This window comes from Cupressus sempervirens, chromosome 4 (genome assembly GCF_028749045.1).
Source record: "Cupressus sempervirens isolate cs-2001-9-10 chromosome 4, ASM2874904v1, whole genome shotgun sequence".
In the NCBI taxonomy this organism is placed as follows: domain Eukaryota; kingdom Viridiplantae; phylum Streptophyta; class Pinopsida; order Cupressales; family Cupressaceae; genus Cupressus; species Cupressus sempervirens.
Genome location: NC_143121.1, coordinates 672817867 through 673971299, shown reverse-complemented (window position 1 = coordinate 673971299; position 1153433 = coordinate 672817867). Strand labels below are relative to the sequence as shown.

The following is a 1153433-nucleotide window of genomic DNA, read 5'->3' as shown; positions in this document are numbered from 1 at the left end:
GCCTTGTATATGACTAAGTGTTTGATACTAATAGAAAATAATAGTTAGAGATACCAACATGCTCCATTTTTTTTTAACAACTTAGATTGTGAACTATTATTTCTTTTGCCTTGATTTTCTATGAACACTTAAATGTTTGTATGATAGAATACTTTTACAATCTATACAATAATAACATTGTGGGAGCATTTCTCAATAAGGTTGTGGATGAATATTTTTATCATTAACATTTTAAGTCATATTCTATGACCCATCAATAAAATGTGAGAGTTCAAAGATGATCTTACTTGAATGGTAATCAACACTCCTTGTTCACCGATGACTTTCTACCTTTGGCCCTTCAAGGTTACTCCAATAACAATTTATAGAAGTGGGTAACAAACTCAACGATCTTATACTCCTAGTAAACATTATTGGCAATGCTTTGATACTATTTGTACAAAATATAGGGGCAACATAAATAAAATAATAAGAGAATTCATATAGAGCATAAATGAACTATTACATAAACTATTTGAGCTCAGATGCAATGACCTTCATATGCTTATATTCTTTTGTAATTGAACTGCAACATACATCTATTGAGTTTTAACTCATTCATTAACAAGAGCACCATTGCATTATGTTGTAGATATAGCTTCATAGTTTCTAGAGCTATGACTCATATAATCGCACACTCCACATAGAGTTCTATAAAGCTCGATTGGTCATAAAAGAGTGAGTAACAACATACAATTTCATTGTAATATATAGATGTATTGAATTTCTATAGGAGGATGGTTTGTGGAGATTAGAAAAAACATGGGTTATTGAAAAACAACAATTTTTTTAAAGAGATATTTTGCACAAGTTGTGATAATGCTATCAATATTCAATTGTGTATTTTTGAGTCAAACTCAGTGACCTAGGACCCCTCAATACCCTTTAGGACCCTTACCATACATCTTAAGGGTCCTATGCGGTCTTTAGAGGTCTTAGGACTCATTAGGATCTCTTACCATTTATTAGTGTAAGGTAAGGGGTCCTAAGAGATCACAAGGAGTCCAAGGAGACCTCATCATTAGTCTATACAAATGCATGGAAGCTACTAAGATTGACACGACACATAGTACAAGTGACATGACACATCCTAGTGAGGTGGTAGATGGTTTACATGGCTCTAATTGAGAAATTTGATTAAGTGTGATAAGGGGTGCTTCTTGAATGGTGAGCTAGATGAGGGGTTCTCCCGTTAACACCACAAAAACATGAGTGAAATACAAAAGCTCAAACAATTTGTGAGAACAAAATATGGAATTCTTATTATTGCCACAAATGTAGAATTATAGAATTTTGAAATATAATATACAAACCTACATGGGCACCTTCCTTATAAAAATCTGAAAGATAGAGCTATGAACTATACCCTAAGTTTTCCTAGACAAACCTACAAGCCTTCTTTAAATAGGCAATTTTAAAGCCGACCACGAAAGGTTGTAGAAATCAAACCCTAACCCTTAAAGATGACCAACCCTAAAATTGCAATAGAGTTGGACCAAAATAATTATGACATTTATTTTGGATTTTTTGGGTGACCCAACTTTGGAAGACCACACCTTGTGAACTGTTTAGCCGAGTGTCTATTATAACCCCATTTTGTAATCCTCAACTTACAATCTACAAGGCTTGACTCCTGAAAAATCTAGTCAACCTCATTCTAGAGCACATCTAGAGCCTCTAAGGCCTTCAAAACTGAGCCTAAAGTTCTTAGCATCAACATTTAAGATAATTCTACATGATCAATTCATTTTCTCTTGTGCATCTTGGTGATGTATCATGTAATATGATTTTGAAATGTTGATGCTAAAAACTATTCGAAAATAAAATCACATAAGGTAAAATAACATCAAAATAAGGATTATGGAAATCTGATAAACTAAGTATAATTGGTGTTTTATAATTCTCTTTTGAAAGATTGAGATAAAATATTTACAAGATAATCAATTACTAAGTTTTCTTGGTAAATTTGTGTCAATTGGTGTAGATAATTACTCATATATAAATTTGGAAAAATTACAATGACAATTGTTACAACTGTTAGTAAATTACATAACAAAGTAGTTAATTATTTTTTGATATAATCATGCAAGTTTTGGAGCTAGACATTAGTTCACTTGTCAATATGCATTATAAAGATAGAAATCAAAAAAAAAAATTGACTATCAACTTCTTTAACTCTGAGTGGTAGATTAGACCATGTGTGTGCACACACATACGTATGAGCTAAGAACATATATCTCTTTTTGTGAGATTTTTTAATTGAAACTTATCATAATTGGAATTTTTAAATTATATATTTTGATGGCTAAAAATTCATAACCTAATTCTCATTTAGTGATGTTAATATCCCTAGTCTTTCTTGTAAATGATCTTTGTCATTTAGGAGAGTATAATATATAAAATAAATAGTCTTTCATTAAAAAAATTTTGAGGCTTTTTAGTTTTTATTTTACTTTATTTTCTCTCTCTTAAATGGTAACAACAAGGATTGGATGTGTTGCCCCATTTTTGGCACCTATGGTAAAATGGTCTAAATAAAGCTTTCTCACCCTTAGAAACCTCTTTGTCTTAGTCATTTTCCTTATAATTAGGAATTGGGATTTAGGTGTTATTTAGGAACTATGATTTGAGTTTACATTTTTAAATGGAAACTTTCTTTGCCTTTTGAGTCGATATTGTCCTTGGTCAGTCAACTATTTTCTTCTTCTTTAGATATCAAACATAGATGTTAGTATCTACTTTCATCACTATCTTTAGAGTTCAAAGCAAGGGATGGAACCAAAGAAAAATGGAGAAAAGTGGAATAGTTTGTGAATGTAGAGTCATTCAAAAAGGAAATGTAGTTCTAGCATAATGTTTCACACTTCAATTCTTAAATATTAGCATAACATTTCACACAACATTTTTCTATTTCATATGATTGACTAATTGACTATTACATCACACTAAAATTCTAAAAATCAATTAAAGAACCAAATTTGCATCATCATATAAGTCATGTAAATGTTGTAAATTTTGTCTTCAATCTCTTTTATTACAATTCATTTGGTCCACCACAAATTTTTACTTAGAAGAACACATTCACTTATTGAATCATTCTCAATGATGAACAAGTCTTCAAATACATTATTTCTCATATCAACCATTTACATTCAAAATTATTTTTGTACACAAAGATTAATACTTAAAATAAATATTCAATCTAATCAATTTATAATAATCAATTTTTTTATTATAACTTTTATATAAATATATAAATATTCTATATTAAAATAAGAACAACAAACAAGAGCTCTTAAGGAGCTAGAGTCTCTACCTTTGTGTGAAATAGAATATAGATTTGTCTTTCATTGAAATAAAGTTGTAGTTGTGAATGTGTATATATAAGTAGCTACTAAATATTATATTTATAAAATTATATTTTATTAGTATAATGTAGATATTATAGTATTTTATTTTTTTGTAAAACCTAAAATCATTTCTATTGTAGATTTATCTTAGATTATGTTTAACAGTAACATTTAAAAATTTGTAATCTTTTATTTTCTAATTATCATTTTTATGATGGAACATACTCTAATTAGACCTCTTTAATACTATGAGAATACAATGTCTATATATTTAATAAAATTTAAGAAAAATAGTAAAACAATTTAACTTAAAACATTAACTCTTCCCTCTTGTAACTAGCTAAAAATTAACATTTGATCATGATGATTAGAATAAAAAAACTATATTCCTCATTTTTTTCAAATAACTTTTAGCTTTTTAGTATTTCAGGATTCATGTGGATTTAATATGCCCACCTACCAATGACATGCTTTTAAAACTTATTTACTATTTTTAGAAAAGGAAATAGAGAAGAAGAAACATGTGCTCTCAAGTTTCCTTCATGGTTGTTTCCTAATGGGCATATGCACTAAGCTATGGTGCCAAAAAGGTGACAAGTGATTTTCTTTTTCCTATTTTAAATAGCACGTGCGCGCTATAGTGCACACACGCTATAGTGCATACGCGCTATTACCAAAATAAAAAAAGTATATATGATGGGTTGCAGACCCATAGCCCATCATTTTCATCAGTATTTTGTTCTACTCCTACAATGAGCAACACATATGCGAGTTGAAAACTTAACATTTTCACCACCATTTTCCAAAATGCCTCCTCGTCGACAAAATCAAAGACCACAAGCACACCCACAATGACGCCGTAAGTGATATAAACCTAACTTTACATTGTTTGATATGTTTTTCATATTGTTTTGTAGGTTTTTTACATTGTTTTGTAGGGTTTTTACAAATTTCATTTAGATTTGTTTATTTATTTGGATTTCAATTGATTTTTCATTAGGAAATGTCCATAATCAACCGAAAAATCTACAAGAACGTCAAAACCCTCAAGAACCTCAAAACCAAAACCCTCCTCAAGAAGAACAACAAATTCCACAACCTGAACCAATTGCAAGATCTTCGCTAGGCACACAAGAAAATATAATCAAGGAAATAGTGAGAGGCAAAATTGAACTAGAAAGACTCATTGCTCGGTTGAAAGAATCTAGACAAACCAATCCAATGAGGGCTCAATTGGCATCATCCCTCAAATCCATTAACACCTAGATAGCCTCAGTTAGTGGTCAGTTAGATATTTGGCAGGTTAAGAGGGATGACCAAAAAAGATTTTATGCAAATAAATTGTCATATGAAGATGTTAAAAAAAAAGAAATACAAAAAGGGAGTATATGTGCATTATTTAGAAAACCTGGTGAGAAAAATATTGTTAGAGAGGGTACTAGACAATTCCCTATCCATTGGTGCATACATGATGCTATTAGAAATAATTTTTGGGATAGATTGTGGATGGTTTTTGATGCCCCTCCTTGTAATAATCATGAGGTCCCCATGTATTTTTTGAAGAAATTATATTGTGAGTTTGTCCTTGGGGAGATCCCCAATTATTTTGATATATTAGACTCCTAGAGTAGAGGTGGGGGGTCATCATTTGAGAGGCCAGGAGAATGTTGTGACCCTAATGTAGTTAGGGCACCTGTGGTCAAGCCACAACATGAGCATGTGACTATTCCTTCATTTGTGAAGGAACATGTAGAGGCCAGCGCTCTAGGGACCATTAATGCTTTAATTCTGACCCTCATCGATTCCATGAGCCCATTAGTTGAGGGGGAGCATTCTATGCATCGTGGTCACATGTGCACTTCATGCAGATCCCTATGCACATTTGGCATTCATGCTGGAGATGGTGTGGATGATGGGCTTGTTAGCAATCAGTTCCTGAATGACACATTTGGCATTGACACATAGGTAAATTACAATTATAATTTACTAATTTGATCACATTTCATATGTATAGTGAATGATTAATTAATTAGCATCTATTGACATTGTTCAAAATTTAGTGTCAGAGTGTTGCTGGGCCTAGCAACAATCCTTCAGGCCCATTTTTTGTCCCTTCTAGGAGTCCAGAGGTATGTATCAATTTAATCATTTTAATTAATACATATATTTATTATGTAATCATATTAAGGATTGACAAAAAAAAAAGTATGTGCATCAGTTCTCCACAAGATCCTCAACCTTTACTATGGACTCGGAGCATAGACATCGTACAAGCTTCACAGGGGTATAGTTGTTTCACGTTAATTTAATTCATTTGATTATATTTATTTTATGTTTCATGTTAGATGTAACATGTATTGTATGACATGCAACTCATGATGTCAGACACACCTCCTCATCTGCGATAGTTTGTTGATAGTGGAGTGGTCGCAATTGTGGCTAGCTCACAACCATTGATGAAGGTATGAAAGAATTTTCTTCATTTTAGTTGTTGTTTATAAAAGTTAGTCTCAAAATTTCTAATTCTATTTATAAGTGATTATATTTATTGAATTGTTGTAGGGTCTTGTCACACCTGATCATCCACGAGCATTCGAGGTGGACTTATAGAGTGACTATTTGATGGCGGTAAGAAAATAATTAATTTTGTGTGTACATATATTTGATTTCAACGTATAATAAATATTGATTAATATCTACTTTCTTTGTAATAGTTGGAGTTGGAGAAAAGCCTCAACAAGAGGTCGAGTGAGCGTATCAAGAGGACCCCATCATCTCCACCGTCTCCCTCCACACGACAACAGAGGATCTCGAGAGACTTGTTTCCTTCCCCTCATGGAAAGGAAAAGATATAGTTGATCTAGACATGTATATATATAGGCATCATTGGATATATTCGATACACATTTGATGTATATGACATTCTATATTTGATGTATGACATTATTTGACTTATGACATTATTGGTTAATATATGATATGTTTCTTCATATACGACATTATTGGTTATCATAATATATTATGTGTTTGTTAATGTACATGACATTATTGGTTATCATTTTATATTATATGTTTGTTCATGTATGACATTAAATTAGATATGTTCATGTATGACATTAAATTAGATACGTGCATGTATGACATTAAATTAGATATGTTTATGTATGACATTAAATTCATAAAACTTTATGTTTATGTATGATTTTCACATTGTGATATGAAACTTATTAATGCTATGAAAGATCAAATTTAATTTTCTTGGCAATCTAACTCAAGAGTGTCACCAAATATGAAGGATGTTTTGAAATTGAGAATTGTCATTTGAGATTGCACCTAACACCCTAATAATCATTTGGAGGAGATTCAAACAATGTTGTTCAAGTTTTTGTGTGAGATACATATAATACTACAAATATCACAAAGGAATTTTGAAGCCTTGAAGCCATTTTTTTGGTGTACCTCTTAATATTTGAAGTACTTGTTGCATTTATAATGTGGAGTTTTCAATGCACCATGAACTTTTGTGCTCCATGCATTCTACTTTGCATACTAATGGAATGTTAGAGGACTGTGGTGTATGTGCTCTTCTAAACTAATCAAGAGACTTGCTACATCATTTTTTTATGTCCTAGAGATGATGGTTTTTTCTTTTATATAAATTCTTTCTTTAATGACAAGTGCTTTGAGTGTGGTGGGATAGTGAAGTTTATTTCATGTTTTCATGAGGGCTATAGACAAGATTTTGGAAAGGAAATTGTCCAAAAAAGGGTATATAAAATAATTAAGTATATACTTAAAAGTGAAGGTGAAGGCTATAGACATGATTTGGTTATATAATAATGCAACATAGCTAATTTTATTTCAGATTTCAAGAAGAATTTTTTTTACAAGTATGCAAGGCATAGCCATAGGTCTTAGTGGCTAGACCAACAATTCAGGATGTGTAAGTACATTTTCCTAATTGATATAATTATATCAGTTTTTAACATTGCATAGAACTATAATTGTATCCCCAAAATTAATTGAAATCTCTATATTATCATTCTATCCATGTTTCTATTTTTGTGCACATAATACACACACACACACACACACACACATTCTCTTGATAATACAGAAGAAGACCACACAATAATTAGAGAATACCATTTTTATATTAGCGATGATAGATCTCACTCTCATGAGTATGTCCAATACTAATTTGAAAATTATTTTAAATGGGTGTAGGAAAATGATATTGCTATGGATAGACATTTCATTTGGTCAAATAATTGCACATGTCAATTCAAGAATGGTTGTATGTTTTATTGGCTATGTAGAATTTATGTAGATAGAGGTGTCCCTCATATATAAAAATTTTTCAAGGTCAAATGAGAGTACGATAGAGTAGGTGTGTGTGTATAGAGAGTTGTAGTGAAGGAGAAATTGACAATTTCAAGTACAAAACTCCTTGATGCCCATTCTATTATTTATTGGTGTACTACAATGTTACTATAGGGGGGACTCTTGAATCAATAGTGTACATATTCTTTTGGTTGGTTGAGTTGGCACAATAGGAGATAGGTTGAATTGTTAGATAGTGAACAATTCTTCAAAACACATTCTTTTTGAAATTGATATGTTAGTACATGGACTATTTGGACATGAGAGTTGTATTTTTTTTGTCCCAAGTGTGTTTAGTGTAGTTGGGATTAGTGCGAGTGAAGTGAGTGGGTCAATATGTGGGTTCCACATTGTCTAACTCTTTTATCGCTCACACTCTCTATAATGAATAAGGATATGGAGTGTTTGTAATTAGTGTAGTGGGGTATACCTTGATAAAGGGCATCATGAGATTTGGAACTCTTCTAACAATTCCTCAATCAAACTCTTCACTCAAAAGCTCTTTTAGCATCACCCAAGATGGCATCGTAAAATCAAAATAGAGTGTGGTCTCCAAAAAGTGAGAGAGGTTATTGTAGGTCTCTACAACACCATCCTGTAGGAACTATAATTTCATCCATACCTCACACGAGCTCTAAGATATGCTCCATCAAAGATCATAGCCCTAAGGCATTTAGTGACCCTTAGGGACATTCTCGTTCAATGTGCTTGAGAATGTTCAAGAATTGAAGGGGATAGGATGAGGTTGAGGATAGAGTTTAGCAAGCCACCCAGAGCTAATGGAGTAGATAGTTTGATCCCATGACTAAAGGTGAGAGAGATTAGGCAGTTGGCAACTTTGTACTAGCCAATACTACAAGTTTCAGCATCACTCGAGATGGCATCGTAAAATGAAAATAGAGTGTGATCTCCAAAAAGTGAGAGAGGTTATTGTAGGTATCTATAACACGGTCCTGTAGGAATTGGAATCACATCGATACCTCTCATGAGCTCCGAGATATGCCCTGTCAAAGATCGCACCCCTATGGCATTTAGTGACCCTTAGGGACATTTTGGTTTGGTGTGCCTGAGAACATTCCAGCACTAAAGGGGACAGAATGAGGTTAGGGATAGGATTTACCCAGCCACCCAGAGCTAATAGCTCAGTAGACAATTCAATCCCACCACAAAAGGTGAGAGAGATTTGGTAGTTGGCAACTTTATACTAGCCAACACTGCAAGTTTCAGCATCACTCAAGATGGCGTGGTAAAATGAAAACAGAGTGTGATCTCCAAAAAGTGAGAGAGGTTATTATAGGTCTCCACAACATGGTCTTGTGGGAACTAGAATTACATCCATACCTCGCATGAGCTCCAAGATATGCCTCGTCAAAGATCACAACCCTATAGCATTTAGTGACCCTTAGGGACATTCTGATTCAACGTGCTTGAGAATGTTCCAGCACTGAAGGGGACAAAATGAGGTTAGGGATAGGTTTTACCTAACCACTTAGAGCTAACAGAGTAGATAGTTCAATCCCACGATGAAAGGTGAGCAAGATTTGGCAGTTAGCAACTTTGTACTAGCCAACACTACAAGTTTCAACATCACCCGAGATGGCATTGTAAAATGAAAATAGAGTGTGATCTCCAAAAAATGAGAGAGGTTATTTTAGGTCTCAAAAACACGGTCCTGTAGGAACTATAATCACATCCATACCTTGCATGAGCTCTGAGATATGCTCCGTCAAAGATCATAGCCCTATGGCATTTAGTGACCCTTAGGGACATTTCAGTTTGACATGCTCGAGAATGTTCCAGCACTGAAGAGGATAGAATGAGGTTAGGGATAGGGTTTACTCGCCACTTGGAGCTAATAGAGTAGATAGTTTGATCCCGCAATGAAAGGTGAGAGAGATTTGGCGGTTGGCAACTTTGTACTAGCCAACACTGTAAGTTTTAGTATCACCCGAGATGGCGTGGTAAAATGAAAATAGAGTATGATCTCCAAAAAGTGAGAGAGGTCATTGTAGGTCTCCACAATACCATCCTATAGAAACTAGAATCACATCCATACCTCGTACGAGCTCTGAGATATGCCCCATCAAAGATCGCAGCCCTATGGCATTTAGTGACCCTTAGGGACATGTCGGTTATGCGTGACCGAGAACATTCCAACACTGAAGGAGATATAATGAGGTTAAGGATAGGGTTTACCTAGCCACCTAGAGCCAATGGAGTAGACAATATGATCCCATGATGAAAGGTGAGAGAGATTTGGCAGTTGGCAACTTTGTATTGGCCAATACTGCAAGTTTCAGCATCACTCGAGATGGCATCGTAAAATGAAAATAGAGTGTGATCTCTAAAAAGTGAGAGAGGTTATTGTAGGTCTCTGCAACATGGTCTTGTAAGAACTATAATGGCATCCATACCTTTCATGAGCTCTGAGATATGCCCTGTCAAAGATCGTAGCCCTATGGCATTTAGTGACCCTTAGGGACATTCTGGTTCGGCATGCCCAAGAATGTTCCAACACTAAAGGGTATAGAATGAGGTTAGGGATAGGGTTTACCCAGCCACTTGGAGCCAATGGAGTAGACAGTTTGATCTCACGATGAAAGGTGAGAGAGATTTGGCAGTTGGAAACTTTGTACTAGCCAATACTGCAAGTTTTAGCATCACTCAAGATGGCATTGTAAAATGAAAATAGAGTGTGATCTCCAAAAATTGAGAGAGGTTATTGTAGGTCCCAACAACACCATCCTGTAGGAACTAGAATCACATCCATACCTCACATGAGCTTTGAGATATGCCCCATCAAAGATCGCAGCCCTATGGCATTTAGTGACCCTTAGGGACATTCCAGTTTGGTGTGCCCGAGAATGTTCCAACATTGAAGGGGATAGAATGAGGTTAGGGATAGGGTTTAATTAGCCACTTGGAGCCAATGGAGTAGATAGTTCAATCCCATGACAAAAGGTGAGAGAGATTTGGCAGTTGGCAACTTTGTACTAGCCAATACTGCAAGTTTCAGCATCACTCGAGATGGCATCGTAAAATGAAAATAGAGTGTGATCTCCAAAAAGTGAGAGAGGTTATTGTAGGTCTCTAAAACATGGTCTTGTAAGAACTATAATTGCATCCATACCTCGTACGAGCTCTGAGATATGCCTTGTCAAAGATCGCACCCCTATGGCATTTAGTGACCCTTAGGGACATTCTGGTTCGGCATGCCCAAGAATGTTCTAGCATTGAAGGGGATAAAAAAAGGTTAGGGATAGGGTTTACCTAGCCACTTGGAGCTAAAAAAGCAAAAAATTCAATCCCCACACATGGAAAAGGTCATTATATGGATAGTGGATACCATTGGTCAATAAAAAACTCAGATTTTATGCCTTTTTTACTATTTTTTCAATTATGTATAGCCTATATGGATTGGTGGGGGTAGAAGCCTTATGTGGTTGGATAGAGGGTTGAGTTAAGATTCCATTTCAATTTTTTTAAGGTCTTTATCTTCTATACAGAAAAAGTTATATCAATTTTCGTGTAGGTAGGTCAGATTTACTCCAAATTTGAGAGTTTCAGCAAGATGGAATCCTAATTTGCAAACCCACTATGGGATTTCAATGTTGCTTTGTGGAATACAATTTATGAGAGGTTTCTTTGAAATGGAAGAGATTTAGGGCTGTAGGAGCATGGCATCTATTTTTACTAGCAAGCCATAGACTGAACATAATCTTATGTCTGGTCTAGATTTGAAGGAAAAAGAAGGATCAGGCTCCTAAACTGATTAATCTAACCCAAGTGAAGGGTGTAGAAGGAAAATTTTGATATATATCAGAGATCCAAGGGGTTGAACCAAGTCTGTGCACCCATTTGTTTATGTTTTCCTTGTAACCCAACCTAAACTAGCCATTTATGACTATGACACAAAGTGGGCATAACTTGATGCTAGAGCTGGGTTGTTGGTTAATCTTTTGGAATATCTTAGGTAATGTTGAAGAGTGTTTTAAAATGCAAAAACAGTAGGGGGTCCTTTTTATGGTTTGGGAGTTTGACTGTTAAAACTAGAAATTGTCCTAGTAGGAAGAATTGGTAACAGTTTTGAAATTTGATTGTTGAGTGTTGAGAAACCTCAAGTTTGAGATTTTTCTTGTTGGTTTGAGTCTATAATAACCATTTCCATCTAAAATTCAAGTGTTGAAACCATTTAAGAATTATTTTCCTTTGTAGGCCTATTGGTGGCAGGGAGTTCCTAAGTATTGATCCAAGTTGTTTGAGTACCCTAAGTTTGAGGGTTGGGCTTGTGAAGTGGAGTCCACTTGCAGGGTAGAGTCTCCCTGTATTAGAAGTCCATTGGATCCTTGGTCCTTGGTGTCTTCAATGAATATATCTTCATAGAATGACCTTGGTGCCCCTACACCATTAAGCGATGATGATGAACATGAGTAAAATTATGAGATTTGTGCCTACACGTTCCAATGAAAAAGTCGTATCTATTTTGAAATTAAGAACATTGGATGTCCAAGCCATTAGGCTATGATTTAGGAGCATCATATGCTTATCAGAGGCACATTGGAGGTCCAAGGTCATCATAGAGGTCATGGAGAATCTCCTAGAGTCAATTGGGAAATCCTTCAACCAATCATGGCATTTGAAAGCATAAATAAGTCATAATGTTGTATGATGTCTTGATGGATTTCAATGTTGGAAAAGTTGTAATTGAGCCATTGAATAGGATCTAGGGATTTCATAGGGTAGGAGAGTCCTTTGATGGGGTCCTATAGGTTATCATAACCTTAGCATGTCATTTGATAAGTTAAAAGATTCAAAAAGGTCTTTAAAAACATAGTTTAATAGTTAAAAAATTTTAATCTTGAATGTAACAGCTACATGGGCATTTTGGAGGGAAAGTCCATAGTTTAAATTTTATGAAGGAATAGGAAGTGAAACTGGTTGGAGTTGGTTAAGGGGGTTAGTTTCTATCTCCCAAGTCTATAAATATTTGTTTTGTATAGACTGTAAACATAGATTGTACAGACTGTCTCATAAAAATAGAAGGAAAGTGCTTGGTTTCAAGAGTAATTTGAAGATCTCTTTGCTTTGTGAGTGCTTTCACGTGTTGGAATGATTGGTAACATCTTATCAAACATGTTTTGAGATTCTTTACTCAGTTTAGCATTCAAACTTGAAGTTTTGCTCATCAAATTTCTATACTGTTGGTTGTAGCAGTCTTATTTCTAAGCATTTTGACAATTTTTTGCATCTAATCATGGTCGTTCCATGAAATTCTCACTATTTCTTCATGTAATTCCATTTATATAACTTCTAAAAATATTTCTAACCATGAAATGAAGATCTAACTTGAGATTGGTGGCCACCAAATTAAATAAAGTTGTGAAAACAAAGGTTATTTGGAGGGGACAGTCAATTAGGAAGATATTTTCCTTAAGGAGGGTAGTGTTTGTGAGTTGATTCATGTTTATGGTGATAAAACATAGATTTTTGAATTTCAAATTAGTCCACAAAGGCTTAGCATGTGTGAGATTGGTGATGCCCTAGGAACAAGGGTTTTTGAGAAGGTGAATTGGGGCTTTTGGGGTTAGGGAACCCATAGACTGAAATTGAGAGTGGATTTATCTAATTGAAGTCATTTTAGGAGCCTATGAAAGGTTTGAAGTCCATAGATTGAGTATTTCTATATGTTTCTTTGTAAATGCACTATTGCTTCATTGATGAAAATAGGGGCAATGTGTAGAATCTTAGATATTTTCTAAAGGAGTTGCATCTAAGTCTCACATATGTTTTAGAAAAGGATAAAGGGTATCTATAAAGGTCATTTATTCAAGGAGTCATTTGAAAAAATCAAAATTTATCCATCATTTTGTCTTGCTAGTGTAACAGACTTGTGAAAATGCATTGACAACATTTGGGTGAATTATGCATTTTGGCTTGCAGTGTATAGAAACTAAAAGGTGTTGATGGGAGCATGCTAGATATGCTAGAAAAAACCTATTAAATCCTAAAAAAATCCTAGAGTTGACTATTTGTGGGATTTTCCCATCAGGACCTAGAAGGGTCACTTGGCACATTGTTACAAATTTGCTCATTTTGAGTTGACCTAAAAATTCCATCTCGAAATCTACCACCTCTTCCACCTTATGTTTTATCATCTTTTTTAGAATTATAATTGTCTTTAGGGCACTAATAATCTTATGTTATGTTTTGAAACTTAACTTATTTAATCTTATCTTGTATTGAAGCTCTATAAAAGTATTCAAATACCTTTCAAGCCTTTTAACTTCATCATCTCTATAACCCTGGATCTGATATCTAATAAATAAATTTCCTTAGTATAGTTTTTCATACTAAGATATTTCTTTCAAAGACAAGGATGATGAAACTACTAGATGTGAAATTATTGGAAAGCCAATATTCAAGTACACATAGGGTCAAGAACATCAAGATATGTTCCATTATATATGCTTCATCAATCAAAAACTTCCTTCATGATATTGGGAAACACATAATGGGCACGAACCATGAAGAATAGTTGTGATATGATAAGAATTACCAATAACTTGAGTACAAAGAGTAGAAAGGTACAAAGCTATTGAAAGGTTCAACATACTATCTAGAACATGACCCTATCTACCTAATAGTAGGAATGAAGTCCTTTGAATTCTTAAGCATGTTATACAAATAGAAAGATAAAAACCAAGTCTAGAAAACCATAGTAGTCTTGTCGACACTAACAAAGCACTTATTTAGTTTTCTTAGATTATTAGACCATCTTGTACCATACATATAGAAGTGACAAAAGAATAAAATTATTCCATTGATATAGTATTAGGAATGGCCTATTTTGATGCAAGAGTTCTATTGTGTAGGGTCTCAGTATAACCCATGACATTTCTTTGAATAGTAGCACTCTGCATTTGGCTTTCTTGAATAGGGTTTTCCTTCCTAGTTCCTTCATAGGTAGGGAATTACACTCTAAATTCCTCATTTCTTGCACATTCCTTTGATTTACTAAAGTATGAGTAGACTTTTCATCCTTTGAATCCTCAATTTATTCCTCTTTCTCATAATATTTTTCCTTAGAACTAATGGTTTCTTTAGGATCCACAAAGGTATACTCTTTCTTTGCTTTACAAGCCGCTTCCTCTTCTTTAACTTTCTTCATAGTGTCTTTCTTACTTCTAGACCTCAGCAACCTCCTTTCTCCTAAGATAGACTAATTTTTCTTATTTTTTTCCATGTATCATTTTTCTATCCTCCTTTTATTGGGTTTTCTTGTCAAAATATTGTTGGTCAATACCAATATATTTTATTCTTTTGGGGTTTCAATTTTCTAGTTTTGTCAAGGTTACTTTTAGTAGTTGAAGCTTTTTTTTTCACATTTTTTTATAAGGAGAAAATTCTTCAAGGGAAACATGAGGTGAGATTTTATCTTTAGAATATGAGACATAGGGCTTAGCTTCTTTTTTCTCTTTGGAACTACTTTTGGGGTTTTTCCTTGAGAACTTCACTACTCTTCAATTTTGTCACAAATTCTAGGAGGGATTCCTAGCTATGGATAGTTCAAACATCTATTAGTGGTTTGTGAAGTTGATAATGAGACCAAAAAAATAGAAGAATCCTTGCATTTGAGTTGTCTCTTAAGACTATTTTGGGTCATGGGAGTTCCAAAAGTCAAGGGATTGTGAGTTTCTTTGTAAATGGCCTTAAACTAGGCCTAGTTGGCAAACTGAAATAGCCAATTTTGAGTGATATTTTACAAAACAAGTGTAGTTGGTTTTGGAGTATATTTTAGATTTAGGAAAAGGGTATTTTAATCACCCAATAGTTTAGGAAGTTTTGTGGGAAAGTTTGGAGAAAACAAAAAATTAGTGACTGGCAAGGGCTAGTTGGAACAAGCCTAGAAGAGGCAAAATCGAGAAAGTGTAAGAGATGAGTTGCTGAGAGTGTGCAAGGAGTTGGAACATGTTAGATGGGATTTTTTGAGATTATTGAAGGTATTGGGGTCATGGTATGAATCCAAGGATGAGATTTGGTATGTTGGAGGCACTAGGGTACACTAGGTGCATGGTGAACAATGTGAGTGTTTAGAAGACAAATTGAAGATTTGGGTTATAACCTCTTAGACATGGTTGTAGGAAGATTTTACCAAGCTAGAGACCTCCTCTTGAACCCTATTAGATTCTAATTCCTTGGGTAGATTCCAAGAATACAAGAGAATCCCAGAGTTGAGTTGTGGTTCCTAGGGGAATATAGGAGGGCTTTGCATCAAACACACACACTTTTTGTATAGTCACAGATATTGTGATCATTCATGAAATTGAACACCATGTTAGAAATAGTGTTGTGAAAAAATACTATAAAAATAGAGGGAAATGGCCATCAAATATGCGTGATTTAAATAGCTACATTATCCTTAGAGAGAACTATATCTATCACTGCCCCATTATCATCAAATCGAGACCTATTTTCCTTCTTACTTTTTGATTATTGTGATCCTTTACAATTCCATGCATAAGATGATTAAAATACAATGGTACTTGAATAAAGAACACTAATAAATATTGAGGATTTGAATTGATAATACCATTTTGCAGATGATTTTGGCATCTCACCCTTTATCACTTGTGTGTCAACTTTATTAGCCCTCTTCTTTGGTGACCTGCAAATGAAGAATTAGCATAGTCAAAAATCTAAGATAAGAATTAGCCCTCTTCTCTCTCTCTCTCTCTCTCTCTCTCTCTCTCTCTCTCTCTCTCTCTCTCTCTCTCTCTCTCTCTCTCTCTCTCTCTCTCTCTCTCTCTCTCTCTCTCTCTCTCTCCCCCTATTCAATCTAATGAGCCAACTAGATCTTCTCGGCATTTTAATGTCTCAAGTATTGCCTCATGGTTTGACTTGCAAACTTTCCAAAGAATATCATTATGTGGTTTTCTACCATATTTTATCAAGTGAACATTTGATGCAACAAAAAGGTTTGAATAATGAAGAATCTTTCTCTTTGTTTGCCAATCCTTGAATAACCACAAGTTAGGGTTCTTCATAGAATATCATCTAAGCCATGTACCTATTACAACCATTGCACCGACATGGTACTCTCAACCTTCACCATCTATAACCGAGTGATCCAATTTTTGTTTGGCTTCAACACAATGAAAAAAATAATAATATGTCCCTTCTTCATTATCTTCAGGTGCAATGACAACAAAAACATGGCCTGCAGTGACAAATGTACAAAATTTGATCATTAATTCAGAAAATACTTGGGTAAAAGTTATAAAGTTACATATTGAAATTACAAAGATATATAAATATATATATTACTAGGTTGCACTAGATCTGGCAAGCGATCAAAGTCAATAGACGAATCCATCTCTACCATTTCTAGTGCTTGTGGGGGATGATAGGTGTCAATTGGGTCCAAAACTCGTATATCCCATTTGTCCACCCATTCAGTCGACTCACAGTCATCCCAATTTTCTTCTACACATGATGGACAATAGCATGCCATTTTTTGTGCGTGGATACTCCATGAACCTGCATTAGAGGTTCTAAAAGAGTGTAACTCACTAGATCCTATTAGTGTGCAACAATCTTGATATGGTGCAATGTTAGTATTATCTATCAACCAAAAAAATCTATGAACCGTAGAATCACCTTCCTTACCTGGACCCATTGTAGTGTTACACCATTGGATGATGGATTTTGCATCTATCAATATTGCTCCATCTTTGTACTTTAGTTCTTTATGAGCCAATGCTCTTTTAATTCATGCAATTGCACTATCGTGCTCACCCTTACCATGACCAACCTCTATAAAATTCCACATATATTGAATTCTACACAACCTATGCATCCTACTCAACCAATAGAACATACATGCATTCTTGAATTGAGATGCACAATTGTCTGACCAAATAATGTGCTAACGATGTGTTATGCCCCTGTTAGCCAAATCTCCATAAAATAGTTGAAAATAACCATGGGGCATATGCACCGAGTTGTGGTGCCAAAAAGGTGACATGGTTTGTTTTTTTCCTAATTTTAAAAGCACGTGTGTGCTATAGTGAGTGCACCCTATAGCATGCACGTGCTATTTGCGTTATCAAAAAGTTATATATGATGGGCTGCAGACCCACAACCCATCATTTTTATCTTCATTTTTTGTTATTCCCATACAGAATAGCGTGTACGCAGGTCAAAAACTCAAGTTTTCACCTTCATTTGCAAATATGCCTCCTTGCCAACGAAATTGAAGACAACAAGCACACCTGCGACGATGTCATAAGTGATATTAACTTAAATTTGCATTGTTTAATATGTTTTTCATATTGTTTTGTAGGTTTTTTATATTTTTTTGTAGAGTTTTTACAAATTTCATTTAGATTTGTTTATTTATTTGGATTTCAATTGATTTTTTTTTATCAAGAAACGTCCATAATCAACAAGAAAATCCACAAGAGCCTCAAAACCCTCAAAACCAAAACCCTCCTCAAGAAGAACAACAAATTCCACAACCCAAACCAATTGCAAGACCTCCGCCAGGCACACAATAAAATATAATAAATGAAATAGAGAGAGGCAAAATTGAATTAGAAAGACTCATTGTTCAATTGAAAGAATCTGGACAAACCAATCCAATGAGGGCTTAATTGGCATCATCCCTCAAATCCATTAACACCCATATAGCCTCAATTAGCAGTTAGTTAGATATTTGGCAGGTTAAGAGGGATGAACAAAAAATATTTTATGCAAATAAATTGTCATATGAAGATGTTAAAAAAAAAGAAATACCAAAAGGTAGTATATGTGCATTATTTAGAAAACTCGGTGAGTAAAATAATGTTAGAGAGGGTACTAAATGATTCCCCATCCATTGGTGCATACACGATGCTATTAGAAACAATTTTTGGGATAGATGGTGGATGGTTTTTGATGCCCCTCCTTGCAAAAATCATGAGGTCCCCATGTATTTTTTGAAGAAATTATATTGTGAGTTTTTCCTTGGGGAGATCCCCAATTATTTTGATATATTAGACTCCCAGGGTAGAGGTGGGGGGTCATCACTTGAGAGGCCGAGAACACGTCATGACCCTAATGTAGTTAGGGCACCTGTGGTCAAGCCACAGCATGAGCATGTGACTATTCCTTCAGTTGTGAAGGAACATGTAGAGGCCAGCACTCTAGGGACCATTAATGCTTTGACACAAACCATCATCCATTCTAAAAGCCCATTAGTTGAGGGGGAGCCTTCTATGCATCATGGTCACATGTGCACTTCATATGGATCCCTATGCACATTTGGCACTCATGCTAGAGATGGTGCAGATGATGGGCTTGTCACCGATTAGTTCTTGAATGAGACATTTGGCATTGACACACAAGTAAATTAAAATTAAAATTTACTAATTTGATCACATTTCATATGTATAGTGAATGATTAATTAATTAGCATCTATTGACATTGTTGAAAATTCAAGGTTAGAGTGTTGCTGGTCCCAGCAGCGATCCTCCAGACCCATTTTTTGTCCCTTCCACGAGTCCTGAGGTATGTATCGATTTAATCATTTTAATTAATATATATATTTATTACGTAATCATATTAAGGATTGACAAAAAAAGTTATGCATGTGCATCAGTTCTCCACAGGACCCTCAACCTTTACCATAGACTCAGAGCATAGAAATCATACGAGCTTCACACAGGTACAATTGTTTCATGTTAATTTAATTCATTTGATTATATTTATTTTATGTTTCATGTTAGATGTAATGTGTATTGTATGACATGCAGCTCATCTGCGACAGTCTGTTAATAGTGGAGTGGCCGCAGCTGTGGCTAGCTCACAACCACTGACAGAGGTATGAAAGAATTTTCTTCATTTTATTTGTTGTCTATAATATTTAATCTCACAATTTCTAATTTTAACCTTTGTTTATATATTACTATAGCTTTTATGGTTTTTAACAAGCAGTATGTATCTTAGGCCTACTGATACTCTTTTAATTATGGATCGAAACCTTGTTTTTTTTTTTACTAAGTGGTAAGGGGTAGTTTTGTTTAATGGTTATCTACTGATATTAGGTTAGTTTGTTGTTAAAGGGTAAGCCCCCTAGTTTTGGCTACTTTTAATTCAAAAACTAGGAGTGAAGGTAGAAGTGGCAGTGAAAGAATTAGATAAAGAAGAACTATGAGCGCATATTGAAGTTAGAAGTAGAGAAGAAGTAGGAAAATCAAATAAAGGTATGAGGACTAAGAGTAGGAGATAATGAAATTAAAATGAAAGATAGGAATAGAATATTAGTTGTATTCCAAGTTGATTGAAACTAGGAGTAGGACCTACAAGATGGAAGTTATATATTTTCTATAAATAATAGTCAAGTTTAAAGATATAATTGGCGATTAGATATACTCACCTTGGTCTAGTAGAGTCATAAGTACAGGAGAATTTTTGTTTTAAATTAATATTATTCATAGGCCAAAATCAAATGTTGAAGTTGATGATAGAACTAGGCATATCCTTAGGATCCAAAGAGACTATAGTTTTTGGAATCAACACCATCAACTCTCCTTCACTATTTCTTTGGGATGAATGGAACTAGCATAACAAAATTCTAAATTATTTCATTCTTGTCCTCCTCCTCCTCTCATAAAAAATAAACTTGGATAAGATAACTTACTAGACTTTTGGATTCATGGCCCTTCTCTCTTCTTTTCATACTCTTATAGCTATGCTAATGGGATAAATCATTGAGTATTTTCTTTCTTTTTTTTTTTGCTCTTTCTTTTCTCAAGTGACCACTTGAGCTTTTGCTATAGCTTTTTCAACATGATGCTTGAGATTGAGACATTTTCTTGAGTGAGGTCTCTTCAACTAGTTGACTTGGGATCTTAGTAAGCTTTAGGATTTTTTTGTTCTTTTATGTATCCTAGCAAATGAATGTAATAGTTAATATTCTTGGTGTGGGAGCTTTTGTCCTTCAACTTGGTGATATTTAATCTCCTTGTAGTTTTCCCAAAATCTTTACCTCTTTCTCTTTTTGTCTTCTACTTTATTGTGTGCATGAGGTGGACACATGCTTCCAATAAAGTGGGGACTACATGTATCATTTGAAAAAGTAAGAACACTTATTTGGTATTAATTTTAGCCCCATTTTAATATACATTATGGGTTCCTACATTGATTTCACACTCTCCTAACACTCATTGGACCTTCAAATTATTATTTAAGTCCTATATTGATTCATTTTCTTTAAAAACTCAAGGTTACCCTTATCTATAAGTGTGCTTCTCTGTTTCAACTTCAATCAAATAATCTGTTTCATTTATTGGACCTTATCTTACCACTTATGACATGTATCTTCTCTCTAAACCCAAAAATAAATTGTTAGATCAAATTTCACACGCTCTAAATATCTTGGACCCAGAATCAAAACTTGGGTTGGAATTGGTGGGTATAAGATGACTTTGGTGATATTTACTTGGGTACAATATTTTTGTTGGTGATATGTGTATTTATAAGTGATTATATTTATTGAATTGTTGTAGGGTCTCGTCATGCCTGATCGTCCATGAGCATTTGAGGTGAACTTACAGAGTGACTATTTGTTGGCAGTAAGAAAATAATTGATTTTGTGTGTACATATATTTGATTTCAATGTATAATAAATATTGATTCATATCTACTTTCTTTGTATCAGTTGGAGCTGGAGAAGAGCCTCAACAAGAGGTCGAGTGAGCATGTCAGGAGGGCCTCGTCATCTCCACTATCTCCCTCCACACGATGGTAGAGGACGTTGAGAGACTTGTTTCCTTCCCCTCATGGGAAGGAAAAGATGTAGTTGATCTAGACATGTATATATATAGGCATCAATGGACATATTCGATACACATTTGATGTATATGAAATTCTATATTTGATGTATGACATTATTTGACTTATGACATTATTGGCTAATATATATGCTATGTTTGTTCATATACGACATATGATATGATATGTTTGTTTATGTTTGTTCATGTATGACATTAAATTGGATATGTTCATGTATGACATTAAATTAGATATGTGCATATAAGAAATTAAATTCAATACGTATTCTATTCAAAACTTTGATAGAATCTTGATTAACAATAAACTTTATCATTGTTTAAGCATAAGTTAATCATTTGCAATATGTCATCATCATATGATTTATGATCTTGTTCATGTTTAAATTTTTCCTTCTCTATCATTTTTTTATCAAGTTTAATTCAATACCTAATTAGTTTGAATTTTTGATACAATAGTAGAGAAAAGATGGATTATTTGCAAAAAAAAAGTCATTTTAAAAATCATAAATGTAACATAATCACTGATAGTTTTATGTGTTTTCATACATTAATGATTGTAACATAATCACCAGTTGATTGGAATGTGTTGTTATTATTCTATAGTAACTAGATTAAGGTAAAAATAAAAGTTCAATAAATAGTTGTGATGTATAAGAAAGAGAGATATCTCACATGAGAGGGGGACGAATCTAAAATGACACATAAGATACTTGTAAGAGGGAGCTATAATTGTTAACTAATTTATAATGCATGTTATGGAAAATCATAGAGCATCTTTAAAAGGAAATAAAAGAGTATGACAAGTGGAAGGAACATGTTGTTTTGTAGACTTGTATTCAAATTTGGGTGTTGATTTTCTAATGAAGGATTCAAGCACTACAATTTGGTAATTTTGGCTCATGTTATCCTTGTATCTCACTCTATCTTGTATCTCACTCTCTCTTATTCCCCCCCTCCCCTCCCCCCTCTTCGTATTTCTATTTTTTTCATATCTATGTAGCCATCTATCCTCTTCATCTCCCCCTCACTAATGCAGAGATGTTGAGAAAGAAGTGAGGTTTAAGCACTTTCTTGTTCCTAATCTACCAAACTAAACTTGTGGCCTTCCTAATATCTCACTCCTTTAGGATATCATTTTTTGTGGCCTATCTAAAGTGATAGGGTCATTTGTGAACTCCTTCAAGGTGAGTATTTCTCCAATCAAGTTCTTGCACCTTTTTGTTTTAGGGACACTAGCCCTATTCCAAGCCAATAGCTGTAACTCTTCACCAATGGCTTCACCAACCCCAAGTTTCTATTGGGACACCTTCCTTATGTTGAACTGATTGAGAATCAACTCTTGGTTTAACCCTCTAATTGTCATACAGTACAAAATGTTGACTATCATAGAATTCCTTATAGGTCTCCTAATCTGACTTTCTGGACTTAAATTCCTCTTAGGTTGAAATCTAACTATTCTATGGGTAGATTCAGACCCCCTTTGGAAATTTATTTAAGACTCCAAAGCCTAGATTCTCAATTCCATTCTTGTAGCACCTAACCCATGTAAAGTACATAGACCTAATAAGGTCACACTAGGTTTGGTTTTCAAAGTAATTACTAGATAATTGGTGCATGGCCTCAGACCTCCTCTATTCACCAATATTTATCATCTTCAAATTATGATGAAACACAATAATGTTTCTGCTTTTTTTCTGTTATATATTCCCCCTTATGAAAATACTCATAGAACTAATAAACCATTCATCTCCTCCTTGCAACACTTCTCTACTTCATGTCTTTGCTTGACTCATATCTTAACTATAACACTTCTCTCCCTGAGTATCATTCACCAATAGTTCATTTATCCCCCTTTGACTCATATCTTCTATTTTTACATCACTATCTTTGATATAAGTCCATTCAATATTTTATCTTCATTAACAATTTATCAATGTTTTAAACTAAATTTCCAATGTTGTTTACTAAATTTCCCCTTTTCTTAACATCTTTAAAGTTAGTCAATATTGATTATCCGTTGTCACATAGGAATAGGATGAGGTTGGGGATAGGGTTTAGCTAGCCACCCGAAGCTAACAGAGTAGACAATTCGATCCCACGAAGAAAGGTGAGAGAGATTTGGCAGTTGGCAACTTTGTACTAGCCAACACTGCAAGTTTCAGCATCACCCAAGATGGTGTTTTAAAATGAAAAAAAAATGTGATCTCCAAAAAGTGAGAGAGTTTATTGTATGTCTCTGCAACATGGTCTTGTAGGAACTAGAATTGCATCCATACCTCACACGAGCTCCAAGATATGCCCCGTCAAAGATTGCAGCCCTATGGGATTTAGTGACCCTTGGGGACATTCTAGTTCGACATGCTCGAGAATGTTTGAGCACTGAAGGGGATAGGACAAGGTTGAGGATAGGGTTTACCCAGCCACTCAGAGCTAATGGAGCAGATAGTTTGATCCCATGACAAAAGGTGAGAGAGATTTGGTAGTTTGCAACTTTGTACTAGCCAACACTGTAAGTTTTAGAATCACTCGAGATGGCGTTGTAAAATGAAAATGGAATGTGATCTCCAAAAAGAGAGAGAGGTTATTGTAGGCCTCTAAAACATGGTCCTATAGGAAATAGAATTGCATCCATAGCTCACACGAGCTCCAAGATATGCCCCGTCAAAGATCGCACCCCTATGGGATTTAGTGACCCTTGGGGACATTCGGGTTCGGCGTGCCCAAGAACGTTTGAGTGCTGAAGGGGATAGGAAGAGGTTGAGGATAGGATTTACCTAGCCACTTGGAGCTAATGGAGTAGACAGTTCGATCCCACAATGAAAGGTGAGAGAGATTTGGCAGTTTGCAACTTTGTACTAGCCAACACTACAAGTTTTAGCATCACCCGAGATGGTGTTGTAAAATGAAAACAGAATGTGATCTCCAAAAAGTGAGAGAGATTATTGTAGGAATCTATAACACGGTCCTGTAGGAACTAGAATCACATCCATACCTCATACGAGCTCTGAGATATGCCTCATCAAAGATCACAGCCCTATGGGATTTAGTGACCCTTGGGGACATTCCAGTTCGACGTGCCCGAGAACGTTCGAGCACTGAAGGGGATAGGATGAGGTTGAGGATAGGGTTTACCCAGCCACTCGAAGCTAATAGAGCAGATAGTTCGATCCCACAAAGAAAGGTGAGAGAGATTTGGCAGTTTGAAACTTTGTACTAGTCAACACTGCAAGTTTTAGCATCACCCGAGATGGCATTGTAAAATGAAAATAGAATGTGATCTCCAAAAAGTGAGAGAGGTTATTATAGGCCTCTACAACATGGTTATGTAGGAACTAGAATCACACCCATACCTTGCACGAGCTCTGAGATATGCCCTATCAAAGATTATAGCCCTATGGGATTTAGTGACTGTTGGGGACATTTCGGTTCGACGTGCCCAAGAAAGTTTGAGCACTAAAGGGGATAAGATGAGGTTGAGGATAGGGTTTACTCGACCACCTAGAGCTAACAGAGTAGATAGTTCAATCCCACAATGAAAGGTGAGAGAGATTTGGCAGTTTGCAACTTTATACTAGCCAACACTGCAAGTTTTAGCATCACCCGAGATGGCATTGTAAAATGAAAATGGAATGTGATCTCCAAAAAGAGAGAGAGGTTATTTTAGGCCTCTGCAACATGGTTGTGTAGAAACTAGAATCACATCCATACCTTGCATCAGCTCCGAGATATGCCCCATCAAAGATAGCAGCCCTATGGGAGTTATTGACCCTTGGGGACATTCTGGTTCAGTGTGCCCAAGAATGTTCGAGTTCTGAAGGGGATAGGATGAGGTTGAGGATAGGGTTTACCTAGCCACTCAGAGCTAACAGAGTAGACAGTTTGATCCCATGACGAAAGGTGAGAGAGATTTGGCAGTTTGCAACTTTATACTAGCCAACATTGCAAGTTTTAGCATCACCCGAGATGGCGTTGTAAAATGAAAATGAAATGTGACATCCAAAAAGTGAGAGAGATTATTATATTTCTTTGTAACATAGCCCTATAGGAACTAGAATTGCATCCATACCTTGCACGAGCTTCGAGATATGCCCTGTCAAAGATCACAACCCTATGGCATTTAGTGACCCTTGGGGACATTCCAGTTTGACATGATCGAGAATGTTCGAGCACTGAAGAGAATAGGATGAGGTGGAGGATAGGGTTTACCTGGCCACCCAGAGCTAACAAAGCAGAAAATTTGATCCCAGGACGAAACGTGAGAGAGATTTGGTAGTTTGTAACTTTGTACTAGCCAACACTGCAAGTTTCAGCATCACCCGAGATGGCATTGTAAAATGAAAAAAAAATGTGATATCCAAAAAGTGAGAGAGGTTATTGTAGGCCTCTGCAACATGGTCTTGTAGGAACTATAATTGCATCCATACCTCGCATGAGCTCCGAGATATGCCTTGTAAAAGATCGCAGCCCTGTGGCATTTAGTGACCCTTGGGGACATTCCGGTTTGGCGTGCCTGAGAACATTTGAGCACTAAAGCAGATAGGATGAGGTTGAGGATAGGGTTTTCCCAGCCACTCGGAGCTAATGGAGTAGACAGTTCGATCCCACGACCTTTTTTCCACTAAGTTGCAAATTTGAGCAACTTTTACAACTTTCAACAATGCAACTTCCACAAAAAGTGCAATTTTTACATTTTTCACTTGATTCCAATTCTATGACTTAGAAAAGGTTCAGCAACAGTAAAACCTCAAAGGAATATAGTAATATAGACAGTTTTATGGTTATTTCCTAAAATTTGCTATGCAACTTTGCAATTTTTGCATTGACAACATTTGGGTGAATTATGCATTTTGGCTTGGAGGGTATGGAAACTGAAAGGTGTTGATGGAACATGCTAGATAGGGTAGAACAAACCTATTAAAGCCTAAAAACATCTTAGAGTTGAATTTTTGTAGGATTTTCCCATCAGGACCTAGAAGGGTCACTTGGCACATTGTTACAAATTTGCTCATTTTGGGTTGTTACTTGGGTCCATCACCCTATCCTCTGCATCAGGATTGATCCTAGGTTAGGGGTGGATAGAAAAGACCTATAAAGGTATTAAATAATGTAATAAGGCTATTAAAGCCTCTAAAAGATGTAAAAGGCACTAAAAGTGCAACATTTTGTAAAATTGCCAACATTGGCAATATAAGCCAAAATGGGCTTAATCAAGTCATGTAAAGGGTCCAAAGGGAGGTTTCATTTGGTTTTGAGAGTCTAAATAAGTTTAAAACCTCATTCCCACATGTGGGAGACAAGTTTGGATAGTCAAAATTGATTGCTCCAAAGGTGGATTTAGTGTTTTCTCTAAACAAGAGTTTCATTTTACATTGGAAGTGGTCTAATATAACCAAAGTGAAGGTGTTTGAACTATTTTGGGATTCTAGAGATGTTTCAAAGTAAGATTTCTAGAAAGCCCTAGGGTAAAGGGGCTAGAAAGGAGGGTTTTCTAAAAACCATTGTAAATTTGATCATGAGACCAAAAAAATAAAAGAATCCTTGCCTTTGAGTCATCTCTTAAGACTGTTTTGGGTTATCGGAGTTCCAAAAGTCAAGGGATTTTGAGTTGCTGTGTAAATGGCCTTAAACTAGGCCTAGTTGGTAGACTGAAACAACCAGTTTTGAGTCTTTATAATAGTTGGTATGTACTAGGTGCATGGTGCATGGTAATCTAGCCTTTTGGTGTTGTCAGTTTTGATTGTTTTAGAAAATCAGTTTCAGTTTGGTATTGGAAATAGTTTGGAGTTGGAGGAAAAATGATCTTGAACAAGGTTCTAGCCTCAACTACTAGAACTCACTCCAGGCTTTCTCGTATCCTCTTAGGGTATTTCTCATATACCCTATTCCAAGGGAATCTTCTCTCTATTCCCTTATTACACTAATCCTCACCAATCAACTCAAAACTCTATTTCACCATGGGGTCTCCCTATTGCTCTCATTGTACCATTCTTCACAATTGGCTTCCAAGAGTGCATTCTTGGCTATATTCAATTCCAAGGCTTGTATTAGGTCTCATTCAATATTTTTTAGGAACACTAAGTGGATTGGAGTATTGGGTTTCCAATCAATTTGCAGATTGCATAGTTAAGAGGGCTACTAGGACTAATAACAAATTAGTCCTCCAAAATTGATTTTTGGCTTATATCTCCTCAAACCCTTAAGAAGAACTCAAAAAAATTTATGATTTGGGTACCCTTTTGGCTCCCCTTGAAGATTTTTCAGGTCTACAACACCCAGGTCATCTGTACAAGGGATTCCCAAAAATATGCCTATTTACAAGGGTTTCTTATTTGTATGAACAGGAATATAGAGGGTTTTTCCTTTCACCACTCAAATGGACTCTAAATAACTAATATTCTAGAATTAATTTCCTTCACTCACCACTCTTTCCTTCCATGATTTTGTATTACACCCAACTGATAGGGAGAGAAGGGATGAATCAATCATTGATTCATGTTTCCGGTCTACCTCTGAGACTTAGGGTGTCCTCCAAGATCATCACATGGATGTATAGGATATTTTTCAAGAAAATATCCCCCAATCCTAAACCATTCTCCACTATCTTGAGAGGTTTTCACTTCTTGCTACGTGCCAGGCTGCCATTCTCAATGAAGATCATTCAAAACCTTCAATCAAACTAGGTCTTCTTGACCAATCTTACCAACCACTTGTAGTATCATGTAAGGAGTCTCACACCCTTGAAATGTGCTCCTTTATCATGTCAAAATAGGTTGTTGAAGCCTTCTTCTTTACCGATTTTACCAAATTGCTCCAAAATAGAGCTACAAGGAATCAAAGGACAACCTGTTGTCCTATCTTGTTTGTTGGCCAAATGGATTGGTGGAGCACTGTCCTTTCACCCAAAGAATCTCCTTTCACTCCTCTTCCAACCTCCTTCAGCAACCTGCAACAAAATCCACAATCTTGCAATATAAAATTCTTATTTATGCAACTCTTCCCTAATCGGGCTTGCTTTGGCTCGCCTAGGGCAAGAGATTAAAAATGCTTGCCAATATTTTGAAGGGCCCTACTTTTTCCTACATATAGTAAATTGAGTTTAATCACTATCCCCAAAAGGTTGTACAATTCCTATGGTGGGATAGTGAGTTATCTCATTTTCTTTACAAAGTGTTGTAAACTAGACAACAAACTACCTAAAAACAAAAGATTTTTATAACTACCAAACGAAATGCTTTCAAGCCAAAATTCCCAAAATAAAAATTTTTCTAAATCATGCCATCTAACATTATATCAGGTACAACATGCAAAAACAATGAAGGAAAACGTAAAAACTAAAAAAAAAAAACCAGTCTTTTTGCTCTCAAAATGCATGCTACAACACTTGTTTTTTTCAAAATGACAACTTCTTCCTCACTTTAGGGTTTGGGCAGTCATTTATACTTCCTCCTAGGTCTTTTTCTCCCCTCCTAATGTTTTGCGTCAGCCTCTTTATGTTTTAAAGAAAAAAACTCCAATTTCTAGCAAAGGACAACATTTTTTTCAAAAATTGCAAAATTGCAATAGAGCAACTTTTGCAATTTTTCTTGCTTACATGCCTTTTTACACTTCCAACTTGTCAAATAGGTCACCCCTTAGCAATTTCATGCTAGAGGCCCTTTCAAAAAAAATCCTAATCTTTACCAAAGCATCTACATTCCATACACTATCAAACCACATGAAAACAACAACCCTATCAATCCATTAAAGGTGTGGATGAAGGGTGAAAATCAGAAAACTGTCATCAAAATGCTTAGTTTGCTCTTCATTCCAATGCCAAAATTCATACAATAGCATGTGCCAACCCTCAAACTAACTTGGATTGGTCTTAAATACCTCTTACCCACATGAATCAATAGATCTTATAGGTTTCCAACTAATTCTTGAAGCCCTTATAAAGATTTAGCACTTTTTGTTAATGTTGTCAAGCAACTTTGCAAACTTGCAAAGTTGCCAAGTGAAACTTTTGCACTATCGAATGCCCATGGCTAGGTAGATGGGTGTGAAAATATGTTGTTTTAGATCATGATAGAATATTACCATAGCCCGTATAGGGCCTTGGGTTAGAAATATTGAGAGTTTCTTTGTAAGTGAAGGGTAATTAGGCCTATTTTTGTTGAATCCATAGTGTTGGATCAAATAGTTGGTCCAAAGGAACTACAAATGAGATTGCTATATGTTGTCATACTCCAATAGTAGTATTTGTAACTATAATTTACTATGAGGTGACTATCCTAAATTGAATGACATCTGTAGGAATTGATTGGAATCGAGTTCTATATGATTGTGCTCTACTTTAAACAAATGGAAGTTCTGAGCATTGTAAATCTGTTTCAAGTCATTAGAATGTGACTTCCTAGAAGTATGTACTTATAACTATTTTAAACTATTTCAAACTCTTCATGAAAGCTATGACCCAAATGCATCACCATTGTGTTGAATCTTTTAATATACATCTCCATTAAAATATGTTTGCTGGTGTAAACCTGTGAGAAATTGTTGGTCCCAATTCAGTTGTGTGTCAATATTAGGAATGTGACCAATTAATGCTACAAACCTTAGTATTGACATAAAATTTAACCATATTGCGGGTTGAATTCAATTGGGTTTGGAAATAAGTTATTATTAACATGTGTATGAATTGCCAGAGCAATTCTAAATATAGTAGATAATAGCCTTCCATGTTTGATATTGAGGGATAATGTATGCACTTGCTATAACAAAACTAGAGGATCATATTATATGCAGATTGAATTTTCTATTTGTCATTCAAAGCATAGTAAAAAATTTATTCTAGGAAGTCTATGCTAAAAACTATAGTGTACAAACAACCATTACTTCATAAATCACTTCAACTCAATCATTACGTTGTACAAACAACCTCATTGAATATGTCACTTGAACAACCTATTTTCCTTCTTACTTTTTGATGATTGTGATCCTCTACAATTCCAGACATAAGATGATTAGCATACAATGGTACCTGAACAAAGCACACTAATAATAAATATTGAGGATGTGAATTGATAATACCATCTCACAAATGATTTTGGCATCTCACCCTTTATCACTTGTGCGTCAACTTTATTAGCCCTCTTCTTTGGTGACCTGCAAATGAAGAATTAGCATACTAAAAAATCTAAGATAAGATTAAAAAAAGGGTCCTATTAAAGAATCTAATATAAATTCAAATAATGTATCTAGATTCTAAATAAATAAAAATTAAATCTCATCACTTACACATCATAAAAATATGGTCCACCTTAGTCATGTGATAGTCTTGGGGAAGAGGTTGTAACATTGTATTTGGATCCAACTGATCACTTTTTATCTCTCTCCCTCTTTCCCTATTCAATCTAATGAGCCAACTAGATCTGCTTGACATTTTAATGTCTCAAGTATTGCCTCATGGTTTGACTCGTGAACTTTCCAAAGAATCTTATTATGTAGTTTTCCACCATATTTTATCAAGTGGACATTTGATGCAACAACAAGGTTTGAATAATGAAGAATCTTCCTCTTTGTTTGCCAATCATCGAATAACCACAAGTTAGGATTCTTCATAGGATATCGTCTATGCCATGTGCCTGTTACAACCACCACACCAACATGGCACTCTAAACCTTCAACATCTATAACCGAGTGAACCAATTTTTGTTTGGCTTCAACACAACGAAACAAATAATAATTTGTCCCTTCTTCATTGTTTTCAGGTGCAATAACAACAAAAAAATGGCCTGTAGTGACAAATGTACAAAATGTGGTCATTAATTCAGAAAATACTTGGGTAAAAGTTATAAAGTTACATATTGAAATTACAAAGATATATAAATATATATATATATATATATTACCAGGTCGCACTAGATTTGACAAGCATTCAAAGTCAATAGACAAATCCATCTCTACCATTTCCAGTGCTTGTGGGGGACGATAGGTGTCAATTGGATCCAACAACTGTATATCCCATTTGTCCACCCATTCAGTTGACTCACAGTCATCCAAATTTTTCTCTGCACATGATGGACAATAGAATGCCATTTTTCATGTGTGGATACTCCATGAACCTGCATATGAGCTTCTAAAAGAGTGTAACTCACTAGATCCTGTTAGTGTGCAACAATCCTGATATAGTGCAATGTTAGTATTATCTATCAACCAATAAAATCTATGAACTGTAGACTCACCTTCCTTACCTAGACCCATTGTAGCATTACACCATTGGACGACAGATTTTGCATCTATCAATTTTGCTCCATCTTTGTACTTTAGTTCTTCATGAGCCAAGGCTCTTTTAATGCATGTGCCTATACCATTGTGCTCTCCCTTACCATGACTAGCCTCTATGAAATTCCACATATATTGAATTCTACACAACTTGTGCATCCTACTCAACCAATAGAATATCCATGCATTCTTGAATTGAGATGCACAATTGTCTAACCAAATAATGTGCTGACGATATGATATGCCCCTGTTAGCCAAATCTCCATAAAATAGTTGAAAACAACTATGTACGAACTCTGTAGAATGTGATTGATCATTGCTGATGTAAAAATGGTACTCCCTCAAGATCTTCCTATCATCCTCTGTACTTGTAGGTGAATGCATGAATGTTATGTGAACAAATATAGAAACCTATTGAGATGTATAATACTTTGCTTGCACCTTATTTTGTGGTTGTGGTGTGTAGTTCTCTGCAAAATCTACAACCGAAACAATGGTATCCAATAGAAACGTATCCTTGCACAACTTGAATTGCAAATCCAACCATCGAGCTCTAGGGTATGCCTTGCATACTCGTAAATAATCTTTTCATGAAAAATTTTCATGAACTCATACACTGGAATCTTTTCAATAACTAGATCACATCTTTTACCATGTTTCCCATCTTTTAGATGTCACTGTCTTTAATTTTTCATAATCTACTATTTCATTTCCAATTGCATGTGTACTATCCATATGTTGACAAGTAGATAAAAGTTGCAAAGAACCACAAAATAAGCACGTACCATCCAAGCATGATGTCTTGTAAAATTGTTGGCTATCCCTTATTTTACATAAAATGTTGGATATGAATTCCCTTGAAGATCTTGGTGGCTCTTTTATGTCACAATCTTGCAAAACAAATTGAGAATGCAAAACTATGAATATATGCCTAAAAACATCAAAATGGTTAGAAAATTCAATATGTATCCTACAACAAGTTGTGTGTGTGATTTATCTTCACATAAAAAGGTTTACCCATCTTAAAAAATCTTTGACTTATTCAAATTTGAGGATACATACCAATAAATTTTGCAAAAAATTGTGTCTGAGTTGAGTCCAAAAAATGTTTTGCATGTGGCTCGCAATTTCGGCTACCAATCCTCCTTCTTACAACATCTCTTTGATTAGGAGAAACACATGTATTATTTTTTCAAAAATATTTGATCAATGATTTCAAGGCTTCATTAATTTCTTTATCCTTTCATGATAGTCTACCGCTAAATGTCCATAACTCATTTTTTGTTGGATCTTCTAATCTCTCATGCCTTAGCATGGCTCTCCTTAGGGTACCTCTACCAATTTTTAATTTTTTGCTTTTCTTTCTCATGAGTCGAGATTTCTTCATTTGGCTACTTACTATTGTCGATGTGAGTACTCGTCTTGTGATATTAATATCTTTGGTGTGTGATTTAGAACCCACTTTGTCATAAGCACTCATTAGATTCTTTACAATATTTCTTTCATTTGAATCGTCCATCATTCTTAGCCCAAGAATCTTCATGATAGGCATAAATTTCAAATTTTTTATCATTTCAACAAATAATTGGCATTGACTTGTAATATTTAATTCTTCAAAAAATAATCTCCACATACTATTAACTTTTGTTTGACAAGTACGCTTGTTAATCTTGTCTGGCATTGATTTCAAAATGTTAGTATCAATATCAATTAAATATTTTGGTCTTCTAAAACGAATTCTAGAAGGTGTTCTAATCTCTTCAATTCTCTCAACATTTTGAACATCAATATAAGTTTGGGTGTATTGCGTACCTTGAACCAAAGATGATGTGCCTTGGCAATAAGATGTAAAAGATGGAATATCACCTACTTGATGTGTTGATGTTGTTCTTTCAACATGACATGATGGAGTGTGTATATTGTCGGATCTACAAATCATTGTCTCTTCTACATGAGAGGATGATGTGCCTTCAATATTGGAAGATGGTGTAGCGGACGATATGACTCCAACATTGGAGGATGGTGTAGCTTCACAATTCAATTGTCTTCTTGAGTGTAACAATCTCATTCATTCTCTGTGTCTTTCTAATTCTTCGTCTTTGTTTCTTTGTACTGGTGGTTCTTGATCCTCTTCGAAAGTCAATTCTTCATTATTACTTTGTAATTTTTTTTGTTTACGTAGTAATTTTATTTTATCTCTTTTAATTGCCAAATCTCTCTCCCTATCTTCATTTGTTTTAATCTCTGATTTCTTCCTTGGCATGATGATGATTTCTACATGTCAAATTATTCAAACATTTGAATTACTTAAAACGTGTAAATTACAAATTATTCAAATATATATAAAATTATAATTATTTGAATGAATACACAATATATATCAAATGACTTGTCAAATTTATAACCATTTTGAAATAACATTTCATTCAAACATACAATTTTCAATGAATTCATTATATATTAAATAACATGTCAAATTATAATCAAATTTGTATCTATATATTGACAAACAATATTTAAAATGGATTGCACTAACCTTTTCTATACAAGGAATATTCAAACTCTTCAAATCACATATCCAATGATTGACTTTGGTGTTTGCTAACTTCCAAAAGTGTTGAAATGGTGTTTGCTATGTTGAAACCCATGATTTCTGTTGGAATAACAGACCAAAAGCAAGAAATGGATGAAATGGGCCCCAAGGTTGGCTTTTTACCCTTTTTAGGTGATTTGAGATAGTGTGTATGCACTATAAAGCGCATACGCACTATAGTGTGTATGCACTATGTGAAATCACATCACTCCCCATCCTCCCTACTCCCCATCCTCCCTACTCTCTATCCTTCCTACTCTCTCTCCTCTCTCCCATCCTTTACTCTCTCTCACTCTCCCTCTCCCACCACCTACTCTCTCTACCTCTCTCACCCTCTCTCCTCTCCCATCCACGACTCTTTAGATCTCTCAAACACACTCTTATTCCCCCTATCTCTCTCCCTCTCTCTCTCCTACCACCTACTCTCTCTCTCCTCTCCCATACCCTACTTTGTCTCTCTTACACACATTCTCATTCTACCTATCTCTCTCCCTCTCCCTATCCCTCTCCTACTACCTACTATCTCTCTCTCCCTCTCTACTCTCTCTCTCTCCCATCTTGTAAGAGCTCTCTCTACCACCACCTACTCACTCTCACACTCTCTCCCATTCCCTACTCTGTCTTTCTTACACACGCACTCCCATTCCCCCTCTCTCTCCCTCTCCCACCGCCTACTTTCTCTCCCCCATCCCCTACTCTCTCTCTCCTCTCCCATCCCCTACTCTTTCACACTCACACTCTCTTCCATCCCCTACTCTGTTATTAACTTTTCTTTGACAAGTACGCTTGTTAATCTTGTCTGGCATTGATTTCAAAATGTTAGTATCAATATCAATCAAATATTTTGGTCTTCTAAAACGAATTCTAGAAGGTGTTCTAATCTCTTCAATTATCTCAACATTTTGAACATTAATATAAGTTTGGGTGTATTGCGTACCTTGAACCAAAGATGATGTGCCTTGGCAATACGATGTAAAAGATGGAATATCACCTACTTGATGTTTTGATGTTGTTCTTTCAACATGACATGATGGAGTGTGTATATTGTCGGATCTACAAATCATTGTCTCTTCTACATGAGAGGATGATATGCCTTCAACATTGGAAGATGGTGTAGCAGACGATATGACTCCAACATTGGAGGATGGTGTAGCTTCACAATTCAATTGTCTTCTTGAGTGTAACAATCTCATTCATTCTCTTTGTCTTTCTAATTCTTCATCTTTGTTTCTTTGTACTGGTGGTTCTTGATCCTCTTTGAAAGTCAATTCTTCATTATTGCTTTGTAATTTTTTTTGTTTATGTAGTAATTTCATTTTATCTCTTTTAATTGCCAAATCTCTCTCCCTGTCTTCATTTGTTTTAATCTCTGGTTTCTTCCTTGGCATGATGATGATTTCTACATGTCAAATAATTCAAACATCTGAATTACTTAAAATGTGTAAATTACAAATTATTCAATTACATATAAAATTATAATTATTTGAATGAACACACAATATATATCAAATGACTTGTCAAATTTATAACCATTTTCAAATAACATTTCATTCAAACATACAATTTTCAATGAATTCATTATATATTAAATAACATGTCAAATTATAATCAAATTTGTATCTATATATTGACAAACAATATTTAAAATGGATTGCACTAACCTTTTCTATACAAGGAATATTCAAACTCTTCAAATCACATATCCAATGATTGAATTTGGTGTTTACTAACTTCCAAAAGTGTTGAAATGGTGTTTGTTATGTTGAAACCCATGATTTCTGTTGGAATAACAGACCAAAAGCAAGAAATGGATGAAATGAGCCCCAAGGTTGGCTTTTTACCCTTTTTAGGTGATTTGAGATAGTGTGTATGCACTATAAAGCGCGTACGCCCTATAGTGTGTATGCACTATGTGAAATCACATCACTCCCCATCCTCCCTACTCCCCATCCTCCCTACTCTCTATCCTTCCTACTCTCTCTCCCCTCTCCCATCCTTTACTCTCTCTCACTCTCCCTCTCCCACCACCTACTCTCTCTACCTCTCTCACCCTCTCTCCTCTCCCATCCTTGACTCTTTAGATCTCTCAAGCACACTCTTATTCCCCCTATCTCTCTCCCTCTCCCTCTCCTACCACCTACTCTCTCTCTCCTCTCCCATACCCTACTTTGTCTCTCTTACACACATTCTCATTCTACCTATCTCTCTCCCTCTCCCTCTCCCTCTCCTACTACCTACTATCTCTCTCTCCCTCTCTACTCTCTCTCTCTCCCATCTTGTAAGAGCTCTCTCTACCACCACCTACTCACTCTCACACTCTCTCCCATTCCCTACTCTGTCTCTCTTACACACACACTCCCATTCCCTCTCTCTCTCTCCCTCTCCCACCACCTACTTTCTCTCCCCCATCCCCTACTCTCTCTCTCCTCTCCCATCCCCTACTCTTTCAAACTCACACTCTCTTCCATCCCCTACTCTGTCTCTCTCACACACACACTCCCATCCCCCCTCTCTCTCTCCCTTTCCCACTGCCTACTTTCTCTCCCCCATCCCCTGCTCTCTCTCTCCTCTCCCATCCCCTACTCTCTCACATTCACACTCTCTCCCATCCCCTACTCTCTCACATTCACACTCTCTCCCATCCCCTACTCTGTCTCTCTCTCTCTCTCTCACACACACACACTCCCATCCCCCCTCTCTCTTTCCCTCTCCCACTGCCTACTTTCTCTCCCCCATCATTGTACTCTCTCTACCACCCCCTAATCTCACACTCTCTCCCATCCCCTACTCTGTCTCTTTCAGAGATACACACACTCTTATCCCCCCACTCTTCTTCTCTCCCATCCCCTACTCTCTATATTTGTCACACACACTCCCATCCCCCCTATCTCTCTCCCTCTCTCTCTCCCACTCCCTCTCCTACTGCCTACTATCTCTCTCTCTCTCCCAAGTTCTCTTTCTTCCTCTCTACTCTCTCTCTCTCTCTCTCTCTCTCTCTCTCTCTCTCCCATCCCTTACTATCACTCTCTCTCTCCCATCCCCTACTCTCTCTCACACTCTCCCATCCTGTAGGAGCTCTCTTTGCCACCACCTACTCTCTCTCACACTCTCACACTCTCACACTCTCTCCCATCCCCTACTCTGTCTCTCTTACATGCACACTCACATCCTCCCTCTCTATCTCCTCTCCCATTCCCTACTCTCTAGATTTGTCACACACTCCCATCCCCCCTCTCTCTCCCTCTCCCACTCCCTCTTGCACCGCCTACTATCTCTCTCTCTCTCAAGTACTCTCTCTCCCTCTCTACTTTATCTCTCCAATCCCCTACTCTCACTCTCTCTTTTCCATCCCCTACTCTCTCTCACACTCTCTCCCATCCCCTACTCTCTCTCTCTCTCTCTATCTCTCTCTCTCTCTCTCTCTCTCTCTCTCTCTCTCTCTCTCTCTCTCTCTCTCTCTCTCTCTCGCCCCCATCACATACAAGCTCTCTCTGCCACCTCCTACTTTCTCTCAAACTCTCACACTCTCTCCCATCCCTTACTCTATATCTCTTATAAATAAATACACATTCCCATTCCCCCCCTCTCTCTCTTGCAGTCCCTATCCCACTACCTACTCTCTCCCGTCCCCTACTCTATCTCTCTTACACACTTCCATTCCACCTCTCTCTCCTTCCCACTGCCTACTATCTCTCTCTCTCTCTCACTCTCTCTCCCTCCCTCTCCCATCCCTTTTCCATTGCCTACTCTCTCTATCTCTCTCTCCCTTCTCTCATTCTCTACTCTCTCTCTCTCTCTCTTTCACAAACACACACACCCATCCCCTCTCTCTCCTCTTCCATCCCCTACTTTTTCTCTCACTCGCTCTCCCTCTCCCACTGCCTACTCTCTCTCTCTCTCTCTCTCTCTCTCTCTCTCTCTCTCTCTCTCTCTCTCTACTCTCTCTTACATTTTCACACTCTCTCCTATCCCCTACTCTCTCTCTCTTTCTCTCTTACACACATTTCTATCCCCCCTTTCTCTCCCTCTCCCACTCCCTCTCCCATCGCCTACTCTCTCTTCCATCCCCTACTTTATCTTCCCCCTCTCTCTCTTTCACACACATGCACTCCCATCCTCCTCTCTCTCACTCTTCCTCTCCCACTCTATCTCCCATCACCTACTCTCTCTCTCTCCCCCATCCCCTACTCTTAATCTCTCTCTCCCAACCTATACTCTCTCACACTTCCTCTCTCTCCCATCCCCTACTTTCAATCTCTTTCCCCCATCCCACATCCTCTCTTTTCCACCCCTACTCTCTCTCACACTTCCTCTCTCTCTCATCCTATACTCTATTTTTTAGCCCTACTCTTTCTCACTTTCTCTCTCCCCTCTCCCATCCCCTACTTTCTCTCTATCTCTCTCTCACACACACATGGCCATTCCCTTATCCCCCCCACCTAGTTCTCATATGCAATTTAGGTCTTAGTAGTGCGTGTGCACTATAGCACACACGTGCTACTGAGAAATTATGTTTTAGATAGCGCGTGCTCACTATAGGGCACATGCGCTATTGAAAGCTTATTTAAACCCAAGCCTAAGGCTTGGTTTTGCATTGGAGATCCAACCCAAAGGTTTGGAGTTTATGAACAGGTCTGAGACATGTTTTCTAGAAAACATACCAAAAATGATTATTTTTTCTTGTGTGCTCCCCTTCAAGATTCCTCGTGGTTGGGTATCGATAAGATGAGGTTACATATCATTATAGGTCTCTGTGTTAGCTATCTAACCATATAATTTATTTTTAATTTGAACTATTTCAAACCTTTCATCTATAATTTCTTTTGAATGTATGTTCATTTTTTGTCAAAAACCACCATGTACTAATTGGGCTATAGATTTTAGCTCGTTCATCAAATTTTTCAACAACTTAATTTTTTAGAAACTAGACTCCATTCTACAAACTTTAAAAAAAAATTTTTTGATTTTAGATTAGTTTTCAATTATTTCTAGGGGGAGCACACATATATTTCGTGTTTTTGGGATGTGTCTAGTTAAAAAATTCATTTTTAAAAAAATACACATTATAAAATTACCCAAAAAATCTGGGATAAACTACATAGTGTTAAGTAACTTTTGACAAGAGCAATTAAAGAATTTCAAAAAAAAAAAGTTAAAATTTTGGGGGGGCCACACTTTGTACTATGTTATGTTTTTTTGGAATAAATAGTACCACTTTTTGTGGCCCCCTTTTTTTAGGACCTAAAATTAAACCATTTTGAAAAAAAAATAGTAGTTTAGAAACTAGATTCAAAGGACTACGACTTTTTTTTTTTCATATCTTAAAATTTTGAGCATAACTACCTACAAATTCTTGTTGAAGTTCAAAATTTGTAGATTTCAGGAAAAAGGTGTCCACTTATACCCCCCTTTTGGCACCACAACTTTGTGCACTTACCCCATGTACAAATTTCGTAGAATGTGATCGATCATTGCTGATGTAAAAATGGTACTCCCTCAAAATCTTCCTATCATCCTATGTACTTGTAGGTGAATGCATGAATGTTATGTGAACAAATATGGAAACCTATTGAGAAGTATAATAATTTTCTTGCACCTCATTTTGTGGTTGTAATGTGTAGTTCTCTGCAAAATCTACAACCAAAACAATGGTATCTAATAGAAATGTATCCTTGCACAACTTGGATTGCAAATCTAGCCATCGAGCTCTATGGGTATGCCTTGCATACTTGTAAATAATCGTTTCACAAAAAAATTTCATGAACTCATACACTAGAATCTTTTAAATGACTAAATCACATATTTTACCTTATTTCCCATCTTTTAGAGCATATGTCACTGTATTAAATTTTTCGTAATCTACTATTTCATTTTCAATTGCATGTGTACTATCTATATGTTGACAAGTTGATAAAAGTTGCAAAGAATCACAAAATAAGCACATACCATCCAAGAATGATGTCTTATAAAATTTTTGGCTATCCTCTATTTCACATAAAATTTTGGATATGAATTCCCTTGAAGATTTTGGTGGCTCATTTATGTCACAATTCTGCAAAACAAACTGAGAATGCAAAACTACACATATATGCCTATAAACATCAAAATGGTTAGAAAATTTAATATGTATCCTACAACAACAAGTTGTGCATGTGTGATTTATCTTCACATAAAAAGGTTTACTCATCTCAAAAAATCTTTGACTTATTCAAATTTGAGGATACATAGCAATAAATTTTGCAAAAAATTGTGTTTGAGTTGAGTCCAAAAAATGTTTCGCATGTGGCTCGCGATTTTGGCTACCAATCCTCCTTCTTATAACATCTCTTTGATTAAGGGAAACGCGTGTGTTATTTTTTCAAAAATCTTCGATCAATGATTTCAAGGCTTCACTAATTTCTTTATCCTTTCGTGGTAGTCTACCGCTAAATGTCCATAACTCATTTTTTGTTGGATCTTCCAATCTCTCGCGCTTTAGCATGGCCTCCTTAGAGTACCTATACCAATTTTTAATGTTTTGCTTGTCTTTCTCATGAGTCAACCTTTCTTCATTTGGCTACTTACTATTGTCGATGTGAGTCCTCGTCTTGTGATATTACTATCTTTGGTGCGTGATTTAGAACCCACTTTGTCATAAGCACTCATTAGATTCTTTACAATATTTTTTTCATTTGAATCATCCATCATTCTTAGCCCAAGAATCTTCATGATAGGCCTAAATTTCAAATTCCTCATAATTTCAACAAATAATTGGCATTGACCTATAATATTTAATTCTTCAAAAAATAATCTCCACATACAATTAACTTTTTTTTGACAAGTACACTTGCTAATCTTGTCAGGCATTGATTTCAAAATGTTAGTATCAATATCAATCAAATATTTTGGTCTTCTAAAATGAATTCTAGAAGGTGTTATAATCTTTTCCATTCTCTCAATATTTTGAACATCAACATAAGGTCGAGTGTATTGCGTACTTTGAACCGAAGATGATGTGCCTTGACAATAAGATGCAAAAGATGGAATATCACCTACTTGATGTGTTGATGTTGTGCCTTCAACATGACATAATGGAGTGTATATATCATCGGATCTACAAATCAGTGTCTCTTCAACATGAGAGGACGATATGACTTCAACATTAGAAGATGGTGTAGTGGATGATATGACTCCAACATTGGAAGATGGTGTAGTTTCACAATTCAATTGTCTTCTTGAGCATAATAGTCTCATTCATTCTCTTTGTCTTTCCAATTATTCCTCTTTGTTTTTTTGTACCGATGGTTCTTGATTCTCTTCAAAAGTCAATTCTTGATTATTGCTTTGCAATTTTCTTTGCTCATGTAGTAATTTCAATTTATCTCTTTTAATTGCCAAATCTCTGTCACTATCTTCATTTGTTTAAGTTTTTGGTCTCTTCCTTCGCATGATGATGATTTCTACATGTCAAATTATTCAAACATATGAATTACTTAAAATGTGTAAATTACAAATTATTCAAATACATATAAAAGTTATAATTATTTGAATGAGTACACAACATATATCAAACAACTTGTCAAATTTCTAACCATTTCGAAATAACATTTCATTCAAACATACAAATTTCAATGAATTCACTATATATTAAACAACATGTCAAATTATAATCAAATTTGTATCTATATATCAACAAAAAATATTGAAAATAGATTGCACTAACCTTTTCTATACAAGGAATATTCAAAAAGTTTTCAAATCACATATCCAATGATCGAATTTTCCCTCTCCCACCACCTACTTTCTCTCCCCCATTGTCGTACTCTCTCTCTGCCACCCCCTACTCTTACACTCTCACATTCTCTCCTATTGCCTACTATCTCTCTCTCTCTCTCTACCATCCCTTACTCTCTCTCACACTCTCCCATCCCCTAATCTCACTCTCTCTCTCTCCCATCCCCTCACGAGCTCTCTTTTCCACCACCTACTCAATCTCACACTCTCTCCCATCCCCTACTCTATCTCTCTTACACACACACACACTCTCATCCCTCCTCTCTCTCTCCCTCTCCCACTACCTACTTTCTCTCCCCCATCCCCTACTCTCTCTCTACTCTCCCATCCCCTACTCTCTCACACTCTCTCCCATCCCCTACTTTATCTCTCTTACACACACACTCCCATCCCCTCTCTCTCTTACCCTCTCCCACCACCTACTTTCTCTCCCCCATCGTCGTACTCTCTCTCTGCCACCCCCTACTCTCACACTCTCTCCTACCACCTACTATCTCTCTCTCTCCCTCTCTACTCTCTCTATCCCATCCCTTATTCTCACTCTCTCTCTCTCTCTCCCATCCCCTACTCTCTCTCACACTCTCCCATCCCCTAATCTCACACTCTCTCTCCCATCCCTATACGAGCTCTCTCTACCACTGCCTACTCACTCTCACACTCTCTCCCATCCCCTACTCTATCTCTCTTACACACACACTCCCATCCCCCCTCTCTCTCTCCCTCTCCCACTCCCTCTCCCACCACCTACTTTCTCTCCCCCATCCCCTACTCTCTCTCTCCTCTCCCATCCCCTACTTTGTCTCTCTTACACATATTCCCATTCCCCCCCTCTCTCTCCCTCTCCCACTCCCTCTCCCATTGCCTACTTTCTCTCCCCCATCGTCATATACTCTCTTTGCCACCCCCTACTCTCTCTCACACTCTCTCCCATCCCCTACTCTCTCTCTTTCATAGACACACACACTCTTATCCCCCCACTCTCTTCTCTCCCATCCCCTACTCTCTACATCTGTCACACACATTCCCATCCCCCCTATCTCTCTCCCTCTCCCTCTCCTACTCCCTCTCCTACTACCTACTATCTCTCTATCTCTCAAGTTCTCTCTCTCCCTCTCTACTCCCTCTCCCACCACCTACTTTCTCTCCCCCATCGTTCTACTCTCTCTTTGCCACCCCCTACTCTCTCTCACACTCTCACACTCTCTCCCATCCCCTACTCTCTCTCTCTTTCATAGACACACACACTCTTATCCCCCCACTCTCTTCTCTCCCATCCCCTACTCTCTACATCTTTCACACACATTCCCATCCCCCCTATCTCTCTCCCTCTCCCTCTCCTACTCCCTCTCCTACTGCCTACTATCTCTCTATCTCTCAAGTTCTCTCTCTCCCTCTCTACTCCCTCTCCCACCACCTACTTTCTCTCCCCCATCGTTGTACTCTCTCTTTGCCACCCCTTACTCTCTCTCACACTCTCACACTCTCTCCCATCCCCTACTCTCTCTCTTTCATAGACACACACACTCTTATCCCCCCACTCTCTTCTCTCCCATCCCCTACTCTCTACATTTGTCACACACACTCCCATCCCCCCTATCTCTCTAGCTCCCCCTCTCCCACTCCCTCTCCTACTGCCTACTATCTCGCTCTCTCCCTCTCTACTCTCTCTCTCTCTCCCATCTTGTACAAGCTCTCTCTCCTCTCCCATCCCCTACTCTCTCACACTCTCTCCCATCCCCTACTATGTCTCTCTTACACACACACTCCCATCCCCCCTCTCTCTCTCCCTCTCCCACTCCCTCTCCTATTTCCTACTTTCTCTCCCCCATCCCCTACTCTCTCTCTCCTCTCCCATCCCCTACTCTCTCACACTCTCTCCCCTCCCCTACTCTGTCTCTCTTGCACACACACTCCCATCCCCCCTCTCGCTTTCCCTCTCCCACCTACTTTCTCTCCCCCATCGTCATACTCTCTCTCTGCCACCCCCTACTCTCACACTCTCTCCCATCCCCTACTCTCTCTCTTTCATAGACACACACACTGTTATCCTCCCACTCTTCTTCTCTCCCATCCCTTACTCTCTACATCTATCACACACACTCCCATCTCACTTATCTCTCTCCCTCTCCCTCTCCCTCTCCCACTCCCTCTCCTACCACCTACTATCTCTCTCTCTCAAGTTCTCTCTCTTCCTCTCTACTCTCTCTCCCATCCCTTACTCTCACTCTCTCTCTCCCATCCCCTACTCTCTCTTACGCTCTTCCATCTCATAATCTCACTCTCTCTCTCTCTCCCATCCCATACGAGCTCTCTCTGCCACTACCTACTCTCTGTCACACTCTCACACTCTCTCCCATCCCCTACTCTCTCTCTCTCTCTCAACCCCATCCCGTACGAGCTCTCTCTGCCACCCCCTAATCTTTCTCAAACTCTCACACTCTCTCCCATTCCCTACTCTATCTCTCTTATAAATAAATACACATTCTCAATTTCCCCCCCCTCTCTCTTTTGCAGTCCCTCTCCCACTGCCTACTCTCTCCCATCCCCTACTTTATCTCTCTTACACACTTCCATTCCACCTCTCTCACCCTCCCACTCCCTCTCCCACTGCCTACTATCTCTCTCTCTCTCTCTCTCTCCCATCCCTCTACCATTGCCTACTCTCTCTATCTCTCTCTCCCCTCTCTCATTCCTTACTCTCTCTCTTTCACACACACACACACCCATCCCCCCTCTCTCCTCTCCCATCCCCTACTTTTTCTCTCACTCGCTCTCCCTCACCCACTCCCTCTCCCACCACCTACTCACTCTCACTTTCACTCTCACTCTCTCTCTCCCCCTCTCTACTCTCTCTCTCTACTACCCCCTACTCTCTCTTACATTTTCACACTCTCTCCTATCCCCTAATCTCTCTCTATTTCTCTCTTACACACATTTCTATCCCCCCTCTCTCTCCCTCTCCCACTCCCTCTCCCATCGCCTACTCTCTCTTCCATCCCCTACTCTCTCTCGAGCTACTCTATCTTCCTCCTCTCCCATTCCATACTCTCTCTCTTTCACACACATGCACTCCCATTCTCCTCTCTCTCACTCTTCCTCTCCCACTCCGTCTCCCACTGCCTACTCTCTCTCTCCCTCATCTCCTACTCTCAATCTCTCTCTCCCAACCTGTACTCTCTCTCACACTTCCTCTCTCTCCCATCCCCTACTGTCAATCTCTCTCCCCCATCCTACACTCTCTCTTTGTCACCCCTACTCTCTCTCACACCTAGTCTCTCGCATCCTTTAATCTCTCTACCACCCCTACTCTCTCACACTTCCTCTCTCTCCCATCCCCTACTGTCAATCTCTCTCCCCTATCTTGCACTCTCTCTTTTCCACCCTTACTCTCTTTCGCATATTGTACTCTCTTTGCCACCCCTACTCTCTCTACCACCCTGACTCTCTCACACTTCCTCTCTCTCCCATCCTATACTCTCTTTGCCACCTTTACTCTTTCTCACTTTCTCTCTCCCATCTTGTACTCTCTCCCCTCTCCCATCCCCTACTTTCTCTCTATCTTTCTCACACGCACAAATAGGTATTCCCTTGCCCCCCCCCTAGTTCTATTTTGTAATTTAGGTGTTAATAGTGTGTGCGCCCTCTAGTGCATACACACTATACTCAATGCAAAGTTAAATAGTGGGTGTGTATTATAGGGCGTATGCGTTATTGAAAGCTTTGCATTAAACCCAAGCCTAAGGCTTGGTTTTGTCTTGGAGATCCAACCCACAAGTTTGGAGTTTATAAATAGGTCTAAGATGTGTTTTCCAACAAACGTACCAAAAATAATTGCTTTTTCTTGTGTGCTCCCCTTCAAGATTACTCGTGGTTGGGTATCAATAAGATCAGGTTACATAGCATTATAGATCCATGTGTTAGCTATCTAACCATATGATTTATTTTTAATTTGAACTATTTCAAACCTTTCAACTATAATTTATTTTGAATGTATGTTCATTTTTTTGTCAAAAATCACCATGTACTAATTGGGCTATAGATTTTAGCTTGTTCATCGAATTTTGCAACAACTTAGTTTTTTAGAAACTAGACTCCATTCTACACACTTTGAAAAAAAAAAGTTTTGATTTTAGATTAGTTTTCAATTATTTCTAGGGGGAGCACACAGATATTTCACATTTTTGGGATGTGTCTAGTTAAAAAAAAAGTTAAAATTTTAGGGGGGGCACACTTTGTACTGTGTTATGTTTTTTTGGAATAAACAGTACCACTTTTTGTGGCCCCCTTTTTTGAGGACCTAAAACTAAACCATTTTGAAAAAAAATTAGTAGTTTAGAAACTAGATTCAAAGGACTACGACTTTTGTTTTTGTCATATCTTAAAATTTTGAGCGTAACTATCTTCAAATTCTTGTTGAAGTTCAAAATTTGCAGATTTCAGGAAAAAGGTGTCCACTTATACCCCCCTTTTGGCACCACAACTTGGTGCACTTACCCTAATATTGTGTTGAAATGTAATAAATTGGTGAGGAACCGTTGGATGAGGAAACACCCCAATTGTGTGCATTTGAAAGGTAGTTTGGCCTAACATAGGACTATTGGGTTGTGAATGAGAATTTTGAATTAAAAAGAAAGATTATTAATTTGGTGATATAATTTTGTATTGTTAAAATAAAACAAATATCAATTTTTAATTTTTGATTTGTGTTTGGTTTCATATGATCAATTGTAATGAATAGCAATTTACTGATTTTCTAGATGTTCTATTTTCTTTGTAATTGTGTGTGTCTGTGTAAAGCCCCATGTTCTTAACTTTTGCTTTCATTATCTCATTGTAACTTTGTCAAATGGTTTGTGAGGAAGCTCTTTACAAAGAGTTTCTGATATATTTAGTTATTGATTTTTCACTAGTTAGATATAGATATAGCTTTTATTAATACTTGAGAATGCAAACTCGTGACAACATAACAATTACTGATATCAAATATAATAAAGTTTAATATGGAATTATTGTCCTTCAAAATGTAAATTTGTGACAACATGACAATTACTGAGTTCAAATATAAATAAAGTTTAATTGAAAATGTGTTAACAACATTGAGTTACAATGCTAGCATCATTTAATAAATCTAAAATATCCTAACAAAAATTCATTCATTGAGTGTATAAATTAATTAACAACAATCCAATGTGTTTTCATACCAATTCCATTGTGTCTATCTATAGATCGGGTTTGACATAATTAGTTTCAGATTAATACACTCTAGCTCCATAATTGCTATATGATAGACATGGAGGAGCAAAAGATGCCATTGATTTATTTTGGAGAAATGGAGTCATAATTCTTTGAAATGGAAACAATTATTGTTGGTGGTTTTTTTCCTTTGCCTAAAGCCCATTTCCACTTATCCCCCATTTTTCTCACCCCTCCAAATTGAACAAAAAAAAATGTATTTATAGAGATTAATTAAATAGAATAAAATAAATAAATAAACACACACACACACACACACATATGCTTTGAGGGAGTTTGAGTTGTAGTTAAAATTGTAGACACAAATCAATTGAAAGAATCAAATCGGTACCCTAAGACAAAGTTCAAGTTGCATTTTAGTAAGCTTCTGGAAAATACGCCAAAGTGAATCTCGAAGAATGAAAAGAGGGAAGAAGGAAATTTGGAGACAAAGTAGAAAATAAATCGCCATATATGGAAACCTCACCAAAATGTTACGGGTAAACTCTTTGGTTCTTTCACTAGCAAAGAGAATGACAGATGATTATTGTTTCTAACCCTAAAATTTTTAGCTTAAGAGTTCCAAGAGACCTCATTGACAAATGATGTATTTATTTATTTGTGTGAATTTACATTTCTGAAAATAAAAAACTTGTCACTGGTCCTCTTGGATGCCTATTAATTATTGATGTCATGCACCTTCTTTCCACATATTTTTGTCAAACCTCTCTGATGCACAATAAATGCATCATCATTATTCTAGCCAGTTGTCCTCTTCCAATTTTTTTCTATAATTTTAATTTTGGAAAAAACAATTAACCCTCAACAAATTTTGCGCAGACTAATCATAAAATTAGAAATAGCATCTAATAATTCTATTTTCAAATTTAATCTTCTAAACTAAGAAATATGATACTTGATTGACTAGAAAAGAGCCAACTAAAAACTTTAGTTCCCTATCTTACATATAATTGTATAATGTGAACAATCAACTCCAAAATTTAATTTGTATACTTTTGGCAAACATTATAATAGTGTAATTATATATATAAACTATAATAAAAACAACTAACAACTTATCAATGAATCAACTACTAATATTAGATAAGTACATTGAGATTAGAAAGAAGCAGGGAAATCCCCGATTTATATATATATATAATATCTAGACTATAATAAAAACAACTAACAACTTGTGATATTGCTATCTGGATTTAACTCTCAATATCACAATTTGACTTGCTGTGGAAATTATCTCCTACTTAACTAACAACTTATCAATGAATCAATTACTAATATTACTAATAGATTAATACATTGAGATTAGAAAGAAGCAGGGAAATCCCCGATTTCTTCGAGAACAACACGCGAATAAAACCGCACCTGGAAAACTCAAAAACGGAAGCATATATCTCAGCATTTGGATTGTAGCTGGAGGGCGCACGAGCGACGACTTCGCCATTTCCTTTGATTTTTCTCATGGTTTATTATAAGAAGAAATTAAATGTGGGAAATAGGTCGTAGCATTGTCATCTGCCCCTTTGCCTCCTATAAATAGCACCAATCTCCTGCCCTTTTTGGCATTGTGGGTTTCTTCCAAAGCATAACTACGCCCAATAGCACGGAGAACACCACCCCTGCAATGGATTTTGCTAGGCTCAGAAAATCAAAGATGGGTGTCAACAATGGTGGAGAAACTCACATCAAGAAATCAGATGATTGTGTAAAGAGTAAGAATGGTAACGAGAATTTAAAGCTCTTACAGGCATCTGATGCCCTGCTTCTTCCCTTGGGACTGACCAACAAGCTCTTCTTTGTGCTCTTCTTCATTTCATCATATTACCTGATGGGGAGATGGAGGGACAAGATCAGGACCTCCACACCCCTCCATGTTGTCAGCTTTGGGGAGCTTGTGGCCATTGTGGCCGAACTGGCTTCCTTCATCTATTTGCTTGCATTCTTTGGCATTGATTATGTCCAAAACATTATCAGTGGCAATGATGATGATCTTTTTGTGGAGGAGGACCTCAACATTCCCCCAACAACGGCTTGTGGGCTACCAGGACAAGAAGAAATTGTTACTAGGAAACCTGAGGTCCAGCTCAAGGGACTTTCCCTTGGTGACAATGAGGACGGGGATATTGCAGCTGCTGTTTGCAGTGGCAGTGTGGCTTCCTATTCTCTTGAATCCTCCCTTGGGGACTGCAAGAGAGCTGCCTCTGTGAGGAGGAGTGCCTTGGAGCTCATGACTGGGAGATCCCTCGATGGGTTGCCCCTGGAAGGGTTTGATTATGAGTCCATTCTAGGGCAGTGTTGTGAGATGCCTGTGGGTTATGTGCAAATCCCTGTGGGTGTGGCAGGGCCCTTACTAGTGAATGGGTGTGAGTACATGGTGCCCATGGCCACCACAGAGGGGTGCCTGGTGGCCAGCACCAACAGAGGCTGCAAGGCCATTCTTATGAGTGGTGGTGCTACATCCATTCTTCTCAGAGATGGCATGACTAGGGCTCCTGTTGTTAGGTTCCAGACCGCCAAGAGGGCTGCGGAGCTCAGGTTCTATATCGAGGATCCAGCAAACTCTGTTAAACTTTCTGACATCTTCAATAGGTATATATGAACTTCTCTTCCAGATCCTCCTTTTCATTTTGCACTTACTGCTGATCATATAGCTTTTAAGGGTATCTGTGTTATATGCGTGTGAAGTAATTCAATAAAGCCATATTTTCAAGGTAACTGATGAGATTTTGGGCTCTCTTTTTTTCCAACAGGACAAGCAGATTCGCTAGGCTACAAGGCATAAAGTGTGCAATTGCAGGCAAGAATTTGTACATGAGATTCTCATGCTTCACAGGAGATGCCATGGGAATGAATATGGTCTCCAAGGGTGTTCAGAACGTCTTGGATTATCTTCAAGCTGCGTTCCCTGACATGGATGTTATCAGCGTATCAGGTAATTCAATTCCTCCGATTTCTTAACACTCATTTTTTGGGGTTTTACTTTAACACACCATACAATTGAATTGGAGAGTTCTTTTAATATGGGTGGGCTAATTTTGGGAATGGGTTTCTGTTGTTAGGCAATTTCTGCGCAGACAAGAAGCCCACGGCAGTGAATTGGATTGAAGGGCGTGGGAAGTCAATAGTGTGTGAGGCCGTCATAACAGAGGCGGTTGTAGAAAAGGTGTTGAAGACGACAGTTCCGGCATTGTTGGAGCTGAACATGCTGAAGAACTTGACTGGATCTGCAATGGCCGGTGCCATGGGAGGATTCAATGCCCACGCTGCCAACATTGTTTCAGCCGTGTTCATTGCAACGGGCCAAGACCCAGCCCAGAATGTGGAGAGCTCGCACTGCCTTACTATGATGGAGGGGGTGAACGGGGGGAAGGACTTGCACATATCGGTGAGCATGCCCTGCATAGAAGTGGGGACGGTGGGAGGAGGAACTCAACTGGCATCGCAGGCGGCGTGCTTGAACATGCTCGGAGTCAGAGGAGCAAATGTGGCACAACCTGGTGCGAATGCACAGAACTTGGCAAGAATTGTGGCAGGTGCAGTAATGGCAGGTGAGTTGTCTCTCATGTCTGCTCTTGCCGCAGGCCAGCTCGTCAAGAGCCACATGAAGTACAACCGATCAAGCAAAGATGTCAAAGCAGCAGCCTAAGGACCATATTTTAAATTCAGCTTCCTAAGATTAATATAAGCATCCGCATCATTTTACCTTCAACATCATGCATTAACGAAGAAATTGAGCTTAGATTACCAATCAAACCTTAATGTATGATGTTTAAGCAGTTCGCTGATACTAATAAACAAGATTTGTGTTTCAAATATGTCGGAGGATCACTTTCCCAATTCCTGTAATACAATAAGGGAAACTAAACATGGATCTCTTCTGGAGTTTCATATCATAGCTCAAGTAGGTGCTTTCAACTAAAATAAACTACTTTCACCTGCTCGTTGACGCGGCCATGAAATCTCAATAAACTAAACGCTTTCATCTGCTCGTTAACATCAATGTTGGAGAAATAGGCAACGTAGAATCCATGACTTCCTACAAGGATCTTCTGATATTCAAGAGCTTGGAAGCACGTGAGATGACCAGGGCTAATACGTTTCTCAATTTTTCCAATTCCTTCATTCGCTGCTTGGAAACAGACTTTTCTTCAATGCACGTTATTCTGGCCCAGATAGTTGGAATCGAAGAGATTAAACATGTGCGTCGAACGACCTAATTAGATCAATCAACAATTGATCCTGCTCTTGGATGGTTGCAAGATAATTTAATGTTGCTAATCAGTAAATGTCAAAGTATATATGAGTTCAACTATTTTATTAATAAAGTGTAGATATTTTATTTCTTATGACATTTTTAGAGAGTATTAGTTCAAGCTGTCTACATTGTGAACAATATGATATTGTTATAGTATCATTATGTAGAATATTAACAAACATAATATTGTCAGAATTTTCATTCATCAATCTTTAAACTTAATATTAAATAAAATAAATTATATTTTTTAAGTGATTTTAAATTAATATAAAAATAAGTTTTGAGAGGACCGGCAATCTCATACAAAATTATTTAAAAATAATTATTAAGTCTAAAGTATCAATTAGTAGAAAATGCAAGTTTTCTAGTTAATTTATAAATTATATTTAATAATGAAAATTATGTAGTATACATGTAATACAATATATGATTAATATAAAATATATAATTATATTGATTATTGTATATAATATTTAATATATAATTTTTTTATAATTATATAGTAGTAATATAGTGTACATTAAAAGGCAAGAGTCTCTAACATAATTATTTTTTTATGTAAGAGATCTTGGATTCAATTCTACTTGAGTTTAACACATAATAATTAATTTCAAGAAATAATAATAAATCTAGGTTTTACCCTATTATCTATCAAGAAAAATAAAAAGAATATATTGTACACTAATTTCAACACACACACACACAACAAAAATAAATAAATATTAGATATATAATATATCTAATATAGATAAAGTATAATGCTCAATTAAAAAATATCATTTAATAACCTACAAATTATCATGCTATGTTTTAATTGATGTGTATCATGTCCTTTTCCCTTTTGATATATGAAAATGATGTTATTAAGGTGAAAATGAAAAAAACTTTTGTGAAATGTTAAAAGATCAATAATAGTAAAAAACAACAATGGCTCTCTCCCTCCTACTCTTGATATCTCATTATATATCTTATTTACTCCATCCCTCCTACTCTATATTTCTACCTCCTTATAACCACCTCCCTCTTTCTCATTCTTTTCATTTTTCTTACTCTTTATATCTCTATCTCTCCCTCTCTCATTATTGTAGAAATAAGATACACTTGTTTGTAATGAACTCTATTATCTTCTTGATTCATAGGTTTTGTTTCACTCGTGTTTGGAAGGATGTATATTGATTAGATAATACAACTTCTCCATTAGGACCATTTCTATACCAAAAAAAATCCTTTCGTAAGTACCTGACATCATGTACTAGATAAATTTGTGCAAATAATAGATAACAAATATTTTTTTAATAAAAAATTTAAACCTCTTTAACATACACATTCCACACCAAGATGCAATTGCTACTTTTTTAAAGAACTAAATTTAGTTTAATTTAGTCATGACAATTTAGTGTCACACACATACACATTTAGATCAAGACAAATTACATTTTTGTTAATAAGAATATTATTTAATATAAATATATATGTACCATGATATATTTTACATGGTCTACTATTGTGACTCTTAAGTTTCCTCTCATGTAACTTATTATACATTAGATAGATTTAACTTTTATTCTGTTTTCTCTACCAAGCTACTTCTAAGTAGCTAGAGGAATTCATGTAATTTTTAGTTTTCTCTAATAGTTTATCTTTATAACACCACCCATTTACCTATAGTCATCAACATAGCTATTTCACACTAATTTTTTAAAAATATAATTGGTTGTACTAGCCAAATCTACCATATCTTTTAGCTCAAAATACCTACAAATGGTTCAAAAAACTTCAACCAAATGCTTATCATCTACATGTCCCAAATCCATCACATGATTTCTTATCACCTCCTAAGTCATAATGCCTACATTGTTATATGTAATACAAAAATGTTGACGTGGTTAGACAAAAAAATCTTCATCCTTGAAATCATAGATATTGTTGGATCAAAATAGCTATACTTAATAGAGACAAATTTATTCAATGAAATCATAATACACTTTGGCATAATTCCATCCCCTCTAGCTAATCAAAGAATTTTCCTATTTTATTTATTTAGTTTTTAGAGTGGATCATATTATTACATGTGAAGAAAACTCCTTACACGATTAGATTAGAAATAAAGAAAAAACAACGATTATATATGGAATATGCCTATGTACAATTTCATATGGACTATATAAAGAATTTGAATGCCATGGATTCAAATACATACAATAATATATATGCACACCGAGGGTTGACAATGAAAGATATTTCCTCCACAACTTTTCAAAAATCTCTAACTCTTTCATTTTGACGATAGATCCCGTAGTGTGATTCAAAAAATAATCCTAACACAATTGAATCCAAAAAATAATCACTATAATTCAATGGATTGTGGAAATTTGATCTCTTTAATTAAATATTCATTGTTTTAAAAAGAACAAGTTTGCATAAAGTCATCAATTGATATTACAAAAACTATGAAATTTGATTGGTATTAAGTTTTAATATTTATTGTTTTCTTGTTTAGTGATATTCAATTTTTATGTAAATGTTGCATACAACATACATAATAATATCTATAAGAATACATAACCAATATGATGCATGTACCCTAGGTTCTTTAAATGAAATACAAATAAAAAATATATGCATATAAGAAAATTATTCAAGATGAACAACATATTTTTTCAATAGTCTTACTATCAAATTTTACTTTTTACTCGATCTTATAAAAGATCTATGATTAATATAGATTTGAATTGAAATAACATTAAAATAGATGGCCTCCCATAAAGATATAATACTTCATCCTTACTAAAATATCAACTCGATGCTACAAATTCCACCCTTTTTTCCCTTTCATAATAAATGAACCGTGAATATCACATCGAATAAACTAATTAAACACTGAATGACCTTGAATTCAACTACTTCACCGAGCTCTAGGTCAAAGAATAATTTCTCTTCGCCCATTTCACGTGCAAAATGTCCTAACAACGTAGACCATCTTTGCAAATAAATGACCTATTGAATAAAAACCATGACAAGCAGTCGTTTACAAATAGAGGCTCGAGGCTTCATTTCCTCAAGGAGAAGCTGACCGTTTCATTAAAGGGTCTATTTGGCACCTGAAATACAAGTGGAATGGACATATTTAAATTCTTAAATTTTTAAATTCTGTGTTTGGATGCACTAAATCGGAATTGAAATAGGAATACGTATTTCAATTTGATCCAAAAATGAGAATTTGTTATTCCACTTAAATGGGTGGAATTGGAAAATGTATTCTATTCCAATTTTATTTATTTTTTAAAACATAAACTTTTGGTCCAAGAATTCCCCATCAAATTCTCGTTGAACCAAACAAGAATAGAAATATGTCCGATCCCCATTTTATATTCGAGAATATTCTAGAATAAGTATTCCTATTCCCATTTTTATATTGCTACAGCCAAACAGACCCGTAACACATTTGTAAGCATGGATTAGATTGTATTTTTCATCAACCATATTTTAGGTTTAAATTAATTAATAAATTACTAACAAAGGTGCAATTCAATTTTCTGCTGGCACATTTGTAAGGGGCGTTGGCTAATCTCTAGACAAAATGCACTAAAGACTAAAAAAAGTCAAATTTTTATTTTTCTAGATTCATGAAAACACAGTGAATTTTGGTATGTAGTTCCATGGTCAAAACAATACTCGCACTTGAGGAACATTTGTGTTATCAATAATCCATTTCTTTGCCTATCCACAAGCATACTGAGCATCTTAGGCCTAAATTGCATTAGGGTTCCTAGAAAGCACAAGTAGAGCCCATTTCAGGCAATATTTAATCTATCATAGTAGATAAGTAGGAGATAATTTCCACCGCAAGTCAAATTGTGATATTGCTATCAGGATTTAACTGTGTAGTTTTTGAGTCAAACTCATTGGCCTATATTTCATGAGTGCTAAGTGTTCCATTTATTCTCATGAGAGATGGATTTGCGTTGATTCACTACTCATGAAATATGGGTCAATGAGTTTGACTAAAAAACTACACAATTAGATCGTGATAGCAATATCACAATTTGACTTGTTGTGGAAATTATCTTCTACTTATCAATTGATGAGCTTAAGGGGATTTCTAATAAATGGTTTATAAGGCACAACACTTGGTGAATGTTTTCCAAATGGGGTTGCAAGCAGAGTGGGTTTAACCATGGAGAAAACTATGTACTTAAGCGCACTCAAGCGGGAGCAGTACTAGGATGGATTTGCATTGAATCACTACTCATGAAATATGGGTCAATGACTTTGACTCAAAAAGTCACCTTGATCCAATGAGTTCTAAGTGTTATATTTATTCTCACGAGAGATGGTCCTCATAGCAATATCACAATGTATCATAGTATTCAAGCTTTCAACATTGATGTAAATTTAATGCTTACTCTCATGAAACATGATTTTCCCTCTATGTTATGAATAATTTAAATTATTAATAAATATTGAATTTCATTTACCAATTTTACACTATTCTTTATATTATTTAAATTTATATATTAGTCGTCATGTCATTTTTCAAAATGCATTCTAGGGTTTCTATTGGAAAGAATAATCTCAGCTATCAAAACAACTCTGTAGCAATTGCTTTAATCAGACAAGGCATAACATTTACAAAATTGAAGATTTTAAAATTTATGTAATCATCCTTATCACCTCTACTCATTTTTCTAGGCTGCTCTTATCAAAAAAATTATTGTTCTGTACATGTTCTCTCCACAAACCATTTCCCATAGAAATTCAATACATCTATATAGTCCAATGAAATTATATGTTGTTACTTACTCTTCCATGACTTCAACTCTATAGATTTGCAAGTGAATTGCCAAATTATATGGGTCATAGCTTAGCAAACTATGAAACTGTATCTACAACATAAGATAATGGTGTTATTGTTTATGTATGAGTTGAAGCTTAGAAGATGTATGTTGCAGTTTAGTTACATAGGAATGTAAGCATATGGAGGTCATTACAAGTGAGCTCAAATAGTTTACTTAATCTAAATGAATTTTGTGATTGATTTATTTTTGTTGTCATTACAAACGAGCTCAAATAGCTTACTTAATGTCATGCCCAAAATACAGGGCAAAAACAAACTAACAATTATTTTAAATTTTTTTATTTATTCAGCCACTATGTTAATACATCTGAATTGAGGCTAGGTTTTTGAGGTTAGCTTACCCTTGCGGGGTCACAACTCTTTGTCCCGACCATTTTAGCACGTGTGTCGCCTAGGGTATAAGGGGCATGATGTAGAGTTAGTATTCCAACACAATGCATAGGTTTGAAACCTTGAGTCCTAGTGTCTAGCTAGGTTACTAAAAGGGGAGGGATGAATCAGTAACCTCAATTTTTTTTACCAAATTCAAATCTTAATTGCAATAATCCAATTACCATTTAATTTATTAAATTAGATCTAACTAGATGCATGAGAAACTGAAAACATAAAACATTCATAACACTTTGAACACAATAATTTTGGTGACCCAGAAACCTTCCAAATAGAAAGTAAAAATAGGGTGGGGATGATACCCACAAAACTTAATACTGCAACATAAAGTTGGCCGATTAAGGCTTGCAATGATCACTTATGATGATTTGCCCTGTTAAGAGCAATTAGGACTGCTAGGTCTGTTGGAAATATTCAAGATATGATAGGTTACTAAGAGGGGAGGGGTGAATCAGTAACCTTAAAACTTTTATTTAATTTACCACACATCCATATATGCTATTGCATACATTAGTTCTGAAACATAAAACATTCATTGCACAAAAGAACACAATATTTTGGTGACCTAGAAACCTTCCAAATAGAAAGTAAAACTGGGGTGGGGATGATACCCACAAAACTTTAATACTGCCGCATAAAGTTGGCCTGTTAAGGGTTACATTGACCACTTCTAGTGATCTGCCCTGTTAGGAGCACAAAGGACTGCTAGGCCCACCTTATTAGAGGATTTACAAACATACAATGAAGTATGTACTTGATTAGAAGATTTATACAAAGAATGTTAAATCTTTCTTGTTAGAGGATTTAGAAAATTGATTCACCTATTAAGATGAAGCAGTGGACCTACTTACAACTGATTTCTGATGTGATCCTTTATGCACTAATCACATTACTTCACTATTCCTTTCATATATTTGATGTCTTACATATATACCTTTCAAATTTACAAAATTGCAAGGTTGGCCAAGATACAAGTGAACAAATACATTACAAGGTCAGCCCAATAGTAAATAAATTGGGTTCACTAAACTAACTCGGTGACCTTCTAATACACGGTGTCCACTGCATTACTCGGCATCATCATGCACTCGATAAAAGTGAAGGCTCAGTCCATACTAATCACTTGATGTAGTTCTGAACTTGGTAACCACTGGTGACTCAGTAGATGTAGTGTCACTCGATAGATACTGCACACTGAGTTTACCTTGCTTTGCTCGGTAAACACTACTTCTTCCAACACTTAGTTTACACTAAATCTCCATGACACAAACTTACTGCTCGATAGACACTGTGAAGCACGATAGACACTAAGAAACTCAATAGACACTACTAGTCTTCACATTGCCTATATTTACTCAGTAGCTTCAGGAATGCTCGGTGTAAACTGCATAAATGCTAAACTTACAAGGTAACCACTGGATGCTTAGTAAGCATTCAGAATTGAGTAAGTTTTGTCACTAATGACAAAAATAATCATAATGCCAACAATCTCCCCCTTTGGCATTAGTGACAAAAACACTTATGAACCAAAACAGTTTATGTTAACTAACATTCTGATTTTGATTTACCAAAATTGATCTTTGTAAATCTACTATATACATATCTTACATATCTCCCCCATACATATGGCATGCATAGGTTTTTTCTATACATATGTCAATTTATTTTTATTTCTTCACAAGTCTCTTTTACTCCCCTTGATCTCTTCTCTTGTTCATCTCATACTCCCCCTTTTTGACAATAATGCCAAAGAATATATATAATAAATTCAAATAGAGACACTAAAATGTGAGAGAATTTCGAAGTGTACCTTGAGAATAAGAGATAATGTGTTATCCCAATTATCTTGCAAAATTTTGCAGGTGGAGAGAGCTAATTGAACTTCTACAGAAAGTTCAATCATATGATCTACTATAGAAAAATTGTTGTCTTGAATTAATGTTTTTGAATAGGCAATATGTTTCTGCATTTGGTCCATGACTAGAAGGATCATATTCTAGATGTCAATCAGTGTAGATTTGATCCTGGCTTCTTCTCTAAGTAATTCTACCTGCATTTTTGACAAAAATTTCACCTTCAAGTGATGTGAAGAGCTTGAACTATGGTCAAGTTGTAACTTTTGAGCACTAGCCTTCATTTCCACATCTATCTTATTTAATTTTTCTTTAACATCCTTGGTGTACTCGGTAACATCACAGAGCTTGTTAAAAATTAATGTTACATTTGTAAAAGATTGCTCAAGGTTGCTCAAAATTGTGGATAATTCTACCTACTTTATTGCAATGTGTTGAGCAATGTGCTCAAGCACCTTATCGTCAAATTTCTTCTCTACCTTTTCAATGAGCTTCTCTTGCCCAAAGGTGTCCTCATTGAACTTATTTACAACCTCTCCTAATTGTAACAAAATGTGTTGAGATGGATCAACATCAACATCAATAGCTTCAGTAATTATATTTTTTGGCATTCTTGATTATTGTGTATTCTCTGTCCCTCTCTTCTCTTAGCTGCTTCTGCCTTGCCTTTAGCTCTAAAAGTTGACTAACCATTCTCATTTCATTGGCTAAGGTAGTGTCTAAATCTATCTTGGGAATAATAATTTCTTTATCCAAGTCTAAGTCTTCATCAATTTCCTTACCAGTAAGTAGAAGTTTTAGAGGAGTCTTAGGTTTTACTTCAATTCTTACTTCCTTGGATTTAGAAACAGAAACAATAGTTGATATAGATGGACTAGCAGAAAAAACTTGAATTGGTCCAACTGGAGGAAAACTAAGAGAAGTACCAACTGTATCCAAAATTGATGTGCTACCCAAAAACAATGTACCAATAGGTAATTTATAGGCTAGAATATTTATAATTGAAGTACTAACAGAGATTGGTGTAGTCAGAGCTATGGTAGACAAAATTGTAGAATGGGCTTTCGAACTTACTGTACATGGAGCAAAAGAAGTTGGCATAGTTGATGATGCTATGATTGATTGCTCAGGTGTTGATGAAGAGGGCTATAACTCGGTAGATGAAGTAACTGATACTTCCATAGAAGATGCTTGGAGCTATGGGGTGGCAAGAGCAGATGATATTTTTGATGTAGATGTAATCAATCCTGCTGAAGTTGTCTCCAACCCTGATGATGTTGCTAGCTTAGGTGGAGAGTGAGGAAGGGAAGCAATGAATTCTGCTACAATTTGCATTGGTTCATCTTCTTCATCCTCTTCCTCCTTGTCTTCTTCTTCAGTTTCTTCCCCTTTCTCTTCATCATCAACCCTTAGTGTCTGATAATCTCTAATATCAACAATATCACATAGAGTGTTGTCATCTTCTTCATCATCACTATCACCATCACCATCCTTGATCACAACTGGGTCATCACTAGGCTTATGCAGATGATAGATATTCTTCCACATGTTTGTTGAATCTCTTACAACATGCTCAATTTCCTTAATTAGAATCAAACATGTGTGAAATCTAATCATCATTTTACCTTCATTATTCTTCATGGCTGCCTTTACTTCTACCTTAGTGAGATTTGGTAATAGATTCTTCAAGGATTGTTCATAGATGTCTTTTGCTGTTTGTGTGGCTAATTCCCACCTTGGTTTCAGTCTTATTAATAATTCTTTTGAGATCTGAGGAGCAATCTGGTCTAGGGAATACTTCCACTTTCCCATTTTGGTGAGTACCATCTCCTCAATCTACATCTTCTCTACATCAGCTCTGGTTTCAAACTTTAAAGCTTTGAAGTTTGTGATGCCAACTCCTTCTTCCATTTGTTTCAACCTTTCTTGGAAGGTAAGTTGGGGCTTGTTGAATACTACTTCATCTTTATTTTTCACTTTGCCTCTCCTAGTGAAAACAATTGTGGAGGCCTTTGGAGGTTTAGTAATGATGACCCTTCCTTTCTTCTTTGCTGGCTCTACCTCTTTTTCTGATTCTTGCTCTTCATTGTCTTGTTCTTGATCCTTTTCTTGATCCTCTCCTTTTCCCTCAATAAGCATTAAGGGATCAGTGATAGTTTTCATCTTAGCAATCTTTCTCTTACCTTTGCTGATTGCTTGAGGTAGCTTAATTTCTAATTCAATCTTGGCTTTTGCCTCATCATAAGTACCAAAAACTGGTTGCTTGGGATCTATAGGCTCATTTACCAGTGCTTCAATGATGTCCCTAGTTTCATCAATATTGACCTCATAAGGGAGAGGTTTCACCCATGCAACTTGGGGCCTGACTACCTGAATGTATACTCTATTGCAGTCTACCATGAAACATACACCATCTTTGTAGTCCTCAACAAGTTTAGGAGGAATCCTGAACCTGTTGTTCATTCTTTCTTTGAAGTCTTCAAAATAATTATCCATTATATTATCAAAGTTTGCATCCATTTCAACTATAAACTCATTTATCTAATACAAAATGGGAACATCCTTTCTCCATACGATAGAACCTTTGGATGGAAAGAATTTTTGCACATAAAAGAAGAGACATGTTACCAAAGAATTGAATTTGCAAGGATTTTTCTTTGATGACCTGATGCTATCCATATTCTTGTTTAGTTGCCTTAGTAGTAGCTCTGAAAGGTCATATTCCAAGTTTGTCTTCACAACTTTGAATGCTAAGTCTACTACCTCAAATGGCACACTGTTCAAACAACTGGAACTATAAATCTTGTGAGCAATTACATGAATTCCAAACCTTCGCTCTATGTCCATAGTGGTGCTAGTTTTTAAGCCTCTATTGTCCCACTCAGCTAGGGTTTTCTTTTGGAGTTCATCCTAACCTAGGTTTTTGGTGGATTTAGCTTTTATCAGAATGGGAAGGCCAGTAATCTTGTGAATCATATTTTTGGTGATCAATACATGCTGCTCTAACCATAATTAACCATTGTGAACATGACTAAGAATATACCTAATCCATTTTATCTGAAAGCTTCTTGGCAAGTGTGATATGTGAGTCAACCCTTTTGTTTCCAAATGCTTGTGCTCGGGTTTCAATGAGCCATCAACACACATTTCTTCTAAAGCACTATCCATTTCTAGGGTTCCCATCTCTTAAATTAAACATTTAAAATGAGTGCGAATATCATTAATAAGAAGTACCTTTGGTGGAATTTGTGATTGTGTGTCATTAGGGTCGAGTGCCTCTGCCACTATAGGAACTAACTTGAAATTTTGTGCTTTCCATTCTACACTCTTGACCAACATCTCCGATCCTCTTTTTGCCTTGCTAGTGCTGGTGCTTCTAGATGCCATTGCTGCTCGGTAAGTGATGGAAATCTTTGAACAAATTCCCTAACTACGAATTCACTTAGAATTGCTTGAAATTTCTTGAATGCACCTGTAGATCTCTTTACTCTAAGGATACGATGAAAAATGAAGTTGAATTTCACCCATTTTGATGAAAAGTTTTCCATTAATGCTACGTACCATACTGTCATAGTGTGTGATAGACTGCCATCCACTAACCTAACTCAGCAAGAGTATGAACTCGGTAGATGAACCAAATTCCTTTTACTCTCAACCTTGCTTTATAAGGTCTTTAACCACTTTCCTCAGTGGAGTTTGATGCAATTGGTGAAAGATAACCTTTCTATGATCCTGGTGTATCTAGAATACTGATTGGATCATTTGCATCCCTCATATTTCTTGGAACTGCTTATGATTTCCTTGTTGAGTACAGCTCCAATGCATTCTTAAGAATTTAGTTTGAGGGGATGGAGTCACCCACTTCTTGAGTGGCCTCACTTCCATGATTTGAGCTTGTATCTTTAGTGGATTTAGGAATCCATTACTGCTTCATTTGTTTCCTTATGTTGTCAGCCCTTGCTTTCTTTTCATCTTCAATTTTGCCTATATTCATGTAGTTTTTAGCTATGTGACTGAGTTTAGTGCATGTGTAACGCCTTATAGTAGTGTCCTTCTTCCTTAGGTGATGCCTTGCACAATTTATACCAGTGTGTCCATATTCTCCACAATAATGACATCTGCACCAGGTATTGTAGTCCCATCCAAATATTGCCTTTACAAGTTGTTTAGCTGGATTGAATGATTTTGATTTGCATTGAGATGCCTTGTGACCATGCTTTTTGCATTTGTGACAATTACCTTTGAATTTTGGTTTCTCCTTGCATTCATTGGCTTTGTGACCATGTTGATTACAGTTATAGCACTTTCCATTGAATTTTCCTTTTCCATTGCTCCAACATTTGTTTGATGCATGACCAATTTTCCCACAATGATTCCATGAGGGTTTTAGATTCCTTTTTGTACCTTGCTTAGAAGATTCACCTTGTTCTTCATTGTATGCAAGTCTTGCTTTACCCTTTTGCTTATGAAGATTCTGCTCATTTTGCTGGATCAGTTGATTCATGTCTTCTTGTGATTTCAACATTCTTTCATTGATTTGTTTTTTAATATTTAGGTCATTCTTTAAGTTTTCAGCAATTTTCTTTTCACATCTTAGTTCTCTCAATATTCTTTCATTAATTTCCCTTTCATAATTTAGATCACTTCTTATTCTTTCATTCTATGCTTTGAGAATCCTAATTTCTTCATTTGCTATAGAGATTTGATCAATGAGGTCTTCATGCTGATTGGATTGATTCTATCTTTCATTATTTATTGCCTCCAAGTCTTCATTTTCCTTATTCCTTTGTTCCAAAATTTCACATAGCCTAATTGATTGGATTTCTTGTTCTCTTTTGAGTTTTCTTACTTCTTCCTATAGAGATCCATTCTTTGCTAGGAGTTTCTTGATTGCTTCATTAGCTTCATCTAAGATGATTGATGGCAAAAGGTCTTTAATCTTTTTTTCAACATACTAATGGTCATCCATTTGTCTTGCGAGTTCCTTCTTTCTTTTCAGGGATTGGGAAAGATGCTCCTTTGCTTCTTTGAGTTGAGCTATGGCCATCTCTAGATCTAGCTTTTCATTTTCAATTGCCTTGTCGAGTCTGAATATCTCCATTTGTCTTTTAGATCTTTGCTCAAGCTGCCAAATTTTTATCTTGAGAACCACAAAGCTTTGATACCAATGGTTGGAAATATTCAAGATATGATAGGTTACTGAGAGGGGAGGGGTGAATCAACAACCTTAAAACTATTCTTTAATTTACCACACATCCATCTATGCTACTACATATGTTAGTTCTAAAACATAAAACATTCATTACACAAAAGAACACAATATTTTGGTGACCCATAAACCTTCCAAATAGATAGTAAAACTAGGGTGGGGATGATACCCACAAACTTTAATACTGCAACATAAAGTTGGCCTGTTAAGGCTTACATTGAACACTTCTGGTGACCTGCCCTGTTAGGAGCAAAAAGGACTGCCAGGTCCACCTTGTTAGAGGATTTACAAACATATAATGAAGTATGTACTCAATTAGGAGATTTAAACAAAGACTATTAAGTTTTCCTTGTTAGAGGATTTAGAAAACTGATTCACTTGTTAAGATGAAGTAGTGGATCTACTTAAAACAGATTGCTGATAAGATCCTTTATGCACTGATCACCTTATGTGATGAATATGACTTTTCTACCTCTATATTGACCTTTCTGTATTCCTTGAACTACTATTGAAAATCCTTCACAGATACTTTTCAAAATTACTTCACATTACCTTGCTATTCCTTTCATATATTTGATATCTTACAATACATCTTACATATATACCTTTCAAATTTACAAAATTGCAAGGTCGGCCAAGATACAAGTGAACAAATACATTACAAATTTGGCCCAATAGCAAATAACTCGGGTTCACTAAACTAACTCGGTGACCTTCTGATACACGACATCCACTACATTACTTGGAATCATCATGCACTCGATAGAAGTGAAGGCTCGGTCCATACTAATCACTCGATGTAGTTTTGAACTCAGTAACCACTAGTGACTTAGTAGATGTAATGTCACTTGGTAGTTATTGCACACTAAGTTTACCTTGCTTTACTCGATAAACACTACTTCTTCCAATGCTTGATTTACAATGAATCTCCATGACACAAACTTACTACTCGGTAGACACTGTGAAGCATGGTAGACACTATTGGTCTTCACATTTCCTGTATTTACTCAGTAGCTTTAGGAATGCTTGGTGTAAACTACATAACTGCTAAACTTACAAGGTAACCACTGGATGCTTGGTAAGCATTCAAAATTGAGTAAGTGTTGTCACTAATGACAAAAATAATCATAATGCCAACAAGGTCCACCTTGTTAGAGGCTGTACAAACATGCAATGAAGTATGCACTTGGTAAACAGATTTTAGAAAAGACTGTTAAGTCTACCTTGTTAAAGGATTTGGACTGGTTCACCTATTAGGATGAAATAATAGATCTCTGACTTACAACTAAATTTATCATAGAGATTATTTGAAGTACTAATCACCTTTATGTGATGGATATGACACTGTTGCTCCTTTTCTGATATGGCCTTCAATACACTTTATTTGCTGTTGATTCACATTTGCATGCTTACTTGCTTATATTCATGAATTACACACACTTCCATACTTTTTCATACTACCTTGGATATGATAAAATACATTACATATATATCAATTTAATTTACATAATTACAAAGTTAGTTATTATACAAGTTAACACCAATATTACAAAGTTGGCTCATATGTAGATACTTGGGTTCTGAAGACTGACTTGGTGAAGTTCTGATACCCAACATCCACTATCACTACTTGAAATCATCATGCATTCAATAGAAGTAGAGGCTCAGTCCATACTAATGATTTTAATATAGTCTTGAACTCGGTCTATACTTGTGACTCAGTAGATATTGTGTAACTTGGTAGAAATTGAATTACTCATTTACCATGACTGTATTTGGTAAACACTAATCATCACATAGCTCAATTAACACTAACTTCACTTCACATGAACTACTAGCTCGGTAGAAACTACAAAGCTTGGTAACCACTAAAATTCTCGGGTTGAACTGCTAGACTTCACACTGACTGATTCTGCTCAATTTGAACTGTTGCACTTCACACTAACTGAATTCCCTTGGTAACCACTAGAATGCTCGATAGGAACTATAGTGCTCAGTGGCTACTAAATTACGTAGCAAACACTGTAGACTATTCAATGGGCTTAGTAGCTATACATAATCTAAATAAGTGTTGTCACTAATAACAAACTTGACTGAATGTTAACAATCTCCCTGTTTGGCATTAGTGACAAAAACACTAATTAGCCAAAACTTATATACATCATATTGTGGTACTAGCTCAGTATGGTATACTATTTTTGAGATTTTTCAAAATTTGTCTTTGTAAGTATATACAATATACTATATCTACAAATTCTCTATTATATACACTTTCTCCTTTTGTATGATTCTCCCCCACACAATATACATAGCATAACTAGTGTCTCTCTCATATAGCATATTAAGTGCCTCTCCCCCTATATACATACTAAGTGTCTCTCCCCCATTTTGAAAATAATGCCAAAGATTTATTCAAAACTTATTTACATGAAGACACCAATATAGGAAAGAAAATTATAATGTGCCTTAAGTATGAGTGCTAGAGTCTTATCCTAGTTCTCTTGCAAAACTTTGGACATATGTAGAGCAACTTGCACTTCTACAGAGAGTTCTATCATGTGATTTGCTATGGAGAATTTTTTGTCATGGATCAATGTTTTTTGAATAAAAAATATGCTTCTACATTGTATCCATGATGGGAAGGATCATATTTTGAATATCTATCAATGTAGACTAGATCCTTGCTTCTTCTCTCAACAACTTTGCCAGCATATTTGACAAGAATCTGATCTTCATATGATGTGCAAAGCTTGAACTAGGGTCAAGTTGCAACTACTATGCACTAGCCTTTAGATCTTCATCAATCTTTATCAGTTTGCTCTTTATTTCCTTTGTAAACTCGGTAACATTACACAACTTTCCAAAACGTAATGTTACATTTGTGCAAGAGGTTTCAAGATTGGTCAAAATTGAGGAAAGCTCCACTTGCTGAATGGAAATTTGTTGAGCAATGTGCTCAAGCACTTTATTATCAAATTTCTTTTCTACTTTCTCAATCAATTTGTCTTGACCACTAGAGTCCTCATTAAACCTCTTGACTACCTCTTCTAATTGAAACAAAATGTGTTGAGAAGTATCAACTTCAACACCTAATGCCTCAATCAAAATGTTCTTGGCATCATCAATGATATTGTATTCTCTCTCTCTCTCTCTCTCTCTCTCTCTCTCTCTCTCTCTCTCAATTTCTTTTGCTTTTCCTTCTTTTAGAGGAGTTGACCAGCTTTATGCATTTGATCCGTAGTGATATTATCAAAATCCCATTTTGGAATCTCAATTTCCTAATCTAGGTCTATGTCCTCATCTATCTCCTTACCTCTACTCAAAAATCTTGTACTCGATTGAGCCTTGGGTTCAACTATCCTTGTACTTAATGCCTTTGAATTTTAAATAGAAACAATTGTAGAGATAGTAGGACTAGCTATGAAAATTGATATAGTGCCAATAGATGGAATATTGACTAGTATGTTTATTGAATCCAAAATTGAAGTACTTACAAAAGTATCCAAACTTGGAGAAGACAAAATTGTAGAATCCAAAATTGTACTTACTATAGAAGAATACAAAATTGTAGAACATATGGTATCCATTGCTGATGAATCTAACTTAGGAGTTGAAGAAGAGGGAGGCTATAGCTTGATAGATGAAGTGGTAGACACTTCTATCAATGATGCACTGAGTTGTGAGGGAGCGAAGAGTGATTGGACATTTGATGTATCTATTGTGGTCACAATCAAACTTGCTAAAGTTGTCTCTGAGCTTGATGATGCTGCAAGTTTAGTTGGAGAGTGAGGAAGTGAGGCAATGACTACGACTATTATCTTTATAGGATCAGTCTCCTCATCATCTTCTTTGTCTTCCTTGGTAGCTTCTTCCTCTTTATCTTCTTCAACTTCTTCATTATCAAAATGTGTTGGCTTAGTGTATGTTTCTTCTTCCTCATCATCATTGTCATCGTCCTTGCCTTTTACTAGGAAGTCACTTTGTTTATGCAAGTGATAAACATTCTTTCAAATACTAGTATTCTTAACCACATGATCAATATCCTTTATCAAAATTAAATAAGTTTTGAATCTAAGAGTCATCTTATCTTCAATCTTCTTTAAGGACTCTTTTACCTCAGTATTTATGATGCTTGGTAGCAACTGCTTCAGGGTTTGTGCACAGATATCTTTAGTTGTTTACATACAAAAGTCCCATCTTGGCTTTATTTTCTCTAATAATTCATTAGAGATTTGGGAGGCTATCTGATTAGGAAAATAATTCAATTTTCCCATCTTGGTTATCACTAGTTCTTCAAGTTATTTCTTCTCAGCCTCTGTCCTAGTTTCATACTTCAATGATTTAAAGTTGGTAATGCCTACACCTTCTTCCAATTGTTTCAATTTTTCTTGGAAGGTGGGAGGAGGTTTGCCAAAAAAACTTCACTACCTTTCTTCCTTGATCTTCTAGTGAACACTATAGCGGATGGCTTGGTGATGATCACCTTGCCTTTCTTCTTCATTGGCTCTTCTTCCTTTTCTGACTCCTCTTCATCCTCTACTTCTTCAACATCTTCTCCCTTACCCTTGATTAACATAAGAGGTTTCCTTGTTTTTAGTTTGGCTATCCTCTTCTTACCTTTGTTAACTGCCTATGGAAGCTTGATTTCAAGCTCTATTCTTGCCTTGGCCTCATCATACATTCCAAAGTGTGGTGCCTTTGGATCAATAGGTTCATTTATCAAGGCTTCAATAATGTCTTTTTCTTCATCAATGTTCACCTCATAGGGAAGAGGTTTTACCCATAAAACTCTAGGTTTCACTGCCTGAATGTAGACTCTGTCACAATCTACCATGAAACAAATATCATCTTTGTAATCTTCAACCAATTTCTTGGGTATCCTGAATCTGTTATTCATTTTCTCCTTGAAGACATCAAAATAATTATCCATTCTACTAACAAAATTTTCTCCCATTTCTGCAATATACTCATTAATCTGATATAGCATTGGCACATCCTTTCTCCATACTAGCATGCCTTTTGAAGGGAAAAACTTTTGAACATAGAAAAATAAACATGTCAATAATGAACTGAATTTGCAAGGGTTGTTCTTGGAGGTTCTAATACTTTCCATGTTTTTGTTAGACTGCTTCAACAACAAATCTACAAGATCATATGACTGATTATTCTTCATGACCTTGAATGTCAAGTCTATTGCTTCACATGACACACTATTTAGATAGCTAGAACTATAAATCTTGTGAGCTATCACATGTATGCCAAATTTTAGTTATGTATCTATTACACTGTTGATCTTCATACCTTTACTGTCCCACTCAGCTAGGGTTTTCTTTTCTAATTCCACCCGACCTAGGGTTTTAGTAGTTTTGGCTTTGTAGAGCATGGGAAGGCCGATGATATGATGAATCATTTTCTTAGTGATCAAAACTAGTTGCTCAAGCCATAATTGATCACTATGAACTTGGCTAAGGATGTATTTGATCCATTTGATTTGGAAACTTCGGGGCAGGTGGGGAATGTGGATTAAACGCTTGGCTTCCAAATACTTATGTTCGAGTTTGAGTACTCCATTAACACATAATTCTCCTAGGGCATCATCCATCTCTAATGTTTGGATTTCCTAAATTGTACACCTAAAATAATTTTGGATATTATTAATGAGTAGTATCTTAGGAGGAATCTATGATTGTGCTCCATTTGGATCGAGGGTTTTAGCAACCATTGACACAAGTTTGAAATTAGGTTCTTTCCATTCAACTCCTCAGACCAACATCTTTGACCCTTTCCTTGCCTTGCTACTACTACTCGATGCTGCCATGTCTACTTGGTAAGCTATGAAAAACTTTGAAGGATTTTAACTACAAATTCCACTCAAAGTCGCTTGATCACTCTGCAATTCGCTTGATCACAATAACACTTAGAATTCTCAGTGAAAATGAATTCAATTTCCTACTTTTTGTTAAAAAATTTCCATTAATGCTCAGTAAAAAGGTAGCTATGATGACATCATTATGCACAACATGCTGTCATCCATTAGCTATTCAGATTTCTTAGTAAAGGCTTCATAGCTCGGCAACCATGTGTGACTCGTTACTCCTAACCTTGCTTAGTAGAGTCCATGACCCAACCTTACTTGGTGATAAATGATAACGATCTCACTTGATGATCCTTTTGTATCTTACATACTGATTTGGATCTTTGTCACCTTTCAATTGAAATTGTTTGGATGTGATCTTGACAATGCAATTCCAGTTCTTCCTTAAGAACTTGGTTGGAAATGGTGGAGTCACCCACTTCTTGAGTGACATGACCATCATTTCTTGAACTAGCTTCCTTAGTAGATTTAGGAATCCATTGCTACCTCATCTATTTTTGAATGTTATCTTCTTTTTCTTTCTTTTCATCTTCAATTCTACCTATATTCATGCAATTCTTGGCTAGATGACCAAGTTCGGTACAAGTGAAACATCTTATGGTGGTATCTCTCTTCCTTGTGTGATGTTTAACATTGTTCATGTCAATGTGTCCATATTCTCCATAGTAATGACATCTAAATCAAGTGTTGTAGTTCGAACTAAATATAGCTTTCAAAATTTTCTCTGCTAGATTGAATGACTTGGTTCTACAGCCTGATGCTTTGTGACCTTGTTTCTTGCATTTGTGACACTTGCCTTCAAATTTTGGTTTCTCTTTGCATTCAGTATCCTTGCGACCATGTTGATTGCAATTATAGTATTTACCATTGAATTTTGCTTTACCATTACTCCAACATCTATTTGATGTATGACCTATCTTATCACAGTGATTGCAAGTAGGTCTTTGATTCCTTTGAGTACCTTGTTTGGAGGATTCACCTTCTTATTTGTATCCAATTCCCACTTTTCCATTTTGTCTATAGAGATTCTGCTCATTCAGTTGATTTAATTGATTAATGTCTGCTCAGGATTTCATCATTCTTTCATTGATTTTCTTTTTAGTGTTTGGTCATTTTTCAAAATTTCAATGATTTTCTTTTCAGATCTCAACTCACTTCTTATTCTTTCATTGATTTGTCTTTCCAAATTTAGATCATTTCTTAATCTTTCATTGATCTGTCTTTGGCTCATGATTTTCTCATTTGCATTAGAGATTTGCTCCATAAGATCTACATGCTGAAGGGATTGGTTCTAGATCTCATTGTTCCTTCCATCCATTTCTTCTTTCATCTTGTTCCTTTGTTCAAAGATTTCACATAGCCTTAATGACTATTGAATTTCTTGTTCTCTTTTGAGCTTTCTTACTTCTTCTTGCAAGGAACCACTCTTCTCTAAGAGTTCTTTGATTACATCATTTGCTTCATCTAAACTGCTTTAAGGGAAAAATTCTTCAATCTTTTCTTCAATGTATTGATGATCATTCATTTTATTTGCAAGTTCCTTCCTTCTTTTTAGGGATTGGGAAAGTTGCTCCTTATCTTTATTGAGTTGTGCAATGGCCATTTCTAGATCCAACTTTTCATTATCAATGGCTTTGTCAACTCTAAATATCTCCATTGACCTTGATCTTTTCTCAAGCTATTAAACTTTATCCTAAGAACCACAAAGCTCTGATAACAATTGTTGGAAATATTTAAGTCTAGCTAGGCTACTGAGAGGGGAGGGGTGAATTAGTAATCTCAAAAACTTTTACCAAATTCAGATCTTAATTGTAATAATACAATTACCATTTAATTCATTAAATCAGATCTAATTGCATGCATGAGAAACTGAAAACATAAAACATTCATAGCACTTTGAACACAATAATTTTGGTGACCCAAAAACCTTCCAAATAGAAAGTAAAACTAGGGTGGGCATGATACACACAAAACTTCAATATTGCACGTAAAGTTGGCTAGTTAAGGCTTACAATGATCACTTCTGATTATCTTCCCTATTAGGAGTAATTAGGACTACTACATCCACCTTGTTAGAGGTTTTACAAACACACAATGAAGTATGCACTCGGTAAAGAGATTTTAGAAAAGGCTATTAAGTCTACCTTGTTAAACGATTTGGACTGGTTCACCTATTAGGATGAAATAATAGATCTTTGACTTACAACTGAATTGCTAATAGAGATTCTTTGAAGTATTGATCACCTTTATGTGATGGATATGACACTGCTACTCCTTTTTTGATATGGTCTTCAATACACTTTGTCTGTTGCTGATTCACATTCGCATGCTTACTTGCTTATATTCATGACTTACACACACTTCCATACTTTTTCATACTACCTTGGATATGATACAATATATTGTTGACATTAGGTGAAGTTTTTTATTAGTGAAAACACTTAATCAGATTCTGTATGGTTACTGAGCTCATTGAACAATCTACAGTGCTTGCCATGTAATTTAGTAGCCACCAAGCTTTATAGTTCCTATCAAGCATTCTAGTGGTTACCAAGTGAATTTAGGTAGTGTGAAGTCCTACAGTTCCTACAAAGCAGTTCAGTGGTTACCAAGCTTTGCAATTTCTACCAAGCTTTCAGTTCATGTAAAGTGAAGTTAGTGTTAACTGAGCAATGTGATGATTAGTGTTTACCGAGTATAGTCATGGTAAATGAGTAATTTAGTTTCTACCAAGTTACATAGTATCTACCGAGTCACCATTGCAGACCGAGTTCAAGACCACTCTAAGATGATTAGTATGGATAGAGCTTCTACTTCTACCGAATGCATGATAATGCCGAGTAATGATAGTGGATGTCATGTATCAGAACTTCACCAAGCAAGTCTTCAGAACCTGAGTATCTTCATTTGAGCTAACTTTGTAATATTGGTGTTAACTTGTATATTGGCTAACTTTGTAATTTTGTAAATTGGATTGATATATGTGTGTGTGTGTGTGTGTGTGTGTGCATGCGTGCATGTGTGTGTGTGTGTGTGATGTATTGCATCATATCCAATGAGTAAGAAAGGAAGAAAGTAATAAAATGAAAAAAGGGGTGAATATACACATAGATGAATAAAAGAAGAGAGAAGCATGCGAATATGGATCAGCAACAAAGTGTATTGTAAGGCCATATTAGCAAAGTAGTAGTAGAGTCATATCTATCACATAAAAGTGATCAGTACTTCAAAGAATATCTATCAAAAAATTAGTTGTAAGTCAAAGATCTATTGTTTCATTCTAACAAGTGAATCGGTCCAAAATCCTCTAACAAGGTAGACTTAACAGTCTTTTGTCAAATATCTTTACCGAGTGCATACTTCATTGTATGTTTGAAAATCCTCTAACAAGGTGGACCTAGCAATCCTATTTTTTCCTAATAGGGTAGATCATCAAAAGTGATCATTGTAAGCCTTAATAGGCCAATTTTATGCTGTAATATTGAAGTTTTGTGGGTATCATCCCCATCCTAGTTTTACTTTCTATTTGGAAGTTTTTTGGGTCACCAAATTATTGTGTTCATGTGCCATGAATGCTTATGTTTTTAGTTTCCCTTGCATGTATTTAGGTCTGATTTAGTGAATTAAATGATTATTAGATTATTGCAATTAAGATCTAAATTTGATATAAAAAAATTGAGGTTACTGATTCACCCCTCCCCTCTCAGTAACCTAGCATAGTCTTGAATATTTCCAACAAGTGGTATCAAAGCTTTGTGTTTGTTAGGATAAAGCTTGATAGCTTGAGAGAAGATCAAGGACAATGGAGATATTCAAACTTGATAAAGTAATTAATAATGAAAAGCTAGATCTAGAAATGGCCATTACTCAACTCTGCAAGAAAGCTAAGGAGCAACTTTCCCAATCCCTGAAAAGAAGGAAGGAACTTGCAAATCAGATGAATGGTCACAGGTACATTGCAGAAAAGATTGAAGATCTTTCCCCTTCAAGCAGTTCAGATGAAGAAAATAATGCAATCAAAGAACTCTTAGAGAAGAATGGTTCCTTGCAAGAAGAAATAAGAAAGCTCAAAAGAGAACAAGAAATTCAATCAGTTAGGCTATGTGAAATCTTGGAGCAAAGGAACAAGATGAAAGAAGAAATGGATGAAAGAAACAATGAAATTTAAAACCAATCCCTTCAGCATGAAGATCTTATAGATCAAATCTCCAATGCAAATGAAGAAATTGTGAGTCAAAGACAAATCAATGAAATATTAAGGAATGATCTAAATTCAAAAAGAAAAATCAATGAAAGAATAAGAAATGAGACAAGATCTAAAAAGAAAATAAGTGAAAGATTGAAAAATGACCTAAACATTGAAAAGCAAGTTAATTAGAGAATGATGAAATCCCAAGAAGACATGAATCAATTGAATCAACTAAATGAGCAGAATCTCTATAGAGAAAAAGGTAAAGTAGGAATTGGATACAAAGAAGAAGGTGAATCCTCCAAACAAGATGCTCAAAGGAATCAATGACCTACTTGCACTCACTATGGTAAGATAGGTCATATATCAATCAAATATTAGAGTAATAGAAAAGCAAAACTAAATGGTAAATGTTACAATTGCAATCAACATGGTCACAAGGCTAATGAATATAAAGAGAAACCAAAATTTGAAGGTAAATGTCACAAATGTAAGAAATGAAGTCACAAGGCATCAAATTCTAGAACCAAATCATTCAATCCAGTAGAGAAAATTGTGAAAACAATATTTGGTTGGGACTATAACACCTAGTGTAGATGTCATTACTGTGGAGAGTATGGACACATTGGCATGAACTGTGTTAAACATCACATAAGGAAGAGCGATACCACCATAAGATGTTTCACTTGTACAAAACTTGGTCATATAGCTAAGAATTGCATGAATACAAGTAGAATTGAAGATAAAAAGAAAGCAAAAGAAAATAACATCAGAAAGAAAATGAGGCAGAAATGGATTCCTAAATCCACTAAGGAAGCTAGTCTAAGAAATGATGGTCATGTCACTCAAGAAGTGGGTGACTCTACCATTTCCATCTAGGTTCTTAAGTAAGAACTAGAACTGCATTATCATGATCACATCTAAATAGTTCCAAAGTTTAAAAGAAGAAAAGATCCAAATCAGTATTCAAGATATAAGGGGATCATAGAAGATCAACATCAATTATCTCCAAGTTACTTTGTCTACTGAGTAAGGTTGGGTCATGGACTCTACCGAGCTAGGTCGGGAGTAACTAGTCACACATGTTTGGTTATCTAGTTATGAAGTATTCACCAAGCAATCCGAATAGATAGTGGATGACAACTTGTCACACATAATGATGTCATCACAACTAATTTTGTATCAAGCATTAATGGAAATTTTTTATCAAAAAGTAGGAAATTGAATTCATTTTTCACCAAAATCTTAAAGTGTTATTGTGATCAAGTGAATTGTAGAGCAATCAAGCAATTTCAAGTGGAATTTATAGTAAATTTTTAGAAGTTTTCCATAACCTACCAAGTAGCCATGGAAACATCGAGTAGTAGTAGCAAGGAAAAGAAAGGGTCAAAAATGTTGGTCTGAGGAGTCGAATGGAAACCGCCAAATTTCAAACTTGTACCAACAATTGTAAAAACTCTCGATCCAAATGGAGCACAATTATAGATCCCTCCTAAGGTACTACTCGTTAATGATACCTAAACTAATTTTAAGTTTGTAATTCAAGAAATTGGAACCTTAGAGATGGATGATTCCCTAGGAGAATTGTGTGTGAATGGTGTTCTTAAACCCGAACAAAAGCACTTGGAAGATAAGGGTTTAACCCACATTCCCCACCTGCCTTGAAGTTTCCAAATCAAATGGATTAGATGCATCCTAAGTTGAGTTCACAACAGTCAATTATGGCTTGAGCAACCAGTTTTGATCACTAAGAAGATGATTCATTGTATCATTGGTCTTCCCATAGTCTCCAAAGCCAAAAACTACTAAAACCCTAGGTTGGGCAGAGTTAGAGAAGACAACCATAGCCAAGTGGGATGGTAGAGGCATGAAGATTAGTAGTGTAACAAATGCAGAACTGAAATTTGGCATACATGTGATAGCACACAAGATCTATAGTTCTAGTCATTTAAATAGTGTGTCGTATGAAGTAGTAGACTTGGCATTCAAAGTCGTGAAGAACAATTTGTCATATGATCTTGCAGACTTGTTGTTGAAATAGTTCAACAAAAACATGGAAAGTATAAGGACATCCAAGAACAATCCTTGTAAATTTGGTTCATTGTTGACATGTCTATTTTTCTATGTTCAAAAGTTTTTCCCTTCTAAAGGTACAATCGTATGGAGAAATGATATGCCAGTTTTGTATCAAATTAATGAGTATATTGCAAAAATGGGTGAGAATTTTGTCAGCATAGTGGATAACTACTTTGATGTCTTCAAGGAGAAAATGAATAATAGATTCAGGATTACCAAGAAATTGGTTGAAGATTACAAAGATGATGTTTGTTTTATGGTAGATAGTGACAAAGTCTACATTCAGGTAGTAAGACCAAGAGTTGTATGGGTAAAACCTCTTCCCTATGAGGTGAACATTGATGAAGCAAAAGACATAATTGAAGCCTTGATAAATGAACCTGTTGATCCAAAAGAACCACACTTTAGAACATATGATGAGGCTAAGGCAGGGATAGAGCTTGAAATCAAGCTTCCACAGGCAGTTAACAAAGGCAAGAGGAGAATAGAAAAACTCAAAACCAACACAGCTCTTTTGTTGAGAAAGGGTAAAGGAAAAGATGATGATGGTGAAGTAGAGGATGAAGAAGTATCAGAAAAAGAAGAAGAGCCAGTAAAGAAGAAAGGCAAGATGATCATCACCAAGCCACCCAAGCCATCCATTGCAGTGTTTACTAGGAGATCTAGAAAGAAAGGTAGTGAAGTTGTGTTTAGCAAGCCTCCTCTCACCTTCCAAGAAAAATTAAAACAAATGGAAGAAGGTGTAGGCATAAAAAACTTCAAATCACTAAAGTATGAAACCATGATAGAGGCTGAGAAGAAGTAGATTGAAGAATTAGTGCTAACCAAGATGGGAAAATGGAAGTATTCCCTTGATCAAATGGCCTCCTAGATTTCTAATGATCTATTAGAAATATTGAAGCCAAGATAGGACTCAAGCATGTAGAAAACAAAAGATATCTATGAATAAACCCTGAGGTAGTAATGTTGAGCTAAAAGAGTCTATGAAGAAAAATGAAGACAAGATGACTTTTAGATTTCATACTTGTTTAATTTTGTTAAAACATATAGAGCATGTAGTCAAGAATGTTATAGATATGTGGAAGAATATTTATCACCTACAAAAAAAAAGTGACTTTCTAGTAGAAGTCAAGGATGATGACAACGATGATGAGGAAGAAGGAACAAACTTCAAGACAATATAGTTTGATAATGAAGAAGTTGAAGAAGATAAAGAGGAAGAAGCTATCAAGGAAGTAAAAGAAGGTGATGAGGAGACTAATCCTATGAAGATAGTAGTAGTAGTCATTGCCTCACTTCCTCTTTCTCCAAGAAAATCAACAGCTACATCAAGTTTGGAGTCAGCTTCAACAAGTTTGATTGTGACCACAACTGATACATCAAATGTCCAATCACTCTTCGCTCCCTCATAGCTTAGTGAATCACCAATGGAAGTGTCTACCACTCCATCTATTGAGTTGTAGCCTCCCTCTTCTTCAGTTCCTGAGTTAGCATGATCAGTAGTGAGTATAACATGTTCTACAATTTTGTCTTCTTCAATAGTAAGTACAGTTTTGGATCCTACAGTTTTGTTTTCTATAGCTTTGGATACATCTATAAGTACATCAATTTTGGATTCAATAATCATTCCAGTCAGTATTCCATCTATTGGTACTATATCAATTTTTATAGATAGTCCTTCTATCTCTACTATTGTTTCCATTCTGGATTCTAAGGCATTATGTACAAAGGTAGTTGAACCTAAGTCTCAACTGAGTATAATACTTTTGAGTGGAAAGGAGATAGAGGAGGATATTGATTTGGATGAGGAGATTGAGATTCCAAAGTGGGATTTTGATAATGCCACTGCAGATCAAATGCAAATAGCTAGTCAACTCCTCCATAAGAAATAAAAACAAAAGAAATTGAGAGAAGAAAGAGATAGAGAATATAAAATCATAGAAAGTGCTAAAAATATTTTGGCTGAGGTGATAGGTGTTGAAGTTGATACTTCTCAACACATTTTTTTTCAATTGGAAGAATCAGTATAGAAGTTTAATGAGGACTCTAGTGGTCAAGAAAAATTGATTGAGAAAGTAGAGAAGATATTTGATAATAAAGTGCTTGAGCACATTGCTCAACAAATTGCTATTCAACAAGTGGAACTTTCCTCAATTTTGACCAATCTTGAAAATTATTGCACATATGTAACATCAATTTTTGGAAAATTATGCAATGTTATCAAGTTCACAAAGGAAATAAAGAGAAAAATGATAAAGATTGATGAAGATCTAAAGGTTACTACATAGCAGTCAAAACTTGACCCTAGTTCAAGCTATACACATCATATGAAAATTAGATTCTTGTCAAATATGCAAGTAGAATTATCGAGATAAGAAGCAAGTATCCAGTCTTCACTAATAGATATTTAGAATATGATCCTTCCCATCATGGACACAATGCAGAAGCACATTGTTTAGTCAAAAACATTGATCCATGACAACAACTTCTCAATTGCAGATCACGTGATAGAACTTTCTACAGAAGTCCAAATTGCTCTACATATGTGCAAAGTTTTGCAAGAAAATTGGGATAAGACTCTACCACTCATACCTAAGGTACATCCTAAGTTTCTTTCTTATATTGGTGTCTCTATGTAAATAAGTTTTGAATAAATCTTTGGCATTATTGTCAAAAAGGGGGAGAAACAGAATAGACACACACACACACATATGAGAGGTAGTACATATATTGTATGGGGGAGAATCATGTAAAGAAAAGGAAAGCATATTGTATATACTACAAAGACAAATTTTGAAAAATCTCAAAAACAATATACCAGTACTGAGCTAGTATCACACTATATATAAGTTTTGGTTGATAAGTGTTTTTGTCACTAATGCCAAACGGGGAGATTGTTGACATTAAGTCAAGTTTGTTATTAGTAACAAAATTTACTCAGATTCTGAATGGTTATCAAGCTCATTGAATAGTCTACAATGTTTGCCATGTAATTTAGTAGCCACCAAGCTTTACAGTTCCTACCAAGCATTCTAGTGGTTACCAAGTGAATTCAGGCAGTGTGAAGTCCTATAGTTCCTACCGAACAATTTAGTGGTTACCAAGCTTCATAGTTTCTAAAGAGATTTTAGTTCATGTGAAGCAAAGTTAGTGTTAACCCAGTGATGTGATGATTAGTGAATATCGAGTACAGTCATTATAAATGAGTAATTTAGTTTCTACCAAGTTACATAGTATCTACTGAGTTACCAGTGCAGACCAAGTTCAAAACTACTCTAAGATGATTAGTATGGACCGAGCTTCTACTTCTACCAAATGCATGATGATGACAAGTAATGATAGTGGATGTCATTTATCAAAACTTTACCAATTTAGTCTTCAAAACTTGAGTGTCTTCATTTGAGCTGACTTTGTAATATTGGTGTTAACTTGTATATTGGCCAACTTTGTAATTCTGTAAATTGCATATATATATTGTATCATATCCAATAAGTGAGAAAGGAAGAAAGTAAGAAAGTGAAAAGAAGAGTGACTATACACATGGATGAATAAAAGGAGAGAGAAGCATGCAAATATGGATCAACAAAAAAGTGTATTGTAAGGCCATATCAGCAAAGGAGTAGCAGAGTCATATCTATCACATAAAGGTGATTTGTACTTCAAATAATCTCTATCAACAAATCAATTGTAAGTTAGAGATCTACTGTTTCATTCTAATAGGTGAACTAGTCCAAAATCCTCTAACAAGGTAGACTTAATAGTCTTTTGTCAAATCTCTTTACTGAGTGCATACTTCATTGTATGTTTAAAAATCCTCTAACAAGGTGGATCTAGTAGTCCTATTTGCTCCTAATAGGGTAGATCATCATAAATGATCATTGTAAGCCTTAATAGGCCAACTTTATGCTGTAGTATTGAAGTTTTGTGGATATCATCCCCACCCCAATTTTACCTTCTATTTGGAAGGTTTCTGGGTCACCAAATTATCATGTTCATGTGCCATGAATGTTTATGTTTTCAGTTTCTTTTGCATGCAATTAGATCTAATTTAATGAATTAAATGATCACTTGATTATTGCAATTAAGATCTAAATTTGATAAAAGTTTTGAGGTTATTGATTCACCCTCCCCTCTTAGTAACCTAGCATAGTTTTAAATATTTCCAACATACATTACATATATATCTATCCAATTTACATAATTATAAATTCGACCAGTAAACAAGTTAACACCAATATTACAAAGTCTACCCATATGTAGATACTTGGGTTTTGAAGACTAACTTGGTGAAGTTCTAATACTTAGCATCCACTATCACTACTTAGCATCATCATGCATTCAGTAGAAGTAGTGGCTCGGTCCATACTAATCACTTCAATGTAGTCTTGAACTTGGTCTACACTGGTGACTCAGTAGATACTATGTAACTTGGTAGAAATTAAACTACTCATTTACCATGACTGCACTCAGTAAACACTAATCATTGTATATGAGCAATGTTAGTATGCTAATAGAAACCAAATTTAAATAAAACTTCAAGATAGACTAAGATGAGCTCTCAATTGAAAATATGAGCCATTAATGGGCTCTCTCAATGAGAAGCTCTCTTGTTGAGTGGCTTTATCTAAATGGATAGGATGTATGCTCAATATGCTTCCAAAGGCTTCAATGGATGATTGCAGATTTTTGGTGTGGATAGATGGCTTTAGTATGGATTTGGCTCTCAAAATAGCATTATAACTTTACTTCATAGATTGTGTTATTTTGCAAAGGGGAAGGATCCAATTTATAGGCAAGAGGCTTGAGGGATTAAGGGCTAAGATGTAAGGATGGGAAAAAGCTCATGGAGGGCTCAGATTGCATGAGAAGAGAGCACATGGATTGTGCTTCCTTATAGCCAATCAAGGAGTGACACATGTCACATGGTGAGAGGATGGAGGAAAGGGGAAGGATGAGTCAAAAAAGGAGGCTCAAGGGATAAAATCTTCATAAAGACCCTCATAATGACTTGTAAGAGCAATAAAAGGGCTTGTAAGAGTCATTTATGACCTAGTGGACTTCATAAAGTTTTATGGTTGAGATATTTTGAGGGTGATGAGAGCAATTTTGACTTGGACTCGATTAGGAAGGTTTTAAGCTTGTTTAGGCTTGTGCAAATGATTAGAGGATGGATTAGGATGGTTTAGGATTAGCTTAGGGATAGGCAAGTGGATGGCATTTAATGAGGGTGGGTGAAGGAGGAGATATTTGTTAACTTTGGCTTGGGTTAGTAAGTTTTAACCCATGTTTAGAGAATGTGACAAGGTTAGGAGGGGATTAGGATTAGGTTTAAAGACATCTTCTAGAAGAGTCTAGACTTTGGATGAGGATAAAGACTTTCTAGAATAGTCTAGAATTTCCTAGGATGAGGATGAAGACTTTCTAGAAGAGTCTAGAACTTCTTAGGATGAGGATAAATTAGATTTTTAGAAAATAAATAAAGTTTTATTTATTTCAAGGGTTTGGGTTGAGGAGATATTTATTAAAACTTTTTTAATAAACATGAGGATTAATATTTAATCTTAATTAAATATTTTGAGTTGGGATTAGGGGTAGGAAATGATGGGATTAGCCTTTAATCAAAATTAAAGAAGGATTAGAAGATTTTGGAAGAGGTTATTGGTCATAAGGAAATTGGCCAAGTTTTGGGCAAAAAAATAAATTTTTTAATTTATTTTAGGATTTTTGATCAATTTATTAATTAAATAATTAATAAATAAGGAAATAATGTTTAAATAAGATTTAAACATTTTTGGGAGGGATTCCTTAATTAAATATTTTTAATTAAGATAAAGGGATTTAATGGCATAAAAATTAATTAATTAATTAATTAAATAATTAATTAATTAATTAATTAAATAATTAATTAATAAATGATGATGTCATCAAGGATTTTTTCAAAAAATAAAAATACTTTATTTTTTAAAGGATTTTTAGGTGTCTACATTTTGCCCCTCTTTGATGTGATGCCGCAAGTGGAATGGCATCAAAAATAAGAAAATAAGATGCCCAAGGCTAGAGCAGAAGAGGAGAGAATGGACTGTGAGATGCCCCCTCAAGAAGGCAGCGGGGAGAGAAAGCGAGGCTCGGTGGCTTCTTGAAAAATACAAGAATCTGGGATGAGCAAGGAGAATCAGATTGGATTAAGAGAAGAGGTTTAGTTAGCTCAAACTCTTACTATGGGAGAATGATAAAGGGAGAATCAGAGGCACAAGAGGAAGCAAGCTTAAGATCTCAGGGATTGCAGAGGATGAAGGAGCGGAGCGCTATAAAAAAGAATCCAAGATAGGGAGATGGATGAGGGGATTATAAAGCTGATGCAATAGGATTTCAAAGAGTCAGATTGGCGGAAGATGGGTTTCGGAGATCCCTAGGACTAGGATTGTGGATCTCGAAAGATGAGGCTTGGTGGATTGATTTGGATTGGTGGATCCCTAAGACTAGGATTGTGGATCTCGAAAGATGAGGCTTGGTGGATTGATTTGGATTGGTGGATCCCTAAGACTAGGATTGTGGATCCCTAAAGCTAAAGGTGAGGAGTGATTCAAAGAGATACTGATGCATAAGCTGGGGTAGGAGAGACGGATGTTGGATATGGATGGGGGATAATGGAGATGAAGGAAAACCATTGAAGCTTTTTGAGCGGGGGGATACTTCAAAGAGAAGTACCACCATGTAATTGAGCACTAGATTTGCTATAGGACTGTTGGTTAATTGCCAAGGTTACCAAGAACATCAAGGCCTTTTCACCAACTGTCCAGAGGACTGACAAACTGACTCAAAACAAACATGTAAGGATTGCCCCAATATCACACATGAATCCCAGAGGAAGCAGTGTGGAAACGACACTGGGTAACCCACAAGCAGAAAAGAAAACAAGCAAAAGACATGATCAAGACCTTACGCTCTGATTGCTCCATTCACAGTATACCATGATATGGAAGATCGTGGCAACCTTGAGGAGGGAACAAGGAGATTGCTTGAAAAAGATATTTCAAGACCCAATAGGGAAGAGTCCAAATCAAAAGAAAGCGAAAATCCAAAAGAGAACCATTTGCCAACGAGATGGGTAGGACGAGGTACTAACGGACCAAGATCAGACATGAGGAAAGCTATATCTTGCAAGGACCTATTGGAGAGCACCTAAGCTAGTGGATTTGGATGAGTGATGCGTCTGGCAAGCTGAACTAAGAAAGATAACACTTTGGTGATAGGAAATCTAGCTAAAGGATGCATTGGAATAGCTAACCAAGATGTATGATGGGTGCAAGATGCTGATCAAGGATGAACTGACACGAATGCTGGATAGATGCAATGGTACTAAGCTAAAGAGGATGTACAAGCTGACAGACCAAGATATTTACAAGTGAGCTAATCAAGATATGGTACAAGCTAACAGACCAAGATAGTTACAAGCAAGCAAAAGCTCAGGATGATAGGATAGCGGGATGGTTCGATGTTGTGCAAGATGTGAAAGCTAAGGGTGGGGTGATAGCGAAAGATATGGATTTGGCAGGATGCATCCAATGATGATGAGAGATTTTGTGACCAAGGATAGCTAGAGGAGCAAGATGAGATGGCTGGATAGGATGGTAGATAGCTAGGATTATGATAGATATAAAGAGATGACATTGAGTTTGCATGAGGATAGCCTAGAGCTAGATACTAATGACAAGGGAGGATGGACAAGACAAGATCTCCAAGGAATATAGTGCCCCCAATCAGAAGATAACACGTGGAAGGAGGTCTTATGATGGATGTGATAGGATTGAAGCTAGGATGGAAAAAGCTGAAGGGGCTAGGGAGATGGATGATAGTTGGGATGGTTGGCTAAAGATGCAGGAGATAAGTGGATGGTGTGAGATGGAAGATGGAGGGTGGAGGATAGGTGGATAGATTGGAAGATGGAGGTGGATGTCAAGAGATGACCAAAAGCATGAGGGTGATAGGCTAAGCTGGGGATGGCAGGATTACGCATGATGCTTGTTTGCCAAGTTTTTATCATGGTACTTGTCCAAGGCGCTTGAATTGCCAAGTTTTCACCAGTGGACGCTTTATTTTTCTTTTCTTTTTTTGATTTTTTGACTTTGGACTTAGCTGGAATGATTTTGGCTTTCTTCGGCTATTTTGGCTTTTTTGGGATTTTTCACTGGCTGTTGGAATGTTCAATTTTGTTGCTAGCTGTTGGTACACCAGATGTGTGATTTATGCAATAGATCAGATTAGATGGGATTGATGGTAGGAGATGGAGGGATGAAAATGCTGGAAAGGAGCATCAGATGGGGATGCTTGCAAGAGCAACATTGGCACATGTTGGAACGGGTGTGAAAAGAGCATATGGGGGATAGATGGTAGATGCGGGCGTGATGGAGGATTTGTGGAAGCGTGCTTGGGGATATAGGCACCCAAGATGGAGTTAGGAGATGGGGGACATGAGTCACTAGATGGGGGATTAGCAATGGTGGATGCCATTATGCATTGGGTTTCAACTTTTTTCTTGGGGATCCACATGGTTTTGGATTTTCTTTTCATAGGCTTTTGCATTGTTTTGCATTCTTTAATTGGATTTTTCCTTTTTGGAGTATGTCTTTTAGAATAGACATATGATTGCCTAGGATGTGGATTTTTAGCTTTATGCATTTTGAAGTTGGCATTCACATTGCTGTGGTAAGCTTTGGGAAGATGGTTAGGAGAAGCTTTGTGAGATGGAGAGGATATGAAAGAGCATGTAGGGGGATGATGATGGATGATGTGCCCTGATATGTGCCTTTGTTGATCTTTCATAGAAATGGATGGAATAGGATTTTTATGATGGTTGATAGGAGGATGGAGGATGGTAGATTTTGGGACATAGGGACCCAAAATGGATTTAGCGGATGAAGGGGGGATATGGTAGGTTTTTTTGGGTTGCAAAGATGGTGGAGGGGGGATGACATAAAATTTCTTGAAGGAGTGATGGGAGGTTGGCATGGTGGGCTTGGAGATAGGCTTGGTTTGGGGGTGTGGTGTACCAACACCTTTAGATGGTGAGCCTTTGGATACATATCCAAGACCATGAAATCCTAGATTTTTTTGTGCAATAATAGGCTCTCTGATTCCTTTCTCTTGTGGTCCTAAACCTTGACCTTGATAATGCCATCGATTGAGCATTTGAACGAGCTGAGGAAACTTTTTGCTTGCAGAAAATGGTAGAAGTTATTTATTAGGTGTATTGCAATGGGGAGATATTGTTCTTAATTCTTCTACTGAGAGAGGGCCACCGTGGATGAATGTAAGTGAACCAAGAGGGTAGATTATAGATGGTGGAATAGCTTGGATAGGTGGTAAGATGGAAGCATGGAGCGAGGGAGATGGAAGGATAGGATCTTGATGTAGCTGGTGGGATGACAAGATATCTTGTAGTGGAGGAGATATGGCTTGAGGTTTTGGAGATGGAGGAGATGGTGACTGCACTATGGATTGAAGACATGGTACGATGATATCTTCATTTATGCTTTGGGGGATGTCAACATGCTTTTGGGCAGGATCTTGATAGGATTGGTTTGGAGTGGATGGTGTGATAGGAGGTGAATGCATGGACTCTTCAAAGGCAGCAGATGGATAGATGGGAGATTCAGTAGTGGAGATGGGTAAGTAGAAGATGGATGCATAAGGGTCATTATGGGAGATTTGGGAAATGCTTGGAGGCGATGTGGATAGGATTTGGAGGGATTTGACAGGTGGTGGGATTTTGATTCTTGCGGAAAGTGGAAGGATTTTAAGCAATTTGATGGATGGTATGGGGATGATAGCTATGGGAGATGGAGGTGATATTATAGATGGGGAAGCTTTATCACTGACTACTTCACATGGTTGGATTAGATGACATGGCTTATCAACTATTGGAGGCAACTTTTCTTGTATTTCCTCTAGGAGATTCCTTGGAGACTCGTGTGTTAGAGGTGGAGGTAGATTGATAGGAATAGCTAGTGTGATGGGGGTGGAATATTGGAAGCTTGGTTGATTGGGTGATGGAGGGGAAGCTGGAATATCAGATGGCATGACTAGATAGTTTGGAATAACTCTTGGATTTTGGGGGATGCTTGGGGGAATGTTTCTAAGGCTTTCAATATACCCGTCGTAGTCAACAAGATTTTCATCATCATTGGAATAGGAGGTGGCGGGAGCAAGGACAATGCGACCAAACACATCATGATAGGATTGGTACTTCATGCTTTGATGATGAGTTTGATGGGGATGGGGTCTTGCGTATGGATGAACACGGAAGCTCATGGTTGGATTTGGGTTAAGCACAGATTTTGGATTGGCTGATGAAAGATTTCATAGGGAGAGTCAAAGCTGCATGACAGACCTAAGGAGGATTGGCTGGAGATTTTTTGGCTTTCCTGTGGATGGAAGACTTCAAGGGCATGTTGTCAAAAGGTGAGAGTTTTTCTTTCCTATGCGCTAGATTGGTGGAGATTGTGTCAACCTAAGAATAGACTAATGATCCTATGGGCATGACACGAGATTGACCACTTGTGAATCCCAACCTTTAGCTCAAGGTGATGAGGGATGCAAGTGACAACACTAGATTACCCTAGACAATGCTTTGTCAGAGGGATAACCTTGGTGATATTGGTTGATTGGTAGGATAGATTGATTGGATAGCAAATTCTAGCAGAATGACAATAACTCTCTAAAGGCTTGGGTGTGATTTTGGATTGGGTTGCTAGCTGGCTGGGGGGGATGAGTTGGAGAGACTTTGGATTTGGGATTGTTCTAAAGCAAGGAACTAGATAGATTCGGTTGCAGTGGGGGAGCTTGGATGATTTTCTGATGAGGTAGTGACTATGCTAAGTATGCCTTGAGCTGGGAGATTTCTTCTTTTTTGGGATTTTGACCAAAGTTGGCAAACATTCATTCAAATGCTATGAATGAACAAGAAGACAAAAGTTTGGAGCAAGCACGTCAAACACACCAACATCCTAGGAAGCTTTCTACAAGGATGAAAGTTGGTTTAGCTAGGGAGTCCTCGATATACACAAGGTATGTGAGGCCCAAATTTGTAGATGAAACCAAAAAGATGTCACACAGCCGAGAGGAGCGGTAACCCACTTCTCCTCTTTCACTTCTCAAGGGTATAAAGTTCCTTGAGGCTTAGCCCGAGTGACAAAATATTGATTTCAAGAGAGGTGTCTTTGGATTCACCTCCCGATTTTTATACTCCGCCAGAATGCTGGAGTTGAGGTCGTCCCAAGGGGTGATGAAATCCCCAAGCAGGCCTCCTAAAAAGTGTAAAACAAGACCACATACATGATCTTGGGATTTAAAAGACACGCATTCATTCCAATTGATGATTTAGATTTTGTAAGCTATGATTGAAGACACTTGTGATTATGGCATACAATGTTCATTCCAATTTGACAGCATCGTTAGCATAATGAAAGTCGAGAGATTGTCAACATAAGAAATGTGAGCGTCATTGAAAATGCGTCCAAACCATGCAATGTTCATTGATTGTTAGGCATTCAATATTGAGTGTGAGTTTGTTTTAAGCCCAAAACAAAGATGTGTGAAACTCGATTGCCAAGCGCCCGCCCGAAGGCCCTCCATGTCAAGATTTGTTCAATTTTTATGCACAAATGAAGTGTGAGCGAGATTAATGCGCATTCAAGGAATTTTCTAACTTAGAAAAACCACTAAAGACCCAAGTGAGTGGATTTTGATCTTTGTGGAGCACTTAACACCCTCTTAGGTAGACCCATCCCCATAGATGGCACTGAGATTGCAACCAATGGTTAAGTTGATGGGTGATTAAAGAGGGTGAGTCCAACTACAAACTTACTCAAAGCGTCTTTATTAGTTTTTATAACTTAGAATATTTCAAAAATGTGGATTCTTTTTATGCCCCAAAAGATGATTATTTGATCTATGGCATTCAAGATTGCATTTGATGTTTTAATCATGCATTCATAAAAAAAAAAAAAAACTTGATTTTAATCCATGGCACTCAAGAGTGATTTTAGAAACATGCTTTCAAAGACAAGTGATTAAACATTCAAGTTTTTTCCTTTGAGCATTCAAGATTGAGATTTTGTGTGTTTTTTTAAGAACTTTGAAGTGCTTTGTTTTAACCTTAGATCATTCAAGATTGTTTTGGACTCAAAAGTGAAAATGACTCTTTGGACTTTGGTTTTCATTCAAGATTTTGTGTTCTAGTTTGCATATTTTAAGCCCAAAAATGATATTCCTAGATTGTTTTGATGCATGAAAAACCTAAGAAACATTCAAGATTTTGCAACAAGACATTTGTTTGGAACAAATAACAAAGCTTTTAGGACAATTTTTGGCAACCATTTAGGACTCTTAGTTTTCATGAGATTTTTAAAAGAACTTTAAAATATTTGCAAATGAGATTCATTTTATCTTTGATTGATGCTTTGAGTTTGATTTAAATTTTAGTGTACACTTAGTGTCGATTTTGAACCTTTTGAAATGGAAACTTGAAGTTCTTTTTAAATTCTCAAAAATGAAGTATTCCTAACTTTGCATGAATGCATCTAAAACCTTGATGTTGCAAGGATGCAAATGATTGGATTGGTTTAGTTTCACTTGTTAAAAGATTTTTTCTTTTTTGCAAATTTTTAATTTTTTAATGGATTTAAGTATGATTTGGGGGTTCATTTTAAGCACTAAAAAGAAGTGCGTATGATTTTGCTTCCTTAAAAAAAAAATGGCCAAGATCTCCCACAAGAAGAAGAAGAACAAGTAGATGGAATAAGAAGAATATAGACAAGAAGAGGAAGAAGAATTCCAAGTGCTTTGTCCACCTATAAGCTTGAAAAATCTGAAAATACTATGAGTTGCTTTGTCTTCTTCATGCTCATGTGGACCTACAAAACCAATTTATACAATCCTACCAATCAGAAAAACAAGCAAAATTAGCCAAAATCAACAAATGACATACAAAACTTGACTAAAAAAGCTAATGAAGATGACCCATGCGGGGTCCCACCGGGCGTGCCAAAATGTATATGAGCAATGTTAGTATGCTAATAGAAACCAAATTTAAATAAAGCTTCTACAAACTAAACAAAATTCATAAAATTCAAGATAGACTAAGATGAGCTCTCAATTGAAAATATGAGCCATTAATGGGCTCTCTCAATGAGAAGCTCTCTTGTTGAGTGGCTTTATCTAAATGGATAGGATGTATGCTCAATATGCTTCCAAAGGCTTCAATGGATGATAGTGGATTTTTGGTGTGGATAGATGGCTTTAGTATGGATTTGGCTCTCAAAATAGCATTATAACTTTACTTCATGGATTGTGTTATTTTGCAAAGGGGAAGGATCCAATTTATAGGCAAGAGGCTTGAGGGATTGAGGGCTAAGATGCAAGGATGGGAAAAAGCTCATGGAGGGCTCAGATTGCATGAGAAGAGAGCACATGGATTGTGCTTCCTTATAGCCAATCAAGGAGTGACACATGTCACATGGTGAGAGGATGGAGGAAAGGGGAAGGATGAGTCAACAAAGGAGGCTCAAGAGATAAAATCTTCATAAAGACCCTCATAATGACTTGTAAGAGCAATAAAAGGGCTTGTAAGAGTCATTTATGACCTAGTGGACTTCATAAAGTTTTATGGTTGAGATATTTTGAGGGTGATGAGAGCAATTTTGACTTGGACTTGATTAGGAAGGTTTTAAGCTTGTTTAGGCTTGTGCAAATGATTAGAGGATGGATTAGGATGGTTTAGGATTAGCTTAGGGATAGGCAAGTGGATGGCATTTAATGAGGGTGGGTGAAGGAGGAGATATTTGTTAACTTTGGCTTGGGTTAGTAAGTTTTAACCCATGTTTAGAGAATGTGACAAGGTTAGGAGGGGATTAGGATTAGGTTTAAAGACATCTTCTAGAAGAGTCTAGACTTTGGATGAGGATAAAGACTTTCTAGAATAGTCTAGAATTTCCTAGGATGAGGATGAAGACTTTCTAGAAGAGTCTAGAACTTCTTAGGATGAGGATAAATTAGATTTTTAGAAAATAAATAAAGTTTTATTTATTTCAAGGGTTTGGGTTGAGGAGATATTTATTAAAACTTTTTTAATAAACATAAGGATTAATATTTAATCTTAATTAAATATTTTGAGTTGGGATTAGGGGTAGGAAATGATGGGATTAGCCTTTAATCAAAATTAAAGAAGGATTAGAAGATTTTGGAAGAGGTTATTGGTCATAAGGAAATTGGCCAAGTTTTGGGCAACAAATAATTTTTTTAATTTATTTTAGGATTTTTGGTCAATTTATTAATTAAATAATTAATAAATAAGGAAATAATGTTTAAATAAGATTTAAACATTTTTGGGAGGGATTCCTTAATTAAATATTTTTAATTAAGATAAAGGGATTTAATGGCATAAAAATTAATTAATTAATTAATTAAATAATTAATTAATAAATGATGATGTCATCAAAGATTTTTTCAAAAAATAAAAATACTTTATTTTTTAAAGGATTTTTAGGTGTCTACAATCATCACATAGCTTAGTTAACTCTAACTTCACTTCACATGAACTGTTAGCTCGGTAGAAATTGAAAAGCTTTGTAACCACTGAAATGCTTAGGTTGAACTACTAGACTTCACACTAATTGATTTTGCTCAGTTTGAACTATTGCACTTCACACAAATTGAATTCCCTTGGTAACCACTAGAATGCTCAGTAGGATCTGTAGTGCTCGGTGGCTATTAAATTACATGGAAAACACTATAGACTATTCAACAAGCTTGGTAGCCATTCAAAATCTGAATAAATGTTGTCACTAATAACAAACTTGACTAAATGTCAACAACAGGAACACTTAGCTTGGGTTGAATGAGTCAATGTATTTAAAATTTAGGTTCAATTTACAAAGGTATGACTTCCAATTCAAATTTCATTTTAGGGTTTCCAAGTTCATAAGTTGACTATGAAGCTATCCTTTTTAATACTATACTAGGTCAATCCTTAGGAGACTCTAATTTTGTATTAAAAGGTTAACCAATCATATCATACTAATACTAAATCTAGATATTATTATAACTCATTTAGAACTAATTAAAATATTAAAGATTTATCAATAAACTAATTGCAACATCTAACTCATCTTCTATAATAACCCGACTCATCATATTACATTACCTTGTCAACTCAAGTCATAATATTTCCTGATCCACTAACCACCTTCTAGGTTTAAAATTCAAGTGAAAAATATCTCGATACTATAATCATCACATAAATTTAAATTCCAATAAAATAACTAGCAACATAAAATTTCTAAGTAATACATTTTCAATGCTACCCTTGACTTGATTTCTAAGAGAACGTTTATCCATTAACAACTAATACTAGCCTTTGACACAAAGCTTTTAACTTTAACGCAGCTTCAAGCTTACTAAACCCATAATTAAATCCATAGTATTAATTATGAAATCATTACAAAAATAAATCCCTTGATAAGATATAACATATTTTCAATCATGCTCTACTATAGAGTAAAAATCTTCAAACATATCATTAGCATCTTCCACTTTCCATTATGAAGAAACAAACTTTTTTCATAAATAAAAAACACTATTCACTAACACTAAATTCAAATATAAATTTTCTAAAAAATAAATTTAAAATTAAAATTATCTTCAAACTAACTTACCTTAACATTCTAACAACCTTACCTTTCTAACTCTTCAATCTAATTATTCTTTAGTCAAATTCCTTTCATATCACATGAACTATGTATATATAAAAATATATAAAACTCTAATTACTAACTCTTAACTCCTTCATTAACTACTAATCAAATTTAATTTACACTAATTTATCTACTTACTAAACACTACAATTAACATTATGTAACACTAACAAATAACTTAACATCTAACACAACTAACTTGAACTTACCACTTTAACATTTCACAATAAATCCTAACTCTAAATTTTAACATAATCTAAATCTAACTAATTTCACATTTCTTATTTTAACATTTATAAAAAAAAAAAATTAAACTTAACTAATTCCTAACACAATTTAATCTAACCTTAAATATCCCTATAAATAAATCAATACAAGATAAAAACTAACCACCCACTAACTTTATTACTAACTAAACACTACTTACTAAATCCTAATACCTTTTTAATTAACACAAATTACTAACTAACTCTTATAGTAACTAACCTAACCGTTACTACCTTTAACTAACACTAAATATTCTAAAAAAACTCTTAACAATCCTTAAATTCTAACTAAACATTCCTACCTAACCCTAGCTGCCCAAACTTAACACATGGCACCCAAACTTCCTAACTTTATCCCCTCCAATCTTCACGTGAACCAAGGTATTTATAAGGCAAAGAAAAAACAACAAGTGGTTGTCCCTTCAAACCAATTAAACACTCCCTTTCCCTTTCCAAGGTCAACGTACAAATCTAAACCAAGGTGAAGGACATGCAATTAATTAAATAATTTCCCTTTTTGACTTGCTTGCTCCCTTTTCTTTTCTAAGCTTGGGCTTAGCCACATGAGTAGAATTTATGGTTATGTTTTTAAAAAGTTTCTTAGGTGAGGAGTGATAAGGTAGATATATAGGTTTATTTATTTATTTTAATTCATTTTTTCCTTTTCTTTAATTACATAATTTTTTAAAAAATATATATCCAAGATATTCAAAGGGATCCTAAGGGAATATTCTCTATTCAATAAGAGGGATTAAAGTTTTTCCCATACAAAGGGTAGAGAATATATTATCTCTAAGGAGGTATTTTTTTTTCAAGTCTCTTTTTTTCTAAGTGAAGATTTTTAAATTTATTTAGTTAAGCAAATGAGACTTTTTTTTTTCTAAGTTGATTTATAGCATAGAATTTGATGTAATGCTTAAAATAATAACGTAGGAGTATTTCTCTATTTAGCAAATACGACAATACAAAATGAAATTTCAATCACATAATAGAATTTCCTTAACATTGTTTGGAAATTAAATTGCATAACTTTGTATATCATCATTTCATCTAATTACCATTTAAATATATGAATACAAATTTGAATTATAGTAATGCCATAGGAAAGGTTAAACATCATTGCATCCATTTACTGATAAACATATGCATATAAATTTAATCACTTGGAGTATCATATGAACAGAAAATACTCCATTTTTATTCAACCATTTGATTTAAGGACTCCCTTGGGAAAGAACCAGAGAAGAAAACCTGAGATCATAATCCTTTCAAAAATAAGTTTAAGAAAACTTTTTACAATAGGATTATTATTTGGACGAGAAATCTCCCAACATATTTTGAAATGAAATGACAATTCTGAATTTTTTCTTGGCTCCATAACAAGGTAGCCACTATGAAATATGCAATTTCATCAAGGTAACCATGGATAAAATGAAATTGACTAGGAGACAAATAGATTTAACATTAAGACACACTCAACCCATTTACTTCCATACTAGGTTTGCACAATAGGATCATCATCGAACCAAACTAGGGAGAAGGTGGATTTTTCTAGGCAGGAGAATTCTGTCACAACACAATAACATATGCTCTTTTGAGGCTAATATCACAAGAACTTCTGTTCTTTCATTGATTTCCTTTCGAAGCTAATATCATAAGAACTCCCATTCTTTCACTTCTCAATTTTCCATAACATAAACATGGTTTGTATTGATGAGTAGGGACCCATAACACCCTACTTTCTCCCTCTCCTCGTCATGAGGAGAGACTATGCACTACCTAGAGTCTAGTTGAAGCCCTCCTCCCATACATGGCCACTTCTTCCCTATCCAAGGGTGAGTAATGGCAACACAATTCTTACAGTTTCCCTCAAAAATCAAAACATAAAATAGGAAGGAAAAGATTTAAGAAAACCCATCACAATCCCATCCCTAACATGTTCATCATACATACAAATGCACACACATGCAGAAACTACTTTAAGAATTGAAACACATCATAAAAACATGAGTTTGAAGGATTCCTACCTTCACAAATGGTTATGGAAAACTAAAATTTGAGAAGAGTTATCCTTCCTTTTCTTTCAATCCTGACTTCTCTCTAAATTTAGAGGTTGGGTGAACACTCTTCCACCCTCAAATCTCCCACTAAATAGGTTCCTAACTCAACCACCTACAAATTGCAATAATTCCCCACTTGACTATGGGCTTCTAGAGTCTTCTAACTTAACCTCATCATTAAGAAAAACTTTATGGTGGAGTATAACTTGTCAAACTCATGGTGAAGTTCCAATTTTCGCACTAAAGCAAAAATGAGATATTTGAGCAGTCATAGAAGTTAATGAAAGAGGCTAGAGAGGTAGAAAATGACCCCAACCCATACATATACCCTTAGACACTTAGTTTTCATAGTTTTTTTCCTTTAGGACTATTTAGGGACCTATTAAATTGCTTAAAATATTTGGACTTCCTAAAAACCCTAAGAATGCAAACTTATCACTAAACCATGATTAGGGTAATTAATCATGATTACCCACTAATTAGTATTAGGTTACAAACCTAGTCCAACTCAGATTATGAGGTTGATATGCATATATAGATTACGCATGTCAAGTGAAACTATAAGATCACTATTACAAAATATTAACACTCAACGATTACAGAATGATACACACATTCAATTTATGATACAAATAAAATACAAAACAATGGGGTCTATATCTTTCATTAGATTCAACCCTAGTTTTACAAACTATACATAGAGTCAAATTTTGATTCTCCATTAGATTTCTTGACTAATAATCCTACACACTTTATTTCACACATCAGCAGTTCAAGAAAAATCACATGTATATATATTTAAAACAAGTTTGGAAAATCATATTAATCAAAACATCAACTTTTATTTAAATAAAACTTTCTCATTTCTACACACATTTAATCATCAGTAATTATAGAAACAATATAAGATAACTTATTCATTAATTCAAATTAAAATACTAGAATAATCATCATTGGGCATGCATATACCTAAACAACATAAACATTGCTAATAAGGAAAATTGAACTATTTGAATGCATATAACCTAATCATTGAGGTACCATAATCAACATCATCATCATCAAGTGAAAACACCTCGTATCATCATTAGTACAAATTAATTTTTGAATAGTCGAGATAATGTAGTAGTTCTCAAATCACTAAGTATTTAAAACATGGATGTATCAACTGATCTCAATTTTCATTAGGATATTTACAACATAAAACATTACTTCATATCTATTTCAATCTCCTATAATGGATTTAATAGAGAAATTTATATTTAATAAGTACATATGAGGAGGGACCTTACACTTAATCTAAATGAATTTTGTGATTGTTTTATTTTTTTTGCCCTTCTATTTGCTACAACTAGTATTTGAGCCTCATAAGTGATGTTTATTAGAGGATGATTGAGTTGGTAACCCAATGCTACAAGTTATTTTCCACAAGGATCATGGGCATGGGAAGATGAAAAGAAGCTATTTCTATATATTACTATTATTGGAGTAAGCATGAAGGGCCATAGGTAAAAATTCATTTCCAAACAACTAGTGTTGATTACCATTCAATTTTTTTAATAAACCAATCCAGTCTAGTCCATTAAAAGAATATGTAGATCAATCTTTCAGAGTGTGGCTTCTCTCCTTTTTTGTTTTTGTTTTGTTTTAATGCTATATTTGGTTTTCTATCTAGATCATTTTGTTTTCCTTCAGTTCTCTTCCATCCTTTTACATTTTGATGATGTATGATGTAGTGTGATTCAAAATATTAACCATGAAAATGTGACTCAAATGAATCCAAAAGAAAGAACACATTAACATAGGTTGTAGAACTAGTTAATAAAATGTTAAATTCTAGGTTAAAGTGATTAAAGGTTGCTCAACCATTGAAAAGGGGGATTGAAAAGCATTTAGAAGTCAACAAAAACAAAGTTGAGATCTTAATGCATTGTGAAAGACTGCAATGAAGAGAGTAAAGATGACTTATTGGTAGAAATAATAGTTGTGGTAGGTTAAGAGGTAAACTGCAACCATCTTATTCTCATTACAAGAGATGAAGCTACCATAGGAAAATGAAGGTACAAGAGAGATAATAAGTGTGGATTTCCTTAAATGAATAGAAGAAAATTGTTGATATAAGATTGTCTTGAAGAGACTAATCTATAATCAAATAATCATTATTTTTTCAATGATGTCAAATCTACTACCTACTGGTGAGACAATTGCTTTTTGGTTTGAAAGCTATCATTTAGTTGATCGATGAAGAGGATTTTAAAGAAGGAGTTAACAATAACACTAAGAGAAAGGTTTAGTTATTTGGTATGTGAAAGAAGCACTAAGACCAAGTAAGACATTAATACTATAGTGTATTGTTTATCTACTTAAAGTCTCAAATGAAAGATTACTCAAGTTAAGACTAGAAGAAGATTAAGTAAGAAAAGTGTCTACCAAACCTTACCGAGCAATTAGTGCAAGCCAACTAGAAATCAGTGGAGGCTAAGTGAAAAATAAGAGATGCAAAGAAAAGATAGAAAATAGTGCAAGTCGAGTGATTTTTAGTATATGTTGAGTAAATTTTAGTTGATGTCGAGCATTAGTAAACTTTAGTGTTTTTTGAGTGAACTAGCATTGGCCGAGTGACAGGACAATAAAGATATCGAGTGACAGCATATTGATGTCGAGTGCAAGTAAATGTGTTAAATCCAAGATTTGATGAATCTGAGCTAACTATTTTTTTTTCTTGAATTGTGTGAAGCGTGTATAAAATAAATATGATGAGCTGGTGGCACAAAATTCAAGGCAAACATTATTGTGGAAAATTCAAGGAAGATTGTAGAAGAAGTTTCTAAATGAACCAAATGGAAAAGTGGGTAGATTCATTGTATCCTACCTAATTCTACCTAACCTTAAAATGGAAGATTGAGATTAAATGGTACGATATCTTAATTCTCTATTTATTGGGATAGCTTGTCAGAAGCAAAGGTTGTCATGTGTGAGAACCTAAGGAAGATAAGGAGTCTAGGGTATTGCTTCATTTGGTGGCTAGATAGAAGTGATTGCTATTGGAATGCAAACCAACAAAGCTTAAGAGTATCAATGCTTGAAGGGTGAACAACCTATAAAAGTTGAAGTGTGTAAATGCCAAGTGAAATGGAGAACTAAAATAGAGATTTGTAATTTGCAAGTGAGTTGTAATTCGTTATCAGATCAAACCTTATTATTACTTTCTAATCATTATATCAATATAGGGTAAATTGTTTGGATTAAGGTTGACCTAATAGTTATTTGTAAATCCTTTAATTAGGTGGCATTCTAATGGAATGGTCTAAAGTTCTCTAACAAGGCTCACTCCTAACAAGGTGATTGAAATCCTTTAACTAGGTCACATTTAACAGTGTGTATTGAAATGTTTAGCATGGTTGGCCTTTCATAGGACATCACTTCAAAAGAGTGAGAATTAGTAGCATGTTACTGTTGGTTTTTCCCAAATTGGGTTTCCACGTAAAATCCTTGAGTCAAAATTGTGTGAATGTTCTTGTGTTGTTTCATGTTTATATTTCTACAAAGTTGTTTTGACCTAGGACAATAGCCTACAAAGTTTTAAGTATTGTATGATCTCATGGATGCATGCATGATAAGGTTTTATGGATATGGGTGTACTAAGAATTGAAACATTTTATTTTCACATTTGGACCTTGGATAAAAGATTCACCCCCCTCTTAGTTATTCTAAAGAATTCCAATAGAAAATAGCTAATGTCCCCAAAGGAGATCAAATCAAGCTTGAAAACTACATAAGCTTTCCGAGCCATAGATACTTGAAAAAATGAGGTGAAAGAAAAGTTGTTTTTGAAGTTGTTAGAGTTGAGGCAAGAGGTTGCAAAAGTGACGCATTTCAAAGGTGCCAATTAAAATAACTTGAAATTTTTTTTTTTATAACAATTGGAACAAAGTATTTACTACAAAAGTAGACCAAGGAGGAAGAAATCATAAAGTACAATTACAATTCTTAGAGAAAATATTTGTTTCTTTTAACTCTAGAGTGTTTGAAGTGAATTAAAGTATTTTTATCAATTGTTTGAAGATACATTTTTGGTGAAAGAAGACTTTAATTTCAGAAGAACATTATTTTATTTCATTAGTATTATTTAGTGTTGTAGATCATTGAAATGTAGAGGAGACTTTTAGGTATCACTCTAGGCTGAGAGAGAGTGAGATATTGTGTAGAAGAGCACATTTAAAGTCTATAGAACAAACTAAGCAAGGGGTTTTTATAAAAGATATTAGAGGATCAAAGGAGGATAGGAATGGTTTGATATTGTACAAATAAGTGTAAAGTTTTCAAGGTTAAAGAAATAATAAGATTGAATTGTATATGAGCAATGTTAGTATGCTAATAGAAACCAAATTTAAATAAAGCTTCTACAAACTAAAAAAAATTCATAAAATTCAAGATAGACTAAGATGAGCTCTCAATTGAGAATATGAGCCATTAATGGACTCTCTCAATAAGAAGCTCTCTTGTTGAGTAGCTTTATCTAAATGGATAGGATGTATGCTCAATATGCTTCCAAAGGCTTCAATGGATGATTGTGGATTTTTGGTGTGGATAAATGGCTTTAGTATGGATTTGACTCTCAAAATAGCATTATAACTTTACTTCATGGATTGTGTTATTTTGCAAAGGGGAAGGATCCAATTTATAGGCAAGAGGCTTGAGGGATTGAGGGCTAAGATGCAAGGATGGGAAAAAGCTTATGGAGGGCTCAGATTGCATGAGAGGAGAGCACATGGATTGTGCTTCCTTATAGCCAATCAAAGAGTGACACATGTCACATGGTGAGAGGATGGAGGAAAGGGGAAGGATGAGTCAACAAAGGAGGCTCAAGGGATAAAATCTTCATAAAGACCCTCATAATGGCTTGTAAGAGTAATAAAAGGGCTTGGAAGAGTCATTTATGACCTAGTGGACTTCATAAAGTTTTATGGTTGAGATATTTTGAGGGTGATGAGAGCAATTTCGACTTGGACTTGATTAGGAAGGTTTTAAGCTTGCTTAGGCTTGTGCAAATGATTAGAGGATGGATTAGGATGGTTTAGGATTAGCTTAGGGATAGGCAAGTGGATGGAATTTAATGAGGGTGGGTGAAGGAGGAGATATTTGTTAACTTTTGGCTTGGGTTAGGAAGTTTTAACTCATGTTTAGGGAATGTGACAAGGTTAGGAGGGGATTAGGATTAGTTTTAAAGACATCTTCTAGAAGAGTCTAGACTTTGGATGAGGATAAAAACTTTCTAGAATAGTCTAGAATTTCCTAGGATGAGGATGAAGACTTTCTAGAAGAGTCTAGAACTTCTTAGGGTGAGGATAAATTAGATTTTTAGAAAATAAATAAAGTTTTATTTATTTCAAGGGTTTGGGTTGAGGAGATATTTATTAAAACTTTTTTAATAAACATGAGGATTAATATTTAATCTTAATTAAATATTTTGAGTTGGGATTAGGATTAGGAAATGATGGGATTAGCCATTAATTAAAATTAAACAAGGATTAGAAAATTTTGGAAGAGGTTAGTGGTCTTAAGGAAATTGGCCAAGTTTTGGGCAAAAATTTTTTTTTTAATTTATTTTAGGATTTTTGGTCAATTTATTAATTAAATAATTAATAAATAAGGAAATAATGTTTAAATAAGATTTAAACATTTTTGGGAGGGATTCCTTAATTAAATATTTTTAATTAAGATAAAGGGATTTAATGGCATAAAAATTAATTAATTAATTAAATAAATAATTAATTAATAAATGTTGATGTCATCAGAACTTTTTCAAAAAATAAAAATACTTTATTTTCTAAAGGTTTTTAGGTGTCTACATGAATGTCACAATATTATATTTCTATGCAGGAAATGTATGAAGCTAATGGAGACAGCCAAAACTAGAATGTCTCGGGCACTAGTCCTATGACCCTATGAGAGATTTTGGGAAGATACAAGTGTTTTAAACTTGAAACTATGATGGACTAGTTACCAAATGAGTTGAGATCACAATTAGAAAATCACCTTAGAATCATGGGATTTCCTAGGTTTGATCTCTAGAAGTAGAATATTTTACATGCCCAAGCATCAATGGAAGAAGTTAAGATGAAATGAAATTGGAATTGGTAATTGAAATTAACGGCGAGTCTTGGAAAGAGTACTCTTAGTTAGTGATGCAACTGAGTAGAAATTTCTTAATTAGAAAAAAAATGTCAATTGTAAAATTTAAAATTTATTTAGTTATTTTTATCATCTCTACTCACTTTTCTAGGCTTTCTCTTATGAAAAAAATTAATTCCTCAAAAATAATCCATGTGTCATTGATGTCAAACTTTATTGTTGAGACAATTACGAACTAAGTAGAGTGTCATATCAAGAGAAAAGGTTGAGTTATGTGGAATTACAATGGGCATTTGATCTTGGACTTTGATAATGTGTTATTTAATCATAACACTAAGTGGAGAAGATAGTTGAATATATCTCTCTCAAACCCCAAAACTACCTCTCTCCATCTAACTCCTAACCTAATCTTTCTAAGCCATAAACTCTCTCTCCCCTCTCTCAAACCTCTTACCCAACTCTCTCTCTCTCTCTCTCTCTCTCTCTCTCTCTCTCTGTCTCTCTCTGTCTCTCTCTCTCTCTCTCTCCCTCTCCCTCCATGCCCCCTCTCTCTCTCCCTCCCTCCCACTCTCTCTTCCTTCCACTAACCCCCCATCTCTCTTTGTAATATAATAGTTCTACCTAACATGATTGAGTTTTGTAAAACTTGACTGAGATATTAATAATCCAATTGGGTTACTAAAAAATTTAAACACATAAAAACATGTCAACAATTATTATATCATTTCATTGTGACCCACGAGATTCTAATGTTGTTTCACATGTCTTTCTACACCAAGAATACAAATATTTACTCTTTTTTTGCTTAGAAATGATGAATTTGATCTATTTTCTTGTCTCCACATGTTATTTTATTTTTGTATCTTGTAATGTAGCATAAAATATTGTTTATACCTTGTAATTTAGCATAAAATACTGATACCAATTTTTTTAACTTTTTATTTGATTGTGTGTTTTGTTCATGTTATTATTTGTAGGCAAATATGGCTCTATAATCACAAGGAAGAACAAGAGAGGGACAATTAAAAAATGAAAATAATAAGTGTGCACCTAATACACCTAATACTGTAAATGAAAATAATGAGTGTGCACCTATTCATATTAATGCCACAAATACACATAATTTAAAAAATTAAAATTATCAGCATAACCCAATTGAAATGATTATGAAAAATACACCTACATCACCTAATGCACCTAATGCGACATCTCAAGTTGACATGATTAATGCACATAATGCAAGTAATGAAATTATGGAGCATGCTGTTAGAAATGCTTTAGAATGACTGGGGGGGGGTGGTGAATCAGTTATTCAAGGTCCAACATTGCCAATTCAAAAAATTTCACTAAGTGTTGTGAGCCCATTCAACCATGCATTCATCCAAGCTTTAATATTCCTATTCAACAAGTTACTGTAAATCAACATGCAAGCATACCACATAAAAGATCAATACATAACATAGTGATGTCACATAGTGATTCATAACTCAACCTTTCCCTTAGGTACTTTTGTTACATCTTGTTGATTAAATCCTCTTCATCAATCAACTAAGTGATAGTACTTGGATCATATAAGCAATTGTCATTCCTACAAATAGTAGGTTTGACATCAATGAAAAAACAATGATTCAAAACATTCTTTATCAACCAATCTCCCTCTTTGATCGTCAACAATGAGCTTTTCAATCAGATTTCGAACAATCTCCCTCTTTGGCATTGATGGAAAACCAAACTAATCAACCAAATGCAAACTAGGTTAGAATAGTAAGTCAAATTCCAAAAAGTAATTGTATTACCATCAATTTTCATATCTCCCTCTATTATCCTGATTGCTTCATTTCTACTTCTCCCTCTTAGCTAATGTATCCTTTCTTTTCTTCTCTCCCTCTGTATGCATTGTTCTTCTTCTGCTATTCTCTATTCTGATTAGCTTCTTCATCTTCTCTTTTTATTCCTCTAGATTTGACAATCAATTTCTACATTTTCTTGACATTTCTCCCTTATACTTTTGATCAAATGTTGTTGATTAGTTTTCTGCTATAATCTCCCTCTTTGACAACAATGCCAAAGATGTATTGTTTCAACATCTTAATATGCAAGTGTAGCATTCGTAGGCTCTTTCAATTTCTCCCTCTATCACCTTGCTTGTGAATAATTTGGAACTTCGTCACTTTAGTTACTTTAGGCATGAATCCTAAAGTAAACATCCTTTGCATCAATGTGTAAAATTTTCAACAATCACCTCATTTGATACAGGGCAGTCTTGCTTTTGCTTCAAGTAGCCTTGGTTAGGGGTATCACCCCTAACTTACCTCTAAGATACTCAAAAGCATCTTTAGGTAGTGCTTTTTTGAAGATGATAGCAATTTTTTCCTTTGAGCTTACATATTACATCTTCACTTGCTTATCTTCCACCAGTTCTCTTACATAGTGATACTTGATTGCAATGTACTTGGTTTCAGCATGCATTACAGGGTTTTTTGATATGTTGATAGCACTTGTATTATCACAATAAAGTATCACTAGCTCATTTACCTCTTCCTTCATACCTTGTAGCAAATGTTTGATCCATACAATATTGGTGCAATTGATAGTAGTTGCAACATATTCAGCTTCTACAGTAGACTATGAGGTACAACTTTTCTTTTTGCAAGTCCATGTAATCAATCTTTTTCCCAAGAAAAGTGCTCCTCCACTGGTTCTTTTGTTGTCATCAATGTTACATCACCAATCTGCATTAGTGTAGGCTTTTAGCTCAAAATTTTCACTTCTCTTGTTGCACAAACCATTGTCATTAGTTCCTTTTAGGTACCTCAGTATTCTCTTTATTGCCATAAGGTGATTTTCTTTTGGATTTGCAAAAAACTTTTCACTATTCCAATAGTTAATGCAATGTCTAGTCTACTATGTACAACATACTGTACCTTTTTAATCATTGAGCTATACATTGTTTGATTCACTTCAACTGACTCGTCATTCTTGGATAGTTTATGTCCTATTGTCATTGATGTGTTAACTAGTTTTGAGTCTTCTAATCCAAATGTCTTGAGTATCTCCTTGATGTATTTTGATTGGGTCACAAATATGCCATGCTTCAATTGATGTACTTGCAAACCAACAAAAAATTTGATTTCTACAAACATTGACATCTCAAACTCATGCTTCATTTGATCAGCAAAATCTTTGCATAGAACATCTTTTCCTCAAAATATTTTATCATCAACAAAGATTTCCGATATCAACATGTCTTTACCTTTTTTAGCCTTGATGCACAAATTGTTGTTGTCATCTGTTCTCTCAAATCCAATTTTCACAAGATATTTGTGTAGTCTCTTATACCATGCTCTAGGTGCTTGCTTCAAACCATAAAGTTCTTTGTGTAGTTTGTAGACCATATCCTTGTTCTTGTCATCAAAAAAACTCTTAGGTTGTTCTATGTAGACTTCCTCTTCTAGTATACCATTTATAAAATTAGATTTCACATCCATTTGGTAGACTTTTAAACCTTTGTAAGAAGTATATGCAAGCAATGTTCTTATTCCTTCCATTCTTGCAACATGGGCAAATATTTCCCCATAATCTCATCCTTCTTCTTGTGCATAACCTTTGCAAACTAATGTGGCTTTGTTTCTTTTTATCTCACCATTATCATCAATTTTATTCCTAAATACCCATTTGGTACCAATTACATTCTTATTAGCTAGTCTAGGAACTAGGGTCAAGGTTTTGTTCTTCTCAATATGATCAATCTCCTCTTCCATAGCTTTATACCAGTCATCATCTTGTAGTGCATCCTTCATTGTTTTGGGCTCAACCTTGCTCAACAAAGATGATTTATTCCTTAGTCTATTCCTCGTCATTGGTCTCACATCTTTGTCACCAATGATTTGATCTATAGAGTGATGTCTTCTTACATACTTGGCTAACCTTGGTTATATCCTTCTTCCATGTTTGATCTTCAACTTTAGGGTCATTTTGTCCTTCTTCATCTAGTATTTCACCATCTCGTTCATGTGCACTATTTTTAGAGTCAGATTGTGTGTTTTCTACATTCTACAACTCAACTTCGAAATGTAGCTTGACATTCACTCAGTGTGACTTGGTTGATACTAAAATTTGTTGCGAATTCCCAACTTGATTAGTAGCATTGTCTTTAGTAGTCATTCCTACATAGAAGTATACAAAGGATCTATAATCCTCTGATTGCTTAGTTCTATCAACTTGAACTTCTACATGCTTATCAAAATTTACATTTGCACTCTTCACAATCTTATCAATGTTAGCATTCAAACAATTATATGCCTTTCTTCTAATGGAGTAGCCAATGAATATGCCTCCATCACTCTTTGCATCAAACTTGACATTTCTAGCATCTTTAAGAATATAGCATTTACAACCAAAGACTTTGAAATGTTTAACATTAGGTGACTGACCATACCACAATTCAAAAGGTGTTGCATTTGTACAATTCTTGAGTTGGACTCTATTCAGGGTGTAAATAGCAATGCTTACAACTTCTGTCCAATACTTTAGTACAACATTTTTCTCCATCATCAAGGTTCTAGCATAGTCTATCACTGGTCTGTTTCTTCTTTCAATAATACCATTCTAAGGTGGAGTCCTTGGTGCTGATGTTTTCCTTTTGATGCATTTGTCATTGCAGAATATATCAAATTCTTTTGATGTAAACTCACCTCCTCTATTTGACCTTAGGCATTTTTGACTCTTTCCTATTTCCTTCTCAACTCTAGCCAAATACCACTTAAATGCATCAGATTTTTGCTTCAAGAACATAATAGTCATCATCCTTGAATAGTCATCTACAAATAGCATTATATATTTTCCTCCTAGGTAGCTTTGCACTTCTATTGGACCACATAAGTTTGTATGGACTAACTCTAGTACTTCTATGGAAGTGTATGTTTTGCTTTTGAAACTAGACTTAGTCATCTTCCCTAGTTGACATTGTTTGCACATTGTGTTTTAAAGTTTCTTCAGTTTAGGCAACCCTCTAACCTTCTTCTTTTTGCTAATGTTAATTAGATTGTCAAAGTTAACATAACAAAATATTTTATGCCACAACCAAACATCATCAAGTCTAACAACAAGACAAGTTGCATCTTCCATATCTAGGTAAAAAAAGTTACTCCTAGTTTGTTCACCTTTTTCTATCAGATTTTCATCAATGTCATAGATTTTGGTAGTTTTGTTTCCAAACTCTACTTTGCAACCTACATTTCCTAACTATGATACACTCAATAAGATGTAGTTCAATCCTTCAACATAGTATGTAGTATCACATGAAATCTTCTCTGTAAGTTTAATAGAACCTTTTCCTTTGATTTGACATGGAGCATCATTACCAAATCTGACACTATTTCCATCATATTGAGTAAAGGTAATGAACTTAATTTTATCTCCTATCATGTGATTTGAGCATCGAATTTCTATGATCCACTTGTCATTATTGTTTAGATAGGTTACCAATGTTTTTGTTTCATCTTCATCTTTATCTAACTCATCCTGCATGGCCACATAGACTACTTCATCATCATTCTCATCAGAATCTTCTTCAACAATGTAGCATCTTTTGTCTTTTTCTTTGTAGTCTTTACTATCATCTTCTCTCTTGTTCCTGTACTTGTTTCTCTCTTTTTAGTTCTTCTTCTATGTACACCTTGCAGCAATATGACCTACTTTGTTGCAATTAAAACATATGATAGGGACCTTACCTTTGAATTTACCTTTGCCTCTATGGAATCTCATAACCAATACTACCTCTAGCTGTTCCACATCTTCCTAATCAGTGTTACTATCATTGGATGCATGTTTTTGTTTTCTTATTTTCTTTTTTGATGTCTCCTCCTCAGTGTATTTTATATCATCTTGGCCTTGAAAGAAGATTCAAGGCTCTAAGGTCTGTAGTTGTCAAAGTTTGACAATTCAAATGCAGTAAGTCTCCCACTATTCCTTCAACGGTTAGTTTGTTTCCTTGTACACACCTTAGCTCTTGGATGGTTGAAACTCTAATAGCATAGCTAGGGAGTAGATTTCTTAAGTATTTGCTATTAATAGTTTCTTCTTCTAATTGACCATCTAGGCTTCTTATTTCACTTACCACTTCCTTCATTCTAGCAATATATTGAGCAACATTTTCACCTTCCTCCATTTTCATGTCATCAAACTTTCCTTTGAGGCTTTGTCTCTTTACTCTCTAGACATTTTGATCTCCTCCATAGATATCTATCAGGGCTTTCCACATCTTGAATGCAGTGTCAGAATCTTTGATGTCATCATATTCTGCATAGCTAAGTGTAGGGGCAATCTCCAACATTCTTTGATTGTGCTCCTTTTCTCAAATCATCTGCAGTAAGAGGTCCAACTAGATTTACATGTTCTGTTCCAATTGAGGTTTGTGCATAGTCACCTATTGATCCAAGGTGCAATTTCATCAGACTTTTCCATGTAGTAAAATTATCTTTTTTGAGCTTGGGAACTTCTCTCTTGGACATCTTGATCTTCCTGCTTCTAGTACCTTGAAACTAAATTAGCAAATGGCTATGATACCAATTGTTAGAGAGTAATTGAGAGGGGAGGTAGGGGGGGGGGGGGGGGGGGGGGGGGGTGAATCAGTTTTTCAAGGTCTAACATGTCCAATTTCAACTTTTTCACTAAGCGTTGTGAGCCCATTCAACCATGCATTCATCCAAGCTTTAATATTCCTATTCAACAAGTTATTGTAAATCAACATGCAAGCATAACACATAAAAGATCAACACATAACACAATGATTTACATGGAAACCCAGTTTGGAAAAAACTATGAGTAACATGCTACTCAATTCTCACTCATCTAAAGTGATGCCCTATGAAGGGCCTACCCTGTTAAAGGCCACAACACACTATTAAATGTAATCTTGTTAGAGGATTTATCCACCCTGTTAGAAGTAGGCCTTCTTAGAGGACTTTAAAACATTCACTTGGAAAGCCACCCTATTAAAGGATTTACAAATGGCTATTAAACCAACCTAAGCCTGCAGGATTTCCATATCTAATACAATTGCTAGAGAGTATTAGAAAATATTTGATCTAATTACAACATACAACTAAACTTGCAGATCTCAGATCACTTCTCAGTTCATACCATTGTCTAGCCTTCAGTCTCTGCAACCTTTAATAGCTTGCCCTATTTTCAAGCTTAATCTCCTTGAGTCTCCATGCTTATTGTACTAGTGCAATCATCTCTTCTTGACCACTTGTAGAAGTAGACCCTCTATGTTTTTCTTTTACCTAGATGCCTTCTCCTTGACACCTTTCTAACCACTTCACAATTTTTGCACTCTAGTAGCAACATTTGCTTCTTGGTCTATGACTCCTTAAATAGAAGTCTGAAACTCCTTTTCCCACTTGATTCTTCCTTCCTTTGATTTCAATTTGTATGAATTAGGTAGGATTCATTGTATCTAACCCATATTTTGTTTCCTCTAGAAACTTCTTGAATAATCCTTTTGATTTTGCCCAAAAATGGTTTAACTAGAATTCTATGCCACCAGCTCATCATCCTTATCCTCCAACCAGTTCACAAATTTCAAGGTAACAACTATGTCAGCTCAAATTTGGTGAATCTTCATCATATAAAATAATGCAGCAGCTCAAAACTATTAAAATCTTGATGCTTAGCACATACTGTGTTGCTCGGTATCAACTACATTTTTGCTAATGTTTGGCACGTGAAGTTCACTCGGCACCAACTAAGATTTTCTAATGCTCAGTACCTTATAATTTTCTTGGAAATTGAACTTCACTTGGCACCTGATGATCACTTAGCACACACTAGATTTTCCTTTTTCTTGGCTCCAACTAAAAATTTGCCCAGCTTCAACTAGCTTGCTCGGCACCCACTAATGAACTTAGTTTAAGCTTTGCAGTCAACCTTGTTACAACTTATTCGTCTAATGTTTCTAAGTGTGACCAACCTCTATATCTCTGACTATGTTATCAATACATCATTTAACCATTATCTTAACTGATTCTTGCACTTCATTACAATATCATAACTCAACCTTTCCCTTAAGTACTCTTGTTACATCTTGTTGATTAAATCCTCTTCATCAATCAACTAAGTGATAGAACTTGAATCGTATAAGAAATTTTTATTCCTACAAATAGTAGATTTGACATCAATGACAAAACAATGATTGAAAACATTCTTTATTAACCAATCTCCCTCTTTGATCTTCAACAATGAGCTTTTCAATTAGATTTCCAACACATGCACCTACATTCAACATCACCTAGAATAATTCATAGAAAACCAAAGTTTGTAATTGATGTTGATGAAAATATTGAAACCAATGTTTGATAAAATGTTAGAAAGAAATTGTAGGAGACCTATTAAAAAGTTTTGAAATAACTATTTTGAAAAATTAAATGAAAGTGAAAGATGCCAACTTGCTATTGGAATGCTTAAAAATTTGAAATTTAGAGAGATAATAAGAATTTTGGGGTTAAGAACATCTGAAAATAGTAGTGAAAGAAGCATTTTTATTAATATCTTTGATGCATACAAATTGATTGGTTAAAAAACACTATTAAATATGCTAATACTAGTTGATGTGTCCTCATATCAACCATAATGGGAAAGGATATGGAAAAAAAATGTATAATAAGAAAAACAAGTTAATCAATAAGGATAAGTAGAACTACATTAGTCAAAGACTTAGCTAGGCAAAAGAAAATTGAGGATTCTAACAATACTTCTTTTTGGTTATTCCAAGGTAAACTCCTATGCAAGGATAAAGTTGTTGATGGACTTAGAACATTAATTAAAAACTTTTGACGTGACAATACATGGGCTTCACTTAACAAAAATGATGTTGTCAAAAAAAGAATTTAAAAAACAAATCGTGACCCAGATGGAAAACATTATTTAGATATGAATCAAACACATTTTTTTATAAAATGTTTCTTCAAAGATTTCCTCAAATTAAAATCAGCCAAAGGGTTTTTGAGATGACCAAACCATTCTATATTAAGATAAATCATACAAACACTACATGTCGTTGTAGGGTTCAAGTTGAGTTTTCTATGCATTATGATGTTTATTTTTATAAATGTTGTACTTTTCATACTAATGATATATTATAGGAATGCACACTCTACAAGTAACTCCCAAGTCACCAAAAGAATTTATTACAAGTGTACTATGTCACTAAGATAATGGGTCCATTTATCATAAGAATATGTATTTGAAAGGTTTTTGCCCTCAATTTAGTTGTTTGTAAAAGTTAAATAAATACCTACATCTAGATAACACACATGAAATTGGTAAGACACTAGTTTCTATGTATGTGCAGGATCATGGTGTACCAAACTATGGCCTTAGGTGGTAGTGAAAAATCACCAAATCAGGGTTATGTCAACTTGACACATAATTTTAAAGTGGTTATGGACTTTATATCAAAAATTTGTAAGAAAATAATTTGTAGGAAATTGAATGTAGTTTCTAAACTACTAGGCCTTATCAAGAGAAAAAAATAATTGATTGATCAAAAGTTTTAACTTTAATGTAGTACTACGAAAATTTTAGGGCGAAATAAAAAGTTGGTGTATGTCTGACCACCTTAATCAAAATCAAATGATAATATATTTTGAATATAATTATAGATATAAAAAGTAGACTTATGCCCGGATGTGACGCATATTTTTGGTATTTTTCTTCCAAATAAATAATTAAATATTCCTGTGTCTGACCACCTTAACTAATAGAAAATTTTACCAAATTTAATTTATTTTTTATTTTTCTTATACTAGACAAAGCATAGAATGTGATGCAACTTTTAGATTTAAAAAATGTTATACCGTTTGAAAGTTATAGCTATTTTTCAATCAGTATGTCAATCAACACTTTACAGTAATCTTCATTGATAATTAACTAATAAATACTTATCTAACTCAGAATTTAACAGAAATAATATCAATGGAATCTCAAGAGTGATATTAAAAAACCCTTTTCGTTTCATTCAATTTCGATCAAAATAACATTGTCAAATGGCTACCTGAAGTCTGAGTGTCACTAAAACCCTCCTCAAACACGATTTTTGGGTTGACCAGGGAGGGTTGACCGATTAGCTTGGGTGACTTCCCGTGCCTATTAGGTGGGAAATTTCAAAGGCAAGTCTTTTTCAATTTTAAAAATGGAGGGAAACACATTTAAATGGAAATGAATATAAAAAATTAACTTTAGACAATTTTAGAAGAAATTATATAATTTTAGAAGAAATAATATACTTCATGACTGTGTGAACATTAATATTATAATTTTTATTACATTATACTAATATATATGATTATTATTATTAAATATAATATAGTTTTAAATAAAATATAGTGATATATATTATATATTATTATTAAATATATATAATAGTATTATATGACAAAATTATTCTATATATTAATATATATTGTTATTATTATTATTAAATCTATAATCTAGTAACATATATGATTATTATTGTTATATAATCCAATAATCTATTATCATTATATTAAAATATGTAATATAATATAATTATTAAATATAATATTGACATGTAATGGGTCGAAGGGGGTCATAAGTCACCCTATGACCCCCTTTGACCCATAAGAATGATTCTAACATGTCTCTAGGGGTCCTAGCACTCCTAAGGACATATGTCATCATTTAATGGGTTCAAGGGGGTCATAGGTCAATCTATGACCCCCTTTGACCCATAAGAATGATTCTAATATGTCCCTAGGGGTCCTAGCACTCCTAGGGACATATGTAGTCATGTAATAGTTCGAAGAGGGTCGTAGGTCAACTTATGACCCCCTTTGACCCATAAGAACGATTCTAATATGTCCCTAGGCGTCCTAGGAACCCTACGGACATATGTCATCATTTAATGGGTCGAAGGGGGTTATAGGTCAACATATGACCCCTTTTAACCCACAAGAATGATTCTAATATGTCCCTATGGGTCCTAGGACCCCTAGGGACATATGTTTTCATTTAATGGGTTGAAAGACCTATGACCCCCTTTGACCAATAAGAACGATTCTAATATGTCCCTAGGGGTCTTAGGACCTCTAGGGACATATGTCGTCATGTAATGGGCCGAAGTGATTCATAAGTCAACCTATGACCCCCTTTGACCCATAAGAACGATTCTAATATGCTCCTAGGGGTCCTAGGACACCTAGGGACATATGTAGTCATGTAATGGGTCGAACGAGGTCATAGGTCCCTTTGACCCATATGAAGCATTCTAATATGTCGCTACAGGTCCTAAGACCCCTAGGGACATATGTCATCATGTAATGGGTTGAAGGGGGTCATAGGTCAAGTTATGACCCCCTTTGACCCATAAGAACGATTCTAATATGTCCTTAGGAGTCCTAGGACCCCTAGGGACATATATCGTCATTTAATGAGTCGAAGGGGGCCATAGGTAAATCTATGACCCCGTTTGACCCAAAAGAATGATTCTAATATGTCCTTAGGGACATTTGTCATCATTTAATGGATCAAAGGGGCTCATAGGTCTTTGACCCATAAGAATGATTCTAATATGTCCCTAGGGGTCCTAAGAACCCTATGGACATACATCGTCATTTAATGGGTTAAAGAATTTAACCAATAAGAATGATTCTAATATGTCCCTAGGGGTCTTAGGACCCCTAGGGACATTTAATAGATCGAAGGTGGTCATATGTAAATTTATGACCACCTTTGACCCACAAGAATGATTCTAATATATACCTAGGGGTCCTAAGACCCCTAGGGACATATGTCATCATTTAATAGGTCGAAGGGGGTCATAGATCAACCTATGAACCCCTTTGATACATATGAACGATTCTAATATGTCCCTAGGGGTCCTAGGACCCCTAGGGACATATGTCATCATGTAATGGATCGAAGGGGGTCATAGGTCAACATATGACCCCCTTTGACCCATATGGATGATTCTAATATGTCCCTAGGGGTCCTAGGACACCTAGGGACATATGTAATCATGTAATGGGTCAAAGCAGATCATAAGACAACCTATGACCCCCTTTGACCCATATGAATGATACTAATATGTCCCTAGGGGTCCGTGGAACCCTAGGGATATATGTCATCATGTAATACACAGAACGGGGTCATTGGTCAACCTATGACCCCCTTTGACCCACGAGAATGATTCTAATATGTCGTTAGGGGTCCTAGGACCCCTAGGGACATATGTCATCATGTAAATAGTTAAATTGGGTCATAGGTCAACCTATGACCCCCTTTGACCCATAAGAACGATTCTATGTCATCATGTAATGGGTTGAACCTTTGACCCACAAGATCGATTCTAATATGTCCCTAGGGGACCCCTAGAGACATATGTCATCATGTAATGGGTCGAAGGGGGTCATAAGTCAACCTATGACCCCCTTTGACCCATAAGAATAATTTTAATATGTCCCTAGAGATCGTAGGACACCTAGGGACATATGTCATCATGTAATGGATCGAACGGGGTCATAGTTCAACCTATGACCCCCTTTGACCCATAAGAATGATTCTAATATGTCCCAAAAGGTCCTAGGACCCCTAGAGAAATATGTTATCATTTAATGGATCGAAGGAGATCATAGGTAAACCTATGACCCCCTTTGACCCATAAGAATAATTCTAATATGTCCCTAGGGGTCCTTGGATCCCTAGGGCCATATGTCATCATGTAATAGTTCGAAGGGGGTCATAGGTCAACATATGACCCCATTTGACCAATAAGAATTATTCTAATATATCCTTAGGGGTCGTAGGACCCCTAGGGACATATGTCATCATGTAATGGGTTGCAGGGGGTCATAGGTCAACCTATGACCACCTTTGACCCATAAGAATGATTCTAATATGACCCTTGGGGTCCTATGTCATCATTTAATAAGTCGAAGGGGGTCATAGTTAAATCTATGAGCCCCTTTGACCAATAAGAATGATTCTAATATGTAGGACCCTTAGGGACAAATATCATCATGTAATGGGTCGAAGGGGGTCATAGGTCAACCTATGAACGCCTTGAACCCATAAGAATGATTCTAATATTTCCCTAGGGGACCTAGGACCCATAGGGACATATGTTATCATGTAATGAGTTGAAGGGACCTATGACCCCCTTTGACCCATATGAAGCATTCTAATATGTCCCTATAGATCCTAGGACACCTAAGGACATATGTCGTTATGTAATAGGTCGAAGGGGGTCATAGGAGAACCTACAAACCCCTTTCACCCATAAGAACAATTCTAATATGTCCCTAGGGGTCCTAGGACCACTAGGGACATATGTCGTCATGTAATGGGTCGAAAGTTGGACCCATGAGAAAGATTCTAATATGTCCCTAAGGGCCCTAGGATCCATAAGGACATATGTCATCATTTAATGTGTTGAATGGGGTCATAGGTTGACTACAAGATTCAATCTAATAAGTCCCGAGGGGTCCTAGGACCCCTGGGGACATATGTCGTCATTTAATGGATCGAAGGGGGTCATAGGTAAACCTTCCCCTTTGACCCATATGATCGATTCTAATATGTCCCTTGAGGTCCTAGGACTCCTAGGGACATATGTCATCATGTAATGGGTCGAAGGGGGTCATAGATCAACCTATGACCTCCTTTGACTTGTAAGAATGATTCTAATATGTCCCTCGGGGTACTAGGTCCCCAGGGATATATGTCATCCTGTAATGGGTCGAAGGGGGTCATAAGTCAACTTTTGACACACTTTGACACACAAGAATGATTCTAAAATGTTCTTAGGGGTCATAGGACCCCTAGGGACATATGTCATCATGTAATGGTTCAAAGAGGGTCATAGGTCAACCTATGACCCCCTTTGACCCACGAGAACGATTCTAATATGTCTGTAGGGGTCCTAGGATCCGCAGGGACAAATCTCATCATGTAATGGCTCGAAGGGGGTCATAGTTCAACCTATGACAACTTTTGACCCATAAGAATGATTCTAATATGTCCCTAGAGGTCCTAGGACACCTAGAGACATATGTTGACATGTAATGGGTCAAAGGGGGTCATAGATTGACCCATATGAAGCATTCTAATATGTCCCTAGGAGTCCTACGACCCCTAGGGATATATGTCATCATATATTGGGTCGAAGGGGGTCATAGGTCCTTTGACCTATATTAATGATTCTAATATGTCTCTAGGGTTCCTAGGACCCTTAGGGACATGTATCATCATGTAATGGGTTGAAGCGAGTCATATGTCAACCTATGACCCCCTTTGACCCATATGAACATTTTTGGTCAACCTATGACCCCCTCTGACCCACAAGAATGATTCTAGTATGTTTCTAGGGGTCTTAGGACCCCTAGGGACATATTTCATCATATAAAGAGTCAAAGGCAGTCATAGGTTAACCTATGACCGCCTTTGACCCATAAGAATGATTCTATGTCATTATGTAATGGGTCGAAGGGGGTCATAGGTCAACCTATGACACCCTTTGACCAGCAAGATCAATTCCAATATGTCCCTAGGGATCCTGGGACCCCTAAGAAAATATGTGGTCATGTAATGGGTCGAAGGGGGTCATAGGTCAACCTATGACCCCCTTGGACCCATAAGAACGATTTTAATATGTCCCTAGGTGTCTTAGGACCCTAGGGACATATGTCGTGATGTAATGGGTTGAAGGGAGTCATAGGTCAACCTATGACCCCCTTGGACCCATAAGAATGATTTTAATATGTCCCAAGGGGTCCTAGGACCCATAGGGACTTATGTTATCATGTAATGAGTTGAAGAGATCATACATGAAACTATGACCCCCTTGGACCCATAAGAATGATCTTAATATTTTTCTAGGGGTCCTAGGACCCATAGGGACATATATTGTCATGTAATGGATCGAAGGGAGTCATAGGTCAACCTATGAACACCTTTCACCCATATGAAGCATTGTAATATGTGCCTACGGGTTCTAGGACACCTAAGGACATCTGTCATTATGTAATGAGTGGAAAGGGGTGATAGGTCAACCTATGACCCCCTTTGAACCATAAGAACGATTCTAATATGTCCCTAGTGGAGCTAGGACCCCTAAGGACATATGTCATCATTTAATGGGTCGAATGGGTTCATAGGTCAAACTATGACCCCCTTTGACACACAAGATTGATTCTAATAAGTCCCAAGGGGTCCTAGGACCCAAGGGGACATATGTCATAATTTAATGGGTCAAAGGGGGCTATAGGTAAACCTACCCCTTTGACCCATATGAACTATTATAGTATGTCCTAAGCGATCCTACGACACCTAGGGACATGTGTCATCATGTAATGCATCGAAAGGGGTCATAAGTCAACCTATGACCCCCTTTGATCCATAAGAATGATTCAAATATGTCCTTAGGGGTACTAGGACCCTTGGGGACATATGTCATCATGTAATGTGTCGAAGGGGGTCATAGGTCAACCTATGACCCCCTCTAACCCACAAGAATGATTCTAATATGCCCCTTGGGGTCCTAGGACCTCAAAAGACATATGTCATCACGTAATTGTTCGAAGGGGGTCATAGGTCAACCTATGACCCCCTTTGACCCACAAGAATGATTGTAATATGTCCCTAGGGGTCCTAGGATCCCTAGGGACATATGTCATCATGTAATGGTTTGAAGGGGGTCATAGGTCAACTTATGACTCCCTTTGACCAATAAGAATGATTCTAATATGTCCCTAAGGCTCGTAGGACCCCTAGGGACATATGTCATCATGTAATGGTTCAAAGGGAATCATAGGTCATCATATGACCCCCTTTGACCAATAAGAATGATTCTAATATGTCCCTAAGGGTCGTAGGACCCCTATGGGCATATGTCATCATGTAGTCAATCGCAGGGGTTCATAGCTCAATCTATGACCCCCTTTGAACCATAAGAATTATTGTAATATTTCTCTCGATAGCTTATGTCATCATTTAATAGGTCGAAGGGGGTCATAGGTCAATCTATGACCCTATTTGACTAGTAAGGATGATTCTATTATGTCCTTAGGGGTACTAGGATCCTTAGAGACATATGTCATCATGTGATGAGTCGAATTGGGTCATAAGTCAAACTATGACACCCTTGGACCCATAAGAACGTTTCTAATATTTCACTAAGGGTCCTAAAACCCATAGGAACATATGTTGTCAAGGAATGGTTCGAAGGGGGTCATTGGTCAACCTGTGACCCCCTTTGACCCATATGAAGCATTATAATATGTCCCTATAGGTCTTAGGACACCTAGGGACATATGTCATTATGTAATGGGTTGGAGGGGGTCATAGGTCAACGTATGATCTCCTTTGACACAAAAGAACGATTCTAATATATCCCTTGGGGTCTTAGGATCCCTAGAGAAAAATGTCATCATGTAATTGCTTGAAGGGGTCATAGGTCAATGTATGACCCCCCTTCGACCCATAAGAAAGATTCTAATATGTCCCTAGGGGCCTTAGGACTACTTAAGACATATGTCACCATTTAATGGGTCGAATGGGGTCATAGGTCAACCTATGACCCCTTATGACCCCCTTTGAACCACAAGATTGATTCTAATAAGTCCCTAGGGGGCTTAGGACCATTGCGAACATATGTCATCATTTAATGGGACAAAGGGGGTCATAGGTAAACCTACCCTTTTGACCCATATGAATGATTCTAATATGTCCCTAGGTGTTCTAGGACTCCTACGAACATATTTCATCATGTAATGGGTCGAAGGGGGTTATAGGTTAACCTATGACCCCTTTTGATCCATTAGAATGATTCTAATATGTCCCTTGGGGTACTACGACCCCTAGGGACATATGTTGTCATATAATGGGTTGAAGTGGGTCATAGATCAACCTATGACCCCCTTTGACCCACAAGAACAATTCTAATATGTCTGTAGGGGTCTTAGGACCTCTAGGGACATATGTCATCATAGAATGGGTCGAAAGGGGTCATAGGTTAACCTATGACCACCTTTGACCCACAAGAATAATTCTAATATGTCCCTAGGGGTCCTAGGACCTCTAGGGACATATTTCATCATGTAATAGTTTGAAGCAGGTCATAGATCAACCTATGACCCCCTTTGACCCACAAGAACAATTCTAATATGTTTGTAGGGGTCTTAAGACCCCGAGGGACATATGTTATCATGTAATGGGTCGAAGGGGGTCATAGGTCAACCTATGACCACCTTTGACCCATAAGAACGATTTTAATCGTCCATAGGAGTCCTCGGACCCCTAGGGACATATGTCATCATGTAATGGTTTGAAGGGGTTCATAGGTCAACCTATGACCCCCTTTGACCCACAAGAATGATTATAATATGTCCATAGGGGTCTTTGGACCCCTAGGGACATATGTCATCATGTAATAGGTTGAAGGGTGTCATAGGTCAACCTATGACCCCCTGTGACCAATAAGAACAATTCTAATATGTCTCGAGGGGTCCTAGGACCCATGGGGACATATGTCATCATGTAATGAGTTGAAGGGGGTCATAGGTCAACCTATGAACCCGTTTGACCCACAAGAATAATTCTAATATATCCCTAGGGGTCCTAGGAACTCTAGGACATATGTCATCATGTAATGGGTCGAAGGAGGGTCATAAGTCAACCTATGACCCCCTTTGACCCACAAGAACGATTCTAATCTGTCCCTAGTGGTCCTAGGACCCTTAGGGACATATGTCATCATGTAATGACTTGAAGGGGGTCATAAGTCAACCTATGACTCCCTTGGACCCATAAGAATGATTATAATGTTCCTAGGGGTCCTAGGACCCCTAGGGACATATGTCATCATGTAATGGGTTGAAGGGGGTCATAGTTCAACCTATGACCCCTTTTGATCCATATAAAGCATTCTAATATGTCCCTAGGGGTCTTAGGACCCTTAAGGACATATGTCATCATGTAATGGGTCAAAGGGGGTCATAGGTCAACCTATGACACCTTTTGACCCATATGAACGATTCTAATATGTTCCTGGGGATCCTAGGACCCCTAGGGACATATGACATCATGTAATGGGTCGAAGTGGGTCATAGGTCAACCTATGACCCCCTTTGACTTAAATGAATGATTCTAATATGCCCCTCGGCATCTTAGGACCCCCAAGGACATATGTCATCATGTAATGGGTCGAAAGGTGTCATAAGCCAACCTATGACTCCCTTTGACCCACAAGGATGATTCTAATATGTCTCTAGGGGTCCTAGGACCCCTAGGGACATATGTCATCATGTAAAGGGTCAAAGGGGGTCATAGGTCAACCTATGACCCATAAGAATGATTCTATGTCATCATGTAATGGGTCGAAGGTGGTCATAGGTCAACCTATGACCCCCTTTGACCTACAAGATTGATTCTAATATGTCTTTAGGAGTCTTAAGATTCGTAGGGACATATATCATCATATAACGAGTTGAAGGAGGTCATAGATTAACCTATGACCCCCTTTGACTCCTAAGAATGATAGGTGTCCTAGGATCCCTAGTGACATATGTCATCATGTATTAGGTCGAGGGGGGTCATAGGTCCCCCTTTGACCCATAAGAATGATTCTAATATGTCTCTAGGTGTCCTAGGACTGCTAGGTACATATGTCATCATGTAATGGGTTAAAGGGCATCATAGTTCAACCTATTACCCCCTTTGATCTATAAAAATGATTTTAATATGTCCCTAGGGCTCTTAGGACCCCTAGTGACATATGTCATCCTATAATGGGTCGATGGGCATCATAGGTCAACCTATGACCCCGTTTGACTCATAAGAATGATTCTTATATGTCCCTAGGGGTCCTAGGACCCCTAGTGAGATATGTCATCATTTAATGGGTCAAAGGGGGTCATAGGTCAACCTATGACCCCCTTTGATCCATAAGAATGATTCTAATATGCCCTTAGGGGTCCTAGGACCCCTGGGGACATATGTCATCATTTAATGGGTCTAAGGGGGTCATAGGTCAACCTATGATCTCCTTTGACCAATAAGAACAATTTTAATATGTTTGTAGCGGTCTTAGGACCCCTAGGGACATATGTCATCATGTAATGGGTCGAAGGGGGTCATAGGTAAACCTTTGACCCCCTTTGACCCACAAGAATGATTTTAATATGTCTCTAGGGGTCCTAGGACCCCTAGGGACATATGTCATCATTTAATGGGTCGAATGGGGTCATAGGTCAACCTTTGACCCCCTTTGACTCATATGATGCATTCTAATGACCCTAGGGGTCCTAGGATCCCTAGGGACATATGTCATCATATAATTAGTTGAAGGGAGTCGTAGGTCAACCTATAACCCTCTTTGACCCACAAGAACGATTCTAATATGTCCCTAGGGGTCTTAGCACCCGTAGGGACATATGTCATTATTTAATTGGTCAAAGGGGGTCATAGGTCAACCTACGACCATCTTTGACCCATAAGAATGATTCTAATATGTCCCAAGGCTATGCAGGACCGTCTTGGGTTGCCTTGTTGTCTTGTTCATTTTTTTCACCTAATAGTTCTTTTATGTGCCTAGCAGTCCTTCATGTGCCTAGCAAATCCTTCATGTGCCTAGCAGTCCTTCATGTGCCTAGCAGTTCTTTGATATTGTAGTGTCTGCCCCTAGTTCTCATTTTTGCTATCATTGTCAAATTCCTTAGGCTGATTTTATGCATTGATTAGTTTTAGAGATACTAGATTTGTAATATTATGATATTATTTCATGATTTTGATTACAAATGTATCGGTTATAATTGTTTAGTTGATTTCATTATACATGATGTTAATGATATTTTGATAATCCTAGTTAGTAAATGTGGTTTCTTTCATAAAAATGTTAACACGATGTCTTTAATGATGATTATGTTGTATTGATAGAGATGCATTATTATATGTACGCATTTGATGTTAGACTTGTGATTTTTACGATACTTACCCCATACTTGCATGTGTATGGTGCGCGTGTTTATTTTATCTTTCTGTCTGACGTGTTTGATGTGGTTAAGGGAGGGAGTCATAGTCACCTGCTAGTCGGGATCTACACGATGAACCACTCCCCACCATTGTCTTTTTAGTTTAGATATATTATATACATGTACATGCTCGTCTTTTATGCAGGTACCGGGCATCGACTTCCCTGAATTGCCAGGATGAGCATGCCCTATTACAAATACTCAAATGGTGAGAATGGGAAGATAATGATCAGGTCCAATCCTAGCCATAAGCCTATAATACTTGTCCTGCAAGGAGGACTCGTAACAGACTGTCTACCTTTTTTAAACCCGTGAGTATTTTTGTGCGTATGTTGTTTTGTGAGTGTTTGATATATTTTCTATTAATTAAGTCTAATTAATAGATTAAATTAATAATTTAATTTAATGGAGAATTATTATGACTTTTTGAATATTTAATTATATTTAATTAATTAAGAAATTAATTAAATATAAAGAATTGAATTGGAAGATAAAAGCTATAAGATTAAATTTAGAACATGATAATATTTATTTAATTTAATAATAATATATTTAGAGTTCATTTTTAAATAAATGCTAAATATTATTGTTATTTAAGTTAATAAATATTTATCAATTTAAACGTTCAAAAATATATTAAAAAGGAAAAAGATATTAATTTATGAAAAAGATTTAAGTTCGCATGAATGAGTTTTAAATATAAGAGATTAATTTAAAAGATAAAAAAAACATGTGAACTTAATAAAGATATTCTAAGAAAGTGTGCATGAGATTTTAAAAGGTTATTAAATTAATTTAAAGTAAAGTAAAGTGGAAAGTTAAATAAAGTAATTTAATAATTCACTTAAAGTGCATGAAGGAATAATAAAAGAATATTTTAATTTAAAAAGGAAATTAATTGTGCATGAATGAATTAATTAAATAAGAGAGAATTAAATATTGGAGATAAAAGTTAAAGTTTTAAATTTAGAACGTGATTATATTTATTTTATTTAATAATAATATATTTAGAGTGCATTTTTAAATAAATGCTAAATATTATTGTTATTTAAGTTAATAAATATTTTATCAATTAAGTTTCTAAAAATGAAATTAAAAGTGAAAAGATATTTAATTATCATAAAGATTATAGTTCGCATGATTTATGCATGAGTTGAAAATAAAAGAAATTAATTGAAAAGATTAAACATGTGAAATTAATAAAGATATTTAATAGCATTAAGTGCGCATGAGATTTATAAGTTATAAATTGATTAAAATAGAAGTTGAGTGGAAATTAAATAAAGAAATTTAATAATCCATTTAACGTGCATGAAGATATGAAAGACAAGATAAATAAAGGTTGATTTTAGAGTTAACGAGGCGGATCAAGAGACCTCTCGGGTAAACGCACAATTAGTGCCCCGATTGTAGGAAGAGAACTCCTTATCAAAATTGGAGGGTTCATTTTTCAAGGGAGATTTTTGGAGACAAGTTTTCACACATAGGTCTCAGAGAGTTTTTCAGACACAAGTTTAAAAAGGGCACACATAGGTTTGGAGAGCAATTCAGAGGGTTTGGAGAAGAAGGAATTTTTTGTAGCTTGAAGGATATTGCTTGCAGTAGAAATTTTCATCCAGCTGTTAGAGTTTTAGCATCAGTACGAGGTAGGGTTTTGAAATCTCGTGAATGCAATTTTAATTGGAAATATCTGTTTGCTTCGTGATTGTTGGGTGATTAAAATTTTGTTTATCATCTCGATTGTTTTCAAGATCTGATTGGTTAAAATTAGTCTCTCATTATTCATATAGAAGAATCATTGAGGAAATTAATTAAATCATGTAGGGTTTGAAGGAAAAGAAGATTTAAAATTAGAAATTCGAATGATTTGTTGTGTCCTCTCTACCATACTATATTTGCAGATAGTATTTAAAAAAAATAAAAAAAATAAAAATTAAATAATGAGAAGAAAGAAAGAGGTTTTATTTTATATATATAAATTGTTATTATTTTTAAAAAGAAATATATTTAAAAATAATATTAATTTATTATAATGTATTTGGATTGTTTAAAATATTTATATATTACTGGAAAAAAAAAAAAAAAACGTTTGTTTGAAATTTTATATTTTTAAAATTTTAAAAAAATATAATATATAGGGTGGGGACATACCCCCCCATACCTGCTGCTGGCAGAGTCTGTCGCGGCAGCCGGTACCGCTGCTGCCGCAGGCAGTAGTACAACTACTACTGCATGCAGCAGGGTACCAGGTCGGCGGGCCTTTAAACACGTTGAAACATGTAAATATTTATATATATATATATCTTTTAATTAATTAAATTTTAATACATTTTAAAATGTATTTAAATTACATTGTAATAAATTTACTTTATAATTTAATAACATTTTTGTATTATTAAATTTTATAATTATTTATTAATTATTTAACTATTAATATATATAAATGTTTTGTAATTAAATAAAATTAAATAACTTTATTAATTAATAATTAATCTAATTAAACTTGATTTAATTAGGATCTATTAATGATAAGAATTAGTTAATGAGGTTATTAATTTATCATATTTAATAATATTGGTTTTATTAAAATTATGGTTATTTTATTTAAAATCAATGAACTGTTATTTTCTTTTAATAACCTAAATGGAATAAAATGATTATTCTAGATTATTCTACTAGGAAATGACTTTTATTATGATGGTAATTTTACATATTTAAGTCGAATAATGAATGGGTTAATGGGTAGAATAAACTGAGAATTTCCTACACTTGAATGTTCATTGTAATGCAAATTGAAAACATTACTTTTAACTTTTTTTTTATGTCTTTTCAAATCAAACCCAACTATGAAATTGTACTGTTTTCTATGTATTGTCTTTACTTGTGGATTTTGGTGTTGATTAGATGTCGACCAGTCTAGGATGTACACCAGAGGTTTGTGAGATTTCTGTTATACCATTTATGTGATTGGATGTCATGATATGTCTTGTGATTCAGTTTGGAAATTATATTTATTAGGTTTACTTTATGAAGCATTTATGTGTACTTTGATGGGAGAATCATCGTGTTATTAGGTTGCCTGTTAAGGAACCGAGTTTGATCTTTATGGGTGTTGTGGTATGGGACACAACTGTGTTTTTATGTGCTTAGGAGAGGTTGTCTAGGTACGTGACTTTGGGAGTGGCTTGCATAAGGGTCCGGGACCCAAAGTGGTCAGTACCAGGGTAACCTAATGCAAGTTATGTATTAAGTGATAATCTAGTAATTAAAATTTATGGGAGGAAAACACACTAAAAAGATAAGTTAGAGATGTTTGATCTACCCATGCCTTTAGTGCTTGTATAGACTAAGGATGAGAATGAGATGAGTGCCTCGTCTTCTTGAGAGGGCTTTCTAATTTCCATATGTTTGATGTTGAGGGTCCGGGGTTCAGAGTAACCAGTCCAGGGTAACTCAATGCTTGAGGGTCTGGGGTCTATTAAGAGATCAGTCCAGGGTAACTCAAGCAGCCATGTGATGACACTCCCTAGTATGTAGCATGAGTCTCCTCTGTAGATTTTGTGTATCTCTGGTGGTGTACTTATTGTTGGATGTGGTGTATCTTTTGTTGAATGTGTTTATTATGGCTATTTACTTTCATTGATGATGATTGGTGATTCATGGATGATGTACTTTTGACATGTGGCTTTTGACTTGAGATGATTATCTTTCATTGACTTTATCTTATGATCTTGGTATTTGGTTTGTACTTGGTTCGTGTATGATGTTTGGTTATGTGGTGTCGGTATTGGATTGAGTGTTCTTACTTTTGGATTATTTTATCTTCTTGAGTAGCATGTATTACTTTTGAGGTAGTTTTGGCTATTAGGGGTACCTTGCCTAGGAATGTTTTATGTTTGATAGCCGTATGTGGATCGTTCATTATCTTCCCTGCACGGTGGGAGTGGAAGCCTGACTAGGTAACCATGCGGTCGGGAGGTAGTGCCTTCTTACCATTTGGGTTCCCCTTCACATTGCCAGCTGTTGGATGTTCGTTGCAGAAGATGTACCTTTATCATTCTTATTTCTTATCTTACAGACTTCTTTTCAGATGATGTATATATGTTATCATGTATTCTATTGTACAGTATCTATTTTCACATACCCTGCGACATGTGCAGTGGATGTTATTTAGTGGATGTACTTTCGTTGTATTGTTTATACTTATGCATTTGCTTATGCGATTATGTATCTATTATTCCTTTATGATCTTGAGACATTGTACTTGGAACTTAAACTAATTAATTTAAAAACATTAAATGTGACTCAACGTAAAGGAACTCTTGAGGAATTGAAACTATATCTGTAATTGCAAATGTGTATTTGTTGTGTATGTTCATATTGCTTCTGCATTAATGTTATTTGATGTTGTTTAAACTTTAAAAAAAAAAATAGTTCAATAGACATTGTAACATCTTAGGTTTAATTCTCTTAGGTTCCCGAGCGGGGCGTTACAGATATGCCTAGTAGTCTTTCATGTTCCTAGCAGTTGGTTCATGTGCCTAGCAATTCCTTCATGTGCCTAGTAGTTCTTCATGTGCCTAGAAATTCCTTCATGTGCCTAGCAATCCTATTTTCTTCATGTGCCTAGTAATTCTATTTTCTTCATATGCCTAGTAACCCTATTTTCTTCATGTGCCAAGTTACTGTAGCAATTCTTTCATGTGCTAAGTTACAATAGCATTCCTTCATGTTCCAATTTACCCAGTGTATGTTGAGTGATTCTTCATGTGCTAAGTTACTCAGTGTATGCTGAGAGTTTCTTCATGTGTCAAGTTACCTAGTGTATGCTGAGTGTTGATTCATGTGATGAGTTACCTAGTGTATGCTGAGTGTTTCTTCATGTGTTGAGTTACCCAATGTATTTCGAGTCTCATTATTTGGACATGATTTTGTGAGCTGACTTGCTGGATTTATTTCATTCATGATATTTATGTTAAGATCTTTTCTTGGGATGAGTCCAGACTATTGTTGGGTCAGCCTTCCTCTTATGTAATAATTCTAGAATCATCTGTAAGCTATTTTGGCAAGTATAAATAGAATTTTCAAGCTTAGAATTAGGCAATTTTTGGGAGATGCTTCAGAGAGAGCAGATTAGGGAGCAGAACTGAAAGTGTGAATTTATTGTTGGATCTTTGTAACTTAATGTATTATAATTGGTCATAACCAAGAAGGCCTCACAATTGAGCATGTATGAAGATATTTTGATGAATCAATAGAAGTATTTTCTCTTCTCTCTTTTTTGGTTGCCATTTCCATTGTGTTAATAGTTGCAAGGTGGTTTGGATAGCTGGGTGAGCCTTTGGCCCTAGTTATTCTCTCCTCTTGCGTACATCAGTTGGTATTAGAGCTTCAGGTTCATCCTTTTGGAGATTGGATCATGTAGAACCCTAATGTGGATTTGGTTGTAGGGTGGCAGGTTTGCGGATCTAACCTATAACTTGTAGAGGATTACGATCTGGTGAGAACCTGATTTGTAAAGATGGTTCATGGTAGAGGAAATAATGTTGATAGTGCTATATTAGATCAATTGAGACAAATTGTAGCTAGATTAGATGCTATGGAGATAGCCTAGAGGAGAGGAGTAGATCTTGATGATGTAAGTGATGATGAAGCAGTAGCACCAAACCATAATCTAAAACGTGAAGAAGATCAAGATGAGGAAAGGTTGTTGCAAGTATTATCTAGGGAAAATTCAAAACCTTCTGTAGAAGTTGTTCTTTATGATGGAAAATTGGATAGTAATGCTGTGTTGGATTGGATCTCTGATATGGAGAAGTTCTTTGAGTATGAAAACACTCCTGGTAATAGAAAGGTGAAGATTGCAGTCACTAGGTTGAAAGGTCATGGATCACTATGGTGGGAGCAGTTGCAAACTGATTCACAAAGGAGAGGAAAGGAGAAGATCGGAACTTGGCCAAAGATGGTGAACAAGATAAAGAACAAATTCCTTCTTGTTGATTACCAAGTTAGCTTGTTGAGAAAGATGCAAAATTTGAAACAAAAGGACATGACTGCAAAAGGATATATGAAGGAATTCTATAGATTAGACATCAGATCTAGACATGTGGATGATAATGTTGAGAAAATTACAAGGTACATTAATGGATTAAGATCTGGAATACAAGATGGAATAAGTTTTGCTAAGCTGGAAAGTGTATAAGAAGCATATCAATATGCCTTGAAAGCTAAGGAGATCTTGAAAAAGAAGCATGAACAAAGACAAAGAGGTAGAGGTGGTAGATTCTAAAGAGGTAGAGGTAGATCTTATGAAGAAGTGGTAGATTTGACAGTTCTATGCAGGATAAAGGAAAATCTAAATGGAAGAATGATGACAAAGGCAAGACTAAATGGAAAAGTGGTAATTCTTACCGAGGAAGCACTAATTTTTATCAAGGAAGTGGTAATTCTTATTCTAGAGGTGGATTTTATGATAATTATTTTAGATGTGGCAAAGAAGGGTATAGATCCTTTGAATATAGATCTTCTAAAGGTGGGCAAAATAATAGAAATGCTATGATTCAAGAAGACATTGAGAGTTCACCAAGTGGACCTAAGGCTGGAGAAAGTTTGATGTTGAGAAGAACCTTATGCAATAAGGGAAGTGATGAGGAACTTATTTTAAGGAGAAGTCTTTTCAAGACAAGATGTAAGATGGTTGGAAAATGTTGTAAAGTAATCATTGACAGTGGAAGTTCTACAAATCTGGCATCAGAAGAGCTAGTTACAAAGTTGCAGTTGCAGAGGCTAAAACATCCCAAACCTTATCATGTTATATGGATCAAAGATGAGCATAAGATATTGGTAAGTGAGCAATGCCTTATGAAGTTTTGTGTGATATTATGCCCATGGATTGTTGTCATATTTTGTTGGGTAGACCTTGGAAATATGATAGATACACTATACATGATGGAAGATTGAATCAATATACTCTTTGGATAAATGGGAAGAAACAAAATTGTTTCCTTTGATCAAAGGTCCAGATGAGGTTAATTGTACTACTGTAAAAATTTGCATGGTTAATGGGAAACAATTTGAAAAGAAAATGAAAAAGAATCAAGCCTGTTTTTCTATAATTCCAAGAAAATTGAATTTTCTCACTGGAGACTGAGTGCAAGAAAATTGTGTTAACCGAGTGCTAGTCAGTGGTGACCGAATGACAGATGGTAGTATTGACCAAGTGCTAGAAGAAATTATAGAGTTGTTGAATGAATATAAAGAAATTATTGCTGATGATATTCCTGATGGTTTACCTCCAGTAAGAAGTATAAGTCATTGTATGGATCTAATCCATGAAGCTAGTTTTCCAAACAAAGCACCATATAGATTGACACCTATAGAGAATGAAGAACTTAATAGACAAGTGCATGAATTGTTGTAGAAAGGTTTGATCAGAGAAAGCTTGAGTCCATGTGCTGTACCTACTACATTAGCACCTAAAAAGAATGGAGAATGGAGAATGTGTATTGATTCCAGAGCCATTAACAAGATAACAGTGAAACATAGGTTTCCTATGCCAAGGATGGATGACATAACAGATTGTTTGAGTGGAGCAAAGTATTTTACCAAGATTGATTTGAAGAGTAGCTATCATCAGATTTTAATCAGAGAAGGTGATGAATGGAAGACTGCTTTCAAGACAAAAGATGGTTTGTATGAATGGTTGGTTATGCCTTTTGGTTTGACTAATGCACCTAGTACTTTCATGAGGTTGATGAATGAAGTTCTGAAACGATTTTTGGGTAAATTTGTGATTGTTTATTTGGATGATATTCTAATATTTAGCAAGACTAAGGAAGAACATCTTGAGCATGTTAGACAAGTATTGAAAAGGTTGAAAGAGGAAAAGTTGTTGATCAATATGAAAAAGTGTTCTTTTATGCAAGAGGAGATTGTGTATTTGAGATTTTTTATTTTAGCTGATAGTTTGAAGATGGATCTTGAGAAGGTTAAAGCAATTTTGGAATGGCCTACACCTGAGAATGTGAGTGATGTAAGATCATTTCATAGTTTGGCTAGATTTTACAGAAAGTTTATAAAGAATTTCAGTGCAGTTTGTAATGCTACAACTGAAACAATGAGGGGAGATAAAAAGGAATTCAAGTGGACACATGGAGCTAATAAGAGTTTTGAGACTTTGAAACAAAAAGTTTCTGAATTACCTGTATTGGCTCTACTTGATTTCAACAAAGTATTTCAAGTTGAATGTGATGCAAGTGGTAATGCAATAGGAGTTGCATTAAGTCAAGAAGGTAAGCCTGTTGTTTTCTTTAGTGAAAAGTTGAATGATGCTAAAAGAAAATATTCTATGTATGATCAAGAATTTTATGCCATTGTTCAAGCATTGAAGAAGTGGAGACATTATTTGATTCCTAAGGAGTTTGTGTTGTATACTAATCATAAAGCTTTACAATACTTGGGAAGTCAACATAAATTGAATCAAAGACATATGAAGTGGGTTGAGTATTTGTAGAGTTTTACATTTGTGATCAAGCATAAGAGTGGATTTACTAACAAAGTTTTTGATGCATTGAGTAGAAGACGTTCTTTGTTGACTAAAATGAAGGTTGAAGTTCTTGGTTTTGATGAAATGAAAGAATTGTATGATGCTGATCCTCATTTTTCTGAGGTGTGGGGAGAGTGCAAAGCACCACATTTGAAAAATCACATAAGTAAGTTTGATGATTTCATTCAAGAAGGTATGTTGTTCAAAGGTATCCAGTTTTTTATTCCTAGAAGTCCTATGAGGTTGAATTTGATTAAGGAAAAGCATAGTGGTGGATTAGCTGGACATTTTGGAATTGATAAGAAATTAAGTTTTCTGAAAGAGAAATATTATTGGCCAAAAATGTATAAGGATGTTCAGAAATTTGTAAAGAGTTGTGGAGTTTGTTAAGTTGTAAAGGGAGTGAGTCAAAATACTAGTTTGTAGACACCTATTACTATTCCTGAGAAACCTTGGACTGACATTAGTATGGATTTTGTTCTTGGATTGCCTAAAATAGTGAAGGGGTATGCTTTTATATTTGGTGTAGTGGGCAGATTTTCTAAGATGACTCATTTTATACCATGTAAGAAGACATCAGATGCTGAGCATGTTGCTGAACTTTTCTTTAAAGAGATTGTGAGATTGCATAGATTAGCAAGAAGCATTATTTTAGATAGAGAGAGTAAGTTTGTTGGTTATTTTTGGAATGTTTTGTGGAAGAAGATGGGTACTGAATTGAAGTTTAGTTCTACATTCCATCCACAAATAGATGGATGGATAGAGGTTGTGAATAGAAGCTTGGGTAATTTGCTGAGATGTTTAGTTGGGAATAAGCTGAGTAATTGGGAGATGTTATTGGCACAAGCTAAATTTTCCTATAACAATTTTGTGAATAGGAGTACAAGGAAGACACCTTTTGAGATTGTTATCAAAATGCATCCTAGAGGTATATCAGATTTGAGAGATGTTGTTGGTGAAGAAAAGAAAAGTGTTGCAGGAGAAGAATTTGCTTATTTTATGGAGTCTTTGCATAAGGAAGTGAAGTTGAGGTTGGAACAAAGCAATCAGAAGTATAAGGAGAATGCTGATCAGTCTAGAACACACCATGATTTTCAAGTTGGTGATGAGGTGATGGCTCATCTAAAGAAAGGAAGATTCCCAGTTGGAACATATAGCAAGTTGAAGATGAAGAAATTTGGATGTTGTAAGATTTTGAAGAAGTTTGACAGTGGTAATGTTTATGAAGTTGAGTTAATTGATGACATGGATATATCTCCTATATTTAATATTGTTGATTTGTATAAGTATTAGGAGTCAAAGGATGAAGTTGTTATACCAGATGATTATCCTAAGAGATAGATTGAGGAAGTTAAACAGATATTGGATCAAAGAGTTGGAAAGAGTACAAGAAGAAAAGATTACTAAGAATATTTGGTGAAGTGGAAGAACAAACCTATTGAAGATGCTTCATAGATTTCTCAATTTGAGTTGGATTCAGCCCAGGTTGGGACATCTCAATGATTCAGGAGAATCATTTCTTTCAACCCCAGTTGTTTGATGCAGGAGAGTCCTAGGTTGCCTTGTTATCCTGTTCATTTTGTTCACCTAGTAGTTCCTTCATGTGCCTAGCAGTCCTTCATGTGCCTAGCAGTTTCTTCATGTGCCTAGTAGTCCTTTATGTGCCTAGCAATTCCTTCATGTGCCTAGCAGTTCTTCATGTGCCTAGCAATTCCTTCATGTGCCTAGCAATCTTGTTTTCTTCATGTGCCTAGTAACCCTATTTTCTTCATGTGCCTAGTAACCCTATTTTCTTCATGTACCAAATTACTATAGCAATTCCTTCATGTGCCAAGTTACTGTAGCATTCCTTCACGTTCCAAGTTACTCAGTGTATGCCGAGTGATTCTTCATGTGCCGAATTACTTTGTGTATGTTGAGTGTTTCTTCATGTGCCAAGTTAGTCAGTGTATGCCGAGTGTTTCTTCATGTGCCAAGTTACCTAGTGTATGTCGAGTGTTTCTTCATGTGCCAAGTTACTTAGTGCATGCTGAGTGTTTCTTCATGTGCTGAGTTACCCAGTGTATGTCAAGTGTCAGTATTTGGATGTGATTTTGTGAGCCAACTTGCGAGATTTATTTCATTCATGACATCTATGTTAAGATCTTTTCTTGAGATGAGTCCAAACCATTGTTGGGTCAGCCTTCCTCTTATGTAATGATTGTAGAATGATCTGTAAGCCATTTTGGCAAGTGTAAATAGAATTTTTAGGGTTAGAATTAGGCAAATTTTGGGAGAAGCTTCAGAGAGAGCAGATTAGGGAGCAGAACTGAAAGTGCAAATTTGTTGTTAGATCTTTGTAGCTAAATGTATTGTAATTGGCCGTAACCCAGAAGGCCTCACAACTGAGCATGGATTAAGATATTTTGATGAATCAATATAAGTATTTGCTCTTCTCTCTCTTTGGGTTGTCATTTCTGTTATGTTAACTCTTGCAGGGTGGTTTGGATAGCTAGGTGAGCCTTTGGCCCTAGTTATTCGCCCCTCTTGCCTGCATCACTAGGGGTCCTAGGACCCCTAGGGTCATATGTCGTCATGTAATGGGTCGAAGGGGGTCATAGGTCATAGGTCAACCTGTGAACCCTTTTGACCCACAAGAACGATTCTAATATGTCCTTAGGGGTCCTAGGACCCCTAGGGACATATGTCATCATGTAATGGGTTGAACGGCATCATAGGTCAACCTATGACCCCCTTTTATCCACAAGAACAATTCTAATATGTCCCTAAGGGTCCTAGAATCCCTAGGGACATATGTCATCATGTAATGGGTCGAAGGGGGTCATAGGTCAACCTATGACCCCCTTGGACCCATAAGAATGATTCTAATATGTCCCTAGGGGTCCTAGGATCCCTAGGGACATATGTCATCATGTAATGGGTTGAAGGGGGTCATAGGTCAACCTGTTGCCCCCTTTGACCCATAAGAATGATTCTAATATGTCCGTAGGGGTCCTAGGACCCCTAGAGACATATGTCATCATTTAATGGGTCAAAGGGGGTCATAGGTCAACCTATGACCCCCTTTGACCCATAATAATTACTCTAATATGTCCCTAGGGGTCCTAGGACCCCTAGGGACATATGTCATCATTTAATGGTTCGAAGTGGGTCATAGGTCAAGCTATGATGCCCTTTGACCAATAAAAATGATTCTAATATGTCCCTAGGGGTCCTGGGACCTAGGGACATATTTCATCATGTAATGAGTTGAAGGAGGTCATAGGTCAACCTATGACCCGCTTTGAGCCACAAGAACGATTTTAATATGTCCCTAGGGGTCCTAGGACCCCTAGGGACATATGTCAACCTATGAATGCCTTTGACCCATATGAAGTATTCTAATATGTCCCTAAGGGTCCTAGGACCCCTAGGGACATATTTTGTCATGTAATGGGTTGACCCACAAGAATGATTTTAATATGTCCCTAGGGGTCTTAGGACCCTTAGGGACATATGTCATCATGTAATGGGTCGAAGGGGGTCATAGGTCAACCTATGACCCCCTTTGACCTACAAGAATAATTCTAATATGTCCCTAGGGTCCTCGTCATGTAATGGGTCACAAGAACGATTCTAATATGTCCCTAGGGGTCCTAGGACCCCTAGGGACATATGTCATCATGTAATGAGTCAAAGGACCTATGACCTTCTTTGACCAGAAGAATGATCCTAATATGTTCGTAGGGTTCCTAGGACCCCTAGGGACATATGTCATCATTTAATGGGTCAAAGGAGGTCATAGGTCAACCTGTGACCCCTTTTGGCCCATATAAAGCATTCTAATATGTCGCTAGGGGTCCTAGGACCCCTAGGGACATATGCCATCATGTAATGGGTCGAAGGGGGTCATAGGTGACCCATATGAAGCATTCTAATATGTCCCTAGGGGTCCTAGGACCCCTAGGGACACATATATTAATATATATTATATTTATATATTATAATACTAATAAGATAATATATTATTATATATTAATAACATAGCTCATAATATATATATATATATTACATTATTATATTTAATAAAAATATAAGAAAAATAATAATAATATAATATAATAATATATATTATTATTTTAGATTATAATAGGAATAACATAATATATGAATAGACTATATGTTATATCTTTAAGTTATGTTATTATATATATATATATATATATATATATATATATATATATATATATATATATATATATATATATATATATATATATATATATATATATATATATATATATATATATATATATATATATATATATATATATATATATATATATATATATATATATATATATATATATATATTATAATAGATTTTTACATAATAATATAAGTCAAATAATTGATAAGTTATAAATTATTAGCTCACAAACTCGATTTTCCCTCCATGATGTTCCTAGTGGCATATTAGATATTTGATTTGAAATCAGATATCGAATATTACTGGCATCTTTACTGGCATTACTGGCATCTTTCAAATTACTAGCATCTTTAAAATATTACTGACATCTTTAAAATTTCCAAAATATTCCCTATCCCTGCAGACTTTACAACTCAATATTTTTTACGAGTTTTACAAAAGGTTGCGTTTTGGGGTCCAACCAATCGAAAAAAGTTTAGAAATATAACCCTAGGTGTCTAATATTGTCATCTGAATGGGGAGTAGTAGTTGTCAAAAGGCTAAATGCAAAAGGAAGATATCTAATGAAGACCTTGTGGCATATAGGGAAAGGGACAAAATGGAACACCGAAGAAAAAGACAAAGTATGCTAAATATCAATCAAGTTGATGATGAATTAGTTGAAGGTGAAATCATAGAGTCAGATAATGAATATGTACAGTTGGGGAATGAAAATGTACCTATTGAAAATAATAATGTCAAAATTGAAAAAGTAGAGAATGAAAATTTTGAAGACGAAATGCTACCAAGTCATAATCCAAATTGAATAATTGACCATGTCGAACATGACAATGCACAGGAACCTAACACACAAGAACCTTACATATCTCCTAGTTATAAGTGACATGAAGGTTGTAAAACACCAAAATGGATAATTAAAATTGATTAAATGATTATTACTAGTTTGGAAGGGAAAAAATCAGAAAGAACCATTCAGTTATGGGCTTCAAGACTATATAAGATGTTTTTCGGCAACAAGACAGTAGTAGAGCAATGTCATCTTTTTATGCACTTATTAAAGATGCAAAAGATGAGACCTATGCTTTCCAAATTGAAGATTTGTGTCAATAAAAAGTTGGAAAGAAATACCATTATTGTGAAGAATCTTTTCAATGCTCTCAATAGCATTGGGAAAAATAGTAGGGAGAAAGATAATAGAGCTACTTGAAGGGTTATTACAACCTCTTTGGTAAGTCATCATTTGAGAAAGGGTAGATATATGAGACAAACTTGTATTGATTTGAATTTAAATTGTACTACTTTGAGAAGAGCACTTAGTCGACAAGAGAAAATTGATGATCCTCTTCAAAATGAAACATGGGCATTTGGTGGGAGACTTCCACGTTTTGATAAGAAGCTATCCGATGATGTGAAGGAAGAAATTACATAATTTTGGCACTCTAACTCACAAGTATCACCCAATGCTAAAGACATGTTAAAGTTGAGAATTGGCATCAGAGACTGCATGCCACATCCTAAACACTATTTGGAGGTAAGTCAAACTATGTTGTTCAAACAATTTAGAGAGAGTCATCCAAGTCTTCACATATCACAAAGGGCTTTTGAATCTTTGAAGCCTTTTTATTGTGTGCCACTCAAAATTTGAAATACATGTTGTTGCAAATATCATGTTGAGTTTTCTATGCACTATGAACTATTACACTCCATCCGTTCTACTTTGCATAGTAAAGAAATGTTGGAGGATTGTGGTGCTAGTGGGCTTCCAAAATCATCAAGAGACTTGCTAGATCAACTTTTATGTCATAGAGTTGATGGTTGTTTCTTTTATAGAAATGCTTACTTAAATGAGAAGTGTTCAGAATGTGGTGGCTTATCCAAGTTTGACACATGTTTCCATGAGGGGTACGAACAAGATCTTGGAAAGACAATAGTGAAAAAAAAGGTATATGAAATGGTGAAATACACATTGAAGAGTGGAGGTGAGAGCTCTAGATGTGAATTGGTTGGAAAAGATATCACTGTGGCTAGTTTTATTTTAGATTTCAAGGAAAATATTTTTTACAAGTATGTAAGACATAGTCACAGGTCTCAGTGGTTGGATGAATAATTTATAATGTTGAAAGAGAGTTTCCATCTCTTTTTCCCATTGGAACTATTATATTAGTTGTTGATTTTGCTGAGAACTACACATTGCAACCTCAAAATGAGACACAATCTCAGTATTACAACTCTATTCAGATTGCTATTTTTGTTCACATAACATATAGATAATCGAAACATTATTAGAGAGTATCATTTTTATATGAGTGATGATAGATCTCACTCTCACGAGTTTGTGCAACATTATTTTGAGAATTATTTTGATTTTTTACATGAGCATGCAATTGCTAGGGATAGACATATCATTTGGTCAGATAACTATACAGGTCAATTCAAGAGTGCTTGCATATTTTATTGGTTGTGTAGGATGCATGTAGATAGAGGGGTGCCTCATATTTGGTGTTTTTTTGAGTCCAGCCATGGAAAAAAGGAGCATGATGGAGCAGGGGCATGTGTGAAGAGTGCTCTAGTTAAGGAGCAACTAAAGATTTCAGTAGCAGAGCTCCTTGATGCTTGTAGCATTATTGATTGGTGTAGTTTAGCATTATCACAAGGGGGGACTCTTGATTTAGTGGTACATAGATTCTTTTGGTTGGTTGAGGAAGGGTTCATAGCTGATAGATCATATTGTGCTATAGTGAGAGACTCATCAAAAATGCATTCATTCTGGAGCTCTAATTCTAGTACATGGACCATTTGGACACAATAGCTAGCTTGCTTTAGTCCTAGTTGTTTTCAGTGTGATTGTGATCACTGTGAGTCAAGTCAGTGGGTGGATACATGGGCTCCACATTATCTTACTCCATTGTCTATCATATCCTCTATCAAAAATGCTGACATTGAAAGTTTACTTGAGCATAACCATCTATCGGATGTACTTCAGCTAGGACATGTCTTTGCATTGGTTGCACCATAGGGGAATGATGAGAAATTTGACTATTGGTTAGCACATTGTGTAAGAGGTAAACAAAAAATTGCACAACTGATCACATATGATGATGGATTCACACATCCTACTGGTTCAGTGGTTGTCACTGGAACATGGCTGTGGACATACATGCTTAGAAGGAACATAATTCCTACATTCAAAGACTATTAGAAGCACAAAATAATTCTCATATATTTGCATCTTATTATAGCAACAAATGTAAAGTTGTTGAAGCATCAAGGAAGAACAAAAGTAAAAGAACCTTTTACTATTGCTAATGCTGATCATGAAGCCCTATTGGAGCCCCTAAAATAGAGAAAGGATCCTATTGGAACACTTGACTAGGTATATTTACTTCTTATGTTATTTTGTTCATAATGATTCAATGAACTGATGATTATCTTGTTTAATATAATAAGTTACTATTTTTTTTATGATATTGGAAGGTAGGTAAATCATGAAGAGTTGGGAGGGGGGGGTGGTATTGGGGAGAATTCCTAAGATTTATGATGTATTATGATGTAAAATGTGAACTTTTTTTGTATATGGTTTTTGTAATAATGAAAAAGATAGGTTAAATTAGTTGCACATTCTAATTTGTATTTTGGTAGGTTCTTTGTAAGGAATTATAAGAGGAAGATATTGAACAAGTTCTTGCAAATCATATTTGCATGTGATACAAGGCTATAAGGACAATTTTAAGAGCATTTATAACTATATGAAAGATAATTGCTTGCGGATATCTTATTACAAGTTTGGCTTTTTCCTTATTTGACATAAAGCTGACATTATGATTATTAAAACTGTTTTTATCAAACTAATCAAATAAGAAAAATCTAGAAAGTACGGATGAACAATTATAATACTTGATTTCTTCCATTTTGCAACCAATCATGGCATTTGAAAGCATAGAGAGTCATAATATTGTATAATGTTTTGAAAGACTTTCATATTGAAAAGTTGTAAATGACCATGAGATTTGAATTTTAGTAATGTCTAGGTTTGCATAGGGTAAGTGAGTCATTAGATAGGTCCTAATAAGGTCTCATAATAATCTCAAGTCATTTCATAAGTTGAAACATTCAATAAGTCACTTAAAATTTAGCTTATTACTTCAGAAAATTCAAATCTTGAATGTAATAGCTACATGAGCATTTTGGAGGCAAACTCCATAGTTTAAATTTTATGAAGGAATAGGAAGTGAAACCTATTGGAGGTGGTTGAGGGGGTTATTAATCATCCCCTGAAACTTATAAATAGTGTTTGTACGGACTGTAAGGGCAGTATGTACGGACTAATTTAGAATTTTGAATAAAAAAGCTTGGATTTTAATAGCAATTTGAAGGTTCTTTGGAGTTTATAGAGTTCTTTATGATATTCTAATGCATTGAGGCATCTTATAAGATCTGTAAGGAAGTTTAGGACCAAGTTTTGATTTCATTTTTGAAGGGTTATTCATCTAACTTGCTGATTGTTAGCTGTAGTAGTCCTTTTCATAAGCATTTTGACAATTTTTTCATCTAGTCATGGTCATTCCATGTAATGCTTACCTAATTCTTCATGGAATTCCATTTTCCTAACATGTATAATGTCTTCTAACCCTGAAATGATCAACTAACTAGAATAATTGGTGGCCACCAAACATAAAAGGGTGCAAAGAAGGGTTGAAAGTGAAGGGACAGTCCTATAGGAAGAGATTTTCCTTAAAGAGGGTAGTGTTTGTGAGTCGATTCATGTTTATGGTGATAAAATATAGATTTTTGAATTTTAAATTAGTCCAAGAAGGCTTGGCACGTGTGAGATTGGTGATGCCCTAGGAACAAGGGTTTTGAGAAGGTGAATTGGGGCTTTTGGGGTTAGGGAACCCATAGATTGAAATCAAGAGTGGATTTGTCTAATTGAAGTCATTTTAGGAGCCTGTGCAAAGTTTGGAGTCCAGATCTTAAGTCCTTCTAGTGGTTGCTTTGTAAATGTATCTTTTCTACATTGTTAAAAAATAGAAGTGTGAAAGTTCATTGATATTTTCCAAAGGAAGGGTATCTAATTCTAATATATGTTTTTTGAAAGGATAAAGGGTATCCAAAACATCCATTTACTCAAGGATTCTTTTGAAAAAAATAAATTTATCCACCTATTTGTCTTGCTGTTGTCACAGAATTGTAAAGTTGCATAGACAACATTTTGGCATGTTGTGCATTTTGGCTTGAAAAATATTGAAACTCAAGGGTAAGTGTTGGAACATGGTGAATATGTCAAAAAAAACTCATTGAAGCCTTAAAACTTCCTAAAGTTGACCATTTTTGGGATTTGACCATCAGGACCTAGAAGGGTCACTTGGCACATTGTTACAAATTTACTCATTTTAGGTTGTTACTTGAGTCCATCACCCTATCCTTTGCATCACTTTTATATTGTTAACATTTGGGAATGAAGCAACATGTTGCGTTTGATCCTCTCCATAATCATCTTTATGTTCAAGTGCATCATGGTTCACAGTGTTTCTCCTTTTAGTTGGTTCATCATGGTTACTATGCATTATTACAACCATGCCAACTCTTCCTCCATTGGTTACCATGCTTAGAATCATTGGAAAAATTTCATGTACTCTAAATTTTTAGTAGCACGGTTCTCACAAAAAACTTTTACAATACTATAAAAATAATCTTCTAAGCTTTGGTTAGCTACCATCTCCAAATGAACTATTCATTAATATGGTGATTTAACATCATTCTAATATGTTAAGCTCTTAGGCCCACCCCTTGAAACAAGAGTAAAATAGACAAGAATTTCTTTGCATGCAGTCTCAAGCCTCCCCAAATGAACTAGTTAGTACCAAGGTGGTTCAACATCACCCATTAGTGTTGAACCCTTAGGCCCACCCTTCCAACTGAGAGGAAAATTGGTTCTTAGTCCAATAATATTAATGAAATATAGGGAACACTAGTGCAAAGCACCTAATCATTTTTTTTTCTTTATGTAATAAGGTCTAGGGATAGATCTAATGATCTCCTTGTGACCATCCACATTTGTAATGGACACAAGACCCCATGGTGCAACTATAAGCCTTGGCCATCAATTGGTCCAATAAAGTGGATTTTTGGTAAATTCTATGTTTTTTGGGTAAGTCTAGATGTTTAGAACATTATTAGGGTCCCTAGGAGTTTGTAGAGTCCATTTGCAATCAAATTTGCAATAAAACTTGTCTTAGCGCAAAAATTGCAAAAAGTTGCTTAGCAACTTTTGCAATTTTCTTGACAACTTTTCAAAATCTAACTCCTAACAGCTAGAACTATTCAAATCATTAGTGCCATTAGCTCTAGGTGGGTGGGTGAACCCTAATGACACCCTTGTTCTGGCCATGGAGACCATCCATCGTTCGTAGCCACCTCGTACTGAGGAGTCCTCAAGGTTCTCTAAGTGCATTTTGAGGTCAATCTTTCGAGGGTCATAACTCATAGCTTGTGAGGGCTATCAATGAACTGTTGAATGCTACATGATAGTGATGTTGAGGCCTAAAATAAATTATCTCATTTTTGAGAGATCACATTCTATTTGCATTCAGCACAACAATCTTGCTTGATGCCAAAACTCGCAGTGTGCCTAAGTTCATAGGTGCACCATAGCGTAACTTTGACACTGTTGATCTTGGCATCGAATTGCCAGTGCCATTAGCTCTAGGTGGGTGGGTGAACCCTAGTGACACCTTTTTTTGGCCATGGAGACCATCCATCATTTGCGGCCACCCCATACCAAGGAGTCTCCAAGGTTCTCTAAGTGCATTTTGAGGTCGATCTTTCAAGGGTCATAACTTAGATTTTATGAGGGCTATCGATGAACTATCAAATTCTACAGGATAGTGATACTGAGGCCTAAAATAACTATCTCATTTTTGAAAGATCACATTCTGTTTGGATTTAGCAAAATGATCTCGCTCGATGCAAAAACTTATAGTGTGCCTCAGTTCATAGGTGCACCTCAGTGTAACTTTGAAACCACTGATCTTGACATTGAATCATTAGTGCCATTAACTTTGGATGGGCGGGTGAACCCTAGTGACACCCTTGTTCTGACCAAAAATACCATCCATCATTTGCGGCCACCCCATACTGAGGAATCTCCAAGGTGCTCTAAGTGCATTTTGAGGTCAATCTTTCGAGGGTTATAACTCAAAGCTCATGAGGGCTATCAATAAATTGGAAAATGCTATAGGATTGGAAACCATTGATCTTGACATCAAATAATCAGTGCTACTAGCTCTGGATGGGCAGGTGAACCCTATTGACACCCTTGTTTTGGCCATGGAGACCATCCATCATTTGTGGCCACCCTGTACCAAGGAGTCTCCAAGGTGCTCTAAGTGCATTTTGAGGTCAATCTTTCGATGGTCATAACTTGGACCTTGTGAGGGCTATTAATGAACTATCAAATGCTACAAGATGGTGATCTTGAGACCTAAAATAACCTATCTCATTTTTAAGAGATTACATTCCATTTGGATTCAGCACAATGATCTCGCTCGATGCCAAAACTCACAGTGTGCCTCAGTTCATAGGTGCACCACATCATAAGATTGAAACTACTAATCTTGGCATCAAATCATCAGTTCCATTAGCTTTGGGTGGGTAGGTGAACCCTAGCCACACCCTTCTTCCAGCCATGGAGACCATTCATCATCCGCGACCACCCCATACCAAGGAGTCTCCAAAGTGCTCTAAGTGCCTTTTGAGGTCGATATTCTGAGGGTCATAACTTAGAGCCCGTGAGGGCTATCGATGAAATGTTGAATGCTAAAAATGGTGATGTTGAGGCCCAAAATAACCTATCTCATTTTTGAGAGATCACATTCCATTTGCATTCAGCATAGCAATCTCGCTTGATGCCAAAACTCGCAGTGTGCCTCAGTTCATAGGTGCACGACAACGTAACTTTGAAACTATTGATCTTGGCATCAAATCATCAAAACCATTATCTTTGAGTAGGTAGGTGAACCCTAGTCACACCCTTGTTCCAGCCATGGAGACCATCCATCGTTTGTGGCTACCCTGTACCAAGGAGTCTCCAAGGTGCTCTAAGTGCCTTTCGAGGGTCATAACTCAAAGCTCATGACAGCTATTGATGAACTGTCAAATGCTACAGGATGGTGATGCTGAGGCCTAAAATAATAGGTCTATCTCATTTTCAAGAGATCACATTCCATTTGCATTTGGCACAATGATCTCTCTTGATGCCAAAACTCGCAGTGTGCCTTAGTTCATAGGTGCACCATAGCGTAACTTTGAAACCGCTGATCTTGGCATCGAATTGTCAGTGCCATTAGCTCTGGGTGGGCAGGTGAACTTAGTGACACCCTTTTTTTGGCCACAGAGACCATCCATCATTCCTGCCCACCCTGTACTAAGGAGTCTCCAAGGTGCTCTAAGTGCATTTTGAGGTCAATATTTCGAGGGTCATAACTCACAGCTCATGAGGGCTATCAATGAACCGTTGAATGCTACAGGACAGTGATGCTGAGGCCTAAAAAAAATCAGAGCTCATGAGGGCTATCAATGAACTGTCCAATCAAGTCTCTTAAGTTGAGATATTTTGAAGTTATGTTGAAATTGAAAAGTTGTAGTATGAGGATAGTAACAAAGTGAAGTGCTAGTTATCAAAGATTATGAATCTATGAATGACTTGGTAGTTGGGAATAGAATCCATGGTTGAGTAGTGGAGTCCTTAACTATGTTGAGATTAGATTTGAAACCAAGAGTTAGTTTCAAGGTTGAAGGTGGAATTTAAAATCAGATTTGAGGTTATCTGAACCTTGTGTAGGAGGTTAACAAATGTGTTTATGTCATGATAGCACTTCAAATTATACCTTGCATCCAAATTTGATAATAAAGGTTGTTAAAATTTTATTAAAAAATTATTGCATTTGAATCGAATATAACAAACATAATCAAAATTAATGATATTCCATAAACATGAACAATACACATGATTCACAATAAATTGAACAATACTAGATACTAAATTAATATGTATATCATTGTGCACATAAATGACAAAAATATATATCAAAATACATGTATCCATAGAAAAAATTTTACACAAATATATATCAAAGATCATGTATCTATAGACAAAGTACTCAAATATATATCAAAATACATAGATCCATATACAAAATGTGGTTGATCATGCCATTAGAATTTGTATAATATCAATGTTTCTGTATACAATGTGGCATATGCCATCTCAAAATTTCTCATGATGCATCCTACAACAACTATACGATCCTAGGGTGCTAGTGGATGATCAAAATGCAGCCTCTTTGCTGCACTAGGTGGATCAGATGCCTCCTACATAAACAAAAAAGGAAAACCCAAAGTTAGACTACTAAATTTATATGATTCTACGTATCTAACATTGAATTACTCAAATGCATAATGATTTTTTTGTAATGGGGATTTATACTATCAAAATTTCATAATAAATACCTCTCTCATTGACCTCCTATGCCAATCAGGAGTCCTCTCGTATGCCCTCGACAATGCTGGTACCTCTCTGATTGTGGGCTGTATATGTTCAAATACGTTTGTTAGATGAATCTACAATTTAAACTATAAGATTATAATTCATAGCATGCTAAATTTATAACATGTTTAATCATGAATTCAAACTACAACTTACTATTGTAGGCTCCTCCTCAGGAGTGAGTGGCTGCATCATCAAATCTACATAACTCTCTCATCATACCTCATGTGTACTAGGAGTCTCCTATGAGATACAAAATAGTAGTTGTTAATATCACAAAAATAATTTTTTAATTTATTTATGAAGATAAGGATAATAAAAAATAAATGATTACTTATGTAGGGCCCATTTTTCATTGCACCAAAAGCCATGACTGTTAGTGAACATGGAACACCACATAATTAACCACCTATGGGTAGGGGAGCGCGTCGCATCACCCAAAAATCTCCCCCTCAACACACATACCAGGTGCTTACATGGGTCAGGAAGGCACCGGGGAGATTTGAACCCATGACTAGGCCAAAACCAGGCTCTAATACCAATTGTAGGGCCCATTTGCCATTGGACCAAAAGCCATGACTATTAGTGAACATGGAACACCACATAATTAACCACCTATGGGTAGGGGAGCACGTTGCATCACCCAAGAACTTATACATACAATGGGGCTCTCAGTGCGAATGGAAATCCTTGATGGTCTATGACACAGAATCTGTACATGCTCATCACCAGTAGCCATGCCCTATATACAATAAAGAATGTAATTAAATGGGATTACCACAAAAATTTTACAAGAATGCATCGATATTTAATTAAATAGAAAGTGCCTAATTACCTTTCCTTTGTCAATGTGTGTTGGCTCACCCCCTGCGCTTTGTTCCCCCAGAATAGGTGCTACTTGCAAGATAAAAGAAAGATTAGCAACCATATATGCTACAATATCAAATAGAAAAAAAATTGTGAACACAACATAATGTACCGTAGATGTCTCAAGGCCAAATGAAATGGCCAAGAGCATGGCATCATTAATCTGTCTAAGCTCCTCCTCGATCGCCAACTAAACATGAATGAAGATCACATACATATAAAAGTCAATATGGCTTAAAATTTAAAATTACACTATTATAAAAATTAACTTTAAATCACATATGTCATAACAAAAAAATATATACACGTACCGACATCAAAGGAGTCCATGCCTCTACATTCCCCTCCTCTCTCACATCAGGGTTTGTAGCCTCTGCATGTGTGTCTGGTGTATCCTCATCTAATACAAAATGATACTCAAGAAGATCACCTATGGGACCCAAGAAAATATTCTTGCACGTAATGCAAGTGTGAGGCACACAAACATGATATGAGCTAGCCGATGATGAACTAGCACCAACATCATCAACACAAGGAGGCAGGACTGACCTAGCCTGAGATATCATTAGGCTACTCAGCCTATGAATGGCTCTGATGGTCTGAGAGCTAGCCTGTATCATAATATTTGGATGCTGCACTCAAGAAATGGGGGAGATATCAGTGGGGGGGACAAAAGTGCCAACTTTCTTCCCTTGGGAAGAGGGTCTATCCTGAGGAGCTCCTAGTCCTACACCCATGTTGGGCTTCATGCTCCAATAGTTCACTTAAAGTTTCAACACAAATTCTGAATATAATTTTCTAAGGAAATAAAATGGCATGTCTAAATTTCCATGTGGAGGGATATCAAAGACCATCCACCAATGATCCCAAAATTTTGCACGTATGGCATCATTTGTGCACCATTTAATCGATAGTTTGGATTTATTTGGGTCAACTGGTAAACCCATTTTCGGGTTCGCAAAAAGGCTAGCCAAATCGTCTTTGATTATGTTGAAGGCCACAACCTTATCATAATCCAAACCATCATCAAACATCTCGTGCATTTCATCACACCAATGAAGAGTAGCATTTTGTTGTTTTGTAAGGGTTTCAATGTTATCCACTATGGTGTTTAACGTGGATAACATAGGAGCCAATGCATGTACATTATTATATATTCTATGCAAACCTCTCAACTCAGTGAGATTTTCATTTATCAAATCCTCGATTCAAGGAGGGTTTTGAGGGGGTAGAGTATCATTTGGTGGACAATTTTGTGGGGGTACTAGATCATTTGGTGGGAGGTTACGAGGAATATTATTCCCTGCTTCAGTGTTATCATTCTGATCAGCCATTCCTATTGAATTGCAAAACGTAATATATATTTTAAAAAAACCTTAATTTAAACCTTTTTTTTCAAAAAAAACCCTAGATTCAACTGAAACAAATAAAATCATCCAAAAATCTATTGAATTTAATTTAAAAATGAGTTGGAAAAAAAATGCCTTAATATTTGATATCTGATATTTGATCGTATATTTGATCACGCTTGCAAAAAATTGGCCCCAAATAACGTAATAATGGGCCTGGGGGTCTGTGTTTTTAAAGTTTATGTTGTTCGCAGGTATTGGATATCCGATATTATATCAAATATTCGTTTCAATATTGGATATTCGATATAACATCAGATATCCGATATGTAATATTATATATAAATGCTAACATATAATATCTTACATTATTATTATATTATATTTTATATAAAATATATTACATTACATTATATTATATTATATTTAATATTTTTATATATTATATTATATTATTATAATTTATAATATATTATACTTTTTTATTATATATTATATTATAATATATTACTTTATTATTATTATATTATATTATATATATATTATATTACATTACTATATATTATAATATTAAATATTATATTATATCATTATAATATAATATATTATTATAATATAATATTGTTATTATACTATAATATTATATTAAATAATATATTATACTATTATAATATAATATTTTTATATTATTATAATATAATAATAATATTATATTATAGTATAATAATAATTATTATTATATTGTTATAATATTATTCTACTAATTATCGGATATCCGATAAGGCTCGGCCTTACCTTCTAGGTTTGGTACCTGGATAGGTGAAAAAAAGTCAAAGTGAATTTTGAAGTGCTTTAGACGTCTTCAAACTCTACTTTTTTCACGTTGCCACTTTTTGGCACACCATGATCCTGCACATACCCTTCTCTTGGAAAGTACAACTTAGTTACATATGGTGTAAAATATGGAAAAGTGTTAAAGAGGTGTGACTTAGTAAAAATGATGTATGCATAGCTGATTTTATAGAAAAAATTAAGAGAAAATAGTTCGTGAGTACATACCGCATACACATAGAGCTAGATGGTTAGATGAGAAATTCAAGTTGTGTAAGAACACTTTTCCTTTGGGTATGATTGTATCAGTTGTTGACTTTGTTGAACACTATACACTAAAACCTCAAAATGAAGTGCAACCAATGTATTACTATTGGCATATTGTTATTACATTACTTCGTACATTCTGGTTACAATTTTGTAACTATTAACTTCCTCCAAATTGTCATTTGGTGTAATTGCCTTCAAGGTATAAATTGCCTTGATTACTTATCAATAAGATAATTAATTTTTTATTCTTGTCTACTTCATTTGGTATTGAAGCCTAGATATTTGGAAGTCAATCATATTTCCAATCTAACATTAACTTCATGGGTTTTGATTCTTGAGGCAACGACGTTGCTTGTTACTCACCAAAATGATGGATAATGTAACAATCTGAGATGGAAGAGATGACACATATATATGTTTGATATCTTCTTCCCTCTCTACTGAGTTCAATCACATGCAATTACATTTCAAATTTTGTATGGATTAAAGATTTGAACTTGTTGTTTGATGAGCTAAAGATGGGCCTTTTGTGCAATGGTTGAGATTGCTAACAATGGTAGGATTCAAGGCATTGGTATTTTGTAATGAGATTGTTTGGTTGAGGCAACTATTGCATAAACCAATTTTGTAGAAAGGATCTTGCATAGGATTCGATGAGGATTTTCTTTACACAATTTGATAAACCCACATCTAGAGAAAACCAAAATAACGCATCATGTGTCGGTCAATAGGGGTCCTTCTCTGCTATTTAATTTTTTGAACTTGTTGAGATTCAATAAATTAACAATAGTGATCTGAGATGCCTAAAAGTGGTTGATGTATGGAGATAAAATACAAGAGTATGTATATAGGGAGTTTTTTATTGTCAATATTTTATTGATGTGTGCACTGACTTTAAAGCCAACTTCTTTACAAATTCAAGTGGAGTTGTATTGCTAGATAGTGAAATCTTTTTTATTCAATGGAGAGTTTAGTAGATAACTATTTAGGTTTAAATTTTCATACATGGAGAATTAAAATACAAATGCAATTGATGAATACAAAATTATGGGGAATAGTGAGCAACAATGAAAAGACACCTACAAATGCAAATAAATTGTTGGAGTGGAACACTAGAGATGATAAAGCCAAGGCTATTGTTTGTCTTGCTATTACAGATTCTGAACTTCATCATATAAATTTAGATAAATCTTTTGTTGATATTTGGGATAGTTTAAACAAGTTTTTTGGAGAAAAAGTTGTCAATGCAAAGGTTTCCTTGAAACTTCAATTGTTTAGCTTCAAAATGGAGAATGGTATCATAATATCAAATCATATTAGTGACCTAAGATCTATCATTAGGCAACTTATAGAAGTTAAGGTTCATGTTGATGATGATGATACTAAGGCTATCTTATTAAATATCTTGTCTTCAAACTATAGTAACATTTTTTTTACACTCAACTAAATCACTTCACAAACTTTAGAGGATATGATATCAGTCCTTCTAGTAGAAGAAAAGAGGACAAAATAAGTTATAGAGGAATATTATTTACTTGATAAGGCATTATACTCACAAAGTACTAATAAATGGTCAAACATATATAAAAGAGACAATAAATGTTTTTACTGTAAGAAAACGAGTCACAGGACATGGGTTTGTAGTAGTAGAGCTAGTGATGTTCTTAAAGGAAAATTGAAAGATCCATTTGATGAAGGATATAATGTTGCTTTCATTGAAAATAATGACACATCATATGATGGAGAAATTATTAATATCTACCCAATCAACCCCAATTTAGTTTTTTGAACCTTCAATTTTTGGAGGTTGGTGGCATTGGTGGATGGAAGAAATTCCATCATCTCAAGTCAGCTTCTAATTGCTTTGAGATGGTGCTCTGCATGAGAACATTTTTTGTATTTTTTTGGTTTTCTATTTTTTTGTGCTTTCCAAAATGTTAACAAATATGAAGAATACATGCTTTGTGCAACCTATTCTTGAAGACAAGTTTTGGACTTGATATTGCACTCAATATGGATTGTTATCGAGTGGGCTTTGGAGTACATGATTCAGAATTATAGCCATTCATGGTCACTAGATAATGATAGAGATTGATTGCATCTCTTAGGGATTTTTGTTGAATAATTGAAGACTATGTGTTCAAAAATATGAAGTTACGACACACTTTGAAGCTACACCTTTCCAAGGGTCACAAGAAAACTTGATGGAGCCCTACATGATTCAAATTCTACTACTTCATAAATATATTTTCTCAAAATATGTATTCAAATTGTGTAATCATCTTATTTTATTTTTCTATATAATCCTTAAGGGAGGGTCCTTAAGGTGTTTTTCAATGTTTTTTAGGTTCAATATAATAAGAGGTGGGGGAGGGGATGTTGGCATATTGTTATTACATTGCTTAGTATGACTAGTTATAGTTTTGTAATAGTTAACTTCCTCCAAACTATCATTTGGTGTAACTGCCTTCAAGGTATAGATTGTCTTGATTACTTATCAGTAAGATTATCAAATGTTTACTATTGTCTGCTTCATTTACAACTCTATACAAGTGTCAATTTTTTATACACATAGAATTGATTCATGCACACGATAGAGCAGATAAGGATAGAAAGGTTTTAGGAGAATATCACTTCTATATTAGTGATGATCAAACTCATTCATTAGAGATTGTGCAAGGATATTTTAGAGTTTTCTATGACAATCTGAGGGAAAGATATGTAAGATACAATCAACACATAAAAGATTACACAATTACAACACACAATTAAAAAATGCAAGGATGTTCTATTCGTTAAGTAAGATGCATGTGACAAGTGCAATGCAACATTTTTGGAATTTCACCGAGGTGAGAAATGGAAATGGAGCGAATGATGGTGTTGGAGCATGTGTTAAAATAGATCTTAGTAGAGAGGAATTAAAGTATGAAGGTGGTGCAACATTAGAAAATGTTGAAATAATTGTGTAATGGTTTAATTCTATGATTGGACCACGTAATACATGCAAGTCTATGGTTTCTAGATATTTTTGGTTGATACATGAACCTAACATTTAAAAATTGCAATATTATTGTACACTTATAGGATCAAGTGAGATGCATTCATTTAGAAGTTCAAATACAACATCACTAGCCATTCCTACTAGAAATATTACATTCTTTTGCTCTTCTTGTATACATCATTTATGGGAAGAATGTGAATCAAAAGAGTGGGCTAAATAATGGTATTGTAGGCCTTTGCATCCAATTGATTCATATCAATTCCTTACAACACTATAGTTCTACTAGGTATAAGCATTAATGGATTTAAACCATGTATCTGACCTAGTTGAACTAGGTATTTTATCAATTTAATACTTGGTTGAAATAAAATTTTCATATTATTAAATAGTTCAATCTCCATTTCAATTTCAGCATTAACTTATTGTTCTATATACTGCAGATCATGTATATTTAGTTATTGCAGATAAGAATAATGAAGAAAGAATCAATTACTTTCTACGTTAGTGTATTGAGTCCAAAAAGAAACTAATAGCTATAATTGTTGATGGTGAGGGTATTGAGTACCCAATAGGATTCATCACTGTGATAGTCACATTGCTTAGAAGGTAGTATATTTGTGCCCAATGGCATGAATACCTCTTTAAGGCAATTTATCATGTCTAACGTATCAATTTTGACTTTAAATTATCTTTATAATTAAATGTAGGTATCCTATCAAGAATTCTATCTTGTAGTTGTTTGAGGATTTTGAGACACACGAACATGTCCTTCATTACTCTAACCTTATTTCTATAGCTAATATTCAATTGATATTATATCGTTGTAAAACTCTTAACAAGAAGTTGTGGAAAGTTCATGAATATGATCATGAGGTAATACTTGATACAATAAAGGTTAGAGTTGATCTGGAAGGTTACCTTGATTGATTGTATGCTATATAGTTGAATCGTTCTATATATGATAGAATTATTTTGAAAACTTTGTATATATCTCTTGCAAAATGTTGTAATTCCATAGTGATGTGCATATCTAGATGCCAAACTTTGTATATATAAAAAGAGAAGACATGTAACGTGTGCATATTTAGATGCCATATTTTGTATTAAAAATAGATAAGAGATGTAACATGTGCATATTTAGAAGCCCAAAAGTTGTATATAAAACTATAAGAGATATAAATTTTGTATATTGTTATGGTTATAAATTTGGTTGTTAAAGACATAGATTTTATGAAATTGATTTTGTATATATTATTATATATTGTTATGAAACCTAAATGGTTCCAAGAGTTCAACTCTTGAAAAAAGCTTTATCCAATGTCCAAATGATTTGGATCACTTGTATATGTCTGGTTTGAAGTTTTGCGATAGTTTTTAGGATTCTAGGCAATGGGTTTATCACCAACCCCAATTTTCTACTATTAGATCAAGAAAACCCAATTATTCCTCCAATGTTGTCCTCTTGAATTTTTATTAAAACTTTCCAAAAGCTTCAGGAAAATAAATTATAGATCTAGGTACCCATCTGGCTTCTATAAAACATATTAAAATCTTGGATAGAGTTATTTTAGACAATGTCCTTTTTGTCACACTATTGCACCCCTTTTTAGGCTTAAAATTATATGTCACTTTTACAAAGAAACTACTTTTTATCCTTGACCTCTAATTAACCAACTTTTTGTAGTATCTACTTAGGTTTCAAAAGCATACCTTTCAAACTCATGTTGTAACAAGGCAAAAACCTCATCAATGTTCAATAGAAACCTTTCACCAATTTCTTTATCTTGATTGCAAACATATCTTGAATAATCTAAATAACTTATAACAATAGGACCATTAGTCATACAATCTAAAAAATTAGTAGTACACTCACAATATGTATCCTCTTCCCTACACCATATCTCAATATTATATGCATCCTTATATTCAATTTCATTATAGGAAGATATTTCAGGGCTATTTTCATAACTTTTTTCATTCTCAAACATACTATCATAGGAATCATCACTTTCATTATAACTATCAACATTCTCAATTTAAATTATATAGCAATCATTCTTTTCCAAATAACATTCACATTCTCTAAATACTGTTCCAAAATGCTAGATCTTTTCATATCTTGCTTTCACTATCCAACGTAGTAAATCGGGCATGAAAACTAATAAAGACATGAAAGCCCATGATGATTCATTAGATCTTTCTAAAATAGGAATCTCTAAGATTTCCAACTTGAATTTCATGTAAAGTTGGACTGCATCTAAATTAGCTACACTTCCCACATTCCTTCAGATAGAAGGAATGACTTAACTATGAAGTTTTCCATACAATATGAACAAATTTTCATGTACCTCTTTTTAGCTTGACAAAGTATTATCAAATCTACAATCTAAATCCACTTTAAAAATAAAATTTCTACCTCTTTATCCTAGTGCTGAAATCACTAAATAGAGGCTCTAATTTTTTGTCTTTTGACTTTCATGAAAGAGAAACATGAAATCAAAAATACCTCAAGTGCTGATGCAAGATTTTGATCTGCTGATTTGACATAGGTGCATATTGAAAATCCTTCACACCATTGATAAAAACTTTATAGAGATGCCACATCCTTGCTAGGGGATAAAGAAATCACCATTGTGATTTACTTTTTTACACTTGTATTTCTTATAATAGCAGATTGCAACAACACTTCTAAACTTATCAAGAATTTAAACTTCTTTTTCAAGAAACCACGAAAAGCTTCAGATCTACCCATACAATTGAATGATCTTCAAAATCTTACAATGAAAATCAACTAAGAACAAATTGGTACAGAGATTAAGAGTTGCTACTCACACTTTGTGAGAAATAAAACATAATCTGTCACTTGACAAATCTAAACAAAACCTTCATATGTAGGAGATATGAAGATCATCAAACCACTCTTGTAGATTTACAAACTTGGAAAAGGGAACACAAACTTAAGTTCATTCTTGACTCTAATTTTACAACAACACTTTGAAAACAAAATCTGGCTTAATTGATTGAAGATGAACATTCTTAACAATCCAATTTTCAGCCAACTTCAAAGTTACTACTGCAAATGGATAAAAGTTCACTGGGAGACATGAATTTCAGCAAACATATGAAAAACTCTTCATAACCTTAATGTTGTAAAAAAAATTTCACATGCCTTTCTTTCAACCGTATTGAATCTCTCTTTTAGATTCAATACTTCCTCATCAGAGTCACCATTTTTTTGGTGACTTGGATGGGTAAAACCATATTGAAAATAGGGCTGTAGTATTCAATTAACACGAGAGATTCTTGTCCTTTTAACAAGATGTATTGCCATCTTATCTCCCCAATAGAGTCATCATTTTGTTGGTGTTTTGAAACAACATAGTTCCAAATTACCCCAATGAGAACAAGATATATCTAGGGGAAATTAACTCCCATCTTTAACATACCCTTTTAGACACTAGGGAAACTATAAGGCTTTGACCCTTCTTCTACTTTAGGCTCTACAAAACCTAGGTGGGTGGACTTCAGATTTAATTTATATGGTACCAATGCTAGAACATATTCTTGAATCTAATAAAGCAGATAAAACCTTTAATCTTCTAATACTTATGCACAGATCTCAAACATGAAATAGCTAATAACATGACATAAGAAATTTCTAAGCTAAGTGAGGGCATCCTTTTTAGTTCTTCAACATTAAAGGGAAAGATATTTGATTAATGATGTTGAATATCAACAAAAACCCCAAATATGCAATAGTAAGAATAAATGATCCTATAGCTGATCAGTGCCTTATCTATTGGGAAATTCCATGAATCAAACACATACATCTATGATATCAATGACACATTCCATACACCAAGATACCAGATCTGTCTAATCACTTTTTGAATTAGATATTAGTGTTCATAAAGACCTCATTCTTATGAAGTATCTTTCTCAAAATAACTAGAAATCCTATCAAACACATCAACCATTTACTTGGCCCCTTATTCTAACAAAAAAAAATATTAGACAAACAACTTTAAAGGGATGCAAATGGGTCTCAGTTCTTTGTCCTTAAACCACATAAGATTATAGATTACCGAGATAGGAGATGAGAATTAGAATGAAACTAAGAAATTCTTGCTCATTTGTATTCATTTCTTTGAAACTATACATCCAGATGCATGAAATCAAAAACATAAAAACACTTAATAGATCAAAACTAGCTATATTATCTTCACTACTACTATTAATACAAGATAAATATGCTAAGGAATAATGGTGGAATCACAGTTCTAGATCCAACAATGTGGTCTCATAGACAAATTGGAACCAACAATGATGTATCACCCTGAAAATTTGCAACCCCTACAATGGATGAGAAAGAAGAAGATATAGACAAGAAAAGAAATCCTAGATTTGATCTAAACATGACATGTGTCCACTTGAAATTTCATTCTTTGCTATTGTAGAACATCCCTCATCTTTCTACCCATGAGATCTAATTTGGTTTTCATCATTATCTTTCAACAAACTTGAAATATCTCCTGTTCAATGATGAAAACCATTGCGTTTGCCAAAATATCTAAAAGCATCATAAAATGCTGATGAAATCCCCATTTAACTATCTTGAAGGTGACCAAACTTGACCCTAACTACATTTTTACTACCTTTTTAGCCACATTTAGCTCATTACCCTACTAGAAATTAGTTTTGAACTTCGATTCCTAAATGCGGTTACAAGTTGAGGATTTGGGAGAAAACCTTGAATAACCCAAAAAAATGGCTTCTTGTGCAAAAACAAACTCCAGAATCAAAAGGTCCATCCTCTCATAGTTTTGGTGATATATAATATGCCTATACTAGCATACCAAAAACCCCCAGAAAGCCATTTTGAAAAATATATCTCTACTATGAAACTCTGGTCTGCACTTTTAAATTTTTAAAAAATTTAAATTTTTCTAAAGTTGAAACTTTAGAATATATCATTTTTAGATTTAAAAATATTTGTATGAGCTTTTTGATAAAAAAATTTAAAATCAAAATTTTAATCATTTTTGAATTTTTGGATCACCCATGAATTTTGGGTCAAACTTGGTTGACCAACTTGTGACATTTTCATGCTATGATTGGCCAAATTTTTGCATAGTCAGCTACCACTGGGCACCATGTGGCACCCTCTGATTGACCCACCAAGCATTGCCACATGGAAACTTCTCATTGGCTGCCTTACCACCACTGAACTACCATGTCACCACTCTATCAACACCTGCCATGTTGACACCACATGGCACTCTATTATTGGCTAAGAACTGCACCTACCATGTCATCATGGATCGAGGCTTTCTACCACATGGTGACCAGGCACTTCCCTACTTTGCTTATCTTCCTTACATCTTCATGAAGTGGTGAAGTGCCAATCATTAGATTTACCACATGGTGCAATCCTGTGTACTCATCTTGAGCTTGTTGTAATTTTCCACATGTTAGTCTGTGATTTGTCAATGGATGCCACATGTTAATCTTTGATTTACTCTTAGGTCCATGTCACTGCCACCTCATCATGTTGACTAAACTTCCACATCACCACAGACTAGGGCTCGTTGACATGTATCAGCTAGGTGCTTTCCTACATTATAGTTAGCAGGGTGTTGAATGTGCATGCAGGGATGTGCCTTCACAATATGTGTCCCCTGTGCCATGTTAGTACACAAAAATCCATGTCAAGTGTCATGATCTGATTCATTGTGAGTCAACATCATCACTAGTCAACATGTTTGCTCAAAATTTGTTTTCCTCCAAATCTAGCCAGCTAGGTTCCACCACAGGTTTGACTTGTGTCTCAAAAGGTGTGAGCCTTTTAGACACTAACATAGTGTGTGTTATTCTATTTAAACACTGCAATGCTCATTGTACAAACAATGTGGGATAAAACCTTTTCATGGTTGTCACACCAAATACAACTTTCTCTTGCATCACATGACTTTCCTTTGCATAACTGACTACATCCAGTCGACATCAAGCATCTTGTAACTGATTAAAGACCTTGGATGTCTTCTTGAAATATTTTTTGGCCACACATTAGAGTGTTAAATATGAAAGTAGGTAAAAATAATTTTCCTAGCCACCATTTTTTCAATGGATTTAGAGAGTTTGATTAGAATTTTCCTCATTTAGAATATCATTAAAACTTGCTTTAGCTTGGCACATTTTATGAGTTCTTTTTATTTTGAAATAAACCATAACTATCTTTTGGAAAGGGCATTGTACTTTCATTTATACACTACAAAGTCCACTCTGCATTGACTAGAGGAAAACACCCCTGCATCTCTTTCATTTGGCATCGATTATAAGATGTTTTTGTTGCTAAGTGTGTGGAGTTATATCTTTTATCAGAGGGCTTTGTTCTACATATTACAAGTTGGGCATTGATTCCAACAACAAGGAGTCATGGGCATACTTAGCTAGGGAAAGCTGCCCTTTCTCATGATAGTAGAAAATGAGAGTTGATCAAGGATTTGCAAAGCATATACTTCAAACTTAATCTTTTACTTGAATTTCATATAAATTAGAAAGGGAAGTTCATGGGTGAATAGAATGGTGACCTCTACAATAGGCACCCATGCATGTTTTTCTCTCATGTCATTCCTTCTTTGTCACATTGCATTAGATACCATATATGGATAGGGGATTAGTTGAGAGATGTTCCTCTTGATCCCAAAGTAGCATATGTGCCCTACTCCATCCCATAGTAGAGATGAAATAAAAGAGGTTGTCTGTGTGTTCAATCCAATCACACTACTCCAAGACTTTTTCTATTGAAGTCAGCTCCAGCTTCCACCATGGAGGCTCCTCTTCAATGCTATGGAATGTGTCACCCACAATTTTTACTAAAGATTTCTCAATTGCCTCCCATCTGAACCGATTTAAACCCTTGGTATGCATTCATAGTTTCTTTCTTTTCCAACTTCAAAACCCCCTATTCAATCAAAATATTATATTATATACTTGGGTAACATTAGAGAAGGTTATCCAGTCAATGTGTAAGTTGGGAATATCTTTCATGTGAGTCAATGGGAAAACCAAACACACACATTCTTGTATTGTAGGTGAACTCCTTTTCTTATTATCTATCATGTCCAACCAAGACAATTTTTATCTGCGAGTATTACTTCTCACTCTGATGAGATCAGTTGGGCCCTAAAGTAGGTCTAGCTATAAAAAAAAATTGTTTTCAAATGACCGAAGTGCCAAACTGATCCATAGAATATCTAATACTAACTAGAATTAATTTCATGCACTAATTGATCATTTAAAACTTATTCCACATCTTATCTACAAACGGTGATTTTTTGCTAATAGTGCCTGTCGGTTGGCTTTAAAAACTAATCCAAACAGATAACTAGGCTTTGAAATCAACAATATTGATTCTTTGTTTCCCACACTTTTACCTTATCAAATATCATCTCATGAAGAATTCTCAGTCAAAAGATATTGACTATCAAAGTTGCCATCTTAGAACTGCTTGCAAGAAAACATGTCAGAAAAGTATAAAAACACATTCAAATTTGGCTTTGAAAATAGGGAAAATAGATACTTGGGGGGGCATGAAAAATTGGGCATTGGTTCATTGTTATGAGGACAACATAAATCTAGGATTAGGGCTCATGAAAAATAACATGATGCATTTGTTGAATGGTCAAAGTAGGCTACTTAGAATTTGCTGACTGGAAACAATGTCATAAAACATTTTTTGCAAATAGAATGAACCTAGGAAAGTGTGCAAATAGATTTGTCAAGATTTACAAACTACTTTCAGAGGAGAAAATAGTGGTACAATCCATTTTATCTCACCTATCATGAATTTTGAGATAGGACATCATAAATAGGGGTACTGACCAATCTACACTTTATGACATTGGTAAAAAGTTACAAATTGCATTTGGAATCACATTTTAAAATTGATCAAATAGATTCATCATAAGCTCAAAATTAAAACATAATAACTCTTTGACCTCTAAAATGCAATGCAAAAGGAATTATCTCATTTTTTCTACTCAGTCAAAGTTATAACAAGTCAAACATGGCCTTCCAAAATTCTAAACAATTTACATCAGCATGACAACAATAAATGACCAACTTTGAGGGATTCAAAACCTAGTCAAATGGAATCAAAATGAATTAAAATCTAAAAAATAGGTTCTTTGTATGGAAATAAAACACTCCCAAAAAGGTTGTTATTGTGTGTGAGATATTCAGTTGCAAACATGACCTCTTATTGTTGTTTGACACTTAGGCAAAAATGTAGATTTCAACATTGCTCAAAATAGGACTTCACAGAATGGCTCAGAATGGCAATTTATCATGATGGAATGCATAGATGTACTAAATGCAAGGTGGTAGAAACATTAAACACCTCATAGTCCTCAAATGGAGAGTCAGGTAGTATGCATCAAAAAGTTCTTAAGGGCTTAAATTTTTTAATGGTACTCAAATTGGGAAGGTGATTTTGAGTCCCAATAGAGCCAATCTCGTTAAAGGTTATACAACACACTACTAAATGTGACCCTATCAAAAGAATTAATTACCCTATAAGGAGTGACATTGTCAAAGGACTTTAGAATATTTCATTAGAATTCCACCTTGATTTGAGGATTTACAAAATGACTGTTAGGTCAACCTTGATTAAAGGATTTTGGACTAATACAATGATTAGAATGCAATAGTAGGTTTGATATATAAAGTACAATTCACTTCGTAAATTTTCTACATTTTTTCATCTCCTACTTCATTGACTGGCCTATATTGACATCTCAATCTCTAATCTGCTTGGTATCTCCTCAAGCAATCAAACTTTACAAATTCTTCACACTTCACTTATGTTGTTCTCCTCTTCAGGAATTGTCCTTAAGATCACCAATCAATAATGAACCAACATTAAAAATCATTCCTTATGCCTCCTTAAATAGGAAATTTTGATTTTTTGCCACTTAAACATCATTGTTGATCTTAGGGTTAGGTCATATTAATCTAATCCTTCGATCTATTTTTCATCCTTTACCTTCTATAAACTTATGATAAAATCCTTTCCTTTTATCATATAAAAAAATCTCCTCATGCATTACATATACCAAATCATCAATCTTTATCTTCCATGCACTTTGACTAATTCAAATTCCAACTCAATCGGCCTCAAAATCAAATCTTTCTCAAACTATAAATTTTGTTATCACTCGACAATCATTGTGTTCTTTAGGTTAGTCATCACTATGTAGCTTGACTCATACTAAATTATCTCACTCGGAATCAACATGTTCTCTTAGAAAATACTATGCTCAATTTCTTCTACACTTCTTCATACATTTTCTTGGCAATAAATAACACTCAACTTGAACTATTTATCTTGGCTTCTACTTAAGTTCCTTAATCTTCTACTTCAACTCCTTCATTGACTGTGCAATATTGATTTTCAACCAAGCTTATCCTGATGGCTTATTTCAATTGTTAGCTTCATCCAACCATCTTCTTCACTTCATGTATTGGTTGAACAACATATGATATTTTAAAGGACTAACTTATCAAGTGCCCATTGTATTTCCATGATACTTACCACATCTCAACTCAACCTTTCATTAGGTCTTCTCATGATCTCTTTTTTAAAAATACTCTTCATCAATAAAATGATATGGCACTCTACACTATTAGTGAATGTCTCTTGGGTAGGTTTGAGACTTTATCTTACGAATAGGTTGGGCCAGTCATCCAAGAAACACTCTGCCAAGTTATATATCTAAACCTACCATTTAACATCCTCATTGGTCACCCATGGATTCATGCCATGAAAGCCATTCCATCCACTTACCATTAGTGCATCAAATTTTTGCATCAGGGCACTGAGCTAACCATCCATGCCGATCCAGAACCCTTTGCTTACTGCAATGCGGTTAAAGCTTCATATGCAAACCATTGCCCTAGAATTGATATCAGCACAACCATCGCCAGCTCATACCACACTTGTAATGACCCAAAAACCATCCTTGCCTCCACCCTATCTATCATGAAGATCAATAACAAAAGCTGTGGAGAGTATAGTCTGTCAGATGCATTTGCTGTCGGGGTACTCCCGCTTGATCCACATGCCCATGGATGACTGACATATCACAAAGCTAAGGAGATTCCACCTCCTCGATACAAACATTTTTGCCCAACAACCTTCGTATCCTTGAAAATCCCTCTTCATGAGGAGCTCACTCCAGATATCAACAATTGGTTACATAAGGATGCACCTCCAAGAAATCAAGCATGCCTTGATCACTTCAGCCAGAAGTATCCCCAAGAACATAACCTCATCACTGAAAAATGGAACTATCAAGGTGGTGGTCTAGGACTAGAAGAAAGAGGCATGCAATGCCCCATCGATGCACACAAGTGGGAATCAAAGTTAGGTCTTGGCTTTGGCATACCCACAACTGGGGGCACCAATGAGAACGGTCATGCTTTTTCAAACATTCACCATGACCTTGTCAAAATTGAAGACATTCTTGAGGAAGTTGAAAAGAGAGCTTACGATGATATCCTAGACCAAATCTTCCTCAGAGACTTTGTTCTCCAAGAACTAGCCATCCATTTCATTGACCTACCACTTGCCCATCCACAACTCATAGATTGGGACCAACCAAGTGTCATACACATTGATGAGTTCACATCAGAGGAAGCGCTTCTGAGATTCAAGGGAGCCAAAACTCCTCACAAGAAAATAAAGCCAGATTCTACCTATATCTATAAGTTAGATCCCAAGGGGTATTTTGGAGAAAATCCCAAACCTAGTTCTGATACACGCAAAATTGGAACTAAGGTGAATTTGGGACTAGCTAAGGAATTGAAGAGAACCCCTCAACAAGAAAATCCAGAGTCACAAGTAGAACATGAGGATTTAGCATTGCCTCCTCAAGATAATTGACTAGAGGTGTCTTCTTTTCTAATTGAGGATACTAGAGAAGTCAAAATTGGTTCTTTAGAGATCCCTAGACTTGTTCACATTGTTGCATCCCTATCATAAGACCAAGCTAATCTCCTCTTTAAGGTCTTACGAGAGAACATTGGCCAATTTGTATGGTCATATCAGGACATGCCAGGGCTGGATCAAAAGCAGATCAAGCCCGTCAGAAAAAAGCTTAGAAAAATGCACCCCAAGGTAGCATTACTGGTCAAAGCTAAATTAGAAAGAATGTTAGCTGCTAAGGTTATCTAGCCTGTCAACTACTCACAGTGGATCTCCAACATGGTCCCATCACTAAACCTTCCGATGACATCAGAATCTACACTAATTTCAGAGATCTTAACAAAGCTTGTCCAAAAGATGATTTTCCCTTACCCAACATAGATATGATTCTAGATCTTATAGCTGGACATGAAATTCTATCCCTCATGGATGGATTTTTTGGGTATAATCAAATCAAGATTACAGAAGAGGATCAGCATAAGACAACATTCGCTACCCCTTGGGGAACCTTTTGCTACAACATGATGCCTTTTGGCCTAAAGAATGCAGGGGCTACCTATCAAAGAGCTATAACAGCCATTTTTCATGATCTCATTCATAGCATTTTGGAGGATTATGTGGATGATATCTTGGTCAAATCTCATACCTTCATGGATCATCTTGCTGACGTAGAAAAATTCTTTGATAGGTTAGCCAAATATCATCTCATGCCGAATCCCAAGAAATGTGTCTTTGGGGTCACATCTGGCAAGCTTCTAGGTTTTATAGTTTCTAAATGAGGTATAGAGATTGACCCCAAGAAGGTCAAAGCTATCTTAGACATGCCTCCTCCCCAGACACTATGATAGCTTCACACTCTTCAGGGAAAGCTTCAATCCGTTTGGCACTTCATCTCCCAGCTTGCAAATAAGTGTATGTTGTTTGCACACTTACTGAAGAAGGATGAAAACTTCAAGTGGGATCCTTTATGTCAATGCAACTTCGATAATCTCAAGCAGTATCTCATCAATCCCCCTATCTTGGTTCCACCAGTTCCTAGTCATCCCTTGATCTTGTACATATCAGCAATGCCTACTGCTCTAGGGGCACTTCTAGCACAACTTGATGAATACGGCAGAGAAAGAGCCATCTACTGCATCAGTAGAACCCTAGTTGGTTATGAAATCAATTATACTCCTATGGAAAAAGCTTGTTTGGCAGTTATTTTCTCAACTCAAAAGCTTCACCACTACATGCTAAGTCATACCATCCAACTAGTCTCCAAGATTGACCCTCTCAAGTATATGCTCTCCAGAACAGCACTTACAAGCCGTTTGGCCAAATGGGTTATGATCTTTAGCAAATTTGACATCCAGTATGTGGATAGAAAGGCAATCAAAGGGCAAGCTATAATAGATCACCTAGCTGATGCACCTCTAATAGATGAATATCCTTTGATCACAAAATTTCTAGATGAGCATATTTGTCTAATTAAAGAATAGCCCCCATGGAAACTTTATTTTGATGGCTCATACACATCTCATGGATTAGGGGCAGGAATATTGTTGGTCACACCTCAAGGAGATTACATTCTAAAAGTCTTCAAGCTACAATTCCCTAGTAGCAACAATATAGCTAAATATGAGGCTCTCATAGCAGGATTAAAGATAGCCACAAAATGGAACATCACTGAGTTACAAATCTTTGGCGATTCTCAGCTCATTATCAAGCAAGCCCTAAATGAATATGATTTTTTAGTCGAGCAGCTCCTCACACTTGCCTATGCAAATGATGACTCAAACTATGTTTGTATCTTGGTTGGTCCCCAATCCCCTTGGTACCATGAGATTCACGCTTACCTTAAAGATGGTATCATCTACCCCCACCCCACACGTACCCAACACCAAAACCTCATTTAAAAATCATCCCACTATGTTATCATAACCAATACCCTATATCGTCAGGGTTATCATGATACTCTCTCTTGATGTTTAGATAAAAATGAGGCCACAATGGCATTAAAAGAAGTACACTCTGGAATTTGCAGTGCCCACATGAGTGGTATTGTCCTCATGCGAAAAATCCTTAGAGCAGGCTACTATTGGCCTACCATTGAAGAAGACTCCTGTGACTTTGTTAGAAAGTGTCTCCCATGTCAGCAGCACACAAATCTTGTGCATGCTCCAGCACAAGATCTACAACCTATTGCACCACCTTGGCTTTTTGCTTGTTTGGGCCTTGATGTAGTTGGAACTATCACACCTCTCTCATCTGATGGACATAAATGGATAATAACAGTTACAGACTATTTCACTAAATGGGTGGAAGCAGTCCCCCTAGTCTCATCTATAGGAGTTCAGGTCTCCAAGTTCATCTTGTACCACATTGTTTGCTACTTTGGCATCCCATCCACCATCTTCATCGACCACAAAGGTAACTTTGAAAATATCAACATGGAAGAATTATGCACTTCCCTCCACAGCCATCACCAATTTTCTAGCCCATATTTCCCACAAGGCAATGGCCAGGCAGAGGCAACTAACAAAACCATCCTCAAAATCCTAAAGAAAGTTGTCAATGATTTCGACCATAATTGGTAGGTCTACAAATAAATCCAGCCCTATGGGCCTATTGAACTTCCTTCCATACATCCACTGGCACAACTTTAGATGAAGAATACAGAGTAGCTTGGCTCACCCAGCTAGATCTCTTAGACGAGAAGCAACAAAAAGCCTATGTTCATCTCACAGTCTATCAAACTCATATCAAATGAATTTCAACAATAAGGTGCTTCCATGACACTTTCAGTCAGGTGACATGGTCCTCAAGGAAAATATGAAAGTCCAAGCTGACCGAGAAAAGAAAGGCAAGTTTCAACCTACCTGGCTTGGTCCTTATGTTGTCACTGCCTCCTTTGGCTCTGGAGCCTATCAGCTATCTACACTGAAAGGAGAAGTCTTGAATGATCCTACTAACATCATTCATCTCAAGAAATTCTATGCTTGAAGATCCTTGGTATACCCAGCTTTTGAAAAATACAAAAAAATGGTAAAGAGAAATAAGCATCCAATGGTGAAAACTTGGCAATTCAAGCACCTTGGATAGTTACCTTGGTGAAAACTTGGTAATTCAGGTGCCTTGTGTACTAAGACTAATCCATTATCTATCACTATCCTATCCCTCATCCATCCATTCACAATCCAATAAAACACCTGCTTGTTCCCTTGGTGTTCCGAACAAATATCCAAAATCTAATGAAGCTTGTAAATACCTCCTATACAGCTTGTAAATCTTGTACCTCAGCTTGTAAATCTTGTACCCCAGCTTGTAAATCTTGTATCATCCCTTGTATCATAGCTTGTATATCCAAATCTTGTCCAAATCTTATACCATATTCCAGCTTGTATTATATACCAAAGCTTGTATCCTAGTTTGTATCCTATCACATGCACACAAAGAACCCCATTTTCATTTAAGCTTTTCGCAAACCATCTGCCTATCAACTATTGTAGACATCCCACCCTTCACAAACATTTCCATCTCACAAAAACAAAAACATGAACAACCTTGTACATTTGTAACATATCTTGGTCCACTAGCTTGTACATCCTCTTTAGCTTAGTACCATTGTATCTATCTAGCTTTCGTGTTAGTTCCTCATTGATTAGCATCTTGCACTCATCGCACAACCCTTGGTTAGCTATTCCAATGCATCCTTTAGCTAGATCTCCTATCACCAAAGTGTTATCCTCTTATTTTAGCTTGCTAGACACATCACTCATCCAGTTCCATTAGCTTAGGTGCTCTCTGATAGATCCTTGTAGGATATAGCTTTCCTCATGTTTGATCTTGGTCCGTTAGTACCTCATCCTACCCATCTTGTTGGCAAATGGTTCTCTTTTGGGATTTTTGCCTTCTTTTGATTTGGAATCTTCCCTTTCAGGTCTTAAAGTATCTTTTCTAAACAATCTTTTTGTTCCCTTCTCAAGGTTTCCACGATCTTCCATATCATGGTATACTGCAAATGGGGCAATTTGAGTATAAGGTCTTGATCCAGTCTTTTGTATGTTTTTCTTTTTTTCTTGTGGGTTACCCAGTGTCGGTTCCACTCTGATTCTTTTGAGATTCATGTGTGATGGTAGGGAAATCCTTGCATTTTTGTTTTGAGTCAGTTCGTTAGTCCTCTGGATAGTTGGTGAAAAAGCCTTGATGTTCTTGGTAACCTTGGCAATTAACCAGCAGTCCTATAGCAAATCTAGTGCTCAACTACATGGTGGTACTTCTCTTTGAAGTATCCCCCTACTCAAAAAAGCTTCAATGGTTTCCCTTCATCTCCATTATCCCCCACCCATATCCAACATCTATCTCTCCTACCCCAGCTTATGCATCAGTATCTCTTTGAATCAATCTGCACTTTTAGCTTTAGGCATCCACAATCCTAGTCTTAGGGATCCATGAATCCAATCAATCCACCAAGCCTCATCTTTCAAGCTCCATAATCCTAGTCCTAGGGATCTCTGAAACCCATCTTCCACCAATATGACTCTTTGAAATCCTGTTGCATCAGCTTTATCATCCCATCATTCATCTCCCTATCCTGGATTCCTTTTTATAGCGCTCTGCTCCTTCATCCTCTGCAATCCCTGAGATCTTAAGCTTGCTTCCTCTTGTGCCTCTGATTGTCCCTTTATCATTCTCCCGTAGTGAGAGTTTGAGCTAACTAAACCTCTTCTCTTAAGCCAATCTGAGTCTCATTGGTCATCTTGGATTCTTGTACTTTTCAAGATTTCGTCGAGCCTCACTTTCTCTCCCCGCTGACTTCTTGAGGGGGCATCTTGCAGTCCATTCTCTCCTCTTTTGCTCTAGCCTTGGGCATCTTATTTTCTTATCTTTGATGCCATGCCACTTGTGGCATCACATCAAAAAGGGGCAAAATGTAGACACCTAAATCCTTTAGAAAATAAAGTATTATTATTTTCTGAAAAAATTCCTAATGACATCATCATTTATTAATTAATTAATTATTTAAGTATTTAATTTATTTTTATGCCATTAAATCCCTTTATCTTAATTAAAAATATTTAATTAAGGAATCCCTCCCAAAAATGTGTAAATCTTATTTAAATATTATTTCCTTATTTATTAATTATTTAATTAATAAATTGACCAAAAAACTCAAAATAAATAAAAAATTTATTTTTTGCCCAAAACTTGGCCAATTTTCTTAAGACCACTAACCTCTTCCAAAATCTTCTAATCCTTCTTTAATTTTGATTAAAGGCTAATCCCATCATTTCCTACCCCTAATCACAACTCAAAATATTTAATTAAGATTAAATATTAATCCTCATATTTATTAAAAAAGTTTTAATAAATATCTCCTCAACCGAAACCCTTGAAATAAATAAAACTTTATTTATTTCCTAAAAATCTAATTTATCCTCATCCTAGGAAGTTCTAGACTATTCTAGAAAGTCTTTATCCTCATCCAAAGTCTAGACTCTTCTAGAAGATGTCTTTAAACCTAATCCTAATCCCCTCCTAACCTTATCATATTCCCCAAACATGGGTTAAGACTTACTAACCCAAGCCAAACTTAACAAATATCTCCTCCTTCACCCACCCTCATTAAATGCCATCCACTTTCCTATCCCTAATCTAATCCTAAACCATCCTAATCCATCCTCTAATCATTTGCACAATCCTAAGAAATCTTAAAACCTTCCTAATCAAGCCCAAGTCGAAATTCCTCTCATCTCCCTCAAAATATCCCAACCATAAAGCTTTATGAAGTCCACTAGGCCATAAATGACTCTTTCAAGCCCTTTCATTGCTCTTACAAGCCATTATGAGGGTCTTTATGAAGATTTTATCCCTTGAGCCTCCTTTGTTGACTCATCCTTCCCCTTTCCTCCATCCTCTCACCCTGTGACATGTGTCACTCCCTAATTGGTTGTAAGGAAGCAGAATCCATGTGCTCTCCTCTCATGCAATCTGAGCCCTCCATGAGCTTTTCCCCATCCTTGCATCTTATCCCTCAATCCCTCAAGCCTCTTGCCTATAAATTGGATCCTTCCCCTTTGAAAAACAACACAATCCATGAAGTAAAGTCATAATGCCATTTTAAGAAGCCATTTTACATCAAAACCATACACTCACACCCAAATTCTAACTCCATTTGAAGCCCTTTTTGAAGCATAAGCTTGAGCATACATCCTATCTATTTAGAAAAAGCCACTCAACAAGAGAGCTTCTCATTGAGAGAGCCCATTAATGGCTCATATTCTCAATTGAGAGCTCATCTTAATCTATCTTGAAGTTTCTGAATTTTGTTTAGTTTGTAGAAGCTTTATTTAAATTTGGTTTCTATTAGCGTACTAACATTGCTCATATACAATAGGTAGGTATGAAAATTTCTTCATATAACTTAGGGTCTCCATAGTGAAGTATCCTAGTCACTTGGTTGAGCTTGAGCCAGGTGTAGAGATTTGCAATGGTATCATCTCAGTGCTCGGCTTCTAAAGAGGTTTAGCAGGAGTGCCAATTTTTGGTAACTCTACCAATGTCTGTATTGCGGCCTACTCCTCTTCTTTTAATGCATCCTCCTTATCTTCTTCAGATTTCCTTTGATCAATGACAACAATTAGTGGGGGTGTATTTGTTGTCTATATTGTAGGATTAGATGTAGCAATCTATCCTATTTTCTCTATGTCTTTCTTTGCTTCTACACTCAACTTTTGCACTATAGTATCAACTATTATAGATGTATCAACTTTTGCAATATGTGATGGTGGTGGAAGCATTTTAGTTCTAGTAGCTGTAGAGATAGAAGGTGGTTCTTATGGATTCACCTTGTGTCTTGATGAGTCAACTACTGCATTCTATAACTCATCTACACTAACCAATACTGGATTATTGCATAATCTTGTTTGCTATGTTGATTGGTCAAGGATCTTTGTGAGATCCTCTATAATTAGTGGATTAATGTTTTGACATGATTTTTTAGTAACATTCTTTATAGTTATAGTGTCTACAGGTGTGATGGTTAGATGTAGAGGGCTAGGAAGTGGCAAATGTGTGTCTTGCACACTTTGTTCTTCTTGTTGCTATTGCTTAACTATTGCCATATCTTCTTCTTTTTGTGTCTCCTCCTCCTCACCTTTTTCTTTCTCCTCTTCATCTTTCTTCTCTTCTTCTTTCTTCTCTTCTTCTCCTTTCTTGTTTCCTCTACTCTTGTTTTGTCTTTTTTCTCCTTCTCACTAGCCTTTGCCTTTTTTTTTTCTGCATCCTCCTCTTCTCAATTTTATTTTGTAGGATGCTAAGGGCTCTATACTTTGGTGCAAATTTACCACCATGTTTCTTGTTAGCCTTAGTTATTTGACCTCTAGTAAAATCAAGCATCACTTGTGCCAATGCTAATTCTCTTATTTCCTTCTCCATTTTAAAACAGTAATGTGATTTATTTCAATAATCTCATACAACTCCCTAGGCATAGTATTGTCTAACTCAAGAGGTGTGTAGTTTAATTGTGCCATCATGGCATACATTGACTCTTCTATCTTGTTTTGATCCTCTCTACTTAACTTATTGAAATCAATATTTTTAAAATCAATAAAATCTGCATTCTTAATATTATCATAGATTTTATCTATGTGTGACTTAGGAGGATGGCTTACCACTTTATACTAGCTAATGTCCTCTAATTCAGTCTTCTCCTCATCATTAGAATCTGGTTGTGCTACATACTTTATCCTTTTCTTTTACACTTCACTAGTTTTCTCAGTGGCCTTCTTCTTCTCTTTGGTTTGTTATTTGGCCTTTTGAGTAGATGCTCTTGTGGTAACTCTTGTTGCAGGTGTCTGTTGGGCTTGTGTAGGCTTTGTAACCTTCTTGGCTTTGGGTTGGGTTGGAGGTTGTACTTTGGCCTTTCTTTTCTTTGATTCAACTTGTGTTGGTGCTTCCTTGGCTTCTTCTTCCTCGACACCTTCCTCCTTATCTTCACCTAAGGCTTGAGTTAATTCCATTCGTCCCTTCCCTTGTTCTTCTTCTTTATTCTCACCTTCTTCTTCTTCTTACTCTTCACCACCTACTACCCCTTCAATTTCTGCACAAAATTTCTTCTTTATCTTATTTACCAATTTATCTTTTCTCTTAATCACAGAGGTTGTCTTCAACTCTATTTCAACTTTAGACTTTACAACAGCATATGTGTCAAAAGGTTTGGTAGTCTTGTCTATTTCTTCTACAAGCAATGTAGTTATTGCTACTAATGCTTCATCAATATCTAGTTCATAACCCAATGGACTTAGCCATCTCACCCGTGGAACTACTACTTGGATATAGGTGTAATCAATATCAACTAAGAAGTAGATGTCATTGACATGTTGTTCCACTAGGGAAACTAGTATTCTCAATCTTTGTTTCATGGATTTCTTAAAATCCTCAAAGTAGCTTGTCATTTGTTCTTCAAAGTTGTCACTCATTTGTTCAATATACTCATTGATTCGAGTAATGGATGACTTGTTTGATTTCTAGTTCACTTTCCCAGTAGAAGGAAACTCTTCCAAAACATAGAAAAATATACAAACAAGAATTGATCCAAACTTACATTGAGCACCTTTGGATCTTCTGATTCCCCCTAGATTCTCATTTATCTACTACAACATCAGTTCTGCTAGATCATATGCATGATCTTTCTTCACAAGTTTGTATGCCACATCTATAGTAATGCATGGTACACTATTCAATCTACTAGATTGATTAAACTTGTGAGATATGATTCTCACTACAAAATCCAGAAGGGGATCTATGATTGTGTCAATGGTCATGCCCCTTTTATTCCATTTGGCCCCTATGTTTCTTTTAATGGCCTCTTTTGAGTCACTTCTTAGGGTCTTATGCCAATCTAGGGTTGGGAAGCTCATAAGCCTATGCACTATCCTCTTTTTTATTTTAACTGGTCCTCCTTCCAACGACAAACATCCATCATGAATTTGGCTAAAGAAAATTTGTATCCATTCTGTTTTGAAAATTGTGGGAAAAACTAAGGCACTAGTTAAACCATTTTTATCAACAATTTCGAATTCATCCTTCAATATTCTAGAATTGGCCTAAAATATGGTTGTTTGACCTCATTACTAACTAACTAGACCTCATCATCTTCCTTATCCTTTGGCTTCTTAGAACTAGAAATCATTTCGTAAATCTAGGGTTTTAAAAGATTTAAACATTAACACTGCACAACTCAGCACTTGAAGAATACCTTAGATCAACACAATTTGTGCTTGATCACTATTGAAATCCATGTAAATAGATTCAATGCTATTCTTTGATCTCTTTTACACTCTTCTCATCTTTTCTATGCATTTGAATGGCAAGAAATGGTCAAAATTTGACCTTATACTCTTTCAAAACCTAGCATTAAATGCTTAGTGCATACAACTATACAATCAGCTCTTAAAGGTTTCAACATGACTTGGGTTCCATTGGTTTTCCATTACTCGACACTAACTAGATTTCCATCACTCAACTTCCATTGATAACTTGGCATATACTAACATTTACTTGGCATCTGAGGACAACTCGCCAATGTTTGCAAAAACTTCAAGATTTGACTTTGCAATCTTTTCTCACACTATTTTCTTCTTTGTAGTGTTTTTTTATCTTAGGACTGATGTATGATATAACTTTTTATATCAATCCCATACATCTATCCTTAGTTGGATGAGGTGTGACCACTTGACCTCTTGGGTGAAGTGATCCATCCCTTCTCTTCCATGTCTTAATCATTTCTCCTCTGATTTGTTCAACATCTACCTTTGCCTTCCCTTTGTTGAACTTAGAACTTGGTGCCTTTGACTTTGTTGGGAAATTCCTACTGATATGACTAGTATTCAAACAAATAAAACATGTGGTTTGACTTAACCATCTGCTATAGTTCCCTCTAAAATGTGTTCTTATGCAATTTTTAGGAATGTGTCCATATTCCTGATAGTAGTGATAGCTATACCTTGTGTTATAGTCCCAATTTTAGTGATGACCATGGTTACCTTCTCTTGTTGACATGTTTAATGTCCACATAGGCTTTGATCTATACTAAAATTCTCTATGTCCATACTTCTTGCAATTATCGTAGTGACATCAAATCTTGGTGTTTTGATAGTCCTGGTCTTGCAATCTTGTGTCAAGTGTCATTTCTTGTTGCACTTGTGACAATAGCTTGTATTTTTAGGCTTATCATGGTGATGGATATCCTTGCTTCTACATTTATTAGAAGTATGTCCTTTTTTACCAGATAAATGACAAGTAGGTTTAGTGTTCTTACCTTTGTTACTCCTTTCTTCTGCAGTCTTAGATGATTCTCCTTGTTCAATGCTAGTGTAACCAAGTCTTAGAGTATCATTACTAGCCCTTGGTGATTATAGTAGCTATTCAAAGTACTTGATAGCCTCATTGGGTGATGCAGGAGCATCCAGAGGTATAAGGGCAATCCTGTGTCACCCAAAAAAAAAAAGTACTTAGACTTAGTTTCTGTTTCATGCCTTTACATTTTTGGATACCCATTTGGATCAAATAAAGGTTCCAACTCTCATAGTTCAACTATCAATGCATTTGAAAATCCTGAAAAAATACGAGCATGTATTTGGGCCATCATTTCGGTAAACTAGAAGGTGTGAATTGGCCAGATGAATGTAATCATGATTTAGACCATTCCAGAAAAAGAATCAGGTCAATAGGCCCCATGATTTGAAAGTTATTGTAGTTTTTTGAGTTTTGGAGACCTCCTAAGAATGCTTCAAAGTTAGGTTCGGGGCATTAAATGACCTCAAAAAGGGTCAAAAAATGGGGGATGAGTGAAGCTGGTCCATAGGGCTATAGAGTGCTTCGAGAGCTTTTTGAAAATGTAAACGGTTCGTCAATCGGAGCTACGGTTCAAAAGTTATGCCTCCCGAAAGTTTGATTACTGTTTCTGGATTCTTCTAGATTTGCACCGACTTCTAACGCAGCTTTTGGAACCTTCTATTTCGTCGGTGGATGCCTATTAGCACTTTCTAGAATGTACTCCTAGTCCTTAACCCTCTGGGGTCTATTTAAGGAGATTTTTTGCATTGTAAAAGGCAGTTCGGAGTGGAGTTTGAGAGAAGGTACCATAAGGAGAAATTATCTCCAGATTTATGCTATTGTAAGCCCTTAGAGCATGTTTTGAAGTTTATTTTTCTCTACTGGTTGTACTAGCTTATTTTCTCAAATAATATAATTTCCCTTTTCTGTTGTTTCCATTCTGTTCTTGGGTTGTGCCCCCATCATTGGGTTTGTTGAAGCTTTCTACAACTTCCTTATCTCTTTTTAGGTCATTTTGTAGTTGATCATTTTGTGTCTTTAGTGTAGAGATCTCAATGTCCTTCATATTTAGCTCATGATGCGCATTCATCATCTGGCTTAGGGTGTTAAGCTACATGTTTGAGATTCTTTTAAACTTAATTTTCTTTTCCTCTAGTCTATTGGTAAGATTTCTCTTGTCATCTTCTACCATAACCTTGTCTTCATTGGCTTTCTTTTTTTGTTCAGTTACTTCACAAAGCATTATGGCTTGTGATTCTTGTTCAATCTTGAGTATTATGATTTCTTCTACTTGAGATCTATTTTTCTCCACTGATTTTACTATTACTACATCAAACTCTTTGGAATCTCCATTAGCAAACACTTTTGTGGTATCAATCTCCTTGTACTATGTTTCATTTTCAGCTATGGCTATATCCTTCCTTCTTTTCAAGGATTTTCTCAATTCTTCTCTAGCTTCCTCCAAGTTGTGTAGAGCAAGGTGCACATCAATCACTTGATTCTCTATAATATTCCCAAGTTTAAAGACTTTCCATCTTTAGATCTTTTCTCTAAGCTCTTAGGCTTCTCCTTGTGAGAACTAGGCTCTAATACCAATTTTTGGAATAATCAAATGGGAAGAATACTTCTGAGAGGGGGAGATGAATCAAAATTAATACATTTTATCCATTAAAATTTTTAACTAAACATAAACTACATGTATATAAACATATCAAACAACCATAAAGTAAACACATACATCAATGACACATAAGACTACAATTTGATAACCTAGAAACCCTCCAAAATGAGAAGGTAAAATTGGGGTGGCGATGATACCAACAAAATCACTGCAGAAATAATGTTTGACCACTTCTAATGGTTTACCCTATTAAAGGCCTACCCTTTCAAAGGCTTTACACTCTGTCAATAGTCACTTGGTTAAAGGATTTACAAACACTTTACATGAAGTGTCACCCTATTAAAGGATTTTATCATCTCTTCAAAGGATCTACAAACTAGCTGCTAAGCTAACCTATCAACATAGAATTTTCCTTTTCTAATACAATTGCTAGAGAGTATTAGATTCATAAACCTAATTGCTTACAATCTCAAATTGCTGATTTTAGGCATTGGTTCTACTCATTCTAATCTTGATCCTCAAGATCTGATATGCTACTCTTTGATATTCTGATACTTTGTTCTTCATCAACTAGATGGTGCAATACTGCTCTATTCCTCTAAGTCTTTTCACTCTTTCCACTAAATTTCACCATAGTTTACCCATACACTGCTCTTATCCACGTATACAATCGGGTTTTGTCCTCCTTTTAAGGATTTCAAAGACTTAGGGTTAGGTATGGATTTAGGATCCATATTGAATCTTTAATTTCCACTCATTCCTTGCACTTTTCTTATTGGTTGCATGCCTTCTCCATTTTTCTTATTGGTTGCATGTTGATTGCATAGGAAATGTAAAAGATTTGTCCTTATCTTTAATATCCTTCGAGATTCTTCTATGTCAGCCCAAAAAATGGTTTACATAGGTGTTTGTACAATTACAAACAATGATGTCCAAACTATGTTACTTGCCACATACTGGATTACTGGTGCTTAACACATATATGATTCTAGTTTGCTCGAGACCTATAGAATTCTAGCTCACTCAACACATGTAGTGTTCTGGCTTGCTCAGCATCAATTGTGACTCGACACCTATATATCACTTGACTCATATGGTTAACTCAACACTTGAAGTCACTCGACACCTGAAGATTTCTTAGCACCTAAAGTAGTTCTGTCTGGCTTGGCACATATAGTGTACTCGACTTCTATATGAAAATTAGTTAAGTGTGTTGACACTCAATTGTCAAAACCAATCTGAGACCAACATCTTTCGCTCCCCATTTTTGACACTTATGTCAAAGGGTCTATACACTTATAGTGTATTTGTCCAAAAAGTATTTGTGGACTTTCATAATTATCTTTAGAGCTACATCTCAGTTCTCACATGCAACATCCAGTGACTTGAGTTGAATTGCTAGCTGGACTATTAGGTGAACTAGTCCATCTGATGTAGAAAGATGAGGATCTTTCTTTACAAAGCTTCTACATATCCTATCTCTTTATGTAGTATTTTCATATGTGAGGTGAGGGAGGATTGAATTTGTGTCAACTTGGCTCTTGTATTAGCCTCTTCTACTTTCAACATAGCTAGTTGACTCTGTGATTGAATCAATGCATGGAAATTCTTCTCACTCTGAGCTGGGTTATGAGGTAGTTGCATACCTAATATACTAAGATTTCTCTCAAGACTCATAATTCTATGTGTTGTTTCTTGAGTGAAGAGGTAGGGTCACATAATTTAGTGTACAATGAGAAAATATTCTCTAGTACCTTCTTCACATCTTCAACCTTTGTAGTTAGTGCAACTTGAGTAAGTGCTATCTCACCAAATATTTTCTTGTTCACTTGACTCTGGAATTTCTTCTCTGACCACACAAGAAGTTTTGTACTTGTGTCAATATCTTCATTATTGACCTTTTCAACAATTTATGACAATTGTTCCAATAGAGGCTTTGATTTTTTAGGTGTAGGTAGGTTGAATTCATCTAAGAAGATTTCCTTGATGTCTTGTAATGCTTACTTTTGCCTAAATTCCTTTTTAAGCACTTCTTGGTGCTTCTTCTTTTCAAAAGCTTGTTGTAATATTCCTATTTCCTCTATAATCATTGTTGCATAATCAAACTGAGGTATCACTATTTCTTCATCTAAAAGTTACCTCACCATAGTGAGTTACCTTGACAACTTTTATAGAGCATGATCCTAGTGCTAAAATTTGTAGTGGTTTAGCCTCTATGCTCAGCTTCTAAAGGATTTTTGTAGGAGTGCTTGATGTTGGTAATGTTACCAATGCTTGAATAGATTCTTTCTCCTTTTCCTTTTCTGTATCCTTAATCGCTTCAGATTTTCTTTGGTCAATCACAATGATTGGAATTGTACCTTGTGGTTGTGCTATAGGTATAGATGTGTCTATTTGTTCTATTTGCCCTATTATTGTCTCCTTTTCCTCTTCTTTGGTAGTTTTCCCCTACTAAACTATTTCTTCTTTGACACTTGTGTCAATCTTGATAGACATATCTTTAGTTGTTTGAATCAAGGGTTGAATACTAGTATCTAAAGAGATGGAAGAAGGTGATTCTTGTGTATTCCCCTTATCCCTTGTGATTTTAGCTACTACCTGTTGAAGCTCATCTACACTGGCCAATACTAGATTTTCACATAGTCTTTCTTGTAGCATAGATTTTTCAAGAATCTTCTTTAGATCTACTATAGTTGAAGGATTGATGTTCTTAGCTGAACTATCAGGAACACCCTTAATAGTTATGGTTTCTGTAGGTCTACTAGTGTGATGAGGAGGGCTCATACTTGGCATTTGTGTGTCTTGCACACTCTGTTCTTCCTACTACTCCTCAGCTATAGCCATGTATTCATCTTTCTTTTGTATCTCCTCCTTGGTATTATCCTTTTCTTTATCATCCTCCTTGTAATCATTATCATATCCATTATTTTTTCTGTCAAAGGGATCTTCTTCTCCTTCCTTGATAGTTGTCAATCCATAAATCAATTTCCACATTTGATTGGATTTGTTCACAACATCTTCAATTCTTTTCTCAAGAATGTTGAATGCCCTATATTTTGGTGCAAACCTTCCACCATATTTCTTGTTGCCCTTCATAATATTCCCTTTTGTCAATTCCAGCATTACCTAGGCTAATGTGGATTCTCTAATTTTTTTCTCCAGGTTTAAATAATAATACCATTTATTTTCAACAATAGTATATAATTCCTTCGGCATAGTGTTATCTAATTCAAAAGGGATGTTTTTGAATTTAGACATCATTTCATATATTGATTCTTCAATCAAATTCTTCTCTTCTCTACCAAGTTTTTCAAAATTAATACTTTTCAAATGAGACAATTCTGCATTGTTTCTAACATTTTCATAGATATTCTCAAGATCAGATTTTGGTAAATGACTTACCACTCTAAATTAGCTTGTATTCTCTTATTTTGTTCTCTCATCATCAATTTCTAGTTGTGTAATGTATTTCCTTCTTTTTTTCTTTTGCTTTGGGCCTTCTTTTTCTATAGCCTTGGCCTTTTCTTTGGCTTTTTCTTTGGCCTTTTGTGTGGTGGCCTATGTACTTGCCTTGGTTGTTGGTGCTATCAACTTTGGTAGGCTTCGCTTAGCAATATTCTTTGCCTTTGTTTTTGCCATAGGCTATGCCTTGGCCTTCTTCTTTGGTTCTTCTTGTACTAGTACTTCCTTTACTTCCTCAACACCTTCTATCTCTTCTTCATCCTTATCTTCTCCCAATCATTGGGTTAATGCAATAAGTTCTTGAGTTTGTTCCTATTCTTCCTCTTCATCCTCTTCATCCTCTTCTTCTTCTTCACCTATTCCTTCACCAAATTTGGCCTTTATTTTCTTCACCAATTTGTTTTTTTTCTTTGATTTGGAGGTAGTCTTTAATTCCATCTCAATTTTGGACTTCATGACATCGTAATTGCCAAAGATTTTGGCTGATTTATCAACTTCTTCAGCAAAAGTGTCATGATGGTAGCTGAGGCTTCATCAACATTAATCTCATAGCCTAAGGGTCTTAGCCATCTTACCCTAGGTATGGTAGCCTATACATATGTATAATCAATATCAACAAGAAAGCATATGTCATTGCAATACTATTCAACCAAAGAAATAGGTATTCTCATCCTATATTTCATAGACTTTTTGAAGTCTTCAAAATAGCTAGTTATGATAGTCTCAAAGTTTTCTCCCATTTTCTCAATATATTCATTGACTTGAATTGCAACTGATATGTTTATCTTCCAACTCACCTTACCAAAAGATGAGAATGTGTTCTAAACATAGAAAAATATGCAAATTTGGATTGATGCAAACTTACATTGTGCACTCTTGGTTGTTCTAATGGCACCTAGGTTCTCCATTATTTGTTGCAATTGTAATTCAGCTAGATCATAGCTATGATCCCTCTTCACAATTTTGTAGGCCACATCTACTACAATATAGGGTAGACTATTCAATCTACTTGATTGATAAAACTTATGAGAAAGTATCCTTATGTCAAAGTCAAGTAGTGGGTTTGTGATGGTATCAATAGTCATTCAAAGTTTGTTCCATTTGTCTCCTATTTTTTATCTATAACCTCCTTTGAATCACTTCGTAGAGTCTTCGACTAATCTAGAGTTGGAAAACTAGTCACCCTATGAACTATTCTCTTTGAAATTTTGATAGTACCATCTTCTACCCATAAGCATCCATCATGTATTCTGCTCAACAATATCTTGATCCATTCTATTTTGAACACCATGGGGAAATCTAGGGCATGAGTCAAACCCATCCTTTCAACAATCTCAAATTCTTCTTTCAAAATGTCATTTTCACACAACTTGTCATAGGCTTGGCTTATTTCCATACCACCTATTCCCCCTATTTTGTAGTTGTAGCATTTTTATACATTTTTGACCATTATGAATTTTGGGGGAATCATGGAAGTGTGATTGATAGGTCTTGTTTATAAGAAACATTTGGAATTTCTCTAAAATCTGGTTGCTTCACTTCATTGTTAACTAATTGAACATTTAAAACTTCTTGAACCTCTACATTCCTTGAACTGGATGCCATTTGAAAAACTAGGGTTTATATAAATTTTAAACTACGTGACTTGACTTATGAAGAATAACTTAGAAATTTGATGAACTAGTGTTGGATCATCACTAGAATCTACGCAAACACTTTGAGCTTAGTTTTTGAGTCAACTTTTGTTCTCCTTGAATTTTCTCGAATTCAAAATGATGATAAATGAGTGAAAATTGACCTTATACCCTTCAAAATTCTACATTTAATGCTTATTGCTTGTACAACTATAAACTTGACATCAACATGATTTATGTTTCATTCGACATCTAATGACATGACCATCACACGACAACTACTATGGGCTTGGCATCAACTAGCTAACTTGGTAGGTTGACACTAACTTGTGTTTTACTTGGCATACACAAAGAACTTTTCATGCTGGGTAACAACATAAAAAAATTTAAGATTTAACTTGAATTTTGACAACATCTTGCATCTTTATTCATGCTAAACTATTCCTTTCAGTGCTATTTTCTTTTAGAACTGATGTATGATATAACTCTTTAAGTATTAGTCCCAAATACCTCTTGTTTGCTTAGTTTGATGACGTGTGAACACTTGACCCATTCGATGAAGTGATCCCTTCTCTATTTGATGTACTGCATCCTTCTTTCTTCTTTCATGTGTTATTCATCTCATTCTTGATGTGTTCAACATCTGCCTTGCCTTTGTCTTTATCAAATTCACAACTTGGTGCCTTAGACCTAGTTGGACAATGCTTACTGATATGAATAGTCTTCAAAAAATTAAAACATGTAGTTTGACTCAACCACCTCTTTTAATTACCACTAAAGTGAGTGCTTATGTAGTTTCCAAGTATATGTCCATATTCCTAATAATAGTGACAGCTATATCTTGTATTATAATCCTAGTTATAAGAATTTCCATAGCTTCTTACCTTTGTTGGCTCGCTTGATGACCATGTGGACTTGGATCTACATTTAAAGCCTCTATGTCTACACTTCTGATAGTTGTAACAATATCCTTCAAATTTTGGTGCATGCATGGTTCTAGTTCTGCATTCATGTGCTTGATGATCTTGTTTATTGCACTTATGATAGTGGACTATTTTCTTAGGCTTAGCATTTTGATTTGTATTCTTGCTTTTGTACACATTAGCGACATGCCCTTTCTTTCCACAATTATGACAAGTAGGTTTGGAATTCTTACCTTTTTTGTTCCTTTCCTTAGCAATTTTGGATGATTCTCCTTCTTTAGTGCTTGTGTAGCCCAATCCTAATTTATCTTTGTTGGATCTAGGGGATTTTAGTAATTGCTTAAAGTACTTGATGGCATCATTTGGCTTGTTGAAACTTTCAGCAAATTCCTTTTCTTTTTTCAAGTCATTATATAGTTGTTCATTCTACAAATTCAATGTAGTTATCTAAATGTCCTTAACATCAACTCATGATGAGTATTCATCATTTGGCTCAAGGTATCTAGTTGCATGTTTGAGATCTTGGATAGCTTTGTTGACTTTTCTTCCAATCTATTTGCCAAAATTCTTTTGTCTTCTTCAATCATGGCCTTGTCTTATATAGTTTTCTTCTTTTGTTTAGTCACCTTACATAGTAGTATAGCTTGTGATTCTTGCTCCAATTGTAGATTTTAGATTTTTTCAGCTTGTGCTCTATTCTTCTCCATTAGGTCTACAATTGCTACATCAAATTCACTGGAGTTACCATTTGTAAATAGCTTTATAGTGTCAATCTCTTTGTATTGTGTGTCATTTTCTACTATGGAAATCTCTTTTCTTCTCTTTAGGGAACTCCTCAAAGAATCTTTGGCTTCATTCAATTTATGTAGTATAAGATGTAACTTAATCTCTTGGTTCTCAATGGTCTTTCCCAATTTTTAGACTTCCATTTCAAGATCTTTCCTTTAAGCTGCAAAGCTTCTTCTTCTAAGAACTTGGCTCTAATACCAATTGTTGGAATTACAAATGAGAAACATATACTTCTGAGAAGGGGGGGTGAATCAAAAGTTCAAACTTCAGCTATTAAAACTTTCACCATTCATTATATGCATGTAATATATGAACTAAAAATAACATGAAAAGTAAATTCATCTAGAACATGTAAGTTGTTGAATACACACACTTGACACTAGATATGATTACCCAAAAACCCTCCAATGAGAAGGTAAAACTAGGGTGGGAATGACACCCAATAATCTTCACTACTATAGCAATAAAGTGTAGCCAATTAAGGTTACAATGGTTTGACCATGAAACATGATCTACCCTATGAAAAGCATGCCCTGTTAAAGGCTTACAAATATTCTTGAGTCCAACCTTGTTAGAGGATTTCAACACCCTAGTAGAAGTGTTCCTAGCTAAAGGACTTCAGAACATCCACTTGGAATGTCACCCTATTAAAGGATTTACAATAGCCTATCATGACTACTCTACCTAGGAGATTTAACTAAAATCACCTATTAGGATGTTTCAGCATAGATCTTATGATTGGCTATGGTTGCTTGATTAAAGATCAAATCCATACATTATCCTTCTTGATCCTCTTTAATTTTATATAAAAATTGTTGTATCCTTCTATTCTTTGTTCTCCTCCAACTAATTCTGCAATTCACTCTCACTACTAAGTCACCTTGAATGTTCTATGAAAAAAATCATTCACCCCTTGTTACCTCCTATAACATGATCTCTTTCACTCTCTCAATTTCCTTATAATTATTGGGGCTTCATCTTCCTTATAAAACCTTTTGTGGCTTAGGGTTAGGTATGAATCTACAAATGAGATTCATTCTTTTTGCCTGTTAATCCTTCCTATTTTTTGATTGGCTACATGCAAATACATAGGGATTCTGCAAATAGATTCGTCCTTGTCACTAAAGAATCAAAATCTAACCTTATGTTGGCTTGAAAATGGTTTACATCATTGTTTGTGCAATCACAAAAAAATATGTCTAGTCTATATTACTTAGCGCTTGAAGTTACTGATGCTCAACACATACTATAATTCTGTTTCTAACTTGGCATCTAAACTACTCAGCATCTACTATTCACTCGGCACTTGAATCACTTGGCATGGTCTATCTGCTTGGCACATGAGTGACTCAACACTCATTTCAACTCTACACAATCTTGTATTTATATATTATACTTGGCATGCATTACTAGTTTGACATAAACTAAGTAAATGTCTTAAGTGTGTTGATAGTCAATTGTCAAAACCAATATGAGATCAACAAGTATCAGATCTTTTCTTCCACTTTCTACTCCACTATGGATGCTTTGGGTGACAAACATGTCATGCCTTCTTTTGAGACATTCTATGATTGGTTGACATGGAAAGAGACAAAGATCCAATAGATGGATGCTTCTGGCTCTTCCAACCAAGCATTAGTTGCTTAGTCTTCATAGGGGAAAGCAAAACCAAAAGAAAAACCAAAGAAAGATTCTTGGACAACTTATTCAAAACCTCTAGCTAACCCTTCCAAGGGTAAATCTTCTGTGAAGTCTACTGAGTCTTCCTCCAAGACTAAGAAGAAATCAGTTGAGACCTATGGTTTTTGTAGAAATGATGGACATCTCATTTCTAGGTGTTGGAAATGTTTGGAGGCTTTAGAGGAATCCATATAGGAGCATCACATTTCTACTCCTCAATCTTCATCTTCCTTATAGGGATAGGTCATGCTCTTATTGTATGAGTACTGACTTTTGGGCCCACCCAAATTCTTGATTTTTGTGCCTATCACCATATGACTGATGCTCAGTAGTTGGTCACCTCACTTGCTCCATGTGCTACTTCATAGATTGCTATTGGGAACTCATCACATCTTTTAGTCTTGGGTTTTGGTTCTATTGCATTAGCTGGGGGTTCTCTTTAGGATGTTCCTTTTGTCCGTAACATCTTGATGAGCGTATTGTCAATTTTTCAGATTTGCCACACTAGCTTTGGTAAGACAGTTGATTTCTCACCACATGATCTAGTTATTTAGGACTTGCATGATTCTAATTTGATTGTGGCTACTTAGAGTGTTGACTCTGCATCTCACCTATATAGATTTTATGGATTTGAGTCCTTTGATGGCATAGGTTCCTATCTTGTAGCACATGCAGATTCAGTGAGAAAATTTTGGCATGAGTTTTTGGGCACTTGTTCTTGGGTTTCCCTAGCTTTGTTGCACTAATGGTGTTTGTCAAGTTGTGCTCTTAACAAACAACATAGGGATCCTTTTCCTCATGGATGAGCTACTCATGCTTTGGCACCATTGGAGTTGATTCATAGTGACCTCATGTCATTCCCCACTCCTTTTTTTGGTGCTAGATATGTGTTTACTTTCATTGATGACTTCTTGATGCACACATGGGTGTATATTTTGAAGTACAATTCTAATGTCTTTGATTCATTTCACGTTTCCAAGACATTTGTGGAGAAGTAATTTGGTCTTTCTATTTGGTTGATACACATAGATAATGAGGGGTGTATGTAAACCAATCTTTCAAGGGTTTTTTCTTTGAACATGGTCTTCAACATCAATCTTTAGTGCCCTACACCCCTTAGTAGAATGGTATGGCAAAGAGAAAGGCTTAGGAGATGGATAATTGTATGATATAGTTCAAGTCCATGGATTCATCCTTTTGGGTGGAGGTAGTTAATTGTGCCAATTATATTTAGAATCAGATGCCTTACAAGGAAGTTTGACATATGACTCCTAAGGAGGCTTGGTATCATGTCAAGCCTAATGTATCTTCATTCTGAGTTTTTGGTAGTGAAGCATGGGAATTTTTAATTGATGCTTAGAGGAGAGCAATGGAGCAAAAGAGGAAACACCTCTTTTTTGTTGGTTACTACAAGGATGTTAAGGCATACAAGTTGTTTGATCTTGATTCCAAACACATCCTATTTTGATAGGATGTCTAGTTTGATGAGTGCCTTCCTGTAGTAGATACCCTACCTCTAGAGTCTACTTCACTTACCACTACTTCCTCATCCTTTCTAGTCTCTTTTCTAGATGATGAGGATGATGAACTTGGTGATCCCCATTTACCTCCACCACAAGATCCTCCACAAATGCCTAAATGGTCTTGTGTTGTAGTTGAGGCTGTAGGATCTCTAGCTAGTGACCCTTCAACTTTCCATCGCACTCGATCTCATATTGTGGGTTCTAGTCTTCTAAGTCATGTTATTTGTAATGATCCTCATACGTTTGCTATAGTGACATGACATACTAAATGGGATAGTGCCATGGAGGAGTATTCTTCTTTAATGAAGAATCATATTTGGGATCTTTGTTCTCTTCCTAAAGGAAGAAAGTGTGATGCAAATGGTTATATTGTACTAAGTTTGATACTAATGGTTCTATTGATAAGTACAAGAAACATCTTGTTGTGAAGGTTTTTCATAGGTTGAGGTTATTGATTACACTAAGAAATTTTCCCCTATTGCTAAGATGAACTCTATTTGCCTTGTCTTATCCCTCACAGCTCAGGGCTAGCCCATTTTTTAGATGGATGTGAAGAGTGCATTCTTGCACAATGATCTTACTAATGAGATTTACATGGAGCAACCTCATGGATTTGTGCAGGATTCCTCCTTGGTTTCCAAACTTTGATGCTCATTATATGGTCTCAAACAGGTAGCTCATCTTGTATGATTCAGGATATTCAACGCACATTGATGAAACAGTTTGAGATGAATGATCTTCGTATGTTACACTACTTTCTTGATCTATAGATTGTTTAGTCCTCTATTCAGATCTTTGTTTACCAGCAAAAGTATGCTCTTGATATGCTTTAAAACTTTGACATTCTTGATTGCAAGCCTACTCCCACAACTTTTTAGTCAAGTGTTACCTTGTCTACCTCTTGCACTACACCTTTAGAGGATCCTACATTGTATTGGTATTTGGTTTGCATTTTTTTGTACCTAACACATACTCATTCTGATCTCTCATCTGTAGTTGGTCTTATCTCTCAATTTTCATATTAGCCTCATGAGAGTCATTGGCAAGCTGCCAAGCATATTTTGAGATACATTTAGGGCACACTTATGTATGGCATTCATTACACATCAGGGACTCCTTAGCAACATCTTTTTGACTTTGTAGCCCAATGGATGCATGAGGTCACTAGTCTATGCATAGCTGGCTTGCATCCCCTCTGAGTCGCCAAATTTGTTGGTCATTTTTGCCTTCCTGCCAGAATCACCACATTTGAATTTGACATATTAATGTTCACAAGTTTTAAATATTCAAATATCCAAAAGGGCACAAAATACTTTATGCTAACCTTATTTTATTTCTTTCCCCGCATATTTTAGTGTTTCTTCAGGCCCATAGGTCCCCATCGTTGGATCGAGCTGGATCAATGGTTGGTGCTATCTCACTATGGAAAGTTGCATGTTGTTTTGTCATAGTGACATAGCACCTTTTGGCTATGTGTTAGGTGGGTCATCCCTTTTCTTGTTGTTTCTCTGGTGCTAAGTTTTGATAGATCCCAGGAGGGTGCTATGGCACTATCAAAAAATTTGTGTTTCTCGTCGTTAGCGACATAGCACCCAGACAAAATCTAATACTACGGTGAGATCAAAAGGAAGGTGGGTCCCAAGTATGCCTCGTTGGATATCAGTGATGAAATTTTGCACACATAGTGGGACCTTAGGAAACATGGAAGGATGACTATGCTTAGAATGAAGCTTTGATTCATCACTAGCTGCACAGTTTGTTGATGTCAGCAGTTATCTGGACCCACGCCCCTTTCAAATGCATGAAGATTTCCTCACCCTCAGATCAGTCTGGATCAATGGTGGGCGCTGTCTCTCTATGGAAAATAGTGAGGATATTACCCATAGCAACATAGCACCTTGGTGACATGTAGCAGAGTGGGGTCGACTATTATGAAATCGTAGGGATGGTACCCGATTGGGCCAAGTCAGATGCGAGGTGTGTTGAGTTGTTTCATGGGCCCAAAAGTTTTAAGGGAAAAGCACAATAATACGATGAGTCTTCATGATCATCAGATCAATCTAGATCAATGGTGGGTGCTATCTCGATATGGGAAGTTGCTCAGAGGTTATCCATAGCAACATAGAACCTCAACGACACATGACACAAATGATGTCATGGGCCCGCCTTCTCCAAAGTAATGTTATGGCTCATCCTCGATGGCAGTTGTTAGGTGGGTCATAGTACAATGGTGATGTTTCATTGGTCTACTCAGCCAACTTAGTGTGTATTTGTACAATCTTGTTGATCACCATAGATCTAAAGAAAATTAATGATAAGTGCTATTTCGCTATGGAAAGCTGTGAGGATATTACCCATAGTGACATAGCACCATTGTGCCACATGGATCAGTGGGGCCTAGTCTCACCAAGATGAGGATGCTAGGTTGTGCTAGGTGGTTGCCAAGTGTTTTGTGGGCCCAAAAGTGTTAAGGAGATAGCACAGTAATATGACGAGTCTTCACAATTGTTAGATCAGTCTAAATCCATGGTGGGCACTATCTCACTATGGGAAATTGCTCATAGGATAGGCATAGTGACATAGCACCTTAGTGACATGTGTCCTTATGGGTTCGGTGGAGGTTGTAACGGTTAGATGCACTGGCAGTTAATGTGATCGTCACAATTGAAAAAGAAAAGATGATGCAGTTAGTTAAAATACATGGTCAATTGCATGAAAACTTGTAAGGCAGCAAAATAAAATGAATAGATTTGGTCCATTTGGCCTGTTTCGCTTACAGTGTTCGGCTGACTCACTGACTCTACTGATTCATGCACCAAAAATGATAAGAAATTGAGGTTTTACATGAATCTGATCTTCATGATCAATTCCAATCACCAAAAGTGAATGTGAAGCATGTAGAGACACTCTACCACCCCAATCTAATCTATCTACTTGGTCAGAGCATAGTTATAGTGCCACCTTTGTCTTCTCAGGGCCCTATTTTAGTTAACAGTTAGATTTCATGGTACCTAAAGCTATACTTAAATTATATTTCTTTAGATCCCCATGATTGTTCTTGGCAGAGCCTTGATAGCGGTGGTTGCAAAATAGTTTTGGACGAAAAATCTCAGTTATGCCTAAACTATAAAGGCATTTTTTGTGATTTTTGTAAGGGTCAACCTTTCTCTATTTTCTCTGTTATTGCTCTACAGTTTCTCAGTGTAAATTCCCTTGTGCCTTTGAACTACATTATTTTTTGCCTTATCTCTTTCAACCATTGGTATGAAAGTGAAAGAACTCTTTGCCTCTTACTGGTGTTTTGTAGAGATCTATGATTTGCATGACTATATCTCCTTGGCCTATGAATGATAATATAAGTGAATCTCTCTTTCCTTGTGTCATTCATCTTGGTCTTTTGATCTGCATGTGATTATTAGATTAAAGCAAGTCTGAATGTGTATATCCTTAGTTTCATTCTGGTTCAATAGTGCATATATGGGCAGAGATTGGTCCAAACACTCTATTTTGGTGCATCACCTCTTTAGATTAGATTAGGTAGATTTTCTTTTATGCTCTCCTTCTCATTTTTCCTCTCCAAGAGTAGTTAGGTGCATCCTAATAGTAAGAGGAAGTCGGCCTTCTCTGAAGACTCAACCTCATAGTTCAAGTCCCACAGCTTGGAGGTTGTTTCAATGTTTCACTAGGTTGTCCTCATGCATAGGCTTTAGACAAGGGTGCAAACCTTAGTGACAACACTTAGATTGCAAAACCCTACTAAGCAAGGTTGGGAGTAACAAATTTTTTGTGGAAATGTAGTCATGGATGACCTTGTTGAGTGTTCAATACTAGAAAAGTGGATGATAGTCTATCATTTGAATGAATAGATTTACTAGGTATTTATGGCAATCAAAAGGTGAAATTTTAATAAAAAGGCTGAAATTGAAGTCATTTGTCACAACAAATTTTGTAGAGCTATTTGTGCAAAGTAATTTCTAAGCATTCGAGCAATCTAAGTGAATCAGTCTTTGATTTTTTTGTGTTTTCTCAAAACCCTACTGAGAAAAATGGCATCTATTAGTAGCAAATCAAAGAAAGGATCTAATATGGTAGTTTGAGTTGTGGAATGGAAGGCACCAAACTTTAAATTATGTCCTTCCATCATGGAAGCCCTAGATCTGAATAGAGCTCAATCACAAATACCACCAAAGGTATTGTTGATCAATGAAATTCATTCACATTTTTGCTATGTTATTCCAGTTATTGGAACATTGGAAATGGATGAAACCCTTGAGAAGCTATGTGTGAATAGTATGTGAAAACCTGAGCATCAATATCTTGAAGCAAAAGGTTTAACTCACATTCCGAATACACCACAGGATTTCTAGATCAAATGGATAAGATTCATTCTTAGTCATGTGCTTAATGGTCAGTTATGAATAGAAAAAATTATTTTTATAACCAAAAAAGATGATCCATAGGATCACTACTCTTCCTATGTTGGCAAAGGCCAAAACAACCAAAACCTGTAGTCAGGTTGCACTTGAAAATAAAACCCTTTTCAAATGGGGATGGAAGGGGAATGAAGATCAGTTGTGTTATAGATATGGAACTAAAGTTTGGATTTCATGTAATTTCACATAAGATATATAGCTCGAACAAACTTAACAGTGTATTATGCAAAGCATTGGATCTTACATATAAAGTGGTCAAGAATAACATGTCACTTGACCTTGCTGAATTGATGTTGAACCAGTTCAATAAAAACATGGAGAGTCTAAAAACTTCAAAGAACAATTCTTGTAAGTTCAATTCACTCTTGACTTATTTATTTTTCTATTTGCAAATGTTCTTCCCATTAATAGGTATAGTCATATGGAGGAAGGATGTACCTGTTCTTTATCATATTAAAGAATATATAGCTGAAATGGAAGAAAACTATGTAAGTATTATGGACAATTACTTTGATGCATTCAATGATAAAATGAATAATAGATTCAACATACCCAAGAAACTTGTTGATGATTACAAAGATTATTTTTGTTTCATGGTTGATAGTGACAAAATATATATTCAAGCAGTTAGACTGAGAATTTCATGGGTTAAGCCTCTAGGTTATGAGGTTAACATTGATGAAACCAAGGACATTATTGAAGGACTGATTAATGAACCTATCAACCCTAATGTTCTATAGTTTGGCACCTATGGTGAAGTAAAGGCTAGAATAGAACTTGAGATAAAATTCCCTTAGGCAATCAAGAAAGGGAAGAAGAGAATTGCAAAATTGAAAACTAGCTCCAGTCTTCTATTGATTGAAGGCAAAGGAGAAGACATTAAGGAAGGTGAAGTAGCAGGTGAAGAGAAATCAAAGGAAGAAGAGCCAATAAAGAACAAAGGCAAGGTTATAATAACCAATCTTTCCAAACCATCTACTACTCTATTCATGAGGAGGGCATCAAGGAAGAAACTTGATAAAGAAGGAGGAGATGTAATCTTTAGAAGACCTCCACCCACCTTTTAGGAAAAATTGAAAGAAATGGACTTAGAAGCTAGAATAAAAAATTTCAAATTACTAAAGTATGAGACTAGGACTGTAGAGGAAGAAAAGAAAATAGAAGACATGATAATGTCTAAAATGGGTAAGTGGAATATTTCCCTATCAAACTTGCTCAACAGATTCTAAGTGCCCTAATAGAGAAGATCAAGCCAAGATGGGAGAATACTATAAGAACTACTAAAGACATATATGAGTAGACCCTAAGGAAACTCATGCTGAGTTTGAATGATAAGCAAGTAAAATAATCAAAGAAGAATGAAGAAAAGCTTACTTTGAGATTCAACACTTGTCTTATATTAATAAATGACATTGAACATGTGGTAAGAAATACCACCAACACTTGAAAAAACATTTTCAATCTTCACAAGAAAAGTGATTTTGTAGTTCATGTTAGTGACAAGGATGAAGATGATGATGAACATGGAAAAAATGAGGAAATTGATAATAAGGAAGTTACACATGTTGACATTGTAGATGATGAGAAAGAGCAACAGAGATAGGAAACTATTGAGGAAGATTTACGAGATGTTTAGAACATAGAGAAGACTAAACCCGAGAAAACTGTAATAGCGGTCATAGCCTTACTTCCTCATTCCCTAAGTGAAACGTTAAAAACATCAAGCCCAAAGAAAGCTATTGTAGGATTGAATGTGTCAAATATTATAAGTACAAACACTTAATGAATTTTTGCATCTATTTAAATCAGTACTTCATTGACAGAAATGTTAAGCACTTCATCTACTGAGCAGTCAACACTTCCCTCTACCTCAATTTTGCTTACACCAGGTAGTTCAATTGGTATTTCAACAATAAGTGTAGTATCTATTTTTTTAGCTAGTCCTATTATCTCTACCATTCTTTCCATTCCTAGCATTCAAACAATAAGTACAAGGACAAGTGAGATCAACTCTCAATTGAGTACAAATTTTTTGAGTAAAGACAAAGAGAAAGAAGAAGAAATCGATCTTGATGAGATTATTATTCTGAATTAGGAAATCTCCAATCTTAACCCTAATCAAATGCAAACATTTGGAAAACTTATTTAGAATAAAGATAAGTAGTAGAGGCTTAGAGAAGAAAGAAGTAAAGAGTTTGAAATAATTGAAGATGCAAAGAATATTTTAATTGAGGCACTAAATATAGAGGTTGATACTTCTCAACCAATTTTGATTTAGTTAGTAGAGGTAGTCCATAAATTTAATGAAGATTTGAATGGATAGGAAAAATTGCTATAGAGAGCTGAGAAGAAATTTGAGAATAAACTTTTGGAATTTATTGCTCAAAAGATTGATATTCATCAAGTAGAGCTATTTACTATTCTAGGCTCATATGGAGACCTCTTGCAAAAATGTGGCTACATTATTCAATAAACTCTGTGATATGTCAATTTTCACTAAAGAAATAAGAGATAAATTGTAAAAGAATGATGGACATCTATAGGCAAGTGCACAACAATTGCAACTTGACCGGAGTTATAACTTTCCCTACAACTCAAAGATTAGATTCTTAACTAATACATAGGCAGAATTGCTAAGAGAAGAAGCCAGAATAAGAGTTACATTTGTAAACATTTAGGGCATGATTCTTCTGGACATGGATACATTGCAGAAACATATTGCACATGCCCAAACACTCATCCAAGATAACAACTTCTCAATTGTTAATCATATGATCGAAACTTTAGTAGAAGTTTAGGTTGTATTGCACACATGCAAGGTTTTGCAAGAAAGTTGGGACAAGAAAATGGCATCAATTTTAAAGGTGCATTCAAATTTCTTTTCACATTTTGGCATTACTATATAGCATATAGCTTACAACTTTGGCATTAATGTCAAAAAGGGGAAGAAGATGTATATTGTAGAAAAGGAGTATACATAAAGGGGGGGGAAATATATATATCTGATGAGAAAAGATGTAAAGTATATTGTATTTATGTATTTGAAATTCAATTTTGATTGATAAATGTTTTTATCACTAATGCCAAAGAGGGATATTGTTGATATTATAGTCATGTTTGTTATTAGTGAAACGTACTTATTTGGATTGTAAGTATCTACTGAGTGTATTATGCAGTTAACCAAGAATTTCAAGCTCTATCAAGTTTTACAATTGCTACCAAATCCAAAGGATAGTATTTAGCTTGCACTGAACAATGTAAATTGAGCTTCATAAGGCTTGCCAAGTTCCTTAGTGCAAACTAAGTTATGCAGTGCTTACCAAGTTTGCAATTATAGTAAAGTGAATCTAGTGTTGACTGAGCTAGTCAATGGTAACCAAGTGATTCAGTTTATACAAAGCTCATAGTGATAGCATTTATTGAGTCATGCAGTATGAATCAAGTGATTTAGTTTATATGTCTAGTTTCATAGGTATTCACTGAGTCACTAGTGTAGATAAAGTTCAGACCACTTGCAAGTGATCAATATGGACCAAGCTTATACATCTCTCAAATGCATGATGATGTCAAGCATTGACTATGGATGTCAAGTATCAAAAGCTCACCAAGCTAGTCTTTAGAAGCCAAGTTCCTATAATTTGAGCCGACTTTGTATATTTTGTGTAAACTTGTAATGTAGCCAACTTTGTTGATTTATAAATTGGATTGGTATATCTATAATGTATTGTATCACATCTAAAATATAGTATGGAAGTAATGTAGCAAGCAGAGAAGATAATAAGTGTGAAATACAAGGCTACACGCAGTATAAGGAGCAACATAGATTTAAATATAAAAACAAGATGATCATTACACTCAAAGGAATCTCATGTAGAAAACCAAGTTGCAGATCAGAGATTAGCCATTGTTTTATCCTAATAGGTGGATCAATTAAATCCTTTAAGAAGGTAGACTTAGTAGTCCTTTGTAAATCTCTTTACCAAGTGCATACTTTATTATATGTTTGTAAATCCTTTTGCAAGGTGGATCTAGTAGTCCTTATAGCTCCTAATAGGGTAGATCATTAGAAGTGATCATTATAAGCTTTAACATGCCAAATTTATACTACAGTACTAAATCTTGTGGGTGTCATCCCTGCCCTAGTTTTACTTTCTATTTGGAAGGTTTCTAGGTCACCAAATCGTATGTCAAAGTGTTATGAATGTTTAATGTTTTTAGTTCAAAACACACATGAAGGATTAATTGGTAAATAAGGATTAAGTTTTCTTAGTTACTAATTCACCCCTCCCCTCTTAGTAACTTAACCTATCATATATATTTCCAACAATTGGTATCATAGCTTTGTGGTTCTTAGAGAAAATTTTAACAACTTGAGCAAATATCAAAGGCTATGAAGGTATTCAAACTTGACAACACTATTGACAATGAGAAGTTGGATTTGGAAATGGCCATTGCACAACTCAAGAAAGAAAAGGAGCAACTCTCTCAATCTTTGAAAAGAAGAAAAGATATTGCAATCCAGATGAATGACCATCTCTATATTGAAGAAATAATTGAAGACATCCATTCAGCAAGCAATCTAGATGAAGCTAATGAAGCAATTAAAGAACTATTAGAAAAGAATGGTACACTTGAAGAAGAAGTAAGAAAGCAAAGAAGAGAGTAATAAATTTATTCAGTAAGACTATGTGAGGTCATGGAAGAGAAAAACAAGATAAAAGAAGAAATAGAAGGAAAGAATAATGAAATTCAGCATTTATCCCTTCAACAAGAAGACTTCATTAATCATCTCACCAATGCAAATGAAGAAATCATGAATCTAAGATTAGAAAATGAAAGATTGTTGAATGATCTAAACAATAAAAAGAAAACCAATGAGAGGATGATGAAATCTCAAGAAAACATGAATCAATTGAATGAAAAAAGATATTTCAAACAAAAAGGTAAAGCATGAATTGGATATATAGAAGAAGGTGAAACATCCAAGCAAGGAGCTCAAAAGAATCAAAGACCTACTTGTAGTCACTATGGTAAGATTAGACATACATAAAAAAATGTTGGAGAAATTGGAAAGCTAAAGTCAATGGGGAAATGCTGCAATTACAATTAGCATGGTCCTAGAGCTAACGAATGCAAAGAGAAACCAAAATTTGAAGAAAAATGTCACAAATGCAAGAAACATGGGCATAATTCCTCAGCATACAAAACTAAGATATCAAACCCAGCAGAATAGTTTATAAAAGCTACTTTTGGTTAGGACTATAACACTTGGTGTAGATGTCATCACTATGGAGAATTTGGACACATTGGAATGAATTGTGGAAAACATCACATGAGGACAAAAGATACCATCAAATGATGTTTTATTTGTACAAAACTTGGTCATCTTGCTAAGAACTATATAAATACTAGAAGAATTGAAGATGAAAAGAAGGAAAAAGTGGATAACATCATAAAGAAGCTGAGACAACAATAGATTCCAAAATCTTCTAAAAATACAAGCCCAACCAATGATGATCATGTCATTCAAGAATTGGGTGACTCAAGTATTCTACTTGATTGCTCAAGGAGAACTAGAACTAGGATTCTAAAGAATAGATCTCACACCAGTTCTAGTTAGCAGAATGAAAGATCCATATCAGCTTTCAAGATGTAAAGTGATCATTGAACATTCAAAGATGCAAGTCATTACCAAGTGAGGTTGGGTTACAGTCCTTACTGAGTAAGGTCAGATCTCAAGACCCTGCTGAGAAAGGTCGGGAGTAACTAAGTTTTGTATGGAAATCAAGTCATGGATGACTTTGTCAAGCATTCAATACAAGAAAAGTGGATGATAGTCTTTCATTTGAATGAACAATCATACCAATCATTTATGGTGATCAAAAGGAAAAATTTTGATAAAAAGGGTGAAATCAAAGTCAATTTTTACTGTGAATTTTATAGAGCTTGGTCATAGGTTCAAATCTCCTCGGGTAACACTAAGGGGGGATCATTTGACTAACAACCAATGTTCCCTTTTGGGATTTGTGACATGGCTTAACTGCCTCCTATGTTCTATAAGTCTAGTGGTTGTATTAGGCATTAATAGGTCAATCTTTTGGTGCAATGACGACTCTAGCTTGTAATAGAATGGTTAAGATTATTTAAGGTGGATAATTGTTTTAATTATTGGATAAATTATTCACCACCTCTCCCTCCCCCACATTTTTCTTGGTGGACTATTATTTCTAACAACCACCAGAGAAAGCCCCTACTAGCTAAGATCATTTAGAGGTTGCAAAGCACAACCAAGTGGTCAAGGATGATTCCTTTAACCCTATACCATCAAGAGGATGCCCCATCAAGTATCTAGCCTTGTAGCATTGCAATTTTCCCCTAGTCATGTTCATTCTAGAGGATGATGGAGAAGTCTACAAGGAAGACCAAGCATGTTTTTCTCATAATCAAGGTGCCCTAGTGCTGGGAAGCTTCATCATCTTCAATGTTGGAGAAAAGGTGTTCCATGCAGTAGTTTTCTTGTCATGTCTATTGATATTTTTAACTACTCATGTGCTGGGAAAAGAAACCAACTTGTGAGTAAAGGGAGCTAGTTTAACAAGCTAATCAATGGGTTTGTTTAGTTTCATATCTCTAAATTTGTGTATATAGTAGATTTGTTTTTTTTAGTTTTCCAAGAAGTGCATGAGCATAGGCTATCTCTCTGTGAAATAGTAGAGTTTTGAAGTTTTGTAATTATAGAGGTAGCACTTTTTGGTTATTTGCAAAGCAAGCTCATTATTGTGACTCTATAGCCCAATGGATTACTTAAAGGCTACTAATCTTATGCTTAGTAGGAAAGCATCTCCTATGAGTAACCAAAAACGTAACCATTTTAGGGCCCTCATGCCTCTTCTAAAATGCCAATGTTTATTAGTCTCATAGAATTTAGGTGACAACCATGCTCAAGTTGTTGACTATTCAATTATTTCCATACAACTTGATAAGGATACATCAAAAACCTTAGTCATATTTTCTATTTCCTTAAGTATTCAAACCTTTTGTATTCACATGTTATATTTTTAATAAGTTTCAATTTGTGATATTTCTATTCATGCTTGTTTACATGATCGCAAGTATTTATGGCCTAACTATCAAGGGTCACAAAAGTGCAACATGATCATTTTCATAGTCTATCATCTGTTCACAGGTAGCTTAAAGCTTCAATGGATTCATGTCTCAATTGTGCAAAGGTTAACCACAATAGTTCAGACTCATATGCTTTTGTAGCTTCATAGGGAGTTAAACTTAGCTCATGGTTAGGTTGGTGAAGCCATGATTACTTTTAAGTGCATGTTCACAGGGTTAGATTCTAAACCCTAGTTGCATGTCACAAATAGGTGATAGATAAACATCTCTCATGTTGGGCCAAGAAAATTATAGTCCTTTGGTTATAGTTTTGCAAGGGTTAATTTCAAAGGATGTATTCATCAAATGAAAGTAGATCAGTTAAATCAATGCACTCCATTGAAGAGCTTCAGAGATTTAAGTCATGACTATGTGAAAGGTCAATAGGATGTAGTCAATTAAGTTTTTTCATCATCACTAAGGGTTAATGCTAAACCATGGTTAGAGTGGTGATGCTACAATATCTTCTTGATTTCTCGGTTACACGAGGTTAGGACTAACACATGGCTAAGGTGGTGAAGTAGTGATTTCTTTAGTCATAGCTTTGCAAGGTTAAAAGAAGGGAACTATTTATGGTTGCGACTAGGTAGGCATAGTTAAAGATTGGTCATTACATGGTCATAGGTATCAAGGATGTGGTTAGGATTTAAGCCACATTGACTTGAATGAAAACAAAAATAGTTGAGTTCTCAATGATCACAGGGTCACAAACATTTTGTGCCAGCTAGGGAACAAGTTGTGATAGGGCAATAAAGGCAAGATAAGAAGTTTTGCATCCTCACAGTATTAGAACATTGTGAAGTCTAAACTATGCTAATGGTGCAAAGGGCCTATTCTCATTGATCATAGGATCACAATAGTTAAGAGGATAATGGATAGATAGGTTGTCATGCAATGATAAGCATGAAATGAAGGGTAGCCACAGTTTCACAAAGCTAGATGGTTAAATTGAAAAGCAAGTTGTGAAATTGTGAATAAGGGAAGTCAACAGTCAACAAGAAAGTTGAAGCTGGGCAACGTGGTTGAATATTGAAAGGACATTGTTCCACATGGAAATTTAGATGGTTGACTCTATTTGACTTGATGATATATCTAATTTGGTGTGTTGAAAACAAAAAAAAATATCTCATTAATGGAAAATCAATCTTTCCAATTTACTGCAAATGCCCTCTTTAGTGTTCTCCATAGCTATTAAATGAGATTTTCTTCTCCTATCACTTGGTTATTCATCTACTCAACTAGAATGATGATTGTTGTCACTTTTATCCATTCAAAACTAGATTTGTATGTAAAATATTTGATTTGCTATATGGGGACGTACATCTGATCATGATTCCTTTTTCTCAGCAGTTATTCCTCATCTGTAATCTCAACTCTACCTAGTTACATTTTGAACATAAGGTAATATCAAAATTTATGTCTAAACTCTATAAAAGGCAATTGTAAATATTTGTAAAGGGTTCCTCTCTGTTCTATTATGTTTACTAGTAGTAGCCTTAAGCACTAGTTCTGTATTCTTTGCCTTCCATTAATGAAATAGATCCCTTCTTTGTATTCTTTGCCTTCCATTAATGAAATAAATCCATTATGAAATAAGTTCCATTTTATCTCCTTCATCATCAAATTCATATTTTGTATTAATATATACCATTTCATCTTCACTGCTATTAGAATCTTCAACCATAAAACAATATTTCTTACCTTTGTTCTTGTAGTCCTTGTAGTCTTTGAATTCCTTCTTTCAGTTGTACTTATTGCTTTTGTCTCCATCCTTGTTTTCTCTGTTTGGGCACCTTGCAACAATGTGACCAACTTCTTCACGAGAAAAATAGATTAGGGGAATCTTACCTTTGTACTTTCGTATGCCTTTGGAATATTTCCTTGCAACTAGGGCTTCAACAACTTCAAGATCACTGTCTAAACTTTCTTCCTCTTCTTCACTTTTAGATTGATTTTTCTTTGATTTCTAACCCATTTTCTTGAGTGAAAGGTTGGCTTCAAATGCAGACTCAATACCTTTGGAACTAGAGACATAGCTATCATAGTTATGTAACCCAAATTGCAAGATAGGAAGAAGGGTTCTGAGTACCTTTCTTACAACTATTTTTTGATCAATATCTCCTTGAAATTCTTTGATTGTACTCACACTTTCTTTAATTCTCTCAACATATTTTCCAATTTTTTTTTCTCTCATCTTCATTTGATCAAATTGTCCTCTAAAACTTTCAGCTTTAGCTCTTCCAACATTATCATCTCCTCCATAGATTTTTTTCAATTTGATCCACATATCATAAGTTGTAACACAATTTTTGGCTTCATTAAATTTAGCATAATTAAGAGCAGAAGCAATGTCAATCATCATGATGTTATGATTTTTCTTTTCAGCAATATCTTTAACTAATAATGTTCTAGTTGGAGTCTTGTATTCATTATCAAGATACTTACAACCTAAATCACTAATAGTTTCCAAATATAACCTCATAAGTCCTTTTCATGCTGCAAAGTTTTCTCAGTTCAACTTGGGAATATGTCTTTTGTAAGACATCTTGACCTTTAGCTTTGGTCCTTAAAACCTTCTCTACAAGCACCAAACACTCTGATACCAATTATTGGAAATATAAGAGGAGCAACTGAGAGGGGAGGAGTGAATTAGTTACAAGTAAAATAAATCCTAAATCCCTTAGATATTAGTACAAAACAAACTCTATGAAAAATCAACTCTTCTGAAGCTTGGAAAACACAGAGACAAAATGATGTAACTCGATAAATACTGAAATAGATTGGTAAATTCTTAACATAAAAATCTTAATATATTATCTATGATTAATATTACATTAACTTAGTTGAAAACACATAAGAGAAATAGCATGAACACATTTGACACCAATTGTTACTAGTTACTTATTTTCACTCATTTGAAGTGAGGCTTATTAGGATCCAACCCTATTAAAGGTTACAAAATACACTATTAGGTGTTAACCTATTAGAGGATTTAATCACCTTATTAGGAGTGTCCTTCTTAAAGGTCTTTGAACAATTTAGTATAAATGCCACCATGTTAGAAGATTTACAAATAGTTGTTAAGCCAACTCCATTAAGAGATTTAGATCATTGCTACAATGGTTTAGAGAGTAACAATCAAATGACTTGATTCCTAATGCGACTAATTTTCTTATTACAGATCTCAATTTTGGCTTGTATACTTCATCCTTCGTGATTGATTGTATCTTTGTATCACAACAAAGTTATTCTATTTATCCTTCTAATTTTCTTCCTCTTGACATCCTCAAATCTTCAATTCTATTCCACTATGCTTCTTCTTCTAATCCTCAACTTGACCTAACACTTATATCTTTCATATTGTCAATTTAGCATGAGCACAAATTAAAATAATTAATATTCTCCTTCTTAGTTGGCTAGAACCAATAGATAATTCAATTGAACTCAATTATGTCAAAATAAGAAAATCTTTTGTTATTCGACCCTACTTGGTAGAAAATAACTTAGAAATGATTTTTTCATATTAACCAGGTGAACTTGGTTAACACTACATACACACAAAGTTCCTTTGGTAACTAAGTGAGCTCGATTAATACTCAACCTTCACAAACTTTCTTTTCATGCCTAAGTGAACTTAGTAGACACTATCTTCTGAACTAGGGAAACTTTGGAATGCTCATTTGACTTAGGAAACTATCTTCAATGCCTAAGTGAGCTCAACATACACTAACTAGAAATTATATGAGATTTTGTGTAATATCAAAGACAATATACAATTAATAAATTGTATTCAACAATCTACCTCTTTTGCATTGATGGAAACACAACTTGTCATAATGCAATGAATTTTTTAGAGCATGAATAAATTAAGGAACATATCCTTAGTTTTATTCTAATTCTTATCCATGAAAACTCCCTCTATTAGTGTGAGCTCCTTCTACCTTCACTTTCTCCCTCTGTTAGAAAACTTCAACATCATCTTTTGATAGAAAAATCTATCTTTGATATCAAACCAAGTTCATTCTCCCTTTTTGACATCTCTTTCTCTCTATTTTTATAAACTTTCTATGAGATATGATAGTAAACTTATCCCTCTTTGACATCTCATGCCAAAGACAATAATTAGTTAATATCAATGTACCTCATGAACTAATTCATTTGCAATATGGTCTTTGTCAATAATGCACCAATTGATTGATCTTTAACATGTTCTAGTTGATGCATCACTAAACTTTATTTAGTGAGCTTCAGATAGGGGAATGACCCTTAATTTAGCTCTTAGATATAGAAATGCATCCTTTGGTAATGGCTTGGTGAATATGTCTACAATTTGTTCTTTAGTATTCACATATTCCAATCTTACTTCTTTATCTTGTACCAATTCTCTCAAAAATGATATTTTATAGTAATTTGTCTTGTTTTGGTATGTATCACTAGATTTTTTGATATATTAATTGCACTAGTTTTATCACAATATATAACCACTAGATCCTTGATCTCTACCTTCATGTCTGCCAATAGTTGTTTGAACCAAACAATATTAGAAAAATTAACCATTGTTGCCACATATTCTGCTTCTATTGTGGACTAAGAAATAAAATTATATTTCTTGCTTGTCCAAGACATTAGTCTTTTATCAAGAAAGAATGCTCCACCACTAGTGTTCTTTCTATCATCGATACTTCATACCCAATCAGCATCTATGAATATGTTTAGATCGAAATCACATTCTATTTTGTACCATAAACCATAGTCTTTAGTACCTTCCATGTATCTCATGATTCTTTTGATTGCCATCATGTGATTTTCTTTGGGATTTGCTAAGAATCTTTCCACCATACTGACTGCTAATACAATATCAAGCCTTGTATGCCCTACATATTGCATGTTTCCATCATTGATCTATATGTGGTCTAATATACCTCTTTGGAATCATCATTTTTTAAAAGCTTATGTCTAGTAGACATAGGGGTTCCAATTGGTCTTGAGTCTTCCATTCCAAATTTTTTTAGTATCTATTTGATATATTTAGATTGAGTAATGTAGATACTATTTTTCTTCTATTGGATCCACAATCCAACAAAGAATTTTATCTTTCCAAATATAGACATCTCAAATTCTTTACTCATTTCTTCCAAAAAAGCCTTGCACAAGTCATCATTTCCTATGAATAAAGTGACATCCATGAATATTTCTGTCAACACAATCTTCTTATCTAGCCCTTCTTTGATATAAAAACTAATGTTATCTTTTTTTCTTTGAAAACCAATCTATATCAAGTAGTTATGAAGTCTTTCATACCAAGCTTTGGGATCTTTCTTGAGACCATATAATGCTTTGTTTAATTTGTAGACCATATCTCTTTTGCTAGGATCTAAAAAACCTTTAGATTGTTCTATGTAGACTTTTTCATCAATAATTTCATTCAAGGATGCATATTTTACATCCATTTGATAAACCTTAAATCCTCTGTGTGCTACATATGCTAGTAAAGTTCTAACACCTTCTAATTGTGCAACAGGAGAAAAAGTTTCACCATAAGCAATACCTTATTCTTAAGAATAACCTTTGTATACTAACCTTGCTTTGTTTCTGGAAACTTCTCCATGATAAATTTCTATTCTAGTAGGTCCACATAATTTTGTATGTACAAGCTCTAAAACTTCTTCAAACTGATAGGTCTTTCTTTTGAAACTAGTTTTTCCCATCTTGCCAATTTGACAATTTTTGCATAGATCCATATTAGATTTCCTTAGGCTAGGAATACCTCTTACTCTTTTGTATTTTTTTATCTTGACTAGATTATCAAAGTTCACATGACATAATATTTTTGTGCCATAACCAACTTTCTTCTACTTGAACAATAAAACATGAACTTTCATTGAGATCTAGATAGAATAGATGTTATTTTCCATCCAACACTTTGGCCTTCCCATTCATAAATTCTATCTTGAATCTAATTTTATTCAACTGTGTCACACTTAGTATATTATACTTTATTTCTTCAACCCAATAAGAATTGTTACATCGAAGTTTATTAGTTAATGAGATACATCACTTTCCCTTTATGCATCAATGTTCATTGTTTCCAAATCTCACATTACCACCATCATAATGTTCCTAGTGCTCAAAATTTTTTTTTTCTCTAGTCATTTGATATGAGTAGCCACTATTAATAATCCATGTGTCATTTTTCATAAAATGAGAGATAAGTTCCATTTAATCTCCTTCATCATCAAATTCATTTTTTATAGCAATATATACAATTTCATTTTCACTATTATCAGAATCTTTAGCCATAAAACAAGATTTCTTACCTTTGTCCTTGTAGCCCTTGTAGTTTTTTAATTCCTTTTTCCTTTCTACTTATTTCTTTTCTTTTCATTCTTCTCTTCTCTATTTGGGTACCTTGCAACAATGTGACCAACTTCATCACAAGAAAACAGATTAGGGGAATCTTACCTTTGTACTTTACATTTGGAATATTTCCTTGCCAATAGGGCTTCAACAACTTCAAGATCCTTTTTTTAACTTTCTTCTTCTTCTTCACTTTTAGATTGATTTGCCTTTGATTTCTTACCCCTTTTCTTGATTAAAATCTTGGCTTCTAGGGACATATTTATCATAGTTATCCAACTCAAAAGTTGTTAATCTTCCAACTAGGGAATCCAAATTTATTTTTCTATTTGGATCACATCTCATCTCTTGAATATCAAACTTTATAATTGTATAGATAGGAAGAAGGGTTTTGAGTACATTTCTTACAAGTGTTTTGTCATCAATGCCTACTTTAGATGCTTTGATTGAACTCACACTTGTTTTAATTCTCTCAACATATTTTGCAATATTTTCATCTTATCTCATCTTCATTTGATCAAATTATCCTCTAAGACTTTCAACTTTAGCTCTTCTTACATTATCATCTCCTCCATAGATGTATTTCAGTTTGGTCCACATATCATAAGTTATAGTACAATTTGTGACTTCATCAAATTCATCACAATTAAGAGCAAAAGAAATGTCAATCATCATGATGTTACAATTTTTCTTTCTAGCAATATCTTTAATTAATAATGTTCCAGCAAGAGTTTTGTATTCATTATCAAGATACTTAGAACCTGAATCATTGATAGTTTCCAAATGTAACCTCATAAGTCTTTACCATGCTACAAAGTTGTGTCAGCTCAACTTGGAAATCTCTCTTCTATAAGACATCCTAATCTTTAGCTTTGGTCCTTAAAACCTTCTTTGCAAGCACCAAATGCTCTAATACTAATTATTGGAAATATAAGAGGACTAACTAAGAGGGGAGGGGTGAATTAGTTACTGCTAAAATAAATCCTAGATCCCTTAGATGTCAGTACGAAAAAGAACTCTATGAAAAATCAACTTTGTTGAAGCTTGGAAAACACATAGATAAAGTGTTGTAACTCGATAAACACTAAAATAGCTTGGTAAATGCTTAACATGAAAATCTTAAGATATTAGATCTGTGACTAATAAATTACTTTAATTTAGTTGCAAACACATAAGAGAAATAGCATGAACACACTTGACACCAAGATTTAATGTGGAAACCCAATTTAGGAAAAAACACCAATTGTAACTAGTTACTGATTTTCACTCTTCTAAAGTGAGCCTTGTTAGGAGTTACCCTATTAAAAGCTACAAAACACACTATTAGGTGTGACTCTGTTAGAGGATTTAATCACCCTTTTAGTAGTGGCCCTGTTATAGGTCTTTCGATAAGTCAATAGAAATGCCTCCTTGTTAGAGGATTTACAAATAGCTATTAAGCCAACTCTATTAAGAGATTTACATCACTCCTACAATGGCTTATAGAGTAACAATGAGATGACCTGATTCCTGATGCAACTAATTTTCTGATTATAGATCTCAATTTTGGATTGTATGCTTGATCCTTCTTGGTTGAATGTATCTTTGCATCACAACAAGGATATTTTTCTTATCCTTCTAATTCACTTCCTCTTGATATCATCATATCTTCAATTATGTTCCACTATGCTTCTTCTTCTAATGCTCAACTTTGCCTAACATTTATATCTTCCACATTGTCAAGTTGGCTTGAATACAACTTAGAATAATTAATATTCATCTTCTTAGTTGGCTAGAACCAACAAACAATTCAATTGAACTTAATTATGTCAAAACAAGAAAATCCTTTGTTAGTTGACCATGCTTAGTAGACACTAACTCAGACATGATTTTCTTGTGTTAACCAATGAACTTAGTTAACACTGCATATACACAAAGTTCCTTTGGTAATCGAGTGAGCTCGATTAACACATGTTCCATCCAATAATTCCTTCATTAACTGATTGAACTTGGTTAACACTCAACTTTCACAAACTTTTCTTTGATGCGCGCGTGAACTTGGTAGACATTTCCTTCTAAACTAGGCAAACTTTGGAATGCTTGTTATATATAGGAAACTATCTCCAATTCCCAAGTGAGCTTGGCATACACTAACTGGCAATGATATGACCTTTTTTGTAACATCAAGGACAATACACAATTAATCAATTGTATTCAATGTTCTTCAACTCTACCTCATTCATTTCTTAAAATCTTAAAAATAACTATTCATTATTGACTCAAAATTTTCTCCTAATTGCTCAATGAATTCACCTAATTATTAGGTAATAGACTAACTAGACTTCCATACTACCTTTTCAAATACAAGAAATGTGTTTTGCACATAAAAGAATATATAGATAATGAGTGAACCAAACTTACATGATGAAGTCTTTTCCTTTCTAATATCTTCTAGGTTTTCTGATAGTTGTTGAAGTTTTAGCTCAGCTAGGTCATAGGAATGATCTTTCTTTATGATCTTGTAACCTACATCAACAAAAATCCATGGCACACTATTGAGTGAGCTTAACTAGTAGAATTTGTGTGCTATCAATCTCACTAAAAATGCAATAATAGGGTCTTGAATTGTATCAATTGATATTCCCCTGTTGTTCCATATGGCTCTAGTATTCTTTTCAATTACTTTTTTTGTATTGCTCCTCAATGTCTTCAGCCTATGTAGGGTAGGATACCTTGTCACTCTATGAATGATCCTCTTTGATATTCTAATAGGTCCATTCTCTAATCATAGCTAATTATCATGTATTCAGCTGAATACAATATTTATCCATTCTAATGTGAGAACTTGAGGAAAATCTAGGACATGCGTTGACCCTTTTCGCTCTATGATTTTTTTCTTCTTTCAAAAAACTATTCTTGTACAACTTTTGATAGGTCTCTCTAATCTCTAAGTCTCCAACCTCTCTAATCATGCATGTGTAACAACATTTTTCATCTGAATCATTAAGACCTTGGGTAGAATAGTTGATAACACACCAAATGGATCTCCTTTGTATGCAATCTCAGAATAGCATGAAATGTTGGTTGACAAACATCATTACTGATTAGTTGTACATGTGTAACCTCTTTACCTTCCTTTCTTACTTGTACTGATGAAATTGTTATCATTTCTCACTTGCTAGGTTTGAAAAATGTGAAATAGTATAACTTGATACAAGTGAAATACCTTTCAAATTGGTGTGTAATGTCATGTAGTAGTTGAGTCTGGTATGCAATCACTAGAACCACTTTCTCATATCACCTTCATGCTCTTTGATCTTTTGGTAAATGCAAATGACACAAAAAATTGAGTGTATAGCTTTCAAAATATTGAAATTAATGCTTAGTGCATATTAGTTGTAAGCTTGGTTGTTATAGGGTTTTTAATTTACTCAACTATCATAGCTAGCTCAACAGTCACTACATTACCTCATTACTTGGACTTACTACAATACTTCCAATACTCAGCAACAACACAAAATATAACATAATGATAGATTGTCTCTTTCTTGCAATCACTTCATTACATCTTAATATATGTTGATAGATCCTTTTTATTACTTAAATTCTTGGAATTGATGCAAATTATAGCATTTCATATGTCAATTCCACACATATATTTGATTTACTAGTTGGGGGTGATGTTTTCACCAAACCATTGGATAAAGTGACCTCATATTGGCTTGATGTGCTGCAATCTTCTTTCTTTCTCCATGTTTTTTTCATCTACATCCTTACCTTCTTAGCATCTACCTTTTTTTTACCTTTATTGAATTCATTTCTCAGTGTAGGTGATTGAGTTGGATAGCTTCTACTTACATAAATGGTCTTAAGAAAATTAAAGCATATAGTCTCATTCAACCTTCTATTGTATCTACCTTTGAAATGTGTCCTAATGGAATTTACAGAAACATAACCATACTCACCACAATAATGATAACTATACCTTATATTGTAATCTCAATCATAAGAATTCCCATGATTATGTACCTTGGTTTTCTTGTTTGATGTCCACTTGGGTTTGGATATGCATTCATATGTCTTGTGTCCATACTTTTGATAGTTATAATAATATCCTTCAAATATCTAAGTGTTGTTGGTCTTTTTATGCAATCATGTGCCTAATGTCCTTATTTCTTGCAATTATGACAATGTCCCTTGAATTTCTACTTAGGTATTTGATTTCCAATGTTTCTCCTATAGATATTTGTTGTGTTACCCAATTTTCCATAGTAATGACAAGTGGGCTTGTTGTTTTCCTTATTCTTCCTTCATTCACCACTTTGAGATTATTCTCCTTCCTCAGTAGTAGAACATCCCAATCTAGCAGTATCATCAGTTATCCTTGGTGTATTCATCAATTTCTCAAAGTGTTTTATGGTTTTATTGGGCTTGGTAAGATTTTACTTTTTTGTCTTCAATTCACTCTATAGTAAGAAATCTTGTATTTCCAAAGTTGGAATCTCAATGTCTTTCCTATTCAGTTCTTGATTTGCAAGCATCAGTTGATTCATCATATCCAATTGAATACTTGATAACTTTTGCACATCTAATGACTTCTCCTCAAGTCTATTAGCTAGTAGTTTTTTTTCTTCTTCAATCATGACTTTATCTTCTTCATCTTTACTTTTTAGTTTAGTTATCTCACATAACAATACTGACTTTGTCTCTTGTTCCCTTTTTAGATTCCTCACTTCTTCATTTAGGTCACTATTCTTTTCCATCGGATCTACAATTGCATCATCAAATTATTCCAAGTTTTTTTCCTTAGACAATCCAGTAGTGTCTTCTTCTTGATATTGAGTATCATTTTGTTGTAGCCAATTCCTTTCTTTTCTTCAAAGAATGTTGTAGTTCATCTCTTCCCTCCTTAAGTTGATAAAGGATAATTTGTATTTCAATCTTTTGGTTCTTAATAGTCTTTCCTAGTTTTTAAACTTTCATCTTCAATGTCTTACCTCCAAATCTATTAAACTTTCCTTTCTAGAGAACAATGTTTTAATATTTAATTGTTGGAAATAACAATGGGAAAGTAAGTTCTGAGAAGCCTTCACTATGCTCATTGTATGGATACTCAACTTCTAAATGGCTTAGGACTTACTCTTGCTTGGCACACACTATTTTCTCAACGCCTTCTATTTGCTCCACACTTGAGTGACTTAACACACATTGATTGCTTGGCACTAGCTACCATATTACTTGGCATGTATTTTCTAGAGGCTTATGCTTTGCATACACCATGCGCTCGGCTTGCATTGCTCTTTAATAGATAATGACTAAGTGTTTTGTCATTACTTTGTCAAAACCATAATGAGATTAACATCTACTATGTAAGGGATCTAATGGAGGGTAGAAAATTTTTCATCATGGAGCCCAAGATAAACATCATATAGAAACTCTCCCTCAAGATGCCATCGCATGGTGTCTTCGAATCAAGTTGTACAAACTAGTACCCTCGGATCAAAAGGTATAGGTAATCAAATTTTAATTATCTAAGTTTTATTACCTATTAATGCATTTAGTTATCACTTATTAGAAACTTATTCATGTCAACCTTGTCAAGAACATGAACTGGGGTTATAAGAGAAACCCTTCCACATGTCTACCCTACATACCCATTCTCATCACATGATGAGTGTTGGTAGATAATGTAGTTTCCCAACCCAACCCCAATGAACATAACTCAACCAAAAGCAAGTGGGATCTTGGGTCTTGCAAGAACCTTAAAATTGAATGCTCATGTGCTCGTGTGTGAGCACACCAACTACACAATGATCATAAACAACAAGGGCTAGATGATAAAAAAATAAAACTTCAACTATCAAATCACTCAACTGAGCATGTCATTAGGAGTAAAGATTTGACACAAATCCCAATTCAATATAGAACATCTAAGGTCAGATAGATATCCCTATGGATAATTTGGATCCATGACTAACTTTAGTGCAAAGAAAACTCAAGAAAGTTAGGTGGCACATGAACTAAGGGGAAAAAATGCCCAAAAACCATGAAATCAAAACTCATTATGCCATTGGGTACAAAAGTCACAAATATCAAATAAAATTTGGGTTCAGAGTCTGTATGCAAAAATAGCCAGCATAACGGTCGAAACCCCTTAAGCCCAAAAAGCTTCAAATGCTTGTACCCATCCAACCAGGAAGAGTTAGCCTGAAGAAATGGAGGGGAACACTAGTTCTCTACCTCAAAACATTTTACTACCAAAAACATGCTAAAAAATAGAGTGATATCAATAAAATGGGAGAGCCCTACCTCACAGCAAAAAGGGCTAAAATAGGAATGCATGCAATAAAATAATCACTCTGTGAGCACTACCAAAAATCTCAAAAAATAAAGGTCTCCCTGAACTAGATCCAAGAAGTTCAACCTCATGATTATCCCATGCCCATAGCTCCTACATCGAATAAAATAGTAAATCCTTCCATGTGGATTTTTGAAATTTTCTCTTCAAATTTCTATTCCACAAGTGAGAAGTGAAGGAATAATTCCCTTTTGGAATATATATCCACTTTTAAAAGTGAAATATAATATTAGGAAATTAATTGGCCTACTAAAACAACCCTTTCTCCACCCAGATAGAAGCAAGTAATTCTAATTAAAAGGAATTCAACTACGGCAAAGCTGCCAAGAGTTAAAATAATTAAATCAAATATAAAATTCCCATAAACTATTAAATTGCAATATTCCTTAATAAATTTTGTGACAAATGCGAACCTCTAAATGTACAGACATGCTCACTAGTCTAATCACATAATGCAAATAAAATTTAAATATATTAATTCACCAAAAATGTTTAATTAAAAATTAAATAAGATATGTCGCCCATACAAGGATGACATTTGCTAGGTAAAAACAATTGAATCACTAACTCCATGTGCCATTATTGGGGATATAAATCCTACACACTAAACAACACAATCAAGTGCAATTGCATACAATAATATAGTCAAAGAGATAAATGCATTAAATTATGCAAATAACCATTTATTTAATCACATTAAAATAATCTATTTTAATCACTTGTTGCATCATAAGACACCTCAAAGAGAGAAAGAAGTAAATATATGTAGTATTCAATCATAGTATATAGAATCCAATAAATCCATCATATAATCATAAATAGAGTATATGTTCGAATACAAAATAACCAAATATCATCATAAAGCATGATGTCACATCAATAAGAATCATCATGCCAATATGATCAAACTGAACATCATAGTATCTAACATCTATGATACTGGAAATCAAACTATAGTATCTAACCATCAAGTCATCTCAAATGTCATCCAACATGAGTATAAATGTATCTCTCAAATCCAAAATATAACAAGGTACAAAATCAAAACATAAGAGGCACAAAAAAGGCCACATGGAAGGAAAGAAAACACTTACAAGAATTAAGGTGTCATGCAAGGTCGCTACCAACAAATTTTTCCTAGATACTTAGCCATGTTGAGAGAACATGTGTAGTATGTTATATCTTCACAAGAGATGTGATAATGAAACAAACTCCCCAATAGATAACATGAAAATTATATTTAAGTAGGCTCTAACTATGTATACATAATAGATAAAGGAATAGAATACTAATCTATGTGATCTATCATCTTTGGTTATCACACACATAAATACAAGTAATAGAAGCTTCAAATCTCAATAAAAAATACCAAATGTTGTCATCAAAGGCCAACAACTCAAATACAAATCATAAAAAAGCATAGATCAATTTGGAAACGAAGATGATGAACAAATCTAGTAGACAATGTAAAATACCTAAATGATATCTCGAATAGAAAAATAGGGTAGTGTTGAACTATCAAAACTACATGAGAAGAATAGGGAGGATCATCCACCTCCAAAACTATGCACACTGATCCCTCAACCTTCATCCTAAAAATACACAAAGAGAAATAAAATCCAATCCATGATCATTATAATGTCTAACCACCCCTTATAAAGGCATCCAAGAACGATCTAGGGAATTACAAGTACAAGTCGAGTTAAGTGCACCAAGATGGTATACAAAATGGGGTTATAAGTGGAAACCTTTTTTATAAAATTAGGTAAACCTCAACTTGGATGATGTGTTTGAAGCTTATCTACTAAAAATGACAAGATGTGTACAAAATATAAATTGTGGTACTTTGAATCTACTTTCTAAACTACTATATTTTTTACAAAATAGATAAGGTTAGTTTGTTCAAACCTTATGCATAGGAAAAAAAAGTTCCTAATTTTTTGAGAAAATATAACATTTTTTTTTTCGTCTGTAGCGAAAAAGACATAGTTATATTCAATATTTTACAAATCCCTTTAGTAGGATGATAGTTAAGAGTGAAACATAGAAGTTCTGAATTATTTTTTGTAATTTTCTTAATAATATTTTTTTAATGAATTATTGAAGTGACTACATCCTTAAATTTTGGTACCTATTTCTTAGCTATGCATAACTTGCATCAAAATAATCAAATATGGAAACATTTTTTTAAAATGTATAGAATCAAGTGTAGAACAATAATATGTAATATATTTTGAATTTGGTTTAGTATATCAAAAGTTATTAAAATAAAGGTAGACATGTGTCTATAAGGACTGTCAAGGCATTGGTAAAAATAATTTAAGTTTACAATGTTAATTTTGTCTAAAAATACAAAAATTTATATGATTAGAAAGCTTAGAAGATGAATAAGAATGTGGTGTTAATTTTAGAGATGCCCACTTCGCCATTAGAAAACTTGAAGAAGGAAAATATCAGAATTCATATTAGAATATGAAAAAATGGAGGGAAAATAGTCCCCCAAGCCTCTACATTATTTATATAACCTATTTCCAAGCCATAACCTGATCGAGTTTCTAGGATTCAAATAACCCAATCAAGTTATGAAAATCAAAAAGTGCATTCAAAACTTGATTGGTTTTGAAGAAGAAAAAGTATCCTCTACTCCGAAGGCCATAACTTTCACATCTAGAGTTTGATTGACTCCTTTCAAAATATGTTGGAAATATATTGAATATATCTAAAATATGATGTAGATATAATAATCCTAGGACATCAAAATTTTACTCCATCCATTTGAATTAAGCTTAAACTAAAATAGGTATTCATCATTTCTCAAACATGTAAAAAGTAGGTAAATATGAATGATAACATATTTTAAATATTTTATCTCTCCCTCTCCCTCCCTCCCTTCATTCTTCACTCACTAAATCCTAAGGAAAAGATAAGAAGAGAGAGTTGATAGGAAGAGAGATATAAGATGGGATGTGAATCAGACAAAGGATAGGATAGTGATAGTAAAAGAGAGTGTGGATAGGATGGAGATAGAGTAAGAGAGTGTGAGATAGAGCATGGAAAGGATAGATATAGGAAGAGAGAGAGAGAGACTTTGAATTGGATGGAAATATAAATAGAGAAAATGTGTGAATGGATATAGATAGTAGGGGATAGGAAGAGAGACAATGGGGGGGGGGGGAGAGAGAGAGAGATTGTGGAAAGGTTGGATAAATGAGAGAGGGATAGGAAGAGAGAGAGGATGGGGATAGGGTGTAGAGAGAGAGAGATTAGGGGTTATTTAGAGAGAGGTAGTATGCATTAGTCAGAGCAGGATTAGGGGTTATTTAGAGAGAGGTGGTATGGGTTATTTAGAGAGATAGAGAAGCTAAGGATTATGAAGTGGATAGAAAGATGTTAGGATTTAGTGAGAGAATGAAACAAATTAGGAGTAAATAAGAGAGAGAGATTGGGATTTCATGAGTAAATGTGTGTGTGTGTGTGTGTGTGTGGAAGAGAGAGACAAGGAGGGAGGGGGAGAGAGAGAGAGAGAGAGAGAGAGAGAGAGAGAGAGAGAGAGAGAGAGAGAGAGAGAGAGAGAGAGAGAGAGAGAGACTATATTTGATTTCAATGTATGGAAAACAAAATATTGATGCCCTAATATTTTTTTATATCCATTATGTTATAGATTGTTTCAATATATTTCCAATGCATTTTGAACGGAAGTAATCAGACTCCAGGTGTGAAAGTTATGGCTTCCAAAGTTGAGCCTATTTTTAATTTTTTAAAACCTCATCAAGTTTGGAAGAAGATTATTATTACTCTTATCCATAACATGACCAGGTTCATTTTTTTTTTGGCTAGGCTTGGTAACCAAACTTAGCTATTTTTTGAAATTTTAAATAACCTGATTGGGTTATTGAATTTTTTGTGTTTTTTTTTTTGTGTCCACTTTTTTGTACACCATCTTGGTGCATACTCTCATTCAAATTTTTTTATTATATATTAATTTGGGTGCCATATTTATTAATTAATTAAATGTCCTTTATTATTTTATTTTATTCCTAGGACCAACTAATTAATTAACTATTACATTAAAATTAGGTACATCACAGTGGTGATAATAGGTGGCACATAAGCATGAACACTAGGAATTTAAGTAAGAATGGAGAGAGAAGGCTCATGGCTCAAAGAAGGGACAGTGTATTCAATCTCTTGAGCATTATCCATTAAAATTTATACATTAGAATTAACAAGGTGAGAAGTTCTATAAAAAATACTAATGCCATATTCATCATTATGAATAATATTCACTACAACTTATATAGTAGAAATGGCTTTAGGATTGTGATACTCTTGTACACTAGCCAATTTTCTATTTTCTCCAATATATTGGTAATCTTTTGGACTTGAGTAGGAGGAACATCTAAGCTCCCAACATTTTAATGGGATGAATGATAGGGATTATGTTTCACTCTAGGATTAGGATCATTAGGAAACATGGTGGTCTCATCAAGAGTTCCAAGAAAGGAGAATTTAGGATCAAGGGAAGTCATGAGTCTATGATTTTGTCTAACTAGAATTCTATAGGTGGGACTTAAAGTGATAAAGATCATGCACATTGAAAAATATTAAAATGCTTAATACAATGAAAATTATATGTGAAATTAATGTGAGATCTACCAAATAAAGAATGAATAAATGAAAGATCAAGAAGGATGATCTAACTACACAATCAACAGAGTTCATAAAATGATTTACATGTAAAATAAATTCAATTAGAGGTAGTTATATAATACCAAAATTCAAAATGGAGCATAAGATTTCAAGTTCACCAAATTGTAACATAAAAAATTATGATTGTTGATGTGATTTATTTTATTATGTTTAGATTTTTATGCCTCACATTAGGGAAGTGAAAGAAGGACCTTCAAGTACAATACTTCTGAGAGGCTCAAAAAATATTGACACATTTCAAGGGTGATAATGCAAAATTAAAGTCATAAATCAAGGCTTGAGCCTAGAGGATAGTTTCAATTGATGTGCTTTCCCTTAATTGTAATAATGTAAATTGACTTAAATTAGGAAATTATGAAGTGTAAGTAAACTGACTAATTGAGATGAAAATTTTAAAATAAATTATGAAAGAAAAGAAACGTGCATTGATCAGATATGAGGCATTAATGTGGAACTTATCAAGTTAAAAATGATTTAAAATTATAACCTTTGAGATCAAAGAGGAGGACCCATTTAGATTTAGATAATTGCAAATTAGAAACTATTGAAAACTAGAATCGTTCAGAATTTGGGACCTATGAACTAAGATTTCTAGATTTTGTAAATCTAGAGGCTTAAGGATAGGGTTGATTTCCCAACTCAATTTCAAGATGGAGTAAGGGATGACTAGGGTAAGGGATGAGTTCATTTCTTACTTTCTCTACATAAAGTTCAAAGATTTAAGTTTAAGCCTGTAATCTAAAACCCTAATCTACAACTCAAAGTTTTTTGAGGTTTTAGAGTGTGTAATGAAGGTGTTGTGCAAAATAGTCATTTTATCACCAAATCATAGGACGGGTCTAGGGTATTCCTTGAAATGCAAAAAAGGGTTTTCATTGTGTTAATGGTGAAGGATTTTATAAGAAGAAATTAGAAGATCTATTAGAACATCTGCATGCAAGAGCATGTCATAGAGAAGAAAAAGATAAGAGAAGGAAAGGGTTCGGCTCTGAAAATATGCAAGAATATATTATTAGGATGAAAGAATGAATTGAAATATATAATTGATCAATCCTTATAGAAGGAGATCATAAAACCTAAAAGGGAAACCCTAAGAGGTAAATGCCAGTTAATAATTAATATTTAATTATTAAATTAGAATGCATGTGCATAAAGGGAAATCTTAAGAAGGGAATCAAGGTAATTTAATAGAATGCAATGAAATTAATCCTTTGCTCTAACAAATGGTCATCATAGTTTTGGATGGGGTTTCTAAATAAGCATGTGAAAAGGCAAAATGACTATTGTTAGAATATCTTGGAAAGTACAAAGAGAATTTCACAAGTTTTAATAGGAAAGACAAAAATATTGTACATATGTAAGCCAAATATGTGTGTAATGTGGTAAATAGGATTCTTGAATTAATGAGTCATTAAATGTTACTATTTTATTAAAACATCATCACAAGTTGATTGTGAAATCAAAGTTTTAGTGTATATCCTCTAGTAGATTCTTCAAGTTGCAAGATTTTGGGTTGCAATAGTATTAAGGGGCTTCTAGTATAAGAACATCTAGTAGGAAAGAACCCAAGCCATTTGCATAGTTGGATATTTCTCTTGAGGAAGAGGATCTATTTCATATTATGAAAAATAATGGGATCTCAGAAAGAAGTATGTTTGACATGTTTTGTGGTCTTCTTCCATAAGTAATAATGAAGCTCTCTTTTTGTTAATATGTAATTATTATGTGTGGTTGCAATTAATTTAGTTAAGAATTTTTGAAAGGGTCTGAAGCTTTTGTTGCCCCTCTTCATTTTCTATAAGAAGAGGTATCAAAACCCCAAAAATATATAATACATCATTAGAAGAATATTATATTATATATATATATATATATATATATATATATATATATATATATATATATATATATATATATACAAATCAAGGCATAGCACAGAAACAAATATGTACAAATTTTGAGCTGATATTGCAACCCTCAATTGTACTTTATTTTTGAAGTTAATAAAGTACTTTTCTTCCTTTTTAGTAATTATGCACAGTAATTTTCTGTCTATATTTAATGGATTGTCCTCTTAAATTCACATTGTCATTGATAGATTTAAATCTATTACAATCCCTTGATAATTAAAATTCACAAGAATTGCACCTTTTATTTAGTTGGTCTTCAAAGATTAAAGTTAAAAATAACTATACTAAGATTTGTGTTAAAGTTCTCTATTTGGTGATTGATGGTAAGTGTTCTCTATCTCTAAAGGGTTTTTGATGATATCAAAGTTGATATGAATCTAACTTAATGTTTTCCATCTAGAATAAAGAACTAATCTAATTTAATTTCAATGAATACTTTTATTAATTGATGTTGGTGGAGGTCTTTGTCCTACCCAAGTGCTCTTCATTTTTTAAATTTTTACTCATTCAGTGCATCTAGAACATTCTAAATACTCAAATGCTTGATTTCTCCTTGAGAATAGCTTGCAATCTCTAGTGAAATCTCCATAACTATTATTAAACAATTTTTCACAAGGTATACCTACCTAGGTTAGTAGAGCCTGAAGAGAGAAGGATTTGATATTTAAGTATCAATCATAGTTGTTGGCCAAACTTTTTTGGATTATCCAACATTGAGTAAGAAAGGCTCATAGGTTTTCCAACCAAAAATTTGAGGAACTAACTGATTAATGACTCCACTACAGAGAGTTTCTCACAAATTACATTATGAAGTTACCTAGAATTTTTAGTTTCACACACCACAAGAAGTGAAAGTATTTAAAGTTTACTCTACTAGAAGAAACCCAAAATATATACTAAAATATCCTCAAGACAAAGATGGTGGTTCTATGTAAATTTTTATGAATGGTCAATCTTGTCATTTTCAAATAAAGGAAAGTTATAGGAACTGGTCAATAAAGCATATGTGGAGTAGAAGATTTATCCACAAAGTAAAAGAATTTCTAGAGTGGTCTCCAAAGAAAAGATATTAAAGATAAGGTAGTTGTGGTCATATCAACCCACCTTATTATCTAAGATGAACAAGATATCAAGTATTCCTTTATTTACAAATGATTGAGATACAAATAAATTTGAAGTTAAAATGGTAAGAATTAGTTAGTTAGTATTCACTAGCACACCATAGCCTTAATGGATCCATTTAGTTGGTAAATATTAACTGATCTAATAAGAGTGAAAACCATTTGTAATGAAAGGACATATCCATTCTAATCAGTCTATGAGATGATATATATGTGCCAAACAATGATGGAGTTTAGAAATCAAAATTGATAATTTGTCTATAACTTCCTATTTTAAAGATCATCACATCTACAACTATTAGAAAACTTTCAAAATTAACATGGTATTAGAGCGGGTGAACCCTAGGATTGTTTTTACTAAATATGTTCACCAAGCATGTGGTTTAAACTATCTTCTTTGTACCTAGAATTTTGGAGAAGCTTGAAGGGATCAAAAGACAAAGATATCTAATAGAGAATTATATTTGGAATAGAAGTAGACAAAACCGACATGGAAACCTTTGAGTGTATAAAGGAAGGTCATTATAAAGAACATAACTTACAATGATGTAGAATGGTTCATGTTTGTTCTTGAAGTAAGTAACAAATTGCAGATTATAATGGATGCTCAATATCAGTGATGTATGACCTCTGGATGTCTATGAATATGACCTATACATAAACTATTATGGAAGTATAATACACAAAGGAGGAGTGGTAAATATACTTTCTCCAATTGCAATATGTTATTGGTGACTAGGTGGTTTGATAGCTCTAGTAGATGAAATTAATCCATCATAGAGGCTAAAAATAAAATAACAATGTCTTCATCATCTTCTTCATCAATTTACATGTAATCTTATCATCAAGAGTATGATGGTTTTATGTTTGTGTTCATCACTAAATGGAATTTAAAGCCATCAATCTATGTGTTGGACTTTATTCTTCCTTGGAGGAAGAACCATTTGTGGATCAGATCAATGATGATGACTTAGTTGTGACAGTTAATCTTGAGTGTGAGTACTATAAGTGGTATATACAGTGTATCATACTTGAAGAAATCATCTCTTTGATGTATCATCATATCTTATTTTCACATTAGCATGTCTCTATCAAATTCACTAGATTTAATTCAATCACTCTCAACTTTGGAAATATTAGCAAACAATTGTATTAGATAAGATTTTCTTTCTCAACTAGAGCTCCTTCTTGTCATATAGAAAAATGATTTGTGGGTGGGTGATGTATTTGTAGGGGGCTTATTCTCAAGGAGTTTTTTGTTGTCTAAACCTATTTATGTGTCTATATATGATCATAGAAAATTTTATTTGGAAATAAGAGATTTTCAATTTGTTAGAAATGCACTAAATAGGTAATGTGCAATTTGGAGAGCTCAGTTAGTTAACCAAATTAGGGGCTTTGAGATCTGCCATATGTGTATAATGAGCTTTTTGGGCCATAGGCTCCAATTTTTTCATCATGTGAGTGTTCAAGGAAAATAAACTATTGACATATATTTCCTTCCTTTTCTACTAAATTTATCTTGAGGCTTCTTGGATGGGTAGGTTCTATGTAGATGGGCCTCTCTTGGAAGGGTCTTCTGTAGGTGGACTCACCAAGAAATGAGACTTTATGTCTCTTTATATTGCACTTGAAAATAAGGAGAATAAGGAATATTGCTTATGACATCATCTCAAGGTTATTTTAATAGAATCCATGTTGCACTAACCCAGTGATAGTTTGAAAGAAGTGTTCATTGTGCTAGGTAAAACCTTTGATGATATACCTCCAAATGCCACACTATATTCATACTTCTCACTGTATATATGCTGGTCAATATATCTCTCAACAAAAACATAAAAAAAAGTTATCAAGTGGATGGAAATAAAATGCATTTTTAAAAAAAAAACTTAAATTGTTAACATTGATTTTCTAGCAGTTATGTAAGGTGAGATCCACTAGAGGACTATGATTTTAGGTAGATTTGTGGAATAAATCTCCTTTTTCTATGGTTGTGCACAAAACCATGCTTTAGAGAGTCTTTGAAATGGTGTGAAATTTCTCTTTTCAACATAGAATTATGGACTTATGAGGTGCAGCTTGTGCTGGCAATATTGAAGTCTTATTGTTATCTTTGTTGTACTTTGAGAGCTAGAGATAACACCTAGAAATCACATCTTTGATTATTTTAAGAGAAATACAAAGAGTCAAAGCATATTCAATTCATAGAAAATGTTAAACTATGATACAATAAATATTCTCATTAGAAGTTTAGAAATTCCAAAGTTACTGATTTAAAGTGCAATGAAATGTAAAAATTCCAACTAATACTTCTATGCAATACATATTTGTCATTTTAAATCAGACTATTTCTAGTTTTTTGTGAGTAATCATCTGCAAATGTGGTGCCCATATCAAATGTATTGGAACTATTTATTCATATGATTCAAGAAGATCATTATGCCATGAAATTTTATTTCCTAAGTTGCTATTCACTTCACAAGTTTGAAGCTCATGAGTGTTTGAGGAATTAGAGATTGTGTATCATCTCTAAGGCTAAGAAGAGAAAAATTAAAGACTCAATCTTATCAATTATAATCAACAATGATGTACAAAATTCTAGGGGAAATAAAGTGACACCAAAGTTGGAAACTAAAGGAAGCTCTCATTATGCTACCCTATTAAAGAGTCAAAACCTAAGTAGTCTATGATGTAACCTACTATATATTGACTAGACATGAATGGCAAAGGAATTTTCTCCATGCATGAAACCTTGTGCAATCTATGATAGACTAAGTTATGAGATCTATCAAACAGAAAGAAGTAATGCAAAATTTTTCTAAGATATAAGAGTAGAAATCTTACATTGTGGGAGAATAATAACCAATGTTGCATTCCAATTGTTTGACAAATATAGAGATGTCTTCTTATTTATGTGCAAATAAGTATTCATTATCTTTTGAGTATTACATTTATTTGGTTATTGTAGTCTATAGTTTATTTTTATAATAAGAGACATATTCCTTGTTATCTTTCTATTCTTTGGTCTCTATGCATGTTCTTGCAAGAAAAGAAGAACTATGCATCAAACATGTTGTCAAGGCATTTGTAGGACTCAATTTGAAGATAGTAGCTCTGAAAGTGTTTTGGGTCTAACACTTTGAAGATTGAGACTACATGAGAAGTGTACCCTTTTGTGGTAGAGAGAGCATATTTAGGATTTTTATTAATTTGACTACTAAGGTATACTCCTATGTCAAAATGGGTTCCCTAGTAACCATGAAACTACAATAGTCATAGGACTATGATTCATATGATTAAGTTCTGTGTTGAAGAATGAAGAAAATAATTTTTTTCCATGGGGTTTAGTTGGTGGAACTTATTCAAAAGGGGAGAATTAACATTTAGAGGGAGTCTAAAGTCAATCACAAGAAAGCTTGAATAAAGAGGTTAGAAGATTGATCTCAAATCTAGAGGGAGTTTTTCCAATTCATTAGAAGTAACCTTGGATGAGTAGATCAAAAGGGTTAATGTTTGCTTCATTAGATCTTCTTTGTGAAGGAGAATTTCTAATTATAATCCCTCAAAATGCATTCTTCTCCATGAGAGAGAAGTTTGAAGTGAAATTTTTTATTATACCCTCTAGAAGTGGCCATGATGGAGTGACATGATGATATGGTGGATGTCATGAGTGTGACACCATGACAACACCACATGAGAGAATTGGTCATGAATTCATGTAAATCATTTTGATGTCATATGTGTGACTCCAACACTTTAATGGGCTTGCCCCCTATGTACAATATAGAATGGTGACCACCTTTTTGATAAGTGCTTACTATCATGATGAATATCATGTTGACTTGATATTCCTAGAAATGTCTTGATAATTAAAATCTCGTGGACTTATTGATAGATATCATGTTGAATTTATGTCAATTATGTATCAATATGTTCTTTATGAGATAATCATGGTGGATATTATGTGACATAATATCTATGGATATGCTATGATGAGTTATGGTAGATATCATGTGACATGATGTTAGTGCACATGTACCATAACTAGGATATATGAATATCATGTTGACTTGATGTTCAATATATTCCCTGATATCATGAGTGAGGTGATATCTAAATATGTCATACTTAGTATCTCTTGAGAATTCTAATGGATGTCATGAAACATGATACCTATTACAAGTAATTATGTTCTTTATGAGGTAATCATGGTGAGATGTCATGATGTGTTATGATAAGACATCGTGTAACTTGATGTTTGAACACACACCATAACTGGGATGTTTAAAATATCATGTTGACTTGATATTTATTATACTCTTTGGTATCATGAGTAATGTGGTATCTAAACTGATTCATACTTAGTTAATCTTCCCTTGCTAAGAGGGAGTGTTGAAGATAAGGTAGTTTTGGTCAGATCAACCCACCTTATTATCTAAGATGAAAAAAATATCAAGTATTCTTTTATTTAAAAATGATTGAGATACAAATCAATCTAAACTTAAATTGCTAAGAATTAGTTAGTTAGTATTCACTAACTAACCACATCCTTAATGGATCCATTTAGTAAGTATTAACTGATATAATTTAAGAACTTGTAAACCATTTATAATGAAAGGACATGACCATTATAGTTAGTCTATGAGATGATAGATATGTGTCAAATAATGATGGATTATAGACATCAAAATTGATAAATTTTCTATAACTTCCTAGCTCAAATATCATCATGCTTCCAACTATAAGAAAAATTTCAATATTAACAAAAGAACTCGAAGTAAAAACAACCAATCACCCAACATGTATACAAGGTACAAGAGATTTCCTAACAAGGAAAATAGACCTTTTATTCAAGAGGGTGAGAAATCTAGTGATGGACTTCAAAAAGGGAGATAAATCCTTTTTATAAGATAAGAACCCTTGATAATGAGAATCAACCAAAAACCTACCAACTTAATGATGAAGAGGGAGAAGATGATGAAGAAGAAAATAAAGATGATTCTCACAAATTAAATGTAACCTTTCAAATATTGTATATTGTTTCATTTAAGAAGATATAAAAGGCTTTGAGGAAGGTTCATGGTGAGATGCTTGAAAGAATTGGCATAAAATGTAATGAAATTATCACTCCTAAAAAGATTGATGATAACAAAAACTAGGAAGCTGGTAAATCTACTAAATATAACCCACCTCATAAAATTAAAGATATTATTTATAATAACTCACATAAAAAAAGCTTGTACAAAAGGAATAGAAGAGAGGAAACTAGTGGTCATTAGAGATAGGATTAGAATAAAGGAAATGAAAATATCACTAAAATGGAAATTACAATGGAATGAACAGAATATGAAAAATAATACAAATAATTTTTAGAACAATCTATTAGAAATTTTTAGAATAACTGAGAGGGTGGGGTGAATTAGTTACTCAAGGTCTATATGTACCACTTGATCAATTAAACATTAAACACATCACTATTCTGTGTATCCTGGATATGTTGATTGGTCTCTACTATAAAACTGTCATAAACTTAACTTGCATTGCATAATGAAAACATCATCATATGTAAAACATACATAAGACATTCATCATAGTTTTACACTAGGATTTTATTTGGAAACCAATTTGGGAAAAACCACCAGCAACATGCCACTATTTTTCACTCTTTCAAAGTGAGCTCTATTAGTAGCAAAGTCTATTAAAGGTTACAATCCACATTGTTAAATATGACCTCATTAGAGGATTTCATCACCCTATTAGGAGTGGCTTTGTAAGATGAATTTGGTCATTCCATTTATAATTTCACCTAGTTAAAGAATTTACACAGATTTTTAAGTCTTCAAATGATTTTTAGGTCAACCTTTATTAAAAAGATTTCAACACGAACTATTTACAATGATAAGAAAGAAAATAGTAGGTTTTGATCTATGTGATTACAACTCACTTTTGTTGGTTCACTGATAAGCCTTTCATTGTCATCTTTGATCCTGATCTACTTAGACACCCTTCAAGTAATTAATCCACTTCTTCTCATCGACATTTAAGCCTTCTACTCAAATTCACTTATCAACAATAGCACCACATCTGAAAGCTTTTCTCTTTTAGGTTTGCATCCACACACTTGTGTATTTCTAATCAACATTTCTCTATATGACTTCTTTCACATACAAACTCACACACACACCAGTTGGGGTTGGACTGGGCACCAAATGTTCAGTTTTGTATTACTTTAAATAAGAAATTTGTGATTTACCATTTTCTACATCTACTGCAGATCTTAGGGTTTACTATTAGATTCAACAAAATTCAATATATTTGTACAACTTCTTGATCATCCTCTACAAACTTCTCCAGGATCCATCTTTTAGGCCTTTACTTAATCACCTCCTTGAATTTAATGATCCAACTCATTAATCTTATCTTTAACACATTTTAAATATCCCAAGAAATCAACAAAGTTAGCTTGATCTTAAAATTTCTTTGAATTTTATCTTTCACTGTCACTTGACAATCACTAAATTCTGACTCATAGTAAATACTGAAATACTCAGTCATTGAAAAACTTTCTAGTTCAGCATCAACTAACTTTCCCGGTTGATATAATGCTTGATCAACACTAAATTTTCTTAGCACTAACTGTGGCTCAATTGACACTAGCATTACTCAACACTCCTTAGTATTTACTCTCTTTCTTGGCTAAGCTTAGCTTCCTTAACATAAATAATTGCTTTTATTTATCAAAATCTATCTTATCAAATGTCCATAGTAACTTCCTTTTCATAAATTCAACCTTTCCTCTAAGTGTTATAGTTATGAGTAACTCTCAAATCCTTCTCATCAATCAAATAGATATGACATTTATATTAGGTAGCAATATGTCTCATTAATAAATTTGACATTAATGACAAAACAAAAACTATTCCAATTGTAAGTTTCTAACAATTTCCCTCTTTGGAATTGATGGAAACATCTCAAATATCTAAAATACTAACAATAATTTAATTACCATACAATCTAAAAGATTTCACTTCCATGAGTAACCACTATCCTTAGTTTCATTCTGGTTCTAATTCATTCAAACTTTCAAACTCCCTCTGTCAATTTTCTATATTTCATGATTCTCTCCCTCTGAGGTTTATCTTTCTTTTTTGAATAATCTTGTGACTTCTTATTAACCTCTCACTCTTTCATCTTACTTTCAATAGTCTCTCCCTCTTTGACAACAATGCCAAAGATGTGTAGCTATCTCAGCTTGAAATTCTTCATACATCTAAATTATATAGATTTTACGTATCTAGTTGATACTTGTCATTTGTCTATGACTAATATTTTATGATTTACTAAAGTATTCTACCTTAGACATGTCCCAAAGTAGAGCTTTCTTGCACTTTAGCACATGTGAGGCAATGCACCTTGGCTTCTTAATTATCCTTAGCTAGGGAAATAACCCCTAATTTACCTCTAAGATATTCATGAGCATCGTTGGGTAATGTTTTTGTGAATATGTCAGCAATTTGTTCCTATGTATTCACATATTCTAGCTTCACTTCTTTGTCTTGAACTAATTATCTTAAGTAGTGATACTTGATAGCAATGTTCTTTGTCTTGGTATACATCACTGGATTCTTTGAAATGTTAATAGCACTTGCATTATCACAATAGATAACTATTAGATCTATGATCTCTTCTTGCATACCTTTTAACAATTTCTTAATCCACATTATATTTGAATAATTCACTATAGCTAGCACATACTTGGCTTCAACTATTGATTGGGAAATACAATTATGTTTCTCAGTTTTCCATGACACCAATCTCTTTCCTAGAAACAATGCACCTCCACTAGTACTTTTCCTATCATCAATATTTCCTACCCAATATGAGTTAGTGAAAACCTTCAGTTCAAATCTATCACTTCTCTTGTATTATAATCCATGGTCTATTGCACCTTTCAAATATCTCAATATCATATTTATATCCATCATCTGATTCCCTTTAGGATTTGCTAAAAATCTAGTACCTATCCTAACTACCAATGCAATATCTAGTCCATTGTGAATAATATATTGCAATTTTTATTTCATAGATCTATATAGGGTCTAGTTCACATCAGTAGAATCATCATTCTTATATAGATTATGTCCTATACACATAAGTGTGCCCAATGGCCTTGAATATTCCATACCCAAAGTCTTCAATATTTCCCCTATATATTTGGTTTGAAAAATGAAAATACCAAACTTCACTTGCCATACTTGTAATCCAACGAAAAAATAGATTTCACCAAACATTCACATTTCAAATTCCTTTTTCATTTCAGCATCAAATGATTTATGTAATGTTTCTCTTCCTCCAAATATGATATCATTAATAGATATCTCAAATAAAAGTACTCCATTGTTCTTACCATTCTTCAAATATATATTGGTGTTATCATTTATCCTCTCAAAATTAATTTTTCATTGAATAGTTATGTAACCTTTCATACCATTCTCTTGATGCTTGTTTGAATCCATAAAGATCTTTGTTCAGTCTACATACTGTAATACCCCAAAATTGGCTCATTGCCATTATACCAATTCTAGTCTATTTCTGATAATTCCAAAGTCCTATTCTAATAGGCAATTCTCGTTCTGCTATTCGCTACTTGACTTAATTGTCAGATGCAGAAAAACCCTAATCTGCATTCATCATATTTCTTATTAAATTCCTATAGTACGTACTCATATTAGTTGCATTAAACCTACTTGATTAATATTTAATTTATTTATTAAGTATTTATACTTTAATTAAATTAAATTATATCCTAAGGCTAATATACTATGGAATTAAATTTATTTAATTTAATAAATACGCCTATCTTAATTAATTAAATGTAATTATTTAATTAAATGGGAAAGGTATTTCTAATTAATTAAAAGAAATTATTTAATTAAATAGAGTACTTACTTCTAAATAATTAAACAAAGTTATTTAATTAAATGGGAAGACATTCCTAATTAATTAAATAAAGTTATTTAATAAAACAAAAGTGTCTCTAATTAATTAAAGATTATTTAATTAAATAGAAAAAGTAATTATGAGAGCATATTTCATTTTATTAAATTAAATATCTCAACAAAATCTCTCTTCAGTTCAAAAAAGGGGAATTTCCAGTTCACTATTGATAAAAAATGAGTTAACACAGTTAACTCCTTTTTCTACTCAAATTAAAACAGTTAACTCCTTATTTATCTCAAATTAAGTCTGTTAACTCCCTTTAACTTGGGAATCTCCCTTTATGACTGAAACTCATCTTCAATCCTGACCGTTGATCTGAATCGATCTCAACTGTTGATGGATTCCAGGAAACTCTATTTAAGAGACCCTCATCTCTTCATTTGGGAGAGGATGAATTGATTTTCTATTGAATTGTTGTTGAAATTCATGCTCATATTTACTTACATTTCTTGCATACATTATTATTTTTAGTTTAATCATGCATATGCTTAATCTAGTTTGCTTCATTTGTTCTTAGATTACATTGCATCTTTCATTTTCTTAGATTAATCTGTATACTGATTCTTAGCTTAATTCCATTGTCAAATCCTTTGTTCTTAGAGGGTTTGGTTTCCTACACCTCGATTCTGAGGATATTAACAAGCAAAATCCCTTTAGATAGAAGGCAATAGGTCGCCTTGCAGGGAAAATTTTGGATGAACAATTCAATGTTCATTCCGCGATGAATCCACAAATAAGGGCCATGTTGAAGTGTGTGTGTTAGCATAGGCCACATTTTCACACATACATTTCTGGCATCCACCGTAGGGCCGCGAAAATCAATTTTTCTGGCCTCTATCTATATTTTTTTAATCATTTTTTTGTTCTTTGTCTGTACTGTTCCGTACAGGTTCAAATCTTTGCGCAAAACTATTCATTTTTGCGTGAGGATCTAGAATCTTCGTGCCAAGATTCTTTCCGCATCATGCGAGAAATTTCTTTGGCGTGTGAATCTTCACGTGAGACTTTTTTTTTTCGCGTGAGCTAAATTTAATCTCGCGCGAGCCAGATTTGATTTCGCGCGGGCCGTAAAACTTCTTCGCACGGACTGTCAGGAATTTTGCGCGAAACTCTACTGACAGAGGAAATTTTTTTTTGCATTGATTTGCGTTTTTTCTGATTTTTCTGTTGACTATTAGTAGTTTCTAGTGTTTCTATGTTTTTTCTTGATTTTTTTGAACAACATAGTAGCGGTTTCTAGAATAATGGGAAAAGCGTGCTAAAGTTGTCAGAAACAGGTAAGAATCTACTAAGCGCGTTGCGAGGATCACCAGGTAATCTTCATCAACTGATAACATTTCATTTGGATCTAAAACAAACATCTTTTGTGTCGAGCTTGTGTGTTTCCTTCTGTACTTCCATTTTACAACACATGCATAAACTCATACTAGGGTGTAATCTCTGTTAGTATTCATTTAGCAAGCTTAGTCTTTAGTGATAGATCTGATTAACTATCTTGAGTTATTGGACTCGCTAATCCGCTGGCCCCTCGTTCCACCCTGTGGTTGCAAGCTCAGCGCCACGTGAAATAGGGGAGGGGTCTACAGGACATAAGCGTTAAAGGCTCCACAAGGCAACCCTTTTGTGCTTTTTAGAACTCACTAATTTCTAAGTTGTGGACTCGTTTTGGCTTGTGTGAGGGGTTAAATGTTCCACATCTTTGGACTCACCTCACATTAGTTAAAGCGTTAAGTGTACCACCTTGTGCTTTTTGATTACTTTTAGATAGATTTGCTTTCAGGAATTAACATCTGTACACACATAGTAATTAAGCCCCCATGAACACTATTCGTGGATCTTGAGGGAGTGGGTTCCTAGTGAAACTCCTCTCTAAGATGGATTCCTTATGGGTGGGGAGGATACTTTGAGCATCTCGTAGATAGATGAATCTTTGACTTGTTGATTAAGGCATCCTTTCTCCAGAGAGGTTGATAGATCACAGGAAGATGATATCATAGATCTTTAAGGGATAATCTTAGTCTAGCATGTCAGATTAATTTGTTTGCTTTGATTGAGCTAAAGGTGAAAAGGTGTCAGAACCTTGAATCTGGAAGCTAAGTCCCCTTGTAGTATACTATTGTGAGTCGGTCACCTTTAGAGAGGGTTAACCATAGTAGACAATCCCTCTACAGGGAAAACTGTGATGACGGAACCTCAAGCGGTAATAGCCATTTTCGTCATGGTAGTGACAACCGCTATATAAATGTCCTTGTGGAAGAAATCTCCATGGGTGTGGTTCATTGTGGGTTGTCAGATATCCCTAGCAGCTCTTGAAGATTAAGTTCTCAGACTGTGTCAAAACCTCGGTGCGTCGGGATTGGAGGTCACCCCTGTGAGCCATAAAAGTTGCAGAGTCAAACCATTATTAAATACCTTAGAGAAGCCAACTTTTATTTTTCTAAGGAATGTGTGCGATGATTGCAAAACTCTTTGAAAATGTAAACAAATAGCTCTCTTATGGATTAAACATAAACTAAGTCACTTGATTGTTCATGCGCAAGTTTGCTTTTGCCCTTGCTCATTGTTTTTGGACATGCTTGAAATCACTTGCTTGCTATTCTACGTGCCTATTTATCTGCCTAGTTATTGGATCGATCAAAAAATTTGTCAAAATTAGTTGCTGTTGTGAAACTGTTCTGTTCGTTTGTGCAAAATCATTTTGGTTTCGCACGAAATCATTTGGATCTCGCCCGAAGCCATTTTGCCCTCGCGCAAATTAAAGTTCTATTTCGCATCTTCGTGCGATACAGAAACATTCTCGTGCGAAATTAAAAACTGTTACTGATCTTTGCACGAGACATAAACATCTTTGTGCGGGCCGTAAAACTTCTTCGCATGACCCATAAAGGTTTTTCGTACAAAATTTTGTATCAGCATTTACAATCTGGGTCTGTTTTAGCTATCTGCAGCCTGCACGCTGTCCTTTTTTGCATCCGTTTATCGCTCTCTGTTTGCAAACAGTCCTGGAACAGCGACACTTCGCTTAATTGAAAACTTGTGTCTTATACCTTGATTAATCTTGTCTCATATCTCCTCGTCTTAATGCTTGCCATACTTTGTGCTACAGTGGTCATAATCTCTAGCTATTCTAGCCTTTAAATTAGACCATTTGTGCCTTAGTGAACAACATTCTTGTTACTATCTTGTCCTTTTTGAGACTCAGTCTTAGTATAGTCCTTGTCTAGGTTCTAGCTTCTTGTCCTTGCCTATGACTGTCACAACCAGAAGTGGCAACGTGTTTTATCCTGATAACATTAGACATGGTCATGCAAGGGGTCATAATCGTAGCAGAGGTAGCTTACCTTTTGCTACGCAATCCATATCTAGTTTGGCTAGTGAGGCATCTTCACGGTCTTCCTCACTTGCAAGGTCATCTCAAGATCAACAAACATTTCCCAATTTGCAACAAATTGAGAATCTTTTTTACCAAAAGGATACTGAGACAGGTAGGAGTCCTGCATTCTCAAACATAATGTATGACCCTTTCTCCATGGACCCTTTTCAAACACAACATACGAAAACTGAACAAGTTCCTATAATGCCTAATCGTGAACCTGAATGGGGTAGCCATAGTCGATATCAAGAACAACCTAGGGATGACAAGGAGAAAGAGAAAGAAAATGACACTGATGAAGAACAAGAAGAGGTGGAAATCCTTCTTGAACACATAGCAAGATGTCGACGAGAAAAAAACTTTTAGAAGGTCATGGGAATCCTAATCAACGAAGAGAAAGAAAAGTACTTTCTCAAACTCGCCCAAGAGGGAGCTAAACTGCCCACACATTTTGATGCGGAGACCATTATCACATGTGAAGAAGAAATCGAGACCACTAAACTCCAAAAACAACTGAAAATTATGCAAGACCAATTGGCTCAGATGATGCATGAGAAAGAGAAACCCAAAAAGACATACACATTGGACACTCTTTGTTCATTTCCATTTGACAAAAGTATAAACATGCCGCCTTTCCCAAGAGGTGTAGAACTACCCAAATATGACAAGTACTTTGGTACTACTGATCACCAAGATCACTAGTGGGAATTTGGTGCTTTGTCTATGGAGTTTATACACAATCAAACATACCTCATGCGTTTATTCCCTAGAAGCCTAGGTGGTCAAGCTTTGGAGTGGTTTTCACATTTACCTCCTGGCATCAAGACGTTTGACAAAATTGCTAATTCATTTGTTCAGCAATATTCTCATAACATTCAACACCCTGTAAATATTCGAGATCTATGCAACCTTAAACAGAAGGTGGGTGAGCCTTTTCTCACTTTCCTCCAACTGTGGAGACAGCTTTATACCAAGTACTCCCGTAAAATCCTAGAAACAGAGAAGCTCGACATTTTCACCGATAACCTCTTACCTGAATTTGGGTATAGAGTCCAACTACAAGGTCTATGTACCTTTGAAGACATGATTACACAGGCTATCTGTATCAAAGAATTTATGGTCAAGAAAGGTGAGCTCACTCTTCAGAGAGACTCAAAACAAGGTTCCACTTCCAACAAGGATAAAATCAAACATGTCAACAAAAATCAAGAAATTGTACATGATGGGGTTGTTGATAATGTCACACCAAAACCTACTAAAGCAACATTTAATCTCACAGACTGCTTCAAAGTGGCCAAAAGTGCTGAGAAGCCTCCTCCTGACAATAAAATGTCTGGGAATAAATCGAGAAACTCATGGGCAGCATGACCCAAGCGAGAGTATATGCCTTTAGGAGAACCTTTGGATATGGTTTACAAAACATTGCTACAACACAAGCTTATCTCACCAATGGATAACCCTCATCCCTATGATCCACAACCACATCCTGGAATGAGACCTCATTTTGTGAGTATCACCAAAACAAGGGTCATAAAACCATCAACTGTATAAACTTACATCATAAAGTCCAAGACATGATTGATGCTGGTGAATTTGTGGTAGATGGACATAACAAAAACTCGGACCACAAGGCATTCAAAGAGCCTTTCCCACCTGATGAAAAAGGAGAGACTTCAAAACTAGAACCCTACAATAAGGTCAACTATACGTATTCCAATGATGACAATGTCATTCACATGGTTGAACCTATAGATTTTGAATACTGCGACGTTATTACCATAAAGGGGAAACAAGATAACGATAAACCCAAGACACCATTTGTCTTGAGAGTCCCTACTTTCAATAACATGGATAATACATCTTTGCAACACTGTGCTAATGCTAATACTCGCTCTCATGCAAAATTGGTGCTCAAAGGCCCTACATCTCCTACTTCAAATCTCAAACAACACAAGGACAAAGCCCTTACTGGTCCATCCGGTAAAGGTGCAAAACACATGATGAACTTGACTGTAACTAGTTATAGTGTTCTAGATCAATTGAAACGAACCAATGCTCACATTTCTATATTTGAGCTGCTTAAAATCTCGCCCGCTCATAAGCAAATTCTGGACAGAGCCCTCACTGAGACAAACGTTCCTCAGGATCTTGATCTTGAACAATTTCAATCCATGGTAGGTCACCTGACCTCACCTCATCTTATGACCTTCTCCGAGGAGGATGACAACTCACTGAATCACCCACACAATCAGCATCTACACATTGAGGTTATGATCCACCAGACACGTGTTCATCGGGTACTCATTGACAATGGCGCTGGCCTAAATATTATTTCTGCAGCTCTGCTTAGACAATTGGGTTATTCTGAGGACTCTATCGATCCTCAACGAAAGATCACTATTAAATCATACGATGAAGTAGAACGAAAGTCACTAGGTCTTGTGACTTTACCAATTCATGTTGGTCCTGTCAAAAGGGATGTCACCTGTCAGGTGCTCGACATTCCCTTAGCCTACAACATTCTGTTAGGATGGCCATGGATACATGAGATGCGCACTGTGCCATCCACATACCACCAATGCATTAAATTCCCATTTCATGGCTCTGAAGTTACTATTCCAGCAACTACTAGCTACACTTGCAATATGCTCAAAGCTGTTGAATCTTTCGTCCCTGCTAACCGTGAGTCTACTGATTGTCACAACAATAAGTTGAAACAAATTGAGCAGTCATTTAAATTGAAAGAAACTGGTATGGGAGAGTACCACATGGAATGAGTGTTATCATTAACATCAATTCCAGAATCCCCTCGACATTTTAGGAGACCCTCACTAGTAAAGAAGCCATTCGTGTTGACACCTCATACCAAGTTTAATGGTTCTTTTGTCAAAGCTACGGTTCCCTTAGAAGATGAAAGCAAAAACAGAGCCATTGTTGCATGGCTTTATAAAGAAGAGTCTCCAGTAGACCTAACAGAACAAGTTTGAGAAATCACTCCTAAGAAGTATGGACCTGGTCTTAAGCTTATGAAGCATTTTGGCTACAAGGGAACTGGCCCTATTGGGTGCAATAACAATGGTTTAATAGATCCTGTCAAAGCAATAGCTTGAAGCTACAGTGACACAACTGGCCTAGGGTTCAAGAAGGTCCCTTTCCATTTGTGATCCAATAAATTCATACCTGTACCTAAGAGTTCATCTGAAAATGAGTCACAATCTAAATCAGGTACTCAAAAGGAAGAATCTGATGATGAGGATTCTTACCCTCATCCTATTCCTTATGATCTTGCTAAATTCTTTGCTGAGCCAGATGACTTTCTGCCACGTGTTAGCACTCTGGATGATACTAGTGATTCTTCTGAGGACAATACTAAGCAACTCGAATATCATTCAAAAAAGGGAGAATCTAGTCAGTCATGTCATGTTGAGTATTTGTGTAAGAATCCAGAGGCTGAAGGAGAGTATATCCCTATCACTGTTGGGGAGTTCTATAGTCTCTCACCATGTAGCACCGATTCTCATGAATATGAATTTGACAATCTTTTAGAAGCAACTACTGATAAAGACATTGACCAAGTGCATGTCTATGAAAATCAAATCGAAGTGAGTGAAACATCTAGGGATAGGTCACAGGGGTCTGGTCCAACTAGTGTCTTAGATTCATCAATTACTAATGTTCGTACTTCGAGATGTTTGAATACACCTGTGGGTGAGGTCGCCATAGGTCTCAAATTGTTGGTCCACGCATTTAATAACTATACTATGAACGTAATTGAACCAGCCACTACTCTCTCACTCGCACATCCCGAGCTTATAGACTGGAACCCCAATGCATCTAACGAAGTCCCCACATTCCAGAATGGCTATACTCTTGCCTGTTACCTAAACACTATCGAACCTGTAATGTCTTCCACCAATGAGCAGAGTGTCAACATGACTGAGGCCGACATCAAATATCTTAGTCACATAATTAAAAAGAAAAATTGCAAGAGGTCCGATGGTGAAAACCACATTCTGGCAGTGTCGAATCCAAAAATAGTAAAAACAAAATATGTATCCAAGGGTGAAAACCTCTCTGAGGTGCCCGCAGATGAGATATTTGATGTCCTTCCCAGTCACTTTCAGGAGAGATCATCAGTGTTAATAGAGCCAACACAGCCAATTAACCTAGGCACAGAAGAACATCCTCATGTGATACATTTGGCTCAGTCATTGTCAACTGAAGAAAAGGAACAATTCATTGCCTTTTTCAAGGGAAAGAAAATAAATTTTGCCTGGAAATATTCTAACATGCCAAGATTGGATCCTGATCTTATTATGCATCACTTGTCCATAATGCCAGGCATAAAACCAGTTAAACAGAAGCTTCGCAAAATGCATCCTCATGTTGCATTGCTAGTCAAAGCCGAATTGGAGAAACTTCTGAAGGCTGGTTTCATTCGTGCAATTGATTATGCTGAATGGATATCCAATATTGTCCCTGTGTCCAAGCATGATAAGTCTATCAGAGTTTGTACAGATTTCTCTGATCTTAACTTGGCATGTCCTAAAGATGACTTCCCACTCCCTAATATTGATATGATTGTGGACATGACAGCTGGCTATGAGATGTACTCACTTATGGATGGTTCCTGGATATAATCAGATAAAAGTTGCACCAGAAGATCAAGAGAAAATAGCCTTCACATGTGCATGGGGAACCTTTTGTTGGAATGTGATGCCATTTGGTTTAAAGAATGCTGGAGCTACATATCAGCAGGCTGTTACTATGATTTTCCATGACATGATGCATAGAACTATGGAGGACTATGTTGATGATACTTTGGTCAAAAGCGCTAAACGCAATACCCATTTGCACGATTTGGGACCAATCCTAGATCGTATGGAAAAGTTTAGTCTTCGGCTCAATCCTAAGAAGTGTGCATTTGGTGTCACATCAGGAAAACTGTTAGGATATATTGTTTCTGCAAAGAGAATTGAAGTAGATTAAAAAAAAGTACAAGCAATAATGGACATGCCACCACCTCGAAACATCAGTCAGATGAGAGGACTACAGGGAAGGCTTCAATCTATTCGCAGATTTATTTCACAATTGGCGGATAAATCACAACCCTTCACAAAGACTTTACATAAGGGTGCGAAATTCAATTGGAGCCAGGATTGTGAGCAAAGCTTAACAGAGATTAAACAGTATCTTGTTAATCCACCAATCCTGATGCCTCCTATGCATGGGAAACCTTTGCTTTTATACATTTCAGCTACTGAAACATCTTTGGGAATCCTGTTGGCTCAGGAAGACAATGATAACAAAGAAAGAGCTATTTATTACTTGAGCCGAACATTGGTCTCTTATGAGAAAAACTATAGTATTATTGAGAAAGCTTGCTTGGCAGTTGTTTTTGCTTCCCAAAAGTTGAGACACTACATGCTTGCCCACACTACACGGCTTGTGGCTAAAATAGATCCCTTAAAGTATTTGCACAATAAGGCAGCTCTCACAGGAAGACTGGCTAAATGGGTCATGATACTAAGTGAGTTCAACATCCAATATGTTGAACGCAAAGCTATAAAGGGATAGGCAATTGAAGACCAACTAGCTGAGGCACCCATACCGAGTCTCCTACCAATAAACATTGATTTTCTAGATGAGTCAATTCTAACACTCACTCACCATACATGGGTTATGTTCTTCGATGGATCCTTCACACAACAAGGATCAGGTGCTGGATTACTTTTCATCACACCAGAGAAATACTCATTGCCCAAAGCATACAAGATTATGTTTCCTTGTACAAATAACATTGTTGAATATGAAGCTTTGATCAATGGTATGAAAATTGCAGCTGAATGGAGAGTAGATCAATTGGATATCTTCGGTGACTCTCGGCTTGTCATCAACCAAGTAAATGATGTGTATCAAACAAAGGATGAAAAACTAATTCCTTATAAGTGCATTGTTGATGACTTGACAAAATATTTTTCACACATCACCTTCCAACAGATTCCATGTGCAGATAATAAAGTGGTTGATGCCATGGCCACTGTGGCCTCCCTTCTACAAATGCCAGAAAATGATCTCCGACACGAGTTCTTGGTGGAAGCGTTACACTACCCAGCCTATGACACACCTGATTCCAAGATGATCTGTTCTATTATAGGACAAGAATCATCCTGCTACCATCACATCTACTCCTACCTTCGTAATCAAACCATTCTGAAAGGTCTGACCCGAAATGAGAAACGTTACCTAATCTATAACGCTTCACATTATGTCATTATTGTTGACGATCTATATAGGAGAGGTCTCGACGGAACACTCTTTAGGTTTTTAGAACCCGATGAGTCCAAACGTGCACTAATTGACGTTCATGAAGGCATTTGTGGATCTCATTCCAATGGCCTAACACTAGCTCGCAAACTCCTTCGTGCTGGTTACTACTGGCCTAAAATGGAGCAAGAAGCTATTAAATATGCTAGGTCTAGCAAACAGTGTCAACTACATGGGAATCTCATTCACCCTCTAGCTAGAGAGTTGATTCCCTCTACTTCAACATGGCCATTTCAACAATGGGCCTTTGACTTGGTGGGACAGATTCACCCAACCTCTTCTAATCGACATAATTTTATTATCACCGCTACAGATTATTTCACGAAATGGGTAGAGGCAGTCCCTCTCATAATTGCTGATGGCAAAACTCTAGCACTTTTTATCGCAAACTACATCATCTATAGATATGGTATACCATCCTCAATCATTACTGATAATGGAGGACAATTCAAAAATAAAGACCTTAAGGAATTGTGCAAGAAATTTAAAATTACACAACATTGGTCTTCCATTTATTACCCCCAGGGTAATGGGCAAGCTAAGGCATCAAATAAGGAAATCCTCAAAATTCTTCATCGCACAGTTAGTAAGTCAGGGTGAGATTGGCATCTCCAGATCAATCTAGCCCTGTGGGCATATAGAACAAGCATTAGAACTCCAATGGGCACGACTCCTTTTGCGTTGGTATATGGGGTAGATGTTGTGCTTCCGATAGAGATTGAGATTCCTACCTTGAGAATCTCTATGAAAGGCCTTATCACAGATGATGACTGTAGGATAGCCCGGCTTCAAGAACTTGTGTTGCTGGATGAAGGACGACAAGTGGCCTGTGATCATCTACAAGCATATCAACAAAGAATGGCGTGAAGCTACAATAGGAGGATTAGGCCACGTGACTTCTAGCTGGGTGATCTCGTCATAAGAGAGAATCCTAAGAATCAACAACAACGAATGCAAAAGGGAAAGTTTGAACCAAACTGGCTAGGTCCTTACATCATTACTGCAGTATATGGATCTAGCACCTATCAACTTTCTACAACTGAAGGAGAAGTGCTTAAAGAGCCTATGAACACTCTCCACCTGAAGCAGTTTTTCAGTTGATTCAATCTCAGCAAGCTCTCTGTACATATCTAAATGTCCTGAAAAAATCCTAAAAATCAGAAAATGTCCTGAAAAGATCCTAACAATCAGAAAATGTCCTGAAAAAATCCTAAAAATTAGAAAATGTCCTAAAAAAATCCTAAAAATCAGAAAATGTCCTGAAAAAATCCTAAAAATCAGAAAATATCCTGAAAAAATCCTAAAAATCAGAAAATGTCCTGAAAAAATCCTAAAAATCAGAAAAAGTCCTGAAAAAAAAAAAAAAGGAAAAAAAAAATCCAAGAAGGTGAGAACCTGGTAAACAGGCGCCTCTTGTTAGTCACTTTCATGCTTTTGCTTTCCTGCTTTTCCTGCTCATGTACCCATGGACTGAGTTTTGTCATAGGTCGAGGGCATTCCCCTCTAGTGTCACTCCTTTCGAGATTTTCCTCATAGAATCTCCTTCGTGACAGTCACCAGTTGTTCTGACTGCGTCTGCCTACTGTCACCAGTGTCACTCTTTTCGAGATTTTCCTCATAGAATCTCCTTCGTGACAGTCACCAATTTTTTTGACTACGTCTGCCTACTATCACCAGTGTCACTCTTTTCGAGATTTTCCTCATAGAATCTCCTTCGTGACAGTCACCAATTGTTTTGACTGCGTCTGCCTACCATCACCTGTGTCACTCTTTTCAAGATTTTCCTCATAGAATCTCCTTCGTGACAGTCACTAGTTGTTCTGACTGCGTCTGCCTACTGTCACCAGTGTCACTCTTTTCGAGATTTTCCTCATAGAATCTCCTTCATGACAGTTACCAGTTGTTCTGACTGCGTCTGCCTACTATCACCAGTGTCACTCTTTTCGAGATTTTCCTCATAGAATCTCCTTCGTGATAGTCACCAGTTGTTCTGACTGTGTCTGCCTACTATTGTCACCCTACTAAAGAGATTTCTTTCTTACATATTCTGGACATTAACACTTGACATCATCCCGAAAACATTAATCTCAATGATATACTTGTTTGGATCTTCTGAGCATTTTCTCTTATTGCTTTGTTTTGCTTTATCATATCTCCTCGAGCAACATCGATGATGTCATCTCTAACTAGAGAAGTAATGACTGGGGGCATGATCTTTTCATATGTTTTCTGTTTGTGGTTTAGTTCCAATAAGTTGATACATTCTTAGAAGAGGGGTGTCCACTATAAGAGCCTCCATTCCGTATTGGATGGCCGTGTGTACCTCGACTCCTTTTATACAAATATGTCAATGATATTGGTTCTTCTCTTTGTTTGTTGGAGTGAACTCTTCATGCTATAGTACATACTGATACTCGTCCTATTAAGTGAACGTATGGGTCATTGCGAGTATATTTAGCACACTTCTGTCTTAGGTTACAAATGCAAGGGTTGTTGCGAATAGCATGAATATTGAATACTTTGCATAAGAGGAATCTCCCGTGTGTTTGGTGTGCCTATCATACAAGCAACATTCAGGTCATCCTAGCATTCATGCTTTGATGCTTATGTTAACTTGTTACATTAAAAGGGACAAATGTTCTGGTCATTCTGGCTTCTTGTGCCTCGAATGCTTACATTTAATCCCGACATTCCAATAACGTATGTTACATTCATATTTTCATAATTGCAATGTCAGTGAAAATTGTGTAACATACGAGCTTTTTTTTATATCCAATGATGATAAATCATCGAGGCTTGGTGACCAGACCTAAGGCTGCATTTAACATAGTCTCGTATACTTCATTTGCATTAGCACACAATTTGATGGTAATCCTATTCATACTCCACATGCATCAGATTCCTCCACGGCTGCACAAGCGTTTGGTTCATCGATTCTCGTTCCTCAATGGAATACTTGTGACTATCAAATAAAAATGCACAACACTATGTCAGATGTCAGTTCATACATATGCGTTCTCTCTACACATACATCAGAGCAAAACAAAATAGACAATGACATGTACACAGGAATACTCAGCTCAAAATCTCGTATATATATATATATATATATATATATATATATGTGTGTGTGTGTGTCAAAGAATGGGTATATGTGTTTGGTCACTAAAAGACAAAAGCACAAATGAATTGAAAATGACCCTTCAAGCCATTATATAGGTGTTGACCAAATTTTTCAAAGTGCCCAGATTTGTGCAAAAATTGCACCCTTGGCTAATTGGACCATTCTGGATCCATTTTCAGGATCAAATTCGAGATCTGACACACCCAAAAGCCTTAAAAATGTGTTTTAAAATTTTAGGAACCAATGTGATCGAATGCTTGTGCAGTCAAATCTTTCTGATACTTTATAATTCTTGGAATCTTTTCAACTTTACATTCTCCATATTTTCAAAATTCATTTTGAAAATAGTCCACTTAAGTCAACTTTACATGATATACTGCTTCAAATCATATTTCTGGTGTGTCATCTTTCGATTTTGCTCCCGTGGGGTCATGATGATTACATCATTAAATACTTATTGCTCAGGGCATTTAGTTCCCATCTTATGTCCTAGTCACTTGGGGCATCTCGTCACTTGGATCCATTTAGTAAGTATTAACTGATATAATTTAAGAACTTGTAAACCATTTATAATGAAAGGACATGACCATTCTAGTTAGTCTATGAGATGATAGATATGTGTCAAATAATGATGGAGTATAGACATCAAAATTGATAAATGTTCTATAACTTCCTAGCTCAAAGATCATCATGCTTGCAACTATAAGAAAAATTTCAATATTAACAAAAGAACTCAAAGTAAAAACAACCAATCACCCAACATGTATACAAGGTACAAGAGATTTCCTAACAAGGAAAATGGACCTTTTATTCAAGAGGGTGAGAAATCTAGTGATGGACTTCAAAAAGGGAGATAAATCCTTTTTATAATATAAGAACCCTTGATAATGAGAATCAACCAAAAACCTACCAACTTAATTATGAAGAGGGAGAAGATGATGAAGAAGAAAATGAAGATGATTCTCACAAATTAAATGCAACCTTTCAAATATTGTATATTGTTTCATTTAAGAAGATATAAAAGGCTTTGAGGAAGGTTCATGGTGAGATGCTTGAAAGAATTGGCATAAAATGTAATGAAATTATCACTCCTAAAAAGATTGATGATAACAAAAACTAGGAAGCTGGTAAATCTACTAAATATAACCCACCTCATAAAATTAAAGATATTATTTATAATAACTCACATAAAAAAACCTTGTACAAAAGGAATAGAAGAGAGGAAACTAGTGGTCATTAGAGATAGGATTAGAATAAAGGAAATGAAAATATCACTAAAATGGAAATTACAATGGAATGAATAGAATATGAAAAATAATACAAATAATTTTTAGAACAGTCTATTAGAAATTTTTAGAATAACTGAGAGGGTGGGGTGAATTAGTTACTCAAGGTCTATATGTGCCACTTGATCAATTAAACATTAAACACATCACTATTATGTGTATCCTGGATATGTTGATTGGTCTCTACTATAAAACTGTCATAAACTTAACTTGCATTGCATAATGAAAACATCATCATATGTAAAACATACATAAGACATTCATCATAGTTTTACACTAGGATTTTATTTGGAAACCAATTTGGGAAAAACCACCAGCAACATGCCACTATTTTTCACTCTTTCAAAGTGAGCTCTATTAGTAGCAAAGTCTATTAAAGGTTACAATCCACATTGTTAAATATGACCTCATTAGAGGATTTCATCACCCTATTAGGAGTGGCTTTGTAAGATGAATTTGATCATTCCATTTATAATTTCACCTAGTTAAAGAATTTACACAGATTTTTAAGTCTTCAAATGATTTTTAGGTCAACCTTTATTAAAAAGATTTCAACACGAACTGTTTACAATGATAAGAAAGAAAATAGTAGGTTTTGATCTATGTGATTACAACTCACTTTTGTTGGTTCACTGATAAGCCTTTCATTGTCATCTTTGATCCTGATCTACTTAGACACCCTTCAAGTAATTAATCCACTTCTTCTCATCGACATTTAAGCCTTCTACTCAAATTCACTTATCAACAATAGCACCACATCTGAAAGCTTTTCTCTTTTAGGTTTGCATCCACACACTTGTGTATTTCTAATCAACATTTCTCTATATGACTTCTTTCACATACAAACTCACACACACACCAGTTGGGGTTGGACTGGGCACCAAATGTTCAGTTTTGTATTACTTTAAATAAGAAATTTGTGATTTACCATTTTCTACATCTAATGCAGATCTTAGGGTTTACTATTAGATTCAACAAAATTCAATATATTTGTACAACTTCTTGATCATCCTCTACAAACTTCTCCAGGATCCATCTTTTAGGCCTTTACTTAATCACCTCCTTGAATTTAATGATCCAACTCATTAATCTTATCTTTAACACATTTTAAATCTCCCAAGAAATCAACAAAGTTAGCTTGATCTTAAAATTTCTTTGAATTTTATCTTTCACTATCACTTGACAATCACTAAATTCTGACACATAGTAAATACTGAAATACTTAGTCATTGAAAAACTTTCTAGTTCAGCATCAACTAACTTTCTCGGTTGATGCTAATGCTTGATCAACACTAAATTTTCTTAGCACTAACTGTGGCTCAATTGACACTAGCATTACTCAACACTCCTTAGTATTTACTCTCTTTCTTGGCTAAGCTTAGCTTCCTTAACATAAATAATTGCTTTTATTTATCAAAATCTATCTTATCAAATGTCCATAGTAACTTCCTTTTCATAAATTCAACCTTTCCTCTAAGTGTTATAGTTATGAGTAACTCTCAAATCCTTCTCATCAATCAAATAGATATGACATTTATATTAGGTAGCAATATGTCTCATTAATAAATTTGACATTAATGACAAAACAAAAACTATTCCAATTGTAAGTTTCTAACAATTTCCCTCTTTGGAATTGATGGAAACATCTCAAATATCTAAAATGCTAACAATAATTTAATTACCATACAATCTAAAAGATTTCACTTCCATGAGTAACCACTATCCTTAGTTTCATTCTGGTTCTAATTCATTCAAACTTTCAAACTCCCTCTGTCAATTTTCTATTTTTCATGATTCTCTCCCTCTAAGATTTATCTTTCTTTTTTGAATAATCTTGTGACTTCTTATTAACCTCTCACTCTTTCATCTTACATTCAATAGTCCCTCCCTCTTTGACAACAATGCCAAAGATGTGTAGCTATCTCAGCATGAAATTCTTCATACATCTAAATTATATAGATTTTACGTATCTAGTTGATACTTGTCATTTGTCTATGACTAATATTTTATGATGTACTAAAGTATTCTACCTTAGACATGTCCCAAAGTAGAGTTTTCTTGCACTTTAGCACATGTGAGGCAATGCACCTTGGCTTCTTAATTATCCTTAGTTAGGGAAATAACCCCTAATTTACCTCTAAGATATTCATGAGCATTGTTGGGTAATTTTTTTGTGAATATGTCAGCAATTTGTTCCTATTTATTCACATATTCTAGCTGTACTTCTTTGTCTTGAACTAATTATCTCAAGTAGTGATACTTGATAGCAATGTTCTTTGTCTTAGTATACATCACTGGATTCTTTGAAATGTTAATAGCACTTGCATTATCACAATAGATAACTATTAGATCTATGATCTCTTCTTGCATGCCTTTTAACAATTTCTTAATCCACATTATATTTGAATAATTCACTATAGCTAGCACATACTTGGCTTCAACTATTGATTGGGAAATACAATTATGTTTCTCAGTTTTCCATGACACCAATCTCTTTCCTAGAAACAATGCACCTCCACTAGTACTTTTCCTATCATCAATATTTCCTACCCAATATGAGTTAGTGAAAACCTTCAATTCAAATCTATCACTTCTCTTGTATTATAATCCATGGTCTATTGCACCTTTCAAATATCTCAATATCATATTTATATCCATCATCTGATTCCCTTTAGGATTTGCTAAAAATCTAGTACCTATCCTAACTACCAATGCAATATCTAGCCCATTGTGAATAATATATTGCAATTTTTGTGTCATAGATCTATATAGGGTCTAGTTCACATCAGTAGAATCATCATTCTTATATAGATTATGTCCTATACACATAAGTGTGCCCAATGGCCTTGAATATTCCATACCCAAAGTCTTCAATATTTCCCCTATATATTTGGTTTGAAAAATGAAAATACCAAACTTCACTTGCCATACTTGTAATCCAACGAAAAAATAGATTTCACCAAACATTCACATTTCAAATTCCTTTTTCATTTCAGCATCAAATGATTTATGTAATGTTTCTCTTCCTCCAAATATGATATCATCAATAGATATCTCAGACAAAAGTACTCCATTGTTCTTACCATTCTTCAAATATATATTGGTGTTATCATTTATCCTCTCAAAATTAATTTTTCATTGAATAGTTATGTAACCTTTCATACCATTCTCTTGATGCTTGTTTGAATCCATAAAGATCTTTGTTCAGTCTACATACTGTAATACCCCAAAATTGGCTCATTGCCATTATACCAATTCTAGTCTATTTCTGATAATTCCAAAGTCCTATTCTAATAGGCAATTCTCGTTCTGCTATTCGCTACTTGACTTAATTGTCAGATGCAGAAAAACCCTAATCTGCATTCATCATATTTCTTATTTAATTCCTATAGTACGTACTCATATTAGTTGCATTAAACCTACTTGATTAATATTTAATTTAATTATTAAGTATTTATACTTTAATTAAATTAAATTATATCCTAAGGCTAATATACTATGGAAGTAAATTTATTTAATTTAATAAATACGCCTATCTTAATTAATTAAATGCAATTATTTAATTAAATGGGAAAGGTATTTCTAATTAATTAAAAGAAATTATTTAATTAAATAGAGTACTTACTTCTAAATAATTAAACAAAGTTATTTAATTAAATGGGAAGACATTCCTAATTAATTAAATAAAGTTATTTAATTAAACAATAGTGTCTCTAATTAATTAAAGATTATTTAATTAAATAGAAAAAGTAATTATGAGAGCATATTTCATTTTATTAAATTAAATATCTCAACAAAATCTCTCTTCAGTTCAAAAAAGGGGAATTTCCAATTCACTATTGATCAAAAATGAGTTAACACAGTTAACTCCTTTTTCTACTCAAATTAAAATAGTTAACTCCTTATTTATCTCAAATTAAGTCTGTTAACTCCCTTTAACTTGGGAATCTCCCTTTATGACTGAACCTCATCTTCAATCCTGACTGTTGATCTGAATCGATCTCAACCGTTGATGGATTCCAGGAAACTCTATTTAAGAGACCCTCATCTCTTCATTTGGGAGAGGATGAATTGATTTGCTATCAAATTTCTGTTGACATTCATGCTCATATTTACTTACATTTCTTGCATACATTTTGATTTTTAGTTTAATCTCATTTTAGTTTAATCATGCATATGCTTAATCTAGTTTGCTTCATTTGTTCTTAGATTACATTGCATCTTTCATTTTCTTAGATTAATCTGTATACTAATTCTTAGCTTAATTCCATTGTCAAATCCTTTGTTCTTAGAGGGTCTGGTTTCCTACACCTCGATTCTAAGGATATTAACAGGCAAAATCCCTTTAGATAGAAGGCAACAGGTTGCTTTGCAGGGCAAATTTTGGATGAACAATTCAATGTTCATTCCACGATGAATCCACAAATAAGGACCGTGTTGAAGTGTGTGTGTTAGCATAGGCCACATTTTCACGCATATACATACCTTGTTCTTCTTATCTATATCTACAAATACTTTAGGTTTTTCATGTTGTAAGCATCCACGCTGATGGCATTCCTATGGGGGAGTATTTTAGATATGTTACTATGATGATATGTTACATTCATTACTGAGTTTTTCATTGATGTCAACATAGAATTTTTTTGTGGTATTTGACAGAAGAACAACGGAAAGATCAAGTTGGCACAGATAGCTATTTGATTATTCTAACAATCCAAGATTATGAGAGATACTTCTGAGTATCTAGTATATGTAGTTAACATCAGAAGAAGAAATGATAAGTCTAGAAGAATTTATCTAAGTTTTTGTGATATCTATTCTGAGATAGAGTTTACAAAGCCATGTTCTGGTAAACTTGTTATATTTCTTACCAAAGTTTATATTCTAAGGATCAAGGTTGAGGACATGAAGAAATGTTGATGATGATGTGGCTAAGTTTTATTATCATAGTATTGTGTGTACAAAAAGATATTCAAGTTTCAAAGCAGAAGATTAATGTTATCGCTAAGTGTAACGTGTTCCTAATGTGGTCCTATAATAATTAATTAAGAAGGTCTAATAGTTGACTCAATGAATTATTTTGAGGACTCAGTATAAAGGAAGGACATTTTTTTTTATCAAGGATGACATGAATTATATTGATGTGAAGTGATTGTAATTAGATAGAAGGTTGAATGTGAAGTTGAGTAGTGTAGTGTAGAAGTGAAGGAAACTTCATTAATGAGGTTTTGCTGAGTGATCTAAGGTTTGATATTTGGATCCAAGGTTCATGACATAGTCTACAAGGTCTAATAGTGATTGGCTCAGTTGATAGAACAAAAGAAAAAAGAACATAACAATAAATTACATATTTGAGAAGTGAGATCTTCTTGTAGTTGAAACTGCATGTTTGGGCAGTGGGCTCATCTTGCATACATTTTGCTACAACTCCTAATAGGCTTGGAATCTCCTAACATGGACTTAGATTCTCCTAAAAATGACCCTATGTACTAAATATTTTAATAGAGTCCTAATAAGGTCCATCCTCTAACAAGGAATATTATATTAGTACATCATCTTGTGGGTATCATTCTCACTGGCATTTTCCTTCTAATCAAGGGTTTCCCTAGTAAACATATTTGGTATAATTGTCTATGTGCATCTTATTATGGTTGTTTTTTACTTTTGGTGAATGGTTAAGTTTTTTTAAAGAAGATGAATGTTTTAATTATCAAATAACCGAATCACCCCCCCTAACCCCCCCAATTATCTTGGTGGACTATTATTTCTAACAATTGGTATTAGAGCATCAGGTCCTTGAAAATAAAGTTTAAGAAGTTTGGGAGATCCATGGAGAACATGTTCAGGAAAGATAGTCTCAAGTTTGATGGAACAAATTATGATAGCTAGAAGGAAAAGATAAAGATGCATCTATTGTGTATGGGTCCAAGATATTGGATCTTAACAAAATCAATGAAAACAATCATTGTTGAAAAGGATTTGGAAACTTGTACTGAGGAAAAAAGAGATCTTTTTATGTGTGACATGAGAGCTAGAGAAGCACTATTGACTGAACTTCCTAAAATTGAATACAATCACGTAAAATCACTTGCTACTTCATATTTAATTTGGAAAGCTTTGGAAACTAGTTTTGAAGGTTATGCACACTCTAAGAAGTTGAGGCTACAAAGTTGGATTTATTCATTTCAAGATACTAAAATGATGGAAGATGAATCTGTAAGAACATATATAGGTAGGATATTATAAATTATTGAAGGTATCAAATCTCTAGGAGGAACCAAAGAAGATGATGAGGTCATATGGAAGATATTGAAGACTCTAACACAACCATTTAAGTCAACAGTTTAGATGATATAATTGTTAATATCTTGTACCAAAGATTTCATAAAGGATTCATTGCTTGGAAGACTTGAAGTAGTTGAGAATGAGCTTAGACAGTTTGAAGAACTAACAAGAATAGCGACATCTTTCAGTGCCCTAAGTATTCAACCTAGTCTATCAAGGAGCACAAGTGCTAGAGGATATTTTTCTAGTAGCAGCAAATCTGAGGACAAAAAGATTAAAGGAGTAGCCCTTCAAGTAAAAAGAGAAAAAAGAGGTAATAAAATCCTTAAATTGTAATGAATATGGTCATTATGAATCTAAGTGTCCTAAAAGAGAGAAAAAGTATTAGGGAAATTAAAAATCTAGAAAAGATAGAGAGTGTTTGTATGCAAATGAAGATAACGATTCTAATGAATAAGTACTAAATACTAGTGATAATAAAATAGGATTTTTAGCAATTAAAGAAGAAATTCCAAAGATAGTAGCTTTGGTGTCACAAGTTGAGAAGAGATCTAATTGCATAATTAATAGTGGTTGTTCACATCATATGACTGGTGATATGAACAAGTTTTTTAGCACAAAAAGCCAGGATGGAGACATTGTTAGAGTTGAAAACAATGCATCATGCCAAGTTAAAGGTATTGGATCTATAACTCTTGATGGTAAAACTAACACTAGGGATGTATACTTGTTGACAGTTTAAAGCAATCTTTTGAGTGTTGGACAACTAGTGGACAAAGGTTGTCATTTGCAATTCATAGAGAAGACATGCATGATCAAAGACAAAGATGGAAAGGTATTTGGAATAGGAAGCAAATTGAGAGGTAATCTATTTTAGTTAAATCATACTGAAATGACATGTCTGGTTGCAAAGGTAGATCATAGTTGGTTATGGCATAAGAGATTTTGTCATATAAACTTTGATAGTATTGTGAAGACTAGTAGAATGTTTGTAGTTAGAGATTTGCTAAAGATTGTAAAGCCTACTAACATAATTTGAAAGGAATGTGTTTTGGTGAAGCATAACAGAACTTCTTTTCCCAGGAAGAAGTTTACTACTATAGTGAAGTTGGAGATTGAACACATAGATCTCAGTGGTCCTACAAAGACTAAAGGATTCTATGGTGGAAGGTATTTTATGATTCTACTTGATTACTTTTCTAGAATGATGTGGGTTGCATTTCTTAAAGAGAAATCTGAGGCATTTGATAAGTTTAAGATATTCAAGAATAGAGTTGAGAATGAATCTTGTATGAAGATTAAATTTTTAAGATCAGATAGAGGAGAAGAATTTACTTAAAATTAGTTTAACATGTTTTGTGAAAAAAATGGAATTAAAAGGTAGTTATCAACTCTAAGAACCCTTGAACAGAATGGCTTAGTAGAGAGAAGGAACAAGTTAGTTATAGAAGCTACAAGAGTTATGCTACCTAAGAATTATGTATCCAAGATGTTTTGGAGAGAAGCTATGAATAGAACATTCTACACTATGAACAAAGTGCAAGTGAGGAAAGATACAAACAAGACCCCTTATGAACTATGGTTTGGTCAGTCACCTATAGTTAAGTATTTCAGAATTTTTAGGAGTATGTTTTATATCAAAAGAGATGATGATATTGGTATGTTTGATGCTAGAAGTGATGAGAAATTCAAGATACAAGAAAAAATAGTTGATTATAATTCAGATGATGATGTTATTACTAAGCCAAGGAAAGATGAAGTATTTCTTGAGAATAATAATGATTTTTAGAATGAAGGAGAGCCAAGGAAGGAACAAAGCTTGGAACCTTCAGTAGAGCCAAGAGTTGAAATAGAAACTCCTACTTCAAGAAAGAATATGATAAAGAATCACCCATTCAAGTAGATCATTAAAAGCAAAGACAAAGGTGTGATGACAAGAAGTAGATTTGATGAAGAACTATGCTTGATATCTCAAGTTGAGCCTAAGAATGTAGATGAAGCATGTAAAGATAATTATTGGAAACAAGTTGAAAGAGGAATTAGATCAAGAGTAAAGAATGAGACATGGGAATTGGTCCCTAAACTAGTAGACAAGAATGTGATAGGAACTAAATGGGTATTTTTTTTAAAAATGAATGAACAAGGAAAAGTTGTAAGGAACAAAGAAAGATTGGTATGTAAAGGTTACTCATAGCAAGAAGGGATAGATTATGATGAGACTTATGCTCTAGTGGCTAGAATAGAAGTAGTAAGATTATTCTTATCTTATGTAGCATAGAAGAAATTCAAAGTGTACCAGATGGATGTCAAGTCAACATTTCTAAATGGAAACCTTGAAGAAGAAGTGTACATTGAGCAACCTGAAGGATGTCCTTCGACATATGACAAGGACATAGTATGCAGATTAAGAAAAGTATAGTATGGCTTGAAGCAAGCATCTAGAACCTAGTATGCAAGGTTGGACATCCATTTGAAAAATCTTGGATATAAAAAGGGTGTGGTAGATAGTAATTTGTATTGGAAAGAAATTGATGATGGTTTGATAATTTTGGTAATATTTGTTGATGATATCATATTTGGAGGAAATGATGAAGAAAGTGAGAATTTTGCTGATGAGATGAAGAAAGAATTTGAAATGAGCATGATAGGAGAAATAAAATATTTCCTAGGGTTGCAAATTATACAAAATAAAGAAGGAATCTTTATTTCTCAAAATAAGTACTTGAAGGATTTACTTAAAAGGTTTAGTTTGGAAACATGCAAACCCATTGGAACACTTATGATAACTAGACACAAGTTATCTATAACGGATGAGACACCTATTGTTGAGTAGAGAAAGTATAGATCTATGATTGGATGATTGCAATATCTGAATCATACAAGACCAAATATAGAAAATTTCATTGGAATTATTCTAGGATTTTAATTTGATCCCAGAGAAGCACATTATGTAATAATCAAAAGGATATTTAGATATCTAAACGGAACATCTAAGTTCAGATTTTGGTATGACAGATCTAATGATTTCACTGTAAGTGCTTATTTTGATGCAAATTAGGTAGACAGTATGGATGAAAGAAAAAAAACCAATTGTGGAGCCTTCTTTCTTGGAGGAAGATTGGTTTCTTGGTTAAGCAAGAAGTAGGATTGTACATCACAAAGTATAGTGGAATAGAAATATGTTGCAGCAACAAATAGTTGCAATCAAGTCATTTGGATAAAGCAGATGTTGAAGAATATAAGGATAGAAATCAATGAACCTATTGTTATACATTGTGACAACACAAGACAGATAAATATGTCTAAGAATCTAGTGTTGCATTCATAGACCAAGCACGTTTCTATTAAGTATCATATATTGAGAGAGAAAGCTATAGAAAAGGAAATCAAATTGGAGTATGTGAGCACAAAAGAGAAAATTACAAATATATTCACCTAGGCTCTTCCTAAAGAGACTTTTGAGTATTTTTGAGGTATGCTTGGGGTTATGCTCCTTCCCACATCAGAGAAGAAGGTGCAAAAGTGCATCAGTCCAGTGTAACAAAGCATAATTGTTGTCTGGACTAAATGTTGATGCTTCTTGTATGGGGGAGTATCTATGATGGATAGAGTCATCAAGGACTCTTGTTGAATGTTGTTTTGAGCAATTTCCTTTCACACTCAAACTAAGTAAGAATTAGTTGTGTCTAAATTTGATGCAGTAAAGTTGGTTGTTGAAACCTTTGACATTGATGTCAATAGGGGAGAATTTTGGCATGAAAAATAGTTTCCATCAATGCCAAAGGGGGATATTGTTGCACAAATGAATGTTGATGACATTCCTATGGGGGAGTATTGTAGATATGTTACTATGATGATATGTTACATTCATGACTGAGTTTTTCATTGATGTCAACATAACAATTTTCTATGGTATATAATAGAAGAATAGTAGAAAGATCAAGTTGGTACAGATGACTAGTTGAGTGTTCTAACTATTCAAGGTTATGAGAGACACTTTTGAGTATCTGGTATACGTAATTAATTTCATAAGCAGAAATGATAACTCTAGAAGAAGTTATGTAAGTTTTAGTGATATTTTTTTAAAGATAGAGTTTACAGAGGCATGTTCTAGATATCTTGTTATATCTCTTAGTAGATTTTATATTTTGAGGATCTAGGTTGAGGACATGAAGAAGACATGTTGGTGATGATGCAGATAACTTTGCTCATCATAATATTGCTTGTATAGAAATATATTCAATTTTCAAGGCAAAAAATTAATGTTATCACTAAGTGTAACATGTTCTTAATGTGGTCCTATAACAATTAATTGAGGAGGTCTAATAGTTGACTCAAGGAATTATTTTGAGGACTTGGTATAAAGGAAGGACATTTTCCTTTATCAAGGATGACATGAATTATATTGATGTGAAGTGATTGTAACTAGAGAGAGAGTTGAATGTAAAGTTGAGCAGAGTAGTGCAGAAGTGAGGGAAACTTCATTGTTGAGGTTTTGCTAAGTGATCTGAGGTTTGATATTTGGATATGAGGTGTTTGACCTAGTCTAGAAGGTCTAATAGTGATTGGTTTAGTTGATAGAAAAAAGGAAAGAAGAAGATAATAGTAAATTACATGTTTGAGTTGTGAGCTCTTCTCGTAGTTGAAATTTCATGTTTGGGCAGTGGGCTCATCTTGTATACATTGTACTACAAGTCCTAAAAGGGTTGGAATCTCCTAATAAGAATTTGAAGTCTCCTATTAGGGACTCTATGACTAAATGTTGTAATAGACTCTTAACAGGGTCTAACCTCTAACAAGGAATATTTATACTAGTACATCATCTTGTGGGAATCATTCCTGTTGGGGTTTTCCCTTTGTTCAAGGGTTTCCCTAGTCAACATATCTGGAGTAATTGTCTGTGTGCATCTTATTATGGTTACTATTTACTTTGGTTGAATGGTTAAGGTTTTTTTTTAAAAATGAATTTTTTAATTATTAGATAACTTATTCACCCCCCACCCCCCTCAGTTATCTTGGTTGACTATTATTTCTAATAGTTCAATGTATACTTCTTCCTCCAGTATACCATTTAAAAATGTAGATTTGGCATCCATTCGATATACCTTGAAATTATTCTAAGCTGAGTATGAAAGTAGAGTTCTAACTCCTTCAAGTCTCACCATTGGAGAAAAAGTTTCTCCATAGTCAACTTCTCCTTCTTGTGCATACCCCTTGCATACCAATCGTTCTTTTTTTCTTGTTACTTCACCATTTTTCATTTAGCTTGCTCCTAAAAACCCACTTTATCTCAATGACATTTTGTCTTTAGGTCTTGGCACTAAGTTCCAAGTATTGTTCTTCTCAATCTACTCAATTTATTTGTTCATAGCTTTTATCCAATATTCATTATCTAAAACATCTTTTAATGTTTTAGGCTCAAACTCACATAATAACCATGTGTCACCTTTGAGTTTTCCCCTTGTTATAACACTTTATTCAGCATGTCCAATTATTTGATCAAGTTTATGATGTATTCTCACATATTTTTCTAAAACAAGTAGCTTCCTTCTTGGCTCTTCTTCAGGTTCATCTAGAAAAATAATCTTTAGCTAATTTCCTCTTTCTTGTTCTAGTTATTGTTTAGGTTCTGAATGCTCAACATTCACAATCTAATGGTTGGCATTTCCTATTTGTGACTTGGTATCTTTAATTTGTTTCTCGGCATCTTTAGTCTATTTCTTGACATCTTCAAAAGGGTAAACTTTAAGAAACCCCCCTCCAGAAAAAAAATATAAATTATTGGCAAATCTTTCATTATTTTGAAAAACAAGATTATTTTTATTAATAAATCTCTCAATTTTTTTTAGTTTAATTATTATTTGCATTGGCAATTATTTTGGAATCATAATTTTTTAGTAGCAAATATTGGAAAATCTCAATAATAATAGGAATTTTGATAATCATCATGGAACATTACAAATCAAAATTGAACATGTTTTATCTCATGGAAATTATGAGGATAATTACATTGTATTTTAAATCAATAGTGAAAACTAAATATTGTTAGTATATCCTAAAGTAACTAATAATTATGATAATTATTGATGAATTAATTTTAATTTCTTCTATAATATATAATATTTAGGTGAATCAAATCTAATCATGTATCGAATATTGTGGAAAATCTTTGAGTTTAAATTTTTTAATAAAATAAATTATTGAGTGCTTTTAAATATTTTAGAACGAAATTTAATAAAAATGTGGTGATTTAAGTTGCATTAAATCTTAAATTATTAGCCAAATTGCTAGCAAAAAAATTCTAAAATTCACATAATTATGAATATTTCCCACTAAAAAATTCCTAATCTTTAGCCTGTTGCTCAACATCAACTCTCTGTTGCTCAACAATTTGCATTTGCACTCCATCATTTCTTGTATAATGGGAACTTGCAGCTTGACTTGTTTGTTCATTTTGAGTGTTGGGATCATCATCATCCACATAAATGAATGTACTATAGTCTTTAGGTCTTTCGTTACATGAAGCATCACCTTTTTCTACAAACTCATCAACTCTCACATTTGCACTTTCCACAACTTTGTTATTGTTAGAATTTAGACACTTATAAGCTTTTCTTTTTGTCAAATAACTTAGGAATATACCTTCATCACTCTTTGCATCAAGTTTTACATTCCTATTATCATTTAATATATAGCATCTACTTCCAAATATTTTGAAATATTTAACATTAGGAGCATAACCATACCATAGTTTAAAAGGTGTAGCATTTGTATCTTTCTTGATTTGAACTCTATTCATGGTATAGATAGCAGTACTAATCGCCTCTATCCAATATTTCCATGATACACCTTTTCTCCATAATTAGTGTTCTTACACAATCCATTATTGATCTATTTCTTCTTTCAGCTATCCCTTTATAAGGAGGGGTCCTTGGTGCTGACATCTATCTTTTAATTCCTCTGTCATTGAAAAATGTATTGAACTCATGTGAAATGAATTCACCACCTCTGTCAGATCTCAAACACTTTAGACTCTTCCCTATTTCTTTTTCAACTCTAGCTAAATATCACTTGAATAACTAAAAAGCATCATATTTAATAATAAGAAACATCACAGTCATCATTCTAGAGTAGTCATCTACAAATAGAATGAAATGCTGATCTCCATAGTAACTTTTAACACCAATGGGTCCACATAGGTGAGTATGAATCAATTCCAAAATATCACTATCAATATATGCTTTACTCTTAAAACTAGACTTGGTCATCTTTCCTAATTGACATTGTTACACATAGCATTGTTAGGCTTATTCAGTGTAGGCAATTGTCTTACTTTCTTCATCTTACTGATATTCACCAAATTATAAAAATTCACATGACATAATCTCTAATGCCATAATCAAACATCTTCTTGTTGTACAAACATACATGTTTCTCCTAATAGGTCTAGATAGAATAAGTTACCTCTTGTCTGCTCACCAGTTCCAATTAGCTTACCATCACCATTGTTGGTCTGATTTTTTGCATGATGAAATTTCCCTAAGATAGGTACTTAAAAATTAGATTGAATCCATCATTGGTAAATAGTGTTTCGTGTTTAGTCTTCAAGATTCTATTTTCCTTTGAAAAATTCTGTTAAACCCTATGTCTCATTCCTTTTAAAGTCTTGGGCACGAAATCTTTTTAAACTTTGGTGAATATTCTATTTTCATTTTAAAAAATTTTGCACCCCCAAGAAATCTTGTTCTCTTATGTCACTCACTATCTGATTCTGAAAAAATTGATGGCTATCGTTACTTCTCTATCGTGAGTTGGGCACTTCTTATGTATAGCGAGGTAACAAGTGCTATGAAACTAAAGAATGACACTATAAAAAGGAGATGTGGTAAACAAAAAATATGTTGTAGCCAAAATTTCAGTCACATGCATTTTGTTAGAACTATCAAAGTAGGAAAAGAAACTTAGTAAAAGGTGGGCAGAGGATATCACTAGAATATTGAATTTTTTTTAATGATTCGCTACTTTGCTAATCAAAAAAACTAAGCATCTCACCGTTAGCAACATAGTGAGTGGCTAAATAATGTATTACACGACAACTGTCAAACTTCCCGATGGTCATTAAGAGTTACAAGTGGCATAATAAATAATGATATCATTGTCATGTTAGAACCAAAAAGGGGCTAATTATGGTGTGACATGCTTGTACTTTTCAGCACCAAGTTTTGTTAAGTCACTAGAGCTCGCTACCTCATTATCAAAAAATCTAGGCATCTCGCCATTAGCAACATAGTGAGTTGAATTGAAATGAGCATATGGTGGGACCCAAGCAACATGGAAAGGTGACTGGGATTAAAGTATGGTTTTTATTTTTGCCAATTGTGCAAGATTTATCACATCATCAATCTTTTGGACCCACACCCCATTCATAAAACATAGGAGGGATTCTAATCATCAGATCAAGTTAAGATCAATGATTCTCACTATCTCACCATAAAAATATGTGCATGGTTTACTCTATGTGAGATAGTGAATATGGGACCCACCTCATCTTAAGAAGTTCCTATAGTTCTTGTACCCTTGGATTGATCTCAGATCAGCGGCTATCACTTTCTCGCTATGAAGAGTTTCTCAAAGGATATGTACAATGAGATAGCAAATATGGGGCCCACCACTATTCTTCTAAGAAATGCAGTAACATGTCATCCACAAGATCAAGATCAAATCAATGGCTATCACTACTTCATTGTGGCAAGGTGCTCATTCTTTATGTATAGTGAGGTAGTGACCTATCGACACATGTTCTCAGTCACCAGTGGGTCCAAATAGAAATTCCATCAAAGAAGGAGTTGTATACATGGTTAGTTCTCATTGGATTGACTGGCCAACTTGTCAAGTGGAAAACTAATCACATTTTTCCACATCCCTTGATCGTAAGATTTTTTAAAAGATTTATAGCATAGATTTAAATGAAGAAGGTGGTGCCACTCTATGTATTAATTAGACATGAAAGCTTTGTGTGTGAGAAAAATAGAGTATAACATAAAAGATTTCCCCTCAGTTTCACCTTACGCAAATAAAGATTTCGAGCCTTTTCTAAGTAGAAGAAATTATTGAGAAGATCATGTTGAATTTGGCGAGATTATGAAACAACTTGTTCACAAAGAAATTGCAGAAGTACAGAGAGGAATGATAATGAAATTCAAGTAAGTAATTACACTGTAATCTTTGTAAGTGTTTTAGTTTTGCAAAGCATAAGCAAAGATGCCTCCAAAGGAGGAATTTTTAGGTCAAGAAAATTATTTGGATAGAAATGTGCATGATGATTTACTTGAGTTTCTTCGTAAGTCTACTTTTGAGACAGCACAGGTTAAGAAATTGACCTCATTAAACCCTAGGTTAAGGATAGCAGATGGATTGTTTGACAAAGGGAACTAGGTCTGGGATGCTCATACCTAGCAAACTAGTTTAAGTTTGTTAAAGAAATGGTTTGCAAAAAGGAAACTATTTTCCCTACATGCCAATATATGGAACTTTGATCTAGGAAAGCTAGTGGTCCCTAGTGTTTTTATGGATTATGATCTCCTTGAGGCTGTGGAAAAAAGCTATGGTCAAGCCACTAGGGTAGTAAGGATAACAGATAGTGAAATTCTAGTCACCATCAGTGCAAAGGATATTAGAGAAGTTTTTTGTTTGGGACCTATCACTAGGTATCATGTGCCCATTAATTTGAATGATTTAAAAAAGGAATATATGTAAGGAAACTTGGCAACAAAGAATATAACTGTTTCCACATAACCCATAATAAATCTAAAATAAACACGAAATTAAAATCCACATGCAAGAGAATAGACAACATACCCACAAAATTGTGACACAAGATATACCCTGGGAAACCCTCATTGAGGGAAAAACCTAGCCTCCAAAAGCATCTATCATCATGTATTATTCAGCAAAAAATACCATTGCCATACAACCATGGAAGCCTTCATGGCCATAGCCACAATCGAGCAAACTATGTGAACAAGCATGAATCCACACATCCCATGCCATGCTTTCAACCTTCACAAATGCTCCCTTGGCTAACCTGTCAAGCCTTGTCCCGCTCAACTCTTGCCTTTTATCTTCTCCTTGTCACTCTTACTCTCTACAACAACTACCCTTGTGGCTGCTTATATAGTAGCAAGTCCCACAAAACCACTAAGTGGTATTACATAAACCATGTGCTACCTAACCCACTGACCCCACATTTAATATTGGGCTTTTAATTCTTTTCCCCAATATTAAACAATTACATAAAATATTATCACAATGTTACAATACAACTCATCAAGAATATTCCATGGGAATCTTTACATGTTGCACGTCCATCTAGGAATAAAATAAAATAATAAAATAACAATATTATGCAATGTGTGCAACACCCATTATCTCAACAATATATGTCTAAGAAGGATATAGTTAGACAAGGTGCACTAAAGGCCCATATTGGCAAAATTGGAACCCTACCAGCAATAGCATCATCCTCTAAAGAACCTTTTAAGAAATCATACTTCAATGCCAGGGCAGTCAAGATATACAAGACCCTATGAAGAGTTTTTGGAGAGGATGAAGAAGATTTTATGCCTGTGAGTTTCATGTATATGATTACTCAAATCTCCACTCTTAATGTGGAAATAATTTTTTTTTTTAAATTCTTATTTAGCTGTTGAGATTCACAGTGGATTGGTTGGGATTGCTAAGGGCTAGGTGGAGAAGATTTGGGGCCACTACTCTCTATTAATGCATATGTTTCTGTTTAAAGGGGTGACATACTTTGCTAAAGAAAAGGCTTTGAATAGAGAACAAGAAGGAGAAGCACTACTAGTTCAATTGTGGAGTGCAAACATGACTACTAAAGTAGAAAATGCAAGTTTTTTTAGATTTGACAGGTATTTTGCTTCCAAGCTAAGATGCCTTATATTGAGTGATAATCCTAGGATCCCTAAGGCACTAATGCATCTCATTAGGCTATGGTTTAACCCCATAATTTGAAACTTTCACATAATTGGGGAGACATCATCCCATATTTAGTTTCAACTATTATCATAATTTATGGGTTCAAAGGAACACCCCATGTACTACCTTACCAAGTGCCTTTAAAGGTAGGAGTAGCTAAATTCTTATGGTAGTTGGGAGGAGTAGAAGAAACTATTTTGCACAAGAGGGGGATGGGATCAATTTTTCCCACTTGCACAATAGCCCACCAGTTTGTAATAACCAAGGAGGGGTGGGTTTTCCTTTACAAATTTTTGGATCAATATAAGATGGCTATCTCTCACCCTCATTTGTGTGATACAGAGGGTTTCTATCATTTGGCTCTTAGGCATAGAATCAAGCTTGGTCCAGTTGAACATGAATTTTATTTTCTTGAAGATATACTAAGGAATGAGTACTCTCTACAGGAGCAAGAGACAAGGAAAGAAAAATGGAGAGTCTACTCAAAAGTTTGGAGTTTTATCAATTGTTTTGATAAAGATTACAACCCTCTAAGTAACACTATAACTACTATAGATAAAATTAACAAGCTTATGAATACATTCCTAAAAATAATGGAGGAAATGAATGAGAAGAAGCAATATTTCATTAATTCTGCTCTAGATAAGGCTAGGGAAATAATGAGGAGATTGGGTTTCACTCCCAATATAGGGGTAGGTCCATTAAATGTTTAAAGAAGGCTAGGATATACTATCATTCAAAATCAAAGGCCCATTATAGATGAAGTAAAATAGGTAGTTGAATCTGCTAGTGTTGTTCTTGAAGAAAGGCCTCTTGAACCTTCTCCTAAAAGGAGAAAGATAATAAGGGAAGAAGAACATCATGTTGAGGAGTACTCACCTTCCCAAACCCCCATGAGAGTTGAGGAGGAGTAGCTCATTGATGAGCAGGTTAAGCAAATATAATCACAATGGGGAGTTTGTGTTACCCAAGAAAATATTGATGAAGGGAACCTCTAGGAGCCTCATGTGCCAAGTTTTGAATTAACTATTGTAGATTAAAAAGGAAGGGAATTGGACCCTATTTTGGAACAAGCTAGTTAGCAATTTTTGTCTGATGATAGTTTTGTAAAGTCTAGGGCTTTCCATTAGTTTCCTTGGAGGGAAAACATGAATAATTTTGATGAAAGATGTAAGAATTTGCAAACAACGCATCCAAAAATGGATGAAGCCTCCATTCAAAATCAAATAAAGGAAAAGATGATTCAAGATTTCTAAAGTATAATCTCTAAAGAGGGGAGACATATGGTAAAAGATGCAATTATTTTATTATTGCCCAATTGGGATATTGTTGATGAATTAATTCTCAATTCTATGTAAAATAATTTGGGATTGCAAGATCCAAATAAAAAGGAGTTCTTGGGTATTGCATTTAGTAATGACCAAGCTACTCTTTTCATGTGGTCACTAAGAAGAGGATCCAGCGTTGTTCCATCACAACCTGATGATTCAAGACTGACAAGTAATGTCATTGTAAGGAGAGTTGCTAACACCTCACATGTTCAGGTAGCCCATATGAATGTGGATTATTCTCAATTTTCCTTGGCTACTATAGAAAGGGAGGAAAAAGAAATGATTGAGTTGCAAAGCAAGTATGAGTTAGTTGTGGATGCCTACAATAAAGAGGTAAAGAGGAGAATTGAACTTGAAAACAAGTTATTGGGTGGGTCCACAAGGCCAAGAATAACATGCCCTTGCTCCTCAGTTGAACCTTTCAAATCCACCTCCCTCATAGAAGTACCAAATACACCCCAAAGGCTAAGGTACTACACAACAAAAGATTTTGAGGAAGAAAAAGGTAAGTTGTGGGCATTACATGTGGAGTTGGAGTCAAAATATGAAGATAAATTGAGAAAAGCTCTTACATATTTGGCTAATAAAATTGAATGGCCATTGGTTTATGAAAAATTGGCTAGGGTGGTAAATATTTGGAATGAATTAAAAGAAAATGATAAGGCTTTAAAGCCTATTGTGAACAAATGGGGAAAGGAATAGAGGAAGAGAGAGGTGACCTTTTTGTGTTACTGGATTATAAGGTCATCACATGATATGATTGAGAGAACCTATGACATGGTAGTTCATCTCCCAGATTTTGATGAAAAGAGAATTCATTTACAGAAAATAATTATTGTCTATTTAGATAAATATAAGAGCCAAAAGTTTAGCTTATTCCCTCATGCCCTAGATAGAAAAAATAAATTGAAAAGTAAAGATGAATGGACCAAGTAGGTTGGATGATTTATTTTGTCTTAGAATGAATAAAGTTATCAATGGAAAAGGGCATTCATGGTGGGCTACAACTACTAAAGAAATGGTAAAGGTTCAACTATTCTTTGATTCTTTGAAACAAGAATTCATTAATATTGACAATAAGGTAGAGTTTGTTATCCAAAAGAAACAAGATATTCTATAGTTTGATTGGCCAAATGACACACTATTTGACAAATGGATGGCAGAAATAGCTCTTGATGAATAGTTTGAGGAAGTTGAAACTAGCAGTAATGAGGTGCAAGGTGATGAGATCCAAATAATTGACACTACCACTACACAAGGCCCACAAGAAGAAGAACACAAGAATGATCAATCAATTTTAGTTGTAGGCCTAGACCCATAAGATGCTAACACAACTAAAGAAGAGGGAAAGGTAGAAGTTACTCCCACAGTACAAGATAAAGATGATTAAAACCCATGGGTGGAGGTTAACCTATAATCATGAGAGCAAACTTCATCATTGGCTAGCTTAGCAGTTGCATACACAAAGGAATTAGAATAGCAGCCAAATCAATGACATCAAAGGATGTAATAGAAAGGGACCCACTAAAAGGAATGTTTGATCTAGAAATTTTAATGTTACTCACTTCTTTTTCATTTTGTGATAGGTGTGTGTAAATACATCTTGTCAAAGACACCTGTCAATTCTCTTAGCCTGAAGCTTATTGCATCTCACATTATATAAGTGAGATTCCAAGGCTAGAGAAGGGTCTAATTTCTAATACTTTTAGTCATGTATTTAGTTTATTTTTGGTCTAGTAATTTGAGCAAGTCTTATGATGTATTTTCTATGCAAATTTTATGAGAATGCATGAATATAGAATGATCTCTATGCTTCTTTCTAAGGTCATTCTAAGTTAATTGCATATGTATACATTTTTCAAGGAAAATGAATAAAAATTATGAGTTGTCCCCATGTCAGTTCTTTCTGAATTCTATCTCCTTTTGATTACTTAGTTATCTTGAGGTTGTGTGAGTAAGAGCTTGCGCAATTGAATGCAATCCATTTAGGTTGTATATCTTTTCATCACTACTATTAGTTCAATGAATTAAGTAAGAGCTCTGATGAATTTAATAGGGTTGCTAAAGTAATGGGAAGGATGTTTTGAATGATGGATTCCAGTAAGAATTGTTGATAATATTAGTTGTAAGGAAACAAATTAGATCCATGGAATTGCAATAGATTCTGAACTCCAATGAATTAGGCACCAGTCAAATTAATTTAGTTGGAAGAGAAATATATCATAGATGAATATCAAATATGAAGTTATAATCAATTTCACTTTTATTTCCTAGAGATGTTCAAAGCTGGTCAATACTTGTTTGCATGAAATATTCTAGCCTTAGTTAGCCACTATTGCAGAGAATACTTGTAGATCTATAGAAGAATTTATAACCAAATCTATTATATGGGATGTTTTCTATTTTAAATGTCACAATTAGCTATGTGTTTAAGGATTGAGGATGAGAATCAGAATGAAATTAAGATAGTTCTCATGCAACAGTGGTTAAATTGAGTCATCCCCTAGGTATACCCACCTTGGTTTTGCAAAGCCTAAAGAGAAGGAAACCATTCTTGGTTTTGTTAATGTTGGATCCAAATGGTTTGCTTATGTAATTGGTAATGGGAAGTAGTTATTCCTTAGGTTTCCCAAGTGCTATCATTTTGGTATTGAAGCACTCTATTGCTTAGTAATTTTTTTAAACACCAACAACCATCATGCATTTTGGTCTTTCTATTGTGAAATTAAACTCTACAACCTAATTTATTCAGCTATGAAACACTTGACAAATTGTAGTTAAGTCCTTCAACCCAGTAAGCATTTTAATAGGTTATCTTGTTAGTCAGTTAAATAGTGCATTTACCTTTTATAGCACATACGATATCATTACCAAATTTAACACATCCACCATTGTATGGACCAATATCTTTAAATTTTTCTCTATCACCAATCATATGATAGGGACATTCACTATCAATTATCTATCTATCACTTTTGTTCACATAAAAAATTAACGAAGTTTTCTCGTCTTCATCAGACTCTTCTTTCATATCAACATAAACAACTTCATCATTATTACTCTCATATTTATTATCAGTATTTTCTTTAGCAATATAACAATATTTCTTACCTTTTTCATCCTTGCTTCTTCTATAGTCTTTTTCATCTCTTCTATCTTTGTACTTTCTTTCCTTCTTTTCATCCTTATCTTCTCCATTAGGACATCTAGGAACAATATGACCAACTTTTTTGCATGAAAAATAAATGATAGGTAATTTACCTTTGTATTTACCTCTTCCTCTTTCAAAAATTTTTGTAATGAGGATTTTAAGTTCATCAATCTCATCATCAAAACTATCACTTTCACTCTTCACATTTTTTCCTTTATTCTTTCTAAGAATTAGTTGTGACTTGAAAGAAGATTCAATGGTAGCAGGTGTGTAGTTATCAAAATTAGATATCTCAAAAGAAGTAAGTCTACTAACTACACCTTCGATGATCATTTTTTTTACCTGGTGTGCATCTCAATTCTTGAATTGCAAATACTCTAATGGCATAGATAGAGAGTAGAGTCCTCAGTACCTTGTTTATCACTATTTCATCTTCAATTGTTCCATTTACTCCTTGAATAGCATTAACAACCTCTTTAACTCTTGTGTAATATTGTACTATGTTTTCACCTTCCATCATTCTCATATCATCAAATTTACCTCTCAAGAATCCTACTTTGGCTCTTAATACATTTTCATCACCTCCTTTTATTGTCTTCAATTTGTCCCACATCTTCTTTATAGTATTGCTATCTTTTAGGTCATCAAATTTGGCATAGCTTAGGGCTGAGGCAATCTCCAACATTTCTTGGTTGTGATCAAACTTCTATCTCCTTTCTTTAGTAGTCAGAGGAGTAGCTATTACCTCTACATATTCATTACTCAAAAAATTGATAGCAGCATCAGTGATACTAAATATGTGTAGATCCCTTAGGGTCTACCATGTAGGAAAGATCTCCTTACTTAGCTTCAGTACATCTCTCTTGTTTCTCATGATATTTAGATTTTAAATACCTTCAAACTTTTCTCTGTAAGAATTGAGCTCTAATACCAATTATTATAAGTATTTAGAATAACTAAGAGAGGTATGAATCAGTTACTCATGGTCTATATGTACCACTTGAACAATTAAACATTAAACACATCACCATTCTACTTATCTTGCATATCCTATTGTTGCTCAATCTCTAAATTTACTTGCATTACATAATGAAAACAATATCACATGTAAAATATTCATAAGATATTCATCATAGTTTGACACTAGGATTTTACGTGAAAACCCAATTTGGGAAAAACCACCAACAACATGTCACTCTTTTTAACTCTTTTGAAGGGAGCTCTGTTAGGAACCAACCCTGTTAAAGATTACAATACACATTTTCAAATGTGACCTAGCTAAAGGATTTAATCACCCTATTAGGAGTGGCCTTATAAGAGGACTTTGGTCATTCCATTTAGATTGTCACCTAGTTAAAGGGTTTACACAAACTGTTAAGTCTTCAAATGAATGTTAGGTCAACCTTTGTTAAAAGGATTTCAATACAAATTGTTTACATTGATAAGAAAGAAATAGTAGGTTTTGATCTATGTGATTGCAACTCACTTTTATTTATTTAGATCTCAGTTCAATCATTATGTTGGTTCACTAATAAGCCTCTCATTGTCACCTCTGATCTTGATCTTCTTGGACGCCCTTCAAGAAATTAGACCACTTCTTCTCATCAACACTTAATTTATCTGCTCAAATTCACTTAGAATAGTAGCACCACATGTGCAAGCTTTTCTCTTTTAGCTTCGCATCTACTCACTTGTGTGTTTCTAATCAACCTTTCTCTGTATGACTTCCTTCACATACAAACTCACACACACTAGTTGGTGCTAGACTAGGCACAAAATAATTGACTTTGTATTACCTTAAATAGGAAATTTGTACTTTAGCATTTTCTATGTCCATCATAGATCTTAAGGTTTACAATAAAATTCAACTCGATTCAATATATTAGTACATCTTCTTGATCATCCTCTAAAAACTTCTCTAGAATCTATCTATTAGGTCCTTACCTAATCACCTCCTTGAATTTAATGATCCAACTCATCAATCTTATCTTGAACACATTTTACATCTCCCAAGAAAACAAATGAGTTGGCTTGATCTTAAAATTTCTTTGAATTTGATCTTTTATTATCACTTGGAAATCATTGAATTCTAACATTCGGTCAATACTAAAATACATAGTCACTTAAATTTTTTTTGGCTTTTCATCAACTAAATTTCTTGTTCGATGCTAATTCTCAGTCAACACTAAATTTTCTTGGCACTAACCATGGCTTGGTTGACACTAGCATTACTTGGCACTCATTATTTACTTTTTTTCCTGGCTAGGGTTATCTTCCTTGAAATAAACAATTACTTTTCTTCATCAAAGTCTATCTAATTAAATGTCCATTATAATTTATTTTTCATAACTTCAGCCTTTCCTCTAGGTGCTATAGTTATGAGTAACTCTCAAATTCTCTTCATCAATCGAATCGATATGATATTTAGATTAGGTAGCAATATGTCTCATCCATAGATTTGACATCAAAGACAAAACAACAATTGTTCCAATTGTAAGTTTCCAACCCAATCAAGAAAATATAGAAAATAATAAAAGAAGGAAAAATAAACATCAATTAAATGTGAGAAAAGGGGCTAGAGATCCTATGGTAATTGATAGTAATGAAGGGTGCTCCCTTTAATACCATAAACACATAATAGAAACAAAGAAACAACAACAATTGTGAGAACAATGATAGGGTTTGAGAAATCTAGAAGAATATAAAAATAATTAGTTATATGCAGAAACAAAAGAAGAATACACAAAGAACACAGATAACACACAAATTTAACATGGTTCACCCAAAACCTAGGCTATGTCTACCTACATAGCCTTCAACCTTTCTATTATCTAGCAAAACTATACACCGAAGTGCATTATGCATCTTAGCTACTTATACCAACATTTCAAGGAAACCTCTTGTTGGTGAAAATACATATTTACTATTTACACTTACTTAAGTTTAATTAGGTTAATGCATTATTTTATTATTTATTTTTTGAGACACTTAGAAGTTTGCATACCTTTATGAGTTGTCATGTTGACAACACATAAGTATGCAACTCTAATTGTGCACATGGTATCTGCAACACTGGAGTTTGCATCATTCACTAAGTTTTCATGTAGACAACATAATTATTTGCACCCCCTTTTTAGCACATGTTGTCTACAACATAAATTTGTGTGTTTTCACCCTTCTAGGCTTATCCTCTTATCATCGCACTTACTTCTGTGCTTAATGGAGGATAACCCATATCTGGTGGACATGTGCCTAGTTGTATGACTTATCATGATGCTAATTTCTAGGCATTCTAGATGCATCTTAGAGGCCTTTATATACAAGCACTCCTAATGTACTTTCAATCATATTGAATCAAATACATATCAGTATTTTGAGCATACTCTTTCTAGTCTACAGTTTTCTTGTGTTTGAGATCTTTGTTCTTGGGTGAATTTTTCCCTAAGGAAAATTCTTACATGGTACTAAAGCTTGGAGAATTTCTCTTCACATAGCCATTCGAGACCATTGTTACTTTAGCTCCTTGGCCCAGATCCAAAGTACCACAGTCATTGGGAATGTCTAGAGCTAGATCTAACCTTGACATTGCATCTATAATGTCAATTCCATGCAAATTGACTATAAATTTAGCTATCCTAGGCCAAAGTTAATCATGAGGTAGAAATTTTTGCAAATCGACACTCGGAGGCCCCGATTTGCAACTTAGGTATGGTCATTTTGCAGATCTAATTAATTATTTTTTTGATCTGTAATTTTATTATCTCTACATTTTTTTGGATTGCAATTTAAAAAAAAAATTGGCCAGGTAGCCCAGCAGAAAAAAAAAAAAGTTTTTGTATAGGCACTAGGTAGTCACACCCGGTCTTGCAGATATGAAATTTTTTTTCAATACTTCAAATATTTCTCCTCCTTTAATTGGCCTACACATTATATTTTCAGCACTGGCAATTAAATCCAAGCGTAGCACACAAAGTTTGGTGCCTCCATAATCTAGCAGCCTTGCTATTTGGTTTGTCTTTCGTGGGTTAAGCATTTTAAACACTCATCTGAGTGTTTGCCCCACGAATGTGGGATTATTCTTGACTTCCCCAACCCATAAAGTCACAAATAGGTGATCACATTTTTGGTGCTAAAAATTGCATGGTCAATTTTCAGCACTACTGAAAAAATCAAGCCCTTAAACGCTTTTAAAATGCATATGTACCTGGTTGTACCTGGCTGTTCCATTGAAGCCCCAGATGTGTTCAATGTTTCTAACACCCTGCATTCAGCATGTCTAAGTGTTCCATGATGTTAAATTGATATCCTGGGTCATTCTGTGAAGTTCCATTTTGAGCTAGTTTCAAATCTGCATATTACCCCAAGTGTCAAACAGCAACAGGAGGCCTTGTTTGCATCTGAGTATCTCACACCCAAAAATGTTTCGTAATTTTCCACTTTGAAAATATCTAGTGTCCATACTCAAGAACCTATGTTTCATATTTTGAGTCATTTCAAGTTTTTTTGACTAGGTTTTGAATCCCTCAAAGTTGGTCAATTACTATTTTCATATTGATGCACTTTGCACACAATTCTGGGAAGCCCTGTTTGACGTGCTATAACTTTGACCCAGTTGACCCAAATGTTGAAATTCCTATTGCACTATATTGTATATGTTAGAGACTTTTTATGTTTCAATTTTTGAGTCATGAAAAATCTGTTTGATCAGTTTTCAAACGCAATTCTAAATGGAATTTCTAACCTTGCACTGCTGTCAGTATTTGCAGATTGATCAGTACCCCTATTTGTGATGTCATATCTCTTGATCCATGATTGGTTGAGTCAAATGGATTGTACCCCTATATTATCCTCTAAAAATATTCCAAGTGTGTCAATTTGCAAGTCATGACAAATCCATCTGCACACTTTTCCAGGTCAATTCCATTCGCAAAAAATGCTTTTTGTCAGCATGTCCAATCTGTAAACTTCTGAGTAGCCTACTTTGAATGCGAGCCATTTGTGTCCAATTATTCATCATGAGCTTAAATCATAGATTCATAATTTTGTCATGACAAAGAACTAGTATCCCAGTTTTCATTTCCCCATGTGCTCATTTGCTTGGTTTTCCAAGCCGATTCTAGAGCCAATTTGTTGTTTTCTGACATGTTTTCTTGCAGGTAAATCTGAGAAGGCAAATTTGATGGAAAATATCTTTTGACTGGGAATTTTTCATAAGATGAGATTGGACAAGGTGAAAGTATACAGAACAAAGAATCAGTTTGCTGACTTTTAGACCCCAGTCAGGTGTTTAAGATCAATTTTTATGGCTAGTCAAAGGACCATCTGGCACTAAAATGACAGTGGGCAATAAAGGGTAAAAATGAGTTTTTAAAGATAATTATTGCTCAAAATCAATTTCAATTAGTTCGAGAAGATCAATGGATCAATTTCCTATGTCAGTTGTCTGAAAATGAAATGTTTTTTAGTCGAACCCATTTTTGGGGCCCAACTAAATCTCACCTGATTGATAAAAAGTGATGAGTTTGACAAAGCGTTAGCGGTGGTGACTCTCTGATTTTATGAACTTTTCTATTTCATTGAGATAATCATGAAAATATAATAGAACGTTTAAGAGCCTCGACCTTGAGAAGGTAGTCAACCTTTGTGAAATACCATGCAGAAGGTTCTTGGATTGAGAATAGATTCTTTATTTGGATGATGTGTTTCATTAGACAGTTTCGAGAATCTGTTTCAAAGATCGATTACTTGGCTCTGAGAATGGGGTTTTATAACATGCATCTCTGTGGGGTTTTGTGATTGCTTGTATGCTTTTTAATGTGAAGGGACCCTTTATCCTATTGTTCTTGTCTTTGTTGCGGGAACAAATTTCAAAGCAACATTGCTACCACTAGGAGCAAGAGAAACTACATGTGGTTGGGGTAAAGAGGCAAAGAGAAGACAAAGGCGAGGCCTTGTGACAAGAAAATTGGCTACAATTACTACTATTGGTTCGAGTGAAAATACTAACCTAATGACTCATGATGAAATCTATGGAAATGGATTTAGTGTGGGTGATAGTAGCTATCTGAATGACCATATTGATACCAATGCAGCAATCTCAAGCACATTAGAAGTGCTCATGCAGTCTGAAGCAAGAGAATTTCATCGCCATAGTAAGAAAATTTCTGATCCATGCAAATGAGAAGGGAAGATACCTTTGCAGGCAGTCAGCAACATTAAAAGAAGACGCTCAATGGATCACAAAAGAAAGCCGTCCATTAAAAGGATCATGCAGTTAAATGCAAGTGAAGTTAGCAACATTAAAAAAAAAAGAGCAGAGATCCTCATATAACCCAATTCATTCAGGTAGAACTCACATAGTCTTGAACAGACAGACCACTGTCCATGCAATAAAAATGAAGAGACCATGCCAAAATATTAAAAGGCAGCACCATTAAAGCCTCTAAGTAACAGCGAGGAATCTATATTAAAAGAGATTCAATAAAAATGAGGTAGCAGCGGAGACATTTTTAAAGTAAGGAAGCCGCTTCAGCAGGGTCCACACCACAAAGAAGAGCCTGCGTCCATGCAAGAAGAAATTCAATGCATTGGAGTAGGGAAGTCCATCTTGAATATGGAAGATTGACACCATTCAGCAGAGGTAGTCAATGCGTAAACAAAAAGAAGCTGCAACCTCTATAGAACACCATCCACATGAGGCAAGGGTAGTTTGTAAAAGATGCCCAATAAGGCGAAAACACCCAGCAAAATGAAAGAATAGGGGCAGCGTAAATTGCAATTCTCTCAACACAGGTTAGTGCTACTTCCAGATAAATTTGATCACCTCATATTTCACAGAAGTGAATAGAGAGTTACGCAGAGGCAAAAAAATGCTTCAGGATGCAAGGAAATATACGCTTGTAATGCTAAATCCTCAAATGTAAGATTATCCATGTTGCCCACCAAACTAGAATGACTAGGTCAGGTGTAGGTAAGTAAGAGAGGAGGTCGTGCATAGGGCCAAAAACTGTAAAAAGACCAATAATCCCACATTGCCTATACAGGTGTGTCTTTTGCATTTTAATAATACTTCATACAAGATACTTAGTGTCAATAAGACACTACCTTTTGGGAAGCCTCATGCCAACGTGAGGACCCCACCAACATCCACGCAGAATACAACTGGTAGGTTGCCAAGATGTAATTTTAAACCAGAGTACAAGCAGTGATGATATCAGCAGAATAAGGATTAATGTGTCGAAAAAGACACTAATCCAGCTAGTCGCTATGGTGCTAGCCGAAAAATCCCAAATAATTCGGCTAGTGACTTAGCGAATCGCCAAAAAAATTCAAAAATTCAACGAAAGATGGATGAGTTCAGATGAAAGGGAATTGTGACACGTGGATAATTTAAGGGTGGTCATTAACTCGCTATGAGAGAGATGCTCACGCGATAGCATAGTGAGTTAATGAGAAAATGACACGTGGCAATGGGTCCCGTATTTGATGACGTGGTAAGTAATGCAGAATAGGCGAGCCAATCAATGAATGACACGTGTCATTAAGTCAGTCAAACCAAGTTTGACCTCAAATTCAAAGGGTAGGGAAAGTTGTGAAGGCCAATGAAAAGTATTTTTGAAATCATTTTATGCAAAATAGATGCCCGTGAAAGTTTTTCAAAACTCAAAAAGGATTTTAATATAAATTTCTAACCTTAGAATATTTTAAATTTTCCAAAATTTAAAATCAAATGTTGCAAGTCTGAGTTTTCAAATAGAGGGGACTATTTTTTCAAACGAAGATTTCAGGTATTTTCGAGAGGCTAGATATGCCTTATCATATACCGTTGGAATCGTGAGAATCCAAATTTTCCATTTTTGAAGTCAATTTTTGCACAGGTGCTTCCTAGTTTAAGCTATAGCCAAAAACGTGAATTTTGGGGCTTTCTCAATGGAATGGATAAAAAATTGAAAATCCAGTTAGGGGATCAGTAAAACTTGGTAAGAATGCGGTTGGAGTTCACTTTTCTCACATTCACTCAATTTAACCCAATTTTTGCCAAGCATTTCAACAAGTTTTTAGATATTTTGATGACTCAGCAAGCTTTCATCATTCAAAAATAGACATTTGCAAATTAGTTACAAAAAATGATGAAACAAGATCAGATCAAGATGGGTAAAGAAATGAAAGAAGCTTTCAGTTGCAAAAGATTGAATTCCCAGTGGACAGATGTCGGTTTCAGATTCAATCCAAGAATTCACCTTTGTCTATATCATTCTTTCTTTCTGTCATTTGAAGGGTTCCCATTTTTACACTAAGAAACCATTCTTCAACATTTCTTCTGGTATTGAATAGCATTTTGAGTTTTATGCAAATAGTTCATGTCTGTTAGGTGATCTATGAAGTATTCTGTACATCTTTCATGTATTTGGTTTCAAGGAAAGAAAATAAAGAGTAGCAATGGTTTCAAATTCAGTCTAAATCTTGTCTCTTGTTTGTGGATCTGTAATCTTTTCTAGTTTATGATCAAAGACCATAGATTAGGTTGCATCTCATTTAGTGATGTATGTGATTAAAATACCTTTCTTATGGAATAGAGAGCCATGTAACTGCTTGGTGTTTATCACAGGGTTTACTAATTTCATGATGAGATATTCTGAGTATGAGATTCATTTTGATGCAGATATCTATTCACAAGGTGAAAGATAGATCAGAGATCTGGATGTAGTAATATGTCTGAGATTTCCAGGAGATGTATGGTTATAATTCATTTAATTTCCGAATAGATAAGGCACTGATCATAAATAGGATCATTAAGTTCTGTTGCTCATACTTGGGTCTTGCTGATATCAATCTATTAAATCATTTTCATTTTATGTTGAAAGGTATTCAAAGTATAACCTGCACTTAGCTTTCCAATTTCATGAGTCATGTCCTTAGCTATTTCATGCTTGTGATCTCCTGGTTAAGCATAGAAGAATTAGGGGTTTCATCTACTTTTATAGATCCTGATTACGTTTATTACATTGGTTCCATATGTCAGATCTAAAGAGATTCACCTGCCTAGGTTTTGCAGAGCCTGAAGTGCAGAAGGAGTATAGCCTTATAGTTGGCCTAGGTTCTTGGTAAATTGTGTCCATTATTGGAGATACCTGCCCATCAACACATTCTTGCCTTGCATACTTGGGTTTTTTAAACACTGTTAAATTAGGAGCCAACACACGTAACATAATTCCACTGATGGGAGAGCATCCTCAAACCAGCATTTGAATTCAAGCATAGAAATACTCCTAAACCTGGCACTCACAGATTCTAAACTCAGCACACCCTCTACTTTCTGTTACCCGCTATTCTTTTTGGTCGATGACTACTATCATAGTTTTTGGTAGTTTTCCTCATCTTTCACATGACCTTCAAGAATAGCTACATCCTACCCATGTTGGCCACTGAACATCAAGCCACATGTCAGCATTAAAGACCAGTCCATGTGGCCTTTGGTGCTACAACCACATAGACCTTGCCTACTGCCCACATCAGCACATTGACTGTGCTCCACACATCTACCACATGGACTCTTCCCAAGACATGTCAGTGCTAGAAGGATTGAATCATCAGCCAAATAGTGGATTCATACTTTTTTGCAATGTACACTATTGTACAGCCATGTTAGCGTACCGCCCTGCCACATCACCAAGGGTACTATTTTTCACTGACATCAGCTGAATATGAGGTTAAAATTGATGGTCATCTAACCATCATTTCTACGAATTTTAAAACTATTGTAATAGCCATTTGACTATCAAATTTAAGCATGCAATTTTTCTTCCTGAATCCTCTTCAGATTGAGTTTTGATTTGGTAGCCTAACTTTGAGAGGCCATAACTCAGCCATCTGGACTCCAAATCAGGTGCAATTTTTTTATTTTGGGTAGAATTTCCTAAAATTTTCAATGGTGGTGTTCTTTTTACATTTTGGTACAAGGATTTTTTACAAATTACATTTATTGGTGACTGTACCTATTCAATCCTACATTTTACAACTTCAAATGTTATGTACAGGCTCATTTGGACACATTTTTAGGCTCTATTTTTTCTGAAAGTGTGTTATTTTTTGTCTACTTTCTAGATCTATACTTAGAATCTAGAGTTGTCTAGACAAAAATCTCACTTTCAAAAGTAGGGGCTTTTTCTATATTGTATTGCTTTGACTACTTTTTAGAATTGTTGTATATCTAAGCTACAGTAATTAGTGAAAAATTTGGGCCTCAAAAGGTAGTTGTAAAAAATAAAATCAGAAGTCCATTTTGTACATTTTGACAAGTGGCCTATTGTATATGCACTACGTATAAAGTGCCTAAAGAATCTTTCTTAGCAAGGGTCTTTTAATTGATTGAAAAGGGGGGGGTGTACTATGTTCTTGTGTCTCTCTTTTGAGCTCTTTTTCATTTTCTACATCATGGGTTCACCTAAATGTCCACTTCTAACTTCATGTAATTATTCTACATGGAAAGATATTGCATGGAGTAGATTAATGGAAAAAGGTTTAAGTCTTTATGTTGATGGTACAATATCTAAACCAACCGATGCTAAAGAAATCATTAATTGGCAACAACAAGACCAACAAGCTTTAGGAATTATCAAGAATTGTGTACATAGAGATCTCTTCTTCCACATATTTAGTTTCAAGGAATTCAAACCTACATGTAACAAACTTGAATCATTGTATGGTAAGGTGGATGAGGAAAAGGGATTTCAAATTGAGAAAAATCTACTTCTCTTGGATCCAAAGAACTTTGACACAATTCAAGATTACATTGACAAAGCCAATGAGTATATGGCACTACTTAAAGATTGTGGAAATCCCATGAAGGATGACAAGTTGATTCATCACATCCTAAAGAGGCTACCTTTCAAGTATGCTTCTTTTGTCTTAAGTTATAATACTCACAGGTTGACCATGAGAAGTGCTTCCCAAAAGCCTACATTTGATGCATTTTCAGAGATGTTGATTGTTGAACAATCTCACTTGATAGATTTAGGACTTCTCACGACATCAAAGACCATAACATTGGTGGCTAGTGATGAGCACCAATTAAGTAAATGAGGAAGAAATTCTAACAACAACAACAACAAGCAATGGAAGCAAAAATCACAATATGAGACACAACAAACCTCCTCACAACAAAGCAATTCTTCTTCCAACAAGCAAGGAAGTAATGAAAAGAAGGACAAACTTTTTTTTGCATATAGCAAAAAGCCAAATTATGATGAGCATCATTGCAAGACTAAAAGAATTGATGTGTTGGAAAACCTACTCAAGAAGAACAAAATTCAAGTGATAGGTACTTCCAAGGATTCAACTCCAACCTCTTTAAAGGGAAAAGGGAAAGCACTTATGGAAAATACAAGTTCTTCCTCAAAATGGATTCTTGACTCGGGAAACTCCTATCATATGGTTTCTTCAAAGGGAGGTTTTTTTTCATTGAACCAGTCATAGGTACCACACATCTTTGTGAGAGATGATACAAAAATGGAAGTTGAAGGGAAAGGACATGTGGAAATGGGGAATTCAAAGATGTTCTCTATGTTCCAAACCTAAGCTCTAATCTCCTCTTAATTTACCAAATCACTCACCTCAGAGATGGCAACAACATTGAGTTCCTTCCAAATTCAATAATGGTACGAATTCTAAAAGATGATTCATTGGTTGCAGTGGGAAAAGTCAATCATGCCAAGAGGCTTTATTCTTTCTCCCACTTTATTCACAAATCACCTTATGGCATGTGCAGTTTGGTCATATTGCCTTCTGCTATCTTCAGCAATTTTTCTCAAAACAAATGGTCAAATGTCTACCTAACATACACTTTTCTAAGGGTGAGTGTTCATCATGTTCAGTGGATATGTATCTCGAGGAGAAATGATAAAGGGAAGTCTTCTAAAGCACCAGTTGTTCTTTAGTTGGTTTACATGGTATTAGCAGGTCCTTTTGTAGTGACTTCAATTAGCCAAGGCCGCTACATCCTTACTTTCATTGATGACTTTTCATGCTTCACATGGGTCTACTTTCTTCATCACAAGAATGAAGTGGTTGACAAGCTTTAAGCCTTCAAGATTCATGTTGAACAGAAATCAAGGAAAACCATCAAGGTTCTATGGATGGACAACAAAAGCAGATATGTGAACAGAAGACTCAAAGACTTATGCAAACTTGAGGGAATTGACCTTCAAAACTCACCAGCATTTAATTCGCACAAGACAGATGTTGTAGCTATGAGGATTAGAACTCTTAAGACCATGGCAAGTTGCATGATGAAAGCCAAGTCTCTTGATCCAACACTTGAAGTCGAAGCCATTAGCAGTGCCACTCACATACTTAATAGGTCTCCTCATAATTCCCTAGATGGGAAGACTCCTTTTGAGGCATGGTGTGGCAAAAAACTAGTTGTGAGTCACTTTAGATTCTTTGATTGTCCAGCATGAGCAAACATATCATCTAGGGGATGCAAGGAACTGGCACCTAGCCTTCTACTTTCATCAAATATGAAGATAGAGTGAAGGCATATTGACTTATGGATCCTAAGACTCATGAGATTTTTGTGGAGAAGGATATAAAATTTGAGGAAAGTTCATCCATCTTATCCTCTAATCCTCTCTATACTTCATACATTATAGAAATAGATAGTGACACTAGTGATGGTGCTTCAATAGATCCAGATATGTGAGGTTCTATCAACAATTGCAGTGAGAGGTCACATCATCAATATAATCCACATGTATATATTGCCACAGTGATAGGTCCAGCATAGTAGGGTACACTTTTTCTTCTAGCTCTAGCAACATAAGATGACTACATGGTAAACATTGCAGGTCTATTTTTGTGGAGTCACACACTGTAGATTTGGGGGACAGCCTTGATGATTTACATCTTCTCTTTGATGAAGATGATCCTTCTAAAGTTGTTACGAGAGCTCACTCTAACCCTCATGTCCATTCTCTATATGAATGATCTTTAAAGTGGAAGTGATTATGGATCCTTATGTATAGTAGTTGCCAGAGGTCTCTTTATTAATTGAGGAGACAGTTGGCTCATTGGGACAGGTTCTACAAACATCCTTTCCAGATCTACATTCATTATTTTTAGCAATGTTGGAAGCAGCAAACATTAGCATCGACACAGAGATACTTGAGCAGGTTTCAAGGCCATCATCCATCTTCAAGATTGTACCTTTGCCATTATTTCTTCTAAAGGGGAGGAACATCATTTTGCACTTATGGACCAGCTTCTTCCTTGGAGCAGCCATCACTGGTCAGTATTCTTCATTGGGGGGGAGAGGTGGTGGGGGGGACTAATTTGTCTCTCTTCCTCTTCTTTGTTATAGGGGGGACTTTTTCCTCTTCTGAGGTCTTGTTCTTCTCATTCTTCATTGTTGTATATACTTGATGTATGTCATAATGGGGGGGTATTGATTACTCCATCCATGCATGCATCTAGTTCCTTTCATCTCTCTTTTTGGGGGAGGGTTTTTTCCATGAGGTTTTCCCTCTTTCTCTGCTTTATGAGAGATTGCATTTCATTATGTACATGGGTACCTAACGTGGCCTAGTAGCTGAGACCAATTATGCATTTCATCCTAGTTTTTGTAAGCTTAAGGGCATTCCCCTAAGTTGCACATAAGGGGAGGTATTGGTGTAAATATGTATTTACTATTTATACTTACTTAAGTTTACTTAGGTTAATGCATTATTTTATTATATTGCATTATTTTATTATTTATTTTGTGAGACACTTAGGAGTTTGCATACTTTTATAAATTGTCATGTTGACAACACAGAAGTACACAACTCTAATTCAGCACATGGTGTCTACAACACTAGAGTTTACATCATTCACTGAGTTGTCATGTAGACAACATAGTTATTCGCACTCCTTTTTTAGCACATGTTGTCTACAACATAAATTTGTGTGTTTCACCCTTGTAGGCTTATCCTCTCATCATTGCACTTACTTCCATGCTTAATGGAGGATAACCCAAATTTGGTAGGCATGTGCCTAGTTGTATGACTTATCATGATGTTGATTTCTAGGCATTCCAGATGCATCTCAAAGGCATTTATATACAGGCACTTCTAGTTTACTTTCATTAATATTTAATTGAATACATATTGATATTCTAATCATATTCTTTCTGGTGTACAGTTGTGCTTGTGTTTGAGTTCTTTATTCTTGGGTGAATTTTGCCCCAAGGAAAATTCTTACACCTCTAAAATAAAATATTTTAGGGAAACCATAATGTTAACACCCACTACATGATCAATTACCACAATATCAACAATCTCACATTTGGAGACTGATTGGGATCCACACCAAACAATCTCCCATTTTGAGACTTAAACTAGATGGCAATGTAGTACGTGAAACTCTAACTAGATAAAAGACTTTTTTTTTGTATTACCTCCATGATCATCAGTCAAGAATCCCAATAGAAGTTGAGCAAGAAACTAGCTTCTCCTTGGGGAGTACCTTCATGAACATGTCTAGAGGATTTTCACTTGCATTAATATTTTCAAGTTGCAATTGGTCATCCTCCAAAATAGACCTTATAAAATGGTGCATAAGTTGTATTTTCTTTGTCCTTGAATAAATAGAAAAATTATTTGCAAGATGAATGGTACTTTGGCTATCACTATACAATGGGTGATCTTCCTATTTCTAACCCAATGCCTCCATAAAACATTGTAACCAAATTATCTCCTTGCTAGCTTTTGTAGTAGCTACATACTCCACTTTAGTGGTTGAAAGTGCATTAACCTTCTACAATTTAGAAATCCAATAGACTATAGTGCCTCCTACAATGAAAACATACCATGTAATACTCCTCCTTGTGTCAATATCTCCTGCTAGATTAGAGTCAAAAAACCCACTCAGGGTAGAACTGAATCTTGTGAAACATATTGCCTTTGTAGTAGTACCTTTCAAATATCAAAGAATCGATTTGACATCATTCCAATGTTCCATACTCGGATTTCTCATACTGATAACTCCCATTGTATGACCAATATATGGCCGTGTGCATACCATTACATACATCAGACTACCAATAGCTAATAAATATGAGATGTGGCACATTTCCTTAGTCAATTTGAAATGACTAGCCAAAGGTGTACTGATTGGTTTTGCATACTGCATATTAAATTTTTTCAACACCTTTATTTACTCACTTGGGACAAATTCAAGATTTTTTTTCCTATCCCGTGTAATCTTCATACCAAGGATTTTCTTACTAGCACCCAAATCCTTCATATAAAATGACCTTGGTAATTAATTTTTAAGTTCATTTATTTGTTGCATATTAGAGCCAGCAACAATCATGTCATCAACATAGAGTAATAGGATAATGTAACTCCCATTATCGAATCTCTTCAAATAGACACAGTGATCTGAATGACATCTATGATAACATTGTTCAGCCATGAAACTATCAAATTTTAAATACCATTGTCAAGGTTCCTACTTTAGTCCATATAGACTCTTCATTAACTTGTACACCAAGTTCTCCTTACCCTTGACCTCATATCCCTCTGGTTGTTGCATGTAAATTTCTTCCTCCAAATCTCCATGGAGAAAAGTTGTCTTGACATCTAGTTGTTCAAGATGTAAGTCATGTGCAGCCACAAGACTTAGTATGGTTCTAATTGAAGTCATTTTTATAACATGGGAGAATATTTCATCAAAATATATACCCTTTACCACAAGTATGGCCTTATACCTTTTCTTTTCTCCATCTTCCTCCTTCAACATATAAACCCATTTGTTAGGCAAAGCACTTTTTCCTTTAGGTAAAGGGACTAAGTCCCAAGTCTTATTTTTCAAAAAGGAGTCCATCTCCTCTTTCATGCCCAGCTTTGATTATTTTTTAGCATCCACCTACATTTCTTCTTCATATTATTTTGGTTCACCAAAAGTAGTCAATAAAAAGAAGGAGAAAACCTTTCATGAGGTCTACTTGACCTTTTAGAATGTCTAAAACTTATTGGATTTTGTCGGATAACTTGTTCATGTTAAAAATTAGGTACCAGTGACTTTTCATTTTTAGGAGTCTCATCCAATACTACAAATTGTTGTTTGACCTATTCATGCTTAATTTTCTGCAATTGTTTTTGTATACATGACCTTCTCATTGAATATAACATATCTAATTCTAATTATTTTAAGATTTTTAAAATCCAATAATCAATAACCATATTCAATGAAGGTACATTTTAGAGATTTAGAATCAAGATTGGTTCTATTTTCTTTATCAACATGGACAAAAGCTTCACAACCAAAAGTTTTCAAAAATGAATAATTTATCATTTTTACTTCATGCTTCTTCTAGAATACAACCATCCAAATGTGCTAAAGGTCCTCTGATAATCAAATAGATCGTAGTATTTATAGCATCTACCCTAAAATGAAGGGACAGATGAACATGCAATCTCATGCTCCTTGCATGTTCCATGATAGTCATATTCATTCTTTCTAACACCCCATTTTCTTGTGGGTTCATGGAACTTTCTTCTACCTTCAAATTTCATTAATAGAATAGTATTCTTCAAAGGCTATGTTGCAATACTCACCTCTATTATCAAGTCTAAGACACTTCAACTTTTTTCCTCTCTTATTCTCAACCAAAGCTTTCCATTGTTTAAATGTTTCAAAAACATCAAATTTTTGTTTTAGGAAATATACCCATGTTTTATTGGTAGAATCATATATTAAAATAACATAATAACAAGAGCCACCAAGAGATGATACCTGAGCTGGTCCCTATACATCTGATTGCACTAGCTCTAACTTCTCACTCTTCTTTTCTTTCCCAACCCTAAGAAATATGACTCTTTTCTATTTTCCATAAACACAATTTTCATAAAACTCTAAAGTGATACTTTTTAGTCCTGGCAATAGATATTTAGATTGAAGCATTTTCATCCCTTTCTCACTCATATGCCCAAGCCTATGGTTCCATATTTTTTAATTTGTTTTTGCAACATCTATAGTATCTTTCCATGCATTAACATTATTAGTAGTAGCTAAAGTAGAATAAGTGTTACTAGTACATAGATATAATGTTCCTACCTTCATAACAAACCTTTAGTGACCTTCCAGATATTGTATGAAAACATGACTATGCAACCTTCACTACCCAGTTGTCCTGCAGATATTAAATTTCTTCTTAAATTAGGGACAGGCCTTACCTCTTGTAGTATCCAATCATTCCATTTGGAAACTTGATCTTTATTTCTCCTTTACCAACAATAGGATAGGGCTCATCATCACCCAAATATACCTATCCAAAATCACCTTGAACATAATCTTGAAAATATTTTCTATGGGATGTAGCACAGAATGAAGCCCTAGAATCTATTACCTAGGAATCATTAACATTATCCAAACATTAAATTAAATCATCTTGTAAAATATTACTTGGAAAATTAGCTTCCATACTATCATCTTCATTTTTGTCTCCTTGTTTTTTTTTAGACTAACAATCTTTCTTCAGGTGACTAGGATTTCCATAGTACTAGCAATCTTTCTTTCCTTTTGATTGAGAGTGTCATTTCTTTGACTTCCCTTGTAACTTGCCATGTGAAGGCCCTTTTCCTTTTTCCCTTGTTCTTCCTCTATTCTCCTCATTTAAAGAAGAACCTAATGAGGTGAAAGTTTCACCTATCCTTTTTTGTCGCATTTCCTCGCTTAGGATAACACCAACAACTTCATCAAATTTCAAAATATTTGAACCAAAGACAGAGTTACTTACAACCATAACCAAGCCAATCTATCTTTCTAGCAAAGAACTCTTCATTGAATAAAATTTGTATGGATGACAACTAACTAGTGACTATATTAAATTCATTTAAATGATTTTCTATAGATCTTGCCTCACCCATTTTCATATTAAACAAATTCTTCATAAGAAATACCTTATTTGAAGTTAAGGGTTTCTCTTATAACATAGCCAATGTCTCCATCAACTCTACTATCATTTTTGCCTTTGATATGTTGAAAGTTACAAATGGTGCAAGGCACAGTCAAATAGATCCTAGTGTATTCCTATTAAAGATCTCCCAATCTTTATTTATGATAGTTCCATGTTTCTTTTCTTTTCCTTCTAATGGCATCCACAGATCCTTTTGATATAGATAATCTTCCATTTGCATTTTTCATAACTGGAAATTTTGGCCATTGAATTTTCAATCTTGAATCTAGAATCCTCCATTTCTCCCACTCAAATATAAAATTCATGTCAATCTACAACAAAAAAGCTTTCTCTAATACCAATTGTTAGGGATTAAGAGATCTAGAACAATATAAGAATAAATAGTTATATGCAGAAACAAAAGAATACACAAAGAACACAGATAACACATAGACTTAACATGGTTCACCCAAAACCTAGGCTATTTCCACCTACACAACCTTTAACCTTTCTATTATCTAGAAAAAATGTACACCAACATTATGTTGAAATGCATTATGCATCTCAGCCTCTCATAGTAGCAATTTAGGGCAACCTCAAAAATTGACCATTTTAGGGAAACCACAATGTCAACACCCACTACATGATCAATATCAACAAACAAAATATGGGCTTCTTATTATTGCCACAAATGTGAAATTACATAATTCAAAATTATAATATGCTAACCCACATGGATGCCTTCATTACAATAATTTGTAAGACAAAGTTGTGAACTATCACCTAGAGTTGTCCTAGACAATGTTTGGGCCTTTCTTAAATAGAAAATTTTATGCCACTTAGGAAGGTTCTAGACACTCAAACTTAATACCTAGGGCTGAAAGACCCTAAAAATAAATATAGAGTTGGCCAAACACACTTTTGATATTTATTTTAAAAATTTTGGGTAGCCCAACTTTAGAAGACCATAACTCTCAAACTATTTCTCTAATTGGCTATTATAACTACTTTTTAGAAACCTTAGCTCCTAATCTATAGGGTCAAATCTATGAAATTGTCCATCTATCAAGCTTTTTGGGCCACATCCAGGGCCCCTAAGGGCTTCAAAATTAAGCCTAAAGTTTTTAATACCAAAATTATACATTGAGAATCTGTAATAACTTCACAAATAAATATGATATGACCATGAAATTCCACTAACAAATTGATATAACTAAAATGAACCTTCACCTCTAAAATTAGAACATTTTGAGCTCGTATGACTATCTTACTAAGTAACAAGCTTTCACAAACAAAAACTCTGCATTAAGACAACCCTTATTAAAACAACTAAAAGGAAATATTTTTTGGGTGATGCAAGATTTATCTTACAACTAGGATGCTCCTGCATTAGATAGATAAAGGAAACTTGATTTCATAGGAATTGTGAGATATCCAAACCCTATAAAAAAATGAGCTAAGAGTTGCAATCCCAAAATTCTCTAGAGAAGAAACTCGTTCTACTGAATTACATGTTATCAATTTGAAAAATGTCATTGAATATATAGAAGAAAATCATGAGGATGTTTTTATGAAGCTATTTGAATAGTCCCTCGCTAACAATGTTGTTGAATGGTACAAAGGACTTCCTGATGGTTCCACTTATATTTGGCATGAATTTGTGGACTTATTTATTGAACAATTTGGGGATAATAGTGATACATCCTTTGCATCTCATGAATTAACCAACATAAAGAACAATTTCAGTAAATTAGTGATTCAGAGTTCAATAAAAGGTTTAACAAGGTCTTGAATAGGATACCAAGAGATATCCAACCAATAGACTCTTTCTTGATTAATTTATGTTTAAGTGCCTTTGATAACAGAGTTTACTATGAAATAATGTTACATAGGCCCAAAATATTGCAAGAAACCTTCAAACTTTTTATAACCATTAAAAATGGTAGGAAAGTTGTTGGTAAGATTGGAAGAGGAGAAGACCCCAAGTTGTTCAATCCCAAAGACCCAAAAAAAAAAGGATGAGGATAAGATTGACAACTTACTGAATATGATTAAGGATTTACATGTTAAGAAAAATAAAAGTGAAGCTTTCATATGTAATAAAAATGATAGGCCTTACAAATGTATATTGCAAGATATGTCATACAATACCAATATGAAATTTGGAAAACCTATAAGGAAAAATGAAACTCTTCACCCTCTAAAGTGAAATAATAATTGTGCTTAGATTGTTTCCTGGTGTGAAATTTATAAATTACCACATGCTTATGACCAGTGCTTGATTGCTCATAGTGTTTTATAGAATAAGGGAAATAGGAAGAGAAATTGACTATTAACACTTTGTCATCAAAACCACTTTGGGGAGATGATGAATCTTCAGAGGATGAATATGTTCTAGATATTGACATGATGATGAAAAGACAACAATTCTCACAAGAAGTTTTCTTCAATGAGGAGGAGAATCCAAGGGCAAGGAGATTAACTAAAGAAGAAAGAAGAGCCTACACCATTGCAGCAAAGAAACAAGCCAAAAGTAGTTATAGGTTGAGAAACATGACCGTAGATCCTGAAATGGGAAAAATACTAACAAGCCATAAATTGATTTGCGAAAAAGGGATAACAAGAAGGCAGTACTAAATCAATAGTAGTTAAAGGAAACTTATCCTCTCAATAAGAAGATAGTGGGTAAGATAGTGGGAAATTCTAATTCATTCATTTCCAGTAATATCTCAAGTAAAAATTGTAGACCCATTTTTTGAAACTGTCAAGATCCCAGAGTATGGAAAGGAAGTATTAAATCTTCTATCTAAAGAAAACAAGATAATTTAGAAGAACAAAAGGATAATCATGCACCAGTTATTTATATGGGTAGAATATAAATTAAATTTCACCATATGTAGACCCTTTTTTATTTGACTTTGTTAATAAATAATAAATTGTTAAGAAATTGCATGATAGACTCAAGTGGTATAGTAAATATTATGCATGATGATGTCATGAAAGAGTTGGGTCTAAATGTAGACACACCTTATGGGAAATGTTATACAATGGATAATTGATCAATACTAGTGGTAGGAATCATGAAATGCATTGAATGAAGTTTTCCTCATGTAAATACTAGTTGGATATCACTACGGTGGAAATACCAGCTTATTATGGTATGTTACTTTCAAGACAATGGTCCAACTTGATTGGAGGACACATCCAAAGAGACCTATCCTGTACAACCATTCTTATACATGTAAGATATGTTAGAATGATAATAATCCAATATTCACATATCTAGTGGAAAGTTTTAGTCCTAATTATGGAGTTAACTTCTGTCAAACTTATACAAACAATTTCATAGTAAACTTGAGTAAACCAATTCAATACATTGATGAATCCAATAAAGTTTTTTCATGGGAAGAAAGTGGTGGATTATGGAAGATGTATTTTTATGGAGCTCATAGTAGGGAAGGTAATGGTGTAGGGGAAATTCTTATATCTCCTTCCAAAAAATCTTTAGACACTTTTTTACTAAATTTTAAATGCACTAACAACATTGCTAAATATGAAGCATTAATATTGGGATAAAATATGGCTAAAATGATTAAGATTAAAATTATATCAGTCTCGGGAGATTCTATACTAATAATGTCTCAGATTAGAAGTTAATTTATTGGTAAGAATTTGGGATTGAAGCAATATAGGAACTATGTCTAGGACTCAATTGAATTCTTGGATGCATTTTCAATAAAATGGAATGATAGGAGTGAAAAAAATTAGCTAATATGATGGCCAACCTTGCCATCAAACAAATTGATATCCCACTGCAAGAGATTTTGTAAGTTGAAATGAAAAGTAGGCCATATATATCACACAGTATACATAGTTAGAAAAAATTTAATGATGACAAGGACCTGCTTGATTTTTTGACATGTGAAGAACAATATTAGGATCAAAGGATTGATTGGAATAGTTTTTTAGAGAATCACAATGATAAAGAAACCTTGATTGGAGAATAAATTGTTCACTTCAAGTGTAATAAATACCCATAGCATTAATGGCATTGAAAAATATTTTTTTATGAACATGAAAATGTTGCCTATTGCTTTGCCAGAAGAAAATGAGAAAGTTAATCTTGGAATGAAAATTCCCTAAAGGAAATCTCTATTGGTAAAAGACTGACTCCTAAGATCATATCAGGCTTCATCTCTTTATTGAGAAAGTACAAGAATGTATTATCATGGTCTTACGATAAATTAAAAGCTTATAGAGATGATTTGTTCCAGCATGAAATACCTTTGAAACTAGATCTTTAACATTTTAGATAGAAGAAAAGGCCTATAAATCCAATGTAGGCACCAATGATGAAGGAAGAACTGATCAAGATGAGACATGCGGGGATCATTAAACCTATTAGACACTCTACATGGATTTCCAATCTTGTTCCTATAAGAAAAAAGAATGGGGACATCAAATTGTGCATTGATTTCAGAAATCTAAATGGCTCATCACTGAAGGATAATTATGTACTTCCTAGCATGGAGGCATTTCTATAGAAGGTAATAGGGAATGAACTCCTTTCTATGATGGAAGTCTTCTCTAGTTATAACTAGATCATAGTAAGGGAATCAAAATAATATAAGACTTTTTTTACTACTCTATGGGGAACATGTACATTTGCAAGAATTTCCTTTGGTGCCACCTTTCAAAGAGCTATGGATGTTTCTTTTGAAGTTATAATTGATATCATTCCTGTAGTGTATCAAGATGATCTTACTAACTATTCAAAGAGAGGAGAGGATCAGTGTAATCATCTAAACAGGATTTTCAAAAGGGTCTTTAAGTATGGAGTGTCTCTAAACACAAAGAAGTGTCAATTTGGAGTTACAAAAGGAAAATTTCTTGGACATATTGTATCTAAGGGTGGATTCAAAATAAATCCTAAAAGAGTGGCAAAATTTGACAATAGAAAGATCCCTAGAATTGTTAAGGCTATTTAGGCATTTTTTAGGCAAACTGACATTGTAAGAAGACTTGTTAAAAACTTTGTAGAGATGATCAACCCTATTTCCAAAATGTTAATGAAAAGAGATAAGGTGGTTTTGGATGATGAAACATTACAATCTTTTTTGATATAAAAAGGAAAATTAAGGAAGTACTAGTGCTAAATGATCCTAATTTTAAGAAACCCTTTCAAACATTATCCTTTTCTTCATATCATACAATAGCTTATATCGTGTTGCAAAAGAATGATGAAGGATATGACCAACCTATTGTGTTCTTTAGTAAAATTTTGGAAAGTTATGAATGAACTTATAACATAAATGAAAAGAAAGTGTATGCATTACTAAAGGATGTGAAATATTTTAGGCCATATCTAGTTGGTACTAAAGTAATTGCATTTGTGATGAATGATATTGTTAAAGAAATCTTCAAACAGATAGAAACTATTTGGAGGAGATGTAGATGGAATGGTCAAATTCAATAATTTAACATAAATTTCTGAATTAAAAAGTTAGTAAGAGGTAAAGGCTCGGTAAAGCTTGTGGTTGATGCTAACTTATAAGCGATACAATGAATCAAGTAAACCTTGAAAATGAAGTTTTTTGTAATGGGCATTGCTCCTGCTATAAATAAGTTATTTACTAGATTTAAGACACATGAAATATTATGATGATATGGATGAGAATCATTCAAGGAATATTAAGTTGCAAGCATCAAATTATGTTTTAATAGAAGGAGATTTTTTTTGACGAATAAAGAAGGTATATTTCTTTTTGTTTAGATACATATCAAGAAGTAGCTTCCTTGATAGAGTTCCACAAATGACTTTGTAGAGGTCACTTTTTGGCCAAGAGTATAACCCATTAGATATTGCATTTTGGATACTACTAGCCATATGTGTTTATGGATTGCCATGCCTATGCTCAAAGATGTGAAGCATGTCATAAATTCTCTAGAAAACTAAAGTATAAAAGAGTCCTTCCTTTAAGAGCCTTACGATCTCAGGAACCTTTTCAAATATGGGGGATTGACTTCATAGCTGAAATTACTAATAATTTAAATGGAGGACATATTTGAATTCTTATGGATATTGATTATTTTAATAAGTGGGTAGAAGCCATACCTACGAGCAGTCTACTAGAAAGGTTGTGATCAAATTCTTGATGGAGAATATTATACCCAAGTTCAGAGTCCCTCACAAGGTCATTAGGGATAATGGTACTTCCTTTAAATTAAATAAACTCTCTAAGTCTTTTCACAAATATGATATAATAAATTCATATTCCTCTCCATATTGTCCTCAAGGAGACAATCAAGAAAAATCAAGAAAGAATCTACTAAAAATAATCAAGAGAATGCTTGACAATAATAAAAAGACATGGGATACTAGGTTAAGTTTGGAAATATGGGCTGAAAGAATCACAACGAAGAAGTCCACATGTTATTCCCATTTTAATATTGTTTATGGTAAGGAGGCAAAACTTTCTTCAAGAAATTTATTGCCAATATATAGATTTATGATAGAAGAACAACTTGAAGACATTGACTTCATGGGAAAAAATATTAGAATATATAGTCCACCAATATAACTAAAAGGGGCGGGGGGGATGAATTAGTTATCCAACTATTATTACAATTTTTTACCTTATTAATCCTTAAATTTATGAGAAATATAATTAGAAAACATAATAAGATACTCATACACATTAACACCTGATATGTTAACTAGGGAAACCCTTGATTAGAGGGAAAACCCCTAGGGATGCTACCCACAAAATGACGTACTAATATAAATATTTCTTGTTTGAGGATGTACCATATTAGGAGTCAATAAATATTTTTAGTACATATCAATCCCTATTAGAAGACTTTGAATCCTTGTTAGGAAATTCCAACCATGTTAGGAGTTTTGAAAGGTAGATGGACCTAGTGTCCAAACAGCTTTAGGAGAAAGACCAATGAGCTCAGTGTCTAAATGATCTCAGTATTATTCCTTGAAAAATAATATAATAGAATTTTACTTCATCTTCCTTTGTCATGTCAACCAGACTACTCTACTCCTTCATATCTCAATACTAACTTCGCATCCAATAATCCCTTGCATCAGCTACTCATATTTAACAAAACACTTTTCTCTTGTTCATACCTCTCCAAAAAAAAATTCACATTGTCACACTTTTCAAAAAAGGAAAATATCTATCGTTTACATAGTGTCCTCAAAAAAAAATCCTTGAGTCAGCGTTGAGGCTTTCCCAATTGATTATACTATGGACACTTTAAGATAATGGTGTAGGGGGACCTAGTTGGGCTCATGAAGACCTTGGACTCTTATTTTTGTTTTAGCTTATATTGGCTCTATCCACACCACTAGGATAATAAAGGGACTATTCTAGTCCTAATTTAAGGTATGTGAAGTCTAGGAAGCCTTAGTAGGCCTTAGTTGCTCCTAGTTCCATGATTAGGTCAATTAGGGCATTTTTGTGATTTGGAGAGTAGCATGGAAAAATAAGTGATTTAAGGCCCTTCTTACATGTTTTCATTCCTTTTGGATATTTTGGTGAAGTTTGGTAGCCTTTGGAACAAGTTTGAGGGCCAAACTCAAAAGGCTGTAAAAGTTACTCAAAATTTGTCAATGTTGTCATTGACAACATTGACAACTTTTTGTTGCAATCGAGAAACTTTCTGGATGGGGCTTGGTGAATATGTAAAATAGTTAGTGATGGACTTGGGGTGACTATTTAAGGCCATCCTTGACCTATTGAAAAGGTTGGAAGTTTTAGTTAATTTGTGTGTATGGATTGGACAACAAGAATATAGTTACAGTTCTTGTTTTTTGAGTATTTTGGCATTTTTATGGATTGAAATTGGAATTACAGTATTTGGAAGTGTTATGGGAATTCATTTTAAGGTTTTTTATAGTATTATTTTATGATTTTTTATGTTTCTATTTGATAAAAAAAAAAATTTGTTTTATTCTTGTCTGTTGTTATGAATCAAGCAATTGAGCAAAATGGGGTCATAGATCCTTTTCCCACTATGGAACTTGAATATGTCTTTGGCATTAGGAAGATGAATCTTTTTACATGTTTTATTTTGAAGGAGGGGCCTTGGGAAGAAAGGGAGACATTTTTTTGGTGATGCCCTATGCAAGCCAAAGATGCATGGCTAGGGTTCATAGTATATAACAAAGGTGTTAGGAGGGATTAAAGTAGAGATAGCTTCAATAAAACCTTGGAATAGGGTAGAGATATTAGTGTTTAAGCCTCAACTACTAGGGAAGGAAATTGTGGAAGATATTTGGAAGGGAAAACTTACATCTTCTTAGAAGGATCTACTTTCTTTGTAAACCCTGATTTTTAGACACTATTGTAGGTTGTATTGTATAGATGTTTTGGAGGCTTGAGACCTCAAGAATCCTTTAGTAATCTAAAAATGGTATCTAAATACATGGTCAATTTACTCTCTTATTAAGGAATTTTTCAATTTACTCAAGATTTTCTTCAATAGGAGGGCTAATTTCTTGGAGCCCTATTGTAAGCATTTTTGTGCAAATTAGTATGATTCTTGGAACTCAATTAGGGTTTTGATACCAATTGTGATTATAAGTCCTAAAGGGGATCCTAATTCCTTCATTTGGATTCTTAGTTAAGATTTTGGGGTTTATTGTGGAGTTGGTGTCAAGAAAGTAAGAAGGGGCTAAACAAGCCTATGAAGTAGTGAAAGATTTGTTGTTATACCTAATTGATGTTCACTAGTTGAATGGACTAGGACCTTATAGATAGTATCCTAAGAAAAGTAGGGTAACTAGAAACCCATTTGGTCAAGAGAAACACCTAAGGAGACCCTATAAGAAATTACGGTAGGAGAAAGACTAGTTGTTACATCAGAGTGGTATCATAGCAAGTTAAGGACTTGGGAATCTAGTGTATGTCTACAACTACTAGAGATTCAGTGGGTGAGTCAAGCATGGTGACAAATGAAGAGCTATCCAAAGAGGTTGATAACAAAAAATAGAAGAATACACTCCTTGAAGAATCCTTGGAAGAGGTAAAGATAAATTTTGATTTAGTTGCTAATGTAGCCAAGAAAAAGGAAGAGGAGAGAAATTTCAGGGGTAAGGAGATAGAAGAGGAAGATGTTGTCCCTAAAATTGAACTTGTCTTGAATGAAGAGCCTTTCTTGAAAGCCATAAAATCCCTAGGAGGGAAGGCCTTATAAAGTGTGTCACAATTTAGTGGGAAGATGGGCATTGATGTAGTGATGGATAGGATAGATGTGATGGAGAACCATTTTGAATGTAAAGGAGTGATAGAGGCATAAAAGGTCAAATTAGCCAAGTCAAGACTACAAGGATCAGCATTGACATGGTGGAAATATTTTAATGATGAGAAGATTAGGAATGTAAAGAAGCCTATAGCCGATTGGAATTCCATGGTACCCAAACTAAGGGAGAATTTCCTACTCAAGGACTATGAGATTCAACTTCACAAAAGGAGACAAGGACTGAAATAGAAAGAGATAGATGTGGCCTCTTATATAGAGGAATTTAAGAGGTTATGTCTTAAGTCCAAGAAGAAAGAAGAGGAGCCAAAAAAAGTGGTTAGGTACTTGGGTGGTTTAAAGTGGAACATCAAAGAGGATCTAAGCTTGTGGACACCAACTACTCAAAGGTGCCACCAACTAGCCCTAAAGGTGGAAGAAAAGAATAAGAAAGAGGGGGATTATAACTTCAAAGATAGAGGCAAGGAAAGAAATCAGAGGGATCAAAGAGGAGAATATCAAGGTAAAGGTAATGAGTAGAGGAACCAAGGTGAGACAAAACTTACTAGGAAAACTACAAAAGGTACCCCTAGAGGAGGTTATAGTAGAGGAAGGGGTAACCAAGAATGTTCTAAAAAAGGTAGAGGATTGGGAAGCAGTAACTCTTACTTTGCTAGTATGAAGTGTTATAAATGTGGTCAACTAGGCCATCTAGCATATAGGTGCCCTGATAAGCCTTCTTCTTCAAACCATGAAAAGAGAATTGCATATGCCCAAGAGCATAATTCTAGTGCCAAGGAACCTAAAGTGGATCACCAAGAATTTGAGAAGGGAGAAAACCTCATGTTTACAAGAGTATTGATCAAACAACTAACTCTTGATGAACCTAAGCATAGGAGGGATGTTTTTAGGATTAGATACAAGATTATAGGAAAGGTTGCAAGGTAGTAGTGGACTTTGGCTTTATTTACAACATCATATTAGAAGAGGCACTCAACAAGATTAAACTAAAAAGGATAACCAATGTGAATCCCTATAAGGTGACTTGACTCAACAAAGGTCAAAGTATATTGCAAAATGAATAGACTTGGTTTGATTTATCCATAGAAGTGTAGAATGATAGGTTGTTGTGTGATATCTTGCCCATGGATGCTTGCCATCTTCTAAAACTGGGCCATCTAGCATATAGGTGCCCTGATAGGCCTTCTTCTTCAAACCATGACAAGAGAATTGCATATTCCCAAGAGTATAATTCTAGTGGCAAGGAACCTAAAGTGGATCACCAAGAATTTGAGAAGGGAGAAAACCTCATGTTTACAAGAGTATTGATCAAACAACTAACTCTTGATGAACCTAAGCATAGGAGGGATGTTTTTAGGATCAGATACAAGATTATAGGAAAGTTTGCAAGGTAGTAGTGGACTTTGGCTCTATTGACAACATCATATTAGAAGAGGCACTCAACAAGATTAAACTAAAAAGGATAACCAATGTGAATTCCTATAAGGTTACTTGGCTCAACAAGGGTCAAAGTATATTGTAGAATGAATAGACTTGGTTTGATTTCTCCATAGAAGTGTATAATGATAGGTTTTTGTGTGATATCTTTCCCATGGATGCTTGCCATCTTCTGTGAGGTAGGCCCTAGCAATTTTATAGAGAAGTAGTGTATGATGGAAAGGCCAATTCCATATCCTTTAAGAAGGGAGGGAGAACTTTTAAAATCCAATCTCTATTGGAAGGAGATGAACCATACTCTAAGGTGCCTATAGTGTTTTTCTATTTAGTGGAAAAGAGTTTGTCAAGGATCTCAAGGATGATGAGATTCAAAGCTATGTAGTTGTATTGAATTCCAAGGGAGAAGACTAGACAGTTAAAGATCCATTACCTATAGAGGGACAAGCATTGCTTGAAAAGTATAAAAATATTGTAAGTGATGGAACTCTTACCACTTTACCTCCTAGAAGAGTGAGAAGCCACTAAATAGAATTTGTTCCTGGTGCATCTCTACCAAACAAAGTAGCACATAAGCTCACTCCTGACCAAAACTTGGAAGTAGCAAGACAAGTACAAGAACTTTTGGATCAAGGCTTGATTAAGAAAAGTATAAGCCCATGTGCAGTCCCTATTGTACTAACATCCAAGAAGGGAGGAAAATGGAGGCTATGCATAGACTCGAGGGCTATCAATAGGATCACAATTAGGTATAGGTTCCCCATACCTAGGATTGAGGATCTAATTCATTGTCTTGGAGGAGCAATGTACTTCACAAATTTGGACTTGAAGAGTGGATATCACAAAATCAAGATTAAGGAGGGAGACGAATGGAAGATAGGATTCCAGACAATGTATGGGTTATATGAATGGCTTGTGATGCCATTTGGTCTCTCAAATTCTCCTAGCACATTCATGAGGCTCATGAATGAAGTTCTTAAGGAGTTCATTGGAAGGTTTGTGGTAGTATATCTAGATGATATACTAATCTTCAATAAGACAAAGGAGGAGCACATCAAACATGTGGAACTTGTACTATAAAGGTTGCATGAGGAGAAGCTTGCCATCAATCTTGAGAAGTGTGACTTTTTCAAACAAGAGGTTGTATATTTGGGATTTGTGGTATAAAAGGGGTCCTTGAAGATGGATCAAGAGATGTTTACAGCTATTCTCAGTTGGCCACCAACTACTACATCTACTAAGGTAAGAATTTTTCATGGTCTAGCTCAGTCTTATAGAATATTCATTAGGAATTTTAGTGGCATATATGCACCTTTGATAGATACCATCAAAGGTGGAGTAAAATCTAAGTTAAAATGGACATTAGAGGCATAGAAATCCTTTAATATGCTTAAGAAGAAAGTGGAGACTCTACCTATTTTGCAATTACCTAGTTTTGAGAAGCTCTTCACCATAGAATGTGATGCAAGTGGCTTAGTAGTAGGAGCAATGTTATGTCAATAAAGTAGGCGAGTAGCCTTCTTTAGCAAAAATTTAATTGAATCCAAAAAGAAGTATTCCTCTTATAACCTTGAGCTCTATGCTTTATTTTAGTCTATTAGGAATTGGAGACATTACCTATTGCCCAAGGAATTTGTTGTATTTAGTAACAATCAAGCTCTTAGTTATATTAACACACAAGAAAAGTTAGGTAATAGGCACTTGAAATGGATGGAGTACCTACAAGCTTTCACTTTCATAATTAAGCATAACAAAGGGTAGATGAACAAGGTGGAAGATGCATTAAGCAAGAGATTGTTAACTGTCCAAGAGGTTTAGTTACATAGCATTGGGATAGATAGCTTCAAGAGACTCTATAATGAGGATGAAGACTTTGAAGAAGCTTACAAGGTATGTTCTAACTTTGAGAACCATTTACATAGAAAGTTCTCTAAAATTACCTTGCAAAATGGGTTTTTATTTAAGGGAAACTAGTTATATATACCAAGGAGATCAATAAGGGAGAACCTAATTCAAGAAAAGCACAATAGTAGCCTAAGTGGTCACTTGGGTGCGAGAGAAGCCCTAGAATTAGTCCAAAGATTATACTATTGGCCAAAACTAGTTAGGCATGTGACTAAGTATGTTGAGCAATGCATGGTGTGTATAAAATCCAAGGGTGGATGAGAAATGAAGGTCTATATCAGCCCTTACCAATTCCAAATAGACCATGGGAGTGTGTGAGTATGGACTTCATTGTAGGTTTACCCAAGACAAAATAGGGATATGACAGTATCTATGTAGTTGTTGATAGATTTAGCAAAATGGGGCATTTCATGCCTTGCAAAACTACTAATGATGCTAGTCACATAGCACAGTTATTCTTTAAGGAAATTTTAAGGATTCATGGACTTCCATTGAGCATTGTTTTAGATAGAGATGTGAAGTTCATGAGCCATTTTTGGAGGACCTTGTGGAGTAGACTTGGTACAAACCTTTCTTTTGGATCAACCTACCATCCTCAAACTGATTGCTAGACTGAGGTGGTCAAAAAGGTGTTAGGTAATCTTTTAAGGTACCTAACTAAGGAGTATGGGATCACATGGGATGTCATCATTCTCCAAGAAGAGTATGCTTACAATGATAGTAAGAATAGAACCACAAACCTAGAAGTCCATTTAAAATTGTGTATGGGATGCATCCAAGGGGTGTATGTGAGTTGAGAGATCTTGGAGGCATGGAATATAGGAGTGGACATGTTGAGGATTTAGCCCAAACTATGAAAAAAATCCATGTGCAAGAAAAGCAAACCACCCAAGATATCACACAAAAAGTTGAAATCCAAGGTGGATGAAAGGAGACAAGATGTTTAGTTCTCTATTTGAGATTATTTCATGGTGCACTTGAAGAAATCTAGATTGTAGAATGGTGTGCCACCTAAACTATAGAGGAAAATAGTGGAACCTTGTAAAATCATAGAAAAATATAGAGCCAGTGCATATAAGGTAGATTTTCCATTAGATTTGGGCATCTCTCCTATTTTCAATGTGCAAGACTTGGTTCAGCTCAAAGGTCCACTACTTGAGGTTTCTCACAATAGGCAGGGGGTCAGTGTTGATCTAGAACCTACATTAGTGCCTTCACCAAGCAAGTTGGAATTTGAAAAGGTTTTGGAATCAATAGTCAAGAAGGCCACAAGACACAAGTTGTACATGGAACACCTCATTAAGTAGAGATACAATCCAAATTTAGAGGCAAATTGGGTTGATGAGGCAGACTTCAACAAGTTTGGCACCTCCAAATATCTATTGTCCATAGGAGTGATGTGGTTTTTCTCTCTAGGGGTCTGTGGTGCAGGGGCACCTAGGTGGGATCATGAAGACCTAGGGCTCTTATGTTCTTTTTGGCTTGTATTGGTGCTAGTCACACCACTAGGATAATAAAGAGACTATTATAGTCCTAAGTTAATGTATGTGAAGTGCAAAAAGCCTTAGTAGGCCTTAGTTGCTCCTAGTTGGATTAGGTCAATTAGGGAATTTTTGTGATTTGGAGAGTAGAATGGTAAAATAAGTGATTTAAGGTCCTTCTTACATGTTTTAAGTTCTTTTGGAGCTTTTGGTGAAGTTTGGTAGCCTTTGGAACAAGTTTGAGGGCCAAACTCAAAAAGACAACTTTTTGTTGTAATTGAGCAAATTTGTGAATGGGAATTGGTAACTTTCTATAATATTTAGTGATGGACTTGGGATGAGTATTTAATTCCATCCTCAACTTGTTGAAAAGGTTGGAAGTTTTAGTTAATTTGTGTGTATGGATTGGACAATAAGAATACACTTATAGTTCTAGTTTTCTGAGTATGTTGGCATTTTTATTGATTGAAATTGGAATTGCATTATTTGGAAGTGTTATATGAATATATTTTAAGGTTTTTTATAGTATTATTTTTTTATTTTGTATGTTTCTACTTGGTTAATAAAAAAATTTTGTTTCTTGCCTGCTTGTTATTTTCAATCCAGTAATTGAGAAAAATGGGGTCATAGATCCTCCCATTATGGAACTTGCACAAGTCTTTGTGATTAGGAATATGACTCCTTTTACATGTTGTATAGTGAAGGAGGGGCTCTAGGAAGTAAGGGATAAATTTTGTGGTTATGCCCTAGGCAAGCCAGAGATGCATGGTTAAAGTTCATAGTATACAGTAGAGGTGTTAGGAGGGATTGAAAGCAAATATGGCTTCAATAAAACCTTTGAATAAGGTGGAGGTATGAGTGTTGAAACCTCAACTACTAGGGAAGGAAATAATGGAAGATCTTTGGAGGGTAAAACTAACATCTTCTCATACAAACCTAATTTCTTTGCAAACCATAATTTTTGGGCACTATTTTAGGTTGTATTGTATGAATGTTTTAGGGGCTTAAGACCTCAAGAATCCTTCAGTACTCCAAAAAAAGGATCTGAATCCATGATCAATTTACTCCTTTATTAAGTATTTTTATAACTTTTTCAAGATTTTCTTCAATAGGAGGGCTAATTGCTTGTAGCCCTATTGCAAGTATTTTTGTGCAAATTTTTTTGATTCTTGACACTTTATTAGGGTTTCAATACCAATTGTGGTTATACATCCTAAAAGGGATCATAATTCCTTCATAAATTACCATTCCTTCATTTGGAGTGTTAGTTGAGATGTTGGGGTTTATTTTGGAGTTGGTTTCAAGAAAGCAAGAAGAGGCTAAACAAGCCTAGGAAGTAGTGAAAGAGTTGTTGTTCTACCTAATTGGTGTTCATTATTTGAATGGACTAGGACCTTATATATATGATCCTAAGGATACTAGAGTAACTAGAAACTCTATTTAGTCAAGGGAAAGACCTAAGAAGACCCTAGAAGAAACTAGGGTACGAGCAAGACTAGTATTTACATTAGATAATTAAATATTTTGCAATCACATAATATTGTCAACTCATAGTCTTTAAAAATTCTCACACATGTGACTCTAGACTTTGTGCACTTATTGATTTCATTATCAAACTATCCTCTTTCTCTATTGGTAGATGTAATCTAATCAATAAAAAATTCTCAATAGATATTTTTTCATTATAATGATCTCTATAAATTAGACACAACTTCTGCATATCCTCAACTTTGTGTATGCATGCCTCATCATTGGTAGACATTATTGGACATTTTTTTGACCACATTTTACCTAAACATCAATTATCTATCCATACAATGACAATCTATGTCTTCTACTCTAGAAGTCTTCACAAAAACTATACTATCTTGTCATTAGTGATACACATAGTCATGAATGTAGCATGTCAATCATACCACATGCTCACCAATGATTATGGTACTCCCCCAAAGGAATACCATCAACATTCATGTTAACAATCTCCCCCTTTTACATTGAGGGAAACATAGATGAAAAACATCTAGGTTCCAAGAATACCAAACAACACTTTGTTGCAACTATTATTGTTCTCTTCTTTTCAAGTCCTCTTCATCAATAAAATTTGAAATCCTCTAGAACACTACTCTATTATGCATCTCTTAGAATTGGCATCAATTTTTTACACAATAAACAATTCTCATCTTCTCCCCCATTCAATTTTACTCCCCTATACATCAATCTGAATCTCTCCCACATACATCATTCCATACTTATCTTTCCCTTTGCCATTAATAAGTATTCATGCTATGTATCTCCCCCATAGAGATATTCCTTCTTCATGTTTACATGAATCTTTCTAAATCTACCTATAAGATATGTTCATCTCTCCATTAGGAATTCTTTTATACATCTCCCTCATTATTATACATAGAGATTTTTTTCACGTATACATCTCCCCCATTGACATCAATGACAAAGGCCTCATTATGTCAATCATCTCCTCCAAGTCTTCAACTAGCGCAAGTGTCCAAAGAAACTATTAAAGTCCAATTACCAAGAGTTCTAGATGACTTTTCTCATCTTAGATACTCCCCCATATAGGAAGCATTAGCATTTAGTTTTGTACCACTAGACTGATGTGATCTTTGATTCATCTACTTTGAAGTAGGTATGGGCATAAACCGAAGCATACCTCTCAAGTACTAAAATGTATCTTTAGGCAAGGGCTTTGTAAAGATATATGCAATCTAATCTTTAGTACTAACATACTCCCATCTAATCTCTTTCTTTACAACCTTCTCTCTTAAGACATGATACTTAATAGATATATGCTTAGTCTTAGAATGCAATAATAGATTCTTGGACTACTCACTGTACTTTTGTTATCACAATATATGATAACAAGTTCTAAAATTCCTATCCCAATATCCTTTAGCATCTACTTCATCTACATGTCCTAATTACATTTTTTTATTGTTTCTATATATTCTGCATTAGTGTACTTTGTGAAATACAAACTTGTTTCTTGATTAGCCAAGAAACCAATCTTCCTCCTAAGAAAAATGCTCTGCCACTAATACTTTTTTAATCATCTATACTGACTACCTAATCTGCATTAGTATAAGAATATAAAATAAAATCACTTGATCTATCATACCATATACCATAATTAGATGTTCCCTTCAAATATTTGAATAGTCTAGTCAGGTGTGAGTCAGATATTGAAAACTTCCAATTATCAATATGTACTTCTTATGCTCAACTCTAGGTGTCTCATCTTTGCTAGATAACTTGTGACTAGTTATTATTGGTGTACCAACATGCTTAAAACTTTCCAATCCAAATATTTTCAACAAGTCTTTCAGATACATAGCTTGTGATATGAAAATTCCATCATTATTTTGCACAATCTACAAACCTAGATATAACTACATCTCTCCTATCATACTTGTTTCAAACTCATTCTTCATTTCTTTAGAAAACTTATCACTTACTTCATCATTGCCTTTAAAGACTATATCATCAAAAAAAATTACTATGATCAGCATACCATTCTCAATTTCTTTCAAATACAAGTTACTACCTTTCATACCTTTAGCAAACCCAAGCTTTGTCAAACACTTATCCAACCTTGCACACACAATTTCTTATTCAATTTCTCATTCAATTTGTGTCTTTTCATTACTCCTTTATTTTTACTTCCAATTATCTATTTAGGATGGTGCTTCTTTGTCAGGTTATTGTTAGGTGTAAGAGTTTCTATCTCTTCTCTTGGTTTTGATATATGTTCTCCTCTTTTTCCAATAATTTTCACATCATTCTACAAGTCATTATTATTCTCAAAGAAAACTTCTACATTTTCTCTAACAGCTCTAGGATTATCTTCTTCTTCATCAAAATTCTAATCCATTATCTTCTCCTTAATTCTAAACTTTTCATAAACTTTTACATTTGCACACTTAGGAATTGTCTTAGTTTTGTGATTAAAAAATCTATAAGCTTTGATTCCCAATGAATTACCAAGAAACATACCTTCATCACTTCTTGGATCAAACTTACCAAAATCATCATCTCTCTTTATTTAACACTTACTTCAAAAAATTCTAAAACACGTTACTTAAGTTGTATGACCAAACCATAATTTTTAACAAGTCTTATTCATACCTTTTCTAATCTTTACTTTGTTCATGGCGTATACTATTGTATTGACTTCCTCTCTCCAAAATGTCTTGGATATATTATTCTCAAACATCATTACTCTTTCTACCTCTGATACTAATATGTTTTTCCTTTCTACTATCACATTTTGTCCAAAGGCTTTTAGATGATGATAATTGTCTCTTAATCCCATTTCTTCACAACACATGTTAAACTCTTTAGAAGTAAACTCTCCACCTCTATCTTATCTCAAAGATTTAATCTTAAAACCAAATTCATTCTCAACTCTATTCTTAAATATCTTGAACTTCTCAAATGCTTCATAGTTTTCTTTAAGAAATTCTACCCGCATCGTTCTAGTGAAATAATCAATAAAAATCATAAGTACCTTTCTCCATAGAGTCCTCTTGTCCTAGTAGGGCCATTCAAATCTGTATGAACAATCTCCATCTTCTCTATAGTGGTAAACTTCTTTCTGGAAAATGATAGCTTCTTCTGTTTAGCCATGATACATTCTTTGCAAACAACTTTAGTAGACTTCATTATCTTGGGAAAATCTCTAATTATAATTTTTTGCTAACCTTCACAATGTTATCAAAGTTTATATGAAAAAAACCTTCTATGCCATAACCAATTATTATTCACTTTTGCAACTAAACATGTCATCATACTAGGATTAAATTGAAACACATTACCTCTGGATCTTATACCTCTTCCAATCATCTTACCATCCTTATCTTTGATCATGCAATTCTTTTCTATGAATTGCAACTGATAACCTTTATCCACCAACTATCCAACACTCAACAAGCTATGCTTTAAACCATCAACAAAGTAAACATCACTAGTGTTAGTCTTTCCACCAAGAGTAATAGATCATATCACTATGATGTGATAGGTATCACTTTCACTTTGAGATCTTTCTTCAGATTCATCATCTTCATTAGCATACAAACAATCCTAAGTCTTCTAGGCTTAAATTTTTTCTTATACTTTTTCTCTCTTTTATGTTGGTCTCAGATTGGTTTTGACAATTGAGTGTCAACACACTTAACCAATTTCAAATTTGATATTGAGTATGATATACATGTTGAGCTATAGTATGTGTCGAGCCAGAGATTCAATAGGTGTCAAGTAAACTTTAACTATTGAGAAAGTATCAAGTGCCAAGTGATAGGTGATGCCAAGTCACTATAGGTGTTTAGTGAAGAATAGATACTAAGTGAGACAGAGTTGCTATAGGATCCAAGCGAGATAGAATTCCTATATGTGGCAAGAATCAACAATTAGTAAGTGCTAAGTAACACAGAATTAGCATATGATTTTGTGCCTTCACAAACTCAAATGTAAACCATTTTTAAGCCAACTCAAGATGAATCTTGAAGGATCTAAAAGATAAGATCAAATCTTCTACATTCCCTACACAATCAGCATGTAGCCAATTAGAAAATAGAGAAAGCATGCAACCTATACAAAAAGTGTAAATATTTAAGTGAGAAAAGATGTATGAATATTGATCATAGATTCATACATAACCCTAAGTCTTCAAAGCTTTTATAAGGAGGTCGAAACCCCATAATTCACAAGTGTGTAAGAGTTATATGGGAGAATGCTAGAAAAGTTCAAAGGGGTGTATAGAGTTAGAGAAGGAAGAGTAGCATTGTAGAATTTAGTGGGTTAGAATAGAGCATTAGGACTTTGAGTAGAGACATATTATATTAGGAAGGATCGGATCAGATTGAGCAGAAGAAGGATCTGGAATCAGTAATTGAGGATTGTAAGTTATCAGGTCAACACATTATAAAACTTTCTAGCCATTGTATTAGGAATAAAAATCCTATGGAGATAGGTTGGCTTAGAAGCCATGTTGTAAACCTTTAACAAGGTGCTAAATCCTTTAACAAGGTAACATTCCAAATGAGTGTTTATAAATCCTTTAGACAAGTTATTTTTAACAGAGTGTAAAGCCTTTAATAGGGTAGGCCTTTCACAGGGCAAACCATTGGAAGTGGTCAAACTTTGTAACATTAAATAGTTACATATTGTTGGAGTGATAATTTGTGGGTGTCATCCCCACCCCAGTTTTACCTTCTCATTTTGGAGGGTTTCTGGGTCACCAAAATATTGAGTTATAGATTTTCATGCATGTCTTTACTTTTATGTTTATTTGATATGGTAGATGCATGTGAATAATCATAATTAAAAAATTTAGAGGATTAAATATTGTTACTTCTGATTCAACCCCCCCCCCCCCCCCCCCCACCCTAGAAGTAAATCTTTTCACTTGTAAATTCCAACAATTAGTATCAGAGCTAAGTTCTCACAAGAAGAAGCCTCATAGCTCAGAGAAAAGATCTGGAAATGGAAGTCTACAAACTTGGGAAGATCATAGAGGATCAGGTGATTGATATACAAATCATTCTACACAATTTGGAAGAAGCCAGAGAAGAACTAAGAAAATCCTTAAAGAGAATAAGAGAGATTTCCATAGCTAAGAATGATAAAAAATACAAGGAGATTGACACCTCAAAAGTGTTTACAAATGGAGATTCCAAAGAATTTGATGGAGCAATAGCAGATCTAATGGATAAGAATAGAACTTAAGTAGAAGAGATCAGAACTCTCAAGATTGAAAGAGAATCACAAGCCATGATGCTTTTTGAAGTAATTGAATAGGAGAAAAGAGCCATTGAAGATAAGGCTATGCTAAAAGAAGACAAGAGAAACCTTGCCAATATATTGGAAAAAAAATCAATTGAACTTGCAAGAATTTTCAACATCCAGTTAGACACCCTAAGTCAGATAATGAATGCACACCATGAACTGAATGTCAAGGACATTGAGATATCCACACTAAAGATGTAGAATGAACAACTACAAAATGACCTAAAAAGAGAGAAGGAGATTGTAGAGAGATTCAACAAACCCAATGAGGCCATCAAGTACTTTGAATAGCTACTAAAATCACCAAGAGCTAGAAATGATACTTTAGGACTAGGATACACCAGCACTAAAAAAGAAGAGTCATCCAAGACTGCAGAAGAAAGAAGTGACAAAGGTAGGAATATTAAACCTACTTGTCATTTTTGTGGTAAAAAGGGACATACCTCTAATGTGTGCAAGAGTAAGAATGTCAATTACCATGAAAAACCTAAAAATATGGGTCATTATCACAAGTGCAACAAGCAAGGACATCAAGCACATGACTATAGGACTAGGACTATCAGGACACCAAGATTTGAAGGTCACTACTACAATTGCAAGAAGTATGGACATAGAGCTTTTGAGTGCAGATCAAAGCCTATGTGGACACCTAATCAACCAACAAAAGAAAATAATCATGGACATCACTACAATTAGGACTACAACACCAAGCATAACTGTCACTATTGTCAAGAATATGGATACATCTCTAAAAATTGCATAAGAAAACATTTCAGTGGAAACTATAGCAAATGGCTCAACCAAACTACATGTTTCAATTGTTTGAAGAATGGACACATCAGTAGGAACTTCCCAACAAGATCAAAGGTACCCAACTCAGAGTTCAACAAACGAAAAGAGAAGGTAGATGTTGAACACATTAGAGGAGAAATGAACAAAACATGGAAGAAGAAAGATGGAAGAAGTACATCTAATGAAGGTATCACTTCACCCAAAAGGTCAAGTGGTCATGCTTCATCCATCTAAGTAAAAGAAGGTATGAGGGACTGATATACAAAGCTTTATCATACATCAGTCCCAAGTCAAGCAAGTACTGAAAAGGAGAGATCAGCATAAATAAAGATGCAAAGTGAAAATTTCAAAGTTTTCACAAGTGTTGCCGAGTTGTTTGCCAAAATAAGTAGAAGTTGAGCAATTAGTTGTAGCCAAGTTGGTAGTGGATGCTGAGTGAAGAGAAATTTCAATTAAATCCAAGTAAGGGAAACCCCAGTGTATTTTGGGTGTTTATAAACCAATGGAAGTTGAGTAATGTAGAAAGGCTTAAGAAGTTGAGTGGATACCTGTAAACACAATAAGCATTAAATGCTAAAAAATAAGGGTATATGATCACATTTTGAATCATTTTCCTCATCGTGAACAAAGAGAAAAGATAAAGAAGATTGTAGAACTATTTCTATGTAGTGAATCCAACATTTGAGCATATTTTAACAAAGATTCAACTTGATTTCATCAATTTCTAGGTATTTATACTAGTGCCAAGCCATGCAATTTCAAATTTCTTCGTGCTTAAACCCTAGATAGAAGAAATGGAATCTAGTCCTAGAAAACCTCAGTAGAAATAGTTTTTTCAGGTACAATTAGTGTCAAATGAAGTTAAGAAACCATATTTTCAGCCAATCCCTAAAGTTACATACAAAAATTACCCAATCAGAGCCCTATCTATAATTCCTCCTAAGGTAGTAATGATCAGGATGTTAGGAGATGTTATAATTGTAAGATTGGTGTTATTGGAGACATAGAGATGAGAGAAGCTTATGATAGGTTGTGTGAAAATGTATTCTTGAAAGAAGAATATCAAATCATTGAGAAGAAGGGTTTAACCCATGCCCTGGAGTTCCCCACTATCTTTAAGATTGAATTGATCAAAATAGTGTTGAGTAGGATTCATGATGGAAGTTTATGGTTGGAAGATGGCCCAATCAAGATATGAAAGAGGATTGTTCATAGAGTAACAGGCTATCCAACCCTAGATCAGCCCAAAACTCTTAGAAGTGACTCCAAAGAAGCCATTAAGAAGAATAAAAGAGCCAAGTGAAACAAGAGAGGCATGACCATAGATACCATTTAGGATCCTCTTGTTGACTTTGCTATTAGTGTCATTTCTCATAAGTTCTATCAATCTAGTAGACTTAATAGTGTTCCATATATTGTAGTAGATGTTGGCTACAAATTAGTTAAAAAGGATCATACCTATGACCTAGAAGAATATCAATTATAGAAAATAAATGAAAACTTAGGAGCTATAAGTAGAACCAAGGGAGCCCAATGCAAATTTGGTGCAATTTTGATTTGCATATTTTTTTATGTATAAAATTAATTTCCATCCTTTGGAAAAGTTAGTTGGAAAACCAATAGGTCCATGGTAGCTTAGGTAAATGAATATATTGAACAAATGGGAGCAAATTTTGAAACACTTTGACCATCTATTTTGAAGATTTCAAGAAATCCATTAAATAGAGACTGAGGATACCTATTTCATTAGTTGAGCAGCATGTAAATGATGTTTTTTTTCTTGTGGATATTGATTATACTTACATTCAAGTAGCCATACTAAGGGCTAGATGGCTAAGACCTCTTAGTGATGAAATTAACATTGATGAGGCATCTGCAGCCATAACAACATTACTAGTAGAAGAGGTAGATAAGAGTGTACCACATTTTGGCACATATGATGTGGTAAGATCAAAGGTAGATATGGAATTGAAAACAAGTTCTACATTAAAGAAAAAGGATAAGTTGGTGAAAAAGCTCAAAGCCAAATTTGGAGAAGGGGCAGCTAAGGCAGAGGAAGAAGATGATGATGAAGATGAACAAGGGGAAGGGAAACTAGCATTAACCCAAGGCATGGGTGATGATGCTAAAGAAGAAGAATGTTCCAAGCCAAAAGCACTTAAGGCTAAACCCAAGAAGAGGAAAGCACAAAAATAGACTGCTACACAGCCCAAAGGCAAAAAGAAAGTAGCCAAGACAAGCCCAGCAAATCCTACCACAAGGGTAGATACAAGAGCTACAAAAAAGGTAGCCAAGAAATAGGAGAAGCAGAAAGCAACACAAAAATGAGGGCTAGCAGAGAAGAAACAAAGAAGAAAATGTGTGGCACCCCCAGAGTCAAATGAGGAGAAGATAGAATCTATTAATTAACAATTCAAAGTGGTAAGTCAGACCACTAAATATGACCTTGAAAATGTTTGTGATAACATTAGGGATAATGTAGATTTGACTAGATTGAAAACCATTCATTTTAATAACTTAAGTAGAGAGGAGCAAAACATAGTGGAAGAATCTATCTACACTATGATGACAAAGTTCAAGACTACTACACTTGAACTTGACAATACTATGCCTAAGGAGCTATACTCCATAGTTGAAAATAAATGGCATTATTGCCTAAACATGGAGAAAGAAATAAGAGAGTCAACTATGGCTTGTGTAATGCCTAACCTCACTAAAGGTCAAATAAGAAAGGCTAGCAAGAAACATGGGAGAAAATTTGCACCCAAATATAGAGCCTTCAGCATTCTACAAAATAAGATTGAAGATGTTGTGAAGAAATACACTCTTATGTGGAAAGTTATATATGGTCTCCACATAATCAAGGAAGGACAAGAAGATCCCATTTAGAGAAGAAATGATGAGGAAGAAAAGGAAAATGAAAAGAAGGAAGGAGGAGAGAAGGGAATAGAAGAAGTAATAGTGGAGAAAGAAACATAGAAAGGTGATGAGGCAATAGCTAAGAAGCAAAAATAGGAACAGAGTGTCTAAGACACATAGCTACCACCACCTAGTGCTTCACATGCTACACCTACATTTGCAGAGGAAGTAATTGTGAAAGATGTTCCTAACACTACTAGTTAGAATATTAGTCCATTGACTATAGAGGATCTCAAAAGGATCCTTCACCAAACAAATTTACAATCATAGTTTTGTACGAATCCAATTTTGGTGAGTTTAGAAGAACTTTAGAAGGTAGTAGTTGAAATAACCAAGCAGAAGGTGAATACACAAGAACCACCTTCACAACCTCCTACAGCTACAAGTGGAATACCACAAGAGTAACAAGGACAAGATGCATTTTCTAAGGTTGATTCCATAGTGAGAGTGACTTCAACTATTTAGGAGCAAGCAAAGGAGAAAATAGGACAAAGGGATACCTCTACTCCTACAACGCAGAGTCAAGGTGCACCTCCTCTAATCACTATAATTGATCAAGGTACATCTAAAGAAGACAAGGAAGAGGAGAAAACCCCTAAGGAAAAGGAACAAGAGGCAATCCAAACATTAGTTAATTTTCCTATTATAGGGACTCCTACTAAGTAGCCAAGCACTAATGTAGTACCACTAGAAATATCAACACTAGACTTGATCTCTACCAAGATAGAAAGGGCACTTCACTATGGAGACCTTGCACTTGATGAGGAGATATTCATACCTAGCTATGACTATAAAACAATGAACTTAGCATAGATCAATAAAGTGCAAGAGACATTGGAATAGAAGAAGAAGTAAGAGATACTCAAGAATGAGTATAAGTAGAAGCAAGCATTGATAGAAATTAAAGACATCTTTCTTGATGCTTTCAGCTTATAAGTACCTAATGATACAAAGCCCATCATGAAGAAACTATCCAACATAGTGGACCAAGTAAAAAATCAAGACCTACATACTAATGTTAAATTACTTGAATGGTCTAAGAAGAAATTTCTAATGAAGGTCAATGAGAAAATATTAGGTGAGATAGCACTGTCTCAAGTTGAACTAGCTAAGAAAGTTGAAAAGGTCAAAGTAGTACTTGAGAACATATTCTCATTGTACTCCAAATTGTGTGATTTCTCATACTTTACACAAGAAACTAGCTAGAGGATATTGAGCTTGGAGAGGAACCTAAAAATATCTAGCATATAGCTACCAAAGGATCGAACTCAAAGTGAAAACATTTTGCCACAACACTTCACACCCAAAAGGAATTAGTTACGCTTACAATGGATGAGGCTAACATCAAGGCCAAATTAATATAGATCCAGTCTGCAATCACCCCACACATGGAAATTTTGCATTAAGAAATGGACTATGCAAAGAATGTTTTGGAGAAAGATCCAAATCTTTCTACATTAGAAGGTCTTGTACACCTTGCAATAGAGATAGTCATCCAGCTCAAAGCACTAGAAATAGCATTGGACAATTGGGATGCTTCTCCAAAAAATATAATGGAGGTAAATAAAACCTTTTTGACTAAATATTCAATTCATTCATATGAACCTTTGACATAAGTGTCAAAAAGGGGGAGAAATGCATTTTTGAGATGAAGAATAAGATATGGGAAGATAATAAAAGAAATCCAAAGAAGGAGATATACCCAAAGGGGGAGATATAAAAATTTTTAGTTTTCAAGTGAAATAAGGAGATATTTCCAAAAGGATACAAAAACTACAACTGCAAGGAAGGTGTGTGAAAGGGGGAGCAGACACATAGCAAATACAGACTAGAAATAGAGCAAACAAAAATTGAGGCAAATAATGGAAATAGCATGAGACAAATACAACATTAAGGAATGTTGGATACATGAATTGCACATCAGCTCAGGGGGAGTTACAAATTTTTGAGGTATATAATCTTCTACAAAATTTTGATACAAGTTTTTTGAAGTTTTGTACATATGCCGAATAGGATGTGTATTATACTCATAGAAGATCAGATTCATAATACTTAATTAATTATTTTTGACACTCTTCTCAAAGGGGGAGATTGTTGGTCTCAAATTGGTTTTGACAATTGAGTTTCAACACACTTAACCAACTTCAAAGTTGATGTCGATTATGATATAGATGCTAAGCTATAGTATGTGTCAAGCTAGAGATTCAATAGGGGCTAAGTAAACCTCAAGTGCCAAGTGATAAATGATGCTGAGTCAATGTAGGTACCGAGAAAAGAATAGATGCCAAGCAAGACAAAGTTACTATAGAAGTCGGGCAAGATAGAATCATTGTATGTGTCGAGCATTAGCAATCAATAAGTGTCGAGTAACATAGAATTAGCATACAAGTTTGTGCCTTCACAAACTCAGATGTAAACCATTTTTGAGCTAACTCGGGATGAATCTCGAAGGATCTAAAAGATGAAATTGAATCTTCTACGTTCCCTATGCAATCAGCATGCAACCAATCAAAAAAATGGAGAAAGCATGCAACCAATAGGAAAAGTGTAAAGATTTGAGTGGGAAAAGATGGATGAATATCGATCATAGATTCATACCTAACCTTAAGTCTTTGAAGCCTTTATAAGGAGGTTGAAACCCCATAATTTTCAAGTGTGTAAGAGTTATATGGGATAATGCTAGAAAAGTTCAAAGGGGTGTAAAGACTTAGAGAAGGAAGAGAAGCATTATAGAATTTAGTTGGTTAGAATAGAGCATTAACACTTTGAGCAGAGACATTTCAAATCAGGAAGGATTAGATCAGATTGAGCAAAACAAGGATCTAGAATCAGCAATTGAGGATTGTAAGTTATCAAGTCAACACATTCTAATACTTTCTAGCCATTGTATTAGGAATGAAAATCCTATGGAGATAGGTTGGCTTAGTAGCAATGTTGTAAACCTTTAACAAGGTGCTAAATCCTTTAACAAGGTAACATTCCAAGTGAGTGTTTATAAATCCTTTAGACAGGTCACTTTTAATAGAGTGTAAAGCCTTTAACAGGGTAGGCCTTTCATAGGGCAAACCATTGGAAGTGGTCAAACTTTGTAACCTTAAATATTACATATTGTTGTAGTGATAATTTGTGGGTGTCATCCCACCCCAGTTTTACCTTCTCATTTTGGAGGGTTTCTGGGTGACCAAAATCTTGTGTTATCTATTTTCATGCATGTCTTTACTTTTATGTTAATTTGATATGGTATGTGAATAATCTTAATTAAAAGTTTTAGAGGATTAAATATTGTTACTTCTAATTCACCCCCTCTCTCAGAAGTAAATCTTCCCACTTGTAAATTTTAACATTTTAGGACACTTAGATGCATAATGACCAAATTAATTACAAGTCCAACATTTAAAAATTCTCTTACCATCTAGTTATTTTCTTACAAGCAGGGCTATACCTTCTTTAATCTTTCTTTCCTCTTTAGATCTGGTTATACTACTATGGGTGCCTACACTTTTGTATAAGCATGGATGAATACTTAAAGAAGTAAAGGTTGTCTCCATTCTTGTCAATTCTCCAAAATGTCTCAAACTTGCTTCTGTTGCTTCCAATCTTCCAAGAAAAGTTTCCCAGGTAAAAATTTTAATGTATGGTATCAAAAGCTCAATCACCTATGCTACTTGTCCGAATGTTGGTGTTAAATTTCTCAAAATCTCCCATACTATCTCATTTTCTTCCTTGGTCCACCACATGATTTAGTTCCTACAACAATCTCAAGTATCCTACCAACATAGCTTCTCACATATTCATCTTCTAACATTTTTGCATCTTGAAACAAACATATCCAATTCTGTAATCTTACTCTTTTTATATTTTTATCTCCTTTAAAAGTAGATTCTCAATCTTTCCAAATCTTATGAGATGTTTCTAGTGACTTTACCTAACTGTATTCATTTTTACGAAGAGCCTTTAGTGAGGATTCTCTAGCTCGCATATTACAAATAAATAGATCTCTCTCTACTTCATTACATTCCTCATGCTTTCCCTCTTCCACAATTGTTGTATTATCATTAGTAGAAAGCCAATATCCTAGACCCATACATACCAAATGAGTTTTCATCTTTTCTCTCTAGTTGTTATAGTTAACCCCATCAAACTTAAGACTATCTTTTCTAAAGTGACTCACCATTGATCACCCAGAGTTGTTAAACTTTCTCTTCAAGGACCTAGCACTTTGATACCAATTGTTAGAATATATAGTCCTCCAATATAATTGAGAATGGGGGTGAATCATTTATCTAACTATTATTATAATTATTAGCCTTAATAATCCTTAACCATATGAGAAATATAATCATAAAATATAACAAGGTACTCATACATAATAACATATATTTGAACTAGGAAAACCCTTGATCAGAGGGAAAACCCCAGTGGGGATGGTACCCAAAAATTGATGTACTAATATAAATATTCCTTGTTAGAGGATGAACCTTGTTAGGAGTTAATAAAAGTATTCAATACATATCAATCCCTATTAGGAGACTTTGAATCCCTATTAGGAGATTCCAACCATGTTAGGAGCTGTGGAAGGCAGATGGAACCACTTTCCAAACAACTTCAAGGGCAAGACCAATGAACTCACTATCCAAATGATCTCCATATTATTCCTTATGAAAAAATAATTGAACTATACTTCCTCTTCCTTTGTCCTATCAACCATAATTCTCTAGTCCTTCATATCTTGATACTAGATCACCAACTTCGCATCCAATAATGCCTTGAATCACTTACTCGCATTTACCAAAATACTCTTCTCTTTTTTGCACTTCTCTAACACATAATTCACATTGACACACTTTTCAAACAAGGAAAATATCTTTCCTTTATACCATGCCCTAAAAAATTCCTTGAGTTGGCCTTGAGGCTTTCCCAATTAATTATAATAGGACCACATTAAGATAATTAAATAGTTTGCAATCATATAATATTGTCAGCTCATAGTCCTTAAAAATTATCACACATGAAACTCCAAACTTTACACACTCACTGATGTCATTATCAAACTATTCTCTATCACTAGCTCACGTGACATAACCTAATTCTTTCTCTATTAGGAGATATAATACAATCACTAGATGCTTTTTCACTGTATTGTTCTCTATAAATCAAACATAACTTTTACATATCCTTGACTTTATGTATGTGCACTTAACCATGTCATTAGGACACAATGTATAACATATCCTTAACCCTACTTTACCTTAACATCAGCTCTCTATCCATAGGACCATGATCTATTTCTACTACTTTGTCAGTCTTCATAGAAACCATACTATCTTGTCATCAATGGCAAACACAATCATGAATGCATCAGTTCAATCATGCCACATTCTCACCATTTCATGGAATACTCCCCCAAAGGAATACCATCAGCATTCATTCCAATAGAAATGATTAATTCATTGGTTGAATTGGATGAAATTAGAAGATCAACATTAGAACATCATATTGAAAAAAAGAAATAGATCAAATTCCTTTGTAATAAAAGATAATTGAGAGATCATTTAAAGTTAGGTATTGGGTGCTTGAGTGGAATGCTAAATATTAGGACAAAGGAAAACATGGAAAATTTTATGCCTTATTGCTTGGCCTATTTGTCATTTCTCACATGGTTGGAGAAAACTCATATTTCTTAAAAGAAACATATGGAATCATCTAGGAATTCCATGTGTATACACAACTCCTTAAACCCTTCTTCTCTTGATTTAAAATGGACCTTTCCATTTTGTATTACCAGATAGTTTTTTATTTTCTCTATGTATTATACTCTCCCAAAGATAGTTGGATTCTCATCATATTCTAGGGAAATATGCATTTCCATAAAGATCTATTAGAGGAACCCTCAAAATTTATGCCAAATTTTGCATCTAAAGGATATTTTTTCTACTTTAGAGAGATAAGCATAAGAGGTCTATGAAACAATAAAAATTGGGGTTTCACAAGTATGTTACGAAGGGTAGTGCAAATGGGAAAATTTTTCCAAATTGCAAGGTATATAAAAGACATAATCCAAAAATGTGATTTTCTCTATTTTGGAAGGATTTTCATATGGACAATATGAAGTCATGACTTTAAATAAGGAGCATAATGAGGCTTGTGAAATAGAGAATTTTTAAAACTACACAGAGGGTGTTGTTAGGCAATTGTGAATTGGCAAATTTTGACGTTTCAAAGTGCATAATGAAGGTATTATCTGAAATAGCAATTTTGTTGTCAAATCACAGAATTAGTCTAGGGTGTGCCTCAAAATGGTAGAAATGGTTTTCAATTTGCATAAATGGTCATAGCACTTTTGGACAAGTTAGAAAAATAAGCATGCAAAAAGGTGAAATGATTGTTGTCAAGATATCTTTAAAAGTACAAAGTGAATTTTACAAATTTTAATTGGAAAGTACATAAATATTATACATATGTAAGCCAAACAAGTGTGGAATGTGGTCAACAACATTTTTGAGTCAATGAGTCATTAAATGTTACTATTTTATTAATACCTCATCTCAAGTCAATTACACAAGAAACATTTCAGTTTACATCCTCTGCAAAATTCTTCAAGGTGCACAATTTTAGATTGTGAGAGAAAAAATGGGGTTGCTAGTACAAGAACATCTAATAGGTCAAGATCCCAAGCTAGTTGCATAGACAAACCTTTCTTCTAAGAAAGAGTATCAATTTTATATTATCAACAATATGTATGTAGTTGCATGGGATCTTAGAAAGAACTACGGTAGTATGTGAGTGATTGTCATGAACTCAAGTTAGAGGAAGATAAAGTTGAGATCAAATTGATATTAGCTCAACAAGGAGAGTAGTCAAGAAATTATGCTTAATAAGTAATGAAATGTTGGACATGCTTTATTTCCTTCTTCCATAAGTGATTATGAAAGTCTCTTTTTGTTAATATGTAATTATTATGTCTGGATGCAATTAATTTAAAGTTAAGCATTTTTGAAAGGGTTTGAAGCTTTTGTTGCACCTCTTCATTTTCTATAAGAAGACTTACCAGGACCCTAGAAATATATAATAGAACATATTAAATAATATAAAATATACATATATTTACAAATTAGGACATAGCACAAAAATGAATAATCGGTGTAAATTTTGAGTAGATACTGCAACCAGCCATGACTCAGTTGTACTCTTTTCTTGAAGTTAATAAAATATCATGTTTCTTCTCCAATAATTGGGCATGATAATTTTTCATCTAGTGTGAGTGCACCAAGATGGTGTACAAAAAGAGGGGGGGTTATAAGTGGACACATTTTTCCTAAAATCAGGTAAACCTGCACTTAGATGAGACATTTGAGGCTCATCCACTCAAAACGAAGAGATATGTAAAACATATAAATTGTAGTACTCTGAATCTAGTTTCTAAACTATTATATTTTTTACAAAATGGATAAGATTAGGTGGATTAGACCCTATGAACATGAAAAATAGTTCCTAATTTTTATAGAAAACATAACATAGTTGTTTTGATGTGTAATGCAAAAACTTAGCTATATTCAATATTTTGAAAATCCCTTTGGTAGGATGAGAGATAAGAGTGATATCTAGAATTTTTATGTTTTTTTGTAATTTTCTAATTGGTATTTTTTTATGAATTATTCAAGTGACTGCATCATGAAATTTCAATACCTATTCATGTGCAAGTCATACCTTGTACCAAAATAATTGAAAATGAAAACTTTTTTTTTAAGTGTATAGAATGAAGTATAAGACAATAATATATAATTTATTTTTCAGTTGGTTAAGTATAATAAAAGTTATTAAAAAAATTAGACACGTGTCTATCAAGACTATGAATATAGTGGTAAAACTAATTAAAGTTTACAATGTTAATGCTATCCAAAAAATGAAAAATTTATATGTTTAGAAAGGTAAGAAGACATGTGAGATTATGGTGGTGATTTTAGACATACCCACTTTACTAGTTAGAAACCTGATGAAGGAAACTATTAGAATTCATCTTATAAGATGAAAAAATGTCTAAAGGAATAAAATTGGAGGGAAAATAAGTTCCCAATCCTTTGGGTCAACTTCCAAGGCTATAACCAAGCCATAACCTGGTCAAGTTTTAGATTTTCAAATAACTAAAAATCGGGTTATAAAAAGTAAATTTTGCATTCAAAACTTGATCCAGTTTTGAAGCCCGATTGAGTTATTAATATGTAAAAAATTACTTTTTCAAAACCCAATCAGTTTTTGAAGAAGTAAAAATTAACCTCTTCGAAACTCAATCAGCTTTTGAAGAACTAAAATGGGCTCTACTTTGAATGCCATAACTTTCACATCTGGAGTCTAAGTGACTCCATTCAAAATGAGTCCAAAGGGTATTGAAGAGATCTACAACATTATGTACATAAAAAGACCCTAAAACATTCAAAAAGAAAGTTTTCATCCATTTGAATTAAGAATAGTCTAAAATAAGTACTCATTATTTTCCAAACATGCAACTAATAGGTAAACATGAATACAAACATATTTTGGATCCTCTCACTCCCTACCTCACCCTCCCTCCCTCCTTTACTCACTAACTCCTAAAATATATATCTACCTAGCTCCTAACCTCTCTCCTTCATTCAGTAAGTCCTAACATCTCTCTCTAACTTGTTACCCTCGACCTTTGTATGTCTTTGAGTAACCCCTAGCCTCTCTCTCTCTCTCTCTCTCTCTCTCTCTCTCTCTCTCTCTCTCTCTCTCTCTCTCTCTCTCTCTATGTATAGTAGTAATACATAACCCAATCAGGTTATTAATCAGTATGGATATTTAGTTAGGACTCAATAACTTGATTGGGTTCTCGATGACATAACTAGGTTATTGAAAACTATCAAAAAAATCATGTCAATGGTTACTATGTTGTTTCAGTGTGGTCCACGAGATTATACTATTGTTTCACATGTTTTTTTGTACCAAGTATGCAAGTATCAAGGTTTTTTGAGCTTGGGACTGCTAAATTTGATCTATTTTCATGTGCCAACATCTTATTGTATATTTAATTTTGTATTTGATGGCATATTTTTCTCATGTTATTGTTTATAGGGTAATTTTCTTGGAAGTGATGAATTTGTTATATTAAATCTTGTGTCCACATGTTATTTTATGTTTGTATCTTATGATTGAGCATAAAATAATCATGTAAATTTGTTTTTTTTTTTTACTTTATTGTGTATTTTATTCATGTTATTGTTTGTAGGGTAATCTACATCTACAATAATGGGAAAGAACAAGAGAGGAACGCTTTAAAAATGAGAGGCAATAAAGGCACAAACAAGGGAGCATGTACAGAGATTACATGAAGGTAAATCATCAAATGCCTCAAATGTAAGTTATATAAATCTACCTATTGATGTTGATGTCACAAATGCACCTAATTTGACAAACAAAAAATGGTCAACATAACCCAATTGATATGATTGTGACAAATACACTTATGTCACCTAATGCCCCTAATGCAATAAATCAAGTTGAAATGATGAATGCACATAATTTAAGTAATGAAAATATATAGCATGCACATACATCAACATCTCCTACAATAATTCTTAGAAAACCAAAGTTTCTAATCGACATTGATGAAAATATTTTGAAGTTAATGCATGATAAAATGTTAGAAAGAAATTGTAGGATAATTGGACAAAATATTTGGAATAACTATTTTTAAAATTTAAGTCAAAGTGGAAGATGCCAACTTGTTGTTGAAATGGTTTAAAATCTGAAATTTAGAGAGATAATGAGAACTTTGGGGTTAAGGACATCTGAACATAGTAACTTGAAGGAATCATTGTTAGAAATATCTTTGATACATGCCAATCAATTGGTTCAAAACCACATACTAAAGATGTTAATACAATTCGACAGATCCTTACATCAACCATAATTGGAAAGGAAGTAGTAAAAACTCGTATGATAAGCAAAACAAGTAAATAATTAAAGATAAATAGAAAAAGGTTAGTCAAAGCCTTAGTGGGGCAAGAGAAAATTGAGACTTATTTTTTGTCATTCCAAGCTAGACTCCCATGTAAGGACAAAGTTATTATTGATGCACTAAGAACATTAATAGAAAAATTTTGGCATGACAACACAACAGCTTCACTAAACCAAAAAGATATTGTGAACACAATTTTATGAAATGTTTCTTCAAAGATTTCCTCAAATTAAAATCAGCCAGAGGTTTTTTGAGATTTCAAAACCATTCTACATTAAGATAAAGCACACACACACACACAACATGTTGTCGTAAGGTTCATGTTGAGTTTTCTATGCATTATGTTGTTTATTGTTATATATGTTGTACTTTGTATACTAATGAAATATTGTAAGAATGTGGTCTACAATTACCTCCTAAGTCACTGAGAGAATTTATTGTAAGTGTATTGTAAGGAAACTTGGCAATAAAGAATATAACCGTTTCCACATAACCCATAATAGATCTAAAATAAACACAGAATTACAATCCACATGCAAGAGAATAGACAACATACCCACAAAATGTTACACAAGATATACCCTGGGAAACCCTCATTGAGGGAAGAAACCCAACCTCCAAAAGCATCCATCACCATGTATTATTCAGCAAAAAATACCATTTCCATACAACCATGGAAGCCTTCATGGCCATAGCCACAACTGAGCAAACTATGTGAACAAGCATGAATCCACACATCCCATGCCATGCTTTCAACCTTCACAAATGCTCCCTTGGCTAACCTGCCAAGCCTTGTCTCACTCGACTCTTGCCTTTTGTCTTCTCCTTGTCACTCTTACTCTTCTTGTCACACTACAACAACTACCCTTGTGGTTGCTTATATAGTAGCAAGTCCCACAAAAACACTAAGTGGTATTACATAAACCATGTGCTAAAACCATGTGCTACCTAACCCACTGACCCCACATTTAATATTGGACATTTAATTCTTTTCCTCCAATATTAAATAATTACATGAAATATTATCACAATGTTACAATACAACTCATCAAGAATATTCAATGGGAATCTTTACATGTTGCACGTCCATCTAGGCACAACATTACATAATAAAATAAAATAATAAAATATAACAATATTATGCAATGTGTGCAACACCCATTATCTCAACAATCTACCACTTGTTGTATACATTGCAGAGGGTCAATCCGTAGCCACATAAATGAACAAGGGAACAATCCCTCCTAGCACATCCACCATCATGGATCAAAATACACCAAGTGCTCCATCCTGGTACCCGTAACAAAATCAAAGTATCTAGCATCTCGAACATGAATGATCTCACCTCCTATTATGCCACTCCCACTGGACATACATAGAAGCCATCCAAAGAGAAAGCCACCCAACCTGTCGCATTAGAAGATCATAAAATCTTGTACCAACTGAAAATTCCAAGCACAAATAACCTGATCCAAAGGTAATCACATGTATCTATAGTTGTCAAAAAATATCCATAGCTGAAATAGCACCCATAGCAAAGTGCCAAACCCATCCAACTATCCATACCTCAAAGGTATAACAAGTGAATCTCATATCACCGACATAGCCAATCTACAACCTGCAATCACAAGCCTCAAGAGTAATACCTGCCACATATATAAAAAGAAGCTCCCACTGTAAAAGATAATGTCAAATCTATAACCAATCCACTCACAACATCTCAAAGAAGTGAATCCATGTAGTATCAAGGACATCCACAATGCATAAACTGATATCCTACAAGAAAAATTCTCATAACAAGTCTCCAATAGTCTCCAAGTTCTCCACAACCAACAAAGGAAAGAGATAAAGAAACAACCATGTCATCTCTCACATGACATACATGAGCACAAACCAGTGATCACAATCTCTAACCAATCTCAAATCTAATGTAAGCAAAACTAAACATCCAGGAAGATAACCAAGACCAGAGAAACCATGCAAATCATAACCTATATCATGTCCTTCTACACACACCTCTAGATGTAAACTGTGCAAGTATGATCTCCTCCATAAAACCCCAACAAGAAGCCTCAACAACACCCAAACCATACCATATAACTAATAATGGATGTAAGCCTCTCACAAGAAGATCAAACTCATAAAACCATTCCTAAACCAAGGAATAACCATTCCTAATCCAAGGAATATGCCCAATATAAAACCATCTCCCAAACTCAACCAGCATAACAACATATGCACATGGAGATAACCAATGCTAAACCATCTCTCAAATGAACCCTCCAGAACTAACTCATGTACCATAGCTCAAGATCCATATCCATGAAAGATAAGCATAAATATAATGCAACTGAGAGAAAACAATGGGCTATACCTCTCAAGTAGCAAACTGCCGAGTAGACCAAGAGTGGGGAATGAGAATGCTCATCAAGATACCCAAGTCTCCAACCAAGACTCATCTAAGAAAAATCTCCTCTCAAGTCCATATCAGGTGATTGCCCCTCACACTTCCTGGTGAAACCATCAACCGTCCCAACAAATACTTCTCTGATCCAAGAGAAATCAGCGTCACCACCATCTCTAAGTATCCATGAGCACCTGTAACCAATCAATCCATGCCAACTCCAAATGCAACATAGCAATATCATGAAGTATCTAGCTTATGATTAGTGTACTCAATACCTAGAAAACTAAACCAAGATCAATATCAAAGTTCCAACCATGGCATCAGGAACATAAACATGACAACATGATCTTACCATCTCAACCAAAGAGATAACATGCTCCATATGAACACACTATAACATGTCACAACTCTAAACATGTATCAAGATTATACCATGACATAATAATGAAACCATCCTCATACCAAGGATAACATGCTAATAAAAGTATAAACCACACCTTTTCCAAGAACCCTGCGAGTCCTCAAGATGCAACCATCTCCACACACCATGTAGAAAACTATCTCCACATACCAGGAAGAACCATCTCCATACACCATGAAGATAACTAAGAACTCCATGAGTCCTCAAGATCTAACCATCTTCATACACCATGAAGATAACAAATGCACCATGCAAATGCCAAAGACGCTTCTGCAAATGGCATCATAAAATCCATCCTCTCCAAACCAAGAAGATATAAACCAAACCAAGAACTCATCCTGTACTGTCACCCCATCACTATCACAAGCTTCCACTAAACTGTGTATCCAAGCTATCCATGACATATGATGAACAAATCCATCCTCTAACCATGAGAATCAACCAAGGCATCAAACCATCAAAGAACTCAAAGTGCACATCATGAGCTCCTCAAAAGAAAACCAAATAACTATGATCCTCAACCAAGAAGATATACCACCATAACTGAATAAGAAATCCAAGCTAATGAACATCAAGGATGTACCTATATATCCAATCATGTCATGCCAAAATCCATGGCACCATGATCACATCCATGAATCGAGCATCTAGCTCTCAAAGTATCCAACTTGTCAACATAAAATAGTCAACCGCAATCCTCCACCATGACTGTACCTGGTAACAAAATCTCATCCCTTCTACATGAAGATAATAGTAAATCATGTGACTTAGGGCATAGACAACCCAAATCTAAGCCACCAATCTGAATATGCATCAATAATGAAAGATCAATGGGCAAAGACAACCCATAACCAAGCTATAAATGCAACCTGTAAGTATAGACCGCTTACAACACTGCGCAACTTGTAGACCCAACAAGTCATCATTCATATCCAAATCTAAACACTGATAACCATATCATCATGAGACTAATCTAAAATATGAATTGAGTATACAATGACATCAAATCTTAAATCTCCAATGCCATAAACTCACAATGTTATCATATTCAAAATATATCTATAAACTGTTTAGATCAATATATCAACAAATAAATCATGCCAAACCTGCACCAAATCTGAACCAATTTGTAGAGCTCTCCAAGAGCTTTCTGTTGACTACTCGAAGTCCAAAATTTGACTCTGTATGCCCAAGTTATGCCCTAATCTGTGCTCAAAATAAATAACATCTGACTTTAGGGCTCTTAAAACCTGATAAAATTTTAAAGTCATAGAGCCAAACCTATACCATTTTGTAGTGCTCTGAATTAGCTTTCCAACACCTATAAGAACTCTAAAATCCAATAATCTGAGAGAAAGTTATGGTTGTTTTACTAAGACAGTCTTTTTACCATTTTCAGTACGATTTTTCATTTTTTTTTTTTTTTTTGTGACGAAAAATTCCGACAGGATTAAATTTGACAGCCATCATGGGCTGAAACTAAAAAATTCTTTCATTTCCTCTTAACATGGCCAAACTATGGCATATTATATATCAAATTTTATGGAAATGTCAACCCGGATCCAATGGTGAGGTTTGTTTTTACCCAAGAGGTCATTTCTGCAAGCTACCCCCCAAAACCCTCATTTAAATGAAACATCCAAAAAAATCCTTTTGTCCACAATTTCACATGCCCAAATCTTTTAACATCCCATCATAATAGCAAATCCAAAATCCTTAGATCTGCAATAAATCATTCATATATCTTGCCATTTTCTTTTATCCTCTCATGCATTCCCATGGATTCAATCTAGGGTTACAATAATAAAACCATAGCTCTGATACCACTTGTAAGGAAACTTGGAAATAAAGAATATAACCGTTTCCACATAACCCATAATGGATCTGAAATAAACACAGAATTAAAATCCACATGCAAGAGAATAGACAACATACCCACAAAATGTGGCACAAGATATACCCTGGGAAATCCTCATTGAGGGAAGAAACACAGCCTCCAAAAGCATCCATCACCATGTATTATTCAGCAAAAAATACCATTTCCATACAACCATGGAAGCCTTTATGGCCATAGCCACAACCGAGCAAACTATGTGAACAAGCATGAATCCACACATCCCATGCCATGTTTTCAACCTTCACAAATGATCCCTTGGCTAACCTGTCAAGCCTTGTCCCGATCGACTCTTGCCTTTTGTCTTCTCCTTATCACTCTTACTCTTCTTGTCACACTACAACAACTACCCTTGTGGCTGCTTATATAGTAGCAAGTCCCACAAAAACACTAAGTGGTATTACATAAACCATGTGCTACCTAACCCACTGACCCCACATTTAATATTGGGCATTTAATTCTTTTCCCCTAATATTAAATAATTACATGAAATATTATCACAATGTTACAATACAACTCATCAAGAATATTCCATGGAAATCTTTACATGTTGCATGTCCATCTAGGCACAACATTACATAATAAAATAAAATAATAAAATATAACAATATTATGCAATGTGTGCAACACCCATTATCTCAAAATGTATTGTGTAAATGAGATGATAGGTGCATTTATTATAAGACCATATGTTTGAAAGATTTTTCACTCAATGTGGTGGTTTGTAAAAGTCACATAGATTCCTACATCTAGATAGCACACATGAAATTGGTAAGACACTAGTTTCTCTTGGAAAGTACAAGTCAGTTATATATGGTTTTAAAGATGGAAAAGAATTAAAGAGGTGTGAATTAATAAAAACTTATGTATGTGTAGCTGAGTTTATGAAATTGTTTCAAGAGAAAATAGTTTATGAGTACATAGGTCATACACATAGAGCTAGATAGTTAGATGATAAATTCAAGTTGTGTAAGAAAACTTTTCCCTTGGGTATGATTGTGTTAGTTGTTGAATTTGCTGAAAACTATACACTAAAACCTCAAAATGAAGTGCAACCAATGTATTACAACTCTATACAATTGTCAATTTTCATACACATAGCATTTATTCATACACATGATAGCACGGAGGAGGACATAAAGGTATTAAGATAGTATAATTTCTATATTAGCGATGATTGAACCCATTCATCAGAGTTTTTACAATGATGTTTTAGATTTTTCTATGACAATTTGAAGGAAAGAGATGTAAGATACAATCAACACATTAAATGATTAGACAATTGCACCATGCAATTAAAGAATGCAAGGATATTCTATTGGTTGAGTAGGATGTATCTAACAAGTGCAATGCAAAATTTTTGGAATTTCACTGAGATGGGACATGGAAAGGGAGAGAATGATGGAGTTAAAGCATGTGTGAAAAGAGCCCTTAGTAGAGAGGAATTAAAGTACAAAGGTGGCACAATATTAGAAAATGTTGAAACAGTTATCCAATGGTAAAATTCTATGATTGGACCAGGTAATATAGGTAAGTCTATGTTTTCTAGAAATTTTTGGTTGATACATGAACCTAACATTGAAAATTTTCAAGATTGTTGTACACTTATAGGATCAAGTTAGATGCATTCATTTTGAAGTTTAAATGCAATATCACTAGCTATTCATACTAGAAAGCTTGCTTACTTTTTCTCTTCTTGTATGCATCATTTATGGGAAGAATGTGAATCAAAAGAGTGAGTTGACCAATGACCTTGTATAATTTTTCATCCAATTGATTCATGTCAACTTCCTATAGTACTACAACTCAACCAAATTGAAGCATCAACAGATTTTAAGCATGTATCTGACCTAGTTGAACCAGGTACTAAGTTATCAATTTAATACTTGGTTAAAATAGATTACTTTCAATTTTGGTATTAACTTATCCTTCTATATAACACAAGCCATGTATATTCAGTTATTACATATAAGAATAATGATGAAGGAACATAGTACTTTCTATGTTAGTGTATTGAGCCCAAAAAGAAACTGATAGTTAGAGTCATTGATGGTGAGGATATTAAGTACCCACTAGGATCTGGCATTGTGAAGGCACATGACTTAGAAGGTATTATATTTTTGTTGACTTTCGTGAAGATCTCTTTAAGTCAATTTTCCATGTATAACATATCAATTTTTACTTTAAATTATCTTTACAATTAAATTTAGGTACCCTATCGAAAATTCTAACACGTGGTTATTTGAGGATTTTGAGACATGCAAACATATTCTTCATTACTCTAACCTTATTTTTCTAATAAATATTCAATTGATACCATATCATGGTAGGTCTCTTAATAAGAAGTTGTGGAAAGTATGTGAATATAATCATGACCCAATACTTGATACAATAAGGGTTAGAGCTGATCTAGGAGGTTCCCTTGATTGATTGTGTGGTATATAGTTGAATCATTCTACATATGGTAGAATAATTTTGAAAATTGTGTATATATGTTATCCAAAATTTTGCAACTTCACAATGATGTGCATATGTAGATGCCAAATTTTGTATATAAAAATAGAATACATGTAACATGTGCATATTTATATGCCATATATTGTATAAAATTTTGATAAGAGATGTCACATGTGCATATTTAGATGCCAAATTTTGTATATAAAACTGATAAGAAATATAAATATTGTACATTATTGTTATAAATTTGTGCATTGAATTTATAGTTATGGTTATAGATTTTTCTCTTGAACTCTTTTTCATGGATTTGATGATAACATCTACTTTAAAAAAATATTCAATTATCTTCAGCTTATATGGATTTAGATGGTTGTCCTCTTGCATTTTTCTCCCAACCTTCCCAAAGCATCATGAAGATAAATTATATATTTGGATACCCATTTCACTTCTCTAAAACATATTCAAATCTTAGATAGGGTTGTTTTGGGCCATGTCCTTGCTATCACACTATGACACCCCTTTTTAGGCTTAAAATAGGCCACATTTACAAAGCAACTACTCATTATCCTTAACCCCTAAGTCCCCAACTTTTTACAATACCTACTTAGGTTTCAAAACCATAGATTCAAAAGGTTTAAATTCCCCTTTGCCTTATTTATATTCCCAACCATCAAATCGTCAACACTTGCTCCTAAAAACTAGGGTCTTCTGCAAATTCACTCTCCAATCACTTTTAAAATTAATTATTTCAATTTACACCTTTAGTTCAATATATATAATGAACATCAACTCAAAAACTTACCCCTTGTTAAGCCATACAATTGTTGGTATACCATTGCATCAACTTTATACCCTCCAACAATGCTATACACCCCTCAATCCTTCTTTCCCACATATCTCTGAGCTCGTGCATGTAAGGAAACTTGCAAGAAAGAATATAACCATTTCCACATAACCCATAATATATCTGAAACAAATATGCAATTAAAATTCACATGTAAGAGAATAGACAACATACCCACAAAATTGTGACACAAGATATTCCCTGGAAAACCCTCATTAAGGGAAAAACCTAGCCTCCAAAAGTATCCATCATCATGTATTATTTAGCAAATAACCATTTCAATACAACCATGGAAGCCTTAAAAGCCATTGCCACTACCAAGGAATCCATGTGAATAAGCATGAATCCACACATCCCATGCCATGCTTCCAACCTTCACAAATGCTCCCTTGGCTAACCTGTCAAGCCTTGTCCTGCTCAACTCTTTCCTTTTTTGCCTTCTCACTCTACAACAACTACCTTTTTGGCTACTTATATAGTAGCAATCCCACAAAACCACCAAGTGGTATTACATAAACCATGTGCTACCCAGCCCATTGACCCCACATTTAATATTAAAATTTTAATTCTTCTCCCCAATATTAAATAATTACATGAAATATTATCACAATGTTACAATACAACTCATCAAGTATATCCCATGAGAATATTTACATGTTGCACATCCATCTAGGTGCTCCTAGATACAACATTACATAATAAAATAAAAATAACAATATTATGCAATGTGTACAACACCCATTATCTCAACAATCTCCAACTTGTTGTATATATTGCATAGGGTCAATCTGTAGCCACATAAATGAACAAGGGAACAATCCCTCCTAGCACATCTGCCATCATGGATCAAAGTACATGAAGTGCTCCAACTTGGTACTCACAATAAAATCAAAATATCCAGCATCTCAAACATGAATAATCTCACCTCCTATTATGCCACTTCCATTGAACATACATAGAAGTCATCCAAAGAGAAAACCACACCTGTTGCATTAAAAGATCATAAAATCTTATACCAACTGAAATGCCAAGCACAAAAAAACCTGATCCAAAGGTAATCACATGTATCCGCAGTTGTCCAAATATCCATAGCTGAAATTGCACCCACAGCAAGTGGCAAACCCATCCAACTATCCATGTCTCCAAAAGTATACCAAATGAATCCCACATCATCAACATATCCAATCGGTAACCTACAATCACAAGCTTCAAGAGCAATACCTGCCACATATATACCAAGAACCTCCTATTGAAAAAGATAATATCAAATCTATAACCAATTTGCTCACAACATCTAAAAAAAGTGAATCCATGTAGTCTCAAAGACATCCACAGTACATAAACCAAAAACCTTCAAGAACAACTCTCATAACAAGTATTCAATAGTCTCCCAAGTTCTCCACAACCAAAAAAGGAAAGAGATAAAGGAATAACCATGTCATCTCTCACATGACATACATGAGCACAAACCAGTGATCATAGTCTCTAACCAATCTCAAATCTAATGTAAGTGAAAAATGAATATCTAGGAAGATAACCAAGGCTAGAGATAAACCATGCCAATAATAACCTATATCATGTCCTTCTACACACACCTCTAGATGTAAACCATGAAAATATGATCTCCTTCATAAAACCATAACCAAGAAGATCAAACTCATAAACCATTCCTAAATCAAAGAATAACCATTCTTAGTCCAGGGAATTTGCCCAATATAAAATCATCTCCCAAACTCAACCAGCATAACAACATATGAAAATGGAGATAACCAATGCTAAAACATCTCTCAAATGAACCCTCCATAGCTAACTCATCTACTATAGCTCAAGATCCATATTTATGAAAGACAAGCATAAACAAAATTCTCCTAAGAGAAACAATGGGCTATACCTCTCAAGTAGCAAAACTGCAGAGTAGACCAAGAGTGCAGAATGAGAATGCTCATCAAGATATCCAAGTCTCCAACCAAGAGTCATCTAAGAAAAATCTCCTCTGAAGTCCATATTAGGTGAATGCCCCTTGGACTTCCTATTAATACCATCAATTTTTAGAACAAATACTTCTCTAATCCAAAAAAAAATAGCATCACCACCATCTCTAAGTATCCATGAGCACCTATAACTAATCAATCCATGCCAACTCCAAATGCAACATAGCAATATCATGAAGTACCTAGTTTATGATAAATGTACTCAATACCAAGAAACTAAACCAAGATCAATATCAAAGTTCCAACCATGGCCTCAAGAACATAAACATGACAAGATGATCTAACCATCTCAACCAAAGAGATAACATGCTCCATATGAACATATGATAACATGTCAAAACTCTAAACATGTATCAAGAGCATATCATGACATAATAATAAAACCATCCTCACACCAAGGATAACTTGTCAAATGAAAGCATAAACCACACCTTTACCAAGAACCCTGTGAGTCCTCAAGATGCAACCATCTCCACACACCATGGAGAAACCCATCTCCACATACCATGAAGAACCATCTCTACACACCATGAAGATAACCAAGAACCCCATCAGTCCTCAATATCTAACCATCTTCACACATCATGAAGATAACCAAGTGCACCATGCAAATGTTAAAGATGCTTCTACAACAATAGGATTTAAGACAAACCTCCAACATCTGTAATTACTCAATAAATATATCAATGCCAAAAAATCCTACTCAACTGTGGTACCAAGTCATCCATGGCATCATAAAAGCTCATCTTCTACATGAATATTCTCTAGGTCTACAGTCACACAACCAAAGTGTTAGCACCAAGTGAAACCAAGATCTCCAAACTAAGAAGATACAAACCAAATCAGGAACTAATCCTACATTGTCACATCATCACTATCACAAGCTTCCACTAAACCATGTATCCAAGCTCTCCATGACATCATGATGAAAAACCCATCCTCTAACCATGAGAATCAACTAAGGAATCAAACCATCAAAGAACTCAAAGTTCACATCATGAGCTCCTCAAAAAAAAAAAAACAAATAACTATGATCCTCAACTAGGAAGACATACCACCATAACCAAATTAGGAATCCAAGCTAATGAACATCAAGGATGTACCTATATATCCAACCATGTCATGCCAAAATCCATGGCACCATGATCACATCCATGAACTGAGCATCTTACTCTCAATATGTCCAACCTGTCAACATAAAATAGCCAACCACAATCCTCTACCATGATTGTACTTGGTAATAGCATCTCATCTCTTCTACATAAAGAAAAAATAGTAAATCATGTGACTTACGACATAAACAACCTAGATCCAAGACACCAATTTGAATATGTATCAATAATGAAAGATCAATGGGTAAAGATAACCCATAACAAAGCTATAAATGCAACCTATAAGTATAGACTGCTTACAACACTACACAACTTGTAGACCCAACAAGCCATCATACATATCCAAACTAAACACTCATAACCTGAAATGTCCCTTTACTAGTTTTGTATGATATTTCCAACCTCTAATCAGATCTTTAAGATCAAAAAACTAATATCACAAAGATCCACCAAATTTCTCAAGAAACCCCAAATCGGGTATGCTGAAAATAGTGCCAAAAGCTTCACAACTTCACAAATTATTAATAAATCTGAAAATGGACATTTTTAAAAAAATTTCAGCAGCATAACAGCCTAAAAAATGATATTTCCAGATCCATATAGCCTTTACACAGCAGTTCACAAATGTAGGACAAAAACTATGCTCAGCGGGCTCTCGAAATTAACACAAAAATGCTCGAAAACACCACAAAAACACTAATAATCTATCTTAGAAGTTTAATCATGTCCCAATACATATATTCAGCTCTATTTTAACACCTTAAATTCTAAAATACAGCAGCAACCCAAACTGATATGAAATACTCAACTGAAAACACCAAACTCATACAAAAAAACACACCCGAAAACCCACAAATCTGCACTGTTCAGCACAAAGACAAACTCTATATGAGCATGCACATGGAATGGCTTCAAACTCCCATCCTTATCCTTCCTAGAAACCTACAAAATCCCATTCTTGGGTCTCCCTGGAAACTTGCAAACTCCCGTTCTTGGGTCTCCTTCTCCATAGGTTTGGCAGCCTCTGAAGAATAACAAAGAATGAGCAAAAATCAAGTTCTGGAATCTACCCAAAATGCCTCCAAACCCCTTAAAAGAGGGCATAACCATAACTCACATCAAAGAGAGGTTAATGAAACATATTTTAATAATAATTTTCATTTATTAGTCCAACGGTTTCCAAAGATTAACCCCCTTTTTCTGAAACTTCACTTTCTTGGGCCTGCCTGCCTTGGCAAAGATTATTATTTTTTAACTATCAAAAAAAGGGGACATGACAAGTCCTCCCCTCTCAAATATTTTTTTTCCTCAAGCAATGGCTGAACAATAAACCAATCAATCCACCTGGATCCCAAATGTAGTCATGAACTATACTACTGCCAATTAACACAAGCTCCTGCAATATCCTCTGCAATATGACCAAGAGGAATCCATAATCAAACTGACAATTACAGCTCAACCAAACTCCAAAATCACCATTGCCACAATCAGAAACCCATGAGACAACAACTCTTAGAACATCAAAACCCAAGTAAAGTGGACAAATCAAACTACCAACACAATAAATACCATCAACGCATCCCACTGGCCTATACGGAATGTACAATCAAACTATGCAACAATGGTGAATGCTCTCGAATGAAACTATACCAAGTATGGAGAATCCACACACTGTACAACTCCTGTAGTCAACACAACTCTGCAAATCACTGGCCACTATCTCATAACCACAACAACAACAATAACTGAAGCATCACTCCCAAACTCCTACTCTAAGTCATGTATTATCAAGCTGTCAACTGCAAAACCTATCACCATGTCATGCCCATCACAACTCTCATCTCAAGGCATCAAATTGTCCCATAACTAATGACAAGCACTAGGAACCAAAGTACATCTTTGTATCATCATCTCATCAACATGGTCATCAAAGGTAAATTGATGAGTGTGCCTCACAGTGTAATGCCGATAGAATGCGCCAATCTCAGTCAGTGGCTCAGACTATAATCCAAATGAAACTAACTGCAATTGATCATTAACCATGTTGGAACTAACTACTACCTCTAAAGATATCACCAAGGGAGTAGTATTACTAGCAGGAACCATGCCAACTGTCGACTCACCAACATCACACATGATCTTTGATACATCTCTAGTCTTTGTGCCATCAATACTAGAGGCCACCACCATGTCAGGCATACAACAATCTGCTACAACACCCAACTCAACTAAACCTAACTCTAGTGGGAATGAACTTGATATGCCAATGTTAGTATCAAGGATGGATGCATCCCCATCTCCACTGTCTCTGAAAATCTTGGCCATGGACATCCTCAGATCACCAAACACCACAGCTTGTGACTATATAGAATCAGGTAAAGACTGTAGTCACTCTAACTCCATGGTCACCTTAGCCAAATGAAACTGTGACTCCTTGAAAGCCAATTGTGTACTCTCAAGAATCTCAGAAGTCACCTCAAGCTGCTCAGTAAGCTCACTCGCCTCATCTTCCTTGGCCAACAATGCATCATATGTTGTACTGCCCCACTCCATAAGATAATCTCTATCAGCTACCAACTGCATATAATTCTATCTCAAAATCCGAATAGCCTCCCATAAAGAGTGGATCTCTGTCAAGGAAAGATAACTGCCTTCCTGCTCATCACTAGTAGGAGAACCCCATCCATAAACTGCTAACAACTGACGAGTAGCATCGAAATGCTGGCAAGTGATAGCAATGTCTCGGTCACTAACTCTCAACTGATTAGACACATGATGACACTGGCTTGACTGTCTCCTAAAAACCTCCTCTGATGCACTATCTAAAGGAGTATCCTCAAAGTTACTAGTCTCTAGAGTATTACCATCCATATCCTGTGAATCAAATCTAAAGCTCATATCAACATACAAAGTATCAAAAACATTAGCACTGCTGTCCAACTCCTCTATACCCAAGGAAACTAAGTCTTCAAAACTACCCACTGCATCCTCCTGGATGTCATCAATGCCAATATGATCCTAGGACTCATCTATACACACTGCCAAATATGAAATATCATCAACACATTCCAGCAAGTATGGTCGACTGGATATATGAACAAAGCCCAACATCGGTGTATAAAAACTAATACCAACATCAGACAAGATACTGGCACAAGAAAAGACAACACCGTGTAATCTGCTAATCAAATCCATGATAGCACCCAAACAAACACTGCTACCAAAAAGTGTTAAAGATCTCCAGTCAACTGAATCCCAAATGCCAATATAACAATCTCGAGTCCATATCCATAAACTAGAATCAACTGGTAACTCAAGCAAACTCCTCACCTGAGTAATATGACCAATACCAACTAACTCCACATACCTGTCATGATGAGATAATGAAGTCACAATACTATCTTTGTTCACCTTCAGTTGGCTGGAAAAATCATGTGAAGTACTACCAACCTCAACCTCATGTGATGAAGCATATAACTGTGCCTGGTACTCTTTCTCAGTAAAGTCATGAATGCTCAATGTCTGCTCATCTTTACCAGGTATCTCACCATCCTACACAACAAAATCCTCATAATCATCATCTGAACCCACTACACTGTAGTCACTACCTGTTGTAACTATACCATCCTGAATACCTATGACATCACCCTTTGACAACCAGTAAACAATTGTCTCAATTTGAGTATCAAGTTGACCATTACTATCAATCTATGTAATATCCTTTACCACCACCTCCTGTGGTAGAGTAGAATCTGAGACCTCTACTTGGCTATCAGCTAGTTTCTCAAACTCCTCATGCAAGTTCTTGGGAATTGTGTCATCTGTCCTGTGAGAAAATCTGCCAAATAGAAATCTAGTCAATTTATCCACCTTAGTTGGTTCGGACAACATGTCATTCATTATACGGTGGTGCTCAACCAACTATTCAGACATGTCATGGCTTATTTTCATAAGTTTATCTTGAATGTCTAAATAACCATCCTTTCTACTATTTTGACTCTGGATATCAATTGTCCAAGATTGTGTCCTCTGAGACTTTGTACTATACTTGTCCATTCTGGATAAAGTAGAGTGTAACCCCAATAGGATATAACTTCTTCAAATACCAAGAACTAACATGCAAATGATTAGAAGTAGCATGCAACCATAGATTTTGACATGCGACTGATTAGAAGCAACATGCAACCACCAAATTCACCAAGAACTAACATGCAAATGATTAGAAGTAGCATGCAACCATAAATTTTGAAATGCATCTGATTAGAAGCAACATGCAATCATAAATTATGACATGCAAGATTTGGGTAGTTGTCAAAATTGACATGCAAGATCTGGGTAGTTGTCAAAACTGACATGCAAGATCTGGGTAGTTATCAAAACTGACATGCAAACTTCTACAACCACCAAATTCACCAAGAACTAACATGTATATGATTAGAATTAGCATGCAACCATAAATTTTGACATGCAGCTGATTAGAAGCAACATGCAACCATAAATTATGACATGCAAGATTTGGGTAGTTCTCACAACTGTCATGCAAACTTCTACAAACCCTCAGGCTAGCAAGATCATGGCTTTGATACCACTGAAATGTTCCTTTATTGGTTTTTTATGATATTTCCAACCTCTAATCAGATCTTTAAGATCAAACAACTAATATCACAAAGATCCACCAAATTTCTCAAGAAACCCCAAATCCGGTATGCTGAAAATAGTGCCAAAAGCTTCACAACTTCACAAATTATTAATAAATCTGAAAATGGACATTTTTAAAAAAATTTCAACAGCATAACAGCCTACAAAATGACATTTCCAAATTCATATAGCCTTTACATAGCAGTACACAAATGTAGGACAAAAACTATGCTCATCGGGCTCCCGAAATTAACACAAAAATGCCCGAAAACACCACAAAAACACTAATAATCTATCTCAGAAGTTTAATCATGTCCCAATACATATATTCAGCTCTATTTTAACACCTTAAAATTCTAAAATACAGTAGCAACCCAAACTGATATGAAATACTCAACTGAAAACACCAAACTCATACAAAAAAACACACCCGAAAACCCACAAATTTGCATTGTTCAGTACAAAGGCAAACTCTATATGAGCATGCACATGGAATGGCTTCAAAATCCCATCCTTAGCCTTCCTAGAAACCTAAAAACTCCAATTCTTGGGTCTCCCTGGAAACCTACAAACTTCCGTTCTTGGGTCTCCTTCTCCACAGGTTTGGCAACCTCTGAAGAATAACAAAGAATGAGCAAAAATCAAGTTCTAGAATCTACCCAAAATGCCTCCAAACCCCTTAAAAGAGGGCATAACCATAACTCACATCCAAGAGAGGTTAATGAAACATATTTTAATAATAATTTTCATTTATTAGTCCAACGGTTTCCAAAGATTAACCCCCTTTTTCCGAAACTTCACTTTCTTGGGCCTGCCTGCCTTAGCAAAGATTATTATTTTTTAATTATCGAAAAAAGGGGACATGACATAACCATATCATCATGAGACCAATTTTAAATATGAACTAAGTATACAATGACATCAAATCTTAAATCTTCAAACATACAATGTCATAAACTCATAATGCCACCATAGTCAATATATACCATAAATTATTCAAATTAATATATCACCAAACAAACCATGCCAAACCTACACCAAATCTAAACCAATGTGTAGATCTTTCCAAGAGCTTTCTGTTGACTACTTAGAGTCCAAAATCTGACTTTGTATGCCCAAGTTATGCCCTAATTTATGCTCAAAAATAAATAACATCTGACTTTTGGGCTATTAAAATCGAACAAAATTTCAAAATCATAGAACCAAACCTACACCCAGTTGTATTGCTCTGAATTAGCTTTCCAAAACCTATAAGAATTCTAAAATCTAATATCCTGAGAAAAAATTATGATAATTTTACTAAGACAATCTCTTTGCCATTTTCACTATTTTCTTTTGTGACAAAAATTCTGATGGGAATAAATTTGATGGCTGTCATAGGCTAAAACTAATAAACTCTTTCATTTCCTCTGGACATGGCCAAACTAGGGCATATTATATATCAAAATTTATGGAAATGTTAACCTGGATCCAATGGTGAGGTTTTTTTTTTTATGCAAGAGGTCATGTCTATAAGATCTCCCTAAAAAACTCTCATTTAAATGAAACATCTGAAAAACCCTTTTGTCCAACAATTTCACATGCACAAAATCTACCAATATCCCATCATAGCAACAAACCCAAAAGCCTCAAACCTATAATAAACAACTCATATATCTTGCCCTCTCTTTTATCCTCTCATGCATTCCCATGGATTCAATCTAGGGTTACAACAACACAACCATAGCTCTAATACCACTTATAAGGAAACTTGAAAAAAAAAATATAACTGTTACCACATAACTCATAATATATCTAAAACAAATATGTAATTAAAATCCACATGCAAGAGAATAGACAACATACCCACAAAATTGTGACACAAGATATATCCTAGGAAACCCTCATTGAGGGAAAACTTAGACTCCAAAAGCATCCATCACCATGTATTATTCAGCAAATAACCATTTCAATACAACCATGGAAGCCTTCAAAGCCATTTCCACTACCAATAAATCCATGTGAACAAGCATGAATCCACACATCCCATGCCATGCTTCCAACCTTCACAAACACTCCCTTGCCTAACCTATCAAGCCTTGTCCTGCTCAACTCTTTCCTTTTTTGCCTTCTCACTCTACAACAACTACCCTTGTGGTTGCTTATATAGTAGCAAAGTCCCACAAAACCACCAAGTGGTACTACATAAACCATGTGCTAAAACCATGTGCTACCTAACCCATTGACCCCACATTTAATAGTGGAATTTTAATTCTTTTCTCCAATATTAAATAATTATATAAAATATTATCACAATGTTACAATACAACTCATCAAGTATATCCCATGAGAATCTTTACATGTTGCACATCCATCTAGGTGCTCCTCGATACAACATTACATAATAAAATAAAATAACAAGATTATGCAATGTGTGCAACACCCATTATCTTGACAGTGCAAGATATTGAGAAACTTTTAGGTGCTATGGGATTGCATTGTATAGGCCTACAAAAAAATATCTCAATTTTTAGAGATTCAACCTTGTTTGGATTTGGCATCCCTTTCTTTTTTATTGCCAAAAGTTGCAATGTTGCTCAGTTCAAATGTGCAAGGTTGTGTATAGTTCAAACCATTGGTAATGGGATCAAATAATCTACTATGTTAGCTCTAGTTGTTCAAGTTTAGGCTAGTACCAACCTCATTTTAGCAACAACATCCCTCAGATGCTATCAACCACATTGAATGGAAGCATCCCTAAGGGACTCTAAGTACCATCAAGTTGTTATCTTTGAGTAGGCATTTCTTTGAGGTCATGTGAAGTATTGAAAATTTGTTAGGTGCTACAAGATCACATTGTCTAGGCCTACAACAAACTACCTCTAGTTTTAGAGATCCAAATTTATTTGGATTTGGCATCCCTTTCTTGCCTAATGCAAAAAGTTGCAATGTTGCTCATTTCAAATGAACAAGGTTGCGTATATTTTAATTGTTGGTCCTAGGATCAAATTGTCTACTCTGTTAGCTCCTGCTGGTTGGGTTTAGTCTAGGAACAATATCATTTCAGCCACAATGTTCCTCAGACACTATTGACCACATTGAATAGAAGCATCCCTAAGGGTCTCTAAGTACCATCAAATTGCAATCTTTGATTGGGCATTTCTCTAAGTTCATGCAAGGTATTGACAAACTATCAAGTGTACATGATCATGTTGTCTAGGCCTACAAAAACCTATTTCATTTTTTAGTGATTCAACTTTGTTTGGATTTGGCATCCCTTTCTTGCCTAATACCAAAAGTTACAATGTGGCTCAGTTCAAATGAGCAAATTGTTAACATTAAGGTCAATTTGTTTATTAGTGACTCACACTTAGTCAATATATAGTTTCTACCAAGCTTCATAATCTATGTATAGTTTATGTTGAGTGTAGTAGTGTTTACCAAGTTTTTTAGTACAACTAATGGAAACTCTAGTGTTAACCAAGTTTCATAGTGTCTATGAGCTAGCAGTGTTAGCGATGTGAATTTAGTGTTGACTAAGTCATGGAGTTTCAATCAAGTGATTTAGTATATGTTAAGTTTTGTAATGTTCACCAAGTCATACAATGTTGGCCAAGTTCAAGCTACTTAGAAGTGATCAGTATGAACTGAGCCTCTTCATCAATAGAGTGGCAGATGATATTAAGTGTTGATAATGGTTGTCAAGTATTAGAACATCACTGAGTTTTTCATTAGAACCTGAGTTATAGTAGCTGGACCAACTTTGTAAATTTTGGTGGAACTTGTATTGTAGCTGACTCCAATAAGTTATGATTTGGATTGGTATATATGTAATGTATTGTATCATATTCAAACAAGGTATGTAAGTATATGATGAGTAGAAGTTTTAATTAAAGAAGGCTATACAAGAAGTTTAAGGGACAACAAAGTATTATCTATCATAGCAAGTTGATCATTACAATTAAAGGAATCTCACCAGTAAATCAGTGTTATAGATTAGAGTTTAGCCACTAGTTCATCCTAATAGGTATATCAGTCAAATCCTTTAACATGGTAGACTTAACAATCTTTAATAAATATCTTTACCAAGTGCATACTTCATTGTATGTTTGTAAATCCATTAACAAGGCAGACCTTATAGTCTTTATTGCTCCTAATAGGGGAAATCATCAGAAGTGATCAATTATAAGCCTTAATAAGCCAACTTTATACTACAAAACTAAAGCTTGTGGGTATCATCCCCAACCCAATTTACTTTTTATTTGAAAGGTTTATGGGTCACCATATCTTGTGTCAAATTGCTATGAATTTTTTTTTTCTTTCATTCTTTCATGCATGCAATTAGATCATAATATTATATGAAGGATTAATTAGTGAAATAAGAATAAGTTTTATTGGTTCTTGATTCACCCCTCCCCTATTAGTAACCTTTTCTACCTCATATTTCCAAAAATTGGTATCAAAGTTTTGTGGTTCTCATAGAAGAAGTTTAACAACAAGAGAAAAGATCATAAGCAATGGAGATATATAGGCTAGATAAGGTTATTGACAATTAAAATTTGGATCTTGAATTAACCATTAGAAAACTAAAGAAAGCAAAGGAGAAACTCTCTCAATCATTGAAAAGAAAGAAACATCTTGTAGTACAAATGAATAAAGAATTGAAGATATCTATCTAGAAAGAAATTTAGATGAAGCTGATGAAACAATAAAAGACTTATTAGAAAAGAATTCCAATCTTCAAGAAGAAGTTAGAAAGCTGAAAAGAGAACAAGAAATCCAGTCAATAAGATTATGTGAAGTCATGAAAGAAAAAGACAAATCCAAAGAAGAGATAGAAGAAAAGAACAATGAAATTCAACCTGTGTCCCTTCAGTAAGAAAATTCATTGATCAGCTCACTAATGCAAATGAATAACTCATGAATTTAAGGTTAAAAAGTGAAAGACTGCAAAATTATCTAAGAATTAAAAGGAAAACCAATGAAAGAATGATAAAATCTCAAGAGAGCTTGAATCAACTAAATGAACTAAGTCAATATAGACACAGAGGCAAAGCTAGAATAGGATACACAAAATAAGGTGAATCATCAAAGCAAGGAATTGCCTACTTACAATCATTATGTTAAGATAGGTCATAAATCAAACAAATCTTGGAGTAATGGTAAAGCAAAACTCAATGAAAAATGTTATAGCTGCAATAAGAATGGTCATAGAACAAGTGAATGCAAGGAGAAACCTAAGTTTGAAGGTAAATGTCACAATTGCAAGAAACAAGGACACAGATCTTCTAAATGTAAATGTTACATATTGTGCCCCCCCCCCCCCCCCCCTCAACCAAATATTTGAATTTTGAATACTGCCCGCCCAACAGTCACCTCCTAGTTTAATGCTATTTTAAACATCCCCAAGAATATTGAAAAAATTAAATGACTGAACCTTATGATATTCCTTATTTCCTAGGTATATTTATGTAGGCCCGCAAGTCCCCCACTGCCGGATCAAAAGATATCTACAGTTGGTGCTATCTCGCTATGGGAAGTTGCATGTTGTTTTGCCATAGTGACATAGCACCCTTTTTCCACGCATCAAATGGGTCCACAATTCACAAGACTGAGGTTATCGTATGGGCAGCGAAGTAACAGGACCAAAGGACACTATGGCGCTATCAAGAAATTTGTTCTTCTCATCGTTAGCAACATAGCGCCCGACTGGTAAAAGAACATGGTGGGACCTCAGGAAACATGGAAGGATGACTGTGTTTGAAACAAGGTTTTGATTTGTCGCCAGCTATGCAAATCTTTTTCTATCAGTAGTAGCCTAGACCGATGCCCCTTTCAAATGCATGACGATTTCCTCACCCTCGGATCAGTCTGGGTCAACGGTAGGCACTATCTCACAATGGAAAACTGCGAGGATGTTACCCATAGCGACATAACACCTTAGCGACATGTAGCAGGGTGGGGCTGAGTGTTATGAAACCATAGGGATGGTACCAGATTGGGCCAAGTCAAATGCCAGGTGTGCTGAGTTGGTTCATGGGCCCAGAAGTTTTAAGGGAAAAGTGCAATGATACGATGAGTCTTCACGATCGTCAGATCAATTTGAATCATAGGTGGGTGCTATCTCACTATGGAAAGTTGCTCGAAGGTTATCCATAGTGACATAGCACCTTAACAATGCATGGTATAGATGATGTCATGGGCTTTCCCTTCTCCAAAGTAATGATACGGCTCATCCTCGATGGTAGTTTTTAGGTGGCTCATAGTACAATGGTGATGTTTCATTGGTCCACTCAACCAACTCAATGTGTAGTTGTAAAATCTTGTTGATCACCAGATCTAAGGAAAATCGATAGTAGGTGCTATCTCACTATGGAAAGCTATGAGGATATTACCCATAGCAACATAGCACCATTATGCCATATGGATCAGTGGGGCCAAGTCTTGCCAAGATGAGGATGTCAGGTTGTGCTAGGTGGTTGCCAAGTGTTTCGTGGGCCTAGAAGTTTTAAGGAGATGGCATAGTAATATGGTGAGTCTTCATGATCATCAGATCAGTCTAAATCCATGGTGGGCGTTATCTCTCTATGGGAAATTGCTTGAAGGATATACATAGTGACATAACACCTCAGTCACATGTGTCCCAGTGGGTTCGGTGGAGGAAGTAATAGTTAGATGCAGTCGGCAATTAATGTGACTGTCACAGTTGAAAAAAGAAAAGATGGCATAGTTAGTGAAAAGAGATGGTCAACCACATATGACTCTTGTGAGGTGGCAAGAGAAAAGGAGGTTATTGGCCACGTAGCCATTTTGGATGCAGAGTTTAGTTGACTTGCTGACCACACTGGTTCATGAACTAGGAATAGGGGATACTGAGGTTTCTTGCAAATCTGATCTTTATAATCAATCCCAACCAACCTAGAATGAATACGAGACAAGGAAGAACACTATACCTTTGATCCAATCCATCTACCTAGTCAGAGTGGCTTAATGGCATCATTTTTTTCTTCTCAAGGCATTATTTGACATAGAGGGTCAGATATCATTGCATCTGGATCTGTATCCAGATCAAATTTTCTCTATGATTGTTCTCTGCAGGACTTAATGTAGCAGTTGTAGAGTAATTGCAGGGAGCAAACATCTCAGTTATGCCTGAACTATAAAGGAAAATTTTTATGAATTTTGGGGGTCGATCCTTCTCTAACTTCTCTAATATTGCTCTACAATCTCATGTGTAAATTCCCTTTGCTTATGAACTGTATGATTTTTTTCCTTATCTCTTTCAGCCATTGGTATGAAAGTGCAAGAACTCTTTGCCTCTTACTGGTGTTTTGTAGAGATCTATGATCTACATGACTGTATCTCCTTGGCCTATGAATGATAATATAAGTGAATCTCTCCTTCCTTATGTCATTCATCTTGGTCTTCTAATCTGCATGTGATTATTAGATTAAAGCAAGTTTGAATGTGTATATCCTTAGTTTCATTCTAGTTCAATAGTGCATATATGGGTAGAGATTGGTCTGAACACTCTATTTTGGTGCATCACCTCTTTAGATTAGATTAGGTAGATTTCTTTTCATGCTCTCCTTCTCCCTTTTCCTCTCCAAGAGTAGTTATCTGCATCCTAATAGTAAGAGGAAGTCGGCCTTCTCTAGAGACTCAACCTCATAGTTCAAGTCCCACAGCTTGGAGGTTGTTTCCATGTTTCACTAGGTTGTCCTCATGCATAGGCTTTGGACAAGGGTACAAACCTCAGTGACAAGAGTAAAACTAAGATATTGAATCCAGTAGAATAGATTGTGAAGTAATATTTGGATGGGACTGTAACACATGGTTTAGATGCCAATATTGTGGTGAATTTAGGCACATTGGAGTAAACTATTTAAAACATCATATGAGAAAAAGAGATACCAGTAAAAGATGCTTTATTTGTATAGAACTTGGACATCTTGCCAAGAACTATATGAATATAGGAAGAATTGAAGATGAAAAGAAAGCCAAAGATGACAATATCAAAAAGTAGATGAAGCAGCAATGGATACCAAAATCTCCTAAGAATGCAAGTCCAATTCATGAAGTAGATGTCACTCAAGAGTTGGGTGATTCAAGCATCTCAACTTAAATCCCTATGGTAATAATTGGAACTGAGATAGACATCTCTCATCAATTCTATCCAGTAAGAAGAAGAGATCCATATCAGCATTTAAGATGCACAAGGATCATTGAGTGGTCACACAAATCATAGACCTTACCAAGGTAGGTTGGGTAACAAGACACTACCAAACAAGGTTGGGAGACACTAAAGTATTGTATGTGGATATCGAGCAATAATGATTTCATCGACTTCTGAATGTCTACAGAACAATAAAATTTGAATCAACTGGAAGACATCCTATCACTAAGAAAACAAACATACCAAGCATTAATGGTGATTATAAAGAGGAAATTTATTAAAAGGAAGAAAGTGAATGTATTGTTTCACCGTGAATTTCTAGAGCTAATTGAGAAGAGCAATTTCAAAACTTTAGAAAAATTTGAGCATTTTCTATTGAAAATTTTTGAGTTTTCCAAAACCCTACCAAGCATAGTGTCTTCTAGTAGAAAAACCAAAAAAGAGTTTGAAATGTTGGTTTGACGAATCAATTACAAGGCACCAAACTTCAAATTGTGTCTGGCAATTATAGAAGCACTAGACCTAGTCGGTGTGCAATTGTAAATTCCTCCCAACATAATGCTCATACACAATATCCACTCATATTATAAATGTTCTATTCAAGAGCTAGACACTCATGAGATGAATGAAGCATTGAACAAGTTATGTGTGAATAATGTTGTAAAACATGAGCATCAACATCTGGAAGCTAAGGGCTTAACACATGTTTCACATATGCCAAGGAACTTTTAGTCAAAGTGGATAAGATTTTTCCTGAGTCAAGTTCACAATGGAAAGTTATGGTTAGGCCAACCCATTCTGATCACAAGGAAAATGATTCACAGAATTACAGGTCTTCCAATGTTGGACAAACCCAAAGTGACCAAAACCCTAAGTTAGGTGTGTGCACTCAAAAGTGTCCCACTCTAAACCCTTCTATCCAAATGATTCCATGAGTTTGGAATACTTGGATGCTTGCTTAGAGCTCCCTATCCATGGAGTGCAAGAGAGTGTATTTCAAGTTCAAGGGCTCTTAGTTGAGCCTTAGGAATACTCTTCTTGCTAGTAAACCATGCAATGGGAGGTTCCAAAGACAAGATGCAAGAATGAAAATGTCTGAAGGAATCCCTCAAGTATGCAATGCAAGATGGAAGACTAAACTAGAATGGAGATGCAAGATGCAGCTATGCTAAAACATGTATGAGAGTGTTACAATTCAAATATTAATCTATGTGAGATAGATTATTGCAAAATAGAAGCTGAACTACCATGCAACATGAATCTAAGCTAAAATGTTATGGTATGAGAGAATGTAGACAAGAAATAGAAGTTTTCCACAAAGCTCCAAAGAAACCTATTAGAAAACCTACAGCATAACAATACTCAAAAGATGGATGGATCCTTTGAGGGGGAAAGCTCTCTCCCTTTTAAAATCATACGAACAGTAGAGATCAAGATGAAGATGGTGGATGATCAATGGTGGAATTCGAAAAGAGGAGTGATCCATGTGCACACACAAGTCAACCAATAGAATATAAGTTGACTTATCACATAAGACAAAAGTCTCACAAGCCTTTTCTTTTAATTGTAAAATAGAAAAAGGACTTTACATGTCCACTTTAAGTGGGTTAGAAGAATGGGGTATTTTATTTAATTAAAAGGGGACATGTTATTTTAATCAAATAATGAACTTAGGATAGCATAGTCAAACTATAGGTTATAATCAAATAAATTGATTATTAGCAATTTGGTCTAGGTAAATGATTAAATTAATCTAGCCAAAATGTTGAGAAGGGGGCTAATAGTCTAGGTGACCATTTTTATGTGATTGCATTTTCCCCTCTTTGACTAATGTGTGATCGATCTGGGAACACATTACGTCAAAGAAAATAGAAGCCAAGTAGGCAGCAATAGAAATAGATATCTGATTCCAAAAAAAGAAATGCAGAAAGAGATAGCAAATCCTAAATGTATGGTCTAATAGTAGTAGTACTAAACACTAGGATAGAGATGATGTTATAATTCAAGAAGAATACTAACACCTAGCAAAGTAGATAGATCAAGAGCAAGTGAAAAGATCAAACAAATGCTCCTAAGAAGTAGATAGTTGTAGCAAGTATTGATAGACTATTTCTGCCCCCTCAGGATCGAAATCAAAATGAAATAAGGAGAATGCAGAAATGAGCTAGATATGAATAAATAAAGATATAGAAATGTCTAGGATGATGGATGAATGATTAGAATGAAAGAGTAACTATAAGAAACTGACAGAATGCCCCAGTTTGACCAAAGTTGACAGTGAAAGATAAATCATAAAAAATAGGTCAAATCAAGTAGAAAGAGGATTTAGACATGAAAAGGTGAATAGAAGTAGATATGAAGCATAAAAATGATGAAGACATGAAGAAATGAAGGTGCCCCGATGATGATTCAAAGATTAGACCTCAAAGGGTCAGCTAACTGCTGAGAAGAAGGTGGAATTTTAAAATGTAATTTTGACCATCAAGATGAACTTGAATTTCAATTTTGATCCTAAAAATGGATCCAAGACGTCAAAATTAGCTAGGGGTGCAATTTTTGAGCAATTCTGAGATGTTTGAAGATTAGGTCAAAATGAGGTCGGAAGCTATAAAAGGGGCCCAAGTATCATTTTCAATTTGTCTTTTGTGCCTTGTGGAGAGCTTTTGAGTGGTTGAGAGGTGACAATGGCTTTAGTGAACATTCCACTTCACCAACACTGTTTCGAGCACAACCGGGTGCACAACCAACCAGAGCAGTATGGGGCGCCAATAAGTAACCATTTTTTTGTCATATTTTTGAGCTTTTTGGGTTTTGTTTTGCACGTACGTAGGGTTTTTTGCAAAGTATCATTCGATACTTAAAAAGTATCGCATAGATACTTTGTAAAATATTGCACTACAAAAATTTTCAGATAAAGTGTTGCATGACTATTTCAAGTTCTATCGTATGGGACATACCCATATGTCGCATGAGCTAGTGCAAAATGTCGCATGACAGAAATGTTTCACATGCCTTTACTAGAAGTATTGTACGATACTATTTCAGCAAATTTCATTACCCTCAGTGGAAAAAAATGTCGTACATATGCATTTTGGCATGTTTTTATGAGTTTTTTCCATTATGATTTGGTGTTCGATATGTTACTAATGTTTGCATTTTTTTGTGTTGACAGAAGGGATTTTTGGCATTACATATCAGAGCCCCCAAGGTGGTGGGGCTGCATGTTATAGACTTTTTGAGTGATGCTGAGCAGGCCACCATATCTGCTATGGGTTTGTGATGGGTCATACAGATGCCCCATATATGAGCAAACCATGGTTTGCTGACTATGTCGGCCGAGCGATGGCACAGTAAGCATAACACCTTTCACTTACTAGCTAGAGAGGCATCTATTACACTGGAAGATGTGTATCACATCTTGTGAGTGCCATGCCATGGTGAGCTGGTAAGTTTGTCTGATTGATTGATCATGTTTTTAGCAAGTTGATGTTGATGCCAGTGATACTAATGTTAGGTATGGTGATATGTCACAGGTGTACTATGATCAGACCTCGATGGAGGGGTGAGCATCTATGCAACAGATGTTCCAAGACATGACCATCATAAACTATCATCTGAGTTGGGAGTGACTGATTGATGATTATGGTGTTGGCTACCCTCTACCGAGTTTGTTATGTTCATTGGTTACTTAGGCCTTGGTGATCGATAGGAGCCAAAAGGGTTCCCACTAGGATGGGGTAGACTAGTGGTAGATTTGATTACTTGACTGCGTAAGCTAGCATGGGGACCAGTGAGCCGATATGTATCATGAGCTCCATGAGATAGTGTATCATGGTGGTGGTTCCTGGGCATGTGGAGCAGTGCTAGCACAAATTTGGGCTTGGGAGCATATTGCGGTGATCTGACCATGGGTGCAGCCATGAGAGCAGAGCCAACCTTACATTTTTTGTTATAGAGGTTTTATCCCGTAGAGACATAGTGGGGATGTGACCTATTATCAGTAGGTATTTGATGAGCTAATGACGTTCACATGGTGGCCATACCGAGAGTGTTAGCGGTGGTCAGATTCATGGGGGCTAGACTACATGCGGTATAGTAGGCCATTGGTGGGTTGAAGCACAGATATCGTAGAGCGATTTGTGATTAGTTGAGTATGGTGGTAGTTTGCAAAGTGACAAGGGATATTGGTGGAGACGACCAACTATGCTTGGATTTGTGCTGATGAGGCCCTAGGATGGTTATCAATGCTTGACCATCAAATGGCAATATAGGATATAGCAGCTCTAGTGGCAATGCCTTGGGATTACCACCCAGATGTGGTAGATGCGAGGGGAGATCTGACATACCTTTATTAGAGGTAAAGGCACCCATTCCCATGGTTTATAAAGCCTAATGTATTACTTGTGGGAGGTGGACACGAAAGGGGTGGAGGTGGCAGACGGATGGAGGTTGGAGAGGGATCTTGAGCAGGGATGAGTAGGATGCAGGCACAGGCTGTGAGGGAGATGGAGGAGGAGAGAGAGGAGGAGGAGGAGGAGGAGGTACCACTAAGGTGACAATAGGTGACACGGGTAGAGGAGGTGCAGGTAGAGCAGGCATAGGCAGAGCACCTAGCGGGGGTAGAGCAAGTGTGAGTAGAGTAGCCAGCACAGGGAGGTGATGACAAAGATGCGATGATCCATGCTCTGGAGAAAAAGCTACAGACAGCTCGGGTAGCCATTATAGTGTGAGACCAACAATTAATAGATGAGCGAGCATGGGTGGATGAGCTCTAGAGGGATCAAGACACTACCAGGCAAGAGGCAACACATCATGGTGCATGCATCGCTTATTATTATGCCACCTATAGGAGTGTGGTACCACCAGGGCAAGGACTTCCCAATTACTCAGAGAGAGCAGGCAGATCAGAGGGTGCAATACAGCTGCCAGCTCCTTCTACTGTAGAGGGTGCCAGTTAGTCATAGGCTGATAGTTTTGACATTTTGAGTGTATAGCATGTATTTTTGAGATAGATATCCAGATTTTGGATCTCATTTTGTATATGTACTGTGACACATTGAGATATATATATGAGATACTGGATTTTGATTTGGCATTTTTGTGTACTTATCTCAAATGGATGTTTTAGCATTTTGGTTTTCATGTGATGTTTCTATTTTTGTTTCTTGCCCATGTATGCATTTTCTTGGATAGTTATGCTCATGTATCTCTCTTATGTGTGATGTTTTTAGCTCTTACATGTACGATGTAGACTAGATTTTTTTGAAAACATGTGACACTTGGATAAATTGAATGTGATGTTAAGATTAACCCCTTATGATAACAGGATAGCAAGATAGAGATGAAATGAAAGCTCAAGAAGATGAAAGATAAAGAAAGCAAAGGAGAAACAGTTAGCCGAAATGTCTACAAAAGGATGAAGAGAGAGCTCTCCCACACATATGAATGCAAGACTAGACTAAAAAATGGACCTAAAATGCAAGTTAATATTCAAAGTGGTTTACCGACAAGAAGCACATAACATTTAGACTCTTAATTTCATCATTGAGCATTTATTAGGGACATCATGAGATCATACAACCATCACTAGTATAACTATGAGGATATGAATATGATTGATATCAGATAGGTATGTGGAAATCCAATCTAAGCATCAAAGACATGTAAGTCAGGATAACTATGTGATTAGATTCCCTAAGTTTAATTTAGCAAGATTACACCTGTATCAAGGCATAAGTGCCAGGATAAACCCTGAGTGTGGTCTTGCAAAATAGTCAAGGATGATACATTTGTAAGTCAAAATGTTAAATAGGACAAGCATAAATGCTTACAACACTATAGAAAAACAAAGTATACCCACAAGCAGAAATCAAGAAAATATGTCTCATGCCCCTAGTCTTCTAGTCAATGACATCCTCGAAAGACTATTAGGGAGGGAACACATGGCAAAAAAATCATTATAGACAGCACACAAAGTAGATTAAGATCAGCATAGCTCAGTCATTTAAGTGTTAAAGTGTGTGTGTGTGTGTAAGTCACTTGGCCATTTCTTCAAGACTTGATTCTGATAGTGAGAAATATCATGACATCCATGACCATAGGTAAACTATCTGAAAAGTGTTGAAAAAAACTAGATGTCAAGGTGGGGGAAGTGTTGAGAAACATTATTTTGTGAGTTGTCAAAGAAACCCTAATGCACAAGAATACCTCAATAGGCTAAGTAGCTATAACCCTAAGATGAGAACAAGAAACAATTTCAAGCTAGGAAATGTGTAGCGAAGTAGGTGATTAAGACTGATAGACATAGGTGCAAGGGTTTCAAGTAGCACCTATTTCCAAGTTTTCGCCACTTGACAAATTTTTTCAGGACTTTTTCAATTTTTTTGTATTTTTGAGTTTTTGAATTTTTTTTTGGTGATACATCAAAGTGCCTATTGCTAGGTTTTCACTAAGATGATCATTTTTTCAGGGCATTTTTTGATTTTTAGGATCATAGATATATACAAGATAACTGAGCAATAAGCCTCTAAGCATAGAACTTCTTAAAATGTAGGATGTTGATAGGCTCTGCAAGCTCTTCTCCTTTAGGAGTAGACAATTGATAAGCACCAGACCCGAATGCTGCTGTGATAATGTAAGGACCCAACCAGTTAGGTTCAAATTTCCCTTTATGCTCTCTATGTTGCTAATTTTTTGGATTCTCTCTAAGCACAAGTTCACCTACTTTAAATTCACAAGGGTGAACTTTCTTGTTATATTGAGTAGACATGCACTTCTGATAAGCCCTCATGTGATCAAAAGTAGCCTTACAACGTTCATCAAGAGTCTCTAATTCCTGTACTCGCATAGCTCTATGGTCCTCATTAGTTATCAACCCATGTAAGGAGACTCACAAAGAGGGGATCTCGACTTCTAATGGGAGAACAGCCTCAGATCCATAGACTAGAGAAAAAGGTGTAGCCCCTGTAGGAGTATGAATAGAGGTTCTATAGGCCCAAAGTGCTAAATTTATTTGCAAGTGCCAATCTTTCCCAGACTTGTGAATTGTACGGTGTAGGATTTTCAGCAGTGTTTTATTAGAGGCCTCAGCTTGGCCATTCCGTTGGGGATAGTAAATAGAGGACCAGTGTTGCTTAATTCGGTACTTTTTGCATAGTTGCTTTAAGTCCTTATTCTTGAACTATCCTCCATTATCTATAACAATAGAGGATGGGATACCATATCAGAAAATGATGTGATTCAGTATAAACAGGGAAACATGTTTTCCTATAGCAGCAGATAATGGTACAGCTTCAACCCATTTAGTGAAATACTCCATTGTTGTGATGATGAATTTATGACCACTAGATGAGCTTGGATTAATCTTTCCTACCAAGTCAAAGGCCCATTGCTGAAATGGCCAATATGTTACAGAAGGGATTAACTCTTACTCGGGAGCATGTATCAAGTTGCCATGGAGCTGACATTTTTTACAAGACTTCACATAGCACACAGCATCATCTTGCATGGTGGGCCAGTAATAACCCATCCTAAGAAATTTTTGGGCAAGTGAAAGGCCATTAGAATGTGCCCCACAAATGCCATCGTGGACTTCAGCAAGTGCCTTCTCAGACTCTTCTAGCTCTAAACACCTAAGCAGCATTCCATCTAGACCTTTCCTATACAAGTCACCAGAGACCAAGGTGTAATATGAAGTGTTGCAGAGGAGTTGGCATTTTTGGTTGTGCATGAGGGTTTCAGGAATAACCTCATCATGTAGGTAGGAGAAGATAGCCATGTAGTGGGAGGAATCATGACCCACAACAGTGTAGATCACTTGGTTGTCTAAAGAATCATAGGTTGGATGGTGTAGTTCTTCCACCAGGAACTCAAATCATGATTCATGTTCTTGTAGTTGGAGGATAGATGCTAAGGTAGCCATAGCATTGACAGCCTAGTTTTTTGCTCTAGGAATTTGTTGGAATGTCACAAAAGTGAAATAGTTCCTTAGAGCATCTATCAACTTCTTATAAGGGATCAACTTGTCATCTTTTGTTTGATAGTTATTGTTCACTTGGTTTATAACAAGTTGAGAGTCTCCATAGATATGCAATTCAGTTATTCTCCATTCAAGAGCCATTTTGATTCCATTTGTGAGTGCCTCATATTATGCAATGTTGTTTGTACATGGGAACAGAAGTTTGTAGGACTTTGGGATTATATAACCGTGAGGGGAAATGAACAAAACACCTACTCTGGCTCCATTCTGAGTATGAGACCCATCAAAAAAAATCTTCCATGTCCTCTTAGTAATATACATGATTAAGGCATCTGGAAACTCAATTTTCATAAGAGTTGTATCTTCAAGTGGAAAGTCATCCAACTGGTCAGCTATGGCTTGTCCTTTGATTGCCTTACGTTCGACATACTGAATGTCAAATTCAGAAAGAATCATAATCCATTTAGTAAGAAAACTAGTAAGCGTGGCTTTACTTAACAAATATTTCAAAGGATCTATCTTAGCAATCAAGTGGACTGTATGCACCAACATATAATGTTGAAGCTTTTGAGAGGCAAAGACTACAGCAAGGCATGCCTTCTCTATACTTGTATAGTTTATTTCATAAGCTACCAAAGTTTGACTGATATAGTATATGGCTCTTTCTTTACCCGTCTCATCACTTTGGGCTAAGAGTGCTCCTAGAGAAGAATTCATAGCTGAAATATATGGAATCAAAGGTTTTCCCAGAATGGGTGGCATCAAAACTGGAGGTTTTTCCAAGTAGCCTTTGATTTGATCTAAACTCTATTGACAATCACTATTTCAAATATTGGTAGACCCTTTATGCAGATTTTTATTGAAAGCTTGAGCCTTATCAGCCAATTAAGAGATAAATCTTCTTATGGATTTTAGACATCCTTGCAGACTTCTAAGCTGACTGATATTCTTTGGTGTAGGCATATCCATGATAGCTTGGACTTTCTCAGGCTGACTGATATTCTTTGGTGTAGGCATATCCATGATAGCTTGGACTTTCTCAGGATCAACCTCAATGCCTTTTTCTGAAATTATATACCCTAGCAATTTCCTAGAAGTGACACCAAAGGCACATTTTTTTGGATTTAGCCTGAGTTGAAATTGTTCCATACGGTCCAATATTAGACTAAGGTCTCCGAGATGTGTGTCTCATTTTTTTCGATTTAGCCAGTGTGTCATCAACATAGTCTTCCATGTTTTTATGCATCATATCATGAAAGATGGTTGTCATTGCTCTTTGATATGTAGTGCCAGCATTTTTAAGCCCAAAAGGCATGACATTCTAGAAAAATGTACCCCATGCACATGTAAAAGTTGTCTTTTCTTGGTCTCTTGGAGCTATCTTGATTTGGTTATACCCATAAAATCCATCCATGAGCTAGTACATCTCATAAACCACAATCATGTCCACTATCATATCGATGTTTGGTAGTGGAAAGTCATTCTTGGGGCATGCTTTGTTGAGATCTCTAAAATTAGTACAAACCCATATGGATTTGTCATGCTTAGAGATAGGTACAATGTTGGAAATCCACTCTGCATAATCAATGGCCCTAATAAAGTTTGCACTTAAGAGCTTTTCTAACTCTGCCTTCACCAATAGGGCCACATGTGGATGCATTTTTCTCAACTTCTATTTGACAGGCTTGACATTTGGTGAGATTAATAAGCGATGCATGATGAGATCTATATCAAGCCCTGGCATATCAAAGTATGTCCATGCAAAGTTGACCTTCTTGACTTGAAAGAATTGAGCAAACTGTGTCTTTTCTTCATTTGACAAGGACTGAGCTACATGAATAATCTTAGGACATTCTTTTGTACCCAAGTTGATAGGTTGCGTAGGTTCAGTGAGAACTGAAGATCTATCCTAGAAATAGCTTGGTAGACTACCAAGTACCTCATCTGTAGGTGCCTCAGGGAGGTTTTCACCATTAGATATGCCTTTATTTTTACTTTTTTGAGGATCAAACACTGCCACAATGTGGTTTTTGCCATCTGACCGCTTATTTTTCCTTTTAATTTTTTGATTGAGGTACTTGATATCTAATTTGGTCATGTTAATCATGGGTTCACTAGTGGAAGAAGTGACGGGTTCGATGGCATTCAGGTAACAAGTGATCTCATAGTCATTTTGGAAGGATCATATTTTAGGACTTTGATTTTGGAGAGACCAATCTATGAGATCCGGATGAATTAGTGAGAGCAAGGCAGAAGTTTCTATGTGATTGATATAGAAGGAGTCATCTCTAGTGACTTGTGAAGTTGAGCCTATAGAGAATGTGTAAAGGAGTCTAGCTCAGGAATAGACCTAGAGGAACTAGTGTGATCCATTGAGACATGTTGTAAGTCAAACTCATTCGACCCTATACTAGACCATTCGACTATATTTGGTTGGGTTGTATAGGCATGAATTACATCCACCCCTAGCTCACAAGATGCATCCAAGAGACTTTCCCACTCATACTCATGTGAATCTGTACTCTAATCTCTAGCCTTGAGACAAGCAATATTATGTCTGATTCATCCTCTATTTGTGTCTTGAATAGTAGATTCTTCTTGTTCCTATTTTTGGGAGATAGAAGCTTCCTCATTAGTATTAGTAGTCAGTATTTCTTCTCCCCAAAGGAGGGAAGTGAGGGGGACAAAATCTTTGTCTTGTGTAGTGGTCACAATTATGGGAGGGTCATCACTCTCCGATTTGCTAGATGTGAGCAATCTTTGATCACATGTTGGTATATCATTGTCTAGCCCAAAGCCTAGACCAGTAGTGTCTCGAGTATCATGACCTTGAGTGTGACTTAAAGGTTCAACTAGAGAATTTTTATGACCAATTAAGGACCCATGGCCCTGATAGCCCATTTTTGTTAGAAATTTATAGCCTTTTCCATATCTTTTAGGAGAAACAGGAGTAGTCAATGTAACTTCCTCATCTTCCTCTTCTCTATAGATCCAATCCTTAATGGCTTATTCTTCCTTTTCTACTTCTAGAAGTATTGATGATTGCACAAAAGTGCCAAAAACTGTCATAGCAGAAGCGAAAGGCTTCTTTGCAGTATTTGGTTTCCCATAGGACCAAGGGGAAACTAGTAAGGCAACAATAGAGTCGAAAGTGTACTCACCCATACCAAGGCTCATCATTTTTAGTTTTTGTTCACACTCTGTGAAAGATGGTGTCAGCTCATGAGATGAGCAATTATGTGGAACTAGTGTTTCAGTAGCAAATAATGTGTTGATAGACATGGAGTTGTTGTCGGGGATAACTACTTTAGTACCATTAAGAGGGAACTTAATGCACTGATGGTACGTAGAGGGCACTGCTTGCATGTCATGGATCCATGGTCATCCCAACAATAATTTGTATGCAAGTGGTACGTCTAAGACTTGGAAAATGACATTCTTCTCAACTAGACCAACTCTAATTGGAAGTACAATTAGACCTTTAGAAGGCCTTTCGACCTCATCATAGGCCTTTATAGTGATCTTGCGCTTAGGATCGATGGAAAATTTAGACATGGCCAACTGTTGGATTACATTGAATCAAATGATATTTAACCTTGCACCATTGTCTATCAGGACTCGACGGAAGGGGTTACGAAAGATTTGAACTTCGACATGAAGAGCAAGGTTATGGGGATGACTTAGAGCTTGGACATCTTCTTTAGAAAAGGTGAGATAGTGAGGCGAGGAGATGTGGTTCACCATAGCTTGGAATCATTCTATATCAATATCTATGGGAACATTGGCAGAATGTAAAGCTTTCTCAAGGATATCCCTGTGCAAAGGAGATAACTCTAGCAATTCAAAAATGGAGATTTGTGCTTGTGTGCGTTGTAGTTGGCTAACAAGATCATAGTTGGAGATCCTAGAAGTAATTGGTTGCTTAGATGATGAAGCATTTTTAGGGTCATGAGAAACTTTTAGGACAACCTTAGATTTCCCCCTAGTGACAGCGTTAAGTGGTTCACTCTAAGAAGATGAAGACTCAACCAATTGAAGTACCACCTTGGGTCTAGTATTAGTATGATCTTGAGGAATGGATCATGTCCTTAAGACCACTTTTTTCGTTCATCTTTAGCATCATGATTTGGCCATTTGTCATTTTTGGAGCTTGCCATACATATGTATTCAATGGGCTCAAGCATGCTTATAACATTATCACTGTTAGTGTAAGCATAACTGATTTTGGCATCATGATTCTTTTTGGTAGCTTTTGAGGTTTCACCCTTCTCATATTCTGGCAAGGGTTGTTTAAAATCTTTGTGGTCAGCATTTTTAATGAGGCCATCTATGACAACTTTTCCTTCCTCAATGAGATCTTGAATTACGTCTTTGAGCTTAAAACAGTTTTCAGTGTTATAACCCTTGCTTCGTTGATAACTGCAAGTATGGTCTTCTCTCCACCATGGAGGTCTGACAGGTGGATCATAAGGACAAGAGTTTTTCGAGAAATTAACTAGTTTGTTCACAATCAAAGTTTGTAGAACCACCTCATAAGGCTCAACCATAGGCGTGTAAACACGTCGTTTCTTGGTAAACTTAGAGCTCTTGTCAAATGTTTGTGGTTTTGAACTTTCTTTTTGTTTCGCAGCATAGATGGCACTAGAAAGGTTAAACGCAGGTTCCTTGGTCTTAGGAGTGTCCACTACTCCATCTTTGACAACATACTTGTTCTTATTCCAAGGTTTTCCTTTGTCTTTACTATTCCCATTGTTACTTTTGTCTTTGTTTATAACAATGTCACCTCTTTTGATAGCAACATCTTCAATGCGATATGCACTCTCCACCATGGCGTTGAAGGATGTGAATAACTATTTTCTTAGATCAAAGTATAACTCAAGTACAAGTGTTTTGAAAAAAATGTCAATTTTTTCAGCCTCAAGCACTTGTCGAGGGTACCGAGAGTATAAAGATCTCCATCATTGAAGGTATATTGCAAAAGATTCTCCCAATTTTTGTTTGATGTTGCATAAGTCTAGCACAGTCACATGATGTTGAATATTTTATGAATATTGTTGGATAAAGCATCATGCAAGTTTGTCAAATGTTTTAAGAGGAGGACTCAATTTTGTAAACCATTTCATAGCTTGTCCTCTTAGACTCCTAGGAAATAACCTCATAAGAAAGGTGCCTTCATGCATAAAATCCATGCTAAGAGCATAGAAATGTCTCACATGACCGTGAGGATCACCATTCCCATCATATTTGTCATACTTAGGAACCTCTATATCTTTAGGAAATGGTAGCATATAAAGACTCCTATCAAATGGAAGAGCGCAAATTGATTCAAAAATTGATGTCTTAGGTGGTCCTTTTCAAGTTTGCAGTTGTGCAAATTGTTTCCTTAGTTCCTATATTTCTTCCCTTAAGATTTCAGCCTCAGTGGGCTCTCATTTTAGAATTATATGCTCAACATCAAAACCTTGAGGGAGTTTCTATCCCCTAGCTGCTATGTATTGGAAGTATTGGTCTCCATTTTCCTCTAAAGCTCTAAGCATTAATTTTTGGGCGAAGCCATCTTGTTGAAATTTGATCACATCTTCGCTAGTTACTTCTTCATCACTATCATGATGGGATGGTTTAGGTGTTGAAGGACATGTGCCAGTGGCAGCCCTAGGAGCCCTTGGAGGCATGTGATTGCCATCATCATTCTCAAAAGGATTTTGAGGACAAGTTCCTTTATATCCCTCATAGTGTGCCTGATTGTCAGTGTCGACTTGTTGGTTTTCTCTTTCCATAGCATATATAGCCTCCAAAGTCTTTTGGGATTCACATGCTTGTTCTTCTAAGCGACGCTTAACTTCATCAAGGTGTACCATAGTGACTATACCACTTGTATCCTTGGGTGTCTCAGAGGGTGTACCAAATGGATTTTCAAAACAATAAAGCAGATTATGCCTAACATTAGCTATTTGTGTTTGGGTAGACTCAGGATCTTCCACACAAAGTTGTTTGTGAGGACACTTAGGTGGTGTCTCCAATTGCTTGAAAATGAAAGGGGTATGATTACCGTCACCACCTTGATGTCTGGTTGTAACCGGCATGTAAGGATTTCAGTTTGTTTAATAGCATAAGAGAAGTATGGCAAATTTGAATCTATCACAACCAAGATTAGTCACTTGTCAAAGTGTATCATATGGCTTGTCAAATAGCACTCAAGAATTTATAGCACTGGTGACTTGAGCCAAGCGGGCGAGCAAGAAGCTCAATAGCAAATAGCTTGAAGAGAGGTAACTAGATTTGACAAGTGATTCATCAGGGATGTTTTAAGACTTACATTCGACAGACTAAACTCATCTTTTTGACTTAGGACAGCTTCCTAACATACAGATGTATGACCAGGACTTAGGAGATGGAAGTGATGAGACCCTAGATTAGAAAATCAAAACACAGACCCTGTTTTGGCATCAAATAGTTCTAGGTGACACTTTCTCAAAGAGCATGCAATAGTTGGACAGCATAAAATATCGTGCGATACAGTTTGAAATATAAGGACAACACTTTTCTATAAGGCGACAGTTCACACAATCTGGTGTGATAGAATGCAATATACAAAAGCGATATAACTCAAAACTTCAGGGCGACACAATTTTGGAAAAATTATATCGCATGATATTTCTTCAGAGACCAAGAGATAAAATGCCAGGTTGTGTGTACAAAATACCAATTTTGACTCCAAATTTGTGTTTTAGTCTCGACAGTCAGGTGGTTTTTTTGAATCAAATAGTGTACATTTCAGTTTGTGTCAGTTATCAGCAAGGTTTGCAAATAGTAAGTGTTTTGACATGTCTTCAAATAGTTGATCAAGGGTATCAACAACCTTGTCAACATGCACTTGTGATATCAGAACAGCCTTCCTACCAATATTACCCAAATGTTTATGTTGCGAGAATGTTAACACGAGTCAACACATCTAAAAATAGTAGCCAAGTAATCTACCTTAAGGTCATGGTTCATTACTCAACAACTTGGCCCATGCTTGATGCTCCTTCGCCTCACACTAAGTGGTTATTCACAAGAGATATTGACTTTTTCATAGAAGTTCCATAAGCATAACTAAGAGAACACATATGGTTAGTGTAAAATCTTGGGGTGATCCGGGCAGTCCACTAGGATCGATCCTTGCACCAAGAAGTTGAGCAGCTAAAAAGGGTAGTTACTAACTTAGGGTGTTTAGATAGGGCTTCTATTCATAGTGTTCCTCTTGCTCCCAATTATGGGACACCTCACCTTGCGATGAGTAACCGATCTCGTTACCATAAGAGTACCTTAAGCATTCTTGCCTAGTGATTTCCATATGGTCAAAATCCCATAAGCGATCGCACTAGGCGAAGACAAACACTACGTCTACCAAAGTTTTGTGTCCTTGGTAGCCTTGAGTTTATAGTGGCTTGGAAGAGCTAGGCAATCGGCTTGTCCCCACTTGGGTCATTCCTCTTAGATTGTCTGAGAGTAGGCCCGCTAAAGGATCCTAGACTATCACAAAATGGATGCACTCTCAAGAGTCAAGATTTCTGATTCACCACAAGGGTGAAGAGAATACTCTCCTATCTTGATTGTTTCCCCCAAGCACACTAAGAAGTCTCAATTACCCCTTGTTTTCAAAAATCCAAGGACAAGTCTAGATTTCTAATTCACTAAAAGGGTTAAGAGCATACTCTCCTATTGCCAAAGGACCCCAATTGCAAGTTTTAATGTGCCTATGAAAGACAAACAACTAGTATAAGCCACACATTGAATAAAAGTAAACAAACAATTTGGGGTTTTAATGCATTTGGCATCCCTACAAAGAACCATTAGTACCCCTTTTGCATTTGAAGCTTTGACATGCATTTTTTTTTAGGTAACGTTTCAATTTTCAAAATGGCAACCTGCAACCATAACTCGTTAGTGCCACAAGTTAGTTCTAAAACAAAAGGAAAATCAATTAAATGAACCTCTGTCAGATAGTCACAGACTTGTAAAAACCAAAAGCTAGCAAACAACAATTGAAAAACTAACAAAATCACCTAAACAAACAACAAATTCTAGCTAGGCGACAGTTTATGCTGGAAGACTGTCGTACGATACTTCTCAGAATACACGTGTGACAGTTTTCTCTTACATGATATTTCTTCTTTAGTTGGATGACATATCTTACTATACTGAGGTGACAAAGTATAGTATAACCATGTGACACTATTTTCAAAAAATATCACACAACAATTATGTGAACTATTGTACGAAACTGGAAAAATGTCACCTGGAAACTGTGACTTAAAAAAGAGAGAAACTTGCGGACAGAATGTAAAAAAATGCAAAAATGTAGTGAAAAGAAGAGAAAAACTTAAATGATCTGCCCCATGGTGGGTACCAAAAATGTACACTCGAAAGTGTCCCACTCTAAACCCTTTTATCCAAATGATTCCATAAGTTTGGAATGCTTGGATGCCGGCTTAGAGCTCCCTATCCACGGAGTGCAAGAGAGTGTATTTCAAGTTCAAGGGCTCTTAGCTGAGCCTTAGGAATACACTTCTTTCTAGTAAACCATGCAATGGGAGGTTCCAAAGACAAGATGCAAGAATGCAAATGTCTCAAGGAATCCCTCAAGTATGCAATGCAAGATGGAAGACTAAACTAGAATGGAGATACAAGATGCAACTATGCTAAAACATGTATGAGAGTGTTACAATCCAAATATTAAGCTATGTGAGATAGATTATTGCAAAATAGAAGCTAAACTACCATGAAACATGAATCTAAGCTAAAATTTTATGGTATGAGAGAATGTAGACAAGAAATAGAAGTTCTCCACAAAGCTCCAAAGAAATCTGTTAGAAAACTTGCAGCATAACAATACTCAAAAGATGGATGGATCCTTTGAGCGAGAAAGCTCTCTCCCTTTTAAAGTCATACGGATGGTAGAGATCAAGATCAATATGGTGGATGATCAATGGTGGAATCAAAAAGAGGAGTGATCCATGTGCACACACAAGTAAACCAATAGAATATAAGTTGACTTGTCACATAAGACAAAAGTATCACAAGCCTTTTCTTTTAATTGTAAAATAAAAAAAGAACTTTATGTGTGCACTTTAAGTGGGTTAGAAGAATGGGGTCTTTTATTTAATTAAAAAGGGACATGTTCTTTTAATCAAATAATGAACTTAGGATAACATAGTCAAACTATAGGTTATAATCAAATAAATTGATTATTAGCAATTTGGTCTAAGTAAATTGATAAAATAAATTTAGCCAAAATGTTGAGAAGGGGGCTAATAGTATAGGTGACCATTTTTATGTGATTACATTTGCCCCTCTTTAACTAATGTGTGATCGATCTGGGAACACATTACATCAAAGAAAATAGAAGCCAAGTAGGCAGCAATAGAAATAGATATTCGATTCCAAAAAATGAAATGCAAAAAGAGATAGCAAATCCTTAATGTATGGTCTAATAGTTGTACTACTAAACACCAAGATAGAGATGATGTCAAAATTCAAGAAGAATAATAAAACCTAGCAAAGCAGATAGATCAAGAGCAAGTGAAAAGATCAAACAAATGCTCCTAAGAAGTAGATAGTTGTAGAAAGTATTGATAGACTATTTCTGTCTAAACCATTCTATCCCAACAATTCTATAAGTTGGAATGCTTGGAAGCCGGCTTAGAGCTCCCTATCCATGGAGTGCAAGAGGCTAGTATTCAAGCATGAAGGCTCTCAGCTAAGCCTTAGAAATGTGCTTCTTGCTAGTAAACCATGCAACAAGAGGTTCTTTGAGACAAGAGCAAGAGTGCAAATATCTCAGGGAATCTCTCAAGTATGTAGTGCAAGATGGAAGACTAAACTAGAATGGAGATACAAGATGCAGCTATGCTAAAACATGTATGAGAGTGTTACAATCCAAATATTAAGCTATGTGAGATAGATTATTGCAAAATAGAATCTAAAGTACCATTCAACATGAATCTAAGCTAAAATGTTATGGTATGAGAGAATGTAGACAAGAAATAGAAGTTCTCCACAAAGCTCCAAAGAAACCTATTAGAAAACCTACAACATAACAATACTCAAAAGATGGACGGATTCTTTGAAGGTGAAAGCTCTCTCCCTTTTAAAGTCATACAGACGGTAGAGATCAAGATGAAGATGGTGGATGATCAACGATGGAATTCGAAAAGAGGAGTGATCCATCTGCACACACAAGTCAACCAATAGAATATAAGTTTTCTTGTCACATAAGACAAAAGTCTCACAAGCCTTTTCCTTTAATTGTGAAATAGAAAAAGGACTTTATGTGTGCACTTTAAGTGGGTTAGAAGAATGGGGTCTTTTATTTAATTAAAAGGGGACATGTTCTTTTAATCAAATAATGAACTTAGGATAACATAGTCAAACTATAGGTTATAATCAAATAAATTGATTATTAGCAATTTGGTCTAGGTAAATGATTAAATTAATTTAGCCAAAATGTTGAGAAGGGGGCTAATAGTCTAGGTGACCATTTTTATGTGATTACAAGGTGCAACTAGAAAACAAAACACATATTAATTGGGATGGTAGAGGAATAAAGATCAACAATGTAACTAACATGGAACTAAAATTTGGCATCCCCATATCATTGCTCATAAAATCTACAGCTCCAGCCATCTCAATAGTTTATCATGTGAGGTAGTTGATCTGGCTCTCAAAGTAGTGAAGAATAACATGTCATTTTACTTTGTTGAGTTGTTATTGAATTAGTTCAATAAGAACATGGAGAGCATCAGAGGTTTCAAGAATAATCCATGTAAGTTTGGTTCACTCTTAACTTGTTTATTTTTCTTTGTGCAAAATTTCTTCCCTTCTAAAGGATCAGTAGATGGAGAAAAGATGTCTAGGTCTTACATCAAATAACTAAGTATATAGTAGAACTGGGTGAAATATTTGATACCATCATGGACAACTACTTTGAAACATTCAAAGAGAAGATGTAGAATAGATATAGGATATCTATGAAGCTTGCAGAAGACAACAAGGATGATGTAGGTTTTATGGTAGATTGTGACAAGGTATATATTAAGGTAATCAAGCCTAGAATAGCATGGTTTAAGCCTCTGGAGTATGACATTAACATAAATGAGACTAGAGATATCATTTAGGCTCTACTAAATGAGCCTATAGATCCTAAGGCCCCATATTTTGGGACTTATGAAGAAGCAAAGGCAAGAATAGAACTTGAAATTAATCTTCCTTGAGTAGTTTTCAAAGGGAAAAAGAAGATAGCAAAACTTAAACAAGCAAGTTCTACTTTTCTGCTAATAGAAGAAAAAGGTGATGATGTGGAAGAAGACAATGTAGAGGATGAAGATGAGGAATCCAAATCTGAGGAAGAAGAACCTATAAGAAAGAAAGGTAAGGTTATCATAACCAAACCTACTAAGTCATCCACTATTGTATTCACAAGAAGGGCACCAAAATCCAAGAAGAAATTAAAGTTAGGTAAGGAGGAAGTTGAGCAGATTATCTTCAAAAAGCCTCCACCTACACTTCAAGAAAAGTGAAAGGAATTTGAAGGAGAAGTTGGCATGGAAAATTTCAAATCTCTTAGATACAAGACTATGAATGTAGATGAGAAGAAGAAGATTGAAGACATGCTTATGTCAAAATTGGGAAAATGAAAGTACTCACTCTTGTACAATAAATTCCAGATGAGCTTATGCAAGTGATCAAGCCTAGATGGGAGCATGCAAAGAAGACTACAAAAGACATCTTTGAATAGACTTCCAAGCAACTTATGCTGAGTCTCAGTGAAAAGGAGGTGAAAGAATCTTTGAAGAAAAATGAAGAAAAGTTCACTCTTAAATTCAACACATGTATGATATTGATAAAAGACATTGAATATGTAGTGAAGGCAGCCACAACTACATGGAAAAACATTTATAGCCTGCATCAACCTAGTGATTTTGTTAATGACAAAGATGGTGATGATGAGGAAGAGGATATGGAAAAAAAAGATGATGAGGTAGATGATGTAAATTTGGATGATGAGGAGGAAGAATAGGAAGTTACTAGAGGCAGTCTCCTAGAGATTCAAAGCATTGAGGAAACTGATAGAGAAAAGATTTTAGCAACTGTAATGGCTATATTTCCTTATTCTCTGAAGAAAGGCTTAGTGCAATCTAGCTCTGAGAAAGCTTCTACTGAGTTGGTTGTGACTACCATTACAACACCTTGCACCCAACCAAGCTCATGACCTATTCAGTTGGGTATTCCATTAATTGAACTGGCTAACACTTCATTTACTGAGCATTAACCACCTCCATCATTAAGTTTTATCATGCAACAACAAGTTATTTCTACTATCAGTTTCATATCTACATTTTTTTCTAGCCCCTCTATTTCTACTATTATTTCTATTCCACATATAGCTAGTACAATGGCAGTTGAGAAAAAGTCTCAATGAAGTACTAAAGTTTCAAATAAGGATAAAGATAAAGAAGAAGATATTGATCTTGATAAGGATATAGTTATTTTGAATTGGCATATCTCTACTTTCAATCCTGATCAAATGAAGGTGAATTGTTGCAAAAGAGAGCTAAGAAACATAAGCTTAGAGAAGAGAAGAGAAAGAAAACCCAAGTTCTTGAAGATGTAAAGGACATATTTGTAAGTGCACTAAGTATTGAGGTTGATAATACACAACCTATTTTGAATCAATTAGTAGAATTTGTCTAGAAGTTTAATGAAGACTTGAATGGACATGATAAATTGCTACAAAGAGTAGAAAGAAAATTTGAGAACAAGGTATTGGAACAAGTGGCATAGAAAATTGCAATAAACCAAGTGGAATTTCCTACTACTCTTGTTTCATTGGAGACATCTATAACTAATGTCACTTAATTATTTGTTAAGTTTTTTTTGATACATCTATCTTCACACAAGACATTAAAAATAAATTCTCAAAGATAGATGATGAAATAAAGACAAGTGCACACTAGTTGTCACTTGACCCAAGCTATAGTTCTACTCACTATTCAAAGATCAAATTTTTGACAAATTTGCAAACATAATTGCTAAAGGAAGAAGTAGGATCAAGGCCACACTTACAAAAATCCAAAGCATCATTCTTACAAATATGGATGCATTACATACACACATTGCAAATACTAAGACACTCATCCATGGCAATAACTTCTCCATCACTGATCATATGATGGAGTTGTTAGTAGAATTTCAAGTTATATTGCATGCAAGCAAGGTGTTATAAGAAAATTGGGACAAGACAATGGCATTAATCCTAAAGGTACACTCTGAATTCTTGTCACATTTTGGTATTAACATATAATATACACCATTAGCATTTATGTCAAAAGGAGAAGTATAGATGAATGTATATGTGTATAAAGAGGGAGAGTATAAGTAAAGATTTGTAAAGGATACGTGTATGGGGGAGTAGTGCTCCAAGTATATTTATGGAGAACATTATTGTACAAATAAGAAAAAAACATCTTTTAAAAAAGCAATTTTGAAAAATCTGAAAAACAAAGTATGTTACTGAGTTGTAGATTCAGAATGAAGATAAAAGAATGTTTTGACTTATAATTTTGAGTATTCAATTTTTGGATGATAAGTGTTTTTGTCACTAATGCCAAAGGGGGAGATTGTTGACATTAAGGTCAATTTATCTATTAGTGAGTAACACTTAATCAATATATAGTTGGTACTAAGCTTCTAAACCTATGTATAGTTTATGTCAAGTGTAGCAGTATTTATCGAGTTGTTTAATACAAGTGATGGAAAATCCACTGTTAACCAAGTTCCAAAATGTTAACTGAGTTTCATAATGTCTACCAAGCTAGTAGTGTTAGCAATTTGAATCTAGTGTTGACTGAGCCATGCAGTGTAAACTGAGTGATTTAGTATATGTTGAGTTTCATAGTGTTTACTGAGTCACACAATGTTGACTGAGTTCAAGCTAAATGGAAGTGATCAGTATGAATCGAGCCTCTTGTTAGAAATATAGAATACTAAGAGGGGGGTGAATTAGTATTCTACAAAATTTTGTTGCCAACTAAATATTATTTGTTACTTTGAACCATGCATATAAAATTAAACAAGTAGTGCTAAACAATAATAATAACCATGCATAAAGAGAACTCACAACACCATATTTTGTTAACTAGGGAAACCTTGGCCAACAGAAAACTAGCATAGGGATGATACCCACTAGATGATGTACTAATATAGATGTTCCTTGTTAGAAGATGGACCCTATTAGGAGCCCATAAAAACATTCAATACATAGGAATCCCTATTAGGGGACTTAGAATTCTTGTTAAGAGATTCTAACCCTGTTAGGAGTTGTAGTACGATAAATGCTAGAAGAGCTCATTGCCCAAACAAGTAACTGAACTTTAGGTTCCTCAAATATAGATGTATAGATTTTGTAACTTCTTCTTCAGTTGATCTCTAACCTAAGTTCAATCTCAGATCACAAAAATAGGTTCTCATAAACTTCACATATATCACTTCACAAAAAGTTTGCATATAACTTTTTCACATTACAATACACATCACTTGGACATCAAAAATGCACACTTAACCTCACAAGATATTCTTTGCATAAATACCATGTCTTTTCTCAAATTGCTACTCGGTTGGCTACAACCACAATATACTTTTCCAACTTAGAGTACAAACATCTAGGATGTTGGCCCTAATTGGTCAAGTAATTATTTTGTAAAAAAAGTAATTCCTTTACCTTTATTTTTGTTGTTTTGTTCACTAGTAAATCGTGAATATCTCTTTTATGTATAGTTCGTACTGATGTTTGAGGTTATACACATCATCATCAATATGTATATTGCTTCCATCTAACCTCTCTCTCTTAGATAACATTATATAAACAAGTTATACATCAAAACAATACACTACTGTAAACTAGTTTCATACTTAGACAATTTTCTAAATACCAAAAGCTAAGTATCTTTATTTCTAAGGTTTTTTACATGTACATCATGTTAGAAATAGGGATTACCAAGAGGGGGGGTGAATCAGTAATCTAAAAACTTTAGTCACCAACTGGATACTATCACTTGCTTTAAACCATGCATAACAAAGCATTAAAGTAACACTAAATAGTAACTATAAGAATTTTCCTTAGGGAAAAATTCACCCAAGATCAAGGAACTCAAGCACAAGCACAATAGTAGACCAAAAAGAGTATGATCAAAATATTGATACATATTCAATTCAATGTGAAAGTACACTAGGAGTTCCTATATATAAAGGCCTCTATAATGCTTCTAGAATGCATAGGAATCAACAACATGATAAGTCATACAACTAGACACATGTCCACAAGGTGTGGGTTATCCTCCATTAAGCATAGGAGTAAGTGCAATGATGAGATGATAAGCCTACAAAGGTGTAGCACACAAAATAATGTTGTAGATGCCATGTGCTAAAATAGGAGTGCGAATAACTATGTTGTCTACATGACAACTTAGTTAATTTGCAAACTCTAGTGTTGTAGACACCATGTGCTGAATTAGAGTTGTTTACTTCTGTGTTGTCAACATGACAACTCATAAAAGTATGCAAACTCCTGAGTGTCTCACCTAAGAAATAATAAAATAATTCATAATAATATAATAATGCATTAACCTAAGTAAACTTAGGTAAAGTGTAAATAGTAAATACATATTTACACCAACACCCCCCTTAAGTGCAACTTAGGGGAATGTACTTAAGCTTATGAAAACTAGGATGAAATGCAAGATGGTTCCCAGATACTAGGCCATGTTAGGTACCCATGTACATAATGAAATGCAATCTCTCATAAAGTGGAGAAAGAGGGAAAACCTTATAGGAAAAGCCCTCCCCCAAAAAGAGAGATGAAAAGACAAGATGCATGGATGGGTGGAGTAATCAAGATCCCCTCCCATTAGGACATACATCAAGTATATACAAAAGAGAAGTAGGAGAAGAACACAATCCCAAAGGAAAAGGTCCCCCCCACAAGAGTGAAGAAGAAGAGAGACAAGATAGTCCCCCCCACGAATGAAGAGTGTCGATCAGTGATAGCTACTCCAAGGTAGAAGCTAGTCCATAAGTGTTGAATAATGTTCCTCCCCTTTGGAAGAAACAGTGGCAAATGTACAAGTGAGATGCTTCCCCTATGTGTAGAAAGAATCCCAATGATCAATGATGCCTCTGAAACCTGCTCAACTATCCCTGTGTCAATGTTGATGGTCACCATTTCCAAGACTACTAAAAGGAATGAGTGCAGATCTAGCATGGATGGATGAAGAACCTATCCCAAAGAACCAATTGTCTCGTCAAATGATAAAGAGACATCCTAAAACTGCTATACATAAGGATCCACAATCATATCAACCTATGAAGATTGATCATGTAGAGAATGGACATGAGGGCTAGAGTGAGCCCTCACAACAACTGAAGAAGGATCATCTTCATCAAGTAGAAGATGTATATCATCAATGATGTCTCCAAAATCTGCTATGTATGACTCACAAACAAACCTAAAATATCTGCTATGTAGTCATCCCTTGTTGTTGGAGCTAGAAGACTAGGTGTACCCTACTGTGTTGGACCTATCACTATGGCAATATATGCATGTGGAATATGTTGATGATGTGACCTGTCTCTACATTTGTCAATAGGATCCCACATATCTAAGTCTATTGAATCACTATCATTGGTGTCACTATCAGTTTCCACAATGTATGAAGTGTGGAAAGGATTAGAGGATAAGTTGAGTGAAATGTTCTCAAAGTGAACATCCTTCTCCACAAAGATCTCATGTGTCTTAGGATCCATAAGTCTATATGCCTTAACACCATCTTCATATCTGATGAAAGTACAAGGCCTAGGTGGTGGTGTCTTACATCCCTTGGAAGATATGTTTGTCCATGCTAGACAACTAAAGACTCTAAAGTGCTTCACAACAGGTTTTTTGTCACAGCATGCCTCAAAAGGAGTCTTACCATCTAAGGCATTATGAGGAGACCTATTAAGTATGTGATTGGCACTACTTTTAGCTTCAACTTCAAGTGTAGGATCAAGAGACTTGGCTTGTATCATGCAACTTACCATGGATTTAAGAGTTCATATCCTCAGTACTACAACATCTATCTTGTGTGGACTAAATGCTAGTGGATTTTGAAGATCAATACCCTCAAGTTTGCCAAATTCTTTAAGTCTTGTGCTCACATATCTTCTTTCATTCTTCGTCCGAAGAACCTTGATGGATTTCCTTGATTGTTGTTCAACATGACTCTTGAAGTCTTGAAGCTTATCAACCACTTCATTCTTATGATGAAGAAAGTAGACCCATGTGTATCGTGAAAATTCATCAATGAAAGTGAGTATGTAGCAACCCTGGCTGAGTGATGTCACTAAAAAAGGACCTACTAAAACCATGTGAACCAATTGAAGTACAACTTGTGCTCTTGAAGACTTCCCTTTATCAAACTTATCCTTGAGATGCATATCCACTAAACATGTTGAATAGTCTCCCTTAGAAAAGTTGATTGTAGGTAGACCTTTGACCATTTTTTTGAGCAAAGTTGATGAAGATACTAGAAGGCAAGATGTCAATACCGCTCATGCCATAATTTGATTTGTGGATGAGATTGTGTTAACAAGGCATGTGAAGGAGACTTAGGCACAAAGTGGGAGAAGGAATAAAGCCTTTTATCATGATTGACTTTTCCCACTGCAACCAATGAATCATCTTTTAGATTTTAGACCATTACTGAATCTGGAAGGAACTCAACTTTGTTTCCATCTACATGGTGAGTGATTTGGTAAATTGAGAGGAGATTAGAGCTAAGCTTTAGAACATAGAGAACATCTTTGAACTCCCCATTTTCCATCTCCATATGTCCTTTCCCTTCAACTTGCATTTTTGTATCATCTCCTACAAAGATGTGTGGTACCTATGATTGCTTCAAAGAAGAAAAGTATCCTTTTGAAGAACCCATATGATATGAGGCACCTGAGTCAAGAATCCATCTTGATAATGAAATTGAACTAGCCATAAGTGCTTGCCCTTTTCCCTTTGAAGTGGGTAGAGTTGAATCATTAGAAGCATTTGGCACTTGAATTTTGTTCTCCTTGAGTAGGTTTTCCAACTCATTGATTCTCTTAGTCTTGCAATGATGCTCATCATGATTTGGTTTCTTGCAATATCCACAAAATAGTTTGTCCTTCTTTTCATTGTTTCCCTTCTTGTTGGAAGAAGAACCACCTTGTTGTGAGGAGGATTGTTATGTCTCAGACTGTGATTTTTTCCTTCCACTACTTCTTGTTGTTGCTAGGACTTTTTCCACTTTGACTTGGTTGGTTCTCATCACTAGCCACCAATACTTTGGTCTTTGATAATGTGAGAAGTATCATATCTATCAACTTGGTTTGTTAAAAAATCAACACTTCTGCAAATGCATCAAATGTAGGCTTTCGCAAAGCACTTCCTATGGTCAACCTATGAGTGTTATAAATTGAAACAAAGGAAGCATACTCTGAAGGTACCCTCTTTAGGATGTGATGAATCAACCTCTCATCTTTCATGGGATTACCACAATCTTTAACTAGTGTTCTAAACTCATTGGCTTTGTTGATATAATCTTGAATTGTGTCAAAATTTGTTGGATCCACTAGAAGTAGGTCATCCTCAATCTGGTATCCCTTTTCCTCATCCACCTTACCATACAATGATTCAATTTTATCCCAAGTAGGTTTGGCTTCCTTGAAATTGGAATGTAGAAGAAGAGATCTCTATGTACACAACTCTTGATAATTCCTAAACCCTATTGGTCTTTAATTTTCCAATTAGAGAGTTTTGTAGCATTAGTGGGTTTGGGAATTGTACCATCAATATAAAGATTTAAACCTTTTGCCATTAATCTACTCCATACAATATCTTTCCATGTAGAATAATTGTGTGAAGTTAGAAGTGGACCTTTAGGTGAACCCATGATGTAGAAAATTAAAAAAGCACAAAAGAGAGACATAAAAACACAATACACACCCCCCCTATTCACTTAATCAAAGAACTCCCCCCAAAAAAGATGCTTTTAGCACTTTATGTGTAGTACATGTACAATAGGCCACTTGTCAAAATGTACAAAGTGGACTTCTAATTTTGTTGTATACAACTGCCTTTTGAGGCTCAAATCTGTTACTAAAGCATTGTAGCTCAAAAGCACAACAATTTTGAAAAGTAATCAAAGCAATACAATATAGAAAAGGCCCTAATTCTGAAAGTGATATTTTTGTCCACACAATCCTATAATCTGATTGCAGATCTAGAAATTAGATGAAAAATTATGCACTTTTAAAAAAATAAAACCTATTTTCTAGTTTAGATGAGCCTGTACAGAGCATTTCAAGTTGCAAAATGCAGGATTGGATAGGTATAGTCACTAAAAAATGCAATTTCTAACAAACCCATGCACCAAAACTAGAAAAGAATAACACCACTAAAAAATTCAGGAAATTCTACGCAAAATTAAAAAAATTACACCTAATTTGGAGTCCAAATGACTAAGTTATGGCCTCCCAAAGTCAAACTGTCAAATCAAAACTACAACTAGAGAGTGGTCTGGGTAGCAAACTAGGAGGTTAAATTTGATGGTCAAATAGCTATCACAGTAATTTAAATTTGTTTGGAAATGATGGTCAAATGGCCATCAAATTTAATGCTATGTCTAGTTGATGTCAGGGAAAAAATAGCCCTCGTTTCTAACATGGTAGGCCATACGAATTGTTGATGTCACTGATTAAGGGGTTGTATGGATGACATGTGGTCTTAGTCATTCAACCACATGGAGTGACTAGGCTCCTACATGTTGGGGTCACTACTTGCTAAGTTAGATGTATAGATAGGTAGACTAGGTCCACATGAGCGTGAGTTGGCAAATGATATGGTCTATTCGATTGGCACTGTGTGGCAGTGTTGTTAGTTCATGTGGAGCCTCATATGCAGAGCTAGTTCCTATGCAGTTGTGGCATGGATAGGTGGCAACTACCGTGTATCTAATTTTGACTGTACCATATGTTGAAGAAGCAGTGGTGGCCAGAGAACCATTTGCAAGCTAACAAAAGGGTTCTAGTCAAGGGAAGAAGTGTGGTGTCATTGAGGAGGACAAGAGTGTGATGGATTTTCTTTGGTGGTCATGGTTAGACAATTTAATCCCATATTGGTGGGAATTATTAACCAACACCACTTTAAAAACAACTACTTTTGAGACTAATGTAAATTGAAGCCATTGTGGGTTGTGTGGTGTGAGACTCGGTTGCTAGGTCTTGGATGCTAGTGATCAAATTTGACTGCTAGATTTAGCTACTATGTGCTAGAAATTTGGAAATGTGGAGCCACCAATTAAAATAGAATATTCTTTGCAAATATTCTCTACAAGGTCTAGGGTGTCACTGCCCAGTTCTCACAAAAAAATTCTCTGTAGGGCCAACAAGCCGAAAAAAATCTAAAAATTTGCAAAAATATTATGACAGAAACATAAAGAAAAGTAAATACCAATCTAAATGAAGAAATTGCAGATCTAAAGAACGATCATATTGACTTTGCAAATCAGGTCGTCAGGTGTCAGTTTCCAAAACAAATGGCCTCAAATTTGACTTTAGCCTAAGGTAGGCAAATTTATAGTTGATTTTTACCAAATCAATGTTTTGGACGCAATGGCAAGGCCCTCTTTGGCTCTAGATGCTCCTAATGACTATGATACTCTAGATCTAGGTCAAGGTGTTGAAGCAACAAGATGGTCTCAAATGGCCATGTGAAGAGAAATTCTCCAAGTTCTAATACCATGTAAGAATTTTCCCTAGGGCAAAATTCACCTAGATGAAGGAACTCAAACACAAGCACAACAATAGAGCAAAAAGAGTATGATCAAAATATCGATATGTATTCAGTTTAATGTGAAATTACACTACGAGTGCCTATAAATAAAGGCCTCTGGAATGCTTCTAGAATGCATAGGAATTAACAATATGATAAGTCATACAACTAGGCACATGTCCACTAGGTGTGGGATATCCTCTATTAAGAATAAGAGTAAGTGTGATGATGAGAGGATAATCCTACAAAGGTGTAGCATGCAAAATAATGTTGTAGACACCATGTGCTAAAATAGGAGTGCGAATAATTGTGTTGTCTACATGACAACTCAATTAATTATGCAAACTCCAGTGTTGTCAACATGATAACTCATAAAAGTATGCAAACTCCTAAGTGTCTCACCTAAGAAATAATAAAATAATGCATAATAATAAAATAATGCATTAACCTAAGTAAGCTTAAGTAAAGTGTAAATATGTATTTATGTATTTACACCAATAGTAATAATAACAATGCACAAAGATAACTCATAACACCATATTTTATTAATTAGGGAAACCCTGGCCAAGGGAAAACCCTAGTGGGGATGATATCCACTAGATAATATACTGATATATAAGTTTCTTGTTAGAGGATGGACCCTGTTAAGAGTCAATGAGAAAATTTAGTATAAGGAGCCCCTATTAGGAGACTTTGAATCCTTTTTAGGAGATTCCAACCCTGTTAGGATTTGTGGTACAATGTATGCAAGAAGAGCCCACTACCCAAACATGTAATTTCAATTACAAGAAGAGCTCACCGCTTAAACAAGTAATTTACTATTATCTCTCTTCCTTGACTAATCTTTGATCTTTAGCTTGATCTCAGATCAGCAAATAGCTCATAAAAAACTTCGCATAGATTGCTTTCACAAGAGTTCACTCTTTACAATTTGCAATTCACATTTTCATCATAGCTCTACATCTTATCACAAAATGCCCTTTGCATAAATACCATGCCTTTACACAAATTTTTGTTGGGTTGGCTCAGAGCACAATTCACTTTTCCAAGTTAGAGTAAACATCTAGGATGTTCGCCCTAATTGGACAAGTAATTTTTTTGTAAACAAAACAATTATTTCCTTCAATTCCACTGTCTTGCTTCATCAAAACATGATTATCTCTATCTTGTATAGTCCACACTAACTTCCAAGGTTATATAAGTCATCATCAACATGTATACTATCTCCATGTAACTTCGCTAGTCATAATATGACATCAGTAACATGTTAAAACAATACACTACTACAATTTTTTGATTACCAAACACTAAGTATGTTTATTTTTTAGGTTTCTTGTCAACATGTACATCATGTTTTTCCATAAATGACAACAATTACATATCACTATTTTCCAATTTTCAACAATCTCCCCCTTTGGCATTGATGGCAACAAAATAGGGAAAATTGACTAAGTGATAAAAACTTAACATAAACAACATATAAACATTACATCTATTACAACTTGTTCAACTTCGCATATGCTCCCACTTACAATATGCTTTACTACTTTTATTCACATTGTATCTCTCCCCTTTTGACATGTAAAAAATTTTCACATGTATCTCTCCCCCTTTGACATCATGTATCTCTCCCCCATTGACATCAATGACAAAGGTCAAAATGTCAAGATTCTGTCCAAAAATTGTCAAAATTGTTGTCCTTCCTTATGCTGATATGGTCTTCATACAATCATCAAAATAGCCTTCAGATTATCCATACCTTTGGTCCATGATTCCTTGATAGACTCAGCTAAGGTGAGAATGGCACATAAGGCATATGATGAAATCTCAACTGCATTAATATTTGAATACAAAAAGTTTGAATATGTGTCCTTGGCCTTGACACATTCCTCTAACTATTTCTCAACAAAAGATAATTTTAGAGCAATAGATTCTCTAAAATCATATGTGCTCTTCAAAATATGCTCTTTCTGAAGTTCCAATTTCTAGATGTCACTATGAATACTGGTAACTTGACCTTTAAAATCATCTACTTTACAAGAAGGATGCTAGATTTGACTGGATAAAGTCTCTAGCTCACTCATCTTTAACTCTATTTGATTGTCAATGTCTTTAGTTACCTTATATGATAGGGTACACTTAATATATAAGGTTTTCCCTTCATGCTGGCATTTCTGAAGTTCTTTTATACAAGTATCAAGATTAACTAAGTCATTCTTGATATTCTGATAGATGGTGCTAAACAAGTTAGCATCATGGGAAATTTTTTCCTTTGCCTCTGTAACATTCAACAAATTTGTAAACTCTTCATCAAAATATTTTAGCATAGCTTGTACTCTTTGTTCAAGATTTGTTTTAATTTGCTAAACTACCAATGTACTATGCAGTTTGTCTATCACTTCCATTAATGTTTTCTACAAACTTTTCACTATTTTATTCTTCTATATAAGTTTGGACAGGGATGAGATCAGATCTATTTGATCATCATCATCAGTAGCCAAACTTGCAAGAGAGAGCAGGATGGATGAACTAGATGGTTTAATCTCATCCTCCCTCTATTTCTTTGTTTCTTTTTTTGTTATTTTCTCTTCTTCTTTCTTTTCCTTTTCCTCTATTTCTCTCTTCTCTTCTTATATTTTCTTTTCATTTTCCTCAATTTTATTTTTCTTCTCTTTTCTTCATCTTTTTTTCTTTTCTTATCTTCCTTAAGAAATTTCTACTTGGTTTCCTCTATTTTCTTCTTTTCTTCTTCTAGTAGCCTCTTTTCTTCCTCAGTCTATCTCAATTTATCCTATATATCCTTGGTGTCTGGCTCATTTGGTTCGAAACCACCAAATGGATTGGTATCATCAATGTTAATGGTAACATTAGTTTGATCAATCTGCATAGTGTCACCACTTACTGATGCTTTCAAGGTTCTAGGAGCTAGAGGAGATGGTTCTTTTGTCAACATTTGATTGATTGCTAATGTAGTCTCACTTCTTAACTTATCCTTTTCACTAATCATTAATAAAAATGGTCTCAATTTATTCCTCAAATATGGTGGAAGGTTATTCAACAGTCTTTTGATTTCATCTTCATCATCAGTCTTGCAAATGGTTCTGAGCATAGAATTCCAAAGTTCAAGGTCTTCTTCCCTTGTAGGAGCCTTCTTCTTAATGAGTCTCTCATAGACTTTCTGGTTTATAATGCTCTCAAGGTCCTTCAATTTCATATTATTTGATACAATATATCTCACAGTAGATATATCTATCTGATCTTTCTCAAAATTGTTGTACATATCATAAAAACTTGTTCATCTAAACATTATTACCTTCATTTTCAATAGTTGAATTGATATTTTCTATCTTCGGCTTCTAAGGTTTCTAAGCTTTTCCTGCTACTTTCTTAGGTCAAGTCACCTTTTCTTCTTGTTTAGTTTCTTGTTCCTCATCTTCTTCATCACTGGAGTCAATTGTCAACAATGTTTTCTGTCTCTTTCCTGGTCCTGTAGCCAACTGTTTGATTCTCTTTGTCTTTGTGGACATGACTTCCACTAATGTTTTAGACTTTCTCTTTGGTTCACTAGGATGAACATCAAACATTGCTACATATAGAATGCTATGTTCCAAATATGTCTTAGCAACTGATACTAACAAAGGTAGTATGTTCAATATACCTTGCTTCATTTTCTATCTTACAACTATAGGTTCACTCTCTATCATTATGGCCTTTGATAGTGCCTTTTTCATTATAGATTCAACCTTCTTGTGTGATGCCTTCTCTAAGGTTTCTTGATGAGCTTGCTATGTGATCTCATCATATGTGCCAAATCTATATTTAGCTTTGTCTCTATCTAAATTTAGTAACAAATTAATATAACCAACTGCAACATCATCATTCAATTCATAGCTCAAGGGATCTAGAAATGTCTCCTGAGGTTCCACTACTTGAATATATGTATGATATGTATCAACTAGAATACAAATGTCTTCCTTGAATCTATCCACAATTGCTAGTGTAATTCTAAATCTTTGTTTCATTTCATTCTAAAATTTTCTTATTATTATGTTGCCACTATCCAGTATTTTGTTTGCACGATGCCTTCTACATACCTCTGTACTTTTCTCCATTGTGCATCTTTCACTACTCATTATATATGTGACTGATAACTAAGGAAATCTCTTAAGTACATGAAAGAATATGTGAATGATTAATGACTTGAATCTAAACATACCATTCTTTGTTCTCTTAATCTTTTCTAGGTTCTCTAGGAGTTGCATCTTAGTATTCACTAAGATTCACTTGCTCTTTCTCAACACATATCTTATATGTTGCATATATGAATCCAATTGAAATTTCATCAATCTTTGAACTTGCACAAACTAAAGAAACAATAATTCTACTTAGAAATCTCACATCATCTTGCTTGATGGTGTTGATCACCATAGCCTTACCATTGTACATGGCCTTAGTATAGCTTTCAACTTTCTTTTTGACCATCTTCTCACCTATAGGTACACTACCTTATTTTCTAAGACCAATTACCTCATGAATAAGGAAGGTAGAAATGTGTACTACATTATCTTTCATCCATAGTTTTTCATCATGTATCCTTTTCAATATAATCTATGTCTAATTCATGGTAGAAATGATAATTAAACAAGTTTGATTCCCTTAGATGTTCAAATCCAAGCTTCATAGTCATGTCATGGTTGAAAACCAATTCCATATCTTTGTTCATGAATTCACTACCAATCGACTAAAACTTGCTATTTAAATAACTTCCTATGTCTTTGAGATAAACTACGTTGTTTAGAGTGATAAACAATGCTAAGTTAGGGTTTCTTATGGTAGGTTTTATGAAAAAATCTTTAATTTAGGTCTATCTTTATTCTCAACACTATGTACTACTGACATATCCATGTTTCTATCAATTATGAACTTTTACCAAACAAATTTGTAGAAAAAAAGACAATAAAATACCTCTTTCCAAAAATAGGGTTTGCTTCGAAATTTCTCTAACAAGTCACTTTAGAATTCTCTTTGCTTTGGATGTGTTTGCAATGAAGTTAAAATAAATTATATACTCCATTTATCCCATCAACTTGAACTTGAATTAATTTTATACTTAGCAAATATGAAAAAGTTGTCAATTACGTTTTGTATTCAAATAATTGTTCAGAATCATCTATCTGATCTTCAGATGTCACTATTTACTATAGCCTCCTTTCATCATGACAAAAATTATCAAAACTTCACATCACAAAATTCTCTACAAAAACATAATTTTCATATTCTGTAATGTTGAACAGTAATAGTAACAATGCACAAAGATAACTCATAACACCATATTTTGTTAACTAGGGAAACCCTAGCCAAGGGAAAACCCCAATGGGTATGATACCCACTAGATAATATACTAATATATAAGTTCCTTTTTAGAGGATGGACACTACTAGGAGTCGGTGAGAAAATTTAGTATAAGGAGTCCCTGTTAGGAATTGTGGTACAATGTATGCAAGAAGATCCCACTACCCAAACATGCAATTTCAATTACAAGAAGAGCTCATTGCTCAAACAAGTAATTTACTATTATCTATCTTCCTTGACTAATATCTAATCTTTAGCTTGATCTCAAACCACTAGATAGCTCATATAAAACTTCACGTATATTGCTTTCACAAGAGTTCGCTCTTTAAAATTCACAATTCACATTTTCATCATACATCTACATCTTATCAAAAAATATCCTTTGCATAAATTCCATGCCTTAAAACAAATTGCTACTGGGTCAGCTAAGACCACAATTGACTTTTCCAAGTTAGAGTAAACATCTAGGATGTCGGCCCTAATTGGACAAGTAATTGTTTTGTAAACAAAACAATTATTTCCTTCAATTTTTTTGTCCTGCTTCATCAAAACATGATTATCTCTATTTTGTAAAGTCTTGACTAACTTCCGAGGTTATACACCTCATCATCAACATGTATACTATCTCCATGTAACTTTGCTAGTCATAATATGATGTTAGCAAAATGTTAAAATAATACACTGCTATAAACCAAATTCTATACTTAGACAATTTTCTGGTTACCAAACACTAAGTATCTTTATTTCTAAGGTTTCTTGTCAGTGTGTACATTATGTGTTGCCATAAATGAGAACAATTACATATCGCTATTTTCCAATTGTGAACACATCATGTGTTTCCATTAATGACAACAATTACGTCACTACAAATAGCCAATTGTCAACAATCTTCCCCTTTGGCATTAATGATAATAGAGTAAGGAAAATTGGCTAAGTAACAAAACTTTACCTAAACTTTCAATACATAATACCTATTACATTACATATACTTCATATTACATACATATCTTACTACATAGTTTCTTCTATACTTCTTCTTTGTTACACAATTTTCTTCTACACTTCTCCTTTGACATCAATGAAAAAGGTTGAAAAGTCCACAAAAACTATCAAAACCTTTCGAACACTGTCAAAATTTCTATCTTGCTACCTCAAACTACTATTATCTTCATACAATCATCAATATTTTCCTTCAAACTATTCATACCTTTTTCCCATGAATCCTTTGTTGCTTCGGTAATAGTGATCATTGTACATAAGGCATATGATATAATCTCAACTACATTAAGGTTAGAGTAGATGAGATTGGCATAAGTGTCCTTTTCTTTGACACATTCTTCCAACTATCTTTCAATAGTTGATATCTTTAGAGCAATAGACTCTCTGAATTTTGATAGTCTTCTCAAAATCTACTATTTTTCAAGTTCTAGTTTCCTGATGTCTATGTGAACACCAGCAACTTGTCCTTCAAACTTATCAACTCTACAAGAAGGTTGTTGTACCTAACTAGTGAGAGCTTCCAACTCACTTACCTTCCCTTTAATCTTGCTATCCAAATCTTTGGTCAATTTATGAGATAATGTACACTTGATGTGCAATACCTTACCAACTTGTTGACATTTCTAGAGTTCCTTGATACAAGTATCAAGACTAAACAAATCATTCTAAATGATTTGACAAATTGTGCTAAAAAGATTATCATCATGTGAAATTTGAGCTTTAGACTCAGTAACATTCAACAAATTTGCAAATTCATCATCAAATGATTTTACAACTGCTTGAGCTCTCTATTAGGGGATTTCTTTTGTATGCTTGGCTAAGAGAGTGTTGTACAATTTTTCAGTCACCTCCATTAATGCTCTCTGTAGAATTTTAACTTTTCTATTCTTCTCAATAAATTTTGTAAAGGATGAGATCAAGTTGGATTGATCTTCATCACCACCTGTAAGGTTGGCAAGAGATATAGGAGTGGATGAGTTAGATGCTTTCACTTCATCTTCCTCTTGTTTCTTCTTTGCTACTTTATTTTCCTCTTCAAGCAATTTTGGCTTGGCTTCTTCAATCTTCTTCTTCTCTTCTACAAGCTATATTTTCTCATCTTCAATTAGTCTCAACTGATCCTGAATATCTTTGGAAAGGGGCTCAGGCTGATCATAGCTTACAAAAGGGTTATCATCAATGTTAACTATAACATTTGTTTGATCAATTTCCATAGTATCACCACTTATTGATACTTCTGAAGTTTTTTCTGCAGTGGTAGGAGTTGTCTCTACCTCAATCATCATCTTATTAATGGTTGCAATAGTTTCACTTCTTATTAAATCCTTATCACTGCCCATAAATCGAATTGGCCTCATTTTGTTTCATAGATAGGGTGTTAGTTTACCCATCAATTTCTTTACTTCTTCATTTATAGTCTTGCACATAGTTCTTATCATTGATTTTTGAAGTCTCATATTATCTTCCCAAACTGGTGCCTTCTTTGCTATAAGTCTATTATGGACTTCCTGATTGATAAAACCTTTAATGTCTTCAAGTTTCAAGTTATTAAGGATCATATATCTCGCAGTAGAGATATCAACATGATATTTGTCAATATCATTAAACAAATCATAAAACTTATTCATATGTACAAAGTTTCCTTCATTAATAATGGTTGTGTTAATCTTCTCTATCTTATGTTTCTAGGGTTGCCTTGTTTTACCTACTAGTTTCTTGGAAACAATTACCTTCTCCAGTTGTTTTCCTTCTTGTTCCTTTTCTTCTTCTTCATCACTAGAGTCATGAATTGTCAATATTGTCTTCTTTCTTTTCTCTAGTCAAGTAGCTTATTACATAACTCTTTTTGACTTCCTTTTAGATCCACTTGGTTGCTTAACTGATATAGTAGCATATGGAATGCCTTATCCTATAGGTGTTTTTGTAATAAATACATTGGATGCTTGGCCAACTGATAGAGGTGTCACATAAATTACACCTTGTTCACCAGTTTATTTCAATCTGGAGATTATTTTGTCTAACTACTTGTGATTCTTCTTCTGACATACTAGCCTCAAATAGTGCTTTCTTCATTACAATTGAAATCTTCTTATGAGATGCCTTCTCTAATGATGCTTGATAAGTTGACTAAGTTATCTCCTCATACATTTCAAATCTATATGATGCTTGGTCTATATCAGATTTCAACAATAAATCAATATAACCAATAGCTATAGCATCACTAATATCATAACGTAAGGGCTCAAGAAATGTTTCCTGAGGTTCAACTACTTCAATATATGTTAGGTCTGTTTCCACCATAAAACATATATCATTCTTAAATCTATCAACAATTGCAGGGACAATTCTAAACCTTTATTTCATTTCATTTTGAAATATCCTCATAATTAAATTTTTGTTGTCCAAGATTTTCTCTGTAGGATGCCTTCTGCACACATTTTTTATCTTGTCCATAGTGCATCTTTTGTTGCTCATAATATTAATAACTGATAAAAATGGAAATCTTTTAAGTAAATGAAAGAAAATATAATTAATAAGAGATTAGAATCTAAATATACTATTCTTATTTCTCTTAATCTTCTCCAAATTCTAAAGGAGTTTTACTCTTATAATTTCACTTAAGTTCACGTGCTCCTTCTCAACACAAATCTTATAGGCTACATAGATAAAACCTGTTAACAACTCATCATTCTTAGAACTTGCACAAATAGAATATGAAATTATTCTTCTCAAAAATATTACATCATGTTGTCTAATGGTGTTGATCACAATTACCTTACCATTATAAACTACCTTAGTATAACTCTTAACCTTTTATTTTACTAGTTTCTCACCAATAGGTACACTGCCTTGTTTGCTAAGACCAGTGACCTCATGAATAAGGTTGACAAAGATGTCAACTACATCTTCTCCCATCCAAATCTTTCCATTATGAATTCTTCTTAATATAATCTGAATCTACTCTTTAGTATCAAGTTCATGGTAAAAGTGATATCTGACTAAGTCTAAATCCTTCAGATGCTCATATCCGAGCTTAAATGAACGAGGGTCAATCAAAAAAGAAAAAACATTGTTATTTTCATTTTTATAGAAAATAGATTCTATAGGCATCCCAAGAATTAAATGAAGACAAGGGATTCTTCACTTCCCCGACTGTTTATCTCACCATAATGGTACGATGGGTTCATTTTTTACCCTCATATTGTTTGTACTTTCAAAAAGAATGGTGCAATCAATAGAGTCTTGATGTTTGTTAGCTATGGTTCGATCAATTTCGAGATAATTGAAGATTAATTTCCATATATTTGTTCATGAACTCACTTCCAATAGATTCAGACTTACTATATATGTAGCTTCCTACATCTTCCAATTAAAATTGTATTGTCTAGAGTAATTTATAAAGCCAAATTAGGGCTTTCCTCAAGTCTTTTCATAGGAACAACCTTTAATTTGGGTTTATCAACATTCTCAACATTCTGAACTACAAATGTATCCATGTTTACACCAAATGGAAGTTTATCGAAGAATTTATGTGTGAAAAATGATAAAATACCTTTTTCTCAAAGTAGGGCTTTGCTCAAAATCACTTTGACAATTTTCTTTTGGGTGCTCTAAGCTTCTACAATAATTGCACTATGGAAGTAATCAAGTTTGTACTCCATTTATTTAGCTAGAACTTGCATTTAACTGTATACTTCACTAACACAAAAAAGCTATTAATTTCGCTCTAAAATCAAATATCTACTTGAGATCTTCTATCTAATCTTCAAATGCTATCTAAGGTTCACCATACCTTCCTTTCATCATGACAATGCTCCACAAAACTTCGCTACATGAAATTTGTTGTAGAAACATAGATTTCATCTTCTGTCACAAAATAAACTTTCTTTATTGTAATAGTAACTTTTATTTCCTTCGTAACTTGTTATAATAAGCTTCAAATTACAAGTGAGTTTAGCTACCATCTAAACTCGTCAAGGTACATCTTCTTTCAACCTCACTACTCATAACTCAATCTCTAAATGAAGTTTTAGATTTTGGTGCTATGAATAAGCTTAATTCAACTTGTTTGAATCAAACTTGATTACTAACTTCACTTTTCCTATCTCATCATCAACTAACTTTTTTCTTTTGAGATATCTAACCCTTTAACAAATGCCTCATCAAGTTCTTCTCAAAGTTCACTGACTACATTTGTTTGATCTTCATTATCTTTCTTAGTTTTGGAGTTGCTTCCATGATTCCTTCTATCATTTTCAAAGTTTCTTCCATTTTCTCTTATGTTTCTAAAGTTTCTATCATGATTCCTTCTATCCATTCTGTAGTACTTTGATGTATGTACAAAGTTATTGCATAACTGACATACTGGGGTTCTACTTCTAGGATTTTTCTAATCAATAGGTGGTTGACAATTATGCGCTATGTGTCCAAAGTTATTACACTTATAACACATGATCTTCTTTCTTTCATCAAAATTTTTTCTTTCTCTTAATGTCATTTCATTAGATATTATTATATCTATAGGATTAGTATTTCTAAACATTCTACCATTTCTTCTATTATTATCATATTTAGGCTTCTTACAATCAATTACTTTATGATCCATACCATGACAATTATGACAAGAAAAATTTGTAACATGATTAAATGACTTATTTGTACAATATCTTTTTATATGACCAATTTCATTACATGAAAAACACTTACCTTGAAATTTATACCTAGTTTCGTTAGGAGATTCCACTTGCTTAGGTTCATCCAATTTCACAGTTTCCTTCTCTTGATCAACTTCTTTGGATTTATCAAAAGATTGACTGGATTCAATATTATCATTAGATTTATCTTTCTCTTTTAGATTTAATTTACTTTTAGGTTTCTTTGTAGACATGTTAAATAGATAACCAAGACCAGTTTTATCATAGGTAGATCTTTGTATCGACATTGGTTCATCAAGCTTTTCTTTACTAGAGTAAATATTTTCATGCTATACCTTACTTTGAGTTAGTTCACCTTTCACAATAGTGTTGTACTTTTGAAGTTCTTCATGATCATCTTTTAATGCTTCAAACTCAAATGTCAACTTTGCTAGATTTGCTCTAAGATCTGAATTCTCAATCTTCAATTCAAATTCAACTTTGCTAGGATCATTCCTCAAACTCAACTTTAAATTGGTAATCTTCAATTCATGCTTCAAGATCTTGTACTCTATTTTTAGTTTTGAATATTTATCATCACCATTTTTAGATTCAGTAGATCCAGGCTTGGACATGAGATGTTTGATCTTGTCCTTCAATTGTCCAATGTATACTTTGGAGTCTTTATATCTATTTTTCAGCTTATCACTTTCTTTAGTAAGGAGATCAATTTGTTCAAGTACCTCTTCAAGGTTCTTCATCAACTATTTCATATCCATAGCGATCTTACTCAAGTTATTAAGCCTCTTCTAACTAACTAGGCTCTAATATCAATTGTTAGAAATAGGGAATACTAAGAGGGGGTGAGTCAATATTCTACAAACTTTTATCACCAATTAGATATTATTTGTTACTTTGAACCATGCATAAGAAAGTAAACAAGTAATGTTGAATAGTAATAATAACCATACATAAAGAGAACTCATAACACCATATTTTGTTAACTAGGGAAACCCTGGCCAAGGGAAAACCCCAGTGGGGATGATACCCACTAGATAATGTAATAATATAGATGTACTAATATAGATGTTCCTTGTTAGAGGATGGACCCTGTTAGGAGTCTATAAAAAAATTCACTACATAGGAATCCTTGTTAGGAGACTTTGAATCCCTGCTAGAGATTCCAACCCTGTTAGGAGTTATAGTACAATGGATACAAGAAGAGTTCACTGCCCAAACATGCACTTTCAATTACAAGAAGAGCTCACTGCCTAAACAAGTAACTAAACTTTAGGTTTCTCAAATACAAATGTATAGATGTTGTAACTTCTTCTTTCATTGATCTCTAACCTCATTTCAATCTCAAATCACAAAAATAGGTTCTCATAAACTTCATATATATCACTTCACAAAAAGTTCACATATAACTTTTTTGCATTACAATGCACATCACTTGCACATCAAAAATCCACACTTAACCTCGCAAGATATCCTTTGCATAAATACCATGTCTTTTCTCAAATTGTTGCTCCATTGGCTAAAACCACAATATAATTTTCCAACTTAGAGTAAACATCTAGGATGTCGGTCCTAACTGGTCAAGTAATTATTTTGCAAACAAAATAATTCCTTTACCTTTAGTTTCATTTTTCTATTCACTAGTAAATCATGAATATCTCTTTTTTGTATAGTCTATACTAATGTCTTAGGTTATACACATCATCATCAATATGTATACTGCTTCCATCTAACCTCTCTCTCTCAAATAACATCATATAAACAAGTTATACATCAAAATAATACATTACTTTAAACTAGTTTTATACTTAGACAATTTTTTTAGTACCAAAAGCTAAGTATATTTATTTCTGAAGTTTTCAACAATATGTACATCATGTGTTGCCATTAATGAAAATAATTACATCACTACAAATAGTCAATTGTCAACACCTCTTCATCAATCGAGTGCCAGACGATGTCGAGTGTTGATAGTGGTTTTCGAGTATCAAAATATTACCAAGTTTGTCTTCAGAACCTGAATTGCAGAAATTGGGGTAACTTTGTGAATTTTGGTGAAACTTGTATTATAGATGACTCCAGTAAGTTATGATTTGGATTGTTATATGTGTAATGTATTGTATCATATTCAAACAAGGTATGTAAGTATATGATGAGTAGAAGTGTGAATTAAGGAAGGATACAAGTACTATAAGGGACAACAAAGTATTATCTATCATAGCAAGGTGATCATTACAATTAAAGGAATCTCACTAGAAAATCTAAGTTACAGATTAGAGATCAGCCATTGGTTCATCCTAATAGGTGCATTAGTAAAATCATTTAACAGGGTAGACTTAATAATCTTTGATAAATCTCTTTAACAAGTGCATACTTCATTGTATGTTTGTAAATCCTTCAACAAATTGGACCTCACAATCTATATTGCTCCTAACAGGGAATATCATCAAAAGTGATCAATTATAAGCCTTAACAAGCCAACTTTATATTATAGTATTAAAGCTTGTGAGTATCATTCCTACCCTAGTTTTACTTTCTATTTGGAAGGTTTCTGGGTCACCATATCTTGTGTCAAATTTCTATGAATGTTTATTAGCTATCATTCTTTCATGCATGTAATTAGATCAGAATATTATATGAAGGATTAATTGCTGAAATAAGAATAAGTTTTATTGGTTCTTGATTCAACCCTCCCCTCTCAATAACCTTACCTGCCTCATATTTCCAACATAAGGTTGTGTATATTTCAAATTGTTGGTCCTAGGATTGAATCGATTGATCCATTAGCTATAGTTAGTCAAGTTTAGGCTAAGACCAACCTTATTTTAGCTACAATGTCCCTCTAATGGTATCAACCACACTGAATGGAAGCATCCCTAATAGTCTCAAGCACTATTGGTCTATGATCTTTGATATGAATACAAAAATCATGACATATTTTTATGTTTCATGTTTTATTACATCAAAATAAGTGATATATGAGTTTGATTACATGTTATAATGAATTTGATAAGCATGTTACATGTTTGATTAATTGCAAGAAAGTAAGATGAAATACAAGTTTGTATTCACATACTGAACAAGATGGATAGAAATCCAAGTTTAATGTATATCAAAATGAAAAATACATTGTGCCATATCAATCATATAGTTACAAAAACATGTTGTGTCTCATCGATACAATACAAAATTTAAATACTTGACAAATGTTGAATATGTACAATAGAAATGTTGAATGTGCACAATATAAAGCTCAAATATATATAATACAAAAGTTGAATATATGTCAATGTCAAGGGCATTGCTTCATCAAGTGACCTAAGAGAAGAGTTTGCATTGGCATGTTAAGCAAGAAGGCTTAAGGGTATGAATGCTGGAAGAGTGAACAAGCTATCAAAATTAAAATGTGTGAAGGCCAAGTAGAATGGAGGATTGAAAAAGAGATCTGTAATCTAGAAATGAAGTTATAAGTTGTCATCAGATCAAGCCTTACTATTACTCTCTAATTATTGTATTAGGCTAGGGTAAATCCTTTGGATTAAGGTTGACCTAATAATCATTTGTAAATCCTTTAACTAGGTGACATCCAAAGTGAATGTTCTAAAGTCCTCTAACAAGGCTTACTCCTAACAATGTGATTGAAATCCTTTAATAGGGTCACATTTAATAGTGTGTATTGTAACCTTCAACAAGGTTGGCCTTTTAGAAGGTATCACTTCAGAAGAGTGAAGAAGAGTAGCATGTTACTGGTGGTTTTTCCAAAATTGAGCTTCCACGTAAATCATTGTGTCAAATGAGTTGTTGAATCTATTACGTTTCATGTTTACATTTCTACAAATTGATTTGATGGTAACCTACAAAGTCTTGAGTGATTGCATAATCTTATGGATGCATAAATGATGATAAATGTTTTATGGGTTCACTAAGCTGTGAAATATTTTATTTATACATCTAGACCTTGGATAACTAATTCACCCCCCTCTTAGTTATTCTAAAGTATTCCAACAATTGGTATCAGAACATAATTTCTTAAGAGGACTAGTTTGAAGGTACTAGAAGCACAAAGATCAAGATGTCAAAAAGAGAAGTACCCAAGCTTAATAGAGATAACTTTTCTACATGGAAAAGTTTGATGAAGTTGCACCTTGGAGGACTTGGAGATCATGCATAATCTACCATTACTACTAAGCATGTTGATCCTACTAGAGCTCCAATTATTAAGGATATGAAAAAGAAGAAAGAACATAACTAGGCAATGCTTGAGATTCCTTCTACCCTGAGCTATGTTGAATATGATGATATCAAAGGTCTTGATAATGCAAAGAAAATGTGGGATTCCTTAGCCACCATCTATGGAGGAGACACTAATGTTGTAAGAGCCAAAGCTAAAAATCTGAGAGGTAAGTTTGATGATATGAGAATGGAAGAAGGTGAAAATATTGCTCAATAGGTCACAAGGATAAAAGAGTTGTTAATGAAATAAGAGGAGCTACTAGAATAATAGATGAAGATATTGTACTAAGAAAAGTTTTAAGAAAACTACTACCTAAATATGCTATAAGAATTTCTATAGTTCAAGAACTAAGATGTATACTAGGGAATAATCTATCACTTGAACATTTGATAGGTAGGCTCACTGCATTTGAGCTATCTAACTTTGATAATACAAACCTAAGCATATTGAGTCTTCTTTCAAAGCTAAGGTGTCATTGAAGTAACCTGATGAGAAGAAGAAGAAGAGAAGATAAAGTATGTGTCCAGTGACAATGATATAGATGAGGACATAGAACAACTTGAAGCACTACTAACAAGAAGATTCTACAGAGGTAAAGGAAAGTTTAAATGTAAGTTACCTATCATTTGTTTCAAATGCAATGAGGTTGTTCATATTGCTGCTATATGTCCATAAAAGAATAACTACAGAGGTGGTGACAAGTACAAAAGTAGAAGAGATGAAGATAACAAGGACTACAAAGACAAAGGCAAAAAGTCATGCTACATTGTTGAAGAGAAAACAAAAGATGAATCTAATGAACATGATGACGAGGTGGTGTATGTTGTAATGAAGGAAAAATCTAATGAAGATGAGGCAACTACACTTGTGACTTGTCTGAAAAAGAATGACAAATGGATCATTAACAGTGGATGTTCACATCACATGACTGGAGACAAAAGTAAGATCATTATCTTGAATTTTTATGATGGAAATAGTGTAAGATTCGGTAATGATGCACCATGTTTGATAAAAGGAAAAGGTTCTATCAAACTCACATATAAGATTCTATGTGACAATACTTACTATGTTGAAGGACTTATCTATAATCTCTTCAATGTGTCACAATTGAATACTTCTAGATGTACAGTTGAGTTTGAAAACAAGATTGCTAAGATATATGACACAAATGGAAAACTGATTAAAAAGGGTGATCAGAGTAGGAATAATCTATTCTACCTTGACATAGAGGATGTTAGTTGTCTAGTTGTAAAATTTGATGATGTGTGGCTATGGAACAAGAGGTTGTGTCATTTTAATTTTGATAACTTGGTTAGTAACAGTAACATGAGAAAAGTTAGAGTTTTTCCTAAGTTGAAGAAGCTTGATAATATAATGTGCAAACAATGTTAGCTTTCAAGATTAAAACTCATACCTCTAAAGAAATACTAGAGATTGTTCATACTGACTTGTGTGGACCATTTGAAGTGCAAAGCTACAAAGGAGAGTACATTATGTTGTTTGTTGATGATTATTCTAGAATGATGACAATTATATTCTTGAAGAAGAAATCTAATCCTTTCCAAATGTTTAAATGGTACTTAGCAAGAGTTGAGAAGGAAATAGGTAAAAGTTTGAATGTTTGAGATCTGATAGAGGAGGAGAATTTACATCAAATGAGTTTGAGATGTTCTGTAATGATAGAGGAATCAAAAGAAAGACATCTGCCCATAGAACCCCTCCACAAAATGGAATTGTTGAAAGAAGGAATAGATCTATAATGGGCTGTTCTTGAACACTCATGATGGAGAAAAATGTTGCTTTAAAATACTGGAGAGAAGCTATAAATATAGTTGTCTACACCTTGAACCATGTAGAAGTCAAGAAAGGTACTCATTCAACACCTTTTGAACTATGGTATGGATACTCACCCAATGTAAAATATTTTAAAGTATTTGGAAGAAAATCTTATATTCTCAAAGACTTTAGGAGTGGTAAACTAGATGCAAAAAGTGAATAAGGTATACTCCTAGGCTATTCTATAAGAAGTAAAGCTTACAAGTGTTTAAATAGTAACACTAAAAAAGTTGTGGAAAGTACAAATGTAAGTTTTGATGAATATACAGAAGTATATAAGGCTGAACCTATGAGAGATCTAGAAGAATACAATTCATTTGTATACTTCTATGAAGGAATGCTTGCTGAAGAAGATGCTACAAATCAAGCTACAAACCAACAGCAAGTTTCAGTGACTACCGAGTCACATACTATGAATGTCGAGTTGCATCCAGGAACTAAGTTACACTCAAATGTCGAGCTACAGGATGAAGTTGAAGTACATTCTAATTCTAAGATTAGTATACATGAAACAAATGCTAAGCTACTTGATAGAGATGTACATAGTGACTCTGAAGTTGAAAGACCAAATGAAGAAACTATAACTAAACCAAGATTTTCAAAATATGTCAAGAGACATCATCCTGTTACACAAATTATTGGAGATAAAGATGTTAAACCAATGAAAAGAAATAGATTGAGAAATGATACATGTTTGATGAGCTTGAAAGAACCTAAAATAGTGAAATATGCCTTGGAAGATATGGATTGGAGTAAAGAAATGGAAGAAGAGATTGAACAAATTGAAAAAAAAAACATGGACTCTAGTTCCTAGACCAAAAGACAAAATATGATTGGCACTAAGTGGATATTTAGAAACAAGCTAGATGAAAATGGTGAAATCATAAGGAACAAAGCATGATTAGTTTGCAAAGGATATGCAAAAGAAGAAGGAATTGCTAGATTGGAAGGAGTGAGAACTCTATTTTCTTATTCTACATACAAAAGTTTCAAAGTTTATCAAATGGATGTTAAATATGCATTTCTAAATGACATATTAGAGGAAGAAGTATACATAGAACCACTAGAAGGATTTCTTGATGTTAACAATAAGAGCATGATATGTAGATTACAAAAAGCTCTATAGGGTTTGAAACAAGCACCAAGAGCATGGTCTGAAAGACTTCATAAGTATCTTGTAAAGATTGGATTTAAAAGGACTGATGATAACAACAATCTGTACATGAAGATAGAGAAAGGAAAAGGTATTTTTTTATTTAAAATTTTTGCTGATGATATCATATTTGGAGGTCAAAATGCTTTATGTAAGGCTTTTGCATATGAAATGAAGCAAAAATTTGAGATGTCTATGTTTGGAGAGATCAAGTTTTTTGTGGGTTTTCAAGTATATTAGATGAAATATGGTATATACATCACTCAGTCAAGGTATATCAAGGAAATATGGAAAACTTTTGGATTGGAGGATTCCAAACCAGTAAGCACATCTATGGTGATAGGACACAAATTGTCAAAGTATGATGATTCAACGGAGATGAATCAAACATTGTACAGGTCTATGATTGACAAATTACAATATATAGTACATAGAAAACTTGAAATTGCATTATCTATAGGGATAGTTGCAATATTTTATGCTAATCCTAGGGAGAATCATCTGATGGCTATAAAGAGAATAATGAGATATCTAAAAAGAATAGAGGAGTATGGTCTATACTATAAGAAAAATGAGAAATTTGAATTAAGAGCCTATACTGATGCTGATTGGGGTAGAAAAATTGATGATAGAAAGAGCACCAGTAGAGGAGCATTTTTCTTAGGAAAAAGGCTGGTTACATGGAGTAGCAAGAAAAAAAACTACACTTCACAATCTACTGCTAAAGTTGAATATGTTGTTGCTATTGTAAACTATACAAACATTGTATGGATCAAATAGCTACTCAAAGGTATGAAGGAAGAGATCATAGAACCAGTGATACTTTATTGTGATAATACAATTGCTATAAATATATCAAAGAATCCTATGACATATGCAAAGACTAAGCACATTGCAATCAAGTATCATTACTTGAGAGAATTAGTTCAAGATAAAGAAGTGAAGATGGAATATGTTAATACAAAAGAACAAATTGTTGATATCTTCACAAAAGCATTACCTAAGGATGCTCATGAGTAGATAAGAGGTAAACTAGTGGTGATACCCCTATCAAAGGCTATCTAAGTAACAAAATAAGTGCCCTACATTAAACAAGTTGATTTTCATATGTTACAAATTGATATAGTGGATCTTACTTTAGGAGGTGTCTAAAGTAATCAAAGAGCTAAAATTACAAATTAGTCACAAGAAAGGTGATAGAGGGAGAAATCATAGAAGTTTATATCTATATGTTAAGATGACAAGTCTATAGCATCATTGTCAAAGAGGGAGAAAATGAATAAAACTAATCCTAGAGGGAAGTATTTATTGATCAAAGGGAAAAACAAGAAAGAGGAAGATAGTTAGTGATCAAGAGAAATCTAAGAGATTGGAGATTGAACAATGAGGGAGAAATATTAACACCTCTCTAGTAAGAGGGAGATAATTATAGAGGGAGGTACAGGAAGTAATTCAGAGGGAGTTATAACGATGACACAAAGGAGTTTTGTAACCTATTTAGAAGATGAAAGTTGTTGATAGAGGGAGAGATTTCAATACAAGGAATTTTCTTTTTTGGTATTTTGTTGGTCATACTATTTTAACCTAGTCAGTTTGGTTGATCAATTTGGTTTTCCATCAATGCCAAAGAGGGAGATTGTTGAAAGAAGGAGATTGTTGAAATTAGATTAATACAAGTATGATCAATATGTTTCAATCATTATTTTGTCAATGATGTCAAACCTGTTATTTTCTGGCAACTACTTACAAGATTTAAGTACTACTTACAAGATTTAAGTACTATCACTTATTTGATTGATGAAGAGAGTTTGATCAAAATATGTAACAATAGCACCTAGAGGAAGGTTGAGTTATGTTATGTAAAGGAGTATAAGAATCAGCTAAGACAGTGATAACATGATGTATTGATATTCTACCTATGGTTACAAAGGCAAGTTACGCTAAAAAATTTTACAAGAACAAGTTAAACAAATTTTTTTTGCAAAGCTTGATCGAGTGGATAGTAGGTGGCAAGCAACGTCAATGCAAGCCAAGCAGAAAATTAGTTGGACCCAAGTAAAAGTCTATTCTAGTGGGTGCCAAGTAAAATAATGGATGTTGAGTAAAGTTAAGTTGATGATTAGCACTGGTAAACTTTAGTTCATGCGAGTGATTCTACAAAAGATCCTAAGCAATGCAGTGTGTGCCAAGCATTAGAAGCAAGTTAATACCAAGTGGTTGCATTACTTGAAAAATCATGAATTTGATGGATCTGACCTAACAAGTTTTTTTTCTTGGATTATGTGAACTAGGTGGAAGATAAGATTGATGAGCTAGTGGCACAAAATTCAAGGTAAATCATTTTAAGGTGAATTCAAAGGGGATTCAAGGAGAAGTTTCTAGAAGAGATATGAAATGAGGGATAGATTCATTGAATCTTACCTAATTTGTCCTAACCCTAAATTGGACGATGAAGAATGAATGGAAAAAAATCTTAATTTCCTATTTATACGGATGGCTAGTCAAAAGCAAGGGTTGTCATGTGCGAGAACCTAAGAGAGACAAGAAGTCAAGGGCATTTCTTCATCAAGTGACCTAAGAGAAGAGTTTGCATTGGCATGTTAAGCAAGAAGGCTTAAAGGTATGAATGCTTGAAGAGTGAACAAGATATCAGAGCTAAAATATAAGAAGGCCAAGTAGAATGGAGGACTAAAAAAATGATTTGTAATCTACAAATGAAGTTGTAAGTTGTTATCAAATCAAGCCTTACTATTACTCTTTAATAATTGTATCGGTCTAAGGTAAATCCTTTAGATTAAGGTTGACCTAATAGTCATTTGTAAATCCTTTAACCGAGTGACATTCCAAGTGAATGTTCTAAAGTCCTCAAACAAGGCTCACTCCTAACAAAGTGATTGAAATCTTTTAATAAATTCACATTTAACAATGTGTATTGTAACCTTTAATAGGGTTGGCCTTTCACAAGGCATCACTTCATAAATGTGAAGAAGAGTAGCATGTTACTGGTGGTTTTTCCCAAATTGGGTTTCCACATAAGTCATTGTGTCAAATATGTTGCCAAATCTATTATGTTTCATGTTTACATTTCTGCAAATTGATTTGACAGTAACCCACAAAGTCTTAAGTGATTGCATAATCTTATGGATGCATGCATGATGATAAATGTTTTATGGGTTCACTAAGCTGTGAAAAGTTTTATTTATACATCTAGACCTTGGATAACTGGTACACACCCCCCCCCCCCCTCTTAATTATTCTAAAGTATTCCAATAGCCTTGCACCTATAGAAGAATGAGTACTCTTTGGTGTTCTCATACTACTTGCTAACCTTGTATTGCATATTGATCACATATCAATCTAGAGTGATCTATAAAATAATTATTATTTTTACTTTGATGATATTTAGGTAATTAAATAATATCATGTCAAAACTCAAATAAACAAACCTATGTCTCCTATCCACAAAAGACCATTATCATCAAATCATCTGTGAGTGTGAAATCTCCACGTCCATATGAATAACAAGTATGCTCATAATTTACACATGGATGAGATGGAACTCCATTCTAAGATGCCTCAATATCCATCCCATCACACATGCATTGATAACTAAAACAAAAATGTTAATTGGGCCCAAAAGACTGTAATGATGCACGTGGCACATGTGAGGATGACATTGGTGGTGCAAATGACACAAGTGGGGGTGGCACTGATGGTGTAGGTGATGTTGATGGAGTTGTCATAAGTTGTGATGACCCTAAAGGTACATCTAATGATGGTCAAGCTATGATAAGTGATGATGATGGAGTTGTTGCAGGCTATGATGACCCTAAAGGTGCATCTAATGATGGTTGTGTTGATATTAGATTAGTTTTGACAAGTGAGTGTCAACACACTTAAGTTATTACTTAGTTCATGCCAAACTAGTAATGCATGTCGACCACAACATGTAAATATTAGACCATGCCAAGTCACAGTGAGTGTTGAGCCACTCATGTGCTAAGTCACTCAAGTGTCGAGCAGATAGACCATGCCTAGTGATTCAGGAGTTGAGTAAATAATGGATGCTGAGCAATATAGGTTTCAAGTCATAGAAAAAAGATTAGTGTATATTGAGTATCAGAGACTTCAGATGTTGAGTAAGATAGTTTTGACATATTTGTTTGTTATGGCACAAACAACTATGTAAACTATTTTTGAGCCAACATAAGGATGAATTATAATATTTTAGAGATAAGGATGAATCTCTAGTTGGATTCCCTATGCAATTACATGTAGGCAATCCGAAAATGGGTATGATTAAGTGGCAAAATGGATGAATCTCAATCATAGATTCATACCTAACCCTAAGCTACCAAAGTCTTCTTAATGAGGGTGAAACCCTAAACTTTATAGAAAAGAAAAAGGTTGTAAAAGGGAGAGTGAATAGGATAGTTTTTCATATGAAAATAGAGCATTCATGGTGACTTAGAAGTTATGAAGTGAAACCATATTACTAAATCAATTCAAGTAGAATAAAGGATAGAGAAAATGATATATCAAAGAGACATCTGATCAAGAAGGACCAAGAAAACATTATTTAGAGGTGATTTGTTATCAAGCAAGAAAGTACCAACCACAGGATCTATGCTGAGACATTCTAATAAATGATTTCACTCAAATATCTTAATAGAGTAGTCCTAACAGGCTATATGAAATCCTTTAACAGGGTGCTTACTTAGTTGTAAGTTAAAGCCCTTTAACCTAGCACACTTCTAATAAGGTGTTGAAATCCTCTAACAAGGTGAGACCTAACAGTCTTTGTAAGCCTTTAACAAGGCAGACCTTTTCACAGGGTAGATCATGTCTCATGATCAAAATATTGTAACCTTTATTGGATACACTTTATTGCTACGATAATGAAGATTTGTGGGTGTTATCCCCACCCTAGTTTTACCTTCTTTCTTGGATGGTTTTTGGGTAATCATTACTGGTGTTATGTTTGTGAATGCTTACATGTTTACATGATTTAGATGTATATGCTTTACATGTTATTTTAGTTTACTTAGTGAATGCATGATATAGATGTGTGGTGAAAATTTTATGGGTCCAAGTTTAGACTACTAATTCACACCCCCCCCCCCCCCCCCTTCATAAGTTTACCTTTCCTATTATATTTCCAACAATTGGTATCAAAGCCTTGTTCTCTAAAAGAGAAGCTTTGTAGCTTTGAGGAAGATCTTGAAATGGAAGTCTAAAAGTTGGAAAAGACTATTGAAAGCCCAGAGATTGAAAGCAAGAGAAGAACTAAAGAAATCCTTAAAGAGAAGAAAGGAAATTGCTATTGCAGAGAATGACACACAATATAAAGAGATAGAAACTACTAAGCTATTTGAAGATGGAGACTCTAATGAATTTGATGCAACGGTTGCAGATCTAATGGAAATGATTAGAGTCTAAGCTAAGGAAATCAAAAATTTCAAATTAGAGCAAGAATCTTAAGCTATACTACTATGTGAAGTGGTTGAACAAAAGAAGAAAGCCATGGAAGAAAAAACCATGATTGAGGAAGACAAAAAGGTTATGGCCAATAGACTGGAAGAAAAATCATCAAAGCTAACCAAAATTTCCAACATGCAAGTGGATACTCTAAGTCAAACGATGAATGCTAACTATGAATTGAATGTCAAGGACATTGAGATAACTACATTGAAGTTGTAGAATGAACAATTGTGAAGTGACTTAAAGAGGGAAAAGGAATTTTTTGAAAGTTTCAACAAACCAAATGAATATATCAAATACTTTGAGAAATTATTGAGATCCCCTAGATCCAAAAATGATACATCAAGATTGGGTTACACAAGCACTAAAGAAAGAGAGTCATCCAAAAGTGTAGAAGAAAGGAACAAAAAAGGTAAGAACACCAAACATTCTTGTCATAATTGTGGTAAGAAAGGACATAGTACTAATGTGTGTAGGAGCAAGGCTATAAATCAAACTGTCAAGCCTAAGAAGATGGTTCATTTTCATAAGTGAAACAAGCAAGGTCATCAGGCACATGAATGTAGAACCAGGACCATGCATACATGAAGATTTGAAGTATACTACTACAACTGTTAGAAGTATGGACATAGAGCTTTTGAATGCAGATCAAAATCCATGTGGTCATAAAACAGGCAAAAAAAGGTAAGGAACAATGAAAACTCTTATAGTTGGGATTATAATACAAGATATAGTTGGCATTATTGTCAAGAATATGGACATGTTCCTAAGAATTATTTTAGGACACACTTCAGAGGTAACTACCAAAGGTGGTTGAGTCAAACCACATGTTTTAGCCATTTGAAGACTAGTCACATCAATAGGTATTGCCCAATAAAGTCAAAGGTACCAAGTTTTGAATTTGATAAAGGCAAAGGAAAGTCAGATGTTGAACACATTAGAGATGAGATGAACAAGACATGGAAGAGAAAAGATGATTGCATTGAACATCAAATGGAGAAGGGATCACTTCACCCAATGGGTCAAGTGATCATACCTCATCAAACTCGACAATCAAGAGGTATGTGACACTAATATTTAAAGGCTATACCATACATCATTTTCAAAAATGAGATAGTATTGAAAAGATTACATTAGCATGAATTTAGATGCAAGATGTTGATAGGAATTCAAGATAAATCTCCGAGCATGAAATATTTCCTATGTATGCCAAGTGGAATGCTAGAAGATGTTGAGCTAGCAGTCTAGCTAAGCTGATGTCGAGCTTGTAGTGGTTGTCGAGTGATGGAAATGTAAGTGGATGTCAAGTGAGTCTCAAATTGGTTGATGTCAAGCTTACAGTTGTGTAAGCACTCAACATTAATTACAAGGTTTTCAAAGGGTATTTGATTGATGTTAGCTCATTTTTCATCATTTCAAATTTGAGAAAGAGAAAACAGAGTAGAAGGCAATCTAGAAATCTATTCCAAGCAGTTGCAAAAGATTCTAGCAATGATTTCACATTCATTTGTCAAATTTCACAAGGTATTTATCAAGAGCCGAGCTATGCAATTTTAAATTTTGTAAACCCTAGTTTCACATAATGGTGTCTAGTTTGAAGAATGTTGAAGGGAAGGAAGTTTTGAATGTTTAGTTAGTAAGTAATGAAGTTAAGTAGCTTATTTTCAAAGCTATTCCTAACATTACATATAAGAAAGACCCTTCTAGTGCATTATTGATGATTCTGCCCAATGTAATAATGGTGCAAGATGTGAGAAAATGCTACAACTATAAGATAGGAAGCATTGTGGATATGGAAATTAGGTAAGCATACAACAAACTTTGTGAAAATGGTGTTTTGAAAGAAGAGTTCAAAATTATTGAGAGAAAGGGATTAACATGAGCCCTAGATTTTTCAAATGTGTTTAAGACAGAATGGATCATAATAGTGCTTAGCTAAGTTCATGATAGATCATTATCACTAGAAAATAGACCTATTAAAATTACTAAGAGAATAATCCATAGGGTTACTGGTTATCCAACCCTAGATTGACCTAAGACACTAAGAAGTGATTCGAAGGAAGTGATTGAAAAGAACACTGGAGCTATCTAGAATAAGAGAGGCATGACAATAGACATAATCACTAATCCTCTAATAAAAAATTTTGTAAGGGTAATATCACACAAGTTTCATCAATCTAGTAGATTGAATAGCATACCCTATATAGCTGTGGATGTTGGACATAGAATTGTAAAAAAAGATCATACATATGTTCTAGTAGAGCTACAATTGCAACAACTAATGGAGAATCTTGAAGTAATCAAGAAAACTAAAAGTGCAGAATGCAAATTTAGTTCAATTTTGATTTGTATATTCTTTTATGTACAAAACACATTCCCGTCATTTGGTACTATGGGATGGAAAACAAATAGATCAATAGATGTACAAATTGGTGAGTATATTGAGCAATTAGGAGAGAATTTTGAATCTCTAATGACAAGCTATTTTGAAGACTTCAAAATGTCAATGAAGGAAACACTAAGAATACCAATATCTTTAGTTGAAAAACATTATAATGATGTTTTTTCCTTGTGGATGTTGATTACACATTTGTAAAAGCTACCACACCAAGGGTAAGATGGTTGAGACCATTAGGCTATGAGATAAATGTAGATGAAGCCTTTGTAGCTATAACAGCTCTACTAGCAGAAGAGGTAGATTAAAAAGCAAAAAAAATTGGAAACTATGAAGTGGCAAAGTCCAAAATCACCATGGAACTAAAAATTGCTTCAATTATCAAGAAAAAAGATAGGCTAGTGAAGAAATTGAAAGCTAAATTTACAGAGGGTGTCGAAGAAGAAGAAGAAGAAGAAGAAGAGGATGAAGAGGAAGAAGAAAGCCAAGCACAAGAACCTCTAAGATTGACACAAGGTATGGGAGAAGATCAAGAAGAGGAGACTAAAGGTGCCAAGGGAGAAGAAGATGAGGAAGCACCTACTCTTGTCGAACTGAAGAAGAGGAAGGCTAAGGCATAGCCTATAGTAAGGACTAAGAAAATTTCCAAACCAAGTCAGCCAAAGTCCACTACATCTACAACAAGAGCCAACACATGTGCAACTACACAAAAGGCCAAGAAAAAGACCAAACAAACAGAGCAAGAAGGTCAAGAGTAGAAGAGACCAAGAATGAAGTATGTTGCACAACCAGATTCTAAAGAGGAGAAAATAGAGTCAGATGACAACAATAAATGTAAGGTGGTGAGTCACAAACCTCTTTCATATCTTGAAAATTTATGTGAAATTTTTAAGAATAATACAAATCTATCAGGATTCAGTCATGTTGATTGTGAAAAATTGGTTAAAGAGGAGAAAACCCAAGTGGAGGAGGCCCTATATGCCGTGATGAAAAAATTCAAGACAACACCACTAGAATTTTCCAACTCTATACCTAAGAGTCTATATGACATAGTTGAGCAAATTGCTTTATTGTTTGAATCTGGAAAGACAAATTAGGGAGGCCACACTTGCCCAAGTAATGCCTGAATTAGCTAAGGGACAAATCGTTAAGGCTATAAAGAAGTATGTAGTTAGGCTTACACCTAAATATAGAGCCTTCACCATTTTACAAAATAATATTGAGGATGTTGTCAAAAAGTATGCATAGATATGGAAACTCATTTATGGGTTAACCACAGTAAAGAAAGGAGAACTTGAACCTTATGAGTTCAAGAATGATGATGATGAAGAAGATAATGACAAAGATAATACTATTGGAGGAGGAACAAAAATGGAAGTAAATGACAAGGTAATAGTTGAGTTTGAGCAACCAGAAGAATAGAGTGTGCATGACACACAATTGTCGAGTGTCAGTCCTCCACATGACACAACTGAGACTACTAAAATAGTAACTGTCAAGGATGTTTTTGATCTATCAACTTAGAACATCAATCCCCTTACTGAAGAAGATTTGAAGAAGATATTAGATCATTCAACACTATAGGCCAAACCTTGTGATAATCTAGTTTTGGTAAGTGTAGATGAACTACAAAAGTCAGTGACTGATGTTGCAAGGGAAAGGGAGAATCCACAAGAACCACCTTCTGTCATCCCTTTAGTCATTAATGTACAACCTTTGGTCCAAATGCTGGAAGCTACATCTACCAAGGTTCATACAATTGTCAAGATTGGTACTATTGAGAAGGAGACAGGAGAAGAATAAGCAAGCATAGTAGGATAGTAGGAAACAGGTCAGATAGACCTATCTACACCTATAGCACAAGGACACGGTACAAGACAAGTCATTATGGGAGAACAGGGTAAGCCTGAAGAGAGTAAAATGACACCACAACTGAAGGAGAAAAATGCCATCCAAGCTTTGGTAACCTTACCAATATCTGGCACTCCATCTAGTCATACTCTTCATAAGCCAAGCACAGAAGCTATTCCATTGTAAATCTCAGTGCCAAGCCCAAGTTCATCAAAGGCTGAAAAGGTATTTCAATATGGAGATGTAAGCCTTGATATAGAAATTGTTATACCCAAATATGATTATGATACCATGACATTGGATAAAATTTGCATATTATAGTAGGCCCTATAAAGGAAAAAGCATCGAGAAATGCTTAGGAGAGAACATAAGCAGAAGAAGACACTACAAGACATTAACAACATCTTTCCAGATGCATTTAGTCTGCCAACTCCTAAAGAGATCAAGCCACTAATGGAATGAGTGACAAATATAGTGGAAAAGGTTAGTAATGAAGACCTTGATACTAATGCCAAATTATTAGAATGGTTAGAAAAGAATTTCCAAAATAAAGTAAATAAGAAAATATCTAGTGACATAGCACTCACACAAGTTGCATTGGCAACTAAGGTTGAGGATTTGAAGAAGGTACTTAAGAACATATTCTCATTGTACACTAAATTGTGCAACCCATCACTCTTCACCCAAGAGACCAAAAGTCGCATTCTGAGTCTGGAGAGCCAAATTTTTGCATTAGGTGCAAGACTACTAATGAATCCATCTTAGAGTGAGAAGCATTTAGGACATCACTTCAAACATAGAGTCAATTAGCTATATTGATAGGTGATGAGGCTAACATAAGAGCCAAACTGACTAGCATCCAAGCAACCCTCACCCCACATATAGAAATTTTCCACAAGGAGCTAGGCTATGTTGAAACTCTACTGAAGAAAGACCCCAATCTTTCTACTTTAGATGGTTTAGTCTACCTTGTTGCCAAGCTTTGCATCCAAATTAAGTCATTGGATGTTGCATGTGATAATTGGGATGTAGCCTTCAAGATAATATTAGATGTCCATAAATCTTTTTTGGACAAACACACAATTAGTGTATAGCCCATTGACATAAGTGTCAAAAAGGGGGAGATATATATTATTGTCAAGGAAACTAAAACAAAGGGGGGGATATATTTTTGTGGGAAAAATTGAGAACAATAGAGCAAAAGGGGGGAGAATGAAACAAGCAAAGAGTATAAGCATGAAATCAAAGTGTATCAACAAAGACACATTTACTCAGTAGAAGTATAGAATTTTGGTTATAGAACAAACTTATCAACTTAGGGGAAGTTATCAAATTTTGAGGTATACAAGTTATTGCAGAATTTTGAAATTTTGAAGTTCTATATATAAGTCGAGTTGAGATATGTTATGCTCGTAAGATCAAGGATATTAATGTATACTCAAGTGTTTTTGACACTCATGTCAATTGGAGGGATTGTTGATCTTGGATTGGTTTTGACAAGTGAGTGTCAACACCCTTAAGTTATTTACTTAGTTCATGTCAAACTAGTAATGCATGCCAAGCACATGTAAATATTAGACCATGCTGAGTCACAATGAGTGTTGAGCCACTTATGTGCCAATTCCTTCAAGTTCTGAGAAAATAGACTATGTTGAGTGATTTGGTAGTCAAGTAAATAGTAGATGCCAAGCAATACAAGTGCTAAGTTACATCAAAGAGATTAGTGTATGTCGAGGATCACAGACTTTAGATGCCGAGTAAGACAATTTTGACATATTTGTTTGTTATGGCACAAACAACTATGTAAACCATTTTTGATCTAACTTAAGGATGAATTATGATATTTTGGATATAAGGAAAAATCTCTAGTTGGATTCCCTAAGAAATTTCATGCAGCCAATCAGAAAATGGGAAGGATTAAGTGGAAAAATGGATGAATCTCAGTTGTAGATTCATACCTAACCCTAAGCCACCAAAGTCTTCTTAAGGAGGAAAAAACCCTAAACTTTATAGAAAAGAAAAAGGTTTAAAAGGGGGAGCAAAAAAAATAGTTTTGCATGTGCAAATAGAGCATTCATGGTGACTTAGAAGTTATAAAGTGAAACCACATTGTTGAATCAATTAGAGAAGAATAAAGGATAGATAAAAGGATACAACAAAGAGACATCTAATTAAGAAGGATCAAGAAAACATTATTTAGGGCTCATCTGTTATCAGGAAAGCAAGTGCCAACTGTAGGATCTATGTTGAGACATTCTAACAGGTTACTTCAGTCAAATCTCTTAATAGAGTAGTCCTAACAGGATGTATAAAATCCTTTAATAGGGTACTTACTTAGTTGTAAGTTAAAGTCCTTTAACCAAGCACACTTCTAATAGGGTTTTGAAATCCTCCAACAAGGTGAGGCCTAACAGTCTTTGTAAGCCTTTAACATGGCAGAACTTTCACATGGTAGATCATGTCTCATGATCAAAACATTGTAACCTTTATTGGATACACTTTATTGCTACAACAGTGAAGATTTGTGGGTGTCATCTCCACCCCATTTTTACCTTCTCATTTGGAGGGTTTCTAGGTAATCATATATGGTGTTATGTGTGTGAATGCTTACCTATTTACATGATTTAGATGTATATGCTTTACATGTTATTTCAATTTACTCATTGAATGTATGAGATAGATGTGTGGTGAAAATTTTATGGGTCCAAGTTTAAACTACTAATTCACCTCCCCCTCCCCCCAAAATTTTACCTTTCTTATTGTATTTCCAAAAGGTCAAGGTGTTGTAGGTGAAGGAAAACCACCTAACTATGAGCCATGCTCAATGATAACATCTGTCAATGATGCATCTACATAAAGAGTTTGTAAATCAATATACTCTTTTACAATTGATGGGAGCACAACATGAGGCATGGTTTTTCATGTTGTACATCTCCTCTCATGTTGTGGTACCACCCTACAAGCCTTAGGTCTATTCTACATAGAGCCTCTCCCTCTACCTTAGAACTCATGGATGTCAGAGTAATTTGGCTTCTTGCCAAGGATGAACTCACAATATTGCTTTCTCAAAACAATATAAAGGCACCTCATAATTATTACATGGTGGTAGATCAAATACCATATACCACCTATCCCAAAAAAATGATCTCATCCTAGTATGAGTGTACCAATGAATAGGAAAGGTTTTGGTTTTGTGTAATAGGGAGTTGCCATGTATAGGATCAATGAAAAGAGAACATAGAGTGCCTTTCTTTATGTCGTTATCTTTCACTTGCTAATATGATAACCCTTCAACATAATTTGCATGAAACATATCCCTCCATGAACCCCATTTCATAACCTCCCTAGACACCTCATTCACATTTTGGTCCATTTGTTCAAGTGTATTCACTAGGGTTGAGTGGTGAGAAAGCATAGATGACCGCAACCTATTGACCATTTGGGTAATGTTAGCACTACTTTGTATAAGGTGGTTTATGAGGTCCTCTTGTGTAGTATTTAAATGATTTAATGGTATGTACGAAGGGTTTATAAGTGGTAGTGGTTGTTGAATGAGAAGATTGAGTCGAGGGGTTTTTAGTTGTGTCACTATGGGTGGAGGGTTTTGTGTTTGTGTCACAATGGGTGGAGTGTTTTATGGTTATGTCACTATGGGTGGAGGGTTTGATTGTGTAGGAGGTGGTCTTTCGCCTCTCCCTCATATTCTTGGATTCATTGATGCATCTGATATTAAATTTGTTTTTAAACAATTACAAATTATGAAAAAAAATTACAAAAATTATGAATTACAAAACCACATTACAAACTATGATGGAAAAATATATAAATGATGAGGAGAATGAAGACATACCTCATTTGCAAGGTGGCATGGATGAAAATACAAAAAAAATCCTCTTTTCCTTACAAACCCGGTAGGATTTCATCTTCTTCCTCTCCAATCCACATTGTTGTTGTCATTCAAGGGTTTAAAAATACCCTCAAACCCAGGCAAAAAAAAAAAATTATGTTTCTTAAAACTCAATTGGGTTTTTAAATAAAATAAATTTAAAAACCAGATTAGGTTTTTTAAATTATAATGGCCAAGCTTGGATATCAAGCCTGGTTTGCATTCGACTTTTAAATAACTTGATTTGATTATTGAGATTTTTTAATTTTTTTTGTTGGCTGTGTACTTTTTTGTACACCAACTTAGTGCACTCACCCTCTATGTTTAATAGGTTGTCCTCTCAAATTCGCATTACCTTTGATAGATTAAAATCTAGTACAATCCCTTGATAATTAAACTTCACAAACATTGTGCTTTTATTTGGTCTTCCAAGATCAAAATTAAAAATAATTGGCTAGAGTTTGTGTTTAAAGTTCTTTGTCTAATGATTGATGGTAAGTGTGCATTGTATCTGAAGGGTTATTGATGATCTTAAAGTTGATATCAATCTAACTCTTCCTTGCCCATCTAGAATAAGGAACTAGTCTAATTTAATTTCAATAAAGCATGTTATTAATTAAAGTTGGTGGAGTTCTTTTTCATACCCAAGTGCTCTCCATTTTTCAAACTTATACTTGTTCAAAGTATTTAGAACATTCTAAATACTCAAATGCTTGATTTCTTCTTGATAATAACTTACAATCTCAAGAACATCAATAAGTGAAATCTGTATAAGTGATATTAAATATTTTTTCATAATGTATACCCACATAGGTTAGTAGAGCCTAAAGAGAAGAGGATTTTATCAATGAGTACCTATACTAGTCATTGGCCAAATTGTATTGGATTATCCAACATTGAGTAAGAAAGTCTCATAGTTTTTGCAACCAACAATTTGAGCAACAAACTACACTAGGTAGGAAAATAAATTGAAAAACCTAAAAACCAAGCTTAGGATCCAAGGAAGACCCCTTAAGAAAGGGACAACCTCATCCCTTCAATGGGGGCAAGGGACAACCTCATCCCTTACTCCGAGGTTTTTGGGCCTCAATTGACTTCTAGAGTCTCGAGGATGCAAAAAGGGTCATAAAAAATGGGCAAAAACTCAAGAATAGGAGCAACCAGAGCATAAGTGCATCCATGAATCTAGGAGATGATTAAATGAAGGGCTAAAATGTATTAAAAAGGAAGGGCTTCCATTTCAATCCTTGAAGGTGGAAAATTCTCTTCTCTGAAAACTTAACTAAAACTAACTTACAAGTCTGATATAATCTCAAGAGCACTTCCTCATAAGGATCCTTACATATAAAATATATTTCCTTAAAAAGTATTAGAAAATAATTATCAACTATTTTGCTTGATAGTTAATGTATAGTTAAGAGAATCATAAGTACCTTGGACTCTTTGTAGTTATAGATTTTTTATTTGACTTTTTAGCCATATTGTGGAAAAATTGTTTCCACTGCAACAACCCGTCACTTTAACAAATGTTATAACTCAATTAGTTACACTTTATAAACTTGCAACTTTTCAAAGAAGAAGAAGAGAGAGAGAAAACTCACCAACTTTCAAGATTCTCTAGGCTAACCGGTAGTGAAAGTGTCAATCTAATAGGGTAACGCTCATTTTAGAAAGATTTTGTCTTCTACTTATTCTATTAAAAACAAAATAATGATAATTTTTTTGATATTGTATAAATCAACCATCTAAAGGAAGCAAGGTTAGGTAAAACATAATAAGAACTTTTACTTTAATAAATTCATTTAAACAATATATTTTTGTTATAATAAAAATTTAAAACATGTAATTTGTTAATTTTTCTTACACGTGCAATTTTGACACAATAATTTTCTTCTCATTAAAAATATTTGTAGTTAGTTTGTATTACAAATTGACAAGTACAATCTATTAATAAATTTTATGATTTAATTTATTATTTATAATTTAAAAAAATCAATTTAGTAAAGAAATATTGTTTATTCACCAACTATCTAAAACTTTCTAGGCTAATCATTTTTAATCATTAAAAATAATAATAATTGATTACAAAAAATAATCAATAATTAATACATCAATTTATATTTAATAAATGTACTTATGTGAACTATTTTTTATTAAGAGTTTTAAGAAGTGGTCATTGTTTTCGTAAAATGTTATTATTCAATTTTTTTATTTTAATAATCAAGTAGTATATAAATATTATAACAATTTTATATATATATACAAAATGTTAAAAAAATTATTCGATTAAATCATAAATAATATATTTAAAATTGCTACTTTACAAGCATGTCATCCATATCATATAAATTAAATATTGATAAATAAATCTTTTTGAAATTATATAATGCAACAATGTATATGTTTTTGAAATATTAAGCAACCAAAACAAAGGGGATGGCCCTTACGAATAGTCTAATTGGCCAACTACCAACATATTGCCAAGCAAGCAAGCAAACAAAAGGAAACCCCTAACCTAGCTTAACACACCAAAAACAACTCGAATAACCTAAGATAAAATTTCAAAACAACTAACAAAATATCAAAGTACCATAACCAACACCAATTCAAACATAAAAAGATTTTAAACAAAGGCATCACTGCCTTAAAACTAACCAAGTTTGTGAGCCACCAAAAAAAATAAGAACACATAAAGAAAGTAGAGGAGGGGACAAGGCACTAATTGTCCTTCTCATCATATTCCTCCTTGAGGAAGACATTCACCCAGTCTTCCACTAGGAACCTGAACCTCCTCCTAGTTCAGACCCTCATCCTAGTTACCTTGAAGCAATTGCAGGGTGGTAGCTGCCACATGAGTTACTTTGATGGTGAATTTGGACAAGAGGCCAAACCTTTCCTCTAGGACTATCATTTTCTCTCTTAGCCCCTTGATCTCTACATTCATAACCACTATTGTTTCCTCTAGAGAGAAACATGACTTACACTTCTCCACCTCCATGGTATTAAATTGCAAAACTGAGGGGTCAAAAATCATCTTCTCTTTAGAATTTACTCGAGTCAAGGAGGAGGCCATCATGGCAAAGGGGACCCTATCATCCACCATTTTTGGGAATTGATCCTTTGTGAGATCCACCTTATTCATTGTGAGGGACAAAGAAACATAAGGCACCTCCTTTCTCTCTTTTTCCTCTTCTCTCGAGCTTGACGACAAGGAATTTGAAATATCAACATCCAATTCCATATCCTCATCCTTCTCTACTCTATATCTCATTGTCTTTTGTTTCATCCTTTTCTTGGGAGGGGCGGGGGGGGCTATCATCGAAATTTGAAAACTAATCTTCATGCAAGACCTCCTCTTACCCTTCATTTTTGCAAGTCTCCCAGACCTTCTTTTACCACCTCTAACCTCCTCAAAATCAACCGGGTCCGTCTCCTTCCCTTTCTCCATTTTCACCCTCTTCCTAATGGACATTAGGGGGGCCCTCTTGATCTCAGTAGGAGAAACACTAGGAGAGGTTTGGGGGCTGGGAACCTTAAGGACATTAATTCTTAGAGGGATTGAGAAGGGCGAGGGTTAGGAATAGTAGGGATATTACCAACCTCCACAATTCTAGGGGGAAACAAGGCCAAATGAAAATGGTAGAGGTAGAACATTAAACCCTGTTGTAGAATGATAAATTATCACCCTTCTTCATTTTTTCCTTCACATCTGTAATAGTGTACACTAACTCATGTAGTAAAAAGAAAGAAATAGAATGGCTATCATGGTCCCTAAAATGGTTAAGGAGGGAAAATGATAATAATAAAAAACCCCATACCTTCCTTCAAGAGTGAGATATTTCATCAACACTAAAAAATCATCATCCAAGGCTTAGGAAGGTTTTCCCTTAGAAACCCACCACGGTGGTGAATAGGTTCTTCTCCCTCCCAAAAGAAATGGTTCAAACTAGCTTCGTCCATGACTTTAGTTACTTTTTTCCATTTCCTACTCATTAGAGCAAGGCCCATAGCCTAAGCAAAGACTTTGTCAAACACTTGAAAGGTGATACCATTCACCATCTCTCTCCTATCATCCCACAAATTCACAAACTGAAGCGATCAACTCTCATCATAGACATCCATCACCTCCATAAATGGGACCAAACCCTCTTCCTTTAACATGTACCAAGTAAGAGGATTTTGAGCACTATCATCAATCATCGAGGGTTCAATACAAAGCAGGTCACCCCCTATTGCAATATCCTTCGCAACACTACTTACGCCCTCTTGATTCCTTGACTAGAGACATAGATTGAATCTACAATAACACTTAGGAAAGAAAAGAAGCTCCACTAAGTAAGGCTCAAATTCATAAATACCTTTAATGTCATAAGACTCGATGTCTTTACTTGACTCCACTATCACATTCCATATGCCACCTCCTCCATTCCACTCTATCTCATCATCATCGAGAACCCGACGCCTTTTGAAATTTGAATCATTACTCGAAGGTTGGTACAAATTCATAAATAGAAAAATAATTTAAAAATACACTAAAATCATACGTTGATTTTCTTTCCCTCTTGAACCTCACATCTTTATTATTGGGAGTACTCTTTCCATAATTTCTCTCCATCTTTCTTAAGTGACCCGACCCCAAAAGTCTACTTAGCCTTGAGTTATCACCATTATCAACAAATCTACTTGACATAGACCCAATCATGAGTGGTTGTCTTTATTCATCAAAGGTTTTACCAAATTTGGTAACACCCCCACATCCCTCCAACAATGTAAGCCATGAACCTTCATGCTCATCATAGCCATCACATCAGCCAATGCATTCCCCTCTTGATAAATATGTTGCAAGTCATATGACTTCAAAGTTAATAATAAATGTCACACTTCTTCAATCACCCTATTGAATGCCCAACTCGCATTCATATGACCCTTCATAGTATGTATGATAACCTTTGAGTCTCCTTCAATAACCACATTCTCCCACACAACACCAATACTAATTTTAGGCCCCATAGTAGAGCCATAGCATCTACCACATTATTAGAAGCCTTACCTAAATTACCAATAAATTCCAATAGAATTTTACCTATGCTATCTCTTACCATACCTCCCCTTGTAGCCACCTCCCCCCTCGTAGCTCTGTCAAAGTTCAACTTAACCTAGTTTTCCTTGGGAAGGAACCATTTCATCCTTACTCTAGCAAGCTGTTTTGAATTATCAACCTCTACTAAACCCTCCTCAAGTTTCTAATTCCTAGCAACCCTTTGTTCACTTAGCATGGGGAGGGATGACGGTTTCCTCCACTTACTATTTTGCATGTTCTCCACTACCAACTTAACAATCAATCCCAACATAGCCTCCTCATTCATTTTTGCATTCTTAAAGACCCTATTATTTATTTCCTTCCAAATACCCCAACAGACATGTGGAGGGGTCACATTCCACAATTGGATAAGGAGCACGTGGTGGTAAGGGCTAAACCAATTCACAACAAATTGTTCCATCCCTATATGAAAGACCCATTCCAATTCTAGCATCTAGAGAATCCTTCCCTAAATAGTTTTGGTAAAGCTACAATCCATGAAGAGGTGGGGAATGCTTTCTTCCTTCTCTTTACAAAGATAACATCTATTGGTTATTTGGAAGCCTCTTTTTTTGAGGTTGTTAACCATTAGAATCTTCCCATGCATGGTAACCCACTAGAAGATGTTGAATTTCATAATCAAATGAATAAACCAAACCTTCTGCCAACATTTAGGAGCCATATCCTTCTTGAAGATCATCTTATAAGCAGGGTCAAAAGAGAATTCACCTGACAAGGTGTACCTCTATATGAAAGTCTCCTCTTGAACCACCCCTATAATTGTGTAACCCTTAAGAAAATCACCAAGGTCCCCCACTAGGCTCCCCCTATCATAATTTCTCTGAGGAAACTATAAATTCACCCACCTCCTACTAGCCACAATAAAATCTATCACTTTACTTCCCATCATCGACTGAAGACAATCCCTGAGAACCTCAAATTTCTAACGAACCAGAGGTTTAACATCTAGCCAAGAATCTGATTTCATTACCCAGGCCCACCAACCATCTCAAACCATCCCTAAGCAGACCTCTATTCTTGATGATAATTATCCACACCTTACAACCCAAGGGAAGTTCATTATCCCAAATGTAATACACAAACCTCATATTCCCAATGTACTTAGCTTTGAGGATCTTACACCAACTAGCTTCATCTTTCGCCAACTTCTAGTCCACCTTAGTAAGGAGAGCTTTATTCAAATCAGTAATCTTTCTGATACCTGACCCTCCTTTACATTTAGGTTTACACATTGTATCCCAACCAACCAAGTTTAGCTGGTTATTCTCCTCCCCACCCAACCATAAGAAGTTTCTTTGTATTCTCTCCAATTTCTCTGCCATAGCCTGAGAGATTTTGGAAAGGGAAAGAAAGTAAACAGGAATACCTTAGAGGGAAGTCACAAGTAATTAGAGCTTCCTTGCACTACTCAAGAGTTTACCCTTCCACCCAATCAATTTCTTTGGCATTTTCTCAAGGATAGTATTTTAGAACTAATTAGACACCTCTTTAATAGGAAACGGGAGACCCAGATAGGTATATGGGAGGAAGGCCATATTACACCCCAAAATATTAAGTACCCTCCTCTAAATATCAGGCTACATATTGAAGAAAAATACTTTGATTTTATGTTGATTGATTTTTTGACTAACATTAACCACATAGATCTCCAAGATATGTTTCCAGGTTCTAGCTTCAAACACTAATGAATCCCCACTCAAAAAGGTATCATCAAAAAATTGTAGTATAACCTCCACTAGGAAAGAGGTGGTCAGTTTGATACCTTTGATATCCCCCATTTTCATCTTTCTCAAGAAAGCTCTACCCATCACTTTAGCTACTATGATGAACAAGTATGGTGAAATAGGATCCCCCTACCTAAGACCCGTTTCCACATCAAAGTTTCCCTGGGGGAACCATTCACCAGCATCGAGTAGTTCATAGTCTCAATCATAATCCTAATAATTTAAATAACTCCCTGGTTGAAACTAATTCTCTCCAAGACTACATAGAGAAAAGACCAACTGATCCTGCCACAGGCTTTCGAAATATGCAACTTCAGAGCCATTCCCAAATTACCACTCTTATCAATTGAGTGTAGTACCTCATGGGTAGTAATAGAAGAATCCAGAATTTGGTGACTAGAAACAAACCCATTCTAGGGTTTCCTAATAAATTCTATAATAATGGCTTCAGGTAGTTCACTAAAATCTTAAAGAAGATCTTGTAGGTTGTATTGCATAGGTTGATAGGTCAGAAGTCAATGAGAGCCACCAGGTCCTTAATCTTTGGGGCAAGGGAAATAAACGTTCTATTAAGTCTTTGAAAAATATTCTTAGTTCTAAAGAAATCTCTAGTAGCTTTAACCACATCTACTTTAATCACTTCCTAGAAATATTGGAAGAAGGTCGGGGGGAAACTATCAAGACTTGGTGTTTTATAGGCTTTCATAGAAAAAATAGCTTTACACACTTCCTCCTCCGTAACCTATTGAAGCAAGCCAATAGTCTCTTCCACTGGGATCACATTAGGCATGGAATCAATCAGCCACTTCCTTTCCTCCCTATTCAAATCACTGTACTACTCCCTATACTTTTTGTTATGGTCATCCACCATTGATTCAATCACATTTCTCCTTTTATGACTAGAGTTGGACCTATAGAAGAATGTCATATTTCTATCCCCCAATTTCAACCAAAGGATTCTCGATCTTTGTTTATAAAAAAATTTCTCCCTAGCTAGGATGTCCTTCCATAAACCCCTACAGTTTTCCTCTTCAAGAATCATATCACCCTAGGCCAATCAATCCCCCATTGCCTTTTGAAGTTTCTCTAGTTTCCCTTCCACCTCCTTTTTTATTTTAAAGATATCTCCAAAGGACTCCTTACTCCAAGGGTGAACATTCCTTCTAACATTATCTAGTTTAGCAATGAGCCCGAACATAGTTGTAGCCTCTATCTTTATATTCCACCACTCCACACATTTTCTAAAGTCTAGGTAGGACTGGTACATTATTTCATATCTAAAAGTTCTTGGGCTCCCCAACACCACCTCCTCGAATTGAAAAGTATAGGGGTATGATTTGAGACCGTCCTAGGGAGACCCGTGAGTGTAGAAGAAGTCAACCCCTTAAAACCAGTCGGGACAAGGAGTCTATCAGGACAAGGAGTTTATCTAGATTGACTCGAATAAGGTCCTCCCCCTTCCTATTATTCGATCATGTTAGCTTGACTCCCCTTAACTCCAAATCCATCAAGTCATTGTTATTTATAAGCTCCGCCAAGTCATTCATATTATTAGTAAAATCAATTGTACCCCCAAATGTCTTCGAGGGGTACAAGGGGATATTGAAGTCACCCATACAAAAGGAGTTCCTAGATTGCATTATGAAGTCTGTCAACTCCTCCCAAAGCTAACATATGCCATTTCTTGAATTTGGAGCATAAATGTTTATGACATTCCAGACCTCCTCTTCTACCTTATGCTCCATAATGAGGTAGCACTTAGAACTGTGAATTAATCTACCTTTACCAACACAAGGGTTCCAAAAGATGGTCATCCATCCCGAAGCACCCTCTGCTTCACTATAACAAAAACTGGCCCTTGGCCAAATGTAATCAGCAATCTTATCCAATTTTTCCAAGGACATTTTAACTTCCTAAATCAATAGGATATCTATCCTAGTATTAGACAACTACTATTTAAGTGCAAATTGCTTTTGAGGGCTATTCAACCTCCTCATATTCTAAAAGAGGGCAATAATTTCCTACCCTTGGTCATAGCCTCTAGGGTTGGTTGCCTACCATTAGCCACATTCCTCTCCATTTGCTTCATCTTCCTAGTCTACTTCATCGCCTTTCCCACATCCAGTTTCTTTGACACTCTGGTATGTCTTCTTTGTGTCTACCATATCCCTTCGTTCACTCCCAAGGGGAAGTTTGAAGCTAAGGTTGAGGCTCTCATTGAGTCCGCCAACTAGAACTCAAGGGGGATCCAATAGAATCCCAATTAAGCATATGAGCCACCTCTTTATCCACCAAATCTATCCCACTATCTTCCTTAATCTCTTTACACATCTCCTTTGGTTCCACACCTAGTTCCCCTTTCTCCATAGTCCCTAGGGGGGTTTTTAGGAGATTTTCAATGTCTTTAAGGAAGGGAAAGGGGTCCCCTCATCTACATCAACAATCTCTCCTTCCTCCATCTTACTAGACAATCCTTCCACTTTGAGAGGCTTCACTTGCAACACAAAGGATGCCACCACCAACACCTCCTCCCCTTGAGTACTAGCCAACAACTTACTTGCCTCCTCATTAGCATTCACAAGGACCTCCTGGGGAACAAAATTCATCTTTACTATCGCAAGGGCCCTCTATTCTACCTTCTCATTATGCAAGTCCACCTCTTCTTTCTCACTCTTATTCTCACTTCCTATTTCAAGGGTCTTACTTTTTTTACAATCCACAATGACATGTCCAAACATTGAGCATTTCTGGCACAAAAGACCTGCATTTTCATATATTATAGGTTGAAGCTTCTTACCCCACTTGGAGCTCAACATGATGGACTCAGGGAGAGTAGCATTGATCACTACATTCAGACATAACCTCATAGACACTAGTCTGGACTTCTGTAGGGTGACCAAATTAGTAGTGACATAATGATCGAAGGAATTCTCAATCGATTTAAGGACCCTATCATCCCAAAACTCTAGGGGAAGGCCCAAAAGCCTAACCCAAACTGGAGCTAGCCTATTCAACTCCTTTGCCAAATCTAAGCTAGGATGCCATTTTGCTACCGTAAGACCATGTTTACCATAATACGATGACCCTGCTAGAACCATGGCCATATCTTTAGCAACTGTAAACTTGAGGCAAAAGACACCACCAACCATCGCCGAAACCACTACACTACCCTTCACCTTCCACTTTTGGTTCACCCAATTCCTAACCATCTCAATCGAAGGGCAGAAAGCTAGAAAGCATCCCACCAGGCATAACCTTAGGTTCTTAGACACACTATCAACCAAGTTGTCTAGGAAGACAATCTCTAGCCCCTCTTTTCCTTAGAGAACTTTCGAAGCTTCCAATAGGTTTTGTTTCAATTTCTCCCCAAGGACTATGTCCTTCTAGCTGGAGACCACGGGGGGCAGACTTACCATGTACATTCTCCTAGAAATCCCTAGATAACAAGCCTAACACAATTGGGTCAGCCCCACACAGAAAGGTCTTGGGATCCACCTCCACATGGGCCCTCCCAATCGAGGTCAAAACAAGTTACATGTAAGGGAAAATCATAGGGACCTAACCTGCCTAAAGGGGGCCATCCTGACTCATACCAATTCAAAAACAAAACAATCGAGAAAGTTGTAGAGCTCCAAGCAGGAATTGGCATTATTGTCAAAGAGAGAGAATCACAACAATGTACATGTTAAGACCACTCTACATATTTATAAACAAGCCTAAGAAATTGTAGTACAACAATGCACGTGTCATGAGTGTCCTACATGTGTTAAAAAATCAAAACTATAAAATAACTCTTAAATGAATCAGAAAATTGAAATAATTTTCAAAACACATACTTTAAAAGTGTATAATATGGGAAAATAAAATGAGCCTTGTATACACTTTTTAATAAATATATATATAATATATAATAATTAAATTATTCATTTTTTCTATTATCTAAAAAATATAATTTTAACAATTTTAACTAACATTTATATAGATATCTTTTTGTGCATTCTTATTTTATTTAAATATCATTATGAAAAACAATTGTAGATATATTTTTATGTCTTTAATAGAGTTTTCTAGACATGTTAATATGATCATTTTAATTTTTTTATTAGAGACAAAACATTGTTGATAGAAAGCTATGAAGTGGTGAGGTCACAAATGGAGACCACTAGTGAAAAGAACCAAACCATTAGTGAAACGAACCATAAAAATATTATTCAACTATCATTTTATACCCATACTAATAATTTAGATATGACATTCATTAATTTTTTTTTATTTTTTTTGTCCAAGTGTGTGAAGCCCATCATAACCTTGCCTCCATCTTACACCTTCTTAGAAGACCCAATTCCAAAATAGAAAAGTTACATAAATAGCTGTTGATTAAAAAATACCTAAATTTCATTAATATTGTTTTTTTTAAAAATTAACTTCTATTTAAATTCTATCAAATAATCTCATAAATTTTATAATTGGAAGTAACCTATAAATTTGCATTCACATAATGTTTTTGACAGCACAAACAAAGTTCATTTTCCACATAAGCCACTCATCAATAATACTCTAACAAACTTAAACATTGGTGACAAGAAGCATAACACTATGATTTAACTATCATCTTATGTCATATTAATAATTTATATATAATTTTAAGCAAGAGCTTATAACACAATGGTAAATTGTGAGCCTCTTATTGGGAGGTCTTGGGTTTGAATTTATAGAGACATTGTGCACTATTTCCTATATAAGCATTCAACAATAACATCCTATGAATTACATTGAACTCTTTTGTTACACCTTGTCAAATTGAAATTTGATCAAAATAGGACCAATTTTTAATAAAAAATGATAATCAATCTTACACTTCTTATAAAACACTAATAAATTTTACAAAATTTAAATTTACAATTTCCTAATTTTTAAGAGATCTCCTAATTAATCAGAAACACTTTTTGAAAATTATGTAAAATGTTTCCTCCAATAACATAGCCAAGATAAAGCTTTGAAACAATTAATTTTTAAAAAACTATGTAGAATGTTTCTCCTAAGATAGATAGATAGATAGATAAAATTTTAATGTCCACGAGGCTAAAAATAGCCTATGGGACAGCAAGACAACTCAAGCAGACTTCAGTAGCAAAGTTTGCTGCTTGTGCAGGATGATGATGAGTCCACCCAATTGCTCAATGTACTCTTCGTTGAATAGGTTATGCCAAGAACTGCCACATATAGTGTCCGAAAAATTTATCTCTACTACTCTTGTAGGCTTCACATTCTAAAATAAAATGCTATTCAGTTTCCACTTTCCCAGAATTGTAGAATCTACAAATTCTCTCTTCCCAAGCCTCCTTTGGCCTCTTCCAACGTTCGGTCTCACAACGAAGTTGGTGAGAGTTGGTTCTCAGCTGAGCAATAAGAATTTTAGCCCTCCAAGAAATGTTGGCTCCTATGTATGCTTTTTGGAGTTGATCACAAGTGGGGTTGAACTCATTTATATAATATAATTTCTTCCTTCCGATCTCGCTTCCCCAATTTGTTTTGTAAAATTTCTCCCTGACAAAGACCTTTATTTCTTTATTATTTGTGGGGCACATATTGAATTGAATATTCCATTTACTCATCCATTTGATGTTTTGTTGCATCCATGTCCTTTTTCGCTTACATAGTGTGTCACTAAAGACCACTTTAGGCCATCTATCCTCTTCCATTTTTTTGATTCTTTTTAAATAGCTTAAAAGGCGAACCATAGCAAGTGCCTCAATAGGAGCAACCCCCATTTCACTTAGCATGATATCATATGGAACAATGCTTTTGATTTTAAACTTTCTTGTGATCAAGTGCTTTTGGATTCCTTCGATTTGTTTCCATTGTGCTATAGTAGTGTTGCTGGCCCATAATTCACACCCGTAAAGAACAACTGGTAGCACAAGAAGACCGAACAAGGTTTGAATAGTTTTCCAATCCCACAACTCTACTTCACGGCACCTATTTTGAAGAGCATAAAAAGCCTTCCACCCACCTAATATCCTTTTATACCTGCAGTTAGACCAGCTTAGTTTTTTGTTGAAATCGATGCCAAGGTATTTATACTCTGCAACTTCTTCAAGAATACTTCCATTGTAATAAAATTCATGTTGGTGTTGTTTTTATTATTAGAGAAAATCATAACCTTAGTCTTGCTGATATTGACCTGCATCCCCACCATTCCGCAAAAGCGCTCAAGAGAAGATAGATGATCTTGCAAACCACAGACATATTTGGCAATTAAAATGAGATCGTCTACATATAGGAGTAGCTTTATAACAAATTCACCAAGCTGAATGCCTCACCCTTTTGCATATTTAACCACTCTTCCAGTATGTCAATATATAAACCAAACAAAGTAGGAGATAAAGGGCAGCCCTGTTTGACCCTGATATCGCTCCTAAAACATTCTAATGCCATCTGAAGTTCTAATTTTAACTTTCACCTCTTCGTACATCCTATGAACAGCAGCTCTGAGATGCATAGGAATCCCCAATTCTTCCATCCTAAACCAAAGCTTGTCTCTCGGGACAGTGTTAAAAGCCTTTTTAAAGTTGACAAAGCAACAAAATACGTCTTTTTTTTTCTCCCACTCTTTTTCAATAATGTGTCTCAAAGTGACATGTAGTAATCCACTGTCGAGTGCTTTGGCCTAAAACCAGCTTGCCCTTTAGCACGTTTATGGTTTTCTTCTGCCCATTTGCTGATCCTAGTTTCTATCATGCTGCCAAAAAGTTTAGCAAAGAGGGGATTGATCATTATAGTCCTGTAGTTAGAGGGATTGTTAACATCACCGCTCTTAAAAAGTGGTATTGCAAGGCTAATTGTCCAATCTTTTGGAAACCCTTCTTAGCAAATTTTGTTAAAAATTTCAGTGATGTGCGGTGCAAGAGTTTTCATACCCCACTTTAGATATTCTGCTTGGAGCGCAACAAGGTCTTTTGCATTACCTCCACCTGACTTCTTAATCCCTGCCTCTATCTCTTGCACAGTGAAAAGGTTTGTATCATCATTGACCAAAGGTGGCTGTCCCACTCCACCCTCTAGTCCATAAAGTTTTTTAGCATATTCAAACCATTGGGTGGCCGTAATATTATTTTCAGTTTGTTTTCTCGTTGGTTGAAGTTCTTTCCAAAAACATTTGGGGTTATTTCTGCCCAAGAAAATTAGCTCCTCTCTCCTTGTGAACATAAAATCAGTTTTTTTCTTCTTTAGGATCTGTTTGTAGACCTTAATGTCAAGATTAGTTTTATTTGACTCCCTTAGGTTTCTCCTAGCCCTCTTGCATTCCTTATCAAACCAAGCATTGACTGGAAAACAATTGGTTTCAGATTTTCTATTTTTTGCTCTCTTGCATTTTGAAAGAACCTCATGAATTAGATTTGATAAATCATAACTATTAACACCATGTTTATACATAGGGTGTCCTATACAAAGTTCCTCAAGAGTAGCTCTGAAAGTGTTACTGTTCTCTGAAGTTAACAAAATTCTGCCTTGAGAAGGGGGGTATTGAGGGCCTTGGGTTTTTGCTCCAATCCGCCTATCCTTTGCCCAATACAAATTTACGTACAACGGTCTATGATTTGATTTGAGATCCCAAATGTGCTCTCCAATTTCAACTTTTTCAATATTTTCATACAAATTCTGCGAACAAATTGCATAATCTACCACACTTGCCCCATTGTATGTGTTGCAAGTGAAAGTGCCTGACTTAGCCCATCTAGCCAAACCATTACAAATTATGAGATCAAATGTGCCACATAGAGTGATCAGTTCTTCTCCAAAATGATTGCAGCCTTTAGTATCTTCGGATATTCTTTCCCATTGATGATTTCTTTCTTCTGTGAGCCAAATAGGGTTATCATTTACTTTGGAGCTGAAAATACTTACTTGCCAATTTGCTGTCCTAGCATTGAAATCTCTAACAAGAAGAACATCCCCACGCTGCAAAAAAAATAGAAACATCTTTTTTTAACGCAGCATAGGGATTATTGTGATCTAAACCACACTTTTTATAAGTTCTAGATTGTCAAAATCTTTCATTTCATTCCATCCCATCCTCCACTTTGCCGTTCACGGTTCTGGTAAAAAGTTCTCTTTGTATCCCTCTCCCGTTTTGACGGGGAACAGGACGGGGAACAAAAAAGTACGAAGGGCGAAGTGTTGGAGTTTGAATGAAAGTCGCCCGGGTTGTTTAGTTATTTGAGTTTGAGAGGGGAAATTCGGGCCGCTCCATGGGTGGCACATGGTGGGCAGTGGGAAAGTGGGGATATCTGTCACAGTTGTTAATTAATACGGTCAATTTTGGGATTATTTGGGCCTAATAAATCGGAGATATATATGTAGTTTATGTATAAATAAGGGCAATATTAAGAGGCTTCATTGCATTGGGGGTTCCTCCAAAGCCTAGATTGAAGCACTACAGAAAGGTTCCTCATTCCAATGGATGCTGTTGGGCTGAGGAAATCTACAATGGGTTTCAAGAACAATAGTTGCAGTGATTTCAAGATGATGAAGAAAATGGATGATAGTGGGGTAAAGAGGAAGAACAGCAATGTGAATGGCAATGGGAATTCAAAGCTTTTGGCATCTGATGCCCTACTTCTCCCTCTAGGGCTTACCAACAAGGTCTTCTTTGTGCTCTTCTTCGCTGCATCATATTTCCTGATGAGGAGATGGAGGGAGAAGATCAGAACCTCAACACCTCTCCATGTTGTAAGCTTTGGAGAGCTTGTGGCCATTGTGGCTCAGCTGGCTTCCTTCATCTATCTTTTGGGCTTTTTTGGCATTGATTATGTCCAAAACTTCATCAGCAAGAGCAATGATGGATCTTGGGATGAGTTTGTTGAGGAGGATTTGAATGCCCCTACTACAGCTTGTGGGCTTCCAGCAAAGGAGGAAGCAATTGTTAAGAAGCCTGAGATCCAACTTAAGGGAGTCTCCCTTGGTGACAATGAAGATGGGGACATTGCAGCTGCTGTGTGCAATGGCAGTGTAGCTTCCTATTCTCTTGAATCCTCACTTGGGGACTGCAGGAGAGCTGCCTCTGTCAGAAGGAGTGCCTTGGAGCTCATGACTGGGAGATCTCTTGATGGTTTGCCCTTGGAGGGGTTTGATTATCAGTCTATTCTTGGGCAGTGCTGTGAGATGCCTGTGGGTTATGTGCAAATCCCTGTAGGTGTAGCAGGGCCTTTATTAGTCAATGGGTTTGAGTACATGGTGCCCATGGCAACCACAGAAGGGTGCTTGGTGGCAAGCACCAACAGGGGTTGCAAGGCCATTCTTATGAGTGGTGGAGCTACAAGCATTCTTCTTAGAGATGGCATGACTAGGGCTCCTGTTGTTAGGTTTCAGAGTGCAAAAAGGGCGGCAGATCTCAAATACTATCTTGAAGATCCTACAAACTCCGAGCACATCACTGACATCTTCAACAGGTACATAGAGGTTTCTTTGTTCCCCTTGTTTTGCATGCACCATGGATCATTTAGTTTTATCGGGCTATTATGCTTTGAAGACATGTAATAAGATTTTAGGTGGCCCTTCTTTTCTACAGGACAAGCAGATTTGCTAGGCTACAAGGCATACAATGTGCAATTGCAGGGAAGAATTTGTATATGAGATTCTGCTGCTCCACTGGAGATGCAATGGGAATGAACATGGTTTCTAAGGGGGTTCAGAATGTATTGGATTTTCTGCAGAACGAGTTCCCTGACATGGATGTTATAAGCGTTTCTGGTAATTGAAACACTCAGAGCTATCAGATTTCTACAATCCATGACATTTAATTTCTGATTAGATTTTTCTTCTTTGTTGCACTTTTGTATCCTGATGTTAGATCGTATAGTATAGTACAATCAAATACAGAAACTATATGTAAATTGAAACACTCTTAATATTTCATCAGTTTTTTTAGTGTTTCTATTCTCCGTCGATTGGATTTTACCCTTTTATGTGAGGGCCTTAATTTTTTTGTGGGTTTCTATTTTTAGGCAATTTCTGCGCAGACAAGAAGCCTACGGCAGTGAATTGGATTGAAGGGCGCGGGAAATCAATAGTGTGTGAGGCCGTCATACCCGAGACGGTTGTAGAAAAGGTGTTGAAGACGACAGTTCCAGCATTGTTGGAGCTGAACATGCTGAAGAATTTGACTGGATCTGCAATGGCCGGTGCCATGGGAGGATTCAATGCCCACGCTGCCAACATTGTTTCAGCCGTGTTCATTGCAACCGGCCAAGATCCGGCTCAGAATGTGGAGAGCTCGCACTGCATTACCCTGATGGAGCCTACCAATGGTGGCAAAGATCTACATATGTCAGTTACCATGCCATGCATAGAGGTAAATCCTAATCAAGAATTTTATTCCATTTTTGTCTGGTTATAGTTGGGGCAAGGATAGCAGAGTTTTAACGTTGAACTACAAGTAAGGGTAGGTGGGATTTCAAATCTGAAGAGTAGGTCAAGATTGCATTAAACCAGAGATCAATTATGAATTTAAATATTCTAGAAGGATTGTATCAAACCAGAGATCAATTATGTTTGTAAATATTCTGTCAGCACTTAATCTTCCCTTAACGTTTGTGGGTAAGAAAGCTGAGGTTAGTGAATGCGTATGATTGCCAGAAATCTTGCAGGGGATGGTAGGATTTGAAAAATACATCAAACATTTTTAATGACAGAAATATAATAGAAAATTTGGAAACTTTGGAGTGGAATCATTACAGTAAGGAAGGGGCCATATGGAGGGACTAGAAAGCTCACTTAGTCTCTGAAGGGCGGACCCATCCATTTGAAAAATTTAATACTTTATAGGTATAATAGTATAAGAAATATCCATAAAAAGTAAAGTAGGCTTAGATTTTCTCAATTTGCAGGGGTCACATCAACTCTTTTGAAAAGGGACCCATAAGAAGTTTGAGCAGGGCTAGAAGTTTGTAGGCTTTCGGACTCTTGATTGTTGAGGTGTTACGAATTGAAAAGGAAAAAGTGAATTAGTATAGTTAAACCATATGTTTATTGTGGGTCCATGTTGGATTGGATGTTTTTCTTTTCATTCACTGACATGTCCTATATTAGTCATGAAAGTTTCAACTCTCAAGTTTGGCTCTGTATATTTTATAGCATTGAGATCAACGTGCAACACCACATCTCCTTTCACTGCGTGTAATCAGAGAGAATGGAAATCTATTTTGTTATCTGTATATTTATTCAGCTGGGTATCTTTTAGAAATTGTCATTTAGTTTAATTGTTATTAATAGGAGACATATTTTGTTTGTTTCTATTTTTACTGGATTTGACTGAATTTGTTAGACTCCTTTGTGAATAGTCCAATAATGAATATAGTGAGTCAGAGTAATAATGAGATATGCTCTCCCTTTTGTCAATTGAATATATCTCTTCGATTATAATTTTACTTTTTATTTGTATGGACTCTCAATTGAAGTGATTAGTGTCACTGAATTTGATTTTGTTGTGTTTTCATTATACTTGAATGAAAGTGAACAGTATAATAATGAAAATTATAAGTGATTTTGATATAATTATATTTTCATACGATTTTGAATCTTGGTAGATTGATTACATTTTTCTGAACTCTTCTATGTATAATACCCTTTTAATATCAATATTTCAAGTTCTATTCCACAATCTATGACCTCATCTGCAAAAGCTTAAAATCAACACCAGATAATTTAAAATGAGATATTTTTTTCAAATACTTAAACATACTCCCAATCCTTTTACATTCTCCATAGGAAACGACACAATTATCTTTTCTCCATACTTTCTACGCCAGTGGATATGGGACAACTTATATGCACCTGTATCAAGTGTTAAATAGTCCAAGGGACTTATATTTTCATTAAAAATAGGTGCATACAAGTTGCACCATAGATGGTGCCCTTTGGTTGTCTAGATTGCTCAAACATATTCCCAGTTCTTTTCTCTCTATGAGAAGCAACACAATTTGCCTTCCCTCTACATCACTTATCATCATAAGTCTGATTTCCGTCACCTTTTCTTATCTCATTTTTTTCATCTTGTTTAGTCTGTTAATGATCATTCTTTGAGTACTACTTCTGGAATCTATCAATATTTTAGATTATACTACACGATCCATCATCAGAAATAAGATCGTATCTTCCACTTTCTTCTTCCTTAATCTGTATCACATTGAAGCTGACATGATATATATTAAAAACTAAACTGAAGAGTGAACATTTGTCAAGATAGCTGTAAAACAACTAATGCCCACCATCCCACTACTTAAATAGGGGTCAACTGATAGCCATTGATCTTGTGCAGGTGGGAACAGTGGGAGGAGGGACCCAATTGGCATCACAGGCAGCATGCCTGAACATGCTTGGAGTGAAGGGAGCAAATGCTTCATCTCCCGGAGCAAATGCACAAAACTTGGCAAGAATAGTGGCAGCTGCAGTAATGGCAGGAGAGCTGTCCCTCATGTCTGCTCTTGCTGCAGGGCAGCTTGTGAAGAGTCACATGAAATACAACAGATCAAGCAAAGATATCAAAGCATAGCACAGTATTGCCCCTCGCTAGAGACAAGGCCAATGCTAATCTATTGTTAAATTACTTGTGGGGATGCTTCTGCTGTGGGAATCTCAGTTCCACACTGAAAGGAAGCTTCATAATAGCTGTGTTTTTCAGAGTGTCTTTTGATTTTTCTTGTGTCTTCTCTTTCGGCGCAGAGCATATGCTGTTCTGCACCTTGTTTGGGTTATGTATAGATCCTTGTTGTAATGTGCGTAAAAGGCAATGGAATAAAAACAGTAGCGTATAAATGTTTGCCCAAAATCTAGAGGCTTTTGCCAACTTTTGCCAGCGTGGAATGGAATAGGATTTGTATGTTATGTTCATCGTGTCTTCGCGTAAGACTCACCTCCCGACGAAATCGCGGTGGAATGGTCGTTGAGAAATTCTCGGAGGGTCAATTGTTTGTGGTTGCCACGTGTCAATAAGATGAAGCGGCCCCGGGAAGAACGTGGTCGCTATCTATTTGTTGCAAGTGCTGCGTACGCGTATTGCAAATATGGCATGGAACATTAGAAGTGGCCACGTGCCATAAAGCGTGCTACGGAAAGACTATTTTAAGACTTTTATAATAACCCTCCATTGAATCAACACCACAATCTCTTAATTACTAAATTTAAAAGAACTTTTTTACTAAATATAATATGGTCATTATTAGTCATTTTTTAGTATTTCTAGTATAAAGAATTGAGAATTTTCCAAAGAGTATTAGGAAATTTGTATTGTGCACAAGTAGAATCCAAATATTTGTGCTTAAGTGTTTGTCAACTTTTGTATGATTAGAGAAGGTCCTATGTTAAGTTTATTTTCAAAATATAATGTTTATAGAAGACATTAATCTTATGTTCCCATGAAAATTTAGAAGTGTTTATAAAGAATAATTTAGAATCTTAAGTTATTTTAGTGGAGCGATTATTATTTAGCAATTGAAAATAAGTTATAAGGGTGCGGTCCCATGAGGGGGGCTAAAAAATTACTACAGGATCAATTGGAATCTCCTCAAAAACACCAGTTCATACTTTTTAGGGTGCAAATTTAGGTAGGTGGAAACTTAATCTTTTTGTTCACCACTTGTCAATCATATATTTTTAAAATTCTTATCAATATTATATTTAAATATTTTAGTCATGTAAATTGACAATGCTAAATAAAACAATTCATGAGACTCTTAGCAAAAACATCAACTCGCAAATTTGGGCAAGTGGAAACTTAATCTTTTTGTCCATCACTTGTCAATCATATATATTTTTAATTCTTGTCAATATTATTTTTTAATATTTTAGTCATGTAAATTGACAATGTAAAATAAAACAATTCATGAGACCACCAACTTCTCATAAATTGTGGAGGTGGAGGTTAAACTTTTAAGCAAGAACTTCACTTCAAAATTCATGAGACCTCCCACTTTAAAATAATCCTAAAAGGTCTTAAGTAGCATTGGTTGAATTTTTTTAGGAAACCCCCCTCCATGGGACCGCACCAAGAAAAGGGGAGGGACTGAAAATAAGTAGTGCTTGCTTATTGCCAAAAACAATTTGGCTCCACAAACTATTTTCATTCCATTTTTAAAAGATTTTATTTCTAATTTTTTATTTGTAAAAGTATTATCCAATTAATTAATTCAAAATTCAAGTTTTGCTAAAACAATAAGAAGCAAAATATATGCTCATAAGGCCATGAGCTCCACAATTATTTACTAAAATTGTTGAACAACCACTTCTAGCTTAAAAAAATGACATGGGAAGTACTCCCAAAGGGACATCGTGACATATATTTGTGCATAAGAATTAATAAATGATCTATTTAATGTTATTGGTATGTGAAGGATAAACTTTGATTCCCTCTAATATTTCTTAGGAACATCTTTCAAAAACATATTTTTTAATGAGTTACTATATCTTTAAAACTTTTTTAATAATCCATTTAACATTAATTGTATTATAAGTTTTTCATTAATGATATTGAATGATTTATTTAACATTTTGACTTCCACCTTTCCTTTTGCCCTCCCAAACATGTTATTGTGATTGAAGTTCCTTGTTTTGAATCCCTACATGCTACGACAATCTTGGAGTCCATAGTGGTCCTAGTAAAAATAAATGCCTCAATATCTTAGGTGCTATCAAAATTGAGTGGTCCCTCCAACTCACGACCTTGTTGTTGAAGGTTTATCCAACCAAAAACAATTTGTCGACTCCCCGACCCTAGGTAAAACAATAACTTTTAGAAAACTCACCCTCCCCCATCAACATATCCCCCATAAAAAAGGCATGATGATACATATTATAGTGAGGACCGTAAAAGCATTATTGCAAATCCTAGGTGCTCAATAGCTTGGCTAAAAGTTGGTGGACAAAAGAAAACAAAAGTGATTGGTGGATTATGACACAAGGACATAAAAATGTTTTTTTTTTTTTTGAGAAAATCTAAAAAATGTTGAAATTACGTTATTTTTTAAGTTTTTTGTGGATTTAAAGTACAGTGGATGCAAACCATGAAGAACAAATGTTGATATATTTTGTATAAATTTATGGTGTTTTTTGTATTTTATATGTAGAACACTAGTGATGATTTTACTGACATCTTCAACATTACTAAAACAAAATTGCTAGATTTGATTCAAGAGGCCTTACCTAATGAAGAGGACACCCAACATGTAGGTGAAGAAAGTACTTGTGTTGCCTGCAAGCCTACTTTGGCGGAGTGAGGGGTGTTAAGATGGTGTTGGAAATGAAGAAGAAAATGTTGAGTATTCCTTGCAAGAGTGATGTAGATTTATGTTACTATGTTGTCTTTGATGCATTAAAAAATGGTCAAAAGAGATGCTAAAAAAGAGTGGAACTACAAGGACCTATTCAAGTTCATCATAGATGATTGGAGTGTACCACTCTATTAATGCTTAATTAAGTCTATATATTTCTTGAGAATCTGTTTCAGGAACATGACTTATACACTTAACACTAAATGCATGCAGATGATGTTCATTAAACATGATATTGACTAGTTTATTTTAAAATTTATTACATTTAGAAAGACAATTCATTTATTGAATTTATATATGTTGTAAGAAAAATGAATCTTCTAAAGATGAAATACAACTTTTTGGTGGTTGGCCCATAGTGTACTTAAGACTATTTGCATGTTGAGTCTATAACATTACTTAATAACCTCTTTTGGATTCATGATTGAACCACTTACACTATGTTACATACTATTTAAAGTGCAACTTCAATAAACATGTACATTTGATTTAAATATTTTTTTTTGTCCTTTGTGCATGTGACTAGAATATAAGTAATTTTATACATGAGAGGTTTACAAGAAATACTTTATCATGATATTGAATGACACATTGAATATGCATTCCATGTGAAAGACAATTATTTATTGAATTTATATTTTTAATAAATATTTAGTAATTCATGTTCTAGTACTATTTGTAATATTTATTACATGTGAAAGATCATTTATTTATATATTTTTTAATTACAACCTTTTGGAATTCACTTATATAGCACATAAAACAATATTTATAATATCTATGATAGTTCACTCATCTTAAACTTAAATTAATATTTATAAAATATATAATAGTTCATTCAACATATATAATATAATTAATATTAATGTATGTTATATATAAAAATAAATACATATATAGAGATAAATAAATAATACTATAGCAATATATAGAGACAGGTGAAGCGTGCTATAAAAATACTATTATATATTCCCATTAAATCAAGATTTTTTTCCAGCGCCATGCTTTTTGTAAAGCTTAACCCTCATGCCACATGGTGTTTACCATCTCCGTAATTCTCTTCATTACGTTGGGATTCGACTCAATAGCTTTTAATTTTAATTTTTCTGTTTCAGGAATAGGGATTATGCATATAGTTTATTATTAAATTTATAACTTTGTTTTAATTTTAATTTTCTGATTCAGGAATAGGGATTATGCATATAGTTTATTATTCAATTTATAACTTTGTATTAGTCGACTTGTATATATGAAAATTGGGCTAGAAGGATTGTTTTGCATGAAAGTGTTTATTTGTTTATTATAAAGGAGCTTTAATTTTATAAAGGAATATTTTTTTAGTAGTAGTTTATAAGATTTTTTAAAAATTTGTTTGATTAATTTATACTATATTATTATAATGGGTCGAAGTTTAGATTAATTGTTATTATTATTTGTAATAATTAATTATTATTATTTTTTAAGTTCAAGTAGATTGGAATAGAATACCTTTCATATAAAAGACTCACAAGTTATCGATATTATGAGTTCTTTTATATACATGGCTCACAAGTTATCATTGTGTTATAAGCTCTTCATATAAATATTTTTTAAAATTAAACTTCTAAATTTCATGAGGATTTTTTTAATAAACACGAATGATCTCTTTGATACTTATTGTATGTGAGTGATATTTATAAAAATGAAACCCCACAACTTTTTATTATATTAGTTAACTAATAGTTAGACTATTTTTTTTGGGTTATATATACATATGATCGTCCAATATTTGTTTAAAAACATTTTTAAAAAAAAAAAGTCCATTTACACATTATTTAAATATGTAAGCATTATTATTATTATTTTATATATGAAAGTAAAATTAATTACATACACACTATTAGTACAAGATTAATTATCACTACAATATCTTAAATATAATTAATTAAATCAAATAAGTTTCTAAAAATAAATTTAATAGTGATATATAAACGTTACAAAATTATTTATATGATAGATATATAAAGAAAAAAATTTAAATATTTTTTCTAAAATAAACATACATACATATATGTACACATAAGGAGTGCAACTTTATTCAATTTATTTAGTTATTTAATTTTTTTTATTTTTTATTTTTTATTTTTTCAGAATTTGATATTATATTATATTATATTATATTACTTTAGGAGATTCTTTTTGAATGATTTATTTAACATTTGGGCATATGCACCGAGTTGTGGTGCCAAAAAGATGACAAGTTTTTTTTTTTTTTTTTTTTCTAATTTTCAATAGCCCGTACGTGCTATGGCTTGGGTCACCCAAGCCATAGTGCGTACGCGCTATTCTGATGACAAAAAAGTTATATGATGGGCTGCAGACCCGTGGCCCATCATTTTCATCTTTTTTTTTGCTCTCCAACAGCGCGTACGCGAGCTTGACAGCGAAATTTCACCACCATTTGCCAAAATGCCTCCTCACTGACGAAATCCAAGACAACGAGCACACCCACGACGATGAGGTAAGTGATATAAACTTAACTTTGCATTGTTTAATATGTTTTCCATATTGTTTTATTGGTTTTTGATATTCTTTTGTAGGGTTTTTAAAAATTTCATTTAGATTTGTTTATTTAGTTGGATTTCAATTGATTTTTTATCAGGAAATGTCCATAATCAACTGGAAAAATCCACAAAACCCTCAAGAACCTCAAAATCAAAACCCTCCTCAAGAAGAACAACAAATTTCACAACTCGAACCAATTGCAAGACCTCCTCCAGGCACACAAGAAAATATAATAAATGAAATAGAGAGAGGCAAAACTGAATTAGAAAGACTCATTGCTCGGTTGAAAGAATTTGGACAAACCAATCCAATGAGGGCTTAATTGGCATCATCCCTCGAATCCATTAACACTCAGATAGTCTCAGTTAGTGGTCAGTTAGATATTTGGTGGGCTAAGAGGGATGAACAAAAGAGATTTTATGCAAATAAATTGTCATATGAAGATGTTAAAAAAAAAGAAATACCAAAAGGTAGTATATGTGCATTATTTAGAAAACTCGGTGAGAAAAATACTGTTAGAGAGGGTACTAAATGATTCCCCATCCATTGGTGCATACACGATGCTATTAGAAATAATTTTGGGGATAGATGGTGGATAGTTTTTGATGCCCCTCCTTGCAACAATCACGAGGTCCCCATGTATTTTTTGAAGAAATTATATTGTGAGTTTGTCCTTGGGGAGATCCCCAATTATTTTGATATGTTAGACTCCCAGGGTAGAGGTGGGGGGTCATCATTTGAGAGGCCAGGAGCACGTCGTGACCCTAATGTAGTTAGGGCATCTGTGGTCCATCCACAGCATGAGCATGTGATTATTCCTTCAGTTGTGAAGGAACATGTAGAGGCCAACACTCTAGGGACCATTAATGCTTTGACGTAGACCCTCATCCATTCCACGAGCCCATTAGTTGAGGGGGAGCCTTCTATGCGTCGTGGTCACAGTGCACTTCATGTGGATCCCTATGCACATTTGGCACTCATGCCGAAGATGGTGCGGATGATGGGCTTGTCACCGACCAGTTCCTGAACGAGACATTTGGCATTGACACACATGTAAATTACTAATTTGATCACATTTCATATGTATAGTGAATGATTAATTAATTAGCATTTATTGACATTGTTCAAAATTTAGGGTCAAAGTGTTGCTGGGCCTAGCAGCGATCCTCCAAGCCCATTTTTTGTCCCTTCGACGAGTCTTGAGGTATGTATCAATTTAATCATTTTAATTAATATATATATTTATTACGTAATCATATTAAGGATTGACAAAAAAAATTATGCATGTGCATCAGTTCTCCACAGGACCCTCAACCTTTACCACAGATATAGAGCAGAGACATCATACGAGCTTCACACAGGTATAGTTGTTTCATGTTAATTTAATTCATTTGATTATATTTATTCCATGGTTCATGTTAGATATAACGTGTATTGTATGACATGCAGCTCATGATGTCGGACACACCTCCTCATCTGCGACAGTTTGTTGATAGTGGAGTGGCCGCAGCTGTGGCTAGCTCACAGCCACTGACGGAGGTATGAAAGAATTTTCTTCATTTTAGTTGTTGTTTATAATAGTTAATCTCAAAATTTCTAATGTTATTTATAAGTGATTATATTTATTGAATTATTGTAGGGTCTTGTCACACTTGAGCATCCACGAGCATTTGAGGTGGACTTAGAAAGTGACTATTTGTTGGCGGTAAGAAAATAATTGATTTTGTGTGTACATATATTTGATTTCAATGTATAATAAATATTGATTCATATCTACTTTCTTTCTATCAGTTGGACTTGGAGAAGAGCCTCAACAAGAGGTCAAGTGAGTGTGTCAGGAGGGCCCCGTCATCTCCACTGTCTCCTTCCACACGACGGCAGAGGACGTCGAGAGACTTGTAAGATGTAGTTGAGATATTCAATACATATATATATATATATATATATATATATATATATATATAGAGAGAGAGAGAGAGAGAGAGAGAGAGAGAGAGAGAGAGAGAGAGAGAGACTCTTGTTTCCTTCCCCATGTATATATATAGGCATCAAAGAGACATATTCGACATACATTTGATGTACATATGACATTCTATATTTGATGTATGACATTTATTTGATGTATGACATTATTGGTTAATATATGATATGTTTATTCATATACGACATTATTGGTTATCATAATATATTATGTGTTTTTTAATGTATATGACATTATTGGTTATCATTTTATATTATATGTTTGTTCATGTATGACGTATTATTAGATATGTTCATGTATGACATTAAATTAGATATGTGCATGTATGAAATTAAATTCAATTGCTAGAGAGTTTCCATTATGTCTACCAACTAGTAGATGTTCTTTTTTGCTTTATTAGTATTTCTCAAAAACTGCAAAGAAGTTGTTTCTAGTGAATAGTTGTAAACAATTGTGATCATCGACTTCATGTACTCATGGCTTTGGCTGCGAACACTTGTAACTTTGGCTATAAGCATCCATGGCTTTGGCTATGTGCACTAGTGGCTTTGGTTGTGAGCATTTATGGCTTTGGTTGTAGGCACAATATAGTCTTGGCTGTAGGTTGTCTTTCTTGCTGCATGTCAAAGTTACCTTCAAGAATATCATTAGTCTAAGATCATTACAATTAAAATACTATGACATAATACCTTGGAAATAATAGTCTTTAACCCATTACTTTATTTGTTAAAACATCATGTAGTATCTACTATAGTGCTTCTACTCAAATATGTTTTCAAAAATACTTAGTATGGCAAATAAATGTCTATGGAAATCTTGTCAAATAGGATATTGAAGAACTAAATGTGGACAATCATTAGTACCCATCAATAAGAACACAAACATCTTTCTCAAGCAAGCCATATGACATTAGCTTAATTTATAAATTTTCTTTGCAAATAACTAGAAGATGCTATGAATCTTAATCCAGAGTTAATCACGAACTCATTATTCCATCCAAGAAGCATATATCACCCTAAGCCAATTAACCGACAGGATAAAAATTAATTCAATTTCAACAAAATTTTGAGTATAACAAGCATCTTAGGGATTCTTACAAGAATTAACACGATGTTCACAAGAGCATTACAAGTTCTTGTAATGCTATTTCACATATTGTAATCATATTCAGTTTTGAATGGCCATTTGTGTTACAAGCATAAATGTTCTTTAAGGTCTTTTAATTCTAGACATGAATTTTATTCTGAAGCTTTTTTATGACAACCCACTCAATGCATATATTGTTGTTCCACATTATGCTGATTTGACTTTCATTGGTTGATTTGGGTCTAGACATGACATTATTCACTACCTTTTTTATATATTATTTTTTTGTAGTGAGGTTCTAGCATAAATGAATGTATTAATCATCGAAGTTGTGAACCCTGGTCGAGATCCTTACAAATATATTTTCAAATTGGACCTCAAATAGTTTTCTCAGTCACCCCCTATACACAGATACTGAAATTGTAGTTAATTACAAAATTAATACTGAATTAACACAAGTTTAATTGAGAAGTATTATGTACCTCAATAGGCTAGATTATTATTGACCGGGAAGCTTTATCTTAGAGCAGTTGGTTTCCTAAATCTTTAGCGCAATGACACTCTTATGGAATGTGGAATTAGGTATGCTAGCTAAGGAATGTTGTTTAAAAGGTAGAGGAAACTCAAGACTCACATGTTTCCAATCAATATAAATGTTTAAATCACTTCTCTAATTTTTTTAATTTATGATCTTCTTAAAACTTAACTTTCTAAATGCATTGATGGGGAAATAAAGATCTTCTAGGAACTAAAGGCTAATCATGTTTAATACTTACAATTCTCTGTTTTTATCTAATAATTTAAAAAAGATTGTACAAGTGTTTTCAAAGAGAAACACTTGTCACTAACATCATAAGAAGGAATATCCAAGGAGACTTACCACTGATCCCCCACCACCAAATTCAAGAGAAAACAAAAATCCACTACTAAAGAGATAGTAACAATGATCATCCCTAGTCTCTCCCTTATCACAAAATGATTACCATCAAAATTTGCATTTCTAATTGTGTCATGTGCATTGAAGCGATAGTAACATTTTCACTCTCTTACCTAATGTCTCCCATTTCTGAAACTCCTAGGGAAGGGCAAGGCCATCTTCTTAGTACTTCAAAATACAACGAGTTCCATTTTTTCCCATATTGATAATCGTTGACTTAAAGTATAGTCAAAGTATTGATAGCCCATAGGAACTCAACCTTTGAACATCCCATCTGTAAATGACCTCATAAAGAAAGTTCAATAAACCCGCATGAAATAGTGAAACAAAAGTTGCATACTTGTGAAGATGATCAGACTGTAGGTGATCAATATGTCTCAAATCTATATTCAGTTCTTTTACTATGCATATAAATGGTTTGTTATATAAAAGACTTATATCCACCAGATAAATAATCATTTTCTTACTATGCTATCCTTATCCTTGGCTGATCTCTGATAGACCATTTCTTAACCATCCTCCTTTGATCTATAGGTCACTGTATTAATCTGGTTCATCTTGTCTCTACTCGAATTAATAAGAATTGGCAATCTCAGGGATTGCCAAAAGAGGAATGGGTCCAAGTGGAAGATAGGATTTAGAAGTGAGTTTAATTAAAACATAATAAATAGTGTATTACAAAAAGGAGAATGGTATGTTCTTCGCAATCTACTCCCTTATACATTCTATCAATGTTCCACATTGAACTTGATAGAGAACATCACAACACATAACTAGCAACATAGAACATACCTCCTAGCCACCTCAAGAACATAAAATTTCAAAAAAAAAATTGCACAAGTTTAAATTCAAAGCCTCAAAGGTCAAGATCACAACAAATAAAAATAAATAAATAAATACAAACAAAACCCACATTTGATAGAATCATAGAAAATCTGGTGGCTAGATAGTTACAAGCTGATCCAAGCTAATCCTTCATCACCATTAAGGTTGAAAATAACATACCCAATTGAAAACCAATTTACATATACAAAGTGACTAACATTACTCACAAAGAGGGAGTAGAAGCTACACACTACCTTGCGTCCAAGGTGCGCTAAAGAACATAACTAAACTCTTGGAGATCATATAATCCTAAGTTTACATAATCTGGTAGTAACACATTTCATTAACTTATGAAAGATTTACCAAGTTTCATGATTTGTCTTTCCAAAAATGACATGCTAGATATGCTTTCCAACAATATAATTAAGATCCTTCCATCACACACTGCAAGTTTCAGCATCACCTGAGATGGCATTGTAGAATGAAAATGAAATGTGATCTCCAAAAAGAGAGAGACGTTATTGTAGGTCTCTACAACATGGTCCTGTAGGAATTGGAATCTCATCCATATCTCGCACGAGCTTTGAGACATGCCCCGTCAAAGATTGCAGCCCTGTGGCATTTAGTGACCCTTAGGGACATTCCAGTTCAGCGCGCCTGAGAACGTTCGAGCACTGAAGGGGACAATAAGAGGTTGGGGATAGGGTTTACCTGGCCACCTAGAGCTAATGGAGTAGATAGTTTGATCCCACGACGAAAGATGAGAGAGATTTGGCAGTTGGCAACTCTGTACTCGCCAACACTGCAAGTTTCAACATCACCCGAGATGGCATTGTAGAATGAAAATAGAATGTGATCTCCAAAAAGTGAGAGAGGTTATTGTAGGTCTCTACAACACGGTCCTGTAGGAACTAGAATCTCATACATATCTCACACGAGCTTTGAGATATGCCCTGTCAAAGATTGCAGCCCTGTGGCATTTAGTGACCCTTAGGGACATTCCGGTTCAGCGTGCCTGAGAACGTTTGAGCACTGAAGGGGACAAGATGAGGTTGGGGATAGGGTTTACCTAGCCACTTGGAGCTAATGGAGCAGACAGTTTGATCCCACGATGAAAGATGAGAGAGATTTGGCAGTTGGCAACTTTGTACTCGCCAACACTACAAGTTTCAGCATCACCCGAGATGGCGTTGTAGAATGAAAACGAAATGTGATCTCCAAAAAGAGAGAGAGGTTATTGTAGGTCCTTGTAATATGGTCCTGTAGGAATTGGAATCTCATCCATATCTTGCACGAGCTCCGAGATATGCCCCGTCAAAGATTGTAGCCCTGTGGCATTTAGTGACCCTTAGGGACATTTCGGTTCAACGTGCCTGAGAATGTTCGAGCACTGAAGGGGAAAAGATGAGGTTGGGGATAGGGTTTAACCGGCCACCCAGAGCTAATGCAGCAGGCAGTTTGATCCCACGACGAAAGATGAGAGAGATTTGGCAGTTGGCAACTCTGTACTTGCCAACACTGCAAGTTTCAACATCACCCGAGATGGCGTTGTAGAATGAAAATAAAATGTGATCCCAAAAAAGCGAGAGAGGTTATTGTAGGTCTCTGCAGCATGGTCTTGTAGAGACTAGAATCTCATCCACATCTCACACGAGCTCCGAGATATGCCCCGTCAAAGATTGCAGCCCTGTGGCATTTAGTGACCTTTAGGGACATTCCGGTTCGGTGTGTCAGATAACGTTCGAGCATTGAAGGGGATAGGACAAGGTTGGGGATAGGGTTTACCCGGCCACCCGGAGCTAATGGAGCAGACAATTTGATCCCATGATGAAAGATGAAAGAGATTTGGCAGTTGGCAACTTTGTACTGGCCAACACTGCAAGTTTTAGCATCACCCAAGATGGCATTGTAGAATGAAAACGGAATGCGATCTCCAAAAAGTGAGCAAGGTTATTGTAGGTCTCTGCAACATGGTCTTGTAGGAACTGGAACCTCATCCATATCTTGCACGAGCTCCGAGATATGCCCCGTCAAGTATATTTGAATTCACAGTGTTTAATGAGAATATAGTTGAGGCTTGCTTTACTTTTCTATGTTAAGTTTGGCTTTCAATTTTGGTTTCCCTACTTATCTATGTGAAAGTTCCACTTTCATAAGTAACATGGATGCAATAATACTAAATTAAGTATAGGTCCATGGTTCTAGAAGCTTCACATAGCTTCTCTTCAACTATGGATCTTGTAAGCATTGTACCATGACTATTGGTGTTGTGAGAATATACAAAGCATATATATTGTTTGATCAAATGTCTTCAATGAACATGAACTATATGGAAGAAGAGAAGACATGTTGCAAAGTCTTTGAAAAATTTTCTTCAAGAAATGTAAGGAGCCATGGGTGATTCATCCAAATTATTTGGTAAAATAAGAGGAGGAATGAATCAACCTTGATGATAGAGGTAAACGCTGAATAATATTTATTTAATCACATTGTTTGAAAAAAATTTAATGACCTTTAAATACAATTGAAAGAAATGGAATTGATCTCCCTTACTCATGTAGATGAATAAAATTGGAATTTAAAAAAGAGAGGGACATCCACCATAAAACCCTGCAATCATGCACTTCTTGATGGGAGTATCATAAGTTCATTGTTAGATGGATATGCCAAATGTGGAAGAATTAAAAGGAAAATATGTTGATTGATTGAATATAAAACCAAACATGTGGAATATTTAAAAATATATCATGGGGCTATTAATAAAATCAAACTAATAGAATCAAACTCTACAAACATGGGTATTCAAACTATGAACAAAAAAAACATCATTATTGAGGTTTTAGCATGTTGCGCAAGATAGGGTCTTATTGAAGCTAACAAGAAGCATCATTGTATATAGTGTTTTATAGGCATAAAATTAAAGTGGCATAAAACCATTCACATGCAAAAACATCTAGAACATGTGATAAAATCATACGTTCAAACCATTCATGTAGCCATAGTCACAAATTTCAACAAAGAATTCAACCAACATAAAGGTGCTAAACTTTGTAAGCTATGGATAACTATTGATCTTTAAATATAAAAACATTTGTATGGGTCTAAGGTAATATGCATTATGAAATTTCTTGATTTTCCAAAATATTATATCTTAAAATTCACAATCATCAAATCTTAGCATCCAATAAACTAATCCAGTAATACAAGCATCAAACCAATGTGATAACAAAAAATCAAAGTTGATTCCATAAGGTCTAACAATATCATATAACTCATTTATCTATAATTTGAAACATCATAAGCATATGTCTAATAATGTCATACATGAAATAGATGTAAAAAATGACATACATAGAAAAAATTATACAAAACATATGCCCAATAATGCCATATAGGTGTAAAATGTACATCATTAGATATATACTCTTTCCAACTAGGGGAACAAAATAAATCCCTAATTGTCTTTAATTGCCAACAAGTGGGAGATGGTGTATATAACAAGGTCTTCCTAACATGCTCACTAGTCCATTAGTCTAGAATCTTCTGTAACTCGACATGTTACAATCAAAATTATATATGAATAAATAACTATTTTATATAAAAAAATAAATATATATTTACACATAAAACTTAATATTTTCTTACAGCTAGCTAATAATTCCTCTATATATACACCTCAGGGATACACTGATGGTCAGGAGTAATAAGACCCTACAAAAACCATCAAAGTTATCACTTGATTGTGCCTATGAATTTTATATTGAATTTCAGTATTAATGAAATTTTAATGTAAACTCTTTCATACCTTAGTCATTGGCTTAGAACTAGTGAGTGCAACAAGGACTCGTTGATCAATACAATAATGAAGATGTAAAGGAATCTCTGATGTCAATAGCTAAAAATGATAATACATGAGACTCAAATGCAGTTATGAAGAATACACATTTTCTTTTGTCTCCATATCAAATAAAATATTTTGGCACCTCTATGAATGTAGTATGACATCCTTCATTTTATAGTGTTGATCCCAAAGCTACAACACTTATTATTTATTACACATGTATGTAAATCTGTTAAGCATCAAATTCAACACCTTTGTGTGCAAAATAATGTACTATATGTTAGAGTAATAAATTCATTTTCTTAGTAATTAAATTATATTGATATAATTACTAAGTTACTTATTATATTGATATAGTTTACTTATAATTCCTTTCGATTTACAACTAATTGAAATGATTTCCCCAATTTTCCATCTAGTCACTAGAAAATTGGATTTGTTGTCTCTTTCTCTTAAAGAACCGGATCTACTAGTTCCTTTGGTCTAGAAGCCTTCCATTGAGATTGGGGTTTTGAAAGGTTCAAGGGTTGAGGAAATTTTTATAGAATACCTTGAAGAAGGAGAGGTCATGTATAATGGTTTTGAGGAAGGCTAGAGTTCCATCCAGATGGTGTTGCAAAATGGCCAAGCAGAGGAGGTAGAAGAATAAATAGAATAAATGCATGAGAAGGAGGGTCATGGGGGCAATGGAAAATTTTGGGAGGGAAGCAATTAGGAGAATGGGTCAAATATACTTCTCAACTAGAAGGAGAGTATTGCATTGGACACTGATACTAGTCCACCTCGTAGCAAGATCACCAATGTTGGCGATGGCCTTGTTAAGGAGATCACTACCAATCAAAATTTTACCTATAAGCCTACAAGACTTCATCCCTTGGTAGTGGTAATGGTGGTAATTATGGTTGAATGTGTTTGAAATAGAAAAAGAAACAAAGGGTGTTTTGCATGACACTATTCACTCATCATAGGTTGTATGGATTCAAACCCACAACCAAGCTTTTATACAAATTAAAAATTATAAGACTATGCCTTTCATGATAGTCGCATTTTCATATTGCCAAATGAAGAATGACTTTTGGAACAAACATAATAAATACTTCCAAATACAAATGAAGCCAATGTATTGTATTATAAGCTCGAATGGTAAAGACCAAGCCCAAACATTTATTAAGGTGTAGCATTTATAATTGTCAGGTTCATGTGAAGAAGTCATCGTTCATATTCTCATTGTTGTGTAATTTGATGATAAGAAGAATACAATGATATAGAGGTTGATAGTGACTTAAAACTTTACAAAATGCAATCAATGAGAATTTTACATTGAGGGGGGAGTAATAATCAATGTTTCATTCTCATTGTTTGACAAAATCTTATATAAAGAGGGAGTAGATAGATGATATGGTTTAGTCTTCTTTCGAGATTCTTAGTCATATTTTTTCAGAAGGATTCATGATACAACTACTATACTTAGTGTGACCAATTGATGCTAAAAACCTTAGTATTGACATAATTTAACCTCTGTAATTCTAGGCATAAGATGATTAGCATACAATGGTACTTGAACAAAGAACACTAATAAATATTGAGGATGTGAATTGATAATACCATTTCGCAGATGATTTTGGCATCTCACCCTTTATCACTTGTGCGTCAACTTTATTAGCCCTCTTCTTTGGTGACCTACAAATGAAGAATTAGCACAGTAAAAAATCTAAGATAAGATGAAAAAATTGGGTCCTATTAAATAATCTAATATAAATTCAAATAATGTATCTAGATTCTAAAAAAATCAAAACTAAATCTCATCACTTACACATCATAACAATACGGTCCACCTTAGTCATGTGATAGTCTTCGGGAAGAGATTGTAACATTGTATTTGGATCCAATTGATCACTTTTTCTCTCTCTCCCAATTCAATCTAATGAGCCAACTAGATCTGTTCGACATTTTAATGTCTCAAGTATTGCCTCATGGTCTAACTCGCGAACTTTCCAAAGAATCTTATTATGTGGTTTTCCACCATATTTTATCAAGTGGACATTTGATGCGACAACAAGGTTTGAATAATGAAGAATCTTCTTCTCTATTTGCCAATCCTCGAATAACCACAAGTTAGGATTCTTCATAGGATATCGTCTAAGCCATGTGCTTGTTATAACCACTGCACTGACATGGTACTCCAAACCTTCACCATCTATAACCGAGTGATCCAATTTTTGTTTGGCTTCAACACAACGACACAAATAATAATCTGTCCCTTCTTCATTGTCTTCAGGTGCACTAACAACAAAAACATGGCTTGCAATGACAAATGTACAAAATGTGGTCAACAGATGAATCCATCTCTACCATTTTCAGTGCTTGTGGTGGACGATAGGTGTCAATTGGGTCCAAAACCTGTATATCCCATTTGTCCACCCATTCAGTTGACTCACAGTCATCCCAATTTTCCTTTGCGCATGATGGACAATAGCATGCCATTTTTCGTGTGTGGATACTCCATGAACCTGCATCAGAGCTTCTAAAAGAGTGTAACTCACTAGTGTATGCACCCAAAAATGGTCGCCTAGACTATGGGCCCCCATTATTCAATTTATCAATTTATCAAATTTTCTGAATCAATGGTTTGTAATATTTTATTAAATCAATTCAAATCAATTTCCTTGATCAAATTCGATTTATTTCATTTCTAAGATTGATCATCTTATTCCAAGTCTTATTTAATTAAAAGAAAATCTTCTCTTTTAATTAAATAAAATAAAATCCCCATTTAATTAAAAGAAAACCTCTCTTTTAATTAAACAGTTCATCCACATTTAATTAATTAAGAGAAAAACCTCTCTTTTAATTTAATTAAATATCTTCTATTTAATTAAAAAGAACTTGCTTCCTTTTAATTAAATAAAAATCCCACTTAAATATCTCTTTTGATGAAAAAAGGAAATAAAATAAATTCTTTTTATTTAATTTCTCTACACTTAAAAAAAAGTGATCTAAGTGGGATTTATCTTTCCACTTTCTCCTCAACCACTCCTCTTTTCTCATTGGTGGAATTTTGTCTCACATGGATCAAGCTCTATTATCCCATATTGGTTGTGAGAAGCCTCTCACCTCCATAATTTCCTTTATAAGGAAGAGCCCTCTCCTCATTTTAGAGACCGATGATTATGCTATCGTTATGCTGCAGGTTTGAAGACCAATTTTTGAAGGAGTTTGAATACAAAAGCTTTTTGTGGAGAACTTCTATTTTCTTATATTTTTCTCTCTTGCACCCATCATGGGCTTTTAGCTTAGATCTTGCATTTATAGATTAGATTTTTCTTTCATAGATTAGATCTTATTTTCATGCATATTTGAAGATCATGGAGACTAGCATTCTTGCTTTTCCTCTTTGAATCTCTCATCTTATGGTGTACCTGCATGGGCACAAAAATAGGTCAAACTGAGGGCCTCCACTGCAAACCCTTGCACTCTATGAGTAGAGAGCTATGGATCGATTTGTGAGGGCTCATTCTTGAGTTTTCTTACATGTAATGATTCATAGAAGTGTGACAACATTTTAGCACACATTTTTGGCACCCACCGTGGGGCTTGAATCAAGTTTCTAGCTCCATTTGATTTTATTTTTCATCTCTGATTTTTTACAGCATCATATTGGATCTAATCAAGTGCTCTTGTAAATTTTTCACTTTGGTTTTAAGGCCAACCCATATATAGATTGGTTTGCAGGCAAAAAATCTAGTTGGTTTAAAGATTCAATCATATCTTTTAAACCAGTTAGAGTTTGGTTCTAAAACTTTTTTTGTGGGTTGAATATGTACCCAACATGTCCTAGTTCGATTTTTAGATAATTTTGACATGATTTGCGCGAGTTATGAATTTCTCTTTATTTTTCATAAAAATCCGTTTTTGATCGCAAATCAGCGTATTTTTTAGAAAAATTTACATTTTCAGAAAGCTTTTTGAATTCTAATGGGGGTTCTTTCTTTGTGTTTTGAATTTTGAGGCCGTATTAAAGATCAAAAACTCAATTTGATGAATCTGGCCTATTTTGAAAAATTGGGTCCCTAGGGCACAAATGAAATTTTTTTTTTGAATTTCTTACATTTTTGGAAAGCTCTTTAGTTTTTATCAGGGGTCTCTTCTTTTCATTTCTATTTTTGGGTTCGAATTCATAGCAAAAAAAAAGGTCTAATCATGTTGACTAGGTTATTCATATTTTTTTGCAGGGATTTTTGTGTTTTTCTGATTTTTTCTGCTAACTGCTCACTATTTTGGGTTTTTCTGTGTTTTCTAATTTTTTTTGGAACAGCATAGCAACAAGTTGTGATTTCATTAGAAAAACGTGCTAAATTTGTTAAAAATAGGTAAGATCTACTAAGCTCGTTGCGATGACTTTAGGTATTCTTCTTTGGCTGATAACACTTTGATTTGGAACCTTAAAATGAACCTCTCATGTGTCTAGCTTGTGTGTTTTTCTTATGCTTTTATTTTTCAAACACATGCATAATGGATACTAGGTTTTAATCTCCATTTATTTTAATTTAGCAAGCTTGATTATTAGTGATAGATTTAGATAGCTATATTGGGTTATTGGACTGGCTGAATCCGTCGGCCCCTCATTCCACCCCATGGTTGCAAGATCAGCACCACATTAAAGGAGAGGGTTAACCATAGCAGACAATCCCTATACAGGAAAAACTGTGGATGGAACCTCAAGCGGTAATAGCCACTTCTGCTGTGGTTGCAACAATCGCTATATAAATGTCCTTGTGGAAGAAATCTCTATGGGGTATGGTTCATTGTGGGTTGTCAGATCTCCCTAGCAGCTCTTGAAGATTAAGTTCTCAGACTGTGTCAAAACCTCGGTGTGCCGAGATTGGAGGTCACCCCTGTGAATCATAAAAGTTGCAGAGTCAAACCATTACTAAAAACCTTAGAGAGGCCAACTTTTATTTTCTAGGGATGTATCCAATGATTGTGAAACTCTTTGAGAACATACACAATTAGCTCTCCTAGGGATTAGCATAAACTAAGTCACTTGATTGCTCATGCGCAAGGTTGCTTTGTCCCTTGTTCATTGTTTGAAGACTGTTTGCTTGAAATCCCTATTTTCTATCTTGCATGCTTGGTTTATGATAAAGAATCTATTGATACATCTAGTTGGATATTTAAAATGAACAAAATCTGAGTTCTTGAGTTAAGACTTTACGATCGAATAACTTTGTTATCCCATTATTCCTAGTCTTCCTAGGTTGGTCCTATTTGGATCAGGCTACTTTTCTCATTGTTAAAAGCCTTTTTGCACCATGGGTTATTGTGCTTTGACCTATTGAACTAGTGATCATTGATTTGACAAGAGACTTTGTTTGGAGTTGGTAAGTTAGAAACTGTCATTATTGAGAAAGGTATACACTTGGATCCTTTGATATTACACTTGGAGAGTCTTAGTAATCTCTTGTCCATTCACTTTCATCAAAGTTAAATTTTAATTAATTAAAATTTGGGTAAATCATCCTCCTGGTCCATATGTGCTAGGGTATTCACCCAAAGTTGTGAGCACCTCTGTGGCAGTGTTGATTTATGCCTATTGCAAAATTCTATCTTATCACATCTCTTTTGGACAAGTTAGTGCTTTTACTATCCTAGTTTGGTACCAACGTTTCTTAGGGTTATCCTATCAACTAGTACCTTTTCTTTCATGTTGATTACAAGTGCTATTACATGTTGCTCAACATTCAAATGATCTCAAATGATATCAAATTTTCCAAAATGACTCTTGGTCTTCTTTCTTCTTTATCTTCCATGTCTTTCTAATTTGTCATTTCCACTCTTCCTCTTCTTCATGTCTTCTTGATTCTTTTCCTCCTATTATCATATAGTCTACCTTCTTCTATTCATTCTTTCTCTTCTTCCATACTTGATTCTTCTTCTTCTAGAACCATGGATCTTGGATATCTTTTTAGGGATCCTCATTTGAGCTCAGATGAAATCCACCTCCTTCTTGAATTTGAAAAGTGATGTCACTCCAATAGATGCATGGATGCTAACGTTGCAACAAAAATGATTAAAAAAATGGATAAATCAGACACTTTTGCTAGGATCATGTGCAAGATTAAATCACAATATCCTTCTTCCAAATATTTTCCATCTTCCAAGTCTTATCATGATTCTTCTAAATATCATACAGATTCTTCATCCTCCAAGTCTTATCATGATTCTTCTAAATATCGTTCAAATTCCTTATCTTCCAAGTCTTATCATGATTCTTCTAAATATCCTTCATATTCTTCATCTTCTAAGTCTTACAATGATTCTTCTAAATATCATTCACATACTTCATCTTCTAAATCTTACCATGACTCTTCTAGATATCATCCATCTAGGTCTTCACCTACCTCTTTTTCACGATATCATTCTTCTTCTACTTCTACCAAGAGTCTTATTCCTCTTATTAAGACACACGATAATGAACAACATGAAAAGTCTTGTGATATGCCTATCTATAATTATTCTAGTGACAATGATTATGATGGTGATGATTATTACATTCCAACAGTTCCTAAAAGTCCTCCTAGTCCTATGCTTGTGCTTAAAGGGGATGAGTCACGAAAAGATATTGATGGTAATTCACATGAATCAAATCTTGAAAACAACATTGATAAATTTTGTGAACAATACCTAAATGATAAATCTGCATTTTTTGATGAAGAGAAAGCATTTTTTTGTGCTGAAATACAACATCAATGGGATAAGAGTTCCTCTTCTAAGAAACCTCATGCTGAAAATAAAGATTACACTCTTGAGCAAGATCATATTAATGTTGAACCTTTGTCTTTTGATGCTCCCCTTCCATCTTCTACTTCCTCCACTATCCATACATTCCCTAAAGATTCTAAGACTCTCAAATCTTCTACCAATCATTCATCCAACAAAGATCCTTATGATTTTCATGCAGTTCCCTATAGTTATCCTCAAGGGCTACCTCTTAAAGAAACTCAAGCTAACTTTCACCTGGCTGCAAATACTTTTGATAATGCTAAATCTAAAGATCCTAAGCCTTCATGTGCTATAATGCCTACTTCAGCTAGTCCTTCATCATCTATTCCAAAGTCTTCCATACAATTCCAACATGCTTCCTTCTCCTTAGGAGTGGTTTCATGTCAAGAGGACTCTAAAAATGATAAAGAAAAGAATATAAAAAAAGATCAAGATCAAGAACCTTCCATGTCATCCAATCCTTTTCACAATGTTTCTGATACATTTCATGGTTCTTTTGATCCCTTACACCCTTTCTCATTCATTCCACCATGTCTTAAGCCTTCTCCTAAGCAAGATCAAGATACTGCTTGCACGATTGAGCTTATTGACAATAAAAATGGCCTTAGTACACTTTCTCCTTCCAAAGATGATACTTCCATTAAGGTTATTAAAAATGATGCTATTACTTCCAATGTTGAGCCTATTGAAAATCAAGAGAACAATTCTATGCTTATGTTATCCAAAGATCCTTGTCAAGATCAAAGTCTTCCATCTTCTTGTTCTACCACTCCATGTTCCCTTCCACTTTCTACTCTTCCTAAGTCTTCTCAAGCTATAAGTTCTCCTATCAACGAAGTTGCTCCTATTAAATATGTTTATGTTCCTATTGAAAATCTTGATGCTCACTCTAAAGATGCTGATGTCCTTGATTGTCATATAGATGTTAATGAGCTTATTGATTATCCTTTTGCATCTTCCGCATCCATCCTTGGACCTCCCCCACCAATACTAAATCCTTCACATTTTCCTTCCATCTTGGGTCCTTATGTCCCTTCACTTTCCCCTCCCAATTCTCCTAGTTCTTCATCCATTTTGGGTCCTTATGTCCCTCCCTCTCCTATCTTTCCTCAAGATCAATGTAGATGCATATCCTTGAATCCTTTTCATCCACCCACTCACCTAAACTAGTCATATCATCCTTCTTCTTCCACAAGTCCTAATTCTTTTGGAAGTAACTTGAATGTTCAATACAAGAAAAAGAAGCAATTCAAGAATCCATATAAAAAAGAAGACCACCATGTCTCCTTTAATCGACATGGGGGCATAAAGTCAAAAGAGATATCTAAGAAAAAAATTATAAGACAAGTATGGGTTCCAAAATCCATCATTGAAGATATTATCTCTACATCATCAAAAAGAAATTTAAAGAGGCCTACGGCTATATGGATTCCAAAGTCTTTCTTGAGAAAGTCTAATGTTGAACAACAATTGAATTTGACATTCAAGCTTCCAAAGACTTCCACTTCATCTTCTTCCAAAAGCATTCTTCCATTCCATGTGCCTAAACCAAAACCTCTTCTTTCTACTCATGTATTCCTTCATTCACATTTTCTACATCCTCTCACCACCCTTCAAGGTGTGTGTTGACGTTGATCTTGCCTTCATTTCCATTTTTCAATCTCACTTGCTTTGCATAAAGCCATATCCTCCATTTTTTTGTCTTCCATCTTCCTTTCCCTATTGGCATCTTTGAGCATATCATTTCAACTCCTTTGCATGTCATGGTTTAAACATTCAAAGAGCATTATCTCAAAAGCTTGACTTCTTCCAAAAAAAAATTGAAAAAGATTGAAAAAAAAAAGAAAGAAAAAAAATGAAAATTTTGAAAATGTGCCTTGGTGAAAACCTGGTAATTAGGCACCTTGGTAGCAAAAGTAAAGAGAAATAAATTCATCCTATGGTGAAAACCACTCCCTTGTGGTGCCTTGGATAAGTACCATGATGAAAACTTAACAAATAGGCATCATGCGTAGTTGTTCTCCATCTTTGATTCATTTCGTCTTCTCTTTTTGATCTTGACAATGTTGACCTATAGAAAAACATTTGGCTATCTTGTGAGATATCTTATGATGATCTTGTTTTCATTCCTTTCATGTTTAGCCTTCATATCTATTTTCCTCCATTCATTCTAGTCTTTCGCTATCCTTTTCCCATTTACCCTTTTGGTCTTGATCTAATAAAATAGAGTAAAATATGATGCTATAAAGTCTCTTGACATGTCTACTTCTTTGGATCACATCTTTCCCACTTTTACATTATGCTTTCTTGAATTATCCTATACTGGCCTTTCATTTCTTGTCCAAATGTTCTTTACATGACAAATTTTCCCTAGCTTGGGTAATCTTGAGGAGTCAACCTTTGAAGATCACTTTCACTTGCTTCATACACTCCTTGCTTATCCATAATATCCATTAGCTTATTGCTTCATCATGTCCTCCACCTTGTTAGACATTGGGACTGCACGATGTGATCTTGCTTAAGAGTTTAATGCCCATTCTGTCTAGAGGTATTTTTGTACATATTTATTGATCTTAAAAAAAATTCAAAAAAATTGATATATTTCAAAAATCCAAAAAAATGATATATTGTAAAAATTCTAAAAATTGAAAAATGTCCTGAAAAAATGATCATCATAGTGACAACCTAGCAAAAGGCACTTTGATGTATCTTCAAAAAAATTATATATTCCAAAAATACAAAAAAAAAAAAAAAAATTCAAAAATTCAAAAAAATAGAAAAAGTGCCTTGGTGAAAACCTGGAAATAGGCACCTTGGTAGCCAAAAAAAAAAAAAAAAAAAAATCCAAATGGTGAAAACTTGGAAACGGGCACTACTTGAGGCCTTTGCACCCCTGTTTCTTAGCACATGTCCTCGACACTTAGCCTTTCTCCACCTTGCCTTGTCCTTGTTACCTTGCTTTGGAATTGATCTTTGTCTAGGGGGCATAACTATGCTAGCTTTGGTTTCTTAGATGTGTGAGTCTTTAGGACACCTCACAAATGGTGTTTTTCAACACCCATTGACATCGAGTGTTTTTCAACACTTATTGGTTTGGTCTTACCCAGTATCATCATGTGATCTTACCTTCCTGCAAGCATTTGATCCTTGTCCTCAGAACTCAGTATCAGTTAACACACTTAAATTTTTAAACGCAACACTTAATGCTTGACTTATGTCATTATTTTTTTTCTCTGTGTACTAATTGTTATTGATTTTCGTTGAGTGTCTTTGTCTGATAAGTCTCTCCATGATGCATCGCTAGAAGACTTGGGGCATGAGACATGTTTTTATTTATTTATTTTTTGCTTGTGGGTGTGGTCTTGAACTCTAGAGTGTCTTTTGTTGTCCCCTTGAAACACTTAGGAGATTTGAGACATCATCCTTGATTGTTTTTGCACAACCATTCTTATAGTCATCTTGGCATCTATGCCTTGATGCGAGCATAGTTTTTCTAGATTAAATTGGGTAAGCTAACATCGAAGTCATCTTGACCTTTATGTCTTTGATGCTTATGTTAGAATCTTTTCACATTTCAATCCAATATAAATCGCATTCATATCTTCATAGTTGCATTTGTAACTAGTGATGATTGTGTGATTTTTCGATGTCCGTTAATAATTGCCCAATGATGAAAATAAGTTCTTTTACATTCTCTAATGAATGATGAACACAAAATCCTATGTTACAGTTGCTCTTTTGCAAGTACACCATTGCATTTCATGTAGCTTGCATTATTAGACTTCATGTTAGTTTGCATTTTTAGGCTGCATTATGAGTTTGAGAGGGTTCTCCTTTCATCTTTATTGTGGACATTTAATCAATTGTGGTCACATTTTGATCTTCATTTCCTTATTTTCTTTCGTGATCTCAATTGAAATTTCTATCTTAAACAGTTGATTAATTTTTGGAGCATTTTCTTTTCTTATTTCTATTTCTTTCCATATCTTTCAAACTTCTATCTTCCATTTTCTTTTTCCCCACTTCTTTTCTTCTAAATCACCTTTGGGGCATAATATTTCATGCTTGATGATCTACCTTGGTTCTATGATTCTTATATCTTTCATCTTACATCAAGAACCTTATCTTTTGTTCGATTTGATCAAATTTATCAATTTGTTGTTTCTCCTCTATCTCATTTCGATTTCGATCACGAGGGGGCAGTAATTATCAATTTCAATCCTTGATTCAGTTTTATCAATTTTATCCTCGACTTTTTCAAGTTAAAATTTATTTGTATTCTTTGTCCTGATGTGTTCTCGAGTCGACCACACATCTAGGTTGTTTTGTGATCCCAAATTGACCTCACACTTCAATTTCTTTCTTTGACTACATGTGTTCCCGAATCGATCACACATTAGTCAAAGAGGGGCAAATGTATGCACCCAAAAATGGTCGCCTAGACTATGGGCCCCCATTATTCAATTTATCAATTTATCAAATTTTCTGAATCAATGGTTTGTAATATTTTATTAAATCAATTCAAATCAATTTCCTTGATCAAATTCGATTTATTTCATTTCTAAGATTGATCATCTTATTCCAAGTCTTATTTAATTAAAAGAAAATCTTCTCTTTTAATTAAATAAAATAAAATCCTCATTTAATTAAAAGAAAACCTCTCTTTTAATTAAACAGTTCATCCACATTTAATTAATTAAGAGAAAAACCTCTCTTTTAATTTAATTAAATATCTTCTATTTAATTAAAAAGAACTTGCTTCCTTTTAATTAAATAAAAATCCCACTTAAATATCTCTTTTGATGAAAAAAGGAAATAAAATAAATTCTTTTTATTTAATTTCTCTACACTTAAAAAAAGTGATCTAAGTGAGATTTATCTTTCCACTTTCTCCTCAACCACTCCTCTTTTCTCATTGGTGGAATTTTGTCTCACATGGATCAAGCTCTATTATCCCATATTGGTTGTGAGAAGCCTCTCACCTTCATAATTTCCTTTATAAGGGAGAGCCCTCTCCTCATTTTAGAGACCGATGATTATGCTATCGTTATGCTGCAGGTTTGAAGACCAATTTTTGAAGGAGTTTGAATACAAAAGCTTTTTGTGGAGAACTTCTATTTTCTTATCTTTTTCTCTCTTACACCCATCATGGGCTTTTAGCTTAGATCTTGCATTTATAGATTAGATTTTTCTTTCATAGATTAGATCTTATTTTCATGTATATTTGAAGATCATGGAGACTAGCATTCTTGCTTTTCCTCTTTGAATCTCTCATCTCATGGTGTACTTGCATGGGCACAAAAATAGGTCAAACTGAGGGCCTCCACTACAAACCCTTGCACTCTATGAGTAGAGAGCTATGGATCGATTTGTGAGGGCTCATTCTTGAGTTTTCTTACATGTAATGATTCATAGAAGTGTGACAACATTTTAGCACACAACTAGATCCTGTTAGTGTGCAACAATCCTAATATGGTGCAATGTTAGTATTATCTATCAACCAAAAAAATTTATGAACTATAGACTCACCTTCCTTACCTAGACCCATTGTAGCATTACACCATTGGACGATGAATTTTGCATCTATCAATATTGCTCTATCTTTTTACTTTAGTTCTTCACAAGCCAAGGATCTTTTAATGCATGTGCCTACACCATCGTGCTCTCCCTTACCATGACCAGCCTCTGTGAAATTCCACATATATTGGATTCTACACAACCTATGCATCCTGTTCAACCAATAGAACATCCGTGCATTCTTGAATTGAGATGCATAATTGTCTAACCAAATAATGTGTTGATGATATGATATGCCCGTGTTAGCCAAATCTCCATAAAATAGTTGAAAAAAACCATGTATAAACTCCGTAGAATGTGATCGATCATTACTGATGTAAAAATGGTACTCCCTCAAAATCTTCCTGTCATGCTCTGTACTTGTAGGTGAATGCATGAATGTTATGTGAACAAATATGGAAACCTGTTGAGATGTATAATACTTTTCTTGCACCTCATTTTGTGGTTGCAATGTGTAGTTCTCTGCAAAATCTACAACCGAAACAATGGTATCCAATGGAAACGTATCCTTGCACAACTTGAATTGCAAATCCAACCATCGAGCTCTATGAGTATGCCTTGCATACTCTTACAGAATCTTTTCATGAAAAATCTTCATGAATGCATACACTGGAATCTTTTCAATAACTAGATCACATCTTTTACCATGTTTCTCATCTTTTAAAGCATATGTCACTATCTTGAATTTTTCGTAATCTACTATTTCATTTCCAATTGCATGTGTACTATCCATATGTTGACAAGTTGATAAAAGTTGCAAAGAACCACAAAATAAGCACGTAGCATCCAAGCATGATGTCTTGTAAAATTGATGGCCATCCCCTATTTCACATAAAATGTTGGATATGAATTCCCTTGAAGATCTTGGTGGCTCTTTTATGTCACAATCTTGCAAAACAAACTGAGAATGCAAAACTATGCATATGTGCCTAAAAACATCAAAATGGTTAGAAAATTCAATATGTATCCTACAACAACAAGTTGTGTGTGTGTGATTTGTTTTCACATAAAAAGGTTTACCCATCTCAAAAAATCTTTGACTTATTCGAATTTGAGGATACATACCAATAAATTTTGCAAAAAATTGTGTTTGAGTTGAGTCCAAAAAATGTTTCGCATGTGGCTCGTGATTTTAGCTACCAATCCTCCTTCTTGCATCATCTCTTTGATTAGGAGAAACACGTGTGTTATATTTCTAAAAATCTTTGATCAATGATTTCAAGGCTTCACTAATTTCTTTACCCTTTCATGGTAGTCTACCGGTAAATGTCCATAACTCATTTTTTGTTGGATCTTCTAATCTCTCACGACTTAGCATGGCTCTCCTTAAGGTACCTCTACCAATTTTTAATGTTTTTCTTGTCTTTCTCATGAGTCGAGCTTTCTTCATTTGGCTACTTACTATTGTCGATGTGAGTACTCGTCTTGTGATATTACTATCTTTGGTGCGTGATTTAGAACCCACTTTGTCATAAGCACTCATTAGATTCTTTACAATATTTCTTTCATTTGAATCATTCATCGTTCTTAGCCCAAGAATCTTCATGATAGGCCTAAATTTCAAATTACTCATCATTTCAACAAATAATTGGCATTGACTTGTAATATTTAATTCTTCAAAAAAAATCTCCACATATGATTAACTTTTCTTTGACAAGTACGCTTGCTAATTTTGTTAGGCATTGATTTCAAAATGTTAGTATCAATATCAATCAAATATTTTGGTTTTCTAAAATGAATTCTAGAAGGTGTTCTAATCTCTTCAATTCTCACAACATTTTGAATATCAATATAAGGTTGAGTGTATTGCGTACCTTGAACCAAAGATGATGTGCCTTGGCAATAAGATGTAAAAGATGGAATATCACCTACTTGATGTGTTGATGTTGTGCTTTCAACATGACATGATGGAGTGTGTATATTGTCAGATCTATAAATCAGTGTCTCTTCAACATGAGAGGATGACATGACTTCAACATTGGAAGATGGTGTAGCAGATGATATGAATCCAACATTCGAAGATGGTGTAGTGGACGATATGACTCCAACATTGGAGGATGGTGTAGCTTCACAATTCAATTGTCTTCTTGAGCGTAACAATCTCATTCGTTCTCTTTGTCTTTCTAATTCTTCCTCCTTTTTTCTTTGTACTAGTGGTTCTTGATCCTCTTCAAAAGTTAATTCTTCATCATTGCTTTGCAATTTTCTTTGTTCACGTAGCAATTTCATTTTATCTTTTTTAATTGTCAAATCTCTCTCCCTATCTGCATTTGTTTGAATCTTTGGTTTCTTCCTTGGCATGATGATGATTTCTACATGTCAAATTATTCAAACATCTGAATTACTTAAAATTTGTAAATTACAAATTATTCAATTACATATAAAAATTATAATTATTTGAACAAATACACAATATATATCAAACGACTTGTCAAATTTCTAACCATTTCGAAATAACATTTTATTCAAAAATACAATTTCCAACGAATTCGCTATATATTACATAACATATCAAATTATAATCAAATGTGTATCTATATATCGACAAACAATATTTAAAATGGATTTCACTAACCTTTTCTATTAAAGGAATATTCAAAAATTCTTCAAATCACGTATCCAATGATTGAATTTGGTGTTTGCTAGCTTCCAAAAGTGTTGAAATAGTGTTTGCTAGATGTTGAAACCCATGTTTTCTGTCAGAATAACAGAGAGCATAACAAACCAAAAGTTAAAAATGGATGAAATGGGCTTCAAGGTTGGTTTTTGACCATTTTTTGGTGATTTGAGATAGTGCGTACGCACTATAGTGTGTACGCACTATAGTGTGTACGTACTATAAAGTGTGTACGCATTATAGTGCGTACGCACTATCTCAAAACACATCACTCCCCATCCTCCCTACTCTCTATCCTCCCTACTCTCTCTCCCATCTCCTCCCTCTCTCTCTTCCTACTCTCTCCCATCCTTTACTCTCTCTCACTCTCCCTCTCCCACCACCTACTCTCTCTACCTCTCTCACCCCCTCTCCTCTCCCATCCCCGGCTCTTTAGATCTCTCACACACACTCTTATCCCCCCTATCTCTCTCCCTCTCCCTCTCCTACCACCTAATTTCTCTCCCCCATCCCCTACTCTCTCTCTTCTCTCACATCCCCTACTTTGTCTCTCTTACACACATCCCATTCCCCCTCTCTCTCCCTCTTCCACTGCCTAATTTCTCTCCCCCATCCTCGTACTCTCTCTACCACCCCCTACTCTCTCTCACACTCACACTACTACTACCTACTATCTCTCCCTCTCTCAAGTTTTCTCTCTCCCTCTCTACTCTCTCTCTCCCCCATCTTGTACAAGCTCTCTCTGCCTCTCCCACTCTCTCTCCCATCGCCTACTTTCTCTCCCCCATCCTCTGCTCTCTCTCTCATCTCCCATCCCCTACTCTCTCACACTCTCACACTCTCACACTCTCCCCCATCGCCTATTCTCTCTCCTCTCCCATCCCCTACTCTCTCACACTCTCACTCTCTCCCATCCCCTACTCTATCTCTCTTACACATACACCCCCATCCCCCCCTCTCTCTTTCCCTCTACCATCGCCTACTTTCTCTCCCCCATCGTCGTACTCTCTCTCTCTGCCAGCCCCTACTCTCACACTCTCACACTCTGTCCCATCTCCTGCTCTATCTCTCTTACACACACACTCCCATCCCCCCTCTCTCTTTTCCTCTCCCACCGCCTACTTTCTCTCCCCCATCGTTGTACTCTCTCTCTGCCACCCCCTACTTTCTCAAAATACATCACTCCCCATCCTCCCTACTCTCTCTCCCATCCCCTCCCTCTCTCTCTTCCTACTCTCTCCCATCCTTTACTCTCTCTCACTCTCCCTCTCCCACCACCTACTCTCTCTACCTCTCTCACCCCCTCTCCTCTCCCATCCCCGACTCTTTAGATCTCTCACACACACTCTTATCCCCCCTATCTCTCTCCCTCTCCCTCTCCTACCACCTAATTTCTCTCCCCCATCCCCTACTCTCTCTCTTCTCTCCCATCACCTACTTTGTCTCTCTTACACACATTCCCATTCCCCCTCTCTCTCCCTCTCCCACTGCCTACTTTCTCTCCCCCATTCTCGTACTCTCTCTACCACCCCCTACTCTCTCTCACACTCACACTACTACTACCTACTATCTCTCTCTCTCTCAAGTTCTCTCTCTCCCTCTCTACTCTCTCTCTCCCATCTTGTACAAGCTCTCTCTGCCTCTCCCACTCTCTCTCCCATTGCCTACTTTCTCTCCCCCATCCCCTACTCTCTCTCTCATCTCCCATCCCCTACTCTCTCACACTCTCACACTCTCCCCCATCCCCTACTCTCTCACACTCTCACTCTCTCCCATCCCCTACTCTATCTCTCTTACACATACACCCCCATCCCCCCCTCTCTCTTTCCCTCTCCCACCGCCTACTTTCTCTCCCCCATCGTTGTACTCTCTCTCTCTCTCTCTACCACCCCCTACTGTCACACTCTCACACTCTGTCCCATCCCCTGCTCTATCTCTCTTACACACACACACACACTCCCATCCCCCCTCTCTTTTTTCCTCTCCCATTGCCTACTTTCTCTCCCCCATTGTCGTTCTCTCTCTCTGCCACCCCCTACTTTCTCAAAACACATCACTCCCCATCCTCCCTACTCTCTCTCCCATCCCCTCCCTCTCTCTCTTCCTACTATCTCCCATCCTTTACTCTCTCTCACTCTCCATCTCCCACCACCTACTCTCTCTATCTCTCTCACCCCCTCTCCTCTCCCATCCCCGACTCTTTAGATCTCTCACACACACTCTTATCCCCCCTATCTCTCTCCCTCTCCCTCTCCTACCACCTAATTTCTCTCCCCCATCCCCTACTCTCTCTCTTCTCTTCCATCCCCTACTTTGTCTCTCTTACACACATTCCCATTCCCTCTCTCTCCCTCTCCCACTGCCTACTTTCTCTCCCCCATCGTTGTACTCTCTCTACCACCCCCTACTCTCTCTCACACTCACACTACTACTACCTACTATCTCTCTCTCTCTCTCTCTCTCTCTCGTTCTCTCTCTCCCTCTCTACTCTCTCTCTCTCTCCCATCTTGTACAAGCTCTCTCTGCCTCTCCCACTCTCTCTCTCCCACTACCTACTTTCTCTCCCCCATCCCCTGCTCTCTCTCTTGTCTCCCATCCCCTACTCTCTCACACTCTCACACTCTCCCCCATCCCCTACTCTCTCTCTCCTCTCCCGTCCCCTACTCTCTCACACTCTCACTCTCTCCCATCCCCTACTCTATCTCTCTTACACATACACCCCCATCCCCCCCTCTCTCTTTCCCTCTCCCCCTGCCTACTTTCTCTCCCCCATCGTCGTACTCTCTCTCTGCCACCCCCTACTCTCAAACTCTCACACTCTCTCCCATCCCCTACTCTATCTCTCTTACACACACACACTCCCATCCCCCCTCTCTCTTTTCCTCTCCCACTGCCTACTTTCTCTCCCCCATCGTTGTACTCTCTCTCTGCCGCCCCCTACTTTCACACTTTCACACTCTCTCCCATCCCCTACTCTCTCACTTTCATAGATACACACACTCTTATCCCCCCACTCTTCTTCTTCTCTCCCATCCCCTACTCTCTACATTTGTCACACACACTCCCATCCCCCCTATTTCTCTCCCTCTCCCTCTCCCTCTCCCTCTCCCTCTCCCACTCCCTCTCCTACCACCTACTATCTCTCTCTCTCAAGTTCTCTCTCTCTCTCTCTCTCTCTCTCTCTCTCTCTCTCTCTCTCTCTCTCTCTCTCTCCCCCATCCCTTACTCTCACTCTCTCTCCCATCCCCTACTACTTTCTCTCAAACTCTCACACTCTCTCCCATCCTTTACTCTATCTCTCTTATAAATAAATACACATTCTCCCCCCCCCCTCTCTCTCTCTCTCTCACATTCCTTGTCCCACTGCCTACTCTCTCCCATCCCCTACTCTATCTTTCTTAAATACTTCCATTCCACCTCTCTCTCCCTCCCACTCCCTCTCCCACCGCCTACTCTCTCTCTCTCTCTCTCTCTCTCTCTCTCTCTCTCTCTCTCTCTCCCATCCCTCTATCATTGCCTACTCTCTCTATCTCTCTCTCCCCTCTCTCATTCTTGACTCTCTCTCTTTCACACACACACACCCATCGCCCCCCTCTCCTCTTCCATCCCCTACTTTTTTTCTCACTTGCTCTCCCTCTCCCACTGCCTACTCTCTCTCACTCTCACTCTCACTCTCACTCTCTCCCTCTCCACTCTCTCTCTCTCTCTCTGCTACCCTCTAGTCTCTCTTAAATTTTCACACTCTCTCCTATCCCCTACTCTCTCTCTCTCTCTCTCTCTCTTTCTCTCTCTCTCTTACACACATTTCTGTTCCCCCCTGTCTCCCCCTCTCCCACTCCCTCTCCCATTGCCTACTCTCTCTTCCATCCCCTACTCTCTCTTGAGCTACTTTGTCTTCCCCCTCTCCCATTCCATACTCTCTCTCTTTCACACACATGCACTCCCATCCTCCTCTCTCTCAAGTTCTTCCTCTCCCACTCTGTCTCCCATTGCCTATTCTCTCTCTCCCCCATCCCCTACTCTTATTCTCTCTCTCCCAACCTATACTCTCTCTCACACTTCCTCTCTCTCCCATCCCCTACTTTAAATCTCTTTCCCCCATCTCGCACTGTCTCTTTTCCATCCCTACTCTCTCTCACACTTCCTCTCTTTGCCACCCCTACTCTCTCTCTCTCTCTCTCTCTCTCTCTCATCCTATACTTTCTTTGCCACCCCTACTCTTTCTCACTTTCTCTCTCCCATCCCGTACTCTCCCCCCTCTCCTATCCCCTACTTTCTCTCTATCTCTTTCATGCACACACATAGCCATTCCCCTATCCCCCCCCCCACCTAGTTCTCTTTTGCAACTTACATCTTAATAGTGCGTGCGCCCTATAGCGTGCACGCGCTATTTAGAACTGAGGTTTAAATAGCACGTGCACACTATAGGGTGCACGTGCTATTTAAACCTTAATCAAACCCAAGCCTAAGGCTTGGTTTTGCCTTGGAGATCCAACCCAAACGTTTGGATTTGATGAATAGGCCTGAGACGTGTTTTCCAGCAAACATACAAAAAATGATTTTTCTTCTTCTGTGCTCCCCTTCAAGATTTCTCGTGGTTGGGTATCAATAAGATTAGGTTAGAGAGCATTATATGCCTTTGTGTTAGCTATCTAACCATATTATTTATTTTTAATTTGAACTATTTCAAGCCTTTCATCTATAATTTCTTTTGAATGTATGTTCAATTTTTGTCAAAAACCACCACGTACTAATTGGGCTATAGATTTTAGCTCGTTCATTGAATTTTGTAACAACTTAGTTTTTTAGAAACTAGACTCCATTCTACACACTTTGAAAAAAGAAGTTTTGATTTTAAATTAGTTTTCAATTATTTCTAGGGGGAGCACACAAATATTTCACGTTTTTGGGATGTGTCTAGTTAAAAAATTCATTAAAAAAAAAATACACATTATAAATTTACTCGAAAAATCTGGGATAAACTACATAGTGTTAAGTAACTTTTGACTAGAGCGATTAAAAAATTTCAAAAAAAGGGTTAAATTTTAGGGGGGCCACACTTTGTACTGTGTTATGTTTTTTTGGAATAAATAGTACCACTTTTTGTGGCCCCCTTTTTTGAGGACCTAAAACTAAACAATTTTGAAAAAAAATTAGTTGTTTAGAAACTAGATTCAAAGGACTACGACTTTTTTTTGTCATATTTGAAAATTTTGAGCGTAACTATCTTCAAATTCTTGTTGAAGTTCAAAATTTGCAGATTTCAGGAAAAAGGTGTCCACTTATACCCCCCTTTTGGCACCACAACTTTGTGCACTTACCCATTTATAGGAGCAAAAATCAAATTTTTAAAGGTTCTTGTTGCACACAAAGTATGATTTTTGGTGGCCAAGCTAATAAGAAAGCTTTGCATTCATAGGTTTTATATTAAAAATATTTAATGTATTCTTTATAGATTAGAAGAGTGTTGGATGAAGGGATACAATTGATTGGAGAGATCAACGAATACAATAATATGAGGCCTCACGTGACCATGCAATTGATGCACACAAGTAGTTCTATGATATGGGTAAGTGCAACAAGATGTTGTGCAAAAACATGGGTATAAGTGGCAACTATTTATTTTTTCTGAAAGCACATAAAATTCAACTTCAATGAGAAATTTGAGGGTCATATACTCAAAACTAGGAGTTTCACAAAGAATAATAATTTTAATACTCTAAATCTAGTTTCTAAACTAGTAAATATTTTTAAAATTGGATAAGATTAAGAGAGTCAAACCTATTGCACACAAAATAATATTCTTGGGTTTTTAGAAAAATATAACAACTATTTTCATGCTTGTAGTTTGCAAAACCCTTTGGTAGGATGATCATGGATAAGAAAAACCATGCCGAATAAACCTCTGAGTCTGATTAGACTCCATATCACAACAATCTTCCACTTGGAGACTTAGCAAACTCCACAACAATAACCTCCCACTTGGAGACTAATCATAGCACTATGAAACCTATAGCTCCCATTGGAATATAAAACCACCCTGGACTCTGTTGTTCTTTTATATAGTTCAGTCGAGAAGACCAGCCGAAGCTAAAGAGGAGTTCAACTTCTCCCTTGTCACTACCTTTGTAGACATATCCACTGGATTGTCATTTGTATGTATTTTCTCCATCTTTAACTGTCCATCATTAAAAAATGACCGAATGAAATGGTACCACAACTGTATGTGTTTTGTCTGTGAATGCAAAGCTGAATTCTTTGCAAGATGAATGACACTCTGACTATCTATAAAAAAAAAATTATCCTTGTGAGGGTGTCCCAATTCTTCCAAGAATAACTGAAGCCATATAATCTCCTTGGCTTCCTCTATAGTAAAAACATACTGTGCCTCTATAGTGGATAAAGCATTAACCTTATATAATTGAGAAACCTAGCTGACGGCTGCCCCACCAACAATAAATACATAACCTGTAGTACTCTTCCTAATATAAATATCCCCTACCAAATCTGAGTCAACATAGCCCTGTTAATCAATAGTAGAGCCCCCAAAATGTAAAAACTTACTGGATGTTCCTCTTAAATGTCTGAGAATCCATTTAACTGCATTCTAATGCTCAATTCCTGAATGACTCATATATACCTTCTAACAAATCCCACTGCATGTGCAATATCTGGCCTTGTACATACCATAACATACATCAAGCTTCCTACAACTAAAGCATAAGGTACCTTAGACATTTTATCCTCCTCTTCTTGTGTCTTGGGACACATCTCCTTAGTCAACTTCAAATGACTAGGTAAAGGTGTGCTAACAGCTTTAGCATTTTCTATAGAGAAACGTTGCAACACCTTCACAATAGAATCAGCTTGAGATAATGTCAATTTTTTGTTCTTCCTATCTCTAGAAATCTTCATATCAAGGATTTGTTTTGCTACCCCCAAATCCTTCATAGCAAATGAATGTGCTAACTATTCCTTTAACCCCTTAATGTGATCCATTTTAGACCTAGCTACAAGCATATCATCAACATATGAACATAAAATAATGTAGCTGTCATCATCAAACCTCTTAAAATAAACAAAATGATTTGAATGAAACCTATTATATTCATGCTCATGCATAAACCTACCAAATTTTAGATACCGTTGCCGAGGTGCTTGCTTCAAGCCATATAAACTTTTCTTCAATTTGCACACTAAGTTCTCCTTATCTTTGACCTCAAATCCTTGTGGCTATGCCATATATATCTCTTCATCCAAATCATCATGAAGGAAGGTTGTTTTAACATCAAGCTGCTCCAAATGAAAATCTTCAGTAGCCACAATACGTAAAACAATGCAAATAGAAGTCATTTTAACAATAGGATAAAATATCTCATCGAAATTAATACCCTTTTTCTGTGAAAATCCTTTTACAACTAAGCCGGCTTTAAATATTTTCTTACCTCCATCCTCTTCTTTCAACCTATAAACCCACTTATTCTGTAAAGCCCTTTTACCTATAGACAACTTGCATTAATCTCATATCTTATTTTTTAGCAAGGAGGCCATTTTGTCTTCCATAGCAGACTCCCACTGAATGTTAGTATCCACCTACATAGCTTCATCATAACGTTAAGGTTCACTAGCATCTATTAGTAAAATAGAGTACAAAGAAGGAGAAAATATTTCTAGAGGTCTACTTAGCCTTGTTGACTATCTAGCATTCACTGGTGTGTGTAGTATCTTTTGTTGTGGTTGTTTCACATCATGAGGAATTGTTGGAACATCAACTTTCAAAGTATCATCCAACACTACATAATCATCTTCTTTCTTCTCATGTTGTTACAAGAGATCTTTGTACAACACTTTTTCATTGTATATGACATCCCTACTTCTTACAATTTTATGATTTTCAAAATCCCAAAGCCTATAACCAAATTCATTGACGCAATATCCAAAAAATACACATTTCTTTGACTTAGCTTCAAGCTTAGTTCTATTTTCAGAATCTATATGAGAAAATGCTTCACAACCAAAGGTTTTGAGAAAAGAATAACTCACCTTCTTACTAGTTCATGATTCCTCTTGAATACCAGAACCCAAAGGAGTAGAGGGACCTCCATTAATCAAATATACATTAGTATTGACAACCTTCACCCACATATTTAAGGGCAACTCCACATGTAACCTCATGCTCCTTGCAGACTCCATTATTGTCTTGTTCATGTGTTTAGCCACTCCATTTTCTTGTGGAGTTCTTTGAATAGTTTTTTGTCTATGAATACCATCAGTGGAGAAATAATATTTGAATTCATGATTGCAAGACTCACCACCATTATTAGATCTAAGACATTTTAATTTCTTACTAGTTTCATTCTCAACCAAGCATTTCCATTTCTTAAAAGTTTGAAATACATCAAATTTCTATCTAAGGAAATAAACCCATATTTTTCTAATTGCATCATCAATAAATGTAACATAATAATGAGAGCCACCAAGGGAAGATACCTAAGCTAGTCCCCATAGATCAATATGCACAAGCTACTGGAGGACCTTGCAGGGGTACTGTCCCTTAACCCCATCTTGGGGGTGCTACCCCCAAATCCCCATATAAATAATACGGGGAGAAAAATTACACTAAATAAACCTTTGAGTTTAACTAGGCTCCATATCACAATAATGTCCCACTTGGAGACTGATCAGACTCAACAAAAATACAAAGGAGATGTCCTAGCCCCTAGGAAATAAATACATAGTGACAACACAACACAAGATAATAACAATGCAAGATCTGATACCAAATCACAACTCTTCATCCATATGATAACTATTTGCATACAATATGCCCAACTGTAAGGCCTTCCAAGTTATGGCCAAATACAACAACAATTACAATAATAGTTCTGCAAGATCCAATTCAAACCCTAGTTAGTACAAATCTATAACATAACAACAATCTGGTAGAAACCTCCAAGATCTCAACTTGTGCTCGCAAGCCACCAAGAGACCTCCTTGTTTCTAAATTGTAGCCACTAACTCCTTAATCCAAACTCTCAACTCTACCACAATCATACTGTAAACTGCCTCACATTCAGTGCTCTATCCATAAGCTTAGGAAAACTCACCCTTTAGCTACTCTCTAGACTTAATCCTCCAAAATGAATGAATCATTCCATGAATGAATTACTAAAAGGCTCCATAAGACCCCCTACTTATACCCAACTAAGCCACAAGTCAGCCTAGCAATTACAAATTAAATAAACCCCTTGCATTGAATGCATATTTAAGGCATAAGTCAGCTTATTAAAAATATTAAATATAAAATGTTAAAAATTGTGTTAACCTATAGTTAACACGCGATAACCACATGAAATACTTAGGACAAGCCCCAAGTTTACAACACAAATTTAATGCACATAGAAGAGATAAACAAGACCACACATAGGCCTACACAAACTCCTAGATCAGTCCACACCATGATCATACACTACACGCATTAAATTCACCAAGAAATCTAGTTGACACCAACAAACTGTTGAGTGACAACAAACTCCCAAGCATTGTCGAACTCCCAATACATGTTGAGTGCAACATACCATGTTGAGCTCCAAGACAATGCCAAGCTCCCAGACCATGCTGAGATCCAAGACCATGCCGAGCTCCTAGATCATGCCAAGCTCCAAGACCATGCTGAGCTCCCAAAGCATGTCAAGAACCAGTCCTTCTTTGATTGAGTACTAGTCCAAGCAACCTCCAAATAAACTACTAAGCCTTCTCCCATGAACTCCAAATTAGTCCCTAAGAAAACCCAAGATGCTCCTACATCACACTCCCCAGGTAAATAGAAAATTGTGTCCCATACTTTGATGCCCAAAGAAAGATCAACAACCATCTTCATCTTCACCAAAGGCTTCCATTCCAAAAGGGACAAGAAAACCAATACACACATCATCCAAATCTGCATCATTTTATCAAACACTATAATCTAAATCATCCAATCAATATGCTCACTCCTAGGAAGCAACTTAACACAATGCTTCATTAGAAAACCCTCATCCACATCAATAACTAGTGAATCCATACCATCAACAACAAACTCCATATCAAAAGCAATATGTAGATCTCCATCAACACATGCCAAACTCACAACACCAAAAATCTCATTGCTCACAACAAGATGCTCAGCAACATACAACTCAACACCAACAACAACTTGATCATCCACGATTGAGTGCTCTACAATCTCCATGTCAGACTCAACCAACTGATCATGAAAACCAACCTCTGTCCCAACATCAACAAGATTAGGAATATCCTCTTCAACAACCTTTAGTTGCTCTGCAAGTTTTGTATGAGACTCCTCAAACTGATCAACAAAACCAAACTCTTCCACCTTGACCTTGTTATGCCATCTTCTCTCTCAAACAAGTCTTCTAAATGGATAGAAAAATCTCTTGTAGATTGATAGATTACAACTCCAAAAACATCTACGAAATTCCTTCCTTATCCCATCTTGAACTAAATCAGCCAAACTAGCTTCAAATTGAGCAAACATCTCAAAAAAACTCCTCTCCACCATATCATGATTATTCACAATCATCTTAGGGTCCAATCCTCTTGGAACCATCTCCCAAGATCATCTTAAGCCCTTTACAACAAATCCTTCCCACGCTCCTTTTGAAAACTCAAATTTTTTGCAAGTTAGATCACAACTTGGCACCTCGCATGAACAATCAAGAATCAAATGACATGTCTAGGAACATGGATCTACAATACAGAAACTATTTCTGATCATGCCTCAACAAGATCAACCTTCTCCAACCCATGATCCTGGTGCAAACTACCTCATCTTCAACAATTTGTCTACATGCTTAGGAACAACCTTCACTCTAACACCACTTGATGTAGTTCAAATCAAGAGAATCCCCAAAGGAGATTTCCTAGCCTCCATCAAATAAACACATAGTGGAAATAGAACACAAGATAACAACAATGCAAGATCTGATACCAAATCACAAGTCTTTATTCATATAATAACTATTTACATGAAATATGCCTAGCTGTAAGGCCTTCCAGGTTATGGCCAAATACAACAACAATTACAATAACAGTTCTACAAGATCCCTCAAGATCCAATCCAAACCCTAGCTAGTCTAGATCTGTGACATAACAACAATCTAGTAGAATAATCTCCACCATCTCCCTCCACACAATGATAGAAGACCTCAAGAGATTTGTTTCCTTCCCCTCATGGGAAGGAAAATATATAGTTGATAGACATGTATATATATAGGCACTATAGTGTGTATGCACTATGTCAAAATACATCACTCTCCATCCTCCCTACTCCCTATCCTCCCTACTCTCTCTCTCCCTACTCTCTCTCTCTCTCTCTCTCCCTACTCTCTCTCTCTCTCTCTCCCTACTCTCTCTCTCTTGCTCTCCCTCTCCCACCACCTACTCTCTCTCCCTCTCTCACCCTCTCTCCTCTCCCATCCCCTACTCTTTAGATCTCACACACACACTCCCATCCTCCCTCTCTCACTGCTTACTATCTCTCTCTCTCTCTCCCCCATCCCCCTATTCTCCCCCATCCCCTACTCTCTCTCTCACACTCTCTCCCATCCCCTACTCTCACTCTCCCATCTTGTTCTCTCTACCACCTCCTACTCTCTCTCACGCTCTCTCCCATCCCCCCTCTCTCTTCTCTCCCATCCCCTACTCTCTAGATTTGTCACACACACTCCCATCCCCCCCTCTCTCTATCTCCCTCTCCCTACTCTGTCTCACACTCTCTCCCATCCCCTACTCTCTCTTTCATACTCTCTCCCATTCCCTACTCTCACTCTCTCTCTCTCTCTCCCATCCCATTCTCTCTCTCTCTACCACCTCCTACTCTCTCTCACACTCTCTCCCATCCCCTACTCTCTCTTACAAACACTCCCATCCCCCCCTCTACCTCTCCCACTCCCTCTCCCACCACCTAGTCTCTCTCCCATCTACTACTCTCTCTCTCTCTCTCTCTCTCCGGCTACTCTCTCTCTCTCTCCCCTCTCCCATCCCCTAAACTCTCTCTTTTATAGATACACACTCCCATCCCCCCCTCTCTCTCCCCTTTCCCATCCCTTACTCTCTAGATATCTCTCACACACTCCCATTCCTCTCTCTCCTCCTCTCCCACTCCCTCTCCCACCACCTACTATCTCTCTCTCTCAAGTTCTCTCTCCCCCTCTCTATTCTCTCTCTCTCTCTCTCCCCCTTCCCCTACTCTTACTCTCTCTCTCCCATCCCCAACTCTCTCTCACACTCTCTCCCATCCCCTACTCTCTCTCACACTCTCTCCCATCCTTTCACTCTGTCTCTCCCATCCCGTACTCTCTCTCTTTGCCACCCCCTACTCTCTCTCTCATGCTCTCCCATCCTTTCACTCTGTCTCTCTCATCATGTACTCTCTCTCTTCCACCCCCTACTCTCTCACTCACTCTCTCCCATCCTTTCACTCTATCTCTCCCATCCCATACTCTCTCTCTGCCACCCCCTACTCTCTCTCTCACTCTGTCCCATCCTTTCACTTTGTCTCTCCCATCTTGTACTCTCTCTCTCTGTCACCCCCTACTCTCTCCCATCCTTTCACTCTATCTCTCCCATCCTATGCTCTCTCCCTCTGCCACCCCTACTCTTTCTCACACTCTCACACTCTCTCCCATCCCCTACTCTCTCTCTTTCATAGACACACAGACACTCCCATCCCCCTCTCTATCTTCTCTCCCATCCTCTACTCTCTAGATCTATCACACACACTCCCATCCCCCTCTCTCTATCCCCCCTCTCCCTACTCTCTCTCACACTCTCTCCCATCACCTACTCTCTATCGTCCATCCCCTACTCTCTCTCTCCCCTCTCCCATCCCCTACTCTCTCTCTTCTCTCCCATACCTTACTCTCTAGATCTATCACACACACTCCCATCCCCCCTATCTCTTTGCCTCTCCCTCTCCCACTCCCTCTCCTACCACCTACTATCTCTCCCCCATCTTGTACTCTCTCTTTGCCACCCCTACTCTCTCTCACAATTCCTCTCTCTCCCATCCCGTACTCTCTCTTCCACCCCTACTCTCTCACACTTCCTCTCTCTCCCATCCTATACTCCCTCTGCCACCTGTACTCTTTCTCACTCCCTCTCACCCATCCTGTACTCTCTCTGCCACCCCTACTCTTTCTCACTTCCTCTCTCTTCCATCCCCTACTTTCCCTTTATCTCCTTCTCTCTCTCTCACACACAGAGCCATTCCCCTGCCCCCCCACTCTCTCTTGCTCTTGCTTTGCAACTCTACACTATTTAGGTCTCAATAGTGCATGCACACTATAGCACACACACACTATTGAGAATTCAAATGCTTTCAATAGCACGTGCATGCTATAGGGCACATGGGCTATTGAAAGCTTTGCATTTAAACCAAGCCTAAGGCTTGGTTTTGCCTTGGAGATCCAACCCAAAGGTTTGGAGTTTATAGCTAGGTCTGAGACATGTTTTCCAGCAAACATACAAAAAATTATTGAATTTTCTTGTGCACTTTCCTTCAAGATTCCTTGTGGTTGGGTATCGATAAGATCAGGTTACATGACATTGTAGGTCTTTGTGTTAGCTATCTAGCCATATAATTTATTTTTAATTTGAACTATTTCAAGCCTTTCATCTATAATTTCTTTCGAATGTATGTTCATTTTTTGTCAAAAACCACCATGTACTAATTGGGCTATAGATTTTAGCTCATTCATCAAATTTTGCAACAACTTAGTTTTTTAGAAACTAGATTCCATTCTACACACTTTGAAAAAAAAAAGTTTTGATTTTAAATTAGTTTTCAATTATTTCTAGGGGGAGCACATAGATATTTCATGTTTTTGGGATGTGTCTAGTTAAAAATTTCATTAAAAAAAATACAATTATAAAATTACTTGAAAAATATGGGATAAACTATATAGTGTTAAGTAACTTTTGACCAGAGTGATTAAAGAATTTAAAAAAAAGAGTTAAAATTTTAGGGGGGCCACACTTTGTACTGTGCTATGTTTTTTTGGAATAAACAGTACCACTTTTTGTGGCCCCCTTTTTGAGGACCTAAAACTAAACTATTTTGAAAAAAATTAATAATTTAGAAACTAGATTTAAAGGACTACGACTTTTGTTTTTGTCATATCTTAAAATTTAGAGCGTAACTATCTTCAAATTCTTGTTGAAGTTTAGAAATTGTAGATTTCAAGAAAAAGGTGTCCACTTATACCCCCCTTTTGGCACCACAAATTGGTGCACTTACCTTGTATTTTGATGAAACTTGTATTGTAGCCGACTTTGATGAATTGTAGTTTGGATTGGTATTATGTAATATATTGTATCACACCCAGATATGAATGCAACAAGAAGTAAGAAGTATAAGTGTGAAGTACAAGGCCACAAGAAGTATAAGGAGCAACAAAGATTTCTCTACCACAGCTAGGTGATCATTACACTAAAAGAAATCTCATTCAGCAAATCATAGTTGTAGATCAGAGATCAACCACTGGTTCATCCTAATAGGTAGAATAGTTAAATCCTTTCACAAGGTAGACTTAACAATCTTTTGTAAATCTCTTTACTAAGTGCATACTTCATTGTATGTTTTTAAATCCTTTTACAAGGTGTACCTATTAGTTGTTATTACTCCTAACATGGCAGATCATTAGAAGTGATCATTTTAAGCCTTAACATGCCAACTTTATATTGTAGTTCTAAAGCTTGTGGGTATCATCCCCACCCCAGTTTCACTTTCTATTTGGAAGGTTTTTAGGTGACTATATCATGTGTCAAAGTGTTATGAATGTTCTAATTCTTTTAGTTTTATCATGCATGCAATTAGATCAAAATACACATGAAGAATTAATTAGTAAATAAGGATTAAGTTTTATTGGTTATTGATTCACCCCTCCCCTCTCAGTAACTTAGGCTATCATATATTTCCAACAATTTGTATTAGATCTTTGTGGTTCTCAGAGAAAATTTTTAATAACTTGAGAAAAGATCATAAGCTATGGAGGTGTTCAAACTTGACAAGGCTACTGATAATAAAAAGCTAGATTTGGAATTGGCTATTGGACAAGTCAAGAAAGCAAAGGAGCAACTCTCTCAATCCTTGAAAAGAAGAAAAGATCTTGCAATTCAGATGAATGACAAACTCTACATTGAAGAAAGAATTGAAGACATCCATTCAACAAGCAATTCAGATGAAGCCAATGAAGCAATCAAAGAACTATTAGAGAAGAATGACACACTTCAAGAAGAAGTAAGAAAGTTGAAAAGAGAGCAAGAAATTTAGTCAATAAGATTGTGTGAAGTCATGGAAGAGAAAAAAATGAAAAAAGAAGAGTTAGAAGGAAAGAATAATGAAATTCAACACCTATCCCTTCAACAGGAAGACTTCATTGATCAACTTACTAATGAAAATGAAGAAATCATGAATTTAAGATCAGAGAATGAAATATTACAGAATGATCTAAACACTAAAAACCAAACCAATGAGAGGATGATGAAATCCCAAGTAGACATGGATCAATTAAATGAGAAAATCCAATACAAACAAAAAGGAAAAGCAAGAATTTGATATATAGAAGAAGGTGAGTCATCTAACCAAGAAGCTCAAAAGAATCGAAGACCTAATTACAGTCATTGTGGTAAGTTAGGTCATACAAAAAAATGTTGGAGCAATGGAAAAGCTAAATTCAATGGAAAATTCTACAATTGTAATCAACATGGTTATAGAGCTAATGGATGCAAAGAGAAAGCTAAATTTGAGGGCAAATATCAAAAATGCAAGAAGCATGGGCACAAATCTTTTGAATGGAAAACTAAGATATTGAATCTAGTAGAATAGATTGTAAAAGCTATATTTGGTTAGGACTACAACACTTGGTGTAGATGTCATTACTGTGGAGAATTTGGACACATTGGAATGAAATGTGAAAAACATCACATGAGGACAAGAGACACAACCAAAAGATGTTTCATTTGTATAGAACATGGTCATCTTGCCAAGAATTGTATGAACACTAGAAGAATTGAAGATGAAAAGAAAGTCAAGGTTGAAAATATTAGAAAGTAGATGAGATAGCAATGGATTCTAAAATCTTCTGAGAATGCAAGTCTGAGAAATGAAGCACATGTCACTCAAGAATTGGGTAACTCAAGAATGTCTACTTGATCTCCCTCAAGGAGAACTGGAACTAGGATTCTAAACTAGACATCTTAAATCAATTCTAGTCAGTCGAAAAGAAAGTTCTAAATCAACATTCAAGATGCAAAGGTATCACCAAGTGTTTGAAGAAATTCTAGACATTACCGGTGAGGTCGGGTTGCAAGACCCTGCCAAGCAAGGTCGAGAGTTACTAAATTATTGTGTGGATACCAAGTCATGAATGTTTCTATTGAGCAATTAATTCAAGCTGAGTGGAAGACTGTCTGTCACCAAGCAAGTGAACCTACCAAGAATTTATGGTGATTGAAAGGAAAAAATGATAAAAGGGTGAAATCAAATTCATTTGTCACCGTGAATTTTCAAGAGTTATTTGTGAAGAGCGATTTCTATGCATTTGAGCAATGTGTGTGAATTTTTATTGAGAATTTCCACATTTTCTCAAACTCTACCGAGTGATGGCATCCTCCAATAGCAAGAAAAAGAAAGGGTGAAATATGTTGGTTCGAGGCATTGAATGGAAGACACCTAATTTCAAGCTTAGTCTAGCTGTTGTGGAAACCCTTGATCCCACTGAAGCACAATCTCAAATTCCATCAAAGGTACTTTTGATAATTGATATCTGATCACATTTTTGATCTTCTACTCAAGATATAGGAACCCTAGAAATGGATGAAACATTGGAGAAGCTATGTGTGAATGGTGTGCTGAAATCAAAACATCAACACCTAAAAGCAAAGGGTTTAACCCACATTCCTCACATGCCCTGAGATTTTTAGATTTAGTGGATAAGATTTATCCTTAGCCATGTGCACAATGGGTAGTTATGGTTGGAGCAACCTATTCCCATAATAAAGAAAATGATTCATCAAATCACAAGGCTTCTAATGCTAGCCAAGGCTAAAACAACCAAAACCCTAAGTTGGGTGGAACTAGAAAAGAAAACCCTTGTCGAATGGGATGGAAGGGTTATGAAGATTAGTTGTTTTACTGATATGGAGCTAAAATTTGGAATATATGTAATTGCACATAAGATATACAGCTCCAATTGACTAAACAATGTATCATGTGAAGCTGCAGATCTCTCTTTCAAAGTGGTCAAGAACAACTTGTCAGTTGACCTTGCCGAGTTGATGTTGAACTAGTTCAACAAGAAAATAGAAAGCATAAGAACTTCAAAGAATAACCTTGTAAGTTCAATTCACTCTTAACCTATTTATTTTTCTTTGTACAAAAGTTTTTCCCATCAAAATGTATAGTTGTATGGAGAAAAGATGTACCTATTCTTTATCAAATTGATGAGTATATAGCAAAAATGGGAGAAAATTACGCCAGTATCATGGACAATTACTTTGATGCATTTAAAGATAAGATGAGTAATAGATTTAGAATCCCAAAGAAACTTGGTGAAGACTAAAAATATGATATTTTTTTTATGGTTGATTGTGATAAAGTGTATATGCAAGTAGTCAAACCAAAAATTGTATGGGTCAAGCCTCTAAGTTATGAGGTTAATATAGATGAAACCAAGGACATCATTAAAGCATTGCTAAATGAACCTAATGATCCAAAGGCTACATATTTTGGGACATATGATGAAGCATAATCCAGAATTGAATTAGAGATAAAACTCCCTCAGGCAGTCAAAAAAGGGAAGAAAAGAATAGCAAAATTGAAACAAACCAGCACCACTCTCCTATTGACAGAAGGTATGGGAGATGCCATAGAAGAAGATGATGTAGAAGATGAAGAAAAATTAGAGAAGAAGAGCCAGTAAAGAAGAAAGGTAAGGTTATGATAACCAAACCTACCAAGCCATCTACTACAATGTTTACAAGAAGGGCATCTAGGAAGAAACAAAAATTGGGTGAAGGAGGAGATGTAATTTTCAAATGGCCACCACCCACATTCCTTGAATTTTTTTGAAAGAAATTGAATCTAGAGCTAGCATGAGAAATTTCAAATCATTAAGGTATGAGATAAGAACTATAGAGGAGAAGAATAAAGTTGAGGACATGGTTATGTCTAAGATAGGTAAATGGAAATATTCTCCTAACCACCTTGCTCAACAAATTCCTAGTGAATTGATGGAGAAAATCAAGCCAAGATGGGAACAAGCCAAGAAAATTGCAAAAGACATATATGAGTAGACCTTGACACAACTCATGCCAAGCTTGAGTGACAAAGAAGTCAAAGAGTCCATCAAGCAAAATGAAGAGAAACTTACTTTGAAGTTTAATACTTGCTTGATATTAATCAATGACATTAAACATGTAGTAAAGAATGCTACTAACACATGGAAAAATATCTATAATCTTCATAAGAAGAGCACTTTTTTCATTAATTTTAGTGATAAGGATGAGGATAATGATGATGAAGATGATAAGGAAGAGGACAAAGATGATGGAGAAGAAACCAATGATGAAAATAAAGATGATGAGGAACAGAAATAGGAAGCTACCGAGGAGAATCTCCCTGAGATTTAGAGCATTAAGGAGACTAACCCCAAGAATATTGCAATGTTCAACAATTATAGCTTCACTTCCTCACTATATGAGCAAAGCTTCAAAGCCATCTAGCTCAGAGAGAGCTATTGCCAAGTTGATTGTGTCAAACATTGCAAATACAAGCGCTCAACCAATTTTTGCACCTATTTAGCTCAGAACTTCATTGAATGAAGTGACCAACACTTCACCTACTGAGAAGAAAATGTTTCCCCCTTAATCAGTTGTGGGTACTCAACATCATGGTATTTCCTCAATAAGTACAATATCCACTTTTACTGCCAGTCCTTCAATTTCCACTATTTTTTCTATTCCAAGCATGCAAATAATAAGTATGAAGATAGTTGATACCAAGCCTCAATCAAGTACAAAAGTATCTAGCAAAGGAAAAGAAAAGGAAGAAGACATTGATCTTGATGAGGATATAGTTATCTCGAATTGGGATATCTCCAATCTAAATCCTAATCAAATGCATATAGTAGGAGAGCTACTATAGAAGAAATAAAAGCAATGAAGGCTTAGAGAAGAAAGAAATAGAAAATTTTAAGTGCTTGAAGATGCAAAGAACATTCTTGTAGAGGCACTCAACATTGAGGTTGACACTTCTCAACCTATTTTGTCTCAGCTAGTAGGAGTGGTCCAGAAATTTAATGAAAGATTCAAATGGAAAAGAGAAATTATTGTAGAGACCAGAGAAGAAATTTGAAAATAAATTATTGGAGCTAATTGTATAGAAGATTACAATATACTAAGTAGACCTGTCTACTACTCTAGGCTCATTGGAAACCTCTACCAACAATGTGACTTCTCTATTCGGTAAACTCTATGACACATCCATTTTCACTTAGGAAATCAAAGATAAACTCCCCAAGATTGATGAAGACCTAAAGACAAGTGCACATCAGTTGTCACTTGACCCAAGTGATAGTTTTTCTCACTAAACAAAGATCAAATTTTTAGTTGATATGCAAGCATAATTTCTAAGGAAGAAGCTAGGATAAGGGTTCCACTTGTAGATATACAAGGAATACTTCTCCCAAACATGGATGCATTGTAGAAACATATTGCACATGCTAAAATTGTTAGTAGAAGTTCAGATTGCATTGCATACATGCAAGGTGTAGTAAGAAAACCAGGACAAGACAATAGCACTAATTCTAAAGGTACATTCTGATTTCTTGTCACATTTGGTATTACCATGTAAAATACACCTTTGAAATTTATGTAAAAAAGGGAGAGATGTATATAACATATTGTAAAAGGGGAGAAGATATAATATAAGATGTAATATACAAAGGGGAAGAAGATGTGATATAAAGGGGAAGAAGATAAGAAATGAGAAGATGTATATAATGTAAAGTATATTGAATATATATGTATGGGGGAGCATCATCATATTATATACATGTATAGATATTCAGATAAACATCTCTTACAAAAAGAAAATTTGAAAAATCTCAAAAACAAAGTATGTTACCAAGTTGAGGATACAAGTTGAAGACTAAGGATTGTTTGAAATTTGTTTTCAGTTTTGATTGATAAGTGTTTTTGTCACTAATGCCAAAGGGGGAGATTGTTGACATCTCAATCAAGTTTGTTTATTAGTGACACATACACTTGATCAGACAGCTAACAACTACCGAGCTTATTGTAAAGTGAACAGTGTTAACCAAGTAATTTAGGCTCTACTAAGTTCTACAATTGCTACTAAGTATTAGGAACAATATTTAGTTTGCACTGAGCAGTTTCTACCAACTTGGTGATTATCAGTGTAAACCAAGCTTCTTAGTGTTTATCGAGTTTCTCAGTGCAAACCAAGTTCTTCAGTGGTTACCGAGTTTGCAAATTTAGTGATGTGAATCTAGTGTTGACTAAGCTATACAATGTCAACCAAGTGATTCAGTTTATATCAAGCTTGTAGTGATAGAAATGACTAAGCTATGTAGTGTGAATCAAGTGATTTAGTTCGTATGTTGAGTTTCATAGTATTCACCAAGTCACCAGTGCAGATCAAGTTTAGACTACTTGAAGTGATCAGTATGGACTGAGCTTCTATGTCTACCGAGTTCATGATGATGTCGAGCATTGACAATAGATATCAAGTATCAAAAATTTACCAAGTCTGTCTTCAGAACTCAAGTTCCCGCAGTTGGGCCTACTTTATGTATTTTGGTGAAACTTGTATTGTAGCTAACTTTGATGATTGTAGTTTGGATTGGTATATATGTAATATATGATATCACATCCAAATATGAATGTAACAAGTAGTAAGAAGAAAAAGTGTGAAGTACAAGGCTACAAGAAGTATAAGGAGCAACAAAGATTTATCTATCACAGCTAGGTGATCATTGCTCTCAAAGGAATCTCATCTAACAAACCATAGTTGTAGATTAGAGATCAACCACTGGTTCATCCTAATGGGTGGAATAGTTAAATCCTTTCACAAGGTAGACTTAACAGTTTTTTGTAAATCTCTTTACCAAGTGCATACTTCATTATATGTTTGTAAATCCTTTTACAAGATGGACCTATTAGTCATTATTGCTCCTTACAAGACAAATCATCAGAAGTGATCATTGTAAGCCTTAACATGCCAACTTTATATTACAGTACTAAAGCTTGTGGGTATCATCCCCACCCTAGTTTCACTTTCTATTTGGAAGGTTTCTCGGTCACCATATTGTGTGTCAAAGTGTTATGAATGTTCTAATGCTTTCAATTTTTTCATGCATGCAATTAGATCAGAATACACATGAATGATTAATTGGTAAATAAGGATTAAGTTTTATTGGTTACTTATTCACCCCTCCCCTCTCAGTGACTTAGCTTATCATATATTTCCAATAGGATGTAAATTATTTCAATGTTTATTTTATCTTTATTTAATTTCCTAGATTTAGTGTTATGCTCTTGAGTGATCACTCTTCAATTTATGTGGAGGTTCTCCTTTAATTATTTCTTTTGTTTAGTTTCTATACTTGGCTATGATCCTAAGGTCATATCAATGCTGCAAAGTTTTGTACAAGCATGTAATTTATTGTATGAGTATGCAAAGGCACATGAAAGCCTTTGTTGACTCCTATGAACCTTAAGGTGTCATTCATATGGCGTTTGAGGAAAGATCATAATAGGGATAGTCCTTGTACGAGACTGATAGAATATTTGGTTGTATAGAAAATCATGAGTATTTTCATGCATTTTGAAAAGATGTGACTTATGCTTTTGGATACCCTTTATGGTTTGTATCTTCCTAGATCATAATAGATTAGCTTAGGATATATATAATATATCATTTAATTATAAGTTTCTTAAGATATATTTTATAAATATGAAAATTCATTTGAGATAGGATCCAACCCTCTAGGAGTTAAGATAAAGATTCCAAGTTTCTTTAGTTAGCAAGGTTTCAAATTTGGTGTAATTTTAAGGTTTCAAGATTCATCCTTAGCCAAATTTTAGGGTTCAACATTTTTCTTTTAGCATGGAGTCCAGTAGATGAGTGGTTGTAACCATGAGCACTTGTCTTATGCATGACCATTTGAGGGTTTCTGCTTACTACTCTCAATTATATTACAATTAGTTGGAAATGGACATGTATGTTTAACCATGATAGGAACTTTTACTTTGGGTTTAAAAGATCATCTTCTTTGGGTTTTATCACATTTTACATGATCTTGGATTCTATGTTGGTAAGTAGTGACGCTTGGAGATCTTTGGTGTTTTCTTAGTGTTAGTCTTCCATTGCTTTCTAGTGTAAGTTCTTGTTGTTATTATTGCATCTTACATTTAAAAAATAAATATATTAGCCTTTGTTTATCCTTGTTCTAAGGATCTTTGAGTAGGGCATTACATTTCAATTCTTGATGTTTTATTGGTAACAAATAGTAGTATTAATGATTGATCATTTGCATCCCATCTAAGTCTTGATTGACTTGGATTAGATTGCATTGGATATTGAGAATATTAAATATATCTTTTATTATACTGGGTCAACTCCTATGCCTAGTTGATGTAATGTATAAAAATGAGAGATCAATTTTTTAATTCAATTAATATGAGTGTGTATGAGAGAGATGCCCAAAGCAAGTTGAAGAGAGATATTGTATGTGTTCTACATTTAAGAAAAAAGTTGCACTTCATTGGAACTATTTTGGAATTATAGATGCTATATTTTAGTTCAATTATAATAGATTATATGTCCACTATATTATAATCATATTAGATCAATGAACCTAACTGAGGGCTCAATCTATGATGTATTGTGAGAAGTGATATCTTTCTAGTGAGCTTATGGATTGGGCTATAAGCTTGTGGTTGACCTACATCCAAAATTGTATAGATGATGGAAATGATAGATTATAATAGTACATAATCAATCTTATCATTATATCCCTAGGGGCACTAATCCAAGGGGGAGTAGTGTAACAATTGAGTTAGTGCAACTCTGAATGATAAATACATTTTACACACTATCTAGTTTGTACCATTGGTTTCTAATTACATTACTTATTTGTCCCACCACATGTCACCATCAATGAAAAAGAGGGACATTATTAGAAAATTTTATGTGCTTTGATTAACATCAACATGTCACCATTATGCTAGTGTTTAGATGGTATACTTGGAAAATATTTACTATATTTTGCATTTCAAGGATGTAGTTTGCAAGTGTTAGATGATGCTCATATGTTGGCACTAAAAGAATATTATGTTTGAAGTGCAAAATGGTCCAATAAATAATGTAGAGGTTTTATACATTGTTCATGTCAAGTTATAGGTTTTGACATCATTATTTGGTAAAGTTATAGAGACATAGATAAAGAGTAGTTCTATTACTACTTTACCAATATAATAGAATTGATATAGTTGGAAAGATATTTCTCACATAGGACCATTTGATGATATATTTAAGAGCACAATTGTTAATGACTTGGTTATGTCCCTACCATTCAAATAGTTTATAATTATGGCAACTTGCAAGGTAGTTCTAATTATTTTACTTGGGGTGAGAATGTTACTAAGCATAAAATGTTGAGAAATATGATACATATAATGGATATAAGTATTTGATTGAGATTAATGATACTTTAGAATAATTTAGGATTATGTGCTAGACTATTTGGTAGTTTACATTGATCAAGGTGATCAAGATTAGAAGATATGCTCATTTACATGTTATATCTTCTTATTTTAGGCTAACATGATAATAATATAATAAAATGTCTTATAATAGATCATTAAAATAGTTCATTATTAAGGTGATGATATCGAGGTACTTGAGATGGATCCAATTCATGTTGACTTGCATGCAACAATCCTAATGGTTGATTTTGTTGTGCATATATTAGGGTTTCGAAGAAGGTTTTTGCTAACCTAATTGCTGATAAAAGGAAATGAATTAGGTCTTGAATTATTGTATTTGTGTTATGTAAGTGATGTAATCAAATATACTAAGACATTTCTATATAAGAAATTGTATATTTTAGTTATGTAATTGGGGGATTACAAGATAATGTTATAATAATATTTTTTTATTTACTGTAATGGAACTGATCAAGGCATGAGTAAATGCTAAGTTACATAGTTCATGAAATTCATCAGATTGTAGTGAGGTCAATTTATGTCAATCTGACTTCCTTACAATTATATCCTAAGGTGAAATTGAGTAATGGACTCTAGGTAGTGTGCTTTCCATATTATAATAAACTATGTCTAACAAGGTACTAGTGTATTATGGGTATCAACTCTACCATGATTTTCAACCTAATCTTGGTTTATGATAATAATATTTTTGTTATGGTGTATTGATGTTTTTCTATTTATGTTTACATGATTTACATTTTAGTAATCAGAATGAGGGGTTTAATCTTCAAAAGATTTTGTGATTTGAGGGCTTAAAGTTTCATGTTTTAGAAGAAACTGATCCACCTCAACCTCACTCAATTTTTTGCTACCTATTTCCAACACTAAAAATATAAATTTTCTTAACTTAGGTTTGGATAGAGAAATGAAAACTTCATACCCTTATCTTACTATCTTCATATGCTTTAATATCATTTGAAGTGTTTACTCTAGTTATTGGTTTCACATATTGATTCTCCACAACCTTCCAAGTTTTGTAATTGAGAGAGACTGAGTATCCTCACATATTCACTTTCTAATAAGCATAGTCATATCCATTAAATAGAGGAAGTGTATGCTTGTGCACCATCAATATATCCTTAAGCGAATAATATCACAACCAAAGAACCAAATCTATGATCTTAATTTAATCCTTAATCATACAAATATGTAAACATGAAAGAGAACACAAACTTTTGTACACAAGGAACTTGAAATTTACTAGAAAAATTAGTTTAAGGGAAAAATAGAAAGAAGATTAATTCTCCAATATATTAACCCTAGTTAGGATAACACTAGTGAAGTCTATTTTTATTTAAACAAAGGCTCACAATATTAACAAATAAGGATCATTTATAGTTGACTCAATACCTGAATTAAGAAGAATTAAGATAAAATATCTACCGCTGATGCACATATACAACATAACTAAATGATATGTAGATACCTTCAGTTCACTTCTTTTGATAGCTAACACATGAAATTTCTACTCTTCTCTTTACCATAGTTCACATGCTTCATACATGTAGAAAGATAAATATTCTTTCATGCATCCCCATTATACACAGAGACTCACTCACTTTCACAATGCTCACACAAGTATACACATATGCCATACAGTTTCATCAATCAATTCATCTATTTTTTTATACTATCATTTTGTTTACATAGTGTCATTCTATCAAAGAATCTTAACCAAATTAAAATTGAATTAGGTTTACACTTAACATTCTCACAATGGAAAAAATAAGAAGTAGACCACAACATATGACACCAAAAAAGTTAGTACACATTAGACAATTAATTAAAGTGTAAATACCCAAGGTTTACCAAACCTAGAGTAAGAATAACATCAAGCTTTCAAACCATGTCTTCAAATTTCAAAATTGCATTTCCAATAAGTTGAATGAGGCTATGGACATTTACAATCTAGTTAAAATATTACAACATCATAAAACATTACATGAAGCATACATTTTATGCATAAAAAATTGTCATCCATAGTCATAGTTAAAAAAATATCAATCCTATTATACTATTATCTAAACCACATAAAAAATAATATGACAATTTTAAAAATTTTTCCAACATGGAAAAACCTTGTCAATATATTTACAACATGAAGAATACGTAAAATAATATTCTCCACACAACTACAAAGAAAACACTTACACCAAAAACAATTAAAAAACAATAAGTTGACATCAATGAAAACCATACTAATTCATCAAACATCCAAATGCACTTAGGTAAAAATTCATTCTATTCAATTCTGCAACAGTAATTATTTTAAATTTTTACCATAATTGATTTTATTTGATTTTGTTGGGTTTCTTAATTATTCTAGTAGAGTTATAATATTAAAATGGTGCAATTAACATATATATATTTTTACTATCATTTATGCATATCTTTTGAAAAATCTTTAAAAAATAGTTTAATATAATCTAAAATAAAATATTTTGATGTCTTTTTTTAAACAAATTGATAGTGTCATTAATTATTTAAAAAAAAAAGTGAGATAGATGAGATGTTGTGAACTTTAAACAAAATTCTATTCTTCCTCTTTTTTTTCTTACACGATCAACTTCATAATATAAGGTATGATTTTTTTGAAAGTTGCATGTCTTGAAAATAGAACACTCTCATTAGATGATACACATTTTGGTGTACCTATTAATCAACAAATATATGAGTTTAATTATAACTCTTTTTTCTTATTATGTCAAATCTTTAAATAAATTTTAATTGTTTTTAAATAAAAAAAACCAATTTTAATTAGTAAGCAAAAGTTATAAAATAAAAGTAAATAAATAAAATGTAATAGAAATTTATATTTTTGAGATTTTTATTATGAGATTTTTAAAGGGTATTTTTTTCTCAAAAATTATTTTCAATTAATAGTAAAAATAAGTTTTGAGGGGATTTGAAATTTTATTACAAAATGTTACATAAAGATGTTCAAAAGGAAACCCAAAATAAAACTAAGTTGTACAAACCAACAAAATTAATAGAGCCAAAATCCAACAAAAATAACCAGCCAAAAACCAAAACATAGACCCAAGAACTAGCAACCATTTTTCTTAAAAAATGTTATTGACACAAGCAAAATCAATTATAAGTTGATCTCTTTTTAAAATCAAAATTCAAGTTAAAAGATAAAGGAAAATTATACCTAATCACATTGAATAGACATATTTAATCCCAACCCACACGCATACGAGATAAACCATTAGTTTTATAATGAAGGGTGACAAAATATTGAGACAAATCAACATGTTGTCATATTTGAACCATGCTAGGGTTGGGATGAACGTTTATCTATTCAAATTGTCCACCACAAAATACTAGCATTCCAAAAAAAAGGATTGGTCCATTGTATGAATTTGAGACCTTTCTTTAATGATGTAGCACACTAATCTCAATTCACGAAGAACTTAATAACTCATGACAAAACCTAATATAGATTCAAACTCTAAATTGTTCATTACCAAAAATTGCTTCTATATGGATCTCTAACTCCATTAAATAACAACTGACTCTAAAAAGAGAAAACAAGAAATTTCCCAAATTTGGCAGATTTTGACAACTGAAAAAATATGACATTTTTGGTAACTTCTAAAAAACCTCTGAAAGAAAATTCAAAGTTTACTATATCTACTCTTTAAACCATAAAGGCAAATTGCCAACTAATCTCTGAAATTTAGAAAGAAATTTCAAAGTTATTACGAAGCAAAAAAAAAAAAAAAAAACCTAATATATTTTAAAACTGAAATTTGGAGGTCAAGATGGAATTTTTGGCTCTCAAAAAATAAATTGAAACAACCCCAATAGAGCTAGCTCAATTGGAATCCATCTCAACTATAGACTTTGAAAAAAAACCTAGAAAAATCTAAGAAAACCCAGATCCGAGTCAAAAGTTATGACTCTCTAAACTCCCTACATCATTCTCCCCTTTTTGAAAAAAACATTGCTCCTACAAGTGACTGTTGATGAAGTGGTGCAACTTGGAAGGATCTAACTGTAGCACTACCCACTCAAATAGCCATGTGTTTTTAGTGTCTAGTAAGTCATCCCACTATACTAAATAACAGTTGTATTGACTGTGCCTTGTGGAAGTAGATTGTTTGTCAAGAACTTGGGAAATGGTATCTTGTTTCTTATTTGGAAGGTGATGTTGCCACTCAACTTTCTATCCATCAGCTAGCTCTAGAACATTTCCATGAAATTTATGTAAATAAGAAACATTAAACACAGGAGAGATGTACAGATTGTTCGATAAACTAACTTCATAAGCATTATCATTGATTTTCTTAAGGATTTTGCAAGGCCCAATCTTTTTGTATTTTAGTTTGTGATATGTGCCAGTAGGAAACTATTCACAACATAAGTAAACCATTACCAAGCCACCTTAAGTAAATTTTTGGTGTCTTCTAATAGCATCTGCAATAATCTTGTAGCTATCATTATTGAGTTGCAACTTTTGCTAGACATCTTGTTGGAGTTGTTAAAGGTGTTCACCAAAGGCCACTCCATCATCACTAATCCTATCAGAGGCATGCGATCTAGAACACCTGAAGGATTTCTACCATAAACAATTTGGAAAGGAGATTTCCCTGTTGACCTATTAACAGAACTATTATAAGAAAATTCTGCTTGGGGTAATGCTAGGTCCCACTATTTGGGCTTCTCACCAATAATGCATCGTAACAATTTCCCCAAACTCCGATTGACTACCTCTATTTGTCCATTGGTTTGAGGGTGGTAGGCACTACTAAACTATAACTTGGTTCCCAATTTTTTTCCATAAAGTCCTCCATAAATGACTCAAGAACTTGGTATCATAGTCAAAATTAATGGTTTTGGGTAGACCATGTAAGCAAACAACTTCTAAGAAGAATAATTTGGCAATCCTGGTGGCATCATTAGTCTTTTTATAGGCAATAGAGTGAGCCATTTTGGAAAGCCAATCAACAACAACAAAAATGGTATCATTACCTTGCTGAGTCTGTGGAAGACCCAATACATAATCCATATTCACGTCAGTCCATGGTTCAATGGGAACTAGCAATGACATGTATAAACTAGTATTTTGTGAATGTCCCTTAGCCATTTGACAGATTTTGCACTTCGCCACATACTTAGTAATGTCTCTCTTGATCTTCAACCAATAAAACTTATCTACCGCCAAGTGTATTATTTTGTCCTTTTCGAAGTGTCCAGCCATCCCTCAACTGTGGAATTCTTGAATAATATGTTCTCACAAAGAGCCAACTAGTTGCATAGTTGTCTTCCCTTGAAGAGGTAACCATCCTGTAGAAAATAATCACCTTTGACATGAGACATCCTACCAATTCTTGAACCATTCAACTATTCCATAATTTCCCAAAAATCATCATCAACAACATATAATGTTTTAATAGTATCAAATCCAATGACATTGATTGCCATTGTGGTTAATAGAGAAGTATGCCTTCTCAAGACATCATCAACCTAATTTCGTTTCCCAGATTTATGCTTCAAAACAAAGTTGTATCCCTGTAAGAAAGAGACTGACTTGGCATGTCATGTATTCAACTTCTTTTGGCTGTTGATGTATTTCAGAGCAAGGTGATTAGTAAATAGCACAAACTCTTGTGGCACTAAGTAGTGTCTCCAATGGTGTAGTGCTTGAACAATGTCATAGAATTCCAGATCATAGGTGGAGTAATTTTTCCTTGTGTCATTGAGTTTTTCACTAAAAAAAGCTACAAGTTTACATGCTTGACTAAGAACAACACCTATTCCAATATGGGAGGCATCACACTCTACTTCTAAAACTTTGTCAAAATTTGGAAGTGCAAATATAGGAGTTGTAGCTACCTTCTCCTTCAAAAACTTGAAACTTTCTTTTGCATCTGTTGTCCAAGCAAAATCCCTTCCCTTTGTACAAATTGTTATATGTGCTACAATGCTACAAAAATTCTTGATAAACTTTCGATAAAAAGTGGCTAACCTATGGAAACTCCTTATCTCTGTTATGTTTGTAGGAGTAGGCCATTCAAGAATCGCTCTAACCTTCTCTAGGTCCATTTGAATACCATCTCCAAAAATGACAAATCTTAAAAAGGTTAAGCTAGTTTGTATGAATCTGCACTTCTTTAAGTTTGCATAGAGTCTCTCTACTCTTAGTATAGCCAAGATAAGTTTTAGGTGTTGTAAATGTTCTCTATTCTTGCTAAAAATCAAGATGTCATCAAAATAAACAACTACAAACTTACCAATATAAGGTTGTAGTACAACATTCATCATTAGCATGAATGTGCTTAGTACATTAGAAAGTCCAAATGGCATAACCATCCATTTGTACAAACCATCCTTTGTTTTGAAAGCTATCTTCCATTTATCCTCTTCTCGAATATGAATATAGTGATAACCACTTCGAAGATCAATCTTGCTGAAGTACTCAACACCTACCAATTCATCCATCATGTCCTCGATACGAGGAATAGGAAATCAGTACTTAATGGAAACCTTATTAATTTCTCTACTATAAGTGCACATCCTCCATGTACCATCCTTTTTGGAGTCAACAATGCTGGTATTGCGCATGGGCTCATGATTTCTCTAACCAAACCCTTTTACAGGAGTTTTGTAACCTATTTATTTAGCTTTGTATGTTGGATTGGATTCATTTGATAGGCTACTTGATTAGGGAGGGTTGCTCCAGGGATAATATTAATGTGGTGTTGGATATCCCTCTTTGGTGGTAAATCATCTGGTAATTCATTAGGCACAACATCAAAAAAATCCTGTAATACTTTCATTGCATCAGATGGTATTGGGTTCTCTTGGCCTTCTTTCATTTTCAATACTAGGGCACAACAACACCCTATTACCTTCATTTCCTGGCAACTTCTTTTGTAGACAACATGGCCTCACACTTCCTTTCATCCTTAAGTGGTAACATAACCACTTTTGAGCCATCCTTCTAGAATGTGTATGTATTCTTCTTGCCATTATGCTTGACCTTCTTATCATACTACCATGGTCTCCCCAATAATATATGACAAGAATCCATAGGGATAACATCACACCATGTCTCATCCTTATAGAGCTTTCATATGGTAAACCTTACTAAACATCTTTTATCAATAGTGACTTCATTTCCTTTCTTAAACCATGCAATATGATAGGGATGAGGGTTCTTTTCACATTGTAAACCTAGTTTCTCTACCATTTCTCTAGACACCATATTCTCACAACCACCCCCATCAATAATAACTTGACATACCTTTCCACCTGAAGTGCACCTAGTTCTAAAGATGTTAGTTTGCAACCATGAATTCTCAAAGTTATTTGTAGGAGTTTCGTCCTTATTTGGGATGATCATTGATCTCCTCATCATGATATTTTCTCCTACGTCTAGTGAGACTTCTTTCTCCTCTTCTTTTGTCTGCATCAGGTTCACTTTGGTTTTTTCTCCTTGCATTCTTTCTAGCATGTTATAGTTTGAGCATTTGAAAGCCCTATGTCCTTCCTCTCCACATCTGAAGCAAACAAAAGGCCTTCTTTGATTTTACCATCCTCTTCTGCTACCATAGCCTCATCCTCTTTGAAAACCCTTTCCTCTTTTTGGGTTTTGAGGTTCTTGTTGGATATCTATTGCTTTATTGAATCCCAAGGATGAGTCTCCTTGACCATAACTGGAACTTCCTTGAAAAGGGTTTGATGTGCCTCTTTGTCCTTCTCTATTCCTTTGGTTATATTGTCTATTCTGTTTCTCTTTAGCCTTTAGAGCCAACTAATAGGCCTCTTCCATACTATTGACATGGTGCATGCTCAACTCATCTTGGATGGTGAATTTCAAACCATTTATATACCTAGCCACCATCTGCTAATCATCTTCTTGATGTTTTATATGCATGGATAGCTTATAGAATTCATTTGTGTATTCTTGCACAGAAGATAAGTTCTGCTTTAGATTTTGGAACCTATGAAAGAGAGTTTGAGAATAATCTATAGGCAAGAATTTTTCCCTCAATTTCTTTTCCATCTTACTCCATGTCTTGATCTTGTCCTTTTTTTTCTTCACCCGCTCCTTTTGGAGATGATCCCACTAGATCATGGCATGACCTTTTAATTTCATGCATGCAAACTTCATCTTCTTTTTCTCTATCATAGGCTTCTAGTCAAAAAATTTACTTATCTCATTTAACCAATCTATCAATTCTTCTGCTTTAAGGCTGCTAGCATAGTTTGAGACTTCAATTTTGATACCATTATTCTTTCCTTCTAAAGCCCTTAGGACTCTATCTTCGTAGCTCATTCATGCTAACTCCTCAGCTTCATCTTGTACATTTCCCTCCATTCGATCATTGCTTCCTTCATCTATTTCTTCCTCCAATACATTATCATTTCTTGTTCTTCGATTATCAACTCTTTTAGTAAGCTCCTCAATCTGCCTTTGTAGGTGTAGTATAATTCTTTGAAATTGGGCAATGCCTCCTCTTCCTCTTCCTCTCCCAACCAGCTTGTGGCTTTGATACCAAATGATGTAGCACACCGATCTCAATTCACAAATAACTTAATAACTCATGATAAAACCCACTATAGATTCAAACTCTAAATTGTTCATTATTGAAAACTGCTTCTACATGGATCTCTAACTCCATTAAATAACAACTGACTCTAAAGAGAGAAAATAGGAAATTTCCCAAATTTGGAAGATTTCTACAACTAGAAAAATATGCCATTTTTGGTAAAGTTCTTCTAAAAAACCTCCGAAAGAAAATTTGAAGTTTCCTATATCTACCTTTTAAACCATAAAGGTGGATTGCCAACTAATCTCTGAAATTTAAAAAGAAATTTTGAAGTTATTACAAAGTAGAAAAAACAAAAAAACACTTAAGATATTTTAAAACTGAAATTCAGAGGTTAAGATGGAATTTATAGCTCTCAAAAAATAAATCGAAATGGCCCCAACAGAGCCGGCTTAGTTGGAATCCACCTCAACATTTTCTTTTGAAAAAAAAACCCAGAAAAATCTAAGAAAACCCATATCCGAGTCAAAAGTTATGACTCTTCGAACTCCCTCTATCATTTAAGTAAGAAGTATTAAACTGTATAGATATTTTTGTTAGAGGTAACTCTACTCTTTAAATGTATTGTGCTAATATTTATAACTTGTGCTATAAGGATTATAGATTCAAGATCTTGTTATCCTTATTTTTCTACTTTAAGGGAAACAACTTACACGATTTCAACTTCATAAAATAAATTTGATTGTCCACTTCAAAATTCTTTTTACTACAATGTTGGTAAACTTATATTTTTGGTTTTTTGTCATAACCAAATTCTTTCTGAGACTAGATTGCATATGTTTGTGATCTAGAATGTGATCTTTGTTTGCATCAACTCTTTGTAATGGTAGTATAGTTTAAAGATTTCATTTTTTTATATCAAAACTTACTAAATATTTTTTAACAAATTTCAATTTGATGAGAACTTACCTTTAAGAAATCTTTTACTTGCAATCCCCTTAACACATTCTTAAACTTTCAAATGAAAGTATATGCAAAACTCTTCATAATAAATATTAATGGTGTTTGAAATCATAATACTAGATTCTCAAAACTATATTTGCACCTGCTATGAAGAAAAATACATACGGTGAAGACAAAATAGTTCTTCCACACTCCCCTTGTTTCCCTTCCACCAATCCCTAGCCACTTCTCCAATCTCTTCCATGACACATATGAAGCTTAAATGAAAATTTTATATTGTGACAGTAGAACAACTAATATACTCCATAGAATTTGTTATTATCACATTGGAACAACTAATAGTACCTATCTATTATCATAACTTAAAATACTTACCTTTTCGAAATCTTTTATTACATTCTTAAACTTTCAAATGAAGGTGCATGAAAAACTCTTCAATTTTTGTATTAATGGTATCAAAAAAACCTACGACAGTAGATTCTCAAAAGTATACTTGCACCCCCTAGAAAGGAGAAACATAGAACAAATAAAAATTAGTTTTCCACTCCCGTTATCTCCCTTCCACCTGTCCCCAACCACTCATACAATCTCTTTTATAGCATGTGCTAAGCTTGAATGGAAGTTTGCTATTGTGATAATGGAACAATTAATAATGTGGCATGGAATAGATAATAGTGTCCATCTATCATCACAACTTGGAATTTTAACGTTGAAATAATAATGTATTTTGTGATTGAAATTGTTAGTACTATTCGAACCAACTAATAATGTGGCTATTTTCAAACAATACAACTATCGAAGATGACGCTTGTGATGCCATATTTGTCAACATATTTACTTCCTTCTAGAGAAATGATTGAACTTAGTACTTGTAAAGACTAAGTATGATATGACAGGTTTTTCAAAACAGATCACTTAAATTCATCCATCATTTCCGTTCGGGCTATTTCAATTAAGACGGTTGGTAGAATAAAATCTCATTTCCACATCAACGTCTGTAAAACATTCTATATTTTCCTGTAATTATAAGGTGGATACAACTATCAGCATTCATTCGTGTCATCAGCACTCCAAATTCCAGAAGAAAATTCATGTATTACAAAAGCTTTTTCTTCTAGAGAAATGATATGACAAGTTTTTCAAAACAGATCACTTAAATTCATCCATCATTAAGACGGTTGGTAGATTAAAATCTCATTTTCACATCAACGTCTGTAAAACGATCTATCAGCATTCATGTCATTAGCACTCCAAATTCCAGAAGAAAATTCATGTATTTGAAATAGAGTTTTTTTTTGGTTTTTTGATGGAGGGTTCAGATTTGCGAGGAAGTTCAGTGAGGCACGAAGTCTGCGAGCTACCAATCAGCAAAGACCACCACATAGACTTTTTAGAAACCCAAATCGAACCCACTGAAACAGAGTTTTTTCAGAAGATCCATATACAAAGAAAAAGGAGATTCTTTTAATAAAAGACAACCAAAAATTTCAGAGAGTGTGCACGTATTTAAAGGACTGACCATTCCTTGGCACCAAACAAGGGGTCAATTTGATGGTTAGGTTTATAATCGTTTTGGAGATTCCAAAAGCTATAAGGACGATAATATTTTTTTTCAAAAAAGAACTTGAATATAGATTAATTTAATTTAATATATTGTATTCTCGAAGATTGATTAATTATCCTTGGGAGAAGATATTTTATAGTGTAGTTGGGCAAGTACATGTCAACATAAATATAACTATTGAATATGGGTGATTTCGATGTAATTTTGAAATTCAATTTTCTTGAAATTGGATTTGAATTGTTTATAGTTATACTTTGCTTGTGATTTTTAAGTACGTGTCTTGTTTTTAGGTAATATAGATTTAGGACAATTTTGTGCGTATGGATCTCCTTTGTGATCTACAAATATAATCTTACATGTATTGTATTTGAATATTATTATTGTGCTTATGTTTTATGTTTTACTATTTTGCTTATATTTATATGTTTTGATGATATATTATATAAATGATATTACAAAATATTTTAAATTATATGATATTCAAACATGATTACAATTGCTTTTAGCTTTATTATTCTATACGATACTATAAAATGTTATATATGAATATATTGGTGGAAAGAGAAATGGAGTTATGTAGTTTGAAGATCTATATTTCAATATTTCTTTTATAGTCTATTTATACCCTGGAGAATACAACATGAGAAATGATCATTTATTTTAATTAGATAGTGATTAGACAATGTATACTACTCTAACAATAGAAATAAACATTATTTCATCTATGACACACATATGTAGACCCTTATAATTCCTTCAATTATATTATATCATCATACAAAAGGGCAAGTCTTAGTTAGTGCTCTATTTTATCTTATACCACAAATAAAATATCTCTCTCCTTTCTACATATACTTAATAGTTTATGTTTCTAGTGGTAGGACATAATTCCTAGATACATCTAATCACTCCCCTTTTCTATATAGTTCATTTGAGGTAGGTTATGGTAGGATTCAATGTCACATTCTATGCCCCTTGACCTACTAAAATCATGAGCTCTCTTCTTAAACAAGGTCTTGTCTTCAAGACACAATGCTTGGGTTCGTAAGAGAGTTTAGTAAGTCACTTTGATACTCCCAATGTGTTTTTCTTGTCGCAGTATAGGGACGTGTTAATAAATCAGCACCAATGTAACTTCTACTTCACTAAGACCACTAATGATTTGAATCTACAATCTACTATTTTTTCTCTAGCTACGATGCCTATTAGGTGTCTCGTGTGATTTATGAGACAATTGGTATGTTGTCATTGATGTCAAACCTTATTGGTAAGATAGTTTGCTATTTGATTTGAGTGCCATATCAAGATGATCGATGAAGAGGATTTGAGAAGATGGACATAACAAAAGGACTTGGAGAAAAGGTTGAGATATGAGGGGAATTACAATGGGTACTTAATTAGTTGGACTTTGACAAAATGAAGTGATTTTTTAATAATGATACAAGTGAAGAAGACAGTTGTACTGAAGCCTAGAAGAAGTGATCAAAGCTTGACCAAATACATAGGCTTGACCAAGCAAAAGAGTAGAAGAATAAGTCGAGCAAATATAGTCTCGATCGAGCATCAATATTGGCTGAGCATCAGTATATGTGTCAAATACAAAAGTTAGCAGTGATCGAGTAATCTAGTGCTGACCGAGCATCTGTACTTAATGTTGGCCAAGGGACAGCATTTGATAGATTATGAGGAAATCATGATTTCCAACCAACACAATTGATTTCTTGGAATATGTAAAATGCGTGGAAGATGAGGATGTATGACCTAGAACATATAATTCAAGTGAAATTATGTTTGAGTGTTTCTATGCAAGAATTAAAGGTGATGTTTGGAGAAGTTTCTTGTAGAGAAAAGAGGACACAAAATGTTGGAAGGATTCGATGAATTAGATGAAACCCTAAGATCTATGGTGATGTTTAAGTGGAAAAAGATTAGAATTTCCTATTTAAGGAGGCATAAGGGCTAATCAAAAGGTAAGGTAGAGGTTAGAAAAGTTGGTGAGAACCTAGAGAGGTTGGAGAAATTGTTGATGATATTGATTGGCGAACGTAAGCTGGAGGCTGAGAAGAGCTGTGAAGAGTTGAAATATGATTCTTAGAAGGCGTGCCAAGAAGATTAAAGATATAGATGACAATGAAGGCTAGTCAGTGGATTAGCATGTGAACCAAATTGTGATATGTATTTGAAAAGTGAGATGTATTTGTTAGATCAAAAATTGCTATTACTTTCTAACCATTGTATCCATATTGAAATCCTTTAATCAAAATTGACCTAAGAGTCATATATAAATCCTTTAATCAAGATTTCATTCTAATAGAATGTTCTTAAGTCCTTTAACAAGGCCACTCCTAATAGCGTGATTAATTTCTTTAACAAGGTCACATTTAATGGTTTATTTTGTAACATTTAATAGAGTTGGCTCCTAACAAAGCTCACTTTAGAAGAGTGAAAGATCGGTGACATGTTTCCGAAATTGTGTTTCTACATTAAATCCTAGTGTTAACTTGTGTGAATGTCATTTGAGATGTTTTACTATTAATGTTTTACATTCTGCGAGTTTGATAAAAGTTAGGACAATGGACTGCAAATTTATGTCACTGATTGATTACTATAGAATCTGAGCTATTGGATGCTTATCCTGTGTTAGTTGAAGTGTTTAAATGTTTAATTGGCATATTTATACCTTGGATGACCTATTTACCCCCTCTTAGTTATTCTAAATATTCTAACAATTGGTATTAGAGCATTGGTGCTTGCAAAAGAAAAGTTTGAAGGTACTTGGGGCTAAAGATCAAGATGTACAAAAAGGAGTTGCCAAAGTTGAACAAAGAGAAATTCCCTACATGAAAGAGTTTGATGAAGTTGCATTTGGCTAGCATTGGAGATAGTGCAATATACTATACAAAAAATGCATTTGTGATGGTTAAAATTGTTCCTCTAACAACTCAGTAGATGAAAGAGAAGTAAGAACACAACTAGGCTATGTTGGAGATTGCATCGACCCTTAGCTATGTTGAGTTTGATGACATAAAGGATTACACTGCTACAGAGAAAATGTGGGATACAATGCAGACCATAAATGGAGGTGACACAAATGTTATGAGAGCAAAATTAGGAAGCTTGAGAGGTATGTTTGATGAAATGAGAATGATGGAAGGTGAGAATATTTTTCAATATTGTGGAAAAATCAAAGAGGTGGTAAATTCTATAAGAGTGGAAAATAGAAAGGTTGATTACAAGACTATGATCAACAAGGTATTGAAATCTCTACTTCCTATTTATTCTATTAGGGTTTTTTCAATACAAGAATTGAGATGTACCCCTAGAAACAACTTAACCTTGGAAGATGTAATTGGTAGGCTTACTGCTTTCGAAATGTTAAATTTTGATAATTTCACTCCTACTACCGTTAAATCTTCTTTATAATCTCAGTTGGTTATTAGTAAGAAAGGAAATTAAAAGCGTGTGAATAGTGACAGTGATGCTTTTTGACGATGAACTTGATGAGCCTGAAGCACTAATTGAAAGGAGACTTTCCAAAGGAAAAGTAAAATACAAAGGTAAACTTAAGGTATAATTTGGTTTTCACATAACAAAGTTGGTCATATTGCTACAAGATGTCTTGAAAAAGAAGACAAGGATGAGAGAAGGGAAAACAAGTATAGAGGAAGAAGAGATGACTAAGATAATAGGCGAAACAAGGATTACAAAAACAAAGGTAAGAAATCTTGTTACATTGCCAAAGAATAAATTGTTAATGAGTCTAAACGTCATGATGAATAAATTGTCTATGTTGCTATGAAAGAAGATTCTGATGAGGATGAGAAAACTACATTAATTTCATATGTGAGTAAAGGTGATAGGTGGAGAATTGATTATGATTGTTCACATCAAATGACTGGTGATAAAAGTAAATTCTGGAACCATATGAAGGTAGTTGTGTTAAGTTTGGTAATGATGCACCATGACTTGTAAAAGGTAAGTGAACGATACAACTAACTGACAAGATCAAGTGTGATAGTATTTATTGGGTTGAAGGATTTGACTATTTAATTAATTGAGTGTTTCACAATTGAAAAAATTAGGATATAGCATTGAATTCCATCACAAGAAAGCCAAGATATTTGATGCTACTAGTGAACTAATTGCATGTGACGATCACAGAGCAGGTAACTTGTTTTTATCTAGATTTATCTGATGAGACATGTTTGTTTGCACAAAATGAAGATATATGGTTATGTCATAAGAGGCCATGTTATGCAACCTTTGATAATTTGGTAAGCATTAGCAAGATGAAAAGAGTAAGAAAATTAGAAAGATTGAAGAAATTTGATAATGCTATGTGTAAATAATGTCAATTGGGAAAAATAAAAAAGTCTAGTTTCAAGAGCAAGACATACAAATATAATGATATTTTCAAACTGGTTCATGTTGAAATGAAAGTTTGCACCCTTCCCTAAAGTTTTGACCTAAAGGCAACCTCATGTAACATGGAAACAATCTCAAAAGTGTGAGACTTTGCAATCAGAGATTGAGTCTCTAGAGAAGGTTGACTTCCTTACTACTAGGGTGCACCTAACTATTTCTTGAGAAGAAAAGGGAGAAGGAGATACATCAAATCAAACTACCTATCCTAAATTAGAGGGGATGACACACCAAATAGTATTTTTTATCTACTTCTTTTATAATAACTACACTAGAGTCCAACATGTTTCATAAGATACAGGTCATTATATTTGTTTCTTCAATCTCAATACCATAGACAAGCCAAGAAGATAACATAACCATGAAAGGAATACAATGGATTCACTTAATCATATCAGTTATCTGAAATGAACATAATCATAGGGTATTACGATTGTCAAAATACATTCAGAAAGTGAGGCCAAATAGAGTGCACAAACTTAACTAATTGAAAATGGATATGACATAGGAGACTTATATTAAATAAGAGGCAAACGATTAAGGAGAATATTTGTGAAAGCCTAGAAAAGAGAGATTATTTGAACAAAAAAACTTGCCTTTATAAGGCACATGCATAACCTAGATACAACCTTCTGTTTGAATTACCTTGATCATGAGATTGGATTTACAGATGAGAGCAATAATTAAGAATCAAAGAAAATTTGATCATGAAGTGCAACTGTGCACAAGAGATGACAAAAAGAGCCAAGGAAAGTGCACACTCAGCCCCAAGAGATCAAATCAAAATAGAAATGATCATGGACTACATTTGAGAAGCACGGAGTGTTGTAGTGTTGAGGACATCAAAAATTGGTCATAGATGATGAATCATTCTTCCCCTTAACCTTTCCAATTGCTGCATGAATTTCATTTATGTTGTGCTAGAATAACCATGTCAACAAGTCAATTAAAGTTGATCATTCCATCTACCACATGGGTGTATATCCTTGAAGATTTTCACCACTTTTCCCAGTAGTCATCTATTTGTTTGTTGACCTAAGCCTAACTTTGTTCACATCGTCATAGCTTATTTGTTTCTTCAATTGTCTAACCCTATGAAACTATGAACAACTTTATGTTTCATGCCTATTGCTACTTTGCAACTTATTTACACTTATCCTTTTAACTATTACAACCCTACAATCAATGTCAAATTGACCCTTCACATCATCTCCATGGCTTGGGATTGACAACCTTCTAACCACACAATAATGTGAAACTAGTTGCTTTCTCTTTGTCACCCCTTCATAGCTATGATCTCAAGTTGGCATCAAATGTCCATGACCCTACAAAGTTGTACACTTAACTACCAGTGTTGCCTTTTGTAGAGTCATGACTTAAAGTTTGACTATATCTTGGATACTTTTGACCATGCAAAGACAAGCCTTTAACCATGATCATTCCACTATGACCATCATTTTCTCTTCTCTAATAACTACTACAACCATGTGAATGGTCATCAGACTAACCACCATCGTGTCATCGCAACTTCAAAATTAAGTTTGATGCTAACCTTGTGAATGAGTGATCGAAGAAATCACTACATCATGGCCTAAACTTTGGTTAAAACTTAACCTCTTACAACTTTGTGAACAAGGCCATTTCACAAAATCACCACCTAATTCCTCCACTAACTATATTGACCTATGAAGCTGTCAAAATAAAAACTCTCAATTATTTGATTGATGTATTGGAAGTGCTAGCTGACCTTTTCCATTAACTACTATGACCATTCGAAATAGGGTATTTTGCATCATCATAACTCAAATATTCTCATATGATGCAAAGGGATTAAGACTTAGGGATATAAAGAAAAGTCAAAGTATGGCATATCTCTTACCTTCTTGCATGGAAATTTGATGTAGTACAAGGTAGGAGAATCTTCAAAGAAGATGTCTTAGCCCCCAACAAATAAACACACGATAGAAACATAACAATAATGCAAGATCTTATACCAAATCTAAAATCCTTATTCATAAAAACCTGATTACATGCAATGTGTTGGGCTATAAGGCCTTCCTAGTTACAACCAAATACAAAGCAAGTAATAGGTCTACAAGATCGCAGAAGATCCAATTCAAACCCTAGCTAGTCTAGATCCACACTCTAGTAGAAACCCCCAAGAAAAATTCAAACTTGTGCTCACAATCCCACCAAGAAATCTCCTTGTATTCCCATGCCATAGGTACTATATCTTCTCAAAAAATTTCTCCTCTACCACATCCTCTTCTCAAGATGGATGAATAATCACAATCTTGTAGTAAACTACCTCACTTTCAATGCTCTATCCACAAACTCAAGAAAAACTTTCTCTCCAGCTACTATCCACACTCACTCCTCCTCCAAATGAATGAATGATGATTAAAGACTACACAAGACCCCTTATTTATACCCAACTAAGCCACGAATTGACCTAGTAAGCTACAAATTAAATATCCCTTACATTAACTACATGAAGATCCACAAGTTGGCCTCCAACATAAATTAAATACCAAATTCCTTTAAAGGCTTACAATACTTATTAAATACATCAAAATTAATTATCCAAGACCCATATAGGTCCACTCAACTTGACAAAAATCCATTAATCATGCAAGATAGCCAACTACCCCAAGATGCTCCTACATCATAAGTAATGAACCAATAAAATGAATGTGCACATGGATGTCAAATTGGATATTTGAAACTCAAGAAGGGGGGCAAAAGTGGTCAACATTTTTGGTGACTTAGAGGGGATGCTTTCATGCTAAGAATGGACTAGTAGCCTTTGAGTAACCCATTGGGCTAGAGTTATAAAATAACTTTGTATTCTATCGATAACTTTAACTAAAATTTGCCTCCTCTACATCTCCAAAAGCTCAAAAAACTACCATCTCATAGAGAAAGCTTATGCCCATGCACTTATTGAAAACAAAAAACTACTCTACTATACATAGAAAAACCTTAATCTTCTTTAGAATCAAGATTTAAGGTGAATTCCATTAACTTGACTTGGTAGGATATCAAAAGTTATGACTCTCTAAACTCCTTGCATCATTTAAGTAAGAAGTATTGAACTATATAGATATTTTTGTTAGAGGTAACTCTACTCTTTAAGTGTATTGTGCTAATATTTATAACTTGTGTTATAAGGATTATAGATTCAAGATCTTGTTATCCTTATTTTTCTACTTTAAGGGAATCAACTTACATGATTGCAGCTTAATAAAATAAATTTGATTGTCCACTTCAAAATTCTTTTTACTAAAATGTTGGTAAACTTATATTTTTGGTTTGTTGTCATAACCAAATTCTTTTTGAGACTAGATTGCATATGTTTCTAATCTAGAATGTGATCTTCGTTTGCATCAACTCTTTCTAATGATAGTATAGTTTAAAGATTTCATTTAAAAAATAAAATCAAAACTTGCTAAATATTTTTTAACAAATTTTCAATTTGATGAGAACTTACCTTTAAGAAATCCTTTACTTGCAATCCCCTTAACACATTCTTAAACTTTCAAATGAAAGTACATGCAAAACTCTTCATAATACATATAAATGGTGTTTGAAATCATGACACTAGATTCTCAAAACTATATTTGCACCCCCTATGAAGAAAAATACATATGGCAAAGACAAAATAGTTCTTCCACACTCCCCTTGTTTCCCTTCTACCATTCCCTAGCCACTCCTCCAATCTCTTCCATGACACGTATGAAACTTAAATGAAAATTTTATATTGTGATAGTAGAACAACTAATAATACTCCATAGAATTTGTTATTGTGACATTGAAACAACTAATAATACTTATCTATTATCATAACTTAAAATACTTACCTTTTCGAAATCTTTTATTACTTTCTTAAACTTTCAAATGAAGGTGCATGAAGACCTCTTCAAAATTTGTATTAATGGTATCAAGAAAACTATGACATTAGATTCTCAAAAGTATACTTGCACCCCTTAGAAAGGAGAAACATAGAGCAAATGAAAATTAGCTTTCCACTCCCTTTATCTCCCTTCCACCTGTCCCCAACCACTCATACAATCTTTTTTATAGCATGCGCTAAGCTTGAATGGAAGTTTGCTGTTGTGATAATGGAACAATTAATAATACCCCATGGAGTTTGATAATGTGGCATGGAATAGATAATAGTGTCCATCTATCATCACAACTTAGAATTTTAACGTTGAAATAATAATATATTTTGTGGCTGATATTTTGTGAGTGAAATTATGAGTACTATTCGAACCATCAATGATGTTGTTGGGTCATTTGATGACGCTTGTGATGCCATATTCGTCGCTGCATCTTCTTCTTCATCTTTTGTTCGCCTTTGTTTCTAAATTTTCCTTCTAGAGAAATGATTGAATTTAATACTTGTAAATTTTCCTTCTGAATTTTCCTTCTAAATTTTCCTTCTAGAGAAATGATATGACAAGTTTTTCAAAACTAATCACTTAAATTCATCCATCATTAAGACGGTTGGTAGATTAAAATCTCATTTTCACATCAACGTCTGTAAAACGATCTATCAGCATTCATGTCATTAGCACTCCAAATTCCAGAAGAAAATTCATGTATTTGAAATAGAGTTTTTTTTTGGTTTTTTGATGGAGGGTTCAGATTTACGAGGAAGTCCAGTGAGGCACGAAGTCTGCGAGCTACCAATCAGCAAAGACCACCACATAAACTTTTTAGAAACCCAAATCGAACCCACTGAAACAGAGTTTTTTTAGAAGATCCATATACAAAGAAAAAGGAGATTCTTTTAATAAAAGACAACCAAAAATTTCAGAGAGTGTGCACGTATTTAAAGGACTGACCATTCCTTGGCACCAAACAAGGGGTCAATTTGATGGTTAGGTTTATAATCGTTTTGGAGATTCCAAAAGCTATAAGGACGATAATATTTTTTTTCAAAAAAGAACTTGAATATAGATTAATTTAATTTAATATATTATATTCTCGAAGATTGATTAATTATCCTTGGGAGAAGATATTTTGTAGTGTAGTTGGGTAAGTACATGTCAACATAAATATAACTATTTATAAGATTGAATATGGGTGATTTCGATGTAATTTTGAAATTCAATTTTCTTGAAATTGGATTTGAATTGTTTCTAGTTATACTTTGCCTGTGATTTTGAAGTACGTGTCTTGTTCTTAGGTAATATAGATTTAGGACAATTTTGTGTGTATGGATCTACTTTGTGAGCTACAAATATAGTCTTACATGTAAGACATTTATAAGTCTTGGTTGTATTTGAATATTATTATTGTTCTTATATTTTATGTTTTACTATTTTGCTTATATTTATATGTTTTGATGTTATATTATATAAATGATATTACATAATATTTTAAATTATATGATATTCAAACATGATAACAATTGCTTTTAGTTATATTATTCTATACGATACGATAAAATGTTATATATGAATATATTGGTGGAAAGAGAAATGGAGTTATGTAGTTTGAAGATCTATATTTCAAGATTTCTTTTATAGTCTATTTATACCTTGGAGGATACAACATAGGAAATGATCATTTATTTTAATTATATAGTGATTAGACAATGTATACTACTCTAACCATAGAAATAAACATTATTTCACCTATAACACACATATGTAGACCCTTATAGATCCTTCAATTAGATTATATCATCATACAAAAGGGCAAGTCTTAGTTAGTGCTCTGTTTTATCTTATATCACAAATAAAATATCTCTATCCTTTCTACATATACTTAATAGTTTATGTTTCTAGTAATAGGACATAATTCCTAGATACATCTAATCACTCCCCTATTCTATATAGTTCCTTTGAGGTAGGCTATGGTAGGATTCAATTTCACATTCTATGCCCCTTGACCTACTAAAATCATGAGCTCTCTTCTTAAACAAGGTCTTGTCTTCAAGACACAATGCTTGGGTTCATAAGAGAGTTTAATACGTCACTTTGATTCCCCCAATGTTCTTGTCGCAATATAGTGATGTGTTAATAAATCTACACCAATGTAACTTCTACTTGATTAAGACCACTAATGATTTGAATCTACAATCTACTATTTTTTCTCTGGCTACAATGCCTATTAGGTGTCTCATGTGATTTCTAAGACTATTAGTATGTTGTCATCAATGTCAAACCTTATTGGTAAGATAGTTTGCTATCTGATTTGAGTGCCGTATCAAGATGATCGATGAAGAGGATTTGAGAAGATGGACATAACAAAAAGACTTAGAGGAAAGGTTGAGATATGAGGCGAATTACAATGGGTACTTAACTAGTTGGAGTTTGACAAGATAAAGTGATTGTTTAATAACGATACAAGTAAAGAAGACAGTTGTACTGAAGCCTAGAAGAAGTGATCAAAGCTTGACCAAATACATAGGCTTGACCAAGAAAAAGAGTAGAAGAATAAGTCAAGAAAATATAGTCTCAACCGAGCATCAATATTGACTGAGCATCAATATATGTGTCAAATACAAAAGTTAGTAGTGATCAAGTAATCTAGTGCTGACCAAGCACCTGTACTCAGTATTGGCTGAGGGACAACATTTGATAGATTATGAGGAAATCATGATTTCCAGCCAACACAATTAATTTATTGGAATATGTAGAATGTGGAATATGTAGAATGTGTGGAAGATAAGGATGGATGACCTAGAACATATAATTTGAGTGAAATTATGTTTGAGTGTTTCAATGCAAGAATTCAAGGAAACGTTTGGAGAAGTTTCTTGAAGAGAAAAGAGGAGACAAAATGTTGGAAGGATTCAATGAATTAGATGAAACCCTAAGATCTATGGTGATGTTTAAGTGGAAAAAGATTAGAATTTTCTATTTAAGGATGCATAAGGGCTAATCAAAAGGTAAGGTAGAGGTTAGCAGAATTGGTGAGAACCTAGAGAGGTTGGAGAAATTGTTGATGCTATTGATTGGAAAACTTAAGCTAGAGGCTGAAAAGAGTTGTGAAGAGTCGAAGTATGATTCTTAGAAGGTGTGCTACGAAGATTAGAGATATAGATGAAAATGAAGGCCAGTCAGTGGATTAACATGTGAACCAAACTATGATATGCATTTTAAAAGTGAGATGTATTTGTCAGATCAAAAATTGCTATTACTTTCTAACCATTGTATCTGTATTGAAATCCTTTAATCAAAATTTACCTAAGAGTCATTTATAAATCCTTTAATCAAGGTGTCATTCTAATGGAATGTTCTTAAGTCCTTTAACAAGGCCACTCCTAATAGCATGATTAATTTCTTTAACAAGGTCACATTTAATAGTTTGATTTGTAACCTTTCATAGGGTTGGCTCCTAACAAAACTCACTTTAGATGAGTGAAAGACCAGTGACATGTTTCCCAAATTGCACGTTTCTATGTTAAATACTAGTGTCAACTTGTGTGAATGTCATTTGAGATGTTTTACTATTAATGTTTTACATTCTGCAAGTTTCATAAATGTTAGGACAATGGACTGCAAGTTTATGTTACTAATTGATTACTATAGAATTTGAGCTATTGGATGCTTAGCTTTGTGTTAGTTGGAGTGTTTAAATGTTTAATTGGTACATTTGGACCTTGGATGACCTATTTACCGCCTCTTAGTTATTCTAAATATTCTAACAATTGGTATTAGAGCATTGGTGCTTGCAAAAGAAAAGTTTGAGGATACTTGGGGCTAAAGATCAAGATGTAGAAAAAGGAGTTGCCAAAGTTGAACAAAGAGAAATTCCCTACATGAAAGAGTTTGATGAAGTTGCATTTGGCTAGCATTAGAGATGGTGCAATATACTATACAAAAAATGCATTAGTGACAATAAAAATTGTTCCTCTAACAACTCAGTAGATGAGAGAGAAGTAAGAACACAACTAGGCAATGTTGGAGATTGCATCAACTCTTAGCTATGTTGAGTTTGATGACATAAAGGATTACACTACTATAGAGAAAATGTGGGATATAATGTAGACCATCTATGGAGGTGATACAAATGTTATGAGAGCAAAAATGGAAAGCTTGAGAGGTATGTTTGATGGAATGAGAATGATGGAAGGTGAAAATATTGTTCAATATTGTGGAAGAATCAAAGAGGTGGTAAATTCTATAAGAGTGGAAAATAGAAAGATTGATTGTGAGACTATGATCAACAAGATATTGAAATCTCTACTTCCTATATATTCTATTAGGGTTTTTTCAATACAAGAATTGAGATGTACCCCTAGAAATAACTTAACCTTGGAAGATGTAATTGGTAGGCTTACTACTTTTGAAATGTTAAATTTTGATAATTTCACTCCTACTTCTATTGAATCGTCTTTAAAATCTCAATTGGTTATTAGTAAGAAAGGAAATTAAAAGTGTGTGAATAGTGATAGTGATGCTTTTGATGATGAACTTGATGAGCTTGAAGCATAATTGAAAGGAGAATTTCCAAAGGCAAAGTCAAATACAAAGGTAAACTTTAGGTATAATTTTCTTTTCATGTAAAAAATTTGGTCATATTGCTACAAGATGTCTTGAAAAAGAAGACAAGGATGAGAGAAGGGAAAACGAGTACAGAGGAAGAAGAGATGACTAAGATAGTAGGTGAAACAAGGATTACAAAGACAAAGGTAAGAAATCTTGTTACATTGCTAAAAGATAAACTGTTAATGAGTCTAAACGTCATGATGAAGAAATTGTCTATGTTGCTATGAAAGAAGATTTAAATGAGGATGAGAAAACTACATTAATTTCATATGTGAGTAAAGGTGATAGGTGGAGAATTGATAGTAACTGTTTACATCAAATGACTGGTGCTAAAAGTAAATTTGAAACCGTGGAACCATATGAAGGTAGTTGTGTTAAGTTTGGTAATGATGCACCATGACTTGTAAAAGGTAAGTGAACAATACAACTGACTGACAAGATCAAGTGTGGTAGTATTTATTGGTTTGAAGGACTTGACTATGTAATTAATTGAGTGTTTCATAGTTGAAAAAATTAGGTTACAGAGTTGAATTCCATCACAAGAAAGCCAAGATATTTGATGCTACAAGTGAATTGATTGAATGTGATGATCACACAAGAGGTAACTTGTTTTATCTAAATTTATCTGATGAGACATGTTTGTTTGCACAAAATGAAGATATATTGTTATGTCATAAGAGGCCATGTTATGCAAACTTTGATAATTTTGTAAGCATTAGTAAGATGAAAAGAGTAAGAATATTACAAAGATTGAAGAAATTTGATAATGCTATGTGTAAATAATGTCAATTGGGAAAAATAAAAAAGTCTAGTTTGAAGAGCAAGACATACAAATATAATGATATTTTCAAACTGGTTCATGTTGAAATGAAATTTTGCACCCTTGCCTAAAGTTTTGACCTAAAGGCAACCTCATGTAACATGGAAACAATCTCAAAAGTGTGGGATTTTGCAATCAGAGATTGAGTCTCCAGAGAAGGTCAACTTCCTTACTATTAGGGTGCACCTAACTATTTCTTGAGAAGAAAAGGGAGAAGGAGATACATCAAATCAAACTACCTATCCTAAATTAGAGGGGATGATACACCAAATAGTATTTTTGATCTACTTCTTTTATAATAACTGCACTAGAGTCCAACATGTTTCATAAGATATGGGTCATTATATTTGTTTCTTCAATCTCAATACCATAGACAAGCCAAGAAGATAACATAACCATGAAAGGAATACAATGGATTCACTTAATCATATCAATTATCTGAAATGAACATAATCATAGGGTATTACGATTGCCAAAATACATTCAGAAAGTGAGGCCAAATAGAGTGCACAAACTTAACTAATTGAAAATGGATATGACATAGGAGACTTATATTGAATAAGAGGCAAACAATTAAGGAGAATATCTGTGAAAGACTAGAAAAGAGAGATTATCTGAACAACAAAACTTTCCTTTATAGGGCACACGCATAACTTAGATACAACCTTTTGTCTGAATTACATTGATCATGAGATTGGATTTGCAGATGAGAGCAATAATTAAGAATCAGAGAAAATCTGATCATGAAGTGCAATTGTGCACAAGAGATGATAGAAAGAGCCAAGGAAAGCACGCACTCAACCAAAATAGACCAAATCAAAATAGAAATGATCATGGATTGAGAAGCATGGAGTGTAGCAGTGTTAAGGACATCAAAAATTGGTCACAAATGATGAATCATTCTTCTCCTTAACCTTTACAATTGCTGCATGAATTTCATTTATGTTGTGCCAGAATAACCATCTCAACAAGCCAATTAAAGTTGATCATTCCATCTACTACGTGGGCCTATATCCTTGAAGATTTTCACCACTTTTCCCAGTAGTCATCTATCTGTTTGTTGACCTAAGCCTAACTTTGTTCACATTGTCATAGCTTATTTCTTTCTTCAATTGTCTAACCCTATGAAACTATGATCATCTTTATGTTTCATGCCTATTTCTGATTTGTAACTCATTTCCACTTATCATTTTAACTATTACAACCCTAGAATCAATTTGAAATTGACCCTTCACATCATCTCCATGGCTTGGGCTTGACAACCTTCTAACCACACAATAATGCAAAACTGGTTGCTTTCTCTTTGTCACCCCTTCATAGCTTTGATCTCAAGTTGGCATCGAATGTCCATTACCTTGCAAAGTTGTACACTCAACTACCAGTGTTGCCTTTTGCACAGTCATGACTTAAAGTTTGACTACATCTTAGATACCTATGACCATGCAAATACAAGCCTTTAACCATGATCATTACATGATGACCATCATTTTCTCTTCTCTACCAACTATTACAACCATGTGAATGGTCATTAGACTAACCATCATTGCGTCATCACAACTTAGAAATTAAGTTTGATGCTAACCTATTGAGCGAGCGATCAAAGATATCGTTGCATCATGGCCTAAACTCTGGTTAACACTTAACCTCTTACAACTTTGTGAACAAGGCCATTTCACAACATCACCACCTGATTCCTCTATGCTAATTGTATTGACCTGCAAAGCTATGAAAACATCAACTTTAAATTATTTGATTGATATATTGGAACTGCTAGTTGACCTTTTCCATTAACTATTGTGACCATGTTAAACAGGGTATTTTACATTGTCACAACTCAAATCTTCTCATATGATGCAAAGGGATTAGGACTTTGGGATATTAAAAAAAGTCAAAGTATGGCATATCTCTTACCTTCTTGCATGGAAATTTGATGTAGTACAAGGTAGGAGAATCTTCAAAGAAGATGTCCAAGCCCTCAACAAATAAACACACAATAGAAACACAACAACAATGCAAGATCTTATACTAGATCACAACTACTTATTCATAAAAAACTAATTACATGCAATGTGTTGGGCTGTAAGGCCTTCCTAGTTACAACCAAATACAAAGCAAGTAATAGTTCTACAAGATCCTAGAAGCTCCAATTCAAACCCTAGCTAGTCTAAACCCACACTCTGGTAGAAACCCCCAAGGAAAATTCAAACTTGTGCTCGCAATCCCACCAAGAAATCTCCTTGTATTCCCATGCCATAGGTACTATCTCTTCTCAAAAAATTTTTCCTCTACCACATCCTCTTCTCAAGATGGATGAATAATCACAATCCTATAGTAAACTACCTCACTTTTAGTGCTCCGTCCATAGACTTAGGAAAAAATTTCTCTCCAACTACTATCCAAACTCACTCCTCCTCCAAATGAATGAATGATGATTAAAGACTACACAAGACCCCTTATTTATACCCAACTAAGATACAAATTGACCCAGTAAGCTACAAATTAAATATCCCTTACATTAACTACATGAAGAGCCACAAGTTGACCTGCAATAGAAATTAAATACCAAATGCCTTTAAAGGCTTGCAATACTTATTGAATACATCAAAATTAATTACCCAAGACCCAAATAGGTCCACTCAACTTGAGAAAAATCCCTTAATCATGCAGGATAGCCAACTACCCCAAGATGCTCCTACATCACAAGTAATGAACCAATAAAATGAATATGCACATGGATGTCACATTGGATATTTGAAACTCAGGAAGGGGGGCAAAAGTGGTCAAAATTTTTGGTGACTTAGAGGGGATGCTTTCATGCTAAGAATGGGCTAGTAGCCTTTGAGTAACCCATTGGGCTAGAGTCATAAAATAACTTTGTATTCTATCAATAAATTTAACTAAATTATGCCTCCTCTACAACTCCAAAAGCTCAAAAAATTGCCATCTCATAGAGAAAGCTTGTGCCCATGAACTTATTGAAAAAAAAAAACTACTCTACTATACATTGAAAACCCCTTAATCTTCTTTAGAATCAAGATTTAAGGTGAATTCCATTAACTTGAATTGGCAAGATATCACCATCAAGCGTAGATAACTGAAAAGCATTAACCTCTTTATGACTAGTGATAACATAAGGGCCTCTCCACATACCATCAAATTTGAAGCACCTATGAAGTTTATCTCTATTTGCATCCCACTTGAAAACAAGGTCTCCTTCTTTGAAAACTCTAGGTATAGCCTTCTTGTCAAAACTTCTTTTGACCTATTGTTGACAAGCCTCAAGTGCATGCAGAGCTTGCTATCTCTTTTCTTCCAACTCAATCATTTATGCTAACATGACTATCATGGCATCATTCTCAACTAGTTCAAATTGATGAGCTAGTTTAAGAGAGGGGAACTCCAATGAAATAGGAAGCCTTTCTTACCATCCACATACCAACATAGAAGGTGAGTTCCCAATTGCTCTCTTGGATGTAATTATGTTAGCACAAAGTGTAGTCTTCAACTTAGCATGCAAACACCTCTGGTTGTCTTCAATTTTGCTCTTTGTTATCCTAGTTAAAATCTTGTTAGAAGATTCGGCTAGGCCATTCCCTTGGGGATGATCATTTGAGGAAGTGCTCAAATATATTCCATATTCTAGAGCCTAAGAGCATATGTGAGTTCCAACAAAATATTGGGCATTATTTGATATGATGGTTGAAGGAACACCAAATCTAATCAAAATTCCATCAAAAAAGTCAACCACTAAAGCCTTTGATGCATCTTTTAGAGCTACTACTTCTGTCCATCTTGTGAAATAATCTATGGCTGCCAAGATCCATTTATGACTAGAACAAGAGGGTGGATTTATTGGACCATTGAAATCCAAACCCCATTGAGAAAATGGTTGGTCCACTTGAATGGGATGGAGAGGGAGCGAAACCAATATTTTCTTTCTCTAGAAGAATGCACATTTCTCACATTTTCTCACCCACTGATGAGAATCATTGAATAGGGTTGGCCAATAATAACCAACCCTCATTATTTTTATTGCTATGATCCTAGCTAAGAAGTGACCACTAGTAGGGCCATCATGGAATTCTTTTAATAACTTACTGATCTAATTAGTCTGGATACACCGTAACAAGACTCCATTAGAATCCTTTCTAAACAATAATCCATCAACCAAGACATTAGGAATAAACTTTAATTTGAATTTTATTCTCTTGGCTCTATCTAGGCCTTAGGGATATCTTCTTTCTATCAAGTAGGTAGCCATGTCATGCAACCATTCATTCTAATTTTCATTCTCTTTTGGTTACTTACCTTGTATTAAGAGGGCAACCTATTTATGTGTTTCAAAAGATGAAGCCATTTTCTCACACAATCCCTTACCTCTCAAAAGCTTGGTGATCTTAATATAATTGTCATAATCCATGACTTTGGTAATTCATCTAGCTCTTTCTTTATTTATATCCTTACTCAAGAGGAACTCTGTCACACTTGCATGTAGAAGCAAGAGCTAGAACTTGCTATGAGACAAAACATGTCTAAACTTCTTGAGAGCCCTTACAATAGCAAGGACCTTCTTCTCTACATAACTATATTTTCCCTCATAATATTTAAGCCCATCACTAGAGAAAGAAATGGGATGTTACAAATTTTCTTTGTTCAACTATGTTAGAATAGATGATATACTTAACTTTCCTCCAAAAGAGTAGATGATGAAATCTCTAGAAACTTAGAATTGACAAGAGTGGGAGCTAATGCAATTAACTTCTTAATTTCCTCAAAACTAGCCCTCCCTTCCTTGGTCCAAGTAAACATCATATTTTTCTTCAACATGGTTGTGAGAGATTTCACCATGGATGTCATGCCTAACCGTTATTTCAGTTTTACTGCATTTTAGAATTTGTGACTATAAGTTCTTTTCGGATGATTATGTTTCTGTTTCAGAAATTTTTCAATTTTAATTTTGATAAAGACTTATATGAATCTGATAAACTCATGAGATTTCTAGTTTTAAAGTTATTGTTGTATATTGTTTTCAGGAAGATTATGATTGGAAAACAATTCAGAGAAAACTTTAAAATGTAGTTCAAACCTTATGGTTATTGTTTTCATATTCTATGGTACGTCAACATAATGTATGTTTATCATGTTTTCTTTTAGTGCATCAGTATTAGGATAATTCGCTGTTTAGTGGACATTCATTGATCATAAGTATTTCCCTAATACTCTTTCTTTTCTTGTCATATTTATATATATGTGTGTGGCATATTAAGTTTATGTTGTAGTAAATTGTTAATATCTTAAATGTTACAATGTTCGCTTATAGAAATTATATATATATAGAGTTTCATATTTTGAGGTTTCATCCATATCTAAAAATTTGTATATTTATTGTTACTATGTTATTAATTAAGTTGGGGTTTAAAACCCACTGTGGTTACTAGCATTGTGCATAGCATATCATATTTTCAAAATATCTAAGGGTACTAACCTAAAACCCTAATTGGAACTCGATGCTTTGAATGAGTTTTATTGTTGAAGTTTTTAAAGAAAAACTTATGGCGGTGGCGATGAGATAGCTATATGCGTGATTTTATGTGAACTGCAGGTTCATTCATTGCATTTTAATATGGTATTTATGGCAATGAAGGACCAGGTCGGCCAGTTCTGTTTGTAAAGGGTTATTATGCAAAATATGATTAGAGAATTTGGCCTTTTTCCTCTGTTTTGTTATACACTTGTGTTTAGTTGCTGAATCATCGGCAAGATGCAGGGTTTTGGTTGGAGAAAGATTTGGTCTTATGGGCAGGAACAAGGTCATTTTGTTTACAACAAGTGTTATCATTATCTTTACTGCTATAATTCTTTATCTCGGGTGTGATCTTGTTGGTTGGTGTTCATTTGGGAAGTGTGGTTTGAAGTTGTGCACTTGGAGCTTCAATTTCGAGCTGTAGAGCAGAGCTTGTGTAGAGCATTCTCCTTTTTGTGTATCACACGTAGGGGCATTCTCTATCCCTACTCTTTCTTACTGTTATTATTTTCTTGGGCATGAATAAAATTGTTAATAGATGTATAAATAATGCTGCACTTTGACTCTTGAGTCTGGAAGTGGGCAGAGCTTGACATGGGATGTTGGGCTTTGTCAAATTTCATGCTCGAAAGCGGACTTGTAGTTTTTTTGGGTGATTTTGTTAAATTCTGGGTGTTGGTGGATGTTTTAGAATATGCTGTAGATTGTGGTGCTTGATTTAAGAATATAGATTACATTGAGCATGTTGTTAGTATTTTGGGTTTTACATAATATTTAGCCTTGGGAGTTAATGTTTTGGTTGTGGCTTATAAGCCGAATTCTGTATGAAAATATTTCTGAGTATATAGTTGTTAGTTTGTTGATGGGTTTTGTGTTAGAACTCTAACAATACATGATTCATATTCACAAACTTTGGATTGGATTCCTTAAGTCAACCTAGTTGCATACCATCTTTTATATTAGGGTAGACTGTGGTGTCGATTTGGTTACCCTTGAGCAAGTTGTCAGTAGATCTTGTTTCACAAACTGGGCTCGGTTATTACTTAGGCTATCGGCTGTCATGAGGATTTGCAGTTAATCTTATGGGATAGAAATCAGTGTTGTATCAATTTTATTGCATGAAAATTTAATTATGTTAATAGTCAACAGTAGAAAATTGTCATTGACAATGTGGCAATTAGTTTGTAAGAATTTTTGAAGTCATGGTTTCTGTGTGAACAGTCATTGTTAAATGATTTTTTATGTTGTATAATGCTGTTGTAGCATAATCAGAGAATAATTTTTAATGAGGAAATGTATATATTTCTGTTAGAACTGATATTACAGAGGTATAGTTGTATAGTTAACTTAAATGAAAAATTATTGTTGTTCTATATTGAAATATTGATTGTATTTGATCATGAAGAATCTGTCTGTGGTGTTAACATGGTATTTTGAAGCAAACCAATACAGTTATCATGTTTAAAATGAAATAGAGTTCTTTTTACTTAATAGTCATACTCTGTTTTAAAGGGTATCAGATCTGTTCTTTGATTACTATTAAAATGGAAAGTTAATTTCAAAATTAGTTTCAGTTTTGATATATGTTGATGAAAATTCATCTTCAAAGTAAAAGTACAGCTGAACATTGATAGTTCTATTTTGTTGTTTCATAGGTTAAATGTAGATTTTTGAGGCAACAGGGGTAAATAGTATAATACTAAGAATAGTAAATATTGTTAAATTAATGTGTTAGTTTAATTATATTTACGAGTTCTTATTATTATAGTATTTATTTCTATTGTTTTAGTAGTCTAAATTTATCTTTGGAATAAGCAAATTAAGATGTGGTCTAATAGATTAAAGGATGTAGTATCATGTTGAATACTAATTTATGTCTGTTGCATGAACATTCTTAGAATATCTGTTTGATGTATATTTTTAAGAATAGTTGTGATGAACGTATATCAAGGTGGCTGAATCTGGTTCATCCAATTCAGTTAAATAATTTAGTGATAACATTAAAATGTATTGGGTGGGTTAATTACATATTAAAAAAAAAAATTAGCCTTACCTATGACTTAAACCTATATGGTTAAGTACGGAGAACAAGGCATTATTCTATTCTGTCATTGACAAGTATAATAGAGAATACCGTTATGTGTCAACTAAGAGCATACCATACATGGATGCAGAATCTTGGTGCCATAATGATGACACCTCAGTATATATATGATTCATTTACATGTTATTCTTAGTGTGAGTTTAGTTTTGCAATAATGAGTAATTGTTTATTCCTTGCATGATAAATATGAAACTACACTATGATGAAGTAATTCTGTTATCTGCATTGTGGTTATATATATGTTTAATCTAACATATTTGCAGGTGGATTACACTTTTTAACTCAATGTGTACTGAGCCCCTTTTTGTGTTGTGTTGCATTTTTGTTTGTTTCTATGTGCTTTGAGAATGTTTAGCAAGTAACCAAAGATGACTATTGCAGTTACTTTAGTACTAGCATTTAGGTTTCTTATGTTAGACATAGATTTTTAGAGATGATGTTGTACTATATCTTTGTACTGGTATTAAGATGTTTTAAATTTAAAAAAAAAAAGTGATGTTTATGGTATTTGTTCGTTGTTTGTTTTTCTTTCAATTTTGCTTAGTGTGGCATTACAATGGAGCCAAGATTAGGGATGAACCTTCTTACGAAGTTGATCCTACTAAGAAAACTTTGCAATCCCTTTTTATGGCTGGGAAGTGGGAGAGAGAGAATTACTTCTACTCTCTCTAGGTCTATGGCTAGCCCATCTCTTGATACAATGTGTCCTAAGAGCTTTCCTTGATCAACAAAAAACACAAACTTTTTTGGACTTAGAGACACACTATACTCTCTACATCTAATGAATACCTACTTCAAATCATCAAAATGATATTGCATGTCTTGAAAAGACAATTATATCATCAAGATATACAAGTACAAATTTTTCCATCACACCCTTAAAGGCCATCTTTGTTACCTTTTGAAATGTGGCACCTACATTGCTTAGTCCAAATGGCATTTTACAATAGGCATAAGTACCCCATTTGGTAGTGAAGATTGTCTTATATTGGTCTGACTCTTGGACTAACACCTTATTATAGCCTAAAAAACTATCTAAGAAGGAAAACCTCTTTGAACCACTAACCTCAGATAGAATTTGTTCCATACAAGGAAGATGATGGTGATCTTTAAGGAAAGCTTTATTAAGGTCCCTAAAATATAGACATAGTATAATCTCTCTATTCTTCTTCCAAACAAGCACATGATTAGCTACCCATGAGGAGTGTTTAATAGGGAAAATTATATTAGCCTCTATGAGCTTAGACAATTATTTTCTAATTAATGGTTCAATCTTAGGGTTAATTGGTCGTTGCTTTTGTCTAACATGATTTCAATCATGGTTTAAATCTATAATATGTTATTCTTCATATGTCCAAGAAATAACATCACCAAATTATTGACATAAATTAATAAAAACTTCTTGTTTAGTCTCAGTACATACCTTTCCCAAGATAAGAGTCTTTCCATCAACAATGGTGATAGGTGTGTAGTCATCCCTCTTTATAGTCAAGTTTGAACCTTTTCTCCTTTCTTGATCATTAGAGTTGAATATGCCCTCTAAAGTGACTAGGCCTTTAGGTAATTTATTGGAGTTGAGGTTCATAATTTAATCCCCATACTGGATCAATAGCTTGGACTAATTTCTATCAGAGAACTCAATTTCATTTTGCAAGAAATAAACAATTTTCATATAATAATCAAATACTTGCCAATTTGAGCAGTTATTTGAGTCATCGGTCCTTATGAAAATTCTAATATGTCGCTCCTCTTCATCAGTAACATGCTTTGGTATATCATGATGAGCACCAATTGCAACAAGCCTATCCACATGCTTATTCTTCTCACTAGGGGCACTTTGAATGTCTAACGCTTGGAAACCTTTAATAAAATTGCATACTCTATGCTTGTATGACTTGAGAAGGTTGTTCTTTGTGACATTATGATTTTTGATTCAATTCACAACCAACTCACTATCCCTAAATGCTTTCAAGAGCTTAAGGTCTCTCCTTTGCGCAAGTTGGAGACCTTGGATTAGGGCCTCATACTCTGCCACATTATTAGTGCAATTGAATTGGAGTTTGTATGAAAAATAATATTTCTCCAAATAATGGGAAACAAGCATCACACTAGCACTTGGAGCCATCAAAGAAAATATTCCACAATCAATTTGTATCTTCTTTTTCTTTCATGATATTGGGAATAGGAGCATTTTCCTCAAACTTGCAATAAGTTCCAAGACCTATCTCCTCAGCCTCCTATACTGGATCAAATTGATAAGAAGTGGACCACTCATCCAAAAGATAATTAGGTAACTCTACAAAAGAAGTGGAAAACTCATGTATTATGTCTTCATCACCTATATCATGAATTGTACAATTTTTTTTTATGGGACTAGAAGTATAGGTCTCTATATGATTAATAACCAGAGGCTTTTCCCTTATCAAAGATTTTGTTCCATATCTTGTTTTAAAAAACATATAGGACTAGTTAGATGCAATGTAGCCACTTATTTGTGCAGAGAAGTCCCTAGAAGGACAGATAGAAAAATGTAGCTTGATCTCAACTACTGATATGTCTTGCATGACATGCATGCAATCCCATTTCCATCTTCTTCTCTTGATGCTACAACTTCTTGTCTATATTTTACATCAAGGCCTGCATCATGTCATTCAATTCTACCAACTCATTAGAGGATGTAGAGGCTATTGGAGTTATGGAAAGAGCTTGGCTTATATATGTGGTAGGGATAGGGGTTACTACAGGCTGATGATTAGGCATGTCAGGAAAAAAAGGCATTGGAGGCTTTAGAGTTAACTTCCCTCCTTGTATTAAGATGTTTTACGACTTTATAAAAATTTCATAAGAAGCTAACAAGGTGTCCCCTCCCATGGTTTGCACTATAGTAAAATATCACTATTAAAAGCTCTAAGGTAGTGTTAGAAGGCATTAACAAGAGTAGGCTTCACTGCAACAGGTATTCTATCCCATGTCTTTTGAAATCTATAGTTAAAATCTATCATAAACTCATGAGGTTCCCTTTTGATTGTACTTAGTTGCTCCAAGAGTGATAAATGATCACTCTTATCCTCAAAATGCTTACATAATCTTTCTCCTAGCCCATCCCAATTAGTAATAGAGTTATGTGGCAAACCTCTATACCATTGTAGTGCTTTTACTTTTAGAGATGAACCTAACAATCTAACAACATCATCATGTTGTGTAATATCATGTATATTGCAAATGTTTGAAATCTCTTGAATGTGCTCTACAAGAGAGATGTAAGTTTCACCAGTAAAATTAGGTAGACTTTTAAAGGTAGATACTTGGATATCATGTCTTTGGGATAGAATGAGAGGATTCCCACCATTTGAGGTGGTAAAAGGTTGATTTCTAGGCCGAGCTATGTGAAATAGTGATATATTTAAATGGAAAAATGGTACCCTTTTTGGAAATATAAGAGGGGAGTGGTGAATCAATTACTACAAAATAAATCCCAAATCCCTTAGATTTTAGTATAAATCAAAACATAAATTCTAATTAAAATATATTCTATTGTTACTTGGTAAACACATAGGTATTCAGTTAACACTAGCAAATACTACAGCTCGATAAGCACTAATAATCAACTATAACTTGGCAATAACTAAATATACTAGTCTTAATGTGATTAAATTTAAATTTAAATTAGTTTCATACACATAAAAGAAATAGCATGAACACAAGTGATGCCAAGATTTAATGTGGAAATCCAATTTGTGAAAAACCATTGATTGCAATTAGTTACTAATTTTCACTCTTCTAAAGTGAGCCCTATTAGATGCCAATCTTGTTAAAGGTTACAGAACACATTGTTATGTGTGACCATGTTAGAGGATTTAATCACCTTGTTAGGAGTGGCCTTGTTAGAGGTCTTTAAGGCACTCCAAATAGAAATGCCACATTGTTAGAGGATTTACAAATAGCTATTAAGAAAACTCTGTTAAGAGATTTATATCACTTCTACAATGGTTAGAGAGTAATAATGAAATGACCTAATTTCTGTGCAACTAAATTGTTGATTATAGATCTCAATTTTGGCTTGAATACTTGATCATTTCTGATCGAATGAATATTTGTAGCTCAACAAGGAATTCTTCTTATCCTTCTAATTCACTTCCTCTAATCATCTTCAAATCTTCAGTTATGTTCCTCACATTCAATTCTCAACTTGACATTATATTTATATCTTAAAAATTATCAAGTTAGCTTGACTACAACTTAGAATACTTAATATTCATCTCACTAGTCAACTAGAACCAACAAACAAATCAATTGAGCTCAATATGCGAAAATAAGAAAATCCTTTGTTAGCTGACCTTACTTGGTAGACACTAACTCAAAGATGATTTTCTTGTATTAACCAAGTGAACTCAATTAAAATTTCATATTCATAAAGTTCCTTTGGTAGCTAAGTGATCTTGGTTAACACTAGTTCCATACAACATTTCCTTCATTAACTGACTAAGCTTGGTTAACACTCAACTTTTGCAAACTTTCCTATGACACTTGAGTGAACTTGGTAGACACAATCTTCTAAACTTGGCAAAATCTAGAATACTCAGTAGACACAAGAAACTATCTTCATTTCCCAAGTGAGCTCAACATATATTGAATGGAAATGATATGACATTTTGCGTAACATCAAAGACAATACACAATTAACCAATTGTTTTCAACAATCTCCCTCTTTGGCATTGATGGCAACACAACATGTCATAATACAATGAAATTTTAGAGAAAGAATAAAGTAAGGAACATATCCTTAGTTTCGTTCTAATTCTTATCCATGAGAACTCTCTCTATTAGTGTAAACTCCCTCTGCCTTCAGTTTCTCCCTTTTTCAGCAACACCTTGTCTTCAATATCTTCTTTTGATAGAAAACTTTCCTTCTTTGATATCAAACCAAGTTCTTGCTCTTTGAAATCTCTAGAAGTAATAATTTTTTTGTGAAATATATACTCTTCCTCCTTAAAAAAATTATGTGAGATATGATAGCAAAATATCCCTCTTTGACATCTCATGCCAAAGATAATATTTAGTGAATATCAATGTACCCTATGTACTAATTCATTTAAAATGCGCCATTGTCAATCCTACATCAACTGTTTAATCTTCAACATGCTTTGGTTGATGCATCACTAAATTGCATTTAGTGAACACCAGATAGGGAAATGGCCCCTAACTTACCTGTTAGATACAAAAAAGGATCCTTAGTAAATTGCTTAGTGAATATGTTTGCAATTTGTTCTTTATTATTCACATATTCCAATCTTACATCTTTATCTTGTACCATTTCTCTCAAAAAATGATTTTTTTATAGAAATGTGCTTGGTTTTGGCATTCATCATATGATTTTTTGATATATTAATTGCACTAGTATTATCATAGAACAGAACTATTGGATCATTGATCTCTAGCTTCATACCTACTAAGAGTTATGTGAACCAAACAATATTGGAATAATTAACTGTTGCTACCACATATTTTGCCTCTACTATGGACTAAGAAATACAATTTTTCTTTTTTTTTTGTCCAAGACACTAGTCTTTTACGAAGAAAGCATGCTCCACCACTAGTTCTCTTTCTATCATGAACACTTCCCACCCAATCAGCATCTATGAATACTTTCAAGTCCAAATTACCTCATTTTTTGTACCATAATCCATAGTCTTCAATGTGCTTTAGATACGTGATGATTCTCTTGATTTTCATCATGTGATTTTATTTGGTATTTTCTAAGAATCTTGCCACCATACCAAATGTTAATGCAATATCAGGGCTTGTGTGGACTACATATTATAATTTTCCAATCATTGATCTATATGTGGTTTGATCTACCTCTTTGGAATCATCATTTTTGGAAAGCTTATGTCTAGTAGTCATAGGAGTTCCAAATAGTCATAGGTGTTCCAACTAGTCTTGAATCTTCCATTCCAAACTTCTTTAGTATCTCCTTGATATATTTGGATTGAGTAATATAGATGTTATCTTCCTTCTATTGGATTTGTAATCCAACAAAGAATTTTATGTATCCATAAATGGAAATCTCAAATTTTTTACTCACCTTTTGAAAATGCTTTGCATAAGTCATCATTTCCTATAAATAAAGTACCATTTACGAAGATTTCTGCCAACACAATCTTCTTGTCTCATCCTTCTTTGATATACATGTTGTTGTTATCATTTATTCTTTGAAAACCAATCTTTATTAAGTAGTTATGAAGTCTTTCATACTAAGCTTTGGGAGCTTGCTTGAGACTATACAATGCTTTGTGTAATTTGTAGACCATATCCTTTTTACAAAGATCCACAAAACCTTTAGGTTTTTCTATGTAGAATTCCTCTTCAAGGATGCATATTTTATATTCATTTGATAAACTTTCAATCCTTTTGTATTATATATGCTAGTAACACCTTCTAATCTTGCAATAGGAGAAAACCTTTCACCATAATCAATACCTTCTTCTTGAGAATAATCTTTACAAACTAACTTTTCTTTGTTTCTTGAAACTTTTCTATTTTCATTTTGCTTATTTCTAAAAACCCACTTTGTGCCAATTAAATTTTTACCCTTAGGTCTAGGAATAAGAGTCCAAGTCTTATTCCTCTCTATTTGTTCAATTTCTTCATTCATATCTTCAATCCAACTTTCACTATCCAAAGCATCTTTTACATTTCTAGGTTCAAATTCAGCAAGCAAACATGTATCTCTCAATTTGTTTCCTAATATTGTTCCATCTGATTTGTCTACAATGATCTGATTGGGTGCATGGTGCCTTATGACATATCTTGCTAACACATGTACTTGGGATTTAGAACATGTTCCACTAACCTCTTCATGATCTTCTATATCCAGCTTGAGTCCCAATATCTATAACTCCAATCCATCAGACTTGGTTTTCTCTAGCAATAGCTTGGTAGTTTTTTACTATGACTTGGGTCCTTCAGACTAAAACTCGAGTTGCACTGGTTACAACTTGATAAATTTTGGAGATTTTGGGGACTTGAGAGGTGAATCTTCCCACCTTCCAAATATATTTGGAAATGTATTTTTTTCATAGTAAACAAGCCTTCTGTAATCTTTAGGTTCTTTGCTTCTTTCCTCTTCACTCTTTTCTACAAACTCATCACTTCTCATGTGCACTTTCTATGATCTTATGAGTGGATAAATTCAAAAATTTATATGCCTTACTTCTAAATGAGTATCCTAGGAATATGCCTTCATCACCTTTGACATCAAATTTACCTTTTGTAGATTCCTTCAAGAATAACATTTTCTACCAAATACTTTCAAGTAACTTACATTAGGTTTGTAGCCATACCATATTTCATAAGGAGTTTGATTTGAGTCTTTCTTCAAGTATACTATGTTCAAGGTATGCACTACAAAATTGATTGCTTGCTTCCAATATTTGATTGGAACATTCTTTTCTATCATTAGGTTTCTCGCACAATCCATGATGGATCTATTCCTTCTTTTTGCTATATCATTCTGCTATGGTGTACCAGGGGTTGACACATGTCTCTTAATTCCTCCTTCAATACATAATTCATCAAAATCATGGGAAATGAATTCACCAACTCTGTCTAATCTGAAACACTTCATATATTTTTTAGTTTCTTTCTCTACTCTTACCAAATGCCACTTAAATTTTTAAAAAGTTCAATATTTTTCTTTTAGATACATTACAGTCATCATTCTAGAATAATCATCAACAAATAAAATATGAAAAATAGTCTCCACTATAGCTCTCTATTCCAATAGGTCTGCAAAGGTATGTATGAACCAACTCCAAAACTTCTTCTAAATGATAGTTCTTGCTTTTGAAACTAGTGTTTCCCATCTTTCTAGTTTGACAATTTTTGCATAGACCCATATCCAGTTTCCTCAAACTAGGAATACCTCTAACTCTTTTCATATTGCTTATCTTGATTTAATTATCAAAGTTTACATGAAATAACCTTTTATTCCATAACCATCTTTCTTCTACTTGAGCAATAAAACATGAACTTTTACTGAGATCTACGTAGAATAGGTTACCTTTTGTTTGTATGCTAGACCTAACCAAATTTATTTTTCCATCCAACAACTTGGCATCCCCATTCATGAATTCTACCTTGAATCCAATGTTATTCAACTATGCCACACACAGTAGATTATGCTTTAGTCCTTCAACTCAATAAGAATTATCACATCTAAGTTCATTGGTTAGTGAGATAAACAAGGTTCATTGTTTCCAAATATCACACTACAATCATCATAATGTTCCATGTGTTCAAACTTTGTTTTATCACCAATCATATGATGTCAGTAGCCACTATCAATAATCCATGTATCATTCTTGCTAACATGAGAGATAAGTGACATTTTATCTCCTTCATTATTAGATTCATCTTTTACAAAAATATACACCATTTCATCATCTTCACTACTATTTGAATCTTTAGCTATAAAAAAATATTTCTTATCTTTGTCCTGGGAGTCCTTGAAATTATTGAAATTCTTCTTTCCCTTTACTTGTTGTGCTTCTTTTTGTCTTTTTCTTCTCTATTTGGGCACCTTGCAACAATTTTTCCAATTTCTTCACAAGAGAAATAGATTTAACGGATTTTACCTTTATACTTTCCTTTGCCTTTGGGATACCTTCTTGCAAGAAATGTTTTAATGGCTTCAAGATCATTGTTAGAACTAGATTCCTCTTCACTTTTACATTGTTTTCTTTTAGATCTTTTAGCTTTCTTCTTGAGTGATACCTTGGCTTCAAATACAGACTCAAGATTTCTAGAACTAGGAGTATAATTATCATAGTTATCTAGTTCAAATGTTGTCAATCTTCCCACTAGAGCATCTAGATGTATCTTATTATTTGGATCACATCTCATCTCTTGAATAGTAGACACTCTAATTGCATAGATAGGAAGAAGGGTTTTGAGTACTTTGCACTTACTTTAATTCGCTCAACATATTTTGTAATATTTTCATCCTCTGTCATCTTCATTTGATCAAACCGGCCTCTCAAGCTTTTTTCCTTGGCTCTGTTTATGTTGTCACCACCTCCATTGATATCTTTCATTTTGGTCCACATTTCATGAGTAGTAGTGCAATCTTTGACCTCATCAAACTAAGCATAGTTAAGAGCTGATGCTATGTCAATCATCATGATATTATGATTTTTCTTTTCATCAATTTCTTCTATAGTCATTCTACCAGTAGGAGCTTTGTAAGTAGTGTTTAAGTATTTCAAACCTGAATCACTGATGGTTTCTAGATGCAACTTCATAAGGTCTTGCCATGCTTCAAAGTTGTCTCTGTTCAACTTGGGAATCTCTCTTTCGTAAGACATCATGATCTTTAGCTTAGGTCCTTGAAACATTTTCTGCAAGCACCAAAATCTCTGATACCAATTGTTGAAAAGATAAGAGGGGCAACTGAGAGGGAAAGAGGTAAATTAGTTATTAAAAAATAAATCCTAGATCCCTTAGATGTAAATACAAATAAAAAATATACAAATCAAAACATAAAATTTGATTAAACTATATTATGCTATTACTTAGCAAACACATAGGTACTTAGTTAACACTAACAAATACTGCAAGTCGAAAAGCACTGAGAATCAACTCTAACTTGGTAATAAATATTTATACTGATCTTAATGTGATTAACCTTAAATTTAACTAAGTTGTATACACATAAAAAAAATTGCCTGAACACAAGCGATACCAAAATTTAACATGGAAACCTAATTTGGGAAAAACTACGAATTGCTAATAGTCACTCTTTTGAAGTGAGGCTTGTTAGGAGACAACCCTGTTAAAGGTTAAAAAAAACACTTTTAGGTGTGACCCTATTAGAGGACGTGGTCGCCTTGTTAGGAGTGGCCTTGTTAGAGGACTTTAAGACACTTCAAATAGAAATGCCACCTTGTTAGACGATTTGCAAATAGCTGTTAAGCCAACTATGTTAATAGTTTTAAATCACTACTACAATGGTTAGAGAGTAACAATGAAATGACCTAATTTATGTTGTAACTGAATTACTGATTACAAATCTCAATTTTGGCTTGTATACTTGATCCTTTCTAATTGAATGAATCTTTGCAGCTCAATAAAGATATTCTACTTATCTTTCTAATTCACTTCCTCTAAGAATCTTCAAATCTTTTGTTTTGTTACTCACATTCAATTCTCAACTTGACCTTATATTTATATCTTAGACATTGTCAAGTCAGCTTGAATAAAACTTATAATATTTAATATTCATCTCCTTAGTTGGCTAAAACCAACAAACAAATCAATTGAACTCAATATGCAAAAAAAAGAAAATCCTTTGTTAGCCGACCTTGCTTGGCAAACACTATCTCAAAATGATTTTCCTATGTTAACCAAGTGAACTCTGTTAACACTGCATATTCACAAAGTTCCTTTGGTAACCAAGTGATCTTGGTTAACACTATTTCCATCCCGTTGGGACAAAAAATTACATGCTTCATTTTTAGTCCCATTTCACATTTTGAGAAATCAAGCCCCATAAATGCCCTTTTGACGAGATTGTACTCGGATGTCAGTATGAGGCCTAAATAGTGTTCAATGTTTCTAACATCCTCCATTTAGCATGTCCACATGTTCCATGAAGTTAAAACATCTTTTTGAGATGTCTGGCGAAGTCCTGTTTTGAGCTAATTCCAAATTTGCATTTTCACTCAAGTGTCAGACAACGATAGGAGGCCCTGTTTGCACCTAAATATCTTGCACCCAAAAATGTGTCATAACTTTCCCCTTTCAGAGTATCTAGTATCCATAACAGAGAACCCATGTTTCAAGTTTTGAGTCATTTTGAGTCCGTTTGACTAGGTTTCGAGTCCATCAAAGTTGGTCAGTTTCTATTTTCATGCTTTTGCAAATTGCACACATTTCTGGGAAGCCCTATTTGACGTGTTATAAATTTTGACCAGTTGATCAAAATCCTAAAATTCCTTTTGTGTTGTATTATAGACATCAGAGACTTGTCATTTTTCAATTTTTAAGTCTTGATGAATCCGTTTGCTCAGTTTTCAAACCCGATTCCAAACATAATTTGTAACTTTTTACTGATGTCAGCATTTGCAGATTTGTCAGTACCCTTGTTCATGATGTCATAACTCAAAATCTGTGATAGGTAAGATCGAATGGTTTGTTCCCCTATATTGTCCACTGAAAATACTACAAGTGTGCCAGTTTTTAGAACTTGATGAATCCGTCTTCACACTTTACCAGGGTCATTCCATTTCTAAAAAATCACTTTTCAGTCAGTGTTCCTAGTTGCAAAATTCCAAGTAGCCCACTTTGAACGTCTGCCATTTGCATCCTATGATTCATCATGTGCCTAAATTGAATATTCATATTTTCCTCATGACAGAGAACTGGTGCCCCAAGTTTCATTTTCCTAAGTGCCAACAACCAAGTATACCCAACAGAGTCGCCATTTTGTTGGCTCCTGATTTAACAGTGTTTAAACAACCAAGTATGCAAGGCAAGAATGCGTCTATGGGCAGCTATCTCCAATAATGGACACACTTCACCAAGAATGTGGGCCAACTATAAGGCTATACTCCTTTTGCACTTCAGGCTCTGCAAAACCTAGGTGGCTATACCTATAGATTCTTCATATGGTACTAGTTATCAAAGCAACACTGAATCTAATGTAAAACAGATAAAAACCCCTAAATCTTCTATACTTAACCAGGAATCACAACCATGAAATAGCTAAGAACATAACTCATGAAACTAGCAAGTTAAGTGCAAGTTAACATTGAATAGCTTTCAACATAAAAGGGAAAATTGATTTAATATGTTGATAACAACAAGACCCAAGTATGAGCAACAAAACCTAATGATCCTATCTCTGATCAATGCCTTATCCATTGGGCAATTAAATGAATTATAACCATACATCTTCTAGAAATCTGTGACATAATTCCTACATCAAGATTCTTGATCTATCCTTCACTTTGTGAACAGACATCTACTACAGAATGAATCTCATACTTAGAACATCCTATCATGGAATCTACAAACCCTGTGACAAACATCAAGAAATTACATGGTTCTTTGTTCCACAAGCAAGATATTTTAATCACATACAAAACTTAACTGAGATGCAACCTAATCTATGGTCTTTGATCACAAATTAGAAGAAATAACAGATCCATAATCAGGAGACAAGATTTAAACTGAACTTAAAACCTTTGCTGCTCTTTATTTGTTTTCCTTGAAATCAAATACATGAAAGATGCACAAATAATAACTCATGATATCACCTAACCAATAAGGACTATCTGGATAAGAACTCAAAATGTTGTTCAATACAACAGAGAAATGCTGGGTGTGTGGCTTTCATAGCTTGAGTAGAGCTCCAAGAACTGGAAATAAAAAACCAACCAACAACCCCCAATAGAGAAAGAAAAGAAAGATATAGAAAAGAAAGAATTCCTAGATTCATTATGCAGCTGACATGTGTCGCTTTAGAATTCCTTCCCTTGGCAACTGAACAACCTCTTTCTTCCATCTCCCTCTAATCTGATTTTGCTTTGTCATTACTGTAACTGATTGGAAAATATCTCTGTTCAAATGATGAATAACCTTTGTGCATCCAAAAAATATCTGATCCACTTCAGTAAATGCTAGTGAAACTTTGAGTTTTTACTGAATATGGGTGAACAAAATTAACCCAAATTGAGTTTTCACTACCTCTCAACCACATTCAGGTCATTACCTTATCAAAATTTAGTTCTGCACTTTCTCAATTGAATAGAGTTGCAAGATAAGAATCTAGAAGAAAACCTCCTATAGCATGAACTAGCTGCTTCCTATACAAAAACCAACTACAAAATTAGATCTAGCAATATATAACACCGCTATATTCGCATACCATGATCCTGTAGAAAGTCCATTTGAAAATGACTCCCCTACTATAAAACCTTGGTCTGCAACTCATTAATTTTTAAATTTTTGAATAATTAAAAAATTTATAAAGTTAAAACTTTAGAATTATCCCCTTTTCAATTTAAAATCTGCACGGGACATTACAAATTTTGATATTTTAAACATTTTTAAATTCCTTTGTCCTTTGAATCTGGGGTCAACCCTAGGTTTGATTGGCTTAATGACACATGTCACTCATTGATTGGCTCACCTGAGCAGTGCCACGTGTCACATTCTCATTAGTGCCATGTGTCACCTTCTCGTTAACTCGCTATGCTTAACTAGTGAGCAACTTCACTAGACGAGATAGCGAGGACATGCCACGTGGCACAAACCTAGCTACCCTCGCCACCTCACTATGGCAATTCATTGTGTAGGTCCTCTTTGGTGAGTTAGCGACGTTCATCCACGTATTCATCGGATCTCTGGATTTTCCTGGTGACTCACTATGTCACTAGTCAATTTTTTTTGGATTTTTCAGCTAGCGACTAGCCAGATTTTACCTTCTTTGATTGCCTTTCCTGCTAATGTCATCGGCCTTTGAATTGCATGCCCATTCAAAATTATACCTTTGTCAACATCCATACTTCGTCATCCGGGACCCACCTCCGTAAACTTGGCTTCCAAAAGCCACTAGTTCTTTAGACATTAACTATAGTGTGTGCAATTGTATTTAAACATCTAAAAATCCCTTTGACTCATGGATGTGGGATAAATATATTCAACTATTTCTCTCCTGCATATTACCCTTACCCTGTGACTCTCTTTTTATTGATCAATGACTATAGTTTTGAACTTGGCATGTTCTAGATTGTTGGCCGGCTCTTCTTCATTTTGTGCGTGGGTCTGATCCAATTTGCTGCAACTTTTTGTGTGGATTGTTCTATCATTGACAACATAGAGATTTTTTTTTAATGCCACCTACTTCAGCTAATAGGGCGGCTCTTCCTTCAAATTTGGATGCTTGTTGGGCGAGTCTTATTAGAGAATGCAAATGAAATCAATTTCTGCAGTGTGGGCGGCTCTTTTTCTTATGGATGGACTGTAGCTTGGATGAATGGTGTGTTTTTTATTACACATGCATGAGTTCTTTTATCTACTATTGCTTTGAAGTTGTTGACGTGGTTTTCTAAGCCTCCTGCAACTTCATTTTTGCATACGGGGTCTTCCTTCTTTGACTTAGTCGGCTTCTCTGATGAACAAGTTGGCTTTGATGGCATGAGTTGCCTCTTATTTCCATTTTAATCTCTCATGTGTAGTTCTTTATCAAGCGCTTCACACAAAATCCTTTCTTGTCCGCTGCTATTGTTCATGCGAACTTTATATGCATGGGTTCTACTTGAATCATGCCAACTGCCCTTGTAAGAAAACTTCCTCTGGTATAGTCATTGGTCTGCTCTTTAAAATCATGGAGTGCTTCTCTTTTTTAAATTCTCCCCTGCCTTAATTAGCATGAGATTCCTCTTTTGTTGCTGCGGATTTCTTGATTACATGAGCTCCCTTGCACTTTACGCTGGTGGCTTGAAATTCTTCTCCCGGGCAATCACAGTTGGAAGGCCACCATATTTTATAAAGTCTAGACATAAACTAGACTTGGGCAAGTAGACCTTGCATCTTGTATAGCAGTCATAAAAAGTGCAGCCTGATGAATACCAACATTGATTGCTTCTGGAAAAAGATTTGCAGCTGCAAGAACATTTCCATTTCTCTAAAGACACAACAAGACAAAACTCCCTCCCTTTTGGATAACAAGCAGAAAGATTGAGTATCTTTGCCTTAGTCATTATAAAGCATTTTTTATATTGTCTCTATATTGTCATCATCTTCGACCTTGATTAATTACTTATCACCTTATTTTTGAATTCATCATATTCATCCTCATCTAATTTTATCTCTTGGCAGATAAATGTTGCCATCCCTACAATGCAACAATGCTGATAAAACCATATTTTGATCATATGAGTCGGGTCACATGGTGACCTGGCTAAAAAAATTTCGCTTTTAAGTGAATAACTTTTGAAATTGATGTATCAATCATCTTGAACTGATTAGAATCAAATTCGACCACTAAAGACAACTTTTAAAACTCATTTTATCCTTTTTGCAACTAGTCAAATTTGGTGTCAGGAGTCCTGTTGATTGGCCTTAAAAACTGACTTGAACCATTGACTAGGCTTTGAAAATTGACACATTGAATCTTTGTTCCGCATTCTCGCATCTTTTCAAATCTTATCTTATGACAGATTTGGAGTCAAAATATATTCACCATCAAAGTTGACCACTTAAAAATACCTACAGATAAACATGTGAGAAAACGATAAAATGGGTTCAGATTTGGCTTTGAAAATTGGGGGAACTGACACTTGGGAAAATGAAACTCAAGGCATCGGTTCTTTGTCGTGAGGACAATATGAATATGCAATTTAGGCACATGATGAATCACAGGATGCAAATGGCAGACGTTCAAAGTGGGCTACTTGGAATTTTGCAACTAGGAACATTGACTGAAAAGCAATTTTTTAGAAATGGAATAACCCTAGTAAAGTGTGAAGATGGATTCGTCAAGTTCTAAAAACTAGCACACTTGTAGTATTTTCAGTGGACAATACAAGGGAACAAACCATTTGATCTTACCGATCATGGATTTTGAGTAATGATGTCACAAATAGGGGTACTGACAAATCTGCAAATGTTGACACCAGTAAAAAGTTACAAATTGTGTTTGGAATCACGTTTGAAAATTGATAAAAAGAATTCGTCAAGACTTAAAAATTGAAACATGACAAGTCTCTAATGTCTATAATACAATGCAAAAGGAATTTTAGCATTTCGATCAACTGGTCAAAAGTTATAACACATCAAATAGGGCTTCCCAGAAATGTGTGCAATTTGCAAAAGCATGAAAACAAAAAATTGACCAACTTTGATGGACTCAGAACCTAGTCAAACGGACTTGAAATGACTCAAAATCTAAAACATAGGTTTTCTGTTATGGATACTAGATACTCTCAAAGGGGCAAGTTATGACGCATTTTTGGGTGCAAGATATTCAGGTGCAAACAGGGCCTCCTATCGCTATCTAACACTTGAGAGAAAATGCAAATTTGGAATTAGCTCAAAACAAGACTTCGCCAAAGATCTTAGAAAGATGTATTAACTTCATGGAACATGTGGACATGCTAAATGGAGGGTGTTAGAAACATTGAACACCATTTAGGCCTCATACTGACATCTGGGTACAATCTCATCAAAAGGGCATTTATGGGGCTTGATTTCTCAAAATGTGAAATGGGACTAAAAATGAAGCATGCAATTTTTCATCCCAACACATCCAAAATTTCCTTCATTAACCAAGTAAGCTTGGTTAACACTTAACTTTTGCAAACTTTCTTTGACAATTGAGTGAGCTTGATACAAATAGTCTTCTGAACTTGGAAATCTATCAAATGCTTAGAAGGCACAGGAAACTATCTTCATCGCCCGAGTGAGCTCAACATATACTGACTGGAAATGATATGACATTTTTTTTAACATCAAATATAATACACAATTAAAGAGAATAAATTTCCACAATCCATTCTATTGTACTGATATGTTTCTGGATTCGATTGTGTTAAGATTTTTACCATCAATGTTTCGAATCACACTACGTGATCCATCATCGGGATGAATAGCAAGAGATGCAAAAAAAAACAATATGTTGCAGATAATGGATGACCCAAAAAGATAAAGGGAATAGGCAAGAAGGAAAGCACAAACTCCGAGGTTGAAGAATGAAAATAAAATAAATAAAATAAGAAACATTAAAAAGGGGGGGGGGGGGGGGGACAGAAGGACAAGGGGCCAAAAAGGGAAACACTCCCAATGACAGACTAGAAAATAAATAACGGTGTCAAACGAAGAAATTAAGAGAATAGACAAGCGAAGAAATAAAAATATAGAAGAACCAATGAATAAGATATAACTAAGAGTGCGCCTAAAATTTTTACATAGACGAAATATAACAAGAATATAAAATAAAACAATCAAATACACATAAGCAGGAGACATGCAATGGTCAGAGATGATAAATACGAACTAGCTAATATATATATTAGAGAGACAAAACAAATGGTTGAGTATAATATTATGCACCAATGTGTGTGTTTAAATTTTTGAATAGGTTTTATATATATATATATATATATATATATATATATGTATGTATGTATGTATGTATAAAACATGTAAGTATATAAATGTTCAAATACATACATAATCATATATAAATTAAAATGCATACATATTTTTACATTAATATATATAAATACACACATATTCATATATATATATTAATGAATATATGTATTCATATGTATATATATAAAATATATATGAATATGTGTATATGCATACATATATACATATATGTATATACCTATGTGTATATATCTATATATACATATGTGTGTGTGTGTGTGTGTGTGTGTATAACAATGCATTGTTATATAACATGAGTGTGTGCGAGAGAGAATGTGAATATATACATGAGAAACTATATAAAGTAGACATAAAAATGAACCAACTAACAATATAAAACTATGTAAAGTAGACATAAAATAGACATAAAAATATAAAAATAATACATAAGAAATAAATAAGAGTGAGAGTGGGTATATATATATATATATGTATATGTACGTATATATATATGTATATATAGGTATATGTGTATATATATATATATATAGATATAGATATATATACATATAGATATATATACATATATATACATATATATATACATATACATACATATACATATATATATATATACATATACATACATATACATATATATATATATATACATATACATACATATACATATATATATACATATATGTATATATATACATATATACATATATATGTATATATATACATATATATATATGTATGTATATATATGTATACATACATATGTATATATATACATATATATATATATATATATGTATGTATACATATATATACATACATATATATATATATGTATATATATATATGTATGGTATCTAAATAAGCATAAGAATAAACCATATAAAAACCAAAATAAATAAGAAAAATAAATGTGTGAGGGTGGATGAATCTATAAATAAGAATGAATATATGCACATGCTCTCACAACTATATGCAGGAAACCCAAGCCGAACGAGAGGAACACCCCAAATAGGCAGAGACGAGGCAAGGAGACAAGGAGGAAATGAAAGGAGTGAAACAAACAAGAAAGGAAACACAAACAAAAGAGACCAGGACACTAGAAGAACACCTAAGCCCGAGCCAACCAAAAGGTGGTGTGCGAGAAGTGCACTCCTAGTAGCTAAGGCTATTGCTAAGTGACCACCAAGACCTAGACACCTAGCAAGACCACTAGAACAAGATCACAGAGAGCCACGCCAAAAAGCAAGAACCAACGAGAAAATAGGAAACCCAACGGAACAACCACCGACAATAAGGCATAAGGAGGGGTGGGGGGGGGGAACCCACTGGAGCACAAGTAGAGGAGAACAAAGAGGGAGTAGGAGACCACCCTAGGGAGGGGAGCAAGCAAGTAGGAGGGAGAGGGGGGGGGGGGGGGAGAAAGAGGAAGGTCAACCAGCCTGAAGTTGGTCTCTGTCACATGCGGCTAGCATTGGCTGCCAAGAGGGGTTAAGGTTCCAACCATCATCACGATTGAGGTTTAAGGGGTGTTTGTAGATCTTGACAGCTTCTTTGAGTTTCCTTTTAAAGAAGTTGTCTTCCTTGGCAAGGACTTGAGTGTCTTCCAAGCAGATGTGATGCTTGGTCGTGAAGGAGTGCTCAGCTAAGGAAGATTTGCACACTCTATCGTGTCTAATGTTAGCGACATGCTCTTTGATCCGGGTGTGGAATGAGCAACCCGTTTCACCAATATAAGGTGTGCCATAGGAGCAGACCACTTTGTATACCCCTGCGTTGTAAAAAGTGTCTCTAGAGTCCTTGATGGGAGGAACAAGGTCTCTGAGCTTGGAGAGGGGTTTGAAGGCAACACGTAGGACTTTCTTGGTTATGATCTTGGTAATTTTGTGGGAAAGGTCTTCTACAAATGGGAGAGAGGCATTCATCACAAAAGGGGGAAGAGAGGGGTTGGGAACAGAGAGGGAATGGTGGACAAACTTAGCTTGGTTGAGAGCCCTAGATATTTTTTTAGGGGAATATCCATTGAGCTTAAAGACTTTGCGAAGGTGGTCAATCTCAAGGCTTAAGTAATCATTGTCACAAATTCTAAAGGCTCTTAGTGCAAGGGTCTTGAGAATGCCCAATTTTTGGCTAGGGTGGTGGTGGGAGGAGGAGTGAATGTACAAGTCTGTGTGAGTCGCCTTTCTAAACACATGACGACCCAAAGAGCCATCAGGTTTTTTGATGAGGAGAACATCAAGGAAAGGCAATTGATTATCAGACTCAAGCTCCTTGGTGAAGGAGATGCTAGGTGCTAAGTTGTTGATGTGTTGTTGGAACTCCTCTAATCTGTCAAGCCCATGAGGCCAACATACATTCGTATCATCAATAAAATGCTTCCACCACTTAGGTTGAAGAGGGAATGATCGAAGGGCCAACTCTTCAAAATGTTCCATATAAAGGTTGGCAATGAACGGGGAGAGAGGGGAACCCATGGCCACACCATCAACTTGCTCATATATGACCCCCTGGAAGGAGAAGAAAGTGGATCGAAGGCACAACTCAACTAAACTTGCAAGCTCTGTGTTGGTCTTACGCTTCACGATTTTGATTGAATCGAGAATTGGGACCTTAGTGAAGAGAGAGATGACATCGAAACTCACCAAGACATCATTACTATTGAGATGAGTATCCTTGATGAATTCAATGAAGTGTGCCGAGTCTTTGACAAAGGAATCAGATTTGCTAGCCAAGGGAGAGATTAATTTGGCAAGATGGGTAGCAAGAGGGTATGTGGGGGAGCCTATGGTGTCAACAATCAGTCTCAGGGGGGTACACTCCTTGTGAATTTTTGGGACACCATAGATGTGGGGGGTGACTTCTCTAGAAGGGATTAACCTCTTTTTGATGTTAGCATCAAAGGATGATGCCAAGACACTGGCTTTGACTTTTTTCAAAATTTTGGCACAAGGATTATGAGCCAAGGTTTTGTAGCTATGAGAGTCATCCAAAAGGTTAAGCATCTTAGTAACATAATCTTGTCTGTTCATGATGACAGTAGCATTACCTTTGTCAGCTTTGGTGATGACTAAGTCATTGTGCCGCAACAAAATTTTGAAAGAAAAGAACTCCGCTTTGGAGATGTTGCGCCTAGGAGGCTTGGCACGCCTTAAGGCAATAGCACAATCCTATCTAATTTCTTTGGCGGCACCATTGGGGAGAGCACGGATAGCATTCTCAATCTCCACAAGAAAGTCAACATGCAGAATGGTATGAGGTACCACCACAAAATTAAGACCCCGCTTCAAGAGGTTAAAAGAATGGGGGTCGAGGGTGACACTCGATAAGTTGATGACGAGTTTGCTATCCCAACTGTGCACCAAATTAGAAGAGCAGGAGGGGGGGTTGGGAGGGACACAAATTGAAGAGACCACGGTTGAGGATGGGGACAAAGGAGGGGAAGCCAACTCCTTCCCAACAATATCACTCAACGGGTGAGTGCGCAAGGGGCCCAAGGTGGGTGAAGGGATGGGGTTAGAGAGGGTAGGAAGACATTTACTACGGTGGCTAGAAGTAACTATAGCAACGGACAAGTCAAGGGTGGCAGGATTACACGGCTCAAGGGACACACCATAGGGTGAAGCAAAGCTAGGAGGGGCTCGAGGTTCATGATCAGACTGGGAGACAGCCAAGCTACTATTAATGCAAGACATGACACACACACCATCAGAAGGAGGCGAAGAAGGCACACAAACATAAGGAGACGTACCTTTCATTTCCCAGGGTGGTCTCCTACTCCCTCTTTGTTCTCCTCTACTTGTACTCCAATGGGTCCCCCCCCCCCGCCCCCCCCCCCTCCTTATGCCTTGTTGTTGGTGGTTGTTCCATTGGGTTTCCTCTTTTCTCGTTGGTTCTTGCTTTTTGGCATGGCTCTCTGTGATCTTGTTCTAGTGGTCTTGCTAGGTGTCTAGGTCTTGGTGGTCACTTAGCAACAGCCTTAGCTACTAGGAGTGCACTTCTCGCACACCACCTTTTGGTTGGCTCGGGCTTAGGTGTTCGTCTAGTGTCCTGGTCTCTTTGGTTTGTGTTTCCTTTCTTGTTTGTTTCACTCCTTTCATTTCCTCCTTGTCTCCTTGCCTCGTCTCTGCCTATTTGGGGTGTTCCTCTCGTTCGGCTTGGGTTTCCTACATATAGTTGTGAGAGCATGTGCATATATTCATTCTTATTTATAGATTCATCCACTCTCACACATTTATTTTTCTTATTTATTTTGATTTTTATATGGTTTATTCTTATGCTTATTTAGATACCATATATATATATGTATATATATATACATATATATATATACACGTATATATACATATACATATAGATATATACATACATATATATATATATATATATACGTTTATATACATATATATATAGATATATACATATATATATAGATACATACATACATATATATATATATATATATATATATATATATATATATATATATATATATATATATATATATATATATATATATATAGATACATACATACATACATACATACATACATACATACATACATACATACATACATACATACATACATACATACATACATATAGATACATACATACATACATACATACATACATACATACATACATACATACATACATACATACATACATACATACATACATACATATATATATATATATATATATATATATATATATATATATATACCCACTCTCGCTCTTATTTATTTCTTATGTATTATTTTTATATTTTTATGTCTATTTTATGTCTACTTTACATAGTTTTATATTGTTAGTTGGTTCATTTTTATTTCTACTTTATATAGTTTCTCATGTATATATTCACATTCTCTTTCGCACACACTCATGTTATATAATAATGCATTGTTATACACACACACACACACACACACACACATATGTATATATAGATATATACACATAGGTATATACATATATGTACATATGTATGCATATACACATATTCATATATATTTTATATATATACATATGAATACATATATTCATTAATATATATATATATGAATATGTGTGTATTTATATATATTAATGTAAAAATGTGTATGCATTTTAATTTATATATGATTATGTATGTATTTGAACATTTATATACTTACATGTTTTATACATACATATATATATATAAAACCTATTCAAAAATTTAAACACACACATTGGTGCATAATATTATACTCAACCATTTGTTTTGTCTCTCTAATATATATATTTAATCGCATATATATTAGCTAGTTCGTATTTATCATCTCTGACCATTGCATGTCTCCTGCTTATGTGTATTTGATTGTTTTCTTTTATATTCTTGTTATATTTTGTCTATGTAAAATTTTTAGGCGCGCTCTTAGTTATATCTTATTCATTGTTTCTTCTATATTTTTATTTCTTCGCTTGTCTATTCTCTTAATTTCTTCATTTGACGCCGTTATTTATTTTCTAGTCTGTCATTGGGAGTGTTTCCCTTTTTGGCCCCTTGTCCTTCTGTACCCCCCCCTTTTTAATGTTTCTTATTTTATTTATTTTATTTTCATTATTCAACCTTGGATTTTGTGCTTTCCTTCTTGCCTATTCCCTTTATCTTTTTGGGTCATCCATTATCTGCAACATATTGTTTTTTTCTGCATCTCTTGCTATTCATCCTGATGATGGATCACATAGTGTGATTTGAAATGTTGATGGTAAAAATCTTAACACAATCGAATCCAAAAACATATCAGTACAATACACAATTAACCAATCATTTTTATTGACCCTGGGTTGTGACAAACCAATAGGAGGAGTAGAAAGAAATCTTGCAAGTGTATGTGCTACTGTTGAACTCCAAACTAGTGATAGAGAGAGTGTACTTCTCTTTCTTCTAGGATTTCAAAATGAAATTTCAGTATATTGAAAAGTACCTCTAGGAGATTCCCTTTTTTGAGCTTTGGGTGTGAATCACAACACTTTTAGTCTGAAACCAAGATGTAGAAGTGGAGTCGCCAAGTGCTTTGAATGTGAACCTCTTGAAGGCCTAGAATGCTGAGAATAGCACTATCTCCTCAGCATGAGTTAAAGTCCTTTCTTTGACAATAGTGAACCAATACACTTAGAATGCTTCAATATTAGTCCCACCAAGCATGCTAAAAACTATTGATGCAAAAGTTTGCACCCTTTCCTAAAGTTTTGACCTAAATGCATCCTTGTGTAACATAGAAACAATCTCAAAAGTGAGGGACTTTGCAATCATAGATTGAGTCTCTGAGAAGGTCATCTTCCCTACTATCAAGGTGCATCTAACTATTTCTAGAGAGGAAAAGGGAGGAGATACATGAAATCAAGCTACCTATCCTAAAATAGAGGGGGTGATACACCAAATGGTATTTTTGAGCTACTTCTTTTCTAATGACTATGCTAGAATCCAACAGATTTCACAAGATATACCATTATCTATGTTTCTTCAATCTCAATACCATATACAAGCCAAGATGATAACATAACCATGAAAGGAATATAATGGATTCACTTAATCAAATTAGTTATCCAAAATGAACATAATCATATGGTATTATAATTGTCAAAATACATTTATAAAGTGAGGCTAGATAGAGTGCACCAACTTAACTGATTGAAAATGGATATGACATAGGAGACTTCTATTGAATAAGAGGAAAACAATTATAGAAAACATCTATGACAGACTAGAAAAAAGAGAGATCATTTGAGCAACAACAAAAATTTTCTTTATAGGGTGCATGCATAACCTGAATACAACCTTGAGTCTGAACTAGCTTGATCATGAGATTGGATTTACCGATGAGAGCAATAGTTGAGAATCAAAGAAAATTTGATCATGAAGTGAAACTATGCACAAGGTATGATATAAAGAGTAAGGGAAAGCATGCACTTAGCCACAGGAGATCAAATCAAAACATAAATGATCATGGAGTGCATTTAAGAGGGATGGAGTGTAGCAGTGTTGAAGACATCAAAAATTGGTCGTAGATGATGAATCATTCTTCTCATTAACCTTTCCAACTGCTGGATGAATTTCATTTACATTGTTCCAGAATGACCATGATAGCATGTCAACTAAAGTTGATCATTCCATCTACCATGTGGCCATATATCTCTAAAGCTTTTTGCAACTTTTCCCAACAATTGTCTATCTGTTTATTGACCTAATCCTAATTTTGTTTGTATCTTCATAGCTTATTTATTTCTTTAATTGTCTAACCCTGAGAAGCTATGGTCATATTCATGTTTCATGCCTATCACTACTTTGCAGCCTATTTCCACTTATCCTCTTAATTGTTGCAACCCTGTGATCAATGTGAAATTGACCCTTCACATCATCACTACGATTTGGGCTTGACAACCTTTCTAACCATGCAATGATGTGAAACTAGGTGCTTTAACTTTACTACCCCTTTATGACTGTGATCTTAGTTTGACATCAAATTTTGCAACCGTATGATATTTTCTATTTAATTTCCAATGTTTCCTTTCACACGGTCATGACTTAAATTCTCATTGCATCTTAGGTACTTGTGACTATGCAAAGACACACCTTTAACCATGATCGCTTCATCATGACCATCATCTTATCTTCTCCAATAACCACTATGACAATGTGAATGGTCATTAGACTAACTACCATCATGATGTCACAAATCAAAAATTAACTTTGATGCTAACCTTGTGAATGAGAGATTGAAGTAATCACTACATCGTGGCCTAAACTTTGGTCAACACTTAACCTCTTGCAACTATGTGAACAAGTCCATTTTCCAGCAATGCCACTTGATTCCTCCATTGGTAGTATCGACCTATGAAGCTATGAAAACAACTCTAAACTATTTGATCATTGCATTGGAATTGCTAGTTGACCTTTTCCATAAACTACTATGACCATATGAAATAGGGTATTTTGCATCATTGTGATTCAAATCTTCTCATACAATGCAAAGGGATTGAGAATTAAGGATATAAAGAAAATTCAAAGTATGGCATATCCCTTACCTTCTTGCATGTAAGTTAATGTATGAATTAGATGAACATGCACATGGCTATCACCCTAGATATATGAAACTTAGGAAGGGAGGAAAAAATGGTGAACAATTCATACTAAACTATGTGGATCTATTGGTGTTCAAAGCTACTCTAGAGACACATATTTTATTCTATTTTTTGATGACTATTCTAGAATGATGACTGTAATGTTTCTTAAATAAAAATCTTATGCTTTTTAGTTGTTTAAGTGGTATTTGGCCAAAGTTGAAAAGGAAATAGTTAAGAGTCTGATAGAGGAGGAGAGTTTATCTCTAAAGAATTCAATATATTTTATAATGATAGAGGAATCAAAAGATAGATGTCAGTACCTAGGACCCCTCCCCAAAATGGAATAGCTGAAAGGAGAAATAGATCAATCATGGACTATGCTAGAATATTGATGGAGGAGAAGAATGTGTCACAAAAATATTGGAGAGAAGGTGTAAGTATAGTAGTCTATACTTTGAATAGATTACAAGTCAAGAAAGGCACAAATGTTAAACCCTTTGAATTATGGTATGGGTATTCATCTAATGTCAAGTAATATAATTTTTTTGGAAGAAAATGATATATACTAAAGGATAATAGAAATGGAAAACTTGATGCTAAAAGTGATGAAGGCATATTCCTAGGATATTCCACTAAGAGAAAATCTTATAAGTGTTTGAATTTTAACACTAAAAAGTTGTCGAAAGTGAAAATGTGAAAGTTGATGAATATGTAGAAAAGAATGAAGTTGAATGTAAGAAAGAACCTAAAGATTACATAAAATTCATTTATGTGGATGAAGGTGTTCCCTATACCTTACCTAAGAAAGAGAATAAATCTATTGAGAAACAATAAACAATGAATGTTGAGTTGCAACAATAAGCATCTAAACAATAGACTCCTAGTGTTGAGCGTAAGTAGAATGATGTTGAGAGATATGTAGTAGATATTGAACATCTAGATGAAAATGTCAAGCAAGTAGAACTTGAACTAGAGAGAGAAAATTAACTTGAAATCATTTTTCAAGATGAACTCGTGCGAGAAGAAAGAAGGAAAGAACCTACACTATAAAAGTATGTGAGAAGACACCATGCACCCGAGAAAATCATTGGTAACAAATAATCTGGAGTTATGAAAAAGAAAAGACTTAGAAGTGATACATGTTTACTTTGTGAGTTTGAGCCTAAATGAGTAAAATATTTTTTGGAGAATGAGGATTGGATTCATGCAATGAATGAAGAGATTGAGCAGATAGAAAAGAACAAAACCTAAACATGAGTTCCTAAACCAAATGACAAGAATGTTATTGGAATAAAGTGGGTATTCAGAAATAAGCATAATGAAAAAGGTCAAGTCACAAAGAATAAGGCTAGAATAGTATGAAAAGGATATTTACAAGAAGAAGGAATTGACTATGGGGAAACATTTTCCCCAGTTGCAAGATTGGAAGGAGTTAGAACACTACTTTCCTATTTTTCTTATAAAGGATGTAATGTGTACCAAATGGATGTAAAATCTGCATTTTTGAATGGAATACTTGGAGAAGAGGTTTAAATTGAACAACCTAAAGGATTTGTAGATCCCAACAAGAAGAACATTCTATGTAAACTACACAAGGCTCTATATAGTTTGAAACAAGCCCCTAGAGCATGGTATGAAAGGCTACATAATTATTTGATAAATATTAGATTTGTAAGAACTAATGATAAAAAATTTTTTTACTTGAATACTAGAGGTAACATTGAGATTTTTCTATCTAAAATTATTGTTGATGATATCATATTTGGAGGAAAGGATGCATTATGGAAATCATTTGCAGATGAAATGAACAAGGAATTTGAAATGTCTATATTTGGTGAGATCAAGTTCTTTTTTGTTTTACACATATAATAGATGAAGAAAGGTTCTTCATTATTCATTCAAAATACATGGTGATAACAAAAAATTTGGAATGGAAGATTCAAGAATTGTTAGCACACCTATGGCTACAAGACATAAGCTAGCTAAGAACAATGACTCTACTAATGTGAACTAGACATTATATAGATCAATGATTAGAAATATACAATATGTTGTTCACAACAGACCTACCATTTCCCTAGCAATTGGTATTGTTGCACAATTTTCTTCAAACCCTAAAGAGAATTGCATGGTGGAAGTGAAAAGGATATTGAGTTATCTAAAAGGAACAAAAAACTATGACATATTGCAAGAATAATGAAAAGTTTGAATTGAAAGTATTCACTAATTGTGATTGGGAAGGCAATGTTGATGATAGAAAGAGTATAAGTAGTGGAGCTTTATTTCTAGGAAAGAGACTAATCTCATGGATTTGAGAAAGAAAAAGTATTATATTTCACAATCAACATCCAAATATGAATATATGGCAACATTAGTGAATTGTTCAAATATTATACAGATCAAGCAATTATCGAAAGGGATGAAGGAAGATATCACTGACCTAGTTGTTATCTATTATGAAAATACAAGTTCTATAAACATATAAAAGAACCTTGTAATGCACACAAAGACCAAGCATATTGCTATCAAGTATCGTTACTTGAGAGAGCTAGTTCAAGACAAAGAAGTGACATTGGAGTTTACGTGTTGCATATTAGAGCTGCATGGATGAGAATTAGAATTAAATTGAAAGAGAAAGATTGTTGGAAAAAATGATGGGAATCATAATGATACTAATGATATTAATGAATGTCTAATACTAAACACAAAAGGAGATCCTCACAAAATTACATGTTTTGGATTACATGGTAACTAGTGGGGTTACCATCATTTCTTAAGATTGAGATTGCTGGAAACCACAATTGAGACAATTATCCTATTGTCATTGATGTCAAACCTTATTGGTAAGACAATTTACTATCTGATTTGAGTTCCATATCAAGATGATTGATGAAGAGGATTTGAGAGGATGAATATAACAAAAGGACCTAGAGGAAAGGTTGAGTTACATGAGAGGAATTAAAATGGGAACTTAATTAGTTGGATTTTGACAAGATAAAGTGATTGTTTAATCATGCTACAAGTGAAGAAGATAGTTGTACTGAATCCTAGAAGAAGTGATTGAAGATTGACCAAATGCGTAGGCTTGACCAAGCAAAAGAGTAGAGGAATATGAAACTTGAAGTTTATGCCAATTAATGCTAGTGTTGACGACGTGCCAGTATAAGCTCAACAAATATAGTGTTGACCAAGCATTAGTATTGACCGAGCATCAGTATATGTGTCAAACATAAAAGTTTGTAGCGACCAAGTAATCCAGTGATGACCGAGCATTAGTGCATAGTGTTGACTTAGGGGCAACATTTGACAGATTATGAGGAAATTATGATTTCTAGTTGATGAATTTGATTTCTTGGAATACGTAAAATGTGTGGAAGATAATGATGGATGACCCAAAAAATTTAATTAGAGGGAAACCATGTTTGAGTGTTTTTATGCAAGAATTCAAGGCAAAGGTTGGAGAAGTTTCTAGAAGAGAAAAGAGGAGACAAAATATTCAAAAGATTCAATGAATCTTTACAAACCTTAAGATCTCTAGTGATGTTTAAGCTAAAAAAGATTAGAATTACATATTTAAGGAGGTATATCGACTAATAAAAAGTTAAGGTAGAGGTTAGTAGATTTGGTGATGACCTAGAGAGGTTGGAGAAGTTGATGCTATTAATTGGTGAATTGAAGCTAGAGGCGAAGAAGAGTTGTGAAGAGTCAAAGTGTAATTTCTTGAAGGTGTGCCAAGTAGATGAGACATAGAGATGATAATGAAGGCCAATCACTAGATAAACATGTGACACAAACTATGATCTATATTTAAAAATTGAGTTGTATTTGTTAGATCAAAACCTACTATTAATTTTTAACCATTGTATAGTATTGAAATCCTTTAAATAAGGTTGACCTAAAAGTCATAAATAAATCATTTAATCAAGGTGGCATTCTAATGGAATTTTCTTAAGTCCCCTAACAAGACCACTCCTAATAGGGTTATTAAATCCTTTAGCAAGACCACATTTAATAGTGTGTTTCATAACCTTTAACATGGTTGGCTCCTAAAATAGCACACTTCAGAAGAGTGAAATATTGGTGACATGTTACTAGTATTTTTTCCCAAATAGGCTTTGCTTGTTAAATCCCAATGTCAACTTGTGTTGATGTAATTTGAGATTTTTTACTATTAATGTTTTATAGTATACAATTTTAATAAATATTAGGATAGTGGAATACAAGTTTATGCTACTGATTGTTTACTATAGAGGACGAGCTATTGGATGCTTAGATCTAGATTAGTTGAATTGTTTAAATGTTCAATTGGTACATCTAGACCTCAAATAATTGATTCACCACCTCTTTTAGTTATTATAAATATGTTGGAAATATTATGACAAGCTAAGTTACTAAGAGGAGAGGGGTGAATCAGTGATCTCTAAAAGTTTTATCCCGATTAGCAATTAATCCTTTATATGAATTCTGATCTAACTTCATGCATGAGAAACTAAGAAAACATGAAAGCATACATAACACTTTGAGACAAGATCTAGTGACCCAAAAACCTTCCAAATAGATAGTAAAACTAGGGTGGGGATGTTACCCACAAGCTTTAGTACTATAGTGTAAAGTTAGCCGGTTAACGCTTACAATAATCACTTCTGATGATCTACCTTGTTAGGAACAATAAGGACTACTAGTCTACCTTGTGAAAGGATTTACAAATATACAATAAAGTATGCACTTGATAAAGAGATTTACATAGGATTGTTATGTCTACCTTGTTAAAGGATTTAACTAATCCACCTGTTAAGATGAAATAATAGCTAATCTCTGATCTACAACTTGGTTTTCTGAATGAGATTCCTCTGAGTCTACAAATCACCTTGTTGTGATAGATGAATCTTTATTGCTCCTTATACTACTATAGCCTTTGTAATTTTTTCTTCTTCTCTTTTATAGTGATTACATTACTTCCTTTTCAATTGCATACACATACATTGGATGTGATAGAATACATTACATATATATCAATCTAATCACACAATTACAAAGTTAGCCACAATACAAATTTATAGAAAATATTAGAAGTTCAGCCAAAGTGTCAAAACTTAGGCTCTAAAGACTAACTCAGTAAGGTTTTGATACTTGGCATCCACTGTCACTGCTCAACATCATCATGCACTCAGTAGACATAGAGGCTTGATCCATATTGATCACTTCTAAGTAGTCTTGAACTTAGTTTGCACTAGCGACTCAAAAAATACTGTGAAATGCATCATATAAACTAAATCACTTGGCTACCACTGCATAGCTTGGTAAACACTATCACCTCAAGCTCGGTATAAACTAAGTCTCTTGATTAACACTAAGTACCTCAATCAACACTGGACTCACATCACATCAACTACGAACTCAGTAAGCACTGCACAACTTGGTTTGCATTGGTAAACTTGGCATATAGTGAGATGCTTGGTTTACACTACTAATCTTCACAATAGTTTTAACTACTCGACATACATTGGAACTTGTCTAAAGGACTCAGTAGCAATTGTAGAACTTGGTAACAACTGAAATGCTTGGTTAACACTATTAACTATACAATAAGCTTGGTATGAACTCACAATCTAAATAAGTGTATGTCACTAATAAAAAACTTGACTATTATGTCAAAAATCTCCCCATTTGGCATTAGTGACAAAAACACTTATCAGTCAAAATTGAATTATTCATCACCTTATATCTTTGACTTAGTAGAGTATACTATTTTTGAGATTTTTCAAAATTTATTTTTGTAAAGGATACATTTCTATACATGGAAATGCTTCCTTCAAAGATAATATACAATATATTATACATACAATATATGTTTCTTTGTACTTGCTTACAATTTTCTCCCCCTATCCTTTTGCATCTTTCTCCTCTTTATATAATCTTATATCTTTCCCCCTTTTTATTTCCTTATAACTTCTCCAATATCTTCTCCAATATCTTCTCCCCCTTTTTGGTATTAATGCCAAAGATTTATATGATATGTACTTACATAGAAATGCCAAAATGAGATAAAAAATTTGAATGTACCTTTAGTATGATTGCCAAAGTCTTGTCCTAGTTCTCTTGTAAGACCCTACTTGTGTGTAATGCCACTTGCACTTCTACTAAAATTTCAATCATATGGTCTACAATAGAGAAATTATTATCATGGATGAGAGTTTTTGAATAAGTAATATGCTTCTATAGTACATCCATGTTAGGGAGTATCATATTTTGAATATCTACCAATGTAGACCTAATTCTTGCTTCTTCTCTAAGTAATTCAACCTACATATTTGTCAAAATTTTGATCTTCTTGAAATGTGCAGAGCTTAAACTTGGGTCAAGCTATAATTGCTGAGCACTTTCTTTGAGATCTTCATCAATCTTGGACAATTTGTCCTTTATTTCCATGGCAAATCTTGGAATATCACATAGTTTACCAAAAAGAAAAGTTACATTTGTACAAGAAGTTTCTAGAGAACCCAAAATAGTAGATAATTCTACTTGGCAAATGGAAATTTTTTGAGCAATGTGCTCTAGCACTTTATTTTCAAACTTTTTCTCTGCTTTCTATAATAATTTATCTTGTCCATCTAGATCTTCATTATACTTCTAGACTGCTTTTGCCAACTAAAACAAAATTGGCTGAGAAGAATCAATCTCTATACCTATAACCTTTGCCAAAATATTCCTGGTATCCTCAATGATTATATTTCTTTATCTCTTTCTTCTCTTAGTTCCTGCTACTTGGATTTCTTTTGGAGTAATTCTCTAAAGGTTTGCATTTGATCAGGAGTAAGTTTTGAAATATCCCAATTTGGAATCACAATTTCCTCATCAAAATCAACATCCTCCTCCTTTTCTTTACCTTTTCTCAAAAAATTTAAGCTTGGTTCAGGCTTGTTCTCAACTTTCCTTGAACTTATTGCTTGTGTACTTGGAATGGAAACAATAGTAGAAATAGTGGGGCTTGTAGCAAAAATTGATACTGCACTTATTGTAGAAATACTAGTAGAAGTACCTTTTAAAGCCAAAATTGATGTATCCAAAATTGTTGAAGATGGAAGAGTTTGAAGCTTGATACATGAAGTACTTGATACTTCGGTCAATAATGTGTTGAGCTGAATTGGTGCAAAGATTGATTGGATGATTGTGTTTGAAGCACTGGACATAATCAATCCTACAGAGGCTATCTCCATGCTTGATGTTATCAATACTTTTCTTGGAGAATGAGGAAGTGAGGCTATAACCATTGCAACAATCTTAACTAGGTCAGTTTCCTCTATATCCTGAGTTTCTTCCTTGGTAGCTTATTTCTCATGTTCCTCTTCGTTATCAATGTTATCAAAATGTGTTGTCTCTTCATTGTTGAGATAATGGGTGTTGCACACATTGCATAATATTGTTATTTTATTATTTTATTTTTTATAATGTAATGTTGTTCCTAGATGGACGTGCAACATGTAAAGATTCCCATGGAATATTCTTGATGAGTTGTATTGTAACATTGTGGTAATATTTCATGTAATTATTTAATATTGGGGGAAAGAATTAAATGCCCAATATTAAATGTGGGGTCAGTGGGTTAGGTAGCACATGGTTTTAGCACATGGTTTATGTAATACCACTTGGTGGTTTTGTGGGACTTGCTACTATATAAGCAGCCACAAGGGTAGTTGTTGTAGAGTGAAAAAGAGTGACAAGGAGAAGAAAAAAGGCAAGAGTCGAGTGGGACAAGGCTTGACAGGTTAGCCAAGGGAGCATTTGTGAAGGTTGAAAGCATGGCATGGGATGTGTGGATTCATGCTTGTTCACATAGTTTTATCGGTTGTGGCTATGGCCATGAAGGCTTCCATGGTTGTATGGCAATGGTATTTTTTGCTGAATAATACATGGTGATGGATGCTTTTGGAGGCAGGGTTTTTCCCTCAATGAGGGTTTCCCAGGGTATATCTTGTGTCACATTTTGTGGGTATGTTTTCTATTCTCTTGCATGTGGATTTTAATTCCGTATTTATTTTAGATCTATTATGGGTTATGTGGAAATAGTTATATTCTTTATTGCCAAGTTTCCTTACAAGTGGTATCAGAGCTATGGTTTTATTATTGTAACCCTAGATTGAATCCATGGGAATGCATGCGAGGATAAAAGAAAGGGAAAGATATATGAATGATTTATTGCAGATCTGAGTGTTTTGGATTTGCTGTTATGATGGGATGTTAAAAGATTTGGGCATGTGAAATTGTTGGACAAAAGATTTTTCAGATGTTTTATTTAAATGAGGGTTTTGGGGGGTAGCTTGCATAAATGACCTCCTGGGTAAAACAGACCTCACCATTGGATCCGGGTCAACATTTCCATAAATTTTGATATATAATATGCCCTAGTTGACCATGTTCAAAAGAAATGGAAGATTTTTTTGGTTTCAACTCATGATGGCCGTCAAATTTAATCCCGTCGGAATTTTCGTCATTGAAAAAAAAATAAAAATAAAAAATCGTACTGAAAATGGTAAAAAGACTGTCTTAGTAAAATGGCCATAACTTTCTCTCAGAATATCAGATTTTAGAGTTCTTACAGGCGTTGGAAAGCTAATTTAGAGCACTACAAGATGGTGTAGGTTTGGTTCTATAATTTTAAAATTTTGTCAGGTTTTAACAGCACTAAAGTTAGATGTTGTTTATTTTGAGCACGAATTGGGGCATAACTTGGGCATACAGAGTCGGATTTTGGACTTCGAGTCGTCAACGAAAAGCTCTTAGAGAGCTCTACACACTGGTTTAGATTTGGTACAAGTTTGACATGATTTATTTGTTGATATATTGATCTGAACAGTTTATGGTATATATTTTGACTATGGTAACATTGTGAGTTTATGGCATTGAAGATTTAAGATTTGATGTCATTGTATACTCAGTTCATATTTCAGATTGGTCTCATGATGATATGGTTATCAGTGTTTGGTTTGGATATGCATGATGACTTGTTGGATCTACAAGTTGTGCAGTGTTGTAAGCGGTCTATACTTACAGGTTGCATTTATGGCTTGGTTATGGGTTGTCTTTGCCCATTGATCTTTCATTATTGATGCATATTCAGATTGGTGGCTTGGATTTGGGTTGTCTATGCCCTAAGTCACATGATTTTTTTTTTATAATCTTCATGTAGAAGGGATGAGATGTTGTTACCAGGTACAGTCATGGTGGAGGATTGTAGTTGACTATGCTGACAGGTTGGACACTTTGAGAGCTAGATGCATGGTTCATGGATGTGATCATGGTGCCATGGATTTTGGCATGACATGATTGGTTATAAAGGTACATCCTTGATGTTCATTAGCTTGGATTTTTTGATTTGGTTATGGTGGTATATCTTCTTGGTTGAGGATCATGGTTATTTGGTTTTCTTTTGAGGAGCTCATGATGTGCACTTTGAGTTCTTTGATAGTTTGATGCCTTGGTTGATTCTCATGGTTAGAGGATGGGTTTTCATCATGATGTCATGGATAGCTTGGATACACAGTTTAGTGGGAGCTTGTGACAGTGATGGGGTGACAGTGCAAGATTAGTTCCTGGTTTGGTTTATATCTTCTTGGTTTCGAGAGGATGGATTTTATGATGCCATAGGTGACTTTGTACCATAGTTGAGTGGGAGTTGTTGGCATTGATATATTTATTGAGTGTTTGCAGATGTTGGAGGTTTGTCTTAGATCCTGTTCCTATAGAAGCATCTTTGACATTTGCATGGTGCATTTTTTATCTTCATGGTGTTTGAAGATGGTTAGATCTTGAGGACTCATGGAGTTCTTGGTTATCTTCATGGTGTGTGGAGATGGTTCTTCCTGGTATGTGGAGATGTTTTTCTTCATGGTGTGTGGAGATGGTTGCATCTTGAGGACTCACAAGGTTCTTGGCAAAGGTGTGGTTTATGCTTTTATTTGGCATGTTATCCTTGGTATAAGGATGGTTTCATTATTATGTCATGGTATACTCTTGATATACGTTTAGAGTTGTGACATGTTATAGTATGTTCATGTGGAGCATGTTATCTCTTTAGTTGACATGGTAAGATCATGTTGTCATGTTTATGTTCCTGAGGCCATGGTTGGAACTTTGACATTGATCTTGGTTTAGTTTCTTGGTATTGAGTACACTGATCATAAGCTGGATACTTCATGATATTGCTATGTTGCATTTGGAGTTGGCATGAATTGATTGGTTACAGGTGCTCATGGATACTTAGAGATAGTGGTGACGCTGATTTCTCTTGGATTAGAGAAGTATTTGTTGGGACGGTTGATGGTTTTAGCAGGAAGTCCGAGGGGCAGTCACCTGATATGGACTTGAGAGGAGATTGTTCTTAGATGAGTCTTGGTTAGAGACTTGGGTATCTTGATGAGCATTCTCATTCCCCACTCTTGGTCTACTCAGCGGTTTGCTACTTGAGAGGTATAGCCCATTGTTTTTCTCAAGTGCATTATATTTATGCTTGTCTTTCATGGATATGGATCTTGAGCTATGGTACATGAGTTAGTTCTGGAGGGTTCATTTGAGAGATGGTTTAGCATTGGTTATCTGCATGTGCATATGTTGTTATGCTAGTTGAGTTTGGGAGATGGTTTTATATTGGGCATATTCCTTGAATTAGGAATGGTTATTCCTTGGTTTAGGAATGATTTTATTGAGTTTGATCTTCTTGTGAGAGGCTTACATCCATGATTAGCTATATGGTATGGTTTGGGTGTTGTTGTGGCTTCTTGTTGGGTTATGGAGGAGATCATACTTGCACAGTTTACATCTAGAGGTGTGTGTAGAAGGACATGATACAAGTTACGATTTGCATGGTTTCTCTGGTCTTGGTTATCTTCTTGGATGCTCAGTTTTGCTTACACTGGATTTGAGATTGGTTAGAGATTGTGATCACTAGTTTGTGCTCATGTTTGTCATGTGAGAGATGACATGGTTATTTCTTTATCTCTTTCCTTTGTTGGTGGTGGTGAACTTGGGAGAGCATTGGAGACTTGTTATGAGAGTTGTTCTTGCAGGATATCAATTTATGTATTGTGGATGTCCTTGATACTACATGGATTCACTTATTTGAGATGTGTTGAGTGGATTGGTTATAGATTTGACATTATCTTTTGCAGTGGGAGCTTCTTGGTATATATGTGGCAGGTATTGCTCTTGAGACTTGTGATTGCAGGTTATAGATTGGATATGTCAGTGATATGAGATTCACTTGTTATACCTTTGAGGTATGGATAGTTGGATGGGTTTGGCACTTTGCTATGGGTGCTATTTCAGCTATGGATATTTTGAGAACTACGGATAGATGTGATTACCTTTGGATCAGGTTTTTGTGCTTGGAATTTCAGTTGGTACAGGATTTTATGATCTTCTAATGCGACAGGTTGGGTGGCTTTCTCTTTGGATGGCTTCTATGTATGTCCAGTGGGAGTGGCATAATAAGAGGTGAGATCATTCATATTTGAGATGTTGGATACTTTGATTTTGTTGCGGGTACCAGGATGGAGCACTTGGTGTATTTTGATCCATGATGGTGGATGTGCTAGGAGGGATTGTTCCCTTGTTCATTTATGTGGCTACGGATTGACACTATGCAATGTATACAACAAGTGGGAGATTGTTGAGATAATGGGTGTTGCACACATTGCATAATATTGTTATATTTTATTATTTTATTTTATTATGTAATGTTGTACCTAGATGGACGAGTAACATGTAAAGATTCCCATAGAATATTCTTGATGAGTTGTATTGTAACATTGTGAAAATATTTCATGTAATTATTTAATATTGGGAAAAAGAATTAAATGTCCAATATTAAATGTGGGGTCAGTGGGTTAGGTAGCACATGGTTTTAGCACATGGTTTATGTAATATCACTTGGTGGTTTTGTGGGACTTGCTAGTATATAAGCGGCCACAAGGGTAGTTGTTGTATAGAGAGTGACAAGGAGAAGACAAAAGGCAAGAGTCAAGTGGGACAAGCCTTGACAGGTTAGCCAAGGGAGCATTTGTGAAGGTTGGAAGCATGGCATGGGATGTGTGTATTCATGCTTGTTCACATAGTTTGCTCGGTTGTGGCTATGGCCATGAAGGCTTCCATGGTTGTATGGCAATGGTATTTTTTGCTGAATAATACATGGTGATGGATGCTTTTGGAGGCTTGGTTTTTCCCTCAATGAGGGTTTCCCAAGGTATATCTTGTGTCACATTTTATGGGTATGTTTTCTATTCTCTTGCATGTGGATTTTAATTTCGTGTTTATTTTAGATCTATTATGGGTTATGTGTAAACGGTTATATTCTTTGTTGCCAAGTTTCCTAACATTCATCATTTTCCTCTTCATCTTTTTCTTCTTTATCATCATCATTTTTTTCACTTATGCTGACTAGAAAATCACCCAGTATATGGAGAAGATATACATTCTTCCATGGATTTGTTGCATTCTTCATAACATGCTCTATGCCTTTCATTAATACAAGATAAGTTTTGAATTTCAAAGTTAGTTTTTCTTCTTTCTTCTTCATGGATTCCTTCACCTCCTTGTTAGTCAGGCTTGGCATAAGCTACCTTAGGTTTTTGTCATATATATCTTTAGTAGTTTTGTTTGCAAATTCCCATCCTTGCTTGATCTTATCCATCAAAATGCTAGGAATCTAAATAGTAAGCTGATTAGGTGACCCATCACCAGATCTTCAATCTGCTTCTATTTTTCTTGAGTCCTAATCTCATACTTTAATTCCTTGAAATTGGTTATGCCAATTGATAGGCCAAGACTAGGGCAAATAATAACAAAAGAATTAATAATTTATGACAAAGTTCGACTGGTCTATATGTGTCAATCCGAGAGCATAAGCTTGCGAAAGGTGTTCGAGCAGTATGCTATCAAGGGATGGTAGTTGTGAAATGAGGGCTTATGAATGTAGCTAAAACACAAGAAAATGAACCTATAAAGAATTGAAACAAAATTGCGATAGGAACTTGACTGAAACCTACTAAAATGATTTGGAGAATAAAAACATCATAAACAAAAACATCTTTCTACCAGCAATAAAAACATAATTATTTCTATTCACTAAATCAAAACTAAGATAAACCATTAGTAATTATAAGAAAATAGTAATCATATTATATTAATCCAAATCAAATTACAAACTGTTACAGGAACAACAGGCATAGCACAGTAATACAAATCCAATTACTAACTAATACAGAAACAATAATCAAATCAATTACCTATTCAAACAAAAATTGATATTAATCAAATACAGACACACCACAATAAAATAAAAACTAGAAAACACACCAGACATTCTAAGAAGTGGGCCCCCTCCTCAGTCCGTCAGGTGGTGAGATAGAAGACAGTGAGCATGAGGTTGATCAACACAATATACAATCTTTTTATTTCTCAAAAGAATAGTACAGAATTGTTCTCTACATCTCCATATTACATTTCTTATATAGACTAGACATAACAAGTATGTACAACAACGTATAATCTATATTCAGCTAGAGACCAAAAAACTATGCAATGGAAGCCATGAATATACAATTGAAATACATTGTCTATTTTGCTGACTATTTGAAGGAATAGATTAACCACTTTTCACATCCTTCATTGTACAATAATAGCTAATCAGATTCCTTTCCTTTAAGTAGTTATGAAAGGAGTTATTAAGAATTGTGAACATGGTGGCTCCCTTCATTCCACGGGTAAGAATGGGAACTGATTTCTTAGCCAAAATAAATAATGGTAAAAACACACTACGTAGACCTTGATTTGCTAGCTGCAAAATATAGTTTTAAAATGTTGTTATAACAACAATAATGATCGTTTATATATTCTGGATGTTTTCTGCATAGTATTGAAGGTATCCACAAGAAGAGGAGAGGAAATAACAATTTTATTCCCTGCCATGTATGAAGTCCTTCGTATCTCCAGCATGGGTTTTGTTTTGTTTGTTACATCTCCATAGGCGATAGGAGGTTCTATTATGCATACCAACATGCTACAATATTAAAGATTAGTAAAACATAATCAATGATGAATTTTCCATATTTTGATTCCAAAACAATATTAGACACTACTTAATTATATTAAACTATATGCAATGTTATAATGGTAAAATGGAATGAAATGGGATAGAAATGGAATAGAGAAGTAAGCATGAGATTGTATGAAATGGATTAAAATATGGCATGAAATGGAACGTAAAATTCTCTCATCATTCCCCCCAACTTAGCTTATTGCACATCCTTGTGCAATCATTATGATCATGAGGTCTTTAGTTTTAACTGAAAGCATTTTAGGTTTATGGATTTTGGCTTTCTGTCCACCCAAAACCATGATAACTCATAGATGAACACAAATCCCTTTCTTTGCTTTACATGACAAGCTTTGTTATATTTATTCTTCAATAGGGATATCTCTTTTAAGCTTCAAAATTAGCTTATTATTATTATTTTTTCCTCTTTCTTTTTTTTCTTTTCTTTTCATTTCAACTTTTATAGCATCATGGTCCAAAAGGGTACATATAGGAGAAATTTATCTCAATTTGCAGAAGAGGAGTTTAAATGGGCAAAATAGGAGAGATGAGAGACAAAAAGAAGGCTATTATATGATGGATATAATGGATAGTATGATGGGTTTAGTAAGGGTGACAGATGGAAGATAATAGGGTGACATGCCTCCCCCCAACTGAAAGGTTTACCGTCCACGAGAAACAAGGAGAGGATAAAGAGGAGTGTTGCATAATGATCAATATAATAAGTAATACAAATAAAGTTAAGAGATAAAATAAGGAAAAACAAAATTGATTAATTTACCAAGATGCATGTGGAGAGAGACCAAAGTGGGAACATATAACAACTTAGCAACTAGGACAACCAAAATGGATGAATCATCAAGAAGGAATGAAGAGAGGTATCCAAAACTGCAACACCATAGAAGACCACCATTTGACTGAAATCATCGAAGAGCATACCACTGGAAGGAACCAAAAAACAAGGAGAATGAATGCAATTGGAGGGGCCACCATCAGTAACTGAACTAGTATAGATTCATAAAGGAAGTAGCACATTCCACTGAAAACACCTCAATTGAACAGGCAACTCGGATTATGGGTGATCAAAGATTTGAGGACCACACTGAAGAGGAGTAGAGCTATAGGAGTGAGTGACAAGAGGTGCTAAAAAGGAAACAACCACTGAAACCAATAAGTGTTCCTGAAAAGAATGATTAGTAGAAAAACCAAGAACACTAATTATTGCTTCTTCTTTTTTTCTTTTTTTTCATATATATATATATATATATTTAAATTTTTTTTTTTCAATTTTTGATAACGATAAGTGCCCGCTAGCAAGCTAGTTTTCAATCACTCACCACTTAATGGCGATGTAAAAATAGTTTTCACCATTAAGAATTTATGTTGCAACTAATATCCTCCAGAAACTAGTTTTCAGATATTAACTAGCCAACAACGCCCGAAGGTTTTCATTGTTAGATCTTTTATTGCTTTTCTGTGTTCTTTTTTATCTTTTTTTTTTTTTTTTTTTCCTTTTTTCCATTTTTCATTTTTTTTTCAATAACTGCATATAATGACCAAAGAAATAAAATCCTGACATGGATGATGAATAATGGTACCATCCAAAGCTTCGATTTTTGTCCATGACCTCACAGAAGGTACTATTGAAACTTATTTTCCTAATGAACTTGAAATGACGACTAAGAATAATCTCATTAGGATTGGAACCAAAAAATACTACGCTAGAAATTGTTGATCTATGTATCTCAAACCACTAAATCTAAAAAATGACTGGAGAGCTTCAAAATATACTGGGACACTTGGGTAAGAGTATTACTCACAAGGATGATGATTCTCATATTTCTCTATGCTAATAGAATAAGATGACATCTCTTGAAGATATGAAACCCTATTCTTGTGAAGCTTGGGAAATATCCATTGGATGAAAATGGAAAGTTGCAAGTAACACACCTTCATTACCAAATACATGAGTATGGAGTGAAAATCAATAATAGTCACCAATGTGTCCATAGAACTTCAGAGAGACACAACTCAAGGAAGGAGTGTAGTAGCTAGCACTATATTCAAAGTATCTTCAGATGTGTTGTTGAATAATCATGAATCTCATAGACCATGCTATAGATCTTCCTCCAAGTGATAAATCACCAAAGACAAGAAATCTCATCTCAAGGTGTTGAACACCCTATGCCAAAATTTGCATGTGATCTCCAATAGTAAAGCACCGATGAAATGGATATGTACCATATAGCTAGCAAACCCACACAATGTGAACAAAGCAACATAGTGTGTTATTCAATGCTTGTGTATAGAAGCATCATCTTATAAGATTATCACACCACAACAAGGGACCTATAACCATATTCTCAAAACCAAGCATATCAAGAATAATAAATGAATATCATCCATTCAATAACTTTATCATTAAGTAGGCTATTTAGTATTACAAATGATAGATAGAGTAATGACTATGAATAGATACTTGATAGAATGGATAAATACAAATAAACTCTTGTGTTCATATAATAGCAATGTGAATTAACACTACAACACATACCTTGAATTGTGGAGACATCACATGTGGAGATTTGCTAAAAGGACCAATGAGATAATCAATGAAGCTAGATTTGAAATCATCCAAGAACCACAAGATTGGAGAGATTCCCCCCAACTTAACTTCATGCTAGAGGTTTATGAAATCATTAGGATAACCAAAGAAATTAGATAACCCAAAAAGAGTAACACATCTTAGAATTTCGTGAGCCTTTTTGAATCATAGATAAATCACATATTCAATAATTCAATGGATATACTCCCAAATTAGCTATAAGATATAAAAGCATAAGGAATTTGAATCATCCAAGGAATCAAGAAATCAACACATGTAATCAATGAATGATCATCTGAAGATAAGAACCAAGAATGAAAAATATATGGATAGTAATACCTTGGTCCTTGCTAAATAAATGAATCATCCATAGTGTATTTGGTCATCTTGGGACAATGGAAAGATTTAACAATGTCAAATAATACTCATCCAATTATAATAGTTGTTGTTTGGTCATTAATGCATAGAATCTCATATGGTCGTGCTTAATCAATTATTGGTCCTAAATCAGCAAGTATGTGAGGGATGCATATTTTAACCATAGGCCTCCAAATATTAATATGCATAAGTACAAAAATAAAATATAGATCTTGGAGGATCTGGTACCGTGTTTGTGAAATATGGAATTTATATGGCTTAATACTACTTAGTGAATGATTAATATAAACATGTATACTCATGAGTCCATTAATTAAAATTGATGCAATTTGATGCATGGGCTCATTTGTGGTTATGTTGAATTCACTAGGTAGAAAAGAAGAACAAAGTTGATTATATTTCAATAAATAATATTGTTCTTCTAATTTAAGTAAACCAAAATCACATCCCTTATATGTATCAATACATTCCAATGTTGATTTATTGATTTCAAGCACATCATTAGATTGTGGAGGGATCCTTGAAAGTTTATAGGTACTATTAACCATCTTATTATGAAGTGGTATATGAGGCAATATAGTTGCCTTTGGTGGATATGGTGGAGTGGGTAGAATATGATGTGAATGACATAATGAATATGGTAATAAATGTGAAGGAGATAAAGTTGATGGTAATAAGTATTACAGGTGGAATAAAGATGGTAAGGATGGATATGGTGCTTGTTGTGAGTATGCATGATTACATTCATTGTGCATGCAAGGTGGAGAAGTACATTTTGAAGAAATATGTTGGCTTTGTAATGAATTAGAATGATAATATATGTCACCAAAATAATGCATAACTTGGTCTTCTTGGGTTGGTATTTGACATGGAGTACTAGGTATAAGGAAGAATTTTTCATTTTCATCCTTATCATGGTAAGGATCACAAAAATCTTGTACCTCATTCACCATTTGCTTTTGATTGTTAAGGCATATGCACTGGTCTTATTTCCTATAGCAAAGAGAACAATAGGTGGTTAAATTTTCATCATCAAAATCACATTGCTCTAAGAATTCATCAATGATTTGTTCATGTTCAAACATAGGGATAGAATTCTTGCATACCTCTGATAAGGGAAGATCAAGATCAAAAAAGATGCATTCATTTAGGTAGAGAGGGTATTAAAATATCACCTTTGATTAGCACGTTTTCCCCACCAAGTTCTTTTGTTTTTAAATTTGAAGGCGAGGGTTTGGGGGCGGCAGCCACCAGTGGGGTCAAGGGGCCAAGCACATTTTTCCTCTAGTGTTTCCTTCAAATTTTGCATTTTTGAAGCAATTTTCAACCAAAATTGATGGACTTAAACAACCTTTAAAATGCATCATTTTTAACATTTTTCTTCAAAATAGCTTATAATAACTCACAACAACTAATGATAATGTAAAATGGAATCTAATTTCTAAGAAAACTAGTGAATCAAATGTCTAATGCCTACTTGCAAACTCTAAAACAAACTTCTAAAGCAATGCATCTTAATGATTTACGCAATGCAAATTGAGATTAATTACTTAAGCAAGGCTAGTAGTTGCAAAAGTGTTCATCCCAATGCATTGTTCCTAACTCAAATAAAAAAACTAACATTCCTTTGACACCTTTCCCCAGCAACAGTGCCAAAATGATAGGCTAACACTAGGGAAAATAATAACAAAAGAATTAACAATTTATGACAAAGTTTGGCTAGTCTATATGTGTCAATTCGAGAGCGTAAGCTTGTGAAAGGTGTTTGAGCAATATGCTATAAAGGGATGGTAGTTGTGAAATGAGGGCTTATGAATGCAGCTAAAACACATGAAAATGAGCCTATAAAGAACTGAAACAAAACTACGAAAGGAACTGTCACTTCCTGCGACAAGAACTTGACTGAAACCTACTAAAATGATTTGGAGAATAAAAACATCATAAACAAAAACATCTTTCTACCAGAAATAAAAACATAATTATTTCTATTCACTGAATCAAAACTAGGATAAATCATTAGTAATTATAAGAAAATAGTAATCATATTATATTAATGCAAATCAAATTACAAACTATTACAGGAACAATAAGCATAGTATATTAATACAAATCCGATTACTAACTAATACATAAACAATAATCAAATCAATTACCTGTTCAAACAAAACTTGATATTAATCAAATACATACATACCACACTGAAATAAAAACTAGAAAACATACCAGACGTTCTAAGAAGTGGGCCCCCTCCTCAGTCCATCAAGTGGTGAGATAGAAGACAGTGAGCACGAGGTTGATCAACACAATATATAGTCTTTTTATTTCTCAAAAGAATAGTACAGAATTGTTCTCTACATCTCCATATTACATTTCTTATATAAACCAAACATAAAAAGTACGTACAATGATGTATAATCTATATTCAACTAGAGACCAAAAAAATATGCAATGGAAGCCATGAATATACAATTGAAATATGTGGTCTACTTTGCTGACTATTTGAAGGAACAAATTAACCACTTTTCACATCCTCCATCATAAAATAATAGCTAATCAGATTCCTTTCCTTTAAGTAGTTATCAAAGGAGTTATTAGGAATTGTGAACATGGCGGCTCCCTTCATTCCATGGGTAAGAATGGGAATTGATTTCTTAGCCAGAATAAATAATGGTAAAAACACACCGATGTAGACCTTGATTTGCTAGCTGCAAAATATAGTTTTAAAATGTTGTTATAACAACAATAATGATCGTTTATATATTATGGATGTTTGTTGCATAGTATTGAAGGTATCCACAAGAAGAGGAGAGGAAATAAATTTTTTATTCCTTGCCATGTATGAAGTCCTTCGTATCTCTAGCATGGGTTTTGTTTTGTTTGTTACATCTCCATAGGCGACAGGAAGTTTTGTTATGCATACCAACATGCTACAATATTAAATATTAGTAAAATATAATCAATGATGAATTTTCCATATTTTAATACCAAAACAATATTAGATACTACTTAATTATATTAAACTATATGCAATGTTATAATGGTAAAATAGAATGAAATGGGGTAGAAATGGAATAGAGAAGTAAGCATGAGATTGTATGAAATGGATTAAAATATGGCATGAAATGGAACGTAAAATGATCTCATCACCAATCTATCCTGGAAGGTGGGTGGAGGTTTCTTGAATATTATGTCCTCTCCTTCCTTGTTTGATTTCTTCCTAGAGGATCTCTTAGTGAACACTACAATGTATGGCTTAGTAGACTTGGTAATTATTACCTTTCCCTTTTTCCTTAGTGGCTCTTCCTCCTCTAATTTTTCCTCATCCTTTGCTTCTTCATCCTCACCTTTTCCCTTGGTGAATAAAAGAGTGGAACTTTCTTTCAATTTGGAAATTCTCTTCTTGCCTTTATTTACTATATAAGGGAGTTTGATCTCTAGTTCTATCCTAGCCTTGGCTTCATCATATGTACCAAAATAGGCTTCCTTAGGATCAATTAGTTCATTAATTAGTGCCTCAATGATATCTTTGGTTTCATCAATATTAACCTCATATCCAACAGGTTTTGCCCATGCAATTCTAGGCCTAACTGCCTGAATGTATACTTTATCACTATCTACCATAAAACATATATCATCCTTGTAATCCTCAACTAGTTTCATGGGGATTTGGAATATATTATTCATTTTCTCCTTGAATGCATCAAGATAATTATCCATAATCCTATTATAATTTTCACCCATGTCAGCAATACACTCATTAATTTGATAGAGTATAGGCACATATTTTCTCCATACAATAGTACCTTTTGAAAGAAAGAAATTATGAACATAAAAGAATAAGCATGTGAATAGAGAGCCAAACTTACATGGATTATTCTTTGATGTTTTGATGCTCTCCATGTTCTTGTTGAATTGTTTTAATAGTAGCTTGGCAAGGTCAAAAGAAATGTTGTTCTTGACTATCTTGTATGCCAATTCTATTGCCTCACACGACACACTATTTAACTTGCTTGAACTATAGATCTTGTGTGCAATGATATTGATGTCAAAATTTAATTCCATATCAGTTACACTACTTATTTGTATACCTCTTCCATCCCACTTTGCTATGGTTTTCTTTTCTAGTTTAGCCCGGCCTATAGCTTTGGTCATCTTAGCTTTTGCCAGCATGGGGAGACTAGTTATCCTATGAATCATCTTCTTCATGTTCAAAATTGGTTGCTCCAACCATAGTTGTCCATTGTGCATCCAAATGAAAATAAACCTAATCCATTTCACTTGGAATTCATAGGGCATGTGAGGAATATGGGTTAATCCTTTAGCCTTGAGATTTTGATGTTCGAGTTTCAAAACACCATTCACACATAATCTTTCTAGGGTTTTGTCCATTTCTAGTATTCCAATTTCTTGAATCACACATTTAAAATGAGAATGAATGTCATTGATTAATAGTACCTTAGAAGGGATTTGAGACTGCGCTCCACTCAGGTCTAGGGTTTTAGCGATTGCAGGAGTGACCTTCCATTCTACATTATGAACTAGTATGTTTGGCCCTTGCTTTGCCTTGATACTACTAGATGGTATCTTCACTTAGTAGGGTTTGAGAGAATTTGAAAAACTTTTGGTGACAATTCACTCAAATCACTTGAATGCCCTTGAAGATCGCATTGTGCAATAGCTCTTGAAATTTTATGATAAAAATGACTTTAATTTCTTTCCTTTTATCAAATTTTTGTTGAGATAATGGGTGTTGCACAAATTGCATAATATTGTTATATTTTATTATGTAATGTTGCATCTAGATGGACATGCAACATGTAAAGATTTCCATGGGATATAATTGATGAGTTGTATTGTAACATTGTGATAATATTTCATGTAATTATTTAATATTGGAGAAAAGAATTAAATGTCCAATATTAAATGTGGGGTCAGTGGGTTAGGTAGCACATGGTTTATGTAATACCACTTAGTGGTTTTGTGAGACTTGTTACTATATAAGCAGCCACAAGGGTAGTTGATGTGACAAGGAGAAGACAACATGCAAGAGACGAGTGGGACAAGGCTTGATAGGTTAGCCAAGGGAGCATTTGTGAAGGTTGGAAGCATGGCATGGGATGTGTGGATTCATGCTTGTTCACATAGTTTTCTCAGTTATGGCTATGGCCATGAAGGCTTCTATGGTTGTATTGCAATAGTATTTTTTCTGAATAATACATGGTGATGGATGCTTTTGGAGGCTAAGTTTTTCCCTCAATGAGGGTTTCCGAAGGTATATCTTGTGTCACATTTTTGTGGGTATGTTGTCTATTCTCTTGCATGTGGATTTTAAGTCCATATTTATTTCAGATCTATCATGGGTTATGTGGAAACGGTTATATACTTTATTGCCAAGTTTCCTTACAAGTGGTATCAGAGCTAGGTTGTGTTGTTGTTTTAAACACTAGATTGAATCCATGAGAATGCATGAGAGGATAAAATAAAGGGCAAGATATACGAGTTTTTATTGTAGATCTAAAGATTTTGGATTTGTTGTTATGATGGAATGTTAAAAGATTTGGGCATGTGAAATTTTTTGGACAAAAGGATTTTTTGGATGTCTCATTGAAATGAGGGTTTTAGGGGGGAGCTTGCCGAAATAACCTCTTGGGTAAAAATAGACCTCACCATTGGATCCGGGTTAACATTTTCATAAATTTTGATATACAATACACCCTAGTTTGGCCATGTTCAGAAGAAATGGAAGAGTATTTTGGTTTCAGCTCATGATGGCCATCAACTTTAATCTTGTCAGAATTTTTTGTCACAAAAAAACAAAAAAAAATTGCAGTGAAAATGGTAAAAAGACTGTCTTAGTAAAATGGCCATAACTTTCTCTCAAATTATCAGATTTTAGAGTTTTTATAGGTGTTGAAAAGCTAATTCAGAGCACTACAACATGATGTAGGTTTGATTCTATGATTTTGATATTTTCTTAGGTTTTAAGAGCCCTAAAGTTAGATGCTATTTATTTTGAGCATAGATTAGGGCATAACTTGGGCATACAAAGTTAGATTTCAGACTTTGAGTAGTCAAAAAAATGCTCTTGGAGAGCTCTACACATTGGCTCAAATTTGGTGCAGGGTTGGCATGATTTATTTGGTTATATATTGATCTGAATAGTTTATAGATATATTTTGACTATGGTAATATTATGAGTTTATGGCATTGGAGATTTAAGATTTGATGTCATTGTATACTCAGATTGATCTAATAATGATATGGTTATCAGTGTTCGGTTTGGATATATATGATGACTTGTTGGATCTACAAGTTGTGCAATGTTGTAAGTGGTCTATACTTATAGGTTGCATTATGGCTTGGTTATGGGTTGTCTTTTCCCATTGATCTTTTATTATTGATGCATATTTAGATTGGTGTCTTGGATTTGGGTTGTCTATGCCCTAAGTCACATGATTTGTTGATTTATCTTCATGTAGAAGAGATGAGATGTTGTTACCAGGTATAGTCATGGAAAAGAATTGTGGTTGACTATTTTATGCTTACAGGTTGGACATATTGAGAGCCAAATGCTCAGTTCATGGATATGATCATGGTGCCATTAGATTTTGGCATGACATGATTGGATATATGGGTACATCCTTGATTTCTAATTTGGTTATGGTGGTATATCCTCTTGGTTGAGAATCATGGTTATTTGGTTTCTTTTGAGGAGCTTATGATGTGCACTTTGAGTTTTTTGATGTTTTGATGCTTTGGTTGATTCTCATGGTTAGATGATGGTTTTTTCATCATGATGTCATGGATAGCTTGGATACATAGTTTAGTGAGAGCTTGTGACAATGATGGGGTGATAGTGCAAGATTAGTTCCTAGTTTGGTTTGAATCTTCATGTAGGAGATGGATTTTATGATGTCATAGGTGACTTGGTACCACAGTTGAGTGGGAGATTTTTTTTGCATTGATATATTTATTGAGTGTTTGCAGATGTTGGAGGTTTTTCTTAGATCCTATTACTATAGAAGCATCTTTGACATTTGCATGGTGCACTCATTATTTTTATGATGTGTGAAGATGGTTAGATCTTGATGACTCATGGAGTTTTTGGTTATCTTCATGGTATATGGAGCTGGTTTTCTTCGTGGTGTATGGAGATGGTTGCATCTTGAGGACTAGAGGAGTTCTTGGTAAAGGTGTGGCTTATTCTTTCATTTGGCATGTTATCCTTGGTGTGAGGATGGTTTCATTATTATATCATGGTATACTCTTGCTACATGTTTGGAGTTGTGACATGTTGTGGTGTTTTCAAATGGAGCATGTTATCTCTTTAGTTGAGATGGTAAGATCATGTTGTCATGTTTATGTTCCTAAGGCCATGGTTGGAACTTTGACATTGATCTTGGTTTAGTTTCTTGGTATTGAGTACACTGATCATAAGCTAGATAATTCATGATATTGCTATGTTGCATTTGGAGTTGGCATGGATTGATTGGTTATAGGTGCTCTTGGATACTTAGAAATGGTGGTGATGCTGATTTCTCTTAGATTAGAGAAGTATTTGTTGGGATGGTTGATGGTTTCAGTAGGAAGTTTGAGGGGCAGTCACCTGATATGGACTTGAGAGGAGATTTTTCTTAGATGAGTCTTGGTTAGAGACTTGGGTATCTTGATGTGCATTCTTATTCCCAACTCTTGTTCTACTTGGCAGTTTGCAACTTGAGAGGTATAGCCCATTGTTTCTCTCAAGTGTATTTTATTTATGCTTTTCTGTCATGGATATGGATCTTGAGCTATGGTGCATGAGTTAGTTCTGGAGGTTTCATTTGAGAGATGGTTTAGCATTGGTTATCTCCATGTGTATATGTTGTTATGCTAGTTGAGTTTGGGAGATGGTTTTATATTGGGCATATTCCTCGGATTAGGAAAGGTTTATGAGTTTGATCTTCTTGTGAGAGTCTTACATCCATGATTAGTTATATGGTATTGTTTGGGTGTTGTTGAGGCTTCTTGTTGGGGATTTATGGAGGAGATCATACTTGCACATATTACATCTAGAGGTGTGTGTAGAAGGACATGATACATGTTATGATTTGCATAGTTTCTCTAGTGTTGGTTATCTTTTGGATATTTGGTTTTGCCTACATTGGATTTGAGATTGGTTGGAGATTGTGATCACTGGTTTGTGCTCATGTATGTCATGTGAGAGATGACATGGTTATTCCTTTATCTCTTTCCTCTGTTGGTTATGGAGAACTTGGGAGAGTGTTGGAGACTGTTGTTATGAGAGTTGTTTTTTGTAGGATATTAGTTTATGTATTGTGGATGTCCTTAATACTACATGGATTCACTTCTTTGAGATGTTGTGAGTGGATTAGTTATAGATTTGACATTATCTTTTGTAGTGGGAGCTTCTTGGTATATATGTGGCATGCATTTCTCTTGAAGCTTGTGATTGTAGGTTGGATATGTTGATGATGTGAGATTCACTTGGTATGCCTTTAGAGGTATGGATAGTTTGAAGGGTTTGGCACTTGCTGTAGGTGCTATTTCAGCTATGGATATTTTTTGACAACTATGAATACATGTGATTACCTTTGGATTAGGTTTTTGTGCATGGAATTTTAGTTGGTATAGGATTTTATGATCTTTTAATGCGACAGGTTGGGTGGCTTTCTCTTTGAATGGTTTCTATGTATGTCTAGTGGCAGTGGCATAATAAGAGGTGGCTTCATTCATGTTTGAGATGCTGTATAATTTGATTTTGTCGTGGGTACTAGGATGGAGCACTTGATGTACTTTGATTCATGATGGTGGATGTGCTGGGAGGTATTGTTTCCTTGTTCATTTATGTGGCTACGGATTGACCCTATAAAATGTATACAACAAGTGGGTGATTGTTGAGATAATGGGTGTTGCACAAATTGCATAATATTGTTATATTTTATTATTTTGTTTTATTATGTAATGTTGCATCTAGATGGATGCACAACATGTAAAGATTCCCATGGGATATGATTGATGAGTTTTATTGTAACATTGTGATAATATTTCATTTAATTACTTAATATTGGAAAAAAGAATTAAATGTCCAATATTAAATGTGGGGTCAGTGGGTTAGGTAGCACATGGTTTATGTAATACCACTTAGTGGTTTTGTGGGACTTGCTACTATATAAGCAACCACAAGGGTAGTTGTTGTGACAAGGAGAAGACAAAAGGCAAGAGACAAGCGGGAAAAGGTTTGATAGGTTAGCCAAGGGAGCATTTGTGAAGGTTGGAAGCATGGCATGGGATGTGTGGATTAATGCTCGTTCACATAGTTTTCTCAGTTGTGGCTATGGCCATGAAGGCTTCCATGGTTGTATTACAATGGTATTTTTGCTGAATAATACATGGTGATGGATGCTTTTGGAGGTTGGGTTTTTCCCTCAATGAGGGTTTCCCAAGGTATATCTTGTGTCACATTTTTGTGGGTATGTTGTCTATTCTCTAGCATGTGGATTTTAATTCCATATTTATTTTAGATCTATCATGGGTTATGTGGAAATGGTTATATTCTTTATTGCCAAGTATCCTTACATTTTTTTCATAAATGGATGGTAAGAATGTTAGATCAAATTAAAAGATTGTCACCACTTCCTTTTATTGAACACTCAACAAAGTCTTTGTGACTTGGTAACCATATTCATCTTGATTACTCCCAACCTTGGTTGGTAGAGTTTGTAACCCATCCTTTCTTAGTAAGATAGTAACTCAACCTTGCTCAGTGATAACTTTTATTTGTTACTTAGAAATCCATTTTGCATCTTGAATGCTAGTTTTTATCTTTCATCCTACTAACTGGAATTGATATTTGATGGCTCATTTAGTATCAAAATTCTAGCACTCATTTGAGAGATCAAGTAGAAATGGTGGAGTCACTCAATTCTTGAGGGACTTGTTCATCATTGCTTGGATTTGCATTCTTAGTAGACTTTGGAACCCATTGTTTTCTCATCTTTTTTTTTTTAATGTTGTCATCTTTTTCCTTCTTTTCATCTTCTATTCTTCTAGTATTCATACAGTTCTTGGCAAGGTGACCAAGTTTTGTACAATTGAAACATCTTTTAGTAGTATCTCTTTTCCTAAAATGATGCTTTACACAGTTCATACCAATGTGTCCAAATTCTCCATAGTAATGACATCTACACCATGTGTTGTAGTCCCAGCCAAATATAGATTTTACAATTTTTTCTACTACATTCCATATCTTGGTTTTGAATTTTGATGACTTGTGTCCATATTTCTTACATTTGTGACATTTTCCTTCAAATATTGGTTTTTCTTTGCATTCATTAGCCTTATGACCATGCTGATTGCAATTGTAGCACTTTCCATTGAATTTTTCTTTCCCATTGCTCCAACATTTGTTTGAAGTATGACCTATCTTACCATAGTGACTGTAAGTAGGTTTTTGGTTCTTTTGAGCTCCTTGCTTGGATGATTCTCCTTCTTCTATATATCTAATTCCTACTTTTCATTTTTGTCTATTCAGTGACTTTATACATTCAACTAATTCATGTTTGCTTGGGATTTCATCATTCTTTCATTGATTTGCCTTTCAAAGTTTAGATTATTTTGCAATCTTTCATTTTTTGACCTTAGATGTAAGATTTCTTCATTTGCATTGGTGAGTTGATTCATGAAATCAGCTTGTTGAAGGGATAAATGTTGAATCTCATTATCTTTTCCTTCTATTTCTTCTTTTATCTTTTTTTTTCTCTTCCATAACTTCACATAGTCTTACTGATTGAATTTCTTGTTCTCTCCTTAATTTTCTTTCTTCTTGTTGTAGTGAACCATTCTTTTCTACGAGTTCCTTGATTACTTCATTGGATTCATCTGGGGTGCTTGAATGAAGGTCTTCAAGTCTTCAATTCTTTCTTCAATGCAGAGATGATCATTCATTTGAATTGCAAGATATTTTCTTCATTTTAGGGATTGCGAGAGTTGCTCCTTTGCTTTCTTGAGTTAGGCAATAGCCATTTCTAAATCTAGCTTCTCATTATTGATAGCCCTATCAATTCTAAATATCTCCATGGCCTTTGATATTTGCTCAAGCTGTTAAACTTTTATATGAGAACTACAATGCTCTTATACCAATTATTGGAAATATTATGACAAGCTAAGTTACTGAGAGGGGAGGGGTGAATCAGTAACTTCTAAAACATTTATCCCAATTATCAATTAATCCTTTATATGGATTCTGATCTAACTTCATACATGAGAAACTGAGAAAACATGAAAGCATACATAACACTTTGACACAAGATTTGATGATTCAAAAACTTTTGAAATAGAAAATAATATTGGGGTGGGGATGATACCCACGAGCTTTAGTACTGTAGTGTAAAGTTGGCTGGTTAAGGCTTACATTGATCACTTCTAGTGATCTGCCTTGTCAGGAGCAATAAAGATTGCTAGATCCACCTTGTGAAAGGATTAAAAACATACAATAAAGTATGCAGTCAGTAAAGAGATTTACATAGGACTGTTATGTCTACCTTATTAAAGGATTTAATTGATCCACCTACTAGGATGTAACAATAGTTGATCTCTAATCTACAACTTGTTTTTCTAAATGAGATTCCTCTGAGTGTGCAAATCACCTTGCTGTGATAGATGAATCTTTGCTGCTCCTTATACTATTGTAGCATTTGTAATTCACACTACTGCTCTTTTATAATGATTACATTACTTCATTTTTGATTTCATACACATACATTGGATGTGATACAATACGATACATATATATCAATACAATTACACAATTACAAAGTTGGCCACAATATAAGTTTATAGAAAATATTACACAGTTAGCCAAAGTCTAGAAACTTGGGCTCTTAAGACTGACTCAATGAGGTTCTGATACTCAAGATCCACTATCAGTGCTCAATATCATCTTGCACTTGGTAGATGTAGAGGCTTGATCCATACTGATCACTTCCAAGTAGTCTAGAACCCAATCTACACTAGTGAATTGACAAATACTATGAAACTCATCATATAAACTGAATCACTTGGTTACCATTGCATAGCTTGGTAAACACTATCACTCAAGGTCAGTATAAACTAAGTCTCCTAATTAACACTAAATAGATCAGTCAACATTAGACTCACATCACATCAACTATGAACTTAGTAAGCACTACACAACTTGGTTTGCACTAGTAAACTTAGCATATACTGAGATGCTTGGTTTGCATTACTGATCTTCACAATAGTTGTAACTACTCAGCATACACTGGAACTTGTCCAAAGGACTCGGTAGCAACTGTAGAACTTGATAACAACTAAAATGCTTGGTTAACACTATTAACTATACAAGAAGCTTGGTATGAACTCATAATCTAAGTAAGTGTATGTTGCTAATAAAAAACTTGACTATTATGTCAACAAAATATTCTAAGAATTGTTAGATCTACTCTTTTATATGTCATCTTTAGATGTGGAGCTAGTGTACTTAGGTATGAAGAGTTTCCCTCTAAAATATTATGAAGAAGAGAAATTATTTTCCTTTATATTCTTTCATAGTAGAGAAATACTAGACAAGTACCTATAACCCTACCACTGACATCTATAGTTGTAGTGACATTAAAGATTGTACTTTTTTTGTTATTAAGAAATTATTGATGTTTGCTATTTTAGAAGGTGGAGTAGGGGTCTCTCCAAGTGTCATATTTGATTTTTATGCTTTATTCTTTTGATAAATTCTTCTTTGAAAGATGGGATCTTATACTTCATTGTCATTATTTTTTCAAATTATTTGAAAAATCTTTATGTCACTTTGTCTATCTCCTTTTGGATGTTCTCCACAACCTTTGGATCCTCTTCACTGAGATTATCAACTCCATATTTTCTATTGATCTCTTGGAATTGTTTCTAAGTTGACACATGATTTTCTTCTTTAGTGATATTGGGACTAACCTCAAAGATTTCATAATCCCTTATCTGCTCTTCTTTATATAATTATTTTATCCTCTCCTCTCATATTGCAATAGTTATCTCCTCAAGGAAATTTTTTTGGTTGTTCTTTCCTAGATCTATTTTGTGGGGTCACTTCTAGTGTTCCTCTTTTTTAGAGTGGATACTATTTGTGTGGGAGAGGTGATGCATTTTGATAAACCTTATGGTCTAGTATAAAGTCTCCTCGACCTCCTTGTAGAGGTTTCTTTTGATAGTGTCATAGTGGGACATATTGGGAAATATATCATTCTAGGCAAGGGTAAATGCAATAATTTGAGTACCAAAGCCATGGAAGTCCTCAAGGAAAAAAATTATCGCTAGAAATCAATACCCATGTTAAAAAAAAAGTATCCATTTTAGGATCAAGTTATCGATCCTAAATTTTAAAAGTAGATATCCATTTTATTCAAATAGGTACCCATTATTTTCAAAAAGGGTACATGTTATTTTCAAAGTGGGTACACATTTCAAAATGAGTATTAGTTTTTGAAAAATTTAAAAATTAAATTTTTGGTGCCTAAAAAATCATTTTTACCCACTTTTAGAGATCAATACCTCTTTTGAAATGTGAACCCATTTCTTTAAATTCAAACTTCACAAGCCATGTATTGCATTATGTTTTGGCTTGGATAGGCTTGGTAGGACCAAGCTTGTGCTTGTGCGAATATAAAAATGGTTAAGACATAGGAAGATGAAATTTTTGCATTGCTACATAATTGTTTCGAGGCCTTCCCAAATGATATTTTTGACGAAACAATATCCCAATGCAGTACTATTTGTCTAGATTCTAAAAACATAAATTTTATAGTAATATGATTTTTTAAAGTATTCTTACAATATTGATTAAGCCAAAGTGGTACGTAAACTTCAAATGGTATGGTTAACTAAAATTTAAATAACTTTTTTATTTACTTTTTTTGAAAAATAAATTTTATGTCACAAATCTACATATAATTTACTTCAATATAAAAAAACATATTTAAAAAAGGTGATGTTTTGTTCAAACTATGGTGGTCATGCACTAGTGGTTTTCAAAATCCACTTAATGGTCAAATGGAAAAGAAATCAATAAATAAAGAAGGACAAATATTTTCACCAACCTTTGGTGTGTTAGGTACCATTCCCCAAAAGATATTACAAAAATTCATTTTTTTTGCTCCAAAAAAGGGTGGTTGTACATGTGTGTGGTATGATCTAAAGCATGCATTTTGAAAAAGGGGTTTGCAAATATATCTACCAAAATGTAATTTATACCATGTGGGTATTCCAAAAAATTACATATTTGAAAAATAGACTCTCATCACTACATTTTCTATTAGTGAGATTTTTTGATATTCAATCTCTTAGTGCCTCAAATTTGAACATTCAGTGATAGAAAATTTTAATAATTGGAAAAATACTTCTATTTTTTGCCCAAAAGTGGGAGTCAACTTCTTGCATCCACTCGCAAAATCTATTTCTTATTAAAAATTTATCTATTTATATACACCATTGAAAATATGCCTCTTTTAATATATTCTCCACAACTTCTTTAAAAGTTCTAAATTATTTAGTAGTTGGATTCTTAGGCTTTCTTAGAAGGGTGATGTATTATGCATATACTTCTTATGAAATAAGCTCATATGGTAGAAATGTTATCCAAATTATCCATGGATCCATTATCTCTATGTACATGCATTATTTAACCACCATAAGTGTGATTATGTTGATTATTGGTTTTATAGTTTTGTATGTATTCATTCTCTCTCCTAGAAGCTCTTCAAGAACTTAAAATATCCTTCCTTATAAGTGACCTTATTTTTTAATTATTGTATGTGGGTAAGTGCACAAAGTTGTGGTGCCAAAAGGGGGGTATAAGTGGACACCTTTTTCCTGAAATCTGCAAATTTTGAACTTCAACAAGAATTTGAAGATAGTTACGCTCAAAATTTTCAGATATGAAAAAGGAAGAAGTCATAGTCCTTTGAATCTAGTTTCTAAACTACTAATTTTTTTTCAAAATGGTTTAGTTTTAGGTCCTCAAAAAAGGGGGCCACAAAAAGTGGTACTGTTTATTCCAAAAAAACATAGCACAGTACAAAGTGTGCCCCCCCTAAAATTTAACTTTTTTTTGAAATTTTTTAATCGCTCTAGTCAAAAGTTACTTAACACTATGTAGTTTATCCCAAATTTTTCGAGTAATTTTATAATGTCTATTTTTTTTTTTTAACGAATTTTTTAACTAGACACATCCAAAAATGTGAAATATCTGTGTGCTCCCCCTAGGAATAATTGAAAACTAATCTAAAATCAAAACTTTTTTTTTCAAAGTGTGTAGAACGGAGTCTAGTTTCTAAAAAACTAAGTTGTTACAAAATTCGATGAATGAGCTAAAATCTATAGCCCAATTAGTACGTGGTGGTATTTGACAAAAAATGAACATACATTCAAAAGAAATTATAGATGAAAGGCTTGAAATAGTTCAAATTAAAAATAAATTATATGGTTAGATAGCTAACACAGAGACCTATAATGCTATGTAACCTGATCTTATCGATACCCAACCACGAGAAATCTTGAAGGGGGAGCATAGAAGAAAAAACAATTATTTTTTGTATGTTTGCTGAAAAATACGTCTCAGGCTTGTTCATCAAATCCAAACCTTTGGGTTGGATCTCCAAGGCAAAACCAAGCCTTAGGCTTGGGTTTGATTAAGGTTTAAATAGTGTGTGCACCTTATAGCGTGCACGCACTATTTAAACCTCAGCTCTTAATAGCGCATGCGCACTATAGGGCATAAGCACTATAGTGCACATGCACTATTAAGATGTAAGTTGTAAAATAGAACTAGGTGGGGGGGGGGGGGGGGGTAGGGGGAATGGCTATGTGTGTGCATGAAATAGATAGAGAGAAAGTAGGGGATAGGAGAGGGGAGAGAGTACAAGATGGGAGAGAGAAAGTGAGAAAGAGTAGGGGTGGCAAAGAGAGGAAGTGTGAGAGAGAGTACGGGTGGAAAAGAGAGAGTGCAGGATGGGGGAAAGAGATTTAAAGTAGGGGATGGGAGAGAGAGGAAGTGTGAGAGAGAGTACAGGTTGGGAGAGAGAGATTAAGAGTAGGGGATGGAGGAGAGAGAGAGTAGGTGATGGGAGACAGAGTGGGAGAGGAAGAACTTGAGAGAGAGGAGGATGGAGTGCATGTGTATGAAAGAGAGAGAGTATGGAATGGGAGAGGGGGGAAGACAAAGTAGCTCAAGAGAGAGTAGGGGTGGAAGAGAGAGTAGGTGATGGGAGAGGGAGTGAGAGAGGGGGAGATAGGGGGAATAGAAATGTGTGTAAGAGAGAGAGAGAGAGAGAGAGAGAGAGAGAGAGAGAGAGAGAGAGAGAGAGAGAGATAGAGAGAGAGAGAGAGAGAGAGAGAGTAGGGGAAAGGAGAGAGTGTGAAAATTTAAGAGAGACTAAAGGGTAGCAGAGAGAGAGAGAGTGGAGAGGGAGAGAGTAAGAGAGAGTGAGAGAGAGAGAGAGTAGGCAGTGGGAGAGGGAGTGGGAGAGGGAGAGCAAGTGAGAGAAAAAGTAGGTGATGGAAGAGGAGAGAGGGGGGATGGGTGTGTGTGTGTCAAAGAGAGAGAGTCAAGAATGAGAGAGGGGAGAGAGAGATAGAGAGAGTAGGCAATGGTAGAGGGATGGGAGAGAGAGAGAGAGAGAGAGAGAGAGAGAGAGAGAGAGAGAGAGAGAGAGAGAGAGAGAGTAGGCAGTGGGAGAGGGAGTGGGAGGAGAGAGAGGTGGAATGGAAGCATTTAAGAGAGATAAAGTAGGGGATGGGAGAGAGTAGGCAGTGGGACAAGGACTGTGAGAGAGAGAGGGGGGGGGAATGGGAATGTGTATTTATTTATAAGAGAGATAGAGTAAAGGATGGGAGAAAGTGTGAGAGTTTGAGAGAAAGTAGTAGGCGATGAGAGAGAGAGAGAGAGAGAGAGAGAGAGAGAGAGAGAGAGAGAGAGAGAGAGAGAGAGAGAGAGAGATTAGAGAGGAAGAAAGAGAACTTGAGAGAGATAGACAGTAGCCAGTAGGAGAGGGAGTGGGAGAGGGAGAGGGAGAGGGAGAGAAATAGGGGGGATGGGAGTGTGTGTGACAGATGTAGAGAGTAGGGGATGGGAGAGAAGAAGAAGAGTGGGGGGATAAGAGTGTGTGTATCTATGAAAGTGAGAGAGTAGGGGATGGGAGAAGAGTGTGAAAGTGTGAAAGTAGGGGGTGGCAGAGAGAGAGTACGGACAATGGGGGAGAGAAAGTAGGTGATGGGAGAGGAAAAGAGAGAGGGGGGATGGGAGTGTGTGTGTGTAAGAGAGATAGAGCAGGGATGGGAGAGAGTGTGAGAGTGTGAGAGTAGGGGGTGGATGAGAGAGAGAGTATGACGATGGGGGAGAGAAAGTAGGTGGTGGGAGAGGGAAAGAGAGAGGGGGGATGGGGGTGTATGTGTAAGAGAGATAGATTAGGGGATGGGGAGAGAGTGAGAGTGTGAGAGAGTAGGGGATGAGAGAGGAGAGAGAGAGAGTATGGGATGGGGGAGAGTGTGGGAGTGTGAGAGAGTAGGGGGATGGGAGATGAGAGAGAGAGCAAGGGATGGGGGGAGAGAAAGTAGGCGGTGGGAGAGGCAGAGAGAGCTTGTACAAGATGGGAGAGAGAGAGAGTAGAGAGGGGGAGAGAGAACTTGAGAGAGAGAGATGGTAGGTAGTAGTAGTGTGAGTGTGAGAGAGAGTAGGGGGTGGGTAGAGAGAGTACAATGATGGGGGAGAGAAAGTAGGCAGTGGGAGAGGGAGAGAGAGGGGGAATGGGAATGTGTGTAAGAGTGAAAAATTAGGGAATGGAAGAGAAGAGAGAGAGTAGGGGATGGGGGAGAGAAATTAGGGTGGTAGGAGAGGGAGAGAGATAGGGGGGGATAAGAGTGTGTGTGAGAGATCTAAAGAGCTAGGATGGGAGAGGAGAGGGGGGTGAGAGAGGTAGAGAGAGTAGGTGGTGGGAGAGGGAGAGTGAGAGAGAGTAAAGGATAGGAGAGAGTAGGAAGAGAGAGAGGGAGGGGATGGGAGAGAGAGTAGGGAGGATAGAGAGTAGGGAGGATGGAGAGTGATGTGTTTTGAGAAAGTAGGGGGTGGCAGAGAGAGAGTACGACGACAAGGGAGAGAAAGTAGGCAGTGGGAGATGAAAAGAGAGAGGGGGGATGGGAGTGTGTGTGTAAGAGAGACAAAGTAGGGGATGGGACAGAGTGTGAGAGTGTGAGAGTAGGGGGTGGAAGAGAGAGAGTATGACGATGGGGAAGAGAAAGTAGGCGGTGGGAGAGGGAAAGAGAGAGGGGGGGATGGGGGTGTATGTGTAAGAGAGATAGAGTAGGGGATGGGAGAGAGTGAGAGTGTGAGAGAGTAGGGGATGGGAGAGAAGAAAGAGAGTAGGGGATGGGGGAGAGTGTGAGAGTGAGAGAGAGTAGGGGATGGGAGACGAGAGAGAGAGAGCAAGAGATGGGGGAGAGAAAGTAGGCGATGAGAGAGAGAGTGGGAGAGGTAGAGAGAGCTTGTACAAGATGGAGGAGAGAGAGTAGAGAGGGAGAGAGAGAACTTGAGAGAGAGATAGTAGGTAGTAGTAGTGTGAGGGTGAGAGAGAGTAGGGGGTGGTAGAGAGAGTACGACGATGGGGGAGAGAAAGTAGGTGACGGGAGAAGGAAAGAGAGGGGGAATAGGAATGTGTGTAAGAGAGGCAAAGTAGGGGATGGGAGAGAAGAGAGAGAGAGTAGGGGATGGGGGAGAGAAATTAGGTGGTAGGAGAGGGAGAGGGAGAGAGATATGGGGGATAAGAGTGTGTGTGAGAGATCTAAAGAGCCGGGGATGGGAGAGGAGAGGGGGGTGAGAGAGGTAGAGAGAGTAGGTGGTGGGAGAGGGAGAGTGAGAGAGAGTAAAGGATGGGAGAGAGTAGGAAGAGAGAGAGGGAGGGGATGGGAGAGAGAGTAGGGAGGATGGGGAGTGATGTGTTTTGAGAAAGTAGGGGGTGGCACAGAGAGTACGACGATGGGGGAGAGAAAGTAGGTGGTGGGAGAGAAAAAGAGAGAGGGGGGATGGGAGTGTGTGTGTAAGAGAGATAGAGTAGGGGATGGGACAGAGTGTGAGAGTGTGAGAGTAGGGGGTGGCAGAGAGAGAGAGTACGATGATGGGGGAGAGAAAGTAGGCAGTGGGAGAGGGAAAGAGAGAGGGAGGGATGGGGGTGTATGTGTAAGAGAGATAGAGTAGGGGATGGGAGAGAGTGAGAGTGTGAGAGATTAGGGGATGGGAGAGAGTGAAAGTGTGAGAGAGTAGGGGATGGGAGAGAAGAAAGAGAGTAGGGGATGGGGGAGAGTGTGAGAGTGTGAGAGAGTAGGGGATGGGAGATGAGAGAATGAGAGAGAGCAGGGGATGGGGGAGAGAAAGTAGGTGATGGGAGAGAGAGTGGGAGAGGCAGAGAGAGCTTGTACAAGATGGGGGAGAGAGAGTAGAGATGGAGAGAGAGAACTTGAGAGAGAGAGATAGTAGGTAGTAGTAGTGTGAGGGTGAGAGAGAGTAGGGGGTGGTAGAGAGAGTACGACGATGGAGGAGAGAAAGTAGGTGACAGGAGAGGGAGAGAGAGGGGGATTGGGAATGTGTGTAAGAGAGACAAAGTAGGGGATGGGAGAGAAGAGAGAGAGTAGGGGATGGGTGAGAGAAATTAGGTGGTAGGAGAGGGAGAGGGAGAGAGATAGGGGGGGATAAGAGTGTGTGTGAGAGATCTAAAGAGTCAGGGATGGGAGAGGAGAGGGGGTGAGAGAGGTAGAGAGAGTAGGTGGTGGGAGAGGGAGGGTGAGAGAGAGTAAAGGATGGGAGAGAGTAGGAAGAGAGAGGGAGGGGATGGGAGAGAGAGTAGGGAGGATAGAGAGTAGGGAGGATGGGGAGTGATGTGTTTTGAGATAGTGCATACGCACTATCTCAAATCACCAAAAAATGGTCAAAAACCAACCTTGGGGCCCATTTCATCCATTTTTAACTTTTGGTTTGTTATGCTCTCTATTATTTTGATAGAAATCACGGGTTTCAACATCTAACAAACACTATTTCAACACTTTTGGAAGCTAGCAAACACCAAATTCAATCATTGGATACGTGATTTGAAGAATTTTTCAATATTCTTTTAATAGAAAAGGTTAGTGCAATCCATTTTAAATATTGTTTGTCGATATATAGATACAAATTTTATTATAATTTGATATGTTATGTAATATATAGTGAATTCATTAAAAATTGTATGTTTGAATGAAATGTTATTTTGAAATGGTTAGAAATTTGACAAGTTGTTTGATATATATTGTGTATTCATTCAAATAATTATAATTTTTATATGTAATTGAATAATTTGTAATTTACACATTTTAAGTAATTTGGATGTTTGAATAATTTGACATGTAGAAATTCTCATCATGCCAAGGAAGAAACCAAATATTCAAACAAATGCAGATAGGGAGAGAGATTTGACAATTAAAAGAGATAAAATGAAATTACTACGTGAACAAAGAAAATTGCAAAGCAATGATGAAGAATTAACTTTTGAAGAGGATCAAGAACCACCAGTACAAAGAAACAAGGAGGAAGAATTAGAAAGACAAAGGGAATGAATGAGATTGTTATGCTCAAGAAGAGAATTGAATTGTGAAGGTACACCATCCTCCAATGTTGGAGCCATATCGTCCTCTACACCATCTATGAATGTTGGAGTCATATCATCCACTACACCATCTTCCAATGTTGAAGTCATATCATCCTCTCATATTGAAGAGACACTAATTTATAGATCCGACGATATACACACTCCATCATGTCATGTTGAAAGCACAACATCAACACATAAAGTAGGTGATATTCCATCTTTTACATCTTATTGCCAATGCACATCATCTTCAGTTCAAGATACGCAATACACTCAACCTTATATTGATTTTCAAAATATTGAGAGAATTGAAGAGATTAGAACACCTTCTAGAATTCATTTTATAAAATCAAAATATTTGATTGATATTGATACTAACATTTTGAAATCAATGCCTGACAAGATTAGCAAGCGTACTTGTCAAAGAAAAGTTAATCATATGTGGAGATTATTTTTTGAAGAATTAAATATTACAGATCAATGCCAATTATTTGTTGAAATGATGAGGAATTTGAAATTTAGGTCTATCATGAAGATTCTTGGGCTAAGAACGATGGATGATTCAAATGAAAGAAATATTGTAAAGAATCTAATGAGTGCTTATGCCAAAGTGGGTTCTAAATCACACACCAAAGATAGTAATATCACAAGATGAGTACTCACATTGACAATAGTAAGTAGCCAAATAAAGAAAGCTCAACTCATGAGAAAGACAAGCAAAATATTAAAAATTGGTAGAGGTACCTTAAGGAGAGCCATGCTAAGGCGTGAGAGATTAGAAGATCTAACAAAAAATGAGTTATGGACATTTAGCGATAGACTACCACGAAAGGATAAAGAAATTAGTGAAGCCTTGAAATCATTGATCAAAGATTTTTGGAAAACTAACACACGTGTTTCTCCTAATCAAAGAGATGTTGTAAGAAGGAGGATTGGTCGCCGAAATCGCGAGCCACATGCAAAACATTTTTTGGACTCAACTTAGACAATTTTTTTTGCAAAATTTATTGGTATGTATCCTCAAATTCGAATAAGTCAAAGATTTTTTGAGATGGGTAAACCTTTTTATGTGAAAATAAATCACACACGCACAACTTGTTGTTGTAGGATACATATTGAATTTTCTAACCATTTTGATATTTTTAGGCACATATGCGTAGTTTTGCATTCTTAGTTTGTTTTGCAGGATTGTGACATAAAAGAGCCACCAAGATCTTCAAGGGAATTCATATCCAACATTTTATGTGAAATAGGGGACGGCCAAAAATTTTACAAGACATCATGCTTGGATGGTACGTGCTTATTTTGTGGTTCTTTGCAACTTTTATCAACTTGTCAACATATGGATAGTACACATGCAATTGGAAATGAAATAGTAGATTACGAAAAATTCAAGACAGTGACATACGCTCTAAAAGATGGAAAACATGGTAAAAGATGTGATCTAGTTATTGAAAAGATTCTAGTGTATGAGTTCATGAAGATTTTTCGTAAAAAGATTATGTACGAGTATGCAAGGCATACCCATAGAGCTCGATGGTTGGATTTGCCATTCAAGTTGTGCAAGGATACATTTCCATTGGATACCATTGTTTCGGTTGTAGATTTTGCAGAGAACTACACACTACAACCACAAAATGAGGTGCAAGCAAAGTATTATACATCTCAACAGGTTTCTATATTTGTTCACATAACATTCATGCATTCACCTACAAGTATAGAGGATGACAGGAAGATTTTGAGGAGTATCATTTTTACATCAGTGATGATCGATCACATTCTACAGAGTTTGTACATGGTTGTTTTCAACTATTTTATGGAGATTTGGCTAACAGGGGCATATCATATCGTCAACACATTATTTGGTTAGACAATTGTGCATCTCAATTCAAGAATGCACAGATGTTCTATTGGTTGAGCAGGATGCATAGGTTGTGTAGAATTCAATATATGTGGAATTTCACAGAGGCTGGTCATGGTAAGGGAGAGCAAAATGGTGCAGGCGCATGCATTAAAAGAGCCTTGGCTCATGAAGAACTAAAGTACAAAGATGGAGCAATATTGATAGATGCAAAATCCATCGTCCAATGGTGTAACACTACAATGGGTCCAGGTAAGGAAGGTGAGTCTACAGTTCATAGATTTTTTTGGTTGATAGATAATGCTAACATTGCACCATATCAAGATTGTTGTACACTAATAGGATCTAGTGAGTTACACTCTTTTAGAAGCTCTGATGCAGGTTCATGGAGTATCCACACATGAAAAATGGCATGCTATTGTCCATCATGTGCAGAGAAAAATTGGGATGACTGTGAGTCAATTGAATGGGTGGACAAATGGGATATATGAGTTTTGGACCCAATTGACACCTATCGTCCCCCACAAGCATTGGAAATGGTAGAGATGGATTCATCTATTGACTTTGACTACTTTTCAGATTTAGTGCAACCTGATAATATATATATATCTTTGTAATTTCAATATGTAACTTTATAACTTTTACCCAAGTATTTTCTGAATTAATGACTGCATTTTGTACATTTGTCACTACAGGCCATGTTTTTACTGTTATTGCACCTGAAGACAATGAAGAAGGGACAAATTATTATTTGTGTCGTTGTGTTGAAGCCAAACAAAAATTGGATCACTCAGTTATAGATGGTAAAGGTTTAGAGTACCATGTCGGTGCGGTGGTTGTAACAAGCACATGGGTTAGACGATATTCTATGAAGAATCCTAACTTGTGGTTATTCGAGGATTGGCAAACAAAGAGGAAGATTATTCATTATTCAAACATTGTTGTCGCATCAAATGTCCACTTGATAAAATATGGTGAAAACCACATAATAAGATTCTTTGGAAAGTTCGCAAGTCAGACCATGAGGCAATACTCGATACATTAAAATGTCGAGCAGATCCAGTTGGCTCATTAGATTGAATTGGGAGAGAGAGAAAAAGTGATCAATTGGATCCAAATACAATATTACAACCTCTTCCCCAAGACTATCACATGACTAAGGTGGACCGTATTGTTATGATGTGTAAGTGATGAGATTTAATTTTGATTTGTTTAGAATATAGATACATTATTTGAATTTATATTAGATTCTTTAATAGGACCCATTTTTTTAATCTTATCTTAGATTTTTTACTGTGCTAATTCTTCATTTGTAGGTCACCAAAGAAGAGGGCTAATAAAGTTGACGCACAAGTGATAAAGGATGAGATGCCAAAATCATCTGCGAAATGGTATTATCAATTCACATTCTCAATATTTATTAGTGTTCTTTGTTCAAGTACCATTGTATGCTAATCATCTTATGCTTGGAATTGCATAGGTTAAATTATGTCAATACTAAGGTTTATAGCATCAATACTAAGGTTTTTAGCATCAATTGGTCACGCTAAGTATAGTAGTTGTATCATGAATCCTTCTGAACCAATATGACTAAGATTCTTAGAAGAAGACTAAACCATATCATCTGTCTACTCCCTCTTTATATAAGAGTTTTTCAAACAATGAGAATGAAACATTGATTATTACTCCCCCCTCAATGTAAAATTCTCATTAATTGCACTTTGTAAAGTTTTAAGTCACTATCAACCTCTATATCATCATATTCTTCTTATCACCAAATTAAACAACAATGAGAATATGAATGATGACTTCTTCAATAAATGCTACACCTTAATAAATGTTTGGGCTTGGTCTTTACCATTCGAGCTTATAATACAATACATTGGCTTCATTTGTATTTGGAAGTATTTATTATGTTTGTTCCAAAAGTCATTCTTCATTTGCCAATATGAAAATGCGACTATCATGAAAGGCATAGTCTTATAATTTGTAATTTGTATAATGGTATAAAAGCTTGGTTGTGGGTTTGAATCCATTGCCCCCATGACCCTCCTTCCCATGACCCTCTATTTCAATTAGTTGTAAATCGAAAGGAATTATAAGTAAACTATATCAATATAATAAGTAACTTAGTAATTATATCAATATAATTTAATTACTAAGGAAATGAATTTATTACCCTAACATATAGTGCACTATTTTGCAGACAAAGGTGTTGAATTTGATGCTTAACAGATTTACGTACATGTGTAATAAATAATAAGTGTTGTAGCTTTGGGATCAACACTATAAAATGAAGGATGTCATACTACATTCACAGAGGTACCAAAATATTTTATTTGATATGGAGACAAAAGAAAATGTGTATTCTTCATAACTACGTTTGAGTCTCATGTATTATCATTTTCAGCTAGTGACATCAGAGATACCTTTACATCTTCATCATTGTATTGATCAACGAGTCCTTATTGCACTCACTAGTTCTAAGCCAATGACTAAGGTATGAAAGAGTTTACATTAAAATTTCATTGGTACTAAAATTCAATATAAAATTCATAGGCACAATTGAGTGGTAACTTTGATGGTTTTTGTAGGGTCTTATTATTCTTGACCATCAGTGTATCCCTAAGGTGTATATACAGAGGAATTATCAGCTAGCTGTAAGAAAATATTAAGTTTTATGTGTAAATATATATATATATATTTTTTTATATAAAATAGTTATTTATTCATATATAATTTTGATTGTAACATGTCAAGTTACAGAAGATTCTAGACTAATGGACTAGTGAGCATGTTAGGAAGACCTCATTATATACACTGGTCATCTCCCACTTGTTGGCAATTAAAGACAATTAGGGATTTATTTTGTTCCCCTAGTTGGAAAGAGTATATATCTAATAATGTACATTTTACACCTATATGGCATTATTGGGCATATGTTTTGTATAATTTTTTCTATGTATGTCATTTTTTACATATATTTCATGTATGACATTATTAGACATATGCTTATGATGTTTCAAATTATAGATAAATGAATTATATGATATTGTTAGACCTTATGGAATCAACTTTGATTTTTTGTTATCACATTGGTTTGATGCTTGTATTCAATCAATCAACATATTTTCCTTTTAATTCTTCCACATTTGGCATATCCATCTAAAAATGAACTTATGATACTCCCATCAAGAAGTACATGATTGCATGGTTTTATGGTGGATGTCCCTCTCTTTTTTAAATTCCAATTTTATTCATCTACATGAGTAAGGGAGATCAATTCTATTTCTTTCAATTGTATTTAAAGGTCATTAAAGTTTTTTCAAACAATGTGATTAAATAAATATTATTCAGCATTTACTTCTATCATCAAGGTTGATTCATTCCTCCTCTTATTTTACCAAATAATTTGGATGAATCGCCCATGGCTCCTTACATTTCTTAAAGAAAATTTTCAAAGACTTTGCAACATGTCTTCTCTTCTTCCATATAGTTCATGTTCATTGAAGACATTTGGTCAAACAATATATATGCTTTGTATATTCTCACAACACCAATAGTCATGGTACAATGCTTACAAGTTCCATAGTTGAAGAGAAGCTATGTGAAGCTTCTAGAACCATGGACCTATACTTAATTTAGTATAATTGCATCCATTTTACTTATGAAAGTGGAACTTTCACATAGATAAGTAGGGAAACAAAAATTGAAAGCCAAACTTAACATAGAAAAGTAAAGCAAGCCTCAACTATATTCTCATTAAACACTGTGAATTCAAATATCTTTGACTAGGCATATCTCAGAGCTCGTGCAAGATATGGATGAGGTTCTAGTTCCTACAGGACTGTGTTTCAGAGACCTACAATAACCTCTCTCACTTTTTGGAGATCGCATACCATTTTCATTCTACAACGCCATCTCGCGTGATGTTGAAACTTGCAGTGTTGGCGAGTACAAAGTTGCCAACTACCAAATCTCTCTCATCTTTTGTCATGGGATCAAACTATCTACTCCATTAGCTCCGAGTGGCCAGGTAAACCCTATCCCCAACATCATCTTGTCCCCTTCAGTGCTCAAACGTTCTCAGGCATGCTGAACTGGAATGTCCCTAAGGGTCACTAAATGCAATAGGGTTGCAATCTTTGACGGGGTATATCTAAGAGCTCGTGTGAGATATGGATGAGATTCTAGTTCCTACAAGACCATTTTATAGAGACCTACAATAACCTCTCTCTCTTTTTAGATATCACATTCCATTTTCATTCTACAACGCCATCTCAGGTGATGCTGAAACTTGCAGTGTTGGCCAGTACAATGTTGCCAACTGCCAAATCTCTCTCATCTTTCATCGTGGCATCAAACTGTCTGCTCCATTAGCTCTGGGTGGCCGGGTAAACCCTATCCCCAGCCTCATCTTGTCCCCTTTAGTGCTGAAATATTCTCAGGCACGCTGAACCGAAATTTCCCTAAGGGTCATTAAATGCCATAGGGCTGCAATCTTTGACGGGGCATATCTCGGAGCTCATGTGAGATATGGATGAGATTCTAGTTCCTATAGGACTGTGTTACAAAGACCTACAATAAACTCTCTCACTTTTTGGAGATCATATTCTATTTTCATTCTACAACGCCATCTCGGGTGATGCTGAAACTTGCAGTGTTGGCCAGTACAAAGTTGCCAACTGCCAAATCTCTCTCATCTTTCATCGTGGGATCAAACTATCTACTCCATTAGCTCTGAGTGGCCAGGTAAACCCTATCCCCAACCTTGTCTTGTCCCCTTTAGTGCTCGAACATTCTCAGGCACGCTGAACTGGAATGTCCCTAAGGGTCACTAAATCCCATAGGGCTACAATCTTTGACGGGGCATATCTCGGAGTTCGTGCGAGATATGGATGAGATTGTAATTCCTATAGGACTGTGTTGCAGAGACCTACAATAACCTATCACTTTTTTGAGATCGCATTCTATTTTCATTCTACAGTGCCATCTCGGGTGATGTTGAAACTTGCAGTGTTGGCCAGTACAAAGTTGCCAACTGCCAAATGTCTCTCATCTTTCATCGTGGGATCAAACTGTCTGCTCCATTAGCTCTAGGTGGCTGGGTAAACCCTATCCCCAACCTCATCTTGTCCCATTCAGTGCTCAAACATTCTCAAGCACGCTAAACTGGAATGTCCCTATAGGTTAATAAATTCCACAGGGCTGCAATCTTTGACGGGGCATATCTCAGAGCTTGTGTGAGATATGGATGAGATTCTAATTCCTACAGGACTATGTTGCAAAAACCTACAATAAACTCTCTCACATTTTGGATATCGCATTCCATTTTCATTCTACAATGCCATCTCAGGTGATGTTGAAACTTACAGTGTTGGCCAGTACAAAGGTGCCAACTGCCAAATCTCTCTCATCTTTTGTCGTGAGATCAAACTGTCCACTCCATTAGCTCCAGGTGGTTGAGTAAACCCTATCCCCAACCTCATCTTGTCCCCTTCAGTGCTTGAACGTTCTCAGGCACACTGAACTGGAATGTCCCTAAGGGTCACTAAATGCCACAGGGCTGCAATCTTTGACGGGGCATATCTCGGAGCTCATGCGAGATATGGATGAGATTCTAGTTCTTATAGGACCATGTTGTAGAGACCTATAATAACCTCTCTCACTTTTTGGAGTTCGCATTCCTTTTTCATTCTACAATACCATCTCGGGTGATGCTGAAACTTGGAGTGTTGGCCAGTACAAAGTTGCCAACTGCCAAATCTCTCTCATCTTTCGTCATGGGATCAAACTGTCTACTCCATTAGCTCTGGGTGGCTGGGTAAACCCTATCCCCAACCTCATCTTGTCCCCTTTAGTGCTCAAACATTCTTAGGAACACTCAACTGGAATGTCCCTAAGGGTCACTAAATGCCACATGGCTGCAATCTTTGACGGGGCATATCTCGGAGCTCGTGTGAGATATGGATGAGATTCCAGTTCCTACAAGACCATGTTGCAGACCTAAAATAACCTCTCTCACTTTTTGGAGATCACATTTCATTTTCATTCTACAATGCCATCTCGAGTGATGCTGAAACTTGCAGTGTTGGCCAGTACAAAGTTGCCAACTACCAAATCTCTCTCATCTTTTTTTGTGGGATCAAACTGTCTACTCCATTAGCTCTGGGTGGCTGAGTAAACCCTATCCCCAACCTCATCTTGTCCCCTTCAGTGCTCAAATGATCTTAGGCACGCTGAACTGGAATGTCCCTAAGGGTCACTAAATCCCATAGGGCTGCAATCTTTGATTGGGCATATCTCGGAGCTCGTGCGAGATATGGATGAGATTCCAGTTCCTACAGGACCATGTTGTAGAGACCAGAGATCAGCCAAGGATAAGGATAGCATGGTAAGAAAATGATTATTTATCTGGTGGATATAAGTCTTTTATATAACAAACCATTTATATGCATAGTAAAAGAACTGAATATAGATTTGAGACATATTGATCACCTGCAGTTTGATCATCTTCACAAGTATGAAAATTTTATTTCACTATTTCATGTGGGTTTATTGAACTTTCTTTATGAGGTCATTTACAGATGGGATGTTCAAAGGTTGAGTTCCTATGGGCTGTCAATACTTTGACTATACTTTAAGTCAACGATTATCAATATGGGAAAAAATGGGACTTGTTGTATTTTGAAGTACTAAGAAGATGGCCTTGCCCTTCCCTAGGAGTTTTAGAAATGGGAGAAATTAGGTACGAGAGTGAAAATTTTACTATCACTTCAACGCACATGACACAATTGGAAATGCAAATTTTGATGGTTATCATTTTGTGATAAGGGAGAGACTAGGGATGATCATTGTTACTATCTCTTTAGTAGTGGATTTTTTTTTTCTCTTGAATTTGGTGGTGGGGGATCAGTGGTAATTGTCCTTGGATATTCCTTCTTATGATGTTAGTGATAAGTGTTACTCTTTGAAAGCACTTGTATAATCTTTTTTAAATTTTTAGATAAAAACAAAGAATTGTAAGTATTAAACATGATTAGCCTTTAGTTCCTAGAAGATCTTTATTTCCCCATCAATGCATTTAGAAACTTAAGTTTTAAGAAGATCATAATAGAAAAAATTAGAGAAGCAATTTAAACATTTATATTGATTGGAAACATGTGAGTCTTGAGTTTCCTCTACCTTTTAAACAACGTTCCTTAGCTAGAATACCTAATTCCACGTTCCATAAGAGTGTCATTATGGTAAAGATTTAGAAAACCAACTGCTCTTAGATAAAGCTTCCCGATCAATAATAATATAGCCTATTGAGGTACATAATACTTCTCAATTAAACTTGTGTTAATTCAATATTAATTTTGTAATTAACTACAATTTCAGTATCTGCGTACAGGGGGTGACTGAGAAAACTATTTGAGTTGTAAGGATCTCGACCAAGGTTCACAACTTTGATGATTAATACATTCATTCAGGCTAGAACCTCACTACAAAAAAATAATATATAAAAAAGGTAGTGAATAACATCATGTCTAGACCCAAATCAACCAATGAAAGTCAAATCAACATAATGTGGAACAACAATATATGCATTGAGTGGGTTATCATAGAAAAGCTTCAGAATAAAATTCATGTCTAGAATTAAAAGACCTTAAAGAAAATTTATGCTTGTAACACAAATGGCCATTCAAAATTGAATATGATTACAATATGTGAAATAGCATTACGAGAACTTGTAATGCTCTTGTGAACATCGTGTTAATTCTTGTAAGAATCCCTAAGATGCTTGTTATAGTCAAAATTTTGTTGAAATTGAATTAATTTTTATCCTGTTGGTTAATTGGCTTAGGGTGATATATGCTTCTTGGATGGAATAATGAGTTCATGATTAACTTTGTATTAAGATTCATAGCATCTACTAGTTATTTGCAAAGGAAATTTATAAATTAAGCTAATGTCATATGGCTTGCTTGAGAAAGATGTCTGTGTTCTTATTGATGGGTACTAATGACTGTCTACATTTAGTTCTTCAATATCCTATTTGACAAGCTTTCCATAGACATTTCTTTGCCATACTAAGTATTTTTGAAAACATATTTGAGTAGAAGCACTATAGTAGATACTACATGATGTTTTAACAAATAAAGTAATGGGTTAAAGACTATTATTTCCAAGGTATTATGTCATAGTATTTTAATTGTAATGATCTTAGACTAATGATATTCTTGAAGGTAACTTTGACATGTAACAAGAAAGACAACCTACAGCCAAGGCTATATTGTGCCTACAACCAAAGCCATAAATGCTCACAGCCAAAGCCACTAGTGCACATAGCCAAAGCCATGGATGCTTATAGCCAAAGTTACGAGTGTTTGCAGCCAAAGCCATGAGTACATGAAGTTGATGATCACAATTGTTTACAACTATTCACCAGAAATAACTTCTTTGCAGTTTTTGAGAAATACTAATAAAGCAAAAAATAACATCTACTAGTTGGTAGACATAATGACAACTCTCTAGCAATTGAATTTAATTTCATACATGCACATATCTAATTTAATGTCATACACGAACATATCTAATTTAATGTAATACATGAACAAACATATAATATAAAATGATAACCAATAATGTCATATACATTAACAAACACATAATATATTATGATAACCAATAATGTTGTATATGAACAAAAATATCATATATTAACCAATAATGTCATACATCAAATCTATGTCAAATATGTCTCTCTGATGCCTATATATATACATGGGGAAGGAAACAAGTCTATATATATATATATATATATATATATGTATTGAATATCTCAACAACATCTTATCCTTCCCACGAGGGGAAGGAAACAAGTCTCTTGATGTCCTCTGCCATCGTGTGGAGGGAGACAGTGGAGATGACGGGGCCCTCCTAACATGCTCACTTGACCTCTTGTTGAGGCTCTTCTCCAAGTCCAACTGATACAAAGAAAGTAGATATGAATCAATATTTATTATACGTTGAAATCAAATATATGTACACACAAAATCAATTATTTTCTTACCACCAACAAATAGTCACTCTGTAAGTCCACCTCAAATGCTTGTGGATGATCAAGCGTGACAAGACCCTACAACAATTCAATAAATATAATCACTTATAAATAACATTAGAAATTTTGAGATTAACTATTATAAACAACAACTAAAATGAAGAAAATTCTTTCATACCTCCGTCAGTGGCTATGAGCTAGGCACAGCTTTAGCTACTCCACTATTAACAAACTGTCATAGATGAGGAGGTGTGTTCGACATCATGAGCTGCATGTCATACAATACACGTTATATCTAACATGAAACATGGAATAAATATAATCAAATGAATTAAATTAACATGAAACAACTGTACCTGTGTGAAGCTCATATGATGTCTATGCTCTGTGTCTGTGGTAAAGGTTGAGGGTCCTCTAGAGAACTGATGCACATGCATAATTTTTTTTGTCAATCCTTAATATGATTATGTAATAAATATATGTATTAATTAAAATGATTAAATTGATACATACCTCAGGACTCATCGAAGGGACAAAAAATGGGCTTGGAGGATCACTGCTAGGCCCAGCAACACTTTGACCCTAAATTTTGAACAATGTCAAAAAATGCTAATTAATTAATCATTCACTATACATATGAAATGTGATCAAATTAGTAATTTACCTGTGTGTCAATGCCAAATGTCTCATTCAGGAACTTATCGGTGACAAGCCCATCATCCGCAGCATCTCCGGCATGAGTGCCAAATGTGCATAGGGATCCGCATGAAGTGCACATGTGACCATGACATATAGAAGGCTCCCCCTCAACTAATGGGCTTGTGGAATGGATGAGGGTCTACGTTAAAGCATTAATGGTCCCTAGAGTGCTGGCCTCTACATGTTCCTTCACAACTGAAGGAATAATCACATGCTCGTGCTATGGATGGACCATAGGTGCCCTAACTACATTAGGGTCACGACGTGCTCCTGGCCTCTCAAATGATGACCCCCCACCTCTACCCTGGGAGTCTAACATATCAAAATAATTGGGGATCTCCCCAAGGACAAAATCACAATATAATTTCTTCAAAAAATACATGGGGACCTCGTGATTGTTGCAAGGAGGGGCATCAAAAACCATCCACCATCTATCCCAAAAATTATTTCTAATAGCATCGTGTATGCACCAATGGATGGGGAATTGTTTAGTACCCTCTCTAACAGTATTTGGCTCAACGAGTTTTCCAAATAATGCACATATACTACCTTTTGATATTTCTTTTTTTTTAACATCTTCATATGACAATTTATTTGCATAAAATATTTTTTGTTCATCCCTCTTAGCCTACCAAATATCTAACTGACCACTAACTGAGGCTATCTGAGTGTTAATGGATTCAAGGGATGATTCCAATTGAGCCCTCATTGGATTGGTTTGTCTAGATTCTTTCAACCGAGCAATGAGTCTTTCTAATTCAATTTTGCCTCTCTGTATTTCATTTCTTATATTTTTTTGTGTGCTTGGCGGAGGTCTTGCAATTGGTTCGGGTTGTGGAATTTGTTGTTCTTCTTGAGGAGGGTTTTGATTTTGAGGTTCTTGAGGGTTTTTTGGATTTCCCGATTGATTATGGACATTTCCTGATAAAAAATCAATTAAAATCCAACTAAATAAACAAATCTAAATGAAATTTGTAAAAACCCTACAAAAGAATATCAAAAACCAATAAAACAATATGGAAAACATATTAAACAATGCAAAGTTAAGTTTATATCACTTACTTCATCGTCATGGGTGTGCTCATTGTCTTGGATTTCGTTGGTGAGGAGGCATTCTGGCAAATGGTGGTGAATTTTTGCTATCAAACCCGTGTATGCACTATTGGAGAGCCAAAAAAAAAAAATGAAAATGATGGGCTGTAGGTTTGTAGCCCATCATATAACTTTTTGGACATTAGAATAGCGCGTACGCACTATATCATGTACGCACTATGGGTTGGGTGATCCAAGCCATAGCGTGTACGTGCTATTGGAAATTAGAAGAAAAAAAAACTTGTCATCTTTTTGGCACCACAACTCGGTGCATATGCCCATGTAGTATATTTTTTAATTATTGTATGTGTTATATTTTTATGCATCCAATGTGTGTCCCTTTCCTCATTTCCTCTCTTAAAAGATGATGAAATAGTGAAAATGTACAACAAAAAGAAAATTAGTAACATGCCATGAAATAAATGATATTTGGAGCAATTAATTTTCTATATATTCTCAATGATATGTTCTGACATGAACTCATATAGATTAAAATTCTCCCCCTCTTTTGCTATATAGAATGCTATATGAATTGTGTTAGAAATGGTTGAGTCCTCCTAGTTGCTATACTATATCTTGTATGTGTACAAGGTGAAAAGGGAAGAAATACATAAATGGGTAAATCACTTCCCATTTTCATAAATTGCATATTTCAAAAGGAAGATGCTCCACTAGATTCAAAAGGAGACTCAAATGCTAAATATGATAGTAATAATTCTCTAAAATATGTGATTGATGAAAATGGAGATATAATAACATGTAATATAGATGATAATTAGACAAGTTACCAATAAAATTGGAAATAATAGAATGATACATACAAAAAATCAACAAGAAATATAGAAGTGGAATTTAGAGCACAATTTGACTTGTGGGTGAAATCTGAGCTAAAAATATAGTGGACAAAATAATAACTCTCTTTGTACCTAGTGACAACATGCTAATCAAATTCTATACTAAGTGATTTTGGCTGAATTTTTCTAGGGTCATCCAACTATATCCAATCTTTCTAGTTCATATCTAATAGCTTTGTAACCTTTTCTTGAACACACAAAGAAATATCCAAAATCTTGTCTAAGGGGGTTTGCCTTGGCCAAACCCTTTTTTAGGGATCAATCTTTAAAATAGAAAGAAATTATATAAAGAATAGCATTTAAAAGGTATTAACATTAGATTCACCATGTATCTCTCATACCCATGAAAATACTTGATTTTACTTTAAATGTAAAGAGTTTATGTAGGAATGCGATTTAGAGTCAAGGATTTAATTTCAAATGCATGGATCTTTAAGTACCACACCTAGATCTAGAATGTAGATATGATTAATAATTTCTTGCAATGAAGGGGAGACAATGTGGATGAAAGGATCTTCTTGCTTGATTGATAATTTTCCTACTTGATCATTATCAGATATAAAATTAATTCAATTAGAGAAGATTCCATTTGATTCATATATTTAATTAAGAACTTTTAGAACTTGATCTTGGATCCTTTCCTTCAAATCTTGAATCCAATTGCTAAATCTCCCTTATTTTGCTGAAGATCTTGATAGATTGATTACAAAAGTTAGATATCGTGAATATCTAATATTAATTGATGTTAAAATGAGGAGAGGGAAAGTGTTTTTATAATTTATCTATCACTTTAGGATTCAAATGTGCCCAAGGAAAACCACAAAATTAAATCTCCTACTAATACCCCAACATTGAACCCTAAACTAAATTTGAGCCCTGATCCTCTAGGAAAGAATCCCACTGGCATTTTTTTTCTTGGAGAATGAGCCATGATTTTGATGGTATGTTGGGATGAGTAGAAATATGTAGGAGGAAGAAGGATAAGTTTCTAGGATCAAGCATAGCATGCTTTCAGACCTAGAAGCCACTAGAATGGGTCTAATAGGTCCTAATAAAACATCCAATTATGAGTTCTAACTTTTTAGGATGGTGCATATATCCCCCACTTTAGTGCAAGTATGGGATAAATTAAATCTCAAAATAAAGCATATCAATTCATAATAATATTTTATCAAGGTCAATGAGGCATTACTTGAAAGAGGGATAAGAAAGAGAGGGAGAGAGAGAGATGCATGACCACTATCTTGATAATATATTTCCTTACAGTAGACCATGAAAAGAGAAAGAAAAAAAAAGATAACAATAAAAGTATGGAAAGATGTTTTATGCTACTTAACCCATCAAATATTATTATTTCCTAAGGAAAGCATTATCTTTTTTAAGGGTTTTGATTGAAAAATCAAGCCTAAGTAAACTATTCTCTCCATTGGGATCAAAGAAAGGAAGATCAATTCTTTAGTAAATCATTGCCTTAATTAATGGGTCAAATAGAAATGATCATGAATAAGGATAAAATGATCTCCATAGTGTCTAAGAAATGAACATTATTCCTTAAGGAAAGTTCTAGCTATTTCGCCCCTCCCCCTGTCCGAAATTTTGAATTTTTAGGGTGACAGTTATGACCAAAATTCAAAAATTGACTATTCAAATATATTTTCCATGCAAGTTAATAAGGATACAATATAAGACATTGACATTCTTTTACTAAGACCTTATAGTTTTACATATCGAATGAAGCGTTCAAGCTATGATGATGTAATCTTTCTTTGCTCACATGGTCGTAGAGAGTTAAAGCCTAACTATTGAAAGAGTTGCGATGGAGTGACTAGCTTCAGTTGCATGATTGCAAGAAATATCATCCTTAAATCTTTTCAAGTTTACCATTGCAAAAGGGAAAGCTAACCAAAGGACAACGAAGCTATGAATTAATTTGTGCACATAGTTGCAGGGTTAAACTTTGGGTTAATGAGTTAAGTTATGATGGGGTGATGATGGTCAAAGAAGAAGTAGCTTTGCTCATTTGTAATGGTTAGAAGAAAAGAGAAATAGTTAGATGTGATAGAGTGATCATGGTTAAAAGCTTGTCTTCACATGGTCACAACTATCCAAGATGTAGCTAGGTTTTAAGTCATGAACGTGTGAAAGGAAACATTGGTAGTTTAGCTTACAATGATTGTAGGGTCATAGAAATTTGATGTTACACTCAATTTTGAGCTGTGAAGGGATGAAAAGGACAAAGAAGCTAGTTTCACATCATTGCATGGTTAGAAGGTTGTCAAGTCCAAACCTCGGTGACAGTGGAAAAGGTCATTTTATGATATTGCAAGGCTACGATCAAGAAGAAGATTAAGTGAAAGAAAGTTGTAAAGCTATGAAACATTGGGTAGTTAGCAGGTCAACAAAAGAAAGAGAGCTCATGATATGGAGAAATATTTGAAGTGTATTGGGCCACGTGGCAATATTAGGTGATTCATTTTAGTTAACTGATGATATGTATAATTTGGCATCAAAAACACAATCAGATGCAACTCTTTAATGGCGACCTAATTCCTGGATCAACCATAGCCACCTTTTTAATGTTCTCTATTCCTATTAGATGCAAATAACAATCACTCACCACTATTGGTTACCCATTTATCTAGCTATGCAGTTATGACCACTTTTTTTGTCTCTTCGAGGTCAAAAATTGTATGAAGGATATGATTTTCTTCATATGGGCACACACACAGTCAAATCTTCTTTGAATAAATAGTGATTATTTTCTATGAATTCAATGGTAGCAATTTATCTTTGGCTCAAATTAGAAGTTTTCTTATTTCTTCTTGAACTATAAAAGCAAGCCTTTTAATCCTTCCAAGGGTCAGTGTTTTTCCTAATTCTATAGCCACTACCTTCTATGCTCTGCTATTGTAATTCCCTTTTTCCTATGAATGAATATAACTCTCAATTATATCTCCTTCTTTCATTAATATATCATGAAATACCCTTTTTCCTTATATTGATGTATTGCTTTTATTCTTTGGATATATGTTGTGTCTATTTATCTTTAAATGGTATAGAGTGAAGTTCTTTCCTTATATCATATTATTGATTTATGATTTGTGCATGATTGTTTAGTCAAAGCTAAGATAGAATCTCTATATCTAAGGATTATACTAATGAACTATGCCTTCCTAGGTAGGGATAAGGTTGAACAATACTATTTGGTGTATCACTCTATTTCTTGCATTCATTCTCCATTTTCATCTAAGAGAAATAGTTAGGTGCACCCAAATAGTAAGGAAACTAGCCAACTCCAGAGACCCAACTCTAATTAAAAAGTCCCATACTTTCAAGATTGTTTTCATGTTACATGAGGTTGTGTTTAGGTAAAGACTTTAGACAAGAGTGCAAAATTTCATGTCAACATTTTTTGGCATGCCTAATGGGACTACATTGAAGCACTTGGTGACTCTACTTCTACATCTTGGTTTTAGACCATAAGTTCTATAATTCATGTCCAAAGCTCAAATAAGGGCATCTTCTAGAGGTTCTTTTCAATATACTAAACTTTCATTTTCAAATCCTAGTAGAAAAAGAAATAGATTCTCTCTATCACTAGTTAGGAGTTTAGAAGTAGCACATACACCTGTCAAATCTCTTTCTACTCCTCCCATTGATTGATCATAACCTAGGGTACCATATTTCCATTTGAATAGGTTATTATTTCACATGGCTCTCCCTAGAAATCAAGTTTTTCCCTCCTCCAACAATGGGATTCTTCTTATCCTAGCTCAAAGATGTGATATCCCAGTGGTTCCTTTGAAAAGTATACTAGACTTTATGGGTGAAACCTACATCTTCATTATAGAAAATATTTAAGAGATTTGAAATATCTATAATACACATGGTATTATATAGGATGATGTTTCTATTAGGTAATTAGCTTTGACTCTAAAAGGAAAATCCTTTTAATGGTATAGAGGTTTTCCACATAACTCTATTACTAATTGAGATGGGCTAGGAGAAGGATTATATAAACAATTTGAAGATAAGAGTGATCATTTATCTCTCTTGGAGCACTTGACTACAATTAAAAGGGCACCTCATGATTTCATGACAGATATCAACTATAGGTTACAAAAGACATGGGCTATAACACCTATTGTAGTAAAGCCTACTCCTAGTAATGCCTTCTTACACTACCTTAGATCTTTTAATAGTGATATTGCTATCATAGTGCAAACTATGGGAGGGGGTACCTTGCCAACTACATATAAAATTTCTATAAGGGTAGAGAATATCATCATTCAAGGAGGTAAATTAGGTTCAAGACCTCCAATGCCTTTCTTCCCAGACATACCTAATCATCAACCTATAGTAGCCCCTACTCCCACTACATCATACATGCCAAACCCTTTCTACATTTCAATAACTTCTACATCTTCCAATGAAATGGATAAGATCAAAACTGAGATGTAGGAGATGATACAAAATATAGATAGGAAGCTTCAGGATCAAGGTGTAGTAATAGAAAAAATGAGCAATGAGTTGGTGACTCTAAAGAGACAACAAGCTCAAGGTAGTGGGCCTTTCCAAAATAACTATTAGACTCCTCCACTTAATAGACCACCAAATCAAGGTCAAGGTCATGTCCCACACAACCAAAATAGGCCGATGGGTAATAGATCCCCTACAAATACAAAAACAAACCCAAATAGGGCATTAGTTCCTTAGAACAATCTTGCTTAAGATCAAGATTTATGCCTCTACTACAAATTTTCATATGGGTATTGTATGTACCAGAAGGAGGAATCATTCCAAGTACTAATTATACAAGAGAAAATAACAAGACAATAGTACAATGTCAGTCAACCCACAAATGCTTCTCATCTATAGTGATAGGGTAATTGTTCTTTTGTGAACCATCATCCAGAATAAAATTGTCATGCCAACCATGATGCCATAGCTCACAATACCAAAAGAAAAAGAAGAGATATTAAGAATGTTGTACCTCCTCCACCAAATCAGGCTTCAAATTTTGGTATTGCTCCCAATATTCTAGTCACAAATGCACAATCAAATGCTGCCCACTTTCAGAAACAAGATATAAACAACAAAGGAAGTCTACTAAACCCCATGTTTGAAATATAAGAGGAGAAACTAAGAGGGGAGGGGTGAATCAGTTACTACTAAAATAAGTCCTAGATCCCTTAGATGTTAGTGTAGACTACAAACTAAAAACTAAATGCTACTGATGCTTGGAAAACATACATAAAATGTTGTAACACAATAATTATTGAATGTACTTAGTAAATTATTAACATACAAACTTTAGATGTCATTTGTGATTACCATTACTTTAACTTAGTTGCAAACACATAAAAGAAAGTAGCATGAACACATTTGATACTAGCATTTAACATGCAAACCCAATTTGGGAAAAGCCAACAATTGCAACTAATTACTATTTTTCACTCTTCTAAAGTGAGCCCTATTAGGAGCCAACCCTATTAAAGGTTACAAAACACACTATTAGGTGTGACCCTATTAAAGGATTTAATCACCTTGTTAGGAGTGGCCTTGTTAGAGGTCTTGAGAAAATTCAGTAGAACTACCACCTTGTTATAGGATTTCCAAATAGCTATTAAGCTAACTCTGTTAAGAGATTTAGACCACTGCTACAATGGTTAGAGAGTAACAATGAGATGACCTAATTTGAATGCAATTGAATTGCTGATTACAGATCTTTGTTCTAGCTTGTACCTGATCCTTCCTAATTGAATATAGTTTTTTTTCTCCACAAGGATATTCTACTTATCTTTTAAATTTGCTTCCTCTTCTCATCATTAAATCTTCAATAATATCATCATACTTGCACACTTTGAAATATACAACTTGATCTTATACTTATATCTTACATACTATCCAGTTCGCTCAAATACAACTTAGAATAATTAATATTCATCACCTTAGTTGGCTGGAATTAATAGATAAATCAAGTAAGCTTAATATGAAAAAATAAGAAAATCCTTCATTAGCTGATCCAACTCAGTAGAAACTAACTTAGAAGCAATTTCCTATGTTAACCAATAGAAGCTTGGTTAACACTACAATCTTTCAAAAATCCTTGGCAACCAAGTGAGCTCAGTTAACACTAGTTCTATCCAACTTTCCTTCATTAACTAAGTGAGCTCGGTTGCAACTCATCTTCTATATACTTTTCCTTTGACACCAGAGTGAACTCAATAGAAACTACCTTCTGAACTAGGCAATCATAGGAACACCCGATAGACATAGAAAACTATCTTCATTGCCCAAGTGAGCATGGCATATACTAATTGATAATGACATGACATTTGTTTTACATCAAAGACAATACACAATTAATCAATTGTATCCAAGACCACATACTTCTCAAATTTAGTTAGTAGTTCCTATAGCTTCTAAGTCTCCAGTCAAGATAATTGGCACTTCTCTCAACATTGTATATCAAATGAAGATGACCAATGTTAGTGTTCCTATGTGGGATGTTGTTGCCACTATTCCATTGCAGTTGGAACTACTACAACAAGAGTCAAAGAGCATAGAGGTGATAAATTAGTTAGTCAAAGAGGAGAGTGCAAAAAGCCAGGTGCAACCAATAAAAGAAGGAGAAACAAGTAAGAAAAACACACATCCTCTCTTTTATGTCTGTTTAATCATAGGTGACAAGCTAGTTCATAAGAGCATGATTGATTCATGGGCTAGAAGTTTTGTACTGCCTAGATGTATTTTTGACCTCCTTGGTATTAAATATGAGCCAATGGTTAGGGATGCACTCTAGTTAGATGGTAGCTCTATCAAGATAGTAGGTATATTTAAAAATATGGAAATCACATTGCATGCTTTCCCTAGTTATGATGTCACTCAAGGCATATCAGTAGCTAAGGTTGAACCATATTTTGCCATCTTCCTTTCTAGGTAATTCACTACACATATAGGTGGTCATATTGTAGTAGATTGGTCCTATATGTTCTCTAGAACAAGAAATTGGACAAGATTTTCTTTAAGGGCAGAACCTCTTGTCCTTAATCACATAGAGACTTATACTCCTAGCCCCATAAATATGAATTATATAATTTTGGAGGAGAATGATGAATGCATAACTCATGATCATGCTACTTCCATAGAAGAGGTGCATGATTATCTTTTGGATGAATTGGTCACTGCTTATCAATTTGACCCAATACAAAAGGTTGAGAGAGAAGTCTTGGAACTTCTTACAAGTTTGACACAAATGGTCCCATTTCCTAACTTATGAAAGAAGAAGAAGATACAAGTAGATTATGGAATATGCTCTTTGATGGTTCAAGGAAAAAAAATGGTTCAGGTGGTAGTGTAATGCTTGTCTCACCTAATTTGGAAAAAAATTAGTTTTCATATAGACTCTAATTCAGCTACACTAATAATGTGGAAAAGTATGAAGACCTAATCCAAGGTCTCTAACTTGCACAAAGGAAAGGTATTAATCTCTTGAAAGTATTTGGGGACAATGATTTCATTGTAAATCAGATTAGAAATTAGAATACCAGAAAAAACAACCTTCTCAAGTCATACAAGCATTGAGTTTAGGATCTGCTTGAGGGATTCCAAGCATTAAACATTCAGAGTGTTCCTAGGGACAAAAATAAGTATGTTAGTAGGCTCACAAAAAATGGTGCTCATTATGACATACCAGAGCATGTTGCTAATGAAAAGGAGAAGAAAATTAGAATTGTTGTGATGTAGACTATCCCAGATAATAGTACAAATTTGCAAGTTTTTCACTCTAATTTGCAAATTGTTAATTTCTTGCAAAATGAAGCAAAGATCTCTGCTAGAAATCAATCCAAGCTATAGACCCAATATGGGGATCAAATAATGAATCTCAACTCCAACATATTTCCTAAAGGTATAATCACTTTAGAGGGCATATTCAACTTTGATGATCAAGTGAGAAGAAAAGGATTAAACTTGACAATAAGAAAGGACAACTACACACCTGTCATTATTTCTATTGGAAAGGCTCTCAACTTTGTAAAGGTATACTCTGAGATTGAACATGAAGTTTTCATTAAGTTATGTCAAGAATTTAGTGATTTTATGGCTTGGACATATGCAGAATTAAAGGTTTTTGACCAAAGCTTATTCCAGCATACTATAGATTTAAATCATGATGCAAAGCCTGTTAGACAAAAATAAAGGCCAGTTAACCCTAAGATTGAACCATTAATGAGAAAAGAACTGTTTAAGCTTATAGAGGCCAATACAATTTTTCCTAATAAAAACTCCTCATGGGTAGCTAATCTTATTCCTATTAGAAAGAAGAATGGAGAAATTAGGTTATGTGTAGATCACCATCCTCTTCCTTTTATTGAAATTTTTTTGTACAAGGTTAGTGGTTTAGAAAGGTTTTCTTTCATAGATGGTTTTCAAGCTTTAATCAGGTGCTAGTCCAAGAGTTAGACTGATATAAGATAACCTTCACTATTAAATGGGGTACTTATGCCTATTGTAAAATGCCATTAGGACTAACCAATGCAAGTGATACATTTTAAAACATAATTGAGATGGCCTTCAAGGGCATATTGGAGAATTTTGTGCTGTTAGATTTTGATGATATAATTATCTTTTCAAAACATGCATTAGATCATTTTGATCATTTGAGGTAGGTGTTCATCAGATGCAAGGAGCATGGCGTGTCTCTAAACCCCAAGAAGTGTGTGTTTTCCATTGATCAAGGAAAGCTCTTAGGAAAAATTGTATCAAGAGATGGAATAACAATATATCTAGAGAGGGTTGAAGCAATTCTCTCTCCCACTTCCTAGTCATAAGAAAAGATTGCACAGTTTTCTTGGTAAGATATACTTCATAAGGAGGTTCATTCTTGATCTTGCTTCCATGGTGAAAGCTCTTACAGGCATGCTTAAGAATAATACAATGTTCACTTGGACCAAGGAAGGGAAGACCAGTTTTGAGGAAATCAAGAAGTCAATTGCATTAACTCCCACTCTTGTCAATCCCAAGTTTGATAGAAATTTCATCCTCTACTCTCTTGGAGGAGGGTCAAGCATATCAATTGTTCTAACAAAACTAAATGATGAGAATTTAGAGCAACCCCCTACCATCTTTAGTGAAGGGTTAAGGATTATGAGGGAAAACATAGCTATGTAAATAAGAAAGTCCTTACTATTGTAAGGACTCTCAAAAAGTTTAGACATCTTCTATCTCATAACAATGTCCAACTCTTGGTCCCACATGTAACTATGAAAGAGTTTCTACTAAACAAGGATATCAATCAAAAGAGTTTTGGATGGATTACTAAAGTCATGGAATATGACATTGATATTAAGATCACCAAGCTTGTGAGAGGCAAGGGATTATGTGAGCAAGTGGCTTCATCCTTTGAAACACTTGAAGAGGTTTCTCTCAAGGAGAGTAACCATTGGAAAATGAAAATCATAACAATTGATTGCATGACATCACTAAGTTCTTAGTAGAAGGAAGATATCTCCAGGGCTTAGATAGAGCCAAGAGAAGACAATTCAACTTAAAATCTCTTCCTTGTTTAGAAAGAATATTGATGGAGTCCTACTAAGGTGTATACAATCTGATTAGGTCAGCATGTTATTAAATGAATTCCATGATGTCCCTTCTATTGGCGCTCAAAATTGCATTCTCATTTTGAGCATTTATTTGAAATTTTGAGTCAAATCAAGCCCCATAAATACATATGTACTCAACTGTACCTTTGAGCCCCATGAGGTGTTTAATGTTTTTAACACCCTCCATTTAGTGCATCTAAGTGTTCCATGAAGTTAAAATGACATTCTGAGTTGTTTCATGAAGTCTCGTTTCAAGCACATTTCAAATCTGCATTTTCACTTGTGTCAAAGAGTGACAGGAGGCCATGTTTGCATCTGAATATCTCACACCTAGAAATGTTTTGTGACTTTCTTCTATGAGAGTGTTTAGTGTCCATACCTAAGAGCCTATGTTTCAGATTTTGAGTTATTTTGAGTCCATTTGTCTAGGTTTTCAGTCCCTCAAAGTTGGTCATTTACTGTTTTCATGCTTTTGCAATTAATTTTGAATTCTGGGAAGCCCTGTTTGATGTGTTATAAATTTTGACTAGTTGACCCAAATGCTAAAATTACTTTTGCATTGCATTGTAGACATCAGATACTTTTCATGTTTCAAGTTTTAGCTCTTCACGAATTCATTTGATTAGTTTTCAAATGCAATTCCAAATGGAATTTCTAAAGTTTTACTGGTGTTAGTATTTGCAGATTTGTCAGGACCCCTGTTTGGGATGTTATAACTTGAGATACATGATTGGTAAGATTGAATGGATTGTACCATTGCGTTGTCCTCTAAATATATTTTAAGTGTGTTAGTTTTCAAACTTTGACGAATCCATTTGCACACTTTTCCAGGTCAATTCCATTTGCAAAAAAACACTTTCTGTCAGTGTTTCCTGTTTGCAAAATCTAGGTAGCTCACTTTGACCACTTGCCAAATGCGTCCAGTTATTTTTCATGAACCCAAATCATAGATCCATAATTTCCTAATGAAAAAGAACCAGTATCCTAGTTTTTGTTTCCCCATGTGCTCATTTGCCCAATTTTTAAGGCCAAATCCGAACCCAGTTTGTTGTTTTCTGTCACATTTTCATGCAGGTATTTCTGAAAAGACAAATTTGACGGTCAATATATTTTGACTAATAATTTTTCATGAGACCAAATTTTGTGGGATGTAGGTTTTTAGAATAGAGATTCAATGTGCTAGTTTTCAGAGCCCGGTCAGGTGTTTGGGTCAATTTTTAAGGCCAATTAAGGGACCTTCTGGCACCAAATTCACTGTTTTAGAAAGAGGTAAAATATGTTTTAAAATGTTAAAGGGTGATGCAAATTGATTGATTTTTCATCAAATCAGTATCAAGAAATCAGTGGGCCAGTTTTGAGACGTTACTTGTTCGAAAACAAAATTTTTTTTAGTCGGACCCACTTTGGGTCCTGACTAATTTCATTAAATCAACATGATGGTAAGGTAAGGAATGCTACAAAGTTCATTGATGGATAGTGATTTGACAAATTTTTCATGTATGGAAAATAGTTTGAAGTTAGATGGATATATGAATGTTTGGACATTGTGAACAAGTCAGATGTGGATATAAACGTATCTACCAAAGTTGATTGCATCTTAATCCTTCTATTTCTTAAATAAAGTCAAAAGGTTGCTTGCTTAATACCATTTAAATGCAAAGAAATCGTAGTAGGAAAGGAAAATTCTCATAGCTCTTCATCTAACTCAACTCATCAATAACAAATGTGAAAAAACTCATAATGAGAAGATCTCGAGGCTCAGGGTTTGTAACAAGAAATATATGTTTGGGAGATATCAAAGTATCTCTGGTGTATACATTAGAGAAAATATGGATTTGTAATGAAGGTGGAAAAGACAATCGGGGAGCAAGTTTCTATAAGCCTATGGAAATACCAATAGGTTTCTTCAGCCTTGGTCATTCCGGATAGCCTTGTTCTTCACCTCAACAAGGTTGGGTTCTTGTTGTTAAGGAGAGTAGTGGTTCTAAAAAACTAGTCTGTGAATGTTAGAAACACAAAATTGCATCAAAAGGTTTCTACTAGTAGTCTATTGTCTACCAAAGAATGTGAGAAAACTTGCTATCCCAGAAGATCACATCTAGCTCTAGTTGAACCACTGAACTATACCTTGATTTGGAGTAGTGTTGTTTGGCCTAGAAGATGGAATGGATAGGCTTATTTCTGGTCACCTTACCCATTTGATGGGTATAAGGCCATGGATATTGTAATTATCGATACTCCTAATAAGCCATCTGTGGAGGATGCCAGATGTTTTCATTCAGATCTTACATAATCTTGTCAAAATAATGGGCTTATTTGGAGCATAGTTTCAAACTTTCCTAAAATTTCTTTTCCAAGTTTGGACTTTAAGACAAAATCATCGAAGATTGGAAGCTATTTCAAAATAGGGGCATATATATATATATATATATATTCATCCCTTTTATAGGAATGACAAATATTAAAAATATAAGCCAACCATATAAGACTGAATGATGAGCCATACAATGATTGAAAGGACTATGCTTGTGAAAGCTTACTGTAAAGAAGAGTCACAACAGTCAAAGGTTGTGGCTAGGACTTCTATGGAGCAGTATGGATTATCTCATGTGAAGGCAAGAACAAACTTCTAGACTAAATTGATCAAATTCTTTCCCTCTTCCTTCAAACGTAGTCACTCTGCATCTTTGCATTCAAATGAGATTACTTTTCTAGGAGAGAAAATTGCCATGGAAGTGAGTGCAATCAAATTCCAAGCCCAATCCATGAAAGTGCACAACAAAGCTAAGGAAAGCCCCATGCATGTAAAAAGTGGAAGCATTTCCAATAGAGGGGAGTTGTCTTCTTTGAGGAAGACATGAAGCAGAGACATCTAAAAAGAAGACCATCACCAGTTGCAGCAAAGTAACACAACACGCCAAGTAAAGAAGACAATGACCATGCAAATGAAGCAAAGCACCATGATTAGAAGAGGCAGTCAATGTGAAGCAAAATAAGCTCATGTAGGGAAAGAAGAACCCCATGGTGAAAAAAGGCATGCAATAAAAATGAGAGCCCACGACATGGCACATCTCCACATACAAAGAATAGAGAAGCCACAGCCATTAATAGAGCAGTCTATCACAAGTTTAGAGCCCAGCCAGCTAAACAAAAATAAAGAAGCTCACACCAAATCACAACATCCATGCACAGATTAAAGAGAAGAAATCCACAGGCAAATGAGTTTCAAAGCCCATGCAAATCTAAGCAAGGCAAGTCCATGGCATGTAAAGGAATACTCATGCTAAGAAGAAGGCAAATGAGTTTGAAATGTCACTCGCAGGGTAGAAAAAGATAGACATAACTATCAAATGAAGAATCCAATCACAACACATTTGAGATATTTATCCCACATTGGGGATGTGAGAGGTTTAGTATGGTTTAAATAGCATCACACACAATATTAATTGTGTCTAAAGAGACAGACAACTTTTAAAGCTGAGCCATGTAGAGGGGCCCATAGGGTCTAAAGTCAATGTGTTATGACTCGCCCAAACCTCAAAGCCAATGTATGAATGTAAATTGAATTTCAAGGTTCTCCAGTGTTACGCTCAGTGTAGAAGCGAAGGGTGATAAATATTTCATTATGACCATACATGAATTGAAGACCCTGTAGGTCCAAGAAGCAATTTTTAAACATCTCCAAGGATACGTTCAAGGTCCTAGAGGTGTAAAGGAGATCTGCGCACTTAAAAACATAAATCAAAGTTTGAGGGGGCTCGATCTTATGCTGAGGTCATAAAAGCGTAAAGGGAACTTGCCCGCATGTGCACGTAAAGGAAAATGTAGGAGCTTCTGGAGTTGTGAAAATTGAGTGTGAGTGGATGTACTTAAGGGAAAAAATGAAAGCTTCTGGTGCTACGCGGAAGGAATGAAGAAAATTAATTAATATTAAAATATTAATTAATTTAAAATATCTCAAATGTTGCAGGGAAAATCAAGAGTTGACAAGTGGCAAGGGTAGAAAGAGAAATGATTTTAAAAGTAAAGTACAAATATTCAACATATAGATCATTAAAATGAAGGATTTCAAATAAATTTAAAGTTTTTATATGGTTTTGACTATATACATTTTTAAATTTTTGAATTTTAATGACTGATCATGGTCCAGGGGTCTAATTTTCAAACTGCTACTAGGGGGTATTTTTTGTCCAAAATATGCCTTATCATATACCATTGGAACTAGGAAGAAGTAAATTTTCCAAATTTGGGGTCTAATTTTGCGCAGGTCTTCACCAGTTCAGTCTGTAATCAGTTTTGTGTTTTTCGGGGCCTTCTTAGTAAAAGGGAGAAAATTCATCATGGGATGTCAGAATCAGTTAGAGAACATACAGTGATGTTTGTTGAAGTTTAAAATAAATTCTAGAAATATTTTTACCTTTCTTGAGTTTATTTTTAAACAAATTATGTCATTCCAGATTAGGCATGAAATTAGTTACTTGTTAAAACAAATATTTGAGATATTTTGTGATGTAGAGGCCTAATGATGAACATTTGATTCACCGATTGAGGGGAAAAATTAAGAGAGTTGTTTTTAACCTATTGAGAAGGTTTCCCAGCTAGACAAATGTCATGTTTTGATCAAATCTTGGATTTCTTCTCCTATATCTTTCTTTTTCTTATCTATTGTAAGGGTTCTAGTTTTTGTCACTAAGAAACTAGTTGGTTCTAGTTCTTTGAAGAAAAGTTGCTCATTACTGTGATACTAGATTTTGGATCCAGTTCTTGATGCATTCCCAATATTGAGACACCATTTCTTTCAACATTTTCTCTTGTATGAACAACATTAGGAAGGATAATACAGATAGTTTAGATCTGTTAGGTGTTTTCATGTTTTCATTTCATGCATATGGTTGTATTTTTTCAAGGAAATTAATACAAGGAACAATATATTCATTAGTTTCAATTTGATTCTTGTCTCCCTTTATCAGTGATCTTCAATATTTTATGATATTTGAACAAAGAGCTTAGGTTGTAGTTGTAGTCTCTTAAGGCTATATGTTATTTCATTGTTGCTTATGACTCAAGAAGTTATGTAAATGCTTCAAGGAATTAACAGGGTTGTGAGTTTACTAACAGGGATATCATGTAAGAATGAGGTTCAAATTGAGCACAAATGTCTATTTGCAAGGTAAATAGATAGATCATATATCTGAATATATAAATGAGTATCAGATATCTGTATGTATGCATTTGATTCATGGATTTTCCCAATGGTTAAGGCACTGATCATCTACAAGATCACCTTGGTCTTCCTAAATCAACATCAATAATCAAACATTCTTTCCCTTTTATGTTGAAGGACCTAAACGTTTAACCCTCACTCAGCTTATGAATGTCATAGATTTGCATTTAGCTACTGTAGGACTATGTCATTTCATGAGTCATTAGGATAAATAAGGGTAAAATCTATTTAATAGATTCAGGGATATGTTTTTTGCACTGGTACAGTATCAATTCAATCTGAGGTCTACCCGCCTAGGTTTAGCAGAGCCTGAAGTAGAAGAAGGGTCAAGCCTTATAGTTGGCCCAAGACTGTAGTCAAGTGTATCCATCATAGGAAGTTGCTAGCCTTAGATGCATTTTTCTAGTTTCTTGGTCATTTTCAAAACTGTTAAATCAGGAGCCAACACCTTCTAGTGGTCATTTCTCAGCTAGGGTTACAATAATGAAGATACTGAGGGCTAGTTATTATTAAAAAACCCTATTAAATGACTATCATAGGTTGGTGTGGAAATGTCATAAATGTTCATTCTTCTTAGGGAAGCATAGATTGGTTGTCCTCCCTCTCTATCCTATTAAAGTTGACCAACCCTTTTCTTAATGGGGTTTGGATTTCATTAGTCCAATAATCCACTCTCCAGTTTTGGTCACAAATATATTTTGGTAGCCATAGAAAATTTCACAATATGGAAAAAAGTAGCAGCTCTAAGAGATGCAACATAGGCTTTTGTGGTTGAATTCCTTGATGGAAATTTGACTAGATTTGTTGTCCCATAACCTATCATATCAAACAGTGCCAAATATTTTGTCGAAACTCATATATGCTCTTGGGCTCTAGAACATGGAATATATTTGAGCACTTCCTCAAATTATTATCTCCAAGGGAATGGTTTGGTTAAATCCTCCAATAAAAGCCTCATCCAAATAATGAAGGAGAATGATAGAAGATAACTAGAGGTGTTGGCATGCTAAGTTGAGGACTCCCCTTTGGGCTGACAAAATTACTCCTAGGAGAGTGAACTCACCTTTTATTTTAGTATATGGAAAGTAAGCTAGACTTTCTATTTCATTTGAATTCCCCTCTCTTGAGTTGGCTCATCAGTTGGAGCTAGATGAGAATGATCCCATGATAGTCAAGCTAGTACAGGTGATTGAATTAGAAGAAGAGAGACAAAAAGCTACTCATACACTTGAAGCATACTAGCAACAGGTCAAAAGGAGATTTGATAGGAAAGATACAACTAGAGTTTTCAGAGAAGGATATCTTATTCTCAAGTAGGATGCAAATAGAGCTAAATTTGGTAGTCATTCCAAATTTGATGCTATGTGGAGTGGCCAATATGGTATCACTATTTGTAATGAGGCCACCTCTTTTCAACCATCTAGGGTGATATTCTACTAATTCTAGTCAATGGAATTCACATTAAACCTTTCTTCTAGAGAAGGTTAAAGTTTTCTATATATAGTAGAATAGTTTCTTGCTTTCAATAATTGCACGAGCACAAGTTGTTTCTCTAGAAATAAAAAGTTTTGAGTTTTTTACAGTTGCAAGGGAAGTCAAGTTATGAAGAGGTAGAATACAAGATCCATTTTTTTTTGTGATTCCAACCCAATGGATTGTTAAGGCCATTGATCCATTCTTAGAAGGGAAACATCCCCTTTGAAGTCACCAAAATTGTTAGCCATTTTGCCCCCACCCCCTCCAAATTTTTTTTGAATTTTTAGGGTGACAGTCATGGCCAATATTCAAAATTGACTATTCAAATATATTTCCCATGCCTAATAGGGATACACCATAAGACTTTGACTTTCCTTTACCAATCTCTTATTGTTTTGCATATCAAGGAAGTTTTCAAACTATGATGATGCAATCTTTCCTTTCTTGCATGGTTGTAGGAAGTTAAAGCCTAACTATCAAAAGAGTTGCGATGGAGCGATTAGCTTTAGTCACATAATCACAAGAACTCTCATCCTTAAATGTTTTTAAGTTGCAACCACATGAAATTTAACTATAGCATTTCATTTTATGTGCTTTTGCACCATCACATTAGGTCAACCTAATCAAAGGGTCATGATAGCAAAGCCATGCATTGCTTTGTGCACATAGTTGCGAGGTTAACCTTTGGATTGATGAGTTAAGTTGCGATGGGCAATGATGGTCAAAGAAATGACTTTTCTCATTCACAATAGTTAGTAGAAGAGAGTAACAGGTAGATGTGATAAAGAAATCATGGCTAAAAGCTTGTCTTCACATGGTCATAGGTATCCAAGATGCAGTTGGGTTTTAGGTCATGATCATACAAAAGGAAACACTAGTAGTTAATCTTACAATGATCACAGGGTCGCATACATTTGATGTCACACTCAATTTTGACTTGTAAAGGGGTGACAAAGATAGAGAAGCAAGTTGTGCATCATCACAAGGTTATAAGGTTGCTAATCCCACATTGCGGTGATAGTGAGAAAGGTCATTTCTTGATGTCACAAGGTTGTGGTGGATAGGAAGATTAAGTGAAAGCAAGTTGTGAAGTGATGAAACAATAGGTAGTTAGCAAGTCAACAAAAGAAAGAAAGCTAATGAGGTGGAAGAATGTTTGAAGGGTATTGGGCCATGTGGTAATATTAGGTGATTGATTTTAGTTGATTGATGATATAGATGATTTGGCATCAAAAACATGATCAAATGCATCTCTTTAATGGTAAACTAATTCTTGGATCATCTGCAACCACCTTTTTATGTTCTCCATGCCTATTAGATGCAAAGGATTATATATCATTCCTCTGGGTTACCCATTTACCTAGCTATGAAATTATAATCATCATTTTTCTCTCTTCAATGTTAGAAATTGTATGAAGAATATGATTTTTTTGCATATGTGCACACACCTGATCAAATCTTCTTTGAATCAACAATGATTGTTCTCTATGAATTCAATGGTGGCAGTTGATCTTTGGCTTGAGTTAGAAGTTTTCTCAATTCTACTTAAACTATAAAAGAAAGTTTTCTAATCCTTCCAAGGGTCAATATTTTTCATGATTCTATAGTTGTAATGCCTCCCCATTTGACTTTTGTCAGTCGTCCTGATGGATGCAACCTTGTTGATTTTTTGTTACAATGGATCATAATTGTGACCTTGAGTGGTCTACACCGTCGAGGTGTTTGGATTTATGTTTCTGTATCAATTTCTTTGATTATGCTTTTGACTAATCTATGAGATTATGATGTGATTTATGGTTCACTGAGGTTTGTGCTAGTGGTTACCAAGATCAATATGGTATCATGAGGTTGTTTCATGATTACCCTGAGATGTGTGCAGAGAGTGCACTGTGTTCTTTTACCATGCTACACTAGACTAGGTTCTTGTAGCAGTGGGTAGTCATGTTTATGACTATGTTCGCTTATGTGTTTTAAGTACCTTTTTTATGTTGTTTAAACAATCATTATTAAATGCTTAAGTAATTATAAATGGATTGTCCATGTTGGATTCCTTGGTTATGTGCTATAGACATTTACCTTGTTATATTTTGATCTGAGAGATATCTGTTCTAATGTGATGCTTTATATTTGAGAGGACCTGAGGGTCAGATGTTACACTTTGATTTCAATATCATAGATATTAGACTACTATGATGTTCAGTTAATCATTTTACATGATGATGCCATTTTGAGATGATAGTGTGTTTTATGATGATATCTGGTTATCTGGTATTTGGACATACCTCTGATTATGTTAGGTGACAACTTTAATGCTATGGTTATTTACTTCATTCCTGCATTGTTATGCTTTATGTGAATGTGAGTGATGTAAATAGATTATTTTAATATAATTAAATAAATAGTTAAATTAGGTGATTTAATGCATTTATTGCTTTGGCTATGTTATTATGTGCAATTGCACTTGATCATGTTGTTTAGTGTGCAGGATTTATATCCCTTGCAGTGACACATGGAGTTAGTGATTCAACCATTCATATTTTACCAATGTCATCCTTATATGGTCAATGTATCCTTAATTAAATTTTTAATTTAAACCTTTTGGTGATTATTAAATCCGAACTCATTTGCATTATGTGATTAGACTAGTAAGCATGTCTGTGCATTTAGAGGTTTGCATTGTTGCCAAATTTATTAAGAAATTTATGTGTTTTTGGGTTTTCGGGCTTTTTATTTGATCTATTTTATTTTTTGGCAGCTTTGCCATAGATGAATTCCTATTTATAGGAATAGCCTATTTCTGTTTGGATCGATTCAGGGTTTAACTAGGTTGGCTAGTTAATTTCCCTAATCGATTATTCACTTGAAAAGTGATTAAATATCCAAAAAGGAATTTAATTCCTTACTTCTCACTTTCGAATTGGAAAGTTGGAGAGTAAAACCCAAAATCCTCTTCATAAGGATTTATTGTTTTGTTCGTTGTGGGAGCTACGGGCGTGGGATCGTCGCGAGGTTGAGCTCGTTGGATCCAACTTAGGGAAACCTTGGATTGCTGTAATTTTTGGCCACTTTTGCGACCGTTTTATTTTCTAGTTTAGATTCCCATTTTTCCCTTTTGGCTGAGAGGTAGGGCTTTCCTATTTTATTATTTCTACTCCATTTCTGCTTCTATTTTTGGTAGCCATTTATTTGGAGCTTGAGAACTAGTGTTCCCCTCCATTTTTGTATGCTAGTTCTACCCGATTGGGCAGGTATGAACATTTCCCTATTTTTCGAGATGAGGGTTTGGGATCTTGCACTGCTATGCTGGCTATTTTTGCATATGGTGTCTGATTCCATTTATTTTTTGATTTTTGGGGTTTTTGTGTCCGAAGGTCAAATGGGTTTTAACTACAAAGTTTCCCAAAATTTTGGGGTTTTTACCTCATTTTGTGTGCCACCCTATTTTCTCAAATTTTCTTGGCAAAATGTGGGTCATGGACCTTGATGATCCATTTGGATATCAGTTAGACCACTTGCACTTTTTTGTTGCATTAGGATATATGTTGCATCTGTACTCCCAACATTGTGTTCGGTTGAGTGATTTTATACCTAGTTTTATTGTTTCTTTTAGACCTTTTCTTTTGTTTCATGAGCACTAGGATTTGTGTAGAATCCATACCCTTGGATTGAGACCAGTTGAGTGAGTTCATGATGTTTGGTCTTGTTACATCATTGGGATTCGTGTAGAATTGATACTCTCAGATTGAGGCCGGTTGAGTGATTTTATGATGTATGGTTTTATTGGCTTTGGGATTCATGTAGAATCCATGCTTCCTGTGTTGCTTTTAGTTGGATATTATCTTTTGCATTGTGTTCTCATCCTGTCCTTGTGTTTTGATCTTCGTGATGGTGGTGCACCACACACAAGTACATGCACGTACATTTGTCAGGTGACTTGCGAGGGCTGATCTTCCGTGGTACTTTTGAAAGTTATGATCATTGGGGTCAGGATGGGAGTATGCATGCCCAAAAGCACTTGTCATAGGATGAGGATGGGTAGGGTATGGTAGCATATGGATGGGGCTTCTATCTCGCAGCCCGATGATCATGGTGCCATGGGTTGGTAGAGGGAGCTTTATATAAGTGATAACTAAAACAATGTGTGATTGGTAATAAAAAAAACTTAAGATAATAAAATGTGTGAGCACCCAATTTAGTTCGAGGACACAATGTGTGAGCACCCATTTAAGTTTGAGGAAACATGATCTAAGCTTGGGCTTGTTCATGCCAAGTGACTCTCCATGATGTCAACCTCTACTTAGCAACCTTTTGAGTGTTTGACCAGGACCTGTACTCCTTGCATTGTCTTAGGTTCTTCATTGTAGCCATCATCTTGTCTAGCATGAGTGTTAGCCTTGGTTGTTGTGATTTATGTGTGGTTGTGGTTGGATCATTATCTCCATTAGTATGATAGGTGTGGACCTATGGGTCCCACACAGTTGGGAGGCATAACTACCTTCACCACTGCTAGGGACCCGTGTACAGAGATGATCTTTTGTTCTAGTGCGACCGTTGCTGGATGTTTTCACTTAGTACTTTGGGTTCTAGAGTATGCTTTCTTGTTATTTATGCTTTCATTGGAATGCTTGGATATCATGTTTAGATAACGTTAGTTTATTTGACGCATTCCCAGATTATGATGTTTAGCATATGATTAGAGGATGTGAATTGTGGTAGTAGCATATCTATTGTTTATTGATGTTTAGCATGTAATAGGCGATGTTATCTACTTGTAGGATTATCTGATGCTTTACTAGTAGCATGTTTAGTAGTGACATCCCTATTATGATAGTACCAACGATCTGATCGGTGGCTTGGTATGTTACGCGTGGGGGATGGCTAGGATCCATGATAGTCTTATGATGCTATTGACGGTTGGGAGGAACCGCGTACTTAATTTGGTTGTTTTTTTATTGTGATATTATCTTTGTACATTGTGATGTTGCTTATGTTCACTGTGATGTTTCTTTTAGTATGTTCTTTTATGCTGTAGTTTTAGATGGATAGATGTATTTCCTTCTTGATCTTGGCATCTTGTTGATTATGCACTTGAGTGTTCGCTCCTCAATCTATGTGGATATGGTACTCCCCAGTGTGGAGGTTCTGAACTTTATTTTTCTCTATTTTTCCCCTTTTGTGTTTTCCTTGATTGTATTTGTGTTTCTATGGGTGACATTTTGTCAGCATGGTGCGACATAAAAGTGTATCACATGCCTATAGAAACTGTGTCATACAATGCTGTAAAGTATCACACACCTCTTGGGGAAATGTCATGCGACACTAGAAAGTATCGCACCTCCTTTGGAGAAATATCGTATGATACTCTTAAAGTATCACGTGCCCTTGAGAAAAGTATCACTCAAACTCTGAAAGTGTCACCCTCCTTCTTTAGAAATGTCATGCAATACTTTTTAGTGTTGTATTAAAGTATCACATGAGTTTTGTAAAAACTTGCATGGGCCGGTAGCAGGCACTTTTCGATTTGATCCAAACTTTTTGAGAGTTGTTTTGGATCTTCAATCCTATGTTGTTTCTTTTTGGATTCAGGTTAGTTTATTTCCAATCCTTTTTGCATGTTTCTATTGTAGTCCTTTGGGGGTTAAAATATATCGTTAAAGTATAATTTGACATATATTTAATTCCTTATACTTGAGATATATTTTAATATATGCGAAAAATCTTTTGAGATAGGTTTCAGACCTCTCGAAGATAAGATAAAGATTCTAGGAAATTTTAGGGCTTTAGAAATCCAGACTTAGCCAATTTTCAGGGCTTCAGAATTTTAGGCTTAGCCAAATTTTAGGATTCTGCATTTTAGCCCAGCTTGGTGTTTTTTTTGATATGTGGTCATTTCTTCGAGCCCTCATCATGTGCATGGTCGTTGTTGGCTTTGTTTGTGTGTGTTAGTTTGGTAGTGGCATTCAAAGATTTGTTGGTTGTCGGGATTGTGATGAAGTCTTCAGTTGTGATCTTTGCGATCCCTATATGATTTCATGTGCATTCATAGTTGTAAAAAAAAATTCTATCTTGTATTTCATCCTTGTTTCCAAGGATTTTCGAGCGGGGCATTACAATAGTAGCTACCTTCTATGCTCTACTACTATAATTCCCTTTTTCTTGTGAATGAATATAATTCTGGGTTGTATCTCCTTCTTTCATTAATATGTCATGCAATACCCATTCACCTTATATTGGTGTATTGCTTTTATTCATTGAGTATATGTTGTGTCTATTTATTTTTAAATGATATTGAATGAAGTTCTTTACTTATATTATTTTATTGATTTATGAAATTTGCATAATTTTTGAGTCAAAGCTAAGATAGAATCTGTGTATCTGAGGATTATATTGATGAATTGTGCTTTCCTGGGCAAGGATGAGGTTGAACAATAATATTTGGTGTATCACTCCCTCTAGATTAGAATAGGTAGTTTTCTTTCATGCATTCCTTCTCCCTTTTCCTTTTAGAGAAACAATTAGGTGCACCTTGATCGTAAGGAAACCAACCTACTCCAGAGACTCAATCTCTAATTGTGAAGTCCCACACTTCGAGATTATTTCCATGTTACACAAGGTTACCTTTAGGTAGAACTTTAGGTAAGGGTGCAAACATTTGTGTCAATAAAAAGTATTATCTCCATTAAGAGATGCAATGAGACTATTAGCACAAGGAAATAATTGTCTCCTTGGCCATCCACAAGAGAGATTGAATTAAATCATTTTGTTTTGTGTGCAAAATTTGAAACAAGGACCAGAGTGTATAACCCCCATGTTAAAGATTTTACAAATGTTTCAATGGGAGAAACAAGTTTAACATAACATACATAGATCCAAAATAAGTATTTCCACCATGAGATGTCCCAAGAGATAAAAATCCAATGGGAAATGAACACATGAAAAATGAGAGCACAAAATAGATTCATTGACTTAGGGGTTAGTAAGTGTACCATTTTAAGAAGTGAAATATTTCTTTTTAATACTTTTTGTCTCTCCCTTGTGTGGTCTGATATATGAGGACCTCATATTTAATTTAATAACTTAAACATAGGTCCTATTTATTCATCTAATATTGATAAGAAAAACCTCTTTCAAAATTAAGTTTTATGGATAGATTATTATTTATTCTTCCAATCATGAAAATCATGCTTTAAATTCATTGTAACTTTTTTTTTTTTGCATATCACAAATATTTCACCTGATTCCCATAATATTTCTCATATTTGAGAACTTTTCTTGGAATTCAACACCTTGGGGTTAAGGTCAAGGTATACCTCAAGTTGGGATTGATGTTGAGGTTTACGTCAACTCAGGAGGTAATTTTTGATTGCTTCCTTGGCTCAATGCAAAATATTGTCATTTTTTGTGCCCTTTGCAGCTGACCCTTTCAATTTTATACAAAAATTGGTATTAAAGGAGGAATTCTCACTTTATTTCAGTAGATGAAAAATCAATAAATAATCCATGCACAAGAAATGAATCAAGTAAAATCAAGGAGTTTTCAAGAAAGTAATCAAGGCATGTATTTCCATCATCTAATCATTCAAGATCTACATCCTCCATCATGCAACTTTCCTCCTAGTGTTGTAAATGTAGTAAATAATGGGTGATTGAGAGGCACGAGGGGTGGGGGATGAGTCAGGAACCAATAAAACTTATACTTTAACTAACCAATTAAACATTCACCATATAATCTTATCTAAGTACATGTATGAAAGACTGAAATTAATAAAACATTCATAGCACTAGACACAATATTTGGTAACCCATAAACCTTCCAAAAAGAAAGTAAAACTAGGGGGGGATGATACCCACAAGCTTTGTTACTGCAGTATAAAGTTGGTCTGTTAAAGCTTACAAATGACCACTTTTGATGATCTTCCTTTTTAGGAGCATTAAGGACTATTAGGTCCATCTTGTGAAAGGATTTACAACATATAATGAAGTATGCGCTATGTTAGGTGATTTGGAAAATATTGTTAAGTCTACTTGGTTAAAGAATTTGATTAATGCAACTATTAGGATGAATCAATGGTTGATCTTTGATCTACAACTCAATTTTATGAATGAGATTCCTTTGAAATACAATTATCACCTGACTATAATAGATAATACTCTGTTTTTCCTTATATTTCTTGTAGACTTCTTAATTCACACTCATTTTCTTCTTACTTGTTACACTTTGATGTGTTGGATATGACAACATTATATATATATATATACATATATACATACATATATATATACATATATATACATATATATACATATATACATATATACATATATATATAGATAGGTACATATATATATATATACATACACACACACACACACACACACACACACACACACACACACACACACACACACACACACACACACACACACACACACACACATAGAGACACACACACACACACACACATATAACAATCTAATTAATTACCTTTTGGAGTCAGCTATAATGCGAAATTCAAAAAATCTTGACAAAGTTGGATCATTATTGTAGCTTGGGTTCTAAAGGCCACTAAGGTGATGTTCTGACACTTGGCAACACTATCAACACTTGGAAAACTCTAGCACTCAATTGAAGTTGATCCACTATCCATATTGATCACTCAGAGTAGCAGGGAATCAGTCAATATTTAGTGACTTAGTGAATTCTAAAGAACTTGGTAGACACTAAAATGCTTAGTTGGCATTGCATGGCTCGGTCAACATTACCCTCATTTGCTTTGTTAACACTGTCACCTCAGTAGATATTGATGAGATCGCATAGCACTACACTTTGCCTCAGATGCTTGATAGACATTGTAAACCTCATAAAACTCTTTTTTTTTGTCTCTAATGCTGGGTATACATTATTAAGCTCGACATGAACTACAATCATACTAATTGGCTTGGTAGCAACTAAAACACTTGGTTTATATTTCTAGTAGTATGATAAGGTTGGTAGCAACTATAGAGCTTGGTAGCAATGCAACTGATTGGCTAAGTGTCAAGTCACTAATAGAAAAATGATTTGACCATAATCTCAACAATCTTTACCTTTGGAATTAGTGACAAAAAAAATTATCATACCAAAATACTGAAAACTCAAAATATAAGTCAATAATCCCCCTATCAACATGTCTAGGTTTGTAACTTGGTTTTGACTGTTGTCTATTGTTGCTGCTCAGTAACCTCTAACTTTGTTTGTTGATTTTTAAAAATTATTTTTGTAAACACATTTTCTACTTTGTATATACATATTTCATATTGTACATATATTTCCTTCTTGTATATATACATTACCCCTTTTTGTATACTATTCTCCCTTAAATATGATATACATTCTACATTCCCCCCTTTTTTGACACAAGTGCCAAAAATGCATATCTATAAGGTAATGCCAAAATGTGAAAGGAAATCACTATGTACCTTCAAAAGTATTGACATTGTATTGGCCCAATTTTCTTGCAAAATTTTTGAACTATGCATAGGTATATGCACCTCTGCTGATAGTTCCATCATATGATCAACAATAGAGAATTGTTGTCATGGATCAATGTTTTTGCACTGCATCAATGTTGGCAAGTATCATGCATTATTTATATTAGTGTGGCCTTTATCCTGGCTTCTTCCCTCAACAATTTTGTGTGTAGATCTGTTTGATATCTTATTTTCACAAAATGTGTAGAACTGTAGCTTGGATCAAGTGACAATTGATGTGCACTTGCCTTCATGTTAGCATCTATCTTAGATAGTTTCTCCTTTATATCCTTAATGAAGTTAGATGTATCACTCAATTTCACAAATAAAGAAAAAAATATATTTATAGAATCTTCAATGTAGAAAGAATGGTGGACAACTCCACTTGGTCAATAGCAATTTTCTAAGCTACCTTCTCGAAAACTTTATTTTCAAACTGGTTTTTTGCCCTCTATAGAAGTTTGTCTTGCCATTCATTTCCTCATTATACTTGTGAATAATGTCAACAAGTTGATCCAAAAATTTTTATTTATCATCAACCTCAATGTTTAGTGCATTAATGAATATGCTCTTGATATGTATAAGCACTTGATTTTTCTTTTTCTTCTCCTCTTTGAGCTTTTTCTATTTGGCCCTCTTCTTCCAAAGCTCACCAAGGGTATCCATTTGATTAGGAGTCAAATTGGAAAGATCCAAATATGGTATTACAATATACTTCTCTAGATACATCTTACTCTTTACCCTTTCCTTCTAAATAATTAAAGGAATGATTTACTTATCTCTTTTCAAAATTTTAGTGCTTATTCGAGGCTTAACCTAAATTTTCATTTCACTTTCCATAATAAAAAGAATAGTATAAATAATATCAACATCATTTATAATAGAAAAACTTATTGATGTTGGCTATGACTCTAACATTGAGAGGATTTGAGCCCACTGCTCGGTAGATGAAGTGATGGAAACTTCACTGATCATTGGATTTAGTATTATTTCTCCAATGGTTAGTTGGGTTCTTGGTAAAGAATTTCTTACCTCAAATAACTTAGTAGCATCCTTCTTTGTGCAAGGTGGCACTAAAAATTTTCTCAGAGAGAGAGGGAGGGAGGCCATTAGCTCTACCAATATCTTTTAGGATCCGAGTCTTGAATACTCTAAATTTCAAGATCTCCTCGTACTGCTTCTTTATCCTCTTCATCCTTTGCATCATCTCCTTCTACATTGTAAATTTCATCAATTTCATAATTATTTATGTCATCATCATCTTCTTCTACCTCTTCTTCATAATCCTTGTCATCAATTTGCACAACTTATTCACTAGGCTTGTGCAACCCATAGATGTTCTTCCATTCAATTGCATTAGATTTCAAAACTGATTCAATGTGCTTTGATAGGATTAGGAATGCATTGAATTTAGATGTCAGCTTTTGTTCATACACCTTTAATGATTCCTTCACTTCCTTATCAAATGGACTTGACATAAGCTATCTGAGAGTTTGTTCTCTAATGTCTTTTACAAAATTTAATGCATTGTTCCATTGTGGTGCAATTGGCTTTAGTAAGACATTAGGAATTTACTTTGTTAGCTCCTCTATAAAGTACTTCAAATTTTCTATCTTAGCTACTAGGGATTCTTCAATTTGTTTCTGCTCCTCCTTGGTTCTTGTTTCATACTTAAGGGATTTGAAATGTGCCATACCTCCTCCATTGTTAGTCTATTTAGTTTATCCTAGAAGGTAGGGGCAGACCTCTTGAATACTACTTCCTCTTCCTCATATTCATCATTACCCAATTTCAACTTCTTCCTTGATTTTGTAGAATGCCTAGTGAATATAGCATGGGAGGACTTTTTAGGTTTGGTTATGATAACCTTTTCTTTCTTCTTGGGTGGTTCCTCCTCCTTAGATTCTTCTTCCTCAATGTCATCTCCTTTCCCCTCTATCAATTGAATAGTAGAGCTAGACTTCTTAGTTTCCTTCAAAATCTTTTCAACTTGTTTTCTTCCTCTCTTCATGGCCTAAGGAAGCTTGATTTCCAATGAAATCGTAGCCCCTAATTCCCCATAGGTATCAAAGTATGGTGCCTTGGGGTCTACTATCCCATTCAAAAGAGCTTCAATTATGTCCCTTGTGTCATCTATGTTAACCTCATATCCAAGAGACTTAACCCATGCCACTCTAGGCCTTATTGCTTGGATATGCACTTTGTCACAATCCACTAGAAAATAGATATATTACTCATAGTGCTCCACTAACTTATTTCAAATCCTATATATACTCCTCATTTTCTCTTTGAACATCTTAAAGTAAGATTCCATAATGCTTTCAAAATTATCACCCATCTTTGCTATGAATTCTTTGATTTGACACAAAATTGGTGTATCCTTCTTCCATGCCACAATGCCTTTGGAAGGGAAAAAATTATGTACATAAAAGAATAAACATGTAAAAAGAGATCCAAGCTTACATGGATTATTCTTTGATGACCAAATCATTTCCAAGTTCTTGCTTAAAACATTGAGTTGTAGCTCGGCAAGGTTGAAAGATAAGTTGTTCTTCACAACTTTTTATGCTAGGTCAATGACTTCACATGAAATATTGTTCAATTTTATTGAGCTATAGATCTTGTGGGAAATGACATATATGCCAAATTTTGACTCCATGTAAATTATACCATTCAACTTCATGCTTCTTTGATCCCACTTGGTAAGATTCTTCTTCGTCGGTTGGAGGTGGTTTTTTCTTTGTTCAACATTAGCAACCCTGTGATTCTATGAATCATGTTCTTGGTTATCTAAATAGGTTGATCTAACCAAAAATGTATGTCATGAACTTAGATGAGGATTAACTATTGTCACAAATCATTCCACCCTTGCCTAAATTTTTTACCTAAAGGAAACCTTGTGAAGCATGGAAAAAATTTCCAAGTTGTGGGACTTGAACAATGAGATTGAGGCTCTAGATAAGATTGGCTTCTTTACTATTATGGTACACCTATCTAGTATTTGAGAGGGAAAGGGAGAAGGAATGCATGACAACAACATACCTATTCTATTCTAAAGAGGTGATGCACCAAAATAGTTGTTCAATCTTATCTCTACCTAAGAATGTACAATTCACCAACATAATCTTAAAGAATATAGGTTCAATCCTTACTTAATCCAAAAAACACATGTAGATCAAAAAATAGAGGAATTCTATAAGGAAGAGGTTTCACTCTATATTATTCAAATTCTCAAATAGACACAATCATACAGTTGGAGAATAGAGACAATACATTAACAAGATGCAAGAAGGTATTGAACAGTATGTTAATGGATAAAAGATATACAAAAGAGAATTATGATAGCTTAGAGGCATAGGAAATTAAAATAACAAAGTATACCATACAATTCTATAGAATTAGAGAAAGATCAACCCTTGGAAGGGTAACAAAAATTGCTTTTATAGTTCAAGAATAACTAAGATAACTTCATCAAGAAGCCACCACATTAAAGTTGCAGAAGACAATAATGCAAATTTGAAGAAGATCTAATCATAGTACATGTCTAGATGCATAGAAATCCAATATTTCACCAAAATAACATCCTTGAGAAGATAGGAATTATGGCCACTAATTCTTAGCTAGGTAGATAGATAATTAGATAATGAGTGAGTGTTTCTTTTGCATTTAACAGAAATGGGAGGTAGTGAGAATAACTAATAATTGATAGATCAGATTAGATTTTCCATTAAAAAGCTATTTATTCTTTGTTATTAACACACCAAGTCAGATAATCTGGTGGGTCAACTATTTTTAATGTTCATCGTATACCTTTCCCACAATCTTATTGGTTCAAACATACTACCATCTACCAGCTCGGACAAAATGAAACCCTTATATCATGGTCAACATAGGAACCCACGATCTTATGCATCTCAAATGTGGTCAAAACCCCTATATCATCTTCATCTAGGACTTTGGCCTTTACGATCTCATGATTGCCCAAATATCATCATATTGATCCGTCCTTGTACCTTTCTCATGAACCTTTGACAACAACATGCCATGCGATCTCATGAAAAGACAAACATATGATAACACCTTTGGCATAGGGTCATGAGACCATCAATTTCTTCCTACAATGTTACAAACCAAGTTAGTTGACTCTATGATATTACAATCATTGTCTATCATAACATCAAAACTTGAACATAGAACCCAAATGATCCAACAACAAAAATTATCTTAGCCCTTTTTCGTGACTTTGGTGGTCTCATTATTTGCATCTACAATCTTATGAACAAATTCTTTTTTGTAAGATCATAACACTACTTTGCCTACCTCTATCCATGGAAAAGATTAATTTAACCCTTTATCTTCTCATTTAATGGATGATGGATTCAAAACTAGCTCCTTTACCTTTTATGCCTCTTGCAATCAGAAGACAATATGACCACACGACAACACTTTCTCTTTGTATCTTTAGAAACCTAGAAAGTCAGCCTTATGATTTGATGATCATTGACCTTTCATAGCATCAAAACACTTCACTATTTTCCTTATGATCTTATGATCCCTTCAATGCTATGAACACATGATGTTATGACAACAACTTTCCTTTGTGCCTTCAGAAGACCTCTCACTAGCACCTATGATATCATAAACAAGAGTTTATCATCAAATCACATCCCTCTTTTAATCTTCTCATGACCATATGTTTCTACGATGCTATGATAGCTAAATATTGTAACATTGGTAGCTCTAACTTTTCACCCTCGCTATCTTACAAACAACAACCTTGTAGTAAGACCAGAAAACCTTTCTACTTGCTAGGACACATATCCATTTGTCATTCTCCTACGTTGGCCAAAGTTCATGCACTTCCATGAAGCACACATACATCGATCATCAATTTGAGAAGATCCAACAACTAAGATTAAATGTTAAAAATAACCTATCCATTGCATGATTGTAGCTTGAACCTTTGAAGAATATCAATACAATGCATTGATTGAACAATTTTAACCTTTACCCAATGAATAAAAGATGATCTATGCAATAATGCAACCAACATAGACCTTCAAAACTAGCCTACCATGAGAAACAAAAATATTTCATTTTGTTTCTATAGATATCCATCATGCAACTTTTCATAATGAAACAATGACAATCATTGATCAAATAAAAATCAATGATGGAGAAGAATATGTCAAGAAACTGGCCCACTTCAAATGATAGCAAAAATAAATTTGACAGTTGTTACCTTTCCTAACAACTCCACTGGACACAAAGAAGGAAGGCCCACTTGGGAAACATGTTACATTGTTGTTATGTTGCTATATTTAAAAAATTCGCAACTTCAGAAAGTGACATATCACAACAATAGATCTTGGTTCCATCCATGGTTGGATAAAACCTAGAAAGCACTAATGAAGATCATGCCCTCAACCAGTAAAACACATCCACCTAGTAGCATCCCTAACATACTCCTTCTAGCTTGGTGGCTCACACTAATAAATGGACCCACTACCCACTTTAGTTAAAGATCGTGCAAGTTGAAAATGTAGGTAAACAACCACTGTGATCATTTGGAAACTGATGATTGATATTAAGCTAGAAAATTGCTCCATCAACTACTTCTCATGATGCTATGATGCCTTGATCTTATGATACACACTTATCATAGCTTTGGAAGCCTAAAAAGCTGACCTTAAGATCTTACAATCTGCTGTTTGTCATAGCATTGCAACTTCATGAATTCTTTTATCTTGGTTCAATTATCCTATCATGACATGATGTCATGACAACATGAACTTATGATTAACCATATTATGGCACCTCTACACTGTCTAGCTTGCCTGGTAATCTCATGATAATATCTTATCATAGCATCACAACATTTCATTATTACATCAATGATCTTATGAATACGATTAGGCTAACCATGTTGTGTCTTTGGTAGTTAGTCCTTTTATTCTTATGATCACACAATCAGATAGAAAACCCTGCATTGTGACATCAATGGTGTGAAATATTACCCTTGAGATCTTATGACTGACCACATATCATAACATCAGAACTTCATGGCATTGTGACTCCTCTTCTACCATAGCATCTCAAGTTTGACCATCTCCTAGTACAATCTTACAATCATTGACTTCTTCATAACATCAAACAAGCTTCTACTATGACTCATAATCCTTCAATTTTGTGATGTCATGACAACCCAACCAACCAAAAAGTTCCCTGCATCATAGTATCTTAACCTTTCTCAATTCATCTAATGATCTAATGATGATAGCCCTATCTTAAGATCAAAATCATACCACCTTTGTCACAATGTCAAAACTTGAATGTTGAAGACTTTTTGAATGATGCATCAATTCACTTGGTTTACCCTTCATTCAAAGGATGAAATTTACACTTGCAATGACATGACAAAGGAAAAAAGATGCACTAGCTCTTTATGTTGTGACTAGCCCCACATGGACACATGGTAATTAGGTGCTTCCCCATAATCTTTAAAGACCTTGCACTTTCAAGAAGCATGCATATGAGAGTCATTGATCATCTCATATTTGACAATTAGAAACAACATGACTCCTAGCTTGAAACTTGCATCTGCTAACTCACGTACGATCGTGTGACAAAGGGAATGCAACATCACCACTTAAAACATGAGGTTACATAAAATATCCCAATGCCACATTAACCACTAGAAAAGACAGACTCATACCTTTGCCACTTAGAACACGGTTAAGTCTTGATTGTGCTTCATTGCATGGTTGCAACTTAAAATGATAAAGACAATGAAGGCATGAAAGGCTTGAGGTATAAGATATAAAAAATAACCTAAAGTTTTGACATATCCTTACATCATTTGAATATTGGAAAGGATATGATTGTTGGGTATGTTATAGGAAAGTTTACAAATTTTTTGGTGGGAGGGCAATTTTAGCTAACATTAACCTAATCCATTTTCCCTTGGAAATCTCTTGGAATATATAGGATATGTGTTAAATATTTTATCTCCAAATTCTTGTGCTTAGGTTTCAAGATCCCATCCATACACAACTCATTGTGTTCCTGGTTCATTTCAAGGGTTCCTAGCTCTTTGAATAGAACAGTGATAATATGACCAAATATCATGAATTAAAATTACCTTATGAGGAAATGAGATTGCACTCCAATTGGGTCAAGTTCTTCAAAAATCACTACACTCATTTTAAATATAGTGGCTCTATGATCAACTCCTTGAATCAACATCTTCAAAACTTTCTTAACTTTATTGCTAGAAAATGTCATACTTCTCGATAAAACTTCAAATAATGGAAAGAACTTTGATGAAATTTCTCCAAATCTCTCAAGGGCTATGGAATACTTCTTCTCTCTTTTTTATACAAACCATGGGGAAATAATAACATTCAATTTCCCCTTTTTAACAAGATTCAGTCTTAAAATTTCCATTAACGCATCATACAATAGTTGGCTTAGTGAAAGGTTGTCCAACTCAGCTATTCTTTAATGCTCAAAAGATACCTTCAACTTGGCATGAACTCCAATCTCATCATTTTCATTCAATCTTGGTTAGTCTAGAAATATAACCATGCTTGGTAAGGTCTTGTGACCTAACCTTGCTTGGTAAGATCTAAGATATTACTTCAACTGCTATCCAACTTAATGATCCCTATCCATCTAGAATGATGATATGGATCTTCTTCTTGCTAACAAGAACTGATGTGGGATATCTCCTTCTAAATCATAGTTCTATTAATCTCCATATGAAACTATTTTGAAATGGTTGAGTCACCCAACTCATTGACATGGGTTTCAATGCTTTCATTACTTTGGCTTGCATTGTCAAGAGATTTCATTACCCATTGCTACCTAATTTGATTTATGATATTATTAGCCTTTGCTTTCTTTTCATCTTCAACTCTTTCTTAGTTCATACAATTCTTGGGAATATGTCCAAGTTTTGTACATACAAAACTTCTCTTTATAGTGTATCTCTTCCTTGTGTGATGTTTTATGCAATTTTCTCCAATGTGCCCAAACTCACCATAATTGTGGAATCTACATCATGTGTTGTAATCCCAACCAAATATATCTTTGAAAATTTTTTCTATTGAGTTTAATTTCTTGGTCTTGCATTCTAAAGATTTGTGCCCTTGTTTGTTGCAATTGAAACACTTTCCTTCAAACTTAAGTTTCTTTGTACATTCACTTTCTCTATGTCTTTGTTTATTGCAACTGTAACACTTTCCACTGAACTATGATTTATCATTGCTCTAACACTTATTTGATGTATGTCCTATCTTTCCATAATGATTAATTTAGGCATTTTGTTATTTTGAACTCCTTGCTGAGATGATTCACCTCCTATTGTGTACCCTAAACCTTCTTTACCTTTGTGTCTAAATTGATTTTTGTATCCATCTAATTCATTCTTTCTTGAGATTTCATCATCCTCTCATTAATTTTATTCTCTATGCTCAGATCATTCTACATTCTTTCATTCTCTATCCTCAAGTTGATAATCTCTTTATTTGCATCATTAAGTTGATCAATCAAATCTATTTGTTGAAGAGATAGTTGATTAATTTCATTGTCCTTTTCTTCTATTTCTTCTTTGGATTTGTCCTTTTATTCCATGACTTCACACATTCTAATTGATTGAATTTCTTATTCTCTTTCAACTTTTTGACCTCTTCTTAAAGAGTAAGATTTTCTCCAAGTAGATATGTGATTACTACATCAACTTCATCTATGTAGAGATTTCCATTTGTTTGTGTTGTAAGATCTTTTCTTTTTTCTAGGGATTGAGAGAGCCACTCCTTTATTTTATTGAATTGATCCATGGCTAATTGCAAATCCAACTTCTCATTTTCAATAGCTTTCTCTAGTCTATATACTTCGATTGTCTCTAATCTTTTCTCAAGCTGCTAAACTTCTAATGTGAGAACCAATGGCTCTAATATTGATAGTTATAAATATAGTAAATAATGGGTGACTGAGGGGGTAGGGGGGGGAGGGGCAGGTGGGTTGGGGAGCGGGGTGGGGGGGGCGGGGGTGTGAATCAAGAATATATAAAACTTATACTTTAATTCACCAAGTAAATATTCAACATATAATCTAATCTAATTGCATGCATGAAAGATTGAAAGTAATAAAACAATTATAATACTTGACAAAATATTTGGTAATCCAAAAACCTTCCATATAGGAAGTAAAATTGGGGAGGGAATGATACCAATAATATTTATTGTTTAAGTATAAAGTTACCCTGTTAAAGCTTACAAATGATGACTTTTGATGATCTACCTTGTTAGGAGAAATAAGGATTATTATGTCCACCTTGTGAAAGGATCTACAATATACAATGAAGCATCCACCCTGTTAGGAGATTTGGAAAAAACTATTAAGTCCACCAAGTTAAAGGATTTAATTGATGCATTTGTTAGGATGAATCAGTGCTTGATGTTTGATCTTCAACTCAATTTACTGAATGAGATTCCTTTGTAATACAATAATCACTTGACTATAATTGATAAGACTCTTCTTTTCCTTATAGTACTTATTTCCTTCTTAATTTGTACTCATCTAATTATTACTCATTAAACTTTCATGTGTTTTCTATGATAACATATAATACATATATACCAATCTAATTAATTATCTTCTAGAATTTCCTACAATGCCAAATTCAAACAATCTTCATAAAGTTTGCTCACTACTATAACTCAGCTTTCGAAGACCACTCGAATCATGTTCTGATATTCAATAATACTATCAACACTTAGTTGACATTGATGCATGATCCACATTGATCACTCAGAGTAGTAGGATCTTGGTTAGCACTTGCTGACTCAACGAATGCTAAAGAACATGGTAGATAGTGAAATGCTTGGTTGACACTGCATGGCTCAGTTAATATTACCTTCATTAACTTCATTAACATTTTTCTGACTCAACGAATGCTAATAAGCTTGGGTAGCACTACACTTTGCCTCATTTCTCAATAGACATTGTAAACCTTGGCAAAAACTATATTCTATCTTTAATGCTTGGTAGATATTATGAAGCTCGACATGAATTGCAATCAGACTGATTGGCTTAGTAAAAATTGAAACACTTGGTTTTCACTAATAGCAGTATGATAAGCTTGGTAGAAACTATAGACTCAGTATTAATGCAACAAATTGACTAAGTGTTAAGCCACTAATAGACAAATGATTTGACCATAAGGTCAATACCTAGATGTACCTTCTTTCTTCATTGGAGATAGTGGAGCTTGTCCATCAAAGAGGAGATCTGTGGTGCCTCTCCTAGTTGATTTCTATAAGTTGTCCTGATGGATGCAACCATGTTGATCTTTTCATGTGAAGTGATCATGATTGGGACCATGAGTGGTCTACCCTATAGGTGATTAGATTTATGTTATTGTATTAGTTTCTTTGACTATGCTTATGGCTGATTTATGAGATTATGATGTGTTAGATGATTTCACTAAGGTTTGTGCCAATGGTTATCAGGATTGATATGGTACCATAGTGTTGTTTTGTGATTACCTTGAGATATGTGTAGAGATCTTACTGCATATTATTATACTACTACACTGGACTAGGTTCCTGTAGAAGTGGTTACTCATGTATTGGACCATGTTCACTTATGTTTTTGAAATTCCTTTTTATGTTGTGTAATCAACCATTATTAAATAGTTAAATAATTTGAAATGAATTGTCCATGTTGGATTTATTGGTTATGTGCTACGGATAATTACCTTTTTCATTTTGGTAATTTATCGAAAATGGTAATTTAATGTAATTTCATGCTTTTATAACTTTAGCTATATTATTATGTGAAATTGCACTTGATTTTTTTTTTTAGTGTGTAGGATTTATGTCCCTGGTAGTGGCACATGGAGTTAGTGACTCAACTATTCATATCTAGCCAATGTCATCCCTTTGTGGTCAACATATCCTATTTAACTATTTAAATTCAACCCTCCAGTGATTTAATAAACCCGAACTCATTTGCATTATGTGATGAACCATTAGTGTGCCTATGCATTTAGAGGTTCACATTTATCAAAAAACTTGTTAAGGAATTTTGTGATTTTGGTTTAAGGGAATTTGGGCTTTTTCTTATTTAATTTAATTCCCAATAGCTTTTCCATAGTTGAATTCCAATTAATTGGAATAGCTTTTTTTCATTTGGCTAGAGTTAGGTTTTAACTAGGTGACTTGGTTATTTACCCTAATCCTTTATCCATTTGAAAAGTGAATAAGTATCCAAAAAGGAATTTTATTCCTCACTTCTCACTTTTTGAAATAAGAAATTTGAGAGAAAATTCCAAATCCTCTTCAAGAGGAAATATTCTTCTATTTTTTGTGGGAGCTATGGGTGTGGGATCATTTCAAGGTTGGTCTCATTAGATCTAGTTTAGAGAGACCTTAGATTGCTATGAATTTCAATAGTTTTTGTGAGGCTTTTATTTTACCATTTAGGTTCTTGTATTTACCCTTTTGGTGTCAGGTAAGGATTGTATTTTTCTATTCAGGTAAGGATTGTATTTTTCTATTAGGAGGTTGAGATCTAGTGTTTCCCTCTAGTTCTGATTATTGGTTCTACCCGATTGGTCTGGTATGAACATTTCCCTGATTTTCAAGATGGGGATTTATAGTTTCACATCATTATGCTGGCCATTTTTACATATAGTGTTTGAACCTAATTTTTATTAGATTTTTGTGGCTTATTAATCCTTGGGGTGAATGGATTTTATTTTTGTTGATTTTTATTCACATTGGGTTTTTGAGGTTTTTGCCTCAATTTATGTGCCACCTAGTTTTATCAGGTTTTCGTAGCATGATGTTGCTCATGAAGTTGGATTATATTTAGGATGTCCATATGATAACTATTACACTTTTATATTGAATTAGAATATGTGTTGCATCCATACTCTTGAGCTTGTATTCGGTTGAGTGTTATTTTGCTTGTATTCTTATCCAGCCCTTGATTAATGATCTTCGTGTTGTTGGTGTGCCATACACAAGCAAATGTGCATGTATTTGCTAGGTACTTGCGAGGCTCAATATCCTAGTTATTATGGGTGGATTTATGTTCATTGCGGTTGGGTTGGGAATATGCATGCCTATGGGCACTCATCATGTGATGGGCATGGGTATGTAGGGTAGCATGGAGGAGTTTCTCTGGCAACCTTGGTGACTATTTCCTAGAGGGTTGGCATGAAGAATTTCTCAAAAGGAAATAACTAAATAAATTATTGGGTAATAAATTTAAGATAATAAAATGTAATGTGAGCACTTAGTTAAGTCCAAGGACACAATGTGTGCACCTCCCTAGGGAGTTGATGTTGCACCATACTAGTTTGGGTTTCTCAATACCAAGCTACTTACCCTCCATTGAGCCCATACATAGTTGACCCATAGAATGTTTGACCAAGACTTTTTCCACTTGCATTGTCTCATGATCTTTGTTTTAGTCATCTTTATTGGCTAGTGCGAGTGTTAGCCATCAATGTTAGCTTTATGTGTGTTTGTGGTTGGATCAATATCTCTAGATGATAGCATGGTAGGAGTGTACCTATGGGTTACATGTGGTTGGGAGGGATAGCTACCTGAACAACTATTGGAGACTAATGTATAGAGATGGTTTATTTCTAGTTGAGACTGATGCTTGATGTTCACTTGGTATTTTAGGTTTCTGGAGTATGTTTCCATGTGATTTATTATTTATTTTGAATGCTTGGATATCATGCTTACATGATAGTTTATTTGATGCATTCCTTTATTTTGATGTTTAGTATATGATTAGATGAGGTGATTCACTTGGTTGGAATATATATTGCTTTATTGGACTAACATGTTAGATCTTCTTGTTCTTATGATGTTATTACATTGTAGTAGTGATGCTCACATAATACAACTCTTAATAACTAGTTCATAGTTTGGGATGTTATGTGTGGGGTGTGTTGATTCACGCTTGTTCACATGGATTACTTGGTAGTGGATATGGCTTTGAAGGATCCTATAGTTGTATTGCAATGGTATTTTTGCTAATTAATACATGGTCATGGATGCTTTTGGAGGCTAGTTTTCTCCCTCAATGAGGGTTTCCTAGGGTATATCTTGTGTCACAATCTTTGTGGGTATATTGTCTATTCTCTTGCATGTGGATTTTAATTACATACATATTTTAAATATATTATGAGTTATGTGGAAATGGTTATATTCTTTATTGCAAATTTTCTTACAAGTGGTATTAGAGCTATGGTTTTATTATTATAACCCAAGATTGAATCCATGGAAATGCATGAGAGGATAAAAAGAAAGGGCAAGATATATAAGTTTTTTATTGTAGATCTAAGGGTTTTTAATTTTCTATTATGATGGGATATTGGTATATTTTTTTGGGAATGTGAAATTGTTGGACAAAAAGGTTTTTCAAATGTTTCATTTAAATGAGTGTTTGGGCGAGCTTATAGAAATGACCTCCTAGGTAAAAACAAAAGTCACCATTGGATCTAGGTAAATGTTTCTATAAATTTTGATATATAATATGCCCTAGTTTGGCCATGTTTATAAGAAATTAAAGAGGTTTTTAGTTTTAGCCCATGATGGCTATCAAATTTAATCCCATTAAAATTTGTCACAAAAAAAATCATAGTGAAAATGGTAAAAATACTATCTTAATAAAATGGCCATAACTTTCTCTCAAGATATCCGATTTTAGACTTCTTATAGGTGTTGAAAAGATAATTCAGAGCACTACATTTTGGTGTAGGTTTGGTTCTATGACATTGACATTTTGATCAAGTTTTAAGATCTTAAAAGTTAGATGTTGTTTATTTTGAACACAAATTAGGGCATAAATTGGGCAAATGGAGTTAGATTTTGGGCTTTGAGTAGTTAACAAAAAGCTCTTGGGAAGCTCTACATAATAGTTCAAATTTGGTGCATATTTGGCATGGTTTATTTAGTGATATGTTAATCTGAATATTTTATGGTATATATTGACTATGGTAACATTGTGAGTTTATGACATTATATGTTTGAAGATTTAAGATTTGATGTCATTGTATACTCAATCCATATTTTAGATTGGTCTCATGATGATATGGTTATCAGTATTTGGTTTGGATATGTATGATAACTTGTTGGGTCTACAAGTTGTGTAGTGTTGTAAGTGGTCTATACTTATAGGTTGCATTTATAGCTTGGCTATGAGTTATCTTTTCCCATTGATCTTTGATTATTGATGCATATTTAGATTCATGGCTTGGATTTGGGTTGTCTATACCCTAAGTCACAGGATTTACTAATTTTTCTTATTATAGAAGGGATGAGATGTTGTTACTAGGTATAGTCATGGTGGAGGATTATGGTCGACTATTTTATGCTAGTAGCTTGGACACATATTGAGAGTAAGATGCTTAGTTCATGGATGTGATCATGGTTCCATGGATACTGGCATGACATGATTGGATATACAAGTACATCCATAATGTTCATTGGTTTGGATTCCTAATTTGGTTATGGTGGTATATCTTCTTGGTTGAGGATCATGGTTATTTTATTTCTTTTGAGGAGCTCATGATGTGCACTTTGATTTCTTTGATGGTTTGATGCCTTTGTTGATTCCCATGGTTAGAGAGTGGTTTTTTATCATGATGTCATGGATAACTTGGATACATGGTTTAGTGGGAACTTGTGGTAGTGAGGGGGTGATAGTGGAGGATTAGTTCCCAGTTTGGTTTATATCTTCTTAGGTTTGGAGATCTTGGTTTCACTTGGTACTAACACTTTGGTTGTGTAGGTGTAGATCTAGAGGATCTTCATGTAGAAGATAAATTTTATGATGCCATGGGTGACTTGGTACTGATGAAGGCACAAGCCACAACCAAAATAATGCGAAAGGAAAAAAGGGGAATATTATTATTAGTAAAATATACTACTACATTTAGTACATGTAAATAGACTCAAAGACATGCCCTATGGGCTTACGATGGTCAGATCTTGGAGAAAAGTCCTCCTCATAGTACCTTCTCTCATACAACACCAAGAACTACGTTTCCATTGCCTAAAATGTTCTTAAATAAAAGCCAATTAGGTTTACAATTAGGAATACATTCTAGAATATACCATTTTTCATCCACCATCAAAATAGAAGGTTTTAGAAATCACGTTAGAAGCTAGTGTAAAATTAGAAGATTCCAGAAATGGTAGTCCAACTTCTGGGAGGCATAACTTTTGATCTAGGGTTTTAATTGATGAACTATTTACATTTCTAGAAAGCTCTCAAAGCACTCTATAACCCTATGGAAAAGCCTAAATTTTCTCCCATTTTTTAGGCCTATATGAGGTCATTTAGTGCCTCAAATCTAACTTGGAAATGCTCTTAAGAGGTCTCCAGGCAACTTAAAACTATAATAACTTTCGAACCGTAAAGCCTTTTGTTCATTATTTTTTTGAAGTGTTGTAAATTACAATTATAATCATCCCTTCAACTTAAATCCTCTAAATAATCATAATTATGTCTCAATTACAAAATAAACAATTTTTTGTATTGGCACGTATCCCAAGGTGCTCAAAAACTATAACCTAGAAAACCAATAGTAGAACTATGACAGTTGGGATCTTTATTTGAACCAAATGGGTATCTAGAATTGAAGACACTTTAAATAGAAACTAAAACTAAGCATATTTTTGGGTGATACAAGATTTCCCTTACACCACTGGATGCTCCTGCATCAGGTACCATAGTCAAGTGAGAGTTATTGGCATTGATATATTTATTGAGTGTTTGTAGATATTGGAGTTTTGTCTTAGATCATGCTATTGCAGAAGCATCTTTGACATTTGCATGGTTACTTGGTTATCATCATGGTTTGTGAAGATGTTTAGATCTTGAAGACTCATGGGATTCTTTGTTATCTTTCATGTTGTGTGGAGATGGTTCTTCATGGTATGTGGACATGGTTTTTTCTTCATGGTGTGTGGAGATGTTTGCATCTCGAGGACTAATGGGGTTCTTGGTAAAGGTGTGGTTTATGATTTCATTTGGCATGTTATCCTTGGTATTAGGATGGTCTCATTTTTATGTCATGATATACTCTTGATACATGTTTAGAGTTTCGACATGTTATATTATGTTCATATAGAGCATGGTATCTCTTTGGTTGAAATGGTTAGATCATGTTGTCATTTTTATGTTCTTGAGACCATCGTTATATCTCTGACATTGATCTTGGTTTAGTTTCTTGGTATTGAGTACATTGATCATAAGCTAGATACTTCATGATATTGCTATATTGCATTTGGAGTTAGCATGGATTTATGAGTTATTGGTGCTCATGAATACTTAGAGATGGTGGTGATGCTGATTTCTCTTGGATTAGAGAAGTATTTGTTGGGATAGTTATTTGGTTTCAATAGTAAGTTTGAGGGGCATTAACTTGATATGGAATTGAGAGGAGATTGTTCTTAGATGAGTCTTATTTGGAGACTTGGATATCTTGATGAGCATTCCAATTGCCCACTCTTGGTCTACTCAATGATTTCCTACTTGAGAGGTATAGCCCATTATTTCTCTTAGGTGCATTATGTTTATACTTATCTTTCATGGATATGGATCTTGATCTATGGTACATGAGTTAGTTCTAGAGGGTTCATTTGAGAGATGGATTAGTATTGGTTATCTCCATTTTAATATATTGTTATACTGGTTGAATTTGTGAGATGATTTTATATTGGGCATATTACTTGGATTAGGAATGGTTTATGAGTTTGATCTTCTTGTGAGAGGATTACATCCATTATTAGTAATTATATGGTATGGTTTGTGTGTTGTTATGGCTTCTCATTGGGATTTTATGGAGGAGATCATACTTGCACAATTTACATCTAGAGGTGTATATAGAAGGACATGATACATGTTATGATTTACATGGTTTCTCTTTTGTCTTGGTTATCTTCCTTGATGTTCGGTTTTGCTTACATTGGGTTTGAGATTGGTTAGAGATTGTGATCATTAGTTTGTGCTCATGTATGTCATGTGAGAGATGACTTGGTTATTCCTTTATCTCTTTTATCTATTATTTGTGGAGAACTTGAGAGAGTGATGGAGATTTTTTTAGAGAATTATTGTTGCATGTTATTGGTATATGTGTTGTTGATGTCCTTGACACTCCATGGATTCACTTCTTTGAGACATTGTGAGTGGATTGGTTATATATTTGACATTATCCTTTGTAGTGGGAGCTTCTTGGTATATATGTGGCAGGTATTTCTCTTGAGGCTTGTGATCGCAGGTTATAGATTGGATATGTTCATGATGTGAGATTCACTTGGTATACCTTTGGAGGTATGGATAGTTGGATGGGTTGGAACTTGTTGTGGGTGCTATTTTAGCTATGGATATTTGACAACTATAGATATATATGATTACCTTTGGATCAGGTTTTTTGTGCTTGGCATTTCAGTTGGTACAAGATTTTATGATCTTCTAATGTGAAAGTTTGGGTGGGTTTCTCTTTGGATAGCTTCTATGTATGTTTGGTGGTAGTGACATAATAGGATGTGAGATCATTCATGTTTGGGATGCTAGATACTTTGATTTTATTGTGGGTACTAGGATGTAGCAATTCATGTACTTTGATCCATGATGGTGGATGTGCTGGGAGGGATTATTCCCTTGTTCACTTATGTGGCTATGAATTGACAATATGAAATGTATATAACAAGTGGGAGATTGTTGAGATAATGGATGTGCAACATGTAAATATTCCCATGGGATATAATTGATGAGTTTTATTGTAACATTGTGATAATATTTCATGTAATTATTTAATATTGAGGAAAGAATTAAATTTTCAATATTAAATGTGGGGTCAATGGGTTAGGTAGCACATGGTGTTAGCACATGGTTTATGTAATACCACTTGCTAGTTTTGTGGGACTTTCTACTATATAAGTAGCCAAAAGGGTAATTGTTGGTATGAGAAGATAGAAGGAAAAAAAGGAAAGAGTCAAGTGAGACAAGGCTTGATAGGTTAGCCAAGGGGGCATTTGTGAAGGTTGGAAGCATGCCATGGGATGTGTCCATTCATTCTTGTTCACATGGATTTCTTGGTTGTGGCTATGACTTTGAAGGCTTCCATAGTTGTATTGCAATGGTATTTTTGTTTAATAATACATGGTGATGGATGCTTTTGGAGGCTAGGTTTCCTAGGGTATATCTTGTGTCACAATCTTTGTGGGTATGTTGTCTATTCTTTTGCATGTGAATTTTAATTACATATATATTTCAGATCTATCATTGGTTATGTGGAAACATTTATATTCTTTATTGAAAGTTTCCTTAGATGGGGGATGGCTAGGGCCTTCAAGGTCTCATGATGCTATTATAGTTGGGAGGAACCACACATGAGTTCAAATTGTGTTGGTGCTTAGATGTTATGTTTTTGTTCATATGATGTTTGGTTTATGAACCATGTATTTACACTATGTTGTTTCTTTCTACATGTTCCTTCGTATGCTATTATGGATAAGATGTATATATGTTTTCTCCTTCATGTTGCTTAGTGTTTTGTTTCTTATGCTCTCAAGTGATCATTCCTCAATTTACATGGGTCCAGTACTCCATAGTGTGGAGGTTTTATGTTTTTATGGTTTTTCATCTTGCCTCATTTTTGCATTGTTGACATTCCTCACATGGGAATGACATTTCCTCACATGAGAAAGTACTTCCTCATTTGGAATTTTTACTTCCTTGTATGGCATGCTTTGAATCCTTTTACATAGTAATGCACTTCCTTGTGTGGAGTCACTAATACATTTGGTACCAAATTGCAATGGCAGTGCTGTTGCATTTTTTCCGTGACAACCTTTTCATCATTGCAATTGTGATGATGACAAGGTTGTGACGAAAAAATTGCAACAACACCATCGTTGCAATTTGGTACCAAATGTATTAGTGAGTAATGCAATTCCTCATGTAGAGTGATGTAGTTCCTCACGCATAGTGATGCAAAGTCTCATGCAAGACTAGAGACCAATGCACTTCCTCGTATGAGAAACAGGGTATTTAGGATTGGTTGAGGAAATTTTGGAAGTTGGTTTTCGACACCTTATTGGGTTTTGCACCTTCCTATTTCAAAATAGATTTTCTATGGGGTTTAAAATATATCATTTTCAAGTATAATTTAATGTATATTTAATTCCTTCCTTATACTTAAGATATATTTTAATATATATGATGATTCATTTGAGATATGTTTCATACCTCTCTGAGTTAAGACAAAGATTCTTGAAAATTTCAAGATGTCAAAAATTTAGACTTAGCCAAATTTCAAGTCTTTAGGATTTTAGACTTAGCCAAATTTTAGGAGTTAGTGTTTGTCTTTCAGCATGGTGTCTAGTAGATGAGTGGTGGTAACTTTGAGCCCTTGTCCTATGTATGATGATTGTTGGTCCCTACTTGTAATTCTAGATTATGTTATGACTTAGTGGATATGGATTTGTTATCTAACCATGCTAGGAGCTTTTACCTTGGGTTTGAAAGAGAACATCCCCTTGGTATGCTATCATGATTCATGTGGCCTTTGGTTCATGTGTTGTGGTTTAGAGCTTAGAGATCTTTGGAAGTAGTTGTAAGACTTCTTCTAGTGTAGGTGAACATGTGAGTCATGTCATGTTCCCTATTCTTATCACTTTGTTTTGATGCTTCACTCTTGCACTTGGTTACTTTATGTTGTTGTTAAGTAACATAGCTTAAGAAAAAAATTATTTAGTATGTGTTTTATCCTTGTGTTCCAAGGATCTCTAGGTGGGGAATTGCAAGATCTATCTTCTTGTATTTATTTTCTTTAATCCATCATTGAGGAAAATATTCAACAATCCCTATACATTAGGTTTTTTCATACATGATTTACTTTGTGTTTTTTAGTTAAGTCAAGGATATTGGATTGGCATATTTAACAGATTTGTACTAATATTGTTATGGCATTCAACATTGTTACATCTACTTTTGTTACATGTTATAATTCCTTTATTCATATATATTTCAAATAAAGGTTGATTTCTCATTGGGACTTGGTTGAGGCAAGTCTCTCCATAACAATAACATTCTCCCTCTCTTGTGTATAGGTGAAGGTTAATAGGTTTTTGGATAGGATTCATAGATCTAGCATTTTAATTTCTAATAGAATTTTCATATCTGATATTTCTATGCATGTTAGGTTATGTTAAACCTAAAACTCAACCCAAGTTGACCTAGAACTTAAGTTTACCTAGACTGTAGAAGTCAACCTTTGCCTAAGACTTCCCAATTTTCTAGGTTTCCTAATTTCATCATGTAGGTTATAAATCTCATTTAGTTTCCATTTTTTCTATAGTTTGATAGTGTATTTACAAGATTGTATTTTGGTGAACATATTTTCCCCTTTTTCATTTCATACAGGTATTCTTTTCATTAATTATATTACATAATTATTTTTATAGCACTTTCTTTCATCATATCCTTATGATTCCTTTTCCTTAGGAGGAAGAACATAACTCTAAGTATCTTTACAATTAGGGAGATCATGAATTGTTACTTTCCCTTTGTACTAATAGAGTTTTGGTTGTGGAAAAATCTTGGTTACTTCCTATATTTGTAAGTGTATCCCATTTTCACCATTCCATATTTGTAGACTTTCCACTTCTACACATACACCTTATGATTTCTTAGTTAGGTCTTCTTCAGGCATTAATGCTGACACATACACATTTTTCAAATTTATTATTTTGTTTATTAATATGTAGCTCTCTAGGATGGCTTGGTGTGTAATCATTTCTATGGTCTCCTTTATTCTTACTTCTCTTTATCATGCTTATGAGGTATAGGAGTGTTTCTTTCATTTCATGATATTTTTTTCCTTAAATGATTTTCATCCATATGATATAGTAAGACCAACTAATACAAGGTTTATAGATAAGGATTATTTTAAGCATAATATTAGCATTATATTTAGTTTTATTATTAATACATTGGATCACATAATAGATTCTTTCAGTGAACCTAATGTTAATCCTCTTAATCCTCTCCTTCATTCTCAAGATCAGCCCCCTCATATTCCTCAAACCTTCCAACATATTCAAAAGATTATTTAATATTTTGATGTTAGAAATTCCCTAGACACAAACCATGAATAATCCTTGTCCTTCTAAAGACAATATCTATTCCTCTATTCCTCCATATACTACATATTCTTATCATCTTAAGACAAATCAATTTCTCCATCTAGCTTTAGAGATGCTCATACTATGGGTTATGATCATAGTACTAAATAGGGTTATAAAGCTTTGGGAGTTGGTATTAATGAACATACCATTAAATTTGTCTTTAATTCACATCAATTAAGATAGAGACAAGGTATATGATTTTTTTCTTCATAATTTTTCTCCTAAATGTACTCTACCATGACCTCCCTTTATTTATATTTTTCCTACCCCATCTATATTGCCTTATGATTCCCATAAGTTGTAGCTAAGGGAGTATGTATAACGTCTATGTTAGAGCCTAAGAAAAGATTTAAATATTTTTTTTGTAAAAACATAGAAAAAAAATTGGTTTACATAAGTGGAAATATAGTTCTTGAGATATCATATCAATATATAGCATTAAAACACCAAAATTCTTAGCAGATGGTTTGGCAGTGACTGTCTAGCTTCCAATTAGATATTTACAATAACTTGAGCAACCATAATTCAATATAATCTATAATACAAAAAATATTCTTGACAATAGAGTAGCATGATAAAAAACGGGAGCTCTTCCACACCTCCAACATTGGCCTATTTGTTTACATGTCCTGGTATTGATTGCTTTTGGCACCCCATGGTGGTATCGACAAGTCTATGTTTAATACTTAGCTTCTGAATAAACTGGTTCAAGCTGCAAATTTCCCTTTGGCTAAGCATATCTCTGTGAATAGAGAAATATTGACACAAGACTATATCTTCCTTGTAGATCATGATTTTTCCTTCCCTCACCAGCACTATAAACTTGTCTCTAATTTTTTTTAAAGATGTAGCAACCTATGACATGATATGAAAATAAATGAGTTTCTGTACAAAATTGGTAAGCTACCTCCTTCTCTTTTGAAAAATCTCTCGATTTCTCTCCTAAATAAATTGTACAATCTCACAAGTTAGAACAAACCAAAAAATGTTAGACTTGAAACCAAAAGACTCCACAAATCTAGTTAAGATTTCACTCCATGATAGAATGGGCCTATTGTTCCAAACTATTGGTGACCCAAAGAAAATAAACTAAACACCATGAGAAAAATCGCATTTAAGAAATAAGTATTCAAATGATTTAGAAATAGAAAATACACCAAAATCAATAGGACTTCCTAAACTATGGGTTAGGGTATTATTGACAACAAGATTTCTTAAAAGTAATAACCATAAAAAATAAGATTTTTTTGGCTCACAGGGCGAGCACCAAAAGAAGTCAAAGATAAACTACCATCTAGAGACTAGGAACTTTAACCTACTAACTTAAATTCACCCTATCAAAAAAAATAAAATTATCTAGCATATTATAAATCGATTTCCTAGAAACTGAATTAAAGAAAAAACCATCATTCCATTTGACCCACCTCATATATTGATCAATATTCATAGCAACAGCTAGAAAAATAATTGCCCACAATTTTAACAATGATAGAGTATATTTTCTTCTGAGTGTTACAAATATGATATTTTGTAGATATTTATTCCCAATACCCTAAAATATTGTCAAACATAGTATCTTTAATTAGGGAAATACCATATTTATGCCAATTCTTAGTAGAGAAACTTTAGGTTAGAGCTGGAGGTTTTCACTTAGCTTCCACACCCCACCAAATGAATCTATCTATAACATAATGTGATGGAGAGATGCCACATGCACCCTTATTTGGGATAAGAGTTGTAACCTGAGTCCAACCCTTCTTGATAGATTCAAATATTTTGGAGCTGAACACATTCAACTGAAAGTTATAAAATATTTTATCACGTAGAGGAATATCAATCCAATTCTTACCTTTTCTAATCCTTTATCTATAGATATTATTTTTGACCAATACTTTCTAAGGTTCCTCTCTTGAAAGTTCTTTAACTATCCATTTAGAAGCCAATGTCATGCCTTGGGCCTTCAAGTATTTAATTCCTAGACCTCCTTTTCTTTTGGTAAACATCACCAATCCCATTTAACATAATGCCTTTTTTTTCAAATCCCATAAAACCACAATAAATCTCTCATAATTATTTCCAATCTACCAGTTTGAAAATTCACAAATATCCAAGCAAACGAGAAATAAATATTGTGGGGAGATAGAACTTTTTTGAACCACTTGCACTCTATGAGTCAAAGAAAGGAGATGAGTTTTCCACTTTAAATATTTCATTTGAATTTTAGAAAAGATCCAATTCTACATATCTTTAAGAGATGGATCCATAGAGAATGGTATCACCAAATATATAACAATGTTATTTGGCCCTAGCCCTTGCCACCCTTTGTTCATAATCCATTCCAGAGGAGAGGGAGACATGTTAGAGTGGGGTTGTCATTGAACCAAAAGAATGATCATTCAATGCCTAATACAACCACTCAACTTATAGTATATAGCAGGCTATTAAGCTCTTGTCACGAATCCCAAGGGGAGTGCTAAACAAATTTCCAACAATCTTGCACAAGGGTGTGAGGATTCAAACCTATGATCAAGCTCTAATACCACTTGTTAGAGTGGTGTTTTTGTTGCACCCAAAGACTAATCTATCAATGCTTGATACAACCACTCAATTTATAGTACAAATGAGGCAATTAAGCTCTTTTCACAAACCCTAAGGGGAGCACTGAAAAAATTTCCAATAAGACCATCCAATAATGGAAGACATGTGAGGAGCTACTTTAGCCTTAGAAAATTCACAAAAGAAATTAAGTATGCTTAACATATTATCAAAATTATCTTCCTCTCAAGTAATAAAGAAGGTATTATCATCTACAAATTGGGCACGAAGTAAAGATTTCTTATTAGGGAGAGTGATCCCCTTAATATGGGGCTCTAGATATGTAGACCTAAGAATATAGAATAGAGCATCACTAGTTATAAAAAATAGGGAGGAAGCTATTGGACACCCTTGTTTGATAGATCTTATTAGGTTAATACTTCAAGTGATTTCACCATTAACATCAATAATAGTAGAGGAATCCTTAAGAAGAATATCAATCTATTTGTAAAAATAGGGTGGAAAACCAAAAACCTAGAGAATGAACCTAAGAAAGGGTCATTCAATATAGTCATATTCTTTTTCAAAGTCTAATAGAGCACTCACTACATTTTGGTCATCATTCCTAGCCCATTGCATATCTTTCTAGCTTGTACTAAGGTTTTCAATAATACATATTCCATTTACAAACCCTATTTGAGTTGGGGATATAAATTCATTAAGTAGGCCCCCAATTCTCTTAGCTAGTGTTTTGGCCACAATCTTATAGGAAAGATTTAATAATATAAGGGGTCTCTAATTCTTGACCTATAATTTGTCTCCACCTTTAGGTACTAACTTAATAATACCCCTATTAATATCAATACCTAGAGACCCTATCTTAGAAGAAACTTCATATAACTCGAAAAGATAAAGCAGAATCCAATCAATATTATATTTGTAAAATTTAGCAGGTAGACCATCAGGACTGGGTGACTTATCATTAGCAAGAGAAATAATAGAAGCATAAATTTCTGCAAGAGTTATGGGAAATTAAAGCTTCCTAGCTTCTCTATTGAAGATCTTCTTTGGGATGATCTTGAGTCATTGCTTTAAATTAGAGTAATTATTCTAATTGAATTCTTAAGAAAAGAGATCCTCATAGAGTGTAAAGAAATCATTCTTAATACAATTGGGATCAATAGTAACATCACCACTAATTTAAATTTTCTCAATCAATTCCCTTTTATGTTTAACTCTAATCATGTTAAAATAGTATTTGGTTCCTCTATCTCCATCCTTCATCCAATTCATCCTAGCTCTAGTCTTTTGTCCCTTAATTTTGTATTGATGATGTTTCCCAAGAAGAGATTTAATTTATACTAGTCTCTCTTCTAGTTGGGGATCACATCCTTTAAGTTGTAAATATTTTTCAGTGGATTTTAAAATAATTTGAAACTAATATTCTTCCTTATTCCTATTAATAGATTATTTTTGCTGATAATCTGATAGAACTGTAGAAGTTGATGAAAGCAACTTCATAGTGCGCCAAGATCACTTGCATGCAAATAACCTGTTGAAGAGAAACAGAAGAAGGAAGGAACAAGAGTTTGAAGCAACAAAGAGAAATTATATTACAACAATGAGAAATGAAATTTTTGTACAATATGAGATGATATGAAATTACAATAGGAGAGCCTATTTATAAAGGCCTCTAGGAAACTTGTAGAATAAGCTAGAAAGTGCTAGGAGATAAGGTTAACAACTAAGCATACATCCACAAAAGGTGGATTATCCTCCATGTAGGTGAGAAGATAGGTATGAATAGATAGGAACAAAATCCTATGTTGTCAATAACTCCTAGATGACAACTAATAAATAGATTCATTTATCTTAAGTAAACTTAAGTAAAGTGTAAATAGTAATTATTTACTCTAACACCCCCCCATTAAGTGCAACTTAGGGGAATGCACTTAAGCTTACAAAAGCTAAGATGAAATGCAGAATGGGTCCCAAAAACAAGGCCATGATAGGTACCTATGTACAAATGCAAGGAAATGCAATGCAATCTCTATAAACTAGAGAAAAAGGAGAAAACCTAGTGGGAAAAACCCCTCTCCAAGAAAAGATATATGAAAATCTAGTGAAGGACTGAAGAAGCCTCCAATGGTAGGAATGTCCCAAAAAATAGGAACAAAGAGAAGATCATGAAGAGCATCACTAAACCACGAAGAAGCTACAAACTCTATCAGAAAGAAATTTATGATCTGAAGAACCTCCATAGAAATAGAAGGCTATGAACCAAGAGTGTCTATATGGTAGATGATCCATCTCACCAAAATACATAGGTAGCCAACCAATGCAATCACGTATTATATAGGATCAACTATTGAATACATAGCTCACTTCATCAAACCATTGAATGAAGGAAGCATTAGAAACAATAGAAGAAACCCCCCTTAGTGCTCAAGTTATGGCCAAAAAATTATGAGTATGTCAAAAAGGGACCTGAAGAGGATGCTAGAGTGTGGATGTAGTGATGACATCATTTTGATGTCAGCATATCACAATCTCAAAATTGATGGCTTGGAAGTTGTCAAGGCAAAAAAAGATTGCCACATAGCATCCATGTAGCAGTATGAAGTGCTCACATGGCAGCCACATGGTAGGTGCCAACATGGCACTCATGCCAAATGGCATGTGTTTATTGCTCCACATGTCAGTAGTAGGCTTGCTAGATGGTGGTTGTCATAGGGGCGGCTACCATAGGTAGAGGTGGCAGTGGGGCTACTAAATAGGGCAAGGCTGTAGTAGTGGGTGGAGGGTCAATAGTGTAGTGGTGGACACAAAGTGGTAGTTGTGCTACTCATGGTGGTGGCACCTGAGCAGTGTGCTACCCACATGGTGGTATGGTGTTGCTGTAATTTTTAAATTTTTTTTGCAATAAATTCGTCCGTATGGCCTCTCAGGAGTTAATTTTTTTGTTCTAGATGCTACAGTCACCAAAAATGGAAAATTTTATATGGATTCTATCTATAATAGGCCTTTTGAGTACAATGGAAGCATCTATTTAGGCCCAAAGTTCCCACAAAAAATGATCTTCCTCCCGATTGTAGAAAAAATCATAAACAACCTAGGGTTTGTGTCTCTAAATCGCAGTTTCAAAAATCCTTCAAACCGAGAAGTAGTAGGGAGGCTCTGATACCATGTAAAACTTGATGAAAGCCAACTTCATAGCTTGCCAAGATCACCTACATGCAAATAACCTACTGAAGAGAAATTGAAGAAGAAAAGGAAGGGCTTGGAGAAAATCTACAAAGTGAGAAATTATATTGCAATAATGAGAAATGAAATTGCTATATAATATGAGATGATATGAAATTACAATAGGAAAGGATATTTATAAAGAACTCTTGGAAACCTGTAGAACAAGCTAGAAAGTGCTAGGAGATAAGGTTGACAACTAAGCATACGTCCACCAAAGGTGGATTATCCTCCATGTAGGTGAGAAGAGAAATATGACTAGGTAGGAATAAACTCTCGTGTTGTCAACAAATCCTAGATGACAACTAATAAATAAATGCATTTATTCTAAGTAAACTTAAGTAAAGCGTAAATAATAATTATTTACTCTAACAAGAGCTTCCTCTATGAATCAATTAGAATATTCCACAAATCCCTAGGTTATAATCATGGATTGCAAAGTTTACAAAGACTAGTCATCATTTTAATGTTAATATCATTGTCCTCATTTTTTATAAAGGAGATATTAAGTTTCAAACTTACAATTTTTTCTCCTATTCTCAAGATACCTATCCATAAAGATACTAGTAGAGATTGGGTAGTGATCTAACATAGAAGAGGGGGAAACAATCACAAGAGCATGTCTATCTTTACTTTTCAAAGAGAAAATATAATCCTCTACATTGATTCTATCCAATCAACAATGACTCTTTGGTGTGCATCATGATTATTACATCACGTGTAGCAAATATCAGAGAGGGACTTTTTCTTAAGAGCTAGGGGATCAACAATCCTAAATTTCCTTTCAAAGTTAGACTAGAAAAATTATCCATTTCCAACAGTAAGCATTTTTCCCACTCTTATCTTCTTTATTCTCCACCATGTTAAAATTTCCATGGATTTGGATAAGTTTTTAGTTAACTATTCCCAAAATGAAGATCACTCCCTATAATCATCAGAGGCACATAAATTGAAAATTCCAATTAACACATCATTGTGAAGAAGGATGACTCATAAGGCTCTATAATAGAGAGAAGAGCCATTGGAAGTGATCTTGTCAACCTATTGTGCCCTACCACAATAGAAAAACCACCTTTTCCTCTTATGTGTTTGGAGTAGAAACCAATAGATTAATTCCATATGAATTTCAAAATGGTATAATCTTGAGACCCAATAATCTTAATTTCTTGTAAATAATTAAAATCTTTAGCTTTAAGATTGTTAAACCATTTACTAACCATGTATTTTTTGTGAAACATCTCTAATCCTCTTACAATCCAACTATGTATGCCCATCATTTATATTGTAAGGATTTATTTTTATTACATAGTCTTTTAAAATATTTTGGAAGATCTTTCCCAGGTCTCCTACTATTACTAGATAGAGACTTTCTCTCAATCATCTTCCTCTTTTTCTTAGCACTTTTATTGGTAACTTTAGTGAATGATTCTTCATTCATGGGATCAACTATATTATCATTGTTCTTATGAGAAACTATAGATTTTAATTACCTAGTTAGAACCTTATCTCTATATAGGGATCCATTGGAAGTTCTCCTAATGTTCTCAAATTTTTCATTAATCATGCTAAGAGCTAGCAATTGAGAGTTTAGTTTCCTTCGAATATGCTTGACAATCCATCAGAGGATTGGGAAGATTAGAGCATGAGGTTGGCATCACTTCAAAGTCTTCTTCAAATAGTGGGTTGTTAAGACTACTAAATTACCACTATCAATGTTTTCTCCTTTAAAGAAACCACCATTATGTTTATGAGGAGAATCTTTGTCACCACTAGATGGGCTGCTTGGGTTAGAGCCGTTAACCCTAAATTATTACACATTAGAATCAAGCTTGTAGGATTGGTTCAAACTATTACCCTCTTTAGGGTTATTTTAATATTACTATTAAAATGAGGCTTTTGTAGGCTAGAGCTGACCATTCCTTTTTGGTGTGCCTATTCTTTTTACAATGGAACCATGAACCTAAATTCCCTAAAAGGGAAATTACCCATATGACCTTTTCTTCTTCTAGTTCCATTAAATGAGTTCTAGAAATTTGATATTGGGTGCTAGGGCTATTTGAATCCTAGCATTAAGATGTGGTAGGGTATATATTGCATCTTCCACCTGTAAAACATAACCAATTGGTTGAACAATTTGAGCAATAAATGACCAAAATTATGGTTGAAAGTTTTTAATTTTAATTCAATGTGGAGTGGAATAAGCCACAACTTGTTACACATTACCTTTAGCTGACCATTGGAAGGCTCTAAATAGAGATCTACCCACATTCCAATAATTATTCTTAAGCACTCTTTCCTATATTCCATGGGGTTTAAAAAGAACCACAAATAGCCCTTTTTGAATCATCCTACAAAAGCTTTTTCGAATTCCTAGCTTTCTCCCCCAAAGGTTAGAAATTTAATCATCAAAGAATTTTTGATAAGGTAAGGATTCTTTATCTAAAAAAACAAAGAGTATAATTGTATCCTTCAATCACATTTTTTCTTTTCTGATAGCCATGACCATATCTTCATTAGGAGAGAGGGAGAAAGTTTTAAAGTCATTAGGTGCAGATTTACCATCTCGAAACTTATCAGTGGTTGCTCCTCCAATTTTTTTTTCATCTAATCCACCTCCATCAGTTGTGGGGCTGGTTGAATTTCCTTCTCTCCAACTAAACACTCCATTGAAAAATGTTAAAGGTGGAAATTTAGGCATATATTGGTTAGATCCAACTTCCTTATATGAGGTTCTAGCCTCTTCTTCATTATTCTTGAGTATGCTCTCAACATGGGTGTCATTGCAATCATTTTCCAAAATCTTGTTATCAATTTCCATCCTTGACTTAGTATCATGATTTTCCTTCAATTTATCAAGATTGTGCATGGGTGAAATTGGTTGGGAATTGAGTGAGCTTGGCTCTTGAGACATCTTTTCTAAAACCCTAACCAAAACTCAAAAGCTAAGAAAAAGACTTTAAAACACATAAAAGCATACAAATAGACTAAGTACATGACAAAAATTGCATTAAAAGGAATAAAAAGGGTGAAGGAGACATAGAATACAATAAGGAAGCCATGATAGTCTACATAGAGTATGGTTTTGAATGATGTACTGACATCCATCCAGTTGTAGAGTCCTCTATTAAAAAAAATCTTAACACAGACCTCTAGATTTAATACTTCTGTCAAATATTCTATTAATAAACTATTATTTAATTTTCATTACAGTGAGACACATTTACTTTTTAACTATGATAATTTTATCTTATTTATTTAATAAAATATTGATTAGGGTAAACTTATTTATACATAAGACATTTTTTTTCTTCTTCATAAATTTAATTAGCTTTACAAATCCATATTTTGTTTCTCTTCTTAATTCCCTTAATGTGTTTGATAGAAACCCAATAGATTATTCTCCATATTTCTTTTAATGAGCACCAAACTTCATCCTTTACATCTATTCTTGTAGGGGTTCTATTTACTTCTATTAACTACATGTTTTTTTATTCATTAATATCTTTACTTGTGGAAGTGTGTATTTGTTATAGAGAAGAAACCATTTTGTAAGCTTAATATGTTATCGCTCTTAGCTTTTCCCTTTCATGAATCCATTTCCTTTTTTTGACTTGTACCTTTTATGTTATGATATCCTTTTGTAATTATTTATTGTGTCAAATTCCTATGTGCAATTGTATCTTTGTATTTTTATTGTGTGTATGTTATAGAAGATCTATCCCTTATGAGTATTTTCATTCCTCTTTATCTTCATTTGTCTAGGATCTATTATCTCTTTATGGTGCCTCTTTGATTCTATTACAATATGCATTGCTTTTTGGTTTAGGATCTTTCTTTTTGGAAAGAATAGTATCACATTTTCATAAATCCCACCTTACTTGGGGAGCATATCCCATATAAATGTTAGATAATTGAAAGGGGGCGGGGGGTGAATAAATTATAACCAACTATCTTACGGGCCTTAAAAGAACTTTTCACAATCTTAGAATATTTAATATTTTAGATAATTAGCTCAATAAATAAATCTAACATCATAGCATAAACTAATATAAACTTTGCATCAGACTATCAATTTAATATGCTCAGTCTCAAAGTAAACTTTTATCTTATACTGAGTTGTAGCAATAATAAATAAACATGAAATAAAGATGCAACACAATAAGCATCCAAATAATTTTAACACAAGTATTTCACATGGAAACTATGTTAAGGGAAAACCTACCTAGTAACTAGCAACCCAACAATTTCACTCTTCTAAAGTAATCTTTGTTATGAGCCACTCTTGTTAATGGTTACATATACATTGTTCATGTAACCTTGTTAGATGATTTTTAGAAAAGATCATCTAAACTGTATCACTCCTTGAAACCTCTAAAGAGTGGCCTACTCTAAATTACTTACAACATATTTAATAGAATGTCACCATATAGTGGATTTCAAATAGGATTGTTAGGTCCACTTAGTTAAGAGATGTTTTTCTATATTTCTTAGAAAGTAATAGTGTAATGATCTATTAGGTTTCAGCACTATGTTGCTAGTTTAGATCTATATATTTCTCAATCATTTTCCTCTTTCAAATCTTTTTTTAAAAATCCCTTCTGGGTAATTTACTTACTCACCCATCAACTTAGCACTTTTGTTGCTTGATCTTCACAATATAGCTCTTCTCAGCTATCCTTCTAGCTATCACTTACTTGTGTAACCTCATCAATACAAATGAACAATGCATTCATCCCTTAAATAGAAAAGTTTTTTTGCTCCTTTAGAACTCCCAGGTTTTACCACTTAATCACAATCATCATATCTTCATCAAGTTTAGATTCATTGCATCTACATGCTTGAGAAAAATACTTTCACCTTGAACTTTGAGATCCAATTCAAATTATTAAATCTCCTCCATTAGATCTTCTTTGAATTTATCTAATCATTGATCTCATAACTAAGTTCATCATTATCTTTGAAACTTCTCAAACAATCTTTATTTTAGGACATGTTGGCCTCGGATTAAAACTTTTCTAAATTATTCTTACTTTTCATGTAAAATAATCAAACAAACATTATATTGTTAGAGTCTAACTCTTTTAAGTTCCTCATGAATACCATACACTTATCAACACTTACATCATCATTATACTTTCTTCAAATCCTCTTCATCAATCAAATGATGTGGCACTCTACTGAATTGGCATAATGTCTAACAAATTAAGGCTTGGCATAAATGACAATGTAACAACTAATATGAGTCTTTCATATACATTAAAATCATTACAAGATGGGGATAATAATATCCACATTTGGCATTGATGAAAACACATAAGACATTATTAATTTACAATATAAGTCAATAAACATCAAATACCAACACATCTTTAACTGTTTGATCTCATTCAGGTTCTCTGCACTTCATGATCCTAGCATCAGGTTTTTTTTCTCAACATTAGGTTCTATTCTCTTTTTCAACAAAATCCTAAGCTCCCCTTTATAATATACTTCTTTGTTTATTAATACCAATTACATCATTGATCTCCCTCTTTGGTTGTACTCCTTGTATCATGTCTCACTATATGTACTTCTCCCCTTCTGACTTATAAGCATTATCTCCATATAGATTCTCTCACCCTTTGAGAAAAAATCCAAAGGTAATTATAAGATTCAATGAGAAACTTATAAAACATTGTAGTTATACCTTGTACCTTGCATGTATAGATTACATATGTTTCATTGCAATCACTTTCAAAATTTCTAGAATTAGTCATAAAGAGTGAACTCTTGCATCAACTCCATAAAGATATTCTAGTCATCCATGAATTGATGCAAAATGCATCCTTTATCAGTGAATCTTCGATAGGGGAAGGACCCATAACATACCTCTCAAATACTCAAAAGAATCCTCTGGGAATGTCTTTGTGAAAATATAGTTAATTTTCTCCTTAGACTTCACATACTCCAATATTATGTTTTTGCATGCATCACATGATTCTTTGATATGTTAATATCACTTCTATTGTCACAATAAATAGTAATAGGTTTTGTAACTTCCTCTTGGACACCTTCCAACATTTTCTTGATCCAAAAAATATTTTAACAATTAATAGAAGCAACAAAATAGTCATCTTCAATAGTAGACTATTATATAAAAATATATTTCTTTCTCAACCATGTAATCAACCTTTCTCCTGAAAACAAAGCTCAATCACTAGTGCTCACTTTCTTATCAAAATTTACTTCCAAATCAACACCAATATAAACTCTAAGCTAAAAATTACTTTCTTTCTTATACCATAGTCCATAGTCTTATGTTCTTTCAAATATTTGAATATCCTCTTAATTGAAGTCATATGTGTCTTCTTAGGATTAGCTTAAAATCTTGCTAATATTCCAACTACATGTACAATATTAGATCTTTACTACATACTACAACTTTGCAAACATTGATATGTACCATGTCACATTCACTTTAGTAGTGTTTTCTTCCTTAGATAATTTGCATCCAATAACCAAAGGGGTACCAACTATCCTTGACTCTTCCATACCATTGTTTTCCACTATCTCCTTTATGTACTTAGACTTAGTCATATATATACCACCTTTTGTTTGATTAACTTACAAACCAATAAAAAAATATAATCTCACCAAACATAGAAATCTTCAATTCTTTCCTCATCTAATCACCAAATGATTTGCACAAAAAATCATTACTACCAAATATTATGTCATCAACAAATATTTCAACAATCAAGACCTTATTTTCATCTTTCAAGTACAATTTACTATTATCACTTATTCTAAAAAGTCAAGTTTTGATCAAATATTAATGAAATTTGTCATACCATGCTCTAGGTTCTTTCTTCAATCCATATATAGCTTTGTTTAGTTTATGTGCTAGGTGCTTCTAATTTGGATCTGCAAATTTCTTAGCTTTTTTAATGCATACTTCTTCCTCCAGAATTCTATTTAGAAATGTAGACTTAACATTGATTTGATACACTTTGAATATCTTGTAAGTTACATAGGCCAATAGTCTTCTAGCTCCTTCCTATCTAGATACACATGAAATGGTCTCTCCATAGTCAATTCCTTAATATTGGACATAACTTTTACAAATAAGTCTAGCCTTGTTTCTCATAACTTCTCCATTCTCACTCAATTTGGTTCCTATCACATTTTTTTTTTGCATCTCGGTGCTACTATCCATGTATTGTTATTCTCAATCTAATATATCTCCTCATTCATAAAATTAATCCACTCATCATTATCAAGTGCATTTTCCATAGTTCTAGGATCAAATTCAATAACCAAACACACATTATCCTTCAACTTACTTCTTGTCATGATTCTATGACTCTTGTCTCCAATGATTTAATGTTTTGAATATTTCCTTCTCACATATTTTACTAAGACATGCTTGAAAATTTGATCTCCACCATTATCTTAACTTTCCTAGGGCTCAACATTCTACTTGTGTTGTCATATTTGTGGCTTGGGTAATGCGTACCATTTTTTGGTAGCTCTCTACTATTGATTAATGTACCATTATAATGACTTGGTTTGGTGCTCGAGTATAGTAGTAGGTGTATAATCTCGAACATAGACAATTATTTTCTAATCCTTAGGTTCTTTCCTTCTCTCCTCATCATTCTTATAAAAAAAACTCATCAATTATGAAATTTTCACTTTCAATCATTGTGTCAGTCACTTCATTCAAATATTTATATCCCTTGCTACTAGTAGAGTAACCTAGGAATATACCTTCATGACCTTTTGAATCAAACTTCCCATTTCTTGCATCTTTGTAGATATAACAACTACTTCAAAATATTTTTAAATAACTTACATTCGGTGTATGACCATACCCAAGTTCATATAGTGTCCTTTTTGTTCCTTTGTTCAACTCAACTCAGTTGAGGGCATTAATGGTACTATTTACAACTTCTCTCAAGAACATTTGTGTGATTCCTTTTTCAACTAGTAGTATTCTAGCACAATCAACAATGGATCTATTCCTTATATCTATAATTCCATTATGTTGTGGTGTCCTCAGGACAAATAATTCTCTTAATTCCATGCTTAACATAATAGTTGCTGAATTCATTAGGCATAAACTCACGATCTCTATCAGATCTCAAAAATTATAGTTTTTTAATATTTTCCTTCACAATTGTATCTTTATACCACTTGAACATTCACAAAGCATTAGATTTCAACTTCAGAAACATAACTACAACCATTTTAGAATAATCATCAACAAACAAAATACAATATCTATCTCCATAGTAGCTCTCAATTTCCATATCACCACATAAATCAATATTTACTATATCCTTGATATCCTTAGATGAATGTGACATACTTTAAAAAATAAATTTATTCATGTTACTGAGTTGACATTATTTACACATTGTATTATCAAGTTTATGTAGGTTGAGAAAGCCTCTCAATTTCTTCTTTCTGGTCACTTTGACCATATTCTCAAAATTTACATGGCACAATCACTTATGCCACAACCATACACATATTCAATTCAACCAAATAAGAATGTAATAATAGTAAGATCTAGGTTGAATATATTACCTCCTTTTTTCTCTCTACTACAAATGAAGTGTTGGAATTCACAAATGGGAAGATTTAATTTTGAGAGGGGGGATGAATTAGAAGTAATAACCTTTATTCTCTAAATTTTTTAAACTAAAATCAATCACATGCATGTAACACATCTAATTTAAATGAAAGTAAAGACATGCATGAAAATCAATAACACAAGATTTGATCACCCAGAAACCCTCCAAAATGTGAAGGCAAAACTAGGGTGGGGATGACACCCACAAATTATCTGTACAACAATATGTAACTTCTCAAGGTTACAAAGTTTTGACCATCATCAATGGTCTACCCTATGAAAGGCCTATCCTATTAAAGGCTCTAACACACTATTAAATGTGACCTATCTAAAAGATTTACAAAAATTCACTTGGAATGTCACCCTGTTAAAGGATTTATAATATGGCTGTTAAACCAACCTATCTTCATAGGATTTTCATTCTCCTAATATAATGGCTAGAAATTATAGTAGAATGTGTTGACCTAATAACTTACAATCCTCAATTGCTAATTTTGGATCCTTGTTCTATCCAATCTGATCTAATCCTTCTTGATCTGATATGACTCTATTCAAAGTACTAATACTCTTTTCTTGTTAACTGAAACTATAATGCTACCCTTCCTCTTGTATATGAGCAATGTTAGTATGCTAATAGAAACCAAATTTAAATAAAGCTTCTACAAACTAAACAAAATTCATAAACTTCAAGATAGACTAAGATGAGCTCTCAATTGAGAATATGAGCCATTAATGGGCTCTCTCAATAAGAAGCTCTCTTGTTGAGTAGCTTTGTCTAAATAGATAGGATGTATGCTCAAGCTTATGCTTCAAAAAGGGCTTCAAATGGAGTTGGAATTTGGGTGTGGGTGTATGGTTTCGATGTAAAATGGCTTCTTAAAATGGCATTATGACTTTACTTCATGGATTGTGTTATTTTGCAAAGGGGAATGATCCAATTTATAGGCAAGAGGCTTGAGGGATTGAGGGCTAAGATGCAAAGATGGGAAAAAGCTCATGGAGGGCTCAGATTGCATGAGAGGAGAGCACATGGATTGTGCTTCCTTACAGCCAATCAGGGAGTGACACATGTCACAGGGTGAGAGGATGGAGGAAATGGGAAGGATGAGTCAACAAAGGAGGCTCAAGGGATAAAATCTTCATAAAGAACCTCATAATGGCTTGTAAGAGCAATAAAAGGGCTTGGAAGAGTCATTTATGGCCTAGTGGGCTTCATAAAGTTTTATGGTTGAGATATTTTGAGGGAGATAAGAGAAATTTCAACTTGGGCTTGATTAGGAGGGTTTTAAGCTGGCTTAGGATTGTGCAAATGATTAGAGGATGGATTAGGATGGTTTAGGATTAGCTTAGGGATAGGCAAGTGGATGGCATTTAATGAGGGTGGGTGAAGGAGGAGATATTTATTAACTTTGGCTTGGGTTAGTAAGTCTTAACCCATGTTTAGGGAATGTGACAAGGTTAGGAGGGGATTAGGATTAGGTTCAAAGACATCTTCTAGAAGAGTCTAGACTTTGGATGAGGATAAAGGCTTTCTAGAACAGTCTAGAATTTCCTAGGATGAGGATGAAGACTTTCTAGAATAGTCTAGAACTTCTTAGGATTAGATTTTTAGGAAATAAATAAAGTTTTATTTACTTCAAGGGTTTGGGTTGAGGAGATATTTATTAAAACTTTTTTAATAAATATGAGGATTAATATTTAATCTTAATTAAATATTTTGAGTTGGGATTAGGGGTAGGAAATGATGGGATTAGCCTTTAATCAAAATTAAAGAAGGATTAGAAGATTTTGGAAGAGGTTAGTGGTCTTAAGGAAATTGGCCAAGTTTTGGGAAAACAATAATTTTTTAATTTATTTTGGGTTTTTTGGTCAATTTATTAATTAAATAATTAATAAATAAGGAAATAATGTTTAAATAAGATTTAAACATTTTTGGGAGGGATTCCTTAATTAAATATTTTTAATTAAGATAAAGGGATTTAATGGCATAAAAATAAATAAATAAATTAAATAAATAATCAATTAATAAATGATGATATCATCAGGACTTTTTCAAAAAATAAAAATACTTTATTTTCTAAAGGTTTTTAGGTGTCTACACCTCTAAGTCTTTTCACCCCTTTCACTACCCTTTAAACTTCACTAGCATTCTCTCATGCATTCCATACCATTCCATACTCTACTGAATTATGGGGTTTCAACCTCCTTAAAAAGGTTTCAAGACTTAGGGTTAGGTATGAATCTATGATTGAGATTCATCCATCTTTCCCACTCAATTCTTTCTATTTTTCTGATTGGTTGCATGTTAATTTCATAGGGAATTAAAAAAGATTTGATCTTATCTTTTAGATCGTCCAAGATTCAAAACTAGTTTACATCTAAGTTTGTGAGGCACAAACTATGCTGATTCTATGTTACTCGACACTTACTAATTACTAATGCTTGACACACATAGGAATAGTATCTTGCTCAACACCTATAGAAATTCTATCTTGCTTGGCTCCTATAGTAATCAGTCTTGCTCAACACCTATACTTTACTCAACACATATACAAGCTCGACATCAATTGTCACTTGACACTTGAAACTTGCTCAGCACTATCTATCTACTCAAATCTAAATAACTCGGCATTATTGAATTTTTAGTTTAGCACATACTATAGCTTGGCATCTCTATTATACTTAGGATCAACTTAGAAATTTCTTAAGTGTGTTGACACTCAATTATCAAAACCAATCTAAGACCAACAATCTGCCCCTTTGACATGAGTGTCAAAAACACTTAACTAAACATTATGAATCTTATCTCTATGAGTATAATATAAATCTTGTTCAACATATGTACAAAACTTCAAAACTATTCAAAATTTTGTGAAGATACCTCAAAATTTGTATCTCCCCCTGAGTTTATATGCCTTTGTTGTATCCACAAATTCTCATGTTGGATTTTTCTCATGCCTATTATGCTTTGGCTTATCATTGTGCCTTATTTGCCCTATTTTATCTACTCTATTTTTGCTCCCCCTTTCACACATCTTTCCTTGTAGTTATTGTATCCTTTTGGCTTTATTATTTCTCAAAATTTATCTCCTTATCTCCCCCTTAGTTTTATCTCCTCAAAACTCAAAAAAAAAAAATTTATTTATCTCCCCCAAAATGTTATCTCCCCCTTTTTTGATACTAATATCAAGGAGTTCTATACATTAACTGAACACTAAGCCAAAAAGGATTTATTTACCTCCATAATAATCTTTAGAGTACCATCCAATTGTCTAGTGCAATTTCTAGTGCTTTAAGCTAGATGTTTGTCTTAGTTGCAAGGTGAATTAGGCCTTCTAGTGTAAAAATATTGGGGTCTATCTTTAAAACATTCTCAACATAGCCTAATTCCTTCTACAAAACTACCATGTAAGGGGTGATAGCAAATTTTATTTGTATCAATTTGGAATTTATGTTCGCTTCATCTACTATTAACATAGCTAATTCCTTCTATGTGTGGAGTGTAGTAGCAAAATGCTTCTCACTCTGAGCTAGATCCTTGGGTAGTTGTATGCTTGATATTTTTAGGTTCCTCTCCAAGCTCATTATCCTTTGGCTGGTCTCTTATGTGAAAATTGATGGATCACATAACTTTGAGTACAATGAAAATATGTTTTCAAGTACTAATTTTACCTTTTCTATCTTTTTGGCTAGCTCCATTTGAGATAGTGTTATTTCACTTGATATTTGTTCATTCACCTTGATTTCAAACTTCCTTTTAGACCATTCTAATAATTTTGAATTAGTGTCTAGGTCTTCATTCTGTACTTGGTCCACTATATTGGATAATTGTTCCATAATTGTCTTGGTTTCATCATGTACTTGCAAGTTGAATGCATCTAGAAAGATGCCTTTTATCTCTATCAATGCTTGCCATTATTTGTACTCATTTTTTAGTATCTCTCATTTCTTCTTCTTCTCTAGTGCCTCTTGCACTTCATTTATCTGATCTATATTCATGGTTTTATAGTCATACATGGGAATGACTATCTCTTCATCAAGAGTAGGGTCTCCATAGTGAAGTACCCTTCCAACTTTGGTAGAACTCAAGCTTGGTGTTGAAACTTGAAGTGGTATTGCTTCAATGTTTGGTTATTATGTTGTTCATGTAGGGGTCCCTATTGTAGGAAAATTTATCAATGTTTTTTTTGCCTCTTGTTCTTTCTCCTTAGGGGTCTCGTCCTCTTCTATTCTTCTTTGATCAATTATTGTGATCTCAGGTGATGCATCTTGTCCTTATGAAATAGGAATAGAGGTATCCTTCTATCCTATTTGATCCTTTGCTGGTGTGTCTTATGTAGCTTTCTCTTGGGGTTATCAACTTGTAGTTGTTTGGATATGTAAAGGTGGTTCTTGTGGATTCACCTTCTCCTTTTTGATATCAACTATAGCTTTCTATAGTTCTTCCACACTCACCAAGACTAGCTTAGTACATAACTATGATTGTAGAGTAGTTTGGTAAAGGATCTTTTTAAGGTCCTATGTAGTAAGTGGGTTTATGTCTTGACCAGAAGTGTTAGGAACATCATGTACAATTACTATATCTACAAGTGTGGGAGTTACATGTGGATGACTTGGTGGTGGCAGTTATGTGCCTTGTACACTCTATTCTTTTTGTTGCTCCTCAGTAATTGCCATATCAACCTTTTATGTTAATTCTCCACTATAATATTTTCCTTTTCTTTTTCTCCTTATTCCTCCTTATCATTAGCTTCTTCCTCTTCATTTTTTCTACCCTCAAAGGGGTCTGCTTCTCCTTATTTTACTGTTGTTAGCCCATAAATCAATTTACACATTTGAGTGGACTTTTTGACAACATCTTCAATTTTATTCTGAAATATACTAAAGGTTCTATACTTGGGTGCAAATTTGCTCCCATGCTTCTTACTTTCTTTGCTTATTTTCCCTTTAGTAAGTTCAGGCATTACTCAAGCCAACATTGACTCTCTTATTTATTTTTCCATATTGAGGAAATAATGCCACTTATTTTCTATAATAGAATATAACTCGTTAGGCATTGCATTATCAAGTTCAAGTGGAGTGTTCTTGAACTTTGCCATCATGGTGTAGGTTGACTCTTTAACCATGTTCTCTTGCTCTTTGTTCAACTTATTAAAATCAATACCTTTTAAACCAAACAAGTTTGCATTATCCCTAATATTGTCACATATGTTTTCCAAATTAGGCTTAGGGGTGTGACATATCACTCTGAATTGTCCATTGTCATTAGACTCTATTCTTTCTTCGTCTAATTTAGGAGGTGCCACATATTTTTTTCTTCACTTTTTTTGGGTTGGTCTTGTAGGAGTTGATGAAATCCAACTCCATAGCTCACTAAGATCACCTACATGCAAATAACTTGTTGAAGGGAAACCAAGAAGGAAGAGGTGGAGCTTGGAAAAAACCTAAATAGACATGAGAGAGAAAATATTGCAAAATAATGAAAATGTATTTACAATGAAAATGAGATGAAAAAATACAATGAGAGATCCCAAATATAAAGGCCTAATGGAAGCTTGTATAACAAGATGGAAAGTGGTAGAAGATAAGGTTGAAAACCAAGCATCCACAAAAAGGTGGAACATGCTAGAAGGGAAAAAAACTCTCATGTTGTCAACAACTCATCACTACAACTATTAAATGAATGCATTAACCTAAGTAAACTTAAGTAAATAGAATAACTAATTAATAATTAATTATTTACTCTAACACCCCCCACTTAAGTGAAACTTAGGGGAATGCCTTAAGCTCACAAAAATAAGATAAAAAGTAGGATGAGTCCTGGCAATGAGGCCATGTTAGGTACCCATGTACAATACAAAGAGGTGCAACCTCTAAAAATGGGGAAAGAGAGAAAACCAGGTGGGAAAAAACCCTCCCCCAAAAAGAGGTAAACCTAGTGAAGAACTAAAGAATCCTCCAACTAGAAGAATGTCCCCTAAAATGAGAATAAGGAGTGATCATGAAGAGCATCACTGAAGCATGAAGAAGCCATAAAATCTACCATCAGAAAGAAACTACTGATCTGACGAACCTCCATGGAAGAAGAAGGCATAAACCAAGCATGTCTATATGGTAGATGATCCATCTCACTGAAATGTATAGATAGCTAGCCACTACAATCACCTCAAAAATAGGATCAACCATTGAATACATAGCTCACACTATCGAACCATCAAACCAAGGATGCGTTAGAATAACATAATAACCCCCTTTAATGCAGATAGGGTGAGATGATAGGCATCTGAGAAGATGGGCCAAAATCCTCTACAAAAAGAACTAAGAATGACGAGAGAGGAAGAGGTATAAACACCTATAAAGACACGGTCACATCGATGTTGCATGGGAAAACAAAAGGAAGAAGGCTTAAAATAGCAAACAACTATCCCCCCCATGGTGCTTTATAAAATGAATACAAGTACAATTATCTCAAAAATAATGTTTAGGAACATAAAATGCAAGAGTGGCACTTTATCTAATTGCATATATATAAAAGTGCTTACAAATGATCTCTATAATGATTAAAAAAGGAAAAAATCTAACACAAAAGATAGTACAACCCAAAACAAAAGAAACCATCCCAAGAAAATGATCCTCAAACCTAAAACACCCAAGATATCCACCATAGAGAAAAAATTCCAAATAAATGATAGAAAGAACATGGGCTAGAATTTGAAGGAAATGATAGCATTTCTAAAAAGATGACAAAACCATCTTTCGAAAAATATAACGTTTTCAAAAAACTAACATGGGATGCAAAAGATATGCATGTTAGATTCAAAAACAAAACTTTGGAATTCAACTACAAAAATAAGAAAATAAACTACATCAAAATCTAAAAATATCTACACCAATGTCTCCATCTCAGAACCAACTTTCTAGTGCTTCTTTCAGATTGGGAAAATACCTCTGTATGCTCAAGTTATGGCCAAAAAATCACAAGTAGGTCCAAAAGGACCCTAGAGAGGTGTAAGAGTGTGCTGATGCAGGATGCTATCATGTTGATGTTAGCAAAACACAAAGTTAAATTTTATGGCCCAAGGGCTATTGCAGAAAAAAAGGGCCACATGGCATGGCATGCAGAATTGCCATGTGGATGCCACATGGTAGGTGGGCAAGGTGGCAAGTGACATGGTAGGGGCCATGTGTCAAAGTGTCAGATGGCACCCATGCCATGTGTCACTCGTAGATGGGTTGACTGTTGTTGATTGTGTGTAGGTGGGCTATGGAAGTATCCACACAGGAAAATAGGTGACAGGATAACTATGTAGAGGAGCAGGGGTGGCATTGTAGAGAAAACCATCCATCGAGCAGAGTAGGAGGAGAGGTGCTGCCTGGAGGAGTGGCAAGGAGGCCACAGCCAGGAATAGAGCCATCATGGTAGAGAGAACTGGGGGTGCCACCTGTAGAGTGGTGTGCAGGTGGCCCCATAGTGGTTGTTGGGTGGTGCCCCCGTAATTTTTAAAAAAAAAATTTAACACCAAATCATCTATATAGTCTATACAATAGGGCCTGCATCTAAAAATTTTTTGCCTCCCGGAGCTCTATCTCCAAAATTGAAAAGTTTTACATGAATCCTAATTGCAAATGGCCTTTCAAATCCAATGGAAGCATTTGTTTGGGCCCAAAATACTCTAAAAAAATGCTTTTCCCCCAAATTGAAAAAAAATGCACAAACAGACTAGGGTTTGTGTCTCCAAATCGCAACTTCAAAAAACCTTCAATGAAGCAACAACATGGAGGTTCTAATACCATGTAGGAATTGAAGAAATCCAACTCCATAGCTAACCAAGATCACTTGCATGCAAATAACCTGTCAAAGGGAAACCAAGAAGGAAGAGGTGGAGCTTGGAAAAACCCTAAATGGACATGAGAGAAAAAATATTTACAATAAAAATGAGATGAGAAAATACAATGAGAGAGCCCAAATATTAAGGCCTCATGGAAGCTTGTAGAACAAGCTAGAAAGTGGTAGAAGATAAGGTTAACAACCAAACATCCACAAAATTGTGGAACATGCTAGAAGGGAACAAACTCCCATGTTGTCAACAACTCATCTCTACAACTACTAAATGAATGCATTAACCTAAGTAAACTTAAGTAAATAGAATAAATAATTAATAATTAATAATTTACTCTAATAGGTCCTTCTTTTTCAATGGCCTTCTTCTTTTCTTTCTCCTTTGCCTTCTTTGATGTGGCTCTTGTACTGGCCCTTGTGGTAGGCTTTACTGGGCTAGTCTTAGGAACTTTCTTGGGCTTGGTAGCTATTTTGGTGGAGGCTTTCTTTTCTTTACCTCTAGCTTGGTATGTGCTTCCTTGGTTTCCTCTTCCTCCTTGGAACCTTATTGCTCTTCTACATCTTCTCCCATGCCTTTGGTCAATGCAAGTGGTCCTTGATCCTACTCTTCTTCTTCATCATCTACTTCTTCATCATCCTCCTCATTTTTTGTAGTGTCTTCACCAAATTTTTCCTTAAGCTTCTTCACCAATTTATCCTTTTTCTTCAAGGTTGAAGTGGTTTTCAATCCCATATCCACCTTGGATCTTGCAACATCAAAAGTGCCAAAGGGTTGAGCACTTTTGTCAACATCCTCTACTAGCAATGTTGTGATTGCTATTGATGCCTCATCAATATTGATCTCATAACCAAGTGGCCTCAGCCATCTAACCCTTGGTACTACTACTTGGATGTATGTGAAATCAATGTCCACTAAAAAAAATGTCATTAATGTGTTGTTGAACAAGAGAGACAGGTATCCCTAGTCTCTATTCCATAGACTTCTTGAAGTCTTCAAAGTAGCTAGTCATTATGGTCTCAAAATTTGCCCCCATCCACTCTATGTATTCATTAACCTGTACTACTATTGATCTGTTTGTTTTCAAGCTTATCTTTCCAAAAGAGGGGAATTCATTTTGAACATTGAAAAATGTACACATCAAAATTACTCCAAATTTACATTGGTTCCCTTTTTTCTTCTTATGGCTCCCAAATTCTCCATAATTTATTGTAATTGCAGTTTAGCTAGATCATAAGTATAATCTATCTTGACAATTTTGTATCCCACATCAACTCCTATACAAGGTACACTATTGAGTTGGCTAGACTAGTAGAATTTATGAGATATGACTCTAACAAAAAATTCTAAAAGAGAATCCTTGATGGTATCAATTTTCATCCCTCTCTTGTTCCACTTTGCACTAGTGTTCTTCTCTATGGCTTCTTTGGAATCACTCCTTAGGGTTTTTGGCCATTCTAGGGTTGGGTACCTAGTTACTCTATGTATAATTCTTTTAGACAGTTTAATGGGTCCATCTTCCTACTATGGACATCCATCATGAATTTGTTTCAACACAATTCTAATCCATTCTATCTTTAACACAGTTGGAAAATCAAGGGCATAGGTTAAGCCCTTCCTCTCAACAATTTGAAATTCTTCCTTCAAAACTCCATTGTCATACAAGTTGTCATATGCCTCCTTGATTTCCATATCACCTATTGCACCAATCTTGCAATTGTAACATCTTTGCACATCTTGCACCATCACCACTTTAGGTGGAATCACAAATAAAGCTTCAGTAGGGTCATTTTTGTAAGCAATTTGAGGAATATGTCTAAAATTTGGCTACTTAACTTCATTACTAACCAATTGGACTTCAAAAAAATCCTTTTCCTAGGGTTTTCTAAAGCTAGAGGCCATTTTTACAATCTAGGGTTTTAACACATAGAAATTGCTTAATTGCGTAGCTTGTCACAAGTGTAAATACCTTAAAATTGATGAAATGATGTTGATTCTTGGTTGGAATCTTCACAAATGTTTCAATATCTATTTGGAAACCATTTCTATGTTCTTCTTGCCCTTGCTCTATATTTGCAATGATGAAAAATTCTTGAAAATACGACCATATATGCTTCATTTCATAACATTTAATGCTCAGTGCTTATACAGCTATCCACTCGGCTTCTTAAGAAATTCTGCTTTACTTGGCTTCCATTAATTTCTAGCTAATTGACATACACTAGAGTTTCCTTTACTCAACTTCTATAAGAATTTTCCTTCGCTCGGCTTTCACTACTAACTCAGCTTCTACCAACTTTACCAGACAACAACTTTCTTTACTCGACAACACTATGAAAATTTTAACTTTGCATCTTTATTCATGTTGATCTATAATTTTTAGTATCGAATAAGTCTTGGAACTAAAGTATGATAAAGCATTTAAATATTAGTCCCTCATACCTTCTTTTGCTTAGCTGGATCAAGTGTGACCACTTGACATTTTAGGAGAAGTGATCCCTCCATTGGATGTGCTACCTCCTTCTTTCTTCTTCCATGTTTTATTCATTTCTCCTTTGATTTGTTCAACATCAACTTTTCCTTTTCCTTTGTTGAACTCTGAGTTGGGTGCCTTTGATCTTGTTGGGAAAAAGTTTCTAATATGATCAGTCTTTAAGCAACTGAAGCATGTAGTTTGCCTCAACCATCTATTGTAGCTTCCACTAAAATGTGTTCTTATGCATTTTTTAGGGATGTATCCATACTCTTGATAGTAGTGATAGCTCTACCTAGTATTGTAGTCTCAATTGTAGTGATGTCCATGACTATCTAACTTTGCTAGTTGGTTTGGTGTCCACATAGGCTTAGATCTGCATTCAAAAGCTCTATGTCCATACTTCTTGCAATTGTAGTAGTGACCTTCAAATCTTGGTGTTCTAAACGTTCTAGTCCTATAGTCATGCACCTAATGACCTTGCTTATTGTACTTGTGAGAGTGACCCATATTCTTAGGTTTGTCATGTTGATTATCATTCTTGCTCCTACACACATTAGAGGTATGTCCTTTTTTACCACATAAATGACAAGTGGGTTTAGTGTTCTTAACTTTGTCACTTGTTTCTTCTATAGTCTTAGATGACTTTCCTTCTTTAGTGTTGGTGTATCCAAGTCCTAAAGTGTCATTACTAGATCTTGGTGATTTCAAAAGCTGGTCAAAGAACTTCATAGCTTTATTAGGTTTGTTGAAGCTTTCTACAATCTCCTTCTCTCTTCTCACATAATTTTGTAGTTGTTCATTTTGCATCTTCAATGTGGAGATCTCAATGTCCTTAACATTTAGTTCATGATGGGTATTCATCATCTAGCTTAGGGTGTCTAGCTACATGTTATAAATTCTTGCAAGCTCAATTGACTTTTCCTCCAATCTATTGGCTAGGTTTCTCTTGTCATACTCTATCATAGCTTTTTCTTCAATAGCTCTCTTCTTCTTGTATATGAGCAATGTTAGTATGCTAATAGAAACCAAATTTAAATAAAGCTTCTACAAACTAAAAAAAAAAAATAAACTTAAAGATAGACTAAGATGAGCTCTCAATTGAGAATATGAGCCATTAATGGGCTCTCTCAATAAGAAGCTCTCTTGTTGAGTGGCTTTGTCTAAATAGATAGGATGTATGCTCAAGCTTATGCTTCAAAAAGGGCTTCAAATGGAGTTGGAATTTGGGTGTGAGTGTATGGTTTTGATGTAAAATGGCTTCTTAAAATGGCATTATGACTTTACTTCATGGATTGTGTTATTTTGCAAAGGGGAAGGATCCAATTTATAGGCAAGAGGCTTGAGGGATTGAGGGCTAAGATGCAAGGATGGGAAAAAGCTCATGGAGGGCTCAGAGTGCATGAGAGGAGAGCACATGGATTGTGCTTCCTTATAGCAAATCAAGGAGTGACACATGTCACATGGTGAGAGGATGGAGGAAATGGGAAGGATGAGTCAACAAAGGAGGCTCAACGGATAAAATCTTCATAAAGATCCTCATAATGGCTTGTAAGAGCAATAAAAGTGCTTGGAAGAGTCATTTATGGCCTAGTGGGCTTCATAAGTTTTATGGTTGAGATATTTTAAGGTAGATGAGAGAAATTTTGACTTGGGCTTGATTAGGAGGGTTTTAAGCTTGCTTAGTATTGTGCAAATGATTAGAGGATGGATTAGGATGGTTTAGGATTAGCTTAGGGATAGGCAAGTGGATGACATTTAATGAGGGTGGGTGAAGGAGGAGATATTTGTTAACTTTGGCTTGGGTTAGTAAGTCTTAACCCATTTTTAGGGAATGTGACAAGGTTAGGAGGGGATTAGGATTAGGTTTAAAGACATCTTCTAGAAGAGTCTAGACTTTGGATGAGGATAAAGACTTTCTAGAATAGTCTAGAATTTCCTAGGATGAGGATGAAGACTTCCTAGAAGAGTCTAGAACTTCTTAGGATGAGGATAAATTAGATTTTTAGGAAATAAATAAAGTTTTATTTATTTCAAGGGTTTGGGTTGAGGAGATATTTATTAAAATTTTTTTTAATAAACATGAGGATTAATATTTAATCTTAATTAAATATTTTGAGTTGGGATTAGCGGTAGACAACGATGGGATTAGCCTTTAATCAAAATTAAAGAAGGATTAGAAGATTTTGGAAGAGGTTAGTGGTCTTAACGAAATTGTCCAAGTTTTGGACAAAAAAAATTTTTTTATTTATTTTGGGTTTTTTGGTTAATTTATTAATTAAATAATTAATAAATTAGGAAATAATGTTTAAATAAGATTTAAACATTTTTGGGAGGGATTCCTTAATTAAATATTTTTAATTAAGATAAAGGGATTTAATGTCATAAAAATAAATTAATTAATTAAATAAATAATTAATTAATAAATTATGATGTCATCAGGAATTTTCCAGAAAATAAAAATACTTTATTTTCTAAAGGTTTTTAGGTGTCTACATTTTGCCCCTCTTTGATGTGATGCCACAAGTGGCATGGCATCAAAGATAAGAAAATAAGATGCCCAAGGCTAGAGCAGAAGAGGAGAGAATGGACTGCAAGATGCCTCCTCAAGAAGGCGGCGGGGAGAGAAAGCGAGGCTCGACGACTTTTTGAAAAGTACAAGAATCCGAGATGAGCAAGAAGACTCAGATTGGCTTAAGAGAAGAGGTTTGGTTAGCTCAAACTCTCACTATGGGAGAATGATAAAGGGAGAATCAGAGGCACAAGAGGAAGCAAGCTTAAGATATCAGGGATTGCAGAGGATGAAGGAGCGGAGCGCTATAAAAAGGAATCCAGGATAGGGAGATGGATGAGGGGATTATAAAGCTGATGCAATAGGATTTCAAAGAGTCAAATTGGCGAAAGATGGGTTTTGGAGATCCCTAGGACTAGGATTGTGGATCTCGAAAGATGAGGCTTGGTGGATTGATTTGGATTGGTGGATCCCTAAGACTAGGATTGTAGATCCCTAAAGCTAAAAGTGAGGATTGATTCAAAGAGATACTGATGCATAAGCTGGGGTAGGAGAGACAGATGCTGGATATAAATGGGGGATAATGGAGATGAAGGAAAACCATTGAAGCTTTTTGAGCGAGGGGCTACTTCAAAGAGAAGTACCACCATGTAGTTGAGCACTAGATTTGCTATAGGACTGTTGGTTGATTGCCAAGGTTACCAAGAATATCAAGTCCTTTTCACCAACTATCTAGAGGACTGATGAATTGACTCAAAACAAACATGCAAGGATTGCCCCAGTATCACACATGAATCCCAGAGAAAGCAGTGTGGAAACGACACTGGGTAACCCACAAGTAGAAAAGAAAACAAGCAAAAGACATGATCAAGACTTTACACTCTGATTTCCCTATTCGCAGTATACCATGATATGGAAGATCGTGGAAACCTTGAGGAGGGAAGAAGGAGATTTCTTGGAAAAGATATTTCAAGACCTAATAGGTAAGAGTCCAAATCAAAAGAAAGTGAAAATTCAAAATAGAACCATTTGCCAACGAGATGGGTAGGATGAGGTACTAACAGACCAAGATTAGACATGAGGAAAGCTATATCCTGCAAGGACCTATTGGAGACCATGTAAGCTAGTGGATTTGGATGAGTGATGCATTTGACAAGCTGAACTAAGAAAGATAACACTTTGGTGACATGAAATCTAGCTAAAAGATGCATTGGAATAGCTAACCAAGATGTGCGATGGGTGCAAGATGCTGATCAAGGATGAACTGACATGAACACTGGATAGATACAATGGTACTAAGCTAAAGAGGATGTACCAGATGATGGACCAATATATTTACAAGCTAAAGCTAACCAAGATAGTTACAATTAGGCAAAAGCTCAGGATGATAGGATAGCGGGATGGTTTTATGTTGTGCAAGATGTGAAAGCTAAGGGTGGGGTGATAGCAAAAGAAATGGATTTGGCAGGATGCATCCAATGATGATGAGATATTTTGTGACCAAGGATAGCTAGAGGAGCAGGATGAGATGGCTGGACAGGATGGTAGATAGCTAGGATTATGATGGGCATAAAGAGATGACATTGGGTTTGCATGAGGATAGCCTAGAGCTAGATACCAATGACAAGGGAGGATGGACAAGACAAGATCTCCAAGGAATATAGTGCCCCCAATCAAAAGAGAACATGTACAAGGAGGTCTTATGATCTATGTGATAGGATTGAAGCTAGGATGGAAAAAGCTGAAGGGGCTAGGGAGATGGATGATAGCTGGGATGGTTGGTTGAAGCTGTAGGAGATAAGTGGATGGTGTGAGATGGAAGATGGAGGGTGGAGGATAGGTGGATAGATTGGAAGATGGAGTTAGATGTCAAGAGATGACCAAAAGCATGAGGGTGATAGGCTAAGCTGGGGATGGCGGGAGTACGCATGATGCTTGTTTGCCAAGTTTCCATCATGGTACTTGTCCAAGGTGCTTGAATTGCCAAGTTTTCATCAGTGGACACTTTATTTTTCTTTACTTTTTTTTGACTTTTTGAATTTGGACTTAGCTGGAATGATTTTGGCTTTCTTCAGCTATTTTTGGCTCATAGATTTTGGTAGGATGGATGAAAAAGGATTGGATTGAACAAGTGGAATGGTGGGTGGGAGTTTGATAGATAATGGATGCGAAGACATAAGGCTTGTGGGTAAATGGATGAGGAAAATGGAAAGATCATCATTGGCACACACCTTGAGAGGTGATAAAGTAGTGGGAAAGATGGTTTTGAGCGAGGTTGAGGACAAAATGGAGGAAGAGAAAGATAAGGACTAAAAGTAGAGTTGGAAGATGGAGGATGGAAAATTCAGGATAAGAAGCATATGGACTAAAAGTGGATTGGGGGGATGAAGGATGCTTATATGGGGATTTGGATGAAGGATGGATGGATGAGGCTTTTTGAGTAGCATGAATGGATGCCAACTGAGATTTTTCTTTGAGATGCATTTCTTTTATGAGCATCTTGGGCATCCACATGATCTTTGACTTTTTTAGCTTGGGCTTTTGTGGCCTCTTGACTTTTTCTTTGATTGGGATTAAATGTTTCTTGTTTTGAACATGTATTTTAGAAGGGACATGTTGAGACTTGGATTTTTGTGGATTTTTGGATTTATGCTTTTGTATTTTGGCATCCAATATGCTTCTATTAGCCATGGGATGGGAACAAGAGCATGGAGGAGATGGAGGGATAATTGATGGAGTGATAGGGTTTAAAGGTTGGAAGGGATTCAAGGGTGAGTGCCTTTGATGATCTAGCTGGTGGATTTGAAAGGATCGAAGGATAGATTGGAACATAGGATATGGATGGATATAATTTCCCAAAATGGATGGAGGGAAGGAAGGATATGGGCCCAAAATAGATGGAAGTGGGGAAGGTGTAGGTCCCAAAATAGATGGAGGGGATAAAGGATTCATATTAGGTATGTAAGGACCCAAAATGGATGGAAAGGGTGTGGAATTTAGATAAGGGATATATGGACCCAAAATGGAGGGTTGGAGATAAGGAGTAGGATGAGGGCCCAAAATAGATGCGGAATAAGATGGATGGGAACTTTGGGGTGGAGATGGAAGGACTTGGGACCATGTAGGAATAGCGGGGATACCAACATCTAGAAATACATTTTCATTTCTTTTTTCAATATGATGTTCATTATTTGGAACACAAGATGTGAGTCAATTACTATCTGAAGGAGTTGGAGCTTCGGATATGATAATTAGTTCTTTTTTGATGGATCTATCATCATGGATTATGGGAGATGTATGATCATGAAGCAGAGGAGATGGGAGGATAGGATCCTAAGTTGGGTAGGCTGAGGGAAAGGGATCTTGAGATGGAGTAAGTAAGATGGTAGAATTTAGATATGGAGGGTATGGTAAAAGTGGATCATGTAGGGGAATAAGTGGGATGGCGAGATCTGTTGTTCTATCAGAGGATATTTCAGCATGCTTTTGGACAAGATCTTGACAAGAATGGATGGGAGTGGATGCATGAGGCTCATTATATGGGATTTGGATAATGCTTGGAGGAGGAGATGTGGATGGGATTTGGAGTGATTCGATGGGTGGTATGGGGATGATAGCTATGGGAGATGGAGGTGATATTATAGATGGGGAAGCTTCATTACTGACTACTTCACATGGTTGGATTAGATGATATGCTTATCGACTTCTGGAGGTGACTTTTCTTGTATTTCCTCTAGGAGATTCCTTGGAGACTTGTGTGTCAGAGGTGGAGGTGGATTGACAGGAATAGCTAGTGTGATGGGGGTGGAAGATTGGAAGCTTGGTTGATTAGGTGTTGGAGGAGAAGCTAGGATATCAGATGGCATGACTAGATAGTTTGGAAGAATGCATGGATTTTGTGGGATGCTTGGGGGAATGTTTCTAAGGCTTTCAATATACCCGTCATAGTCAACAAGATTGTCATCATCATTGGAATAGGAGGTGGTAGGAGCAAGGACAATATGACCGAACACATCATGATAGGTTTGGGATTTCATGTTTTGCTGATGAGTCGGATAGGGATGGGGTCTTGCATATGGATTAACATGGAAGCTCATGGTTGGATTTGGATTAAGCATAGATTTTGGATTGGCTGATGAAGGATTTCCTAGGGAGAGTCAAAGCTGTATGACAGACCTAAGGAGGATTGGCTGGAGATTTTTGGCTTTCCTGTGGATGGAAGACTTCAAGGGCATGCTGTCAAAAAGTGAGTTTTTCTTTCTTATGCATTGGATTGGTGGACATTGTGTCAACTGAATGATAGACTAATGATCCTATGGGCATGACACAAGATTGACCACTTGTGGATCCCAACCTTTAGCTCAAGGTGATGAGGGATAACAAGTGACAAAGCTAGATTACCCTAGACAAAGCTCTGTCAAAGGGATAACCTTGGTGAGGCTGGTGGATTGGTCGGATTGATTGGATAGAAAATTCTAGCAGAATGACAACAACTCTCTAAAGGCTTGGGTGTGATTTTGGATTGGGTTGCTAGCTGGCTGGGGGGGATGATTTGGAGAGACTTTGGATTTGGGATTGTTCTAAAGCAAGGAACTAGATAGATTCGATTGGAGCGGGGGAGCTTCGATGATTTTTTGATGAGGTAGTGACTACGCTAAGTATGCCTTGAGTTGGGAGATTTTTTTTTTTTGGGATTTTGACCAAAGTTGGCAAACATTCATTCTAAAGCTATGAAAAAACAAGTAGAAAAAAGTTTGGAGCAAGCACGTCAAACACACCAACATCCTAGGAAGCTTTCTACAAGGATGAAATTTGTTATAGCTAGGGAGTCCTCAATATATGCAAGGTACGTGAGGCCCAAATCCGTAGATGAAACCAAAAAGATGTCACACAGCCTAGAGGAGCAGTAACCCACTTCTCCTCTTTAACTTCTCAAGGGTATAAAGTTCCTTGAGGCTTAGCCCGAGTGACAAAATATTGATCCCAAGAGAGGTGTCTTTCGATTCACCTCCCAATTTTTATACTCTGCCAAAACGCTGGAGTTGAGGTCATCCAAGGGGTGATGAAATCTCCAAGCAGGCCTCCTAAAAAGAAACAAGGTTTTGGATCCTAATCTTATGCACCCAAGATGGCCTCGAAAGACGACAAGGGGAGAGAAGACTTGGATGAACTTGGGCTAAAAAACACACTTATTCTTTTTACCAATTGACTCTTATGTGTGCTGATCTAGACTTTGGAAGCACTCATGTTTAAGAGACAACGTTCAATTCCAACTTTGAAATGCGCCAACAAAGAAAAATTGAGCAAAGAATGAATACAAGAAGAAGAGTTAGGGTCAACAAAAAAATAAACCTGCGCGCTCGGAGGCCCTCCACGTCAAGTATCGATTAATTTTCTTTAAGGCATTCAAGAGTTGGTGTGATTTTTTTTTAAGCCCAAAACAAAGATGTGTGAGATTCGATTTCAAGCGCGCACCCGGAGGCCCTCGACATCAATAGTTGTTCAATTTTAGTGCCCAAACTTGAAGTGTGATTGATTTAGTCTAGAGTTTTTGTCATTTAAGAATTTTGATAAAGTTAAAGCAAACGTTCAAAGACCAAGTGAGTGAGTTAGATTGTGGAACATTTAACACCTTTTTCAAGTAGACCCATCCCCATAGATGGCCCTGAGATCGCAACCAATGGTTGAATTGATGGGTGATTAGAAAAGAGGTGAGTCCAAGGAACTACTCAAATTGATTTTTGCAAATTTGTATTTAACTTAACAAAGTTTCTTAAATGTCCAAAAATCAAACTTTGCCTAAATTGCATGTGGAAAAGAGATTTGTTTTGTTCAATTTTAAAAGCTCCAAATGAAGTGTTTGATATTGCAATGGTTAATTGATCCTTGGAATTCAAGATTGGATTTTTTTTTTAATCATGCATTCATAAAAAAAAAAAAAACTTGATTTTAATCCATGGCACTCAAGAGTGATTTTAGCAACATGCATTCAAAGACAAGTGATTAAACATTCAAGTTTTTTCCTTTGAGCATTCAAGATTGAGATTTTGCGTGTTGTTTTAAGAACTTTGAAGTGCTTTGTTTTAACCTTACATCATTCAAGATTGTTTTGGACTCAAAAGTGAAAGTGACTCTTTGAAATTTGGTTTTTATTGAAGACTTTGTGTTCTAGTTTGCATATTTTAAGCCCAAAAATGATATTCCTAGATTGTTTTGATGCATGAAAAACCTAAGAAACATTCAAAATTTTGCAACAAGACATTTGTTTGGAACAAATAACAAAGCTTTTAAGACAATTTTTGGCAACCATTTAGGACTCTTAGTTTTCATGAGATTTTTAAAAGGACTTTAAAATATTTGCAAATGAGGTTCATTTTATCCTTGATTGATGCTTTGAGTTTGATTTAGATTTTAGTGTGCACTTAGTGTTGATTTTGAACCTTTTGAAATGGAAACTTGAAGTTCTTTTAAATTCCCAAAAATGAAGTGTTCCTAACTTTGCATGAATGCATCTAAAACCTTGATGTTGCAACGATGCAAATGATTGGATTGGTTTAGTTTCACTTGTTAAAGGATTTTTTCTTTTTTGCAAATTTTTAATTTTTAATACATTTAAGTATGATTTGGGGGTTCATTTTAAGCACTTAAAAAAAAGTGTTTATGATTTTTCTTCCTTAAAAAAAAATGGCCAAGATCTCCCACAAGAAGAAGAAGAAGAAGTAGATGGAATAAGAAGAATATAGACAAGAAGAGGAAGAAGAATTCCAAGTGCTTTGTCCACCTATAAGCTTGAAAAATTTGCAAACACTATGAGATAGACTATGAGTTCCTTTCTCTTCTTCATGCTCATGTAGACCTACAAAACCAATTTATACAATCCTACCAATCACAAAAACAAGCAAAATTAGCCAAAATTAGCAAATGACATACAAAACATGACTAAAACAGCTAATGAAGATGACCCATGCAGGGTCCCACCGGGCGTGCCAAAATGTATATGAGCAATGTTAGTATGCTAATAGAAACCAAATTTAAATAAAGCTTCTACAAACTAAACTAAATTCATAAACTTCAAGATAGACTAAGATGAGCTCTCAATTGAGAATATGAACCATTAATGGGCTCTCTCAATAAGAAGCTCTCTTGTTGAGTGGCTTTGTCTAAATAGATAGGATGTATGCTCAAGCTTATGCTTCAAAAAGGGCTTCAAATGGAGTTGGAATTTGGGTGTGAGTGTATGGTTTTGATGTAAAATGGCTTCTTAAAATGGCATTATGACTTTACTTCATGGATTGTGTTATTTTGCAAAGGGGAAGGATCCAATTTATAGGCAAGAGGCTTGAGGGATTGAGGGCTAAGATGCAAGGATGGAAAAAAGCTCATGGAGGGCTTAGATTGCATGAGAAGAGAGAACATGGATTGTGCTTCCTTACAGCAAATCAAGGAGTGACACATGTCACATGGTGAGAGGATGGAGGAAAGGGGAAGGATGAGTCAACAAAGGAGGCTCAACGGATAAAATCTTCATAAAGACCCTCATAATGGCTTGTAAGAGCAATAAAAGGGCTTGGAAGAGTCATTTATGGCCTAGTGGGCTTCATAAAGTTTTATGGTTGAGATATTTTAAGGGAGATGAGAGCAATTTCTACTTGAGCTTGATTAGGAGGGTTTTAAGCTTGCTTAGGATTGTGCAAATGATTAGAGGATGGATTAGGATGGTTTAGGATTAGCTTAGGGATAGGCAAGTGGATGGCATTTAATGAGGGTGGGTGAAGGAGGAGATATTTGTTAACTTTGGCTTGGGTTAGTAAGTCTTAACCCATTTTTAGGGAATGTGACAACGTTAGGAGGGGATTAGGATTAGGTTTAAAGACATCTTCTAGAAGAGTCTAGACTTTGGATGAGGATAAAGACTTTCTAGAATAGTCTAGAATTTCCTAGGATGAGGATGAAGACTTTCTAGAAGAGTCTAGAACTTCTTAGGATGAGGATAAATTAGATTTTTAGGAAATAAATAAAGTTTTATTTATTTCAAGGGTTTGGGTTGAGGAGATATTTATTAAAACTTTTTTAATAAATATGAGGATTAATATTTAATCTTAATTAAATATTTTGAGTTGGGATTAGGGGTAGGAAATGATGGGATTCGCCTTTAATCAAAATTAAAGAAGGATTAGAAGATTTTGGAAGAGGTTAGTGGTCTTAAGGAAATTGTCCAAGTTTTGGGCAAAAAATAAATTTTTTATTTATTTTGGGTTTTTTGGTTAATTTATTAATTAAATAATTAATAAATAAGGAAATAATGTTTAAATAAGATTTAAACATTTTTTGGAGGGATTCCTTAATTAAATATTTTTAATTAAGATAAAGGGATTTAATGGCATAAAAATAAATAAATTAATTAAATAATTAATTAATTAATAAATGATGATGTCATCAGAAATTTTTCAGAAAATAAAAATACTTTATTTTCTAAAGATTTTTAGGTGTCTACATTTTGCCCCTCTTTGATGTGATGCCGCAAGTGGCATGACATCAAAGATAAGAAAATAAGATACCCAAGGCTAGAGCAGAAGAGGAGAGAATGGACTGCAAGATGCCTCCTCAAGAAGGCGGCGGGGAGAGAAAGCGAGGCTCGACGACTTTTTGAAAAGTACAAGAATCCGAGATGAGCAAGAAGACTCAGATTGGCTTAAGAGAAGAGGTTTGGTTAGCTCAAACTCTCACTATGGGAGAATGATAAAGGGAGAATCAGAGGCACAAGAGGAAGCAAGCTTAAGATATCAGGGATTGCAGAGGATGAAGGAGCGGAGCGCTATAAAAAGGAATCCAGGATAGGGAGATGGATGAGGGGATTATAAAGCTGATGCAATAGGATTTCAAAGAGTCAAATTGGCGAAAGATGGGTTTTGGAGATCCCTAGGACTAGGATTGTGGATCTCGAAAGATGAGGCTTGGTGGATTGATTTGGATTGGTGGATCCCTAAGACTAGGATTGTGGATCCCTAAAGCTAAAGGTGAGAAGTGATTCAAAGAGATACTAATGCATAAGCTAGTGTAAGAGAGACAGATGCTAGATATGGATGGGGGATAATGGAGATGAAGGAAAACCATTGAAGCTTTTTGAGCGGGGGTATACTTCAAAGAGAAGTACCACCATGTAGTTGAGCACTAGATTTGCTATAGGACTATTGGTTGATTGCCAAGGTTACAAAGAAAATCAAGGCCTTTTCACCAACTGTCCAGAGGACTGATGAACTAACTCAAAACAAACACGCAAGGATTGCCCTAGTATCACAGATGAATCTCAGAGGAAGCAGTGTGGAAACGACACTGGGTAACCCACAAGAAGAAAAGAAAACAAGCAAAAGACATGATCAAGACTTTACGCTCTGATTGCCCCATTCGCAGTATACCATGATATGGAAGATCATGGCAACCTTGAGGAGGTAACAAGGAGATTGCTTGGAAAAGATATTTCAAGACCCAATAGGGAAGAGTCCAAATCAAAAGAAAGCAAAAATCCAAAATAGAACCGTTTGCCAATGAGATGGTTAGGGCAAGGTACTAATGGACCAAGATCAGACATGAGGAAAGCTATATCCTGCAAGGATCTATCGAAGACCACGTAAGCTGGTGGATTTGGATGAGTGATGTGTCTGGCAAGCTAAACTAAGAAAGATAACACTTTGGTGACAGGAAATCTAGCTAAAGGATGCATTGGAATAGCTAACCAAGATGTGCGATGGGTGCAAGATGCTGATCAAGGATGAACTAACATGAACACTGGATAGATACAATGGTACTAAGCTAAAGAGGATGTACAAGCTGATGGACCAAGATATTTACAAGCTAAAGCTGACCAAGATAGTTATAAGCAGGCAAAAGCTCAGGATGATAGGATAGCGGGATGGTTTGATGTTTTGCAAGATGCGAAAGCTAAGGGTGGGGTGATAGCAAAAGATATGGATTTGGCAGGATGCATCCAATGATGATGAGAGATTTTGTGACCAAGGATAGCTAGAGTAACAGGATGAGATGGCTAGATAGGATGGTAGATAGCTAGGATTATGATGGACATAAAGAGATGACAGTGGGTTTACATGAGGATAGCCTAGAGCTAGATACCAATGCTAAGGGAGGATGGAAAGGACAAGATCTCCAAGGAATAGAGTGCCCGCAATCAGAAGATAACATGCGGAAGGAGGTCTTATGATGGATGTGATAGGATTGAAGCTAGGATGGAAAAAGTTGAAGGGGCTAGGGAGATGGATGATAGCTGGGATGGTTGGTTGAAGCTGTAGGAGATAAGTGGATGGTGTGAGATGGAAGATGGAGGGTGGAGGATAGGTGGATAGATTGGAAGATGGAGTTGGATGTCAAGAGATGACTAAAAGAATGAGGGTGATAGCCTAAGCTAGGGATGGTGGGACTACACATGACGCTTGTTTGGCAAGTTTTCATCATGGTACTTGTGCAAGGCGCTCAAATTGCCATGTTTTCACTAGTGGATGTTTTATTTTTCTTTACTTTTTTTTGAATTTTTGACTTTGGAATTACCTGAAATGATTTTGGCTTTCTTCAGCTATTTTTGGCTCATAGATTTTGGTAGGATGGATGAAAAAGGATTGGATTGAACAAGTGGAATGGTGGGTGAGAGTTTGACAGATAATGGATGCGAAGACATAAGGCTTGTGGGTAAATGGATGAGGAAAATGGAAAGATCATCATTGGCACACACCTTGAGAGGTGATAAAGTAGTGGGAAAGATGGGTTTGAGTGAGGTTGAGGACAAAATGGAGGAAGAGAAAGATAAGGATTGAAAGTAGAGTTGGAAGATGGAGGATGGGAAATTTAGGATAAGAAGCATATGGACTAAAAGTGGATTGGGGGGATGAAGGATGCTTATATGGGGATTTGGATGAAGAATGGATGGATGAGGCTTTTTGAGTAGCATGAATGGACGTTAATTGGGATTTTTCTTTGAGATGCATTTCTTTTATGAGCATCTTGGGTATCCACATGATCTTTGACTTTTTTGGCTTGGGCTTTTGTGGCCTCTTGAGTTTTTCTTTGATTGGGATTAAATGTTTCTTGTTTTGAACATGTATTTTAGAAGGGACATGTTGAGACTTGGATTTTTGTGGATTTTTGGATTTATGCTTTTGTATTTTGGCATCCAATATGCTTCTATTAGCCATGGGATGGGAACAAGAGCATGGAGGAGATGGAAGGAAAATTGGTGGAGTGATAGGGTTTAAAGGTTCGAAGGGATTCAAGGGTGAGTGCCTTTGATGATCTTGCTGGTGGATTTGAGGGGATGGAAGGATAGATTGGAACATAGGATATGGATCGATATAATTGCCCAAAATGGATGAAGGGAAGGAAGGATATGGGCCCAAAATAGATGGAAACGGGGAAGGTGTAGGTCCCAAAATAGATGGAGGGAATAAAGGATTCATATTAGGTATGTAAGGACCCAAAATGGATGGAAAGGGTGTGGGATTTAGATAAGGGATATATGGACCCAAAATGGAGGGTTGGAGATAAGGAGTAGGATGAGGGCAAACACTTTTGAGGTGTTAATATGCTTGTACTATGTATCATTTTTAGCTATGGAAATTTCTTTTCTTCTCTTTAGGGATTTCCTCAATACTTCCCTAGATTCTTCCAGAGAATATAGAATGAGATGTATCTTGATCTCCTAATTCTCGATAATCTTCCCAAGCTTGTAGACCTCTACTGCTAGATCTTTTCTTCAAGTTGTAAGGCTTCTCCTTGTAAGAAATTGTCTTTGATACTACTTGTCAAAATTCACAAGTAGGAAAATTTACTTTTGAGGCAGGGCATGGGGGGGAGGGGGGTTTGAATCAGAAGTAATAAACTATATTCTTTAAAACTTTTTAGCTAAAATAAATCACATGCATGTAACACATTTAATTTAAATGAAAGTAAAGACATGCATGAAATTAGATAACACAAGATTTGATCACCCAAAAACCCTCCAAAATGAGAAGGTAAAACTAGGGTCGGGATGACACCCACAACTTAAAACTGTAGCAATATGTAATTTATCAAGGTTACAAAGTATTGACCATCATCAATGGTCTGCCCTATGAAAGGCCTACCCTATTAAAGGCTCTAACACACTGTTAAATGTGACCTATCTAAAGGTTTTACAAACATTCACTTGGAATGTCACCTTGTTAAAGGATTTACAATATGGTTGTTAAACCAACCTATCTTCATAGGATTTTCATTCTCCTAATACAATGGTTAGAAATTATAGTAGAATATGTTGACCTGATAACTTACAATCCTCAATTACTAATTTTAGATCCTTATTCTATCTAATCTGATTTGATCCTTCTCAATTTGATATGACTTTGTTCAAAGTGTTGATACTCTGTTCTTGTTAACTGAAGCTGCAATGTTGTCCTTCCTCTAAGTCTTTTCACCCCTCTCACTTCCCTTCAAACTTCACTAGCATTCTCTCATGCGTTCCATACCATTCTGTAGTCTATTGAATTATGGGGTTTCAACCTTCTTAAAAAGGTTTTGAGACTTAGGGTTAGGTATGAATCTACAATTGAGATTCATCCATCTTTCCCACTCAATTCTTTCCATTTTTCCAATTGGTTGCATGTTGATTTCATAGGGAATTAAAAAAGATTCAATCTTATCTTTTAGATCCTTCAATATTCAAAAATGGTTTACATTTGAGTTTGTGAGGGCACAAACTCTTCTACTAATTTTTTGTTACTCGACACTTACTAATTACTGATGCTCAACACACATAGGAATTATATCTTGCTCGAGACCTATAGAAATTCTATCTTTCTTGGCTCCTATAGTAATTCAATCTTGCTCAACACCTATACTTTACTCAATTGTCAAAACCAATTTGAGACCAACATCAAGTTCCCATCTATTAGTTTGTGTTGACTAATCAGAGAAGTACTGTACATACTTCATAAATTCTTTGGAGTTCAAGCTACTATTCACCAATGGTGGGCTACTATTCACCAATTGCTAATATTTTCCAATTGGCTATTGCTTATATTTGCCCATTTATGGTCGACATGTTGTAACTAGTTTTAACTCTAAAGAGGAAAAAATACATGTATAAAAGGGTTTAGGGTTAGGGATTGCTTCATAAGGTGTGATGAAAAAATTTCTTCTTGCAGTGGTATTGAGATGTAAGGGATTACATATTGTAATTAGGTTGTAATCAGTAGATCACAATAATATTGGACTTGCTATTTGGTGGATGTAGCCCAGGGTTTGGGTGAACCACATTAAATCTTGGTGTCTTTGTTCTTTTTTGTGTGATCTATTATTTTCTATTATTGTTTATATTTGCAAGTAATTTTTATTTGTGTCTGAGGTTTAATCCTAATGAGTGGTATCAGAGCAAGGTTTAATCCTAAATACGTGTATAAAAGGGCTTAGGGTTTGGGATTGTTTCATAAGGTGTGATGTAAAAATTGCTTCTTGAAGTAGTATTGAAATGTAAGAGATTATAGATTGTAATCAGGTTGTGATCATTGGATCATAATAATATTGCACTTGCTTTTTGGTGGAAATAGTCTAGGGTTTGGGTGAACCACATTTAAATCTTGGTTTCTATGTGATCTATTATTTTCTGATATTGTTTATATTTGCATGTATTTTTTATTTCTATCTGAGGTTTAATCTTAACAAATAGTATTAGAGCGAGGTTTTTTTTTGAGTTATCCTCTAAAAGAAAGTCTCATGGTTGGGTGGGAGTAATGGCAAACGAGGGTAAGCTGAGGGTTGAATAGTTTAATGGGTAGAACTTTTAGTTATGGAAGATGCAAATGGAAGACTATCTTTATTAGAAGGATTTATGTAACCCGTTGGAAGGAAAAACCAAGAATTAGGGTTCTATGAAAAATCATGAATGAGATCTTTTAGATAGAAAGGAACTTTGAAGCATTTGATTATGCCTAGCACCATCAGTGGAATTTAATAAAAAAAAAAGAAAAGATGATAGAAACCCTAGTGAAATTTTATTAAAAGCCCTTTTCTTCAAATAAGGTATTTTTCATGAAGCATTTATTTAATATGAAAATGGCAGAAGGTCAATCTATTGCGGATCATTTAAATGAGTTTAGTACTATTACTAGTCAGTTATCTTCTATGGGTATGAATTTTGATGAAGAAATTAGGGCTCTCTTGATTTTGTGTTCTTTTCCTGAAAGTTGGAATGGCTTGGTTCTGGTTATGAGTAATTCCATTTCTAGATCTAATACACTAAAATATGATGATATTATTAATATTATTTTGAGTGAGGAAAATTGTAGGAAATCTTCAAGTGGATCTACATTAGGAAGTGTTTTCAACGCATAAAGTAGAGGCAGAATGACTAAAAGAGGAAATAATTCTAGAAATTATGGGAAATCATGAGGAAAATCAAAGGGGAAGAGGTATCAATCAAGAGGACCAAATGATTGCTAGTGTTGTGGTAAAACAAGTCATAAGAAGAAAGATTGTTGGGCTCTAAAGAAAAATGAAGGAGATAAAATAGATGGAGACAAGGAGGCAAATGTGGTAAGTAACAAATCTAAAGAGGATGCTTTACTTTTTCTTTTAAAAAGTGTTGATGATTCATGGGTTTTAGATTCTAGTGCTTCGTTCATGCTACACCTCTTAGAGGTTATTTCATTGATTATGTCCAAGTGGTTTTTGGGATTTTTTATTTGGGAGATAATGAAACCTTCAGATTTTTGAAAAGGGAAAATTTAAGATTAAGTTTTAGAATGAGAATCATTTGCTACTACATGAGGTAAGACATATTCCAAGGTTGAGTAGGAATTTGATTTTAGTAGGGCAACTTGGTGATGAGGGTTGTGTAGTTACTTTGAATGATAAAAATTGGAAGGTTTCAAAAGGTTCTGTTGTAGTAGCAAAAGGTGTGAAAGTAGGCACCTTATGTCTTTGTATAGATCATATTGTTCCTTCTACTTTAATTTTTTTAGAGAAAAATGAGTGTTTAGGAATAGTTTTTGTAGTTGAGTGGGGAGAACAAATAGCTATTGTAGATTCTGATACAACACTGTGACACAACAAAATTGGGCACATGAGTAAGAAAAGTATGAAAGTACTTCATTCAATAAAAGTTTTACTAGGTCTAAAATGTGTTAATATGGATTTCTATGAAATTTGTGTGTACGTAAAACAAAAGAGAGTAAGTTTTATGAAGACTGGAAAGGAAAATAAAAGGGAGAAATTAGAGCTTGTGCATATAGATGTATGGGGATTGACTCAGGTATCTTCCCTTGGTGGCTCTCATTATTATGTTTCATTTATTGATGATGCAACTAGAAAAGTATAGATTTATTTCCTTAGACAGAAATCTGGTGTATTTTAAACTTTTAAGAAATGGAAATGCTTGGTTGAAAATGAGACTAGCAAGAAATTAAAATGTCTGAGATCTAATAATGGTGGTGAGACTTGCAGTCATGAATTTGAAGATTATTGCTCCATTAATGGTATTCATAGAAAAAAAAACTATTCCAAGGATTCCATCAGAAAATGGAGTGGCTAAACATATGAATAAGAGTATAATGGAGCATGCAAGGTTGCCCTTACATATGTGGGCAAAAGATGTCAATACTATTATATATTTGATTAATAGAGGTTCATCTACTCCTCTGGGTTGTGGTATTCCAAAGGAAGCATGGACTAGTAAGAAGGTGAGTTATTCTTTTCTCAAAACCTTTAGTTGTGAAGCATTTGGTCATATAGATTTAAAAATAGAACCAAGCTAGAAGCTAAATCGAAGAAATGTGTATTTGTTGGATATGGAATTAATGAATTTGATTATAGGATTTAGGATTTTGAAAATCATAAAATTGTAAGAAGCAGGGATGTCATATTCAATGAGAAAATGTTGTACAAAGATTTGTTGTGGCAACATGAGAAGAAAGAAGATGATTATGTAGCGTTCGATGATACTCCAAAAGATGATGTGCTAGAAATTCCTCATGATGTGCAACAATTGCAACAACAAATAACACACACACACCAGTAAATATTAGATAGTCAACAAGGGTGATTAGACCTCCAGAAATATTTTCTCCCTCTTTGTATTCTATTTTATTAATCGAAGCTGGTGAACTTGAATGTTATGATGATGTTGTGTAGGTGGATATTGAGATTTAGTGGGTATTTGTGATGAAAGATGAAATGGACTCTTTGCTAAAAAATAAGACTTCAGATTTATGTAAATTGCCTCCAAGTAAAAGGGCTTTACAAAGTAAGTGGGTTTACTAGTTTAAAGAAGAGCGTGGAGGTAATAAATGATTTAAAGCCAGGTTAGTCATAAAAGGATTTGCATAGAAAAAAGACATTGATTTTCATGAGATATTCTCTCCTGTTGCTAAAATGACTTCTATTTGGACTGTTTTAAGTATTGTGGCTACTAAAGATTTGCATTTGGAGAAGCTTGATGTTAAAAAAAAATTCCTTTATGATGATTTGGATGAAGAGATATATATGGCTCAGCCATAGGGTTTTGAGGTCAAAGGTAAGGAGAACTTAGTGTGTAGATTAAAGAAAAGTTTATATGGCTTGGAGCAAGCACCTCGACAATGGTATCTGAAATTTGACAGCTTTATGCATGAGAATGGATATAGTAGGTGTCATTTAGATCATTGTGTCCATTTTAAGAGGTTGAATGATGATAACTACATTAATTTATGTTTATATGTTGATGATATTCTTGTAGCTAGGTCTAACATAGATCACATTAAGGGCCTAAAATGTTAGTTAGCACATGCATTTTCTATGAAGGATTTAGGGGAAAAAAATAAAATCCTTGGTCTAAAGATTTGCAAAGATAGGAAGAATAGGAAATTGATGCTATCTTAGGCTGACTATGTCAAGAAGGTGTTGCAACATTTCTCAATGGAGAATGCTAAAACTATTAGCACACATTTACCCAGTCATTTGAAGCTAACTAAGGAGATGTGTCGCAAGGCACAAGAAGAGGAGGATAATATGTCTAAGGTACCCTATGCTTCAATTGTAGGAAGCTTAATGTATGATATGGTACGTATAAGGGCATATATTGTCCATGTAGTGGGAGTTGTTAGCAAGTATATGAGTCATCTAGAAATTGAGTATTGGAATGCAATTAAATGGATACTCAAATATTTGAGAGGAACATCTAGTAAGTGTTTACATTTTGGGGGCTCTACGACTGACTTATAGGTCTATGTTGACTTAGATTTGGTAGGGGATATTGACACCAGGTGGGGCACAATAGGTTATGTATTTACTATTGGTGGGGTAGCTATGAGTTAGGTTTCTATGTTACAGAAGGTTAATATTTTATCCACTATAGAGGTAGAGTATGTTGTTGCTATAGAGGTAGCTAAGGAGATGATATGGCTTTAGTTCTTCTTAAAAAAATTGGGACAACCTCAGAGGGATAATTATTTTTTTACAAATAGCTAGAGTGTCATTCATCTTATAAAAAATTCATATCTACATTCAAAGACAAAACACATTCAATTGCGATAACATTTCATTTAGTTAGTTTTGGATGATGGATAGTTAAAGATGACAAGATACATACAGATGACAATCTAGTGGATATGTTTACAAAGGTAATGAGAAGGGAGAAGTTGAATTCCTCTTCAGCTTCAGTTGGTCTTCTAGACTAAGTAGGAATAAAAGAACAAAAAAGTCCAAGGTGGTTTGATCCGGTGGGAGCTCCATGTGGTGGAGGTATTGCTATAGTACCAATCTTCAAGTAGGAGATCATTGTCTAGTGTGGAGTCTGATAAGTCCCCAAGTGGGAGATTTTTAGTTTGTGGTGACTAATTAGAGAAGTATTTTATATACTTCACAAATTATTTTGAGTTCGGGGCATCTCCCTAAAAAAATTTGGGCTACTATTCCTCAATGGTGGGCTACTACTTGCCAATTGGCTATTGCTTATATTTGCCAATTTATGTTTGATGTCTTGTAACTATTTTTAACCCTAAAGAAACAAAAATACTTATATAAAAGGGATTAGGGTTAGGGATTGATTCATAAGGTGGGATGCAAAGATTGCTTCTTTTGGTGATATTGAGTTGTAAGGGATTAAAAATTGTAATAAGGTTTTAATCACTAGATTGTAATAATATTAGACTTGTTGTTTGGTGGATGTAGCCCAGGGTTTGGGTGAACCACTTTAAATCTTGGTGTCTTGTGTTCTTTTCTATGTGATCTATTATTTTCTAATATTTTTTATATTTGCATTTAATTGTTATTTCTTTTTAAGGTTTAATCCTAACACCATCATCATCATCATGAATATTTACCTTTCTATTCTAACACTCAAATATGTGACTTGTATTATTCAGCTGTGTAACACTCAAAACAAACACTTTAGTCCTTGAAACCCATAAGAAAATTAACATATTATCTTATCATTTAGCATTAGTGATTCTATACCTTTATTGGATATGGAACATCATTTAAAAGTTTAATTGTTCCTCCATCATATTCTTCTATCTTATTAAATTTATTAATATCAATAGTTATGTGATGCAAACAACCACTATCAATAATCCATGTATCATTTTTACTAACATGTGAAATAACCTATATTTTCCTTCTTCGTACCTTTCCTCATCTAAATCTTCCTTAACATCAACATATACAACTTCCTGACCTTCATTCTCATTATCAAAGTCGTACTCACTGTGCTCCTCCTCAACAATGTAGCATGACTTATTTCCTTTATCCTTGTAGTACTTATTCTTTTTTTTCTTTTATCCTTCTTATCATTCTTGTCACTCTTGTTCTTATTAGGACATACAACAAAAGTATGACCAACTTTATTCATTTTAAAAATATTAGAGGCAGTTAACCTTTGAGTCTTCCTTTATCTCTTAGTATTCTCCTTGCTAGCAGTTCTTTAATATCATCTAGCTCTTTATCATCTAAATTTGAATCACTATCATCCTTGACACACTTCTATTTCTTTGAACTTCCACTATTTAGTGGTGTCTTAAAAGAATTCTCAATCTTATGGACATAATTATTGAAGTTACTTAACTCAAATGTAGTCAATCTACTAACTAAGGCATCAAGAGTAACAACATTGTGAGGCATAGCTCTAAGTTATTGAATAAAATATACTCTAATAGCATAAATAGGCAATGAGGTTCTAATAAATTTTATTACAACTTCTTCATCATTGATGACTCCACCAAAACATTTTATGGTATTCAAAACTTCTTTAATTTGATTACTATATTGAACAAGATTTTCTCCTTGTTTCATCCTCATGGCATCATACTTACCTCTGAGGCTTTCAACTTTGGCTCTCAATACATTCTTATCTTGATTATCAAACTATTCTCTTCTTTCTTCTAGTTCATCTCCTCTACTATCATATGAGGATTTGGAGGGGTGCACTGGTTGTCTAGATAATATAATGCACTGGATCCAATCCCTAATAAGTGCAACCTCATTCTTCTTTTCCATGAAGAGAAATTTTCCTTGTTTAGTTTTGATACCTCTCTCTTATACATCTTTAGATGTTTATCTTGAGTCCCTTTAAGCTTTTCTTCAAGCACTCAACTCTAATGTAAATTGTTATATAAATGAAGTGGGGGGTGGGGGGCGTGTGGATAAGTTATAACTAGTTATCATATAGGCCTTAAAAATACTTTTCACAACTTCATACTCTTTAATCATTCATATATTTAGTTTGGTAAAAAGATCTATCATCATAACACATACTGATCTACATTTGGCATCAAACTATCAACATAATATACCAAGTGTTGGTTCCTCAAATTATTGGTTGGATTCGTATGGGACTTTCCCACTCAATGTTGGAAAATTGAACATAGTTTGGCCAAAAATGAGTATTGATACTTGATGATTGAATCATCTACTCTTTATGCTCTATAAACCTTGGTCAGTGTACCTGTATCTCAATTAGACAAATGGATTTATCTTACTTTTGTGAACTTCTTAAATGATTCTCTTGAAATGGCAAGTAGTTTTCAAAAAGAAATGATGAATAGATATTTATGGTTAACTTAAAAGATAAAGGGAAGTACTGAAAAATTACTTAATGTGTTGCAATTAATCAAGTGAAGAATTCCACCAATTACAATTGTTAATCAACTTAATCTTGGTAAGACCATTCTTTTGTCATTGGATAAATAAAGTCTAACCCACACAACCAAAGTATCATCAAAATATGAAGACAAGATGCACACCATAAATTATTAGATAAAGAACTTGAATAATATGAACCCTATTCTAAACAAATTTAGCCCTGGTGATGGAGACAAATTAGAGAAATATCACATAACATGCAATATTTGATAATCATAGATGCACATTAAGTCTAATCCATCAAATAATAATCTAAATTCAAGAGGACAACACTAACAATGAGTTATTGAACATCCAAATATCCAAATTGAGAATCAAATGAAAGTATATTTGTATTTCCATTCAAATAAGGAACACCAACAGAATAGTATTAATTGCATAAACCTTAGAATTCCATCAATCACTAAAGTTTAACTTGTCTTGTAACATTGCATAAAGGAAACTATATTTGATATATACCAAAAACTTGTATGTATAAATTGTATCTATAGAACTTCTATCAAATGACATCTTGATAATGTTGAAAATTGATTGATACAAATATGAGAATGTGTTTTAGTGTTTCAATCATTATTTTGTCATTGATGTCAAACCTGCTACTTGCTGGTAAGATAATTAGCTAAATAATTTGACTACTATCATTTATTTGATCGATGAAGAGGATTTGATAAAATGAGGTAATACTAGCACCTAGAGGAAAGGTTGACTTATGATATGGAAAAGGAGTGCAAAGATTAGTTAAGACAATAATATTGTAATGCATTGATAATCTACTTAAGGTTGCAAAGAATGGATACATTGATTAAGTTTAGAAGAACAAGTGAAAAGAATTAAGTTTGCAAAGCTTAACAGTCTGCACAATAGGTGTCAAGAAATGTTAGTTGGAGCTGAGTAGAAAATAAGTTGGAGCCAAGAAAAGTCAAATTTTAGTGTATGCTGAGTGATATAATGTAAACCAAGTAAAGTCTAGTTGATGCCGAGGACCAATAAACTTTGGTTTGTACCTAGTGATTTGACAGTGGGTGTCAAGCAACGTAGTTTGTGCTAAGCATCAAAAGCTAGTTAATGCCGAGTGTCAACATTATGAGAAAGATTGTGAATTTGATGAATCTAAGCTGACAAGTTTGATGTCTTAGATTGTGTGGTCCATGTGGAAGATAAGCTTGATGAGTTGGTGGCACAAAATTCAAGATGAACCATTTTGAGAAAAAATCAAATATAATTGAAGGAAATTTTTCTAGAAGGGAATAAAGTGAAAAGATGGGCAGATTCATTGAATCCTACCTAACTCTAAAATGGATGATAGAGGATGAACGAAAAAATTCTTAATTCTCTATTTATAGAGATGGCTGGTCAGAAGAAAATGTTGTCATGTGTGAGAACCTAAAGAAGACAAGGAGTCTAATGTATTGCTTCATTCAGTGACTAAAGAGAAGAGACTACTATTGGAAAGGAAAGAAAGAAGGCTTAAGGGTATGGATTCTTGAAGGGTGAACAAGCTATCAAAGTTGAAGTGTGTGATAGCCAAGTAGAATGGAGGACTAAAACAAAGATCTATAATCTGCAAGTGTGTTGTAACTTGTTATCAGATCAAGCCTTACTATTACTTTCTAATCATTTTACCAATCTAGGGTAAATCCTTTGGATTAAGGTTAACCTAACAATCATTGGTAAATCCTTTAATTGGGTGACATTCGAAGTAAATGATCAAAATTTTCTAACAAGGCTCACTCCTAATAGGGTGATTTTCATCTTCTAATCAGGTCATATTTAATAGTGTGCATTGTAACCTTTAATAGGGTTGGCCTTTTGAGAGGGCATCACTTTAGAAGATTGAGAATGAGTAACATGTTATTGGTGGTTTTTCCCAAATTGAGTTTCCATGTTAAATCATTGTGTCAAATGTGTAATTGAATCTATTATGCTTCATGCTTACATTTCTACAAAGTTGATTTGATAGTAACCTGCAAGTTCAAGTAATTGTATGATCTAATGGATGCATGCATGATGAATATGTTTTATGGAGATGGGTTCACTAAGCTATGGAAATTTGTATTTGTATATTTGGACCTTTGTAATGTCCCATGCCATGACATTAAATAATTTCTTGTAGATTTTACCTTATAATCCAAAGATCTTTATTTCTTCCTATTTTCCATATCCCTTCAATGTTAAAACTCTCTCTCTCTCTCTCTCTCTCTCTCTCTCTCTCTCTCTATATATATATATATATATATATATATATATATATATATATATATATATATATATATATATATATATATATATATATATATATATATATATATATATATATATATATATATATAGTTTTTATCTAAGAGTCATGTCTTTTCTTAAGTATTAATATATTAATAAATAAATTATATTAAATGTATGTATTATATTAATAACATAATATATATTCTGTTAATTATATTTCTTATATTAATACTAATACTAATACATACAATACATAATGTATCTACTTTATGTATTTATATTATTAATCTAAATATTATATTTTGTCAATTAATATTTAATTTCCATATTAATATACTATACCATTATTAATATTATACTGTTATTCTTTATTTAATTATATAGATCTTATCGATGGGGATATCATAGATCTTATCAATGGGGGATATCACAGTCCTCACCTCTCAAATTTTCTTTTCCTCAAGCAATTTATAACTCAAATTCATTATTTTCCCTGCATATGTGTTAAAATACTTGAAAATTACACATTTTAGTATGTATGATGATCTATGAATGAAGACACAATGCAAACACAAGGTAGACACATGAATGCAAGAAGACATAAAGAAGACACAAAGCAAACATATTAATGCATGAAGACACAATGTAGACATATAGTATACATGTTAGATTCCTACTTAAAATTTGAAACAAGAAAAGGTAAGGAAATGTTTTGCCACTTTCATCATGAATGTCATGCTCCTATCCCCTATTTCAAAATCAACACACATATCTTTCCTTAAAAGTTGGCCAAATACGTGTGATACTTATCTTTGATACCAATGCATAAATCATTCCTTAATAATTGGTCAAATATGTATATTACCTATCCCTGGTACCAATATATAAACCATTTAATAGTTGGACAAATAGGTATACTATCTATCTTTGATACTAATGCATAAATCCTTCCTTAATAATTGGTCAAATAGGTATAATACCTATCTCTAATACCAATACATAAACCATTTCTTAATAGTTTTTCAAATAGGTATACTACCTATCTCTGATACCAATGCATAAACCATTTCTTAATATTTGGCCAAATATTAACTATCTCTGATACCAATACATAAACCATTCCTTAATAGTTGGCCAAATAGGAATACTACCTATCTCTAATACCAACACATATATCCATCTCTATTGTGTCAACCAAATAATTAGCTATACCTATCTCTAATACTAACATCAATAGATTTCCATTTACTTCATCATATTTGCCAAGTGAGAGTTCACCCACTTTTGAAGTTATAATCCTTCCTTTATGTGATACTTCTTAATTTCCATTAACAAGCTATCACTAAATATGAATTAATTCATAATCCATTTATTAATATCATTACATATTAAACTATTCAATTTATTATCTTTAAATAAATAAAAACATTGTTCGAGTTCACACACCCATATGTGCTTACCCTTAATGCCATATGAAAAGGGCGGCTATATTTGTTTCATAATCATTTGCATTCCCACCATGTATTTATTGCTAATTTACTAAACCTCAATAATATTATTTCATAGAGAATAGTGTAAATGAGTGAAAATTAAATAATGCATATCATATACTTACCATACCTAAGGTGGAAGCTATTGTCTAGTTACTTAATGCTTATCTGATTCATGCATGTCCTTGTTAAATTTTACTTTTTGTGCACTACATAAAGGTAAATTATGTGATGTCTACTCCATTGGATGTGGGCCTGATACTGATACCTATTTCCTCTTCTTGCATCATGTTCCTTACTATTTCTCTAATTTCATTTATCATTGTGCCCTCTTTTATATTATAAAACTCCCTTATATTTCTGCGTATTCTCCCTTTACATATAGTTGGTACTTCGTGATTGTGTGGTACATGGATTTTGGATGAAAGTTATACTCCTTACTTCTTTTCTCCTATCTTCTCGATGCCAAGTCTATGATAAATATTTGAAAACATGTTTCTCCTTATCGTACCTTTCTTATTAAATGGTTTGTTTCTATTTTTTATTTTTTCCCCATTCGATCCCTCATATTGATGTGGTTCTCATCATGTTGAAGTAAAATAGCATTCTTACTAACTTCATGATTGTTGTGTGTCTAGCACATTCTCAGATGAAATGGACTCCTAGTGTTTGTCCATTCACACTTCTTTTTTTACTTTATTAGTTGTGTTGTGAGCGTGTGGAGTCATGTGTCAATATCCAGTATGATCTTCCCTTATGTAACACTTCTTTAAATATTACTAATAAGAATACCCTTATTCTTGTGACCTCTTATCTTCTTATATATGGGTTCATTCATATCTACATACAATGTAATGAATGATAATATGGTTTGAAACTCTTTTAATTAATAATGCTCATGTCATATTATGTCTGACCATAATGTAATTTTTTTTGGGTGGTGGCTATTGCTGCAAACCTATCAAAAATTATCTTGAGTGTGGGACTTGGTTTTAATGCTAAATTTTGACATGGATGATTTCCACATCAACATTCTAATATTTCTCTTGTTATCCACATGACTAGCCTTTGAACCTGCGATGATGGTGGCTATATAGATCTTCTTCCTTTACTTTTCTCACATGGATGTTATCATGTGTTGAGTTAGCATGATGAAACTTATTCACTATTTCTTCTTTCCATTTAATTATTATTTTTTTATCTCCATGGCATCCCAATTGGATTTATGTGATAGTTTATCGATCTTGTATGCTCAAGGGACATCCATACCACACAACTTTTAGTGATATATATATTCCAAATGTGAATTTTGTTTCTTTGCTCTTATCAATTATGGTACCAATTGTATCTATATATTTGGCATGAGTGCTTGACATTTTACTTGCTACTGGGTGGGATGAGTTTTCTTTCTAATTTGCTAGCTTTCCTTTGTTACTAATTTTCTTTCCAATTATTCCATAGAAATGATAGATTTGTAGTATCAAATCATAAATATCTTCCAAATCTTTCATGTATAATAATTCTTCCCTACCAAAGTAAAGTTCAAAATGGAATCCTTGTCTTAAGGAGCTTAACTCATCCAAAGTGCCAAGTGCAATACAATATCTTTAAAACAGAAAAAATGCTCAGGAATTTATCTTCTTTGCTATGATTATCATAGTTATATGTGAAATATATTCATGATATCATACTTCCATGGACTGAGAATTGGTCAATCTCTACATAAAATATTGATGACTAAAAATAATAATTTGTTTGGTATTCTTTGCCACTATTATTCTTCAAATATTATATGTAGTTGCAATTGTGATTCTTTTCATGTTAAGATATATTTGTCACAAGATGGAAAGAAAACCTCTTTGATACCAATTGTAATGTCCCATGCTAGGACATTAAATAATTTGTTGTAGATTTTTCCTTATAATCCAAAGATCTTTATTTCTTCCAATTTTCCATATCCCCTCAATGTTAAAAGTCTCTCTCAATATATAGTTTATTTAAATCTAAGAGTCATGTCTTTTTCGTAAATATTAACATATTAATAAATAAACCATATTATATTAATAACATAATATATATTATATCAATTATATTTCTTATATTAATATTAATACTAATACATATAATACATAATGTATCTACTTTATGTATTTACATTATTAATCTGAATATTATATTTTATCACTTAATATGATATTTAATTGCCATATTAATGTACTATTCCATTATTAATATTATACTATTATTAATTATTTAATTATATAGATCTTATCGATGGGGGATATCACAACCTTGGATAAATGACTCACTCCCCCTCTTAGTTATTCTAAAGAATTCCAATAATTGGTATCAAAGCCATCTACTTAAGAGGACTAGTTTGAAGGTACTAGAAGAAAAAGATCAAGATGTTAAAAATAGAGGTACCCAAGCTTAATAGAGATAAATTTCCTGCATGAAAAAGTCTAATGAAGGTACATCTAGGAGGCCTTAGAGATCATGCATAATCTACCATTGCCATTGAGCATATTGATCCTACTAGAGCTTTAATTGATGAAGTTCTAAAAATGAAGAAAGAACACAACCATGCAATGTTGGAGATTGTGTTTGTCCCAAGTTATGCTAAGTTTGATGACATCAAGGGTTGTGATAGTGCAAAGAAAAATGTGGGATACTCTTCACACCATCTGTGGAGGAGACACAAATGTTTTAAGAGCCAAATCTAAAAGTATTAGAGGTAAGTTTGATGACATGAGAATGCAAGAAGGTGAGAATATTTCTCAATATTGCTATAGAATAGAAGATGTTGTTAGTTCTATAAGAGGAGATAATGGTAAGATACATGATGATATCATGTTGAGTAAATTTTTGAGAATATGGTTTCCCATCTATGCTATTAGAGTTTCTACAATTGAAGAACTAAGATGTATACCATGTTCTAATCTGACTCTTGAAGGTCTAGTAGGTAGGATCACTACTTTTGAGCTATCTAATTTTGATATATTCAAATCTGACAATGCTGAATTTGCTTTCAAAGCTAAGGTGTCATTGAAGGTAATTAATGAGAAGAAGAAGAAAAAGGTAAAATATGTTTCCAGTGACATTGATATAGATGACGAGGATGAAGAATAACTTGAAGCACTATTATTAAGGATATTTCATAGAGATAAAGGAAAATTCAAAGATAAGTTACCTATCATGTGTTTTAATTGTAATTAGGTTGGTCATATTGCTGCTAGATGTCCAGAGAAGAAGAATTGCAGAGGTGGAGACAAGTACAAAAGAAGAAGAGATGAAGACAACAAAGATTGCAAAGACAAAGGCAAGAAGTCTTGCTATATTTATGAAGAGGAAACTAAAGATGGATCTGAAGATCATGATGGTGAAGTGGTGTATATTACAATGAAGGATGAATCTGACAAGGATGAGGAAACTACACTAGTGTTTTGTATAAACAAAAAAGATAGAGGGATCATTGATAGTGGGTGTTCACATCAGATGACTTGAGATAAAAGTAAGTTCATTACTTTAAATTATTATGATGGAAATAGTGTAAGATTTGGTAATGATGCACCATGTCTAATAAAAGGAAAAGTTTCTATCAAACTCACAGAAACTATTTTATGTGGCAATACTTATTATGTTGAAGGACTTAACTATAATTTGTTGAGTGTGTCACAACTGAATAGTTCAAGTTGTAAGGTTGAGTTTGAAAAAAAAGATTTCTAAGATATATGATTTTGATGGAAAACTAATTAGAAAAGGTGATCAAACTAGAGGTAATCTATTCTACCTTGGTATTAATGATGCTACTTAGTTGTAGATTTTGATGATGTATGGCTATGAAACAAGAGGTTATGTTATGTTAATTTTGATAATTTGGTTAATAACAATAACATGATAAGAGTAAGAGGTTTTCCTAAATTGAAGAAACCTATCAATATAATTTGCAAACAATGTTAGTTAGGCAAAATGACAAAGTCATATTTTAAGAGTAAGACTCATAGCTCTAAAGGAAAAAATGAATAGGGGTAATGCGACCAATCTATAGAAGAGATCACAAAGCTGACCCTCCGTAACATTGGGCTATAGATATCCCATGTACAAAGAATAATTATTTCTAGGTTGTACCTAGGGCTTGGGGTTTATTTGAATGCATGGCATTCCTCATCTATATCCTACTTTTTTAAATTTATGTTTATTTTGCTTCTTCAAAAATAATAGTAGAGCCGCTGTCAAAGTATTTTAAATACACTCTTAAAAATTATCCAAGGGGTGATATTGTGAACAATTCAAATAAAGGATGTAACAGATGGGAGAAGGAAGGGAATGAGAATTGTTTCAAAAAATTTCAATAAGGCTTTTTATTTTTAATATTTTAAAGTAGTATGGGCCAAAGCTCAACCATTAATAGAGGTATGAAGATTGAGTGGTTATGAAGTCAAATATTAGGGGAGAGGAACTAGTAGTCGTGAGGGCTAACTTTGTCAACATGTAGCCACTACAATATTGGTTACTTGTGTCAAATTTTGTGTTGATAGTTATGGTTCTAAATTTTTCATTTCTTGCATCGCATGTTTTTTCTTGGACTTTTTCTTGCATTGTGTTTTTATTACTTTTTATGCATTGTTTTATTATTACTTTTTTATGGGAAATTGGGTGAAATCTATATTAGTTATTACCATTTGGGGAAGCCAAGACTTCATAGGGAAATGAGTGAGTTGTCATCTATGTAGTGCTACCTTTTTCCTCTAATTACCATCATAAAAAGCTCTAAAAAAATGAGGGCTACTAGGGGGTTACAAGTTCTACAAAGAACCCTATAAATGTGAGAAAGACGAAAGGTTAGGTTTAAGCTCTTCATTCAACTATGGAGGTTCACCGAAAAAATGACAAATTTTGATATATGGATTAGGAACTATAGTTGCATGAAGTAAGCCTTGGTGGGTACTAGATCATTTCTCCTATATGAGAGACTCACAAGTTACCATTGTGTTGTAGGCTCTTTCCTTGTTTGGATTGTTTATTTAAGAGGGAAAAATAAATGTTTCTTTTCCATAAAAAACCTCTTTTCATTTATTAATAGAAAAGACTATTCATAAATTAAAAAAACCCCCTACACTCACCCCTCTAATAATCTTAACACCCTTCCTCCAATCCGATGACTTCATGGAATCTTCAATTTCATGTAGCCATTTTTTTAAATTTTCATTCTCCATACAATTATAAATGAACAACATCTCTTGCAAATAAATACAAAGCTCTCATCCTCAATAACCCCATTTTTATCAAAATTATATGTTGTAGTGGCCAAATCAATCATACTCATTCTGGGAAGTCTAGGTTAAAAATTTGAAAGTTTTCTCCCCTGGTGGGAAGTCTAATAATTTTTAAAACATTAATTGTAAAGGGAACAATATGTTTTACTATTAGCAACAACCTTTTCATCTTTATGTTTTAATTATTGAAATTCATTTTCTGCATCAACTATATATATATATATATATATATATATATATATATAATATTTATTTCTAATGTAATATAATTGTATATTTAAATTTATAAACATAAAATATCATTTTATGTGCAAAATTGCAATTATAAAATCATTATAATAATTTTTTTTTTAATATTTAAAATTGATTTTCAACATTAACTAACTTTACATATATTATAAATAAATTATTTTAAAATAGAATTTATAAAATTAAATTACTATTTTCTATAAATTTATAATTATAAAAATTAGATAAGCTAATATAATTATGTCTACATTTGAAATAACATTAAAATAGTAAAATCTATTTTCTTAAAAAATTAGAATTTTAAAATTATTTAATGCAAATATCTAGAATTCTAAATTCACTTATCATGAAAGTATAATTCATCAAAATAAATAAATAATTTATAAAACAAGAATCATTATTACATTAATTTTGATTAATAAAAGCATATCTTTTTTAATAATAAATGTTTCTCAATTAATCTGTTAAATAAAATAATTTCCATCTATTTTTAATTAAATATTTAAAATCCCTTTGACAAATGGTTTTCCATTGTTACCGAGAACTATTGAATAGTACAATATTGGCAATGACTAGATAGATGAGATATTGATGGTATGTCATGACATGTCTATGCATAAGTATGTTGGGGGAATTTGTGAGTTGCGTAGTTGGCTCCTAGTGACATGGTGAGGACTTGGAGTTTTTCTTTGAGTGCATGAACAATTTATTTTTTCTTCAAGAGTTCATAGATAAATTTTGAGCAAATAGAGTGCAGATTGGGGTTAGTGATAAAAGTTATAAAAATGTTAAAGAATGTATTAATATGATAAAAAAGTCATTGATCATTAATTTAGTTATTTTTATCTGTGGCTAATAATTAGTGACTACTAGTTTAGTCATTTTTTGATCATTTATTTAGTCACTTATACTTATAAATTATAAAAATTATTAGAATCTGATCACTTTTAGTCAAGTGACTAAATATTTTAGTCTTGTGACTAAAAGTTCTAGTCATGTAGTCATTTATTTGCCAAATTTCTACTAGTGTATAAACCATCAATCAAAATTTCTTAAGTCATGATGTTGCAAAAATGGTAAATGCAGGTCTGTCTCCGCATGGTCACAAGAAGTTTGAACTTAACTTGGGTTAATGTTTTGATGGAATGATTTCCTTTGTTCTACATGTTCACAAGATCAAACCATTAATAGATGGTCATGGTTGTGATTGAGTGGCTTTAGATTTCAATTCCTAACTCTGTGATGAAATAACATAGTTTTGATCTTACAATAGCCTTTATGTTGTGAGATCACCAAATGAATTAGAAGGTGTTGAGATGCCATGATAGTGAATGATCATGAACTTTTAGTAGAGAATGGTCAAAGCTAAGATGTTAGGTGAGGAAGTATATCCTTAATGCTATGAATTTTCAATCTTACAATAGGCAATCTGTCATGAGATCTCAGAGTTAAGGTTTCTAACTATTGATGATATGACAAGGTTGTTTCTATGTATCATATGTTCATAATAGTTTAAAGATTCACTACAAAACTTATGATGTAGCTTTCCCAATCATTGTCAAGAGATCACAAATGGAAATATGTCATGGTTCGACACTACGATAGCCTGTGAATCGTGACATTGGTAGTCAAATCTGAAAGGGTTAAGATGCTATGCCTAAGGTTGGTTGTAAGTTTAGTAGTTTGTAACATTGGGCCATCATCAAATCATAGAGGCAAAAAGAAAAAAAAGTTATTGATGTTGTGATGTTACGACAAGGGGTCTATGTAAGGAGTTTGAAGAGTCATAAGTTTTGACTCAAATCTGGGTTTTCATAGATTTTTTTGGGTTTATTTCAAAATCTATAGTTGAAGCGGATTCCAACTCAGTCAGCTCTCTTGGGGCCATTTCGATTTTTTTTTTAGAGCCAAAAATTCCATCTTGACCTCTAAATTTTAGTTTTAAAATATCTTAGGTGTTTTTTCATTTTTCCTACTTTGTAATAACTTTGAGATTTCTTTCTAAATTTTAGAGATTAGTTGGCAATTCACCATTATGCCTTAAAGGGTATATATAGGAAACTTCAAATTTTCTTTTGGAGGTTTTATAGAAGTTACCAAAAATGGCATATTTTTCTAATTGTCAAAATTTGCCAAATTTGAAAATTTCCTGTTTTCTCTTTTTGGAGTTAGTTTTTATTTGATGGAGTTAGAGATCCATGTAGAAGGAGTTTTCAGTAATGAATAATTCAGTGTTTGAATATTGAGTTTTGTCATGAGTTATTAAGTTCTTTATGAATAGAGATTGGGTGCTACATCAAGGTCTCATTGCATTATCGCAAAGTAAAATTATCAAGCCTTTGATGTCACAAAAAGATGTTTCCATAGGTTCATTACATTGTCACATCACAGAAGGTAAATGAAAGAGAAATTTTACTGATCAATCTTAGTTGTATATTTTTAAGTGATCAATGGATAGTGGATCCCTGCTTTATGAAGATGTTGGATGTTTAATGAAAGTAGTAAAATGACATCACACCATGTGGCTAGTGGGTCTATTCCTTAGTGTGGGCTGCCAAGGTTGAAAAGGATGTGTCAAATACACTGCTAGATGGATGCATTATGTTGGTCAAGGATAGGATTCTATCAATGCCTCTAAGCTTTCTATAGCTATTGATCAAGCTTAGATCTGTGATCATCATTATGTCACTCTATGAAAATGAATGATCTTTAGCTAAAGTGACATAATAATAATGCATCACGTGTTCTAGGTGGCCCCTTCCTTCTTTGTAGCTAGAGATGTGTCAAAAACGATGAATAGCTAGCAGTTTTCAAGTGGTCAAAGCACTGGCAGGAAGTTTCAGATCATTGATAATGTTGGATCATGTGACAAGGATACATGATGTAGTCTAATGGTATTGTCACAATTTCACATGGGTTGAAGGCTTGACTCGAGTTAACCTTGCAATGATGTGAATGCCTTATTTTACATCATCATGGATTTTGTAAGAATTTGGTATAGCTCTAATACCATGTAAGAATTTGCCTTGGGGAAAAATTCACCTAGGAACTAAGGACTCAAACAAAAGCACAATTGTAGACAAAAAATGAACATGATCAATTAATTAGAGTATGTCCTAATACATTGCTCTATTTAGTATGTGATGTATGTGATGTAAAAACACACTAGGAGTGCCTGTATATAAAGGCCTCACAAGAAACACCTAGAATGTCACTAGAAAGAATTAGGAGATAAGATAAGAATCATGAAAACTAAGAACATGCCTTATCCATCATTCTAGATGAGTGGATAAGAATGACAAGGTTGTAGACACCATGTGTTTAATTAGTGTGCTAACTCTTGTGTTGTAGACAACATGTGCATAAAAGAGGTGCAGACTCCTATGTTGTCAACATGACAACTAACAAGAGTGCACATACTCCTAGGTGGCTAATAAATAAATAATAAAATAATGCATTAACCTAAGTAAACTTAAGTAAGTGTAAATAGTAAATACATATTTACACCAAAAACCCCCCTTAAGTGCAACTTAGGGGAATGCCCTTAAGCTTACAACTACTAGGATGAATGCAAGATTGGTCCCAGCTACTAGGCCATGTTAGGTACCCATGTACAAAATGAAGATGCAAATCTCCCATAAAGCAGGGAAAGAGGGAAAACCTCATGGAAAAAACCATCCCCCAAAAAGAGAGATGAATGAGGATATATGGATGGATGGAGTAATCAAGACATACATCCAATACATACAAGAAATAAATAGGAGAAGGAAAAAACCCCCTCAAGAGGAAAAAGTCCTAGTCCCCCCCCTAAAAGTAGTGTATCGATTAGTGAGTAATGCTCTGATGTAAAAGTTGATCCATGACCTTAGAATGATGTTCCTCCCCTTTGGAAGAAACAAGAGCAAGGGTGCCTGTGAGATATGTCCGCTGGATGGAGAAGGAATCTCTATGATGACTAGTGTCACTGAAACCTATTCAAAAGCCCCTGTGTTGATAATGATGATGGCTTCCTCTAAAACTACTGAGAAGAAGTGCAAATTGAACAAGGAGTGATATGGAACCTATGTTATGAAACCAACAGTCTTCTCACATGCGAAAGTGACCTCCTACAGATGTTGTAAAGAAGAATCCACAATCACGCCAACCTAGATAGATTGATCATGTAGAGAATGGATTTAAAGGTCAGAGTGGGCCCTCACAACAACTGTATAAGAATCCTCCTTAGTAAAGAGAAGCAATAAATCATCATAAAGGTCTTCCATATCTACTCTGTGTGACTCCAAGAATACAGCTAAAATTTCTAGCAAGAAATCATCACCTAGAAGACGATGTGTACCCTATAGTGCTGAAGTACATGAATTTGTCACTACAAAAAAGGATGAAGTATCTGCCTCAAAAAGAAGATGAATGTCATCAATAATGTCTTTAACATTTTCAATGTGAGACTCCATGAGCAGCTATGTAATGTCTAAAAGGAAGTCTTCACATGAAGGTAGAGTAGGAAGACATAAATGGTCCTACTGTACCAAATCCAAAGCATCTATGGATAGAATAGGATCAGTAGGAGCAACAGGAGCTAGAGGTGTGATCTCATCTGAAGTTGAAGAAACCATAGCTGGAGTGACTAGATATAGAATGTCTTCTGGAGATGGAGGAACACATGGATCTCCATATTCTTCCCAAATAGATAGCCAAATATCATAAGAAAAATATGCCAATCTAAGAGGAGCAAAATATTCCTAACTCATACTTTTAGATAGAAAGTAATGAAGGTTGACAACATATGTCCAATTAAAATGTGGTGGCAATGTATAGAGATAAGGAAGCAATTTTGGATGTTCTCTTAGATGATCAACTATCAGAGTACTCCATTTGTGATAGTTCCTTGTTGTCAACTGTGGTCTAATACTAGAGTAACAAATCTAACAAGACTCCATGAGATCAATCAGTGAACCCCCAAAGAAACAAAGAACCCCCCCTAATGAATGATTTAGGCACTTGGTGGTCACTTACCAATTTAGGGCCTCTTTCTGAAAGTAATATTTCTATCTATAGAACCTATAATCTAATTGTAGATCTAGAAAGTAGACAAAAATTTGCACTTTAAAAAAATGGAACCTGATTTGGAGTCTAGATAAGCCCATACTGAGCATTTTAAGTGGAAAAAATTAGGATTTTGTAGTAGCAAAAAAATTCAAAAAAAAATATGTCAAACCACCTACACCAATGTGTAGATCATGAAATTCTACCCCAAAACAAAAAAAAATTACTTGCAAAAAGGAGTCTGTATGAGAAAGATATCATTGTTTGAAACTCGTTGTTGCTATTATTTTTTTTGAATCGCTATCATGCCTCCAAAAAACAAGTGGCTCTAGATTTTGCCTCAGATGTCCGATTTGGATGAAACAAAATCTGATCTAGGTATTTTTGGACCTTCTGAATGTGATACAAATATCTAATTTACACCAGCAAGCTTCAATCTTCACCTGCAAACAATCTCTCCTATGGCTCAATGGCCAAAAAAAATTTAGAAAATAATGCAGATCCAAAAAAAATAGCAAAGATGCAGATGAAGAAAATGTAGATCTGAAAATTAAATATATAGACCTGAAATGATCATACCAATGCTATAAATCAGTCCTTCAGGTGTCGGTTTACAAAAAAAAATTGGCTCACAATTGACTTTGGCCTAGGGTAGGCAACTTTATAGCCAATTTTCACCAAATTAGCATTTTGAACGCAATGGCAATGTTAGATCTAGCTCTAGACACTCCCAATCTTTGTAGTAATCTAGATTCAAGATGAGGTGTTGAAGCAACAATGGTCTTGAATGGCTATGTGATGAGAAAATCTCCAAGAGCTTTGATACCATGTAAAAATTTGGTATAGCTCTAATACCATGTAAGAATTTTCCTTAGGGAAAAATTCACCCAGGAACTAAGAACTCAAACACTAACACAACTGTAGACCAAAATGGATATGATCAATTAATTAGAGTATGTCCTAATACATTGATATATTTAGTATGTGATGTATGTGATGTATGTGATGTACAAACACACTAGGAGTGCCAATATATAAAGGCCTCATAGGAAGTACCTAGAATGTCACTAGAAAGAATTAGGAGATAAAATAAGCATCATGACAACTAAGCACATGCCTTATCCATCATTCTAGATGAGTGTATAAGAATGACAAGGTTGTAGACACCATGAGCTTAATTGGTGTGCTAACTCTTGTGTTGTAGACAACATGTGCATAAAAGAGATGCAGACTCCTATGTTGTCAACATGACAACTCACAAGAGTGCACATACTCCTAGGTGGCTAATAAATGAATAATAAAATAATGCATTAACCTAAGTAAACTTAAGTAAGTGTAAATAGTAAATATTTATTTACACCAATAGGTTTAATTCCCTAATTCATGGTTTACCCTATGATGATGCATTGCGGTTAAAGTCTTCATTTGCCACACAGTTGCATCTTATGGATTATCAATATTAAGTCAACTCAAGAAATTTTAAGCTAGATGATTTGAGCCATTGATAGTGGTTGATTGATGGATGATATTTGCATGCTTTTTGGAAATAAACAATTTTTAGCCTTTACAAGAATACAATTTTCTACCATGTGTCTAGGTGGGCTAGGTTTTAAGCTAAGGTCTCATACCAATGGTTAAAATTTAATGCTAGCAGTTAAAAATTTGAGTTTTGAGAATACACCAATGATTAAAGTGACTGTTTTTACATGGTTGCATGGTTATTTGGCAATTTTTAGGAAAACGGTGTGATAATGCAATGAAGCCAATTTTCCTTGTCACATGGTCTTTGTGGTTTGAGCAGAATTCTTGGCCTAAGTTGTAACAATGCAATGACAATTATCTTTAGTAGGCCTTAGGTTATCGCATAGTCACATGGGTGTAAGCAGTTAAGTTAAAAGGTGGAAAAGTTAAATAGATATAATGGTCAACTCATGAGGACTTTGCAAGTTTGTAAAAATAAATAATATCATTGGCCCACGTCACACATCCTAGTTGCTTGACCCAGTTGACTATTGATTCATGATGATTTCTCAAGCTAGGAATGGAAGAAAATGGATTTTTCTCCATAATTTGATCTCCATGATCAATCCCAACCACTCATGAATGAATGTAGTGCTAGAAAGATGTGAAAGACATGATGTTTGCCAACTAGTTTCCCATTTGAAGAGTTTTAGCATTAATGGCACCATTTATGTAACTTTTAGGATTTCTTCTAGCTAGTGTTTGATGATTTCCATGCCTTTTAAAGTGCACTAGGTCAAATCTGTCATCTAGATTGCATCGACTCACCCTCTAGAAATCATAAATACATAGATGAAGTGTGAAGCAATCAAGAGGTTATTCTTGAGCTATAAAAGAACATTTTAAAATCCTTTGTTAAGGTCAAATCTTCTCTATTTCTTTTGCATTTCTTTGGAATGCACACTATAAATTCCCTTTGCCTTTGAACCTCATGATTTCTACCTTATCTATTTTAGCCATTGATGTATTATGTAAGATTCATTTCTTCTCATCAATGTATTGTTATTATCTTCCATCTACATGATGGTATCTCTCTTTGGCCTATGAATGATATATAGTGAACACTTCTTCCTTGTTCTATTTATCTTGTTATCTAATCTACATGTAATTGTTTGATTAAACAAGTCTAAATCTATATATTTTGATGTTATGATAGTTAACTGTGCACGTATTGGAAGAGATAGAGTTGAACAATCTATTTTGGTGCATCACCCTATTAGGATAGATTAGGTTTTTCTTTCATGCATTCCTTCTCCCTTTTCCTCTCCAAGTGTAGTTTAGGTGCATCTTGGTAGTAAAGGAATCCAACCTTCTCTAGAGACTCAACCTCATTGTTCAAGTCCCACAACTTGGAGGTTGTTCCCATGTTTGACAAGGTTATCTTGACATCAACACTTTAGAAAAGGGTGCAAACTTTTGTGACAATAGGAACCTACCAGTATTCAAAGGTGTCATTAGCTAGTCCCAAAGGTGGAGGAAAAGAATAGCAAGAAAGGATACTCTAACTTTAAAGACAAAGGTAAGGGTATAAACTAAAAAGGAAAGAGAGGAGGTTGCCAAGGTAGAGGAAGTAAACAAAGCAACCAAAGTAAAAACAAGTTGACATAGAAAGCCATTAAAAGCACTCCTAGAGGGGGTTATAAAAGAGGAAGAGGGAACCAAGGAGGCTCTAATAGAGGTAGAGAATCATGTGGAAGAAACTCTTAATTTGATAGTATGAAGTGTTACAACCATGGTCAATTAGGCCACCTTGCATATAGATGCCCTAATAAGCCTTCTTCTTCTAACCATGATAAGAGGATAACATATGTTCAAGAGAAAAACTAAAACAAGGTCTCTAAAGTAGACCACATAGTGTCTAAGAAGGGCGAGAACCTTATGTTTAGGAGAATATTGATTATGAAACCAACCCTTGATAAACCTATGTATAGGAGGGCACTATTTAGGATCAAATGTAAGATCCTAAGGAAGGTATGCAAGGTGGTGGTAGACTCTAGGTCTACTGATAATATAATATTAGAGGTAGTGGAAAATATCAAGCTACCTAAAGTGCCACATTTGAATCCCTATAAAATGACCTAGCTCAATAAAGGACATAGTATACTAGTCAATGAATGGACATGGGTTGATCTATCTATAGTAGGTTATAAGGATAGATTATTATGTGACATCATACCCATTGATGTTTTCCATCCTCTGTTGGGAAGACCTTGGAAATTTTATAGACAAGAAGTATATGATGGGAGGGAAGATTCAATATTTATTAGAGAGAGAAGAGCCATAGTCCAAAGTGCCAAGTTTATTTTTGTGTAGTGGTAATGAATTTGTCAAGGATCTCAAGGATGACAAGGGCTCAAGTTATGCAGTAGCATTAAAGTCCAAAGGAGAGGAGAATATAATCAAAGAACCATTACCAAAAGAGGTACACACATTTCTTGAAAAATAAAAGGACATAGTAAGTGATGGGAATCTTGCTACGAAGATTCATAAGCCACCAAATTGAATTTGTTTGTGGTGCATCCCAACCTAACAAGGTAGCATACAAGCTTACTCTGGACCAAAACTTGGAAGTGGCAAGCCAAGTGCAAGAATTATGGACTAGGATCTAATTCAAAAGAGAATAAGCCCATGTACAGTCCCTATTGTATTAGCATCCAAGAAAGGAGGGAAATAGAGATTATGTATAGAATCATGATCCATAAACAGGATCACGATCAGCTATAGGTTTGATATTCCTAAGATTAAGGATCTCATGGGTTGCCTTGGAGGAGCAATGCATTTCACTAAATTGGGTTTGAAGAGTGGATACTACCAAATTAAGATTAAGGAGGGGGGTGAATGGAAGACATCATTCAAGACCACAAATGGGCTATATCAATGGCAAGTGATGCCATTTGGTCTCTCTAATGCTCCTAGAATATTCATGATACTTATGAATAAAGTGCTTAAAGACTTTAGAGGAATATTTGTAGTGGTGTACCTAGATGATATACTCATCTCCATCAAAACTAAGGAGGAACACATCAAGCATGTGGAGATAGTATTGAAGAGACTTCATGAGTAAAATCTTGTTATCAACCTTGAGAAGTGTGACTTCTTCAAGAAAGAACTTGTGTATTTAGGATTTGTGGTGTCTAAGGGTATACTATTTTTTACAATCCTATACTAGCTACCACCTACTACATCAACTAAGGTAAGGATTTTTCAATGTCTTGCTCAATTTATAGGAAGTCTATTAGAAACTTTAGTCATATATGTGTACCTTTTCTAGAGACCATAAAGGTTGGGGTTAAGTCTAAGTTTAGGTGGACCTTAGAAGCTGAAAAGCCATTTGAAATGCTCAAGAAGAAAGTAGCTTTCCAACCTATTTTGAAATTACCTAGTTTTTAAAAATTCTCTACACTAGAGTGTGATGCAAGTGGCCTTGTAGTACGAGGAGTGTTTTATGAAGAAGGTAGGCCAGTAGCCTTCTTTAAAAAAATCTAAATGAAGCCAAAAAGAAATATTCTTCCTATGATTTTGAACTTTATGTCTTACTTCATTCCCTTAGGAAGTGGAGAAACTATCTATTGCCCAAGGAATTTTCTATGTTCACTAATAATCAGGCCCTAAGTTACATCAACACTCAAGAGAAGTTGATTATTAGGCACTTGAAGTGGATGGAGTACTTACAAGAATTCACTTTCACCATCAAGCACAAAAAGGGTCAATTGAATATGGTAGCAGATACCTTGAGCAAAAGGTTATTAGCTGTCCAAGAAGTTCAACTACATAGCATTGGGGTAGAGAGCTTCAAGAGTCTCTATAAAGAGGATGAAGAATTTGGAGAGGCCTACCAGTTATGTTCTGATTTTGAGAACCACTTTCATAGAAATTTTTCTAAATTTACCTTGCAAAATGGATTTCTCTTTAAGAAAAATTAGTTGTGTGCACCAAGAGGGTCTATAAGAGAGAATCGAATATAGGAGAAACATAATGGGAGTATAATTGGACACTTTGGGGTAAGAAAGATGCTAGAATTGATCTAAAGATTCTACTATTGGCCTAAATTGGTCAAAGATGTAACCAAGTATGTGAACAATGCATGGTATGTATGAAAGCTACAGGGGGATGAGTAATAAAGATCTCTACCAGCCCTTACCAGTTCCACATAGGCCATGAGAGTGTGTGAGCATGGATTTCATAGAAGGTCCACCAAAGACAAAATGTGTCTATGACAATGTTTATGTAGTTGTTGATAGGTTCAGAAAAATGGGGCACTTTATTCCATGAAAAACCACTAATGATACAAGCCACATTGCACATTTTTTCTTCATGGATGTTGTGATGATACATAGCCTTCCATTAAGCATAGTTTCAGAAAGAGATGTGAAATTCTTGAGTCACTTTTGTAAGACCTTGTGGAGTAGACTTGGCACAAACTTTTTATTTTGATCAGCCTTCCATCTCCAAATAGATGGTCAAATAGAAGTGGTTAATAGGGTGTTGGGTAGCCTCTTGAGCCTCCTAAGGATTATGGACAAATCTTGGAATGGTTATCTTTGAACTAGAGTATGCATGTAATGATAGCATATATAGGACCACAGGAAGAAGTCCATTTGAGGTTGTATATGGAATGCATCCATGGGGCATATGTGAGCTAAGAGATCTTGGAGGCATGGAATATAGGAGTGGACATGCTAAGGATTTTTCTCAAACAATGAAGGAAATATAAGAGAAAGTGAGGAAGACCATCCAAGACAACACCCAAAAGTTGAAAGCCAAAGTATATGAAAGGATAAAGGACATCCAATTCTCCATTGGAGATAATGTCATGGTGCACTTAAACAAGGGAAGACTATAGAAATGTGTACCTACTAAGTTGTAGATGAAAGGGTAGGACCTTGCAAGATCTTAGCAAAATATGGGACAAATTTATACAAGGTTGATTTACCATCAAACTTGGGCATATCTCCAAATTTTTATGTGTAAGAACTAGTTCAATTTAAAGGACCCTTACCTATTGATACTCATAGTAGTCAAGGACTTGAGGATGATTTGAAGCCTACAATAGTCCCTTCCACTAGAAAGTTAGAAGTTGAACAAGTGTTAGACTCAAGAGTCAAGAAAGCCACTAGAAACAAGGTGTACATGGAGCAGCTTCTCAAGTGGAAAGATAAACCAAACTTAGCAACCACATGGATTGCTGAGGAAGATTTCAACAAACTGGGAATCGACAAAGACCTACTATCCATAGGAGTGACATAGATTTTTTTTTTGGTGGAATATGGTGCAGGGGCACCTATGTGTGCTAAGAAATGCCAAGGCTACCTTTGGTATTTTGTCTTATAGTGGTACTAGCCACACCACTAGGCAAATAAAGTGACTCATGTAGTCCTAAGAAGGTAAGGGGTTAGGTTTGACAATCCCAAATAGGTCAAGTTGCTTCTAGTTCCTCATTAGGAAAAATTAGGTGTTTTGGGACCTAAAAGGGTAGAATATTCAAGAGGAGGTTTTAATACCATATTTAGGTGTTTTAATTCCTATTTGGACATTATGCAAGGTTTCATGGCTTTTTGGAGCAACTTTGAGGGTCTAACTCAACAAGATGTAAAAGTTGCTCAACAATGACAACATTGAGAACTTTTCTTGCAATTTGTGCAACTTTTCCAAGAGGATGGAATAAATGTCTAAAATAGTTAGTAATACTTATTGTAATCCTATATTATTCTATTCTCAACTTTTTCAATGTATTTTGAAGAAGTTAGCTTTTACATTGTATAGACTAAGCAGCTAAATCTCAATAATAATTTTATGCTTTTGAGTGTTTTTGTTTGCTAGATGGATTAGATTTCAAAATTTTTATTGTGAAGGTGTTGGAGTAAGTGGATTTAATATTCAATACAAATTTAGTTAATCATTTTTCAAGGTTTTTAGTGCTTCAATAAATTATTTTGGTTTTCTCTAGTCCACTATCCTAAATCAGTTTGTTTGCACAAATGGAGTCATAGGGTCACTTCCCACTATAGGTTCTATATAGTCTTTTGGGATTTGGAACATGAATCCATGTAAATTATGTACAATGGAGGTGGGGTCATGGAATGCTAATAAACTATTATTGTAGTGATGCCCTAGGCAAGTCCTAGTAAGTTGGTTAGGGATCACAGAGCAGAGCAAGTGGATGTGGAGAGGTTGAATCCTGCTAATACTTCAACCAGAGCCTAGAATATGTTAGAAGGTTTTTTGGAGTAAACCAATCCAAATGGGAAGCTTTGATGGGAGTCCTAAGGAGGGAAAAACACTTTTTCCATCAGACAACATGCCAAACTATTTAAAACCCTTATTTTAAGGCCAAAATTGTGCCCGTATAGTACGAACAAGTTGACAACCCTAGGCCCCAAAAATACTTAAGATCTTTGAAAAGCGTATTTTGAATGGTGGATTTTTGGGCCACTTGTTAAGGATTTTTTCAAGATAATTAGATTATACTGCATTTGGAGGGCTAATTCTTGTAGCCCTATTTCAAGCATTTGAATGAATTTTTGCATAGTAGTTGGAACTCGATTAGGGTTTCAAGATTCATTTTGATTGAGGAACTTGAAGAGAATCTAAATAAATTCCTAGATGACCATCCATTCCTTTTTGGATTCTTTTGAGGATTGTGGAGTTAGTTGTAATGATGAGTGTAATTGATCTTACATTGGTGTGCATATAGTTGAATTTCCTAGGACCACATTGATAGGTTCTTAAGGAGACTAGGGGAAGTTAGCAACCCTATAAGGTCAAGTGTATGACTTAATGAGAAGCTAGAGGAATCCAAGGTAGAAGAAAGATTGGGTGTCACATCAAATTCATTAGTAATTTTAGTGGCATATGTATACCTTTTCTAGATACCATAAAGGGTAGGGTCAAGTATAATTTAAATGGAACTTAGAAACTGAGAAATTATTTTAGATGCTAAAAAAACAAGTAGCTACCTAGCCTATTTTTCAACTACCTAGTTTTGAGAAACTTTTCACTATAGTGTGATGCAAGTGGCCTAGTAGTAGGGGAAGTGTTAAGACAAGAAGGTATGCTAGTAGCCTTCTTTAGTGAAAAACTTAATGAGGCCAAAAAGAAGTATTCATTCTATGACCTAGAACTCTATACCCTATTTTAGTCTATTAGAAAGTGGAGACGGTTCCTATTGCCAAGAAATTTTTTTTGTTTATTGACAATCAAGCTCTTAGTTATATCAACACTTAGGAAATGTTAAATAATAGGCACTTGAAATGGATGGAGTACTTGCAAGCTTTCACCTTCACAATCAAGCATGAGAAAGGGTAGATGAAAAAGGTGGAAAGTGCATTAAGAAAAAGGGTGTTAATAGTCTAAGAGGTTTAGTTTCATAGCATTGGGATAGAGATCTTCAAGAGCCTCTATAAGCGGGATGAAGATTTTGCAGAGGCATATAAGGTATGTTCTAATTTTGAGAACCATTTTTATAATAAGTTTTCTAAATTTACCTTACAAAATAGATTTCTATTTAAGGGTAATCACTTATGTGTACCGAGGGGATCAATAAGGGAGAACTTAATATAGGAGAAAAAAAATAGAAGCCTAAGTGGAAACTTTGGTGTAAGAAATACTGTAGAACTGGTTTAGAGGTTATATTATTGTCTTAAACTAGTCAGAGATGTGACTAGGTATGTAGAGCAATGCATGGTATGTACAAAGGCTAAAGGTGGAGTGAGTAATGTAGGAATTTACCAACCCTTACCAAAACCAAATAGGCCATGGGAGTGTGTAAGAATGGAATTCAAGTGGGTCTACCCAAGACAAAATAGGGCTCTGATACTATCTATGTAGTTGTTGACAGATTCAACAAGATGGGACACTTCATTCCATGTAAGAGTACCAATGATGCTAGCCACATTGCACAGCTATTCTTTAAAGAGGTTGTAAGGATTCATGGACTTCCATTGAGAATAGTTTTAGATAGGGATGTGAAGTTCATGAGCCACTTTTGGAAGACTTTGTGGAACAAACTTGGTACAAACTTGTCATTTGGCTCAGCATACCATCCTCAAACTAATGGCCAAACTGGGGTTGTTAACATGGTACTAGGTAATCTCTTAGGATGCCTAAATAAGGAGTATGAGAAAACATGGGATGTGATCATTCCCAAAGAAGACTATACTTACAATGACAATAGGAAAAGGACCACAGGTAGAAGCCCTTTTGAAATTGTGTATGAAATGCATCCAAGGGGCATATGAGAATTGTGGGATCTTGGAGGAATGGAGCATTGGAGTGGACATGCTGAGGATTTTTCCCAAACCATGAAATAAATCCAAGAAAAAGTCAATAAAACTATCCAAGATAATACACAAAAATTGAAAGCTAAGGTGGATGAAAGAAGGAAAGACATTTAGTTTTTTGTTGGTGACTATGTCATGGTGCATTTGAACAAATCTAGATTGCAAAAGGGTATGCCAACTAAGTTACAAATGAAAAGACTAGGACCTTACAACATCATAGCCAAATATGGAGCCAATTCATATAAAATTAATTTTCTATCAAATTTGGGCATTACTCCTATATTTAGTGTGCAAGATTTGGTTGAACTCAAGGGTAAAATACCTCATAGAATTCATAGGATCAGTACTAATCTAGAGCCTATGGTAGTACCTTCATCCAACAAGTTAGAAGGAAAATAAGTGTTGGATTCCAGAGTTAAGAAGGCCACTAGGAACCAGGTGTATATGGAGCACCTCATCAAATTGAAGGGAAATCATGATTCAGAATAAACTTGGGTTGTTGAGGCAGACTTCAACAAGGTTGGTATCCCCTAATACCTATTGTCCACAAGAGTGACATAGTTTTCTTTTGTGGGCGAGTATGGTGTAGGGGCACCTAGGTGGGCTCATAGAAGACCTAGGATTCCTATGTTATCTTTTATTTTAGTGGTTCTAGCCACACCACTAGGTGAATAATGGGGTTAACCTAATGCTAGGTTGAGGTGAGTTAAGGTGAGAAAGCCTAACAAGGCCTAAATTGAGAATATTTGTGGTTAGAAGGCTAGAATGGTCAAATAAGTGTTATTAGGGTCTTCTTACATGATTTTCATCCATTTAATGCTTTTATAAAGGTTTGGTAACCTTTGGAGCAAGTTTGAGGGTCAATCACTCAAAGATGTAAAAATTGCTCAAAAATTATCAATGTTGTCATTGACAACGTAGACAACATTTTGTTGCATTAGAGAATTTTTTTAGTTAGGAGTAAATAACTATCTCAAATAGTTAATATAGGATTTGGGATGTGTTTATAAGGCTTTCCTCAACCTTTTGATTGGGTTGGAACTTTTGAGCAATTTTGGTGTGTGCGGACTGTCAACAAGTTAATTAGTTACATTTTTATGGTTTTGAGGATTTTGACAGTTGAATAGATTGAATTTAGATGCGCAATTGTTGAAATTGTTAGAGGATTTTTATTTGTGATTCTGTATTGTTTTGGTTTTTTCTGTTTTGTGGTTTTAGTTGCTAGATTAAATTTTTTTGTATTATGTTTCCCTATTGTTCTAAACCAAGCACTTGAGCAAAATGGAGTCATAACTCTCTCTCCCACTGTAGTATATGTAAAACCTCTTGGGATTTCAGATACGATTCCTTATAAATACTATATATTGAAGGAGGGTTCCTAGGAAATAAGGCAAGCATTTTTATGGGGATGCCCTAGGTGAGCCAATGATGCATTGCTAGGGATCACAGTCAAACACAAAGCTGATAAGTGGGATTGAAGGCATATTTTTCTTTAATCAAAGTTTGTGGAAAGTCATAGAATCTGTAGACAAGCTCCAAACTCTATGGGAGGCATCAATGAAGGCTCCATGAAGGGTAATACTTCATTCTTGTTCAGACTATTTTAAGGTCTTATGAATCCTACTTTTTAGGCTAAAATTATGGTTGTACTGTACAAACTGGTTGGGAATTCAAGACCACCATAATCCTTAAGATTTATAAAAAGGGTATTAGGAATAGGAATTAGTTCATACCCTTGTTAAGGATCTTTGCAAGCTATTTGGGATTTTCTTCATTAGGAGAGCTAATTGGTTGTATCCCTATTACAAGCATTTTTGTGTAATCTTGCATGATTTTTGAAACTTGATTAGGGTTTCAAGTTTGTTTGTGGTTGTGGACCTTGAAGGGAATTGCCATTCCTTCCTAGATGTAGATTCCTCCATTTGATGTGGCATTTTTATTGTTCAGGTTGGTTGTAGTTCTGTGTGAAGAAGTGGAAAGGTAGGGTAGGAGCAAGACTACTTGTCACATCATAAATGCTACACAATTATTTGGTAAAGATTGGTTTTGCAAGGACTAATGATAAAAACAATTTGTACTTGAAAAATGAAGGTATTAAAGGGCTATTGTTGGATAAACTATTTGTTGATGATATCATGTTTGGAGCAAAATAAAGGTATCTATGTTACTCAATCAAAATACACTAAGGAGATATTGATTTTTTTTGGAATGGAACATTCAATACCAATCTGCACACCTATGGCTATAGGAAATAAGCTATCTAAGAACTATGATTCTACTGGTGTGAACCAAACATTGTATAGATCAATGATTGAGAAAATATAATATGTTGTTCACAATAGACCTAATATTTCACTAGTAGTTAGAATTATTGCAATATTCTCTAAAAATCCTAAGGAAAATCATATGACGACAATGAAAAGAACACTAAGATATATGAAAAGAATAGAGAACTATGGCCTAGATTATAAGAAGAATAACAAGTTTGAACTAAAAGTGTACACATGAAGATTGGTAGGCAATCTTAATAATAGAAAAAGTACAAGTAGTGGATCTTTCTTTCTAGGAAAGAGATTAGTCTCTTGGATAAGCAAGAAGCAAGATTGCATTTCACAATCAATACCCAAAGTTGAATATATAGCAACAATAATGAATTGTTCTAACATAGTGTGGATCAAAAAATTGTTAAAAGGGATGAAGGAGGAGATTAGTGATCCTATTGTTATCTATTCTCATAACACAAGTTCTATAAACATATCAAAGAACCCTCTAATTCACACAAAGACCTTGCATATTGCTATAAATTAGCATTACTAGAGAGAGTTAGTTCAAGATAAAGAAGTAAGACTGGAATATGTGAACACCAAGGAGAAAATAGTTGATATTTTTACAAAGTTGATCAAAATATCTTACAAATTGATGCAAAAATTCATACTCTAGGAGGTGCCTAATGTAGTAAAGTGAGAAGAACAAAATTTTTTATTAGTCACAAGAATAGATGATATATGGTAAATGAGATTTAGAAGTACTAACATGAAGATATCTACATGATAAACATGTATGAGAAAGATGAAATGTCTTTGATATTTTTGTCAAAGAGGGAGATAATATACAATTACCATATTAAAAATGAGATATTCATGAAGAGTTAACGTGAAAATAGAAAAAGATGTTGCAAATAGGGATAATGTATTAACTATGAAAAATCCATGAATGGTGTTGCAAGAAATACAAGAGGAAGTTGATTGATTTCATAATCTAATATGATAGAGGGAGTCTATGTGATTCATATTAGAGTTACATGGATTTGAATTAGAATGAAACTAAAATGGAGATTTTAGACATTGTTGTTGGACATTATTATTCGACATTGAGATGAGAATAAAAATTACACTAAGAATATTATTGAACATCTCATAATGGATAGTAAGCAATTTCATATTTTGGATTGCATGGTAACTAGAGTTGTCACCACTAATACTAAAGAGGGATATTGTTAGAAACTACAATTGTAACAATTGTTACGTTGTCATTGATGTCAAACCTTATTGGTAAGAAAGTTTCTGAGTAGAGTGTCATATCAAGATGTTTGATGTAGATGATTCAAGAAGGATATAACAAAAGGACCTAGAGGAAAGGTTGAGTTACAAGGAACTACAATGGGCACTTGATTAGCTAGACTTGGATGAGATAATATTATTGTTGAATCATAACACAAGTGGAGAAGACAATTGTACTAAAGCCTACAAGAAGTGATAAAAAAAAAAAAAGACCAAAATCATATGCTTGACTGAGAAAAAGATTATAAGATTAAGGAACTAGAAGTTTATGCCAAGTGATACTAGAGTTAACTGAGTGATAATATAAGCCAAGAAGACTACAGTGTTGACCAAGCATCAATATTTACCAAGTACTAGAAAGTATGCTAGACAAAATAGTTAGTATCAATCAAGTAATTTAGTGATGATTGAGTGTAAGAACCTAGTGTTGGCTGATGGACACCATTTGATAGATTATGAGGAAATCTTGATTTCCTAATGACACAATTAAATTATTGGAATATGGAAAGAGTGTTGAAGATAAGGATGGATTACCTAGAGCATTTAATTCAAGGGAAACCATGTTTGGGAATTTCTATGCATGAATTAAACGAGAAGTTTGGAGAAGTTTCTAAAAGAGAAAAGATGAGACAAAAAGATGGAAGGATGTGATCAATCTGATCTAACTCTAAGATCTACAATGATGTTTAAGTAGAAAAAGATTATAATTACCTACTTAAGAGGGAAAAAGGGCTAACATAGTAAGGTTAGAGTAGTTGTTAATTCTATTGATTGGAGAACTTGAGCAGAATGTTGTGCATTGAATAATTGAGGTGAAGCGTGATTTGTTGAAGGATTTCCAAGAGAATCAGTGATGGAGATGTTAATGGAAGCTAGTCAATGAGTCAATCATTGGACCCAATTGTAATCTATATTTTCAAAGTGAGTTTTATTTGTCAAATCATCCTACTATTACTTTCTAACCATTGTATCAATATTGAAATCCTTTGCTCATGGTTGATCTAACATTCATATTTAAACCATTTAATCAAGATGACAATTCTAATATAATGTTCTTAAGACCTCTAACAAGGAGAGTCCTAATAGGGTGATTAAATCCCTTAGCAAGGACATATTTAATAGTGTGTTTTGTAACCTTTAACAAGGCGAGCTCTTAACAAAGCTCACTTCAGATGAGTGAAAAATTGGTGACATGTTATTGGTGATTTTCCCCAAATTAGTTTCCATGTTAAATCCTAGTGCCATAGTTGTGTGGATGTTATATGAGATGTTTTACATTTTTTGAGTTTGTTACTATTAGTACAATAGACTACAAGGTTATGGTGTTGATTATTTACTAAAGAGACTGAGCTACTAAATATTTAGATCTAAAGTATTTGAAGTGATTAAAAGTTCAATTGATACATCTAGACTTGAGGATAATTTGTTTACCACCACTTCATTTATTCTAAATCATTATTATAGGGACATGCTATAAAAAAGGAGGATAAAGAGTGAAAAAAAAAACTTCTTTGTTCTTATACTTCAGCTTTGAGACAATTGATTATTTGGAAAAAAAATATGTCTTCTTCATTAATACTCTAGATAGTAGACAAGGATGAATAACTAGAATCTTAAACTCTCAGTTGGGTCCTTTTGTGCATCCTACCTTAGACTACCTCTTGGATCCAATCCCCTTGAATCTTTTTTGGTCTTTACTAGTGGATAGAATTTAAAGAAAATTGGCTAGAAGCAAAAAATTGCTACTTAGCCAAGTTGGAAAATTAAAGTTGATAAAATATACTCGTCAAAGTCATCCTATATATGCCTTAGTCTTACTCAAAATTATAGGAAATTTCCAAGAATCTATTGAAAGAATAAAAAAATAAATCTATGGTTAGAGGTGGAAGAAAATAAAAGACTAGCGTTTGTGGCTAGGAACTCACATCTAGACTAAAAAGAGTGGGGGTTAAGGTCTCAAATCCATTAAAAACATGAATATTTCTCTTATAGCTAAGAGGATTTGGAGGAATTATGGAGAAACAAAAAGACTAGAATAGTATAATGAGAAGTGATTAAAATTTTATCCAATATTGGTGAAATTTCTCAATAATCAAGAATGTTGAGATCTACCTTCTAGAAGGGTATCTAGCAAGCCAAAGCGACTACCAATTTGAAAGATAGATGAGATGGTTAGACTATCAAATTTTGTAAAGACTACTGGGTTTTGGATAAACCTCTAGTTTTTATTGTGACAAATAATCAAATCATTGAGAGTTGTGTTCAATCACCAGGTTATAAGGTGGTTGACTACTAGAGAGGGGGATAATGGGTGACAATTTCTAATATTGATCATGATTTGACTTTTATCCAAATCACTCTCAATGCCTTTATTCTTTAGCCTAGTATCATTGAATCTTTCATTTGGGATAGAGTTCCCTTTGGGGTCTTTCATGTTGCTTTGACTTTTCAAGCAATTTAGGTGACTTATAATTTGCCTCCTATCTAAGCCTTGGTATGGAATAACAAACTCCTACCAAAAATAAATATATTCCAATAGATAGTTCTACAAGAAAAAATTATGACCCTTGATAATCTTAATAAAAGAGGTATGTGTTTTCCCAATAGGTGTTTTCTTTGTACAGTCCATGCTAAATTGATAAACCATGTTTGTATAACTTGCCCTTATGCTTGGAATAGTTAGATGGAAATATTCAAGCCATGGAATCTATGTTGGATCATTCTTATGAATATATTAGTTATTTGGAGGATGTGGAAGGATTACAAAGGGATCATTGAAAAAATCCTCTAGATTCTTGTGTTCCCCTATGTCATTTGGTTTTAATGGAAGGAAAGGAGCAATATGGTCTTTAAGGATGAAGCCCAACATTCCCATCGACTAGCTAATCATGTAAAGAACAATATTAAGTTAAATATTACAGCATGATGTACAAGAAATAGGTGGCTTTTGACACATGAGGTAACTTAAATAATAAAAAGGATCATGAAGATGAGGTAAAACAAAAAAGGGAAAATGCAAGATGGGAACACCCTAGTTCAAGATGGACCAAAATGAACTTTGACAGTTCTAAAAGGGGAAATCTAGGCCCTATTGGGTGCAGTGCTTTTATTATGGATGAAGTGGGTAATATGCTCAAAGATATGGCTATTTCTTTAGCTACCCAATCTAATCATGTGACGGAAGTGATAGGTCTTCTCCAAGAGATTAAGATAGTGAGAAATATTAAAACTAAGGGAATATGGATAGAAGGAGATTCTTGTAATATCCCAAATCAAAATTCTAAGGGAGTGGCCCCTTCATGGACAATATTAAATATTGAAGTTGGTGAAAGATCATCCCCAAAATTCCCAAGAATCCCTTGCATGCAAACACTTGTCACAAAAAGAGAAAAAAAAGCTATGGAGGATGGAATTCTTAGATCCATTGATGAGATATTTTTGATGAGAAAAAAGAGAAATTGTTACAATGAAAAGTGAATCAATAATCACAAAGAGATCAATCCTTATAAAAGGAGATCAAAACCCTAACAAGTAACTAACCTAGGTTACATGATAATAATTAATCAATGAATTTATTATTATATGCCCAAAGTTTAGGTCAAATAAACTAGAGATAATAAGTGACTTAATAATTAAATCAATATGATTTAATTAATAAGTAAATACATTATTACTCTAATAACGCCCCCCCCCCCCCTAATATAAACCTAGAGAGTAGCTAAAAATCTAGAAACTACTACTAAAAGTAAATTTGAGTCCTAACAATAAGGCCTGATAATGTACCCAAGAAAAACCAAATCTCTAAAAAGAGAAAAATATATAGAAAATCACATGGGAAAAACACTACTCCAAAAAGTGATGGAAATAATGTTTAAAATAACTAGTGAAGCACTAAGGAAGGCTCCAAAATAGGAAATGTCCCAAAAGATAGGAACAAAAGATGATCATGAAGAACACCAATAAAGCATGAAGCTAAAAATACTACCAAAGTGTTGATTTGAAGAACCTCTAGTGTATAGAACATGACCAGGTAGAGAAGAATAATTATGAAGAGCTGATCAATTAAAGATGGAAGATATCTTCTGGCCTCCAAAAATAGGAATGAAAAAATGTCTATATGGTAAATGATCCATTTAACTGAAATGTATAGGCATCTAGAAACTATAATCACCTAGTACATAGGATCAAATACTGAATACATAGCTCACTCCATCGAACCAAGAAAGAAAGAACCAACATAACCCCCTAATAATGTTGAGAGGTAAGACATGAACACTAAAACTAAATGGAATGTCTCCTATAGATAGAGGAACTAGGAACATTAAGAGTACAAAAGAAGTACAAACGCCTATAATGGCATGTGCCATCGACATATCATGAGGATAATGTCATGGAAGGAACACTCACTTGAAAAATGAAGATGGTGAATATGGACAATGTGAAACCCACCAAGGTAGTTTAGAATGTAGTGTGAGTACAACAGAACATTTAAAGATGTGCAAGATCTTGAAATGCAATAGAGTGGAACTTTATCTTAGTGCATTTGCAAAAAAAAATACAAATGATGTCTAAATAGACCATAAGAGGCATAAGGCTAGTACAACAAATAATAAAATCCATGATGAATCATCTGAAGAAATGAAATCAATCCCTAGGCTTGAAACCACCATGATACCCACCAGAGTGCAAAAGCACAAAAAATTGAATAGAATGTTCCTAGAGTAGAATCTTGAAAAGCAAATAGCATTACTAGAAAGAGTACATAAAGACCTTTCCAACAGTATAAATAATTCCCAAATCTAAGATTGGATGCTCAAAATATGTCTCTAAGAATGAAAAATATAACTTTCATCTTTGACTACATAAAGAGGAATTTAAATAGCATCAAAAGTCCATATAACCTACACCATCATGATGAGCTTAGAAAGAGATTTCTGGTAGTATAATAATTGTCAAAAACTATTTCCATATGACAAAGGTATGGCCAATAAACCACATATAGCTTTTTAGGAAAAACAAATCAAAGATGAGATGACTTAAAGGTAGTCAAATTTTGGTTATAACATTGCTAACATCACACCTGCACATGAGGATTCAATAGACCATGATGTGTATATATCTCCTACTAATGAAGAAAGGAAGGGTAAAAAGTGCTAGTTTATGAAAAGGGATAAATGCTTCTTGGAAGAGAAAGAAATGAGGAAGGTGTGAATCCCATGTTGCATGTTGTAGATAAGGATGAGCTAAATGTTAAATTGACCAAGGTCGACATTAGAGAGTTGGTTATTGATCCTCCCCATGGGGCTTTTTAAACTATTAATGTTGTCTCCCTATATTCTCTTAGGATGGATAAATGAACTTTTCAATCCATCAAGACATTGAACATGAAATGTAGGGCTCTTGATGGGACAATTGAGGAGATGGAGACCAATAAAGTTAGGGTAGGGAAGAAGGAGAGTGTCACTGAACAAAGGGGGAAATAGGAGATTATAGAGTAACTAAAGGTGAAGATAGATAAAATGGAAAAGGTTAACAATGATGTATTTACTAAATCCCAAAATTTTCTAGACTCTTTAGTTGAGTGTTTGAATAGAATATCAAGCCATTTGGACTAGGGAAAGAAGGTGAAGCTAGTGCTCAACCTAGAGGAGGCTAAAAAGGATGAAGTGAAGGTTGGTCCTAGTAAACAAACTTGCTCCAACATAGACAAGAAATAAAAGAAGGAGAAATAGATTGACTAGAAAAACATCAAATAGGTCACAAATAAGATAAACATTATTCAACAGGAGCTGAAAGACAAGGTGGAAGCTCTAGGGTAGCTTGTTCCTCATCTTTGTTGTCTCATTTTTGTTTTGTTTGATCTTATTAGTTTTTTAGTTGTATTTCTTTAGTTTTAGGTTTTGGTGATGGCTTTAGCCAGATTCTATTGGAAATGGATGTGGCTGTGTACACTGGTCATAACACTCTCTTTTTTTTTTGGGTCTTAATAGTTTTAATCCTTCTATAAAACAATTGGGGTTCCAAGTCCTTTGTTAAAAAAAAAAATAGCTTTAATAAACAACATTGAATTTACACTAGGCTAACTTACCCTTTATCACATACCCAATATTTTTTTTTGGAAATAGTAAACCGTATTTAACAACACATGCAAATTTCATACCAATACTAACACCAATAGACTAAAGGAAATGTGAGATACATTATGAGAGAGACATGAAATATAGATAGAGAGTAAATTGGTTGAATAAATGGTGAAAGAGAGAGAGAGAGAGAGAGAGAGAGAGAGAGAGAGAGAGAGAGAGAGAGAGAGAGAGAGAGAGAGAGAGAGAGAGATTAACTGGGGGACATGTGAGAAGGAGAGGAAAAAGGGCGAGATAGTGAGACACATGAGGTGGAGTCAAAGGGTAAATAGAGGTCTAGAGATGGAAAGAAAGTATGATGACTACTAAGGTTGGATTATTCAATCCATACATTCAAAATATATAGGATGCTAATCTTGAGAGGAAAAATAAATATGATAACAAAAACTTAATATTCATCATAACATTGAAAATAATCTAACCCTATCCAATCTTATGCACAAATCCAGTTACTCTTAAATATTAAACTAAAACATTTCTCTAGACTTAACTAAAAAGTAAACATAACCCAAAACTAAACTTTATTCAATGCAAACCCTAAGAATAAAATTGAAAAAAATCACAACACTGAACAAAATTAAACCATATACATAAACATATAAAGCCTAACTCTTAAAATAAATTATGAGCCTTAACATTAGTACTAGAACAAATCCATTAAGAGTTCCTAACATTAAATAAATTGAAATCTATCCCTAAACCTAATCATAACCTAATTTTGAACATAATTCTATATAATCCTACATAACTTTGACTTAAAATCATAATTGTGAATGAAATTGAATTCTATCCTTTTTTATGATTAAATACTAAGATAAATTATAACCTAAACCTAACCATTAAATACCATGTTGTACCTTTACGATTAACCAAATATTATCAAAATATGAACATGAAAACGTAAATAAAATATTCCCCTTTTCATGATTGAATATTAATTTACACATTATAATCTAAACCTAATTGCTAACTCAAATATAACATTTTAAAAATATCTTGTTGTACCCTAGCCATAAAAAAAATCTTATCATAACATGAACATGAATTCTATTTGATAGAGACCAATGTTATATAATAAAATAAATCTATATTATATAATAGGCAAGATCCTACTACAAAAAGGTAAAATTGTGAGCTTCTTATTTGCGAGGGCTTGGATTGGAAACAACAATTATTACCCTTATTTCCTAGGATGAGAAGTTCTCTAATTTAACATATTATTATATTTTTAAAAAATATTCTAATCATTTCATAGTCAACTTTATCTTAATTCATCACATCAAACCTCAAAAATATTTGCATAATTCTAAATAAATCCAAGACTTTATCATAAATATATATTTACAAATCATAATTATATCAAACCTCCAAAACATATTATTATATTAAAAAAATGTTCTAATCATTTCATAATCAACTTTATCTTAATTCATTACATCAAACCTCAAAAATATTTGCATAATTCTAAATAAATCCAAGACTTTATCTTAAATATATATTTACAAATCCTAATTATATCAAACATCTGAAACATATTATTATATTAAAAAAAAATGTTCTAATAATTTGATAATCAACTTTGTCTTAATTCATCACATCAAATCCCAAAAATATTTGCATAATTGTAAATAAATCCAAGACATTATCATCAAAAAAAGAACAACATATTATTATATTAAAAAAAAAGTTCTAATAATTTCATAATCAACATAGCCCTACCTCACCACAAGAGGAGGATAATGGGGAATGGGAGGTTTAGAAAAAGAAAAGGAGGGGGGGTAAAAAGCCAGATGTGGGTGCTTGTGGGACTGCTAGAAGACTGTCTAGTAGAGCAACCAGGACAAAACAAGCAACAAGGGATGTGGCCAGTGGTAAGTAACTTACACTAGAGACTATTACTAGAGGTAAGAAATGAAATTCCTCTCTTGGAATTTAAGGGGGTTGAATAATCCCTAGAAGCAATATGCTTTGAAATAATGTATTTTTCAAGAAAAAGTTGACTGTTTTCTACTACAAGAAACTAAAATGTCTAGTGTCAATTTTTATAAAATTGTTAGTCAAGTTTGGCCTAGTGCTTCTTACATGCATATGGAGGATGATGGAGCTTCAAGGGGTATTGCTACTATGTGGAACCTGAACTCTATGATGGGAGTTGACGTTTGGAAGGATAGAAATTTCATAATAACTGATTTCCAATCTAGTATTCACTATTGGGGACTGATTAATATCTATGCCTCTAATAACAAGCTAGGGAGGAAGGAAACATATGATAAATTAGCTAGGATTACAAAAACTATTAAGGATAAGCAATTGATGTGTATAGGCAACTTTAATAATCCCCTATACCACTCAAAGAAATTGGGTGGTAACAGGGACTACCCAAAATGCTTGCAAGATCTAAATGATTTTATGAGCTTGAATGGACTTTATAGATGTGGAAGTGAGAGGGAATCCATATACTTTTTCTAATAATAGAAAGGGGAAGGACCTTATCTAGGTTAGACTAGATAGGTTATTGGTGATAGGGAACTAGAATTGACTTGGTAATTCCCATCTAGAGAAACTCACTAGAACTACTTCAGATCATTCTCCCTTAATCTTTCAGTGGGAGGATGGTTTTAAGAGAGGGCTGAAACCTTTCAAATATGAAATAATGTGGCTGGTTCACCCAAAATTCAGAGAGAGAGTACAATAATGGTGGAATATAAGGATAGAAGGTACGAAAATGTACAGACTGACCCAAAAACTAGATAATATAAGGAGAAATGTTAAGGGTTGGGCTAAGGACTCATTTGGTGATTTGTTTAAAATCAAAGGTGAGGTGGAGGAAAAGCTTTAAAAACTCCAAGGGGAAATTGTTGAAGGTATCAACCTAGAAAGTGCAACTCAAGAGGAAGAGAAATATAGGAAAAAGTGGAAGGATATTTTGTTGAGGAAGGAATTTTTTTGGAAACAAAGATCAAGAATAAAATGGCTTATGGAGGGGGATATAAATACTAATTTCTTTCACAGGTATGCCTCTAACCATAAAAAAAGAAATATAATCAATAGGCTAGATGGTGAAGGGGGAAGGATTTATAAGGATCAGGAAGAAATGGGAAGACATGTGGTGGATTACTTTTGCAAGGCTTATGCTAAGGACAATAAGGTTGGAAACTTGGTGATCAGAAGAAGCTTGATTAATATGATACCATAGGTGTTTGGTATGGGAAAAAACAATCACATTCTAGGAAACTTCACACAGGAGGAGATGAAATGTGTTGTGTTCTCTATGAATGCTTATAAAGCTCCAAGTTTGGATTGGTTTCCCCCTTGTGTTTTTCCACCATTTCTAGGAGGTAGTTAAACTTGAATTGGTTTGGGCTACTAAGGATTTTTTCAGAACTAGGAAGATGCTAAAGAGGATTAAAAAGACTTTTATTGCTCTAGTTCCTAAAATTACCACACTGTTGAGTCTACTGGATTTTAGGCCTATAAGTTTATGTAATATTGTGTATAATATATTTGCTAAAGTCTTGGTAAATAGAATAAAGCCTTTCTTGGAAAAATAATTGGCAGTCCACAGAAAGGATTTGTCCCAAGGCAACAAATTCTTGATGCGATGATAACTACACATGAGGTTATTCACTCAATGGAGAAAAAAAAAAAATTGGGTATGGCCCTCAAATTGGATATCTCTAAGGCCTATGATAAGGTCAAATGGGATTTTCTCTATGATGTGCTTGAAAGAGTGGGGTTTAATAATAGGGTTATAAATATGATTAAGATGATGGTAGGCTCAATTCAATATTTTGTTCTCCTAAATGGTTCTCCCTGGGCAATTTTGGAGCAGAGAAAGGTCTAAGACAAGGTGACCCACTTTCCCCTTACCTTTTCATCATGGTTGCAAAAGTATTAGGGAGGTCCTTCTCTAAACTAGTGAATACTGGTTGTGTCAAAGGTGTCAAGCCTACTACTATTGCTGAAACTGAAATTCTATAGCAATTTGTAGATGACACATTCCTTTTTGGAGAATCCTCAGTTATGGAGGCTAAAGCATGGAAGACTATTTTGCATAATTATGAAGAAAGTTTAGGGCAGCAAGTGAACTACCACAAGAGTAAGATTTATTTATTTATTACCGATGCCCCATTACAAAGGAGGATAAGGAATATTTTGGGTTGTTAGTCTGCAAACCTCCCGGATACTTATCTGGGATTTCCATTAATTACTAAAGAAGTGACTAATGAATTCTAGAATATGATAGTGGAAAGAATTCAAAGGAAACTTGCAAGATGGAAAGGGAAGATCTTAAGAAATGCTGGAAAATTGCAACTGCTCTCAAAAACTCTCTAAGGCATTCCCTTTTACTTCCTGTCCCTTTTAAAAATTAACTAAAATATGGCATAAAGGATTGAGAGAATTCAAAGGAATTTCCTCTACTCAAGAACAGAAGAGAAAAATAAATTGAGTCTGGTCAATTGGGAAGAGGTGTGCAAACCAAAGGAAAATGGGGGGTTGGGATTAAGAAGAATTTGTGACGTTAACAAGGCTCTTCTTATGAAGAATGACTGGAGATTGGGTAAAGACAACATTGATTGGGGTAATATAATGAAAGCTAAATATTTGTCGAATTCCCCCTTCAATTGGAACCTATTCAATAATGACCTCCTTGGATGCTCTAAAATCTGGATGAATATTGTTAGGAGTAGAGGATTATTGAGAGAAGGGACAAGGTGGATAGTGGGGAATGGTCATAGCATCAGATTTTGAGAAGACAATTGGTTGGGAGAGAAACCGCTAGTCTTCAACAGATTCAAGAGTAATGGAGTTACTTAAAGTAGACATGGGAAGGAAGGTAGAAGACTATATTGATTAGGGGAGGAAGTGGAAGAAACTTTATAAAGATACTCTTAGGAGGATATGCAGCTGCTAAAGGAGTTGGAAGAGTTGTTGGGAACATAGAGACCCCCAATTCTGTTCCAAGAGGAAACTATTGTCTGGGACTTAACTTGATGTGGTTGCTTCACAGTCAAATCAGCTTACAAACACCTTTTTAGCAAGGACTCCCACCCACCATGGTGGAGTAAGGTTTGGATTCATAATCTTCTTCCTATCAACTTTTTTTGGTGGACAATTTAGCATGGCAAAATTTTAACCTTAGAAAATCTGAAAAGAAGGGGATTTTATATAACAAACCATTGTTATCTTTGCAAGGAAAAGGAGGAGAGAATTTCTCACCTATTCCTTGAATGCCAGTATGTTGCATGGATATGGGAAAAGGTCTAGGAGAGATTTGGTCTAAACTAGGTTATGAAAGACAATATGGGTCAATTCATGGAGAATTGGTGATGTCCTTTCTATCACCCAAGATTGATCTTCCTATGGAAAATTGTTCCACCATATATTTGTTGGCATATATGGAAAGAAAGAAATAAAAAAATATTTAGGGAGGAGGAAAAACTGGTGGAGGTATTTTTTGAAATAATGGAGAAATTACTGAAGCAAAATATAAGGGTTGCCAAATGTAAAAAGTCAAAGGAAGAACCAAGTAGGCAAGAAGGAAAAATTGCAGAAAAATGGGGTTGTCATGAGGATTTTTTCCTTTTTGACAACTCAAAAATGTTGAGGAGACAACAAACGAGATGGAAACCACCTACCCTTACATAATTTAAACTAAATTTCAATGGTGCTTCTAGAGGAGGTATTGGAGGGTCGGGTGGAGTGCTATGGGATAGGAAGGGTGATGCAATGTTAGTCTATGCTAGCAAGGTGGGAAATTGAAGTAATAATCTAGCTGAGGAAATGGCTTTGTTCTGGGTGCTATAGCTGATTAGGGAAATGCAACTTAAGGAAATAACAATAGGAGGGGACTCCAAATTAATCATTGATTTGGATAATAAGGTGTCCCAAACAGGATGGAATATCTAGACTATAATTATGGATATCAGACATATTTTAGATGGGATGGAAAGAGTCCACTTGTAGCACATTTATAGGGAAGGAAATAAGGTGGCCAATGCGGCGGTTGCCATGGGGTTTAATTCTATGGCATTCACATGCTAGAGGAATATGGAGAATCTTAGCAAAGAAATTAAGTCCTTGATAAGCAAGAAAAGTAGAGGGAGTATTACATAATAATGTCTATAATATTTAATGCTAGGGCCAAATTTGGCAAGTGTGAGTCAAAGTGTGCTAAAATTAAGAACAATTTTAGAGAAATGAGGAGACATGGCTATACAAACAGAAATATGAGTGAGTGCAAACTAAGAGGAATCTCACTTCATCATTATGGTAACCCATTGCAGAATTCAAATTTCTCCCCATTTTAAAGTACGAATGATATCATTTATCAGATTGTTAGAGATTTTTAGGGTGTTAAAATTATGATACTATACAATCATGAATCCCATAATGAATTTGCATGGGATTTTGAAGTTTATCAAGCATGGGACTGTAATTTTTTTTGCTCATTGTTGAAAGACTCAGGGTCGATAGTAGGTGCAGTGCTTTTGCAAACAAGGAGGTTTAGATGTGCATCATTGAAGTGGGGGAACAAGAAATTGGCACAATAGATATGGGTTGGGAATTGAATAGGCTAGAGCCCACAAAAATGGAGAACTTCAAAGATAGGATGGCCACTTGGTTTTTGTTGAAGGAAGGGGAATTTTTTTCCTACATGCAGTCAATGGCCGAGTATGACAACAATTGTTCCCTTTAGTTTGTCAATGGGTGGAATGACCGCAAGGTCACCATTAATGGAATCTCTTTTCAAGTGAATGAGGAGGTGATAGCCATGGCTACTAGTCTTTTAATGAGAGTAAAGAAATGGAAGAAGGTCACTAAAACTACAGACAAGGCCAGTATAAAATTTTTTTTTGCAGATGGTGAGGAACCACTGAACTATAGAGGAGGATTTAAGAGGGACAAACTGCTAGCTCCATGGGAAGATGTGTGCCTAGTTCTTATGAAATATCTAACACTAGAGGGCAGGTTTAGTGTTTGCTACTACTATCATTTCCCTTTGTTGAATCATTTTAGGATTAGGGATTTTATTTCTATCCCCATTTTTTCTGCTACATTCTCTTGAAGATATGGTCAGTGATGTTAGGGAGAACAGAAATAAAGGGAAAAACTTTACCATTATCCACCAAGGCCTTATCTTTTGCCTGTACCAGTTCTACCTTGCCCTTTATCCCCCTAGGGTGGTGGTGGTTGACAACCAGCGCCACCATCAGAATTCACCCCCGAGCACTAGTATTGGAACAAAAATTCATATCCTGCAACCCTCCCCTAGCCATGAAAATTAGAAAAATAAAAAACTTGATACATTTGGGGAACAAAAGAGTAGTAAAAAAATTAAAATGGAAAAACCTATTGTGGTGGAAGAGGAAGACTCAAAGGAGGAGGCTGAAGGAAAGGCTAGGAGAAGGCCTAGGAGAATTGTCCAATCCCAGGAAAGGCACAAACAAAAAACCAATAGGTTTAGGATTGAGGAGGCTAAAGAAGAAAGCGCAAAAAATAATGAAGAAGAAGGGGAGGAGGAGGATTCCAAAGGAGAAGAAGGAAAGGAGGAGGTAGAAAAAAGTGCTAACTCGATGGAAAATTCTGTTGACAATGCCCAGTTGTATGCTGATAATACTCAAGTGTCAACTGGTAATGTTGCAACCATGGAGGCTACCCATGTTTCTGCTAGCTTTACCCTTTAGCCCATTACCTTCTGTGAGGATAGCAGCAAAGTGGACACTTCCCCTATCACTATCTCCTTCCCAGCCAAAGAAAAACTTAAGGTTTTTACTAACCCAAGGGTTTTGCAGGATGATAACCAAGTGCAGAATGCTAAAGAGGAAGCTAAAAAGGTGGAAGCAAATAATAAGGAAGAGACCAAGGAGAACTTGAAGGCATATGCCAAATTGGGAAAGAGAGTTAAAACTTTAGAAGAAGGGTTCTTCCCCTACTCTAAATTTTCCCTTAAGGTCACCCATGTTGCTACCACTACCCTCCAATTGATGGCTTAGAAGAAGGAGGACAATGGAATGGATATGGAGGATCATAAACTCCTCTTTAAATTCCTTGCTGATGATTAGGCTCAGATTCTGCTAGCTAGGAAGGGGAAGGAGAAAATTGTTAATTAAGGTTTTTAGATTTTGGGGATCCTTGGATCCAAGTTTTTATGTTTATATGTTGTTTCTGGTTTTGCTGGTTTTTAGTTGTTTCTCAGACTTGGGTTGGCATGGTTATGTCAATAGTTCTTGTGTTGAACTCTCGTAGTTTGATAGACTTATTAGATAGCTACTATAGTTTAGATGATTTTGATCATAATATTATGATGGCTAGTAACATGCATAAGATTTACTGTGGTTAAGTGGAATTTTAGTTTAATTTGTTAATGTCCTCAGTTGGTCTCTATTGGTAATGTGTTGGTTACCATCTTTTTGGTTTTAAGGGCCAACCACCTTATCTTTTGTCACTTTTTATTTCAAAAAAATTATCTTAATTCATCACATCAAACCTCAAAAATATTTTCATAATTCTAAATAAATCCAAGACTTTATCATAAATATATATTTACGAATCCTAATTATATCAAACCTCCAAAACATGCTACAATCACTACTAATGCAGTGTGATTGAGAATAGTATAAAATATATTTTTTAATAGTGCAAAATAGAACCAAATATTTTTAGAATTTGCATTGTATGAAATATTGTATAACCTTTTAATACTTATGAGAATGTGAAACAAATAACTAAACCAAAGCTATACCCTTCTACATAATTGTGTTCCAAGGACTAAGAAAGGCAAATAGTATCTTCTTGAGTTTTCTCCTTACAATGATGTGGCAAGAACTGAGATCTAGATCATTAAAGTGGCACAAGATATTTAAATGTATCACTAATTTGGCATGCCGTAAACCTAAAAGAACTAAAATTCTTTTATTACATTGTAGCTTTTCTTTTTCAAACAAATGCCCACAGTTGCTTGTGAAAGCTTTTCCCTTGTTCATGTTTGTAAAAATAATTTGAATAATATCTACCACAAAGAATTGAGTGGAAGGAATTGTGTAGGGCACCAAGTGCACAATGAAAAAGCATTAAAGAGAAGTACAAAGTATATCAAATAATATGGAGGTGAAGTGTGACGTTAGAAGTGACATTCGCAGGCACTATGAAACAATGTACCATCTAATCATAAGATCTGTAATTTTCTTAACTAAAAAGCAATCTTCATAATTGCTAGACTTTCAAAATATAATCTGATAATCAGACACCAAAATGTGTACAATGTGGAAATCCTTGCACACAAATAGTTCATGGACAGTAAAATGGAAATGGGCCTAAACTATTAGAAGTATTTTTGTCTAAACTATGAGAAGTATGCTAGTTATTTTCTACATGAAATGTTATGTCCTTACAAATACAGATTAATGTTATTCAGGATGTTTTCATCATTTTCTAATTTTTATAGTGTTGGTAGGTCAGATTTTTAAGATCACGCTATTAAAAATTATGCAAAAATCTATTATAGTATTCAAAGTTGGAATATAAATGAGTATTCATATTGATTATTAAATATATGATTGCAAAACAATTTTCAATAATCAAAGATAGAATTTCAAGTAAAAGAACATTAACAATGTATGTATAGTTAGGTTTGTTTAATGAAAAATGTTCATTGATATTGATGATTTAATATATAATTATATGGATATTCATGGAGTAAAAGAATGTTCAAAACAATCCTCAATAATATTTTGGATAGTTTTATTAAGATTAAATATTGATTAGAGAGGATTAATTAAAGCTATGAGAAGCATGGGTGTACAATGTCCTTTTGTTTTGGCTCCTTTGGCTAGATAAGGAAGGAGACTTCTAGATTAATTTCATGGGTGATACTAATAAGAGGAGGGTAGAAGTATGCATCTCTAGTTCATGAAAGCATATTGTCAATTTCACTGATTCAGATGGTTAACTCAAACTATCTATAGGGTTATAGGGAGGTCATTATAAAATCTACAACATGTACAGGTAGTTAGAGAAGAGAAGCGAAGAAAAGAAAAATGAAATTTTCTTTGACATCACTGGGAGATATCTAGTCAATTTTGGTGGAGCACATCGTATTTGGTAAAAATAACTTTTTCTATGATATAAGGTAGGAGGTCATGAAGATATCTAATTAAAAGTATAGAATTAGGATGATGCCATTCCTTTTGATCAATGAAGGAAAATAAAGTGGAAGAGTAAGTATTGAATAGTTTAAACTAGATCATGTTTACAATGCATGAGTTGTAGAAGAGACTATAGGTTCAATGTTGAATTGGTCATAAAGGCTAAAGGATACCCATGTTGACCCAACTAGTCTCATTGGCACAACAAAAGAAAGTTGGTGTCATATATAGTATACACACCAAAAGTGTTTTCATTGATTGGCAACTAGTCAAGAAGAGAACACCATGTCATGAGTACCTATATACGTCTTCAGCAATTTGTATAGGACATGAAGATTAGATGAAGACTATAATAGTAAACATGATCAATCATCACTGTCACATGGTAGATGTGGAAAGGGAAAATATTCAAATGGGAATAACATTCTTATAGAACAATGGAAGACAAAAAGGAGAAAGTGGTTGAAGGATGAGACAAATTACACTAGTAAATATACTACTATAGACTTTGTGATGTAGGTGTTATAGGTTGTTCATGTACCACATAGTAGTGCAAATTCAAACTTTGAATTCATTGGTTTGAGAAAGATAATCTTTTAGGGCTTCAAAACTTAGAAAAAAAGGAGACTCCACACATATGAAATATGTATGGTGTAGAAGAATAGCTAGAGTTGGTGTGTGTGATAGTGAGATTGTGAAGTGAAGTAAGAAGTGTGAGATGATGTTTTGAACTAGTTAGAAGGAAGAATAGAATGAAGAATGAGAACTATTGAGCAAAGGATTGAGTTGAAAAGATATATTTACCCATAAGAAGAAGTTGTACACTATATACAGAGGAAAGGAGAGAGAGAAAAGAGGAGATTGCATTTACTTCTATAGGTATCAAGTGGACATCAATTAGGTAAGAAATGCTACACAGATTAGATCACATTTAATTTCTCTCTAACAATTGTAATCATCTTTGTAAGCTCTTAACCTAGCATGCTTAAGTAGCAAGTGTTTTTTAAATCCCTTAACTAGGTACCTCTAAAAAGGAGTTATAAAATCCTTAAACAATGGAGCTTTAACAAACTAATTGTAATCCTAATAGGTTGCACACATTCTTAACCGGATGTGTTCTTAGAAGGAATATGCTATAGCTCTTAATTGGGAAACCTTTTATCTTTAGTAAAAGGATAGTCTTGTATATTATCCATGCTATGATTTTCAACCCCTCATTGAAATTTTCCATGTACAAATTTTGTGTGTCCACTAATGAATGCTTTTGACTATGATCTTGTGCGTTTCTATTTTACTACATTCATAGTTGTGTTAATATTCAAGTGGTTGTTGTTAAGAGTACCCTCTTAGTACTTGTTGCAATGAATAGTTGGTATCAAAGCCCAAACCCTCATAGTAGGAAGAGTAACATCTTGAGGGTAGACCAAGCAATATTCACCGAGCACACAAAGCTATATGAAGAGGCTTCTGACATTGTTGAGGATTTAAAAGATTATTTGAGAGAATCATTGGAATAGAAAAAGAAACTTATGAAGAAACTCATTGAGAGCCATGAAAACATTGAGTAAATAGAAGAAAATAATGACAAAGATGGATTTGAAGAAACAAGCTCTGACATCATGAATAACAACAAGAAATTGAGTAAGTCTATCACAAGGTTGTAAAAAGAGTTGGAAGAATCAATAGAAAGGCTAAGTCAAGCGCATAAAGTGATAGGTGATACTACAAAGGAACAAGAGAAAGTGGGAAAATAGCTAAGTGACGCATTGGTAGGTAAGAGGATTGATAAAGAGAATGCCGAACAAAAGGATGATTATAATCACAAGTTTACTGAGGATTTGAGGAGTACCAATGAGAGAAATGGGAAGCTAAAAAAGTTCAATGATAGATCTGAGAAGATATACAACTGACTCAAAGCTTAGAGGAAGACCAAGAGAGAAATTAGTCTTGGATATTAAGGGGACATACAGACTTAAAGAGGTGAACCATCTAGGTGAAAGAACTAAACAAGACAAGGACAAGGGAAAATATCAACTCTAAAGGTAAGAATCCTCAGAAACCAATCTGTCATTGTTGTGGTAAAGTAGGTCACACATAGAATTTGTGTTGGAAAATTAAGGTTACACCTAATCCACATAATAATTTCTATGGGTATTGTCATACATACCACCTAGATATGGTTACTCTTCTCAAGAGTGCAGATCTCATACACATGAGAAAATATTCGATGGGTATTGTAATACTATAACAAGTAAGGACATAAAACTGAGGTTTGTAGATCAAGAGAATGGACAAAGTAACATTCTTAAAGGACATATGATAGATTACTATGAAATGGGAACTGGTCATAGAAAACATTGAAGAGCATGGAGAGGATTGGGCATGATCTGTTATTACTATAGAAAGTTGGGTCATCTTGCTAAAGACTGTGGGTCAATGAGAGGAGCCCAACTGCAAAACTTTGACAACAAAGGAAAGAAGAAGATAGTGTACAAGGAGGAAATTAAAAAAGACTTCAACAAGGTATAAGAAAAGAAAAAAAGAAAAGAAAACAGAAAAGATCATACAATATTTCCCTATTCAAAATCAGTAGAAGGATGCATGAACCAATCGTAAGGGGCCTATATTGAGGTAGGAGAATGTCAATATTATAAATGTTGATGTATGGGTCTTTGGCATTAATTGCAAAAAGATAGGTAATTAAGTACCTTCTTTACCATTTAGGTTTAATGTTAACCTAATTATTATTTGTTGAAAGAAATAAATGGGTTATTATGAAGCTATTATTCAATTTGCAAACTCAAACTCTTGAGCTGATCTATTGTGCATCATTTTACCTAGGAAGAAAACCCTAACCTAGAAATATAAAGACTAAAGAAAGAAAAAGGAGTTAGGTGCAAAAAATCAAAAAATACACTATGGAAAATAACATTTAGAGGATTGATTTGGTCATTAGTAAGAAATTCAATGAGCTAGAGTTTAAGGTTTCCTTACTTAGGGGTGATGTAGGAAACTAGAGAGTGACACTATCCTCACTCCTTGTCAACATGCTACTCATGGAGGATATGAATGCATATTTGAAATGAAAAAATATGGAGCTAGGAGTTGAGAAAATTGATTTCATGTTTAACACACTCTTGGTGAATGAAATATCGACAAGGAAATGAGAATACCTGTTGAATACTACATTGCATCAAATAGCGAAAATTCTAAGTTTCTTTCAAGAAGACTAGATGAGATTGGTACTAATGAGAGTACATGTGGTTATATAGGCCCTATGAAATCACAAAAAAAGTTATCTAGATGGTAAATTTTTTTAACACAAATGGAGCAATGTTGAACACTAGAAAGATAACACTAGAGGAGGTTTCTATAATGACTAGAGCAACGAAGGAAGATTATTAGCTATAGATGTTATACCAGATCAAAAAATGAGATTCATCTCTATGAAAATTGTGTACTAACTTTATTTTAGTAAAAAACCAACTAGAGCACCCTATAGAGAAGCACAAAAAGCTTATCGAGTCATTCACACCAATGCTCCACTTAACCTAAGAGAATGGTTGTATGAGAAACTGATGATGACCTTGACAAAAATTGAGGAGAACCACTAGGTTCATCCATTCAAGTATGGAGCTATATTTGTAAGTACATTCTTTTACTTTGAGAGAGAATACCCTAGACATCATTTAGTTAATTGGTTAAAGGACATGCCCATTACTAGAGAAATTGGCAAGATGTACATGTCTCTAGGAGGAAACAAAGATGATCTATGTTTAAGAGATTTACCTAGACATGATGTAAAGAAGGGTAAGTAGACCCTTTAATCTATTAGAATAGTATAAACATGAGTAATATTTTCCAGCTAGGATAGACACCTATTTGTTACAATTTGCAAATCGTAGAGCTTGCTAGCTTATTGTATTTCAGTATGAGATGATGGAGGTAGAGGCTAGACCATTTATAGAACTACTTGTCAATGCCCATTAATAACAAGCTACCAATTCAATTTTCATAATTGCTAGACTTTCAAATATAATCAGATTATCACCTCGTGAGTGGTACACCCATGGGTAAAAAGATAATCAGACACCAAAATGTGTGCACATGCAAATCCTTACACCCAATACTTCATGGACAATAAAATGGAAATGAGCCTAAATTATTAGAAGTATTTTGGTCTAAACTATGAGAAGTATGCTAGTTATTTTCTACATGAAATGTTATGTCCTTACAAATACATATTAGTATTATTCAAGATGTTTTCATCATTTTCTATAAGTAATATTTTGAAGATCACACTAGTAAAAATTATGCAAAATTCTATTATAGTATCAAAAGTTGGATTATAAATGAGTATGATGGTGCTATATTTCATGGAGAATAATTGCATTCTGAATAGTCAAAGATAGAACTTCAAGTCAAAGAAAATTTCCAATGTATTTATAGTCAAGTTTGTTTAATGATAAAATTTTATTGATATTGATCATTAAATATATGATTGTATGAATATTTAAGGGGAAAAAGAAAGGTCAAAACAATTTTGAATAATCAAAGATAGAATTTCAAGTAAAATAACATTAACAATGTATTTATAGTCAGGATTGTTTAATGAAACATGTTCATTGATATTGATGATTTAATATTTAACTATATGAATATTTATGGAGCAAAAGAAAGGTCAAAAAAATCCTCACTAATATTTTAGATAGTTTTATTAAGATTAAATATTGATTAGAGAGAGAATCGATGAAAGCTATGAGAAGCATGGGTGTACAATGTCCTTTTGTTTTGGCTCCTTTGGCAAGATAAGGAAGGGGTCTTCTAGATTAATTTCATGGGTGATACTAATAAGAGGAGGGTATAAGTATGCATCTCTAGTTCATGAAAGCATATTGTCAATTTCACTAATCTAGATGGTTAACTCAAACTATTTATAGGGTTATAGGGAGGTCATTACAAAATCTAGTGCATGTATAGGTAGTTAGAGAAGAGACGTGAAGAAAAGAAAAATGAAATTTTCTTTGACATGACTAGGAGATATCTAGTTAATTTTGATGGAGCACATGGTATTTGGTAAAAATCACATTTTCTTTAATATAAGGTAGGAGGTCTTCAAGATATCTAATTAAAAGTATAGAATTAGGATGATGCTATTCCTTGTGATCAATGAAGGAAAATAAAGTGAAATAGTGAGTATTGAATAGTTTTAACTAGATCATGTTTATAATGCATGAGTTGCAGAAGAGAGACTATAGGTTCAATGTTGAATTGGTCATAAAGACTAAAGGATACCCATGATGACCCAACTAATCTTATTGGCACAACAAAAGAAAGGTGGTGTCATATATAGTTTACATGTCAAAAGTGTTTTCATTGATTGGCAACCAGTCAAGTAGAGAACACAATGTCATGAGTACCTATATACATCTTCACCAATCTGCATATGACATGAAGATTAGAAAAAGACTATAATAGTAAACATGATCAATCATCACTGTGACATTGGAGATGTGGACAAGGAAAATATTCAAATGGGAATAACATTCTAATAAAAAATGGAAGACAAAAAGGAAAAAGGAGTTGAAGCATGAGACAAATCTTACTAGTAAATATACTACTATAAACTCTATGATGTAGGTGTTATAGGTTGTTCATGTACCACATAGTAGTGCAAATTCAAATTTTGAATTCATTGGTTTGAGAAGGAAAATCTTTTAGGGCTTCAACACTTAGAAAAAAAGGAGGACTCCATCCATATGAAATATTTATGGTGTAGAAGAATAGCTAGAGTTGGTGTGTGTGATAGTGAGATTGTGAAGTGAAGCGAGAAGTGTAAGATGATGTGTTGAAAAAGTTGGAAGGAAGAATAGAATGAAGAATGACAACTATCGAGCAAAGGATTGAGTTGAATAGATATATTTACCCATAAGAATAATTTTTACACTATATACAGAGGAAAGGAGAGAGAGAAAAGAGGAGATTGCATTTTCTTCTATAGGTATCATGTGGACATCTATTAGGTAAGAAATGCTGCACACATTAGATAACATTTAATTTCTCTCTAACAATTGTAATCATCTTTGTAAGCTATTAATGTAGCATGCTTAAGTAGCAAGTGTTTGTTAAATCCCTTAGCCAAGTACCTCTGAAAAGGAGTTATAAAATACTTAAACAAGGTAGCTTTAATAGACTAATTGTAATCATAATAGGTTGCACACATTCTTAACTAGATGTGTTCTTAGAAGGAATGTGTTATAGCTCTTAATCAGAAAACCTTGTATCTTTAGTAAAAGGATAGTCTCATATATTATTCACACTGTGATTTTCATCCCCTCATTGAGATTTTCCATATACAAATTTTGTGTGTCCATTGATGAATGCCTTTGACTATGAGCTTGTGTGTTTCTATTTTACTACATTCATAGTTGTGTTAATATTCGAGTGGTTGTTGTTAAGAGTACCCTCTTAATATTGGTTGGAATGAATAGTAGGTATCAAAGTCAGAATCCTCATTGCAAGAAGAGTAACATCTTGAGGGTAGATCAAGCAATAATCACAAAGCACATGAAGCTATATGAAGAGGCTTTTGACATTGTTGAGGATTTAAAAGATTATTTGAGAGAATCATTGGAATAGAGAAAGAAACTTATGAAGAAACTCATTGAGAGCCATTAAAACATTGAGAAAATAGAAGAACATAATGACAAAGATTGATTTGAAGAAACAAGCTCTGACCTCACGACTGACAACAAGAAATTGAGTAAGTCTATCACAAGGTTGTAAAAAGAGTTGGAAGAATCATTATAAATGCTAAGTCAAGCATATAATTCAATATATGACACTACAAAGGCACAAGAGGAAGAGGAAAAACTATTGAGTGAAGCATTGGAAGCTAAGAGGATTGATAAAGAGAATGCCAAATAAAAGGATGAGTATAATCACAAGTTTATTAAGGATTTGAGGAACACTGATGAGAGAAATGGGAAGCTAAAAAAGTTCAGTGATAGATCTGAGAAGATACCTAACTGACTCAAAGCTTAGAGGAAGACCAAAAGAGAAATCAATCTTGGATATTGAGGGGACATGCAGACTTAAAGAGGTGAACCATCTAGGAGAAATAACTAAACAATATAAGGACAACGAAAAATATCAACTCTAAAGGTAAGAATCCTTAGAAACCAATCTATCATTGTTGTGGTAAAGTAGGTCACACATCAAATTTGTGTTAGAAAATTAAGGTTACACCTAATGCACTTAATACCTTCTATGGGTATTGTCATACATACCACTTACATATGGTTACTCTTCTCAAGAGTGTAAATCTCATATGCATGAGAAAATATTTGATGGGTACTGTGACTACTATAACAAGTAAGGACATACAACTAAGGTTTGAAAATCAAGAGAATGGACAAAGCAACAATCTCAAAGGACATATGATAGATTACTATGAAATGGGAACTAGTCAAATAAAATATTGAGGCCCATGGAGAGGATTGGGCATGACCTGTTATTACTATAGAAAGCTAGGTCATCTTCCTAGTGACTGTGGGTCAAGGAGAGGATCCCACTTGCAAAAATTGGACAATAAAGGAAAGAAGAAGATAGTGTACAAGGAGGAAACTAGAAAAGACTTCAATAGGGTATAAGAAAATAAAATAAAAAATAATAAAGAGTCCAATTCTGAAGAGGTTGGAAGCTTGCTGGCTATGGGTGGGACTTTGATATAAAACTAAGATGACCCATTCTTAGAAGGGGCTGTGCACAAAAAAGAAACATCATACAATATTTCCCTATTCAAAATTAGTAGAAGGATGCATGAACCAATCATAAGGGCCCTATATTGGGGTAGGAGAATGTCGATATAACGAATGTTGATGTATGGATCTTTGGCATTAATTGCAAAAATATATGTAACTACCTTCTTTACCATTGAGATTTAATGTTAACCTAATTATTATTTTTTGAAAGAGATAAATAGGTTATGAAGCTATTATTCAATTTGCAAACTAAAACTTTTGAGTTGATCTATTGTGCATCATTTTACCTAGGAAGAAAACCCTAACCTAGAAATATAGAGACTAAATAAAGAAAAAGGAGTTAGGTGCAAAAAATCAAAAAATACACTATGGAAAATAAAATTTAGAGGATTTATTTGGTCATTAATAAGGAATTCAATGAGCTAGAGTTTCAGGTTTCCTTACTTAGGGGTGATGTAGGAAACTAGAGAGTGACAATATCCTCACTACTTGTCAACATGCTACTCATGGAAGATATGAATGCATATTTGAAATGAAAAATTATGGAGCTAGGAGTTGAGAAAATTGATGTCATGTTCAACACATTCTTGGTGAATGAAATATTGACAAGGAAATGAGAATACCTATTGAATACTACATTGCATTAGATAGTGAAAATTCTAAATTTCTTTCAAGAAGACTAGATGAGATTGGTACTAATGAGAGTACATGAAGAGTACATGTGGTTAGATAGGCCCTATGAAATCACAGAACAAGTTATCTAGAAGGTAAATTGGTTTAACACAATTGGAGCAATGTTGAACACTAGAAAGGTAACACCAGAGGAGGTTTCTATAATGACTAGAGCAATGAAGGAAGGTTATTAGCTATAGATGATATAACAGACCCAAAAATGAGATTCATCTCCATGAAAATTATGTACTAACTTTATTTTAGTAAAAAAACTAATAGAGCAACCTACAAAGAAGCACAAAGAGCATATCAAGTCATTCACAACAATGCTCCACTTAACCTAAGAGAATGATTGTATGAGAAACTAATGATGAACTTGACAAAAATTAAGGAGAACCACTAGGTTCATCCATTAAAGTTTGGATCTATATTGGTAAGCACATTCTTTTACTTTAAGAGAGAATACCCTAGACATCATTTAGTTAATTGGTTAAAGGACATGCCCATTACTAGATAAATTGGCAAGATGTACATGTCTCTAGGAGGAAACAAAGATGATCTATGTTTAAGAGATTTACCTGGACATGATGTAAAGAAAGGTAACTAGACCCTTTAATGTATTGGAAGAGTATAAAAATGACTAATATTTCTTAGACAAGATAGACACCTATTTATTACAATTTGCAAATCCTAGAGCTTGCTAGCTTATTGTATTTTAGTATGAGATGATGGAGGTAGAGGCTAGACCATTTATAGAACTACTTGTCAATGCCTATTGACAAGATACCAATGCATAGCACCAGTAGTTTCTAGAATTGAGAATGTCATTGATGAAGATAGAAAATGAAAAAAAAGAGCTGATAAAAGGAACAATGAAACTAAACCTCAAAATGGTTCAATAAAAAAGGACATCGATAAGAGGGGAAAAATTCCAAAGTTGAAAGAAGATGAAGAAATAAATATTGACTTAGGAATAGAGTTATCCTCACTTGAACTAGAGAAAAGTGAGGGAGACACGAGCAAGAGAAAGAAAAATGAAGGTGAAGATAAAATGAATCAAGCACATATACAAAAATGATCAAACTTATCTAGAGGTGAATCAACATCAAGAATGAATGTGCGACTCAACTGAGTGCACAAAAAGCCCAACATGAAAATATAATTTCACTAAAAAAAGTTATAAAAGAGGTGGAAAAGGATGTAATAGATGTGCATACCTAAAAAAAAGGCCCAGGATAAAAGCACAAACTTGTGTCACCCTTTTGTAAAGGAAAAGGCTAACAAAAATATAACTGTTCACCTTCAATGACATAAAATTGGTATTTATTAATTAGAATTTGAAAATGAAGTGAACTAATGAAATGTCTAGAAATGTATGAAGTCTAGGCTTATAATTTTTAATAATTATTTAGAATAGAATTGAGTTATTTTCCTAATTTTTTAGTTGCTGAAAAATATTGAAAATTAGGGGTTTAGTTCCCACCACAAAACTATATGGAAATAAACTTATTTCTTTTTGAACTTACACTATATTATAGATAACATATATAGCTAGAAAAATCAAGAATGAAATTTGGATTTAGACCTATATTTTATCTTTTATAATGATTCAAATTCCAACTCACATGAAATCGATAGTTTTCATCTCCCACCAAATTTTCAAAAGAAAATCTATTCTAACTAAAAGACAAATTATACATTTTGGAAGGGGACTCTCTCTTCTAGAACATCAAATAATTTTAATTTTTTTAAAATATGACTTAATTTTTTTTCTTCTCAAAATCGAGATTTTTTCAAGTCTTAAAATGCGTGCTTGTGGATTTTTTAATTACAATATACTATATATAATAAAAAAACTATAAAAGCTATATGAGAATATTCTTGACATTGAGCTCTATAAAATGATTTTTATATGTTATTAAAAACATATCATAAAAATAGTAAGATTTATTGAAATGTCAGTTATCTAAAATAATTTAAATTTCTTTAGTAATTGGATACAAACTAGTATAAAACATGCTTTTAATAAACATTTCCAATTGGAAAAGTGTCAACCCATTTATAACTTAGCTAGAATGAATTTATCTAGATTATATGTTTGAACAAAATTGATTTTTGGATAGAAATACTTGAAAATTTAGTCATTCTGATAAGTTAGCTTGAAAGGTGACACAACTTTGTACTTTTACCCCCCAATGAACAAAGATAAAAGAAGTCCAAAAGGGAAAACTACTGAAACAACAATATAGAAACCTACACAAGGAATTGTGCAACATAAGACCAACCCATCGGCCAAGAAAAGCACCCAAGAAATATCTAGAATGATTGGTGGATTAACCCTAGGGTAAAAAAATCTCATTAAGGCCAAGATCTATAAAGAGGAAGCTTCAACTAGGAAAATATGAACCAATATAAGTAAAGAAAAAAAGAGGAAAAGGAGAAGAATACCATCCTCCTCATTATCATCTTCAAGCTCTATAAATTAAGGAGAAGTATTTGAGTGACATGCTCAAGAACTAAAAGACTCTAAAATAATTCATAATTAATTGGACAAGAGTGCAAGGAAAGTCAAGGAGATGAGTAGTGAAGAACTTGATCATCATAAACACTTAATGAAAAGACTTGAGGTAGTAAAGAAATGTTACCTCAAAAAAGAGTGAGCACATATATATTGATCAAGGCAAGGGCAATAGTTGAAGAACTACTTGGAGCTAACAAATGTGTAACCAATGCAAATCTCATTGATCAACTTGAGCAGTTTCCCAAGACTACAGTTATCAATGAAGCAATAGGTGAAATAAGTAAGAGGTAGAAAAAAGAAGAAGCTCAAACAACATCTAGAGCATCACACAAAGGAACATGTATGAACTAGAGACACTACAATAGAGTTATTGAAGGATATATCTCTCATCCTTCACAAGATATTGACTCATAAAACTTTTTGATCAATTTGAAAGATACTCTAAAAAAGACTCATGAGGAACTACAAGTCACTTGAGTGTCATTTGATGGCATAGAAAGTCTAGTTATCTAGTACACTAGTCATGTCCAAGAAAACCTTCATGCCATCAGCCTAGGCACCATAGTGAAGCACATGAGAACCTCAATATTCTTTGAGTTGTAATTTTTCCTACTTTGAAACCCATGTTCAAGATCCAGATAATCATCTATCCATATACCTTGTAGAAACCATCAAAGATATGGAAATGCACCTACTTGAAATGGGAAGTGTAACATTAATACTCCAAAATCTCCCAGACTCATGGAAGACATAGTTGGATTATATTAAGGTAAGGTATCCTTTATCATTGATGAAAAAAAGGGGGAGAGGAGAGACAAATGAAAAAAGGGGGGAGGGTCAGGTGGTTCTAGGAAGATGAGAAGCAAAATGAGAGATGGTGAACAAAGAAGGAGATAATAGGAAGGTATAGTTAAGAGATAATGATAAGGGGAGATGACCTAAAGGGGAAGATGAACATGTGAAAGGGAAATGATAAAATAAGAGGAAGTCCCTACTCTTGAAGAGATGGAATGAGAAGAAAAAATAGATAAAGAGATACCATACAAGGAGAATGATGAAACAAGATATATAGAAGAGGAAACAAATGGCAAGGGAATAGGAAATGGAAAAGTCTATCTATTGGTAAAGATTCTATGGGTACTAATCCCAAAACTCTAAAGTATGAAGATGATCAAATAAAAAAGGATGACATGATTTTCTATCAATGTCAATGGGGGAGATTATTGACCCAAGTGGTCCTATTGGCACAATGAAAGGTAGTTGGTGTCATAAATACTTTACATACCAAAAGTAGTGTTATTGATTGGAAATCAATTAACAAGGGAACACAATCTCATGAGAATTGTTAGACATCTTCAATGGTTTGCAAACCTACCTTTCTCTCTTCTATACATCACATGGTTGTTTTTATAAAGTATACCCACCTAGGGCACCAACATGAACAACAATAGGGAGAGAGCTATGGGTTGTTGTTAGCTGGTGTTGTGTGCCTACATTTCTCATAGTTTGGTTATAGGAATGGCCCAGTGCATGTAGAGGGAAAATGGGTTAGGTGGTCCCTACCCTATAAGGAAAAATGATCCCAGTCAAGTAAATAGTAGGGGCCCATGCACCAATGAGTTGTATTTGTAGCTTGAATATGCTTCTCCCCTTGATGTAGAAAGTCCTTGTTTCCGTCATGACAAGCTCAATGGGAACCCCAGTGCATGTAGAGGGAGGAATACTATATTAGTTTTCATTTCCCACAAAATAATGACGTTACAAATGCACATGTGTGTACATAGATAGTATGACACAAGTTATATTAAGATTAATAGTGTGAACATTTAACAACACATAATAGAGGATGACAACAAAAAGGGTTGTATAACTTTAGGAATTATTTTGGTTATAAAATTATTACTAAGTTTTGTTGAGCCAACTATGTATATATTATTCCATAAGTTATTTTATATTATGTCAAGTGTGCGAAGACATGAAGATTGACGCTGTAGAGTTTTATGATTGTGCAAGGTATAAATAAAGATCTTATCTTGCACATATTATGGGGAAGTTGCACGATTAGATGTTACATGCCAACTATTGAGAGAACTATCTACATGCCTTATGTGATGTGAAATTTGATGTAAGAGCAAGTGTGATTTACAATAGCAAAGAAAGTTTTGTATGTATACATATCTTGTGAAGGAATTGAATTGTATAATTGCATGTTAGGGCAGTGGGCTCTTCTTGATTACATTGTAATTATTCTACCAACTCCTAATAGGGTTGTGGCTTCTAACAAGGCTTCAAGACATTATATGTACTTCATAGACTCCTAACAGGGTTAATATCCTTAGTTTAGGATCTTATTGATTAGTGAATCATCTAGTATGTATCATCCCCAATAGGGTTTTCCCTTGGCTAGGGTTTCCCTAGTTAACGAATAATAGTGTTATGAGTTCTCTATGTGTGCTAGTTATATTTACTATTCAACATTGTGGGCTTAAGTTTGTAGAATACTGATTGATCCCCCCCATTGGAAATGTAAGAGGAGTAAATAAGAGGGGAGGGGTGAATCAGTTATCACAAAAATAAATCTTAGATCCCTTGATGTTAGTACAAAATAAACTCTGAAAAAGTGAACTATATTAATGCTTGGTTAACACAAAAAAAATATTGTAACTCAATAATCACTAAAGATGTTCAGAAAATACTTAACATGAAAATCTTAAGATATTATCTATGATTAATATTACTTTAAATTTGTGTGAAAACACATAAGAGAAATAGCATTAACATGTTTGACACCGAGATTTAACGTGAAAACCTAATTTAAGAAAAATAACCAATTGCAACTAGTTACTGATTTTCACTCTTCAGAAGTGAGCCCTATTAGGAGCCAACCCTATTAAAGGTTACAAAACACACTATAAAGTGTGACCCTGTTAGAGGATTTAATCATCCTATTACGAGTGGCCTTGTTAGAGGTATTTTGAAAATTCAATAGAAATGCTACCTTGTTAGAGGATTTGTGAATAGTTGTTAAGACAACTCTGTTAAGAGATTTAGACCACTACTAAAATGGTTAGAGAGTAACAATGAGATGAACTAATTTTAAATGCAACTAAATTGATCATTACAGATCTCAATTTTGGCTTTTATACTTGATCCTTCATGATCGAATGTATCTTTTCAACTTCACAAGGATATTCTGCTTATCCTATCCTTCTTATTTTCTTTCTCTTAACATTATTAAATATTCAATTATCTTCCCTGCATTTTTCACTTTCTAAACCTCAACTTGACCTTATATTTATATCTTTCATATTGTCAAGTTGGCCAAAATATAACTTAGAATAATTAATATTCATTTCCTTAGTCAACTAGAACCAACAAACAATTCAATTGAACTTAATATGCCAAAACACAAAAATTCTTTGTTAACTAGCCCTGCTTAGTAGCCACTAACTTAGAAATGATTTTCCTATGTTAACCAAGTGAACTCAGTTAACACCACTTATTCATAAAGTTCCATTGGTAACCAAGTGATCTCAATTAACACTAGTTTCATCCAACATTTCCTTCATTAACCAAGTGAGTTTGGTTAACACTCAACTTTTGCAAATTTCCTTTCATGCCCGAGTGAACTTGGTATATACTATCTTCTAAACTAGGTGAATTATGGAATGCTTGAAAAATATAGAAAACTGTCTTCAATGCCTAAGAGAGCTTGACATACACTTATTGGCAATGACATATTGTGTAACATCAAAGACAATACACAATTAATCAATTGTTCCAACAATCTCCCTCTTTGATATTGATGGCAATACAATATGTCATATTGTAATGAAATTTTTAGAGAAAAAATAAAGGAAGGAATTATCCTTAGTTTCATTCTTATTCTCATCCATGAGAATTCCCTCTATTGGTGTGAACTCTTTCTACCTTTAGTTTCTCCCTCTATTAGAAAACTTTTGTTTGATACAACTTCTTCTGATAGCAAACTTTACCTTTGATATCAAACTAAGTTCATTCTCCCTTTGTACATCTCTTCACAAAATTTCTATGAGATATGATAGCAAACTTCTCCCTCTTTGACATCTCATGCCAAAGACAATAACTAGTTAATATCAATGTACCACAAGTACTCATTCATTTGCAATATGCCCTTGTCAATATTGCACCAATTGATTGATCTTCAACATGCTTTAGTTGATGCATCACTAAAATTCATTTAGTGAGCCTCAAATAAGGGAATGACCCCTAGCTTACCTCTTAGATACAAAAATTCATCCTTAGGTAACAACTTGGTGAATATGTCTGCAAATTTTTTTTTTCTATTTACATATTCCAATTAGACTTCTTTAACTTTTACCATTTCTCTTAAGAAAATATATTTTATAGTAATGTTTTTTTGTTTAGGTATGCATCACTAGATTCTTTGATATATTGATTGCACTGATGTTATCATAGTAACCATTGGATCTTTGATCTCTATCTTCATACCTATCAACAATTATTTGAACCAAACAATATTAGAACAATTAACTACTACTACCACATATTCTACCTTTGTTGTGGATTGAGAGATGCAATTTTGTTTCTTTCTTGTCCAAGAAACAAGTCTTTTACCAAGAAGGAATGCTCCACCACTAGCACTTTTTCTATCATCAATACTTCCTACCCATTTAGCATCTGTGAATACTATTAAATCCGTATTGCCTTCTATTTTATACTATAAACCATATTATTTAGTACCTTTTAGATATCTCATGACTCTTTTGATTACCATCATGTGATTTTCTTTGGGATTTGTTGATAATCTTGCCACCATATTGATTGCTAATGCAATATCAAGCCTTGTGTTGGTGTTTTAAAACTATTGAATCAACAAAATGCTCAATACCAAAATGATATCACTCACACAATCTAAGGATTAGCCAATTCCTATTAACAATTATATGTGCAAACCATTTGGACCCAACTTCAACAAAACCAAGGGTGGTTTTCTACTCTTTAGGCTCTGCAAAACCAGGATGGGTATACCCAGGGATGATTCAAGACTAGGAAGCACTATATGAGAATTATTTAGTTCCATTCTGATTCTCAACTCAAATCCTCAAATACATGCATAATTCTTGACAATTTGATAAACACATCCCATATAACAGATCTAGCCAAAAAATTTCTATAGATTTGCACATGTTCTTAGCAATAGTGGCTAACTGAAGCTAAAACATTCCATGCAAACAAGTATTGGCCAACTTTGAAGATCTTTAGGAAATAAAAGTAAAATTGATTATAATTCTCCATTTGAAAACCCTTTATGACATATTTCTCTTCGAGCTAAATCAATTTGACCAGTGCCTAATCCATTATGGTTCAAAGTCTACTAGAAATCCTTAGATCTAATTTGTTTCCTTACAACAAATATTATCAGCAATTCTTATCAAAATTCATCATTCAAAACATCCTTTTTATTACTATAGCAACCTTATCTAGTTCACGAAAGCTTTTACTTAATCCATTTAACTAATAGTAGTTATGAACAGATATACAACATAACTAGATTGCATTCAATTGCACACGCCTTTACTTATACAATATCAAGATGACCAAGTAACTTAAAGGAGACAAAATTCAGAAAGAACTAATATGGGGATAGCTCATAATTTGTATTCATTTTCTTTGAAAATTGTATACATCTGTAGTAAACACAGAATGACCTTAGGAAAAACAGAGATATCATTCTATATTAATGTACTCTCAGGAACTAATAGAGATAATACATCATAAAACTTGCTCAAACATTGGACCGAAAACAAACTAAGTATATCACCTAGAACAATAGAAATCGAACCCTTTCTCTAGCCCTGGAATCTCACTTATATAATGTGAGATGCAACAAGCTTCAGGCTAAGAGAAATTGACAGGTGTCTTTTACAAGAGATATTTACATACACCTATCACAAAATGACAAAAATTTGCATAACAGAAAGACTTATACATCAAACATTCCTTTTGTGGGCCCCTTTCTATTACATCCCTTGGAATTAGAAAAGTACAATGATTTGATTCTTCTATCAATTTGATTCCTTAGAATAATTGACCATGAGGCTTGAAAGTGATGTGTCCTCTTCAATTACCTACAAGTTTACTTTTAGTTGAGGATTTTCTCTTTCTTCATCATCAGCTATTAAAGTAACAATTACACTTGCATCATCTTCTACCTCATCATCTTCTAACATCTGCTCTATAGACATGAACTTATCTTTCCACTCATTATAAGTAGTGTCATCTGGCCAATAAAAACTCAGGACTTCTCTTTGTATAGTTATCAGGGAATTTTCAATTGCCTCCATATCCATCAGATCTTTTCTGATGGTGTTGTAGAATAACTACACTTTTACCAGCTCTTCATTTGTCCTTTCCCACAATGAATAACCAGCCCATTAATTCTTTTATTCATCCTTTCAAAAATAATTTCATCTAATTCTCTTTTCCACTCTTCCTTTCCCTTCACTTTATCAATGGTCTATAAAGCACAAGGAAATAAACCAAACTTCTTTGCAATATACTTGGAAAAACAAATAATTAATCTTTTTTGAAAAGAATCTTGTTTTCAATAAAAACCTTGCAATTTATTTAGAAAATCAAAGATCTATTCTATTTGATGACATGGTAGTTGAATGACAGATATACACATAGTAGTGATATATTTATTCCTTTCTATCCATTTCTACATAAGGGGTCTAAATATAGCTTCATTTTTCTTCAACTCATCCTTGATGGTTGCAATCCCTGATAACAAATCAAAAAATGATGGTCATTCAATTCTATCTATCAAATACATTACACCTTGTCTCAATTTTTCTTCATACGGATCATTTAGTTCCACATGCAGTGCATATAATTTATTCTTTTCTTCATAAAATTCCTCTACAGTGTAGAATGATGGCTTGTTTGGGGTGTCTGGTATTTCAACAATTGGAGTGGACTTAAAAGGCTCAATAGGTGGCCATGGAGGGTACATAATCCTTGGTTTACTGGTTTCTTGTACTTTTCTCTCCCCAAGTACCTTCTCCATTTGAGATAGTTTGTTCTCTAATGATTGTATCTGCTTACCACTCTCCTCATATGCTTTTAGAACTTCTTCAAATGTAGCATTGAGTTGGGAAAATCTATCTTCTTCCTAGCTAGATACAACACTACCAAATTTTAACATTTCTGAGGCCATTACTGCCTACCTCACCAACCCTGAAAACTATCACCAGTATGCTCTGTAGTCGAAATTTCCTGCATCTTGGTCTTATCCCTTTTTTCAATGGACCAAATAACAAGAGCCTGATGATCATCACTAAATTTGACTCCTCTATTAGCTTGTAATGCCTCTTCTTCAATTTTAAATTGGACGTCCTTTTGCTTCCTTACTGAATCAAAAACCATGGTGTTCACTATATCCTATTCTGGCAAAATAAAGACTCATGACTGTCTAATTACATGCCAGCCAACCTTAGGGGTAAATTGAGCAAAATCATTCAAAAATTTAGACTTTACCTCCTCCTTAATAGTAGAATCCGATTTATCAGGTTGTTCTACCTTTATCTTTTCACAAGTATTCTCAAAATTTCCTATATTTAGCTTCATAAAAATTGAGAAAATGCCCTAGATTTCACAAAATTTTCATCATTAATAAACCTTTCTAAGGCTTGGGAAACTATTGGATCAATTTCCTTACCTCAGTATTCAGCAACAGTTAAATCCAAGGAAGGTGTAGGTGGTTCTCATGGCTCTCCAATCTCCAAATTTGTGAAGGTGACAATTACATCTCCCTCTCCACCAATTTTTCTAAGCTGCTCTCTTAGAGATGTTTCATCATCAATCCTAATTGGAGATTGGCTTGGGGAATATTGCTCCACTTGGGAAGAAGACCCTTGCTCTAAATTTTGTCTTTTTGGAGCACTGGCTGTAGGTGAGCTTTTTGGCCTTGGTCTCTATTGAGGGGGGGCCTATTGCACATTCTAGATCAATACATATCCTACCCTTTTCAACAAAGTGTACTAACTAGGAGACATCATATTTCTACTATTTATTCTCTTCTGCACCTCTGCAGCCTTGTCTAGATAAGCCTTGACATATGCATCCTTCTTCTCATTCATGGTTTGTATTATCATAGCAAAATTATTCATCAATGCCTGCATCTTGGCTCCCCAATATTTCTTTTCTTTCAATGGATCATAATGGAGGTCAAAAGCATTAATAAATTCTAGGCTTTTGCTAAATACTATCCATTTCTCCTTTCTCAATTCTTGTTCTTGCAAAGTAAAAACATTTCTAATCACATCCTCTGGATAGTAACCATGGTCATAGAATCCTTCAAGATCAATAAACATGGCATGAGACTCTACCATGTTATATCTATCTAAGAACAAATTCAAATTCTTCCAACCATTCCTTACAAAAATAAAATCATGTGCCACAGTAACAATTGGAAAAAATGTACCCTTCTTAGGCAACTCCCTCTCATCTATAGTGCCTATTTTCCATAACAACTCAGCTATTCCTATCTTCAAAGGCACATGAAATGGTAGCACATGAGGCTTTCCTAGGAAGCCATATACTCTTATCACTATTGAAACATTACAGGGAATGATATCCCCCCAATTATGACTAACCAATAGTCCTTTTGCATGGTCCTTGGGTCTAACCAATTCTAACAGTGCTTGTGAAAATTTAGGGCTATCTCCTCTCAAAAGTAATCTAAGCTTAGATGCAAAATATCTATCAAACCTCACATAACTAGCATCTGTGGCTTCTAAGGTCATATCAACACTTCACAACTATAATAGATTCCTCACTCCATTTCTAGTTGTTTCTAACTCCATACCTTTAGAGAAGAAGGAAAGTCCCTTATACAAACATACATACATGAGCAATGAATACCAACAGAAAGGTTTATCCACTTTTCCCCTAGCTATTCCCACCAAACCATTATGAATCTCCTTTGCAAGTAAAGTAGCAAAATCTTGAATAGTGCTCATCCCAAATTGAAGAGTTTGAGCCATCATGAGGACAATTAAGCCTCAGATCTCCTCGATTTCATCCATTCCAAAAAAAATTACAAAGAGAAATATATAATGCCTGAGCCCTAGGGTTAAAATGTCTTTTTAGTAATGGCTTGGGTGTGCTAGTAGTAATCATAGACAAGGTTCCAACTTTAGCAACATGCTTCTGCAATGGTCTTGTCCTTAAGTATTATCTTTGTGCATCATATCTTGCTTGCAAATCATCCATATCAATGATTTCATTTATAATGTGGTTAGGGTTAAGGTTAAAAACTTCATTGAGCAGCTCAGGAAAAACCCTAAAGAGATTCACTCTAGAATGATTCTTCACCCAACCCATAATAAAATCATATTTCTTAGCCAAGTCTGTCAATAGATCAATATCAAAGAAAACTATAGGGACTGTTAATTTTCCAATGTCGAATTCCTAGACATTGCTCATGGGGGTATCTATATTCCTTTTTAAAAAGCATTTTTTGAACAATTGCAAACCCCCAATAGATACTTAGGCATCTCTTACCCAGTTTTCCCTATCATAGAAACCCTCATCGACAACTACCCTTGGGTTCTTAAGAATGAGCTCCCTACCTTTAGTTATTTCATTTACTGATAAGGGAAATTGTTCCAAGAAATTTTCATGCGTAGCCCTCTTTAAATAATCAATTTTCCCAGAAAATTCCTTTCGTGGAGGCATTTTTAAATTTCACACTCTTACAATAGAAAATTCTTCATTTTTAAAGGTTACAGATTACTTACCCGCTGAATTTTCCCTTCTTTCTTTACAATTTTCTCTGCAAATTTTCTAAAACCCTTGAGAAATTCTGTGCCTTAGCTCTGGAAATCCTTTTCACTTTAAGAAAATATGCGAGTGTGTGCTTCAATAATGGCATTTTTTCATATTATACCAGTGCATTGAGGTTGGACGAAGGAAACTTTGAGTCATATTAATTCCTGTAACTATTAGTTTCATGTTATATTTCAAATTTTAATTTGACCAGTCGATCTCTCAAAGATTGGATGGCTTTATTTCAAAAAGGAAAATGCCTTTAAAAATTTCAGATCCCCCAGCCATGTGTCAAAAGGGTGCATGCCCGCATTACTTAAAATTCTTGCATGTTCTTATTGCGAGCATGCGTTCTTCGTCGATCTCTCCTAGATCGATGGTGGGCCAAAGTTCTTTTCTTTGATGGCCCACTCAGCTGAATTAACCAATAAAATATCATCCTTTTACCAATGAGCTCTGATAGATTTAACTGTGGCATTTAAACTTTCAATGCCCATGACATCATTGCTTTCAACTTGGCATACCTGTCATATTCCACCAATGAGCACACTTTACTTCATCTGACCTTTCCAGCATGGCATGACTCAATATTCCCTTTAAGTCTTGGTCCCATTGTGCCCGCTTGCCCACATTATTTAAATGTCAAGAAAGTCCATATTGTGGGTAAGCACTAACCTTGGATCTTATTCAAATCAACAGTGATAAAAAATCTTCTGTGATTGTAATATCTAGTCAGCAAGTCAGACCAATGAGATGCTTTCTCTATACTCTAGCTCATCTAACAAGTACCACATAAGGCAAGTTATTATTACCTTCTGAGAAAGGTGGGCCCATGATGTCACACTATGCGATGTGTTGCATTGGCGCTTCCCCACAATGTATAACATTCATGCACTTTATTATTCCAAGCATGCGCTAGCCCTTGATTCTTTGCAAGATCAATGATCAGGAACTCTAAACTATAAAATAACACCTTCATTAAAGAACGAGCCAATGATATTGCAAGAATTTCAAAATGTGTGTGAGAATACTGACAACTTTGTAAGAAGGTCTAACTAGCTCTGACAACAACGAACCTTTTGCAACTCTATCTGGGGACAATGAATAAGCAAGATTCATATGAGGGCTTAGAATCCCTCAGAGAAGCAGGCCACAAGCTTGACCTTAAAAACTATGACAACTTAGAGAGAGAAAAAATACATAATAGAAGAATATACAGGGAATTTACAAAAGATGCAAAGATTATACAAAATGTACAAGGAAACCTAGACTACTGTTCATGGAGAAAATAAGTATTTTTCAAGAAAAATACCTCTTCAAGAATTGTCCATGAATTGGCAGTTCAAGAATATTGTCTGATAGATCTTTGAGAACATAAGAATCCTCACCCTATGTATTTTCAATCAAATAAGGGCCTAACCAAATAGGATCAAATTTTCCATGTTTTCCTTTATCCTCAATTCTGACATTCCACATTAAGACTAGATTTCCATCTTCAAACTTCCTACTTACCATTCTTTTATCATAGAGTGTCTTAACTTGTAGTTGCAACTTTTGGTTCTTAAGAGATTCTTCTCTTCTAGTTTCTGTCAATCCTACCAGTTCATCCATCCTTTCTTTCATTTCACCTGTAGTATCTTCATCATATAATTGAATGTAATTGTAGAGTCCTATCAAGTTGTTTTGAGGCATTCTAGCCTAAATTCCATATACCAAATCAAATGGTGCCACACCAATAGCCTTTTTGATAGTCACTCTATCAACCCATATGGCTAATTGCAATTTAGAATCCTAGGCTTTCTTATTATCATCCAATGTCCTTTTTATTATTTTCAACAAACTTTTATTTGTAGATTCAGCTTGTCCATTTCCTTGTGGATGATATGGGGAAGATGTTGATCTAGTGATTCCATATTTGTCATAGAATTTCTTGAATTTTTTAGACCTAAAGCACATTGCATTATCTATTACAATCTTTTGAGGACAACCAAATCTAGAAATAATGTTACTAAGCAAAAAATTATTAACAACTTTACTAGTAGCATTTCTTGTAGGGATTTCTTCTACCCACTTTGTGAAATAGTCAGTAGCAACTAAAATCTAGGAATAGCTAGTGCTAGATTTGGGAGAGATTTTACCTATGAAATCCATACCCCATTGTTGAAAAGGTGCTTGGACTTCAACTGGCTTTAATGGGGTATTACATGAATATTTTAGTTTTCTAGCAAATATTTGGCAAGCATCACATTTCCTAGTCATGACTTGAGCATCCTTGAAAAGAGAGGGCCACCAAAATCCTACTCTCATCACCTTATGTGCAGTAGTCATAGCCATATAGTGTCCTCCACAAACTCTAGCATGCATTTCATTTAAAACTTCTTTTGCCTTTTCTTGATCAATGCATTTCAGTAATACCCCTTCAAAATTTCTTCACCAAAAACTGCCTTTAACAATTATGTATCTGATGGCTTGTAATTTAGTACTCCTCTTTTCATGTTTAGTCAAATGGGAAGGGGCTTCCATGTGTTCAAGATAATAGATAACATTAACATACCAATCACAATGATCCATGTCACATAAGTCAGATCTGAGGTCATCAACTACCACATTTATCTGATTGGCATTCAAATTAGATTCAGCCATGAGTTTAGCCAAACCTTGATCTCTTACCAACTTAGTTATCTATATTTCAATATTAAATTCTTGGATCCTGTTAATCCATCTACATCTTCTTCTTGACACTTCTTGCTGAGAAAATATATCTTTGATAGCAACACTAGGCACAAATGCAGTGACAATAGCACCTATCATGTAGCATTTGAAAGCCTTAACAGACTTTACTAAAGCATATGCCTATTTTTTATTTATCTCATATTTCAATATAGCAAGCTACAATGACTTACTAAAAAAAGAAATGGGTTGTTCATATCCTTCTTCATTTTTCTGCAACAAGACTGTGGCTATAGTGTGAAAGGAAGCAAAAGAAAATATGTGCATGGGCTTTGTGTATTCTAGATTTCTCAGTAGTGGAGCACTTTTTATTGCAGTTTTAATATCCTAGAATGATTGTGAAGGCTAACCGTTCCAATCTATAGTAGCTCCATTCTTGAGCATCTTTGAGATAGGTCTACTAATTTTAACAAAATTGGTAACAAACCTTCTAAGAAAATTAACTTGGCCAAAGAAGGATTGAATTCCTTTTACATTCTTTGGCTTGGGGACTTTATCAATAACTGCTACTCTCTCAAGATCTATTTTCACCCCATCTTTAGACAATATATGTCCTAGTATTTTTCCTTTTGTCACTCCAAATGTACATTTCTTTGGGTTCAAGGATACTCCATGTTCCAAAGCTTTGATAAAAAAATTCTCCAAATGCCTATAGTGATCCTCAGCCTTCTTAGAATAGGCTATAAGATCATCCTGGTATACAACCATAAATTTGTTGATATAATCATGAAATGCCACATCCATAGCTCTTTGGAAAGTAGCTCCTGCATTAATCAAGCCAAATGGCATCCTTACATATACATAGGTTCCCCATGGGGTTGTGAAGGTTATCTTAAATTGTTCATTTTCCTTTAACAGAACTTGATTGTACCCAGAGAAACCATCCATCATGGACATTAGCTTAGAACCAGTTACTTGCTACAACATGGCTTCCATAATTATCCTTCAAGGATGCAATGTTCAAATTATTGAAATCCACACATAATCTTATGTCTCCATTTTTCTTTTTGACAGGTACCAAATTTGAAACCTAGGTGGAATGTCTAATTAGTTTGATTATCCTCCCATTAATTTCATCAATTCTTCTTGCATTTTGGGAGCTAGGGTAGGGTTTACTAGTCTTTATTTCTGTTTGAAAGGTTTTACATTATCCTTTAGTGGTATGACATGTTAGAACAAATCTTCCCTATAAGCCTTGAGGTATTCATATGACCATGCAAGAACATGTCTATATATCCTAAGCAAGTCAATTAATGGTTTTCTAATTTCAGCAGGCAGATTTTGGCCAATATAAATTTTTTTGGGAGCTTCATCAGTACCAAGGTTTATCTCTTCTAATTCTTAGGGCTTAGGGTCCTTAACTCTTGGTTTTACTCTATCTTGATTATCAAAAATACTTTCCAAAACCACTAACCCCTTAGGTACCTTTCAACTACATAATCTCCTCGCCAAAAATGGTTTCCTTACCATCTATAGTTTCAATTAAATCACTGCAATCCATTTCTTGACCATGGTATTTGTCTTCATTTAACAAAAAAATTATAATGTCTTTATCATCTTCAAAGACTTGTCAATTTTCAACATTATTAGGTATCGAAGGTCGACTTTGTACTTCAATTAGAGAAATTCTTGCAAATGATATCTCCTTAGGTTTGATTGCTACATTTACTAATAAATCAGCCATCTTATTTTGATTCCTATCTCTCCATGAGATACCAAATGAATCAAAAGATTCTATCAGATCCCAAACAACATTTCTTTACTACTTTAATCTATTGTTCTTAGATGCATAGGTTTCTTTTATCTGGGAGATAACTAGTTTAGAGTCCCCTATGACATGCAATTTCTTAATTCCATGATGGGTAGAAACTTTCAACCCTAATAAAAAGGCTTCATACTCAGCTATATTATTAGTACATGAAAATTTCAAGGTAAAAGAATATCTAAAAGTATTCTTCTCTGGAGAAACAAAAACTATCCCTACCCCTACACCCTCTTTAGAACTAGCCCCATCAAAAAACATTGTCCATAAGATTGGTGAGTTCATACAACACTCAACTTCATGTTCAATTACAACTGGAAAATTCTAAACTTCTTGAATAATCAATTCAGGTCTGAATGCATTCACACCAGTATCTAAGAAACAAGTGGCATCTTTGTCAATTTCTTTCCCTAAAATGTGACTGACCCTTGGCTCTCTATTTACCTTGACAACTTTATCTCTGATGTGAAAAGTAGCATAGCTTAAGTCACATTGTAGACTGCCACCCATAGCAACACTCCATTTTCTAGAAATCAATATTCCGTAGTGTGGAGGTATATCCACTACAAGGACTAACATGGTCAACTCTACTTCAAGATACACAGCTAATTTGAATGGTAAAGCATTTATGGTACCTATGACTGGGACTTCCCTAGCATCCATACCTCTACATATTCCCTGCTTGGTGTCCACTTTTAACCCTAAGGTTTTCATTACTTTGAAAGGCATTATGGTGTTAGAAGCTCCTGATTCTTTCATGCATTTGTTTAGGGTCTTCCCTTTTATGATCAGATTGAGGAAAAAAGGGTCAATATCTTCTATATATGCTACTGTGGAATCATCTAAAAACATTTGGGGAATCTGAGATATGGTACCACTATCCTCTACTACTAATAGGGTTTTTTGGATTGCACTTTGTTCTACAATAATATTGTTGTTTCCTATCCCTCTCAACCATGATAAAGCCTTGCTTTTATGCTCTTCAATTCTAAGAAGTTTAGAAAAAGGTACTTTTACAATTATTTTGGACAACATGGATATCATATCAACAGGTTCAACAATAGTGGGTTTTACAAGAATACCCGGAGTTGAAGTCTTTTGAACAACAAGCACCATTGTTTGCTTGATAGTATTAGGTCCAGATTTATTTGCTTGCACAACTACTTTTGTTGTTTCATTTTTTTGAAACTAAACCTTCTTTTTTGGTTCCCACTTCTTAACCCTTTTGTCTTTGATCTTAGGCACATCTATACTGACCTTCTTATTTTCATCATTCATCTTATGGTTGATATCTTTGATGAATACACTAGATGACTTTCCTGCACCATTATTTACTATTCTATTTCTCAAATTGTAGTTACTATGAACTTGTGAAATCATTTTTGTTGTAATTTTGTCAATCTCCTCTTTGGAGGGCATTCTTAAGGTTATGTGACCTACATGAAAAGATGTAACACATACCTTATCTTCATCATAACCTTCATCATTTGAAAGCACTTGTTGATGATGTAAATGATAAGTAATTCTCTAACTAGTAATATCATTTTCAAGTTCTTTAGAATCAAAATCTATAAAATCATCACACATGCTTACCATATTGTAACTTATATCATCATGGCTTTTCTCTTCATTTTTTTCTTCAAGTTGCACACCTTGATCTGGGGCAAATGATTGAGCAATAGAAAAATATTAAAAAGAATGAGGTGATTGACATTAAATGCACCATGGTACATCATCATTCATATTTATAGTGTTCCTTTGGAGGGGGTCTGGGGTACCCTTATCCTTCACATTTTGTGTCTGGTTAGGAACTGGATTACCATCTTTCCACTGGGTAGTGTAAGGGTAATTTTGCATTCTAGGCTATCTATTGAAACTGCTATTATTCACAGGGGTTTTATCAGCAACATTTGGCTTATGGAAATTAGTGGGATTCATCTTCTTCAGCAATTCCAACACCTAGTCTATAGTAGGTTCTTCTAGCTTCTTTCCTATAGCAGTTTTATCACCCTCCCTTTTGTTATTATTTCGAGGATTGAAAAGCTTTGGGTCATCTCTCTTGCCCATTTTGCCATATGCTTTCCTATTGTTTTCTATATTTACTGCAACTTTATAGGCATCCCTTAAAGTTTTGGGATCCTTATCCCTCAATTTATTAGCCATTTTTCTATCAAAAGCATTAAAATATGTTGTGAGACAAACATCCTCATTCAACCTCATAATTTGAAACAGTTTTTACATACCTTTATGGAATCTAACATTGAAATAGAATGTGGACTCATTAGGATTCTTCTTGATGTTATTGAATTCATTTCACATGAATCCTACATTAGTGTTGTCTCCATATTACTCATTGAAAAAAATTTCCAGGTCACTCCAAGAGGTAATACTATCATCAAGCAACCTTCTGAACCAATCCCTTACATCCTCAGTTAGTGAATGAACAAACAACTTCATGAACACATCTTCATGTTCAACTTTATAATCATTTAACATGTCTATTAAAACTCTCAAATGATCTTCACCAGTAACAACATTATTTCCAAAGAACTTAACCACTTTATCTCTTCAATCAAAAGATATGGGATGTGGAGCACCAGGAATACCTGCAAATGATATTTGTCTATACTTTTCCACGTATACAGGTTTCTTCTGGAAACTAGGAACATTTGAGGTACTTGCTATATTAGCTTGGTTTAGAGGAACATTTTGGGATTGTTGAGGTTGGACAACATGGACGTGAGTATAAGTAATGGATGATGAGATAGGAGTAGATTGAGATATTCCTTACATTGAAACTATTGGTCCAGAGGGAGGTATAGAAGCTAAAGCTAGGAGGGATAAATTTGGCCATGAGACTAATGCAGAATTAGTTTAAATAAAGTGAATTTTTCTCCTAGTTTCTGTTTCTTGAGCTTCATTCTCCACCTTCTCAAGCTCTTTTACAAGATCTTCCTTCTCTTTTCTAGCCTTCTCCAAATCTAGATCTAATTTTGGCATGAAGGGTTGTATGGGTTTTCTTGGTTGAGCTTGTAGTTCATTTATTTGGACTCCTATAGCTTTACCCTTTCCTTTGTCTGTAGCTTTCACAATGGGTTCTACAGGATTTACTTGAAAAGATTTATAGTCTTGGACTTGAGCAATAATTGGTTCTTGCTTTTGATTCAGGCATTGTTCTTATTCTTTAACTTTAGCTCTCAGACTATCTACATCTCCAAAAATATTAGTATGGTGAGTAATAGTTTTTTCTTCTAACTTTTTATTCTGCTCCTTCAAGGCAGCCATCCTTCTTAGTAGAGCATTTCTTTCTATTATGGCATCCAAGGTGGCTTGCTCCTTCTCTTTTTTAAAATAAATGTGTTTAGCCTCTTCCTTAGCAACCCATTTCTTTAGAAATCCTATGTTTGACTGTACTTTTGCAAGATCTACAGAAGTAGCTTCTAAATTAGCAGGATCCTCCAGATCTATAAGATTGGGCTCCATGTATGGGGCTTCTTTGGGATTAAAGGGATCATCAAGTGAACTCCTAAATCCTAGCCTATGGTTCATATCTGCTATGAGATCTGGCCTTGGTGAAGCATTTCCTACATGAGACATATCTTTGTCTTGAAAAACTCTCTCATATGGTAATGGGGTACTAAAAACTCCTCCTAAGAGTCTTGTAGTTTCTAATTTAGAGCTAAGTGAAGAAGATTCTCTCCCTACCACTAGTTGGTATTAGGAATTGACTGATGCATTACTCATTGGTTTCTAGGTAGGATTTGGGTCTATCCTTTTCTTATTCAGGTTCTTCCTACCACCTTAGGGTAAATCAGTATACATTGGTACATCAAGATTGGCTCTCATGTAGGCTCGTGTTCTTTCTCTTGTTATCCATATTCACCTTTTTATAAAACAAGCACTAGCTTCAAAACCTTGATTGAGTTGCCACCCTATTCTTGGGAAAATACAAAATGATAATTATTGCTGACTCCAAGAAAAAAACACACAAATAGAAATAGAAATATCTGACACAGATAGACCAATCACTGAGATCATAAGACTGCAACTCTTGCTTGTTAGATAAGACACTTGGAGAAACTAGATACATCAGTGTGTCGTTGTGGTACTTGGGCTATTCTCTCTTTAAATTCTCAAGGTTTGTCACTAAAATAACCCCTTATAACCATGGGAAAAAATTAGATAGCAGGACCAAAGAATCTGTAGTACATGTAATAGATGTGTTGGACAACTCAACAAAATGCTCAATACCAAAATGATATCACTCTCACAATCTAAGGATTAGCCAAATCCTATTAACAATTATATGTGCGAACCATTTAGACCCAACTTCAACAAAACCAAGGGTGGTTTTCTACTCTTTAGGCTTTGTAAAATAAGGGTGGGTATACCCAGGCATGATTCAAGACTAGGAAACACTGTATGAGAATTATTTAGTTTCATTCTGATTCTCATCTCAAATCCTCAAATACATGCATAATTCTTAACAATTTGATAAACACATCCCATATAACAGATCTGGCCAAAATTCTTCAATGGATTTGCACATGTTCTCAGCAATAGTGGCTAATTGAAGCTAATACATTACATGCAAAAAGGTACTGGCCAACTTTGAAGATCTTCAGGAAATAAAAGTAAAATTTATTATAATTTTCCATTTGAAAACCCTTTATGACATATTTCTCTTCCAGTTGAATCAATTTGATGAGTGCCTAATCCATTAGGGTTCAAAGTCTACTACAAATCCTTAGATCTAATTTTTTTCTTTACAACAAATATTATCAGCAATTCTTATCAGAATTCATCATTCAAAACATCCTTTTTATTACTATAGCAACCTTATCTAGTTCATGAAAGCTTTTACTTAATCCATTGAACTAATAACAGATGAACAGATATACAACCTAACTAGATTTTATTCAATTGCACAAGCCTTTACTTATACAATATCAAGATGACCAAGTAACTAAAAGGAGACAAAATTCAGAAAGAACTGATATGGGGACAACTCATAATTTGTATTCATTTTCTTTGAAAATTGTATACATCTAGAGTAAACATAGAATGGCCTTAGGAAAAACACAGAGATCATTCTATATTAATGTACTCTTAGGAACTAACAGAGATAATACATCATAAAACTTGCTCAAACATTAGACCAAAAACAAACAAAGTATATCACCTAGAACAATAGAAATTAGACCCTTTCCCTAGCCCTGGAATCTCACTTATATAGTGTGAGATGCAACAAGCTTCAGACTAAGAGAAATTGACAAGTGTCTTTTAGAAGAGATATTTACATACACCTATCACAAAATGACAAAAATGTGAGTAACATAAAGACTTATAAATCAAACATTCCTTTTGTGGGCCCCTTTCTGTTACATCCCTTGGAGTCAACTAAGTACAATGATTTGATTCTTCTACCAATCTGATTCCTTAGAATAATTGACCATGAGGCTTGAAAGTGATGTGTCCTCTTCAGTTACCTGCAAGTTTACTTTCACTTGGGGATTTTCTCTATCTTCATCATCAACTATTAAAGTAACAATTACACTTGCATCATATTTTGCCTCATCACCTTCTAACATCTGCTCTATAGACATGAAATTATCTTTCCACTCATTATAAGCAATGTCATCTGGCTAATCAAAACTTAGGACTTCTCTTTGTACAGTTATCAGGGAATTTGCAATTGCCTCCATATCCACTAGATCTTTTCTGATGGTGTTGTAGAATAACTGCACTTTTACCAACTCTTTATTTTTCCTTTCCCACAAAAAATGACCAGTCTCATTAATGGTTTTATTCATCCTTTCAGAAAGAATTTTATCTAATTGTCTTTTCCACTCTTCCTTTTCCTTCACTTTATCAATGGTCTTTAAAACACAAGGAAATAAATAAAACTTCTTTGCAATATACTTGGAAAAAGAAATAATTAACCTTTTTTGAAAAGAATCTTGTTTTTTTTATCAAAACCTTGCAATTTATTTAGCAAATCAAAGATCCATTCTATTTGATGACATGGTAGTTGAATGACAGATATACACATAGTAGTGATATCTTTATTCCTTTCTGTCCATTTCTACATAAGGGGTCTGAATGTGGATTCATTTTTCTTCAACTCATCCCCGATGGTTGCAATCCCCGATAACAAATCAAAAAATGATGCCAATTCAATTCTATCTACCAAATACATGACACCCTGTCTCAATTTTTCTTTATACTGATCATTTAGTTCCACATGCAGTGCACATAATTTATTCTTTTCTCCCTCAAATTCCTTTGCAGTATAGAATGATGACCTTTATAGGGTGTCTAGTTTATTAACAATTTGAGTGGACTTAAAAGGCTCAATAGGTGGCCGTGTAGGTCACATAGTCCTTGGTTCATTAGTTTCTTGTACTTTTCTCTTCCCAAGTACCTTCTCCATTTGAGATAGTTTGTTCTCTAATGATTGTATCTGCATACCCCTCTCCTCATATGCTTTCAAAACTTCTTCAAACCTAGCATTGAGTTGGGAAAAATCTATCATCTTCCTAGCTAGATACAACACTACCAAATTTTAACATTTCTGAGGCCATTACTACCTACCTCACTAGCCCTGAAAACTGTCAATGCACCAATATGCTCTATAGTGTAAATTTCCTGCATCCTAGTCTTATCCCTTTTTTCAATGGACCACATAAAAAGAGCCTGATGATCATCACTAAATTTGACTCCTCTATGAGCCTGTAATACCTCTTCTTCAGTTTTAAATTGGATGTCCTTTTGCTCCCTTAATGAATAAAAAACCATGGTGTTCACTATATCTCATTCTTGTAAAATAAGTACTCCTGACTATCTAATTACTTGCCTACCGTCCTTAGGGGTAAATTGAGAAAAATCATTAAAAAAATTAGACTTTACCTCCTCCTTAATAGTAGAATCTGATTTATCAGGTTGTTATGCCTTTATCTTTTCACAAGTCTTCTCAAAATTTCCTATATTTAGCCTCCATAAAAATTGAGCAAATGCCCTAGATTTCACAAAATTTTCATCATTAATAAACCTTTCTAAGGCTTGGGAAACTATTGGATCAATTTCCTTACCTTGGTAATCAGCAACAATTAAATCCAAGGAAGGTGTAGGTGATTCTCATGGCTCTCCAATCTCTAAATCTGTGGAGGTAATAATTACATCTCCCTCTCCACCAATTTTTCTAAGCTTCTCACTTAGAGATGTTTCATCATCAATCCTAATTGGAGATTGGCTTCGGGAATATTGCTCCACTTGGGAAGAAGACCCTTGCTCTAACTTTTATCTTTTTGGAGCACTGGCTATAGGTGGGCTTTCTGGCCTTGGTCTCTGCTGAGGGGGAGCCTATTGCACATTCTAGATCATTACATATCCTGCCCTTTTCTACAAAATCTACTGACAGGGAGACACCATATTTCTATTGTTTATTCTCTTCTGCACCTCTCACTAGTACATCTGAGACCATTTTTTGACCATTATTGGTCAAAATTTTGACCCACTTTTCGACCAAAATTTGACCAAAGTCGACCAACCCATTGGTCGGAATTTTTTCGATCAAAATTTTGACAAACTTTCTGGTTGGTCAAAATTTTGACCAATACTTTGGTCGAAAAATGTCCATAGCTATTGTGCAAGTTTTGTCAGGAATTGGTCAAAATTTTGACCAAACAAGGTAGAATTTCAACCAAAGAAGGTAGAAAATCTTGATCAAAAAAGTAGAAATTTCGACCAATGAAGGTCACAAATTTTGACCATTGAAGGTGGAAAATTCGACCAATGAAGGTTAAAAATTTTGACCATTGAAGGTCGAAATTTTGACCAATGAAGGTCAAAAATTTTGACCATTGAAGGTAGAAATTTTGACCAATTAAGGTCAAAATTTTCAAAAATTTTGACCATTGAAGGTAGAAATTTTGACCAATTAAGGTCAAAAATTTTGACCATTGAATGTAGAAATTTCGACCAATGAAGGTAGAAATTTCTACCAACGCATGTGTGTAAATTTTTTTTAGGCATTCTATAAAATAGTTCACATGCCTTGCGTATGATATGAGATTTTGCATGCATCCTGAACTCTCTCATCTGGCTGATGATGGATTACGGAGAGTGATCTGAAGCGATGACGCTAAAACACACCAATCAAATCCAAAATGAACTTGCATTACAAATGGATTGTGGAAATATGATATTGTTGATTTTTCATGCATGTCTACCAGGACAATCACAACTTAAACATATATATGTTTAAGTTGTGATTGTCTTGGTAGACATGCATGCAAAATCAACAATATCAAATTTCCACAATCTATTTGTAATGCAAGTTCAATTTGGATTTGATTGTGTGTGTTTTAGCGTCATCGTTTCAGATCGCTCTCCGTAATCCATCATTAGTTGGATGAGAGAGTGCAGGATGCATAAAAAATCTCATACCATATGCAAGGCATGTGAACTATTTTATAGAATGCCTAAAAAAATATCGACAATAACTAATATGCTTCTTCATTAATATGCCCAATATAATAAGAAAACTTGGCAACTATGCACAGCAAGTTATACGCTAAAAGGAAATCATTTAGGAGATACAAAATTTGAACAACCATATGTTAAGATTCTACAATTTGTATCACTTTCCTGAGTTTGACAGTTCAGAATAAGTTCATCATCCTCCCTACAGTATGTTCCAATGGCCTACACATCCACAAAAGTTCTAGTGTCTCAAATTTATAGAATATGAATTGTCACTCTCTAGGTTAGCTCTCCAAGTCACTCCCACCCAGTCACCTCAGTGAGTTGACTCTTCCAGTCAGCTCACCAAGTCTACTGTTCAAGTACGCACACCAGGTCGGCTCGCCAAGCCAGCCCACCAAGTCATGTCACCAAGTTGACTATTTGAGTATGCTCACAAAGTTGACTCTTTAAGTTCGCTCATCAAGTCACCCCACCAAAGTGCCTCATCAAGGTCATTCTTTAAGTCCACTCACCAAGTCAGCTCGCCAAGTTGCCGCACCAAGTTGACTCACCATCTCGCCTCACCAAGTGGACTTGCTAAGTCGGCTCACCAACTTGCCCCACCAAGTCAACTGTTCAAGTATACTCACCAAGTTGACTCTTTGAGTTCGATCATCAAGTCACCCCACTAAAGTGCCTCAACAAGGTCAATCTTTAGGTCCACTCATCGAGCTTTCTCACCAAGTTAGCTCACCATATCGCATCTCTAAGTGGCCTCACTAAGTCGGCTTGCCAACTTGCCCCACCAAGTTGCCACTTTAAGCCCACTCACCATGTTAGATCGTCAAGTCGACTCCCCAAGTTAGCTCGCCAAGTTGACAATTGAAGTACACTTACCAAGTCGACTCTCTAAGTTCACTCACCAAGTCCACCCCCTAGGCCAACTCTCTAGGTCAGCTCACCAAGTCACCCCCACTTGCCCCACCAACTCACCACTTTAAGTCGACTTGCCATGTTAGCTCACCAGGCTAACTCCCCCAGTCAGCTCACCAAGCTGACAATTCAAGTACACTCAACAAGTTGAGTATTTATGTTCGCTCACCAAGTCTACCCCCTAGGTCAACTCACCAAGTCACAAGCTTATCTTATCTTGTGTAAACATGGTTGTTAAGTTTTCTTTTGCCAAGTCTTGTACTTGTGCTTATCTAGCATTATAGGAGATGTTCATACTCTTGACTAACTTATTTGGGCCTAGAATGACCAAAAATAATAATTCCAAACTCCTTTTTCCAATCGCTTTCCAAACTAGTTGTATATTTCTTTGCATCCGTTTTTGTAATTAGCCCTCCTATGTATGTTTTTGATCATTATCTTGCAAGCTTTCTTAACAACCTACAAGACAAACAACAATTTAGGATACCCATTTGGACTATGTAAAGGGTTTTGCTAGTTTAGACCTTTGATACTGCCTGTATAACACATTTCCAAAAAATAAGGGTTTTGTGGCTTTACAAAGATCTTTGTTGTATCCTACAATGCTTTTGACCACTAATGTCAATAAGTCATAATATTATAACAATTATGAAGCTATCTATTACTGATACTAACTCAAATAAAAACCAATGCACTAGAGAAGACCTATGAAGTATACTTAAGAGTGCCCTCAGCTATTTTTAATACATTTGAGGACACAGAGGAATAGAAAAGAAGCATAAAATAGATATCTTCACTACTACTCATAATAAATAGAAGACATAGTCATCCATGGTTGCATGATATAATCACAATGTTACACCCATTAATAAATAGTATGAAATGCTTGCTATAACAATAATCAATATAGTCTTAATCAAAAACAATAATTAATGTTGCCTCAAAATAACCAATATTTAAGAGAATTATATGAGAGCTTCTAAAATAAGAATGATTTTTCACCACCCACACCACCCAATTAGCAAAAGGAAATTCAATGTAATAATGTGATCAAATGTATATAGAATGGAAATCTCTCCAGACTAAAGGCAGGCTTACAGGTTACAAAAAAAAGAACCTAATGCCCACACTTATTCTCAATATGGTAGAATGAGTTGCAATCAACTCTGTCACTCTGATAATAAAACTTCCTAGAATAGACTAAATTACTCAGAAGTTTCACAGACATCAGATTCGGTAGCTGTATAACTATTAATTAAAAGGAAAAGCTTATAATGCTCCAACAACAAAATTTACAATATCTTCATATTGATTGGTATCGATGTACATTTAAATGAAGCACAGAAAATGAAATTGGTACATATAAGAACTTCTAAAGCTGAAATGTATACATCAAGCACCAATATAATTCTAACAACCAATTCCAATGGCACACCCCCAACATCACTTGAGGAAAGGCAACAAACAATTAAGTATGCATACATCATAGACTTAGGAATTAAATTGCAATACAATAGTCCCATAGAAGAACAACCATGCACTAAGTCATGTCAACAAACCTAGAAATTCCTTGTGGTAGTGGCAACGCAGCAGATACAACATTTAGTTGATTTGAGAATCCATTTGCTGAAGGGTTCACTGCCTGGCCTTGAATCTAATTTTTCTGATACTGTGGTACACATTGTCACCTTTTCTGCTCCTGATTCTTGGGCTTTTCACCTAAAGGTGAACTTCCTAGCAGTCTTTGAGAAGCACTAGGTGAAGGTTGAGCCTTTTTTTCTTGATAATAATAATTGTTTTGCCTGTGCTGAGGATATCTGTTTGGGTAGGAACCATTTGTCACTGTCGTCCACTGCTGAAGTTTCTGGAAAACTTCTTCTATAAGAGGAGTGGAGGAGGCATCTTTTGGTGCCTATATTGACAATCAGCTCCATTCGAACAGATACCATGTTTATACCTATTAAACCGTAAAATTAAACATTCATTTTACAGTTGGCTGCCACCAAACACACAAGGGAAAGCCCTCATGTTGAAATTTATTGGTCTAGCAACAAGACTTCCATAAGGCATGTATTGATATTCCTTTAGAGAGAGTAAGAGCCACATGAAAGGCCATTTTGTAGGCATGGAAAAACTGACAGAGTAGATTCAAGACCGTAAGAGTACACACAAGGCCCAGACAATCCTAGATGCTAATGAATACAGCCATGCATGCATAGTCATACCCAAGGCACACAATTGGAAATCCCAACAATAGAGTACAATTATGAATTTTTGATAAAAAAATTGCAACATTTAGTATAGTCAACATAATCTGTATTGCCATACATGGACATAAGAGGTAAACATAAAATAGTGCCAGTAGGTAGTAGGAAAGAGTAGCTTTTTCTTAAATAAATATAATTATTGGCTAAAATATATTCACGATAAAATTGTGTTGTGAGGTCTTGCTCTTTAGTGATTTTTATTTAGTCAAACTTACTATCAACATACTCCTATATCTCTCCAAGGTTAGGTGCAATAGCATCCCCATAGTTGACTATTATGAGATTGGAGTTATGATAGAGATGAGATGTTTGGGATCATCAACACTTTCTTCACTCTGTTCCCTTACTCTAACTTAAAATTGGGCCTTAAATTCCATTCTTGTGTGATAACTATTAGTTGTAATGCCTCTTATAGCTCAAACATCCTCTCTAAAACAATGCGTTATGAGTTGTAATCAATCAGATTCTATGTAGGTTGTCTTCATGTAAACTTATTGATCCTTACAACTTATTCACTGTTAAATGTCCTATGGGTCCCTTTCACGAGAACATGACTCCTTTTTTATCCGATTGTGTTTTGATGATAATCTGAAATGCTAATTGGGCATTATGAGTTTCATTTTTAGAGTTGTAATAGTCCACTATCTTGCAATCCAGTATTTGTATTTACAGCTTATATTGGGTGCAAATGCTTTAGATAAATTTTGCATGATTTATACCACGTTTACCCTTGATTAGACAGTATATTTCAGGTTTGTATTCTTGAGATTGTATTAACTATTATGAGACAGAAATTTAATTTGATTTTGAAAGATTGCCAAAGTTTGATTTTAAGTTATTTGTTATTTCTAAGTAATATGTGATTTGTTCTATTTTTTGTAGATGTTTACAACGATGATGCAAAATATGAGCCCAGAGATGATGGCAAGTATGGGTGAACTATTTGGGCTTAAGCTTTCACATGAGGATACAATTAAAGCACAAAATGCAATGGACTCATGGATCAAATCAGTGGAAGAAATTCACAGTTTTCTCAGTGGGAATCAACAAATTTTTCCAACTTATCTCATGGTAAATAGCACCACAAATCTACAAAAAAAACAATTTTATGGTTCTTTTCATATTTTCCAGATCAAAAAGTAATTGCATGTCAAAGAGGAGTGACAAGCAGCAAGCAGAAGAGGAGGAAGATTTGTCACCTTGTTGAAAAGATTTTTTAAGCAAACGGTAGGGTTTATAAATGATTTTATTTTATTTCCTAATTTTCAAATGAATGTCCAGTGTTTTAAAGTTCTTAGTTTTCCATTTTTTGTTGTTTCATTTTCCTATAGTTATTTCATTTCTAAAATTCTTCTTGTTTCATTTTCTAAATCCTTGATGTTTCATTTTTTGAATTGTTGTTGTTTAACTTAAACTTTTCAGTGTAACCTGGGTGCACGCACCCACCCTAAAACCCCCTTGCCCTGGGTGCACGTACATAGTTTTAGTAGTGTACAATGCACTGCCAACATTAGCAACTCCATAGGACTAAATTACACCATGCTTGTTGTAGAGAAGATAAATCAGCATTCAAATCACAATGGAAATATTCATACCTTTAGCGACTTAAAAAAGTGAATACAACAATTCCAGACCTATGCTCTTGTCAACTAAATCATAGTTTGCAAAGCTATATATATATATATATATATATATATATATATATATATATATATATATATATATATATATATATATATATATATATATATATATATATATATATATATATATATATATATATATATGAAAATTTGGTATAGTCGTAGATGCATGTACTGAACAAACTTTTAAAACATGGAAAACTGAACATAATTAAAAATGAGAAAGCTGGCAAATGCCTCCAAAGCAATAAAAAATGATATGTCCAAAATCAATAGAATTCAGAAATTGTCAACTGCAATGCTCATATTTAACCAAATCCAGGACTTGAAGCCAATGGATATCATAATGCATGAGTGTCCAACAACACAGTTCATAGCTCATCATTGAACAGATACTAAAGATAATCCTAAGTAAAACTCACCAGTGAGCTAGAAGATGGGGGTGTCATAGATGTTGTAGGAGGCCTTTGTGCAAGAAGAGGCATCCTCATATTGTTCATCTGTTATAAGAAAATGACCTAGCAGTGAGGAATGAAATAGGAAAAATAGTCACATGGATAACAAACATGCACAAACAACAAAAACAATAGATCGACATGCAATAATCAATGAGTCTCAAACATAACAGGGTCTTGAGAAATGTGATTGCTACAACAAAACACCCAGCATCGCAACGAAACTTGTTTCAAAGTGAAAAAATTGCTCAAATAAAAATTACATAATTAAAATTTCAAAATTAACTTACTCCAACTGCTGTCACAAAATGATAGAGTGCACATTTTATAGAAGGTGCTCCAAATGGATACATAAGTGTTGTGCAACAATTCTCGCAGTTCACATGTGCAACCTGATTTTCTATTTTAAATGCACATTGTCGACTGCCAAATTATTATAAAAATCAATAGGACATTTCAGAATAACATATTACATGTATTTTCCATCTTGAGTTTCATTAAAACGATTGCAAGAAAAAAGGTCTTTACCCATCAAGCTATAGATGACTTTCACCTAGCTAATCTCACTGACATAGATAATGACAACACAAAAATGTTAAAAAGAAATGATTAAAAAAGAACAAGAATATTTAATGCAATACAAAATTGTTTGATGATATAAAAGTGTGAATTTTACTTGGAATATTAAAAATTCATAAAACTATCTCAAACAAAACCCATTTTTCACAGTCATGAAGGATTTATGCATCATGCAAACATTTCTTAATGATAATATCCTTGTTGGCAAAATAGTCAATTACTTCTACTAGCTGGAAATATTCTGGCAGAATTACTGAATTTTTTAAGTGACTAATACAAGGGGTAAACATAGAGATATAAGATGTGAAAGCTACAACATACCAACCTGCACCTACTTATTTATCATTCAATGAACTCCAAGAATAAACTGGCAATGCCCAGCTAGCTATAAAAATAGTGGGTTTACCTGTAGTAGGAATAGGTCAAACATGCAGCAATTTCTTTTCAAATTGATTCTTCAATAGCGCCTTGAAAATTGGGAATTGTTTGACATATTCTGTCTGGAAATTGTTATTGCAATCCTTTCCCAAATATTCATAGATAGATAGGTGATTTTCCCAACTCTAATTGCTAACTTAAAGAAAAGAAAAATATTGAAGGCAAAATGCCAAAAAGAAGTGATTTCTATTAGCAACTAAGATAATTCCCAATGTTTTATTCATAGATTTTAATTATCAACTTGGGTTTGCATCAATCCTTAGTTTTCCAAGGGTTTCATCCTAGAAAAGCAGTATCTAAACTTGCAAAGCAAAATTTATAGATAGATAGATGATTTTCCCAACTCCAATTGCTAACTTAAAAGGAAAAAAAAAACATTTGAGGCAAAAAGCTATGGTTTCCATCTTGGATGACAAGAAGATGTGATTTCTATTGGCAACTAAGATAATTCCCAAAGTTTTATTCAAAGATTTTAATTATCAAAACAACACTTCCTAGTTGCCATAACATTGTAATGAAAGGCATGGTCCCACCAATTGACATAATGAGCAATTACAATAATAATTGCCAGGACTTAATCTTTTCAGGCTATATTTTACACCTTGACTATCCTTGGGGAGATAAAGAGTTTTTCCTATCCTTCTCTATCAATGATGATAGTAATATTATTGGAATCATCTTGCACTTACCAATATTTCTTCTTAAAGAGAGACACAATATAATGCACTGAACCAAAGCATGCACTGCCCCAAGAGATGAAAACGTGAATAATGAATGTGTAATTACAACAAATATTGGTTGATTGCTACAATGCCGCTTCTTAAATTACACTTTCTCACAAGTAGTCAAACTCAAGCTAAATAAACATATGACTTGTATATTATCAAATGACAACAACCCATTCATGTCCAATATGTTTTCTACATGAGGTAACCTATTTAATCACTACACAAAATGGATTTTAATTTTTTATGTATTGTTAATGGTTACCCTATCCTCTTCTTATAAGATCATCAACATGAGACTAATATAAGCTCTTGTTAGCATAGTAATGAGACTTGTTTTAGCCCCTTGCAAGCAACAACACCAAAGAGCCACACTAGAAGCCAACTGTGGAAAACTATGCCACAGCTTGGAATTTCACATTAGATATCCCTTTAGGATTTGAACTTGGATCTCCACAATGACAACTCGATGCTTTAACACTCTAAGCTTAACCTTTGTACTAAACGAGATGGATTTGAAAAATATTGATGTTTTAGCAATAGTTCATGCAAATATATTACTAAACATAAAAGGTTGTCATGATTTTTGTGATATAGAAGATTTTAAGATAAGCAAGATGATGTGGCATCTACCCATTTTTATCAATCAAATGATTCCACATCACTATCATGTTTAGATGTATTGAATTTTCTATCAACAAAGAGGATAAGGGAAACATGATTCTAGAAGAAGACATGTTAAGATATTATGTGGCATGGAATATTCCTATTTTCCCATTGTTGATGCTCTATTTTGCATTGGCCAACATTAATGATTGTAAGTGGTAGTTATAGAAGACCCTTACAAGGGTTACTCTGAACTATCTCAGCTATTGATCTTGAATCAATCTAGGTTATTGGTTGTAATTGAGAGCCCTATATAAAGGCTTGCTAACTTCACTTGTCAGGGGGGACTTGTGAAATTGTTGCCAAGATAATTGAAAAATCATTGAAGCTTGGTGAAGATTTGTGTTATTTGGGTGTTAGCAAGGTTTCTTATTTCTCACTTTGAATTTGTTCATGTCGAGTACTTGAATGAAAGAAATTGTCATTGATCAATGGTGAAACCTCTTATGTTCAAACCTTTTGTAACTTTTTGATTGCAAGTCACAGTGTAAAGTTAGGGTGAACTCATTGCAAGGCATAACTTCAATAGCTCCATGCAATTGATTTGTGTCTTTTATGGCTTTAATGTGCATAAGTGATTTGCATAACTCACAACAGATAATAATATTTTAAGTTGGACCCAAACACTTTATTTCCAAATAGTCAACCTTAATACTATTGTAAGTCCTATGTAATATTTTAAAAGTGTGTTTTAAACTTTATTCAAAATGAGGCCTTTAGATTAATTTTAAAGAATTTTAAAAAATGATCCTAAGGAAAACTAAAATAGAGTCTAAAGTAAAGCATCTATAAAGATAGGTCAAGACTCGGAGAAAATCATTTGATTTTGTCATCTCATTATTATATCCATTTTTGTTATTGAAGCACTCAAAGGTAAAAACTCTTGATGTTGGATATCTAGGGGACGAAACCCTCTTGGTTCCCAAATTTTGATATAAGAGCAAAATGTTGATATCTAGCGGACGAAACACACTTTTCCTCAAGATTGAAGTGAATTTCAGCTTGCTACAGTGATTTATTGGAGATTGCAATTTGTGGATGATTAAAGTGATAGGTATTTGCAAGCAACATACATGCTGTTGTTCAATATTATTCCAAAGGTATCCATTGCTGACTTTTCAAAGTTTTCCAACATACATGCTATTGTTCACCATCATTATTCACTATATTTGGAAGTACCAACACCATATCAAGGATTTCCTAGCAATCTGGGGTGATAGTAATGTTGGGCTATGGTTGGAAACAACAAAATAAGTTCAGATCTGCATGTTTCAAGGTCATTCTCAATCATGGAAGTCACTAACATATGGTTTCCAACCTTGTAAATTGTTCTGCTAGCACACTAAGATTAGCATTTATTGTGTGTTCTCTATCAATAGCCAATAATCAATATGATACACTATCTGTACAATTGTACATCATGTAGTGAGTGGACACTAATCATATACAATCCTCAAATTGTGTTTCCAATTCATTTCATCAGAACTTGTAAAAATTCCAACAACTACAATTATGTACAGATCAGCTTCAAACCCTAGGGTTTATATCTGTTATATTTTGATGTGAAACATCGCTGTCATAATTATTCCAAGATCTTCATGATTCAAATAGTTAGCATGTAACCTAGGTCTTAAGCTTGGATACTACTGTAAGAAATCACTCATGGGAACATAGTAACAAGACCAAAGGAATGCGCAAACAATATGAAAACTCAAGAGATAATAGTTCTGAATTTTTATTATTCTCCACTACAACAGAACTCGTACAACATTTAATCTATCTAAAACCATGAAGGAGCAATCACTGATTGTATCCCAAGAAACTAATCTATGTTTACATTACTAAAACAAGTTACCAACACAAACAAATGATAAAGAGAACCTGGTATAAATTGCAGATAACAGAGGAACTATGCTGCTATTTATGGCATGTCTTTAATGATCTCAATTCGGGGCTCCTAACTCTCAATTACTCCAACATGCACCAGCTACTGTTAATCTGTCACAGCATGGTGTCTTTGACCTGTGAACTCTTTGCAACTGAAGCTATCTATGTAGTGTGTCTCTTGGAGAAGCTTGGAGTGTCGACCAACTAGTACTCTCTCTTTCTCCTTCACACACCACCCTTTTAATGCTACAAGGTTCTGCTGTTGCACATGAATAATGAAAAGTTTCTTTGTGGAAAATTCTTCTTGTCCTTGGAATGATTTGGAAGAAAGTTTCTTTACTGCCACTATAGCTCCATCATGAAGTACCCCCTACATTGAGCAAATACATGAAGAAAATAATTAAAACATCAAACAATACTAACAATAGAAGCTACAAAATTAAAACATCAAACAATACTAACATAAGGCAGGGATAAAAGATAGTGGAACCACATTGAGGTTGAGGATTGGGGAGAAGGATTCAAGATACAAATAAACAATAGAGAACATAACTTGTAGTGAGTTACCATAAACATGGCAGTGAAATTAGACAAATGTAGTGCTCGGCTTGGTAACAATCAAAGACTACTGACAAAGAGGCAACTAAATTGGTCCAAGCACTAGAAAAACACAAGGAGTTGTCTCCAACCAAATTTGCAAACAATTAACCACTGATTTTCAGTCAATAAGGATTAACTCCTTAAGTCCTCTCACCAAGTTAGCTCTCCAGGTCATCTCACCAAGTTGACTCACCATCTCGTCTCACCAAGTTGGCCTCTATATGTAGGCTCACCAATCTGCCCCACCAAGTCGCCTCTTTAAGGCCGCTGACAATGTCCCAAAGTAATGGTCTATTCCCAAAGTATTGGTCTATTCCTTCTAATAAAATCAACTTTTCCACTTGGTATTAGGAGATGATTTCATAAAATTTATCTATGAACCAAAACTGTGATAACATGACAAAATAATTAGCTCCTTCGACTAGTTTGGAAAATTTAATTTAAACTCCTTATACAAAAATAAATTTTATAATCAAAATCTACAAATCACGTGTATTTGTTCATTGAGATTTTCCAATTAGAATATGCTCAAGAATGAGCATTTACAACTATTAAAAATATCACTAGCCTATGTTAAGCATAATGATCACAGTATTCAGAAAATTGTCAAAGGTGGGGCTGTGTGATAGACTACTTGGGTTGGGAATTCATTAAAGATGATAAATTTGCAATAATGCACTAAACATTGGAACCTCTGATTATTTTCTTCTTTGGAAGGTGAAAAGATCTAGCAAGTGACCTTAACATAAACCTGCAACAAGATTATCCATGACCACATTTTATCAACATTGGTTAGGATGAAACATAAAATAGGGTTTGAGTTAAGTTATTGGATTTTGCTTTGACTTACATGAAAGTGCATCTATTTGAAATCTCATCTTCATCTGCAAGTTTGAAATACCCAAAACTCCCAATGTATCTGTGCTTTCTATAATTATTATAAACTTTGGTATATATAGAAGTGGTGATGTGACCAGGCTGATAAGGATTCAATGGCCATAGTCCAGGGGGACACCAAATCTTTTAGAAGACCCAAAGATGAGATCCACCCCAAATTTTTTTGTGCTGGTCTCATTTTTAGCTTGTCGCATGTTTCCCCAGTAAGACTCTATGTTGCCTCCCATTATGACTCTAGTGCCCATCGGATAATGCATTGATTTTTGGGAGATCCTGGGTTCATTCTTTACTTCCTTCGTAGTCCTTGACCCCAGTTAGAATCAGTTGTTGCCTTGTTTTTTGAAGACACCAAAAATTAAAAATTTTCAAGTCATTTTCCCTCTGTATGGGGAAGTTTATAAAAAATCTTAACTTTCACACTTATCCAACCTCAAACCTTAACTTTCACATGTTTGGAGCATTGATCAAATTGGTACACTTGAGATCGTTGCTTGGAAATCCTTGGCAAAGGAAGGCTCATTCCTTTAATTGTGAACTTATTGGTTGGTTGCAGACCAGCCACACCACTCTGTAGTTTGCCATAATAGTAGAGAGTTGGCAAGTTCTTCTTAGCCAAGGCAGGGAGAGTTCATAGTCTCAGACTCGTGCAGGCTTCTTCTAGCCACTTCTAAGGTAATCTAGACTGAGGCATTACTCAAAATTCATGCTAAGACTATAGACCACTCATATGCTTCAAATAGAGTGTTGAAATTGGTGATATTAGAATGTATTTCACAAATTCATGTTATGGGCAGCAGTAGTTGTGGATCATTTTAGACCTACCACATGCGAAGTGTCCATTTTATGTTAGTTTGAGCTTCACTTGGTTTCAAGAATACTATAATATTCTCTACTTAACAAGGCCAACCATGTGAAGGTGGAAGCTCATCTGGCCTCACCCCCCTCCCCCTAACATCAATCTAAAGTACCCATTATCATCTAATTACATACTTTATTTATTCATTCATCCATTTATGAACTATAACATTCAATCAATACAATCACATAACATTCATTAATATGATATAAAATTCATTAATACACAATACTAATCAAGACTTCATTAAGACATAACAATATTTATTTACATAAAATAAAAATCAGTATTAATACGCATCATTCATACATAATTACTTAAAACAAAGTTCTTTCATTATCTAACAAGGTTTATCAAACAAGATTTTTAAAACATCATTTCTTCTTTTTGTTTTTCTGAGCTCTCTTAAGAAAAGCGCTCATAGGAGCATCCATATCTACATCATTCTCCTCCTCTTTTGGCATGTGTAATGTCAAATTATGATGGCTCCTTCTCTTTGCAGGAGCAGGAGGTTGTTGCACTAAAGGGGGCTAAGTTGCAAGAACAAGTGAATGGGATAAATTGGCATACTCTTTTTCTTTTTTTAACTGTTACTAGTCTATAATTAAGTGCTAGTACAACATAACATGCATTTTTCTTACCTGACAATGCCACATCATGTACATTAACATTTTGATCCACTGCCACGTCAACATGTTGAACACTTGGAACATGTTCCACTCCTTTGGCATGATGTTGAACATGCTCTGAAATATTCAAAAAAAGGATACACGTCAAATTGAAATTGAAGATGTTAAATTGTATTCATAATTGCATAGTTAATTTCCAATAGCAAATTAATACCTCCACCACTATAATGCACATTATGGCCTTTGTCACGAGCAAGTTCTATGGTAGGATGTGAAGGCTGCAATAAAATGTTATGCACATTGTTATGCAATCAATTTACGTTCAAAACTAATACCAAAAAAGAAAAGGATCAACTATTCAATTTCATTTACTTTTCATCTAACCAATTTACCTATGAGATATCATTTGGTGAACTAGATTCTTGGGCAAGGCTTACAGATTCTTCGTGTAGGCGTGCAGCCATGACTTTATAGCCTTCCTTCAAGGCAAGTTTTCTATCTTCATTTGTGACCTCCACATTGAATTCTGTGCCCTATATTTTTTGCTTAATATCATTAGTTTTGTATGTATGGTTTCACTAGACAAAATTGTTTGCAACATTATATTTAAAAAAATTATTTCATATCATTGCTCCTACTTACAACTCGAGACTGGAGATTCATATAGCCACCAGAGCCAAGTTTGTGTTGGCCAAAATTTTCTAGTCTCACTTTTGTAGCCACAGATGTGTCCTGCAATCTATCAACAATTTCAAACATCTTAGATTATATATTTACAAATATGAATAAGTAGTGCATGATTACAATGTACTTAATACTATCATGACATACCTCTTTTTTCCCTGTGTTGCTTCATTATCTCTATCTTCACATAGCCTTTTCTCCTTTGCATCTTCTACTATTTCATTCCACTCCATTGGTGGAATCATAGAAGGACGGTCGTACTTTGGGTTATCCTTAAGAGCCCTTCTATATTGATCCCTCACAGTCTTTATATGATTTGCTACTCTTTTCAGAAGTAGGCCATTGTCAAAAATGTTTTTTCCAAATTTCTTGTCAAAAGATGCAATGAGCTGATTTTTTAATTGCACAGCTTGTAAATTCCACCTTTTTAAAAACAAATAGATTGTTAGATCAATAACTTTAATATATTACAATAAATGGAAGGAAAGAAAAATTATGTAGCAATGATATGAAACTACATACCTTTTACTTATGGTGGGTCTGAATAGTCTCAATGTCATATGAAAAAGATGGTCAAAGAAAACATTATTACCTACAAAAACATAAAGGATTTATCAGTTCAAAATGAGTAATATAAAAATAAATTAAATTTACACTTTAAAATAAAAACAATTTTAAAGCACCTGGAAGCTTTCGTTCTTTTAACGAAAAAATAGTTTTCTTATTCAGCAATAATATCCCTTCATATGAACCAGTACTAATCACATGAACTGCTCCAAGAAATGGATCAGCTTCAGCAGTACTGCTCTTTGCTAGTCTATCAACTGAAACATCATGACAATTAAAGCAAACACCAAATGAATTAAAGCACACTTATGGATATAATCAAATTGAAGAAATTGACTAGCAAAAATGTTTTTTCTTCACATTCCATTAAGGATTGCATGTCCTAGACTTCATGTCCTATTTTTAACAATTAGATTTTGCAATAGTTTATAAGGATTTTATGAGTAGTTAGTTCAGAAGAATTCATCTCTCATGAATGGAACATATAGCAATCATTGCATCTAAGTAGGGTCTTCACACGAATGCAAAATATGTATGTATGTATGTATGCATGGTGTGTGTATGCATCTATTTGTGTGTATGTAGGCTTCTATAGACATCATTTAAGCACTGATATGCTACTTCATTGTTCATCAACTTGTAAAAATACATTACAAAATATAGCAAAACAAGGTTTTACCAATTTTAGTGGGCATAGATGAGGATGTCTGCATGCCCCTTGTTGCTGACGATGCACTAGGCAATAGTGGACCGGCAACTGAAGGAGGAGTCTGCACTTCATCATGAGCTGAAGAATACAATATTGTTAGCAAAGAAATTTGCAATGGAAAAAGATCAAATGGAATACTAGCTACAAATGTCCACAAAAAAAAGTAAGTGTTATAATGTTGATGAAAACAAACAAAGTGCTACTTACATGAAGGTTGTGCGCAACGACCATCACCATGTTCACCATGTGATGTCACAAATGACACAAATGTCTATACAAGTACACATAAAATTAGAGATCATGATCCATAAGATAGTATAAAATATTCATATCTATTGAACTTCTATTATTGCTTTAGTTGAATTATTGCTTACCTGCAAAGATTGGATTCTATGGCCCAATTCTGTTCTTAGTGCCTCTTTCTCCTCACTTCTGTCAGCCTTGATGATAATGTTAACAAGTTCATCAGTGTATCTTTGCTTGATTTTCTAGGTGATGAACACAGGGTCAGTACTAAGGGTGATGTTATGTAGATATGAAGCCCGTATTTCAGATCGCATTTGATCAGCGGTCATTCTAGCTTTTTCCTATCATTTGTGACATCAAATATCAGTAAAATTTCATCAAAACAACTCCAAAGCCATAAAGAAAAGAACATAATAATACGACATTTATTTCCATATTAACATTAAAATTTACAATATTTAATGTTTACCTGTATTGAAGGTGTCTGAGATGGTGCATCCATATCACCCTGTGAAAAAAATTAGTAAGTCTTAGAAATCAGTAGCAAAATTAAAGTAATAGACTTACCAAAAAAAATATTAATAATAAAGTAGATTGTATATGTGAATCATTTGTCGTAAGTTAAAAAATTAGTGTAACTAATGTGTATATTTAAAAAAATATTTGACATGTTCTACTTAATGTTTATATGTGCACATATGGTTTAGAAAAAAAAGTTTGGTCATACAAGACCCCATCATAGTTGACATTGATCCTAACTGGACATTTCATTGATCATCACGATCTTCATCCATGTCATCATCATCATCATCACCATCATCGTACTTGGCACTTTGATCATCGTCGTCACCACCACCATCTTCATCGCCATCATCATCATCTTTATCACCATCATCATCATGACCATCATCGCCATGATCATCACCATGATCATGATCGTCATCAACATCATCATCATCATTAGCACCATTATCATCAGCATGACCAAAATCATCACCATCTTCTTCATCTTCATCACTGGGTAATTGGTGTTCCTGATAATCATTTACTTCCTCTTCTACTTCTACAATTTCTTCTTCTTTGATCACATTATACTTTACCGGCCTTCCTCTTGGGTCATGTCTAACAACAAATGACCAACCTGGTTTTTGTGGAACACCAAAATAAAACACTTGCTCGCATTGGCTTGGAAGAACATAGGGCTCATCTCCGACTAGCTCAAATGACCTTGTACTAATCATAGTAAATCCACTATCATGTTCAATAACAATCCTATCACGATCATTTCAATTCAGTCGTAACCTAAACCATTTCATGACAAATAGAACTATTTTGAATGAATTAAAGTCAAACTCAAGTATATCATCCAAAATGCCATAGTATCAATTTTCAGATTGTTGAGGATGTATGTCAGTTCTAGATGAAATATTGGTGACCACAAAGACATCACTTATCTTGGAATCACACATTTTTTTTTGTTTCATCTAACTTTTTTGTGCAAAATTTATAGCCATGGTAGTACATAGCTTTGTGGTGTTTGACCTACAATTATTCAAACATGTCAAGATTATTTGCATCGATTTGTGAGTTGATATTAAACTTATGTGTGATGATTGGTAATCTTATGCATACCTTTGTATCTCTTAAGCCATATATTAGATCAAGTACCATTTGTGTAACATTGGGATCTCCATTACGATGAGCTTCTTTAACCAATGATACAACACCATCCCATGTTAATGAGCAACCATTTTCTTGAGACTTTTCAATCCATACTGTCATCCAATCAAGATTGTTTGCAATATACAAGTGTAGTGCATCCCACTCACGACCAACTATAAAGAAAACAATTACACTAGTTAAAAATAACTTATATATATTGATGATGAATAATAATTATTAAACTTAAAAATAAAAATAAAACTTATAATTACCTCTCAACCTCCTCATTCTACCTTTCCCCGTCAGGTACTCCCCTTTGAATTTGTCATTAGAGTTGGGATCCCAAATGTGATCTACATAGATATCTACTGCAAACTTTGGAAGATATTCAGTAATGTACAACATGGTCTAGTATATCATATATCCCTCTATCATAGAACCCTTGGGACATGCTCTTTGTCGAACCAAGCCCTTCATAAATTTCAAGTGCCTCTCAACCATCCACATTGATCTATCTTGTACAGGTCCACACAATTCAATCTCCTCAACTTGATGTATGAGGTAGTGTTCTTGAGCATTGAAAAAGGCTAGAGGTAAACACTTTTGCATTTCACACATAAGCAATGGAATTTTTCTCTTCCAATATTTTATATCCTTTTTGTCAATTTCTTTAGATGATAACCACCTAAAAGAGATTCAACACGTAAAACAAGATAAACGAGATTTCAAATAAAATTTTACAATAGATTTAAGAGAAAAAGCTACAAATCTAAGAAAAAACACTTCTAACCTCGTGTATTTTCCAAGATCATATATAATTTGTTTAATACTATTGTCAAACTATTGTGGAAGGGATAGAGGTAGGACGAACTGCAATCATTAAAAATGATCATTTCAATATATTATTAAATAATGCAATAGGTAGTACATTCAATCTTACAAATATACTTTAAATAGAGAACATGACTTACCTTGATGAAGGTATGCCAATCATGTGTTTTCAACCGTGGCCCAAAATCACCCTTTTTTGATAGAAGAGTTCTTATATTTGCTGCAAATCCTATTGGAAAATTTTTTTTTAATGACTCCTTTTAATGCATCACTTTGTTGCTCCGTTAATAACCAAGGAAGGGCACTTGTATTTATGCAGTCTCCATTTCTATTTGATTCAATGGAAGCTTTTAGTGCATGATTGGATTCATAAATGTTGGTACAAATTTTGGCAATTTGTTCTCTATCATGCCTTCCATCCAACATTTTCTATAGTGTCTCTGTTACATTCTTTCCAATATGCATAGCATCAAACAAATGCATAATTGGGAGATCCTTGTAGTACGGTAACCTACTAAATTGAGTAGGATAACTTTTCATTCCTCTAGGAAGTTTGTCATTGATGCCTTTATGACCTTCACAAGCATCAATTACAACATTAGTAAATATAAGACAATATAAAAATACAAATTTTAAACTTCGGATGACAAATTGGATATTACTTCGACAATTTAGTCGATCATATTCCAACTTCCATAAATGAGGTGTCATTCTTCATGGGCTTCATGATGTCTCTTCTTTTCCATTGAAAAGATGTTTTCAGCAATTCGATACCTATGATTATTGTGGAGAAAGTGTCTAAACTCATCAAACACCTGCTTTCTTAAAGTTTTTGAATGACGAGATTTCATCTTCGAACCACAAATTGGACATGCAAATTTTCCCTTTTTCTGAAGACCTAAAAGATCATGTAGAAGTGGATCATGTACAATTATCATGCGCAACTTAAACATTTGATAGTAATGTGTAAGCAATATAACAAACCAAAAATATGTGATATTAACAATATAACATACAACAAAAATGAGTTAGCCCTGGGGCATCATGTATTGTCCATACAAGCATTGCATGAAATTGAAATTGTCGATGTCCTATTGGTCTAGAGATGTCATACATAGTGATGCCATTCCATAACTTCAACAACTCATCAATTAGGGGCTCAATATACACGTTCATATCTTTAACTTGGTATTTACCTAGCAATTGAATGAACATAAACATTACATTATTATTATGACCATTTTCATGCACTATTTATAAATTAATTTGGATAACTATAAAATGAAAAAAATACCTGGCACAACCATTGACAACATTATGTTCTCCCTCTTTATGGACATCCAAGGAGGAATATTATTGTTAATAACAAAAATAGGCCTCACTGAGTAAACAAATCTCATATCTGCATATGGATTGACACCATCCGCTACCAATGAAAGCTTCAGATTATGAGGTTCTTCTTTAAAATGTGACCATGTTTCTTCTATCTCTTTAAATGGAGAACCATCGGTAGGCATTCGCATAATGTCATCCTTACTTCTATTGTGTGCATGGTAATCCATAAATTGTGCCAAGCTAGCGCACCTGAATAACTATTGAAGACGTGGAATAATGGGAATGTACCGAAGAACCTTGTGAGGCACTTTTTTTGTTATTTGATCTGACCGATATCTACTACTATGACAATTAGGGCATTCTGTTGCAAATTCATGTTGTTTATGATATAGAATGTGATCATTGGGACATGCATGTATTGTTTGATACTTCATTCCAATCTGATCCATAATGTTAGATAATTCTCGATACGAACGAGGCAAAATGTTTGATGGTGGTAACAAAAACTCACTAGTCAACCTACAACAACAAATATGCATTATTAATATAATGAATAGTAATTGTATGCTAACATTGAAGATGACAAAAATGACATACCTTAGCATACGTGACATTGCTACATTGGATATACCATTCATAACCTTTAAGTTCACCAACAACACTATAGCCGAGAGCAGAGTTGTTTGGGAGCCTTCTATAAGGGCTCGTGTGCCTTCTCAAGTAAAGGTATATCAAGACCATCTTCATCATCATTATCAGATTCGCTAGTACTATCATTGTGAGCCTCTTCATCACTTGACCCAATACCATCTTCTTCAATCATGTCCTCTGGCACATTATCATCTTCTTCCATGAGAGTTTTATCCTCAGCTTGGATATTCACACCTCCATGTTCCTCCAATACGAAATCCACATTCAGTAATGGATGAAAATCATGGCCCCCTTCAACATGACCATGTTGCCTACAATGACTCTGGGCTATTGTGATTAGAATTCTTTGAGTCTTTAACCCTTTACACTTTTTGCAAGGACAATAACATTTATTAGGGTTTCTTCGAAACTGAGCCCACAATGCGGCCATTGTCTCATTTTGTTCAGCATTCATATTGTCAAGCATGGTCTTTCTTCATAGGAAAATATATCTGCAAATAAATTGAAAATTTTGTGATTAATGTTTATATCTACACATATGGTTTTTCTTGATTATTATTTTCAAATGTAACTAAAATGATCCTATAATTTCTAGAAGACATAGATGTTTGCAAAATATGGATTTATAGACAATGTATGTTAATTATTTCCATCTGAAAGAGTATGTTAATTAGAGAAGGATAACTTATCAACAAAATCAAAATGTTGAATACAAAATATCTACACAAAAATATCCAGCAGTGTATCTACAAAAATTAGAATTGCTATAATCTGACACATTTAAACCTAGAATATACTGACTACAATTGCATTCAAAATAGTGAAATATTTCAATGCATCCTTGGTCTTTTGGTGAAGTTGAAAGTTGAAATCATCCATAACGTAAAAAAGAAAATAATAAGTGATTTCCTTCTTATGATAAGTTTGAAGTACTCACATTTATTTTAGTTATCTCTAAAATCATTTATTTTTTGGAGATCTCCCTATGTTCAAATGATTTCATATGGAATGTGGGGATGCCGGCTGGCGGCCCTAAAATTCTATGGCGTTAGATATTACAGGGCTCATATGATCAGCATTAAACATTAAACGATTAAGCAATAAACGATTGAGCAAAGCCATTGGATTAAACTAAAATGTTTGTGTTTGTAATGAAGAAAAGAAACATGCACCCACATGCTTCAACTAATTATGTACCAACAAATGCTTTGGTAACTTAGAACTACCACATGTAATACAAAGGTGACATTATTTTTGATTTGCTTAGTTTGTTCAACAGATTTCAAATAGAGATGAAATATATGCATACAATACCTAGGTTAGTTGTGGAGAAGTATACAGATATAAATTGCTTTATGGTTGAAACTAATTTGGCATGCATGGAGGTTATTGATCCTAGAGAGATATTTATTCACCATTCTTGGTTATGAGGTTAGCCAAGAATTTCTTGAAAAACATGTTGAGGTTATGTTGGTCTCACCTAGAGATAAGGAAGCATAAATATGGGGGACTTATAACAAGAAATTTAGACAAGGGAATAATTATACAAATGATCTAGAAAAATGAAGGTAGAGAAATTTGTGGAAAATATTAGAAAAAAGGAGGGCATTATCAAAGAATAATGGGAAGTGATGAAGAAGGGAAGCAAAGTTTCAATAAAGGTTCAATTGGGAAGCACAAGCATAAAACCAATCAAGGACAACATTACAAAGAGTGTAGAGGTGGTAGACACACCTGATGATTTGGCAATAAAAGTTGAGGTTACTCCTCAACCTCACAAGGTTACAAGGAGATCGGACTCCTCCTACTGCTAAGCTAGAAAAACTAGCTAAATAGGGACCTACAAGAGCTAAAAGGAAGAAGGAAAAGGCATAATGATACAGGGGCATCTAGAGATTCCAATTATTTTCAAGATCTGGGATTCTAATGCACTTTAAAAGATTATTTTAATAATGTTGGGATGAGTCTTAGTTTTATATAGTTAATTTAATGATGTAATTGGGGGTTATAAGTTAAGAGTTTTGAATAAACTCCAAGATACTTTACTAGTATCTTTAATATATTTAGAATTGTAATGAGTTGGGTGTGGGAAGTTAAAAGTTAGTTTTAAGAATTAGTTATTGGGTTACTGTCTTTTGAATATCTTTAGATATATGTAATTAAAGAAACTCGAGAGGAATATATATAATTTTTCTGAATAGTAGTAGTATGAGAAGATTTGAGAATCAAGGAAAGTGGAGAAACAATGTAATCAGGAATGGAATAATGGTAGAATTTAATTCTATTCAGATCTTTTGTTCCTTCATTGTTCTTATGCACATTTCTATGTTCTTAAATTTTTGAATCATCATAGATGGAGTAAACAAATTTTATGGAACTATATTGTATTCAAAACCTGTGCTAATTGCTATTTGGTTTGAAGATACTAAAACTATCTATAATTTCTCTGTTCTTACCTTGGTGGCTGGTCACGATGAGTATGAAATGGTTTAACAATAGTTTAAAAGGGAGTTGTGATTGAAGTCATCACCAATTACAATACAATTTCAAAGATCTCAATTTTGTTTTGCTCCAAGTCAATTCTTGGTATTGGTTATTGGTTTCAAGAAGTTAAATGTTTGAATATGAAATTGGGGTATGCTTTATGATACCGGTTTCTTTTTCAAGATTTGGTTTTAGTTCTACATCAGATTTAAATAGTCCCAATTTGGGAACAATAGTAGTCTAGGTTTATTTGAGATCATAAGAGTGTTGTTATCTAATGAAAGAGGATTCTCTACACATATTAAAAGAGACAAAACCCATGACTACACTGGCAAGGGTCTATAACTTTATTAGCATTAAGTGATCTGGCGTGAATGCCACTAGCATCAATGTGAAGAGGTTCAAACTTGTGAGCACATTAGATAAACAAGGGTACAATTGATGTAGATAAGTTTTATTTGTGAATAGAATCTATATTGAAGAAAATGGGGTACATAATTGTTGTATCAGTTTACAAAACTCTAGCATAGTTTTAATTGTGTGAATTATTTTGAACTGTCTCTTTTCTATAATTTTTCCATTCTTTCACCCATTGGCTAAATGGTTTCTTGAAGACTCTACAAGCTTAATTTTTATGAAAACAATTAAAAGCGAAACATAGGGAAAAGAGGCACTGAATAATTGGGGAGCTATAGTCAAAAGAGAAGCCAATATAGTGGGGCCACCAGTATCACAATTGCTTGAAGGCTTGTTCAAACTAGCAGATTCTCATTTTATAGATAATTGTTGAATAGAAATTATTATGTAATTGTGAGAAGCAAAGAATCCATTATCAGCTATCTCAATAGCTTTTTGCATTATGATGTAGGTGATGGATGCTTAAATAGGGGAATAGAAATTGAACAAATGTTAGTTGAATTGGCAGACTCTCTAGAAAACATTAAAGCTATGGTGATGGAAAACTGGTGCAAGTCAGTGGTTGATCGCCTTTGCAGGGGGTCAGCTGAATCAAAATTTGAAATGGCAAAAGCTCTTGCAAAATTTGATCTTGATGACAGCCGTAGAGAGTCATTAATTGATGCACATGTAATAGAGGATTTAGTTGACATCCTGAAATCGAGGCAACTTGAATCAAAGCTTGCATCTCTTAAAGCTTTGGAAAACCTTTCATGCCAATCCAAAGCATCAAACCCGCAGTTGGGGAATCCACCATGAAGCTAGCCAATGGCTAGAAGATCACAGCTTAAAATAGAGGTGTGTAGTAGTGAAAAGAAAACTCCCAAACCAATAAATAGAACATCCACGCAAGGCATGTAAGGTGGGAGCCGCTGAGGAAAATTATATGTTACAAATTCTAATCACATTGAAGATGATGTGCTGAACAACAAAAAGGAGGAGATATAACAGAGATAAAACCTTACTATTCTGGCAGAGGTTGCACTGAAGCTGCCAAACGTGGCACATAATCTTCAAACCCTTCCTCTGCATGTAATGGCACCACAAAATGCAATATCCGACCAACGTTAACTGCACAGCCTTTCTTCCGATCACCCAAGACTGAAATTAGGGCGCGACAAAGACTTGTTTTTAATTTTGGGAAAGTGTAAGTTCATGTTGCTCAAAATTTTGACCAACACGGGCTTCTAGTTAAAAAATTTATATACATTGGCGCGGCAAAGACCTTGTTTTTAATTGCGGGAAAGTGTAATTTCATGTTGGTCAAAATTTCGACCAACACGGGCTTCTAGTTAAAAAAATTATATACATTGCCTGCATAAAACGACCAATTTGACCCCATTTTTTTAGATGGTCAAAAATTTTGGTCTAAAAATGGGGTCAAATGTACTAGTGTTTGTAGCCTTGTTTGGATAAGCCTTGACATATGCATCGTTCTTCTCATTCATGGCTTGTATTATCATAGAAAAATTATTCATCAATGCCTGCACCTTGGCTCCCCAATATTTCTTTTCTTTCAATGGATCATAATGTAGGTTAAAAGAGTTAATGAATTCTAGGGTTTTGCTAAATTCTATCCATTTCTCCTTTCTCAATTCTTGTTCTTACAAAGTAAAAACATTTCTAATCACATCCTCTGGATAGGAAACTTTTTGCACCATGCGGGAAGCTTTTATTCTCTCTCTTAAGAGGTCATGGAATCCTTCAGGATCAATAAACCTGGCATGAGACTCTACCATGTTATATCTATCTAAGAAAAAATTCAAATGCTTCCACCTTTTCCTTACAAAAACAAAATCATGTGCCATAGTAACAATTGGAAAAAATGTACCCTTCTTAGGCAACTCCCTCTCATCTATAGTGCCTATTTTCCATAACAACTCAGCTATTCCTATCTTCAAAAGCACATAAAATGGCAGCACATGAGGCTTTCCCAAGAAGCCATATACTCTTATCACTATTGAAACATTATAGGGAATGATATCCCCCCAATTATGACTCACCGATAATCCTTTTGCATGGTCCTTGGGTCTGACCAATTCTAACAATGCTTGTGGAATTCTAGGGCTATCTCCTCTCGAAAGAAATCTAAGCTTAGATGCGAAATATCTATCAAACCTCACATAACTAGCATCTATGGCTTCTGAGGTCATATCCACACTCCACAACTGTACTGAATTCCTCTCTCCATTTCTAGTTTTTTCTAGCTCCATAGCCTTAGAGAAGAAGGCAAGTCCCTTATATAAACATACATACATGAGCAATGAATACCAATAGAAAGGTTTATCCACTTTTCCCCTAGCTATTCCCACCAAACCATTGTGAATCTCCTTTGCAAGGAAAGTAGCAAAATCTAGAATAGTGCTCATCCCAAATTGAATAGTTTGAGCCATTATGAGGATAATTGAGCCTCGGATCTGCTCAATTTCATTTGTTCCAAAAATTTTACAAAGAGAAATATATAATGTCTGAGCCTTAGGGTTAAAATGTCCTTTTAGTAATGGCTCAAGTGTGCTAGCAATAATCACAAACAAGTTTCCAACTTTAGTAGCATGCTCCTACAATGGGCTTGCCCTCAAGTATATTCTTTGTGCATCATATCTTGCTTGCAAATCATCCATATCAATGATTTCATGTACAACATGGTTAGGGTTAAGGTTAAAAACTTCATTGAGGAGCTCAGGAAAAACCCTAAAAAGATTCACTCCAGAATGATTCTTCACCCAACTCGTAATAGGATCATATTTCTTAGACAAGTATGTCAATAGATCACTATCAAAGAAAACTATAGGGACTATTAATTTTCCAATGTCAAATTCCTAGACATTACTCATGGGGGTATCTAAATTTCTTTCTGAGAACCATTTTTTGAACAATTGCAAACCCCCGATAGATACTTGGGCATCTCTTACCCAGTTTGCCCTATCATAGAAACCCTCATCGATAAGTACCCTAGGGTTCTTAAGAATGAGCTCCCTATTTTTAGTTATTTCATTTACTAATAAGGGAAATTGTTCCAAGAAATCGGCATGCACAACCCTCTTTAAATAATCAATTTTCTCGAGAAATTCCTTCCACGGAGGCATTTTAAAATTTCACACTCTTACAACAGCAAATTCTTGATTTTTACAGGTTATAGATTACTTACCTACTAAATTTTCCCTTCTTTCTCTACAATTTTCTTTGCAAATTCACTGAAACCCTTAAGAAATTTTGTGCCCTAGCTCTAGAAATCCTTTTTGTTCTAAGAAAATTTGAGATTGTGTGCTTCAATAATGGTGATTTTTCATATTATAGCAGTGCATTGAGGTCGCACGAAGGAAACTTTGAGTCATATTAATTCCTGTAACCATTAGTTTCATGTTATATTTCAAATTTGAATTTTACCTATCGATATCTCAAAGATCAAATAACTTTATTTCAAAAATTAAAATGCCTTTAAAAATTTTAGAGCCCCCAGCCACGTGTCAAAAGGGTGCATGCTTGCATTCTTAACATTCTTGCAACTTCTTATTTTGGGCATGCATTCTTTGTTAATCTTTCCCAGATTGACAGTGGGCAAAAGTCCTTTTCTTTGACAGCCCACTCAGCTGACTTAACCAATAAAATATCATCCTTTTATCAATGTGCTCTAATAGATTTGACTATGGCATTTAAAATTTCAGTGCCCATGACATCATTGCTTTCAACTTGGCATACCTGTCATATTCCACCAATGAGCACACTTTACTTCATCTGACCTTTCTGACGTGGCATGACTCGGTATTCCCTTTAAGTCTTGGTCCCACTATACCCACTTGCCTACATTATTTAAATGTCAAGCAAGTCTATATTGTAGGTAAGTGCTAACCCTGGATCTTATTCAAATTGACGGTGATCAAAAATCTTCTATGACTGTAATATCTAGTCAGCTAGTCAGACCAATGAGACACTTTCTCTATACTCCAGCTCATATGACAAGTGCAACATAAGGCAAGTTATTATTACCTTCTAAGAAAGGTAGGCTTGTGATGTCACACTATGCCACGTGTCGCATTGGCACTTCCCCGCAATGTATAATATTCATGCACTTTATTATCGTGGGCATGTGCTAGCCCTTGATTTGTTGCAAGATCAGTGATCAAAAACTCTAAACTATAAAATAACACCTTCGTTAAAGAACGAGCCAATGATATTGCAAGAATTTCAAAATGTGTGTGAGAACACTGACAACTCTGCAAGAAGGTCTGACTAGCTTTGACAACCATGAACCTTTTGTGGCGCACTGAAGCTGGAACGTCAAGAAGGGCTATGTGTCATCATAGCACATGCCCACATTTTAAAAAAATCCCTGCATCTTCTTATTGCATGAATGTGATGGTCATTGATCTAATCAAGATCAACAGTCACACAAAATTTGTCTTACATAGGACCTTTTCAAATAAAATAATGCAATTAATGTAAACTTTATAAGGTTTATCAAAAGATTGAAAAGTCATTCTTACATAAATAAACCTTTAGGATAAAAAATGTCCTGCCAAAATTTATTTGAAATAATATTTTCTAAATTTTTCAAAGGCTAGGGCCAAACAAGGCAAGGCACAAGGTTATTTGGTGAATTTTTTGCCTAGGGTTTTTTGACCAAATTTCAAATTACTTGGAGTGTGCATTTAGGGTTTTTCACTACTGAATACAACAAAAAAAAGGGTGGTGAAAAATTAGGCCAACACCTTGTATTCGCTACATAGTACAATTTTCCAATCATTGATCTATATGTAGTCTGATCTTCCTCTTTAGAATCATCATTTTTAGAAAGCTTATGTCCAATAGACACATGGGTTCTAGCTAGTCTTGAATCTTCCATTCCAAATTTCTTTAGCATCTCCTTGATATTTTTATATTGAGTAATGTGAATACCATCTTTCTTCTATTGGATCTGCCATCCAACAAAGAATTTTATCTCTCCAAACATAGACATCTCAAATTCTTTACTCATTTCTTCTACAAATTCCTTGCTTAAGTCATCATTTCCTATGAATAAAATATCATCACTAAATATTTTTTCCAACACAATCTTCTTGTCTAGTCCTTCTTTGATATACAAACTATTGTTATCATTTGTTCTTTGAAAACCAATATGTACTAAGTAGGTATGACATTTTTCACACCAAGCTCTAGGAGGTTGCTTGAGACCATATAATGCCTTGTGTAATTTTTAGACCATGTCCTTTCTGCTGGGATCCACAAAACCTTCAGGTTGTTCAATGTAGACTTCCTCATCAAGAATTCTATTCAAGAATGCAGATTTTACATCCATTTGATAAACTTTAAATCAAATGTGGGTTGCATATGCTAGTAAAGTTTTAACACTTTCTAATCTTGCAATAGGAGCTAAAGTTTCACCATAATCAATACCTTCTTCTTTAGAATAGCCTTTACATACTAACCTTGCTTTAGCTCTGAAAACTTCTCTATCTTCATTTAGCTTATTTCTTAATACCCACTTTATACCAATTACATTTTTATCCTTGATTCTAGAAACAAGAGTCCAAGTTTTTTTCTTCTCTATTTGTTCTATTTCTTCATTCATTACTTCAATCCAAATTTCATTATCCAAAGCATCGTTAACATTTCTAGGTTCAAATTCAACAAGTAAACATGTACCTTTCAATTTGTTTCTTGTCATTGTTCCATGTAATTTGTCTCCAATGATCTAATTAGATGCATGATGCCTTCTAATATATCATGCTAGCATAGGTTCTTTGGATTTGGATTTTGTTTCATTGATTTCATCATGAACTTTTGTATTAAGCTTGGGTCCCACTATTTGTGGCTCAAGTTCATTAGACTTGATTTGCTTTTGTAATAGCTTAGTAGCCTCTGACTGTGACTCAGGTCCTTTAGATTATGACTCGGGTTGCATAGATTGCAACTTGGTAGTTGTTGTAGATTTTGGGGACTTGGGAGGTGAAGCCTCCTATCTACCAAATAAATTTTGTAAGGTATTAGGTTCATAGTAAACAAATCTTTTGTAATCCTCAGGCTCTTTATTGCTTTTTGCTTCACTCTTTATTACAAACTTATCAATTCTCACATGTGCACTTTCTATGATTTTATTAGTAGACAAGTTCAACATTTGTATGGTTTACTTCTATAGGAGTATCATAGGAATATGTCATCATCACTTTGACATCAAATTTACCTTTCCTAGATTCTTTCAAGATATAACATTTGCAACCAAATACTTTCAAGTAACTTATATTAGGTTTGTATCCATACCATAGTTCATAAGGAGTTTGATTTGAGTCTTTATTCAACTGTACTCTATTCAAGGTATGCACTAGAGCGCTGATTTCTTTCTTCTAGTATTTGATTGCAACATTCTTTTCTATCAACAATGTTCTTGCACAATCCATGATGGATCTGTTCCTTCTTTCTACTATACCATTCTGTTGAGGTGTACTAGGGGTTGATACTTTTCTTTTAATTCCCTTTTCAATGTAGAATTCAATGAAGATGAATTCACTACCTCTGTCTGATCTTAAACATATCAACTTCTTTCTAGTTTCTTTTTCTACTCTTTCCAAATACCACTTAAATTTATGAAATCCTTCATATTTTTCTTTTAGATACATTGCAATCATCATTCTAGAATAGTCATCAATAAAAAAAAAAAAAATTATCTCCACTCTAACTTTCCATTCCAATAGGTCCACATAAATCTATTTGCACAAGCTCTAAGAATTCTTTGGAATGATAGTTCTTGCTTTTGAAACTAGTCTTTCCCATCATACCAATTTGACAGTTTTTACATAGACCCATATCAGGTTTCCTCAAGCTAGGAATACCTCTTACTCTTTTATTTTTTCTTATTTTAACCAGATTATCAAAGTTCACACGACATAATCTTTTGTACCATAACCATCTTTCTTTTACTTGAGCAATAAAACACGAACTTTCACTAAGATCTAGATAGAATAGGTTACCTTTTGTTTGTTTGTCACATCCAAGTAGATTTCCTTATCCATCCAACAATTTGGCCTTCCAATTCATAAATTCTACCTTGAATCTAATATTATTCAATTGTACCACATGTACTAGATTGTGCTTTAGTCCTTCAACCCAAAAAGTATTATCACATTATAAGTTCATTGGTCAAGGAGATGCATCCTTTTCCTTTTATGCAAAAAGGTTCATTGTTTCCAATCTCACACTACCACCATCATAATATTCCATGTGCTCAAACTTTGTTTTGTCTAGAGTCATATGATGTGAGCATCCACTATCAATAATCCATGTATCATTTTTGGTAACATGAGAGATAAGTGCCATCTTATCTCCTTCATCACCAGATTCATCTTTTACAGCAATATATACCATTTCATCTTCACTGTTATCAAAATCTTTAGCTATAACATAAGATTTCTTACCTTTGTTCTTGTAGTTCTTGAGTTTCTTTTTTCCTTTGTACTTATTACTTTTCTTTTCATCCTTTTTTTCTCTATTTGGGCATCTTCCAGCAATGTGACCAACTTCTTCACAAGAAAATCATATTAGAGGATTCTTACCGTTGTACTTTTCTTTGCCTTTGGAATATTTCCTTGCAAGTAGGGCTTAAACAACTTCAAGATCACTGTCAGAAATTTCTTCTTCTTCTTCTTCACTTCTTGATTGATTGGCCTTTAATTTCTTACTCCTTTTCTTGAGTGAGAGTTTGGCTTCAAATGCAAACTCAATACCTTCGGAACTAGGAACATAGTTATCATAGTTATCCAACTCAAAAGTTGTCAATCTTCCAACTAGAACATCCAAAGTTATATTGCTATTTGGATCACATCTCATTTCTTGAATAGTAGACACTCTAATTGCATAGATAGAAGGAAGGGTTTTGAGTACCTTGCTTACAACTATTTTGTCATCAATGTCTCCTTTAGATTCTTTCATTGTAGTCATACTTGCTTTGATTCTTTCAACATAGTTTACAATGTTTTCGTCTCCTATCATCTTCATCTAATCAAGTTGTCCTCTAAGACTTTTAGCTTTGGCTCTTCATACATTGTCATCTCCTCTATAGATGGATTTCAATTTGATCTACATATCATGACCTATAGTACAACTTTTGACTTCATCAAATTCAACATAATTAAGAGCAGACGCAATGTCAATCATCATTATGTTATGATTTTTCTTTTCAGCAATATCTTCAACTGATAATGTTCCAGTAGGAGTTCTATATTCAATATCAAAATACTTACAACCTAAATTACTAATAGTTTCCAAATGTAACCTCATAAGTCATTGCCATGTTGCAAAGTTGTCTCGGTTCAACTTGGGAATCTCTCTTCTGTTTGACATCTTGATCTTTAGCTTAGGTCCTTGAAACCTTCTCTGCAAGCACCAAAAGCTCTAATACCAATCATTGAAAATATAAGAGGAGTAAATGAGAGGGAAGGGATGAATTAGTTATCACAAAAATAAAGCTCAGATCCCTTAGATGTTAGTACAAAATAAACTCTAAAAAACTAAACTCTACTAATGCTCGGTTAACACACAAAAAAATCTTGTAACTTAGCAAACACTGGAGATGCTCGACAAATACTTAATATGAAATTATTAAGATATTAGTTGTGATTACCATTACTTTAAATTTAGGTGCAAACACATAAGAGAAATAACATGAACACATTTGACACAAAAATTTAATGTAGAAACCCAATTTGGGAAAAACCACCAATTGCAACTAGTTACTGAATTTCACTCTTCTAAAGTTAGCCTTGTTAGGAGCCAACCCTATTAAAGATTACAAAACAAATTGTTAGGTGTGACCATATTAGATAATTTAATCACCCTATTAGGAGTGGCCTTGTTAGAGGTCTTTGGACAATTTAATAGAAATGTCACCTTATTAGAGGATTTATAAATAGTTGTTAAGCCAACTCTGTTAAGAGATTTAGATCATTGCTACAATGGTTAGAGAGTAACCATGAGATGACCTGATTTTAGATGCAACTAAATTGTTGATTACATATCTCAATTTTTGCTTGTTTACTTGATCCTTTTTTATTGAATGCATCATTTTAGCTTCACAAGGATATTCTACTTATCCTTTTGATTTGCTTCCTCTTAGCATCATTAAATCTTCAATTATTTTTCATTTTCTAAATCTCAACTTGACCTTTTTATTTATATCTTTCATATTGTCAGTCAGCTGAAATATAACTTAGAATAATTAATATTCATCTCCTTAGTTAGCTAAAATCAATAGACAATTCAATTGAACTTAATATTCCAAAATAAGAAAATCCTTTGTTAGCTAACCCTACTTAGTAGACACTAACTCAGAAATGTTTTTCCTGTGTTAAACAAGTGAACTTGATTAATACTATATATTCAAAAAGTTCCATTGGTAACTGAGTGACCTCAGTTAACACTCAAGTTTTGCAAACTTTCCTTTGGCACTCAAGTGAACTTGGTAGATATCATCTTCTGAACTAGGAAAACTCTAGAATTCTTGGCAGACATAGAAAACTATTTTCAATGCTCAAGTGAGCTCGGCATACACTGACTAGAAATGACATTTTTTGTAACATCAAAGACAATACACAATTAATTGAGATTGTTCCAACACCCCCCCCCCCTCTCAATATTATCTATTTATAGCAATTGGTAGCAGAGCACAGTTACTTTGAAGAGGCTTAACAACTTAAGTAAGATCCTAGTGAATATGGAACAACTGAAGGAAAACTTTGAAGAAGCCCTTGAACAGATTGATCTTCTTACTGAAGAGAGAGACAACCTAAAAGATAGGTATAAAGATGCAAAATTTTACATTGGAAAACTAAAAGATGAAATTGATGATCTTAAATATAGAAAAGAACTTTTTGCATAGATGAGTGATAATAAAATCTCAAGAAAGAGAATGAGATCTTGAAACATGAGTCAAAAATTGTTAAACTAAAGTTGAGTCTTAAGATTAATGGCAATAAGAGTGAACCTAGTCTAAAATATGAGAATATAGACCTTATATCCCAATTTAGTCAAGTGACATCTAAATTAGATTCTATTAAGATAGAGCATGTTGAGTTGGAAAAGTACAACATCATTGTGAAAGGAGAGCTAACACAAGAAAAGCAACAACTAGAGAAACATAACACAAGTTCTAAGAAAATTGATGAACAAATATTTCATCAAAGACCTTCTTATGAAAAGATAGGCCTTGGATATCTTCTTAGAGAGAAGTCAACAAAGAAAGATGAGATTAGGATAGAACCAAATTTTATAGAACGTATAGCAATATGCATAGGAGGAAATTAGTGAATGCCATAATAAGAAACATGATTCTAAGGAATAAGAGATTTGATAGCATTGAAGAATAAAATTCCTTAAGACCTATATAATATGTTGATTAATAGGAAGAGAAGAGTAGTAGAAAAATATTTGAACATAAGGATCACATCTATAAAAAATGTTATATAATGTTGGATCAAAAGAAGAATTTGACAAAATTTTGAAGGGTATTGAGCCCTTGTTGAGGAACAAAAGAAGATCAATTCTTCTAATGGGAGGCAATTATGAAGAAGTTAGGAAAGAAATAGGGGAGGCTATAGTAAAGTATATGTCCTTAGTACCTAAGGAGAGTGCACAAGCCAAAGCTGATAGTCCAATGTATGTGGAAGTACACACACCTTCCAAGGAAGAGGAAGAAGCAAGGGAGACACAAAAATCACTATCACCACCTCACATTGTTATGGGTACTAAATGCATGAAAGTGGATAGTACACATAACTATGGATACTAAAGAGAACCCATTTGTAGGGTATGGAGCAAATATTGTTGGCAATATTAGCAATATCACTGATTATTCTAGTTCTAATGATGGAAGAAGAGAAGAAGAAGAAGGAGAAAGCAGAAAAGAGGGAACAGAAAGAAGAAGAACAAAAAAGAAGAAGAAGAAGAAGAAAAGAAGCAAAATGAAGAAGAGGAGAAGAAGATGAAAGAAGAAGAGGAGAAGAAGAGGAAAATAAGAGAAAAGAAGAAGAAAAGAAGAAGAAAGAAGAAGATATGAAGAAAGAGGCTTAGGAAAAGAAGAAAGAAAAGGAACAAAAGATAAAGGATACTATACCTTTAGTAGTATTAGTAGCTGGAACATCAACAACAACATCTATTCCATTTGATAATGAAGATCAAAAGAAACTAATGGGCACCCTAAGCAAGTTATTTGAGGAGAATAAAATTGTTAAGTCTTTGGAGAAGACTCTTCTTGAAGTCTTGGAGTGCATGCAAAAGAAAGTTTCCATAGTTGTACCAAATCTAGACTTGCAAGCCAAGGAAAAAGATTTGGTGAAGACCTATGATGAGGAATTCATAACCTTAGTTGAAGTAGTATTAGCACAAGTGCAGACAAATCATGAAGCAACCCTACTGAGCACAGTGTGCACCAATATGCACAATCATTTGAAAGCATTTGATGGAAACATCAAGGAACTAAGAAAATGTATTGTTGAAGCTAAGAAGTTGTATGGATAGTGTGCAATGTCTTACACTTACTTATCAAATTTTGATGCAAAGATCAAAGGACATATGAGTGAGCTTCAGACACTCACTACAAGATTACAACAACCTAAGATCAAAATTGAAGATTCTGAGAATGACATTGAGAAAATACACAATATTTTTAGAAGGATTGAATGTGACAAGGATAAGGTAATAAGAAGATTCTCTACTCTTAGAGAATATTTGGCACCTAAAGTTATAATTTTTCAAAGGCAATTAGAGGAATGTCTTTCAACAAAGAATTCTTATAGTAAATTTTCCTATACTAACCTATGTGCAGTTGAAGTGGAATCTTATGCACTTTATGCACTCATTAGTATATTAGATATAGTCAAATGAAACTAGAAGAAAGACTTTGACAGACTAATGATTGATTTTTTAGATTGCATATCCAAAATGACGAGATGATCAACAACAAGCAAAAAGTTTTCTCATATAGTTTTGACACCTTTGCCATTGATGTCAAAGGGAGAGTATTATATAGAGGAAATTTTGTATATAAAATTTGTATAGATTTAAATGTATATGTAAGGGGGAGCTTATGTATGTATTAATGTAAATGAGTGATAATGAATGTAATGATCAATTGAAACATGAATAAAATTGCTATGTTTTGAACGAAATTTTCTGTATAGTTATTTTTATTTGTTTTTGTTATGTATGACATCATTTTGGGACTTAATCAATTTTCCCAAATGTTTCCATCAATGCCAAAGGGGGAGATTTTTGGCAATATAGTCAATTAGATGTCTTGATGGTTGTCATTTATGGCAACATATATTCAACATTTCATTTACTCATTTAGAGATAGAAAATTGTCTAAGTATTAGATAGTTTGTAGCATCACAAAGTAAAGATCTTAAGAGTACAGATGATGCACAAAGAGTTAGCTTATGTATATTTGAGGAAAGGTTTGTGGCACTATCATGATGACGTGTACCAGTGCACATGTGTGTATAGATAGTATGATGTGAGTTATATTAAGATTAACAGTGTGGGCATTTAACAACACAAAACAGAGCATGACAGAAAATAGAGTTCTACAGCTTTAAGAATTATTTTGGTTACGAAATAATTACTAAGTTATGTTGAGCTGACTATGTGGATATAATTCCATATGTTATTTTATATTATGTCAAGCGTGTGAAGACATGAATACTAATAGTGTAGAGTTTTGTGATTGTGTAAGGTATAAGTAAAGATCTTATCTTGCATAGATAATGGAGAAGTTGCATGATTAGATGTGACATGCAAACTATTGTGAGAATTATTTGTGAGCCTTATGCGATGCAAAATCCGACGTAAGAAAAAGTGTGAGTTACAATAGTACAACAAGTTTTGTATGCATACCTATCTTGTGAAGGAATTGAATTTTATAATTGCATGTTAGGGTAGTGGGCTCTTCTTGCATACATTGTAATTGTTGCACCAACTCCTAATAGGGTTGTAGCAACTCCTAACAAGGTTGTAGCAACTCCTAATAGGGTTGCAACTTCTAACAAGGCCTAGTCCTCTAACAAGGACTTAAGACACTATATGCACTTCATAAACTCCTAACAGTGTCAATATCCTTAACAAGATCCTATTGATTAGTGAATCATCTAGTGGATATCATCCCCACCCAGGATTTCCCTTGGCCAAGGTTTCCCTAATTAACAAATAATGGTGTTATGAGTTCTCTATGTGCATGGTTATATTTATTGTTCAACATTGTTGATTTAATTTCATATGCAAGTTATAAAGTAATTAACAATATTCAATTGTGGGCAAAAGTTTGTAGAATACTAATTCACACCCAACCACCCCACCTAGTATTATCTATTTCTAACAATTCAAACCTTCATTTTTTGGAGAGGTAGACATTAATATGATGTTTTCAATATTGTAGCAAATTTTGTTTTGTTTTGAAAATATAAGACCTCTTTTTAATAAAATACAACCTTTTATTAGTTATTCTCTACGGATCTCCAATGTACATAACACAAATACAATACACAAGTTTCTTTTCTTTTCCCTTAATATAATAGTAATTCGAACTATAGATCTTATGTTTTGTAGTTTTATCTATCAAATCATCCATACCGAAAATATGGTCAAGATTTAAGCCACATCTAAAAATCATAGCAACATGGAAGTCTAATATTAGCATCAATGGACACATTGAATGAAGATATGAAGGAAAATAGGTGTAGATGGGATGCTATACACAGAATAAAATAGAGAAAAGATAGGGCCTAGTTTGAATTAGCAACAAGAAGGGGCATATTATAGAGCCTATGGGAAAAAAATCAAAATTTGCTGTATATAAATCTAAAACCCAAATCTTCTTATTCATGAAAGCATAAGTTAGATTTAAGTACATGTATTGCCACACAATGGATATGCTAATCAGTGATCATTCAACCAATGCGCCTAACTCCTTTATGTAGAAGTTGCATTAATTTTTCCAAGATGCTTCAGAGTTTCTTCACCAGCCAACTTTGTAAAAGAACATTCAACTTTTTTTATTGTAAAGCTTGGTAACAATCATGCAATAAAGAAATCAAAATGTAAGCCATCGTGCTACATTTACCTACACTTTGTGCGACTGTATAAAACCACAAGACTGCTTTGTTTCTTAAGCATGCATGTTTAATACGCAATTCCAAAATTCCATACATTCATGTTTACCAAATCAATTTTTACCATACTATTTTGATTTATTTTAGTTGGTTCTTCGATGCATTTATTGACAAGAGCTCTTTAGGAGCTGGAGTCCCTACCTTTTGACATTATAGTGTGTTAATTTTTTATTTATTTTTAATTATGAATACAAGAAGAAAATTTAATGAAGACGAATGATTATCTAATAAACATAATAATAATAATCATAACAAGTCTTCTCCATTTTTTTCCAAATTATCTTTAAATGAATAATTAAATTTTTATAACAAATTTTCTTTTTGAAACACAATGTTTAATTATAATTATACTTTTCCATCCTCTTGAAATATATATTTTAGTTAGAGTATTTTTATCACTAAATTGATTTATATTTACTAATCTATTCATTATGTATTTTATATATCATTTTTATTATTTATATTATGTTTTAATTATTAAATTAGAATAAAATTACATGTATGTTAAATCACTTGTAACACTCGACAAGTTTTTTCTATCTAATATCACATACAAGTAATTAAAACTTTTTAAATTTTATTTGAAATATATAATATCTTTATACAACACACTTTATTAATTTTCATTTTTTCTTAATCCTTTTTAAATAGTAAAATACTTTTGGTTGAATTCATTGTCCTTATGCATAACTTGAGTAAAATTAATAATATCTGGTTTTAAAAAAATAGACGAGTCCTACATCCTAAGGAATTTGGTACCATGGTGCCTCCAAATAATATTTGGCCCAACAAAAAGAATTTGTCGTGGCCAAAAATCTATTCATGCTGCTCGAAAATACTACATAACCTCTGCGAGTGCCGCCTTTAAATTTCCTGAATTTCTACTAATGAAAATACTAATAAAGTCCAAGAGAGTATGCTTTGACCAATGAAAAATTCAGAATTTGTATTCTATAATTGATTTTTAAATCAGACTTTAGAAAGTATGGAATGATTGATTTGATTTTTGACATAAATTAATTAGGGGGTGCTATCAAGAACATTAATTGCCTACCTTATATATAAGGCGAGATTAATAAAAATCATATTCATTTACACAATATTATATTTTCATAATATCTTTTCTCACCTAACATCCTAAAAAAATCCTCTATTTTAATAGATATGAGAAATGAAAATTATATTCATCTCAATATGAGAAATATCATCTATATGATATTATTATTCATATCATAATATATTTTCCCACCTACCATCCATAATAAATGGTACTATTGTAAAGGAATATAACAAAACAAGAGCTCTAAAGGAGCTTTGAGTCCCTGCCTTTTGTGGGAAGCCAAGGCTAACTTCATGTAGCTGGAATTGCTAATTTGTTCTAAGATTTTAATAAGTTGTTTTCTTTTATGTAGCTTTTAGTATGTGATGCAAACCCTAGACTTAGTTACCCCAATCTAACCATCAAATTAGAGTATTTTTCATCGAGTTTGAAGTCTTTCACTTACGTCAAACTTTAATAGTCAAATTTGTTTATGTGAAGGGACAATTAGCATGGTAGAGCAGTGGAGCTTGTGTTTTAAGGGTGTTTGGATTGTGGCTTACGATAGATGCAACAAACTAGAACATGCCTAGGCCTTCACACAATGAAATGGGAGCTTTGTAATAATGTTCAATATCTGGATATAAGGATACTTCATTTTCATCTTCTTGTTGAATAGTAGAATGTAAATAAAATATTTATTAAGAGTATATTAATGTTCAAGTAAATATGTATATAAGTAACTTTTTTGATGTATATAATGATGAAGAAATTTAATAAGGAACAATGATTTATTAATTCACAATAACAATCCTTAAAAATATAATTTCATTAATAAAAAAAATTGAAGAGAATAAGTTAATAAATATAAGAATCTTGTTCTTAATTTTTTTCTAATATTAATCATATTAAATCAATAACCAAATTTTTTTTAGTAATTTAGTTTTGTAAATATAATTTTTACTTATAAATAAAGTTTTCCATCTTTTAAAATTATATATTGCTTAGTAGATTTTTTAAATTTTCTATCACATATATTAAAGATATATGTGATAGAGGCTCACAATTAATTTACCATTGTATTGTAAGCAAATCATAAAACAACCAATTGATTTTTAAAAAAAAATTAAATATATACAAACTTATATAAATTTTTGAAAGATAGTGAAATGTTATTGATTAAATTAATCATGCATCAAAAGAAAATGCAATAGATAAAATGAATAACTAGTCAAACTTTTAAACAATTAATAATAGATAAAATGAATAACTAGTCAAACTTTTAAACAATTAACGGGTAGCCCTATTTTTTTCTATTCAAACTTTACCCACTCTTTATTGTTAAACCCTAATTGTAGCATTATATGCTTTTACCAAATATCTGAAAAAGGTACTTGATAATAGAAATAAAATTAATAATATTTTATTTTTTAAAAATAGACTAATAAATGAGAAATATTATTGTAAGGCTACAATTAAAAAACCCCAATGATTTATTTATTGAATAGTGTCAAACATTATTGTGCCTTAAACAAAAATACATGGCCAATGGTCGTTTATTTGTCTATGTTACGTTTGTTACAGAGAAAACATAAAATTAGGGCCTGTTTCGCTGTGGGAATAGGAATACATATTCTGGAATAGAAAATGGGGCTATGTATTCCTGTTCTCCATTTGGTTCAGCCAATATTTGATGGGAATTCGTGGACCCCAAAATTTATGTTTTCTAAAATTAAAAAAAATGGAATAGAAATACGTATTCCAATAACACTTATTTTAGTGGAATTGTAAAACCCCATTTTTGGGCCAAAAATGGAATACGTATTCCATTTTTACTTCATATTCCAATTCTGTTTCGGTGCATCCAAACAAAGAATTCAAAATTTTTAAAATTTACATATGCCTATTCCGCTTGTATTCTGCTCGCCAAACAGACCGTTAAGGATTTGGTTGGTCATTTATGTAGAAGAGAAGGATCGAGAAACTTAGAAATGACTGGAGAGAAGGATTCGGTTTTCTCCACCACCGTCGTCTTCCAATGGTGTTACACTATAGATCTGCACATGTGGGGGATTAATGTGCTGGTGGCTTTGGTATTCAATAGTTTGATTTAATTCATTGTCATTAAGTACATTTTGACATGATGAAACCTCAGTTTCGTCCTCTTCACTAGTCTGACAATTAAAACCTTTTAAGCCCACATCCGTTCCCATCTCAATCTTTACTTTGTTGATCATCTACGCGATCGTCTGGTTCTGTAATTGGGCTTAGAGGAAGCCAACGTACCAATTTTCATATTCTGCAAGCACATTTTCTAGGGAAGATAATCAGAAAAGGAGTGTGAAACATTTTCGTCAACCATAACATGCTTTATTTTAGTTTACATGATGCTCAAATTCAATGTGTTGTTTAATTAAGAACAACATATGTGTTGGGGTGTGAAAAATCAAACTATTGTAGTCACTAATTATTAATCTCCTATCATAATTGATTATTAAATTGCTGAAAACAAATTCCCAGCTAATATCGAAAAATAACACAACTACAACTTCACTTATAAAATACAGAAAGAAATGCGCAACACAATGAACACAATATTTTTGGACAAATTGTCCCTGGAAAAACCCCTAAGGGAAAACCAGTTCTACAGATGAGGAATTATATTAAACTTTATCAAATCAAGAGATACAAAATTTCTTTCCTCTCACTAGCAGAACTTCGACAACCCCCTAATTTCTCCCGCTGATATTCCCCACTGCTATCTCCATGCTAACACTGCGCCCTTGCTAACACTGTAAGACTGTTCGCTAACACTGCAAACGTTTTTCCAAAACTTCTTCCTTCCTCTCCAAATGCCCCCTAGACCCCTTTTTATACTACTCTCATTGGTAAACCAATGACTAAGATCAAATCAAACCAACGGCTGAGATTAAGACAACTCAACAACCAATAATAGAATTGGTTGCAAGGTGTCCAAAAAGGAATCTCTAAAATTAGTAAATAATAACCATTTACTAATTCTTGGCAAGTGGAAAAACAGCTGTCCAAACTACCCATAAATAGTGCTGCTATACATAGATAAGGACGAACAACTGTCCAAGCTACCCATAAATACAACTGCTATTTTCGAGTCAGAAATAACAACTATCCAACTAACAATAATTAACACTCCCTCTTAGCGAGGAAGCTGTTTTGCATGACACCCATCTTGTCTCTGAAGAAGATAAATTTGGCCTTTCCCAAAGCCTTCGTTAGAATGTTTGCTACCTGCTCATCCGTAGGTATGTATTGTAGTCGAACAACTCCCCTTTGTATACAATCTCTGATGAAGTGATATCTGATATCTATATGTTTAGACCTATCATGAAACAATGGATTCTCAGACAACTTGATGCAACTCTGATTGTCACAATGTATCACAGTAGTCTCAACCTTCTGACCAAACAAGGCTACTAACAACTTTCAAAGCCATATAGCTTCACATGTCGCCATGCTAGCTGCTATGTATTCTGCTTCTGCTGAACTTAGAGCCACAGACTTCTACTTCCTGCTGAACCAAGATACAACTCTTGATCCCAAGCTGAAACAGCACCCTAAAGTGCTCCTTTTGTCTGTTGTACTTCCTGCCCAATCTGCGTCAGTATAGCCTATCAACCTGATACCTTCACCTCGAACATATTTGATCCCATACTCGACTGTACCATGCAAGTAACGTAGCACATGCTTAGCCGCTATCTAATGCATTCTCTTTGGTTCAACCATGAACTGACTAAGAGAGTTAACTACAAATGCTATATCTGGTCTAGTGTTAACCAAATACATAAGCGAACCAATCAACTATCTATAAAAAGTGGGATATACATCTTTCTCCTTAGTTGTATCTACCTTCCTCCAATTTGTAATCATAGGTATAGACATGGCTTTGCAATCCTCCATCCCAAATTTCTTCAAGATTTCACTGCAATATTTCCCTTGACCAAGGAAAATCTCCCCATATGTCTGCCACACTTCCATGCCTAGAAAGTAGTGCATAAGTCCTAAATCCTTCATCTCGAACTCTTCTGCAAGGTTCCTCTTGCAATCCACTATGAGCCCTAGTGAACCTGTAAGACATAGATCATCCACATAAAGAACAAGAATGAGAATCTCACCCCTAACCATCAAGTAGTAGAGGTTAGAATATGCTTTACTCTTCACAAAGCTCATTTTCTACAAGTATGTATCAATGCGCTCATACCATGCTCTAGGAGCCTACTTGAGTCCGTATAATGCTTTCTTCAATCTGCACACGTGGGTCTCTTTGTTGTGTGCTACAAAGCCTTCTGATTGTTTTATGTATACCTCCTCCTTCAACTCACCATTGAGGAATGCTGTCTTGACATCCATTTGATGGATTTGCCATCCCATCTGTGCTGCAAGTGAGATTACAACTCGTATAGAAGTATACCTGGCAACTAGAGCAAATGTCTCCTCATAGTCTATTCCCTCCTTCTGAGAGAACCCCTTTGCCATGAACCTAGCCTTGTATTTCTCGATGCTACCATCTGCATTGTGCTTTATCTTATAGATCCAGCGTGATCCAACTACAGCCCTATCTGTTGGTCTAGGTACTACCTCCCACACATCATTCTGCATTATTGAAGAATATTCCTCAACCATAGCATCTCGCCATACCTGATGTTTTGCAGCTTCTTGATAGCTAGAAGGCTCACTATCTACCAACTGACTAACTAATGCCACATAGTCATTGAACTTGGTTGGTTGTCTTCGCTGTCTAGTACTCTTCCTAGGAGCTCCCACAAACTCCAGAGTATCCCTTTGTGTATCTGGAACCACATGATTTCTGCTACCAACTGTAGAGGATGAAATGTCAACCTCTAAGTCTTCTAGATGCATTTCTTGTTGCACCTATTGCTCCATACTCTGTGAATCTTCACTAACTGAGTCTACATTCGTACTGGTAACTGTACTTGAGCTTTGTTGCCCTTGACTTGGTCTTGGAGCTTCTGTTGGCTGCTCACTCTGATAATCTACTGGAAAATCTCTGGATCTCCTGAATGCCTTGTCCTCCATGAACTTGACATCCTGTCTGACAATAATTCTTTTAGTCCTCGAAATGAAAATCCTATATGCCTTTGAGGTCTCACTATACCCAACAAAGTACCCCCTCTCTACAGTCTAATCTAACTTTGTACATGTATCTCTAGGAATATGACAATATGCCAAACTCTCGAATATCCTGAAGTGACTAACATCTGGCTTCTTCCCTGTGAAAGCCTCCTCTGGTGTCATCTTCCCTAACACCTTGTGTGGAACTCTATTCTGAATGTAGACTGTTGTAGTACACGCCTCTGCCCATAAGTAATGGGGCATGTCCTGGTCATGTAGCATAGCTCTTGCTGCCTCTGATATAGAATGGTTCTTCCTCTTAGCAACTCCATTCTGTTGTGGATTGTAAGGAATAGTCCATTCTCTCTTGATTCCTTCTTTGGTGCAGAACTCCTGGAAGACATTTCCTTTGTACTCGCCTCCATTGTTTGACCGAAGAACCTTTATCTTCTTTCTTGTCGAGTTCTCCACAAGAGCCTTGAACTCTTGGAATTGACTGAAAACCTCATCCTTAGTCTTCAAGAAGTATATCCAGGTCTTTCTAGAGAAAACATCAATAAAAGTAACATAGTACTCATATCCTCTAAGAGATTTTGTCGACATTGGTCCACAAACATCTGAATGTACTAGATCAAGAACACCCTTAGATCTGGTGTCACTCCTTGGAAAAGATGCTTTCGCAAACTTCCCCAACACACATCCCTTACATACATCATCATGCTTTGTGCTCACCTCTGGAACACCTATCACGGTCTCACGAAGAAATCTAAGTGCTCCATGATGAATATGGCCCATCCTTCTATGCCATAACTCTCCAAGATCTCTAGGATTATTGTTGCTCATAAGTTCCTTAGGAGCATCAAACTGCAATCTATAAAGGCGACCACTCCTAACTCCAATAGTTATGGGTGATTTCCAATCCTTGTGCTTAATCAACACATGTGTCCCTCTAAAGAGTACATTATATCCCCTATCCTGAAGAACAAATACAGAAATCAAATTCATACCTAATCCTGGCACATATAACACATCATGAAGTGGAATTATCTTTCCATTCTCCCTCTGAAACTGAATAGTCCCTTTCCCAACAGGGTTGAGTTTGGACAAGTTTCCCATAGAAATCTGGATGTTGGTGTCCTCCTCCTTGTAACTGGAGAAGTACTCTCTAACTCCTGTCATATGAAATGACGCCCCACTATCTATATCCCAAACACACAGTAAGGTTGAGCTAACCATACAAGCTATGAGTGCAAACTCATCTTCCATTCTACTGGAGAGTTCTTCTGCACTTGCTGAAGCTGCCACCTACTTCTTACCCCTTTTCCTCTTTGGGCAATCACTGACATAGTGGCCAAACTCATGGCATCCAAAGCACTTGACCTTAGAAAGGTCCTTCTTCTTCTTTTCACTTTGTGAATTTGATCCTTTGCTAGATCCCTTCTTTGCTTTCCCTTTACCCGCTAGGGCAACGTTCTCTTGTTCCACCTCATTTTTTTGACTCTTGTTGGCCCCATTGACAAGACTTAGTCTAAACTCCTCTTGAGTGAAATTAGTCCATAGTCGATCCCAACTCGATAAAGTATCTCGTCCATTGACAACTTGAACAAAGACACTCCATTGTTTAGTAAACCCATTTAGGGCTATTCTCACTAGCTCATCATCACTAGGGCTATCTCCAATAGCTGCTAACTCATCCTTGACAAGTCTGAGCCTGGTGAGGTAACTTGTGATGTCTTCTCCCTGATTCATCCAGGTATTCTTTAGCTTCTCTCTGAGAATCAACTTCTTGTTGGTGGTAGCATTTTGGTACAAATTTAGAATGGCGTCCCACATCTTCTTTGCTGTATCTAGCTCCGAGATATGTGGAACAATATGATCCTTGATACCATCAAGGATAATCCTCCTCGCTTTGGCATCGTCCTTCCTATATGCTACAAGCTGTGTTGCATCTGTTGGTACAAGTACACCACTGGTAGCATAATCCTTGATACCATTCTCTTCCAACAATAAAGAAATTCTGGCCTTCCAGACACCAAAATTTGAGGCACCATCCAATCTATCCTGATCTCTCAAACCAGCTGAAGCCATCTCAAGGGTTTAAAGCAATAATAAATCTAAAGAGATCAAAATTTATTTCCTAAGGAAAAACTCTTCTACCCTTAACAATGCTCTGATACCATGTGAAAAATCAAACTATTGCAGTCACTGATTATTAATCTCCTATCATAATTGATTATTAAACTGCTGAAAACAAATTCCCAACTAATATTGAAAAATAACACAACTGCAACTTCACTTATAAAATATGGAAAGAAATGCACAACACAATGAACACAATATTTTTGGACAAATTGTCCCTGGAAAAACCCCTAAGGGAAAACCAATTCTACAAATGAGGAATTATATTAAACTTCAGCAAATCAAGAGATACAAAATTCCTTGCCTCTCACTGGCAGAAATTCGACAACCTCCTAATTTCTCCCGCTAATATTCCCCACTACTATCTCCACGCTAACACTGCAAGACTGTTTGCTAACACTGCAAACATTTTTCCAAAACTTCTTTCTTCCTCTCCAAATGCCCCCTAGACCCCTTTTTATACTACTCTCGTTGGTAAACCAACGACCGAGATTAAATCAAACCAACGACTGAGATTAAGACAACTCAACAGCCAATAATAGAATTGGTTGCAAGGTGTCCAAAAGGGAATCTCTAAAATTAGTAAATAATAACCATTTACTAATTCTTGGCAAGTGGACAAACAGCTGTCCAAATTACCCATAAATAGTGCTGTTATACATAGATAAGGACGAACAGCTGTCCAAGCTACCCATAAATACAACTGCTATTTCTGGGTCAGAAATAACAGCTGTCCAACTAACAATAATTAACACGGGGAATGGACGGGCATTCAGAGTGATCTGTTATTGGTGAGTCTAAACTATGAAATTATTGTGCGATGCACTTGTGAGCTGCAACCCAGATGCATTGGGCACCACTAATGTGAGAGTGGTGGCAGTGGGGGAACCAACCGAAACAACTGCCATAACCATATTCATAATTTTCACAAGGGCAAAGAGAGAGTGGTGGAAGCAGTAGAACCACCAATGTGAGAGCCGGGGATAGATCGATAGTCTGTCTGGGATAGTTGCAGACGAGACATTCAGTGCATATATTTTCTTTCAAACCTAGATAAGCATGGGACAGAACGTTGCAGATGGTTGTCGAAGAGAAGAACATTTCAAAAAAAAAAATTCCATTTTTGATATCAAAAAATTAATTTTACCCTTGATAAAATTGTTTCTGATCAATCAAAAATTTAGATTTATTGATTGAAAATTAATATTTTTAGAAATTGATTTTTAACCTTTACAAACTCATTAATTTTGATTGCAAAAATTAATAATAGTGACCGCCATTGAAAACATAAGTACCCTGCCTATAGATAGGCAGGGACTAATAATAGACTCATTGAAATCTCAATTTAACATCCATACATAGCCATAACATGAACCACCATGGGTAGAAAATTTAAGTGAGGAGTAGATCGATGATGCATTAGGATTTCAAATCTGTGCAAGGAAATGGATGATATGGTTTGTTGTCAGTTGGATGTACTATCAATCATTACTATTAGATTAATATACCAACTTCCTTAATATCAAAAACCCCCCAAATTAGAATATTTCTATGTCTAGGTCTACTTTAGTTTCTAGTTATGAGAATATCATAATTACATATTAACCTAGCTCATTTAAACCATCTCGACATAAACAAAGTCCAACAAGTATTAACATAAAGAGCCCCATGGATGTGCTATCAATTATTATGTTCAAAGATTACTGACAATGATCAAAATAAAGTTATATCAAAAGTAAGGAAAAGTATTATGAAAATTGTTAAAGGTCTTTGAATTTAACAGAAAACTATGACATTACTATCAAGTTTCATTGTATAGTTTTGAATCAAATTCATTGATCAGTAATTCATAAGGAGAAACTCCCACTAACCCACTTTTCATGAGAAGGAATGATCCATAAATTTATTATCAAAATTAATGAAATGATTTACTATTCATTAAATTAAAAAATTAACATGTAAATAAGTAGAAGACATAAGAGATTTAAACTTCTTTCAACTCAAAAGTAACAATATCATTTTACTATTAGGAATCAAATATATAACTTCTTCGTCAAATTGGATGATCCATAATTCATAAGTATTATTTCACACAAACTCATTTGTCGTGAGAATGATTGATTGAAAGATATCTTATAAAAAGTTAAAATTAAATCATTTATTATATAATGACTATACCCTATATGTGATAAAATTAATAAAATAAAAAATTGATTGAAACTTCTGCCTATTTTCTTTGACAACAACCAACATCTCATATTAATAAAATGATAAGCTTCTAAAAATAAGTTAACTCTTAACTATTTAGCACTAAATCAATCCTTAATATATGTAATGTTTAAACAAAAGAAATAATTATAATATCTTTTAAAATCTATGAAATGTGAAATTAGAATAATATTATTATATTCACACGTAATGAGTTAGCAAGCCTTGACCAAATATTTCACTGATTCCCAGTGTTCTATTCCTACGAGAGTCACTGATTCAGTGCAAACCCAACTTTACGTAACTCTTGAGTTTATAAATATTGGCAACCAAAAGTTAGGATATGTTCTTCCGATGCAAAGCCATTCAAATCTTTGTGGGTGCCTCGTAATAAAGATCATTCTGAAACTTAATAGTTCTCATCGTAAACATCGCGATTCGTGTTCACTGAATGATTTCAGGTCTCTTCAATTCATGTGGAGCGAACAATAAAAAGTAAATTACAACATATAATCAATAATTTATTTTTGAGGTATACCTCTACTTGACCTCTGCACTAACTCCAGAGAAGTGCGAATGCCAATTCAACGATTTCTGAATTTAAGTCTATTATGTTTAGGCTGCTGCTTTGACATCTTTGCCTGATCGGTTGTACTTCATGTGACTCTTGACGAGCTGACCTGCGGCAAGAGCAGACATGAGAGACAGCTCTCCTGCCATAACAGCAGCTGCCACTATTCTTGCCAAGTTCTGTGCATTCGCACCAGGAGATGAAGCATTTGCTCCTCTGACTCCGAGCATGTTCAAGCACGCCGCCTGTGAAGCCAGTTGGGTTCCACCGCCCACCGTCCCCACTTCTAAGCATGGCATGCTCACTGATATGTGCAAGTCTTTACCCCCGTTTACCCCTTCCATCATAGTAAGACAGTGTGAGCTCTCCACATTCTGGGCTGGGTCTTGGCCCGTTGCAATGAACACGGCTGAAACAATGTTGGCAGCGTGGGCATTGAATCCTCCCATGGCACCGGCCATTGCAGATCCAGTCAAGTTCTTCAGCATGTTCAGCTCCAACAGTGCTGGAACTGTCGTCTTCAACACCTTCTCTACAACCGCCTCTGTTATGACGGCCTCACACACTATTGATTTCCCACGCCCTTCAATCCAATTCACTGCCGTGGGCTTCTTGTCTGCGCAGAAATTGCCTAACAACAGAAACCCATTCGCAAAATTAGCCCACCCATTCAAAGAACTATCCAATTCAATTGTATGGTGTGAAAGTAAAACCCCCAAAAAACAAAGTGTTGAGAAATTGGAGGAATTGAAGTACCTGAAACGCTGATAACATCCATGTCAGGGAACGCGGTTTGAAGATAATCCAAGACATTTTGAATACCCTTGGAGACCATATTCATTCCCATGGCATCTCCTGTGAAGCATGAGAATCTCATGTACAAATTCTTGCCAGCAATTGCACATTTTATCCCTTGTAGCCTAGCAAATCTGCTTGTCCTGTTGAAAAAAAGTGCACCCAAAATCTTATCAGCTGCCTTGGAAATATGGCTGTATTGAATTACTTCACTAACAATTGAACAAATAACCTTAAAACCTATATGATCAGTAGTGCGTGCACAATGAAAGGGAAGATCTGGAAGAGAAATATATGTACCTATTGAAGATGTCAGATAGTTTATCAGAGTTTGCGGGATCCTCGATATAGAACTTGAGCTCTGCAGCCCTTTTTGCACTCTGGAACCTAACAACAGGGGCCCTAGTCATGCCATCTCTGAGAAGAATGGATTTAGCTCCACCACTCATAAGAATTGCCTTGCAACCTCTGTTGGTGCTGGCCACCAGACACCCTTCTGTGGTTGCCATGGGCACCATGTACTCAAATCCATTGACTAATAAAGGTCCTGCTACACCCACAGGGATTTGCACATATCCCACGGGCATTTCACAGCACTGCCCAAGAATGGACTGATAATCAAACCCCTCCAAGGGTAACCCATCAAGGGACCTCCCAGTCATGAGCTCCAATGCATTCCTCCTGACAGAGGCAGCTCTCTTGCAGTCCCCAAGGGAGGATTCAAGAGAATAGGAAGCCACACTGCCATTGCATACAGCAGCTGCAATGTCCCCGTCCTCATTGTCACCAAGGGAAAGTCCCTTGAGCTGGATCTCAGTCTTCTTAACAACAATTTCTTCTTGGGCTGCGATCCCACATGTTGTTGGAGGGATTTTGAGATCCTCCTCCACATCAAAATCATCACTGCCATTGATAATGTTTTGGACATAATCAATGCCAAAGAATCCAAGCAAATAAATGAAGGAAGCCAGCTGGGCCACAATGGCTACCAGCTCCCCAAAGCTGACAACATGGAGGGGTGTGGAGGTTCTGATCTTGTCCCTCCATCTCCTCATCAGGAAATATGATGAAGTGAAGAAGAGCAGAAAGAAGAGCTTATTGGTGAGTCCCAAGGGGAGAAGCAGGGCATCAGATGCCAACAGCTTTGAATTCTCATTGTTCTTCTTACTAGCGTCTGCTTTCTTCATGTGAGAAGAATAGTTAATTTCACCACCATTCTCCACACCCATCTTTGATTTTCTTAGCCTAGCAAAATCCATTGCAGAGGCAGATGAGCAGTTGCGTTGATATATGCTTCCCTTGGGCTTTATAAGAAACACAATAGAAGAAAGCTCTGGATGTTGGGGTTTTTATAGAGGGGACAAAGGAGCCAACGCACTGCTTACAAATGTATTTTATTGACCATTCGAAGAACTTTATGGCCGGTCACACCTCGTGCGCTGTCCCGCGGAATCAAAATTCAATCCAACCTGAAATCATTATGGCTGGTGACACGTTTTTTTTTTGGGGGTGTTGTATATGAACAGATAGGGGCCATCTCCCCAAATAATCTTACTGTGGGGCCTCTCAAAAAAATATCTTACCGTCAGCACGATTGCTAGAAAGGTACCTAGATATTTTGACGAGTTTATAATATATTAACTAGTTTTATAAGGATTGTAAAAATATCCTATAGCACTTGCACCTAAAAGGAGGTGCAAGGGTTACAATAATAGATTTTTGATTCTAAAGTATGAATGTGCAAATTTGTACAATAGAAGGAAACATATAGAAATGATGGGGTATAAACATGTTGCATTATAGACATGGATCATGTGCATAGTTACATTGTTTCTATGGAGGAATTAAAATTACAATAGTACAATTTTATTTTTGTGTGTATGTCACGATAAGTAAATTATGGCATTGAGTTACATAAAAAGACAAAAAAATAGATCTATATGTAAATATAATTCTTCTTTGTACACTCTTTGTGATCAACATGTCGCATTTTGTAGAAGAGAAAAAATTGAATACTTGAGAAGGTTAAAAAAAGATTTTATTCAATGATTGAAAAACAATAATTTGTAATAATTAAATAGTCGCTTAATAGGGGACTTCACAAGCATGCGCTCAAGTGTCAATGTTTAGAAGAAAGTAATGGAATACTTGCTAAAAAAAAGTGATCAAATACTTGATAAGCAAGAAAAAAGCATAACTTAAATGAATGAAGGATGAAAATTACATTGTAGTACTTTAAAATTTAGTGTACAAGTATCTTAACTTAGATGGGCTTTGTGCAAGATCAAGTGCAAGAAGATATTATTCTTTCTTTCTAATAATGTTGCATGTAGCCTTTTACATTTGTTCGTAACTGTTTGAAAGAGAAGATATGCTCTATACGAAGCCCTCCAAGGGATTTGACTCTTGAGAATGTTTGGAAGGTAGGCCTTGTCTTTTAGTTCTACGTAAATCAATTATGGTACTATTTAGGGTTAGGCCTTGTAATTTGTGTGTAGTATAGCTTAATTTTACAAGTAATCTACCTAAAAACTCATTAATGGACTGATCACGACATATGAGAACCCTGTTGTATTTTTCCGCACTATTTAAAACTAATCAAATTTTAGAACCATAGTTAACCTAAGTATTTCCTTGGTTGACTTTTCAAAGATATTATCGAGGATATTTTCAAAATCCTACAAATGATAATATCTCCAAGAGAAATGTGGTCTCATGTACTACAATTATTACAAGATATGCATAGAATGGATTCATTCAAAAGCCTTTTGAAACTCTAAAGAAAATGAAAGTTGGTGTAATTATTGATTCAATGAACTTTTCCAATACTAGGACATGACCCACATGACCCTCCTAAAGTCAATTCACACACTTTAGAAAGAAGAAAGAGAGGGATCAAATTTGTTTTATTGCATAAATCAAAGAAATATTTTATTTTTACCTTTTAAAATTCAAAATTTCAATATTATAAATAATTATGAAAAATGATATTTATTGACTTATATTATAAATTAACAAGAAAAGAGATAACTATAATACTTTAAAATAAATAGTTGAATATACTCAACCTTCTATTAAAGAAGGTTAAATAAAATAAAATAACTTAAAAATTGAAACCAAAATATATTCAATTTAAAATAAAAATTCCCCCTACCTTTACTTTACATGCGAATGAATATTAAAGATTATTTGTAGGTTTTCCTATCCATGTCTTTTTCAAATTCCACTTTAAGATTTCTTTTCTAATTACAATTTTATTTTATAGACATAGGATTTGATGTTATAATCATATCATGGATGCTATAAGGACTAAACCAACCCAGGAAAAAGTTACTTGCAAGTCTTTCTGTGGCATAGTATGCTAGTTTTCATACTATAATATTCTTTATATGTTAATGTAAAATAGTTCACAAATACAATACATAAATATTTTAATTTTCAAAATAATTTAAACAAAATTTACTCTAAGAATTTATATGAATTTAGAAACATTGTTTAAATATTGGGAATTATTTGACAGTTCCTTGTTAAAAAAATGATAATCATTAGCATTCAAATAGAGATGAAAAAGGCAGCAAGGTGCAATTTGGAAAACAAATTTCCTTTATAGAAAGTTGTAATTTGTAGAAGCCATGAGTAGTAGGACGATGGCAAGTAGACTACAAGATGCTACCAAAAATTGACAACATCTTGAACTAGTGGACAAAATCCCAAACTTCAATATGGGCGCCAAATACATAGGGTTCATTTCTTCTCTCTGCATTTTGATTACTAACTATACGACACTTTGATTATAAGGAATTCTTGCTTTGTTCAATCTTTAATGACATTCTCTAGAATGACTACATCCATGCATTGAAATCGCCAACCAAATGAAAACTGATGTTGCTCTACAATGAGATGATTGATATCATGCAACTATAGTATTGATTGGAGACTTCACTATCATGTATTTCATAATTTTAGAAACTCTAAGATATATTTTTTCTTTATCATCAATCAGATAGATTTTAGACTTAGATATAATAAATTGGTTGTATCAATTTGAGATTCATGTGGCTATTAATCATAGATGCTAATGCAATGTTGCTAGGTAGATTCAAATTGTTTTTGCTAGAACTTAAGGTGTTTGGAAAATAATGCATGTTGTGCATGTTAATTTTATAAGAGAGTTCAATTTTTAGGAAGTTAAACTCAGGGTAAACTATAAGAAACCCACCTATAGAACAATATATAGATTATTGGTGAATCTTTCATTATTTTGAAAAACTAAATTATTTTTATCTGCGAATCTCTCAATTTTTTAATTTCAAATATTATTTACATTGGTGATTATTTGGGAATCATAATTTTTGAGTAGAAAATATTGGTGAATCTCAATAATAATAAGAAGTTTGCTAATCATCATGGAATATTAAAAATCAAAATTGAACATATTTTACATCATGGAAATTATGAGGGTAATTACATTATATTTTAAATCAATAATGAAAACTAAATATTGGTAATATATCCCTAAAGTAACTAATAATTATGATAATTATTGGTGAATTAATTTTAATTTCTTCAATAATATATAATATTTAGGTGAATCTTTGAGTTTAAATTTTTAATAAAATAAATTATTGAGTGATTTTAAATATTTTAGAACTAAATTTAATAAAGATGTGGCGATTTAGGTTGCATTAAATCTTAAATTATTAGCCAAATTACTAGCAAGCTTTTTTCCAAAATTCACAAAATTATGAATATTCACCACTGAAAAATACCCTAGTTAAACTTATAGTTCTTTTATAATTAATCTTACAAGAATTTATGAGTACATGCATGTTGTTAAAAATGTAGAAAGAATGGAATTTGTATTAAGTCATGATAGAGCTGTTAATTTGTTATAACCTAGTTACACATCAACTACACAATAAATTCATAGAAATAAACTCAATTTGATTTACAACAATTAATACTCTAGGTTAATTAACATAAGGAAATATCATAAGAAAAATAATAGAAGCCAATTAGATATAAACAATAACTCTCTCAGTGCTCTATATGCATATGAATTAGCTTTACTCATCTCCCATATTTTGGGCCCATATGAGTTCATTTAGTGTCTCAAATGTGACTTTGAAGCATTCTTAGGAGGTCTCCAGGTAACTTAAAACTGCAATAGCTTTCAAATCGTAAAGCCTTTAACCTAATTTTTTTTTTGAAGTGCTTGAAATTACAAGTGCAATCATCCATCCAACTTACACCCTCTGAATAATCATAATTATAGATCAATTACAAAATAACCCTTTTTCTACACTGGCACATATCTTAAGGTGCTAAAAAACACCAACATGGAAAACTAATAGTGGAATTATGAGAGTTGGAATCTCTATTTGGCCCAAATGGGTAACCAAAAATACAAACACATTAAATAGAAACTAACACTAAGCACATTTTTGGGTGATACAGGATTACCCTTACACCACTAGATGCTCCTACATCAGACACCCAAGGTAAATTGAAAAGTGACCCAGTTACTTTATATCTAGTTGAGGAAAACCCAAACGGGAAACCTTTATCTTGGATAAATAGGTCAAATCTTCCATTGGTCATTCCTTCCACTTCACCAAGTACTCCTCATACTGCATGTTTCTAGTACTTCAGCCCACACGTCTATCCATAATTTCTTCAACCTCCTAATTCTTAGGAGTAGGAATGACACGTGGCTATAGTATCAACTCCTCCTCTACACCATCTCCACAATATTATGTCAAGTCCACAATATTGAAAATAGGGGAAATATGGATCACATCTTGCAACTCTACTTCATAAGCATTCCCTAAATCATGTTTCTTCAAAATCTTGCAAGGCCAAATTTCTTCATCTTTAGCTTATTGTAGGTATCCATTGGAAATCACTCATTCCTCAAGTACACGATAACCAAATCCCCAACTTGGAACTCCTTGTGTCTCCTCTTTTGATCTTATCTAGCCTTATACTATAGGTTAATCTTGGTAATATGTGTACATACCTCCTATGTAAGTTCTTGATATCTTTAATAAAGTCTTCTGCCTCAACACTAGTTCTCTCTCCTAGCTCAATCTTCCTCAACTCTAGTGCAGTCCGTGGACTACTTCCATACAACACTTGAAATGGTGATCTACCAGTACTCCTATTCAAATAATTATTGTATGAACACTTTTCTTTTGGTAGAATCAAATCCTATCCCTTGGGCTTATCTCCTACTAAATACCTCAACAAATTTCCCAATCTTCTATTCACCACATTTGTTTGTCCATCAGTCTGTGGATGATGTACAAAACTAAAGTTCAATTCTATCTTCAACTTCTTCCAGAAATTCCTCCAAGAATACCCCACAAATTTTGTATCTCTGTCACAAAAAATATGTTTGTGAGACCATGTAGCCTCATTGCCTCTCTGAAAAAAATCTACAATATGAAATGCATCATGGGTCTTTTGAGAAGGAATGAAATTAGCCATCTTTGAAAACCTTTCAACCACCACAAATACTGATTCATTACCCTATTTTGTCCTCGGCAACCTGAGAAAAAAATCCATGCTTACGTCTTCCTAGAGCCTTGATGGAATAGGCAATGACTAATAGAGTCTAGTATTCTGACTGACTCCCTTAGTTGTTTGACACACTCAACAACTTTGCACAAACTTCTTCACATCTTGTGACAACTAAGGCTAGAATTAATGTTCACTTACAATGGAAATAGTCTTCTCTCAACCTAAGTGTCATGCCATCCCTCCACTATGTTTCTCCTCAATCAAGTTCTCTCTTATGGAACTACTTGGAATGCATAATTGACTACCTTTGAACAACATACTATCTTGGATCATATAATCCAACCACTTAGTCTTTTCTATAGTAATAGGTTCTTTACAATCCTTCCAAGCTTCTACAAAATCAAGATCCTCAGGGTATAAAGTCTATAGTTCACAAAATCAAACCACTTCAATATGAATTTATGTCAATAACAATTGTCTCCTACTTACGACATATGCAACCCTATTAGACCTTCCACTTCTATGTTTCAATACAAATGTATAGCTCCACAAGAACTCTACCCATTTCAAATGTCTTTGATTTAATTTACCTTGGCTATTTAAGTACTAAAATGCCCGATGATTAGTGTACAAAAAAATTTCTCTTGGCAACAAATAATGCCTCTATTTCTTGAAATCTTGAGCTATTGCATAAAACTCTTAATAATAAATAGAATAATTCTTCTTGGCATCATTTAATTTCTCACTAAAATATGCAATGGGATCACCTTTCTGGCTAAATACAACTCCAATGGCACTACCACTAGCATCACAATCCACCTAGAACACTTTGTTAAAATTAGGAAGTGCCAACATAGGATACTCTATCACCTTCTTCTTTAGGAACTCAAAACTCCTTGCAACTCTTTTTGTCCACTTAAACCCCTTTCTATCCCCTCTCATTATTTCGGTAAGGGTGCACAAATACTACTGATATGTCTAATGAACTTCTTATTAAAACTGGCCAAACCATGGAATGACCTTACTTGAGTGGCAGACATTGGACTAGGTGATTCCAAGATGACCTTCACCTTCTCTAGGTCCATTTTGAGACCTTCAACTAATGCAACAAACCCCAAATAGAATAATACTTTTTTGACAAAGCTACACTTCTTCAAATTAATCAACAATTTCTCTTCCCTAAACCTCTCAAAGAAACTACAAATGTGTATTAAATGTTCATCCAACAAATTACTGGAAATCAAAATATCATCCAAATAGACAATAAAAAAATTTCCTAGAAATTTATTTACTACCTCATTCATAATCCACATGAAGGTTCCTTAACAGTCTGTACACATCCTCTACTCTCCATCCTTCTTTGGTGCCACTACTTTAGGCACTACACATGGACTTGGGCTCTCTCAAATTAGACCTTTCCTCAACAACTCCTAAACTTGTCTATTCAACTCCTCAATTTTAGTAGGAGTCATTCTATGAGAAACCTTGTTAGGAAAACTAGATCCATGGAATAAATCTATTTGATGATTGGTTTTACTTATTGTCAGCAACCCTTCTAGGACATTATAAGATATGATATCTTCATACTCACATAATAGACTTGAAACTTCAATTGGAACTTCACTACTACCTTCCTTATCCTTTCTAGGAATTAAAGCATAACACATATGCTAATTTTTCATACCATCCAAAAAATTTCTTCCATCAACAAGATATACCATAGCATTACTGCATACCTTTTCATCTTCCTTTATCAAGAGCTTCAACTTGTGATGAAATCCATCCTTTGTTAGAGAGTAGGTATTTGCATGACCATCATGTATAGAATTCCTATCATACTACCACAACCTTCCCAACAATAAATGGAATACATCGATCTGTATGATGTTATAGAGAACCTCACCATGATAATCCCCAATTTTGAACTTCACCAAATATTGTTCACTAACTAGAACCTTATGATCATCCTACACCCAAGAAATATGATATGGATGGGGTGTTTCTCCTTCTTGAGACTTATCTTTGAGAAGATCTCCTTTGACCCCAAGTTGTTAGTGCTCCTACCATCAATAATCACATCACAACATTTATCCTCACAGTTGTACTTAGTACAAAAAAGACTCCTTGTTTGTCTAGGTTCAGTCTCATTACTTACCAAGACCTTTTTATTAATCAAAACCTCTCCTCTTTCTACATCTACTTAATGCAATGACTTAGCATCATCATTCACATGATAAACACTTGCTTGACCATCAACTCTTCTATCTGTCCTTCTATGGCATTGAGGGCACTCATAATCTTGATGCCCTTCTTCATCGCAATGAAAACATGTACCATGAAAGCCTCCTCTTCCCAAACCTTGTCCACTTCATCTACCTCTTCCTCTTTGGTCTCCAAAATTTTGATCAAGGAAGTGGTTGAAACCCTCATTCCTATGGATTCGGCTAGTACCTACATCTTCATTTTTTTTCTAGTCTTCTTTTGAGCCTCCAAAAGACCTACGACAACCCCTTCCTTCTTGACCACACCCTCTTTTCTTTCCATCAAATTTTTTGTTTAGATTTTCCTCAACTCACAAGTCAAAATTGGTATGCCTTTTCAATGCTATTCATTCTAACCAAAATTATCTCCTCCTAGATGCTAGGTCTTAATCCATTAAGGTATCACACAACCTTCTCCTTGTTCTCATCCTAATAAGGACTCAATAAAACTCATTTGTATATTCCTGGATAGATTTTTCCACTTTCCTTAGGTAAGTGCACCAATATGGTGTACAAAAAGGGTGTATAAGTGGACACCTATTTTCTGAAATTTGGTAAACCTAAACTTGGATGAGATGTTTGAGGATTATCCACTCAAAATGATAAAATGTGTAAGACATATAAATTGTTACTATGAATCTACTTTGAAAACTACTAGAATTTTTACAAAATGAATAAGATTAGGTGTGTCAACTCTTGCACACAAGAAAAATAGTTCCTAATTATTTTTGGTGAATAGTCCTTTTCTATTAATAAATTAATATATTTGTTACAAATTCATAAAAAAAGGATCAAGGGATAAAAGATTACCCTGCAAGAGTTCACACGACCGTAGCCAGAATATACAACTATTCGTGAAAAAAACATTAAGCAACCCCTTAGGCTAACAAAGTAGTGTCAGCTAAGGGAGGTGGTTTATCTCAATGATTAAAATCCCAGTCATCCTTAGGATTAGCAGGCAGACTAGGAATAGTCTAGTGATCTATAGCTGCATTAGGAATCTTGTCTTTGTCTTTTTCCTTTGCCCATAGTGGAGAGATAGCCAAAATTTGGCAAGAAGGCCACTTGCTAGAAGAAACAAGAGGAGCACTAAGAGGGGGAGCCGCTAGACTCAAGGACTAGCCAAAACCATGTCAAGGCAGAGATACTGACCGTTAATCCTACCAACCACCATCGCCAACAATAGGAGAGTAATGGTGGGGAGCCTATGAGTGTGGCATGTGTGAGTGATGAGTAGAGGAGCTATACCCTTGATGATAGCCCTTGGGTGGAGTATTATCAGTCGATGTGTCAAGAGACACTCTGGCAACCATACAGGGTGAATTACCCTAATTATTGAGTAACTCCTAAAGGTGGGCCACCTCTAGAGCCACTTTGTTATCCTAGACCTGAATCTTCATCATGACATTATTAAAAATGCATGCTTTAGTGTACATAACAACATTGATATCAAGAAAGTTGTGAGTGATCAAAAGAAGAACATTCCTATCATTCCATAGATTAAATAAAATCTCCATCCTGATGGTATGCCATATCTGGATAAATTTCCTAGGGATCCTAGGGGAATCAACCAACAAAACCATATGCCAAGAAAAGGGTTTTGGCTTAAAAGGCTTAAAGAAATAATGTATCCAATGCCACTAATTTTGAGCACACCTACAACACCAAAAAAATGCAAAAAAGATTAAGGTTGCTGACAAAAAGGACACTAAGGATTAGGAACCTCAATATGCTTGAACCATGGCCCAAGGGGAAGCCCTTGAGAAAGAAGGCACAAGGAAAAATGGGCAATCTTGGGCTTAGTGATAGCATTCCAAATAGTATCAAAACACATCCTCTAGTGATAAAGAGAATATTGCAGATGCCATCACTAGTTTAGAGTATCCACCATGGGATGATGGGGAGAGAGCCATTGATATCCTAAGCTTAACTTGTAATTGGTGAAGGGAATTACAAGAAACCACTTCCAGTCCTTTCACCAAGGTCGAAAAGACTAAATTCCTACCTTGCAAATTAAATAATCTGGAATTGTAGAGAGCAGAAGATCAAATCTCTATCGATTTGGACGAGAAAGATGGAACTGGACTTGCATATCCTCCCAAGATCTAAAACTCATAGAGACCTTGGAAAAGAGGTCTTTAGGAGTCTTGATGTTATGTTTGAAAAAATGTAGAGCACTAGCACCTTGAGTCTTGGCCAGAGGAATGTCCTAAATAAAGAATAAAGGGGACCACCAAAGGTTCTACTAATTTAGAGAGAGCCCATCACGAAACCCATCACCTACCCAACAAAGCTAAGGTTTAACAACTTCCCAAGCTTTCTATACATTCTTGATAATAGAATAGCCCTTGATATGAATAGATTCTCGCATGATCAGAAGAGTCTAAAAGTTGATCATCTTTTATGTAGGTCGACTAACATGAAAGCCAAAAGTGATACAATGTCAAACCAATATTTTACAAGCTTCATCACTAGTGATAACATGAATAATCCACTTTGCATAGAGTTTAAGTCCTTTTCTCTAAGTGGAAAGAAGGTCAAGACCTCTAGACTCTTTCTGGAGACAACAAAAATCCCAGGCTACTCAGTGAAAGCCATGGTGATCATAACCAGATGCCTAAAGAAAGTCACAAAGTAAGCATTCCAACTTAAGGTAACAAGCTTTAGAAGGATCCCAACAGAAGGAGTAATATATATGAGTAGCCACCAACAAATTTGACAAAATATGGAATTTCCCCATAAGAGCAAGGGGTTTAGTAAGTTAGTAGTCCAGGCTTTTTTCAATTTTCATGAGCACAACATTCAACAAATCTATTGTTGAAGCTTGAAAAGAAAAGAGAATTCCCAGAAAGTGGAAAATCCCCCCATAAGTGACCCATTTCCACTCAAATTGAGCAAGCCAGGGTGGGATTAGAAGAAAAGAATGTTTTTAATAGAGTGTCTTGTGCTATTGAATAGTCAAGCTAGAAGCTTGAAAAAAGGCGTCCAAGCATTGCAAGGCATTAGCAATGTTCTTCTCATCCTCCAAAAAAGTGAGAAATGAATCATTAGCAAAGTTTCCATTGACAAGCTGGGAAGAAGATTTAGGAAAGGAAATGCCATGAACCAAACTAGAGGAAATAGAGTGAGCTAGTAAGTAACCAAACCCTTTAGGAGCAAGAACATACAAAGTTGGAGCTAGAGGGAAACCCTACCAAATGGATTAAAAGAGCCTGAAGGCTTCAGATTGAGATATTTTAATTATAACAGAAGCATTAGCATCTCCAAAGAGCATCTCCATAGACTGAAGAAAGTTAGGGCCGAAACCCAAAGCTTGAAGCATAGCTAAAATAAAAGGCCATTCAATTCGATCATAAGCTTTGGAAAAATCAATTTTCAAAAAAAAAGTTCATTGATTGGATTTGCGAGCCCATTCCATGCCTTTACAAAAAAAAATGGTGTTATCAAGAATATACCTGGACTTAATAAAACCATTTTTCTCTAGTCATACAATTAAAGGAAGGAGACATCTAATCTTAAGAGATAACACCTTAGCAATGATTTTGTATGACACATTAAGCAAGGTGGTGGGCTACTAGTTATAGATATCCTCAGGGTCATTAGCTTTAAGTATGAATTTAATGTTTACTTTGTTAATAATGGCTCCTAGGCTCTTAGTATGATAAGTTTCTAGATAGACTTTGTGTAGGTCTTAACCTATAGACTCCTAGAGGTGTTTAAAAAATTCATAGGGGAACCCATCACACCCAGGGGATTTTTCATCTGCCATAGAAAAGACAACCTCTTTGAGGTCCTTGATGGTGAGAAGTTGCTCAAAGAAAGCTTGTTGCTTGACCACTAGGTGGTTTGGAATAAGAGAAATACACTTTCTGAGAGCTTCCTCCTGAGAAACCAAATTTCTTTGTGAAACAAAAACATTTTCATAATGATGCACAAAAGCTTGCTGGAGGTCAAGGAGATTGGAGAGAATAGTATTGCCTTGTTTAATCTTTTTAATCCCAACTTTGACATGGTGGGCTCTAAGAACTTGGAAGAACTCTTTAGAATCTTTATTGCCAACCTCCAACTAATGGAGGCAAGCTTTTATTTGGCCCCCTTGAGAAATGTAGTTATCCATAGTCTATTTATCATGGAAAAGCTTGGAAAGTTGGATTTTTAAATCACCACCAAGAATGTTATGAATAAGAGCTCCAGAAGCCTTCCTAAGGGCCTTGGTATTGGCTTCATAAGACCTTTTTCTGAAGACTACCAACTACCTCCCATAGATGCAAAGAAATCTAGTGGTTCTGGTAACATAATTCCATCATTAAATCCAACCAATTTGACAGTGAGGACATGGATCTAAATTCCATACATGTAGGATGTTAGCAATAGTGGAAGAATGTGTTAGCATTGAATTGTTGAGGAAAACCTATTTTCTGACTACTAATTGGTCACCTATTTTCCAAGAAATGGAAAAATAAATGGGATAGTCATATGACAACATCACATCCAGTAGAGGAATGATAGGTTACTCTTGATCCTCAAAAAAGGAAAAAAATTATTGTGTAGTAATCATAGCATGATTAAGATATTTTAATGTGTGGTTAGAGCCAACTTGAAAATTACACCAAGTGTGCCAAACCCCACTCTACTGGAAACAATTAGTATTGGGATAAAAAAGGCCCAATTTATTGAGCATGTAGTACTATGCTTCCCTTTTCCCAATTGTCTAACAAAAAGGAAAAATGCCATCTTTGTTAGAAGCCAACTTAACCATATTAATATTTTCACACATCACCCACATAGCTGGAGGAAACTTATTAGCCATATAACACCAAAATTGAGATCTTTCTAAACATCATTGGAAGCATAAACATTAACTATACCAAATGAATGATTATTGGTAGAAAGAAAAATCCAAATAATTCTGTACGTGGGGTCAAAACCATGCAAAATAATAATAGAATGAAGACAAGGTGACAAGAGAGTAACTACACCACCTCTACTAGTTTTATGTTGAGAAGAAAACATAATATCACCTGACCAAATGATGTGACATACATAGGAAAGCATAAAACTAGAGATTTTAACCCCTTGCATGCAAAGGAAATCTAAATTGTCAAGTCCATGATGGGTATCCCTAACATAGTACTTTCTAGAAAGGTATGTGAGACCTCATACATTCCATGATAAAAAAAATCATGAAAACTCCTCCATATATTCTTTGTCCTCAAGAGAGTAGCAGCTATTTTGTAAAAAAGTAGAAACTAGGGTAAAACCAAAAGGAAACTTTGCTAGATGTATAGCTCACTACTTCTCTCCTAGTTTCTCAGCACATCCAAGAGGACTGTGAGAATGTTGTACATTCGGTGTCCCTATGGAAGATGCAAAAAATAGAGTGCAAACCACTACAAGAGTGGTATCCCTCATAGCCACCTTGATCCCCTATAAAATAAAAGGGTGCAAAACCTATGAAATAATAAGATTTGAGTTTGGTGAAACCATCGTCTACCCTATAATGGCTTAGGTTTGTGCTCTTGTAGACGATAGGGGTGACACCTATAATAGGTTTTGGGCAAGTTCACATAGAGAACCTTTTGAGAGAAGGTGTGGGAACCAACTTGAATCTCTATAGAATCCTTGGGATTCTTGGAGAGATCAACCTTGATGCAAATGTGCCTCTGAGGGTGAGCATTGAAAAACTTCTCATGTTCCTTAGCAACAACTTTTCCAAGAGTGTTGGCAATGGAATCAATAAATGACCAATAAGGCAAGGGTAGACCAAGGAACTCAACCCAAATAGGAACCCTAAGGATTTTTTCATTAGAGACTATAAATTCTCATGACCATCATTGGAACACAAGCAAGGAGGAATGAGCCAACCAAGGGCCATTGCTAACAATTGCATCAGCCAGGGATGGGTTAGTGAGGAAGAATTAAAAAAATCTTTGGTAAGGTTTTGCATAGCATCATGGCAGACTCTATGAGAAGTCTAGCTCTTTTTAACCCATTCTTGGAGCATGGATTCAAGAGGAGTCCTACCCACAAAATACCATATCAAAGTATGTTGTTCTAACCATTCACATGCATAATCAAATTCTTGCAGAGGAAGGATAATATCAAGATTACCACATGAAAGACCTTCAGGATGAACTTGTGAGGATGTTTGTTTAATGGAGGCACCATGGCTTTCTAAAGTAGCAACATGAACACCAGTATCAACTCGTAGGTTATAACTGGGCAAGGCCATTATAAACTAGCCCTAAAAACTCTCACACTAAATGTGGTTTGATAGATGGTGAACACAGAAGAAAAGCTCAATCAGAGAGCCATACACAAGGAAACTCAAGAGATGCATGAAACCCTAGCAAAGAAAAAAATCAATTGATTCATTTGTTAACTTTCTAGTTCCTAGTTTTTATAGAAAACATAACATAGTTTTTTTTTTGTGTGCAGCATAAAAACATAGTTATATTTGGCATTTTATAAATCTCTTTGGTAGGATGATAGTTAAGAGTGATATCTAGAATCTATCTATTTTTTCATAATTTTTTGATAAGTATCTATTATTATTATTAATCATTTAATTTACTATATCCCAAAATCTTGATACATGTTCATGTGCTGAGCGTAACTTGCATCAAAATAATTGAAAATGAATTTTTTTTATTTTTAAAGTGTATAGAATCAAGTGTAGAACAATAATATGTAATTGATTTTGAATTTGGGTAACTTTGTCAAAATTTATTTTTAAAATTTCGATATGTTTTTGTGAGGGTTGTCAAGCCATTGGTAAAAATAATTAAAGTTTAAAATGTTAATGATATCCAAAAATAGGAAAAATTGTATGGTTAGAAAGCTAAGAAGACGTGTAAGATTATGGTGGTGATTTTAGAAATACCCACTTCATCGTTAGCTTACCTAATTAAGAAAAAGATGAGAATTCATCTAAGAAGATGAAAAACTATCTAAAGGAAAAAAAAATAGAGGGAAAACAATCTCCCAAGCCTTTGGGTTGTTTCCCTAGGTATTACCAAGCCATAACCCAGTCATGTTTGTAGGATTCAAATAACCCAATTGGGTTATGAAAATTAAAAATTGCATTCAAAAATTGATCGGTTTTTGAAGAAACAAAAGTAGACTTTAATCCAAAGGCCATTATTTTCACATATAGGTCCTGATTATCTCCATTAAAAATGTATTGGAAAGGTATTGAAGAGATCTACTACATGATGTAGATAAACCAATCCCATGGCACTATTTTTTTTTTTTACTTCATCAATTTGAATTAACCATGGTCCAAAATAGGTAGTCATTATTTCCCAAATATGAAACCAATAGGTCTCTCTCTCAAATACATATACACATACTCTATAACTCACTAACTAATTCCTAATATATCCCTCTTAGAAACTCCTAACCTCTTGCATTCTCTCACTAACTCATAACCTTTCTCTCTCTCTCTCTCTCTCTCCATCCCATTCTCTCTCTCTATCTCATCTTATCTCCCTCTTTATATCCCCTGCTCTCTTTCTTACATGTACACAAAAAAAAATAGAGAGAGAGAGAGAGAGAGAGTTCAGGGGTTAGTCAAGGAGAGGGTAGTGCTTAGTTAGAGAGGGAGTAGGGGTTAGTTAGAGAGGTTAGGAGTTATAAAGAGAGATATTATGAGTTATTAAGAAAGATATTTTAGGATTTCATATGTGTAAGTGTGTGTGTGTGTGTGTGTGTGTGTGTGTGTGTGTGTGTGTGTGTGTGAGAGAGAGAGAGAGAGAGAGAGAGAGAGAGAGAGAGAGAGAGAGAGAGAGAGAGAGAGAGAGAGAGTTGGGTATATGGGTTAGTTACAAAGAGAGCAGGGTTAAGGATTATGAGTTGTATGGAGAGAGGTTAGGAGTTGGTGTGAGAATGAGATAGTTGAAGAGTTTGTGTGTGTGTGTGTGTGTGTGTGTGTGTGTGTGTGTGTGTGTGAGAGAGAGAGAGAGAGAGAGAGAGAGAGAGAGAGAGAGAGAGAGAGAGAGAGAGAGAGAGAGAGATTACAAGTTAGTGAGTGAATAAGTGAGTGATTTTTTGTGAATAAGAAAGAGAGAGGTAGTTAGAGAAGGAGAGAGGTGAGAGAAAGACAAAAATTATGATAACATTCTTGCCTACCTATTCACTCATTTTTTGGAAATAATGACTACCTATTTTATACCATGATTGATTCTAATGGATGGCAATGAAAATCTTGATTTCCTAGTACTATTTTAGTTACACTATGTTTTAGATCTCTTCAATAAATTTTCAACACATTTTGATCAGAGTCAATCAGGCTTTTGATTAGATTTTGAAGAGATTTTTCATCTTAGAAACCTGATTAGGTTTTATTTTTTAATGCATTTTAGCCAGACTTGGTAACCAATCCTAGCTACTTTTTGAAATTTTTAATAAAACAATTAGGTTATTAACATTTTTGGTTTATTATTTGTGGTTTCAACTAAATTGTACACCATCTTGGTGCATACAACCATTTAACCATTGCATCTTCTTGAACAAATCAAGCTCATAGTCAACAGGAATGAGATGCTTCTTTAGCTTGTCCACCATGTGATCCCATCTTGTGATTTTCTCCTTCCCTCTTCTATTCCTCTCTAATTGAATCTCTGGCAACCAATTTTTTGCATGGCCCTTTTTTCTAGCCTTCACAAACTTAACCCTATCAATGTTCTCAATATCATCACACTAAAACTATTCCTCTATCTCATTGATCTAGTTGATCAACTCATCTGGGTTTAGATTTCCCAAAAACATGTTGACCTTAAGTTTAGGTCTTTTTCCCACCTTGGCAATGACCCTAAAATAATTCTCCCCCACTTGGCTCAAGACTTCTCCTTCTTATTCTCCTTCCTGCACAACATTTCCTTCTTCTTCATTTTTCTCCTCAAGTTCATCCCTTATGACAAGATTCATCCCTCTATGCATCTCCTCTTGCAAAGCCTAAACTTACCTTTGGAGGGCTTTAACCTTAGGGGGAACACCTCTAGCCATTCCACCATGCTCTCTTCATGGATGAATCTTCTCACTATCTCAAAACCTACAACCACACAATCTTGATGCAAATTACCTCACAGTTGGTGCTTTGTCTACACACTCAAGAACTCCCAATGGGATACCACTTGATGATGGCACAACCCAAGACAAAATGAACACAATAGGAAAGGAGACTTTTATTAATAGAAATGATATTTTGGTACATTAATTAGAGAAAAAATAGACTCACCAATATTCCCTATGTGCTTACAACATAATTAGATTCTAGAGAAAAACCCTTCTCACAGTACCTTCTCCCAAACTTCATAAAACCTTCATTTACAAATGAAGAAATGACCTTAACTAACTCAAGAGGTTTAGTATTAGGGATTCATTTTATAATATTCCATTTTCCATCTATCACCAAAGTATACGGTTCTATAAGACATGTTAGAAGTTGGGGCAAAATTAGAAGAATCCAGAAATGGTAGACCAACTTCTAGGAGGCATAACTTTTGATCTGGAGCTTTGATTAATGAACTATTTACATTTCTAGAAATCTTTCTAAGCTCTCCATAAGAATATGGACTAAATTTTTTCATCTCTAATTTTTGAGCCTATACGAGGCCATTTAGTAACTCAAATATGACTTTGAAGTGGTCTTAGGAGTTCTTCAAACAACTTGAAATTGTAATAACTTTCAAACCATAAAGTCTTTTGACTTGATTCTTTTTCTAAAGTTCTTGAAATTATAGGTACAATAATCCCTCTAACTTACACCATATTAGTAATCATAATTATGACTCAATTCAAAATAAACCCATTTTTTACATTGGCACATATCTCGAAGTGCTACAAAACACTAACCCATAAAACTATTATTGAAACTATGAGAGTGTTTCTAACTTTCAGCCTATCCCTTGTAAATTTGTACTTGTTTTTATTCATTTCAATTTTATTTAGATTACTTGTTGAGGTAGCCCCTAAGTGACTCACTTCTCATCAAATTCCCAAGACTTCCACTTTACATCTTTTTCTGGTCGCCCTTGCTTTATCTTCCTTTATTCTGACATGTGGGATTCTTTTCATTTTCATGCATTTAGGGCTTAGGTGATTTAGATTTAGTTGGGATATATTTTAAAAAGAGTCTTTCCAATAAGAAGTGAGTCCTCATTATTTCCATAACTTCTTTCTTACTCCAACATCCTCATTTCCTATGAATTCTGAGTAATCCGGCCATCTCTCCAATTTGGTGAACTTCATTAAGCATGAACCTGAAGAACAAAGACATGATAGTATTTATAGATGTACACTTACTTCAATTATAATAGAAAGATATAGAAAAGTGAAAGTTAGAGCTAAGGTCTCAAGTCAATGTTTTTAGGTAAAAATCCATTCTTATAGAGATAAGTGGGTTTGCGAGTATTTAGCTGCTTGACGATGAAATGAAAGCATTATGTTCTATTTCCAAAATCAACATGGCCAATGCTCCACTCAAAGTTTTTATGCATTGATGGGACTTAGGTGTGATACTAAAAAGGAATTAATCTGATCCATTAATGAATCCATGCTCGAAATCTCATCTCAAGGTATCTGATCAATGCAAGGGGAAAATTCTTTAGAGTGTTTCTTCCCCTAGAAAGTGTGGCTCCTAGACATGTTTTCCATTCTACTGAAATATAAAATGGCTACATACCTAAGAGACTTGATAAATAAAGAATTATAGGACTATGACATGAGAATATTCTATGGAGATGCCCAAAATATGCTTTTAGTAAAGTCAATCCTAGAGGTGCATTTTCGATATAAAGAAGATCAAGTGTTCAAATGCTTGATGCGAAGAAATAGAAAATGAAGTGCCCGACATGTCGAAGAATCATTCCTTGTACTAAGATCCTAAATCAAAGGAAATATAAGCTTATAGAGAGATGTATCTACATTTCTCCCTTTCAATATAAAGAGTTACATGTGAATCCTTATTCTGGATCCTAAAGTAAACAACGAAATTTTTGTTAAAGTAAAATCCCTTGGTTTGATAAGTGATTTTCATGATACTATATCAATTTCAATGATGTAATATAGGCTTTCAGATTTTTGAATCTTTATATGAATAGAAATGGATGGTTTTAAATAGTCGTTGTTTATCAAATTTATTGCAAATGGATATTTTTAGGATCATGGTGTGCCAAAAATTGGCAACCTAAAAATTATGTAGTTCTGAAATACCTCAAAGCATTTCAAAATCTATTCCAACTTTTTTCCCACCCATCCAGATACCAAAACCAAAAATTAATACCTTTATAGGGCCTATTATATCTTTGGATAGAAACCCTACATGGTCAACTTCAAAAATATCCTACAAACATGTTTTTGGTCTATTCTTGCATATTTTTTACTTCAAACATGTCGCTAACAACTTTTTTTCACCCAAATTTGATGAAATGAAAAGGGTTTCTTTATAATTTTCTTAGCTTTCCATAAATGTAATATCTATCATATTAAGAGTTTAGTAAGTAATTATTACATATTTTCTAATGGGGTTACATATGAAGTGCTAATTGACACATTGATTCAAAAACAACTATAACTTTCAAATGGTACAACATTTTTAAAATCCAAAAGATGCACCACATTCTATGATTATTCTAATACAAGGGGAAAAAAAGAAAATTTAAAATTTGTAGAGTTTTGAATTAGTTAAGGTGGTCAGACATGAGAGCTTTTTAGTTCCAAAAATACTATAATAGTAAATTAATAATTAATTGTTTATTTAGAATAAAAACATAGAAAAAATATGTGTCACATCCATGAATGAGCCAAATTATTATATCTATAATCTAATTAAAAAATATTATCATTTGGTTTTGATTGTGGTGGTCACACATACATTTACTTCTTATTTTTGCATTGAAATTTTTGTAATATTGCATTAAAATTTAAATTTCTGACCAATCAAATTTATTTTTTAGATAAGGCCTAGTAGTTTAGAAACTAAATTAAACTTCCTAGAGATTGTTTTCTACCAACTTTTTGATAGAAAGTTCATAAAAAGTTTAAAATTGCACATCAAGTTGACATAACCCTGATTTGTTGAATTTTCATTACCACTCAAAGGAAAAGTTTGGTTGATCATGATCTTGCACATACCTAAATCCTTCTGTTATGATCGTTGGATGTGCTTAATTTCATTCATATGGTGCCAACATTCAGATTTTTGCATTCGTTTCATTAAAAATACATCAAACTTGCTTATTATTTTAATGACTATTTATCAAGCAATTGTCTCCTCTTTGAAATCATAAGTAAATGGCAATCAGAGAGGTTATGATCAACTCATAGGCTTGGAAAGTGAATTAAAGGATCTCATTGATGCTTCATTCAAGTTCTATGACTTAGGTGATCTCCACAGAAGGCTTAATTCTCATCACATCCATCTAATTACCCATAGATTGAAAGAAAGTGCATTGGTGGAAGTTGTTTTGTTTGCATGGCTATGCAGGCTCTAGAGCTAGGGAGGGAATTCATCAAGAGATATAATCTAGACATAAAGAAATTTTTCTTCCTAGTGTAGATGCTCAAAATGGTTCACATCTATGGTTTCATAAAATTTTATACTAACTCATTCCATTTTCTCATTCCACTAACTCCTATCTTTTGGCCAACTTGATCATATCTCAATAGTGTCTTTCATTATTTGTATCCTCTTTCACATCAATTGTAGATCATTTTTAAATCATGTGAAATCAACTCAAATTCATATCAGACGAACTCAAAATCACCCCACATCAACTCAAAATCACCCAAAATCAGTCTTAATCAACTCAAAATGTGTCAAACATTCCAAATCTATCATCATTTGTCTAACCCTAGGCATTGTCATGGCTCTTAGTGCCTTGGAAACCTAACAATCTATTAAATCTTATCAATCTAACATTAGTACTGTCATGGCTCTTAGTGCTAGGTCAAACTATCATTCATGTCATTCGATCTTTGAAATTATCAAGTCTTCTAATGTCAGATCATGGCATTATAAACTATTTAATAACATTGACAATATCCATTGGTGTTATTATGATCAACCTTATCAACCAATCTCGATCCTGTAGCATTTTACAATGTTAGTTAAATGTTATGAGCCCTTAATTCATGTCATGTGTCCTTGGCATGTTATCAATTTCAATTGATCAATCAATTTAACTATTGCCTTGGTCTATCCATCATCATCCTATTCAATCTCCATTATTGTCACATTTTGTCAAAGGATAATGTTGCACTTATTTAATCAAATTGACCAATCATCTACTAATTTTCTCTATAGGACTAAATAACCCATAATAATCCTATTATTTCATTAATTTTTCTTCCTAACTAACATCCTTAATTAATTAATTCATCATTCACAAACTATGGGAATATGCAATTTCCTAAGTTCTATTTTCCACCATTAATTCCATTTTTTACTAATTTCTATTTGTATGGAACAATGGATTTGTAATTTGAATATTCTACATAATATTGACATCATCATGACACACATGCATGACAAATCATGGATTATCCATTTACACTTGGCTAAGATATGTCATAATCCATATATTCTTATTCCCTTATACATGTCTATCTTTGGCTTCCATTGTAATAGATTCTTGTCTTTAAGTGGGTTTTTGGTGGCATATGATGTGTCATAGATCCTCTTCCATTTATAGCCATGTTTGACTTCCAAAGCATCATAAATTCCTACATTTGGCATCTTGTTTCATGTGCATCATTGATTCTTGAAGGAATCTCTTGCCAAGTTGCATATCCAAGGTGATAAGTCTAATGCTCTCATATTGCGAATTGATTATAAAATGAACATTCTTCCTCTCATTTCCGGTCCCTTGCTTCTTAGTCTTTTGTTCTCTCTCTCTCTCTCTCTCTCTCTCTCTCTCTCTCATTATAAAATTACATCTTCTAATATTCTCATAGCATTATCACTATTTTAGGTTTTTCTTCCAAATTATGTGCATTATAGGCAATTGGAGAAGAAAGAAGGCATTCTTCCTCTCATTTCTAGTCTCTCTCTCTCTCTCTCTCTCTCTCTCTCTCTCTCTCTCTCTCTCTCTCTCTCTCTCTCTCTCTCTCTCTCTCTCTCTTTCTCTCTCTCTCTCTCTCATGCTAAAATCACATCTTCTAGTATTCTCATATCATTATCACTATCTTAGGCTTTGCTTCCAAATTGTGTGCATTATAGGCAATTGGAGCTATATCACATGGAGAAGAATGAAGGACATGTGAGTTACAAATGAAAGAGGGGGTTTTTAACATTGTGTTTCTTTCTTTGTTTATTTGGCTTTCATGGTAGATTAGAGGGTATTGATGTGCCTTTTTTGAGTTTGTGATTTTCTCATAGTATCTTAGACATTAGCTCGTTTTCTAGTGCTACAATTGGTGAACCTGACGTGAAACACACTTAACTAACTTTGACCTAAATCTACCATAAGTTTGACCAATTTTGACCACTTTAACCACCTTTGACTTTGTTTTAACCCTTTTTTGACATTACCCTAGGGTCATGCTATTGTACCCCAAGTTTTGAGTCGATCTAAGCCCATTCAAACCCCATTTAGAACCCTAGAGCATCCTAGGGTGCAGTTGGGGCCCCTAACTATGCTCATGGTGCACTTGGTCATACCAAGTATGCTTAGTGCACACTTGGGCATGCCAAGTGCACCCATTATGCAGTTGGTCATGCTTTGGGTGTAGTTGGGGTGTTTTGATGCCCTAACCTAGCCTCGAGACCCCCATTTGACCCCATTTAACCTCGACTGACTCCTAAGTTCCTAAAATGTAGGGAAAAACATAAAAAACATAGAACAATACCAAAAATCATTAAAAAAAAGAGACAACTTTGATGTACTCACTAGAGATCCTATATCTACTCGTCATCGATAAGTACGTGCTCGTTCCCCATGATGTTGCTCCCTGGGTTACCGGTCCATTTTGCTTGCTCTAGAGCTCTTTCCTCCCAAAAGTGAAGGTGAAATTGAGATTCAAAACCCTCTCTAAGCCATTTTATAGTTTTTTTCTGCCTAGATGGATGTGCAAGAGGCCCTCTTTGTGTTGGTCATGATGCCTTTTTGCACTCTAAAGCCCACAACTTTCACATTTTAGCTCTGATTTGTGATTTGTCAGTTCCTATGGTTTTGTATTCTCATTGTAAATAAAATTGACCTATCATATGCCTATGTTGTTCAATTTCTTGAGGGGGCACCAATATATACCACCATTATTGGGGCATGCTTTCATGACTTTTTCGTCAGCATTCTTTGACATAATGCTCTAAATCACATTGTATTAAAGAGGGGCAAAATATAGACACTCAAAAATGGTTTGCATTTATGGTTTCATAAATTTTTCATACTAACTCATTCCATTTTCTCATTCCAATAACTTTGATCTTTTGGCCAACTTGATCATATCTCAACAACGTCTGTCATTATTTGTATCCTCTCTCACATCAATTGTAGATCATTTTCAAATCATATCAAATCAACTCGAAATCATATCAGATCAACTTGAAATCACCCCAAATCAACCTAGAATCACCTAGAATGAGTCATAATTAACCCAAAATGTGTCAAAAATTCCAAATCTATAATCATTTGTCAAACCCTAGGCATTGCCATGGCTCTCAGTGCCTTGGAAACCTAACAGTCTATCAAATCTTATCAATTTGACCTTAGTCCTGTAATGGCTCTCAGTGCTAGGTCAAACTATCATTCACATCATCCAATCTTTGACATTTTTGAGCTTCTCAATGTCAAATCATGGCATTATCAACCATTTAATAACATTGATAGTGTCCAATAGTGTTATTATGATCAGCGTTATCAACCAAGCTTGATCTTGTAGCATTTTACAATACCAGTTAAATGTTACGAGCCCTTAATTGGTGTCATGTGTCCTTGGCATGTTATCAATTTAAATCGATCAATCAATTTGACCATGTTGGTCTATCCATCATCATTCTAGTCAATCTCCATTATTGTCACATTTCATTAAAGGATACTGTCACACTTATTTATTAAAATTAGCTAATCATCTACTAATTTTCTCTATAGGATTAAATAACCCATAATTTAATCCTCTAATTTCATTAATTTTTCTTCCTAACTAACATCCTCAATTAATTAATTTTATTAATTAATTGATTCATCATTCACAAACTATGGGAATTTACAATTTCCTAAGTTCTATTTTCCACCATTAATTCCATTTTTTACTAATTTCTATTTTTGTGGAACAATGGATTTTTAATTTGAATATTCTACATAATATTGACATCATCATGACACATGGGCATGACACATCATGGATTCTCCATTTACACTTGGCTAAGTTATGTCATAATCCATATATTCTAATTCCTTTATGCATGTCTATCTTTGGCTTCCATTGTCATAGATTCTTGGTTTTAAGTGGGTTTGAGGTGGCATATGACGCGTCATAGATATTCTTCCATTTATAGCCACATTTGACTTCCAAAACATCATAAAATCCTACGTTTGGCATCTTGTGTCCTATGCATCATGGATTCTTGAAGGAATCTCTTGCCAAGTTGCATATCCAAGGTGATAAGTCCAATGCTCTCATCTTACGAATTGATTATAAAATGAGCATTCTTCCTCTCATTTCTGGTCCCTAGCTTCTTAGTATTTTGTTGTCTCTCTCTCATGCTAAAACTACATCTTCTAGTATTCTTATAGCACTATCACTATCTTAGGCTTTGTGTCCAAATTGTGTGCATTATAGGTAATTGGATCTATATCACATGGAGAAGAAAGGACATGGGAGCTAAAAATGAAAGAGGGGGTTTTTAACATTGTGTTTCTTTCTTTGTTTATTTTACTTTCATGGTAGAATAGAGGGTGTTGGTGTACCTTTGTTGAGTTTGTGATTTTCTAGTTAATCTCCAATGCTCTCATCTTGAAAATTGATTATAAAATGAGCATTCTTCCTCTCATTTTTGGTCCCTAGCTTCTTAGTCTTTTGTTCTCTCTCTCTCTCTCTCTCTCTCTCTCTCTCTCTCTCTCTCTCTCACACACACACACACACACACTCACTCTCTCTCACACACACACACACACAAACACACACACACACACACACACACACACACACACACACACACACACACACACACACACACACAAATCCCATCTTCTAGTATTCTCATAGCATTATCACTATCTTAGGCTTTGCTTCCAAATTCTGTGCATTATAGGCAATTGGAGTTATATCACATGGAGAAGAATGAAGGACATGTGAGCTACAAATGAAAGAGGGGGTTTTTAATATTGTGTTTTTTTTTTTTTGCTTATTTGGCTTTCATGGTAGACTAGAGGGTGTTGATGTACCTTTTTTGAGTTTGTGATTTTCTCATAGTATGTTATACATTAGCCCATTTTCTAGTCCTACAATTGGGGATCTCAACGTGAAACACACTTAAGTAACTTTGACCTACATCTGTGCTAAGTTTGACCAAGTTTGACCACTTTGACCTCCTTTGACTATGTCTTAACCTTTTTTTGACATTCCCCTAGGGTCATGCTAGTGTACCCCAAGTTTTGGGTCGATCCAAGCCCATCCGAACCCTGTTCAGAGCCCCATAGCATCCTAGGGCACAGTTGTGGCCCCCAATTGCACTCATGGCACACTCGATCATACCAAGTGTGCTCAGTGTGAATTTGGGCATGCCAACTACACCCACTATGTAGTTGGATGCATTTTGGGCATAGTTGGGGTGATTTGATGCCCTAACCTGGCCCTGGGACCCCCATTTGACCCCTTTTAACCCTGACTCACTCATAAGTGCCTAAAAAGTAGTGAAAAGCATAAAAAAACATAGAAAAGCACCAAAAAGAATAAAAAGAACAAAGAAAACCTCCATGTACTCACTAGAGATCCTACATCTACTTGTTGTCGATAAGTATGCACTCATTCGCCATGATGTTGTTCCCTAGGTAACTAACCCATTTTTCTTGCTCAAGAGTTATTTTCTCTCAAAAGTGAAGGTGAAAATGACTTTCAAAACCCTCTCCAAGCCATTTTATAGTTTGTTTCTACCTAGATGTATGTGTAAGAGACACTTTCTGTGTTGGTCGTGGTGCCTTTTTGCACTTCAGAGCCCATAATTTTCATATTTTAGCTCTGATTTTCGATCCATTAGTTGCTATGATTTTGTATTCTTGTTGTTGATGAAATCAACCTATCATATGCTTATCTTAGTCAATTTATTGAGGGGGCACCAATATATAACACCATTACTAGGGCATGCTTTTATGACTTTTTCATTAGCATTCTTTGACACAATGCTTTAAATCACATTGTATTAAAGAGGGGGAAAATGTAGATGCTCAAAAATGGTTCACATTTATGGTTTCATCACATTTCATACTAACTCATTCCATTTTCTCATTCCACTAACTTTGATCTTTTGGCCAACTTGATCATATCTCAACAATGTCTGTCATTATTTGTATCTTCTTTCGCATCAATTGTAGATCATTTTGAAATCATATCAAATCAACTCGAGATCACCCCAAATCAACCAAGAGTAACCCAGAATCACCTAGAATTAGTGATAATCAACCTAAAATGTGTCAAACATTCCAAATCTATCATTTTTTGTCAAACCCTAGGTATTGTCATGGCTCTCAGTGCCTTGGAAACCTATTAGTCTATCAAATCTTATCAATTTGACCTTAGTACTATCATGGCTCTCAGTGCTAGGTCGAACTATCATTCACATCATCCCATCTTTGACATTGTCAAGTCTCTCAATGTTAGATCATGGCATTATCAACCTTTTAATAACATTGATAGTACCCATTGGTGTTATTATGATCAAACTTATCCACCAATCTCGATCCTATAACATTTTAAAATATCAGTTAAATGTTATGAGCCCTTAATTCATGTCATGTGTCCTTGGAATGTTATCAATTTCAATTGATCAATAAATTTGACCATGGCCTTGGTCTATCTGTCATCATCCTAGTCAATCTCCATTATCATCACATTACATTAAAGGATACTGTCACACTTAATCAAATTGACCAATCATCTACTAATTTTCTCTATTGATAGGACTAAATAATCCATAATCCTAAGTTCTATTTTCCACCATTAATTCCATTTTTTACTAATTTCTATTTGTGTGGAACAATAGATTTTTAATTTGAATATTCTACATAATATTGACATAATCATGACACACAGACATGACACAACATGGATTCTCCATTTACACTTGGCTAAGATATGTCATAATCCATATATTCTTATTCCCTTATGCATGTCTATCTTTGGCTTCCATTCTCATAGATTCTTTTCTTTAAGTGGGTTTGAGGTGGCATATGACCCATCATAGATCCTCTTCCATTTATAGCCATGTTTGACTTCCAAAGAGTCATACAATCCTACATTTGGCATCTTGTGTCATATCCATCATGGATTCTTGAAGGAATCTCTTGCCAAGTTTCATATCCAAGGTGAAAATTCCAATGCTCTCATCTTCTGAATTGATTATAAAATGAGCTTTCTTCCTCTCATTTTCGGTCCATAGCTTCTTAGTCTTTTGTTCTCTCTCTCTCTATCTCTCATGCTAAAATCACATCTCCTAGTATTATCATAGCATTATCACTATCTTAGGCTTTGCTTCCAAATTATGTGTATTAGAGGCAATTGGAGTTATATCACATGGAGAAGAATGCAAGACATGCAAGCTACAAATGAAAGAGGGGTTTTTTAATATTTTGTTACTTTCTTTGTTTATTTGGCTGTCATGGTAGACTAGAGGTTGTTGATGTACTTTTGTTGAGTTTGTGATTTTCTCATATTATGTTAGACATTAGCCCATTTTCTAGTCCTATCACTAATATTGAGATTGAAAGGAAAGGAAGAAATTCTAGATTTCATTGAGCATCACTTCTTCTTTGTGCAAGAAATATGTGTCGAGGGAGTACAAATTGACTAGATTGAAATCATATGTGATGAGTTTGCCTCATGGCTGAATTTAGCTAGGTGATTCAAGAAGTTTAATATGTCCTCATATTAAATCTATTCCTTATCCATGCATAACCTATGGCTAGGCCTTCCTAGCATTGAAGACTACAATGAGAATATGAGTGTGTATGAGTTCTACCCACACCTTTAGGTGCATTAGAGTTTTGAGGAGTACGTGAAAGTGAATGATGACTTCACTATGAGATTGTACTAGGAATTGCATGGCTATCTCAAGTGAAGATTTTCACCTAAGGCTATTTTGGCTATATGATGCAGAGTGGCATGCAAAAGGTGATGGATTCCCACAAAACTGATTCAAACTCCCAAGGTTCCTATTAGGTTCTAAGACACCTTAAAGGGAAAATACCACAAATATGGAATAGACCTTCAACTATCTCTTTGAACCCCACAAAGTGTTTCAATAGACTCAAAATGACATGTATAAATAGGTTTTACAATCCAAAAACCAAGTTCATGCATAAACCCAAGTTACCCCTCTTGACTAGGCTACTCTCTTCTTCAGATCAGCAGACCCTGTTTTCTTGACTTTTCTCCCAAACTTTACAAAACACCAAGAAAAAAAAAAAAAAATTTAGATACCCTTTTCAGATTTTTATAACATATTAAAAAATCAGGTATCACTATTTTGTAAAGATTGTACGAAATAGGACAGTTTTGTCTCAAAATTAGGCCTTTTAAGCCACTTTTACAAAGCAAGTACCCTTCAAAACTTGTCCCCTGACTCTCAAACTTTCTACAGTATGGTATTTTGATGCCAAACTAAGGATTCCTCAATCTTTCTTCCAAGTTGACCTTTATAGGCACGCTTTCCAACAAACCCTCTCATTAAATGGCATAAAACAAGGGTTTTACGGTTCTCCCACTTCCAATCACTTCTAGAATCTATTCAAAGATGGAAAACCATATTTATGGCATGCCCTAAATCCAGAAAACATAAAAACTCTACCTCCTTAAGGTAGATTCTCTACTGCTATACTTGTCCCTTTGGATTTTCCTCTTTTTTTCACACCTTAATTGCTTTGGTGGCCACCAATCACTGGTTAAATGCTCAATACAAGGTTAGTAATCATAATACATGTTAAATGGATTGTATTCCATGAAGAAGCAGTAAAAATTTCATGGAAATACCATGATTAATCAAAGAAAACTGTCAAAAATGTCTAAAATATGACTGTTACAGCCAACAGTATGGAATTTTAATGACCAAATCTTCAAATCTGAGTGCAAAAACCTATGAATCACCTCAATAAATATCTAAAATGATATTACCATTCATTCCAATATAAAAAAATGCTTACAAAACAAAGGATTCTTCAAATTGCTCTTGAAATGAAGCACTTTTATTGTAAATTCTATAACAGTCTGTACTATCTTAAGGTACAGGCCGTACCAACACATATATATATGTTCAGGGGATAGTTCTCAACCTCCTTAACTGACTCCAATTAGTTTCACTACCTATCCCTTTATAAAATTCAAATGAGAAGGTTTCCCTCCAAAATGGCTCTTATGCAAAATTTGAATTTTTTAAAGCAAGAAACTATGTCTAAAGGGACTTATTGACTATTTTAACGTATGCAATGACTTGGGGTTGTTATGACATAATAATAGACCCTAACTAATGACTTCTCTACCTTAAACAACCACTAGATCCCATTCCAAGGATCAATTACAACTCTTCAACATTGGAATCAACCCATACATCATACAAAACTATAACCTTTTGTTCTTTCAAAAACCATGATGGCTTGTAAAATAGACCAATTGATATCATGAGATGCTCCAAGACCTCTATATGTCCTTGAATCTCCAATGTGCCCCGGATGAGTATGGGATGCTCCTGCATCACTATACACCATTTTAGATGCTCTTTCATCCAATTCCAATTTTTCTCCTACCTATATATAGTTTATTTTGATGTTTTTCCCAAAAGGATTCTAAGTTACCTTGAGTACAAGGTTTTTCTTGTCAAATTGTGTTGAAAAATACAAGAATTCAATACCTTATGTTCAAATTTAAAGAAGATAGCCAAAATTTCCTTCCCAATAGTGGTTAGACCCTATTCTTGTGCCTCTACATCCGATGCTCAGAATCTAGTTAAGTTTTTTGAGAGTAAAATCGAGTTGCTTGACTATGCAGTTCTTAGGCCTCAATACAACCCAGTGAACTTTGTGAGAGATCATTTGAAGCTAGGATATGCTCACAAACATGTTCTAGACATTGAGGATTTTTTGGTTGAATGTCACAATGAATGCCAAACCCAAGAGAGGTATTAGTCTAGGCTTACAATTGATGAAATTAAGTTGTATAATGACTTTGTTGATATTTTTGATCTTGTAGATGATGACTCCTATATGCATCCTTCATCCTTCAAGTAGATAAAGGGAACTCCCATTATGTCTACCCCACCTGAAGGTTTGATCAGTGATATAATGGAGGTGCTAATGCATAGGATCATTCGTAAGATAGATAAATGAATTTAGTGGACTAGAGTAAGAAATAAAAGAATGGGAAGCACATGCTCTACTAGTGGAGTTTCTTCATGAACTGCTTAGTTAGTTTAAATGACCTCCACCATTGCTGTGACTTTGACATCTATAGGCCCAACCTAGTCCATCAGGGAAGGTAAAGATCAACCTCTAGGTGAGAATGTCCAAATTACCCCTACTTATGAAGGAGGGTCTCTCCTAGACACAAGAAAAGTTGGGGATATAGGGAAGGATAAAGAGTAGGAGTAAGAGAAGTTAGTGGCCAAGCCTACCTCCCCTTCCCAAGTCATCAACCTTGATGATGACATGAATCTCATGGATGGTCAAGAGAAAGATGCATCTTCACATGATGATACCTTGGCCCTCTTAGTTACTAAAGTGACTGCTTTCCTCATTGCCACTCAGAACAAGAAGACACCCCCAGTGGCAAGGAATCTCTTTAACCCTATAGCCCTTTAGTCTATAATAAATGTCCTCTCAGCTAAGTCATGATTGGAAGAGACTAGTGATACAAAATAGCATAGATATGGGGAAGTTTCCCCATCCAAGGACCTCACCATGCAAGATACTTCTTCTCAGCCACAATCAAAGAAGATGAAGAAGCAGAAATATATAGTAACATTAGCCATTGACCCTACTACTAGTCATATATTGAATGAGATAGAAGAACCTCAAAAAGAGGGTAAGTTCCATTAGCTCACTATCAATATCTTTCAGATTAGAATATTTGACATTAGTATTCCTATTTATGATTCCATGATTAATATATGGAAATCAACCAATAAAAACATAAAGGATATGCTAGAAGAGTTAAGGGTAGAGAAAGAGGTACTCAAGGCCTTCAATAAAGAACTAATGGCCTACATTAGAGATACACTTAGGAGCACTTCTACCAATAGATTTGATCCAAGTGAAGAAGAGAACAAGAACTTGCTTCTAAAGATACAACAAGAAAGGCAATTCAATGAAATGAATGCTCTAGGTCCCCTTCTCATCAAGAATCTTGGAAATATTCTTATAGATATTATTAAGTTGAGGGAATTAGTGTCTACTCATGAAACAACCATGCACAAAGAATTAGAGAAACTCATGGAGTAATTGGCCTTGTTGCAAGAGGTGATAGATATGAAAACTAATGTCGCCAGGACCCACGAGATCATCAAAATATGTCAAGAATGATTTCTTCATTGGAAGCAATCATTGGAGTTTATAGTGGAAATATTTATAACATTAGTAAATGCACTTAAGGATGTGCATGATGTAGTGCAGAAGGTCATTGAAAAGATTTTTGAATACTTAAAGGTGTTGCATATGGAATCATATGTATCCAATAATAGTCAATTGGTGGACATCAAGTGAATGAAAGATAAATTCCTAGCATTTGTTGATGAGGCCACTAATTTAGTTAAATTCTATGTATCAAGGATCTAGGAGCTTTGAAAAGTAGATTCCATCTTAAGATGAGCATCAAAAAATTTCCAAGCAAAGATTGCTAGAGTGGAAGAGGTGACAAAGATGCACAACTACTAGATGATTTGAGTTGATAACATCATAATCCTAGGTGTCAAAAAATAGGATAAAGTAATAGATGCAATGAAAGCATATAGAGCTAAGGTTGTGACCCCTAAGAAAGTTTGATGGTCTGATACTCTCTCTCTCTCTCTCTCTCTCTCTCTCTCTCTCTCCCTGTGTGTGTGTGTGTGTGTGTGTGTGTGTGTCTTCCTTTCTCACATTCTCTCTTGTAACCATTTTTGGTAGTAGGATTAAACTCTATAACAGATGATGACCAATCAAGTCTTATTTTTAGCTTCATCTATTCAAAGATTCTCTATAGTGTAATCATTGAGTGTAACTAACTAGTATAGAGAAGCCTATTTATGTAACTTTTTGTGAAGTTAATAAGATGGACAAATTATTGTGTGTGCAAATTCTTATATTTGGGATTATTATGTGTGATTTTGAGTCTACATCTTAATATTTCTATTCATTTCATTGCTATATAATACTTGGGATGAATTTGATGTAATAAAAAACTCAAAGATTGCAAGTAAACTTGGTTTTATTTCTTTCATCTCAATGAATTGTAAGCTTTACTTTCCTCAACATAAGTATTATTCTATTCCCCTATGTTGTGCATGATAGTTCATGTGTATTTTATTGATAGTATGAGAAGTTCAAGATTTGATTAATGAAGTAGCTAAAAAGGAGACAATCTGGGCGTTGTCAAATCTTAGTTCTTTCAGCAATTCAGGAATTTTCCAATTGGTCATCCTTCCTCCTCTCATACTATTGTAGGTAGTCTTGCATGTTTGTCAATCTTGCATGCAAGTTAGAATAGGTTGCATATTATGTGTTAGTCTTGATTTTTCAAAATTTCCTAGATTGTCTAAAGTGTTAAAAAAATTTGGTTGTTGGCCTCTTCTGCTCTTTAGTTAAGACCATGCCCCAAAAGCTAAATAACAAATTCATTGTAAATCTTGCATTTAAAAGGTAGTTGTATCTTTCAATTCATGGGTCTTTGATAGATTACTAGATTGACCCATTTTGTTGTTAGCTACTTTGTTTTCCATTGGCCATTGGGCACACTAAGCGTCAAGTTATAAACCATAGAATTAAGGAAGACAAATGGTTAACCAATAGTTCTTGTTGACTCCGCTATAGACCTACCTAACTATCCTAAGTTTTTTCTAATAAGTCTATCTCTAGTTTTATTGGGATGACTTAGAGATTGGTCCAAATTTATTGAGTCATGCCTATTAGCTCATGAAGGTCAAGTCCTAGTAATGCAACTCAACCTCAGCTTCCTATATGAACAAGAAGATATAATAAACTAGTTGAATTCACTTGGCTAGAAAAATTAAAAATCCCTTGATGATTATCAAAGGGTCATATTTTCACTAGAGAGAGAGGAAGCCAATGTTGAATACTGGGAAGGTGTGTTGCAACAAAGAATATTGAGACAAGCACACCCATTGTAAACTGTGAATTCACCCTAGATCCCAAGTATACCAAAAGTGCTCATGGAAAAGGGAAAGTTGACCCAGTGTTTGAGGAATTGAAGAAAGATGATTTACCAATTTTAGAAGATCCTCTAAGAAGAGGGAGAACCTACTCACAAGTCCATTTTATTAAGGTATCCATGGAACTCTCTTTTCACCACTCCTTCTTGTCTCCTAGAGACACAATCATTCCTCTTCCCCTAATATCTTCTGCACTTAGATCATGTTGCTATGTAGCACTCTCACCTTACATAGAGTGGTATCCCCTACTACCATCACCTTTCAACCAATACCAATAATCCTTCCCACTTCAATGGTTTTTCCTTGGGGTAATGCTATTGCTCCCCTATGAATTGTTGCTAATAATGATATACCAAGAGCTTCCCCAAATTTGATAGTGATGGTAAAGTATCTACTGATGAATGCATCATTTATTTCTTTACAACATGCAACATTGTTTGTCCTCAAAATGAAGATGTAGTGGTAAGAATGTTCATTGAGACTCTTATTGACAACACAGTTGGTTGGTTTCAACATCTTCTAGTGGGATGTATTATGACCTAGGATGAAATGAAGAATTGATTTGAGGTGTTCCATAAGAGTACAAAAGATGAACACACTCTGCTAGCTTAACTCATACAAATTAAAAAGGAAACTAGTATTCCCATGAGAGATTTCATCACAAGGTTTAACAAATTGGTCAACTAGATCCCTACTATGAGTATGCCAATTATAGATAATCAAAAGATGTTTTTCATTATTTTGATGCCTCCATATGTTAGTGTTCAAATTAGAAGAGCACATGTGACAAATATTCAAGCTTCTTAGACCTTGGTGATAGATTTGGAGGATGACTTGATAGCAGCCAAAAAATGGAAGAGAGAGCTTTAGAGAAAAACTTGGACAAATTTTGCTACTAGTACAACCAATAACATAGAAGCAATGCTTCAAAAATTATCAAAAAAGATGATCTTCATGAAAAGGTAAATGGGTAAAATAATTCCTTCCTTCCAACAACCTTACCAAGACATCCGTAGAAGGCAACATGAAGGGAATCCATTACAATTATTGTCTGCTGAATAGAAGCTTGCCATAGACATAACTCTCAAGAAATATAACATGTGAATATATCACTTAAGAGAGAACCAAAAGTTCACTCTTGTCTAAAGATGAATAGATAAAGTATCTTAGTGATAGTAATGAGCTAACAGTCAAATATCCTAAAAAAGAAGATGATTCTGCTTCCCATGGCAACTCTAGAACATTTTTCTTAGAGTATGGATTAGATTTGGACATTGGAGGTGATTCCTTTGCCATCTTGGATTGAGTAAAAATGATCGTAGCAATGAGAATTCAAAGAGACATGAACCCAATGTACTCACTTCTTTCTTAGAACACAACTCCTAGTTCTTCACTAGCTACAACTAGTGCATCTACTTCTTCTTGGAGGAAAGAACAAGAAAAATTTGAGCCAAATGGTAAGCTTCATTCCTCTTTTTATATCATTCAATGTTTAAAAGATGCTCATATCCAAGTTTCTCCACTTGATTACTTGAAAAATCACCCTGCTGAACTGCAAAATCTAGTAAATTATAGCAAAAGTGAAGTAAATTGTAAAAATCACCTTAATTCATAACTACTATTAGTAATGACTGACATAGAGGATGTAGGGTTCTAAAGACTAACCACTTCCACTAATACATTTGGTACCAAATTGCAATGATAGTGCCATTGTAATTTTTTCATCATAACCTTGTCATTGTCACAATTGCGATGGTCTACCTTCGCAATTGCGATGACGACAAGGTTGTGAAAGAAAAAATGCAACGACACTGTCATTGCAATTTGGTACCAAATGTATTAGTGTTCTAATTAAGTTTCTAATCTTGAATCATCCAATGAATCTTGTTTCTTGATCCTTCCACCAATCCAAGCCTACAAGATTTTTCCCCTAGCTTGCCTCCTAGGTGTAGTTGGTTTAATGAAGACTTAATCTCCCTACTAAGGAACTAGTCCTACTAAGCCTTCCTTCCAGTAGAACTGTAACCATTTCTTAAGATCTTTTTGCCCCACTCCCTTGGGGTCTACTAATTTTTTAGGTACTCTCCATATCCCTCCTAACCTTATTCAATACTTTTGGTCACAATAATAACCATAGAAAATTCACTTCCTCCAAATAGGCTAATAGGCCTATTTGCTTCTAGGTCTAGTAACACTATTTTATGTTAACACTCAAAATTATTACAGACAACCTCATGAAAAACCTTAGGAATTTAGAAGCTATCATCTAGTACTCTAAGATTCCAAAATTTTAGAGCTTCAAAACACCCATAACCCTATTCACCCTTAAGCCCCAGTTTCAAGCCTATCTTTTAGGCCTCTAGACTAGTCTTCACTAAAAATATTGTAGATCCCTTCAAACCTAAAATCAACCTTAAAAACCACTTTATCATTCAAGGTATCATGCTAGGGATTCTAGTAACTCCACTAGTTTGACCCAACTTAATCATTTGCATGCTTTGCAACAACTTTTACATATTGTCTTGGCTTACTCACTCCCAACAGTCAGCCTAAGGCATCAATCCATAGCTAGGTAACTAGTCACAAATATTAAAAAAAAAAACAAAAAAATTATGTATAATTCCTAACCTATCATCCCACAGGGTTTCACCCATTTTCCACCTTGGACAATTAGGTTAGAGCCATAATTGTGGAAACAACCCTGTGAAGGAAGATCTTAGACCAGCCATCGAGAAAATTCCACAACTTCAATCCAAGTTTGAATATGAAAAAGAATAAGGAAACACTACTCTACAATAATCATAAGTCAGATCCTCTATGCCAATCCATACATAGTCTTCCTAGGGCATTAAACATTGATAAACTCAGAAAAGTATTCGTATAGCAGGTCCACACATGCATAATCTAAATGGAAACCTTCTAACCCTCCAAAATATGATCCCCATGCTCAAATACCTAAGTATGGGTAGTTAAAACTTCCCAAACCACCATTTTCAACTTTTTGTAAATATTGCAAAGTTGCTCAAGCAACTTTTTGTGCAACTTTGCAACTTTCAAGAAAGTTTTTCTCTTTACAACTTTTGGTCAAATGGGTCCACCTAGTACCATTCTAGGACCATAGATAATATTCCTAGGGCCTATTTAGGTAATAAAATATCCTACTTTCCCATCCTTAATTATTTTTGACTTATTGAGTAACTTTTGACCAACCTAGGATCTAGTGAGCAGATTGGCTCTTACATTTAGAATAGTTGCCTTCCAAGGACTCTTGGAACTTATTAAGCATGTGCACACACACACAAACACACTCACACTTAAATAATCGATAAAAATTTGAGAACCAAAAATAGGGAGTTTTTTCCCCCAATGACCAACCCCAACTGAGTAATGGTCTACTCACTGATGAAGAACCAATCTTGCCTATGCTTTTTAAAGAAGAAGAGTCCTCGATTTTAGCTACCTCTCCTAACCAAAACCCGATTCATTTTTTGTGTCCTTATATGCAAATGGTCACAAGTTGAGTAATTGTGTAATAGCTTTAGGAGTCTCTAACAATGTCATGCCTTCTACTATTGTTCTCACCCTAGGCTTTTCTCTAACCAAGACATTTGGATGCTATTATTCCATGAATGCTAAACAAGTTCCCATTTTAGGTCTACTATGTTAGAAACAATAGTCCACCAATATAACTAAGAGATGGGTGGAAGAATTAGTTATACAAAAATTTACAACATTTACCCTCTTAAACAATTTTTACCATTTGACCAAAGTAAAAAACAACCATAATGAGATGCACATAAACAATTACACTAGATATGTTGACTAGGGAAACCCTTGATTAGAGGGAAAACCTTGGTGGGAATGATGCCCACTAAATGATGTACTAATATGAATATTCCTTCTTAGAGGATGGACCTTGTTAGGAGTTTATTACAACATTTAGTACAAAGAGTCCATGTTAGGAGACTTTGAATCCCTGTTAGGAGATTCCAACCCTGTTAGGAGTTGTGGGAGGCAGCTAAACCCATTGTCCAAATAGCTTCAAGATTAGATCAATGAACCCATTGTCTAATTGAACTTGGTACTATTCCTTTTAGAATAATATATGTGTAATAAGTGTTCACTTCTTCCTCTATCCAGTATGTCAGACTCCTTCACCTTTGATCATGCAATCAGATCTAGAACTTTGAACTTAGTAACAATAACCCTTAAGGTCACTTACATGCATAGGTAAGTTACTTTTATTTTGTATTACTTTTCTACTCAATACTTTGCAAGTCTTCTCTTCTCTCTATATGTAAAATATGGAAAATATATTTCCTTTATAGCATGCTCAATAATAAATCCTTGAGTCATCTTTCAACACATTAATTAAATGAAATAAACATTTAATTAATGTTGTTGGCTCATAGTTATACACAAACATTCACATGTGTGACTTTCATACATGTGCACTCTTTGACATCATCAATAGTTAGTATACTATCTCCAGTTTACTATGCAACCCTTCACTACAATTGTAATGAATTGTAGCAATCATACAATAGGAACTGCTTTCCTAATACTTTCTTTCCATATGATTCTTTGTAGATCAACCATATCTTTCATACATTATCACATTAGGTTCTGTTCACTTGCCCTTGTAACAAATACACAATGTAGTATGCTCTAGTAACTGCACATCATCAAATAAGTAATATAATGTTCTCAATAGATAAATCACAGTCTGTTGCTCTATTAGTATTTTGAAAACTTATTACTATGTTGTCATCAATGACAAAAATGGTTATAAATACATCATATCAATGTTTTGGAATGCTCCCCCGTAGCATCATCATTCATGCTAACATACTAAAAGATGAACAATTAGGTTTACTCGAATACCCAACAAAGAGAATGAAATAAACCATCTTGGAAGTTGATATTTTGGCTAGCTATGGTATACTATTGAGTAGGAGCTTCTATAGAGATATGGGAGGGAAATTAAACTGGATTGGTCTCATGCCATAAATCTTGTTGGCAATAAAAGGATTAATCTAGAACCTAAGGAGAAAGCCAAATTTAATGCAATGAAATCCAATGATCCCAAGGCCCAAATTTTAGATTAAGAAATGGAGTTTGGGAGCTAGATGATGTTCTTTGACTTTAACACTTTAGAAGAACAAAAAGATCATCCTACTGATAAAAAAATTTGGACTTTAAAGTTTTATGGTTGTGGAGGAACTACTGGATTTGGAGCAAGTGTGGTGCTCATTTCCCTTGATGCAAATCTCACATGGCTTGCATATAAGCTACAATTCTAGAACACAAATAATACTACAAAATATGAAGTGTTGTTGTTGGATATCATTGTTGCAAAGCAAAGAGGGGTGAAAATCCTAAAATCCCAAGGAGATCCAAAGATCATAGTGAAGCAAGTCTAAGGGTAATATACTATGAATAACACAAGACTTCAAAACTATAGGAACATGGTTTGGGATGAAACTGAGGACCTAGATGCCTTTGAAATATAAGCCATTCCTAGGGGAAAAAAATGCAAGGGTAGATATGTTAGTTCACCCTCTTCCCATTTAATTCTACATTTGGAACTCAAAGATAATTAATAAAAGTTTGAACTTCTTTTAGACATAATGGACCTAACAATACTAAGTCATGGAAAGTCTTCACCAATGACAAACAAATCCAATGTTTCCTAGAATAGTCCGAGCCTTTTAGTGACCAATAATTTGAAGGATGTGAAAATTCCTACTAAGAATTTTCTCCTGATATAAAGAAAGATTTGTAGCTTGGTGTTGAGAAGCTCAGAGGTAACAAAATACCTAGACACCTCATTTCTCTAGAAAATTTATTTGATAGACATGATGTATAAATCAGAAGGGAAAGGGGTAGGAAAGGTGGTACATCTAGAGAATTTGAGGGGATAAATATTGGTACTAAATAAAAACCTAAGATGATTAATACTAGTAGCAGTTGCTCAAACAAAGAGAGGATTAGAGTGAAAGGTTTACTTTTTGAATACCAAGATGTATTTGTATGGAGATATGAGGATTTGAAAAGCTTTAGGAATGTTGAGTTTAAGCACAAGATCCCTCTTTATCCTAAAGCAACTCCTTTTGGACAAAAGCAATGCAATTATAACCCAATGATCTTGGATGCCATTTTTATAGAAGTTCACAAGATGTTAGAAGCAAGGATTATCTGTCAAATACACCATTCAACTTGGATAGCTAACATTGTACCTGTTCAAAAAAAGAATGGGGAAATTAGAATTTGTGTGGATTTTAGAAATTTAAACCAAGCCTCTCTAAAAGACAACTAGCCCTACCTAACATGGATCATCTACTACAAATAGTGACTGGCTTTGAAATGATGTCCATGTTGGATGGTTTTTCAGGATTCAATCAAATTGAAGTAGATTTAGGGGATTGATTTAAAACAACATTCACCATCCCTTGGGGAACATTTTCCTATAATAGAATGTCTTTTGGGATGATCAATGCTAGATCCACCTTTCAAATAGGCATGCATTTTTCTTTCACCAATCTCAAGGATAAGATCATTGTCATATATCTAGATGATCTAATAGTCTTCTCCAAGAAAAAATAAAGTCACTTGAAGGACTTGAAGAAAGTACTATGGAGATGTAGGCAACATGGAATTTACCTTAACACAAGAAGTCTATCTTCTATGTCATAGAAGGTCTGTTTCTTAGTCACATAGTCTCTTAAGAAGGTATCTAGCTCGATCCTAAGTGTGTCAGAGCTATCCAATAGTTGAATTTTCCAGCAATCAAATCCTTCTTTGGATAGGTGAATTTCTTGAAATGCTTTGTTCCTAATTTCACTAAAATTACCAAATGCATAGTTAATATAATAAAGGGTAGTCAAATATTCAAATGGAATGATTCTAGAAGAAAATATTTTGATCAAATCAAGGAAGCAATAGCTAAAGCTCCTATCTTAGTCCACCCAAATTATACTAAAGAGTTCATACTATTTTGTTATGCATCAACTGACACATTATTCACTATAATTATGTAGGAAAATAGGGAAGGTATTCAAGCACAAATTGCTTTCATGAGTACACCTCTCAAGTAGCATGAGTTAAGACATTCTTAGATGGAAAATCACGTGTATGTCATGGTAAGTGAACTCAAGAATTTTAGGTTTTATGTCTTGCATTAACATTCTATTGTGCATGTACATGCCTTGACTATCAAGAGTATCTTGACCCAAAAAGAGATAGGATGTAATACTAGAGGAGCCTGGATAGAAAAAGTTCAAGAATATGATATTGAGTTGAAGCCAACAAATTTGGTAGGTAGAAATGGCCTATGCAAGGTAATTGTAGAAAATCAAGAGTTTAGTCAAGAGGAAGGATCCTCAAGAGCATTAATGGTCAGTCTCCAAGACCCTTAGTTTTCAAATATTGCTTTTTTCCTTACTTAACAAGATTTCCCTGATGGAATAATATACAAGTAGAGAAGAAATCTTAGAACTAAATTGAGTAACTATGTAATCTATGATGATCAATTGTATAAGTGGGCAATTGATGGAACTTTCTTAAGATGTGTTGATAAGCTTTAGCAAGAGAGATTGCTTTAGACATTCCATAATGAGGCTTGCAGTGGACATTTTTCTTCTACAATAACAACCTATATGATTCTAAGGAAGTGCTACTATTGGCCTAGCATGTTCAAGGATGCCTATAAGTGGGTGGCCAAATGTGACAAGTGTAAGATGGTTTCTAGTAAACCTCAATTAGTTACCCTACCACTAAATCTAGAGTTAATAGATGGCCCCTTTTAGCAGTGAGGAATCAACTTCATTGGTCCAATTAACCCCCCTTCTTGTGCTGGTCACTTATAAATTATAACCACTATAGACTATTTCACTGAATGGGTGGAAGAAAAGCCCACCAAGAGAACCAGCTTTGAAATTGTGTATGAGTTTTACATATAAATCATCATAGTGAGATTTGGGGTACCACTAAATCTTTTCATGGATAATGCTACCTATTTCTCTTCTATAGAGATTATAGAGTTCTTTTTTGATAAAAGAATCCAACTCAGTCATTCCTTAGAGTACTTTCCTCAAGGGAATGGTCAGGTAAAATCGAACAATAAAAACTTGATTAACATTATGAAAAAGTTAGTTTGTACGAATTAGAAGGACTGACACAAAAGGCTACATGACACTCTCTAGGTAGATAAAGTGACACCTAAGAAGGCCATCAACATTTATCTATTTGAGTTAGTATAAAAAGTTGAAGCTAGCCTTCCCCTCCCATCAGAAGTATCCATCTACAAGGTGCAACAAGTGATTGAGAACCCAATTTTTCACAATGGTCTAGAAAAGTGAATCATGTACATCACTAAGTTGGAAGAAGAATATGAGAAATTTTTTGTCTACATCACAAAGCATCTAAAGCACATGAAGAACTTCTTTGACAAGAATGCCAAGCCAAGGAAATGTATGGAAGTTGATATGGTCCTATTATGGGATAAAAGTCATGAACCTAAATATTTTCATCATAAGTTCAATTCTCTTTGGAAAGGGCCTTTCAAAATTGTGCAAGTAAATCAAAATAACTCTTTCATTCTAGCCTATCTTATTGGAGAGGTTCTGCCATTGTCTTATAATGGCTAGGACTTGAAGCTATATCAGGTTCATAATTGAGAGCAAGTAGCAACTACAATTAGTGTTAATCTAGGTAGGATTTTATTTTTGATTTCTTTCTAGCTTGATTTCCATACTTTCCTACATTAGTGTTCCTTTCTGTTGTGTTCTTAGTTTATTTTTTCCCACTATAGTTTTTCATTTTGGCTATGCAAAACTAGAAATTTAAGGCCCCTTCTTAGACATTTGTAATGCCTAAGTCCCTAGTTAGAGCTAGCTATTGCTAACTTTCAATCTACACGTTGTAAATTTGTACTTGTTTGTATTCCTTGTAATTTTTTCAGATTTCTTGTTGAGGTATCCCCTAGGTGACTCACTTCTCATCAAGTTCCCAAGACTTCCACTTTGCATCTTTTTCTAGGTCTCCCTTTCTTTATCTTTCTTAATTCCTCCATATGGGATTCTTGTTATTTTAATGCATTTGGAGCTTAAGAAAAATTAGGTTTGATTGGGATATGTTTTAAGAGTCTTCCCAATGAAAAGTGAGTCCTCCTTTTTTTTGTAACTTCTTTCTTGCTCCAACATCATCATTTCCTAAGGATTCTAAGTAATCCAACTAGCTATCTAACTTGGCAAACTTCATTAGGGATTAAACCAAAGAAAAAATACATGATAGTATTTATAGATGTACACTCACTTGACTTATGATGGAAAGATATAGAAGAGCACAATGCAGAGCTAATAAGGTCTCAAGTTAAAGTTCCAAGGTAAAAATACATTCCTATGGAGAGAAGTAGGTCCATAGGTTTTCAACCACTTGATGATGGAAATGAAAGCATTTTGTCCTATTTCCAAAATCAGCATGGCCAATGCTCCATTCAATTTTGTAATACATTGATGGGACCTAGGTGGGATACTGAAAAGGAATTAATCATAGCCCATGATGAATCCATGCTCAAAATTGCATCTCAAGGTATCTGATTAAATCAAGGGGAAAATGTCTTAGAGTGTTTCTTCCCCTAGAAAGTGTGGCTCCCAGAGGTGTTTTCCATTACATAGAAATATAAAATGGCTACTTCCCCAAGAGACTTGAGAAATAAAGAATTATATGACTATGGCATGAGAATATTCTATGGAGATGCCCAAAAGATTCTTTTTGTAAAGTCATTCATAGATGTGCATTTTTGATATAAAGAAGATCAATTGTTCAAATGCTTGATGTGGAGAAATATAAAATGAAGTGCTCGAGGTAGTGAAGGTGCATTCATTTCTCTACAATCCTAAATCAAAGTAAATATAAGCTTATAGAAAGATGGATATACATTTCTCCCTCTGAATATAAAGTGTTATCATATGAATCCTTATTCCAAATCCTGAAGTAAACAAGGGACTTTCCATTAAATTAAAATCCCTTGGTTTGGCAAGTGGCATTTCACAATACTATATCACTTTAAGTGAAGTAAGATTGGCTTTCAAGTTTTTGAATCTTAATATGCATAGAATTGGAAAGTTTTAAATAGTTGTTGATTATCAAATTTATTGCAAATGCTACCATTATGATTGTTGGTTGTGCTTTATTTCATTCATGTGGCACCAATAGATTTGTACATATATTTCATCGAAATTGTTTCCTCATTGTTTTCATATCTATTTATTAAGTAATTTCCTCCTCTTTGAAATAATAAGAAAATGGTAATTAGAGAATCAAGATATGATCGACTCATAGCCATGGAAGTGAATTAAAGGATCTCACTGATACTTTATTCAAGTTATATGACTTAGGTGATCTTCATAGAAAGATTAATTCTTAGCCCATCCACCCAATTACCCAAAAATTGAAAGCAAGTGGTATGGTGGAAGCTATTGGGTTTCCCACAACTGTACAGGCTCCAAAGGTAGTAAAGGAATGCATCAAGAGATATAGTTTGGAAATAAAGAAAATCTTGCTTCTTGACCAGTCTATCTTTCTCTCAATAAATAAGGCCTTGATGGAATCTGCATTCATCATGCCAGTAGAGGAAGAAAACTATGATATTGATTTCAGATCCTCTATATCTATTTTAAATGAAAATGAAACCTTGAGAAGAGATGATATGAAGAGAACCTAGTTCCAAACATCTCATTCCAAGAAGGGAAAAATGCCAAAAACTCTTTTCGATACCAATTTGAAAAGAGAGATCATTGACATTCTAGCACTACTATTGATATTAAAAGGAAAGGAAGAAATTCTAGATTTCATTGAGCATCACTTCTTCCATGTGCAAGCCATATGTGCTGAGGGACTACAAATCAACTGGGCTAAAATCATATGTGATGAGCTTTCCTCATGGTTGAATTCAACTAGGGGATTCTAGAAGTTTTATATGTCCTCATATTTAGTCTATTCCTTAGCCACACATCACTCATGGTTGGGCCTTCCTAGCATTTAAGACTATGATGAGAATATAGAGGCATATGATTTCTACCCACACCTTTAGCTTCAATAGAATTTCAAGGAGTACATGAAATTGAATGATGCCTTCACTATAACATTGTGTCAAGAATTGCAAGGCTATCTTGAGAAAAGATTTTCACCTATGGCTATTTCAATTATAGACTAGTTTAGATGCTCTTTCATCCAATTCTTGAGTTTCTCCTACCTACAAATTGGTTCTTTTGATGGTTTTCCAAAGAGGATTCCTAGGTACCTTAAGGACAAGGTTGTCCTTGTCAAATTGTGTTGGAAAATAATAAAAGTGATAACCTTGTATTCAAATGTAAAGGAGATAGCTAGTATTTCCTTCCTAGTAGTGGTTGGACCCTATTCCTATGCCTCTATATTTGATGCTCAAAATATAGTTACATATTTTGAGAGTAAGATCAAGTTGGTTGACTATGAAGTTCTCAGGCCTCAATGCAACCTAGTGATCTTTGTGAGAGATTATTTGAAGCTAGCATACACTCATAGACATGTTCTAGACATTGAGGATTTTTGGACTGAATGTCAGAATGAATAGGAAACCCAAGAGAGGTATTGTTCCAGGTTCACAATTGATGAAATTAAGTTGTATAATGATTCTATTGATGTTTTTTTATCTTAAAAATGATAGCTCCTAGATGCATCCTTTGTCCTTGGAGTAGATCAAGGGAACTCCCATTATGTCTGCCCTTCCTAAAGGTATGATCATAGATACAATGGAGGTCCTAAGGCATGAGATCCTTAAAAGGATGGAAAAATGGGCAGAGTGGATTAGAGTGAGATAATAGAATGAGAAGCACATGCTCTACTAGTGGAGCTACTTTCAGAACTGCCCAGTCAACTATAATGACCTCTACCATTGTTGCCACTTCAACATTTGTAGGCCTAGTCTAGTCCATAAGCTAAGGAAGACATCAAACTCTAGAGAAGAATGTTGAGATTACCCCTACTTGTAGAGAAGGATCTCTCAGACATAGGAATATTTAGGGATAAGAGGAAGGGTAAAGAGTAGGAGCAAGAGAACTCAATGGCCAAGCCTTCCTCCCCTATCCAAGTCATCAACCTTGATGGTGATACCAATCCCATGAATAGTCAAGACCAAGATGCATCACTGCATGATGATACCTTATCCCTCTTAGTTAATAAAGTGTTTTCTTTCCCCATTGCCACACAAAGAAATCAAATACCCCTAGTGACAATGAAGCCCTTTGATCCTAAACCTTTCAGTTTGTGATCAATGTCCTCTCAATTGAGTTATGGTTGGAGGAGACCATTGATCCAAAAAAGCATAGATATGTAGAGGCTGCCCCATCCAAGGAACTCATGATGAAAGATACTTCTTTTTATCCATAATCAAAGAAAACAAAGAGGCATAAATATATAGTAGCATTGGCCATTGATCCCTCTACTAGTCATATGTTGATGGAGATAGAAAAACCTCAAAAAGAGGACAAGCTTTATGAGCTCACTATGAATGACTTTCAGATCAGAATGGTTGACATTGGTATTCATGTACATGATTGCATGGTTAATGTATATAAATCAACCAATGAAAGGATAGAGGACAAAATAGAAGAGTTAATGGTAGAGAAAGAGGTACTCAAGGAATTGGATAAAGAGCTAATGGCCTACATTAGATCTATACTAATGAGAACTTCTACCAGTACATTTGATCTAAGTGTAGAAGAGAACAAGAACTTTCTTTTAAAGCTACAATATGAAAGGCAATTCGATCAAATTGGTCACTCATGGATTGATCAAATGAAGGCTCAAGGTCCCCCTTTCATCAAGAAACTTGGAAATCTACTACTAAATATTGTTAAGTTGAGGGAAGCAATGTCTAGTCATGAAAAAAACATGCACAAAGCATTAAAGAAACTCACAGAGAAATTGGTCTTGTTGCAAGAGGTGATAGATATGAAGACTAATGTCTCCATGACCCACAAGATCCTCAAAAAAGGTCAAGAACCATTGCTTCATTGGAAGTAATCATTGGTGTTTATAGTGGAAAGCTCTGTAAGGTTAGTAAATAAGCTTAAGGATGTGCATGATCTAGTGTAAAAGGTAATTGGAAAGATTTTTGAATACTTAAAGGTGTTGCATACAGTATCATATGTATCTAGTAATGGTCAATTGGTGGACATCAAGAAAATGAAATCCAAATTCCTAGCATTTGTTGATGAGGCCACTAATCCAATTAACATCTAGGTTTCAAGGATCTAGGAGCTTTTAGTAGCAGATTCCATCCTAGGATGAGTATAAAAAATGTTCCAATCAAAGATCACTAGAGTGGAAGAGCTAATAGAGACACATGACTACTAGATGATTCGAGATGATAACATCATAATCCTAGGTATCAAAAAAATGGATAAAGTAACAAATGCAATGAAAGCATAGAGAGCTAAGGCTATGATCCCTAAGAAAGTTTGATGCTCTGATACTCTCTCAAACACCCCCCCCCCCCCCCCCCCCCCCGCTCTCTCTCTCTCTCTCTCTCTCTCTCTCTCATTCTCTCTTGGTTATATTGACAACACCTTTCTTCAAAGGCTTGGTGACTATAGTACTAGTTTCCTTGGTTCTTTGTCATGTCACCATTGGTGGTGTAGGTGTAAGTTCTATGACAATCTTCCTTAAAATTTTCCTCACCTTTGGCTTGACAATAATAATATTCTTACCTTTTGTTTCCTATGGCTCAATAACCACAATTTCTTTTCCTTCTTCTTCTTCTTCAATATTCCTTAAACTTTTCTTCACTTTAGGCTTGACAATAATAATATGCTTACCTTGTCTTTCTTCCTCTTCTTCTTCTTCTTCCTCCTCCTTCTCCTTCTTCTTCATCTTCATCTTCGTCTTCGTCTTCATCTTCGTCTTCCTCTTCTTCTTCCTCCTCCTCCTCCTCCGCCTTCCTCTTCCTCTTCCTCTTCCTCTTCCTCTTCCTCCTCCTCCTCCTCCTCCTCTTACTCTTCCTCTTCATCTTCCTCTTCATCTTCCTCTTCCTCTTCCTCTTCTTCTTCTTCTTCTTCTTCTTCTTCTTCTTCTTCTTCTTCTTCTTCACCTTCTTCTTCTTAATTATTCTCTTTTTCTTTATTATCATCTTCCTCTTCATCACTGCTTAAGTCTTCACCTTTGTCTTGTTTAATCTATAATGGTGTCTTACCAAATATACCTTTCAAGTTCTTTATCATCTCCTTCCTCTTTCTCTCCATTTTAGGTACTTTAGTTTCCACCATTATTTTAATCTTTTCTATTTCATATGTGAAGAATGGTTAAATATTCTTATTGATAGGCTCATCTGATAGCGCTATTATGGTAGCAACAATCTCATCAGTTTTATATCATACCCTAGTAGCCTTAAATATGCAATTCTTGGTACAACCTCTTGAACATAAGTCCCGTCTATATCAACTAGGAAATAAATTTTGTCATAGTACTTATCTACTAGAGATTTAGGTATTCTTGACCTAATTTTTTTTTAAAACTCTTCAAAGTGCCCATCCATTATAATGTTAAAATCATCTCCCAACTATGTAATAAACTCATTAATTTTTTTGGTCAGTGGATTCTTCTTGTTCTAAGGAACATTACTAATGCTAGGAAATTATTTTTTTCACATAAAAGAATATGAAAAATAACAATAAACCAAAATTACCCATTGTGCTCTTCTCTTTCCTAATGTATTTTGGGTTCTCATCCAATCATTAGAGTTGCTAGTAGGCAAGATCATATGAATGATCTTTCTTCTCTACTTTCCATGCTACATCAACTACAACACACAATACACTTCCCAATCAACTAGATTAATAAAATTTTTGAGCTATTACATTAATTGCAAAGTCTATCTATAGATCATTGATAGCGGATATCAATATACCTCACTTATTCCATTTTACCAATATATTTGCCTAAATTAATTGTCTCTACTTGCAATGAGTAGATTTCAGTTTGTCTAAAATAGGGTATCCAATAACTTGATGGATGCTTCACTTAGTGATTTCAATCGGTCCTCCTTCTAACCATATTTTTATGTCATGCACACAACTCAAAATAATTATGATCCATTCTACTTTGAAAACCTTCAAAATAATTTGGGCCATAGTTAACCCTATCTTGATGATGTGTTTATGTTCCTCCTCCAAATTCTCGTTAACACATAGTTTCTCATATGTGTCTCTTAGTTAGAGGTATCAGATTTCACCAACTTTTTATAGATAACAACATCTGGCATCATGAAATAAAATTATTGTGGGTGGAACGAAGGATAGGGCTCTAGATGCATCTCCCTTAAGTGTTATCTCAGGGTGTGCGTTGAATTGAGGTAGACTGTGATACAAGAACATCTTGGGTGTAAGAGCAATCTTGCATCACCCAAAAAATATTTTATTTTCAGTCTCTTCTATTTTAATAAGGGCTAGTAGACAAGGTGGTTACTATTTATGCAAACTTGCTATTTTTAGTAAGTTTTTCATATGAGCTTGGAATGTTCTCATTTCCTATAGGAAGGTTCATTTTAGAGATATAAGCCTACCATAAAAATATCATTGCTCTAGCTTAAGTATCAGAGAAGTTATTATGGATGTTTGGTAGAAAAATTTGCAAAAAATCTTTAGGCTCACTATTGGAGGCCTTAGAGTGCCCGGATGAGGTCTAAAAACTTGATAGAAGGTGCTAGTATAGTTCCAAGCTTGTAGATCAAGAGTAGGCATTTTTGAAAAGTGGTTATAATAGCCAATAGGAGCAACGGTTCGTGAGTTATGGCCTTCTGAAGTTGGGCTACCTGAAATTTCTAAACTAATTTTCAAAGATGTAATTGGCCAACTCTATATGTTTTTTTAGGGTCTATTGGCCCTAGGTATTAAGTTTGAGCATCTAGAACCATCTCGGGCAGTATAAAACTACCTATTTAAGAAAGGCCCAAACATTGCCTAGGATAGCTTTGGGTGATAGTTCACAACCTATTTTGTAATTTATTTTATGGAAGGCACCCATGTGGGTTAGCATATTATACTTATGAATTCTATAATTCCATATTTGTGGTGCAAATAAGAAGTCCATATTTTGTTCTCTCATTTTTTTGTGTTTCTTTGTTTATGTTATGAGTTTATGGTATTAAGTGGGACACCCTACATTAAGTGGTATCAAAGCTAGAGTTCTTGAGTGTGTGGAGAGATTGCCAATTGTGAGGTAGTTTGCACTAGGACCATTGGGCTGAATGTGTAGACAGATTGCTGATTGTGAGGCAGTTTGCACTAGGGTTTCAGATGAAGTGCCAAAAATGCCTCCATAAAGAAAGCATGGCGAGAAAGCTGTAGGTGTTATAGCTGAGGGTTTTTGAACCCTCCAAAGGCAAATGCAAGCATTAGAAGAACAAATGCAAAAAGAAATAAATCTTCCTATAAGAGATGAAAGTGAGGATGAGGACAAAGTAGAAGAAAATATTGAAGCAAAGGTAGTTCTAAATCTGAAGGAAGAGAGGCCTTTTAGGGCCATCTCCAAGAAATAGAAAAGAAAAGGAAAAAATCACTAGATAGGATTGGATGAAAGATAAACTGAAGTGAAAATTCATTCCCATGAATTATGAGCTTGATCTATTGAAGAAAATGCAAGGGTTGAAGCAAGTGAGAGAACCTATTCAAGAGTATACAGAAGAGTTTGACTGATTTCTCATTAGAACCAGCCATGTAGAAGTTGATAAGGAGAAGGTTGCCCATTATCTTAATGGGTTAAGGCCTAGCATTTAGGACAAGCTAAGTCTAGTTTGAATGAGGAGTATCAAGGAGGCATACTAGTTTTCCCTAAGAGTTAAGGAGAAACTAAGCAAGAAGTTTGACAATAAGAATAGTGGAAGAGGTTGTGGTGGAAGATCTAGTGGATGATCTCATGGTGGTCATAATGATGATAAAAAGAACAAGGATGAGGATGGAAGTAGTAGTAAAAAATAGAGGGGAAATAATTCCAATTGATTCCATGACTAGAACAATAGAGATTAGAGAGAAAGAGTCAGAGGACAAGGATCTAGAAAAGGAGGTTCGTGGGAAATATTTTCATTGTCAAGAATAAGGGTATAGAACATTTGAATGTACCTAGTGCCAAGGAAGGATAGATCAAAGAATAGAAGGCCAGGCCAAAGTTGCACATGTTGATGAAGATGCTAGATCTTAACATTCTTAAGATGCTAAAAGAGAAGTCCTAGTTAACTAGAGAGTCTTGCTGAGTGGTGAGAATGAACCTGAATAAAGAAGGAGCTTGTTTCGCACAAGGTGCAGATGTGAGGATAAGTGTTATGATGTGATCATTGATGGTGGAAGTACTATAAATCTAGTGTTAGAAATGATAGTCACCAAGTTAAAGTTGAAGAGGTAGAAACACCCACATCCATACCATATTGCTTGGGTGCAAGATGACCACAACGTCATGGTCAATGAGTAGTGCTCAGTGAAGTTCAAGATTGGAAACTACTAGGATGAGGTACTATGTGATATCATACCTATGGAAATATGCCATATGTTGTTGGGTAGACCATTGTAGTTTGACAAGAATGATGTACATGATGGGTAAGCAAATACCTACACTCTAACTAAGGATGGAGTGAAACATAAGCTAAAGCTATTGAAGTATAAAGAAGAAAAGGTATGTAGTGCTTGTCAGCATTATATTGTATTTGTCATTAGTGACAATACTTATTCAATTTTGAATGATTATCGAGCTCATCACTCAGTCTACAATGTATACCAAGCATTCAGTGGTTACCTTGTAGGTTCATCACTTAAACAGTTCACACTGAGCATTCCTGAAGCTATTGGGTGAGTGTGCAGTCCAATAGTGTCTACCGAGCCTACAGTGTTCACCGAGCTTCATAGTGTTTACTGAGTGAAAACAAGGTAAATGAAGGATTTAGTTTTTACTGAGTGACACTATATCTAACAAGTCTCCAATGGTTACTGAGTTCCAAGATATGTTGTGTGATTAGTATAGACTAGGCTTCTACTTCTATGGAGTGCATGGAGATGCTGAGTAATGTAGTGGATGTTGAGTATTAGAAGGTCACCAAGTCATCTTGAAGAACCCAAGTTTTCTACTATTTGGCTAACTCAGTAATATTTTTTTCGCTTGTGTTTTGGCCGACCTTGCAATTGTAATTATTGGAATGGTATATATGTAATGTATTATATCATTTGCAATGTGTGTGTGTATATCAAGGAATGGACATGTAATGCTTTGAAGAAGAGTAAATGTGAATCAACAGCAAAGTAGAGTATTCAACAAGGTCTACAAGGAGCAATAAAGATTCATCAGTCACAAGAGGTGATCTATACTTCAAGGATCTAATTCATAATCAAGTTGTAAGTAGATCCACTATTTCATCCTAATAGGTGAATCAATTTTGTAAATCCTTTAATAGGGTAGGCTTAATAGTATCTTGATAAATCTCCTAACAGAGTGCATACTTCATTGTAAGTTTGTAAATCCTCTAACAAGGTGGATCTAGTAGTCCAAATTGCTCTTAATAGGGTAGATCATCAGAAGTGATCAATGTAAGCCCTAACTAGCCAACATTATACTATAGTAGTGAAGTTTTGTGGGTATCATCCCCACCCTAGTTTTACTTTCTATTTGGAAGGTTTCTAGGTCACCAAAATTCTATGTTCGTGTGTTATAAATGTTTATCTTTCTCATGCATATAGTAGATTAGATGAATGAATGATGAATGGATGCTATTTATTCACCCCTCCCCTCTTAGTAGCCTAGCTAGTCTTGATTATTTCCAACAGTGCTGCCATAATATGTTTTGTTGATGGAAAAGAGTTTCTTAAAGGTATGAAGCATGATCATATTTCTTTTTCTATAATTCCTAAAGATAGTAAGGAAGAAGTAGAGGAGCTACCTGTAGAAGTTGCAAATATGTTGGGAGAGTTTTCTAATATTGTATTAGATAATATAAGTGATGGATTTCCCCCAGTAAGGAAGATCAATCACTAGATGGATTTAGTTCTAGGAGCTAGTTTTCCAAATAAAGTAGCATATAGAATGACACCAACAGAAAGTGAAGAGTTGAACAAGAAAGTTCATGAGTTCTTGTAGAAGGGGTTGATTCGAGAGAGTTTGAGTCCATGTGTTGTACTGGCAGTATTATCACCAAAGAAGAAAGGAGAATGAAGGATGTGCATAGATTCTCATGCTATCAACAAGATCACAATAAAGTATAGATTTTCATTGCCAAGGATGGATGATATTATGGACTCTTTTAGTAGAGCTCAATATTTCACAAAGATAGATCTAAAGAGTGGGTAACATTAGATTCATATCAGAGAAGGTGATGAGTGGAAGGCTCCTTTCAAGACAAGGGAAGGACTGTATGAGTGGTTAGTCATGCCTTTGGGGCTAACCAATGCACCAAGCACTTTCATGAGGCTTATGAATGAGGTATTGAAGGAGTTTCTAGGTAAGTTTGTCATTGTTTACCTAGATGATACATTGATCTCTATTAAGACATTGGATGAGCATTTGATTCATATTCATAAGGTGTTTGAAAAGTTGAGGGAAGAAAATTTGTTGATAAACTTGAAGAAGTGCAGTTTGTAAAGGAGTTGGTGTACCTGGGATTTGTAGTCTTAGGAGAAGGTCTAGAAATGGACCTAGAGAAAGTGAAGGCTATCATTGAATATCCTACTCCAAGGAGTGTGATAGAGGTAAGATTTTTTCATAGATTGGCTACATTTTATAGAAATTCATAAGAAGTTTTAGCAATATTTGTGGAACCTTGACTAAAACAATGAGAGGATATAGGAAAGAGTTTAAGTGGACTATAGGAGCAAATAAGGGTTTCAATCTGTTGAAATAGAAAGTTATTGAGCAACTTGTTTTAGCAGTTTCTAATTTTAACAAGGTGTTTCAAGTGGATTGTGATGCTAGTGGTACTACAATAGGAGTTGTTTTGAGTCATGAAGGTATATCTGTTACTTATTTTAGTGAGAAGTTGAATGATGCAAAAAGAAAATATTCTATTTATGATTAGGAATTTTATGCTACAGTTCAAGCATTAAACAAGAGGACATTATCTTCTTCTTAAGGAGTTTGTATTGTATACTAATCATCAAGCTTTGCAATATTTGAATAGTCAACAAAAAATGAACCAAAGATATTTAAAGTGGGTTGATTTTTTGCGGAGTTACACATTTTTTTTGAAACATAGAAATGTGAAGTCTAATAAAGTTGAAAATGCTCTTAGTAGAAGATAAATTTTGCTGATAGAAATGCAAATTGAGGTGGTTGGGTTCAAGGAACTCAATACTTTGTGTCCAGATGAACCTAATTTTGGTGAAGTGTGGAAGGCTTGTATGAAAACTGTTACACTTGGTAGGACAAATTTTGCTATTCATATAGCAACATTTTTTAAAGAGAAGTGGTGAGACTACATGGTCAGCCAAAGAGTATAGTTTCAAATTGAGATACCAATTTTTTGGGGTATTTCTAGCATACATTGTGGAAGAAGTTGAAGATAGATTTGAATTTTAGTTCATCACATCATCTATAGATTGATGGGTAGACAGAAGCTATGAATCGTAGTTTGGGAAACTTACTAAGATACTTGGTTGGAGATAGATCAAAAGGATGGGATCTAATTTTACCACAAGTGAAATTTGCATATAATAATTCAGTCAATAGGAGTACCGGTAAATCACCATTCTAGATTGTATATGGGAATAGTCCCAGAAATGTTTCTAAATTGAGGAATTTGGATAAAGGAGAGGTAGTGTTGAAGTAAAAGATTTTACTAAACATTTGAAGAATATCCATGAGGAGGTGAGGAAGTACATCATAAAGATGAATACATAGTATAAGGCTAAGGTAGATGTAAAAAGGAGATATAAGGAGTTTTAGGTTGGAGATGAAGTCATGGTTCATTTGAAAAAGGAGCATTTTCTAGTAGGTACATATAATAAGCTAAAGATGAAGAAGTTTGGACCATGCAAGCTAGTAAAGAGGCATGATTCTGGAAATGCATATGAAGTGGAGTTTCTTACTGAATTGAATATTTCACCAGTATTTAATATTTCAATTTTGATAGAGTATTATGAAGGAGGTGATGGAGATGAAGTTGCAGAAGTCTAGTGGAGCATTCTAGCAACTAGTTTGGCTACAAAGGAGATTGAGGAGATATTAGAAAGTCATGTTGGAAAAAGTACAAATTTTTTTAATGAGGAATATCTAGTAAAATGGAAGGGGAGACCAGTTGAGGATTCATCATGGCTAGAAAAGGAGGAGGTTAACCATCTTGGTTTTACTCTGAACACCTGAGACATGATGAGGTCACTTCTCAAATTACCTTGGGTGTCTAATGCAGGAGCATACTAGGTGTAAGGGCAATCTTGTATCACCCATAAAATATTTTATTTTCAGTCTTTTCTATTTTAATAAGGGCTAGTAGATAGGGTGGTTACTAATTATGGGAACTTGCTATTTTTAGTAAGTTTGTCATATGAGCTTACAATATTCTCATTTTCTACAAGAAGGTTCAGTTTAGAGATATAAGCCTACCATAAAAATGTGATTTCTCAAGCTTATGTACTAGAGAATTTATTACAGATTTTTGATGGAAAAATTTGCAAAAAAATCTTTAGGCTCGTAGTTGGAGGCCTTAAAGTGCCTAGATGAGGTCCAAAAACTCAATAGAAGGGTGCTAGTGCAATCCCAAGCTTGTAGATCACAAGCTGGTGTTTCTTAAAAGTGGTTATAATAACCAATCAGAGAAATGGTTTGTGAGTTATGGCCTTCGAAAGTTGGGCTGCCCAAAATTTCAAAAATAATTGTCAAAGATGTAATTGATCGACTCTATATGTTTTGTTAGGGTCTATTAGCCCTAGGTCTTAAGATTGAGCATCTAGAACCATCCTAGGTGGCATAAAACCACCTATTTAAGAAAGGCTTGAACATTGTCTAGGACAGCTCTAGGTGATAGTTTGCAACCTATGTTGAAATTTGTTTTACAGAAAACACTCATGTGGGTTAGCATATTGTACTTATGTATCTTGTAATTCCACATTTGCGATGCAAATAAGAAGTCCATATTTTGTTATCACATTTGTTGTTGTTTCTTTGTTTCTATTATGAGTTTATGGTATTAAGGGGAACACCCTACATTAGACTACAAGCTTAAGTAAGGATCAATTGATTGTTGCAAAACTTGGATGATAACCCTTCCCCTATTATATTTGAGCTTGATTCCATTCTTCACACTTAGGAGTTGATTTTCTGACTCTGCTTCACTTGGTAGAAATATGACTCTTGAATCACACTTGATTTCTAAGGAAACACAATGAGATCTTTACTCAAATCATTGTTCAACAATCTAGAATCATTTTAGCTCTTTTCTCTTTCAAAAAATTGAATACATATTGTGTCAAATGATCAATAAAATCTATTATAAAGGTTAAAACATTTCAATCATGGCCTAATTAATGTGTTGTACATATAGTGGGTGTGCAACAACTATCACATTCATCTTTTTAAAACTTGAAAAACATACTTCCTTTAATTTCATTTGGTCAACACTAATGCAATATTCAGCTCAATATATGTTCCAACTCGATCACTATAGAATTTTAAGAATCCAACATTGACACTCAGTCATCACAAGTTATTCAACTTGGCTCTTGAATATATTACTAAGTTAAAACTTCAAATCTTCCCTTGTGCATCTAATAGCATGCTAATTTCTAATTTTATGCAAACAATAAATTAGGAACTAATGTATGTTGTAACAATTTGAAGTATAGTTCCATACATACCTCTTTGTTTAGTTAGAGGTGTGGTAATTACCTAATCCATTGGATTTGGTGATCACAATTTCACCTTTTGCATTGTTGTTTCCATCATATTTCTTCTTTTAATTTTGATTCATCTAACTTCTTACTTCTTTTGCATTGACCTTTAATTTTCTATTGCTCTCTTCATTATTGTATATTGGTGCTCAGTTCTTACATTCTCTACTTAGGTGACCGACCTTCTAACAATGAAAAAATACTAAGCCAATTTTTCTTTTAGTTCTTACCTCTAAAGTGTGTCTTCATACAATTTTCTATAATATGTCCATTCTTACCACATAGCTCACAACTAACCCAAGTTTCATAATCACAACTTATTATATTGCCTTGTCTAGGTGCATTTCCTTTATTCTTAGGTGTTGAGTTAGATTATGCATTAGATCTACAATATTCTACCATGTGACTATACTTCTGACATGTATAACAATATCCTTTAATTTTAGATCCCTTAGCAACCTTTGATCTACACTCAAGTGCTCAATGTCCATACTTATTGCAATTAAAACAATTTCTATTGAATTTAGGTTTTGGATTTGGCTTACCAAATTTTCTCTAGCAAACATTTTCTTTATGGCCTAGTTTTACATAGTGATATCATGTAGGCTTCTTGTACTTTAGTTTTGTAATTAGATTCTTGTGTTTTTCTTTCTCTGATGACTCTATTTTCTCAGCACTTGATAGGAACTTGATATATATCCTAATCTAGAAGTGTCATGAGGTATCCTTGGTGAATTCATCTATTCAATAAGTAATTTCATTCCTTCTTTAGGTTTTTTCATCCTTTCAATGATTTATTTAAGTCTCTTAGTTTATTCTTCCATTGGTCTTAGATTTTAAGTCTCTCAAATTTTTAGGTTTTAGATTTGCAATCTCTTCCATCTTGCTAGAAATCTCATGATTTACACTTAAAAATTGATTGATCATGTCATATTGATTTGGTATCATCCATTTCACTTCATTTATCCTTTCATCAAGTCTTATAGCCATTTTCCTCTTGTCTACATCATCCATTGCCTTGTCATCTTCAACTTTCTTCTTTTGTTCCATAACTTCACATAAACTTACTGAATGCATTTCATGTTCTCTTTTCAGTGCTCTAACTTCTTCATTCAACTTCTTTCTCTTCTCTAACATATTTTCTATGGCTACATCAAATTCACTAGAGCTACCTTCATCAAACAATTCTTCAACAATTTCTTCTTTGTATTTTGTGTCATTTTGTTGAATTACAATATCTTTCCTTCTCTTTAATGATTTCCTCAATGTATCCTCTATTGTCTTAACTTATTCAAATGAAATAGTAACATCAAGCTTCTAATTTTTAATGATCTTTCCCACTTTGTAGGATTTTATTCTCCAAGATATTTTTCTCTCAAGCAATTAGACTTTTGCTAAGAGTACATAGCTCTAATACCAATTATTGGAAATCTAATAGAGAAAGTAAGATACTGAGAGTTGGGGGAAGGGGGGGGGGGCGGGGGGGTGGGGGCGGCGGCGGGGGTTGAATTAGGATATTAGAAAACACATCCAAAATAAACCATATTTGAAATTTTCATCATAAATCCTCATTAAACTTTAACCTTATATCAAAATAATCATACAATGAAATGTAATATCAAATATAACATCTAATAACATGAATAAAACATATAAGCAATAAATCAACACATGACACCCAATATGGTAACATAGAAACCCTCCAAGGTGAAGGTAAAACCATGGTGGGGATGACACCTACAAAGATCTTAACTATTGTAGTAATATAGTGTGGCTATTATGGCTACAAAGTTTGATCACTTCTGATAATCTGCCTTATGAGGGGTCTTTTATTAAGATCTTACAATACTATTAGCTCTACCATGATTAAATGATTTAACATGATAACTAAGTGAGTAATCTAATAATATATTTTCATAGGCCTGTTAGGACCATTATGTTAAGAGATTTATCCTAAACCACTTGTTAACATGTTATAGTACCTTGATCCTTCATTTTGTACCATCATGCTAATAAAAATCTCCTCTATCCAATGTAATATTACCTCTCTATGATTGATCTTCAATTACTCCTCACTATAGTGCTCAATCACCTCTATCTTTTACCTCCGATTCACCTTAAACTTTGCATCCAAACTTTTAATTTGTAACCAACTAAGAATTAGGTCAAAAACCTTGCTTAAATAGTTATTCAATGAACCTTCTAGATCATGATAAATGATCTAGATTCATACCATTTTATGCTTAGTCTTTCTAATTCTTTGATTGGTTGATTTCCTTTCATACCTAGATTAATGATCTATTATTTTAGGCATAATATTCTCCTTAATTAACTCCTCAATTTTTAGGACATGCTTGGACAACTTGAGGAAAATGGTTTACATAAGATTTTGTGCCATTCCAAACTAATATATAAAAGCTATCTTACTCGACACTAATAAGCTTTTGATGTTTGTCCATGTCCATTCTTCATGTTGTCCCTCATCTTTACCTCTACTCAACTTATATTGTAAATTCCTCTATCTTTCTTGGCATTCATTATCTCCTAAATCAATTAGGACTAATTGAATTGGTCAGTGATTTTGATGTATACTCAACATAAAATTATTATTTACACTTCACCATTATACTTGTTCAACCTATATAGTAGCTCAGTTGTAGTGTTGATCAACAAACATTTCCTAGATAATGACTGAGTGTTTTACAGTAATAGAGAATACTAATATTATCTTTAAGCTCAATATATTATAAAATTTGGTGCATCAAGCCATAAATCTAATTACATAATTAAAATGGACTTATAATCCTATACAAATTAGATTGAACTTAAACATTGCATCCAAAATTCTAATTTGCAGCCATCTAAGAATTAGGTCTAAAACACTCCCTAAATAGTTGTTCGATGAAGCTTCTAGATCATGCCCAAAGATCTAGATTCATCCACTTTTCTACTTAGTCCTTCTAATTGTTTGATTGGTTGATTACCTTTTGTAGGGATTATTAATCTATGCTTATAGGAATAATTTTTTCCTTGATTGACTCATTGATCTTATGAATACTCTTCCAGCTCAACAAAAAAGGTTTACATAAAATTTTGTGCCATTACAAACTCATATACAAGAAATTTCTTGCTCAACACTAATAGTCTTCTCATTCTCATTCATGCACGTTCTTCATATTGTCCCTTGGCTTTAGCTCTACTTGAAATATAATGTAAGTTCCTCTATCTTTCTCAACATTCATTGTCCCTTGAATTAAACTAGTTTATGACTTTGATGTATACTCAACATGAACTAATTATGCACACTTCACCATTTTACTTTCTCAGCCTATATAGTGGCTCAATCATAGTGTTGACCAACCAACATTGCCTAGATAATAACTAAGTGTTTTGCACTAATATAAAATACTAAAATTGTCTTTAAGGTAAATAGATTATACAATCTAGTGCATCAAGGCATAAATACAATTACATGATCAAAATTAACTTATAATCCTTTACGAAACTAACTATTGACATCAGAAATGCTTCTAAAGTCCCAATGAAGCTTTGGTGTAAAACTTTGTCTCTAAAAACTATATTTGAATCTACAAATTATGTTTTCAAGCCATTCTTCTAATCACACATACTCTATTGATAAGTAGGAGATAATTTCCAAAGCAAGTTAATTTGTGATGTTTCTATCAGGATTTAACTGTGTGATTTTGAGTCAAACTCATTGACCCATGTTTCGTGAGTAGTGATTCAACTTGAAATCATCTCTTATGATAATAAATGGAACACTTAGCACTCATTAGATCTAGGTGATGCTCATAGGGGTGAAGGACTGAGACTTCATAGGAGGTCACCCATCCCAATACTACTCTAGCTTGAGTGTGCTTAACTATGGAGTTTCCTCCATAGTTAAACCCAAAGCTTGCAAACCCATTGGAAAAACCTTCACCAAGTGTTGTACCTTATGGACCATTAATTAGAAAGCCCCTTAAGATCATCAATTGATAAGTAGGAGATAATTTTTTGCCTAAAATGCAATCTCCATATCAATCATAACCTAAAATGTAATCTTAAATGTCATGTCATAACATAAAATATAATATTTTTTCCTTCCATAATAAAATGTATACATTCTATGACTCTTCCTTATAAAAATTACCAAATCATATCATGCCAGCCAAACTAGATCTTCTCTAATGTCAACCCCATGAAATGTAATATAAACTAGAGAGTTAATATTGATAATTAATTCATACTGATGGATTAAACTAAACTATTATATTCTTCACAAAATATGCTAATAGATATTCAATAATGCATATCTTATGTATATGCCAACATCTAAGTCTTTGATCACTAAATTAGACATAATCATATGTCTACATGCCTTGTCTATAACCACATTTAGTAAGCATACCAAAAATTATATGATACAACCTTACATTGTTGACGAGATATAGTAAACTACATTTGGTAGACCCATAACTTCAGCACCAAATACTTATAGAATACTTAATGTCCACACATGCTAATTTTTTTTTGTAGGTGATTTCCATTAATGAAAACATGCTATGCATATTAGCTACTCTTGTAAATAGGTCTAACAATGAAAAGTGTTCTTGAAATTTTATCCCTACGAGATGCTAGTTTGTATTGTGTCTAGGAATCATCAAAATAATGACACTAGAAGTTTAATTTATATTATTTGACTTTTTTTAAAAAGGTCAAAATTATTTTGTCTACTTTTACAAGGAAGATGGAAATTTTTGTTCTTTTTTTTTACTTTGCACGTGGCTTTTATAGTTTCTTGAAATGCTAATAATGCTATTGATGTGTATTGAAACTTTTCCTTTCATTCCCATGTAAAGACTCTAAATACTCTTTCAACCTATTTTGAACATGTTCCCTCATTAAATTAGTTTTAAATATTTCCCACATCTATTCTTATCTCCATACAAATTATTGAATGACAACATCCAAGTATTTGATCATTGAATTAGACTCATATGTCTACATGCCATGTCTACAACCACATTTAGTAACCATATGAAAATTTATCTAATATAACCTTACTGTGTATAGTTGACTGTATAGTAAACTACATTTGGTAGACACGTAACTTTATAATCAAAAACTTATAGAATACTTAATATACACACATGGTAGATAGTTTTTATAGGTTTTTTCCACTAATGAGAATAGGTTATGCATATCAACTACTCTTGTCAATAGGTCTAACAATGAAAAATATTCTTGAACTTTTATCCTTAAGAGAAGCTTGTTTGTATTGTGTCCAGGAATCATCTAAAGAATGGTGGTAGAAGTTTAATTTATATTCTTTGACTTTTTTTAAGAGGTTGAAATTATTTTGTTTACTTTTAGAAGGAAGATGAAAAATTTCTTTTTTGTTACTTTGTACATGGATTTAATAGTTTTTTGAAATACTAATAATGCTATTGATTTGTATCAAAACTTGTCCTTTTATTGCCATGTGAAGACTCTAAATACTCTTTCAACCTATTATTCAAAAAATAATTTGAACATGTTCCCTCATTCATTTAGTTTTAAATATTTCCCACATCTCTTCTTATCTCTACAATAATTATTCAATGGAACTCCAGGTTTACTAATATCAATAAACCCAAGTTTAGTGCTTCTCTTTTGGCATTCCAAAAGATAATGTCAACAAATTAGATTTCACTTCAAAGTTATTGCACTTCAAAAATTTCATTTGTGGTATGTTCAAATTTATTTAAATCAATCAACCATACATGTTTATTTTTACTTAGACATATTAAGCAAGGGTTTTAGGGAAGCTATGTTCCTAACAATGACTGAAGAAGAGTTTTGTGTCAGTCAGTCTACTTTTGTGTGAGTGCATAGAATATTTTAGCTACACTTTTACTTTTTATTGATATAAAAGAGTGTATCATCTTCTAGAATTTCATCTACTATAAAATCTTCACTAGTAGAGCCTTACAAAATTTAGTCATATTGAGTCAAGTGTCAAGAATGTATTATTTATACTAGTAAGTTGACCAAATATGAGAAGACTATAGAAAAACATTGAAATGCATTCATAGTTGTTCTTATTAAGAAAAGAGGGTTTAAGAATGACATGAAAAGGTGGAGATGTTATTTCCAACAATATTTTTGTGATAGAATAAATCTCCCTATAAATATTTATTTTCTTGAATCAAACTTTCTTATAAAAGCTTATCCTTGAAATTCACAAGTATTGACACAATGGAAAACTTTCAATCTTACAAGCATCCTTAAAAATTAATAACTACACAATAACAACTAGACCACAAGCAATAAACAAAACCATTCTCCTAAATTTTTGGAACTCACATTTTGTGTTGACATATCGTATATTTATATGGTATGAGATCTTTAGAATCATTTTATAGTCCCTAAAATATTGTAGAAATTAGAAATCAATTTATTTTTTCAGCATAGCTAACAAATAAAACTCTCAAAGAACCAATTTTGATATAAAATGTGAGTATTTATGGCATTGAAATATTTATGATTGATGGGCTCATAGAGAAAATTTGTGAGAGTAGCATAAGTTAATTCAAGAATTCATGTCAAAGATGGTCCTTCTTAGGGTTTTATGAGGCATTAAGGAAAACCTTTGGACAATTTAAATCTCTTCCACAATTTGTGTTTTATAAAATCCATTCCTCCTAAGTATTATGTAAGCCATGTGGGCATTAAAATGGATCTTGGTACTACATAAAAGAGAATAATTAAATTTTTGAAGAATGAATTAGGCATACCATTCAAATATTATCCAAAGATTTCAAATATGATAAAAAAATTTTTTAAGAGAAAAACTATTTGGATTTATTGTCTCATGCCTATAATTGGCACAATAATTAATCTCATTTCCTTTACAATTTTCATTTGTAATATTATACATATACTTCACTGATTTATTTCCAATTTTATTGATAGTTGTTATTCTTTTGATTTCCAAGTCCATGTCAAGTGTGAGTCATGTTACTCTATCTATTATTAACTATAAACAACATGCTGACCTATTTTCATGGCACATACTTTGCGAGGTCAATGGGAAATTAAAATATCAAGAGTTAGCAACAAACAATACAATATTCGAAAGAAGAACCAAGAACATTTTTGGCATTTTTCCTAGCTAATATAATCAAAATTTATTTCAGGAATGAGGAACTTGATCAATATTTGTGCCCACCATATCACCTAAAGAACATTAATAAAAAGAAGTACAATATTAAAAATAATACCCTATATGGTGTTCAAATCCAATTTAAGATAAATTCCTATAAAATGATGCATTTGGAAGAATGAAACAAAATTATGTTTAATGTTTGTTGATGATATAGGTAGAAAAGATATGTTATAAATGAAACAGTTTCTAGAAAGAGAGAATCTGCAAGATACATAGCTTAAGACAATTGACCAAAAGACACAATGGTTTTTAGAACCTATGGGTGAACCTACATTAGTGGGTTACACTTTTTTGGAGGAAGAAATTCTTCCAAAAAAGCACACTCGCAGATTCTTAGTCGAGGAGTTTTGATCAAAAGTACCTTGATCATTTTGATCAAAACTAATTTACTTTCAATTAAAACCAATTATTTTAGTAATTTTTATTGAAACTAGTTATTTTAATAGTTTCAATCAAAATTGTGGTAATACTTTCAATTGAAACTATTAAACTACTTTTGATCGACAGTATGTTGACTCATATTGGGTTTAAAAAACCCACAACACTGACACGGCCCATCATTTTTACAATGCCCTATTGGAGCTTTGATTTGAACAAGAGAAAAGCATGGCATCCGACTTGCCAACCATCAAATTAGGTAGGAAGTTTCATGTTTTTTACCTTATGTAATATTCTTAATTCCATTTTATATGTTTTTAAAGTATTTTTTATTTTATATATACATCTATTATGTATATATGTATATACAAATATATAATATATATATATATATATATATACATGTATTATATGTATATATGTATATATGTATATATTATATGTATATATGCATATATATTTACATATAGGCATGTATATTGTGTATATGTGCATATATACAAACTCTCAAATTTTCATGTTTATATATTTATTTTTATGTATACACATGTTTACATAAATTTAATTTTAATATATATATTTTAAATAAATTTATATATTTTTAATATACACACTCACATACATATATACATGTATATATAGATACATATAAATATATGTATGCTTGTTAACTATATATGTTTATGTGTGTTTATATGTGTGTATACATATATACAATCATGTATATGTCTATATGCACGTGCATGTGTATCACACACATTATTTACATATAGATATGTATATGTATACATACATACATACATACATACATACATACATACATACATACATACATACATACATACATACATACATACATACATACATACATACATACATACATACATACATACATACATACATACATACATATATATATATATATATATATATATATATATATATATATATATATATATATATATATATATCTATATAAACATATACATGTGATGTACATGCATGTGCACATATACATGTGTGTGTATATAGGCATGCATATATATGCATAAATGTATATAATTTATATGCACATATATGAAAATGTTACACACACACACATACTAATTTCTTTGAAATTTTAAAAATTGAATGTATGCACAATTTTTTTTTAATACTTTTCCTAAATTACACAAATTAACCTAAAAACTTTGAATGATAACCTTGAATCAACAACTCACATTTGGAACCCTTAAAATAAATTATTTTCAATATATAAATTATATACAAATAATTGATAATAATTTAGCAGTATGTATAAACTTAACACCTAGACTGAATAAATATATCAATTGCACACAAAATAACTAAAAAATATTAGGGTGATCCCACATAGTGGGTGCTACTTTTGTGGCACTAACAAAATTAGAAACGGATGGAAATTTCTAATTTCCAATTTCCAATTGTTCAAACAAATATTAAGGAAACATTCATACAAACATTCCCTACATTGATGTTTGCATAAACATAATTAAATATAAATAGGCACATTTGCACGAACATATGTTACTATTTTCACTTTAAATTTGACAATTTTCTAACAAATATGTTTGTGCAAACATATAAAATATGTTCTTTCAAACACTATTTTGTGCGAACATATGTTTTTTTTTAAAAATTGCTATTTTCTTAGAAAAATTAAAAAATGGTGTTTTGATCCTCAAAATTGGGATCAAATGATCTTCTACTATAAATCAATAAATGTCAAATTGTGCTTCTCAGAGCAAGGTTTCCTATTTATATTCATTAAGACTTTCAAATATGTGAGGCCTCACCCCGACCCATCATAGTGTAGTGATACATTATTATTATTTTGATACTCACGACTCGAGATGTCGAGACATTATCAGATACTTGAACATATTATATTATTTCATGTTGTGTGATGTTTACTTTCAAATATTTGAGTTCATCATTTAATGCTTTATGAACATGTATGTTGATGAAATAAGTAAATGTAGGATTAAAACTTTGATTATGAAATTGTAATGATTAAGAATATAAGTAGGATGAGAGTAACCTTGATTGATTTGAAAGATGTATGTTTTAATTTATGTGATTTCCTGATACGTATATACATATGTCCATGTGATTTTATGGGGCTACTGATGTGTGCAATGAGTGTGCAAGATATTTTAGCTGAGAAACCCAATGGAGGAATGGAATTGATCCCTATGTACCATTTGTGGAAACCTTGTTGTCCATATCTTAATTGAATTGTGAGATGTATGAATGTATCTTTCTGTAATTTAGTAAATGTTAATGTTTCGTACTAGTATTTTTATAGTGTCGCTTGAAACTCGTGAATTGTTTATGCATTTTAGCATGCTAGTTAGGATTAACTATGTAACCTATGGACCTAAGTCAGACTAAGTTAGTGACCTTTTCGCTAATTTTTTTTTAATCGAGTTTAGTTACCCCTAATATGGTTTAGTACTTAATCTGCATTTTTTGAGTTGTTAGATGGTCTTAAATATTCCTAGCATTTTTTTAGTCCCAAATCTATTTCCAAGGCCTTAAAACATGAAATCTCTATACCAAAGGGGTATGGGTATGGGTTGGGGGAATTTTCCACCCCCCTAGTCCCTTTTGTTGACTTTTGAGGTCACTCAAAAAGTCTATTTTTTTCTTAGTGCGAAAATTGAAAGTTGTTACCATGAGTTGAATAACCTCAACTCCACTTAGAGGTTAACCTTAGGTTTGGTTGAGTTAGAAACCTCTAGGATTTTAGGTGAGTGGGGGAAGTTATTGTTTTTTTGGTGGTTGAGTTTGGATCTTATTTAGAGGCCCTTTTTGAGAAGTTTTGGTTGTTACCCAATCTCTACTTTTAGAGAGAAGTCTTGGAAGATTGAAGGGAAGGAAGGAAAGGCTCTTCTCAATTTGTTCATTTTACCATAACCTCTTTGTGAAGGTAGGAGTTCTTCATCTCCTTGTTCATGTTGTTCATGTTCATGTTGCTCATGATGTTTCATGCTTGATTCATGCTTATGTTATTTTGTTGTTTATTGGTATGCTTGTATGTATGTTGGGAATGCTTGGAAACAATTGAAACCATGTTTTCTTGAATGCTTTTCCCTTCATGTTTTTGCTTGAATTTCAAAATTTTCTTGTATGGGTGTTTTGGCATTACTCACCCTTGGATAGGGTAGAAGTGGCCAATATTAGGAAAGGTATTCAGTTGGACTCGAACAGTATAGAGTCTCTTCTCAAGATGAGAAGAGGGAGAGAGGGTAGGGTATTATGGGCCCCTACCTGTCAGCACAAACCACATATGAGTTTTGGCATGTAAGAATGGAATAACGGAAGTTCTTGAGTTATAGCCCTGATTGGGCACCTATTTTGGTGTTGTGTTTGACATCTTGTATTGGAAAAATCCACCTTTCCCTAGTTTTGATTCAATGTTGAAATCTGTTCTGAAAACCTAGTATGGATATGAATGTCTGATTTTGTCTCCTTGTTATGTTTGTTTGTCACCTGGTCAGTTTATGTTCCCTCCACAACCTCAGCGATGTATTGTAGAAAATGAAATAGGTGCCTTGTTAAGGGCCATGAAGAAAATTTAATTTTATATTTGAAATATTGAGATTGAAATCCTATGTAAATTGCATTTAAAATCTTTGTTGTAATGGCAACGACACTGTGTTTTCTTCCTGATTCTTTCCTAGCTGAGCCTTTGAATCAGGTTGTCAATAAAATAGTGAATGAGTAATATTGCTTCTCATGAGATTTTCATATTTTTTTTTTAGTTATATGAATGTATATCAAAAATAAAATGAAATGATGATGTTCAATTATGCAAAAATTCAATTTTCAAAAATGTTAAGACAAAATTTTTGTTATGTTGTAAACTTGATTTGGCTTCGTACTTATTAGGAGAAAAATTTGCTCTTGCTTTATTATGATAGCAAACCATTAAACTCTATGATTAATCTAACTTTAAAAAAATAAAATTATAATCCCCTTGGTTAATAAATCAATTTGAAAATCTCTACTTAGAAAATTAAGGACTTGAAAAAAAAAAATTCCCCCCAAGAGTAAAAACTCTCTCTAGTTTTTGTATGGGAAATAAATTAATTCTCCCCCTTGTGACAGAGAATCTTAGAGGAATTTTTATTGATCCTTGAAATAAATAAATAAAATTACTTTGAATATCTAAATAAACAAAATAAATAAATATGAATACGTAAAGAAAATATCTATTCCTACCAAATTAACTTTTGCATTAATTGCCTCCTTTCCTTGGCACTAGCTCTTTAGGAAGGGCATGAAAAGGTTTTAAACCAAAGTCAAGAAAACACATTTATTGGGTGAGATCACCCTTGTACTCTCCATGGAATTTCATAGCCTTTGGAGACCATGTGGTTTGACATGAAAAAGAGAAATTTGTTTAATTTTGTTGAGGTTTGTTCATGTGTAGAAGGGAGGGACAAGCCCTACACCATGGCAGGCATGGACAATGCTCAATGATCCTAGAACAACATGCCCATCTTTGGTGGTAACCTTGGGCAGCGCGTGGAATAAGGGCATCAACCCATGTTTTTCGCTATGCATTGCTGCCCACCCTTTTTGGGATATCCGTAGTCCACGTGCCCTTGCTTGGCACTAGCCTTAGAAGTGGGCACCATCTACGGTGCAACATATTTGCACTGAGCCGATGTGATTCCCGATCATGCCCCATTCTCCAGGTAGTTTCATGTCTATCAAATCAGCTTTTATAAATGTGTTGTCAAGAGAAAAAAATAAAATGTCCAAAAATAAATTGCACGGTGCAACAATGACCATAGTTCAAATTTTAATATGGTTCTTTATTGAAACAAATTTAATTTTTGTTTGATACGTAACTTGTTTTTTAAAGTTAAATGAATAATTTTAAAGTAATTTTTGTTTCATTATATTTTATTATATTTTAGATAATATAATTTTTTTATTTTAATAAATATATTATTATATTTTTTATATCATTATTTTATAGTTATTTTTAATTGAATAGTTCGAAAGAATATATGAATAACTTAATTGTTTTAAATTATTATTATTATTCTTTTATTTTGATCATTGAGTTGAATCAAAATATAATTCTATAGGATGATTTACTATTTATTTTAAGAATAAGAATATTGAAAAAAAAATAGTAATATATTTAATAAGACTAGCATTAATTTTGACACTCTTAAATAGTAACTAATAAATAATCATGACAAATAATCATACAATAAAATATTTATAAATAATTCATAAATCTACAATCTCATAAATAATTAAATATTTATAAATGTATTTATAATTAAATGAAGTGAATTTTACAAAAGAACATATTAGAATACTTAAGGATCATACTCAATGATCATAGTAGCAGTAGAATATCATAAAGATTGGGTAACTATTTAAAGAAAATTAATCAAATAAATTTAAATTAATTTCAATTTCAATTAAGTAACAAATTGTAAAAATTAACTTAATTTTAAGGAATTATTTTTATTATGTAAAATTTAAGCATTATTATAGATTATTCTATAAAAGTACTTTTGTAAAAATTACATATATTTATTTAAAAATTATTTGTCTAGCCTACCTATATAGGGCAGAGACTTATGTTTTTGCCTCAACTTTTAACTATTGGCTTGCAAATTTGTAATATTTGGTTCCTTTTTTAACTTTTATTTTGAATTTGTTGACAATTTTTTCTTTTTTTCATCAACTTAAAATTTCTGTAATTAGTAATAAATAAGACAAAAACAATATATCCTTGTAGATTTGTAGATTTTTTTAAAATTTTATTTTGAATGTTATAAAAGTTAAGATTTGAAATATCTCACAATTTTATTTTAAGAAAGCTTTTTATTTAGATACTTTGAAATCCTAACTCTTTCAAACATTCAAAACAGATATTTAAAAATCTTTAGAAATATAGAAAGATATATTACTTTTGGCATATCAGTACTTGTTGAAGGTTAAGTACTATTATAATACATTTTGTTTCTTTGAACTTAACTAGTGATTAAATTTTTTTTATCATCCAATTAGATTTTTTTTATTTTTCTTACTTTATAATAAATTCTATACTTTTATAGTATAAATACATATATTTTAAGTTTTAAAATTATAACAATTATTTTGTACTAATGTTATTGGCTTAGATTGGCTTACCTCTTATACATGAAATTTCACAGAACTATTTTATTTACATTTGACATTATTCTCAGGATTCTATTTTTCGCATCTAAATTAAAAAATATAGTTCTTTTTTTTTTCCAAATTTTCATGGTTAAACATAATAAGTTATTAATCATATGATATAATAAAAATGTATTAACAAAATAAAATGAAGATTTAAAGATTATACAAACAAGAATAAAATAAGCATTTAAATTGATTATAAGTTGTAATTGTCCTAATATTTATAATTAAATTATAATTATTTATTTTAAAATAATTAGAAACAATATAATAATTTATTACTTCTACTCTAATTATACTCTACTCTAGTTTCTACTCTAATTAAAGAGGTAAGTACTTAGTGATTAAGTGACACTTGTCTACTATTGGTTACATAATTTAAAAAAAAATAAAATTTAACTATTCAATTAAAAAAATAATATCAAATAATGATATAAAAAATATAATAATACGTTGTTATTAAAATCATAAAATTATATTATCTAAAATATAATAAAATATAATGAAACCAATAATACTTCAAAAATATTCATTTAACTTAAAAACAATTACATACCAAACAAAAATTAAATTTGTTTCAATAAAGAAAATATTAAAATTTGAATTAAGTTAATCGCTCCACCGTGCAATTTATTTCTGGACAAATTTATTTATTTTCTTGACAACGCATTTATAAGAGCTGATTTGATAGACACGAAATGGGGCATGCCTAGGAATTACATCAGCCTAGTGCAAATATGTTGTACCATAGCTGGTGCCTTTGTAGAGGGCACTGACTATGGTGCAACATATTTGCATCGAGCCGCTGCCCGTCTACATGCCTAGGCTACCCTGGTTGTGATGTTCGGTACTAACAATATAGTTAGTGAAATAAATCATGGTGTCAGCCGCTTTAAGATATTTTTTTGACTTATTATTATAGCACTGAATTAAAACTCAATACTTTGTTGTTTTTTAACTATATCTTTTCATAGTTTTAGTTTAATGTATAAAAATTATAGATTTTTTTGTTTGTTTGAATATTTAGAATCATCTCTAATTTTTTATTTTTTAAAATTTTAGATAGTTTTAAAATAAAAAACATTAAAGAAATTAAAAATAATCATTATCCTTTTATAAATAATTAAATAATTTTAAAAATGATAATAATTTTTTTTTTTTTTGAAAACTTATTTATAATTATTATTTCATAATTGTTTAGTTAATTAAAATAGATAATGTAAAATTAGTATTTAAATGATGCATTATAAGATCGTTAATTAAATTACTATTGGACAAATATCAAACAGAGTAATTATAAAATATTAAAAAATTAATTTTTTTTAAAGATTATGTTATACTAAACAAAATTTCTTTTTCTCATATAGAGTGCACGTCAAAATAAAAAGAACTAATTGTTGTAAGAATTTTTATTGAATTCACAATCAAAACCAATTTTTGCATGAATATGCAAAGTTCATATTCCAAGTCAAAACCCACTTTTTGTGTGAATTTATATTTTTGTTTGCTGACATTTCATTTGTCTATAATAGAGGCGAGCTAAAAATTACTTACAGAAGAAATGCTATATTTAAATCCTAATAGTATTATCACAACACAGAGAAATGCAGTTGTAGCAATAGTATGGTCATAAAATGTAAAAAACTAAACCTAATCTTATATATATATAATTTTAATAATATTTTGTTATTAAAGTTTAGTTTTAAGTTATAATTTAGAAAAAAAAAAATTGTTTTCATAAATCCAAAGATTTTTGTTTTATTTATAAAGTTTTAAAGATTTGTTTTGGTTATTTCCATTTTTTGATTATTCTTAAGCTTTAATTTGGTTTGCCAACCATTTTATAAAATGTTATAATTTTTAAGCTTGAATTTGATTTGCCAACCATTTTACAAAATGTTATAATGATAAAGATAATTTAAAGAAAAATTAAAATTACTATTACATTTAAGTCTTGTTTTAAGGATATATATATATATATATATATAATTCTTAAATATCTATTTTTAAAATATTATTTATAACATTTTAAATAATTTTCTCTTTATGGTTACAATTACGATTACATTAAAATTCAAAGTTCAAGAGTTACAGTTAAAGGGTTAATTATAATTAGGGTTATAATTTTGATTCAATTCAAGTGAATGTTAAGTTAAGGATATCATGTTATAATGACAAATACAAAAAAATTCTAAATTGCAATATATAATTAGACTTAATTTAGTGTTCATACATTTATGTTTTATATTATGCATAATATTTTAATTTAGTTTTTTATTTATTTCATAGTTGGAATTACAATTAGATTAAGATTTAAAAGTTATAATTAAAGGGTTAATCATAGTTAGTATTATAATTAGGGTTACAATTTTGATTAGAGTTAGTGTTAAGGTAAGGATTGAGGTTACATTAAGAAGCATGGTTAGTTTTGTGATTAAAGTTAGGGTTTTTAATATGACTAAGATTAGGATAATGAGTTAGGGTTGTCTTTACAATTTGAACTAAGATTTTGTATAAAACATCTCTTGGGTTTACCTATTGCACCTTACTAAAGATGAAATTGTTACTTTTAATTATGATTTAAAAAAAATCTATATGTTAATACTAACATTTAATGATTTAAATTTTATTTATTGAAATAATTATATTATTGATATTACATATTCTATTTTATTTTTCTATTAATTCTTATTAAACATGGATACAAGAAGTTCAACAGGTGTTAAAGAGGATCATACCAACAAAACACAAGGTTATATCAATGGGCCCTTGGTCCCTTGGTCTACTAGTGTTGAAGTTGAATGGTTCACAATAATAATTTTGATTAGTATGAAAAATTATATTGTGTAAATTTTAATATATCTAATTGATTAATATTTTAAATATTGATTATTTTAATATGAGATACTAATAAAGTTAATAAGATCTAAGAAGTTATTATTAATAAATTATTTAAAACTAAACAATACATATTTTTATCTTAATTCTAAATTAAAAAAACTATTTATACTTTTTACTCTAGATATTTAAAATAACATATAATAATATTAACTTACCATTCAATTCACAATGTGCATCCAATTAAACCATATAATAATTCAAAAAAATTGTAGTTAAACTTTAAAATGTATAGTAAAGATTCTTGTTTTAATGTATTCTTAGCAATTTTAAATAAAATAGTTGCATGCAACAACATATATTATCATTTTTTTTTAGAAAAAATAATTTTTACATATTAAACTAAACATTTAAAGTATAAGAAAAGATTTAGTTAAAAAAAACCATAAGTATAGTATTAATATCCAACTGTTTGTCACGGCACTAACTGTACGAGGGCAAACCAAAGCATGCAGATGGGGTAGCTTGCTTGGCTCAGTGCAAATATGTTGCACCATAGCTGGTGCCTTAGGAGTGAGGGGTGTTAGGGATATGGGATGAGTAGTTAGTTTTTTTTTAGTGTAGTTTTTTAAAAAAAAAGTTTTCTTGTAAGTAGTGCAAGGTTTGGGTGAGTTTAGGATTTTTTTGTCATTTTAGTTAGTTAATGTTAATAAAGTTTAGATTAGTTTTAGTTTATATGATAGTTAGTTTATATTAAATTTAGTTTAGTTTATTTTAAGTTAGTTTTAAATTTAAGTTAGTTTAAGAGTTAAGTAATCTTAGTATCATTAAATAGTATCTTTTGGAAATTTTATTAATTGCAAGTTGTTTTATTATATTAGTTTAAGTTTTAAATAGGAGTAGTAATTGTGACATTTAGATTTAGTTTTAATTTAAATTAGTATTAGATTTGTTTAATATTAAGTTAGTAGTGTTAATGTCTTATTTTTCTATTTTTAATTTCTATTCAATTTAGTTTACATTTTAAAATGGGACTTTTCAATAAATTGGTTAGATTGTCAATTGAGGTTGGTCTAAGAGGTTAATAATTGATCAAAGCTAAATAAAGTATATTTGTGTGTATGATTAGATGTGACATTCTTTTAATTAGTTCTTGATTAGATTTTTTTCAAATTAATTAAACTCAAATTCATTTAAACTATTTTTCAAATAATTTTAATATATTGTTATAAAGTTAATGTAATAACGTAACTAATGTCAATATCAAATTAATAACAAGAGTTCAATTTAATGATTTATTCCCCCTCAAGATTTTAAACTTAAGATGTTATGCAGAGAACCTATACTTCAACTATGAACACAAATATATCAAACTTAGAGTATTTTAATTTTTAATTAAAAAAAAAATTGTATGTTTTTGCCCTCATAATTTGGGCATGACATTTTGGTATCAGAGCCTAGTTTCAACACTAGGAACCTTAAACCATTGTGCTTCTAAAACCTAACTCAAATATTTAATTGTGTAGATGCCTCCTGTTACTCAGAGCAACCGATGAAGTAGAGGTCATCGGGCAAGGGGTGGTAGAGCGAGACAGCAGATGGACCACCACCACCTCCATGACCACCTCCACCACCAACTAACCTAAACCAAGACATTATAGATGCCCTTCAAACTTTGATTGGTGTAGTTTAGCAGAGGGTAGTACCTATAGTTCAGCTTGGTCAGCAGATTCTCGTAGTGGAAGTAGAGGGACCCGGAGGAGGCAGGCCCGGAGGCAGAGAGAGGACTAGGAGTCCCCCATCGAGACAGTTAGAGGGATATGGTGAGCATGAGGGTGATTCAATACACCAAAGAGGACCCCCACTTGACAGACCTCCTAGGCATATAGGAGATGATATCAGGGAATTGACACGACTCAAGCCACCATTATTTACCAGTTCCACAGAGGGGACAGTAGCAGACACCTGGTTGTAGAGCTTATAGTGGTGCTTTGGATTACATCCTTATGGGAGAAATCTAAAGGCATGCCTAGTAGTCCATCAGCTGAGAGGAGATGCCTCCAATTGGTGGCATCAGGAGGAGACTATAGGAGGAGTGAGGATGGATACCCTCACATGGGACTCATTCTTGGAGAGATTCTGAGAGAGGTACTTGTCAGAGCATTTTAGATAGAATTAGATAGAGGAGTTTCATTCTCTATATTAGAGGGGTCTTACAGTAGCTCAGTACGAGAGCAAGTTTCTTGATCTCCTTCCTTACGTTGAATACATGAAGGATGAGAAACTTCGAGTGCATCGCTTTATCATGGGTTTGAATTTCTCACTTCAGGGTCCAGTTCAGATGGCCTTCCCTACCACCTTTAGAGAGGTAGTGGAGATAGCATTAGTTGCTAAGAATGCTCAAGGTAGACAGGAGTCATGGGATCAATCTCAAAACCAGAACTCTACCCAACAGAAACCCCCTTGGAAAGGGAATTAGAACTATATAGCAAGGTCCTCTAAGGACCAACAATCTTAGTAGTAGAAACCACAATAGCAACAGTAGCATAATCCTTCTCAGGGTTATCAAGGCTCCAAGCCCAAGAAATGACAGTCAAAGGGTACCAAACAAGATCAACAAGTATAGGTCCCACAGTCACAATCAGTGAAGACTCAGCAGTCTTCCAGAGGTGGATACAGTGTATCTAGTAGGTCAGGAGGCCCACAACAGTTTGGATTATAGAGTGCATGATCTTATACCCGAGGACCATGCTACAGTTGTGGTGGCATGGGTCATATAGCTAGGGAGTGTCCATAGGGACATGCATCCAGTGGTCAGAGAGGGGCTTTTTCAGAGCCGACAGTTGGTGACATGGGCAGATCCCATAGAGTTTTTGTAGTGGTTGACAACCACGAGGCTGAGCATCAGGCCACACTTATCAAGGCTACAGGTATTATACAGGGCCATATGGTTGCAATTTTATTTGATTTCGGAGCTACTGACTCTTTTATATCTCCATATGTAGTGTAGCATTGCGGGCTAGTGGTAGTTAGACATGATGTCAGTTGGGAAGTAGAGTTAGCCTCAAGAGCTAGAGTGTCAGTTAGTTCCATGGTGCAGAATTGCCAGATGTAGATTGGAGATATGTCCATGATGTCTAATCTATGCATTACCCCTCTTGGTTCTTATGATGTTGTTCTTGGTATGGATTGGCTTTATGCCCATAACACCAAGATGGATTATCAACAAAAGAGGGTGGAATGTGTGGATGAAGATGGTATCTCTAGGGAGATCTTCAGAGTGAAGATACATGTATCCCTTCGTATCATTTCCACTATGCAGCTTAGACGGTGCATGTGAAAGGGTTGTCAGTTGTTTGCTATCACCATTAGTGATAGAGAGGAGGATTCAAAAGGGGAGCCATCCCTCGATGATTTTCCAATCCTACAAGAGTTTGCAGATGTGTTTCCTTTAAAGCTCCTTGGTATGCCTCCACCTAGAGTAGTGGATTTTCATATAGATCTTGTGCCAGGAGTCAAGCTAGTTTTGAGAGCACCATACTAGATGACTACTCATGAGCTTAGTGAACTAAAGGCTCAATTGGAGGAACTCTTAGAGAAGGGGCATATTTGACCTAGTGTGTCACCTTGGGGTGCACTAGTGATCTTCATCAAGAAGAAGGATGGGTTACTTAGGTTGTGTATTGATTATCGACTATTGAACAAAGTGACCATCAAGAACTGATATCCTCTTCCTAGAATTGATGATCTCTTTGACCAGTTGTAGGGTGCCTTAGTATTTTCAAAGATTGATCTAAAGTTGGGCTATTATCAGTTGAGGATTGTGAATAGTGATATCCCCAAGACTGCTTTTCGTACTAGGTATGGTCACTACAAGTTCACTGTGGTACCATTTGGCCTCACGAATGCTCCAGGTGTATTCATGAGCCTCATGAATGAAGTATTCTATACCTTTTTGGATAAGTTTGTGATTGTTTTCCTTGATGAAATTCTAATCTATTCTCATGATGATAAAGAGCATGAAGAGCACCTGAGGCAAGTATTGTAGAAGTTGGGAGAGAATTAGTTGTTTGGAAGCTTATCAAAGTGTTCATTCTATAGACCTAAGATACATTATTTGGGTCATGTTATATCAAGTGATGGTATCTCAGTAGACCCATCAAAGATTAGGGCTAGCGCCCACTAGTGTCACTGAAGTGAGGAGCTTTATGGGTCTAGCAGGATATTACCGACGTTTCATTGCAGGATTTTCTAAATTGGCACACCCTATCACATCTCTTTAGAAAAAGGGGAAGAAATATGAGTGGACAAATAAGTGCAATAGAGCTTTTCAAGAGCTCAAGAGAGCCCTCATGAGTGCATCGATTCTTATAGTACCAGACCCTTCTGTGGATTTTGTGGTGTGCATCGATGCATCTTTAGATGGTATAGAGGCAGTCCTTATGCAGGATGGACAACACTTTTTCCTTTGAGTCTAGGAAGTTGAAGACTCATGAACTCAATTATCCTACTCACAACCTATAACTTGCAGCAGTGGTTCATGCCTTGGTGAGATGGTGACACTTCCTTCTAGGTCATAGATTCGAGCTTCATTCTAACGACTAGAGCTTGCAGTACATATTTTCTCAGCCAAACCTTAATGCTAGGAAAAGAAGGTGGATGAAGTTTTTTTGTGAGTACGATTTTGATGTTCATTACATCAAGGGAAAGGAGAATGTGGTTGCAGATGCCTTAAGTAGAAGGTGCCATGACCTTTCATCTGTGACTACATGCATCGACTTGAGAGAGAAGATCCTTCAACACTTACCAACTGATGAGCTTTATGTAGAAGTGTGTTAGATAGTGCATTCTCAGAGACCCTTGGAAGGGAAGTATTTAGATTATTCCTTAGAGTCTGACAGACTTTTGCATCATAGAGGACATATGTATGTACCTTCCATTGGGGGTTTGCATGAGCTCATTGTACTTGAGGCTCACAGAGCACCTTATGCAGCACACCCCAGTGTTAAGAAGTTACATGCAGATTTGAGGTAGTTGTATCATTGGCCAGGCATGAGAGTGCATATTGCTAGCATAGTTGCTAGATGCCTTGAGTGTCAGAGGGTGAAAGCAGAGCACCATCATCCTGGTGGGCTTCTTCAGCCGCATGAGATTGTAGAGTGGAAGTGGGATGTTATATCTATGGATTTTATTGTTGGTCTCCCCATGTCATCTTGCTGCCATGATGCCATTTTGGTGACAATTGACATGTTGACCAAGGTTTCCCATTTCTCACCTATGCGTACTACATACACAACATGAGGCATAGCCCAGGTGTTCTTGCAAGACATTGTTAGACTTCATGGCATTCCCCATAAGATAATCTCTGATAGAGATTCTTTGTTCACTTCTTTATTCTGGAGAGAGTTTTAGGAAGCTTTAGGCACTAGGCTCAATTTTAGTACAACATAGCATCCTTAGACCGATGGTCAGACTGAGCGAGTAAATCAAGTTTTGGAGGACATGTTATGTATGTACGTGATGGATCATCAGGTCAAATGGGAGGAATACCTACATCTTGTTGAGTTTACCTATAACAATGGGCACCATTCCTCCATAGGTATGCCACCTTATGAGGCCTTGTATGGTAGACCATGTAGGACACCCTTGAGTTGGGATAGGATCGAGGATCAAGTATCTATTGGTCCTCAGTTAGTAAAGGAGATGGAGCAGCAAGTGACCTTGATTAGACAATGCCTGAGAGAGGCATATGATCGACAGAAGAAGTATGCCAATGTGAAGAGGATAGATCAAGAGTATCAGGTTGGTGATAGAGTATTCTTGAGGGTGTGACCGCATAAGAGTCCAATTCAATTTAGAAAGGGCTCTAAGTTGGCACCCTGATTTGTTAGACTATTCAAGATCCTACAGAGGATAGGACCTATTGCTTATCATTTAGCCTTGCCATCTAGCCTATCACGCATCCATGATGTGTTTCACATTTCAATACTTAGAGGATACATTTATGATGAGTCTCATATTATACGTTGGGATGCCTTGCAGGTGGAGTCAGATGGACAACTAGCATTGGAGCCTATCCATATTATTTCCCAACGAACCCTAGCACTTCGAGGCCAAGAACTGGACTAGGTTAGGTTCCAATGGGATTGTTATGATGAGGTCATAGCTTCATGGGAGGATGTAGCACGAATGTGATCTCAGTACCCTTATCTTTTTGATGAACTCCAAGAGGAAGTTCATGCCTAGTGGGGGAGGATGTGAGGCCTCACCCCAACCCGTCATAGCATAGTGATACATTATTATTATTTTGATACTCATGACTCAAGATGTTGAGACATTATCAGATACTTGAACATATTATATTGTTTCATGTTGTGTGATGTTTACTTTTAGATATTTGATTTTGTCATTTAATGCTTTATGAACATGTATGTTGATGAAATAAGTAAATGCAGGATTAACACTTTGATTATGAGATTGTAATGATTAAGAATATGAGTAGGACGAGAGTAACCTTGATTTATTTGAAAGATGCATGTTTTAATTTATGTGATTTCCTAATACATATATACATATGTGCATGTGATTTTATGGGGCTACTGATGTGTGCAATGAGTATGCAGGATATTTTAGTCGAAAAACTCGATAGAGGAATGGAATTGATCCCTATGTACCATTTGTGGAAACCTTGTTGTTTGTATCTTAATTGTATTGCGAGATGTATGAATGTATCTTTCTATAATTTAGTAAATGTTAATGTTTCGTACTAGTATTTTTATAGTGTCGCTTGACACTCATGAATTGTTTATGCATTTGAACATGCTAGTTAGGATTAACTATGTAACCTATGGACCTAAGTTAGACTAAGTGACCTTTTTGCTAATTTTTTTTTAATCGAGTTTAGTTACCCCTAATCTAGTTTAGTGTTTAATCTGCATTGTTTGAGTTGTCAGATGATCTTAAATATTCCTAGCATTTGTTTGGTCCCAAATTTATTTCTAAGGCCTTAAAACATGAAATATTTATACCCAAGGGGTATGGGTATGGGTTGGGGACATTTTTCACCCCCCTAGCCCCTTTTGTTGACTTTTGAGGTCACTCAAAAAGTCTATTTTTTCCTTAGTACGAAAATTGAAAGTTGTTACCATGAGTTGAATAACCTCGGCTCCACTTAGAGGTTAACCTTAGGTTTGGTTGAGTTAGAAACCTCTAGATTTTTTGGTGAGTGGGGGAAGTTATTGTTTTTTTGGTGGTTGAGTTTGGATCTTATTTAGAGGCTCGTTTTGAGTAGTTTTGGTTATTACCCAATCTCTAATTTTAGAGAGAAGTCTTGGAAGATTGAAGGGAAGGAATGAAAGGTTCTTCTCAGTTTGTTCATTTTACCATAACCTCTTTGTGAAGGTAGGAGTTCTTCATCTCCTTGTTCATGTTGTTCATGTTTCTCATGATGTTTCATGCTTGGTTCATGCTTATGTTATTGTGTTGTTTATTGGTATGCTTGTATGTATGTTGTGTATGCTTGGGAAGGATTGAAACCAAGTTTTCTTGAATGCTTTTCCCTTCTTGTATGGATGTTTTGGCATTACTCACCCTTGGATAGGGCAGAAGTGGCCAATTTTGGGAAAGGTATTCAGTTGGCCGCCAACAGTATAGAGTCTCTTCTCAATACGAGAAGAGGGAGAGAGGGTAGGGTGTTATGGGCCCCTACCTATCAGCACAAACTAGGTATAATTTTTGGCATGTAAGAATGAAAGAATGGAAGTTGTTGAGTTATAGCCCCAATTGGGCACCTATTTTGGTGTTGTGTCGGACATATCCTATTGGAAAAATCCACCTTTCCCTAGTTTTGATTCAATGTTGAATCCTGTTGTGAAAACCTAGAATGGATATGAATGTCTAATTTTGTCTCCTTGTTATGTTTGTTTGTCAGCTGGTTAGTTTACATTTCCTCTACGACCTCAGTGATGTATTATAGAAAATGAAATAGGTCCCTTGGTAAGGGCCATGAGGAAAATTTAATTTGATTGTTGAAATATCAAGATTGAAATCCTGTGTAAATTGCATTTAAAACCTTTGTTGTAATGGCAACGACGTCGAGTTTTGTTCTTGGTTCTTTCCTGGCCGAGCCTTTGAATCAGGTTGTCAATAAAATAGTGAATGAGTAATATCGCTTCTCATGAGATTTTCGTATTTTTTTTTAGTTATATGAGTGTATATCAAAAATAAAATGAAATGATGATGTTCAATTATGCAAACATTCACTTTTCAAAAATGTTAAGACAAAAATTTTGTTATGTTGGAAACTTGATTTGGCTTCGTACTTATTAGGAGAAAAATTTGCTCTTGCTTTATTATGATAGAAAACCATTAAACTCTATGATTAATCTAACTTTAAAAAAAAAAAATTATAATCCCCTTGGTTGATAAATCAATTTGAAAATCTCTACTTAGAAAAATAAGGACTTGAATTTTTTTTTCCCCCTAGGAGTAAAAACTCTCTCTTGTTTTTGTATGGGAAACAAATTAATTCTCCCCCTTCTAACAAAGAATCTTAGAGGAATCTTTATTTATCCTTGAAATAAATAAATAAACTTACTTTGAATATCTAAATAAACAAAATAAATAAATAAATAAATAAATAAATATGAATTCATAAAGCAAATATCTATTCCTACCAAATTAACTTTTGCATTAACTGCCTCCTTTCCTTGGTGCCAACTCTTTAGGAAGGGCATGAAAAAGTTTTAAACCAAAGTCAAGAAAACACATTTATTTGGTGACATCACCCTTGTACTCTCCATGGAATTTCACAGCCTTTGGAGACCATGTGATTTGACATGAAAAAAGGAAAGTTGTTTAATTTTGTTGAGGTATGTTCACGTGTAGAAGGGAGGGACATGGCTTGCACCATGGTAGGCATGGACAACGCTCAATGATCATAGAACAGTACGCCCATCTTTCGTGGTAACCTTGGGCAACGCGTGGGATAAGGGCATTAACCCATGTTTCCCACTATGCATTTCTGCCCACCCTTTTTGGAATATTCATAGTCCACATGCCCTTGCTTGGCTCTAGCCTTAGGAGTGAGGGGTGTTAGGGATATGGGATGGGTAGTTAGTTTTTTTTAAGTGTAGTTGTTTTTTTAAAAAAAGTTTTCTTGTAAGTAGTGCAAGGTTTGGGTGGGTGTAGGATTGTTTTGTCATTTTAGTTAGGTAATGTTAATAAAGTTTAGATTAGTTTTAGTTTATGTGATAGTTAGTTTATATTAAATTTAGTTTAGTTTATTTTAAGTTAGTTTTAAATTTAAGTTAGTTTTAGAGTTAAGTAATCTTAGTATCATTAAATGGTATCTTTTGGAAATTTTATTAATTGCAAGTTGTTTTATTATATTAGTTTAAGTTTTAAATATGAGAAGTAATTATGACATTTAGGTTTAGTTTTAATTTAAATTAGTATTAGATTTGTTTAATATTAAGTTAGTAGTGTTAATGTCTTAATTTTCTATTTTAAATTTCTATTCAATTTAGTTTACATTTTTAAATGGGACTTTTCAATAAATCGGTTAGATTGTCAATTGAGGTTGGTCTAAGAGGTTAATAATTGATCAAAGCTAAATAAAGTATATTTGTGTGTATGATTAGATGTGACATTTCTTTTAATTAGTTCTTGATTAATTTTTTCTCAAATTAATTAAACCCAAATTCATTTAAATTGTTTTTCAAATAATTTTAATATATTGTTATAAAGTTAATGTAATAACATAACTAATGTCAATATCAAATTAATATTGAGAGTTCAATTTAACGATTTATTTCTCCTCAAGATTTTAAACTTAAGATGTTATGTAGAGAACCTATACTTTAACCATGAACACAAATATATCAAACTTAGAGTATTTTAATTTTTAATTTTAAAAAAAATTGTGTTTTTGCCCTCGTAATTTGGGCATGACAAAATATGAGTTTAACTTGTTATAGGTTGATTAATGATTGAACAACAACTGACTTCAATAGTTGGGGAAAAAATGTAAATTAGGTTAATTTTTTTAAAAAAAATCTACAAGAAATAAGCTACTCAGATAACTTTATATTGAAAAGAGAAAATTTGATTTATGATTTATTGAGCTCAAGTTTTCTTTGACAAAATGATCATATGTCTGAATTACGATTGATGTCACTTCAAAACTTCATAAACTATACAATATTCAACCAAATTGAATCAAACCAAATGGATCCTCTGGATATTGATGTTACAAGTCCAACACCAAAATAATTACCTCATTATCATTTCAAGAAAAAGAAGAAGTTATGCTTCTCAAAATGACTGTCACTCTTTAAAAATATTAATTTTTCATATGTACCACTTTTCGGGGGAGAAGAAAAATTTGACTTAAATAATTTTTATTTTTTAAAATTCAAAAATATAGTTACAAAGTAGGGATTGAGTACTAGAAATCACTAGTTTATGTCATCTTTAAATTATTCATAGTTTTAGAGATACAGTCACTCAAATGTGAGGTTTGTTTTGAAAATGTTGATTTTAGTGTCAAAATTGGTCGAAAAGTGGTACCCACTATTGTGGGATCACCCATTAAGAACATAAGATGAACTAAACCAAGCATTAGATCTAGAGATAAAAAAAGTTTATATCTTGGGGAGGACTAATAAAGTTAAAATTTGATATGTGTCATGTAAGACCATATGTATACAACTGTACAATTTGTAATAATCATTTTTTAGGACCTATTATGTATTTGGTGCTCCTTATGGCCCACTATGTATCCAAGGAGATATGGTGCTACTTAATCAACAATTATGACCTCATTGAACCAATTAATTTATCCACCTCTTACTACCCTTTTAACCATTCCATAATGTATTCTTAGATCCTAACTTAGCACACATAAAATATATCCTATGACCATTAACCTATCTTGAGTATGCATTAGTACTCAATATGAATAAGGACTTGTAACTATCCCATTTGGATCCCTTTATATATGCATTACAACTACTTAAATTATCCATACTACATATCATAAGGGGCCCTGAGACTCATTGATGGTTCATATGACCCCTTAGGACATTTTCTATACATTAAGACCCACAAGGACCCAAAACATATCTAGAGGGTTTATAATGGGTCATGGGAACATTTATGACAATTATAACTCAGGTTGTAGTGCATCAAGACGGTCCCTTATGACCTATTTTTGCATCCCCAAACCACCCAATATGCAAAATAGGATATATTTTAAGTTTATTGTGTACCGTAAGGGGTGTGTAGTAGTCATAGAACTCACTAATGAGTTTTTGAATCATCAACTTGACTTACTAAGATCATTTACATGATATCTGTCTGTTCATTTCATTTATGTTTTTATATGTGTGCATGTATATTTAAAAATATGTGTGCACATGCATGTGTATATGTACATATGCATACATATATGTGTATGTACCATAATCCTACCTTGAAAGTCCTAAAATTTAACTATAAATAATAAGATGACCCTAGGTCCCTAGGACCCCTTTAAATGTATGCATATATGAACTAGAGAACATGACACTAGTGCTTTAGAAATTGATGTGATTGATTGATGTTTGGTTTTGAAATTTTGCACATGCCATCCTAAATTAGGACAAAAATTTACCTTGTAGACCCTTATACAAACATACACATAAAGTTAGTTACCACATCATATATTGACTTTAGATGATCATCCTAAGATATCCTAGGTAAGACCCTACTAAACATGTCTCCTTGATTTAGAAAACATGTGATCTATCTAAGAAAACTATGATCTAGATTTTAGATTTTATATTCTTCCCTTAAGCCATAATTTTAGGATCTCTTCCAACATTTTCATATAGATTTCAATGTTTGACTATAGATTCTACTAGGTTAATGAACATCCTAAATTAGGACCCCCTTAAACACATATTTATCAACTAAATGCAAAGATCATATAGAAAATTATGATAGATAGAATGATGTTTTATCTCATATATTCTCCCCTAAGCCATTCTTTTCAACTCCTTTTCTATTGGAAACTTACAATTGGAACAATTTTTGTTTTGTGATTGATGTAAAATCTATTTATAAGACATATTGCTACCTAATCTAAATGTCATATCTATTTGATTGATGAAGAGGATTTGAGAAGTTGCAAATAATAATAGCACCTAGAGGAAATGTTGAGTTATGAAAAGGATGTTACAATGGACATTTAATTATATAGACTTTGATAAAGAAAAGTGATTGTTTATGTCAACAAACATAGGTGAAGCTATGTAATAAAGTAAAATGCTAAGAAATCCCAAGTAATACTAGTGTTAACCAAGATTTAGTTAGTTCCAAGAAAATCTAGTGTTGACCAAGAATTAGTATCAATCGAGTAATACAATTGATGCTGAGCCAAAAAGCTTTATATTGGTAGAGTAATTCAGTGACAATTGAGTATCAGAATTTAGAGACTTTAGAGACTTTAGAGTGAGACTATGAGAATAAATTCAAGGTTATCATGAGATCAAGTCAACACAGTTGATTTCTTGTGATATGTAAACCAAATTGAAGATAATATTGATTATTTGGATCATTAAATTTAATAAAAGGATTAGGTAAAAGCCTAATAGATAGATTCTTGAGAAGTTTCTAGAAGAAGATCAAGAAGATGAAGAGATACAATGAATTGAGTTGAACCTGATCATAAAGCCTAAGATCTAAGGTGGATGTAGAAATTAATTTAAAGTATGAACTTCCTATTTAAAGAGATATAGATTCAAATAATTGATGTTGTCTATGTGTATGTGCAAAGTGCAAGCATATGTGAAAAGAGACATATAGAGAAAGATTGATAAAAAACACACAAGTGTGATTGAACGTGAAGCTAAACGAGAAATCTTGTAGAGATGATACTAATGTTGATAAATGAATCTTAGAAGAAGGCTTAAGGGTTGTTAATAAGAGTGGACTAATTTATTGAAGGGTTTCCAAGAGAATCAAGATTAGAGATGACAATGGAAGGCTTGTCAATAAGACAAAAAAAGGACTAAACCAAGATCTAAACCTACAAAAGTGAGTTGTAATCAGATAGATCAAAACCTACTCTTTTCTTTCTAGCCATTGTAAATATTTTGTATTGAAGTCCTTTAGAAAATATTAACCTACCAGTCATTTCAAAGATTTAATAGTCCTTGCAAATCCTTTAACTAGATGACATTATAAATGGAATGATTGAAGTCCTCTGAAAAAGCCACTCCTAACAAGGTGATTAGATCCTTTAACTATTGAAAATATAAGAGTAACTAAGAGGGGAGGGGTGAATCAGTTACCACTAAAACAATTTCAAATACCTTAGATGTCAATACACGCATCTTATTAACTCAAATCCTTGCACAACTCAGTTAGAACTAGATATTCATTGTAACCTAGTTAACAAAGAAATATTGAGATATTAATTTGTGTTAACCTTTAGTAACTTGGTTTTAGAAAGATAAAGTAGTAAGAAAATAACACGAACACATGAGGCACTATATTAAAAGGTGGAAACCCAATTTGGGAAAACCACCAATGCAACTAGTTACAACTTCTTAGTCTTCTGAAGTGAGCCCTATTAGGAGCCAACCTTATTAAAGGTTACAAAACACACTGTTAGGTGTAACCCTACTAAAGTATTTGAATCACACTTTTAGGAATATCCTTGTTAGAGGTCTTAGGATACTTCAATTTAGAAATGCCACCTTGTTAGAGGATTTACAAAAATATTTGTTAAGAGATTTCTTCACCACTAAAATTGTTAGAGAGTAACAATGATTGACTTGATTATTGAAGTAACTTATTTTTAGAATAATATTATTGTTTTGGCTTATCCTCTGGATCCTTCTTGATCAGAATATTCTTTGCAACTCCTTAGATGTTCTTTCCCTAATCATATATCCTTCTTTATTCCCATCTTATCTTCTTCCATGTCTTCTTATTTCAATCCACAAATTGACATTTCATATATATGAAACCCAATATCAAGTCATCTTGAATACCCTTACAAATAAACATGAAACACACATTAAGTTAGTTTGCATGAACAAATTCAAATTGTTCTATCAAAAGCCAACTTACATTGAAACTAGATCACTTGGTTACCACTAAATTCTTTGGTTACCAACCTAACTTGGTTTACACTCAAACTCCTTTGGTAACTAAGCTAACTCAATTTACACATGAATCCTTCAATGACTTACCTAGCTCAGTTAACACATGATCATTGAAATTGGCTTATTATGAACTTTTGCTTGGCTGATACTATTGTCTTCTGAGCTTGGTTACTACTAGTAGTTCTTTGTTAGAATGTAACATTTGTGTAACATCAATGACAATATATAGTTGAATAATTGTTTTGAACAATCTTCCTCTTTGGCATTGATGGCAACATAACTTATCATAAGAAAATAAAACATAGTGAAATCAAAATGATTGATAAGATTTTATAATATCCTTAGCTTCATTTTGATTCTTCATCAATGAGAATTCCCTCTGAGATCTTATCTTTAGACTTCATATGATCTAGTTCTCCTTCTTTGCTAATATACAAGTTTCTTCCTCTACTTCATGAAATCAATCACCCTCAATTGTTTTGATATGAACATGACATATTTAATCTCTCCCTCTTTGACATAAAATGCCAAATAATTTATACAATGAATTTATAATGTACTGATTCATATTCAAAGAGCTCTGACTTCTTTGTATCAACTTGATAGATCTTCAATAGAGTTAGATTAATGCATCACTAGTATATATTGTAGTGAGCATTACATAGGGGAATGAACCCTAGCTTTCCTCTAAGATACAAAAATTTATCCTTAGGTAATGGTTTGGTAAATATGTCAATAACTATTGGAAATAATCAAGACTAGCTAGGTTATTGAGAGGGTAGAGGTGAATCAATAACCTCAAAAAATTCTAAATCAATTCAGCACTTAACCATATAAATTATTCACCATTCATTTATCTAATCTACTGCATGCATGAGAAAAGATAAACATTCATAACACATGAACACAGTATTTTGGTGACCTAGAAACCTTCCAAATAGAAAGTAAAACTGGGGTGGGGATGATACCCCGAAGACTTCACTACTATAGTATAAAGTTGGCCCATTAGGGCTTACATTGAATACTTCTAATGATATACCATGTTAAGAGAAATTTGGACTATTAGGTCCACCTTGTTAGAGGTTTTACAAACATACAATGAAGTATGTACTCTATTAGGAGATTTATACAAAGAATATCAAGTCTACCCTATTAAAGGATTTAGAAAATTGATTCACTTGCTAGAATGAAATAGTAGATCTGACTTACAACTTGATTTTTGAATAGATCTTGAAGTATATATCACCTCTTGTGATTGATATGCCTTTGCTACTCCTTAATGACCTTGTTAAATACTCTGCTCTGCTACTAATTCACATTCACTCTTCTCAAAACATTACATGTCCATTCCTTGACTTACTTATGATAATACATTGCAAATGATATAATACATTACATATATACCACTTCAATATTTACAATTGCAAGGTCAGCTAAAACACAAGTAAAAAAAATATTACTTAGTTAGCCAAACAGTAGAAACTCAGGCTCTTTAAGCTAACTTGGTGACCTTCTAATACTTGACATCCACTGCATTACTCGGCATCATCATGCACTTGTTAGAAGTAGAAGCTTAATCCATACTAATCACACAATATATCTTGGAACTCGTTAACCATTGGAGACTTAGTAGATATAGTGTCACTTAGTAGATACTGAAACCTTCGTTTACCTTGATGTCACTCGGTAGACACTACATGTCCATCACTTGGTAGAAACTGGCTTCACGTCATGCAAAATGATAACTCAATAGACACTATGAAGCTTGATGACCATTATATATTCAGTGAACACTATAAGCTTAGTAAACACTTTAGAAATACACATTCACATGGTAGCTTCAAGAATACTTGATGTGAACCACTTAACTACTAAACTTACAAGGTAACCACTAAATGCTTAGAATAAACTATGGACTCAGTGATGAGATCGGTAGCCATTCAGAATCAAATAATTTTTGTCACTAATGATAAATACAACATAATGCCAGCAATCTCCCCCTTTGGCATTAGTGACAAAAACACTTATGAGCCAAAACTTATGTACACTGCTATTCTAATTTTATATTTTTCAAAATTGATCTCTGTAAAGCTATTGTATATACATATCTTACATATCTCCCCCATACATATGGCATAATATATACATAGCTTTTATCTTTACATATATCAATTTATTTTCTCCCTTATTTCTCCACATGTCTCTTACTATCTCTTTGCTCCCATATTTTCTTACTATCTTCATCCTTCCCCTTTTTGACAATAATACCAAAGGGTATATGCAATATATTCAAATAGAGACATCAAAATGTGAGAGAAATTTAGAGTGTACCTTAAGAATAAGAGCCAATATTTTATCCCAAATATCTTACAAAATCTTACAGGTAGAGAGAGCCACTTAAACTTTTTTAGAAAGTTCAATCATGTGATCTGCTATTGAAAAATTGTTATCTTAGACCAATCTTTTTGAATTTGCAATATGTTTTTGCATTGGGTCCATAACTAGAAGGATCATATTCTGGATATCAATCAATGTAGACTTGATCCTGGCTTCCTCTCAAAATAACTTTGCCTAAATTTATTACAAAAATTTCACCTTCATGTCATGTGCTAAGCTTGAACTAGGGTCAAGCTATAACCTTTGAGCACTAGCCTTCATATCCACATCAATCTTATTCAATTTCTCCTTTATGTCCTTAGTATACTTAGTAACATCATAAATCTTGCCAAAAAGTGATGTTACATTTGTGAAGGATTGTTCAAGATTGCTCAAAATTGTGGATAACTCTACCTGATTTATTGCAATGTGCTAAATAATGTGCTCAAGCACCTTATTGTCAAATTTCTTCTCTACCTTCTTAATGAGCTTCTCTTGGCTAGAAGTGTCCTCATTGAACTTATTCACAACCTCTTCCAATTGTAACAAAATGTGTTGAGATGAATCAACTTCAACACCTATAGCCTCAGTAATTATGTTTTTAGCATTCTCAATTATTATAAATTCTATGTCTCTCTCTTCTCTAAGCTGCTTCTACCTTGCCTTTTGCTCTAATAGCTATCTTACCAATCTCATTTCATTAGCTTTAACAGTGTCCAGATCTATCTTAGGGATAACAATCTCTTTTCCAAGTCTATGTCTTCATCAATTGCCTTACCAGTAAGTAAGAGTTTTAGAGGAGTCTTTGGTTATACTTTTGTGCTTACTTCCTTACTTAGAGATAGAAACAATAGTAGAAGTAGTTGGACTAGCAATAAAAACTTGAATTGGTCCAACTAGAGGAAAAATGAGAGAAATAGCAACTGTATCCAAAATTGATGTGCTTCTCAAAAATGATGTACCAATAGGTAATGTACAAATTGGAATATTTACAACTGAAGAGCTAACTAGAATAAAAACTAGTGCAGTTAAAGCTGTAGTAGAAAAAATTGTAGAACAAACTAGCAAACTTACTAAACATGTAGAAGTTGACATAATTGTAGAACTAGTAGCTGTGCATACTGCTGAAGTAGATTACTCAGGAGCTAATGAAGGGGGCTGCAACTTAGTAGATGAAGTGACTGACACTTCTATTGAAGATACCTAGAGCTATGAGGTAGTAGGTGTAGATGATATTTCTAATGTAGTTGTAATCATTCTTGCTAAAGCTAACTCCAACCCTGATGATGTTGCTAGCTTATATGGAGAGTGAGGAAGGGAAGCAATGATTTCTACTACAATTTTCATTGGATCATCTTCTTCATCTTCCTCCTTGTCTTCCTCTTTATCTTCTTCCTCTTTCTCTTCATCATCAACCCTAAGTGCCTGATAGTCTTCAACATCAATAGTAGCACATGGAGTGTTATCATCTTCTTCATCATCACTATCACCATCATCATTCTTGATCTTAACTAGATCATCATTGGGTTTGTGCAGATGATAGATGTTTTTCCACATGTTTGTGGCATCTCTAACAATATGCTCAATAGCTTTGATTAAAATCAAACATGTGTGGAATCTGATCATCATTTTACCTTCATTATTTTTCATGGCTGCCTTCACTTCTACATCAGTAAGATTTGGCAATAATTTCCTCAAAGATTGTTCATTAATATCCTTAGCTATCTCTGCAGTTGATTCCCACCTTGGTTGCAATCTCACTAATAATTCTTTTGAGATCTGGAGAGCAATCTGGTCTAGGGAATACTTCCATTTTCCCTTTTTGGTGAGTATTAGCTCCTCAATCTACATCTTCTTGGCATTAGTTCTTGTTTCAAACTTTAGAGCCTTGAAGTTTGTGATGTCAACTACTTCTTCCATCTATTTCAATCTTTCCTGGAAGGTAAGTGGGGGCTTGCTTAAAACAACTTCACCTTTGCCTTTGCCTTTCTTGGTGAAAATATCTATGGAGGCCTTTGGTGGCTTCGTAATAATTACCCCTTCTTCCTTGCTGGATTTGCCTCATTTTTATCTTCTTTTTCTTCTCCTTCTTCTTCATCTTCTTCTTCTTCATCCTCTCCTTTTCCCTTGGTAAGCATTAAAGGACTAGTGGCATTTTTCATCTTTGCTATCTTCCTCTTGCCTTTGTTGATTGCTTGAGGTAGATTGATTTCTAGTTCAATTCTAGCTTTTTCCTCATAATATGTGCCAAAAACTAGTTTCTTAGGGTCTATAGGTTCATTTACTAGTGCTTCAATAATGTCCCTGGTTTCATCAATATTGACCTCATAAGGGGGAGGTTTCACCCATGCAACTTAGGGCCTAACTACCTAAATGTATACTCTATCATAATCAACCATGAAACACACATCATCTTTATAATCCTCAACAAGTATAGGGGGAATCTTGAACATATTCTTAATCCTTTCCTTAAAATCTCCAAAATAATTATCCATTATACTATCAAAATTTACAACCATTTCTATAATAAACTCATTTATCTAGTATAAAATAGGAACATCCTTTCTCCACACAATAGAACCTTTGGATGGAAAGAATTTTTGTACATAAAAGAAAAGGCATGTAAAAAAAGAACCAAATTTACAAGGATTGTTCTTTGATGTTCAAATGCTATCCATATTCTTGTTTAATTGTTTCAACAGTAACTCAGATAAGTCAAATTCCATGTTTTTCTTTACAACTTTAAATGCTAAGTCCATTGCCTCACATGTCACACTATTTAAATGAATGGAGCTATAAATCTTGTGGGTAATTACATGAATACCAAATCTTAACTCCACATCAAAAATTAGTGCTGATTTTCAAACCTCTACCGTCCCACTCGGCTAGGGTTTTCGTTTGGAGTTCATCCCCTCCTAGGGTTTTGGTAGATGTTTTTTTGTTCAGCATGGGAAGGCTAGTAATCTTGTGAATCATTTTCTTGGTTATCAACATGGGCTGCTCTAGCCATAATTGACCATTTGGTACATGGCTAAGAATATACATAATCCATTTTATTTGGAAACTTCTTGGTAGGTGTGTGATATGTGTTAATCTTTTTGTTTCAAGATGCTTATGCTCGGGTTTCAGTGAGCCATCAACACACATTTCCTCTAAAGCACTATCCATTTCTAGGGTTCCTATCTCTTAAATAGAACATTTAAAATGAGTGTAGATGTCATTAATTAACAATACCTTTGATGGAATTTGGGATTGCACACCATTAGGGTCAAGTTCCTTCACCACTGCTAGAACTAGTTTGAAATTTGGCACTTTCCACTCTACACCCTTGACCAACATTTTTGAACCTCATTTCACCTTGCTAGTACCAGTGTTTTCAAATGCCATTGCTGCTTGGTAGGTGATGGAAATTTTCAAACAAATTCTTCACCTAAAATTCACTTGAAATCGCTTGGAATTGTTTGTGTGTACTTGGAAATCTCTTTGCTTTGTGAATATTGAAGACATGGTGAAAAATGAAGTTGAATTCTACCCCTTTTGATGAAAATTTTCCATTAATGCTAGGTACCATACTAACATAGTGTATGACAGACTATCATCCACTCACTAGCTTGGTAGAAACTTGTGATTCAACAATTAAACAAATATTTCATTACTCCTGACCTAGCTCGGTTGAGTCTATGACTAACCTTCCTTGGTATGAACTAAAATCATGTGATTATTTTATATCTAAAATACTAATTTGGATCTTCTACTTTCTTCCATTTGGAACTGCTCGAGATTTAACTTGAAGATGAAGTTCCAATTCCTCTTTTGAAGGATTTAATTGGAAATGGTGGAGTCACCCACTTCTTGAGTGACATTTCCATCATCTGAACTATTCTACTTGTTAGGTTTAGGAATCCACTATTGTCTCATTTGCTTCTTGATGTTATCAGTTTTAGCTTTCTTCTCATCTTCAACTCTTCCTATGTTCATGTATTGTTTAGCTATATGACCAATTTTAGTGCATGTATAACATCTTACTATTGAATCTCTCTTTCTCAAGTGATGCCTTGTATAGTCTATGCCAATGTGTCCATATTATCCACAATAGTGACATCTACACCAAGTATTGTAATCCCAACCAAATATTGCTTTGACAATTTTTTCAACTAGATTGAATGGTTTGGATATGCATTTAGATGCCTTGTGACCTTATTTTTTGTACTTGTGACATTTGCCTTCAAATTTTGGTTTCTCCTTGTACTCATTAGCTTTATGACCACTTTTACTGCAATTGTAGCATTTTCCATTGCTCCAACATTTGTTCGATGCATGACCTAACTTACCATAATGATTGGAAGTAGGTATTTGATTTCTTTGGGCTCCTTGTTTGGAAGATTTACCTTCTTCTTTGTATCCAAGTCCTGCTTTTCCTTTTTGCCTATAAAGATTCTACTTAATTTGTTGATTTAATTGATCCATATTTGCTTGAGATTTCATCATTCTTTCATTGAGTTTCTTTTTAGAAATTAGATCAGTTTTCAATCTTTCATTGATCAGTCTTTCAGTGATTAAATTATTCCTTAAGCTTTCATTTTTAGATCTTAGATTCATGATTTCCTCATTTGCATTAGAGAGCTAATTGATAATACTTTGTTGTAGAAGGGATTGATTTTGATTTGCATTGTTCCTTGCCTCCAAGTCTTCACTTACTTTATTCCTTTGTTCCAAGATTTCACACATTCTTATTGACTGAACTTCTTGTTCTCTTTTCAATTTCCTTACCTCTTCTTGTAGAGAGCCATTCTTTGCTAGGAGTTCCTTGATTGCCTCATTAGATTCATTTGAACTACTTGATGGGAAAAAGTTCTCAATCTTTTCTTCAACATATTGATGGTCATTCATTTGTCTTGCAAGTTCCTTCCTTCTTTTTAGAGATTGGGAAGATGCTCCTTTGCTTTCTTGAGTTGAGCTATGGCCATTACCAGATCTAGCTTTACATTCTCAATAGCTTTTTCAAGTTTGAATATCTACATTGCCCTTGATCTTTACTCAAGTTGTCAAACTTTATCCTGAGAACCACAAAGCTCTAATACCAGTTGTTGGAAATAATCAAGACTAGCTAGGTTACTGAGAGGGGAGGGGTGAAGTAGTAATCTCAAAAAATCCTAAATCAATTCAACATTTAACCATATAAATCATTCACCATTCATTTATCTAAACTACTACATGCATGAGAAAAGATAAACATTCATAACACATGAACACAGTATTTTGGTGACCTAGAAACCTTCCAAATAGAAAGTAAAATTGGGGTGGGGATGATACCCACAAAACTTCACTATTGTAGTATAAAGTCAATCTGTTAGGGCTTACATTGACCACTTTTGATGATTTTCCTTATTAAGAGCAATTTGGACTACTAGGTCCACCTTGTTAGAGGTTTTACAAACATATAATGAAGTATGTACTCTATTAGGAGATTTATATAAAGACTATTAAGTCTACCCTGTTAAAGGATTTAGAAAACCAATTCACCTATTAGAATGAAATAGTATATTTGACTTACAACTTAATTGTTGAATAGATCTTGAAGTAAAAATCACCTCTTGTGACTGATATGTCTTTGCTACTCCTTAATGACCTTGCTAAATACTCTGCTCTACTGCTGATTCACATTCACTCTTCTCAAAACATTGCATGTTCATTCCTTGACTTACTTGTGATACTACATTGCAAATGATACAATAAATTATAGATATACCACTTCAATATTTATAATTGTAGGGTTGGCTAAAACACAAGTAAAAACATTACTGAGTCAGCCAAATAGTAGAAAACTTGAGCTCTTCAAGATGACTTAGTGGCCTTTTGATACTTGGCATCCACTGCATTACTTGGCATTATCATGCGCTCGATAGAAGTAGAAGCTTGGTCCATACTAATCACACAACATAGCTTGGAACTTTGTAACCATTGGAGACTCGGTAGATATAGTGTCACTTGGTAGATACTAAAACTTTCATTTACCTTGTTGTTACTTAGTAAACACTACACATCCATCACTTGGTAAAAACTAGCTTCACATCATGCAAACTAAACTCGGTAGACTCTATGAAGCTTGGTGACCATTGTCTATTTGGTGAACATTGTAAGATCGATAAACACTTTAGAACTACACATTCACATGGTAGCTTCAGGAATACTTGGTGTGAACTACTTAATTGTTGAACTTACAAGGTAACCACTGAATGCTTGGAATAAACTATGGACTAAGTGATGAGCTCAGTAGCCATTCAAAATTGAATTAGTGTTGTCACTAATGAAAAATGCAACATAATTCCAACAGATAACATACTCCTTGGTGTTTAGATATTCGAATCTAACCTCTTTATCTTGAACTAATTCTCTCAGAAAATGATACTTGATTGCAATGTATTTTGTCTTTGAGTACATCACTATATTTTGGGATATTTTGATTTCATTTGTGTTATCATAGTAGATAACCTCTGGGTCCTTGATTTCTTCCTTTATTCCTAACAACGGTTGCTTGATCTAGACTATGTTGGAATAATTAACTATTGTAACAACATATTCTAGCTTTGCTATAGTCTGAGAGATGCAATTATGCTTTTACTTGTCCATGATACTATCTCTTTCCAAGAAATAATTCTCCTCTATTAGTGCTATTCCTATCATCAATTCTTCCTACTTAATATGCATTAGTAAAGGATTTCAAATCAAAATTTCCTCCTTTGTTGTACCATAGACCATAGTTTTGAGAACCTTTTAGATATCTCATAATTCTTTTGACTACCATTATATGATTTTCTCTATTATTTGTAGAAAAACTTGCAACTACACCAACTGCTAATGCAATATTAGGCCTTGTGTGAACAACATATTGATTTTTCACAATCATAGATCTATAGTTAGTCTGGTTTACCTCTTTTGAATCATCATCCTTAGAAAGTTTGTGTCTAGTACACATAGGTATTCCAACTAGTTTGGAATATTCTATTCTAAAGGTCTTCAATATCTCCTTGATATATTTTGACTTAGTAAGATAAATGTCATCCTTCATTTGATGAACTTTTAAACCAACAAATAATTTTATCTCTCCAAACATTGACATTTCAAATTCTTTTCTCATTTCTTCAAACAATGATTCACATAAGTCATCATGACCTATGAATAATATATCATCCAAAAATATTTCTACTAGCAATATCTTATTTTTTTGTCCTTCTTTAATATACAAAATACTATTATAATTAGAGCTCTGAAAACCATTCTTTATTAGGTATCCATGTAGCCTCTCATACAATGCTCTAGGAATTTGTTTTTGACCATAAAATGCTTTATGCAACTTACAGACCATGTCTGCTTTATTTGGATCAATGAAACCTTTAGGTTGATCAATGTAAACTTCTTCTTCTATAATTCCATTCAAGAAAGCTGAGTTTACATCCATTTGATATAATTTGAATCATTTAAATACAAAATATGCAAGTAGTGTTTTGATCCCTTCAAGTCTAGAAACATGAGAAAATATTTCTCCATAGTCTATACCTTCTTCTTGAGAATATTCTTTACACACTAGCCTTGCCTTATTCCTTGACACTTTGCCATTTTCATTCAATTTATATCTAAATACCCAGTTTGTACCTATTACATTTTTTTTCTTGGGTCTAGGAATAAGATTCTAGGTATTGTTCCTTTCAATTTTCTTAATTTCCTCATTCATTGCCTTTATATTATCTTTTTATAGTTATAGGTTCAAATTTAATAAGAAAACATGTAACTTTTAGGTTTTTCCTTGTCATTATGCATTCTTTTTTATCTCCACTTATTTGTTTGGGTTCATGATGCCTTCTAACATATACGTCAAGTATAGGTTCCTTTCTTCTAGATTCTGGACTTGTTTCATTTGGTTCATGACATTCAAATGTTTTGTGAAATACTAAACTCTTCTTTGTTCCCACTATTTGAGATTCAATTCCCTTTGATTGTGACTCAGGTTCCTTTACTACTAGTTGTATTTGTTGTTTCTCAATCACATTTTCTTGTACATTTGGTAAAGTATCAGACTCAAAGTAAACAAAGTTTCTTTAGTCTTTAGGTTCCTTGCTTCTTTTTTCTTCACTCTTTTCTTTCTTTAGTTGAACTCAGTTCAAGGTATGAACTACTATGTAGATTGCTTATTTCCTGTATTTGGTTGCAACATTTATCTCAATCATTAGTGTTCTTGCACAATCCATGATGGATATATTTCTTGTTTTTTTCTATTCCATTTAGCTAAGGTGTACCTAGTGCAGATACTTATCTTTTGATTCCTTCACTATGTTTTGCAATGTTTTCATCTTCTTTCATTTGGTCAAGCTGGTCTCTTAGAATTTATGCTTTGGCTCATTTCACTTTGTCATATCCTTTATAGATTTTTTCTATCGTGTTCCACATTTCATAGGTAGTAGGACAATATTTGACTTCATCAAATTCAGAATAGTTGAGAGAGGAAACAATATTAATCATCATTTTTTTGTGATTCTTCATGTCTACCATCTAATCCATAGTTAAAGGTTTTGGAGGTGCCAAATATTTTTTATCCAAGAATGTACACATGTATCTCCAATGGTTCCCAAATTTAGATTCATGAGTTCTTGCCATGCTTTGAAGTTTTCTCTGTTCAACTTAAGAATCTCTCTTCTATAAGATATCTTGATCTTTGGCTTATGTACTTGAAACCTTTTCTGTAAGTACCAATTCCACTGATACCAATTGTTGGAAATATAAGAGGACTAACTAAGAGGCTAGGGGTGAATTAGTTATTGCTATGAATATTCCAAATCTCTTAGATGTCAATACAAACTTATTTTTAACTCAAATCCTTGCATAACTTGCGCAGAACTAGATATTCACTATAACTCGATTAACATAGAAATCTTGAGATATTAATATGTATTAACCTTTAGTAACTTAGTTGCAGAGAGATAAAGTAGTAAGAAAATAACATGAACACATGAGACATGAAGGTTTAACATGGAAACCCAATTTGGGAAAACCACCAATGCAACTAGTACAACTTTTCACACTTTTGAGGTTGCCCTATTAGGAGCCAACCCTATTAAAGGTTAAGAAAAAAACTCTTAGGTATGACCCTATCAAAGGATTTTAATCACCCTATTAGGAGTGGTCTTGTTAGAGGGCTTAGGATGCTTCAATCTAGAAATGTGACCTTGTTAGAGGATTTACAAAAATGGTTTTTTCACTGCTACAATTGTTAGAGAGTAAAAATGATTGAGATGATTATTAAAGTAGATAATTTTCATATTTAGATCATTGTTATGGCTTATTCTCTAGATTCTTTGTGAACAAAATAATCTTTACAACTCCTTGGAAGTTCTTCCCTTAATCAGATATCCTTCTTTATTTGTATCTTATCTTCTTCCACAACTTAACCTTTCATATATATGAAAACCAATGCCAAGTCATCTTGAATACCCTTAAAAATAAACAATTAACATTCAAAAAGTCATTATGCATAAAATAATAATAAATAGAATTGTTCTATCATAGGTTGACTAACATTGAAATTGGGTCACTCAGTTACCACTGAGTTCCTCGGTAATTGACCTAACTTAGTTTACACATGAATCCTTCAATGACTAAACTAGCTTAGTTAAAACTTGATCACTAAACTTGGCTTATTCTAAACTTATGCTCAACTAATACTAGAGTCTTCTGAGCTTAGTTTCTACTAGCAGTGCTCTATTAGAATGTAACATTTTTGTATCATCAATGAAAATATACAATTGAATTATTATTTTCCATATTAAAAAGCTCACATTTAATAGTATGTTTTATAACCTTTAATAGGGTTGGCTCCTAATAGAGCTCATTGCAAAAGACTTAAAAAGAGTGACATTTTACTGGTGGTTTTTGTAATGCCCTGCCAAGAGATCATTGGAAACAAGGATTCAAATCAAGCCAAGATTTTTTTTTTAACAAGTATGAATGCACAAGACAACATCATACAGGGATCACAAATATCAGAACGGAAGACTTCAACACAATCCCGACAACCAACGAATCTCCAAATGCCACTACCAAACTGACACACCCAAACAAAAGCCAACAACCACCACAACAAGATGAGGGGACAAGAAATGACCACTCATCAACAAAACACCAAGCTAGGGTAAAATGCAGAATCTCGAAATTTGGCTAAGCCTGAAATCCTGAAGCCCTGAAAATTGGCTAAGTCTGGATTTCTGAAGCCCTGAAATTTCCTAGAATCCATAACTTATCTCCGAGAGGTCTGAAACCTATCTCAAAATTTTTTTTGCATATATTAAAATATATCTTAAGTATAAGTTGATAAATATACATCAACTTATACTTAAACGATATATTTTAAACCCAAACAGACTAAAACAGAAACACAAAAACTCGATTTCAAGAGAAATCGACAAAATTCAAAATGTAACAACATAGGATCGAAGAACGCCCAAAAGGGTATCCAAAACCATTCTCACAAAAATTGGATCACGAAGAAAAGTGCCTGTTGATGGCACGCGTAGGTTTTTTCACAAAAATTGTGCGACACTTTTTACTAAGGGAGGGCGACACTTCTCCCTTACTAAGTGCGACACTTCTCAAGAAGGCATGCGATACTGGAAAAGTATCACGCGACATTTCTCATAAAGCCATGTGAAACTCTTCCAGTGTCGTATGACACTTCTCCAGTAATACGTGTGACACTTTATAGTATCATACGACATTCTTTCTATGGGCGTGCGATACTTTATCAGTGTCGCACAATGCTGAACAAATGTCACCCATAGAAAGTAAAAACACTTCCAGAACTCAAAAATAGGTAAAAACCAACAAAAGAACCTCCACATTGGGGAGTACCAGATCCAAAAAGGATCGAGGAATGAACACTCGAGTGCAAGAACAACACAGAATGAAGAACACCAAACCATCTAAACTACAGTAGAAAAGAACACACTGAAAATAAGCATTGCAGAGAACAAAAGCAACATCGCAATGTACAAAAATACATCTTAGGAACAAAACAACCAAACTAAGTATGCGGTTCCTCCCAGCCATCAATAGCATCATAAGACCATCGTGGGTCCTAGCCATCCTCCGCGCGTAACATCCCAAGCCACCGACCAAATCGTCAGTACTGTCATAATAGGGATGTCACTACTAAAACATGCATAATAACAACATAAGAAAATCTAACATGCTAGAGATAATGCATAAGATAATCCTACAGTAGATAACATCGCCTATCACATACTAAACAGCAGTAAGCAATAGATATAATACTAAATCAAATAACATCATCTAATCATATGCTAAACATCATAATAAGGGAGTGCGTCAAATAAAATAACATCATCTAAACATGATATACAAGCATCCCAATGAAAGCATAAATCACAAGAAAGCATAGTCCGAAACCCAAAGTACCAAGTGAAAACATCTAGCAACGGTCGCACTAGGACAAAGATCATCTCTGTACACCGATCCCTAGCAGTGGTGAAGGTAGCTACGCCTCCCAACCACGTGGCACCCATAGGTCCACACCCACCATGGTGATGGAGATAATGATCCAACCACAAACACACATAAAGCACAAAATCCAAGGCTAACACTCACGCTAGACAGTATGATGGCTGCAACCAAGAACCTAAGACAATGTAAGGAGTACAGGTCCTGGTTAGACACTCAATAGGCTACTAAGTAGGGGCTAACATCATGGAGAGTCACTTGGCATCGACAAGCCCAAGCTCGGATCTGTGTAGCTCAACTCCCTCAATGGAAGGCCAATACACCGTGTAGCTCAACTCCCTCAATGGAAGGCCAATACACAAAAGTACCATTTTATTATCTTAAGTTTTATTACTAGTCACACATTTTATTTAGTTATCACTTATTTAAAACTTCCTCTGCCAACCCTATGGGACTAAGGTCACCAGGCTGTGAGATAGAAGCCCCCTCCATATGCTACCCTACCCTACCCATTCTCATCCTATGACAAGTGCCCGTGGGCATGCATACTCCCATCCCAACCCCAATGATCATAACTTCCAGCAAATCCACGAAAGATCAGGCCTTGCAAGTCACCCAACAAATGTACGCGCACGTACTCGTGTGTGGCGCACCACCATCACTTAGATCATAACACAAGGACAGGAATGAGAACACAATGCAAAGAAAACACCCAACTAAAAGCAACATGGGAAGGACGGATTCTACACGAATCCCAAAGCTAATAAAATCATACATCATGAAATCACTCAACCGACCTCAATCTGAGAGTATGGATTCTATACGGATCCCAATGATGTAACAAGACCAAACATCATGAGCTCACTCAATCGGCCTCAATTTGAGAGTATGGATTCTACACGAATCCTAGCATTCACGAACAAAAGCAAGGGTCTAAAAGAAACAATAATAGGTGTAAAATCACTCAACCGAACACAACATCGAGAGTACGGATGCAACATGCATCCCAATGGAACATAAAAGTGCAAAAGTGGTCTGACTGATATCCAAACGGATCATCAAGGTCCACGACCCACATTGTGCCAAGGAAACCCGAGAAAATAGGGCGGCACGCAAAATGAGGTAAAAACTTCAAAAATTTGGAAAACTTCAAAATTAAAACTCATTTGGCATTTGGGTTCAAAAACTCCAAAAATCCAAAAATAAATGGAATCAGACACCGTATGCAAAAATGGCCAGCATAACGGTGCAAAATCCCAAACCCTCATCCCAAAAAAAAGGAAAATGTTCATACCTGCCCAAACGGGTAGAACTAGCATACAGAAACGGAGGGGAACACTAGTTCTCAGCCTCCAAACAAATGACTACCAAAAATAGAAGCAGAAACGAAGCAGAAACAATAAAACAAGAAAGCCCTACCTCACAGCCAAAAGGGAAAAATGGGAATCTGAACCATAAAATAAATATCTTGCAGAAGTAGCTGAAAATTGCAGCAATCCAAGGTTTTCCCAAGCCGCATCCAACGAGCCCAACCTCACGACGATCCCACGCCCGTAGCCCCCACAACAAACAAAACAGTAAATTCTCATGAAGAGGATTTTGGGTTTTACTCTCCAACTTTTCAATTTGAAAGTGAGAAGTGAGGAATTAAATTCCTTCTGGATACTTATTCACTTTTTGGGTGATTAATCGATTAGGGCATTTAACCAGCCAATCTAGTTAAACCTCGAATCGACCCAAACGAAAACAGGCGATTCCTATAAATAGGAATTCATCTATGGAAAAGCTGCCAAAAATTAAAATAAATCAATTAAAATGCCCAAAAACCCAAAAACACATAAATCTCCTTAACAACTTCGCGATAATGCGAACCTCTAAATGCACAGACACTCTTACTGGTCTAATCACATAATGCAAATGACTTCGGATTTAATAATCACCGAAAGGTTTAATTTAAACATTTAATTAAAGATACGTCGACCATATAAGGACGACATTGGTAAAATATGAATGGTTGAATCACTAACTCCATGTGCCACTACCAGGGATATAAATCCTGCACACTAAACAACACGATCAAGTGCAATTGCATATAATAACATAGCCGAAGCAATAATGTGTTAAATCACCTAATTTAACCATTTATTTAATTATATTAAAATAATCTATTTACATCACTCACATTCGCATAACAACGCAGTAATGAAGTAAATAACCATAGCCTTAAATCCATCACATAACAAAATCAAAGGTATGTCCAAATACTAGATAACCAGCTAACATCATAAAACACACTATCATCTCAAAATGGCATCATCATGCAATATGATTAACTGAACAACGTAGTAGTCTAAAATCCATGATATTGGAAATCAACATGTAGCATCTGACCCTCGGGTCCTCTCAAATGTAAACATAACATGAGTAACAAATATCTCTCGAATCAGAAATATAACAAGGTAAATGTCTGCAACACATAACCAAATAATCTCACATGAACCATCCATTCTACTTACTTAAGCATTTAATAATGATTGATTACTCTGCATTAAAAAGGCATTAAAAACACATAAGAAAACATAGTCATAAACATGACTAACCACTACTACAGGAACCTAGTCCAGTGTAGCATGGTAAAAGAACATAGTGCAATCTCTGCACACATCTCAGGGTAATCACGGAACAACCTCATGATACCACATCGATCTTGGTAACCACTGGCACAAACCTCAGTGAACCAAAAATCACATCATAATCTCAAAGATTAGTCAAAAGCATAATCAAAGCAACTGATACAGAAACATAAATCCAAACACCTCAATGGTGTAGACCACTCAGGGTCACAATCATGATCCATCACAACAAAAGATCAGCAAGGGTGCATCCATCAGGACAACTTACAAAATTCAAATGGGAGAGGCACTACAGTTTTTCCCAAATTGGGTTTCCATGTAAAAATCCTAGTGTCAAATATGTGATGAAGTATTTATATGTTTTACATTTGATAATTTTTCATTATACAAAGAAATTTATGTTTAAGATAGTATTTTCAGTAGAGATAGAGAAACAACAAGATTAGTAGAATAATGAATTTTTTGTATTGTTCAAATGGTACATAGAGACCTTGAGTAACTGATTCAGCCCCCCCTCTCAGTTATTCTAAAAAGTTATAATATTTCATATCAGAGCATAGTGCTTATAGAGAAAAGTTTGAAGGTACTTAAAGATAAAGATCATGACTCATAAGAGAGATGTACCTAAGCTAAACAAGGAGAACTTTCCTACATGGAAAACCTTGATGAGGTTGCACATATCTAGTATTAATGATGTTGCTATCAATTTTGTGGACAATGAATATGTAAAGATAATAACTACTCCTATGACTATTGAACAACTAAAATAGAAGGTAGAAAAAAACAAAGCAACTTTGTATATTGCCTCAACCCTAAGCTATGCTAAGCTTGATGATCTAAAGACTATGATAGTGCAAAGAAAATGTGGGATAGACTGAAAACCATACATGGAGGTGATGAAAATGTCCTAAAAGCCAAATTAGAAAGTTTGAGAGGAAAATTTGATGACATGATAATGATGGAAGGTGAGAACATATTATAATACTACACAAGATTTAATGAGGTGGTTAATGCAATTCATGGTGAAAATGGAGAAATCAAAGTTGAAACAATAATAAGTAAGGTATTGAGGACTCTACTCCCTATCTATTCCATTAGAGTCTCTACAATCCAAAAATTGAGATACACACCAAGTAACTCTTTAACCTTGGAAGGTGTAATTGGTAGACTTACTACTTTTGAGATGTCTAACTTTGATAACTACACATCTACTATGATTGAATCTTCTTTCAAGTCACAATTAGTTCTTAGCAAGAAGAAAGGTAAACATGTGAAGAGTGATAGTGATAATTCTAATGATGACATTGATGAAATTGAAGCCCTTATTGCAAAAAAATTTGGAAGAGGTAAATACAAAGGTAAACTACCTATTATCTATTTTTCAAGCAATAAAGTTGGTTATATTGCTGCTAGGTGTCCTAACAAAAAGGACAAGGATGAAATGAAGGAAAGCAAGTACAAAGGAAGAATATATGAAAAAGACTACAAGAGAAACAAGGATGAAAAAGGTAATAAATATTGTTATATTGATGAAGAAGAAAGTGATAATGAATCTGACAATAATGATGATAATGTTGTCTATATTTTTATGAAAGCAAATACTAATGAAGATGAGAAAAAAAAACATTAATTTCATATGTAAAAACAAGTGACAGATGGATAATAGATAGTGGATGCTCCAATCATATGACTAGTGACAAGCATAAATTTGAAGATATTAATCTTTATAAAGGTGAATGTGTTAAATCTAGTAATGATATTCCATGTGTTGTAAAAGGTAATGAAACTATTCAACGGACTAACAAGATAACATTTGACAATGTTTATCAGGTTGAAGGACTTAACTATAATCTATTGAGTGTTTCATAGCTAAACAAATCAAGTTATAGAGTTGATTTCCATAATAGGAAGACCAAGATACATGATGTTGATGATAACCTAGTTAGAAGTTGTGAATAGACAAGAGGTAATTTTTTCTATCTAGATCTATCAAGTGAGACATGTTTGTTTGCACAACAAGAAGATTTTTTGTTATGGAACAAGAGATTATGTCATGTGAAATTTGAAAGTTTGGTGAAAATTAGTAAGATGAAGAAAGTAAGAGGGTTTCCTAAACTAAAGAAGCCTGAAAATGCTATGTGTAAACAATGTCAATAGGGAAATATGGCCAACTCTAGTTTCAAGAGAAAAACATACAATTTTAGTAATATTTTGGAATTGGTTTATACTGACTTATGTGAACCCATTGATGTTCAAAGCTACAGTGGACATAATTATTTTATTCTATTTTTTGATGACTACTCTAGAGTGATGACACTGATGTTTCTTAAAGATAAATTTGATGCTTTTTTGTTATTCAAGTGGTACTTAGCTAGATTCGATAAATAAATAGGTAAGAGTCTGAAGTACTTGAGATTTGACAGAGGTGGTGAATTCATTTGAAATGAGTTCAATACATTCTACAGTGATAGAAGAATTAAAAGATAGATGTCAGTACCAAGGACCCCTCCTCAAAATGGGATACCTAAAAGGAGAAATAGATCAATAATGGACTATGCAAGAACATTAATGATGGAGAAGAGCATATCAAATTTGTATTGGAGAGAAGTAGTTAGTATTGTTGTGTGTACTCTAAATAGAGTGCAAGTCAAGAAAGAAATAAGCAACACTGCATGTAAATAAGAGACTAAATACTATAGTACATTCATCTATGTGGATGATGATGCTCCAAGATCTCCTAATTATCAAGAAAATCAAGTTGTTGTCTCTCAGTAGACTAGAAATGATCAAACACAAATACAAATTCCTGAGTAGTAGAGAGTGGGTGAGAGAAACAAACTGAAGATGTCAAGTCACAGATAGGAAATGTCAACCATTAGATGGAAAATATTGAGCATGCAAAACATGAACCTGAACTTGAATAGGAAAGACAAAATGAACTTGAGATTAATTTTCAGGTTGAACTCATAGAAGAACAAAGAAAGAAAATGCTTGTGGTAGAAAAATATGTAAGAAGACATTATAAACCTAAAAAAATCATTGGTGATGTTGAATCAAGTGTTATGAATAGAAAAAGATTGAAATATGATGCATGCTTACTTTGTGAGGTTGAGCCCAAAATAAATAAGGATTCTTTAGACAATGAAGATTGGATGCAAGCAATGAAAAAATAAATTGACCAAATTGAAAATAAAAATACTTGAACCTTATTGCGAATACCTAAAGATAAAAATTTCATTGCAAAAAAGTGAGAATTTAGGAACAAGCTCAATGATAATGGAGAAGTAATATGAAATAAGGAAAAACTAGTATGTAAGGGTTATGCCCAAGAAGGAGTTGACTATGGAGAAAATTTTGCTCCCATGGAAAGACTTGAAAGAGTCATAACTCTGCTTGCATGTTTAGCCTACAAGAATTTCAAGGTATATCAAATGGATGTCAAATCTATATTTTTAAATGGTTTATGTGAGGCCTCACCCCGACCCATCCTAGCACTGATGATACATTATTATTTTGATACTCATGACTCAATATGTTAGAACATTATTTGATGCACTAGACATTATTATGCTATTTATGATGTGTGATGCTTTACTTTCAGACATTTGATTTCATCATTTAATGCTTTATAAACATGTATGATGATGAAGTAGATGAATGTAGAACTAACACTTTGAACTTTCCAATTTTTAATGAATAGAATAAGATAAACAATTGAATTGTAGAAAATAGATGCTTTAAATTACATGAATTTCTTGATGTGTACACACACACACACACACACACACACACACACACACACACACACACACACATGTGTGTGTGTGTGTGTGTTTCTTGAACTACTAATGTGTGCAATGAGTGTGTAGGAAGTTTAGCCGAGAAATCCAATGGAAAGACAGAACTAAAACCCCTTGTTAATTTGTGCTATCTTTGCATTGTCTTCTTTGAAGGTTGTTAATTGGTCTTAAAATTTTCCTAGCTTTTGTTTGGTTCATATTAAGTCTTTAAGGCCTAAAAATATTAAATTTAAGTGCCCGAGGGGTAAGGGTATGGGTGGAGAGTACTTTCCACCGCCTTAGCCTCTTTGTTTGACTTTTAGGGTCACTCAAAAACCCTATTTTTGGTTGATTGAAAAAATTGATTGTCTCCTCCATGTGTTGGTGACTCAAACCCCTTCTTGAGTTTGCTTGAAGTCTAGTTGAGTTAAGGATCATACTTAGAGGATTTTGAGAGTAGTTTTGGGGTTGTCACCCAATCTCTAGTTTTAGAGAAAGTTTGAAGTTTGAAGGAAGAAAAGGAAAAAGCTCTTCTCAACTTACCATTTTGCCATAACATTTTGTGAAGGTAGAAGTTCTTCACTCTTTTGGTTTTGTTCTTCATGTTGTTCATGCTTGAATCTTGCATAAAGTATTGTGTTGTTCTTGTTTTTGCTTGCTTGTGTGTTGGGATGGATTTGGAGGGATTTTTGTTTATTCTTGATGCATTCTTATGCTTGTCTTGATGATTTGTTTTTGAGGGGATTTCATGGGGATTTTTTTGGCATTACTCACCCTTGGATAGGGAAGAAGTGGCCATGTATGGGGTAAGGGCCTTAGTTGGTCCTCGGTGGTGTAACGTCTCCTCTTATGGTGAGAGGAGGGAAATAGGGTAGAGTGTATGGGTCCCTACTTGTCATCACATACCTTGTTGATATTGTGAATACTTGAATATGGAAAGGAATGAAAATTCTTATGGAAATAGCCTCGAAAGGGCCTTGTAGAAGAATGGAAGTTCTTGAAGTTTTAGCTCCGAAAGGACTATGTTATGGTATGGTGGTTGACGTCTCTCATTGGGAAAATCCACCTCCCCCCTAGTCAGGTCCTATGATTGGATCTATTGTGTAAAACCGGGTTGGGGTGTATGCTTTATTTGTTCTTGATGTTGTGATGTTTCACCCCAGGTCAGCTCTTGTCTTCTCCTTCCATTTCTTTGAAGATTTGAAGGTATTGGAAGGAAGCACTTGTGAAGGATTTTGAAGAGATTTCATTTGAATTGTAATTTTACGTAAAATGCATTTGAATTTGATGTATTGGCAAAGACACTGAGTTTTCTTATTGGTTCTTTCCCGATGGAGCCTTGAACTAGGATGAATAATAGAGAAAGAAAATGGTTATGGAAATCTCCTTGTATTTCTCTTATGTGATTTCAAATTTTGCATATGTACGTGAGAAAATAGCTCAATAGATAATGTCTTGTAATTATGAATTTCCCAAGTTTTCAATTATGTTAATGAAAAGTAATTTAATATGTTGAAGTTTCCAATTCGATGTTTTATGTATTAAGAGGAAATGAAAATCCTACATTGTGGACAACGAAGTTATCTCTCTCCTTGTTAAATTATATAATTGAAAAAATCAATTTGATTAAGAGATTATGTATCTCCTTGAATTTCAAATAAAAATGGAACATATACCTTGTTATTGTAGACACCTAAAAACCTTTAGAAAATAAAGTATTTTTATTTTCTGAAAAATTCTTGATGACATCATCATTTATTAATTAATTAATTATTTAATTAATTAATTAATTTTTATGCCATTAAATCCCTTTATCTTAATTAAAAATATTTAATTAAGGAATCCCTCCCAAAAATGTTTAAATCTTATTTAAACATTATTTCCTTATTTATTAATTATTTAATTAATAAATTGACCAAAAAACCCAAAATAAATAAAAAATTTATTTTTTTCCCAAAACTTGGCCAATTTCCTTAAGACCACTAACCTCTTCTAAAATCTTCTAATCCTTCTTTAATTTTGATTAAAAGCTAATCCCATCATTTCCTACCCCTAATCCCAACTCAAAATATTTAATTAAGATTAAATATTAATCCTCATGTTTATTAAAAAAGTTTTAATAAATATCTCCTCAACCCAAACCCTTGAAATAAATAAAACTTTATTTATTTCCTAAAAATCTAATTTATCCTCATCCTAAGAAGTTCTAGACTCTTCTAGAAAGTCTTCATCCTCATCCTAGAAAATTCTAGACTATTCTAGAAAGTCTTTATCCTCATCCAAAGTCTAGACTCTTCTAGAAGATGTCTTTAAACCTAATCCTAATCCCCTCCTAACCTTGTCACATTCTCTAAACATGGGTTAAAACTTACTAACCCAAGCCAAAGTTAACAAATATCTCCTTCCTCACCCACCCTCATTAAATGCCATCCACTTGCATATCCCTAAGCTAATCCTAAAGCATCCTAATCCATCCTCTAATCATTTGCACAATCCTAAGCAAGCTTAAAACCCTCCTAATCAAGCCCAAGTCGAAATTGCTTTCATCTCCCTCAAAATATCTCAACCATAAAACTTTATGAAGTCCACTAGGCCATAAAAGACTCTTCCAAGCTCTTTTATTGCTCTTACAAGCCATTATGAGGGTCTTTATGAAGATTTTATCCCTTGAGCCTCCTTTGTTGACTCATCCTTCCCCTTTCCTCCATCCTCTCACCATGTGACATGTGTCACTCCTTGATTGGCTGTAAGGAAGCACAATCCATGTGCTCTCCTCTCATGCAATCTGAGCCCTCCATGAGCTTTTTTCCATCCTTGCATCTTAGCCCTCAATCCCTCAAGCCTCTTGCCTATAAATTGGATCCTTCCCCTTTGCAAAATAACACAATCCATGAAGTAAAGTCATAATGCCATTTTGAGAAGCCATTTTACATCAAAACCATACACTCACACCCAAATTCCAACTCCATTTGAAGCCCTTTTTGAAGCATAAGCTTGAGCATACATCCTATCTATTTAGACAAAGCCACTCAACAAGAGAGCTTCTCATTGAGAGAGCCCATTAATGGCTCATATTCTCAATTGAGAGCTCATCTTAGTCTATCTTGAAGTTTATGAATTTTTTTTAGTTTGTAGAAGCTTTATTTAAATTTGGTTTCTATTGGCATACTAACATTGCTCATATACAGTTATATGATGATTAAATAAAACATAAATTATAGGAGGAAAGACAAAAAGATTATAACCTTACACAATCCCTTGTATTAGTATTCTTTTTAATGGAAATCAATGTTTTCATTAGGTTTAAAAAATCACTCTTTGTATAAATATGTATATAGCATAGAAAAACATGTCAGCACTTAGTCAAAAATTGGCCTTCAAAAAGTGCACCTCTAGGAATAAAAAACCTCTCTGGAAAATGTATGGAGGAAAAAAAAATTAATTCCCCCAAGTCAAAGAATACTCTCTAAGTTATTCCTCTTTGGATGTCAACCAAAATCATTATTAAATCTTTTAAAAGGAATATAAATTAAATGAAATTAAAATAAAAACATAAAATTGTATATCTCCTTGTCTCATCTCAACTATAAAACTTTAGCATTAATTTCCATGTAGAAGGAAAAGAAAAGCAAGGTATAGGATGATTCATATAATAAATTTAACAAAACAAAGGGGGGGGGGGGGGGAAATCTCACCCACTTTATTTTATTTCCCCATCTCTTATCCCCCCCCCCCCCAACTGTTGCAAGTACGTAGGGTCTTGTCATTTGAAGGGGAGAATAATAAGTTTGTTTAAAAAAAAAGGAAAAAAAATTGATCATTCCTAATCATTAAAGCCCCCTTCCCTTGTTTTGCGCTGATCCCCAAGCCTCCAACTCACGCAAGGTGAGGGTGGAGATAGGTCCTGCACCAAGCACAGGCCTTGGGCTGCATGTTTCCCTTGGACATCACATGGACAAGCCTATGTGGAGTGAGGGGAGAAGGGGTGGGTAGTGTTGTAATATCTTATTGTAAAGAATGCTTCTGAGAGTGGGGGGGGTGTGAATCAGAAGTACTAGCTTCTAATCTATTTATCCCTTAATAACATAACTTTGAAATGAACATGCATGCATATAAACATTAAGCAATCATAAGAAAAAAATATGCATCATGACATAACACTTGAGATTTGGTAACCTAGAAACCCTCCAGGAATAAGAAGGTAAAACTAGGGTGGGGATGATACCCACAAAAATTACTACCGCAATAATGTTTAACCACTTCTGATGGTGTGCCCTGTTAAAGGCCTTACACTGTATCAATAGTGACCTGGTTAGAGGATTTACAAACACTTTACATGAAGTGCTACCTTATTAAAGGATTAAATCACCTATTTAAACGATCTAAAAATAACTATTAAGCTAACCTATCATCATAGGATTTCCTTTCTAATACAATGGCTAAAGAGTATTAGGTATAATAAACTTGGTAGCTTACAATCATTGATTGCTGAATACAACACTTGATCTGCTTTCTTTTGATCTTAATTCTCTAAGATTTGATATTCATTTGTATCCCTTGCTTTTGTTCTAATTAACTGAATATTCTTCTACTGATCTCTTCCTCTAAGTCTTTATATACTTCACTTTGAAAAATAGTTTTCCTTCTACACCTTCATCTCTCTCTATACAATGAGACTTAGTCTTCCTTATAAAGACATTTGAAGACTTAGGCTTAGAAGTGGATCTATGATCCATATTGAATCTATGATTCCAGCTCATTCCTTATACTTTTATCATTGGTTTTCATGCCTTCTCCATTTTCCTTATTGGTTGCATGTAGATTGCATAGAAAATATAAATGATTTGATCTTATCACTTAAATCCTTCAAGATTCATCATATGTCAGCCATGAAAATGGTTTACATCTAAGTTTGTGAAGTTACAAAATCATATGCTGATTCAGAGTTACTCGACACTTACTGATTCTTGATGCTGGACACCTTCTCTAACTTGGCTCCTATATATGATCGACACCTTCTGTAACTTAGCTCTTGTATCATTCCTATCTTGCTTGGCATCCTTTTTGAATCAGAACCTAAATATTTCTCGGCACTTGGATCATCCTCGACACTTGTAGTCACTCAGCATCTGAAGGTTGCTCGACACCTGATGACTTTCCTATCTCGGCACATCCTGTGACTTAGCATACATAGTGTACTCAGCTTTAATGTAGAAAGTGGTTAAGTGTGTTGGCACTCAAGTGTCAAAACCATTTTTAGATTAACAATCTCCCCCTTTGACATGAGTGTCAAAAACACTTAACTAAGCATTATGTCTGATCTTATGAGTACACTCACTCATTTGCTTGGTATATATATAGAGGTTTGAATGCCTTTATCAAAATATTGTAACTTACAATATATACCTCAAAAAAAAATTAAAAAATTATTATAACTCCCCCTGAGTTGATCATGCCTTGTCATGTCATGAATTCTGATGTCTTGTGCCATTATGCTCACAATACTCACAATATGAACTCCAATATTATCTTCCTCTTAGAACATTATCTCCCCCTTTTTGATACGGATGTCAAAGGGTCCTAAATAGTAATGCCATGCTTGGCCAAAAATGTCTTATTTACCTCAAGGAGGATTTGGAGAGTTGCATCCTAGTTATTTAAGGCAATATCCAATGACTTTTGTTGGATTGCAAGCTCTGCTGCTAGATCAGCTAGTCCTTCATGTGTAGAAATATTTGGATCCATTTTGAGGACTGTTTCTACATTTATTTGCTCCTTGTGTAATACTTCTAAGTGAGGAGTGATGGAGGCTTGAATTTCCATCAACTTTTCTTTGATAGTGGCCTCTTCTGCTGATAATGCAACTAATTCCCTCTGAGTGTGAAGCATTTGAGAAAATTGCTTTTCACTCTATGTAGGATCTGAGGGTAGTTGTATGCTGGAGAGCTTTAATTGATTCTCAAGGTTCAAAATTTTTAGATTTATTTCTTGTGTGAACCTAGAAAAATCACACAATTTGCTATAAAGGGAAAATATGTTCCCTAATACACTCTTTACACTTTCCAATTTCTTGGCTAGGTCAACCTATCCCAAAATTATGTTATTAGCTATTTTCTAGTTGACTTTGGCTACAAACTTCTTTTCTGACCATTCCATTAGTTTTACAGTAGTATCATGGTCTTCGTTATTTACTTGGACAACTATATCAGATAATTGCCCAAGTATTGGCCTATTTGCATCTGGAGGTTGAAGACTAAAAGCATCCATGAGTATATCTTTTATCTCATTCATTGTCTGCTTGTATTTGTAGTCTTTCCTCATTGCCTCTTGCTTCCTTCTCTTATCCAATGTACTCTGTATTTCATTCATATTTTCCTCATTTAGAGTGCTTGAATCATAATAGGGTATTTTAATTTCTTCATCAAGCTCAAGAATACCATAATGGATGGTCCTGGCTACCCTAGTAGAACTTGAACTTGGTGTACTAACATGTAAGGTCATTGTTTCAGTACTCAACTTATGAATGGGTTTGGTGGGAGTTACTTCTTTTGGTAATTCAACTAAAGTTTGTATTGCAGACTCCTCTTTATCTTGTGTTTCTTTTTTGTCCACTTCTTCTTGCTTGTCTTCTTCTTGTGTTACTTCTATTGGAGGTGTACTCACTATCTAAAGTGTTATCCCTATGACTATCTCTATTGCTGCACTCGACTCTTGATGAGCTTGAATGGCTATCCTTGGTGGTGATGGAGGTGGTAGAAATGTAAGCCCAGTAGTTTGAATGGTTTGAGGTGGTTCTTGTGGTAACACCTTGACTTCTTTGAGTTTATCTACTGACTTTTGAAGATTATCCACACTGACCAATATAAGACTTGTACACAATTGTGCTTGTAGAGTTGTTTGGTCAAGGATCTTAGTAATATCCATTGCAGTTAATTGATTGATGTTTTGACATGTGGTGTCAACAACATCCTTAATTTTTATGATTTTTGTAGGTGTGGTTGTAGAGTGAGGCAAGCTATGAGGTGAAAGTTGTGTGTCTTGCACACTTTACTATTTATCAGTTCCTTTTTCTTCATCTTTTCCTTCCTCCTCTCTTTCTTTCATGTTTTCCTCTTCTTCAACCTTTTTCTCTTCTTCTATTTTCTCTTCTCTCCTCTTCCTTCTTTCTTCAGGTTTAGCAGAAGCTTCCTCTTTGTATACCTCTTCAAGGAAATCTTAGTTTGTCTTGTACAAGTTTTTCCAAACTCTTGTAGTTCTCTGCACAACTTCTTCAATTTTTTTTTGCAAGATGGAGAATGCCCTATATTTATGTGTAAACCTTTTGCTATGCCTTTTGACTACTTGAGTTACATGTTCTTTTGTTAAATCATTCAGTAGGTTTGCTAGGGTTGATTCCCTCATCTCTTTCTCCATCATTAGATAGAAATGCCATCTGTCTTCTATAGTTTTAGACAATTCCTTTGGCAATTGTCCATCTAGTTCAAGAGGTGTATACTTGAACTGTGCCATTAATGCATAGACTGATTCTTCTATGCTATTTTCTTCCTCTTTACTAAACTTATTGAAATCAATCTTTTTCATTTCACTTAGGTCTCCATTCCTAATCTTCTCACATAATATTTCAACTGAAGATTTAGGATGACTTACCATTTTAGTCTGATGTTCTTCATCAGTATCAGGTTGGGCCACATATCTTTTCCTTTTCCTTGGCTCTTCCTGTGCCTTTGTGTTCTTCTTCTTTGTGGCTTCCTCTTTGGCCTTTTGGGTAGAGGCCCTTGTTGTAGCTCTAGTTTTTGGCTTCTTAGGCATTTGTACGACAAGTTTCTTTGGTGAAGGCTGAGAAGTAGGAGGTGTCTTTGTCTTTCTTTTGATGACTCTGCACTTGATGGGTGCTTCCTTGGTTTTTGCTTCCTCGACACTCTCATCTTTCTCTTCACCTTGACTTTGAGGAAATTCAAGTGGCTCTTGTTCTGGTTCACCTTCTTCTTCTCCTTCACTAATCTCTTCTACTTCACCTGCTGCAATTGATTCTCCAACACCAAATTTCTTCTTTATCTACTTTACCAGCTTGTCCTTCTTCTTGACTAATGTGGCTATCTTGAGTTTTGTAAAAAATCTTGATTTGACAGTGTCATATGTCCCAAATGCCTTTGTAGATTTGTCCATTTCTTCGGCAAGTAATGTTGTGATGGTTGCAGAAGCTTGGTCAACATCAAGCTCATATCCCACTGGTCTAAGCCATCTTGTTCTTGGAAGGACTAGTTGAATGTAAGTGTAATCAATATCAACAAGAAAAATATGTCATTTATATGATTTTCTACCAGTGAAATAGGTATTCTCATTCTTTTCTTCATTGCATATTTGAAATCATCAAAATAGATAGACATTTGATCATCAAAGCTATCTTCCATTTGTGCAATGAAATCATTAATTTGATCAACAATGGTTTTATTCTGACTCCAGTTGACTTTTCCAAATGAAGGGAATTCCTTCATTACATAGAAGAACATACAAAACAACATTGAACCAAATTTACACTATGCTCCCTTGGACCTTCTAATAGCTCCAAGATTTTCATTGATCTGTTGCAACAAGAGCTCTGCATGGTCATAGGTGTGGTCTTTCTTTACAAGCTTATGTGCAACATCTACTGCTATGCATGGTACACTATTTAACCTGTTGGATTGATAAAAATTATGTGATATGATGCTTACAGAAAAGTCTAGAAGGGGATTAGTAATGGTATCTATGGTCATTCCTCTATTGTTCCATTTTGCACCTGTGTTTTTCTCAATTGTTTCCTTCTTTTCACTTCTCAATGTCTTTGGCCGATCTAGGGTTGGAAAACCTATAACCCTATGAACCATTTTCTTAGTAATTTTGACTTGTCCTTGTTCTAGAAAGAATGATCCATCATGGATTCTGCTAAGTATTATGCATATCCACTCATTTTTGAACACGATTGGAAAAATTAGGGCTTTGGTTAAACCCTTCTTCAATATGATAGAAAACTCATCTTTCAGAATACCATTTTCACAGAGTTTTTCATAGGCATTAAAGATTTCCAGATATCCTATGGTTCCTATTTTACAATTATAGCACTTTTTCATATCCTGAACCATAAAAATTTTTTTAGGGATGGCAGATACGGCACCAGCAGGATCATTTTTGTATGCAACCTGTGGTATAGGTCTAAACTCAGGTTGCTTAACTTCATTGCTGAAAAGTTGAATCTCATGGCTCATTTTCCCTTGGGTCATTTTTGAACTAGATGCCATTTATATCTAAACTAGGGTTTTAATGATTAAAGAAAAATTCTCAAATTGTAAAACTCGGCACATGAAGGAAATACCTAGATAAGTGCTTAGATCGCTTGGGTAGATGTTGAATCATTGCAAAACACTAGTTGAAAGATTGAAAATCACTCAGACGTGCTAAAAGTAACTGCTGTTTGTTTTAATGGCTCATGAATGAATCAATTTTTACTTTTAAGAAACAAAAGAAACTTTGCATTTAATGCATTTTAGTACCTACACCTGTCACTCGGCTTCCAAATGTTTTTCAGCTCAGCATCCACTCGGCAGCTATTCTTACTTGGCATCTACTCATTTTATTAATAACTTGGCATTCAAAATAGTTTCACTTGTCATCATCTTTCAAGTTTAGTCCTAGCATCTTTTCTCATGCCAATTTAAACTTTGCAGTGCTTTTTCATGGTTTAGGGTTGATGTTTGATACTTTCTTATGTATCAGCCCTATAGGCTTATCTTGTGATTAGTTAGATGAGAAATGATCACTTGACATCATGGGTGAAGTGACCCTTTCATAGGATGTACTTGATCCATCCTTTTTCTGCCCTGTCTTCTTCATGTTTGTTCTTATGTGTTCCACATCAATTTTTTCTTTGCCCTTATTTACTTTAGTCTTGGGTGCCTTGGCCTTTGTTGGACAATTTTTGCTGACATGTCCAATTTTCAAGCAACTAAAGCAAGTATTCTAGTTCAGCCATCTTTAATAGTTCCCCTTGAAGTGTGTTCTTATGCAATTTTGGGGTATATGTCCATACTCTTGATAATAGTGACAACTATACTTGGTGTTATAATCCCAATGATAGTGACCTTCATTCTCTTTTGCTGGTTGATTTGCTATCCACATAGGCTTTGATCTACATTCAAATGCCCTATGTCCATATTTCTTGCAATTATGACAATGTCCATTAAATCTTTGTGTCCTTGGGACTTTGGATCTACCATCTTGTGTCATATGTCCTTGCATTTTGTACTTGTGACTGGAATTCTAGCTCTTGGGTGTGTTTTGCTGATTTATCCATCTACTCCTGCAAACATTAGTAGTATGTCCCCTTTTATTATAGTAATGACAAATGGGTTTAGAATCCTTGCCTTTGTAACTTCTTTTCTCAACACTTTGATGATTCACCAACTTTAGTGCTACTGTATCCAAGTCTTGATGTATCATGGGTGGATCTTGGGGATTTTAGCAATTATTCAAAGTACTTTATGGCTTTGCTTGACTTGTTGAGATTTTTTGCTATCTCTTTTTCTTTGTTCAATTCATTCTGCAATTGTTCATTCTGCATCTTCAAAGTAGAGATCTCAATATCTTTCATATTAAGTTCATGATGAAGATTCATCATTTGGGCAAGCATATCCATCGGCATGTTTGAGATCCTTGTTAATTCAGTACATTTTTCTTCTAGTCTATTTGCAAGATTCCTTTTGTCATCTTCCATCATGACTTTGTCCTCAACTACTCTTTTCTTTTGTTCAGTGATTTCACATAACATTATGGCCTGTGATTCATGTTCCATCTTGAGAGATCTTATCTCTTCTGCTTGAACTTTGTTTTTCTCCATCAGTTCTACTATTGTTGCATCAAATTCTTTAGTGTCTCCATTGGCAAACACTTGTGCAGTATCAATCTCCTTGTAGTGTATATCATCTTCAGCTATGACTATCTCCTTTCTTCTTTTTAAAGATTTTCTTAATTCCACTCTATCTTCTTCTACTTTTTGTAGAGTGAGATGCACATCTATCACCTGGTTCTCAATGATCTTTCTAAGTTTGAAAACTTCCATCATTAGATCTTTTCCTCCAAGCTGTTAGGCTCCTTTTTTTTGAGAGAAAGTAGCTCTTATACCAATTTTTGTAATATCTTATTGGAAAGAATGCTTCTGAGAGGGGGGGGCGGGGGGGGGGGGGGGGCGGGGCGGGGGCAGGGAGTGGTGAATCAGAAGTACTAGCTTCTAATCTATTTTAAATCCTTAATAACATAACTTTGAAATGAACATGCATGCATATAAACATTAGCAATCATGAGAAAAAAATATGCATCACCACATAACACTTGAGATTTGGTAACCTAGAAACCCTCCAGGAATAAGAAGGTAAAACTAGGGTGGAGATGATACCCACAAAAATTACTGCAGCAATAATGTTTAACCACTTTTGATGGTCTGCCCTGTTAAAGGCTTTACACTGTATCAATAGTGACCTGGTTAGAGGATTTACAAACACTTTACATGAAGTGCTACCTTGTTAAAGGATTTAATCACTTGTTTAAAGGATCTAAAAATAGCTGTTAAGCTAACCTATCATCATAGGATTTCCTTTCTAATACAATGGCTAAAGATTATTAGGTATAATAAACCTGATAGCTTACAATCCTTGATTGTTGAATACAGGCACTTGATCTGCTTTCTTTTGATCTTGATTCTCTAAGATCTGATATTTGTTTGTATCCCCTAATTTTGTTTTGATTAACTGAATATTCTTTTGTTGATCTCTTCCTCTAAGTCTTTATATACTTCACTCTGAAAAATAGTTTTCCTTCCACACCTTCGTTCCTCTCTATACAATGAGACTTAGTCTTCCTTATAAAGACATTCAAAGACTTAGGGTTAGAAGTGGATCTATGATCCATATTGAATCTATGATTCCAGCTCATTCCTTATACTTTTATCATTGGTTGCATGCCTTCTCCATTTTCCTTATTGGTTGCATGTAGATTGCATAGGAAATATAAATGATTTGATCTTATCAGTTAAATCTTTCAAGATTTGTCATATGTCGGCCAAGAAAATGGTTTACATCTGAGTTTGTGAAGTTACAAACTCATATGCTGATTCAGAGTTACTCGACACTTATTGATTCCTGATGCTTGGCACCTTCTGTAACTCGGCTCCTATATGTGCTCAACATCTTTTGTAACTTAGCTCCTGTATCATTCCTATCTTGCTCAACATTCTTTATGACTCGACACCTGAATATTGCTCGACACTTGGATCATGCTTGGCACCTGTAGTCACTCGACATCTGAAGGTTGCTCGACACCTGATGACTTTCCTGTCTCAGCACATCCTATGACTCGGCATACATAGTGTACTTGGCTTTAATGTAGAAAGTGGTTAAGTGTGTTGGCACTCAAGTGTCAAAATCATTTTTAGACTAACAGGTAGGTGTAGGGTAGGTGTAGGTAGGATGTGGGGTGTGGGGGGAGTGTAGTTTAATATTTTTTTTCTTAGGTTAGTTTTTTTTTATGTTTTAATTTATAGTGTTGTTTTATTATAAGTTAGTGTTGTAATTAGTATTTAATTTAGTTAAGTCTTGATTTAGTTAATGTTTATTTCTAAGTTAGTTTTTCCTTTTATTAGTAATTGATTTGGTAAAGTTTTGTTTTAGTAAATAATTATTTTAAGATAGTTGTAAAGTATATTAAGTTTAAATTTAGTGAGTTTTAGTATTAGATTTATTAGTATATTTAAAGTAGTAATTTAGAAATTGGTTTATTAATTTTTTGTTCTAGTTAAATATTTCTAAGTAGTTAGCATTTTTAAAAAAAAAATTTAAAGTATGTATAAGATTATTTAAGTTTTATTTAGTTTTTTTTTGTAATTATTGTTTTGATGAAAGTATCTTAATTAAGCTAGATTGTCGATTTAGATATGATTAATTTTATCTTAAAAATCATAAAGTCTTCTTAAATGCTTTATTAATATAAAGTTTCCTTTAAAATTTCAGTAAGTTTTGAATTAAGTTAGTTCAAGTTTGTTTTAATTTTAAATTTAGTTAGATTACTATAATTATAATTATAATTTAATTTAGTTTTGATATATCTTTAGTTTAGTATTAAAATTATGTTACTTTAGAATTTATTTTAAATTAGTTTATTTTAGTAGTATTTAATTTAGTCAAGGTTCGTTCTAATTAATATTTATGTTTAGTTAGTTTTAGATGTATGTTTAATTTAAATTAGGATTAGCTTTTTATTATTAAAAAGTGTTTGGATGTTAGAATATTAAATTAGTTTTAATTTAAAAAGTTTTAAATGTGAAATTAGAATATTTTAATTAAAACAATTTTAACATTTTATTAATTAGTTTTATACTATTGGGAGCTTTATAGATTGATTTTAATATGGACTTAAATTTATGATAGTTCAAATAAAGTTTAGATTAAAATATAGATTTATTGAATTTATTCTAGTCATCAATTTTAATGATAAACAATAAATTAATTAATTAGATGGTTATAAGTATGTTGGAGAAATTTTTTAGGTTAGTTTAGATTTTGGATTAATATTTTAAAACGTAATGAGAATGAAGTTGAAAGAAGTTAATTAATGACATTAAACCTACAGTAAATGATTAAAATTGTAATGACGTTCAAGTTATCAATTTAATAAAAAGGGCCTAGTTAATTAAATCATCTTTAAGCTTGTAGTATTTGATAATAATTAGATTGGTGCTAAACAAGTTATGTAATTAGGAGATAGAATTCATTTCAGTTAGTAGGTCATTTTGACATAGTTGATAAGTCGTTGTGATAACCTTTGTCAACCATATTATCTTTTGAATCATAGTTCTAATAATAAAATAAAATAGTGTGCATTTTTGCCCTTATATTTTGGGCATGATAGTTTACTAGAGGAAGAAGTATACATTGATCAACTTGAAGGACTTGTGGATTTAGACAAGAAGAACATGGTATGTAAACTTAACAAAGCCCTCTATAGATTGAAACAAGCCCCAAGAGCATGGTATGAAAGATTACATAACTATTTGGCTAACAATACTTTTGGAAGGATATATATATATATATATTTGAAGAATAGTAACAACAATGAAGTACTATTATCTAAAATATTTATTGATGCTATAGTATTTGGAGAAAGAGAAGCACTATGCAAATCATTTTCTAATGAAATGAAGAAGGAATTTGAAATGTCAATGTTTGGTGAAATCAAATTCTTTGTTGTATTACAAGTATGTCAAATGATGTTTGGTATTTTCATTACATAGTTCAAATATATTAAAGAGATACTAAAAAGTTTTGGTATGGAAGATTCCAGGCCAATGAGTACACCTATCTCTATATGACAAAAGCTATCTAAGACTAATGATTCTACTAATGTGAACTGGACCCTATACATATCCATGATTGGAAAATTGTATTATGTTTTTTACAAGAGACCAGATATTGCTTTAGTAGTTGGGATAGTTGCTAGATTTTTAGAAAATTGTAAGGAGAATCACATGATGATAGTGAAAATGATCATGAGATATCTAAAAGGTACAAAATACTGTGGATTGTATTACAAAAGAAATGATAAGTTTGAACTAAGAGTATTTACTAACTTAGATTGGGCTAGAAATATTGATGACAAACTAGTGGAGGTGTATTCTTTCTAGGAAAGATATTGGTGTCATGGACAAGAAAGAAGGATAATTGTATTTCCCAATCCATATCTAAAGTCCAGTATGTGGCAGGTGCAATAAATTGTTTAAATATTTTGCGGATCAAATAATTGTTGAAAGCTATGAAAGAAGAAATTATAGATCCAGTGGCTATCTATTGTGATAACACAAGTACTATCAACATTTCAAAGAATCCAATGATGCACACTAAGACAAAGCACATTGCTATCAAGTATCACTACTTGAGGGAATTAGTTCAAGACAAAGAAGTAAAGCTAGAATATGTGAATACTAAAGAACAAATTGCTAACATATTCAAAGAATTCTTACCTAAAGATTCTCATGAATATCTTAGAGGTAAATTAGGGGTGATTCCCCTAAAAAAAATTACTTAAGAATTCAAGTTCTATTGCATCACATGGGCTATGTAGAATATTCCGCATAGTGATGCAATAGAACTCTACTTTGGGACATGCCTAAGGTAGATAATTCAATACAACATAATAGACCAGTCATAGATAGATGACAAAAATCAGCTAGACATGCAAAATCTACATAATTCAAATGTATGAAGAGTTTGAAGCTCAAAGAGCTAAGTGTCTTTGGCATTGTTGTCAAAGAGGGAGAGATGATTGAAAGAGAGAGAAATTACTAAAAAAGGGAGATATTACTATAGAGTGAGTTACTACAAAGAGGGAGAAATATTTCTGTTGAATTGTATGGCAACAAGTATTGCTACATATTGAGATATTGAGATGTTGCCATCAATGCCAAAGAGAGATATTGTTGGAAACTTACAATTGGAACAATTGTTGTTTTGTCATTGATGTCAAATTAATTGATAAGACATATCTCTACCTTATCTAAATATCATATCTATTTGATTGATGAATAGGATTTGAGAAGTTTCTCATAACAATAACACAAAGAAGAAAAGTTGAGTTATGAAAAGGAAGTCATAATGGAGATTTGATTAGATAGATTTTGATAAAGAAAAGTGATCATGTATGTCAAGAAAGATAAGCCAAGTCAACCAATAGAGTAAAATGCTAAGCAATATTGAGTAATGCTAGTGTCAACCAAGCTACAACTAGTGCTGAGAAAATCTAGTGTTGACCAAGCATTAGTATTGATGGAGTGAGACAATTAATGCCAAGCTAGAAAGCTTTACAATGACCAAGTATTTTAGTGATGATTGTGTCATGTCCCCTATTCAAATAATTAAAAAAAAAAAAAAAACTTTGTTAAGGCAGGCAGGCTCCAAAAAGGTGAAATTTCGAAAAAAGGGGTTAATCTTTGGAAACCAATGGACTAATAAATAAAAATTATTATTAAATTATATTTTATTAACCCCTCTTGGATGTGATTTAGGGTTATTCCCTCTTTAAAAGGGGTTTGGAGGCATTTTGGGCTCATTCTAGATCTTGATTCTTGCTAATTTTCTTGTTGTTCTTCAGAGGCTGCCAAACCTGTGGAGAAGGAGACCCAAGAATGGGGGTTTTCAGGTTTCTAGGAAGGCTAAGGATGGGAGTTTGAAGCCATTCCATGTGCATGCTCATACAAAGTTTGCCTTTGTGCTGGATAGTGCCAATTTGGGTGTTTTCGGGGTTGTTTTTGGTTTGAGTTTGGGTTTTCAGTTGAGTGTTTCATATCAATTTGGTTTCCTACTATATTTTAGACTTTATGATGTTAAAATAGAGTTGAATATATGTATTGGGTCATGATTAAACTTCTGAGATAGCTTATGAGTGTTTTGTGGTGTTTTCGGGCATTTTTGTGTTAATTTCGGGAGCCCGATTGAGCATAGTTTTGCCCTACATTTGTGAGCTGTTGTGTAAAGGCTATACAAATCTGGAAATGTCATTTTTTAGGCTGTTATGCTGCTGAAATTTCTGTAAAAATGTCCATTTTCAGATTTATTAATAATTTGTGAAGTTGTGAAGTTTTTGGCACTAATTTGGACATACCCGATTTGGGTTTTATTGGGAAATTGGCAGATCTTTGTAATATTGGTTGTTTGATTTTAAAGTTCTGATTTGAGGCTGGAAATATCAATAAAAATCAGTAAAGGGGCATTTTAGTGGTATCAGAGCCATGATCTTGCCAGCCTGAAGGTTTGTAGAAGTTGCATGTCAGTTTTAACAACTACCCAGATCTTGTATGTCAAGTTTTGATAACTACCCAGATCTTGTATGTCATATTTTATGATTGCATGCAACTAAGTGAAAGAAAAAAAAGATATTTGCAGTGAGAAAAGAATAAAGAAATTTTGATCAAACCCCCAGTTGAAAGCAAAAGTACAAAATCCAAGGAAGAAAAAAGTATGGCTGATCCAGATGAGATGGCAAAGAAATTCTTCCAAGACATCCAAAATACTCAGAAGCAAACAGTGGATGGTTTGGCGGAAACTAGAGAGGCTTTGCGAATATTGACAGAAAAATTACAAGGAATTGCATCTATTAATGAGAAAGGGAGCACTTCAGAGGAGCCGAGAAATGGGAGATCCACACCATCTAAATCAACCAAATCTATTTTCTTGCCTGCAGATGAGCCACCAGTACCAAATCCAGCCATTAATCCAGTGGAAGAGGTTATAGGTAATTTGATTACATTAAGAGCTACTTACAATGGCTTAGATGATGACTTTCATAGTTCAGTTCCTTTTAGAGAATATGTGGATATGATGAATGCTTTGATGCCCAAGAAAGAGAACAGGAGGGAGCATGACACAAGTGGAAGAGAGCTCAAAAATAAAATAAGCAAGTTTACAGCACCTACTTTTGATGGAACAAATAAAATTTCAGCTAGAGCATGGCTACAAAAATTACAAACTTTCTTCACACTTAACCCCATGAAAGAGAGTGATGCTATTCAATTTGCAAGTCTACACTTGGAAGATGCAGCCTATGATTGGTGGTATCATGGAATGACTACTCAAGGTCACGATTAGGTAACTACATTTGAAGATTTCAGTCAAAGGGTGATAGATAGATTTGACCTCAAGGATGATGAAGAGTACTTTAAAGAATTGTCAAAGTTGAAGCAAACCAAATCAGTTAATGAGTATATAGAAGAATTTCAAAAAGTGGCTGTTATGGTACCTGATATGAGTGAAAAGAAGATCGTTTATCTTTTTCTTGATGGTTTAGAAGATTTTGTTAAGGGTTTGGTTAAGGCTTTCTCACCCTCAACCTTACAGGAAGCTATCAAAAGAAGCTTGTAACTTGAAACTTGCATGCCTATGAAATCAATCACTAATCAAAAACCCCCAAATCTTTGGCAACATAAGGGAAATTTTCAGAAAAAGACTTTCCCAATACTACCACCAAAAGATGTGACAAATGTGGCAAAAAAGAAGGTAGATGAAGAGACTAAGAGTGAATTATGAAGGAAAAAGCTTTTTTTTACTTGTAGAGAACCATGGGTTCCAGGACACAGATGTTTGGGGAAAAGTCAAGTGCACTATATTGAAGTTGCTTCAGAATCTGATTCAGATGAGCATGAGGAATTTCATGATACTAAGGAGGAGGTAGAAGAAGAGAAAGTAAAAGAAATCAGCAAGGATGGCACTTTAGTAGCATTATCAGGAGTCCCAAGATACCATCCCTTCCGAATTCGAGGGGTACTATTTGGGCAAAGGTTGACTGTTCTTCTTGATAGTGGGGCAACTCACAATTTTATTGATGAGGGATTTGTCATGAAAAGAGGGCTTAAAACAGAAGATTTTGAGGGATTCAATGTTACTGTAGCTGATGGATTCACTATGCCTTGCACACGGGTGGTGAAACAACTCAAGATGACCTTAGGAGATTATGAGTTATGTGATGACTTCTATGTGGTTGGTATTGGGGAGACAGATCTTGTATTGGGTGTTCAATGGTTGCACTCTATCGGAGGCTATTACATGAACCATCAAACTATGGAGTTTAAATTTCATTCCAATGGGAAAGAAGTCATATTGAGAGGGTTATCGAATGGAGCACCTAAGGCGGTCTCTGCAAAGAGGATGGAGAGGACTTTTCGAAGAGGACAAGTAACATGGGTAGAAGGAGTCATAATCCAACCAACAAGCTCTCCAAAGAATCAAGGTAATTTCCATTTTGAAATTCAAAATATTCTTGATAAGCATAGTATAGTTTTCAATGATTTGCCTCTAGGATTACCACCAGATAGAGGTTTTGAGCATGTTATAGAGTTAGAACAGGGTACCAAACCAGTTATAACAACCCCATACCATCATCCAAGAGGTTATAAGGAAGAAATTGAAAAAACTATTAAAGAACTCCTGGACATGGGATTCATAAAGCCTAGCTCTAGTCCATTTGCATCATCTGTGGTACTTGTCAAGAAAAAGGATGGTACAATGAGAATGTGTATAGACTACAGGGCTCTAAACAAGAAGACCATAAAAAATAGGTATCCCATACCACGCATAGATGAACTCATTGATGAGTAACATGGTGCTGTATACTTCTCAAAAATTGACTTAAGATCAGGCTACCATCAGATCCGAATGACGAGTGAAGATGTGGAAAAGACTACTTTCAGATGTCACTATGGGCACTTTGAATTTCTTGTTATGCCATTTGGACTCACTAATGCACCTGCAACATTCCAATCTTGTATGAATAAGGTATTCAGTCAGCATCTTCAAAAATTTGTTTTGGTATTTTTTGATGATATCTTGATATACAGTAAAACATGGGAAGAGCATCTAAAGCACATAGACATTGTTTTGGAAATCTTGGAGCAACAATCCTTCTATGCTAAGCTATCTAAATGTGAGTTTGGTTTGACAGAGATCCTATATTTGGGATTGGCCTCCACCCACTAATCTTACACAGTTGAGAGGTTTCTTCAGGTTGTGTAGCTACTATAGGAGATTTGCCAAGGGATTTTCTCAGCTTGCTGCCCCCTTGAATGATTTGACAAAGAAAGGAGCTTTTGTTTGGATAGAAGAGGCACAAAAAACATTTGATAAGCTTAAGTAGGTAATGAGTTCATGCCCTGTGCTTGCAATTCCAGATTTCTCTTTACCTTTTGTTGTTGAATGTGATGCTTCGGGAGAAGGTATAGGGGCTGTCCTAACTCAATTTGGACATCCAATAGCATTTGAGAGTCAAAAATTAAATCAATCAGAGAAAGGGTACTCCATCTATGATAAGGAAATGTTGGCAATCATGCATGCACTTCATAAGTTTAGACAATATTTGGTATGTGGGAGATTCATTGTAAAGACAGACCATAATAGCCTCAGGTTCTTCTTGAACCAAAGGGATTTGAATGATTGTCAACAAAAATGGGTAAGAAAATTGCAAGCTTATGATTTTGATATTGAATACATGAAAGGAAAGAATAATGTGGTTGCTGATGCTCTCTCAAGAAAGCCCACTTTGTGTTCCTTATCATTTATCTCTGCTGATTGGAAAGTCTCCATAATTTTAGAGTATGCTAAAGATTCATTTGCCACCAAGATTTTGGATAAGTTAGTGGATGATAACAGGTACAAGGTTGTTGATGAATTGATTTATTACAAGAATAGGATCTTCTTAGTGCCAGGGTCAAAAACTAAGGAGAGGATATTGAGGGCCTTTCATGACACACCTTTGGCTGGTCACCAGGGATACTTCAAGACATACAGGCAAATTCAAGAGCGGTTTTCAAGGAAGGGTATGAAGGAGGATGTCCTTAAACACATTAAGGAATGTATGGTATGCCAACAAAGCAAGAGTGAGCAAAATTTTCCTGCAGGGTTGTTGCAACCACTTCCTATTCCCGAACAAAAATGGGAAAGTATTTCCATGGATTTCATCACTGGGTTGCCCAAGGTTCAAGGTAAGGATTGCATATATGTGGTGGTAGATAGACTAACTAAGTATGCACATTTCTTTCCTATCACATCTGATTTCAAGGCATCACAAGTGGCCGAATTGTTCTTCAAGAAAATTTTTAGATTACATGGTTTGCCTAGAAACATTGTTAGTGACCGGGATAGTAGATTCCTCAGCTCTTTTTGGAAGGAGCTCTTTCATTTGGCAGGAACTGAACTCACTCCCAGTACTAGCTATCACCGTCAAACAGATGGACAAACAGAGATAGTTAATAAATGGATAGAAGGATATTTGAGGAACTACGTTTCAAATCAACAACATGCTTGGGTGAAATGGTTACACCTAGGGGAGTATTGTTACAATACATCTCATCACATGTCTATTGGTATGCCTCCTTTTCATGCTCTTTATGGTTATGATGCCCTTTCCTTTTTTGATCTAATACTTTCCGATAGCAGAGTACCCGCAGCAAGTGATTTCATCAAGCAAAGCCAAGACATAATAAGGTCCCTCAAGGATAATCTACAACATGCACAAAACCAACAAAAGATATATGCTGACAGGAAAAGGATTGAAAGATCTTTTGAGGTGGGAGATTTGGTATTTGTTAGGTTGCATCCATATAAGCAAAGCACCTTGAAGAGAAGTGGGGCAGAGAAACTCAAGCCAAGGTTCTATGGGCCTTATAAAATCATCAAGAAGGTAGGAGAGGTAGCTTATGAATTGGAGCTCCCACCAAACAGAAAAATACATAATATTTTTCATGTATCTTGCTTAAAGAAGGTTCTAGGCCAGAAAACCATAGTATCTACAGAATTACCACCTCTTGATGATGAAGGGAAATTAGTTTTGATACCAGAAGAGATTTTGGATACAAGAGAGAAAAGGTTGAGAAATAGGAGCATCATAGAGCATTTGGTCAAATGGAAAGGATTACCACTAGAGGATGCAACTTGGGAAGGAGAACATATTCTTGAGAATTCCAACCTTCATTGCTTGAGGACAAGCAATATTTGGGAGGGGAGGACTTGTCATGTCCCCTATTCAAATAATTAAAAAAAAAAAAAACTTTGTTAAGGCAGGCAGGCTCCAAAAAGGTGAAATTTCAGAAAAAGGGGTTAATCTTTGGAAACCAATGGACTAATAAATAAAAATTAATATTAAATTATATTTTATTAACCCCTCTTGGACGTGAGTTAGGGTTATGCCCTCTTTAAAAGGGGTTTGGAGGCATTTTGGGCTCATTCTACATCTTGATTCTTGCTAATTTTCTTGTTGTTCTTCAGAGGCTGCCAAACCTGTGGAGAAGGAGACCCAAGAATGAGAGTTTGCAAGTTTCTAGGAAGGCTAAGGACGGGAGTTTGAAGCCATTTCATGTGCATGCTCATACAGAGTTTGCCTTTGTGCTGGATAGTGTCGATTTGGGTGTTTTCGGGGTTGTTTTTGGTTTGAGTTTGGGTTTTCAGTTGAGTGTTTCATATCAGTTTGGTTTGCTGCTGTATTTCAGACTTTATGATGTTAAAATAGAGCTGAATATATGTATTGGGTCATGATTAAACTTCTGAGATAGTTTATGAGTGTTTTGTGGTGTTTCCGGGCATTTTTGTGTTAATTTCGGGAGCCCGATTGAGCATAGTTTTGCCCTACATTTGTGAGCTATTGTGTAAAGGCTATACAAATCTAGAAATGTCATTTTTTAGGCTGTTATGCTGCTAAAATTTCTGTAAAAATGTCCATTTTCAGATTTATTAATAATTTGTGAAGTTGTGAAGTTTTTGGCACTAATTTGGACATACCTGATTTGGGTTTTATTGGGAAATTGGCAGATCTTTGTAATATTGGTTGTTTGATTTTAAAGTTCTGATTTGAGGCTGAAAATATCAATAAAAATTAGTAAAGGGACATTTCAGATTGAGTGCCAAAATTTAGAGATTAGTGAGTGAGAGTATGAGAATGAATTCGAGGAAATCATGAGATCAAGCTGACACAGTTGATTTCTTGGGAGATGTAAACTATATTGAAGATAAGATTGATGAGTTGGATCCCTAAATTCAAGGCAAGGATTAGGTAAAGACTTAACCAATAGATTCTAGAGAAGTTTCTAGAAGAAGATCAAGAATATGGATAGATACAATGAATCAAGTTGAATCTGATTGTAAACACTAAGATCTACAATGGATGTAGAAATTGGTAAAAAAAAAATTGCCCATCTAAAGAGATAGAGAGACAAATAATTGGTTATATGTGTGTATGTGTGAAGTGCAAGTGTATGTCAAAAAAGACATACATAGAAAGATTGATTAGAAACACACAAGTGTGAGTGAATGCAAAGCTAAAGGAGAAAGATTGCAGAGATGATGCTGATGTTGATAAGTGAATCTCAATAGAAGGCTTAAGTGTTGTAAATAAGACTGGATTAATTTCTTTAAGGGTTTCCAAGCAAATCAAGATCATAGATGACAATGGAAGGCTTATCAAAAAGACAACACATGGACTAAATTGAGATATGAAGCTACAAAAATTGAGTTGTAATTACATAGATCAAAACCTATTGTTTTCTTTCTAGCCATTGTAAATAGTTTGTATTGAAATCCTCTTAATAAAGGTTAACATAATAGTCATGGGGAATAATTTAACAATTTGTGTAAATCCTTTAACTAGGTGACATTCTAAATGGTCAAATGATCAAAGTCCTCTAATAGGGCCACTCCTAACAAGGTGATTAAATCCTTTAACAAGGTCAAATTTAATAGTGTGTTGTATAACTTTTAATAGGGTTGGCTCCTAATATAGCTCACTTTGAAAGAGTGAAAAGGAGTGACATGTTTTTGGTGGTTTTTTCCAAATTGGGTTTCCACATAAAAATCCTATTGTCCAATCTATGATGAATGCTTTATATGTTTTACATTTGATAATATTTTCATTATGCAAAGAAAATTATGTTCAAGACAATATTTTGAATAGAGACTGAACAACAAGATTAGCAAAACAATGAATGTTTTGTTTTTAATTCAAATGGTACATAGAGACCTTGAGTAACTGATTCACCCCCTTTCTTAATTATTCTAAAAATTTCTAATAATTCAACATTAATGACATATTGATGTTTTATTTTTAGCTTTCTCCTAAATCTATCCTATTAGGACACCTATAAACATGCATCCTTTTAATCCAATCCTTTTAGCACCACTTTCAATATTATTATTTATTTAACATTCTATTAAATATAATTCACTCGTTAAGCCATCCTATTAGGGACCATTTATACATGCATGTACATGCACATGTATGAACTATCTAGATGACCTAGTTTAGAAAATTATGATATATTAATGTTTGATTTTAGGTTATCCTATTTTAAGAGATACTATTAGGGCCCCTTAAATTATTATGATCCATCTTGATACATGTTCAATTTTAGAATGTCCCTTTTAGTCATCCTATTAAGACCACTTCAAATATCTATATGCATGTATAAACTTGAGATCATCATGCCTAGTTCAGAAAATTATGATCTAGATTGATGTTTTATTTTAGTTTTTCCCCTTAGGCCATACTTTAACATCAAGACGGCTTTTAATATTATTATATGTTTAATTCCTTCTTTTTTTTTCTTAAGAAATTGTATTAGAACCCCTTTATGTACACATGTACATGATATTTGTATGTTCATTTCATGTTTAGGACTTAAATATGTGTATGCTATTTTCATTTATGTATAGGAATTATTGTTGGAAACTAAAATTGGATCAATCGTTAAGTTGTCATTGATGTCAATCCTATTGGTGAGATAGAGTGTCAAATCTAGTGGAATGATATTTACTAATAGTGTAGAGTTCCATATCTATTGATTAATGAAGAGGATTTGAAAAGAAGAGAAAAGAAGGTGAGCTAGAGGTTTTGCTAAGTGGTGAGATGTTAAGTATCATGGAAATATAATGGGAAATTGATAAGTTATTCCTTGAAAATATAATGTGTTGTTCAATCAATACATGAAGTGAAGAAGATAGTTGGATGAAGCTTAGAGTTGGAACAAGTCAAAAGGATAAGCTTGACCAAGTATCAACATGTTGAGATTATGTGTGTTGCACACATTGCATAATATGTTTATATTAAATTATTTTATTTTATGATGTAATGTGGTACCTAGGAGCACTGAGATGGATGTGCAACATGTAAAGACTCCTATGGGATATACTTTATGAGTTTTGTTGTAACATAGTGATAGTATTTGATGTAATTATTTAATATTGGGAAAAATAATTAAATGTCCAATACTAAATTTGGGGTCAATGGGTTAGGTAACACATGGTTTATGGAATACCACTTGGTAGTTTTTTGGTATTTCCTACTATATAAGTAGCCACAAGGGTAGATGCAAAGATAAGAAAAAGGAAAAAAGGAAAAAAAAAAATTTGAGCAAGACAAGGCTTGACAGGTTAGCAAAATGGAGAATTTGTGAAGGTTGTAAGCATGGCATGAGATGTGTAGATTCATACTTTTTTCACATGGATTTCTTGGTTGTGGCTATGGCTTTGAAGACTTCCATGGTTGTATTGAAATGGTATTTTTTTGAATAATACATGGTAATGGATGCTTTTGGAGGTTGGGTATATTGTGTATTCTCTTGCATGTGGATTTTAATTGCTTATTTATTTCAAATTTATTATGGGTTATATGAAAATGGTTATTCTTTTTATTTTAAGTTTTTTTACAATTGGTATCAGAGCTATGGTTCTATTGTTATGACCCTAGATTGAATTGATGGGAATGCATGGGAGAATGAAAAAAAGGGCAAGATATATGGACTTTGTAGGTTCTTTATCGTAGATCGTAGGGATTTGAGTTTCTTGTCATGATGTGATGTTGGAATATTTTGGGAATGTGAAATTATTGGTCAAATGGATTTTTTGGATGTTTCATTTAAATGAGGTTTTTAGGGGGGAGCTTGCACAATTGACCTCTTAGGAAAAAATAGACCTCACAATTGGACCTAGGTTGGTTTTTCCATAAATTTTGATACAAAAAATTTCCTAGTTTTTCCATGTTGATAAAAAAAATAAAAACGGTTTTTTTTTCAGCCTATGATGACCATCAAATTTAATCCCATCATAATTTTTGCCAAAAAAAAATAATAGTGAAAATGGTTAAAAGACTATCTTGGTAAAATGATCATAACTTTCTCTAAGGATGTCAAATTTTACACTTCTTATAGTTGTTGGCAAGCTAATTCAGAGAACTACAACTTGGTGTAGGTTTGATTCTATGATTTTGACATTTTGTTAAGTTTTAAGACCCCAAAAGTTAAATGTTTTTTATTTTGAGCACATATTTGGGAATAACTTAAGCATACATAGTTGGATTTTCAGCTTCAAATAGTCAACAAAGAGCTACTCAAGAGCTCTACACATTGGTTTAGATATGGTGCAGTTTTGGCATGCTTAATTTGGTGAGATATTTGATCATATACATACATACATACACACATACATACATACATATATAGTATATGGTAACATTGTGAGCTTATGACATTGTATGTTTTGCAGATTTAAGATTTGCCATCATGATGATACCGTCATTGGTGTTTTGTTTAGATATGTATGATAATTTTTTCAGTCTACAAGTTGTGCAGTGTTGTAAGCAATCTATACTTATAGGTTTCATTTATGGCTTGGATATGGTTTGTCATTACCCATTTATCTTTCATTATTGATGCATATTTAGTTTGGTGGCTTGGTTTTGGATTTTCCATGCCCTTAGCCACCCAATTTTCTAATTTTTCTTCATGTAGAATGGATGTAATGTTGTTACCAAGTATGGTCATGGTGGAGGATTCTAGTCGACTATTTTTATGTTGATAGGTTGGATACTTTGAGAATTAGTTTCTTGATTCATGGATGTAATTAGGGTGTCATTGATTTTGGCATGAAATGATTGGATATATAGGTAATTAATTGGTACTCATTAGTTTGGATTCCTAATTTGGTTGTGGTGGTATATCTTCTTAGTTGAGGATCCTGGTTATTTAGTTTCTTTTGAGGAGCTCATGATAAGTAGATTTGATTTCTTTGATGGTTTGATAACTTAGTTGATTATCATGACCTTAGAGGATGGTTTTTTAATCACAATGTCATGGATAGCTTGGATACATAGTTTAGTGGGAGCTTGTAATAGTGATGAGTGTTGGAACATTTTCTAGTTTGGTTTCTATCTTCTTGAGTTGGAGATCTTGGTTTCCCCTAGTACTGACACATTAGTTATGTGTGTGTGTAGACCTATAGGCCCTTCATGTAGGATATGGATGTTATGACATCATCGGTGACTCTATATCATGATTGAGTGGACTTTATTAGCATTGATATATATTTATTGAGTGATTGCAGATGTTGGAGGTGTGGCCTAGATCATGTTGATGTAGAAGCATCTTTGACATTTGCATGGTGCACTTTTTATCTTCATGGTTTATGGAGATGGTTCTTCATGGTATGTGGAGATGATTTTATTCATGTTGTGTGAAGATGATTGCATTTTTAGGACTCATGGGGTTCTTGGTAGAGGTCTAGTTTATGCTTTCATTTGACATGTTATCCTTGGCGTTAGGATGGTTTCATTATTATGTCATGGTATACTCTTGATACATGTTTAGAGTTTTTACATGTTATGGTATCTTCCTATGGAGCATGGCATCTCTTTAGTTGAGATGGTTAGATCATATTGTCATGTTTATGTTCCTAAGCCCATGGTTGGAACTTTGATATTGATCTTAGTTTAGTTTCGTGGTATTGACTACATTGATCATCTACTAGATACTCCATGATATTTCTATGTTTCATTTGGAGTTGGCATGGATTGATTGGTTAGAGGTGCTCATGGATACTTAGAGATGTTGGTGATGTTAATTTCTCTTATGATTAGAGAATTATTTGTTGAGATAGTTGATGGTTTCAGTAGGAAGTTTGAGGGTCATTCACCTGATATGGACTTGAGAGGAGATTGTTTTTAGATGAGTTTTGGTTGGAGACTTGGATATCTTGATAATAATTCTTATTCCCCACTTTTGGTCTACTTAGTAATTTTCTGCTTGAGAAGTATGTACCATTATTTCTCTTAGGTGCATTATATTTATGCTTGTCTTTCATAGATATGGATATTGGACTATGGTACATGAGTTAGTTCTAGAGGGTTAATTTGAGAGATGGTTTAGCATTGGTTATCTTTTTGTGCATATATATATATATATATATTTCTGTTGATTGAGTTTGGGAGATGGTTTTATATTGGGCATATTCTTTAGTTTAGGAATGGTTTATGATTTTGATCTTTTTGTGAGAGGATTACATCTATGATTATTTATATGGTATGGTTTGGATGTCATGGAGGAGATCTTACTTGCACAATTTACATCTACAAACGTGTGTAGAAAGACATGATACATGTTATAATTTGCATGGTTTTTCTTTGGTCTTGGTTATCTTCTTGGATGTTGAGTGTTAGTTACATTAGATTTGATATTGGTTGAAGATTTTGATCACATGTTTGTGTTCATGTATGTCATGTGAGATATGGCATGGTTATTCCTTTATCTCTTTCCTTTGTTGGTTGTGGAGAGCTTGGGAGAGTGTTGGATAATTTTATAAGGGTTGTTTCTTAAAGGTTATTGGTTTGTGTTGTGGATGTCCTTGATACTAGGTATGTGCAGGATCATGGTCAACAAATCATGGTTATGTCAATTTGAGGAGCAATTTTTAACTTGTTATGAACTTTCTATAAAAGAATTTAGACAAAAGAATCTCTAAGAAATTGAATTTAGTTTCTAAACTACTACGCTTTATCTAAAAAATAAATAAAAATTGATTAGTCAAGAATTTGAATTTTAACGTAATAGTACAAAAATTTTAGGACAAAAATAAGAATTAGATGCATGTCTCACCATCTTAATCAAAATCAAATAATAATATTTTAAATATGATTCTCGATATAAGAAGTAGACTCATGCCTGGATGTGACACATATTTTTGGATATTTTTATTCTAAACAAATAATTAATTATTAATTTTCTACTATATTATTTTTGAAATAAAAAAATCTCATGTCTAACCACATTAACTAATTCAAAACTCTGCAATTTTTTTTTCTTTTTTTTTTTCCTTATAGTAGAAGAAGTATAGAATGTGATGCATCTTTTGGATTTTAAAAATGTTTTCGCATTTGAAAGTTATAGTTGTTTTTCAACCAGTGTGTCAATTAATAGGTTATATGTAACTCCACTAGAAAATAAGTAATAATTACTTACTAAACTCATAATTTGAGAGGCATTACATTTATAGAAAGATAAGAACATTCTTAAGAAAATCTTTTTATTTCATCAAAATTGGGTGAAAAAAGTCATGAGATACATGTTTGAAGTTAAAAACACACAAGAATATGCCAAAAACATGTTTTTTGAAACATTTTTAAAGTTAATCATGTAGGGTTTCTATCCGTAGATACATTTGGCCTTATAAATGTATTAATTTTTTGGTTTGGTATCAAAATGGGTGGGAAAGATGTTGGAGTAGATTTTGAAATGCTTTGAGGCATTTCAAAACTACATATTTTTTAGATCGCCACTTTTTGGCACACCATGATCCTGCACATACCCTACTACATTGATTCACTTCTTTGAGATGTTGTGAGTGGATTGGTTATAGATTTGACATTATCTTTTGTAGTGGGAGATTTTTTGTATATCTATGGTAGGTATTGCTCTTGAGGCTTGTGATTTTAGGTTACAAATTGGATATGTTGATGTGATGAGATTCACTTGGTATACCTTTGGAGGTATGAATAGTTGTATGGGTTGGAACTTACTATGGGTACTATTTCACCTATGGGTTTTGACAATAATAGATACATGTGATCACTTTTGTATCAAGTTTTAGGGCTTGACATTTCTATTGGTATAGGATATCATGATTCTTATGTGACAAGTTGGGTGGCTTTCTCTTTGGATGTATTCTATGTATATCCAGTGACATTGACATAATAGTAGGTGGCATCATTCATGTTCAACATGCTAGATACTTTGATTTTTTTTTGTGTACCAAGATGGAGCACAAGTTTTATTTTGATCTATGATGGTGGATGCACTAGGAAGGACTATTTCATTTTTCATTTATGTGGCTACTGATTGACCCTATGCAATGTATACAAGTGAGAGATTATGTTCATTGCAAACATTACATAATATTATTAAATTATATTATATTATTTTATTATGTAATATTACACCTAGGAACACCTAGATAGACGTGCAATATGTAAAGATCCCATGGGATATACTTGATGAATTGTATTGTCACATTGTGATAGATTTGATGTAACTATTTAATATTTGAAATTATAATTAAATTTCCAATATTAAATGTGGGGTCAATGGGCTAGGTAGCACATGGTTTATGTAATAACACTAGTTGGTTTTGTGGAAATTCCTACTATATAAGAGGTCACAAGGGTAGTTTTAGAGACAATAAAAAAGGTAAAACATAAAAAGAAAAGTTGAGCAAGACAAGGCTTGACATGTTAGTGAAAGGCAACATTTGTAAGTTTGGAAGCATGGCATGGGATGTGTGGATTTATGCTTGTTCACATGGATTTATTGGTTGTGGCTATGGCTTTGAAGGATTTTATCGTTGTATTACAATGGTATTTTTCTGAATAATACATGGTGATGGATGCTTTTGGAGGCTAGGTTTTTGCCTCAATAGGGTTTTCCCAAGGTGTATCTTGTGTCATAGTTTTGTGGGTATGTTGTCTATTCTCTTGCATGTGGATATCAATTTCTTATTTATTTCAGATTTAGTATGGGTTATGTGAAAATGGTTATATTTTTTGTTGCAATTTTTCATACATGGTAGTGGTTGGTCAATGAATGAGGTGAAGTAACATATTGAGGAACTTTTGTAGAAGACAAAAAAAATAGTTCAAGCCAAGTGATAGTTATTGTTAAGAAAATGTATGAAGAAGTGTTAGTAGTTACCGAGCATAGTAATGCTAAGAAATCTTATTGATTCTAAGTGAGACAATATAGTTAATGTTGAGATACATAATGGTAATTGAGAAGAAGAATATGATGATTACTGAGTGAGAAAAAAAGTTAGAATTTGATAAAGATTTGAATTTGAGGCCAACACACTTGGAATTTTGAATTAGTTAAAGCACATGAAAGATAAAGATTGATGATCATGTGTATTTAATGCATGAGGAGAGTTTAATAAGTGATCAAAGGAAAGGATTTGATTATAAGTTTCTATAAGAAGAAGGAAAACAAAAAGATCAAAGGATTTGATGAAGCTAACCTAACCCTAAGGTCAATAGTGATGTTTAAGCAGAAAAAGATTGAGATTACCTATTCAAGGAGGAATAAGAGATGTTTTCTAAGGTGGGTTCTTTTTTAATTGGTGATCTTTAGGAGAATCTAAGAAGAACATAACAATAAAGGTGAAGTGTGAAGAGGTTGGTGAAGATTTGTTGGTTGATGAGATGCTAAGCAAATCAGTGATGAAGATGTCAATGGAGGTCATTCAATGTACCAACAAATGAGCGAATGGGGATTTGAATTTTCAAAGTAGTTTTATTTTACTAATCAAACCTACTATTACACTCTAATCATTGTATAAGTCAAAATCCTTTAATCAAGGTGACATTCTAATGGAATGATCCAAAGTCATGTAATAAGGCCACTCCTAATAGGGTGATTAAACCCTTTAACAAGGTTGCATTTAATAGTGTGTTGTATAACCTTTAATAGGGTTAAATCTTAAGTGATCACATTTTTGAAGAGGGAAAAATTAGTAGTATGTTATTTGGTGGTTTTTCTCAAAGTGGGTTTCCAACTTAAATCCTAGTGTCAAATTGTTATTTTCATGTGTTGATGTTCTTGTAATGCATGCTCTATTGTATAGTAGTTTAGAAATAGAGAGTTAAGTAATTACATGAAAAGTTGAATTGTTGATGATGATATGATATATACACCAAGTGGGATTATAAAATTGATAAAGTTGTTTGAAGTTAGTAAAATTTGAATCAGTACATTTGGACCCGAGAGTAATCAATTCACCTCCCTTCTCAGTTATTCTAAATCATTATAACAATTGGTATAAGAGCATAGGTGCTTGTAAATAAATTTTGAAGGGACTCAAGCCAATGATTAAGATGTACAAGAGAGAAATACCTAAGTTGAACAAGGAGAAATTCCTAGCATGGAAAAGACTAATAAGACTACACTTCTTCGGTATTAGAGATTCCACATATTGCTACATGGAAAATAAACATAGTGAGGTTCCTAGTCCTATAATAGCTGAACAAATGATAGAGAAGCAATAGCACAATCAAATGATGATTTAACTTTCAATAACCCTAAGTTATGTATAATTTGATGATGTGGAGAAATGTACTACTATTAAGAAAATGTGGGAAAGTTTGGCAAAAATCCATGGAGGATAAAAAAATTATTGTGAGAGCTAAGATAGAAAACTTGAAAGGAAATTTTGATAACATGAGAATGAAATAAGGTGAAATAGTTGCATAGTATTATGGCCAAATCAAAGAAGTGGTGAATGTTATCTGAGGAGCTAGATAGAAACTATAATAAGTAAGGCATTGATGACTTTATTTCTCATCTATGAAATTAGAGTATCTGCAATTCAAGAATTGAGGTGTACACCTACTAATGATATGATCTTGGATAGTCTAATTGGTAGACTTACTTCTTTTGAATTGTCAATTTTTTAAATAATTATTCCCCTACTAATTTTGAATCTACATTCAAGGCACAACTAACCCTTGAAGGATTAAAGAAAATGAAGAGGATAAATTTTGTAGAAAGTGACAATGGATTTGATGATGACCTTGATGATCTTGAAGCATTGTCTTCCAGAAGACTACCTAGAGGAAAAGAAAACTACAAAGGTAAACTTCTTATAATCTATGTTACATGCAAAAAAATTGGTCATATTGTAAATAGATGTCCTAATAGAGATGAGAAAGAGGAGAGAAAATAATTCAAGTAAAAGGAAGGAGAGATGATATAGACAAAAACCATAAATGAGAGTACAAGAACAAAGGTAAGGAATCTTGCTATATTGCCAAAGAGGATGGTTGTGACGGTAACTCTAATGATCATGATGAAGAAGTTGTTTATGTTGCAATGAAAGATGATTCTGATGAAGATGTGAACTAATTCACATGTGAGTAAGAATGATAGATGGATAATTGATAGTGGTGTCTCACATCATATGACTGGTAATACATGAAATTTTGAGAAGGTAGCTCATTATAATGGAAGTAGTGTTAAGTTTTGCAATGATGCACCATGTTATGCGAAAGGTAAAGGATCAATTAAAATGCATTATAAAATGAAGTGTGAAAATGCATATTGGGTTGATGAACTAAAATATAACTACTTGAGTGTGACACACTTTATAAGTTTAGGCTACACAGTTTATTTCTAGAAAAAGAAGGCAAAGATCTATGATTCTCTTAGTGAACTAGTTGGAAGTAGAGATCAAACATGAGGTAACTTGTTCTATCTAAACCTATTTGAAGATACAAGATAAAGAAAAAATAAATAAATAAATAAATAAATATACATATACATATATATACATATAGGTATATACATATATATATGTATGTATGTATGTATGTATATATATATGTATGTATATATATATACATATATATACATATATATATATATATGTATGTATATATATATACATATATATACATATATATATATATACATACATATATATATATACATACATATATACATACATACATATATATACATACATATATACATACAACAATATATATACATATATATATACATACATATATATATATACATACATATATATACATATACATATATATATATATATATATATATATATATATTAGAGAGAGAGAGAGAGTAGTGGGCTCCTCTAACAGATATACATGTGAGATGCGTGTGCTTTAGGATTGGGTGAGAATACTATGAGACCAAGGAAACCAAATCTTTTACTTGAACTTATAGGTATAGGGATTCAACATGATAGGTTGATTGGAGATCGACATCTTTCTTGATCAGAAGCAAGCATCTTTCTATGTGAGAATATTAGGCCACATAGAATAGTAAGCAAACATCTTTCTTGTTTGATAGGAACTTCATGAATATGAGTCTAAATCTTGGGCAAAATATATTGCATCTTATTTCTCTTGAGATTTATTTTAAGGGCCAGGAGCCTAGGAAATTGTAAGAATCTGCCTTAGGGAAAAATTTACGCAAGACCAAGGAACTCAAAACACAAGCACAAATTAGACCAAAGTATGATCAAAATAATTGTATAGTATTCAATTCTATGTACAAGTACACTAGGAGTGCCTCAATATAAAGGCCTCTGAGATGCATCTAGAATGCCTCAAAATCAACATCATGATAAGTCCAACAACTAGGCACATGTCCACCAGATATGGGTTATCCTCCATTATGCATGTAAGTAAGTGCGATGATGAGAGGATAAGCCTACAAAGGTGAAACACGCACATTAATGTTTTAGACAGCATGTGCTAAATTAGGAGTATGAAAAACTGTGTTGTCTACATGACAACTTAGTGAATGATGCAAACTCTTGTGGTGTAGACACCATGTGCATAATTAGAGTTGTGTACTTCTATGTTGTCTACATGAAAACTATAGAAGATGCACAAACTCCTAAGTGTCTCATAAAGAGAAATAATAAAATAATGCAAAATAATAAAATAATGCACTAACCTAAGTAAACTTAAGTAAAGTGTAAATAGTAAATACCTATTTATGCCAATAGAAACTATAGTGGGATGTTGGTGCAAACACTTGTGATACAATGGATGGTGGTGGGTAATAAGATCCAAACAACAAGAATGGGAAAATACAAGATTCATAATATTCCAATGTAAGGAAATGACATACAAAGCCTCCAACACCTAAGATGATTAACCAAGACCTATGCCCTATTCCAAGGTGATGGAATGGTCTTAAAATATCAAATATAAGATGAACCAACTGGTTTTAGGGCTCTCAACAAAACCCAACACTCCAAACCCAAAACTAGCCTTTCCAGGCGTTGACCTCAAATCATAACAATAACTACCATTTTTAGCCCTTAAATCCAACACTTTCCAAAGGACATGGAAAATAAAAACCAGATTTTCATACCCTTTTTAGAGATACATAACATATATAAAACTTAAGGGTGGTTGTTTTGGTCCAATATGGTTGTTCTTCACAATAGCCCTATCTTTAAACACACAAAAGAGGTCACTTTACAAAGGAAGTATATAATAAACATATCCCAAATTTTTAAACCTTCTACAATCTCATAAAATGAGTTGAATCAAAGAAATATATAATCAATTTGACTCAATAAACCCTGCAAGTGCAAAAGCCCTAAATTGGGCTTCAAAATCCTAAAAAACTAGGGCTTCTTCAATCTACACTTCCCCAATGCTTCCGCCAGCAACTGATGGGTGGAACACCTTGTCTTCAACATATGTAGACATAATCCAACATAAAAATAGCCCCTCCTTAAGGCCAATATGCTGCTACCGTAAGTTACTAGCACTTTTAATGTAAAACACAAGGAATTAGTTTGGTGATCACCAATAATCTTTAGTTCTCCCTCAAAAATGAATATTATAATGTTAGTGTAAAAAGATAAGTGTCAAAAAAAATCCATTACATGAGCATTAAGGGTTTACAATCATTGCTTGTTAAATCTAGACAATTTATGATAGTCAACAATAAAGGTTAAAATACTTGTATGAATCCTCAATCAAGGTTGAAAATAGGAGTTTGAACCATATATCAATACCCTTCCTTCATAAAAAAAAAGTTACCTTTCAAAACCAGCAAGAACAATGAATCAAACTCATCAATTTTGCTCAAATAGAGGGTTTCTTCATTAACTTTAGAATGCAATCTGTACTCTTCACTTCATGTCCATACAAAAAGGGTTCCTTACCTTATCTATAACTTCCATAAAATCTTCCCAACCAAATTTTATTGGTATAAGAGTCATTAAAATGATAAAACAATAATAAATCCCTTTTCCCTCCTAAAACCAACTAATCGTTGTAATTAAAAAATTTGAATTTACAACATTACAAATTTGATATTATAAGAACATTTTGAATGTTCCAACCTTCCCAAATGGCTTAAATAGTCTTATTAAGAATTTATAAATTAAAAAACTAACTTATTTTAATCCTTATTACATCCATATGCTCAATTAGCACTTTCTAGACATCTAGGACCTAGGAATTACATCTTTTTGCATATTTGATGCCATAATAGGCTTTAGAACTTCATAGTTGATTCCACCATGATATGAATGAGCCATCTTCATGATTTGAGTCTTTTGTTTGCCCTTGTGTCCCTATAATGGCTTAGGTGCTCTTGCACTATACTCCCCACCTTTAAAGAAATTCTTGTCCCAAGAATCAATGTGTGCCTTAGACTTGCCAAACTAGTGCTGCCTTCCATGGTCTTGATGCCCTTGTGGATACATGAAATCTCCCAATGTTATAAATCTCTTCCTCTAACATTCATAAACCTTATGAAATGAATTATAATAAAAACCAACATGTTTGTGTTTGATGTCCTCATTTGGACCAATGGAATGTGTCACTGCTCCAACTTCTTGATGAGTCTTTGTCTGAACTTTGTGCCACCTTTTCCACCCTCCAAACACTTGTAACTTCTTCCCTTGACTAGTGTGTTGCTTCCCAAGGATAGCATAGTGGATAGTTCCCAATTTTATGTACTAATGAACCTCAAATTTTGATTTTAATATATCTAAATTATTCTGATTTCTAGGACAATCTGACCTATGGTTGTGAATTGCTACCCAACTAGTGTCTCTTTTGTCTTTATAGTAGTCTTGCAATGGTATCTTATCAAGGAAAAAAATATTGATGGGTTCTTGGGTTTTGTACGTGGATGGTTGTAACTTATATTTCTCATTTCCCTTATGCACAATGTATGTGTTGAAGTAACCATCATGCAATGTTCTCCTAGAAATTTTTGAAGGTTTACCTAATATCATATGCCCACAATTCATTGAAATAACATCACACCAAACTTGATCTTGATATGGACCAATTGAAAAATTTACAAGAGCCCTTTGACTAACCTTTACATTCAACTCTTGGTTTACTCAAGTGGCATTATAAGGATTAGGGTGTTCTACTAATGTCAATCCCAATTTAGAAACCATATCAACTGAAACCAAATTACTATTTTCCCCTGAATCAATAATGAAAGTACATACTTTACCTTTTACCAAGCATCTAGATCTGAAGATACCTTCTTGTGCTGGTAGTAATGTTGGTCCTCCATTCCTCATAAGAAGACATTCCCCTTCCTCAGGTAGTATTATGTTAGATTCATCTTCTTCATCCTCCTTTGATAGGTTTACTCTCCTTTCTTTTCCTTTATCTAGATCAATCCATTTAGGACACTTAAATGATTGATGGACCACTTCATTACAATGGAAACATCTTCCTCTGAAGCCCCCACTTCCTCTTCCACCTCCAAATCTTCCTCCTCTATAACCTCCTCTTTTCTTAGATGTAGACCCTTTGTCTTTGTCTTCATTACTTGAGTTATCAATTTGATTTCTTCCTCCTCTTCCTCTCATGGAAGATCCTCCTCTATTGTTTTGCCTCTCACTCTTCATTTATAGCTAATTGGAAAAATTCCCCAAGGGTCCTAGGAATGTTTAAACCAATCTCATATTTAATGTTGAACTTTAGTCCACTCATATACCTTACAAAATTTTCATCTTCTTCTTCAACTCCTCCCCTTATTCTTAGGGTATGAAACTTCTCAGTGTAGGACATGACATCCATGTCTCTTTCCTTCAATTTATTCCTTCTCATATTCATTTGTATAGCCAAGTCTGATGGTAAAATTTGACTTCTTACTATTGTCTTCATCCTATCCTAATCTGAAGTTTTATCTAGGCCTCTAGCCACTCTTTCATTCTATAAACTTGTCCACTAAGTAAGGGCTATTCCCCTTAACTTTTCCTTTTCCACTTTCACTTTCTTATCTTCTTCTATGCCCTCAAGATCAAAATATTTTTGAAATGCCTCTATCCATCCAAGCACTTCTTCACTTTCCATCTTGCCTTTATAGATGGGTAAATCCACTCCTATCTTCAATCCAATACCTTGTAATACTTTTATCAACTTTAAAAGTCTTTTTTCATTAGGATCATTTTTTGCTTCATGATCCTCTCATTCTTGTCTTGCATCATGATTTCATTCTTCATTATTGTTCTCTCCAAGATCTTCCTCATGGATCACTTCCCTTCTAGGTTCATGCCTCTTCTTCTCCAAGGCTTCAATCCTTGCAATAAATTGCAATCTTTCTCTTCTTAACTATCTCTCTTCCCTCTCTTTAGATGCTTCAAGTTCCCTCTTCTCTCTTCTTTCCCTTTCCAATTCTTGTCTCAACACTTCCATCTCCCTAGCCATTTGTCCCTTAGGAGGCATATTTAAAAATAGTTTTTCTCCCTACTCAAGGACCTTCTAACTAGTGATTTGATACCACTTGATGCAATGGATGGTGGTGGTTTACAAGATCTAAACAACAAGAGTGGGAAAATACAAGATTAACAATATTCCAATGTAAGGAAATGACCTACAAAGCCTCCAACACATAAGATGATTAACCAATATCTATACCCTATTCCAAGGTGATGGAATGGTCTTAAAATATCAAATATAAGATGAACCAACTGGTTTTAGGGCTCTCAACAAAACCCAACACTCCAAACCCAAAACTAGCCTTTCTAGGCCTTAACCTCAAATCATAACAGCAACAAAGGTTGTTAGCCCTTAACTACAAAACTTTCCAAATGATTTGAAAAAAAAAAAACCAGATTTGAATACCCTTTTAAGAGATACATAACATATATAAAACTTAAGGATGGTTTTTTTCGACCAATATGGTTGTTCTTCACAATAGCCCTATCTTTAAACACACAAAAGATGTCACTTTACAAAGGAAGGATATGATAAACATATCCCTAAAGTTTGAAACCTTCTACAATCTCATATAATGAGTTTAATAAAAGGAATCTACAATCAATTTGACTCAATAAACCCTACAAGTGCAAAAGCCCCAAATGGGCTTCAAAACCCTCAAAAACTAGGGCTTCTTCACTCTACAATTCCCCAATGCTTTCTCCAAAAACTAATGGATGGAAGACCTTTTCTTCAACATATGTAGACATAATACAACATAAAAATATCCCCTCCTTAAGGAAAATATGTTGTTGTAAGTTACCAGCACTTTTAATGCAAAAGCAGAAAGAATTAGTTTGGTGATGAGAATTAACATTCATTTATCCATAAAAAGTGCATATTATAATGTTATTATACTATGATACATGTCAAAATAGAGCCATTACATGAGTATTAAGGATTTACAATCATGCAATGAACATTTCCACAAAACTTGTCAAAATTGCTTGTTAAATCTGGACAATTTATGACAGTCAACAATAAAGGTTAAAATACTTGTATGAATCCTCAACCAAGGTGTAAAATAGGAGTTTTAATCATATATCAATAACATACCTTCATAAAAAACAAGTTACCTTTCAAAACCAACAAGAAAAATGAATCAAACTCATTAATTTTGCCAAAATAGAGGGTTTCTTCATTAACTTTAGAATGCAATCTGTACTCTTCACTTCATGTCCATAAAAAAGGGTTCGTTACCTTATATATAACTTTTTTTAAACCTTCCCAACCAAATTTTATTGGTATAAGAGTCATTGATAGGTTAAAACCCAAATAAATCCCTTTTCCCTCCAAAACCCAACTAAGCATTGTAATTCAAAAATTTGAATTTACAACATTACAAATTTGATATTATAAGAACATTTTGAATGTTCCAACCTTTCCAAATGGCTTAAATAGTATTATTAAGAATATCTAAAGAAAAAAAAACTTATTTTAATCCTTATTACGTCCATATGCTCAATTAGCCCTTTTTAGACTTCTAGGACGTAGGAATTACATCTTTTGCATATTTGATGCCATAATAGGCTTTAGAACTTCATAGTTGATTCCACCATGATATGAGCGAGTCATCTTCATGATTGGATTCTTTTGTTTTTCCTTGTGTCCCTATAATGACTTAGGTGCTCCTACACTAACTTGTCTATTTACACAATGTGAAGGTATTTTTTTATGGTATAAGAGGCTATTTCATGTTAACTTTGATAACTTTGCAAGCATTAGTAAGAGGAAATGAGTTAGAGGGTTACCAAGACCAAGAAAAATTGATAACATGATGTGAAAACTATATAAAATGGGTAAAATGACAAAGTATATTTTTAAGAGAAATAGCTATTCTTTTGATGATAATATGGAGTTGGTTCATACTGACCTATGCTGTCTTATTACAGTGCAAAGCTATTATAGTGATAAATATTTCATTAATATGCTTGTTGATGAATTTTCCATAATGATGACTATGATATTTCTTAAGGAAAATTTTGATCCATTTCAAATGTTTAAGTGGTATTTGGCTAGAGTTGACAAAGAAAAAAGAAAGTGTCTGAAATACTTGACATTAGAAAGAGGTGGTGAATTCATCTTTGGTGCAGAGTGCTCACAACAAAATTGTGAATGAGTCCAATCCTTCAATCAAACTCAATAGTTTTCAAGGGTCTCTAACACTCCCTTCTCCCACCCTTCAATTCTTCAAAAACTTCTAAAAAAACTTCCATAATCTTCTTTACAAATTGCACAAGGAGTCTCTAAAATCCTACTTTGGATCCTAGGGCGCAAACTTGGAATTGATCACAACACAACTCCCTGACTTTAACCAAGACTTAGACCACTTCATGAGACACATAAGGATTAGATTTATACCATAGTTTGGACACCCCAACACTTTGAACCATCATCAAATGCAGTAAGAGACCTAATTGCTCCTAGTAGTACTTTATGGATTTTAGGGAAACAACTTGGAAATTCCTAGAAGACCTTGGTAAAAAAATTATAGTTTCAAACACCTTTTTTGCCTTCTATCTATCCCCAAACTTTTAATATCCTTACCTATTCCAGTGCTCTTGAACTCACACATGCTTCTTAGGCCTAATTGGCCAAAAGAGGCTTGGAACACCTGGCAAATACCAAGAATGGGTTACTAGGTTTAGAAAATAATGTGTAAGGTCTTCCTCTAACTTATCCCAACATGAAACAACCTTTTTCCAAGTTCTAGACTTCCATCCCTTCATTTACCCTACAAACCCTCACAAATTTAGTTGAATACATATGAATATTCAACCTAGGGATCGCTCATAAAACCTTCAAATCTCCTGAGGGAGATCTACAATTAAGGAATCTATAAGTACATGCCCTAATCTTGTGAAATCTTGGAGGCTATTAAATTCTAACCATGGAATCACAAGTTAGGACCAAAAAGACATGGAAACCCTTAATTTTAAGGTTTTATTAATCAACCTTAGTAAAATAGAGACATCTTCCACCAAACTAAACTAAAATAAAAAAAAGATATCATCAATGTCAATATAAGTCTTATATGCATAAATATTAGATACATTAAAGATTGGCGAAAAGCCTATATTAGAAGGTAAGTCAATCTTGTATGCATGAGGACAACATTGTTTAAGGATTTGAAATGGCACTATCTTTTTCATGTGTAGTTTTGTACACTTCCCTTTAGGAAGTCTTTCCTTCTTAAGGCGGACCATGACCATGTCCTCAACCTAAAAGTGTATTTCTCTCCTCTTCATTCTACTGCCTGCTTGTATTTTTGAGAACTTTGTTGCAATCTCTCTTTGACTTGTTGATGAATTTCTTTCATCACTTCAACAAAATAATCTCCTAATGCACTCCTCTGACCAATGCTCTCTATAGATATAAGGTCAAAAAGACCCCTTGGATGAGAACCATAGATTATTTGGAATGGATTGAGGCCTATACTTCTATTTGTAGTGTCATTGTAGGAAAAATCAGCTTAAGGCAATATAGTATCCCACAAAACACCATACTCCTTTGTCAGGAACCTAAGAAGGTTACCTGGTGACCTATTTATGACCTCAGTTTTCCCATTAGACTATGGGTGATAGGTAGATGGCATAGCAAGGTTAGTTCACAATCTTTTGCATAGGGTACACCAAAAATTTCCTACAAATTTAGGATCCCTATTTGAGAAAATGGTTAGAGGTAGGCCATGAAGTTTCACTATTTCTTTAAAGAATAAGCCTGCAATGTTGGAAGCATCATGTTTTTTCTTGCAAGGAAGAAAGTATGCCATTTTGGAGAATCTATCTACAATATCATATACACTATCATATCATGATTTGGTCCTAGGAAGATCCAAGAAAAATGTTGATTGAATCTCAAGGCTTTGTAGGTATTGGAAATGGTGTATACAACCCTTGATTTGAACTTATTTCTTTAGCGCTCTAGCATATTAGGAAAGTCTCCACAATTTTTTTGATATTAATCTACATTCTAGGCCAAAAGTAGAATCTTCTTACTAATTTCAAGGTCTTTTCAAGGGTAAAATCACTCAATAGACTCCCACAATGTTTCTCTTTGATTATGTTTTCCCTCATTGAGCATTGAGGTATGCATAATTCCCTACCTTTAAAAAAGGCTTTCTTGGGTGAGATACTCTACAAAATCAGTGTGATATCTATACCCTAACTCTAAAAAAACCTAATAGGCTTCCTTACATCTTCATCATTGATGTACGTATCTTTGAGAGCAAGTATACCAACACTTTCCAATTTCACTTCTTGAATGGACAAGTTTCTCCTACTTAGTGCATAATCAACTTTGTTAGGCACCCCTTTCTTATGTTTGATTGAAAAAAGTATAATATTGTAGGTACTCCACCCACTTGATGTGCCAATGGTTTAATTTCTCTCATCTATTCAAAAAACTTGATGCTTGATTGTTAGTGTAAACAATAAATTCCTTAGGTAGCAAATAATGCAAGTCTATTTCCTAACGGATTGAACCATTGCATACATTTCTATATCATAGGTTGTGTATTTTATTTTTTCTTCATTTAGATTTTCACTAAAAAACACTGCAAGCCTTCCCTCCTATCTTAACAAACCACCAATTTCTCTCTTGCGAGGATTGCATTCTATGGTGAAGATCTTGTAAAAATTAGGAAAAGCTAGTATTGGTTTTTGTGCTACCCTTACTTTAAAATATTCAAATGACTGTTCTACATCCCTAGTCCATTCAAACTGAGATTTTATCCACCACTTAACAATATCAATCATAGGTTCACTTATCCCATTGAAATTGTTAACAAATTTTCTATAGAAACTAGCAAGGCCATGAAATTTTTTTACCTCACTACCTGATCTTTGTGTAGGCCAATTCAATATGGCTTCTACATTTGAGGGATCCATCTTTAGGTTGCCCTTGGAGATGAAAACCCCAAGAAATTCAAATTCCTCCTACAAGAATACACACTTATCCAAATTGATATTTAAATGCTCCTCACCTTTTCACTACCATATTAAGATGCATTATATGTTCTTCTTTATCTTTACTAAAAATTAAGATATCATCCAAGTAAACAAAAATAAAAATATTTATGAAAGGTTTGAGGACATCAACCATTAACCTCATAACGGTGCTTGAGAATTAGATAGGCCAAAGGGCATTAAAACCAATTAAAATAATCCTTCATTAGTCTTGAAGGAAGTTTTCCATTCATCCCCCTCTTTGATCTTTATCTAGTGCTAGCCACTTTTCAAGTCAATTTTGGAAAAAATACTTTTCACTTCCTAGGCAATCCATAAGATCTTCCATTTTAGACATTGGGAACCTATATATGATAGTGATCCTATTGATTACTCTAGAATCAATGCACAATTTCCATGTGCCTTCCTTCTTGGGAACAAGTACTACTAGAATAAAACAAGGACTGATACTTTTTCTTATAAAGCCTTTCTCTAGAAGACCTTATATTTGCCTAGCCACTTTTGCATTTTTTTCTAGTCTTAGTTTATAGGGTACTTTATTAGGAAATATGGAACCAAGGATTAGGTCAATATAGTGACAAATATCCCTAATAGATGGTAAGGTATCAGTCTTTACATCAACAATTATCCCTTTGTATTGGTCTAATGGGTCTGCAACTTCCTTTGGACCTACTCACCTTACTGGTTTTTCTATTTTTTTGGCTTCACTATTATGGAAAGACAATTGACATTCTCCTTCTTTAGTTCTTTCAAGAATTCCTTTTCCCCAACTAGCATCACACTATTACTTAAGGTCTTCCCCCTTCATCCCCAAGTAATGGTGTCATAGTATAATTCACCCCATCTTTGACCAAAGTATATAAATTCTTCTTCACCTCATGTTGGACATCAACATCATACTGACATGGTCTCCCTAAAAGGAGATGGCATGCATCCATGTTAGTAACTTCACACAAGACCTTGTCTTTTTACTCCCCTATTTGAAATTCTACTCAATATTTCTCATTTACTATGGTTTGTTGGTTCTTGTTTAACCAAGACACCTTATAAGTGTTTGGGTGTGGGAATTTCTTCAATCCAGGTTTGTTAATCATTTCTAGTAGTGCTAAGTTCCTTATTGAACCAGAATCAACAATCACTTTACAAACCCATTTACCTTGTAGTGTGTCTTGAACAATGTTTTCCTTTAGGGAGGCCCTTTCTACATTGGCATCTTCAAGAGTGTTCTATTGAATATGTTACATTCTCCTTGCTCTGGTTCAGTAGGTCTAGAGACACTTGAACAGTAAGAGGTTATACTTTAATAGTCCTCCTCTTGGGTAAGCTACACTCTTCTATCACTTCCTTTATGGCTTGGGCATGCTCCATTCTTGCTTGTACATCTAAAGGACTAGTGTACCACTTGGTTACAAGAAAAGCATCTGCCAGTGAACTCATTATTTCCTCTCCCATTTGATCTCCCCCTACTACTTCCCCTGCCTCCTTTAAAGTTTCCATTAGAGCTTGTGTCTTTATCATTCCCCTGATTTTTTGTTCCTTCTTGAGGTCTTTGTATTGACCCTTTTCCTTGGCTCTAAAATTAGTTCCTTTCCCCTTGTTCTAATAATTCTTTCTCTTGATCTTATCCTCAATCTTAAGAGCAAGTTGATAGAATTTTTCTACTAATTCTATTGATGCTAGAGTTAGTTTATCTTGTATGTTGTACTTGAGGCTATTAATATACCTAGCAAGTTTCTACGTCTCATTCTCATACACCTTGGCCATAAGAGACAATGTATGGAACTCTTGGGTGTAGGTGCTCACATACATGTCCCTCTGCTTAAGGTTCTGCAATTTCTTATGGATCATGACTTCATATTCATCTAAAATAAATCATTTCATTATTTCTACCATCATCCTCTTCCAAGTGGATATGGGTTGCTTCTCCTCTTCCATCCTCTCATTCTGAAGGAAGTTCCACAAACTCAATGTTGGTCCTTTCATTTTAGATTTTGTTGTCTTCACCTTCTGGCTTGTAGGGATTTCTTCATATTCAAAATAGTTCTCAAGGGATTCAAGCCACTCCATGCATGCTTCTATTTCCATCTTCCCATTAAACATGGGTATATCTCCTTTATCCTTCTTTTTTACCCTCTATAGGGCTACCACAATCATTCTCTGATTATCAGGTACATCAGGAAAGTCATTCTTCATTTCTTCTCCTTTAGGTTCTCCTTGGTCTCCTTCACACTTGCCCCATAAGTTTTTCAATCTCTCTTCTCATAGTCATGTTTTCTTCTCTTATGGCTCTACTCTTAGCCATCTTCTCTTTGATAATATTTGCCTAGTCTATATTAGTGATCCTCAAGGTAACACCTTTCTTTTCCATTTCCAATAGACCTTAGTGGCTTTGATACCACTTGGTGCCAATTTCTCACAACAAAAGTGTAAATGAGTCAAATCATTCAAGGAAACTCAATACCTTCCAAGGGTCTCTAACACTCCCTTCTCCCACACTTCAATCCTTCACAAAGTTCTAAAACAACTTCCACAATTGTCTTCAAAAATTCCACAAAGAGACTCTAAAAGCCTACTTTGGGTCCTAGGCCTCAAACTTGGAACTGATCACAACACAACACCTTAACACCAACAAAGAGTTGAACCACTTCAAGGGACACACAAGGATCAAATTTCCAACTCAATTTGGACACCCCAACACTTACAACCATCAAATGCACTAAGAGACCTAATTTATCGTAGTAGTACTTTTATGAGTTTTAGGGAAACAAATTTAAAATTGCTAGAACAACTTGGTATACAAATTATAGTTTCAGACACCCTTTGGGGCCTTCCATCTACTCCCCAACTTCTAACTTCCTAACCTACTCCAGCACTCCTGAACTCCCATAGGGTTCTTAGGCCTAATTGACCAAAAGAGGCTTGGAGCAATTAGAAAATAGAAAGAATGGATCTAGGGAAGGCTTGGATCCCTTCATTTACCCTACAAATGCTCACAAATTTGGTTGAATACATATGAGTATTCAACCTAGGAATTGCTCATTGATGTGGAGATAACCCAAGCATAGAATGGACACAATAGGAAAGGGAAAACTTTATTAACTATGAAAATATGCTATTAAACTTAGTGTAGAGAAAACATACTCTATAACATGCCCTATGGGCTTACAATAGCATAAATCTGGAGATAATTTCTTCTCCCAATACCTTCTCTCAAACTCCACTCCGAACTACCTTTTACAATGCCAGAAATGTTCCTACCCCAAGGGTTAGGGATTAGGAATACATTCTAGAAAGTGCAAGTTGGCATCCACCACCAAAATGGAAGGATCTAGTAGTCACTTTAGAAGTCAGTACAAAATTAGAAGAATCTAGGAATGGTAGCCAAACTTTCGGGAGGCATAACTTTTGAACCGTAGCTCTGATCGACGAACTGTTTACATTTTTGGAAAGCTCTTAGAGTGCTCTATAGCCCTATGGACCATCTTCACTCATTCCCCATTTTTATACCTGTACAAGGTCATTTAATGCCTCAAACTAGACTTTGAAGCATTCTAAGGAGGTCTCCAAAAATTGAAAAACTGTGATAACTTTCAAACCGTGTAGACTTTTGACCTGATTCTCTTTTTGGAATATTCTAAATTACAATTTTAATCCTCCCTCAAATTTACACCTTCTGATTCACCATAATTATGGCTCAATTACATAGTCCTATTTTTTTAGCATTTACACATATCCCAAGGTAATTAAATACTCTAACCTAGAACACTGAAAGTGGAACAGTGAGAGTTGGAACCTTTATTTGACCCAAATGGGTATCCAGAAATGAAAACACATGAAATAGAAACTATGTGTAGTTACATTTTTTTGAGTGACACGGGATTGACCTTGTACCTTTGGATGCTCTTGCATCAGACACCCAAGCTAGATTGAAAAGTGACCCTATCACTTTATGGATGGTAGAGGAAATCCCAAATGGGAAACCTCAGTTGTTGATATCCAAGTTGAGTCCTCTATTGGTCATCCTTCCCACTTAACCAGATACTCTTCATACTGCCTATTTCTGGTACTCCTACCCAAACAACTATCTAAGATCTCTTCTATCTTCTCCTTCTTAGAAGAAGGAATTGGACATGGCTGTAACATCAACTCCTCATTTGTACCATCATCATTATAGTCACTTAAGTATGCAATTATGAAGATAGGAGAAATATGAATTCCATTTGGCAACTCCACCTCATATTCATTTCTTGAGTCATGTTTCTTCAGAATTTTGCAGCGGCCAAATTTCTTCATCTTCAGCTTATTGTAAGTACCTACAGGAAATCTTTCCTTTCCTAAGTGTACCATGACTAGATCCCCTACTTGGAACTCCTTATGTCTTCTCCTTTGATCAGCCCTAGCTTTATACTATTGATTCATCTTGATAATGTGTGCTTGGACCTCCTCATGTAGGCGCTTGATATGTTCAACAAACTCTTCTACTTTAGCACTTATCCTCTCTCCTTGCTCCATCTTCCTCAATTCTAGTGTAGTCCTTGGGTTACTTCCATATACAATTTGAAATGGTGATTTACCAATACTCCTATTTATAGAGTTATTGTAAGAAAATTCCACATGTGGTAGAATCAAATCCCATCCCTTGGGCTTTATCCCCAACTAAACATCTCAGAAAATTGCCCATACTTTTGTTTACCACTTCTGTCTGGTAATTAGTTTGTGGATGATGTGTGGAACTAAATTTCAAGTCTATTGTCAACTTCTTCCACAATGTTCTCTAGAAATACCCAACAAATTTAGTGTCTCTATTAGAAACTATACTCTTTGGGTGGCCATGTAGTCTTACCACCTCTTTGAAAAGCAAGTCTAAAATATGGAGCGCACCATGAAATTTATGGCATGGAATGAAATGTGCCATTTTGGAGAACTTATCAACCACCACAAATATTGAGTCATTACCTCTTTGTGTCCTTGGCAATCAGAGAACAAAATCCATACTTATGTCCTCCCATGGCTTTGGTGGAACAGGCAATGGCTGATAAAGACCAGTAGTGTGACTAAATCCCTTGTCTACTTGACAAACCTGACAACTCTATACAAAATTCTTCACATCCTGTGAAATTTGAGGCCAAAAATAATGTTCTCTAAGAATGGCAATGGTCTTGTCTTGACTAAAATGCCCTATCATCCCTCCACTATGTTTCTCCTTAATCAGATTTTCCCTCATGGAACCCCTTGGAATGCACAATTGATTGTCCTTGAACAACATACCATCCTAAATCAGATAGTCTAAACACTTAGTTCTGTCTACAACAACATGTTATTTATACGCTTTCCATGCTTCAGCAAAATCAAGATCCTCAAGGTACAGATTCTTGAGTTCATCAAACCCAACTACTTCAACTTGCATTACTATAAGCAACAACTACCTCCTACTTAATGCATTTGCAAGCCTGTTAGATTTTCCACTTCTATGCTTCAACACAAATGTATAGCTTTGCAAGAACTCTACCCACTTCATATGCCTCTGGTTCAATTTACCTTGGCTATTTAGATACTGTAATGCCTGGTGATTAGTATATAATATTAATTCCTTTGGAAATAAATAATGCCTCCATTTCTTTCAGGCTTGAACTATTGCATATAACTCTTGATCATAAACAAAATACTTCTTTTTTGCATCATTCAATTTTTCAATAAAATATGCAATAGGCTTACCTTCTTGGCTTAATATAGCCCCAATAGCACTGCAAATAGCATCACAATCCACTTGGAAAACCTTGCTAAAATTAGGAAGAGCCAACACAGGTTGTTCTATCACCCTCTTCTTTAGCAATTCAAAACTTCTCACAGCTACCGCAGTCCATTTGAACTCTTTTCTATCCCCTCTTATTGTGTCAGTTAGGGGTGCACATATGCCATTGAAATTCTTAATGAACTTCTTGTAGAAACTAACCTAACCATGAAATGATCTCACCTCAATAACAGACCTTGGAGTAGGCCATTTCAAGATGCCTTTTTCCTTCTTTGGATCCATTTTGAGACCTTCAGGTGATACAACAAACCCCAGGTACACTAACTCTATTTTAACAAAGCTACACTTCTTCAGATTAATTAATAGTTTCTCTTCCCTCAACCTTTAAAGGACTCTACGAATATGCAATAAATGTTCTTCAAAATTCTTGTTGAAAATTAAGAATAACAAAATTTTTCAAGAACTTCTTAAGTACCTCATTCATAAGCCGCATGAAGGTGCTTGGGGCGTTCGTCAATCCAAAGGGCATAAATAACCACTCATAAAGACCTTGATTGGTCTTGAAGGTAGTTTTCCACTGATATCATTCTCATATCTATATCTTGTAATAGCAACTCTTGAGATCTATCTTTGTGAAGTACTAAGCTCCACTCAAGCAGTCCATAAGATAGTCCATTCCTGACAAAGGAAACCGATATAGTATGATTATCCTATTTATAGCTTGAGAGTTTGTAAACATTCTCCACTCTACATCTTGCTTTAGTGCCAGTATTTTAGGTACTACACATGGACTCAAGCTCTCTCAAATCAAACTTTTCCTCTATAGCTCCCGAACCTGTCTATTTAGCCCCTTAGTTTCAATAGGAATCATCCTATGAGTAGCCTTGTTAGGAAAACTCGCTCCAAGGATTAAATCTATTTGATGACTAATTTTCCTTACTGGTGGAAATCCTTCTAGAACATTATCATAAATGATATCTCCAAACTCACTTAATAAATTTGAAACTTCAAGTGGTATTTCACTACTACCTTCCTTATCTTTTGTAGGAATCAAAGCATAGCACATACACCGATGTTTCATGCCATCTAAAAACTTTCTTCCATCAACAAGATAGTTCCTAGCACTGTTGCATACCTTTTCACCTTCCTTTACCATGGGCTTTAATTTGTGGAAAACTCCATCCTTTGTTAGAGAGTATGTGTTTGCATGACCATCATGTACTGCATGCTTGTAAAATTACCATAGTCTTCCCAATTATACATGGAAGACATCCATTGGAATAATATCACATAGAACTTCATCATGGTAACTCCTAATTTTGAACTTTACTAAACATTGTTCACTTACTAGGACCTTATGATTATCCTTCACCCAAGTGATCTGATAGGGCTGAGGGTGTTTCTCCCTCTTGAGCTTTAGCTTAGATACCATCTCTTCTGACACCAAGTTGTCAGTGCTACCACCATCAATGATCACATCACAACATTTATTCTCACACTTTCACCTGGTACAAAATAGACTCCTCCTTTGTCTCAGTTCAATCTCACCACTTAGTAGGACCCTTTTATTTACTAAAGTCTCTCCTCTTTCTGCATCCTTTGAATGTGATGAATTTGCATCCTCATCCACATGAGCAACCCTAGCTTGGCCCTCAGCTCTCCTATCTATCCTTCCTTGTCATTGAGGGCATTCAAAGGAATGATGACATTGTTCATTGCAATGAAAATAGGTAAAATGGAAACCTCATCTTCCTGAACCTTGTCCATGTCCTCTACCTCTTCCTCTCTGATCTCCAAACTTTTGATCATTGGAGTGGTTGGAATCCTCGTTCCTCTCGTTCCTCTCATTCCTGCTAGTACCCACATCTTCATTTTTTTTTTGGGTCTCATTTTGACCTCTAGATGACCTATCACTGCCCCTTCCTCCTTGACTATGCACTCTTTGTCTTCCCTCAAAACTTTTATTTAGCTTCTCTTCAACTCGTAGGGTAGACTGGTATGCCTCTTCAACCCTGGTCATTCTTACCAACCTTAATTCCTCTTAGATGCTAGGTCGTAACCCACTGATATAATGAGAAACCTTCTCCTTATTTGCTTCTACATGCCCTAGTCTAATCAGAAGTTTGTAAAACTCCTCTATGTATTCCTAGACTGATTTTCCTGCTTGGTTTAACCCATCCATCTTCTTAAAAAAATCAAGCTCGTAGTTAAGAGGAATGAACTACTTCCTTAGTTTGTCTGCAATGCAATCCCACCTTGTGATCTTCTCCTTTCCTCTTCTATTTCTTTCCAATTGAACATCTAGCCACTAGATTTTGGCATGGCCTTTTAGTTTAGCCTTTGCAAACTTAACCCTATCGAGATCCTTAATATCCTCATACTCAAAGTACTCTTCTAGTTCATTGATCTAGTCAATCAACTCATCTAGTTTTAGATTTCCTAAAAATACACCCACATCAATTGTACATCTTTACCAAAACTTAGTAATGGCCCTAAAGAGCCTCTCCTCTGCTTGATTCAAAACTTCCCTTTCAACTTCACCATCTGGTCCAATTTCTTCTTCTTCATTATGATCCTCAATTTCATCACCTACAACAACATTTGTTCCTCTACATAGCTCCTCCTGAAACACTTGAACCTAGCTTTGGAGGGCTCTAACCTCCTCAAGATTAATAGCTCTAGCCCTTTCACCATGCTCTCTTTGTGGAGGCATCTTCTTAACTAAAACCGACAACCACATAGTCTTGGTGCAAACTGCCTCATAGTCGGCACTCTGTCTACACACTCAGGAAAACCTGCTCTGATACCACTTGATGGGGACATAACCCATGCATAGAATGGACACAATAGGAAGTGAAAACTTTATTAGCTATGAAAATATGCTAGTACACTTAGTGTAGAGGAAACAGACTCTAAAACATGCCCTATGGGCTTACAATAGCATAAATCTAGAGATAATTTCTTCTTCCAGTACCTTCTCTCAAACTCCTCTCCGAACTATCTTTTAACATGCTAGAAATGTTCTTAAATAGACCCCCAGGATTAGGGATTAGGAATACATTCTAGAAAGTGCAAGTAGGAATCCACCGCCAAAATTGAAGGCTCCAGAAGTCACTTTAGAAGATGGTACAAAATTAGAAGACTCTAGAAATGGTAGCCAAACTTTTGGGAGGCATAACTTTTGAACCATAGCTCTGATTGATGAACCATTTACATTTCTAAAAATCTTTTGGAGTCCTCTATAGCCCTATATAGAAATTTTTCTCATCCCCCATTTTTCAGATATGTATGAGGTCATTTAATTCCTCGAACCTAACTTTGAAGCATTCTTAGGAGGTCTCTAGAAATTGAAAAACTATGATAACTTTCAAACCCTGTAGCCTTTTGACTTGATTCTTTTTCTGGAATGTTCTAAATTACAATTTTAATCCTCCTTCAAATTTACACCTTCTGATTCACCATAATTATGGCTCAATTAAATAGTCCTATTTTTCTAGCATTTACACGTATCCCAAGGTGCTTAAATACTCTAACCCAGAACACTGATAGAGGAATTGTGAGAGTTGGAACCTTTATTTGACCCAAATGGGTATCTATAAATGAAAATAAAAGAAATAGAAACTATATTGGAACCTTATACCTATAGATGCTCCTGCATCAGACACCTAGGGTAGATTGAAAAGTGACCCTGTCGCTTTATGGATGGTAGAGGAAATCTCAAACCTTAGCTACAGATATCAAAGTTGAGGCCTCTATCAGTCATCCTTTCCACTTAATCAGATACTCTTCATACTACCTATTTCTTGGTACTCCTACCCACACAACTATCCAGGATCTCTTCTATCTCCTCCTTCATAGAAGCAGGAATTGGACATGGCTCTAACATCGGCTCCTCATCTGTACCATCATCATGATAGTCTCTTAAGTCTACAATGTTGAAGATAGGAAAAATGTGAATTCCATCTGGCAATTCCACCTCATATGCATTTCTTGAGTCATGTTTATTCAAAATTTTTCAAGGGCCAAATTTCTTCATCTTCAGCTTGTTATAAGTACCTACTAGAAATCTTTCCTTTCTTAAGTATACCATGACTAGATCCCCTTCTTGGAACTCCTTATGTCTTCTCCTTTGATCAGCCCTAGCTTTATACTATCAATTCATCTTGATAATGTGTGCCTAGACCTCCTCATGTAGGTGCTTGATATGTTTAGTAAACTCTTCTACTTTAGCACTTATCCTCTCCCCTTTCTCCATCTTCCTCAATTCTGGTGCAGTCCTTTGGCTACTTCCATATACAATTTGAAATGGTGATTTACTAGTACTCCTATTTATATAGTTATTGTAAGAAAATTCTACTTGTGGTAGAATCAAATCCCATCCCTTGGGCTTATCCCAAACTAAACATCTCAGCAAATTGCCCAGACTTCTATTTACCACTTCTATCTAGCCATCAGTCTGCAACTGATGTGTGGAACTAAATTTCAAGTCCATTATCAACTTCTTCCACAATGTTCTCTAGAAATACCCCATAAATTTAGTGTCTCTGTCAGAAACTATACTCTTTGGGAAGCCATGTAGTCTTACCACGTCTCTAAAAAACAAGTCTGCAATATGGACCGCATCATGGGTTTTATGGCATAGAATGAAATGTGTCATTTTGGAGAACCTATCAACCACCACAAATACTGAGTCATTACACCTTTGTGTCCTTGGCAATCCAAGAAAAAAATCCATACATATGTCCTCCCATGGCTTTAATGGAATTGGAAATGGCTGATAAAGTCCATATTATGACTAAATTCCTTGGTTGCTTGACAAACTTGACAACTCTGTACAAAAATTTTCACATCCTATGAAATATGAGGCCAAAAATAATGTTCTCTAAGAATGGCAATGGTCTTATCTTGACCAAAATTTCCTGCCATCCCTCCACTGTGTTTCTCCTTAATCAGATTTTCCCTCATGGAACTCCTTGGAATGAATAATTGATTGTCCTTGAACAACATACCATCCTAAATCAGATAGTCTAACCACTTAGTTATGTGTACACCAATAGGTTCTTTACAATATTTCCATGCTTTAGCAAAATCATGATCCTCAAGGTACAAATTCTTGAGCTCATCAAACCCAACTACTTCAACCTACATTACTATAAGCAACAAATGCCTCCTACTTAATGCATCTACAAGCCTGTTAGATTTTCCACTTGTATGCTTCAACACAAATGTATAGCTCTGCAAGAACTCTACCCACTTCATATGCCTTTGGTTCAATTTACCTTGGCTATTTAGATACTATAATGCCTGGTGATGAGTATATAAAACAAATTCCTTTGGCAATAAATAATGCTTCCATTTCTTTAAGGCCTGAACTATTACATAGAACTCTTGATCATAAACAAAATACTTCTTTTTGCTTCATTTAATTTTTCACTAGAATATGCAATAGGGTTACCTTCTTGGCTTAATACAGCCCCAATAGCGCTGGCACTAGCATCACAATCCACTTGGAACATCTTGCTAAAATTAGGAAGTGCCAACATAGGTTGTTATGTCACCCTCTTCTTCAGCAATTCAAAACTACTCACAGCTGCCACAGTCCATTTGAACTCTTTTCTATCCCCTCTTATTCTATCAGTTCAGGGTGCACATATGCCACTGACATTCTTAATGAACTTCCTATAGAAACTAACTAGACCATGAAATGATCTCACCTTGGTAGAAAACTTTGGAGTAGGCCATTCCAAGATGGCTTTTACCTTCTCTAGATCCATTTTGAGACCTTTAGGTGATACAGTAAACCCAAGGTAGACTAACTCTTTTTTAGAAAAGCTACACTTCTTCAGATTACTTAATAGTTTCTCTTCCTTCAAACTTTCAAGGACACTATGAATATGCAATAAATGTTCTTTGAAAGTCTTGCTGAAAATTAAAATATCATCCAAATAGACAATAACAAACTTTTTGAAGAACTTATTAATTACCTCATTCATAAGCCGCATGAAGGTGCTTGGGGGCATTCATCAATCCAAAGGGCATGACTAGCCACTCATAAAGACACTCCTTGGTCTTGAAGGAAGTTTTCCTCTCATCTCCTACTCTTATCTGTATCTAGTAATATTCACTCTTGAGATCTATCTTTGTGAAGTACTGAGCTCCACTCAAGCAGTCCATAAGATCATCCATTCTTGGCAAAGGAAAGCGATACTTGATGGTTATCCTATTTATAGCTAAAGAGTCTATACACATTCTCCATTCTCCATCCTTCTTTGGTGCCAATACTATAGGTACTGCACATGGACTCAGGCTCTCTCGAATCAAACCTTTCCTTAATAGCTCCTGAACATGTCTGTTTAGCTCCTTAGTTTTAGTAGGAGTCATCCTATGAGCAGCCTTGTTAGGAAAACTAGCTCTAGGGATTAAATCTATCTGAAAACTGATTTTCCTTACTAGTGACAATCCTTCTGGAACATTATTAGAAATGACATCTCCAAACTCACTTAATAAATCTAAAACTTCAAGTGGTATTTCACTACTACCTTCCTTATCTTTTCTAGGAATCAAAGCATAGCACATACACTGATGTTTCATGCCATCTAAAAAAATTCTTCCATCAACAAGATAGATCCTAGCACTCCTGCATACCTTCTCACCTTCCTTTACCATGGGCTTTAGTTTGTGGAAAACTCCATCCTTTGTTAGAGAGTATGTGTTTGCATGACCATCATGTACTGCATGCCTATCAAACTACCACAGTCTTCCCAACAATAGATGGTAGACATTCATTCAAATAATATCATAGAGAACTTCATCATGGTAACTCCCAATTTTAAACTATACTAAACATTGTTCACTTACCAGGACCTTATTATCATCCTTTACCCAAGCGATCCGATAGGGTTGGGGGAGTTTTTGCCTCTTGAGCTTCAGCTTAGAGACCATCTCTTCTGACATGAAGTTGTCAGTGCTACCACCATCAATGATCACATCACAACATTAATTATTCTCACACTTGCACCTGGTACAAAATAGACTCCTCCTTTCTCCTAGTTCAATCTCACCACTTAGTAGGACCCTTTCATTTACTAAAGTGTCTCCTCTTTCTGCATCCTCTGAATGTGATGACTGCACATCCTCATCCACATGAGCAACCCTATCTTGGCCCTCAGCTCTCCTATCTATCCTTCTTTGTCATTGAAGGAATTCAAAGGCATGATGACCTTGTTCATTGTAATGGAAACAAGTACCATGGAAACCTCCTCTTCCTGAACCTTGTCCATGTCCTCTTTCTCTTCCTCTCTAATCTCCAAACTTTTGATCATTGGAGTGGTTGAAATTCTCATACCTCTAGTTCCTGCTAGTACCCACATCTTCATTTTTCTTCTAGGTCTCATTTTGACCTCCAGATGACCTACCACTACCCCTTCCTCCTTGACTATGCCCTCTTTGTCTTCCTTCAAAACTTTTATTTAGCTTCTCTTCAACTCGTAGGGAAAATTGGTATGGCTCTTCAAAGTTGGTCATTCTTACCATAATTAATTCCTCCTTTATGCTAGGTCATAACCCACTGATATAATAAGCAACCTTCTCCTTATTTGCTTCTACATGCCCTACTCTAATCAAAAGTCAATAAAACTCCTCTGTATATTCCTGGACTAATTTTTCTACTTTCTTTAACCCATGCATCTTCTTAAACAAATTAAGCTCATAGTCAACATGAATGAACTTCTTCCTTAGTTTGTTTGCCATGTGATCCCACCTTGTGATCTTCTGCTTTCCTCTTCTATTTCTTTCCAATTGAACCTCTTGCCACCAAATTTTCACATGGCCTTTCAGTTTGGCCTTTGCAAACTTGACCCTATCTGGATCCCTGATATCCTCATACTCAAAGTACTCTTCTAGTTCATTAATCTAGTTGATCAACTCATTTGGTTTCACATTTCTTTAAAATACACCCACATCAATTGTAAGTCTTTTTCCAAACTTAGTAATGGCAATAAAAATCCTCTCCTCTACTTGATTTAGAACTTCCCCTTCAACTTCCCCTTCTGGTCCAATTTCTTCTTCTTCATTGTCATCCTCACTTTCGTCACCTGAATCAACATTTGTTCCTGTACGAAGCTCCTCCTGCAATGCTTGAACCTGCCTTTGGAGGGCTCTAACCTCCTCAAGATTAATAGCTCTAGCCCTTCCACCATGCTCTCTTCATGGAGGCATTTTCTTAACTCAAACCCATAACCACACAGTCTTGTTGCAAACTACCCCAAAGTCGGTGCTCTGTCTAGACACTCAAGAAAACTTGCTCTGATACCACTTGATGGGGACACAACCCAAGCACAAAATGGACACAATAGGAAAGGGAAAACTTTATTAACTATGAAAATATGCTAGCACAGTTAGTGCAGAGAAAATAGACTCCAAAACATGCCCTATGGTCTTATAATAGCATAAATTTGGAGATAATTTCTTCTCCTAGTACCTTATCTCAAACTCCACTCTGAACTACCTTTTACAATGCCAGAAATGTTCTTAAATAGACCCCAAGGGTTAGGGATTAGGAATACATTCTATAAAGTGCAAGTAGGCATCCACTTCCAAAATGGAAGGCTCCAAAAGTCACTTTAGAAGTTGGTACAAAATTGGAAGAATCCAAAAATGGTAGAAGAACATTCGGGAGGCATAACTTTTGATCCATAGCTCCGATCGATGAACCGTTTACATTTTCAAAAAATTATCAAAGTGATCTATAGCCCTATGGACTAGCTTTTCTTATGCCCCATTTTTCAGCCCTAGATGATGTAATTTAATGCCTTGAACCTGACTTTGAAGCATTCTTAGGAGGCCTCCAAAAATTGAAAAACTGTGATAAATTTCAAACTGTGTAGCCTTTTGACTTGATTCATTTTTTAGAATGTTCTAAATTAAAATTTTAATCCTCCCTCCAATTTACACCTTTTGATTCACCATAATTATTTCTCAATTACATAGTCCTATTTTTTTGGCATTTACACGTATCCCAAGGTGCTTAAATACTCTAACCTAGAACATTGATAGTGGAATTATAAGAGTTGGAACCTTTATTTGACCCAAATGGTTATCCATAAGGTAAAACACATGAAACAAAAACTATGTCTAGGTACATTTTTTTGGGTGACAGAAGATTGCCCTTATACCTCTAGATGCTCCTGCATCAGACACCTAGGGTAGATTGAAAAGTGACCTTGTCACTTTATGGATGATAGAGGAAATTCCAAATGGGAAACCTCAACTGTTGATATCCAAGTTGAGTCCTCTATTGATCATTCTTTCCACTTTGTCAGATACTCTTCATACTAACTATTTCTAGTACTCCTGCCCACACGACTAACTAGGATCTCTTGTATCTCCTCCTTCTTAGAAGAAGGAATTAGACATGTCTCTATCATCAGCTCCTCATCTGTACAATCATCATGACAATCTCTTAAGTTTTCAATGTTGAAGATAGGAGAAATGTGAATTGCATCTGGCAACTCCACCTCATATGCATTTCCTGAGTCATGTTTCTTCAGAATTTTGTAGGGGCCAAATTTCTTCATCTTCAGCTTCTTGTAAGTACCTACTAGAAATATTTCCTTTCTTAAGTGTACCATGACTAGATCCCCTACTTGTAACTCCTTGTGTCTTCTCCTTTGATCTACCCTAGCTTTATACTATTGATTCATCTTGATAATGTGTGCCTAGACCTCCTCATGTAGGCGCTTGATATGTTCAGTAAACTCTTCTACTTTAGCACTTATCCTTTCCCCTTGTTCCATCTTCCTCAATTCTAGTGCACTCCTTGGGTTACTTCCATATACAATTTGAAATGGTGATTTACTAGTACTCCTATTTATAGAGTAACTCTTCAAAAATTTCACTTGTGCTAGGATCAAATCCCATCCCTTTGGCTTATCCCCAAATAAACATCTTAGCAAATTGTCTAGACTTCTATTTACCACTTCTGTCTAGCTGTCAGTTTGTGGATGATGCGTGTAACTAAATTTCAAGTTCGTTCTCAACTTCTTCCACAATGTTCTCTATAAATACCCCACAAATTTAGTGTCTCTATCAAAAACTATACTCTTTGGGAGGCCATGTAGTCTTACCACCTCTTTGAAAAACAAGTCTACAATATGGACCGCATCATGAGTTTTATGGCACGGAATGAAATGTGCCATTTTGGAGAACCTATCAACCACCACAAATACTAAGTCATTACCCCTTTGTTTCCTTGGCAATCCAAGAACAAAATCCATACTTATGCCCTCCCATGGCTTTGATGGAACAGGCAATGGCTGATAAAGTCTAGTATTGTGACTAAATCCCTTGGCTGCTTGACAAACCTGATAACTCTGTACAAAATTCTTCACATCCTATGAAATTTGAGGCCAAAAATAATGTTCTCTAAGAATGGAAATGGTCTTACCTTGACCAAAATGTCCTACCATCCCTCTACTGTGTTTCTCCTTAATCAGATTTTCCCTTATGGAACTTCTTTGAATGCACAATTGACTACCCTTGAACAACATACCATCCTTAATTAGATAGCCTAACAACTTAGTTTTGTCTACAAAAACTGGTTCTTTAGAAGCTTTCCATGCTTTAGCAAATTTAGGATCCGTAGGGTACAGATTCTTGAGTTCATCAAACCCAACTACTTCAACCTGCATTACTGTAAGCAACGACTGCCTCCTACTTAATGCATTTGCAACCATATTAGATTTTCCACTTCTATGCTTCAACACAAATGTATAGATCTGCAGGAACTCTACCCACTTCATATGCCTCTGGTTCAATTTATCTTAGCTATTTAGATATTTTAATGCCTTGTGATTAGTATCCATTTCTTTAAGGCCTAAACTATTGCATAGAACTCTTGATCATAAACATAATACTTCTTTTTTGCATCATTCAATTTTTCAATAAAATATACAATAGGCTTACCTTCCTGGATTAATATATACCCAATAGCACTACCACTAGCATCAAAATCCACCTAGAACACCTTGCTAAAATTAGGAAGTGCCAACACAGGTTGTTCTATCACCCTCTTCTTCAGCAATTAAAAACTTCTCAAAGTTGCCGCAGTCCATTTGAACTCTTTTGTATCCCCTCTTATTGTGTTAGTTAGGGGTGCATATATGCCACTAAAATTCTTAATGAACTTCCTATAGAAATGAACAAGACCATGAAATGATCTCACCTCAGTAGGAAACCTTTGAGTAGGCCATTCCAAGATTGCTTTTACCTTCTCTAGATCCATTTTGAGACCTTCAGGTGATACAACAACCCCAAGTAGACTAACTCTTTTTTAGCAAAGCTACACTTCCTTTGATTAATTAATAGTTTCTCTTCCCTCAACCTTTCAAGGAAACTATGAATATGTAATAAATTTTCTTCCAAAGTCTTACAAAAAATTAAAATATCATCCAACTAGACAATAATTTTTTTTTCCAAGAACTTCTTAAGTACCTCATTCATAAGCTACATGAAGGTGCTTGGAGCATTTTTCAATCCAAAGGGCATGTCTAGCAACTCATAAATCCACTCAACTCCTTCTCATATCCATATCTGGTGATAGCTACTCTTGAGATCTATCTTTGTGAAGTACTAAGCTCCACTCAAGCAATCCATAAGATCATCCATTCTTGGCAAAGGAAATTGATACTTGATGGTTATCCTATTTATAGCTCAAGATTTCATACACATTCTCCACTCTCCATCCTTCTTTGGTGCCAGTACTATAGGTATTGCACATGGACTCAAGCTCTCTCAAATCAAACCTTTCCTCAATAGCTCTTGAACCTATCTATTTAGCTCCTTAGTTTCACTAGGAATCATCCTCCTTGCTATTCAAACTAGCTCTAAGGACTAAATCTATCTAATGACTGATTTTCCTTACTAGTGGCAATCCTTCTAGAACATTATCAAAAATGATATCTCCAAACTCACTTAATGAATCTAAAACTTCAAGTGGTATTCCACTACTACCTTCCTTATCTTTTCTAGGAATCAAAGCATAGCACGTATACTGATGTTTCATGCCATCAAAAAACTTTCTTCCATCAACAAGATAGATCCTAGCAATGCTCCATACATTTTCACCTTCATTGACCATGGGCTTTAGTTTGTGGCAAACTCCATCCTTTGTTAGAGAGTATGTGTTTGCATGACCATCATGTACCACATTCCTGTCACATTGCCATAGTCTTCCCAACAATAGATGGCAGACATCCATTGGAATAATATCATAGAGAACTTCATCATGGTAACTCCCAATTTTGAACTTTACTAAACATTGTTCAGTTACCAGGACCTTATGATCATCCTTCACCCAAGTGATCCAATAGGGCTGGGGGTGTTTCTCACTCTTGAGCTTCAACTTAGAGACCATCCCTTCTGACATCAAGTTGTCAGTGCTATCACCATCAATGATCACATCATAACATTTATTCTCACACTTGCACATGGCATGAAATAGACTCCTCCTTTGTCTCGGTTCAATCTCACCACTTAGTATGACCCTTTAATTTACTAAAGTCTCTCCTCTTTCTTCATCCTCTGAATGTGATGACTATGCATCCTCATCCACATGAGCAACCCTAGCTTGGCCCTTAGCTCTCCTATCTATCCTTCCTTGTTGTTGAGGGCATTCAAAGTCACGATGACCTTGTTCATTGTAATGGAAATAGGTACGATAGAAACCTCCTCTTCCTAAACCTTGTCCATGTCCTCTACCTCTTCCTCTCTAATTTCAAAAGTTTTGATCACAGAAGTGGTTGAAATCCTCATTCCTCTAGTTCATTTTAGTACCCACATCTTCATTTTTCTTTGGGTTCTAATTTTGACCTCCAGATGACCTACCACTACCCCTTCCTCCTTGACCATGCCCTCTTTGTCTTCCTTCAAACCTTTTATTTAGCTTCTCTTCAACTCATAGGGAAAACTAGTATGCCTCTTCAACATTGGTCATTCTTACCAAACTTAATTCTTCCTTGATGCTAGGTCATAACCCATTGATATAACAAGCAATCTTCTCCTTATTTTCTTATGCATGCCCTAACCTAATTAGAAGTCGATAAAATTCCTCTATATATTTCTTTACTGATTTTTTTGCTTGCTTTAACCCATGCATCTTCTTAAATAAATCAAGCTCATAGTCATCAGGAATGAACTGTTTCCTTAGTTTGTCCGCCATGCAATCCCACCTTGTGATCTTCTCCTTTCCTCTTCTATTTTCTTTCCAATTGAACCTGTTGCCACCAGATTTTGGCATGGCCTTTCAGTTTGGCCTTTACAAACTTAACCCTATCAAGATCCCTGATATCCTCATACTCAAAGTACTCTTCGAGTTCATTGATCCAATCAATCAACTCATCTGGTTTCAGATTTCCTGAAAATACACCCATATCTATTGTAGGTCTTTACCAAAACTTAGTAATGGCCCTAAAAAGCCTCTCCTCTACATAATTCAGAACTTCCCCTTCAACTTCCCCTTCTGGTCTAATTTCTTCTTCTTCATTGTTGTCCTCACTTTCATTACATGCAGCAACATTTGCTCCTCTATGGAGCTTCTCTTGCAATGCTTGAACCTACCTTTGGAGGGCTCTAACCTCCTCAAGATTAATAGCTCTAGCCCTTACACCACGCTCTCTTCATGGAGGCATCTTCTTAACTCAAACCCACAACCACACAGTCCTAGTGCAAACTGCCTCATAGTTGACGATCTGTCTACACACTCAGCAAAACCTGCTCTAATACCACTTGATGGGGACACAACCCAAGCACAAAATGGACACAATAGGAAAGGGAAAAATTTATTAACTATAAAAATATGCTAGTACACTTAGTGCAGAGAAAGTAGACTCTAAAACATGCCTTATGGGCTTACAATAGCATAAATTTGGAGATAATTTCTTCTCCCAGTACCTTCTCTCAAACTCCACTCTGAACTACCTTGTAACATGCTAGAAATGTTCTTAAATAGACCCCAAGGATTAGGGATTAGGAATACATTCTAGAAAGTGCAAGTTGGCATCCACTGCCAAAATGGAAGGCTCTAGAAGTCACTTTAGAAGTTGGTACAAAATTAGAAGAATCTAGAAATGGTAGTCAAACTTTCGGGAGGCATAACTTTTGAACCGTAGCTCTGATCGATGAACCATTTACATTTCTAGAAATCTCTTAGAGTGCTCTATAGCCCTATCAACCAATTTTACTTGTCCCCCTTTTTTTAGCAATGTATGAGGTCATTTAATTCCTCAAACCTGACTTTGAAGCATTCTTAGGAGGTCTCCAGAAATTGAAAAATCGTGTAGCCTTTTGACCTGATTTCTTTTTTGGAAGGTTTTAAATTACAATTTTAATCCTTGCTCCAATTTATGAATTTTTATTCACCATAATTATGGCTGAATTAAATAGTCATATTTTCCTAGCATTTGCACGTATCCCAAGGTGCTTAAATACTCTAACCCAAAAGACTAATAGTGGAACTGTGAGAGTTGGAACCTTTATTTGACCCAAATGTGTATCCAGAAATGAAAATACAAGAAACATAAACTATGTCTAGTTACATTTTTTTGGGTGACACAGGATTGCTCGTACACCTCTGGATGCTCCTGCATCACTCATAGAACCTTTAGATCTCCTAAGAAAAATATGAAATTAAGGAATCTATAAGTACATGTGCTAACCTTGTGAAATCTATGAGGTCATTTAATTCCAACCATGGAATCACAAGTTAGGACCAAAAAGACATGGAAGCCCTTAATTTCAAGTTTCACTAACCCAACCTTAGTAAAATAGAGATATCTTCCACGGAACTAAACAAAATTGAATGAAACCAAGTGCAATGGAATTAGGACTCACTAACCTATCAATTTATGCCATCTGATCTAGTCAGCCTATTTGTACACATATAAATGCTCAAGAAAGCTATTTACTTCTCTAAAAATTTAATTTGTCCATATAGTTCTTCACACCTCTATTTTTTTCCAAAGTGTGGATGCATAAATACATAATCCCCAATGGTTACAATAAAAAATTTGAAAGGTTAGGACCATTGGGTGAAAATTTTCTCTTTTTAGCAAAAAGTTGTCCACAATAATATTGCAAATTAGCAACTTTTACAACTTTTTGCCTAAGACAAGATTACTTGTTCATTTAGCTTGCTACAAACCTTATTAAGATAGAATGAACATTAAAAAATATTAGAGACTCCTATTTAATCAAAATATGCAATTTTAGGATCTTTTTGGATTAAGTGAACTTAGGTTTATAAGCACACCTAAAGTTCCTTGACCAAACATAAGATCATTGCTTATTACATTCAAACTAAAATTAAAACATCTTATTGTGGATCATTATATATCTTTCACAAGGTCATCCTATGCCTTGATCCACATTGTGCCCTTGGTTCCTTGCACCAATCTTAGATGTGTTCAACATATTTTGAAATGACAAAGGAATCAAGAGGCAAATGAGTGTACTAAGGACTCGACTACAAAATGGTATAAATGAGAGAAGGAATATATTAACTATGGATTGTGCAACAAAAATAATGATCTAGAAGGACGTTTCACATAAGTACTAGAGAGAGGTTGTAAGTACTCTAGTATACACTCCAAAATGAGTGCAAGTGAAGAAAGGTACAAATAAAATATCTTTTGAACTCTCATTTGGATATAAACCAAATGTGAATTATTTTAAGGTTTTTAAAAGAAAGTGTTACATACTAAAAGATAAAAGAGGAAAACCTCATGCAAAAAGAGATGAAGGTATATTTATAGGTTATTCCACCAAAAGAAAATCTTATGAGTGTTTGAATTATAACACTAATAAAATTGAGGAAAGTACAAATGTTAGAGTTGATCAATTTTTAGAAAATAAAGAAAAAGAATTCAATAAAGAACTTGATGAATATAGAAAGTTTGTCTACATCTATGAAGATAAACCTAGAACCTTACCTAAAATAGAAAAGGTGGCATGCTGAGCATCAACAACTAGGCACTACCAAGGTTTTTCATTAGAGTTCTATCAAACATCAAGCTATAGGAGCTAAGTCAGAGACTATGATTGTCGATTAGTAGATAGTGGAAGCCAATTTGTATCCACAAACGATAGAATAAATTGAACATGCTAAATCTATTGAAAAAAAACAAGAAGAACCAAGAGCTAAACCTATATTGTAAAAGTATGTGAGAAGACATCACACACTAGATCAAATTATTGGAGATAAAGATTCAGAAGTCATAAAAAAAGAAGACTGAAGAATGATACATGTTTATTGTGTGAGTTTGAACCCAAATCTATTAAATATTCTTTAAAGAATGAAGATTAGATCAAGGAAATGAATGAAGAAATTGAGAGAATTAAGAAAAGCAAGACTTGGACATTGGTTTATAGACCAAAGGATAAGGATTCTATTGGAACTAAGTGGGTGTTCAGAAACAAGCTGAATAAGAAAGGTGAATTCACAAGGAACAAGGAAAGAGTAGTTTGTAAGGGGTATGCACAAGAGGAAGGGGTTGCCTATGGTGAAACTTATATCCTAGTTGTAAGGTTGGAAGGAGTGAGAACTTTTCTTACGTATGATTCTTACAAAGGATTCAAAGTGTACCAAATAGATGTAAAATCTAAATTTTTTAATTGAATTTTGGAGAAAGAAGTCTACATTGAAAAACCTAAAGGATTTGTTTACCCAAACAAAAAGAGTATGATATGTAAGTTACACAAAGATTTATATGGTTTGAAGCAAACCCTAGAGCATGGTAAGAAAGGTTACACAATTATTTGATGAAAATTGGTTTTGCATGAACTAATGATAATAGAAATTTGTATCTAAAAAGTGAATCTAAAAACAAGATATTGCTAGCTGAAATTTTAGTTGTTGACATCATATTTGGAGGGAAATATTCATTGAGAAAGTCATTTGCTGAACAAATAAAATAGTAGTTTGAAATGTTAAGATTTGGATAGACTAAATTCTTTGTTGGATTGCAAGTGTATTAGATGAATAAAGGTTTTTTCATTAGGAAATCTAAGTATATCAAAGATATTTTGAATTCTTTTGGAACAAAAGACTCAAGACCAGTTGGAACACCTATGGTGTCTGGAATTTTTTTTTCAAAGAATGATGATTCAACTAAGGTGAATCAAACATTACATATGTCAATGATTGGAAAACTACAATATGTTGTACATAGTAGACCTGACATTAAATCAGCTCTTGGTATTGCTGCTAGATTCTTCACTAACCTTAGAGAAAATCATATGATGGAAGTAAAAAGGATATTGAAATACTTGAAAGGAGTAGAAGGCTATAGTTTATGGCCTAAGAGAAGTTACAAATTTGAGTTGAAAGTTTACATAGATGCTAATTGGGTACAAAATATTGATGACATAAAAAATACTAGTGGAGGACCTTTCTTCAGAAGAAGAAGATTGATTTCTTGGACAAGAAATGAGCATAACAATACTTCACAATCTATAGAAGAGGTTGAATATGTTGCTGGACCAGTGAATTGTTCAATTATTGTATGGATGAAGAAATTGTTGAAAGGAATGAAGGAAGAGATCATTGAACCTGTTGTGATATATTGTAATAACACAAGTGCTATAAATATATCTAAGAATCTTGTGATAAAGGCTAAGCATATTGAGAATAAGTATCATTGCTTGAGAGAACTAGAACAAGTCAAAGAAGTGAAATTCAAATATGTGAACACAACAATTAGCTGATATATTCACAAATGAACTACCTAAATATTTTTATGAGTATCAAAGATGTAAGTAAGGTACCATCTACCTGAAGAAATATAATAAGATATGCTATATTGTATCAAATATTTCAAATTACAATTTCATATAGATCGATGCAAAAAGTCACACTTTAGGAGCTTCCTAAAAGGTGTGAAAAGAAAGATACTAAACTATGGGAAGATGAAGTTGCAAGGAATTAATGTTAAGATTACATGTCTATATCAACCATTCACATGCAAGTTGATGTCTTTGGCATTGTTGTCAAGGAGGAGGAGATTAGCATGACTGAGTTAACATACAAGTTATCAAATAAAGAAGGAGAGATTAATGTGGTGAATTTATCATACAAGGATTGAAATGTAAAGAGTGAGAAGATTATTAAGTTACTAGAAGGAGGGAGAGAAGTTATGTAGAGAGAATTTTGTCAAGAGGGAGACATGTCATTGATCCTATGAAGAGTATACATTGAACTAATAGAGGGAGCATCCTAATATTGAATGGATGAGAATTATAATGAAACTTAGAAAGAGAGAACACAAAAAAAGAGGGAGTTGAAAATAAAAGTATTGAAGATTTTAGATTTCATGGTAAATAGTGAAGTGTGTAAGGTGTTGCAATCAATGCCAAAGAGGGAGATTGTTGAAAACTTCAATAGGATCAATTATCATGTTGCCATTGATTCCAAACCTATTGGTAAGAAAAAAAATGAAACCTAATGGAAAGACATTTACTAATAGTGTAGAGTTCCATATCTACTAATTCATGAAGATTTTTTGAAAACAAGAGATAACAATGTGAGCTAGAGGTTTTGTTAAGTGACTAGAAGTTAAGTATTATGGAAATATGAAGGGAACTTGATAAGTTAGTTCTTTACAAGATAATGCATTGTTCAATCAACACATGAAGTAAAAAAGAGAGTTGGATGAAGATTAAAGTTGGAAAATGTCAAAAGGATAAGCTTGACTAAGTATCAACATTGGTCTATAAATGAAGGAGCTAATTTAGAAGATTAACGAGCTTAAGTAGAAGCAAAACAAAATATATCAAGCCAAGTGATAGTTATTTTTGAGAAAATGTATAAAGAAGTTTTAGTAGTGACCAAGAATAGTAATGGATAAGCGATTATGCTGACGTCGAGTAAGATAGAATGGTGTATGTTGAGCTACACATTGGTTACTAAGTATAAGAAAATTGTGATTGTCACCTAACAACTTAAGTTACAATTTGATAAATATTTAAATTTGAGGCCAACATAGTTGGAACTTTTAATTAATCAAAGAACATGAAAGATAAGTATTGATGAGTTGGTGTATTTAATGCATGAGGAGAATTTGTAAAGAAATCAAAGGCAATGATATGATGAAAAGTTTCTAGAAGAAGAAGGAGCACAAAAAGCTGGAATGATTCAATGAATTTGACCTATTCCTACGGTTAATGGTGATGTTTAAGTAGAAAAAAATTGAAAATACTTATTTAAGGAGGCATAATAGATATTTTCTAGGGTAGGTTCATTGTTGATTGATGATCTTAAGGAGAGGCTAAGAAGAACATAACAATAGAGGAGAAGTGTGAAGAGTTTAGTGAAGAGTGATTCCTTGAAGAGATGCCAAGTTGATCAATAATGGAGAGGTCAATGGAGGTCAATCAATGAACCATAAGATGAACAAATGGAGACCTAATTTTTCAAATTGAGTTGTATTTTATAGATGAAACCTTCTGGTAAATTCTAACCATTGTATAAATCAAAATCCTTTAATCAACGTTGACCTAAGAATCATTTTGTAAATCCTTTAATCAAGGTAACATTCTAATGGAATGATCCAAAGTGCTCTAAATAGGCCCCTCCTAATAGGTGACTAATCCATTAACAAGGTCACATTTACTAGTGTATTGTATAACCTTTAATAGGGTTGGCTCTTAACTGAGCTTACTTCAAAAGACTAAAAATTTGGTAGCATGTTATGTTAGAAAATAAAGTCCACTAAGATAACTGAGAGGGTGGGGGATGAATTAGTTATCCAATCATAAAAATATTTATCAACCTTATTAATCTTTAACCATGTGAAAAATGTAATGAACAAATAGAAGAAGATAGACATGCATAATAATACAATAAATGTTAACTAGGGAAACCATTGATCAAAGGGAAAACCTTGGTGGGGATGGTACCCACAAAATGATGTACTAATGTAAAAGTTCCTTGTAGGAGGATGAACTTTTTTAGGAACCAATGAAATACATTCAGTACATATTAGCCTCTATTAGGTGACTTTTAATCCTTGGTAGGAGATTCAAACTTGGTTAGGAGTTGTAGAAAGAAGATGGACCCACTATCCAAAAAAATTTAGGTGAAAGATTACCAACCTCATTGTCTAGGTGATCTCTATATTATTCCTTGCAAAATAAGAAAAATAAATAATTTTGACTCCTCTATCCTCTTGACCAAATCAGTCCTCTTTTGATCTCAATACCAGATCACCAACTTCACATCCAAATAATCCCTTGATTTTCTTACTCACATTTATGAAATACTTCACAGATCACACTTGAATGCACACTTAATTATACACACCTCATTCAGATATTACACATTTATTTTACAATTACATGATATTTTCAATTCATAGTATTAAATTCTTACATTTACAATCTCTCACCTTGCGCACTTTTTGACGTCATCATAAGGCTATCTTCTATCAATGTCTAATTGTACTCATCACTATTCTATCTCTATTAAGAGATAAAATTCAAACATCAAAAACCATTTCATAGATACTATGTCTGCACATTGTACTCTTTAATCTTCAAATAACATTTGCACATCCTCAAATCTTTCTATGCACACTTATCCAATTCATTAGTACACAATGTAGAGTAGGTTCTCAACTATGCATTATCTAATCATTAATATGTAATCCACATGACCTCATTTTCTATCTACTACTTTGCTATTCTTCATAGAAACAATACTATGTTGACATCAATGATAAACACAGTCATGAATGCAACATGTTAATCATGTTAACAATATCCCCAAGTGTTCTAGTAGTTCTTAGGATACTCCCACAAAGGAATACCATCAACATTCATGGTAACAATCTCTTCCTTTGGAATTGGTGGCAACATAGATGAAAAACATCTAAGTTCCAAGAATACCAAATCACACCCTACTACTATTGTTGCTCTCTTCTTTCAAATCCTCCTCATTAATCAAAACTAAAACTCATAAGAAGACTATTATTTCTATGCTTCCTCACTCTTAGGATCAACATCACTTGTTCACACTCTAACTGACATGAACAAATTTCCATTCTTATCTATTTTACATGGATGGAAAACAATTGTTTAAAACTTCTCCCTCATTTATATCAATCTATCTATCTAAGAACAATTCTACCACATAGATACATGTATCATGTGCATAATATCTCCTCTATTATGTTAGAGAGTTTTTAATTTATTCTCCATCTACAATACTTCTCCCCCATACATAGGAGGTGTTTCTTATGCAATCTCATCCCCATTGACATCAATGACAAAGGATTCATTATGTCAATCATCTATTACAAGTCTCCAACTAGCCAAAGTTCCCAAAAACACCATTCTATACTAACTACCAAGAATCCTTGATGACTCTTCTCATCGCATATACCCCCACATGCATGAAGCATCAACATTCAGTCTAGATGAACAATGGTTCTCTATACCACTAGACTGGTATACTTTCTACAACATCTAATTAGAAGTAGGCAATGACATAACTGCAAGCATACCTCACAAATATTCAAATGTATATGCTCAATTCATTTTAAGGACTTATATGTGTGTACATTCAATTCACATGTATAAGACTTATATGTGTATGATCATTTCACATTTAGGAATTAAAGAAATAGGTACATGTTGTTATCTAGTATTTTAAATTTCATTTAAATAAATTTTAGGCACAAAAATTGTACACACATAAATATATTTACATACTAGAGCTCGAGATATGGCAGATCATCCTATTCCACCTTAGCATCCTATCCCTCCCCAACAGGTTCATATTCACCCCTAGTGAGCTCCTATCTCCCAATAGGATCCTATTCCACCCCAACAATATCCTATCCCCCCATTAGGCTCCTATTACCATGGTAGGAGCCTCCTATTCCACCCCACCAACAACCTATTACACCTCAAGAGCTAAATGATTATAGTAATTAGGAGATTTAGAGAATTTAGGGAATCCTTAACTAGTGGTACATGCTCTAGCATAGATAGTAGTACATGCTAGATTATTTTATCTAGCCTCACTTACATTCAAGATTAAATTCATGGCACTTCTCCATTTTCTATGCATAGAATACATGTAGTCCTTTGGAATAAGAGATGAGAGATCTCTTTAGTTCTTTCTTTGTAAGAGGTACATGGCTTAGTGATGAAAAAGACCTTGAAGATAGATTGTTTCCCTCATTATCTTCCATAGAGGTTTGTGAAGGTGTATCAGGTTATGAAGTGTATAGATCCACATATGGATGCATTAATATACCCATGCTTCCTTACTTCTCATAGTCCCTATCCAAATAAAGACTATATTCCACTCTATTTTGGACAACAAATTAATGCTAAGGTTTGTTTATGTAGGGTGGTAAATTACACTAATTTACAAGGATATTTAGGATAGGGGTTTGGTAGACTAGCTGATAGGGATTCTTATTGGTAAGCATGTCATCAGGAATTGACATAAAAAGACAATTGTTAGAGAGAGGGCACCTTATATTATGCTTATATTGGGTCCTTTAGCTGATGAGATTATGCTTAGAACCCAATTGTTAGGGGTGATTCGAGGAGTTGCAGAAATTTATGGAGTTGCTAGATCCATATCAAGGCATTACTCAATGTCTAACTGATGTTGTAGAGCATCAAATGGTTCACTTTCAATAGACCTATACAATCCAACAAGAATCCCTTCACTATCTAGCTTAGGGGATTTGACTGGAGCATTAGCATGAGACACATTGATTGGTCTAGCTTAAGATTTATTAGATTCATATAAATGGAGGTTGGTATGCCCATATCATATGTTCAATCTGGTTTGGGTAGTACTAGGTCACATCCTCAACTATATTATTTTCATCACCCAAGAGGTGGTCATATTGGTACTACACATCTTGATCCACTTCCTGACCACTCATTTTTCTAAAGAGGGATATAGATATACTATAGACCCTTTAGCTTGTAAGGAATGCTCAAAGTTAAGATATGGGCCATGATAATATTGATTTTGGCTTGTCAACCACACGATGGATGGATTTGTTGACACATGAGGAGTCTACTTCTATGCCATCTCATTTGGTTAGCCCACTTTGTTAGGATTAAACCATGGACATAAATAACAATTACATGCAAATATAACCAATAATAGAAAATAATAGATCACAAGGAAAAGAACACAAGACACCAAGACACCAAGATTTAATGTGGTTCACCCAATCCTTGGGCTACGTCCACCAAATAGCAAGTTCGATATTATTATGATCTAGTGAAAAGAACACAAGACACCAAGATTTAATGTGGTTCACCCGATCCTTGGGCAACATCCACCAAATAGCAAGTCCAATATTATTACAATCCAATGATTATAACCTTATTACAATCTATAACCCTTTACAACTCAATAACACCGCAAGAACCAATTTCGCATCAAAACTCTGAAATGATCCCTAACCCTAAGCTCTTTTATACAAGTATTTTTACCACTTTATGGTTATAATTAATAATTGCATGTTAACCCAAAATCCTAATAAAATAGGGCACACATTTTCTTTTTTTGGGGTGATGCCTTTAGCCCCAAAGAATTTATGAAGTATGTATAGTACTTTCCTAATTAGTCACCACAATCTAATAATAAGTGGTATCAAAGATAGTTTTTTTTCAGTTATTCTCTGTAGGAAAGTCTCACAATTGAGTGGGAGTCTCATGATTGAGTGGGAGCAATGGCAAATGAGGGTAAGTTGAGGGTTGATAGGTTTAATGGGTAGAACTTTTAGTTATGGAAGATGCAAATGGAAGACTATCTTTATTAGAAGGATCCATGGAAGCCATTGGAAGGAAAAGCTAAGAATTACAAATCTATGTCAAATGATGAATGGGATCTTTTTAATAGAAAGGCACTTGGAGCCATTTGATTATGCCTGGCACCATCGATGGAATTTAATATTACAAAAGTGAAGATAATAGAAGAGTTGATGAAAACCCTAGTGACACTATATGAAAAGCCCTCCACTTCAAACAAGGTAGTCAAAGGGGGGGAGGTCTCAATTGAGATAATTGAATGACTACTAGTACTATGGGAAACTAGGTCATAAAAAGAAATATTTTCATAATCAAAAGAAAAATGAAGGAGATAAACTAGATGGAGACAAGGAGGAAAATGTGGTAAGTAAAAAATCCAAAGAGGATGCTTTGCTTCTATATTTAGAAAGTCTTGATGATTCATGGGTTTTAGATTCTAGTGCTTCATTTCATGCTACACTTCATAGAGGTTATTTCATTGGTTATGTCCTAGGGGATTTTGTACTTGTTTATTTGGGGGATAATGTACCCTATCAGATTGTTGGAAGGGAAAAATTAAGATTAAGTTGCAGAATGGGAATCATTGGCTACTACATAATGTAAGACATGTTCCAAGGATAAGTAGGAATTTAATTTTAGTACAACAACTTGGTGATGAGGGTTGTGTAGTTACTTTTAATGATAAAAATTAGAAGGTTTCAAAAGGTTCTGTTGTAGTAGAAAAAGATGTGAAAGTAGGCACCTTATTTCTTTGTATAGGTCATATTGTTCCTTCTACTTTAATTGTTTCATTGAAAAATGAATGTTCAGGAACAATTGCTGTAGTTAAGTAGGGAGAAATAGCTGCTATAAATTCTAATACAGTGTTGTGGTACAATAGACTTGGGCAAATGAATGAGAAATGTATGAAAGTACTTCATTTAAAGAAATTTTTACTAGGCTAAAACGTGTTAATATGGATTTCTATGAAAGCTGCATATATGGAAAACAAAAGAGAGTGAGTTTTGTAAAGACTAGGAAGGAAAACAAAAAGGATAAATTAGAGCTTGTGCATGTTGGAAATCTGATTGAAAAAGCTCATTGTTGAAGATCAAAGAGGGAGATTTTTGCAAAGAAGAAAGATTGTTGTAAAAAGAATGTTTTCAATCATTGTTTTGTCATTGATTTCAAACCTACTATTTGTAGGGATGATATATAAGATCCAAGTACTATCACTTAGTTGATTGATAAAGAGGATTTGATCAATAAGATGTAACAAGAGCACCTAAGGGAAAGGTTGAGTTATGATTATGTAATGAAGTGTAAGGATTAGTTAAGAAAATGGTCAAGTAATGTATTTATGACATGCTCAAAGATATAGAGGTTGGTCACACTTAGAAACATAAAAGGAAGAAGTTGTAACAAGGTTGATTGCAAAGCTTAAACTAAGATCATTAGTGGGTGCTAAGAAAGTTAGTTGAAGATGAGAAAATTCTCATTGGAAGTTGAGTGACAAAAATTTATAGTGTGTACTGAGTGATCTTCATATGCTAAGTGAAGATCAGGTGTTGAGCATCATGAAATTTTTAGTTGGTACCGAGTGATCTTCAGGTGCTGAGCATTAGGAAAAACACAATTGATCCTGAGTAACATAGTATGTGCTGAGGACCAGTATTTCAATAGTGTCGAGCTACTACATTATTTCAAAAGATGAAGATTCACCAAATTCAATTTGACATAATGGTTACATTAAATTTTGTGAATGAGTTGGAAGATAAGGATGATGAGTTGTTGGCATAGAATCCCATGTAAATTCAACTCTTGATGACACCAAATTTTTCTTACAAAATCATATGTGTAGATATAAACATTAAGTACAACATGTCCAATTTTTTTGTAGATATACACATTAGTTACACCAATTTTTTCTTTCAAAACCATATGTGCAAATGTAAACATTAAGTACAACATGTCCATTTTTTTCAAGATATATACATTAGTTACACCAATTTTTTCTTTCAAAACTATATGTGCAGATATAAACATTAAGTACAACATGTACAATTTTTTTGTAGATATACAAATTAGTTGCAACAATTTTTTTTTCCAAAACCATATGTGTAGATATAAACATTAATACAACATGTCCAATTTTTTTGCAGATATACACATTAGTTACACCAAATTTTTCTTTCAAAACCATATGTGTAGATATAAAAATTAAGTAAAACATGTCCAATTTTTTTCCAAATATGCACATTAGTGACATCAAGTTTTTCTTTCAAAATCATATGTGCAGATATAATCATTAAGTAAAACATGTCCAATATTTTTGTAGATATATATTTTCCTATGAAGAAAGACCACACTTGACAATATGGACCAAAAACAAAATAATGAGACAATGGCAACATTGTGGTCTTAGTTCCAAAGAAAAGATGATAAATGTAATTGTTGTTGCAAAAAGTATAAGGGCTTAAAGAATCGATGAATTCTAATCACAATAGCCCAAAGTCATCGTAGGCAACATGGTCATGTTGAAGAGGGCCATGATTTTCATCCATTTTTGAATGTAGATTTCCTACTATAGAAACATGGAGGTGTGAATATCCAAGCTAAGGATAACACTCCCATGGAAGAAGATGATAATGTGCCAAAGGACATGATTGAAGAAGATGGTATTGGCATAGGTGATGAAGATGCTCATGATGATGGTACTAGCACATCTAATAATGATAATGAAGATGGTCTTGATATACCTTTACTTAAGAAGGCACACCAATCCCTATAGTAGAGCTCCTAAATAACTCTTCTCTCTACCATAGTGTTGTTGGTGAACTTGAAAGCTATGAATGGTTTATCTAATGTAGCGATGTCAAATATGCTAAGGTATGCCATTTTTTCCATATTCAATGTTAGCATACCATAACTATTGATTATATTAACAATGTGTTTTTTTTTGTAGGTTGATAGGTGAGTTTTTTTTACCATCATCAAACATTCTACCTCATCCATACTGAGAATTATCTACCATTATGAATTAGATTGCAATGAAGTACTAGGCAACACATGCATGTCCCAATGATCACATTATATATCATAAACAACATGAATTTGCAAATTTTTCATATTAGTAGATAATAGTAAGATCAAATAATAGAAAAAGGTTCATTGCAAGGTTCTTCGGTACAATCCCATTAATCCACGTCTTCAATGATTATTCAGGTGCACTAGCTTGGCACAATTTATGGATTACCATGCATATAATAGAAGTCAATATGAAATTATGTGAATGCCTATAGATGGTTTTTTATTTAAAGAGAGAAGAAACATAGTCACACTTTAAAGAAGAACCTCATAATCTCAAGCTTTTATTGGCAGTGGACGATGTAAATCCATTTGGAGATATGAGATATGTTTACTCAATGTGGCCTATTTTGTTATTAATAATAATATTCCTCCTTGGATTTCCATGAAGAGGGAGCACATAATGTTGTTAATGATTGTGCTAGGTATTTTTCATTTAATAGCTATCTAAATTAATTTATTAACAATGGATGAAAATGGTCATAATAATTATATAATATTTCTATTCATTCAATTACTAGGTAAGTAGAAAGTTAAAGAAATGAATGTGTATATTGAGCCCCTAATTGAGGAGTTGTTAAAATTATGAAATGATGTCACTATGTATGAAATCTATAGACTAATAGGAAAAAGACAATTTCAATTCCATACAATGCTTGTATGGACAATACATGATGCCTCTAGGCTAACTCATTTTTGCAGTATGTTATATTGTTAAGGTCACATATTTTTGGTCTATTATAGTGTTTCACATTATTGTTGTATGCTTAATCTGTGTATGATAATTGTACATGATCCAATTGTACATGATCTTTTAGGTCTTCAAACAAAGGGAAAATTTGCATGTCTAGTTTGTGGTATGAAGATGAAATCTTGTCATTTAATAAGTTTAGGAAAGTAGTTGTTTGATGAGTTTAGGCACTTTCTCTACAATAAGCATAAGTATTGAATTACTAACATATTTTTAATGGGAAAGAAGAGTCAACATCAAGGCCATAAAGAATGACACCTCATTTATGGAAGTTGGAATACCATCGACAAAATTGTCGAGGTAGTGTCCAGTTTGTGGTCCAAAGTTTGAAATTTATATTTTGATATTGTCTTATATTTAGTAATGATGTAATTGATGCTTGTGAAGATTTTCAAGGCATCAATGACCAACTTCCTAGAGGAATGAAAAATTATCCTACTTAATTTAGTAGGTTATCATAATAAAAGGATCTCCTAATCGTGCATTTGTTTGATGCTATGCATATTGGAAAGAATGTAACAAAGACACTATAGAAAATATTGGATGGAAGGTGTGATCGAGAAAAAATTTCCAAAATGTGTCCTAATATTCATGAATCCAATCATGCATCAAAAGATTTCATTGAATCAAATGGCAATGGAGACCACATAAATACAAGTGCCCTTCTGTGGTTATTAATGAAGCAACAAAGTGATGCATTAAAAGAAGTCATAAAAAAAAAAAATTATTCTCATAGGATTTGTTGCAAACATAAGCACTCTTGTATCAAAGAAAGTCAATTTTAGACTAGGGTTAAAAACACATGATTGGCGTACCTTCATCAAGGTAAGTCATGTTCTCTATTTACAATATATTTGTAAAATTGAATGTACTACCTATTGCATTATTTAATAATATATTAAAATTATCACTTTTTAATTATTACAGTACATTCTACCTCTATCCCTTCCACACTAGTTTGACAACAATATTAAATAATTTATATATGCTCTTGGAAAATACATGAGGTTAGAAGTGTTTATTCTTAGATTTTTATAATTTTATCTAAAATATCATTTATATGTTATTACATGTTGAAACTCTTTTATGTGGTTATCATATAAAGAAATTCATAAAAAAGATATAAAATATTGGAAGAGAAAAGTTCCACAACTTATGTGTAAAATGCAAAAGTGTCTACCTTCAACCTTTTTCAATACTCAGGAACACTATCTCATACATCAAGTTGAGGAGATTGAATTATGTGGACCTATATGAACTCGGTCAATGTGGATGGTTGGGAACCACTTAAAATTTATGAAGGGATTGGTTTGAAAAAGAGCACGTCCTGAGGGTTCTATGGTAGAGGGATATATAGTATACTAGACCTATACATTAGTAAATATCTTCCAAAGTTTGTAGCAAATATCTATATAAATTGCATTTGGGATCCCAAATATATTAACAAATTCAAAGGGGAGTACCTAATGGGGAAAGGTAGATTGAGGAGAGTGAGAGGTAATTATAAGTAATTTTTTTGTAGTTAATTAATTCTTATCTATCATTAACATAAGTTATTTCTAACTAGTCTAATTGTTTTCTTTATAGTTGGTTGTGAGTGGGATGCACTATATTTGTATATTGCAAAAAATCTTGATTGGATGATGGTATAGATTGAACAGTCTCTAAAAAATGGCCACTCATTAACATGGGATGGTGTTACATCATCAGTTGAAGAAGATCATCGTAATGGTGATCTTGATATTATGCCAATGGTACTTGATCTAGCATATGGCTTAAGAGATACAAAGGTACATAAAACATAACTAATCATGAGCCATAAGTTTAATATCAACTCACAAATCAATGCAAATAATCTTGACATGTTTGAATCATTGTAGGTCAAAAACCACAAAGCTATGTACTACCATGGCTATAAATTTCACATAAAAAAGTCAGATGAAACGAAGAAAACTTATGATTTTAGGATAAGTGCAATCTTTGCAATCACCAATATTTCATTTAGAACTGACATACATCCTCAACAATTTAAAAATTGATACTATGGAAATTTGGATGATATACTTGAACGTGACCTTAGTTAATTTAAATTAGTTCTATTTGTCATCAAATGGTATAGGCTATAGCCGAATCAAAATGATCTTGATAGAATTATTATTGAACACGATAGTAGATTTATAATGATTAATACAAGGTCATTTGAGCCAATTAGAGATGAGCTCTATGTTCTTCCAAGACAATGTGAGAAAGTGTTTTACTTTGGCATTCCACACAAGCTCGGTTGGTCATTTTTTGTTAGAAATTATCCAAGAGGAAGGCAAGTAAAGTATAATGTGATGGAAGAAGAAGATACTAAAGAATCACAAGACAAAGTAAATGATGATAATGAACAACTATTAGCCAATGATGATGATGATTCTATTCATGCTGGCAATAATGCTGATGATGATGATGAAAATCTTGATCATGCTAATGAAGATGGTCATGATCATGGCGATGGTGGTGATGATGATGATGGTCATGATAATGGTGATGAAGATGATGATGATGGTGATGAACATGGTGGTGGTGATGATGATGATCAAAGTGACAAGTGAGATGATGGTGATGATGATGACATGGATGAAGATGATGATCAATGACATGATCAACAAAATTTATGTTGAGGTATGATCAATGTCAAGTATGATGTGGTCATGATTTTTATTTATAGAAATTTGTTTGATTTCAATGAATGTGTCATGTAATTTTTGTCTTCTATGTAATTTTTAGTTTATAGAGCATTGTAATCAGATAACTTTTCAATCATTACATTATAGGTGAATCTCATAAGAGGGGTGACCAAATTTTTCTTTCAAAACCATATGTGTGGATATAAACATTAAGTACATGTCCAATATTTTTTTAGATATATACATTAATTAGACTAAATTTCTAGCTGACTTAAGATTAATGATTTACACATGCAGGCTATTCAATGCCTTGATCTTGCATAGTCACATGGATCAACATGTATATATCAATAGACCCTATAGGCACAATTTTTTATTTGTATATCTTCTCTTTACTATCGACATAAACTTTTTTTCTCTGGCGTGTCTCTCATTTTATGGATTATAGGTATCACCAAATAGGTATTTGTCTAATTTGTCTCTCTCGAGTGAGGAAAATGTGGTAATAGAATGTAAGGTCCCTTCTCACATGTACTTATTAAATATGAACTTCTCTATTAAATCTATTGTAGGAGATTAGAACAGATATGAAGTAATGTTTTATGCTGTGAATGTCCTAATGAAATTGAGATTAGTTGATACATCTATGTTTTAATACCCAATGATTTGAAAGCTACTACATTATCTTGATTGTTTAAAACTTTAAAATTTCACTAACTACGATATGAGGTGTTTTCACCCAATGAGGATGATGTTGATTATGGTACCTTGACGAGTAGGTCATATGCAATTCAGATGGTTTAGTATGCCCTATTGGTGATGTTATGATGTCTAGGTATATGCATGTCTAATGATGATTATTCTAGTATTTTAATCTGAATTAAGGAATAAGTTATATTGATTATGTGATTAAATAGTTAGTTACATGAAAGATTTATGTTTTAATTTATGTGATTTCCCTTATAAGTTATATATATATATATATATATATATATATATATATATATATATATATATATATATATATATATATATATATATATATATATGAATGAGATTTTCTTGAGCTATTGATGTATGCAATGAGTGTGTAGGATATTTTATCCAGAAAATCTAACAGAGAAACTAAACTTAACCTTGTGTACCAATTATGGAAACCAGGGTTGAGTCTAACAAGAAACATAGACCCTATTGTTTGTATTTTATTTTTATTATGGTTTGAATGAATGTATCATTTTGTAATCATGAAGTGCTAATATTTTGTAACAATGATTTTTCAGTGTCACTTGACACTCATGAAATATATATGCATTTTAGCATGATGGTTAGGGTTAACCAAGTAACCTTAAGATCTTAGTCAGACTAGGTTAGTGACCTTTTTGCTAATTAGTTAGTAATCGAGATTAATTACCTCTAATTAGGATTAGTGAGTAATCTACATTTTTGAAGGTCATTAGAATGTCCTAATTTTTTTAAACTTTTGATAGTTCCCTAATTAATCCTAAAGGCCTAAAATCATGAAATCTAAGTACCTAAGGGGTATGGGTATGGGTTGAGGACATTTTCCACCCCCCTAGCCCCTTTTGGTGACTTTTATGGTCACTCAAAAACCCCATTTTTGATTTATTGCGAAAATTGAATACTTTCATCATGGGTTGGATAACTTTAACTCCACCTTGAGGTTAGCTTATGTCTAGTTGTGTTAGAAAACTCTAGAGCTTTTAGACAAGTGGGGGAGTTATTACTTTTTGGAGTGGTTGAGTTTAAGATCTTATTTAGAGGAAAATTTGAGAGGGCTTGAGTGTTCACCCAACCTCTAGTTTTAGAGTGCAATTCAAGATTGAAGAAGAAGGAGAAGGAAGGGAATGCTCATCTCAAATTGTTCAATTGCCATAACCCGATTCTAAAGGTAAGAATCCCTCAACTCATGTTGTTGATGATGTGTTTCATGCTTAAGTCATTTTTTTGCATATGTATGTTCATGTATTTATTGAATATGTTTGGGAGGGATTGAAATGGGTTTTCTTAAATATTTTTCCTTCGTATTTTTGCTTTGATTTTCGAATAAATTGTATGGGTTGTATTGGCATTACTCACCCTCAAATAGGGTAGAAGTGGCCATGTATGGGAGAAGGTTTTTAGTTGGACTCCAATAGTGTAGAGTCTCTTCTTATGATCAGAAGAGGGAGAGAGGATAGGGTGTTATGGGCCTCTACTCGTTAGCACAAACCATGTGTTTGAGTTTTGGATTATAAGATATGGAAGAATGGAAGTTCTTGAGCTTATAGCCCCAAAAGGGCACCTATTTTGGTGTTGTGGCTGACATCTCCTATTGAAAAAATCTACCTTCTCCCTAGTCTAGATCAATGACGAACCTATTGTGCAAACCTAGATGGGAGTGTATGTTTGAAAATTGTCTTCATGTTAAGATTGGTTGTCTCCTAGTCAGTTTTCAATCTCTCCATGGTTACCTTGATGTGTTTGCAGATTTTTGAAATGGCTTCCCTATTGAGGAGCCAAGCAAGAAATTCAGAGTTGTTATTTAAATTCAAAAATTGGGTTTTTCTCCTCAGGATAATGATCCCATTGTAAAGATGTGCTTTTTTAATTTATTGTGGATATAACTATGATATCAGATTTTTTCCTTGGTTCTTTCTTGAGGGAGTCCTTGAATTAGATGATAAATAAATAAATAAGAGTATGTTCCCTTCATATTATATTTCTTGCAAATTCAGTTTATAGGCATGTGCTTATTGGAAAGTGAATATAGTGATGCCTTACTATTTTTGTGGCATTCTTACAGTTCAAAATCATATTCATATAACTAGTGTTGATTAGATAAAATGATAAAAGAATGGAACGATTGATCTTAATTATATTTTGTGTGAATCTCCAATACAAGAACAAGTGCAAATTAAATTAGGAATTTAGTCCTTGGATTAAGCTACATTAAATATGATAAAATTTCTTAGTGTCCTACCTTAATTAATTAATGGATTCAATAGATACATTATTCATTTTGTAAGCCATATGGAGCATTAGGAGTTATAGCTCCTAGGTAATATTATTAACTTGTTAGTATTTCAAAATATTACCCAATTTAGAGAAAATAAATACACCTTAAAAAAAGAGGTCATCTAAAGGAAAATAAAAATAAAAATACATATACTTCCAAAAGAAAAAAAGAAAATAAAGAGAAAACAAGATTCTCAAAACATCCACCTATAGGATGCCGTATTTTGTATGGGTAAAGCTCTTAAGTTCTAAAAGTCTATAATAGTCATAAAAGAATTATGTGACTATGTGATCTTACCTTGAGTTATTAAGTCACCTATATAAGTTTAAAAACATTATTAAATAACCCTATTTTTCATATACCTTATCTCCCCCCTTACCAAATAAACTTTCCCTCATAACTCCTCCATGTTCAAATCAAATCAAAGGAACCTTTGTCCTTTTTCCCAAGGATGACATCACTCTCCTCCCTTCCAAATTTGTACATGAATTTGACAAGCAAGTCAAACATAGTATTAATGGTTTTGCAAAGTATCCCCTATCCTTGGAAATTTTTCCTCTTTCCTTTAAAAAAAATACCATATCCACCTCTATTCAGATTGGACACATGCTTTTAGGGTGAAAATCTATTTTTAAGTCAAACATAATTAATCACCAAAGATGAGTACAACCCATTTAGAGTTTCTCTCCCATTAAGTTGTCCATAGTCCTTTATGGGATCTTGGGTTTAATGGCCTCCAAGTGGGGAATTTCTTGAGGCTTCCCCAACCTTCTTATGATTGTAGGAGAGTCCATTTAATGTTAGATAGATTACACCATCATGCATACCCTTTTAGGGTTTTTGCTTGTTATCTTGATTTGTGTGGAGGGGCTGCAATGTCTTGGCCATACCTTGCTTGGATGGCTAGGAAAGGGGTTGGGGAGTTTAGGAGTTAGTTTAGGTAGGTGGAGTTTGGGTTTGGGTATAGTTGGGTTAAGTTAGTTAGAGTTAGGTGTTAGGATATTTTGGTAGGTTGGTTAGTTTAATTTGTTGTTAATTAATTTTATTTAGTTTAGTTAGTAGTTAGATTAGTATTGTTAAATGTTAAGTTAGGATTTTGTTAGTAGAAATGAAATTTAGTTGATTTGATGTTAGTATTTAATAAAGTTAATAATAACCAGTTAGTAGCTAGGATAGTTAGTAGGAGTTTAAAATTAGTAAAGTTTTGTTTTGGTATTTTATTATTTGTTTTAAAATCCTAGGTTGTGGTTAGTATTTAACATTAACCATTCATGTGTTATAAGATAAGTAGACTTTTGAGTTATTATATTAAATGGTTAGTTGGTAGGTAATACTTAGAAGATTCTTAGGCTTGATTAAATAGAAGTTAACAATTAGTGTTTAATTTTTATTAACTCAGTCTTAATTTTATTATTAAGATTAATACTTTATGATTTTAATTAAAATTAAGAAATTTAATAAATTTTAATAAGATTCATTGGTCATTAGATATTTAGTAAGATGATGGAGTTAAATAGAGTTAGAAGAAAAGTGAAGTAACTTGTGTTTTTTTTTAAATATGTGCATATGTATACATGGGAGGAATTTATTTTATTTATTTTCATTATAGTATTCCTATTAAATATTTGATTGTTTCTTATTTTATGAAAGTGTTGGTTAGATAGTATCATTAAGTTAGCACGTGCTCTTGTAATAAACAAAGGTGTTATAGGTTAGAGCTTGACTAGACACTTGATAGTTGTGTTAGGATAAAGTTAGATGTTTAAATATAAGACGTAGTTGGGCTTATGATTGATATTTAAAGTTTTTAAATAGTTCTAAATAGGTTATGATCATATATGAGATTTAATATTAATATGTTATAATGGATTAACATTTAAATGCAAAATTATATTTTCCCAAGGATTGGTCGAGGATAGTGTTAAAAAGGGGATAGTGTCATAGTCAAATTATGAACTTAGAAACCCTAAAATGTACTTTGAACTTGATGTCATACCTTTGCAACTAAAACCTAATGTTAATTGATTAACTCATTTAACTGGAACTAAGTGTTCTCGTAGTGTTGGGATTTTAGGGTTTTGAACCCATACAGTATGTAGAGTTGTCAACTTTGCATATTAATAATATGTATTCAAAACTCACTTCAACTTTATGTCATCTTTCCACACCCTAATTAGTGTAGCATATGATGAACTTAGTAGATTTATTAACTTAAAAAAAAAAAAACTGTTAGTGTGTTTTTGCCCATATTTTGGGCATGACATAGAAGACAAAAGTGAGATATCTAGTAGGTCTAAAATAGGGAGACCAACTAGAGGTCAAAAAACTATAAGAAAATTCAACAAATGAATCAAATTTTTTCTTTTTGAGGGGGGTTCATGTTCTTATGATAACAAGAGTGAAGGTGATAGGGAGGTTCCCTTAAGGTACACACACATCTTCTAAAAGAATGGGCACCCAAGGAACTACCTTGAGTTAACACTAAATTTTTTGGTAATGAAAGGATATATCTCATATAGCTCCATCTTCATTATATGGTTTGGGCCTATTTTCCATGGATAGCATAAACTTCTATTACAATAAAGTTATTGAATTGATTATGTAGGACCTTGTTACGATTACAACAATTAGATGTAGATTGTGCAATATCAAAAAGTATGTGTAGGTATGCATTGTCACCAAATTATATATAATCCACAGAAAATGATCAAAGTAAAATGTTTCGTATGTATATTGATGGAAGGCCAAAAGAAAAAATGAATATTGCAAGATTTATAAATAGTTCTCGACTTGTCTCAACTAATAAGTTGGTGAATTGTATATTCAAGGCAAGTGAGGGAAATCATTTTTTTGTATGTGCAATAAAAACAATAAGTGTGGGGAAGAGCTTTTGATAGATTAAAATTTGAATCGTGTAGATACAAAAAAAATTCTCTATCATGGTACCAATAAGTATACCATTTAAACCAACTGCCTCCAAGTAATATTGACTCCAATATACAATCTACTTTATTATTAATATTTTTTTTGGTAAGTCTATTACTTTCATTTTGCTACTAATTGCTAAGGATTACTAATATTTTTCATAGGGCAACATGGATAGACAACCACACACAACGAGGATGCACCATCTCACACACCTTCTTTAGTGAAGGTAAACCTTGATTATTATAATTGTTCAAATTATATAGAAACATATGTTATATTATTTTGTTCTTTTCTTCATGGCTTTGTAGTTATTTTGATGGAATTTTACTGATATTGAATTTTGTAGATATACACATTAGTTATACCAATTTTTTTTTTTTTAACTATATGTGTAGATATAAACATTAAGTACAATATGTCAAATACTTTTATTTCACTACTGATTGCTAAGAATTACTAATGTTTTTCACAAGGTGACATGGATAGACCACCATGCACAGGTGGGGATGTACCATCTCACACACCTTCTTTAGTGGAGGTAAACCTTAATTATTGTAATTATTCAAATTCTAAAACAAATTTCATATTATATTTTTCTTTCCTTTATGACTTTGGAGTTATTTTGATGGAATTTTACTGATACTGAATTTTGTAGATATACACATTAGTTACACCAATTTTTTCTTTCAAAATGATAAGTGTAGATATAAACATTAAGTACAACATATCAAATACTTTCATTTTTCTAGTGATTGCTAAGGATTACTAATCCTTTTCATAGGGTGACATTGATAGATCACCACGCATAGGCGGGGATGCACCATCTCATGCACCTTCTTCAACAAAGGTAAACCTTAATAGTTGTAATTTTTCAAATTACATAGAAACAAATATCGTATTATTATGTTCTTTTATTTATGGTTTTAAAGTTATTTTGATGAAATTTTACTAATATTGATGTCACAAATGATAGGAAAAAGATAAAATAATAGAAAATCAAATGCGATGTAAAATACAAGCATCATTTCTACATGACATTGCCCTTAGTGCTCACCCTATGTTCATGGCCCAACAGCTCAAACAAAGATATAGTGATGAAATTGTTAACAATATCATCTAGTGTGACACAAGCAAGGAGAAAGTGGCACTTAAAAAAAACTGTGTCATAGGGTCGATTCTTTGAAGGTAAGTAGTAATTAATCTAAAGAAATAATAGAAGTTCAATAGATGCTTATATTTTATAGTATCTTATGGATCATGATCTAAAATATTATGTGTTCTTCTACAGAAATATGTGACAACTATGACACCACATGGTGAACATGGTGAGGGTTGTAGCAAAAAACCTTTGTGTAAGTAACACTTTATTTTTACAACATTACTTATAATTACAATATTATTATACCTTTGAGTTTATTTAAGGCAATTAATAAGTGTTGAAATAGGACATCTAATGTTGAAAGTGAAACTGGTGCAACATTGTTTGTTTTCATCAATATTATAACACTTAACTTTTATTTTTGGATGCTTCTAGCTAGTATCCCATTTTATCTTTATCCATTGCAAACTTCTATAGTACCTACATAGCATATTGATGGTAATCAATATCGCTGGAACCTATTGTATTTGTTTTTAAAACAAATTAGTTTGGTTAAAATTTTGACCAACTTTTCAAGATTTTCCACCAAAAATTGGTCAAAATTTTGAGCAACCCTTTGGTTGTGACCATGGCATCCTGGTCATGGGATGGGCTAGAATTGGTTAAAATTTTGGCCAATTCTTAAAGGTTTTCCACCAAGATTTGGTCAAAAGTTTTACCAATCCTTTGGTCGTGACCATGGCATCCTGGTTATGTGATGGACTAGAATTGGTCAAATTGTTGACCACTTCATGGAAATTTTACACCAAGATTTGGTTAAAATTTTGACCAATCCTTTGGTCATGACCATGGCATCCTAGTCATGGGATGGACCAGAATTGATAAAAATTTTGACCAATTCTTGGAAAAATTTCACCACGATTTGGTCAAAATTTTAACCAATAATGAGAACTTAGTCTCAAAAGAAATATAAATTTTTTGACCAAAGTGTTGGTCAAAACTTTAACCAACTTGGAGTTTGGTCAAAATTTAGATGACAAAAATTGCAATGTACTACTTGGTCGCACTTTCGATCAACATGGCTCGAAATTTTGACCAAAATTCATTGAAAATTGGGTCAAAATTTACTAGTGGAGTAAATATATAGTTCATCCCCTTAAGACATGCCCTAATTTCATCCCCTTACGGAAAATGTTCAAATTTGTCTCCCTTAATACACATGTCCTTATTAGTTACATATGCTAATTTTAATAATTAGATACAAATCATAATTTGAACTTGAGTAGTTAAATGAAAAAGTAAATAGTTATAGTTCATTCCCTTAAGACATGTCCTAGTTTCATCCCCTTAAGAAAAATGTTCTAATTTCTTCCCCTTAATACACATGTTCAATTAGTTACATATGAAAATTTGAGTAATTAAATACAAAACATAATTTAAACTTGAGTAGTTAAATGAAAGAACAAAATTAGTTCATCCCTTAAGAAACATCTTAATTTCATCCCCTCAAGACACATGTCCTTATTTTTTTCCTTTAAGAAAAATATTCTATTTAGTTACATATGGTAATTTGAATAAGTATATACAAAGCATAATTTGAACTTGAGTAGTTAAATGGAAGAGTAAATATATAGTTCATCACTTTAAGACACATCGCAATTTTATCCCCTTAATACACATGTCCTAATTTGCTACATATACTAATTTGAATAATTAGATACAAAACATAGTTTGAAATTGAGTAGTGAAAAATAAAAGAATAAATATACTTCATTCCCTTTAGACATGTCTTAATTTCATTTGATTAAGACATATGTCCTCATTTCTTTGCCTTAGGGTACATATTCTATTTAGTTACAAATCATAATTTCAACTAAGTAGTTAAATGAATGAGTAAAAATAGAAATGCAATATATTTCACCCCCTTAAAAAACATTCTAATTTTACCCCCTTAAGTTAAATTTTCTATTTTCTCCCCCTTAAGATACATGTCTTGATCAGTTACATATTCTAATTTAAATAATTAGTTACAAATCATAATTTCATCTTGAGTAGTTAAATAAAAGAGTAAAATTCTTATTGCAATATACTTCATTCCCTTAAGAAACATGTTCTAATTAGTTACATATCCTAATTCAAATAATTATTTACAAATTACAATTTGGACTTGAATAGTAAAATGAAAGAGTAAAATTAATATTGCAAAATAGTTCACCCACTTAACACTGACATCCTATTTTAAATAGTTCAACCAAATTTTGTGCATAGTTAGAGAAAACATGTAATATATGTTACAAATTGTTTATATCTCACATCAAATGGGTGAACTCATTGTTGGCTAACATGTAATATTCTCCCATGATCATCAATATCAAGCCTCCACTTACATATTCCACATCCTTTGATTAAATGAAGAGATAGACCAGTAGTAACTAAATGGTTTTTATAGTGATATATCTTGTTATTAGGTTGATAATCAATGAACTGAATCCCATTTTTAAGTACTCTTCTTTTCTTCAAATATGTTCCTTGTACATCAATATGACACATATTCTATTTAGTTACAAATCATAATTTGAACTTGAGTAGTTAAATGAAAGAGTAAAAATAGAAATGCAATATATTTCACCCCCCTAAAACAAGTTCTAATTTCACCCCCTTAAGATAAATATTCTAATTTCTTCCCCTTAAGACAAATGTCCTCATCAATTACATATTCTAATTTAAATAATTAGTTACAAATCATAATTTGATCTTGAGTTGTTAAATAAAAGAATAAATTTTTTATTGCAATATACTTCATCCCCTTAAGAGACATGTTCTAGTTATTTACATAGCCTAATTAAAATAATTAGTTACAAATTACAATTTGGACTTGAATAGTGAAATGAAAGAGTGAAAGTAGTATTGCAAATTAGTTCACCACCTTAACACATGCGTCCTAATTTCAAATAGTTGAACCAAATTTTGTGCATAATTAGTTCTATAAAAAAATTAATATATATTTCAAATTGTTTCTATCTCATATCAAATGGGTAAACTCGTTGTTGGATATAACATGTAATATTCTCCAATGATCATCAATATCAAGCCTCCACTTACATATTCCAGGGCCTTTGGCTAAATGAAGAGATAGCCCAGTAGCAATTATAGCATTTATATAGTGATATAACTTGTTATTAGGTTGATAATCAATGAAATGACACCCATTTTTAAGTACTCTTCTTTTCTTCAAATGTGTTCCTTGTACATCAATAGGGCCTAAATACACATTTAAAATTATGATACATCAATTACACTTACTGAATATATACACACATATCCATGTACATCAATCATATAAGTCAATAGATCTAAATTTATAAAAAAATTATACATCTATGTTCAACAATACTAACCTATGGGAAACATAATTCCACCACACATTTCAGTCTTTGTTAGCTTCTCTCTTTCCATGATGCAATGTAATAAATAATAGCTAACAACTTCTATATTCTTGGATTTCGTCATGACTACAATAACATTGCATTCAAAAAGTATATGTATCAATTTCATGTACATAAAGCATAAATAATAAATTAAGAAAAATATGAAACAAAAATTTATATATGTATATGCCAATTTTGTGATCAATCATGAAATATGGTCATAATCTATAGAAATCAATGGAATAGCATCAAAGCTTTCATTCTTAGACCCATTCATACTAATAACATTTGGTGGCACCAAAGTCCCTTCACGCACATATCCATGCTCTTGATTAATGCAAAAACCATAGTTTTGATAAATGCAACCATGATGAAAATATAAGTAATCATGATGAAAACATTACTTTTTGTACTCATTATTTAATGCAAAGATTGTGTCTTGTCTACCTATTTCATGTATGCATTGGTATTCTATTGACACCTAAATGTAATTTCCACACATACATATATAAAATTGAGTTAAATATGTAGATATACAATATATATGACTATTAAAAATAATTTATTCACTAAACATATTAAATGCATATTTGATACAATTAATTTCAAGTTAATTTAACACATGTTCTACATCTATATTTGATGAACCTCCCAAAACACTTTGAATGGTATGATTCGATCTACTTATGATAATGTTATATCAGTGCTTTCCACTATAAAGTACATTTTGCACCACTCAACCACAACATGAGAATTGATATTTTTGATAGTCCATTTGATACTTTGTTAAAGTGCATTTGGTACAAGCTCTTGCACCATCATAATCACACTTTCTATTTCCACTCTAAAAAAAAGCCACATCCATTTGACCATGCAAAATGTTTTTCTATTTTTATGTCTTTATTTTCTAAATTTTGAAAAAATATCTTAATACAATATTCCACAAAATTTCTATCATGCTCTTTATTATCACTAATGTAGAAGTTATACTCTTTTTTAATGACTCTTTCTTGATATGTACTTTCAACACCACCAAAATTTATTTGTGGATGTCAATAAGACACCTAGACCATAATAGTGACCTCCTCTGTAAAGTAGCATTCCACTTGAAGTTATTTTTGAGAAATAAAAGAGTAATTCCCCGCAAAGTCAACAATAGATAAAATTGTTCCAAGTGGGAAAGTTTCTCTTAGTGTTTGAAACATTTCTGATTGCCTCTTAGAAAAAAAAGGAATGACACATATATGGTTGAATCAATTTATTAAAAAATGATAGAAATTCTCCAACAGTTTTCTCATCCTCTACCTATTCCAACCTTGCTGATTCATTCCCAAATTTTGTTTTAGACTTTATGTACTTGTATCTCTTATATGTTCTCATTCTCATCATATTAGTATCTTTATCTCTCAAAGGAAATTTAGCCAAATTACCACATGTGTCACAAGTTCCTCTTATGCAATCTATTTCACCTATTGTATGATCATCTAATTTGTCACATAACATTGATGTTATGAATATGATTAGTCACATTGGATGAGAATTTTGAGAACCGCCTCTTTCTTTTATCATCTTTTGAAGCCCTTGATAGTACAAATCAAATTCAACATGATATTGAAAACCAAAAGTTTCAAAAGGTTTATTTATTTTTACAAAATAGGGCTTCAATCTTTTAAACATTGTTTGTACAATATTTATGTTAAGATTTGAATTAAAAAATAAGAGATTAATTCATGTTGTGTGATAGCTTCCCAATGTTTTGTGTGTTGCAAATATTCCTTAGGCCTAATACTTTGCTTGATGATATCTCTTCTATTTGATGAAGAAAGTGTATGTTAATATGCAAAATTGAATAACCAAGTTCTTAATCATTTCCCCAATCCTCTTAGACTGAGTAGCTATACACATTAGTGTCCAATTACCTTCTAATGTAATATTGTCCAAATTATTTCTCCTTTTCAAATAATGTGATACTATCTTCAAGATATACCTAATATGAGATGAAAGTGAAAAGATTTGTCTTTTTTGGGACATTTTAGTATATAAAATAGATGCCAATATCACTCTTCATGAAATGGATCTATCTACACATCTAGTTGTTTTCTAAATGGAATTCAATCATTCCATAAAAATTTTAGTAATACCTTTTTGTAGGTTATAATTTCTTCTCTTTGTCATACTTGTATCTATACCCACCAATCTTAATGGCTCTTTTAATTCATCTTTTAGAAGTGAAATGGATAATAATTGAGATTTCTCCATTGTGTCAAGATTCTCAAATTTTTACATAATTATTTCCTTAGACTTTTTATTCGCTATCCTATTTAGAGTATGTGTAGGTTGACTAGCATATTCTCTCAATTTTTCCATATCCATTTAAAATAAAAGATCTATGTTTCTATGATTAATTTTTGTCTTCAATCTTTGAGCTAGATTAATATTCTCATTTGTTTCTTGATCTTGGGCTACAAGAAAAATAAAAATAAAATCTTCAGATACAGTCTTAAGGGGACATACATGTACATACATAACTTGAAATATTATATAATTTTATCTAAATCCCAACACGTACAAATATTATAAATTTAACTATTAATGAACTAAAGAGCTCAATGCACATACTTCTTCGAGATTATGATGAACCTTCTTCAATATCCATTGCTTCAAATTCAATTTCCTCTTATCCAATATTTCCATCATCGACCACTACACACACAACACCAAATAAAATTAAGAACTTATAAGGGAAAATGTGTCTATAATATTTTTTAAAGTTAGAAAGCTTACCTAAATTCAGAGAGGGAGAGATTATACTTGCAAGAGATGTGTGAACTTGTACTTGTTGAGTACGTTCTACACATATACATGGACAAATGTATATTAGTCATTGAGTCACTTTGAATCTTAACTCTATATGCTAAATTGACCCTAAACCTAATTTTTAAAACCAAATTAGACCCTAACATAAATTAAATAGACACCTAACCATAAATCTAAAATATGCCATTTACTTAACATAAAATTAAACATATACTTAAAATGCTAAACCCCATAAAGTTTAACCCTAATTGATTCCCCAATCCCCAATGTTAAGATATAATCCTAATGCTAAGCATAATACAAACCCCTATAACATAAAACAAATTTGAAATTTAGCTATATGCTAAATTGAACCCTTGTAGAGACACTAAATAAAACTAAACCCTCATGCATATATAGAAAATATTCAAACCACAATCCTAACTTACAAAAATTGTTCAGACTTGACATATTCAAAACTGATCCAAACATGGAAATAAAATTATAGTTCAAAAATCATAATCCCTATTGCTAATCCTAATTGATGCCCTTATCTAAATGTGTATACATAATCTTAAAATGATAATGCTATTTTTCATGATGACTATATAAACCCATACAAACCTAACATTAATTTCTAATTCTCATCTTGATTATGTACAATTATCATGTAATCATAAATACAAAACCCTAACTAAACATGGTGATACCTTTAATAGTGACCATGGTTGTTAAACCATATTTCTAATTTAATAAATCCCATATTAACATAAATGATAAACCCTAGATCCTAGATAGATCAAATTAAATGATAGTACTAATTTTAAACCCCAATCTTACATGGTCCATGCCTGCTAAATTCTAAATGCAAATCCATATGTTAACCACTTTAATGAGATGATAAATCATAAAATCTAATCCTAAATATATATAACTCTAAATAAATTGTAGTGTACCTTGTTTCTATGGTATCTTGCTAAACTTTTTAAGCAATCTTCTTCTTCTTGTTCCTCCATTCTATTATGTACAAAGTTACTCGAACTTTTTTTTCCCCATCACAAATTCTTTTGCAAAATTTGGAAAATGATAAGATGAATATATTTCCTCCTAATTGAAGTGTGAATTATCTAATTAATTGTGATTGAAAAATGAAATAATTTATTATTTATTTATATGGGAGCAACAAAATTGGAAAAAAAAAATGCAAAAAGGATGATGTAGGTTTTGATCAAAAGTACCTATGTACTTTCAATTGAGAAGACCCAAGTAGTGTTTAACCCACAGTTAATCAACATAGGCAGTTTCAATTGAAGCTACCCAAAATAGGTATATTTTTTGATAGCTAGCAGGTTTCTACAAAAACTAGCAGACTAGAGATGTTTTATAAAGGCCATGGGTTTTAGTTATTTTCATGGCATTTAGGTACAATTACTATGCTCATATGGAACACTAAATAAATGCCATTTTACATGAGATAAGTACTTAGAATAATCTTTCTAATGACTATGGATTTGATATATTTTAAATTTTTTAGTTATACATTTGTTGACATGAATTGAATAGAGGTTCATTATCCTCTATATTGGATGCTCATGGAAAACTAGATAACTAAAATGATAATTTTTTTGAAAAAATAACTAATAGCTTTGTATTTGAGTCCTCTTTTAATCTCAAAAAGAAAATTTAAAATCCAACAAATATGTAATAAGTTACATGCATAAAAATTAAATTTGAATGAATCACATTGATATCTATTGTAAAAAAATGTTATGCAAGTAAAAAATATTGCCACTCTTTAAAAATCATATTTTTAACAAAATACCACTTTTTTGTGGCAGAATATTTATTTTAATCAAATCAATTCAAATACATACATGCATACATACTATTGGAAATATTATGATAGGATAAGTTATAAGAGGGGAGGGGTGAATTAGTAACCAATAAAACTTAATCCTTAATTAGCAATTAATCCTTCATGAGTATTTTCATCTAATTGCATGCATGAGAAACTAAAAACACTATAGCATTCATAACACTTTGACACACAACTTGGTGACCCAAAAACCTTCCAAATAGAAAGTAAAACTAGGGTGGGAATGATACCCACAAGCTTTAGTACTATAGTATAAAGTTGGCCTATTATGGCTTACATTGATCACTTCTGACGATCTTCCCTATTAGGAGCAATAAGGATTGCTAGGTGCACCTTGCAAAAGGATTTAGAAACATACAATGAAGTATGCAGTCGGTAAAGAGATTTACATAAGACTGTTAAATATACCTTGTGAAAGGATTTAATTGATCCACTTGTTATGATGAAACAATAGCTTATCTTTGGTCTGTGCAATGAGATTCCTTTGAATGTAGTAATCACGTTGTTGTGATAGATAAATCTTTGTTGCTCCTTATACTATTGTAGCCTTTGTAATTCACTCTTTTTCTCTTCTTTTCTTATTACATTACTTCCATACCATACATTGGATGTGATACAATACATTACATATATACCAATACAATTACAAATGACAAAGTCAGCAACAATGCAAGTTTACACAAAAATTGCAAAGTTGGACCAACTGTAGGAACTTGGGTTCTAAAGACTGGCTTGGTGAGGTTTTCATACTTGGCATCCACTATCAATTCTTGACATCATCATGCACTAATTAGACGTAGAAGCTTAGTCCATACTAATCAATTCCAAGTAGTCTTGAACTCAATCTGCATTGGTGACTCGATGAATAATGTAAAACTCAACATATAAACTGAATCACTTGATCCGCACTACATAGGTCAGTTAGTGCTATCACTATGAGCTCAATATAAATTGAGTCACTTGGTTAAATCTGAGTTTCTCAGTCAGTACTAGACTCACATCACATCAATTGCAAACTCAGTAAAGCATTGCACAACTCAGTTTGCATTGATAAATTCAACATACACTCAGATGCTCAGTTTACACTACTGATCATCACCATGGTAGTAATTTCTTGATGCAAACTAAGTATTATCCCTTGGACTTAGTAGCAAGTGTAGAACTCAATAGAGTTTGAAATGCTTGGTTAACATTGTTAACTATACAATATGCTCCATAGATACTTACAATCTAAATAAGTGCATGTCACTAATAACAAACATGATTGAAATGTCAAAAATCTCCCCCTTTGGGATTAGTGACAAAAAACACTTATCAGTTATAATTGAATTCAAAAATTCTCAAGAACATCTTTTATCCATCACCATATGTTTCCAACTTGATAGAGTATCCTTTTTTTGAGATTTTTCAAAACTGGTTTTGTAAGAGATGTATCTCTGAGTATCGGTACATGAATTATATGATAATGCTCCCCCATACATGATATATAGTTTACTTTACAACTTTTCACATCTAATATATACAATTTCTCCTCTTTGCTATATACTCCTTATATTATATCTTCTCCTCTATATACATCTTCCTTACAACATTTCCCCCCTTTTTGACATTAATGCCAAAGATGTATGCTATATATACTATATAGAAATGCAAAAATGTGACAAGAAATATACATGTACCTTCAATATTGGTGCCATTGTCTTGTCCCAATTCTCTTGTAACACCTTGCATGTGTGATATGCAATTTGCCCTTCTGCTGATAGTTCTATAATGTGGTCTACAATTGAGAAGTTTTTTTCATGGATGGGAATTTTCACATGTGCAATGTGTTTCTACAATGAATCCATGTTTGGGAGAATCATGACCTCAATGTTTATCAAAGTAGCTCTTATTCTGGTTTCTTCTCTCAGCAATTCTACCTGCATATCAGTTAGGAATCTAATCTTGTTGTAGTGTGCAAAGCTAGAACTCAGGCCAATTTGTAACTATTGTGCACTTTCCTTCAAATCTTCATCAATCTTTAATGATTTATCTCTTATTTCCTTAGTGAAAATTGATGTATCACGGAGTTGATTGAATAGTAAAGACACATTGTTGAAAGAGGTCTCTAGTGAGCCTAGAATAGTAGATAATTCTACTTAATGGATATAAATTTGGTGAGAAATAAGTTCCAAAACTTTATTCTCAAACTTCTTCTCAGCTCTCTGCAACAATTTCTCTTCTCCATTCAAATCTTCATTCAATCTTTGGACTACCTTTGCTAATTGATTCAAAATTGGTTGCAAAGTATCAACCTCTATGTTTAGTACCTCTATAAGGATATTTTTTTCATCTTCTATTATTTTAAATTCCTTGTTCCTTTCTTCTCTAAGCCTCTACTACTTAGCTTTCTTCTAAAGAATTTCTCTAAAAATATGCATATGATTAGGATTGAAATTTGAGATGTCCTAATTAGGAATAAAAATCTCCTCATCGAGATCTATGTCTTCTTCCTTCTCTTTAGCTTTACCCAAAAAAATTGTACTTGGTTGAGACTTGGTCTCAACTATCTTTGCAATTATTAATTGCATGCTAGGAATCAAAACAATTGTATAAATAATAGGACTTGCTGAAAAAGTAGATATATACTTATTGCCAAAATACTAATAGTAGAAATACTCGAAGTAACCAAAATTTGATGTAGAGGGAAGTGTTGTTTTCTTGGTATATAATGTTCTTGCCACTTCTATCAGTAAAGTCCTGAGCTAGACAGGTGCAAGAATTGATTGAGTGTTTGTGTTAATTGTATTTGAAACAATCAATCTCATTGAAGCTTTCTCAAGGCTTGATGTTTTTAATGTTCGGATCAGAGAATGAGGAAGTGAGGCTATGACTACTGCAACAATTTTCTCTAGGTTGGTCTCCTTAGTGTCTTGAACATCTATTAAATCTTCCTCAGTAGCTTCCTATCCCTATTCCTATTCCTCATCATCTACATTCTCAAAATGTGTAACTTCTTCATCATCAATTTCTTCATTTTTTTCTTTCTCATCATCATCGTTGTTACTAACATTGACAACAAAATCACTCTTCTTGTGAAGAACATATATATTCTTCCATGTGTTTGTACAATTCTTCACTACATGCTCAATGTCATTCAATAATATAAGACAAGTGTTGAATCTCAAAGTGAGTTTTTCTTCATTCTTCTTTAAAGATTCTTTTACTTCCTTATCACTCAAACTTAGCATGAGTTGTCGCAAGGTCTTCTCATATATTTCCTTTGAAATTTTCATGAAATTCTCCCATCATATCTTGATCGTCTCCATTAGATCACTCGAAAGCTGTTGAGTAAGATGGTCTAGAGAATACTTCCACTTACCCATTTTAGACATTAATACATCTTCTATTTTCTTTTGCTCCTCTGTAGTCCTGATCTCATTCTTAAATGCTTTGAATTTTGGTATGCTTGATGCTGACTCTATATCTTTTAACCTTTCCTAGAAGGTGGGTGGAGGCTTCTTAAACATTACATCTCCTCCTTTGTTCGCTTTCTTCCTAGATGATCTTCTTGTAAACACAATAGTAGATGGTTTGGTAGGCTTGGTTATAATTACCTTACATTTCTTCTTCAATGGTTCTTCTTCCTCTAATTTCTCTTCATCTCTTGCTTCTTCATCCTTAATATCATCTCCTTTTCCTTTAGTTAATAGAAGAGTGGAACTGGTTCTTAGTTTGGCAATTCTCTTCTTCCCTTTTTCGATTGCCTAAGGGAGTTTAATTTCAACTTCAATTCTAGCCTTTTCCTCATCTGAAGGGCCAAACTATGAAACTTCAGGCTTAATAAGCTCATTAATTAGTTCCTTAATTATGTCCTTGGTTTCATCTATGTTTACCTCATAACCAAGAGGTTTAACCCAAATAATTCTTGGTGTAATTGCTTGAATATATACTTTGTCACTATCAACCATAAAATAAACATCATCTTTGTAATGATCAACAAGTTTCTTTGGTATCCTCAATTTGTTATTCATCTTCTCTTTGAAAGCATCAAAGTAATTTTCCATAATACTTACATAGTTCTCTCCCATTTCAACTATATACTCATGAATCTAATAAAGAACAAGTACATACTTCCTCCATAATATTGTACCTTTAGATGGGAAAAAGTTTTGTACGTAGAAAAATAGTCAAGTCAAAAGTGAACCAAACTTACAAGGATTATTCTTGGAAGTTCTTATACTCTCCATGTTCTTATTGAATTGGTTTAGCAACAACTCACCAAGGTCAAGTGATAGGTTATTCTTGACGACTTTGTATGCTAAATGTACTACTTCACATGACATGTTGTTAAGTCTACCTAAACTATAAATCTTGTGAGTGATGACATGTATTCTAAACTTTAATTTCATGTCTATGACACAATTGATCTTCGTTCCCCTTCCATCCCACTCAACAAGGGTTTTCTTCTCTAGTTCAAGTCGACCTAGGGTTTTCATCATTTTTGCTTCTGCCAACATAGGAAGACTAGTGATCCTATGGATCATCTTCTTGGTTATCAAAACTAGTTGTTCCAACCACAACTGACTATTGTGCACATGATTAAGGATAAATGTTATCCATTTGATTTGAAAATCTTGTGGCATATGTGGAATGCGAGTTAAATTGTTTGCTTCAAGGCATTGATGTTCTAGTTTCAACACACCATTCACATAACTATTTCAATGATTCATCCATCTCCAATGTTCTAACGTATTAAATAGCACACTTAAAATTTGATCGGATATCATTGATTAACAGTGCCTTTGGTGGAATTTGCGACTAAGCTCCACTTGGATTTAGGGTTTTAGTGATGGTAGGACTCAACTTAAAATCTGACCTCTTCCATTCCATGCCTCGAACTAACATATTTGATCCTCTCTTCAATTTTCTACTAGTGGATGCCATTGCTTCTTGGTAGGCTTTTCAATGACACAAATTTTTTAATAATTGTCTCAAATCACTTGAATTCTCTAAAATTCACTCTGCATAGATAGCTCTCAAAAATTCACAGTGAGAAATGATTTTGATTTCACCCTTTTTCATAAAAATTTTCCATAAATGCATAGTACTATTGCTTGCTCAAATGACAAACTATCATCCACTTTGCTTGCATTGAATGCTTGGTAGAGTCATCCATGACTCTACCACTACACAAAACTTAGTTTACCCCGACCTTGCTTGGTAGGGTCTTACAATCCAACCTAGCTTGGTAACAACCATAGCCCAAACTCATTTGGTAATGACTAACATCTTTTACTCGATGACCCCTTTGCATCTTGTATGCTAATATCGATCTTTTGTTTTGTCAACTAGAACCGATGTGAGATGTCTTCTTCAGAATCCTAGTTCTAGTTCTCCTTTGAGAGATCAAGTAGAAATGTTGGAGCCACCCAATCTTTGAGTGAAATTTCTGTCATTGCTCAAACTTGCATTCTCAAAATATTTTGGAACCCATTGTTGTTTCATCTACTTTTTGATGTTATCAGCTTTTGCCTTCTTTTCATCTTCAACTCTTCTAGTATTCATATAGTTCTTAGCAAGATGACTAGGTTCTATACAAATGAAACATCTTTTGGTAGTATCTCTTGTCCTCATATGATGTTTCACATAATTCATTCCAATGTATCCAAATTCTCCATAGTAATGACATCTACACCAAGTGTTATAGTCCCAACCTTGAATATAACTTTTACAATCTATTATGTTGAGTTCAATATCTTAGTTTTACATTCAAAAGATTTGTGCCCATGCTTCCTACATTTATGACATTTTCCTTCAAATTTTGGTTTTTCTTTTCATTCATTAGCCCTATGACCATGCTGATTGCAACTATAGCACTTTCCATTGAATTTTTCTTTCCCATTTCTCCAACATTTATTTGATGTATGACCTATCTTACAACAATGACTACAAGTAGGTTTTTGATTCTTTTAAGCTCCTTGCTTGGATGATTCACTTTCTTTTATATATCCAAATCTTTCTTTTCCTTTTTACTTGTAATGAATTTGATCATTCAATTGGTTCATGTCTACTTGAGATTTTATTATCCTTTCATTGATTTTCTTTTTAGTGTTTAGATCATTTTGCAATCTTTCATTCTTTGATCTTAGATTCATGATTTCTTCATTTGCATTTGTGAGATGATCAATGAAGTTTTCTTACTAAAGGGATAGGTGTTGAATTTCATTATTCTTTCCTTCTATCTCTTCTTTTATCTTGTTTTTCTCATCCACAACTTCACATAATCTAACTGACTAAATTTCTTGCTCTCTTCTTAGCTTTCTTATAGCTTTTCTTTTGCAATAGTTCCTTTATTGCATCATTAGCTTCATTTGAATTTCTTTTTGAATAGATTTCTTCAATTCTTTCTTCAATGTAGAGTTGATCATTCATCTAGATTGCAAGATCTTTTCTTCTTTTTAGGGATTGAGAGAGTTTCTCTTTTTCTTTCTTGAGTTGTACAATAGCCAATTCCAAATCCAACTTCTCATTATCAATAACCTATTCAAGTCTAAATACATCCATAGCCTTTGATCTTTGCTCAAGCTATTAAACCTCTTTCTTGAGAACCACAAAACTCTGATACCAAATGTTGGAAATATTATGATAGGTAAAGTTACTGAGAGGGGAGGGGTGAATTAGTAATTAATAAAATTTAATCCTTAATGAGTATTCTGATCTAATTGTATGCATGAGAAACTAAAAACCTTAAAGTATTCATAACACTTTGACACATATTTTTACGATATTTTTTAATAACATATAGACATCATTTTGTAGAGATCAAAGTCAATAATATTCTCACATAGAGTTTATAGTCTTTTCATTAGATATAGTATATTGTAATTTAAAAACTCTACAAGTATGTATTTTAACACTTGAGAAGATGTCAATTTTGAGAAAGGAAAAAAATATTAAATCAAATAAAAAAATTAAAACTAACATAACATTCTAGAGGAGATAATCCTCTTCAAGAATGTATAATATTTCTTTTGGTTAGAATATGTTTGTTTCGAAAAATGTGGTAGGAGATGAAAACTATCGATTCCAGGTGAGTTTAAATTTGAACTGTTATAAAAGAAATATGGGTCTAAAGCCAATTTTTATTTTAGATTGTCCTAGCTACATATGTTATCTATAACATAATCTAAGATCAAAGGGAAATCATTATATTTTCATATAATTTTGTTGTGTGAACTATACCCCTAATTTTTAGTGTTTTTCAACAAGTAAAAAGTTGTCTTCAAAAATTAGAAAAATATATCAATTCTTATTCCAAATAATTATTAAAAAATTATAATCCTAAACTTCATCCATTTCTACACATTTCATTAGTTTACTTTATTGTCAAATTCTAAATAATTCTACCAGTTTTATGTCATTCAAATGAATAGTTATACTTTTGCTAGCCTTTTCCTTTATAAAAGGGTGACATAGGTTTGTGCTTTTACCCTATACAATATGCTCGGTAGATACTTACAATTTTGAATAAGTGTATGTCACTAATAACAAATATGATTGAAATGTCAACAATGTACATGCACACACACACACACACACACACACACACACACACACACACACACACATGTATGTATGTATGTATATATGTATGTATATATACATAGAATCCACATAGAAAATCCTAAAAGACTTAAGTTTACTTTATCTTCAAATTCCTAACTATTAAATGATAATTCACATCTAAAAATGAAAGATTTTTTTTGAAAATTCATAGTTCAATGTTAATTTTGACAGAAAGGTGTAATATATGCACCACATACAATTTCAAGATATGTATATAAGCCTATTTGCATGTCACTATCTTTCACACAAATATTATGAACTCAATATGTACTCTTGGAAAAATCTCTAGTATAGCCAAATGCTAAATATGACATACCAAATATGTTGGATAGGAAAATTCTTAGTCTCCCCATTTAAAACTATTTCATGCATTAAAAATTTCATATAGAAAAAAATAAAAATCAAGAAAATCAAGAAAATGTATCAAATGAGAAAAGGTAAGTAGAGCAAAGAATCAACTTTCTTGTAGTTAGAATGGTAGTATATCCATGTCTCACTAGATCAATTAGATGTAATATAAAATATATTCACCAACTAATTTCTTAGATCCATGAAATTCATAAAAAAATCTTGTATTGACAAATTCATCATTACCAAAACAACTAAAATATCTTTAAGCATTAAATTATTTTTTTCAAACCATGTATTCAGTTGTTAAACATGCAAGCATGTAGAGAAAGGTTCTTGCAAATTACCTAACATAGAGTTTTCTCTATTGCTATAATTTTCCTATGTAGTAGGTGAAATAAATATGATTTTTGGACTAGAAAAATTGAACTTCCACATGGTTAAAATTTAAATTCTCTAAGGAATAATGGTTTGCAATAGCCTATTATTTTCAATCCTGCATGTTCACTGATTTCCTTTTAAGACCATCTACCCATTGCTTGTACATCAATGCAGAATGTCAATAAGTATAGTTGTCAACACACAAAAACCTAGGCTTCCCAACCATTAGTTCTTATGTTAATGAAAGTTTTTTAGAAGAATCTTTTAATTAATTTCCTTTCAACAAAGCTAGTTAGAACCTTGCTTCTAATAGAATGTAGCCACCGAATCTAGGTCCAATCATGAACATAGAAGAATAAAAACTTGAAATAACTTCCAGCTGACATTTCTAGAATGAGCTGATGTTCTAGAGATTGTAAATAAATAAAAAATACAAGAAAATATGCATTCTCTTCTCTGCAAAATTGCAATCCCTTTTTATTTTGCAAGCTTTTTAGCAAGAACTAATAAGAGCTTGCCAACTCTTTTATTTTTTTAACTTTCGAACATGTTGGAATAGTCCTTGTCAAAATGAAAATATGTAGGAATAAATGAGAACTTCTTATTTGTTGAAGAAACAATTTGAATCACTCCTTAATGATGTAAAGTTCTTGACAAGAGTTATTTGGAATAATTTTTAATAATAAGAATACTTAGAATTTATATTCATAAATACCTTCTCACCAATTTGGACTTAAAATCTATGATCATTTTTATGAGACTTACTGGTACAAAGGATCTTTTTCTTTAATCCTTTCACTAATTCCTTATAATAGTTTATGACTGATATCTATCTATTAGTATATATCTGATTTTAAGAAGACAAATTATAATAATAATCATAAATCAAGATCGATCGCTATCGATCTGATGGAACAAGATTTAACTGAAGGTGCAACTAGTTTTACTGCAACAAATAACTAGAAGACTAAAATAATAATGTCTTTGATGAGCATCCACTATGATTCAATTGGATATTAATACATACATGAGGAGTCACATCCTCTATGGGTGTGACTCTAGTAATAGGTCACTTCCATTGTGAATGTGACTCTCTAGAGTTATGTAGATTAAAAAACAATACCTAGTGAGAACCAATCAACTAATTCAATTGGTGAAAATACTTTGGTCAATCAGTGTATAAATAGATTTTTTATAAGTTTAAAATATTATACATACATACATATGTGTGTGTGTGTGTGTGTACAATCTGGCATTTATTATATTTCAAAATAGACATTATAACAATATGATAATCAACCATATATATTTCTTGATATAGGTATTATAATGATTGAACTAAAACATTGACACTTTCTCTTAGCTCAAAAGGTTAAACATATAAAATGAAAACACATCAAGGAAAATCTTTGATTAGAACATTTTCTTTAAAGATCAATGAGAGTATTGGCCAATCAAAATATTAATTTAATGATATTCACCAAGTGCTTTGCGTAATGGCCTATCAAAATATCAATTGAATGGTATTCACCAAGTACTCAAGTGTGGTAATGGCCTATTAGAATATCAAGGCATAATATTCACCAAGTACCAAAAATATATCTATAGAGATAACTTGTCAATAGTCAATTTATAAGATATATCCTTTCATGATACAAGTTATTGTAAGGTCACCATCTTTCAATAATTTCTCCAAATACAAGTGATAAACCATTTGAAAGTCATCACTTCCTAATGATAAATGCATGTTTCATAAATTCATAGCATTTATAATATATATTATGTACAACATTCAATTATTCTCAGACTTCTTCTCATAATTTACAATCATACCAAGTTCCTTAAAAAAGTGTTCCACCTTTGTCTTAGCAAGTGGTTTGGTAAGAATTTCTAAAATTCGATTCTTTGCACTAATATATGATAAATCAATCACATTCTTCTCAACCATGTCTCAAACATAATGATATGGAATCTCAATGTGTTCTAATATTTTATGGAGTAATGGATTTAGTAAGAGTTTGATGCAGCTCAAGTTATCACAATAGATAGTAGTAGATGGTAGAGATCTCCCAAATAATCCAACTAGAAGCTTCCTTAACCATACAGATTCCCTTGCTTCCATGAATGCAACAATGTATTAAGATTTTGTGGAACTCTAAGCTTCTAATGATTGTTTTCTACTAAATCATGATATCATAGCGGACACTAAGGTAAAACAACATCCTGATGTGCTCTTCTAATTAGTAGAACTTTCTTCCCAGTGAGAGTCTGTATATCAACTCAGATTTAGTTCAGTGTTAGTGTATTTGAGACCATATTCAACTATACCATGAAGATATATAAGAATGTGTTTTTCCACTACTAAATGGACTTGTTTTGGTTCACACATGAATTGACTAAGAGCATTTATTATATAACATATATCAAGTCTAGTATTCACTAAATACATTAGAGATAATTTGTCAACATAGAGTAGGATCAAAAGTCTCATAATATTTAGTTACCTCCTTTAGTTTATGTAGGTTTGTTTCCATAGTAGTCTTCATTGGCTTTTTTTACATCATGCTAAGTCTTTTTTTATGTCTAGTGTGCACTTCCCTTGGTTTAAAAAGATCTCATTCGTATGTTTCCATACTTCAAGTCCCAAGAAATAGTGCATTAGTCCTAAATCATTCATGTCAAATTTGGATGCATGATCTTGTTTGTATTTGTGAATTAGGTGATCTTTTCCTATAATCAAAAGGTCATCAACATATAAAACCATAATCAATATGTCCCATTGTAGTACTTTGAAGTACACAATAGGGTTTACATTATTTTTAGTAAATCTAGTTTTAGATAATTGTTGATCTATTCATTCATACTAAGTTCGAGGAGCTTTCTTTAGTCTATATAGTGACTTCTTTAATTTACATATATGTGATTGTTTATTGTGAACCAAAAATCCTTCTGGCTATTCAAGATAAACTTCGTCTTCTATTTGTCTTTGGTTTTAGGAATAATATCCCAAACATCATTCTTAAGGATGAAATTATATTCTTTGTCATAGCATCTCTCTAGAGTTCTTGTTTCATGGTTTCATTTACATTAGAAAGTTCAAATTTAGATATTTCACTCATCAATACAATGTAACTATAAAATATTTTTGGCTATTTTCTTTCTCTAATAGTTCTGAAGCGAACATAACTATTTTCCTTAATTAACTTTGTGGCCTATAGTGGTCTTTTATTTTCCTTATAAATGTGAGATATCCATAGATTTGGCAGAGTTATCTTCTTCCATTTGGATCTCCCTCTCAATATTAGAGCCTAGTTCTTCTAGAGTTTCTTCAAAGTGTCACTCATCTTCATCCTTGGATCTTTTTAAGGAAACATCTCCGTCAAATATTGCATGCCATCTTAATTCAATATTCCTCTGGCCAAGGATATATATATGATAGGATTTAGATGTTTCACTATATCCTATGATGATTCTTCTTTTTTCTAATGGATCTAGTTTTGTTCTTTTCTCCTTAGGAATGTGAATGTAGAGGGGACACCAAAATATTCTTAAGTGTTTAAGATTAGGTTTCTTCTAGGAAAATGATTCTTCAAGCATTTTGAGGTCAATATATGAGTGTGGACATCCATTTTAAATGAAAAAAATAGTATTGGAGGCTTCACCCCAAAGAAAGGTTTCAAGGTTTTGATCATGAAGCATAGTTTTAACAGCTTCAATAATAGTTCTATTCCTTTTCTCTACTACTCCATTTTGTTGGGAATTGTAGAGGACTGGACACTCCCTGTCAATCCTAAATGCTTTACAATAATTTATAAAGATCTCATAAATATATTCTTTGCCATTATCAGTTCTTAAAATTTTGATTCTCTTTCTAGACATGATTTCTACAAGAGTTTTGAATCCTTTGAATTTTGTCAAAATTTCTTCATACTCTTTACCTTTTAGAAAGTAAATCCATATTCTCCTAGAGAAGTCATCCATGAATATGATGTAGTATAAGAAGCCTCCAAGAGAAGGAACTAGCATTGGCCCACATAAATCAGACTAAATAAGTTGTAAGACTAGTTTGGTACTAGTAATATATCGAGAGGCTCCACTATCAATTACCCATTTATTTGATCTATTAGACACTTCACTAGATAGGGCTTAATAGAAGGCATTATATTCAGAATTTGCATTGGAGTGGCTGATATTTGGAAATGAAGCTTGTTGCTTAAGTCCATCAAGACTATTAGATGTTGAATAATGAAACTTATCACATCTAAAACATTGTATTTTGGAAAAGAATGGCTGCTTCATCTTTCCTTTGAATTTTTGTTTCTTCCTTTTCTTATTTACTTGAGTAGAAAGAACTTGTGTATCTTCTTTTGAGGAAGAGATATTCGAGCCTCAAGATATTTGCATATATTCTTCTTGTATGCAATCATCTTTGAGTTTTTAAAATTTAGGAAGTCTAGTTCAAGAGCTCACTCCTCTAAAAGTATCCCATGATGATGGAAGTCCTTTTAGGTCAATTATAGTTAACTCTTTTCCATCAATTACATGATCTATTGTTTATAGTTGATTTCTTAATTCAGTAGTTCTTACAAAATATGAAGAAATAGTCTCTCCTTTATTCATCTTGATGTTGGAGAGTTTCTCTTAATGTGATGATTCAAACAATATTGTTGATCTCAAACATATTCTAAAGAACATTGTATATCTCATGTTTAATGTTTCATCTTGAGATAATTGGAAGTAAATGAGTTTTAACATCATCCACAATTAGCTTCATGGACATTCCCATTTTTTCAATTCCTCATTTCCTTTGGGTGGTGATTTAGATTTCTTAATAAATTTGTTTAAACTATTTTATTTCAAGATTAACTTCATTTGTAATTTCCATCCCACAAAATCTGAATCACCTTGAAGTTTTTCTTCTAGTCTCATACTGCTCACTATTTGAAAGAATATGTATTGCAAAACAACCTATTTGAATGTACTTTAATGTCTTACTAGAATTGTCTCTCAGACCTTCTCTAATACCATGATAATTTTTATCACACTTACTAGTATAGATGATCCTTGTCTTTGATCCTTTCACTAATTGCTTACAACTGTTTATGACAAATATATATCTTTCAGTATATATTTGATTTTTAGAAGAGATTCTATAATAATAATAATTAAAAATTAAGATCGATAGCCATCGATCTGATTGAACAAGATTTAACTGAAGGTGAAATTAGTTTGACTGCACGAGTTAACTAGAAGACTGAATAATAATGTGTTTGATGATCATCTGCTACGGTTCGATTGCATATTAATACATAGACGAGGAGTCACGTCCCTAGTTAGTGTGATTCCTTTTACGAGTCAGTTCCATCGGCAACAAGACTCTTTAGAGTTATGTAGATTAACAAACAATACTCAACGAGAACCAATCGACTAATTAAGTCGGTTAACATACTTTTGTCAATCAGTGAATAAACAGATTTGTTATCAGTTCCAAATATACTATAATAATATAATAATATTATATATATATATATCAAATAAAACTGACATTATAACAATATGATACTCAATCATATATATTTTTCAATATAGATATTATACTAATTGAACTGAAACATTAACACTTTAGAAAAAAAATTATTAAAAAAAGATTTTTCAAATCTCAACATGACATCTAATTTCTGTAAGAAAGAAATTGCTAGCTTTATTTATTTAAGAAATAATACCTTAAATTCAAAACTTTACAATGACATTGATGAAAAACTTATCCAATGGGTGATGTAAGAGTTTTCCGCTCTACTTGGCTTTCATGTGATCTTTCAGTTTCCTTGTATATGGCTCTTTATCTGAGCTTTCCTTCTGTTGTTTCCACTTGTCAAATTGCATTCACTGCAAGAGTTTTTAGGCTAGTTTATAATGGCCCCAACCAGTGGTGATCCAGTTGTTAATACTGGCATTCATGCTACTGCTTTGGATAGCCATGGCACCTCCTTTGAACAAACATCCTCGCAAGTTCATCTTGAAGGTTTTTCATGAGGCAATCTTGATATTATCCTTCCTTTGGAAGAATTTGATGCTGCTTGCGATTGGTTATAGCAACATACCTTAATAGGGTATTTTGTTAGTAGGACTCCTCTTGAAGCTATGCTCTGAGAATGGGTTAGTAGGAGCTGGACACCTCATGGAGTCTGACTTGATGCTATGTAAAACCTTACCAAATGTTATTTTTATTTTGCTTCGCCAACCTGTCACAGGCAAACATGGTTTGTAGCAATGGTCCTTCGTCTGTGTGTTCCTCCCTTATTTTTTTTCAAAGATGGTCGAGAGATTTCACTATCTCTAATGAAAAAGCTTAGGGTCCCTATCTAGGTAGAGTTCCCAAGTTTACCCTTGCCATGCTAGCCTTTTATTGAGTGCATTGCAATACTCTTAGCAAAGTTATCACAAAGGAACATGAGAAAATTTTCAACACTCACCCTCAGAAATGCATTTGTGTTGAGTTTGATCTTTCCAAGGATCTTAAGGTTTCTATGGAAATATAGATTGGGGCTCCAACCTTCTCTCAGAAGGTGATTTATTTGAACTTTCCCAACACCTACTATAGGTGCCAGTCAATGAAACACAAGATTAGGGATTGCCCTTCAGTTTTACATAGGGTTAAACCCCTACCTAAAGAGGTTCCTGCCAAGCTAGTAGAAGGGGAAAAAAAAAATGGACTACTATTGGGTGCAAGGTAAAGGCTCCCTTGGCTCCTAAACAGTCATATGTGATGGTCATTTTAGTTCCTCCTATTTCAATAGGAGTGCAAACCTTAGCCAATTTAGCAATGCATGCAGTCTTTTTGGAACCAAACCTTGGTGCTTCATAGGTTTCAAACCCTAGTGTTTCATAGAGGATTAAGATGGCCACCAAAGATAATGCCTCATTTATGATTCGTACCCCTCTTGCTACTTCTTCCATAGTGACTCAAAATGTTTGACATTCTCATAGTCCTCCTAGATGTGCTAAGAAACCAGAGGAGAAATGGCAAGCCATCAGTCTAGAAGATTTTCCTTTTGGCTTTAACCCAATTTCTACTTTCTTGCAAAATAGTTACTCCTCTCTCGAGGATGATGAATATATGGAAGAATTTTCATGAATTTTTTATCATGGAATGTGTGAGGTCTCATAGACCTCTCTAGAAAGTACTATGTCAGGGATACCTATCATAGACTTGAAAATTTAATTTTTTTTTATATGCAAGAAGTTAAGATCTCTAGTTTCATGCTTTCATTTGCATGTCACATCATTTGGCCATATGGCATTATGTTTTCCTCTCTACACGAGGCTCATAGAGGTGGTGTAGTTACTCTCTTGTCACCCCATCTTCATTTTGCTATTATTTTGCATGGTTCTAACCCCATGCACAGAATAATTTGGCTTTTGCTTTTCATTAATAATCATTCTTTTGGTGTGTTAAAGTTTATGCTCCCAATGATGTTGTGGAAAGATCTCAATTGTGGGGTTGGTTGGCTAACAACTTGCCTGCAGCTACTTGGGTTATGTGTGGTGACTTCAATATGCTTGAGTTGGCCTCTGACAAAGATGGGATTTTGCCTTTTCTCTAGACAATTGGGGAAAGGGAAGCTTGGTACTACATGCATAATAAATTAGGCCTTTTTGATCCCAATACTAACCACCACCAACATAGTAGGGTTTGGCACACTTGGTCCAACTTTCAAGCTAGCTCTAAATGCATTTTAAAGTGTCTCAATCATGCCATGATTACTGCATAATTTGTTTTCACCTTTTCTGAGGATCGAGATTTACCTTTCATTCTCTTGCCAAATGTGACGTTATCTAACCACTATCCCATTTATTTTTCTATTTCATGGCAAATAATTGTCCAAAAAGTTGTCAAGTCATAATTCTTCCTCAACACATTTGTGTTGATGCATGCTTCCACTATTACTCATATCCTACATGTTTGGAATCTAGAGCCACGTCCACATTCCTAGACAGGGTGGATTCAGTAGTGGAATGATGCCATTACCAGAACTTCTTTCTTTTTGTGCATCTATGGATGGTAGTTGGTTGTTTTCAGAAGGTCATCTTATGAATCCACTACATTTGCAGTCAAAAAAGCTTATGAGGCCCTCACCCTTAATCCTTTTGATGTTGATTTGAAAATTCAAGTTGCCAAACTTCACCATGACAAATAGGTTGTAGATAATTATGTTGCTGAAGGAGCCCAAATCAAAGCTCACCTCGATTGGTTGGAGGTTGGTGATAAAGCTTTGAAGGAGTTTTCCCAGGCTCTTCAAGCCCATCATACCAATTTTGGGATTAAAAAAATCAAACAAGTCACTTTTGTTCGTTCTAGTCTCCTTGACATCCTACAAGCATTTTTTCATCACTATGAGAATGTTTTTGCTTCGTAGGGAAATTTGGTTGCTCAGGAGGAAACTCCCAAAAACTATATTTTTTGAGAAACTTCTTACCCTTAGAGACCTTAAAGAGGTATTTTTCTCCATGGCAGATGATAAGTCCCCTAGGTGTGATAGGTTCCCTTCTGAATTTTATAAACACCTCTAGGAGCATATTGGTCATGATCTGCACAAAGTTTGTCTTGAAGCATATCACTCTAAAAGCTTAGGAGCTATTATCAACAAAGGAAACATTAAAGTCATACCTAAAGTTGGAGATCCTAAGGATATTTGCAATTGACAGCCCATTACCTTTCTGAATGTGTCATATAAGATTATTGCTAAGGCAATTTCTCTCACAATTCACCACCTCCTACTTTTAATTGTGTGACCTTAGCAAACTAGTTTTATCAAGTCCAAATATATTTTTGACAACATTATTGATGTTTGGGAAGGAATGGAGTGGGCCTGCAAATCTAAGTAGCTGGCTATTTTTTTTCAAAATAGATTTTGCTAAAGCCTATAATAGAATTGAATGGCCTTTCATTTTGGCTATGCTCTGAGCTCTTGGTTTTGGTCTCAATTTTTTGTAGTCCATGGAGATGCTCTTTGGAGATGCTAATTCTTGTCTTACCATCAATAACTCTGAATCTGACACCTTTGGGCTTTTTCGTTCCATCAAGCAAGGTTTCCTTCTGGCTCTAGCTCTTTATGTTCTTGCTGCTGAAGGTTTTGGCTATGTGCTAGGCCACTCCGTGTCTTCAGGTTTGGTTCATGACATTTCTTTGCCAGAATCCTCTTCACAGTTGGTCAATGGTCATTTTTTTGATGATTCCTTTCTTACTATTTTGGAGGATGAAGAAAACATCAATAATTCCTTAAATTGCCTTGACACTTTTTGTCAAGCCTCTGGTTATGCTATTAAAATGGCATAAAATGATTTGTTATCATCAGTCTTTTTCGCTAGCACCACTTTGGCTTAACCAGTTTGAATGGAAATAGGTCACTCACAGGGAGATCTTCCACTTTCTAGGCATTCCTTTTACTTTCTAAGCATTGCCAGTGGATCTATGGAATGCAGTGCTCTCCAAGATTACCAAGAAGCTGGATTATTGGCTTACGAAACCTCTTTCTATTGTGGAAAAATTTCAGATTTTATTGAAAGTTCTTGTAGCAACACGTCTATAATTCTTCTTGTTGGGCTCCTTCCAAAACCTCTTATTAGAAATTAGAGCAATTTCTCTATGAATATCTCTGGGCCTCTAGCTCTGATCATCATAGTTTTCACAAAGTTGCTTGGGATTTTTGTTGTCTCCCAAAAGAGTCTGGAGGCATTGGCCTTCTCTCCACATAGAAGCAAGTCCTTTCTATAGGTGCCAAATATATTATTCATTCCATCACTAGAGATGAAGCCTAGAAGATTTTGGTTCAACATTGCATTTCTTTAGGATTTTCTGTCAACAGGTCTACATGGAAGGGGATTGGCTTTCACACCCTTCTCATTATGCAAGAACTCATGCACATATAGGGCACTTTGTTACCAAGAGTGTATGAAAAGCTTTGGAAGCTATCAAACCTTGGCTTCATTGGTCTGGTGATGAGTTTCGAGATGGGCTCTCTTTGAACCAACAAAACATTTCGTAGTCTCCCCTATTTGCCATCCAGGGTATTCCCCTTGCTAAGACTCAAGATGCTAGTGCTCTGCATTTTTTCAAATGAGGCATCAAGACTTCTAAAGATATTTTCTCTAGGGTTTCCATGAGTTTTAGATCTTGGAAAGATATGCAAGTCTAGTACCGTTTTCCCTGTTTAGATCATAAGACTTTTGACTTATTGCTTTCTGCAATTCCAATGCACTTAATTCATAAAGTGGGTATTTAATCTATTAGACCTTGGTGGATTGATTGGAAGTGGTATCCTGCCACTCCTTTCACCAATTACAAACCAAGTTTGGGTTATAGATGGCTTTCTCCCCATCTATAGATGGTGGATAAGTTCAATCAGAGATGACATTTGCAAACTTCTCTTTCTCAATGGAGAAAGTGCTTTGACACTATTTGGAGTGCTATTACATAACTTGAGATTTTCCATTTTTCTTGGTGCCTAGCTTTTTAAGGTCTCCCCCATTGGGCCTCAGCTCAAGCATATTGGGGTTTCGGATCCTAAGTGTCTATTCTATGGCCAACTAGAGTCTTTCCTACATATTTTTTGGTTTTGTAGATGTGCTCAAAATTATTGGCACTGGATTCATTATTTTTGAAGTTGTTTCAGCCTGAACCCTTTTCTTGGCACATGGTTATTTTGGATGATTCCCCCAAGATCCCTCAAAAATTTACCTCGATTTGGCATACCTTTAGAATGGAGATTTTGTTCACTTAGTGGAAAGATAGAAATATTGTTCTTTTCACTCATAGTTTTCTTGATATTACTATTGCTATGTACACTAAGTCATGCATTTGTAATTATGTAATGATGCAGATTCAAATACAAGAAAACAAGGTGGCCCACCTATAAGAGCTTCTGAATCCCTTGAGCAATGCCCCTTGTACTATTGCTAGGGTACCTCTAGATGCCTTGGTCAATACCTCAATGCCTAGAGGCCGCTGCCAGAGGCACAACTCTTTAGGCTACTGCTCATACAATCTATGCTCCTAGGCTTCCTGCCACCACTCTCCCAACAGTGGTGATGATGGTTGGAGGCGACGCTTGGTTTCCTCACCCTATGATGGCACTGGTTGGTTCCTAGCTCCTCCTCCTAGCACTCGGTGAGTGGTTTCTAGGAAATGGCCTTTTCACCTAGAATTGGCTATTTCACCCCCATGGCTAGATGTGAAGAATGCTAACTAGGCCATTGAAGCTATTGATGGCTAGATTGTTCCCAGTCCACCTCACAATCTCAACGACAGTTGGGAATTTCATGATCGCGATGAGCCACCTCCCTCAGTAGGCACTGCCTTAGTTGCTTGAGGGTTGCTTTATATGTTTTTTTGATGAATAGTTGATGATTCCGGCTTTCGATGTGTGAACTCTCATGGGGTGATCTTGTATCTGCTGACCTTTTTTTGTGAATTGTAATCTTAGTATATTATTTATTAATAAAAAAGGATATTCATAAAAAAGAACACTTATCCAATACTAGATTCATGATGTTCTCCAATTGAAATGACAAATCACCCAACAAATAGAAAAAGTCTTTCAAATATGCCATGGCTGTCACATCCAACTCCAACTATACTATAATACTACTATTTGCATCACTTTGATTATTCTATTACTTAGTCTCTCCATTATCCTAATAGTAGATTTGAATGAGCCATCCCAAATGTTAAGGAGAAAATGTACAGATAACTAAATTTAGAAGCAACAACAATCAACATTACACATTGAAAACAGAAATCAGTATCACTAATACTAATCAGAGCTTCCAAACTAACATTCGTTCTATATACATTATTTACTTTACATTGCCGAGAATATAGCATTTTAAAGAAGTCTCAACAATCAAATAGCTATAATTAATTGATAAATTTTATTAATTGAAAATGACTATTCATAAAATTAAAAAAAGCTATAATTAAGAAATATTGGACTTGTTTGTTACTGTACCATTAGCTTCTATTATGTTTCTGACGTCTATTTATTAGAGGCTATCTATTTACCCTCCAATTCAAATTCTATTACTTTTTCTCTATATTCTTTAGTTGTATTTATTGTACTTAGCTTCAATAGTGATAGATCACTAACTCTTTTTATTGAAGTCACTTATGCAAACATAAGGTTAGCCTAGTTCTGATAAAAAACGGAAATAGAGATTAAACAATCCGCCCGTTAAAGAGGAAAATCACCTCTTCCAGTGATAATTAGTTTAGAAGAAGCAACCAAAAATTAGTAACGATTTCGTTGAACATGCCAAAATGACTCAAGAAGGTGAACTAATAGCCTCTTTAATTGTTCCCCCAGTGATATAATTACCTTTTAAAGAAAATTATTGACTTTAATTTTTTGTATAAGAATTATAAATAATTTCGTTTACCATGCCACAATGACGAAGATGGATTAAATAACAGCCTTTCCAAATTATTCACACAATGAGGTTGTGATCTTTTAAAGAGTCCAATGATCTCCATGTTCTATATATAATATATTACCAAATTCTTCAATGTATGGTGTAGGTATTTTCCAAATAAGAGAAATCCAAGTAATTAATTAATATTTATTTATCAATAGATGATGCATTGGTCATGGAAACAAAACATCTTAAAATAAATTTTGAGAGGATAGATGTTTATAATGAAAAATAGTTGATGTTGTCTCATTGTCTAGCATTAATCTTATTCATAATTTTCTTGTCTTCTTTCGCACAAGTTATTCAAAGGTGCATATCTTTATTATTACTAAAAATTACATTATAGAAAAATAAATATTGCAAGGAGAGCAAAGAGTCACATATGAGTGAGAAAGAACATGGTTTAATTTTTGAAAGGTAATGTAGGAATATGAAACATGAAATAATTGTTTTCAGTGTGTAAGACAATTCAATGTTAACTAGTCTTTTTGTAGAGACTTCTTCCTAGAGAAATAAATGTAGATCATTATGGAAGAAGATGAAGATAACCCAACCTATGGAAAATTTTAACTCTATAGTAGAAAAGGTTAAGTTTAGAAGATTGAGAAATAATATAAGAGGTAGATATAGTTCTTCAAGAGGTATTTTATAAGGATTTTCAAAATTCTCTAATGTAGAGGTTTTAGGTGGAGAGGGAATTTACCCTACCACATGTCATTCCATAAATATGCTCAATTGTGCTCTTACAAATGGTCTATCCAATACAAAAGAGATCTACAACTCACAAAGGTTTAGTCTTTCATCCCTCCTCATAGATTGATATCTCCACTTAAATGGGTAGTCTCAAAATTTATTAAACATCTACTAAGGTGATCATCATCTTCCTTATCAGCTTATGAAAAGACAATGATTCTACATCTCTCCTCTTCATGAGTCAATTGACAGGTTTTGGAGAAAAATTAATCTTTTAAGTGTTATCAACTCACTATAATCTAATATATAATAGAAGACAATGATAACAAATTATGATCTTGTCTTTGCAATTCCCAAGCCAAGAAAGAACAAAATCTCATGTGCGTTCTTCAACCATTGGTAAGACCAACATTTTTTGTGTAAAATAAGTTCAACCTTTATTTACTATTCTATCTATATGATTTATTCATCTATATTCTATTTTTTTGGAAAAAAGTTGTTATTGGTCATAGAACACTAGGGTGGTCTTTGGATGCTTGTGAATATTAGGGATGATAAAAATTCCCCATAGTTCTCCAATTACTACACATGTAGAGGATGATAGCATGACAACTCAACATTCATGTACCCATTTTATATTGAGCATTTTTGTGAAATTGACTTATGACATTTATATTATCATTTTGGCGTAAGGTTTTATTTTTATGTAAATTTAGATATGTCGATCTACTTTGATTGCATTATGATAGTGAATATTTTCATCACATATTTCCCACATTTTATGCATCTAGATCTATAGTTTCATATATTTTTATATAGCTCTACATCACATCTAATTGTGTATCCCTTCCATCAAATTTTTTATAGTTTAATGTCATTTTCAAAAAAGACTCATTGTTAGGATTGAATATTTCTTTCAAATATCATAATTACATCTTATTCACATTTCCTTTTATTGCCTTATTCATGAGTCTTATCAATTGGAATCCAACTTATAACATTAAAGTTAGAAAATTTCATAGACTTATGGGTTTCCTTGATCCTAAGTCCTCAAGTTTTCTTGGGAGTCTTGATCAGACAAACATGCATACTAGAGACATTAATCATATTATAGAGAATAAATCATCCTTTTATTCTCATGATAAATCTGAATCTTTATGGACTCTACTTGTGTAAGTTCAAGAAATATCCAATGAATTTAACAAGTTTGAACAATGGATAGGACTAAATAATTTAAAACACAATACATCTTTTAAATTATAGAGCTATTAAGAAATATCATTCATAAAATGAACACATTGTTAACATATTGCACACAAGTAATGCCTATCTCTACTAATAAACTATAGAGATATGTATGCCTATCTCTACTTCCATTTCTTGTGTGTGCACCTATCGTCCACCTATCATAGACACTTCAACCTAAACACTTACTTTTATACATTTTAGTCTTCATAATCCTATTCTTCTTTCCTTCCCTTCAGCTATACCAGTTGCTTAATTGTATTCTTCAATGCTCACATACCATAGTATTCCCTTTTCTTATTAAAACCATTCTTTCATTTTCCAAAAATATTCCTAGCATTTCCTATGTATCCCATTCTATGATCCTTTCTACCATTTCTACCAGTAATATCTTGTCTCAAACAATGCCTTCCTTGCAAAAAAAAATTGCCTCAATGACTCAATCCAGGTTCAATATTACCACTTGTAAAATTTCTAGTCCATTATCATTAGATATTATTCCTACTATTATTGCACAAAAATATATAGGTTCCTCATCTTGATAGTTATAATGGTAAGAATGATCCTTTGAATCATGTGAAAATATTTCAAATCTTGTGTGCAATGATTTCTATGATGACCATAGATTCATGAAAATTTTGTTTACTACAACATTTCAAGATAAATCCTTGAAATTGTATTTTTATTTTCGTTCTCACTCTATTGATTTATTCACAAAACTTGCTAATGATTTTGTTCAATACTTTTGAAACAACCTCAATCATAATATTTCTTTGATTGATTTAATGTATTGCAAATAAGATGTTATAGTAAAATGATTGATTTTATTGGTAGATATAAGAATTTGCATGTTATATTTCTTATGTTGTGCCTAATATTGACATCCAATGCATTTTAATATAATTTTTGGAAAAATACATTAGATATAAGATCTTCCTTTCTTAATTCTCCTCTTTTACTCAATCTTATGTAATGCTTCACAAACATCAATTTCAAGTTGGTTAGTTTGAGAGAACCACTTGAGTGGCTCATGTTGTTAAAAATGATGCCAAATTCAATAATTTCAAGAAATTTAAGAAACCAAACATCCTCATAAAAATCAACAATTCATTTAGTTCCACATTGATGAAAAAGTGGTAGTGACATCGAAAGGCATTGCTTCTTTTTCATACATCATTCAACATTCTAAGTATTTCTTTGAGATTTCAAAATCCTTTCATTATGTGATGTCAAAGTTGATTAAAAATAATGTATTAACATTTCCTCCCATAAAACCAATTTTTACATATGAACATTTTTCATAATTCTTTGATCAATTTTTTTGTCAATGCCATAATCAACTTAGCCACAATAATAAAAAATGTTTCTACATGAAAAATATTATTCAATGCCTTAGTGATTCAAATTCTATATCTATTGGATGTGAAAATGAGTGCTAAAATAAATTTGTGGCACTTCCTAAAAGAAATTAAAAATCTATGCCAACCCCTTTCCGTATTGAATTCAACCAATATTATTGACTTTACCCTCCCTTTTTCTCCTTCTCTATGTGTTAATGATAAAGTTATGGAATTCAATAATATTGTCAACATTATTTATCAAGTCAAACCAAAAACTCTTTTTGAACCTTTTATTAGCTTTGATTCCAATGTGATAATTAAAGAACTTCATGGTTCCCTATGTATTTTCACAAAGCTTAATGACCTTCATTGTCATGGTGTTAATATTGACACTACTTCTATGGTGAATGTGATAACCAAAAATTATGTTTTTCGTAGATATATGCAACATGGTTTTAAAAATACATTTGTTATTGTGAACCCAACTTTTAATGGTTTCATTTATCCCTCCCATTGGCTTTTTTATTTCATATTAAAAAAAATTGGTTTTTTTAAGCTTACCTCCATGAAATTTATAGATTCTTCTATTCATAAATTCCTTCATAATGGAGATATCATAATTTTTAACCATAGCATTTTTCAGCCTTCATTTCATTGAGACTAATTTGATTTATATTTTCTTTGGCAGCCCACTTCTCAACCAAATCAAATCCTTCATGACCATAGAGTTGATTATATCAAGCCTAAAATATCAAAAAGATTTATGAATTATAAAACCTAAGGATGTTGTTGACATAAAAAATTGATCATGTGGATTTGAATAATTATAGGATGATGGATTTTTTTCACATAATGTTGATGATGATCTAGAAAAGAGAGAAACATGATTTAATGACAAGATAATCAATTATATTCTTGTTATTAGTGTCAAACTATTTCACTTGGTCTTTTGATATGTTAGCACCTATTCACAAAAATAATGAAAAAGTTTCATAATGATCTAAGTGTTTCTATTGTATAGAAATGTTAAGTGAGGATACATGTCAAGTCTATGATAACACCCATTTATTTCAAAATTTGAGAAAGTTACGAAGATAGGATTCAAATAGGGTAACTGTTGAGATAGCCAATTATGAATAGTTGAATGAGTTGAATTTATTTTTCAAATCTTAAAAGGAATCGATGGAATCTATTGTTTAATGTTATAAACTATGCTGTACAGATGATATTTCTAAGATAAAATCCTTTAACAAGGTGAATGTGATTTGATCAGTTGGAAGTGATGCAAACAAGAAAATCTTAAAAGGTAAATTATATAGATGAATACATATAAAGAAGATCCTATTCATAAGCTATAAAAAGAAATATGATTGGTATAAATATAAAGATGTGAAAAAGTAAACAATCAAAGTCATATTGGATAATGAAAAACAAGTAATTTGAAGATTTTTGGGACAACCATAAAGTTTGAATTATTATTTAAAATAATTATTTGTATTGGAAATATGAAAGGATGATGCATGATTTAAGGAAAGAGGTTATGAAATGAGGATTGAGGTGATACATTTGTGGAATATTCTAAAAGAAGATTATACTAGGTCAAACTAACTTATAGTGTTGAAACAATTGTAAAGAAAATGTTAATAATGAATGGTTAGATTTATTTTGGTTAATATAGATTGTTATATTTAGGTTTAAGTTTTTTTTAATCAAAGTCATTCTACTTTAGGAGGAAAAATGAATAATTTTGTTATGGTGGGATAATATCATAGTGTATAAGATTGTTGAGGAAATTTTAGTTTTTTTATTGAAGTGATTCTACTTAAGGAATAAAAATGAAGAAGATTTGTTTTATCATGGTAGAATATCATACAAGAGAAGATTGTTCAAGAAGGTTATGATCATAGAGGAAGATATAGAGTTGAGTGCAATCAACATAAAGGATCAATTATGGTATGTTGATGTGATAGAAATATTTATTGAATCTTATTAGAAGAGATAGTGCAAACAATAGATCATTTGATATCTTTTATTCTTAAATTATTGTAGCACAAAAATCATTTATTAGGTGATTTTAATAGGTCTTTGTAGAAATTTCTCTTTATTGGATCTTATCTAGAAGAGGTAGTATAAACCATAGATTATTTCATATCTCTTGTTCTTAAACTATTGTAGCACACAAATCCTTGATTAGGTGATTTTAATAGGTCTTTGTAAAATTGTCTAACTAGGTGAAATTCTCATAAGAGTGTTTAAAATCCTTTAGCAAGGTCACTCATAACATGGTATAAGACTCTAAGAGGTCTCCAGGGAATTCTCTTAACTAGGTAGTACCTAATAGTGTTAGCATAACACTTAATTGGACAAGCTCCTAGAATAGCACATATTTGAGAAGAGTAGACAATTTGAGAGAATCATCCTCATATTTAAATTTTCAACCTAATTAGGTTTCCACAAGATATATATATGTATAATTATGTCATTTTTTATCATGTGTTTCATGTTACTTAGAATATTACATTATTGATACTGTTGATGGGAACTTAAAGAGGTTAATTTATCTGATAAATTTAATTGGGTTAGTGATTACTAATTCCCACTCCCCCCCTCCCCCACCACACCCCCACACCCCCCCCCACAACCTTCTCAATAATCAATACTATACTCACAATTGGTACGAGAGCATTGGTTCACTTATTTAGGAAGGTTTAAATAGCCAAGGTAAAATATCTCTAGATGTATAGGAAGAGTGTACCCAAATTCCATAAGAGCATGGATGGCATTGTGCTTATCAAGAATTTCAAAAATAACTATTTGATATCTTAATACAAAGTATGTCTCAACCTCTAGAAATATTTCTATAGATGACATAAGAGAATCATTTGTTCATAACTTAGTAATGATAGACATTTAAAGTTCTTTGAATAGGGATATGCTACTGAGAGTACATGGAGGTGATGAAAACATATTAAATGATAGGATTGATAGTCTTAAAGGTAAATATGATTAGTTGAAGATATATGAAGGTATTTAAATAGTTTTGAGTACAATACAAGGATAAAAGATATTGTTTTTTCTATCAAAGGAGCTGGAGGAAAGATTGAAGATAATGAAGTTGTAAGAAAAAGTTCTCAAAACCCTCACACATAGATATGAAATTAGAGTTTTTTCTAGTCAAAGTTAAGGTAAAATTATTTTAATAAATCAACATTGGATTCATTAGTTAGAAAAATGACTACATTCTAATTGAGTAGTTATGATAATATAACTATACAATTATAAATGCATTTAGATCTACCATAAATATTGGTCCTTCTACAAAAGGGAAATCTCTTGCTCATAGTTTAGATGACTATGACTATTTGATTGCTAAAGAGAAAGAGTTGGAATATCTTGAAGCCTTAATAACCAAGAGCTTTCCTAAAGGAAAATGAATATTAAAAGAAAGGAGCCTTACTTCCTATTGGAATTATAGACAAATAGGTTACTTTCAGACAAATTTCCTAATAGGACCAAAAATGATAATGAAGATGAGAAGAATAATAGTCATAAGAAACTAAAGAACTTCAAGGAAAACACCAAGAAAATGTGCTACATATCTAAATATGATGATTAGAATTATGATGTAAATGACTATTTTGAGGAAATATTTTTTGTTTCTATTAAATAATATCCTTCTATTAGTAATATCTAAGAGAGAGAAGAAAATTCATTATTTTTAAGCATGAACAACAATAATGACTGGATCAGTAGTAGTGGATGCACACATCATATGAATGGATGTAACCTAATAAGTTCATTATAGTGGAAGATTGTGATGGAGGCTCAGTGATAGTTGGAAATGGTTCTCCCTATGTAATCAAAGGTAAAGGCTCTATTTCTCTTACTAATAACATTACCATTGAAGATGTTCATTGGAATGATGGCTTAAAATAAAACCTGGTGAATGTATCTCAATTAAACAATAAAAAAATTACATTTGAGTTTGTTAATGGAAAATGAAAGATTTGAGGAAGTTTTGGTGACTTAATTGCTACTAGAGAATAGACAAAAGGTAATATTTTCATGATGAGAAATTCTTTTCAGAGTTATCTTATTGAAATGGTAGAAGAATGTTGGTTTTGGGTTAAAAGGGTTTGTCATTTCATTTTGGATAACCTAGTAAAATTTGGTGAGAAGAAAATGTTAGAATTCTTTAGAATAACTGAGAGTGGGGGGGGAGGGTGAATCAGTTATTCAAGGTCCAATTGCCCTAATAATACTTTTTTATAAATTATAGTGCATCCATAAACTTTTCATCCATCCAAGCTTAAATCAATCATCTTAGCAAATTACACTAAATCAATATGCAGAGATAAAACATGCACGATCAACACATGACACAATGATTTACGTGGGAACCCAACTTGGGAAAAACCACCAGTAACATGCTACTTGATTTTCACTCTTCTAAAGTGATGCCCTGTTAAAGGCTTACACACACTGTTAAATGTGACCTTGTTAGAGGATTTCACCATACTATTAGGAATGGGCCTGATCAAAGAACTTTAGAACATTCACTTGGAATGTCACCCTATTAAAGGATTTACAACATGGCTATTAAACCAACCTAAGTCCATAGGATTTAATCTAATTGTTACAATTGCTAGAAAGTAACAATAATAGCTTCTTGATCTGATACAACTTACAATATATCTTGCAAATTTTAGATCACACTTTAGCTCAATCCTTTTCTTGTCTTTAATCACTTCAGCTCTGACAGGTTGTCATCTCAAGCTTCATCTCCTTGAGTCTTCTTACTCATCATACCAATGTAATCATATCTGTGGTCATCTGTTGAAGCAAAGTAACTATGCTTTCTTACTCCTTAGCACTTCCTTCAGCACTTTATGCTTTCATGCTTTACCTCTCCTCTCTCTCAGCTTCATGACCTTGTTATTCCTTAAATAGAAATCTAGATTTCCTTTGCCGCTCGATTCTACCTCTCCAACTTTAGGGTTTCATATGGATTAGGTAGGATATAATGTATCTACCCCATATCTTTCTCTTTTCTAGAAACTTCATCTAAAGTCTAGTTGTACTCTCCAAAAATGCTCTACATGGTGTTCTATGCCACCAGCTCATCACTCTTATCTTCTATTTAATTCATAGAATTCAAGATAACAACCTTGTCATCTCAGATTTGACGAATCTTCAATTTTTGAAATAATGCAGCAACTCGGCACTATTGGTTTTCTGATGCTTGGCATCTCTGTGTTACTTGGCACTTGTATTTTCTCAGCACTTTTTTCTGCTCGACACTTGTTTTTGCTCTACAAATGAGTTAGCTAAAACCTTGCATCTTTGATATGTTTCAGTGTTCCCATTTTCTTGTGTCTTAGAGTATGTTATCAATACACTTTTTCATCAATGGCTTAGCTGATCCTTGTACTTCATTACAACATCATAACTTCAACCTTTCTCTAGGTGTTTTGGTTACATCTTATTGATTGCCTCATCCTTGTCAATCAACCATTTGATAGTGTTTGGATCACTAAAGCAATTGTCATTCCTGCAAATAGCAAGTTTGACATCAATGAAAAAACAATGATTGAGAACGTTCTTTACCAGTTTCGTTACTTCCATTACTTTTTATATATGGTCATTTCCAACAATCTCCCTCTTTGGCATTGATGGCAAACCAAACTGATCAATTGATCAACTTAGTTACCACCAAGATTGTATGTGTTATCTTCACTGCTGCATCCTTACTATTTATCTCATATATCTCCCTCTTTCTTATATATCTCCCTCTTGCTTTGTATTGATCAGTTTTCTGCATATTTATCCCTCTTTGACATAAATGCCAAATATGTAGCATCTTTAACATGTGAAGTATAAGCTTTGATTCTCATGTTTTCTCCTAATGTCACCATGCTTCTGATTGATTTGGAGTTTTTGCTCTTGCTGTCATCCTCTGCATCATTCTTCTGATATTTCAATGATTTGTTCTTGTTGATGCAGGGCAACTTCCTTGTTGTTTTATACTAGTTGAGTTAGGGGCATTACCCCCAACTTCTCTCTAAGATATTCATAAGCATCCTTGGGAAATAGTTTTGTGAAGATATTTTTTGTTTGTTCCTTTGTATGAATGTACTTCAACTTCACTTGTTTGTCTTCTACCAATTCTCTGACATAGTGATACTTGATTGCAATATGCTTGGTTTTTGCATGCATTACTAGATTTTTGGATATGTTTATAGCACTTGTATTATCACAATACAATATCATAGGTTTAGTTACTTCTTATTTCATTCCTTTCAATAGAAGTGTGAGCCACACAATGTTTGTGCAATTGACTGCTGCTACCACATATGTTGATTTTGTAGTGGACTGGGATGCACATGTTTGTTTTTTGCTAGTCCAAGTTAGTAGCCTTTTACCTAAAAATAATGCACCTCCACTTGTGCTTTTTCTGTCATTAATGTTGCCTCCCCAATCTGCATCTATATATGCATTGAGTTCAAACTTCTCATTCTTTTTGTAATATAGACCAAAGTTATCAGTTCCTTTGAGATACCTCATTATTCTTTTTACTGCTATGAGATGATTTTCTTTGGAATTAGCAGAGAATCTAGCCACTATTCCAACTACTAATGCTATTTCTGGTCTGCTATGTACAACATATTGTAGTTTTCCAATCATGGATCTGTACATTGTTTGATTGACTTTAGCTGATACATCATTTTTGGATAGCTTATTTCCTATTGCCATTGGTGTGCTAACTAGTTTGGACTCCTCCAATCCAAATGTTTTAAGTATATCTTTGATGTATTTTGATTGTGTCACAAATATATCATGTTTTAATTGATGTACTTACAATCCAACAAAGAATTTGATCTCTCCAAATATAGACATCTCAAACTCATGTTTCATTTTGTTAGCAAAGCCTCTGCAAAGCACTTCCTTTCCTCCAAAAACTATGCCATCCACAAAGATCTTAGATACAATAATATCCTTACCTTCTTCTAAGTTGATGTACATGTTGTTGTTATCATCAGTTCTTTCAAATTCTATTTGCACTAGATACTTGTGAAGTCTTTCATACCATGCTTTGGGTGCTTGTTTCAGACCATAGAGTGCTTTATGTAATTTACAAACCATATCCCTATTGTTCTCATCAACAAATCCCTCTGGTTGTTCAATATAGACTTCTTCTTCTAGTATACCATTTAAAAAATTAGACTTTACATCCATCTAATGGACTTTAAAACCTTTATATGTAGCATATGCAAGTAAAGTTCTTACTCCTTCCATTCTAGCAATAGGAGCGAATGTTTCCCCATAGTCTAATCCTTCTTCTTGAGCATAACCCTTGCATACTAATCTAGATTTGTTTCTAGTAATCTCACCATTCTCATCTAGCTTGTTTCTGAATACCCACTTGGTGCCAATCACATTCTTGTCAACTGGTCTAGGAGCCAAACTCTAGGTTTTATTCTTCTTTATTTGATCAATCTCTTCTTCCATAGCTTTATACCAGTCATCATCTTGTAATGCACCATATACTATCTTAGGTTCAGATTTTCTGATCAAACATGATTCATGTCTTAGTTTGTTCCTTATCATTGGTCTTGCATCTTTTTCACCAATTATCTATTTAGCAGGGTGATATCTTTTTACATATTTGGATAATCTTGGTTCTGTCCTTGTTTGCATGTTTGATCTTTTAGATTTAGGGTTACTATGCACTTCATTGTTAGGTTGTTCTTCATTTATTTCATGTGTACTGACTTCATTGTTAGATTGTGCATTTTCTTCATTCTGTAACTTGGCTTCTGAGTGTAACTTGGCATTCACTAGTTGTGACTCGGTTGAAACTGAAATTTTTTGTTGAATTTTAATTTGATTGATAGCATCCTTGTCAATAGGCATTCCTTCATAAGAATACACAAAGGTTCTATATTCATTCATTCTCTTTGGTTCTTCAGCTTGGACTTCTATGTGCTCATCAAAGGTTACATTTACACTTTCCACAATTTTGTTAGTGTTAGTATTCAAACACTTGTATGCTTTACTTCTAGTGGAGTAACCAAGGAATATACCTTCATCACTTTTTGCATCAAATTTCCATTTCTAGCATCTTTAAGGATAAAGAATTTGCAACCAAATACTTTGAAATATTTTACATTGGGTGAGTGACCATACAATAATTCAAAAGGTGTTGCACTAGTACCTTTCTTGACTTGTACTCGGTTCAGTGTATGAACAACTACACTTATAGCTTCTTTCTAGTATTGTAGAGCAACAATCTTGTCCATCATTAATGTTCTGGCACAGTTAATCACAGATCTATTTCTTCTCTCAGCAATTCCATTCTATGGGTGAGTTCTAGGAGCTGACGTTTGTCTTTTGATTCCTTTGTCATTACAAAATATCTTGAATTCATTTGATGTGAATTCACCACCTCTGTTTGATCTCAAGCATTTCAAACTTTTTCCTATTTCCTTTTCAACTCTAGCCACATACCACTTAAACATTTGAAAAGCATCAAATTTTTGCTTTAAGAACATAATAGTCATCATCCTAGAATAGTCATCAACAAACAACATTATGTATTTATCTCTTTTGTAGCTTTGTACTTCCATTGGACCACATAAGTTAGTATGAACTAACTCAAGTACTTCTTTATATGTATAGTTTTTTCTTTTGAAACTTGACTTTGTCATCTTTCCTAGCTAACATTGTTTGCACATGATATTGTTAGGTTTTTCTTAATTTAGGTAAACCTCTGACTTTCTTCATTTTACTAATATTGACTAGATTGTCAAAGTTGACACGACATAGCCTTCTATTCCATAACCATTCATCATCAAATTTTGCAACAAAACAAGAAACATCATCCATATCAAGGTAAAATAGGTTACTTCTTGTTTGATCTCCTTTTCCTATCAATTTTCCATCAGTATCATAGATTTTTGTAGTTTTGTTTCCAAATTTTACTTTGCATCCTACATTGCCTAACTGTGAGATACTCAGTAAATTGTAGTTTAATCCTTCAACATAGTATGCATTATCACATGAAATTTGTTATGTAAGCTTAATGGAACCTTTTCCTTTTATTTGACATGGAGCATCATTACCAAATCTAACACTATTTCCATCATACAGAGTAAAGTTAACAAACTTAATTTTTTCTCTTGTCATGTGATGTGAGCATCCACTATCTATGATCCATCTGTCATTTTTGTTCATACATGTTACCAGTGCTTTAGGTTTGTCTTCATCAGACTGATCCTTCATGGCTACATAAACAACTTCATCATCATTATCATCAGAATTCTCTTCAGCAATATAACACTTCTTGCCTTTGTCTATGTAATCTTTCTTATCATCTTCTCTTCTATATTTATATTTGTTTCCTTCCTTGTAATCCTTTTTCTGTGTACACCTTGCAGCAATATGTCCTACTTCATTGCAATTGAAACAAATGATAGGAATCTTACCTTTGAATTTTTCTTTGCCTCTGTGAAATCTTCTAGCTAGCAATGCTTCTGATTGTTCCACATCTTCCTCATCAGTGCTACTATCACTGGATACATATTTCATTTTTCTTCCTTTCTTTGATTTTACTTATTCAGAATCTTTCAGTGATAGTTTGGATTTGAAAGAAAATTCAACATTCTCAGGTCTGTAGTTATCAAAGTTAGATAACTCAAATGCAATCGGTCTACCCACTATTCCTTCAAAACTTAGATTGTTTCCTGGTATACATTTTAGTTCTTGTATTGCTGATACTCTAATAGCATAGATAGGGAGCAAGGTTCTTAAGAACTTACTATTAATAGTATCTTCATCCAATTGACCATTCAAACATCTTATTGCACTTACCACTTCCTTTATTCGTGTGCCATACTAAGCAACATTCTCACTTTCCTCCATTTTCATATCATCAAACTTTCGTCTGAGGCTTTCTCTTTTTTCTCTTTGAACATTCTAATCTCCTCCATAGATGTCTGATAGGGCTTTCCACATTTTGAATGTAGTGTCACATCCTTTGATATCATCAAATTCAACATAGTTGAGTGCAGTAGCAATCTCTAGCATTGTCTAATTGTGTTCCTATTTGTTTTTCAAATCTTCTGTAGTAAGAGTACCAGTTGGATCAACATGTTCAGTAACAATTTAATTTTAGGCATAATCTCCTATGGATCTAAGATGTAACTTCATCAAACTTTTCCATGCAACAAAGTTGTCTTTGTTGAGCTTGGGGACTTCTCTCTTAGGCATTCTGATCTTTTCTTCTTCTAGTCCCTTTAAACTGAATTAGCAGTTTAGCTCTGATACCAATTGTTAGAATTCTTTAGAATAACTAAGAGGGAGGGGGTGAATCAATTATTCAAGGTCCAAATGCCCTAATAATACTTTTTCACAAATTATAGTGAATCCATAAACTTTTCATCCATCCAAGCTTAAATCAATCATCCTTAGCAAATTACAGTAAATCAATATGCAGAGATAAAACATGCAAGATCAACACATGACACGATGATTTACGTGGAAACCCAATTTGGAAAAAACCACTTGTAACATGCTACTTGATTTTCACTCTTCTAAAGTGATGTCCTGTTAAAGGCCTACCCTGTTAAAGGCTTACAACACACTATTAAATGTGACCTTGTTAGAGGATTTCACCATACTGTTAGGAATGGGCCTAATCAAAGGACTTTAGAACATTCACTTGGAATGTCATCCTATTAAAGGATTTACAACATGGCTACTAAACAAACCTAAGTCCATGGGATTTAAACTAACTATTACAATTGCTAGAAAGCAACAATAATAGCTTCTTGATTTGATACAACTTACAACATATCTTGTAGATTTCATATCACACTTCAGCTCAATCCTTTGCTTGGCTTTAATCACTTCAACTCTGATAGCTTGTCATCTCAAGCTTCATCTCCTTGAGTCTTCTTACTCATCATACCAATGAAATCATATCTGTGGTCCTCTGTTGAAGCAAAGTAACTGTGCTTTCTTACTCCTTAGTACTTCCTTTAGCACTTTATGCTTTCATGCTTTACCTCTCCTCTCTCTCAACTTTGTGACCTTGTTATTCCTTAAATAGAAATTTGAATTGCCTTTGCCACTTGATTCTCCCTCTCCAAATTTAGGGTTTCATATGGATTAGGTAGGATATAATGTATATACCCCATATCTTGCTCTTTTCTAGAAACTTTTTCTAGAGTCCAGTTGTACTCTCCAAAAATGTTCTACATGGTGTTTTGTGCAACCAGCTCATCAGTCTTATCTTCTATTTAATTTACAAAATTCAAGATAACAACCTTGTTAGCTCAGATCTGACAAATTTTCAATTTTTGAAATAATGCAGCAACTCGACACTATTGATTTACTGATGCTCAGCATCTCTGTGTTACTCGACACTTGTATTTGCTTAGCACTTGTTTTTACTTGGCACTTGTTTCTACTAGGCACTTGTTTCTACTCGGCACTTGTTTCTACTCTACAAATGACTTAGCTAAAACCTTGCATCTTTGATATGTTTCATTGAGCCCATTTTCTTGTGTCTTAAGAATATGTTATCAATACACTTTTTCATCAATGGCTTAGCTGATCCTTGTACTTCATTACAACATCATAACTTCAACCTTTCTCTAGGTGTTCTAGTTACATCTTATTGATTGCCTCCTCCTTGTCAATCAACCATTTGATAGTGTTTGGATCACTAAAGCAATTGTCATTCCTACAAATAGCAAGTTTGACATCAATGACAAAACAATGATTGAGAATATTCTTTACTAGTTCCATTACTTCCATTACTTTTTATATATGATCATTTCCAACAATCTCACTCATGATCTTTTTCAATCATTTCCAACAGAAAAGTGTTAAATGATTCCCTGTTTTGGCCAAACCAAATAATACAATAATCAAGGCATGATAGTTAGGAAAAATGACTAGCTCAAGCATTACCATGATAAACAATTTATCGTGGTGATAAATAATTTATACTATTTTTTGATGAGTATTGAAGGATTATGTTTGTGATGTTTCTAGAAATTCAATGAGACACTTTTTAAATGTTATGTAATAGTAGTTAAATTTGAAATTATAAAGACTATAATAGAGGATAGGGAGAATGTGAAACCACTCTACTAGGGTATTATATGATTTATGAATCCCATTATGAATTAAGCTTTATATTTTGCACATGTAATTTTACATTTATTACAGGATTATAAGGAATTTTATTATGGCTTTGGCCAACTTTAGCACCATAGTTGCTAATACATGAGTTGTTGCAATGGATGCTCATGATGCCTCCAAAAAAATGCATGTGCAAGTTTGTTCCAAAAGTGTGTCATGAGGGAAGGTCCCCTCAATATTGTTCTTTAGTATTTTTATAATGCCTATGAATGTCTGGAGGATCACACTTTAATAGGGTATGTTGTGGGTAGAACTTCATCTAAAAGAATGCTTAAAGAATGATTTCCAAAGGCATAAACTCTTCATGGGGTTCGACTCAATGGTATTCAAAGCCTTGCCAAGGGAATTTTTTTTAAGGATTTGTAAGCTTTTCCATGATGATACATTTTTTAGTTGAAGGTGATTGATGTTGGAAATGTAAATGGGATAGTATGTTTTGAGAGGGGCAAGGGGGAGGGGAGAGGGGGGTGTAGTGGGGGTGAATCAATACATCAAACTTTTTACCATAAAAAATTTCACCATCATCCATCTCATAACTTAGTATATAAACTAAAATATGTAACCTCACATCCATTTCATAATGTAAATAAACACATAACACAATATTTTTATTACCTAGAAACTCTCCTAGGAGAAGGTAAAACTATGGTGAAGATGATACCCACAAATATTCACTATTGCTTCAATAAAGTGTGGCCAATTATGGCTACATTTTTTTTATCATAAACTACAATCTACCCTATGAGAGGGAATTCCTATTAAAGGATTACAAAAACTATCAGGTCTCACCTTGACTAAAGGATTTAAACTCACAATTAAGTAAGTACACTATTAGGAGATTTACAAAAGTTTGTAAAGACTATTCTATTAAGAGATTTACCCTATATCACCTATCAAAATGATTTAGTGCCCAATCCTTCAGTCAGCACCCATCTACTAGATGTTAGATCTCCTCTTTATAGCTTGTATCTTTATCCTCCTAATATAATATTTCTACTCTAATCTTTCACTCCTTGTCTTCACAACTAGTTCTATTATCATCATCTAGTTTTGCTATTTGATCCTTCACTTAAGCATCTTCACTATGCTTCCTTTCGCACATGATACTCCCCTTCTTATCTCTCTTTAAACATAACTCCCCCATAGGGTTTACCTCTTTAAGTAGGCATCACAGAAATGATCTTAGGTAATAATAAATGGTTGTACTTGATAACTATTTCTTCTTAATGATTTTCTCTTTTTGATTGGTTGCATGGATCACATAGGGATACATGATATGAATCCATCCTTATCTCTTGATATAAAAAATTCAAGATTATGTTGGTCAAGTTTTTTGTAACATAAATGTGTGTCCTAATAAAAACTTGTATATCAATGATTAGATCACTCAACATCATAGGTTGCTAATGGTCGGCTTTTAATCTATCTTCTATTGATTACTCAACTCCTAAATCACTTGACGCACACAATCTGTTCAACATTAACTATTTTCTCCTCACTAGAGGGACTCGACACATAGTGACTTCCTGACACATTATAGTGCTTCACACTAACTATCATATCACTTGCCATGTATTGTATAAAAATGTATGCTTGAAATGCTCGAATCACTTGGCTTACACTATTTACTCTACTCACTCTATTCTCTCAGCATGCAGCATGCACTTGACCTAAGTAGTGGATTAATCTAAGTGATGACCAACCAACAATGCTAGATGATGACTAAGTGTTTTATCACTACTTTGTCAAAAGCATAATGAGATTAACAATCTCCCCCTTTGACATGAGTGGAAAAACACTTTTTCATGGAATATATAATTTTACTTCATGCATAAGTCAAATAATGTAGAATATCTACTCAGTCTCTATACAAAATCTCAGAATCTCAAAATTTGTAAAAAATTTGTCATATGTTGTTAGTCATCCTAAGTAAATACTTCATTCTGGTTCTCTAACTCCCTTTAAGTAGATATCTTCCTTGAAAAAATTCTCAAAATTTAAAAAATCTTCAAAATCCCCTTTTTTTGATACTTATGTTACTAAGGGCTATACACTTAAAGTATATTTATCTAAAAATGGTTTGTGTATTTAAATAAAGTCACAATTGTCTCTGGCTACATCTAATGATTAAATTTAAATTTCTAATTTGTTGCCATATCAGATAGACCTTGTTGTGTAGAAAGATGCTATTCATCAATGTCTTTGCAAAGGCTAGTTGTTTCTGCAAAACCTCCATATGTAGGGACAATGGGGACTAAATGTTGATCAAACTTGATCTTATATTTGCATCTTTTACTTGCAACTCAGCAACCCTACTCTCTATGAGCAATAATCTTTGAAAGTGTAACTAATTGGTGCCAGGATATGTCTTCAATGAAGATCCAGTAGACTTAAGGTTTCCTTGCAACCTATCAATTATTTGTTGAGTTTCTTGAGTAAAGAAAGAAACATTGCATAATTTACTATGTAGAGAGTATATATTATCCAAAATTTTCTTGACATTTTCCATCTTAGTTGACAAATGAACATATCTCAGTTTAATATCATTAGATATCTTATCCATGACCTTAGTGTAAAATTTCTTCTTGAACCATTCTAATAACTTTACATTGGTTTCTATATCCTCATCTTTTATCCTATCAACTATATGTACAACTTTTTCTATGATAGGCATATTGGACAATGAATCTAAAATATCAAAACCATCAATAAAATTGTCTTTGAGTAAAGAATTTGGATTGAATAGCACAAAGGTGAAATCCTAACTAAATTTTTAGTTTGTAAATGGTCTAACCAATCATTGAGTGAATAAGTACTCAAAGTGAAGTCCCAAGATAGGTTTAAGAGGTGTGGTTAGGTGAGTGGTAGATGTGAGTTATGTTATGTCAATTAGGTCATGATAGTAAAAATATGGAAAATTCCAAAAAATGGGCAAGATGTGTTCAAAATTAGTCCTTATGTGTTTTAGGTTCATATTATAAGGTTTGATAACAAACTGGTTAAGTTTGAAAGCTTAGTTTGCAAAAGTGCTAAACTTGTCAAAAGGTTGCTTATTGAGAACTTTATAATTTTTACAAAATTGCAATAGCAACTTTTTACATAGTTTTTAAGAAATAACTGAATGGGCACTTCAACCAAAGGCCAAGATGGAAAAGGAAACCTATTTAAACACTTTCCAACTCATTTCCAAGGGTTGGACACACCCATGTATGGACAACACCTGTATGTGGAGCATTTTTGTGATCAAAAACATGGTTTGAAGGATCGAGTAAAGAATTTGGATTGAATAGCTTACTGTTTTGGATGGAATAGTGATTTGGGATCATTTTTTGATTCCATGCATTCTTTTTTTGGTCTCAAGCATTCATTTTATAGGATTTTGAAAATTAATTAGGTTTTCCATTCTTGCTATCTAGTTTTGTGTATCAGTCACAATTATGGCTAAGGCTTGACTTCCCATGGTTGAAAATCCATGGCCTTTGGGAATCAAGCAATGGACTTTGTACACTAAGTAAATACTAGTGTTGGAGTTTTTGATAGTCAAATAGCTAATTTTACAAGCAAGCCCTAAGGAAGCATAAAAGGCTTGTCAAGGTGTTGTTGGTGCTCAAAATTGTAGCCCCAATTTTGAGTACCATTACGAATTAAGCCTTATAAGCACCCTTTAATGCATATGTACCCAGCTATTTATACGAGGTATAAGAGGTGTTTAATGTTTCTAACACCTTGAATTTAGTATGCCTACTCATCCCCTGTACGTGTAGGTCAAATTTTAAATAAATGTCTAATTATTTGTATAGTTTAAACTATAGAAAAAGGATAAATTTTAGCAATTTTAAGTGCTATGCAAAACCATGAACAATGGCCTGAACTTCAGAGGGGCATAACTAGGGCAATTTTTATCCAAAATGGGCACTCCAATATATTGTCAAAACTAGGATGATTTGAATTTTCTGAATATGAGGTTAGATTTTGCATAGCAATCCATTGATTTGAGCTATAAGCAGATTTGCAATTTCTGGGGCATTCGTAACAAAATGGGTAATTTTCACCATGGAGCGTAAAAAGTGGTTAGTGGGTAGATGTAAAGGCTTGTTGAACTCTAAATGTGGAGAAAACCAACATTAAATAGTTTTCTTGTATTCTAGAGGCCATTTTAATTGATTTTCACTTTTTCCTTGAGTTCATTTTCGCATCAAAATCAGTTATGATTCTCATCCAATATTTAAGATATTTTGTGCTTTTTCAAGCCAAATGATGAGTATTTGATTATATAGTTATAGAGAGAAGGTAGAGAGAGGCTTTTTTTAACTTATTGGGAAAGAATTCTGAGTGGACACATGCTATTTGCATAGCCAATATGAGAATTGTTTCCTTTCTATTTATTCTTCCTTCTTCTCTTTTGTCAGGGTTGGCAATTTTCTCTGGGGAAACAAGCACAGTTTCAGTTTCTACTATGAGACTAGGTTGTTGCTGGTTTTACTTCCTATCTAATTGAGTAGAGTTCTAGCAGTGAAGGCCACACATCCACTCTTGTGTAGATTTTTAGTTCATTTCATGTATTGTTATTTTTAGATAATGGAAATTGATGCTAGAACATGTGAATTATCTAGATATTCATTTAGTTTTACTAGTTTACGTATTCAATCTTTCCAAGGATGAATATAGAAGGGTATTTACACAAATTATCTAGGTTTTATTATTCTATCTCCTATTTCTTCATATGTTTTTGACTTTGGGATTAAATGAATAAGGTTCATTTGATTTAAGGCATCTTGGATGATTTGTATGTCAAATCAGTTGTTGCTTTTGATTCAAGGAGTCAGGTAAATGCTTCAACATTCTACTAAGGTTTCATGGTGTATGGAGGGGATATTTTGTAACAATGGAATTGGGGAATTTCAGTTGACAAACTTAATTGTAATGCAATCAATTTAGGTCATCCTATTGGTAGTGACTCTATCTTTCAATGGATAAGGAACTAATCACTAAATCAAGTGAAAGATGATAAGAAGTTCATTTGCATAAATCTTTAAATCAAAATCAATTCAATTTTTCATGTTTTGTAGTGGGCTAAAAGGAACTAATGCTCACTTAGCTTATGGATTCATAGGATATGATTTGTAGCTATCTCATTTCTATGTAATTTCATAAGTATCAGAAGATAAAAGGGTTGCATATGTTGTTAATAGGTTCAAATTTATGTTTTAATTGCATTTGTACCATATGTCAGAACCTCAAGGTTAACCCACCTGGTTCTTGTTGAGCCTAAAGTGAAGGAGTTATGCCTTATAGTTGGCCCAAGACTGTAGTTGAGTGTATCCATCATAGGAATTTACTAGCCATAGATGCATTGGTTTGGTTTCTTGCTTAATTTCAAAACTATTAAATTAGGAGACAACAGGTGCAATGAAATCTTGCAATGGAGTTTTGGTGAGAAAAGAGGATTGGAACATGCCAATATTATTTAGGAAATGAATGAGTAGAATATCAGGGACCCATAACTTAGAGGAGGAGCTTGGGTGTGGAGTTTGGAGCCATTTGTGAAAGTTTCATTGTCATTTCCTTTGAAACCCCTAAAATAAGGGTTGTCTGGAGTTGTACTATACAGTCACCATAGAGACCTAAGACCTTAAAAGTATTCAAGACTAGGTCATTAGGGATCAAATTCCTAAAGACATGATGTAGTGCAGGGTAGGACAATACCCAAAGGAGATGTCATAGCCTCTGGCAATAAAACTACATAGTGGAAACACAACAACAAGAAGCAATAATGCAAGATCTAGTATCAAATCACAAGTTTCTAATCATAGATATAATTGAATACATACAATATGCCCAACTGTAGGGCCTTCTAGGTTAGGGCCATATATAAATAACAATTACAAGATAATTAATTGTGCAAGATACAACAAGATCTAACTTACAAACCCAATCCTAGCTCGTCCATATATGTAATTGGATAAGAACACCAAGAAGAATCTATACTTGCACCCTCTGGTCCAGCAAGAAATCCTCTAGTTCACAAGCTACAGCCCTAGCTTTCCAAAAATCACATCTCTCTTCATTCCCCCAAAACTAAATTGCTAAAAGACTCAACAAGACCCTTATTTATACTTGCCAAAATGACTTACAGAACATTCTAGAACATACAAAATAGGAAGGCCGACCCAACAATGGTTAGGACACATCCTAAGACAAGATCTCATCATACACATCATGATCAAAATAAATCCTGCAAGTCAGCTCACACCAAAAATGCAGAAATCATGTCCAAAATGTTGACACTTGACATAAACAGGAAAATTTAGCACCCACTAGCTATAGTAACTTGACACCCACTAGGTGCTAGAGTAACTTGACACCCAGTAGAGCTATAGTAACTCAGCACCAACTAAGGATATAGTAACTCGACACCAAGTGGTATAGTAACTCAACACCAACTAGGCTATGATAACTCGACACCCACTAAGTGCTACAGTAACTCTACACAAACTAGAGGTATAGTAACTTGACATCCACTAGACAACTTGGTAGCAACATAAGATCCAAAACCACTAGCACTCAACTTCAACATGTAGGATTGCAAGAAATCTGAGGATGCTCTTGCATCAGACACCCTAGGATCAAGAAGATGCTCTAATAATTGGAAGAACATCTTTTTGGATTCAACACATAAATCTTGAACTGATTCTTCACACACATATCCTCGAAATCTTCAACTTGTACACTCTTTCCCTTCTTCTTTTTCTACTTCATCACATCCATTTGATGTGTGCTATAGGTTTGCTTTCCATATTGATCTCCAATCTTCTTAGGATCTCCCAACTCAACTTGGCTGCCAATATTCAAGTTCCTCCTACCAAGCTCTTCATTCTACAAATAAATCAAGGAAACTTCCTACCACCTTTCTCAATAGTAAACACATTCTTGATACAATCATGCACAATCCTACAATCATACTGCCAAGGTCTACCAAGCAACACATGACAACTATTCATGTCCACAATATCACACAACACTTGATTCTTATACTACCCAATTTGAAAATAAAAAAGGCATTGCTCCTTCACTTCCAAAGCATGCTTACCTTGCAACTAGCCAATCTTATAAGGATAAGGGTAAAAGCACAAACCTATGTCACCCTTTTGTAAAGGAAAAGGATAACAAAAGTATACTTGTTCACCTTCAATGACATAAAATTGGTATTATTGTTTTGAATTTGTAAGTGAAGTAAACTAATGAAATGTGTAGAAATGGATGAATTTTAGAATTATATTTTTTAATAATTAATTGGAAAAATAATTGATACATTTTCCTAATTTTTATAGATAATTTTTTAGGTGCCAAAAAATGCTTAAAATTAGGGGTCTAGATCCCACCATAAAACTATATGGAAACAAACTTATTTCCCTTTGATATCAAACTATGTTATAGATAACATATATATGTAGAACAGTCAAAAATAAAAATTGTCTTTAGACCTATATTTTCTCTTTAAGAGGATTGAAATCTCAACCCACCTTAAATTGATAGTTTTCATCCCCCACCACATTTTTCAAAACAAATCTATTCTAACTAGGAGAAAACTTATACATTCTAGAAGAGGATTCTCTCCTCTAGAATAATTTTTTATTTTTTTTGATATGATCTAATATTTTTTTCTTTCTCAAAACTAACATCTTTTCATGTGTTAAAATATGTGGTTGTTGAATATTTTAATTACAATATACTATATCTAATTAAAACACTATAAACTCTATATGACAATATTCTTGACTTTGAGTACTATAAAATGGTTCTTACATATTATTAAAAAAATCATAAAAAATAGTTAGAGTTATTGAAATGCCACTTTTTTGAAATAATTTTATTTCTTTAGTAATTGGATACAAACTACTATAAAACATTTAGTTAATAGACATTTCCAATTGGAAAATTGTGAGACCATATATAAGTTAGCTAGAATGAATTTATTTAGATCATATGTTTAAAAAAAATAGATTTTTAGATAGAAATACTCAAATTCAGTTATTCTGATAAGTCATCTTGAAAGATGACACAACTTTGTACTTTTACCCATAAGGATTTCTCATTCTCTTCTAACCAATTTTTTGAACCATCTCCACAACAACAAGGTTATTAGTGCTACCACCATCCACAATCACCTTGTAGATTTTACCACTAGACTTGCAACAAGTCCTAAATGAACTAGTCTTCTGACAAGATTCCAATGTCCTCTCACCAACTAGTACTCATTGAACTAGAAAACTCTCTCCTTGCGCAAGTTGACTATCCTAGACTACAACTTCATTCACAACAATAATTGTCCTCCCAATCAGACATTCAAAAGATCTATGCCCTTCTTGACCATAGTTGAAACAATTACCTTTGAACCCACCTCCTCCTATCCTTTGTTCTTGTTCAATAGGTTTTGATTCACTTTCTACTTTTAGTTTTGCTTGTGCCAAACTATCCTTCTTCTCCTTCCGTCAAGAACTAGCTTGATTCTTCCTCTTTAGCTTCTCCTCTACTCTTGAAGCATGCTCAAATGAAAAAATATTTACAATACCAACCTCATCCTAAATAATTAATCTTAAACCATTAATGTATCGATCTACCTTTTCCTTTGACAATTCTCTATACCTAGACCAAATAGTCAACTTGTAGAACTCCTCTATATAATCTTTCATAGTCATATATTTTTTCTTTAGATTCTAGAACTTCTTAAGCAACTCAAGTTCATAATCAGTAGGAATAAACTTAGCTTTCAACTTAGTCATCATCAATCTCCATCTAGTGATCTTCATTTCACCTTCCTCTTCTCTACCTCTTTGTAGTTCTTTCCACCAAAAAGCAGCATGTCCATTCAGCTTAGTTTGTGCCAACCTTACTCTAAGTGGATCCTCACTATCCTCAAGCTCAAAGTTTTCTTCCAACTCACTAATTCAATCAATCAGGTCTTTAGGATTCAAAGTACATAAAAATTTAGAAACCTCCATCTTGTGTTTTAGCTTCAACTAAGATCCAAGTCTAGCAAACTGAGTAGCCATAGATCCAATAGCTCTCTCCACATGGTTAGTTTTGTCCTCACCACTACATCTAGAAGCTTCAAAGTCTTCAAAAAATTTCTCATAACTTTTGTCACTACCCACATGCCTAGGTACACCACCTAAAGCACTTACAATTTTAGCAATCATGTCACTTCATTAATTCTATCTAAGATCTAAATTGTCTTTAACCTCCTCTATCTCAAATCTAAAATCTCCTTTAACCTTCTCTAAGATATATTCTTCTATAGCATCTCTAAGATCAGAAATTTCCCTAGGGTACAATATTCTTGGAGGAATCCTCCAAAATTTTAGACTTTAAGCAACAAATCTACCAATCTGAGAGATCAATTAGCCACAAGATCAACCTTCTTTACAAATCCTAGTGTAAATTGCCTCAGCTTTAGTGATCTATCAACACAATTAGGAACAACATTCACTTTGATACCACCTAACATAGTGTAGAGTAGGAGAATCCATAAAAGAGATATCGTAGCCTGAAACAATAAAACCACATAGTGAACACACAACAACAAGAAGCAATAATCCAAGATCTAGTATCACATCACAAGTTTCAAATCACAATTTTCTAATAATAGATATAACTAATTGCATGCAATATGGCCAACTGTAAGGCCTTCTAGGTTTGGGCCAAATACAAATGAAAATTACAACATAATCAGTTCTACAAGATCCAACAAGATCCAACTTACAAACCCCAATCCCAATTAGTCTAGATACATAATTGGATAGGAACACCAAGAACAATCCATACTTGCACCCTCAGGTCCACCAAGAAATCCTTTGGTTCCCAAGCCATAGGCCTACCTTTCCAAAATTCACATCTCTCTTCATTCCCCCAAAATTGAACTACCAAAAGACTCAACAAGACCCTTATTTATACTTGCCAAAATGACTTACAAAACATTCTAGAACATGCAAAATAGGAAGGTCAACCCAACAATGGTCAAGAAACATACCAAGACAAGATCTCATCATAAATGTCATGATTAAAATAAATCTTGCAAGTCATCTCAAACCAAAAATATATAAATGACATCCAAAATGCTGACACTTAGTAGAAATAGGAAAACTCGGCACCCACTAGCTATAGTAACTTGGTACCCACTAGGTACTATTGTAACATAGTAACTTGACATTAACTAAGTGCTACAATAACTTGACACCAACTAGAGCTATAGTAACTTAGAACCCACTAAGTACTATAATAACTCAACAAAAATTAGAGATATAGTAACACGACACCCACTAAGTGCTACAATAACTTGGCACCAACTATAGCTATAGTAACTCAGAACCCACAAGATAGCTTGGCAGCAACATAAGATATAAAACCACTAACACTTAGCTCCAAAATGTGCAATAAATCCTAGGATGCTCCTACATCAAGACACCAAGTGGCCTTGTTAAGAGTTTTTGGGAGTTATTAGCAATTCCTTTTTTTAAAGGAGGGCTAATAAGGGCTCTTAGGGCTATAAGGGAAAATAGGGAAATTTGGAGTTGTGGGTATGATATTCTTATGAAAAGGAAGAAGAATGCCATGAGAAGCACCAAAAACCATGGAGAGATGGTCTAGGCTTGATCTTGGCCCTTGGAGTGCATTTGGTGGAGTTTTGTCACACTAGGTCAAAAAGTGCATTGATGGTGAATTGAAGGTAGAGGATGGAAACTTGAATTGATTGGAGACTTTCTTAATGAAAGTGGATTGGGAAGGAGTCCCCTAGGTTAGGGTTTTGAAAATTAACCCCAAGTAGGATACGAGTAGCCTTGGTAGACCTAGAAAGATCTAGAGTGAAGAAGCTTCCCAACATCCTAGAGTATCTCCATTTCTTCTAGTGTGATTGTTGTGGGATTGAATTGGGGTAAAACAATAACTTCATCCAAACTAACATCCCCCAATGATGTAGTTTCAACACTCTTTGATGGGCTAGTACTCGAGATAGATATCTACAACGGTGTGGTTTGAGTACTTTGTACTATAAGAATCTAGTTATTGAGAGGTGATGAAGTCACTAGCAAGGTAACTAGTGTCTATCTTACTACTTTCTCCTCTATCTTATAAATCATCTTATCCTCTTCTTCTTGTTCATCCTCCTTATGATCTTCAATATGTTTTGGTGAGATGGGTATAGGACTAGCTTTCTTACCCTTATTTTCTCAACTTCCTTCCTTATAAATTAACAAAATTGTTGGTATTCCTAAGCTTTGTAGATTAGATATTAATAAAACTAGTGTATTTTCCTCTTTCTCTTTCATCTTAGTGAAAAATATTTTCATTGAAGATGGTACATTAGTAAGATCATCTTTCTTCTCCAAAACCTTGTCTTGTGATAGATCATGTGATTCTTTCACCTTTCCTTCTACAACAAGTGGGGGTACAATTGATGTATCTTGATTTACTTGTTTCTTAGTGAATGAAATCTAACCCTTCTATGATTCATTAATCCTGACCAATATAGGATTTGTGCATGGAATTGTATTGGTGGATTCTTGTTGAAATTTCTTAATATCATCATTACTGAGTGGATTTACATTCTATGTATTGTTACCAATAATGTCCTCAATAGTTATAGAGTTTTATTGACTCTCTTCCTCTCCATAGGGAAGACTAATATCTAGCATGTTAACATTTGTAGTCTCTTGATTGTTACCTTTTTCTTTGTCTCCTTCTCTTCTACTCTCTTTTCTTTCTTTTCCATTGTCTTTTCTTTCTCTTGCACTATCTTTGCGGTCAACCCATAGATTGTTTTCCAAAGTAGTACAATTTAGGTTACTACCTCTTCCACTTATTTCCTGAAAATATGAAAAGCTCTATAGTTTAGAATAAAATCTCCCTTTTTACTTCTCTACAACATTTTTAATCATTTACCTATTCGAAGCATGTATGACTTGAGCTAAAGTAGCCTCTCTAATCTATTTTTTAGTTTGCATGTTATATTTCCATTTTTCCCAACTCTCTCATTTACAATTTTAGTTATAGAGTTAGAAATCTCTAAAGAAGTGGTTTTGAAAGTAGTGACCATATCATAAATAGATTATTTAATGTTGTTCTTATCTCCTTTATCTAACTTATCAAAATCAAAATGTGGAAATCTAGATAAATCTGCATTATTCTTTACATTCTCACATAGATTATGTATATCAAATGAGGGATTTTTTATTACCACTTTGAATTGATTTATGTCATCTAATTTTTTCCTCTCTTCATCTGATTCATCTTGGGGTATGTACTTCCTTCTTGGTTTCTTTTAGGTTGGCTAGGCTCTACAGTATCATCCTTCTATTTGCATTTAGCAGTTTGTTCTTATTTTTCTTGTGTAGTAGAAGCCCTTGTGCTTGAACCTATCCAAGGTGCAACTGGCTTATATTCTTTCTTATTTTTTATCTTCTTCATCTTTTGAACTTTCTTTTTATGTGCCTTCCTCTTCTTTCCATTTTCCTTAGGCTCTTCCTCAACTTCCTTTTCATCATCTAAACCTTGACCCTGACCTAGTCCTTGTGTTAACTATAAAGGTCCTTGACTTTCCTCTTCTTCTTCATCTTCATCACTAAATTTTTCTTTCAATTTCTTCATCAATATGTTCTTCTTCCTAAGAATGGTTATAGTTTGTATGTTGATAGTAATTCTTGTTTTTTCCTCTTCATAATTCCCAAATAGCTTATCATTCTTGTAAATGTTTTCTATCAATAGTGTTGTAATGGATGTAGATGCCTTATCAAAATTCACCACATAAGGTAAATGTTTCAGCCATCTAAGCCTTGGAATAACTTCTAGAACATATGTATAGTTGACATCTACTAGGAAACAATCATCAATATAATGCTACTCCACCAAACATAAAGGATCCCTGATCTCTTCTTCATTAACTTCTAAGTTCTTACAATCTTCAAACCAAGTAGTCATTATTGAATAAAAATTATCTCCTATTTGATCAATGAACTCTCCTATCTGCTAAGTAATAGATCGACTGGTCTTCTATACTACTTTTCCAAATTTAGGAAATGTGCTTTGCATAGAGAAAAATATGCAACCAATAATTGAACCAAACTTATATTCATGAAGAACTCTTTCCTTTTTGGATAGCTTCTAGGTTTTCTAATAATTGTTGAAACTATAGCTCGGCTAGTTCATTGTTGTGATCTCACTTGACAATCTTATAACCTAGGTCAATGGAAATGTATGGTACATTATTGATTTGCCTAGACTAGTAGAATCTATGTGCAATTACACATACTACAAATGCAATAATTGGGTTTGTAATTGTGTCAATTGACATCCCCTTTTGTTCCATATTGTCCATGTCGATTTCCCAAGTGCTTCCTTGGTGCCATTCCTCATGGTCTTGTGTGTGTCTAGGGTAGGATACCTTGTTACCCTATGAATGATTCACTTAGTAATCTTGACATGAACATCTTCCAACCATAGCTAGTTATTGTGAACTCAACTCAAAAGAATCTTGATCCATTCCATTTTGAATACCTAAGGAAAATCTAGGGTACATGTTAACCCTTTTTGTTTGATGATTTTTCTTTCTTCCTTTAGTATTCCATTTTCACACAACTTTTGATATGTCTCTCTAACCTCTAGGTCTTCAACCTCTCCTACCTTACACATATAGAAAAATCTCACATCATGTACATCATTAAAACTTTAGTTGAAATTGTTATAGAGCTGATGAGAGGTTTCCCTTGTATATAGTTTTAGGTATAACATGAAACTTAAGATGTTCTCATACATCATTTATAATTAGATGAACATTAGTAACCTCTTTACCTTCCTTTCTTTCTTCTGCTAAAGAACTTTTTACCATATTAACTTGCTAGGGTTTTTTAAATGTAAAACAATGTAACTTGGCACAAGTGAAATACCTTTCAATTTGAAGAAAATGTCAACTAGCAATTGAATCTCATTTGTAGTTGTTGGAATCAGTCTCACAAGTCTCATTAATGCTCTTCAATCATCTAGTAAATGCAAATGACTCAAAAATTGGCTATATAACTTTGAAAATCTTGCAATTAATTCTTAGTGCTTACACAGTTGTAATCTTAGGCACCATAGGATTTTCAATGTGCTCAGTCTATATAGCTATCTTAATAGTCACTATAATTCTCTAAATACTCAATAGAAACACAAAATATATCATAAAAATAGCTTATATCTTTCTTCTAATCACTTCTTTGCATCTTAGTTCATGCTGAGAAATCTTTTCATTCTACAAATGCTTGGAACTAATGCAAAATATATCATTTCAAATACTAGTTCCATACACACCTTTGATTCCCTAGTTTAGGGTGATGTGATCACCTGGTCCATTGGATAAAGTGACCTCATCTAGGCTTAATGTGCTACAATCTTCCTTCTTTTCCCATTTCTTATTCATCTGCATCTTTGTATTTTCAGCATGTAACTTTGCTTTACCTTTGTTGAATTCATTGATCAGTATAAGTGTCTAATTTGGACAGTTTCTTCTTACATGACTGACCTTAAGACAATTGAAACATACAATCTCATTCAACCAACTTTTACAATTGCCTCTGGAGTGTGTCCTTATGCAATTTTTAGAAACATGACCATATTCTTCACAATAGTGACATCTATACCTTTTGTTGTAATCCTAGTTGTAAGAATTTCCATGATGATATACCTCTTTAATTACTTATTTGATTTCAGCTTGGGATTAGATATGCATTGATATGCATTGTGTCTATACTTCTAACATTTCTAACAATATGCTTCAAATTTATGAGTGTTGATGGTCTTAGTCCTGCATTCATGTGCCTGATGTCCTTGCTTCTTGTATTTATAGTAGTGTCCCTTATAATTTTGCTTAGGGTTCTAATTGCCAATGTTACTTCTATAAATATTTTTTGTATGGCCTCATTTTCCACAATGATGACAAGTGGGTTTGTTGGTATTTACCTTATTATTCCTTTGTTCACCACTTTTAGATGATTCTCTATCTTTGGTATTAGAATATCCCAATCCAATAGTATAATTATTTTTTCTTGGTGAGTTCATTAGTTTTTAAACCTTTCAATAAATTCATTTTCTGCTTTCAATTCATTTTTCAATAGGTCATTCTATGATTTCATAGTTTTAATCTCAATGCCTTTCCTATTTATTTCTTGATTTGCAATTATTAGTAGATTCATTGTGTCCAGTTGCATGTTAACCATTATTTTCACATCTAATGCCTTCTCCTCAAGTATATCAACAAGTGTTCTTTTATCTTCTTCAATCATGACTTGATCTTCCTCAACATTCTTTTTTAGTTTAGATATCTCATGCTACATAACTGATTGAGCTTCTTGTTTCCTTTTCAAATTCCTAACATCTTCATTTAGGGTATTGCTCAAGTTTCCATTAGATTTGCAATTGCTGCATCAAATTCTTGGAGTCCTTTTCCTCAAAAAATCCTATAGTTTCTTCTTCTTGATATTGAGTATCATTTTTATAAATGGCTAGATCCTTTCTTCTCTTCAATTATTATTGTAATTCATCTATTACTTCCTTAAAATGATGTAGGGCAAGTTGTATTTCAATCTTCTAATTCTTAATAGTCTTTCCCAATTTGTAGACTTCTATCTTCAAGATCTTCCTGTACAACTATCAAACTTTACTTTCTATTGAACAAAGCTTTGATACCAATTGTTGGAAATATAAATGGGAAAGTAAGTTCTAAAATTAGTTGTGGCGGGGGGGGTGGGGGCGTGGTAAATCAGTACTTCAAACTTTTTACTATAAAACATTTCAGCATCATCCATCTCATAACTTAGTGAATAAAATGAAATATGTAACATGCATCACATTTGTAACATAATGTAAATCAACACATAACACAAAAGATTTTGATTACCAATAAACCCTCCAAGTAGAAGGTAAAATAGAGGTATGGATGACACCCAAAAATCTTCACTACTATAGCAATAAAGTGTGGAAAATTATGAATAAATTTTTTTTATCATAAACTATGATCTACCCTATGAGAGGTATGCCCTATTAAAGGCTTACAAAGACTGTTAGGTGTCACCTTGACTAGAAGATTTAAATTCACAATGAAGTAAGCACTCTATTAGGAGATTTACAAAAGTCTAGTAGGACTACTTTGTTAAGAGATTTACCCTATATCACCTATTAAAATGATTCAGTATGTGATCCTTCGATTAGCACCCATTTGCTAGATGTCAGATCTCTTCTTTATAGTGTGTATCTTGATCCTCCTAATCTAATATATCTTCTCTAACCTTTCACTACTTGTCTTCACAACCAGTTCTTCTATCTAATCCTTCTCTCAAACATCTTCTCCATGCCTCCTTTTGCACATGATACTTCTCTTTATATCTCTCTTCGATCATAACTACCACTTAGGGTTAACCTCTTTAAGTAGCATTATGCAGATGATATTAGTTAATAATCAATGAGCCACTTAGTGCTTCACTTTTCTTATTGGTTGAATGGGTCACATAGGGATGTGTGATATGAATCCATCCTTATCTCTTGATATCAAAATTTTTGGATTATGTCAGCTATTAGTTTTTGGTGACCGATCAGTGAAGTATTGTACATACTTTATGTTTATCAAGATTTTAGGCTGACATGAAATTATTAATTATGACCCTAAAGTAGTAAAAATAGTTCTATAAAAGGTTCTTAGGGTTAGGGCTTTTTCATAGTATGTGATGCAAAAGTTTCTTCTTGTGACAATATTGAGATGTAGGGGATTACAAATTGTAACCAAGTTGTAATCACTAGATCATAATAATATTGGACTTGTTGTTTGGAAAACATAGACCAGGGATTGGGTGAACCAGTTAAATCTTGGTGTCTTGTGTTACCTTCTGTGCAATCTGGTATTGTTTTTTATTTTTTATATTTGCATGGAATTATTATTTATGTCTATGGTTTTATCCTAACATCATCCAAAAATAGTTTACATAACATTTTGTGCCAATAAAAACTTGTATGTCAATGACTAGATTACTTGGCATCAATAGACTTGTGATGCCTAGCTTTTACTATGTTCTCTACTAATTACATGGCTCTTGGATCACTCATCAAACACTTGCTTCTTGGAATTAACTATTTTCTCTCTACTAGAGTGACTCAACACATATTGACTACTTGATGCATACTAGTGTTCCACACTATCATATCACTCAACATGTATTGTTTGAACACTTATGCTCAGTATGTTCTTATCACTCATCTCACACTATTTACTTGTCTCTCTCTATTCACTGAGCATGCATTATGCACTCAATATAAGTAGTGGCTTAGTCACAGTGATGACCAACCAACTATGCTAGATGATGACTAAGTGTTTTATCACTACTATGTCAAAACTATAATGATCTTAATAATTGATTGTTAGGTCTTCACTTTTTTTTTTTCAACAATGGTCTTGAGACTTCATAGGATTAGATGACAAAAATTGAATGTCCATGTTTAGGTTAAGTTATTTATCCTTCTCTTGACATTGTGATAATTTATTCAAGATAATAAAAAAACCCTTGCTAAGGTTGGGTGCATGGAGACTAAATTATTTTGTAGTGCTCATCCTAAAAAGAAGGTTTTTGTTGAGGTTGACCTTTCTTGACATTTGAAAGAAAATGTTGATATCTATGTGGGGACTCATACCTTCACCTATAACATTATTAATTTGACCTTGTGTAACACCTCTTATAGGTGTCAGTTTGTCATGCATAAAATCAAGGATTGGCAAATTGTCATAACTCACAATAAGGCTCCTTGTGAGGAGAAATTCACCAAGCCTATTAAACATACAAAAAGTGATGAATGGACTACTATGATATACAAGGGTAAAAATTCCTCAGTATCTAAGAAATTCAATTCAAATTAAGCCATTTTTGCTTTGGCTTGGTCCTTTTTAGAGCTCATCCTGCTGACTTTGACTAAGTCTGCAGCCACTATCATGGTGTCTCTTGAGATACCACGCAATTGAAGCCCTTTTTTTATAAGGGATGAAGATGTCTATGGGTCTTTTTCATCTTGGATGGGTCCACACTCCATAGAAAAGCTTTTTTGTTGTGAAATAATATTTATAATGGTCCCATAACAAACATGACCATGATGAAGAACTAGATGATAACTCTGAGAAGAGGTAATTTATCTCTAGTGGAGATTCTTCTCCTAGGTTCATATCCGCTTAGCTTTCTTGCACAATAGGTTCTCCTATCTTGGGGACAAGGATGGAATGCAAGATTTTGTACCATGATTTTTCTCTCCTAGAATGTTTGAGGTCTCATGGAATGTTTGAGTTTGTGATACCATATGCAAACTTACAAATATAACTATTCTATGTCTTTAGGAAGTTAGAATTTTTAGATTTTTTTCTCAGTGTTTCTTAACGTATTATTTGGATAGATAATGTAATGTTTTCTTGATGACATGAATTTGGTCAAGGTGGTGTTGTTACTCTTCTTTCTCCTCATTTAAAGTCTTATATTATTTTGAATCTATCTAACCCCATGTAGATGATTGCTTGGATTTTGCTATCATTCCACAACCTCTCTTTTTTTATAGTTAATGTTTATGCACCCATTACTTTTGTTGAAAGGTCAAACCTGTGGCATTGGATTTTGGATCATTTTCCACCAACAACTTGGGTCATGTGTGGGAACTTTAATATTGTTATGATGGCTTTTGAAAAATATGAGATTTTAAATTTTAGATAGATAACTAGGACAAGAGAGGCTTGGCATTACATGCATAATAATTTGGGATTTTTTGATCCCAATGCTGATCATCACTAGTTTTCTTGGGTTTTACATTCTTGGTCTAATTTTAGAGGTGGATTTGAAGTGATTTTTAAGGATTGTAGTATATAAATTGAACTAGTTACAACCAGAGAATGGAACAAATAAGACACCATATGAACTTTTGTATGGACATACACCTAGTTTAAATTATTTCAAAGAATTTGGTAGTAGATGTTATATTAAGACAGATGAAACAAATGGAAAGTTTGATACAAAAGGTGATGGATGAATATTTCATGGAAAGTCTACTAAAAGTATAGATTATAAATGTTTAAATAAAAGGAGAAATAAGAGAGTTCAAATTGCAAGTGTAAAAGTTGATGAGCTCTTAGAAAATGATAAATAATATAGTATGAAGAAACTAGAAGGATATGGTAAAATCTTATATTATGAACCTATGAAACCAAGAATAACACCATGAGTGAGTGCAAGAGAAAAAAATGCTCAACCAATAAATGAAAATCAAGTTGAAGATAATGATAAAAATAAAGAAATTTAGAATGTAAAACCACTAATGGCAAGGCATATAAGGATAAATCATAGTTTGTTTGATATAATTGGTGATAGGATTCGAGTAATAACTAGAATTCAACTAAGATATAAAGACAATACAAGCATTTTCTACGAGAAGTTGAACCTAATATAGTAAAAGATTATTTTAGAGATAATGACTAGATTTCAAAAATGAAGGAAGAAATAAATCAAATTGAGAAGAAAAAGACTATGGTCATCAATACTTAGACCTAGTGATAAAAATCTAATAGGTACTAAGTGGGTTTTCAAGAAGAAGCTAAATAAAATTTGTGACCTTATAAGGAATAATGCAAGACTAGCCTATAAAGATTATGCTTAAGAGGAAGGATTGGATTATGGTGAGAATTTTGAAATGCTTGCTATATTTAAGGAGTCATAATACTACTAGAATATTCTTCTTACAAATTGTTATAAATCTATGAAATGGACATAATTTTTCATTTTTTGAAGAGAGTAGTAGCAGAAGAGGTATATATAACATAACCTGAAGGATTTATTGTTGAAAAAGTAAGGATTTTGTTTGGAAATTACATAAATGATTATATGGTTTAAAGCTAGCACCAAGAACATGGTATGAAAGGTTACATTATTATATGATAACAATTTTCTTTGCAAGAACAAGTGATAATAGTGATGTATATTTTAAAGCCAAAAATAGTGATTGGATATGAATTGTTGAAATATTTGTTGATGAAATTTAAATATTTGGAGGAAATCAACTATAAGTATATATTTCTATGATGAAATGAGAAATGAATATGAGATGTCTATGACAAGAGAGAAAAAATTATTTATTGGACTTCAAAGATAACATATAAAGACATGCATATATATAACTTAGGCTAACTATATCATGAAAATAGTGAAAAAACTTGGCGTGGAAAATTCAAAACCTATGGGTACAACTATGGTCACTATATTTGAATTATCTAAGGAACATGAATTGAAGAAAGTAAATGAAACATTATATAGATCAATGATAGCTAAGTTATAGAATGTTGTTCACAATGGACCATAATAACTCATACAATTGGTACTATTGCAATATTTTCATCAAGTCCAAAGGATTCACATATGAAAATGGTTAAAAGGATATTTAGATATTTAAAATGAAATGATAATTTTTTCTATGGTGTGAAAAAAGGATATTTTATTTAAATATATGTATATATAGACATTGTTTGGGCTGAAAATATTGTCGACATATAAATTATAAGTGGAGGATATTTGTATCTTGGAAATAGATTGGTTTCATGAACTATCATGAAATAGAACTCTATCTCACAATCTATAATTGAAACAAAATTTGTTGCTATTGCAATTCATTTTTGAAAAGTAATTTGGATCAAGAAAATAGTAGAAGGAATATATTTTGATGGTAACTAGATATATATTAACACATGTTGTAATAATACCAATGCTATAAATAGTTCAAAGAATCAAATGACACATTAGAAATGAAGCATATATCCATAAAGTATCATTTTCCAAGAGAAAAAGTACATGAGAAAGAGTTTGTATTATAATACATACACAAAAATGAATTGGAAACAACTGATTAATTGTGTATTATCTTTCATGTTACACAAAATGTCATTTTATTGCCAGTTAGTGCATGCCAACCACACTTAGACATTGAAGATAGTTTTTTGTGTATGTTGTGCATTCCAAAGTTTGCTTAGTTCGAAAGATAATTTCTACCGAGTTGACTTAGGTGACAAAGGAAATTTTGCAGTAGTTGTGTTAACTGATCTCACTTGGTTAATGAAGGAAATGTTGGATGGAACTAGTATTAAATGATCTCACTCAATTACCGAAGGAACATTTTGAATATGCAATGTTAACTGAGTTCACTTGGTTAACACAGGAAAATTGCATTGAGTTAGTATCTACCAAGTAGGGTTGGCTAATGTAAGATTTTATTATTTTGGCATATTGAGTTCAATTTAATTATCTATTGGTTCTAGCCAACTAAGAAGATGAATATTACTTATTCTAAGTTCTATTCAAGTTGACTTGACAAATATCTAAGATATAAATAAAATGTCAAGTTGAGTATTGAATGTGTGGATCATAATTGAAGATTTGATGATGATTAGAGAAAATGAATTAGAAGGATAAGCATAATATCTTTGTTAAGATGCAAAGATACATCGAATCAAGAACAATAAAGTATACAAGCTAGAATTTAGATCTGTAATAAGCAATTCAGTTGCATTAGAAATCAAGTCATCTCATTGTTACTCTCTAACCATTGTAGCAGTGATCTAAATCTCTTGATAGAGTTGGCTTAGCAACTATTTGTAAATCCTCTAATAAGTTGGCATTTCTATTGAATTTTCTAAAGACCTCTATCATACCCACTCTTAACAAGGTGATTAAATCCTCTAATAGGATCACACCTAATAGTGTGTTTTGTAACCTTTAATAGGGTTGGCTCCTAATAGGATTCACTTAAGAAGAGTGAAAATCAGTAACTAGTTGCAATTGGTGGTTTTCCCAAATTGGGTTTGCACATTTACACCATGTGTTCATACTATTTGTCTTATGTGTATGCAACTATATTAAAGTAATATCAACCATAGATAATATCTTAAGGTTTTCATGTTAAGCATTTGCCAAGCTATTTTAGTGTTTACAGAGTTACATCATTTTTCTTGAGTGTTTACTGATCTATAATAGAGTCTAGTTTGATTTATATTGACATCTAATCAATCTAGGATTTATTTTTATGTAACTAATTCACCTCTTCCTTCTTAGTTACTCCTCTTATATTTCCAACAATTGGTATCAGAGCTTTTGCTTCTTGCAAAGAAGGTTTTAAGGAACAAAGCTAAAGATTAGGATGTCTTATAGAAGAGAGATTCCCAAGTTGTACTAAGACAACTTTGCAGCATGCGAAGGACTTATGAGGCTATATTTGGCAGCTATCAATGATTCAAGTTGTAAATATCTTGATAGTGAATACAAGAATCCTAATAAAATAGTATTAGTTAAAGATATTGCTGAAAATGAAAATCATAACATCATCATGATTGACATTGCTTCTGCTTTTAATTATGCTAAATTTGATGAAGTCAAAATTTGTACTACAACTTATGATATGTGGATCAAATAGAAAGCCATTTATGGAGGACATAATAATATAAGAAGAGCTAAACCTAAAAGTCTTAGAGGAAAGTTTGATCAGATGAAGATGGAAGAAGATGTAAACATTACAAAATATGTTGAGCAAATTAAAGCAAGTGTGAGCACAATCAAAGCATCTAGAGGAGACATTGATGACAAAAAAATTGTAAGAAAGGTACTCATAACCCTTCTTCTATCTATGTAATTAGAGTATTTGCTATTCAATCTAGATAATATGTTATCCAAATAATAAAATAACTTTGGATGCTCTAGTCAGAAGATTGGCATTTTTTGAGTTGGATAACTATGATAACTATGTCCCTAGTTCCAAAAATATTGAGCCTGCATTTGAAGCCAAGCTTTCACTCAAGGAAAAGGGTAAGAAATCAAAAGTCAGTCAATTAGAAAGTAAAGAAGAAGTAGAAAGTTCAAACAGTTATTTTGAAGTTGTTGAAGCCCTACTTGCAATGAAATATTTCAAAGGCAGAGGAAAGTACAAAGGTAAAATTCCTCTAATTTTTTGTTCTTGTGAAGAAACTAGTCACATTATTGCAAGGTTTCCAAATAGAGAAGACAAGTATGAAAAGAAAAGAAATAAATACAAAGGCAAGAAGGAATTCAAAACCTACAAGGACTATAAGGAAAAAAGTAAGAAATCTTGTTGTATTGCTAAAGATTCTAATAAAAGTGAAGAGGAAATGGTATATATTGTTATAAAAGATTAATTTGATGATGAAGGAGACAAAATGGCACTTATCTCTCATGTTAGAAAAAATGATACATGGGTTATTGATAGTGGTTACTCACATCATATGATTGGAGACAAAAAAAAATTTGAAAACATGGAATATTATTTTGGTGGTAGTGTAAAATTTGGAAATAATGAACCTTATTTCATAAAGGGAAAAGGGTGTATCTCATTGAACAATGAATTTAGATGTGTCCATGCTTATTGGATTGAAGGACTAAAACATAATCAACTGAGTGTGCACAGTTGAATAAAATTGGATTCAAGGTAGAATTTTTGAGTGGGAAGCCCAAACTATTAGATGGAAAAGGAAATATAGTTAGATCTAGTAAACAAACAAAAGGTAACCTATTCTATCTTGATCTCAGTGAAAGTTCATGTTTTATTGCTCAAGTAGAAGAGAGTTGATTATGGAACAAAAGATTATGTCATGTGAACTTTGATAATCTAGTCAAGATGAGGAAAAGTAGAAGAGTAAGAGGTACTCCTAGCTAGAGGAAACCTAATATGGGTCTATGCAAAAATTGTCAAATTGGTAAGATGGGAAAAACTAGCTTAAAAAGCAAGAACTATCATTCTGAAGAAGTTCTTGAGCTTGTACATACAAACTTATGTGGACCTATTGGAATAGAGAGTTATAATGGAGATATTTTTTTCATTCTTTTTGTTGATGATTATTCTAGAATGAAGATTGTAATGTATCTAAAAGAAAAATCTGAAGGTTTTAAAAAATTTAAGTAGCATTTGGAAAGAGTAGAAAAAGAAACTAGAAAGAAGCTGAAATATTTGAGATCAGATAGAGGTGTTAAATTCATTTCCAATAAGTTCAATGAATTACGTATTGAAAAAAGAATTAGAAAACTGGTAGCAGCCCCTAGTACACCTTAGCAAAATGGTATAGTTGAAAGAAGGAACAATTCCATCATGGATTGTTTAAGAACATTGATGATAGAAAAGAATATTGCAATCAGATACTCGAAGGAAGTAATCAGTACTGCAGTGCATCCCTTGAACAATATATACTATGGTACGGCTACAAACCTAATGTAGGTTACTTGTAAGTATTTGGTAGCAAATATTATATCTTGAAATAATTTAGGAAATGTAAATTTGATGTCAAAGGTGATTAAGGCATATCACTAGGATACTCTTGCAAAAGTAAAGCATACAAATGTTTACATTTTTCTACTTATAAAATCATTGAACGTGCAGATGTGAGAATTGATGAGTTTGCATAAAAGAGTAAAGAAGTAAGCAACAAAGAACTTGAGGATTACAATATATTTATTTACTATGAACTTGATACTTTTCCAATTCTATCTAGAAATTAGGAGGCCTCACCACTCAAGTCCCCAAAATCTCCAAAAGCTATCGAGTTGAAATTAGTGCAACCTGAGTCATAGTCTAAAGGACACGAGTCATAGTCAAAAGTTATTGAGTTTTTTCTAGAGAAAACTAAGTCTAGTCAACCCAAGTCACAGATAGTGAGACCAAAGCATAATATAGAAGATCATCAAGAAATTAGTGAAACAAACTCCAAATCTAGAGTACCTATGTTAGCAAGATATGTTAGAAGGAATCTTGTAATTGATAAAAATCATTAGAGACAAGTCAAATGGAACAATGACAAGAAAAAAATTGAAAGGAACATGTTTGCTTGCTGACTTTGAACCTAGAATTGTTAGAGATGCTTTGGATAATGAAAGTTGGATTGAAGCAATGAATGAGGAAATAAATCAGATAGAAAAGAAAAAAATTTGGACTCTTGTTCCTAGACCCAAGGATAAAATTGTGATTGGCACAAAGTTGGCATTCAGAAATAAGCTAAATGAAGATGGGGAAATTTCTAGAAATAAAGCAAGGTTACTATCTAAAGGTTATTCTCAAGAAGAAGATATTGATTATGGTGAAACTTTTACTCCTCTTGCAAGATTAGAAGGTGTTAGAACTTTAATAGCATATGCAACTCACAAAGGATTTAATGTTTATCAAATGGATGTAAAATATATATTCTTGAATGGAATTCTTGATGAGGAAGTCTACATAGAAAAACCTAAAGGTTTTGTAGATCTTAGAAAATGAGACATGGTCTAAAAATTACACAAAGCATTATATGGTCTTAAGAAAGCTCCCACAACTTGGTATGAAAGAATTCATAACTACTTGAAAAAAATTGTTTTCAAAGAATAAATAATAACAACAATCTGTATATCAAAGAAAGACAAGACAAGAAGATTGTGTTGGTAGAAATATTTGTGGATGATAGTTTATTTACACGAAATGATGATTTGTGCAAAGCATTTTTAGAAGAAATGAGTAAATAATTTGAGATGTCTATGTTTGGAGAGATAAGATTCTTTGTTGGATTAAAGATCCAACAAAAGAAAGATGGTATCTACATTACACAATCTCAATATATCAACGAGATACTAAAGAATTTTTGAATGGAAGAATTGAGAGTAGTTGGAACTCCTATGTCCACTAGATAGTCTTTGCAAAAATGATGATTCCAAGGATTTAGATCAAACCACATATAGATCAATAATTGGAAAATTGTAATATGTAGTTCATACAAAGCTTGATATTGCATTAACAATCAGTATGGTGGCAATATTCTTAGCAAATCCCAAAGAAAATTACTTAATGAAAATAAAAACAATCATGAGATATATAAAAGGTATTGAAGCCTATGGTTTATTGTACAAGAAAACAGGTAATTTGGATTTAAAACTATTCATAGATGTTGATTGGGCAAGAAGTATTGATGACATAAAGAGCACGAATGGTGGAGCATTTTTCTTAATAAAAGACTAAAGTCTTTGACAAGCAAGAAATAGAATTATATTTCTCAATCTATAGCAGAGGTAGAATATGTGGTATTAGTAGTTAATTGTTCTAATATTGATTGGTTCAAACAATCATTGGCATGTATGAAGATAGAGATCAAGGATCTAGTGGTTATATATTATGATAACACTAGTGAAATTAATATATCAAAGAATCCAGTAATGCATACCGAAACAAAACATATTTATATAAATATGTGAATCCCAAAGAACCAATTATAGGCATATTCACTAAGCCATTACCTAAGGATGCATTTTTGTATCTAAGAGGTAAGCTAGGGGTCATTCCCCTATCCAAAATACACTAAATGAAGTTTAGAGATGCATCAACCAAAGCATGTTGAAGATCAATCAGTTGATGCAGTACTAACAAAGGCACATTGCAAATGAATTAGTACATGCAGTACATTAATATTCACTAAATATTTTATTTGGCATGAGATGTCAAAGAGAGAAATGCTTTTTTTGTCATACATCATAGAAAATTTATCGCTTCAAGAGATGACAAAGAGGGAGATATCAAAGGTAGAATTTGCTGATAGAAGAAGAAATTGAAGGTAGAGGGATTTCACATTGATAGAGGGAATTCTCATAGATGAGAATTAGAATGAAACTAAGGATATGTTCCTTACTTTATTCTTGCTCTAAAATTTCATTGCATTATGGCATGTTGTGTTGCCATCAATGTCGAAGGGGGAGAATGTTGGAAACAATTGATTAATTGTGTATTGTCTTTAATGTTACATAAAATCTCATATCATTGCCAGTCAATGTATGTCGATCTCATTCAAGCATTGATGACAATTTTCTCTATTTGTCAAATATTCTAGAGTTTTGCTAGTTCAGAAAACAATGTCTACCGAATTCACTCGAGTGACAAAGGAAATTTTGTAGTAGTTGAGTGTTAACCAAGCTCACTTGGTTAATAAAGGAAATGTTAGATGGAACCAGTGTTAACTAAGTTCACTTAGTTACCAAAGGAACTTTGTCAATATGTAGTGTTAATTGAGCTCACTTGGTTAACATAAGAAAATGATTTTGAGTTAGTATCTACCAAGTAAGGTCGACTAACAAAGGATTTTCTTGTTTTAGCATATTGAGTTCAATTGAATTATCTATGAATTCTAGCTGACTAAGAAGATGAACATTGCCTATTATAAGTTGTATTCAAACTGACTTGACAAATATGTAAGACATAAATATAAGGTCAAGTTGAGGATTGAATGTGTGGAACATAATTGAAGATTTGATAATGCTTAGAGGAAGTTAATTAGAAGGACAAGTAGATAATCCTTGTTGAGATGAAAAGATACATTCTATTAGGTAGGATTAAGTATACAAGCCAAAATTAAGATCTTTAGTCAACAATTTAGTTGCATCAAAAATTAGGTCATCTCATTATTACTCTCTAACCATTGTAGCAGTGATCTAAATCTCTTAACATGTTTGCCTTAATAGTTATTTGTAAATCCTCTAACAAGGTGGCATTTCTATTAAATTATCTAAAGACCTCTAACAAGGCCACTGCTAACAAGGTTGTTAAATCCTCTAACATAGTCACACTAATAGTGTTTTTTGTAACCTTTAACAGGGTTGCCTCCTAACAGTGCTAACTTGAAAAGAGTAACAATCAGTAACTAGTTGTAATTAGTGGTTTTTCCCAAATTGGATCTCCATGTTATTTCTCTTATGTGTTTGAAACTAAGTTAAAGTAATATAAATCATAGGTAATATCTAAATATTTTCATGTTAAGCATTTTCCAAGCTATTTTAGTGCTTATTGAGTTACAACATTTTTCTTGTGTGTTTGCTGAGTTACAACAGAGTTTAATTTGATTTATTTTGACATCTGAGGGATCTAAAATTTATTTTTGTGGTAACTAATTCACCCCTCTCTTCTAAGTTAGTCCTCTTATATTTCCAACAAAAGAAACATGTGGTAGATTTATGTAATAAACTACTACATGAGGAGATATTTAAATATCTTATAGGTGGATTACGGGTCCCACCCCTATCTACTATTTATTTAGAAGGAAGATCGAGGTTGTATCAATTGATCACATAGAATAGATAATTACAAGCTTGAATTGATATATAGATGGACTATGTAAGGTCCATCCTCGCATGTACTTATTAAATAGGAATTTCTCTATTAAATCTATCATAGGAGATTGGAATGGATATGAAGTAATGTTTTATAATTTAGATGTCCTCATAGAAACTGAGATCAGCGGATAGATCCATTTTTTAAATACCCAATGATACGAGAACTACTACATTATCTCAACTATTTAGACATTAATTTGCACTAATGATGATACGAGATGTTTCACCTAAAAATGTTGATGATGGTTGTGGTATCTCAATAATTAGATTATACGCATTTAGATAGTTCAATATTCCTTATTGGTGATGTTTATGATGTTTAGGTATATGCATCTCTAATGATGATTATTCTAGTATTTTAATCTAAATCAATGAATAACTTATGTTATATTGATTATGTAATTACTAATGATTAAATGTGTGTAGAAATGAGAAAAAATTATCTAAATAAAAGTTGATATTTTGATTAATGTGATTTTCCAAATGAGTTTTAAATGTGTGTGTGTGTGTGTGTGTGTGTGTGTGTGTGTGTGTGATTTTTCTCAAACTACTAACGTGTGAAATGAAGTGTATAGGATTACCAACCAAGAAATTTGACAGAGAATTGGAACTCAACCCTATGTATAGTTTGTGAAAACCAGGATTGAGTCTAATGAAAGATGCAAACCCCATTGTTTCATATTTTATTTGCATCATAAATTGAATGTGTGTATCATTTTGTGATTTTTTTTTATTAGATAAATAGGTTTTACAGGGACCTTGAAACCTAAGAGTTAAAAAATTTACAAGGCTGATAATAAGCGTGAAAAGCCTAGCCAAAAAAGTTCCAGTTCAAAGGCTGAAAATAAGCACAAGGCCCAACTGATAGAAAAAAACCAAAGAAAAGGCCAGGAACAGAAACAACAAGAAATGATCAAGGCAAAAGCCCTTACAAAAAACCAAAAAAATGCACAAAAAGATACAAAAGAATAGGCAAAGGATTAGTCCTCATTCTTTCTCTCTAGGTCTTGCATGACCTAAGCTGCCTCATAAGCCATCTTGTTCTCCTTAGCCTCTTGTTGGTGTGCCCTTTGATCCTCCTGGTTCTGACCATAGTTGATGTTGTCCTTTATGGTGTTGACCCTGATTTTGGTTTCTTCCCTATCTTTACCATCCTCATTATCATTCATAACTTTGTCTTTAATCCAGCCCATTAAAGATATGATGTTGTTGTTAATGGAGCTTAGCATTGAAATCATCTAATTCGAGAGATTATGATTGTAGATTTTGAGGGTGTTAATCCTTCTCTCCACCAAAATAAGCCTCTCATCATTGTCATCTCTTTTATTAGAGTTTGATCCATTCTTATTATCCTCCATATGACACACCAGCTCTTTGACCTCCTCTAGCTCATGGAAAAGCCACTAGATTGATATGAAGTTATCAATCATTCTATTGTGGGCATTGTTCAAGAGATTCAGCCCGGTTTCCCTAGCTTTGTCCGAAATAGCCACAATCGCTAGGTTAATGAGTTCTTTAAGCCTCGTCTCTTCTTGGTTATCCACAAGGACCTGCAAGATCATGGCCTCTCTAAAAATGCCCATTTTTGAGGTCTTAACTTTAAATTTTTTCCAAGCTTTCCTCCTATTATTTACTTGCACCTCCCCACCCTCAGTCTTAGAATCCAAATTTTGTTCCTCAGGTTGTACATGAATATGGATAGGTGAAAGAGGTAGTGAAGAAATGTCCCATTCTTGCTGCATAATCTCATCCTCTAGACCCTCCCTCTTGCATTTCTTCCCTCCTTGATCATCCTTAATTTCCTCCTGCATCCCCATTTCCTCCTCTTTCATCTCCACATGCTCCTCCTAATCACTGTCATCCTTCACATCTTTCACAGAATGCTTCTGCCCATGATCCCTAGGACTTTTTTTGCTGGGGCTGATGGATGAAGGTGAGTTCTTGACCTGATGGGTGGCTTTTTTATCAGGGGATGAAATCATGTCATCCTCAGAACTAAAGCTCTGAATGTCATCTGAGTCTGAAGACTAGCTGGAGCTTCCAGAGGTCACATTCTTAGTCTGAGGGGGAGCCTTACTTATAGTCTGAGCCTTAAAATGCTCATAAATAAGTAGTAGGAGCCCCTCATGCAATGCGAGGTTATTAGTAGGCTTCTTTTTGAAGCTAACCACCACCTTGCTCAAAGAAGTTAACACATAAAAAGGAAAAGAAATTTTACGGCTATGCCAAAAATGATTCAAAAGAGAAAAGTGGTGGGTACGAGCCCTATCAAACCTAGGGTCCAAAGTAATATACTCTATAATAGCTCTCAAAACATACCTCCATAGTTTCTTCATGGTATCAGGAACATAGTATGTGTCAATCTTCTTCAAGGCTTTCAGTTCCTTCTCATCCTTAACAAAATCTTGCATAGCATTAGCCGAGAGCTTCTTGTCCCTAAAAAACTTAAAACCCTCAATCAAGATTTCAGCAACAATTGAAATCACCTCCTTAGTGATCATGAAAAAAACCCCATTCACCTTCACTCTGCCATCCTTCCATAAACCAATCATACTATTGGTCACCTCCTTATCAAAGCCATGAAATTTTGTAATGTATCTGGTAATCCCACCTTGATCCAGTTGCTCCCAAACTTTGTCCCCACCCTTCCATTTCTCAATTTTTGCCATTGGCTCCTTTCTACACCTTTCGCCAACCATATTTGCACTCTGCACACCCTCAATTCTCATATGCAGCTCGCACTACAATAGATTGGATCCTCTATGAATAAGAAGAATGCAGAAAAAATTAACCCTTCTGTTGCTCCTATTGTAAATGTAATAAACAACCCACAAAGCATGTGAACTATCTTGTAATAAATTGCAACAATTACAATTTCCCATGCTAACTTTTTGGGAAGTACCCTTTCCCCTTAATCTATTCATACTCATAATTGCAAATTGATCTTCTCCATACTTCCTTGGATCTTGTCCAGATCGATCATTCTTTTAACATCCACTAGAAAAGTATTTTTGGGATGCCATGTCATAATTTGGCTTGTGCCAACCCTAATATTTGTAAACTTGTCAGCAATCGGGTCAGCTTCCCAAAAAATATGAGTGACATGGACTCTACTAAATTTGGCAAGAGTCTTACGAATCTCATCAATAAGATTCACAATCGACCATGATGGCTGAGAGTTGCCATTAATACATTTTATAATGTTGTTCGAATCCCCTTGAAGCCAAAGATTAGTAACTCCAATTTCAAAAGCCAGTTTGACAACATTACACATAGCATTTGCTTCCACAAAGTGGTTGGTTTGATAACCTAGCGAGAGGGAAAAAGCCACAATACCATCTCCATTTTCATTCCTTATTATGCCTCCACTTCTTGAGGAGCCAAGATTTCCCTTGGATGCTCCATCTCAGGGGCAAAAGCCATTTGGCTTCCTGTCTTTTCATCTTTCTATCTTTTTTCCTTCTCTTTTTTTCTGCCACCTAATTCAATATCTTCCCCTTTCCTTACTGAATAGTTTTCCTTTATGTTTGAAAATATTTTCTTTCCTATCACTATAGCCAGCTCCTCTTTATCTCTGAAGATTCTATTATTTCTCTCCTTCTAGATGCTCCAACAAAAATGAGGCAAGATCCAGGAACTTAATTCTTGAAGTTGAGACCTATTGAACATACACTTCCATTGACAGAAGAGATACAAGAGGTTAAAAGGCACACACTAGCTGAAGCCCAAGTCCTAGGTGAGGAAAACCCAAACCTCCCTAGAGAAAGAGCAATGAATGAACAAATGATTGCCAATATCTGTCTGATCTTTACATAACACACATCTACTAGGCATAATATGACCTCTTCTAATGAGGTTATCCTGGGTAAGGATTTTTTCATGTAAATCCAGCCAATAGAACATATTAATTTTTGGAATGAGGCTAGGAATCCAAACCCTTGACCAAGGAGGAATCTCTTTTAATCTCCAAAGGGCTAAGTACCTAGAGGCAGTCGTATATTGCCCATTGGCGTTATCTCCCCAGACCAACTCATCCCTATTGTTATTTAGGGCCATAGAGTTAAGCATAATCATAATAGGGTTAAGATCTTTAGAGATGACGAAAAGGTCTATCCATCCCTGGTCATTCTTATAGTTACTAACTTTCTACCCAAAATGGTTGATGTCATCATTCATCTAGACCTCATAGCTAGGGTTTTTCATAAGGGGACCCTAAATGAGCCAACTATCTAACCAGAACTGGATATCCTCCCCATTTCCTAGTTTCCAAGATACTCTAGAATTAGCCAGGTCCCTGGCTTTTAAAAAACCATTCCAAATAGCAGATCCTCTTGGGATATCTTCACTAAAGAGGGTAAATTTTTTAGAGGGATATAATTTTGTGATTGTTAAGTGTTAATATTTTCTAACAATGATTTTATAGTGTCACTTGACACTTGTGATTTGTATATGCATTTTAGCATGATAATTAGGGTTAGTCAAGTAACTTAAAAATCTAAGATGGACTAGGTCAGTAACCTAATATTAATTAGTTGGTAATCAAGATTAACTACTTTAATCATTTGATAAGTAGGAGATAATTTCCACAACAAGTCAAATTGTTATATTGCTATCAAGATTTAACTATGTGATTTTTGAGTCAAACTCATTGACCCATATTTCATGAGTAGTGATTCAACATGAATCCATCTCTCATGAGAATAAATGGAACACTTAGCACTCATTGGATCTAGGTGATTCTCACAAGGGTGAAGCACCAGAACTTCCCGAGAGGTCACCCATCCCAGTACTACTCTAACCTAAGTGCGCTTAACTATGGAGTTTCCTCCATCGTTAAACCCAAAGCTTTCAAACCCAAAGCTTTCAAATGGGGTTGCAAGATTTGGGTTTAACCATGGAGAAAACTTCATAGAGCTTTGGGTTTGTAAGCTTTGGGTTTAACCATGGAGGAAACTCCATAGTTAAGCACACTTAGGCTGGAGTAGTACTGAGATGGGTGACCTCGTGGGAAGTCTCAGTGCTTCACCCTTGTGATAATCACCTAGATCCAATGAGTGCTAAGTGTTCCATTTATTCTCATGAGAGATGGATTCATGTTGAATCGCTACTCATGAAATATGGGTCAATGAGCTTGACTCAAAAATCACACAGTTAAATCCTGATAGCAATATCACTACTGTAATCAGTGTTTAGTGGTAAGTTTTCATTCCTAGGGTTTTTAGAAAGTCCAAATTTTTCATGTAATTTGAAAGGTCATTAAATAATCCTAGAGGCCAAAAACTATAAAAACTAAGTGCCCAAGGGGTATATGTATGAATTGGGGGCATTTTCCACCCCTCTATCCCCTTTTGTTGACTTTTGTGACCACCAAAACATCTAATTTTTTTTTAGTACAAAAATTGGAGTTTCACCATGAGTTTGACAAGTTATACTCCACCATAAAGTTTACCTTAATGATGAGGTTAAGTTAGAAGACTCTAGAAGCCCTTAGTCAAGAGGGGAGTTATCGCAATGGTAAGTGGTTGAGTTAGGAACCTATTTAGTTGCAAACTTGAAGGTGGAAGAGCGTTCACCAATCTCTACTTTTAGAGAGAGTAAAGCTAGGATTGAGGGAGGAAGAAGGGATAACTCTTCTCAAAAATTTTGTTTGCCATAACCATTTTTTGAGGTAGGAATCTTTCAAGTTTTTTTCTTCATGTTATGTTTCATTTCACAAAGTAGGTTGTTGCATGTGTGTGTATTCATATGTATGATGAACATGTAAGGGATTGGATTGTGATGAGTTTTCTTAAATATTTTCCTTCGTGTTTTACTATTTTTTCTTTATGGAAGCTATAAGGGTTACATTGGCATTATTCACCCTCAAAAAGGGTGGAAGTGGCCATGTACAAGAGAAAGGCTTTAGTTGGACTTTGGGTAGTGTAGATTCTCTCCTCATGACAAGGAGAGGAAGAGAGTAGGGTGTTATGAACCCATACTCATTAGTATAGACCATGTATGTATTTTGGTAAATGAGAAGTGAAAGAATGAAAGTTCTTGTGATTATAGCCTCTAAAGGGCATCTTTTATGGTGTTGTGACCAACTTCTCCTACCTTGGAGAAATTTACCTTCTCCCTAGTTTGGTACATTAATGAACCTATTATGCAAACCTAGAAGGGGAGTATTTGGTTGTATGTTTCCTTGTGTTAAATCTATTTGTTTCCCAGTCAGTTTTGGGTTTCTCCATGGTTACCTTAATGTGATTTGTAGATTTTGTAGTGGCTAGCTTGACATGGAGCCAAGAATGAATTTATAGTTTTTGTTTTAATTCAAATGTATGGGAGAATTCTCCTTGGGATAATGATCTTATTGTAAAAAGCTATTGTTAAACTTATTTTTGAAATGATTATGATATTGGGTTTTCTTCCCTAGTTCTTTCCCAAGGGAGTCCTTGAATCAATTGATTGAATAAAATGAATGAGAAGTGGCTAGCCCACATATGTTGAAAAAAAAGAGAGTATTTTTCTTTCATATGATATTCCTTATGATTTAATTTATATGCATATGTTTATTGGCAAATAGATAAAATGATGTTATATAAAGTTGTGCAATTTGATTTCGAGCTATGTTAAGAAAATTCGATTATATGAATGGTATTCCATCTTGTATTTTTGTAATTGTTGAAAAGAGAAATATTTCTATGTTATTGTATCAACACAACATCAAAGACTATACCATAATTGTCCTAGAAAAAATATTCCCTTGCCATGTAAAGCTTATAAATTTGAAAACCCAACACTTCAGAAAAAAAGAGACTTAAAAAAAAAAAAAAATCTATCTCTTAGAGCAAAATTGCTCTCCTTTGTATGGGAAGAAAATTTAAACCCCTTGAACAAAGAATATTCTTTAAAGGTTCTTATTTTATCTATTTAAATTTAAAATTAATAATAATAGAAAATTAAAAAAAGAAATATCCATCTACTCTATCCTATCCTAAGTCCACCAACTAAACTTTAATTCATTACATTTTAAAATATCCTTCACTTATGCCTTTCAATGAGGATGATGCCACATTAACTTGGGGTGGGATTAATGTTTTTATTAATTTCATTTTGGTAGGTATGGAGCCCACCATACAATCAAAAGGAGGGCAAAGAAAAGAGACTTTAAAGAAAAAGCCTTTATGATACCTTACGTACCCTTCAAAAGGGGACAAAATCTGCACTTTGGCTGCACAATTCAGGCCATGGGTTCATGTGCAAGATGTTGAGGAACTACCCATGACATGTGGGAAGGGTAGGGGTGGAGTTAGGTGGTATTGGTAGGGTTAATTAGGGATTACTATGGTTAGTTAAGTTAGTTTATAACGTGTTAATTAAGATTTGTGATTTGACATAAAGTAAGTAGGTTGTTGAGGAACCACCCATGACATGTGGGAAGGGTAGGGATGGAGTTAGGTGGTAGAGGTAGGTTTAATTAAGGATTAGTATGGTTAGTTAGGTTAGTTAAGTTAATTTATAATGTGTTAATTAAGATTTATGATTTGACATAAAGTAAGTAGGTTATTAATTCAGTTAAGATATTAGTTAATTTAGTTTTGATTTAAATATCTTGTCTTATATGGTTAGATGATTTATTATATATATAAAAGTAAGTGTTAGATTATAAGTTATGTTATATAAATTATAGATTTGAATTTAATTATTTGAAAATGGAAATGGTTAGAAGTTAGTAAGTGCATAGTGCTAGCTATTAGATAGATTTAATTAGTAGTTGAATGGTTTTTAATTAATAGTAATATGGTAGTATATTAAATTATTATTTTGGTTATATTATTAAAAGAGGGAGATTATATTTAAATAGTTGTTATAAGGTTATGTTTAAGTGTTACATTTATTATGATTGAATATTAGTTGTGTCATATTCTTACAAATAGTATATTACTTAATTTAATATTTTATAATATTTTAATAATGAGAGGTGTTGTAGAGATAGAATGAGTATTGAAGGAATCATAGTTTGATTTCATAATTGGCGTGAGGAATATGATTGATGAAATGAAATGAATAATCTAATAATCAATATTTAATGATTTTAACTAGTTTAAAAGTTTATTAAATAATAGAAATAAAGTATTAAGGTAATTTGATGAATTTTCTAAAATGATGTAACCGATTCACCTTTGGGATTGCACCATCACACCAAATAAATATGAAATAACCTGATAACCTAATAGTATTTATGAAACTCTATGACGTTAATAATGTGACTTACAAAATGGTCAAGTTAATTTTGACGTTATCAACAATTAGGGTTTAGTCAATTGAAACTAGATGTTCCTATAACACCTTGACTTGAATTTTTGGACCCGTACAATATGGTTTGAATGTTAACTCTACATCTCATTGGAAAAAAATATCAAAAATAACTTTTAATATTTTCAGTGTAGCACATATTAACATAGTTGATTATTAATTTTTTTAACAAATAATTGTGCATGTGTTTTTGCCCAAATTTTTGGGCATGACATTTTGGTATCAGAGCCTAAGTTCATAACACTTGGGAAACAATGGGTTTATGTTAAGTCTGGATGTTTAAGTTTTACCATACAAAGTAGGAAATTCTCCTTGCAAAAATTTAAGGAGCAAATTTATTCTTTCTAAGTGATGATACTAATGAGAAAACTTAAAATTTGTATTAATGATTGAAAATGGTTAACCAAAGTAGATAAATTAGTCTTAAGGACTTGAAAAGAACTGATTTGATGGAAGAATGTTATATTTATATAAAGGTATATTATGATCTCATGAATAATTCAAACTTATATTGAACAAGATCACATTGATGGAAAACTAAATTAGGAACCCTAAAACATCTTTCAATCATGTGAATGGAAACAAGTAAATAACCTAGTAATCAGAGACAAAGTGTTTTGCATCATCTGTAGTAGAAGTCAAATTATGTTTGACCTCACTCGTGGAAGTATTATAACTCATGTCAAATATGGAAGTGATCAAGAAGACTAGTATTCATTTAGACATTACAACATAAGTAAAGGAAACCTATGATCTTCATAATATATCTTTGTACCTTCAAGTTGAAATATTGAATCAATTAGATGAATGGTGAGTAGATAGGAAGGTGACACTTGAAAAGTATACCATGTTACCAAGCTATTGGGATACTTCTAACCTATTACAAATTTAAAATGTATTATTCCAATAATCCTCAGAAAGCAAACAAGAACTCAACTAAAATCTACAAGTAACCTTTGGAAACCTTGAATGATAGGATTACTAATGCGAGAAGCTATTCAAAAAGAGAGTTAGTTAAGAATACACAAACAATATGAATATCTTAGTCTACTATGAGGAATGGAACCCTAATCAGGGAATAAATCTATCTAAATATAGTGGTAATAACAAAATTAAATGGTGAGATGTATGTAACATTTAGTATTAGACTAGTAAGATAGAAAATACAAACTTCTGAGTTAGGGTTATGTGAGACTAATTACACTAGCATGCTTATTATATAAACATGATTAATACTAAATTGTAACTATCAAGTGAGTACTCATAGACTCTGGCATTGAAATTATTGGATCAATTATAACCCTACAATTTAGAGAAAGTAAAGTCACGATGAGGTCATCAACCTAATATGAACTAAAGATTAAAGTATTAGAGTTATGTAATAAGAGGATTATAAGCCACTAGGAATGATAAGAACAATTATGGTGACCTATATCATCAACAAGGAGATAGTTGTAGGAAATAATAAGTAAACATTGACAACATCCTAATAATGGTTCTATACAGGTACCTAGTTGTAAACCTACAACCTAAGGATGAACTTATAAGTCATTTATGACTAGGAGATATGAAATATGGAATTATAGATAAGAACAATAGAATTTATTGCATTCTTGGATGATAATTAGAACTTGTGTAAACAATAAAATAACACAAGATAGTGATACACACACATACACACACACACACACACACACACACACACACACACACACATACATATGTGTGTGTGTGTGTGTGTGTGTGTGTGTATACATGTATGTATGTATATATATGTACACACACACACACACACACACACACACACACACACACACACACACACACACACATATGTATGTATGTATGTATGTATGTATGTATGTGCATAGATATATATGTATACAACACACACACACACACACACACACACATATTTGTATACATATGTATACATACATATATATGTATATAGGGTCATATCAATTTGGTGAGAGTGATAACACAACTTTAGCTAGTATATTGTGGTGAATTTTGATCTAAGAAAGATTATGGGTAGGATCCCTAATGTACAATTATAGTGTATTGAGGATAAGCAATTTTGTTTTGTAATTGCAAGTTAGAGTACAACTCTGCTAACACTAATGTCTTCACATGTTTAGATTCTTCAAAAAGAAACCAATGTAACAATAAGAGGATGGAAGGGGACTCATTTTAGTATCCTCAGATTTTCACTTTTGAGTAAGTTCTGATTGAACCAAACCCCTTGGTATAGTAAACGCTAATCATAGGGTGATGTTAATAAAGTGAGCTATGTAGTTGGTATGTGGGATCAATCATAGTTTGAGTGACATGGTCATTAGAGAAGCATCTAATTCAAATCAAGATCCCTACAATGTATTTGGAAGACTTAAGATTTCTCCTTTCCTTCAGAGACTCTGGTAGGACCATATTATGTTGGTAATATAAATTTTGCAAGTAATTGGATTTATTTCCTTATTTATCTGATTTCAGATTTTGGTATTTTAATGTTCTTCCTTTTTGCCAACAATGTGATGTGGGGTTGTTTAGCCAACTTTATTATTGATGATTTTATTTTGCCTTTGGGTCATGTCTTTATTTCTTGATTAAAAATTTTCTATTATGGACACTCTTTATTTTTATTTTTTGCTTTCCCTCTCCAAGGATTTTGACAATAGGACTAGTGAATATTTTTTGACTATTATGAGTAATGAAATTGCACCCAAGCATACAACTAGATAAGGATACGAGTTAACCTAATGAACTTTTAGATGCAAAAGGTGCATGTGTAGTGATGGACTTGTTTTGCGCCCTATTAAAGAATCAATATCTTGTGGAAACTCTAAAGGAAAAGTGATAAACCTTGAATAAAGAGCCAAGTTGCCTAATATGAAACCCCATTTGAGGGAGGCTCATACAATTGTCACCTTGATGAGTGGGTATGTGGAATTTGAAATATCATATGATCTTATTATTAGACTCTATAAGTATGTTATGCTAGATTAGATAGCTTTTTATATGTGACAAATATGTTTTAAGAAGTGTTTGACCCTAGAAAATGTAACCATGTCAAAGTTATGGATTAAGCTTCACTTTTAATAATGTTAACTAGGAAAATAGGTTATGGTCTCTAAAGATGTATGTAAATTGTTAATCATTGTTTTTATAAGAGTCTATCTTGGAACGAACATTTTAGTTGTGCAACTTCCAAGAGGAAGCCAAAGGCTAGTGGGGGAGGATGTAAGGTCCCTCCTTGAATTTACTTATTACATATGAATTTCTCTATTAAATTTATTATAGGAGATTGGAATGGATATGAAGTAATGTTTCATGGTTTTTATGTCCTAATAGAAACTAAGATTAGCTAATACATTTATGTTTAAAATACTCATTGATTCAAGAACTACTACATTATCTTGACTGTTTAAACATTAATTTGCACTAATGATGATACAAGGTGTTTCACCTGATGATGGTGATGTTGATTATGGTACCTCAACTATTATGTTAAATATGTATTCAGATAGATTAGTATTCCTTATTGGTGATGTTTATGATGTTTAGGTATATACATGCCTAACGATGATTATTCTAGTATTTTAATCTGAATTAATGAATAACTTATTCTATATTGATTATCTAATTACTGATGATTAACTATGTGCAAAAATGAGAAAGGGTTATTTAAATAAAAATTAATGTTTTAATTAATGTGATTTTCCAAATGAGTTATATATATATATATATATATATATATATATATATATATATATATATATATATATATATATATATATATATATATATATATATATATATATATATATATATATATATATATATATATATATATATATATATATATATATATATATATATATATATATATATATATATATATATATACATATGATTTTCCTCGAACTACTAATGTGTGAAATGAAGTGTGTAGGATTATCATCCAAGAAATTTAATGGAAAATCAGAACTCAACCCTATGTATAGTTTGTGAAAATTAGGATTGAGTTTAATGAAAGAGGAAGACCCCATTGTTTCATATTTTATTTGTATCATTAATTGAATGTGTGTATCATTCTATGATCATTAAGTATTAATGTTTTGTAACAATGATCTTATAGTGTTACTTGACACTCATGATTTGTATATGCATTTTAGCATGATAATTAGGGTTAGTCTAGTAACCTAAAAATCTAAGATGGACTAGGTTAGTAACCTAATACTAATTAGTTGGTAATTAGGATTAATAGCCCTAATTAGGGTTTAGTAGTAATTTTTATTTCCTAGGGTTTTTAGAAAGTTCAAGTTTTTCATGCAATTTAATAAGTCATTAAATAATCCTAGAGGCCAAACACTATGAAACCTAAGTGCCTAGGGGGTATATGTATAGGTTGGGAGTATTTTCCACCCGTTTGGCCCCTTTTGTTGACTTTTTGGCCACCCAAATATCTCATTTTTTCTTTAGTGCAAAAATTGGAGTTTCATCATGAGTTTGACAAGTTATGCTCCACCATAAAGTTTACCTTAGTGATGAGGTAAAGTGAGAGGACTCTAGAAGCCCTTAGTAAAGTGGGGAGTTATTGCAATGGTAGGTGGTTGAGTTAGGAGCCTATTTGGTTGCAAATTTGAGGGTGGATGAGTCTTCACCCAATCTATCTTTTTAGAGAGAATAAAGCAAGGATTGAAGGAGAAAGAAGGGATAGCTCTTCCTAAAAATTTTATTTGCCATAACGATTTGTGGAGGTAGGAATTCTTCAAGTTCCTATCTTCATGTTGTGTTTTATTTCTTAAAGTGGGTTGCTGCATGTGTGTGTATTTGTATGTTTGATGAACATGTAAGGGATGGGATTGTGATGGGTTTTCTTAAATGTTTTCCTTTTTGTTTTACATTTTAATTTTTGAGGAAAACTGTAAGGGTTGTGTTGGCATTACTCACCCTTGGATAGGGTAGAAGTGTCCATGTATAGGAGGAGGGATTTAGTTGGACTTGGGGTAGTGTATAGTCTCTCCTTATGATGAGGAAAAAGAGAGAGTAGGGTGTTATGGGCCCCTACTCTTTAGTATAGACCATGCATGTGTTTAGGAAATTGAGAAGCGAAGGAACAAAAGTTCTTGCAATTATATCCTTGAAAGAGCATCTATTATGGTGTTGTGATTGACTTCTCCTACTCTAGAAAAATTCACCTTTAGTCTAGTTCGTTAATGAATTTGTTGTGCAAACCTCAGATGGGAGTATTTGGTTGTATGTATCGTTCTATTAAATTTGTTTGTCTCCCAATTAGTTTTGGCTTTCTCCATGGTTATTAAATCCTCTAATAGAGTCACACCTAATAGTGTGTTTTGTAACCTTTAATAGGGTTGGCTCCTAACAAGGCATACTTCAGAGGGGTGCCCAACCCTACACACAAGTCGACCCATGTGTGGGTTGGGTGCCTTTTATTATATGGGGGAAAATTATTGTAAGGTAGGGTGATTGATCCCTTTTGAAGTGGTTCAAGAGCCATAGCCTATTCCAATTCCATATCAATAAAATGACCCAATTGGGATTCAAGCCCTAACATTTTAAGGGGAGTTGGGATTTGAAACAACCATTAGTGGTAGCTTTACTAGTATGGGCTGGAGAAAGATGGAAACTTGGTGATAGTCGAATGCCCTATTGATGCAAAATGGGTACCCAACTCCTACTCTATAATGGTTGCCCCCTACATCTATACACCTATACATTGGTAAGTAGAAGAGAGAATGCCGATTCATGCTTTTGACTAATAGTCCAATTAGGATAACTAGTGACAATTTTATGGATTAGATAACATGAACAACATATTTTCATTGATGTTTCAAATAAAACAATGCGATCCTTCATGTGGATCATGTAATGTTATTTCTTACATTAATGAAAAAAAATAATTTCACAGAATCTAATTTATAAAATTGCATTACATTTCAATGGATCATTGAAATTGAATAGCTCCAAAATTATTTTCTTTAATTATTGTTTATAAAGTTTTATCAAGTGAAATTATGTGATTTTCTTGAAGTTGTAGGCCTCTTAGGTCTATTTTTTTGTACTCCTATGTCTATTGGGTTATTTTTTGTTGTTCTAATTTTCATGATATTATTTTTGTATTTCTTAGTCTCTTGTGTTTTTTTGTTGTCCTCAGTTTCTTTGGTTTAGTTTTTGTGGTTCTAAGTAACATAAGTCTAACTTTTGTAGTTCTCTATTTTTTTGTTCTATTTTTTATTATAGTTTTAGGATTATTACATCTATTATTTTATAATTCTACATTATACAACCTATAATTAAGGCTAAATTTACATTATCTTTAAAACTAATTTTTAAAACATAAAAAATGACTCTATCTTATAATTAATTAAGACTACAAAAATAATATTAAAACCATGATTTTTTTTAAATAAATACATATTTTTTCTAGCTGAAAATCCTCCTAACTCTGTCAATCTTCATAAGTTCTCATAATCTAATCAAGTTATATATATATACATATACATATATATATATATATATAATTTGAAGCTTTTTGACTAGAATTAGTTCAATTAAATTGATTCAACCAAGTCAATATTAACCAAAATCCCATAGCCTCACTAGTGCTTTTCAATGCCTCATGAGAGACACTAGTATTTGAATAGTACCATGCTAACCAAAACTATTCTACCTTAAACCTATTCTGGTTATAAACCTCCAATTATCCTAAATTGTTATAGAGATTTATAATTTTACCCTTCACCCAACTCTCCCCTTTATATCATGAAGAAAAATATAAACAAGGGAATTTTTGTAGCTATGACGATTATGATGGTGGAATATGCCCCAAATGAGAACATGTCTCTTTGGTGGAAAACTAGAGTGCTCTCTTTTCATGGGTAGAATCATAGATACTACTCAAACTCTTGAGAAATATGTCAATGATCTAAAATTTTACTGTGACAAGTGTATTAATAGATTTGAGCATGCCCTAAGATAAAATTCAAGAAGAGGTGCAAATAAAATCTTATTGAAATTAAATAATTATGAAGAGGTACAATAGGCCCTTGTTCACCTTATGTCATGTCAAGTCATCCATAAAATATCATCCAAAGGGTATGGAGTTATACAAAGATGTAGTTATTTCCATTGAGAAGATGAATGCAAGAAATTAATATAGCCTTTAGCATTATTATGGTAAAGAACAAGGGTGAAGGGATTATCTTAGTGGATACAATTATTAATAAGGTTATGACTATAAGTGAGGAATTTACTTATAAAAATGGAAATTTAGTCTAGAGTCTAGCAGTTGTGATAGGGTGCTAGTTTCCTATTTTTTGTCATATTGGTTTTTAAAAATTTAATGTTTGCCTTTGACTTGGTTTAGTGTCATGACGATTTATATTTTTAATTATAATTATAAATTTGGTTTTGAGTACCCATAAAACCAATTTTCCTTTGTTCAAAAAATAAGAAAGGGGTCAACAGACAACATAAAAATAAATAAATAATTCTTTTCAAACAAGCATGGTATAAAAGTGAGAAGATAACTTGAGATTTTAGAAATTATTTCATATTCTAGTGCTTCTTACCTCCAAGATTGCATCATCAAGAATCCTAATCACAATAAGATGGAGGCTTTGTTTCACTGAGAAAAAATATCTTCGCACTAGCTCAAATTGAATCAATCAATTTTGAATTATGTTATGCACATGGAAAAACTTGACCATACCATCCTTTCAAGAGACACAATATGTTGAAAGATTTAACATCCTATTATATCATTACTGACAAAATTGGATGAAAATATCTGTTTGGTCATATTCATTCATTTAATAAAGAGATTTATATACATGAGGTGATAGTTGAATAACATGCAATAGACTTTTGAGAAACTATGAGAAACCAAAGCAATGAATTATTACACATAATAATGGATTGTTACATTAGGATTCAATTTGATTCACAAGGTGCATATTATGGAGTTAATTATTTTGGGAATGAAGCTTTCAACATGCAGATATATGGAAGAAAATTAATATAGTGGGACTATTTTATATTTCCATTGAATAATTTACTAGGTGTAATATTCATTTATTAATATTATTTTTTAATAATAATAATATGTTTGATTGTTTGATGTGGATTTTTATTAGCAGCTCCTCAGTAGTAAGATTGAAAATTTAATATTTTTATAATGTTTGTATCAAAATTTAATTGTGTAATTTTTTAGTCAAATTTATTTAGATTTAGATTCATGTGTTCTAAATTGTGGTGTGCACAAATTCGTATACAAATGATGCTCCTAAGAATGAGTAACAAGGTTGTTAGGAGAGGGATTGTATTGTTCACATTGCATATCTATCATTATATTAAAAATATATCTATTTGTAGTGTATCTACAAAATTCTATGTTGCATACATCACGTGGATTGTGCATACCTAGAGACACTTTACATATTGTATTCAGCTTTAAGATAATCTTACTAGTGATGATAAAACTTAGCGTCTGAAGACAAATGAGAGGGATTTGGTTAAAAAGAGAGCTCACAATTTATGTAATATCACTTGGTGATCATATGTACAATATAATATTTTACTTAGGGGCTTTTAACTTTATTGTAAAATATATTCATGAGAAAATACACTGAATGTGCTAGTAAATTTTTTAAGTTGTATTTTTTTAATTTTGTTTTCTCATTATATACATCATCGGATATTTGTTTTAGTTTTTGTACATCGTTAGATTCACAATAATAGTTTTCATGTTTTTCATTTTTAGATTTATATGGATTATTATTATTGATTTACATATATTAATTCTCTTGATATTAGAGTCCCATTTCTATGTTGTCCGAAGGCCAGTGGCTACGGGGCAACTTATATGCACCCGTAGCCACTGTTATAGTGGGACTATTTTATATTTCCATTGAATAATGGTGCATATATGTTTCACTATAGATGACACCAAATTTTAGCACTTAATACAATTATATTCTTATGCATAATTGAACGTATTGTGATCCAAAAGAAATAGATGAATGTATTTTCAGAATTAAAGTATTCTTTGTAAATTTGTTGCATTTTAGATTTGGGGTTTGATGAAAACTTAACTAGTTGTAGAGACATAAATCTGTTATGAATAATAATCATTTTCTTTTTCTATTAAGTAGTTTTTATTTCTTATTTAATTATTTATCATTATATCGATAAATCATTTCTCTTCTATCTTAATTCTTTAAATTATGTACTCATTAAATACTTTTATATAATTTATTTTAATCTATTATTCAACCGATTTGATGAATCTTGAATTTACCTAAGTCCATCATATCCCACACATTTACCATTTCATCTCTACCATTTTGTGATAGGAATCCATCATATGATTTGAGAACCAATCTGAATTTATAATTGTGAAAATCTATTTCCTCCATTTATATTGGCATGTACCTCATGGGACCATCTCATGTATCCATTTCCACGAAATTTTTTCATTCATAAGTTCTCTTTTTTTATTGATAAGAAATTCTCTTATTTACATACATATCTTCTAAAGAAGCTTTGACATTAAGTTTTATAAAAATGCTCTTGAATCAATTGGAATTATTTAGAATAACTAAGAGGGGGGTAAATCAGTTATCCAAGGTCTAGATGTACAAATAAAACTTTTCAATGCTTAGTAGACCCATATCCATAAAACCTTATCATGCATGCATCCATTAGATCATACAATAAATAAAATTTGTAGTTTATTATCCTAGGTCAAATCAACTTTGCAGAAATGTAAACATGAAACAACATAAGAACATTCACACAATTTGACATAAGGATTTTAAATGGAATCCCACTTTGGGAAAAACCACTAGTAACATGCTACTAATTCTCACTCTTCTGAAGTGATGCTTTCTGAAAGGTCAATCCTATTAAAGGTTACAATACACACTGTTAAATGTGACTTGTTTAAAGGATTTCAATCACCCTGTTGGGAGTGAGCCTTGTTAGAGGAATTTAGACCATTCTATTAGAATGTCACTCAATTAAAGGATTTACAAATAACTATTTAGATCAAACTTAATCAAAAGGATTTATTCTAGATTGATATAATGATTAGAATGTAAAAGTAACACTTGATCTAATAAAAAATTACAATTCATTTACAGATTACAGATCTATGTTTTAGTCCTCCATTATGCTTGACATTCACACAATTTAGCTTTGATAGCTTGGCCACCCTCCAATCATTTATACTATTAAGCCTTCTTGCTTTGTATACCAATTACAGTCACTTCTATTTGGCCACTGAATAAAGCAATATCCTAAACTCCTTTTCTTCCTTAGGTTCTCACATATGACAACCTTTTCTTCTAACTAGCTATCCCTATAAATAGAGAATTGAGATCTTTTTCCACTTAATCACAATCATCCATTTTCGGGGTAGGTAGGATACAATGAATATACCCACTTTTCTATTTGGATCCCCTAGAAAATTCTACAATCTTCCTTGAATTTGCCTAAAAATAATTTACCTTGAATTTTGTGCCACCATCTCATCATAGTTATGTTCCACATGCTTTACAATATTCAAGAAAACAAAATAGTAAGCTCAGATTTGTCAAATTTTTTGATTTAACACTATTTGGTGTCCCTCAACAACTATACTATTTAGTCACTTGGCCAACACTAGTTTACTCGAGAAACACTAAAGTTTACTGATGCTTGACACTAACTAAACTTTACTCGGCCGACACTAGTTCACTCAGCAAACACTAAATTTTATTGATGCTCAACACCAAATAAACTTTACTTGGCATACACTAACAATCACTTGGCTTGCACTATTTTTCACCTTTTCTTAGCACCTCTTATTTTTCACACGGCTTCCACTGATTTTTGGTTGGCTTACTCTAACTACTTGGCAAGGCTTGGCAGACACTTTTTTTACTTGATCTTCTTCCAGTCTTAACTTGAGTAATCTTTCATTTTAGACTTTAAGTAGATAAACAATACACTATAATATCAATGTCTTACTTGGTCTTATGCTTCTTTTACATACCAAATAACTCAACCTTTCTCTAGGTGCTATTGTTATCTTCTCTTTTCAAATCCTCTTAAGGAATCAACTAAATGATAGCTTTTAGACTAAAGAGAAATTTGAAAATTTTCATTTTCCTTGTAGTATAGACAATAGTCTTCTGGTCCTTTTAGATATCTCATAATTCTCTTGATAACCATCAAATGATTCTCCTTAGGATTTGTAGAGAATCCTACAACAATCCCCATAAATAATGCAATGTCACATCTGCTATGAATTACATACTACAATTTTCCAATCATAGACCTCTACAATGTTTGATTCACATCAACTAAATCATCATTCTTTGATAGTTTGGGTCATTTCACGATAGGTGTGCTAACTAGTTTAGTATCTTCCAATCCAAATTTTTTTAATATTTTCTTCACATACTTAGACTGAGTGATGTATATACCATATTTCATCTGATATACTTGCAAACCAACAAAGAACATGATCTCTCCAAACATAGACATCTCAAATTCTTTCTTCATTTCATTTGCAAATGCTTTACATAGTGTATTTTGACCTCCAAATATGATATCATCTACAAAAATTTCAGCTAGTAAAATACCTTTTCCTTCTTCTATCTTTAAGTACATATTTTTGTTATCATTAGTCTTCTCAAAACCAAACTTCACAAGATAATTGTGAAGCCTTCCATACCATGCTTTTGGGGCTTTCTTTAAACCATATAAAGCTTTGTGTAATATACATAACATGTTCTCGTTGTTAGCATCAAAAAGTCCTTCTAAATTTTCTATATAAACCTCTTCTTCTAATATACCATTCTAAAATGTTGACTTCACATCCATTTGATAAACTTTGAAACCTTCATATGTAGAGTATGTAAGAAAAGTTCTTAATTCTTCCAATATTGCAACAATGAAATATTTTTCTCCATACTGTATTCCTTCTTCTTGTACATACCCCTTGCAAACTAATCTTTCTTTGTTCCTTGGGACTTCAACATTTTCATCTAACTTGTTTCTATACACCCACTTGGTTCCAATCACATTCTTGTCCTCTAGTCTAGGAACGAGAGTCCATGTCTTCTTCTTCTCAATCTTCTCAATCTCTTCTTTCATGACTTTACTCTAGTTCTCATTTTCTAAGGCATCTTTCACTATCTTAGGCTCATGCATGCTTAGAAAACATGTATCACTTCTCAATTTGTTTCTTGTCATTGGTCTACCATCTTTGTCTCCAATAATTTGTTCACTAGGGTGATGTCTCTTGACATAATTTGACTATCTTGTCTTTTCTCTTCTTGCCTCAATAGGTCCTTCAACTTTATAATCACTATGTACTTCTCTATCTGGTAATTTAGCATCTCATTTATGTACACTTATCTCAGAATTAGATTGTGTGTCAGCTTCTGTCTACAATTTGGCTCCTGACTATAGCTTAGTTCCTAAATGTAACTCAACATTCATTGTATGTGACTTGACAGTCACTAAAACTTTATGTTGATTTGCAACTTGGTTTACAACATCCTCATCAATAGTCATAACTTCATAAAAGTATACAAATGATTTTTACTCTTTAGGTTCCTTCATAAGTTTAGTTTCATGTACATTTGTATGTTTATCAAACTTCCCATTTGCACTTTCCACAACTTTGTTAATATTAGTATTTAAACACTTAATACCTTAAAATATTTTATATTTGGTGAGTATCCATACCATAATTCATAAGTTATTGAATGATTACCTTTCTTGATTTGCACATGGTTCAATGTATAGACAACTATACTTACAAACTCTCTCTATTATTTCAAAGCAACATTCTTCTACATCACGAGTGTCTTGGTGTAGTCCAATGATAGATCCATTCCTCCTTTCAGAAATTCCATTTTGTGGAGGGGTCCTAGGTGTAGATTTCTATCTTTTGATTCCTTTATCATTACAAAACATCTCAAACTCATTTGATGTAAATTCTCCTCCTATGTCAGATCTCATACATTTCAAGCTTTTACCCATCTCCTTTTCAAGCCCTGCTAAGTATGACTTAAATATTTGGAAAGCATCACATTTTTGTTTTAGAAACATAATTGTCATCATCCTAGAATAATCATCAACATATAGGATAATGTACTTGTCACCTTTAGAGCTTTACACATCAATTGGCCCACATGAATCAGTATGAACAATCTCCAAAATTTCATTATACGTGCGAGTCTTACTCTTAAACTAGATTAGTCATTTTGCCTAACCAATATTGTTTGCATATCACATTGGAAAGTTTCATTAATTTAGGAAAACCACTAAATTTTTTCATGTTATTGATACTTACTAAGTCATCAAAGTTAAAATGACATAACCCCTTGTGCCATAACCATAGATCTTCAAATTCTACAACAAGAAAAGTAGCATAATTCATATGAAGATAAAATAGATTGCCTCTAGTATGATTACCTTTCCCAAGTAGTTTTTTATTAATGTTATAGATCTTTTCTATCTTATTGTCAAACTCAACTTTGCAACCTAAACTATTCAGTTGCATCACACTCAACAAATTATAGTTAAATCCTACGTAATAAGAATTTTCACACATGATCTTTTCTATGAGTTTGATAGATCCTTTTTCTTTTATAAGACTAAGTGCATCATTACCAAAACTTACACTATTTTCATCATAATAATCAAGGGTAATGAACTTACTTTTATCTCAAGCCATGTGATGTGAGCAACTGCTATCAATGATCCATCTGTCACTCTTGTACACATAAGATACTAGTGTAGTTGCCTCATCCTCATTAGAATCATCCTTCATTGCAACATGCATGACTTCATCATCATGGTCATTAGGTCCATCTTTGGTTTCCTCTTCAGCAATGTAGCAAGACTTCTTTCCTTTATCTTTGTAATCTTTTCTATCCTCATCTCCTTTTGTGAGCCCTCACTTGATCTATCATAGTACCAATGAGATAATTTCATTATGGTGATTTTAATTCTATGCATTTATACACTTTTGAGACCTTAGGGTTATGTCATTTAGATATCTGCATTTTGATGATCCACAATTACCTCTGCATATTATGACCTAATTGATGCATTTAATGATTCTACTCATGTTTTAAGCTATTGACATTGCTTTAATAGAAATTGAATGATAGAAATGCTTGTAATGTAAGAATGTAATGTTGAAATTAGAGTTAAAAGATAAATTTTGTTATGCATTGAGACCTAACCCGCATACCTAGGGATTCAATAGTTGTGAAATTTAGCATCTTGTTGCAATGATAAAAAAAATAGACTATGAAGTTATTCAGAATATTAAATTGACCATGTTATGTTGATAAGTAAAGTTTGATGTTATAGTATTTTGAGAATTTTACATGGAAATTATTAGAAAAAAGTAATTTAATTAAAAAGAATGAGGTATGGAACTCAAATGTCGAAATGTGATATGTAAGTTTTGATATTTTAATATTTTGAAGGTTATATTTGAAATGATTGAGGAAGGGAAAGTTAAATTGAGATGATGAAATATATGCAAGTCTAATGTTGAATGAGATAATGATTATTTCACTTATGTACTTATTAATTACATGATTTTCTTGGACTATTGATGCTTGAGTTTAGTGTGCAGGAATTTGACCATGGGTTTAAAGGGGAATTAAGGCTCAAACTACTACAAACATGACATAGCTAAGGTTGAATCAGTGAAAAAGATTCAAACCTCATTTTAATGTGTTTTATTCATATATGTGAATTGTATGTGTGCATAGTAGCCTAGTTCATGTATTATTGTAAAATAAGTCATTTTAATGTAATGTGATGTTTTGTGTGTATCATTGGACACTTGTGTTGTCCTTTTGGAGATGCCATGTCATTCAAGGTTTGTCAAGAAGTAACCTAACCTAAACCTAACCCCGATGAAGAACCCAAGTTAACCTCACATAGAAAAAATTCCATGAGGAGTCTCAATCAAAGGAAATTCGAATTTGGAATTGGCTAGGGTTTTTAGGGGTCATTAGGTGGTCCCAGAGTGTCTTTTATGAGAGAATAAGCTACCCATATGATAGTATAGCAAGTTAGGGGCCTAATTTTGATCATGTGAGTACCTAGACAGCCTAGAGGGCCCTTTTACCCATGCATTCTTCCATCAGTTCGAATTTGGAGTTGTCATATCCATGTTCCCACTTAGTCAAAAATAGAAAAGTTAGAGGAGACAAGTTTGTAAGAAGTAGTGGCTTAGCTTTTTTGCTAAAATAAGTTAGTGAGAAGGCTTTATTAGAGGGTCTTGGCCAAACTAGTGGGGTGTCTACCCACTCTCTAATTTTAGAGACTGTTAGGTTTTGGAGGGAGATTAAGGGAGCTCTACTACAACTATCCTTACCATAGCTTGGACCAAGGTTGGTGTCTCAAAACTTGTTTCTTTCTCATTTCTTTCTTTTAGCATGGTTAAACAAATTTGCAAGTGTGAGAGTTCATTAATAGAGTATGCATTTGCATTGTAAATCTTGTGATATGGATTTTTGGGTATTGTATGAAAGTGTGGTGTTCTTGTTGCATTATGAGCATTGATTATGTATTGTGACAATGTGAGAATGTGGGATGTTCTTGTAAATTTCTTGGTTCACCTTCTTGGTTTTGTTTTGTTGTTCTTCATTTTTTGTTGTTGTTGTTCTTGTTTGAATGTGAGTGTTGATTGTGATTATGGGTGTGAAGGCTTCACTCACCCTTGGGAGGGTAGAGAAGCCTTGGGTGAAGGGCATAAGTTGGGCTTGACATTGCAGGTGAGAAAGAAATTTTTTTTTTAACCTCATGATGAGGTTGTTATTATGGAGCATGGGCTCCTTCATTTCCATGAATCTTGTTGTTTGGGAGGTACAAGGAGGTTTGAGGGATGAGGAGAAGATGGTTGTTTTGAAGGCATTGCGAGGAAATGCAGTGGTAATATGTTGTTATGTTTTGGTGGCCTTGAGAGGAAAAATGTATTGGCAATATGATATTTATGAATTTCTCCTCTTTGAAGAGCTCACCTTCACCCAACGTTTTATGATTCCAATGGTGAATCATTGTGCAAGCCATGGGAGGGTGTTGATTGTATTTTGTGTTGTGTCTTCATGCAAAAGTTTGTGGATGTATGTGTGAAACCCAGTTTGAGCCTTGTTCCCCTAGCGTGGGGGTGGTCTCCTTGGAGGCCTATGGTTGGGTGGAAAGCACCCATGGTCCTTGTTGTTTTCTTTGTGATGAATTTGTATATTTGTGCCCAAGGGAGCAATGGAAAAGGCTTGGAATGACCACCTTGCAGATTGATGTTTGGATGAGAAAACTTGACATTGTGCCCCTCCTTTGTGAAGGAGGATTCATTAGCTTGTTCATGTTCTCAGTGATCATGATGATCAGTGTTCATGTTACTCATTGTTCATGTCCTTCAATGATCATGTTTCATTGTGATGAAAGGAGATTGTATCATTGCTACCTAATGTATATGTTGAGGAAATAATGGAAAATGTTGTATATGTATGTTCCTTATATGATCATGAGTTATGGAAGAGTAGAATACCTTGGCATCATTGTTCCATTGGATAATTGTGGAAGGAATATGTCCGTAGGTAATATAGTTAAAAAGGAAAAAAAAAAAAAAAAAGCTACTTCCTATTGTATTTAGTTGTGATTGTGGAATCAATTAGAAAATTGTATACTATTGTTCTTGTATGGAAATATGTTCTCATGTGGAAAACATTGATTATGAAGGAAGACATGTTGAAATCTGGTGCACAAGTTTCTGCACATATGAACTTTCTTGTTAGTTAAAGTCAAACCTCACAAGGACTTTACATAGAATAATCCTTGTAACATTATGCAAGGTAGATTTAGCAAAAGTCTTTGTAAGTTTCAAAATTAGAGATTTGATGTAATTCTGGAGAAGTTAAGTAATGAGACATTCTTTCTTATTAGAAACATTTCATAGATTATTGTGAGGAAGTTTCTTTTCTATTGATATAGTTGTCTCAATTTAAAGCATAAGTGATGGGCTTGTAAGATCCTATGCTATCACAAGAAAGCATTATATTGTTAATGGAACATTGTATATGCATGGTAGATAATGACATTAAGAAAATTATCAGATTATGATTTAAATGGGAAGAAAATTAAATCTAATAACTTTATGATGAAACTCACCACTAGAACTCTAAACCTGAATGTGCACATTTTCTCTCTGGAAAATGTATGGAAGGAAGAAATAAAGTTTTGCCAAGAATACAGAGCAATATTGTAATGGAAAGAATATCCCTAGGATCATATGCACAAATCAATAATAAGAGAATAAATTGACATGGGGAAATCCCCACACTAGCTAGCTCTTAATCATGTAAAAGAGCTTCTCATTATACTCGTGACCCTTGTGTCACCATCCTAGAAAAGAAAATACAAAGAAATATATATATATATATATAAATTTTATAGGCTCACTAACTAAGACCACTTAGCTTTCAAGACTCAAATACAAAAAAATAAATAAGATAAATTGAGGACATAATAATGAGGGGACTCCCCAAGGTCGACCACCTTGGGAGCCTCCCCATCATGTACCCCACCCTCTCACATGGGAACTAGGCGCCAAGCATAGTTCAGTGGGAAAATCCAAAAAAAGGGCTCTGATTTGACTAAGGGATTGAATGTATCCTACATCATCTAACCACCAAAAAAATATGATTACAACTATATAGTCATGTGGACCTAGGAAGGATAAGCAGTGAAGAAAAAGTCCAATCAAGACTTAAACTAATTCTGAGGCCAGCTGTGGGGAAGTAAGATAGGCACCAGTTTTAGAGGTAGGAATCATTAAAGGGAATACATATTAATGCTTGGATTGTAGTATTGTTTAGGGTCCAGTATTATTGGATGAATAAGCATGTCAAATAGGATTAGGGAGTAAAGAAGAAAGTGACTTATGTGGATAGTGGTTAGGTAGGATAAATATATAGGAGTATTAGGAAGAATGGCGGGAAGTTAGTAGGTAAATAGGATTGTTTCATTTTTATATATCTTATGAAAAGTTTGATATTAGGTTAGGTTAAGTGGGAAATGTTTTTTTTTATTAATGTTAAGTTAATGATTATAATGCTTTATTTTAGTTGGGTATGTAGAAATTTGGCAATGATAGAATTAATTGGGGATAGAGAAAACTTTAATATCCTTTTAATGAGATTTGAAATTATAAAAATATATTGAAAACGTAATCATAACTCCATAAGTGGTTATGGGCACTCTTCAAGTATTAAGTTCGTAGAAGGAAGTTGATATAAAAGAAGCTTTATGTGAAGTTGGGGGGGGGGGGGGGGGGGGGTTTGTTGTTAGTATTAAAAGAACATTAGCCAATTTTAGAATTAGACAATTAAGTAAATAAAATTAAAATGCTAGAATGAATAGAAAGTAACACATTATGGTAATTGGGAGTATGAGTTATTGTCAAATACCTAGTCCAAGGACACCAATTTAGATAACAAAGAATAAATATAAGAATTTCAGTAAATAGCTATACCTATATCCTATTAAAATGGATCAAAATTGGACATAGATTGTAACAAGTAAGGTCACATATATACATTTAGTAGGATGACCTGAGATAAGAGCATCTAGAACAAATAGAGACATATTTTCAATTCACAAACTATTATCTCAACTACATGGATACAAAATTGATAGGGATTAGATGTGAAATCAAAAAGATAATATTTTCTAGTTATAACTTGGACTTCCAACGAAGGTTAGAAAACTAACCAAATTTCCCTAGAAACTTGAGGTACTAAATGAAAGCAAATTCTTCATCATAACTAAATTAATTATCTCCCATTCAATGACTGAATAAAGTAACATTCTGATAATATCAAAGGATATAAGTTATTCCTGACATCCCATAGTTTGATAGAATACTCATAATAGAGTATGGGTTTTCTTATGTGCTATCATTAGTTCATCCTTAAAAAAAAATTTGGTTGTGTTTTATCTCATAAATTTTGGGCATGACATTCTGGTATCAGAGCCTGGTGTTGAAACACTAGGCATTGATGGGTCCATAAACAAATGTAAAATTTAAATGTTACCTTTAAAAGAGAAAAAAAAAAAAAAAAAAAAAAAAACTTCAATTGACTCAACTTTTAAGCTAGTATCTTCTATGAGAGAGTCAACTAAAGCATAACACTCTTATTATTCTTGACTTATTGATAAGATAATGTTTGACCTGATTTTTGTATAAATAAACTTTAAACATGTTATTCTAAATGATACTAATATAATTTCCCAATTACTAGAAAAATTTGTTCATCATCATAATAATATGAATTTGATTTGGAAAAAGTAATACTAAAATAAAATAATTAACCTTAATAAAACATTGACCAAATCCTTCTCTCACTACTTATAAACTTAGTACAAGCCATTGTCATAAAATTAATGTAAATAAGAATTTACCTATTAATCTAATAGTTATATAGATGGAATCAATGAGCTAGCATTACCTCAAGGGTGATTCACTTAATTATTGGTAAAGATATAATATTTAGTAAGAAATTAATACTAATTATTTATTTATTTATTTTTTAATATATTTTTGTTTCCTCTACCGTTTCTAGATGAAGGATCCTTTTTGATGCACTACTAATATAATTATAGTAAGAGAAAATAAATAAATAAAATCAACAATAAACAAAGATTGGATTTCCATTTAGACGATCAAATAGATCTTACTCTAGTTTAAACAATAAATATAATTTTTTATTTTTAATTAAGTTTCATGCTTAATTGAAGAATATACATTTTTTTTAAAAACTAACAATAGCTAAACTTGTATTTCTTCATAAAAGAATACTAAATTAATAGTATGTGTCAAAAATGTCCCTATATGCATTTCACAATGTCATTGCATGTAAGAGAACTTAGTGACCATAGAATGAACTAGAATGCAGGATTTGTAAAGGAAAAAAAAACAATGTAAGATTTATCTAAGATTTTCCATGCAAGTAAATGAATATAAACTAGATGAAATACAAATTTAATCTAAGAATTTAGTAAGAAAACATTTAAGCTAGAACATGTATGCAATTTAACAACTAAAATGGAAGTATTGAATGAAAATGCAACAAAGCTTTTGAAAGCACAAATGTGGAGTACTAAAATTGACAGAGTTTATTCACTTACAAATTTCATCATCTCAAAAGTGAAGCATAAGCTCCCAATTTATAGAGAAATCCAAAATAAATCAATGGTGTATATCAGTTAGATGAATGGTGGAGATTGAGTGAGTGTTCATGTTGGAATGGAAGTTTCCATTTGAGAGAGAGTTAATTGATTTGTTTCCTTTTAAAATCACTCAATGTTTCCATTTTTTTTATAAAAATAAATCAAAAGAAGATTTTGGAGATTCTGTTAAAATTATGTCCCATATTTTGATTATTTAAATTCAAATAATAAATATATGTAGATATTTAAGTCAAATAAGTAATAAATTCATTTTTTTTAATGTAATCTTAGAAAATGTCAAAATTAATATAATCAAAGTATTAGGAAATTTTAATTAAATTAATTGATTTAGTGGGTTTAATAGCCAAGATGTCGATATTCATGAGCTTATTATTTTATTTATATTTATTTATCAATTTTTATAGTGATTTTGTAGATTAATGATTTTCTACAATTGATATTTAAATCAAAAAGAGCAAATTAGGACTAGAAATGCCTAATAAATTAGGATTTTGTTGATCATTCGAAAGATTAGGAGCAAGTTAGTTCTGAGACCAATTTTGGGTATTATAAATATAAGAGTACAAGGTATCCTATCCATTATATTTAATGGAATATATATAGTATGCCCTAATTTAACACTAATCCTATAACTAACAACATTAATTATTTATGATTAATTGTACATCTGTGACAATTGATTATCATTAATAATATTGAAGGGTCAAGGTGTCCTTAAAGTATAACATTTAAATTAGTGTGGAAAATGATAATAGTTGGAGGGCATAACCATATCAAAACATGATGAAGAGAACTATATAAAATGATATCCTAGATGTGAATACAAGCATAATATTAAGATTTGTTACAATGTAGATAGAAGTGAAAATTGACCTCAAATGATTAATATTGAGGTGATCATGGAGTACTGAATATATATAGTAGAGGAATTATCATTATTTTTTATAAAGGCTATGATACTAAAATCCATTCGTGACACCATTGTGTGGTATAGTCAACATTGCAAGTGTCAAGAAGTGATATTCCTATATTAGATATAGGATGTAATCGATAGTTGGAATCCTTAGTATGATTTCTACTTATCACACTATCATATAGAACTCTTGACTTGAGTAGACATTAATCATCTAGGAGTTATGATCTCAGTGTACATGTTGGATACGTTGGATAATTACTTATTTAGGCACATCCATTTGGACACAATTCAAATTGGGAATCTAGGTTTCAAAAGAAATTACATATTACTTTATAAATATCATGCTTACCCTCATGAATAGGATGCTAAATTGAATCATTGGTAAAGGATATTTCTATAGCAAGGATGCATAAGCATACATTCCTTTCTGAGATCAACTATTAGCAGAGTCCAATTTCAATACTAGGTGCCTAACCCATTATGTTTCAACATATTGCAATAAATGACAACTTGGTGTAAGATGTATTAGTAAACCCAATTAAACCATGATCTATGGATGAAGCACTTAGAGACATAGGAGATATGGACTTCTTACTAAGCCATTAGTTCCATAAAACAACAATGTATCTTCTTCTCCATCAAGGACCTTCGGTATGGTCACATCATGCTTGTAAAATTGTTATTCAATGCAAAATTTTGCCATTCCTTTGTTCTAATTTTGCATTATACAATTTTTAAAAAAATTTCTTACCAATAATTTGACACTTCACATTTTGTTAGATTCCTTGAAGATTGGTCCCATTGTGCCTCAGGGACATGTCTTGTGTTATTTGAAAATCTACTAATGTGGCCACATGCATATTATTTTCTTGTAAATTATTCCTTTTATTTGTGAGTTTCTTTTGAGGAACTTTCTTGAAAATTGTATTGAAATGGCCATACTAAGGAGAATCCTTGACAAAACATTTAGGGAATTAATGTAACTATAAACTTTCTAGTATCCATTGAAAAGCTGCTACACAAGATTTCTAAGGCATTACCCTTTGTATGTCATAATTATGGAATAAGGATCAACCTCTTTTACCATAGGTATATTATGTATATTAAACTAGTTAAGACCATAGATGCTTGTTATGTTGAGGACCCTAAGCAAGGACATAAGCAATTTAGCAATTAGGCCTTAGTAAAGTAAGGATTGGATTATTTGGAACCAACAATAGAATACTCAAGTAGGGTCAGCACTGATAAGTATAACCTAGGCAATAACACAACACTGACACCTAGTTTATGAACTCTAGGAGGAGGTTCATGCCTAGGGGGGGAGGATGTGAGCCCTCACCCGATCTATCATAGTACCAATGAGATAATTGCATTATGGTGATTTTAATCCTATCTATTTATACACTTTTAAGACCTTAGGGTTATGTCATTTAGATATCTGCATTTTGATGATCCACAATTACCTCTGCATATTATGACCTAATTGATGCATTTAATGATTCTACTCATGTTTTAAGCTATTGACATTACTTTAATAGAAATTGAATGATAGAAATGCTTGTAATGTAAGAATGTAATGTTGAAATTAGAGTTAAAAGATAAATTTTGTTATGCATTGAGACCTAACCTGGATACCTAGGGATTCAATAGTTGTGAAATTTAGCATCTTGTTGCAATGATAAAAAAAAATAGACTATGAAGTTATTCAGAATATTAAATTGACCATGTTATGTTGATAAGCAAAGTTTGATGTTATAGTATTTTGAGCATTTTACATGGAAATTATTAGAAAAAGTAATTTAAGTAAAAAGAATGAGGTATGGAACTCAAATGTCAAAATGTGATATGTAAGTTTTGATATTTTAATATTTTGAAGGTTATATTTGAAATGATTGAGAAAGGGAAAGTTAAATTGAGATGATGAAATATATGCAAGTCTAATGTTGAATGAGATAATGATTATTTCACTTATGTACTTATTAATTACATGATTTTCTTGGACTACTGATGCTTGAGTTTAGTGTGCAGGAATTTGACCATGGGTTTAAAGGGGAATTAAGGCTCAAACTACTACAAAAATAACATAGCCAAGGTTGAATCAGTGGAAAAGATTCAAACCAAAATTGTTTACCTTGAATTTTGTGCCACTTGCTCATCATAGTTATCTTCCACGCACTTTACACAATTCAAGAAAAAAAAATAGTATACTTAGATCTGTCAAATATTTAATTTAACATTGGTTTCTATCACTTTGAAATTATACTGTTGAATCAATCATCCAAAACTAGTTCACTTTGAAAACACTAATCTTTACTTCACATATACTAACAATCACTCAGTTTTCACTATTTTTCATCTTTGCTCGACTCTTGTTTTTCACTCAGCTTCCACTAATTTCTTCTTGGCTTTGACTGGCTACTCGACAAGAATTGGAAGACACTTTTCTTACTTGTTCTTCTTAGAGTCTTAACTTTAGTAATCTTTCCTTTAATACTCTATGTAGATAAACAATACACTATTGTATCAATATCTTGCTTGGTGTTAGTGCTTCTTCTACATACCAATTAACTTAACCTTTCTCTAGGTGCTATTGTTATCTCCTCTTTTGAAATCCTCTCCATCAATCAACTAAATGATATCTTTTAGAGAAAAATGAAATTGTCTCACCAACATGTTGTAGGTTTGACATCATTGACAAAATAATGATTTTTTAATTACAGGTTCTTCACTTCAAAACAATCCTATATCAACAAGATCCTAACACCTTATTCGAGGTATTTTCTACCACTAACGATTGGGAATTTCTTGCATTGATTATGGCTAGAATTGAATTTTTATTTTTTTCATTTAGAGGATCTCTAGCCATTAAATTTTATGCATCACTTTAGATCATGCCATTAGTGGCCATTTTATTCATTCTTTTATTAGACATTGATAGTTGATAGGGATTAAAAAAAAAGAAATCATTAAACGTACCTTTCTCAAATATTTTGAGGAATTTATTTCTACTTTTATCATTTAAACCTAAATATTTTTATTATTAATCTCTTGCTACCTATTCTCTTTATTCCAAGTTGTTAAGTACCATTCCCAAAAAATGGTGAAATTTCCAACCCACCTCATCAGATCAATTATGTTTCCATCCCAATGAATAAGACCCCTAATTAGCCATAAAGGTGGCCTCTATATTCCCCTCTCCAAGTGTGCAAATTATAATAACCCTATGAAATGAGTCCATCATGTTGGAAATGCAATGCAAGATAGGTGAATGAGAGGAGGTGATGAATTAGGAATCACTCAAAACTTCTCTTATTTAATTCTCTTCATTATAATATCTAATCTACTTGGATGAATGAAACATAAAGATATAAAGTAACAACACTATAATACAATAATTGGTAATCCAAAAACCATCGAAGTAGAAGGTAAAACTAGGGTGGGGATGACACCCACAATGCTTCACTACTACATTAATGAACTTGGCCTATTAGGGCTTACAATTGATCACTTCTAGTGATCTACGTAGTTAAGAGTAAGAACTATTAGGTCCACCTTGTGAAAGGATTTATACAATACAATTAAGTATGTACTCTTTTAAGAGTTTCTACAAAAGACTATTAAGCCCATCTTGTTAAATGATTTGGGACTGATGTACCTTTTAGGATGAATCAATGGATTGATCTCTAATTTGCAATATTTTTTGGTTAACATTGTTAACTTGGTTCCTTCATGATCTTAGTTTACACTTCTATCTACTAGCTTAGTTGTTATGGACTTCCAATAATGACTATGTGTTTTGACACTAATTGACAACATTTTTGGAATATATATATGGGAAACAAGATACAAAGAATGGGGTGTGTAAGGATCTTAAAATATTGACTTTAAATTCAATCTAATTAATTCATACCTAATTCATCATTAGAACTATAAGGTTGAAACATAAAATAAGTTCATCACATCCATAATAGTTCAACACATAACACAATGATTTTGTTACCAAAAGATACTTCAAGATAAACCTATAAAACTATGGTGGCAATGAAACCAACAAATGTTAGCTCTTGCAATAATAAAGTTAACCTATTACTTAGGTTGCAATTTTGACTATAAGATATGATCTACTTGGTGAAAGGTTTTCCCTATTAAAGACTAAAAGACTATTAGATCTTGCCTTGTTAGAGGGCTTGGGACTTAAAATATAGTAAGGACTCTATTCGAAGATTTACATAGGCCTGTTAGGACAACTTTGTTAAAAGTGATTATCGCTGTCTCAATTAGAAAACAACTAATTTAGCACTTGACCCTCAATATGCCTTGTAAGCTGATCTTGGGCCTCCTCTTTCATTTGTCTTTCATCTAATTCTCCTAATATGATAAAAAAATTTGTTCCTTCACTATTATAATTTATTTCACTACTGGAATTGAATCTTCAACTCCTTCATATGCATGTTTCCTTTTTCTTATCATTCCCACTTATCTCTTTCTTGATGCTAGGGTTAGAATCCTCCTTAAATAGACTTCATGTGAAGCTTCCAGATTATGATCAACTATTTAAACTTCATCATTTTTTTTCATGTATGTTCCTTTTTTTTATTGGTTAAATTATTTTTCTAAGGTTCATCACCTTCTACTAATGATGTGTAAATAGAATCTAATCTACCTCTGCAAATATTAAATCTTATAGAAATGTTAGCTAGAATGATTCACAAATGAGTTTGTGTCATTAAATACTCACATAACAAAACTATATTTCTCTACACTTTAGTGCCTTTGATGTTGGTCATGTATGTTGTTTCTCAACTTCTATATGTCTATATGTTCAACACTTGAAAACTTCTCAATATGTTGGGTGATCATTAAATTTTGCAGCTCATATATCTTCTTGGTCTCTACTAAATTCTTGGCAATCCATGTCCTTCTCGGTCTAAGTGTAACTTTCGTGGCCTTTACTATATAACTTGGTTGCAGTGATGACCTTATAATTTTTCCTAGTAAATGACTTAAAAATGAGTAAGTGTTTGGTCACTGAAGAACAACATAGACTTAGAAGTCAACAATATCCCCCTTTGACATTAGTGGCAAAAACACTTTGTCACAAAATCATTCCTTACAAAAATATATTCTCCCTTGAGACCAAACAAAATTCTTTGCAAAGAAAAATTATTTGTTGATTGATAACTTCTTCTTTATAACTCTTTGACTTTGACTCCCCCTTACTTGTTACTTCTCCCTTCTTACCATATCCCCCCTATTTTTGTCACTGATGGCAGCTGGGGCTATTGGGGTGAGTTGGAACTTCTCAAAATAATTCTTATGACTAGCTACAATATTAGCATAGCCTTGGCTTCATCTTTCTTGTACCTTTTCTAAAATTTGAAACTAGATTCTAGCTCACTAGTTAGGTCAATAAATCTTTTAATGTGTGCAAAATTTATGTCTTTTTGCAAAATTTACATGGAAATAGAAAATAACCTTCTGAATTATCTCTATGAATGGAAATAAATGAAGTTAAATTAATCCCACCTTTGTCCATATTTTTGTATCTTTAGCTATGATTTAACCTAACCTTGTTTGACTAATTATGATTTTATTAAATGAGGATGAAGTTGAACTTATGTTCTAGCTCAATGAATGAACATTAGCCTTCATACTTGAATATAATAACTAATAATCATTGAGTAGCTATTGAAAATAAATCTATATCACACAATCTCAAATATAAAGAGTTCATTGTCTTCAAAACTATTTCCAATTGTGTAATAATTTAAGAAAGATCACCTTGCCACTATACAAGTTTATGCAAAAAATTTGTAGAGCTGTATGTTTCATTCTCATTTGAGACCATTATAAAAAATTCTCATTTGTTTTTGTGTCCACCATCTGAACTTTATCATAAAATATACTAGTTGATACAAAATTGTATGTTGATGATTGACATCTATATTGCCAAAGACATCTATATAAATTGTCTCTGATAGTATGTGATACCTATTTTCTCTTATGTTCTCTCATTAGCTTTTCTTGTTTGGCCTTTTGACTGAACAAGATTTTTAGTTCAAGCATTTTCTCTAATGTAAGATTATTCAAATCATATATACTTAAAGTAAATTTTACCTCATTAAGGTCTAGTGACTAATAATCATCCTCTTCTACATGAGTCATGGCCTAAGATCTTGAGGGCCTATCACTCAGAAATGATAGTTGTATTTGCTTGCCTTTCTCACTCGATCACTCCTTTGGTTTCTGCACTAGTGTATATATCACCTATTGTATAAGTGTCACTAGTGTAGCTTCTACAACCTTTGCACTCAACATTTCAATGAGATCTTGAGTATTGTCTTTCTCTCTCTATGTAATTCCTTCATCTACTATCAATTTGTTTGAAACTTTCTCTGAATTCTCTTCCTTCTCCAAAAATTTCATATAAGTGATTGGTGACAAATATGTAATCAATACCTTACCAAGTTGCACAACACTTGTAGCCTCTATAACTAGTGCGACCAAAACATCATCAATCTTCTTAACTTCAATCTTTAGATATTCCATTACTTGTAACAAAATGTGATTTGTATAGAGTTTACTTGATTCATTCATCAATCCTTGAATTTCATCCTCAATGAGTACATTTGCATTAGGTTGAGAGATATTAGTATCATCTTCAATTATGATAGTATCCTTAAATTTAGTTCCTTTTGTAAGTTCTTCCATTTTTGATGTTATCTTGGCTAGTTCCTGCTTTTCTTCTTCAGTAAGTTTTGTATTATCTTGACCTTCTCTCACCTCTATAGTTGGAGCTTTTACTCCAAATACTTTCTTTTTCTACTTTGATAACTTTTTTATTTATAACTTTGTATTCCCCATCCTTTGGCATAAGCTTCTTAACAAAATCTTTAAGGTCTATAGACAGATGTATCTTTCCCAAATGTAGCATGATATGTACCAATGTTGTTTCTCCTATTCGCTTCTCTATGGTCAATGTTCATTTCCATTTGGCATCCACTCTATTATACAATCCCATAGGAATTCTAGATTCCACTTCCATTGGTGTATGTATAAACTTGATCAACATATTAATTAAAGCTTCTTCAAGTTTATCTTGACCTTCATTTCTCAAAGAATCATAATGTAAGTGTTTAAGAGCCAAATTATTTTCTAATTCTATCAAACTTTCACACACCTAATCTATAGTCACTAGAGGGAGTCTCGATACAAATTTTAGATTATTAGTCTCATCAGACTCTATCAATTTTTAGTTTCTTTAGCTTCACTTACACACATGCATGCATTCTCTTCTTTGATTAGCTCCCTGGCAGTAGCTTGGTAGTAGGTTATGTTGACTTCCTTCTTGTGATGAAGACCTTTCCCTTTGGGCTTGATGGTGTTACCATTTCTTGCATGTTCTTCTTGAGGTCTTCCTTTACCTTATATATAATAATCACAACCTTTTTTTAGTTAGGCACCTTTTGGTTCACAATTTTAGAGGTTCTTTTCCTTTTCCTTCCTCAGCTTTTATGGGTTGTCTAGATCCTTCTCCTTGTTCATTTTGACTAGCCTCAGTAACTTTTCTTTTCCATTTCTTACCCACCATAGGTGTGCCAACTTTAGTGGTCACCTCGGTAATGGCTATTTCATATGTTCCAAATTACTCAACACTAGCATCAATGTCTTCTCCTAATTGTGCAGTGGCTATTGATGATATATCATTAACATTTACCTCATAGGGAATAGGTCTCAACCATGCTACCCTAGGTATTCCTTCTTGTGTGTACACAAAATTTTTGTCCATAATGAAACAAATTGTATCATAATACTTATCCACACCTAATTTTGGAATCCTCATTTTGTTCTTCATTTTAGCTTTAAATTCATCAAATAGTTGTCGATGACTGCTTCAAAATTATTTCCTAATCTTAGCATTAGTTCATTTAGTTGATCTATAATAGTTTTGTCTCTATCCCATGTAATCCTTCTAATAGTAAGGAAATAATATTGTACATAATAAAATATACAAACTAAAATTGATCCAAACTTGCAAGATGTGTTCTTAGCTTTTCTTATTGCTTCCCAATTCCCTATAAGTTGTTGTAATTGTAGCTCATGAAGACCATATTCATGATCTTTCTATATAATTTTATATCCCAAATCAACTAAAATACACAACATGTTATTCAATCTTCTAGATTGATAAAACTTTTGTGTAATCACACAAACATCAAATTCAATTAGTGAATCCTCAATGCAATCTATTGATATTCTACATCCATTCCATTTTAGGTTTTCAATTTCTTTTCATGTACCCATTTACTTTTTGAATAATTTCTCTATTGATCTTGATTGATCCACCTTCCAACCATACTTTCATGTCGTAAAATCAACTTAGAACAAGTTTTATTCATTCCTTGTTGAAAACTTTGAGAAAAACTCGGTCACAATTCAACTATTTGTCTAAAATGATTTAGAATTAATATTTCCAAATTTCATTTATAAAGAACTTGTCATAGGTTGTCCTAATTTCAAAATATCCAATTTTACATTGATAAAATAATCTAATGTCTTTCACAATGAAGACTCTAGGTGGAATAGATAAGAATGCTCCAATATTATCATCGGGGGTTTCAATATTAACTATTTTTCTGAATTTTGGTTGAGACCTATGATTATTCCTTATAATTTGTGCATTGTTATAATTTTTCATTTCACTTCCCAATGCCCTTGTGAATTAGGGTTTTTAATAAAATATTTTCACAAAATACCTTACTTAATAATAAGAGTAATACTTATTTTCACAAATTTGACAATTCCTTGATGTAATTCCTTGCTCTAGTTGCTAAGATCATCTTTCTAGTCTTCTCTTGAACTTGTTGATCATTTGGAAAGAAAAATAATCGTTCAAAATTTCTATATACCTTCGATCTTTCAATTTAAGTCTTCAATAAATGAGCTTGGGCTCAGATAGTGTATGAGAACTATGTGTGGCCTTAACTTTAGTTTAATCAATATTATGTACTCAGTCATAACTAGTCCACTCAGTTAGAATATTATCCTTTTTTATCACTCAGTCTATATAGTAGGATTTGGTCAATATAGACTATACCACTGATTCTTGGTACTTACTAAATTTTGTTTCTTATATTTCTCTATGCATCTCTAATTATGCAATTATATCTTCTCAACACTTTAATGCTAGGAATTGATGTAAAATATAGCTTTCAAGTATATAGTTCTTACATACGTCTTTTATTTTACTAAGATGTGGTACGATCACCTGATCTACTAGATTTTGTAATTATTGTGTCTTCTACTCTACTTCTTGTAGCTCTTACTACCTCTATCTATGTCTTCTTCTCTTTTGGTTTATCATTTTCATTTCTTGATTTTGGTGTAGGTGGTTTTGTAGTTCTTACTGATGTGTCCCACTCTAAGACAACTTAAACATATTATCTCACCCTTTAGCCATTTCTTGTAATTTCCTCTAAAATGTGTCCTAAAGCAATTCTATGGAATATGTCCATACTCTCCACAATAGTGACAACTCTACCATGTGTTATAATCCCAATCATAGGAATTGCGTTTCTTTTCTGCATGAGTTTGTTTTCTAGGTGACCACTATGATTTCTTCTTAAGTCTACACTCATAAGCATTATGTCCACACTTTTGACAAATATAGTGGTGAGCTTGGAATCTAGATACCTTTCTAGTTGAATCAATGGTTTTTGTTATGCATTCATGAACTTGATGTCCTAGTTTCTTGCATTTAGCGCAATTACCACCAGGCTTAGGTTTGGGAATTTTCTTACCATTTTTTGTTCTACAAATGTTTTTTGTATGACCAATATCTCCATAGTACTCGCATGTAGGTTTACCTTTTTGATTTTTCATTCCTTTGTTAGATCCACTTTTGAATGATTCTCCTTCATTAGTTCAAAATGGTTTGTATCCAAGTCTTGATGTTTCTTTTACTCTCAGTGACTTCATCATGTCTTCAAACTGTTTGATTTCTTCATTTGGTTTTTTCATCCTTTCCATTAGTTTCTTCTCATGCCTTAACTCATTTCTCATTTTGTGACTTTGATTTTTGATCTACAAATCTTTTATGTTTGCTTCCTGATTTCATATTACCAATTGATCTATCATATGAACCTGAGTAGTTGTAAGCTTCTAAACTTTAAATGATTTTTCTTCAAATCTGGTAGATATTTTTGTTAGAATTATTTTAGAATAACTGAGAGGGGGGTGAATCAGTTATTCAAGGTCGAATAATGTCCAATACAACTTTTTCTTTCTAACCTTTTTACTTTCTTGTCATTTCCTTAATGGTATATAATTGAAATTATCATGCATTCAATTGAACATTAAACAATCATGAAAAGTAAACATGCATCACCACATAACACAAAGGATTTTGATGACCCATAAACCCTCCACGAATAAGAAGGTAAAACTGGGGTGGGGATGATACACACAAATTTACTGCACAATAGATTTCAACCACTTTTGATGGTTTTCCCTATTAAAGGCTTTACACACTGTCAAATGTGACCCTATTAAAGGATTTCTACACCCTATTAGGAGTGTTCCCTATTAGAGGACTTAAGAAAATTCAACTTAGAATGCCACCTTGTTAAGGGATTTACATAGAGATATTAGGCCCACCCAAGTCCATGGGATTTATAGTCACCCTTGAGGCTTATCCACCTAGTTGTTAAGCTAACCTAGCAATGTAGGATTTTAATGTCTAATACAATGGTAAGAAATTATTAGAAAGTTTTTGACCTGATAAAGATTACAACTCTAACCTTGCAGATTTTAGATCACTCTTCAGTTCTTTTCGTTGCTTGGCTTTTCTTCCTTGCATTACTAATAGCTTGTTCACCCTTCAAGATCTATCTCCTTGAGTTCTTCCACTCATTATGCCAATGCACTCTATGGTCAATTGAACAACTTAGAGTCTTGATGCTCCGTGCTTAGTTCTCATTGTGTCCTCCTTTTGACACTTCACACTATCCTTCTCTTGGCTTCTTCGCACGACCACACTTATGACCAACTCAGTCCTCCTTTTGATCTATGACCTATAACTCCTTATAAAGAAGTTATGTTCTTTATTTCCCTCTCAAATGTTCTCACTCATCAATTTGATTTGATTTAAGAGAACAATATTGTTTTCCCTTTAAATTGTTTCTTGCAAAAACTTCATGATAAGTCCATTAGTATTCACTCAAAACTAGTTTGCATGGTTTACATGAAATTCTATGACATCTAATCATCATCCTTATCATCCAACCAATTCACAAAATTCAATGTAAAAAAATTATTGTTACTGATCTGGCGAATCTTTTTCACTTAACAAATAATGCAACAACTCGGCATCATTGGTTTATTGATGCTTGGCATTAACTAGGTTTAGATTGCTCGACATCTTCTATAGCTTATGCTTTAGTTGGTACCTGAAGCTTTCCTGTATTGCTTGGCTTCTACTATTTTCTTGAATCTCTCAGCTTCTATTTACTTTGAATTGCTTGGCTCCTATTGGATCCTGAGTTACTCAGCTTCTACTACATTTAGTGTTACTGGGCACCCAAAAGATTGCTCAACACCTGAAGGATTGCTTGACGCACATTGAAGTTGAACTTTCTTGGCTTCAACTAGTATTCTTGGCACTCACAAATTAACTTAGTCAAGTTCTACAAATGACTTAGTTAAACCTTACATCTTTGATGTGTCTTAGTGTGTCCATTCCCTATGTCTTAGAGTATGTCATCAATACACTATTTCATCAATGGCTTAGCTGATCCTTATACTTCATTACAACATCATAACTTCAACCTTTCTCTACGTGCTCTAGTTACATCTTATTGATTGCCTCCTCCTTTTCAATCAACCAATTGATAGTATTTGGATCACTAAAGAAATTTTCATTCCTGCAAGTAGCAAGTTTGACATCAATGACAAAACAATGATTGAAAGCATTCTTTACTAGTTCCACTATTCTTCATTCATGATCTTTTCAATCATTTCCAATAATTTTCCTTTTTTCTTCCTTAGCTATGAGCTTATCTTCTATTGCTTTCTTCTTTTGTTCAATGGCTTCATGTAGTGTGATAGATTGGATTTCTTGTTCTATCTTTAGATCATTTACTTCCTTCACTAGGGCACTGTTCTTCTCTAGTAATTTTGTCATTGCTTCATCTTTGTTACTATTCTATTCATTATCTAACAAACCTTTTCAATAAACTTATTTGTATCAAGTTTCATTATGTTGTGTAACCATCTCTCTTCTCCTTTTGAGGGATTTTCTCAATTATTCTCTTCTTGTCTCTAATTGTTCCAACTTGATCTGTGTTTCAATTATCTAATTTTCAATGATCTTTCCCATCTTATATACTTACATCTCTAGGATCTTAGACTCTCAAGTTTTTAAGATTCTTGACAAGAGATCTATGGTTTTATATGAATTGTTTGAATATCTATATATATATGGGAAACAAGATACTAAGAGGGGGCCTGAATTAGGATATTATTTATGTCATGTCACAAGGTTTACAATCTCCCCTTTTTGTATTAAGAGTAAAAAACTTTATCATGCACAAAATCTATAATCAAAATACTTTTGTCAAACTCCCCCTTTGAGTATACTCTTATATGTAGCTCAATTTGTAATAAACAACTCTACAACTATTTGTGTTTGTCTTCTTTTTTCATATGTTTTTCTTTCACATATTTTCTTGTTGCTATACATATATCCCTTTATATGCATATATATGTACTATCCCCTATATACTTTCCCCTTGTTTTTGTTGCAAATGCCAAAAAATTCAAAGTTAAGCCAAAATGAGAGATAAAATCATGATGTACCTTCAAATTCAAAGACATAGTCCTATCCAAGTTATCTTGAAGCACCTTTAGAATGTGTAGATCAATCTGAATCTCTGTTGATAACTCTAACATGTGACCTATAACTAATAGATGTGTATCTTTAACTAGTGTCTTTCAATGATCTATTCTCTTCTACATAATGTCAATGTGGAGAAGCTTCATACTCTATATGTCTACCGTGGTTGCCCTTATTCTGGCTTCTTTTCTCAATAGCTCTACCTGAAGATATGTCAAAAATGTGACTTTTGTGAAATGATTTGAATTAGAACTTGGATTAAGTAATAACTGATTAACACTATCCTTCAAGTCTATGTCAATCTTGACTAGTTTATCTTTTATTTCCTTTGTAAAATTGGTTGTATCACTCAACTTTACAAATAGAGATACAACATTATTGAAAATATTTTCTAAAGTAAAAATTAAATTAGATAATTCTACCTAATCTATTTCTATCTTTTTTGGTACATGTCTAGCACTTTATTGTCAAGCTTCCTTTCATCTTTCTAAGGAGTTTGTCCTACCCATCAGTGTCTTCATTAAAGATAAGTACAATTTCAATTACTTGTTCAATTATAGGGGTTTTTCCATTTACCTAAATAGATAGGGCATCAAAAAATATTTCTTTGATGTCCTCCAAAACTTTTTTTCTCTCTATTTCTTCCCTTAGTATCTGTTGCTTGGCCTTTTCTTCCATAATTTTCCAAGAACATCCATTTTCTCAACAGATAGACTATATTGGTCCCAATTTGGGAATACAATCTCCTCATCCAAATCACTGTCACCAACTATCTTTCCTTTTTCTTTGTCCTTGACAATTAATAGGGAAATATATCTTTTTCTTTGTTAACTAAATCCTTCTTTGGTTGCTCCTCATTTATAGAAGGTGTGGAACTTGATAAAGGTGCAATAGTTTTCACTTCACTATTTAGTTGAACTTGGTTCAACTTAGTGGATTGTTGTTGGGTGATTCCTTAGGAGGAGTCCTAGAGAGAGATATCATAACCTCTACAATAATATTTTTAGGACTAAACTCTTCAATTTTTTGAACCTCTAGCAGGGCTCCTTCTTCTTTAATATCAAAAATTATTTTCCACATATTTTTTGTGGACTACAAAACATCCTCTATTCTTTTTGACAAAACTTCAAAGGCTTAGACATTCTTGGACACTGCCTCCTTGATTTCCTTGTTAGATAGGCCCTATGGTGAGAAACAACCTTTAGAAGTTTTTCAGAGGCTTTCCCTTTGAGTTTAGAAGGGTCATATTTAAACTTTGCCATCTTCTAACCCATCACATCTTCAATTTTCCTTTGCTCATCTTTTCTTCTTGTTTCATTATTTAGATATCTAAAATCTTCAATCCCACTTCCTTCCCTTAATATTTTTAGTCTTTGTTCAAATTTAGGTGGTGGCTTCTTTTGGGATATGATGGGAGTGTTGTCTTCATCTAAATCATTATACTCTTCATCAAGCTTTAATTTCTTTCTTAGCCTCCTAGGCTTGTTAGTAGTGATTACAAGGGTAGAGGGTTATTTTTGGTTTCTTTGATGGAGTTTTTATCATCTTCTTAGGAGTTCCTCTACATCTTCTTCTTCTTCTTCATCTTCCTCTTCATCTTCCTCCTCTATATCATCACCTTTCCCTTCAGTAAGCATGAAACATGATTTTATTTTGGTAATATTTTTCTCAATGTTATCCAACCTTTTTTTTCCTCTCTTTAGGATTTGAGGAATTTGAATGTCAAGTGAGATTCTAGTCATGGATTTCTCATATGTTCCAAAGTATGTAGCTTTAGGGTCTAAAGGCTCATTGATGAGAGCCTCAATGAAATCTCTACTTTAATCAATGTTTACTTCATATGCCAAAGGTTTAACCCATGCTATCCTAGGTTTGACTAATTGAATATGCACCTTATCATAGTTAACTAGGAAGAATATGTCTTTCTCATAGTCATCTACTAATTGTTTAGAGATCCTAAACCTACTCTACATCATTTTCTTAAAGTTTTCAAAATATGCATCTATGACGCCTTCAATTTTTTCACCCATTTCATCTAGGAACTCATTAGTCTAATATAGTAATAGGGTATCTTTCTTCTATTCAATAGTTCCTTTAAATAATGGGAAGAATTTTTGCACATTAAAGAACAAATAGACTAAGAGTGAACCAAACATACATGGATTGTTCTTGGAGGCTTCAATCCTCTCCATGTTCTAGCTTAACTAGATGCGCTTAAGCTCGACAAGGTCAAAAGATAGATTCTTCTTTAAAACCATATATGTCAAGTCAACTACTTCATAAGGCATGTTGTTTGGTCAGCCTGAAATATAAATTTTATGAGCTATGACATGAATCCTAAACTTGATTTCCATGTTAGTCATGTTATTCAATTTCATGCCTCTTTCATCCTATTTAGCTAGGGTTATCTTTGCAAGTTTTTTGCATCCTAGGGTTTAGCAGTCTTTGACTTCTCAAACATTGGATACCCATTTATTCTATGAATCATATTATTTGTGATGGGAAAAAACTACTCGATCTAGAATTTCATGTCATGGACTTGGCTCATTATGAACCTGATCTACTTAATTTGAAAATTTGTTGGCATATGAATGAAGTGGGTCAAACCATTCACTTCTAGTTGCTTGTGTTCTAGCTTCAACACGCCATTTTCACATAATGCACCATATGCCTGATCCAACTCAAAATTACCCAATTCTTGAATAGAAAAATGATAGAATGAACTTTTACTGTGAATGAGAATTACCTTGGGAGGAATAGATGAGTGTGCTCCTAGTGGATCCTTCTCCTTAGAAATCATGGGACAAAGCTTGAACCTGGATGGAATGCAATCTAAACTTTTTACCAACATTTCATAATCCCTTTTAACCTTTATGCTCAAAATTTTTGTCATTAATGCTCAATTGATGAAGAATTTGTAGATGGTCACTTCACCTACAACTTTCCTTCAACACAAATTTTCATTGAATAGCTTAGGGTCTCAAAGAATGTAGTACTCTATAAAATCTCTAAATTCACATTGAAAAAATGAATCTTCAATTTCCTTTTTAATTAGATTTTCAATTTTTGGGCCTCATTAATGCTTCATACTGAGGTAGGTGAAGGAGACTCAGTTGGGTTGTCAAACCTTCATAGAACCTTGAATCTTGGTTAATCCTAGCTAACCATATTTTTTGAGTCAATGACATAGTTGAGTCTAACCTTTCTTGGTTAGGCTTAAAGATTAACTTAGTTAGGTCTAACATCTTAGTTATACAGAAGCAACTCGTGAAGGATGAGAAGGTTGATAGTGATGATGAGGAGGATGTGGAGACAAAAGAGGAGGAAAAGGAGATGCAAGAGGATAATAAGGAAGATCAGGGAGGGAAGAAACACAAGAGGGAGGGTCTGGAGGATGAGAGAATGTAGCAAGAACTAGATATGTCTTTGGTGCCTCTTTCTCCTATCCATATTCAAGCCCAACCTAAGGAGCAAAAAATGGATTTTGAGACCGAGGGAGGGGAGGTGCAAGTTAAAGATAGGAGGAAAGCTTGGAAAAAATTTAATGTTAGGACCTCAAAAATGGGCATTTTTAGAGAGGGCATGAACTTGCAGGTCCTTGTGGAAAACCAAGAAGGGTTGTAGCTTGAAGAACTTATAGACCTGACGATTGTGGCTATTTTAGATAAAGCAAGGAAAACTAGGATGAACCTCTTGAACAATTCTTGCAATAGTACAATTGATAACTTTAGATCAATCAAGTGGTTTTTCCATGAGCTAGAAGAGGTTAAAGAGCAGGTGGTTCATATGGAGGAAAACATGAATGGAGTAGATTCTGATAATAGAGATGGCCATGATGAGAGGCTCAGTCTGGCAGAGAGAAGGATTAACAAACTCGAGATCTACAATCACAATCTCTCAAACCAGATGATTTTGCTGAATTGGATGGATCAAAGATAGAGTTATGAAGGAAGATGAGGAAGGAAAAGACAAGAAACAAACTAGAATAGTGGCCGACCTTGCAAAGGACAACATCAACAATGGTTAGGGCCAGGAGGATCAAAGGGTGCACTAGTAGGAGGTTAAGGAGAACCAGATGGCCTATGAGTTTGCTCAGGTCATGCAAGAGCTAGAGAGAAAGAATGAGGACTAATCCACTGCCTGTTCTTTTGTTTCTATTTGTGCCTTTTTTTGGCTTTTTGTCAGCACTTTTTCCTTTTTCGGTTCTAGTCGTTTCTATTCCAAGTCCTTTCTATGTTCTTTGTTTTTTGACTAGGCCTTGTGCTTATTATCAACCTTTGATCTTGAACTCTTTTGTCTGGGCTTTCCTCACTTATTTTCAGCCTTGTTAATGTTTTAACTCTTGGGTTTTAGGGTCCCTATATAACCTATTTATCTAATTAAAACCATCTTAGTTATAATGGAAAAATCCATTTGTCCTTGTGCATCTATCATATTGATATGGACTTTCTTTCTTGGATGAACGAAATTAATATAAAATGTAATTTTTTTCATAGTTCTAGTGGTCTCCTTGCATGCTTATGCAGAGATGATTGAGTCGGCCAACTCATTGCCTTGGTTGTCAATAACCCCACTATTTTTACTTCAATTCTCTAGAGATGTCTTTACCAATTGCTACTTCATTTGAATCCTAATATTGTCATCTTTAGTTTTCTTCTCACCTTCTTTTGTAGCTTGATTCATTGATGGGGACAAGAACCCAACAACAGAATAGACACAATAGAAAGGGGGAATTATATTAACTGATAAAATAAGCTAGTACAAACAGTGCAGAGAAAATAAACTTCAAAACATGCCCTAAGGGCTTACAATAGCATAAATCTGGAGAATATTTCTCCTTATAGCACCTCCTCTCAAACTCCACCCCGAACTGCATTTTACAATGCCAAAAATCTCCTTAAATAGACCCTGGAGGGTTAAGGACTAGGAGTACATTCTAGAAAGTGCTAGTAGGCATCCACCGACAAAATAGAAGGTTCCAGAAGCTGCGTTAGAAGTCGGTGCAAATCTAGAAGAATCCAGAAACGGTAGCCGAACTTTCGGGAGGCATAACTTTTGAACCGTAGCTCCGATTGACAAACTATTTACATTTTTGGAAAGCTCTCAAAGTGCTCTATAGCCCTATGGACCAGCTTCACTCATCCCCCATTTTTCGGCCCTTTTTGAGGTCATTTAATGCCCCAAACCTGACTTTGAAGCATTCTTAGGAGGTCTCCAAAATTTGAAAAACTACAATAACTTTCAAACCATGGGGCCTTTTGACCTGATTCTTTTTCTGGAATGCTCTAAATCTCAATTACATTCATCTAGCCAAGTCACACCTTCTAGGTCACCAAAATGATGGCCAAATTGCATGCTCCTATTTTTTTGGGATTTTCAAATGCACTGATAGTTGAACTATGAGAGTTGGAACCTTTATTTGAGCCAAATGGGTATCCAAAAATGTAAAGACATGAAACAGAAACTAAGTCTAAGTACATTTTTTTTTTGGGTGACACGGGATTGCCCTTATACCTCTGGATGCTCCTACATCAGACACCCAGGGTAGATTGAAAAGTGACCCTGTCACTTTATGTATGGTAGAGGAAATCCCAAATGGGAAACCTCAGCTGCTAAAATCCAAGTTGAGTCCTCAATCGGTCATCCTTTCCATTTGACCAAATACTCTTCATACTGCTTGTTTTTGGTACTCCTACCCACACGATGATCTAGAATGTCTTCTATCTCCTCCTTCTTAGAAGCAAGAATTTGGCATGACTCTAAAACCAGCTCCTCATTTGCACCATCATCATGATACTCTGTTAAATCTGCAATGTTGAAAATGGGAGAAATGTGAATACCATCTGGCAGCTCCACCTCATATGCATTTCCTGAGTTATGTTTCTTCAAAATTTTGCAGGGGCCAAATTTCTTCATTTTCAGCTTGTTGTAAGTACCAACTGGAAATCTTTCTTTTCGTAAGTGCACCATGACAAGATCCCCTACTTGGAATTCCTTATGTCTTCTCCTTGCATCAGCCCTAGCTTTATACTCTTGATTCATCTTGATAATGTGTGCTTGAACCTCCTCATGTAGATGCTTGATGTGTTCAGCAAATTCCTTAGCTTCAGTACTTGTTCTCTCCCCTTGTTCTCTCTTCCTCAATTCTAGTGCAGTCCTTGGGCTATTTCCATATACAATTTGAAATGGTTATTTTCTAGTACTCCTATTTACAGAGTTATTATAAGAAAACTCTGCCTGTGGTAGAATCAAATCCCATCCCTTGGGCTTATCTCCAACTAAACATCTCAGCAAATTGCCCAAACTTCTATTTACCACTTCTATTTGGCCATCAGTCTATGGGTGATGCGTGGAACTAAATTTCAAGTCTGTTCTCAACTTCTTCCACAATGTCCTCCAGAAATACCCCACAAATTTTGTATCTCTGTCAGAAACTATACTCCTTGGAAGACCATGTAGTCTTACCACCTCTTTAAAAAACAAGTCTGCAATATGGACAGCATCAGGAGTTTTGTGGCATGGAATGAAATGTGCCATTTTGGAGAACCTATCAACCACCACAAATACTGAGTCATTACCCCTTTGTGTCCTTGGCAATCCAAGAACAAAATCCATACTTATGTCCTCCCATGGCCTTGATGGAACAGGCAATGGCTCATATAGGCCAGTATTGTGACTAAACCCCTTGGCAACTTGACAAACCTGGCAACTCTGTACAAACTTGTTCACATCCTGTGTAATTTGAGGCCAAAAATAATGTTCTCTAAGAATGGCAATGGTCTTATCCCGACCAAAATGTCCTGCCATCCCTCCACTATGTTTCTCCTTAATCAGATTTTCCCTCATGGAACTCCTTGGAATGCACAATTGACTACCTTTGAACAACATGCCATCCTGAATCAAATAGTCTAACCACTTGGTTCTATCTACAGCAATAGGTTCTTTACAAGCTTTCCATGCTTCAGCAAAATCAGGATCCTCAGGGTACAAATTCTTGAGTTCATCAAACCCAACTACTTCAACCTGCGTTGTTGTAAGCAACAGTTGTCTCCTACTTAATGCATCTGCAACCCTGTTAGATTTTCCACTTCTATGCTTCAACACAAATGTATAACTCTGCAAGAATTCTACCCACTTCATATGCCTTTGATTCAATTTACCTTGGCTATTTAGGTACTGTAATGCCTGATGATCAGTATACAAAACAAATTCTTTTGGCAATAAATAATGCCACCATTTCTTTAAGGCTTGAACTATTGCATAGAACTCTTGATCATAAACATAATACTTCTTCTTTGCATCATTCAATTTTTCACTAAAATATGCAATAGGCTTACCTTCTTGGCTTAATACAGCCCTAATAGCGCTACCACTAGCATCACAATCCACCTGGAATACTTTTCTAAAATCTGGAAGTGCCAACACAGGCTGTTCAGTCACCTTCTTCTTCAGCAATTCAAAACTTCTCGCAGCTGGTGCAGTCTATTTGAACTCTTTTCTATCCCCTCTTATTGTATCAGTTAGAGGTGCACATATGCCACTAAAATTCTTAATAAACTTCCTGTAAAAACTAACCAGACCATGAAATGATCTTACCTCAGTAGCAAACCTTGGAGTAGGCCATTCCAAGATGGCTTTTACCTTCTCTGGATCCATTTTGAGATCTTCAGGTGATATAACAAATCCCAAATAGACTAACTCCCTTTTTGCAAAGACACACTTCTTTAGATTAATTAACAATTTCTCTTCCCTTAGCCTTTCAAAGACACTATGAATATGCAGTAAATGTTCTTCCAAAGTCTTGCTGAAAATTAAAATATCATCCAAATAGACAATAACAAATTTTCCCAAGAACTTCTTAAGTACCTCATTCATGAGCCGCATGAAGGTGCTTGGGGCGTTTGTCAATCCAAAGGGCATGACTAACCACTCATAAAGACCCTCCTTGGTCTTGAAGGCTATTTTCCACTCATCTCCTTCTCGAATCCGTATCTGATGATAGCCACTCTTCAGATCTATCTTTGTGAAGTACTAAGCTCCACTCAAGCAATCCATAAGATCATCCATCCTTGGTAAAGGAAATCGGTACTTGATGGTTATCCTATTTATAGCTTGAGAATCTGTACACATCCTCCACTCTCCATCCTTCTTTGGTGCAAGTACTGCAGGTACTGCACATGGACTCAGGCTCTCTCGAATCAAGCCCTTCCTCAACAGCTCCTGAACCTATCTATTTAGCTCCTCTGTTTCAGTAGGAGTCATCCTGTGAGCAGCCTTGTTAGGAAAACTAGCTCCTGGAATAAGATCTATTTGATGACTGATTTGCCTTACTGGTGGCAATCCATTTGGAACATTATCAGAGATAATATCTCCAAATTCTCCTAGTAAATCTGAAACTTCAAATGGTATTTCACTACTACCTTCTTTATCTTTCCTAGGAATCAAAGCATAGCACATATGCTGATGTTTCATGCCATCTAAAAACTTCCTTCCATCAACAAGACAAATCCTAGCACTGCTACATACCTTTTCACCTTCCTTTTTCATGGGCTTCAATTTGTGGCAAACTCCATCCTTTGTCAGAGAGTATGTGTTTGCATGTCCATCATGTATTGCATGTCTATCAAACTGCCATGGTCTACCCAACAATAGATGGCAAACATCCATCGAAATAACATCACAGAGAACTTCATCATGGTAACTCCCAATTTTGAATTTTACTAAACATTGTTCACTTACCAGGACCTTATTATCATCCTTTACCCAAGAAATCCAATAGGGCTGGGGATGTTTCTCCCTCTTGAGCTTCAGCTTAGAGACCATCTCTTCTGATACCAAGTTATCAGTGCTACCACCATCAATAATCACATCACAACATTTATCCTCACACTTGCATCTGGTACGGAACAAACTCTTCCGTTTTCCTAGTTCATTTTCACCACTTAGTAGGACTCTTTCATTTACCAAGGTCTCTCCTCTTTCTGCATCCTCTGAATGTGATGATTGTGCATCCTCATCCACATGAGCAACCCTAGCTTGCCCCTCAGCTCTCCTATCTGTCCTTCCTTGTCGTTGAGGGAATTCAAAGGCACGATGACCTTCTTCATTGCAATGGAAACAGGTACCACGGAAGCCTCCTCTTCCTTGTCCACGTCCTCTACCTCTTCCTCTTTGATTTCCAAAGTCTTGATCATGGGAGCGGTTGAAACCCTCATTCCTCTGGTTCCTGCTAGTACCCTCATCTTCATTTTTCTTTTGAGTTTCATTGCAGCCTCCAGATGATCTACCGCTTCCCCTTCCTCCTTGACCGCGCCCTCTTTGTCTTCCTTCAAACTTTTTGCTCAACTTCTCTTCAACTCGTAGGGCAAACTGGTATGCTTCTTCAACGATGGTCATTCTTACCAGACTTAATTCCTCCTGGATGCTAGGTCGTAACCCACTGATATAACGAGCAACCTTCTACTTATTTGCTTCTGCATGCCCCGCTCTAATCAGGAGTCGGTAAAACTCCTCTGTATATTCTTGGACTGATCTTCCTACTTGCTTTAACCCATGCATCTTCTTAAACAGATCAAGCTCGTAGTCCATAGGAATGAACTGCTTCTTCAATTTGTCCACCATGCGATCCCATCTTGTGATCTTCTCCTTTCCTCTTCTATGTCTTTCCAGTTGAACCTCTTGCCACCAGATTTTGGCATGGCCTTTCAATTTGGCCTTTGCAAACTTAACCCTATCTGGGTCCCTTATATCCTCATACTCAAAGTATTCTTCTAGTTCATTGATCCAATCGATCAACTCATCTGGTTTCAAATTTCCCGAAAATATACCCACTTCAATTGTAGGTCTTTTCCCAAACCTAGTAATGGCCCTAAAAAGCCTTTCCTCTACAGGATTCAGAACTTCCCCATCAACTTCCATTACTTCCTCTTCATTGTCATCCTCACTATTGTCATCTGCGGCAATATTTGCTCCTCTACGAAGCTCTTCTTGCAATGCTTGTACCTATCTCTGGAGGGCTCTAACCTCCTCAGGATCAATAGCTTTGGCCCTTCTGCCACACTCTCTTCGTGGAGGCATCTTCTAACTCGAACCCACAACCACACAGTCCTGGTGCAAACTGCCTCACAGTCGGCGCTTTGTCTACACACTCAGGAAAACTAGGCTCTGATACCACTTGATGGGGACAAGAACCCAACAACAGAATAGACACAATAGAAAGGGGGAATTATATTAACTGATAAAATAAGCTAGTACAAACAGTGCAGAGAAAATAAACTTCAAAACATGCCCTAAGGGCTTACAATAGCATAAATCTGGAGAATATTTCTCCTTATAGCACCTCCTCTCAAACTCCACCCCGAACTACCTTTTACAGTGCCAAAAATCTCCTTAAATAGACCCTGGAGGGTTAAGGACTAGGAGTACATTCTAGAAAGTGCTAGTAGGCATCCACCGACAAAATAGAAGGTTCCAGAAGCTGCGTTAGAAGTTGGTGCAAATCTAGAAGAATCTAGAAACGGTAGCCGAACTTCCGGGAGGCATAACTTTTGAACCATAGCTCCGATTGACGAAAAGTTTACATTTTTGAAAAACTCTCAAAGCACTATCTAGCCCTATGGACCAGCTTTGCTCATCCCCCATTTTTTGGCCCTTTTCGAGGTCATTTAATGCCACAAACCTGACTTTGAAGCATTCTTAGGAGGTCTCCAAAACCCAAAAAACTGCAATAACTTTCAAACCGTGGGGCCTTTTGACCTAATTCTTTTTTTGGAATGCTCTAAATCTCAATTACATTCATCTGGCCAAGTCACACCTTCTAGGTCACCAAAATGATGGCCAAATTGCATGCTCCTATTTTTTTGGGATTTTCAAATGCACTGGTAGTTGAACTATGAGAGTTGGAACCTTTATTTGAGCCAAATGGGTATCCAAAAATGTAAAGACATGAAACAGAAACTAAGTCTAAGTACTTTTTTTTTTTGGGTGACACAGGATTGCCCTTATACCTCTGGATGCTCCTGCATCATTCATACATTTCATATCTAGATGACCAAGTTCTTTTCATACATAGCATCTTTTGGTAGGATTCCTTTTTATGAAGTGAGTCTTCATGTAGTTTGCTCCAATGTGTCCATATTCTCCACATAGATAACATCTATATCAAGTATTGTAATCCCAACTAAAGATTTATTTTGCAAGCTATTTAGTAGGATACTATTTCTTTGTTATGCACTGTAAAAATTTATGACCTTGTTTGTTACATGTAAAACATTTTCCTTCAAACTTGGTTTACTCTATGCACTCACTTGGTAAATGTCCATTTTTGTTATAACTATAAAATTTACTATTAAACTTTGACTTTCCATTGCTCCAACATTTTTTTGATGTATATCCTAATGTCCCATAATGATTTCATGTAGTTCTTTTGTTATTTTGAGCTTCTTGATGAGATGATTCTCCTTGTTCAATGTAGCCTAAACCTACTTTCCCTTTGTGTCTTTTCTAAGATAGATCAACTAACCGATCCTTATTGTCTTATGATTTTTTTATTCTTTCATTAGTTTCCTTTTTTTCTTAATATCATTTAGGAGCCATTTATTTTCTACCCTTAGATTGATGATTTATTGATTTGCATTATTAAATTGATTGACCATATCTGCCTAATGTAGTGAAAGATGGTGAATTTCATTGTCCTTTTCTTCTAGTCTAGTATTGAGTAGTCTCTTTTCTTCTTCTACCATATCTTTTTCATTACCAAAATTTTTAATTTTGTTCCATGGCTTCACATATCTTGATTGAATGAATCTATTGTTCTCCTTTCAATCCTCTAACTTCTTGTAGAATGAGGTTCCTTCCAAGTAAATATTATATAGTTGTATCTGCTTCTTCTAAACATCTTTCTTTGCAAATATCTTCAATTCTTTATTCTATGTATAGATTATCATTCATCTGTGTTGCCAATTATTTTCTTATTTTTAGGGATTGAGAAAGTTGATTCTTTAGTTTCTTGATTTGTTCCATGGTCACATATAGATCCAACTTTTCACTTTCAATGACTTTCTCTAGCTTGTATACCTCCATTACCTCTAATCTTTAATCTCACGCTACTAAAATTATGGTAAAAGTATCTTTTCATCTCTTGCTCTATTTTCATCCTGATGATGGATCATTTAGTGTGATTCGAAACGTTGATGGTAAAAATCTCTACACAATCAAATCCAGAAACAAATATATTATGCAATGGATTGTGGAAATCTGATCTCTTTAAAAGTACCTTTCTCTAATATTAATTATTGGAAATGTAATGCAAACTAGGTGACTAAGAGGGGAGGGTGAATCAAGAATTCATTAAAATTTCTCTTATTTAATACACTTTATTATAATATCTAATCTACTTGCACGAATTTAAAATAAAACAATAAAGTAACAACACTATAACACAATAACTAGTAACCTAGAAACCCTCCAAGTAGAAGATAAAATTAGGGTGGGCATGAAACCCACAATGCTTCACTACTATAGTAATAAAGTTGGCCTATTAGGGTTTACAATTGACCACTTTCGATGATAGATAATTGGTTAAGAATAAGGACTATTAGGTCCATACTGTGAAATAATTTAAATAAGAAAATTAAGTATGCACTCTATTAAGAGTTTCTACAAAGGACTGTTAGGTCCACCTTAAAGGATTTGGGACTGATGCACCTATTAAGATTAATGAGTGGATTGATCTCTAATATGAAACTTTATTTTCTAATGAAGCTCCTTTGAGGTAAATTGGTCACCTAGTTGTGATAGATGAGTCACTTCCTTTCCTTTATAATGCTTGTAGCCTTATAAATATTCTACTCTTTTATATTCTCTTGTATGCAATTATCTTCAACTCATAGTACATCATTTGGAAAATATAATTACCTTATATTTATATCCATCTAAATAATTGTATCAATAGGTCAGCTATAACTTCAATAGTTTCAAAAACAATTACAAGGCTATCTTTGTGTTGTAACTTGGGTCCAATATCCTACTCAGGTGATACTATTGACACTCGAGCAACACTATCACCTTGGCTAACTTTGGCACTCAACTAATACTCGATGCTCGGTTCACACTATAAAATTTAATAATATCTTGTATAAGGTATTGCAAAGGCTAATAGGCCAAAAATTAGCCATAGAAATAGGAACTCCATTCATAGGGATAAGGGAAATATATGTAGAATTCATTTTTTTTATACACAACCTTTTGTAAAACAATCATATATTTCATTTAATAAGTGATCTCACATAATTCCCCATCATTATTGAATAAATATTTGGGCAAAAAAATTAGGACCAAGGAACTTGGAAGCTTCAAAGGAGAAATTGGAATCACATACTTCTTGGAAGTTGACCCTACTAGAAAGGTATTTGTGATCATCTTCCATCATAAGGTCAAAGATCACCCAAAAAAGACTAACAAAATTAGAAAATATTAGATTAAAAAAGATTAGCTTGTCTCTCTGATTGTGGTCCATGAAAAAATTCATCGTAGTGCTAGAAATAACATCATCCCCATCTATAGTAGAGAAATTTTCCAACATGAGAGACCTAATTTTATTTATATTTTTTTCTATAAAGTATATTAATTTAAAAAAATAGTGTACTATCACCTTCAAAGTCCAATGAAGAAGGGATTTCTATTTCCAAAAAATATTTTCCTACTTAATCAAAGAATTTCATTTATCTTTCAAACACCTTTCCTCCTAATATGAATTAAGGTCCTAATCTCATCCCTTTTCTTGACTAATTCTAAATATTAAAAATTTGATTAAGATAGAGCTTTTTCCTATCATGGCTACTAGAGGAGGCATTGTTCTAATATTTGACTTTTTTTCTTAATCATGAGAAGCTTTTCATGTGCTTTGATCAAAAGAGAGTCTCTAGATGACAATCTCTAGTATCTTTCCATAAATTTTTTGAAATTAGTGTTTGACAATTAAATCATCTCAAACCCAAAAGGGTGGAAATATGTATTCATTTCTTCCCAACAAGGAAACAATGTGTCATGGTTTGAAACTATTCTAGCATAATAGTCCAAAATGAAAATTTCCAGGTTATGCTACTTGGAGGATAGAATTAGCCTATTAAGATAGACCTAAATTTCACCTTTACCTTATCTATGATTGATCTTCTATTCTATCACTAAATTTAGCATTTCCTCCTAAATTGTTAGGGAGGTATATTAGAAAGATCAGCTCACCACTAAGCATCCATTTTTCGTTATAAAAAGTAAAATTGGATAATGAATCCCAAAGCATTTTTCTTGAACCTATAGTGTTAGCGGTATATACATTAATAAGTTTCAAAGAAAAACTAGAGATCACATTATTACAAATAATGATAATGTTTTTAGGAGAAATTATAGAAGTGAGTAGACAATATTAGATCCAAGTTTGACATAATAGGTATATGACCTAACACCCCTAGTAAATCTAATGCTTCCCATTTAGCAGCAGTCTAGATTATACTGTTTTTTTTTCAAAGCCTTATCTACCTATTTTAGTTTCATGGACCATTAGTAGGTCTACCTTACTTTTGAGAATATAGCATTAAGAATGTGGTATTTTTTAAATGCATATTCAAGCATCTTATATTCCATGACATTATCTTCATCAATGAATACGAATATGGAGGAACTTCAAAAGAACTTGTTATCAATTTTGAATTAGTAGGTCATTCTATCAATGTGTCACTTTCTCTTTAGCTTTCTCTAATTAGTCAACCCATCAAGAGTGAGTTCATTTCCACTAGAAAAATATTGATCTAGATTTTTTTTGTCTTCTATCTTAAAACAAAGTCCTTCCTTATTTCTTTTTATTTCAAACATCTTAGTGTTTTACATCCTTTCCATACATCAAGTTTAATTTTAAGTCAATAGTATTAAAGGTCATGTTGACCCCAAGTCTAGGATGGGAAAAACTAAATGACCAAAACTTGACCTCCATAGTTAGTTGGACATCTATTACAAGTAGGAAGTAGGGAGACAAAAGGATCAACTAGCACATTTATAAGAAAATCTTGCCCAATGTAAGGGAAACAAACATATCACTTGTAATAGGAAACAACTCATAGTCATATACCAAAATGGAAACTTTATTGAGGTAGATTTTCTCAATTTCCAAGTGGAGTTATTTGTTATGAAAAGAAGATCTCACTATAATAGTAGAGGAAACTCAAATCTATTCAATCTTTACATCAACCTAAGGTGAATAAAATTCTTAAAGATTAGGAGGTAGAGTAACACCAAAAGTTTTAGAGGGAGCAACAAGGATAAACTCAAGTGGGCTAATTAGAGGACCCAAGGATGAGGAGGAAGCTAGATCTAACCTAAGATGATTTTTTAGCTTTATAAATTATTTAGAAGCCCATACTTCCTACAAGACAAAAAAAGAAGTCTACAATATTATTTTATAGATCTTGTTGCATAAAATGTACATAGATTCTAGGGTAATATGTGTCATTAGTATAGATATGAGCTCTATATTGACACAAATTTTGGGCAATAACAAACATGGTCTACACTGGGTAATTTTATCTACTACCAAAATGGACCCATACAAGTCCACAATACCTCTAAAAACTTCATTATTCCAAAACATGACTCAGAGACCCAAAAGATGGACCTAGGTCAAAGTTGAGGCCCCTAAATCAGTATGTAATCTAAGGCCCAATTTTTAGTGGAAAAGAGAGTAAATGTTCCTATTATTTCTACCATTTAACTAGGGGTTGTTAGTAATCACTAAAAGAAAGTCCTCTTTGTTCATAAAACAAAATAGGAACATCCCATTGGTAAAAAAATTAATCTTGACACAACCTTTAAGAGACTAGCTAGAAAAAAATTATCAAGTCAATAGAAGATCTAAAGGAGGAGAACCTTCCAAAAAAGGAAAGCTCTAGGTGGATAACAATCTCTTCAAGAATTTCATCTAATCTTTTAGATCACCCAAAAGCTTGTGTAAGAAGATTTAGGCTCCAAGAGTGAAGTCATAATGCCAACAACCATTTAGGAAAAGGAAGGTTTATGGGAATAAAAATTTGGAGATCTCAAAGTCCTTCCAAGAAAAAATAAGGAGGGGAGCAATGGAACCTCATAACCAAGTACACCCAAAGGGGATGTTGAGGATGAAACAACACTAGTCCCTTTTAAGGGAGAATCTCTTATAAAAAGGAGTCACTATCAAAACTTCAATAAGAATAGTGGATGGGCCCAAAGGCATCCCCAACCTAAATTGAGTTCAGTAGAGACACACAAGATATACATCCCATGTCCTCTAAAGGATGTCCCATTAGAAACAACAAAATCAACATGATAGGAGAATATTATACAAAGTTAACATTTGATAATAGATTTTGTTCAATTTAACTTAAAATTTGTTTTTTTTGTGAGTATTAATTTAGTTTTAAAAACTGGATTAATTTTATTAGATTTAAATTTTCATTTTCATTATTATTAATTAATTAGATGTATTATTTTTTAATATTTTTTCTAAATTAATTTGATTTATCTTTTTTAATAATTTTTTTTTTTTTAATATTTAGACTTTAATTTCTTTTGTTAATTATTTGTATTTAATTAGATTGAGAATTTTATATTTTACGAGGTCAATAAGCTTTTGAAGTGTCCTATTCCATTTATAGTGAGAGATAAGCATTCAACATATCATAAGAAGAAAAAATAAAAGTAGGATAGATAAGGTTATCTAGGAAAATAACAAAGAGGTACTATTTTGAAAGGATCGTTAAACATGTCAAACAACTAGGGTTGGGGGAGGAGGGGTGGACTAGTTATATTCAAACATTTTTTAAAACATTTTCTAATCTAGTAACTATTTATATTAACTAGAAACTTATAACATATGTGAACAAGAAAATAGAAAAATATCAACACATTAACACAATAATTTATTTCAAAATGTAAGATGGGAAAAACCATTAAGAAGTTAATTCTCATATTGTCTAGGTCAGCCTACATATATAATTTTTTTGTTACATGAATAAATAAATAGGGAAATCTTTTCTGTATTAGTAGTGATAAGAGTGTTAGAGTAAGCTAAAGTTAAAATAGTGGGAACATAATTATATAAGATAATTCTTTTGGAACCAAATATTTGTAACTAGATCTATTTGTAATAGTGATTAATGTGTTACTAGCTAGAACCTTTTCATGACTATGTATATGCAACTATACTAGTACACATATTTCCTATGATACATTATTTTATATTAAAATTTTGATATCAGGATAGTTACCCTCATTAGAAGATTTCTAAATAGTTGCAAGAAAACTAGTGGAGGGTTATATTCTTTTATTAATTTTATTTAGCGTGGATATGTTGATAGGATATTTGTTTTATTGTTCTATTTGGGTTCCTTTTGAAATCAATATTTTCTAATTGATATGGTAATATTAATACATATTGATGTAGATTTCACTAGTTATCACTGGGGGGAATATGAGGGTGTTGATGCATCATGCATCAATAAGGTGAAGGTAATTAAGAATTTTATATTGATTATGCAAATGTGTACTTGTTAGTCTTGTGTAGTTATTTTATATTTGCATCATGAAATTGAAGGACCATGGTGTTATATAATTACATGACACCAATTTACCACTAGAGAAGTACAAGCATATACATGTGCACTAATATCCATACAATAGATATATATTTCTAGAAAAAATAATTATTTACTATAATGTATATACATGATCAACTTGTTGTTGTATCAAGTATATTTTAAATTTTATAAGTAACCCTTAGTTTGAGATAGGTACCATGGCAAAGGTTTGTATCATTGTTGACCCAATCCATAATGCCTGAAGAAACATATCATCCAATGTAATTTATAATACATTAATTAACTTAATTTATAAATATGTTTTTCTCACAAGGATCTTAAATTTGATATTATATATCATCAAGTAATCTCATGGTTGCAAACATATACATGTAAAAGGTGAATTTTTAGCATTGTCCCTTCACTTCTTAGGACATATGTTAGGACTCATAATCATGCTATGAGGTAGAGAGTTGAGGTATATGATAGTTCAATTTTAGAATTTGTTTATTTATTATTGTTGATTACAAATTTTAACTTTTATATTTGACTTTTAGTAACCATATAATCTATGTAAACTAAATTTGGGTTTCACTTTTGTGTTCATGTGGGATCTATCATAGGCAACCAATAATTGAAAGATGACCCATTTTGATGATCTAGTAGTAGAATAGTATATCCAAGAAATATTTGTAATGATAGTTTCTTATTTTGAGATGCCATATGGAATATTTTGAGATTTTCATGTGTAAAAACTTATGTACAGATGTAGATTTTAAGATACATGTATCACATTTTATACAAAATAATTTCACACACACACACACACACACACACACACACACACACACACACACACACACACGAATCATTTCTAGATATTTTATATTTTTTTATGTGGTGTATGTACTAATTTCACTTGTCTTGATAATAGAATCCTATCTATGTTGTATAGAATTTTTAGTTTTTCAAAAAAATTTATCATTGTATCTATGTACTAATTTTGTTATATGATATAACTCTAAGTTTATTAAAAGAAATAGAAAGTTTGTTAGTTACCAAAAAAAAAGAACTAATTGTAAATATTAAAAGTAAGTTACCTAAATTCTTGGGAGGCCAGTGAACTTTTCCTACATATTTATACCAGCAACCACAACCTATCTTGTTAAAAGATAAGACATATGATTCAAATATTTTTTTGGAAACTTGAACTTCTAAGCTAGCATCAAGAATATTCTAGACAAAGGGTTCTACCATATATCATAAGTATTGAAACCTCTTTAACTATTCTAACTTGATATTTTAAAATCTTGAATACCATATTTGTGTAAATTTTAATCATCCTTATTACAAGCCAAGCTTACCATTTATTAAAATGATTTTGATCGCCATGGAAAATAATTCTTTCATATTGCATGGTATTATTACTATTTATTTCTTTATAAATTGTCACTTTCTTGATGGCCTTGTTGTGTTCTTATCACATCACTAATCCATATAAACTTATAAATATATATAATGAAAAAATATTAAGCACATTTGTTTTAGATTAGAGTTTATTTAAGGAAAAGGAAATGTTTTGCAAATCATACCTATGGCACATGAGGTTATACATAGATGAAATATCAAAATGATCTAGCAACATATGAGGTTACAAAATTATTGCATGATTTGTCTTAGTGCAACTTTAGAATACTAAGGTCTAGCTTGTGTCGAGATATTCTTGATGCCACACTAGAAGAATGAGTTCTCCAATGGAATTTACCCAACCAATTAGAACTGATGTAGAAAATAGTTTGTTCAAATGATAAATATTTTGAAAGTTGGACCATTGAGAAAATTTCAACTGAGGGAGATTGAAACTTTTCACACGAAGTGACAATTGGTCACAAAATGGAATCCATGTAGAATTATCCAAAACTAATAAATATGCCTATATGAATTCCTAAAAATTTCCTTATGTACTTCAAGATTCTCTAATACCTTGAGAATTTCCCTCTACAAATTTTTGCCCAATTTAGCATAGTGCTCCTTGGGAAAACTTATGTCTAGTTTGTGTCATGATATTCTTGATGGTACGCTAGTAAAACATGATCTCAGGTCGAAGATGCCTATCCATCTATTAATGATGGGACATATGTTTTTTTCCAAAAATGACCTATTTGAAAGTTATACCATTAATACATTTTTAAATAAGCAACATCACAAGTTCTTTTACCAAAATAGATTGGGTTACCAAATGGAATCTAGGTGCATTATCCCAAAACTAATGTATGTCCCTAAAGGCCTTCCCAAGATGACCCATGTACACTTCAATTTTTTTTGCGTAATATTTTTTAGTCCAACTTGTAAACACTTAGATCTGGCATGCACTAGGGATTCTTGATGCTAGACAACAAAATAGGTCTTCGCTAGAAGATACCAATCAAACCAAAACTAATGGAGTAGGTAGTTTGGTCCCACACTGAATTATTTGAAATTTGTACCATTGAGAAACTTTCAAATAAGAAACATTACAAGTCTATGGGATAACTAACATTGGGTTTCTAAATGGAATTTAGGTGGAATTTCTAAAATTGATCTAGGTTCCTATATTTATTCCCAAGAGATTCCTTATGCACTTCATAGAACTCTCCAATATGGACCTCATGAGGTCTGGTAAATTAAACTCCAAATATTGTTTCTTAAGTTTTCCTAGTGCACCTTGGAAACACTTTTGTCTAGCATGCATCATAATATTCTTTATGCTATAGTGTAAATTTTATATCTCCACTAGAAAATACCCACCTAATAAAAGTAAATAGAGTAGATGTTTAGTCCCATGATGAGTTTTTAAAATTACACAATTAAGAAACTTTTAATAGAGAAATATTGTAAATTTTTACGCAAATTAAGATTAACTTGCCAAATGGAATCTAGGTGGGATATGTTAAAATTAATCTAAATCCTTATAGGCCTTCTCAAGATGGTCCTTGTGTAGTTCACAACTATCTAAAATCTCGGACAAGGTCTGGGAAATCACCTTCTAAAATTTGTTACTTGATTTGGTTAGTGCTCATTGGGAACACTTAGATCTAGTAGGTGCCAAGATATTTGATGGGCCTCCAAAAGGACATCTTTCTCAATTCTTTTTATCTCCTTTCAAATATTTATTTGGAAAGAATATATGAATTTATGGTTTTCAAGCATATGACCTTATGGTTTTTATGTATAAGTTATTGGGCAAATCAATTATAACTTTTTGTTGCATGCAACACATAGATGTAGTTCCCTCTACATGGTATATTCTAGGAAGATTGATTCATGTTTAATGTTGTTTCTATTCTAAAATTGTATGAGTCTCTAAATGATCTTTATTTGTGGAGTGATCGTAGATTTAGGAGGTAGTTATAAGTTTTCTTTCAAATAATGACTGTTGTAACTTTTTTTAAAGAGAAGTTCAAAGAGTCTAATGAGTTGATTTTGATAACATAACTATTGTGATATTGCATTTCAATCAAGTATAACGTTTCTCCATGAATGAATAGAATCCATAGTTCAAGTTTATATCTCTTATATTGATTGTGTTGGTTTTTTCAACTATTGAACAACAAAAGCTCAATACCAAGATAATAATACTCACAAATCTAAGGACTAGGTACTTCCCATTAAAAATTGTGTATGCATATAATTTGGATCCAATTTCAACAAAACTAGGAACAATTTTCTACTCTTTAGGCTCTACAGAATCAAGGTGGGTATACTGAGGGGATGATTCAAAATGAATGTTGTTGTATGAGAATTTTATTAGTTTCATTCTATTTCTCATCTTCTATCTCTAACACACACACACACATATTATCCATTCCTTAACATTTTTAGATGATATACATCCCTTATAAGAAGATTTTGTCACAATTCTTCTCAGATTTACAAATATTTCAAGAAAAAGAAGCTAACTAAGGCTAAGAGATTACATGCAAATAAGTTTTGACCATCCTTGAAACTTTCCAAATAGTAAAATTTAGTTGATTTTGATTTTAAGTTTGGTCCTTATTCATAATCTATCTATCTGCATATTGGATCAACTAGATAAGTGCCTTTTACATTGGGATTCAGAGTCTACTTCAAATTATAGATCTAATCAATTGCATTACAACCAATACTATCAACTATCCTTATCGAAGTTCATTTTTATAGACATCCTCTCTATCAACATAGCAACCCTATCAAGTTCACTAAAGCATTTACTTAATTCATTGGATCAATAGCAATAATTAATTGATAGACAATCTAAGTGAATTGCATTCAACTGGACAAGCTTTGCTCCCACAATATCAAAATGACCAGGTAATAACAATGGAGAAAAAATTCAGCAAGAGCATATATGAGGATAATTGAGTTTTGTATTAATATCCTTTGAATATTTGTATACAATTGTAATAAAACTCAGAATGACATAGAAAAGACATTATACCCCTATAACATCAATATATTCCCAAGTATTTTGCAGAGAAAATACATCATAAGTTTTGCACATTTTAAAATGGACTAAACCATACTCAATATAAACTAAAATTGTATTTGAAATTGGACCTTTCTCTAGCCTTGGAATCTCACTTATATAGTGTGAGATGCAACAAGCTTTAGGCATAGAGAATTGATAGCTGTCATATAGATAAAAGATTTTTTACAAGTGTTTGTTGTCATAAAAGACAAAATGGTGTTTAACAAAACACCTCCAAAATTGTGAAATCGATGATTTGCTCCTATGTTATTTTGATTCTTTAGAGTACATGGCTATTAGGTTTGAGAGTGACGTGTCTTGTTCTGTTACCTGAAGGCTTACCTTCACTTAGGGGTTCTCATTGTCTTCATCATGGATTGTTAAAGTAACAGTTACCTCTACATCTTCTTCTCCCCCATCATCTTCTACCATCTATTCTATAGACATAAATTTCTCTTTCTACTCATTTAAAGCACTTCCATTAGCCAATCAAAGTTTAGGATTTCCCTCTATATTTTTATTATAAAATTTCTAGCTACTTCTATTTCAATGAAATCTTTCTTGATAATATTTTAAAATAATTGCACTTTGACCAGCTCTTCATTGGTCATTGCTCATAGTATATTCCCCTTTTCATTTACAACATTATTCATTCTTTGGAAAAATATTTCATCTAATTCCTTTTTCCATTATTCCATTTCTTTTATTCTATCAACTTTTTTGAGAGCACTAGGAAAAAGGTCAAACTTCTTAGTTATATACTTGGAGAAGCAAATTGTTATTCTTTTTAGACTAGAAATCCATTTGTTATCAAAATCCTCCAACTTATTAAGTAGATCATAAATCTTTTCTATTTGGTGGCATAGCAACTAGATGACAGATATGCACATAGAAGTATTGTCATTATTTCTTTCACTCCACTTCTATAGAATGGCGTCATGCCCAAAAATACGAGGGCAAAACACACAATTTTTTATTTTTTTTATTTTTTAAAAATTATAATTATTAATTAAAGTGCTCTAAGTTGAAAAGATTGTGATAACAGTTAAAATACAGGTTCTCTACATTACGTTTTAAGATTATAAACATGAGGATGATTACATCGTTAAGGTTTTGAAACTTTTGTTATAAGATTGATATTGGTAAACTTATGTTCTTACATTAACATTCAACAATAAGAAACAATTATTTAAATGACAATGTAGATGTATTCAAGTTTAGATTCACTAAAAGTATATACTCAAAATAAACTATAAAACTCTTTGACAAATATTGATTGACAATCTAACCGATATTGTAACTAAAATTAAAAAGAAATATATGTATCTAACATTTATTAACTTTAAACATTTCAACTATCTAATCTTACTAAATTTAAATTTCATTTACTAACAACTAACTAAATCTTATCCATACTAACTAAATATAAAAATTAACTATCTAATCTATTAAAATCTACATTTAAAATTTATTTTATATAGTCAATTAACCTTTATATTTAAAACTAATTAATGCTCAAAATTTAAATTAAGTATACTTATCATTACAAAACTATATTAAACTAGCAACTATCTAAAACACTAAATATGACACAAATTAAAAGTAAAAATGAAAATTACTAACCTAAATTTATATATATATATATATATATATATATATAACCTAAACAAATGACTAACTTGAAAGAATTAAAAAAATTACATTCCCTTAAATTAAACTAACTTAAAACTAACTCCTAATACTATATAACAAAATTAACTTACATATAAAAACTTTAATAAATTTAACTAACATCAAATAAACTACAACCAATCAAAACTTAATTCAATCTTTTAACAAAAAAAAAACAATCTTAACCAAAAAGCTACCCGACACCCACTTCCCATCTTCCTTACCAACTAATGCGCTTTATCTTGACAAACTTGGGGCTCTGTGCCCGAGGTTCCTTCCCATGTGCTGACAAAGAGTACAACCTCATCGACCCCTCCAATGCAATAGCGACCAAGACAAATTGTGGTGCGCTTTTCCAAGTGCAGATTTCAAAGGGGAATGGGTAGCGCATGTGGCCCAAAGTCTTATCAAGTGGACTGGCCCAACAAATGTGCAGGCAAGGGAAGAGAATGGGATTTCATCCCAAGACACAAACAAGTCATAAATATTACACCTCCCATGTGCCCCCATCAACTTTTCAACCGAACATCATTATGTGTCAGACAAGTACGTATGAGGGGTAAAACATGACAGGCTAGAGAGGAATTTAAGTCACATGAAGAGGGATTTAAGCAAGGTGGTAATAAGTGGGAAAAGTTTATTAGGTAGGTCTATAATCAAATACCTTATTTTACTTTTTTATAAATATATCTTCTTAGGATATTTTCAAGATATTTGCTATAAGTATTAAAAAGTATATTATTCTTTTTTTTTAAAACATTTAATATTAATTATACTTTAAAGAATCTTAAAAGAATATCTAGATGCTCTGTTACAAGACAAAAATTAATTTCTTCTCCCCATACAAATTATAGAGAGTATTTTGACTCTTGGTGGATCAATTTTTTTTTAAGTTACTACTTTTTCTAAGTAAGAAATTTTCCAAGACAACATATTTATTTATTTTTACATGGGTGTTTAATAGTTGTTACCTCTGGTTTTACCGCCAAAGACTCAAATTCAAATCCGCGGCTTGTTCAACGGTTAGCCTAAAAAATTGTTATTTTAATGCCCCGACCCGCCAAAGTTTCTCTTCCATCAGATTTTAGATGGATCGATGGTCGGCGCGATTTTGTCATCAAAAGTTGCATGGGAGATAGTATCAGCGACATCGCGCCTAATTGACACATGTTTGGTGGGCCCGACGGTTGGGCTACAATGGAGGGTAGGTCAGGAAATTTTTTCGATGCCGCAGGCACTATGGCGCTATCGCACGCCAACCAGAAAATCTCCATGGCGATATAGCGCCCGGAAGAGATGCTCACGTCAGTGGGCGGGTCACGTTGCCGAAAAAATGTTGCGACGGTCCGGTAAAGTTTAGCGGGCCGGAGAAAATAAACAGCGAGAGCTTCAGACAAAATATCGAGCCCCATTATGTACCTCATCTGTCCAGTTGGCGGAGCCCGGGGCCATGGCAACGAATCAAAAGGAACCACACACAGATAGGGAAATGTCATCGGTTGGGTGCTATGGTGCTATGGGAATTTAGCCTCAATTTTTGCATAGCAACATGGCACTTGGTCGACACGTGGTCACCCTGTGAGGCCAGGTCGCAAGATTGCTTGGTGGTGTTCCGCTGGGCCAGTAAGGAACCACCGCGTGTAACCAGGCTGGAGTCTCTATCAGTATGGTTGGCATAGTCAAGATTTATGATCTCCACCGTCAAATTTGATTGCATCAATGGATGGCACCATCTCGCTATGGCAGAGATGCGCAGATGTTATCATGGCAACATAGCGCCCATCCACCGCGTGGCGATTCTATGGATCAAGTCTCGGGTTCACCAATCAGATGATGCCATGTGTATATGTCAAGACATGGTGTACCATGGGCTCAGTAGTTTTCAGAAGGGACGGCAAGTGAAGTATGATGTCGCTCTGATTGTCAGATCTGCAAAGATCTACGGCTGGCGCTATCTCGCCATCGGGAACTGCCCGGACTTTAGCATCAGCGACATAGCGCCTGTGCGCCACGTGTCCTGGCGGGCCTGCATTTCATGCTGTCAAAAGCAGTTAGGATGGGATGATCGAAAAACCAACAGGAGGATGCCATGTATTAGCGAGCCCGGCGAATCAATAGAAACAGAGAGTTACGGGAGGTCAAGACGAGTCTTCGTGATCGTCGAATGAGAAAAGATCAACGGTAGGCGCCATGTCGCCTTAGTGAAGCTGCAAGATTTTTACCATGGCGACATCGCGCCCGATTGATACGTGTCCTCGCAGGTCCAATTTTCGACGTGGCGATTAGCTAATGGCCAGCGGTTAGATGGTAGGGTGACGCGGTTAGTTTGATGAAGGTGGTCAACCGTGGAAGGACTCTCCAGGTGGAAAAACAAAGGATTACGGTTTGCCCGTGTGGCCTAGTCGGCATATGAGAAATCGGGTCGACTGATAGGCTAGGATTATTCATGAACCAAGATGCAGAGACGATCGACGTATCTTGCGAACTGATCTTCGCGATCATTTCTGACCTACCAGGAATGAATACAGGACATAAGGACACTCCACCCATCCGGTTGATCCATCTACCATGTCAGGGAATGTTGTGGCACCATTTCTATCTTCTCCAGGCTCTCTCAGAAAGAAATTTTTCTTGGTATGCAGGCCAGGATTTCAATTAGATCCTCGATTGGATTCTCAAGATGGGAAGTTAATGCCAATAGGTAAGAAGTGAATGTAACGTAGAAATCTTCAGTTATGCCTGATCTATAAAGACAATTTTGTGATCTGTTCTCAAGGTCGATTCTTTCTAATTTTCTCTACTACTGCTTGCAGACTTGCAGTGTAAAACCCCTTTGTCTTTGAGCCATGTAATAGCCTGTATCATCTCTTTCAGCCATCAGTGTGAATGTGCATCGCTTTGCCTCCCATTGGTGTATTGTTGAGATCAATGATCTGCATGCTGTATCTATCTTTGGGCTATTGAATAATACATAAGTGAAATCTCCTTTTCCTAGTGTCATTCGGTTGGTTTTTTCTGATCTATATGTGATTATTGATCGATATAAGTCTGGATGTGTATGACTTTTGTGTGTTATTCTGGTTTTGAAGTATATATATGGGCAGGAATGAGTCTGAACACTCTCTTTTGGTGCATCACCGCCTTAGATTAGACTAGGTAGATTTGCTTTAATGCTCTCTTTCTCCCTTTCCCTTCTGAGAATAGATAGGTGCGCCCTGACAGTAAGAGGAAACCGGCATTCTCCGGAGACTCAACCTCATAGTTCAAGTCCCACAGCTTGGAGGTTGTTTCCATGTTTCACTAGGTTGTCCTCGCGCATAGGCCTTGGACAAGGGTGCAAACCTAAGTGACAACAATTCAATTTTTTTTAAAGTCATTTCCATTTATGTACTAAGCATGGAATTTAGATTTATTTTCAAGTTATTTGTTTTTTTTAATTTATAACATGGGGGATATTATTTTTTTTCTTTAAAAAAAAAGGTTTATAACTTAGAGCTTAATAGTTTTCTAACACAATAATGCAAAATTTATTTTATCTCCAATAAAACATGATATCAAATAGAAATATCAACCATATCCATCTTTTTCTTTCCTCAACATAATTGAGCTCAAAATTTGCATAATTAAGTGTCATCCTCTTATCTCATTTTTTTTTGATGTGCATCCATAAAACTGAAAATTACGACTAAATCTCATGAGAAGCAATAATACTCAATCACCATTTTATTGGCAAACCTGATTCAAAGGCTCGGCCAGGAAAAAATTAGGAAGAAAACCCAGCTTCGTTGCCAATCCAACAAAGTTTTGAGATACAAATTACATAGGATTTCAATCCTGAATTACAACACTTAAATGAATTTTCCTTCATGACCCTCAACAAGGGTTCCATGTCCAATTCTGCAACACATTTCTACGAACTGTGGAGGAAACAAATATCTGATCGGGTGACAACCAAGCATAACCAAGAGACAATCAAACAAGCATATTCACACAAGGTTTTCACTATAAGATTCACAATGAATCAACACTAGGGAAAGGTGGATTCTTCCAACCAGGAGAAGTCAAGCACAACACCAAACAAATGCCCAATCAGGGCTATAAACCAAGAACTTCCGTTCTTCCATTTCAACATACCAAAATCATACAAGGTTTGTGCTGACAAGTAGGGGCCCATAACACCCTACCCTTTCTCCCTCTTCTCATCTTGAGGAGAGACTCTACACTAGTTGGAGTCTGACTAAACAGACCTTTCCCAAAATTGGTCACTTCTGCCCTCTCCAAGGGTGAGTAATACCAAAACACCCATGCAAGAAAATCTCAAAATTGCAACCATACACATGAAACAAAAACATCCAAAATACCATGGTTTTCAAATCTTCCCAACATACCCACAAACATACAAACATTGAAACAACAACAAGGTAGCATAAGCATGAAACAAGAATGAAATCTGAACAAGGGAGATGACAATTCCTACTTGCACAAAGAGGTAATGGAAATGAACAAATTTGAGTAGAGTTTTCACTTCCTTCCTTCAATATTCAAAACTCCTCTCTAAATGTAGAGAATGGGTAACAACCTCCACAAGTCTAAGAAGGGCCTCTAAATAATCCTCAAACTCAACCACCCAAAAGGAGCAATAACTATTTCCACCCACTAGCAAATCTAGAAACTCCTAACTCAACCTACACTATGGTTAAACCCTAAGTGCAGATGAGGTGAAGTAACTCAAGATAACCATGGTCAATTTTCGCACAAAGGCCAAAAGAGACTTTTTGAGTGACCTCAAAAGTCAATAAAAGGGGCTTAGGGGTTGGAAAAGACCCCTAACCCATACGCATACCCTTTGGGTATAATAATTTCATGTTTTGAAGCCTAAGGAATAGGTTTAGAGCCAAACAAAGGCTAGGAAAATAATTAGGACCAACTAAACAACTCTAATATGCAGATTAAGAACTAATCTGGATTAGGGTGACTAAACTCGATTAAAAACCCAATTAGCAACTGACACTAGCTTAAACTGACTTAGGTCCAAAAGGGTACATAGCTAACCCTAGCTAGCATGCTGAAGAACATAAACAATTTACGAGTTTCAAGTGACACTAAAAGAACATAGTTACGAACATTAACATTCACTGAACACAGAGAGATACATACATACATCTCATGATACAATACTTGAATTACGAACAACAAGATTTCCAAAATTAACACATAGAGATCAGTTCTATTCCTCTATAGGGTTTCTTGGCTAAGTATCTGCACACTCAATGCACACATCAGTAGTCCCGTAAAATCACATGTACATATGTATATACGTATCAAAAATTCCCATAAATTGAAACATACATAAATAGGGATTTCTTCATCCTACTTAATTCTTAACCATTTGAAATCTCTTAATCAAAGTATCAATCCTACATTTACTGATTTCATCAACATACATATACATAAAACATTAAATGACAAAACATCAAATATCTGAAAGTAACATCACACAGCATGAAATAATATCATATGTTCTAAGTATCAGGTAATGTCTTGACATCTCGAGTCGTGAGTGTCAAAATGATAAAATAACAACTAAGGCTATGAAGGGTCGGGGTGAGGCCTCACAAATGGGTATAAATTTACCTTCATCTTCTTTTATTTTGTCCCAAATAGCTACAATTCTTGCCAACTAATCATAAAATGTTGCCCACTCAATTCTATCTATTAAGTACATTATAGCTTGCCTTATTTTTTCTTCATATTGATTATTTAATTCTACATGCATTGCATATAATTTATTCTTCTTCAAATTCCTCTATAGTGTTGAATTCAAGCCTCTATGGGGTGTTTGGTATTTCAACAATGTTAGTTGATTTAAATGGCTCAACAGGTGGCTAGGGATCTACAATTCTTGGCTTGCTTGATTCTCATATCTTTCTCTTCCCAACTTGCTTGTCCATTTGAGATACCTAATTTTCCAATTTTTGTATCTATTTATCCATTTCCACATAGGCCTTTAGAACTTCTTCAAATTTAGCATTAAGTTCTAAGAACTTACTCTATTCTTTTCTAGACACCAATATGTTCTACACTAGAAATTTCTTGCATTCTAGTTTTATCTCTTTTTTTAGTTAACCAAATTACTAGGGCTTGATGATCATCACTGAATCTGATTCCCCTATGTTTCTATAGTATTTCTTCCTTTTTTTTATAATTCACATTTTTCTCTTTCCTAATTGAGTCAAAGATCATAGCATTAGCTATATCCCACATAAGAAAAATTAGGACCCATGACTCCTTAACTAACTCCCTCCTGGCCTCAGTTGTTAACTAGGAAAAATCACTCAAAAATTTAGATTTTACCTCTTCCTCAATAATAGAATATGGTTTTTCAAGCTATTCTACTTTTATTTTCTTACATACCTTCTCAAAATTTTCTATATTATTTCTCCATAAAAATTGTGCAAAAGCCCTAGATTTAACAAAATTTTGATCATTTATAAACATCTAAGAAGTTTGAGAAATGATTGGGTCTATCTCCTTACCTTGATAATCAACAACTATGAGGTCTAAGGAGGGCATAGGAGGCTCTTAAGGCACTCCTCTTTCCATGTCTACAGAAGTGACAATTACATCCCCTTCTTTACCTATTTGTCTCAACTACTCTCTTAAGGATGCTTCATCCTCTATTCTGATTGGGGTTTGAGTTGGGGAATACTCTTCTACATGAGAAGAGGATCTGTGTTCTAGTTTCTACCTCTTTGGAGCGCTAGCTACAAGTGGGCTCTCTGGACTTGGTCTTCTATGAGGAGGAACCTATTGTGTGTTTTGAACTGCTATGTATCCTTCCCTCTTCTACAATGTATACTAACTTGGAGCAACTATCATTCTATTATTTATTCTTCTTTGCACCTTCACTTCTCTATTAGGATAGGCTTTGATATATGTAGCCTTCTTCTCATTCATAATTTGCATTATTGTAGCAAAATTATTCATCAATACATACATTTGGCATCCCTATATTTTTTGTATTTTCAAAGGATCATAATCAGAGTCAAATACATTAATGAATTCCAAAATTTTACTAAATAATATCCATTTCTCTTTCCTCACCTCTTGTTCCTATAAGGAGAAGATATTCCTAATAGTATCTTCAGGGAAATACACCTTGCTGTGTGATATTGGTGGCTCTTGTCCTTTCTCTCAAAAGATCAAAGAATCCCTCTAGGTCAATGTACCTTGCATGGGACTCTGCCATATTGTAGTTCTTTTAAAAAAAACTAAGATGTCTCAATACCTTCCTCACAAAAGAAAAATCATGCACTAGAGTAATAATTGGGAAGAAAGTGCCCTTACCCTTACCAATCATATCGATTTCCTCAATGGCTCTTAACTACCACAAAAATTCTACTATCCCTATCTTCAAGGACACATGGAAAGTTAGAACATGAGGCTTCCCCAAAAAACCATATACTCCAATTAATATAGAAACATCATATGGGATTTTATCCCCCCAATTATGACTAAGCAAGAGCCCTTTTGCATGATATTTGGGTCTAATCAATTATAACAGTGACTGTGGGATTCTAGGGCTATCCCTTCTCAAAAGAAATATAAGTGTAGATGCAAAATACCTATCAAGCCTTACAAAATGAGCATTCCTAGCCTCCTAAGTCATATCAACACTCCAAAATTGGACTGGTAACTTTTCACCATCCATTGTAAATTCCAATTCCATTCCTTTAGGGAAAAAGGTAGCTCCCTTAAAAAGACATATATGCATGAGCAAGGAGTACCAAAAAAAGGGTATATTTACTTCTCCTTTTGATATTCCTACCAAACCATTGTGTATTTCTTCTGCTAGGAAAGAGGCAAAATCCAAAACACTGCTCATTCCAAACTATAATGTTTGAGCCATAATAAGAATCTGGTAGATCCTAGGATGTAATCCATTTCATCCATCCTAAATATTTGGTAGAGGGAAAAGTAACAAGCTTGAGCCCTAGTATTGAAAAAATTTCTCATCAGTGCCTCCAAGGTAGTGGGTGTAACTAAAGGTAATGTACCAATTATGGTGAAATGTTGTTGTACAGGCCCTACTCTTAGGTACACTCTCTTTGCATCATACCTTGCTTGAAGGTCATCCATGTCAATAATCTCATGCATAGAATGGCTAGAGTTGAGGTTGAAAACCTCATGAATTAGTTCAAGAGAAACCCTAAATAAATTATCACTAGCATAATTCTTCACAAACCTAGCAATTTGACTATATTTCTTAGCCAAGTCAACTAGTAAATCACTATCAAAGAAAACCCCAAGGACTACTAATTTTCCAATATTGAACTCCCAAACATTACTTAAAGGGGTATCTAGTTTTCTTTCAACAAACCATTTTTTGAACAATTCTAACCCTCCCATGGAAATTTGGGCATCTCTCACATTATATGCTTTATCATAAAAACCCTCAACAACCACTAACCTAGGGTTCTTCGGAATAAAATCCCTACCAATTGTTATTTCATGCATGGATGGGAGAAATTTCTCAAGAAAATTGTCATGGATAGACCTCTTGAGATAGTTAGTGTGTCTAGAGAATTCCTTCTATGGAGGCATTTTTTGAAAACTTCAAATTTCACACAACACCAATTCCTTAACTTTAGGAGGGTGCAAAGTACTTACTTGTTGAGTTGTGTATCTTTTCTACTAAATTTTTCTATAATTCACTGAACACCTATTAAAATTATGTGCCCTAGCTCTGGAAAATCCTTGTGCTTTGATAACCTTTTGTGATTTTGTGATTCAATAATGGTGGATTCATGAATTATACCTAGGTATTAAGATCACATGAATGAGCTCAGAGTGGCAATAACTTCTACTAGCAGTTATTTCCATATTGTGCTCAAATTTGAATCTTATTTGTCAATCTCATAACATCAAATGACTCTGCTTCAAAAAACAAAACTACTTTATGGCTTTAAACATCTGGCCATGTGTCAAACAGGTGCTTCCCCACATTACTTAAAGTTCTTGTATCTTGACAATATGGGTAAGTCCTGACCATTGATCTCCCTCTAGATCTATGATCACAAAAATAAAGCATCTTTGCAGTAACATTTCAAAAAATAAAATTTAATTGGCATAATAACTCACCATCTATTTGTAGCCTATCACAAGTTAGTGCACCTCTATTGTAGTTGGTCCCACTTTTCCATGTGTTGGGTTAGCACTTCCTTGCATTACTTAAATTTCTTACATTTTGATAATGTGAGCAAGTGTCAACCTTTGATCTTGGTTAGATCGACAATCACACAATGTTGTATTTCTATAACACATTGTTAGCTTCTCCAAAAAATAGAAAATCTCCACATAAAATAGTACACTCTAACAATTACCACATAAGAAAATTCCTTATTACCTTCTAAAAAAGTGGGTCCATAACATCATCCTTTACCATGGGTTAGATAGGCACTTCCCCGCTTTCCCTAACTATCACTCAACTTCACAATGTGGGTAAGCACTAGTCATTGATCTTTGAAAGATCAACGGTGGAACAATTTGAGCATTTAGATAGTATGAAATAAATATAATGATATCAACATGAACACATATCACTAAGGAACTTCCCCACTTTGTCTAAAACTCATGCAACTTCATTAAGCAAGAAAGTGCTATCCTTTGATCGATCCTAGATCAGTGGTGGAGCAAAAGATATAATGGAATACCACAAGAGAATATTTAGCCAATGATAGTATAACACCTATGGTATGGAAAGGGAACAATTGTTAGCACAGATGGTTTATTTCACAAAGTGTAGTGTTGACATCATCATGGGCACATGTCCACAAGATGCTTCCCCACATTAGTTAAAACGCATGCATCTTGATCAAGTAGGAAAGCACCAACTATGGATCTTCCTTTAGATCTATAGTGGATAAGAAATATATTAAAGTTTTCTCATGTTACTTCACCTATCATCACTATGGACAGGTGTCAACATAGTGCTTCCCCTCATTATTTAAAACTCGAGTGATTTCATCAAGTGAGAAAGAATTTATTGTTGATCTAGAACAAGCAATGGTGCAAAAAAACTATGAAAAGAAGAACCCATGTTGCAAAGAACAACCAATGAGAAAGCACATAAGTGGAAAATATCAGGAATCTATCACATGAATAGGGTTATGTGTCATCAAGGGATACGCATAGCAACAATGCTTTCTCACTTTACTTAAAACTCAATTATCTCCATAACATAGGTAAGCACTATTCGTTGATCTTTCTTAAGATGAATAACTAACAAAAACCATTATTTTAAGTATAGGAAAAATGGATTTGATCAAGGATTGCCTAGAAAATGAAGGGCTTAATCACAAAAAATAAAATCATTTTTTTATGGAAAAAGAAAAACTTAGTTAAAATATACTGCCACACAAATTTGAAAACATTAATCATTTTGAAAACTAGGGCACAAAATCAAGGTTCTAACATATCCTTTAGGAATTTGAACTAGGGTTTTGATTTAGGATCACCAGATCAACATAAGATACATATGAAAACCAAGCCATCAATGGCTCTATCTGGGGACATTGAATATATTGGGTTCAAAATGAGGGCTCAAAATTTTTGGGAGAAGCATACCACAAGCTTGACCTTTTTACTTCTGACGACTTTGAGAGAGAAAAAACAAAAAACAGAAAAAATATACAAGAGATAAACAAAAGACACAAATATTTTGCAAAATATACAAGGGAACCTAGACTATTATTCATGGAAGAAATGTGTATTTTTCAAGAAAAATGCTTCTTCAAGAACTGTCTATGAGAATATTAGAGTCCTCTCCCCATGTATTTTCAATCAAATAGGGACCTAACCATATAGGATCAAATTGACCATGTTTTCCTTTATCCTCAATCCTGGCATTCCACATGAGGACTAAATCTCCATCTTCAAATTTCTTGCTCACTATCCTTTTATCATAGAGTACTTTGACCTATAGTTGCAACTTCTGATTTCTGATTGATGCCTCTTTTTAGGTTTCAGTTAGTCCAACTAACTCATCTAACCTTTCTTGCAGATCATTAGTAATATCTTCATCATATAATTAGATGTAATTATAAAGTCCTACTAGGTTATTCTAAGGCATTCTTTCCTTAATCCCATACACCATATCGAAAGGTGGTACACCAATAGCTTTCTTCACAATCACCCTGTCAGCCCATATGGCTAATTACATCTTAGAATCTGAGGCTTTCTTATTATCATCTATTACCCTTATTATTGTTTTCAAAAAAATCTTATTTATGGACTCAACTTGACTATTCCCTTGTGGATGATAAGGGGAAGAAGTTGATCTTGTAATTCCATACTCATCACAAAATTTTATTAACTCCTCAAATCAAAAGCACATTGCATTATCTTTTAGAATTTTCTGAGGACAACCAAATCTAGAAATAATGTTATTTAGCAACAAATTATTGAGAACTTCACTAGTTGCATTTCTTGTAGGGACTTCCTCCACCCACTTTGTGAAATAATCAGTGGCAACCAGTATCCATGAATAACTAGTACTAGACTTAGGAGAAATTTATCCTATGAAATCCATTCCCCATTTCTGAAATGGTGCTTGAACCTCTACTAACTTCAATGGAGTATTTCATAAGAATTTTAACTTACCTACAAATCTTTGACAAGCATCACATTTTATAACCATCACCTAAGCATCTTAAAAAGAGAAGGCCACCAGAAACTAGCTCTCATTACCTTATGGGTAGTAGTCTTGGCCATATAATGTCCTCCACAAACTCCAGAATGCATTTCCTTCAATATCTCTTTTGACTTTTCTTGATCAACACATTTTAGTAAAACTCCTTCAAAATTTCTCTACCATAAATCATTCTAGACAATAATATACCTAATAGCTTGTAAGTTGGTATTTATTTTTTCATTCTCATACAAATAAGGAGGGACTTTCATATGTTACAGATAATGGATGACATTGGTGTACAATTCACACTGGTGCATATCACATAGGCTTGACTTCAAATCATATGTTATTGTATTAATCTAATTAGCATCTAAGTTAGTCTGAGCCATAAGCTTAGCTAATTCCTGGCCTCTCACTAGTTTTTTTTATCTTTATTTCAATATTAAACTCTTGGATCCTATTGATCTACCTACATCTTTTGCCTCACACTTTTTGTTGAGAAAATATGTCTTTTACAACAACATTAGGCACAAATGCAATGACAATGGCACCTATCAATTAGCATCTAAAAGCCTTAACAACTTTTACAAGGCATAAGCCTATTTCTCATTGATCTCATATTTCAATTTAGTAGGATACAATGATTTGTTGAAGAATGCAATTAGTTATTCATATCCTTCCTCATTCTTCTGCAACAAAACTGGAGCTACAGTATGAAAAGATGCAAAAGAGAAAATGTGCATTGATTTTGTGTTGTCTCGAGTCCTAAGGATTGGAGCATTCTTTATGGAAATTCTAATATCCTGAAATGCCTATGAAGGTTCACCATTCCATTTGATAGTAGCTCCTTAGTAACAAACCTCCTTAGAAAGTTAACTTGCCCAAAGAAAGATCGTATTCCCTTCACATTCTTTGGCTTAGGTACCTTATCAATGGCTGCCACTATTTTACGATCTATTTTTACTCTATCCTTTGATACTATATGTCCCAATAGTTTGCCTTCAGTTACCCCAAATGTACATTTCTTAGGGTTTAATGACACTCCATAATCTAATGCTTTGATAAAAATCTTCTCCAAATATCTGCAATGGTCTTCAACCTTTCTAAAATAAGCTATAAGGTCATCTTGATATACAACCATAAACTTCTTGATGTGCTCATGGAAAGCTACATCCATAGCCTTTTTAAAAGTGGCCTCAACATTAATCAATCCAACTAGCATTCTCACATTTATATAAGTTCCCCATGGAGTTGTGAATGTTGTCTTAAACTACTCTTCTTCTTTCAGTAGGACTTGGTTATACCCTAAGAACCCATCCATCATGGACATAATTTCCAAACCAATTACTTGTTTCAACATAGCCTCCATGTTTAGCAACCCATAATGATCTTTTAGGGAAACAATGTTCAGATCTTTGAAATCCACACACAATCTAATGTCTCCATTCTTTTTCCTGACAGGTACTAGATTTGAGACCTGGGTGGAATGTCTAATAGGTTTAATTATCCCTCCATCTCATAATTTCATCAAATTTTCTTGCATTTTGGGTGCTAGGGTGGGATTTATTGGTCTCTACTTCTGCCTAAAAGGTTTCACATTTTCTTTGAGTGGAATGACATGTTGAAAAGATCTTCTCTATAGGCCTTTAGGTCATCATATGACCATGCAAAAAAATGTCTATATTTTCCTAATAGGTCAATCAAAGTCTTTCTTACTTTAGCTAATAAGTTTTGACCAATATAAAGCTTCTTGGGGGCTTTATTAGTTCCAATGTTTATTTCTTCTAGATCTTGAGGTTTATACTCTATAGCCCTAGGTCTTACCCTATATTGGTTGTCAAACTTGTTCTCCAAAACAACTAGACCCTAAGGTATTTTATTAGTCTTTAATTGTATGACCTCTTGACTGAAAAATGTTTCCTTACCATCTAAAGTCTCAACCAAATCCCCACGGTCCAATTCTTGACCATGGTATTTATCTTCATTCAAAAAGAAATTTATAATGTCTGTGTTAATTTTAATACTTGCCAATGTTCAATATTGTTAGGTATTGAGGGTCTATTCTGGACCTCAATCTATGAAACTCCTACAAATGAAACCTCCTGTGCTTTAATCGTTTCATTTGCTAACAAGTCAGCCATCTTATTCTAAGTTCTATCTCTCCATGAAACACTGAATGCATCAAAAAATTCTATATGATCCTAAACAAAATTCCTATACTATTTCAATCTTTTATTTTTAGATGCATATTTCTCCCTTATATGTGAGATAACCAATTTTGAATCACCTATAGCATGCAACATTTTAATTCCATGGTGGGTAGCAACTTTCAATCCTAATAATAGGGCTTCATACTTAGCTATATTATTGGTGCATGAAAAATTTCAGGTGAAGGAGTATCTAAAAGTATTTTTTTCAGGAGAAACAAAAACCACCCCTTCCACTAAACCTTTTTTAGAGATAGCCCCATCAAAAAACATGGTCTATAATACTGGTGAATCCATGCAACACTCAACTTTATGCTCAATCATAGCAGGAAAATTCTCAGCTTCTTGGATAATTAACTTACCTCTGAATGCATTCAAACTCATGTCTAAAAAATAAGTAGAATCTTTGTCAATTTCTTCCACCAAAATATGAGTGACACTTTGCTTTCTGTCTACTTTAACAACCTTATCTCATATGTGAAAAGTGGCATAGATTAAGTCACATTGTAGGCTACCTCCCATAGCAACACTCCATTTTCTAGAGAGCAACATTCCATAATGTGGAGGAATATCAACTACAAGGACTAACATAATTAATTATACCTTAGGGTATGTAGCTAGCTTAAATTGTAAAGCATTGATAGTACCTATGGCTGGAACTTCTCTAGCATCCATACCTCTACATCTACCTTACTTAGTGTCTACTTTCAAACCTAGGGCTTCCATCACTTTGAAGGGCATGATGGTGTTAGAAGCTTCTGAATCTATCATGAATTTTTTTAGAGATTTTCCCTTTATAATAAGACTAAGAAAGAATGGGTTAATATCTTCTATATATGCTACTGACAAATCATCCAAAAACATTTGGTGAATTTGAGATACACTACCACTATCTTCTACTACCAATGGGGTTTGTTAAATGATATTTTGTTCTACAATATTATCATTATTTCCTATCCCTCCCAACCATGATAAGGCTTTACTTTTATGATATTCAATTATAAATAGTTTAGATAAGGGTACTTTAATAGTAATTTGTGACAACATGGATATCATGTCAATAGGATTATATATAGTGGGTTTCACAATCATACCTAGAGTAGGAGCCTTTTGAACAACGAGCACATTTATTTGCTTGATAGTATCAGATCCAGTTCTCTTTTCTTGCACAATTACTTTTTTTGTCTCATTTGTTTGGAATTGAACCTTCTTCTTGGGTTCCCACTTTTTGGTTTTGATGTCTTTAACTTTAACTATCTCTACATTAGCCTTCTTGTCTTCATCTTTCATCTTATGTGTAACATCTTTTATAAATATACCAGAAGGCTTCCCAACATCATTATTAACTATTCAATTTTTCAAATTGTAATTGCTATACACTTGGGAAATAATCTCTATAGTGATCCTATCAATCTCCTTAAAGGGCATTCTCAAGTTTACATGGCCAACTTTAGAAGATGTAACACATACCTGATCTTCATCACAACCTTCGTCATCTGAAAACACTTGTTGATGATGTAATTGATAGGTAGTTTTCTTATTTTCAAGATCATTTTCAATTTCTTCCAAATTAGAATCCACAAAATCATTACACATGCTCACAATATTATAGCTTAGATCATCATGGCTTGTTTCTTCTTCTTCCTCTTCTTTTCGTGCACTATGATCTGAAACAAATGACTAAGCAACTTCAAATTACTCTGAAGAGTGAGGTGATCAAAAAATGATACACCATGGCACATCATCATTCATATTAAAAGAACTTCTTTGTAGAGTATATAATGTACCCTTATCTTTTACATTTTGGGCCTAGTTAGGAATTGGTTTACCATCCTTCCATTGAGTGGTATAAGATCAGTTTTGCATTTTGGGTTGTCTATTGAAATTTTTGTTGTTCACTAGGGCTTTCTCAATAACATTAGGCTTATAAGTAGTAAAAGTAGTTGGGTTCATCTTTTTCAACAAGTCTAATACCTGACTTATTGTAGATTCCTTAGGCTTCTTACCGATATGAGTTCTATCAACCTCCTTCTTATTATTACTCCTAGGATTGAACAACTTTGGGTCATCTCTCCTACCAAGCTTGCTAGATGCTTTCCTATTATTTTTGATATTTACTAAAATCTTATAAGAATCCCTCAAAGTTTTAGCATCTTTATCTCTCATTTGGTAAGCCATTTTGCTATTAAAGGCATTAAAATAGGTTGCAAGAAAAACATCCTCATTCAACCTCATAACCTTGAATAGCTTGTACATTTCCTTTTGGAATCTCATATTGAAATAAAATCTAGAATCGTTAAGGTTCTTTTTTATGTTATTAAAATCATTCAACATAAAACCAACATTAGTGTTATCCCCATATTTTTCTTTAAATAATTTTTCCAAATCACTCCATGAACTAATGTTATCATTAAGTAATCTCCTGAACCAATCCCTTACATCTTTAGTCAGTAAATGGACAAATAACTTCATCACCACATTCTCATGTTCAACTTCAAAGTCATTTATCTTATCTATGAAAACTCTTAAGTGCTCTTCACCAGTAACACCATTATTCCCAGAGAACTTGACAACTTTATCCCTTAAATAAAAAGATATTGGGTGAGGAGCACTAGGAATACCTACAAATGACATTTGTCTATATTTTCCATATAGATGGGCTTCTTCTAAAAACCATCAACATTTGAGGTGCTTGCTACATTGGCTTGGTTAAAAATAATACTTTGAGATTGTTGAGGTTGGATGATAGGGACTTGAGTACTAATGGTGGATGATGAGGCAAGGGCAGATTGAGATGTACCCTGATTTGAAATTACTGGTCCACAAGTAGGTGTAGAAGCTGCAGCTAGAGTAAAAAAGTTTTACCATGAAGCTAATGTAGAATTAGACATTATGAACCAATTTTTTGTCCTAGTTTCTATAGCTTGGGCTTCATTCTCAACCTTTTCAAGTTCTTGTGCAAGATCTTCCTTCTCTTTCCTAATCTTTTGTAGGTCTAGACTAACTTTGAGATAGGGGTCCTTGCTACTATTTGAGGCTCATTTATCTAGATTCCTATAGCTTTTCCTTTTCCTTTATCTATCTGTTTGACAATAGGTTCTACTTGGTTACTCTAGACAAGCTTTTAGGGTTGAACCTCAAAAATAAAAAGTTCTTGTCTTTGGCTTAGAAACATTTCTTGCTCTTGAAATTTGGCTTTTAAGATATCTACACCTCCAAAGACATCGACATGAAGGATTGAAGTTCTTTCTTCTAACTTCTTGTTTTGTTCTTTTAAGGCAGCCATCCTTCTAAGAAAATTATCTCTTTCAACAATGACATCTAGGGTGGCTTGCTCTCTTTCCTTTTCTAGACAACCATGCTTAGCCTCTTCCTCAACAACTCATTTCTTCAAAACTCCTATCTCTAATCATACTACTTTAGGAACTATAGAAGTGGCTTCTAAATCAACAAGACTATCTAGGTCTATAAGATCAGTTTCCATGTATGGGACTACTCTGGGATTAAAAGGATCTTCAAATGAACTCCTAAGTTCTAGCCTATAATTCATCTCAACTATTAAATCTAGCCTAGGGGATACATTCCCTACTAGTTACATATTCTTATCTTGATAGGTTCTTTCATATGGTAATGGGGTACTAAATATTCCTCCTAAAAGTCTTGTGGTTTCTGATTTAGAGTTGAGTGAAGAGGACTCTCTCCCTACCACTAGTTGGTATTGAGAATTAACTGATACACTACCTCTTGGTTTCCAGGTGGGGTTTGGGTCTACCTTTTTCTTATTTAGTTCTTCCTACCACCTTGAGGTAAGTCAGCATACTTTGGCACATCAGGATTGGCTCCTATGTAAGCTCTTGTGTTTTCTCTCTTGTTAGTAATATTTACTATTTATTAGATAAGTATTAGCTTCAAAACCTTGATTGAGTTGCCACCCTATTCTAGGGAAAATAAAATAATTAAAAATACTCCCAACTTTGATGAAAGGACACAAGATAATATTGAAATGTCTAACATACAAACAAACCAATCACTAAGATCATAAGACTGCAACTCTTGCTTAATAGATAAGACACTTAGAATGGTTGTATACGTTAGGGCACATCTATGGCATTTGATTTTCTTTTTCCTTTTTTAAATTCTCAAGGTTTTTCACTAAAACATGTCCACTATAGTCATGCATAGTACTAAACATTCTAACAAACACATACACGGCAAGACCAAAGAATCTACAATATTTCTTACACATGTTGGACAACTCCCCAATAGAGTCACCATTTTGTTGGTGTTTTTCAACTATTGAACAACGAAAGCTCAATACCAAGATAATAATACTCACAAATCTAGGGACTAGCTACTTCCCATTAAAAATTGTGTATGCATATTATTTGGATCCAACTTCAACAAAACCAAGAACGACTTTCTACTCTTTAGGCTTTACAGAACCAAGGTGGGTATACCTAGGGGATGATTCAAAATGAATGTTGTTGTATGAGAATTTTATTAGATTCATTCTGATTCTCATATTCTATCTCTAACATATATATAGTTTATCCATTCCTTGACATTTTTAGATGATATACATCCCTTATAAGTAGATTTGGTCACAATTCTTCTAAGATTTGAAAATATTTCTAGTAAAATTAGCTAACTAAGGCTGAGAGATTACATGGAAATAAGTGTTGACCATATTTGAAACTCTTCTAAAAGTAAAATATAGTTTATTTTGATTTTAGGCTTGGTTCTTATTCATAATCTATCTATCTATAAAATTTATCAACTAGATCAATGCATTTTCCATTGGGATTTAGAGTCTACTTCAAATTATAGATCTAATCGACTACATTGCAACCAATGCTATCAACTATCCTTACTAAAATTCAGTCTTACAGACATCCTCTCTATTACCATAGCAACCCTATCAAATTCACTAAATTATTTACTTAATTCATTGGATCAATAGCAATAATGAATTGACATACAATCTAAGTGAATTGCATTCAAATGGACAAGCTTTGCTTAGACAATATCAAAATAATTAGGTAATAACAATGGAGACAAAATTCAGCAAGAATAGATATGAGGATAGTTTAGTTTTGTATTAATCTCCTTTGACGATTTGTATACAATTGTAATAAAACTCAAAATGACACTAGAAAAGACATTAGATCCTTGTAACATCAATATGTTCCCAAGTATTTTGCAGAGAAAATACATCATAAGTTTTGCACCTTTTAAAATGGACTGAACCTTACTCAATATAAACTAAAATTGTATTAGAAATTGGACCTTTCTCTAGCCTTGGAATCTCACATATATAGTGTGAGATGAAACAAGCTTTAAACATAGAGAACTAACAACTATCCTATAGACAACATATTTTTTACAAGTATTTGCTATCATAAAAGACAAAATGGTATGTGATAGAAATACTTTTACTTCAAAATATTGTTTTGGGAAAACTACTTTTCTATTACACATCCAAAATTATGAAATCAATGATTTTCTCCCATGTTATTATGATTCTTCGGAGTACGTGGCTATTAGGCTTGAGAGTGATGTGTCCCATTATGTTACCTATAAGATTACCTTGACTTGGATATTCTCATTGTCTTCATCATGGAATGTTAAAGTTACAGTTACCTTTGCATCTTCTTCTACCCCATCATCTTCTACTATCTATTTTGTAGACATAAATTTCTCTTTCCACTCGTTGAAATTAGTGTCATCAAGCCAATCAAAGTTTAGGATTTCCCTCTATATTTTTATTACAAAATTTCTAGTTGCTTCTATTTCAACAATATCCTTCCTAATAATATTGTAAAATAACTACACTTTGACCAGCTCTTCATTGGTCATTTCCCATAGCAAATGCCCCTTTTCATTTACAACATTATTCATTCTTTGGAAAAATATTTCATGTAATTCCTTTTTCCATTATTCCTTTTCTTTTATTCTATCAACTTTTTTTAGAGCACTAGGAAAAAGGTCAAACTTCTCAGTTAATACTTGGAGAAGAAAAATTTTATTCTTTTCTAAATAGAAACATTTTTTTATCAAAATCCTCTAGCTTATTAAAAAGATCAAAAATCTTTTCTATTTGGTGACATGTCAACTAGATGATAGATATGCACATAGCGGTAATGTCATTATTTCTTTCACTCCACTTCTATACAATGGGTATCAATTTACCTTCATCTCCTTTTATTTCATCCCAAATAGCTACAATTCTTGCCAACTGATCATAAAATGTTGAATGCTCAATTCTATCTATCAAGTACATTATAGCTTTCCTTATTTTGTCTTCATATTGATTATTCAATTCTACATGCATTGCATATAATTTATTCTTTTCTTCTTCAAATTTCTCTACAGTGTAAAATTCAAGCCTTTTTGGGGTGTCTTGTATTTCAACAATGGGATTTGATTTAAATGGCTCAACTAGTGGTCAGGGATATACAATTCTTTTCCTACTAGATTCCCCCATCTTTCTCTTCCCATGTTGCTTGTCCATTTGAGATACTTGGTTTTCCAATAATTGTATCTATTTTCCCCTTTCCTCATAGGCCTTCAGAACTTCTTCAAATTTAGCATTATGTTCTAAGAAGTTACTCTGTTCTTTTCCAAACACCGCATTCCCAAATTTTAGTATTTTTGAAGTCATTCCAAAAAAATTTTGGCTACTCATTTTATCAACCCTATATACTGTAACAGTACTAGTATGTTTTGCACTAGAAATTTCTTTCATTCTAGTTTTATCTCCTTTTTCAATTGACCAAATTATTAGGGCTTGATGATCATCATTGAATCTTATTCCCATATGTGCTTGTAGTATTTCTTCCTCTATTTTATATTCCACATTTTTCTCTTTCCTAATTGAGTCAAAGATCATAGCATTAGCTATATCCCACTCAGGCAAAATTAGGACCCCTGACTCATTAACTAGTTGCCTCTTGGCCTCAGGTGTTAACTGGGAAAAATCACCTTAAAATTTTAGATTTTACCTCTTCCTCAATAACAAAATCTAGTTTGTTAGGCTATTATGCCTTTATTTTCTTACATACCTTCTCAAAATTTCTTGATAAAAATTGTGCAAAAGCCCTAGATTTAACAAAATTTTCATCATTTTTTAACTTTTGAGAAGCTTTACCAATGATTGGGTTCATCTCCTTACCTTTATAATTAGTAATTGTGAGCTCTAAGGAGGGCATAAGAGGATCTTGAGGCACTCCTCTTTCCATGTCTACAAAAGTGATAATTACATCCCCTTCACCTATTTTTCTTAGTTTCTCTCTTAAGGATGCTTCATCCTCTATTTTTATTGGGGTTTGAGTTGGGGAATACTCTTCTACATGAGAAGAGGATCCTTGTTCTAATTTCTACCTCTTTGGAGAACTAGCTTCAGGTGGGCTCTCTGGCCTTGGTCTTCTGTGAGGGGGAACTTGTTGTATGTTCTAAACTACTATGTACCCTACCCTCTTTTGCAATGTATACTGACCTGGAGAAACTATCATTCTTTTGTTTATTCTTCTTTGTACCTCTACTACTTTGTCAAGATAGGCTTTGACATATGTAGCCTTCTTCTCATTCATAGTTTCCATTATTGCAACCAAATTATTCATCAATACATGCATTTTGGCTCCCCTATATTTTTTGTCTTTCAAAGGATCATAATCAGAATCAAATGCATTAATGAATTCCAAAATTTTACTGAATACTATCTATTTCTCTTTCCTCACCTCTTGTTCCTGTAAGGAGAAGATATTCCTAATAATATCTTTAGGGAAATACACCTATTATATGATATAGGTGGTTGTTGTCCTTTTTCTTACATGATCAAAGAATCCCTCTGTGTCAATGTACCTTGCATGGGATTTTACCATATTGTACTTATTCAAAAATAAATTGAGATGTCTCCATCCCTTCCTCACAAAAAAAAAAAAAAATCATGCATTAGAGTAACAATTGGGATGAAAGTTCCCTTACCCTTACCAATCATAACTCTTTCCTCAATGGTTTTGATTTGCCACTACAATTTTGCTAACCCTATCTTTAATGACACATGGAAAGGTAGAACATGAGGCTTCCCCAAAAATCCATATACTGTAATCACTTTAGATATATTATATTGGATTATATCCCCCCAATTGTGATTAACTAAGAGCTATTTTGCATGATCTTTGGGTCTGATCAATTCTAATAGTGACTATGGGATTCTAGGGCTATCCACTCTCAAAAGCAATCTAAGCCTGGATGCAAAATACCTATCAAACCTTACAAAACTAGTTTTCTTGGCCTCTGAAGTTATATCAACACTCCACAATTGGATTGGTAACTTTTCACCATCCCTTATCCATTCTAGTTCCACACCTTTAGAGAAAAAGGTAGCTCCCTTAAAAAAGACATATATGCATGAGTAGGGAGTACCATAATAAGAGTTTGTTACCTCTCCTTTTGATATTTTGACCAAACCATTATGTATTTCTTCTACCATGAAAGAGGCAAAATCCAAAATACTGCTCATTCCAAATTGTAATATTTGAGCCATAATAAGAACAATAGATCTTGGGATGTAATCCTCTTCATCCATCCCAAAGATTTGGTAGAGGGAAAGTACAAAGTTTGAGCCCTAGGATTGAAAAATTTCCTCATCAATCGCTATGGGGTAGTTAGTATAACTAAAGGTAATGTACCAATTATAGTGAAATGT

The 1153433-nt window shown here is 34.2% G+C and overlaps 3 protein-coding genes across 3 annotated transcripts; 2 read left to right on the top strand and 1 right to left on the bottom strand.

The window, feature by feature from the left end:
* Positions 1 to 49034: 49034 nt before the first annotated feature.
* LOC149563054 (3-hydroxy-3-methylglutaryl-coenzyme A reductase 1-like) lies at positions 49035 to 51299 on the top strand. The gene is made up of 3 exons (XM_089826470.1): positions 49035 to 50073; positions 50235 to 50416; positions 50544 to 51299. The coding sequence occupies exons 1-3, from the start codon at positions 49109 to 49111 to the stop codon at positions 51128 to 51130; spliced, it is 1734 nt and encodes a 577-aa protein (XP_089682596.1). The 5' UTR covers positions 49035 to 49108; the 3' UTR covers positions 51131 to 51299.
* A 359950-nt stretch (positions 51300 to 411249) lies between these two features.
* On the top strand, positions 411250 to 415676 carry LOC149563053 (3-hydroxy-3-methylglutaryl coenzyme A reductase 1-like). The gene is made up of 4 exons (XM_089826469.1): positions 411250 to 412299; positions 412419 to 412600; positions 412855 to 413201; positions 415167 to 415676. The coding sequence occupies exons 1-4, from the start codon at positions 411308 to 411310 to the stop codon at positions 415398 to 415400; spliced, it is 1755 nt and encodes a 584-aa protein (XP_089682595.1). The 5' UTR covers positions 411250 to 411307; the 3' UTR covers positions 415401 to 415676.
* Positions 415677 to 796572: 380896 nt separating this feature from the next.
* LOC149563052 (3-hydroxy-3-methylglutaryl coenzyme A reductase 1-like) lies at positions 796573 to 798817 on the bottom strand. Its single transcript, XM_089826468.1, has 3 exons — positions 797796 to 798817; positions 797457 to 797638; positions 796573 to 797331 (listed from the first exon to the last, which is right to left on the bottom strand). Exons 1-3 carry the CDS (start codon positions 798752 to 798754, stop codon positions 796745 to 796747), a joined length of 1728 nt encoding a protein of 575 aa, XP_089682594.1. The 5' UTR covers positions 798755 to 798817; the 3' UTR covers positions 796573 to 796744.
* Positions 798818 to 1153433: the final 354616 nt, after the last annotated feature.

What these genes read in the sequence shown, in the direction of transcription:
- LOC149563054 (XM_089826470.1), top strand. Translation starts at nt 49,109, where the DNA reads ATGGATTTTGCTAGGCTCAGAAAATCAAAGATGGGTGTCAACAATGGT. An exon ending in CTTTCTGACATCTTCAATAG is followed by an intron (nt 50,074 to 50,234) that starts GTATATATGAAC and finishes TTTTTCCAACAG; the next exon opens with GACAAGCAGATTCGCTAGGC. An exon ending in GGATGTTATCAGCGTATCAG is followed by an intron (nt 50,417 to 50,543) that starts GTAATTCAATTC and finishes TTCTGTTGTTAG; the next exon opens with GCAATTTCTGCGCAGACAAG.
- LOC149563053 (XM_089826469.1), top strand. Translation starts at nt 411,308, where the DNA reads ATGGATGCTGTTGGGCTGAGGAAATCTACAATGGGTTTCAAGAACAAT. An exon ending in ATCACTGACATCTTCAACAG is followed by an intron (nt 412,300 to 412,418) that starts GTACATAGAGGT and finishes TCTTTTCTACAG; the next exon opens with GACAAGCAGATTTGCTAGGC. An exon ending in TTACCATGCCATGCATAGAG is followed by an intron (nt 413,202 to 415,166) that starts GTAAATCCTAAT and finishes GATCTTGTGCAG; the next exon opens with GTGGGAACAGTGGGAGGAGG.
- LOC149563052 (XM_089826468.1), bottom strand. Translation starts at nt 798,754, where the DNA reads ATGGATTTTGCTAGGCTAAGAAAATCAAAGATGGGTGTGGAGAATGGT. An exon ending in CTATCTGACATCTTCAATAG is followed by an intron (nt 797,639 to 797,795) that starts GTACATATATTT and finishes TTTTTTCAACAG; the next exon opens with GACAAGCAGATTTGCTAGGC. An exon ending in GGATGTTATCAGCGTTTCAG is followed by an intron (nt 797,332 to 797,456) that starts GTACTTCAATTC and finishes TTCTGTTGTTAG; the next exon opens with GCAATTTCTGCGCAGACAAG.